The 1,153,433-nt window shown below is 43.3% G+C and overlaps 3 protein-coding genes and 2 long non-coding RNA genes across 12 annotated transcripts; 3 read left to right on the forward strand and 2 right to left on the reverse strand.

Moving 5' to 3' along the window:
* Window positions 1-744: 744 nt before the first annotated feature.
* Window positions 745-229,767, reverse strand: LOC137518440 (transmembrane channel-like protein 2). 3 transcript variants are annotated; one of them, XM_068236302.1, is made up of 18 exons: window positions 223,879-223,951; window positions 217,938-218,087; window positions 171,302-171,392; window positions 130,898-130,979; window positions 129,400-129,506; window positions 96,493-96,591; window positions 95,977-96,119; window positions 79,642-79,789; window positions 71,487-71,675; window positions 70,750-70,929; window positions 61,144-61,296; window positions 59,829-59,957; window positions 39,986-40,053; window positions 31,275-31,514; window positions 28,141-28,266; window positions 24,165-24,243; window positions 20,447-20,570; window positions 745-1,056 (listed from the first exon to the last, which is right to left on the reverse strand). In XM_068236302.1, exons 1-18 carry the CDS (start codon window positions 223,911-223,913, stop codon window positions 842-844), a joined length of 2,358 nt encoding a protein of 785 aa, XP_068092403.1. In that variant the 5' UTR covers window positions 223,914-223,951; the 3' UTR covers window positions 745-841. The 3 variants fall into 3 exon arrangements, with proteins under 3 accessions (XP_068092403.1, XP_068092404.1, XP_068092405.1); XM_068236303.1 differs by lacking the exons at window positions 130,898-130,979; window positions 171,302-171,392; window positions 217,938-218,087; window positions 223,879-223,951 and adding an exon at window positions 229,681-229,767; XM_068236304.1 differs by lacking the exons at window positions 129,400-129,506; window positions 130,898-130,979; window positions 171,302-171,392; window positions 217,938-218,087; window positions 223,879-223,951 and adding an exon at window positions 119,708-119,784.
* A 16,861-nt stretch (window positions 229,768-246,628) lies between these two features.
* On the forward strand, window positions 246,629-367,830 carry LOC137518441 (uncharacterized). 3 transcript variants are annotated; one of them, XR_011020810.1, is made up of 4 exons: window positions 246,629-246,719; window positions 295,566-295,659; window positions 300,323-300,409; window positions 306,758-307,187. It is a non-coding gene; the product is annotated as an uncharacterized lncRNA (long non-coding RNA). The 3 variants fall into 3 exon arrangements; XR_011020812.1 differs by lacking the exons at window positions 300,323-300,409; window positions 306,758-307,187 and adding an exon at window positions 367,756-367,830; XR_011020811.1 differs by lacking the exon at window positions 300,323-300,409.
* A 40,354-nt stretch (window positions 367,831-408,184) lies between these two features.
* LOC137518442 (uncharacterized) lies at window positions 408,185-433,050 on the reverse strand. Of its 2 annotated transcripts, none has more exons than XR_011020813.1 (3): window positions 432,999-433,050; window positions 430,319-430,535; window positions 408,185-408,462 (listed from the first exon to the last, which is right to left on the reverse strand). It is a non-coding gene; the product is annotated as an uncharacterized lncRNA (long non-coding RNA). The 2 variants fall into 2 exon arrangements; XR_011020814.1 differs by lacking the exon at window positions 432,999-433,050 and adding an exon at window positions 432,840-432,866.
* MYRIP (myosin VIIA and Rab interacting protein) lies at window positions 433,006-966,046 on the forward strand. 3 transcript variants are annotated; one of them, XM_068236299.1, is made up of 18 exons: window positions 433,006-433,312; window positions 541,340-541,462; window positions 709,975-710,196; window positions 827,580-827,716; window positions 830,682-830,762; window positions 834,017-834,114; window positions 857,183-857,263; window positions 858,152-858,295; window positions 871,571-871,748; window positions 876,673-877,325; window positions 887,433-887,669; window positions 897,849-897,911; window positions 933,989-934,177; window positions 943,857-944,018; window positions 944,852-944,956; window positions 946,484-946,544; window positions 947,958-948,076; window positions 961,510-966,046. In XM_068236299.1, exons 2-18 carry the CDS (start codon window positions 541,353-541,355, stop codon window positions 961,540-961,542), a joined length of 2,673 nt encoding a protein of 890 aa, XP_068092400.1. In that variant the 5' UTR covers window positions 433,006-433,312; window positions 541,340-541,352; the 3' UTR covers window positions 961,543-966,046. The 3 variants fall into 3 exon arrangements, with proteins under 3 accessions (XP_068092400.1, XP_068092402.1, XP_068092401.1); XM_068236300.1 differs by lacking the exon at window positions 433,006-433,312 and adding an exon at window positions 477,253-477,315; XM_068236301.1 differs by lacking the exon at window positions 897,849-897,911.
* Window positions 966,047-1,081,676: 115,630 nt separating this feature from the next.
* EIF1B (eukaryotic translation initiation factor 1B) lies at window positions 1,081,677-1,132,772 on the forward strand. The gene is made up of 4 exons (XM_068234493.1): window positions 1,081,677-1,081,992; window positions 1,113,660-1,113,823; window positions 1,129,111-1,129,212; window positions 1,132,341-1,132,772. Exons 1-4 carry the CDS (start codon window positions 1,081,962-1,081,964, stop codon window positions 1,132,383-1,132,385), a joined length of 342 nt encoding a protein of 113 aa, XP_068090594.1. The 5' UTR covers window positions 1,081,677-1,081,961; the 3' UTR covers window positions 1,132,386-1,132,772.
* Window positions 1,132,773-1,153,433: the final 20,661 nt, after the last annotated feature.

Genomic DNA, 1,153,433 nt, shown 5'->3' on the forward strand with positions numbered 1-1,153,433 from the left:
AGATCAGGGTGGCAAGAAGTCCTTCCAACCTGAAAGATTTGGAGCTCATTGCTAAAGATGAATGGGCAAAAATACCTGTGGAGACATGCAGTGTAGGACTGGAAGGTGGAAAAACTGAGGGAATCCACCTGCTGGCCAAGCACTAGAAACCCAGTTTTCACTCCCAATAGAAACCTGCAGCAAGTCTTCACTGCGAGCAGCAACACCTGATTACTGCTGCTTGGCCAGCAAGTGGATTTCCTCAGCTTTACCACCTTCCAGTCCGACACTGGAGACATGCAAAAAGCTGATCTGCAATTATAGGAAGCGTTTGATTGCTGTAATAGTCAATAAAGGCTTTTTTATTGATTATTGAGAAGGGTATCAATAATTTTGGACTGGATACTTTTTGCTCAAATGTAAATAAAAGCTGAGAAAGGTTTTTTCCCCACAATAATGCTTCTTTTACACTGTCTTATAATCTTTTTGGAGACACCTATGTCAAAATTACTTGATGGTTAAATAAAAGTAACTTTAAGTCAAAATTTGCCAGGGGTATGATGAATAATTATGGGCAGCACTGTAGGTCATGGTAAACATGGGACTAGAGAACAATAATGTATGGAAATAATTCAGGGACATCTAATAACATTAAAATGCACTTATTTATTAATTATACATTTATTTATGAAGGCAGAATTCTTTTCAGATAGTAGGACATATACTGTTTATCAATATATACTCATATATTCTAAATTACACTATTATACCTGTTAGTCTTCTGCAGAAAATATGTGAAAATAAAATTGTGTTTAAAAATGGAAGACAATTTCAGCAGAATGTCCTGAGATTCATAGTCAATTTAATGCCTATGATGTGGGTTCTGTGGGTGTTGTAACCTTGGCGATCCTCCCATGTAAGGGTCCATAGATCTTGGCACAGGAGGGCTTGTGACAGCAATACGAGGGGTTGGCATTGCAGGGTCTTCTCGTCTTGCAAAGCCTTGATTACTGTGGTTTTGCGGCGTTACACCCCTGGTTGAATGTACATTGTGCTGTGCCACACTCGAATGGTTCTCTGTAATAATAGAAAACATAGCTCCTCTCAAACGAAGCACATACTAGCCATGAAGTAAATATGGTCAAACATATTGGCTTTGGTCTTGGCAACACAATAAGAGACTTCTATAGGCTAAGAAATCCATGGATGACCTGTTCCCACTGTGGAGTGATTTGGGGAGTGATCGACAGTACCTAACTTTCAGACTTAAAGAAGAACTGAAGTGAAAGGTACATGGAGGCTGCCATACAGTGGGTTGCAAAAGTATTCGGCCCCCTTGAAGTTTTCCACATTTTGTCATATTACTGCCACAAACATGAATCAATTTTATTGGAATTCCACATGAAAGACCAACACAAAGTGGTGTACACATGAGAAGTGGAACGAAAATCATACATGATTCCAAACATTTTTTACAAATAAATAACTGCAAAGTGGTGTGTGCATAATTATTCGGCCCCCTTTGATCTGAGTGCAGTCAGTTGCCTATAGACATTGCCTGATGAGTGCTAATGACTAAATAGAGTGCACCTGTGTGTAATCTAATGTCCGTACAAATACAGCTGCTCTGTGAGGGCCTCAGAGGTTGTCTAAGAGAATATTGGGAGCAACAACACCGTGAAGTCCAAAGAACACACAAGACAGGTCAGGGATCAAGATATTGAGAAATTTAAAGCAGGCTTAGGCTACAAAAAGATTTCCAAAGCCTTGAACTAGTGTTGCTCGGATACCTCATTATCCTATTCGAGTTTGGTCGAATTTGGATAGTAAACTATCCAAATTTACTCGAAGTTCAATATCCGATGTAATCGAATATCCGATTCGACCTTGGATATCCGATGTCACTATCCAAGTCTGTATTCGAGTAAAATATTCGAGCTGGCCTTAAATAGCTTGTAAAACTTGTATTGGAGGTCAATGATGCATGAAACCAGCTTTTTTATGAAGAAAAACATCAAGTGATTAGGTGGTGATGTAGTAGTTATAAAAAAGGTATCAAAAATAGTAAATTAACTTCATGAAAAGTGTTTGCATGAGAAGGTGTGTCCAAAATGGTTGTAAGTTGGAAGTCTTCATTTACGTCGTCTTCATCTTCTTCTTCTATATCTTCTTCTTCTTCTTCTTCTTCTATATCTTCTTCTTCTTCTATATCTTCTTCTTCTTCTATATCTTCTTCTTCTATATCTTCTTCATCCTCTTCTTCTTCTATATCTTCTTCTTCTTCTTCTATATCTTCTTCTTCTTCATCATCTTCTTCTTCTTCTTCTATATCTTCTTCTTCATCATCATCTTCTTCTTCTTCTTCTTCATCTTCTTCTATATCTTCTTCTTCTATATCTTCTTCATCTTCTTCATCTTCTTCTATATCTTCTTCTTCTATATCTTCTTCTTCTTCTATATCTTCTTCTTCTATATCTTCTTCTTCTTCTTCTTCTATATCTTCTTCTTCTTCTTCATCTTCTTCTATATCTTCTTCTTCTTCATCTTCTTCTATATCTTCTTCTTCTATATCTTCTTCTTCTATGTCTTCTTCTTCTATATCTTCTTCATCTTCTTCTATATCTTCTTCTTCTATGTCTTCTTCTTCTATATCTTCTTCATCTTCTTCTATATCTTCTTCTTCTATATCTTCTTCTATATCTTCTTCTTCTATATCTTCTTCTTCTTCTTCTTCTTCTTCTTCTTCTTCTTCTTCTTCTTCTTCTTCTTCTTCTTCTTCTTCTTCTTCTTCATCATCTTCTTCTTCATCTTCTTCTATATCTTCTTCTTCTATATCTTCTATATCTTCTTCTTCTATATCTTCTTCTTCTATATCTTCTGCTTCTATATCTTCTTCATCTTCTTCTCTATCATTATATTATGTGTCTTTGTTTTCCTTTCTTTTGTAATATTTTTTTTACTTCATTTGTGGAAATATTTTATTTTAATAACACCATAGTTATATTTGTGTTGATGGCATAATAGGTAGGTAGTGGCACATTGCAAGCCACAGCGTCTTTTTCTGTGTACCCTGGTGGTGGTAAAACACAGACATCAGCAGGAGGAGGAAGTAGTTGCAGGCTTGCAGCTATTTGTAGTGTGTGGTAATAGTCGGTCGTTACTCGGTAGGAGAGTGGGTGGGCAGGTGGCAGCAGAAAATAGTTCTTCTTCTGTTCTCCCTGGCAGTGGTAGCAGCACACAGACAGCAGAAGCTCAATGCAGCTACAGGAGGAGGAGTAATGTGTGTCAGGCAGTGTGATGTGACTGACATAATAGGCCCTGGTTCCTAGCGGTGGTACCAGGGCCGTAAATGAACATCATGAGGTTCCAGACAGCGGTCATGAAGCCCACATTGTGTCCAATACACAATTGGGACAGCACAGTTTTCAACCTGGACACCTCTAAAATAATTACAATTTTTTTTTTAAATTATTTCAGCTATTGTTGAGCGTAATAGCTGGTGGCGCATGGGCAGCAGCACCTTGTAATGTGTTCCCTGGCAGTGGAGAGGAGACACAGACAGCAGGAGGTAATATAACAGCAGGCAGCGTGAGGAGGATAAGTGTGTGGCAGACTGGCATTTGACAGCAGGCAGGAGGGCAGGCAGCGAGACATAGTAGGCCCTGGGTCCTAGCGGTGGTTCCAGGGCCGTAAATACACAGCATGAGGTTCCAGACAGCGGTCGTGAAGCCCACATTGTGTCCAATACACAATTGGGACAGCACAGTTTTCAACCCGGACACCTCTAAAATAATAACAATTTTTTTTCCCCAAATTAATGCAGCTATTGTTGAGCGTAATAGCTGGTGGCGCTTGGGCAGCAGCACCTTGTAATGTGTTCCCTGGCAGTGGAGACACAGACAGCAGGATGAAATACAACAGCAGCAGCAGGAGGTGTATGTGTGTGTGCCAGTCGTCACTTCATGTCCCCCTCTCGCCGACAACAGGGGCCATGAATTCGCCTTCCACCCAACCCTAGTTCATTTTGAGAAGCGTCAGTCTGTCCACAGACTTGTGAGACAGACGAGATCGCTTCTCAGTGACGACTCCACCGGCTGCACTGAAGCAACGCTCTGACAGTACGCTGGAAGGGGGGCAGAAGAGCATTTCCAGGGCGTACTGCGCAAGCTCGCTCCAGATCGGCAGATGCTTGACCCAATACTCCATGGGATCAACAGGGGCCACGCTGTCAAGCCCGCTGAAGGACCCCATGTAGTCAGCCACCATGTGGGTCAAGCGCTGCCTGTGACTGGAGAAGGATGCTGCTGCAGGCACCTCCTCTCTAGTCCTTGGCAGCTCTACACTCATGTAGAGCTCTTGGGTCAGAGACAGCAGGTCTGTGGTGCATGTGCGCTTGCTGCTGGTGGATGCAGGCACCTGCTGCTGCCTCTGTGCTGGCTGGACAGTGGGGGTGGATGTCTGAGGGAAGGCTTCATCCAAGCGCTCAACAAGGGACAGCTGCAAATCCCTCATTTGTTGCGCACTGTCTCCTCCTACAGGCAAGAACTGACTGAGCTTCCCCTTCAGACGTGGGTCCAGCATCATGCAGATCCGGATGTCCTCCCTCTGCTTCATCTGGATCACCCTTGGGTCCTTGCGCAGGCACCTCAGCATGTGCACTGCCATTGGGAAGAGTCTGGCCACGTCTGTTGGCAAATCATCGGCATCCCCAGAGCCGAGAGTGCTGTCCTCCTCTTCCTCTGCCCCCTCCACCTCATCCTCTCTCCACCTCCGCACCAGTCCAGCTACGCTCTGCTGCTCCCCCTCATCAGCAGCAAGGTCAAGGACCTCCACCAACTCCGAGCCCTCCTCCTCAGAGGTGGCCTGTGAAGCTGCCTGCAGCTCCTGCTGGTCCAAGGCTGCCGCTCCCTCTTCCAGCAGTGCATACAGGGCCCTGTCCAGCACACACACCATGGACACCCACTCGCACACCATTGCATGGTCCCTGCTCACCATGTTGGTGGCCTGCAGGAAGGGCGCCAGGACTGAGCACACCTGCTGCATGTGCCCCCAGTCCTCCGTGGAGATGATGGATGGGAGGTTGGTGGCGGCACGCCCAGTTGCAGTGAGGGAGGCAACTGTTGCTCGTGCAACGTACTGGCTGACAGCCTGCCTCTGTTCAACCAGATGCTCCAACATCGCCAGGGTGGAGTTCCAGCGAGTTGGAACATCGAGCATGAGCCGGTGCTGTGGCAGGTGCAGCTCCTTCTGCACCTCTTCCAGGCTCGCCACGGCTGCAGGCGAGTGCCGGAAGTGACGCACAACCTTCCTTGCCGCCTCAAGTAGTCGGTCCATCCCCTGGTAGGTCCGCAGGAACTTTTGGACTACCAGGTTCAGAACGTGCGCCAGGCAGGGGATGTGGGTCAGGTCTCCCCTGCTGATGGCAGCAACCAGGTTTGCCCCATTGTCGGACACCACCTCTCTGACTCTGAGGCCTCTGGGGGTCAGCCAATTCCTCTCCTGCTCTCGGAATTTGGCCAGGACGTGGTTCGCCGTCAGTTTGGTCTTCCCCAGGCTGACCAATTCCAGCAGCGCTTGGCAGTGGTGGGGCTTCACACTGCTGCTGAGGCGGGGGGTTTGGGCTGGTGTGCCGGAGGATGGAAGCGGATCAGAGGAACTTGCTGCTGTTCCGCTGACCCTGCATGGTGGCACCACCCACTGCATTGTTGGTGCTGCTGCTCTGACAGTGCCCGATGCTGCTCCCCCCTCCTCACCCCCTTCCACCAAGCTGACCCAATGCGCGGTGAAGGACAGATAGCGGCCTGTCCCAAACCGGCTGCTCCATGAGTCCATGGTGACGTGGACCCGTTGACCCACCGCGTGCTCCAGCCCTCTCCCGACATTGCCCATCACAGAGCGGTGAAATGCAGGGATGGCCGTGCGTGCAAAATAATGTCGGCTGGGGATTGGCCAATCGGGGGCTGCACACATCAGGAGCACACGCATGTCGCTCCCCTCCTGCACAAGGGAATAAGGCAGGAGTTGGGAGCACATGGCCCGTGCCAGCAAGCCGTTCAGCTGACACACGCGACGGCTGCTGGGAGGCAGAACCCTGACCACCCCCTGAGCAGGGTCTGGCAAAGCCTTTTGCTGGCATGGGAAGCAGTGGAGGGAGCAGAGGAGGCCACTGAGGACTGGCTGCCAGAACAGGCCTCAGTGTCGGCGGCAGGAGTTGCAGAGGGAGGAGGAGCAGTGCGTTGCTGACGCACTCCTGCTGCCGACGGCTTTGCAGTGGTGGCGGGTCTGCCACTGCCAGCTTCCTTCAACTTCACGAACTCCTCATGCTCGTGAAAGTGTTTCCCTGCAAGGTGGTTGACCAGAGAGGTGGTGCCAAACGCAGAGGGCTCCTTCCCTCTGCTGAGCTGCTTGCAACACTGGTTGCAGGTGGCATACTTGCACTCCAAATATGGAAGGGTGAAAAAATTCCATATTGGAGAGGTGAAGTTGCCCCTTCGGCTGGAAGGTGCTGCTGCCGCTGGTCTCCCTGTGGTGGTTGGGGGGGGGGGGGGGGGTCTTGGTGTGGCTGGTGGTGGCACTGGCAGAACTCGTCTCCTGATCAGCACGCTGTGTGGCCTGCATACCACGCCCACTTGTGATCCTGCCCATGCCTGCGATGCTGATCCTTCTAGCAAGGCCCGCAGACGCATCCTCCTCCTCCTCAGAGGTGATGAAGTCCCCACTCCCAGGACCTGGCAACCAGTCTTTGTCCTTCACAGTGTCATCATCATCCTCCCCCTCCGCAAACATGTCCTGCTGGGATCCCCCAAACTCCCCTTCTGCATGCATGGGCGGATGGACAGTCACCAAAGCTGTCTGACTGTCCAAAGCATCATCTCCCAAAGTGCCCATCAGCATTCCTTCCTCCGCCAATTCTTCCACAACAGCATTCCATAGCCCCGCTGTGCTTGGGGATAACATGAAGGTGCTGCTGAGTGACAGGGTGCTGGTGTTGCCCGCTGGGGCAGGAGAACTGCACTCCTCCTCCTCTCCCCCAGGCAGTGCTGGGCGGCTGCTGCTGCTCTTGCGAACAGGAGTGGTGGCGGGGGAGGAGGACTCGGTTCCAGAGCTAATGGTGGCCTGCTCATCCACTATCAGTTCCACCACAGCGTCTGCGTCCTTCTCCTCAATAGGACGGCTACGACCTGGCGGTGGGAGGAACATCTGGGCCACACGCTGCTGCTGCTGTGTCTCTGCAGCGTGACTCCCAGCTGTTGGGCGGCCAAGGCGTCCACGGCCAGTGGCTAATGGCGGAATAGCCACTGGTGCAGATGCAGAACTGCGCATGGTGGTGGTGGCGCGGCTGCCACGCCCACAACCTCCTCTCTTGGCGATGCCCTTGCTGCCCCTGCCCAAACCGCGGCTGCCAGTGCCAGACATTGTATATTTTTAATATTATACAAATGAAAAAAAAACTTATGTATGTAAAGGCGGGTGGGACAAGTGGGGTACTTTAACCACTTGAGGACCTAGGGCTTTCTACCCCTTAAGGACCGGCCACTTTTTTTCCATTCAGACCACTGCAGCTTTCACGGTTTATTGCTCGCTCATACAACCTACCACCTAAATGAATTTTGGCTCCTTTTCTTCTCACTAATAAAGCTTTCTTTTGGTGCTATTTAATTGCTCCTGCGATTTTTACTTTTTATTATATTCAGCAAAAAAGACATGAATTTTGGCAAAAAAATGATTTTTTTAACTTTCTGTTCTGACAGTTTTCAAATAAAGTAAAATTTCTGTATACATGCAGCGCGAAAAATGTGGACAACATGTTTTTGATAAAAAAAACCCATTCAGCGTATATTTATTGGTTTGGGTAAAAGTTATGGCGTTTACAAACTATGGTGCAAAAAGTGAATTTTCCCATTTTCAAGCATCTATGACTTTTCTGACCCCCTGTCATGTTTCATGAGGGGCTAGAATTCCAGGATAGTATAAATACCCCCCAAATGACCCCATTTTGGAAAGAAGACATCCCAAAGTATTCACTGAGAGGCATAGTGAGTTCATAGAAGATATTATTTTTTGTCACAAGTAAGCGGAAAATGACACTTTGTGAGAAAAAAAAAAAAAAAAAAAGTTTCCATTTCTTCTAACTTGCACCAAAAAAAAATGAAATCTGCCACAGACTCACCATACCCCTCTCTGAATACCTTGAAGGGTCTACTTTCCAAAATGGGGTCATTTGTGGGGTGTGTTTACTGTCCTGACATTTTGGGGGGTGCTAAATTGTAAGCACCCCTGTAAAGCCTAAAGGTGCTCATTGGACTTTGGACCCCTTAGCGCAGTTAGGCTGCAAAAAAGTGCCACACATGTGGTATTGCCGTACTCAGGAGAAGTAGTATAATGTGTTTTGGGGTGTATTTTTACACATACCCATGCTGGGTGGGAGAAATATCTCTGTAAATGACAATTTGTTAATTTTTTTTACACACAATTATCATAGAAGATTTTTTTTTTTGTCAAAAGTTAGCGGAAAATTGATTTTTATTGTTTTTTTCACAAAGTGTCATTTTCCACTAACTTGTGACAAAAAATAAAATCTTCTATGAACTCACCATACTCCTAACGGAATACCTTGGGGTGTCTTCTTTCTAAAATGGGGTCATTTGTGGGGTTCCTATACTGTCCTGGCATTTTAGGGGCCCTAAACCGTGAGGAGTAGTCTGGAAACGAAATTCTGCAAAATGACCTGTGAAATCCTAAAGGTGCTCATTGGACTTTGGGCCCTTTAGCGCAGTTAGGGTGCAAAAAAGTGCCACACATGTGGTATCGCCGTACTCGGGAGAAGTAGTACAATGTGTTTTGGGGTGTATTTTTACACATACCCATGCTGGGTGGGAGAAATAACTCTGTAAATATACAATTGTGTGTAAAAAAATCAAAAGATTGTCATTTACAGAGGTATTTCTCCCACCCAGCATGGGTATGTGTAAAAATACACCCCAAAACACATTGTACTACTTCTCCCGAGTACGGCAATACCACATGTGTGACACTTTTTTGCACCCTAACTGCGCTAAAGGGCCCAAAGTCCAATGAGTACTTTTAGGATTTCACAGGTCATTTTGCGGAATTTGATTTCCAGACTACTCCTCACGGTTTAGGGCCCCTAAAATGCCAGGGCAGTATAGGAACCCCACAAATGGGAGGGAGAAATACCTCTGTAAATGGACAATTGTGTGTAAAAAAATCAAAAGATTGTCATTTACAGAGGTATTTCTCCCACCCAGCATGGGTATGTGTAAAAATACACCCCAAAACACATTGTACTACTTCTCCCGAGTACGGCGATACCACATGTGTGGCACTTTTTTGCACCCTAACTGCGCTAAGGGGCCCAGAGTCCAATGAGTACCTTTAGGCTTTACAGGGGTGCTCACAATTTAGCACCGCCGCCCACTTGCCAGGACAGTTAACAAACCCCACAAATGACCCCATTTTGGAAAGAATACACAACAAGGTATTCCATGAGGGTAATGATGAGGTCATTGAAAATCTTATTTTTTGTCACAAGTAAACGGAAAATGACACTTTGAAAAAAAAATAAAAAAAAAATTCTGCTAACTTGTGACAAAAACTAAAATCTTTTATGAACTCACCGTGCACCTCACATAATACTTTAGGGTGTCCTCTTTCCAAAATGGGGTCATTTGTGAAGTCTGTCCTGGCATTTTAGGGTCTCTGGCTCTGCAATCATTACATGTATGGCCAGTATTAGGAGTTTCTGCTATACTCCTTATATTGGGTATACAGGTAATGCACTCTGGGCTGAAAGGAAAAATGAACGGCAAACATACCTTGCTCCACATCAATGGCAGATCTTCCTCCACATCAATGGCAGTGATAACCTCAGGAGAGAGACACCCCGTGCCACCCTGCACTCAGGGTGAGCCACCAACTTATGTGACTGGGCCTCAGAACTTTAGTATACAGCATTATGCCTGTAGGATACAGCAATATGCCTGCCAATAGAGATGACTCTGTGTGGCATTAAAGCATCATCATAGGCCCAAATCACATATAAACCGGGGGTGTCCACACTCAAGGGAAATTCAAACATGCCGTCTTATATCGCCAACCCAGGACAGATCAGCAATATCAAGCATGGAAACCGATCCTTCTTGCCACTTTTATGCTTACCCGTTTGGTTTTCAAGCTTATCTCTCCTCTCCCTGCGACAATGTGCGAAAGACCACTGAGTGTGTGCCTACTCCTGTGTCTGGAGTTCCCTAGGTTCTAATAGTGTACCTGCTCGTGGTACCTCTCAAAACACGGCCCTACACATAGGCCAGGCTGGTCAGGACAGCGGGGACAATAATAAACGGTGTCAGTCCTTGTTCCAGCCCTGCTGCAGACACGGCAACGTTTTCTTCGGATGCGTTGACCTGGGGCACATGGAAGCTGATAGGCGTAATGCCTTCCATGCAGTCGGCTAGTTGCATCTGGGGGGGGGCCTGGCACCTCCTGGATACAGGATGTCCAGAACGATCTGTTCCTGAAATTGAAGGAAAGATCCAGTTCTCCCAGCCTTACTGTAGAGAACAAAGCTGTTGTAAACTGCCAATTGAATCAGATAAAAAGACACTTTCTTATACCAGTGTCTTGTTTTCCGGGAAATTAAATAGGGCGCTAACCTCTGGTCATTGAAGTCCACCCCTCCCATGTTGACATTATATTCGTGGACGACAAGGGGCTTTTCAATGACCTTAGTTGCCCGTTGAATTTGGACTGTCGTGTCTGTGTGAATGGTGGACAGAAAGTAAACGTCCCTCTTGTCCCTCCATTTCACCGCGAGCAGGTCTTCAGTACGCAAGGCGGCCCTCTGCCCCCGTTGAAGTCTGGTGGTAACGAGCCATTGGGGGAAGCCCTGGCGACTAGGCCGCGCAGTGCCACAGCATCGGATTCCTGAAAGAGGGCCACACTTGTGTAATAATTGTCCACAAAAAGATGGTACCCCTTCTGGAACAAGGGTGACACCAAGTCCCACACAACCTTTCCACTGCTCCCCAGGTAGTCAGGGCATCCGACCGGCTCCAATTTTGAGTCTTTTCCCTCATAGACCCTAAAACGACATGTATAGCCTGTGGCCCTTTCACAGAGCTTATACGGTTTCACCCCATACCGGGCGCGCTTGCTTGGGATGTACTGTTTGATGCCAAGGCGCCCGGTAAAGCGTAAGAGGGACTCGTCTACGCAGATGTTCTGTTCAGGGATATAAGCATCTGCAAATGTTGATGACAGGTGGTCTATGAGGGGCCGAATTTTGTGGAGCCGGTCATAAGCAGGGTGGCCCTTTTCATGACAGGTTTTGTCGTCGTTGAAGTGCAGGAAGCGCAGGATGGACGCAATACGACCGCAGTACATTCTATTTCATTAGTCCCAAGTGAAGGATAAGGGCCAAAAAGATTTTAATGTCGGAAACTTGGACTGGTTTCCACCCGAAAGGCTGGGCATACATGCTCTCCGGGTGCTCGGTGATGAATTGTGTGGCTTTACGGTTGGTCTCAACCACAATTAAGTCCAGGAGAACCTGGGTGATGAACAGCTGCAAAAAGTCTAGGGCCGTTCCTAGATGAGCTGTCGCCACCTGGACTCCAGACTGGGCGGTGAAAGGGGGCACTACGGGTGCGGCGGAATCAGGGGATTGCCAATCTGGTTGTGCCAGCACCTCTGGGAGTCTATGGGTACTACGGGCCCGTCTTCTTATTGGTGGCTGCGATGGGGGTACTACTGCACTTGCCACCGTACCAGTTTCAACTTCCATGCTGACGCTCACCACTTCGCCAGGGTCTACGGAAGCACTGGCACTAAGTCCAGGAGATGCTGCGCTGCTGGTGCCTGCCTCACCAAGAAAACTATCATCAGCGCTAGCACCACCCTGCTGCCCTTGAGGCGGATCCTGCGCCACCTGCGGTCTAACGACTTGGGGTCTGGTACGCCTGGCTCTAGCTGGGACCATAGCCTCGTCATCACTTTCGGTCAAGGAACCACTGCTTTCTACAGGTTCAAATTCGGACCCGGAAGATTCGACGGATGATTCTTCCCAAAAGAACTCATCCGACTGGTCCATGTACCTGTATACCTCGTCATCGGAAAGCCCCCTTCTTGCCATTGTGGATTACTAAATTTATGGGGGTTTCCTCCGAGACTACCCAGAAAAAAAGAGCACCTACCTAGCAAAAAGGGAGTATTTGAGAGGTATTGGGGTTGGTGGGAAGTGGGGTCTCAGAGGCAATCAAACAATCACGGGACAATCAAATACAATTACAGCACAATCGAATCCAATCACAGCACAATCAAATCTGATGCACTCGGAAGGTGATGGGGGGAGGGTGGGATTGGGTGTGGCGGGAAGTGGGGTCTCAGGCAATCAAACAATCACGGGGCAATCGAAGTCGATCACGGGACAATCAAATACAATTACAGCACAATCGACTCCAATCACAGCACAAGCAAATCTGATGCACTCGGAAGGTGGTGGGGGGGGAGGGTGGGGTTGGGTGTGGTGGGGGGGAGGGTGGGGTTGGGTGTGGTGGGAAGTGGGGTCTCAGGCAATCAAACAATCACGGGGCAATCGAAGCCGATCACGGGACAATCAAATACAATTACAGCACAATCGAATACAAGCGCAGCACAAGCAAATCTGATGCACTCGGAAGGTGATGGGGGGAGGGTGGGATTGGGTGTGGCGGGAAGTGGGGTCTCAGGCAATCAAACAATCACGGGGCAATCGAAGTCGATCACGGGACAATCAAATACAATTACAGCACAATCGACTCCAATCACAGCACAAGCAAATCTGATGCACTCGGAAGGTGGTGGGGGGGGGGGAGGGGGGGGGTTGGGTGTGGGGGGGGGGAGGGTGGGGTTGGGTGTGGTGGGAAGTGGGGTCTCAGGCAATCAAACAATCACGGGGCAATCGAAGCCGATCACGGGACAATCAAATACAATTACAGCACAATCGAATACAAGCGCAGCACAAGCAAATCTGATGCACTCGGAAGGTGATGGGGGGAGGGTGGGATTGGGTGTGGCGGGAAGTGGGGTCTCAGGCAATCCAACAATAACGGGGCAATCGAAGTCGATCACGGGACAATCAAATACAATTACAGCACAATCGACTCCAATCACAGCACAAGCAAATCTGATGCACACGGAAGGTGGTGGGGGGGGAGGGTGGGGTTGGGTGTGGTGGGGGGGAGGGTGGGGTTGGGTGTGGTGGGAAGTGGGGTCTCAGGCAATCAAACAATCACGGGGCAATCGAAGCCGATCACGGGACAATCAAATACAATTACAGCACAATCGAATACAAGCGCAGCACAATCGAATACAAGCGCAGCACAGTCAAATACAATGCACTTGGACGGTGATTAGGGGGGGGGGTCTGAGGGCGATTTGAGGGGGTGGGGGGTTGATCAGGAGCCTGCACGGGGCAGACTGAGTCCTGATCTGATGAGAGGCAGACACAGGGGGTTACTGATCGCAGATCAGTTAGTGATCGCTGGGGAGGACAGATGTAAACAAAGAGCAGGGGATGTAATCAGGCGGGGGGTATGAGGGCAATCGAGGGCCTGGGCAGGTGATCGGTTACCCCCGCGGGGCAGTTAGGGTCTGCTCTGATGGGTGGGGGTGCTAAGGGGTGATGGACAGGTGATAGACAGGTGATCAGAGGGGGATCAGAGGGGGATCAGGGGATAAGGTAGCTGTATACAGATGTATACAGTATACAGGGGGGTAGTCTGGGATGGGGTCTGGGGGTGATCTAAAGGTAGGGGGGGGGGATCAGGGGTGATTAGGTGGCAGTTAGGGACCTAAACTAAAGGGCAGCGTCGCTAGTTAGTGGCAGGTGGGGGGGGTGGGGGTTTTGCAGGGGTGCAAGGGTGCTGGGCAGGGGTCTGCTGGGGTGATCAGGGGGGGTATGAGGCCTGGGGTGGTAGATCAGGGACTCTGTGGGCAAAAAAAAACACGTGTGCTGATACTTACAATGTGCTTCCTCCTCGCTAGTGGTCTCTGCAACAATGAGACCACGAGGCGAGGAGGAAGCACGTATAAGGCACTTTGTTTACCTAACAAAGTGCCTTATACCTCCTGATTGGCCTATTGTGCGGATTCCTCCGCTCGCCGGCTCTGCTAAGTGGCCGGCGAGCGGAGACAAAATGCCCATGTAACGATCCCGGGCGGAGGATCACGTCACGGATGACGCGATCGCTCCGCCCATGCCCTTAGAAGGACCGCCGCCTCTGTGGGTGAGCCAGTCCTTCAGGGCTTCACTTCCCGGCCGCCTCTGTGCGTTAGGCGGTCGGGAAGTGGTTAATGGGGTGGGACTGGTGGTGGTGGGTGTGTGAGGTGACGGACAGGTGTACTCTACAGCAGAGATCGGTGTAGCGCTAATGACAGAGTGCGCACTGCGCACACAAAGACCCTAGGTGACGCTGACTGACGGTGTCCCTATACACAGACTACAGTACAAGTCAGCAAATACACAATAGAAGTAATAGAAAAAATACGATGGGTGTAGCACTAACGAGAGGGTGCGGCGGACAGCGCAGATGTGCACTGCGCACACAAAGACCCTAGCTGACGCTGACTGACGGTGTCCCTATACACAGACTACAGTACAAGTCAGTGAATACACAATAGAAGTAATATATAAACAATAGGACGGGTGTAGCACTAACGAGAGGGTGCGGACAGCGCAGACGTGCACTGCGCACACAAAGACCCTAGGTAACGCGGTGACGGACGGTACCTATACACAGACTAGAGTACAGTAGTACACTACAGTACTACTAACTAAACAATAGAAGAATATAGCTAAATAATACAACAGGTGTGACTAGATTACAGAGAGCAGATACAGCCGGACAGGTATAGCAGTAAAGCTGGGCCTTGCTAACTACAAAATAGTACAAGACTATCTAACACAAAAGTAGTAGTAGTACAGGAGTAGAGTAGGACAGGTGATAGTACAGGTAAGGTAACTAGAGACTAGAGCACAGAGCAGGGCAGGCTGCCTTGCCTAGGCACAGGGCCTAGCTGCTGGCTGCAGGTCTGCAGCAGCACCAGTGACAGTCTCTCTCCCTCCCTAGTCCCCCTAGTAATCACCCAAACTAAACTGCCTAAAATACAATCTATCTACAATACAAAGCAATACAGTTGAAGATCAAGTGTTGGAGTGTAAAAACACTAGGTTTAGAACAATAACAATGCACTTGCACACAGACAAAAAGCACTGGAGCAGTTCTCTCAGTACTATCAGTCAGTAAGTCGCAAGCAGGACGAGTGAGGCAAGATGGCGTCCGCTATTTATAGAGGGGGGCTTGGCCAGGCTCCCCCTTGGTGATTGGCTGCAGTCAGAGGGCTGGGAGGCCTCTGATTCGCTTGTGAGGACTCGAGGTGACGTCTGGCGTGACGCTATCCGAGCTCATGATGCTATCCGAGCTCGGATAGCTAGGATATCTCCGGATAGTTGCTTGCTATCCAAGTGCGCTCGGATAGCACAGCCCGGATAGCTAATACTATTCGAGCTCGGTATTCGAGCTCGAATAGTGAAAAAAGAGCTAGGATATCCGAGTAACTCGGATATCCTAGCTCAGATGAGCATCACTGCCTTGAACATCCCACAGAGCCCTGTTCTAGCGATCATTCAGAAATGGAAGGAGTATGGCACAACTGTACACCTACCAAGACAAGGCCATCCACCTAAACTCACAGGCCGAACAAGGAGAGCGCTGATCAGAAATGCAGTCAAGAGGCCCATGGTGACTTTGGATGAGCTGCAGAGATCTACAGTTCAGGTGGGAGACTCTGTCCATAGGACAACTATTAGTCATGCACTGTACAAAGTTGGCCTTTATGGAAGAGTGGCAAGGAGAAAGGCATTGTTAACAGAAAGCATAAGAAGTTCCGTTTGCAGTTTGCCACAAGCCATGTGGGGGACACAGCAACGATGTGGAAGAAGGTGCTCCGGTCAGATGAGACCAAAATTGAACTTTTTGGCCAAAATGCAAAACGCTATGTGTGTAGGAAAACTAACACTGCACATCACTCTGAACACACCATCCCCACTGTCAAATATGGTGGTGGTAGCATCATGCTCTGGGGGTGCATCTCTTCAGCAGGGACAGGGAAGCTGGTCAGAGTGGATGGGAAGATGGATGGAGCCAAATACAGGGCAAACTTGGAAGAAAACCTCTTGGAGACTGCAAAAGACTTGAGACTGGGGCGGAGGTTCACCTTCCAGCAGGACAATGACACTAAACATAAAGCCAGGGCAACAATGGAATGGTTTAAAACAAAACATATCTATGTGTTAGAATGGCCCAGTCAAAGTCCAGATCTAAATCCAATCGAGAATCTGTGGCAAGATCTGAAAACTGCTGTTCACAAACGCTGTCCATCTAATCTGACTGAGCTGGAGCTGTTTTGCAGAGAAGAATGGGCAAGGATTTCAGTCTCTAGATGTGCAAAGCTGGTAGAGACATACCCTAAAAGACTGGCAGCTGTAATTGCAGCAAAAGGTGGTTCTACAAAGTATTGACTCAGGAGGCCGAATAATTACGCACACCCCACTTTGCAGTTATTTATTTGTAAAAATGTTTGTAATGATGTATGATTTTCTATACTCTTTTCACATGTACACCACTTTGTATTGGTTTTTCATGTGGAATTCCAATAAACTTGATGCATGTTTGTGGCAGTAATGTGACAAAATGTGGAAAACTTCAAGGGGGCCGAATACTTTTGCAACCCACTGTATATAATGCTCAGTTTCTTGTTTATGGTCTGTGATTTTATAATCCATGTTATGAGTCACTAATGTGAATTCACAATCCTCATTTTATGTGGAAATGACTGTTAAGGTGCCCATACAACTAGCGATATATGGGAAGATTTGAACAAGAGACAAATCTCTTTTGACCAAATCTAATCAGAGAGAGATCTGTCGGCTGCCCATACATCACAGGCCAATAACCAATCAATTTTAGCAGGAAATCTTTTGGGTATCAGCCTCCTGATGCCGCCTCTAGCCTCGTCTTCCCCATATGATTCATGTGCCCCCCAGTGACCATGCATTAAGAGACTTTACCTGTCTGCCATACTTCTGCATTGGCACCCGACATGGCTGCCGGCATTATAGCACGTGAGACGTGTGTGAGGTCACACAAGTGCCCCACCTGTAGTCATATGGGACCCAAATGCAGGAGTACAGCGGACACTAGTGGGTGGCATGACAGGTAAAGTATTTTAATGCACAGGCACTGGGAGGTACATTTAACATTTGGGAGGGACAGTAGCCTGGGATTTTGTCACATGCAATATTACATGCCATTACCCCTGCACACCTGTTCGACCAGGTCAGGCCAAGTTTTTTCACCATGTCTGATCTAAATATTCCACCAATTTTGCCCGAAATTGGTAAAATCGTTGATCGGACGTGCTCATGGTGACACTAATTTTCATCTGATTCGATAATAATTATCGATTTCGATGTTTGCTCACCAAATAGCTAGATGTATGGCCACTTTGGTTCCTCTAAAATATATGTCCTGCTTCCAGCTATCACTTTACAGTGCTGATTTGCAAATTAAACAAGAAATGTAACTGGTTGATATGGACAGTGAACACGAAGGCCCTTGTCTGCATCATTAAAGAGACACTGAAGCGAAAAAAAATATATGATATAATGAATTGGTTGTGTACTATGAATAATTACTAGAAGATTAGCAGCAAAGAAAATATTCTCATATTTTTATTTTCAGGTATATAGTGTTTTTTCTAACATTGCATTATTCTATAATATGTGCAGATTACACAACACTCAGCATTCAAAATGAGTCTTTCAGAGCAGTCTGTGAAGTAATAAACTCTCCTCTGCTAGAGGAAAAGTAAACAGTTCAATTACAGTTGAGATAATAAAAGTCAGATAACAGCCCTCTCCACGACCAAGTTGGTCGGAGAGCTTAATAGCTTTTTTGCATAGAGATAACAACTGGAGTTTCTCAACTCTTCCTGCACTGGAAACAATTAGACTGATGTATCTGATCTTAATGTTTTATTTCTTAGCTGTACTACACATACAAATCATAATATCATCATTTTTTTTTCGCTTCAGTGTCTCTTTAAGGGCTTATGCCCAATAATCCTGTAATTAATATCACATGACTTTGGCTAGCTGGAGTAGCTTAGTGAGGAAGAAAGGAGTAGATTCAACTTATGACCGATTCACATGAGAAAAAGTACACTGAAGTTAGACATTGCAACTTGTACCAGGTTTACATAGGTTTGGTCTATTTTAATGGCTTTGGATACAGGGTTAACTTAAGTCCCCCACATATTCCAGTGCCGTTATATGACCCGTTATACAAAAATACAATACTCTTAGTAATAACAGCTAATTTACCCCAAATTAACCCAACTGGAAATGACCAATAAATTATCTTCACACTGTTTTTTGCTCCTAAAAAAAGTTAATGGTATATACAAACACAGTATTTGGCTTAAGGTGTATGCAGTGCAATTTCTCTTGCAAGTATTGTCATCAGGGCTGGAGTGTACCTTTGTGTATATGTATACTATGCCTAGAGGACTCAACAACGCCATCCAGGGAGGCAGGAATCAGTGTGGGGGAAGTACATGAAAGCTCACATCCAGGCCACCTATTGCTAGTGCATTTTGCTAGTGCAGTTGTGACTCCATAGTCAGGAGCCAGGAGGCCGCAATAGCAGCATAGGGGGCGATATACAGGCTGGGAACGCGAACAATCACTCGCGTTCCCATGCCTGTCGGCCGGTGACGGCCAAACAGGAAGTGCTCACCGGCGGGTCCTGGGACATCGGAGCGGAGCTGCGAGGGCACCGATCGTCTGCAGGGGGCTGAGGGAAGCCTCAGGTGAGTTAATCTCATTTTTTTCGGGTGACTTTAGGTTCACTTTAAGGGCTGCTAAGCGATACAGAAGGAAAAGTTGTGCACACATGTTGAAAGATTCCACACCCCAAAGCTTTCCATAAGCCCCCGCCTAACATCTCAAAGACTAAAGGAACGCCTACATCTTGTAAGATACACCATGAGACTTACTCCCTAGCAAAAGGCAGGCATACCCTGGGAGGAGAAGGCTTGGCACTGAGTCTGAATAACTAATGGAAACCCTCCACCAATGACTCTTCCAATGGAAATAGAACCCACGTGTGTGCACCTCTAACATCCTGGGGAACATAGTAACTCAACATACCCTTAGGAGAGAACAACATCTTCTCCAAGGAGAGAAGGCTAAAGGAAGCAGGCATAAAAGGAAGGATCCCAGAGTGTATGCTGTGTGACATCAGTAGTGAGCCAAGACATAAAACCCCTTTATTTAGGGCCCAGCAGGGCACTTGGGGAACTGCAGGACTACAAAACAAAGCCAAGACAAGCAGCCACTCCAAATCAGCTAGATGCAGACAACTAAGTCTGAACATCTAACCTCTTCATATGCTTAGTAAAGACTGAGCTTGCTGAGCTGCGCTAGGGGGCATAGCCCAAAAAAGGAACACAAACTGTTTTGTGTCTTCTCCCTAATGATAGGGCATATTTATGGAATTGCCACAAAGGCCCAAGCCTTGGCTGACTGCAACCCAAGGGGGTGGCTGGAAATGAATGAGGGGTTGCTGCATGTAAAAGAGGAGGATGGAAATAAAAACAAATGCAAGTAGGAAGCAACACATAGTAAACGAGACCTAGTCTCGCTACATGAAGAAAAAAACAAAAACAAAACGTATTTGCTGCTCTCTGGCGGATTTTGACAAACCGCCAGGAGGGTTAAAGGGAACCTGAGGTGAGACGATTTGGAGGCTGCCATATATATATCCTTGTAAACCATTGCCAGTTGCCTGGCATTCCTGTTTATCTACTGGCGTAGAGTCCGAACCCTGGAACAATAATATGGCTAATCCAGTAAAACCTGAATCAGCTGAGTCAGAGTACCTGATCTGCATATGCTTATTCGGGGTCTATGGCTAAAAGTATTACAGACACAGCATCAGCAGGGCTGCCAGGCAACTGGTATTGTTTACAAAATAAATATGGCAGCCTCCATATCACTCTCACCTTGGGTTTCCCTTAAACCAAAGATGTGATGAGTTTCACCTTCAGGCAGATAAGGATAAACTTGTAGACTTCCTTCTTGATAAGCATTGCACATTGTTGTATTGCTGTTAATTAACACAAATCAGTTGGGACACATCATTCTGGAATTAAAGAGATACGTTTAACTAACTAATTTAACAGGTTACATTACATGAGCTATAAAAAAAAACCTCATGAATGAAGCACTGTCCTTATCTGCAATTACCTAAAATAGAATTATTTGTAGGAGTTTTTTGTGGAGAGTTCATTAATTACTATTACAAATATATAGCAGTTTTTGCACTTGCATTTATGATTTTTATACCTGTACCAGCAGCCTGGAGTCTTAGGGCATTCCTTGCACTTGGGGGAAGTAATTCTTCCAAATCCCTCATAACAGAATCAGCCTGAGTGTTATTGTTTCGCTTATTTTTTTCTTCCTCCCTTTGCTGTAAAGAAAAATATATTAGATCATCACAATGCAGATAGTAATATTATACCTTAACCACCTTGGGGGTAATGACGAGCTCAGCTCTTCCATTACCGCCGCGGTGGATTTCTCAGGCCCTGCTGGGCCGATTTTCACACATTTTTTTTAAGCACGCAGCTAGCACTTTGCTAGCTGTGTGTTGGACGCGATTGCCACCGCTCACCGCCGATCCGCCGCTACCCGCCGCGTAACAGGCCGCCCCCCGAGACCCCTCGCAGCCTGGCCAATCAGTGCCAAGCAGCACTGAGGGGTCGATCGGGACTCTCTCTGACATCACGACGTCTGTGATGTCATCACGATCATCGCCATGGCGTCGGGGGAAGCCAAACAGGAAATCCCGTTCTCAACGGGATTTCCTGTTTGCTCTGATCGCCGGAGGCGATCGGAAGGGGCGGGGGGATGCCGCTGCTCTGCGGCTATCGTGTAGCGCTAGGCTAGCTACATGATCAGGGGCATAGCATTTGCCATAGCAACCATAGTGGTTGCTATGGGGTCCGCCCGAGCTCTACATCGCAGGGGGCCTGCAGCAGGATGCCCCCCCCTAGGACCGGGAGGGGTTGCAGCACGAGGGGAGAGCTTGGCATGTCCTCACCTCGGGCTCTCCCCTCTGCTCCCCTCCAGCATTAAATAGCGTGGTTATGCAGGCGGCGGGCAGCATCAGTTACATACCTTCCGTGCGCTCCAGCGTGGAAGTTCCTCTATCTAGCCTCTGACGCGACTTCCTGTTTTATAGTTTGCTATGGGGCCCAGTCATTTCTAGCTACCCCCCTGTACATGATTTAACAGGAAAAAAAAATAGTGCTGCGCAGCCACCCTGGTGCAATCAATAGAACGCCAGGGTAGTTAATTCCATGGTGTAATGATCTGCTCTGCTGTCTGCACAGGCAGACAGCTTTTTGACCATCTTGTAGGTCTGAGTGCTACAGGTCCCTGGAAAGGAGACCTGTCTTCACTTTGCAACTTGCTGAGCTCCTGCTCTGGTGAGGAATTTGCATCTACTTGGCATGCAAATTGCTTGGCTGCTTCCTTTGATGGCTTGCAGTATAAACGCCATTTCCTCCCAGAATCCCTTGCTGGTCATGATGGTTTGTTCCTGCTAACTTACCTGGAGTCTCAGCCTTTGCTAATTGTTTGCTAAGATTATCTTAGAGTAATTCCTTGGGAGTTCACTAGCATTCCTTCTAGCGTAGTCAGGTTGTATTATCTGTTTGCCTTGTACTGTCTATCTGTTGTGATTGTCTTGTCGCCAGCGGCGATCGACAGGAAATCGTTCTGTCTGTTGTGATCGCATTCGCCCTAGCGGTAGTGGGGGTGGTTCCTTCTGTATTCTGCCTTAGGGGTGCAAACTAGAGCAGCGGTTGCTACTGGTGGCCCCATCTGTCTGTCTGTCTGGATCGCATTCGCCCTAGTGGTAGTGGCGGTGGTTCCTTCTGTACTCAGTCTGGGAGTGTAAGCCAGAGCTGCGGTTGCTACTGGTTACTCCTTCTGTCTGTCTTGTCTGGAACGAACGCTTGCTGTAGGCTCAGTGAGGTAAACATTTAGCAAGCATTCGCGTTCTCTATTCGTTTTTTGTGTTACATTGGTTAGTTAGGGTTGGCGTGCTTTGTTGCACTTTTTGTGCAGAGACCGCACCATTAGCGTGCTTTGTCGCTGTTGCGCTTTTTGCACGGCGACTGCGCTTAGCGAGTGCGTTTGTTATTTTCCTTGGTGTTCTGATCATTGTTATTGCTGTGCCTTTCTTGCTACACTTGTGCTCTGTCTTTATTCGGTCTTGTGTCACTGTTGGCAATCGACACTCTTGCGATTGCGTTCCCACTTGATTTCCGTTGTTGTGTGTTCACCGTCACCGGGGAGCGACTAGATTGGTGGACACACATACATTCTGTCGCTGTGCTCACTCTCTCTCTCTGAGAGCTATCTTGCCCTGCATTATTGCAATTTGTACAATTCCCAACTGGCATCTGTGGCAGTGCAGAGGGGTTGTTTCTCTGCACTCCACAGCTCCATCTGCCGGTGGGAATTTCCCTCTACCAGTGCATTGCACCAAGCTGGGTTCTGCCGTTTTATACGCTTGTGGAGGACTTCCGCCATGTCAGCGCACACTTTGTGCGCTGACTACGGAGATAATTCCACAATCGTTACACATGGTTTGTACAATTTAAGGTTTGCCCTTACTAACTTCATAGCAAAATGTATTAAGTCTAAATTGCACCAAATATATAGTTTTTCATTTCAATTTATTTTGTTTTTAATATTCCCCTTAACATATGTAGCAATTTTGGTGACAATAGCATGTATGGGGGCTTTGCTATTAACTACTAAAGTTGGCACAAAATTATACAAAAATCATGCAAAATTGCAAATGGATTACACAAAACCAATTGAATTTCCAAATCATAATTACATATGGCCGTAATTGCAAAAATGTACATACAAATTTTGTGTAATTAGCAAATTACGATCATCACTATCAGTGACTGATGTTGAGAGGAAAAATTTGTACGATTTGCAAAAACCCAAGAAAAGGAAGACAAATGGACATGGACAAATGAAAGCTGTGGAAATATCATGGACAAATCAAAGCTGTAGAAAGTCCATGGGCAAATCAATGCTATAGAAAGTCCATGGGCAAATCAAAGCTATGCAAAGACAATGGACAAATCAAAGCTGTGGAAAGACCATGGACAAATCAAAGCTGTGATGTGCTAAGCCTAAGATTCTTTAATTGGCAGGTATGTAAATTTGTCAGCTGCCAGTTATTTGATCTGCAATCTGCGGCTTTGATGTGGTAGTTGCCACTTCTTTTTCCGGTAGATGTGAGATTCGCATCTTTGGTGATTCATCAGGTCCATCAGTTACCAAGTCTAAAGTCTTTAATTCTGTACTGTTAGAAAGTCATTTACTTTAACAAGGATTCAACAGCCCCTTCAGCTCACAAGCTCTTAGCAGCCGGAGGTGCAAATGGAGTTTCAAATAATGAACTTATTGTAGGATTTAACACAAAAAATAAAACATATAAAGTAGCAAACACTATAATTAACCCCTGATTTACTTAGACATCTCCAGAATTCTCCTAACTTTCTCAGTGGGGGTATCAAAATTGATCCAGAAAATCTGGACCCTCACTTGTATAATACCGAAACATACTGTAGTTGCATGCAATAAAAACCCTTTGCTGTGGATGCAGCATACATTTGTAATCACTCAACCACTTTTTCACAAATGTCTCAGCAACCCTGACTAGGATCAGCTATGAGGCAAGTGAGGGTTGTAAATCGAGACCTTTTACAAGAAACAATTTCTAACTATCTTTATCCAGCTCTACTAGATGACTTCTGACATCCCAAATAGAGGTCTCAGGCAAATCTTGTAGTTAATCCAGTCCTATACTTTCTTGTTATAGCTCATGCAATCTGCCATAATATAACAACTGACTAATTTCTAAATTAGAGAGACAACAATTGAATGCAGACTCCTTTAGCCTTCATAGACAGGCACTATTGTGTTTTGTTGTAAAGTAATATGTCACATTTTAAATGACGCCTGCACTTACCATTTGCATTTTTTTCTTGAGATCTACGTTTGCGTGTTGATAAGCCTTGGAAACGGCATTGAGGTAATAAATGGCTAATCTGAAAGAAACATTGTACAGGGAAACAGACATATTATATTAATTAACATCACATCCTATTAACGCTGTTGCATGGAACTGCGGTTTTTCGACAGCTAACATAAAATGTATGCTTCCCACTGGAACTGCGAACAGTGCCTGGAACAATATTATTTTGAGATAATGGCCAAGTCTTTCATGCTGCTTCTGATTAGTTGTGAACATTCTGAATGAAGTATTACACATTCTGAATGCAATGACTAATGCACTAATTTAGCACTATTATATCTTCATTAGAAATTCACTGTTAAATTGTACGTGCTGTTTTAGTGTGCTGTGCATATCAATGTATTAATCTCTTTGGTGACTCCAGTGCCCAAATTCACTGGTTGAAAAGTACCGCTCAATTCATCTCCTACAGCAATTATACTGCTTTCATTTAGGTATGATGTGACACACTGAGATATTCCAGTCTTGCCTTGAGATTAATGGATTGAAGTACTCAGAGACTATTTAAAGTTTATTAGTTGCAATTTTCCACCATTATAGCAAAGACAAAAGAAATGAGGGTTGTCTATATTGTACAATAAAAGGGAAAAATCCAGCAGTTCTAATGAACAGATCATAACAGCTGCACCATGTTTGTAGATTTTTCATCACCACAGTCCCAGACAGAGAACGCTGGTAGACATTGCAACCTTCCAGCATCTCCTCTAAGCTGAAATACTTGGTTTGAATTGATTAAATCCATGAGTTATTTTACTGAACCAGTACAGTATCAGAACATTTACGGTAGTACTAGTTCAATATGAAAAAAAATTGCAGCAAGTGAATAAGAAGTTAACATGAAGTTAACCCCATAGAAAAGACTGCTAGTAGAAAGTCAAGTTTTTGTGGCTGACAACGCCTTTCATGTATACTTGTATACCTTGTATCAGGTCAAAAATCGATTGCCATAGTGATGAGTTTTAAGAGAACCTGAGCTGACAGAAAACTGTTAAAAAAAGCATACTAGCTGATCAGGGAGACTAGCCGGATCAGGTGGGGCCCCTTACCACTGCTCCCTGCTACCCCTGCATCAAGATAGCCTTTAGTTTCAGTTTTCAAGAAAAAGAAAAATACCCACAACCCCGAGGTCACGGCACTGTAGACAGACTTCTGTGCTGTTTCTTTGAGAGCACAGAGCACACAAAGTAGGGGAAGGGGCATGGGAGAGGCAGTAAGGGGTTCAGTGGAAAGGCATTGAAGGGCCATGGAGATGTGGGGAAGGGCGTTCCTAATGCCAAAGGGGGTTGTTTTGCAGCAGTGCCTCACCTGCAAAGGATGCTCCTTCCCCTATTGGTCTACCAACAAGCTCAATGTCAACAGATTTGGGGGTTCGCAACGTGGAGCAGGAGGGGCAGAGAGCAGCGCAGAGAGGACACAGAGGCATGTCCTGGAGCAAGGAGCAGGCTTCTGTGTCCCATCTCCCCCCCCCCCAGTTCTGCCTCAGGTACACTTAGTATACCTGACCCAAGTCAAAGCTAAGTTAAGCACAAAGGTATGTTAGTGTTGTATCCGCATACCTCTGTGCATTGTCCCTTCCTCTCTTCATTCCTCCTGGTCCCCACAATCATCCCTTGAAAAAATTGACTTATGACTAAAGTCACATTTTAAGACCTAAAAATTCCTTTTTTTGTATAGCGCTTTTCGCCTGTCGGACTCAAAACGCTTGCGAGGCAGCCACTAGAGCGCACTCAGTAGGCAGTAGCAGTGTTAGGGAGTCTTGCCCAAAGAACTCTTTACTAAATAGGTGCTGGCTTACTGAATATAAAGAGCCGAGATTTGAATCCAGGTCTCCTACAGCAGGGGCAGAGCCCTTAACCATTACACTATCTATCCAGCCACCACCTGGAAGGTAGGCTTGCGGCGATGTTACCTCCTATCACACTCCCATTAATTCTTCTTTACTACCCTCAATACCAATCCTTTTAAAGGGAACCTGTACTGACTAAAATTATTTAAAATAAACACATGAGGTAACTTCAAATGAACATTACATAGTTACCTTGCCATCAGTTCCTCTCCGAAGCTCACCATTTTCTTCTGACAATGCCCTTCCAGTTCTGACAACATTTTGTCAGAACTGAAATATATCAGTTGCTGTCAGTTATATATCAGTTGCTGTCAGTTATAGCTGAGTGGACAACTGAAGTGCCTGGTAATGTCCATGTTTCCCTATGGCTCAACTGGGCGATGTTACAATTTAACAGTGTGCTGGCCAGAAAGCTGTTATGGGGTAATGGCCATTTTCAAAATGGAGGACGGAGAATTCCCTTGATCACAGTGGACAAACAGGACGCGGGAGAGGAGAAAGAGATTGAGGAGTAGACTACGTGAGGTAAGTGTGACTTGTGTATGTTTATTTTGACTTTTGATTTTCAGTTCAGGTTTTCTTTAAGGCTTTGGGAGCACTCATTACAGAAAAGATGGGTTTTATAATTAGTTATTGTCCTTGTATATTTGTTCACGTACAGTATTTATTTGGACTTACATAAGCCTGGGGCCCACTAGAGCTGTTTCAGCAGCAATTTGTGCTGTCTAGCATTCACCGGTGATTCCAAAAGCGCTAGGCTAATGAAATCCTATGATAGTGTTTCCTATAATAGTGATTTTCAGATCAATTTCATTCAGGGAATGTAGGGGCAAAAACCGCGTTCCCTGAACTTGCTCCAGAAATCTGTTTTTAGTATCAAAACCACTGTAAAAATGCTAACATTTTGCGATCTCTAGTGGGCCCAGGTCTTATTCTAAGTTGTATACAAAACACATATTTACTTCACAATGCTGTTAGCATATTTCCTTTGAGCTCAATAACTATTTGTGACAACCATGACAGGTCTCCCTTCTGGAGGCTAGATTACCTACACCACACTGTGCAAATACCTAACAGGGATAAAGATCTGTAAGTCCTCACCACTAACACATAACCTCTTAACTGCAAATATTTTAGTCTGAAGTGTTGGTGTTTGAATTCGAGAGAATGATTTCGGAAACCCGAATTCTCCCGCAAAGCAAACTTCAGTACCTGAAGCAGTGGACAGGGTCACTGGGAGTTCTCTCATTTGTGAGTCACCCACACTTTACATGACTCTGATGCTTCCTCCTTCCAAGCCGGAAGCAGGTAGCATCGGAGTTATATGCAGGGTGGCATGAAATGCAAATGAGTGACCTCCCGTGATCCTGTCCACTTCTTTGGGTGCTGAAGTGTGCTGTGTTGAGGAATTCGGGTTTCTGAATTCATTCTCCCAAATTCAAACACCAACATTATTGCAGAATACGCTCTCCACACTTGAAAAACATGCAACATGTGGGACTAAATACTACAAAACTCCCTCGCTTAAACAAAATGTTATGCACAGCCAACAGGTTTCACCCCTAAATTTAGGGCTTCATCTGGGAATACACATAAAACTGTGCAAGTGCAAAATGCAACATGTTAGCAGCTAACTAAATCACTAACAGTTTGATAATAATTCAAGTTTGACAGAGTGGTAGTATTGCTCACTGATTCTGGATTTGTGATTGGGGAGATATCAAATCACTTGTGGGATCAGACCATTTTCAATCTCCATATAGATACATTTAGCTGTGAGTGGTGCAGTCTATGCTGATAGCTAAATCTAACAAAAGGAACTGCAATGCTTATACTGTATCCCACAGGAGACAATGTGAATGAGTTATGAGCGATGCACTGCAATCTTGAAAGGTAATATATTAGATTGCAGCCCTTTGATACTTGAAAGGTTACTTTTTGCCCTTGAAGTTGGTGACATCTCATTCACATCAGCAAAGAGCATGAAAAACAACCTTTCACTGTTGATACTTTAGGTGTTTATTGGGTAACTCAGGAGAAAATGTAAACAATAAAACTACTCACATCATAAGAAGAATAGCTGGTATGATCAATCCAGGATTTGCTATTGAACTGAGAACTTTACCAACGAAGGGAGGAAAATCTGTCTCCATCGTTTCTTGTATAACATCAAACATTCTCTTCTTCCCACTACAATCATACACAAATTTGTACTTATAAATAAACACTACAATAGTTTCTTTTTAAATGTAACCGTTTTAAAAGAAATTCAGGAAGGGGAGCTTTCTGTATAAAGCTGTACAGACAAGATGCAATCTGGGCATTCAGTAGAACAATCAAAATAAGTAATTAAATCAAATGGGTCAATTGATAAAGCACAAATGTATTTTCATTCAGGCCCCTTTCACACTTGTTTCACTGCAGGGTAACGCAACAACAATGCAAGGCAATGGGGCCTAGCACACTTAACCCAATCGACAGAAATATGACGGGGGTACCCCAGGAATCACAGTGATGTACTTCCTGTCCAGCATGGAGTAAGTCACGCAGCTAGAGGTAGCGAGTGGTGGCGAGGGACCGGCACTTTGCAAATGACCCTTTTTGCATTGTAGTGTGATGCGATGGGGTGCGGCATCGCACTGCACCGCAAATGAAATGGCCAGGTGTAAAACCTGTATAACCAATCCATTCTTCAGGCCTTGGAAATGGGTTATATTATGTTATAAGTGTACTTTTTATTGTAGCCCACCCAGCCAGCTTGCATACTGCTTCTTAGAGGCTAGGCTAGGCTAATTTTTGGGATATTATATATGAAGTCCACCTGCACTCATATATATCTTCTGGTCTCCAGAAGCAGGGATGTAACTATGAACCAATTATCCCCTTGTGAAAATGTCATGGGGCTCCTCATTTGTAGGTTCGGCTTCCCATGTATATGACCTCTTACATATGAACATCAAATGTAGTAACCTTAACTCCCTCCTTCTCCGCCCCCATACCAAGTGCTGCCACAACTCACCCCCAAACAAGTGTGGCCACCATAACTCCCTACACTCCCTCATAGCATGTGTGACCAGCATTGGGGTATGTAGTGTGATGAGCAAAGCGTCTGGAAATATTGTATCATAGCATCATCATTGTACCTGGTTAACTACAATGGCCATGTGAAAAAGAGTCACACAATTTTCCTCTAATCCTTCTCCAGCTTCTAACCATTAGCTGACAGGAATATCACTTCAGTTAAGCCACTACTTTAAAATATAACTATAGTGCCAACCTAACATTTCACCATTTAAAAATAGCCCTGCAGCCCCTTTTAGGTATCACAGCCCCATCTAAAAACAGGTCATATTTTTTTCAATGCCTTATCAAGAATTTCTCTACAGAAAACTGATTGGAAGATTTGAAAATTGGAATGGTTTGTGGGTACACAATTTTAGTCATGATTTTAATTTCAATTGTCCTAATCGGAATCATATTGATTGTTTTAAAGGCTGTGTTGCATAACTGGAGAATGTACTCCAGTGGCTGTTAACAAGGGAACTTCTGACCTAAAATGAACCTATGTTGGCACAGCTTCTATGTAGTGTGGGCAGATATTAATATTTTTCAAAGAGAGCTCAGGCAGCTGTCTTTGCGGTATGCAATTTCTGGTAGAGGTATGACTTCATTGGCAACCATGAACCCCAACTTCATCATACATCAACTTCTGAACTGTAGTAGTGTCAAATAGTCAGTTAGGCAGGCAGAAGCATGGAAGCACAAAGCTACTACTCCTATCTGCCAATGTAACCTCAAGTCAGCAGAACAGAAGAGCAAAGGCTGGGCACTGTCAAGACTGCTGCTTTATTTCTTCCAAACACGCAGCCAGAACATGTGAATACAGTCCTGGCGCACCTGGTGTAAGAGGTGGGGTGCAAGGGGGAAGCAGGACACACACAACTGTTTTGCATCGGCAACCAGCAAGCATTTTGCCCATGCAAAATAGCTGCTGTGTGTGCCCTGCTTCCCCCTTGCACCTTACCTCCTATACCAGTTACACCAAGACTGTTTTCATATTTTTGACTGCATGCTTGGAAGAAATAAAGCAGCAATTTTAACAGTGCCTGGCCTCTGTTCTTCTACTGGACAATCAGTTTCTCTCAGTTCCTGTGAGCATGTCGAGAGGTCCTGCAACCACAGGTGAAGACAGGTGAGCTGCTTATGTGATTCTTTGGCTTGTTGTGACTCTGCCCCTCACTCCACCACTGCTGGGCACCGAGCTTCACTCTCTTTTGTTGTGTGATGTAACTTCAAGTCAGCCTTTGCTGTGATTCAGAGATAGGTGAATTGTCAAGAGGGCATGTGCTGGTCTTTCTATGGGTTCGGCTACCTGCTGACATCCAGCAATAAAGGGAAGCATCCCAGTTTTGGTTGAGCACTGGCATCTTTTGCAGTTTACAAGAGGTCCCACTAACTATAATCTGCATAAAATGCAGCCTTACTGTAGGTGGGCACCGGGTTAAAGCGGAATATAACCCTGCATTTCAACTTTGCTCTAAACATTATTTACAGCATATTATATGCAACCAGCATTTTTTTTTTTACTAGATCAGCATTGGAAGGGTTACACACAGAGCTTTAAAGTTCCGTGGATAGAAATGCAGACGCATCCGAAGTTTAGATAGATACATTTAAGTAAACACAATGTAACAAGTGTGGAATGTGACACACACTCTCTGACTGTGCAGGAGCTGGAGGACAGCCAGAGAGTGTGTAACATTCACCACTTGTTACATTGTGTTTACTTAAATGTATCTATCTAAACTTCGTATGCATCTGCATTTCTATCCACGGAACTTTAAAGCTCTGTGTGTAACCCTTCCAATGCTGGTCTAGTAAAAAAAAATGCTGGTTGCATATAATATGCTGTAAATAATGTTTTAGAGCAAAGTTGAAATGCAGGGTTATATTCCGCTTTAAGTTCATGTTGCTCCTTAAAAAATTACCTGACCATTCAAGTTACTTTTTATCATCCTGGCCACACCGCCAGAAATCTCTTTTGACCAATTGGTGCCAAACCAGGCTATCAGGAGGTGGAAGGAATACCACTACCTTTCCTCACACAGCTGATGGATGTTTAAATAAAATTAAATTTAGTGAACAGGTGTATATCATTTATCATTTCGGAGTTTGGTATTTTCTGTATAAAGCCTTACCTGAATGGCCCACAGTCAAATGATGGTGGAAGAGACATGATTGTATAGGCCACAGGTAGCAGACTCAAGAAGAGAATGAGGAGAAGAAGCCCCATGTAAAAATTGTTTGATTTGGATGCTTTGAAGACACGTTCATGAGGAACATTGCTACTCATAACAGCCCAACACTGGAAGTACATTGAAGTGAGCAACCTTAGAACATTGATGCCAATCAATCCAGGAGCATAAAATGAACCCATCCTGAAAAGAGAACAGCAAACATAAATATGTGTACTACTGTATATCTGGATTACACATGGGATCTAATAATGGTTTACATTACACATTTCTGAATGTGGCTAATTTTGTGTACCAATTGTTTTTTTTTTTCCATCTTCACCATTTGCCACATTGTACCATTCTTTAATAAGCAAATTTGGTGGTTGGACGTAGAAGTGATGTTAAATGAATGTATTCATTTGCAAATAAATAAGACTTGCAGAGTATACAAATCAAACCAGTGTACAATATTTTTTTGCAAGTTATATGATTAGACTGTATGCCTTACAGTCTTTTTGCATAAGTTTGTAATACCGTACTAGGTAGCTGGGGTTGTTGTCAGCTGATTTTTTTACATGTAGTTCCTTGTTAATACACTAAGGGCTGGAACCCACTAGAGCGATTTTTTGAGCGTTTAGGTAGCGTGATATTTCCCTAGCGATTGCCCTAAATGCTCTGCCAATGTACATGGATGGTGCAAATTCCACAGAAGCGATTGCGATTATCAAAATCGTAAAAACGCAGGACATGCAGCATTTTGTTAGCGTTTGCGCTTCAATATAAAGTATATCATCGCTGGCGTAATCGCTCATCAAAACCTGCACAGAGCCATTTTGCTAGCGTTTTAAAGTTACTGTACACTGTGACAAAATTAAAATTAATTGAAAGGACCAATCAGACTTTAAAACGCTAATCGCTAATCGCTACACAATTGCTGACAAATTGATTACACTTTTTAAAATCGCTCCCTAAAACGCGCATGAAATCGCTTACAAACTGCTCATACAAAACACTAGCGAGTGCGATTAGCGATACGGTTTTGTAGTGGGTTCCAGGCCTAAGGGCTCATTCATAGTGGTGAGAGAATATGGGCCATATTCAATTCAAGGTGATAAGCTCAAAATGTGCGAGCTTCTTATCACCTCACATCGCTCGGGATTTGCCAGCAAATTCAATTGCCAGATCCACCTGAGCAATGTTTGTGCATTAAGAGCATAACTCAGGTGAATACTAGGCATTGGCCTGAGCATTGCTCCTGTGTGGCAAGCGATGGCGTACAAGACATTTGTGCTGTGGAGCTGGCCTGTCTTGCTCCCCGGGAGATGCATGCACACCCAATATCCGCCCCAACCGTTTGGTTTTACACTGAGCATGGGCACAGTGGGGGACACTTATACACTTGGTGGGGCAGCCTAGCAGGAGGCAGGATGATTTCCAATTGATTTCATGCTAACATTTATTGGCTACTATCAGGTTATTAACAGCAATATAGATAGCATGGATGGAGAGGTTGCTCCCTTGGCACCACCACGGCTTTGTTGGATTTACTGCCATGACACATTTATTCCACAAGGCACTAGGATGCTGCCTATATGTATGCCAGGGGCGTATCTGGGTAATCTAGAGCCTATGGCAAACACTGAAATTGCACCCCCCCCCCCCCCATCAGAGCCCCCTTCCTCTCTAAAAACAGCATCCTTTCTCACATACATGTGTTATGGTTGCTTGTGTTTCTTGCCTCGGGATATTGCTGAAGTTACTTTTTTGGAACTATCTCTTTTTATTCTCTTTCTATCCTCCTTTTCTAACACTAAGCCAAGTGCCCCCTAGATGCATATATTAAGCAGCCATATTCCCCAGATAACAGAATGAATCTGATATGAGGTCTGGGCATGGGGGCTGGCATGGCAGTGCAGCACAGGAGCAGGCATGGCGCCCTTGGTGAGCCATGCCTGCACCCCTCTAGATACACCTCTGATATAGACAAAAGTAATCACTCCCATAAATTAATGTTCAGCGCTGCGTAATATGTTGGCACTTTCTAAATACAATAAATAAATACATTTCAATAGGGGTCCAATCACACTTGTGTTAGAGTTTTATGCATGTGATTTCCTCCATTCATGAATCTGCTTTTGGGTGCCTACACACTTATCCCTGTGATTTCCAGCTGCGTTTTCCAGCTTTTTTTGTATTTTCAATTGAGCATTTTTACATTTTTTGCATCAGATTTTTTTTGTGTTTTTTTTTTTGTGTGCAAATTTTCACACTTCTATGCATACCAATGAAGTAAATTTTCATGAAATTAATGTAAATAACTGCATATTCGCATGCGCATGTTTGCATTTGGAATGCAAAAATGTGTATTTCCATTGATTTGCAATGGATACAAAAGCATACATATAGGCTGCAGAAAAATGGGATGTGAAAACGACGCAAATCAGGACCATTCAGGTAGTTTTTTGAATGAATGCATTTTAGCATTTTTATGTGCATTTTATATGTGTTTATATGCACATTTCGGAGGCATTTTTTCTGTGTATATCCATAAAGTCAATTTACATAAAATATATCTAAATAACTTCAAATTTGCATGTGAATTGCGCACAAAACACAATTTTTCAGCATTGCCATTGACATGCATTAAACGCGATAAGCACATAAGAAATTTACAGACCTTCCACACAATTTTAAAATGAAGAAAAAACTCAAAACACAGATAAAATGTGATCCTGTTGAAATACATTAGATATGCAATGCATGCACAAGAAGTGTGAACGGCCCCAAACAGTGATGCAAGCAGCTTCTCAACATGGGCTGAGCTCCAGAACTGTGACTAGGGACAGTTACACAGTTAAAATAGGTAGGTGGTCTGTGTATTGCGGCTTGCTTTAACACTTGAAATGTATAAAGATTATCTAATGATTGTTTCTTTCTTAGGGAGAGTGTGGATATGCTTTAATGCTTTAAGTACATTCATTTATGTTTTGGAAAATTAACTGAAAAGTGAAAATGAAATTAATGTGCGCTTAATGCATTTATTACCAGACTACAGGCATTTGAAAGCGAGGCTGAATTGATGAGTGTGCAGTTCAAATGCACTATGATAGAGGTTGTAAACATTTTTATTTCCTGTAATGGCATTACAGTCGGTAATTATTTGTAAATGAACTGAATGTATGATGCAGCTGAAGCTGCAAGAAATATTGAGGGACTCTAGCCATTGTTCATCTTGATAACTATAATTGTATTAGCAGTTGTATATCTTTGGCCATTTTCCATATTTGTAACAGAGTCTCCAGAACAGACAGTTTTGCATTAAGTACGAATTTAGCCCTTGGCTGGCAAAGATACGGCTTGAAAGTGCATGTGAAAGACAGCCAAGCACCTCATTATTTTAATGAGAATATTTTGTTCTTCTGTTGCTGCATCTGAGAGTTTAAGTCAGATAAATTCTTGCATATGTGTTCTAAACATACACAATTACCTACCTAATGCATTGTCGGAGCTTTAATAATTCAAGAGATTACAAAGTAAAAAAGCTCTGTAAAAACATCCCTGCAGCTATTTGCTGACTGGAAGCGAAAAGGCCCATTTTCTATTCCAAATGATTTCAATTGCAAATCCCTTTGTATTCTTGGGACTTGGGTGAAAATGTAACTCAGGGAATGCATAATAGATTGTGAATTATTCTGAGTAACTATTTAATTTTTACCTTGTAATTCCCTACTGCCTTAACAAACCAAAATAGGTGGATCCTTTATAAGGTACACTCCAGGGTCCTTCAGGCTGGATATTATCCCATTAACAGCTTCAATAGAGTTGCCGTATTTCGTTTGAGATAAGTGCCCTGCTTTTGACTTCATTTGGCTGAACTCGTGCTGTAAATTCTTTGGAATGCAGAGGATATAGAAAATGAAAGCAGAAGTCCTCTGTTATTGTCTTACACTGTCCCCTAGGGACAAGTGGCCATAAGTAAACATTGCAGCAGTACTAATTAGAAGCATGAAAATGTAACAAATAAGAAATAAAGCAAATGTGCTAAAATAAATTTGCTTGGAGAACTTGCAAGCCTCTAAATAAATTGGCTGCTAAAGTGTTAATATTGATGCCTATGTGTTTTTATCGCTAGATTAGCGTTAGGTCTTCCCCAAGGGGGTACGTCACCGCCGTGGGTAAGTCTATTAGTTTATAATTTGTGCACATATTATCACTGAAGCTAACACCCCCCTTTGCCTGTAGTGAAAGCTAGGTGTGCATTTTAGTCCAGTAGTTATTGGAGCTCTGCACATCATGGCAGATAAATCATTCAGGTATAGGTTCACCCCTCACTGAAGCTATGTCCCCCCCTTTTGTGCCTGCAATGAGTGTTGGTGTGTACTTTAGTCCAGTAGTTATTGGAGCTCTGCACATCTATGCAAAAAAAATCATTCAGGTATGAGTTTTGAAAGCGCTGCCATTCCTCCTGCTGTATGAATTGAATGTAAGTATACTAGTGGCCAGCTGCATTCACTGTTTGAAAATCACTTCAAAAAGCTTTACATTAGAATTAGTACATAATTTGCATCTGCTTTGCATTCAGGGCGTGTATTTAGTTCCAGAGGGGCTCTGCATTGCCTCTGTAGGCTTGCAATCAGATGCATCCGTGAGCGCTGTCCCCAGTTTGTATGTAGATGCCTATAGTGTTTGGCATCTATTTTATGTACGAAAAACACACCAAGTAATGGTCTTACCTCTGGAGAAAAGTGGGCCAGAGCTTAAAGGGATACTGTAGGGGGGTCGGGGGAAAATGAGTTGAAGTTACCTGGGGCTTCTAATGGTCCCCCACAGACATCCTGTGCCCACGCAGCCACTCCCCAATGCTCCGGCCCCACCTCCGGTTCACTTCTGGAATTTCAGACTTTAAAGTCTGAAAACCACTGCGCCTGCGTTGCCGTGTCCTCGCTCCTGCTGATGGCACCAGGAGCGTACTGCGCAAGCCCAGTATGGTCTGTGCCTGCGCCGTGCGTTCCTGGTGACATCAGGGGAAGCGAGGACACGGCAACGCAGGCGCAGTGGTTTTCAGACTTTAAAGTCTGAAATTCCAGTAGTGAACCAGAGGCGGGGCCGAAGCATCGGTGAGTGGCTCTGTGGGCACAGGACGTCTGTGGGGGACCATTAGAAGCCCCAGGTAACTTCAACTCATTTTCCCCCGACCCCCTTACAGTATCCCTTTAAGTCACCACATTTATCAGATACAATTGACAACACATTTTGTGGGGGTTAACCCACTTCTTCAGGTCATTAAAGTTCCTAAAATCAAAAAGCCACTGATCACTGCACACACTGAGGACTATTACCACTGAATATACTTGAATATACTTCCCATCTACCCACCTACCCTTCATCACCTACCGGTACACTTCTTTTTCAACTTTCTTAATTATTTTATTACACCATTCACCTCCTATTGCTTTTATTTAGGATTACTGCCCACCTATTGTTGGGAAGTTGGGGTTTTAGCTTTATGTGTTACATAATTTATACCCTGTCCCCTTTTTCTCTAGATCTGAGTGTGGACTAGGTCATAATCTTCACCCATGTTGGTGGTGGTTGCTTTTCAGGTAATGCTTGTTTGTGATACCACTTCCTTTTTTTCTTACTCCCTCCTCCTTTTTTTCTTACTATTTTTCTTCTCCATATTGGGTAATATACTACACTACACTGGCTCTTGATTTTCCCAATGTTTTTGAGGGTCACCCCCCAAAAAATTCTATCTCTGAATCGTCGTAAAATGCATAACAGTCAATAATAAACAAGTGCTATATCTCGTTATAGCTCTTTATCCTGCATAAATCATCTGCTTGAAAAGGTAATACAAGCAGCAGCATGTAACTGCTTGAAAATCATCTCAGCTTGTGCGTTCATTTAGGGATTACTCTAGCTATGATCATGGCATACAAATTCACACAGCCGTGTATACAACTTGTAAAAACTCCAATTTTTGAAGAAGTGTAGAAGACTGGTTGATCCCATCTATTTCAGCCAGCTTGTACTCCTCATTCCAGATCTAGCTATTCTTTTTCTTTAAAAAAATAAAAAAAAACCTTTGTAATTAATTGTAGTGATGGGCGAACATCAGATTTTTGGTTTGCGAACTTCGAACGCGAATTTCTGCAAAAGTTTGTGAACAGGCGAATCTGGAAAACCGCCGTAGACTTCAATGGGCAGGCAAATTTTAAAACCTATAGGGACTATTTCTGGTCTGAAAAGTAATGGAAAAGTTGTTTCAAGGGGCATGACACATGGCATGCCGGAGGGGGATCCATGGCAAAAGTCCCAGCAAAAATTATGTAGTTGAGGCAGATTTGTTTTTTAATCTCTAAAGGGCAGAAATCACAGTACATTCCTAAATTTGTGGAATTAAGTGCTTTAAAATGTTCGGCGTGCGTACACGGCGATAAGGTAGTGTAAGGGTTAGGTCCGGTTCACACTGACAGACGAAAGGCTGCGTATAATGCCCCACAAACAACCGCAAAGAGCTTTAGTGATAACGTCAGGTGAGCAGATCATTGTTTTTGCTAGTTGACACCTCCAGGACATAAATGTTAGTCCTCTCTGTGGAAATATTTTTGTAGTGGTGTATAGTGGCCACTGTGCTTGTGCGCACAATTGTGGGAGTGCAGGCAATTAAGGTTTTCACGCTTCTGTGGTCAGGCTGAGGTAGTACACTGACAGTTAAGTGACCCAAAAAAAATTCAGCACTAAGGGCCTTATACAGCGGGCAGTAGTGGATACTAGATGCCAGTAGTGGTGGTGAAGGATTATTGGGTCATGGTCGGTGCACTACTAGGACCAGCAAACCTGTCTCCGACAGCTAACGTGTGCACTGGATACAGAACAGCAATACAATAGTAAGAAAAACAATGTACCAGCCATAAGAAGGACTTAGCTGTCCAGGACAATGTCGTAACAGCAAGAATTTGCACTGAGGACACAGAACACAGGCCTACCTAATGCTCTCCCTGTCAGCAGCACACTCTCTCTGATCTGCCTAGCACAGAAGCCAAACACAGACTGCAAAATGGCTGCTGTGCTAGCTTTCTGATAGGTAGGGGGGGGGCAGTCCAGGTGGGAGGGATAGCTGATTGGCTGCTATGTGTCTGCTGACTCTGGGGTGAGGGGTCAATTTTTGGTTCCATTATAATGTATAGGGGCGGGTCGAACATGGCAAGTGTTTGCCTGACGATGCAAATCCGAACACCCTTTGTGAGCAGCAAACTATTCTCAGGGCAAACTGTTCGGGCTATCTCTAATTATTTGTTACCATTGGTAACAATTCTGCTTACCGGTATATGAGCATCGCCTGCTAAATACACACGTCTACTAAACATATGCAAAATTTCACTTCACTTCCCACATCCAAAACCTCACAAAGTCCTGCAACTTCCACCTTCGTAACATATGTAAGATTCGCCCTTTCCTGACCTCTGCCACCACCAAACTCCTCATCTATGCCCTCATAATTTCCCGCCTTGACTACTGCAATGCCCTGCTGTCTGGTCTCCCTATGACCCGAACAGCCCCACTGCAGTCCATCATGAATGCGGCAGCCAGAATTATACACTGCTCCCATCGCTCCACCACGGCAGATCCCCTCCTAGAATCCCTCCACTGGCTTCCTATCCAGTCCAGAATCAGATTCAAGATACTGTGTCTGACCTACGAATCTGTCCACAAAACCTGTCCAACCTACATTTCCGATCTTACTCAGAGGCACACACCTAGCCGCTCACTCTGCTCTTCCAATGAACTTCGCCTAACCGCCCCCCGCATCACCCAGTCCCATGCACGCCTCCAGGACTTCTCAAGAGCTGCTCCAACACTATGGAACTCCCTACCTCCACCCATTAGGGCAGCCCCCTCCTTCAACATCTTCAAGAAAGCCCTCAAAACTCACCTTTTCACTCTGGCCTACTACCCCTCACAAGTGCTCTAAACCTACAGCTGAACTCTGGTCCCCTACCATTCGTGTCCTTACTTCTCCCTCTAGATTGTAAGCCTTTGGGCAGGGTCCTCCTCCTTTTGTGTCCTACCTGATCTTGCACCTCCATTACTGTGAACCCATGCTATGCATCTGAGTGAACCTAACTTGCCTAATCTCCATGCTCCATCCAGTGACTGACTAAGCATTACCTTGTACTAATACTGTGCTGTGTGATCTGGTTTTCTTGTATTCCTGTATTGTCATATTGCTGTATGTCACCCCTAAATATTGTCTGTAACCTAAATTAATGTTCAGCGCTGCGTAATATGTTGGCGCTTTATAAATACAATAAATAAATAAATAAATAATTTGTCATGGAGTACAAGTAGAATCTTGTTGTATCCTTTAAAAGTGTGCAACCTGCACTCCAGTATAGAGCTTGAATTCCAGAATGAGCTTTTATAATGCCCAAATGATCCCTTTAACAGTTCACTATCGTCCTGGTGGGCTTAGATCATTGATGGGTCTACCTGCAGTCCAATTACTGTAGAAGATTTTCTAGGATTCACTCAACCCCTTTAGAAATTCAACAAATTGAAACCAGAGACTGAAAATAGGCAATATATCAGGAAAAATGGGGGTGGGGGTGGGGGGAATACTTGGTAAATGGCGTTTCTCAATTTTCAGTTGCTCAATGTGATATTACCAGATCATTCCTTGATTGAAGATGAGTCCCAGTACGTTACCACTGATGTCAAATTCAGCATAGGAAGGCTAGGAGAGACATGCATCTTTGTTAGTATACAATTTCCAAATAGTGACAGACAGTGTTTAAATGTGCCCATTATTGGCACAATCTCCTGAAAGATCAACTAGCCTATGTGACCGGTGATCGATTTGAAATTATCATTCAGGCACACAAATGGGGACCAAAAATATAATACAATCTGATTCATGTGAGAGTGTATCGTCAACGGGCACCTTAACATTTGTTCTACAAACATTTTTTCTGCAAATACAGTATTTGTTCTACAAACATAATTGGCATCTACGCATTTTAACTGATAGGTTTTTTAATAGTGCACTGCTGCAGAACAACTGATTCGTTTCAGTTCTGTGTAAACCAGCTGTAAGGTATTCAGCGATATACATTTATTAATCAGTCATTTCTTTTATTATTGTTGTAAATCATCCCATCACAAAATTTCCACAAAACGTCGTTTTTAAACCTTGAAACAATTAAAATGATAACAATAAAATGTTTTCAATTAAGTACGGTATGTTTTTGATTTACATTGCATTTCTGGTTACAGTAACAGCTTTCCATGTGTCCTGGTTGAAATCAAGTAGCCGATTGGAAATCATTTTTATGCTATTCTGAAATTTTAAACATCACATTGCTGTACGGAGGTCTACTCTACTCCCTCTACTCCTGCCTATGGTATTTTAAAGGAGTGATATCCAGAGGTTTATATTAACCACTCAAGGACCACAGGCCACAGGCTTAAACACCCCCCCCCCCCAGTTATTAGGATACAGACCAGAGGCGCCAAAAGAGTAAAAATGTAACAATATTTAAAAATGGGGGGAGATTAATAGTCACGACTCACCACCCATAGAACCAAGAACCAGCATAGGACTCAGTGTTCAGACGAACAAAACAATTTATTGGTACTCCTAGGTGCTACGCGTTTCACGGGACAATCCCGCTTCCTCAGGCAATCAAACAGGAGTGCAAGCTATAGAAGTGAAAGATAATACAATCCATAAACAACAGGACCCCAAATGCTTGTAATAAATAACATAAATAACACATAGTCTAGCAGGATGGCTAGTGCTTAAAATAGACAAAGTGCCAATGACAGTGCAGTCCTATATCGTATATATAAACAATACAAATAACAGTGCAGTCCTATGTCTTATATATAAAAAACAGAAAGTCTGGATTCTTTATAATAAAGTTAATTGTGTAATTCTTATGATATATGTCAAAGAATAAAATAGGATAATAATTGTAACCTTGTTGCTAAAGAGAAAAAAAATATGCACAGTGATACTGGCTAATAGATACAATATGCAGTGCTTATTTGTAAAACCGCAAGGTCCATAGTATTATGTGTAGAATAATGTGGACAAGGCTTACCTATCCGGGGTCTGGTAAGCTCTCAGCGCCTCAATGTGGAATGAGCTTAGCTGAGTTCAATATAAAGACTGTAATCACGGAGAACGCCGTCTCTGCATGGATTACAGTCATTTCCGGTATGTTGGGCTGAAGTGACGTATGACGCGCATGCGTCGGAAGCTATAGCCGCCATCTTAGTTATGGGCATGTATTGCCAGTAAGCAGCGGGCAAGTCAGCGGCTAAGAGCCCTATAACATCAGGGCATGTGCTGCAAGTGAGCGGCAGGCAGTGGGTCTATAGCATTAACATGAGCACATATGCGGCTAAATGGCGTGGGCATGGTCAGTGGGAAATAGCGCAGGGACGCTACATACCACATGGTCGCATGGGGTGCGTCACTATGGAGGCTATGTGGTAGGCTGGATAAATTATGCAAAAACATATGTCATATGACGCGCGAAAACTGTGAGCGCCATATTAATTATGGGTATGTGGTGCCAGTAGTCGGCGTATGGTGCCGATAAGTGGCGAGCAGTAGGTCTATGGCGTTCATATAAACGCGTAGACGGCTATACGGCGTGACAATAGTTAGTGAGTAGTGCCACAAGGGGCGCTTGATCGCTGTATGGTCGCATGGAAAGCGTCCCTGTGGACGCCAGATCATTCTTTGTTGTGGAATAGTTATGTGAGATTTAATGTTATAGAATACTAGAGTATATGTAAAATAGGGAACAGGGTCAAGAGCATAGTATTCAAAGGAAAGTGTATGGGTGTAATATTGATTATTTATGTTGGCAAAATATTAAAATATTAAATTAGGGAGCATCAGTAGACACACATGCAAGCATACAACAAATATAGAATAAACATATGGACCTATAGTCCTATGAATAAATCCGTATAAAAGCACATACAAGTACCTATATATAAGTTATAAAAACACAATCTATAAAAAATAATAATAACAATAATAATAACAATAATAGAAAATTGATAAAAATAATTAATTAGAGGTCAATAAGAGAGAGGACAAAGTAATAAAACATTGTTTCTTAACAAATGCAAGCCACATAGGGCTAAATATCAGCGGAAGTTTTTTGGAGCATAACCGAATTTGAAAATTTGAGTATTAAATATATTCAAAAAGCTTTTTCTAAGACCTCATTGAGACCGTTAGGAACCAGACTTTTAAGAATGTTAATCCAGTAGATCTCTTTCTGGCGCAAGGCTTCAAAGGTGTTTGGAATATGTGGTGAAATGGCCTCAATAAAAGTGATACGAAACAATTGGGGATTGCGGTTGTGATGTGTACCGAAGTGTCTAGATACGCTATGTAATGCCAAACAATTAATAATGTTCCTTTTATGCTGGCCGACCCTACTGCGGGCCTCCTGGGTTGTGCGGCCCACATATTGTAGGCCGCATGGGCACGATATAAGGTAAATGATGAAGCGGGATTCGCAGTTGATATGTTGTTTAATGGGAAAAATGCTGGATGTGGTGGCCGAGTGAAAGGTATTGGTTGTGTTCACAAACTGACATGCCATACAGCGAGGTTTATGACATGGATAAGACCCGGGCCTTTCATTTGGTTTGGATCTTTGACACCTCATTCGACTAGGTGCTAGTATATTTCGTAAATTTGGGGCTCTTCTGTAGGTTAAAGATGGTTTATCGGGCATTGCAGTTTTCAAATACGGGTCCTGTAACAGGATTTCCCATCTATGTTGTAGAATTCTTCTAATAATTTTGTGTTGGGCGCTGAATCGAGTAATGAATCTTGGAAAAGGGGATTCGTGAGGGGTAGCTTGGGGGGTGGCTGCTGTAGGTTGAGTAGGTCTTGTTTGGGTAGCGCGGATTCTGGCGTCCCTCAAGAGTTTTTCAGGATACTTTCGTTCAATGAATTTTTTTGTTAGAACTTCGGATTGTGATTGAAAGTCATTGTAATCAGTGCAGTTACGGAAAATGCGTTTATATTGACAGTAAGGAGTATTAGTGGTCCATGGTCTGTGATGGTGACTGTTAAAGTGAATGTAGTTGTTGGCATCAACTTTCTTAAAGTAATTCTTTGTTTTAATTTTATTCCCATCTATATACAAAGATAGATCCAGAAACTCTATGCTATTATGATGATGTTGGGCCGTGAACTGAAGGCCTGCTATATTGTTGTTCAAGTAATTGACAAAGTGTAAGATACTACTGGAATCTCCTTGCCAAATAAAAATTAGGTCATCAATGTACCTCTTGTAGAAAATGATATTATTTTCAAATGGGTGTTGGGGGTGGAGTTTAATGTGTTCCAGAAGACCCATAGACAGGTTAGCGAAGGAGGGTGCAAAAGAGCTCCCCATGGCAGTGCCAGTGTGTTGATGGTAATATTTATCTTGAAAACTAAATGAGTTGTGTGTGAGAATAAATTCGGCACATTGTGTGATAAAATTTCTTTGAGAATGGGGCATGTTAGGATTGTTGTTTAGAAAAAAATCAATAGCTGTCAATCCAAACTCGTGGGGTATATTAGTATATAGGGACGTTACATCACAGGTAAGCCATTGAAAATTGTCCTGCCAGATGATTTCTTTTGTTAGGTATATAAGGTGCTGGGAATCCTTTAAATAAGATGGGAGTGACTGTACATGGGGTTGAAGATGTTGATCCACGAAGACAGAAAGATTACTGGTGGCAGAATCAATGCCGGATATGATTGGTCGACCGGGAGGTTTGATAAGTGTTTTATGTATCTTAGGGAGGTAGTAGAAGAAGGGGGTTCTGGGGTGTTGATTGATAAGAAAGGTCCTTTCGTTTTTCGTAATAATGCCCCTAAGGAAATTGTCATTTATGAAAACTTTGAGTGTTTTATTATATTCCTCTGTTGGGTCGTGGTCAAGGGTAGCATAGTGTAGTGGATTGTCTAGTAAGCGTGACGCTTCTTCTAAATAATCAGTCCGATTGAGGAGGACAATACCCCCCCCCCTTGTCAGCAGGTCTAATTATGATGTTATGTGAAGCTTTCAGTTTATTCAGTGCCAAGTGTTCCGCATGCGTAAGATTTGTGGGGGGACACTCTTGTAGATTGATCTTTACAAGGTCTTCTAAAACTAGATCATGGAATGTTTGTAGTAAGTGGCCCTTTGATGCTGTGGGGTTGAATCTTGAACGTCCTTTTAGCTGAGTAGTGATATATTTTTCTGTAGCAACCTCTCCTGGGTCAACTAATACAGGCGGTATGGAAGGATCATCTGTGATAATTACACTATTGTTATGATTGGTGAGTAGTTCCTTATGTTTTTTTATGGTGAAATGTCTCCTTAATGTAAGCTTTCGTACGTAAGTGTTAAGGTCTGTGTATAGTTCATTTAGATTCGATGTGTTGGTTGGGCAGAATGATAGACCTTTTTCCAGTAATTTTGTTTCTTGGGTAGATAATATGTAGTCAGATAGATTAAAGATACTTCTTAATTGTGAGTTCGGGTAGGTGACGTCTCCAGTGTTTGCTTTGATGTATCTTTTCTTATGTGCTTTGCCTTTGCCCCGGCTACCTCTTTTCCGGGGTCTGGGTGTGGGCGCTTTATATTGTGTCTTGGTTTCAGGAGCACTCGGTTGTTGGTGGGACTCGGTAATGGGAGGACCAGGGTGCTCTGAGACAAGGAGGCTGGTAAGTCTAAAAAACCTGCTGCAGTGAGGGTATTGTCTGGACTATCCATATTATCTGGTACGTCACTCAATACTATCGGGTTCATAGTGGACTCAGAGTTTTGTGTCAATGTTTCATACGTACTCAATTGTGAAATACTAAAATTGTCTGTTAAGACATTTTCTGTATGACCAGTTTGTGTGGCTGGTCCCGAGCCGGGACCCAATGGCAATGATAACGAAGCTGGGGGTGGTCCCTTGAAGAACTTGTAGAGTGGTTTTACATTGTTAGATTTTGGGAAAGTTTTGATGTTTTTGATTTTTATGTTGGGTAACCCAGAAGAGCCCCAAATTTACGAAATATACTAGCACCTAGTCGAATGAGGTGTCAAAGATCCAAACCAAATGAAAGGCCCGGGTCTTATCCATGTCATAAACCTCGCTGTATGGCATGTCAGTTTGTGAACACAACCAATACCTTTCACTCGGCCACCACATCCAGCATTTTTCCCATTAAACAACATATCAACTGCGAATCCCGCTTCATCATTTACCTTATATCGTGCCCATGCGGCCTACAATATGTGGGCCGCACAACCCAGGAGGCCCGCAGTAGGGTCGGCCAGCATAAAAGGAACATTATTAATTGTTTGGCATTACATAGCGTATCTAGACACTTCGGTACACATCACAACCGCAATCCCCAATTGTTTCGTATCACTTTTATTGAGGCCATTTCACCACATATTCCAAACACCTTTGAAGCCTTGCGCCAGAAAGAGATCTACTGGATTAACATTCTTAAAAGTCTGGTTCCTAACGGTCTCAATGAGGTCTTAGAAAAAGCTTTTTGAATATATTTAATACTCAAATTTTCAAATTCGGTTATGCTCCAAAAAACTTCCGCTGATATTTAGCCCTATGTGGCTTGCATTTGTTAAGAAACAATGTTTTATTACTTTGTCCTCTCTCTTATTGACCTCTAATTAATTATTTTTATCAATTTTCTATTATTGTTATTATTATTGTTATTATTATTTTTTATAGATTGTGTTTTTATAGCTTATATATAGGTACTTGTATGTGCTTTTATACGGATTTATTCATAGGACTATAGGTCCATATGTTTATTCTATATTTGTTGTATGCTTGCATGTGTGTCTACTGATGCTCCCTAATTTAATATTTTAATATTTTGCCAACATAAATAATCAATATTACACCCATACACTTTCCTTTGAATACTATTCTCTTGACCCTGTTCCCTATTTTACATATACTCTAGTATTCTATAACATTAAATCTCACATAACTATTCCACAACAAAGAATGATCTGGCGTCCACAGGGACGCTTTCCATGCGACCATACAGCGATCAAGCGCCCCTTGTGGCACTACTCACTAACTATTGTCACGCCGTATAGCCGTCTACGCGTTTATATGAACGCCATAGACCTACTGCTCGCCACTTATCGGCACCATACGCCAACTACTGGCACCACATACCCATAATTAATATGGCGCTCACAGTTTTCGCGCGTCATATGACATATGTTTTTGCATAATTTATCCAGCCTACCACATAGCCTCCATAGTGACGCACCCCATGCGACCATGTGGTATGTAGCGTCCCTGCGCTATTTCCCACTGACCATGCCCACGCCATTTAGCCGCATATGTGCTCATGTTAATGCTATAGACCCACTGCCTGCCGCTCACTTGCAGCACATGCCCTGATGTTATAGGGCTCTTAGCCGCTGACTTGCCCGCTGCTTACTGGCAATACATGCCCATAACTAAGATGGCGGCTATAGCTTCCGACGCATGCGCGTCATACGTCACTTCAGCCCAACATACCGGAAATGACTGTAATCCATGCGGAGACGGCGTTCTCCGTGATTACAGTCTTTATATTGAACTCAGCTAAGCTCATTCCACATTGAGGCGCTGAGAGCTTACCAGACCCCGGATAGGTAAGCCTTGTCCACATTATTCTACACATAATACTATGGACCTTGCGGTTTTACAAATAAGCACTGCATATTGTATCTATTAGCCAGTATCACTGTGCATAATTTTTTTCTCTTTAGCAACAAGGTTACAATTATTATCCTATTTTATTCTTTGACATATATCATAAGAATTACACAATTAACTTTATTATAAAGAATCCAGACTTTCTGTTTTTTATATATAAGACATAGGACTGCACTGTTATTTGTATTGTTTATATATACGATATAGGACTGCACTGTCATTGGCACTTTGTCTATTTTAAGCACTAGCCATCCTGCTAGACTATGTGTTATTTATGTTATTTATTACAAGCATTTGGGGTCCTGTTGTTTATGGATTGTATTATCTTTCACTTCTATAGCTTGCACTCCTGTTTGATTGCCTGAGGAAGCGGGATTGTCCCGTGAAACGCGTAGCACCTAGGAGTACCAATAAATTGTTTTGTTCGTCTGAACACTGAGTCCTATGCTGGTTCTTGGTTCTATGGGTGGTGAGTCGTGACTATTAATCTCCCCCCATTTTTAAATATTGTTACATTTTTACTCTTTTGGCGCCTCTGGTCTGTATCCTAATAACAAGTGATCCACCTATGGTGGCAAGGATTTCTTCCTGATTTCTGTCTACAGAGAGCGACATCTTATACCTGAGTGGGGTCAGGTACTAATTCTCCCCACTGGCATATGGAGTGGTTGCCTAGGGGCAACCTATGTTTGTGAGTATAACTTTTATTAATCTATAATCCAACTGTTTGAAGATATTGCACAATTTGGGCTCTCGGTCTTTTGTTTTTGTTATTGAAGTGCACCCCCCCCCCCCCCAGTGACCAGGCAATTTCTTTACAAATTAGGGCTCTGCAACTTTAATGGCTCGCTGAAGAGCCACACAAATGAATCCCCCCCTTTTCTGTCCACAATTGCAGGTTTTTTTAATGAATTTAATTGTGTTTTTTTATTTTCTAATAAAAATGTCTATTTTATTGTTATTTTTGTATACCTGATTCCTCCCGCCAGCCAGTCACAGCGATCAGCTCTCCTAGGCATCTGCCTCTGAGAGCCGATTGATCCCTGATCCTCTTCAGGAGACAGCCGAGTGACACGGCTGTCCCCAGTACATCAATACCGTAGATTGCATCGCTGTACAATGTAAATAGATGGTGTCTACAGGGACGGATCTGTCAGGTGGGTCTCTTGCCACAGGCGCAGTTTGTTGAATTCTTAAAAAGGCAGCAAAATGAATGGCAGTTTAGGCGCCAAAACCTGACTTTTAGGCGTCAAAACCTGACCTTGCCCCAGGCGCAACTTGGTCTAGATCCGTCCCTGGGTGTCTAACAGTCTGCTAGCAGTGATCCGCTGGTAGACTGATAATGGAGCTCGGGGATGTGCGTGCATCAGTGTGCGCGTCCCCTGCAGAACCCCACCCCAGGACTTGATGCCTTTCGGGCCTGGGGCTGCCACCTTCCCGACACCTAATGGCATTAGGCGGTCAGGAAAGAGTTAAATAAGAAGAGTGGAGCCTGATATCTGGTTGGCATGCTCCTCCTCCTTCTTTCCACAACTTCTCCTCTGGTCTCCATGGCTCCTTGCAGTGGCATCGCTATCTCTGTGACCTGCTGCCTTGTTATGTTAGTGCACACATGACTGCAGGGAATGGAAAAGAAGCACCAGTGAGGAGATACAGGAGGCTAGTGTGCACTGAGTAAGGAAGAAGGAGGCAGTGCGGTGCAGGACAGGTGAGATATTACTCTGCATTGTTGGGAAGGCGGAAGGCAAAGGCCACCTATTATCACTATCTAGGGAAGAAGAAATAAAGGCCAACTAATACTGCTGCTTTGAAGACTACCTTTTTTCATATAATTCAATTTTATTGTATCACAATTCTTCCAGCAGAAATACCAAGGCATAATATATAAAAAAAAATAAACTATAAGAAAAATAAACAAAAACAACAACAACAAAAAAACCCCAATTAAACCTGCCTCCCTCTACCAAATCCTCCTATCAAGCCCCCCTCCCCCAACCACACACACACACCAGAGTGTACCATTTTTTTGTGTTCCATCCATCTCATCCATTTAGAATGAAAACTTTCCCATCTTTCCAATTGCAGGGCAATCTGTTCTTCTGCAAATTTTATGCAGGAGGGGGGCTCATGCCACCTTATGCTGCTATCTCAGGAATGGGGAGGGCACAAACGTATGCATGCGCAGTGTGTGGACACACCCCTGCCTGTAGAGGAGTGCGGCCCAGATATGATTACTGCCCAGCACTTGTTGGTAATCTTCTGTAGGTCCACTCTCAGCGACAGGGGACCAGAGGATGGTGTGGGAATCCTTTATCAGATCCAGAGGCTTCCTTTCTTATTTTTAGGTACAGTAAGTATTTCCTTTTTCAACATTGCTTCAGCACGGGTACACTTTAAAGAAAAGAAATCCAAGAATTTGCTAGTTCAAACAGTTTGTGGCTGATACTTCCTGTTGGAATGAATGCACTGCTGATCCGCTGGCAAAGGAGACCAGGGAATTGCACACTCTATTTGTTTTTATAGAACATTAAGCACATTTATTTGTGAGGTGATTTAAAATTCAGCTGAAGTGCTGACAGTTTACAAAGCATCCCAGTTCTCAGCATGCTGAGCTGACAGTCGAGCATTTGCTTTTTGAAAATTCAGTCAGTATACGTGTTAAAGTAATACTGACTAATTGGAACAAATGACTATGCTGGATTTTGGCTTTTTTAGGCATAGTAAATATTCCCATTTGAGGTACAAAATCTATGATAGTTTACAATGGATATTTTCATTAGATCAGTGTGTATATACCCTTGCATATATGGAATAAAGAAGTGTTTGCAAGATTGTAAGAAACCTTTTTTCTCTTCCTCAGGTATGATGTTAAACAACTGAAAAAAAATCAGATGTATTTATACACACAAATTCAGTATACAGTAGAGTCTCATTTATCTCCTCCATCCCCCCTCCCCTAAAGGCAAGAGATAGAGTGAAGCGCACATCTCTAATCACTTACAAGTCGCTTCAGTCCTGTAGCTCCCATCGGCTTTAGGACATCCTCCGTGCACAGCTCCAATGCGTCACGAGATCTGATGCGAGTCAGATGACATGCCAGGGAGCCTTACGAGGATGCTGCAAAGCCACCAGGAGAGAAGAAGACTGGCGTCTGGAGGATTCATAAGTCTCTTCCACTGCACAGCACTCTGCAAATATTAATAGGAGTGCCCCATTTTCCCCCGTCAGGCATTCTGATTAGTTGAGACTGCCAGATGCCTGAGTTCCAGTTAGCTGGGACTTAACTGTACATCAAAGAGGAGAAGCTCCTTAAAGGAAACATCAGGCAAACTTAAAAAATCAGATCTACTTACTTGGGGCTTTCCAATGCGTCCAATGCACCTATGCATCCCTCAACGCAGCTCCACTCCAAGCTGGTCTCCCGTGGTTCGCTCTATAGCAGCCGCTGAGCTGGCTAGGTCAGCGACCACTTCGCATGTGCACCACTCGCAATCGCACTTTCGCAGCCAGGAGTGTTCTGTGCAGGCACAGAAGTACTTCACCTGTACAAAATGCTCCACATGCGAAGTGGCCGCTGACCTGGCCTGGTCGGCCACTGCTACAGAGGGGACCCCGGGAGACCAGTTAGGAGTGGAGCTGAGGCAAGGCACACATAGGCTTCCAGGGGCTGGAGGAAGCCCCTGGTAAGTAGATCTGATTTTGTTTTAAGTTCGCATGATGTTTCCTTTATAGCCTTACCTAATTATTATGTTTTTAATGTATATTGTGTGGAATATGTCAATTGTAGTGTTCCCAGCATCAGTGCTGGCAGGTGCATCACTGTAGAATGTTTGTTTACCGAGTGAGATATTGCTCTGGGAGGAGAATTTTGCATAGCTAAACAACCTAGGCTGTGACCAGTGCAGTTTCTATGCTAAAATGCACCCATGGCAAGGGTGTAAAAATTGCGCCCCCCCCCCGAGCAAGGTATGGTCACCCGCAGTATAGGTTAGCCAGGTCTAGTTGCACTCAGTATAGGTCCCCCCAGTATAGGTAGCCAAAAATAGGTAATCCAGTATAGGTAGCCAGCTAAAGGCCACCAGTATAGGTAGCCAGGCATAGGTGAGCCAGTATAGTTGCCCCCGGTATAGGTAGCCAGGTAGGTGCCTCCAGTATAGGTAGCCAGTATAGTTGCCCCCAGTATAGGTTAGATAGGCAGGCGCCCCCGGTATAAGTTAGATAGGTAGGTGCCCCACTACAGGTTAGCTAGGTGGGTGCCTCTAATATAGGTAGCCAGAATAGTTGCCCCCAGCATAGGTTAGATAGGTAGATGCCCCCAGTATAGGATAGTTAGGTAGGTGCCTGCAATATAGGTAGCCAGTATAGTTGCCACCTGTATAGGCTAGCTAGGTAGGTAGGTGCCCCCAATACAGGTTAGATAAGTAAGTGCCCCCAGTATAGGTTTGATAGGTAGGTTCCCCCAGTATAGGTTAGATTAGGTAGGTGCCCCCAGTATAGGTTAGATTAGGTAGGTGCCCCCTAGTATAAGTTAGATTAGGTAGGTGCCCCCCAGTATAGGTTAGATAGGCAGCTTCCCCCACTATAGGTTAGATTAGGTAGGTGCCCCCAGTATAGGTTAGATTAGGTAGGTGCCCCCCAGTATAGGTTAGATTAGGTAGGTGCCCCCCCAGTATAGGTTAGATTAGGTAGCTGCCCCCCAGTATAGGTTAGATAGGTAGGTGCCCCCCAGTATAGGTTAGATAGGTAGGTGCCCCCCAGTATAGGTTAGATTAGGTAGGTGCCCCCCAGTATAGGTTAGATTAGGTAGGTACCCCCCAATATAGGTTAGATAGGCAGCTTCCCCCAGTATAGGTTAGGTAGGTCCACCCCCCATAATGGAGTGGGGAGCCGGAGCCGCGGGGAGGGCAGCCCGACCTCTCCCTCCCTCTCCCCGGGCCACCCTCCGTGCTCCCCACTCAGACGCAGAGTAATTACGCAGCAGGAAGCTCTGTGCATAACTACTTACCTTCCTGCGTTCCACTCGGCGCTGATCTCCTCTCCTCATAGACGCTGATACACACGCTGCTTCCGGCTAAACAGGAAGCAGCGTGTGTATCAGCATCTATGAAGAGAGGAGATCAGCTGCACGGCCCTAAAAACGGGCCCGGCTGTGACATTACTGGGAGAGCATGCTATATACCAATATACAGCAATATATAGCTATAGGGAGTGCTTCTGATGCTGAAACAGGATAATAAACATACAAGTGGGTATGCTGAATAATTTACTGCATTCTAATGTTACTACAGAGTCTCTTCAGTTAGGCTGAATAGCAATCTGTTAACTTTCCAAACTCCTCCCCAATTCCATCATCACTCACAGGGGGTAATCAATAAAGAGCCTCTGCTGTCTGATTCCAGGACACTGAGAGGGTACAAGTACAGCTGACAATGTGGCTAGTGGCAGCAGCCAGAAGATGGCCAATCTCCCGACCGAGGGTACCCAACTTGCAGCAGGTACCATTTGAGGTAACTGATGTCCAGTGGTCACCTCCTTGTGTGGAGGCACCAGTCATCCCTACACAGCATCAAGTGGAGTATTGGTGCCAACTAAAAATTCACAGGTTGTAGATTTAAGCCAACTCTGTCACATGTTTAGCTCTAACACAGAGTCCCATTTGACTGAGATGGAAGTGTTCCTTGGCCGGTCATTTAATATGGGCCAAAAAAAACAATCAACTGCACACTCCTCTGTTTAGCAACCAATACCAAGGAACACAACAAAATGCTGCTTAAGTGTTTCCATTTTTATGAGAGCACAAGAAGTCTGCCTAGCAATGATCCAGTAGTCCATAACCACCTTTTCAAATTGAGGCCTCTTTGGTGTCGTAAATCAGGCGTTCAGAGAGGTCTAAAACTCTACTTGCCTGAAAAGAACATTGACCGTCATTCCATGGCAGACTGGAGATCAGGCAATACATTCCAAACAAACTCAACAGTATGAGGTCACATTTTATAAGTTGTGTGTGGGGCAGGCTATACCTATGACTTTAGGATATATGAAGACGAGGATACTCAGCTGGAATCTGATGGTTGCCCTCCATACATGGGTAGTGCTGGCAAACTTGTCAATTGAATCTGTCCCTTGCTGAGCTAAGGCTACCATTTGTACACTGACAATTTTTATGTAAGCGTACCACCATTTAAGTTTTTGTATGCAGCACAGACTGTACGTGTGGTACAGAAAGGGCAATTCACTATACTAAGTTAATTGACATAGTTGCGGGCGCTTGTGTAGTATCGCCCACATTTAAAGTTACAGGCGTTGCTATGTAAGCAACGTACGTTACTAAGGAAGGCATGCTCCTTACATAGCAGCGAGCGCTGCTATGTAAGGTGTGCATAGCATGCGCTCCTTCACATTAAGCTGTACTGCTTTAGCATGAATTAAGCCCAATATATTTTGGGGATGAAAAAAGCAAATTGGGGTGTTTGGAGGAAACCCACACAAAAACTGAGAGAAGATACAAACTCCATGCAGATAATTTCTTTGCAATAATTTTAACCCACACCCTAGCATCACAAGGTGAGAATACTAGCCCCTTATTGCCAGGGGCACAACTTCAATACGCGGGCCCCCTGACCAACTTCTCCCCCAGCATGCCCGCGTAATGTGTTGGCTGTTTAAAAAAAAGGGTAGGTGCTTTTTGCGAGTCTACCCTATCATCACCCCCTCTTAGTGTGCAACGCCTGAACTCCCCCTGCAGATCTTGCAGAGCAGTAGAGCTTCATACACTTTCTACTTCCAACAGCAGGACAAGTCCTCCCCACTCCTCTTCAGTGTAGCCTCACCGTACAGCCTATCAGTGCATGTCATATGACAGTAACAGTAATGACAGTAATCAGAAGTCGCAAGCTGGCGTACGTACGAAAAGGGCGTCGGGAAAAAAGGGCGCGTGGTATAAACGATAAATGGAAATATCGTTTATAGAAATTATTGTGTAGAATTTCGTTTATAAATAGTGTTTTATGAATTTATAAATCACTAAATAATGTGTATGAGATCGGCAATTCTTAAAACGTTAATCTTCCCTGTTTGTAAAGTGAAACTTATATTTTCGTTTATTAAAAACCCTCCCTGTACCTATCCCTAACCCCTAGACCCCCTGTTGGTGCCTAAACCTAAGACCCCCCTGTTGGTGCCTAAACCTAAGACCCCCCTGTTGGTGCCTAAACCTAAGACCCCCCTGTTGGTGCCTAAACCTAAGACCCCCCTGTTGGTGCCTAAACCTAAGACCCCCCTGTTGGTGCCTAAACCTAAGACCCCCCTGTTGGTGCCTAAACCTAAGACCCCCCAGTTGGTGCCTAAACCTAAGACCCCCCTGTTGGTGCCTAAACCTAAAACCCCCTATGGATAATAATGTTTTACAGACATTAATAAATAAAAAATGTAAAGAAAAAAAATGTAAATTATTTTTTTGGGTGGATAATAATGTGTTAGAAATGTTTTAGAAATAGTGATTTATTATCTTCATAAACGTTATTCGTCACGGGCTCATTTTGTAAACTTAAATCATCACAAACATAGTTATAAATCCTTAAAAATCTCCGGGCGCCGTTATAAATCCTTAAAAATCTCCGGCGCCTTATTTTCCCCGTTCAGCGCCCATTAAACGATATTTATAATGGAAGTGAATGGGGCGCCCTTTTTGTCCACTTGTCTCATGCGCCCAAATCTACTGCTTCCCGCAAGCTGATAGGCTGCATGGCTCAGCTACATTGAAGAGGAGTAAGAAGGACCTTTCCCACGACTTTTATGAGGTAATGCATGAAGCTTCACTGGCGCTGCTCTGCATGCCAGATCCTGGCCCCCTTGAGACATGAGACATGAATGATTACATTTCTTTAAAAAGATATCACCCACAAAAAGCCTAATTTTTCCTGACATTTTTTTTTTACTGTATATAGACCATTTAGGTGTGATAGGTAGTGATAAAGGTATTGGAAAATAAATGGGACAGTGCTGAAATGTGAAAATTGCTCTTTTCCATTAGGTGAAAATAAGTCATGGTCAGAAGTGATTAAGGTCTATTATACCAAAATCTTTTAAAAATCTTCTAACGGTTACATCCCCTGATTTCAGAACTTTCCAACACTTATCTCTGGTGAGTTCCTGCATAGAGAATCTTGTGTGTGTCTGGCTATGCTTTTTCAGATATAGTGAAAATCCATTATGCTACTTGCTATCTAAAAGAGGCTTAGCACACATTTTGTAATGATATAAACCGTTAAGCAATTAAATATTTCTTTGATAATTGACCAGTTGAACCCCAACACACAATATAATGCATAAACATTATTACAAACAGATAAATACTACCATAATTTCCCACTGAAGTTTATAACATTCATAAACATGACTATAGTTCTGAGATTTTTATGAATTAACCATGAACTAGTCTTTAGATTTAATTTATTTTATCATTCATGGATTGAAGCAGTTTATTATTTGCACCAATTTTTTACTCTCAATCCATTCATTATTAAAATGAATGTATTCATTATCTTTTTACTTATTTCATTTATATACAATACAGCCTTCATTATCTTCACATTTCCAGATGAATTACAAATAAACTGAAAATGCTGTCTTGTTTATTAAAGTAACTGAATATAATGCTTATTACCTGATGAATTATGTATTTTATATTGGTGTTTTACATGTTTCTGACTGATACACATAAAGCCATGCTCCTGTTATTACAACTATCCTATAAAATGTTTTTTTATTTGTGCCTTGGCTTAAAATTTTTTAGCTTATACTTACCTATATTTGCAAATGTTGAGTTACTAAGCTCCTCCCACTTTTTCATTGTTATGCGAGTACTAGGATACCTCTGCTGGGGAATCCTGACAAATATTTTTTTTTTACGTTTTCAATATCTTTACATCATACAGAAAAAGAATCCAAGTTGAAGCATGTTTGAGTTCCATAATAAAAGCACAACTCGGCTGTGGGTTATGCCTTTCATTTTACTTACTGCAGGTTTTAGATTAGTCTTTAAGTCATGGAAATCATCATTGTATTATAATGGTGAATTAGACAATGCATGCACAATTGTGTGCGTATGTGCTTATTTATGAGTATAATAACTAAGCACAAAATCAACACAAATATTTTCACACAGGCATCCTATGCAAATAAACCACAAACTGAAGTGAAGCTAGCAAAAACATTAAAATATGGGATAAAACCAGCATGGATGTTTAGTGCATTAACCTCATCTTCTCTGACCTGACCTTAACGCTCATCAAATGTTTTCGTTTTACCTGCTGTTGAGCCCAGACCTTAAAGCACACATGCTGGATTAATCTCGTCTGAGGTGGCCAATGAGGACAGCTTTAGCTGCGAATCTGCTGTGCACACAGGAGCTCCACAATATTGCCTAAAAGCATCAGGCATACCAGGTTTTAAGCGACATTCGATGGCTGACTGACCCCAGAGCAAGATAGGATGTCCACAGGCCTCAGATCTCACTTCATGTGTCCTGGGGAGTCACAGAGAACAGTAGGAGGTCCATGCATAAACATATGGCCGATTGTTTGTGTATGGACATGACTGACTCCAGAGCACATTGTTCTTCTACTTGCCTGCCTGCCCAAAGCCCCTCCTTCTCATGCCATGCCTGATTCCCCCCCCCCCGCCCACCTCGCAGTCATGGCAACAAAAGCATCAGTTGCCTAATGTACAATGCTCAACCCCAAATTGGCAGTCCTACAATTGAGTCACATTCCCTGCAGGCAAATTAAGCTTAAAGGGAACCAGATATGAACAATTCACACAAAATAAACTTATTGGTCGATAGTTTGTAAAGAATAAATGCTCTACCTGATAATTTCGCCACTCTGGTGTGCCTTTTTGAGTGTTTTTTATCCATTATTGCTCCAGTAAATATCCAATATGGCCGCCGGCTCATATCCCTTCTGCTTCCAGGTTATAAGCTGTTCTGGATGTGCTGTCTAGCCTCTATGAGACTATAGACAAGCAGGGCTGCTGCAGGCTTTCATCTGTGTGCTTTCAACTTAATTATTCTGGCATGCTGTGTGGCTGCCTGTAGGAAGTGTCTCTCATAGAAATGAAACTGCATACAGTAGATAATGACTGGCTGCACAATGCACAAAGATACACTTGTCTGTTTCAGCGCTTCTTTCTCGGCAGCAGCAGCCCCTCCCATGTCAACAGCTCTGAGTAGGAAATCTGAGCCAGGAGGGGACAGGCTTGGTCTTGAAAAGACTCCACAGAAGAGTGACTCAGCTATAATGATTCTAGGTCAAACCTAGACTGAATCAGTCGGTGGATTGTTATCACTCTGATAACAGATAGATTAGACTGAGAAGAATAAAACTAAAAGCATGATAGGTGTTTACTGTCATGTTCCCACTAATAAATGTAATAAAATACATGAGGGTGCTTCGTCTCTGGTTCTCTTTAAGTCCATACCAGTTATTACATCTCCTGAAAGTTCAACCCTAAACCTTATATTAAAGTGGATCCGAAATAAACTTTTACTCATTGCATAATTGTTGTGTTCCTTTCATATAGTTTATATGGCATTCCTCAAGCCAAATCCGTTTTTTGTTTTATTATAATACTCTAATTCCCTAAAAATGAAACAAACCTCGCCCACAGCTCCTTTTGTGCCTTGGCACTGTAGCAAGGGCTTATGGGAGCTCAGTCTGGGCAGAAGGTGGAGGAGGTTACTAGCCATTGATTTTAGAGGCAGAGGGGAGGAGGGAGGAGGAGAGGGGACTGAATTTACACACAGGCAAGCTGATAGCATCCCCAGACCTCAGCCTGTGACAATGTGACAAACAGAACATGGCATCCCTCATTGTATCACAGGGATACATAATCATAAACTTTTAAAGCTGTTTGCAACTAGATATGCTGTGTAAACTATCTAAACTTTAGATAAGATATATAGACAAGTTACTTGTTATAGTTAGTTTTTCATCTTGGATCCACTTTAAAGCTCATTCTAACACTATGCTTAAAGTGTACCTAAAGCCAACTAAAGAAAAAGAGTTTCACTTACCTGTGGTTTCTACCAGCCCCCTGCAGCCGTCCTGTGCCCGCGCCGGTACTCAATGATCCTCCGTTGCCTCGCCATGGCTGGGTTAGTTTTGGTTTAACCGATCACTGTGCCTGTGCGACACTGGCCACGTGTATCCTTTTCCTTGTTCCCGTTTGCAATAGGGTCTTGCACAGGCATACAACCTGAGCAAGCATGCAGCAGATCAGATGTTTCTGACATTTTTGTCAAATCTGAAAAGATTAGCTGCATGCTTATTTCTTGCCTTAAATCGGACACTACTGCAGCCAACTAGATCAGCAGGGCTGCCAGGCAACTGAAATAAATAAATATGGCAGTCTCCATGTGCTTCTCACTTCAGGTTCCCTTTACCCCTTTAAATAAACAATCACTAATACAAACTTACTGTAATACTATCACATACACTAATAACACTATACTATCTCTGTAAAGGACAAGGGGAAAGGGAGGGGGTGGAGTGCGCACTCAATAGACAATTCGAGAAAGCTGGTTAGCCAACCGTGGAATAATCTCACCTGAGATTCTTGCCGATTAGCCCATATGGGTTGGTCATCTGAAGAACTTTTTTTCCCACTCAAAACCGGGGACCAGGTCTTTTCAGTCATCTTCCTTCACAAGATGTACTGGCACATATGCTCCTCCATTCACTAAACTTCAGTCCTGGATCGTGTGTATTTCCACTCCCCACAAATGCTACCTACCGCTATAGGTGGCCGCATTCATGTGTAAGAGTGTCTGCACAGAGGTGTCTTGGATGTGCAGGAGGAACCAAGATTGTGTTTACAGGACTCCACGCTGCTCTGTGTGCTTTACACTTGGAAGCCACAGGCTGCAGGAGCTCTTAATGCCAGGAGCTGGCTCAGTTTGTGTGAGGGGTAATAGCTGGGAGAAACTCCACTCTGATCTGCGTGTCTTGCACCAACAACCAGCAGGCAGCTGGAGAGGTTTGTGAACTGACAAGCAGGTGCATGGTAGAAAGGATAAATGGCGGCTGCTGTATAGTGTAATTAAAAGTATTTATTCTAAATAAACAGTGACGCGTTTCAGAGAGCGCAACTCTCTTTCAGCAGGCTAAAATATTTTTTTTTTATTTTAGCCTGATGAAAGAGAGTTGAGCTCTCTGAAATGCGTCGCTGTTTATTATAATTCAGCTTAACCTCAGCTGAATTGTATATTTTTAGGATTTTATTTACTGGTACAAAAACTCCACTGTTGATCTGTTCTACCGAGAGTAACAGTTTTTCAGTTTAGTAGAACATCCCACCATGTTGTTTCTTGTATTATGAGATGACTAGTTATAAAGAAATATAAAGATCTATTGTCATTTAAGTGTTGCTTCATGCTGTGACAGCCATGTGTGCCGTTTTCCTTTGTATATACAATTTTAAATATGTGATGTTTTGTGTATAAATTAAATTCTATTTTAGTGCTAATTAGATGACCTGGTTCAACAATTACTGATTATTAAAATATTAAGTAACTCTCTCCCTGATCAATAATCCCAGTTTGCCCTGACACAAGATTAACATCTTATATGGGATGTGGGGATACATATTTATAAATACTTAATAGACCCTCAGTTGGTCTTTTTGTTGTTGGGCATTGTGTTTCAGGAATATAACAACATAACAAATGCTCATTTAAAGAAATATGGCAAGACTTACAAACCCAGCTTCCAAGTCCCAGCACCAGCAGTAGTTCATGAATCTCACAAAGCAGGCACGTAGGAAGTCTCCAACCAGAATAGTGACGTACGTCACTAGTATATCCGAAACTGTCAACCTTACAAACTCCTAAAAAGAGCACAGTAAAAGAGGAACAATATAAGACAAGAAAATACTGTGACTAGTGTGGTTACGATTTAGAAAACAGATAAATCGATGGCTACCCAATACATTTGGCTGTCAAATGTCTCCTCTGATGTCCTAATTTGTTACCTGGCCAGGGCAAAAATGTATTCTTCTAACTAATTGAATAAATACCAGTATGAAAAGTTACCCTAAAGCTAATGACACAGTTTGACACGGCTGTCCCCCTGGGAGGCACAGAAGCGATCGGCTGTCGTAGGCTGACAGCCGATCGCTGTGATTGGCTGGCGGGGGAGGGAGGGGCGAGAAATTAAATAAATAAAAAATAGAACATTTTATTTAAAAAATATAAACAAATTAAAAAGAATAAATAAACAACCAAACAGCGAGCAGAGCCTACCAACCGGAAGATCTGTTGGTGGGCAGAAAAGGGGGGCGATCACTTGTGTGCTTAGTTGTACGGCCCTGCAGCGAGGCCTTAAAGAGACACTGAAGCGAAAAAGTCGTGGAGAGGGCTGTTTTCTGACTTTTATTATCTCAACTGTTAGTTAACTATTTACTTTTCCTCTGCCAGAGGAGAGGTCATTAGTTCACAGACTGCTCTGAAAGAATCATTTTGAATGCTGAGTGTTGTGTAATCTGCACATATTAGAGAATGATGCAATGTTAGAAAACACACTATATACCTGAAAATAAATATATGAGAATATTTTCTTTGCTGCTAATCTTCTAGTAATTATTCATAGTACACGACCAATTCATTATATCATATATTTTTTTTCGCTTCAGTGTCTCTTTAAAGCTGCAGTGGACTAAATTGTAAAATATAGGCTGGTCACTGGGGGGTGTAAACCTATGGTCCTGAAAGGGTTACACCAGGTCTTACCTGGCAAATGCAGCTATGTAAAAGCAGAAGCACCTGAATAGGAGCTATAAGAGCAGTTTCTGGTTGGCTCACAATAGCTCAACCCTTATTCTTTAGCATACATGTGATAGTTACATTACACCTAAATACAGTTTGTATGTTTTTTTGCTAAAGTAAAAAGCTATAGTGCACAGTGCAGTCTCCTAAATCAATGATAAACTAACCTTCCATTATATAAATGGTTTATTTTTCAGGTCACCAGCAATTGTATCTTGCAACCTAATAGGAAAAAACAAAGTTTCTTACGACTCCAACATTGGTTTCCCAGCAGGGTCCCCTGGGAACATCAGCTGGATGCAGAGGTGGTGGTGTGGCATCAGTTCCACTTATATTCGATGAGTTGTAGTAATTGTAGAAAGTCCAGTAGGTGACATTCTTTATAACTTCTTCTTGAGCTAACTGCAAGCAAATAAAATTATAAGTACAATAGTATATGTTCAATATTAATAGTATGTGTTCAATATTATTATTATTACAGCTATTAATAAAGGAATACGGTACTATCAAATAAAACAACTTTTTTTTTTAATGCTGTATGTTAGGGCACACATTACCACAAGCATAAGGAGAAATTGCCTTCCTCACACAGCTCTGCCTCTCTGCTGTAAAATCCTCTGTCAGTTTTAAATACAAAAGTGTTGGGCTCTTAGAGGGCTAGACCATGTCCATGCACAGGGGGATTGCTATCAACTCCTCAGTGTATAGTTTAAACATCACCTTGCTGAAAGAATCTTATTCAGATGGTGGTGAGAGGTTAAAAGCCTCATCTACACGGGTAGATGAGGCTCCGATCCGGCGGCTCGATTAGCCGCCGGATTGTCTCTTCCGCATCCCCGCGCGTACCTGCCGCGTCCCCGCTCGCCCGCGCGTGCGTGCGTCAGATACGATTCCCCGCTCGTCCCCGCCGGCGCCACTTATCTTCCGCTCAATTCCCTGCCATTGTCCCCTCGCGGGTAACGAGCAGGGAATCGGTGGTGGGGAGATCCGTCCTGTCGGATCTTATCAATCAAGCCGCATCAGCGGCTCGATTGATAAGGAACATCGGAGACTCATCTACGCGTGTAGATAAGGCTAAAGATTCCAGCAATGTGTGTTTATTATCTTTGCTTCTCTGACTGATAAAAATCCTAATAATGTCTTTGTAAACAGGGTCTCTCCCTCTCAGCACTGCACCACATAGCAGCCTACAAAGTAGATGCAGCCTGGAGTGAAAAGTCACAAGCAATCCAGTCAGTCAGGAATAGTGTATACACATCTCCCTGCTAGACATATTGCAGCAATATTACAGCACATCTAGCTACATGTTACCTTTTCAGATCAGCCTCCTCTTCCTCATGTCTTCTGCATGCTGTGGCACAGTAAAGTATATTTGTGAGTTGTGTGATGAATGAAGGATGATTTTTAAGCAGGGGGAGAGAGCTGGGTGAATAAATTAAGTGCCCCTAGCACCAGTGGTATTGTGTACCCTAATGTAGAGTATAAAAAAGTTGTTTTAATTGATAGTGTTCCTTTAATTTAAAATATGCCAATATCTTATATGGAACTGTACAAATAAATAGTATAACAAGCACATGCAAAAGACCAGTCCCTGCAAAAGATCTGTTCCTGCAAAATGCATTCATAGTCTATATATGAAGCTTTCATACACACCTTGTTCAACAGACATTCATCTGCAGATTAGATCCACCAGGATGGATCTTCAGATCTGCAGATGAATGTCTGATCTGCGGATGACTGTCCATTAAACAAATTTTTGCAGGAACTGATCTTTTGCAGGAATCAATCTTTTGCATGTGTACAGCATCTTTACAAAGATCAGCAGAGAAAGAGATAAACTACTCAACAACCACTGTATATCTGCAGGTGAGGAGTCAGATCTAAGCAGCCAATGCTCAAATTAAGAAATATTTTCAGGAAAAGACCACTCAACCCACCTGTAAAGTGCATAACAATTTATTTATTACAAAAAGCAGGACATAACAAAAGCTAACACGTCATGTCGGGCATCAATCAGCCCTTAGTCATAGCTTCAGCTTCTCTTTAGAAAGATCAGTCTTTCAAAACTCCCTGACAAACCTATGTTGCAGATAAATTCTTCAGTTTGCCATGATTTCTATCTGATGGGTGTACTCAGCTTAATAGAACAGACTGTGTAGGTAAGCTCTCAAAACTACACAGAGGGTGGTAAAATTGGTCTGTGATCTTTCATTTTCCAAAAACATTTATTTCATGTGTTTTTTTTAAACAAAAAACAGTTTATTGTTCAGGTTGGTCATGGAATACAAATTACAAATGGCAAGTAGGATATACAGGTGTACAACAGGGCTATTAGTACATATTAGCTGTAAAGAAAGTGGCAAGTAGTGAAGATGACATTACAAAGTTTCAAATACAAAGTTCGCACAGTATACAACATGTACATTAAAGAACATAGCGTATTTTATCATACCTCAGTTCAGGGTATCATTAAATGTACATGTGGATAGTGGCAAAGTATTGGAGTTGGGAAGTCCAGTCCAAACCGATATTGATAGGAGGGATACTTAAATCGTGTTACTAATGCATAAAATAAAGTGGACACACTAACAATCAAGTCCCTTCCTTCCACCTATCCCATATTAAGTGGAACTGCTTTTGACGTTCTCTATGTAAGTATACAAGTTTTTTGTAGGGCAGATCTAGGTTGAGCCTCTTACGCCAGCACGCAAACGTGGGAGCCTCTGTTGCCAGCCACTTAAGGGCAATTTCTTGTCTAGCTGCAAATAGTGTTTCGTGTATAAAAGTTTTGGTATTGGGTTGTATTTCTTCATCTGATATTATACTTAACACACACAGCGCAGGGTCCATGGTTACAGGGCAGCCCATTTTGTCATGGAGAAAATTTATTACCTGCAGCCAGAAAGTCTGGACTGTAGGGCATTGCCATATCAGATGTAAAAAGGTAGGCGAGTGGCTTCCACATTTGGGGCACAGGACAGAGGCATCGGTTTTATATTTAACAATTCTAGCGGGGGTCAAATAAGCTTGGTGTAAAATGTATACTTGAGTGGCTCTGTTTTTAATGCACACAGAGATCTTTTTAGGGGCCTCTAGTGCATCTTCCCAATCTTCAGTTGATAGGTCTATCCCCTCTTTCAACCATTTTTCTTTAACTGGTTCCATACGGTCAAGCGCTTTATTTAGTAGCAGTTCTTTGTATATGTCTCCAATGAGGTGTTTGGCTGGGCCTTTTACCAGAATTTCAAGGATAGGGTGCGGGGTGACACGAACAGGGTCTTTCCCAAATTGGGCATAGAAGGCATGGTGCAGCTGAGCATATCTAAATTGTTGGATGATAAAGGTGGGAAAGACATTACGGAGATTAGAGATACTAATAAGCTTTCCTTGTTCTAGTATTTGTGATAGAAAAATTATGCCTCCTCTCTCCCAATAGTGAGGATCCGGGATTGTGGAAAATTCGGGAAGTAATGGGTTGTGCCAGAGAGGGGTGCGTGGGTCATAGTTTACTGGTGGGTATATTTTACAAGCACGTTTCCAATTTATTTCATGTGTTTACTTAGCTTTAGAAATATCTGCAGATCTCATACACACCTTGTTTAATGAATAATCTTCTGCAGATCAGATCCACCGGAATGGATCTGAAAGATTGAAAGATAAATATCTTCCGTTGCCATCTTTGGAGGTCTTTTGTGAACGTTTTTTACAAAGATTATCTGCAGACTATTTTTAATATCTCATTTTTCAAAGACTTTTATCTGGTGTGTACCCAGCTTTAGTATTTAACATCTGCTGGCCTTCATACTACATAGAGGTGGTAAAATTGGTCAGTGATTGGACAACTGTAATTTAAAGTGTATATTTAGTTTAAGTAATGAAAAGTTATTTTTAGATAAGATGAAAAATGTTCTCCTAGGAAAAAAAACTTATGAGAAAAGTTTAATTGGATAAGGTCCTTGCCAGCATTTGATAACATAGGTGTAAAAAAAAACATTTTTATATAACACACTTTTCTATATCATTAAATATATTGCCACAGGATGTCAGTAGTAAAGTTGGTAAGATGTTATTCATATCTTTTTTCCCTCTCTTTTTTTCCCTTCTAAGGCCATCTAATACTAGGTGACTGCAGCAGAAACTATGTACAGTATGTAAAATTTAAAAGCTATGTACAGCATGTAATGTGCAAATTGCTATAATTCACATTCATTCCTTATAAAGCTATTTAAATCTATCCCGCATTTAGTCTGTTTGGTTGGAGAGTTTCATGTTTCAGGATCAGATAAACTATGCATTTTTAGCCCTCGCTGAACATGTACATATGTTCATATACACTTGTTTTTATACACTTGTTCTTTATTCTTTCTGGATGTTCCAGTACATTCATTATATTAGTGCTTTTGAACATGTTCTTATGCCATTCTATTTAAAAACAAATCTCGCATACATTTTTTACACCTCATGAAAAGGAATGCTTTTATTGACATTGAAGCTATTCTCACCACAATTTATTGTACTATTTACTCCCATATCCTTCATGGTACATGACTTATGGAATACAAAATCAAGTTTAACAAGAAGATGTCTTCCCAATACAAGATATACCCTCAGAATGTGCCAGTGTTTATGAAATATGTTGTGTAGTTGGTCTGAATACTTTCTGAAATTTGTTGTAAAGGCATATTCTTTGCCCATAGTTCATATTCTCTCTTTCCAATACAACCTCGGATTTCTATATAATGCATTTGCTATCGCCTTTTGTAATATCCTTATGTTGATAATGCTTCTCAATATAAACCTGCCTTTAAAGATTTCTGCCTGTTCTTAAAAAATCATTCTGTGAAATTGAATATTTTCCTGTATATTTGCTCTTTGGTTACATTATTTATCCATCCAGGGGCATCTTTTTACCTATATACGATACACATTCCAATCCATGCTCTTAAAATATGTTTTTGACTTTAATTTGCCTTCAGACACACACACACCAATTGGACAGATTCAGGACTTAAATTCTGAAAAAACTGTAATCTAACAAGAATTCCAAGTTTCAATTAACCAGATTTATACAGTTCAAGAATTCTTGTAAAGATGTATCTGTAGTCCTCCAAATGAACAAACAATCAAGTAAGAATTTATTCTTAAGGATTAAATTCTCCTGGAAACTGTTTTTCACGCACAAACACACACACACATGCACAAACACATGTACACACAAACACACACGTGCGCGCGCACACACACACACACACACACACACACGCACACACGCACACACATATTCCTCTTCCCTTTCTCCACTCTGGTTGCACAGCGAGCTGCCATTGTAAAACTCATTATTCGTCTCTAGTAGCTTTTTTCAAACCAAAAAAGTTAAGACCGAAAAGAAATACAGAAAGCTCTGTACTAAACTCAGTCTGATGCAGACCCACCGTTATCAGATACCAACAATCTTTTGACAGAAAGAAAGTTTTTTTCGCATATGACATAACAGTATGCAGGGAATGAAAGTATTCCTTATTCCAGATTATGCTTTCAACTATTTCAATAACCTGTGTAGTGTATATTTTATGTATTATTCAGTCCCTACCACAAGAGGCTGGATGAATTAGTCCACATACTGTGTAACAAAGGTGGTCAATCAGATGAAAATATTTCCAACCTGCATGCAAATTTAAAGCAAACTTTATGCTGCTTGAAATTGGACCAATTAAAATCATCAGGATTGAAGTGAATTTGGTTGTCATATTTTCAATCTGCATGACATTTAAATTAAACTATTTGCACCTTATTGAAAATCTATACTCTCCAATTTGGTCAGTTGGGGAGTATGTGTATCCCACCACTATCAGTCTATCTGGGGGTTTGCTTGGATCCTTATGAGTGTTAAAGTACACCTGAGATGGGGATGTAAAAAAAATATACATACCTGGGGCTTTCTCCAGCCCCCTCCAGGCTGATTGCTCCCTCACCACTATCCTCCACTACCTGGATCGTCTACAATTCACCCTGGAAAGTCCTCTGGTCTTGGGCGTTCTTCGCACACAGAACGCTCCCAGTGACGGAGACGCAATGGGGTAGGACTGTGGTTGCACAGACTGGCCCCTGCTGAAGGATTTTCAGGTCTGAATTACGGACAGTCCAGGTGGTGGAGGAGGATGGCGAGGGAGCGAATAGCCTGGAAAGGTATGTATATATATATATATATATATATATATATATATATATATATATATATATATATATATATATATATATATTAATTTTTTTTACATCTCAGGTACACTTTAAAGAGACACTGAAGCGAAAAAAAAATGATGATATTATGATTTGTATGTGTAGTACTGCTAAGAAAAAAACCATTAAGATCAGATACTTCACAGACTGCTCTGAAAGACTCATTTTGAATGCTGAGTGTTGTGTAATCTGCACATATTATAGGATAATGCAATGTTAGAAAAAACACTATATACCTGAAAATAAAAGTATGAGAATATTTTCTTTGCTGCTAATCTTCTAGTAATTATTCATAGTACACAACCAATTCATTATATCATATATTTTTTTTCGCTTCAGTGTCTCTTTAAGCTTCACTAGATGGTGCTTGACCAAGGCAGCTTGTCCAATATCCTTGATGTATCTGTGAGAGATCCAGACTATCTCATCATCTGCATGTTAGCTGAGGCCACTGTTCTGCTCCTCACCTGTGCCTTCTCGCATATTTTTGAATATTAATAAAGGTATGGGATTTTTTCTATACTTTTGATATGAATGTATTACATGCCTTTCTAAAAACAGCATGTGGAGTGGAAATTGTTTAAAAAATGATTGCTAAGTAAGGGTTGTCATAGACAACCAATTGTGCAACCAAATGGACAAATGACAATAATGATTTAAATTGCTTTGTAAGGAATGAATCGGAATTACAATTACATACAGATTCTGAATTTTACATAAATAGATTTTGGAGAACATTGTTGCAGTCACCTACTGGTAGGTGGTCATATGGGAAAAACATAGATAACACCTTACCATTTATGCTGTGGACACCTAGTGGCAATATAAATTAAAAATAATAGGAATTATTTTGAGTTAATTTCAAACTCTCCCTATATTGATGAAACACTCAGATATTATAGACTTAAATAAGGCCTTTGCAATTTTTTTTATGGGGAAAAGGAAAGCACAGGATTGCCCTTGGCAAACTTCAAATGCCTCGAATGAGGGTGTCTAATTATCCCTGACATCAGGTGTTATAATCTAGCTTGCATGACTAGGCATATTAGGAATTGGGTGAATGGAATCAACATTTTTTCAAATTATTCATTAGAAGCATCATATGCTGAACCATGGACTCTCCCAGGTCTCCTTCATAGTAAAATTTCTTCTCTACCTTTACGTTAAAAATATAGTGGAGTGATGCCGGGACACTATTATAACCTGGAAGGAAATCTGTAAAAAATTTAAGATTCTCTATCAGATAACAAAATATATATCATTCTGGGGCCATCCTGGGTTTCCCCCTAGTTTATTACATAAGGGTTTTCTGGATTGGGAAAAGAAAGGCTTGGCGAGACTGGGTCAACTCATACATCTAAGAGAAAACAGAATGCTATCTTTTGCCGAAATTAAAGCAACATTTTTTCTCCCAGCCCAGCATTTTCTCTACTTCGGACAATTGAGAGCATACATACTTAGTAACTTAACAAACCTATCCAGCTTAGTCAGCCTAAATGACTTTGATGCTTTCATAGCCCCTCACTTATCCAGAATATCCCTCTCTCAAATACAGTCCTCCCTCCAAAAACAAGATCTTTCTACGAGGGCCGGCTCTCATTTTCAAGCATGGAGCAAAGACCTTACAGATCCTAACATAGACACTAAAATACTAACAGGGCTAGGAGTAGTTAGAAAACGGATGATTAGGGAAAAATGGAGAGAATTACATATTAAATTTATTCATAGGGCAAAATATGTTTTTAACATAAAATATGCTAATCCTCCTCTGCATTATAATTCCAGATGCCCTAAATGTCATTTACCCAATGCAGATTTGCTGCATTGCATATGGTCGTGCCCGCATATTAAGGTCTTTTGGTTAAACGTTCTGAATTATATATCTCAGGTGTGTAAGTTAAAGTTAGATCTAGATCCTGCCTTATTACTGTTTAATTTCTATGATCCTCCCCAAGTTCGCGATGGGGAGTCACGTAATACTGTCAAGGGCATATCATTATTAATGCCTCCAGGAAGGTAATTTTCAATAAATGGATTTATTCGACACCTCCTTCTGTCTGGGATGTTAAGGAGGAGCATACCCACCTATTCAATCTAGACAGACTAGATGCTCTGGCACATAAAGAAAAATGCACTAAACATCTGTTTACAACCTGGAAACCCTTTATCTTGGCCTCCTTCTCAACAGCTGAAAAGGACAAGCTGAAGGAACATTTCAAATACACCGGCTGGTATTGCACGGCTCAACTACAAGGCTCTTAGAGCAGGCTGGAAATTTCCAACTAGATTTTACCCTATCTATACGATTTGAGGACATTTCATGGGTTCTGGAGAGAAATATAATTATTTGAATCGATCAGTGAGGATTGACCAAATGGGGAGGGAATGTAATGAAGGGAAGCTTTTGTAAGGGTAAAGAGGCACTGTCATGCTCTTATATTGTTGTATTCTCTTCTATTTTATTTTGTGCATTACCCTCGTTTTGCAGGTAATGTTATGCTTGATGTGTGTTATTTAAGGCAATAAAACCTCAATAAAATATGTTTTTTTTTGTTTGTTTTTTAAATAATAGGACAACAGTTACCTATAAAAATGATTACCTATGCTGTTTTATGTTTGAATGTATTGGATTTTTTAAATGTAATTCTTAGGGCTGTTCTTCACTTTATTGGGTCATGTTAACCTTTTATGACTGTTTTGCAAATAGTTCAATATATGAATTGATAGGAGAAGGGAGAGTATATTGAATTACATACAACATATAGGATGTGAAACGTACAATTGCCAGAAGCCCCAGAGGAATGTGGGGAGGCTGAAACCAATGTCAGGCTTAGTTTTTAATCAAAGGCTACTCTTACAACAATATTTCTTGTCAATAGGTTTAATAAAACTACATGCTATGTAAGCTTTGTAGAGCAGAGGGCACTATTCACACTTTTCACTGCAGCGCCCTTATTTGGTGGAAGACTGTTATGCACACAGAAAGTTATTATTACATGGGAAAGTAAAGAATTTAGCTAAGATCCCATTGTCTCTAATCCCAATAGTCCAATGGACTATTGATCCCATCAATAGTCCATCGGAAGGTTGGACGATTGATCGTTTGCTTACAGGGATGACAACTAAGAATGTGAACTGTCACCTGATGGGCGTATAAATGTACACTCTAGAGCATATTGCCTCCTCTATGTCCCTCAAACATGACAAGATCCTCAGCATTTGAGGCCTGTGGTCTGTTTGGTCACTGGATCATTGATCCCTCCCCCCCCCTTGTTTATTCCTTGATGTTGCCAACTGCTTTAAGACTTATGACGCCTTGACCTTGTATGTTTATCATGTAAAGATGTTCTCTTCTAATCCATTTATGTTTTGCTATGCAATGTTTATCCTTTCTTGCAGCCTCAATATGTCTATACACTGCTTGCATTATCCTTTGTTTTATTGTTATGTTAAAAATGTTCTTCTAATAAAAAGAAAGTTGAAAAAGTAATTGTATGTGAGCATGCACCTTAAGATTTAGAAGCTTGAAGTAAATCCTGTATTTGATGAGCAGACAGTGGAGGAACTAATAGAAAGGTATTAAATGATGAGTGCATACAGAGGTAATAGTTTGCTTACTTTTTCATTCACATCATCCATCAAGGCTAGTAAGAATGTGTAGAGATTACCAAGGAACAAAGCAAATATTCTACCAAGTTGCCACTTCAGAGCTACACGAGGATGATAGTCTTCCAAATTTGCAATCATTTCAAATAAAGGTGGGCAAAACATTCCAAGTAATGACATTACTATTTCAACCTGTGATAAAAATCAAATAATATTTCAGTTTTTGAGATAATATTGGGTTAAAACACTGACTGGCTTCATACAACCCCCAGTCTTCTCTGAATTTGAGTTCCTAGATGTGCTATAAGGGGAAACTAAGATCTCATAAAAATGACCCCATGCGTAATGTGACAGAAGGGGGAAAAGGCCCATGTAATGGTTGAGCCACAATAACAAGTTGGTGGGTTATCATATCCACTAACCAATTTACTCTTAGAAATGAATTAAGATCTTTAACCTATATTTGTTCCAAATTATCTTAGGTCTCAATGTCCCATCAACATGTTTATATTTCCAATAAAATTGAACTTTGTAACAGAAAATAAAAAAAACAACTGTATTATCAAAGCAGTAATCTGTCAGTTTCATAGGTTAGAAAGTGGACTAGAACCTGATGAAACGATCACATTCTACGGAGGTATGGGGGGGGGGGGGGGGTTGTTGAATGGAAAGAGGGAACATAGCTCTAAGTAGGAGTTCCCAAGGGAGAAACAAAACGATGTTTTAGAAACATCACATTTCCAATATACCTCATTTCTTTCATACCATCCAACATTCTGCATCTTGGAAAATGTCTGTGATCGTTTGACAACAAAGTAGATGAGATAACCACTTCCACACAAGCAGCAAATTATCATTAGGTTGGCCAGGACCCGAAGGAATCTAGTAAGATGAATATTTTCATCCTTGTGGCTTTCCTCCTCATCTACTATAGATTCCTGAAGTAGAGAACACAAACCACAGAACACCATTGGATCACAAATTAATCTTCACACTGTGCAGATTGAAAGGTCACATTGATGAAATGAAATCAGCTAACATTTATGAAACACTTTCCCCTGCTGGACTCTAAGTGCACAGGCAGCTAAGGAATATGCTTAGTATTTACTGTGGTCTTGTGTGTATGGGCAGCACAGTGGCATAGTGGATAGCACTCTTGCCTTTGCAAAGCTGGGCCCCCGGTTTGAATCCCAGCCCGGTCAACATCTGCACGGAGTTTGTATGTTCTCCCTGTGTACGCATGGGTTTCCTCTGGGCACTCCGGTTTCCTCCCACACTCCAAAAACATACAGATAAGTTAATTGTCATTCCCCTAAAAATTGGCCCTAGACTACGATACATACATAGACATATGACTATGCTAGGGGTTAGATTGTGAGCTCCTCTGAGAGACAGTTAGTATAGATGGCCCGAACCTCCGATATTCTGTTCGCGGACCGTGTTCGCGAACCTCCACAAACGTTTGCAAACATGCGAACCACAATAGACTTCAATGGGGAGGCGAACTTTGAAAACTACAAACATTTATGCTGCCCACAAAAGTGATGGAAAAGATGTTTCAAAGGGTCTAACATCTGAGTTATTTCATGGATGAGTGGGATGCACGCCAAAAGTCCCGGGAAAAAATCTGGATTTGACGCACAGCAGCGTTTTAAGGTCAGAAATCACTTTGCATGCTAAATTGGAGGCCTAAAGTACTTTAAAACATCTTGCATGTGTATACATCAATCAGGGAGTGTAATTAGAGTACTTCTTCACACTGACACACCAAACTCACCGTGTAACGCACCGCAAACAGCTGTTTGTGTTGTGACGGCCGTGCTGGACTGGTGTGCACCGTGGTGAGAGTGCAGGCGATAGCGGTTTTCAAGCCCATATGGTTGCCAGGCTGAGGTAGCTCAATGACAGAACAACAGTGACTGTCCAGCTGATCGAATTTGGTCTATCCACAATGAAGCAATGACCTTATTATCTTTGGTGTGCCACCCCCAAGACAATCATATAGCCGTCGGTCATTGCTTCATTGTGATACGCAAGCCCCTTCACCGCGGCAAGGTATCGATCACAAAAGGGAATTGACACATGTACATGCCTTTTGTTTTGTTGGTGAAGCTGCAGTGCAGCCAGAAAAATTAGGCAGGCATGTACACACACCAGAAAAAATATTATAGCGGCCGCTGCTAGCAGCGGCCTTAAAAATTCAGGAGTCCGCCTGGAGTCCTGGTGGACCCTGTTGGTGGTGGCGGAGAAGGCAATCAAGTGGCCTGCAGGCAGAGATGCTGTGTGGGGAGCAACTTAGTCATGGGGCAGGCAGTCACATGGCATGCAAGCAGAGATGCTGTGTGCGGGGACTGACTTAGTCTTCGGTCGAGCAGTAGCCCTCCGGGATCCATGCCTCATTCATTTTGATAAAGGTGATGTACTGAACACTTTTTTGACTTAGGCGACTTCTCTTCTCAGTGACAATGCCTCCAGCTGCACTGAAGGTCCTTTCTGACAGGACGCTTGAGGCAGGGCAAGACAGAAGTTGGATGGCAAATTGTGACAGCTCTGACCACAGGTCAAGCCTGCGCACCCAGTAGTCCAAGGGTTCATCGCTGCTCACAGTGTCTACATCCACACTTAAGGCCAGGTAGTCGGCTACCTGCAGGTCCAGGCATTGGTGAAGGGTGGATCCGGAAGCGCTAAGGTGAGGCGTTGGACTAAAGAATGTCCGCATGTCAGACATCACCATGAGATCGCTGGAACGTCCTGTCCTTGCCTGCGTGGACATGGGAGAAGGATTACTGGCAGTGGTACCTTTATTCCGTTGTGCTGTGACATCACCCTTAAACGCATTGTAAAGCATAGTTGCCAGCTTGATCTGCAAGTGCTGCATCCTTTCTGCCTTCTGGTGATTTGGAAACATCTCCATTCTCCGCCACTTTGTACCTATACCGAGGGTCTAGTAGTGTGGCCACCCAGTACAGCTCATTCCACTTGAGTTTTTTTATACGGGGGTCCCTCAACAGGCTGGACAGCATGAAAGATGCCATCTGCACAAAGTTGGATGCAGACATACTATTCATCTCCTTTTGCTCTTCCTCCCCCGTGATGTCAGTTAAGTTCTCCTCCTCCCCCCAGCCATGAACAATACCACGGGCAAGTTGAGCAGCACAAGCCCCCTGCGACACCTGCTGCGGTTGTTCTTATGCCTCATCCTCCTCCTCCAAAACAACACCTTCCCCATCATCTAATTCTTCTTCCCCACACAACTCTTCCTCCTCCTTCCCCCTCTGCGCTGCCACAGGTGTTGAGGAATCATCTGCTTTTGCTGAGAATTGATCCCACAACTCTTCCTCCTGTTCCTGTTCACGCTCCTCCACAGCTTGATCCACCACTCTACGCACGGCACGCTCCAGGAAGAAGGCATATGGGATCAAGTCGCTGATGGCGCCTTCACTGCGACTCACCAGGTTTGTCACCTCCTCAAACGGCCACATGAGCCTGCAGGCATTTTGCATCAGTGTCCAGTACTTCGGCCAGAACATTCCCATCTCCCCAGACTGTGTCCTTTGACTGTAGTTGTAGAGATACTGTTTGATGGCTTTCTCCTGTTATAGCAGGCGGTCGAACATCAGGAGGGTCTAACTCTAGCGAGTCGGGCTATCGCAAATCAAGCGCCTCACTGGCAAGTTGCTTCTCCGCTGAATATCGGCAAAGCGTGCCATGGCTGTGTAAGACCACCTGAAATGCCCACACACCTTCCTGGACTGCTTTAGGACGTCCTTTAAGCCTGGGTACTTAGACACAAATCTCTGAATTACGAGATTGAGCACATGTATGGCACAGGGTACATGTGTCAACTTTCCCAAATTCAAAGCCGAATTGAGATTGCTGCCGTTGTCACACACTACGTTGCCGATCTCCAGTTGGTGCGGGGTCAGCCACTGATCCACCTTTTTGTTCAGAGCAGCCAGGAGAGCTGCTCCAGTGTGATTCTCCGCTTTGAGGCAAGACATGTCTAAGATGGTGTGACACCGTCGTACCTGGCATGCAGCATAGACCCTGGGAGCTGGGGCTGTGTGGCTGGAGAGGAGATCGGAGCACCAGTAGAGTTGAACTGCCACTCAGCCAAGGAGGAGGAGGAGGAGGACAGCAAAGAGGATATAGCAGGAGGAGAGAAGGTGGCAGCCGCCCTGCCTGCAAGCCGTGGAGGTGTCACTAGGTCTGCTGCACAGCCACGTACTCCCTGCTTATTAGCGGTCACCAGGTTGACCCAATGGGCTGTGTAAGTAATGTAACTGCCCTGACCGTGCTTGGCAGACCAGGCATCCATGGTCAGATGGACCCTTGACCCAACGCTGTGTGCCAGAGATGACACCACTTGCCTCTCAACTTCATGGTACAGTTTGGGTATCGCCTTTTTGGAGAAATAATTGCGGCCAGGTATCTTCCACTGCGGTGTCCCAATGGCAACACATTTTCGGAAGGCCTCAGAGTCTAAGGGAGAACGCGGCTGAAGAAGATGATGCACCTGAAGGATGAAGAGGAGAAGGAGGGTGGCTTTTCTTTTGTGTGCTGCTTTTCCTCAGGTGGTCTTCCCATTGCAGTTAGTGCCTTTTCTGCATGTGCCTTCGTAAGGCAGTTGTCCCTACGTGGGTGTTGGCCTTTCCATGGCTCAATTTTTGGTGTCAGAGAGTACAGATGGCATTGCTATGATCTTTGGTATACACACTAAAAAAATTCCACACCGCTGAGCCACCCTGGGGTGTGGGCACTATGGTGGCGTCAGCAGCTGACGTTGAAGGGCATGTTGGCTGGCTGTCCATAGGTGGCGATACATGACGCCAGACACTGCCACCAGCTGTTTCTGACAACTAGCTCCCCCTGCTTCTTTAAGCAACTCGTCTCCTACTACTCCTCTCTGACTCCCCCTCTGAACCGTCCCCTTGTTCATCGTGTCTCTTAGGATCCCACGTGGAATCCATGGCAGTATCATCATCATAATCAACCACCAAAGCTTCGCTTGCATCAGACACCTCCAAAACTGCACCAACAGCAGGTACTTCATTATCCTCCTCCTCACACCCTACGTCCATAGTGTCGCCTAACTCAGACATAGGTGATGTAACTTGCTTAGCACCTTCATCTTGTAACAACAATAATGGCTGTGAATCAGTGATTTCCCCACCAAATAACTCCTGCGAAGTGTCAAATGTAGCGGATGTGGTACTTGGAGTAGCGCTGGTGGATGCGGAAGATGAGGTGTTCTGTGTTAAATAATCAACCACGTCCTGACAATCTTGGGAGTTGATGGGACGTGCCTTCTTCTGAGCACTGTACTTTGGGCCAGAGCCACACGAAATCACGTCAGCACGACCTCTAACAGACCTGCCGGGTGGCCTGCCTCTGGGTCTGCCCCTGCCTCTGTCTCTACCTGTTTTGTCCATATCTGGGGGATGAAGTGAAAGGTATGCACTGACTTGACTAATACAATGTGCAGTCACACAGGTGCAGTGAACAGGTAGCAGTGAGTGGTATTACAATACAATGTGCAGCTGTCACACAGGTGCAGTTAACAAGTAAGCACAGACTGGTATACTAAACAGTGTGCGGTCACACAGGTGTAGGTAACAAGTATGCAGGGATGGTTATTACAAATGTGCAGCTGTCACACATAGGTACCGTGAACAGGTGCAATGACTGGTGGTATATTACACTGCTTGCGCTCACGTAGGTAGGTAGGTAGGTGCACTTAACAGTGAACAGGTGCAGTGATTGGAATTACAAATGTGCACCTGTCACACACAGGTACCGTAAACAGGTGCAATGACTGGTGGTATATTACACTGCTTGCGCTCACGTAGTTGCACTGAACAGGTTACATGTATGCACTGCATTGATTGGAATTACAAATGTGCACCTGTCACACTCACACACAGGTCCCGTAAACAGGTGCAATAACTGGTTGTATTAACAATGCGTGAGCTCACGTAGGTATAGGTAGGTAGGTGCACTGAACAGGTGCAGTGATTGGGCTTACAAATGTGCAGCTGCCTGTCACACACACACACAGGTACCCTGAACAGGTGCAATGACTGGTGATATTAACAATGTGTGTGCTTACATAGGTATAGGTAGGTAGGTGCACTGAACAGTGAACAAGTGCAGTGATTGGGATTACAAATGTGCAGCTGCCTGTCACACACACAGATAGTCACTGAATGTGCTGGGCCTGGCAGTGGCAGTGGCATAGTAGGAATTACCAAGGCCGTCTATGCAACACAGGTGTCTGTGGGACACACACACAACAAAAAAAATAGATCACAAGAACAAGATTAGCTCTCAAAAGAGCTGTTGAGGGGTGCTTTTTTTTTTAGCAATAAGAATCAGCAAGGAGCAAGCTAAAAAGCCTACAGGAGCCTAACTTAGCTTTCCCTATAGCTCTCTCTGCAGCAGCAGCTCTCCCTTCTCTAATTACTGCAGGCACACGAATGAGTCCAATGCCTGACGCTGCCTGCCTTTTATAAGGGGGGGATGGGGTTTCAGGAGGGAGTGTAGCCTGATTGGCTATAATGTGCCTGCTGACTGCGATGTAGAGGGTCAAAGTTGACCCTAATGATGCACTATGGGGGCGAATCAAACTTCCAGAAAAGTTCGGGATTTTCCGCGATCGCGAACACTGGAAGTTCGCCGGTTCCCATTCGCCGGCGAACCATTCGGGACATCTCTAACAGTTAGTGACAAGACAAAATGCTCTGTGTACGCTGTGTAAGATATCGACGCTATATAAATACTAAATAATAATAATACTGTGTGTAGGTGAGGGGGAGTCTAACAACACTGTAGGTTTGGGTCAGTTTCTTAGATGAAAGTCAATTAATTCCCTAGTATTTTTTTTCAGATGTTGGAGTAATTTTGAGTCCCCGGAGAAAACCTTTGCAAACAGTGAGAGAGCAAACCTGGCACAAAAAGTGTCAGGGCTGAAAAATGCTATGTAGCTGCCCTAGGCACAGGTAAATGGTGATACACCGTTGCATAGCCCTCGACTCTTTTCTGTCTTCAGTCAAACAATTAATATAATTATTAAATCTAAAGGAAAACACTATCTTAGAAAGTAAGTGGGCCATATAGTCAGCAAAGAACCTACAGAAACATCATATTACTTGTACTATAGAGTACAGTATCTTGACATCCTTATTGGGCTTATGGTGGCCATACACGGTACAATAAAAATGTTCCATTTTCCCATTTTTTTGATGTAACAAATTTATCTAATCGAAAAAAAATCGAAATAAATAATAGCTGAGTGTTGAGCTGTCTGCGTCTCTCATGAAACAGGGCTGCAAGACAGTGCCTTGATCTGTCTTTCTTTTCCTTTTGTGGTTAACTTTAAAGCTTTAAATTTAATGGAAATATATTGCTGCTGTAACACAATAAAGTTTACTTCTCTTTATACTTTAGACATAATGGGCCTGATCCAGTTCACTTTTTCTTCTAAGTTTTCTCCTAGATTATATTTTAACATCTTATCAATAAAATGCCTTTTAAGCTACAGCAAACAAGAAAATACTCTGAATAACTTTGTCAGGATTTCTTACACCTACTTTGGGTACTTTTTCAATTGCAGAATGCTCAACAGTTATTTTAGACAGAAGATAATACCAGTAATTATTTGAAAAAAAAAAGGATTTCAAGAAAAAGTTAATTGGATTGGGTCCAATATGATACCACCAAAATGCGTACTTTGAAAACCACGTTTAAATAGTATTCTACTTCAGGTTTTGTATGCAATACAGTATAAACTTGTTATAATAAACTCAGGTTTTAGTAAATATTTGGGTACCTCTCCTGGCCCTAGACAATCTCCATTATAAGTCTGAGGGAGCAATGCCCGGTATAGTAAACTCAGATATAATAAAACTTCTGTTACAGTATACATGTTTTTTGGCCCCTACATTTTTTGACCCCTATGTGATGACTGTATCCAGAGTTCCCTAGGTGACTCTGGATATACAGGATATTCTCAAAAAATTAGCATATTGTGATAAAGTTCATTATTTTCTGTAATGTACTGATAAACATTAGACTTTCATATATTTTAGATTCAAATACACACAACTGAAGTAGTTCAGGCCTTTTATTGTTTTAATATTGATGATTTTGGCATACAGCTCATGAAAACCCAAATTTCCTATCTCAAAAAATTAGCATATTTCATCCGACCAATAAAAGAAAAGTGTTTTTAAAACAAAAAAAGTCAACTCTCAAATAATTATGTTCAGTTATGCACTCAATACTTGGTCGGGAATCCTTTTGCAGAAATGACTGCTTCAATGCGGCGTGGCATGGAGGCAATCAGCCTGTGGCACTGCTCAGGTGTTATGGAGGCCAGGATGCTTCGATAGCGGCCTTAAGCTCATCCAGAGTGTTGGGTCTTGCGTCTCTCAACTTTCACAATATCCCACAGATTCTCTATGGGGTTCAGGTCAGGAGAGTTGTCAGGCCAATTGAGCACAGTAATACCATGGTCAGTAAACCATTTACCAGAGAGCAATGAGAGCAGTGAGATGATCTCTTTGTGGTAGCTACAGTCTCTCTGCAAAAATATTCTTTGTTAAAAGTCTTCTAACCTATGGGGTGCAATCAATATTAGTTTTTATATCAAATTTTCAAATACTTAACCTACTCTTTGTCTCTATTGACACTGACATGCGTTCTGATCAGAAAAGTACAAAAGTACAAAAGCAGTAAAATGCATTTACCTCCACACAATATAATTACATGAAAAACGTAATAAAATTCCACAGTAACTGTTAACAGCAGAATATGTACGTTTTTATTTAGATAGTTATGCACAATATTGATGCGGTCAAATGAAACTACCCTTAAGCATCTGGATTAATAGGCTTTGATTTTTACCTTAAAGCTTGTGGTTATTGAGGCAAATTTGTTATCTGCTGTCTCTGGGTTTCCAATCAAATAATCCCAGCTAGTAAACATTTTAAAGCTAAAATTGAAATTCCCATCATCTCCATCAGAAGTATTTTCATTTGCATTACTTGCCATCCTAGAATTGGAAATGGGTAATATTTAATGCAAATAAGAAATCAGTATTCATACATCGATTTAACAAAAATGAACTGTATATTTGTGAAGTAGAAGTGCTGCTAAATTCCATCAACAGTCATTAACTTCAGCTACATATTTTATGGGTGAATTTGATAGTTGGGGTTTATCTTGAGGCGTTGTGATTGTGGGTTAGTTAATGTTTAAAACTTCTTTAACCAAAGTTATTTACTTAATATTTAAAAAATCTAATACAGCATTTTTGGTTTGTTTTAGTACTACCTAAATGTATTAAAATAACTTGAGGATTATCTTATGTGTGAGTGGCCATGGTAAAATACCCCACCATGAGGAATGCCAATAAACACAACACTCTTTAGATATCCCTCTGACCTGGTGTGCATGATCGGAAAATATGAGGAGGATTAATCTGCTAACTGCCTGTTCAGTGAACAAGGCACCCTCTTTACATTTTAATTATGTGTGTGAAAACAATTTAAAACATGTATATATATCCCACTCTCTGGAAGCTCATATACAGGTGGAGAAAATTTCAAACAACTGCCAGTTTGCCTAGATCAGATCATTCCAGAAAATGTTGCCTGAGAGCAGATGCTAAAGAGAAGTACTTACAAATGCAAGATTACCATCACCCCAGATGATTGCATGTCACAGACTAGTCTCTGATAAAAACCTAGTATGAGTTAAGATGTGCTCTGACATTTAAATTGTACCAGAGACCGCTCCGTCCCGCTGATGCTAGGCCTGGAAAAGTCCATGGCTAAGCTAGTCAGGGACTACTGCACATGCTTGGCCCGCGCTCCCATAGCCAGGAGCATATTACACACTTGCAGTTTGTCAAGACTGTAACTGTGCTTGCGTATGAGGCTCCTGGAAAAAAAAAGCACAATCGGGTGGAACTGCGCATGTGCAGTAGTCCACGGCCCACCTGGATCACGGACTTAACTGGAGCAAAATGGAGGGGCCCAGAATATTGGTGATGGAACAGGTGGACTACAGGGGGCTGAGGGAAGCCCCAGTTAAGTAAAAAACGTTTTTCCCCATCTCACACTTACTTTAAGGACGAGCTGGCAAGTGCAAAATTCAGTTTCGTCTGTGGTGAGACTGAACCTGAGTGTTGGTGGGTGTGGGCCTTGACAGAAATTGTTAACTCACCTATGTCATTTACATAGTTATTCACACTCCAAATCTATGCATGGTGCGCAAGCCCCACGATCAATACGTCAACAAAATCAACACAAAGAAGAGCCCAGAGATCCTGGCAGAAAAGGGCTGCACCACCAGTATAATCAATACAGAATTGCTTTATTGGAACATCAGGCCATGACAATTAAAAGCATTTAAAAACATCTTTTTAAACCAATAAAGTAATTTTGTATTGATTATACTGGTGGTGCAGCCCTTTTCTCCCAGGATCTCTGGGCTCTTCTTTGTGTTGATTTGGTTAACTTGCCTATGTTGCTGCCTTCTGCCAATGCAGTGTTTTTTTATCTTCCTGACATTTCCGCCTTCACAGCTGCATAATGCGTGTTAGCTAGTTAACTTAACTTGTGGTTTGCACACAATGTCTATGTTGCTTGTAATGAATGAAGCACATTACGTAACATCTGCTATTCAAGCAATGTACTCATTGGCCTTGATTCACAAAGCTAAGTCATAGCTTGGCTGCGCTATGCTTATAAAACTTTATGTGTGCTATAACAAACATTTGCGCGCGTTCGCGTGGCACAACATGTGCAAAAGTACGCGTTGTGCTGCGTGAATGCGTGCAAATGTTTGTTGTAGCGCACGTAAGTTTTATGCAAAGCATAGCGCGGCCATGCTATGACTTACCACGGCTTTTTGAATCAAGGCCATTGTGTCTAAAACGCAAGTTATACAATCTACGGTATGTAATGTATGGTACATAGTTTCAGTAATGCCTAGTATAATGTATGTGCGCTGTTTATGCCTTGACATTTAATGTTAGCTCAGAAATACATTTTTAAAAGCCAGCATTTTTTACACAAGAAAAATCAACTGTAAAATATGGTTGAAGAAATGTTATTGTTTGGGTCTGCTTTGCTGCATTAGAGTCTGGGCATCCAAACAACATCACATAATTTAGTTTGAGTTCTTTGTACTAATAGGTGTTAGATTACCAGAATAACAGAACATCTGTCTGAAGCTCAATTGAAAGTGGACCTTACAACACGGTAAAATGTTCCAGTAATTCCACCATGATGTGGCTAAATGCAAAGTTCTCGAATGATGAAGTCAAAGTCTGGGTCTGAATTTCCCTGAGATGTTGGGAGATTATTTGAAGCAGGGTGTGCATGAAAGAAACCTCACAAGCACTCACCAAAAAAAAATTCATGGAGGGCTCAGAAAAACAACCCTTCCAGTTGACTTCAGATATCAGTACACAGTTTTAAAAATGCCTACATGAGGTTGTCTTTACAAAAGGAGGTAATACTCCAGGTACATACACACCTCAAAACATACAAAATTGGTCTAAATGAATGTTGACCAACAATTGATCGGTGAAAGTTAACAATCTTAAACAACCGACCTGTATACACACATGAACAATCCAAGAAAGAAGGAATTGACAGATAATGTGGAAGTGACTTCTGAGGTGCAATTAACTGAAACGATTGATATCTGTACAAACATGAGCGATTATGAACGATCGACTGTGGAGCATGCGCTGTACACAGTAAGATTGTTATACATTGTTTAACTGCACATGCTCCCTTTGATGAATGACCATCAGTCCAAAAAATCCAACATGATGGATCATAACCCACTACTGTTATCTGTCGTTTGTTGCTGTTGGTGACGGTCAGTCATGCACAGTGTTGCTTGCGAATTTTTGCCCAAGTCATTTTCACATCAAAAATCCCGTTTTCGAATTCGGCTAATTTTCGTGAAAATCTTCAGAAATATTTGCGTTTTCGACCAGCAGCAAAAATTAAAGGAACTTCGCTGTATGCGGACCCTTATGCCTTTATGCGGAAAAATGTCCACAATAATCCACTAAATATGCGCATGGGTGAATTAATACATGCGTACATTCCACCTTCCAATGCGGAATTGTATACGTATAGAAAGGCAATAATATTTCTACGCATGCGCAATGATCCGTATAGAAGCAGTTACCGCATGCGTAGTTGACTTCGCAATACATACGTCAACTACGCGTAGCAGGCGAAGCTTCGCATAGCGGTACTACGACTACGCAGAAATACATACACGATAAACTATGTATTTAACGCGAAAATAACGCAAAAATATTCGCTCGAAAACTCGCATGTCGAAAATAAATGAGTGCTTTTTTTGGCGAAAATTTGGCAAAAAGAATATTTGCATTTTCGCTCATTACTGGTCATGCACAGTTGCTTACCAAAAATTGGTCAAAAGCTTGTTAATCAGTAGTTTTAATAGTGTTTAGTCCGATATCTATCTAATGTGTGTACGTAGCATCAGTATTATAACCACCAGGGCATGAATGATTGCTTAAAGGGATACTTAATTCAGGGCTAAAAAATGAGGTTAACTCACCTGGGGCTTCCCTCAGCCCCCTGCAGCTGATCGGTGCCCTCGCAGCTCCGGTCCGATGCTCCTGGACCCGCCGGCGACGACTTCCGGTTTCGCCGTCACCGGCCGACAGGCATGGGAACGCGAGTGATTCTTTGCGTTCCCATCCACAATAGCTCCCCCTATACTACTATTGCGGCCTTCTTGCCTTCTTGCCGCAATAGCAGTATAAGGGGTGCTATTGTGGCTGGGAACGGGAAGAATCACTCGCGTTCCCATGCCTGTCGGCCGGTGACGGCAAAACCGGAAGTCGTCGCCGGCGGGTCCAGGAGCATCGGACCGGAGCTGCGAGGGCACCGAACAGCTGCAGGGGGCTGAGGGAAGCCCCAGGTGAGTTAACCTCATTTTTTTAGCCCTGACTTAAGTATCCCTTTAAGAATGAAGTGGCAGATTCTTTTTTTAATAAATATTTGCAGGTTAATTTTCATAGTTTGTTTTTTGTTTACTTAGAAAAACTTTACTTTTACAAAATCAATATTACCCTTTCAGTTTTTATTTTCTAGAATATACAAAACTATTGTTGATTTTTTTTTTTGTATTTTTTACAACAATTAGATTTAGCTTGTTGATGAAACAGATAACATAAGATGCCAGGTTTTATTTTAGGTGCAGTAATGTGTTATTAAATAATGCTTTCATGATTGAATGCAAATTACTATAACTGTGCATATAATAAAAAAGCTTTCATACAAATAGTCCATAATGTGAAAATTACTAATTGTGATGTAGTCTGTAAAACAGCCAGACCTTTTTATGCATTCTGGTATATTCAATTGCAGTGATTAGAATTACTTGTCAATGCATTTTTCATTAAGAGACTAGCAGAAACATGGTTGTATTTTGAATACATTGTTAATAGACAAAGGGAATTACAGAAGATAGGATTGTTAGAAATGTAGCATATACAAGCTATGTCTATCTAACTACATTATTTTGTCATCTTACAGAAAGTACATTTAGTGCTCTATGAAATAGCTAGGCCCAGCTGAGCTTATATACTGTGCAGGGAACTCTCAAATTATGCCAAGGTTGTACATCACTGTTGTATAATTTAAAAAATACGATATCGTTCAAAATACTGATACAGTTTGTTTCATTTGTTTAATATTTGATGATTTTTACACCTGGTCTAGCACAACTCGTATTTCAGTGAAAACAGTGTTTTCTGCTAAGGTGTATTTGTCAGCACTGATTTACAGTAGACAGGTCAAAATGTAGCAAAGTCATGGAAAAAACAGAGAAAGATGGTAGAATGTGATACAGTTTTTAGGACAAAATATGCTTGAGAAATCCTTTTCATATAAATACAGTAAGGCATTGTTGTGTAAGAAGTGCATATGGTGCAAAGTATACAATACTGCTCATGAGAGGCACCTTGCAAAGTTTATACTTGTACATCTAACACAGCTAACTGTATGGTACATGTTGTGTTATTTCAAGAAGTGAAGCTGTAATGATTGGTGTAACACAGAGAGGGTCTGATTATTGGTGATCTGCAGTATCACCAAAAATACAGATATATACCTGATTATTGATGATCTGCAGTATCACCGATAATCAGATATATTACTAACCTCTGGACACCTGAGTGATATGAGTGTTTGGTGCAACAGTAATACTTTGAGAACAATATCTGGAGGACAGGTACAAAGGCAGTAAGGAATACTGCACTAGAGAATGAGTACCTTTCAGCAGCCTGAGAATCTCCCGCAGGGAGGAGACAGACTGGGAGAGGAAAGGACCAGAGCGTGAGCGACACCAATAGGGAGATGTCACTGACTGATCTGTGAACTATATCTTAACTGGGGAGATAGTTCTCAAGGTCGGGCAAGCCAGGTCGGCAACACACGGACATACAAAGTACAAAGACAGGAGGCTGATTCGGTAATCCTAAGGCACGCAGAGTTTGGCAACAGAGTATCAGATATAGCGAAATACCGAATCAGTGAACAGAAGAGTGGTCAGGAAAGCAGTAAGTCATAACAGATAATAAACAATGCCTAGTTTTGGGTGTGAGCTCCGTGATCATCAACACCCTGGAACTAGTCTGACATATAACAGAATGGTAACACAAGTCCCTAATCTTGGGTGTGAGGTCCGTGATCATCAACACCCTGGAACTAGTCTGAAGTATAACAGAATGGTAACACAAGTCCCTAATCTTGGGTGTGAGGTCCGTGATCATCAACACCCTGGAACTAGTCTGAAGTATAACAGAATGGTAACACAAGTCCCTAATCTTGGGTGTGAGGTCCGTGATCATCAACACCCTGGAACTAGTCTGAAGTATAACAGAATGGTAACACAAGTCCCTAATCTTGGGTGTGAGGTCCGTGATCATCAACACCCTGGAACTAGTCTGATGTATAACAGAATGATAACACAGATTCTGACAATAAGGTCTGAGTGCTTCCACGTAGTGATCGCAACGGCAGACAACCAGTGAATGACCAGCACCCGGTATATATAGCACAGCGCTCTCCAGCGCCTCCCCTAAGTGCTGGACCAATGGGAACTGGTTGAATCGTCAGTTGTCAGCTGACCAGCTTGGTCAGCTGACTCCCTTCTGGCTGTCATAAAAGTTCTGCCTCTCAGCGCGCGCGTATGTCCTTCTGAACCTGTGTAGACTATCAGTCCCAGCCACACCAGACATGTGTTGTGTACCACCCGCAGCGCTGGACGCGGAACCAGCCGCACCGCTATCAGGGCATGCGGCGGTTTCTCCGCGTTTAGCCATACTGGCAGATGTAGGCCTACGCGTGCAAACCGCCGCGTTGGATGCGGAATCAGCCGCCTTGTTCTGAGCACACGCGGCGGCTTTTCCGCGTTTTCTCACGGAAGCATAAATTGAACAATGCATTCACTTTAGGCTTTTTCCATAGCTTTGTACTATGATTAGCTGAGGCAGGGAGAGGTTTATCATATGAGATCTCTCATAATTGTGATAGTAGTGCAGTGTGGAACTCTGTATGATGCTAGATGATCAATATTAGGCAGTTATTGATCCACATCTAAAGCCATCTAAATAATCTACCAAGATGATTGTTTTGGGCCTTTTCAACCAGCAATATACGGTAACTTGTGTACAGCTGCCTCATGCAGCCCCTGGCTGCCCATGAGGTGGGGTGAGGCAGGTTCCTTAGGCGGCACTCATGTGGGGGGGCTGCGCCTGCCTGGCTGTGGGGGGGGGGGGGGGGACCGCTGAGCTGGAGGGAGTATAAGCCAGGATGGGAAGCAGGGGGTACAGCAGCGGGGAGGGGGGTCAGACCCCCCTCCCTCACCTGGGTCACCCCGTCAGCTCTACCCCTTCAGCTAATTGCGCAGCAACCAGCGGGCACACATGTCAGGTATCAGGCAGGGACTAACTCACCTCTTCCTTCTGCCTTCCAGCTTGCGTACCACCGCTCGTCACTTCCTGCAATGCTGCTCACTTGAGCGACATTGCAGGAAGTGACGAGCGGTGGTACGCACCCTGGAACGGGGAAGGAAGAGGTGAGTAATTGCTCCTCCTCCTGCTGCCAGACGTGTGTGCCCGCTGGTCGCTGCACAATTAGCTGGAGGGGGAGAGCAGGCGGGGGACCCAGATGAGGGGGGGTCCGACCCCCCTACCTATGACCGTGCCCGCTGCCCCCCTTCCTGGTTGCTACCCCTTCCATAGCATAATTACCTGGGGGCAATTATGCTATGGGGGGCATCCTCACAAGTTTGCCTCAGGCGGCAAAAAGTCTAGAGCTGACGCTGGCCTCATGACGTCACCACAATGGGTCGCTAAATGACCAATGATGACCAAGCGTATTGTCTCCTTTGGTCATCTGTACTGAAGTATAATGCTCACTTATTCAGTGCCCATAATCCCTCTTACCTTCTTCATAGTACAGCACATACTGCCTAGCTATAGCGTTCTTGAAACCTTTTACTTAGGCCCCTTGCTCACTGGCTGTGGTGCGTCACAAGGGACATGCAGGTCTATGGAAAGTTCACGCGATGCGACATGACACAAGTATCCAAATTGCCGCAATGCTATAGCAAAGGCTGCAGCGTGTTACAGCATGAACCGTGCTTACGACATGGATCATGCAGTAATGCAAGACAAAGGGCGACGCAGACAGTGTATATGCAAATGGGAGTGCTGTGCAGCGCGCACGTGTGGACTGACAAGACTACCAGTGATGTACTTCCTGTCCAGCAGAAAGTCCATCGCTAACCGGGGGCGGGCCTATGCATAAGACCCTGTCACCGCATGATGTTGTAAGGTCATTTGAAGCCTCATTTCTGCACTGCAATGCAGTGTGCGCACTGTGCCACATACAACAGGTGTGCAACCAGCTTCAATAATTGTGAAGGACAACAGCAATCAACGGTATGTACATTATTTATCGTGCGTATACTCAGCTTACCAATGAGCCAGAGAAGGGATAACTTTTGGCCAGTATGCCAGGTTAAATATTTATTATGCTATATCTCCCTGTTTTTCTGCAAGGGTGAACTGTGTCAGTTAAAATTAGTAGCAGTGTACAATACACTGAGATGCAAAATTATTTATGTAACAATAACCACATTCATCAATATGTCTGAAAAGATATTTCCTCTAACCATTCATTAATATGAAACGCCGAGCTGAATGTGAAAGACTTGCTATTGTATTTCTGCTTGTTTAGCATGTCTCTCTAATTATACAGTACATCCACTCAGGCTAATGGAATTAATTACCTGCATGAACCAGGAGGAAAAAAAATTCTGCTTGTGCACTATAAAAATGATTTCTCCTGGTCCTTTGAGTCACTCTAGTGGCTCTATTTAGCTTGATTTGTTTTTTTATTTTTTCCAACCAGTTTTTCTGTGTAATGCCAGTCTCTGCCCACTGATATAAGATCATCCAGCTCTGTACCGTCTCTTATTTTTGTCTGTTGCTTGACTCACTCTGCTTACAGACTGAATGCAGTACTGGCCACACAAAGACAGATTCCTTATTCTGTAATTCCAGTGATTTTACTAAAAAAACAACTGCAATATACTGTATGTGTCCCATGCAATGGGGAGGACCTGTCTTTATTAGAGGAAATGTGTAGGGCAGAGCTTTCAGAGGCCAGGAGTTACATTACTAAGACATTTGGAATGTTTGTGTGCCAGAGGACATATAGTGATCCATAGAAAGCTGCATGGGCTGTCCACACAGCAGGAATACCTTTGACCTATAGTTCATACATGCACTTCTTATTTTAGCTTACTGTAACATGCGGGGAATATAATGTTTTGGTTAATGGTTTCATGCTATGGAGATTTTGGAGTTGATTCACAAAGGTTACTTATTTTTCAAAGAGCGAAAAGGGATAATTTGCATATTTAGTAGTAGTGCATTGTGGGTAACCACAAATGTTCATTTATAACTGAATTATTGCAAATTTCCTTCTGTTTTAAGAAGGCAATTACACCAAGCTTTGCTTTTTTAGTAAGAGGGCTTTTTGGTCCCTTTTATCCCCCTACACTTTCCTAGTAGTTTGGGTCACCCTGAGCTGCTTGGTTACTCTGTTGTACTCGCCCAAGCCCTATTTCATACAGCCTTATCAATCCCTGCCATGTACTGATGAGGACCAAAAGTCCGAAACAGGCTGTCTACATGTGGGTTTGATATGGCTGTGTAAAACTTAAAGCTATAGGCTTGCTATATACCAGCGGTTCTGGATGCTTGCTTGGCTTAACAAGAGCGAAAAGGGCTAATTTGCATATTTAGTAGTAGTGCATTGTGGGTAACAACAAATGTTCATTTATAACTGAATTATTGCAAATTTCCTTCTGTATTAAGAAGGCAATTACACCAAGCTTTGCTTTTTTAGTAAGAGGGCTTTTTGGTCCCTTTTATCCCCCTACACATTCCTAGTAGTTTGGGTCACCCTGAGCTGCTTGGTTACTCTGTTATTTTTCAAAGAGACGCTGAAAAAAAAAATTCCCCTGGAGGGTACTCACCTCGAGAAGGGAAAGCCTCAGGGTCCCAAATAAGGCTTCCCCTTCCCCTGTAGCTGCAGGCAGTTCAGCGCTGGATCCCCGAAGTGTCCCGGAATCCTCCCTCGACAAGCCTGACAAGCACTGATGAGCACTGATTTATTTACCTTTCCTGGCTCCAGCGAGGGCAATATTGTGGCTTTCTGCAAGGAGATAGGCGAAAATAGCCAATCTCTGTCGGGTCCGATCTACTGCGCAGGCGCAGGAGACTTGCGCCTGCGCAGTAGAGCTGCCCGACAGCGATCGGCTATTTCCACCTATCTCCAAGGCGGAGAGCCGATACTGTGCCTGCGATGAAGCCGGGAAGGTAAATATTTACATCCCCGCCATCCCGGGAGCTTTATCTCCGCCGCCATGGGCCCGAGGAGGACAGGGGAAGCCTCAATAGGATCCGGAGGCTTCCCCCACCCCAGGGGAGTACCCCCCAGGGGAGGTTTTTCTCAATACAGGTTTTCTTTAACTGTAAGGAGTGCTAATGCATGAGATAAACAAATAAGGAGAGATAATTCTTGAGATAAATAGAGAAGGAGAGCTAAACCATGAGTTATGTCAAATAAGGAGAGCTAAACCATGAGTTATGTCAAGTAAGGAGAGCTAAACCATGAGTTAAGTTAAATAAGGAGAGGTAAATTATGAGTTAAAGTGGACCTGAACTCTTGCACAGGACACAAGGAAAACAACAGAAATGCATCCTGTAAGTATTAAAAGAGTTTAGCCTGTTTAATTCCCCCTCATTTGTGTCTAATCCCTAGTTGAAATTTGACCCCCCCCCCCCCCTGTGTCACATGACTGCCTATGGCAGATAAGCAGATACGCCCATTTGAAAGTATAGGCTGTAAACAATATGTCTGCTTCCATGAATCAGGAAGTTTAAACTGTGCAGATTTATTTTAGGATTTGTATCAGCTGTAGCAAAGAAATGTTTTTTTTTTTAAAGGTTATTATGCTGTTGTGTATCTTTTAGAGCAGAGAGGAGTTCTGAGTTCAGGTCCACTTTAAGTCATTTAAGGAGACTTAAATTGTGAGTTAATAAATAAGGTGAGATAATTTAACAGAAAAGCTTTGTGAATCAGGCCCATTGTGCTTCATTTGAGGTACATTTAAAGTGGAAATTGTTTTGGATGTTTAGAATAATGATGCCTAGTGTATTCGTTGTGAGATTTGGCCATTTGTCCATTCTTGCACCCAGTGGTCCTTGAAGTGGACAGTGTTTGAGTTGTTTAGAATAATGATGCTTAGTGTATTTGCTGAGAGCTTTGGGAATTAGTCCATCCTTGCACCCAGTAGCCCTCAAGTTCTTTACTTCAGTAATCGTGGGTATGCAAGCTGCACCTGTTATAGATAATATCTAAAATGGAAAAGTACTGCCTGTAAGTGTTACCTGTGACTAAGCCTAGTCACTTAAACCTGACAAAACATGCCAACATCTTTGAGTTAGTTCTTCTGCTGCTCCCTGGTTGTCTACCATGGGTTGTGGCGCTTTGACAGGTAGTATGTAGAAGCTTTCCAGAGGCGCCAATAGAATAAAAGTCACTTAAACGAGCTTAAAACCGATGGGGCAGTGGTGGGCCTATCCCATCCATGCAGACAAAGAAAACAAAGGAAGGACTGTGGTATCAACAGTCAAACAACAATTTATTTATAAAACTGATGCCCCATCAGTTTTAAGCTCGTTTAAGTGACTTTTATTCTATTGGCGCCTGTGGAAAGCTTCTACATATTGCTAAGTCCACCCTTGGTGGAGGGTTGTACCCATCTTCTTCCCATCTACAGAGAGCAACTTTTAATCCTGAGTGGGGTCAGGTTAATCTCCCCACCTGCCTTCACAGTGGTTGCCTAATGGTAACCCTGGTTTGTGAGTATTAAATTGTTATATTACTCATTATTAATTATCATCTATACAATATCACACTATTGGGCTCTTGTTGTCCCCCCCCCCCCCTTTAGCTTTGACAGGTAGATACATTTCTGCTACCATTAGGAAAGACTCCGCACATGAAAGCCTTAACCATGCTTCAACGAGTATATCAATTTTGCCTTACTTATTCTCGTCTACAAAGAGTTCAGTCATTTTGGCCATTAAGAGCTCAGTCATTTTGGCCATTAACATGGATTCATGATCAGTGTTCTTGACATAAGCTACACGAGGTTGCAGATTGCTGTGGGTCAGGCAGCGTTTATTGGCTGCTGCTCCCATCCATGGACAAAAAGTTTTGTGATAGGTGAGTGTTGGGCAAAAACTCTTAATTTTCCTCCTCTTCCTCCATTTGTGTTCCAGAGAGAGAAACACATACCAGAGGCATTTGGACACTGCTCAGCTGATGCCTGACACTGGGAAAGTGGCAGCCCATTCTCCTCCTTCCTTCTGCTCCTTGCACCTCAATACTGCTTCTGTCTATTAGCCCAAAGAGCATCTGTTCTAGCAGACAGACAATAGGGATGGTATCACTGATGACTGCTTCATAACTGATCACTTTCCTTGGTTCTTAAAATAATGTTTAAAGGGCACATGCATTCTAGATCTCTAGCTACTTCTGAAGGGTGAAGTTGACAAACTCAACAAAGCATATTTTCTGCACACATTTTATCAGGTACTCCATGACATTTCTGTTTAGCTGGGGAAGTCACTGCTGCATAAAGTAAAACTGCAAATAGCAGGAATGTCACAAATAAGGTTTGGATGAAGGTTGCAGTGGTTTTGCATATATACCAGGGAGAAGAATGACTGGGTAAGACAAGCTAAAAATTTAGCCCAGTTTCCTGTAATTATCAATCAGTGATCGCCTAAGTGTAAGTAGTGGCACTGGCTTGGGAAGTGCGAAACTATCAGGTTCATCACATGCGCTCATGATGGTATGTGTGTGAGCTGTCAGTGGTGAAAGGCTGCCTGTTTTCACATACGATCTTGCCTGACTTTAGGTTCTGTCAGATCCCTACATGTTGGCATGAGCCTGTGTGACTGTGTTCTCTAAGCATACACATTTAAGTACATCTTGGCACCCTTTTGCCTCTGGAGCATTAAACACTCTGTGGAGCTTGGCAATGTTGACAATGAAGAGGTGGTGTTCCTAGAAAAGGATTGAAAAGAGGAGGTCATGGAGGGCAATGGAAGCAGAGGTTTTTAGAAGCATGAGTAGGAGATAGCATAGGTATCTGAGATAGGAGAATCTTACACAGCTCATGTCGATACCACAAAATCAGTGGGTATACCCCTAATGACTTGCTTCCTACTGCCCCACACCACACAACCCTTGCTAATGCTTACTAGATCATATACAATAATACAACAAAAATAACCCCCCAACACTCCTTCAGCAATGACATTCGCATTATTGGTATCTAAATGCCTCCTTGGCAATCAGACCTCAGATCAGATTAAGTTTCTTATCTGGGGAACACGTCTACTTAACTTATGTAGGTAGGGCACACTTGGCTTACTGTTAGAAAAGAGTACAGAGAAGGAATAAGAGAGATAATTAAAAAAAAAAAAAAGTAACTTCAGCAATATCCCGAACCAAAAAACAAAGGCAACCCCAACAAATATACAAGAGAAAGAATGCTGTTTTATAGTGGAAGGGGGCTCTGTCATGGGGGAATAGGGGGCCCAATTTCAGTGTTTGCCATAGGCTCTATATTACCCAGATAAGCCTCTACTAATCTCTTATTGAACCCTCTAGAAGAAAAAAAAACATTTGAGTGCAGGCAGCTGAGGCTGTTTATATAGCTTGAACAGAAAAGGAGGAGGTAGAAGATGCAGCTCCATCAGTAGGGCATGAAGCAGGTTAAGCAAGCCATCTAGGGCCCAAGTTATTTTCTTGACTACATCATACAGGTTTATAGTTTGGTGGAGGGACTATCAGGCTTGCTCATCCCGAGCTAATCACGAGTAACCACAGTGGTTACTCGTGATTCAAATCAGCTGTAATTGGAGCAGGTGTGCAGCTGGATGCGGCGAGGTTAATTACCCATAATGCCGCTGCCCGCCCTGCGTTTTAATGAGCTTGCAAGCGTCCTATTTGTCACATTGCAAGCCTCGCTATGGCGCACTTTCTCCTTCAAGCCGGAAGGAGAAAGTGCGCCATAGCGCATTTGAATAGCGTGATTTGAATCACGAGTAGCCACCGTGGTTACTGGTGATTAGCTCGTGATGAGCAAGCCTGGGGACTATAGTGAGGGGTTGTTTTTCAGCAGTTTGACTTGGCCCTAATTTTTAGTGAAAGGACATTTTACACAATTTTAGGCTTCCAACTTTGTTGGAACGGTTTGGGGATGGACCCTTCCTGTTCCAACATGACTGTGCACCAGTACACAAAGAAAGGTCCATAAAGACATGGAGAAGCAAATTTGGTGTGGAGGCACTTGACTGGCCTGTACAGAACCCTGACCTCAACCCAATAGGACGCCTTTTTGATGAACTAGAGAATAGGCTGTGAGCCAGGTCTTCTCATCCAACATCAAGGTCTGCCCTCATAAATGCTGTTTTTGAAGAATGCTCCAACATTCCCATAAACACAGGATGTTATAGTTGGCCAACTCCATATTATAGCCTCTTGATTAAGAATGCCATTAAAGTTCATGTGTGTAAAGGCAGGGATCCCAATACTTATGGCAAATATAGTGTAAATGGCAAAGGGGGCAGGATGGAAAACAAGTGAAAACATAAAAATATGAATAGAACCTACAAAGTCGACAGAGAGAAGGAGATATAGTAAAGACAGAAAAGACAAGAAATTCTTCAAAGGAAGTTCTGATGACTAAAAAGCTCTCATATAATCTTATCAATTCTGCCTTTAGTCTTCTCTGTGTTTTCTAGCAAACTATATGAGAGGAGACAAGTAATTGGGGCCAATTTATAAATGTGGTGGTCTGTTATTGCTTTGCCACATGGTTGCTCTCTATTTTTTAATATTTCATTACTTCTTTTATAATGCCAAACTAATAACAGTGATCAAACTTCAATTATACAGTATTTATTAATGTGTTGATCAGTAATATCGTAATTACCCTAAACTCATGATCCATATCTTCTTTCACTTAAAAGTGTGTATGGATAAACAGCTACAACCATTGCAGATGACATGTAGCGGTTTAGTACAAACTTAAAAAACTCAGTGGCATACCTAGGCCATTTGATACCCGGTGCTGGGCATTAATTGACATAACCCCCCCCCCTACTACATCAAGGAGTGTGGCTCATTCTGGTTAGGCGTAGGTGTGTGTGTGGGGGGGGGGGAGGTGCTATTGTTAGGCATAGGTGAGGGAGGGTAGTGTTAGGTGTAGGTATGGGGGATGTTAGCATTAGGTGTAGGTAAGGGGGGGATAGTGTTAGGTATAGGTATAGGGGAGGGTAGTGTTAGGCGTAGGTATGAGGTAGGTTAGTGTTAGGCATATGTGGTGGAGGTTAGTGTTAGGCATAGGTAGAGGGTGTCAGTGCTAGTTGTAGTTATGAGGGAAGTTATTAGGTGCAGGAATAAGGTTAGGTTAATGTCAGGCCAGCGTATGTGGTGGGCCCCAGTTGGTGTTAGGTGAAGATGGGCAGAGTCTAAGGCATAGATGGTGTGGGGGTACCTCAATCAGCAATGCAGACTCTGCATTGCTGATTGAAGTACCCCCACCCTACTTATGCCTTAGACTTTGCCTGCAGCCCACCTTCACCTAACACTTTGTTACTGCAGAGTATTGTGTGCGGAAGCAAGCCGTGCTCTTATCTCACCATGCTCCACCATCAGAGTTCACCAATGCATCCTCCTGTCCTTGTTAAGCTCTCCCCCAGTGCCCGGCATGTCTTCCTTCATCACGTAATTACATGCAGGAAGAGATGCCAGCATGAGGGGGGGACCTGAACTAGGGCAGGAGGTCATACATCAATGGACTCTGTTGCTGGAGCAGGTGAGTTAATGGCGCAACTTGCTTCCACTTGCAATACTCTGCTTTCTGGCAGCAGGAGGAGGTCTCTAGTGCACCCCCCCCCCCCCATGGTGAAACCCGGAGTGGTCCACTTCCGCTGCCACCTCCTTAGTCTGACACTGGGAAAACTGATAAACACTGCTGTTCTTCATTGTAGCCTTTAATGTTCTCCACTTGCAATGTGTTGAACACTATTGGCAATCAACAAAGTGGCAATCTTGCTGATCCTCATTTCATAAGTAATAATGAACTGCCCAAGTAGCGATGGGGAGGTGGCAGTGCTGAGCAATGTAGAATGCTTAAATGTGAAAAGGCCCTAAATATGATTTTTCACTGAATTTCATCTTCTTTGTCATCTTCCTCTGCAAACAAAGAACTGATATGAAGGCATTTCCATGCAATGATTACTTAAGATAACAGGATGAGGTTACTGTGCATAGGAAATGCATGGGATCTTACCAATCTGCTATGTCAAGCAAGGATAACTTATTATTGCAAGATTTCAGAGCGTATCACATTTTTATTTATGTATGTAGGACCGTTTAATGATAAAAACAATATAACTGTAAATAGTGTTTACAAAAAGATTTCATAACCAAAACCTTCAACATGCCAAAAGCTATACAAGAAAATACATACTATTACTTGTGAATTTGCAACATATAGATAATTATTACTTACGTTCTAATCACAACCATTAGACTGTATCCAAAAACACCAACTCCAACCATAAAGTAAGAAAGCGGCAGTCTGAATTTCAGCCACCCGATTGTGCGCTGGTTATTGTAGAAACCGTAGAATAAAACTGAATATTTGGCATAACCCTGCAAAAATAAAGCACATTTTAACTTGAGATCATTTTTTTTCTCTAACTTTACCACTGTACAAAGATCTCATTGTAAATCGAAAAAGTTGTTAAATTCTGTAGAGTAGAGTGATATTTAGGGATAATTACGAAGCCTTTACAGAAAATACTGTGTAATATAATACAATGGTATTAACTTGACAAGTTAATTCACAGCATCACTTATTTTAGATGTTCTTGCTAAGATCTCCCAACAGTAACATAATTGTTTTTCTATCATTTTGTAAAGAACTGCACTGGTGCTATTTAAAAGTAGGTAAAGGTGAAATGCTACCAGAATGTTCACTTTACAAACCATTATACTAAATAAAAGGAAACATTGAATACCATACCTCAAAATCCCAAAGGACAGAGAAATCCATGGCAGTGTGTTCTTCATTCCGAGGCACAGTCTTTCGAGGTAGACTGCCATACGGTAATCCCATTAAAATCTAGTTAGCAGTAAGATGACAATGCAATAAAAATAAATTGGGATGAAATAAAAAATGAAGAGATTTTAATGAAGCGTGAAATGGCCTATACTACATTTATCGGTGGCAAGGAAAAGCTGAGCATTTGGATGTCAAATTACTCAAATTTAAAGCAATACACTGTAATTGCTCAGGAGGATGAATAAATATAGATGAAAAATACCATGTTTTGGTGCAATGTTTGGTCATGGTGATGCAGTAGATAGCACTCTTGCCTTTCAGTGCTAGAACCCCAGGTTTAAACGCTAGCCTGTACACTTTCTGCATGGAGTTTGTGTGTTGTTGCAGTGTTTGCAAGCATTTTATTTAGGCACTACAGTTTTCTCCCAGATTCCTATAATATAATAGTAAATTAAATGACTTTCCTTATTTCCTTAAACTGGCCTTAGATTATTAGGCAAACCAGCAAACCACACCATGTCTATGGTAGGGCCCCTCAAATTTTGAGCTCCTTTGAAAGACAGTTAGTGACACCACTATGTACTCTATGCAGAAAAAGAAAGCACTATATCAGTGAATAATAATAATAATACTAATAATAATTACAGTACATTTTAGACTCCGGCATTAAAGCATTACTTCAGGCACACTTCTAAACATCTACTCTACAATAAAGGACACCTGAACTGAGATGGATATGTAGCAAGCCATATTTATTTCCTTTTAAATGATACCAGTTGCCTGGCTGTCTTGCTGATCATCTGCCTCTAATACATTTAGCCGTAGACCCTGAACAAGCATGCAGCTCAGATGTTTCTGACCAAAGTCTGACAAGATTAGCAGCTTGCTTGTTTCAGGTGTGTTATTCAGACACCATTGCAGCCAAAGAGATCAGCAGGAGGTCAGGCAACTGTTAAAAAAGAAAATAAATATGGTAGCCCCCATATCCCTCTTAGTTTAGGTGTGCTTTAAAATACTTTTTTTTCAGACTCTTCTAGACTGTTATAGCAGCTAAAACCTCTTTTAGCTTTCATACTTCATGAGAGAAGAAACCTGGTAGCAAATTGGCCATACACAAGCCGATTACGGAAGTGATTGATGTCTCCCTGAAATTGATCATTTCCGTAGTCTGTTACCAAGCGCCACTCAGATCAGGGACGTAACTAGAAATCACTTGGCCCCCCTGTAAAACTTTGGATGGGGTCCCCCTACCACCTGCCATACATGCCATACTGAATAGGGACTGTCTACAAATCTTTGGCTGCAAAACTTTGAATGACTCATTATCAGTGGCTGAGCATGACTGCATTTGAACAATTGTGCAGAGATCAGAAAGCTTTTTTTCTCTCTGTGCCCTTAGCTTTCAGTCTCTTTGGACAGGGAAAATAAATTTCTCCCCCCATGAGGCCCCCTGCAGCTTCTGCCCCCCCCCCCCCCCCACGGCTGCATCCCTTGCAGGGTCTATTGTCGCGCCCCTAACTCAGATTCCACAATAAGTTTTGATAAGCCATCACATTTTTAAAAGATATAAACTTCTAAACCTTATCTATACTATAAGGTGTCAGTGTTAATTAAAAAAATACTTTTGTTACATTAACTCCATAAGTAAATCTCATTGTTGATCAGGGCCTCATTTTATCTAATGCTCAGAACTTTTCTGTGCAAGTACACTAACACTTTAAGAAATAGTATTATAGCTGCCTGCTTTTTGGAGTGAGGGTGGACAAATACCAGTAAAAAGCTATGAATTAAACATAGGTATGGGCATTGAAGAGTAAAAAAAAGTTGGGACATGGAAAATAATGGAATCCAAGGGACAGGTGGTGATTTGGAAATGTATATATTAACGCTTTTTAGTTCCAACATTTGATATGTTGTCTCTGTACTTTGCTAATTAAATTACTGGACTCACTGTCAAGTCCCTATGCTGGTGCATTGGGTCCTAGATTCCTCTTGGTGCACCGCAATTCCCGGACTCATGTGGTGAAAACATGTAGGCAGCTCCTGGAGGCTGAAAGAATGATACCATTGACTGGCTCACACAATCGTCCTGACCTACATCCAACAGAACACCTCTGGGACATCATGTCACGGTCTATCTGACACCAACAGGCTGCATCTCAGACTGTTCAGGAGCTCGGTTAAGCACTGATCAAGATCCAAAATAGTGAGCACGATTAGCCTGGACTATCCTGCCACATCATTTTTCACTTTGATTTTCAGGCTAGCAGCAAAATCAATGGTGGGAAACCTGCAGGCAGAACTGCAAGTCATTCAAGTGGTTCCTAGTCACATTTCCAGTTAACGTGGTTATAACGTTATAAAGTGGTTATAATATAGAAGAATTTGTGTGCTGGTGATATCTTCTGTCTTTAAAAGAGGACACCAGCAGTAGATACAGTGTTCAGTCAGTGTGACACTTACACATACTGTAAATCACAATATATACCTCCCATCTTCTAACCTTCACAAGAAAAAAGGAGAATCAAGTCCAGTTTATTTCATTACTAAAAACTTTATGTTAGAGTTTTGATTTAAAAACCTATTTAAAATAATATCCCAAATATACCATATGAAAATGTACCTGTCAACAAATAGACTGGTCCACTCTACCTGAGCAAACTTCTCTAGCTATGTCAGGTTTGAAGGGTTTCCTTTTCAGGTTGCATGTCTCAGTCCTTTCCACATATGTTTACATTATTAAGAGCTAATAGAAGCCCACTTCAAAGTAGTTTCATGTTTCATATTTAAGCATTATTGAATATTGAGCGTTTTAGCTGTGTGCTTTGAGTAATTTTCCTGGTGGAGGATCCAATACCTGTATCTAACACAGAGTTCTCTGAAACTGAGCAGTACATTTCACTCCAAATTGTCTTGATAGTCTTGAAATGTCATTGTTCCCTATACAGATTTAAGGGATCCCTTATCGACAAAGTAGAGTAGCTCAAGTAGGTTTCTGAGCCTCCTCCATGTTTCACAGCAGGTAGGGTGTTCTTTTCCTGAAACACTTTATATTTTTCTTCTGTGAACATGGAGGTGTAGTGACTTGCCAAAAGCTCTATTCTTGCAAAATCTGGCCAAAGTACATTCTGCCAGAAGCATTGTCATTTGTCAATATACATTATAGTCAATTCCATCTGGCTTGTTTTCCTATAATCCATGGGGTTCTCGTAATTCCACTCAGCTCTTTGGCACTCAGAAAGTAATAAACAGTGCAGTCAGACACTGATTGAAGTTACATAATACAATACAAAAACATTTGTAAAGCACTTTTCTTCCAAAGGACACAAAGCGCATAGATATGTCTCAGATGAAATACCAGGTTGCAGACTGTGCTGTGTTACAGAGGAAATAGTCAGGGGTTCATAAATGCCATACTAAATAGGTGGCTTTTCAGGTTGGGCTTAGATACTTCCAAGGATGGAGATGATTGGGTGTGGCAGGGAGTTCCAAAGTGCAGGGGCAGTATGACAGAAGGCTCTGTCTCCAAAGGTTTTGAGGTGGACCCTGGGGGTAACCAAGTTATTAGATCCTTTTGATCTAAGATTGTGGGGCGTGTGATGCAGTTGCAACATGTCCTTCATGTATCCAGGGCCCAGATTGTGCAAGGATTTGAATGTCAATAAGCCAATCTCAAACAGAATTCTCCATTTTACAGGTAACTACTAGGTGTGAGAGAAGGGTTGATGTTATGTGGCAATGGCAAGGTTGGCTAGTTAACAGCCTTGCAGTGGAATTCTGTACTAATTGCAGGCGGTGCAGGTTTTCGTTTGGAAGGCCTGTATACAGACCATTGCAGCAGTCCAGCCATGATGTGATGAATGCATGAACTAGAGTTGGAAGATCTGCTGGATGTATGAGGTGAACCTTGGTATTCAGCTTGTATCTCTTTGTTCTCAGCTTTGTGTCTACTATTCTATTTTTTAAGTTATTTTTGCATTATTTAACAAATACAATGAGAAAACTAAAATGACCACAATCAAAAGCAGAAAACAATTAGGCCCAAAGTATAACATACAGTTTGACATATGACTGGATAGACATCAATCCTGTCTAATATTCGTATTATCTTTCTGCCCATTCTGGAGTTGATTTGCCTACTAAAAAGTAAAAGAATTGGATACATTACCTTAAACGAGGAATAGTATTTCCAACTGTTGTCATAGTAACATCACGCTACCTGGAGATGATCTTATAAATAATATTTGCGGCTGTTGTCACAGGAACATCAATCTTCTTGGACGTGGTTTTATAGCCCTTGCTTTTACATGCTTGTCTATCATTTTCTTTTAGATCTCTGCAGACAACTCTGTCCTTCCCTTAAATGTTTAAGCAATATTTACAGCTATTGTCAAAGGAACATCAAGGTGCTTGGTCTTATATCCTTTTCATTTGACATGCTTGTCTATAATTCTTTTTCTGATCTCCTGACAACTTTCTATGTTGCTTTCTCTGGTCCATATTCAGTGTGTGACACACAATACCAATCAGCAGAGTGACTAATTTACTTTATTTAAATTTGCTGAAATTCTTATTGTATGTTGGATACATGTATGACAGTAATTGAAGAAAACTGCTAATTTTAAAAAGCACTCTAATCCAAGTATGGTTATTATAATGTTTTATAGAGATGCCAACAAATGTGTCCAGGCCATTTTACAATGATGTGGTAATTTTCGGCACTTGCTACTGCTAGGAAACACTGGTTGTTGCAAAACCCACAATACTAATTTCCGCTATAATGGCACCCAGTGGACAATGTTAGCGCAGAAGGTGCCAAGTATAGCTGAAGTGCCAGAGTGTAGGGATCAAAAACAATGGAGATTTAGTTGTAGATAGCTGCAGCAGGGGTAAGTTGCTGAGTGCAAGTGTTAGTCGTAGATGGGCGTTGGTAGGTAGGGGTAGGTTAATGTTAGGAGTAGATAGAGGGATAGCTAGTGTGTGAGGAAGGTAAAGCCATAATAGAGTATCTGTAAAATTACCAATATTCTAATATCACAATTATCCAATGCCCAATAGTAGAATAACAGCCGTATTGCGCCCAAATTTTCCTGGCACCCTTTTTTTCATAGGCACAATTTACAATAAAATAAGTAATGGTGTATATCTTTTTACACTTCCTTTGCTTTACTTAGGGCCATATCAACCACCTTCAGATATACATAGGACGGTGGCTTTTCATTCAATTGTTGTGCAGGCCACTCTGTCTATAGAGAATAGGTACCATAGTTTCTTTGCCCTAGGAATCAATCAAAGTGTAACAAAAACACACATATGTTGAACTGTAATTGTCTACACAAGTGGAAAAATCAAAACTCCATTTTTGGGCAAAAAAAAAAAATCATTGTGCAATTAAAATAAATGGAAATTGTTCCCATAATTTTGTCCATTTATTCTTCTGTTTCTAAAATGAATAACACAAAAATAAAATGACAGTCAATATATAGCATCAAATGAAAGCCCATTTGGCCTCTAAAAAAACAATATATAGGTTGGCAATTAAATCAAGGTAAAATTATCCATCAATACACCATAGCCTCAGCCTCAGCAGCCATCATAGGTCCCATTGTCTTCACAATTTAGGGTCCTGTTACATCAGCTTAGTGACAGCCATTTTTCCTTATTGCAGCCACATTAACTGCAGCTGTAGATCAATTTCAATAGGGACAATAAGATGAGACTCCCCCAACCAATTCCACATTTGTTCTTCTTTTACAGGGACAGAATGTACAATATCTACTTCAGTAACTCCAAAAACAAAACTTAAAATTTACATTTGTTGCTTTTGATTTTGGCGTCCATAGCGGTGAGATGTAGCTTCTAAAGTGTTAGCTGTGTCATTAAGGCTACCACAGTTTCTCAACTGATATAGTAATTTCCATTGAAACAAAAATGTTCGAGAAAATGTCTAAAAATGCACAGGAAATGCATAGAAAAATGCAATTTTTTGTATGCCTTTCCATGCCGTTGCGGTGAGAATGAGGCCAAATAGTCTATATTCCTTCTGTTGCTGGTTCTACGTTAGATTGTGGCTTTTGCTTGCTTAGTTGAGTGTGATATATATTTCTATTATGGTCTTTGATTTTCCTTTCAGGGTGATAGGGACATCCTTCTATGTACCCTTTTGTTTGTCTACATCATTTTTATTCTTGCGCCATTTTATACTAATTTCATTCCTACCGCATACATTTTTATTTTTCTAAAGGAGGTATTTTTGAGCTCCATGGAGAGTAATTGGTTGGGTAGACTTAGTAACTTGTTTGGGCCAAGTTCAAGTAATAACATCAATAGACCACATGAGGTCAGACAGCTGAAAGTAACACGCAAGAATTATTTAAAACATGGTGCAATATAAAAAGTCTATAGCAGTATAATGTATCAGGCCACGTTCACAGAGGTGCATTGTGGTGCGACGTAATGGCCTCTTTGTAATGCGGCTTACCGCACTGCAATGAATGCACCACCTATGCAACATTCACAGCGCAGCAAGAGCATTGTGGTATACTGGGCTGCAGCATCGTAACACACTGCATACAGTGCATTACCGCTAAACGCATGCGTTCACAGTAACAGTGAAGAATACTTTGCATTGACTGTATGCTTCACTGTGCCTGACACAATGCAAGCATAGCGTGTGGGGCCACTGTCCCAATTCACTGCATTGCATTCCTGCTAATGCAATGGCCAATGTGAAATGTCACACCTTAAAGAGAAACTCCGACCAAGAATTGAACTTTATCCCAATCAGTAGCTGATACCCACTTTTACATGAAAAATATAATGATTTTCACAAACAGACCATCAGGGGGCGCTGTATGACTGATTTTGTGCTGAAACCCCTCCCACAAGAGGCTCTGGTACCGTACGGTACTCTGGGCAAACTGCCACAATGTAACAATGACACACACAGGAAATGGCTGTTTATAGCTGTCTGTTAAAGCCAGAACAGCTACATAATCTGCCCACAGTAACAATGTCACCATGTAATACATGTCAGAATGTGAATCTGGGAGAGGAAAGATTTTACAATGAGCAAACTCTGACTAAATCATGTATACATAATTATTGTAAAAATTAAGCACCTTTTTATATTAAATTATTTTCACTGGAGTTCCTCTTTAAGCTAAACACAAATAAAATCATAAACATGAACTTACTTATATTGCACACAAAAACGCTTTCTACATCACTACTGAGTCAACAAATACATGTCTGCTAACACAAATGTGTTATTATGATAAACAAGCCTTATTCCCTACTTAGCTATGAGGCTTCTTGTTAGCGGCTTCTTCATCATGCTAGTGAGCATGCAAATAGATCCCAGATTGAAGAGATATTCTTTGTCAGAGCTAGTAGAGCCTGCAGTGAGTGCTAACTAACATACACAGACAGGTTTAAAGCATCTGTCTTTTGCTGCCCACCCTCTCCTGTCACTGCTAGAGAAAGGTCCAACTAAACACCTAATTGGTGATCTATACATGGAGCTGGTAGTCAGCAAGGCGTTAGACCATATGGAACCAATCAAAGAAAAGTGGTTAAGTGAGGGACTTGCATTGCACGATGAAGACTGGGAAGATGCACTTGAAGCTACAAGGAAAGTTTCTGTATGCAACAAAGATAGAGCTACACAAATATACATCTTACACCAGGCATATGTAACTCCAGGCAGAATTGCTAAATATAAACAGGCGCCTCTGATACCTGTCCCAGGTGTGGGATGCAATCCCCCTCCTTTTGTCATCTAATTTGGCAATGTCCTCCTATTAAGGCCTTTTGGCTTCAAGTAATACATTTCCTACATGATAAAACGGGCTTCCCAGTAACCATCAACCCCAATTTATGTGTGCTCAGTATAATAACTGATGAGGGATTGCAGGCCAACACCAAGGCATTTATCCACGAGGCGCTATTTGCAGCCAGACAGGAGATTGCACTTGATTGGCTTGCGCCTTCTGCTCCCACATTTGCACGTTGGCGCAAAAGGCTAAACAACGGGCTGCCTTATAAACCAATTGGTCTATTTACATAGAAACCAGATAAAGCAATTTCACGTAACTACTATACGACCGCATCACGCCGACGGGCGTGATTGCGGTGGCAGCCACAGGACCACCTAACACCGATCGGCGTAAAGTCCTTGGGCGGGGAGTTGCAAGGCTGGATGACGGAGCTCTGCTCTGTCATCAGTCTCCCAGCGGCGATCAACAGCCTTGTGACACAGCTGTTCCCCTGGGCAGCTGAAGCCTATGACAGCCGATCGCGCTGATTGGCTGGTAGGTGGAGGGAGGGAGGGTTTAAAAAAATAATAAAAAAATAGAAAAATGTATTTAAAAATAAAAGAAATAAATATTTGTATAAAAAAATAAACATCCCAGCAGGGATCAAAGCCCACAAACAGAGAGCTCTTGTGTGCTAAGTTGTACGGACCTGCAGCGAGGCCTTAAAGCTGCAGTGGCCTATTTTGTAAAAAATGTCACTAAGGGGATTTAAGCCCAGGGTCCTCAAGTGGTTAATTTGGGATAGGTGGAAAAATAAAACCTAAACTACACTATATTCCAGGTACATATAACCATTACTTAATACCCTTTAAATAAGCTTAGTGCTCATAGTGGACTTTCTAAATCCTTGGTTGTACAACATGTACTATCAGTTAAAATCCTTAATTGTGTAATGTAAAAGCAAACTCCAATTGTATTTGCACATGCTGTGCATTGTTAATGTCCTTATTTTGCCTTTTTGAATATTATTTGCCTGTACAAGCCTATCTGCTAAATATGTACTCAAATATACCATTATGCCCTATTGCCCCAGAGCAGGATCATGCACCAGGCACTTAGGCAGGTGCTTGGGGCCTAGTGGCCATCAAGATGCCCACCTACTACCTTCTTTGACCCCTCTCCACTTCATCTCACAAAAAGGACCACGAGGAGGTCCCAAATCTACTACCTTGCTTAGGGCCCCATTACATCTTAATCCATCTCTGTATTGCCCATCTGGGTGTTATATTTGTCTACATTTCTCCTTGTACACCATGACATTTGATGATTAATAAAAACTTTTTTTTTTTAAAGCATCCGTCTTTTCCTGTACAGGCAGAGCCAGAAGTGTTGTGAGTCACATCTACTGATAAGGCATTCCAACAGATAATTACACTTTGGTTTAGCTAAAAAAACAAACACAGCTCAGTGCAGCTGATTTCTACAGCATTTATATGTGGAATAAAAACTTTTCATTGTGTGCTATGCAAGAGTTTGGGGCTCCTTTAAACAACGTCCTACATGTTTTTACATATGTAAGAAGCAGCACTGGCCGCACACGATCAGAGTAGCTATTTCCAGGAGCATGAAGCACCATAGCAAAGGTTGAGAATCACAGTGAATTCCAGTTGTGTCAACACAGCACTTTTGCTTTTTAATTCCATGGGAACATTTCCACCTAAGAGAGCAATAATAAATCAGGTGCTTAGATTAACCACAGTAGTACTTTACAACTGCTACTTCTACAGTGAAGGACTAATAGCGAACTGAGCAATGTGATTGCTTGCTGTGGGATACAAAGACTTTTATCCTTCAGAATATAATTCTCATATATGACCCACTATGGACACATGCTGTGTAATCAGAAACAAGTGCACAAAGTTAATAAGAAAAAATGGCAGAAAGCCAGGTGACAAAAGTAGAATCATGCCGAGTGTGACAGGTAATTTGTACTGAGAGACTCTGCAACAAAAAGGAGAAATTAGAGAGCTTGAACTTGGTTTGAGCCACTGACTCATTCAGCTGCAATACTGAATGAATCAGCTAATCTAGAGGGAAGATGCATTCAAGGAGGGAAGAGGAAAATTACCACTGTAAATGTAGCTGGCTTTGAACTCATTTATTTATTTTTAAAACATCATAAATTATTGTCTTCAACCTTTAAACCACAGTTACGACAAAAGGGAAATTGATGGATAAACATATGCACAAGACCCCTTTATCCTGTATCTTGTGCCTCTATATTTCATTTACACTACTTAGCTTAGCATAATTTCATTAGTTGCTAGATTTATAAAAGTCTGATTTCTTATTATTACTTCCTGCTTCAGTACTGTATCGATAGATGTCAGCTGAACAGATTTTCTGATTATTGGTGATCTGCAGTATCACCAATAATACAGATACTATACCTGATTATATGGTGATCTGCAGAATCACCAATAATACAAGTATAGCAAAGCACAAGGCAGCTAATGTAGTATAGTGTTTGGTGTAACAGTAATTAGGATGAGCGGGTTCACCCGAGGAGCGGTTGACCCAGACAGTACTGCAGCCGGTGCTCACTATTGAGCAGGTGAGTCAGACCGTGCTGCAGCCGAGAGTGTTGGAAGCACAAACGCAAGTAGAAGATAATGCAACCAGGGCTGAACAGCTGATCACCTGTGGAGCAGGTGATTCAGGTAGTACTGCAGCCTAGTAGTGTTTGGTGCACAGCACAAGGAGGAGTAATACAATTAGTACTGCATTAACGATCCCCTGTGGAACAGGTGATACGAACTGTATTGCAGCCTAGGCGTAGTTGATACAGAAGGTACTGCAGCCTAAGTGTAGGCAATACAGACAGTACTGAAGCCTAGGAGTAGATGATACAGACAGTACTGCAGCCTAGGAGTAGATGATACAGACAGTACTGCAGCCTAGGAGTTGGTAATACAGATGGTACTGTAGTCTAGGTGTGGATGAAAAAGACAGTACTGCAGCCTAGGAGTAGATGATACAGACAGTAATTTCCCTCACTAGTGGCTAGGCCCACTGGTGTGGGTAGAGAGGTCAGACAGGCAGAGTAGGCAACGAGCGGACAGGTACAGTACAGAAACGGAAGACTGATTCAGCATCAATAACAAGCAGGGATGGCAACGTGAATCAGATGGCTGGGGTACAGAATCGACAAACAGGAGGATCACCGAGTAAGCAGAAAGTCATAACTAGGGATGGTCGGAAATGCCAATTTCCGATTCCGCAGTAAATCCGCATTCCGCCATTGCCAAATACCGATTCTGCTTTCCGCTACCAATTTCCGCATTCCAATGCGGAATTTCCGCCGGAAATCGCGGAAATTCCGCCCGACTTTAACATTGATTTTCTCAAAAACTATAAGGTCTTTTTGAAAACTTTTTTTGCATCTTGTTCAGAAGATTCTGTTTAATAAACCCTGAACATTTGGTGTTTCTAGGACTTACCGGGGCTTTGCTATTAACCGCTAAATTAGGCGGATTTTTACTGTAATGTAAATGCAGAAAATAGGCAGATGCAGATTTTCTGCATTTTACATTACAGTAAAATTCTGCCGACTTTAGTGGTTAATAGCAAAGCCCCCGTAAGTCCTAGAAACACGAAATTTTCAGGGTTTATTAAACTAAATCTTGTGAACAAGATGCAAAAAAAGTTTTCAAAAAGACCTTATAGTTTTTGAGAAAATCAATGTTAAAGTCGGGCGGAATTTCCGCGATTTCCGGCGGACCTAACGCACTTGCATTACCAATTTCCGCATTCCGATGCGGAAATGCAATTTCCGATCGGAATTTTGGAAATTGCATTTCCGCGGAATCCGAATGAGCATCCCTAGTCATAACAAATAAACAATGCAATTAGTACTTTAAGCTATCAACAGAATCTCGCTAAGTGTGGATCCCCGACTCCGGCCGGTTCTAGCACACTTTGGGATCTGACTAGGGTCTGAGCGCTAACACCATAGCATTTGCAACAGCAGACGAGGAGCTACTGACAGGCCTGTCCTATATATACCCAACCATGCTCCACAGCGCCACCCCAGTCACTCAGCCAATCCGGACGCTGGCTGGAATCAGCTGACCGCGCGTCAGCTGACTCCCCTCCTAGATGCATAAAGGTCCTGTTGCTCAGCTCGCGGCTGATCCTCTGCCTCTAATACTGTTAGCCAAAGCCCCTAAACAAGCATGCAGCAGATCAGGTGTTTCAGACTTTAAAGTCAGATCTGACAAGACTAGCTGCATGCTTGTTTCTGGTGTTATTCAGATACTACTGCAGAGAAATAGACCAGCAGGGCTGCCAGGCAACTGGTATTGATTAAAAGGAAATAAATATGGCAGCCTCCGTATATCTCTTACTTCAGTTCCCCTTTAACTACCGTTACCTACTTACTTCACCAGGCTGCAGTATAATCACGTCCTGGAAACTTCACCTCAAGTCCCAGGGACGCGAAAGTTAGTCAATGGCGTTGCCAGTTGCCACCGGTTAGCGGGGACATTATTGAATGGGAACGCAGTAAATCTAAGTACCCGAATCAATGAAAGCTGGCATCTATTAGATGCCTGCATCATTGTATCTTCCGGCTGTTACACTGCCACGCATTATTTCTGATTCACGTCCTTACGTATGCGAATCGGAAATAATGACTGAGGACATCTTGTGGCAAATAGTAAAACTACATCACAACACATTTTATTTAATAAAAATACACTTACTCCTAAAATTAACAATTTCCCTCCCACACTCCCCCATAGTACCCAAACAGTATATATGTATATATATATATATATATATATATATATATATATATATATATATATATATATATATATATATATATATAAAATGTGCATTAAAAAAATACATAAATAGTTGCCTTGGGGACAGAACTTTTTTTTATATTTATGTCAAAGGGGTATATATAACTGTTATTTTTTAATTTGTGGGCTTATAAATAGTGATGGACGCAAAACTGAAGAAAATGCACCTTTATTTCCAAATAAAATATTGGCCTCATACATTGTACTAGGGAAAAAATTTAAACATTGCAATAACCGGGACAAATGGGCAAATAAAATGTGTGGGTTTTATCCACAGTAGAATTTTTATTTTTACACTATAATGGACAAACTGAGAAATAATAATTTTTTTCAATTTTGTTCTTATTATTCCAATTAAAATGCATTTAGAATAAAATAATTCTTAGCATAATGTACCTCCCAAAGAAAGCCTAATTGGTGGTGAAAAAAAAACAAGATATAGATTATGTCATTGTGATTAATTGTGGTTAAGTTATTGGCAAAACAATGGGAGGAGTGCTGACAGGTGAAAATTGCTCTGGTCCTAAAGGGGTAAAACCCCTCAGTGGTCAAGTGGTTAATATACAATCAAAAAAAATCAATACAACATGATTATTCTACATACAAGCCAACTCCTTAGTTATTCCCAGCCACAATATTCTGTAGAGATGACATGTGATGTGATGAGATAGACGTGTATATACAGTAATTTTCCGTGCCTGAAAGAGTTAATATCCGGCTATGCATCAGACAGTTTTTCTCCAGTCAGGACCCAGTCGGGCTATGGTGTCCCTCACTGATAACAAATTACAGCTATAAACACTTTCCTACCGTAAGCAGATAACTGGGCTTCCGACTTCAAAGGGGGAGGGATAAGAAGGTCAATAGTTCATGTATTTTCCCTTTGGGATGCTTTAGACACTGCAATTTAGGAGCAACCATAAAACAATACATGTTTACACAATAAAACCATGATATGTGTAAAAAAAAGTTATTTTTAGGAGTAGGAGAATAGATTCAATTGTTTTTCTCATCAATTTATTTTCACTTTGGGTTCACTTTAATTTTCACCTGCCTGCAAACATCAGGAGTTCAATAAGGCATTAAATCAACTGTGACTTTGAGATCAGTGACTTTGGCATATTTAATTATGTGACACAAACATCTGTATTCCTTTTCAAGAACTGCTTCTCTTCTTGTTTGTGAGAAACCATTAGGTCTCAGAAACAGTCACTGGCTTGATAAAGGGTTCTCTTTGGAGGATGGGTTAAGCTGAGGCTACACCTTAGATTTGCCTGCTTTTTCCAGGCTGAAGCACTTATAGTGCACAACTCCTAGTTGTGCAGGAATTTCAGATGGGCCTTGCTGTTTGGCCAGGAATTTGGTTTCCACAGTGGGAAGTAAGACCAAAGCTTGATTATCTGCAGTTTCATGCTGTTGTTGTTGTAAATGTAACTTTAGGTCTCCTGGATCACCTCAATATGTTATTTTCCTATAATAACAGCTACCTGTTAGGATCTCCTCTGCAGCATGTATTGCTGGCTGCAAGTGTACTGCAGCCAAGCAATTCCTGATGTCTTTTCATGCAAATGGCCTAGTTTTGTCTGCCTTTCTCTGTTGTCAGCATGTGATTGATTACCATTCACCTGTGTGGGAATTTGCATGTCCACTCCCTCTGGATGACCTCAGCATAAAGAGTTGCTTCCTGCTGTGTTCCTTGTCTGACATAGTTTCAGTCTTAGCTTATCTGGCTGCTGCTTCTGGACCCCTGTCCCTGATTCCGTGTTACCGTGTGGATCGCACTAGCTCTTGCGGTAGAGCAGTGGATCCTTCCAGTCCTGTTTTACGAAGGAAGCCGTCGCTGCGGTTGCGACTGACTACTTCGTTCCTGCCTGTCTTGTTTGTGAACGCTTGCTACACAAGCGTTCATTCTGTCTGTCTTGCCGTGTGGATCGCACTAGCTCTTGCGGTAGAGCAGTGGATCCTTCCAGTCTTGTTTTGCGAGGGAAGCCATCGCTGCGGTTGCGATTGGCTACTTCGTTCCTGCCCGTCTTGTTTGTGAACGCTTGCTACACAAGCGTTCATTCTGTCTGTATTGCTGTGTGGATCGCACTAGCTCTTGCGGTAGAGCAGTGGATCCTTCCAGTCCTGTTCCTGTGTACGGATCGCACTCGCTCTTGCGGAAGAGTAGTGGATACTATCTGATATCTGTTTGTCTGTCTGTGTGGAGCTAATGCTTGCTGTTGCCTGAGGTAAGGCAACCGATTAGCAAGCGTTCCTGTTATCTGTTTGTTTGTATTTTCCGTGTTCATCTGTTTGTCAGTTGGTACGCTTTGTCATTGTTGCGCTTAACGTACGGTGACCGTACTTCCAACGCGCTTGTTTCTGTTGCGCTTAACATGCAGAGACCGCATTTAGTTAGCGTTTGTTATTTTGCTAGTACTTGCGTTAAATATTGGTTCATTGCCAATATTTATGCATACTACCGTGTTTGTATTTTCCTTGCTGGTCTCTCGCTCTGCCTGGTCTTGCCTTTGCCTCTTTTCTGTCTGTCCTTTTAGTCTGTCCTGTTATGAATGCTTACTGTCACTGGGAGTGACTACGATTAGTAAGCATTCATCCTGTCAGCCTATCCTCTGTACTCCACAGCTCCTCCTGCTGGCTGGTCTGTTCCTCCACAGGTGTATTTGCACCATAACTGGGGTCCTCTGTCTGAGCGCTTGTGGGAGATCTCCTCAGTGTCAGCGTACATGTTGTGTGTTGATCGTGGAGATTATCCCACAATCGTTACACTACCCTTCTACAGTCCTGCATAAGGGAGACATACGTAATAACACTTTTATAGGGGATTACCTCCAGCTCAGAGGTCTCATTTGCCATGTTGTTGTGCTTTCTATTGTATTACAGCTCAAAAGCAGAAAAACCTGCAGGAGGATATGTAACATCTCTCATAAAGTAATGGCAATAATCAGTTCCAGTATTTATCATCTGACTCCCAGTTTCTTAAGTGTGTTTCAGAGTCTTGTTAAAATGTCCCAGCAGCTCAACAGTGTGTAGTTGATACTTTGAGTTCCTCAAGTGCTTTCTAGCCAAAAGCTTGCATAATTATTTGATAATGTTAGAAATAAACATAGCCCTTCATCTGTCAAAATGTCTTATGGGATACCAATAAAAGGTACAAATTTGAAAAGTTAATCCCCTTACCAGAGGCATCTCTTGATGGAACTGCTTCTGGGTAGTGGGTGGCTTAGTCATATAGTTCCCAGTGAGGCTCCACCTTTGCGATTAACTCTTCAATTTCAAAGCTGTCCTCCATGACTCTTCTGCAGCCATGTTTTACACTGCAAATAGGCCCATTTATACTTTGCAGACAGAGACAGGAAGCACGTCAGCAGAAAATAGGTCACAGCACATGCGCACCGCACCTCTACCACAAAATACAAAATAAAAAGTGTGTCACCATTGACTTGCATGACTTCCACTGCGTTGCCAAGTAGGTGGAGCAGTAATGCACTGCAGAGTTTTTGGCACGTGAAGCACTTCCGATACATCGTGTTGCTTGAAGTAGGTAATGTTCCATTGACTTACACTGACTTTGCAGCCCCTTTTGGCAGAAAAGGGTAATAAAACACAGACTACCACCGTAGGCGTGAAAGTAGCCTTAGTGATTATAGTCTTAAGAGAGTGATCAACGAGAGAAACATTTTATAGTGGAGATTGGGAAAGTGCGATTCCTGGTGAACCGTCAGAAAATTAAGTACTTGTAAATGGGCAACGGCCTTTCGGAAAAAAATGATAGAAATCAAGAGTCTGCAATGTGAGAATATCAGCAATTAACAGTAATATTACTAAAAAATGTAATTAAAAATATTTTTATTTAAAGCTTTATTTTTTACCAAGCTAAAAATACACTGTTATTAGGCCTGCTGTAGCTTATGGTTGTGAAACATGGACATTGTCTAGGCAACATGAAGAAAGCCTTCAGTATTGGTAAATAAAGGTAAAACATAATGATATAGTAAGGACTGAAGATATAGTAAGGACTGTAAGTGTACTAAATGTTATACAAGTCCCTAGAATAAGATGGATTTTGGCATGTCTCCACAACGGAAAATGATATAAACAGTAAGAAGGTGTTTGATTGGGCAGCCACTAACATCAGGTTTAGAAGAAGGTCATTTTACCAACTGAATTATAATGTGTAAAAAATGATCTTAAATGAGTGTGGAGATGAGGGAGTGAGGGAGGGAGCTGTTGTCATAACTGCCTGGAGAAGAAATGGGAATAAGGCCAAAATTCATGAAGGAATGTAGAGCAGGTGACGTACAGTGGAGGAAATAATTATTTGACCCCTCACTGATTTTGTAAGTTTGTCCAATGACAAAGAAATGAAAAGTCTCAGAACAGTATCATTTCAATGGTAGGTTTATTTTAACAGCGGCAGATAGCACATCAAAAGGAAAATCAAAAAAATAACCTTAAATAAAAGATAGCAACTGATTTGCATTTCATTGAGTGAAATAAGTTTTTGAACCCTCTAACAATAAAAGACTTAATACTTAGTGGAAAAATCCTTGTTTGCAAGCACAGAGGTAAAATGTTTCTTGTAATTGATGATCAAGTGTACACACAATTTAGGAGGAATGTTGGTCCACTCCTCTTTGCAGATCATCTCTAAATCCCTAAGGTTTCGAGGCTGTCTCTGTGCAACTCTGAGCTTGAGCTCCCTCCATAGGTTTTCTATTGGATTAAGGTCCGGAGACTGACTAGGCCACTCCATGACCTTAATGTGCTTCTTCTTGAGCCACTCCTTTGTTGCCTTTGCTGTATGTTTTGGGTCATTGTCGTGCTGGAACACCCATCCACAACCCATTTTCAGTTTCCTGGCAGAGGGAAGGAGGTTGTCATTCAGGATTTCACGATACATAGCTCCGTCCATTTTCCCGTTAATGCGGTTAAGTTGTCCTGTGCCCTTAGCAGAAAAACACCCCCAAAGCAAAATGTTTCCACCCCCATGCTTGACGGTGGGGACAGTGTTTTGGGGGACATAGGCAGCATTTTTCTTCCTCCAAACACAGCGAGTTGAGTTAATGCCAAAGAGCTATATTTTGGTCTCATCAGACCACAGCACCTTCTCCCAGTCACTCACAGAATCATTCAGGGGGTCTACATGAAAAGGGCGCCGGTAAAAAAGGGCGCCTGGTGGAGCCCATATATACCAACTTCGGCTACAAAAAAGGCGCCTGGTGTAGCCCATATAAACTTCGGTTACAAAAAAGGTGCCTGGTGTAGCCCATATAAAAACTTTGGCTACAAAAAAAGGCGCCTGGTGTAGCCCATATAAAAACTTCGGCTACAAAAAAAAAGGCGCCTGGTGTAGCCCATATAAAAACTTCGGCTACAAAACAACTCCGGGATGTGTAAATTACTATTCCCCCTCCAGGGCGCCATGGATAGTGGGGGAATGAAATAATTCGGCTTACAGTGCTTGTAGCCCATATAAAAACTTCGGCTACAAAAAAACTCCGGGATGTGTAAATTACTATTCCCCCTCCAGGCCGCCATGGATACTGGGGGAATGAAATAATTTGGCTTCCAGCACTTGTAGCCCATATAAAAACATAGGCTACAAAAAAACTCTGGGATGTGTAAATTACTATTCCCCCTCCAGGCCACCATGGATAGTGGGGGAATGAAATAATTCGGCTTCCAGCACTTGTAGCCCATATAAAAACATAGGCTACAAAAAAAGGCAATAATATGGGCTACAAAGGGGCACCTTGCTGTAGCCGAAAACCTTGTAGCCGAAAAAAATATGGGCTACAAAGGGGAGCCCGCTTGTAGCCTATATCAAAACTCGGGCGCCCTTTTCTACACCTTGTAGCCCATATTTCCAGAAATAACATTGATGTCTATGGCGGCGCCCTTTTCATACAGGCAGCTCGGGCGCCCTTTTCAACCGATCCCTCATTCAGGTGTTCATTGGCAAACTTCAGATGGGCCTGCACATGTGCCTTCTTGAGCAGGGGGACCTTGCGAGTCCTGCAGGATTTTAATCCATTGCGGTGGAATGTGTTTCCAATGGTTTTCTTGGTGACTGTGGTCCCTGCTAATTTGAGGTCATTCACTAACTCCTCCCGTGTAGTTCTAGGATGCTTTTTCACCTTTCTCAGAACCATTGACACCCCACGAGGTGAGATCTTGCGTGGAGCCCCAGAGCGAGGTCGATTGATGGTCATTTTGTGCTCCTTCCATTTTCGAACAATCGCACCAACAGTTGTCACCTTCTCTCCCAGTTTCTTGCTAATGGTTTTGTAGCCCATTCCAGCCTTATGCAGGTCTACAATTTTGTCTATGACATCCTTGGACAGCTCTTTGGTCTTTCCCATGTTGGAGAGTTTGGAGTCTGCTTGATTGATTGATTCTGTGGAGAGGTGTCTTCAGGGCCGGTCCTGGACTTTCTGCTGCCTGAGGCAAAGATCGTGAAGGCGCCCCCCCCCCCCCCCCCCGATACGCCCCCAGCCGATACCCCCCCCCCCCCCATATCCCTGTCTGTCTCCATCTGCTTGTTCTCCCTCCTGTCTTTCTTAGCGGAATTAAGCCTGATTACACACTTTCAATTACGATTGGCCAATCATTGACCAATTTTACCACCTTCCTTCATGTAGTATAAGGGATACCTACAAAATCTGCTCATAGTGCGCAATATCTGCTGCCCAGCCTCATACACCATGACGCAGGTGGTAAAATTGGTCAGTGATTGGCCAATCATAATTGAACGTGTGTACCAGGCTTTAGCCCTCATCTTAGAAGTGGATGTGTTAGAGGATTTAAATGAATCATGTATAATCCAGGGAGTGGGACCGAGTTGGTTTGCTGAGACAGTGTGTTGGTTGGGTGTGGAGAGGAATCGTGACGATTCCACCCAACACGGTGCACCTGACCCAACCAACACACTGTCTCAGCAAACCAACTCGGTCCCACTCCACTAGGTAGGCTAGCTAGGTAGGTAGGTAGGTGCCCCAATACAAGTTAGATAGGTAGGTGCCCTAGTATAGATTACATAGGTAGCTGCCCTCAGTATAGGTTAGATTGGTAGGTACCTCCATTGTAGGTTAGATAGGTAGGTGCCCCCCAGTATAGGTTAGATTAGGTAGGTGCCCCCCAGTATAGATTAGATTAGGTAGGTGCCCCACATTATAGGTTAGATTAGGTAGGTTACCCCAGTATAGGTTAGATAGGTAGCTGCCCCCCAATATAGATTAGATAAGTAGCTGCCCCCCTAAAGGAGGGGAGAGCCGCGGGGAGGGCAGCCCGACCTCTCCCTCCCTCCCTCTCCCAGGGCTGGTCTCTGTGCTCCCCCCTCCAGACTTGACATAGAGCAATGTGCAGGGAAGCCTGTACTAAACGACTCACCTCCCTGCGTTCCCATCGCCGCTCAGTCGCCGCTGGTCTTCTTCTCTCCGCATACGCTGATACACACACTGCTTCCTGTAGCCGGAAGCAGTGTGTGTATCAGCGTATGCGGAGAACAGAAGACCAGCGGCGATGGGAACGCAGGGAGGTGAGTCGTTTAGTACAGGCTTCCCTGCACATTGCTCTATGTCAAGTCTGGAGGGGGGAGCACGGAGACCAGCCCTGGGAGAGGGAGGGAGGGAGAGGTCGGGCTGCCCTCCCCGCGGCTGCGGTTCTCCCCTCCATACAGCGCACCCCCTCTAGGGCGGCTGGCCCGGCGGCATCACGGTGAGTGGCACGTGGCAGCAGAACTGACGTGCGGTGCACTGCACAGCTTAGTTGGGGGCGGGTCCCAGGCAGAACACAGTCCGGGCGGCCGGGTCAATGACTCACGGTGTGTGCAGGCACGGAGGCGTCACAGCCAGGACTTCACTGCAGAGTCTGCACTGCAGCCTGCAGGCAAATTGAGGAAGCAGCCAATCAACCAGCACTCGCTCTCCCATACCTCCCAACTTTTTGAGATGAGAAAGAGGGACACTTAAGCCATGCCCCTGCCACACACCCTGATCACACCCTCGTCACACCCCAAGTCACGTATACCATAAAGATTGGTCCTTTCTATCCTGGTTAATTTTCCTTCATATTAACATTTTAAAATCAGCAATATATCAATTTAAAGGATAGGAATAAAGTTTAGTCAATTGAACACTTTTTTTAGTAGAGAAATATATATATTTACATAGAAAGAGTGACAAAGTCCTGAAAGAGGGACAAATGAGGAGGAAAGAGGGAATGAGGGACAGGGCTCTCAAAGAGGGACTGTCCCTCCATAAGAGGCTGTTGGGAGCTATGTATAAGAGAAAGGAAGATTAGAAAAAGAGCAAAAGAGGGGACAATTATTGCAAACAAGGGGGGGGGGGGGGAGAGTAAGAGAAGGAAAGAATGAGGACACAGAGCAGAGGAAAGAAGAGAGATTGGTAGAGAAGAAGAGGGGGACAGAGAGTGAGATATCAGTGCAGTTTATCAGGTTTCCTTCTCCTCAAAATTGAGAGGAAAGGGGAGTGAGAGGAGCAATAGAGAAGCAAAGGATAGAGATGGGGAGGAAGGGAAAGCCGAAGAGAAAAAACAAGATAGGATAAGGAAACAGTAAGAGAGTGAAGGAAAGTGAAAAGAGTGAAGGAGGAAATAGGACGTTTTTATTGAGGCAATAAATCAGGCAGGCTGAGAGTGGGACAAAGCACACAGCTGCCCTGCAAAGTTATCTTATCTGCAGACAGTATATATTGCATCTGTTTGCTTCCTCGTCCCAGCTCCGTCATCTGAAGCAAAACCTCCGTGTGAAACCTCCGTTCTGCTTCATCCCCTCCCCAGAGACACTGCTTGATACACAGGTAAACTAGTCCAGCAATAAGCCGGGAGAGAACGGCAAGCAGCATTTCCATTTGAGAGGAGTAAGTATTGATGTTCCCGCACTGTGCGAGGGGGCGGAGTGTGAATTGTACACACGCACACACAGTAGGGGGAGGAATGAAGCTCCTGCTTGCCGTAATGGAGCTGCTGGCTCCGTGATCATTTTTTTTTCGCCTCCAACTCTGCCAAGCCACCGGGACAGAAGGGGGGGTTCCCGGGATTGCGGGAGAGCCCCCCCCAAATAGAGACAGCCCCGCAGAATGCTCCTCCCCAGGCACTCAGACTAGAAGGCGGCAAGGACCAGGCGCAGTCACTTCCTGTTATGCCTGATGCCGCCCCTCCACATCTTGCTGCCTGAGGAACCCGCCTCACCCCGCCTCATGGGCGGGCCGGCCCTGGGTGTCTTTTATACAGGTGACTAGTTAAGACAGGTGTCCTTAATGAGGGTGACTAATTGAGTAGAAGTGTCTAACCACTCTGTGGGAGCCAGAACTCTTAATGGTTGGTAGGGGTTCAAAAACTTATTTCACTCAATGAAATGCAAATCAGTTGCTATCTTTTATTTAAGGTTATTTTTTCGATTTTCCTTTTGATGTGCTATCTGTCACTGTTAAAATAAACCTACCATTGAAATGATACTGTTCTGAGTCTTTTCATTTCTTTGTCATTGGACAAACTTACAAAATCAGTGAGGGGTCAAATAATTATTTCCTCCACTGTAAGTGTAAGGATGTTAAGTAACTCATGACTTGTTATTTGAACTAAGCATTTCACCCCTCTAACTCCCAAAACAAGGGAACGTCACATTCTACTATGACACTATGCTTTAGTACTGAAGTCACGTCGACTTTGTGCACAACTGTTATACTGTTCCTCTTAGCTTGAACTGGACCATACCTGTGGGATTACCACTGTGCATGCAAAGAATTCCAATGTTATTATATTGGCTCAGATGAACCTAACGTATCATACACTAGGGACTCCAACCTTTCTGAACCCAGCAAAACTTGCAGTCTTCCTGAATATTTTCAACACCAACATTTTATGTACACAGCCACATTTCCAAATTGATGTGTATAATGTAAAATCCACGCAATTATTTGCAAATCATTTCAACCCTATATTTACCTGTGGGACAAAAGATAGCATATAAAACTGAGAAATTTTTTTATTTTACGAAAATGATATGCTTGATTTACATCTGATGCTAGCAACACATTTCCAAAATGTGAGGCAGAGGCAACAATCAACTAGAAAAGTTGTGAAATAAAAAAAAAATGTGAAACATCTCAAAATAATAAGGTTTTGGTGAATCAGCAACAAGTGAGTAACAGGTTTGAGTGTAAAACAGAACATCTTAGAGAGACTTGAGAGATGTAAGTAAACCTTAAAAAAAAAAATCAAACACAAAGACAACGGGAGCTCAAATGGTGTAGTATTTTCCATCATTTGGAGACAGAGTAATAAAAGATGGTAGCCACAAAATGAGGTTACTGTGATGGGCAACCAACCAAAATAGCTTGTGGCAGAATAACTGTTTCCTCTTGGGTACAGGGCCCACCACTGTACTTTGGTTGCTCCCTGAGCTGGAACAGCTTATAAGAGGCTGCCCTCCATAGGAGGGTAATAGACACAGTAGAGGATAGAGGCACCCAGAAAGAATGAAATACATTCAAATCCTAAAATCAAGATTAGGAGGTGGCTTACCTCAAGGATGATACAGTTATAATATCAACTGAAATGTATTAGCACTAGGGCAACGTGTTTTGTGAGCATACACCACTGATTTCATCAGGCCAAGTATAAGTGCCTAGAAAAGTAACACAAGAACTACTCAATACCAGACATTTAAAACCAATATTTTAAACACTATGCATATAAAATTATATATGTAAAATACAGCATATATAAATAAATAAACAAACCAACAATATAGCTTTATAATACATCAGTTTCTAACATGTGCCTGCTAATATCTGATTAATAAATGTAATAATAATCTAACCTTATTCAAAATAATCTTATTAAAACAATGTATCTATGTTTGTAAAGAAACATATCTATCCCCTTTTGATGTTGCATGTATATAGCTGTCTGTTCTAACATCTTGACAGCATACAGCTGCATGAAAAAAGGGCCCAGCTGGATAACAAAATGGCGCCAGTGGATAACGAAATCTGATAACGATAAACATCATTGTCAAACTTGGTTAACGATAAATACCATTGTAAAAACAGACGGGAACTAATAACGAAAATATATTAACGTTAAAGATCGTTAAGCAATTCAACAGTACAGCTTAACCTAACCCTACTCACACATAACCCTCTCCTGGTGGTGCCTAAAACTAACCACTCCCCTGCTGGTGCCTAACCCTAACCACCCCCCGGTGGTGCCTAACCCTAACCACCCCACTTCCCCCGGTGGTGCCAAACCCTAACTCCCCCTGGTGGTGCCTAACCCTAACCACCCCCCTGGTGTTGCCTAAAACTAACATTGCATTGTTTGGATGCGGGCGTACATTTTAGTCCAGGGGGGGCGGTGTGCGCCACAGCGATTAACCATTCAATTGTACAGTATTGGGTCAGGGATGCGCAGCCTTTTACCTATATTTTTTATCCACAGTTCTGTAACTACCAGGCTAGCAGCACCCATTGTGCTATCCTGTTTTGCATGGTAAGTATTTAGTTTAGTTTTGCATATGTTTTGCATCTGTCTGATTGCTGAGTGTGTATTTGAGCTATTTAAGCGGTGCATATGAGGTGGTGAGTCATTCAGATGCGGCCCATATTGGTGAGCGCTTGCTTTGTTTCCTGCTGTCTGTATTGAATGTAAGTTACACATTTTAGCGTAGCAGCTGCCAGGGTAAAGACATTTGCTTTTAACTTAGGTCAGTTTAGTGTTAGGACATCTGCTCTGGAGATTTACCTCAACGTTGGTGCAGATGTCCAGTATATCTATATTTTTGCATGCAAAACTATGATGGAAGCTAAAATTTCTCCATAGACCAGTATTGCATTGTTTGGATGCGGGCGTACATTTTAGTCCAGGGGGGGCGGTGTGCGCCACAGCGATTAACCATTCAATTGTACAGTATTGGGTCAGGGATGCGCAGCCTTTTACCTATATTTTTTATCCACAGTTCTGTAACTACCAGGCTAGCAGCACCCATTGTGCTATCCTGTTTTGCATGGTAAGTATTTAGTTTAGTTTTGCATATGTTTTGCATCTGTCTGATTGCTGAGTGTGTATTTGAGCTATTTAAGCGGTGCATATGAGGTGGTGAGTCATTCAGATGCGGCCCATATTGGTGAGCGCTTGCTTTGTTTCCTGCTGTCTGTATTGAATGTAAGTTACACATTTTAGCGTAGCAGCTGCCAGGGTAAAGACATTTGCTTTTAACTTAGGTCAGTTTAGTGTTAGGACATCTGCTCTGGAGATTTACCTCAACGTTGGTGCAGATGTCCAGTATATCTATATTTTTGCATGCAAAACTATGATGGAAGCTAAAATTTCTCCATAGACCAGTATTGCATTGTTTGGATGCGGGCGTACATTTTAGTCCAGGGGGGGCGGTGTGCGCCACAGCGATTAACCATTCAATTGTACAGTATTGGGTCAGGGATGCGCAGCCTTTTACCTATATTTTTTATCCACAGTTCTGTAACTACCAGGCTAGCAGCACCCATTGTGCTATCCTGTTTTGCATGGTAAGTATTTAGTTTAGTTTTGCATATGTTTTGCATCTGTCTGATTGCTGAGTGTGTATTTGAGCTATTTAAGCGGTGCATATGAGGTGGTGAGTCATTCAGATGCGGCCCATATTGGTGAGCGCTTGCTTTGTTTCCTGCTGTCTGTATTGAATGTAAGTTACACATTTTAGCGTAGCAGCTGCCAGGGTAAAGACATTTGCTTTTAACTTAGGTCAGTTTAGTGTTAGGACATCTGCTCTGGAGATTTACCTCAACGTTGGTGCAGATGTCCAGTATATCTATATTTTTGCATGCAAAACTATGATGGAAGCTAAAATTTCTCCATAGACCAGTATTGCATTGTTTGGATGCGGGCGTACATTTTAGTCCAGGGGGGGCGGTGTGCGCCACAGCGATTAACCATTCAATTGTACAGTATTGGGTCAGGGATGCGCAGCCTTTTACCTATATTTTTTATCCACAGTTCTGTAACTACCAGGCTAGCAGCACCCATTGTGCTATCCTGTTTTGCATGGTAAGTATTTAGTTTAGTTTTGCATATGTTTTGCATCTGTCTGATTGCTGAGTGTGTATTTGAGCTATTTAAGCGGTGCATATGAGGTGGTGAGTCATTCAGATGCGGCCCATATTGGTGAGCGCTTGCTTTGTTTCCTGCTGTCTGTATTGAATGTAAGTTACACATTTTAGCGTAGCAGCTGCCAGGGTAAAGACATTTGCTTTTAACTTAGGTCAGTTTAGTGTTAGGACATCTGCTCTGGAGATTTACCTCAACGTTGGTGCAGATGTCCAGTATATCTATATTTTTGCATGCAAAACTATGATGGAAGCTAAAATTTCTCCATAGACCAGTATTGCATTGTTTGGATGCGGGCGTACATTTTAGTCCAGGGGGGGCGGTGTGCGCCACAGCGATTAACCATTCAATTGTACAGTATTGGGTCAGGGATGCGCAGCCTTTTACCTATATTTTTTATCCACAGTTCTGTAACTACCAGGCTAGCAGCACCCATTGTGCTATCCTGTTTTGCATGGTAAGTATTTAGTTTAGTTTTGCATATGTTTTGCATCTGTCTGATTGCTGAGTGTGTATTTGAGCTATTTAAGCGGTGCATATGAGGTGGTGAGTCATTCAGATGCGGCCCATATTGGTGAGCGCTTGCTTTGTTTCCTGCTGTCTGTATTGAATGTAAGTTACACATTTTAGCGTAGCAGCTGCCAGGGTAAAGACATTTGCTTTTAACTTAGGTCAGTTTAGTGTTAGGACATCTGCTCTGGAGATTTACCTCAACGTTGGTGCAGATGTCCAGTATATCTATATTTTTGCATGCAAAACTATGATGGAAGCTAAAATTTCTCCATAGACCAGTATTGCATTGTTTGGATGCGGGCGTACATTTTAGTCCAGGGGGGGCGGTGTGCGCCACAGCGATTAACCATTCAATTGTACAGTATTGGGTCAGGGATGCGCAGCCTTTTACCTATATTTTTTATCCACAGTTCTGTAACTACCAGGCTAGCAGCACCCATTGTGCTATCCTGTTTTGCATGGTAAGTATTTAGTTTAGTTTTGCATATGTTTTGCATCTGTCTGATTGCTGAGTGTGTATTTGAGCTATTTAAGCGGTGCATATGAGGTGGTGAGTCATTCAGATGCGGCCCATATTGGTGAGCGCTTGCTTTGTTTCCTGCTGTCTGTATTGAATGTAAGTTACACATTTTAGCGTAGCAGCTGCCAGGGTAAAGACATTTGCTTTTAACTTAGGTCAGTTTAGTGTTAGGACATCTGCTCTGGAGATTTACCTCAACGTTGGTGCAGATGTCCAGTATATCTATATTTTTGCATGCAAAACTATGATGGAAGCTAACATTTCTCCATAGACCAGTATTGCATTGTTTGGATGCGGGCGTACATTTTAGTCCAGGGGGGGCGGTGTGCGCCACAGCGATTAACCATTCAATTGTACAGTATTGGGTCAGGGATGCGCAGCCTTTTACCTATATTTTTTATCCACAGTTCTGTAACTACCAGGCTAGCAGCACCCATTGTGCTATCCTGTTTTGCATGGTAAGTATTTAGTTTAGTTTTGCATATGTTTTGCATCTGTCTGATTGCTGAGTGTGTATTTGAGCTATTTAAGCGGTGCATATGAGGTGGTGAGTCATTCAGATGCGGCCCATATTGGTGAGCGCTTGCTTTGTTTCCTGCTGTCTGTATTGAATGTAAGTTACACATTTTAGCGTAGCAGCTGCCAGGGTAAAGACATTTGCTTTTAACTTAGGTCAGTTTAGTGTTAGGACATCTGCTCTGGAGATTTACCTCAACGTTGGTGCAGATGTCCAGTATATCTATATTTTTGCATGCAAAACTATGATGGAAGCTAACATTTCTCCATAGACCAGTATTGCATTGTTTGGATGCGGGCGTACATTTTAGTCCAGGGGGGGCGGTGTGCGCCACAGCGATTAACCATTCAATTGTACAGTATTGGGTCAGGGATGCGCAGCCTTTTACCTATATTTTTTATCCACAGTTCTGTAACTACCAGGCTAGCAGCACCCATTGTGCTATCCTGTTTTGCATGGTAAGTATTTAGTTTAGTTTTGCATATGTTTTGCATCTGTCTGATTGCTGAGTGTGTATTTGAGCTATTTAAGCGGTGCATATGAGGTGGTGAGTCATTCAGATGCGGCCCATATTGGTGAGCGCTTGCTTTGTTTCCTGCTGTCTGTATTGAATGTAAGTTACACATTTTAGCGTAGCAGCTGCCAGGGTAAAGACATTTGCTTTTAACTTAGGTCAGTTTAGTGTTAGGACATCTGCTCTGGAGATTTACCTCAACGTTGGTGCAGATGTCCAGTATATCTATATTTTTGCATGCAAAACTATGATGGAAGCTAAAATTTCTCCATAGACCAGTATTGCATTGTTTGGATGCGGGCGTACATTTTAGTCCAGGGGGGGCGGTGTGCGCCACAGCGATTAACCATTCAATTGTACAGTATTGGGTCAGGGATGCGCAGCCTTTTACCTATATTTTTTATCCACAGTTCTGTAACTACCAGGCTAGCAGCACCCATTGTGCTATCCTGTTTTGCATGGTAAGTATTTAGTTTAGTTTTGCATATGTTTTGCATCTGTCTGATTGCTGAGTGTGTATTTGAGCTATTTAAGCGGTGCATATGAGGTGGTGAGTCATTCAGATGCGGCCCATATTGGTGAGCGCTTGCTTTGTTTCCTGCTGTCTGTATTGAATGTAAGTTACACATTTTAGCGTAGCAGCTGCCAGGGTAAAGACATTTGCTTTTAACTTAGGTCAGTTTAGTGTTAGGACATCTGCTCTGGAGATTTACCTCAACGTTGGTGCAGATGTCCAGTATATCTATATTTTTGCATGCAAAACTATGATGGAAGCTAACATTTCTCCATAGACCAGTATTGCATTGTTTGGATGCGGGCGTACATTTTAGTCCAGGGGGGGCGGTGTGCGCCACAGCGATTAACCATTCAATTGTACAGTATTGGGTCAGGGATGCGCAGCCTTTTACCTATATTTTTTATCCACAGTTCTGTAACTACCAGGCTAGCAGCACCCATTGTGCTATCCTGTTTTGCATGGTAAGTATTTAGTTTAGTTTTGCATATGTTTTGCATCTGTCTGATTGCTGAGTGTGTATTTGAGCTATTTAAGCGGTGCATATGAGGTGGTGAGTCATTCAGATGCGGCCCATATTGGTGAGCGCTTGCTTTGTTTCCTGCTGTCTGTATTGAATGTAAGTTACACATTTTAGCGTAGCAGCTGCCAGGGTAAAGACATTTGCTTTTAACTTAGGTCAGTTTAGTGTTAGGACATCTGCTCTGGAGATTTACCTCAACGTTGGTGCAGATGTCCAGTATATCTATATTTTTGCATGCAAAACTATGATGGAAGCTAAAATTTCTCCATAGACCAGTATTGCATTGTTTGGATGCGGGCGTACATTTTAGTCCAGGGGGGGCGGTGTGCGCCACAGCGATTAACCATTCAATTGTACAGTATTGGGTCAGGGATGCGCAGCCTTTTACCTATATTTTTTATCCACAGTTCTGTAACTACCAGGCTAGCAGCACCCATTGTGCTATCCTGTTTTGCATGGTAAGTATTTAGTTTAGTTTTGCATATGTTTTGCATCTGTCTGATTGCTAAATGTGTGTATTTGAGCTATTTAAGCGGTGCATATGAGGTGGTGAGTCATTCAGATGCGGCCCATATTGGTGAGCGCTTGCTTTGTTTCCTGCTAAAACTAACATCCGCCCGCGTGGTGCCTAACCACAACCACTCCCTCTGCAGAAACACCCTTTTACACACAGAAACGATAATACCTTTGATAACGTAAGATCTGTACATACAAATGAAATAATATGACAAAAACTATACTGTTGCAAGCTTCTAAAACGATAACATACTTCAAAAACTGTAATGTTCTAATGTTGTTAACGAAATTTATTGCGCCGCCCTTTTTTCTGCTTTTTTCGCTGTATTAACGATAATTGCATTAACGTCTATAGCCTTTTCGTTCATTCTCAGCCAGCGTCCTTTTTTCCTGCTACCGCATACAGGACTTAAGTCTGAAGAAGGCTTACTCTTATTCTTGTAAGTTAGTCAATAAATAGTATCATCCTGATTAAAAACTAACATGGTACAATACTCTACTGCTACTACATTCCTTACATACATCATTGTTTTAATAAGAATATTTTGAAGGAGGTTAGATTATTATTCCTACATCTATTAATCAGACATCAATAGGCACATCTTAGAAGCTGCTGTATTATTATAAAGCTATATTGTTAATTTGTTTGTTTAATTATGTAAGCTGTATTTTACATATATCTTTTTTTATATGCATAGTCTTTAAAATATCAGTCTCAAAGGGAACCTGAAGCGAGTAAAATTATTTAAAATAAACACATGGGGCTCGATTTACAAAACTGTGCTAATTTTAGCACTGGCCCTTAGCATGTCTAAACTCAGTTGAAATGTGAGATCTGATTGAGAAAACCAGTGCTAACCTACTTAGCACCCTGGTTAGCATGCCTAAAAACTTTAGACGTGCTAAGTAGTAAATCAAGCCCATGATGTAGCTGCAAATGAATATTATATACTTACCTCGCCATCAGTTCCTCTCAGAAGCTCACCATTTTCTTCTTAAAGTGATCCCTTCCAGTTCTGACAATATGTTGTCAGAACTGAAATATACCAGTTGCTGTTAGTTATATATCAGCAGTTGCCAGTTTCAACTGAATGTGCAAGGTAATGTCCATGTTTCCCTATGGCTCACGTGGGTGATATTACAGTTTGACAGTGTGCTGACCAGGAAGTTGTTATGGGGTAATGGCCATTTTCAAAATGGAGAACGTGGAATTCCATTGATCACAGTAGACAAATGGGACGTAGGAGAGGAGAAAGAGGTTGAGGAGTAGATCACACAGGAGGTAAGTATGACCTGTGTATTGTTATTTTTACTTTTTATTTTCAGCTCAGGTTCTCTTTAAGTATCTGTTATTGAGTACCTCTTGAGTTAATTTTCATGTTAAGATACTTGGTGGCATCAAACTCAAAGTGACATCTTTATCACAAAAAAATCTGTTTTTATGTACATTTTACATAATGTGCCAGCTTTTTAGGAGAAATGGTTATAACAGTGTAGTGGCTTCCATGCAGGCTAGGCAAAAAAAAAAAAAGCCTAGTCATAGTCACATGCATTTTCTGCAGTCACATTAACGTTTTAGCAGCCACCTAAAGTAAAACTTTATTGTTTTGTGGGTCTTCCCCAGCATGGCAGACTATGCAGATCAGTGCAGGGAGCATCTTTATCCACTTGATGACCCACCCTTTACCCCCCCCTTAAGGACCAGCGCTGTTTTGAGTGATCTGTGCTGGGTGGGCTGTGCAGCCCCCAGCACAGATCAGGTTGTAGGCAGAGAGATCAGATTGCCCCCCTTTTTTCCCCCCTATGGGGATGATGTGCAGGGGGGTCTGATCTCTCCTGCCTGCCTGGGTGTTGCGGGGGGGGGGGGCACCTCAAAGCCCCCCTCCGCGGCGAAATCCTCCCCCTCCCTCTCCTACCTGGCCCCCCCGGCGATCGAGGCTGCACAGGACGCTATCCGTCCTGTGCAGCCAGTGACGGGACGTCCCCTGTCACATGGCGGCGGATTATTTCCGCTTGTGTTTACATTTAGCCTGCGAGCCGCCATCGGCGGCCCGCAAGCTATTCACGGAGCCCCCCGCCGTAATTTGACAGGAAGCAGCCGCTCGCGTAGTGATGGGCGAACACCTGGATGTTCGGGTTCGGGAAAGTTCGCCGAACATGGCCGAGATGTTCGGCATGTTCGGGCCGAACCCCGAACTTCCCGAACATCCTGCTTTTGGGGGCCCTATGGGGTCGCAGGCATAAGGGGGGAGCATGCCCCGATCGCGGGGGGGTCGGAAATTCCCCCCACCCCCTCCGCTAGCGCTCCCCCCTCTGCCCGCTTCCCCATACAAAAGTTTAGGCAAAGTACCTGTAATAGTGGATGGCCTGGCAGTGGCACTGTGGAGTGAGGAGGAGGAGTCCGGAGAGTGACGCGTTGAGGGAGGCCGGGCAGCGGGCGGTTCAGCGGTAGTACCCTTGTGGTACTTCCACCCTTTCTCTGACCTCACGCTCGCTGCCCGGCCTCCCTCAACGCGTCACTCTCCGGACTCCTCCTCCTCACTCCACAGTGCCACTGCCAGGCCATCCACTATTACAGGTACTTTGCTTAAACTTTTGTATGGGGAAGCGGGCAGAGGGGGGGGAGCGCTAGCGGAGGGGGGTGGGGGGAATTTCCGACCCCCCCCCGCGATCGGGGCATGCTCCCCCCTTATGCCTGCGACCCCATAGGGGGGCCGTATTCGGCCGAACAGGGCCCTGTTCGGCCGAACAGGGGCCCTGTTCGGCCAGGTTCGGCCAGGAATTGAGCCGTTCGGACGAACGCGAACAGTTCGGCCGAACACCACCAGGTGTTCGGCCGAACTCGAACATCACCCGAACAGGGTGATGTTCTGCAGAACCCCAAACAGTGGCGAACACTGTTCGCCCAACACTACGCTCGCGCGAGCGGCTGCTTCCTAATTAATCAGCCTGCAGCTGGCGACGCAGTACTGCGTCGCTGGTCCTGCAGCTGCCACTTTGCCGACGCACGGTATAAGCGTGCGGTCGGCAAATGATTATATTTACTGGTTTTATATTTGCTTGCCCCAATGGCTGTATTGGTATTTTCTCTTCCTCCACTCACAGCAATTCAATCCCGACATTGTCTTCTGATCACGTTGTTACATGAGATCAGGACTCAGAAGATAGTGTCAGCATTTCAGCGCCACTGGTGGAAGAGGGGTGATGGAAGAGTTTCTTCCATTACATTGCCATGGGTGGAGGAAAAGCCAATCCAGCCGCCCGAAAAGGTAAATATAAAAACACTTCCTGCGACACGCTACATTGATGCTTTAGGCAACAAAATAATTTTAGCCGGCTGCAGATGCCCTGCCACAAGTTGTTTAAAATGAGACTGGGTAAATCTAGACGCTATAAAAAAAACTACCACAAACTATATAATAGGCTTACGCTGGAAAAAAAAAGCAGTGTATACAGTTTCCCTACATAAAGGATGATATTGTAAATCTCACTTACCTCTGGAATTACAACAAGTCCAAATATTAGGCCAAACAGAACAAGGTTTACACCATACATCCATCTTAGGAATATAAAATATGAAGCCACGGATGATCCAAAATGACCTGAAACATGTTAGACAACAGAAAATCATCATGAACTGTAACAATGGGAAGCTGCAAATTGTAGCACAGCTGATCAATATTTTTGGAAGCACTAAATTACAAAAAATTATTCAGGGCTGTTAGTAAAATCTGTTTTTTAATTTCCATACATGATGGGTGAAACACTACAACAATAAAGATAACAAAATATGCTTGTAATTTAGTGAAAGGGAAAACAAACTTAGTCTACCCCAGGTTTAAAGGACAACTGTAACAAAAGAGATATAGAGGCTGCCATATTTATTTCCTTTTAAACAATACCAGTTGCCTAGCAGCCCTGCTGGTCTCTTTGGCTGCAGTAATGTCTGAATCAAACACCTGCAACCAGCATGTGGCTAATCTTGTCAGATCTGACAATAATGTCAGAAACACCTGATCTGCTACATGCTTGTTCAGGGGCTATGGCTAAAGTATTAGAATAAGAGGATAGCCAGGCAACTGGTATTGTTTAAAAGGAAATTAATTCATCAGCCTCCATATACCTCTCACTACAGTTGTCCTTTACAATAAACAACTATTGGAGAAACAGCTTGGGTTTTTACAAGGTTCTCACTATTGAGTAAAATGGTCCTACTGGCTGGTTTGCAACAGTTATCCTTTGCAACTTTATCCTCATAAATTTAGAGCCCTAGGGGGAATAGAATGTAGCCGCCAATGCTCCAGATATAGTATATAGTAGAAATTAGTATAAAGACAGTCAAATATTGCAAGTGAGAAAGTTTAATTTTTTTTTATGAAAAACACAGTATATCACAAAAGTGAGAACACATCTCACATTTTTGTCAATATTTTATTATATATTGTCATGTCCCATCAAAATACGTAACAACATAACTCACTGTCATTAAATGGTGCTTTGGTTGACATTCACCAGATCTCAGAGGAATCTACCTAAAATAACATCTACCGGTAATTTCAAACAGCTAAAAATAATTACCATACTCACTGTATCTGTGGTGCCATACTCTATTTATCTACAATTGGCAATTTCACTCTGGGTGTGAGCGGCCATTCTCTATGCATATACTGTAAGCAGTTTTGTATTTTTGGCAGTATGACCAGTTGCTTTGAATATTTCTGGAATATGGATTGTACCACTTTGTAGATTGAGAAGCCAATTCTTTGTCCAAGTGTAGTATACAACAGTAGTACCTTGGGTAGGATTGTGGGAGATAACTCTGTGAGTCAAGTTACAAGGAGAACCAAATTTAAAAAGTGGAGAGGGTAAGGCATAGGTCACACTATAGGCAAGATTTACACGGGTGTTTACCACCACTTGCAGTATGTTGGAATGTGTGCTTCTCAGAAAAGGCTTAGAGACTATTTTTTTTTTATTACATACTATTACATACTCTCCACTTCCTTGATCTTCATTTCCCATGGTATGCAGGCTGTTTTAAAGTTTTCAAAATCCCTTTTAAACTTTATCCATTTCTGAAAAAAAAAATCAGCATTAAGCAAAAATAACAGTCTAGAGAGATTGCAACAGCACTCTTTGAAATCTACACCTGGGTGTGCAGTGACCTACCCCATGTACCACTGGGGGGCACAACAACTGTGTACAAAAGTTAAGGTCCCACCACTTCCACAGATAAAATGTACTTTATTGTAAATCCATAAAAAGCTTGAAGTATAGCAGCTACAGCCCGTTGTTTCTGGTCTGATGCCCTTTTACAAGCCGCTCAGCTAATACAATAAAGTACATTTTATTTTTGCACCTTAACTTCTTTAAGCAAAAATAACAAAAGCATGTTATCAACAATATTATAATTATCATCAGAATCATCATCTTCATCACCATCATCATCAACTAACAATGGAAATTATTCACGTAACATGTTTTCTTTCAGTATTGCAAGCTTGATTTCTTAAGGGATCTCTGGCATCTATATCATTAGAGATTATAAGTGATTCTGCAGGACTGGCATGGATTTATTAAAAATAAATTGTCTGCTGTTAGGTAGCAGTAGTTTGCAACCCTTGCCTGGAGGCTCCATAATTAAAAGGTTAGCAAATGAATGGTTTTGTAATTAAAGTCACAGTTTCATACCTGTAGTGACTATTTATTTTTCAAGTAAATTCAGACCACCTATGCAAGATTACCAAAGATCTCAAACTACCTCTGACTGAGAGAAGCCTTAGTAAATCAGGTCATAAGAGAGTGTATCCACACTGTTATCTCCTGGGTAATTTGCTACTACCAAGATAGGGACTGTTGGTTCGTTCTTAAAGAGGAGCTGTTAGGCATAGTGTCTCCGGAAAAAAAAACACATATATAAGTAGATAAATACTTGCTGTACTTACATAACATATGCATTGCACTGTCCATGTTTTGCTTTGCAGCGAGTTATATATAGTAAATAAAGAGATTTCTATTCCTGGGAGGTTCCATTTTAGGAAGACTGTGTGTGAAGCCAATCGTGATGTCATATCCTCCCTTACTGTTTGCCCTCCTCCTTCTGATTTAGTATGCATTAGCACTCCCTTTTCCCAGCCCTCTGACACTCCCACCAAGGTATGGCTTCTTATACATCATCAATGTGCGACTCTGCAGAGCTTGTTTATGTCTGAGGACAGGATGTCAAAAACTGCTAAAGAGGATGAGTGATTTCCCAACTTACTGAAATCCTGTCTGCATGTACGTTTTTGCAGCAGTGACATAGCCTAAAGACTGCACTTGGTTTCATCCTTCGTTACACGTTACTTTTCATGCACACTGAATCCTCTTTAGAGGTGTGTGACAGCATGATCAGTTACTGGCTAATGATAGACAGACCAAACATGTCATGTCACAACTCCTCTGCACACTTATATTGTTGCAGTTTGTCATGGGCGTATCTGTGTAAAATAGCTCCTATGTCAACCACTATAACTGCGCCAGCCTCCAGCAGAGAGCCTCCTTCCATGCATTCTAAATGCTAGCTAGTAGCTACACACCACACAATTCTTATGCTGGGCATACACGGCGCATTTTATATTATCAATAGAGCCGCTGATGGCTCGATTGATAATATTCAACCTGTCCGATCACCGCAGCGGGTCGATACCGTGCTTGATCCCCGCAGGCGGACAATGCAGAAAACGAATCGCTGATAAGGAAGTGCCCACGGGGACGAGCGGGAAACGATCCGCGCGGACGAGCGGGGATGCGCCAGCATTGTGCCAGCGGCCCGATTCCGGCGCATAAACGTGCCGTGTATGTCCAGCATTAGGCAGATTTATCAGCCAGATCGATTATTACCAACATGTTCTGATTTTCAATGGTTTTGCCGTTTGTTTTTCATAGAAGTGAACACAATTTCATTAGAAAAATTGCTTTGAAAAACTTAGTTCAGATGGAACACATTGAAAATAATCGAACTAGCAGGTAAATCTGCCAGACAAATGTATGGTGTGTACCTAGCCATGTACTGTCCTATGTAAACATAAGGAGGAGAGGCAGGAGGCTGCATGTACTGTTTTATGGAGAGGGGAAGAGAGGCATGAGGGTGCATGTACTGTCCTATGGAGAGGGGGAGAGGCAGGAGGCTGCATGTACTGTCCTATGGAGAGGGGAGGAGAGGCAGGCGACTGCATGTACTGTGCTATGGAGAGGGGAGGAGAAGCAGGAGGGTGCATGTACTGTCCTATAGAGAGGGGGAGAGGCAGGAGGGTGCATGTACTGTCCTATGGAGAGGGAAGGAGAGGCAGGCGACTGCATGTACTGTGCTATGGAGAGGCAAGAGGGTGCATGTACTGTCCTATGGAGAGGGGAGGAGAAGCAGGAGGGTGCATGTACTGTCCTATAGAGAGGGGGAGAGGCAGGAGGCTGCATATACTTTCCTATGGAAAGGGGAGGAGGGGCAGGAGGCTGCATATACTTTCCTATGGAAAGGGGAGGAGGGGCAGGCGACTGCATGTACTGTGCTATGGAGAGGGGAGGAGAGGCAGGAGGGTGCATGTACTGTCCTATAGAGAGGGGGAGAGGAAGGAAGGTGCATGTACTGTCCTACGGAGAGGGGAGGAGAAGCAGGAGGGTGCATGTACTGTCCTATACAGAGGGGGAGAGGCAGGAGGCTGCATATACTGTCCTATGGAGAGGGGAGGAGGGGCAGGAGGCTGCATGTACTGTGCTATGGAGAGGGGAGGAGAGGCAGGAGGTTGCATGTACTGTCCTATGGAGAGGGGAGGAGGGGCAGGAGGCTGCATGTACTGTGCTATGGAGAGGGGAGGAGAGGCAGGAGGGTGCATGTACTGTCCTATGGAGAGGCAGGAGGGTGCATGTACTGTCCTATGGAGAGAGGAGGAAAAGCAGGAGGGTGCATGTACTGTCCTATAGAGAGGGGGAGAGGCAGGAGGCTGCATATACTGTCCTATGGAGAGGGAAGGAGAGGCAGCCGACTGCATGTACTGTGCTATGGAGAGGGGAGGAGAGGCAGGAGGGTGCATGTACTGTCCTATGGAGAGGGGAGGAGAAGCAGGAGGGTGCATGTACTGTCCTATAGAGAGGGGGAGAGGAAGGAGGGTGCATGTACTGTCCTATGGAGAGGGGAGGAGAAGCAGGAGGGTGCATGTACTGTCCTATAGAGAGGGGGAGAGGCAGGAGGCTGCATATACTGTCCTATAGAGAGGGGAGGAGGGGCAGGAGGCTGCATGTACTGTGCTATGGAGAGGGGAGGAGAGGCAGGAGGTTGCATGTGGAATAAAACAGGGCGCTCTACAGTTTTCATACACACTGTTCAGAAATGAACACAGATAGGGCCTTTGCAATATAAAATGTCCATAACATTACTTAACTCTGCAAGGGGGTTATGCAGGGTTCATGAGCAGCTGTCATATATACAGAGCAGTGCTGCAGCACTGCTGGTCTAGCAATACAGAGTCTCCTTCTTTTTCTTTTTAACTATTTACTTAAGTGGTTTTATATTACTGACCTATATGGAGCCCAATATGTGGGGATAATACACTCTATCTGTTTGGTCCGGTTTGTAACCTTATATTGTGTAGTGAACATACATTATCTGCTAGTTATAGTACTCTGGTGATTGGAGGATTGGCCTAGCCCAGCCTCCGTTGAAACCCTGGGATAAGAGGCTAGAGCCTCTGGGAAGTGTAGTCCGTTTCGTATGTAAAATAGCTGCGGGGAGGATGGCTGCATATGGGTGCATTATATTTAGGGGAGAGTGAATATGGCCCCATGTGGCGTCACCCGGGCTGGACACTTATTTAAGATTTCTTTGGGAGTTGCCCGTTGTTAATGTATTGCACATCGGATAGATATCAGTAAGAACTGTGGATAATGTAGTCCTGGCAGAGGGATTGAACGGAGTTCCGATGCAGGGCGGAAACTATGGGTAAAGGAGGAAAGATTTTGACTAATCAGCAGCCATGGTTGGCTATGACGGGGAAATAGGATACTATCAGCCAATCATGGTGAGTCAGGAAGCGGTGAGTGAACTATGCAAAACCCCCGTGTATAATGGATCATGTGATGGAGGGGAGGGAGTTTAAAGCGTCCTCTCGCTCTGAATGGCCCAAGCCCCTGATGAGTCATAGGACGAAACTAGTTGGGCGTGGCCTAAGGAGCGAGGGACGCTGCAGCGAGCTCGATGGAGACTTTTATATGCGCATTTGAATCTACGTTTTTGTAAGTGCACTACTTTTAAAGCTTTTAAATAAAGAAGGTTTTACACTATCTTTGGCCCTCTTTGAGTCCTAGGGCAAATATTATTGTATGAAGAAAGCTTTGATGGCACCAACAAAGTGATTACTGCTAGTCTGTGCTGGGTCAGCCAGGCAACACGGTGAGAGGCTTTATTGACCTTCGGTGGTGGAGCACTGGGTGCCGGTGTGTGAACTGGGTGCACTGGTGGAAGTGATTAACCCTTATTATACAGTATTACACTATTGGAAGTTTTTTGTCTTCTCATATTGGAGCCACTAGGTGAAAGGATATCTGAATATCGAGGAGTGACTGGCTGGGCCAAAAGTGCAGTGGGCTGATCCTGAGAGGGACAGCTGGCATCTCTGGTGAGCGCATACATAAGTGTTTGTGTCAAGAAAGGTGCAAAGCGTCATCCTTTAGAGAGCTTGGAGGAAGATATATGGGACTCTGTTCCTGTTCTTTTAGTTGTCTGTAATATTCATCCATGTGGATTGGACTATGTTTTAATAGGTTATGTAATGTTATGGACATTTTATATTGCAAAGGCCCTATCTGTGTTCATTTCTGAACAGTGTGTATGAAAACTGTAGAGCGCCCTGTTTTATTCCATTTACCCATTAGAGTGACGCACACACTCAGCACAGGAGCGATCCAGGCCATTTAGAGGCATTATTAGGAAGTGAGGAGCGCACTTTTTGAGGTTTTTTTGTTGTGAGGAGGTTGCATGTACTGTCCTATGGAGAAGGGAGGAGGGGCAGCAGGCTGCATGTACTGTGCTATGGAGAGGGGAGGAGAGGCAGGAGGTTGCATGTACTGTCCTATGGAGGGAGAGGAGAGGCAGCCACGCCTCGGCTCCTCTCTGATTGGCAATACAGAGACGTCACCGACGTCATCTTTAGTTGCCGACGGAGTGCACAGGAGGCTGCTTGCGTTGGTGACCAGAAGGACGGTGGAGATCGTTGGCGGATGCCGGAGCGCGGATCCCAGACCCGGAGGAGGGAAGACCCCATGTGGACAGACGGAAGACCGGCAGAGGGGAACCCCATCGCATTGCTTGCTGAGACTGCTGAAAGAGGAAGAAGGAAAAGACCGACGTGTGGTAATGTATTTTTTTTATTATTACAGGTACCACTGCTGCACATCTCTGCAAGCTAATGGGGCAGACCTATACCTATAACGATACTAGGGGCAGATATATAACTGCACTGGTTGAAGCTCTATACTGGGGGCAGATGCAGACCTATACCTATAACGATACTAGGGGTAGATATATAACTGCACTGGTTGAAGCTCTATACTGGGGGCAGATGCAGACCTATACCTATAACGATACTAGGGGCAGATATATAACTGCACTGGTTGAAGCTCTATACTGGGGGCAGATGCAGACCTATACCGGGGGCAGACCTACACCTATACTGGGGGCAGATGTATGCCTATACTGGGGGCAGATGTATGGCTATACTGGGGGCAGATGTATGGCTATACTGGGGGCAGATGTATGGCTATACTGGGGGCAGATGTATGGCTATACTGGGGGCAGACGTGTGCATCTACCCCCAGTATAGGTATAGGTTTGCCCCCAGTATAAGTATACATATACCCCCAGTATAGGTATAGTTCTGCCCCCAGTATAAGTATACATATACCCCCAGTATAGGTATAGTTCTGCCCCCAGTATAGGTATACATATACCCCCAGTATAGTTCTGTCCCTGGTATAGGGGCGTATCTGCCCCCAGCATAGGTATAGGTATACCCCCAGTATAGTTATAGTTTTGCCCCCAGTATAGGTATGTTTCTGCCCCAGCATAGGTGCACGTCTGCCCCCAGTGTAGGTATAGGTCTTTCCCCAGCATAGGTATGCACCTGGTAGAGGTCTGTCCCCGGTATAGGTCTTCTCCCCCCCCCCCATGTAGGTATGTCTTCCCCAGTATAGGTATAGGTCTGCCCCCGGCGTGGGTATGCGTCTGCCCTTTGTATAGATCTGCCCCCAGTTTAGCTATAGCCCTATCTTCCCCCAATATAGGTCTTCCCCCAGTGTAGGTATAGGTCTTCCCCCAGTGTAGGTATAGGTCTGCCCCCGATATAGGTCTTCCCCCAGTGTAGGTATAGGTCTGCCCCCATATAGGTCTTCCCCCAATATAGGTCTTCCCCCCAGTGTAGGTATAGGTCTGCCCCCGATATAGATCTTTCCCCAGTGTAGGTATAGGTCTGCCCCCATATAGATCTTCCCCCAGTGTAGGTATAGGTCTGCCCCCATATAGGTCTTCCCCCAATATAGGTCTTCCCCCAGTTTAGGTATAGGTCTGCCCCCATATAGGTCTTTCCCCAGTGTAGGTATAGGTCTGCCCACAATATAGGTCTTCCCCCAGTGTAGGTATAGGTCTGCCCCCAATATAGGTCTTCCCCCAGTGTAGGTATAGGTCTGCCCCCATATAGGTCTTCCCCCAGTGTAGGTATAGGTCTGCCCCCATACAGGTCTTTCCCCAGTATAGGTCTGCCCCCATATAGGTCTTTCCCCAGTGTAGGTATAGATCTGCCCCCATATAGGTCTTTCCCCAGTGTAGGTATAGGCAGAGCCGGGACAAGGTCCTCCAGCACCCAAGGCTGAGACAGCAAAGTGCGCCCCTCCATCCCTCCCACCCGAGCTGTCACACACTGATTGCTATTAGACTAAGAGGTACCACAGGGCCCACAACCTCCCCCCAACACCTTAATATCTAGTTATCTGGCTAGCAGTAACTGCCATGTATACCCTTTTATTATTTCTTTCTGCTTCAAACACAATTAGGAATGACAGCTGAATGAATTCTGCGCCCCCTCCTACACTGCGCCCTGAGGCTGGAGCCTCTCCAGCCTATGCCTCGGCCCGGCCCTGGGTATAGGTCTGCCCCCATATAGGTCTTCCCCCAATATAGGTCTTCCCCCAGTTTAGGTATAGGTCTGCCCCCATATAGGTCTTTCCCCAGTGTAGGTATAGGTCTGCCCACAATATAGGTCTTCCCCCAGTGTAGGTATAGGTCTGCCCCCAATATAGGTCTTCCCCCAGTGTAGGTATAGGTCTGCCCCCAATATAGGTCTTCCCCCAGTGTAGGTATAGGTCTGCCCCCATATAGGTCTTCCCCCAGTGTAGGTATAGGTCTGCCCCCATACAGGTCTTTCCCCAGTATAGGTCTGCCCCCATATAGGTCTTTCCCCAGTGTAGGTATAGGTCTGCCCCCATATAGGTCTTTCCCCAGTGTAGGTATAGGTCTGCCCCCTGATATAGGTCTTCCCCCAGTGTAGGTATAGGTCTGCCCCCGATATAGGTTTTTCCCCCAGTGTAGGTATAGGTCTGCCCCCATATAGGTCTTCCCCCAATATAGGTCTTTCCCCAGTGTAGGTATAGGTCTGCCCAAATATAGGTCTTTCCCCAGTGTAGGTATAGGTCTGCCCCCATATAGGTCTTTCCCCAATATAGGTCTTCCCCCAGTGTAGGTACAGGTCTGCCCCCGATATAGGTCTTCCCCCAGTGTAGGTATAGGTCTGCCCCCGATATAGATCTTCCCCCAGTGTAGGTATAGGTCTGCCCCCGATATAGATCTTCCCCCAGTGTAGGTATAGGTCTGCCCCCATATAGGTCTTCCGCCAATAAAGGTCTTTCCCCAGTGTAGGTATAGGTCTTCCCCCAATATAGGTCTTTCCCCAGTGTAGGTATAGGTCTGCCCCCATTTGTATGCAGAGATGCGCAGCGGTGGTGCGTGTAATAAAAAAAAAGAATACATTACCACACGTCGCTCTTCTCTGTCAGCAGCCTCGGCAAGTTCCCCTCCGGCTGGATTAGTCTTCCGTCCGTCCGCATAGGGTCTTCCCTCCTCCGGGTCTGGATCCGTTCTCCGCCATCTCCTGTCTTCTGTCTCCCGTCTTCTGGTCGCCGCTGCAAACAGCCTCATATTCACTCCTCCGGCAACTACAGATGACGTCGCTGTCAGTGACTTCTCTGTATTGCCAATCAGAGAGGAGCAGAGGCGTGGCTGGGGAAAACGTGAGGGGCAGAGGAAGCAGCCAATTGGGCTGCACTACTGCATACAGGGGAGGAATATGAAATGAAGGGGAGGCACAGGGAACAGTAAAGGAAAAAAAAAAGCCGCCCAGCATTCACTGCTACTTCTCTTGCCGCGGCTCTGCGTACGAATTAGGAGCTGGGGGCAAGAGGATTTATAAATCATTTTAATGTAAAAGTGTGAATGTTTTTCAATGTGCCAGGGCCTTTTTAGCATCTTTGTAGGCTTTATAAAAGAGGGATATACAAAACTATTTTTAAATTCATGCCTAACAGTTACTCTTTAAGTGAAATTTGTATTGTATGTAAATCTGAACAAGGTGCCCCCCCCCCCCATGCCTCTAGTGTCTCCTTCTGTGCCACTTCTATCCCTCTGTGCCTCCAATGATCCCCTCTGCACCACCTCTTTCCCCTGTGCCTGCACTGTACTCCACTGTGCCTCCAGTGTCGATCTCTGTGCCACCTCTGTCCCGTGTACCTGCACTGTGCCTCAAGTGTCCCTCTCTGTGCCACCACCTTCTCCCTGTGCCTTCAGTGTCCCCCTCTATCCCCATACCTCCATCTGTCCCCCTGTGCCACAAGTGTCAACCTCTGTGCCTTCACAGGGCCGGATTTCTGGCAAGGCCACATAGGCCATGGCCTAGGGCACCAGAAATTTAGGGGCGGCTCAGTGAGGGGCAGTAAAGCTGTTCTGTGCAGCCAGCCCCATCTACAAGGACAGCTTTAACCCTTCAGACTCTGTGTCCTGTACTTGTGTCGTCCCTGCAAGACCTGTAAGCTCTATCCCTGCAGGTACATATCAGCCTAATTCTCATGGTGACACAGTGGGTCCATCATTAACAAAATGGCAAACATAACATAAAGTTCTTAAGGAAAACACAACTTATAATCTATACGCATATTACTAAAATACTTATTGTCTGTGACATCCAATGATGGAAAGTAAGTAAAATGCTCATTGGGGCACACAGAGAGAACAACCATACAGACAGTATAGTTGGCCTTGGGCGGTAAAAAGTACAAATCCGGCCCTGTGCCTTCAGGGTTCCCGTCTGTGCCTCCACTAGTTCCCATTGTGTCACCTGTGTCGTCCTCTGTGCCTCCACATGCCCCATATGCAGGAATAGACCCTCTGTATCTTCTGTGTCCATGAGCCACCATTGTTGCCCTCCGTAGCTCCTCCTGCCTCCATTGCCCCCGTCCGTGACTCCTCCAGCTATAACTGACTCCCCTCTGTACCACCACTGTCCCCAGTGCTACCAGGGCTCCCCTCTGAGTTTATTCAAACCTGACAATGTCCCATGCAGCTCCCACAAGCGCTTAACATTCTCCATTTTCTTCTTTTCTTGTGTGTGGAAGTGACATTATCATGCCTAACGTGCTATATATATATATATATATATATATTGGTGGGTTGAATGTAACTTGGATGTACGTAACCTGCGGGCAACCTACATCCTTTATTCTTGAATGAGTGTTTGCAATTAACACAAATTTATATTCGTTTTTGGCAATGTTCTAGGCTAAGTGGGCTTGATTCACTAACGGGCGCTAAGCCGGTTAGTGTGCTCTATCACTTAGTGGGCGCAAACTACAGCATTAAGTAGTTTGCGCCCACACGTCAGTCTAAGTCCTGTTCACTGCACGCGCAGAATGGGTGCGCCTATATTAGTGCGCGGTGCGACAATAATGCTGCACCTGCTGCCTCTTAAACGGCGCATCTGATGCGACGATAACGGCGTGAGCGGGGCTGCGCGCAAAGTAGCTTTGCGCGCACTAGCGCCAAAAAAGGGCTTTTCACATTGCCGCTAATATTTAGCGCCGGTTAGTGAATTAAGCCCAGTATCTAAAGGAAATAACAATAATAGCAACTATTAAAATTAAAAGAGCAACAATGGAGACAATGAAACAGTTTGGCACTACTGATAATGATTTATTGCTTCATTCAGTGGAATTCACAAGTAACATGCAAAAAGATTTATCTTGTGCTTTGCATTGATTGTAAAGGTAATACTTATCATGTGCAGCATGAAGGGGGTGTGGGGGTGGCGGTGGGTGCTGCTGGGTGCACGGCCTGACGACCGTTTCACTTTATCAGCTTCTTCCGTGCCTTAGATGTGCACCAATTAAATGAGAAAAAGTGTGTGTCCATGTAAGCTAGACATCATGTGAAGACTTTCTCTAAGGGGTGGACATAATATCCCAGCAAAAGAGCTATTGATCTTCAACTACGGAGGTGTATTGGATACATTTGCTACAAACTTGGTACACTTATATCCTTAATGAGGAGGATTACCTGTTTGTGTTCCTTTAATTTTTGCTAGGTGAATATACCTCATTCGGATGGAGAAAATATTTCCTTTCTGCAATCTTAAAGGACTTCCAAATGTGAGCTAAAAGCTAAAAAAATCTTACTCACCTGGGGCTTCTTCCCGCCCCAAACAGCAGTCTCAGTCCCTCACCGCAGCTCTGGTGGTCCTTGCTGGCTGCCCACAATAATGGCGACCCGCCGGCAGGGTCGGCTGTTCTGTGCCTGCACGTCCACGTCATCTGGTTCATACTGCGCCTACACAAAGTAGTTGTGCGCATATGCAGTATGCGTCAGATGACATGGAGGAGCCAACACTACCAGCGGGTTGCCATCATTGTGGGTGGACAGCGGGGACACAGAGGATCGCCGGAGCTGCGGCGAGGGACTGAGACTGCTGCTTGGGGCTGGAAGAAGGCCCAGGTGAGTAAAAAATTTATTTTTTAGTTCACCTCAGAAGTCCTTTAAGTAATATATGTACATATTTTACTATGAACACTTCTTTGACGATTGGAAAGTTTCCAATATTAACTTTATATGCATTATTATGGGGGTGATATATTGATTGGGCTTGGCTGGTTGGTACCACATAGGATGGATATCATACATTTTGAGCCGAATGTGGTTTTCCTAAAAAAAATGTGTGTAGCAACTGTTTAGCAAAAATGAAAGCTCACTGGTGGGAATGAGTATAATGAGATCCTGTAAAGAACCGTGTGGAGCCGTTAATGCAAGTAGTTGCAAAAAACACAGATATTTTTGTCAGGTAGCAAAGAGTCCTAAAACCAGTTAAAGGGAACCAGAGATTAACGTTTCACACAAAATAAACATATCAGTCGATAGCTTGTAAAGAATAAATGCTCTACTTGATAATTTTGCTGCTCTGGTGTGCCTTTTTGAGTGTTTTTTTATCCATTATTGCTCCAGGAAAAATCCAATATGGCCGTCAGCTCATACCCATTCTGCTTCCAGGTTATGAGCTGTTCTGAATGTGCTGTCTAGGCTCTATGAGACTATAAACAAGCAAGGCTGCTGCTGCATTCATTATTCTGGTATGATGTGCAGCTGCTTGTAGGAAGTGTCTCTCACATCATAAAAATGAAACTGCATGATGACTGCACAGTCAGTGCACACAGATCACACAGCCACACTTGTCTGTTGTTTGAGAGCTTCTTTCTTGGCAGCAGCAGCTCCTCCCATGTCATCAGAGCTCTGAGTATGCAAACCAGGAAAGCAGAGGCAGGAGGGGGCGGGCTTGGGCTTGAAAAGACTTCACAGAAGACTGACTCAGCTATAATGATTCCAGGTCAAACCTAGACTGAATGTTCAGTCCAGGATTCTTATCACAGCTGATAACAGGCAGATTTAGCAGAGAAGAATGAAACTAAAAGCAGGGTAAGTGTTTACTGTCATGTTCCCACTGATAAATGTAGTAAAATACATGAGGGTGCTTCGTCTCTGGTTCTCTTTAATGAAAACCCAGTTCTTATATACAGAGGAAAATGCTCCACAGTTACATACTTGTGTGTGGCAAAGGTTTGTAATCCAATTTGATTTTCAGTTCATTTGAAGGAGGTACCAAATGACCTGGTCAGTTTAGTTAGTTTGTTTTAGTATCTTTCGCTTTTGGCCTTTTGTGAGTAATGCATATTTCAGATATGTGCCGATACTCCCAACACTTACGAAACGATAAACCTTAAGTTTGTGCACAAGCACAGCACAGGTGTACACACACACACACACACACACACACACACACACACACACACACACACACACACACCTTGCACTACTTATAGCTAAGTAGAGACATGCGATCATTTTCGCCCATCAGGGAACCGGGAAATGATGCCTCAGGCGACAAATCAGAGCTGATCCTGTACAGCTATGGAGGGGAGGGAAGGGATGATAATGAGTGCATGACAGAGCAGGTGGGGGAAACGAAAATAACATTGCAGTGGAGCATGCTCAGGCGTCAGTGATCGTTGAGGATCCAACATGTTGGATTTTTAAGTGATGTTGGGCGTATGTTGTACACATACTAGACACGTGAACGATCATCAGTCGAATTGACTGTTATCGCCCATTTTGGACAACCTTCTTACGTATTTTAAGAGTTCAAAAATAATAACATTCTCCAAACCCCCCATCTACAACTCTCAAGATTCTAACGATTCCTAGCTAAACTAGTATTTATAATATACCTTCATTCACTGTAATTCGCAGCTGTAACGATTGTGGAATTCTCTCCGTGATCAGCGCACGAGACGTGCGCTGAAACTGCGGAAATCCTCCACAAGCGTGTAATTTGAGGGAACCCAGCAAAAGGTGCAATGCACCTGTAGAGGGAAATTCCTGTCGACAGGTGGAGCTGTGGAGTGCAGAGGAACAGCTCCTCTGCCCTGCCACACACGCCAGACAGGAATTGTACGAAGGGAAGAAATGCAGGGCAAGAGAGCCCTGAAAGAGAGAGATCAAAACGACAGAGGGTATGTGTGTCCACCAAACTAGTCGCCACCCTGCGACGATGAACACACAACCATGAAGACAAAGTGAGAAGGCAATCGCCAGATATGGCGATTGCTAACAGCGACACAAGACCGAACAAGCACAGATAAGGAATGTATGTATGTCCACCAATCTAGCCGCCACCCTGCGACGGCGGACACACAACAAGGGAAACCAAGTGAGAACGCAATCGCAAGAGAAGCGATTGCGAAAGAGAATGAGCACAGGGACAGATTGTATGTGTGTGCACCAAACTAGTCGCCAACCCGCGGCGGTGCATACACAACTGCAGATATGAAGTAGGAACGCAATCGCGAGAGATGCGATTGCCCGAGGAGACACAAGGCTACAGCAAGGCAGAGCACGAGAGTAGCAAAGGCAAAGCAAATGATACAATGAGAAGATAAGGAAAATAACAAACGCTAGCTAAACGCGAACACCGCACTCATTCGCAACAGTGCACGAGTTTATGCGCGGTCTCCGCGTGTTAAGCACAACAGAGACAAGCACGCCTAACTAACCACCAACAGACAAACATGAAACAGAGGACGCGAGCGCTTGCTTAACGGTTACCTCACCGAGCCTCCAGCAAGTGTTCGTAGCACACAAGACAGATACACGAAAACAGGAATAAGTAAGAGAGACGGATCCACAGCACTAGCGCAAGGTGAGTGCGATCCAGGCGAGACAGATTAGAGGAGATAGCTGGTAGCAACCGCTGCTCCAGCTATACTCCAAGAACAGAGATCAGAATGACTTCCTGTCGACCACCGCTGGGACAGGACAATCGCAACAGACAAACAAAACAGATATGCAATCCTAACTGCACTAGGGAAACTGCCTAGTGCAGTTCCAGGAATTACTCTAAGCTAATCTTCAAACAATGAGCAAGGCTGACACTCTGGGAGTGTTCCACAGGACTAACCCTTATGACCAGCAAAGAACTCTGGGAAACATAGCCCACCCGAAACCGACCTCATCGGAAGGAGAAGCCACCGAAACATGCCCATCAGCACCACAAGTCTCAGCGTAACACCCATCAGTACTGTGAATGCCAGAGAAGAAGCCATCGACACCCACCGAGCCATGCCCATTACCTTCCAAGGACCGTCCAAAAACACCAAACCTGCCACAATACCCATTCGAAGTGTCCCTTTCCACAAAGCACCCACTGCTGATCTCATCCAAGGTACCAGGAAATATTTCTTCCAGGATCTCCCAGAACACTTTGAAGCTCTGCACAGATCCCAAGAGGGCAGAACGATCACCAGGCTCACATGGAGAACTATCAAGAACCCCTATGGAACCAATGACAATTCCGGATTCAGAATTACCAGGGCAAGCATCAAGAACAGGGCCTTCAGGGACCACCTCTGGGCATGCAGGCAGGCAGGCAACATCAGAACAGGTTTCCACTGAGGAAGCATCTGAGCAGGCTGGCAACCGAGACACACTTGGGCTTTCTAGGTCACAGAACACATCGGGGTACACTTGCCCAAGGGGAACCTCAGGACACGTCGAGGAACTGCCAACCTCAGAGTCCGTCACGACAAGACCAAAACCAGAACCGGGCAGAGAATCATCATGAGCAGTGGTCCCAAGCACTGGATTTTCAAAAAAAAAAAAACTCGGACTCAGGCTTAGAAGTCTCAGTGACTGTAATGGTATCTGACAAAAACTCATCATTGACTACGCATAACTGAAGCTCCACCAGAGCTGAAAAAGTAGCCAGCAAGGCAGCAATGCCTACCGAAGTGGGCAACACCTCAGAAGGACTTGGGGGGAAGGAGACATCTCCTACAAGCTCTGCACCCTTTGGGAGGAACCCGGAGGTCTCCAGGACATCAGACAAGACCTCAGGAATATCATTTTCGAAGTTTTCTAAGAAGGATTCTGAACTATCCATGTTACAGGGCAAAACTGGAACTTTATTTTGTGGACAGGGCAGATGTCCCAGGGAAGGTTTCACCATAAACTGAAACTGAATTTCATCATCATGAGCGGAGTGTACAGGAATATTTACTGGAACACACACTGACTCCCTAACTTAGATCTCACTGCACCCAGAATTCTGCGTAGCAGTCAAACTAGCTTGCAACTCCAGAACTGCAGAAAAACAGGTGAGTATAGTAGCAATACCTAGACGAGCCTCTAGGGACACTGCAGGAGACTCTAAACAAGGCCATATTAACTCATCCAGAGTACAGGGTGCAGAATCAGCATTTTCCTCAGAACAAGAAAGGGACTCACAAATGTCAGTGCGAGTGGAGATCATGTTTTCATTCATGGTTGTGTGTTCATCGTCGCAGGGTGGCGACTAGTTTGGTGGACACACATACCCTCTGTCGCTTTGACCTCTCTCTTTCAGGGCTATCTTGACCTATGTTTCTTCCCTTCGTGCAATTCCTGTCTGGCGTGTGTGGCAGGGCAGAGGAGCTGTTCCTCTGCACTCCACAGCTCCACCTGTCGACAGGAATTTCCCTCTACAGGTGCATTGCACCTTTTGCTGGGTTCCCTCAAATTACACGCTTGTGGAGGATTTCTGCAGTGTCAGCGCACGTCTTGTGCGCTGATCACGGAGAGAATTCCACAATCGTTACAGTATGACCAGCCAAACTGAAATTCCCAGTGTAGAGGGAATTTCTGATTTGTACGATTTGGTCAAATATGGGTCCTGTATCTTTAAGAGGTACTGTAACGATTGTGGAATTCTCTCCATGATCAGCGCACAAGACGTGCGCTGACACTGCGGAAATCCTCCACAAGCGTGTAATTTGAGGAAACCCAGCAAAAGGTGCAATGCACCTGTAGAGGGAAATTCCTGTCGACAGGTGGAGCTGTGGAGTGCAGAGGAACAGCTCCTCTGCCCTGCCACACACGCCAGACAGGAATTGTACGAAGGGAAGAAACGCAGGGCAAGATAGCCCTGAAAGAGAGAGATCAAAGCGACAGAGGGTATGTGTGTCCACCAAACTAGTCGCCACCCTGCGACGATGAACACACAACCATGAAGACAAAGTGAGAAGGCAATCGCCAGATATGGCGATTGCTAACAGCGACACAAGACCGAACAAGCACAGATAAGGAATGTATGTATGTCCACCAATCTAGCCGCCACCCTGCGACGGCAGACACACAACAAGGGAAACCAAGTGAGAACGCAATCGCAAGAGAAGCAATTGCGAAAGAGAATGAGCACAGGGACAGATTGTATGTGTGTGCACCAAACTAGTCGCCAACCCGCGACGGTGCATACACAACAGCAAATATGAAGTAGGAACGCAATTGCGAGAGATGCGATTGCCCGAGGAGACACAAGGCTACAGCAAGGCAGAGCACGAGAGTAGCAAAGGCACAGCAAATGATACAATGAGAAGATAAGGAAAATAACAAACGCTAGCTAAACGCGAACACCGCACTCATTCACAACAGTGCACGCATTTATGCGCGGTCTCCGCATGTTAAGCACAACAGAGACAAGCACGCCTAACTAACCACCGACAGACAAACATGAAACAGAGGACGCGAGCGCTTGCTTAACGGTTACCTCACCGAGCCTCCAGCAAGCGTTCGTAGCAGACAAGACAGATACACGAAAACAGGAATAAGTGAGAGAGACGGATTCACAGCACTAGCGCAAGGCGAGTGCGATCCAGGCGAGACAGATTAGAGGAGATAGCTGGTAGCAACCGCTGCTCCAGCTATACTCCAAGAACAAAGAACAGAATGACTTCCTGTCGACCACCGCTGGGACAGGACAATCGCAACAGACAAACAAAACAGATATGCAATCCTAACTGCACTAGGGAAACTGCCTAGTGCAGTTCCAGGAATTACTCTAAGCTAATCTTCAAACAATGAGCAAGGCTGACACTCCGGGAGTGTTCCACAGGACTAACCCTTATGACCAGCAAAGGACTCTGGGAAACATAGCTCTTTATACTGCCAGTCATCAAAGGAGGCAGGTAAGGGATTTGCATAGCGAGTGTATGCAAATTCCTCAGCAGCAGAACAAACCAGAAACTTGTAATGGAAAGACAGGTCTCTCTTGCAGAGACCTGCAGCCCACAGACTAGAGGAATGGTCAAACAGCTGTCTGCCAGTGCATCCAGCTGAGCGGATCATTACAGCAGCGTGAGTAAACGTGACACTGAATTATAGCTATATATAACAGAGCCTAAAAGTTGAATTCCAAGCTTATATTAATTACAAATAAGAACACTTAGGAAGAAATGATTTCTCAGAGGAGCAATTGCTATTTTTTGCCTTAACTGTGATCTTGTGTATTATTGTTTCATGCAAAACAGCATATAATGTGACAGCTGAAATATCTTAGTATGCATTCTTTCCACGACTTAAAATAAATGTGTTATTTTCCAAATCAATTACAGAGTGAGAGTTACAAGTTTATTTTTTTTTGCAAATGGCTCGTCTTTTGCAAATCGGCTCGTCTCACCCATAAAAGTGTATATAAATTAAAAAAGAAATATAGGAAGCACAGAGCTGGTGTATAATAGTATGAAATATTTATTGCAACTTCTTATGGCCTAAAGACATACAAAAACAGACAAACATGTACCCTCCCTTAAAACCAAAACCTGGAGCAACCGTGGGGCTATAGCAGCTGCATAAGACCGGAGTGCACTCCTATTTGGTCCATGAACATGCATGTAATTGAATTTTTCTTCAGGCCCAACGGTAACTTTAAGTCCAGGTGCAAACCAGATGAGGTCACCGGAAAATGGCACATTCAATCAACCCGTATAGGTATTTATATCAGTGTAAACCTCTGCAGACAAATTGCATACGCATCTCATTACTGACACTGCAATCGTGTCAAACCTCCACTGCCCGCAGATGGAGCACAGCTTACTTTCCCATCACTTCCTATAATAAACAGCAGCCGTTCATTGAGCTTTGCCGTAGATATAATCTCACCACACCATAGTGTCGGTCGTCATCGGGGCAGCGTGCAGCGCTGTGAGGATTCTTAGTTCTGTCAGTAGCGAAGCGGGGGGAGGAAGAGATGCGGAGGTTCGGGTGATCCAAGCCGGGACACGCTTCCGGGTAGCGCTGCGTGTCACGTGACGCGTTTCGTCACGACCCACGTGACTTCTTCAGACGTGACGTAGGTAGGGGTGTGCATCCTTTTATGGCTTCAAAGTCCTCCCTTGACTTGAGCCAATTACGTATGAATTAAAAACAGTCCATTTACTGCCATCTACTGACCATAGCGGCTATATGCACCAAGGAGATAATAACAGGACTCCTCTTCTGCGTTTATAGAGCATTAATGTCCGCATACTGGCGTTTTTTACAGAAAATATTTTATATTCAAGTCCCTATTGAGGCCTTTTGGATATAGGCTCTCACACTTGTAGATCCACATGGATTCTTTTCTCAGGAGCTGAGTATCATAGTCCCCACGGCGTGGGCTGATATTTAATTTATATATGCCCATAAAACGTAAGCCAGACACATCGGAGTTATGAGTGGTTTTAAAGTGTAGGGCCAGAGGATTCAGTTTCTTTTTATCAATGGTGGTACTCTTAATATTAGAAATGTGTTCACCAATCCTGGTATTTAAAGATCTATATGTTTTCCCAATATAAATTAGGTTGCATGGACATTTAATCTGATAGATAACCCGGGGGGTATTGCATGAAATATAATCATTGACCCAGAAGGATTTAGATCCATCAAAATTATAAAACTGGCTGCCTTTATGGACATATCGGCACATATCACAGTCCAAACATTTATGCATACCTTTTTTAGACGTTTTACATGCAGGGGGACCACCCCATCCAAACTCACTTCTAACCAGAAGATCATTCAAATTATTGCTCCTCTTAGCAGCCATGTGTGGATAATCACCAACTATTTTTGCCGTGATTGGATCCCTTTTTAAGAGATGCCAGTGTCTCTGTAAAACCTCTTTTATCTCCATATAGTGGGCACTATATGGGGTCACGACCCTTGACACACAATTATTTGAACCTCCAGTTCTAGAATGAGATGGGGGTGTCCCCGACTGTCCCTCAGCTTTTTTTAAAAGATCCACCCTATTTCTAGCGAGGGCTCTTTTGTATGCAGTAATAATAATCCTGTTTGGATACCCCCTTGTCAGCAACCTAGCTCTCAATTCACCTGCCTCTCTTTCAAAATCAGTTATATTACTACAGTTCCTGCGTAATCGCAGAAACTGCCCAGTGGGCACAGCCCATTTTTGGGCGGGTAAATGGGAGCTACACGCCGACAAGAGGGTATTTCCCGCTGTGGGTTTTCTGTATGTGCAGGTCTCCAGAGAAGTTCCCACTTTTTTGATTAAAAGATCAAGGAAGGAGATTTCCCCAATGTCATATGTATAAGTAAGGAAGATATTTCTATCATTTAAATTGAGTTCTGCAACAAATTCCTTTAATTCGAGGTCGTTTCCTTTCCAAAGCAAGAGGATGTCATCCACGTAACGTATCCAGAGGGCGACGTGCTCCACATACCCACGGGTACGTCTCACGACCTCCTGCTCCCAATACCCCAAGTGAAGGCACGCGTAGGCCGGGGAGCACGCCGCCCCCATGGTAACGCCTCTCTTTTGTCTATATATTGATCCCCCAAACTCAAAATAGTTGTTTTCCAGGATCAGCTTCATAGAGTCCAAGACAAATTCAGCATGAGACTCATGACCTATGTAATAATTCGTTAAATAATATTCAAGAGCCTCCAAGCCCTCGGGATTAGGGATGGAGGTAAACAGGGACTCAACGTCTAGTCCCACAAGTAGCCAGTTCTCTTCGACGCACACACCCTCGATGCCTGCCAGTACATCCCTGGTGTCCATAACAAAAGAAGGTAAGGCTGTAACAATGTCTTTGATTTTCAAATCAACATAACTAGCCAATTTTTCAAGAGGGCCATTGTTGCCCGAAACAATCGGGCGACCCGGAGGGTTCAATAAACTTTTGTGGGTTTTTGGTAAAAAATAAAAAGTAGGAATGGTGTATTCAGTTAGGGTTAGAAATTTTAATTCTTTCTCAGTTAATACACCTTCAAGAAAACCCCATTGTACTTTAAGATTGATTTTTTCCATCAGTGCCCTAAAGGGGCTGGCATTAATCCTCTCATAGGTTGATCTGTCACTAAGTAACCTTCTAGCTTCCTGCTCATAATTATTAGCTGTCATTAAAACGACGTTGCCTCCCTTATCACTCCTTTTTATAATGATCTTGGGATTGGTCTGGAGCGTTTTTAAAGCCTCTCTTTCTGCCCGTGATAAATTGTCCCGACCTTTTTTATCCCAATCAATACTTTTTAAATCTTCGGCCACAAGGTCCATGAACATGGACACATGTCTATTTGAGCTCAAAGGGGGCATATAGTTTGATTTTGGGAGAACATTGACATGCAAAGTTCTGGGGCGGCTAGCAGCTTCGGCTTCCTCAAATAGATCGTCCAGATCAAAATCATCGATGTCTAAAGGGGCAGGGGGATTACTATTAACCAGGGATGCGCTGGGGGCATCGGAAAGGTGCATGCGTCTCAGAAGAACCCTACGTAGAAATAGTTGGATATCTTTAAAGGTCTCGAATTCACAGCCATTCTGCCTTGGGCAAAAGCTAAGTCCTTTACGTAAAAGGGAGATTTGTGTTTCAGATAATACCTCTTGTGTCAAATTAATTACATCCAATGATTCATCAAGGTGCTTCTCGCTCACGTTTAACGGGACGACCCCCCTCTGTTCTGCCTCTGTCTCAACTTGACAGAGGCAGAACAGAGGGGGGTCGTCCCGTTAAACGTGAGCGAGAAGCACCTTGATGAATCATTGGATGTAATTAATTTGACACAAGAGGTATTATCTGAAACACAAATCTCCCTTTTACGTAAAGGACTTAGCTTTTGCCCAAGGCAGAATGGCTGTGAATTCGAGACCTTTAAAGATATCCAACTATTTCTACGTAGGGTTCTTCTGAGACGCATGCACCTTTCCGATGCCCCCAGCGCATCCCTGGTTAATAGTAATCCCCCTGCCCCTTTAGACATCGATGATTTTGATCTGGACAATCTATTTGAGGAAGCCGAAGCTGCTAGCCGCCCCAGAACTTTGCATGTCAATGTTCTCCCAAAATCAAACTATATGCCCCCTTTGAGCTCAAATAGACATGTGTCCATGTTCATGGACCTTGTGGCCAAAGATTTAAAAAGTATTGATTGGGATAAAAAAGGTCGGGACAATTTATCACGGGCAGAAAGAGAGGCTTTAAAAACGCTCCAGACCAATCCCAAGATCATTATAAAAAGGAGTGATAAGGGAGGCAACGTCGTTTTAATGACAGCTAATAATTATGAGCAGGAAGCTAGAAGGTTACTTAGTGACAGATCAACCTATGAGAGGATTAATGCCAGCCCCTTTAGGGCACTGATGGAAAAAATCAATCTTAAAGTACAATGGGGTTTTCTTGAAGGTGTATTAACTGAGAAAGAATTAAAATTTCTAACCCTAACTGAATACACCATTCCTACTTTTTATTTTTTACCAAAAACCCACAAAAGTTTATTGAACCCTCCGGGTCGCCCGATTGTTTCGGGCAACAATGGCCCTCTTGAAAAATTGGCTAGTTATGTTGATTTGAAAATCAAAGACATTGTTACAGCCTTACCTTCTTTTGTTATGGACACCAGGGATGTACTGGCAGGCATCGAGGGTGTGTGCGTCGAAGAGAACTGGCTACTTGTGGGACTAGACGTTGAGTCCCTGTTTACCTCCATCCCTAATCCCGAGGGCTTGGAGGCTCTTGAATTTTATTTAACGAATTATTACATAGGTCATGAGTCTCATGCTGAATTTGTCTTGGACTCTATGAAGCTGATCCTGGAAAACAACTATTTTGAGTTTGGGGGATCAATAAATAGACAAAAGAGAGGCGTTACCATGGGGGCGGCGTGCTCCCCGGCCTACGCGTGCCTTCACTTGGGGTATTGGGAGCAGGAGGTCGTGAGACGTACCCGTGGGTATGTGGAGCACGTCGCCCTCTGGATACGTTACGTGGATGACATCCTCTTGCTTTGGAAAGGAAACGACCTCGAATTAAAGGAATTTGTTGCAGAACTCAATTTAAATGATAGAAATATCTTCCTTACTTATACATATGACATTGGGGAAATCTCCTTCCTTGATCTTTTAATCAAAAAAGTGGGAACTTCTCTGGAGACCTGCACATACAGAAAACCCACAGCGGGAAATACCCTCTTGTCGGCGTGTAGCTCCCATTTACCCGCCCAAAAATGGGCTGTGCCCACTGGGCAGTTTCTGCGATTACGCAGGAACTGTAGTAATATAACTGATTTTGAAAGAGAGGCAGGTGAATTGAGAGCTAGGTTGCTGACAAGGGGGTATCCAAACAGGATTATTATTACTGCATACAAAAGAGCCCTCGCTAGAAATAGGGTGGATCTTTTAAAAAAAGCTGAGGGACAGTCGGGGACACCCCCATCTCATTCTAGAACTGGAGGTTCAAATAATTGTGTGTCAAGGGTCGTGACCCCATATAGTGCCCACTATATGGAGATAAAAGAGGTTTTACAGAGACACTGGCATCTCTTAAAAAGGGATCCAATCACGGCAAAAATAGTTGGTGATTATCCACACATGGCTGCTAAGAGGAGCAATAATTTGAATGATCTTCTGGTTAGAAGTGAGTTTGGATGGGGTGGTCCCCCTGCATGTAAAACGTCTAAAAAAGGTATGCATAAATGTTTGGACTGTGATATGTGCCGATATGTCCATAAAGGCAGCCAGTTTTATAATTTTGATGGATCTAAATCCTTCTGGGTCAATGATTATATTTCATGCAATACCCCCCGGGTTATCTATCAGATTAAATGTCCATGCAACCTAATTTATATTGGGAAAACATATAGATCTTTAAATACCAGGATTGGTGAACACATTTCTAATATTAAGAGTACCACCATTGATAAAAAGAAACTGAATCCTCTGGCCCTACACTTTAAAACCACTCATAACTCCGATGTGTCTGGCTTACGTTTTATGGGCATATATAAATTAAATATCAGCCCACGCCGTGGGGACTATGATACTCAGCTCCTGAGAAAAGAATCCATGTGGATCTACAAGTGTGAGAGCCTATATCCAAAAGGCCTCAATAGGGACTTGAATATAAAATATTTTCTGTAAAAAACGCCAGTATGCGGACATTAATGCTCTATAAACGCAGAAGAGGAGTCCTGTTATTATCTCCTTGGTGCATATAGCCGCTATGGTCAGTAGATGGCAGTAAATGGACTGTTTTTAATTCATACGTAATTGGCTCAAGTCAAGGGAGGACTTTGAAGCCATAAAAGGATGCACACCCCTACCTACGTCACGTCTGAAGAAGTCACGTGGGTCGTGACGAAACGCGTCACGTGACACGCAGCGCTACCCGGAAGCGTGTCCCGGCTTGGATCACCCGAACCTCCGCATCTCTTCCTCCCCCCGCTTCACTACTGACAGAACTAAGAATCCTCACAGCGCTGCACGCTGCCCCGATGACGACCGACACTATGGTGTGGTGAGATTATATCTACGGCAAAGCTCAATGAACGGCTGCTGTTTATTATAGGAAGTGATGGGAAAGTAAGCTGTGCTCCATCTGCGGGCAGCGGAGGTTTGACACGATTGCAGTGTCAGTAATGAGATGCGTATGCAATTTGTCTGCAGAGGTTTACACTGATATAAATACCTATACGGGTTGATTGAATGTGCCATTTTCCGGTGACCTCATCTGGTTTGCACCTGGACTTAAAGTTACCGTTGGGCCTGAAGAAAAATTCAATTACATGCATGTTCATGGACCAAATAGGAGTGCACTCCGGTCTTATGCAGCTGCTATAGCCCCACGGTTGCTCCAGGTTTTGGTTTAAGGGAGGGTACATGTTTGTCTGTTTTTGTATGTCTATAGGCCATAAGAAGTTGCAATTTATTTTTTTTTGTTTGGGGACCCAGTGCTGCAAGTTGTAAGGTGTTTTTGTTTATTGAGATAAACACTAAAGATAAAATATTACAACTAGTCTTTATATTTTACTAGTCGCTTAAACAAAATAAAACTTTAAAATCTTTTATAAAAACTCAAATTAATCAATAACCAGTAGCCCAAGGCAGAAGGAAAACAGAGAAATACACCCTGTGTGTATTAAGAGAGTTCAGTCTGTCTTATTCCCCTGTGATCATTAGTCATCTGTGACTAATCACAACTGTAATTTGATCTCTCAGCTGTGTCAGCACAGGAATCTTGGCAGACCCGCTAATTTGTAAACACAGAATGTTAACCCTATGTCTGCTTCCATTAAAGCAGGAAGTAGACACACTGCATATGTATTGCAGGATTTCTATCAGCTGTAATAAAGAAATGTTTTTCTATAAAGGTTATTATGCTGTTGCGTATCTTTTAGAGCAGAGAGAAAGTTCTGAGTTCAGGTCGGCTAGTCACAATGCCTCATCAACAACTATTACATAAGGGTAGCAATGAAGTGTCAGGTTGAGGTTTAACCTTTCTGAGATCCAGCTTATTCTCCACCAGCAGCTGTGTAGAGTTCTGAAAAATGAATGGATCACTGAGGAGCGAACATCAGTAAAAAAAGAAATTGTACTTAGCATTAACCAGTGTAGAAAAGAACTGTACTGAAGTATCTCTTGGAGTTCAGGAAGGAACTTCAGCTACAAAGAGGCTCCATCAGCCTTCATCAATGGCACCTATGCAGATGGGAAAGTTGCAGCCTTGCTGGCACAGGGCAGCAATGTCCTTCTACCTGTATCGGGGTGGCACTGGCATATACATAGGCCTCAGATCATGTACACACATACACTGTACTGTTCAATTTCCAGGAACCTAGAAAATAAATTGTTTATTTTGGTGAACAATAGAGGACTACGAAAGAAAGTGATGTAGAACCTGTACCAACTTCATCAAAATTATGAGTGGGAAAAAAAGGACCGCCATGGTGGAAAGGGGTTTCCAGAAAGATGCCATAGTGCCACGTCTGCAGACTGGCATTCTTGTAACCCACTTTAGAGCCAAGAGGTTAAGAATGGAACACAAATGTTGTGTTGTTATTTTTCTAGAAACAGCCCACTCAGCACTCATGCCATTTGATATGCTAATCTAAAGCACTGAGGATAGCCTAAAAAAAGGGGGAGGATAAAGAACAGTATTGGCAGAAAGATGAGTAAGTGGAAACCAAACTAAGCTCTGTGGAAGTTTTCTTTAGGTTAAAAAATACATTAAAGCATCTTGAAACACATCAGAGATATAGCAATCCCTTTCCTAAATGCCTAACATTGACCTACTCTCCATGACTATTAACTCTATCCTCCCCCATGTTATTCCCTAATGCTGGGTACACACGTTGCGATTTCCCGCTCGATCCACGGGATCGATCGATTATTTCCGGCATGTTCGATTTGGTTTCATTCGATACAGCCGTCGATTTTGCATGATAAGTATGCAAAATCGACGGCTTTATCGAACGAAACCGAATCGAACATGTCAGAAATAATAGAATCTATCCCGACCGATCCCGCGGATCGAGCGGGAAATCGCAACGTGTGTACCCATCATAACACTAAGCTTTTTCACAATGCATTACTATGAAGGAAAAAAAAACACGTACCAATGCACATTAATGCATACCAACACATTAAGTGTAAAAGCGCCCTAACCCTAATGCTGGGAATACATAATGAGTTTTTTTCAGCAGATAGATGGCTTGATAGAACATTTGCTTCTGAAACAAACTAGGTTTAGTATGGATGCCAATCCCAGATAGAGGCTAAAATTCATATTACAAAAATCTGCCAAAAAACACCAGCACCAGTGGCAAACTTCTCTACCTGCAAAATTCTACAGTCTGTAAATAAACGGTACATCTAGAGGAAAAACAAAGCTGAACCCAGTATAGGATATTGTCACTGAAACTGTAATCTCAGCTTCAAAAGACAGATAGAGACTGCATTGCAAAGCAGATATGAAGGAGCAAACACTGATGGAAACAGAGAAGTGCAACTAAAACCAATAAACCACAAGGTTTCCCTGAAAATGCAGGCATAAATGACCAAAATAATGTGAACACAAAGTGAAAAATGCTCATGTCCATCTGAGCTTGTGAGGTTTTGTTTTTATGAATTTTAGTAAAGGAATAAAAGCCATACTTTTTATCACTAATTAGGACAGAAAGTTGCATTTTTTAGACAGACACACAGACACCAGTAAAATACTCCCCATACAAATGTCCTAAAGGTCTGTATGTTTATTTCTTTACGTGTCCCCACTGGATATTTCACATTACATTATCAATTGTAGAGTGCTGAAAAAAAAAATATTTTAAACAGAACATGAAAATTATTTTTTCAGGGTAGGAACACACCAGGCTGAATCACATATGCATTTTCCATACATAGCACATAGTGGAAAACACATATGCGATTCTGCCTAGTGTGTTCCTACCCTCAGGAGAAAACGTAGGAGAAAAAGTGAAATCAGGACCATTGTTTCTTGGGAAAACAGAAACATGTGAGTGCAAATGCCCTTTTCACTATTCTGAAAGCCAAATGCATTTGTGGAAGGGTCTGAAGTCCCCATTTGGTGTTCTGAAAATGCCATCTCTGAAGACCCAGATGGAGGAGATACTGTGCCAGAAGTAACTTTAAAACAAGCTGACTTTACCTTTGGCCAGTTAACGCCTATTTTTATATTCCTAGTCCCAATCAAATAATTTATGTAGCTCTGAAAGGCTACTCTGATTAATTATAAACAATGTACATAGATCAGCCACAAAGTGAGCTCTGCTGCAGTTGTTTTGACTTATTGACCCTCTATACACAGCAGAGACATGGTTGGTCATTGCATCTGTCAAAAAAAAAAACATGTTCAAACTTTAATCTTCACTTTTAATTGTAAATTCTATATTCTGTAAACCCTATCCATCTATCAGGCTATGTACTAGAAACATCCACTCACCTATGTCCTTAAACAACCACATTTCATTTACTATATACTGTAGATTTACCTTAATTTATTGCTTGTATGCTATGCCATTGCTTGCAAATATTCACATGACTTTGACTTGTAATGATGTTTACCATTGGAACCAGTGATGACTGTTTCTGTCACTGTTTGTCCTCCAGACTTTTATTCCTTCCTTATTATATAATAGCAAATATATCGGTGCCAAGAAACAATAAAACCGCCGCCGAGAAGAACAATATCCAAAAGTCAGGCATACATCAAAAGTCAGCACAGGTTTAAAAAGTCATTGTATGTAGGGAATGATAAATTCTTCACCACAATACATCAAATGCTCAGAGGTAGGTATCCGCCAAACATCAAAACAAGAAAAGGCTTACCAGTTACTAACAACCCACATTATAAGGTTGTAAAACGGCTCAGGTCACAGATAATGTCCAGGGAACATCAGACATCGTGAAGATCCAGTGGACATCCGTATGGAGGTAAAGTCCCTTTACCTCCATACGGATGTCCACTGGATCTTCACGACGTCTGATGTTCCCTTGACGCTGTGATCTGAGCCATTTTACAACCTTATATTGGAGGTTGTTGGGAGCTGGTAAGCCTTTTCTTGTTTTGATGTTTGGTAGATACCTACCTCTGAGCAATTGATGTATTGTGGTGAAGAATTTATCATTCCCTACATACAATGACTTTTTAAACCTGCGCTGACTTTTGATGTATTCCTTCCTTATTACTCCTAATACCTTATGCATGCTGTAGAACTCCTTATTGGCATTTTACGCAGTAAAGGAGTAGACATGTGTGGATGGCTACTTTATAAGGTATGTCTAATCAATACACTGTTAAATTAAATGGACTGCATTAATGAAAATACCTTTAAAATGAAAGTGCTTGCCTAGTGTGCTTTTCTGCATTAGCTTTAATTGATTTACTACTACTCAACGTAAGGCCATTCCTTTATACAGTATATTGCCAAAAACTCCTAGAATCAGCTCTGAGGACTCAAGCAGTGGTAGAATAATGAATAAAAAAGGAACTTCTGGCCTGCACTATCGCTAAGTGCTCTATACAACGTGTTAAACCTTAGTTATATAAAATTACTAATTTTATTGGAATTTTAAATCTTATGTTGATCCTGTTGTTAGTCTCTCATAATTTATTTGTGTCCTGCATACTTAGGTGTAAAAAGATCAAAAGGTATTTAACCACTTCCCAACCGCAGGTTTTTACCTCTTAAAAACAAGAGCGATTTTTAAATCACGCTCCTCCCATTAATTAGCCAATAACTTTACCGTTACTTATCACATTGAAATCATCTATATCATATTTTATTTGCCACAAACTAAGCTTTTTTTGGTTGTTACGTTTGGCTAAGAATTATTTTAGTTTATATGCATTTTAAAGGGAATAATACGAAAAAAAAATAATTATTTCCCAGTTTTCAGCCATTATAGTCTTGAAATAAAATGTGCTTTGATACATAAAACCCACACATTTAATTTGCTCATTTGTCCGGTTATTACAACATTTAAATTGTATCCCTAGTACAATGTATGGCGATAATAAGGGTCTCCCTCCAGACCCTGACTACAAAGATTGGCTCAGTTAACTGCCAATTTATAAAGAAGCCCTTTTTAAAAGGACTCACATAGATGCACTGTCAGTAAGTAAGATAGCAGGGTAGATAGAATTAGGATGTTCTATATGATTACAGTGGAAATTGTACATAGAAAGTCATATTAATGCATATTCCATTTTTCGAGCCAACTAGTACACCTTAGCTAAGTGCAAATTCACAATCAATTCTTTATAGTAATTGCTCTGACACCGAAGAAGGATATGTGTGGATTTGTGTGGATTTGTAATTTCATGCTATTTCCCTGTCTGTACCACATATCCTTGTTGACATATGAACCCAATACAAATATAAGCAGGTTGGGTGTGTCCAAAGATCCTCACACAACATGTGCACACACCTTCCAGCCCACCTTCACTTTGTGCTAGCTGGATAGGAAAACTGGTTCCCATTAGCATCAGACCTCTCCACACCAGGTAACTTAGATTACTGAGTATCACTTTTTACTTTATTCACTTTAGTGTACTCTTTCTGCTTATTTACCTGTTTTTTTTTTCTCTTTTTTCTGTTAATATCTTATAGTCTGTGTCTTTAAAATGTAATAAATGATTTTTAATAAGTGCTCTGAATAGAAAAGTTTTGAATCATATATCTGAAAACACAACTGTTCCTTGTTTTGCAAACTCCAGGCCTCCCTGTCACACAACATGACATGGGTGACAGAGAGATTACTTAAAGTGGAACTAAACTCACAACTTCCTCTCGTCTTTAAAAGATTAGCCACAGCATGATAACATTTATGGGGAAAAAAATCATTGCAATTTATGTGAATCCTAAAAAAAAAACCTGATTTTTAAATTTTTTTTAGATTTGTTTTTCCTGTAAACTTTGCATCACAGTTTGAAGTGTCGTATTTTATTAATGATAATCAAGGAAAATAAAAATAATAACAGCCAACATGAGGCGATACAGATATTATGCCATATATTGGAATAAATAGTGCACTACATATCCACACACCCATGCAGCGCTGTCCCCAATCACCCCCTCCCTGGCAACCTCGACCTAAAGTCACCTCCGTCTAACCAGCAAGCAACTTCCTGACCATAACAGGCACAGGCGTCCACAAGAAGACAACAATACGATGCACAAGAGGCACCAAAGAGAAGGAAAAATAAATAAATAACTAAACAAACAGCCCCTACCCACATCCGAGCAAAAAGCGTCCAGCCCAAAACCATCCACACCCTCCACAAACTGCCACAGTCCATGGGACAATCCAAAGCTCCACACCACTCCAAATACTCCAAACTGCGCCAAAGCATCCCAACCACCACCGCCAACAAGGGACAGCTGTGCCAACCAGCTCAACAGGTGCAAAACAGCATCTCTCCGCAGCTGGTCAGCGGACAGCCCTGGCCACGACTGTAGCCCAGTGAGGACCCGCGGCTGCCAGGAAAGGGCCACAAGGCCATCCCCAAATGCCTCCAAGCTCCAGCGGCCTCAGTGCAAAGCACTGCCAAAAAGAAACACAGGATGTTCCCCACTTTGGAAAACCCCAGAGGATGCAGCCAGAGGCCAAAAGCGACACCTGCAATGGCCAAGAGGACAGTGAGAGGCGGGAAAGAACCCAAGAATCCCAAGGATCACCACTAAGGCCAACCCGACAAACCCGAGCTCTGCTAGCGGCAACGTCCCAAGGCAAACAATTCACCGGACACTGCACACCGCCAGGCCCTACAAATGCAGACCAAAGGAGGATGCCACTTCTGCAGATAAGGCACACAAAATCCTGCCAGGCCCCTTCAAATGCTCGTCTGGACAAGGAAGAAGACCTCTGGTCTTCTATGTCATGGTAAGATAGAACAACAATTGAATTGTTTGGTCACAATGATGTTTCCTTCATTTAGTGTAAAAAAGTAGAAGTCTTTAACCCAAAGAGCACCATCCCCACTGTCAAACATGGTGGCGGAAACCGAATGCCCTGAGGTTTAGGGATGGCCCGAACCTCCGATTTCCGGTTCGCGAACCTTCGCCAAACGTTTGATTTGCGTAAACTTTCGTGAACCGCAATAGACTTTAATAGGGAGGCGAACTTTGAAAACTAGAAACACTTATGCTGGCCACAAAAGTGATGGAAAAGATGTTTCAAGGGGTCTAACATCTGAGTTTTTGCATGGATGAGTGGGATAGACGCCAATAGTCCCGGGGAAAAATCTGGATCACTGATTGAAACGCAAAGCAGCGTTTTAAGGGCAGAAATCACATTGAATGCTAAATTGCAGGCCTAAAGTGCTTTACACATCTTGCATGTGTATACATCAATCAGGGAGTGTAATTAGAGTACTGCTTCACACTGACACACCAAACTCACTGTGTAACGCACCGCAAACAGCTGTTTGTGTTGTGACGGCTGTGCTGGACTGGTGCGCACCATGGCGAGATTGCTTTCCTCAGTGATATCAGGTAATGTTTGACTGCCTTATCAACTTTTGATGGTTCTTTCTCTACCATTGTTAAAGCTTACATCTATTTTTTAAAATACTTGTTCTGCTTGCTGTTCAGTACCTGCAATGAGAATCTGTTATGGAGGCCAAGTCTGCCATTGTGAGTGACCACGGGTAATGGCCAGGGAATCAGGGTTCGATTCCGGTCCGGAGTGGGAGCCTGAGAAGTGGCTACCACCACTGCACATCCAAGTAAGGACCCATTTGCTGTATAAGTAATGTACCTGCCCTGACCGTGCTTTGCAGACCAAGCATCTGTGGTCAGATAGACCTTTGACCCAGCGCTGTGTGGCAGAGATGACACTACTTGCCTTTAACGAGAATGTGTTATGGAGGGCAAGTCTGCCATTCTTTCAACTGTATGAAACTTTAGATGGTACTTTCTCAGTAGCATGGTGACCACGGGTAATGGCCGGGGAATCCTGGTTCGATTCCAGTCCGGAGTGGGAGCCTAAGAAACGGCTACCACCACCACACATCCAAGGAAGGCAGCAGGCATGCTGTGGGCAAAGGAGCAGGAACGGCTACCACACATCCAAGGAAGGCAGCAGGCATGGCATGCACGTCCCGAGGTAGTGACCAAAAATAACAATACAGGAGGACTTTCGAGGCCCTGCTGTATATATGAGATGAATCAACTTTAAATCCTTTAACGAGAATCTGCTATGGAGGGCAAGCCTGCCATCCATTCAATTGAAAGGTATGCACTGACTGCCAGGTATAATGCAATGTGCAGTTAAAAATGCAGTGCGAGGTATGCAGTGACTGCAAACAGCTGTTTGTGTAGTGAAGGCTGTGCTGGACTGGTGCACACCATGACGAGAGTGCAGGTGATGGCGGCTTTCCAGCCCATATGGTCGCCGGGCTGAGGTAGCTGAATGGCAGAACAGTGACTGTCCAGCTGATCAAATTTGGTCTGTCCACCATGAAGCAACGACCTTATTATCTTGGGTGTGCCACCCCCCGAGACACTCATATAGCCGGCGGTCATTGCTTCATTGTGATACGCAAGCTTCTTCACCGCGGCAAGGTAATGATCCCTAAGGGGAATTGGCACATGTACATGCCTTTTGTTTTGTTATTGCAGCTGCAGTGCAGCCAGAAAAAAATAGGCAGGCATGTACACGCACCAGAAAAATTATTATAGCGACCACTGCTAGCAGCGGCCTTAAAAATTCAGGAATCCGCCTGGAGTCCTGGACCCTGTTGGTGGTGGCAGAGAAGGTAGTCAAGTGGCCTGCGGGCAGAGATGCTGTGTGGGGAGCTACTTAGTCTTGAGGCAGGCAGCCAGTCACACGGCGTGCAGGCAGAGATGCTGTGTGTGGGGACTGACAGTTTTTGGGCGGGCAGTAGCCCTTCGGGATCCATGCCTCATTTATTTTGATAAAGGTGAACTGAACACTTTTGTGACTTAGGCGACTTCTCTTCTCAGTGACAATGCCTCCAGCTGCACTGAAGGTCCTTTCTGACAGGACGGTTGAGGCAAGGCAAGACAGAAGTTGGATGGCAAATTGGGACAGCTCTGGCCACAGGTCAAGCCTGCGCACACATTAGTCCAAGGGTTCATCGCTGCTCACAGTATCTACATCCACACTTTAGGCCATGTAGTCGGCTACCTGTCGGTCCAGGCATTGGTTGAGGTTGGATCCGGAAAGGCTAAGGCGAGGCGTTGGACTAAAGAATTTCCGCATGTCCAACATCACCATGAGATCACTGGAGTGTCCTGTCCTTGCCTGCAAGGACATGGGAGAAGGATTACTGGCAGTTGTCTCTTTATTGCGTTGTGCTATGACATCACCCTTATAAGCTTTGTAAAGCATAGTTGCCAGCTTGTTCTGCAAGTGCTGCATCATTTCTGCCTACTGGTGATTTGGAAACATCTCCACCACTTTGTGCCTATACCGAGGGTCTGGTAGCGTGGCCACCCAGTACAGCTCATTCCCCTTGAGTTTTTTTTATACGGGGGTCCCTCAACAGGCTGGACAGCATGAAAGATGCCATCTGCACAAAGTTGGATCCAGACGTACTATCCATCTCCTCTTGCTCTTCCTCAGTGATATCAGGTAAGTCCTCCTCCTGCCCCCAGCCACAAACAATAACAATGGGAATGTCGAGCAGCACAAGCCCCCTGCGACGCCTGCTGCGGTTGTTCTTCTGCCGCCGGCGAGTCAGGCTATCACATATCAAGCATCTCACCGGCAAGTTGTTTCTCCGCTGAATATCCGCAAAGCGTGCCATGGCCGTGTAAGACCGCCTGAAATGCCCACACAACTTCCTGGCCTGCTTCAGGACGTCCGGTGTTCTGTGTTAAATAGTCAACCATGTCCTGACAATCTTGGGAGTTGATGGGACGTGCCTTCTTCCTACCTCTGCCTCTACCTGTTTTGTCCATTTTGTCTATATCAGGGGGGATGAAGTGGAAAGTATGCACTGACTTGACTAACACAATGTGCAGCCACACAGGTGCAGTTAACAGGTATGCACGGAGTGGTATATCACACTGCGTGCACTCATGTAGGTAGGTGGGGACACAGTGAACAACAGGTAGGTATATGCAGTGATGGGTATTACAATGTGCACCTGTCACACACAGACAGGTACTGGACAGGCACAGTGACACTGCATGCGCTCATGTAGGTGGGTGGGTGCACAGTGAACAACAGGTAGGTATATGCAGTGGGTATTGCAATGTGCACCTGTCACACACAGGTACCGGACAGGCACAGTGACACTGCGTGCGCTCAGCTCACGTTGGTAGGTGGGTGCACTGTGAACAACAAGTAGGTAGGTATATGCAGTGATGGGTATTACAATGTGCACCTGTCACACACACACAGGTACCGGACAGGCACAGTGACACTGTGTGCGCTCAGCTCATGTAGGTAGGTGGGTGCACTGTGAACAGCAGGTAAGTATACGCAGTGATGGGTATTACAATGTGCACCTGTCACACACACAGGTAGTAGTCACTGAATGTGCTGGGCCTGGCAGTGGCACACACAGTATGAATTCCCAAGGCTGTCTATGCAACACAAGTGTCAGTGGGACACACACAAAAAAAATAGATCACAAGAACAAGATTAGCTCTCAAAAGAGCTGTTGAGCTGTTTTTTTTAGCAATAAGAATCATCAAGGAGCAAGCTAACAAGCCTACAAGAACCTTACTAATCTTTCCCTATGAGAGTCTGCAGCAGCTTTCCCTTCTCTAATTACTGCAGGCACACGAGTGAGTAAAATGGCTGACGCTGCCTGCCTTTTATAAGGGGGGAGTGGCTCCATGAGGGAGTGTAGCCTGATTGGCTACAATGTGCCTGCTGACTGTGATGTAGAGGGTCAAAGTTGACCCTCATGATGCACTATGGGGGCGAATCGAACTTCCGGTAAAGTTTGCGGTTCTCCGTGATCGCGAACCCCGGAAGTTCGCCGGGAACCGTTCGACGGCGAACCATTCGGGCCATCTCTACTGAGGTTGTCCCTCAACCAATGGACCAGGGAACCCAACCCCAGTAAACGGCAGCATGAAAAAAGAGCAATAAATAAGGACTCTCAACGACCCCACCAGGCAATCTGCAGAGCAACCCGACCCCGGGCACCAGTGGACATTTCAGTATCACAATAAGCCAAAACAAACAGCAAAAGTAGTGCAGTATTGGTTAACAAACAACAACATTCATGTTTTGGAGTGGTCCAGCCAAGGTTCTGACCCAAATCCAATTGAGAATCTGTGGAGGGAGCTAAAGATCAGGGTGACGGCAAGAAGACCCTCTAACCTGGAAGATTTGGAGCTCATTACTAAGAATAACTGGGCAAACATACCTGTGCAGACATGCAAAAAGCTGGTCTGCAATTATAGGAAGCTTCTAGCTGCTGCAATAGCCAATAAAGGATTTTCTATTGATTGAATTGATCGAACCCTGAAGTTTTAACTTGGTTTCATTTAGCAGGGAGCACTAAGAGGGTTAACTCTCAGTGTTTACTCAATGGGGAGAGTTGTCTAGGCTGAGCTCCTGTAGGCTGCTGATAATAACTAATTAGACACTTTGAGCTGGCTAAGAAAACACAGAACACAAAGCAGTGCTTTCTTAAAGAGAATCTGTATTGTTAAAATCGCACAAAAGCAAACATACCAGTGTGTTAGGGGACATCTCCTATTACCCTCTGTCACAATTTCGCCGCTCCCCGCCGCATTAAAAGTGGTTAAAAACAGTTTTAAAAGGTTTGTTTATAAACAAACAAAATGGCCACCAAAACAGGAAGTAGGTTGATGTACAGTATGTCCACACATAGAAAATACATCCATACACAAGCAGGCTGTATACAGCATTCCTTTTGAATCTCAAGAGATCATTTGTGTGTTTCTTTCCCCCTGCATCTCTCATGCACTGAAGTTTCAGGCTGCTCGTTTCTTCCTGCAAACAGCTTTGCCCTTGTCTGTAATTCCTCACTATGTGAAAGCCCAGCCAGCTCAGAGGACGATTTATCCAGCTTGTAAAAGATAAGAGAGAAGAGAGAAGCTGCTCTAATCCTAAATAACACACAGGCAGTGTGCATAGAGGGGCCTGGAGGGGGGAGTGCATAGCAGAACCACAACACTGAAGAACTTGGCAGCCTTCCAGACACAGGCCGACAAGTCTGACAGGGGAAAGATACATTGATTTATTACAGAGACTGTGATAGTACAAAGTGCTGCAGTAAGCCAGAACACATTAGAATAGCTTTTGGAACTTGTAGGATGATAAAAAAACAGGATGCAATTTTTGTTACGGAGTCTCTTTAAGCAATACAGATTTTTCATTGTGGACTGTGCAAGAGTTGGGGTCCACTTTAAAAAAAAAGGACAGCGCTACAGTTACATTACTGAAGTGGTACAAGTATGTGTGACATGTGTACACTTCAAAACACATGAATGTGAGCAAGGTTTAAAATATTGGGTAATATTTTCCTGGGCCGTAGCCCTATTCTTCCTGGCAGCGTGGAACATGTGAAGATTGGGGAGCGACACTGGAGGATGAGTCACCTGCTAGGTGAGTAGACTGATTTTATTTTCATGTTCTCCGAGAGGAGACACAGACGGAGAGGGACAACAAGATTAAAGGGGAACACATTGCCTGATGTATTTATAAGGGGGTAAAACCTGCCTTGTTGTTGATGTTGATGTTTTTAAGTTTGTTTCTGAGTAGGAAATTATGGCAAATGTGAATATTTTGTAGGGAACATTGATGCCCTTTTTTTACCACATTACGATTATTTTCTTGTGAAACGCTGCCATAATAAGTTTATTTTCTGGTGAAATCCTGCCGCATTACGATTATTTTCTGGTGAAACGCTGCCGCAATAAGTTTATTTTCTGGTAAAATGCTGCCGCATTACAATTATTTTCTGGTGAAACGCTGCCGCAATAGGTGTACTTTCTGGTGAAACACTGCAGCATTGCAATCCCAATAAGTGTATTTTCTGGTGAAACGCTGCCGCAATAAGTGTACTTTCTGGTGAAACACTGCAGCATTGCAATCCCAATAAGTGTATTTTCTGGTGAAACGCTGCCGCAATAAGTGTATTTTCTGGTGAAACGCTGCCGCATTGTAATTATTTTCTGTTGAAAAGCTTCCCCATTAAATGTATTTTCTAATGAAACGCTGCCACAATAAGTGTATTTTCTGGAGAAACCCTGCCGCGTTACGATTATTTTTTGGGTGAAACGCTTCTGCAATAGGTGTATTTTCTGTTGAAACACTGTCAAAATAAGTGTATTTTCTGGAGAAACACTGCCGTATTAAGATTATTTTCTGGTGAAACGCTGCCGCATTATGATTATTTTATGGTAAAATGCTGCCGCATTACGATTATTTTCATAGGGGGCTGCTGCGGGGGAGTATTGGGGGTGCCACAGGTTTTCTCACCTGGAGTGACAAAATGGCTAGAGGCGCCCCTGCTGTCCAGAGTATTGTAAGATCTATATGCACAATTTGAAAGATAGAACTGCGCTCCACAGAAAAACAATGAATAATAAAATTGCTCTGTAGGGGATCGCAACTGGTTTCAGAGTCACCTCACTCCAATTTACACACAATATCACAAGTCACTTGCTGCGCTTACTTAGTCTTAATCTCAAGCAGAGAAATGACCCCTATAAAGAGACAAAATAAAAAGAGTGCACATAGTGCTCAGCACTGTATAGACAAGTTGCAACTTCCACCTCGTGCTGCACTCCAGGGAGATGTGCCTTCACCAATGGGAATAGAAACAGTGTCCCCCCCTCTGTGAATCCACTCACCGGATAGCAGTTTGGTACATTGCACGTAGAATATACAGCAGGGGCGTAACTAGAGACCGCTGGGCCTCCCTGCAAAACTTTGGATGCCCCCCCCCTGCTCCAACCAACACCCCCCCCCCCACCCACCACCACCACCACCACCAAAAACCGCCCCCTACCTCCAAAAATAAATCGGGCAGGATAAATATATATATTTTTTAAAAATACACAGAGTAAAGCCACACACATCACAGACACCATACATCACAGGCATTACACATCTCTCACACACACACACACAATCACAGGCATTACACATCTCACACACACAGACAATGACACACAAATCACAGGCACTACACATCTCTCTCTCACACACAACACAAATTCACACACACATCACAGGCATTACACATCTCACACACACAGACAATGACACACACATCACAGGCATTACACAACACACACACACACACACACACACGCACACAATCACAGGCATCACACACCTCTCACACACACACAATCACAGGCATTACACACACAATCACAGGCATCACACACCTCACACACTCACACACACACAATCACAGGCATTACACACACAATCACAGGCATCACACACACAATGACAGGCATCACACACACAATTACAGGCATCACACACACAATGACAGGCATCACACACACAATGACAGGCATCACACACAATCACAGGCATCACACACAATCACAGGCATTACACACACGATGACAGGCATCACACACACAATGACAGGCATCACACATCACACACAATGACAGGCATCACACACACAATGACAGGCATCACACACAATGACAGGCATCACACACAATGACAGGCATCACACACAATCACAGGCATTACACACACAATCACTGGCATCACACACACAATCACAGGCATTACAGACACACTACACATCTCAGGCTGTGTGTCTCACATGGCAGCGGCAGAGCGACACATTCTTCTTCCTGGCCTGGATCATGTTGCCTTGTGTCCGTCCAGCATGCGTGAGGGGGCGGGGAGAGGGTGCGAGGAAGCGTCCAAGCAGGAGTTGGAAAAGAAGCATGCCTCCAGGTCCTAGTGCCCGCTGCGCTCTGCAGGAACAGCCTGCTCCAGAAACCAATACTTTTTTTTCCTGTGCGTGCGCCCGCTCGTTAAGGCATACGGGCGGGCGGTGAGCCTCAGAGCCACGGGCCCCCTGTCAGGTTTCTCCCCCTCCGGGCCCCACTGCGGCCCCATGCCTTGCAGGGCCGGTAGTTACGCGCCTGATATACAGTGATCCATCCTCCTCTAGACGATCTCCACTTAAAATTCCTTTATTAAAGGAGAACTGTAGTGAGAGGTATATGGAGGCTGCCATATTTATTTCCTTTTAAGCAATACCAGTTGCCTGGCTATTCAGCTAATCCTCTGCCTCTAATACTTTCAGCCATAGGCCCTGAACAAGCATGCAGCAGATCAGGTGTTTCTGACAAATTTAGACAGATATGACAAGATTAGCTGCATGCTTGTTTCTGGTGTGATTCAGACACTTCTTTAGGCAAATAGACCATCAGGGCTGCCAGGCAACTGGTATTGCTTAAAAGGAAATAAATATGGCAGCCTCCATATCCCTCTCACTACAGTTCTCCTTTAAAATCAGTAATCAGGCAATCCAAGATACACCGGACATCAAAGCAGCTCTTAGCCGCGGATACAAGGCGCTCCGTCCTCACTTGGCTTGCCTGTGCTTCCGGAATGTCAGCGTGCTGCCTGGCTCCGCCCTACGCGTTTCATCGCAATGACTCATTCAGGGGCTGGAATGGAATCCGCCTAGAGTCCTGGACCCTGTTGGTGGTGGCGGAGAAGGCAAGCGGCCTGCAGGCAGAGATGCTGTGAGACTACTGTCTGTCTCGGGGGGATGCTAGATATATGCAGTGAGCTGGGTTCACTCAACACAACAGGTAGTTATATGCAGTGAGGTGGGTTCACTGAACAGTAAAGGTAGTTAGATGCAGCGAGGTGGGTTCACTGAACAGTAAAGGTACTTAGATGCAGTGAGCTGGGTTCACTGAACACAACAGGTAGTTAGATGCAGTGAGCTAGGTTCACTGAACAGTAAAGGTACTTAGATGCAGTGAGGTGGGTTCACTCAACACAACAGGTAGTTAGATGCAGTGAGCTGGGTTCACTGAACAGTAAAGGTACTTAGATGCAGTGAGGTGGGTTCACTCAACACAACAGGTAGTTAGATGCAGTGAGCTACGGTTCACTCAACACAAAGCTAGGTATATGCAGTGATGAGGTGGGTTAAGTAAACACAACAGGTAGTACAATGTGCAGCTCCCTGTCACACACACAGGTAGTCACTGAATGTGCTGGGCTGCTTGCAGTGGCACACACACTATCAATTAGCAAGGCTGTGCATGCAACAAAAGTGTCAGTTTGACACACAGAAAAAAAAAAAAGTACAGGATGAGCTCTGAAAAGAGCTGTTGAAGGGTGCTATAAAAGCAATAATAATCAGCCAGGAGCAAACTAAGCAGCCAAGAACCTAACTAATCTGTCCCTAGAAGAACAAGTCTGCAGCAGCTGTCCCTAGTCTGTCTCTAGCAGGCACACAAGTGAGGCTAATGGCTCCAGGGCTTAGTGTAGCCTGAATGGCTACAATGTGCCTGCTGACTGTGATGCAGAGGGTCAAAGTTGACCCTCATAGTGCATTATGGGGCGAATCGAACTTCCGCAAAAGTTCCCCTGGTGCAGGCGAACACGAACCACCAAAGTTCGCCTGGAACCGTTCGCCGGCGAACCGTTCACTACATCTCTATAGCTTATACAGTATATAGCATTTGGCAAAACAGGCATTTATCCATTTTTCATACCTTTAACATCATGACTTTGTATGCATAAAATTTCTTTCCCTTTCCTTTTCCCAATGCACCTTCAAATTTTTCCACAAATTTTTGGGCATCCCTATGTAAAAGAGGATAAAGGTTAGTTTATGTATTTTAGTAACAATACTTTAAGAAGACAAATTAAACATTAGGATGTTATGATATTTCTTGTGACTTTGTTTTAAAATATCATTAGAATGACATGAAGTGCGATTAGCTTAATACTTAAATAGGAATAGAATCCGTAATTTGTAGCATTGCAAATGTTTATGTCCATGCATTAGCTGCAAATTTTGTAAAAGCCCTTAAGCTAACTAAACATTCAGTACGTTTTTCAACAAATATGGGGATCACTCTACTCACTAATTTAAATCTACAAAAAAAAATCAAAGTTTGGCAAACACGAAATGCAGACACAAACCGAAAATAACTGAATGGCTGCACCCCAAATTCATTGGGTTTTGCTCAATCAATAGAACAATCTTTTTTTTAATCAAAAAATATTATGTAGATCAAGCAGAAATTAAGCAAAATTCTACATATTAGTAGCAATATTGAGTAGATTTTATTTAAATCAAAATTGTAATGAGATTGATGGTAAAGTGCATGGTCAGAAACAGTAAATTTAATCCACAATCAATCAAAAGCAGCCAAAATGACAGCTGATTAACAGCTCGATCAATAAAATTTCGATCCGGTTAGTTCTGTCAGATTTCTATTACTTACTGTAAGTGACAGCAACATAGGAGAAAAGTAAATTTAACAAAATTAAAATAGCAGCCGTGCGCTCTTCACTTAACAACTACCCTGGTAAACACCCCTTAGCCAGCACCTCAATATCGTTCTGGGTCGCTTAATGCGTCACAGTGTGTGCTACACTTAAAATTGTATAATTCTAGAAAAGGCAGAGTGCTCAACAGATTACAATCACATCATAGGGTTAAATAAAGCTAACATAAGAAAATGTGCATTTATATTCAATGTCCCTTTATGGTCAGTCTAGAACTATAGCCAGAAGACCATAAATCATTTCAACACAGCTCCTCCATTCAGACCCGTTTCAGCACGTAGTCTCCATAAACTTGCATTAGGTAATAATGTGGTAACAGTATACGCTTACCGGATAAATCAGCCAATCCTTTCAGATCAGCAAAACAGCGTTTTTGGCCTTGCCAGCAAATTACCTGTGTTTGTTCCACCAAGTTCCTCAGGGATCCATACATGTGTAATAGCAAGTAAACAAACAGCAATAGTGTGATACCGTCTAATCAAATAACTTATGTTGTGTAATGGTCTTGTGTCGTAGCACAGATGTCTGATTATGTGGTGATCTGCAGAATCACCAATAATGCAGACGCTATACCTGATTATGTGTGATCTGCAGAATCACCAATAATACCAGTATAGCAGACAAAGAGCTGAGTGTGCAGTGATTAGGTGCAACCGTAACTTAAATAGTTTAATGAGACCTCACCAGAGGGGCTGGTGAGGTACTATCAGTACACTGAATGTGCACTAGAGTACAAGCTCCAGCAGGCTGGAGAAAACAATATCGAAAAGGGCGAATCTCCCGTGGAGCGGGTGATTCAGGAAGTACTGCAGCCAAGTGATCACCCGAGGAGCGGGTGACTCAGACGGTACTACAGCCTATGAAATACAACTAGTACCGAACTAGTGATTAACTGGGAACAGGCGAGTCAGACTGTACTGCAGCCGAGTGATCACCCTTGGAGCAGGTGAGTCAGACTGTGTTGCAGCCTAGGAGACACAACCAGGACTGCACAAATAATAACTTCACCAGAGGCGCTGGTGAAGCTAGCACCTCACCAGTGGCGAGGGCCCACTGGTGAGTAGAATGGTCTGACGGGCAAGTTTCGGCAACAGAGAGGTAAGTTTCAGTACAGAATCGTGAGACAGGAGAATAATCGGTAATCAGGCAGAGGTTCAGCAACAGAGAGGTAAGTATCGGTACAGAATCGTGAGACAGAAGAGTAGTCGGTAATCAGGCAAAGGTTCAGCAACAACAAGGCAGATAGGCAAAGGTACAAGAACGGAAAGCAGGATCAGAGTCAGGGGGAATAGCTAAGAGTCATACACAGGAGATCAATATAATACAATATCCTAGTCTAGGTGTGAAGTCCTTGGCATTAACACCCGGGAACTAGTCTTAATCAAATAAACAGTAACAAGGTAGCAATATCCTAGACTAGGTGTGAAATCCTTAGCATCAACACCTGGGATCTAGTCTAAGGTCTGAGCACTAACACGCAGAGTATTCACGACAACAGACAGCGCCAGACTGAAGCCCGGAGGCTTAAGAAGCAGAGGAGACCTCACTGGCACGCCCCCCTGTGAACAGCCAATCCTGGGGGCCATAAGTCTCCTCTGCAATCAGCTGACCAGTAGGTCAGCTGATCGGCTTCCTCCCCGCATAAAGGTCCCATCTGTGCGCGCGCCCGCGCGAGACGGTGACCCCCCTGCTAAACACACGCTCCGTCGTCGGCGTCCCAGACGCCGGGAGGACGGGTGGCGGCATGGAGGCAGCTGCGGCGGCGCTGTTCCCCGCAGCTGCCCCGTTCCTAACATGTTGCCACCAGTGCCCCCATTAACCGACTGTGTCACCCAGTGTGTCCCCACCACACAGACACACAGGGCGCTCACCAGATGCAAGGGCCGACCCGTAACAGACCAGCAATGCAGCGTGTTTGTATCACATCAAGCCCCTGATGAGTCAATAGACGAAACTAGTAGGGCAGTGCCTGAGGAGCTGATGAGACACTGGAGGATCCTTTGGAATTGATTTTATGTGAGCATTTTATCTGGCCTAATGTAAGTGCACTACTTTTACATGTGATATTAAATAAATGGAATTACGCTATGGACGACTTTCTTTGAGCCCTAGGAGTTTTTTACTTGCTGAAAACTGGATTTGATGTGATACAAACATGCTGCATTGCTGAAATTATTTATGGACTTCTGGCTACAGTTCTAGACTGACCATAAAGGGACATTGAATATAAATGCACATTTTCTTATGTTAGCTTTATTTAACCCTATGATGTGATTGTAATCTGTTGACTGCTCTGCCTTTTCTAGAATTATAGGAGAAAAGTAATTTATGGCTCATTTTACTCACATGTATTTGAAATTAAAACATTTTTTTGCGATAGCGGTCCTTTAAACTCCTCTATTATATAGCTGTCAAACTCATGCATTAATTTTATCCGTGAGATAGCCAAGAAATAAGTACACAGCGTTTTCTGTACATGTAATAAAATGGTTTAATTCTGCTAGGAAGAATCATTGTTCACAGACCAGGAGATGTAAAATGCCTTCAAGTTCATTTAAATGTCATTGCACACAAGCGCTAAATAGTGCAGAGGTTGTATGTGCCCAATGTAATAACAAGTGATAAATGAAGACCCACTGCATATACTGCAATGTGAGGTAGACACGTTATGTTTTTTTGGTCGATTCTGCCATTCAATCGATTTTCAATTCGGTTTTCAACTCCATTTCCCGCTCAATTCTCTTATCTTTTCTTATCAATTTCCATTCACTTCTATGAGAAATCGACCAGTGAAACGATCGAAAGTAATATCAGACCTGATGGAAATTATCAATCGAACGCATCTATTGAACGAAAAAAAACTTAACGTGTGTACCTAGCAGTCTCTTATTGTCCTGCATTGCACAGAGTTTATACTGTATGTGTCGTATGGACACACCTTTAGGGTAAGTAGTAAAAATCTGACAGATCTGACAGGTTTTAGACTAGTTCATCTCCTAATGAGGAGATTCTCAGTATTTTCTTTATTATAGCACTCCATGGAAGGAACCTTCTGTATACAAAGATGTCTGCCCACTGACCTAGTTGCTTACAAACTATTTGGACAATTGGACTAAGAAATTGCTGTCCAGGGAGTGTTTTTATAAATAAAGAAAACCCTGGAAAAAAAACTCATGAGGAGATGGACTAGTCCAAAACCTGTCAGATCTTTATTATCTACTCTAAGGCTAGGTTTTTACTACGATGGGTTTTTGCTGTGAACATTGACAACGAACCCACTTTCCCCATCCATGGCAGGACCCTCTTATCCAGATTACTTCTGTTGTGTCCATTGCATCAGACATTTCATAGATTGCATGCTATCTATGACACCTAACAGGATAAACGTGTCGAAAGGTATCTAAGCATAACCTATGCTTTATATGGAATCCAGCGAAAGAAATGTCAATTCGTCCATTGTGGTCCATTCTTTAAATTGGACAGCTTTTGCCCAGAGTGGGAAAACTAGCCTAAGTGACAGCAACATAGGGTTAAAGTTTTTTTATAGTACATTTTACTCTGGGACAAATGTACATCTTATAAGTATGCACACACACATATATATATATTTTTTTTTTGTGTTATTGGCCTTTTAATGCAGGCTTTAACGAAACAGTGATTATTTTATGAGTTCCTTGTAAGTAATCAAAATTCAGTCTCAAACAGTTTTGGCCTCAAGACTGAAAGAAGGTTCCACACATCTAGGCTAGAGCTGCGAGCAGGGAGTAGTCAATGCTAGATACATATCATAGTGCAATGAACAATTGCATGCAGTGGGACTGGACATACTACATACACTGTATTAACCACTTGAGGACCTAGGGCTTTACACGCCTTAAGGACCGGCCACTTTTTTTCCATTCAGACCACTGCAGCTTTCACGGTTTATTGCTCGCTCATACAACCTACCACCTAAATGAATTTTGGCTCCTTTTCTTGTCACTAATAAAGCTTTCTTTTGGTGCTATTTGATTGCTCCTGCGATTTTTACTTTTTATTATATTCATCAAAAAAGACATGAATTTTGGCAAAAAAAAATTTAAATGTCTGTGCTGACATTTTTCAAATAAAGTAAAATTTCTGTATACATGCAGTGCGAAAAATGTGGACAAACATGTTTTTGATAAAAAAAACCCATTCAGCGTATATTTATTGGTTTGGGTAAAAGTTATAGCGTTTACAAACTATGGTGCAAAAAGTGAATTTTCCCATTTTCAAGCATCTCTGACTTTTCAGACCCCCTGTCATGTTTCATGAGGGGCTAGAATTCCAGGATAGTATAAATACCCCCCAAATGACCCCATTTTGGAAAGAAGACATCCCAAACTATTCACTGAGAGGCATAGTGAGTTCATAGAAGATATTATTTTTTGTCACAAGTAAGCGGAAAATGACACTTTGTGACAAAAAAAAAAAAGTTTCCATTTCTTCTAACTTGCGACAAAAAAAATGAAATCTGCCACGGACTCACCATGCCCCTCTCTAAATACCTTGAAGTGTCTACTTTCCAAAATGGGGTCATTTGTGGTGTGTGTTTACTGTCCTCGCATTTTGGGGGGTGCTAAATTGTAAGCACCCCTGTAAAGCCTAAAGGTGCTCATTGGACTTTGGACCCCTTAGCGCAGTTAGGCTGCAAAAAAGTGCCATGCATGTGGTATTGCCGTACTCAGTAGAAGTAGTATAATGTGTTTTTGGGTGTATTTTTACACATACCGATGCTGGGTGGGAGAAATATCTCTGTAAATGACAATTTTTTAATTTTTTTTACACACAATTGTCCATTTACAGAGGTATTTCTCCCACCCAGCATGGGTATGTGTAAAAATACACCCCAAAACACATTATACTACTTCTCCCGAGTACGGCAATACCACATGTGTGGCACTTTTTTGCACCCTAACTGCGCTAAAGGGGCCCAAAGTCCAATACTCATTGGACTTTGGGCCCCTTTAGGATTTCACAGGTCATTTTGAGAAATTTCGTTTCAAGACTACTCCTCACGGTTTAGGGCCCCTAAAATGCCAGGGCAGTATAGGAACCCCACAAATGACCCCATTTTAGAAAGAAGACACCCCAAGGTATTCCGTTAGGAGTATTGTGAGTTCATAGAAGATTTTATTTTTTGTCACAAGTTAGCAGAAAATGACACTTTGTGAACAAAACCAATCAAAAATCAATTTCCGCTAACTTGTGACAAAAAATAAAATCTTCTATGAACTCGCCATACTACTAACAGAATACCTTGGGGTGTCTTCTTTCTAAAATGGAGTCATTTGTGGGGTTCCTATACTGCCCTGGCATTTTAGGGGCCCTAAACCGCGAGGAGTAGTCTTGAAACAAAATTTCTCAAAATGACCTGTGAAATCCTAAAGGTACTCATTGGACTTTGGGCCCTTTAGCGCAGTTAGGGTGCAAAAAAGTGCCACACATGTGGTATCGCCGTACTCGGGAGAAGTAGTACAATGTGTTTTGGGGTGTATTTTTACACATACCCATGCTGGGTGGGAGAAATAACTCTGTAAATGGACAATTGTGTGTAAAAAAATCAAAAGATTGTCATTTACAGAGGTATTTCTCCCACCCAGCATGGGTATGTGTAAGAATACACCTCAAAACACATTATACTACTTCTCCCGAGTACGACAATACCACATGTGTGGCACTTTTTTGCACCCTAACTGCGCTAAAGGGGCCCAAAGTCCAATGAGTACCTTTAGGATTTCACAGGTCATTTTGAGAAATTTCGTTTCAAGACTACTCCTCACGGTTTAGGGCCCTAAAATGCCAGGGCAGTATAGGAACCCCACAAATGACCCCATTTTAGAAAGAAGACACCCCAAGGTATTCCGTTAGGAGTATGGTGAGTTCATAGAAGATTTTATTTTTTGTCACAAGTTAGCGGAAAATGACACTTTGTGAAAAAAAACAATAAAAATCAATTTCCGCTAACTTGTGACAAAAAATAAAATCTTCTATGAACTCGCCATACTACTAACGGAATACCTTGGGGTGTCTTCTTTCTAAAATGGAGTCATTTGTGGGGTTCCTATACTGCCCTGGCATTTTAGGGGCCCTAAACCGTGAGGAGTAGTCTTGAAACAAAATTTCTCAAAATGACCTGTGAAATCCTAAAGGTACTCATTGGACTTTGGGCCCTTTAGCGCAGTTAGGGTGCAAAAAAGTGCCACACATGTGGCATCGCCGTACTCAGGAGAAGTAGTACAATGTGTTTTGGGGTGTGTTTTTACACATACCCATGCTGGGTGGGAGAAATAACTCTGTAAATGGACAATTGTGTGTAAAAAAAATCAAAAGATTGTCATTTACAGAGGTATTTCTCCCACCCAGCATGGGTATGTGTAAAAATTCACCCCAAAACACATTGTACTACTTCTCCCGAGTATGGTGATACCACATGTGTGGCACTTTTTTGCACCCTAACTGCGCTAAGGGGCCCAGAGTCCAATAAATACCTTTAGGCTTTACCGGGGTGCTTAAAATTTAGCACCCCGCCCACTTGCCAGGACAGTTAACAAACCCCACAAATGACCCCATTTTGGAAAGAATACACAACAAGGTATTCCATGAGGGGAATGGTGAGGTCATTGAAAATTTTATTTTTTGTCACAAGTTAACGGAAAATGACACTTTGTTAAAAAAAAAAATAATTCTGCTAACTTGTGACAAAAACTAAAATCTTTTATGAACTCACCGTGCACCTCACATAATACTTTAGGGTGTGCTCTTTCCAAAATGGGGTCATTTGTGGAGTCTGTCCTGGCATTTTAGGGTCTCTGCAATCATTACATGTATGGCCAGTATTAGGAGTTTCTGCTATACTCCTTATATTGGGTATACAAGTAATGCACTCTGGGCTGAAAGGAAAAATGAACGGTAAACATACCTTGCTCCACATCAATGGCAGATCTTCCTCCACATCAATGGCAGTGATAACCTCAGGAGAGAGACACCCCGTGCCACCCTGCACTCAGGGTGAGCCACCAACTTATGTGACTGGGCCTCAGAACTTTAGTATACAGCATTATGCCTGTAGGATACAGCAATATGCCTGCCAATAGAGATGACTCTGTGTGGCATTAATCACATATAAACCGGGGGTGTCCACACTCAAGGGAAATTCAAACATGCCTTCTTATATCGCCAACCCAGGACAGATCAGCAATATCAAGCATGGAAACCGATCCTTCTTCCGACTTTTATGCTTACCCGTTTTTTTGGTTTTCAAGCTCACCTCTCCTCCACCTGGGACAATGTGCGAAAGACCACTGAGTGTGTGCCTACTCCTATGTCTGGAGTTCCCTAGGTTCTAATAGTGTACCTGCTCGTGGTACCTCTCAAAGCACTCCCCTACGCATAGGCCAGGCTGGTCAGGACAGCAGGGACAATAAAAACTGGTGTCATTCCTTCTTCCAGTCCTGCTGCAGACACGACAACGTTTTCTTCGGATGCGTTGACCTGGGGCACACGGAATCTGATAGGCGTAATGCCTACCATGCAGTCGGCTAGTTGGATCTGGGGGTGGGGGGGGTGGGGGGGCCTGGCACCTCCTGGATACAGGATGTCCAGAATGATCTGTTCCTGAAATTGAAGGAAAGATCCAGTTCTCCCAGCCTTACTGTAGAGAACAAAGCTGTTATAAACTGCCAATTGAATCAGATAAAAAGACACTTTCTTATACCAGCGTCTTGTTTTCCGGGTAATTAAATAGGGCGCTAACCTCTGGTCATTGAAGTCCACCCCTCCCGTGTTGACACTATATATTCGTGGACGACAAGGGGCTTTTCAATGACCTTAGTTGCCCGCTGAATTTGGACTGTCGTGTCTGTGTGAATGGTGGATAGAAAGTAAACGTCCCTCTTGTCCCTCCATTTCACCGCGAGCAGGTCTTCAGTACGCAAGGCGGCCCTCTGCCCCCGTTCAAGTCTGGTGGTAACGAGCCGTTGGGGGAAGCCCTAGCGACTAGGCCGCGCAGTGCCACAGCATCGGATTCCTTCTAACTTTAAGTGCTGAAAGAGGGCCACACTTGTGTAATAATTGTCCACAAAAAGATAATACCCCTTCTGGAACAAGGGTGACACCAAGTCCCACACAACCTTTCCACTGCTCCCCCGGTTAGTAGTCAGGGCATCCGACCGGCTCCAATTTTGATTCTTTTCCCTCATAGACCCTAAAACGACATGTATAGCCTGTGGCCCTTTCACAGAGCTTATACAGTTTCACCCCATACCGGGCGCGCTTGCTTGGGATGTACTGTTTGATGCCAAGGCACCCGGTAAAGCGTAAGAGGGACTCGTCTACGCAGATGTGCTGTTCAGGGATATAAGCATCTGCAAATGTTGATGACAGGTGGTCTATGAGGGGCCGAATTTTGTGGAGCCGTTCATAAGCAGGGTGGCCCCTTTCATGACAGGTTTCGTCGTCGTTGAAGTGCAGGAAGCGCAGGATGGACTCAAATCGTGTCCTGGACATGGCAGCAGGGTACAAGGGAACATGATGTACTGGGTTCGTAGACCAATACGACCGCAATACATTCTGTTTCATTAGTCCCAAGTGAAGGATAAGGGCCAAAAAGATTTTAATGTCGGAAACTTGGACTTGTTTCCACCCGAAAGGCTGGGCATACATGCTCTCCGGGTGCTCGGTGATGAATTGTGTGGCTTTACGGTTGGTCTCAACCACAATTAAGTCCAAGAGAACCTGAGTGATGAACAGCTGCAAAAAGTCTAGGGCCGTTCCTAGATGAGCTGTCGCCACCTGGACTCCAGACTGGGCGGTGAAAGGGGGCACTACGGGTGCGGCGGAATCAGGGGATTGCCAATCTGGTTGTGCCAGCACCTCTGGGAGTCTATGGGTACTATTGGGTGTGGTGGGGGGGAGGGTGGGGTTGGGTGTGGTGGGAAGTGGGGTCTCAGAGGCAATCAAACAATCACGGGACAATCGAAGCCGATCACGGGACAATCAAATACAATCGCAGCACAATCGAATACAAGCGCAGCACAATCAAATCTGATGCACTCGGAAGGTGATGGGGGGTGGTGGTGGGGTGGGGGTTGGTGGGAAGTGGGGTCTCAGAGGCAATCAAACAATCACGGGACAATCGAAGCAGATCACGGGACAATCAAATACAATCGCAGCACAATCGAATACAAGCGCAGCACAATCAAATCTGATGCACTCGGAAGGTGATGGGGGTGGGGGTGGTGGTGGGGTGGGGGTTGGTGGGAAGTGGGGTCTCAGAGGCAATCAAACAATCACGGGACAATCAAATACAATTACAGCACAATCGAATACAAGCGCAGCACAATCAAATCTGATGCACTCGGAAGGTGATGGGGGGTGGTGGTGGGGTGGGGGTTGGTGGGAAGTGGGGTCTCAGAGGCAATCAAACAATCACGGGACAATCGAAGCACTCGGAAGGTGGTGGTTGGAGGTGGTGGGGGGGAGAGTGGGGTTGGGTGTGGTGGGGGGGAGGGTGGGGTTGGGTGTGGCGGGAAGTGGGGTCTCAGAGGCAATCAAACAATCACGGGACAATCGAAGCCGATCACGGGACAATCAAATACAATCGCAGCACAATCGAATACAAGCGCAGCACAATCAAATCTGATGCACTCGGAAGGTGATGGGGGGTGGTGGTGGGGTGGGGGTTGGTGGGAAGTGGGGTCTCAGAGGCAATCAAACAATCACGGGACAATCGAAGCAGATCACGGGACAATCAAATACAATCGCAGCACAATCGAATACAAGCGCAGCACAATCAAATCTGATGCACTCGGAAGGTGATTGGGGGTGGGGGTGGTGGTGGGGTGGGGGTTGGTGGGAAGTGGGGTCTCAGAGGCAATCAAACAATCATGGGACAATCGAAGCAGATCACGGGACAATTAAATACAATCGCAGCACAATCGAATACAAGCGCAGCACAATCAATACAATCACAGCACAGTCAAATACAATGCACTTGGACGGTGATTAGGGGGGGGGGGTCTGAGGGCGATTTGAGGGGGTGAGGGGTTGATCAGGAGCCCGCACGGGACAGACTGAGTCCTGATCTGATGAGAGGCAGACACAGGGGGTTTACTGATCGCAGATCAGTTAGTGATTGCTGGGGAGGACAGATGTAAACAAAGAGCAGGGGATGTAATCAGGAGGGGGGTATGAGGGCAATCGAGGGCCTGGGCAGGTGATCGGTTACCCCCGCGGGGCAGTTAGGGTCTGCTCTGATGGGTGGGGGTGCTGAGGGGTGATGGACAGGTGATAGACAGGTGATCAGAGGGGGATCAGAGGGGGGTCAGGGGGTAAGGTAGCTGTATACAGTTGTATACAGTATACAGGGGGGTAGTCTGGGATGGGGTCTGGGGGTGATCTAAAGGTAGGGGGGGGGATCAGGGGTGACTAGGAGGCAGTTAGGGACCTAAACTAAGGGGCAGCGTCGCTAGTTAGTGGCAGGTGGGGGGGTGGGGGTTTTACAGGGGTGCAAGGGGGCTGGGCAGGGGTCTGCTGGGGTGATCAGGGGGGGTAGGAAGGCCGGGGTGGGTGATCAGGGAGGCTGAGGGCAAAAAATACAGTGTATACGTAATACTCACAAGTGCTTCCTCCTCGCTAGTGGTCTCGGCAATAATGAGACCACGAGGCGAGGAGGAAGCACGTATAAGGCACTTTGTTTACCTAACAAAGTGCCTTATACTTTCTGATTGGCTCCAATCGCGGATTCCTCCGCTCGCCGGTGCTGCTTAGTGGCCGGCGAGCAGAGGCAAAATGCCGGGCTTCCGACTCCCGGCGGAGGATCGCGTCACGGATGACGCGATCGCTCCGCCCATGCCCATACAAGGACCGCCGCATTTTGTCAATGCGGCGGTCCTTGCGGCGTCCACTTCCCGGCCTCCATTTGTCGATACGGCGGTCGGGAAGTGGTTAACTAGAAAGTAATATGAAATCAGGCTGCTAATACAACACAATCTTATAGTTGCATGTCTGTTTCCCATCCCTCTCTACAGATATAAACATATTGGGCTAAGCATTTATATCCTATATAATAAAGCCCCTGGGTCTCTGCGTCCTGTCCCTGTGTGTGTGGGTCACTGCTTCCAGACATGGCAGTTTGCTGTCTGTGAACCTCATTGCATTGTGGGAAATAACAGCTTTTTCCAACTGCCAGGAAAGCAACATCTCCCTGTGTGCATATTCTACAGACAGCGGTGGAGGACAGGTGAGCAGGGCGCATCTGTGCTCACATTGCTGGGTGGGGGGAGCGCCTGTAGCCAAACGCTCATTTTTTAATGGCCAGGATTTTTTACTAGTTAATATATAAAACAGTTGCTAAAATGCTCAGAAAGTGGTTGATAGTTCCTGCATGTCTTCCTGTCTGTGGGTGACATTATGGTGTATGTTGGAGGAAGAAGGAAAATTATATACAGTTGTGATCACTACCCTATCACAAGTACAATTCATGGCGCTAGTCTACTTTAGGGGACCCACCGCAAATCCCCATAGACACTTTCAGCTGGGCTGCAAAACGGAACAAATGGCTTCCGTTTGCTTGTTGAAACCCCCACAAGCCTTATACCCATGGATAGGTAAGCATGCCCTGTAACGAATTGGGAGGTTTTCGGTAACAGAAAGTTTAAATTGGCCGTGTAGGAGCCACCGAACGGCCTAAATCTCGGTTCCGTCAGCTATCTTAATTCTGCTGTGCAGGTCTCTTTCTTCCTCCTCATTGGAGGGTTTGTTAGCTGGCACGCCCCCACCTAACAATCCCTCCAATGAGGAGGAAGAAACGACCTGCAGAGCAGAACCAAGATGGCCGACGGACCCGAAATTGCGGTCATTCCGCGGCTCCTACACAGTCAGTTCAAACTTTTTTTTTACCGAAACCCGCAAAATTCGTTAGAGGACATGCGTAGCTACCCGGGGATATAAGGCTTGTGGGAGTTTCAACAAGCAAACGGAAGCCATTTTTTTCCGTTTTGCAGCCCAGCTGAAAGTGTCTATGGGGATTTGCGGTGGGTCCCCTAAAGTAGACTAGCGCCAATTCATACCCTATCACAAGTACAATTCATGTGGAGAAGATATCAAACACTAAGAATTCAGCACAGGAGAATTGCGCACAGCCAGCGCCACTATAGGCCGTAATAGGAATTACGGCTACAGCAGTGCACAGAGTGTAACTTCGGCGCTGTCAGAAGACGGCGCCGAATAGCTGGAAGCCGAATTACATCATGCCCCACTATCCATGGCAGCCTGGAGGGGGAATATTAATTAACACGGCCGGGAGTTGTGCGGCAGCAGGATCAGCCATACACCAGCTGTATCCTGCACCCAAGTCTACCGGCGCCGATTCATCTCGTACGCGAAGATATATAGAGTTTGCAGAAGTGAAATATATTCACATACAACAGTGTAAAGTCAACATCACTACTAGCAACACCCTAGAACAGGGATGTACTAGTCTGCCCCTCAAGGGCAGAGGTCCGCACACATTTTTGGCACAGCTCAAATTAATTGATAAGACTGAATCAGAAAAGGTGTGGTTCATCAAGTAGAACACATTTCGCCATTTCTCAATCGATTCTAAACACTGGCATGGATATGGCCCTCAAGAACGGAAGTTGGACATGTCTGCCCTAGAAGGTATCAGCAAAGGACTCCTTAACCCAAGATAATACATACACACATTTAAATGTATACTGTAACAGGGTGAACAGAAATCAGTGTACTTTCCAAGGCATAAGCATGAATAGTTGCTGGGTATACAGAAGTCCACATACCTATAGCTCACTGCTGGCAGTTTTTACATGACGTGCCATTTGATGGACTTTCATATACTGTATATGCTTGATACAAAGCTGAGAGAGCCCAAAACAGAATGGTGGTATTGCATATCATTTAAATGGGCGTATGTATTAACATCCAATAAGGATTGCTTTACAATAACTTTCTAGTGTCTTGCTGGTTGTGGACTGCTGAATTTAAATTACATTTGGCCTCTGCAGTTTCAATATATTCCTTTTTCATTTACTTATGCATTCCATATGCATGCATTTTGTAAAACAACGTTGAACTGCTTCACTACATTACCATGCTCATGTGACATCTATGACCTGCACTTCACTAGAGAATCCTTTCAATTCAATTATTTGGACATTGTACTCTTATTATAATACAACAGTTACATGATTTGATATCGTGGACATTGAGATGAGAGAGTCTTGTTCTCTGGTTCAGTTATAAACATGTGAGTGTCTCAGAGATTGTACAACTCTGGGTAACTGTGATAGCAGTATTACTTTTCTACATGCCTTTAATTAAAGCAGGTAACTGGATCTGTGTCTAGATAGCAGTAAAAGAAGCTTGTTGAATATCAGGTCTCAGGTTTTAGAGTCGATCTACAGATTTAAAGTGAGCTTCTCTAGAATGGCAGTTCTTTTCATTGACTGCTTTTTGGTTTGGTGGCAGTTATTAAAGTGGACCTGAACCTTTGCACAGGACAGAAGGAAAACATAGAGAAATGCAACCTGTATGTAATTAGAGAGTTTAGGGCTCATTTCCACTTGCAATGCAGGTGGCCGGGCGTCCCGTGATTCCACAAGAGGCGTTTGCAATCCCATTTATTTATAATGACTGGGATCTCTGGGCAATCATGCCGAAATGCATGCAACCATGCGCTGCAGTTAGGTGGTGAATCGCAGCACATGTATGGAAACATCAGACATTGCAGTCTATGCTCTTTCTGATGTCCCTGTGATTGTGTTTAAAAAACGCGGCTAAAATCGCGCATATGGAAACGATCCCTTAGTCTGATTCCTCCTCATCTGTGACTAATCACAGTGTAATTTGATCTCTCAGCTGTGTCAGCTGGCTGACTCGGCAGAGCAGCTAATTTGTAAACACAGGATGTTAACCCTATGTCTGCAGAAAGCAGACACACTGCAGATTTATTGCAGGATTTGTATCAGCTGTAACAAAGACATATTTTTCTCTAAAGGTTATTATGCTGTTAGAGCAGAGAGGTCGTTCTGAGTTCAGGTCCGCTTTAACTACTGTGTAAAGGGAGCAACAAAAAGAAATTTTCTTTGCATACATCGTTTTAAACCTGGAACCCAATGAAATCTTTATTCTCATGAAATGTTATCACATCTCTTATTATCAAGCACTATACAACCCATTTCTTTCTTTATTTGTTACATCTATTATGACTCACTCACAATTTAACATTCTTTCAAGAATATTATTTCATGGTTACTACACAACACTCAGTACTTATCAGCTATCACTTAATTCATTTTATGCAGAAAAGCATTCTTGATGTTTCTAGGCCAAGCTGTGGGTTTCACATTCTATAGTTTAGTAAGCGGAATGCCACAGTGTTACATATTTGCATAAAACAAGGCTGCCTCAGCTTAAAAGTGGTGTTTATGTAATTTTGTTATATGGTGACTGACTGGATTGTACCAACCATTCAGCTGGACAGTCAGACAAATGGAGTTATAAGGACAACCCCAGAATTCCAAATGTGAGCATATGTGAGAGAAGAGCCATGAGATGAGGGGTCTTGAAGGGTGTTAAACAACAGTATAGGCATTTAAGAGAGATCAAATTAAACAATTACAAAAGGTTATGATAGCTCTATCAATCTAACAAACTCACTGTACATAAAATATAAGCGTACATAAATCTTATGTCTTAAAAAGGTCAAGTGGTATAAAAATATAGAGATTACAGGTTGGATACTTTTTTCCCTTAAAGGGCTCTTTCACATCAGAGCTTGCGTTGGAGAACGCTCAGAGCATACGTTTTGTTGTATGCGTTTTAATGCGTTTTAATGCGTTGCACTGCAGTGAGTGTGCGTTTTTAATCCGTTTTCAATGCGTTACAGCACATAGAAAAACGCAGGTAATTTTTTTTTTCTTTTAGTTTTCAACTTTCTACATTGTTCCTCTGTTGCATTCTGGGACTGATTGCCTGCGTTAACGGATTAAAAACATTGACTAACATTGTAACGCATAAAGCTAGCGTCGGCCGAAAAACTGCGCCTGGGTGCAGTGTAACGCAACGCACAAAAAGGTTGCGTTATATGTGAAAGCTAAAATGAAAGTCTATGGACTTTCATTTCACCTTGGGTAACGCAAACTTTACCCTTTGCGTTGAAACGCAGAAAATCTGCCCTAATGTGAAAGAGCCCTGAGTGTTAATGGTATAGAACCACAGAGGAATTGTGATTATAAACTTGTCAGCTAAAAGAAATTGTTAGCTTGAGGTGCTTCATGAAATAGTTTACATCTTCATTCCTTATGTTTGTGTATAATTAAAAACAAAGAGATTTGTACAGATGAACAGACTATCATATCCAACATAGCAATAAAAATGCATAGCTTATTGCCCAATATAATACATGTAAAGCTTAAAGGGAACCTGAAGTGAGTAAAATTATTTAAAATAAACACATGACGTAGCTGTAAATGAACACTACATACTAACCTCACTGTCAGTTCCTCTCAGAAGCTCACCATTTTCTCCTTACAGTGATCCCTTCCAGTTCTGACAATATGTTGTCAGAACTGAAATATACCAGTTGCTGTCAGTTATATATCAGCAACTGTCAGTTACAACTGAATGTGCAAGGTAATTTCCATGTTTCCCTATGGCTCAAGTGGATGATATTACTATTGAACAGTGTGCTGACCAGGAAGCTGTTATGGGGTAATGACCATTTTTAAAATGGAGGACGGAGAAATCCATTGATCACAGTGGACAAATGGGACGCAGGAGAGGAGAAAAAGATTGAAGAGTAGAATACACAGGAGGTAAGTATGACCTGTGTATGGTTATTTTGACTTTTTATTTTTAGTTCAGGTTCTCTTTAAGTTGGATGACTTCCCAAAGTTGGATAGAGGTGGACCACATCTTGCAATCGTTTTTTTTCCAGGAAGTTGTAGCGCAGAGTGGCTAGATAGTATACTGGTTAAGGGCTCTGCCTCTGACAGGGGCAACCTGGGTTTGAATCTCGGTTCTTCCTTTTCAGTAGGCCAGCACCTATTCAGTAAGGAGTCCATGGGCAAGACTCACTAACATTGCTACTGCATACCAAGCATGCCCTAGTGGCTGCAGCTCAAGTCTGAGTCTGCCAGGAGAAAAGTGCAATATATATACAAATGTTATTTGTTTTGTCTAAGAGTTATCCTTCTTAAAACCTAACATTTGCCCCCCCCCTCCCCCCCAAGCTTCCCCTTTGGTACTCAATTTTATTGCCTCTCTTCCCCAAAAACAGCATAAGGCCCAGTTCACGCTGGCGTTAAATAACCTTCCGTTTGCGGATCGGAACAGATGCTAACGGATGCAAATGGATCCAATGTTAACCTATGGACCCGTTCACATCCGTCTGTTCAAACGGTTCAGTTCCACACGATCCGCTGAACGGAATGCAAGTTTCCTGCAGCACCAATGCTTCCGGACCGCTGAGCCCAGCGAAACAGAAATCGAAGCTGAAGCACTGCATTGGGGATAATGAGAGAACTGAACGTTTCTTCACACTAGTGAAGAAATAGACCATTCTAAATAGAAAAATACACTTTAGGGGTGGGGGTCTGAGGAGTTGTGCAACAGAATGGAAACGGAGTCGCAACGGAGTGAAAACTGATCCGATCGACCGGTGATCAGATCCGTTTTCACGGATCCGTTTGCCACTCTAACGCAAGTGTGAACCGGGCCTAACCCCTATTGCACAAAACTACCCATGAAAATCTAAAAGAACCCCCAAGCTTACTAAAATCTCACTTCCACCACCTGTAGAAAAACTTCATGCTCAAAGGCACAGCACTAAGAAAACTATGTCAAAATTACACAACCTAATGTGTTGCTTTAGAACATGCCACAAGGGGTGTATGCAACAATATTTTAAGCTTCTTAACATGAGTGACCTTTTGGTGTGGCAATGGAAACTCCTTTCATTTGAATGGAAGGGGGGGGGGTGCCAAAAAGACTAGGCCCTGTGAAGGTTGCAAACTTAACAGCCACTTTAACCACTTTTTATGTATAGGAATATCACGATGTAGAAGTTTTTACTGTGCTTGTTTCTAGTGTAAACCACCTGAGTAGCTGTTCCTATTGGAGTAAAGTCTAAAGGCATTAGCCACATATTTACTGTATGTCCGATGTGTGATTCAGACTCTTCTGCAGCCAAATAGATCAGCAGGACTGGCAGGCAACTGATATAATTTAAAAGGAAATAAATACGGCAGCCTACATATATCTCTTATATCTCTCACTTCAGGTGTCCTTTAAAGTGGACCCAAACCCAAATTTTTTTTAATTCAAAATATTTGGTTGCACTACTCTGACACATACTAAGATAAATAAACTCTCCTTCAAGCCTATGAGAATTTCAGTGCATGCTTTTCACCCTTCTCTTTTCAGAGCTAGGGTTATACAGGTGGCAGCCATTAGCAATTCCTCCTTTGCCAGACGCTACTCCACCAGTCTGCCGGATTCTGTCCCGGCAATATGAAAGGAAGGGAGGGGTTCCTCCAATAAATGTAAAATATTTTATATTTGTCATCAGGCAGCTAAAAAAAGGCTGCTATTTATTATTATAATTTAGAAAATAGATTTTATTTCTGAAATCTTGTATTGTTAATTTGGGTCCACTTTAAAGGGGCACTACAGCGAGAAACTGTAAAATGTAAAATATGTGCAAACATATACAAATAAGAAGTACATTTCTCCCAGAGTAAAATGAGCCACAAATTACTTTTCTCCTATGTTGCTGTCACTTACAGTAGGTAGTAGAAATCTGACAGAAGATAGCTGATTCTCAGGTATTTATTTATTTTAAAAAGCACTTAGTGAAGGGCAGTTGCTCTGTCAAACTGCCAAAAAACTGTGCAGCGAGCAGGGAAGCTGGCCAGTATCATTATTTAAATCCTTTTTTGGGAATATCTTTATAAAGAATAAAAGCCCTACTGAGAATCCCCTATGAAGAGATGGACTAGTCCAAAACCTGTCACTTCTGTCAGATTTCTACTGCCTACTGTAAGTGACAGCATTATAGGAGACATTTAGTTTATTATAGGAGATATTTAGTTTTGATTACCTTTTATTACTGCCATTAAGAGTTAAATATTTAAAGAATTGGTAACTACACATAAACTGTATTCTATGTGTTTTCTGCAAATCTTTAATCCTTAATGGAATTGTCATTTATTGATCTTCAGGTGGGTTGCTCTTTAGTTCTAAGTTTTTCTTCACAATCTCCATTAGTGAATTGCACAAACATCAATACCTCAAACTATGTTAACCTCTTCAGGACTAGTGGTTTATACCCCCCTAGCGACCAGGCATTTTTTTAAAATTCAGCACTTTGCCACTTTAGCGATTTGCACGGTCATACAAGTTAGCACTGAAATGAATTTTACCTCCTTTTCTTGCCATTAACAGAGCATTTATTTCAGCCTGCCAGCTCCGATCGGAGCTGGCAGGCTGAAATAAAGAGAAAAAAAAAATAACGTGTACAGCGCTGCGGTCTAGCACAGTGCTGTACAGAGAAAAGCCCTGTCAAATAACTGTCCCCAGGAGTGGCTCACAATCTAATCCCATACATAGGCTGATATCTATGTATGCATCATGTAGTGTATGAATCACAGTCAGGGCCAATTTAGGGGGCAGGGAGGGAAATAAAAAATAGCATGTTTTATCCCCCAAAAAATCTTTTTAAACTAATAAAAATAAAAAAATAAAATAAAAATTGCAGCAGCAATCAGAGGCCACCAAAAAAAATGCTCTGTTAATGGCAAGAAAAGGAGGTAAAATTCATTTCAGTGCTAACTTGTATGACCGTGCATACAATCGATCGCGGCTGGCAGGCTGATGACGGAAAATTGTGTTCCCTACTAATCCCATCCACCGCACTTTGAATTGGCGTTAGGCTGTCCCCAGAGAGCCACGCTCCCATCGGCGTTAGGCGGTTGGGAGCTGGTTAAAACACATATTGAGGTTATAGAACATTTTTGTAGAGTTTACAGAAGTCCTCGGAAACCTATCAATTCAAGCCTATTAAATGGACTTCCTCTGATTCTCCATTGCTGAATTTTTTTTTTTGTGGTTTAAAATAGGTCAATGAGGACAAGAGGAATGCTTACTGATAATGGCCATTTTCAGATTGATAATTGCATTTAAAGAGACTCTGTAACAAAATGTTCAGCCTTATTTCTTCTATCCTATAACGTATAAGTTCCTATACCAGTTCTAATGTGGTCTGGATTACTGCAGCCTTTTCTAGTTGCACTGTCTCTGTAATATATCTAATCTTCTTTTCTTTGTCAAGCTTTGATTTTGATGACCCCGGGAGGAATGGGCTGCCTCTGTTGTAATGAATACAAGTTTTGCATGCCCCCTGCAGGCTCTGTGTGCTTTGTTTATTACTCACAGTCTGCTCTCAGTTTCAGCTTGTCTGATGTAGTTTGTGAGGCTGAGGGGGAGGGAGCTGCCTGTCACATGTTGAGAAACTTTGAGAATCCCAGACTGGAGTGCAGATAAATTCACTATGTAATAAAAACTAGTAGTGTGCTGTAACATGACATATATATATATATATATATATATATATATATATATATATATATATATATATATATATATATATATATATATATATACACAGTGGGATGCGAACATTTGGGCAACCTTGTTAATCATCATGATTTTCCTGTATAAATCGTTGGTTGTTACGATAAAAAATGTCAGTTGAATATATCATATAGGAGACACACACAGAACGCAGTGGTGCTCAAATACCCCTTTTTAAAATTCGAGTTTGGTCGAATTCGAATAGTAAATTATTCGAGGTCAGTCGAATATTCGAGTCGAATAATTTTTACTATTCGATTCGACCTCGGACTTCGAGCTCACTATTCGAGTCGGTATTCGAGCTCATTATTCGAGCTGACTATTCGAATTGGCCTTAAATAGCTTCCAACACTTGTTTTGAGGGTGAATGATGCAAGAAACATCTTTTTTTCCAAGTAACAACAGCAAGTGATTATGTGGGGATGTTCCTTTAAAAAAAAAAGGTGAAAAGAGAAGTTGTGTCCAGAATTTTGTTCAGTACTGTATATACTTCTTCTTCTTCTTCTTCTTCTTTATCTTCTATCTTCTTCTTCTTCTATATCTTCTTCTTCTATATCTTCTTCTTCTATATCTTCTTCTATATCTTCTTCTTCTTCTATATTGTCTTCTTCTTCTTCTTCTTCTTCATCTTCTTCTTCTTCATCTTCTTCATCTTCTTCATCATCATCTTCTTCATCTTCTTCATCATCATCTTCTTCTTCTTCATCTTCTTCTTCTTCATCTTCTTCATCTTCTTCATCTTCTTCTTCTTCATCTTCTTCTTCTTCATCTTCTTCGTCATCTTCTTCATCTTCTTCTTCTTCATCTTCTTCATCTTCTTCTTCATCTTCTTCATCTTCTTCTTCTTCTTCTTCTTCTTCTTCTTCTTCTTCATCTTCTTCTTCTTCATCTTCTTCTTCTTCTTCTTCTTCTTCTTCTTCATCTTCTTCTTCTTCTCCTTCTTCTTCTTCTTCTTCTTCATCTTCTTCTTCTTCATCTTCTTCATCTTCTTCTTCATTTTCTTCTTCTTCATCTTCTTCTTCTTCTCCTTCTTCTTCATCTTCTTCTTCTTCTTCATCTTCTTCATCTTCTTCTATATCGTCTTCTTCTTCACTTATTTCTCTTTTCAATTTTTTTTTTAAAGAAATGCAGCTATTTTTGAGCGTAACAAATAGCTGGTGGCGCACGCATGTTGGAAGCGCCATTGTATGTGCTCCCTGGCAGTGGAAACACACAGACAGCAGGAGGTAAATTCAGCAGCAGGAGGAGGAGGATGAGTGTGTGGAAGCAGGCAGTCAATGAGGCAGGCAGCGTGACATAATAGCCCTGGTACCTAGCGGTGATACCAGGGCTGTAAATAAACACAGCAGGCAGGAGGTCCCAGACAGCGGTCGTGCAGCCCACATCGTGTCCAATACACAACTGGGACAACACAGTTTTCAACCCGGGCACCTCAGAAAAATTAAACCTTTTTTTTTTTTAATGGTTTGTTGGTTTTGTTTGTACAACCAATTACACAGATATATAGCTATTGTTTGACGTAATAGCTGGTGGCAGAGTGGCAGCAGAATGTAATTCTGTGTACCCTGGCAGTGGGAAACACAGACAGACAGCAGCAGCAGCAGGAGGAATGGAGGAGTAATGTGAGCAGCTATTGTTTGACGTAATAGCTGGTGGCAGTGTGGCAGCAGAAGGTAATTCTGTGTACCCTGGCAGTGGGAAACACAGACAGACAGCAGCAGCAGGAGGAATGGAGGAGTAGTGTGAGTGTGGCAGCAGGCAGGCAGCGTGACATAATAGCCCTGGTACCTAGCGGTGATAACAGGGCTGTAAATAAACACAGCAGGCAGGAGGTCCCAGACAGCGGTCGTGCAGCCCACATCGTGTCCAATACACAACTGGGACAACACAGTTTTCAACCCGGGCACCTCAGAAAAATTAAACCTTTTTTTTTTTTTAATGGTTTGTTGGTTTTGTTTGTACAACCAATTACACAGATATATAGCTATTGTTTGACGTAATAGCTGGTGGCAGAGTGGCAGCAGAATGTAATTCTGTGTACCCTGGCAGTGGGAAACACAGACCGACAGCAGCAGCAGCAGGAGGAATGGAGGAGTAATGTGAGCAGCTATTGTTTGACGTAATAGCTGGTGGCAGTGTGGCAGCAGAAGGTAATTCTGTGTACCCTGGGAGTGGGAAACACAGACAGACAGCAGCAGCAGGAGGAATGGAGGAGTAGTGTGAGTGTGGCAGCAGGCAGGCAGCGTGACATAATAGCCCTGGTACCTAGCGGTGATAACAGGGCTGTAAATAAACACAGCAGGCAGGAGGTCCCAGACAGTGGTCGTGCAGCCCACATCGTGTCCAATACACAACTGGGACAACACAGTTTTCAACCCGGGCACCTCAGAAAAATTAAACCTTTTTTTTTTTTTTTAATGGTTTGTTGGTTTTGTTTGTACAACCAATTACACAGATATATAGCTATTGTTTGACGTAATAGCTGGTGGCAGAGTGGCAGCAGAATGTAATTCTGTGTACCCTGGCAGTGGGAAACACAGACAGACAGCAGAAGGGCAGTACACAGCAGCCCACTGTAGGTGTAAAATGTGTGGCTGCAGGCGACGTAATAGTCAAACTGAACCAGGCTGGCTTAGTGAGCAGGAGCCAGGAGGTGGTAAAGGGTGGTAAGGCACATTAACGATGGTTCTTAGCCAGTTCATGTCCCCCTCTCGCCGACAACAGGGGCCAGGAACTCGCCTTCCACCCACGCCTGGTTCATCTTGAGAAACGTCAGTCTGTCCACAGACTTGTGAGACAGACGTGAGCGTTTCTCGGTGACCACGCCACCAGCTGCACTGAAGCAGCGCTCGGACAGCACGCTGGAAGGGGGGCAGGACAGCACTTCCAGGGCGTACTGTGCCAGCTCGCTCCAGATCTCCAGGCGCTTGACCCAATACTCCATGGGATCAACAGGGGCATCGCTGTCAAGCCCGCTGTAGGACCCCATGTAGTCAGCCACCATGCGGGTCAGGCGCTGGCTGTGACCGGAGGAGGATGCTGCTGCATCATGCACCTCCTCTCTAGTCACTGCTGCCGGAGCCTCTACAGTCCTGTAGAGCTCGTGGCTGAGAGACAGCAGGTCTGTGGGGCGCTTGCTGCTGGATGCAGGCACCTGCTGCTGCCTCTGTGCTGGCTGCTGGACAGTGGGGGTGGAAGGCTGGGGGAAGGCTTCCTCCAAGCGCTCAACAAGGGCCTGCTGCAAGCTCCTTATTTGTTGCGCTGGGTCTCCTCCTGCAGGCGGCAGGAACTGGCTCAACTTCCCCTTAAGGCGTGGGTCCAACATCATGCTGATCCAGATGTCCTCCCTCTGCTTCATCTGGATCACCCTGGGGTCCTTGCGCAGGCACGCCAGCATGTGCGCTGCCATTGGGAAGAGGCGGGCCACATGTGCTGGCACATCGACGGCAGTGCTGTCCTCCTCATCCTCCTCCTCTGCCGCCTCATCCTCTCTCCACCCCCGCACCAACTCAGCTGCGCTGTGCTGATCCCCCTCATCAGCAGCAAGGTCAGGGACCTCCACCAAGTCCTCCTCCTCCTCCCCCTCAGAGGTGGACTGTGCAGCTGCTTGCCGCTCCTGCTGGTCCAAGGCTGCCGCTCCCTGTTCCAGCAAAGCATCGAGGGCCCTGTTCAGCAGACAAACCAGGGGCACCCACTCGCAGACCATAGCATGGTCCCTGCTCACCATGTTAGTGGCCTGCAGAAAGGGAGCCAGCACTAAGCACACCTGCTGCATGTGCCTCCAGTCATCATTGGGGACGATGGACGGGATGTTGCTGGTCTTGTCCCTTCTCCGAGCGGTGGAAACAGTGGCCAGGGCAAGGTACTGGTTGACAGCATGCTTCTGTTCAACCAGACGCTCCAACATCGCCAGGGTGGAGTTCCAGCGAGTCGGAACGTCAAGGATCAGCCGATGGCGTGGCAGCTCCAGCTCCTTTTGCACGTCTTCCAGGCTCGCACAGGCTGCAGCCGAGCGCCGGAAGTGACGCACAACGTTCCTTGCCGTTTCCAGCAGTTCGCCCATCCCCTGGTAGGTGCGCAAGAACTTTTGCACCACCAGGTTCAGCACGTGGGCAAGACAGGGGATGTGGGTCAGGTTTCCCCTGTCTATTGCGGCAACCAGATTGGCCCCATTGTCGGCCACCACCTCTCCGACTCTGAGGCCTCTGGGGGTCAGCCAAATCCTCTCCTGCTCCTGGAGTTTGGCCAACACATGGGTTGCCGTCAGCTTGGTCTTCCCAAGGCTGACCAAGTGCAGCAGCGCTTGGCAGTGGCGGGCCTTCACGCTGCTGCTGAGGCGGGGGGTTTGGCCAGGTGTGCCGGAGGATGGCAGAGGATCGGAAGAACCTGCTGCAGTTCCCCTGACCCTGCGGGGGGGCACCACCCACTGTGTTGCTGCTGCTGTGCCCGCTGCTGCTCTCCCATCCTCACCCCCTTCCACCAAGCTGACCCAGTGGACAGTGAAAGACAGGTAGCGGCCTGTCCCGAAGCGGCTGCTCCAGGAGTCCATGGTGACGTGGACCCTTTCACCAACCGCGTGCTCCAGCCCTCGCTCCACATTGGCCATCACAAAGCGGTGCAGTGCAGGAATGGCCTTGCGGGCGAAGAAGTGTCTGCTGGGGAGCTGCCAGTCTGGGGCTGCGCAAGCAAGCAGCGCACGCATGTCGCTCCCCTCCTGCACAAGCGTGTACGGCAGGAGTTGGGAGCACATGGCCCGTGCCAGCAAGCCGTTCAGCTGCCGCACGCGACGGCTGCTGGGAGGCAGAGCCCTAACCACCCCCTGGAAGGACTCGCTCAAAAGGCTCTGGCGTGGCCTTTTGCTGGCACGGGAATCAGCAGACACAACAGAGGAGGCCACTGAGGACTGGCTGCCAGAACAGGCCTCAGTGTCGGCGGCAGGAGTTGCAGAGGGGGGAGGAGCAGTGCGTTTCCGCACTCCTGCTGGTGCTGCTGAAGGAGCAGGAGGGCGGGTGGCTGCTGTTGCTGCTGCTGCTGCTGCTGAAGGCTGTGCAGTGATGGGTGTGGTGCCACTGCCAGCACCAGATGCCTTCAGCCTCTGGAACTCCTCATGCTGGTGGAAATGTTTCGCAGCAAGGTGGTTGATGAGCGAGCTGGTGCTGAACTTTAAGGGGTCTGCACCTCTGCTCTACTTCCACTGACAGTGGTTGCAAGTGGCGTACTTGCTGTACACTGTGGGCATGGTGAAAAAACGCCAGATTGGTGACAAAAACGACCCCCTACGGCATGGAACCACTGCTGCCTATCTCCCTGTGGTGGTTGGGGGGGGGGGCTTGGGTGCGGCTGGTGGTGGTACTGGCAGATGCTGCTGCTGCTGCTGCTGAGCCTGAGACACCAGCAGGCTGTGGGACCTGCCTACTGCTGCCAATGTTTGCAATGATGCGCCTCCTTGCAAGGCCCACAAGCGCATCCTCCTCCTCCTCCTCAGAGCTGCTGAGGACGACATCCCCTGGAGGTGGTGGCACCCAGTCTCTGTCTGTCACCATGTCATCATCAGCCTCCCCCTCCTGAAACATGTCCTGCTGGGATGATGACCCCCCAAACTCCTCTCCTGATGCATGGATGGGCTGCTTGACTGTCGCCACAGTCTTGCTGTCCAATCCCTCATCCCCCAAAGTGCCCATCAGCATCTCCTCCTCCAAATCGCCAACAACAGCAGACAATTGACGCATCATGCCTGGGGTCAAAAGAGTGCTGAGTGACAGGTCGGCGACTGACGGTGAACTGGCCTCCTCCCCAGGCCCTGCTGGGCGGCTGCTGCGAACAGGGGTGGTGGTGGTGGTGGTGAGGGTGGAGGCCTCGGATGCAGAGCTGATGGCGGGCTGCTCATCCTCCGTCATCAGTTGCACCACAGTGTCTGCATCCTTTTCCTCAATGGGACGTTTCCGACCCGGCTGGAGGAAAATCGGAGCAGGTGCTACACGCTGCTGCTGCTGCTGTGTCTCTGCAGCGTGAGTTGCAGATGCTCCTGCTGGGCGGCGCCCAAGGCGTCTACGGCCAGTGGCTATGGGAGGAATGTTAGCCACTGATGCTGCTGCTGCTGCTGCGGAACTGTGCATGGTGGCGCGGCCGTGCCCGCGGCTTGCCACAATGCTGCTCCCTCTCCTCCTGATTCCCTTGCTGCCCTTCCCCTTGCCCAAACCGCGCTGGCTGCCACTTCCAGACATCTTCGATGTTTTGGGCGTAAACACAAAAGTTTTTGAAAAGGGCGGGTGAAAAGTGGGGTACTTTAATGGAGTGGGTTGGTGGGTGAGGTGACTGAGTGAGTGTCCCGACTCCCTAGTACAGTAAGTAAGTAGTAACAGTCAGGAAGTACAACTAGCAGTTACAATAATCAGTAGTAATCACAAGGAAATAGAGTGTGTGTACACTACAGACAGTGAGTGCACGCACGCGCAAACACGCGCAGGAGCTGGCCTATGAACAGAGAGTGAGTGAGTGTCCCTAGTACAGTAAGTAAGTAGTAACAGTCAGGAAGTACAACTAGAAGTTACAATAATCAGTAGTTATCACAAGGAAATAGAGTGTGTGTACACTACAGACAGTGAGTGCACGCACGTGCACACACGTGCAGGAGCTAGCCTATGAACAGTGACTGAGTGAGTGTCCCTACTACAGTAAGTAAGTAGTAACTGTCAGGAAGTAGAATTTACAATAATCAATCAGTAATCAGAAGGAAATAGAGTGTGTGTACAGTACACAGACAGTGAGTGCACACACACACGCAGGAGCTAGTAGCCTATGAACAGTGACAGTGAGTGTCCTAGTACAGTTACAGTATATAACTATTCAGAAGGAAATAGAGTGTGTGTACAGTACACAGACAGTGAGTGCACGCACACGCAGGAGCTAACCTATGAACAGTGACAGTCAGTGAGTGTCCTAGTACAGTTACAGTATATAACTATTCAGAAGGAAATAGAGTGTGTGTACAGTACACAGACAGTGAGTGCACACACACACGCAGGAGCTAGTAGCCTATGAACAGTGACAGTCAGTGAGTGTCCTAGTACAGTTACAGTATATAACTATTCAGAAGGAAATAGAGTGTGTGTACAGTACACAGACAGTGAGTGCACACACACACGCAGGAGCTAGTAGCCTATGAACAGTGACAGTCAGTGAGTGTCCTAGTACAGTTACAGTATATAACTATTCAGAAGGAAATAGAGTGTGTGTACAGTACACAGACAGTGAGTGCACGCACACGCAGGAGCTAGCCTATGAACAGTGACAGTCAGTGAGTGTCCTAGTACAGTTACAGTATATAACTATTCAGAAGGAAATAGAGTGTGTGTACAGTACACAGACAGTGAGTGCACACACACACACGCAGGAGCTAGTAGCCTATGAACAGTGACAGTGAGTGTCCTAGTACAGTTACAGTATATAACTATTCAGAAGGAAATAGAGTGTGTGTACACAGACAGTGAGTGCAAGCACACGCAGGAGCTAGCCTATGAACAGTGACAGTCAGTGAGTGTCCTAGTACAGTTACAGTATATAACTATTCAGAAGAAAATAGAGTGTGTGTACAGTACACAGACAGTGAGTGCACACACACACACGCAGGAGCTAGTAGCCTATGAACAGTGACAGTGAGTGTCCTAGTACAGTTACAGTATATAACTATTCAGAAGGAAATAGAGTGTGTATACACAGACAGTGAGTGCAAGCACACACAGGAGCTAGCCTATGAACAGTGACAGTCAGTGAGTGTCCTAGTACAGTTACAGTATATAACTATTCAGAAGGAAATAGAGTGTGTGTACAGTACACAGACAGTGAGTGCACACACACACGCAGGAGCTAGTAGCCTATGAACAGTGACAGTGAGTGTCCTAGTACAGTTACAGTATATAACTATTCAGAAGGAAATAGAGTGTGTGTACACAGACAGTGAGTGCAAGCACACGCAGGAGCTAGCCTATGAACAGTGACAGTCAGTGAGTGTCCTAGTACAGTTACAGTATATAACTACAATACAAAATACAATCACTAAGTAGTAAAGGACAGCAGAAATACTGTCTAATACTATCTAATACTGTCTAATACTGTCTAATACTAATGAGAAATAAACTAACAGAGGACAGGAGGACAGCTGCCCACACAGGCAGGCCCTGAGGCCTAAAGCTGTAAGCCTGCAGCAGCAGCTGGCCTGTCTCTATGTAACACAAAAGCTACTAACTAAAATACAATGTCTATCTAACTAACAACAATATAGGTGTGTATAGGAGGTGTATGTGAGCAAAAACGCTAGGTAAATGACCACAATAGAGCTCTTGCTAAGCCAAAGCACAAAGGAGCAACTCTCTCTCTATGCAAGTCTCAGGCAAGGACGGAGAAACGGAACATGGCGGCCGCTATTTATAGGGTAGGGGCTGGCCAGGGCCCCCCTCTGTGATTGGCTGCCGTCAGAGGGCCTGGGAGCCCTCTGATTGGCTCTAAGGACATCAATCTGGGCTATGACGCTATTCGAGCTCGGTATTCGAGCTCGAATAGCGCCGTTTGCTCGAATAGCTCGAATAGTGAATGGGCTATTCGCGTTTACTCGAATAGCCCATTCGAATAGCTGCAGCTATTTGGAGCTCGAATACCGAGCTCGAATAGCTGAAAAAGAGCTCGAATATTCGAGCTACTCGAATATTCGAGCTCTGCTGAGCACCACTGCACAGAAGTGAAGTTAAGTTTATTGGATTTACAGAAAGTGTGCAATAATTGTTTAAACAAAATTAGGCAGGTGCATACATTTGGGCACCACAAAAAAGAAATGAAATCAATATTTAGTAGATCCTCCTATTGCAGAAATTGCAGCCTGTACATACTTTCTGTAGGTTCCAATGCGAGTCTGGATTCTGGTTGAAGGTATTTTGGACCATTCCTCTTTGCAAAACACTAGTTCATTCAGGTTTCTCTCTCTAAATCACACCACAGATTTTCAATTATATTCAGGTCTGGGGACTGAGATGGCCATTCCACAACATTGTACTTGTTCCTCTGCATGAATGCCTTAGTGGATTTTGAACAGTGTTTAGGGTCATTGTCTTGTTGAAAGATCCAGCCCAGGCGCAGCTTCAGCTTTGTCACTGATTCCTGGACATTGGTCTCCAGAATCTGCTGATACTGAGTGGAATCCATGCATCCCTCAACTTTGACAAGATTCCCAGTCCCTGCACTGGCCACACAGCCCCATAGCATGATGGAACCACCACCATATTTTACTTTAGGTAGCAGGTGTTTTTCTTAGAATGCTGTGTTCTCTTTCCTCCATGCATAATGCCCCTTGTTCTGCCCAAATAACTCAATTTTAGTGGCTCTGTTTGTGCTGTGGGCGGAGTAAAGGCTTCCTCTGCATCAGTCTTGCATACAGCATCTCCTTGTGTAAAGTCCTCTGAATGGTTGACTGATGCACAGTGACTCCATCTGCAGCAAGATGATTTTGTAGGTCTTTGGTGCTGGTCTGGAGGTTGACTCTGACTCACCATTCGTTGCTTCTGTCTATCTGAGATTTTTCTTGGTCTGCCACTTTGAGCCTTAACTTGAACTGTACCTGTGGTCTACCTGTGGAAACAGACAGCTAAAATCTGTATCCTTCCCCTAAACCATGATGGTGAACAATTTTGTTTAAACAATTATTGTATACTTTCCGTAAATCGAATAACCTTCATTTCACTTCTGAAATATCACTGTGTGTGTCTCCTATATGATATATTTAACTGACATTTTTTATCGTAAGAACCAACGATTTATACAGGAAAATCATGACGATTAACAAGGCTGCGAAAGTTTGGGCAACCTTGTTAATCGTCATGATTTTCCTGTATAAATCGTTGGTTCTTACGATAAAAAATGCCAGTTAAATATATCATATAGGAGACAGAAAGTGTGCAATAATTGTTTAAATACAATTAGGCAGGTGTATAAATTTGGGCACTGTTGTCATTTTATTGATTCCAAAACCTTTAGAACTAATTATTGGAACTCAAATTGGCTTGGTAAGCTCAGTGACTCCTGACCTACATACACAGGTGAATCCAATTATGAGAAAGAGTATTTAAGCGGGTCAATTGTAAGTTTCCCTCCTCTTTTAATTTTCTCTGAAAAGTAGCAACATGGGGGTCTCAAAACAGCTCTCAAATGACCAGAAGACAAACATTGTTCACCATCATGGTTTAGGGGAAGGATACAGAAAGCAGTCTCAGAGATTCCAGCTGTCTGTTTCCACAGTTAGGAACATATTGAGGAAATGGAAGACCACAGGCTCAGTTCAAGATAAGGCTCGAAGTGGCAGACCAAGAAAAATCTCGGATAACCAGAAGCGACGAATGCTGAGAACAGTCAGAGTCAACCAACAGACCAGCACCAAAGACCTACAACATCATCTTGCTTCAGATGGAGTCACTGTGCGTCATTAAACCATTCGGCGCACTTTACACAAGGAGATGCTGTATGCGAGAGTGATGCAGTGGAAGCCTTTTCTTCACCCACAGCACAAACAGAGCTGCTTGAGGTATGCTAAAGCACATTTGGACAAGCCAGGTTAATTTTGGAATAAGGTGCTGTGGACTGATAAAACTAAAATTGAGTTATATGGGCATAAAAAGGGGCGTTATGCATGGAGGAAAAACAGCACAGCATTCCAAGAAAAACACCTGCTACCTACAGTAAAATATGTTGGTGGTTCTATCATGCTGTGGGGCTGTGTGGCCAGTGCAGGGACTGGGAATCTTGTCAAAGTTGAGGGACGCATGAATTCCAACCAATATCAGCAGATTCTGGAGACCAATGTCCAGGATCAGTGACAAAGCTGAAGCTGCGCCAGGACTGGTTTTTTCAACAAGACAATGACCCTAAACACTGCTCAAAATCCACTAAGGCATTCATGCAGAGGAACTAGTACAATGTTCTAGAATAGCTATCTCGGTCCCCAGACCTGAATATAATTAAAAATCTGTGGTGTGAGTTACAGTATAGAGAGCTGTCCAGGCTCAGAAGCCATCAAACCTGATTGAACTAGAGATGTTTTGTAAAGGGGAATTGTCCAAAATACCTTCAACCAGAATCCAGACTTGTATTGGAACCTACAGGAAGCGTTTAGAGGCTGTAATTTCTGCAAAAGGAGGATCTACTTAATATTGATTTTCATTTCTTTTTTGGCTAATTTTGTTTAAACAATTATTGTGCACTTTCTGTAAATCCAATAAACTTACTTTCACTTCTCAAATATCACTGTGTGTGTCTCCTATATGATATATGTAACTGAAATGTTTTTATTGGATATATGTATAAATATATATATATATATATATATATATATACATCACTTCCTGGTTAGCAGCCAGGATCGCGGTGGGGAGCGGCGGAAACAGCAAAAAGGGATCCAGGAGATCACAGTGACTCGATTGGTATGTTTTTTATAGTACAAATCGGACAGTACAGATTCTCTTTAGGTTTTGCTTAATATTTGTCTACTAATCTGAGAAGCTCACCACACAGGAATGTAATATTTATTTAATCGTTTAGGTCATCCTACGAGATGAATTTGCATTTAAAAACTTGTAGCTACTCACTGTAAATTCTTCTTCTATGTGATAAAAAGAGAGAGAGATGAAGAGAGAGATACTTAAACTTGAGCAAGCCTTAAACATTATTTAAATGAATGTATGATTTTGAGGAACTTAAAAAAACTTTTAATGATCTGATAGGTGATCAAAGATGTTTTTCCCCAATGGTAAGATAATTGTAGAACAACTAACTGACTTTATGTATAAAGAACATTTTGAAGTGTAATATATCTGTGGTAAAGAAAGTAATAGTCGACATTAGTTTAAAGGGAACCTAAACTGAAAGGGATATGGATGTTTCCTTTTAAACAAGATCATTTGCTTGGCAGTCCAATTGATCTCTTTGGCTACATTAGTGGCTGAATTACATACTTACCTGAAACAAGCATGCAGCTAATCCAGTCTAAAGAAGGCTCGAACCTCCGATTTTCGGTTCGCGAACCTTGAACGCGAACCTCCGCAAAAAGTTCAGTTCGCGCAAACTTTCGCAAACCGCAATAGACTTCAATGGGGATGCGAACTTTGAAAACTAGAAACATTTATGCTGGCCACAAAAGTGATGGAAAAGATGTTTCAAGGGGTCTAACATCTGAGTTTTTGCATGGAGGAGTGGGATACCTGCCAAAAGTCCCGGGGAAAAATCTGGATTGGACGCAAAGCAGTGTTTTAAGGGCAGAAATCACATTGCATGCTAAATTGGAGGCCTAAAGTGCTTTAAAACATCTTGCATGTGTATACATCAATCAGGTAGTGTAATTAGAGTACTGCTTCACACTGACAGACCAAACTCACTGTGTAATGCACCGCAAATAGCTGTTTGTGTAGTGACAGCCGTGCTGGACTGGTGCGCACCATGGCGAGATTGCTCCTCCTCACTCAGTAATGTCAGGTAAGGTCTGACTGCCTTATCAACTTTCAATGGTTCTTTCTCTACCATTGTTAATGCTTACATCTATTTTTTTAAATGCTTGTTCTGCTTGCTGTTCGGTACCTGCAATGAGAATCTTTTATGGAGGGCAAGTCTGCCATTATGAGTGACCACTGGTAATTGCCGTGGAATCCTGGTTCGATTCCAGTCCAGAGTGGGAGCCTAAGAAACGGCTACAACCACCACACATCCAAGAAAGGCAGCAGGCACGCTGTGGGCAAAGGAGCAGGAACGGCTACCACACATCCAAGGAAGGCAACAGGCATGGCATGCACGTCCCGAGGTAGTGACCAAAAGGAGGACTTTCGAGGCCCTGCTGTAGATGACACTGATAGACTGTACTACCTGTAACTAGAACCTGTTATGGAGGGCAAGTCTGCCATCCATTCAAGTGAAAGGTATGCACTGACTGCCAGGTATAATACAATGTGCAGTCAAAGATGCAGTGAAAGGTATGCAGTGACTGCAAACAGCTGTTTGTGTAGTGACGGCCGTGCTGGACTGGTGTGCACCATGACGAGAGTGCAGGTGATGGCGGCTTTCCAGCCCATATGGTCGCCGGGCTGAGGTAGCTGAATGACAGAACAGTGACTGTCCAGCTGATCAAATTTGGTCTGTCCACAATGAAGCAACGACCTTATTATCTTGCCACCCCCCGAGACACTCATATAGCCGTTGGTCATTGCTTCACTGTGATACGCAAGCCCCTTCACCGCGGCAAGGTAATGATCACGAAGGGGAATAGGCACATGTACATGCCTTTTGTTTTGTTGTTGCAGCTGCACTGCAGGCAGAAAAATTAGGCAGGCATGTACACGCACCAGAAAAATTATTATAGCGGCCACTGCTAGCAGCGGCCTTAAAAATTCAGGAATCCGCCTGGAGTCCTGGACCCTGTTGGTGGTGGCAGAGAAGGCAGTCAAGCAGCCTGCGGGCAGAGGTGCTGTGTGGGGAGAGACTTAGTCTTGGGGCAGGCAGCCAGTCACACAGCGTGCAGGCAGAGATGCTGTGTGTGGGGACTGACTTAGTCTTCAGGCGGGCAGTAGCCCTCTGGGATCCATGCCTCATTCATTTTGATAAAGGTGAGGTACTGACTTAGGTGACTTCTCTTCTCAGTGACAATGCCTCCAGCTGCGCTGAAGGTCCTTTCTGACAGGACACTTGAGGCAGGGAAAGACAGAAGTTGGATGGCAAATTGTGACAGCTCTGGCCATAGGTCAAGCCTGCACACCCAGTAGTCCAAGAGTTCATCGCTGCTCACAGTGTCTACATCCACACTTTAGGCCAGGTAGTCGGCTACCTGCCAGTCCAGGCATTGGTGGAGGGTGGATCCGGAAGCGCTAAGTCGAGGCGTTGGACTAAAGAATGTCCGCATGTCTGACATCACCATGAGATCGCTGGAGCGTCCTGTCCATGCCTGCGTGGACATGGTAGAAGGATTACTGGCAGTGGTACCTTTATTGCGTTGTGCTGTGACTTCACCCTTAAACGCTTTGTAAAGCATAGTTGCCAGGTTGTTCTGCATGTGCTGCATCCTTTCTGCCTTCTGGTGAGTTGGTAACATGTCCGCCACTTTGTGCCTATACCGAGGGTCTAGTAGTGTGGCCACCCAGTGCAGCTCATTCCCCTTGAGTTTTTTTATACGGGGGTCCCTCAACAGGCTGGACAGCATGAAAGATGCCATCTGCACAAAATTGGATGCAGACGTACTATCCATCTCCTCTTGCTCTTCCTCAGTGACGTCAGGTAAGTCCTCCTCCTCCCCTCAGCCACGAACAATACCACGGAAACGTCAAGCAGCACAAGCCCCCTGCGATACCTGCTGCGGTTGTTCTTCTGCCGTCACCTCCTCCTCCTCCTCCTCCAAAGAAACACCTTCCTCATCATCCGAGTCTGACTCCTCTTCCCCACACGACTCTTCCTCCTCCTCCCCCTCTGTGCTGCCGCAGGTGTTGAGGAAACATCTCGTTCTGTTGTGCTCCCACAACTGTTCCTCCCATAACTGTTGCTCTTCACCTCCACAGCTTGATCCACCACTCTACGCACAGCATGCTCCAGGAAGTAAGCGTACAGAATCAAGTCGCTGATGGTGCCTTCACTGCGACTCACCAGGTTGGTCACCTCCTCAAACGGCGGCATGAGCCTGCATGCATTTTGCATCAGTGTCCAGCAGGCATGCTCAGATGTACCAAAATTCGGTTCGGGTACATTCGAATTCGGATCCGCATGACATTCGAATTCGAATTCGCCTTCGACCACGAAATTCAGTTCGAGTTCATATTCGGTTCAAGGTTACGCCTAAAAATTTGTTAAAAATTCGTAATAGTGAATTCGGGGTTTTTTTGTGTGTTTTTTTTAAAGTGAATTCACATTGAAATAGGTGTACTTAAAAAAACAAAACTGAAAACGTGACATGTGGCACTGGCAGCAGGCAATGCATTGTGTGGACCCTGGCGGTGGGACCACTGACAGCAGCAGGATAAATACAACAGCAGCAGTAGAAGGAGGTGGAGTGACATGTGGCACTGACAGCAGGCAATGCATAGTGTGGACCCTGGTGGTGAGACCACTGACAGCAGCAGGATAAATACAACAGCAGCAGTAGGAGGAGGAGTGACGTGTGGCACTGACAGCAGGCAATGCATAGTGTGTACCCTGGTGGTGGGGCCACTGACAGCAGCAGGATAAATACAACAGCAGCAGGAGGAGGTAGAGTGACGTGTGGCACTGGCAGCAGGCAATGCATAGTGTGGACCCTGGCGGTGGGACCTCTGACAGCAGTAGGATAAATACAACAGCAGCAGCAGGAGGAGGTGGAGTGATGTGTGGCACTGACAGCAGGCAATGCATAGTGTGGACTCTGGCGGTGGGACCACTGACAGCAGCAGGATGAAAATGAGCGCAGTGTAATATGTTGCCGCTTTAGAAATACAATAAATACATAAATAAATTGATAGGTAAATCAATGCAGCAGGCCAGCAGGAGGAGGAGGAGTCCGGTAGAAATACAATAAATAAATAAATACATAAATAAATTCATAGGTAAATCAATGCAGCAGGCCTGCAGCAGCAGCAGGAGTCCGGTAGAAATACAATAAATAAATAAATACATAAATAAATCCATAGGTAAATCAATGCAGCAGGCCTGCAGAAGCAGCAGGAGTCTGGTAGAAATACAATAAATTAATAAATACATAAATAAATTCATAGGTAAATCAATGCAGCAGGCCTGCAGCAGCAGCAGGAGTGCGGTAGAAATACAATAAATTAATAAATACATAAATAAATTCATAGGTAAATCAATGCAGCAGGCCTGCAGCAGCAGCAGGAGTCCGGTAGAAATACAATAAATTAATAAATACATAAATAAATTCATTCATAGGTAAATCAATGCAGCAGGCCTGCAGCAGCAGCAGGAGTCCGGTAGAAATACAATAAATAAATAAATACATAAATAAATTCATAGGTAAATCAATGCAGCAGGCCAGCAGCAGCAGCAGGAGTCCGGTAGAAATACAATAAATAAATACATAAATAAATTCATTGGTAAATCAATGCAGCAGGCCAGCAGGAGGAGGAGGAGTCTGGTAGAAATACAATAAATAAATAAATACATAAATAAATTCATAGGTAAATCAGTGCAGCAGGCCAGCAGCAGCAGCAGGAGTCCGGTAGAAATACAATAAATAAATACATAAATAAATTCATAGGTAAATCAATGCAGCAGGCCAGCAGGAGGAGGAGGAGTCCGGTAGAAATACAATAAATTAATAAATACATAAATAAATTCATAGGTAAATCAATGCAGCAGGCCTGCAGCAGCAGCAGGAGTCCGGTAGAAATACAATAAATAAGTAAATACATAAATAAATTCATAGGTAAATCAATGCAGCAGGCCAGCAGCAGCAGCAGGAGTCCGGTAGAAATACAATAAATAAATACATAAATAAATTCATAGGTAAATCAATGCAGCAGGCCAGCAGGAGGAGGAGGAGTCGTCGTCACGTATGGCAGGCAGCAGGCAATGTATTGTAATTCCCAGGCAGGCACCTCATGTCCTCCTTTCGCCAACAACAGGTGCCAGGAACGTGTCTTCTATCCAGGCCTGGCTAATCTTCAAAAATGTCAGTCTGTCCACGCCCTCTGTGGACAGACGAGAGCACTTCTCGGTGACCACGCCCCCAGCCGCACTGAAGCACCTCTCAGGCAGCACGCTGGAAGGGGGGCAAGACAATACCTCCAGGGCGTACTGCGCAAGCTCCCTCCAGATGTGCAAGCGCTCCACCCAGTACTCCATGGGGTCCACAGGCTCTTCGCTGCGGGTGTCAAGCCCACTGAAGGACCCCATGTAGTCGGCCACAATCCGGATCATGCGCTGGCTGTGACTCTTACCGAATGTGGCTGCTGCCCGCACCTCCTCTCTCGGCTGCTGTACCTTCATGTAAAACACCTGCGTCAATGACAGAAGGTCTCCTGGGCGCCTGATGCTGCTGCTGGCCGCAGGCACCTGCTGCTGTGCTGCTGGCTGCTGGACAGGGACAGAGGGAGTGGAAGGCGGGGCGAAGGCTTCCTCCAGTCGCTGAACAAGGATCTCCTGCAACTCCCTTGCTCGCTGCTCACGGTCTCTGGCAGGCAGAAACTGATCCCACCTCCCCCTCAGCCGTGGGTCCAGGATCATGCTGATGCAGGCGTCCTCCCTCGCTTGCATCCGCTTGACCCTGGGGTCTGTGCGCAGGCAGCGCAGCATGTGTGCTGCCATGGGAAACAGGGTGGACCGTCTAACAGAGACATCAGGGTCAGCGTCCTCCTCCTCCTCCTCTTGCCCCTGAGACTCTTCCTCCTCTCTCCACCCTCGCACCACTGCTGCTGCGCTCTGATGTTCCCCCCCCCAGCAGCAACGTCCAGCACCTCCAACTCCTCCTCCTCCAGGGACTCAAATACCTGCGGAGCAGTGGACTGCACAGGCGGCTGCGGTTCCAGCTGCTTCAGGGTCTCCTCTCCCAAATCCACCAAATCGCCAAGTGCCCTGTCCAGCAGACAAACAAAGGGCACCCACTGGCAGAGGGATGCTTGTTGTTCACTCACCAGGTTGTTCCCCTGCAGGAAGGGAGCCAACAGCAAGCAGACCTACTGCATCTGCCCCCATTGCGCGTTGGTGAGGAGCTGGAGTGTGGTGCTGCTTCTGCTGCCGGTGCCGGCGACAGTGGCATCATAGATGTACCGGTTGACAGCCCTCCTCTGCTCAACCAGCTGCTCCAACATCGCCAGGGTGGAGTTCCAGTGAGTTGGCACATCTATGATAAGGCGGTGTCGTGGCAGGCCCTCCTGCTGCTGGATGTCTGCCAGTTTTGCTGCGGCAGCTGCTGAGCGGCGGAAAGTGTGCACAATTTTCCGCGCCGCTTCTAACAGCTCCTCCATCCCCAGGTAGGTGCGCATGAACTTTTGCACCACCAGGTTCAGGACGTGGGCCAAGCAAGGGACGTGGAGCAAGTCTCCACTGCTGATGGCAGACAGCAGGTTGGCGGCATTGTCGGACACCACCAATCCCACAGTGAGGCCTCTGGGGGTCAGCCACGTCCTCTCCTGCTCCCTGAGATACCGGAGCACGTTAGTTGCCGTCAAGGAGTGTTTCCCCAGGCTTTTCATCTCCAGCAGCGCTTGGCAGTGGCGGCCCTTCACGCTGCTGGAGAGACGGGATCGCTTGGCGGTGGGAGCTGCTGCTTCTCCCCTGACCCCGCGCGGTGGCACCACGTAGTGGGCGACTGGTGCTGCTGTGCCCGAGGATGGACCTGCTGCTTCCTCGCTCGGGCTTTCCACTAGGCTGACCCAGTGGGCCGTACAGGACAGATAGCGCTCTGTCCCAAACCGGCTGCTCCAGGAATCCATGGTTATGTGGATCCGCGCACTGACAGCGTGATCCAGCGCGCGGCCCACATTCTCCATGGCAGAGCGGTGCAGTGCTGGGATCGCCCTGCGGGAAAAATAGTGGCGGCTGGGGACTTGCCACTCCGGGATCCCAACCTGCAGCAGCGCTCTGATGTCACTCCCCTCCTGCATAAAGGAATATGGCAGGAGCTGGGAGCACATGGCCCGGGCAAGCAACCCGTTCAGCAACCAGATGCGCCTGTGGGCGGGAGGCAGCACCTTAGTCACACCGGGGAATGCTTCGCTGAGCAGGGTCTGGCGGCGTTTGCCTGCACGGGAGGATGAGGAGGCCACTGTGGAGGGAGCTGATGAGGCCACTGAGGACTGGCTGCCCGGGGGGTGTGGGGGGGGTGGGAGTGAGTTGCTGCTGTGCTCCTGCTGCTGCTGCTGCTGCTGCTGCTGCTGCTGCTGGATGGGCAGGAGGGTCGGCTGCTGCTGCTGCTGCTGCTGCTGCTGAAATCTGTGCAGTGGCTGTCTGGCTCTGACCACTGCCTGCACCACTTTGCATAAGCTTCTCCAACTCATTAAAGTCCTCAAAATGTCTGCTCTGTAAGTGGGTCTGCAGGCACGAGGTACTCAATTTGTGGATATCGCGACCTCTGCTGAGACTGAGATTGCAACTGTTGCAAATTGCACGGGTCGGGTCCACTGGGCACTTGGTGAAGTACCGCCAGACTGGGGACTTCAACCTGCTTTTTGCGCTTGAGGGCTGGGGTTTTTGGGTGCCCTTGGAGGATTGTGCCTTTTTGGTTGTAGTTAGAGGTTTGCTGCGAGTGGTGGTAGCGACTGAAGCAGTAGGCTGTGGCTCCTGCCTTCCACGCCCTGTGCTGGCCGCCTTGCTGCTGCCGCGCCTCTGCGCCAGAGACGCCTCCTCCTCCGATGATGAGCTGCCTTCAACCAACTGTGCTGGTGGTACTGGTGGCACATAGGAAGGATCTATCAAGTCATCATCATCAACCCCAAACAAATCCTGTGAGCCCGACTCAACCAACTCCTCTACCCCAACATCCCCTGCATCACGCCCCTCCTCCTCAGCGCCAACAACAAACTTCTGCACCTGTAACTCCTCCTCCTCCTTGCATGGCCCCATCATCTCCAACTCATACTTCTCCAAAACATCCCTGTACATGGTCACAGTCTCAGGGGAGAAGAGCGTGCTCATTGAGGGCAGGCTGGTCGATGGGGTCACCGTGATCATGGCCTCAAGCGCTGGTGGAGGCCTGCTGCGGACAGGAGTGCTGGTGGCACTAGCCTCACTGCTGCTGGAGGCCAGGCTGGAAAAGGTGGCTTCCTGCCCCGCCATCATTTCCACCACAGCCTGCACCTGACTCTCCCCAATGGGCCGTGGGCGACGACCCGTCTCAAAGATGGGCGCAACACGCTGCTGTTGCGCCTCTGCTCCCTCCTCCCTGTGGTCAGTGGCTGGCGGCGCACCAGTCCCAGACCTGCTGCTGCTGGCAGAGGCTCCTGCAATGGCGCTTCCTCTCCTGATGGTGCCTCGCCCTCTACCTCTGCCACTCATAGTGCACTATACAAATACAGTAAAAAAAAAATAAGTAGAAGAGGGCGGGAAAGGGTGTAAACTTTAATAAAGTCTGTGTTGGTGGTGACTTGGTGGTGACTAGTAGTACAGTAGTAGACACTAGTAGTATGCACGCACGCAGGTAACTAAGAAACACCTAGCGTACTACACTACAAGTAAATCGTGCGGCAGACAATCGGTGACAATTACAAACGGTCACACACGGTCAGACGCAATCAATCAATAGGCTCGGGCAGGTGAGGTGACAGACAGTCACAGGTCACTCACAACGGATGCTGGTGTGGTGGCCTGTATGTGTAGTAAGTAACTCTTATTTATTACACACACTACAGATGATAATAAAATCACACAGTAAAATTGAAAAAAAAAATAGTGAACGGGTACTAGTCTAGACTAGTAGACTAGTAGTATAGTAGTAGACAATAGAAGTATGCACGCACGCAGGTAACTAAGTAACACCTAGCGTACTACGCTACAACTAAGTCGTGCGGCAGACAATCGGTGACAATTACAAACGGTCACACACGGTCAGACGCAATCAATCAATAGGCTCAGGCAGGTGAGGTGACAGACAGTCACAGGTCACTCACAACGGATGCTGGTGTGGTGGCCTGTATGTGTTGTAACTCTTATTTATTACACACACTACGGATGATAATAAAATCACACAGTAAAATTGAAAAAAAAATTAGTGAACGGGTACTAGACTAGTAGACTAGTAGTATAGTAGTAGACAGTAGACACTAGTAGTATGTACGCAGGTAACTAAGAAACACCTAGCGTAATAGGCTACAAGTAAGTCGTGCGGCAGACAATCGGTGACAATTACAAACGGTCACACACGGTCAGACGCAATCAATCAATAGGCTCGGGCAGGTGAGGTGACAGACAGTCACAGGTCAGGTCACTCACAATGGATGCTGGTGGTGACCTGTCACTCACAGTCAGTAACTAACTAACACAGTACTGAAACTAATAAAGTAACAGACTACAGCAGTAATAATTAACTAAACTAGTACTACTAGTACACAACTAACTAGAATCCCTAACCTACCTAAGCTAGTAGTAGGCTAAGGCTACCTAGGCTAGCAGGCCTAGCCTGCTCACAGACTAACACTAGCCTAGCACAGTATACACTATACAATAGCTAACTATATAAGACAACAATAAATGTGTTTAGGAGGTGTTTAGGAAGCAAAACGCTAGGTTTAGCAGTGAAAAGCACTTGCTCAGACACAGCACAGCACTGGAGAATCTCTCAGTACCAGCAGCAGTCACACAAGTGCGTGGCTCCGCAACATGGCCGCCGCTTTATATAGAGGAGGGGAGGGCCAGGCTCCCCTCCTCTGATTGGTTGCTAGGGTTGCCAGCTTCTCGGCAGGAGGACTTCTGATTGGCCCAATCACGTCATCCCCGAATCCCGAAGCCGAAACCGAACCCACAGCTCCATCCGGCCGATTTCCAGCGCGCGCATTCGGCATGCTTCGTATTCGGGTTCAGCTCGGAATTGCAGCATTCGGGTTCGGGTTCGCATGCGGCAAACCTAAAAAACACTCGCATTTTTCGGGGAAACTTCGCATTCGGCTGAGCAACCCTGGTGTCCAGTTGTTGAGACAGAACATTCCCATCTCCCCAGATTGTGTCCTTTTACTGTAATTGTACAGGTACTGGGTGACGGCTTTCTCCTGTTCTAGCAGGTGAGAGAACATGACCAGGGTCGAATTCCAGTGAGTCGGGCAATCATATATCAAGCATCTCACCGGCAAGTTGTTTCTATGCTGAATGTCCGCAAAGTATGCCATGGCTGTGTAAGACCGCCTGAAATGCCCACACAACTTCCTGACCTGCTTCAGGACATCCTCTAAGCCTGATTACTTTGACACATCTTTGAATGACTAGATTCAGCACATGTGCCATGCAGGGTACATGTGTCAGCTCTCCCAAATTCAAAGTGGAAATTAGATTGCTGCCATTGTCACACACCACGTTGCCAATCTCCAGCTGGTGCGGGGTCAGCCACTGATCCACCTGTTTGTTAAGAGCAGCCAGAAGAGCTGGTCCAGTGTGACTCTCCGCTTTGATGCAAGACATGACTAAAATGGCGTGACACCGTCGTACCTGGCATGCAGCATAGGCCCTGGGGAGATGGGGCTGTGTAGCTGGAGAGGAGTTTGCAGCACCAGTAGAGTTGAACTGCCACTCAGCCAAGGAGAAGGAGGAGGATGATAGCGAAGAGGATGTAGCAGCAGGAGTAGGAGGAGAAGGAGAGGAGGTGTCACTAGTTGGTCCGCTGCACAGCCACGTACTCCTGACTTGTCAGCGGTCACCAGGTTGGAGGAGGAGGGTGGCTTTTCTTTTATGTGCTGCTTTTGCTCAGGTGTTCTTCCCATTGCAGTTTGTGCCTTTTCTCCATGTGCCTTCGTAAGGCAGTTGTCCCTACGTGGGTGTTGGCCTTTCCATGGCTCAATTTTTGGAGGCAGAGAGAACAGATGGCATTGCTCCGATCTGAGGCAGACACCCTAAAAAATTTCCAAACCGCTGAGCCCCTCTGGGGTGATGGCACTATGGTGGCATGTTGGCTGGCTGTACATAGGTGGGGATACATGGTGCCGGGCACTGCCACCAGCTTTTTCTGATGACGAGCTCCCCCTGCTTCTTTTAGGAACTCGTCTCTGACTCACCCTCTGAATTGTCCCCCTTTTCATCTCCTCTATTGGGAACATACGTGGGATCCGTATCATCGTCATCATCATAATCATCCTGCCCAGCTTCGTTTGCCTCAGACACCTCCAAAACTGCACCAACAGCAGGTACTTCATCACCCCCCTCCGCACACGTTACGCCCATAGTGTCGCCTAACTCAGACATATAAGGTGGTGTAACTTGCTTAGCGCCTTCATCTGATTGTAACAATAATGGCTGTGCATCAGTGATTTCCCCACCAAATAACTCCTGCGAACTGTCAAATGTAGCGGATGTGGTACTTGGAGTAGCGCTGGTGGTTGCGGAAGATGAGGTGTTCTGTGTTAACTAGTCAACCACGTCCTGACAGTCTTGGGAGTTGATGGAACGTGCCTTCTTCTGAGCACTGTACTTTGGTCCAGAGCCGCAGAAAATCACATCAGCACGACCTCACACAGACCTGCCGGGTGACCTTCCTCTGGGTCTGCCTCTACTTCTGCCTCTACTTGTTTTGTCAGTTTTGTCCATATCGGAGGGATGAAGTGAAAGGTATGTACTGACTTGACTAATACAATGTGCAGTCACACAGGTGCAGTTAACAGGTATGTACAGAGTGGTATCTCAAACTGTGTGCACTCACGTAGGTATGTGGGTGCACTGAACACAACAGGTAGGTATATGCAGTGATGAGGTGGGTGCACTGAACACAACAGGTAGGTATATGCAGTGATGGGTATTACAATGTGCACCTGTCACACACAGACAGGTAGCGGACAGGCACAGTGACACTACGTGCGCTCAACTCATGTAGGTAGGTGGGTGCACTGTGAACAACAGGTAGGTAGGTATATGCAGTAATGGGTATTACAATGTGCACCTGTCACACACAGACAGGTAGCGGACAGGCACAGTGACACTGTGTGCGCTCAACTCACGTAGGTAGGTGGGTGCACTGTGAACAACAGGTAGGTATATGCAGTAATGGGTATTACAATGTGCACCTGTCTCACACAGACAGGTAGCAGACAGGCACAGTGACACTGCCTGTGCTCAGCTCACGTAGGTAGGCACTGTGAACAACAGGTAGGTATATGCAGTAATGGTTATTACAATGTGCACCTGTCACACACAGACAGGTAGCTGACAGGCATAGTGACACTGCATGCGCTCACGTAGGTGGGTGGGTGCACAGTGAACAACAGGTAGGTATATGCAGTGATGGGTAATGTGCACCTGTCACACACACAGGTAGTCACTGAATGTGCTGGTCCTGGCAGTGGCACACACAGTATGAATTATCAAGGCTGTCTATGCAACACAAGTGTCAGTGGGACACACATAAAAAAAATAGATCACAAGAACAAGATTAGCTCTCAAAAGAGCTGTTGTGGGGTGCTATTTTAGCAATAAGAATCAGCAAGGAGCAAGCTAAGAAGCCTACAAGAGCCTAACTAATCTTTCCCTGTGAGAGAGTCTGCAGCAGGCACGAGTGAGTAAAATGGCTGGCGATGCCTGCCTTTTATAAGTGGGGGAGTGGCTCCAAGAGGGAGTTTAGCCTGATTGGCTACAATGTGCCTGCTGACTGTGATGTAGAGAGTCAAAGTTGACCCTAATGGTGCACTATGGGGGCAAATAGAACTTCCGGTAAAGTTTGCGGTTCTCTGCAATCGCGAACCCCCGGAAGTTCGCCTGGAGCAGTTCGCCGGCGAACCGTTCGGGCCATCTCTACTGTACATGCAATCCTCCTCTCCTGTACCGTGTTTCCCCAAAAATAAGACACTGGGCTCGATTCACAAAGCGGTGATAACTCAGTTATCACGCCTAAAAGACTTTAGGCGTGATAGCCTTTGCACCAGCAAAGTTATCACCGCTTTGTGCTCTAACTCGCGCGAAGTTTCCGCGCGTACGCGCATACGCGCGTACGCGCGTACGCAAAGTCCCATAGGGCTTAATAGGAGCTTCGCGCGAAGCGGGGGCCGCTGTGCGCGCGCGTGCGCGGTTGCGCGCGCAACACTTTGCGCGCGGAAAATTCGCGCGAGTTTCTTCTTATCATGCCTAAACTGAGTTTAGGCGTGATAAAGGGGTTTTCACAGGCGTGCAAAGTGTTTGCACCGCTTTGTGAATCAAGCCCACTGTCTTATGTTAATTTTTGCTCCCAAAAATGTGCTAGGGCTTATTTTCAGGGGATGTCTTATTTTGGGAGAAACACACTAAGGAAGAACGCATGGCTATTGGGAAAACTTAAACAGCAGTATTTGTGCACAATATGTGAGTTTTATACAACATCTGAATCTCACTTCACATTTGCTGATAAAAGACAAATGATAGAGTACAATGGCAAAGTCACTGTACTGTTTGCTGAGGTTCAGAATTCTACTCCCAGACTCACACTCTTATCTAACTCAGATCTATAGTAAGGAGAGGACAGGCACATGCTTAAGATTCCTGCCACTGCTGTATTGTCTGAGGCACAAGCTGAGCAGAAGAGAGAGAGAGAGGACAGCTAGCATATGCAGCTAAAGAAAGAGTCACATTTTTCTCCTTACTAACTCTGCTGAGCCTATGGTAGCAAAGTGGTGCTGGCAGAAGCTCCCTCTCCACACAGTTTCCTTCTTCCTTCTACACAGCAGCTCTTTCTCACACCCTCCCACTGTCCCAGAGCAAATAAAAGAGATGACAGTAGCCAGCACATCTCGCTCACCAGGGGGGGCTTGCAGAGGGGAGGGGAGAGAGTGACAGCAACACTGGTGGATGGGAAGGGACAGAGACAGCCAACGCTGACATTGTCCAGGGATGAGTCCATCCACACACTGCTTCCCTGGCCGCCTCTTCCTATTGCACAGCTGTGTCTCCTCCTCTCTGCCACTAGGGCTTATTTTCAGGGTAGGGCTTACATTTCCAGCCTGCTTGAAATCTGAGCTAGGTTTTACTTTCGGGGGAGGTTTTACCTTCAGGGAAACACGGTAGCTATCGATCACTGCAGTTGCCTGCCACCGCTATACACCTCAGAGTCCTCCATTCCTTGTGCCCTCCTCCGTACTTCCGGCTCAGTGCTCTGGCTTATGCACCGCACATAATGCGTGAACTCAGTGGCTCTCCTGTGCTGGGGTCACACATGACGTACAGCGCATGTGATAGGAACGACCGAGCAGGAAGTACAAAGGCTACAAATAACAGTGGACCCGGAGGTGTATAGCGGTGGTGGCAGGGGGCTGCAGTGATTGGCAGCTACAGGAGAAAAGGTTTGTGTTTGCAGTGGCTGGAGTGAGGGGGAGAGGAGCGCAGCGGCAGGATGGGTAAATGCTTCCTTGCGCACTCTGCACCTGTTTTTGCCATATCTTCTGAGTATAAGATGCATCCACTTTTTCCCCCTTAATTTTGGGGAAGGAAAAGTGCATCTTATATTCCAAAAAATATGCTATGAAAAACAAACTAAAGCCATGCAACATATTATTTCACTACCTTAGCACAGCGAGTTTCTTCTTCATGCGCCAAGGTTTGTTTCTAATAGTAGAAATCAGCTTCTTCTTTTCTTCCACTTGTTCCATGAGTTTTGCCATTTCTTCTTCAGTCAATGATTCTTCGTCAGATGAAGCTGAAGACTGGGAGTCACTGAAACACATGAAGATTAAAACTTTTTACTGCTTAAAGTATGTGTATACTTTTCAAGGTTATTTGCATACCAGCTCCTTTACCCCTTTCACGTGCTATATTAGCTAACATTCTAACAAATCCTAAAATATCTGGGTTTTTATTACTAAATACTGGTCAAATAAGGAGACATTCCAAAGTACCGTGTAAAGTTAATAAAGGCATGTCTAGCAGACAGCTGGATGTCTATTCCTCTTCTCCAGACTTCTCTTTTGTATTATAATTAGTGGTGCTCAGCAAGATTTCAGATATCCGAACTACCCAGATAATCCGAACTTTTTCCACTATCCGAACTTTGAATAGCAATTCTGATATTTTTTAAACTCCGAATAGACTATCCGGGCAGACTCGGATTTCCCATTTGAAATCCGAAATCCGGTAGTTAGTTCAGAAATCCGAGCAGAAGCCAAAATCACATTCAATGGCAAAAATCCCTTTCGAAGGCATCCGGTCCGAGAGAGAGAGAGAGAGATAGAGAGAGAGAGAGAGAAAGAGAGAGAGAGAGAGGGAGAGAGAGAGAGAGAGAGAGAGAGAGAGAGAGAGAAAGAGAGAGAGAGAGGGAGAGAGAAAGAGAAAGAGAGAGAGAGAGGGAGAGAGAGAGACATCTGAAAGGGTTTTTCGCCATTTTCAGATCACTTCCGGTTTTCTATCCGGATATCCGAATCCGGCCGGATACTGAGGTCGGATATCCGATTCGGATCCGGATTGGAAAATGTTAAACTCGGATATCCCACCCGGATCAGATATCTGGGTATCCGGATCTGAATTAGATCCAGATAGTGAAAAGTGGTATCCGAGCAGCACTGATTATAATAATTACCTATGCAGCTGTAATGTCATTTCCCCTGTGCATTGGGGAAGGTGAAGGCAAACTCAGCTCTCCTCACAATAGGGATTATGTACTCACAAACACACACAAGCAGCTAAATCCAAGCATGTAGGAGCCTCATTTATTTTAAACGATGTTTAACTGGAAACACTACTCACATGGGAAAAACATAGATTTGCACGTCAGTCTTATAAGTGATTCATGCCTCCTATGACATCCCACAGAAAAAGATTGTTTTGGGTGTGGCCTCAAATACTCACTGCCACACACACCCCTGTCGCATAGTCAATAGGCTCCAAGCGTTTCCCCCTTGCTTCCACCTATACCACAAGTGGCATCATGTACATTGTCATATAGGATGCGGGTGTGTAACAAAGCAGCCCATACCATACACTGTCTCCACACAATGCACCATTTGTGCCACTCTTAAGGAACAGATATTGCACTCGTCAGTAGCAAAATTACATAGGATATCACTGCTGAACATTGAACAACACTGATTACTTGGCCAGTGCCAAGAACTGTGTTTCATACCAAAGCACCATGTACATGATGTTTTGCTATTAAATGCCATTTAAATAGACTGGCGCCTAGTTTCTCTGCTGTTTACAGTGCTAAGCTGCACAGTGCTTTTTTGTTATTTGCAGTGTGGTGGGTTTTATATTCATGCTTACTCCTTAATTTATAAATGCCCTTCACAGCAGTGCACAGTTCCCCATGCCCTTTTTAAACAGTAGTTTGCTTATTTGCCCTAAGAATTGAAAAAGCTTACAACCATAGTGTTCTTCCTATAGAATTCAATTCAATTCTCAGCAAACCCTAGAATTTGCATATGGAAACTACTGGTATGTGGGCAAGACTTGTATCACTAGTAGTCTAAAGGAAAAACCAATGAAAAAAAGAGATCCAAGGTATGTGACAACTTCACTGCTCAATCCAGCGGAATCAGTTACCCACTAGATTATTAAAGGTCCCCAAGACTCAAAAATGTGACATAGCTGAGTAAAGTTTGGATGCTCTTGACTTCTATTTATGCACATTGAAATCATGTACTAATATTTTTCTAAATGTTAACAAATCTCAGAGGCTAGTGGTCAGTCAGATGTCTTTGTTTTCTCATAATAATTACTGTTATTATGCAGTTTAATAGTGCTAACATTTTTCACAACACTTTACAGAGTACCCTTAAAAGGACAACTGAATGGTTAATTTGCATATATTCAGCAGTGGTGCCTGGGAGACATCTCGAGCTCACTCCAACCTGAATTATCGCAAATTCTTTCTGTTTTAGGAAAGCAAACTTTTGTTTTTTTTAAGGACAACTGAAGTGAGAAAAATATGGAGGCTACCATATTTATTTCCTTTTAAACAATACCAGTTGCCTGGCAGCCCTGCTGATTTATTTGGCTGCCATAGTGTCTGAATCACACCAGAAACCGGAGCATTGCTTTTCAGTGCTGCTAGATTTGGGCGCAGCTGGCGCCTCCATAGACTTCAATAGGAAATATCATTCCTATTGAAGCGCTCAGTGAGTAACGTCGGCTCCGTCAGAAGACAGAGCCGAGGTTGCTTAAAAACATAATAATTCGGCCTCCAGCAATCGCTGGAAGCCGAATTATTTCATTCCCCCACTATCCATGGCGGCCTGGAGGGGGAATAGTAATTAAATCGGCCCGGACTTGTGCAGAAGCAGGATCAGCCATATACCGCTGTATCCTGCGCCCAAGTCTACCGGCGACGATTTCAAATGTACTCCCAGAAACATGCATGCAGCTAAACTTGTCAGATCTGAAAATAATCATCAAACAAATGACAGCGCTCATAGGCTGCAACTGAAATGAAGACCAACAGAGGCATGCAGAGCCCCACAGGGACTAAATACATTTTATTTATTTATTTATTTATTTATTTGTTGTATTTATAAAGCGCCAACATATTACGCAGCGCTGGACATTAATTTAGGTTACAGACAATATTTAGGGGTGACAAACAGCAATATGACAATACAGGAATACAAGAAAACCAGATCACTCAGCACAGTATGAGTACAAGGTAATGCTTAGTCAGTCACTGGATGGGAGCATGGAGTTAGGCAAGTTAGGTTCACTCAAATGCATAGCATGGGTGCACAGTAATAGAGGTGCATGATCAGGTAGGACACAAAAGGAGTAAGGACCCTGCCCAAAGGCTTACAATCTAGAGGGAGAGGTAGGGACACGAGAGGTAGGGGACCAGAGTTCGGCTGTGGGTTTAGAGCAATTGTGAGGGGTGGTAGGCAAGAGTGAAAAGGTGAGTTTTGAGGACCTTCTTGAAGGTGTTGAAGGAGGGGGCTGCCCTAATGGGTGGAGGTAGGGAGTTCCATAGTGTCGGAGCGGCTCTTGAGAAGTCTTGGAGGCGTGCATGGGACTGGGTGATGCGGGGGACGGTCAGGCGAAGTTCATTGGAGGAGCGGAGTGAGCGGCTTGGTGTGTGCCTTGAATGCAAATCAGATGCAAATTATGTATTAGTCCCTAATCCAAATCTGAATGCAAATTGAAGCACATGGATGCAGCTAGCCATAAGTATACTTACATGAGTTTTGTACAGCAGGAGACATTGGCAGCGCTTCCAAACAGAGGATGCACCTGAATTAACCTCCTGCAATAGATGTGCAGAGCTCCACAACACTGACAAAACCATATAACGTGCATTCAGACCTACCGCTAGTCGATAAAATCATATTTTTTTCCTAGTGCTGCTAATCTGTTAATAATATCAGAAAAACCTGATCTGTATATAACTTACTCGAGGTCTATGGCTAAAAGCATTAGAGGCAGAGGATCACCAGTATACCCAGGTAACTGGTAATGCTTAACCTATTTTGGTTCCTGGACGTAGAAACTACGTCCAGGAACCATGCGCGCTACCGCACGCTCCCGCGGCCGATCGCGCGCATGCACGCGCACTCCCGGCCACGCATTCGGTAGCCACGGAATCAATGTATCGGGCTATGGTGCCCGATCACTGATTCCTCTCCCCCGCTGAAAAAGTGACAGCTTCTCTCGGAAGCTGTGCTTTTTCTGGCCGTTCCCTCCCCGATGCGTCACTCTAAGCGTGTGTTACGCTTAGAGTGACGTCATGTAAACAAACTCATGGCCGCCATCTTGTGGCCAAAAAGTAAAACTACAACTAAAATTAAAAAAAATTGAAAACAACACACAATTACATTATAAAACTATACTTTACATCCCACCCTCCCCCCAAAAAAACCCATTACAATAAAAAAAAAAAAAAACATGTAAATATTTACCTAAGGGTCTAAACTTTTTAAATATCAATGTAAAGATGAAATATTTCTATATTTTTTTTATTTTAAACTTGTAAATAGTGATAGATAGATGCAAAACGGAAAAAATGCACCTTTATTTGCAAATAAAATATTGTCGCCATACATTGTGATAGGGACATAATTTTAATGGTGTAATAACCGGGACATATGGGGAAATACAATACGTGAGTTTTAATTATGGAGGCATGTATTATTTTAAAACTATAATGGCTGAAAACTGAGAAATAATGATTTTTTCCGTTTTTTTCTTATTCTTCCTGTTAAAATGCATTTACAGTAAAGTGGCTCTTAGCAAAATGTACCCCCCAAAGAAAGCCTAATTGGTGGCGGAAAAAACAAGATATAGATCAGTACATTGTGATAAGTAGTGATAAAGTTATAGGCTAATGAATGGGAGGTGAACATTTCTCACGTAAAACCGACGGAACCTGAATGGGTTAAAAGGAAATTAATATGGCAGCGTCCATATAGCTCTCACTACAGTTGTCCTTTAACCTCCTTGCCAGTTTTCCCGACCTGAGCTCGGGGTAGAAAAAAGAAGCTATTAGCGGTGATCCCGAGCTCAGATCGGGGTAGGCATTGCAGAGCTTTACCTTGATTTATGGAGTCCCGCGCACGATCGTGCTGCTCAGCGGGACTCCAGCCTCTCTCCCCGGCAGTGTGGGGTCTTTCCCTGGCCGCCGGGATCCCCCATGTCCCCGCTATTCTTCCGGGGACCCGGCAGCCAAGCAGAGCAGCAGAGCGGTGGTGGCAGCGTGACGTCATCGGGGGGCGGGGCTAATATGTAAAACGAACTTCTCTATTTTAGAGAAATCTAGAGGTTCGTTTATATGTACATTAGCGCCATCTTGTGGTGAAAGTGCAAACTGCAGCGCTGGAGCCCAGGAAGGTAAATTTTTTATTCTGTTGCACATCTCCCTGCCAGAATGATTTTTTTTCAGGTTTTAGGGTCTGAAAGAGTGAAAAAAAATTGCACCTCTTTTAGACCCTAAAATCTGGAAAGAATCAGAACGGAAAGGAGGTTAAAGAGCAACTGTACTTAAAATCACAAAATTAATAAAACTGCTTCTTATTTATTTTTGAAATATTACTTTAGAAATGTTTGCACATTGTAACATCTTTCCTCACCATGATTTATACTCTGAAATTGATCATGGGTGATGATATATTTAGTACTGGCAGGTGATCTCAGCAGAATGTTTGTTTCTGAGAATTCTGAAGCCAGTACACAACATAACTGATCTCCCAGAGTGCTCTGGAGGTGAAAATTCCATATATCTAATCAGCCTAGGCTGTGACATCACTGGGAGGGGGGGGGGGGTTACATGCAATATAAAGCAATATAAAGATTTAGGAAGGGTTTCGGATGTTGCAACGAGGATGATTAACATAATAATTTGAATAATTTACTGCATTCTGCTACATATATCATTACAGTTCCTCTTTAAAACTTCAAATTACCACCTGTCCTTTGAAGGAGCTCACAGTCTAATACCATTCCCTACCATAATCATAGTCAAATATCTCTACCATAGACAGGTATGTGCTTCGGGGTGTATCAGTAGCCCATGTAAACACAGGAAGAACATACATACCGTACGTGAAAGTAACTGATCTTTTCAATAAACATGATCCAGAGTAATGTCAGGAGAGAGGAATTGAAAAGTTGTCATGGGTTTGGCTTTACAGCTGTTTCAGTAATGCAATCACTTATCTTACTTTGTTAGTGAAGAAAGATCTTCCTTGTACAAGGTCAGCCTTAGTTTTGCTCATGTATGAAGAGTGCAGTACATAGCAACCAATCACATCCTAACCTTTATCTGCAAACCCACACTACAAAATTACATTTCAAGATAAATGCAAGAAGAATGTTTCTATTTGAAACATTAGATGGCCTCTATTGCTGAGCATACAATGGTGCTGCATAGCTACCGTTATTTATTTCTTTTGGATTATTATACATAGTGACAATTTTATGTGACCGATAGCAGCATTTTTTTTTTACTGTTCGGACAACCTTTGTATATTAATATTAAATAGAACATTTCTCAACAATGTTCTTTATTTTCCAGCCTATTCACTGAAATTTTTCTCTAAAATGGTTTCCATTTAAACTCTATTGAAGTTTATTACGTCTTATCAAAATCACTAGATATTTAATGGGCATTTGTTTGCTGCTGAAGGAAAGAGGTCCTTGAGGTAAAAGGCAATCAGATATGAAACAAGTGCACTGTAATTCCTGGCTGCAGGAACAGCTCCTGCAGATTGCGGCTAATTGGCCCTTGCCATGAACTGATTAAATATTTGCAGAAAGATTTGCACAGCAGGATGGAAGGAACAAACTGATGTACCACTTATTGTGCAGGAAAATTCATTATATAAATTGGGACTTGTTATCGTTGCAGCTCAGGGAGTCTCACTAGTTCTACTGGGAAAGAAAATAACGCGATGCACTGCTTGCAATAAAACTGCATGGAGTGACTATAATAACAGCTAAAGCTCCCACATCAGGCATAGCTCTAAATATATAATCCGATAGCTTAGGAGGCACAGTCCCAAAATGTTACCTTTTTTTTTTTTTTAAACAGGTGTCTGATGCAAAAGCTTCTTCTTTATTTACTTGGTGATGTGATTTGAAGAAGCCCCACTGAAGATGCTAATGGTAGGTTCAGTGGGCATTGCTGATTGGCTCAACATCATCATAATGTTCAGACAACTTCAGAATTGGATATGAATTTAGATACTGTCAGGCTTGTCTGGTCAATGACTATAGGTCAGGCTGTATGCCATATGACTGACCTATAGCCCAGCCCGTAACACCTGTGTAAACTCCTACCTAACAATACTACAATACACCCTGCAGGTAAATGTGCCATACAGACTGACAGATAGTAATCCACCAACAGAACCTGATAACTAGCAATGCAACAGGCACAATATTCACAAGTATATATATATATAGCCACCTGAGGCCTAGGGGATAAGGCAATCCAGACAAATGAGTCAGATGACTTCAGAGACAGATGTTCCAGAGTGACAAGGCAGTCCAGACATACTTTCCAGGGATAGCGTAGTCAAGGGAAGCTGAGGTCAGTACATACAGCATTCATGCAAGTCCATGTCCAAGCAGAGGTCAATCCAGGTGGCAAGAAAGCAAAGTCCAGGAATCAGGCAGCAGTCGGCAACAGTAATCAATCAGAGGTTAGCGTGGTCAGGATACAAGCAGTAATCAGCAACAGGAATCAATCAGTGGTTAGTGTGGTCAAGATACAAGCAGTAATCGGCATCAGGAAGAGCGTGCATACCCAGCAACAAGCCACAGCTAATGCTATCACGGGCGATGACTGGGGGCACTCTCTGAGTTTAAATACTAGAGCTCACCAATCAACACAAAAAGAATTGAACAAAGAACAATCACAGGTCAGCGTGTCAACTAATTATGTAAGAGTGAACAGAGGCGCCAGCAGGATAAAAGGTTCTAAAAGGCTTAAAATCCCTCAGGAGGTGGTGGTGGACTCGCCTTCCCGAAGCAGACAAGATACCAACAAGATGACAACAGGTTTATTAATATACTCCAAAACAAACAGTGCAACGCGTTTCACGGGTATGTTCCCGCATCCTCAGGCAATAAACAGATAGGAGTACACAGTATAGTCTCAAGGTCACGAATAGCGTTCTTCTTAAGAGAATGTACGCCACTACTCCCCCAGACGTCCAAATTGATAGTCAAGAAATGGAAGTTGATATACTTGACTTGAGCGACCTTCTCTATGAGGTGGAACATGGAGAACCTCCCCCTGTCTTACATACTAATCTACGCCCAAAATCTAACTATATGCCTGCACTAAGCAGCAACAAATATAGGGCCATGTTTATGGACCTAGTTGCAAAGGACCTAAAAATGATTAATTGGAAAAGAAGAGGGGTGGATAACCTAAATAGTGTAGAGAGAAAAGCTTTGGAGGAATTGCAAAATAATAAAGAAATAGAAATTAAGAGAAGTGATAAAGGAGGGAGCGTAGTGATAATGAGCAAAGATATGTACGAAAAAGAGATTAGACGATTACTGAATGATAAACGTACCTATGAAAGGATATACAAAAATCCATTTAAAGAATTAATAGATAAAATTAATGATAAAATAATATGGGGATATTTAGATGGAGTTTTGTTGGAGAGAGAAATGACATTTTTGAAAGTTGATATATACACTACCCCTACGTTTTATATATTACCAAAAACCCACAAAAATATAAAAAATCCTCCTGGGCGCCCTATATTGTCAGGTAAAAATGGCCCCCTGGAGAGGGTCGCTCAATTTGTCGAGTCCAAAATCAAAGATATAGTACAAAGATTACCATTCTTTGTGATGGATACAAAGGCAGTTCTGGCTGAGATTGCTGGCGTGCATTTGGAAGAAGATTGGCTTTTGGTGAGTTTGGACGTGGAGTCTCTCTTCACGCCCATCCTGCACCAAAAAGGCCTATAAGCATTAAATTACTACTTGGAAAGGAAATACAAAGATCAGCAAGAGCATTCTGAATATGTTATGGATATGATGAAGTTGATACTAAATTATAACTGCTTTGAATTTAAAGGGGAATTGTACAGACAGAAAAAAGGCGTGGCTATGGGGGCAGCGTGCTCTCCATCCTATGCGTGCCTACACCTCGGCTTCTGGGAGGAGGTCGTGGTTGGGGGTATGCGTGGGTACCGGGAGCACATCACCCTCTGGCTTAGAAATGTGAACGACACACTTGTTGTCTGGAAAGGCACTGAAAGCCAATTATGTGATTTTGTTGGCGAACTGAACAACAATGATAGAAATATATTTTTGACTTACACTTTCAGCGACTTAGAGATTTCCTTCTTGGATTTAAAGATCAAAAAAGTTGGGAACTCGTTGGTCACGAGCACATTCCGCAAGGAGACTGCAGGTAACACCTTGTTAGCTGCCAAAAGTGCACATTTGCCGACGCAAAAATGGGCTGTACCTACTGTACAGTTCATGCGGTTGGGCCGCAACTGTAGTGAAACTGAAGATTTTAAAATTGAAGCAGAGGACCTTAAAACTAGATTGTTAGCTAGGGTAGCCTAGACATATTATTAATAGAGCCTATTATAAGGCTCTTTCAAAGAGGCGTTCTGAACTGCTATCCAAAAAGTCAAATATTAGGGGGGCAAAAAAATGATCCAGATGTGGTCAGAGTTGTGACCACCTATGGATCTCACTATAACGAAATCAAAAATATACTTACCAAACATTGGCATCTGTTAGGCAGAGACCCAATCATTAAAGACTTGGTAGGAGATTATCCTCATATTGCAGCAAGGCGTGGCAGGAACCTTTCGGATGTGCTTGTGAGCAGTGAGTTTAAACCAAAAAATCGACCAGGTTTGGTGGGAAAAAAAAAAGGGGGAATGTTTCATTGCTGTAATTGCTCTATGTGCCCATATATGGAAAAGGGAGATGTTTTCCCCAACTATGATAGTTCAGAAACCTTTAAGATTAAAGAATATATAGATTGTGGTACAGACAAAGTGGTTTATCAGCTGAGGTGCAGTTGTAATAAAATTTATATTGGTAAAACATATAGACCTATGAGAGATAGGATACAGGAACATGTCAATAATATTAAATCCGGCTGTGAAAAAAGCCCTGTAGCTATGCACTTCAAAACGTTTCATAATTCAGATCCTAGATTTTTGAAAGCAAAAGGAATTTATAAATTGAACATAAGCCCAAGAAGAGGCGATTTTGACCGTCAGTTATTGAAAAAAGAATCATTTTGGATTTATAAATGTGGCTCTATGCAGCCAAGAGGCATGAACTGTGACATGAATCTGAAAGTATTTCTTTAAAAATGTTCTTGGAGTTTTGTTTCTCCTATTTGTCTGCTCTGCCTGTCACTTTCACAAATAGCCACTAAGATGGAGTCTGCTCGTTTCATAGTCAGCATAATTGATATCCACGCTATGCGCAAAGTAATGGGAGGCATCTATAAGATGACTATAAGTATGATGTGTACTCTGCTTCCGCCCATGCACGTCTGAGAAAGCCTATTGGTGGTACGCGTCACGTGCTCTGTGACGTCATCCCGCCACCTCCGTGGCTGCAGCGATTCACCCTAGCCTCCGCTCCTCTTCCTTAGTTTGGCCGGACTCCCGGGCATCTTGCTGGTGTGGCAGCTGAATAGGATCGCCGCAAAAAGACTGTTCAAATACGAACTTTGCCGCGCTGCTGGCCAAGTTCCTGGTTAACCTGACAGGGCACGTGAGTAATGGCTACACTAACCGAATTGGTCCAATAACGAAAGTCCCTTCTTTTGCTATCTGCTGGATGCTATATATGCCTAAATCGTTATCCGGTTGCAGTCTAAGGCTAACAAAGTTGTGTAGCTGGATGCTACACGTAATGGGGGTGTATCCAGTGAATGCTTTATGTGGATAAGAGGCAATATAATGTGAACATAGGGTGAATTGAAGATATTGCTTTGTTAATGGATGATGCTCTATAGACTATCATATCTGGATTTAAAGAGGCCTGAAGATTATTAATGCATGCATATACTGGTTTACAATAGGTGCATCTGCAAGTTATGCTGCCTGTAATTAATGGTCTGGTATATGGTTAGAGCTATAGAATCATGAGTTTTAATTGATTTTAATCATGTGGTAATTGATTATGTGTTTTTGTCATGTACTAATTGATGAATAAATTTTGCAATTTTCTATATATCTCAGATCCCTCTAATTTATGATTGTTAACCTCTTTCAGTTTAATAGGTGAGACAGAGATTTGATTAAGTGGTTTGGGTTGATATCCTACGATAATTAGTGTGTTTTTGAATTAATTAGCTGACATGCAAGCAGACACGTGGCTACTGTTTACATCGGTGGAGCGTGTACTGAGAGCGCGTCCTCCACCTGTCCAATGTGAACTGAGCATTCTCCTGCTCTCCAGTGATGTCAGTGGCTCACCGAGACCCAGAAGTAAGATCTGCAGATTGGGTCTCAGCGTTGCCCTGCCGCTGGAAATCCACGGACTTCACAGATACGGTATCTGAATTGATTACAAATAGAAGTCTTGGAGGTCTATACTACAAGAAGTGGCTGTTGGAGTGTTGGGAATCCTGCTTTACCTGGTTGCACCCGCTAGTGGCAATTTTCTCCTGGACTGTTGTATTACCTCTGCTCATCAGCAGGTGACATTTTGCAACACCTCATGGACTTGATTTTCCCTGCAGTTCTTCAGTTTACCTGCTGGTGGCTTCTGAAAGGCACTACATTCATTGCTCACCAGGAGGTGGCCTTCATCATATTTATATACAACATATTATGGATGCTCATTCAATATGAACTTACCTTTTGTATTTGCATTTAAGAACTCCACCCACCTCAGAAGATTGCCAGAACCTCAGTCCAGCTGTGCTGTCCTGTTGCTGTGTTATGTGCTCCCTGCTCGGAAACCTGTTCTATTCTGACATCCTGGCTCTTGTTCCTGCTCGTACTGACTCTGATTTCCCTTGCCTTTGTCGGATGTTCCGCCTTGTCTATATATATATGTATATTTTGTATAGTAAGTTAGTTATACTTAGTTAGTTAGTTAGTTAGTTAGTTAGGTGTTATGGTTTACATCAGTTTTTGCTGCAATTTGTGGTTTTTATTTCTATTAACATGGGGGCTCTTGATCATATGCATCAAAAATGATTTATTTTTACATCGCATAATAGAGGAACTCCTGCATAGATATACAGAAATTGCCAATGAATGCTCACAAAGGATCACTAGATCATTGGGACAGTCTCTTCTTATCACCTTTTTTTAATGTCCTTTGGCTCTTCTTAATATTTTGAAAGCACCCAAAGCTGTCCTTTTTAATTCCCTTATCATCAGTGAATCATTCACATATTTTTTTCTGATTCTCTGGATCCTTACCTAATTCATATTCATATGTCCTTCAGTTTTCCTCAAGAACTTCTTGATGTCTCCTTTCCAGTTCATGACTCACTGCTGGTACAGCAAAGTTTAGGTACAAACCATGTTATACACTGCAAGTTTGGTTCTCTTTGCAACATTTCTGCTCCCAAGAAACCCAACTTTAATGGGATTGAATAAACATACGACTACTTATACTCTTTTATTTAATTCATTTTCATTGCATCAACTACTTCTCGTAGCTTCCAGAAACTTGCAATGTTTCAATTAGGAAATGTGTATGAGAATGGCCTAGTCCCCTAATCACCTTTAGGCATGAGACCCACTAGCAGCTCTTTTCTAAGGACTTGTGATTTGTAAAGCTCTTGCTAATGTAATGCTATGGGTCACATCCCTCGAGTGGGATCACACTCACAGTTTACAAAAGTGAAAAACCTGTTAGTATTTTCTAAAGCTTTAAGTACTTCCAAAGCTGAAAACTTAAGCTGGATATGCTTAGTTAATTGCTATGTATAGCCAAATAAAATGGAATTTTTTTTCTGTAAACAGAAAATTTACCTCTGCAAATCTCATGTATAAATAGTAAATAAAACACACAGTATGTATTATATATTTGTAAATCACAGAATATAAGAAATCTACATTATACATGCAAAAACAATTGACATAAAAGGGTATAGAAATGAGGCTTATTTCTGTGTATCATAGGGGGCATCTGCATTTTAGCAATTACACTTTGACTGCATAATAAGAGATCATAATGTAGATGGGATGCGGCACAACTGTTTAACTGACAAGCTGGTAATGTAGACTTTTGGAACAATAGGGATGAGATTGCTGCTGGATATCATTAGCTATTTAGGAAATAATAGCTCAGTAAGCTGAGATGCATAAATACTAAATAACTACATCCAGACATGCGGAATAGATGTACAGGGAAGGCTACTGACTGACTGGTGAATGTTGAGAGTACTGGGTACCATGTTCGAGAAAGAGCACTGGACATGTCATTGCAGAGATGAATTACCCCATCTATCTGGGCAAAACTGAGGTACAGTTGCAGAAATAGGGAGCTATTTGTAATTTATACTTTTTTTTTGCATTGTTTATTTTATATTACCAAGCAATATATTATACTGTTGATGCAACTGTAGTACGTACTGTTTTACTTCCCTGCAAGTCTGTATCTTTACATACTATGCTGTACTGTTTAAGGGACTCTTTATCTACAAGATCCTGTCAGCTGTTCTTCATTATGATGCTTATTTACTAAAGATATTAAGGCTACATTTACCAAACCTATTCTCAGGTTCCAGCAGCAGAGCATATTTTGCAGGTACCCACATACACAGCATGCAAAGGCGAAGTGAGGTGTCTCAGCTATCACATTTGTATTCCTTTGTGTATTTGTGCTTATTTGTGTTTGTGTTGCATTTGAGTTAGGGCCCGTTTCCACTATCGCGAATCCGCATGCGTTGCCCGCATGCGGATTCGCACAGTCAGTACAAGTGGATGGGACTGTTTCCACTTGTGCGTTTCCCCGCACGTTTTTCTGTGCAGAAAAAATCTGCAGGGTAGGGGCCTCAGAATTCGCCTGCGTGTGGAATGCAGGCGAATCGCACGCAATGTATTTAATAGGGAAATCGCATGCGTTTTCCCCATGCGTTTTTTGCCGCGATTTCGCATGCGATTTCGCATAGGTACCCATGTTAATTCACACAGGCAGTGACATGGTTAAAATCGCATGCAGCCTTACCTATGCGAAATCGCATGCGAAATCGCGGCAAAAAACGCATGCGGAATCGCACCCGCATGCGATTTGCCTGCGGTGATTCGCCGGCGATTTCGTAACGCTATAGTGGAAACGGGCCCTTAGTGTGGAGGACAGTACCCGGTAAATGTACAGAGACCATGTTTGTATGTGTTTTGATGGATTTTGTTTTAAAAATGCCTCCATTGACTATGATGGCAGAGTAAATGCATCAATATTCAGCATGCAGTGTCAGTTACAAGTGCAACAAATAGGTGTGACCTAATGCATGGGTTTACTGTGAGATAGATCATGACCATATAGATCAGGGTTCCTTTAGTACTCGGCAGGGGTTCCGTGGCATTTTCCCCCATCGTAGGGGAAGTATGCTAGAGCACATTATAATAGGGGGTACTGTAAAAAAAAGAAGCACTAAACTGGGGTCAGATAACAATGAGCACATTAATAAAAAGCACTAGAATAAGGAGAGTATAATGAGTGGCAGTGTATTAGAGGGTAGTGAAATAAACGGCCTCACCTACTTTTAAAGACCATGCCTCTTGCAATAAAAAAATAGGGGTTCTTAAAGATCAAGCAATTGTTTGAAGAGGTACCTTCAGATCTAAAAGTTATTTGCAGGGTTCCTCAAGGGTAAAAAGATGAGAAAGGCTGATATAGATCATACAATGCATGTATTTCATAAAATGCTGCATTTTGTCTGTTGTGAATTTAGTTTACCGATTCATTTAGGGAGTACTTAAGTGTTAAATGAACTTTAGCAAGTTTTTTTTGTTATTTTAGTTCTTCCCTTCAACCTTAGTTTTTCCACTATAGCATGCTGGACAATTGTATATGCCATGCTACCATAATGTTAAAGACTGCTATGCTATGCACCAGTTGAATTTAGCATCTCTGAAAGCTGAAAGTCAAGAGTAATTGTAGTCAAAATAACATAATAAATAAAATTGCAAATTTTTTTACAATAATAATTTATAGATTATTTAGTCAATGTTTGCCCATTGCAAGATCTTTCTTTTCTCTGATTTACATTCTGGTGACCTCTTTAGTTCTGCCTGGTGATCTGTACAAGAATGTTTGTTACTGAGAGTTCTATGCACAGATGGAGATATTGCTTGCTTGGCAGTTGGAAAAAGCCATTATTTCCCACAATGCAATTAGGTTCACAGACAGCAAACTGTCAGGATCTTGGTCATGATATCACACTGTGGAGAAATTTCACCACAATACCAGCCATACAGACCCCTCCCGGCGATCTATTAAAGAAAGGTGGGTATCAACTACTGATAAAAATGAAGTTCAATTCTTGATTAAAGTTCCTCTTTAAGGTATAGACCACCTGTTCTGGATGCACAGTAAACAATGAGAGTAGAGATATAAAGAAATTATTTTCACAGAAATTACTTTTTTAAAATTAGGTTTGAGCATCCTTATCTTATTCAAAGGAAGTGATTACACAGACAGGCCTTCATTTATAGAAATAAAGGCTTTATTTTGCAGTATGTATTTCTTAACTGCACTCGAGAAAGGGCCACACTGTCCAAAACATTTTGCTATTATATGTTGTGAAACTTATTCATGAATAAATTAAGGAGTCTTATCTGAAGTTTGGCCCAGATTTTGTTCCTGCTCATGTTATCCTGTTATGTAGATTACAGCTCCTTTTGGATCTGGGCTTTGATCTGGGTTATCTGATCTTGCACATGCAACATCTGTTTATTAAAAGGCTTGTTAACTGAGATATACAATTACAGGGCATGTATTACAAACACATACATTTAAAAAGAGAAAAGGCTTAGGATATAATTATTATTTTGGATTCTATATAGCACTGTTGGATTTTTATAAGCTATCGATAGTTACAGAACTAGAGGATACAGATGAGAGGTCAGCGAGTATACGACTTCCAAAAGGTCTGGCAGGAAAATTGAGTGTGGATGATCAAACTAAAGCTGAGGTATTAAATGCAGACTTTTACTTCTGTCTTTGCAAGGCAGTTAACTCTGTAATACTGGGTTGTAATGTGGGTTGTTTGCAGTCTACCATGTTCAGCATTGATTGCCTAACACATAGGTATGCAGGCACATTTAAAGAGACTCTGAAGTCTCTTAAAAATCCATTTTTTTTATCCCAAAATATTGTTTAACATATTAGGCCTAACTAAACCACCGCATCCCCACCGCTGTACATTATCTAAATCCTCCCTAACTCCCCGGGGAACAATCCGGGCAGCGCTTCCGTGAGAGGCAGAGCTATGAGCCGCAGCTCTGCCTCTCCGCGCGTCTGTCAGCCCGGATCGCCGCCTCTCCCCCGCCCCTCTCAGTCTTCCTTCACTGAGAGGGGCGGGGGAGAGGCGGAGATACGCGCTGACTGACGTGTGTAGAGGCAGAGCTGCAGCTCATAGCTCTGCCTCACACGGAAGTGCACAGGGCAGCAAAATCCACGACCAAGAAAGTCGTGGATTTTGCAGGGGAGAGGGAGGGCGAGTTTTGGGGGGATTTAGATAGTGTACAGCGGCGGGGATGCGGCGGTTTAGTTAGGGCTAATATGTTAAACAATATTTTGGGATAAAAAAAGGATTTTTAAGAGACTTCAGTGTCTCTTTAAATAAAATCAAAATTGATAAAGCATCTGGCTCAGATGGCATCCACCCCTGGGTGTTACAGGAGTTGAGTTTAGTTATCAATAGGCCACTTCATGCTGTTCTGTGAACCTCTAATGCAATGCCCACATTGCATCATTATTGATCATCAGGCAAATCCACTAACATCTAAGCTGGACGCTGCCATCATAGACAAGCCACAGAGTGCCTTATTAAGTAGTGATCCCAAGGCTGTGGTCTAGGAAAAAAAGGTTTTGTGTCTGGTCAGGATTCCAACATCACAGGCACTATCAACCGCGTGGCAATGCTGGAAAGTGGAAGAGGGCAGAGGGTAAGGGAAAATTTTAGGATGCTAAAGAGGCATCCTCCTGAACACATGACGCATTTCAACCCAACAGAGTTTTCTTTTTTCAGACTTCCACTGATGCTTTTTCCTCTTTTATGTGCATTGACACCAGTCATTGTTTCTTAAAGGGATACTGTAGGGGGGTCGGGGGAAAATGAGTTGAACTTGCCCGGGGCTTCTAATGGTCCCCCGCAGACATCCTGTGTTGGCGCAGCCACTCACCGATGCTCCGGCCCCGCCTCCTGTTCACTTCTGGAATTTCTGAGTTTAAAGTCAGAAAACCACTGCGCCTGCGTTGCCATGTCCTCACTCCCGCTGATGCCACCAGGAGTGTACTGCGCAGACACAGACCATACTGGGCCTGCGCTGTGCGCTCTTGGTGACATCAGCGGGATCAAGGACACGGCAACACAGGCGCAGTGGTTTTCAGACTTTAAAGTCTGAAATTACAGAAGTGAACCAGAGGTGGGGCCGGAGCATCGGTGAGTGGCTGCGCCAACACAGGATGTCTGCGGGGGACCGTTAGAAGCCCCGGGTAAGTTCAACTCATTTTCCCCTGACTCCCCTACAGTATCCCATTAAAGAAGGTCTACATCCAAGATCAAGTAATTAATAGCATTCTTCAAATAAAAAGGACTTTAAAGTTCCAATATGTGGATAACCATCATTCCTTCCAAGAGGCTATGTAACTTTAGCCACCTCTTGTTTTAAGCACGAGGTCATCACCAGCAACCATAATCTAAACAGATGACAAGATGATCCTGAAGAGGGTAAGATAGGGTACAAAAGGGGGATCTATATGTTGTAAGTATCATTAGAAAAGACAGGTTGATGCTCACAATGGTGGGGTTTCTGCCTGTTTCTGATTGATTTCTTTATTGTCAATAAATGCCCCTGAAACTGGATCACTATTTGCTGTAAATCAAAATAAAATTCACAAATGTTGAATGAGGCCCCATTTACATGAAAAAAAAAACGTATCTATATATATCAACCAATATCTTGCATGTTTGCATTATTAACATCAATAATGTCACTAGTGATGAAATTCCCTTTTACATGCTATTGGTGAGCACTTAAAACATTAATACCCAGGAGCACGGAAAAGAGAGCCTCAAAGTAGGGCCTACAGGCCTACATTTGACTAGTTATTGCCTCAGTTTGGGTGAGGTCACTATTTAAATAAGTGAGCATGTCCTTCAGGTCCATCCTTTATAATTACTGAGCATGATTGGCTTTACACATGGGGAATTTTGATATCCAAGAATATGAAGGAGCAGGTGAGAGACAGCTTGAGAAAGTGCATATGCCCAGAACAGGTTGCTGTTTTTTATTTACTTATTCTAATCCTTTTTGAAAAGCCTCCTGTTTAGCCTGGCATTTATGATCACATTTATGAACTTTTTCCCCGTACACATCACTATGTACAGATCTGAGACAAGCTTATGTGCTACTACTGGAGAAAAGCACTATACAAATATTTTGTTGTTGTTGTTGTTGTTCACTGTAGCCTTATGCATGTGCCCATAGTAAAATTCGTATTTATTAATTCACATACTTCTCAGGAGCCATAACTATGATCTAGTATGTAAATCCTAACCACTTAGTAGCAGATGGTTTTGTTAATAATCCAGTCCAGTGTTTCAGGATCACTAAGGCAGGGGACACACTTGTCTTCCAGTTTTCCGTGCATGTTTTTCTGCACATTTTCTGTGTGTGTGTGTGTGTGTGTGTGTGTGTGTGTGTGTGTGTGTGTGTGTGTGTGTGTGTGTGTGTGTGTGTGCAGAAAAATGCAAAAAAATTTAACAGCAGCTAATGTAATTGATAGAGAAAATGCACACAATATGCAGAGTGCAGTGTGGTCCGGTGTAGCCTGGGAAGCTGGAGTGGGTAGTCCGGGACCTGGAGTTTTTTTCCACTTTGCCACTGCCTAGGTCCATTGTCTGTGCAGGTACCAGCCTTGTGGAGTCCAGTGCTGCTACTCAAGAGATCAGGGCTCCACTGAGGTAGGACACCGCGCTGATCGGGAAACTTGGCCTCGCTAGATGCCGGCTCCATCCATCCATCCATCCATTGGCTGTTGCTGCTCCACCGCAGCAGGGACACCTCAGGTTCAGCCCTTCCATGATGCCAACCACTAAACCAGAAGTAAGGGCCACCGCAGCTGGATGCTTTTATGGCAGGCAGATTATTTTGACCAGCCCTGCTGTATGTTGCCCAGGAGTTGGGACCCAAACCAGAATTTAACATTACTGCACCTTTTGAACTGGAACACCTTGGCCAGCACTGCCAGATGTCAGCAATCGGGATCCTCAGCAGCGTCAGCCATCACCGCATGAAGAACTGAGTCATCACTGAGTCATCACTGCTGAACCCTCTGTCCCCTCCCCTTCTCCCATATCTCTTTAGGGATGACAGATGATTGCCAAGTGCAACTGGTGGAGCCGTAATATGGCAGCCTCGGCTCTTGATTTTATCAATGACATTATCCTTCCAGAACATGGGCCAAAACCAATTCCGGGTACAATCACCCGTTTTTACTTGGCAAAATAAATGATTCTGATTCTGAAATCAGTGATTCTGTGCAGAAAACGCACACAAAAAGAGACGAGTGTAACCCTTGCCTCAAGGTCTTGAAAGATGACTTAGTAAATCATGCTCAATACATTTACAGTAGCATGTCATTAATGTATTTACAACCATTCTATTATTACTAATGTTTGCCTGAACAGTGGAGATCGGTTATCTAATATAAGGAAAGACTAAGTACATATAGTATATACCTATTCTCTTGATCAGGATAAGGAGAGTTTTTACAATGTTTAGATGATCTAATGAAGGCTATTTTATTTCTATCATAATTATGAAATATTGCATATAAATATTTCATATTTTCCATTTGCAGCAACTAGGTGGAGCTCCATATAAACTGATAGGCATTTTTTTTAATATCAGATCATCATAAATGGCAGCCTACCTCCTGAGTATTGATGGGCAAAGTTGCCCAATTTCATTACGCATTCGATTTTTGCAAAACTTAAAAATAAGGTTGTGAAACTGAAATTACTGTTATTGCATATTTGCACTGTGCTAGCACTTGTTTCACAAAGCTTAACAGACTTAATTGAACAATTGACATCACTAATGGTGCTGAGGATAATGTCTCTATTACAGCTACAAACTAAGCCAATCAAATTACCAGTTTGTTTTTGGTTCATGAGAATAAAATGGAACACTTAAAGAATATCTGTGCAAGTACAAAGGAAACGTATACAATTAATGTAAATAGTGTCCTGGCTTTTAAAAAAACAAACAAAGCCCTGAGAATCTCCCAGGTGACAGACTAGTCCAAAACCTTTTGGTTCGGTAAGATTTGAATGGCTTACTTTTTTTCGCTATAATGGTCCTGTAAGTCACCAGAGAGCAAAAAAATACTTTTGCCAGAGTTTTCCACCTACTTTTTGGTAATTTTTCAATTGCATTGTGCTGAAAGTTATTTGAATCAAAATATGAAAAGTATCTACTAGGAGAAAACAGGAGAAAAAAATAGTTGAATAAGGTCCTAACAGTCTCTGATATGCCAAATGTAATGTAGGAGATGACAGAGGAGATTAATTGCCAGAGGAAACTAGCTTCTTAAGCTACGTACACACGTGATAATAATATGCCAAAATTCAGCCCAGTATCATTATGTGTGTACAGGGGCCGCCAAACGTGGGCATCGTTAAGTATCTGTCCCGTGGGATCCTTAAAAATGCCTTAATCCCAATGCCCAAGCATTTCCGATCGCAATGCTGTATTCAAGCCCTGCCAACCGATTAAAGCCGTCCATGGTTGTTTCTCTGTCCTCCTGAAGGTTCAGGATGTGTCTGTACAGCATTGTTCCCTGAATCATCGCCCTAGGGAGAATTTTATGATCCCCGAATTCTCGCATGTGTGTACTTAGCTTTAGATTGTAGCCTTGCATTCATTTTGATCCCAGTCAGGGCTGTTTATAGCTTTTTGGTAATCCAGGCAAGAACTTCTGTGCCCCTCCTTCCTCCCCCAAAAAACATGTGCACACTAAAGAATATAAGCCATGTGGCTTTTGAGATGGATGCTTAATATAGGGAGTCCCTGAGATACAAACAACCATCTGATCCTGTCGCATTTTGTTGCACCCCCAGTTTAGTGTGTAAATGCAGAGTTTAGCACAGCAAAAGCTGTGCTCTCACCTCTGCTGGAGTCCAGTGCTGTGCTTCTGCCTGTCCACTTGGCCTGGTACCCAGCATCTCCTACTGCATGTAGCGTGATTACACGCAGCATGAGGAGATTGAGGTGCCAGCACCAGAGGAAGCAGGAGACAGACAGGATGGTTGCACAGGTACAGTACTGGACTCCGGTGGGGAGGTGAGAGCACAGCTTCTGCTTTGCTATACTCTGGATTTACACACTGGGCTTTGAGAGTGCAGGAGGGGTCGGGGACAGATAGTGGCACGAGGGGACATAAGGAGGAACAGGGGGACAGAGGGAGGCACAGGGTAGCAGAGGTAGCACAAGGGGACAGAAGGAGGCAGAAGAAGGCATGGAGACAGAGGGAGGCACAGAGGGCCAGAAGGAGTCAAAGTAAGACATAAGGTGAGCCCTGGTGTAATAAAAGCATCTAAAATCAGCTTAAAATCTAAAAGTGATATGAGGTAGCTTACCTCAATGACGAAACCTCTGTAGTTAATACAAATCCCTTGTATTAACTACAGAGGTTTCTTCATTGAGGTAAGCTACCTCATATCACTTTTAGATTTTAAGCTGATTTTAGATGCTTTTATTACACAAGGGCGCCTCTTTCCCTTTTACGTGCTAAGTATACCCCCGAACACATCCTGTCCGAGGGGAGGTGGCAGACCACCAGTGGAGTCCCCACAGTGGACTCTGTCCCCCTTTTTTCCACTAAGAGAGTGACCATCCTTCCGGTTCTGGCTAGGACCACCCCGAGTGGAGTCGGGTTTATTGTCTCCACCTGCTTCCTGTGGATGGTTGCCCCCAGCAACCTCCCTTTGTGAGTAGTGCTTATAATTTATTTTATTTTATTGTGGTCATTGACATATTGCACTACTGGGCTCCCATTTTTTGTCTCCTGTGACTTTTTCTACAAGGTGTTCATCCACCCCTACTACAATTGCAATAAGACATAAGGTGCCACACATGGGGACAGAAGGAGGCACAAATGGGAACAGAAGGAGGCACAAAGGTGGACAGAAGGAGGCACAGTGAGTTACAGGAGGCACAATAGGGGAAAGAGGGTGGGACAATGGGGGAGAGAAGGAGGCACAGGAGGACAGAAGGAAGCACAGGATAACAGAAGGAGGCCAAGAGGGACTGAAGAAGGCATAGGGGTACTGAAGGAAGCACAGGGAGACAGAAAGAGGCAAGGGGGAAAGAGGGAGGCACAAGGGACTGAAGGAGGCACATGGAGACAGAAGAAGGCACATGGAGACAGAAGGAGGCACAGGGGGACCAAATGAGGCTCAAAGGGGGACAGAAGGAGGCACAATGGGGGAGAGAAGGAGGCACAAGTGAACAGAAGGCGGCCAAGGGGGGCTGAAGGAGGCACATAGAGACAGAAGGAGGCACAAAGGGGGACAGAAGGAGGCACAGGGGAACCAAAGGAGGCTCAAAGGGGGACATAAGGAGGAACAATGGGTTACAGAAGGAGGCATGAGGGATAGAAGGAGGCAGAGGGGGACTGAAGGAGGAACAGGGAGACAGAGAGGCACAGGGGACAGAGGGAGGCATAGGGGGACTAAAGGAGGCACATGGAGACTTATGGAGGCACAAAGGAAGACAGAAGAAGGCACAATGGGGGACCAAAGGTGGCACAAAGGGGCATAGAAGAAGGCACAGAGTGAAGAGGGAGGCACATGGGGGGCAGCTGTGGCACCGGGGGACAGAAGGACGCATAGAGGAGGGGGAAGTTAAGGGGGCATGGAGGAATACAGTGGCTGCTGCCTGCAGCTTACACTATCTGGATGCAGCAGTATCAGGTGATAGAGCACCCATGGGGATGGGGCTTAGTCCAGGGGCAGGGCTTAATTTGAGGGCATGGCTTAATCCAGGGGCATGGCGCCTCCCAGGACCAATGGCACTCCAGGCAATGGCCTGCAATGCGTATACATAAAACAGCCCTGAACCCAGTAGCCAATGCATGTGCAATTAGAAGAGGCAATTCAAAGCCAAACTCACTGCTTATTTGAAAAATTAACAATAGTCATGAAAACACTCATTGTTTCTGAAGAGGTGTGTGTGTGTGTGTGTGTGTGTGCGCGTGCGTGCGTGCGTGCGTGCGTGTGTGCGTGTGCACATGCGCGTGCGTGTGTAATTGACTGTGTCAATAATGAAAGTCCATCCATATTCACAAAGAAGGGGCACACTTTTCCCAATATTCACTCAGCAAAGAAAATGTTATGCACTCTGCAGGTAGTAATTAGCTTTTTTTTTTCTATTTTAAATCTTTATTTATCATATGCAGGTTCTCTTTACCAGATGAAAATGTACATTTGGTGCAAACAGATGCATGCAATTTTGAAGCTTTTGGATTTTCATGTAAATTAACTTGATTTATATACACAGAAAAATCCTAGTGCAAAATTTCACATACAAATGCATATAATAACCACAAAAATGCACACTGAAAATTCATACAAAAGCAGAACAGTGCATGCAGAAAATCACATTCACAAACAGCTAAGATAAGTGTGAACACTCCCTTGCTGCACAGAATAAAAAGGTATGGTAAACATTTCACACTGGCACCATCCCTGCATTTGTTGAGAACAGTTTGGATATCTTACACAGTTAAAGGTGAAAAAGGGATTTTTCTCTGTTGGTCACCTTGTATTGCTCAGGTCATCATAGCAGAACTAAACACATCCACAAAACATCCTTGTTGGGAATATGCTAAGAGTTTTTGATATTATATGAGGATTGAATAATGAAGGGATAATAATGTTTGTTGCTGACAGAGGTTCACCATTATTAGTATCAGGAGCTGACTAAACCAAACCAAATTTGTAAATAAGTAAAAAAAAATAACATGAGGTAAATCATTCAAACTAAGCTTTATACCAGTCATGTTTATAAGATTTATTTGTAATCTGTATAGCCAAATGATATGCCAATACATCATAATCAGAATTATTACCCTATAAGGCAGTGTACATGAAAAAGGCACCTGCTAAAAAGGGTGCAGGGTAGAATATCGGTAAATATACTGATATTCTACTATCCACAAGTCCTGGCAGCTGCAGCCCAGAGCTCTGACTCCCAGCGGCTGCCATATCTCTCCTCTCCCATGGCTTGGGCAATAAGGCTCCTGCCCCCTACCACCACCACCAGCAGCTGTGTAATGCTGAAAGTAGAATATTGGTAAAGTAGTCCACGTGCAGCAATGGCCACGGCTGCGCTGACATGGGTGCAGCCCATCAGGACCAGTGCTACCATGGAGGTCCCCAAAGCCTGTAGGAGCCTCCAAGTTGTCCCTTTATCTTAACTGTTGCTCCCCGGGGCTCTGTAGACTCTTTGTCAGAGTAGCATCTCACTTGTGCTGGTGAGACGTTACACTGCCAAAGACTCTGCGACTCTGCGGGGACCCCAGGGAGCACAGTTAAGTTGGGAGGGTCATCAGCCAGCTCAGGGGCCCAGGAGGGAAATTTGACTGCAACAAAGGGCTCCTTATTCTGCTTCTTGGTTGGAAGGGGGGTGGCTAATGCTAATTTTGCCCTGGGGCTCCTCTGTTGCTAGAACCGTACCTTGCAGCCCATGGACGCATATTCCAGGGATTTTATTAGGTTGGATTTACCAATATTCTACTATTCCTGGGTCCAAGCAGCTGCATCCCAGAGCTCTGGCTCCCAGCTGCAGCCATATCTCTCCTCTCCAAGGTCTCGGGCATTCGGCTCCTGCACTCCACCTACCCCCACAGAAGCATCTGTGTCGCCGTTCCTTGACCTCACTCCCCCACCGCTCCCAGAAATAATTATAAAGAAGCTTATAGCAACACCCAAATTAACAGTTGTGTATTGTGCTGTTTTTACCTGCTTCGATAAAGTGCAACCATATTCAACCTTTTTTTTTCAAGATTTAAATTCCTGCTGGATTATGTTTCTGTTTCGTTTTTTTTTTATTTTTTATTTCCAATAGGTTGTTATTTGAAACAACTAGTAATTATTGTTTCTTGAAAATATTACATTTGAATTAGTGGTATAAAATGTACCGTAAGTTGTAATTAAGAATTGTATAAATCATATTATCATATAAATCCATTTTAATAATACAGTTTTTGTACGAATTTTAAAAACAGCAAATTTGAAAACATGCTGTTTTTGTCGGTCTACATGGTTTATAACCAATCATAAATATACAGTATATTCGATTGTAATAATTCATATTTAGATTTGTGTAATACCAGTAATATGGTAGTAATGAGAATTTCAGATGTGTTTCATAGATATGCTGAGTCAGTAGCAGCTTTAATTCAGTATGAAATGAACAATTATGGATATCAGGGTATAGCAAGAGTGTCCCACCATATCGGTATGGGAAGGTGTGAGAATATGAAACTAATATTGCAGTTTATAATGGTTTAGTTACAGAACACAGCAGTACCTGCCACCTTTCTTTTTCAGTTCTTCACCCTTCTTTCCTGTCTTATTTTCATTGTTTTCTTCCCCCTTTTGTCTCTTATTAGCAGCAATCCTGCCTCTGTTTCTGTTACCAGGCCTCCGATTGCCTTCACTGTCTTCCTCATCATCATCTTCATCTCCATTACCTCTTGGCTGACGTCTACCTCTAGTCCTTCTATTTCCTTTTGGTAATTCATCCTCACTACTGTTATCTTCACTGTCTTTCCTCCTCTGGTTTTGGGGTGTCTTTCTGCCAACAGGTTTTCTTCTTTTGCTTTCTTCTTCATCATCATCATCTTCATCATCTAAGATGCAAAAGTACCATACCAATTATTAGGGTGACATGTCTAGAATTAAATATAATCTTATCTTCACCTTAAAGGATACTCGAAGTGACATGTGACATGATGAGATAGACATGTGTATGTACAGTGCGAAGTACACAAATAACTATGCTGTGTTCCTTTTTTCTTTCTCAGCCTGAAAGAGTTAAATATCAGGTATGTAAGTGGCTTACTCAGTCCTGACTCAGACAGGAAGTGACTTGTAATGATTGTGGAATTATTTCCGTGGTCAGTGCACAAGATGCGCGCCGACACTGCGGAAATCCTCCACAAGCATGTAATTTGACAGAACCCAGCTTGGGTGCAATGCACCTGTAGAGGGCAATTCCCACCGGCAGATGGAGCTGTGGAGTGCAGATGAACACAGCCTCTGCACAGCCACAGATGCCAGATGGGAATTGTACGAGTTGAAGCAATGCAGGGCAAAATAGCCCTTAAAGAGAGAGAGCACAGAGACAGAATGTATGTGTGTCCATCAATCTAGTCGCCACCCAGCGACGGTGAACACACAACAATGGAAACAAAGTGGGAACGCAATCGCAAGAGTAGCGAATGCCAATATTGACACAAGACCGAATTAGACATAGCACAAGTGTAGCCAAAAAGACATAGCAAATAACAGCGATCAGAACATCAAGGAAAATAAGAAACACTAGCTAAACGCGAACACCGCACTCATTCGAACCAGCGAACGCGTTTAAGACACGATCACCGCGCATTAGGCGCCCAGTGATAAGCATGCCACCCTAACTAACCAAAGTAACAGAAACACGAAATAGAGAATGCGAACGCTTGCTAAACGGTTACCCCACCGAGCCTACAGCAAGCGTTCGTACCAGACGAGACAGACAGAAGGAACACGTCAGATTGGATCCACTGCTCCTCCGCAAGAGCAAGTGTGATCCCAACAGACAAAACGATTCGCTACCGCCAACCACTGGCGACAGCGCAATCGCAAGAACAAGACACGACAGAATAGGCAGTACAAATATACACAATCCTGACTGCACTAAACAGGAATGCAAGGAGCACTACCAAAGGGAATCTACTCTAAGCTAGCAATAATAACCAACAATGAGCAGAGGGCTGAGACTCCAGGCAAGTTAGCAGGAACAAACCATCATGACCAGCAAGGAGTTCTGGGAGCAAAAGGCATTTATACTGCAAGCCATCAAAGGAAGCAGCTAGGCAATTTGCATGACAGGTGTATGCAAATTCCTCACCAGCAGAGCAACTCTGAAACGTGCAAAGCAAAGACAGGTCTCTTTTCCAGAGACCTGTAGCATTCAGACCTAAAGAATGGTCAAACAGCTGTCTGCCTGTGCAGACAGCAGAGCAGATCATTACATGACTACAATGTGACCCTCACTGATAAGAAATTCCAACTAAAAAAAAACTTGCCTAGCACAGAATTGCATCTTAGAGCAAGAAAGAGGTAAAAAGGGGAATTTCTTATCAGTGAGGGTCACATTGTAGTCACTTCCTGTCTGAGTCAGGACTGAGTCAGCCACTTACATACCTGATATTGAACTCTTTCAGGCAGATAAAGAAAAGAAGGAACACAGCATAGTTATTTGTGTGCTAGGCACTGTACTTACACATGTCTATCTCATCATGTCACATGTCACTTTGGGTATCCTTTAACTTTCCCCTAAAAGTGAAACACTGCTGGAATGATGACAAAACCATTCCTCATAGAAACCTATATACTTTGCAATAATTTTATAAACCGCCAATACAGACTCTTAACCCTATATTTGATGTACCTATTTTAAAACAAATGCTTTCAATGGGCTCCTGGAAAAATATAAAACATTTAAAGAAATTGTGAAGTGATTCTGAAAAGACAGTTACCGTATATGCTCACCTATGCAGAGGGAAGGCTCTGGATCCTATAGAACCTTCCCAGTATTCTTACAGTGTCCTCGTTCAAGGGCTGTTACCCCCATTGCAGTTATTCCATTATCTGGTCGCATACACCTTCAGGGAACTTCAGAAGGCTTTGGATGCACTCACGGCTGCAAGTGCTTCTGAAGACAGGTGGCTCTATACTGCACATGCGTGAGTCATGCATGTGCAATACGGAGCTGCCCTTCTACGGAAGCACTTGCAGTCATAAGTGGAAAATTTTAACCCTGGACAGCGCAGGAAGGAGGACACCATGAGAGGACCAGGAAGCAAGGCTCTATAGGATCCAGATCCTTGCCTCTCTGTAGATAAGTATACAACTTTTTAGTTTTATTGCTTTTGCAGTAACTATTAATTGCTGTACATAATCATCCCAGTATAATGCAACAGAAACATGTTCTTAAATTATCACAATCCTTTCTCACTGCATACCTGAATCCCTCACAGCACAAAAATGTTAAGAATCCCACTGCATGGGGGAAGTTTGTGATAAGGTTTGTAGAAATGCTCACAAGGGTACTAAGACTAAGGAGGGCTTTAGTTGTACTGGAGGTTTATATAGGTTGCTGGAGGTTTATATAGGTACTAGTAAAAAAAAGCCTGCCCATTAAAAAATGGGCGCTAGGCTAAGGGTGCTACCCCCCATCAACGCGAGCACAGATGCACAGCTGAGCACAAAGCTCACCTGTCCTCCACCACTGTCTGTAGTATATGCACACAGGGGGATGTTGCTTGCTTGGCAGTTGGAAAAAGCTGCTATTTCCCACAATGCAATGAGGTTCGCAGACAGCAAACTGTCACGTCTGAAAGCAGTGACACACACACACACACACAGGGACAGGACCCAGAGACACAGGGGTTTTATTGTTATAGGTATGTAGTAAAATACACTGTCAATCAATGAATTATTATGTGACCTATAAGCACTTTAATTTTAGGGAGAAGTTTTAAAAGTAAAGTCTTGCAGACGGGGCTCAAGAAAGAGGAGATACTTTACAGGGAAGATGAGGCAGCAAACGGAAAAAGAAGGCTGAAAATGAATAGATGTTGCTCAATATGTGAGGGAGCTGCAGTGCAGATATAAGAGACAGGGAGGCTTCTGTACATGGAAGAATGAATAAATATACTGTGTATATATATATATATATATATATATATATATATATATATATATATATATATATATATATATATATACACAGTATATATATATCGTGGTGGGACGCATATACATGGAAGGGGTAGGTAGGTAAAACATGGAAGCTGAAGGTCAAAGGGTTTAAGTTCATCCATTCATTACTTGGCAGAGTAAGGCAGTAGATAAAAGTAGTACAATGGGTGGGTGAATAAATCCTGCTGGAGGATTCAAGATCAATTACAGTAGTAAGAGTCCATGGGGGGCAGGCCTGACAGAAGAATGTGGTAGCAGTTGAGGCAAAAGGTAATCAAGACATGCAAGAAGACTTTCTTGGTTAGGCAGCGATGTATTCTGGAGATGATGCACACTCTGAAGTGACTTGATGATATGCTGATATGAGGAAAAGCAGACTAAGGCCTCGTTCACATCAGGGACGTTTCTGTGCGCTGCGCTGAGCAGCGTTACAAAAACGTAGTGTTGCATGCATTTCTTTGCACTGAGCTGTAAAGCGCACATCAATGCAAGTGAATGGGTGTTCTTTTTTAGCGCATAGAAGCGCGTACAAGCGCATAGAAGCACAAGCGTTTTTTACCCCTAATTGGAGAAAAAAATACATTTACATACAAAAACAAAGTTTTATTGACAACTGCTGCTGCTACAGTAGGCAAAACATGCTTTAACCACTTCGGGACCACAGTCTTTTCGCCCCTTAAGGACCAGAGCCTTTTTCTCCATTCAGACCACTGCAGCTTTCACGGTTTATTGCTCGGTCATACAACCTACCACCTAAATGAATTTTACCTCCTTTTCTTGTCACTAATACAGCTTTCTTTTGATGCTATTTGATTGCTGCTGCGAGTTTTACTTTTTATTATATTCATCAAAAAAGACATGAATTTTGTCAAAAAAATGACTTTTTTAACTTTCTGTGCTGACATTTTTCAAATAAAGTAAAATTTCCTATACATTTGAGCGCGAAAGTTATTCTGCTACATGTCTTTGATAAAAAAAAAAACATTCAGTGTATATTTATTGGATTGGGTAAAAGTTATAGCGTTTACAAACTATGGTGCCAAAAGTGAATTTTCCCATTTTCAAGCATCTCTGACTTTTCTGCGCACCTGTCATGTTTCATGAGGGGCTAAAATTCCAGGATAGTACAAATACCCCCCAAATGACCCCATTTTGGAAAGAAGACATCCCAAAGTATTCAGTGAGAGGCATGGTGAGTTCATAGAAGATTTTATTTTTTGTCACAAGTTAGCGGAAAATGACAGTTTGTGACAACAAAAAAAAAAAAAAAAAAGTTTCCATTTCTTCTAACTTGCGACAAAAAAAAATGAAATCTGCCACGGACTCACTATGCTCCTCTCTGAATACCTTGAAGTGTCTACTTTCCAGAATGGGGTCATTTGTGGGGTGTGTTTACTGTCCTGGCATTTGGGGGGTGCCTAATTGTAAGCACCCCTGTAAAGCCTAAAGATGCTCATTGGACTTTGGGCCCCTTAGCGCAGTTAGGCCGCAAAAAAGTGCCACACATGTGGTATTGCCGTACTCAGGAAAAGTAGTATAATGTGTTTTGGGGTGTATTTTTACACATACACATGCTGGGTGGGAGAAATATCTCCGTAAATGACAATTTTTTTATTTTTTTTACACACAATTGTCTATTTATAGAGATATTTCTCCCACTCAGCATGGGTATGTGGAAAAATACACCCCAAAACACATTATACTACTTCTCCTGAGTACGGCGATACCACATGTGTGGCACTTTTTTGCACCCTAACTGCGCTAAGGGGCCCAAAGTCCAATGAGTACCTTTAGGATTTCACAGGTCATTTTGAGAAATTTCGTTTCAAGACTACTCCTCACGGTTTAGGGCCCCTAAAATGCCAGGACAGTATAGGAACCCCACAAATTACCCCATTTTAGAAAGAAGACACCCCAAGGTATTCCGTTAGATGTATGGTGAGTTCATAGAAGATTTTTTTTTTTTGTCACAAGTTAGCGGAAATTGATTTTAATTGTTTTTTTTCACAAAGTGTCATTTTCCGCTAACTTGTGACAAAAAATAAAATCTTCTATGAACTCGCCATTCTCCTAACGGAATACCTTGGGGTGTCTTCTTTCTAAAATGGAGTCATTTGTGGGGTTCCTATACTGCCCTGGCATTTTAGGGGCCCTAAACCGTGAGGAGTAGTCTTGAAACCAAATGTGGCAAAATGACCTGTGAAATCCTAAAGGTACTCATTGGACTTTGGGCCCCTTAGCGCACTTAGGGTGCAAAAAAGTGCCACACATGTGGTACCGCCGTACTCAGGAGAAGTAGTATAATGTGTTTTGGGGTGTATTTTTACACATACCCATGCTGGGTGGGAGAAATATCTCTGTAAATGACAATTATTTGATTTTTTTTACACACAATTGTCCATTTACAGAGAGATTTCTCCCACCCAGCATGGGTATGTATAAAAATACACCCCAAAACACATTATACTACTTCTTCTGAGTACGGCGATACCACATGTGTGACACTTTTTTGCAACCTAGGTGCGCTAAGGGGCCTAACGTCCTATTCACAGGTCATTTTGAGGCATTTGGATTCTAGACTACTCCTCACGGTTTAGGGCCCCTAAAATGCCAGGGCAGTATAGGAACCCCACAAGTGACCCCATTTTAGAAAGAAGACACCCCAAGGTATTCTGTTAGGAGTATGGTGAGTTCATAGAAGATTTTTTTTTTGTCACAAGTTAGCGGAAAATGACACTTTGTGAAAAAAAAAACAATACATATCAATTTCCGCTAACTTGTGACAAAAAATAAAATCTTCTATGAACTCATCATACACCTAAAAGAATACCTTGGGGTGTCTTCTTTCTAAAATGGGGTCACTTGTGGGGTTCCTATACTGCCCTGGCATTTTAGGGGCCCTAAACCGTGAGGAGTAGTCTTGAACCCAAATGTCTCAAAATGACCTGTGAAATCCTAAAGGTACTCATTGGACTTTGGGCCCCTTAGCACAGTTAGGCTGCAAAAAAGTGTCACACATGTGGTATCGCCGTACTCAGAAGAAGTAGTATAATGTGTTTTGTGGTGTATTTTTACATATAACCATGCTGGGTGGGAGAAATATCTCTGTAAATGACACATTTTTTTATTTGTTTTACACACAATTGTCCATTTACAGAGAGATTTCTCCCACCCAGCATGGGTATGTGTAAAAATACACCACAAAACACATTATACTACTTCTCCTGAGTATGGCGATACCACATGTGTGACACTTTTTTGCAGCCTAGGTGCGCTAAGGGGCCCAACGTCCTATTCACAGGTCATTTTGAGGCATTTGTTTTCTAGACTACTCCTCACGGTTTAGGGCCCCTAAAATGCCAGGGCAGTATAGGAACCCCACAAGTGACCCCATTTTAGAAAGAAGACACCCCAAGGTATTCCGTTAGGGGTATGGTGAGTTCATAGAAGATTTTATTTTTTCTCACAAGTTAGTGAAAAATGACACTTTGTGAAAAAAACAATAACAATCCAATTTCCGCTAACTTTTGACAAAAAATAAAATATTCTATGAACTCATCATACACCTAACAGAATACCTTGGGGTGTCTTCTTTCTAAAATGGGGTCACTTGTGGGGTTCCTATACTGCCCTGGCATTTTACGGGCCCAAAACTGTGAGTAGTCTGGAAACCAAATTTCTCAAAATGACTGTTCAGGGGTATAAGCATCTGCAAATTTTGATGACAGGTGGTCTATGAGGGGGCAAATTTTGTGGAATCGGTCATAAGCAGGGTGGCCTCTTAGATGACAGGATGTATTGGGCCTGATCTGATGGATAGGAGTGCTAGGGGGGTGACAGGAGGTGATTGATGGGTGTCTCAGGGGGCGGTTAGAGGGGAAAATAGATGCAATCAATGCACTGGGGAGGTGATCGGAAGGGGGTCTGAGGGGGATCTGAGGGTTTGGCCGAGTGATCAGGAGCCCACACGGGGCAAATTAGGGCCTGATCTGATGGGTAGGTGTGCTAGGGGGTGACAGGAGGTGATTGATGGGTGTCTCAAGGTGTGATTAGAGGGGGGAAATAGATGCAAGCAATGCACTGGCGAGGTGATCAGGGCTGGGGTCTGAGGGCGTTCTGAGGTGTGGGCGGGTGATTGGGTGCCCGCAAGGGGCAGATTAGGGTCTAATCTGATGGGTAACAGTGACAGGTGGTGATGGGGGTGATTGATGGGTAATTAGTGGGTGTTTAGAGGAGAGAATAGATGTAAACAATGGATTTGGGAGGTGATCTGATGTCGGATCTGCGGGCGATCTATTGGTGTGGGTGGGTGATCAGATTGCCCGCAAGGGGCAGGTTAGGGGCTGATTGATGGGTGGCAGTGACAGGGGGTGATTGATGGGTGGCAGTGACAGGGGGTGATTGATGGGTGATTGACAGGTAATCAGTGGGTTATTACAGGGGAGAACAGATGTAAATATTGCACGGGCGAATTGATAAGGGGGGGGGGTCTGAGGGCAATCTGAGCGTGTGGGCAGGTGATTGGGTGCCCGCAAGGGGCAGATTAGGGTCTAATCTGATGGGTAACAGTGACAGGTGGTGATGGGGGTTATTGATGGGTAATTAGTGGGTGTTTAGAGGAGAGAATAGATGTAAACAATGGATTTGGGAGGTGATCTGATGTCGGATCTGCGGGCGATCTATTGGTGTGGGGGGGTGATCAGATTGCCCGCAAGGGGCAGATCAGGGGCTGATTGATGGGTGGCAGTGACAGGGGGTGATTGACGGGTGATTGACAGGTGATTGACAGGTGATTGACAGGTGATTGACAGGTGATCAGGGGGGATAGATGCATACAGTACATGGGGGGGGGGGTCTGGGGGGGGGGTCTGGGGAGAATCTGAGGGGTGGGGGGGTGATCAGGAGGGAGTAGGGGGCAGATTAGGGACTTAAAAAAAAAATAGCGTTGACAGATAGTGACAGGGAGTGATTGATGGGTGATTAGGGGGGTGACTGGGTGCAAACAGTGGTCTGGGGGGTGGGCAGGGGGGGGTCTGAGGGGTGCTGTGGGCGATCAGGGGGCAGGGGGGGGGAAATCAGTGTGCTTGGGTGCAGACTAGGGTGGCTGCAGCCTGCCCTGGTGGTCCCTCGGACACTGGGACCACCAGGGCAGGAGGCAGCCAGTATAATAGGCTTTGTATACATTACAAAGCCTATTATACACTGTTGCAGCGGCGATCCGGATGCCAGTAACCCGCCGGCGCTTCCGAACGGCCGGCGGGTTACGGCGAACGGGGGGCGGAGCCAGTCCCCGGCGGCTGATCGCGTCACGAATGACGCGATCGCCGCATAGCCACTCCCGCAGCCGCCCCCGCCGATGGGCGTATTGCGGTCGTTTGGGACCGGTCTTTGCCGCCGCCCATCGGCTGGGGGCGGTCGTTAAGTGGTTAAAGGAGCGCAGCGCAATGCACAGAAACGCGCACTAAAGCGCGCACAAGTGCGTGTGTTTTTTACCACGCGCTTTAACACGTTTTTCAGCGCAGCAGATGTGAACGAGGCCTAAGTCATAGGTAACTCCAAAGTAGAAAACATGTAAGGTAGATACATACATAACCACATCTATTGCCACGCAATAACCCTGGACACTGGTGCCCAGAAGTACCATGGATATTGTGAGATCCTACCAATAACCCTGCAGGCAGCAATGAAAGCATTGATGAGTTTATGTTCCTTTTCTGCTCTAACCAAAGCTAAAATACAATTTTGTTCCTTATCATGGCTCAACCCTGAAGTTTGCAGGGACCAAGCTTAAGAGCCAAGACATACAGTGGGATGCAAAAGTTTGGGTAACCTTGTTAATCATCATGATTTTCCTGTAGAAATCGTTGGTTGCTACGATAAAAAATGTCAGTTAAATATATCATATAGGAGACACACACAGTGATATTTGAGAAGTGAAATGAAGTTTATGGATTTACAGAAAGTGCGCAATAATTGTTTAACCCTCCTGGCGGTATAAAAAAATACGCCAGGAGGCAGCGCGGCAGTTTTTTTTTAAATTTTGTTTCTATATCATGTAGCGAGCCCAGGGCTCGCTACATGATAGCCGCTGCTCAGCGGCATCCCCCCGCCCTCTTCGATCGCCTTCGGCAATCTCCGATCAGGAAATCCCGTTCAAAGAACGGGATTTCCTGGAGGGCTTCCCCCGTCGCCATGGCGACGGGCGGGATGACGTCACCGACGTCACTGACGTCGGGTCGTCATTGGGAGTCCCGGGCCACCCCTCGGCGCTGCCTGGCACTGATTGGCCAGGCAGCGCACGGGGTCTGGGGGGGGGGGGGGCGCGCGCCGCACCGCATAGCGGCGATCGGGCGCGCGGCGGCGGCGATCGGGGTGCTGGCGCAGCTAGCAAAGTGCTAGCTGCGTCCAGCAAAAAAAAAATTAAACAAATCGGCCCAGCAGGGCCTGAGCGGCACCCTCCGGCGGCTTACCCCGAACTACGTTCGGGGTTACCGCCAAGAAGGTTAAACAAAATTAGGCAGGTGCATAAATTTGGGCACCACAAAAAATAAATGAAATCAATATTTAGTAGATCCTCCTTTTGCAGAAATTACAGCCTCTAAACGCTTCCTGTAGGTACCAATGAGAGTCTGGATTCTGGTTGAAGGTATTTTGGACCATTCCTCTTTACAAAACATCTCTAGTTCATTCTGGTTTGATGGCTTCCGAGCATGGACAGTTCTCTTTAATTCACACCGCAGATTTTCAATTATATTCAGGTCTGGAGACTGAGATGACCATTCCAGATCATTGTACTTGTTCCTCTGCATGAATGCCTTAGTGGATTTTGAGCAGTGTTTAGGGTCGTTGTCTTGTTGAAAGATGCAGGACCGACGCTACTTCAGCTTTTTCACTGATCCCTGGATATTGGTCTCCAGAATCTGCTGATACTGAGTGGAATCCATGCATCCCTCAACTTTGACAAGATTCCCAGTCCGTGCACTGGCCACACAGCCCCACAGCATTATGGAACCACCAACATATTTGACTGTAGGTAGCAGTTAATTTTCTTGGAATGCTGTGTTATTTTTCCTCCATGCATAACGCCCCTTGTTATGCCCAAATAACTCAATTTTAGTTTCATTAGTCCACAGCACCTAATTCCAAAATGAAGCTGGCTTGTCCAAATGTGCTTTAGCATACCTCAAGTGGCTTTGTTTGTGCTGTGGGCGGAGAAAAGGCTTCCTCTGCGTAACTGTCGCATACAGCAATTTCTTGTATAAAGCATGTCGAATGGTTGAATGATGCACAGTGACTCCATCTGCAGCAAGATGATGTTGTAGGTCTTTGGTGCTGGTCTGTGAGTTGACTCTCACTGTTCTCACCATTTATCACCTTTGTTTATCCAAGATTTTTCTTGCTCTGCCACTTCAAGCCTTAACTTGATCTGAGCCTGTAGTCTTCCATTTCCTCAATATATTACTAACTGTGGAAACAGACAGACAGCTGAAATCTCTGAGACAGCTTTCTGTATCCTTCCCCTAAACCATGATGGTGAACAATCCTTGTCTTCAGGTCATTTGAGAGCTGTTTTGAGACCTCCATGTTGCTACTCTTCAGAGAAAATTAAAAGAGGAGGGAAACTTACAATTGACCCTCTTAAATACTCTTTCTCATAATTGGATTCACCTGTGTAGGTAGGCCAGGGGTCACTGAGCTTACCAAGCCAATTTGCGTTCCAATACTTAGTTCTAAAGGTTTTGGAATCAATAAAAGGACAACAGTGCCCACATTTATGCACCTGCCTAATTTTATTTAAACAATTATTGCGCACTTTCTGTAAATCCAATAAACTTCATTTCACTTCTCAAATATCACTGTGTGTGTCTCCTATATGATATATTTAACTAATATTTTTTATCGTAACACCCAACGATTTATACAGGAAAATCATGATGATTAACAAGGTTGTCCAAGATTTCGCATCCCACTGTACATAACAGTATATATAGATTGCAGGGACAAAGTTTCCTAAAACTGTGCTTTTTATCAAGTGGACACTAACAAAAAAATGTAAAAAAAAGAGTGCGAGAGAAACAGATCTATGATGTAGCAAACAACCTGACCTTTCAAGTTGTGAACTCTATGTTGTGTGGCTTACACTGCACATCAAAGCTTCACACACAAGCAGCAAAACCAAATTATTATAGAGTACAAAGTGGTTATTAACATTGTTTAATGAGTTTTTGTTTATATGCTTTTCCCTGTTTTCCATTACATGAATCTCAGGTTCTGGTACGCAGATCTAAAAGGCTTTCTACAATATACATTTGTTTTTATTTGATTTGTGTTATGTATTATAAAACATTTTTTAAAATGGTAATGTTTCCAAGATATGAAGTGTCAGTCAAATATATAGAGCAGCTATACATATAGACACACATAATACGTATGTACTGTATATTGATTTCCTCTAGCTCTTCCCTTGCCTTTCTCACAACGTACAAGCAAGTTAATTTCCCCTGGCATTCTTGTATTTAATCTTCATAGGCCACCTACTCATCTTTGGCAGGCTACGGTAATAAAGTCTCCAGTCTAAAGTCTCCAAATTTCAAAACTAAGAAAGCAGAGATTAATTTTCTCAAGACTGCTGAAGGAAATACTTCAGACAGCAATTCCCTCACCTAAAGGCCAGTTTTGTACCATCAAAATCCCTTTGTAGTCTTATATAGAATCTTTTCTGTAAAAAGTTAAGAATTCTAAAGGATACCCAAGGCAAGTTCATTTGCAGAAACAGGGGGAGCAGGCATGTATGGGCAGCAGTCCTCATGCCCACTGCTCCCCCCATTCACTTCCATGCCCCTCTGTTACGTTACAAAAGCTCCATGTAATGATCCACTCAGCTGGATGCACTGGCAGACAGCTGTTTGACCATTCCTCTAGTCTGTGGGCTGCAGGTCTCTGCAAGAGAGACCTGTCTTTCCATTACAAGTTTCTGTTCTGTTCTGCTGCTGAGGAATTTGCATACACTCGTTATGCAAATCCCCTCCCTGCCTCCTTTGATGACTGGCAGTATAAAGAGCTATGTTTCCCAGAGTCCTTTGCTGGTCATAAGGGTTAGTTCTGTGTAAACACTCCTGGAGTGTCAGCCTTGCTCTTTGTTTGAAGATTAGCCTAGAGTAATTCCTGGGACTGCACTAGGCAGCTTCTCTAGTGCAGTTAGGATTGCATATCTGTTTTGTTTGTCTGTTGTGATTGTCCTGTCCCAGCGGTGGTCGACAGGAAATCGTTCTGTGTGTCTGGGTGCTAACCGGAACAGCGGTTGTTACTGGTAGCCCCATCTGATCTGTCTTACCTGGATCGCACTCGCCTAGCGCTAGTGCTGTGGATCCTTCTGTCCTGTCTTCCTGGATTGCACTAGCCTCTTGCGCTAGTGCTGTGGATCCTATCTCTCACTTATTCCTGTTTTCGTGTATCTGTCTTGTCTGCTACGAACGCTTGCTGGAGGCTCGGTGAGGTAACCGTTAAGCAAGCGCTCGCGTCCTCTGTTTCATGTTTGTCTGTCGGTGGTTAGTAAGGCGTGCTTGTCTCTGTTGTGCTTATCACGCGGAGACCACGCATAAACGCGTGCACTGTTGCGAATGAGTGCGGTGTTCGCGTTTAGCTAGCGTTTGTTGTTTTCCTTATCTTCTCATTGTTTATTTGCTGTGCCTTTGCTACTCTCATGCTCTGCCTTGCTGTAGCCTTGTGTCACCTCTGGCAATCGCCTCTCTCGCGATTGCGTTCCTACTTCATATCTGCTGTTGTGTATGCACCGTCACGGGTTGGCGACTAGTTTGGTGCACACACATACAATCTTTCCCTGTGCTCATTCTCTTTCGCAATCGCTTCTCTTGCGATTGCGTTCTCACTTGGTTTCCTTTGTTGTGTGTCCGCCATCGCAGGTTGGCGGCTAGATTGGTGGACATACATACATTCCTCATCTGTGCTTATTCAGTCTTGTGTCACTGTTAGCAATCGCCATCTCTGGCGATTGCCTTCTCTCCTGTTCTTCATGGTTGTGTATGCACTGTCGCGGGTTGGCGACTAGATTGGTGCACACACATACCCTCTGTCGCTTTGCTCTCTCTCCTTCAGGGCTATCTTGCCCTGCGTTTCTTCCCTTCGTGCAATTCCTGTCTTGCGTCTGTGGCAGGGCAGAGGAGCTGTTCCTCTGCACTCCACAGCTCCTCCTGCCGACAGGAATTTCCCTCTACAGGTGCATTGCACCTTTTGCTGGGTTCCCTCAAATTACACGCTTGTGGAGGATTTCCGCAGTGTCAGCGCACGTCTTGTGCGCTGATCACGGAGAGAATTCCACAATCGTTACAGTATGACCAGCCAAACCGAAATTCCCAGTGTAGAGGGACTTTCCGATTTGTACGATTTGGTCAAATGTGGGTCCTGTATCTTTAAGAGGTTTAAGGTACTGGACTCTGAAACCAGAGATGAGTTTATATCAGAATGTTCCAGATTCTTGGCAAATCCTGAATTTCAGGCCACCAATATTTCCACTTGGAGTGGTCAGATTGCTTACAATCTTTTCCAAGGGAATCTGTTTGTGTGGGCTGATGAGTGTGCCAGACACGAGAATCTGAGACATAACCCTCGCAGATTTCTGAGTCATGTATTTTCTCGTAAGCTTAGAATTCCCCTGCCAGGTTGTTTCTATGAGTTTTTTCCTGCAGTGCATGATGCTGATCAGATTGGGTTATGCAACATTTCTGTGTCATTACCATATGTTAATGAGTTGGTGCTTGCAGGCCAATCTGCTGATTTGGCTTGTCAGCCAAAAGATTCGTTGCCCCTAGCAACCACAAATAAAGAGGTTATTTCTGTCAAGTCTGAAATGTGCAAAACCATTCAGTATGATAATGATGTTTACACTGATGTTGCTCAGTCTCCGGGTTTTTTGCCCCAATCCAAAGCTTATGTGCATCCTATTATAGATAGGATCGCACACTATATTAAAGCAGTTAAAAAATCTGTTCTTGTTCCTGAACTCCACCCATATGGAGATTATCTGGATACTGGCCTGTTTGAACCTCCATTTGCCTCATGGGACATTGGGGCCTTGATTGGAAAGCGAAGATGTCTTGAATGATTGTCTCGATTCTATGTATCTTTTGATTGATTCCGATGAATGTGACGAGGGTGATGTGGATCTGGTGATTTATGTGTGGCAGACGATTTTGGATGAGTTGCACACTAGTGTTGGGCGAACAGTGTTCGCCACTGTTCGGGTTCTGCAGAACATCACCCTGTTCGGGTGATGTTCGAGTTCGGCCGAACACCCGATGGTGTTCGGCCAAACCGTTTGGCCATATGGCCGAACTAAGAGCGCATGGCCGAACGTTCCCCGAACATTCGGCTAGCGCTGTGATTGGCCGAACGGGTCACGTGGTTCGGACCCGAACGCGCTCTGATTGGCCGAACGGGTCACGTGGTTCGGGTAAATAAATACCCGATCCACGTCATTTCTCCGCCATTTGTCTGTGGGTTTAGCTTTGGGTAGGGAGGCAGGGTAGTTCTCTCTCCAGCCAGGCTAGCCAGGGTCCCCCCAGTCATTGTGTCGCTGCTGGGAACAGTAGTACACCGCTCACCCACACTATATAGCATTGTGTTTACTGCCACTCTGTGTACACCGCTCACCCACCACTGTATAGCATTGTGTTTACTGCCACTCTGTGTCTCTGCTGGGAACAGTAGTACACCGCTCACCCACCACTGTATAGCATTGTGCTCTGTGTCGCTGCTGGGAACAGTAGTACACCGCTCACCAACCACTGTATAGCATTGTGCTCTGTGTCGCTGCTGGGAACAGTAGTACACTGCTTAACCACCACTGTATAGAATTGTGCTCTGTGTCTCTGCTGGGAACAGTAGTACACCGCTCACCCACCACTGTATAGCATTGTGCTCTGTGTCGCTGCTGGGAACAGTAGTACACCGCTCACCCACCACTGTATAGCATTGTGCTCTGTGTCGCTGCTGGGAACAGTAGTACACCGCTCACCCACCACTGTATAGCATTTCTGTACTGCCACTGTACTGCTGCCAGTCAGCGTGTACTTTAAGGATAAGTGAAATGAAGAAGAAATCCTGTGAAAGAGGGAGGGGCAAGGGAAGAGGTGTTTCCCCTGACGGTTCACGTACAGGCCACAGTGGAGCACCGAAGAAAACCCACTCAAAAGAACAGGACCAGATAATTTATTGGATGACCTCTCAAGCGTCCAGCAGTGGGTTAAGCAGCACCAGCACATCACGCACGAGGTCCGAGTCCTCAGCCAGTTACAAGGAGCCAGTGGGCACAAAGCTGACACAACCGGCAGCGACACCACGCACACAACTGCCAAATAACCAGTCCGAAGAATTTTCTCAGGACACAATGGGGTATTCGCAGGAGCTATTCCCAGCCCAACAAACTTCCACCTTTCAAAGGTCAATGGAACAGCCAGAAATGTTGTGCCCGGATTCACAACCATTTACTGTGGTAAATGCACCGCACACTGAAATGCAAGGCGAGTCCGAGGACTGTGAAACCCAAATCCCAGAGTAAGTTGGGGAGGAGGTCGGTCGAGAAAATCTGGAAGACGACGTTGGAGTGAGCTGCGCAGAGGTTGTTCTGGGGAGCTCTACTCCACGACGGCGGCCCACAATCACATATGACGAGTTTGAGGAGATGGAAGAGGAGGAGGGTATGGACAATGTTGACAGAGACCCAGATTTTGTATGTGAAGGAGAACATCGCCGTCGTAGCAGCACAGATGAGTCTGTTAAAGAACCCACTGTTGCACCAGTTCGCCTTGTGCCACAAGGTAGGCAGCGCGAAATTTCAGGCACCACAAGCGTGGAAGTTCAAGTGAGACGCAAAAGAGGCGCAAACAGAAATCACCAGCAAGGCAGATGCTCCAAAGTCTGGCCTTTCTTTGAAGACTGCAGTGAGGATGGTACCATGGTGATTTGCAAGGTGTGCAAGAGACCCGCCTGAGCAGGGGGAAACATATTAACAACCTCTCCACCACCAGCATGACCCGCCACATGGTATCCAAACATCCCACTCTGTGGGCGCCAGGACAGGGTACCAGCAACACTGCCTCTCTTGGGGTCACCAGACTCACCACCAGACCCTCCTCAGCAGCAGCAGTAGCCCAGCCATTGCGTGGTTCACAACAACATTCACAAACATCAGACGACGCTGACACTGTCACTTTCCGGAATAGTGCTCTTGAGGTCTCCCAGTCTTCATCAAACACAACAACCAACAGCCGTTCAGTGTGCAGCCCTACGGTTCAGTTGTCTGTCTCGGAGATGCTTGAGCGCAAGAGGAAATTGCCAGCAAATGACCCCCGGGCCGTGGCACTAACAGCCAGCATAGCCAAGCTTCTGGCCTGCGAAATGCTGCCATATCGAGTGGTGGAGACAAACAGCTTCAAGGGCATGATGTCAGTGGCCATCCCACGTTACGTGGTTCCCAGCCGCTACCACTTTGCACGCTCTGCAGTGCCTGAGTTGCATGAGCACGTGGTCAGCAAAATAACCCGAAGCTTGTAGAATGCCGTTGCCTGCAAGGTTCACCTCACCACTGACACCTGGACGAGTGCGTTCGGCCAGGGTCGATACATCTCCCTTACCGCGCACTGGGTGAACCTTGTGGAGCCTGGCAGCGATTCCTCACCTGCTACGGAGCGGGTGTTGCCCACGCCGCAAACAGCTGCACCGCCGTCCCTCCCACTGGATAACAACAGCAGCACCTACCTCTCTGACTCCTTCTCCTCCAACGCATCTCAAAGCTGTACCTCATCCGGAAACGCTAACCCAGCAGCAGTAGGATCGTGGAAGCAGTGCAGCACAGCTGTTGGCATGCATCAGCAAGCATTGCTGAAGCTGATCTGCCTTGGGGATAAGCAGCACACAGGGGAGGAAATTTGGAGGGGAATAAAGGAACAGACGGATTTGTGGCTGGCACCGCTGGACCTGAAACCGGGCATGGTTGTGTGTGATAATGGGAGTAATCTCATTCGCGCTTTAAGGTTGGCTAAGCTGACACACATCCCTTGCCTGACGCACGTGATGAACCTAGTAGTTCAGTGGTTCCTGAGGACATACCCAGGCGTGGCCGATCTTCTGTTGAAGGTGCGACGAGTGGCCAAACATTGTAGAAATTCCAGTACTGCTTCGGGGGCACTCGCCAAGATGCAGGAGCGCTTCAATCTCCCCCACCATCGCTTGCTGTGTGATGTCCCTACGCGCTGGAATTCTACGCTGCACATGCTAGCCCGCTTTTGCGAGCAGAACAGTGCAGTGGTCCAGTACATGATGGCGCAGTACCGAGGCGCATCCGGACAGCTGCCAAGCGTCTGTGGATCCGATTGGGCCAACATGTTGGACCTCTGCCAAGTCCTCCAAAATTGTGAGCAATCCACGTTGCTTGTGAGCAGTGACAACTCTTCAGTCAGCATTACCATACCACTGCTGTGTTTACTGAAGAAGTCAAATTTGAAAATCAAGGAAACAGCTGTCATGATGCAACTGGGAGAATCTGAAGGAGAAAACGATCAGCGTGATGATACCAACATCAGGCCATCTGCTTTAGGAAACGCTGGCCCCAGCAGCTATGACGAAGAAGAGGAGGAGGAACAGCTGGAGTTGGAGCAGGAATTTCATGCTATCCGCACGCTTCTTGTCCTCATGCAAGGCCTGGGTTGTTGTGTCTCAAAGCGTGGCCTTCTCCTTCTGCGCCGCCCTCCTCCTGTTCCATCACGTGTGCTGTTGCTGGGTTAGCGTTACCGGTCCCTTTTCCTGGAACCTCTTATCTGTATTACATTTATGACTGCATGGCGGCAAAATGCATGCTATCCGCACGCTTCTTGTCCTCATGCAAGGCCTGGGTTGTTGTGTCTCAAAGCGTGGCCTTCTCCTCCTGCGCCGCCCTCCTCCTGTTCCATCACGTGTGCTGCTGCTGGGTTAGCGTTACCGGTCCCTTTTCCTGGAACCTCTTATCTGTATTACATTTATGACTGCATGGCGGCAAAATGCATGCTATCCGCACGCTTCTTGTCCTCATGCAAGGCCTGGGTTGTTGTGTCTCAAAGCGTGGCCTTCTCCTCCTGCGCCGCCCTCCTCCTGTTCCATCTAGTGTGCTGCTGCTGGGTTAGCGTTACCGGTCCCTTTTCCTGGAACCTCTTATCTGTATTACATTTATGACTGCATGGCGGCAAAATGCATGCTATCCGCACGCTTCTTGTCCTCATGCAAGGCCTGGGTTGTTGTGTCTCAAAGCGTGGCCTTCTCCTCCTGCGCCGCCCTCCTCCTGTTCCATCACGTGTGCTGCTGCTGGGTTAGCGTTACCGGTCCCTTTTCCTGGAACCTCTGATCTGTATTACATTTATGACTGCATGGCGGCAAAATGCATGCTATCCGCACGCTTCTTGTCCTCATGCAAGGCCTGGGTTGTTGTGTCTCAAAGCGTGGCCTTCTCCTTCTGCGCCGTCCTCCTCCTGTTCCATCACGTGTGCTGCTGCTGGGTTAGCGTTACCGGTCCCTTTTCCTGGAACCTCTTATCTGTATTACATTTATGACTGCATGCCGACAAAAAGCATGTTACCTGTGCAAAGAAAACAGACATTTCCCGCATTTAAAAGACAGTTTTCCCTTTGAAACTTTAAAATCGATTTTCTCAAAAACTATAAGCTCTTTTTGCTAATTTTTTTTCCTCTTGTACCCACTCCCAAGGTGCACATACCCTGTAAATTTGGGGTATGTAGCATGTAAGGAGGCTTTACAAAGCACGAAAGTTCGGGTCCCCATTGACTTCCATTATGTTCAGAGTTCGGCTCGAACACCCGAACATCGCGGCCATGTTCGGCCTGTTCGGCCCGAACCCGAACGTCTAGATGTTCACCCAACACTATTGCACACACACCAATCAATTGATTCCAATAAAGAGACATCGTTGTCGGATGATTGTTCCTGCCTTTCTGGGGTAAAGCATGTGAGTCTTGACATTGTGCGATCTGAAATGAATGGGTGTACCACTGTGGTTGATTCCTGTGAGAATCCTGGAGGATTCTCTCCTGACTGCGTGCAGTTTGAATCTGTGCGATCTGATGCCTGTTTCTCGGATGTTCCTGCAGATTGTGATCAGCATGAATGTGCCAGTTTTCTCAAGGATGTGTGGGACCCCTTGTAATTTAGAGACAGATCTTTAAGATCTTCCATCTGTGATCCTGCTATGGGGAAAATTCCTAAATTATGCAGCATCAAAAGTAAAATTAATATGTCTAATAAAGTTTTTCCTGATGTTGTCGCTATTTCTACTGCAAATGCGCCTTTGTCTCACCCTGTTCACACCTGTAAGGGCCTGTTGCCTGGTGACAGTTGCTCCAGTGTTTCTGTCCTGAATGCCTTACAGTCTGCCCCGCAGATCGCGGAGGTTTGCGCTATAGAAGCGTCAGTTTCACAACCTAAAGCGATTTTTGATTCGCAAGTTTTGCGTTCTGACTCCTCGGATTTGACATTGTTAGCCGAATCTAAGAGTGAGACAGCGCTTCGGTTTTGAGAATCTGATGCTGAAGCTTCTTTGCTTTGCCCAGAGAAGCTTTCTCTGAATCTGCCCTGTACCATGAATGAAAACATGATCTCCACTCGCACTGACGTTTGTGAGTCCCTTTCTTGTTCTGAGGAAAATGCTGATTCTGCACCCTGTACTCTGGATTAGTTAATATGGCCTTGTTTAGAGTCTCCTGCAGTGTCCCTAGAGGCTCGTCTAGGTATTGCTACTATACTCACCTGTTTTTCTGCAGTTTTGGAGTTGCAAGCTAGTTTGACTGCTACGCAGAATTCTGGGTGCAGTGAGATTAAAGTTAGGGAGTCAGTGTGTGTTCCAGTAAATATTCCTGTACATTCCGCTCATGATGATGAAATTTAGTCTCAGTTTATGGTGGAACCTTCCCTGGGACATCTACCCTGTCCACAAAATAAAGTTCCAGTTTTGCCCTGTAACATGGATAGTTCAGAATCCTTCTGAGAAAACTTGGAAAATGATGTTCCTGAGGTCTTGTCTGATGTCCTGGAGACCTCCGAGTTCCTCCCAAAGGGTGCAGAACTTGTAGGGGATGTCTCCTGCCCCCCAAGTCCTTCTGAGGTGTTGCCTACTTCAGTAGGCATTGCCGTTGTGCTGACTACCTTTGCAGCTCTGGTGGAGCTTCACTCATATGTAGTCAATGATGATATTATTGTCACAGAGATTTCTAGGTTTGAGTCCAAGCCTTCTTTTGAAAGTCCAGTGCTTGTGACCACTGCTCGTGATGATTCTCTGCCCGGTTCTGGTTTTGGTCTTGTCGTGACAGACTCTGAGGTTGGCAGTTCCTCGACGTGTCCTGAGGTTCCCCTTGGGCTAGTGTACCCCGATGTGTTCTGTGACCCAGAAAGCCCAAGTGTGTCTCGGTTGCCAGCCTGCACAGATGCTTCCTCGGTGGAAACCTGTTCTGATGTTGCCTGCCTGCCTGCATGCCCAGAGGTGATCCCTGAAGGCCCTGGTCTTGATGCTTGTCCTGGTAATTTTGAATCCGGAATTGTCATTGGTTCCATAGGGGTTCTTGATAGTTCTCCGCGTGAGCCTGGTGATCGTTCTGCCCTCCTGGGATCTCTGCGGAGCTTCAATGTGTTCTGGGAGATCCTGGGAGAAATATTTCCTGGTACCTTGGATAAGATCAGCAGTGGGTGCTTTGTGGAAAGGGACACTTCGAATGGGTATTGTGGCAGGTTTGGTATTTTTGGACGGTCCTTGGAAGGTGGTGGGCGTCGATGGCTTCTTCTCTGGCATTCACAGTCCTGATGGGTGTTACACTGAGACTTGTGGTACTGATGGGCATGTTTCGGTGGCTTCTCCTTCCGATGAGGTCGGTTTCGGGTGGGCTGACTCTGGAATTGGGCCTTGTCGGGCTGCCCTGACCTTCATGAGTCTTCAGTTAGGCTAGAAACCCACTAGGAGAGCTTTTCTGAGCGCTTTGTGATTTGAAAAGCTCTAGCTAATGTAATGCTATGGGTGTGATCCCACTTGAGTGATGTGATTTTATAAAAATCCCCCATAGCATTGCATTACCAAGAGCTTTTTCAAATCACTCACGCTTACAAAGCGCTCCCAGTGGGTTTCTGGCCTTAGAGTCTTTTGCAAATATCAGTTTAGAGGCTCGTCTGGAATCCGACCCTAGAGGAGGGGGTACTGTAATGATCCGCTAAGCTGGATGCACTGGCAGACAGCTGTTTGACCATTCCTCTAGTCTGTGGGCTGCAGGTCTCTGCAAGAGAGACCTGTCTTTCCATTACAAGTTTCTGGTCTGTTCTGCTGTTGAGGAATTTGCATACACTCGTTATGCAAATCCCCTACCTGCCTCTTTTGATGACTGGCATTATAAAGAGCTATGTTTCCCAGAGTCCTTTGCTGGTCATAAGGGTTAGTTCTGTGTAAACACTCCTGGAGTGTCAGCCTTGCTCTTTGTTTGAAGATTAGCCTAGAGTAATTCCTGGGACTGCACTAGGCAGTTTCTATAGTGCAGTTAGGATTGCATATCTGTTTTGTTTGTCTGTTGTGATTGTCCTGTCCCAGCGGTGTTCGACAGGAAATCGTTCTGTGTGCCTGGGTGCTAACCGGAACATCGGTTGTTACTGGTAGCCCCATCTGATCTGTCTTACCTGGATCGCACTCGCCTAGCGCTAGTGCTGTGGATCCTTCTGTCCTGTCTTCCTGGATTGCACTAGCCTCTTGCGCTAGTGCTGTGGATCCTATCTCTCACTTATTCCTGTTTTCGTGTATCTGTCTTGTCTGCTTTGTCTGCTACGAACGCTTGCTGGAGGCTCGGTGAGGTAACCGTTAAGCAAGCGCTCGCGTCCTCTGTTTCATGTTTGTCTGTCGGTGGTTAGTTAGGCGTGCTTGTCTCTGTTGTGCTTATCACGCGGAGACCGCGCATAAACGCGTGCACTGTTGCGAATGAGTGCGGTGTTCGCGTTTAGCTAGAGTTTGTTGTTTTCCTTATCTTCTCATTGTTTATTTGCTGTGCCTTTGCTACTCTCATGCTCTGCCTTGCTGTAGCCTTGTGTCACCTCTGGCAATCGCCTCTCTCGCGATTGCGTTCCTACTTCATATCTGCTGTTGTGTATGCACCGTCGCGGGTTGGCGACTAGTTTGGTGCACACACATACAATCTGTCCCTGTGCTCATTCTCTTTCGCAATCGCTTCTCTTGCGATTGCGTTCTCACTTGGTTTCCTTTGTTGTGTGTCCGCCGTCGCAGGTTGGCGGCTAGATTGGTGGACATACATACATTCCTCATCTGTGCTTATTCAGTCTTGTGTCGCTGTTAGCAATCGCCATCTCTGGCGATTGCCTTCTCTCCTGTTCTTCATGGTTGTGTATGCACTGTCGCGGGTTGGCGACTAGAGTGGTGCACACACATACCCTCTGTCGCTTTGCTCTCTCTCCTTCAGGACTATCTTGCCCTGCATTTCTTCCCTTCGTGCAATTCCTGTCTTGCGTCTGTGGCAGGGCAGAGGAGCTGTTCCTCTGCACTCCACAGCTCCTCCTGCCGACAGGAATTTCCCTCTACAGGTGCATTGCACCTTTTGCTGGGTTCCCTCAAATTACACGCTTGTGGAGGATTTCCGCAGTGTCAGCGCACGTCTTGTGCGCTGATCACGGAGAGAATTCCACAATCGTTACACACCCCAGTCCCAGGGCTCAACACCCACCACATCAGCTCGGATTGGCTGCGGTGGAAGGTAGGTGTCAGGCAGGGGGGTGGAAGGGGAGGGATGTGACAACAGCCAGTGGCCATGATCAAGGCCCAAGGGGATCCTAGAGAGGCATACTGCCATTCTCTTCTGCAGTGAAAGAAGCACTCTGTGTGTGGAAACAGCTGTGTGCTCCCCCACACTGGCACCCAGATGGGCTTCACCACTACTAGGGGAAACAGGAGCACAGATAAGGTCACAAGGGGGGCAAAGGATGTCATAAGGGGGGCAAAAGGGGACAGAAGGGGGGCAGCGTGTCCCCTGGTTTTTGTCCTCTAAACCTAAATGTGTCTAATGGTCAGGAGCGTCTAATGATCCAAAAACATGGTATATACCAGGATTTGTCCCATGAAATGGATTCGAACAACAGTGGCAGCAGAGACCTTCAATGGCAGCAGCAGCGAAGCGATTGACACGTGACAGGGCACAGTGTATCCACTCAGGATAATCTATGACGGCAACATTGTGCATTCGGCATTAGGGTGGATTAACACCGTATCCACTGCACTGCAGAAATTCTGCATATGAACTCCCTGCCCATACATTTCTATGGGCCTGTTCACATCGCTGCATTGTAATGGATTGCGCATTATTCTTACTTGCTGCATGAAGGCTTTGAATTAACATTTGTGTTAAAACGCATGCTGTGTTCATTGCAGTACACACACATTATAAGGCGTGTAAATGTATCCAAAACCAATCAAATTATATTGAGCTAAAGAACATATTGCCTATATCATACATCCCCATCATTATGGATGAGTGAGAACAATTTACAGGAATGGTCCTGTAGTGTGGGAGTGTGTGTGTGTGTGTGTGTGTGGGGGGGGGGGGGGGACATGAGCTGTGTATATGGGGGTTAACTCACCTAAGTTGTGACCTCTTTTCCAATGCACTATATGCCGCATTCCATCTTCATAAAAGGCACCTGAGCCAAGTAACATTATCCTACTAATATAATAAATGGGAAAGTTCGGATGTTTGGATGTTTGTTACTCGATGACGCAAAAATGGTTGAACGGATTTGAATGAAATTTGGCACACACATAGTACATTACCTGGAATAAAGTATAGGATACTTTGTATTCCCATAACCAAAAAGGGGGCGGAGACAAATACAAATTTCACTGGAAAATGCAAACAGCAGCCATTCTTACACTGTTAATGGTAGGGTTCTCAAACTTTGCACAATTGGCCACTAGGTGACTGGGATTAATATTCAGAAAGGTGGGTGGAGTCTATAAAAGCCAATCAAAATAACCTATTGATTTTGAAGGGGAATATTTACATTGCTGCCATTCTTGCACTGTTAATGTCACAAGCCTCAAACCTGGTACAGTTGATCATTGGGTGACTAGGGTTCAATTTCAGAAAGGGGGTGGAGCCACAAACAGCCAATTAGATTTGTTATATTCCAATGCAAATTATTGATGCCAAACACCGCAAAGCTCACAAACTTGGTAATTGAGTAATTAATTAATTGTGCGTTAGGGTTAGAAAAACGGACACAGCCAACACCAGCCAAATACATAAGCGGGCAACGCCGGGTCATAAGTGGGCGGAGACAAATACAAATTTTACTGGGAAAATGTAAACAGCAGCCATTATTACACTGTTATTGGTAGGGTTCTCAAACTTTGCACAGTTGGTTACTGGGTGACTGGGATTAATATTCAGAAAATTGGGTGGAGTCTTTAAAAGCCAATCAAAATTAACCTATTGATTTTCAAGGGGAATATTTACATTGCTGCCATTCTTGGACTGTTAATGGCACAAGCCTCAAACCTGGTACAGTTGATCATTGGGTGACTAGGGTTCAATTTCAGAAAGGGGGTGGAGCCACAAACAGCCAATTAGATTTGTTATATTCCAATGCAAATTATTGATGCCAAACACCGCAAAGCTCACAAACTTGGTAATTGAGTAATTAATTAATTGTGCGTTAGGGTTAGAAAAACGGACACAGCCAACACCAGCCAAATACATAAGCGGGCAACGCCGGGTCATAAGTGGGCGGAGACAAATACAAATTTTACTGGGAAAATGTAAACAGCAGCCATTCTTACACTGTTAATGGTAGGGTTCTCAAACTTTGCACAGTTGGTTACTGGTTGACTGGGATTAATATTCAGAAAAGTGGGTGGAGCCTACAAAAGGCAATCAAAATTCACCTATTGATTTTCTAGAGGGAATATGTAATTGCTACCATTCTTGCACTGTTAATGGCACAAGCCTTAAACCTGGTACAGTTGGTCATTGTGTGACTGGGGTTAAATTCAGACAAAGGGGTGGAGCCACAAACAGCCAATCAGATTTGTTTAATCTCAATGCAAATTATTGATGCCAAAAACCGCAAAGCTCACAAACTTGTTTATTGAGTAATTGTGTGTTAGGGTTAGAAATAGTAGGCGGAGCCAACACCAGCCAGCAGGAGCACTTGACAAAGGGCATTTGCACCAGGAGCACTTGACAAAGGGCATTTTGCCTGAAACGTTGTGCTGGAAGTGATATGCTGTTTATACTCGTGTAACACTTTAATAAATGATCATCGTTGGATAAGTATCCGCTGAGGGTCGAGTTCCTTATGGGAATTGTGTGTATTGACTGGGGTTAATATTCAGAAAAGTGGGTGGAGCCTACAAAAGGCAATCAAAAATTACCTATTGATTTTTCAGGGGAATATTTCATTGCTGCCATTCTTGCACTGTTAATGGCACAAGCCTCAAACCTGGTACAGTTGATCATTGGGTGACTAGGGTTCAATTTCAGAAAGGGGGTGGAGCCACAAACAGCCAATTAGATTTGTTATATTCCAATGCAAATTATTGATGCCAAACACCGCAAAGCTCACAAACTTGGTAATTGAGTAATTAATTAATTGTGCGTTAGGGTTAGAAAAACGGACACAGCCAACACCAGCCAAATACATAAGCGGGCAACGCCGGGTCATAAGTGGGCGGAGACAAATACAAATTTTACTGGGAAAATGTAAACAGCAGCCATTCTTACACTGTTAATGGTAGAGTTCTCAAACTTTGCACAGTTGGTTACTGGTTGACTGGGATTAATATTCAGAAAAGTGGGTGGAGCCTACAAAAGGCAATCAAAATTCACCTATTGATTTTCTAGAGGGAATATGTAATTGCTACCATTCTTGCACTGTTAATGGCACAAGCCTTAAACCTGGTACAGTTGGTCATTGTGTGACTGGGGTTAAATTCAGACAAAGGGGTGGAGCCACAAACAGCCAATCAGATTTGTTTAATCTCAATGCAAATTATTGATGCCAAAAACCGCAAAGCTCACAAACTTGTTTATTGAGTAATTGTGTGTTAGGGTTAGAAATAGTAGGCGGAGCCAACACCAGCCAGCAGGAGCACTTGACAAAGGGCATTTGCACCAGGAGCACTTGACAAAGGGCATTTTGCCTGAAACGTTGTGCTGGAAGTGATATGCTGTGTATACTCGTGTAACACTTTAATAAATGATCATCGTTGGATAAGTATCCGCTGAGGGTCGAGTTCCTTATGGGAATTGTGTGGATTGACTGGGGTTAATATTCAGAAAAGTGGGTGGAGCCTACAAAAGGCAATCAAAAATTACCTATTGATTTTTCAGGGGAATATTTCATTGCTGCCATTCTTGCACTGTTAATGGCACAAGCCTCAAACCTGGTACAGTTGATCATTGGGTGACTAGGGTTCAATTTATAAAAGGGGTGGAGCCACAAACAGCCAATATGAGTTGTTTCATTTTAATGCACGTTATTGATGCCAAAGACAGCAAAGCTCACAAACTTGGTCATTGAGTAATTGATTAATTGTGTGTTAGGGTTAGGAAAAGTGGGCGCAGCCAGCACCTGCAAAATACATAATCTGGCAATGCTGGGCCATCAGTGGGCGGAGACAAATACACATTTCACTGATAAAATGTAAACTGCAGCAATTCTTACACTTTTAATGGTAGGGTTCTCAAACTTTTGCACAATTGGTCACTGGGTGACTGGGATTAATATTCAGAGAAGTGGGTGGAGCCTACAAAAGCCAATCAAAATCACCTATTGATTTTCTAGAGGGAATATGTAATTGCTACCATTCTTGCACTGTTAATGGCACAAGCCTTAAACCTGGTACAGTTGGTCATTGGGTGACTGGGGTTAAATTCAGACAAAGGGGTGGAGCCACAAACAGCCAATCAGATTTGTTTAATCTCAATGCAAATTATTGATGCCAAAAACCGCAAAGCTCACAAACTTGGTTATTGAGTAATTGTGTGTTAGGGTTAGAAATAGTAGGCGGAGCCAACACCAGCCAAATACATATCTGAACAATGTTAGGAAATAAGTGGGTGGAGAAAAATACAAATTTCATTGCGCAATGTAATCTGCAGCCATTCTTACACTGTTAATAGCAGGATTCTCAAACTTTGCACAGTTGGTCACTGGGTGACTGGGATTAATATTCAGAAAAGTGGGTGGAGCCTAAACAAACCAATCAAAATCCACCTATTGATTTTTAAGGGGAATATTTAATTGCTGCCATTCTTGCACTGTTAATCACCTGTACCTGGTATAGTTGGCCATTGGGTGATTGGGGTTCAAATTCAGAAAAGGAGTGGAGCCATATCCAATCAGATTAATTTTATTTCATTGCAAATTATTGATGCCAAAGACCGCAAAGCTCACATACTTGGTCATTAAGTAACTGTGTGTTAGGGTTAGGAAAAGTGGGCAGCGCCAACACTAGCCAAATACATACCCGGGCAACGCCGGGCGTCCAGCTAGTGTATAATACTTTTAGATATTCACAATAAAGACACAGGCCCCAGTACACATTAGAATAGAAAGTTACATTTTTCTCATTACACTCCTTATTCTAAAACGAGTTATTATCTTTACACACCTGCTGGCAACACTAGGTGGGGGCGGGGTTATGGTGAACACTAACATGTGAAGTTTCAGGCTTGCTACATCTCTTGTTATCTTCCCCTTTCCTCACTGATGAATGGAAAGTTGTAGAGGGGGGAGGCAAATTATGTAAGGGCCTGTTTCCATTATACATCGCAAAGACTAATGAAAATGTACTGCAATTGAAATGTTTTACAGTCTATCGTTTTTGTGCAATTTGCAAAACAAGGATTAATGTGGCTCTATGGGGTACACCCAGCGTTACAGAGTACCTAGCAAGCTCATGTTGAGCCAGAACTCCTAGGAGTGTGTAAGGGGGTTACAAAGGACCAAAAAGCCCTCTTACTAAAATCGCAAATACTTTCTGTTTTAAGAAGGCAAACTTTTGTTTTGCATAGTATTTTAGTAAGAGGGCTTTTTGGTCCATTGTAGCCCCTTACACACTCCTATGCATTCTGGTTCACAAGGAGCTTGTTGGGTTGTCTTTCCTTACAATTGAACCCCACGTAGCCGTGATCTGATTTACCCCTTGAGACTATTATTCAGTTTGTCTCATATACCTCCAGATATTGGTCTGCTACCAGTTCATTTTTTCCCTAATGGTTCTTCCTGTCCTCTCTATCATTGGTGGGGCAATCTCAGGGGTCATAACCTCATGGCAGAAAAGTAGAACACCAGGGGTGGCAGCGCTTATGGGGTGCTCTGGATATAAAAGAGTAGAGCTGCTAAGAAGGGGCTGCATATAGAAGAAATACTGTACATGAAGAAAAGGGATGGGGATGCTGAGCCTGGTGATTTTAAATGGAAGATTGAACTGCACCTGAAATAGGAAGGAGGCTTTTATAAATGGTGACAACATATAGAATGGGGTCTTCTACTGTATTAGGGAGGATACTGCCCACAGTAGGGGAGGCTGCTATATATGGCTGAAAAGCTGGTCAGGGAAATGGGGGAGGGTGTGGCACAAGAGAGTTGTCTCAGGGAGGACAAAATGAATGCATCTGACTCATTATAAAATCTACAGCTTAAGTGGATCCCAAACAAGGTAAAAAAAATATTAGCCTACTGACAATACTTGCTCACCTCATTGTTATTTTAAATTTGATTTCCTCTATTGGAAAAGCAATACAAAATCAGGCAGTAAATCTTAATGTGTCTACTTTTTATTTGTTTTCAGAGTAGCTTTTAGGAAACTCAGTACCACTTTCACCATGCACCAAAGGCAGGGCCGGATTTACCATAAGGCGTGAGAGTGTAAATGAGAGGTTATTCACCTGGGTCTCAACATTCCACTAACCAGTTCTCCCATAATCTGGGGACACCTCTAGCTATTTAATACTGAGGTTCTTCTAGCTACGTAATACCTGGGGGCACCTCTAGCTATTTAATAGCGAGGGCTACCTAACACTAAGGGGCACCTGTAGCTACCTATGACAGACAAGAGAATCAAGGGAGGAGTGACAAATGGGCCAGCCAGCACACTTGCAGTGTTGGTTCGGCGAGGGTTTCTAGGTTCGTGGAGGGTGAAGAACAGGTGCCAGGACATCTGTAGGCTCCTGTGATGTAAATCCAGGCCTGACTAAAGGATTGAGGGAATAATGCCTAAGTGTGCCTAATACTTCATGTGTGCCTTCAGTTTTGTCCCAGCTTTAGATGGCAACATCTATGTTCCATATACGGTAACTGTTCTTTAAAATGATTATATACAAAATATTCCTCATGCAAGTTCTCCATTATCAGAAAATACTAGTGATTCATTATGAAAAAACTCAAGCCTAGTCAGTTTGAAGGGTCTGTACAGGTCAAGTGTAACCCATAAACATATGATTACAGTATTTGACGATCTGCCTGTTTTCAACCAGACCGTGCAATGGCAATATTACGTTTAAAGGAAACCAGAGATGAACGCTTTGGCACAAAACAAACATATCCCCTGATAGATTTTACAAAATAAATACTATACCTGGTATTTTCACCGCTCTAGTTTGCTGTTTTTGTGTTTTTCTACTAAAACTCCATGCAAAACATAGTTCAACAGAGAAGCATATTATATAGTGGTCTGTGCAGGGCCGGATTACCGACCAGTCAACAGAGGCACCTGCTTGGGGCCCCATCAGGGTTGCCAACCATCCGTTTTTGATACTTGTCACCGGCAAAATGTGCGTGGCAGCCGGCCCTGCGAATCCGAATGAGCATTTGTGCTTTGCTACACAAGCAGGGCAGGCTGGTTTTCAGACGCTGAGCCAGTAACGTCATGTGTCCTGCCGTCCTCCTCTGTCCTTCCTTCCCTCCAATCATCTTTCATCTGCACTACACTCTCCACCAATGAGTGAAGAGAGAGGCGGCCAAGAGCCCGCCCACATATGCCCGGGACGGCAACCTACTCGAGTAGCGTGCAGGACATGACATGAGTGCAGTCAGTGTGGGCTAGGGATGCTCATCCATTCTCTTGTTCTACACAGCAGCAGGTAATCACTGTAAAGTGTCAGGATGAACAGGGAGAACTATCTGTATGACTGCCTGTCACTACATCTAGCTGTGGCCAGTGGGAGGAAAAACCGAACAGGAGGTGTTTTCCCCCAGAGCTCTGCACTTTTCACCTGAAGCAGAACAAACCAGCAGCGAGTGACAGGCTGTAGAGTCTGGATCCTGTGTCTCCTCTCCTGCCCTGAGCTGCCGTATCTGATCCTTCCCTCCCCCAGTGCACAGGCACAGATCGAAGAGGCAACCTCATTTTCTGCAGCCTATACTGACAAGTGCAAACACTACTTCATTCCCTCATATGCATCCACTACTTGATGTGTTGCTGCTGCATATGAATTTATCATACAAATGATTTATATGAATTTATTGTATTGAAGTTGTTTGAAATGAGGATAGATGCTGTAGTTGAGGTCATGTGACATGAATTGGATTATATGGTTAGATCATAATTGAGGATTATTTGATTTGTGCATCACATTCATTGCTGATTTTACTGTATAATCTTTATAAATTAATTGTTGAAGAGCATTAGTCACCTTATCCCGAGTCTTTTCTCCATGATCCTGTCACTTTTTTGTCAGCACTTTACTACATCTGTGCACTAGTTAGTTTATTCTTTACTAGGCATAAGCCATCCCGTTTATAACAGGTGCTAGGGCTCAGTCGTGACACCCCCCCCCCCCCCCTTCACCACCACCTTGCCCATGCTGCCCCTTGCATCCGTCCGCCTGCGTGCCACACTTGTGCAGTAGCGCAAACGCAGAAATACGGGGACAGGAGAGAACGCAGGGACACAGGGATTTTATTATAGAGGATTCTCAGTAGCCTTCGCTGGTACTTTTTCATTGTACTAGTCACTTTACTTTTTCCGAGGGGGGCCCAAATTGTCTACTTTGCTTAGGGCCCCATTTGGCCTTAATCCGGCTCTGGGTCTGTGTGCAAAAGGAAATCACCATTTATAAAAACCTGTTATAACTAATAAATATAGATAAAAAAAAGTTTTCAATATACCCTTACATTAGCAGCTCCTCCCATCTCATCACAACTCTCTGTGATGCTGCAAATATACAGAGCAGGAAATCAGAGCAAGAAGGGGGCAGGCTTGGGCTTGAAAAAGACACCAGAGAAGACAGACTCAGCTTAATGATTCCTAAGCAAAGCCAGACTGAATGCTTAATCTGGGATTTTATCAGGGCTGTTAACAAGCAGGCTGAGCAGTGAAGAATGAAACAGAGAGCAGGGTAGGTGTTTTCTCTAATGTTCCCAATGATATAGATGGTAAATACATGAGGGTGCTTCGTCTCTGGTTCACTTTAAGGTGTAGTGGGCAAGAAGCATACCAACATTTTTAAAAAAAAACTCTTTTTATCTAATAAGTCAAAGGAGATCCAGGAAAAATAGCGTGAACATCTACATTATCTGTAGCAACATGTTCCTAAGGTTCCAGCTGAATTAAGAGATGAGAATCATGAATCAAATGGCATTGTGAGCACAGCCAAAATGTCGGCAGATAAACTTCCTCCACACCGTCCTTTTGATTGCCCCATTAATCTCAGGTCTGGTTGTATGCCCCCTAGAGGTCATCTCTATAATTTATCTGGGCCAGAGAAATTGGCCATGCAGGAATACATCCGAGAGAACTTAGCTAAAGGTTTTATCCGCCCTTCTCGGTCCCCGGCAGGGGCAGGGTTCTTTTTTGTGAAAAAGAAGGATGGAGGCCTCCGTCCATGCATTGATTATCAGGGCTTAAATAAAATTACAGTAAAAAATCGCTATCCGTTGCCTTTAATAGACAATTTATTTACTCAAGTCACCAATGCTAAGATTTTCTCGAAACTGGATTTAAGGGGTGCTTACAACCTTGTGCGGTGATGAATGGAAGACGACCTTTAACACGCCCGACGGGCACTACGAGTACCTGGTGATGCCCTTCGGGTTGTGTAATGCCCCGTCCGTCTTTCAGGAGCTGATTAATGAAGTCTTTAGAGAAGTATTGGGCAGATTCGTCTTAGTATATTTAGACGACATACTAATCTTCTCGTCCTACCTCTCAGAGCACAGAAAGCATGTTAAGTTTGTGTTACAGAAGTTGAGACAAAACATGCTTTATGCGAAGCTGGAGAAATGCATTTTCGAAGTGACCTCTGTTGCCTTTCTGGGGTACATAATTTCTACCTCCAGTCTCTCTATGGACCCTGGGAAAGTTTCAGCTGTTTTAGAGTGGCCCCAACCTGTGGGACTGAAGGCTCTCCAGAGGTTCCCGGGGTTCGCCAACTACTATAGGAGGTTCATAAAGGGGTACTTTACGGTGATCTCACCTCTCACCAGTCTCACAAAGAAAGGGGCAGATACTCTTCACTGGTCCCCTGAGGCCCATGCTGCTTTCTCCACTCTGAAGAAGTTGTTCTGTACTGCACCCATTTTGAGACATGTCGACACCACCTTCCCCTTTATCGTGAAGGTAGATGCCTCAGAGGTAGGGGCTGTGCTGTCTTAGCGTTCTGGGTTGCAGGGAAAATTACACCCCTGTGCCTATTTTTCACATAGGTTTTCACCCACAGAGAAGAACTACGATATAGGCAATAGGGAACTTCTAGCCATTAAATTGGCCTTTGACTGGCGACATTGGCTAGAGGGTGCAGAACATACCATTACTGTCTATACTGACCACAAGAATTTGGAATACATTGAGGGTGCTAAGAGACTTAGCCCCTGACAGGCCCGGTGGTCATTATTTTTCTCGAGATTCAGATTTGTAATCACGTATACCCCTGGTGGTAAGAACATCAAAGCTGATGCCTTGTCCAGATGTTTTGAGCCCGAGACAGCACAGCCCTCAGACCCAGAAACCATTCTTCCTCAGAAAGTGGTTCTGGCCGTCACTGAGACCTGGAGGGACTGGACAGAAACGTTGGGTCCGTTCCAACAGGATGTACCAGAGGGGAAGCCTGAGGGGGTCATGTTTGTACCATTGCCTTTTCGTCTACAAATACTGCAGTTGTTCCATTCCCACAAGAATGCTGGACATCCCGGGGCCACCAGAACTCAGGACCTCGTTGCGAGATGTGCCTGGTGGCCATCATTGGCAACTGACTGCAAAGAGTATGTAAGAGAATGTGCAGTGTGTGCTGGAGCAAACCCTCCCGTCCGGAACCTGTTTAGAAAAATTACAACCATTGCCAGTCCCGAGTTAGCCATGGACCCATCTGTCCATGTATTTTGTGGGCGAACTCCCCAGGTCTGAGGGCATGATGGTCATTTGGGTGGTAGTCGATCGATTTAGCAAGATGGCCCATTTTGTCCCCCTGAAAGGACTCCCCTCAGCCCAGGAGTTGGCCGATCTCTTCATCCAACATATTTTCCGGCTGCATAGTATTCCGGAAAATATAGTGTCAGATCGGGGAGTCCAATTTGTTTCTAAGTTTTGGAGGGCATTCTGCCATCAGTTAGACATGGAGCTATCTTTTTCATCAGGCTACCACCCACAGACTAATGGCCAGACCGAGAGAACCAATCAGTCTCTGGAACAGTTTCTGAGGTGTTATGTGGCAGACGTTCAAACCAACTGGGTCAAATTCCTGCCATTTGCAGAATTTGCACACAACAATTTGAAAAGCTGCTCCTCGGGTTTTTCCCCATTCCAGGTGGTGACAGGAAGGTCACCTAAGTTCACCCCATTACCAGTGGCTGCCACTCCATTTCCAGCCCTGGAGGATTGGCAGAAGTCCTTAAAGCAGACTTGGGAAATGGTAGAAAGAAATTTGAGGAGGGCTTTTCAGAGTCAGAAAAAACAGGCTGATAAGAGACGTTCCATAGAGTGGGAATTCCTTCCAGGAGACTTGGTCTGGGTGTCCACACGACATTTGGCTCTGAAGCAACTGTCTCCCAAGTTAGGTCCCAGATTTGTGGGTCCGTTTCCAGTGACCAGGAAAATCAATGATGTCACTTATGCCATTGATCTCCCTACCAGCATGCGAGGTGTGAGATCGTTCCATGTGTCCTTGCTCAAGCCGGCAGTGCACGTGGATTCGCCCCCCCCCCCCCCCTGTGTTGATTGATGACCAACCTGAGAAGATTCTAGACCCCCGGCTTGTGCAGAACTCCGTGCAATATTTAGTGCACTGGAAGGGGTATGGCGCATTGAGGAGAGAACTTGGGTGCCAGAATGTCGCATGCACTCAGAGGAGTTGAAAAGGGAGTTTCATAATTTGCATCCTGAAAAACCGGGCAGGAGATGTCCGGAGTCCACTTCTCGGGGGGGGGGGGGGGTACTGTGAGAGAATGCGGAAAAGCCGCCGCGTGTGCTGCTGAGGAGGCGGCTGATTCCGCATCCAATGTGGCGGTTTGCACGTGGAAGCGTGCGTCTGGTAACAGGGCAGAACGCGGAAAAGCCGCCGCATGCAACAACAGTAAGGCGGCTGGTTCCGCATCCAGCGTGGCGGTTTGCACGCAGCAGCGTGTGTCTGGTGTGGCTGAGTCTGTTAGTGCACACAGGCTTAGGAATACACGCGCGCACGCTGAGAGGCAGAACTCTTATACTGGGCATGGAGAGATCAGCTGATCACGCCGATCAGCTGACTCCAGAGCAGGATACTATTGGTTGATCAATTAAGGGTGGTGCTGGAGAGCACTACTCCATATATAGTTACTGCTGGCCAGTTGCAAGTTGACTGCCGTTGTGAACACTACGTGGAAGCACTCAGACCTTAGTCAGATCCAACAGTGTGTTTGAACCAGGTGGACCTGGGAATTCCAGGGTGTAGAGACCACGGACCTCACACCCAGACTAGGCATTGTTTGATATCTGTTATGACTTATTGCTTTCCTGACTACTCCTCTGTCCTCTGATTCGGTACCTCGCATATCTGCTACTCCGTTGCCAAACCCGGCTTGCCCTGGATACTGAATCAGTCTTCTGTCTTCTGTCTTTGTACTTTATCTGTCCGTGTGTTACCGACCAGGCGTGCCCGACCTCGAGAGCTATTTCTCCTCTTAAGAGATAGTCTCCAGATCAGATAGTGACATCTACCTTCAGGTGTCACTCACTTTCTGGTCCTTCCTATCTCCAGCCTGACTCCACCCCTTGGAGAGTCTCAGGCTGCTGGAAGGTTCCTGTGTCCTCAAGAGCAGTATTCCTTTAATGCCTATGATCACCTGCTCAGCAGGTGCATTACTCAAAGTACTACTGTTACACCCAAACACTCACATACCCATAGGTGTCCAGAGGTTAGCAATATATTTGTATTATCAGTGATTCTGCAGATCATCAATAATCAGGTATATATCTGCATTCTTGGTGATACTGCAGATCACCAATAATCAGATTCTCTCTGCTTGCTGACACCAATCGTTACAAGATCCCAGGTGTTGAGACTTTACACCTAGAGTAGGAAACTGTTATATTGTTATTGATAATCTGTGTATGATTCTGGCTATACTCTGACCTTGCATTGGCTCACTGATTCTGTACTTCTGCCTATCTGACAAGTTGCTGAACCTCTGCCTGATTACCCGTTATCCTCCTGCCTCACGATTCTGTACTGATACTGTCCTCTCTGTTGCCGAACTTTGCCTGTCTGACCAATCTGTCTTTACCAGTGGGCCTAGCCTCTGGTGAGGGATTTTTAGTGTAGAAACACCTGCTCCTCAGGTGTCCACTAGGCTGCAGTACAGTCTTAATCACCTGCTCCTTAGGTGATCATTAGTTGCGGTATTGTTTGTAACACCTGCTCCTCAGGTGTCCTCTAGGCTGCAGTGCAGTCTTAATCACCTGCTCCTCAGGTGATCATTCGTTGCAGTATGGTTTGTAACACCTGCTCCCTAGATAATCACTAGGTTGCAGTACAGTCTGAATCACCCGCTCCTCGGGAGATTCTATCTCCACAGTATCTGCATCTCCAGCTTGCTGGGGATGTACTCTTGTACGTACTGATAGGACCTCACAAGCCCCTCTGGTGAGGTCTCGTCAAACTATTAGTTACTGTACTCTATTACGTTTTCTGTAACTGATAGTATCTTGCCAGCTCCTCTGAGAAGGTCTAGCCAAGTTATACAGTTACTGTATCTAATAGTACGTAGCCATCCCCTCTGGAAGGTCTGGCTGTACTTATCAGTGCTCTCGCAGCTAGTGCCCACCAGCACCTCTGGAGAGGCCTAGCCTTATTGGTTCTGAGGCTCATCAGCTCCACTGATGAGCACTCGTTATTTATTCGTCAGTAGTCCCTAGCCAGCTCCTCTGATATGGACTAGTTAGCTTATTTTCTGTATTCTTGTTAGTACCTTCTCCAGTCCTCTGGGAAGGTCTGTTCAAAGCTGTACAGTCAGTGTACTGATAGTACCTTACCAGCCCCTCTGGTAAGGCCTAGCAAACTATTAAAGTTACGGTTGCACCAAGCACTACACTCATATCATCCTTGAAGCTATACTAGTATTATTGGTGATTCTGCAGATCACCACATAATCAGGTATAGCATCTGCATTGTTGGTGATTCTGCAGATCACCATATGATCAGACATCTGACTCTGAGTTGCTGCACCCAACCGTTACAGCTTTTAACACTGGGAATATCTTGCAAAGGGGCAGACATCCTCCCCTTTTTTTTGCACAGCACCCTTGTTCCAATATTAAGACTAAAAGACCCTTGGGGCTCATTCACACACATGAGCTGCGCTGTCAGTTTTGAAGCAACGCACATTGTGCACAGTCCATAGACTTTCATGTTACCATTCACACTACAGGTGTGCGTTTTCATGCGTTACGATGTAACACATTTGGGGACATTTTATCGCACACGTTAGCAGCTAAGTACAGCTGCCGACGTCTGTGCTTAGCGCGCCCCGACGTGCATTCTGTGCGTTGACCGTGCGATGGCGACGTATGCACGAAAACGTGTTTGTGTATGCGTTGTGTAGTGTGAATGAGTCCTTATTCACTTTTCTTTTTCTCCTAAGTTTTTTCCTGGGAAATATTTTTTCATCTTCTATTTAAAATAACTTGTCAGCACTCTGCAATGTAGGTAATAACGTACTGTCAATATTATTCTATTTTCTTACTTGTTGGCTTCAAAGCCATTTTGTTTATAAGGTGTAAAAATATTCCCAAGCAGAAACCGTAGGAGAAAAAGTGAATTGAACAAGGGCAAAGAGCTCTTTCCTAACTCCCTGTGCTCCAAAGAAGGTGGAGGTAAAGTTTGTCAGGGAGGACTTACAGGGCTATCTGGTCACATTAAAAATATACAGTTCTGCGTTCCACTGAGATATCAGTCTGTCACTGTTGTGAAGCACAGTGTAGCATTCCACAGCTTCATCCTACTTCTTCTGTACTTCTGTACTTTATGTCACTTCAACACTCAATACTGTGTTTGCAGCTTGGAAAACAAGACAAGACACACAACATTTATATCACACTTTTCTCCTGGCGGACTCAGAGCACTTGAGCTGCAGCCACTTGGGCACGCTCAATAGGCAGTAGCAGTGTTAGGTACTCTTGCCTAAGGTCTCCTTATTGAATAGATGCTGGCGTAATAAAGAGGAAAAGCTGAGATTTGAACCCTAGTCTTCTGTGTCAGAGGTAGAGCCTCAATATGTGTATCAAACAATATGTGTTCCATTTATCCATACATTGTTCCAACCCATCTACTTTAACAGCATTACATCCACCATGTCATATTCTCTCAGAACTATAGGTTTGCTTTGCAACACTATCATTTTAATGTGTGAATAAATTGTAAACAGTAGGTTTCCTTAGTAAATGGAGAGATGTTGAGAGACAGAGAGAGAGGGAGAGAAACTAAGATAAACTAGAGTAGCAGAGGACAGGAAAATAAATGCCCCTTTCTCCAAGGAAATATCTGGAGTGATTTATCAGCTGCAATGTGACAGTACAGGTAACAGCAAAGCCATCAGCATCCAAAACTGAACAGAGCTCAAAGACAGAGACAACACGTAATGTCAGTGCAAACTAGTTGCAGGATCTTAGAGCAAACCACAGTTATCTCCAACAGCAAGAAACCAGTCACCATTATAATGTCAGACATCTAACAAAAGGTCAAAAGTGTGAAGAGCACCAGACTCTAAAATGATCCACACCTACTGACCAAAGAATATAGCAGCAATGTATGAACACCTGGCAGTATAGATTAGTTGCCTTCTCATAGCAGGACATCACTAAAACTGGCTAACCACAAGAGACTAGAGATGGCCCGAACCTCCAATTTTTGGTTCGTGAACCGGGTTTGCGAACTTCCGCAAAAGTTCAGTTTGCGCGAACTTTCGCGAACCGCAATAGACTTCAATTGGGAGGCGAACTTTGAAAACTAGAAACACTTATGCTGGCCACAAAAGTGATGTAAAAGATGTTTCAAGGGGTCTAACACCTGGAGGGGGGCATGGCGGAGTGGGATAGATGCCAAAAGTCCCGGGGAAAAATCTGGATTAGACGCAAAGCAGCGTTTTAAGGGCAGAAATCACATTGAATGCTAAATTACAGGCCTAAAGTGCTTTAAAACATCTTGCATGTGTATATGTTACGGCCAGAACCCGAAGTGTAGCCACTTTGCGTTCTGGCCGGTCAATGTGCGAAGTGGCCGCTGCGCTGCGGCCAATGTTAGAAATGGAATGTTTCCTGTTAAGATTAATGTATTTTCTGGCCGTCTCTGGCCAAATGTAGCAAAAGTTAGTTAGTTAATTGAATGAAATGAAGCCGGCGGCAATGTAACGGATGAAGCCACCAACTTCCGTTCTCTCTCCTCCCCTCCCCAATGCTGTGTCCCCCCAGAGTCACCCCAGAGTCGTTCGTGGCGGCAGGCAATCTTGCTGTTTGTTCCTGCAGAGCGGGTGCTGGCAGAAGCGATGTCTGCAGTGCTCCCTGCTCTGCTTCCCTGCAGCCAGGAATGACTCTCGGGGACACGCATGTCCCCCGGCTGCACTTAGGAGAGAGAGAGAGAGAGGCAGGGGGGAGGAGAGAGAACGGAAGGCGGCGGCTTCATCCGTTACATTGCCGCCGGCTTCATTTCATTAAATTAACTAACTAACTTTTGCTACATTTGGCCAGAGATGGTCAAAAAATACATTAATCTTAACAGGAAACATTCCATTTCTAACATTGGCCGCAGCGCAGTAGCCACTTTGCACATTGACCAGCCAGAACGCGAAGTGGCCGGCCAGAACGCGAAGTGGCCAAACTTTGGGTTCTGGCCGTAACATATACATCAATCAGGGAGTGTAATTAGAGTACTGTGTCACACTGACACACCAAACTCACTGTGTAACGCACAGCAAACAGCTGTTTGTGTAGTGACGGCCGTGCTGGACTGGTGCGCACCATGGCGAGAGTGCAGGCTGTGGCGGTTTTCAAGCCCAGTGCTTTAAAACATCTTGCATGTGTATACATCAATTAGGGAGTGTAATTAGAGTACTGCTTCACGCTGACACACCAAAATCACTGTGTAACGCACCGCAAACAGTTGTTTGTGTAGTGACGGCCGTGCTGGACTGGTGCGCACCATGGCGAGAGTGCAGGCCGTGGCGGTTTTCAAGCCCATATGGTCGCCGGGCTGTGGTAGCTCAATGATAGAACAACAGTGACTGTCCAGCTGATCAAATTTGGTCTGTCCACATTGAAGCAACAACCTTTTTATCTTGGGTGTGCCCCCCCCCCCCCCCCCCCGAGACACTCATATAGCCGGCGGTCATTGCTTCATTGTGATACACAAGCCCCTTCACCACGGCAAGGTAATGATCACGAAGGGGAATTGGCACAAGTACATGCCTTTTGTTTTGTTGTTGCAGCCACAGTGCAGCCTGAAGAATTAGGCAGGCATGTACACGCACCAGAAAAAATATTGTTGCGGCTGCTGCTAGCAGCGGCCTTAAAAATTCAGGAATCCACCTTGAGTCCTGGACCCTGTTGGTGGTGGCGGAGAAGGCAGTCAGGCAACCTGCGGGCAGAGGTGCTGTGTGGGGAGCGACTTAGTCTTGGGGCAGGCAGTCACACGGCGTGCAGGCAGAGATGCTGTGTGTGGGGACTGACTTAGTCTTGGGGCAGGCAGTAGCCCTCCAGGATCCATGCCTCATTCATTTTGATAAAGGTCAGGTCCTGAACACTTTTGTGACTTAGGCGACTTCTACTCTCAGTGACAATGCCTCCATCTGCCCTGAAGGTCCTTTTTGACAGGACGCTTAAGGCAGGGCAAGACAGAAGTTGGATGACAAATTGTGACAGCTCTGGCAACAGGTCAAGCCTGCGCACCCAGTAGTCCATCGCTGCTCATACTGTCGATGGTTCTTTCTCTACCATTGTTAATGAAAGCGTACGGCCAGGGAATCAGGGTTCAATTCCAGTCCGGAGTTGAAGCCTGAGAAACGGCTACCACCACACATCCAAGGAAGGCAGCAGGCATGGCATTCACGTCCCTAGGTAGTGACAAAAAATAACAATACAGGAGGACTTTCGAGGCCCTGCTGTATATGAGACGAATCAACTTTAAACCCTTTAACGAGAATCTGTTATGGAGGGCAAGTCTGCCATCCATTCAAGTGAAAGGTATGCACTGACTGCCAAGTATAATACAATGTGCAGTCACAGATGCAGTGAAAGGTATGCAGTGACTGGTATTACAATACAATGTGCAGCTGTTTCACAGGAGCGGTTAACAGGTATGCTCGGAGTGGTATATTACACAGCGTGTGAGCACACAGGCACTGTGAACAATTATGCAATGACTGGTATTACAAATGTGCACCTGTCACACACACACACAGGTACCGAGCAGGTACAGTGACACTGCGTGCGCTCACGTAGGTAGGTTGGTGCACTGAAGTGAACAACAGGTAGTAGGTATATGCAGTGATGGGTATTACAATGTGCACCTGTCACACACAGACAGGTACCGGACAGGCACAGTGACACTGCGTGCGCTCACGTAGGTAGGTAATTGCACTGACTGAAGTGAACAACAGGTAGGTATATGCAGTTATGGGTATTACAATGTGCACCTGGCACGCACACAGGTAGTCACTGAATGTGCTGGGCCTGGCAGTGGCACACACAGTAGGAATTACCAAGGCTGTCTATGCAACACAAATGTCAGTGGGCCACACACACAAAAAAAAATAGATCACAAAAACAAGATTAGCTCTCAAAAGAGATGTCGAGGGGTGCTTTTTTAGCAATAAGAATCAGCAAGGAGCAAGCTAAGAAGCCTACAAGAGCCTAACTAAGCTTTCCCTATGAGAGTCTGTAGCAGCTTTCCCTTCTCTAATTAATGCAGGCACACGAGTGAGTCCAATGCCTTTTATAAGGGGGGGGGGGCTCCCGGAGGGAGTGTAGCCTAATTGGCTACAATGTGCCTGCTGACTGTGATGTAGAGGGTCAAAGTTGACCCTCATGATGCACTATGGGGGCGAACCGAACTTTCAGAAAAGTTTGCGGTTCTCCGCGATCGCGAACCATGGAATTTCGCCGGCGAACCGTTCGGGCCATCTCTACTAGAGACTTCAGCAAGTGAACAGCACTATCCAACTGCCTCCCCAGTACATGGGACAACTGCCAAACTAAGCCACTACCCACATGAAGCCACTTTTGCATTAGGCCACCACCCACATTAAGATGCCGCCCACACTAAGCAACAGCCCACAGCTGCATTAGTGCATACCTAACCATGCACGCACACACACACCACAACTGCCACACTAAGACACCACCCACACTAAGTAGTCCCCCACAACTGCACTGCACACAGTAAGCTGCCACCCAAAAGTGTGTCCACGCATACTTAGAACCTTCATTTAGTATATAGGTTTAAACACATGCACACATTCACACTAATTTTTCCAGGTTTATTCAATGCATTTTATAGCAGTGGAAGCTAATACATTGTAGTAACAATTCAGAAACAAACAGAATCACTAAGATTAATTAAGAATCACCTCCTGTACTAGTACAAGGTGGGTACTTTTCCCTTAATTACAGCATTGTGTCTGCAAGGATACTATTCTACCAGCTTTGCACATCTAGATTGTACAACATTTGCCCACTGTTCAAGATCCGTCTAATTGGATGGTGATATTATGTGGACTTTTATCTTCAATTCATTTCACAGATTTTTAGTAGACCTTAACACTAGGCTTTGACTATGCCACACAAGCATAGTCCTCTTTTTCTTCTTGATCCATTGTGTGATTTATTTTTCTGTGTACTATTGGTCATTGTCATGTTGGAAGATGAACTCTCTTCCAATTAACTTTCAGTCAGTGGGCAGCAGGTTTTCTTTAAGAATTTAGGTATTTCGGAGTTCTGGTATTTTACTACATCCTCTTTGTACCCTGACAAATGCCTCAGTCCGTGCTGTAGAAAATTACCCACAACAGGATACTATAACCACCATGCTTTGCTGTAGGTATGATTTTTTTTGGGAGGACAGTGAACTGTGTTGATTTTCCACCGTAAAGTTTGTTTAATTAGTAAAATATTAAATTCACAAATGACAACTTGACATGCATTATAAGCTCCACCTAGTCATTAGACTACCAAAAATGATACGTTTCACCACAGTATAATAAATGTAAAGTAACTGCATAGAGACGAGTAGGGCTAATCAATTACCAAGTCTTATACATTTATAATTTTGCTTATTGCACCAATAAAGCAGATATATTTTCTACTTACAAAAACATTGCACATTAAATTAGCAGGCAAAGCTCCCTAAAGAGATGTTTTTTTTATTGTTTGGAAGTGTATTTTTTTTATTGCTAAATGCAATGAATTAATAAAAAAAATATGCCATAAGGACTGAACACTTCCATTAATACAGTAGAGAGGTTGTGTCACATTCAGTTCAGTTGTTTTGACTTTGTTAGTACTACAATTGATAAAACAGTAACAATACTTAGCAACTTTGAAAATAAATGGCAGTGCAATCACACACTAAACTAGAAATTACTCACCATCACTTTCAGCCTCTGTATCTAGGCGGCCATCAATCTCAATGCCAACTAGAAAATACATAAATACAGCAGCAGTTGAATGTCTGTTTGGTTAGTTTGTTGATAATATTCTTTTTCATTACATGTACAATACTATGTGCACTATGTAAAATCAAGTGTAATGAAAGGTCTGAGTGCATATTAACCACTTCAGGACCACAGTCTTTTCGCCCCTTAAGGACCAGAGCCTTTTTCTTCATTCAGACCACTGCAGCTTTCACGGTTTATTGCTCGGTCATACAACCTACCACCTAAATGAATTTTACCTCCTTTTCTTGTCACTAATACAGCTTTCTTTTGATGCTATTTGATTGCTGCTGCGAGTTTTACTTTTTATTATATTCATCAAAAAAGACATGAATTTTGTCAAAAAAATGACTTTTTTAACTTTCTGTGCTGACATTTTTCAAATAAAGTAAAATTTCCTATACATTTGAGCGCGAAAGTTATTCTGCTACATGTCTTTGATAAAAAAAAAACATTCAGTGTATATTTATTGGATTGGGTAAAAGTTATAGCGTTTACAAACTATGGTGCCAAAAGTGAATTTTCCCATTTTCAAGCATCTCTGACTTTTCTGCGCACCTGTCATGTTTCATGAGGGGCTAAAATTCCAGGATAGTACAAATACCCCCCAAATGACCCCATTTTGGAAAGAAGACATCCCAAAGTATTCAGTGAGAGGCATGGTGAGTTCATAGAAGATTTTATTTTTTGTCACAAGTTAGCGGAAAATGACAGTTTGTGACAAAAAAAAAAAAAAAGTTTCCATTTCTTCTAACTTGCGACAAAAAAAAATGAAATCTGCCACGGACTCACTATGCTCCTCTCTGAATACCTTGAAGTGTCTACTTTCCAGAATGGGGTCATTTGTGGGGTGTGTTTACTGTCCTGGCATTTGGGGGGGTGCCTAATTGTAAGCACCCCTGTAAAGCCTAAAGATGCTCATTGGACTTTGGGCCCCTTAGCGCAGTTAGGCCGCAAAAAAGTGCCACACATGTGGTATTGCCGTACTCAGGAAAAGTAGTATAATGTGTTTTGGGGTGTATTTTTACACATACACATGCTGGGTGGGAGAAATATCTCCGTAAATGACAATTTTTTTATTTTTTTTACACACAATTGTCTATTTATAGAGATATTTCTCCCACTCAGCATGGGTATGTGGAAAAATACACCCCAAAACACATTATACTACTTCTCCTGAGTACGGCGATACCACATGTGTGGCACTTTTTTGCACCCTAACTGCGCTAAGGGGCCCAAAGTCCAATGAGTACCTTTAGGATTTCACAGGTCATTTTGAGAAATTTCGTTTCAAGACTACTCCTCACGGTTTAGGGCCCCTAAAATGCCAGGACAGTATAGGAACCCCACAAATTACCCCATTTTAGAAAGAAGACACCCCAAGGTATTCCGTTAGATGTATGGTGAGTTCATAGAAGATTTTTTTTTTTTGTCACAAGTTAGCGGAAATTGATTTTAATTGTTTTTTTTCACAAAGTATCATTTTCCACTAACTTGTGACAAAAAATAAAATCTTCTATGAACTCGCCATTCTCCTAACGGAATACCTTGGGGTGTCTTCTTTCTAAAATGGAGTCATTTGTGGGGTTCCTATACTGCCCTGGTATTTTAGGGGCCCTAAACCGTGAGGAGTAGTCTTGAAACCAAATGTGGCAAAATGACCTGTGAAATCCTAAAGGTACTCATTGGACTTTGGGCCCCTTAGCGCACTTAGGGTGCAAAAAAGTGCCACACATGTGGTACCGCCGTACTCAGGAGAAGTAGTATAATGTGTTTTGGGGTGTATTTTTACACATACCCATGCTGGGTGGGAGAAATATCTCTGTAAATGACAATTATTTGATTTTTTTTACACACAATTGTCCATTTACAGAGAGATTTCTCCCACCCAGCATGGGTATGTATAAAAATACACCCCAAAACACATTATACTACTTCTTCTGAGTACGGCGATACCACATGTGTGACACTTTTTTGCAACCTAGGTGCGCTAAGGGGCCTAACGTCCTATTCACAGGTCATTTTGAGGCATTTGGATTCTAGACTACTCCTCACGGTTTAGGGCCCCTAAAATGCCAGGGCAGTATAGGAACCCCACAAGTGACCCCATTTTAGAAAGAAGACACCCCAAGGTATTCTGTTAGGAGTATGGTGAGTTCATAGAAGATTTTTTTTTTGTCACAAGTTAGCGGAAAATGACACTTTGTGAAAAAAAAAACAATACATATCAATTTCCGCTAACTTGTGACAAAAAATAAAATCTTCTATGAACTCATCATACACCTAAAAGAATACCTTGGGGTGTCTTCTTTCTAAAATGGGGTCACTTGTGGGGTTCCTATACTGCCCTGGCATTTTAGGGGCCCTAAACCGTGAGGAGTAGTCTTGAACCCAAATGTCTCAAAATGACCTGTGAAATCCTAAAGGTACTCATTGGACTTTGGGCCCCTTAGCACAGTTAGGCTGCAAAAAAGTGTCACACATGTGGTATCGCCGTACTCAGAAGAAGTAGTATAATGTGTTTTGTGGTGTATTTTTACATATAACCATGCTGGGTGGGAGAAATATCTCTGTAAATGACACATTTTTTTATTTGTTTTACACACAATTGTCCATTTACAGAGAGATTTCTCCCACCCAGCATGGGTATGTGTAAAAATACACCACAAAACACATTATACTACTTCTCCTGAGTATGGCGATACCACATGTGTGACACTTTTTTGCAGCCTAGGTGCGCTAAGGGGCCCAACGTCCTATTCACAGGTCATTTTGAGGCATTTGTTTTCTAGACTACTCCTCACGGTTTAGGGCCCCTAAAATGCCAGGGCAGTATAGGAACCCCACAAGTGACCCCATTTTAGAAAGAAGACACCCCAAGGTATTCCGTTAGGGGTATGGTGAGTTCATAGAAGATTTTATTTTTTCTCACAAGTTAGTGAAAAATGACACTTTGTGAAAAAAACAATAACAATCCAATTTCCGCTAACTTTTGACAAAAAATAAAATATTCTATGAACTCATCATACACCTAACAGAATACCTTGGGGTGTCTTCTTTCTAAAATGGGGTCACTTGTGGGGTTCCTATACTGCCCTGGCATTTTACGGGCCCAAAACTGTGAGTAGTCTGGAAACCAAATTTCTCAAAATGACTGTTCAGGGGTATAAGCATCTGCAAATTTTGATGACAGGTGGTCTATGAGGGGGCAAATTTTGTGGAATCGGTCATAAGCAGGGTGGCCTCTTAGATGACAGGATGTATTGGGCCTGATCTGATGGATAGGAGTGCTAGGGGGGTGACAGGAGGTGATTGATGGGTGTCTCAGGGGGCGGTTAGAGGGGAAAATAGATGCAATCAATGCACTGGGGAGGTGATCGGAAGGGGGTCTGAGGGGGATCTGAGGGTTTGGCCGAGTGATCAGGAGCCCACACGGGGCAAATTAGGGCCTGATCTGATGGGTAGGTGTGCTAGGGGGTGACAGGAGGTGATTGATGGGTGTCTCAAGGTGTGATTAGAGGGGGGAAATAGATGCAAGCAATGCACTGGCGAGGTGATCAGGGCTGGGGTCTGAGGGCGTTCTGAGGTGTGGGCGGGTGATTGGGTGCCCGCAAGGGGCAGATTAGGGTCTAATCTGATGGGTAACAGTGACAGGTGGTGATAGGGGGTGATTGATGGGTAATTAGTGGGTGTTTAGAGGAGAGAATAGATGTAAACAATGGATTTGGGAGGTGATCTGATGTCGGATCTGCGGGCGATCTATTGGTGTGGGTGGGTGATCAGATTGCCCGCAAGGGGCAGGTTAGGGGCTGATTGATGGGTGGCAGTGACAGGGGGTGATTGATGGGTGGCAGTGACAGGGGGTGATTGATGGGTGATTGACAGGTGATCAGTGGGTTATTACCCGGAATAACAGATGTAAATATTGCACGGGCAAATTGATAAGGGGGGGGGTCTGAGGGCAATCTGAGCGTGTGGGCGGGTGATTGGGTGCCCGCAAGGGGCAGATTAGGGTCTAATCTGATGGGTAACAGTGACAGGTGGTGATAGGGGGTGATTGATGGGTAATTAGTGGGTGTTTAGAGGAGAGAATAGATGTAAACAATGGATTTGGAAGGTGATCTGATGTCGGATCTGCGGGCGATCTATTGGTGTGGGTGGGTGATCAGATTGCCCGCAAGGGGCAGGTTAGGGGCTGATTGATGGGTGGCAGTGACAGGGGGTGATTGATGGGTGGCAGTGACAGGGGGTGATTGATGGGTGATTGACAGGTGATCAGTGGGTTATTACCCGGAATAACAGATGTAAATATTGCACGGGCGAATTGATAAGGGGGGGGTCTGAGGGCAATCTGAGCGTGTGGGCAGGTGATTGGGTGCCCGCAAGGGGCAGATTAGGGTCTAATCTGATGGGTAACAGTGACAGGTGGTGATAGGGGGTGATTGATGGGTAATTAGTGGGTGTTTAGAGGAGAGAATAGATGTAAACAATGGATTTGGGAGGTGATCTGATGTCGGATCTGCGGGCGATCTATTGGTGTGGGGGGGTGATCAGATTGCCCGCAAGGGGCAGGTTAGGGGCTGATTGATGGGTGGCAGTGACAGGGGGTGATTGATGGGTGGCAGTGACAGGGGGTGATTGATGGGTGATTGACAGGTGATCAGTGGGTTATTACCCGGAATAACAGATGTAAATATTGCACGGGCGAATTGATAAGGGGGGGGTCTGAGGGCAATCTGAGCGTGTGGGCAGGTGATTGGGTGCCCGCAAGGGGCAGATTAGGGTCTAATCTGATGGGTAACAGTGACAGGTGGTGATAGGGGGTGATTGATGGGTAATTAGTGGGTGTTTAGAGGAGAGAATAGATGTAAACAATGGATTTGGGAGGTGATCTGATGTCGGATCTGCGGGCGATCTATTGGTGTGGGGGGGTGATCAGATTGCCCGCAAGGGGCAGATCAGGGGCTGATTGATGGGTGGCAATGACAGGGGGTGATTGACGGGTGATTGACAGGTGATTGACAGGTGATTGACAGGTGATCAGGGGGGATAGATGCATACAGTACACGGGGGGGGGGGGGTCTGGGGAGAATCTGAGGGGTGGGGGGGTGATCAGGAGGGAGTAGGGGGCAGATTAGGGACTTAAAAAAAAAATAGCGTTGACAGATAGTGACAGGGAGTGATTGATGGGTGATTAGGAGGGTGACTGGGTGCAAACAGTGGTCTGGGGGGTGGGCAGGGGGGGGGTCTGAGGGGTGCTGTGGGCGATCAGGGGGCAGGGGGGGGGAAATCAGTGTGCTTGGGTGCAGACTAGGGTGGCTGCAGCCTGCCCTGGTGGTCCCTCGGACACTGGGACCACCAGGGCAGGAGGCAGCCAGTATAATAGGCTTTGTATACATTACAAAGCCTATTATACACTGTTGCAGCGGCGATCCGGATGCCAGTAACCCGCCGGCGCTTCCGAACGGCCGGCGGGTTACGGCGAACGGGGGGCGGAGCCAGTCCCCGGCGGCTGATCGCGTCACGAATGACGCGATCGCCGCATAGCCACTCCCGCAGCCGCCCCCGCCGATGGGCGTATTGCGGTCGTTTGGGCCCGGACTTTGCCGCCGCCCATCGGCTGGGGGCGGTCGTTAAGTGGTTAAAGAACCTCCTTCATTAAATAACCTCCCTTATAAAGATTCTGTTTTGTCATGTACTATTTATACATTTCACAGCTTTCAATGTCATAGCAGTGTATTATGACAATCAATAATGATAAAAACTGTTTGAAAAACACACTAGTCCATGCCTCGCAATAACATGGAAATTCCTGTACAGATGTGCTTTAAATCCACTTAAAACGAAAGCTTATGGTGTGGACATTTTTTGAAAGGAGACACTTTTAAGAATTAACATTGTGTTGCCACTTTGGTTTTACAGGTGGACTCCATTTTTCTTGTCAAAAAAACTTGGTGTTTTAATTTGGCGTCTATATAGTCAAAGGATTAATGGCACACATTTGTTAATATTTACTTTGTTGTGTGTATAAGACATAAGAATTGCACAATACCTCTAACAGGAACTGGTGGAAACAAGCAGTTAGGAGTGTCAGTGTTTACTGACAGTCAATGGATTGATTCAGGTGAATAACAATATAAAATAACAAAGGCTCCTGCTATGTGCAGCTAATTACTACTGCAGCAAGGTGAGAGTTCCTCACAACAGTTGTTTTTTTAACAAAGTATAGAGACTACCGTTGCTAAGGTTAGAAAGTACAGAAATATAGGTTTACTGGCACTTTTGGAAATCATTGACTGACTGCAAACTGTCTCTTTTAGCTCCCAATATTCTGCTAGTGGTTCTACATCACTATGAACTGTATGGGTAGTTTGTAGTACTGGTCCAAGCCCTATTCTATACAGCAGCGTTTCTCAAACCTGTCCTTGTGACTCCCCAATGGAGTACGTTTTGCAGGCAACCTCACCTATGCACAGGTGGGGTAATTAGTGTCTAAGCTAGGTGAATTCTATGTGGCTGAAACATTAATTACCCCACCTGTGCATAGGTGAGAATGCCTGCAAAACATGCACACATCAATTTATACCATGCACTGACGAGGACCAGAAAGTCAGAAACAGCTTCATGCATATTTGATTGATGTGGCTTTGTAAATGTATAAGCTATAGATTTGCTATACATGAGTGGTTCTGGATGTGAGCCTGGCTTCAGAGGCATAAAGAAATTAATTTCATATTTCAAAGTTATGCATCACGGGAAACTACACTTGCTCACGTATTGTATATACCCTCTGTTTTGAGAAGCCAAAATTATATTTTGCAAATTTAAATGTGAAGATATTTTTTATAAGCATTAGATTTCAAAACTAAATATCCAGCACCCATCTATGTTTACAGTTTCTTTGTTTTTCATTTAACAACCATGGTAAATTTGTAACTGCTTAGCTAGATATATATCTATCTATCCAAGTAGTGGGTTGACTCATGTTAATATCACAGTCCTTACCCTGGTACTACTTGTGCTACTGTGTTCTAAAGGGCATAAAACCCGAGACATATGTGCATCAATTCCAGGAACATCATCATTTGTTCTATTATAAACAAGCAAAATAAAATAAATAAATTGAAGATGTCTAAAAAAATGATAAACTATTTCAATGGCATAACAATGATTATAATAGACCTTGTAGCTTTTGTTAGGCCCCAGTAGAACAGATGTAACTCATGCAGCCAACAATTGTACATTTCAAATATATTTATATAAAGTATTCAGTTGTATATTGTAAAAAAAAAAATCTCTCTTCAATATCAATTCAATAAATTAGTAAAGTGTGCTTTTTTATTTGCTACCGTTTCAGAACAGCATAGACCTCACGAAAGATTAGACAGCCTGACAAGTTTCTCATGGGGTTCTGTCATATGCATTACTGACGCCAAACAACACCCAAAGTGCATTCACTTGTTGTTGAACCAAATACTAGGAGCAAAACAACCTAAAATAATTCCTTAGTACGGTAAATCTGTGTTTTCTTGAGTTTTATAAAGGAAATTCCAACATTTCCAATTTGAGACCACTGGACCTAAAGCCCAATCATAGTATTTTGTACCAATGTTGTATATTGGTGTATACCTCTGTCTGTGTTATGTACCACATGTTTGTTTCTTACTTTGTACAGTGCCACAGAATATGCTGGAGCTTTACACGTCATTAATAATATTAGTAGTATGGGGAAGAATGAGACAACATAGGAATTACTTTTGATATTTTGCTGCAGACATTGCTGGAGATGATTCAAAATTGCAGTTTCCAGAGTAAAGTTTACAGTAAATTTTAACATGAGCACATATACAGAATAGGTAATTATACTACTTGCTCTAATATATTTGTCAGTTTGCACAAACATACTTGGTAAGAAATCTTCCTCAAGAGATCTGTAAAGCTCCTCATTCAATGAAAATGTATGTTTATTATTACAGAGTTAATATAATCATTTTTAGTCTGAATCTCTCTGCGCTTTGCTATAGAAATATTATATACAAATACATTCAATTTTTGTTTGGCCAGTCTACAATAAATAATGTGATTTACATAGCTTATAATAGAGTAGGAATGCTCTGATGAGTACAATAAAATATCATGGAGTAACAAAATACACAATCGTTAAATCTTTGTTAATTGAACAGGCCACCTTTACTCATGAAGCAAAACTGAACATTCATACACCTAAAATAAAAGTAAATGTTGGAAAAAAATAACAAAAAATATTATTACATATTATTTGATCTACTTACCATCCTCCATTATCATCTGTAAACGGCTTTTCTTCTTTCTCCCCATAGCGGCGGCCTGTAAAGTACTTTCCTTAATTCTTGTGGTGAGAATATCTCTCTGTCTCTCACTCTCCAGCAGCTACGGTGCCTCTGTGCTTCGCAGGTAACTCATTCTATAACTTTCTCTTTTTGTACCCCATGTCTACCTGCAGCCCAGAGACTGAGGTGTCTGTTGTTCTGCCTTTCATTTTCAGCCTGCGTTGCACCTGTGCTATTAGATTACACTACATATCACTTAAACATGAAGGAAAAGCTGGGAGATCAGATGGAGCGTCGTGTGGCCTTTTAATGCAGAATTCATGACTAATCTTTCATCCCATTATTACTGGAATAATTATTTTATCCCAATGTTTGTTACTTACTGATAACTCATCAGGGCAGAGGTTCAGATCTTCTCATTCATTCAGCTACATTGTCTTACATATATATATTTTATTTTCTGTTGTTTGCACCATAGCTTGAGGAACAACAGTAGCTTGTTAAAAGGATTTCTTTTTTTGCACAAAAAATTTGATGATTTTCATTTATTTCAGTCACTAAGAAGAATCACCTGTTTTTTTCTAATGTTCAGTGTCACAGCTGCTCAGCTGATCTCTCTGATCGAATCTGCTAGAAATCGATGATTTCTGATTGATCATTCGGCCAAAATTCAGTCAAATAGATTGATCGGTTAATTGATGTAGGTCAATCGACAGTGGGTCAAGAATATCAGCAAATTGACGGAAATAGCATTGTACTCGCTTTTATGACTAAACTAAATGTTATCCACAAGCCAATGTTTTTTTCTGCAAAACTTAGGTTTTGGAATCTGCCCCCTCTTCCCGCTAATTGACCATCAGTTTTAGGAGGGTGATTGAAGGTTAGGTGCCACCAGTGGTAGCTAGGTTTAGGCACCACCAGGAGGAGTTTAGGGTTAGGCACCACCGGGAGGGGGGGAGGGGTCTTAGGATTAGGCAACACCAGTGAAGGATTCTGTGTGAGAGTAGGGTTAGGTTTAGCCCTAGCAAAATATCAGTAAATGTTACTAATATTTTACTATCAAAATACAGTTGTAGAATATCACTAAGTGTAGCGATATTTTACTATCAGCAATTCCCTGCGCTCTTTTTTCCAGGTGCCTTTTTTACATGTATGCGGAAAAGAAGCACAGAATTCATAAGTACCTTTGTCCCTTTACCTGGGGCCCTCAGTGTACTTTTGTGTTCACTACATGGACCCTTCAAATAAATAAAGTATATTTTTAATAAAACCTGTATTTTGTATTAACTCATGTCCCCATTGTCCAATATTACATTATAAAAAAAATAACCATGGGAAATATATGCAGTAACAGTGCAAATCAGGAATAGAGGAGTAAATGTTTTAGACTTGAGAAATGCTGCAAAGTTAGGATGGGTTCAAAAAATGTATTGCATTGATTACATTTAATGTATCAGTTAATAACCTAAAAACTACGTAAACAAGAAGAAACTAAATTGATCTAGAATTTGGCTATATATTTTAGTAAATACAATGAAGGAAGGGATAATTCTTATATATTTTATGGTGTTTTTTTGCCATGATTATGTCATGAGAATATTCGTGCATTGTTTGCAGCTTAATTTGTATAGCTCATTGTTCTAGCAGAAATACATACATCTTCTGGACATTGATATTTTACTTCCCCCATTCCTGGCACAGAACTTCTTTTGTCTTTCACTCCTCACCTGAAAGGTTGCTACCAAAGACCATAAATTTATAATGTGGATGAAGAAGTAAAACAAATTAATCCTTTGTGTTAATTGCTTATAAGGCACCTGAGACAGTCCGGCGTTTATACTGTTACTGCTATGCTCTCCAATTGACTATATTAGTAGTCAATTTCATAATTACTTTGTATTTTCAATATCTACGGAGTCGCAAACCTTAAATAATAAGACACATTCTAGAGGAAAGTGTAACCTAATGACACAAAAACAAGCAACATGTGTTTTAATTATTGATGTCGTATTGTGTTCCTTATTGCTGTATTTGTTTAACACAAAGCCAAGATAAGTAATCTAGAGGTTATCAGCCTTTCACTATTCTACGAAATGTCATGTTGATGTCCTTTGCACCACCAAATTGACTTTTCAAGTGAATTCTATTTTAGACTTTCATTTGCTAAAATGCAAGAACTTTGGTTTAGTAGTCTATAAATAATCTGATGTTTGACATCACTCAGCAAGTCTACATGTAACATTAGCAATGCAATCTCATGGAAGCAAATCACACCATCTTTCAATGTAATTAATTATACACCAGCAAACTGATTCAGCTAATGATATGCACTCAAGCAAATTGTGCAAATCTATAATGAAATCTAACTTAGGAAAATTAAGAGGTGTTCTTTTATAGTGGACCTGAAGCCAACAATGAGAAGTGCCCATATTCTCATAATACACACCAGGCTGCATAAGATGTCAAATGGGACATTTATTCACATCTGCTGGTTTGATATCACCACTTCAAGACCTTGCTGTTCATGTAGGAGTAGGAAAAGCTGGGCCAATTTGAAACTTCAGGGTTTTGAGGTTTGCACGGTTAAATCACAGGATATCAGAGTGTTGAAGCAGGAATGGGGTGCTTGAGCAGTGGCTGTGACCACACCAGAGCCCCTGGACCTGAGAAGCCCACCACTGTATTATCTCTTCATTAATAATATTCTGGTAATAAGTATCTCTATTTGTGCTTATATGGGGGGATTAAGAGGCACCCAAAATGTGTAAAATCTTTAAGAATAAAACATAAAAGAATAAGGTAAGAACTGCTTATCCAGTGATGGAAATCTAAGCCTGTGTGCTCAAAAGAAGAATTTATAGCATAAGAAAGACAACACGTTTTGATAGAGGTGCTCTGAGCTCCAAATTATTGCTATTCAGGCAGGTTATTGAAAATTGAGAAAGTGGGATTGTTGCCCATGAAACACGTTGTCTTTCTTGTGCAAAAAAAAATCTTCTTTTGAGCCACGGACAATAAAAACTTGCACTGGGTCCCTTTAGCTCCTTAGGTATGCCGTTGAGTTTGAGTATTTGTCACAACCAACACCGGATGGTGCAGACTTTTTTGAGGTTCACAATCACTATCATTTTTTTTTCTTTTCTTTTTTTTTGATAAATACAGCTTTTTAAAATGTAATACAAAAAGTGTGAAATGTACACATCAAATGTATTTTACAGAGCTATGCTAAATGAATATTTATGGCCAATTCACAGAACATTACCTATTAGTATTACTAGTATTATTAAAGAACTAAGAAGTGATCCCAATACACCATTTACTTTAGCTGCTGTAGTAAAATATAATAGGATAGAGCAATTCTGGTAATCATAATTTAGAGTCTGACTATATTGCAACTAGGCTCCAGTTTCCCTAAGTGCTGAAACTCCAACTTTTGCCAGTTATGCAATCTCCCGAGCACAAATGATTGCATACCTGGTGGTCTGTTGATCACAGAAGAAGATTATGGATATTTGATCTTTTGCTGTGAACCTCATAAGTAAAAATAGAGAAGAAATTAAAAATAGCAAACATGGTAATTAGAGATGAGTTTACATATAATGAAATATTGCTTTGCGCTTAATGTTCATAAACAAATAGAAAAATCTGCAGTATAAACAAAAGAGACATTCCTTTATTTTTCTCCCCTCTCATTATGCGTACATAAAAAATAGTATTTCTATTTGTATAGCTTCACATTAAGAAGGAATAAATGTATTCTGACAGCAGCAACCACCATTAATTCTAGACAAGCAATGTCGCACATAAATCAAAATAAGAAACTTTATATTGTGAGTTGCTTCCAAAAAGTTGCAACAAAATGTGTTAGATGAATTATCACCTCATCGATTACATCTAATAGTGACTTGAATAGAGTACTTATTAGCAGGGATAGTCAATGAGTTGATGCAGGATTATGCAAATCTTGCCTTTAATTAATTAGTCAAGCTACATCAACTCAGAATTATTTTCATCTCATTAACCATCCCTACTTATCAGCAAGGTCATTCATTTCCTTGATTTCCTCTCTTCAGAGATGCTGGTTTAACAGCACCCACAACTTAAAGAGAACCCGAGGTGGGATTTACTTATGCTAGTGGGGCACAGAGGCTGGTTGTGCACACTACCACCAGCCTCTGTTGCCCCATGGTTTGCCTCCAAGACCCCCTGCGCGCCGCTATACCCTCGGCAGTGCTGGCGACACGCTGCGTGTCGCCAGCACTGCGGAGGGTATAGCGGCGCGCAGGGGGGTCTTGGAGGCACACCATGGGACAACTGAGGAAACAGGGGCAACAGAGGCTGGTGTTAGTGTGCACAACCAGCCTCTGTGCCCCACTAGCATAAGTAAATCCCACCTCGGGTTCTCTTTAAAGAGAAACCGTGACCAAGGGTTGAACTTTATCCCAATCAGTAGATGATACCCTCTTTCCTATGAGAAATATTTACCTTTTCTCAAACTGATCATCAGGGGACTCTCTATGGCTGATATTGTGTTGAAACCCCTCCCACAGTGTGATGTCAGGACCATGGTGCTGACATCACACTGTGACAGCCTTGTTGCATTCTGGGAAATAACATCTCCTGCCAGCAGTAAAAATATCACCATATGATAAATGTCATAATGCATATCAGGGAAAGGAAAGATTTTGCAATGGGCAAACACTGACTAAATAATTTATACATAATTATTGTAAACATTAAGCACTTTTGGTCATTACGTTATTTTCACTGGAGTTCCTCTTTAACAGCATTATTCTCTCTCAAGATGTATGCACTGTTCTCTTAAAGTGAAACTCTACACTCACAGCACCTGAACCTTCCCAAAATGTATACCGGTAAGATATTATAAATTACTGTATTTTTTGGAATATAATACTCTGGAGACTATAAAATCCACCTAGGTTTAGAGGGCATAAATCAGGGAAAAAATGCTAAACCTGGTGTGCTAATAGTGCAGGGGCATCTTATGGACCTTTTTCCCCTAAGATGTCTCTAAGCTAAGCTATACTGCCCAGCTACACTACACTAACACCAGTTACACTGCACTACGCTAACCCCTGCTGCTCCAGCAGCTAAGCTACACTACACACTACATATTACACTACAATGTAATGCACTAAAACTGCACTACACTAATACTGTGCTGCAATGACACTTACACTACACTAACACTTCATTACAGTACATCCTGATTGCACCTGATCCTGCCGCTGCACTCCTCTCTCCCCCCCCCCCCCCCTTTTGCTCTGGCCCTTCTGACAGACAAGCTCCTCTTCTCCTTCTACAACTACTCTGCAGTTTTTCATGTACAATCAATGGGTTTATAGTGTCATAATATAGGTGCCCAAGAAGTTCATATACCATTTACATTGTACTATAGTATGAAGGCAGGGAATTCATTGCATGTCAGCTGCTTCCGTGCTCTGGCTGTTCATGTAGCACTCAGCAACGGCAGTGCAGCTGCAGCAGGTTTTTTTTTTTTTGCTGCTGGATAACAGCAGCAGGTATCAAGTGCTGACACACGTAGGGTTACGCTGCCACGCAACTGCATCAACTTGCAGTCAAGAGATGTTCAGTGGCCGGTGGTCTACCCCTTTTCTGATCCACAGAGAGCGACTTCTTAATCCTGAGGGAGGACAGGTCTAATCTCCTCACCTGCCTATACAGTGGTTGCCTTTGTGCTAACCCACGTTTGTGAGTATACTCTTCTTACTAATTATCTTTACTATATTTATGCTGAACATACTACACTATATTGGGCTCTCAGTTTCTCTAACTTTATCCTGAGTGAAAGAGACCTAATGTTAGCTACAGTATTTACCATGATCTGTGGTTGTTATAAGGAATTGTCAACTACTATGTGTAATCATTTTTTTCAAATGCTGCATGTAGTGGTTCTACTGCCAAACCAACATAATAAACATAATATCATAGTATCTCAATAATATATATCATACAATTCAAATGCAATGATGTGCAGTGCAGCACAGTCAGGAGGCACCTGCCATAAGGAAATGGTTCTGCCCATTGCTTACATTTGCTAAGCTTTTGACTAACACCTGTCAATTGGTCATGAGCATCTGCCAGATGTATTGTATAATTGCATGCAAATGTGTACCATTTGTACACAGTTTTCAGAAGCCAATGATTTGAATGTTTCCCAACCTTGGTCCTGCACTAGCACTTAGGCCGGTTCACACTTGTGTTTTGATGAAACGGGTCCGTTCCAGTCTGGTCCATTCTGAGAACATCCGTTTGCCATCAGGAGGCCATCAGGATCCGTTCAGTTTTCATCTGGATCTTCTTCCGTTCTTCATGCGTCCTGGATCCGTTTCCATTTTCAAACAGGGCCTGGAAGGTCTGGAAAAGCGCTGGAGTCCTTCTTGGGGAGAGCCTGCTGTGCAGACATCATTCTCCTCGTCCAGCAGGGCCCTGCGTCTGGATGGTCGGGTCCTTCCGTCCTCTGCTGTGTTCTGGGGTGGCTGTGGAGAGGCTGGGGGCTGTCCGGCGCTGGGTACATCCACATGGCCGCCTGTACCATAGAGAACCCCACAGGAAGTGGGGCAGGGCGTCCAGCTTTCATCCGGAAGTGTGTTGTGCACTTCCGTTTACCCTCAGTTCCTATTAAGCTGGATTTCTTGTCCGGATCCGGTCCGGCGGTGGTGGACGGAGGACCGGTCCGGAAAATTGCAGCAGGTTGGAAAATTCCGGACCGCAGACCACATCCGGATCTGGATTCGGAGGAACGGACGAGTGCGCATGGGTCCATTGATTAACAATGGACCTTAATCGTCCGTTCCGTCTGCGGACCTTGCGGTCCGGCTGCGGTCCACAAAACAACGCCAGTGTGAACTGGGTCTTAGCTTTTGGCACGGTGACTGTGAATGCTAGGAATGTTTTCCCTGCAACACGTATGGTACAGAGAGCAAAGGCCAGATTTCAGGAAAGGCCACAAAGACTGGGGCTTTGGATAGTAACTGGCCAGCAGTAACTGACCAAGGGAGCAGCTGCACACAGGACACTGAAGATGGATTGGTTCATATGGAAGAGAAGGTGGCAAATGGAATAGAGAGCTTGCAAAGAAGAAGTAAAGCCTGAAAATAGAGAGTTGGTGCAAGAGATATATATCTGAAGGAGGCTGCTGTAGATTAATGTTACATAAGGAAAAAGGGGCTGCACATGGGATGGGAGATGCAAGAAGGCTGGCCTAGGAGCGGAAAAAGTATAAACCAAGACTTAAAGAGAGCACTACAGTACCAATCGAATGTAAACACTGAACAAAAACCGTTACCCAACAAACTTTCTTCTTCCCCTTTTCGGCTCACCCAAACACAACCCATTGGTAAGAATAGATACATTTAAAACAATATGGATGTTCTGTGCCATTTCAAAAGGTGAAACTTTCAACTAGCCACTGCTGTGATTGTGCAATGTGCAGGACTGCTTCCTTTTCTTGAATTCACATCTGCTTGAATAATCTGCTTGAATAATGTCTGTTGACGGAAAGATAACATTGATCAGAATTGTATTATCAGCTACAATATTTCGCAAGCTCTTTCTAATACCATTTCAGCCTATTGCATCAATCTTTTCTGCTCACAGTTGAACTTTCTTCTGTAATTTACAAAAGAAAATGTCTTGTATATCTTGCTGGAAACATATAGATATTTTCTGAAGTAGCACTGCAGAAAGCCATTACTGGTGGTGAAGCAAAGAAGATCAGAGTGAACTGAATTGTTTATCGGTGCATAAAGTAAATATGGAATTCAGTGACAGGAGAATAATGAGATTCCTTTTTCCCACTCAATCTGTTTTCAACTAGTCAATTTACATGTCTATAAAATGAGTGATTTAGCATGGATGTGTCACATAAACCACATTTTGTTGCAGCCTGCCAAGAATCAAGTAAAAAACATCAACAGATAGAATAGGGCTGTCTAGTTCAAAGAAAGAGATGAATTTTCAGTTTCTTAGTAATATTAAATTTTAGCATTTAGACTTCTTGCAGCTAATGAAAACATGAATCAAAAGAATGTTGCCACAACCATTTAATCAATATGATGCACTGGTGTGATAACAGAATGAGGCTAGCTCGGCCTTAGGAGCATGCCAAGTAGTGTGGGAATTAGAAAATATTACCTGGTGGTCCAACAAAAGCCATTGCAATACAGAGAGAACCACCAGTACTGAGTTCTGCCAAAGAGGGCTACATTTAAGGGGCTGGGCTCAGATTGGTGTCCGATGCACATGAACACAAGCCATGCCTGTGTAAACAGCATATGCTGGACTTCATGCATGCATAGGCGAAATACAACTCTTAAGCTGGCCACTAACGATCCAATTTCTAGCGAAAAATAGTTCGATCGATCAGAAATTCTGATTGGATTGGTTGTAAATAATCTCAGTTGATGGGCACAATCAATAATGAACGATTTTAAAGCAATCGTCCGATTTAATTTTCGTCAAACCAAAATTTGGATTTTCTTGTTGGTCGTGATAGATAGGAAGCAATGATTGGTTAGTTGATGGTGTAGTGAACGATTTTTCGTCCGATCAGAATTTCTGATCGCTCGAACGATTTTTCGCTAGAAATTGGACCGTTAGTGGCCACCTTTAGGAGTGTGTAAGTGGCTAAAAAGGACCAAGAAGGCCTCTTACTAAAATACTATGCAAAACAGATATTTGTCTTCTAAAAACACTCCAACCTGAGTAATCGCAAATACCTTCTGTTTTAAGAAGGCAAATATCTGTTTTGCATAGTATTTTAGTTAGAGGGCTTCTTGGTTCTTTTTAGCCACTTACACACTCCTAAGAGTTCTGGCTCACCATTAGCTTGCTGGGCAATCTGTAACTAAAGCAATCTGATAATGTTTTACGTATGAAAGCTCAATGTGTGTATACAGTGCTGCCCATAATTATTCATACCCCTGGCAAATTTTGACTTAAAGTTACTTTCATTCAACCAGCAAGTAATTTTTTGACAGGAAATTACATAGGTGTCTCCCAAAAGATAATAAGACGATGTACCGGAGGCATTATTGTGGGGAAAAAAAAGCTCAGCTTTTATTTACATTTGAGCAAAAAGTGTCCAGTCCAAAATTGTTCATACCCTTCCTTCACAAACTGTCACAGTCTGTGGGAAAAATCCAAAGTTCTATACCATTCCAAACAGTCCAAGTTGTTCTAAAGCATCCTAATTACCCAGATTAATTGGGAACAGCTGTTTTAATCAACTCAACAGGTGAAAAACAGCAGCTCTCTGCAGTTGGTTTGTGGACAGTCATGACTAAGACAACAAAGCTCAGTGACTTACCTGCGGCTGTGCATTTTGTGGCTGCTCACAAGTCAGGAAAGGGCTACAAGGTAATTTCTAAATGTCTTCACGTTCCAGTGGCTACAGTGCAAAGTATTATAAAAAAATACAAGATGTTCCGCACCGTGGAAAATCTCAGAGGACGTGGTCAGAAGCCAAAAGTGACACCTGTGTTGGCCAAAAGGAAAGTGAGAGCGGTGAAAAAGATCACCACCAAGGCCATCCTGGTGAATCTGGGCTCTGCTGGTGACAATGTCTAAAGGCAGACAATGCAACGGACACTGCACACTGCTGGGTTCCACAGATGAAGACCTAGGAGCACGCAACTTCTCCAGATAAGGCACACAAAAGCCCACTTGGCCTTGGCTCATCTGGACAAAGAAGACTTCTGGTCTTCTATGTTATGGTCACATGAAAAAATTGTTTGGTAACAATGATGTTTCCTTCATTTGGCGTAAAAAAAGGAGAATCCTTAAACCCAAAGAACACCATCCCCACTGTCAAACATGGTGGTGGGATGCTTTGCCAGTGTTTTTCAGCCAATTAACCAGGGAACCTCATCACAGTAAATAGCACCATAAAAAAGAGCAATACATGAGGATTCTCAACAACAACATCAGACAGTCTGCAGAGAAACTTTGCCTTGGGCACCAGTGGACATTTCAGCATAACAATGACCCAAAACACACAGCAAAAGCGGTAAAGAAATGGTTAGCAGACAACAACTTAAACGTTTTGGAATGGCCCAGCCAGAGTGCTGACTTGAATCCATTTGAGAATCTGTGGAGGGAGCTAAAGATCAGGGTGATGGCAAGAAGACCTTCCAGCCTAAAAGATTTGGAGCTCATTGCTAAAGATGAATGGGCAAAAATAGCTCTGCATACATGCAAAAAGCTGGTCTGCAATTATAGAAAGCATTTGATTACTGGAATAGCCAATAAAGGCTTTTCTATTGATTATTGAGAAGGGTATGAATAGTTTTGGACTGGACACTTTTTGCTCAAATGTGAATAAAAGCTGAGAAATGTTTTTACCACAATAATGCCTCTTGTACATTGTCTTATTATCTTCTGGGAGACACCTATGTCATTTCCCGTCAAAAAATGATTTGCTGGTTGAATAAAAATAACTTTAAGTCTAAATTTGCAAGGGTTATGACTAACTATGGGCAGCACTGTTAGCAGTATTGCTTAGTCAAATTTGTAAAGTTTAAAAAAAAATGAAAATAAATATTAAATAGGAAAATGCTGCATAATACAATACACTTTTTCTTATTATATACTGTAGAAACATCATTGTTTGAGAGGCTGAATAAGGGTCTTTAAGAAAAACCAACATACTTTACATGATTAGTAAGTGCTAGTTTGGATAGGCTACAAGAACTTTCAACTTGCTGACACCAAAATTATATTCCAGTCACATAAAGGGAAAAAAGTTGTCATACTGAAAATAAATTGCCTATTTTGTATTCATGTCTCCACTCTCCGGCTCTGACGCACTGACCTGAGCTTAAAGGCCGAAAACATTTCCAGCTAGCAAAATATAACCTCTTTTGTTTCAAATGTCTGTGTAAAATGTCTCCTGTCTGATAAATGGCTCATAATTTGCTGGGAACTGCTGCACAGACAGTGTCATAATGGCGAAAGTGGATCAGGTACATGTCTGTTTATCATTACATTTTCAAATAGAAGACTAGTGTCATCTGAGGTAAAGAGACATTGCATTGATCTCTCAGCAGGTCCATGTAACTTTAATTGTGTAAATCCTGTGAAGTAAAAGAAGCATGTGAAGGCATTACACATGTTGTTATCGTATAACTCTGGTATGTTTGGCTTTAAGTTAACTCTTCTTTACTTTCAAAATTTTTCAGAGATTTCGGCTGAGATCAGTGATTTAAGAGATTTCCACACAGATTTCAGAGATCAGTGCAGAGATTGCTGGAATTGCAAAGTGCGGTCATGTTTTCCTCCATAAGGCCTGGTTCACACTGGCACAGATGGAAAACTGATCCATGTAAAAATGAATCCGTGGCATGGATCATTATTTAAAAGGCATCAGTTTTCCATCAGTGACCCTCCATTCCGTTAGCACGCAGTCAGTGTGACGCATCTGTCGGCCCGGAAAAATTGTTGCAGACCCAAATTTGAAGTCTGTTCAGTGGAACTGACCGAACAAAAAGGAGCAATGTGAACAGATCCTATTATTTAACATAGGATCCGTTAACCTCCAGTAGGATCCATTCTGTTACAGTCCAATAAACTGACCATTTTTTTGCCCAGTGTGAACTGGGCCTTAATAAAGTTTGTCCCTGCCTTTTTTTATGTGACACGGGTCCAAGTTATAAGACATATCAGAATGTAATTTACAACTTATGATTAAACTGAGTTCACATATACAGTATGTCATTTGATAACAAAGTTAATGCACAACAATCCATTATTCTCAAGGTGTACCTTTGGCTTTTTTGCAGTTCATTCAGATAGGGGGTGGTTAGTGTTAGGAGTAGGGGTGGGTGGCTCAGGTTAGTAGTAGTTGTGGGTTGGGTCGATTAGGATTAGGCATGGTTAGTGGAGGGCTCAGGTGAGAGTTAGGGCACAAAGGGTGATAGTAGAGCATCGGCAGAGATGAGCGAAGATGGCGATATTCTTTTTGCATTAATTTTCACGAAAATTATGTTAAATTCGACTTTTGAGCGAAAATGCCATTGAAAATCATTTTGCAATAAGTTTGTTATTTTTTTGTTTTTGTTTGCATTTTTCTCAACTTTTCGCAGCGAAAATAATTTTTTAACGTTTTTCGCAAATTTTCACATATGTGTTTCCTTTGACCATTTTGCGAAAATACAATGGGCTTGATTCAGAAAAGGGTGCTAAGTGTTAGCACGCCAGTGAAAAGCCACTTTGCATGTGCTAACATGCTTTGCACATGCTAAGTAGTTAACACATGCAAACTACTTAGCACCGTAGTTAGCACATGTAAACTACTTAGCACCGTAGTTAGCACATGTAAACTACTTAGCACCCTAGTTTTTTTAAAAAAAATCAGTGCTTATTCAACAAAGAAAAGGAACATATGACAGAATACGCAGTGTAGCAGTGCGCCTCCTAACTTTTCCAACAGTAGCTTCAGCATCAATTATCACTGTGGAAGATGAGAGGTATTGTTAAAGCGGAATATAACCCTGCATTTCAACTTTGCTCTAAAACATTATTTACAGCATATTATATGCAAAAAGCATTTTTTTTTTACTGGACCAGCATTGGAAGGGTTAAACACAGAGGTTTAAAGTTCCGTGGAGAGATATGCAGAAGTTCAGATTGTTACATTCTATTTAGTTTAATGTATCTATTGAGAAATGTTACACACTCTTTGGCTGTCCTCCAGCTCCTTTCTCAGTCAGAGAGAGTGAGTCACATTCAACACTTAGATACATTTATGTAAACAAAATGTATCTATGTCAGCTTCGGATGCATCTGCAAAATCTCCAGGAACTTTAAAGCCCTGTGTAACCCTTCCAATGCTGGTCTAGTAAAAAAAAAATGCTGGTTGCATATAATATACTGTAAATAATGTTTTAGAGCAAAGTTGAAATGCAGGGTTATATTCCGCTTTAACAATAATATAATGATCGTCACATAAAATATAGAGCTCAGATTAAATTAAAATTTCCAAATATTCTATTTTTTACAAGATCATAATTAGCAAGACCAGGGGTATGTAACCATGGAGCTTAGCACCCTAGTTGGCACGGTGCTAAGTAGTAGTTTGCATGTGCTAACTACGGTGCTACGTTTACATGTGCTAACTACGGTGCTAAGTAGTTTGTATGTACTAACTACTTAGCACCTTGGTTAGCACGCCCAAAGCCTTTAGGCGTGCTAACTGGGTTAGCACCGTTTACTGAATCGAGCCCAATGTATTACAATTTTCAATGCGAAAATGACTAGCAAGAATTGGCAAGCAACACTGAACATGTGTAATATTCTACTATTGATACTGATATTCTCTTACCATTATTTTATGCCTATTACCATTATTTTTCCTATGCCTAACACTAACTCTCCTATATCTATGACTAACCCTAGCCACCCCATGCAGACTCTAATCCTCCCCAATACCTAGCAATAATGGGCCCTGCCATACATGACCATGTAAAATGTTGCTAATAGTGGGTATGACAGTACATTTGGGCCAATATTTGTATATTTGTAGCCACTATATTTACAGCCGCCACTTCTATAGTGTGCAGTCCCATTGCACACTATTTTATCAGGCACTTTTGTTGCCCAAATTTACTGTTATAGCTGATATTAGTGGTGCTTTACAAGGGCACCCAAATTTACGTGACCCCTCAAAGAAGATCCTGTCTCCTCAGAACACAGATCTAAGGTAGCATACAACTGCTGTGAAAGAGGCACAGTTAGGGAGAGGCCACACTTGTGTCTGTAGGAAACAGGTATTTTCCAGCGGACTTTTTTTTGCATCCTTTGTGCATTTTTGTGTGCGTGTTGTCCACCACAGACTGTCGGCACCTGCTACCGGTCTATGGGAATCATGCGCACATTGAAATTTCATGTGGCAGGCCAGGGAATTGATTATTGTTATGCGCACAAATCACAGCCAGAAACGAATGCGCGCTTCACCACTGAACAGCATTACGTGCAATTTTAGATTGAGCAAAACTGCAGGTGCATTACAACAAAGCCTTACTATTTCCGTAACATTGTTACTTGTTTTTATGAATGAGCACCTACTTGCAGTAGTCTGCACAGGTGCAGTGAGCGTTCAGGGACGTGGGTGCATTTGTGAGTGGTCACGCGTACCCACGTATGCACTGAAGCGCTAACCCGCCATTGGTTCTGGGAGCCTTACAGGCTGCTATAGGGACACTGGTGAGTGCCAGAACTGTGACGAGGGACCCAGAAGACTTCGAGGGGATTGAAGCCCCAAGTAATTAAAGATAGATTTAACTGGTTTGTCATTTAAGAAAATGTCAGATTGTTCTCTTTCCTCACTACTTCTCTTAACTGGTTGTTCTTCTAGTTTCTGTAAACTCAAAAGACTTATCAGAAACACAGTAGAAAAGAGGCCAAGAAAAAAATACAACTAGGAGGTGGAGCTGGAAGAACATTCCTCGGGCCTGATCTTTTCTCAAGAAGCAATAGAGATTCACACTGGGATTTGGCACAATTTCAGAATTTTTCAAAAAGGTCTCTTCTTCCCTGTCTAAACGTTACTAAGAACAAAACTTGCCAGCCTAGTTAACAGTTATTCAGGAATTAGAAAGAAGTATTCAGTTGTCTGATTCAGCAATCCAGAGACAACTGAGATTTTAAGACAACAGAAACTTTAGACAGAAAGTGGGAAACTAAGGCTAAGAAGTAGTGAATGAAATCTTGGATCTGGACTTGGTGAAAACAAAATCAAAAAGGATTACTATTTGGAGATTTAGTTGTACATAGTTGTAGGACAAGCAGTGGACTGAAGAAATTCATGGAAAACTGACCTTAGCCATACAATGTAAAAGTAATTTGTTGATTCATTTTGTATCCAATATATCTCCCTCAAAATACTCATACGGTGATTCATTTTTGGCCAGATTAGGTTGTTTTAGTTTAACCTGTCTTAAAGTGAACCTGGGGTGAAAATAAATTGATGAGATAATCAATTTCATTTGTCCCCCTACGCCTAAAAAAAGGGCTTTTTTGAAATCTCCAGTTTTATTTTATGTATAAACATCAGCAAAGTAGATTTAATGTTTTATTGTCTGCTCAATTGCAGCATCAAAAGCATCCCAGAGGGAAATTACATGAACTATAGACTTTTTTTTTCCTATCCCTTGCAGTCAGAAGCCCAGTAATCTGCTTAGGAAAGTGCTTTATAGCTGTAATTTGTCATCAGTGAGGAATGCTATAGCCAACTGGGTCCTGACAGGAGAAAAACTGTCAGATGCATAGCTGGATATTAACTCTTGGAGGCTGGAAAAAAAAGAAAAGGAGCACAGCACAGGTGTTTGTGTTCTTGCCACTGTATATACTCACATATCTATCTCTGCATGTCACATGTCATCTCGGGTACACTAAGGCGACCATATACTAATAGATGGCCACCAGATAAGATCATGAGAGGGATCAAATCCTTCCACATACTGTACACAGATTGTCAGCATGAAATCTATGGAAACTCTGTGGAGCATGCAATGCCTGCTTGGCTCGCCAGGTCTCCCCCAACTGTGAAGCTTATAGTTGCCATCATGTATCTTCTTTCCATCACCACTTGGGTTGCCACTCTCTCTCTCTTCTTTCCATCCCTTGTGCCCCATGATAAACACTAGAAGCCCAAGGCCCTGTAACACATAGCTTATGTAACTACCTACACGCCAGGCCTCTAGTGTTCAGCCTCTAGTGTTTGTCATGGTGATGAAGAGAAGAAAAAAGGGAGACATGCCCATCGGCGATGGAGAGAAGACACGCATCTGTGGTCAGGTGAGTATGAACTCCGCTGCCAACCCTACAGGCCGGTCATCCTAAAATCAAATGTCACTATGCGCTCTCAACTTGTCACTAGAGATGGCCCGAACCTCCGATTTTAGGTTCGCGAACCGCAATAGACTTCAATGGGGAGGCTAACTTTGAAAACTAGAAAAACTTATGCTGGCCAGAAAAGTGATGGAAAAGATGTTTCAAGGGGTCTAACATCTGAGTTTTTGCATGGATGAGTGAGATAGACGCCAAAAGTCCCGGGGAAAAATCTGGATTTGACGCAAGGTAGCGTTTTAAGGGTAAAAATCCCATTGAATGCTAAATTGCAGGCCTAAAGTGCTTTAAAACATCTTGCATGTGTATACATCAATCAGGGAGTGTAATTAGAGTACTGCTTCACACTGACACACCAAACTCACTGTGTAACGCACAGCAAACAGCTGTTTGTGTTGTGATGGCCGTGCTGGACTGGTGCGCACCATGGCGAGATTGCTCTTCCTCAGTGATATCAGGTAATGTCTGACTGCCTTATCAACTTTCGATGGTTCTTTCTCTACCATTGTTAAAGCTTACATCTATTTTTTTTAATTACATTTTCTGCTGGCTGTTCAGTACCTGTAACGAGAATCTGTTATGGAGGGAAAGTCTGCCATTGTGACCACGGGTAATGGCCGGGGAATCAGGGTTCGATTCTGGTCCGGAGTGGGAGCCTGAGAACCGGCTATCACCACCACACAGCCAAGTAAGGACCCATTTGCTGTATAAGTAATGTACCTGCGCTGACTGTGCTTTGCAGACCAGGCATCTGTGGTCAGATGGACCCTTGACCCAGCGCAAGATCGAAAGCATTTGCCAAAAATGTGTTATGGAGTTATGTTGTGTTATGGAGGGCAAGTCTGCCATTCATTCAACTGTGTGAAACGTTTGATGGTACTTTCTCAGTACCATGGTGACCATGGTGACCATGGCCGTGGAATCCTGGTTCGATTCTGGTCCGGAGTGGGAGCCTAAGAAATGGCTACCACCACCACACATCCAAGGAAGGCAGCAGGCATGGCATGCACGTCCCGAGGTAGTGACCAAAAATAACAATACAGGAGGACTTTCGAGGCCCTGCTGTATATGAGATGAATCAACTTTAAAACCTTTAACGAGAATCTGTTATGGAGGGCAAGTCAAACATGCAGTGAAAGGTATGCAGTGGCTGCAAACAGCTGTTTGTGTAGTGACGGCCGTGCTGCACTGGTGCACACCATGACAAGAGGGCAGGTGATGGCGGTTTTCCAGCCCATATGGTCACCGGGCTGAGGTAGCTGAATGACAGAACAGTGACTGTCCAGCTGATGAAATTTGGTCTGTCCACAATGAAGCAACGACCTTATTATCGTGAGTGTGCCCCCCTCTGAGACACTCATATAGCCGGTGGTCATTGCTTCATTGTGATGCGCAAGCCTCTTCACCGCGGCAATGTAATGATCATGAAGGGGATATGGCACATGTACATACCTTTTGTTTTGTTTTTGCAGCTGCAGTGCAGCCAGAAAAATTAGGCAGGCATGTACACGCACCAGATAAATTATTAAAGCGGCCGAAATTCAGGAATCCACCTGGAGTCCTGGACCCTGTTGGTGGTAGCAGAGAAGGCAGTCAACCATCCTGCGGACAGAGATGCTGTGTGGGGAGTGACTTAGTCTTGGGGCAGGCAGTCACACGGCATGCAGGCAGAGATGCTGTGTGTGGGGACTGACTTAGTCTTCGGGCAGGCCTGACCGTGCTTTGCAGACCAGGCATCCGTGGTCAGATGGACCCTTGACTCAACGCTGTGTGCAGATATGTCACCACTTGCCTTTCAACATCACGGTACAGTTTAGGTATCGCCTTTTTTGAGAAAAAATTGTGGCCTGGTATCTTCCACTGCGGTGTGTGGCTTTGCTTTTGTGTGCTGCTTTTCCTCAGGTGGTCATCCCATTGCAGTTTGTGCTTTGTAATCATGTGCCTTCGTAAGGTAGTTGTCCCTACGCGGGTCTTGGTCTTTCCACGGCTCAATTTTCGGTGGCAGAGAGTACAGATGGCATTGCTCTCATCTGAGGCAGACACACACAAAAAATTTCCACACCGCTGAGCCCTGGGGTGATGGCACTTTGGTGGTGGCGGCCGTCTGAGTGTTAAGTGAGGTGCCAGAATCAGAGCAGGAGGAGGAGGATATGTCACGCTTCAGTGCGGAAGCTGAGAAAGATGAGGTGCTCTGTGTTAAATAGTCAACTACGTCCTGACAATATTGGGGGTTGATGGCACGTGCCTTCTTCTGAACACTGTACTTTGGTCGACAGTGCGACCTCGAACAGACCTGCCAGGTGGCCTGCCTCTGCCTTTTGTTTTGTCCATATTGGGGGGATGAAGTGAAAGGTATGCACTGACTTGACTAATACAATGTGCAGTCACACAGGTGCAGTTAACAGGTATGCACAGAGTGGTATATCACACTGCATGCACTCATGTAGGTAGGTGGGTGCACTGAACACAACGGGTAGGTATATGCAGTGATGGGTATTACAAATGTGCACCTGTCACACACACACAGGCCGTGAACAGGTGCAATGACTGGTGGTATTAACAATGCGTGCACTCACGTAGGTAGGTAGGTAGGTAGGTAGGTGCACTGAACAGTGAACAGGTGCAGTGATTTGGATGGGATTACAAATCTGCAGCTGCGTGTCACACACACACAGGTAGTCACTAAATGTGCTGGGCCTGGCAGTGGCACAGTAGGAATTACACCAAAGGCCAGCTGCGACTCACTGACAGGGCTGTATATAATGCAAGTGGGCCACACACACACACACCAAAAAATAGATCACAAGAACAAGATTAGCTCTCAAAAGAGCTGTTGAGGGGTGCTTTTTTTTTTTTTAGCAATAAGAATCAGCAAGGAGCAAGCTAACAAGCCTACAAGAGCCTAACTAAGCTTTCCCTATGAGAGTCTGCAGCAGCTCTCCCTTCTCTAATTACTGCAGGCACACAAGTGAGTCCAATGCCTGACGCTGCCTGCCTTTTATAAGGGGGGAGTGGCTCCAGGAGGGAGTGTAGCCTGATTGGCTACAATGTGCCTGCTGACTGTGATGTAGAGGGTCAAAGTTGACCCTAATGATGCACTATGGGGGCGAATCGAACTTTCGGAAAAGTTTGCGGTTCTCCGCGAACGCAACCACCGAAGTTCGCCGGGGACCGTTCGCCGGCGAACCATTCGGGCCATCTCTACTTGTCTCTGATTGAGTGATATTGTCCTTCCACAGCAATCAACCAATTAAGCCGCACATTACTCAATTGGGCATCAATTCTGGTATCAATTTCTAGGAGATTCAGTCAGAGTGACAGGTTTTGACACATAAAATTGTTAAGTGTACGGCCAAGTTTATACCAGCCAATGTATCCCACTTGATTATTGACAGCATTGGTACCTATGCCTCAATATGAAAAAAAAGTTATACTCATACAAAGTCTGGCATATAACCAGTTGATGTATTCTGCTAAACAAGCAGCACAGAAACAGCTGGATAGTGAAGAACTGATTACAGTGATTTCATGAAATGAGTGCAAGTCTCAAGTTTGACAGCCAAGAGCTATAGCTTGAACATGTGTTAGTTAGAGTCAGACAATGCAGTTACCATAGGTACTTATGCTATTGTAAAAAGGGAAATGAAAAGCTTTAGGACTGAAATACAAATAAGCATAGAGAGACGTGAATGAGCTGGACAAAGCTTTACAGTCACCGTAACGACTGAGAAAAGTGGTAATTACTCTGCTGAAATTCTAGCTGCACTATATTTCTGTAGTCAGTTACTTTATAAATTGCACCATAGTACTGCTACTGAGCAAATCCTGACATAAATGCAAAATGAAGATTTACCGCTGTGAAACTTTTGCCTGTTTGGGAATTACCATTCATATAAACATGACCTTTTCACAGAATTTGTACCTGTGGCCAGAGAATCAAGTGCTGCTGTTCTCAGCACACTATTTTCTTGACAAATCATGGAAATATTTATCGATGTATTCGCTTTTATAACCGTCAATAAAAAGTATTCTCTGAGAGTTGACCTAAAACACTTTCAAGTGAGGTCAGATAAAACGCAGGATTCAATACATTGAAGATGGAAAAATTACACAATCGTTTAGGTTACAGAAGGCAGGCCACAAATGCAAATGTTTAGACATAAATCCAATACTTTCATTGAACACTTATAAGTTACATTAGGCAGCCTTATTTATTTAATAAATACCTAAGGCTAAAGTATACAGTATGTTCCCATATAAAACTGTATTGATTTAACCTCCCTGGTGGTTAATTTCTTTCTGCATTTATGGGTTTTTCGAAAATTTTAGGCCTCCAATTCTTAAGTCATAACTCACCAAAATATGTCAGAATAAAGGTCTTGTAGACATCCCGCGTATAATAAAAGATGAGCACAAAATTGTTGAAATAATTAAATTTATGAATATACTTAAAAAAATTGTGAAACTGTTCAAATAAGGCACCAGATTATACATATAGAGGTTGGACAAAATAATGGAAACACCTTGAAAATCAACAAAATATATTTTAATATGGTGTAGGTCGACCTTTTGCGGCAATTACAGCCTCAATTCTCCGAGGTATTGATTCATACAAATTGTGAATTGTTTCCAAAGGAATTTTAGCCCATTCTTCGGCCGTCTCCAAACGTACACTCAGCCGGAGGTCGGAAATAAGGTAAACGATGATTCGTCAGAGAAAATCACATTTTTACACTACTCGAGGGACCAATTCTAGTGGTTTCTACACCACTCTAAAGGCTTTGAAACATTTGTCTTTGAGAGCAGAGGTTTTATAATTGCAGTTCTTCCAGCAGCTCCCGATGAACAGTTTTTGTGGAAACTGGGTTCTGTAGGTGTTCATTCCGCTCTGCAGTGATTTTAGGAGCCGTGGTCTTGTGAGCTTTTCTAACAATTCGATTTAGAGTCCGACGGTCTCTCTCAGACAACTTCGACTTTTGGCCACAACTGTGCTTTGCTGAGGATGTTTTTCCTTCTCTTTCAAAGGCAGTCATTACTTTTGAGACAGTACCTCTTGAAATGTCAAGCATTCGGGCTGTTTCTGTTACAGTAGCACCTGCCATACAAGCACCAACAATTTGGCCTCTTTGAAAGTCTGAGAGATCTGCCATTTTTATAAATTATAACCAACTTTGGTTTAACTATCTGTAAGAAAAACAATTATTTTAATTAAACACATCAAATAACAAAAATAATAAACAAAAAAAATTAACATATGTCAAGTTTTGATTGCTTAAAGGATACCCCAACTGAAATGTGACATAATGAGATAGACATGTGTATGTACAGTGCCTAGCACACACATAACTAGGCTGTGTTCCCTTTTTTCTTTCTCTGCCTGAAAGAGATAAACAGCAGGTATGTAAGTGGCTGACTCAGTCCTGACTCAGACAGGAAGTGACTACAGTGTGACCCTCACTGATAAGAAATTCCAACTATAAAACACTTTCCTAGCAGAAAATGGCTTCTGAGAGCAAGAAAGAGGTAAAAAAGGGGAATTTGTTATCAGTGAGGGTCACACTGTAGTCACTTCCTGTCTGAGTCAGGACTGAGTCAGCCACTTACATACCTGATATTTAACTCTTTCAGGCAGAGAAAGAAAAAAAGGAACACAGCATAGTTATCTGTATGCTAGGCACTGTGCATACACATGTCTATCTCATCATGTCACATTTCAGTTGTGGTATCCTTTAAAACATGTTCAAAGATTATGATGCCCAAATGTTAGGTGTTTCCATTATTTTGTCCAACCCCTGTATATAAACCTAATACACCTAATACACCTCCTATGTGTGGTATATTTTGAAACATGGAATGGCACAGAGGACATCACAATTGGGGTTCCTTTTGTACTGTTTTCGCTTTGCTATTAGTCTTGCTGCCGCATACGACACACATTCTGGTTGGTGCATTTTTGGGGGGAGTGGGAGAAATATACTCAATAAAGTGACAGAAGTTGGGGCAGGCAGCAGGCAGAGGTCGGTGCAGGCAGAGAGTAGTCAAAATCCAGGCAGCAGTCAGTGCAGGATGCAGGCAGAGAGTAGTCAAAAACCAGGCAGGGGTCGGTGCAGGCGGCAGGCAGAGAGTAGTCAAAATTCAGACAGAGGTCAGTGCAGGCAACATGTAGAAAGTAGTCAAAATCCAGGCAGAGGTCAATGCAGGTGGCAGGCAGAGAGTAGTCAAAATCCAGGCAAAAATCTGTAACAGTTAGACAGATCAGCAGAAGCACTTAGCACAAATTCAGTTGGGAACTAAATTCCCATATTGTTAACAATCTGTGCTTTCAAATGAGCTTATCTGCCATCTCTGCCATGGCAGTCATGTGACATAGGGTAGAGATTACAACTTGTGATTAGAGAAAAATGAGGGGGAATTAGACTGGCTAAACTCTCTACATACATACAGGGTGCACATTGCTTTGTGTTTTCCTTCTGTCCTGTGCAAGAGTTTAGGTTCACAAACAGTAACCAGTCACAGATGAGGGGGGAATTAGACAGGCTAAAGCAGGCATGGGCAAACTTGGCCCTCCAGGTGTTAAGGAACTACAAGTCCCACAATGCATTGCAGAAGTCTGAGAGCCACAGTCATGACTCATAAAGGCAAATGCATTGTGGGACTTGTAGTTCTTCAACAGCTGGAGGGCCAAGTTTGCCCATGCCTGGGCTAAAGTCTCTGCATACATACCAGGTGCATTTCTCTCTGTTTTCCTTCTGTTCTGTGCGAGAGTTTAGGTCCACTTAAAATTTAACAGCCCCCCCCCCCCCGCTGACATCACGCCACAAGCTTACCACCACACCAGCCCTGATTGGCCCCCGGGATTCAGGAAGAAGAGCGAAGGATATGGTGATCCCGGTGGCTGCAGGAGAGATCTGGAGTCGTGGTGCGGGACCCAGGTAAGCACCAGGCACGTGCCATTTAGCTAGCCCGAGCATATCTCGGGCTTACCCCTCCTGACTTCTTTTTCCTACCCCGAGCTATGCTCAGGATTACTGCCAGGGAGGTTAACTGTATTTATTGTCCAGCACTGTGTGATAAGTTGTCACTATATAAATCCAATAAATAATAATAATTAACAACAAAATAAGCTAATATGCAGAGAGCACAATTACTATAATTTAATAAGGAATGGCCACCTTCTTGTATTGCCCAAGCAATAACTGGTTTCAAGCCAGTCTCAAAGGGGAGCCAGGGAAAGTGCCAGACTTGGGCACAGCAGAAGAAGGGGCAAGCCAGGCAGCAGCCAAACCTGCATGTGCCAGCAGTGCACCCAAGCAAGCGTGTGCCATTTGTGGTTGAGCATTATTACTGTAAGATTGGAATAAACTACCTGCTCTGCGTACATGCAAAAAGGCGTCAGGAAAAAAGGGTGCATGGTGTAAACGTTATCTGAAATATTGTTTATAAAACAATTATATTTTAATATTTCGTTTAGAATAATGTTTTACACATTCAAATCATTAAATAATGTCTATGAAATGTTGCATTGGTATGTATTAAAAAAATAGCTGGATCATCTGTTATTATTACATCTGTTATTTTAACTATATATTCTTTAAAGGGATACTGTAGGGGGGTCAGGGGAAAATGAGTTAAAGTTACCCGGGGCTTCTAATGGTCCCCCACAGACATCCTGTGCCCGCGCAGCCACTCCCCAATGCTCCGGCTCCGCCTCTGGTTCACTTCTGGAATTTCAGACTTTAAAGTCAAAAAACCACTGCGCCTGCGTTGCCGTGTCCTCACTCCCGCTGATGGCACCAGAAGCATACTGCGCAAGCCCAGTATGGTCTGTGTCTGCGCCGTGCGCTCCTGGTGACATCAGGGGAAGCGAGGACACGGCAACGCAGGCGCAGTGGTTTTCAGACTTTAAAGTCTGAAATTTCAGAAGTGAAAAGGAGGCGGGGCCGGAGCATTGGTGAGTGGCTGCATGGGCACAGGATGCCTGCGGGAGACCATTAGAAGCCCCGGGTAACTTCAACTCATTTTCCCCCGACCCCCCTACAGTATCCCTTTAACAGCCATCCAGAAGCCTCTTATCCTTGAACAGTCCCAAAAGATATGGAGGAAGGTACCCTCCTCCTCCCCACACCTCCAACAGGTCCTATCCACATCTGCGTACATTTTATTTAATTTAACCGGTGTCATATACCATCTAGAGAGTACCTTATAACCAGACTCCTGTATCTTTGCTGAGATTGAAGTTCTATATGATAGCTCTATTATTTTCTTCCACTGCACGTCTGAAAAAGAGCAATTTAAATCTGTTTGCCATTTTTGTCTCAATTGAATCGTATGGTCTTCTTTATTCAATAACTCTCTATAAATTCTTGTTATCACCTTTTTGACTCTCTGCCTTGATCCACACATCTGCTCCATTTTTGTGAGGTTTCTGGAGAACTCCTCCTTCTTCCCCTTTGTCATCATAAAGTGATGAAACTGCATCAATTTCCACCAGTTAAGATTAAAAGATGGAAATTCTTCCCTTACTTCCGTTATTGATTTCCAGTCTTCACCCTTCAATAGTGCTCCTGCTCTAATTCCAAATCTATCCCCGCCTTCTATTCCCCCTGTTTTACTACACCCTAACTTGAAATCTGGATTATCTATAATTGGCATAAATGGAGAGGGGGTGGGTGCCAAAAGGTTTTTGTCCCTAAACGTATTAAATATCTTTATTGTGTGATTCACCAATAGACTCGCTGGGTGCTGACTCCTATAAGGAGGGGTGTACCATAATATGTTATTTAATGGGAATTCTACCATATTTTGTTCAATGTCAATCCATCTCCTCTCTTCAGGGTTCCCATGCCAATCTACTGCTCTTGCCAAGACTGCTGGATTCTATTATAAATATGGATCTGGGACCGCCAGACCTCCCTTATTTTTTTAATACATTTCAATGAGAGTAGTGTGAATAAATATAGGAAAACTTTAAGTTGTCATATGATCAATGCGGCGAGAATATTGATTGGGAGAAACTGGAAGTCTCATCTAGCGCTCTCTCTAATTGAATGGTTCCAAGAGATCCTCCATATACAGCGTATGGAGGGATTGACATATGCGCTGAAAGGTAGAGAACAAAAGTTTAACTCTATTTGGGAAAAATGGGAAGAATTTACTAAATTAGACGAATACAAATGGATAATGGGTTCTTCGTGACCACAGACGAGAGGGATGGATAGAAATGTTTAAATATAACAGCATGTTTTTAGAAGGGGAATAGGAACCGGGTCGTGAAATGAGAGGAAATAAATGCTAGTAGGGATGAATGTGATGTTTGTAAGAGTGGGGATGTGAGCTTGTTTGTTTTCTTATTCCATATCATCATCTCTTCTTGGTATATTTGGATGAGATAGGCGAGGCGACGTTCTTAGGGAATTGAAGTGTTAATTCAGTGGGGGAATGTTAAGTGAAGAGTAATTATTAACTGATGAGCCTATAGTTATAAAACAGTTTATCTCTGCTTTATTGGTATTTAGATATTATTGGAATGTGGGCATGAGGTCTGTTGTATCTTATAAGCAGATGTATAGTGAATTAATACTGCTCGGAAGATTTATTATATCTGCCGACCTAATTCAGAGATGATGAATGGATATATTATGTATCTTGGAATTGTATGGGAATTTTTTGTATATGAATTTTTTCTATATATGAATAAATAAAGAATTTGAAAAAAAAAAAAAAAATGTTGTATTGGTAAAACACTATTCTCTGTAATTATAGACGGAAAATTACAATAATGTTTGTATATTCACAATTATGATTATAATTATTATGATTTAAAACGGATTTTAAGTACTTTTGTTATTTTTTTTTTATGATGTAATCAGATCAGGATCCAAAAACATATCTGGACATTTCATACTATTATAAAGTTTCTAAACAATATTTTGTATACATTTTTATTGTAAAATTGATAAACCTTTAAAAAGTCATTTAATACAGCTTAAAACTTAATTCACATATTTAAAAAAATGTTATCATAAAAAAATATAAGTACGTTCGTAATAACTGTAGTAAAACATTAGTAAATATTACTGGTGTTGCCTAACCCTAAGACCCCCCCCTGGTGGTGCCTAACCCTAAGACCCCCCTGGTGGTGCCTAACCCTAAATCCTCCCTGGTGGTGCCTAACCCTAAATCCCCCCTTAGTGATCGCTTTATTGTGTGAATAATAATGTTTTACAACTAGAGACTGTAAAAAATATATTACAATGTACTTACTGATCACTTGATTATATGGATAATAATGTTTTACAAAGAGTAAGTAATAATATTTTAAATAACGTTTTAGTTAAATACGATAGATATGTTTAGTATGTTTGTAACCATTATTCGTCAGATTTAGCTATTGCTCGGTTTATCAGATGGATAATAGTGTTTTATAAGTATTAAGTGTGAACAACGATATATTATGATTTTGTTGTTGCACAGTTTATTTGGTGGATAATCATGTTTTACATAGTGTTAATAAAAAAAAAGTATATTACGATTATATTATAATATTATTATATTTATTTGTTGACGGCTTTATATGTTCAAAATAATGATTTATGAAAAGTGATTATTTAAATATTACATTACAATTTAACTCAAAACTATAAATGAGTATTATTTTATGTGTAAACGTTACTGTTCGTTGGTGAAGTTGGGAAACATTTATTATCATGGGTGCAGTTTGAAAACATAAATTACCACGGGCGCCCTTTTTTCCCGTTCGGCGCCTGTTAAATGATATTTAATATGGGAGTCAATGGCGGCGCCCTTTTTGTCCACCTGCTTCATGTGCCAAAATCTCCTGCTTCCCCTGCTCCTCTTCCATCCTTCACATCAAAGAAATACTTGTGGCATAGGCTTAAATTTTTTGCTTATGTTAATTGTTACATTCCCTGGTGTCTAGTGACCCACACCCTCCCTTATTCAGGTCCCTGGAGCGTACAGGCTCCTTCTTCTTTACAGTTCCCTGGCACCCCTCGCCCTTCCCTATACAGTTCATTGGTGTCTAGTGACCTTCTCTCACTCCCCTATAAAGTTCCCTAGCATCTAGTAGAGTTGGGCCGAACCTCCGATTTTAGGTTCGCGAACCGGGTTCGCGAACTTTCGCGGAACGTTCGGTTCGCGTTTAAGTTAGCGAACCACAATAGACTTCAATGGGGATGCGAACTTTGAAAAAAAAAAATTATGCTGGCCACAAAAGTGATGGAAAAGATGTTTCAAGGGGTCTAACACCTGGAGGGGGGCATGGCGGAGTGGGATACACGCCAAAAGTCCCCGGGAAAAATCTGGATTTGACGCAAAGCAGCGTTTTAAGGGCAGAAATCACATTGAATGCTAAATTGCAAGCCTAAAGTGCTTTAAAACATCTTGCATGTGTATACATCAATCAGGTAGTGTAATTAAGGTACTGCTTCCCACTGACACACCAAACTCACCGTGTAACTCACCACAAACAGCTGTTTGTGTAGTGACGGCCGTGCTGGACTGGTGCGCACCATGGCGAGAGTGCAGGTTTTGGTGGCTTTACAGCCCATATGGTCGCCTGGCTGATGTAGCTGAATGACAGAACAGTGACTGTCCAGCTGATCAAATTTGGTCTGATCACAATGAGGCAACGACCTTATTATCTTTTGTGTGCCCCCCGAGACACTCATCTAGGCGCCGGTCATTGCTTCATTGTGATACGCAAGCCCCTTCACCACGGCAAGGTAATGATCACAAAGGGGAATGGGTGCATGAACATGCCTTTTCTTTTGTTGTTGCAGCTGCCCGCAGTGCAGCCAGAAAAATTAGGCAGTCATGTACACGCACCAGAAAAATTATTACAGCGGCCTAAAAAATTCAGCAATCCGCCTGGAGTCCCGGACCCTGTTGGTGGTGGCGGAGAAGCTAGTCAAGCGGCCTGCAGGCAGACATGCTGTGTGGGGGGACTGGGAGCGACTTAGTCTTCTTGGGGCAGGCCAGGCAGCCAGTCACACGGCGTGCAGGCAGAGATGCTGTGTGTGCGGAGACTGACTTAGACTTGGGGCGAGCAGCAGCCCTCCGGGATCCATGCCTCATTCATTTTGATAAAGGTGAGGTACTTAACACTTTTGTGACTTAGGCGACTTCTCTTCTCAGTGACAATGCCTCCAGCTGCGCTGAAGGTCCTTTCTGACAGGACGCTTGCGGCAGGGCAGGAGAGAAGTTGGATGGCAAATTGGAACAGCTGTGGCCACAGGTCAAGCCTGCGCACCCAGTAGTTCAAGGGTTCCTCATCGCTGTTCACAGCAGTGTCTACGTCCACACTTAAGGCCAGGTAGTCGGCTACCTGCCGTTCCAGGCGTTGGTGGAGGGTGGATCCGAAAGGGCTACGGCGAGGCGTTGGACTAAAGAACGTCCGCATGTCCGACATCACCATGAGATCGCTGGAGCGTCCTGTCTTTGACTGCGTGGACACGGGAGGAGGATTAGTGGCAGTGGTACCTTACTGGCGTTGTGCTGTCACATCACCCTTAAAGGCATTGTAAAGCATAGTTGACAGCTGGTTCTGCATGTGCTGCATCCTTTCCACCTTCAGGTGAGTTGGTAACAGGTCCGCCACTTTGTGCCTGTACCGAGGGTCTAGTAGTGTGGCCACCCAGTACAGCTCATTCCCCTTGAGGTTTTTTATACGGGGGTCCCTCAACAGGCAGGACAGCATAAAAGACGACATCTGCACAAAGTCGGATCCAGTACCCTCCATCTCCTCTTGCTCTTGCTCTTCCTCAGTGACGTCACGTAAGTCAACCTCCTCCCTCCAGCCGCGAACAACACCACGGGAAGGTTGAGCAGCACAAGCCCCCTGCGACGCCTGCTGCGGGTGTTCTCCTGCCGCCGTCCCCTCCTCCTCCTCCTCCCCCAAAGAAACACCTTGCTCATCATTCTCTGAGTCTGACTCATCTTCTGCACACGACTTCTCTTCTTCCTCCTCCTCCCCCCTCTGTGCTGCCGCAGGTGTTGAGGAAACAGCTGGGTCTGATGAAAATTGGTCCCATGCCTGTTCCTGCCGTAACGGTTCCTGGTCACGCTCATTCGCAGCTTCATCCACCACTCTACGCACAGCACGCTCCAAGAAGTAAGCGTAGGGAATTAAGTCGCTGATGGTGCCCTCACTGCGGCTCACCAGGTTGGTCACCTCCTCAAACGGCCGCATGAGCCTGCATGCATTTTTCATCAGTGTCCAGTTGTCGGGCCAGAACATCCCCATCTTCCCAGACTGTTTCATTCTACTGTAGTTGTAGAGGTACTGGGTGACGGCTTTCTTCTGTTCTAGCAGGCGGGAGAACATGAGCAGGGTCGAATTCCAGCGAGTCGGGCTATCGCAAATGAGGCGTCTCACCGGCATGTTGTTTTTCCGCTGAATTTCCGCAAAGCGTGCCATGGCTGTGTAAGACCGCCTCAAATGCCCACAGAACTTCCTGGCCTGCTTCAGGACATCCGCTAAGCCAGGGTACTTTGCCACAAATCTTTGAACAACTAGATTCATGACATGTGCCATGCAGGGTATGTGTGTCAGCTTCCCCATATGCAAAGCGGCAAGCAGATTGCTGCTGTTGTCGCACACCACGTTGCCTATCTCCAGGTGGTGCGGGGTCAGCCACTCATCCACCTGTTTCTTAAGAGCAGCCAGGAGAGCTGCTCCAGTGTGACTCTCCGCTTTGAGACAAGACATGTCTAAGATGGCGTGACACCGTCGTACCTGGCATGCAGCATAGGCCCTGCGGAACTGGGGCTGTGTAGCTGGAGAGGAGAACTGCCACTCAGCCAAGGAGGAGGAGGACAGCGAAGAGCATGTAGCAGGAGGAGAGGAGGTGGCAGGAGGCCTGCCTGCAAGCCGTGGAGGTGTCACAATTTGGTCCGCTGCGCCCTGCTTGCCATCGTTCACCACCAGGTTGACCCAATGGGCTGTGTACGTAATGTAGCGGCCCTGCCCGTGCTTGGCAGACCAGGCATCCGTGGTCAGGTGTACCCTTGACCCAACGCTCTTCGCAAGAGATGACACCACTTGCCTCTCAACTTCACGGTGCAGTTGGGGTATGGCCTTTCTCGAAAAATAAGTGCGGCCTGGCATCTTCCACTGCGGTGTTCCGATGGCCACAAATTTATGGAAGGCCTCAGAGTCCACCAGCCGGTATGGTAACAGCTGGCGAGCTAACAGTTCCGCCACGCCAGCTGTCAGACGCCGGGCAAGGGGGTGACTGGCCGAAATTGGCTTCTTCCGCTCAAACATTTCCTTCACGGACACCTGACTGCTGCTGTGGGCAGAGGAGCAGGAAGCGCTCAAGGGCAGAGGCGGAGTGGAGGAGGGTGCCTGTGAAGGTGGAAGGGAGAAAGCGGCAGAAGCAGATGATGTACCTGAAGGAGGAAGAGGAGAAGAAGGGTGACTTTTCTTTTGTGTGCTGCTGCTACTTTTGCTCAGGTGGCCATCCCATTGCTGTTTGTGCCTTTTCTCCAGGTGCCTTCGTAAGGCACTTGTCCCTACGTGAGTGTTGGCCTTTCCACGGCTCAATTTTTGTTGGCAGAGCGAACAGATGGCTTTGGTCCGATCTGAGGCACACACATTAAAAAATTCCTACACCGCTGAGCCACCCTGGGATGTGGGCACTATGGGGACCTCAGCAGCTGATGCTGAAGGGCAAGTTGGCTGGCTGTACATAGGTGGCGATACATGGTGCCGGACACTGCCACCAGCTGTTTCTGACGAAGAGCTGCCCCAGCTTCTTTCAGCAACTTCTCTCCTCCTACTACTCTCTGACTCCCCCTCTGAACTGTCCCCCTCTTCATCTCCTCTATTGGGAACATACAGAGGATCCCTATCATCGTAATCATCCTGCCCAGCTTCGCTTGCCTCAGACAAATCCAAACATGCACCATCAGTAGGTCCTTCATCCTCCTTACACGTTACATCCATAGTGTTGCCGCGTAACTCAGACATATGAGCTGGTGAAAATTCATCTGGCTGTAACAACAATGGTTGTGCATCAGTGATTTCAACACTAAATAATTCTTGCGAAGTGTCAAATGCAGCGGAAGTGGTGCTAGTAGTAGCGCTGGTGGCTGAGCAAGATAAGGTGTTCTGTGTCGCTAAATACTCAACCACGTCCTGACAATCTTGGGAGGTGATGGGACGTGCCTTCTTCCGAGCACTGTACTGTGGGCCAGGGCCACACGAAATTACATTTACACGACCTCGCGCAGACCTGCCGGGTGGCCTTCCTCTGGCTCTGGCACTACCTCTTCCTCTACCTGTTTTGTCCATATCGGGTATGCACGGAGTGGTATATCACACTGCGTGCACTCACGTAGGTAGGTGGGTTCACTTAACTGCACAGGTATGCGCACTGATGCGGTGGGTTCACTGAACAGAACAGGTATACAGTGGCGGGTTCACAGAACAGGTATGCAGTGGCAGGTTCACTGAACAGAACAGGTATGCAGTGGCAGGTTCACTGAACAGTACAGGTATACAGTGGCGGGTTCACTGAACACAACAGGTATGCAGTGGCGGGTTCACTGAACAGAACAGGTATACAGTAGCGGGTCCACTGAACAGAACAGGTATGCAGTGGCGGGTTTACTGAACAGTACAGGTATACAGTGGCGGGTTCACAGAACAGGTATGCAGTGGCAGGTTCACTGAACAGAACAGGTATGCAGTGGCGGGTTCACTGAACAGAACAGGTATACAGTGGCGGGTTCACTGAACACAACAGGTATGCAGTGGCGGGTTCACTGAACAGAACAGGTATACAGTGGCGGGTTCACTGAACACAACAGGTATGCAGTGGCGGGTTCACTGAACAGGTATACAGTGGCGGGTTCACTGAACACAACAGGTATGCAGTGGCGGGTTCATTGAACAGAACAGGTATACAGTAGCGGGTCCACTGAACAGAACAGGTATACAGTGGCGGGTTCACTGAACAGAACAGGTATACAGTAGCGGGTCCACTGAACAGAACAGGTATGCAGTGGCGGGTTCACTGAACACAACAGGTATGCAGTGGCGGGTTCACTGAACAGGTATACAGTGGCAGGTTTACTGAACAGAACAGGTATACAGTGGCGGGTTCACTGAACACAACAGGTATGCAGTGGCAGGTTCACTGAACAGAACAGGTATACAGTAGCGGGTCCACTGAACAGAACAGGTATGCAGTGGCGGGTTCACTGAACAGTACAGGTATACAGTGGCGGGTTCACAGAACAGGTATGCAGTGGCAGGTTCACTGAACAGAACAGGTATGCAGTGGCGGGTTCACTGAACAGTACAGGTATACAGTGGCGGGTTTACTGAACACAACAGGTATGCAGTGGCGGGTTCACTGAACAGAACAGGTATACAGTAGCGGGTCCACTGAACAGAACAGGTATACAGTGGCGGGTTCACTGAACAGAACAGGTATACAGTAGCGGGTCCACTGAACAGAACAGGTATGCAGTGGCGGGTTCACTGAACAAAACAGGTATGCAGTGGCGGGTTCACTGAACAGGTATACAGTGGCGGGTTCACTGAACAGAACAGGTATACAGTGGCAGGTTCACTGAACACAACAGGTAAGCAGTGGCGGGTTCACTGAACAGTACAGGTATACAGTGGCGGGTTCACAGAACAGGTATGCAGTGGCAGGTTCACTGAACAGAACAGGTATGCAGTGGCGGGTTCACTGAACAGAACAGGTATACAGTGGCGGGTTCACTGAACACAACAGGTATGCAGTGGTGGGTTCACTGAACAGAACAGGTATACAGTGGCGGGTTCACTGAACACAACAGGTATGCAGTGGCGGGTTCACTGAACAGGTATACAGTGACAGGTTCACTGAACAGAACAGGTATGCAGTGGCGGGTTCACTGAACAGAACAGGTATACAGTAGCGGGTCAACTGAACAGAACAGGTATGCAGTGGCGGGTTCACTGAACAGTACAGGTATACAGTGGCGGGTTCACTGAACAGAACAGGTATACAGTAGCGGGTCCACTGAACAGAACAGGTATGCAGTGGCGGGTTCACTGAACAGTACAGGTATACAGTGGTGGGTTCACAGAACAGGTATGCAGTGGCAGGTTCACTGAACAGAACAGGTATGCAGTGGCGGGTTCACTGAACAGGTATACAGTGGCGGGTTCACTGAACAGAACAGGTATACAGTGGCGGGTCCACTGAACAGAACAGGTATGCAGTAGCGGGTTCACAGAACAGGTATGCAGTGGCAGGTTCACTGAACACAACAGGTATGCAGTGGCGGGTTCACTGAACAGGTATACAGTGGCGGGTCCACTGAACAGAACAGGTATGCAGTGGCAGGTTCACTGAACACAAAAGGTATGCAGTGGTGGGTTCACTGAACAGGTATGCAGTGGTGGGTTCACAGAACACGTATGCAGTGGCGGGTTCACTGAACAGGTATGCAGTGGCAGGTTCACTGAACAGGTATGCAGTGGTGGGTTCACTGAACAGGTATGCAGTGGTGGGTTCACTGAACAGGTATGCAGTGATAGGTTCACTGAACAGGTATGCAGTGGTGGGTTCACAGTACAGGTATGCAGTGGTGGGTTCACAGAACAGGTATGCAGTGGTGGGTTCACTGAACAGGTATGCAGTGGTGGGTTCACAGTACAGGTATGCAGTGGTGGGTTCACAGAACAGGTATGCAGCCAGGAACAAGCTAAGCCTAACTAATCTTTCCCTATGAGAGACAGTCTGCAGCAGCTCGCCCTACTCTCAGGCACACGAGTGACCGTAATGGCCGCCGCTGCCTGCCTTATATAGGGGGGGTGGGGCTCCAGGGGCTAGTGTAGCCTAATTGGCTACACTGGGCCTGCTGACTGTGATATAGAGGGTCAAAGTTGACCCTCCATGTGCATTATGGGGTGAACCGAACTTCCGCAAAGGTTCGCCTGCGGGACGCGAACGCGAACCACGGAAGTTCGCATGGAACCGTTCGCAGGCGAACCGTTCGGCCCAATTCTAGCATCTAGTGCTTCCACCACTTCCCCATATGGCTTCCCTGTTGATCTAGGGTTTCACCTCCAGTATAGTTTCCCTGGTGGTCTAGAGTGGGCCAAACATAATGCAAAGTGTGGAAACCACTTGCAGACCAAATTTGGCTCTGCGAGCTAGATTCAGCCCACAGGCCAGAGTTTGACATGTATGCTTTAAAAGACACGTCCAGGAAGACTAAAAATGAAAAATCCACTTACCTGGAGCTTTCTCCAGCCCATTGCAGCCGTCTTGTGCCCTCGTCGCAACTCTGCTCCCCGCCAGCGGTCTGAGGTCCTCTCCAGTACAAGAGGCCTACTTGCCCTCCAACGTGCGGCTCACGTAGTCACGCTGTCATCATTTAGACTGTACTGCGCAGGCACAGTAGTGCTGTGCCTGCGCAGTACAATCCGGATGATGTCAGTGCAACTCCATGAGCCGCATGCTGGAACGCAAATAGTTGCCGACCTGGCGAGGTGACAGGAAGCCACCGGAGCTGCGACGAAGGCACAGGATGCTGCCAGGGGCTGGAGGAAGCCCCAGGCAAGTGAATATTTTATTTTGATTCTTCCTGGACCTTCCCTTTAAGTAGAATTGTTTGAGTGTTTTCTTTTTTCTCTTTTTTAACCACACTTATATAATAAAATATTTTCTTAAATGTGACAGTACAATTGTTCTCTCTATCAGGCATTGGAGTGAATGTATCGTTTCACATGGCCTCAACACTATCTTTGTGTTGCACATGTCCTCAGAATGCTTCTTGTATAATGAGCAGAGGCCATTATCTCTCATTCACTTCAATTTCCTGCACTGCATTGTGGGCAGTTTCGATTTAGTGCTTATTTCATTTTTCAGAATACATTAAAATTCTGATGCAAGGTGGTATCCATGGGTATCTGAAACAGCAAGGAATACGTGCTGGTTCAAAGAAGAGATAATATTTCCCAGCATATGACTCCTGTTGGAGAACTGACTGCTAACTTTTCCTGCTATTAGAATTCAGCTAGACACATTTTTATAATCACATTTGGTTCAGAGGCAACAAAATTGAATATGGCTAAAAATAACTTTCATGTCTCCTGTAGCCTTTAGAAATCCAGCTCAGATGGCAGTGATTTGCAGCTGTATTTTTCAGCTTGTTCTTGTTCAATTCATTCTGTAGAAAAACACAGGCACCAAATTAGTCATGACAAAATGCTGTCTATACTACGGAAAACAGAAAAAAAACCAACAATACAAAGCAAACCTTTTAAATAGAACATAAATACTGCTTTACCAATTTAATTAATGGACACCTGAAAGGATTAGGTATTGTTTAACTTAGAACTTCCATATCCAATTAAGTAAGATTGTCCTGTTGCAATGCCAGATTGTTCCAGCAGGTAGCATTGCAGTAGCAATCTACAAAATTAACATCCAGTTTTGGAGAAAAAAATTAAATTCAGATTGAGAAATGTTGAAATATTAGATTAAACAAATTATATCATGCATACTACATTAAGAAAAAACCCAGCCTAATGTTACTACCAGTGCCACTACTGGCCACCTTAAATGCTAGAATGAACCGCCATCATTTCTGAGAAATATACCCCCAAGAACATCTGCTTTTCCTTTCTCAGTAATCTCTTAGTCATAAAAAGTAATCTCATTGATATCTACTACCTGGAAAACTTGTTGCCCCTACTGTGAGGACTTATGAGTCTAATGACTAATGAGACCTAGGTCAATTAGGCTGAAGACCTAGGGCATTCTTTGTTATGTTACCTGTGTCATCCTTCTATTCATGGACCCTTATTGGAGCACGAACCCCCGGTGCTTCATTTGCAGCGTTAACCCTTTGTCAGTTGTGCAAGTTTTTTCTCTTTTGTCTGTTAAATGTCTCTTTACAGTGAAGCTATTTTATTTGCATTTAGAAAATGTACTGTTATTCGACAGTATTCTGGAAGCTTTGCTTTGACCTCTGATTATGAATAACATATGTTAAAGGTCTTAAATGGATCTAGACCTAATATTGGACACCTAGAAATAGAATCATACAAAGGTAAAACTTGTAAAGTTTATGCAGAAAAAATCCCATATAAATGAAAAAAAAACAGAACAGGGTTCTCTACAGAGTTCAAATACTCATAACTTTTATTATAATCAACAACAAAAATGTTGAAAGGTATTGCCATTTACACAGTCACAGTTATTTTAAAAACAATGCCATGGGCGGCTGAAAAGGCCACTTCTCACAGTCTGAATTTCATCTATATGTGGAATCTCATCAACTTCATATACCATTGTTATACTGATCTAAAAGTGAATAGAACAGAAAATATGTATATTATACTGTAGTAGCATATGCCCATCTTACAACGTTGTCAGTAATTTGCCCACACAGCTGGTAAAACAGTAATAAGGCTAACACAGTTACCCTCACAAAGTGGGTTGCACAAAACTTTGCAGACCACCAGGATGGTCAGGTTTTTTTCTTATTTTAAACCTCTATGTCTATGTTTGTTTTGTTTTTGATTTTTTATTATTGTACACATATTGTTTGATGGGAGAGTATACCTTATATACTCTATATTCTGGATTTGTTGATATAAGAAAGAGTCCTGGCCTAGATTTGAACCTTGGACCGGAGTACGGCAGGACAAGAATGCTATCCCCCACGCCACTGTGACAACAAAAAACAAAGAAACAAAACAAAGACTGTTACAGACAGGGATTGGGATTTGATCCCCCAGGCAACAGTTCAGGGCTAAAGGTAGCCATACACTGGTCGATTTGCCATTAGATCGACCAGCTGACAGATCCCTATCTGATCGAATCTGATCAGAGAGGGATCGTATGGCTGCCTTTACTGCAAACAGATTGTGAATCGATTTCAGCCTGAAACTGATTACAATCTGTGGAGCCGCCGCTGCCGCCTGTCCCCCCCCCCCCCCCCCCGCGCATACATTACCTGACGCTGGCTCCCGGGCATCTTCTCCGCATCTTCTCCACGCTGCACCCGCTCCATCCTGGCGCTTCCTGTGTTACTCCGTGACCAGGAAGTTCAAATAGAGCGCCCTCTATTTAAACTTCCTAGTCACTGCAAATCTAGGCCAGGACTGACCCTGGAGCCAGCGTCAGGTAATGTATACCTGATCGGATCGGCCGCCACTAGCGACGCGCTCCCTACCCGCGGGCGATCGAGGGTAATTTCCCGCATGGCGCGATCGACGGACCGATCCGATTTCGGGAGGAAATCGGACGGCGGGTGCGTTTAGCGCGAACGATTGGCAGCAGATTCGATCCCAGGATCGAATCTGCTGTCGAAACGGCCGCGAATCGGGCCAGTGTATGGCCACCTTAAGTCTGTAGAGACTAATCACGATCCTGCAGGCTAGCAATGCATTTTGTTGCTAAAGAGGGGGGAAGAGGGTCAATGATGTGGCACTTGACGGAGCGGCTCAGAGCAGGCAGGTAGAGCAAGAAAACAATGATATTGGCTTGTACTTGACAAAGAATCTTCCAGGCTAATTTCACTCTGATTAATTGAAGAGGCTGCTGTACACAGGCTAGATTGTCGGCAGAGGCAGCCTCTAGCCAAGAATAGTGTCACGTGAGTACAAGGTTTTAAGTGATCAATGCTGAATGTGGTAGACTGGGAACAACCTACAAGTGTATTATGAGACAGTGTGAGATAACTGTATTATAACACAGAAGTGGCAGTTCTAGTGAAGGACAATGCACACATTCAAGCTGACCCATCCTACCTAGGCATTAAAGTAATTACCTGTGATAAATACTGCCATCAGGGCAGTACAAGTGTAGAGTCAGGGCCCCAAACAGTGGCAATGCCAAACGGGCCTCAGCTGGTTTTCCTCTGTCCTCTGTCCCACCCTCTGGAGGTCCATCAACAGTCACGGCAAAAAACACTGTTCCCTACTATGTCACCACACTGTACAGTCAGACCTTTTGGGGCTAAAGTGATAGGGAGAGAAGATCAAAAACCCCTGCAAGGATGTGCAATATACTGTGGCCATGCATTTATAAGTCCCGGACTGCCTGGCTCACAGTAAGTGGCACAACTGATGAAAAAAGGGAGGACACCTGATAAAATATGGGAGGTAGTAAGGGCTAAGAGAGCACATGATGCATTATGGGAGATAGCACTGAGAGAGAACCTGATGGAATATGGGGGTGCAAGGGCTAAGAGAGCCCCTGATGAAAAAAGGGGTTTGGGAGATAATTGTAGTTATGTCTCTTGCTGCACTTGTTGACATTGGGACAGGCAGGCTAATGTGTTACACCACCAGTCAGGCTAGAGGTGTGCCCTTCTTAACCACTTAGTGGCAAGCTACCACATTACAACGTCTTGCTGGAGCCTCTTAATGGCGGTTTAACGCCTTCCCCCACTGCTCGTACCAGTCAGGTATTCAGTTTTCAAATGAAAAAAAAAAAAACATAAATATTTGCCTTAGGGACTCAGCTTTCTTAATATGTATTTTATGAGAATATAATACTGTTTTACTACATAGGGGCTTGTAATTATGGACTGGACATAATTTAAATAATGTAATAACCGGGACAAATGGGCAAATAAAATATGTGGGTTTTAATTATAGTAGTATGTTTTTCGTATTATTCCTGTTAAAATACATTTAGAATAAAAAAATTCTTAGCAAAATGTACTACCCAAGGAAAGCCTAATTGGTGGTGAAAAAACCAAGGTATGGATCATTTTGTTGTGATTAGTAATAAAGTTATTGGCCAATAAAAAAGAGGAGCTCTGACAGGTGAAAATTGCTCTGGTCCGTTACAGTAAAAACTCCTTGGAGTTGATTAAAGAGATATACTGCACCATTCTTAGCCCAGCCGCCTTTCGTTCTCTGCCCACAGGAGGACAAGAAGCTGAAGTGCTGGTAGTAAGTCACATGTCACAAGACAAGAGCTCTAAGCACCTGCCTATCCATCGATAGAATCTAACTATTACTGTCTGCTTGACTGTCACTAGAATATAATTATCACTATTGTCTGTTATTGGTATATATTTATTTTTTTACTGGTGACTGAAATTACCTGTGTGGCATTGCTATCTTTAGTAATGGTAATGTTTCCCAAAGGCTCTATTTTTCCCTACATACTGCAGACTGATTTTTAGGGCCCTTTTCCACTAGAAATCACTATTGCTTGTGCTAAACACTAGCGATTGCGATTCAGCAAGTCCCTAATTTTTTTCTGTGATTGCGACCGCAATTTTGCTATGCAATGCATTGCATAGCAAAATCGCAGTAGAAATCGCTATTGCGCTTTTGTAAAAAATTGAATTGCGGTAGTGGAAAATACCTACCGCAATTCCTATGTTATTTAGCAAACCCTAGCGATTTTAAAATTGCTATCGATTTGCGATTTTGAGATTCAGCATAGCAAACACTTCTAGTAGAAAAGGGCCCTTAGGGATTCTTCAGGGCCCTTTCACACTGAGGCAGTGTGATATTTTTACCGCACCCTACCGCTGTGCAATGAAAGTCAATGGAGACTTTCATACTACGCAAGTGACGCTTTCACCGCATCCCCGGCGCCGAATAACTACAGTACAGTATCGCTGTGGCGCTGCATTGAGTTGCGGCAATCTGCGTCGGCCCGGAAGTCATGTTAGTCTGTGGCGATGTGTGGATGTTTTCAAAATTACCGACGCGACGTCACGCCGCGCATGCGTGGAAGTGTATTTAAACCTGAAGCAGGAAGTGGAGGCAAGCGCGCATCACTTCCTGCTTGGCCAGTGAACAGACAGAGAACACCACGCAATAGCGCGGTGTTCCCTGAGGGCCTATCGCTGATGCTGGTTTCTGGTGTGAAACCAGCCTTAGGGTTTAAGAACATTATAAAACAGACTCAGGAAGAAGGTGTCAAAAATATGCAACCTGTTACATTGATTATCTCAGACTATAGAGAGGTTTGCTAAAATATTAATAAAACAACACTATGTGATTGAAGTCAAGTACACACAGCTGTAGAAAAAGAACCTTGTAATAAATCCAGATACAATACAGGGCAAAATGTCTTTAATAGTCTTTCTTTAACCTTTTCAGCTCCGTGCAGGAGATAGCTGTGTTGTGTGGTAGTCTAGTTTACTCATCTTTACTTGTAAGCCGATCACTGGGCTAAATTCATGGGACAGGAATATATAGTCTGGTGCTATCTATGCTGCTTTCAAATACTGGCATCTAGTGTGGCAAACCAATATTAAAATTGTTCTATACACTCCATACAACTTGTATGGATTTTTTTTACTTCAGTCTAAGTACTAAAGCTGGAGCCTAATAACTATTAAAATACCACACTTGACTGTGTGATATCACCTATGATATTGTTTGCATTTCCTGCGCGTGAAAAGAAAAAAAATCTCACATTGCAAGCGGACAATTGAATTTCAGTATCTGTGAGATGGTACACAATTTCACGCTATGCAGCAGAATTTGCATGCGGGTGCACCCTGCCTAAGTGTGCCAGTGTAAGGATCCCCCCTTGTACTTTTTGAAAAGCATGCTTATATACCATAGCTGGGATTTGAACCCAGGACCTAGTGTGTAGTAGGTATCTGTCTTAACCTCTAGACCAGGGGTCCCCAAACGTTTTGGGTTGAGGGCCGGGTCAACATACTTCAGACCGCTGGTGGGCCGGAGTAAACATAAAATGATGTAGAAGTCTTTGCGGACCAGACAGTGAAGCATACCCAGGTGACAATCTGCAAGCCAATTGGACAGCAGTGTCACCTGATGTGGAATTTGATTGGAAACCAGCAACATTTCTGCTTTCTGGCTTCCATGTGGATGGGGGGTGCTGCACTGCTATTCCATATGTGGACCACCAATATTTAAAGATGTAGCTGACTGCATTTATAAGCAATACATTTTCTGTGTGGGGGGCCGGTAAGAAAGCCTTAGGGGGCCACATTCGGCCCGCGGGCCTTAGTTTGAGGACCACTGCTCTAGACCATCAACCACACTTAGGGCCAGGCTTTAGCATGTAGTGTGGTCAGAGGTGGGACAAGGTCCTTCAGCACCCAAGGCTGAGACAGCAAAGTGCGCCCCCCCATCCCTCCCACCCCAGCTGTCACACACTGATTGCTATTACACTAAGAGGTGCCCCAGGGCCCCCACCCCCCCACCCCCACCCCCAACACCTTAATCTCTACTTATCTGGCTTGCAGTCGCTGCCATGTATCACCTTTTCTTATTTCTTTCTGCTTCAAACACAATTGGGAATGACAGCTGAATGAATTGTGCACCCCCTCCTACACTGCGCCCTGAGGCTGCAGCCTCTCCAGCCTCAGCCTTACTAGTGGGTAAGACAGATACCTACTACCATGCAGTGTGGTTCATGGTCTAGAGGGTAAGACAGATACTTACTACACACTAGGTCCTGGGTTCAAATCCCAGCTATGGTATATAAGCATGCTTTTCAAAAAGTACAAATCCTTAATCATGCTACTTTTTCTATCGAATTGATCATAATGGAAGTATGGTTTATGCTACCGCCAGCTTTAGCATGTAGTGTGGGTCATGGTCTAGAGGTTAAGACATTACCTACTACACACTAGGTTCTGGGTTCAAACCCCAGCTATGGTATATAAACTGTTTTGAAAATCTGCAATTCCCTACTGCATGATATGGATGGATGGATGGATAGATGGATGGATGGAGGAGGAGGAGGGAGAGAGAGAGATTTTAAAATTTTTCCGACGGAATTCCGTATAAGTCGGAAATTCCGCGGAACTGCCCCGGTATACCGTCGGAATGGAACGGTAACGGAATTTCTATATGACGGAATGCGGAATTGTGCCGGAAACGGAAATGGGCTATTCCGACCATGCCTGGTTCAGAGCAGCTCAGGATGTTGTCATGAATCCACCTATGGCTTGCTGCAGTTGAACTGCAGCCAGACAGCTCTGGATTACTTACATGCATGTTGTTGCATAATTTGGCATGCATTTGTAACGGGAGTCCTTTCTATTCACAGTCAGCTTGCAGCCTTCAATTAGCCTAACACAGGACTGTGTAATTACCATTCAGCTGTGTGGGAATTTGCATGTCTGCTCTCATTGGCTGATGTCCATAGAAAAGCCTGCTCCTCCTCTCACACCTTGCCCGTCATAGCGCTCAGCTTTGCCTTAGTTGACTGCTGGGTTCCTTGTGTGAAGTTTGAATTGTATTGCATTACTTTGCTTTGGTTGTTTGGATGTTTACTGCACCCGCGGGAGTACAGTGAAGTCTTCCTATCCTGATAGCTTGGAGACTGCCTTCACCACGTTGGGCACTGGTAGTATTCCTGTGGATATAACTATAGCTGCGGTTGCTTTTACTTGCGTTCCTTTCTGTTTGTTTTGTCTGAACTTGTGTGGGTGTTTGCTATTGCTGAGGCAGCAATTTGATTGGCAAACAATGTTTCTGTCTGTCTGTTCCTGCTGGTCTTGTCCCTGTGGATGTAACTATAGCTGCGGTTGCTATTGGTTATGTTCCTACTTGCTTGTCTTGTCCGTGCCTGCATGGATGCTTGCTATCGATGGTACAGCGATTAGATTGGCAAGCATTCCTTCTGTCTGTCTGTTCCTACTGGTGTTGTTCCTGTGTACGTAACTATAGCAGCAGTTGCTATTGGTTACACTCCTACTTGTTTATCTTGTCCTTGCCTGCATGGATGCTTGCTATCGCTGGGGCAGCGATTAGATTGGCAAGCATTCCTTCTGTCTGTCTGATTTCTGTCCTTGTTACTCAGTGTGGTGGACATCAGATGCTCAGTGCTGCAGTCACACTGAGCAACCATTGTGTCTTGTTTATTGTGGCAGTTATTGGAAGCTCAGAGATGTGGTCACTCTGAGCAATCTTGCTCCCTTGTTCATAGCTCCTGGTGTGATCTGTGTAATCTCCTCCACAAGGGCATTCCACTCTATTATCTAATATCACCCAGCTGCATAGTCTTGCTTTGCTCTTGTGGTGCTCTGGTTTTCCCAACCTAAGCCGCTATACCTTGCACATTAAAGAGACTCTGTAACAAAATGTTCTGCCTTATTTGAATTTCTCCTATCCTACAAGTTCCAATACCTGTTCTAATGTGCTCTGGCTTACTGCAGGCCTTTTCTAGTTGCACTGTCTCTCTAATATATCTTATCTTCTTTTCTTTGTCAAGCTTTTTTGACCCAGAGAGAAAGGAGCTGCCTCTGCTGTGATAGGAACAAATTATGCACCCCCCTGCACGCCCCCTCCAGGCTCACTCCTGTGTGCTTTGTTCATTTCTCACTCACAGACAGGTCCCTGCTCTCAGTCTCAGCTGTGTCTGTGATATTGTGGGAGGAGGGAGCTGCCTGTCACATGCTGACAATTTGTTACCCAGACACAAGTGCAGAGCCCAGACTCCTGGCTCAGAAGAAACAGCTGTGTTTATAAAGGAGTCTGAGGATTCTTGTCACGCTTCAGTGGTACAGAGCCAGAGGCAGAAGGTAAAACTTTTTCTAAACTTGCACAAAACATCTGAAGGCTGCATTCACTGTGTAATAATATAAACTTGTTTTGCAAACATAAGGCAGTATACATCCTGTTTCTTTTCAGTATACTTCCTGTTTCAGCGACCATCTTTACTGTTTAGAATATAGTTTATAAAACTGTTATTTTATCTCCAATATTGCGGCGGAGAGCAGTGAAAATGTCACAGAGGGGGCTAGGAGATGTCCACGAACAGGCTGATATGTTTATTTATATACTGTAACATTTCTTCAATACAGATTCTCTTTAAGACCTGTGGGTAACCGAAGTCAGGAGACATATTCAATGTCCTGTTCAAGTGGGGGCTTGTATATAGGTGAAGGCCGTGGGCCAAGCTCAGAGTTACGGCACTAGATTGGAGTATAGTGGCTGAAGGAAAACAACAGATCTGCCAGGCATTACAGCTAGTTAGTAGCAATGAAATATTGTGCATAAGAAATGTAATACAATTTTTTAAAAACAAGCCTGTAGCACTTGCAAGCCTACAATTAATTTCCCCATTTATGCCTGAGAACTTGTAACACTATTGAGTAACATGACCTCGTGGAGGGAAAATGTCTAATTGGGTAGAACTTTGACATTCTTCACTTAGGAATGTATCACTTTTGTTGCTAGAAGTTCAGACATTTAGGGCCCATTTCCATTTGCGAATAGGAGCGGAAGGTATGCGATGCAGCTATGCATCACTTCCGCTCCCATTCGCGTCACTTCCGCATCCCCTGAATGATATATTCAAATATTTACATAAATGTGAAAAATCAGATTAACCTCCCTGGCATTCAGTTTTCCTGGATTTCTATGCAAAAAGTGATGCAATTAATTTTCATAACCTTTTTTCCTGTAATTTACCAAAATGTGTCAAGCAAGGTTCTAGTATACATTTTGAGTATAATAAAAGCTTGAAACACAGAATCAAATCAAAACCAAATTCAAAATGACTCCCCAAAATCTTTGATCATTTACATTTCCAAGCTGCAGCTGCTCAACCTGCACTAATTTGAATGTAAAGGTAGCCATACATCTAGCGATGATGGGCAGATTCGGCTAAGAGACAAATCTCTCTCTGATCGAATCTGATTACAGCATGACATCTCCGGGAATTGGCTGCGTTTGCCGCCTTGTCACTGCCCCCTAGTGTATAAATGTACCCTGTGTGTGCATTTATACATTACCTGTCCTGTTTCGCCCATCTGTCTTCTGAATCCCTCACAGTTTATTGTATTCAATACAAAAAAAATAGATTAGTTTGCCACCAGATGTTGATGACACTTCGTCACCATGGCAGCATCAACACTGATCGCCAGGGAACTATCGGGGGTACAGGACTAGGGATGAGCATGCTAATGGTGAGTATAAGTGCCCCCAGTATAGGTAGTCAAGTATAGGTGCCCCCAGTATAGTTTAGCGAGCTATAGGTGCCCGAGTAAAGGTAGCCAGGTATAGGTGCCCCAGTAAAGGTTGCCTGGTATAGGTTAGCAAGGTATAGGCGCACCAGTAAAGGTAGCCAGGTGTAGGTGCTCCAGTATAGGTAACCAGGAATAATATGTGCCACTGATATAGGTAGCCAGATATAGGCTAGCAAGGTTTAGGTGCCCCCAGTTAAAATTGCTAGCATAAATGTCCTCAGACTAAGTTAGCTAGCTATAGCAATCCCCACTAAATGTATTTAGCTATAGGTACTATAGTAGAGGTGCCCCCCAGCCTCTGAACCCACCCCTACAGCATTACTCACAAAGCCTCTCACCCACGGTGATTGCAGCAGCTCCGATTGCTGCATCCCCCCTGCACACAACCTCGGTCTTCTCTGTACAGAGAAGACGCCCTGTACAGAGAAGACCAGGGCTGTGTGTGGCAGGGATGCTGTGATCGGAGCTGCAGCGATCACCGTGGGTGAGAGGCTTGGTGAGTAATGGCACTGGAGATTGCAGGGGGTCCAGGAGCGGGGGGGGCACCTCTACTATAGTACCTATAGCTAGATACATTTAGTTGGGACCGCCATAGCTAGCTAACTTAGTACAGGGGAAAAAACCTGTAGAAATCGTCCTTAGCGGCATACCGCTTTTAGCTTTTTTTTTGTTGCCCGATACAGTGTCGGGCATACCGCTAAGGAGGTTAATGTTTCTGCACCACCTAGGTCAACTCCCTTGTTGCTCACCTTCCAGGTGCAGTAGCGCTCCCCTCCATGTGTACTATCCATGTACTGCAGCCCCCCCTCTTTCACATACAGCTCTCTAGGGCAGCAGCTTCCCTCTTCCATGTCTGGCTCCCCATTTACAGCTTTCTTTTTCAATTTGTATCCTCCTCTTGCATGTCCACCTGCCTCATTCCATGTTCAGCCACCGTCTTTGGCTACAGCCGCTCAAGGCCCAAGCCTTTGTGACTTTTCTAGAAATTGGGCCCTTGGTGTACTCAATTTTGAGAGATATTGTGTGTATTTAGTGCTGATGTAGCCCTTTAAGAGAGGGGAGTGTGATGTAGATATGTGATTAACATGTGTAAGGTAAACTTAGCATGCTGGGCTAAACTTCGCTTTAAAATTAGCCTTGTGGAACCAAAACGGCGCATAGAGAGGTGTAAGCAGGCATTTAGTCGCATGCACGTGTGGTTGCTAGGCGACTGAGTACACAAAGCTGGAAACCTTCCAGAAGCGCCGCGCGAATAGAGCGAGAAATGTGCAGCAGGAGGCACGTTTGCGGTTTGCTAAAAACCTCAAACTGCCGCTGTGCACCATCCCATTCAAATACATTAGCCACGCTGATTAACAGGCGGATGCGGCCGACGGATCCGCTCGGTGTGCATTGGGCCAAAGAGACATTTTGCCTGTCAGCCTGCAGCAGTCATTAAGATATATAAAAGCAGAATATTGAAGAAGATCTTAAAGTGATATCTGTCCTACCTAAGTATAAGATTTGTGCAGGAGAGTGAGAGAGCGCTTTTGGGCTGAAGAGAACCTGTCAGTTAAACAAACAAGTTCTGTGAACCTGTCAGCAGAAAAGGAAAAGATCTGTGTTGATGACACACTGCATCCTGTGACACTAAAGGAACTACAGTGCAAAGGAAAACAGCATCTGATAAGGAAAAGAGGTCAAAAGAAAACAGAGTTGGTGCTTTAAAGAGAATCTGTATTGTTAAAATCGCACAAAAGTAAACATACCAGTGCGTTAGGGGACATCTCCTATTACCCTCTGTCACAATTTCGCCGCTCCTCGCCGCATTAAAAGTGGTTAAAAACAGTTTTTAAAAGTTTGTTTGTAAACAAACAAAATGGCCACCAAAACAGGAAGTAGGTTGATGTACAGTATGTCCACACATAGAAAATACATCCATACACAATCAAGCTGTATACAGCATTCCTTTTGAATCTCAAGAGATCATTTGTGTGTTTCTTTCCCCCATGCACTGAAGTTTCAGGCTGCTCTTTTCTTCCTGCCCTTGTTTGTAATTCCTCAGTATGTGAAAGCCCAGCCAGCTCAGAGGATGATTTATCCAGCTTGTAAAAGATAAGAGAGAAGAGAGAAGCTGCTCTAATCCTAAATAATACACAGGCAGTGTGCAGAGAGGGGCCAGAAGGGGGAGTTCATAGCAGAACCACAACACTGAAGAACTTGGCAGCCTTCCAGACACAGGCCGACAAGTCTGACAGGGGAAAGATACATTGATTTATTACAGAGACTGTCATAGTAGAAAGTGCTGCAGTTAGCCAGAACACATTAGAATAGCTTTTGGAACTTGTAGGATGATAAAAAACAGGATGCAATTTTTGTTACGGAGTCTCTTTAAGTGTTGTGATTGCACAAATTGGAGCTTGACCTAACAGCAAGTGAAAGTGTTCTTATTGTAGAGGGAAAGATTGGTGCTGTTCCTGGGTGCATTTGTTTTCTTTGTTTATTTTGTTAACCCCCCCTCCCCCCTTGAGGTTTTGCTGAGCAATATAGCTTGGACGTGGTATCAAGGGACTGAGACTGTGTAGAACTGAAGTTGCTCAGTAGATCTGTCCTTTCCCAAGCCCATACACATTAGCCTTTGGTACTGGATTCATAAGTGTTGTATTGAGTGGTGGTTGGAGGTTGTAAAAGAAAGATCTGTTGTAGCTCAAACTTGTATGTAAGAAGTGTATATGTAACCTAACTTTTCCTTCTGCAGCTTCTTACCGGTGCACCGGCTGTGAAGTGGAGAAGATTGTACTGAGGTGTTTAAGTGAAAAGAATATGTATTTGTGTTGAGAGTTGGGGCTGGTGGAGAAGTTACCAGTGGACCATTGTTAAGTTCACAAATAAATTCTTGATGTTCACATTTAAGTCAGTGTCTGGTAGATTCCTCTCAGCTGGGGCTGAACACAAGGATAAAAAGGGTTACACTGACATCATATGGAATGCCTTACAAATTACTGTGTTACTAACACTCCTCAAAGGAGTACATCTAATTTCTACCATAGTCATATGCTCCTACCGTAATCTAAAGCCAATTTCTGAAGGGAATCAACTAAGGAGGAAAGCCATTTCAGAATCTCGGCTCCCTGTTGTAGTCAATGTATTACTGGACCTGTGATCACATACATCGGCTCTAGTACATCTGAGGACACAGAAACGTTACAGTACAGCTGTTAATGTGTTCAGACTGACATCCAATAACATTATTTTTATTACTTGCCTTGTTTAAGGTGAACTCCAGGCAAAATGTAAAAATAAGACATGCTGTACTCACTGTCTCTCTGATTCAGGCCTGGGACCCACTAGAAAGCGCAAAGCGCTATCGCAATCATTAGTGATTTGTGCAAGCGATTTTGGGAACGATTTTCCTGCTCCCATACAATTCATTAGAATGGAGACCCTCCCAAAATGCTGCGTGCCCTGCGATTGTGATTTGCTTAATCACAATCGCTGTAGTGGAATCTGTCCCATCCATTTATATTGGCAGAGCGTTTAGGTGAAATCGCTAGTGATTTAAAATGCTCCCTAACTGCTCAAAAAATGGTCTAGTGGGTTCCAGGTCTCAAGCTGCTTTTACTCTGCTGCATTATATTATTTCTCAGCAAACAGCAGATTGCAAAAGCGTTCACATGGACCTGTTTACATTCATCTGTTGTGGTTCTTTCGACTGTGCATCCATACAGTGAAACACACAGCAGGGTGTGTTACCATTCACCAAATAATTGGCATACCTCCAAACCAGACTGCAGTAGACAGTGCACAAAACTGTGTGTACATGGTACGAACTTACATGTCAGTATTACTTATCTCAAAAGATCTCCAATGGGAAAAAATCATATTTATTTATACAGCGTCGACATATTACACAGCACTGTACAGAGCATATTGTCTTGTTACTAACTGTCCCTCAGAGGGGCTCACAGTCTAGTCCCTACCATAGTCATATGTATATGTATGTATCATGTAGTGAGTGCATGTATCATAGTCTAGGGCCAATTTAGGGGGAAGCCCTAGCCAATTAACTTATCTGTATGTTTTGGGGATGTGGGAGGAAACCAGAGTGCCAGGAGGAAACCCACACAGACATGGGGAAAACATACAAACTCCTTGCAGATGTTGACCTGGCTGGTATTTGAAGCAGGAACCCAGCGCTGCAAGGCAAGAGAGCTAACCACTATGCCACTATGGGATCCTGCAAACGTGAACTGTTTTTTTAAAGCAGCAGGGTCAGCCATACTATGCCAGGAAAAAAAATAAACCACATATATAAGTAGATAATATACTTGATCAACTTACATAACAGGGATATGTGAGGGAGCAGGCTGGTGTTGTACTTTGTTCTCTGGTTGAACTCGATGGACGTATGTCTTTTTTCAACCCAAATAACTATGTAACTATGTATTGTAGTGAATTTTATATAGTAAATGTAGGGAATTCTGTTCCAGGCCGTCTCCATGTCTTTTTCCCACAGATTGAAGACAAATCCTGATGTAATTTCCTCCCTTACATTTCTCCTCCAATCTGCAGTGCCATCTCTGACTTGCTTCTAAACATGTGTGAGCACAGGGTCATGCTTTAGCCTAAGTCTGTCACAAGGAACTGTGCTCAGACCAATCAATGAGGAGCAGGAATGTTCATTTCTGAATAGATTTCAGTACTTGCAAAGCAAGGTGCGATTCCTGGCAGCATTACAAACACAGTGCAGTGTTTAAATGGAATTTGATTTTGTGGCTGACAATCCCTCTTTAATATTATTACTCTCTTTTATATGATAAAGACTTTATCTTTAAAAACTTGAATACTTAGCTTAGTAATGTGCACAGCCTCTAGATGGCCAGCTTCTCGGGGGATCCTCCTACAGTCCAACATTCCAGCACAGGGACCTTCTATAACTATTTGACTCAGGGGTCCATATGCAATTAACTTTTTCTCCTGAATTTTCTCCTGGGTGATATTTTCAGACTTGTCAATAAAATGTCTTTTAACCATTTACCGCCATCCTAACGTATTAAAACGTCATGCTTACCGCTATTAACAGCAACATGACGTTTTAATACGTCGCGCATTCCCGCCGCTGCTACCGCCGTGTGTCCGCCGCTACCGCCGCCATTACCGTCGGGATCCCGTGCTGGGCGATTGGGGAAGAGGACTGAACAGTCCTCTACCCAATCGCAGTGCCTGGAGTGAATGGACGTGACCGCGAACAGCGGCTGCGTCCATTCACATAAACAGGAAATGTAACAGTTTAATAAAGTGTGTAAAAAAAAAAAAAAAAAAAGTGAACACGTCCTATGAGTGTTCACCAGCGCCATCTTGTGGCCAAAAAGTATATTACACTTACAAAATACATACATTTTCAAGTATATACACATCATTAATAAAATTACACTTCCAACCCTCCCCCCCAAAAAAAACACTTGTAAAAAAAAAAAATCAGCTTAAAAAAAATAAATAAATAGTTGCCTTAGGGACTCAGCTTTTTTTATTCTATATTTTATGGGGGAAAATTAATTTTAATTTATTACATAGGGGCTTGTAATTATGGCCAGAACAAACAGAAAAATAACCACTTATATTTCAAAATAATATACTGTCGCCATACATTGTGGTAGGGACATAATCTAAACGGTTTAATTATCGGGACCACTGGGCAAATAAAACGTGTTTGTTTTATCCACAGGAGAATGTTTAATTTTAAAACTATAAAGGCTGAACACTGAGAAATAATGATTTTTTTTTCTTTTTTTTTCTGTTTTTCTCATTAAAATGCATTTAGAATAAAAAAATTCTTAGCAAAATGTACTATCCACAGAAAGCCTAATTGGTGGCGAAAAAAACGAGGTATAGATCATTTTCTTGTGATAAGTAGTAATAAAGTTATTAGGGAATAAAAGGGAGGAGCGCTGACAACTGAAAATTGCTCTGGTCCGTTAGGATAAAAACCCTTGGGGGTGAACTGGTTAAATCACCAGAACACAAAACAAAAAAAGTACTCAAAATAATTTTGATAGTACTTTTTCACCTGCTTTTTGGTATTTTTTCCATTGAAAAGTGCAGAAAAGTTATTCTAAATAGAAGATTAAAAATTATCTGCTTGGGGAAAACACAGGAGAAAAAGTCAGTTGCATATGTCCCATTTTCTTCTGGCCATATGCATGGCAGTGGACAAGTGGATCCAGGCTGGACATGCGTAGGGTCCTCGGATGCCCGATAAAACAAAGTGCTCATGCACATTGGAAATAATCTGTGCATGAGAGGCTTTGTTCTACTGGGCATGTGCAGATGTTACTTGTACATGCCCAATCCAGATGAACTCGTCCACAGTTGGGGCTTGGCCACAAGAGGGAACCTGTGCCGGAATAGTGGGGTTTACTAGGATCATCGGGAGGCTTCCAACTGCTGAGGTACATATTTTAATTGTTCCCTCCTCCCCACTTCAAGTGCACTTTTAAGCCCCATCTACACGAGGCGATCCGGCGGCTCGATTAGCTGCCGGATTGTCTCTTCCACATCACCGCGCGTACCCACCGCATCCCCGCTCGCCCGCGCGTGCGTCGGATTCGATCCACCCTCGTCCCCGCACGCATCAGCGGCTCGATTGATAAGGAACATCGTTCCGTGTAGACGGAGCTTAAGACATGACAGCTGCTAAAAGTATTGATATATTAGCAGTTGTGTGAGGACTGCAATCGCACCCACATTTTTAGTAAACCTTTAATTTCTTAGTACCCTTGACTATGCTTGACATCCAGGTGAAGGTGCCATATCATAACCACTTACTAGAAGATATTTTGTGATTAAAGAAAACCTGAACTGAACATTAAAAGTCAAAATTAACATACATAAGTCATACTTACCTCCTGTGTAGTCTACTCCTCAATCTATTTTTCCTCTCCTGCATCCTGTTTGTCCACTGTGATCAATGGAATTCTCCGTCCTCCATTTTCAAAATGGCTATTACCCCATAACAGCTTCCTGGTCAGCACACTGTTAAACTGTAACATCGCCCACTTGAGCCATAGGGAAACATGGACACATCAGTTCTCCTCTCAGCTGTAACTGACAGCAACTGATATATAACTGACAGCAACTGATATATTTCAATTCTGACAAAATGTTGTCAGAACTGGAAGGGATCACTGTAAGAAGAAAATGGTAAGCTTCTGAGAGGAACTGATGGCAAGGTAACTATGTAATGTTCATTTGAAGTTACCTCATGTGTTTATTTTAAATAATTTTACTCAGTACAGGTTCTTTTTAAGCAAGTCCAGGTTTGCTGGATCACTGATGACATCCAAAGTGGTGATCTCTGGGTATTTTTTAGTAAATCAGGCTGACAATATGTACAGTTAGTTGAAGAAATTGTTCTGTCTGCTCCCATCTCTTGTATTTTTCAACAGAAGATACTGCAGACTGAGAGTCAATTGAACTGATTCAATGAAAAAAACAAAAATGCAAACACATAAAAATAAATGAACACAAATCTATACAAACACCTCAAATACATTTTTACAAAGTATCAAAACTGCATGAAAACAGTTAAAGTGCATTCCCCACTACATGTGTTTCAACCTTGTTTTTAGAACGCATGGTTTTTACCAAATATTGTAGACAATCAAAATGTAAGGCCTGGCAGATCTTTTGCCTTCCTTCAGCCTCTATACATCGCCAAACGTCATTTGTATAATTATGGAAAGGATCTCTCATTGCTTAAAAAAATCACCGGTTGTTGTAAAAATCATTGTAAAAAGTTGTTGTAAAAGTAATTGTAAAAAGTTGTTGTAAAAATCGCATATTGGGTAAGGGCCTTAAGAGTGATTCTTGAGTGAATAAGTTAGCACTCTGCAGACACATACAAGTCTCCCTTATGGACAAAGTTTATGGCAGATAAACTTATGATTTCCACTGAATATTTCCACAGATAAGACATTAAACATATGATTGATTTCCACTGAATATTTAGCTATCTATCTGAAGTGCACCCTTAAAATATGCCCCCCCACCACCCATTATGAATGCACACTGATAATGTTCCCTTGAAATCTAATGTTAACTTCAAATCTATTTAAATAACTTAAAATAATTTGAAGCATTTTTTCACCAAGACAAAATGCAACTGTGTCCCAAATAGTGAATGCAACTTTTCATTTGCTGTTACAGCGATCATTTAAATGTTCTTAAACATTTATTTATACTGAGTATAAGTATTTTCTACCAAGGTGTTCTTATTACGGTTATATCTAAATTTGTGAAATTCTGTCTTGTCTTCTTAAAGCTTGTAATGAAAAGGATTTAATTAATTAGCTGTGAGCTTGTACATATCTTAAATCATTTTAATCTTGCCAACAGCTCCTGCATGCCAACTCATTGGTTTAGAGTTATATGCCTGCAAGTGTTGGAAACATTGTCTAATCCTTCTTTTATACAGATATCTGATTGTGCAGTCAGAGAGCAATGTGAAAGTAAAAGTGTATATTTTGTTTAAATCACTCAAAGTAACACCTGTGTGAAGTATGCAATATACTTGTATTGTTGATTTTAAACCTCTTTTTAGTTAAAGGGCATCAGTTTCCAGTTATTAGAATTGTGTCAACCTGCCACTCTATACTCATTAGCCGACACATGCTACTTGTTTTGCCTCTGTTCTTTTGAAGTAAAATTCCACTCTTTTTGATACAAAAACTCAGTACAGGTCTATAAATCACAAGAGATATTTTAAACATTATTTTAAATGGTATACCTTGCATAGCTCAGCCTTCTTGCAAGCAAAGTGAGTATTTGGTGTGATTAATACAGCTGATACTTCTCCAGATTATCCAACAGCTAATTTGAATTACGAGTAACCACTGAGGTTACTCGTGATTAATCCGTGGTGAGCATCCCTGCTACAGATATTCCCTGTTGTGTACTCACATGTAGGAAGAAGAGAGTTCCTGGGAGGTATTCTAATCAGAATATATTTTACACAAAACAATAAAAGTACTTATTTAATACTTAAAAACATGAACAGCAGGCTGCAATTTAAAATGGAAACATAATTTTACAGAGTGGTGAGCAATACCAGCCTGCATGATTCAAGGTATGAGGAGCTCTGCAAGAAAGGGTAAGAAATCTTTCACCCTACTAGTTAAGCCACCTTGGTCATGTTAAGGCCAAGGAGATCACTCTACTTTGAGCTCAACCCCACACATGAATCAGTAGGTCATGATTAGGCTTATCTTGGAATCTGGTGACCCCCAAACATTCATCCCATCCCAGGTGGATAGCTACCTTTTTAAAAAAGGAGGGACCTACTTGTGCATCTCAAAATAAAGTCAGTAGAAGGCTCCTCTTCTGCTCAAAACTCCTGATGGGCTCAAGAAGACAAGTTAGTAATTTACTTCTGTATGATTATAAGCTAAAGATTCACTGTTACATCAACTGAATCAAGAGCAGATCAAGACGTTTCCAAAATTCCTGTTGGTGACTGGTTATCTTTAAATTCTACGTTGGAGGGGATTTTCCACAGTAAAAGTGTTGTGACACAAACCTGGCTTCACTTCAAACATCCAGTTATGTGTGGGGGATAAATCCTATTTTTTCACATATACTGCACATGACTGGCTGTGAGCAAAGCTATGCTTCACCGTGGTTCTGCATCCGGAATGTCCCCCCATTTGAATGTGTGCAAACATTTATCATTCCACATTTAAGCTGTAAGTAAAAAGACAGATTGTTAATTTCGTTTTTTCTCATAACTAACATCTGCATTATTATAGAAATTGATTGCTTCATTAATTAAATGAAACAGCACCAAATGAAGGTTGAATCGATGTGTATTAAATTAAAAGAAATGCACAGAAGATTGTAATTGTTATTTGTAAGAAGTTTGTTTGTCTGGCATTGATTTTTGTCTGACTTGTGCTGTACTAACTGAGGCCTCACACGTTTTAGTTTTATCCTGACATGGTTTTCCATTACATTGGTTCCAGAAAAAGAAATATATTGAAAATTGCACCGTGCACAGTGTGGCCACTGGTCATAGCAGCCACTGGACCAGAAACCCTCTAAGCTGTACTCAGCCCACATAAATGACCTATTCTCGACTCCACTAATAGTGTATGTTTTCTGGATAACCTCAGATAGGCAGAGTCCTGAGTGCCTGGCCCGCGTACATCAAAAAAGGGCGTCGGGAAAAAAGGGAGCGTGGTGTAAACAATAAACAGTATTATCGTTTATTGAAATATTGTGTAGAATTTCGTTTAGAAATAGTGTTTTAAGAATTTATAAATCACTAAATAATATGTATTATATCGGCAATTCTTAAAACGTTAATCTTCCGTATTTGTAAATTGAAACTTATATTTAAGTTTGTTAAAACCCTCCCTGTACCTATCCCTAACCCCTAGACCCCCTGTTGGTGCCTAAACCTAAGACCCCCCTGTTGGTGCCTAAACCTAAGACCCCCCTGTTGGTGCCTAAACCTATGACCCCCCAGTTGGTGCCTAAACCTAAGACCCCCCTGTTGGTGCCTAAACCTAAGACCCCCTGTTGGTGCCTAAACCTAAGACCCCCCAGTTGGTGCCTAAACCTAAGACCCCCCCTGTTGGTGCCTAAACCTAAGACCCCCCTGTTGGTGCCTAAACCTAAGACCCCCCTGTTGGTGCCTAAACCTAAGACCCCCCTGTTGGTGCCTAAACCTAAGACCCCCCTGTTGGTGCCTAAACCTACGACCCCCTATAGATAATAATGTTTTACAGACATTAATAAATAAAAAATGTAAATAAAAAAAATTAATTAATTTTTTTGGGTGAATAATAATGTTTTAGAAATAGTGATTTAGTATCTTTATAAACGTTATTCGTCACGGGCTCATTTTGTAAAGTTGAATCATCACAAACATAGTTATAAAGCCTTAAAGAGAATCTGTATTGTTAAAATCGCTCAAAAGTAAACATACCAGTGCGTTAGAGGACATCTCCTATTACCCTCTGTCACAATTTCGCCGCTCCTCGCCGCATTAAAAGTGGTTAAAAACAGTTTTTAAAAGTTTGTTTGTAAACAAACAAAATGGCCACCAAAACAGGAAGTAGGTTGATGTACAGTATGTCCACACATAGAAAATACATCCATACATAAGCAGGCTGTATACAGCATTCCTTTTGAATCTCAAGAGATCATTTGTGTGTTTCTTTCCCCCATGCACTGAAGTTTCAGGCTGCTCTTTTCTTCCTGCAAACAGCTTTGCCCTTGTTTGTAATTCCTCAGTATGTGAAAGCCCAGCCAGCTCAGAGGACGTTTTATCCAGCTGATTAGAGCAGCTTCTCTCTTCTCTCTTATCTAAATAACACACAGGCAGTGTGCATAGAGTGGCCAGGAAGGGTGAGTTCATAGCAGAACCACAACACTGAAGAACTTGGCAGCCTTCCAGACACAGGCCGACAAGTCTGACAGTGGAAAGATACATTGATTTATTACAGAGACTGTCATAGTACAAAGTGCTGCAGTTTGCCAGAACACATTAGAATAGCTTTTGGAAATTGTAGGATGATAAAAAACAGGATGCAATTTTTGTTACGGAGTCTCTTTAAAAATCTCCGGGCGCCGTTTGTTAAAACGTTAATAATCTCCGGCGCCTTTTTTTCCCTGTTCGGTGCCTGGTAAACGATATTTATAATGGTTCATAAAAAATTCTTGAGAACTCGGCGAGCACCACCTCCTAAACTACTCCTAGAAATTACTGTGGGTATGCTGCACAATTAATCATGTAGTACTAACAGATAGATAACACAAAACATATACAATTATGCGCTGCCTCACAGTCCACTATACTTAACAGAGCACTGTCAAGTCCCCCATCTGTGACCTGGGCAGCTGCGCTATTAGGTGAGCACAATCCCGGCAGGTGGGGGGTTACACAGTATGCTATTGGTGACCCTCGCAAGTAAACACGGTGACATATCCTGAGAGTGGGTGTGTTCCCTTTTCCATATCAGCAGTGCAGCCTGCGCAATGAGGTTCTTTTCTTTGTTTTATTGAGAGACCTGTTCATGGATTGGAATATAACCTGAGGAAATGAGAGTGTGATTGTTTGGATTTATATGCCATTATAGCTGTCTGTGGGTCTGGGCAGCCTGAGAAGAAGGTGAGGGCAATAGCCACGGGTGGTGGTGTTGCACGACGAGTGGTGATACGCAATAGAACTGTGCACGGGCCATAGTTGGTGAAGGACTGATATTTGCCGTGGCAGCCTATGCGATGAAGTTGTTTGTTTTTTCTTTTCCCCTCTCTTTTGCATGAGGCTCTCCGGCTCCAAGGACAGAAGAAATTTCTGAACTTTCTGGATCTGTGGGACTTGACAGTGCTCTGTTAAGTATAGTGGACTGTGAGGCAGCGCATAATTGTATAAGTTTTGTGATATTTATAATGGGAGTGAATGGGGCGCCCTTTTTGTCCACTTGTCTCATGCGCCCAAATCTCCTGCTTCCGCCTGGCCCCTGACTATGTTATCTGAAGCTAAACTCATGACATATATAAATCAATACTTTTTAATACAGTTATACTAGATATTGAATAAAGAACACAAAGTGCAGTTATATAAAGTTATATAAATAAACAAATCTATATCCATATTATCTTCAAGTATTTTTTTTTATACTCTACGCTGATAAAAATAGACCTCTGCCCTGAGTCAGTCATCCCCTACTGAATTGTAGCGGTTGGTCAGTCAGGCACTGTCTGCTTGAGTAGGAGTCGGAGTCATCAGTATGCTGCTCTTCTACTTTGTCCAGCCAGCAGACTAGTGAAGGCCAGCTGGCTGTAGCAAATTAACCTGTCAATGGATTTCACCAATCCTTAACCTCTTTCAAATAATTGAAATCTATGCTGCCAGGGCATACATTTCAATTTCCTTTCAACCTGTGCTCCAGCTCCTATTTCCATTCCATGTCTAATGACAGCTGAGCACCAGTCAGTGTGATGTCATTGCCATGGCCCTGACGGTATCCTGTCTGTGAACCTCATTGCACTGTGGGCAATAATGATTGTTTCCAACTGCCAGACAAGCAATCTCCCTCTGTATATAGCCTGTTGTTTGTGGGTGTGCTTATTGTCAGGGCCGGTTCTAGTAACAGTGGGGCCCCAGGGCAAAATTAACCAGAGGGCCCGCAGTAGACACCCCTTAACCAAAAAGCTGCAGTAGGGACCCTTTGTTGCAGTCAAATTTCTCCCAGGACTTCTGGCTCATGGGCTGACATTCCATGGTTATGCTGAAGAGTCTGCAGGGTCCCTGGGGAGCAACGATTAAGTTGGGGGAGACTCATTTGGGGCCCTACAGGCACAGGGGCCCTGGGGCAACTGCCCCTGTGCCTCTATGGTAGCGCCGGCCCTGCTTATTGTAATGGTAGTTGGAGTTGTCTGTTTGCTTCATGTCTGCCAGTAGTAAAGATGATGACCCAAAAGCCGATTAAACTACATGAGCGAAATACATGGTGAGTATCAGTGGTGTAGCTAAGGAGCTGTGGGGCCCGATGCAAGTGTTACAATGGAGCCCCCCAAGCACTCTATACATAACAATTGATATGGCACACCTAAACCTGCCAATGGCAACTACAGTGTCAGAGGTGCAAGAAGAGGATGGGGAACAGTTTGTTAATGATTACCAATATTGAAAGTATCTATAGAAGTGATTATTATGGTGGCTTCTATTTACTTTTCAGGACATCATGATGAATCGGACAAGTTGTTTGAAGCTCATTTTCATAAAGAACCACTCTAGTTTTTAATTACTAGTAGGACTAGGTTTGTATAAATCTTTTTGCTTTTGTCAGCTCTGAGACCCTTTAAGCAAGCCCCTGCAGAATTTATTGATATTAGGTTAAATTCATCAGACCCTCAACTTTAGCAAGGGCCCCAGGCACTTAACTTGCCCCACAGCCCTACAGCATCATGGAACCGCTCCCAAATTTGAAGGTAGTTATTATTTTATGTTATTCTTCTTCTTCTTCTTCTTCCACCAAGCAAAGCTCTTTTTGTTATGACCAAGCAACTCATTTTTTGCCTCATCAGTCCAAATCACTTAGTTCAAAAATGAATCTGGCTTGGCTGAATGAGCTTTTGCATACAACAATTGACTCTGTTTGTTGCATAATTTAAGACAGGGTTTCCTTCTCATCACTTTGCCATACAGATGTTCTTTGTGCAAATTATGCTGAATTGTAGAATGATACACCATCTGCAGCAAGATGTTCTTGTGGGTCTTTGAAGGTGATATGTGGGTTATTTGTAACCATTCTCACAATCCTCCACATATCTTGCATTTTTCTTGGCCTGCCAGACTTGAGTTTAACAGCAACCATGCCCGTGGCCTTCAGTTTCCTGATTACATTCCTTACAGTTGATAGTTTAAACCTCTGAGATAGCCCTTTTGTAGTCTTCTTCTAAACCATGACACTGCCCAATCTTTGTTTTCAGATCTTTGGTGAGTTGCTTTGTGGATCCCATGCTGTCACTCTTCAGATATGAGTCAAAGAGACACCCAACTTGCAATTGGCCACCCTACACACCATTTCTCATGATTGGACACACCTGTCTATGAAGTTTAAGGCTTAACAAACGAATCCAAACTATTTGGCAAGCAATCAGTATTAAACCGTTACATGCATTCAAATCAGCAAAATTACAAGGGTATCTAAACTTTTGCACAGGCAGTTTTTCGCATTTGATTTAATTTCTTACAAATAAATACTGCTTTTTACACATTCATAAGAGGGATATGTCTGCATTTAGATTCCGGGCACTGAAGGGGATAAACGATCATTTAGGAGGTGATATACTGTATATACTCGAGTATAAGCCAACCTGAGTATAAGCCTACCCCCTAACTTTTTCTTTAAAAAACAAGAAAAAAGATTTGACCCGAGTATAAGCTGGGATGCAGGAAATGCTACAACAGCAGAGCGTTCACCACCTCTGCAGAGACTTGGGGAGAATCATTCAAGATTACTATGCCTAATATAAAATGCATAAATACAAGATATCAGTCAGTCATATAGCATCCTGAATGTGGCAGCTTCAGCTACATGACAGGTGGTTAAACTTCAATTGCTTCTCTAATTTGAGGTGTTTGAGGTGTTCATATCCTTTGCAAAATTGGTGTGTGTATACAAATAAAATGGAGTCTGAGTTCCCTGACACAATGCTCTAAGCTAACAAATATTTCAACAGTAGCAGTCCAGCTCATTGCAGTATGGTAGAGGGTATGGAGGAATAGATATGACATGCAACTGTCACAATACAACACTCTACATCTGATGTCCAAATGCTCTGGCTTACATTTATAGATTGCCACCCTTCCCTAGTTTGGAAAGAATGAGTGCAGAACGGATTTTTAGAGCAGTGCGCCGTGGTCACCCCTCTCTCCCCGCTACCCTTCCTGAGAGCGGAGCAATATACCATACTTTAGGCTGCCCCGGACCACCCACCCACTCACCCAGCCAGCATATGTACAGAAGAGTGGTGATCCCCGAGGCAGTGATGCCTCTCATTACATGTGCCACTGCGGGACGTCATACATACGAGACTGCGGCAGGCGGCATGGATGAGTGCGTAAACACTTAGCTATGATTAAGGATATCATTTCCAATGTTAAATACTGCTTTACTAAAAACCTTTCTTCAGAAAACACCATGGTACACAGATTTCCTAGGAAATGAAAGCCATACCACTGTTACCTTTTATGGTGACAGTGTAGTAAATTATTAAGCATTCTGAGAGGGGTTCCCAGACTTTTTCATATGACTGTATAGCACCAACATCTTCCACAAAGCTTTACAGAGTATATAGTTATCTCACTTACTGTCTCTCTAACTGTCCCTCAGAGGGGCGCACAATCTAATTCCTACTCTAGTCATATGTCCTTTGTAGTGTAGGGCAAAATTAGGAGGAAGCAAACTAATTTATTTATACTTTTTTTGGGTGTGGGAAGAAACCAGGAATGGGCTTTCGAGTATTGAAGTACTCGAATTCGGAATTCTAATGAAGATTAATTACTGTACCTGTGACCGCGGGATGGGGGGGGTTAACTTACCCAGAGGTCCATGGATCCTATGCGTGTCACCGTAAATACGCGACCTATGGAACAAGTTCTACCAGTCACTACCGCACTTCGCACTTCCTCCTTCCATCGGAAGGGGGACGTGGACGTGCGGTAGTAAGTGGTGGAACGTGTCCCATAGGTTGCATATGCAGTCACAGGTGCAGTAATTAATCTTCATTAGAATTCCCAAATTTGAGTACTTCAGTACTCGAAAGACCATCCCTGGAAGAAACCAAAGTGCCAAAAGGAAACAAATACAAAATAAATACAAACTCTGTGATGTATATACTATTGTCTATGTACATTTTCTTCCTTTTTGCCTTATTGTTCAGGCTACACATTTAAACGCTCATAAACATTTGTTTTTTTACAAGACAGTATTATTTTCAGATCTCCATTCTGGTTTTATTTAAATACATATTTACCAGTCAGTTAATGCTGAGCAGGTTTAAGTTGTGTGAAAATGACTATGCAATACAGTATTTCAACTGTGTAAAACGCAAGTAAGCTCCTATTAACATGATCCAATATTTTATTCAACTATTTATGATCTGCCTAAAAGTATACAATACACTGCAACATGGAGCTTTATCTAATTTAATAGTTACTGTTGTTATAGGAGCAAATGTCCACTGCAAATGTTAAATGTAGTATATGCAAGGCATATCTAAATGTTGTCTCTCAGCTTGCAGGAGCCTTGTGGACAATGTTTTCTGAGAGAGATGGAAATAAGTATGTTTGTTTCTGGAACAACACTTCCATAGAAGGTGTCAATTTGCTTTAAAGGATACATGAGGTGAATTAACCTCCCTGGCGTGATGATGATGATGATTATTATTATGTATTTATACAGCACCGACATCTTACGCAGCGCTGTACAGAATATATATTGTCTTATCACTTAACTCTCCCTCAGAGGGGCTCATAATTTAATCCATAGTCTTACCATAGTTTATTACCAGATTTAGGCCCATATGCAATTCTCCTTTTCTCCTGATTTATTTCCTAGAAGATAATTTTCATATTTTCTTTAAAATAACTTTTAAGCATTTTACAATTGAATAAGTATCTAAAAGTTGGTGAAAAAGCACTAGTATCAAAATTATTTTGAATATTTTCTTGCTTGCTGGTAGTTTAAAGGGCATTTTATGACAAGGTGTGAAAATATCAATTTGGAGTAAAGTCAGGTGAAAGAGTGAATTGCATATGTGCCTTAGAGTCGTTCACAAGCTTTTAGACCATAAAAACAAGAAAAAAAAAAACATACCACAGAGAGATCTGCAGCAGCCCCTGCATATAACTCACTCAGGCATGGGATTACCACTCTGAGCTGTGGATTTCCATCCTGACCCTGACTAGGGATTACCGCAAAGGAGGTTAAAGCAGTGCAGCCTTACTTACCTGGGGCTTCCTCCAGCCCCTAGTCTGCTACAGAGGAGAAAGAATAACGTGTGGCAGTGGAATTCTAGCAAGGGACACAGAGACTTTTAGGGGCTAGAGCAAGCCCCAGGTAAGTAAAGCCACAGCAGCACAGTGGTGTAGTGGTTAGTGCTCTTGCCTTGCAGCACTGGGTTCGCGGTTCGAATCCCAGCCAGGTCAACATCTGCAAGAAGTTGTTCTCCCTATGTCTGTGCAGGTTTCCTCCGGGCACTCCGGTTTCCAAAAACATACAGATAAGCAGATTGGCTCCCCTCTAAATTGGCACTAGACTATGATACATGTGCTACACGATATAGACATATGACTATGGTAGGGATCATATTGTGAGCTCCTCTGAGGGACAGTTAGTAACAAGACAATATACTCTTTACAGCGCTGCGCAATATGTTGGCAATAAATAAATACATAAATAAATAAGGCTACATTGCTTTCATTTGCCTCATGTATATTTTAAGTTACTGGTTTATATTTTTTCTTTTTTTAAGCAGGCACTTCTATTTGTGGAATAATGGTACCACATACTGTATTTTTTCTAATATAAGACGCTCCGGACTATAAGACTAGGTTTAGATGACAAAATCCAGGAGAAGAAAAATACATCAAACCTGGTGCGTCTGTAGTGCAGGGGCATTTTGTAAATGTCGCCCCCCCCCCCCCCCGCCCCAATTATTGTGTACTTCTTTTGTACCCTTTTACTGCTTGTGTCCCCCTGTGTCCGTTTTTCCACAGTGTGAAAAACACATGCAAAAACACACATAATTTTACTCTATGGGCCACACAAAAACTCAATTATGTGATTTGTTTAGTGAGTATTTTGGTGTTGGAAGAAAACGCTCAGCAAGTTCATTCTTCCTGCATGCGTTGTGAGAAATGCATGCCTTTCTCACTCAATGTTTTCCTATAGGAAATGAAAAACTCATGTGATGTCATGTGTGTTTTTGATGAGTTTTTTTTGACTTATGAATATTCATTTAAAACACATAACAAACTCACATAAAACGCACCCAAAACAACACAAAGCCGGAAAACCTGCAGAAAAACTCATGTCAGAAAAGTGATGGTTTTCTGCATGGATAAGTGTGATCATTGCCTAAGAGGAGCTGGCTACTTCCAAGCAACTCCTGTTAGGAAGGCAATGTTTAAAAATACAAAATATATATATACAGTATATATATTATCTGCATTTCAGAACATATATAGCCTGACAAAAGAAAAAAGTAATTTCATTGATGTGCAGTAATTTACTTAAAGGTTTTCAATCAATATCTACTGTTTCACCTGATAACAGCACAAACCAGACAATATGAATTACTAAGCCTTTTGCCTAATGTAGGTGAATTGAGTCTGTCTAGTTTGTTTTTGTTTTGTTTTCCATGTGTTCTAATGAGCAACGCTTTATTAAGCACTACCTTTTTGTTCATGTAAAACAACAAAGGAGGAAACCGAAAGCCCAATATAGTGTAGTAGTTTTGACATAGATGAAAAAATAAACCAATAATGGATATACTCACAAGTATAGGTTACCAGCCAGGTAACCACTTAAGTCACAGGTGGGGAGAATTATAACCCGACCCCACTCAGGTATAAGAAGTTGTTCTCTGTAGATAGGAAGAATTAGGGATATGACCCCTCCACCAAGGGTGTACTAGACTGGATGCAAAAGGTTTTAAACAGAGGCGCCAATGTAGAGTAAAAACTTCTAAAAACAGTTTAAAATGGGTAAGTTGGTGGACTTACCTCAAGAAGAAACAGACAAGGATTCGTTATTTTAGTAATAAAAATAACATTTAATTGTAGCTCCAGTATGCAACGTGTTTCACGGGGCAAAATCACGCTTCATCAGGCAATCAATGGAGAAAAGGAACTGGGGAAAAAAGGGATCAGAGGACAGAGGGCTAAAAACTGGTATACAAACACTAGTTATGCAAATGTTTCATACTGGAGCTACAATTAAATGTTATTTTTATTACCAAAATAATGAATACTTGCCTGTTTCTTCTTGAGGTAGGTAAGTCCAACAACTTACCCCTTTTAAACTGTTTTTAGACGTTTTTACTTTACATTGGCGCCTCTGTTTAAAACCTTTTGCATCTACCTTTTTGTTCAGTTTATTGTTTTAAATATGTATTAAATACAGAATTACAAATGTGAACAGTATACATTTTGAATTTGTATTGTGTACTGAAATGAAATATTGCAATACAGTACAGGTGAATGTCGGTATTGCAGTACAGACTTCCATATGCCTACATAAAATACATACATTACAAATGAATACCCATGTATCCTACCAGCCAATAACACTAATTTAAATAATTCACAACAATTACAGCACCCTGATACTGCGCTCATATGCTGAGTCAGGTGTTAAGTGGGTCACCTCTAAAATTTTATAAAAGATAATGAATCAAGCATTCATCAAACATTCATATTACAGGTGCTAAATTCTAAATAAAACACATTGGCAGGTAATAACCACATGTATAGTGTCCTTGCTCATATAATGGTTATCATGTGGGAGCGCTCTTCCTAGATGCGTGCAGCCATCAAAATAGAGTTCTTCAGTGAAATGGTTAAGCGCTCTTCTCTGCCTGTTCCTTCTTAAACACAGCGAATATGTCATATAATGAAAAAGCCCCCCCTTCGGGGAAAGACTCACCAGACTTCTAGGCCTCCAAGGCCAATGCTCGCATTCGGGGTATTGGCCACCCCGCAGCCTCTCTGGCAGTCCTCTCTCGGCTATTCCCAGTCAGACTTCTAGGCCTCCAAGGCCAATGCTCGCATTCGGGGTATTGGCCACCCCGCAGCCTCTCTGGCAGTCCTCTCTCGGCTATTCCCAGTCTGTGTAATCAAAGAAACAAATTCCACATCGCGTAAAAGCGTACCAGTTTATTTAAAAATGGTTAAAAACAGATCAGTGGTGTGTAACCACTCATTGGGTCAAAAAACTTCATCAAGAAAAAGAAACACAGCAGCCCCTTGTTTGACAAGCTACCTGATTCCAGGTACAGGGGTATGCAGAGATGAGATGCACTAAGCTTGTGACAAGGCGCACGCCTCTGTCATCTAGCGTCCCTCTCCGCAACATCTTACTGGCTAGTGCTCTAAAAGATACCGAGCCTACTGCACACAGACAATCCCGCCACGTCCAGCGAGCGTCGTGCGCTATGACGTCACTCCGTGGCTCCGCCCAACGTTTCGTTGCCCTAGCAACTCCTCAGGGAGCATTGGCCTTGACGGCCTAGAAGTCTGACTGGGAATAGCCGAGAGAGGACTGCCGGAGAGGCTGCGGGGTGGCCAATACCCCGATTGCGAGCATTGGCCTTGGAGGCCTAGAAGTCTGGTGAGTCTTTCCCCGAAGGGGGGGCTTTTTCATTATATGACATATTCGCTGTGTTTAAGAAGGAACAGGCAGAGAAGAGCGCTTAACCATTTCACTGAAGAACACTAATTTAAATAAGCCATATAACAGTTTAGAAACATCATATATTATATTTTATAATAAATATTAACAACCCTACACATAAAGCGCACTATTTTGTCTTTAAGAATATAAGCAAGCAAACAAAATGACATATAGAAAATTAGAGATTGAATCATTGATCAGAAAAGTTATAGAATTTTTAGAACTTTTTTAGGACATTTCAGACGTTTGTAAATTATCTTCTTAAAAGGTAAAAAAAAACACATTCCACATGGAAAGAATTGGTGGCATTGTCCATCTCAGGCAAAATTGAGTATAACATTGGTGTAGCAGCAGCTAGAGGCAAAGTGGCATAGCGTTCTTGTCTTGCACTCCCCGGTTTGAATCTTGGCAGGGACAATATTACATGAAGTTTGTTTGTTCTCCTTGTGTTTGTACGGGTTTTCTCCTGTATCCAAAAAGTATACCGGAAAATGAATTATTGTCCTCTAAATTGACGTAACACTATAATAGAGAGTTTACAAATTTAAACATTAAAGGACCCTAGTAAAAGATTAAACTCCCTGCTTCGTAGATTCTCAATATCACTGTCTGTGGTTTGGTGATTGTATTCACCTGTCCTGATAAACTTCAGCACAGCAGGCCAGTATTCATTTCGGCTGTACCTCCACTACCCCAACCGCTTCCTCAGTGATTGGAGAATGTGAAAGGTCCGGACATGAAAGCTGAGAGACTCTGCATGGCTGATATGAATGGTGGCTGGCTGCTGGGATGAAGATGATTAGGACATGTGAGTGCCAAAAGCCTACCGCAGTTAGTAGAAGTGGGAGCGTGCATAGCAGAGGGTCCAAAACTGAGCAGGGCTTTTAAAGGAGTGATCCCCAGATACTCATCCATGGACTTTGCAAGGACTGCCTGATCTGAGAAGGATCATAGTAGTACCAAATACTTTCCACTTTTTAATTATTGGTTCTTCTGTGCTCCTAATGATTGATAAAGCCTTTGATTTTTTTTTTGTATCCATTTGCTGACTTGTCTACATCCTTATATCTTTTGACAATACCTTGCCACCTAAACGAATTACTTTACTTTTATTTGAACTACCAAGCACTGGTATCATTTGGACTGCGGAAGCCTGCATCAACCAGCACGGTGGTATGGGCAGCACAGTGGCATAGTGGAAAGCTCTTTTGCCTTGCAACACTGGGTCCCCTGTTTGAATCCCAGCTAGGTTAACATCTGCAAGGAGTTTGTATGTTCTACCCATGTCTGCTTGGGTTTTCTCTGGGTACTCCGGTTTCCTCTCACATCCCAAAAACATACAAATAAGTGAATTGGCTTTCCCCTAAAAAACGGCCTTAAGAGTCTAAATCTGGTAATAAACCGGGCAGCATGGTGGCGTAGTGGTTAGCGCTCTCGCCTTGCAATGCTGGGTCCCCGGTTCAAATCCCAATCAGGTCAGCATCTGCAAGGAGTTTGTATGTTCTCCCTGTGTCTGTGTGGGTTTCCTCTGGGCACTCATGTTTCCTCCCACATCCCACAAATATACAGATAGGTTAATTGGCTTCCCCCTAAATTGGCTCTAGACTGTGATACATACACTACATGATAAATACGTACACATAAGACTATGGTAAGGATTAGATTGTGAGCCCCTCTGAGGGACAGTTAAGTGACAAGACAATATACTCTGTACAGCACTGTGGAAGATGTCGGGACTATATAAATACTAAGTAATATCAACATCTTCAAGAAGGCCCTCAAAACTCACCATTTCACTCTGGCCTACTACCCCTCACAAGTGCTCTAAACCAGTGTTTCTCAACATTTTATTGGTATGTACCCCTTTTAAAACCATATTCTCACTAAGTACCCCCTAGCATAGTAAACATTATCACAAGTACCCCTTGACAAATATATATTTAATCGTAGTACATTATAATTGGTTTAAAACCATTTCCAAGCTTTTACTATTGCTTTTAATTAGCTAAAATACTAATTTGGTGGTGTTTAAATAAGATTTATCATTTTCTAAAACTCTAAATTTGTTATTTTTGGTTAAGTATATCAAGCCTGAGTACCCCCTGGAACCCTCAGAAGTACCCCCTGGGGTACGCGTACCACAGGTTGAGAAACTATGCTCTAAACCCACAGCTGAACTCTGGTCCCCTACCTTTCGTGTCCCTACCTCTCCCTCTAGATTGTAAGACTTTGGGCAGGGTCCTTCTCCTTTTGTGTCCTACCTGATCATGCACCTCCATTACTGTGAACCCATGCTATGCATTCGAGTGAACCTTACTTGCCTAATCTCCATGCTCCCATCCAGTGACTGACTAAGCATTACCTCGTACTCATACTGTGCTGCGTGATCTGTTTTTTTCTTGTATTCCTGTATTGTCATATTGCTTTATGTCACCCCTAAATATTGTCTGTAACCTAAACTAATGTCCAGCGCTGCGTAATATGTTGGCGCTTTATAAATACAATAAATACATAAATATAATAATAATAATAAACCAGATACAATAATAAACCATTAAACACACCAGAATGCCAAAATCAGTTTCTATTACCATATTAGTAAAAGCTGGCAAGTTTCTGACCCATTAAAGTGTACCTGATCCTCTAAACTTGGTCTAATTGCAACCAGGGGCGTTGCTAGGATACTAAGAGACCCGGGAACTTTTGGGCACTCCCACAGCATTCCCTAACCTTCTAGTGGACAACCTCCTAGGCTCCCATGGGCTTTCCATTGAGGCATCACAACTCCCAGCATGCCCCCATAGAATAACCACAGCTCCCTTCATGTCCCCATAAAGACACCACAGAACCCAGCATGGCACCACAACACCCAACATGCTCCCAAAGAGGCAACACAGCACCCAGCATACCCCCCATTGAGACTCCACAGCTCTGTTTCTGCCTGGGGAAAATCCGGGGCACCCAAGAATAGATCCGTTGCACGTGCCACTGATCTTTGGGGCTAGCAACACCCCTAGTTGCAACAGCCTAAAAAAGGTGAAGGGTTAGAAAATCTTTAGCTATACAACTGCAGGCCCAAAGCAAGTAATAGTAACTCACCTACCTTCGAGCAGCCCTCACTGTGGTTCAATATGGCCAACAAGCTATTTTTCTTAGTGTACCTGAGACAACATAAGTCTCAGGTTTTATACCTACCTGGGGCTTCCTCCAGCTGCTTTGAGGTTGCTTGGTCCCTCACTGTCTCCCCAGGCCACTCCTGTCTCCAGCTAGATGGCCCGGCATTCCAACCAAGTCACGCTTCGTTGTGCAGGCGCAGCCCGTCCATGCTGTTCCTGTGGGAGGGAGAATTCTGTAACAACTGCGCGATGACTCACGACTTGGCCACAGTACCGGGCCATCCAGAGGGAGACAGGAGTGGCCCAGGGAGACTGCGAGGGACCAAGCGGTCTCAAGGGGGTGTGGAGGAAGCCCCAGGTATGTATAAAACCGGAGACCTCTTTGGTCTCAGGTTTCCTTTAAGCATACTTGTTATTTTCCCTTCTTTTCTAATATTTTTCATATACTTTTCACATAAACAAAACTTTCATGTACCTAGATATTATTGTGTTATGTACATGGCAGATTAATAATGAGGAGACACTGTGGGTCTCTGGGATCACATTCTTCTTTGCGGCCCAGGCAACACAGTGTCTGTGCTTTTTCACACTGTCGATGTCATTCTATTTAAATCCATTTTTTCTTCTGCTAAGTGTACGTAGGTCAAATATACACAATCACACAAATGGCTGCATACATCCACTCACATAGTGCCTAAAAGTGGATCATAATACTGGTCATGATGCACAGTAAAAATGCTACGACACTTTCTTTTCTAAATGACAAGAAATTATTTTAATATAATTATTACTAAGCCAGACAGAACATTTTTTATACTTGTTGCAGACTGAGGTATCACCAAGCAAGCAATAAAAGTAGATGTAAACTAGTGTTCAAGGAAATGATTTAACTATGTAACAAATTAATTTCACACCTTATTATTCAGCTGACTGGCTGTCAAACAGGCCCGGTTGGCTTGCATCATTACTTGTTTATGAGCTCAGTGTAGTAAATAGATCAAAGGGCAGTTTATTATCTTCTGCAGTCATAATGAATCCTGCTTTGTTTTAAAAAGAACCATCATGGATATGTTTACACTTGGTGGTCTAGTGCAAACTTTTCCTGTGGTACCCTCATGCACTCTCTGTAGAGGTGTTGATTAACATACACCCAGAAGATGAAGAGAATTCATAACAGAGATGTATTCCTTAATAAATACATAGGCAACAAACCAATTTTAAAAACATATTTCGTGTTGAACGTCATGATCAAAATTTATTAAAACTTTGTTTTATGATCAAAAAGTGGGTTTAGCTGCAATTAATAATTCCATTTTATCAAAGTACAACTGTGTAAATTACCACTACCACATGTAGCACCAGGTAATATTCTCTAAAGTAGAATGCAGAGAACTGCAGTTAGAACTGAGATAACTTAGCATGTTGCAATGTGCTGCACTGGGTACTGGGACATTGGGTAGTAAAACTATATGCTGAACTCCAACTCAGAATAAACTATGCTCAAAACATGCTGATACCAAAAGCACAATGGAAAAATCTACATGTGAGAATAACATTTTAGAGTGGGGTTTTCTCTTCTCTCTTAAGAAAGAGGTATGTGGACATTCAATAAAATGCACACCGTTAAGCTCTACTTGGGAGCAATTCTTATGTCTTGTCCTGTGGCATCTAGCTAGTGGTATAAAAGGCAAGGATTTTGGGTTGAATCTCTGGGCTTCATATGGGTCTCCTAAAAAGTCTGCTACTATGTCAGCGCTGTTGAATATGTTAAAGTGGACAATGTGGGCAGAGCCCCAGCAGTTGACACCCCTGGACAACACACATTTTTAGGCAGATACCCACATTAAGACAATATGAATCCTAAAACTATCTTCACAGTCCACTGGATATCCTTATGGTGAAAATTGAGGAGGTGAAATCAGACCTCGGCCTAAAGGATGATGCCTGGCACTCCCCAGAGATTTACAAGTTTTACTGTACCAAGTTAAGCCAGTCCTTGCCAGGTGAAAAGATATATAGGAAAGCTGAACAAATATCGTCCCAAAAGCTTGAAACACACTTTAATGAGGTAAAAAGATATGATTGTGGGAGCTGATTATCAAATATTCAATGCTCTTACCTTCATAGCTCAGAGTTGTTGATAACAAGCAGACTTATTTTACACCATAAATGAGTCCCTTGCTTGGCCCAAAGTTAGACCTGCTAGATCTCCCCAACAAAAATAAGGGAGATACTAATTTTGGGTCTGAGGACTAAGCAATTATCCTATGCTCCTTCTCTCTATTTCCTGCCTTCTCTTTATTCCTATTCTGCCTAAAATAAATTCTCTCTCTGCCAGAAAGGTGTAGGACCTAACCCAAAAGGGAATCCAGGGGACCGTAAGTGTTTCTTACATTTTTGATATAATTGTTTGTCTTTCACGCCTATCACCCAAATCCAGGATGAGGTATCCTGTTATAAAATATCTCTGGTGACTAAACAGCCTCCTGAACATTCCTGACATTAAATTACCTAATCCTTTTTGTTTTCTCCTTTACCAATTGCACCTTCAATGTCTCCTTGCTTTGATGGGTGATGAACAATGAAAAAGTATGTATGGGAAGGGCATGCTTGTCTCTAACTACTCAGGGATCACTGGTGTGTCTGCTCTGCTCCTCTTACTTTATATAATCTTTTTCTCTTTTTCTTTAGCACTGTTCTCTTCTTTTCCATTTTTACCTACCAAATACTGCTTGCTTCTTTATATTGTGTTTTATACAATTTATATTGATAGGAACACATCAATCTTAACAATTAATGGAACAGACATTTTCTCTTACTCTCCACTCTTCTGTTCAGTTTGTCTTTAGCCATGTTCTCTTCTTTATACTCATCGCATCCTTGTGAAACTTATACTACACTGCCCTCCTCAGGTGGGAGCACAAAATGTTTCAAAGCCTCACTGCTTGCAGGTTCAAATGCTTACTGATGCTCCTTTCCTCTTTCTTTACTACATTACCCACCTGCATTTATGAGCTAGGTATATTTTTAGATTCACATAGTTCAAATACTGATAATTGTATTTCAAACATCTTTCCAGGAGCTGTAAAATGAAACTGGTAGACTCAGGTAGAGAATGCTGAATTGGATTGAGTTGCTTCTAGTTTTGTTTTGTTTTTTGTCCAACTTGCATGAGAGTTTCCTTATGTGGAATAGTAAACAAGCTGACTTTGTCAATGCTGACTAGGAAGTTAGTGCATACCTTTTAAACCAGTGTCTGTTACAATATCGTAAAAATGCATGCTAACCTTTAAACATTTTCTAAAACAGAGTTGAAATACCCAATCCAAGCATTTGTGTGAAGGCTCAAGTACAGAATTGACTGCTGCAGGAATGAATCTCCACCAGAGAAGAAATACGTTTTGGGGTACCTTCATGTTATAGAACTGTGTTTCTAGAATGCTCTTTAGATAATGGTGAACATTGTATCCTTAGAAATTACCACATAGACATCTACAAGCTAAAGGGTACCTGAAGTAACCTCCAGCTTCAGATTTGCACATCTCATGTCAAATGGTCTTAGCTGGTCGCATGGATTGTAACTCTGCAAGTTTTCTAGGTGCGGTTTTAATCTCACTTTATTAAACTATGACATTTTTATACTATTGGAGCCTCTTTTGAGTTTTAGTGGTTATGGATCCACTGGATGTTTGACCCCTAAAGCTCTACTTCTTCCACTGAATATTTTAGGAAGTCATCAGGCTGAGTGCGGGCACATTGACTTCCTGGATTGGGTACAAGTATGGAGCAGGTGGCAGGCTTAATGGTTTATAGAGATACACTATGATGATGTTTGCCTATCTTATTTGCATATTCCATGATGGTCATTGGAGAACTGAGGACCTTCTGGATCCTTGGTTCATTGAGCTGATTGAGTGAACTGTCATCCTGCAACAAGTAGTGATGATCGTAATCAGCAAAATTACGATTTCGCAAAATTTTGCGGAAATTTTCGCAATTATGCCTATACGCAATTATGATTTGCAAACTAAATTCATTTCGTAGTAGTCACGGAAGAGCAAAGAGAACGCAATTGCAATCGGTTTGCTGCACCGATTGTCGGTAACATGCCAGATCAAGATCTTATGTCTAGGTACAGCAGGGTGTGAGCCTGGGGTCTCTGGCTCTCATTGTTGACCAGTGAAGGCATGTTTGTTTAAATTAACTTGATCAAACGAAGGTCCTTCATGGGCAGTGACACCAAAGTGTGAACATGCCCTTTGAAAAGGATAGCATTTGGTGAGCCCAGTCGCTTGCCTTCCCACACAGCAGGGCTGTAGACACAGCGGAGCCATGGTCAGCCTTAGACATACATGGAGTTTATGATTTTCAGCCTGTTTAAAGGATACCACAACTGACATGTGGCATAATGAGATAGACATGGGTATGTACAGTGCCTAGCACACAAATAACTATGCTGTGTTCCTTTTTTTCTTTCTCTGCCTGAAAGAGGTAAATATCAGGTATGTAAGTGGCTGACTCAGTCCTGACTCAGACAGGAAGTGACTACAGTGTGACCTTCACTGATAAGAAATTCCAACTATAAAACACTTTCCTAGAAGAAAATGGCTTCTGAGAGCAAGAAAGAGATAAAAAAGGGGGAAATTCTTATCAGTGAGGGTCACACTGTAGTCACTTCCTGTCTGAGTCAGGACTGAGTCAGCCACTTACATACCTGATATTTACCTCTTTCAGGCAGAGAAAGAAAAAAAGGAACACAGCATAGTTATTTGTGTGCTAGGCACTGTACATACCCATGTCTATCTCATTATGCCACATGTCAGTTGTGGTATCCTTTAAGGAATACCGTTCATATGAGAGGTATGAAAGTTATCTCATTCTGCTGGTCCGGATCTGGTGAATATTTTAATATTAAATTGAGGACACTGACATACCCAGAACCTGAGGTATTCCGCTACTTCGTAACCAAACATGCGAGAGCAACTAAGTTTGATGTCATATGAACTGTCATATTCTGAGGAATATGAATCTGTGACTGTTATGTGTGTGCGGGAAGCGTAAGCTGAGATATGGAAAATGTCATATTTGGTGGGCACAAGAAACCCACCCAAGAGATTAACCGCACCCTGTCCAGCCCCTGGGCTGAACCTGAGACCCCACCCAAAAATGTGAGTCATCCAAAAGAACTTGCCAGGGGCTCCTCCCTTAGTCCTCCAAATCCCATCTTCACGAGAGCATGCTGCTGCTAGCCAGAGGAGTTAGCGGCCATCTTGTCTGAACTTTGCTCCTGAACTGAAACAAAGAAACTTCACGTGTTTTCCCAGGAAGGACATATTTTCACCTGACCTTAAGTATGCGTATTTTCTTCCCTTTTATTTTTCATACTGCGCTATTATTGTCTCTATAATTGTTGATTTTAATGATTTTCTGTATATATTAATAATTTATATTGCATTTATAATAAACGACTAAAACATAATTTATTTGTTCAGCTACCCCTGCTATTCAGCCACACAAACAGAACCCTAGCTTCTGAAGAGTCGCTACTACTGTTGATAGCTAGATAAAATAGAGTGTGTTTAACCGTTTTATTTGCAGGTATTATTATCAGTGTAGAGGTGTCCTACCCTTCTGTAGGAGTGGTGGCAGTTATACCCTGAAATAGTGTGTAATTTGTATCACTGTAACTCACAAGCTCCCTTCTAGTCGGTCTGCTGCCAAAATCCCAGCGGTTTCTGCGCACCGACTGCGACCCCAATTGCATGGTCTGTGTGCTGAAACCGATTGGAAGGCCTTGTGTGGTCTGGCCACTAGGGGGCGTGTGACAGTAGTCATTCGTAATTTCGCATGAAAATTCGCATCATTTTTGCTAAATTTCGTGTCATTTTTTGCCGAATTTAGAGGTTAATAGCAAAGCCCCCATACATGCTATTGATACCAAAATTGCTACCTATGTTAAAGGGAATAGTGGGTACAAGAGAAAAAAAGAATTTTCCAAAAAGACCATATAGTTTTTGAGAAAATCTATTTTAAAATTGCAAAGAAGGAGACTTCCGGTTCCGGCGCCTCATGTAGGAGACGCATGCTTCTGAGCTCCGTCCCGCAGCCCTGAATATCCACGTACATCCGAGGAGAGACCCCGCTCACCTTACTCCCACAGAGCTGGAAGAGACGCAGGAGACACTCCGGAAGGCACAGATGGACAAATTTGTGGCCAAAGCTCCGCGGATGAAAGATACCGCAAAGGGAAAGACGGGAGCAACCACGCGCTCAAAGATGGCGGCAGTAGCTGATCAGGACAGCGCGAGTGATACAGAGGACTCGGGTAGGTCGTTTCAAATTGACTACGGGAGATTAGCGGCAGAAGTAGCACAGCACCTGCAGCAAGATGTGGCCAATGTTATAACCCAGTCCCTGGATACGCATCTGGCTCCGATAGCGGCCCAGGTACAAGCACACACCGGTAGATTGGATGAGGTAGAGAAGCGGGTAAGCACTCTGGAAGACAAATATGACTCCCTCAGTAAGAAAAGCGACTTACAGGAGAAGCAGCAGTATGTGATGGCGGACCGTATCGAAGATCTAGAAAATAGGTCCCTCCGAAACAATTTGAAGTTCGTAGGCTTTCCTGAGTCTTACAGGCCTGAGGAGCTGGCCGAAATATGTGCAGGACTAATACCAGAAGCGCTAGGCCTTGAGGGCCCGTTCAAAGTAGAGAGAGCCCATAGGTTAGGCCCAGTAAAGCCAAACAACAACCGGCCTCGGGTAGTGATTGCTCGCTTCTTAGACTTTAATGACAAAACGCAAATCCTGAGAGCATATCGCCTGCAAAAAACACTTACGGTTCAGGGCCACAAAATACTGATCTTCTCAGACTATTCGGCAGAAGTCTCTAAAGCACGGAAAGAATTTGTGCCCTCCTGCCAGCTTCTCATAAAAAAGAACATACGTTTTGCCCTAGCATACCCGGCTGTGCTGAGAATCTTTTTACAAAATGAACCAATTCAATCCTTTACAAGCCCGGCAGAGAGCATGGATTATATCAAGACACTGGATGTGGAGCAATTGATCTCATCGGAACGCCGGAATACCTCACCTCGTTCCAAGATCTCTTCACCCGCAAACTCCCCAGAGCACCATGATACAGTCCCTCCTGACTCCCCTGTGAAGGGACCAGCGCCAAAGTCCCCTAGACTTGAAACATCACAGGAATCATGGAAGGAGCAGGAGGCACAAGCGGCAGAGGCCAGTAGCTGGGCATAATATTCCTCAAGTCTTCCTTGTGTGAGTCTATTTGGGACAGATTGGTTATCTCCTGCGGGAGAAATGCTGATCAAATCCGCGGAGAAACGCGGGCCCATGTAGTATTGTTTAGGGGTCTCTGTTCAATAATATATATGCCTTGCCCTCCCCCCCCTCCCCCAACTATCTCGAATCAGCAACTGAACTGAACAATATAAGCGATAGACTCTTAACCCCCTCTTATCATCAGTAGTTACTTAAAGGTGTAACAAAGAGTGTTTCAGAGCATTGAGTTATACTACTGGCATATGACGATAAGGACATTGCTACCTGTTGTCAGACGTTAGAAACTTTTTGGCTTGAGAATTGTCTTTTGTTCTCCAACAGGCACCTGATAACTGAAAAACTGAGGAGGAGGGGAACTGCATGATTTGGGGGGGGGGGGGTGTTGGGGAGGGCTCAATTTAGTGTTCATAGTGGAAAGGTGTGCGCCCCCCGGATCCCTGTCCCCCCTCCCCCGCATGGGGGGCCCTCTTTGCGGGGGGGGGGGCGGTGTGGGCGGGGGGGCGCACACATAGTACCTAGACTATATCCGATCTGCTTTTAGGGGTTGGGACGGAGCAGACCGAAATAACTGTGACAGGACTGGGGGGAAATGTTCGCCCTCATGTTCTGGTACATTCTGATTTTCTTTTATGGTAGCCATAAGTGCTTTACTACATTATATATCGATAGACATACCAACACTAGATTAAGCAAAAGTTTCTACATGGTATACATGAGGAAAAAAGGAAGTCAGCTGAGAGAACAGGTTATACCTTCTGTGTCAGCTGCAAAAAGTTCTGGTTATAATGTGTTAATTGTTGTGGTTATTTTCATTGCAGGCACCCACTCATTTCTTCTTGACCCCACTCAGGTAAGGAGGGAGATGTGCTCGGCTGGGACACATCTCTCTCCGCTAGTTACATCAAAAACTAACATGTTAACGATATTCTTATTTAAGCCTCCATGAGATCCAGGTGACAACTTGGAATGTGAAAGGGCTAAGAACAGGGGAAAAAAGGATCAAGGTTCTTAGACATTTAAAAAAGCTTAGGACTGATGTGGCTCTGCTGCAGGAAACCCATCTGACCTCGGGGGAGCTCAAGTATATGCAGAAACTCTGGGTGGGTCATGTGATTAGAGCCCCAGCAATTCACAAAAAAGCGGGTGTTTTGATACTCATAAACAGATCTCTGCAATGTCAAATCATAGATCAGCAGGTGGACCAAATAGACGGGAGATGGGCAAAATTAACATTGGATGTTCACGGGAAACAACTGGTAATACTAAATGTGTATGGCCCCAATGAATCAAATGGGAAATTCCTGAGCAGCATCACAACTTTGATAAATGAGTTAGACCCTTTAACACCATGTGTCATTGGAGGAGATTGGAACTCTGTGCTAGACCCTAGAGAAGACAGGCGCCAGACTACTAAAACAGACAAGCGAGCAAAAATTCTAGATAATGATAGGAGAATGTCCTCATTTGTAGAAACTCTCAATTACACTGATGCATGGCGATTCTTACATCCATTAGACAGGGATTTTTCCTTCTACTCACCTTCACACCAATCTCTTTCCCGCATAGATTTGTTCTTGGTAAATGCGTATACAATGTCAAAGGTGAGAGGATCGGATATCAGAGAAATAGTAATCTCCGATCATGCTCCCGTCACTCTAAGATTGGACCTAACCTCCTCCAGAAGCTCTAACTTTAGACACTGGAGGTTCCCGGCCCAATTGTTGAATGATGAAGATTTCTTGGCACAAATTAAGATGTGGTGGGCAGACTTTGCTAGAAACAATGCAAAACATGCCAAAGATCAAATATTATACTGGGAATCAGCAAAAGCTGTTCTGAGGGGAGAGATAATATCATATATAAACCATAGGAAAAAGAAGTCATTAGACGACTATAACAAAGCTTCAGAGCGAGCCAGACAGTCATATGCAGACTACATAGACCAGATGAATGACATTACTAGATTAACGTGGATAGATGCCAAAGCAGCTTATGATTTATGCTACAATAGATATGCATCCTTTTGGAGGAAGAAGACAGACTGGACTTTTTATAAATATGGTAACAAGGCAGGAAGATTGCTTGCAAACCTAGCAAGAGGTAAACACAAAATTTACCATATCACACATCTAAAAGATAAAAATGGCATGATCCATACGAGTCCAGAAAAAATTGCGAAAATATTCCAGGAATTTTATGCTAAATTATACGACCCCATCCCCTTTCACCAAGCTAAAGCCCAGAAATTTCTAAGTAAAATCTCCCTCCCACAATTATCTGAACAAGACTTGGAATATCTAAATGCTCCAATATCACTAGGAGAAGTTAAAGCAATATTAAAGAATAGTCTAAATGGGAAAGCTCCGGAGCCTGATGGCTACCCAATAGAATTCTATAAATGTTTGTAACCAGTCATCCTGCCCACCCTAACCTCCCTGTATAATTACATACTAGAAATAGGAAAATTCCCCCCGGCCAGTAATGAAGCATACATTAAGGTATTGCCAAAGAAAGATAAGGATTTACTTGACCCAGGGTCTTACCGTCCCATATCGTTACTTAATTGTGACTCTAAAATCCTATCAAAAATATTAGCAGACAGACTAGCAGACATCCTCCCCAAACTAGTTAAAAACTCCCAACTGGGCTTTGTAAGGGGTAGGGCAGCAGTTATGAACATAAGACGAGTTCTGGCGGTACTGAAGAATCACAGGGTGTGTGGGCCTTCTCGGGGTTCAGGGGCAATTCTGTCGCTGGACGCCGAGAAGGCCTTCGACAGCATAAGCTGGGGATGGCTCGACCAGGTAATGACAACGATGGGCTTTGAAGGGTTATTTCTAAAATATGTACATCTAATGTACACCCACCCTAGGGCACGTTTATTGATAGGTAGTACAGCTTCTGATCCACTCCTTCTGGGAAGGGGAACCCGGCAGGGGTGCCCATTATCACCTCTGCTGTTCAATCTGGCGGTGGAACCCCTGGCGGAATTTCTCCGCACTAATAATGTCTTTAAAGGCATACAAGTGGGTAGGGAGGAGATCCGTTGCTCTCTCTTTGCGGATGACATTCTGCTTTATTTAGATAACCCAGAGAGAGATCTGGAAACTGTCTTTCAACTTTTGGAAACATTCAAAGAGATATCAGGTCTGGCTGTTAATAGATCTAAATCAGCTATTCTATTTTTGGATGAGAGGGCACATATGAGAGGGGGAGGTGAAAGAGCTAAAACTCTGGGAATCCACCTAGCTAAGAACTATATACAATATCTGGGCATAAAAATACCAAGACTGGCCACCCAGGTTTACCAACTAAACATAACCCCAATAATAGATAAAGTAATAATGGAATTATCAAGATGGGAGAAGCTGCCATTATCTTTATTGGGAAGATGTCACTTAATCAAAATGATTAGTTTTGGGAGACTCCTTTACCCGCTGCAAACACTTCCCCTCTTGCTCAAACACAAGGATAATCAAAGACTCACCAAGGCATTTAAGGATTTTCTATGGCAAGGTAAAAGAACCAGAATTCCACTGAGAATTCTTCAAAACCCAATTGACCAGATAGGAGTTAATTTTCCAAACTTACACGCATACAACCTAGCTGCCATTGTACGTCATGTCAGAGACTGGCTGGGGGGAATGGAGGTGGTGACTAACACGACACTAGAAGGAGAATTGGTCAGACCTTGGTCCTTGGCTGGGATACTGCATGTTAAACTTTCGGATCTACCTAAACACATTAAAACAAATATATTGGTAAGGGACACATGTGTAGCATGGCGGGAATTGCGAAAATTTTTGGGCCTACAGGGACACTTATCCCCCTATATGCCTCTCTGGTCCTCTCCGGACTTCCCGGGGGGTAGGTGGAATGTTATGGCTACTATCTGGAGAAACAAAGGCATAGAGAAGTTATCTCAAATATTAAATGAAGGTGGAAGAATATATGTCTTTGATGCTTTGAAATATAAATATAACTTAAGAGATACCCATAAGTTTCTTTATTTTCAAATCAAGTCATATGTATCCCATGTTTTGGGAGGACCTCAGCTGCCTAACCATGACAACTTAATAAGACTGTTGGGAGATCTGAAGAGCCATAGATCAATCTCGGAACTATACAATGATCTCAGACTCTTTAGGTCTAAGAGACCCCCGACGGGTCATTTAAAATATTGGGCGAAACTTTTAGACTGTACTGTAGAAAATCTGAACCCATTATTGAACAAAGGTTGGATGGATTTGAGAAATCAGATTAAAGGAGAAATTTGGAGAGAGATGCAGCTAAAAATTATCACCAAGGGTTACTACGCCTTTGACTTTAGACATCTACCTCCAAATGCTAAATATCTGACATCATGTCCAAAATGCGATGCTCACTTACCAGATTTGGGTCATCTGTTATGGACATGTCCCACTATCAAACGGTTTTGGAAAAAAGTGGAAAGAATGCGTAAGGTCATTATTCCCAAGCGTAAAAATTTAACTATATGGGAGGCCTTGTTCCATGTATGTGACCCATCAGATACTTCTAAAGGCAAATTCATTAGACCAATAGAACACTATATATTCATGGCAGCAAAGAAATCTATTTTGAGACAATGGGTACACTCTCTACCCCCATCCCAGAAAAATCTAGTAGATACAATGACCTCATTAATGTATATTGATAAATTCGAAGCGGAACAAAACAAATCAAAGGCGACAGCAAAATTTTTTAAATTATGGGGTCAGTTTATTAAAAAGTACATCTCGAGGTCGGCAATAAGTGATCTCATGGAACCATTTAAATCAACGAAATGGTATCTTCTGGGTCGCATTGATGAATCATTAGGAGTATTTGATGTTGGAACTTAATAAATCTGGGGTTGGTTCATATCTTCTAAGGTAAAATATATATGAAACCTGAACCCATGGAGGTCAGGGGATCCAGAGGAAAATAAGGGGGGCTTCTGGATCTGGAAATAATGTTTTATCTTGGACCTATAAGGAAATGGTTATATGAGTGGAAGTGGGTGTCTGCAATGATACACAGTTTGGTAGTTTTTGTTTGGGTTTCCTCAGGTTGAGGATAACCACAGTTTGTTAATTAAGAAAATTGAGCTGAAAGCTATCATTGCAAATTCTACATGTGATAAGAATATATTATGTGTTATCTTGCTTAGAATGTAAAAAATTCATTTGTGGAAACCGTTGTTGTAAATCTTTGATATATTTGGCTCAATAAAATGTGTTTAAAAAAAAAATTGCAAAGAAAAAATGGTTTTCAAACCTTGAAAAATGACAGTTTAAAAACCATTTTTCTTTGCATTTTTAAAATCAATTTTCTCAAAAACTACAATGTCTTTTTGAAAATTCTTTTTCTGCCTTGTACCTAATATTCTCCTTAACATATGTACCAATTTTGGTAGCAATAGCTTTTGTATGGGGGCTTTGCTATTAACCGCTAAAGTCGGCACAAAATTTTGTGAAATTGCGAGAAAATTACCCGAAATTATGAATTACATACGAAATCAATTACGATTTTCTCCAAAGTTTCACATTACGATTACGATGCGTAAATGTGAATTTCGATGCGAAATTTTGCATATGCAAAATTTTGGCCCACCACTGGCAACAAGTTTAGTGAGAGTTCTCTGTCTCTGATTTTACTCATAAGACTGTGATCGCAGTTCATTATTGTATGGTTTGTCTTGCACAAAGCTACAGCAGTGTTCACCACATTTATGCAATCTTTCTTACTTGAAGTGTTTAGGTGATTATTTCCTGAAGCGCATCTATACCCCATAAAATATTTGTCATTTCCCTAACCCTGGTACTCCTAACCATAATTCCAGTAACTCTAATTCTCCTAACTCTAACCGTCATAAAACTAATTCTACAACCCCTTATTCCTCTAACCCTTATACTTCTAACACTTATTCAGATAATCCCAATAGGAGGTGGCAGTAACATAGAGGAGGCATGCTTAATGTCGCAAACAGATAGTCACATCCACCCAGGTGGATGAATAAGGGACATTTTGAAGATCCCCTACCTATTCAGATGGTAATCTACTTGCCTCAATTAACCACCTCGGACTGCCTATTAACGCCGATGGGCATGGCCACGGCGGCAGCCCTAGGAAGGCAGCCCCAGGACCGCCTAACGCCGATGGGCCTCAGGTCCTTTGTGACTGTTTTGCCAGCGATCGTCTGGCATGCTGTGCGTACCCCCTCCATCATCAGCCCGCCGGCGCCGCTAATTGCAATCATTTAAATAACCCAAAAGAAAGTGTATAATACACGTTGTTTTGTAAACAACGTGTATTATACCGGCTGCCTCCTCCTCTGGTGGTCACAGCATTCCCGGACGACCGCCAGAGAGGATGGCAGCCCTGAATGTAACACAGCCACACTGAACCTGCTCCTGCTCCCCGCCGATCATCGCTGATCACCCCCACTACTCCCCTCACTGGCCCTGACAGGCATCTGACTGAGGTCTGATTGACAACTGGTCACCTGTCCCCAGCTCTGATCGAGGTCTGAGTGAGTTCTGAGTGACATGTGAGTGACATCTAATGTATGTTCATGGTTGATTGATATCTGATTGGCTGTCACCAGCTCTGATTGGCCTTTGATCATCTCTGATTGCCCTTGAAACAGCTAGGTTTCAAAAAAAAAGTGTCACACATGTGGTATCGACATACTCAGGAAAAGTAGTATAATGTGTTTTGGGGTGTCTTTTCACACATACCCATGCTGGGTGGGAGAACTATATCTGTAAATGTACAATTTAGTGTAAAAAATGGAAAACGTTGTCCTTTACAGAGATATTTCTCCCACCCAGTATGGGTATGTGTGAAAAGACACCCCAAAACACATTATACTACTTCTCCTGAGTACGGCGATACCACATGTGTGACACTTTTTTTGCTGCCTAGCTGTGTAAAGGGGCCCAAAGTCCAATGAGTACCTTTAGGCTTTACAGGGGTGCTCACAATTTAGCCCCCCACAAAATGCCAGGGCAGTACAAGTACCCCACAAGTGACACAATTTTGGACATGGTGAGTCCATGGCAGATTTCACTTTTTTTTTCACAAGTTAGCAGAAATGGAAACACTTTAAAAAAATTGTCACAGTGTCATTTTCTGCTAACTTGTGACAAAAAATATGTTATGAACTCACCATGCCCCTCAGCAAATACCTTGGGGTGTCTTCTTTCCAAAATGGGGTCATTTGGGGGGTATTTATACTATCCTGGCATTCTAGCACCTCAAGAAACATGACAGGTACCCAGAAAAGTCAGAGCTGCTTCAAACTGTGCAAATTTACTTTTTTGCACCATAGTTTGTAAAGGCTATAACTTTCACTCAAACCAATAAATATACACTTATTGGATTTTTGTTTATCAAAGACATGTAGCACAATACATTTGGACAAAAACTTGTATAGAAATGTTACTTTATTTGAAAAATGTTACCACAGAAAGTTGAAAATATCATTTTTTTGACAAAATTCCTGTCTTTTTGATGAATATAATAAAAACTAAAAATCGCATCAGCAATCAAATAATACCAAAAGAAAGCTATGTTAGTGTGAAGAAAAGGAGGTAAAACTTGTTTGGGTGCTAAGTTGTATGACTGAGCAATAAACAGTTGTAGCTGCAGTGGTCAGAATTGTAAAAAATGGCCTAGTCTTTAGGGGGGGTTAGCACTGCAGTCCTCAAGTGGTTAAAGTATTTCTAAACTTAAAAAGAAAATTTGCTGTGCTAGTTCTTACTAGCTCAAAAATGCTGTATTGAGCTTACTCTCCACAGCAACTTCTTTAATGATAAAGAAAAAAGACCTCAGATATACCACTCCATTGGTCATATCCCTGGTAGCTCAGCATGGGTGTGTTCATGTAATTAACCACTTTACCCCCGCGCGTACGTATTTCTCCGCCCCTTTTTCCATCCTTTAACAACCAGGGACGGAGAAATACGTACTTTCCGCGTTCCCGACGCTGTCCGCGCTCCCGCTCGTAAACACGCCGCCCGCCGCTAGTAAACACGCCGCCGCCCGCTCGCCCAGAGATCAATGAACGGGAAAATCCATTCCCGTTCGTTGATCTAAGCCCCGCAATGATCCGCTGCTCTCCTATGGGCAGCGCGATCATTGTAAGAAAAAACTCACGTGTCCAGCCTCCTTATACTTCCTCCAAGCTTCCGGAAGGAAGCTTGGAGGTCGCATTAAAACAAAAAGTTACTGTGGCCATCTTGTGGCCAAATAGTAAACTACACCCTACACATTTTTCACATACAAATAAATGACTTTTACACATAAAATTAACTCATTACCTCCCACACTCCCCATTTTTTTTTATTTTTGTAATTAAAAAAAAATTAAAAAATTTACAATTAAAAAAAATACATAAATAGTTACCTTAGGGACTGAACTTTTTAAATATTTATGTCAAGAGGGTATAACACTGTTACTTTATAAACTATGGGCTTGTAATTCGGGATGGACGCAAAAATGAAAAAAATGCACCTTTATTTCCAAATAAAATATTGGCGCCAAACATTGTGATAGGGACATAATTTAAATGGTTTTATAACCGGGACAAAAGGGCAAATACATTTCATGGGTTTTAATTACAGTAGCATGCATTATTTAAAAACTATAATGGCCGAAAACTGAAAAATAATTATTTTTTTCCCCACATTTTTCCCATTTTCCCATTAAAACACATTTAGAAAAAAAAATTCTTGGCATAATGTCCCACCTAAAGAAAGCCTAATTGGTGGCGGAAAAAACAAGATATAGTTCATTTCATTGCGATAAGTAATGATAAAGTTATAGACGAATGAATGGAAGGAGCGCTGAAAGGTGAAAATTGCTCTGGTGCTCAGGGGGTAAAACCCCTCAGTGGTGAAGTGGTTAAGATGCCGGGAAATTTGGTTGCAGGGTTAAGCCAAAAAAGTGTCACCCTGCTCCTGCAAAAGTCCTGGTGGCGTTAATTACTATTCCCTCTCCAGGCTGCCGTGGACTGTGGTGTAAGACATAATGGCCCATATGCAACTTTTTCGTCTCAGTTTTTTCCTAGGTGATATTTTTAAACTTGCCAATAAAATGCCTTGCCAATAAAGCAAGAAAATACTCAAAATAAATTTGACAGTACTTTTTCACCTACCTTTTGGTACTTTTTTAGTTGAAAAGTGCCGGGAAGTTATTTAAAATTAAAGATGAAAAATTATCTAGCTATGGCTGGCAGCCAAATTACAGTGTTTTTTTTATCATAATTTGGGCTCCGTCTCTTGACGACGCCCAAATTACTGACTAAGAGCCACTATAGCTGTAATTTCTGGCTGATACATGGCTGATTTTCAGTTTCAGCATCACTTTTAATGGCCAGAATAAAGAAATCTAGGTTTTATTGGACCAAATGTTTCGTTTTATTAACCAATATGTTGGTTTGTTTCTACACCAACTGGTTTTTGCAGCTATTAGTAATAAAAAAAACAAACCTCCATATTAACTTTAAGTCCATGTCTGAAGTAGTTCTTTAATGATCCTTGGAGATGTCCGTTACAATATCTGCGCTTGGTCCGTTTGCACTTGTTGTTTTTGTTTTGTTTTGTTTTCCAGGTCGCAGACTTATGCAGGTAAAGTGTTTGGTGCCAGTTTACTGTGGGTGTGTCTCCTATTCAAACCCTGTATAAGCCTGAGTTGCCCTAAGCACAGTGCTGATAGTTCTGACTTGCTTGTCTAGTGCTTGAAGCTTGTTATCCTGATTACCTGTTATTGACCCAGCTAGTTTATTGACTTCGTCTGCTCTTCTCTTCCTGTTACCAACCTCAGCTAGTTTACTGACGCTCCTTGATTTCTGCCTGTCCCGACCTTTTGGCTTATTCAATGACCAGTCCTGATTGGTGCCTGTCCTGAATATTGGCCTGCCTTCGACTTCCTCTGCTTCTTTCAACTGTGGGCAACATGTTCTCTTCATTTCTGGTGGGGTGAACTTGGGTCGCAGCCTAGTAGCCCACTAACGGTAGTGGCTCAATGTCCCTTGCGGGGCACTCCGGTGAACACAAGTGGTTATTTTGACTCTGCACCCTGGGAAGTCCTGTGCCAACCACTGGGGCTGGGGCATCAGGTTTCTCCCGGAACAATATCCGTCCTGTTGCACAGACTATCATTGCATAGTTCATAATGTCTGTGCTCTGTGCGCCACAGATGATAAGCTCTTAAAGACAACATTTTACTTAACAGCTATATTACGTAGCAAGGATTGCCTTTTGAAATCCAAATGTATCATACCTTTGGGTTGACTCACTAAACTATGGTAAAAATGACATGTGAGGCAGCACACAGGAGTATTACCAATGTTTATACAAGTTATGTAAAGTGTTGCACACATAATGCAACTCACATTATGTACACAATGCATACATTGCTAGTCCAAAAGCAACATATGCATTATGGACATAATGCAAGTGGCGCTGTGTGTGCAATGCATGGTATGTCACACCTGTATAACAGTTATTGTTGGATTTTAAAGCCCCACATGAAAGGTATGGTTGCCACTTGTGGAAAACTACTTTGTAAGAGATTGAGGAAAAATACTTCTTGAACTTTAATTATTCGTGTTCAATTCCAGCCCATGGATTTCTTGTTAATTCTTCAACACCTCTCTACAGTCATGTGAACAATTAGGACACCCTATTAAAGCCTGTGTGTTTTCGTAACATTCTGTGGACATACAGATATTTAATCTCAATTTTAACAATGCAGTGAGATTCAAGTAGTATCAGTAAACAATTAAAATCAAAGAAAATACTTTTCAAAATCTTCCGTAAACTGTAATTCTATAAAAATGCAATTTCTGGTGTTGAATAATCCCGAAGTCAGGACAACCTCGCATTTATTCCCACTTAAAATGCTTCAAATCACATACAAGTGTGTCACATCAGGTGCACATGATTAGAACATTGTTACTCAGAATTTGAAGGAGGTTAGCCTTATTTAGCCTTATTTAAACTCAGACATTTAGTTTGATGGGCTCTAGACTGTTAAGGTGAAAGTGAACACCATGGTGAGATCAAAAGATCTGTCTAGGGCCTTCAGAAAGTCTTTAGTAGCTGTAAGTCTAAAAAGAGGAGCACACTTATGTGTGTTAACCTTTTTATTGCAGATATTAGGTAAAATAATTGTACTTACTAGATTAAAATCTTTTTAATGAAATATAACGCATGAGGATCCCTCGTCTCTAGTACAGCTTCCTGCATTCCCTCTGTGGGCCATGACCAGCAGCTCGGAGAAAATAGCAGAGATCTAATGAAGGCGGAGTCTTGCCCAAAAAAATGTAATGATACTACAAGCATGCTACCTTTAGGACACCCAGTGCACTGTCTCCTGCAGTACCTGCATGTTCCACTATTTCAACCATGGCTCACAGAGGGAACGCAGGACACTATACCGGAGAGGAGGGATATGCATGCATTATATGCCATTTAAAAAGTTTTAATCTAGTGAAAGTAATTCTTTTGCCTATGATCTGCAATAGAAAGGTTAACAAATAACAGTGTGCTCCTCCTCTTTCTTTGTAGATCCTCACACTGAGGCCGGCTTCACACTGTCACCGCACCACCAAAAACAGGCCTTTAAGGATTAGTACATTATAATCCTGTCCGGTATCCTGCCGAACAGGAAAGGAAGCTCACTTACTATTCAGCAATCCGATGGCATGCGCGGAAGTGTATTTCTAAAATACACTTCCACGCATGTGCGATGCAGATAACTGCAGCAGGTTTTTTTAAAACATGCGCATTGCCATAGACTTACATGACTTCTGGCCCAATGCAGATCACCACAGGAGCCGCACAGTAATATAGGTATTAAAGCGCGTTAGATAGGGCACTAAATAGGTGCAGCGTACTGCAATGTGGGGAGTGTGAACTCCCCCGTAGAGTAGCATTAGGCTGTAGTGTGGTGCGGTAAATTTACCACACCGCCTCAGTGTGAATGGGCCCTGACCCACTGTAAAAGAATAGCACACGTTTTACAGCAGGTGGATCAGACCATACTGCAGGCGGGAGGGTAAAGTCTCAATATGTAGACAAGATAAGGTAAAAAGACAGTGGGAGTGTAACGAAAAATCTGCAACGCCGGATGGATTGCGGAAATATGGTCGCATCCAGTCCGGCAAGCGGACCTTCCAACGCGGGATGCGGAAATTCGTCCGCATCCGCTGCGCACACCCGTCCGAGCACTCTGCTCCAAACTCACCAACATGCTGTTCACCAGGGTTCTGCCATCTTGCCTCTAGGGGGTGCGGCCGCACGCCAGACACGCCTTTATACTCTTAGAAAGCGTGTCAGCTGACCTGGAGGTCAGCTGACATTTTAGCCTGCTCTGATTGGTTGCTGCCTGGGGTGGAGACTTCTCTCCCAGGCAGTATATAAGGAAGTGCTTTTCAGTCACACTTCGTCTGTGTTTGCGATACCCTGTGTCAGCACTCAGACCTTAGACTAGATCCCAGGTGTTGAAACCAAGGACTTCACACCTAGACTAGGAGATTATTATTGTTATTGATTCTCTGTGTATGATTCTGTGCCTGTCTTGACTTCTCTTCTGCTTCCTGATTCTGTACTCTGCCAGCCCGTACCGTTAACGACTATTGGCTTGGTTCCTGACTATTCTCTCGTCTCACGTCTCTGTACTGTTGCCGCCTGTACTGTTGCCGAACCTCTTTCTGTCTGACCTTCAGTGGAACGTCTCCCACTGTTGGGTTATTATCTGAGGCTTGCCTCCCTGAGACGCCGGCCCTAGCAGACCGTTACTGCCAGAGGCCGAGATTCCTCCACTGCCACTTTGGGGGATCTCACACACGGGGTTCCCATTCAGAGGTAACCACACCTCTGAGGAATTGCCGTGTGGTGGATATTTCCACAACTTTGTGAATATTTACTGCTTTGTTTATTTCCATATTGATCGTGTGTCCACTGCTTTACATCTACCCGCATTATTAGCAATTCCGCAGATTGCTATATAATCGGGTCTATCCTTGTAGTATTGGCGATACTGCGGATCCCCAATAATCAAGGTTCGGGGTGTGACACTGGTCTGAGTAGATCATTTCAGGCACTTACCGTGTTAGTGAGCCTTCCGCTGATTTACCATCAGGAAGATACTGACTATTTCACTCTAACATATCTGCATTAGTGGTGATTCTGTATATCACCACTTAATCAGATATTTGTGCCTCTTGCTGACACCAATCGTTACAGAAACACAGAACATAAAGAAGTAAGATGGAGGGGGTGATAAACCAGCTTCAGACTGTAAGGGCAGAGTTAGAACAGCTGAAGATTACTGTAACTGCACAGCAGGCTCAGATTACTCAGTTAAATGAGACTGTCCAAAGGTTGCAATCACCACTTAACGTTCTACCTCCCCCGGCTCTTAGCGAGCCTAAAATGAACATTCCTGAGAAATTTTCAGGCACAAGGTCAGATTTCCAGAATTTCCGTCACAGAGTGCTGTCTTACTTTGAGATGAAACCTGTGTCCTCGGGAACCGAGGCTCAGAAGGTCACTCTTATCAAGACTCTATTGCATGCAGATTCCCAGACGTGGGCTTATGGCTTACCTGATGAGCATCCTGCTCTGTCTTCTGTCCAGGAGTTTTTTAAGGCCATGGCGGTCATCTACGATGATCCAGATAGTGCCGCCATGGCCGAACGTAAGCTCAAAAACCTTAGACAAGGACGCAGTACTGCTGAGGAATATGCGTCAGAGTTTAGGAAGTGGGCTGTGTCCTCTAGATGGGAGCGATATGCACTCTTGGATAGATACCTAGATGGGTTGTCAGAAGCAGTAACTGACGTGATGGTTAGTCATCCGGAACCCAAAGATCTAGATGAGGCTATTACGCTGTCTATTAAAATAGATAGGCGTCTGAGGTACAACAAGAAGGGCAGGTACCCCATGTACTCTAGGACTTCTGGGGCCAGTAGCTCGGCAGCATTTGAGACTGAGGAGCCGATGCAGTTAGGCCACGGGCGCCTCACGGAGGCGGAAAGGTCAAGAAGACGCAGAGAGGGTCTTTGCATGTACTGCGGGGAAAAGGGCCACATTGCACAAAACTGTGGTAGGAAGTCGGGAAACTCCTCGGCTTAGGTGTGGTAGGGGGTACCACCCTAAGCGGAATTGTTTTACCTCCAAAACAAGAAAAAATTTTATTGCCCTGTTCCCTAAATTGGGAAGGGCAGAACTTTCCTACCACAGCATTTGTAGATTCCGGGTCAACAGCTAACTTTTTAGATTTAAGCTTTGCTTTAAGTTTAAATATCCCTGTACTTCCGGTAGGAAGACATTTATATGTTACAGCGATTGATGACACTCCTTTGCAAGGAAAGTCCCCACTGTGTCAGACACCTCCCCTCTCGCTGCAAGTGGGAGCTCTGCACAGGGAGGTCATACAGTTTTTCGTTTTAAAGATGTCTACCTCTACGGTGATACTAGGGTTGCCCTGGTTACGATTACATTCTCCTCAGTTTGATTGGGGGAATGGGCAGTTGACTACTTGGTCGCCTTATTGTACACAACATTGTATACAGAATGTAGTTTTGTGTTCTACTAAGATTCAAGTGGAAAGAGTACCTCCACAATATCAGGAATATGCTGATGTCTTTTGTCCTAGGGCAGCAGATCAATTACCCCCCCCATAGACCTTTTGATTGCCCAATAGATTTGAAACCAGGAACCATGCCACCCAGGGGCCACCTATACAACCTCTCGTCCCCGGAAAAATTGGCCATGGACGAGTACATTCAGGAAAATTTGCAGAAGGGTTTCATCCGCCCTTCAAGATCTCCTGCAGGAGCGGGATTCTTTTTTGTTCAGAAAAAAGATGGTGGTTTGCGCCCCTGTATTGACTACAGGGGTCTAAATAAGATCACGATTAAGAATCGGTATCCACTACCGCTAATCGACGATTTATTTACACAGGTTCCCGGGGCTTCTGTTTTCACTAAGTTGGATCTAAGGGGGGCCTACAATTTGATCCGTATCAGGGAGGAAGATGAATGGAAGACGGCATTCAACACTCCCAAGGGGCATTACGAATACTTGGTGATGCCCTTTGGGTTGTGTAACGCTCCTGCAGTTTTTCAAGAGTTCGTCAATGAGATTTTTAGGGAGGTACTGGGTCGCTTTGTAATCGTCTACTTAGATGATATCTCGATATTTTCTAAAAATATCACGGAACACCGCCAACATGTAAAGTATGTGTTACAAAGACTCAGGGAGAATCAATTGTTTGCGAAATTAGAGAAATGTGTTTTCGAGGTAAAGGAGATTGCCTTTCTTGGTTACATTATCTCTACATCAGGGTTGTCCATGGATCCCAAGAAGGTCTCTGCTGTAAGGGATTGGCCACAACCATCTGGGCTTAAAGCACTACAGAGATTCTTGGGATTCGCAAATTATTATAGAAAATTTATCAAGGGGTTCTCTTCGGTGGTGTCTCCGCTTACTAATTTGACAAAAAAAGGGGCTGATGCCACTCATTGGTCAGAAGAAGCAGTTGTGGCATTTTCCTCTCTGAAAGAGGCATTCTGTTCTGCTCCCATATTACGTCATGTAGATGTTGCTTACCCATTTATAGTGGAGGTGGATGCCTCGGAGGTTGGAGTAGGAGCAGTATTGTCTCAACGCTCAGGACTTCAGGGCAAGCTTCATCCCTGTGCTTTTTTTTCCAGAAAATTCTCCCCTGCCCAGAGAAATTATGATGTTGGAAACAGGGAATTATTAGCCATCAAGCTTGCTTTTGAGGAGTGGCGCCACTGGTTAGAGGGGGCGGAGCATGTAATTACTGTGTACACGGATCATAAAAATTTACAGTACATTGAAAAAGCTAAAAGACTCACCCCCAGACAGGCTAGATGGGCTCTCTTTTTCTGCCGTTTTAATTTTATAATTACATTCACACCAGGGAGTAAGAACGTTAAAGCGGACGCCCTTTCTCGTTGTTTTGAACCTGAAACTGCTCCATCTCCTTCCTCAGAAAGTATTCTGTCGAAAGAGATCATCCTGGCAGCCACTGAGATAGTTGAAGACCTTCCTAGCCTCTTAAGTCCTTTTCAATTAGAAGTCCCAGAAGGGAAACCAAGAGGGGTTCTTTATGTCCCTTGTACTTTACGTCCCAAAGTGCTGCAGTTGTTTCATGGACACAAGAATGCTGGACACCCTGGCATTACCCGAACCCAAGAATTGTTGTGTAGATCTGTCTGGTGGCCATCTCTACAACAAGATTGCAAGGAATTTGTTAAGACCTGTACCGTCTGTGCCAGGAGCAAACCCTCCCGACTGGCTCCAGTTGGAACTTTGCAGTCACTGCCCTCCCCTCAGGAGCCATGGACACATATTTCCATGGACTTCGTGGGAGAACTTCCAGATTCCAATGGAAAGACTGTCATATGGGTGGTCACAGACAGATTCAGTAAGATGGCCCACTTTGTGCCTTTGAGTGGTTTCCCTACTGCTCAAAAACTAGCAGATCTTTTCATTCAAAATATCTTTAAATTACACGGCATTCCAGAGAATGTTGTCTCAGACAGAGGGGTCCAGTTTGTCTCTAGGTTCTGGCGGGCCTTCTGTAAGGGGATGGGTATGTCGTTGTCCTTTTCATCAGGTTACCATCCACAGACCAACGGCCAGACAGAGAGGACCAATCAATCTTTGGAACAGTTCCTGAGATGTTATGTGGCGGACGCCCAACACCAGTGGGCGGAGTTTCTACCATTTGCTGAGTTCGCACATAACAATCTCAGGAATGAGTCCTCTGGTTATGCGCCTTTTCAAATTGTCAATGGGAAATCTCCCAAATTTTCTCCTTTGCCAGTGTCGACCTCTCCATTCCCTGTCCTGGAGGAGTGGCAGGAATCTTTCAAGAGGATTTGGGCTAATGTCGGAGAAAATTTAAAAAAGGCTTTCATCATACAGAAGAGGCAGGCAGATAAGAGACGGTCTGCAGAGTGGGAGTTTAAACCAGAAGACAAGGTTTGGGTATCAACTCGTCATATAGCTCTGAGGCAGCCATCCGCGAAACTGGGGCCCAGGTATATTGGACCATATCCAATTTCCGAAAGGGTTAATCGTGTTACTTACAGAGTCAGGTTACCGCATTCTCTAAAGGTGGGGAAAGCCTTTCATGTGTCACTCCTGAAACCAGCTGTTCAGGTGGACTCCCTCCCGCCTCACCCTGTCATGGTTGATGGTGAGCCTGAATGGGAGGTTGAGGAGATCTTGGACTCCAGACGAGTTCAGGGTTCAGTGCAGTATTTGGTGCATTGGAGAGGGTACGGTCTAGAGGAAAGATCCTGGGTCAAAGCAGGTGATTTACATGCTGATAAACTTAGGAGACGGTTCCATGAGCTCCATCCTGACAGGTCAGGTGGGACGTGTCCGGAGTCCACGCCTAGAGGGAGGGGTACTGTAACGAAAAATCTGCAACGCCGGATGGATTGCGGAAATATGGTCGCATCCAGTCCGGCAAGCGGACCTTCCAACGCGGGATGCGGAAATTCGTCCGCATCCGCTGCGCACACCCGTCCGAGCACTCTGCTCCAAACTCACCAACATGCTGTTCACCAGGGTTCTGCCATCTTGCCTCTAGGGGGTGCGGCCGCACGCCAGACACGCCTTTATACTCTTAGAAAGTGTGTCAGCTGACCTGGAGGTCAGCTGACATTTTAGCCTGCTCTGATTGGTTGCTGCCTGGGGTGGAGACTTCTCTCCCAGGCAGTATATAAGGAAGTGCTTTTCAGTCACACTTCGTCTGTGTTTGCGATACCCTGTGTCAGCACTCAGACCTTAGACTAGATCCCAGGTGTTGAAACCAAGGACTTCACACCTAGACTAGGAGATTATTATTGTTATTGATTCTCTGTGTATGATTCTGTGCCTGTCTTGACTTCTCTTCTGCTTCCTGATTCTGTACTCTGCCAGCCCGTACCGTTAACGACTATTGGCTTGGTTCCTGACTATTCTCTCGTCTCACGTCTCTGTACTGTTGCCGCCTGTACTGTTGCCGAACCTCTTTCTGTCTGACCTTGCTCCCTTCAGTGGAACGTCTCCCACTGTTGGGTTATTATCTGAGGCTTGCCTCCCTGAGACGCCGGCCCTAGCAGACCGTTACTGCCAGAGGCCGAGATTCCTCCACTGCCACTTTGGGGGATCTCACACACGGGGTTCCCATTCAGAGGTAACCACACCTCTGAGGAATTGCCGTGTGGTGGATATTTCCACAACTTTGTGAATATTTACTGCTTTGTTTATTTCCATATTGATCGTGTGTCCACTGCTTTACATCTACCCGCATTATTAGCAATTCCGCAGATTGCTATATAATCGGGTCTATCCTTGTAGTATTGGCGATACTGCGGATCCCCAATAATCAAGGTTCGGGGTGTGACACTGGTCTGAGTAGATCATTTCAGGCACTTACCGTGTTAGTGAGCCTTCCGCTGATTTACCATCAGGAAGATACTGACTATTTCACTCTAACATATCTGCATTAGTGGTGATTCTGTATATCACCACTTAATCAGATATTTGTGCCTCTTGCTGACACCAATCGTTACAGGGAGCCTAACATTATGGGGGGTGAAGACAGTGTAAAGAGTAAGGAGGTTGGTAAAACTTCAAGTAGCCCATTTCATGTAACTAAAATTGGAAAATGTGGTGGTAAAAGCATAAAGTGCATGGTAACCAATGCTCGGAGCCTTGTAAATAAAATAGACGAACTACAGTTTATTCTGATTGACAAAGGCTATGATATTTGTGGGAATAACCGAGACATGGATGGATGAAAGCCATGACTGGATAGCGAATTTAGAGGGATACAATGTGTTTAGGAAGGATAGAACAGGGAAAAAAGGTGGAGGGGTTTGTCTCTTTGTTAAGAATTCTTTTACAGCTGTCCTGAACAATGAGATGGAGGAAGATTGTGAAGATGTGGAGTCCGTTTGGATAAATATTCATGGTGGAAATAAAGGTTGCCAATTGCTTATTGGGGTATGCTAAAGGCCACCACATATTCATGAAGCTGCAGAACTGCAATTACTACAGCAGATTGAAAAAGCTGCAAGTAAAAGTCAGGTCATAGTTATGGGTGACTTCAACTTTCCAGACATTGACTGGAGTATTGAGGCTACCCATTCTGGTAAAAGCAGCAGATTTCTGGCATCACTATGTCATGATTCTGATGCATTGGTGTACAATGCAAGGGAATCTCAAGGAAGATTGCTCTGTCAGTATGCAAGAAACACTGAGACTGGAATTAAAGGAATAAACATAAAGATTTATTGTAATCAGCATAAATGTTGCACATTAAGTTCATGCACAGAGTTATGCAACTAAACAGTTAGGCCCGGTTCACACTTGCGGTGGCCCTCCGGAATCGCCGTGCCGGAGCCGCACCGCTTGCAGAACGGACGGAACGGACGCACGGCATAGCAATGAAAGCCTATGCGTCCGTTCACATGCGTCCGTTCTGCCGAACCGGAGCCGGACCGGATCCGGGCCGGATCCGGACTCCGGCCTCCGTTCCAACATGCGCTATTTTTTCATCCGGCTCCTCCGGCAGCCGTATCCGGGGCGGAGCCGGACTGCATCATCCGGCCAATACAAACCAATGGGAACCGGAGAGCGCACAACACACTGGCTGAGAAATCCGGATGTTCTACCCCACTTCCTATGGGGATTGTTGCGGCGATATTGGATGGGGACACATGGGCAAGCATTTTGGAGTGGAGCAGCACAGCTGGATCCGGATCCGGAGATGTTGGCAGCATGCCGCAGGTGGAGGTGAGTGCTAAACAGCAGAGGGCCTGATTCCACAGGTCCCCCTTCTGCTGACCTCCCAGACCCCAACATTTTTTTTGTTTTTAACGTTACTTTTGCCAAACGGATCCGGATCGCATCCTGATGGACACCTGATGCAACCTGACCGGATCCGGATCGGATCCGGATCAGAACCGTACGGTTCCGATCCGGATCCGGTCCGGATCCGGTCAGGTCATCCGGTCCGTTTGGCAAACAACCGCAAGTGTGAACGGGGCCTTACACAGCTTACAAACAAACAATCAGCATTAAGATCATGCAGAGAATCAAACAAACAGGACGCATAAACAAGATTAAGTTTATGCAGAGAATCTGACCATCAGAATGCATACACAATTAGCATTAAGTTTATGCAGAGAATTACTCTATCAGGATGCATAAACAATTAGTATTAAGTTTATGCAGAGAATCATGCAGACGTCAGGCAAGTAATATAAGTAATGGTGCAACTGGAAACTAACACATAAGCAGAATATATCAGGTATTGCAGATGCTATGGGCCCCCTGCATATAGGATAATATGCAAAGGTATCCAAGCATAACAATATAGTGTGCACACTGAACCCCAACCTGACTAATATATACACATGAGAATCATATACATTATATACAGAGACAGAGCATCAGAATTAAAATCGGCAGGCAACGGAATGTCATACATGCAGGGTCAAACCAGAGATACAAACAAGATATAATCGCTTAGGCAAAGGGTTAGTCAAATACAGAAAACAGGTCAAACACGATCAGAGCAGATACAAGGCTAAGACTCAAGACAGGATACAAAGCTAGGATTCAGGATCAGGAACAAGACCAGAAGGCTAGAACTCAGGATCAGGAACGGACATTGATGAGCTAGCACAGAGTGGTCTGTTAAGGCAGCTTAAATAGTGTCCTAGAAAGTCAGATGACAGAGTCCAGATGATCACAGAGCTGCCCTCATTAAATCTGCAATAACAGTTCTTGTGAGTGAGACCTCTGCTGGTGGCAGAGGATACTTCAAGCAGTTTCAAACTCTGAGGACACAGATGACATCTGCTGGCGAAATGGAGGAAGTTCATCAATAGTTCAGGAAATTCGCCAGCAGATGCATTTTGTGACATTACCCCCTCCTCAAGGAGCGGTCTCCGAACGCTCCATATGAACTCACGTCCACCAGGATCCCAGGACATACTGGGCAGAAAGGCAAGGCCGAGGAGGGCATGAGCGAAAAATTGTACAAACATGAACAAGGTAACCGGCAAAATGTTGAGGAGCTGAGTAGATTCAGGGTCATCAGGTAACAAAGAATATTGAAGATCAAACTGGAGACCTTTAGGCAATGCAACAGCCCAAGATCCATGTGCAGAAGCAACAGGCAAGACATCCATAGGACTCCAGGATGTGCAAACTTCAGGTAGCATAGTAGACTGAACATCGGCAGGAACACCAGACTCAGGAGCAGCAGCAGGAACAGGCTTGGAGGCCACAACAGGATCAACAGCAGACTTGGAAGCAGTAGCAGGAACAACCAATTTGGCAGGAACAACAGGATCAGCAGGCTTGGAGGTCACAACAGGATCAACCGCAGACTTGGAAGTGGTAGCAGGAACAGCAGAGTTGAAGGCCATAACAGGAAAAGCAGACTTGGAGGCCACCGGAGGAACAGCAGCAGTCTTGGGAACCACTGAAGGGACATCAGCAGACTTGGAAGCCACTGCGGAAACATCAGATTGGGGAGCAGCCACAGGAACCCCCAACTTGACAGGAACAGTAGGATCAAATGGCTTGGCAGGATCAGGCTGAGCATCAGACTTGGCACCATCAGGCTGGAAGAAGCAGCAGGCAGAATGCCCTCAGGAACAACAACAGGCAGGATGCCCTCAGGAGCGGCAACAGGCAGGATGCCCTCAGGAGCGGCAACAGGCAGGAACTCATCCGAAACAGCGAACTTGGAAACAGCAGCTGGAACAGTGGAGTCGGAGGCAATAGCTAAATCAGCAGTCTTTGAGGCAACAACAGAATCATCGGACTGGAGAGCAGCCATAGGGATCCCGGATTCAGGAGCAGCAACAATATCCCCAACCTTGGAAACAGCAGCAGAGTCCCCAGACTTGGAAGCGACAGCAGAGTCGCCAGAATTGGAAGCAACAACTGGAACAGCAGACTGGATACCCTCAGAAGCGGCAGCAGACTGGATAACCTCAGAAGCGGCAGCAGACTGGATACCCTCAGAAGCGGCAGCAGACTGGATATCCTCAGAAGCGGCAGCAGACTGGATATCCTCAGAAGCGGCAGCAGACTGGATATCCTCAGAAGCGGCAGCAGACTGGATATCCTCAGAAGCGGCAGCAGACTGGATATCCTCAGAAGCGGCAGCAGACTGGATATCCTCAGAAGCGGCAGCAGACTGTATACCCTCAGAAGCGGCAGCAGACTGGATACCCTCAGAAGCGGCAGCAGACTGGATACCCTCAGAAGCGGCAGCAGACTGGATACCCTCAGAAGCGGCAGCAGACTGGATATCCTCAGAAGCGGCAGCAGACTGGATATCCTCAGAAGCGGCAGCAGACTGGATACCCTCAGAAGCGGCAGCAGACTGGATACCCTCAGAAGCGGCAGCCGCAGCAGACTTAGTACACTCAGAAGCAGCAACAGAGTCACCAGACTTGGAAGCAGCAGCAGAGGTCTGTGACATCTGAGCAGTAAACTGGAAAACTTCAGGTAGTGCTGCAGGCGGATTAGCGACAGACTGAATAGTCTCGGACAGGATAGCAACAAAAGTCTGTGAAGGCTGGGCAGCAGCTTGCATAACCTCAAGCAAAACAGAAGACGGGATAACTTTAGGCAAGTTAACCGGTTGGGACAGGACAGCAGACTCAGTAGTCTCAGACAGGACAGCAGACTGTGTAACCTCATGGATCTGGACCTTTGGTTGAGCACTTGGCTGGGCCGTTGGCTGAGCGCTTGGCTGGACCATTGGCTGAGCGCTTGGCTGGACCGTTTGCTGAGCGCTTGGCTGGACCGTTGGCTGAGCGCTTGGCTGGACCGTTGGCTGAGCGCTTGGCTGGACCGTTGGCTGAGCGCTTGGCTGGACCGTTGGCTGAGCGCTTGGCTGGACCGTTGGCTGAGATCCCAATACAGTCTGTGCGGACTGGCACTGAAACTGTGTGAACTGAGCCTGTGCAGACTGGGAGCAAAGTTCTGCAGGCAAGGAGCAAAGTTCTGCAGGACTGGATACTGCAGGATGAACATGCTGGGGCTCTTCAGGCCTGCCAGGCTGACCCACTGTCAGCAAATCTAGTCCATGAAAGAGTCCACAGAGAAAGTCGAGGGACTGCTCAGGACTGAGTGGAGATTGCTGAGGACACAAATCAACTGGAGTCTGTATGGAGCTGCATGGAGTCTGCACTGACTTGGACGGAGGCTGCACATGACTGGAATCGACTGGAGGCTGCACATGATTGGAATCGACTGGAGGCTGCACACGACTGGAATCGGAGTTGGTAGGAAAGAATTTCTTTTTCTTTTTGGATGATGACTTATTTTCTAATGATTTTTGCCTGGACCAAGGTGTAGTTCTGACTGCAGTTTGCAAGGAAGTAGGTCTCCTTTGACGGTTAGATCCTGACGAGACAGAGTCTTTATAACTGGTTGCTAAGGGCAACGGACACGTTGAGTCTCCCTTAGTAACAGGTGTGACTTTAACTGCTGCAGATTGTGAGTTCTGGCCAGAGGGGAGTACAGAGTTAACGGAAGAAGGAGAAACATGAAAATGAGAAGACAGAACCCTTTGCCAAGCGATTATTAAGGCAGAAGCAGCTTCATGCTTACAAAGTCCATTCGCACACATGGATTTAACACTCAGCAGACATTTGGTTACAAATTCCACATTCTGTTTGCAATAAAATTCCATGAAACTTGTCCTGTCATCATTTAAATACCAGTAATAAGCATCAATCTCTTCAGCAGTCATATCAAAACAGGCTTGACTTTTGCAGATACCTTGATCAATGGAGTCATTCAAACCACTCAGGTATGCCTCCGCATGCGGTTTAACAGGCTCAGAGGAAAAATCAAGAACACAATCCCTGTCACTTTTAACACTAGAAAATTTACTGGATCTGACTGAACTATGATTGATTACTGAGTACGGCATAAACTGACTGCCAGAATCATCAGAAGGAGGGAAATTTTCACGCAATAGATCTTTCCAGATATCAATTAAGGGAGCCACAAAGTCATTCATACAAACCCCCATATCAACTAAAGCGGATGCAGAATCTATGCATTCATTCAAAAAGTTTTCACTGGTATCAAAGTAATAATCAATAAATGATTCCTCATCACATTCCATCTCAAAAACTAAGGCCTCTATTTCCCATTTTTCAAAAGGAGGATCCCATGAACTCTTGTTATCGGCAGATTCATTATCCAGAGCATAAATTTTAGGGTGAACGATCTGCATGGAGGTGGCTGGAACATTATTTGGTTTGCTCTGGTTTAATACTGCTGTGGGAATTTTGCAGGGAAGAGGAACTGGCAAGTATTTGGTTACAGAGGCTTGATAAATTTGGTTGGTGGTGGGAGACTTCATAAATTCAAGAGTGTGTAGAATTTTTAACAAAGGCTGAACATCAGATTCAAGGAATTCTCCCTGCTGGACATATGAATTGATCTGCCTAATACTTTGCACCAAATCATCATATGAATAGTCATACAACTTATCAAAACAGAAACTTTCATCATCCTCAGCCAAACAGCAATGATAATCGATACTTGCATAATTCAACTTAATTCCCATGGCGGCAAAACTACTAAAAGTATTTCCTGGTGACAGAATTTTTTGGCTTGCTCATCTGTCATGATTCTGATGCATTGGTGTACAATGCAAGGGAATCGCAAGGAAGATTGCTCTGTCAGTATGCAAGAAACACTGAGACTGGAATTAAAGGAATAAACATAAAGATTTATTGTAATCAGCATAAATGTTGCACATTAAGTTCATGCACAGAGTTATGCAACTAAACAGTTACACAGCTTACAAACAAACAATCAGCATTAAGATCATGCAGAGAATCAAACAAACAGGACGCATAAACAAGATTAAGTTTATGCAGAGAATCTGACCATCAGAATGCATACACAATTAGCATTAAGTTTATGCAGAGAATTACTCTATCAGGATGCATAAACAATTAGTATTAAGTTTATGCAGAGAATCATGCAGACGTCAGGCAAGTAATATAAGCAATGGTGCAACTGGAAACTAACACATAAGCAGAATATATCAGGTATTGCAGATGCTATGGGCCCCCTGCATATAGGATAATATGCAAAGTTCACAGTTCTTGTGAGTGAGACCTCTGCTGGTGGCAGAGGATACTTCAAGCAGTTTCAAACTCTGAGGACACAGATGACATCTGCTGGCGAAATGGAGGAAGTTCATCAATAGTTCAGGAAATTCGCCAGCAGATGCATTTTGTGACACACTACAGGACAATTACTTGACTCAAATGGTAACGGAACCAACTAGGAAGAATGCGTTACTGGATTTAATTATTTCTAATAGACCAGATAATGTATCAAATGTGCAGGTTCAAAAACATTTGGGAAATAGTGATCACAAAATGATAACATTTGCGGGGCAGCGGGACCACTAAAATGATGAATTTTAGAAAAGCAAAGGTCAATCAACTCACACAGGCACTAAGTTTGGTGAACTGGGATAATGTACTACAAGGGGAGGACACTGAAGGGAAATGGCAAGCTTTTAAACTTATTCTCAATCAATATTGTAGTATGTGTATCCCATATGGAAACAAAATGTCTAGGAATAAAAAAAGGCCCTCTATGGATGAATAGAAAGGTTAGCGATAAAATGAAGGGTAAAAAGAATGCCTATAAGGTCCTAAAATAGGAGGGGACCGAGGCTGCACTAAGCAATTATAAGGAGTGCAATAAAAGGTGTAAAAAAGAAATTAGGCTGGCAAAGATTGAAGCTGAAAATCAAATCACTAGGGATATCAAATCTAACCCAAAGAAGTTTTACAAAAACATCAACTCTAAAAAAAGAAAGGCTGACTGTATTCGACTCCTAATGGATGAGGGTGGGAACTCAATGGTGGATGACCAAGGTAAGGCAGAGTTATTAAATGCTTTCTTTGCTTCCGTCTTCACAAGGGAAACATCACTGTTGCAAATTACAGATACAGAAGTGTCTCAATCTTCCAACTGTAATATTAAATACTTAACGCAGGAAGAAGTGAAGGCAAGACTAAATAAATTAAAAATAGACAACGCACCTGACCCGGATGGCATGCATCCTCGGGTCTTAGGGGAATTAAGTTCAGTTATAGATAAACCCCTTTATCTTATCTTTTGTGACCCTCTTTAAACTGACAGAGTCCCAGTGAATTGGCGTACAGCCCACGTTTTCCCATTATTTAAGAATAGCAAAAAATTAGATCCAGGAAATTATAGACCAATAAGCTTAACATCAGTTGTATGCAAACTATTTGGGGGGTTACTAAGAGATACTATACATGACTTCATAGTAGAAAATAATCTTATTTCTCAGCATCAAGATGGGTTTACTAAAGACAGATCCTGTTTGACTAACATGCTCAGCTTGTTAGTCAAACATTAGCGTTCACTACGAGGTAGTGAACGCTAATGTGGATATTGGGAATGCTGTAGATGTGATATACTTGGACTTTGCAAAGGCCTTCGACACCGTTCCACACAAAAGTCTGGTGCAAAAGTTGAGGATGCAAGGACTGGGGAAGAGTCTGTGTGCATGGATAGGGAACTGGCTAATGGACAGAAAACAAAGAGTTGTGGTCAATGGATCATACTCAAAATGGGAGACTGTTAGTAGTGGGGTCCCCACAGAGGTCTGTACTGGGTCCAATGCTCTTCAATTTATTTATTAATGACCTAGTAGATGCAGTAGTGAGCAATGTTGCTATTTTTGCAGATGATACAAAATTGTGCAGAATCATCAACTCTCAGGAAGATCGGGGCATATTGCAACAGGATCTGGATAGGATGGCTATATGGGCACATAAATGGCAGATGAAATTCAATGTTGAAAAATGTAAAGTCATGCATTTTGGTCGTACCAATGGTCTAGCACCATACAAAATAAATGGGATACAGTTGGGGACATCAAACTTGGAGAAGGACTTAGGAGTACTCATCGACAACAAGTTAAATAATCATACTCAATGCCAAGCCGCTGCAGCTAACAAAATTTTGGAATGCATTAAAAGAGAAATAAAAACTTGAGATGCTAGCATAATATTGCCCCTGTTTAACTCACTAGTAAGGCCACATCTGGAATATGGAATTCAGTTCTGGGCACCACATTACAGGAAAGATATTGCAGTTTTAGAGCAGGTGCAGAGACGAGCAACAAAATTGATACATGGGATGGAAGGTCTCACTTCCCAAGAAAGGTTAGATAAACTGGGTTTATTTAGTCTAGAGAAAAGATGCCTTAGAGGGGATCTAATTAACATGTACAGTACAAATACATCAGAGGGCAATATAAAACCTTGGCGGATGAGCTTTTTGTCCCTAGGTCTTCTCAAAGGACTAGAGGACATGATCTGCGCATGGAGGAAAAACGTTTTAGCCATTTATTTAGGAAAGGGTTTTTTGCAGTAAGAGTGATTAAGATGTGGAATGCATTGCCACAGGAAGTAGTTATGGCAAATTCTATACCTGCATTTAAAGGGGGCTTAGATGCTTTCCTTGTGTTGAAAGACATCCATGGCTACAATTACTAGGTAATGCCCAATGATGTTGATCCAGGGATTTTATCTGATTGCCATCTGGAGTCAGGAAGGAATTTTTTCCCTTTTGGGGCTAATTGGACCATGCCTTGTAAGGGTTTTTCGCAGAGGCGTAGCTAGGGTTTTCAGCGCCCGGGGACAAAGACTATTAATGCGCCCCCTAAGGTTAAGGGTCGTGACCAAATGTGGGCGTGGTTATGGGTACTCCACATTTGGTCACGCCCCTTCAAATGTACATGGAGGTTAGCAGGCTCACGCTCACCCACCCTCCCTCAGTATGTACCTTCCAGCATGTTCCAAGACAAATTCAGCAATCATGAGCCCCCCCCCCCCCCCCATCAAGACAAATTCCGCAATCATGAGCAAACATGAGGCCCCCAACAAGACAAATTTAGCAATCCTGAGGCCCCCAACAAGACAAATTCAGCAATCATGAGGCCCCTAACAAGACAAATTCAGCAATCATGAGGCCCCTAACAAGACAAATTCAGCGATCTTGAGGCCCCCAACAAATCATGAGGCCCCCAACAAGACAAATTTAGTAACCATGAGGCCCCCAAAAAGACAAATTCAGCAGTCATGAGGCACATAAATAGACAGCATTTCACATAAATAGGCAGAATGTCCCCTTAATATGGTAGACACCTCTCACCTGGCAGCAGTTCCCCAAAATACACTCAATCTGACAGCAGTGCTTGCCCAAAAATAGGTAGCCCCAGGTCTATAGTCGTCCCCAGAATAGGTGGCCAGCAGTATAGATGTCCCCAGAACAGGTAGCCAGGGGTAGAGATGTCCACAGAACAGGTAGCCAGGGGTATATGTGCCCAGTATATGTAGACAGGGGTATGTGTCCCCAGTATATGTAGCCAGAGGTATATGTGCCCAGTATATGTAGCCAGGGGTATAAATGCCCAGTATATGTAGCCAGGGGTATATGTACCCAGTATATGTAGTTAGGGGTATATGTGCCCAGTATATGTAGGCAGGGGTATATGTGCCCAGAGTAGGTAGCCAGGGGTATATGTGCCCAGAGTAGGTAGCCAGGGGTATATGCCCAGTATATGTAGTTAGGAGTATATGTGCCCAGTATATGTAGGCAGGGGTATATGTGCCCAGAGTAGGTAGCCAGGGGTATATGTGCCCAGAGTAGGTAGCCAGGGGTATATATGCCCAGTATATGTAGTTAGGGGTATATGTGCCCAATATATGTAGGCAGGGGTATATGTGCCCAGAGTAGGTAGCCAGGGGTATATGTGCCCAGAGTAGGTAGCCAGGGGTATATGTGCCCTGAGTAGGTAGCCAGGGGTATATGTGCCCAGAGTAGGTAGCCAGGGGTATATGTGCCCAGAGTAGGTAGCCAGGGGTATATGTGCCCAGAGTAGGTAGCCAGGGGTATATGCCCAGTATATGTAGTTAGGGGTATATGTGCCCAATATATGTAGTTAGGGGTATATGTGCCCAGAGTAGGTAGCCAGGGGTATATGTGCCCAGAGTAGGTAGCCAGGGGTATATGCCCAGTATATGTAGGCAGGGGTATATGTGCCCAGAGTAGGTAGCCAGGGGTATATGTGCCCAGAGTAGGTAGCCAGGGGTATATGCCCAGTATATGTAGGCAGGGGTATATGTGCCCAGAGTAGGTAGCCAGGGGTATATGTGCCCAGAGTAGGTAGCCAGGGGTATATGCCCAGTATATATAGGCAGGGGTATATGTGCCCAGAGTAGGTAGCCAGGGGTATATGTGCCCAGAGTAGGTAGCCAGGGGTATATGCCCAGTATATGTAGGCAGGGGTATATGTGCCCAGAGTAGGTAGGTAGCCAGGGGTATATGTGCCCAGAGTAGGTAGCCAGGGGTATATGCCCAGTATATGTAGGCAGGGGTATATGTGCCCAGAGTAGGTAGCCAGGGGTATATGTGCCCAGAGTAGGTAGCCAGGGGTATATGTGCCCAGAGTAGGTAGCCAGGGGTATATTTGCCCAGAGTAGGTAGCCAGGGGTATATGTGCCCAGAGTAGGTAGCCAGGGGTATATGCCCAGTATATGTAGGCAGGGGTATATGTGCCCAGAGTAGGTAGCCAGGTCAGGTGTCCCCCTCCCCAGCAGGAGGGGAGCAGCGCAGAGAAGAGCTGCTCTCCCTTCCTCGCTCTCCCCTCCAATGTCCGGGTGGCTCAGGCTGGCAGCGGCGGGCGGAACTTACCTCCGTCTCGTCGCAGCGCCGGATGGATCTGCCACTACTCTGGTCTGGTCCAGACCAGAGCAGCGGCTGCGCACCCGAACTTCCGGCCGGCGCTGGAGCGAGACGGAGGTGAGTTCCGCCCGCCGCTGCCAGGCCAGCCACCCGGAGGACATTGGAGGGGACAGCGAGGGAGGGAGAGCACCTAAGGTGAGGGAAGGAGGGGGGAGATGGCCCCCCTTCCCCACCGTCCGCACAGCTCTCCCTCTTCTCTGCGCTGGCCCCCTTCCCCTCCGCCGCAAAAAAAAAAACCCGCAGCTCAGCCAGGCTGAGGGCGCCCTCGGGGACCAGGCGCCCCGGGGCACTTGTCCTACCCCGACCCCCCCTAGCTCTGCGCCTGGTTTTTCGCCTTCCTCTGGATCAACAGGGATATGTGAGAGAGCAGGCTGGTGTTGTACTTTGTTCTGTGGTTAAACTCGATGGACGTATGTCTTTTTTCAACCCAAATAACTATGTAACTATATGCAGCACAGGATTGAGTGTATATATCTCTGTAGCTTGGAACTCTTGTAAGAGATTTAAAAAGATTCGAAAATAATAGGAAATCAGCCATCCCACTGTCTACGAAATTGGCAAGAACTGTCTGAAAACTAAGAAAAGAAGAATCCTAGAGTGACCAAGTCAAAGCCCAGATTCCCGAGAGAACCAGCTTGGGTTGTGTCTGAAGTAGTGTGGGTGTTCCCTAACAGAAAGGAGGAAGCATCAGAATTAATTGAAGCACGAAGTGAAATGCAAGTGAGTGAACTCCTCCTGATCTTGTCCACTTGTTCGGTACTGAAAAGGTGCTGAACAGAGGTAATCAGGAGCATTCGGGTGTTTCTGTTTTGCACATAAACACGACTGAAGATTGTACCTCCATTAACATATTTGTAAAGAAACCATTATTAAAGGGTACCTGAACTCAAAACTTCCTCTCTGCTCTATACACTACAGCATAATAACCTTTAAAGAAAAACATTTCTTTGTTACAGCTTATACAAATCCTACAGTAAATCTCCAGTGTTTTTACTTCCTGCTTTCATGGAAGCAGATATATTGTTAAATCATGTGCTTTCAAATGAGCTTATCTGCCTTATCTGCCGTGGCAGTCAGGTGACAGGGGTAGAGATCAAAGTACAACTTGTGATTAAACACAGATGAGGGGGAATTAGATAGACTAAACTCTTTAAATACATACAGGGTGCAATTCTCTATATTTCCCTTCTGTCATGGGCAAGAGTTCAGTTCCCCTTTAAAGGATACCAGAGCAGAAGGACTCTGGTTAAATAGGCATATGCTGTGGGTAGGATGGTATAAGTAAATCACACGCCATTCTACTGCATCCCTATCATTTTGGCCGACCCGGGTGACTCGCATAACCTAGCTTCCAGACATACTGCACCGCGCATGCGCAGTATGGCCTTTCTTCTCCCTAGTGCTTCTACCGAATAATGTCACTATACAGGAGTGCGCTCACTCCTGTGTCCCAGCATGTGTGCTCCACTCAGGGCCGGGACAAGGTTCCCCAGCACCAGAGGCAGAGATTCAAAATCATGTGAAAACAGCTGGGTCCCCCTCCCCTTCTGTCATCGGAGGGCAGCCATTCACATTCACAGTGCTATCAGGGAGTCCATCCCCCGTTCAGTCCAGCCACAGCTTAGTCTTCAGCAAGTCTTGCCTACAGGCAACTCTGCAGGAAGCCAACACCAGTTCCGTTCCTGCAGAAGCCGGCTTCCTGCTGTGGCCTAGCAACCCAAGGCACACAGCTGTGCCTGTGCGCTTTATAGAAGGCAGAGAGAGGGGATATTAGTACAGTGCGGGCGGAGAGAAAAAAAAACACAAGTCGGCAGGCGGGCGGAAACAAGAGCACACAAGAATGCACCCTCTAGTGGCTGCGCTCAGAGGCCCCAGCCTGCCCAGCCTATGCCTCGGCCCGGCCCTGCCTCCACTGCACACCAGGACGCAGGAAATCTGATCTTCAGATTTGAAAACTCTGGATATGTTCTTTACTTGAATGGGGAAGATAAGTTTGTGAAAACGACACCTGAAGACAAAAAAAGCTCCCTGCTCTGTCCAGCAAATTACTCATTTAGGAAGTTGAAAAATGCACAATGACCATCCACACACCACACAATATTCTATAGCAAGGCAAACCTAGAGCCTGGAGAAAATCAAGGGGCCTGGTGGAAGCTAGTTCCCAAAGCCAAATCCTATAAAAAAAAAAAAAGCCAGGTTACCAAGCAAAAACTTGTCTAGAGCCTCATTTCATCTTCCCCTAAGCCTTTTCTGTTCTATAGCCAAGATTGCAAAGAAAATACATTTAGCAATCCTTTGGCAATTTTAAAAAGTAATTCATAATAATCCAAACATTTGTATAGTGCTTTTCTCTTGTTGGACTCAAGAGCTGCAGCCACTGGGATGCACTCAAGAGGCCACCCTGCAGTGTTAGAGAGTCTTGCCTTGAACTCCTTACTGAATAGGTACTGACCCTAGGCAGGATTCAACCCTGGTTTCCCATGTCAAAGGCGGTGCCTTAACCAGTACACTATCCAGCCACTTATAATTGCTGACTGCTTATTTAAACAGATAATTTTAAGAACATTGCATTACCAAAATGCCCTGTGTAGTGCTGGAATTCTTTATAGTAAAATATTTTACAGTTATCCTTGCAGCAGATCTTTAGCCTTCATAATGTTCATAATAATATTTGTTTTTGATTGTCAGCCATAAAATCAAATTCCATTTACCCACTGCTCTGTGTTTCTTATGCAGTCTACAACCTGATGCTGCATTGCAGGCATTCCAATAGAATCATAAATCTTTCTGCTGTAATAATATGGCCGAGTGCAGTTCATTGTGACCTGAGACTGTGAAGGGAAATACACCTCACCCCTCTGCAGAAACGGTTGAAATATGATCTATGCTGTGCTCACGTGTTTACAAAGCAAGCTAGATAAGACAGTGCAGTTTCTAGGAGAAAAAAAATAATAAGGGAGGAAATTATATCAGAATTGGCTTCAGTCAGAGGTAGTAAAGATGAAAAAGGCCTGAAACAGATTTCTTTTTATTTACTATATAAAATTAACTGAAATCAAAATGTGGACAGAACAATACATATTAAGTAGAACAGGTATGTATGTATACAGTGGCTTGCAAACGTATTCGGCCCCCTTGAAGTTTTTTGCACATTTTGTCATATTACTGCAACAAACAAGAATCAATTTTATTGGAATTCCACATGAAAGACCAACACAAAGTGGTGTACAGATGAGAAGTGGAACGAAAATCATACATGATTCCAAATTTTTTTACAAATAAATAACTGCAAAGTGGTGTGTGCATAATTATTCGGCCCCCTTTGATCTGAGTGCAGTCAGTTGCCTATAGACATTGCCTGATGAGTGCTAATGACTAAATAGAGTGCACCTGTGTGTAATCTAATGTCAGTACAAATACAGCTGCTCTGTGAGGGCCTCAGAGGTTGTCTAAGAGAATATTGGGAGCAACAACACCGTGAAGTCCAAAGAACACACAAGACAGGTCCAAGACAGGTCAGGGATCAAGTTATTGAGAAATTTAAAGCAGGCTTTGGCTACAAAAAGATTTCCAAAGCCTTGAACATCCCACGGAGCACTGTTCAAGCGATCATTCAGAAATGGAGGGAGTATGGCACAGCTGTAAACCTACCAAGACAAGGCCATCCACCTAAACTCACAGGCCGAACAAGGAGAGCGCTAATCAGAAATGCAGTCAAGAGGCCCATGGTAACTCTGGACGAGCTGCAGAGATCTACAGCTCAGGTGGGAGACTCTGTCCATAGGACAACTATTAGTCATGCACTGTACAAAGTTGGCCTTTATGTAAGAGTGGCAAGAAGAAAGGCATTGTTAACAGAAAGCATAAGAAGTCCCGTTTGCAGTTTGCCACAAGCCATGTGGGGGACACAGCAACCATGTGGAAGAAGGTGCTCTCGTCAGATGAGACCAAAATGGAACTTTTTGGCCAAAATGCAAAACGCTATGTGTGGCAGAAAACTAACACTGCACATCACTCTGAACACACCATCCCCTCTGTCAAATATGGTGGTGGCAGCATCATGCTTGGGGGGTGCATCTCTTCAGCAGGGACAGGGAAGCTGGTCAGAGTTGATGGGAAGATGGATGGAGCCAAATACAGGGCAAACTTGGAAGAAAACCTCTTGGAGGCTGCAAAAGACTTGAGACTGGGGTGGAGGTTCACCTTCCAGTAGGACAATGACCCTAAACATAAAGCCAGGGCAACAATGGAATGGTTTAAAACAAAGCATATCTATGTGTTAGAATGGCCCAGTCAAAGTCCAGATCTTAATCCAATTGAGAATATGTGGCAAGATCTGAAAACTGCTGTTCACAAACGCTGTTCATCTAATCTGACTGAGCTGGAGCTGTTTTGCAAAGAAGAATGGGCAAGGATTTCAGTCTCTAGATGTGCAAAGCTGGTAGAGATATACCCTAAAAGACTGGCAGCTGTAATTGCAGCAAAAGGTGGTTCTACAAAGTAATGACTCAGGGGGCTGAATAATTACGCACACCCCACTTTGCAGTTATTTATTTGTAAAAAATGTTTGGAATGATGTATGATTTTCGATCCACTTCCCACATGTACACCACGTTGTATTGGTCTTTCATGTGGAATTCCAATAAAATTGATTCATGTTTGTGGCAGTAATGTGACAAAATATGGAAAACTTCAAGGGGGCCGAATACTTTTGCAACCCACTGCATATATATATATATATATATATATATATGGGAGAGGAGCTGGTGTCCTGGGATAGTATGGCTGTCCCTGCTGCTTTAATAAAACTTGTATCTTTCTATAATATGGATTTTTATATGTACAAAGACCAGCTTGCTATTTTAAATTCAAGACATGTTGGACTTATGCTTTAGGTTTTATTCTCACAAAATAAGTTTACTTTATGCATTCTGCACTTTAGCTTATTTGCCTTTTTATGCATTCACACAGGTTATCGTCATTTTCCTTTCATCAGTTTATCCTTGTTTACATTCATTTACATCAGGTAACATCTCGCAAAACAACTTAGCCAAATGTGCACATGCTTACCTACATCTGCAGCCATTAGGCCAGCTCACTGGGATTTCTGCAAGCACAACTTGCTTCAGAAGAAAAAGGTTTTCAAAAAAGAAAGTAGACTGCATACATAGAAGTTAATAGCTAATGTGGATTTATTTCCGTTTCATGTTTGCACTAGGGGTGAATCTTAGCATTTCTTTGCACCCAAATTTGGACAAGGAATCACAGCCAATTGAAATCAATAAACAAAATGTAACCAGTTATTTTCCCAATGATTGTATACCTACACCCCCCAAGACTTAATCTTAGCTCCAGGGGCGTATATATATACATACCTCACCGCAATTGCCTCTGCCTTATTTCTAAATAAAATACTGTTGCCATACATTGTGGTAGGTACATAATTTCAACCTTGTAATAACCAGGATAAATGGGCAAATAAAATGTGTGGGTTTGAATTACAGTAACACTTTTATTTTAACCATCCAAAGCAAGCCTAATTGATGGCGAAAAAAACCCCCCAATATATACAGTAGATCATATCAGTGTGATAAATAGTGATAACGTTATTGGTGAATGAATGGGAGGCGCGCTGAAATGTGAAAATTGCTCTAGTCCATAAGGGGAAAAACCTCTTAGTGGTGAACTAGTTAATATTGCAGTCTATGTTACTGCTGTAATGCGCAGCTAGCTGTTGTGCCAAAATTAACAGCTTCGTTCAGGTCCTTTTTTTTCTCCTTTTACTAAGAGCAGGGCCGGTTTAACCAACAATGGGGCCCCAGGGCAAAACAAACCTGGGCCCCCCCCCCCCCAACATATACCCCGGAACAAAAATCGGCATTAGGGGACTTTTTTTGCAGCTGGTATAGTCAGGGTGTGAAGTCCCAATCGGTCGCAGCTCCACATTCTGTCTATCCCAGCCTGCATGGGGGACAAGGGGTTAAAAAGTTTCAGGAGGGGGGACCCCACATAATTAAAAAAAAAAAATTCCCACACTCTAAACATTAAAAAAAAATTGGGAAAATAGGAAAAAATGCCAGGGATCTTCATACAGCCATATTGCGGCTGTATAGCGATCCCTGGCCAAAACGCTGCGGCTGCGTATAGACCCCCTGGAAACCCCGTCAGGAAATTTTTTGCGCTTTCGTTTGATGCATGTAAAATTACACTACCGTACCAAAACTTTAAAATTGATTTTCTCTAAAACTATAAGGTCTTTTTGAAAAATTGTTTTTTCCTCTTATTCCTAATGATCTCCTTAACATATCCTGCAAATTTAGGGTTTCTAGCATTCAAGGTGGATTTGCTATTAACCATTAAAGTCGGCAGGTTTTTAAATGTGTTTTTTTTTTCCTTTGAAACTTTAAAATCGATTTTCTTAAAAAGGCCGATTTGAATTGTTTTTCCCTCATATCACCACTGGGGGCCCCTACAAGCTCTGGGGCCCTGGGGCAGCTACCTCCTTTGCCTCTATGGTAGCGCCGGCCCTGACTAAGAGTAGTATTGTAAATAATGTCCTAATGTAGTTATGTGCAATTTAAGTGAAAGATCCACTCATGGTTAATATTTTTAGCAAGGTTATGTAAACCGTGTCATGAGGTGAGACAAGCCAAGAGAGTTTAAACATGTGATGCAAATTGTAGTAAAGTTATAGCACTCTGCGTAGCAATAAAATGACCCAGCTGACTTCAGAGAAGGACCTTTCAAATCTCCTTTGTTACTTGTTCATGAATTCTTCCAACATGTGATGTGTAGAATCCTTGAAGAATGTGACCTACAGATAAAGAATTTTACTGTTATAAGAACATTAAAGGGTAATCCCACATTTGTTGAGAAAAACACAATGCTTTTAGTTCAGCTCTCTGAATTGCAAGGAGTAAAAGCAAACATTATTTAAGTTTGATTACTCAGCTTTTATGTGCATGTAATGGAACACAGGAGGGTCCAAGTTTGACGTCAGTCAGTGGATTAGTCCAAGTGAGTAACAATGGTATTTACCCTTTGCAGATAATTACTCATGAAGAGACATGGGAGTTCCTGGACGGTCTGGAGGCAGCAGTACTCCAAATACATACACAGTACTGTTACCAAGGTTGCAAAGAAAAGCAGTATGAACTTACTCTCAGTTTTGGAAATTTTAGCTAGCTGCAGCTTGACACGGAAGGATCATTTTTAATATTTTTTATAATATTAAATAGCAAAATGACTTGTGCAGCAGAAGTTTATATTCATGGCATTTTAATAACAATAAGGGCTTGTTCACACTTGGGGCTTAATTCCCTAAACCGTGATAAATGATATCACAGTCGCGCCAGCGCTTTGCACGTGAGATCACAGACAAGCTTGACCACATAACTTGAATTAAACAATTCTGACAAACAGATTTGCACTCATTAACCACTTTACCCCCGCGCGTACGTATTTCTCCGCCCCTTTTTCCATCCTTTAACAACCAGGGACGGAGAAATACGTACTTTCCGCGTTCCCGACGCTGTCCACGCTCCCGCTCGTAAACACGCCGCCCGCCGCTAGTAAACACGCCGCCGCCCGCTCGCCCAGAGATCAATGAACGGGAAAATCCATTCCCGTTCGTTGATCTAAGCCCCGCAATGATCCGCTGCTCTCCTATGGGCAGCGCGATCATTGTGAGAAAAAACTCACGTGTCCAGCCTCCTTATACTTCCTCCAAGCTTCCGGAAGGAAGCTTGGAGGTCGCATTAAAACAAAAAGTTACTGTGGCCATCTTGTGGCCAAATAGTAAACTACACCCTACACATTTTTCACATACAAATAAATGACTTTTACACATAAAATTAACTCATTACCTCCCACACTCCCCATTTTTATTTTTTTTTGTAATTAAAAAAAAATTAAAAAATTTACAATTAAAAAAAATACATAAATAGTTACCTTAGGGACTGAACTTTTTAAATATTTATGTCAAGAGGGTATAACACTGTTACTTTATAAACTATGGGCTTGTAATTAGGGATGGATGCAAAAATGAAAAAAATGCACCTTTATTTCCAAATAAAATATTGGCGCCAAACATTGTGATAGGGACATAATTTAAATGGTTTTATAACCGGGACAAAAGGGCAAATACATTTCATGGGTTTTAATTACAGTAGCATGCATTATTTAAAAACTATAATGGCCGAAAACTGAAAAATAATTATTTTTTTCCCCACATTTTTCCTATTTTCCCATTAAAACACATTTAGAAAAAAATAATTCTTGGCATAATGTCCCACCTAAAGAAAGCCTAATTGGTGGCGGAAAAAACAAGATATAGTTCATTTCATTGCGATAAGTAATGATAAAGTTATAGACGAATGAATGGAAGGAGCGCTGAAAGGTGAAAATTGCTCTGGTGCTCAGGGGGTAAAACCCCTCAGTGGTGAAGTGGTTAAATAAGTCTAACTTAGGAAGGTGTTTATTATCCTCGTGCCATGAGCAGGGCAACACCCCACATATTTTTTGTTTTTGTTTTTATCAAGTCCTTATTCAGTGGCGTAGTTAAGGAGCTTTGGAACCCAGTGCAAGTTTGCCTTCCCCCCAAGCATTCTAAACATAACAATTCATAAACCTGCGAAGGACATCCACAGTATAAGAGATGTAAGCAGAGGAAGGGAACAGTTTGTTAATGATTACTACTACCCAAAGCATACAGTATATAGAAGTGATCATTACCAGCATAGCACCTTTGAAGAGCAAATACTGGGGCTGAGCGAGGGCCCCTAGTTGGATCCAAAGGCCCCGGTGCAGTGTCAACCTCTGCATCCCCTATTGCTATGCCACTGTCCTTATTTATACTTTGCACAAAAAACTTCTCAAAGTGATGTACTGTGAAGTGTATCAGATACAAACATTCAATGACACAGATAAAAGTGCAAAAAACATTTTTATCAGTTTTGGCTAGTTTGCTGATTGTGTCCTCCTTGAGATTTCCCCTCTTTTCCTATATTTTATGACACCCATGAAAGAAGCTGGAAATGAGTGACATTTTCCTATCAGAAGCCCAGAAAGCAATCAAAACTCATCAAAGATTTTAACTCTGCTCTTCTCTATTCAAACATAAAAAAGCATTTTCAGCTGAAACCAGGACTTCTGACATTTACTGGAAAATGAAACAATGACTAAGCCTAAAAGATGAGAGAAAATGTAACAGGCTTTATATTAAAAATTCTGTAGGTGGCATAAAACACCTTGTGCCTGGTTTAACTTCAACAATCACCAGCGTTATGGCTTGGAAATTGTTTAACTCATGCAAATTTTCATATTATGTACTGCAATGCTTGGTGAGTATTAGCTCACCCAGCGCGTACCTGTGAAAAGGGTGTCTGGAACAAAATGGCACCAGATATAGCCAATAAACAGGATTTTGATTGTAAAAGGGTGCCAGATATAGCCAATAAATGTGATTTCACATACATAATGGCACCTAATGTAGCCAATAAATGTGATTTTGTTTATAAGTAGTACCAGATGTAGCCAATAAACACGATTTTGTTTATAAAAGGGCACCGGATATAGGCGATAAACATGATTTTGTTTACAAAAGGATGCTGGATGTAGCTGATAAACGTGATTTCTATTATAAAAGGGCTCCTGTTTGTGGCCAATGAGTATGATTCAATTTACAAAAGGCACTGGATGAAGCCACCACTAGAATATACCCCTACGCTTAATCCCCGGTGCCTAACCTTTAACCCACCCCCCCAGGTGGTACCTAAGCCTCAAACTCAAGTGCCTAACCTTAAATCCCATGGCGATGCTTAGCCTTAACTCCCCATGGCGGTGCCTAACCCTTAACCCTCCTCTGCAGTGCCTAACCTTAACCCTCCCATGGGGATGCATAACCCTTAACTCACCCGGTGCCTATCCTTAACTCCCCAAGGTGGTGTCTAACCTTAACCCCCCATGGTAGTGCATAGCCTTAACCATGGTATTCAATTAGGTTATTGTAGCTGCAATTTAGCCAGTATATGGCGTGCTTATTGTAGCCGCACTTAATGGCAAAGATGTAAACGGTATTCGCAATGATCCTTGTAGGTGCAATATTGAAAAGAACTAGTAAAGATGTAAGCGGTATTTGGCTTGATCAAAATTACCCATATCTTGTGTGGATTGCAGTAGCCACAAATAAAATAAAACTAACATTGAGGCCAAAATATAGTTGTAAAAAGTAAAAAGCTGTTATTATATTAAAGGCATATAGTCTAAGCGTAACTGAAGTCAGGTTTTTTATTGTAACCACATTTCTATGATATAGCCAATACCGACATGAAGTAGTCGTAAAATAACAGCGCACTTACAGATACTAAAGTTTATGGGGTACCCCTTTTTTACACAAAAGGCTCTCATGCCCTTTATAACTGATACCCACACAGCACTATGGAAATTTACTCATCATCATTTTAAGTGTACCTGAGATGAGGGGAACAAGAGGATCTTTACTTACCTGGGGCTTCTGCGTCTGTCAGCTCCCTGGGTGCCCTCTCGATGTGCTGCCAATAAAGTTCATGACTGACTGAGTCATGGCTACTGCGCACGCGCTGTCACAGAAATGCACCCCCTTGATTGTACTTCTGAAGTCTTGGTAGTGTGATCGAGGAGACACACAACACAGGACAGCGCATTTGCAGAAGCCCAAGACGTGGCCGAGTTGCAAACTTTATTTTCACTGACAGCAGAACAGTGGAGCAGACTAGGAGGACACAGAGGGAGCTGACAGACTACAGGCGGCTGGAATAAGCCTCAAGTAAGTAAAAATTGTCTTTTTCACATTGTTTCAGGGCTACTTTAAATGGTGATTTAGATGTAAGTAGGTAGTGTAAAAAGTTAGGGTAGATGAGCACTTAACTTATTGCCTACTTTACCCACGTACAAAATATTGTTTGCCTCAGAATAATGCTTTGGTTTTTTTTACAAAAAAAAAAAAAAACAAAGCAAAAGAATGGGAAGACAGAAGACTAGAAGAAAGAAAGATATACATTTGGTAGTAGAATATAAGTAAATTTACCAATATTCTACTACTTCATTCAAATAATTTTGGTGCTCCAGATCACTTTAATACAAAGAACTACCATGCCAATTTAAAATAACACTCAAAAACACAGTATATAAGTGAGTGCCGCCATGGACGACAAAAGATACAATACTAATTATATAGAAAATACATCCATGTTGGACAGTAAGTAACACAAGAGAGATTTATACTGTACTTAAATAGTAAATAGTAATCTTTATTAGGAACCTGAACAAATAAAATTACTTCAAATAAAAAATGCGGGCTATTTAAACATGCGGGGGAGGAGGGGTATCGGGGGAGGGGGGCAGTTCATTTAGTTAACACATTATGCTATTTTCCTCCTTAGATTGTAAGCCTTTGAAAGCCTTTGGCAAGGTCATTTCTTCCCTATTATATTCTACATGATTGTGTGCTCCTTTCCTAAGACAGCCTCGTACTTGTATTACTGGGCCAATCTAACCAGGATCATTTGAAAACACTGCAAGTTTAACCTTCCTGGCGGTAACCCCGTAGTTAACTAGTTAACTACCCACGTAGTGCGGGGTAAGCCGCGCAGGAGGTTTTCTCAGGCCCTACTGGGCCGATTTACTTAATTTTTTTTTGCTGGACGCAGCTAGCACTTTGCTAGCTGCGTCAGCACACCGATCGCCGCCACCCCGCGCTCAATTGCCGCTATCCGTCGCGCCGCACGCCCCCTCCCCCAGACCCCGTGCGCTGCCTGGCCAATCAGTGCCAGGCAGCGCCGAGGGGTGGATCGGGACTCCCAATGACGTCACGACGTCGGTGACGTCATCCCGCCCCATCGCCACGGCGACGGGGGAAGCCCTCCAGGAAGGGATTTCCTGATCGGAGATCTCCAAAGGCGATCGAAGTGGGCGGGGGGATGCCGCTAAGCAGCGGCTATCATGTAGCGAGCCCTGGGCTCGCTACATGATTTAAAAAAAAAAACTGCTGCGCTGCCTCTTGGCGGAAGTAATTAAACCGCCAGGAGGGTTAAAGCATACCTTAGTCCTCATGAACATTTAAAACCAAGGGGAACAGGCATGTGCAGTGGGCTCTCCTCATGCCCATGGCTCCCCCATTATAATGCGGTGGGCATGAGGAGAGCCCACTACACATGCCTGCTCCCGTTTTTACATTTTCATGAGGACTAAGGTATCCTTTAAAGTGGAGCTATCAGCCATACTATCTCAGAAAAAAACACATATATAAGTAGATAAATACTTGCTCTACTTACATAACATACCGTGGGATGCGAAAGTTTGGAAAACCTTGTTAATCGTCATGATTTTCCTGTATAAATGTTTGGTTGTTACGATAAAAAATGTCAGTTAAAGAGGAGCTCCAGCCTAAACAAACATACTGTCATTAAGTTTCATTAGTTATGTTAATTAAAATAGATAGGTAATATAATCTCTTACCCACACTGTTTTAAAAGAACAGGCAAATGTTTGATTTCATGATGGCAGCCATCTTTTTGGTTGAAAGGAGGTGACAGGGAGCATGAGATACCGTTCCAACTGTCCTGTGTCCTGAGCACCTCTCCCAGTTGCTAGGCAACATGAATAACAACATAGGAAATCCCATCATGCTCTGCACAGCATCAGGGAAAAAAGCCCAGGGTTTTTTTGTTTGATGTGTGGAGCTTAGATAAAAATGCAGCTAAATGATGCTTTGGTAAGAAAAACAAAGTTCTGATGCTGTGAAACTGTTAAAGAAACACCAAGCCTTTTCAGTTCTGCTGAGTAGATTTTTAGTCCGGAGGTTCACTTTAAGTATATTATATAGGAGATACACACAGTGATATTTGAGAAGTGAAATGAAGTTTATTGGATTCACAGAAAGTGTGCAATAATTGTTTAAATAAAATTAGGGAGGTGCATACATTTGGGCACTGGTGTCATTTTATTGATTCCAAAACCTTTAGAACTAATTATTGGAACTATAATTTATTTATTTATTGTATTTATAAAGCGCCAACATATTACGCAGCGCTGATTGGCTTGGTAAGCTAAGTGACCCCTGACCTACATACACAGGTGAATCCAATTATGAGAAAGAGTATTTAAGGGGGTCAATTGTAAGTTCCCCTCCTCTTTTAATTTTCTCGGAGGAGTAGCGGCATAGAGGTCTCAAAACAACTCTCAAATTACCTGAAGACAAAGACTGTTCACCCTCATGGTTTAGGGGAAGGATACAGAAAGCTGTCTCAGAGATTTCAGCTGTCTGTTTCCACAGATAGGAACATATTGAGGAAATGGAAGACCACAGGCTCAGTTCAAGTTAAGGCTTGAAGTGGCAGACCAAGAAAAATTTTGGCTAAACAGAAGGGACGAATCGTGAGAACAAAATAGATTAAAAAAGGAAAACTCTGCGCTTATAGAAAAAATTGTGGCAATACGTGATGCGCACTGATAAATGACAATACTGTAAGTTGCCTATAAATCAATGTACACAAAGTTCAGAAGTGCTCACGGCTCAAAAACAACAACAAGTTCAGTTTAACAAAGTCACCATCCAGTAGTTCAGATCAACCGACTGAGCGTCCAAGAGCTTCAACCGACTCCTTAATAGCTTGGCCAACACGTCACATAAAACATGAAAAGATAGGGCACGTAGCGTAATCCAGTTATCATATATTGAAAACAAGTGTCCTCAGTACTACTGCGCTTCAACTTCTCAAAATCCATTAAGCGCAGCTATATCTGCTTGTTTATTAATAATCATATATTGCCCATCACCATTCACCTTTCAAAAGTGATTGTAAACACCACCTCATGCAGGGACACACTCCCCCTCAATGCGCCCGCACTCACCCAGTCAGCCTCCAACCAATCCGGAGGTCTGGATACTGTATATGGCATAGACAGGGGGTATGGCAAATCGCACTTCCAGTTAGAAGGTAATCTAAAAACTTAAAAAGCGCCAGCTAGGGTAAAATCTTTTAATATCTTTAAAAAGTAAAAGAGTTGCACTCACAAGCGTGGAAGATCATAAAGTGTTTGATACATATGCCGATTGCGGTCCCGGGTAGCCGCTCACACATACGCCGCCTCAGACCCTCACGTCCTGCTGCTTCCTCATTCTGCCGGTCACGTGACGTAGCTCCGCCCTATGCATTTCGTCAGGGAACTGACTCATCAAACTTTTTAAAGATATTAAAAGGTTTTACACTATCTGGCGCTTTTTAAGTTTTTAAATTACCTTCTAACTGGAAGTGAGATTTGCCATACCCCCTGTCTATGCCATATATCCAGACCTACGGATTGGTTGGAGGCTGACTGGGTGAGTGCGGGGGCACGAGGTGGTGTTTACAATCACTTTTGAATGGTGAATGGTGATGGGCAATATATGATTATTGGATTACGCTATGTGCCCTCTCTCTTCATGTTTTATTTGACGTGTTGGCCAAGCTATCAAGGAGTCAGTTGAAGCTCTGGGATGCTCAGTCGGTTGATCTGAACTACTGGATGGTGACTTTGTTAAACTGAACTTGTATTGTTTTGAGCCATGAGCGCTTCTGAATGGTGAGAACAGTCAGTGTCAACCCACAGACCAGCACCAAAGACCTACAACATCATCTTGCTGCGGATGGGAGTCACTGTGCATCTTTCAACCATTCGGTACACTTTACACAAGGAAATGCTGTATGCGAGGGGGATGCAGGGGAAGCCTTTTTTCCGCCCAAAGCACAAACAGAGCCGCTTGAGGTATGCTAAAGAACATTTGGACAAGTCAGCTTAATTTTGGAATAAGGTGCTGCGGACTGATGAAACTAAAATTGAGTTATTTGGGCATAACAAGGGGCGTTATCAATGGAGGAAAAATAACACAGCATTTCAAGAAAAACACCTGCTACCTAAAGTAACATATGTTGGTGGTTCCATAATGTTGTGGGGCTGTGTGGCAAGTGCAGGGACTAGGAATCTTGGCAAAGTTGAAGAACGCATGGATTTCACTCAGTATCAACAGATTATGGAGACCAATGTCCAGGAATCAGTGACAGAGCTGAAGCTGCACCGGGGCTGGATCTTTCAACAAGACAACCACCCTAAACACTGCTCAAAAGCCACTAAGGCAGGGGTCCCCAACCTGTGGTCCGCGGCCCACTGCTGGTCCGTGGGACATTTGCAGGCTGTCCTCTTGCCCCCCTCCCCCCCCCCACGGCTGCCGCTGCTATTACCTTAGCCGGCGGCCGCTTCCTTATATTCCCCTTTCATGTCCGTGTGCAGTGATTGCCAGCAGCGCACAACGCGGCTGCTGTGTGATGCGGTAGGAAGCAGGGATCGGCTTCCTGTAGCGGCTATGTGTATCGCCGCTACTATGGGAGCCGCTCTCTCGGGGCACTGTACTACCCATACTAGGGCGCTATACTGGGCACTATACTAGCTATAATGGGTATTATACTAGGTATACTGGTCACTATACTAGCTATACTGGGCACTATACTAGCCATACTGGGCACTATACTAGCTATACTGGGCACTATACTAGCTATACTGGGCACTATACTAGCTATACTGGACACTATACTAGCCATACTGGGCACTATATTAGCTATACTGGCCACTATACTAGCTATACTGGGGCACTACCTACCCATACTGGGACTATACTAGCTATACTGGCCACTATACTAGCTATACTGGGACACTATACTAGCTATACTGGGGCAACTATGCTAGCTATGCCGCCCCCCCCCCCCCGTAACACGCACAACACTGTCCACTAGGACACGCAACCCCCCCCCCCCTTCAACCCCACCCAAACACTTCACTGCAACCCCCCCTCCCCCCCCCCCCCGCCCTCCGGAGTCCCCGGAAAAACATTTGGTCAGAAAGTGGTTCCCGTGCTGGAAAAGGTTGGGGACCCCTGCACTAAGGCATTTAACAAGTACAACATTCTGGAATGGCAATCTCAGTCCCCAGACCTGAATATAATTGAAAATCTGTGGTGTGAGTTAGAGAGCTGTCCATGCTCGGAAGCCATCAAACTTGGATGAACTGGAGATGTTTTGTAAAGACAAATGGTCCAAAATACCTTCAAACAGAATCCAGACTTTCATTGGAACTTACAGGAAGCATTTAGAGCAGGGGTCTCAAACTCGCGGCCCGCGGGCCATTTGCGGCCCTCGATACAATATTTTGTGGCCCTCGCCGGCAAAAGCTTCCTTATAGTTCGCTTCAGTGCTCCCAAGTAATCGGCCGCATCCCCGCCGCTAAACGAGGGCTGCAGAGCCCCCAAATCGTCCGGGGGGGGGGGGGGGGCAATCCGCCGGCATTTCCTGGAAGTAGCAGAGCTTTCAGCTTCACCTCTGCCCCTCCTGACGTCAATCGCCGCACGGATCTCCGCCTCTCCCCGCCCCTCTCTGTGAAGGAAGAGTGAGAGGGGCGGGCAGAGGCGGTGATGCACCGCGATTGTGAAATTCCTTATGGAGCTCAGCCTCATCCTGACTTTGCCTCCTGCGGCCCCCAGGTAAATTGAGTTTGAGACCCCTGATTTAGAGGCTGTAATTTCTGCAAAAGGAGTATCTACTAAATATTGATTTCATTTCTTTTTTCTGGTGCCCAAATGTATGCACCTGCCTGATTTTGTTTAAACAATTATTGCACGCTTTCTGTAAATCCCGTAAACTTAACTTCACTTCTCAAACATCATTGTGTGTGTCTCCTATATGATATATTTAACTGACATTTTTTATTGTGACAACCAACAATTTATACAGGAAAATCATGATGATTAACAACGTTGCCCAAACTTTTGCACCCCACTGTATGTATTGCACTGTCCACGTTTTCTATAGTCAAAAAAGAGAAAATCCTTCTTAGGATTTTCCATTTTGTATATGTCTACCTTGAATCCAATTTCCTCTTTAAAGAACAACCGACACCCATGCTAACCTAGAAATAAAAACCACATATATAAGTAGATAAATACTACTTCAACTTGCATAACAGATGTATTGTGCTATCCACGTAATGATTCCTGTGAATTTTACAAAGGAAAAGCAGAAAATCCTTTTCTAGGCAGTGGCCATCTTGCCAAGCTAATGCTGACATCATATCCTCCTTGACTCTTGTTCCCCCCCCCCCCCCTCTCTTCTCTTGCTCATTGTGTATTCATTAGCTGCCCTCCTCCCAGTGTCTTTTTCTTTTATTTACACATCCAATCACTGAGTCACCTCAGCCTTGCTTGTAAGTGATCAGCTAGGCAGGGAAATAAATGGAAGAGGAGGAATATATTATAGATAAAAAGAACTCCCAGCATTCAAAAGAACTCCCAGCATTCAACTTTTTGGCATTGTTTGGCACTAGGGCCAGTGCTCCTATAGTATGTAATAACTCCAAACCATAACAGCAGAAAAAAGTTTTGAATGCAGAATTAGCATCTTTATCACTTAATACACTCAGACCAGTTGCTGTTGACATTTGATTTTTATGGTGACAATACCGCTTTAAGTTACTCTGTCTTTGTACCATTGCCTTACCCCCTCCCAGTCTTCAGACACTTCCACCCAGCTCTGCAGTAGAAAGTGCATTGAGAAATATTGGCCAATCAGAAAGGAACAGAGGTGTGGGAGGGGAAAACTGGAGGGAAAGAGACTTCAGCCAATCAGGCTGCATTAGTTAAGTCTGAGGGGAAAGTAAACAAGAAAAAGAGAAAACCCAACATACACTGCAACTTCCTTTGTGTAGCAGATGTACCAAATAAGAGCCAGGGAAACTGGGGAATGATGTTTTATAGATAAGAAAGATAAGAGTGATTTTTAACTTTTGGATTGCCTGGTTAGCATCCTTATTACTTGTTTACCAGATAAAAATAAATAATTGATTTTTGATTTTATGTCCGACAGTTAAAGGGACTCCGAGCTCAAGTTAAAAAGGAAAATAGTACTCACCCGGGGCTTTCTGCATCCCAGTACTGGTCAGGAGGTCCCACGACGGCGTCCCGGCTCCTCTCCTAGGCCCCGCTCTGGCATGGCTGCCCGGTGGAAGCCCGGCGACACTGGGCCGAGTGTCGGGCTCCTTCTTCCGCGTATGACACGGCTGACGTCACCACGTTGGTGCGCTTTAATTGCGCATGCACAGTACTTTCACGCCGGCCGCCGTGATGATGCGAGGCGGCAGGCGTGGTGACGTCAGCCGCGTCATACGCGGAACAAGGTGCCCGACACTCGGCCCAGTGTCGCCGGGCTGCCGCCGGGCAGCCATTCCAGAGCAGGGCCTAGGAGAGGAGCCAGGACCTCCCTACCAGCACTGGGCTGCAGAAAGCCCCGGGTGAGTACTATTTTCCTTTTTAACTTGAGCTCAGAGTCCCTTTAAGGTGGCCACACATCATGCAATTTTTTAAAATACTGTATCTGTTCAATTCAAGAATAGCAATAAATGTTTCTGACTGATTGTAACAATTCAAAAATCTGACCAATGTACCACACACCTACAGTATGTTCAATTTTTCCCCAATCATGAATAAAATAATTGAAAGCTAAGAAAAAATGGATTGGAACTGTACATCAAGTAATTGACAATCCATCACACACCATTCAATTATTGATAAAGCTGGTCTGAAATTTCCAAAATATCCAATCTCCAAAAATGGAAAAAAAAAACAGGAAATTTGATTGGATTTATCGATTGAAAACAAAGAAAAGCTTTTGATCTTTCGAGACAACCGATCAAAATTATCAAATTAGGGAGAAATTGGATCTTTTAATTGTATGGGGTGTGGCCACCTTTACTCTTTAAAAGGGTGCCGCCATCTCCGCTTTTGATTATAGTGGCTGTACAGAAATCTTGGCATTAACTGTATTAAACAGGTGCAGCGATAAGCAGCTATTTTTAGCTGCTATTTTCTATGTGTAGCCGCTGTTTGTAGCTGATATGTCATCGCTATTTGTAGCCGCAATTTGGGTGCCCTTTTAAACAAGATCCCTGGGGTAAAGTTAGGTGGTGGGGTTAAGGTTACTTGGGGTGTGTGTGTGTGTGTGTGTGGGGGGGGGGGGGTGTTAAGGTTAGTTGCCAGGTTAGGGTAATGCACCACTATCTATTACCCTTTCATCAACTTAAACAGTACTATAACCTCTCAAACCACATGTTATTCCGATTTCTTCAATTAAGGCATGTTGCACAATCACAATTCGGTCACGATAGGATTCAACTAGACTCCAACCCCATTGAAGCACTTCTTATGATAGAAGGTCTTGGTAAACCTTTATCGAATATCTATTCAGAACTACTCTTATATCTGGGACATAGTACAGACAGACTCAAGACTCAATGGAGGGCGGATTTGGGTGACATAGACGATGAGGACTGGGAAGAGGTGATAGGTAGAGGGGGCAGAATTCCTAATATCTCCTAGAGATAGACTAGTTCACCTTAAATACATCCACAGAACCTATTTCACACCCAGTAGACTTCACAAGATGAATATCTTTTACTCTAATCTTTGCACAAGATGTCAGGCAGCTGAGGGAACATATAGTCACATGTTTTGGACCTGTCCAGCATTAGCAGGCTTCTGGGGTCAGGTGGAGAAAGTTATTGGACGAATTCTCGATTGTCCATTTAAACTAGAACTTCAGTTAGCTTCTCTTGGGCTATTTGGCCATGGTCAATTCTCTAAACATAAGAAAAGTACGATTTTTACACTGTGCCACATTGCAAGAAAAATTATTCTGACCCATTGGAATCAGCCAGCCATTCCTAACAAAATCAAATGGATTAATACAGTTAACAAAGCTTTACCGCTATATAAACTTACCTATAAAAGTAGGAACTGTCCCAATAGGTTTGATGGAGTTTGGGCAGCATGGTGCGATAAATATCTTAGAAATATAGTTACGGATGTATAAAAACCCTCTATTCTCTATATTATAGATAGTAATACTTCATATTGCAACATGGTGAATCCGGCACTGCAGGGAGGCAGGTGCAGCCACAATGGGTAGACGTGTATGATCTTTTATCCTACTCATCTGAATGGTATGGTTATAATGCAATAATATCTTCCCTCAAATGGAAACTGTGCGTTAGTGATATTGATATTTGCTATGATATGATGGCATAATGTTGTAAATATTACTTTCTTACTCTTTTTCTTTCTTTCCTCTTTCTCTATGAATACTCAGACAATACTCTGGAACATGGAGTGAACTCTCTCTTTACTCTCTACTTTTCTCTTTCTCATTTTCACTCTCCCTGAGTGGTGTACTGTTAAGGTGATAAATAAGAAACACCAAGAGCTCAGTATAGTGTAGTATGTATTGAAAACCGTGGATAAATGTAAGTGTGAGATGAATATACTCAACCACTGTAGATGCAGGTGAGAAGATTAGAAGTGTCCTCACTCAGGATTAAGATGTCGCTCTCTGTAGATCAGAAAAGTAGGGGTAGGTCACCTCTCCACCAGGGGTGGACACAGTATTATCGTAAGAGAACAGAGGCGCCAGCAGGATAAAAGGTAATAACAATTTTAAAATTTGCTGGGAGGCAGTGGTGGACTTACCTCCGGAAAGCAGACTCAAAATACTGTCTGAATTAACCACTTAAAGGGACTCCGAGCTCAGAGTAAAAATAAAATTTGAACTTAAACCGCGCATGCGCCGTGCTGTCACGCCGGCCGCCGTCATGACGCGCGGCGGCCGGCGTGTGACGTCATTTGTGGCGTATACGGAAGGAGAAGGCCCAACACTCGCCAGTGTCGCCCGGGGGACCGGCCTGTCCGCGCTATGCGGACAGCCGCCGGGAGAAGAGCCAGGAGGCCGGCGTGGGACGTCCCGACCAAGGCTGGGATGGAGAAAGCCCCAGGTAAGTTCAAATTTTATTTTTACTCTGAGCTCGGAGTCACTTTAAGCCCAACTGGACAAATATATTTGTCCAGTGTTGTTGTGGACAGTGCACCACCAGTTTGCTACTAAATGAGGCACATGTGGTATAATTTTAACCGTGACGAGTTGTGGAAACTTTTTTGGTGTGTCTAAAACCTGTGAACCACCTCACATGAAAAATAGGTAGGGACAAACTCAATCAAATATAAAAAGTCATTTTCAGAATTATGATCAAACTTGGGAAAGTTTTAGCAACACTACAAGAGACACATGTGGTATCATTTTAACCGTGATAAGTAGTAGAATAGAGTGTAAAGAGTTTTAGGGTTGAGGCGCATGTCTCCTGTATTTTTTTAAGTCACACGCCGGCGCCGAGCTCGCTGATATAATACAGATGCTGTGACTCCTACTGTATTTTGCCTGAGGAAGCGGGATGTATGGCCCGTGAAACGCGTTGCATTGTTTTTTGGAGTTCCGAATAAATTGTTGACTGTCTGAATCGCAGTCCTTGCCTGTGTCTGTTTGGAGGGGGTAAGACCACCGCTGCCTCCTCTGTTTAACCAGTTGGTTTTTTAAGTTCATTTAATTACCTTTTATTCTTTTGGCGCCTCTGTATCTTGTACACTACATTGAGTCCACCCTGGGTGGAGGGTTGTTACCCTATCTTCCTGTCTACAGAGAGCGACTTTTTATTCCTGAGTGGGGTCAGGATTGTTCTCCCCACCTGCCTATACAGTGGTTGCCTATTGGTAACCCTGGTTTGTGAGTATAATTTTAACTTCTCATTTATTTTGTTGTCCCCAAGACGAATTACACTATTGGGGCTCTTGGTGTCCCTCTGCTTTATAAGTCTAATATTGTTTCCAGTACAGGAAGAGTTAAGAAACTCCAGTTGTTTTCTATGCAAAAGAGCCTTTGAGCTCCACGACTTTCAAAGTCACAGAGAGCTCTGTCTTCTGAAGCTTGTTATCTCAACTGTTAGTCATTGTATTTTCATTTTCTCTGCAGAGGACAGGTCAATAGTTCATTGGCCTGCCCTGTAAAATCATTTAGAATGCCGAGTAGTGTGCAAACTGCAAATATTAGAGAATGATGCAATGTTATAAAAACACTATATAACTGAAAATAAAAATATGAGAATATTTTCTTTACTACTAATCTTCTTAGCTGTACTACACAACCAATTCATTATATCATAATTTTTTTTCTGCTTCAGTGTCTCTTGATGAAGCCCTCATGGCGGGGCGAAACGATCGTCGACCAATCCTCCTCCGCACCTCCTGTCACTCCACCAAGCTGCACAACCCTTTGGGACCTGATAAGTATCTTTTTGTACTTTTGTACTTTTTATCTGCCATGTCATTTTTTAAGAAGATGTTGGAATAAAGTGCAAGTGTTTTTTAAGACACAAGTGAGTTGCTCCTGGATCTCTTTTTCTTTGTATTGTGGATTACCAGATAAATATTCATCATTTATCCCTATAGCCACTATTTATATGGGCGGCAATGACAGGGCCCTGCCTTCCACAATTAGCGAGCACCCGCATTTCCTGTTTACCCTGAGAGGGCCAAATGTAAAACTTGCTCTGGGGCCGATGACTCCTCAGCTACGCCACAGCTTCTGACACTAACCAATAATAGGTAACACTAAATGCACAAAGGAATCAGATTTATTATGTTTGAAACTGACTGCGCCTTTCTATAGTATAGTTAACATGTTTACCCTGAGAGGGCCAAATGTAAAACTTGCTCTGGGGCCGATGACTCCTCAGCTACGCCACTGCTTCTGACACTAAAAAATAATAGGTAATACTGAATGCACAAAGGAATCAGACTTATTATGGTTGAAACTGACTGCGCCTTTCTATAGTATAGTTAACATTTTTGTTCTTAAGATTATTATTTATAACAAAAATGATCACTGTATAAATATTGTACTATTAATACTGAGAATAATCAATGTCATAGTATAGACGTTACACATATTTGAACTTTGACAATTAGGACTTTCTCAAATGGGTGAATCAGTGAGAATCAGAGCATCAGAAGTGCAGGTTGACATCCAGCATCATTAGTGAGCATTTGAGTATTCTAACATGGCTCATCATCACACATGAATACTGTTCTATGAGTAATCAGGGCCACTGAATGTTTGGCACAGCCCTTTTCTTGGTTCTCTGATATCAGCCCAGTGCTGCAATGATTGGCCAACAGCTGGCACCTAAGTGACCTCTAGTAGTTGGACATCACTGTCACAGCCAAACAAATAGCAAGCAAAGCACCCTTTGCATCCATGCAGATGTGTACCGTTCTTGCTGGCACTCAACAGCATGTAAATGATTTTTCCCATGTGCAATTTTAGCTGTATCCTCTGTCTGCATTATACACATTGTTACCAATCAAACCCCTAATGTGACTGTTCACAAAATTAAAGCCCGATTAAACCCTTTCCCTGCAACCCAATTTGTCCTAAATGAGAACACCTACTGTCAAGCAGCTTTTAGACATTTTGCACTAATTAGGTTTACTTGGGATTGTTGACAAGAAAGCCTACATGAAATAGAACATATTATATATTGTCCTTTACGTAATGAATTGTGCTTGAAAACTGAAACTAATTTTGTACGTTTTCTGGACATATAACAAAATTATTGAGTGAAATATGTTAAAAAAAGTGAAATAAAAAATAAAATATTTTTCTGTTGTTTTTTTTTTTCAAAGAAGAATTACATTTAGAAGCACAAGCCTTGGAACAAACTACATGCTGTTGAACACGTTTTTGCTGATATCTAATCCTATCAGCCACTCAACATCGGTGAGAGTATAATTTACTACTATTGCCTAGGAGCTATTACGTTTACATGCTGTGGACTGGGTCTAATAGAGTGTCACAGAGACTTTAAACCGTTCGTGGTGGACTTGCTGTTTTAAAACAAAAGCCTACATTTTGATTGTGTAATTGGGTTGTTGTTTGCTAAATGAGGGTGCGAGCGCTGTACACAATTTTGTTTACAAGAATTACATTTACTGACAAAAATGGTACTGTTTGTAAAAGCCCTGAATCCAACCATACCAGATATGTATTGGTATCCCACTTTTCCTGTCCTGGAATAGGTGCACCAGTACAGGTAGCCAGATATAGGTGCAGCCAGTATAGGTAGCCTGGAATAGGTGCGCCAGTACAGGTAGCCAGATATAGGTGCAGCCAGTATAGGTAGCTGGAATACAGTAGGTGCTACCAGTACAGGTAGCTAGATATAGATGCAGTCAGTATAGGTAGCCAGGAATAGATGTAGCCAGATATATATATATATATATATATATATATATATACAAGTAGCCAGGTATAGGTGCATCCAGTATAGGTAGCCAGGTGTAGGTGCCACCAATACAGTTGGTCAGGTATAGGTGCAGCCAGTATAGGTAGTCAGGTATAGGTGCCGCCAGTACATGTAGCCAGATATAGGTGCAGCCAGCATAGGTAGCCAGGAATAGGTGCCCCAGTATAGGTAGCAGGTATAGATGCCACAATATAGGTAGTAGGTATAGGTGCCAACAGTATAGGTAGCAGGTATAGCTGCCCCACTCTAGGTAGTAGGTATAGGTGCACCCAGTATAGATAGCAGGTATAGGTGCCATTGTGGGGAGGGGGGTCATCATTATCATCCCTCCCTCCACATGGTCCCCCTTCCTGTGACCCCCTGCAGAGCTGGAGCGCAGCGGTGCGGTGTGTAATTAACTCACCTGCTTGCTCGCAGCAGGACTGGCAGCAGGGTCCTCTCTTGCCGCCCGATCTCTGTATGATACGTATGTAATCACGCATCACACAGGGGAACAGGAAGAAGAGAAGAGACGGCTGCCGGCGGGGAACATGTGGCATGGAGCAAGCAATTGGGTGAGTAATTACACACCGACCGCTGCTCCAGGTCTGCAGGGAAGCCCAGGAGGGGGGCTCATGTGGAGGGAGGAAGAAGTGATGTCAGACCCCTCCCCACTGTTTCCTAGGGGACGAATTGCCCAAAAAAGTATTAGGTACATTTTTGGCACTTAGAAACCTTGCCTGCCAAAACGTACCTAGTACGTGCTTGGCAGGGAAAGGGTTAAAGCCACAAATGTGTTTGCTTGTTTGTTTTTTTAGTCCTGTGGGTTGTTACTGTAGGTAGTCACTGCAGGGCTGGTTTTATTTATATACAAGTAGGCGATCAGCAAAGTGCTGTGCCAATGTTATCCCTTGTGAGCATTCTCACTGCAGAGTTGCGATTTGTATAACATTGCACTGAAACATCACACTGCACAATTGCAATCAGTAGGAAATTGTGATTGTGTTTTGCAGTGGGAATGAGCTCTTAGGCTGGGTTCACATTTGCGTCAGCAGTCCGGATTTTCCGGACCGGATCCGGAACGTATACTGTACAAACGGAACGGACGTTTGGCAATCCAATGATAGTCTATGGATGCGTACATACTCGTCCGTTCCACGCGGACCGGATCTGGACCGGATACGGACTCCGGACACTTTTCCAACTTGCTCTATTTTTCACGTACGGAGGATCCGGCCGCCGCACCTGGACCGGATCCTGACTGCACCATCCGCACAGCTGAACCAATGAGAAACGTAAAGGAGGCAACACACTGGCTATAAAAAATCTGTACGTTCTACCCACTGCCTATCCGTTTTCATGGGCCCAGCGCTTGAGGAGTGGAGCAGCAGTATAACCAATAAGAAAAGATCATCTGCATGAGGTATAAATTGAAATTCACAATACCAGGTTCAGCTTCAAAACATTATCTTTATTCAAAACACCAAGACCAAACAATGACAAAAAATAAAAACACTTAAAATATGGGTCATAGACCCTGGGGATTCTGGTACAAACATATAATATCTAAATATACTGTGGTTGGTTCGAAAGAATCAACTAATCACAGTAACACTGGATAGTAACGTATGTCTAAAGAGGTCCAGTCACAAAAAAGATTAAGTGACCGGTCTCACTGATAATGAGTCCATAAAAATCAAAGACTCAGCAGCATAAATGGCTACAACACTCCCTGGTCAGCAAAGACATGGCACAATACACTGAGTAATCAAATACTAAACCTCTTGCACAACATGGACAATAAGTTATTCATCATATGCATAGCAAATGCCGGTCAGCGCTCCCAGCGAGACAGTGGAAAAAGTATGAAAGATCAAAGTGTTACCTGCCCGTGAGTGTACCAGTGCACACGGTCCCCAGAGCCCCCTCCACGCGTATCACGGCTCCTGCCGCTTTTTCAAGAGGTGCAAATAAGGTGCAAGGTGCGCATCTAAATAGTAACGCCGTACGTCCCTGTTAACAGTCACTGCCTATCTTCCATGCGTGGCCACGAATGTGCGGAGTGACGCCGCTCATCTCCACTGGAGCGAGCGGCGCATCTGTGCATAATGAGTTTAAAGGGACTCCGAGCAGTGCAGAAACTATGGAAAGATGCATATCATTTTAAAGCTCTCTTTCTCCTCTTTCCAATGATATATAAACCACCACCCTACGTCTTTTAGTTTTCGCTATTTTCGCGATTGAAATTGCCGTGGCCGCGATTTCGATCGCGAAAATAGAGAAAACTAAAAGGCGTAGGGCAACGATTTAGGTGTCCTTAGAAAGAGGAGAAAGAGAGCTTTAAAATGATATCCATCAAGCCATAGTTATATTGTATTACACAGGACGACGCTTTCCCCAGTGTCAGCAGCTCCATTCTGCTGAGTGCAGCTGCTGACTTTGACAAAAAGTCGCCCTGTGTAATACAATATAACTATGGAAAGATGGATATCATTTTAAAGCTCTCTTTCTCCTCTTTCTGACGACACCTAAATCGTTGCCCTACGCCTTTTAGTTTTCTCTATTTTCGCGATCGAAATCGCGGCCGCGGCAATTTCAATCGCGAAAATAGCGAAAACTAAAAGGCGTAGGGTGGCGGTTTATATATCATTGGAAAGAGGAGAAAGAGAGCTTTAAAATGATGTGCATCTTTCCATAGTTTCTGCACTGCTCGGAGTCCCTTTAAGTCAGAGAGGGGATGCGGAAGTAGTAAAGAGTGAAAGCGCTGGTAGCACAGGCTGATAGCCATATGCACATATATAAATATAATCAATTAAAAACCAAAATAGCAATACAAGGGAGCAATGAGATCACAAAAGGTCAAGAGAACTATTGTAATAAAATAAATACGCAAATATGAAGAACATTCGTATCAAAAATATATAACTCTATCTAGTGGTCATAATACAAAATGTGGCAAGTCTCAATTATACAAAGAAATAAAAAATAGTACATATAAAGTGATGTGTATGCAAAACACAATAAATATGATGAGTCAATTATATAATATAAAAGGTTAGGAAAAAAAATGGATGAATAAATAAATAAATGAAAATCTATTGTGGAAAACTTTGAGTGTGTCCCGGAGTAATTCATACGTAGAATTTCTTCTAATTCTTGTGTGAAAAAGTGCTAGTGCTTAAAGTGCCAATGTGGTATCGATATATCACTAGGAGAATAAAAAAGTGTGAATAAATCAAACCTAAATATAAAAAACAATTAAAACATACATAATAACACTAAGAAATAATAACTGGTTAATAAGTGCAAGTGTACAAATCAACTGAAATGACATGTTGTGGGGCTGTACTCACTCTGCTCACACAACATAAATGTGCAAAACTCCTAGTGCCACATATAGATGCTGCAAACTGTACTACTCATCTAGGACAAATAAAACCAAAGTGACAATGCAAAGTGCATAGTGCATAGAATAAGTTGTGCAAACACAAATTTGTGTGCTGCTGAGTCTTTGATCTTTATGGACTCATTATCAGTGAGACCCGTCACTTAATCTTTTTTGTGACTGGACCTCTTTAGACATACGTTACTGGCCAGTGTTACTTTGATTAGTTGATTCTTTTGAACCAACCACAGTATATTTAGATATTATATGTTTGTACCAGAATCCCCAGGGTCTATGACCCATATTTTAAGTGTTTTTATTTTTTGTCATTGTTTGGTCTTGGTGTTTTGAATAAAGATAATGTTTTGAAGCTGAACCTGGTATTGTGAATTTCAATTTATACCTCATGCAGATGATCTTTTCTTATTGGTTATACATGTGTAGTTTACATCTGCTGGGGCACTTATTATGGTGCCAGTTTTATATAGACTCAGTCATGTTGAGTGGAGCAGCAGTGACTTGTGGCTGGAAATATTTGGCAGCATGTCGGACGAAGAGGTGAGGCCCTACACACCTGAGGATCTGATTCTACAGGTGCAGCAGCTACCTGCCTGGTGCACCCACCATCTCCTGCAAGGAGCACGCCTTCTTCCCACATAGTATAGGTAAAAATCAAAAAGGAGACAATTCCCAGGTAAAATGAGTACAAAAACACTGGATCCATGGTCCAAACTGCAGTCTCTATATCCAAGGATGGTCACCACATGTCAGGCTGTCTCCAACAATGACCCCAGGGCTTCTGCAGACCTCCCAGACCCCAAGAATTTATATAGTCTGTATCTCTTTAAAAATGGATCCGGATATCAACCTGATCACCTACTGATGAAAAAAAGGATGCAAACGGAACGCATCCGGACCGGATCCTGAGTGCAACCGTACGCATCCGGTCCGGATGCGCACGGAACGGATCCGGAAATCCGTTCCGTTTTTTGCAAAAACGCAAGTGTGAACGAGGCCTAAATGTTTTGGATAAGGCAGGGAAATATTTAAACATTACTCATACCTTTGTTGCTATGTCACCACGTGTTGCTGATTACTCTGTCACCACTAGGAAGTGAGCACAACTGGGAACTTCTGATCCTGATCTAGGTAGGTATGTGAAGCCCTGGAATTGGAAGGGGGAACCTGCAGTGGGGATGAGGAAAGCTGGCAGGTGGTGAAATCCAATAATGCAGGGACAAATCCTGAGAGCTGCTTCCTCTGGAAGTATGGAAGATCTTCTACATTGGGCACAGTTATAAACAAAATATAAATGTTTTAAATGAAAATATTTTGCTTCTCTTGCTATACTTGGCAATTCTTCTGGAGTGACTGGGTGTAAAGAAGGAATAGACAAAAGACATAAGCATTTACTGTATAAAAGCAAATCATTTCCCTATATATTAAATTCATTCCATACTGTAGACCTGGAGGATGACTGCTTATGATGTCACTCACTCATACCTTCCCCATGTGAGTGTTGTGTTGCATACTGAGAAGCATGCAGTAAATGAAAAGTGCTTCACTGCCACTGCTATTGCATGCATTAAGCAGTAATGCACTGCATGCACTGTGTTGGGATACCGTAGTCTGTGGGATTGCCGTAGTCTGTGGGATTGCTAGTCTGCAGGCGAGCAACGCATCTGTACATCGTAGGGTCCTGAACTGTTGCCCAAAGGATCAATTCCAGGTCCCTAAGGTGACAATAATTGAATGTGTTTACTTCGTTTTATTTCCCCGCTGAAAGGAAGTTGGTTAATAATTCCAACAGGGACACTAGGGGGCAAAACAAATAAAGCATATTTTGTACCAAGAAAGGTCAGAACCACACCCAGCCTTTGATACAGTATGTGATGTTGCACAGGGTCAGGGCCACCATCAGAACTTTTGGGGCCCCTCACACATCATTAGGCAGGTCCCCCCTCCGTCGCTGGGCCCACCCACCGGTTGCTGTGCCAGCCCACTAGCCACCCCACCCGTGTCCGTGTACAAAGTGCGCTGCGGTAAAAAATGTGCATGGCTCCGACACTGAAGAAAGCGGCATGCACAGCGTGATGCGGCAAAAAGAGGGCGTGACCGCGGCATGTTGTGGGTGGGGCCAAATACTAGCAAAATACAGGTAGTCCCCGGTTAAAAAATCAGATAGGGACTTGTAGGTCCGTTCTTATCCTTTATCAGTTCTCTTTTGTCCCCCTCTTTTCTTCTGGTGCCTCTTTTGTCCCCCTCTGTCTCTCCTCAGTTTGTGCCTCTTTTGTGTCCCTCTGTGTGACCTCATGTCCCCATCTCATCTCTTTTCTCCCTGTGCCTGTTTTGTCTGCCTCTGTTACCCCTGTGCCTCTTTTTTCCCCCTGTGTTACCTCTTGTCCCCTTCTGTCTCAGCTCGTCCCCCTGCCCTAGCCAGGTATAGGTGCCACTAGTATAGGTAGCCTAGTATAGCCGGTGCCCCAGTATAGACCAGCAAGATACAGGTGCCCCAGTATAGGCATTTAACTATAGGTGGTGCCCCGGTATAGGTAGCCTGGTATGGGTGGTGCACCAGTATAGGTTAGTCAGGTACAAGTGCCCCCAGTATAGGTAGAAAGCTATAGGCGCCCCGGTATAAGTAGCCAAGTATAGATGGTGCCCCAGTATTGGTAGCCATGTACAGGTGGTGCCCTCAGTAAAGGTAGCCAGGTATAGGTGGTGCCCCAGTATAGGTAGCCATGTACAGGTGGTGCCCTCAGTAAAGGTAGCCAGGTATAGGTGGTGCCCCAGTATAGGTAGCCATGTACAGGTGGTGCCCTCAGTAAAGGTAGCCAGGTATAGGTGGTGCCCCAGTATAGGTAACTAGGTATAGGTGGTTCCAGACCCAGTATAGGTAGCCAGGTACAGGTGGTGGCCCAGTATAGGTAGCCTCTAGCCAGATATAGGTGGTGCCCCAGTATAGAAAGTCCACTGTAGCAAGCGAGCCAGCACATGTGGCCCTTCCAGCGCTTTGGGGGGGGGGGGCAGGGCCCTCAGAAGCCCTGGGCCCCTCACTGCAGTGTCATTTGTCTCCCCTCCTCCCGATGGCTGCCCTGCACAGGGTACCATAACTGCACTCAAAAATGGACTTGTAAGGGGGGTGAGGGGAACAGCACCAGCTCTAGTCTAAACTGTATATGAACTTTACTTGTTAAAGAGGAACTTGAACCCATGATTGAACTTCATCCCTATCAGCAGCTGATACCCCTTTCCCACAGGAAATCTAAAGATGTCACTAACAGTGATAAACTTAAGAATGTAAATCAGCGAGGGGCAAACACTGACTAAATAATCTATAAATGAATATTGTTAATAATAAGAAATTGTATTCCTTATGTTATTTTCACGACAGTTCCTCTTTAACTTTGGATTGCTGCACCCCATTTCCTGTCTCTAGGCCACGAAGTTTCCAGAACGATTAGAAGAAAACTCCACAATGGAGATTCAGACATTAATTAAAGACAATTCTGATATTAATTCCTTTCAAACCTTTCTTAAATGAAATGATTTTCTTCCTGGAGTTTTGCTTTTTCAATACTAACCGCACGTAAATTAGGCTACATTCATAACCTCAGAGTTCACACAGTGCAGCGGTGTATAGGTAAAGTAATCATCATCACACAGGCACAGCACCACCTAGATGCCAGCAAGGCAGCAGCACGTCTGTGGGGAAGCCTGGGATGCCACACTACACGTCTCACCGGCTCAGTCACAGAACGGTGACCTGGTCCCGGACTAGCCAGCAGCCTTCTTGCTGAGGAAGAGTAGGAGCGGCGCAGTGCGTACACACACAGGCACACGCTGCTGGCTGGAAAAGGGCTGCTGATGCTGAACTGCAGCTGCTGTATTCCTCGCTTCCAGCAGCCCAGCCTACAGGAGTGTACCGCAGCCCAGCATCCAGGCAGCTGCAGTCACGGGAGCCACACCGACCTCATCCCTGTGACATACTGGTGCTCTGTCTCCAGCAGCAGATTACCTTCTGTGCTCGCTGCCCTACTGCTAAACTGGCACACAGGTACCATCCTCTCATCTTCCTAATACTGTATGTGTGTAGGAGGGTGTGGGCTGGGGTCACTACTGGCACTAGGTATCATCCTGCAATCCCCATGAGGCTATCTTGTGGGCTGCAGGAGTTTGAAATGAGAGTGATGGCAATAACTGGGATCTGAGCAGCATGTCACAGGGAATTCTGATGTGTTGTACTAGAGAGGAGTATCGGTAGGGTACAGACTGGTTATTTTTATGAATGTAGGATGCTATGATTGCTGCATAGAGGTCAGTCACTGGTGTCCTAGTTTTTAAGTTAGTTTAATTCTGGCAGCATGCTTGTACTGGCAGCAGGCAGATGCTGTCCTTTGGTCCAGTCTCTGATGCTCATCATACAGACCTCAAGAAAGTCAAAGGGCAAAATATGATATATTATGTTTTCAAAGGTAACAGTTTCAGGGGGGTAAATGCATACTTATGTATTGTGTTGCCGATAATGGATCATAACATTCTAATGCTGCAGCCCACATTCTAATGTACTACTAGTCTATCAGTGCTTTAATACATTATCGCAGAACAAACAGTATTGACTAAGTAGAATCAGTAGCATAGGCATTTACAAATAACCAGATTCTTCGTTCTGTGCCAGAAAAATGTGTCAGCGTTGGCATGCAAATAATAGACTGGGTGGATTCACAGACAAAAAGATTTTGGTGATTAATTGGTGATTAATGCTATTTATAAAATATTATGTGTATGAAAGTGATGAAATGAAAGAGAGCAGTATCAGTATATAATAGTACTATAAATGCAAATGAGATAAACAACTGTGGCTCTATCATCAGTGTTTTATATGGTGTAATATACAGTGTGATAGGAAATGTAGAGTCATTGAGGCGTATTTTGTTAGTGTGCTGTTTGTCATGGTGGGAATTAACGGAGATGCTGGGCAGTGCTATGCCTCTCTTTCATTCAGCTTTTTCATGCAAGATCAGTGCTGTACTACAGCGGTTTCATCTCCACTTCTGAGTACTTAGTATTCTACAAAGCAATGTCCAAAAATCATCATGCACAATAAGGGCAGATCATTTTGGTTAGCTTATATGAATACAAAACATTAAAAATCTTTATTTTATTTTTTTGCTGGCATTAACATAACATTAAATAGAACGACCTTAAGTTGCATGACGTACTCTCATAAACATCAAGGACATTTGGACATGTAAACATGATCTGATGGGATCTTTTGCCAACTGATGGGAAAGTAAATATGGATGCTTGGCTTGGCCTAGCATTCATGTTTAGGTTTACAGACAGCCAAAGTGCGCAAGCAGAAAGCAGGCTCCAGCCATCAGTGTTTCTTGGGGAGAATGATAGCAGACATGTTTTTTTCAAGCATGCCTGGCAAACTCTGCCCCATCAGCTGCCCTGGCAGATCGTAGTTCAGTAAACTTTGGATTGAAAAGAATCATAATGGGAGACTCTTAACTAGGGATGGTCGTAAATGCAGATTTCCAATTCCGATTACCAAAAATGCCAATTACCAATTCCTCCGATTTCAGGAGAAATCTGAATTTCTGATACTGATTACAGAATTCTTTGGAAAGGTATTTTTTTGTAATTTTTGTTAAAGTTTTGTGATTTTTTTTTTCAAAAGTTGTTTTGTGGAATTTGTTATATTTTGCTATTATGAGGACATCCTTGATACACTACTAAAGTCTCTGATTGGCCAAGTACTTCTGAGTCAGAAGCATTGGATCAATCACAGGTTGCAGAATGTTTCCTTATTCCGAGGTAAACCACTGCATTCTCTGATTGGTCCAGTACTACCGAGTATTTCAGAGTGCTGCGATTGGCCTAAAACTTCCAATTGTAGTCCAATCACAACACTTAAAATTTGGAAATACTCGGTAGTATTGGACCAATTATAGAATGCAGTAGTTTACTGCGGAAATCAGAGTACCACAGAAATTTTAGACCAATCACAGGAATGGGATACTACTGAGTTTTACCAAGTCTTGTGATTTGGTCTAAAATTTCCGCGGTATTGCAATTTTCACTGAAAAACTCTGGAGCTTGTGATTGGTGCAATGCTTTCAGGCTCTGTGATTGGGCTAAAATTTCTGAGTTGTGGTATTGCGGTATTTCTCCAGAATACAGTTTTTTTCCGCTTTAAGACCGTTTGCAATCAGAAACTTGGAAATTGGCATTCCACTGAAATTTTACGACCATCCCTACGCTTATCTGTTGTACTTGCTTTCACAGGTTAAAGCAAAACCTGAAGTCATAGTAAACTGATCGGATAAACAATTGTATTTATAGGTAAAACTCAGAATAGGACATTCATGGAATTGTCATATTAAATGTTAATAACCTAGGTTTAAAGTTTTGACTGTATGTGTTTAATGGCACGGCTTTTTAACGTTTATTTCGTTTCCATACAGACAAATTGTAGACTTCTCAGTTTTGTATCTCTTTCTTGCACTCAGAAATTGGTTTCTCAGCCACACATGAGTTTTATGACCTCTAGCTAGTTACCAATGAAAGTTACTGCAGCCTGACTGTAGAACAAGTGTCATTTACATAATTACATAGTTATTGAGATTGAACCTTTTGAGCTTCACAACACCACAATTCAGTTAGCCACAAGGGCAAAAACTCTGACTTCATCAAGGTACTACCTTTCTACACCTACCAATAAAAAAAGGAACACAGGCTAGTCCTGAGTTCATATATCTTTTTACCTCATGTTTCATGCCACTTCATGTGCACTCCATAGGTGGCAAATAAAATACTCTAGCAGTGCAAAGAAATTGTCAGTTTATTTAATCACTAAAATGACCAGGGCTGTGGAGTCGGTACAAAAATCATCCGACTCTGACTCCTCAGTTTATGAAACCACCGACTGTGACTCTGACTCCTTAGTCTAATTTTTACAAAGGCTATGGATTTGGTTCAAAAATCATCTGACTCCAGGTATCCAAAATTGCTCTGACTCCTTGACTCTGACTCCGACTCCACAGCCCGGAAAATAACATAAGTAAGCAAACCAGGTATGGTAATGTAACAGTATGGATCTTTATCTGTATTAAATATTTTTTGGGGAGTAGTCTTTCAGTAATGGCACTTATAGACTTGAGGTTGTCTCAGAGTTTTCAGTCTAACCAATATGGAATGTTCTTGGAATAATATGGAACAATATGGAATGTTCATATAGAAATTTTGTTAGACCCTTGAAGAGATGAGGGTATTCTCTGGTTGCTTAGTGTATGAATGTGATATATATATATATATATATATATATATATATATATATATATATATATATATATATATATATATATACGATATCTATTACCAGTAGCCTGCACATGTACACCAGCTGTATGTGAAAGCATTACCTAAATATCAGTTATCTGTACTTTAACTGTACATCAGGGCTGAATTACACTCCACTATCTTCCTATCCTGTTCCAACAGGCTAGATTAGTGGATGGCAGATCACAAATTCATAAGTAACCTTATCACACACGGCAATGCACATCCATTTTTTCAGGGAATAGAAAGCCACATAAGAAAGCTGACAGGTAAGCAGGCAACACCAAAGACGTATACGGTAACCAACTGGTTGATAAGGGAAAGCACATGTAAACAAGAGGTAGACGGGGCTATATTGCATATTTTCATGGTTTAAAATCAGTAATGCATTATAATTGCCTTTTTGATTGGTGTGCAGTTTGGGCTTGACCTGGCATATTTCCCTTTCAAGTAACTTATCCTATAATTATTGTATTGGTTTAATTGAGTGATTTGTCTTTCTGCTTTCCACCTGTAACTTACTTACAAGGTTCTCTCACTTTTGTTTCTTGTAACTTGCTCTACATTTTATTAGTCACGTATTATTTACAGTGACAGTTATGTTGTCTACTAGATCTATATCTAGAAACTGGTGCTATATGAATTATTATTATTATTATTATTTAGTATTTTTATAGCGCCGACATATTACGCAGCACTGTACAGTGTATATATATATATATCTTGTCACTAACTGTCCCTCAAAGGAGCTCACAATCTAATCCCTACCATTGCCATATGTCTATATTATGTAGTGTAAGTACTGTAGTCTAGGGCCAATTTTTTTTTTAGGGGGAGCCAATTAACTTATCCGTATGTTTTTGGAATGTGGGAGGAAACCGGAGTGCCCGGAGGATTCCCACGCAGATACTGAGAGAACATACAAACTCTTTGCAGATAGTGCCCTGGCTGGGATTCGAACCAGGGACCCAGCGCTGCAAGGCGAGAGAGCTAACCACTACGCCACCGTGCTGCCCGCAATGAATGAAAAATAATAGTAATATACAAATATCTGTATTATGTACCTATGACTGTTACTTAGTATAGCACCACGGAAGATGTTGACACTGCATAAATCAATAATAATAATAATTAATCATTATTATTATTAGTCTAGCTAAAGTGTTTATTCACTTGGAGGTGCTGGAATCTTATGGCTTGTCAGCCTTTGACTTACTTTGTGTTTTGGAACACATATGTTGGGATCTTCCTGCTGTAGTTCCTGTCTCGTTTTCCTCATATCCTGGATACTAAGACAGCTTGATGCACTGGTTGTCTGGTGTTCTTGCTGTACATACCACATTCCTTTTTTACTTTTAGATTTACAACGGAACAAAACAACAACAACAACAAAATAGATACTCTGTAGGTATTTTACAGTTGTTTATGTCTTAATTTCCTAAAGGTACAGGTAAGTATTTGTGGTTAATTTAGAACATTAAAGGACTTTTCTTGTTGTTGCGTTTTTATTTCATTTAACCCTTTGTGGAAATGGATAAGGGGTCCTTTGTACCCCTATACTCATTTCTCCTGGGAGGGGGGTGGGCACCTGGGGTCCCCTTCTTAAAGGGGACTCCCAGATGCCACCATGATCCCCCCCAGGGAGTCGTCGCCCCCGCCTCCACCTGGGGCAAGAGAGGCGGGGAAGAGCCCCTTGTCCATGGATTGGACAAGGGACTACGGGGGGGGAGGGGGAGGCTTGGCTGCCCCTCCCCCCGGAGCCCCCCCATACCATGGACCATGCGGGCTGGTATAGCTCAGGGTGTGAAGCCCTAGTCGGCCGGGGCTCCGCATTCTGGCTATCCCAGCCTACATGGGGGACAAGGGGTTACAGAGGCTCGGGAGGGGGGGACCCCACATCGTTTTTTTTTAAATTTGCTATCAATTCTTTTTTTTTATGTTTTGAGTGTGGGAAATAAATAAAAAAAAAACGACGTGGGGTCCCCCCTCCCGAGCCTCTGTAACCCCTCGTCTCCCATGCAGGCTGGGATAGCCAGAATGCGGAGCCCCAGCCGACTGGGGCTTCGCACCCTGAGTTATACCAGCCCGCATGGTCCTTGGTATGGATGGGCTCTGGGGGGGAGGGGCGGCCAAGCCTCCCCCTCCCCCCCGGAGTCCTTGTCCAATCCATGGACAAGGGGCTCTTCCCCACCTCCGGTGCCCCAGGAGGAGGTGGGGGCGACGACTCCCTGGGGGGGGGGGTTCATGGTGGCATCTGGGAGTCCCGTTTAAGAAGGGGACCGCAGATGCCCACCCCTCTCCCAGGAGAAATGATTTCCACAAAGGGTTAAATGAAATAAAAACACAACCACGAGAAACGTTTTTTAATAATCTTAATAAACCACAAATCCTTACCTGTACCTTTAAGAAAATGTTCCCACGCCAATATATCCTCGGAAATGATCCAACGAATAACAATATCCTCTTATCTTGCGATCTTCAATCAACTTGATTGAAGATCTCCCACGCCAATTACAATACTATACCTTACAATGCGTCCTGCGTAGGGACGCATAGCACGGCTCCCGCTGTCCTCCCCGCCTTCTCACCTGTCACCCTCATCTAGCCTGGCACCTGGTGCACCCATGGGTGCACCAGGTGCCACCCTAGGTGAGGGTGACAGGTGCAGGCAGTTGGGGAGAGATTGCGGAGCTGGCAGCTATACGTCCGCACAGGACGCATCCTATGGTATAGTAACCGGCTCATAAATGAGCCGGTTCTTTTTGTATTGAATCAAATGAATCATTTTCTTAACATTCCCTGCAAATTTGGTGTTTTTAGCTTTCAAGGGGGCTTTGCTATTAAACATTAAAGCCGACGGGCAGATATTTTCCAAACGGCAGCAAAGCAGGGGTTAAAACGATAAATATCGTTCAGGCAGGACAAAAAAAAAGTTTTAAAACAATACATTTCGTGCAAAAGGTCTGCACTATTTTAACCTTTAAAACAATAAATATCGTTTTAAACATATATCGGGCAGAAGGGGGCACCATTATTTTGCCCGCGCCATTTTTCACTAGACGCTGTTATATGGCTATTTACAGGACTACTGGAGGAAAAGGCTGTGTTTTTTAATGAAACAATAAAATAGGGCCCTTGTGCTTCATATGCTATATTTATTTTGCATAACTTTGTTTGACAGATAAAATTATGTAGCAAACCCCCTCATCTCTATTTATCACAACAGTATTTATTTTACAAACAATCAGAGCATCTCCAGTGCTTCAGGGATTCCTGAGAGCTGCAGTGCTGGCATTAGGATCTCATCAGTGGAGTATGCCTGCAGAATCATGAAAAAACACTTCAGTGCTATAATACAGACTCCATCATCTGCTGATGGGAAAAGGCAGAGCTTTCCTAATGTTATCAGCACTGCCCATCACTTGCTATTTATAACATCTATTGCTCAGCATTAGATTTCACTATTGTCTCACCTCCTGTGTACACAATGCAGTCTGCAACATCCACTGGCCAGTAGTGTCATTTCCCTGCTGTCTGTGATCACTTCCTGCATATATGTGACGACTAACCAGCACAGTCTCTTCTAGTTCTGATCACATCCTTTCTGTGTCTGATCATTTCTGTTTCAATATATGTTTATTGAAAAATCTTAAACAGATGCACCAGTAGTCAACTCCTTATATTAAAGTGTACTTGAGCCAAAGCTGGGGTACACAAAACCAGATAGTTCCATAAAGAGAGGGAAGCCTCAGGATACTATTGAGGCTATTCTATTGTCCCCCATCGCTGAGAACGCCACCCCCACCCCGGAAGATTAGTGACAATGAATTGATTGGGGCCGTGCAGCTCCTATTCCATGTACATGGCCACACATCAGCCGACTGAGTGCGCCCGCGCAGTAACCCGGAGCCACAGACTTCATGCTGCTGCACATGAGTGGGCGGGCTCGTGAGGCTTCAGAGGGGCCATTAATGCAGAAGTATAGCTGTGATTCAGAGGGGGACCAAGCTCCACAACAGGGGGCTGCGCACAAGAGAGGGAAGCCTCAATAGGATCCTGAGGCATCCCTCTCTTCAGGGTAAGAACTTGTTTTGAACCTAAGCTTCGGCTCGGGTTCACTTTAAGGCTGTATTGTATTGGCGGCGGTATCGCACCGCACCGCAAAAACAGGCCTTCAGGATTACCATGTTACTTTGCGGTAATCCCCTTCTGCCCGGAATCCAAACAGGAAGTGAAGCTCGCTTGTGCTCATTTACTGTTTTGAAGATATGGAAGTGGAAGAGTATTGTAAAGATATGCTTCCGCGTATGCACACCGCATCGTTGCAACGCCAACATTTTGGAAAACCCTGTGTCGCAATCGACTTACATGACTTCCGGTCTGCCACAGGAGCTGTGCAGTAACATAGGTATGTCCGCGTGTTAGATAGGGCACTTCCGGCACAGCGTACCGCGTGGGTAGTGTGAACTACCCCATAGACTTTCATTAGGCTGCGGTGGGTTGCGGTACATTTACCACACTGCACCGCCCCATTGTGGAAGGTGAAAAGTGAAAGTGTACCTGAGATGAAAGGAAAGAAAAAGAGGTGCAAGTATAGAGTAAAAATAATTAAAACCCGTTTAAAAAGGGAGGTAGTGGTGGACTTACCTCACCAGAAGACTAAGCACTCGGTTTTATCAGTAAAAATACATGTATTTGTAGCTCCAACTATGCAAAGTTGGTGCTACGAATAAATTGATTTTTAATGATAAAACGGAGTGCTTAGTCTTCTGGTGAGGTAAGTCCAGGTAAATCCACCATTACCTCCTTTTTTAAACGTTTTTGAATTATCTTTACTCTATGCTGGCGCCTCTGTTCAACTAGCCATTCAATGTATCTAGTCCACCCTTGGTGAAAGGGTGTTACCTCATCTCCTTTCCTGTCTACATCAAAAACACAGCCCACCAGCACATCAGTGTATAGCTTTAAATAATCTGCACTCTTATCATGCCATTATTCCACAGACGTTCTGACAATTGTTTCAAAGGCCTCACAGGGTCCCTTTTTCTCAAGGCATGTGGTTTTCAAGAAAGGTGGACCCTGTGAGGCCTCCGAAACAATTGTCAGAACATTTGTGGAATAATGGCACAATAAGAGTGCAGAATATTTAAAGGGAACCTGAAACAAGTAAAAATATTTGAAATAAACACATGACATAGCTGCAAATGAATATTACATACCTACCTCGCAGTCAGTTACTCTCAGAAGCTCACTATTTTCTTCTTACAGTGATCCCTTCCAGTTCTGACAATATTTTGTCAGAACTGAAATATACCAGTTGCTGTCAGTTATATATCAGCAGCTGTCAGTTACAACTGAATGTGCAAGGTAATGTCTATGTTTTCCCATGGCACACACAGGAAATATTACAGTTTAAAGAGAACCTGAACTGAAAATAAAAAGTCAAAATAACAATTCACAGGTCATACTTATCACCTGTGTAGTCTACTCCTCAATCTCTTTCTCCGCTCCTGTGTCCCATTTGTCCACTGTGATCAGTGGATTTCCCCATTTTAAAAATGGTCATTACCCCATAACAGCTTCCTGGTCATCACACTGTTAAACTGTAATATCAGCCACTTGAGCCATAGGGAAACATGGACATTACATTGCACATTCAGTTGTAACTGACAACTACTGATATATAGCTGACAGCAACTGGTATATTTCAGTTCTGACAAAATATTGTCAGAACTGGAAGGGATCACTGTAAGAAGAAAATGGCGAGCTTCTGAGAGGAACTGACGATGAGGTTAGTATGTAATATTCATTTGCAGCTACAGCATGTGTTTCTTTTAAATAATTTTCCTCGCTTCAGGTTCCCTTTAACAGTGTGCTGACCAGGAAGCTGTTATGGGGTAGTGGCCATTTTTAAAATGGAGGACGGAGAATTCCATTGATCACAGTGGACAAATGGGACACAGGAGAGGCGAAAGAGATTGAGGAGTAGACTACACAGGAGGTAAGTATGACCTGTGTATGGTTATTTTGAATTTTTATTTTCAGTTCAGGTTCTCTTTAAAGCTATACACTGGTGTGCTGGTGGACTGTGTTTTTGATTGCTATTGCTACCAAGCACCCAGACCTGATGGTGGGCCTACTTCATCTGGAAACTACTTTCCTGTCATCAAAGAGCAACTTTTACCCGAGTGGGGTCGGGTCAAACTCCCCACCTGCTGTTACAGTGGTTGTCTATGTAACCCACCTTTCTGAGTACCTTCCTGTAATACTAATTACTCACGTTATACTGTTTTAACCTACTACACTATTGCGGGCTCTCGATCTTCTTCTTGTATTTTGAAAGCAACAAACCAGAAAAGGAGATGGGGCAGCACCTATGTACAAGAGAAAGGTGGGCCCAGGCAAGCAGCGTTCCACACCACTGGAGCCGTCACATGCAAATTCCAAGTAGGGCAAGCACCACCATTGTACATTGTAAATATAGCTTCTTTTATTGGTCACATATGGAAGGAAAGAAAAGTTTTATACCTACCTGGGGCTCCCCCGTAGCCGTCCAAAGCCTCCTGGATCCTCCAGTAGCAGCCCCAATATCTATGGCCAGTGGGGGCCAGTCGATGCAGGTGCAGTGCGACCAAGCGCGCTCCCCATCTCACTCCTACGGCTGCTAGTGTTCTGTGCCTGCGCAGTACTACTGCACATAAAGCAGAACGCTCCCAGCCCCAGGTATGTATAAAATGTTACACCCTTTCATCTCAAGTTCATTTTAAACAATACCAGTTGCTTGGCAGTCCTGCTGATTATGTGGCTGTAGTACTGCCTGCATAACACTAGAAACTAGCATGCAGGTAATAATGTCAGATTTGACAATGATGTCAGAAACACCCGATCTGCATATGCTTGCTCAGGGTCTATGGCTAAAACTATTAGAGGCAGAGGATCAGCAGGATAGCCAGGCAACTACTATTGCGTAAAAGGAAATAAATATGGCAGCATCTATATCCCTCTTGCTTCAGTTGTCCTTTAACCTCCCTGGCGTTCTATTAAGATCGCCAGGGGGCAGGGCAGCGCTATTTTTTAAATATTTTTTTTTCAATCATGTAGCTAGCCTAGCGCTAGCTACATGATGCCCCCCTCCCTTGCGCATCCCTCCCACCCCTCCGATCACCGCCGGCGCTGTTAGCCATAAGAAAATCCCGTTCAGAACGGGATTTCCTTCAGGGCTTCCCCCGTCGCCATTGCGACAATCGTGATGAAGTCATCGACTTCGTGACGTCATCCGGAGTCCTGATCCACCCCTCAGCGCTGCCTGGCACTGATTGGCCAGGCTGCACAGGGGTCTCGGGAGAGGGGGGAGACCCTTACGCGGTGGGTAGCAGCGCATCGGCGGCGAGCGGCGGCGATCGTATACAACACGCAGCAAGCAACGTGCTTGCTGTGTGTTTTAAAAAAAAAAATTATGAAAATTGGCCCAGCGGGGCCTGAGCGGCGTCCTCCAGCGGCAAAGGACGTAATAACTCGTCCATACCGCTAAGGAGGTTAAATTGGACCTGAACTCCTGCACAGGACTGAAGAAATACATAGAGAATTGCACCAGTGATGAGCGAAAATGCAAATATTCTTTTCGCCGAATTTTTGCAAAAATAAGTACTATTTTCGTTTCGAAAGGCGAAAATTCGCTGAATATTTTCGCATTAATTTCCGCCTAAAGTCTGTTTTTTCGCGTTTAATATCTAAGCCCCCTTACAAACTAGAATCACCAAATTTTCAGGGTATATAAAGGAGATATGTGGGTACAAGAGGAAAAAAATGTTTTGCAAAAAGACCTTATAGTTTTTGAGAAAATCGATTTTAAAGTTTCAAAGGAAAAAAGTATACATTTAAATGCAGTAAATGACAGTTACTGTAGCAAACCTATCGGTCGTGTAATTTTACTAATATCAAATGAAAGGGCCAAGTGCAAAGGGCCAAGTGTCAAATGAAAAGTGCAAAGTGCCAAGTGCAAAGTGTTAAATCCAAAGTGCCAAGTGCAAAGTGTTAAATGCAAAGTGCCAAGTGCAAAGTGTCAAATGCAAAGTGCCAAGTGCAAAGTGTCAAATGCAAAGTGCCAAGTGCAAAGTGTCAAATGCAAAGTGCCAAGTGCAAAGTGTTAAGTGCAAAGTGTCAAATGCAAAGTGCCAAGTGTCAAATGCAAAGTGCCAAGTGTCAAATGCAAAGTGCCAAGTGTCAAATGCAAAGTGCCAAGTGCAAAGTGTTAAATGCAAAGTGCACTTTGCACTTGGCACTTTGCACTTTGCATGGTCCTTTGCACTTAGCCCTTTGCACTTGGCCCTTTGCGCTTGCACTTGGCACTTTGTGCTTGTGCTTGGCACTTGGCTCTTTGTGCTTGCACTTGGCCCTTTGCGCTTGCACTTGGCCCTTTGCGCTTGCACTTGGCCCTTTGCGCTGGCACTTGGCCCTTTGCGCTGGCACTTGGCCCTTTGCGCTTGCACTTGGCCCTTTGCGCTTGCACTTGGCCCTTTGCACTTGGCTCTTTGCACTTGGCACTTGGCCCTTTGCGCTTGCACTTGGCACTTGGCCCTTTGCGCTTGCACCTGGCACTTGGACCTTTGCACTTGCACTTGGCCCTTTGCGCTGGCCCTTGGCCCTTTGCACTTGGCAGTTTGCACTTGGCCCATGGCACTTGCACTTGGCACTTTGCAGTTGGCCCTTGATTTTGATATTAGTAAATTTACACTACCGCTAGGTTTGCTACAGTAACTGTCATTTACTGCATTTAAATGTAAACTTTTTTCCTTTGAAACTTTAAAATCAATTTTCTCAAAAACTTTAAGGTCTTTTTGCAAAAAATTTTTTCCTCTTGTACCCACATATCTCCTTAATATACCCTGCAAATTTGGTGATTCTAGCTTGTAAGGGGGCTTAGATATTTAATGCGAAAAACGGACTGTAGGCAAAAATTAATGCGAAAATTCGCCTTTTGAAACGAAAACCCGTGATGAAGTCATCGACATCGTGACATCATCCGGAGTCCCGATCCACCCCTCAGCGCTGCCTGGCACTGATTGGCCAGGCTGCACAGGGGTCTCGGGAGGGGGGAGGCCCTTACGCGGTCGGTAGCAGCGCATCGGCGGCGAGCGGCGGCGATCGTATACAACACGCAGCAAGCAACTTGCTTGCTGTGTGTTTTAGAAAAAAAATTATGAAAATTGGCCCAGCGGGGCCTGAGCGGCGTCCTCCAGCGGTAAAGGACGTAATAACTCGTCCATACTGCTAAGGAGGTTAAATTGGACCTGAACTCCTGCACAGGACTGAAGAAATACATAGAGAATTGCACCAGTGATGAGCGAAAATGCAAATATTCTTTTCGCCGAATTTTTGCAAAAATAAGTACTATTTTCGTTTCGAAAGGCGAAAATTCGCTGAATATTTTCGCATTAATTTCCGCCTAAAGTCCGTTTTTTCGCGTTTAATATCTAAGCCCCCTTACAAACTAGAATCACCAAATTTTCAGGGTATATTAAGGAGATATGTGGGTACAAGAGGAAAAAAATATTTAGCAAAAAGACCTTATAGTTTTTGAGAAAATCGATTTTAAAGTTTCAAAGGAAAAAAGTATACATTTAAATGCAGTAAATGACAGTTACTGTAGCAAACCTATCGGTCGTGTAATTTTACTAATATCAAATGAAAGGGCCAAGTGCAAATAGTACTTATTTTCGCGAAAATTCGGCAAAATCGAAAATGGGATCTTCGATGCGAAAATGACTTTGGCGAAAATTCGCAAGCAACACTGAATTGCACCCTGTTTGTATTTAGAGAGTTTAGCCTGTTTAATTCCCCCTCATTTGTGTCTAATCACAAGTTGTAATCTGACCTCTCCCTTGTGTCACATCACTGCCTATGGCAGAGATGGCAGATAAGGCCATTTGAAAGCACAGGAGGTTAACAATATGGGCTGATGCACACCAGAGCGGTTCTGGAGCGTTTTTAAAAACGCTAGCGGTTTGAAAACTGCTTGGGTAATGTATTTCAATGGGCTGGTGGACACCAGAGCGGTTTGTTTTGTGCACAAACGCAAACTTGGGGTCTGCAGCTTTTTTAGATTTCTGAGGCGTTTCTGGCTCAATGTTAAAGTATAGGAAAGTGGAAAACCACTCTGAAAAACGCTAGATCAGAGCGTTTTTTCAAGCGTTTTTGTTACAGAAGCTGTTCAGCAACAGCTTTACTGTAACAATATATGAAATCTGCTACACAAAAACGCTCCAAAAAACATGAGGCATGTTTAGAAAACCTCTCTAAACATGCCTAGAATCGCTCTGAAAATCTGCTTTAAAAACCTCTAGCATTTTGCGGATCTGCTAGTGGTTTTTGGTGGAAGCAGCAGATTTGGGCGCATGAGACAAGTGGACAAAAAGGGCGCCCCATTTACTCCCATTATAAATATTGTTTAATGGGCGCCAAACAGGGAAAAAAGGACGCCGGAGATTATTAACGTTTTACAAGCGGCGCCCGGAGATTTTTAATGTTTTATAACTGTGCTTGTGATGATTTACGTTTAGAAAATGAGCCTGTGACGAATAACGTTTATAAAAATACTAAACATATTTATCCTATTTAATTAAAACATTATTTAACATTTTAACCCTTACTGTTTGTAAAACAATATTATTCACAAAATAAAGCGATCAGTACGTAACGTAAATTGCAATATATTTTTTACAATCACTATTTGTAAAACATTTCTAAAACATCCACCCAAAAAAAATATTAAATTTTTTTTATTTAAATTTTTTATTTATTAATGTTTGTAAAACATTATTATCCGTAGGGGGTCTTAGGTTTAGGCATCACCAGGGGGGTCTGAGGTTTAGGCACCACCAGGGTGCAGAAATGAATCACACAGATGGCTCTCTCTGGCTCTCCCACTGATGACTCAGACAGATGACTCACAAGTCTTTCCCTGCCTGCTCAAATGATTCACACAGAGGTCTCTCTGGCTCTCTCCACTGATGACTCAAACAGACTTCGGATCTCTGCACTTTTGCATTCATCAGAGCTGTCAGAGCTGTCGGTAACCTGTTATCGCCTCACTAGAGGTGTCGGTAACTACCGCCAGGCTTACCGCTTGTTGAAGGCTTTATGAATTGACATTTGCTGACAATTTACTGACATGTGTTGTCGGTAACTGCAGCCAAGTCGGTAATTTATCTCCCTGGTCGGTAATGTCAGCTTTTCATGCGGTAACAGCCTTTATGAATTGACATTTTGCTAAGTGGTCGGTAAAGTCTGCTGTTTTCAGCATTACCGCATGAGGTAATGCTTTATGAATCGAGGCCAATGTCTTCACACTTTTCACAATACTTAAAGTGACACTAAAGTGAAAATAAACTTATGATATAATGATTTGTATGTGTAGTACAGCTAAGAAATAGAGCATTAGTAGCAAAGGAATGATTCTAATATTGTTTCCAGTACAGGAAGAGTTAAGAAATTTCACTTGTTATCAGCTACAATGCTGTTTTTTGGAACACTTATACATCAAAGAAACAGTCAGAGATAGATTTAGATAAGATTTTTACTGCAGGGCAGTTGAAAGTGTCATTAGCTCTGCTTGTTTTATAGTTTAAAATACAGTGGGCCTGATTCACAAAGCGGTGCAAACTTTTTTGCGGGCTTTTGCGCGCGCAATTTGCCGTGATCGCGCGAATCACGGCAAATTGCGCGCGCAAAAGCCCGCGAAAAAGTTTGCACTGCTTTGTGAATCAGGCCCAGTGTGTGCCTTGTAATTGCAAATATGACAGAATGATGCAGTTATTAAAAAAAAAAGCTACATATCAGACAATAAAAATATGAGACTATTTTCTTTGCTACTAATGTCTCATTAATTATGTATGCTACACAACCAATTCATTATATCATAAGGTTTTTTTGTTGTATTTTTTTCCGCTTCAGTGTCACCTTAATGCTTAATGGAATGTTTGTATTGATGTAGTTGTTCACACCAGTTCTTGTTCTCGGTAGCAGTACTGCAGGAAGTAATAGGACATCGCTTCAACCGTAACCCAAACAGCAATAAAAAATTGACAGACACTCCATTCCTTCCATTCTCTTTCTAAAACTGACTAAAAAAAGCTTTGTGCAGATTAATGTAATTACTGTCATTGTACTTACAGTGCTAAGTGTATTCATCTATTACTGTGACAAGTCAGCATTATGAGTCATGCTCATTAAGGGTAGATCATGAAACATTTGTTGGAATGTCTGAAGTACTCATCATTAACATTCAACTCAGGAAGCGTGTTGCACTGCTTTTATAGATAACACGTTGTTTAAAAATCAAAAATTGATGCCATGCAGTATAAGACTTACAGTACATGATAATAACATGAACTGATCACTGTCTGTAAACTAGATGTATTCAAATCCTCGCAGAAGTCAGGTTATCCTATAGCATGTTTTGCATTGCAGTGTTGTCTGCTTTATACCAGTAACTACCGATCCATGCACAGACTGCACAAAAATAAGAACTGCCTAAGCAGCAACTTCTTGCCTTTATGTACTCCTGTTTGGGAAGCACTAAGGCCTAGTGTACACCAGAGCGGTCCGGCAGCGTTTTTCGATCCGCTTGCGGATGTGGAAACGCTTGGGTAATGTATTTCAATGGGCTGATGCACACCAGAGCGGGAGGCGTTTTGCAGAAACACATACTCCCGGGCTGCTGCAGATTTTGGATTGCGGAGGCGTTTCTGCCTCCAATGTAAAGTATATGAAAAACGCAAACCGGTCTGAAAAACGGCAGTTCAGAGCGGTTTTGCAGGCGTTTTTGTTACAGAAGCTGTTCAGTAACAGCTTTACTGTAACAATATATGAAATCTACTACACCAAAAACGCTTCCCAAAACCGCAAAATGATAGGTGAAACGCTACAGAAACATAAGAAAAAGCGTTTCAAAATCTGCTAGCATTTTGCGGATCTGCTAGCGGGTTTTGGTGTGCACCGGGCCTGACAGATTGCCAGAGACCTGTCTTAGTACTGAGCACCAGCACATATTGCTTACTTAAGACTGGGTGCACACTTGTCTGTGCGTGAAAGGTGTGCGTTTTTGTAGTATGTTTTTAGTGCGTTTTTTGTGCATTTGCGTTTTTTTGTATTTTTCATGTATTTTTTTTTTTTTTAAAGATTCTTTATTTATTTCAACGTATAAAGAACAACATACAACATATAAAATAAAAACAGCAACTTGTTTAGCTTGCTTTTATCCTAGTAGACATATATGCTCAACGAGGAACATTTTCCAGAGGTATCAAATATAGCATTAAACCATACGCATGTGAAGTGCTAGCATTTATGAGCCATCCACTTCAAAAGAGAGTCTGTAGAATTTGTATCCCGACGCCCCTTGGGGATCATGCAGCCGGGTACCTGCTGAAGTAGCAATTGGCGGCTCCCAAGTTTTCTTTGAAAACACTAACATGTAGGCATATACCTCACCATATTATCTTTAGGACAAAAAGAACAGAGACAAAGAGAGAGAAGAAAGGAAAGTAAAGGACAGAGAAGGTGTGCTTTCGATGGGTCGGAAGAGAGCGCAGGGCTCATTACGGGGAGCCTCCGCAGAGCATAAAAATAATGCCAGGGGGAGAGGCTATGGGGGAATTAGCCAGCGGTGAGGGTAGCATATTGTGGGGATTCCTTGAATTCGAACCACCAGAACCACGTTTTCCAAAATTGCTCTGAACCATCATATATAACAGCTGTCAGTTCTTCCAGCCGACAGATTCTATCCACCTCTCTCAGCCAATCTCTAATATCGGGAGGGTCTTGTGACTTCCAACGTCTGGCAATCAATGCCTTAGCAGCATTGACAAGATGTCTGGTGAGAGATTTTTTATACTTTTTGATGGACCATGAGTTGTGATTGAGAAGGAAAAATTCTGGAGAGTCTGGTGGTAGAAAATCTGTCAGAGCATGTATCTGTATGCGTATGGCATGCCAGAAACTGGTGAGACGGGAGCAGGACCAGAAAATATGCAACAGGGTACCAGGTTCTTGTCCACATCTCCAGCAAGTTGGAGAGGTTGAAGGGTACATTGCGTGGAGTCTCGTTGGGGTGAGGTACCATCGTGTGAAAACTTTATATCCTGCTTCCTGGCTACTTGATGATATTGATGATTTGTGAGCAAAGAGTAATATCTTCCCCCATTGCTTTGTTGAAAAGGAAACGTTAAGGTCAGCCTCCCATCTCAATTTCAATTCTGCTGATGGTTCATCTGTATCATTAAGTAGTGAATACATAAGAGAGATAGTCCCCCTGATTGACCCTGTGCCCCTGCATGTTTGCTCAAATGGGGTGAGAGATCTTCCCAGCTCAGCCCTGGTTCCCTGTTGCAATAGGAAATGTTTAAACTGAGTCCAGGTCCAGGGCCCGGGATGACAGAGCATTCTGCAGACTGGTCAGAGAGGTCCATTCCCCCTCATGGATAAATTGATGTGCACATAGCGGGTAATCCGTGCGCCAGGGGAGGTAGCTACGGGGGTGCATTCCTAAGGGGAAAGCTGGGTTATTGAGGATAGGCAGAAGAGGCGATGGCCAAGGAGATATTAATTTCTTGGATCTAAACTTAGCGAGTACCTTGAGGGTATGGCTAACTAGTACAGCAGCGGGATTTGTTATCCGTCTAAATTGAGTTTGCCAGGGAATCTGGGAAAGGCTATCTCCCGCCAGCTCCTCCTCTATCTCTACCCACCTTTTTTGGGAGGAATGTCTATGCCAATCAATAATTCTTATTAAAACCGCTGAGGCGTAGTACAGCGAGGGGTTTGGAATTGCCATGCCCCCGGACTCTTTAGGTGCAGTTTGCAGCGTGTATCTTAGTCTAGACTTATTCCCTCTCCAAATAAATCTAGAGAACTCCCGAGTTAGTTGCTTAAAATATACAGGCGGAATGTGTATGGGTAGGGTCTGAAAGAGGTAGAGCAAGCGAGGCATAATTGTCATCTTGATTATGCACGCCCTCCCGAACCAAGAGAAATGGGGTTTATCCCACTTTTGTAGGTCTAGCTTGATTCTCTCCAGAACAGGCATAAAATTAGAAGTTACCAGGTCTTTTGGATGGGGAGTGATATATGTTCCCAGGTATTTGAGGGCTTTAGTCGGCCACTTGAATGGAAAATTGGCCTGCAGGGTGTCTTTTAATGTATCCGGTAATAGAACCCCCAGTGCTTCACTTTTGTCATAATTAATTGAGAGATTAGAGATTCGACCATACTCCTGGAATTCTCGCAAAAAAATTTGGTAGAGAGATATGCGGATTTGTGAGGAAGAAAAGCATATCGTCCGCGTATGCTGCAACTTTGTGGGAGGACGCCTCGAGTGATACCCCCTGAATGTCTGGATTGGATCTCACTGTGCATAAGAAGGGTTCGAGAGAGAGTGCAAAAATCAACGGCGACAGGGGACAACCCTGCCTCGTTCCGTTGCGTATGTCAAAACTTTCAGACAATACCCCATTTGCTTTTACCCTAGCGTTAGGAGAGGAATAAAGAGACATTATTCGCCTGCACATTTTTGTTGATAAGCCGATGTGTTTCAGAATGCCCTCCAGGAAGTCCCAGTCCACCCTATCAAAAGCTTTTTCAGCATCAGTGGAGAGGAGTATAGGGATGGACTGGGACCTCGCCCAGTGCATAATGTCCAAGGTACGGATGGTGTTGTCCCTTGCCTCTCGGCCCGGGACAAAGCCAACTTGATCCGGGTATATTAGTTTAGGAAGAATAGGCGACAGCCTATTTGCGAGCATTTTAGAGTAGATCTTTAAATCTGCATTAAGCAGCGAGATAGGTCGGTAGCTCTGGCACAGTGAAGGGTCTTTCCCCTCCTTGTGCAGTACCGAGATATGTGCTGCGAGCATTGTGGGAGGGAAATCTAAGTTTGCCTCCTGATTGTCAGAAATGGCATTAAATGCTTGTAGCATATATGGGGTTAAAATGGTTTTAAACTTCCTATAATACTCGGGGGTGTATCCATCAGGGCCCGGGGCCTTCCCTGCGGGAAGCTGGGACATTGCTATCAATAATTCATCCTCCGTGAATGGTTCCTCTAAGGCTTCGACATCCTCCACAGAGAGTGAGGGCATGCCCGATTTTGTCAAGTATTCAGTTATTTTGGTATGTTTAATTTCAGAGGAGAGCGAGCCACAGGAGGAGGGAAGGTTATATAGGCCGGCATAGTAATTTCTAAACGCTCGTGAGATATCGTCATACTTATGCACCAACTGAGAGTTTTTATCTTTAATACAAGATATATAGTTAGAGGCTTGTTGGTCTTTCAGAGCTTTCGCTAACAAAGAGCCACATTTATTACCATATTCGTAAAATGAACGGCGACATCTAAATGCCGCGTATTTAACCTTATGGAATAGCAACCCTCGGAGCGATTCTCTTTTGCTCGTCAATTCCGACAGAAGTGTTGGAGATTTACTCTGCTTGTGACTAGTTTCCAACACTGCTATGGAGGAGAGAACATCTTCAATTTCTCTCTCACGTTCCCTCTTCCTTCTGGCTCCCTCCCTAATCAGAAGGCCTCTGATATAGCATTTGTGTGTTTCCCACAGGAGCAATGGGGAAGTGTCCTCCTGAGCATTGATATGGAAGAATTCCTCCATTTCTGCCTTAAGTTTTTCAAATATCTGTTTATCCTCTATCAGGGAGCCATTCAATCTCCAGGAGGCAGGACCACGTCTACAATCTCCCAGCGAGACCTCCACTGTGACAGGCGCATGGTCCGAAAGAGTCATGGTACCTATCCCAGGGGAGGCTGACACCAAGAGGAGATTATGTGAGAGGAAGATGTAGTCAATCCTCGAGTAAGTGTTGTGAGGATGGGAGAAAAACGTGTAATCTTTTACAGTGGGATTGTGCAGTCGCCATATATCAACTAATTGCATGGAATGTAGGAGAGAATAGCATTTTCGTAGTAGCCTCTGAGACATCGGACCCCTCCCTGAAGAGGAATCGATTATTGGGTTCAAAGAGAGATTGAGATCTCCACCCAGGAGGACACTGCCCTCTGCAAACGTATGAAGGCGAGATAGAAAAGATTGGAGGAAGGAGACCTGATTCGTATTAGGGGCGTAATATGAGCCTATAGTGACTTTTTGGTTATATAAGATGCCTTTGATTAGGTTGAATCTACCCTGTGGGTCCCCATACTCTTCAACCAGAGTAAATGGGGTGTCTTTGGAAAGTAGTATCGCCGTTCCCTTTACCTTGGACTCTTGGAGAGGGCTACAATATAGTGCTCTGTAGTATCTGTTATACAATTTGGGTACTTTAGGTTGTTTGAAATGCGTCTCTTGTAAGCATACAATATTGGCACGTTCTTTACGACACAAATTGAGTATCGCCGACCTTTTTTCTGGTACATTCAGACCCCTGGCATTCAAAGACATCAGTTTAAGTGACCGATGGAACGTTAGTCACTAGCAGATGCTCCCCTAAACCCACGCTCACAACCAACCCATTTATTAACCCGCAGACTATTAGAAGAATCAAAGAAAGACACAACAGAAAAGAAATAGATAGAGATAGAGTACACATAAAAGTGTATATTGAGCACATGAGGAGCAAGAAAGTTAGAGAGATGCTCACCCATAGAGCTCGCCAGAATACAAGATCCTGACATTGGATAACATTGCCTAGGGGCCTTTTAGGCACCATTTTGTGACCGGCAAATCCTGCTGGGGTAGAGGATTTTGATGAAAGAATTGTAGTCACGAGCCCCAGCTCCGGCCAGGCACACATTACTGACAACATGATGAAATATTAACCTTTTATCCCCTCAAAATAGAGGGAGTAACCCTTCAACTAAACTCATATAGAGTGATATTAACAAGCTGTAGATTTAGTTTAGAAAGAAAAACAAGTGGAAAGAGAAGTAGGAGATAAGCCAATGTGAGGCGCCTTCCCTCTGCCCACCCCCGCCTGGCACTCCGTCAAGTGTAACATATTATTCTAAAGGGAGACCCCATGATGTGACCTCCCCCCCAGACTCGACGGGCTTATGTTGTTCATTACCCAAGAGTGCGACCCGTTCCCCATGCTCAGAGCAAAGGATTTGCTTCTCACTGAGCTCCAGGTCCCCCGCCCCCTCCCCCCCACAGCGTTTAGTAACATAACGCACAGCAATTCGTCATCCCCACACACTTTCAAGAAGAGCTGACTCTATAAGGACCCCTACAACCATTATGCATGTACTAACTGCAGGAGGAGGTCAATACTCCAGAGTGGCAGGCTTCCCCCGATGCGCGGGAGGAAGGGCGCCGGAACCCATCATTGCATAGTTAAAAGGGGGGGGGGCGGGGGGGGCAGCCAACGAGGTCCTCCTCCCCCCCCGGCCCCCCATGCTAAGGTCCATCAGCGCACCCCCAAAGCCGCACACCAGGTTCAGGCCGACAGTGGTTAAAGTTAACAATGCCTATAGCTTGATACATTGTCCCATAGCAATGCGACTAGCTGCGAACTGTAGGGTTCCTGCCGTGGCTTCCTCAGGTCGAGGGGAAGAGCATCCAGCATAGATTGCGGTCCAGTGTGGGCCTCTACACACGTTGGTGGGATTCGGATATATGAGGCGGGTGTAGGGGGAACAAGACAGCATGTCACGGTTATGTGGACGTTAGGGGCCATAGTTCAATAGGCTTCACATGGGCAGGGGGTTCACAGGAGGAAAAAAAAAAAAAAGGGGGGGGGGGTACAGCGAACATCAGGGGCCATAGTTCAGGAGGCATCATATGGGCGGATGGGCTACAGGGGGAAAGGGGGCACAGTACTTACGAACCAGCCCTCTCCTCAGCGTTGCTTGCGTGGTTTCTGCGGCCCAGCAAAGTCCATAGTGTCCGGATTCCATTCGGGGACGGCCACTGTGGGAATGTCCATTACTCGGAAAAACTCCGGAAGGTCCTTAGGATGACGGATCACAAAGGACTGGGATCCTTTCTTCACAATAAGTTGGAATGGAAATCCCCACTTGTAGGTAACTTCTTCTGCAGCAAAGGATTGCAGTAGAGGCTTCAGCGCTCGTCGTTGTGCCAGCGTGGAGGGTGCCAGATCCTGGAAGAGGGCTACCGCTGCCCCTTCCCACTCCAGATTGCCCTTCCTTCTTGCTGCTACCATGATCTGCTCCTTCTCCTGATAGTTGTGTAGCCTGCAAATGATGTCACGAGGCTGTTCCTCTCTTCCTGGTGCCGCTCGGAGGGCTCTGTGAGCTCTGTCAAATTTAAGCTTTTGGTCCGCAGGTCTGTTGAGGAGGCCGTTAAAAAGTGTGCGCAGTGTGGGGATAATATTGTCCGCGTTAACTTGTTCTGGGACACCTCTTACGCGCACATTATTCCTGCGTCCCCTATTTTGCATGTCCTCCATTTGAGTGCGCATAGAGCGGGTGAAGGTGGACTGTCTCTCGCTTTCTTCACGCAGCTTTGCCACTTCTGCTCTCAGCGAGGTCACATCGTTCTCTACCGTCGTGACCCGCTCTGCTAAGCCACTAATATCCGTATGAATGGCCGCTATCTCCGACCTCGTGGAGGACACTATTCGTTCGGTCTGTTCCTCCATGTCCTGTTTGGTGGGAAGCCCCTTCAGGAATCTCCATATATCCTCCAGGTTAGTGAGGGCAGATGGGCCCGACTTCATAGAGCTTGGGCCCGTGGCTGGTGGAGGTAAGGATGACGGGTCCGCCATTTTGGGAGTAGCCGGGTTCTCACTAAGGGCCTGAAAGTACCTGGTCAGAGGTCTCTGCAAGGGGGTATTCGGGCACTGCTGGGCCGAGTCACTCTTCTTGAACCTTCTCATGCCACTTGGGAGAAAAAATGAAGGGATGCGAGGCCAAATTCAGCTAAAAGAGTGTGCACATGGCCGGGAGCTGAACAGGAGCACGTCTTCCATTTTGCACAGTGGGAGACATGGCAGCGCTTTCAAACAACCTCATACCTGAATGATTTAACTGCAATGGTGAGCAGAGCTCCAGAAACTGGACTAAATTACACACCCAGCATACACTGCAGGCAAAGAGAGGGAGGGGGAATTAGTGATTAAGCTGCAACGGTGGGCAGAGCTCCAGAAGCTGGACTATATTACACACCCTGCATCACTATAGACCAAGGGGGGGTGTTAGCTTCAGTGAGAATCTGTTTTGCTTGTCTTATGAAATGAGGAGCACGTCTTCACCCTTCCATCGCAGGCTCCGCCCCCATATTTTTCATGTATTTTAACGTGTTTGCGGTTTGCATATACAAAATGCATATGCGTTTTGCGTGCGTTTTCTGTGCGTTTTTCTATTGCGTTTTATGCAAATCACTAGGAAGACAACAGGAAGTGGAAATACATCTGAATTTTTTTTTTTAGGAAAAAAAAAATGCATGAAAAACATACAAAACGCATTACATTGCGTTACTTTGACTTTCAGTATATGCATTTTTGATGCGTTTTTGAAAACTATGCAACAATACCAGCGTTTCTAAAAACGCATGTTAGAAAACGCATGCAAAACGCATATGCATTTTTATATGCGTTTTTTGATGCGGCCTATTGACTACCATTGCATTCAAAATGCAATGTTTTCCGCAAAGCCAGCGTTTCTGCTAAATGTGTTCCCAGCCTAAAGGAACCTGAAGTGAGAGGGATATGGAAGCCGACATTTTTACTTAATTTTAAACAGTGCCAGTTGTCTGGTGTCCGGCTGATCGTCTACCTCTCTTTAAGGGCTGGTGCACACCAGAACGGTTCTGAAGCGTTTTTTAAAATGCTTTCAGGGGGAAAACCACTTGGCTCATGAAAGTGAATGGGATGGTGCACACCAGAGTCATTTGTTTTTCCCCCAAACGCAAACTCATGTCCTGCAGCATTTTTTAGATGTCTGAGGCATTTCTGCCTCAATGTTAAGTGTAGGAAAGTGGAAAAGCGCTTTGAAAAACGCTACATCAGTGTGGTTTCCCAGGCGTTTTTGTTACAGTAGTTGTTCAGTAACAGCTTTACTGTAACAATATATGAAATCTGCTACACAGCTCCAAAAACGCTAGGCATATTTGGATCAACAGGGATATGTGAGGGAGCAGGCTGGTGTTGTACTTTATACTGGTCGAACTCGATGGACGTATGTCTTTTTTCAACCAAAATAACTATGTAACTATGTAACTATTTAGAAAATCTCTCTAAACATGCCTAGAATCGCTCTAAAAATCTGCTTCAAAAACCTCTAGCGTGCGTTTTTGGGATCTCAGAGGTTTTTGGTCTGCACTGGCCCTAAGCCATAGACCCCAAATAAGCAAGCAGAATTTTTTTCTGACAAACATCTGACTGGATTAGCTGCATGTGTGTGATGCAGACACTACTGATACCGGAATGATCTGCAGGAATGCCAGGCAACTGGTATTGTATAAAAGGAAATAAATATGACAGCCTTTATATGTCTCTCTGACGCAGTGGACACCAAAACATTTAGCAGATCTGCAAAACACTAGAGGTTTTTGAAGCAGATTCTAGGCATGCTTTCTAAACAAGCCTAGCGCTTTTTTGGAGTGTTTTTGTGTGTCAGATTACAAATATCTACCTCTGACACAGGAGACCGGGGTTCGAGTCTTGGCTCTGCCTGTTTGTAGCGCCATCCTCTGTATTAACTCAGATTACAAATATTGTTACAGTAAAGCTGTTACTGAACAGCTTCTATAACAAAAACACCTGGAAAACAGCTCTGAACTAGCGTTTTTCATAGCTGTTATCCACTTTCCTATACTTTAGCATTGAGGCAGAAATGCCTCAGAAATCTCAAAAATGCTGCAGCCCCCGAGTTTGCGTTTGTGGAAAAAACGAACCGCTCTGGTGTGCACCGTCCCTTTTACTTTCATTAGCCAAGCGTTTTTCCCCCTGCAAGCGTTTTAAAAACCACTTTGGAACTGCTCTGGTGTGCACCAGCCCATTCACTTTGATTAGCCAAGCGGTTTTCCCCCTGCAAGCGTTTTAAAAAACACTTGAGAACCGCTCTGGTGTGCAGCAGCCCTCACTCAGGTTCCTTTTAAAGAAAATCTTAAAGTGGAACTGTAGTGAAAATAAGGTAAAGAATAAAATTGTTTTTTTTTTTTTTACTCCCCTCTTCCTGATTTACATTCAGAAATTTATCACAGGTGACGACATCTTTAGTACTGCCAGGTGATCTCTGCAGAATGTTCAATTACTGAGAGTTCTATGCACAGAAGGAGAGATACTGCTTGCTGAAAAAAGCTGTTATTTCCCACAATGCAATGAGGTTCACAGACAGAAAACTGTCAGGGCCATGGCCCCGACGTCACATTGTGGGAGGGGTTTCACTACAATATCAGCCATACAGATGTCCCTGATGATCTATTCGAGAAAAGGTAAAGATTTATCATGGGTAAGGGGGCATCGGCTGCTGATTGGGATGACGTTCAATCCTGGGGTATAGTGCTACGCCCTGCATTACTTACCCGGGGTTTCCTCCAGCCCCCGGCATCCGTTATGTACCTTGTTGCATCTCCGCTCTCAGCTGCTGGCTCCCAGCCCCGACGGTGCGCAGGACTAACTCTAGGTCATCCTCTACTGCGCCTGCGCAAGCGCCGCTGTCAATCACCTCCACGTGGTCTGGGGTGTACTGCGCAGGCACAGTAGTTCTTCGCCTGCACAGTATGCTCCGGACCATGTGGAGGTGATTGACAGCTCTTTATATACTGTACATGTAATACATTCGCAATTAATAAATTAATGTAATGTTATACATGTAAATTACAATTTACAATTGTCTGACACATAACATGTTCATATTTGTTACAACACGTGAGCCCACATAAAATACGCTAGATACTAAAACATATAAGGTGTCTCAAAGAAAGCTGCATGTTGATGGCTTTTTAAATGTGAACACAGATGTGAACCAGCCCATTGATTAACCTCCTTAGCAGTATCCTCGACACTGTGTTGGGCATACCGCTCTCTGTCCTCAGGAGTCGCCCAGGATTAATTAATTTGCTCACGTGGCTGTAAAACCTTTAGCTAGCACTTGGCTAGCTAGTACAGGTGTCCGGCACCCCCCGATTGCCCACGATCGGGGGGTGGATCCAGCGATCGCACAGCCTCCCTGCACAGCTCCGGTCTCTCTATGGGGAGGATCGGGTTTGCGTAGGACGTCATGACGTCGGCGACGTCAAGTGCGATCCTCCCCATAGTGAAGACCAGAGCTGTGCGGGGAGGCTGCGCCGATCGCTGGATCCAGGCTGGGTGATGTATAAACGGGGGGATCGCAGGCGATCGGGGGGTGTCGGACACCTGTGTTAGCTAGCCTAGTGCTAGCTAAAGGCTTTACTGCCATGTGAGAAAATTAATTAATCCGGGGAGCACAAACTAACAAAACCTCCTGAGCGGCGTAACGCTCAGGAGGTTAACAATCGACTAACATTGCCGGAAAGAAAAACAACAACAACAAAAACAGAGTGAATGAGGCAGTATTTACAAAACATTACCAGTGTGCAGATGGAGAATTAGAAATACTAAAATATCTCTAGTAATATTTTATGTTTATAATTTAAAACAACGTTTACATTTTTTAACAATACAATATATTGAAAAAGCATCAAGGATCATACAAAAAATTATGCAAACTGTTGCACAGAATCACTATATGATAACATGAGAACCAGTAGAGTGTTGTACCATATTAGAAAAAGCAAGAAAAAGCACCCAATATAAGCAGCACCAGACCAATCGATTGTATCTCAAAAAAATCACAAGCTTTATTGGGAAATAGTAAACAATTAAAAAAAAACATTTAAAATCACCAACGGTGACTGCAGCGGTGTACAAATAAATAATTAGTCCAATGATCAAAAGTTTATAAAATTCATCTCAGAAAGCCTCAATATTATATAATAATATTGATCATTAATAGCATATCCAATGCCATAATATAATTAAGATAAGTCACAAAGCCCATAGATAATGCAATAAAAGTGATTTTTCATAAATATAGGTGACAAAATATGACCATCTAAATATATTGCACAATAATCCAAGATATATATCAACGTGAAAGAAGGACCCAATTAGTCAAAAGGACAGTGAAAGAGTATTCAAGGCAATACAGCATAAGTATAGATTGACCACCAGAATAACCGTGCAAATAAAGTAATGTAAGGTGAGAGAAAAGGCTAAGGACTTACATATCAGAGGCTGGAGGACCGTGTGTGCGACTGCCGCACGCCTTAATGCATCTCGCGGGTTGAACCGATCTGATTGGCGGGTGCCTGTACTGAGGATGCATTGCAGAAGGGGACCGCCGAGTGCAACAACTAATCTGCATTAGGATCTCCTGGTTAGGTAACGGCGCGATCAGAGGTCCAGGGGAGAGCAAAGCAGGAGAGACGAATGGCCAGAAACAGGGCAGTTTCTAGGCTAAAATGCACCCAGTGCGAGAGTGTAAAAATTGTGCCCCCCCCCCCCCCCCCCGTGACGGAGCCTGGTATAGGTGCCTGCAGTATAGGTTAGCTAGGTCTAGTTGCACTCAGTATAGGTAGTGGGCTATAGGTCCCCCAATATAGGTAGCCAGGCATAGGTGCCCCAGTATAATTGCCCCCAGTATAGATTAGCCAGGTAGGTGCCTCCAGTATAGGTATCCAGTACAGTTCAGGGGCGGACTGGCCAGAGGGGAAGGGGGGCAATCTCCCCCCAGGCCTCCTTTCATTCAGTGATTTAGGGTAGGTCTGGTGTCTGGTGTATTCGGGTTTGTTGTAAGGCAATGTGAAACTTGAGGCTAGCTGATAAAAGTGCAATCAGAGGACAGGCAAGCTGGTAAATATACACAGCATGATGCAGAGCTTGCCTGGAGGGTCCGTGGGCAAACCTCTGTCTGGTCTCTCCCTATTGTTATTATTACTGCATGTGTGGATAAGGTGTTATACAAGTTAAACTTTTTGACAGTCCCTAGAATCCAGGAGGGCTACTTTCTGACTTGTGTGAGAGACAGGCAGGGACATGAGTCCTATTACAGGCAAGTAGCCTCTATGTGATGTGCAATACAGATAAGCTCTCTGCTCCATCTCAGGCTATTCTCAATTTCTCTTCACTCCTCCTCTTTCTGGGCTAGTGCACGCCAAAATCGCAATAGCAATCGCTAGCAATTTGTGAGTTTGATTTTGTGAAGCGATTTTCAGAGCGATTTTTTTAAAAATAATTGCTCCACAAAATGCTACATCCAGTGTGTAGCATTTTTTGGAGCAATTCATTAAAAAATAGCTCTGAAAATCACACTGCCATTCACCCTACCTCTCAAGCCCGCTGTCTGGGTGTCACCCTGGACTCCGCACTCTCCTTCACCCCCCACATCCAAAACCTCACAAATTCCTGCAACTTCCACCTTCGTAACATCTGTAAGATTCGCCCTTTCCTGACCTCTGCCACCACCAAACTCCTCATCCATGCCCTCATAATTTCCCGCCTTGACTACTGCAATGCCCTGCTGTCTGGTCTCCCTATGACCCGAACAGCCCCACTGCAGTCCATCATGAATGCAGCAGCCAGAATTATCCACTGCTCCCATCGCTCCACCATGGCGGATCCCCTCCTTGAATCCCTCCACTGGCTTCCTATCCAGTCCAGAATCAGATTCAAGATACTGTGTCTGACCTACAAATCTGTCCACAAAACCTGTCCAACCTACATTTCCGATCTTACTCAGAGTTACACACCTAGCCGCTCACTCCGCTCTTCCAATGAACTTTGCCTAACTCCCCCCGCATCACCCAATCCCATGCACGCCTCCAGGACTTCTCAAGAGCTGCTCCAACACTATGGAACTCCCTACCTCCACCCATTAGGGCAGCCCCCTCTTTCAACATCTTCAAGAAAGCCCTCAAAACTCACCTTTTCACTCTGGCCTACTACCCCTCACAAGTGCTCTAAACCCACAGCTGAACTCTGGTCTCCTACCTCTCGTGTCCTTACCTCTCCCTCTAGATTGTAAGCCTTTGGGCAGGGTCCTCCTCCTTTTGTGTCCAACCTGATCATGCACCTCCATTACTGTGAACCCATGCTAGGCATCTGAGTGAACCTAACTTGCCTAATCTCCATGCTCCATCCAGTGACTGACTAAGCATTACCTGTTACTCAAACTGTGCTGCATGATCTGATCTTTCTTGTATTCAGGTATTGTCATTTTGCTGTACGTCACCCCTAAATATTGTATGTATCCCTATTTATTGTCCAGCGCTGCGTAATATGTTGGCGCTTTATAAATACAATAAATAAAATAAATAATTACTCTGCAGTCCCCTGGGGAGAGGGAGGGAGAGTTCACAGCGCCCTTTGGCTGTCTGCGCTCAGGGCTGCCGTGCGGCTGCACGGCCCCTAGAAACGGGCCTGGCCAGAAACACAGCTCCGCTCTTCCATGCACATAATCTCGAACTTCCTGCTGTCTCTGCACAGGAAGCACGAGATTATGTGCACGGAAGAGCGGAGCTGTGTTTCTGGCCATCCATCTCTCCTGCTTTGCTCTCCCCCGGACCTCTGATCGCGCCTGCCGTGACCTAACCAGGAGATCCTAACGCAGATCAGTTGTTGCACTCGGGGGCCCCCTTCGGCAATGCATGGTACAGGCACCCGCCGATCAGCTCCCCTGCACAGCCCGCAGCAACGGCGGTAATCCAATCAGCTGGCCCGCACCTCCAAACATCCAGGAAGCATGCTGAAGCCCGCACAAGCATCACCGCTACATTCCGATCATCTCGGCAGGTCAGTAAGCACAACTCCTGCATATCAGCTGTTGCACTCCCCTTCACCCATCCACAGTAAAGGCACCCATTTAGCTGGCTCCACTGTGCGCTACCCAATGCACAGCCCGCAAGCCCTGCTTGGCACCAGTAGAGACTGGTTGTTCTGACTCCAACCAGATCAAGCACAGTGTGCAGACTGAACAGGGTGTTCTGAATCCACTCCAGCTAAACTAGCTGCCTGCTTGTTACAGCTAAGTGACTGTACTGACATTAAAAGATCACCATGATAACCAGGCATTTTTCTTTAAGAATGAGGTCAGTAATGTAGCTTTCAGCTCTGCCTGTTGATTGTGTGGTGGGAGTTCTGTGTGCAGATTACCAGTTAAATGGTGCTAGCTCCTGCATCTGTTTCATACAAATGTGATCTCTGCAATAATCACCATATGAAATGCAACAACCACCCAGTGTTGTAACCACCCCAGTGTTGTCCTGTCCTCGGATTATATGGGAGTCAATCATTTTTTCCCGAATTCTGAGGTAAATGTTAGGGGTTCGGCTTATATGCGAGTCGGCTTATATGCAAGCATATACGGTATCTTAATTATATTATGGCATTGGATATGCTATTAATGATCAATATTATTTTATAATATTGAGGCTTTCTGAGAGGAATTTTATAAACTTTTTATCATTGGACTAATTATTTATTTGTACACCGCTGCAGTAAGTTGGTGATTTTAAATGTTTTTTTAAAATTGTTTACTATTTCCCAATAAAGCTTGTGATTTTTGGAGATACAATCGATTGGTCTGGTCCTGCTTATACTGGGTGCTTTTTCTTGGTTTTTCTTGTGTTTTCAATTGCCCAATGAGCACATTCCTTTCTGTTTAATTATTGCTAAAATGGACTCTAGATGGTGCTTGTCTGCAATTGTTGCTTAAACTAATCTTTGTTGTACCATATTAGCCATCAGTAAAAGCAAGAAATTTTGAATCAGGATTATACATTTATTGGCTAACTTAGAAGAAAAGCAGTAAGCTTTTCGGCTATGAAGCCTTCGTCAGACTGATTCCTGTATACTGACTATGTCCAGTGTATAAAGTTGTATTCTAAGTTTTGTCAGTATACAGGAATCATTCTGATGAAGGCTTCACAGATGAAAGCTTACTGCTTTTCTTCTCAGTCTAAGTGTCAGTACACCCTGGAAAGAAGAGACAAAAAGAAAATCGGTGTAGTATGTCACTAATACTGAAAACAGTATGATAATAAAAGGGCTACTCAGGCGACCACAGGAAGCAGGTAGATATAATGAACCCGTCTCCACTCGGGGTGTCTCAGACTGGGACTAGTGGTCACTTCTTCTTTAAAAAGATAATAACGGCTTCACTTGTCACTTGCCATTTTTGAACCCCACCCAAAGCAGATGGAAGGGGGGGGGGGGGGGGTTACTAAGCACATTGAGGGTAAAGAAGTGCCCAGGGGTTTATAAAACTGAGTTCAAAACAACAGATAAAATTATAAATGAGGTGGCTTACCTCAATAAAGACATTCTCTGCGTCCATTTTAAAAGGGCGCCTGGAAAAAAGGGCACCTGGTGTGGCCCATATGCCAAATTCGGAAACAAACGGCGCCCGGTGTAGCCCATATATGCCAAATTCGGCTACAAATTTGCCTGGTGTAGCCCATATATGCCAAATTCAGCTACAAAGGGCGCCTGGTGTAGCCCATATGCCAAATTCGGCTACAAAGGGTGCCTGGTGTATCCGAAAAAGCTAGTTTTAGTTTATGAAAAGGATGCTGTTATAGGCAAAATTAGTTGGGCTATAAAAAGGCTCTAAATATAGCTGAGAAAAGTGATTACTATGACCTAACCCTCCCCTGACGGTGCCTAACCCTAACCCCCACTGGTGGTGCCTAACCCTAACCCCCCCGTGGTGGTGCCTAACCCTAAGCCCCCTGTTGGTGCCTAACCCTAAACCCCCTGGTGGTGCCTAACCCTAACTCCCCTTGCTGGTGCCTAACCCTAACCCCCCCCCCTGTTGGTGCCTAACTCTAACACCCCTGGTGGTGCCTAACCCTAACTCCCCCTTGGTGGTGCCTAACCCTAACCCCCCCTGTTGGTGCCTAACCCTAACCCCCCTGGTGGTGCCTAACTCTAAGACCCACCCTGGTGGTGCCTAACCCTAACCCCCCCTGGTGGTGCCTAACCCTAAGACCCCACTAGTGATTACTATGACCTAACTTCTCCCTACTCTCAAACAGAACCCTCCCCTAACCCTAACCCCCAAGATGGTGCCTAATCCTAAGACCCCCCAGGTAGTGCCTAACCCATGACCCCCAAGTGGTGGCTAACCCTAAGACCCCCCAGGTGGTGCCTAACCCTAAGACTCCCCAGGTGGTGCCTAACCCCCCCTGGTGGTGCCTAACCCTAACCCCCTTTGGTGGTGCCTAACCCCTCCCAGGTGGTGCCTGACCCTAAGACCCCTCTGGTGGTGCCTGACCCTAAGACCCCCCCCCCAGTAATTACTATGACCTAACTTCTCCCTACTCTCACAAAGAACCCTCCCCTGGTGGTGCTTATCCCTAACCCCCCCTCCCTAGTGGTACCTAACCCTAAGACCCACCCCTGCTTGTGATGCCTAATCCTAACCAACCCTGCACCCCCGAATCAATTGAAATGTTGGCTATAAAATGGAGCCTTTTTGTAGCAGAATCAAAAACCTAGTAGCCAAAAACCTTGTAGTTGAATCAAAAGTATGGGCTACAAAAGGGCGCCCTTTTGCAGCAGAATCCAAAAACTTGTAGCTGAAAACCTTGTAGCCGAATAAAAAATATGGTCTACAAAGGGGTGCATTACTGTAGCCGAACGTAGCCAAATAAAATATGGGCTACCAAGGGGAGCCCGCTTGTAGCCTATATCAAAACCCGGGCGCCCTTTTCACCACTTTGTAGCCAATATTTGCAAAAATAACATTGATGTCTACGGAGGCGCCTTTTTCATACAGGCAGCTCAGGCGCCCGTTTCAACTGATTTACATTCTCCTATGAGAATGTCCTTATTGAGGTAAGCCACCTCATTTATCGTATTTACCGTTGTTTTTAACTCAGTTTTATAAAGCCCTGGGTGCTTCTTTACCCTCATTGTGTAATGTCAATAAAATGTAACACCATTACACCAACACCCAGAAAGATGTAGAACCGAGAGACAGAAAAAGAAGGGAGAAAATTGAAGAGAAAACCACAGAAGGAAAAGAGAAAGGAGGAGAGTGGGGAAGATAGAGTAGTAAATAAGCGGTGGGAGAGAGAAAAAGGGGAGACGTTTACATCTTTTTAGTGCTTATTACAACAATAAATATGTATAAAGAAAAAAAAATTATGAATCACCTTTGCTTAGGCTTTGTTCACATCTAAAATCGAAATCGCATGTCATCTGGTGCTGTGATGTAACCATACAGAAGGATATTTTTCCATTTAAATGGCTGTATGTATTCTATTTTAAACACATCAAGACAGCACTCTATAATATATACAGAGGCCTTTAGGAGTCAAGGATTTTTTCTGTGTAACTATATTTTATTACATGCGCTGGCATTTTTCTTGAAAATCCCCATTAATTTCATCCCTAATGAATAGTATCATTGTACAGTTCACCAGACTTGCCGATGTAGCAGGTTTATGAAAACAGGTGAACTGCGCATTGATTTACAATGACACACTGCAAAGTGGAACTGATTATCTTGATGAAGGTATACTACAGAAAGCCACATCTTCACAACAACAAAGGCCACATGCAATTCAGGGGTTTCATGGGAAAAAAATGAAAGTCTGATTACTGGTGTACTCGTTTTTCTTTCAAAGCAAAACACAAATCCTATGATCAAGTGGAAAACTTTTATCTTGTGACTGAAATCTCCCTTAATTCCATTATGTTATTGTTCTAGCCATATTTACAATTCTGAAGGAAAAAAAAACATGACATTTACACATTAAATGCCTTGATTAAGTGGCAAAACATGTTAATAAAAGTGACAATAACTATCAGTGTGACAAAGCATGCAAGTGTTTTCCTGCCACCCGTGTAATATCTTCACAAGCTAAACATTGCAAGGCCATTTGAAAACATTTGCTTTCAATAAAAATTGTCAAAGTCATTTATAACACATCAGTTACCCAAGATAATGCTTTTTACCACAGTATTCTGGCTGGTGACCAGGGCAGCCATCAGGGGGGTACAAGAGGGACAGTAGTATGGGGCCCAGGAACGGTCTAGGGCCCAAACAGCGGCAGTGCCACTCGAGCCTCTGCTGGCAATTATTCTACTGTGGCATAACAGGAGTTGTGTGATTATCTCCCTCTTCCCTGCTGTGTGATTGGTGAACATGCATCAAGACAAGACAAGACAAATAACATTTATATTGCGCTTGTCTCCTTGCGGACTCAAAGCGCCAATCAATGCAGGGGGAGGGAGTTATGGGCGACAGGCAAGTTGCTTTGACTCTACTCCACATACCGTGGCTCTGCCCCCACACAATCTACCTATCAGATTGTTATTTGGCGTGAGGGGGGGCCTTGTAGGTTTGCCAAGTATGAGGCCCAGAAAATTCAGATGGCGGCCCTGCTGGTGACTAGTATGGTATGATACCAGTAGTATTGGCCCGGTGACATTAGGTTGGGAGAACAAGATATTAGCCGAACACGATACAGTTTTTAATGTATTTTTTTGACTGAGATTGTTTGAAATTTTTGAAACATCTGTATTCAGTTTTTACCCAATTATGGAAAAAATTACCGAAAATTCTGAAATATTGCTTTGGTCTATAAAGAAATGTACAATATTTCCTACAGTAGGTCCTTAAATACATAGGTTCATACAAAGGTTTATTTACTCTTCAATAAAACGTGGCACACTTACCACAAACATACTTTCGCAGGTTAGGTGAAAATATGTAAGTGGATTCTGTGAACATAATTTTGTGCAAGCTGCAAAAATTATGCAAAATCAAGTTTAATCACCAAATCGTAATAATAATCATAATTTTAAATACAATTAGGAAAAGTCACAAAAGTGAAATTAACCAGCAGGATCAACAGTAGTAGTGACTTTTAATAATAAACCCTCAGTTGCTGATTTCAATTAAAACAATTCCCAGTTACAGATTTTTCTGTATCTTTTTCTGTATCCTACTTGTCTATAACATCCATCAATAACCTGCATGCATTATGACTGTGGCATATGAAAAACTGTTAGCAGAAACGTATAGAAGTATTTTCTATTGATGGCTAGCTACTAAATACCTTTTATAGTTACCTACAACACAAGTCATGTAGCTATAGAGCACACTTAGAGAATAATCTATAGCTAATAATTAAAACTAATAGACAGCTTTGTCACTTTGTCACTGCCATATCTCACATTCAGCAGAAAACTGTGTGGCGTTAGGAACAGGAGCTGTTTTGGCAACAAAAGCAGAAAGCTGTGTGATTTGTTCATGCTGCAATAGCCCTTATCCAGATAATTGTGGCATTTTTATGTCACACCAAGGTGCCATCAACATAACTGCTGTCCCATTCTTACTAAACCAGTAACATATTATTATTATTATTTATTGTATTTATAAAGCGCCAACATATTACGCAGCGCTGGACAATAAATAGGGGTACATACATTGCAACAAGGGGTGACAGACAGAGAGGTTGCAAACGGTTATACAACATAGCACAAGGTTATACATACAATCAGGGTATAACATGCGGTTTACAGAGAACCAGCAAAACAAGTACGAGTTAGTCCATGAGAAGGGTGTAATTGCCGGGGTAGTAAAATTAAGAAGGACACACGAAGGGAAGGGGGAGGCCCTGCCTAGGCCTACAATCTAAAGGGTGGGGGGACACATAAGGTAGGACTGTGGAAAAGGTGATTGACAGAGAGTTAGAGTGTGGTAGATGTGGGGTAGGCTATTTTAAAGAAATGTGTTTTGAGGGCTTGCTTGAAGGTGTTGAAGGAAGGAGCGAGTCTGAGGGGGAGTGGAAGGGAGTTCCATAGTGTGGGGGCAGCTCTTGAGAAATCTTGTAAGCGTGCATGGGAATGAGGTACATCAGTAACCAAGGGTTAGAACAAGTTCATGCCTGTAAAAGATCCAGTCTTGTATTGTTGTTTCCAGTCTTGCCATCTTTTCAACCCAAGAACTGAAAACATTTCTCCAAATCTCCATTCACACAGAGTTAAGAGGTTTATTTGCATAATGCAAAACTAGCTCAAAAGAGCAGATGACACTACAACACTCACCACCCTGCTGGGGGTACACATTTTACATGGGGGAGAGAAGACCACCCATGAGTCCTTCGGTACCATTGGTCAACGAGAAGTCCAAGGCTGCTACCGCTTCACACCTAACCGTGCATTTTCAAGCGAGATCTTTCCAGCATGCCTGAATAATCATTTAGATCACCTTAGGACAGAAATTGATCGAAATGGTGATCAGATGACCATGTTGGGGCATAGATTTTTACAGGTTCAATCTTTGTGATCAAATCGTCTGGAATGGCCACAAATGCAAGTAATATATGGGCACCTTAATCTCCTGATATGTAAGACATTTTTGCAGAAAGCGGTATGCCTAACACAGTGTCGGGCATGCCTCTCAGGAGGTTTTGTGAAATACAAGAGCCCCACAGTACCAGTTAGCTAGGTGTAGGGATACCTGTGCAATGTAGGCAGCTATAGCAAAGTTAGGTTAAGTGCCCCCCACTCCCCCATTCTCCCCTTATCTGCCCGATCCAGCTGCTTACTCTCCATCAAGCCTAGTTCGCAGCTTCCTTGCACAGTGCCGGTACCCTCCGGTATGAGGAGACACCAGGCGGATTCCTGAATTTTTAAGGCCGCTGCTAGCAGCGGCCACTATAATAATCTTTCTGGTGCGTGTACTTGCCTGCCTAATTTTTCTGGCTGCACTGCAGCTGCAACAACAAAACAAAAGGCATGTACATGTGCCAATTCCCCTTCGTGATCGTTACCTTGCTGCGGTGAAGGGGCTTGCGTATCACAATGAAGCAATGACTGCTGGCTATATGAGTGTCTCGGGGGTGGGGGGGGGAACACCCAAGATAATAAGGCAGTTGCTTGATTGTGGACAGACCAAAATCAATCAGCTGGACAGTCACTGTTGTTCTGTCACTGAGCTACCTCAGCCCGACCATATGGGCTGGACAGCCGCCATCACCTGCACTCTTGTCATGGTGCGCACCAGTCCAGCGCTGCCGTCACTACACAAACAGCTGTTTGCAGTCACTGCATATCTTTCACTGCATCTGTGACTGCACATTGCATTATACCTGGCAGTCAGTGCATACCTTTCACTTGACTGAATAGATGGCAGACTTGTCCTCCATAACAGATTGTCATTAAAGGATTTAAAGTTGATTCGTCTCATATACAGCAGGGCCTCAAAAGTCTTTCTGTATTGTTATTTTTTGTCACTACCTCGGGACTTGCATGCCATGCCTGCTGCCTTCCTTGGATGTGTGGTGGTAGACGTTTCTCGAGCTCCAACTCCGGACCGGAATTGAACCCTGATTCCCCGGCCATTACCCGTGGTCACCATGGTACTGAGAAAGTACCATCGAAGGTTTCACACAGTTGAATGAATGGCAGACTTGCCCTCCATAACAGATTCTCGTTACAGGTACTGAACAGCCAGCAGAAAAAGTAATTTAAAAAATAGATGTAAGCTTTAACTATGGTAGAGAAAGAATCATTGAAAGTTGATAAGGCAGCCAGACATGACCTGACATCACTGAGTGAGAAAGAGCAATCTCGCCATGGTCAGAATCAGAATATTTTATTTCGCAAGCACGACTGGGCCGTGCCCGGAATTGGATTTGGCAAATACAGGGCTAGTGTGCAAAAAAGAACAAAGACATACGATACAAATACATAGTAAGCAGCAGGACAATATAAAGGATACCGTTACAGCAATTGGATACATTTGAACACGTATACATGTAGTGTGCAGCCGTGCAGTCGCGCTAGGTGCTACCAGTAGAGAGACCTAAGAGTTCAGACAGTTTACAGCTGATGGGAAGAAACTGTTCCTATGCCTTGTGGTCCTGGTGTAGATGGATCGGAATCTCCGGCCTAAGGGAAGTCTACTGAAGAAGCAAAAGCCTGAGTGGGACGGATCATTAGCGATTTTATGAGCTCTGGAGAGCAGTCTAGAGTTGAAGATTTGATCTAGAGAGGGGAGAGGTTTCCCAATGATTCTCTCCGCTGATCTGATGACCCTCTGAAGTTTGTGTCTGTCACTGGCGGAGGAGCCGGTATACCAGACCAGGATGGAGGAGCAGAGGACAGATTCAATTGTGGCAGTGTAGAAGCTCGTCAGAAGCTCGCGGGCCATACCAAACTTCTTTAGTTGGCATAGGAAAAATAGTCTCTCCTGGGCTTTTTTCTAGGTGGAGGTTGTGTTGGCTTTCCAAGTCAGGTCCTTAGAGATTGTCGTGCCGAGGAGGCGCGCACAGGAAACGTTGTCATCTACCGTGCCATCAATGCTGATTGGGGGTGGAGTGGTTGCGTGTTTCCTAAAGTCAATGATCATCTCAACCGTTTTTGCAGTGTTGAGGACCAGCCCATTTTCCCTGCACCAGTGGCAAATTTTGTCAACCTGGTGACGATACTCCTGCTCATTATTCCCAGAGATAAGGCCAACAATGGTGGTGTCGTCAGCGAACTTGATAACTTTGACAGAGATCGCAGTGGACCTGCAATTGTTAGTGTATAGGGAGAATAGGAACGGTGACAGAACACATCCTTGAGGGGCTCCTGTGTTTGTGGTCCTTGGTTGAGACATGATCATGTCCAGCTTGACGGCCTGGGTTCTGTTGCTTAGGAAGTCTGTGATCCAGAGGCGGAGGGTAGGGTGGACCCCAAGGGCAGCCAGATACTCTTGAAGTATTTTGGGGCTGATGGTATTAAACGCAGAGCTAAAGTCGAGTAGAAGGATCCTGGCATATGAGTCAGGTCTATCCAGGTGTTCATTTACGAGTTCCAGGCAGATGTTTATGGCGTCGTCAGTAGACCTGTTTGCTCTATACGCAAACTGAAACGGGTCCAGCAGGGACTCAGTGGATGGCTTGAGGAGAGGCAAAACCAAGCTTTCAAAGGATTTCATGATGACCGATGTAAGAGTCACCGGCCTGAAATTGTTTAGGTCTGAGACACCATGTTTTTTGGGGACAGGGATGATTGTGGACCTCTTGAAGCACGCAGGGACCCTGCCTTCCTGGATGGATTTGGTGAAAATGGATGAGAGAATTGGAGCAAGCTGCTGCGCACAGGTTTTCAGACAGGCTGGTGACACTACATCTGGGCCTGAGGCTTTCCTTGCATTAATCCCTGACAGGTGCTTTCTGACATCCCCCTTAACCACCGCAAGAGGGGGTGGGCTTGGATGTGGGGGTGCCAAGTCAGAGGAGGTGGAAAAGGCTCTGGGGACCTTGCTGGGACTGGCAGGTTCTCAAATCTGCAATAGAACTCACTGAGGCTCTCAGCGAGCTCGGTGCTGGGAGTTGTATGCTGGGGTGGGGGTTTGTAGTTCATGGCAGCCTTAAGCCCCTTCCAGACAGTTCGTGTGTCCCCTGAGGAGAGGTTCTGTTCCAGTTATACAGCGTAGTTCTTTTTGGCGGCCCGCAGTTCCTTGTTTAGGGTGTTTTTAGCCCTCCTATACTCCTCCTGGTTGCCTGACTTGAACGCCAATTCTTTGCTTCTGCGCAGGTGCCGAAGTTTATTGGAGAACCATGGTTTGTTGTTCGGGTAGTGTTTGTGGATTTTTGTTGGTACACACTGGTCCTCGCAGAAGCCGATGTACGAAGATACAGTATCCGCCCACTCGTCTAAGTTTGGTGCTTCCAGAGCCTTCCAGTCCGTACAGTCGAAGCAGGCTTGAAGTTGTAGTTTAGCCTCCTCCGACCATACTTTGCTGGATTTTAGGACTAGTTTTGCAGTTTCCAGGTGTCTCCTGTAGGTGGGTATCAGGTGAACGATGCAGTGGTCCGATGAACCCAGTGCTGCCCACGGGGTTGCCTTGTAAGCATCTTTCAGGATCGTGTAGCAGTGATCCAGAGTGTTGGCGTTCCTAGTGGGGCAGGTGACATGCTGGTGGTAGCGCGGAAGTTCTTGGCGTAGGTTGGCCTTGTTGAAGTCCCCCAAGATAATGAATAACGAGTCCGGAAGAGACGACTCCCACCGTGTGATGGTATCACTGAGCACGTGCAGGGCCGTTTTGACATCAGCGTCAGGAGGAATGTACACCCCAACAAGGACATAGGAGAAAAATTCCCGGGGTGAGTATACTGGTCTGCAGTTTACAAGAAGGAGTTCCAGATCTGGGGAGCATCTTTTGGCAAGAACAGAGGTGTTGGGGCACCAGGCGGAGCTAATGTAGAAACAGATGCCGCCACCTTTCCTTTTCCCAGAGAGCACGCTGTCGCGGTCTGCCCGGATGATACTGAAACCAGGGAGATGGAGGGCACTGTCGGGGATGTCGTCGTGTAGCCATGATTCTGTGAAGCAGAGGACAGGGGTGTTGTTGCCAAGTTCCCTCTTGTTGCTGAGGAGCCGCAGTTCGTCCAGCTTGTTTGGGAGAGAGCAGACGTTCGCCAGGAGGACCGCGGGGATGGCTGATCGCAGTCCTTTCTTTCTTAGTCTCACGCGGGCGCCGGCACGACAGCCTCTCCGTCGCTAGCCCCAGCGGGGTCCTGACCCAGGGGCAGTGATTTTTTGGACATGGCTCCAGACAGAGTCAAACAGGAGCCTGTTCTCTCGATGCAGGGCTGCGCTAGGCTCCCAATTTAGTAGCTGTGATCTGATGTAGGTGGTGCGTGTGGGTTGAGGGGGCATGGGTGTGGAGCCGCCACGCGGACGCCGCAGCCACGTGCGATAATTACTTCAGCGATCGCCGCCGTCTCGTGCGATAGTTGTTCAGCAGTACAACATAGGTCGTCAACTGACCTCACAGTCCATGACTCCAGAGCAGTAACAGTGCGCCATAGTCCAGATTTTTGTGGCAACCCCAGTGCTCTACAGTAACAGTGTTACACAGGCCACCTATAACATCATAAACAGTGCGACACAGTCCATATTTAACAAGCTACAGTAGCAATTTTGTCATAGGTCATCCCCACATTGCAGTAACAGTGCAGCACACGACCATTTGTGCCCCCCCACCGCCAGTACCAGTTCTACCCAGTCTGTATTGTGACCCAGCTGCAGATCAATACAAATTACAAATTACCAAATTAAGTCCATGCAGACTCCTCTGCGGTGGTAAGACAGTAGTGCATGGCAGATTGACCAAAAGGCAGTATCAGGGAAGTAAGCGGATGGAGGAAGGTATGGGACACAGGAGGACATGCAGGCAGCACCTCAGCAGCAGACAGCAGCAAGCAGAGCACATAGAACTCTCGCCTAGTTAGTCCAGTGTGCGTGGATGGAGCAGTGGGCTGCCCTCTGTCACTGTCCGGATGCTGGGGGACTTGTGGAGACTGCAGCTGGTGGTGGAGGGGCAGGTCTGCTGAGGATGTTCCTGGCCACGTGTTCGGGCAGAGATGGCACGTGGGGAGTCCTGGAGCGGAGGCCTCAGCTTGCAATGCGGTGGAGGAGTGGATCGGCTTTTGCCTGTGCCTGGCAGTGGAGGAGCCAATTACGCAAGGGTGAGCCATGCCAGGGATGCAGCGATGAATGGTGCGTCCATCGGGATCCTGTGTGGGCTGCTGTGTCGTTGGGTGGCCTTCTCCTCTGAGCGCGTGCGAGGCAGGGATCAGAAGCAGGGGCCCGTCCTTTCTTGCGCTGGCTGGGGCTGTGACTGCAGGCCAGAGGAATCATCGCTGGTGTACTTGCTGCGGCAGGACGGTGGCGAAAATACCCGAGGAGGGCCACGGAGAGCCGGCTGATGGAAGTGAGGTGGTGGAGGAGTGCTCAGCGAGAGTGGTCGGGGCCGCGAGTCAGGACTCCAGGCTGGTGAATGGGAGTCCTGGGGATAGCTGGGGAGGCTTCTTGCGGAGGAAAGTTCGGTCAGTGGCTAATGCTACTGACAACACGGCTGGAGAAACAGCAAAAACAGCAAAAAAAAAGGCTAGGTGCGCAGTAGTCCAGCACGGCCGTCACTACACAAACAGCTGTGTGCGGTGTGTTACACAGTGAGTTTGGTCTGTCAGTGTAAAGCAGTACACAAATTACACTCCCTGATTGATGTATACACATGCAAGATGTTTTAAAACACTTTAGGCCTCCAATTTAGTATGCAATGTGATTTCTGCCCTTAAAACGCTGCTTTGCGTCAAATCCAGATTTTTTTCACCGGGACTTTTGGCGTGTATCCCACTCCACCATGCAAAAACTTAGATGTTAGACCCCTTGAAACATATTTTCCATCACTTTTGTGGCCAGCATAAATGTTTCTAGTTTTCAAAGTTCGCCTCCCCATTGAAGTCTATTGCGGTTCGCAAAAGTTTGCATGTTCTGGAACGTTTGCGGAGGTTCGCGGTTCACGAACCAAAAATCGGAGGTTTGAGCCATCTCTAGCGGTGGGCAACACAGGACAGGTAATGTATAATGCACACACGGGTACATTTTTACCCTAGGGGTGCAGCAGCGAGGCAACAGGCACAGCCGATTCCCGAGTGATTTCATCATGAAATTTATCGGGAATCGACCTGCGGAGTATGGGCAGCCAACCGATCTCTCTCTAATCACATTTGATTAGAGAAAGATTTGTCTCTTGGTTAAATCTGCCCATCATCTCTAGATGTATGGCCACCTTTACATTTGTATTAGTGCAGGTTGAGCAGCTGCAGCTTGGGAGTATAAATGATCAGAGATTTGGGGGAGTAATTTTATGTAGGTAGAAAAAAACAAAGTCTTGTAAAAGTAATACCTTTTAATGGCTAACTGATAAAGTTAAATAATGCAAGCTTTCTGGGATCTAGTCCCCTTCTTCAGGCATATTTCTAGATGTTAGCTGTAGTAAAACACTGATGCAGGGAAATAGCAAACATGAAGATGGCAGTTGTACTGGTTGCTGTTTAGCAGTTAGATCAGGGGAGTAACTTTAAAATTTAGTTTAGATTTTGTGTTTCAAGCTTCTGTTATACTCAAAATGTACACTAGACTTATGAAAATTAATTGGATTACTTTTTGCACAGAAATCCAGGAGAAACTGAATGCCAGGGAGGTTAAGGCACTAAGGTCTCTTCTCCAGTAGATTTCATTTCTCTAAAGTCTGGTACACATTTGCAATCTTGATTGACCAATTTTACCACTTCAATGTAGCATGAAAGTCGACAGATTTTGAATACTATGAACGGATTGCGTAAGTACAATATGCTCTCGTAGTACTTAGAAATGATAAAATTGGCCAATCTTTGGCAAGTCAAAAGTGGATGTGTATAAGCATAAACCCTTTGATTCTCGTAATAACTTGCACCCAAAATTGAGCTATTAAAATCAGTACACTTAAATTATTGTACCTAAATCTAACAAACGATCTCATTAGTTGACTAGTCTCTAAAAACACTTTCTGCAGCTATAGATTGCTGGACTATATCCTGTTGTCTGTTAAATAAAGAAAACAACCTAAAGCTGGGAATACACAGTTCGTTTCTGCCGTGCGTTTTTGCTCTCGATCGTTTTTGCAGCTCGATTTCAGCTCTCGATTCAGCTCTCGATTCTTATCTTCCTCTCGTTTTTCTTATCTTTTTCCATTCACTTCTATCAGATATCGAGTGGCAACACAATCGAAAGGGAGATCGGACATGTCGGAAATTATCTATCGAACCATCTAATCCGCTACAAAACGAACCGTGTATTCCCAGCATGAGGGCATATTGCAAATGATTTACAAGAAGAGAACGTGAAAAACATCTTAATCCAGAATCCAGCAGAATCAGATACACGGTATCTACGAGAGTCCCAGATAATAATGTTTATAAGAAAACACAAGTATACTATTACATACTGGTTAGAACAAAAAGCACTTGGTAGTGATCAAAGACCTAATAGGGAAAGCAGATATTTATCAGTGCATTTGCAGATGCATTTACATCACAAAAACATAAATCAAGAGACCTGCAGTGAACTAATTTTCAATTTTTGATGTTGTGTAATTTGTTATTGCTCAGTACTGCAATGGGTTTTTAACAATGCAAACAGGAGCAGATACATGATATAGATGGAGGTCCATCTACTTCATAGTGGTATTAATTAATGAATGAGGAAAAAGTGCTCCAGGGGAGTGGCCAAATTTCAAACCCCACTAATCATTAACATTTATAGTAACACATGCTGCATGACAACAAAAAACATGTTTTCTATTCAACATTCAGCACCTTTCCCTAAAAGCAATTCATAAGCAGAGGTATTAGTTATCAGAAACATGTCTGATTGTGTATTTGCGTATGACACACAGAGGCTTCTAAGTTAAGTTCAAGTCCTAACAATAGCCCCACAAAGTCTACAACATTGCAAGCAAGCATGTATCAATCTCATGTATCAATCTCTTTCTCCTCTTGTGCCCTGTGATCGATGGAGTTCGTTGTCCTCCATTTTAAAAATGGCCATTACCCCATAACAACTTGCGGGTCAGCACACTGTTGAACTGTAATGTCACCCACTTGAGCCATAGGGAAACATGGACATTAACTGACAGCAGCTGATGTATAACTGGCAGCAACTGATCTATTTCAGTTCTGACAAAATCTTGAGAAATCGTAAGAAGAAAATGGTGAGCTTCTGAGAGGAACTAGGTAAGTATATAATATTCATTTGCAGGTACATCATGTGTTTCTTTAAAATAATTTTACTTGGTTCAGGTTCCCTTTAAAGGCTAGGGACTGCTGGGCTTACCGACGAATCGCCGCATGGACGCGCTGCTCTTGCTGCTCAACCATCGCCGCATGCCCCTTGCTCTGCCATTGCTCTGTGAGCCAATCAGGAGCCGATTTCATTGGTTTCTGACTGCCATCAATGTGAGCCAATTTGATTGACTCAAAGTGATCATGGGATCAGGGGCCAATGAAAGGCGGCGTGGTAATTGAAATCTATGCCCTGGCAGGAATAAGCAGTCACAAACAGGGCGTAGATTTTGCCACAGTTAATGTATAAACAATGTATTCTATTTAAAATTGGACTGGGAAAACATTGGGAGTTGGGAAAACATCTTAATACACAAATACATATGTAGGTATTGTATTTGTAATGCCCGCCATAAATTTTTAGATCTATAAAACAACAGAAACACTAATGATATCTCTGTGGTACTGAACCTTTACCAGGATTACTGCCACTTATTTATCACTATTCAAAAATATGATCATACATCAAACAACTATCACTGTGAGCTTTGTACTGACTGATTAGTGCAGTACAAAACAAATTGACCTTTAAAGTGATACCGAAGCGAAAAAAAATTATGATAAAATGAATTGTATGTATAGTACGGATAATTGATAGAACATTTATAGCAAAGAAAATAATGCCATATTTTTATTTTCAGTTATATGGGGCATTGCATCATTCTCTAACATTTACACACTACATTCAGCATTCTAAATGATTTCACAGAGCAGGCTTATGAACTTCTTTATTCTGCAGAAAAACAAAATACAGTGACAGACACTTGAGAGAGTAAGCTTCAGAAGACAGAGCTCTCTGCGACACTGAAAGTGGTGGAAATCAGATAAGCTCCTTTGCATAGATAACAACTGGAGTTTCTTAACTCTTCATGTACTGGATATTAGACTCATATCTCTGCTGCTAATGTTTTATTTCTCAGATGTACTACACATACAAACCATTATATGAAGTTTATTTTAACTTCAGATTCCCTTTAATTACCCACTATTACATCAGCTTCTCACACTCTCACCTGCACTAAAACAAGTCAAAAACCATTTCAATAGATGACTCCATTGAGAATCATTTGAAAAGGGACTCATTTTAATAGATTTTCATTAACTTTGATGTTGTTATTGAATTGACCATGATTAAGTGCTGTAAAATTATCAGCGTATGAATAGCTTAAGGTTAACGCTATACAATTATGTGCTTTATTTCTAATAAATTCATTTTAATAATGTGGTTATCAGCAAGGAATAAAATCTCTTGATGTCAAGTGATTAAAATCACCCATGTGGCTTTAACAACCGCCAGTCTATCAGGCAATGAGTACCATCTGGTTGCTGTGTAATGCAGCCAAACGGCAATTTTACAACCACACTTCAACGGCTCACACAGGGGCCCATATGCAATTAACTTGTTCACCTGAGTTTTCTCCTAGGAGATATTTTTAAACTTGTCAATAAAATGCTTTTTAGGCCACCAAAAAGCGAGAAAATACTCAGAGAATAATTTTGGTAGTACTTTTTCACCTACTTTTTGGTACTTTTTTATTTAAAAAGTACTGGAAAAGTATTTTAAATAAAAAATGAAAAATGATCTCCTAGGAGAAAACTCAGGTGAAAAAGTGAATTGCATATGACCCAGGGTGTTGTTAATTACCAGTAGGAAACCACTGCATACCATGTGTTGCACTCAGATATACATGCAAGTGTGATAAGTATTGAAGGCAAAAGATCAGCAAGGCAGCCAGGTAACATTTGTGGTTTAAAAGGAAATAAATATAGCAGCTTTCACTACAGGGTCAAGTTAACTCTTCCTAGTACCTTTTGTGACACACACGTCTGTCATTGTGAAAGAATTACGTTTACAAGTATCTAGGACAGGATGTTTGAAACTTAACCACTTTAGCTAGCTGGATAGCTGTTGCCTCTGATGTGGGATTTGAACCTATGACAAGGGCTTGAATTCTGGTTCAAGCCAGTACATAAAACAGTAAGGAGTTTCAGGGCAAGGCTCCCTAATGATCATGGTCGCCGTGGAGCGTGCCTTAAGTGGCTGCAGCTCTGGTGCTTTGAGTCCGCCAGGAGAAAAGCATGGTATAAATGGGCTGTGTCTTGTCTAGCCACAGATACAGTATATCTATGTCCTTTGCGACTTCATGCAAGCCATGAGGTCGTAGATATACGATTTTCAGCTAAAGCAGTGTTGTGGACAATCGGACCCGCTCCCGTGCACATTCCTGTCACAGCCTGCTTCAGCACTAATTGGTGAAAGGTAACATGTGTTCCCTTAGCCAGTTAGATCACCCCCCACAAACGTTCGATCAGTACTGTAGCCAATACAGTATTCTTTCATTCATGCAGAGATCGCTGCTACCGCTGCTGCTTAGAAGCATCTCTTGCCTCTCCTGCATTCCAGCACTGATCTTGGTGCAGCAGGAGCTACTGTGTAGCTCTGCAGCCAGCTCCGCGTTACCAAATAGACCAGGTCTTGGCTTGATGATGCCTCTGATGAGTTTGGCGCAGGGTGAGCCGAATGATGACTCACCTGCTGCCACTAAAATTCCTGACATTGTTAAATATTATTCCCCCTATAAGTTGTAGCAAGAGAGAAGTAATTCTGGGTCTGATGATCACCAGCACCCCAAATTACCCATGCGCAGGCATGTAGCTATAGCGGCACCCAACTTGGGCACCACAAGGCCAGCGGTGTGTGACAAGAGCACCTGATTTGACTTTTACTGTGAGCACATCTGACAATATATACTTGGAGGGAGGGAGAACATATGGCAAATTATACTGGGGGGGGGGGGCTATTACTGTGGCAACATCTGGCAATCTGCAGAATACCGGGGGGCCTATTACTGTGGGCACATCTCACAATCTATACTGGTAGGGGACCTAATACCACCGTCACATCTGGCAGTCTGTAGGGGGTCACCTAATACTGTGCGCACATCTGGCAGTCTGTACTGGGGGGATTAATAGTGGGGCACATCTGGCTACCTATGGGGGCTAATACTAGATGCACATCTGGCTATTTTTACTGGGGAGGATCAGCACATCTGTTACCTACTGTATACTAGAGCAAGCACAATTCGGGGTGTGGGGGGTTGTGCACTTTTAAATCTCTGGTGCATATGGGGGTGCCTCTAGACTGCCAGGGAAATCTGTAAGGTAAGGGGGCCATGTATCAAATGGGGAAATGTAATAGGGTAAACCGTAATAATGGGAATGCAGTGAAAATTATTACAATAAAACATACTGTTTAACCATGTCCAAGACCACACCCTCTACATAATAAAACTATTAATTAACCTTCCCCATTAGCCTTTTCTCCTGAATTTTTACCATTAAAATACTTTGTATTTCTCAGTTCAAAGTGAAAACTACACATTGCAGCTAAAACACATCTTAACTTCAGAATCAAATATCATCATCATAAATTGATAGCGGTACATAAGTAACTATTTCCATAAATACATCCTCTCAGACTTTATAGATACAGCTGACCTGCTCATGGACTGTCCACAAATTAAGACAAATGTGGCAACTGCACCACCGGAAAAGATCCTTCTTTTTGAAGGCCTAGTTTACCTTTAATTTATTGTAATGCATTTAACCTCCTTGCCGGTTATCCCGTGCTCAGCTCGGGGTAACCTGCGCAGGAGGATTTCTCAGGTCCCGCTGGGCCGATTTGCATAATTTTTTTTTTCCTACACGCAGCCAGCACTTTGCTAGCTGCGTGTAGTACGCGATCGCCGCCGCTCGTCGCTGATTCGCCGCTACCCGCCGCGCCGGGCCGCCCCCTCCGCCCCAGACCCCTGCGCAGCCTGGCCAATCAGTGCCAGGCAGCGCTGAGGGGCGGATCGGGATTCCCTGTGAGGTCCCGACGTCCATGGCGTCGGTGACGTCATCCCGCCCCGTCGCCATGGCGACCGGGGAAGCCCTGCAGGAAATCCCGTTCTGAACGGGATTTCCTTCTTACTCTGATCGCCGAAGGCGATCGGAGTGGGTGGGGGGATGCCGCCGCTGAGCGGCAATCATGTAGCGAGCCCTGGGCTCGCTACATGATTTAAAAAAATAAAAAAAAGTTCTCAGCTGCCTCCTTGCCGGATTAATTAGACCGGCAAGGAGGTTAAATAAAGATTAAAAAACATTTCATTTTTAAAATGAAAACAGAAAATGACCTGCTGTGTTGGATCACATGACTTCAGCCCCTCATCTCTGGCAGCCTGATCATTGTATGCATCCAGCTAGAAACAGATCCAGGAGATGATTCAAAATGTGTCCTGATGTTATGCAAACAGTGTCGCAGATTATAGGTGGTGAACAGGCTTTCCTATGGCATGACAAAAATGTGTCTACAACTAATCGTATCTTGTAATGGCCAAAAGATCGGGAGCTATTTCTGTCATCAAATTTGCTGGCAGTTCTAAGGCCTGAAAAGGATGGAAGACTCAAATTGCTTTAAGACAGATGAGTAATGTCATATGCATTCAAAATGCATGCACCAAGGTAAATTAGAATAAAGTCATTACACAGCTACAGATGCTCTTTAAGGTTATCTGTTGTATATGCATGCCATTTAAATACATATAATGATTTAAATGATTACAGGTATGTGGTACATATTTTCTGCAGTTAGAATGCACAGCTTTAAAATGACTCACCCTTATCGGCAACAGCTACAACAATGACATTGTCTTGTTAAGAAACATTTTGATAAATGTACTATTCCAACTGACACACCATTTTATTATTAGCTAGTCAAAGAAAAGCATGAAGGTAGCTATAGATCTAGAGATGATGGTCAGATTTAACCAGAAGACAAATCTTTCTCTGATCGAAGCTGATTAGAGAGAGATCAGTCGGCTGCTCATACACCGCAGGCCGATTCCGAACGATTTCAGCCTGAAATCTCTCCAGAATTGTCAGAGTCCGTCGCATCTGCCACCTCGCTGCTGCCCCCCCTAGTGTATAAAATAACCCCGTGTGTGCATTTAAATATTACCCTTTCTGTGTCGCCCATTAGGTGGCGTGGCGCATATGTGACATCACACATGCACTGTGTGCTTTGTGCCAGCAGTGTGTATGCCACTAATGGAAGAGCGGATGAGCAACATGCAGTGGAAGACAAAGGACAGGTGATGTATAAATGCGCACACTATGGTACATTTATACACTGGAGGAACAGTGCCAGGGATTTCGTCGCATTCTTGCTCGCGGTTACTGCTGCCCACCCAATTGACCAAGACAGCCCACATCTTGCAGCATGTTCGATTGATACATATCGGCCTGAAATTGTTTGCATCGTCGATTAGGCATGCTCCTGGCGGCACCGTTTTTCATACGATTCGATAATAATCAAATTGGGTTGTCGATCAACTGCCAAGTCGAGAGATGTATGGCCACCTTTAAAATTCCAAGTCCTTTGTTCCTTCTGGTTCCAATTGTTTTAAAGATAATCCAAGACTACTATTATTTAGTAAAGGCATTACCTATGCTGCATATATGCAGCGCTGTACATTAAATTAGAGATTTAAATTCCAAATTTGAGATGGTCACAAATACCTATAAGGAGGATTGACGGTCATTTCTATGGAGGATTTGCTGTTGAAAAGATTATAGACAACAGGCAAGGACTTGACAACATTTACCTGTACAGCTCAAGAGACCAATAATACAGTAGAAGTATTCAAGTAGGACGCATAACATACAAATCATTACAGAGAGTGAATAGAAAGTAATTGAGAAACTCAGTTTGTACAAATATAATATTTTGAAGCAGGTACATTTTATTTTATTAATTGTTGCTATTTGGTTTAAAGCACACCTGTCTGAGGCAACCCTACCTATGATAACTTTGAAAAATTTGACTTTTGGCAAAAGTCACATTTTCAGACAGGAAGAGTCAGGCCACATTTCTGGGAACGACGTGTATAGGGCCTAGTGTTCAAAGGGCAGGTGGGTAGCCACACATGCTATTCCCTATGCCAACAATAGAGCACAACACACAGGTTATCCAGGTCCATCTGTCTACAGCTGCCCATCAGGAACAAAGAGCATACACTCCTGCTCTTTGAATGCACCATATCAACTAAATCTTAATTGGTTTACTGCAGGCTGCCCTGTATCTCTCCCTCCTGCTGTGTAATTTGACACTTTTGACTGGCAGGGTAGAGAATGTACTGTACATCTGCTGGAGCCCGCCGGAAAATTATGGTGACTTTGCCTTTTTTTTTTGGAACCTGTAAAATGCAAACAAAAACCCTGATGTGTCTGTATCTCATGCATACACTAAAACTCTGCAGAAATCCTGAAGATGCTATTGAGGGTGCCAGTCATTTGGAATTGGGCTCAGTGTAGATTTCTGGTAGAGGCAGTGAGACAGAAGCAGGAGGATAAGGGTTGGTTCAGACAGTATTCTGCGCGATGGCTGCTGGCGGCACATTTAGTCAATGTTAGCTTTTCTGCTCAAGCATCAGTCCCAGCCAACATGTTGTTGCATTTTGAGCCCCTAGGGGGACATGGAACCACAGGTATGTAGTCAATGCTGGTTGCTACAAATAAACGGGTTCTACTTTCATTATTGTTTTTAATATTATTTAGTATTTATATAACGCCGACTTCTTCTGCAGCACTGTACAGAGCACAATATCATGTTACTGACTGTCCTCAGAGGAGCAACAATCTAATCCCACCATAGTCATAGTGTAATGTCTTACTATACTATTATTATTATTATTAGTATTATTATTATTATTATGTATTTATATAGCACTGACATCTTCTGCAGCACTGTACAGAGTACATAGTCATATTACTGACTGGCCTTAGAGGAATGCACAGTGTAATCCTACCATAAACTTAGTGTAATGTCTTACTATACTATTATTGTTATTATTTATTATTATGTATTTATATAGCACTCACATGTTCTGCAGCACATTGCAGAGTACATAGTCGTGTCACTGACTGTCCTCAGAGTGCACTGTCTAATCCTGCCATACTATAGTCATAGTCTAATATCCTACCATATTAGTATTATGTGGTTATATAGCAGTAACATCTTCTGCAGCACTTTACAGAGTATATAGTCATGTCTCTTACTGTCCTCAGAGGAGCTCACAATCTAATCCCTACAATAGTCATATTCTAATGTCCTTCCATATTATTATTATGTATTTATATAGCACTGACATCTTCTGCGGCACTTTACAGATCAAATAGTCACGTCAATAACTAATATTAGGAAAAGTTACCCTACCTTGATATTTCATTTTCATATTTTATTCTTTTTCCAATTATCCTATTCCCCCATTCCTAACCTCACCCAAAATTCCCCAAGTGCCTAGCCTATACTTCCCTAACAACTTTTAATTTACTTTTACCCTAATTTATCTTCTATTTTCAGAGATGCCTACCACTGATCTAACCCTAAATGGGGTCACTAACAATCCAATTTCTCACAAAAAACCATTTGAGCGATCACTTCTGTTCGGATTGATTGTAAATAATCTCCGTTGATGTGCACAATCTATTACAAATGATTATAAAAATAGTCGTCTGATTGGATTTTCATCAAACTAAAATTTGGATTTTCTTGTTGGTAGTGATAGATAGGAAGCAAAGATTGGTTCATTGAAGGTGTAGTGAACGATTTTTTCTTCCGATGAGAATTATCTGATGGCTAAAACGATTTTTTGCTAGAAATTAGATCATTAGTGGCCACCTTAATCTACTGTTACCTGCTTTCCCATGTCTGGTAACCCTATCCTTACCCCGCTGTTGTCATGGGGCAACTGGTGATAGTGGTCCTTGAAAGGTAAAAAGTACAAATCTGGCTCTGCTTGAGACAAGCCCTCTCCCATCACTCTCCTATCACCCTGGCATTCCCTCCTCCCTTTTAGAAAAGGAAAAGAAAGGATGTTAGGAAGGAACATTGCAGCAAGCCTGCCTCTTCCTGACTGAAAATATGCCTGAAGTACTGGTGATAGTCTTACTTTTTAGTATCTGATTGCCTAATTGAGATGCTAAATAGAGATGGCTCGAACCTCAGATTTTATGTTCGCGAACATCGAATGCAAACTTCTCGAACCTCCGAACTTTGCGAACCGCAATAGACGTCAATGGGCAGGCGAACTTTTAAAACTTCAAACACTAATTCTGGCCACAAAAGTGATGGAAAAGATGTTTCAAGGGGTCTAACACCTGGAGGGGGGCATGGTGGAGTGGGATACATGCCAAAAGTCCCAGGGAAAATTACGGATTTGACGCAGTGCAGGGCTTTAAGGGCATAAATCACATTGCATGCTAAATTGGAGGCATAAAGTGTTTTAAAATATCTTGCGTGCGTATACATCAATCAGGTAGTGTAATTAGTGTACTGCTTCACACTGACAGACCAAACTCACTGTGTAACACACCACAAACAGCTGTAGTGATGGCCGTTCTGCACTGGTGCGCACCATGGCGAGAGTGCAGGCGATGTTGGTTTTCAAGCCTATATGGTTGCCGGGCTGAGGTGGCTCAGTGACAGGACAACAGTGACTGTCCAGCTGATTGAATTTGGTCTGTCCACAATGAAGCAACGACCTTATTATATTGGGTCAGGTGTGCCCCCCAACACACTCATATAGCCAGTCATGGCTTTATTGTGATACGCAAGCCCCTTCACCGCGGCAAGGTAACGATCACAAAGGGGAATTGGTACATACCTTTTGTTTTGTTGTTGCAGCCACAGTGCAACCAGAAAATGGCAGGCATGTACACGCACCAGAAAAAAATGGTATCGTTTTTGTTAGTGGCCACTGCTAGTAGCGGCCTTAAAAATTCAGGAATCCACCTGGAGTCCTGGACCCTGTTGGAGGTGGTGGAGAAGGCAGTCAAGCGGTCTGCAGGCAGAGATGCTGTGTGGAGACTGGGGACCGACTTGGTCTTGGGGCAGGCAGTCACACGACGTGCAGGCAGAGATGCTGTGTGTGGGGACTAGTGTTGGGCGAACAGTGTTCGCCACTGTTCGGGTTCTGCAGAACATCACCCTGTTCGGGTGATGTTCGAGTTCGGCCGAACACCTGATGGTGTTCGGCCTTTTAAGTTCGGGTTCACCCCAAACTACTAATTGGCCGCCGAACAGGGCCGAACAGGGCCCCTGTTCGGCCGAACAGGGCCCTGTTCGGCCGAATACTGCCCCCCTATGGGGGCGCAGGAATAAGGGGGGAGCATGCCCCGATCACGGGGGGGGGGGGGGTCGGAAATTCCCCCCACCCCCTCCGCTAGCGCTCCCCCCTCTGCCCGCTTCCCCATACGGGACTACTGCTGAACCGCCCGCTGCCCGGCCTCCCTCAACGCGTCACTCTCCGGACTCCTCCTCCTCAGTCACTCACTTCACAGTGCCGCCCACTGCCAGCCACCCACTACCACCGGACCGGTACTTCCCGAAACTTTTGTATGGGGAAGCGGGCAGAGGGGGGAGCGCTAGCGGAGGGGGTGGGGGGAATTTCCGCCCCCCCCCGCGATCGGGGCATGCTCCCCCCTTATGCCTGCGACCCCATAGGGCCCCCAAAAGCGGGATGTTCGGGGAGTTCGGGGTTCGGCCCGAACATGCCGAACATTGCGGCCATGTTCGGCGAACTTTCCCGAACCCGAACATCCAGGTGTTCGCCCAACACTAGTGGGGACTGACTAAGTCTTCAGGCAGGCCTGACCGTGCTTTGCAGACCAGGCATCCGTGGTCAGATGGACCCTTGACCCAACACTGTGTGCCAGAGCTGACACCACTTGCCTTTCAACATCATGGTACAGTTTGGGTATCACCTTTTTTGAGAAATAATTGCGGCCTGATATCTTCCACTGCAAAGTGTGGCTTTGCTTTTGTGTGATGCTATTCCTCAGGTGGTCATCCTATTGCAGTTTGTGCTTTGTCATCATGTACCTTCGTAAGGAAGTTGTCCCTACGTGGGTCTTGGTCTTTCCACGGCTCAATTTTTGGTGGCAGAGAGTACAGAATACCGAGGTAGACACACAATAAAATTTCCACACCGCTGAGCCCTGGGATGATGGCACTTTGGTGGCTGCCGACTGAGTGTTAAGTGGGGTGCCAAAATCAGAGCAGGAAGATATGACATGGTTCCGTGCGGAAGCTAAGGAAGATGAGGTGTTCTGTGTTAAATAGTCAACTACGTCCTGACAATCTTGGGGGTTGATGGCACGTGCCTTCTGAACACTGTACTTTGGTCCAGGGCCACATGAAATCACAACAACACAACCTTGAACAGACCTGCCAGGTGGCCTGCCTCTGGCTCTGCCTCTGCCTGTTTTGTCCATATGGGGGGGATGAAGTGGAAGGTATGCACTGACTTGACTAATACAACGTGCAGTCACACTGTGATGAAACGCGGAAAAGCCGCTGTCTCTCAAGGCGAGGCGGCTGTTTCCGTGTCCAGCATGGCGTCACAACGCGGAAAAAACGCCGCATGCCGCTTAGGCAGAGCGGCGGAATCCGCATTGGGAACGGCGGAATCCGCATTGGAGGCGGCTCCCGCACTCAGTTCACTGGATACATTGCAAAACAGTACTGGTGTGGCTGGGACTGATAGTCCACCAAGATTCAGACTTACACGCGCGCGAGCACAGAGGCAGAGTTTAAATAGCAGTTAGAAGGGTGTCGGCTGACCAGCTGGGTCAGCTGACAAATTCCACTGCTCCCATTGGACCAGCAATTAGGGAGGTCCTGGAAAGGTCCTAGAGTATATATACTGCTGGTTGTTCACTTGCTCTTTGTCTGGCGTGCGATCACATATGTGGAAGCACCCAGATCCGTAGTCAGATCCGCAAGTGTGCCGGGACCAGCTGGAGCTGTAATCCTACACTTAGCTAGATTCTGTTGATAGCTAAAGTACTAGTTTGATTGTGATTATCTGTTATGACGTTTGCCTGCCTAGACTATCCTCCTGAACTCTGATCTTGTACCTCAATATTTCTGATACTCTGTTGCCGAACCCCGGCTCGTTCTTTGACTCTGCTTCTGCCTCCTGATTTTGTACCCCGATATATCTGATACCCCGTTGCTGAACCCTGCCTGTACTTTGACTCCGCCTTTGCCTCCTGATCTTGTACTTTATCTGTCCGTGTGTGTACGACCTGGCTTGTCCGACCCCGAGAACCGACCTTACTGTTAGAGGCGGTTCCTCGCTCTGTTAGTGATCCTTCCTCCTGAAGGTTGCTTTCAGTCTGTCCTTCCTACTGTCAGTCTGACTCCTCCCGTCTTGGAGAGCTCAAGTCTGCGGAAGGAATCTGTGCAGTTCTCCTTGCTGCACTGAGGCCTAGTCCTCAAAGTGTTACAGTTACACCAAACACTACACTCTACTCAGGTGAACAGAGGTTAGCTAGTATATCGGATTATCAGTGATACTGCTGGTATAACAATGTGCAGTCTCACAGGTGCAGTGAAAGGTATGCAGTGACTGCTGGTATGGTATAACAATGTGCAGTCACACAGGTGCAGTGAAAGGTATGCAGTGACTGCTGGTATGGTATAACAATGTGCAATTACACAGGTGCAGTGAAATGGTATGCAGTGACTGCTGGTATGGTATAACAATGTGCAGTCACACAGGTGCAGTGAAAAGGTATGCAGTGACTGGTATTACAATACAATGTGCAGCTGTCACACACACAGGTGCAATTAACAGGTATGCACAGACTGGTATATAAAACTGCGTGCTGTCACACAGGTGCAGTGAAAAGGTATGCAGTGACTGGTATTACAATACAATGTGCAGCTGTCGCACACACACAGGTGCAGTGAAAAGGTAGGCACTGAATGTGCTGGGAAATCACGACAGCACAACCTCGAACAGACCTGCCAGGTGGCCTGCCTCTTGCTCTGCCTCTGCCTGTGTTGTCCATATTGGGGTGGATGAAGTGAAAGATATGCACTGACTTGACTAATACAATGTGCAGTCACACAGGTGCAGTGAAAGGTATACACTGACTGCTGGTATAACAATGTGCAGTCACGCAGGTGCAGTGAAAGGTATGCAGTGACTGCTGGTATAACAATGTGCAGCCACACAGGTGCAGTGAAAGGTATGCAGTGACTGCTGGTATGGTATAACAATGTGCAGTCACACAGGTGCAGTGAAAAGGAATGCAGTGATGCTGGTATGGTATAACAATGTGCAGTCACACAGGTGCAGTGAAAAGGTATGCAGATATCTCAGATATAGCGCTACCAAACTCCTTTGATAGATTTATCTCCCTGCAAACATATCAACTATCACTTTCTGAAATTCACGCTCGTTTACAAGAAATAAAATTGGCAGACAAAATACAAAACAATCTATCCAAATGGAAAAAAGATATACCTATAGACAATGTTGAGAAAAAAATACTGGAAGGATATAGAATAGTGCATAAAATAGTGCCAGGAGAAAATTGGAGAGAATCACAATTGAAATTAATTCACAGAGCAAAGTATGCCTTTAACATCAAATATAAGATCCCTCCGGCATATTACTCTCCGAGATGTCCCAAGTGCTCATAACAGAATGCAGATATCTACCATTGCCTCTGGGCCTGCCCGACAATTGTTACGTTTTGGCATGATATTATTGGATATGTGAAAATGGTGTGTAAAGTTCAGCTAGATATAAACCCACTTATGTTGCTGTTCAATTATGCTGAACTCCAAAACCAGGATACTCCTAGTACTAATAAATCCTGCCAGAGCAAACTGGCACACTTGAATATAATAGCCTCTCGCAAAGTCATTTTTAACAAATGGATCTTTCCCAGTGCCCCGACGGTGTGGGATGTTAAGGAGGAACTCTATCATCTCTTTAACCAGGATAAACTCGAAGCTATTATACAAAAAGACAAGAAAACTGCTGGCTTCTTCAAGTTATGAAAACTATTTATTCTTGAATCTTTTTCAGACATTGAAATCAAAAGTATAATGAAACATTTCACCTACACCAAGTGGTATTTGATGAGCCACTTACAAGGATCCTTGGGTCGACTCAATATTTCTTAAGGTTTTCGATAATTAGAAGATGCTCTCAGAGATGACAGAGGGAGGGGGGGAAGGGAGTTCTAAGGGGAATAGGAAGGACTACATGAACCTTTAAAGAAATGAACAGATGACCGTTTACAATGATCTAGGCTTAATGCGTTTCATATCCTAGTACTGTACTTAATTTGTTCAACTCAACTCATCTACCTTCCTGTATGTTTGTTGGTATAAATGAAAAATAAAAAACTTTGTTTAAAAGAAAAAAGAAAATGTATGCAGTGACTGGTATTACAATACAATGTGCAGCTGTCACCCATACAGGTGCAGTTAACAGATATGCACGGACTGGTATATAAAAACTGCGTACTGTCACACAGGTGCAGTGAAAAGGTATGCAGAGACTGGTATTACAATACAATAAGCAGCTGTCACACACACAGGTGCAGTTAACAGGTATGCACGGACTGGTATATAAATTGTGTGTTGTCACACAGGTGCAGTGAAAAGTATGCAGTGACTGGTATTACAATACAATGTGCAGCTGTCACAAACACAGGTGCAGTTAACAGGTATGCACGGACTGGTATATAAAACAGCGTGCTGTCACACAGGTGCAGTGAAAGGTATGTATGGACTGGTATTACAATACAATGTGCAGCTGTCACACAGACAGGTTCAGTGAACAGGTATGCAGTGACTGGTATATAAAACTGTGTGCTGTCACACAGGTGCAGTGAAAGGTATGCACGGACTGCTATTACAATACAATGTGCAGCTGTCACACACACACAGGTGCAGTGAAAAGGTAGGCACTCAATGTGCTGGGCTTGGCACAGTATACCAATTAGCAAGGGCCAGCTGCGAAAGACAGGGCTGTATATGCGGTGGGCCACACACACAAGAAAAAAAAAAAACATCACAAGAACATAAGCTCTCAAAACAACTGTTTTGGGGTGCTTTTTAGCAATAAATATCAGCAAGGGGCAAGCTAACGAGCCTAACTAAGCTTTCCCTATCTCTGCAGCAACCTCTCGCTAACACAGCAGCACACAGAGTGAGAAAATGGCCGACACTGCTGCCTTTTATAAGTGGGGGGAGCTCCAGGAGGGAGTGCAGCCTGATTGGCTGCCATGTGTCTGCTGTCTGTGATGTAGAGGGTTGAAGTCAATGATGTAGTATAGGGAGCGGGTCGAACTCACATAAAGTTCACGTGCAATTGCGAATGCGACCAAGCGATGTTCATGCGAATAAGTTCGCATGCGAACCGTTCGGGCCATCACCAATACTAAATAGTGTCTTGCTGAAAGTTACCTCACCTGCCCTGTCAAAAACAAGTTGCCTAACTGCCAATTGGCGTGAGCAGAGCGGCAGCCACAGAACCCCTCGATGCCAATTGGCGTCTATTTACTATGTACAGCACTGCGATCTATGGCAGCGATGTACTGGGGAAAGCTTTGTGACACGGCTGTCCCCTCTAGAGGCAGGGAAGTGATCCGCTGTCATACGCTGAAGCCTATGACAGCAGATCGCACTCATTAGCTGGCAGGGCGAGGTAGGAAGGATGGGATAAAAACAAAAAAAATACAGAATTTTATTGTATATGTATACATACATATACATATACATTGTGGGAGCAATCACGGCGCTGCAGTGAGCCCTTAAAGCTGCAGTGGCCTATTTTGTAAAAAAAAATGTCCTGGTCACTAGGGGGGTTTAAGACCGTATTTCTCAAGAGGTTAAGGTGTACCTTTAAAAGAAAAAAAATTTATACACTGATTGGACCTTCACCATCTTCCCAGTCCACCCGGATCCTCCACTAGGCAGCCTGGTAATTTCACCAGTCAGTGCAGCTGCACTCCATCCGCAGGCGGAGAACTCTCCCGGCGACGGGATCTAGATGGGGCATCTGGGACGTGTATGCGCAATACACCCCGACTTACTTAATTAACGGGCCACCTAGCGGAGGATACAGTCAGCCTGGGAAGATGGCGAGGGGCCAATCAGCCTGAAGGGAGCTGGAGAAAGTCCCGGGTATATATACATTTTTCTTTCCCTTATTCTCAAGTTTCCTTTAAGAGCAATAAATGTCTTTTTTAAATCACATTATTAGATGTGGGATACATTGTTAATGTTAAAAAGAGGACAGATGAGAGAAATATTTTTAACTTGCTGTACCATTGGAAAAAGAAATTTCACTCATGTTAGGATAAATAATTCTAGTTTTTTTATTTGTTTCTTAGACCAGAAACCGGCTAGCAGTGATTTTATGATCGTTTTGCGATTTGAAAACTCTTGCTAATGTAATGCTATGGGTGTGATCCCACTTGAGCAATGTGATTTTATAAAAATCCCCCATAGCATTGCTTTAGCAAGAGCTTTTTCATATCACTAGCGATTAGAAATAGCTCCTAGTGCGTTTCTGGCCTTAAAAAAGAAAGACATGTTTATCCTTGTAGATGTGCACAAAAACAGGGACTCACCTCAGTACACCTAATGTGGGTGTCTGGGGGTGCAAAGATTTTGCTGTATCCCTGCAGCCCATTATGCAAGCATAAAGACAGTTATGCTGCTATGGGTGAAAAGAAGTGAAAATTAAATTACCTGGTGTGATATTGGGGTGATGTCTGACAGCACACATGACAGTGCATATATTTGTATCAAACCTAAATACAGCTTCTTCTTAGCACAACAAATAATAAACAAAGGAAATCTTTTTTTTTTTTTTAAGCAAAAAGCTTTTTGCTCTCTCAGATTCCATAAACTTAGACATTCCAGCTTCGGCCAGTTGAGCCAAGAATTCAAAATGGAGGCTTCAGATTAATCACAGTTCCTTTACACAGGGCCCAGTGTTTTTTACAGCACATTCAGCAGCTTGCAGCTCGCTCATTGCATGCACTATATCTCTGGAAGGCCCACCCAGTTATCCCATTTCAGAGTTTGGCCTTTAAATTGAATACTCATCTGACGATCCAGGAAGATGGGTCCCGGCGACGTCCTCTGACAACGAGCATGTTCCCCGACCGATCAACCTGCGGGCGGGTACACGTGACTTCAGGGCGTGAACAGGAAGTCACGTGATTGCAGTACTTTGCGTTGATTCTTCAAGGGTCTTAAAGATCCAATCCACTGTGATGGCCGTTATTGCAGCGCGTCGCCAAATATTGTTTGCATAATCGTGCGCTTGTTCCCACGTCTCGAGATTGATAGAGGGAGCGATGGCTCGCTGCTCAAAAAAATTGCGTAGTAGGAACAGGCCTTAAGAAAGCACCAACAATTGTTTCCTGGTATGCACACTGCTTAAAGAGAATCTGTATTGTTAAAACCGCACAAAAGTAAACATACCAGTGCGTTAGCGGACATCTCCTATTACCCTCTGTCACAATTTCGCTGCTCCTCGCCACATTAAAAGTGGTTAAAAACAGTTTAAAAAAGTTTGTTTATAAACAAACAAAATGGCCACCAAAACAGGAAGTAGGTTGATGTACAGTATATCCACACATAGAAAATACATCCATACACAAGCAGGCTGTATACACCCTTCCTTTTGAATCTCAAGAGATCATTTGTGTGTTTCTTTCCCCCTGCAGTTCTCATGCACTGAAGTTTCAGGCTGCTCGTTTCTTCCTGCAAACAGCTTTGCCCTTGTCTGTAATTCCTCAGTATGTGAAAGCCCAGCCAGCTCAGAGGACGATTTATCCAGCTTGTAAAAGATAAGAGAGAAGAGAGAAGCTGCCCTAATTTAAATAATACACAGGCAGTGTGCATAGAGGGGCCTGGAAGGGGGAGTTCATAGCAGAACCACAACACTGAAGAACTTGGCAGCCTTCCAGACACAGGCCGACAAGTCTGACAGGGGAACGATACATTGATTTATTTATTACAGAGACTGTGATAGTAGAAAGTGCTGCAGTAAGCCAGAACACATTAGAATAGCTTTTGGAACTTGTAGGATGATAAAAAACAGGATGCAATTTTTGTTACGGAGTCTCTTTAACCACTTCCCGACCGCCTAACGCACAGAGGCGGCCGGGAAGTGGAGCCCTGAAGGACCGGCTCACCCACAGAGGCGGCGGTCCTTCTAAGGGCATGGGCGGAGCGATCGCGTCATCCGTGACGCGATCCTCCGCCGGCTACTGTCACCGCTCGCCCGCCGCAACATCCCGCCGGCTATACGGAAGCGCCGGCGGGATGTTAACCCCGCGATCGCCGCATACAAAGTGTATAATACACTTTGTAATGTTTACAAAGTATATTATACAGGCTGCCTCCTGCCCTGGTGGTCCCAGTGTCCGAGGGACCACCAGGGCAGGCTGCAGCCACCCTAGTCTGCACCCAAGCACACTGATTTCTCCCCCCCCTGCCCCAGATCGCCCACAGCACCCATCAGACCCCCCCCTGCCCACCCCCCAGACCCTTGTTTGCACCCAATCACCCCCCTAATCACCCATCAATCACTCCCTGTCACTATCTGTCAACGCTATTTTTTTTTTATCCCCCCCTGCTCCCTGCCCCCTCCTGATCACCCCCCACCCCTCAGATTCTCCCCAGACCCCCCCCCCCCCCAGACCACCCCCCACCCCCCCGTTTACTGTATGCATCTATCCCCCTGATCACCTGTCAATCACCTGTCAATCACCCGTCAATCACCCATCAATCACCCCCTGTCACTGCCACCCATCAATCAGCCCCTAACCTGCCCCTTGCGGGCAATCTGATCACCCCCCCACACCAATAGATCGCCCGCAGATCCGACATCAGATCACCTCCCAAATCCATTGTTTACATCTATTCTCTCCTCTAAACACCCACTAATTACCCATCAATCACCCATCAATCACCCCCTATCACCACCTGTCACTTTTACCTATCAGATCAGACCCTAATCTGCCCCTTGCGGGCACCCAATCACCCGCCCACACGCTCAGATTGCCCTCTGACCCCCCCCCCCCCCTTATCAATTCACCAGTGCATTAATTACATCTGTTCTTCCCTGTAATAACCCACTGATCACCTGTCAATCACCTGTCAATCACCTATCACCCATCAATCACCCCCTGTCACCCCCTGTCACTGCCACCCATCAATCAGCCCCTAACCTGCCCCTTGCGGGCAATCTGATCACCCACCCACACCATTAGATCGCCCGCAAACCCGCCGTCAGATTACCTCCCAAATGTATCGTTTACATCTGTTATCTTCTCTAAACACCCACTAATTACCCATCAATCACCCATCAATCACCCCCTATCACCACCTGTCACTGTTACCTATCAGATCAGACCCTAATCTGCCCCTTGCGGGCACCCAATCACCCGCACACACGCTCAGATTGCCCTCTGACCCCCCCCCCCCCTTATCAATTCACCAGTGCATTAATTACATCTGTTCTTCCCTGTAATAACCCACTGATCACCTGTCAATCACCTGTCAATCACCTATCACCCATCAATCACCCCCTGTCACCCCCTGTCACTGCCACCCATCAATCAGCCCCTAACCTGCCCCTTGCGGGCAATCTGATCACCCACCCACACCATTAGATCGCCCGCAAACCCGCCGTCAGATTACCTCCCAAATGTATCGTTTACATCTGTTATCTTCTCTAAACACCCACTAATTACCCATCAATCACCCATCAATCACCCCCTATCACCACCTGTCACTGTTACCTATCAGATCAGACCCTAATCTGCCCCTTGCGGGCACCCAATCACCCGCCCACACGCTCAGATTGCCCTCAGACCCCCCCTTATCAATTCGCCAGTGCATTAATTACATCTGTCCTTCCCTGTAATAACCCACTGATCACCTGTCAATCACCTGCCAATCACCTATCACCCATCAATCACCCCCTGTCACTGCCACCCAACAATCAGCCCCTAACCTGCCCCTTGCGGGCAAACTGATCACCCACCCACACCAATAGATCGCCCGCAGATCCAACATCAGATCACCACCCAAGCGCAGTGTTTCCATCTATTCTCTCCTCTAAACACCCACTAATTACCCATCAATCACCCATCAATCACCCCCTATCACCACCTGTCACTGTTACCCATCAGATCAGACCCTAATCTGCCCCTTGCGGGCACCCAATCACCCACCCACACGATCAGATTGCCCTCAGACCCCCCCCCCCCTTATCAATTCGCCAGTGCATTAATTACATCTGTCCTTCCCTGTAATAACCCACTGATCACCTGTCAATCACCTGCCAATCACCTATCACCCATCAATCACCCCCTGTCACTGCCACCCAACAATCAGCCCCTAACCTGCCCCTTGCGGGCAATCTGATCACCCACCCACACCAATAGATCGCCCGCAGATCCGACATCAGATCACCACCCAAGCGCAGTGTTTCCATCTATTCTCTCCTCTAAACACCCACTAATTACCCATCAATCACCCATCAATCACCCCCTATCACCACCTGTCACTGTTACCCATCAGATCAGACCCTAATCTGCCCCTTGCGGGCACCCAATCACCCGCCCACACGCTCAGATTGCCCTCAGACCCCCCCCCCTTATCAATTCGCCAGTGCATTAATTACATCTGTCCTTCCCTGTAATAACCCACTGATCACCTGTCAATCACCTGCCAATCACCCATCAATCACCCCCTGTCACTGCCACCCAACAATCAGCCCCTAACCTGCCCCTTGCGGGCAAACTGATCACCCACCCACACCAATAGATCGCCCGCAGATCCGACATCAGATCACCACCCAAGCGCAGTGTTTCCATCTATTCTCTCCTCTAAACACCCACTAATTACCCATCAATCACCCATCAATCACCCCCTATCACCACCTGTCACTGTTACCCATCAGATCAGACCCTAATCTGCCCCTTGCGGGCACCCAATCGCCCACCTACACGCTCAGATTGCTCTCAGACCCCCCCTTATCAATTCGCCAGTGCAATATTTACATCTGTTCTCCCCTGTAATAACCCACTGATTACCTGTCAATCACCTATCAATCACCCATCAATCACCCCCTGTCACTGCCACCCATCAATCACCCCCTGTCACTGCCACCCATCAATAACCCGCTGTCACTGCCACCCATCAATCAGCCCCTAACCTGCCCCTTGCGGGCAAACTGATCACCCACCCACACCAATAGATCGCCCGCAGATCCGACATCAGATCACCACCCAAGCGCAGTGTTTCCATCTATTCTCTACCCTAAACACCCACTAATTACCCATCAATCACCCCCTGTCACTGCTACCTATCAGATTAGACCCCTATCTGCCCCTAGGGCACTCAATCACCCGCCCACACCCTCAGAATGCCCTCAGACCCCAGCCCTGATCACCTCGCCAGTGCATTGCTTGCATCTATTCCCCCCTCTAATCACACCTTGAGACACCCATCAATCACCTCCTGTCACCCCCTAGCACACCTACCCATCAGATCAGGCCCCAATTTGCCCCGTGTGGGCTCCTGATCACTCGGCCAAACCCTCAGATCCCCTTCAGACCCCCTTCCGATCACCTCCCCAGTGCATTGATTGCATCTATTTTCCCCTCTAACCACCCCCTGAGACACCCATCAATCACCTCCTGTCACCCCCCCTAGCACTCCTGTCCATCAGATCAGGCCCAATACAACCTGTCATCTAAAAGGCCACCCTGCTTATGACCGGTTCCACAAAATTCGGCCCCTCATAGACCACCTGTCATCAAAATTTGCAGATGCTTATACCCCTGAACAGTCATTTTGAGACATTTGGTTTCCAGACTACTCACGGTTTTGGGCCCGTAAAATGCCAGGGCGGTATAGGAACCCCACAAGTGACCCCATTTTAGAAAAAAAGACACCCCAAGGTATTCTGTTAGGTGTATGACGAGTTCATAGAAGATTTTATTTTTTGTCAAAAGTTAGCGGAAATTAATTTTTATTGGTTTTTTTTCACAAAGTGTCATTTTTCACTAACTTGTGACAAAAAATAAAATCTTCTATGAACTCGCCATATACCTAACGGAATACCTTGGGGTGTCTTCTTTCTAAAATGGGGTCACTTGTGGGGTTCCTATACTGCCCTGGCATTTTAGGGGCCCTAAACCGCGAGGAGTAGTCTAGAAAACAAATGCTTCAAAATGATCTGTGAATAGGACGTTGGGCCCCTTAGCGCACCTAGGCTGCAAAAAAGTGTCACACATGTGGTACCGCCGTACTCAGGAAAAGTAGTATAATGTGTTTTGGGGTGTATTTTTACACATACCCATGCTGGGTGGGAGAAATTTCTATGTAAATGGACAATTGTGTGTACAAAAATCAAACAATTGTCATTTACAGAGATATTTCTCCCACTTAGCATGGGTATGTGTAAAAATACACCCCAAAACGCATTATACTACTTCTCCTGAGTACGGCGGTACCACATGTGTGGCACTTTTTTACACCCTAAGTACGCTAAGGGGCCCAAAGTCCAATGAGTACCTTTAGGATTTCACAGGTCATTTTGCGACATTTGGTTTCAAGACTACTCCTCACGGTTTAGGGCCCCTAAAATGCCAGGGCAGTATAGGAACCCCACAAATGACCCCATTCTAGAAAGAAGACACCCAAAGGTATTCCGTACGGAGTATGGTGAGTTCATAGAAGATTTTATTTTTTGTTACAAGTTAGCGGAAAATGACACTTTGTGAAAAAAAACTATTAAAATCAATTTCCGCTAACTTGTGACAAAAAAATAAAAACTTCTATGAACTCACCATACTCCTAACGGAATACCTTGGGGTGTCTTCTTTCTAAAATGGGGTCATTAGTGGGGTTCCTATACTGCCCTGGCATTTTAGGGGCCCTAAACCGTGAGGAGTAGTCTTGAAACAAAAATGACCTGTGAAATCCTAAAGGTACTCATTGGACTTTGGGCCCCTTAGTGCAGTTAGGGTGCAAAAAAGTGCCACACATGTGGTATCGCCGTACTCGGGAGAAGTAGTACAATGTGTTTTGGGGTGTATTTTTACACATACCCATGCTGGGTGGGAGAAATACCTCTGTAAATGACAATCTTTTGATTTTTTTACACACAATTGTCCATTTACAGAGGTATTTCTCCCACCCAGCATGGGTATGTGTAAAAATACACCCCAAAACACATTGTACTACTTCTCCCGAGTATGGCGATACCACATGTGTGGCACTTTTTTGCACCCTAACTGCGCTAAAGGGCCCAAAGTCCAATGAGTACCTTTAGGATTTCACAGGTCATTTTGAGAAATTTCGTTTCAAGACTACTCCTCACGGTTTAGGGCCCCTAAAATGCCAGGGCAGTATAGGAACCCCACAAATGACCCCATTTTAGAAAGAAGACACCCCAAGGTATTCCGTTAGGAGTATGGTGAGTTCATAGAAGATTTTATTTTTTGTCAAAAGTTAGCGGAAATTGATTTTAATTGTGTTTTTTCACAAAGTGTCATTTTCCGCTAACTTTTGACAAAAAATAAAATCTTCTATGAACTCACCATACTCCTAACGGAATACCTTGGGGTGTCTTCTTTCTAAAATGGGGTCATTTGTGGGGTTCCTATACTGCCCTGGCATTTTAGGGGCCCTAAACCCTGAGGAGTAGTCTTGAAACGAAATTTCTCAAAATGACCTGTGGAATCCTAAAGGTACTCATTGGACTTTGGGCCCTTTAGCGCAGTTAGGGTGCAAAAAAGTGCCACACATGTGGTATCGCCGTACTCAGGAGAAGTAGTATAATGTGTTTTGTGGTGTATTTTTACACATACCCATGCTGAGTGGGAGAAAGATCTCTGTAAATGGACAATTGTGTGTAAAAAAAATTAACAAATTGTCATTTACAGAGATATTTCTCCCACCCAGCATGGGTATGTGTAAAAATACACCCCAAAACACATTATACTACTTCTCCTGAGTACGGCAATACCACATGTGTGGCACTTTTTTGCAGCCTAACTGCGCTAAGGGGTCCAAAGTCCAATGAGCACCTTTAGGCTTTACAGGGGTGCTTACAATTTAGCACCCCCCAAAATGTCAGGACAGTAAACACACCCCACAAATGACCCCATTTTGGAAAGTAGACCCTTCAAGGTATTCAGAGAGGGGCATGGTGAGTCCGTGGCAGATTTCATTTTTTTTTTTGTCGCAAGTTAGAAGAAATGGAAACTTTTTTTTTTTTTTTTTCCCTCACAAAGTGTCATTTTCCGCTTACTTGTGACAAAAAATAATATCTTCTATGAACTCACTATGCCTCTCAGTGAATACTTTGGGATGTCTTCTTTCCAAAATGGGGTCATTTGGGGGGTATTTATACTATCCTGGAATTCTAGCCCCTCATGAAACATGACAGGGGGTCAGAAAAGTCAGAGATGCTTGAAAATGGGAAAATTCACTTTTTGCACCATAGTTTGTAAACGCTATAACTTTTACCCAAACCAATAAATATACACTGAATGGGTTTTTTTTAATCAAAAACATGTTTGTCCACATTTTTCGCGTTGCATGTATACAGAAATTTTACTTTATTTGAAAAATGTCAGCACAGAAAGTTAAAAAAATCATTTTTTTGCCAAAATTCATGTCTTTTTTGATGAATATAATAAAAAGTAAAAATCGCAGGAGCAATCAAATAGCACCAAAAGAAAGCTTTATTAGTGACAAGAAAAGGAGCCAAAATTCATTTAGGTGGTAGGTTGTATGAGCGAGCAATAAACCGTGAAAGCTGCAGTGGTCTGAATGGAAAAAAAGTGGCCGGTCCTTAAGGGGTAGAAAGCCCTAGGTCCTCAAGTGGTTAAAGGAACCACAACACAAATTATGGGAAAACATATCTTCTCTCCAGGACCCAGCCCTGAGTTCCTGTAATTTTAGAGAAAAGTATAGATAAATGCAACTTACATAGTATTTTTTTTTATTTAATCACAAAATTGCTTTTGTAGCGTTCACATTATGCTTGCCATCCTGCCACACATACTGTACCTGCCGGAACATCCCAATGTTCACATTGCCATGCAATCAGCAGCAATCACAGCGGGCGGGACAGGGGGGCTTTGCAGGGAGAATAGGCACAGAGCCGCAGCCAATCAGAGTGAGGCAGGGCAAGAGTGGGTGTGTGTTGGATAGAAAAACAAACAGACACACGGCGGCCGGCTTGTAAATTATTATTATAGATAACATAATGTCATAACATAATGTTCCAGTGACAAGATAAGAGTGACAAGTGAGTATCTTCCTTGTTTTTGATTTCCAGATTTTTTTGCCAGGACAGGCATGATCTGTGATCAAATTAAGAAAACAATTTTTCAACATATAATTTAATATTTTTAGATGATAAATGATATTTATCCAGGTAATCTGTGCATAACATTTTAAGTGTATTTTACAGAAATATTCCAGGAACATGCAATGAAAATTTATAAGCGTATGACAGTTGTAAGTAGGTCAGAAGGAAGCCTGTAACATTGAACACATAGAATATTCTTTCTAGTTGTCTTTGCAGTGGGTAATTGTTCACAATACGTCATGTTATACAAAGAGGCAGATAAATCTTGACCTACAAACCGTTTGGGCAGTTTATTATGTGTTTTACTCCTGCCTTGTAAGTGCTTAACTAGTTAGGGAATAAGCGTAATTTACTTTTAAGATGAGGTGTACATTTGAAAAGTCTTGTTTGTGTCAATTTGGAGATTATGGGAGACTTACTGTATAATGTATCATTTTCATCTTTTCATGGGACAACACTGAAGATATGACAATGGCCTCGATTCATAAAGCATTCCCGCATTCGGAAATGCAGAAAACCGCTCACTTTACCGACCACACAGCAAAATATGTATTCATAAAGGCTTTTTCCGCATGAAAAGCCGACATTCGCGAGCAGAGTGATCAATCACCGCCTTGCGCTGTGATTATCATAGCAAAAGTAACAAATGTCAATTCATAAAGATTAGAGGTAGCGGTATGCGGACGGGTATTACCGCTACCTCTGATGTGGCGAGAAGCGTGCGGAATCCGTTGCAGTGAATGGGACAGACCTCCCAAGCAGCTGCAGAGAGAACACCGCACGGAGGGATTCCGCCTGCTTCTCCTGTTTCCGCATGTCTCCCGACAGCCTAACGCCTGCCTACAGTGGAATATCTCCGCACGCCTGTCACAAGTAGCAAAATTTTTATGAATTACCACCCTGAAGGCGGAAATACCGACAGCGGTGTTTCCCCGCTCGACGTTACCTTCCCGACAGCACTTTTATGAATCGAGGCCAATGTGATGCAATATAAAGTGCAACACAGTGACCAACAGCACGGTGTGACTCAAAACCAAAGGAAGGTATAGGGAACTTAAAGAGACCAAACAGCCCCCCTACTAAAATGCAATGCTAAGTGTGGTTTGCCTTCTTAAAACAGAAGAATTTTGTGATAATTCAGCTTAAAGGGAACCTAAACTGAAAAGGATATGGGTTTTTCCTTTTAAAATAATACCAGTTGTCTGACTCTCCTGCTGATCCTGTGTCTCTAATACTTTCAGCCACAGCCCCTCAACAAGCATGCAGATCAGGTGCTCTGACTGAAGTCAGACTGGATTAGCTGCATGCTTGTTTCAGGTCTGTTTCAGCCACTACTGCAGCCAAAGAGATCAGCAGGACTAACAGGCAACTGGTATTGTTTAAAAGGAAACATACATCTCCCTCTCAGTTTAGGTTCCCTTTAAAGTGAACATCTTTGGTAACCCACAAATGCACCGCTACTGAATATGCAAATTATCTCTTTATACCCCAGAAGCCAAGCTTGCATCCAGAACCACTGGTGTATAGCAAGCCTATAGCTTTAAATTTTACAGAGCCATACCAACCACACATGCAGACAGCCTGTTTCGGACATTTAGTCCTCTTCAGTGCATGGCAGGGATTGATATGGCTCTATGTGATAGGGCATGGACTTTAAGCTGAATTATCACAACACTCTGTTGGTGGCAAGAAAAGCAGGCAAGGTTCATTTGTGTGCTAAGTTGCATGGCTGTGCAGCAAACTGTTAAAGCTGCTGAATGCTGAATTGTAAAAAATGGCCTGGTCTCTAGGGGGGTGTAAGCCTGTGGTCCTCGAGGGATTAATAGGCGGGGTTTAGTCAGAGATGGATTAAGATGAAATAGGACCTAAGGCTAGGTAGTAGCTTTGGTCCTCCTGGTATTTTGGTAATCTGAGGTGAGAGAATGGTCAGAGAAGTAGGTAGCTTGGTCCCTTGACACCTACTGGGCCACAGGCATCTGCCTAGGTTGTCTTGTGCATGATCCTGCTTTGGGTTTAGTTCACTAAGGTTTTTTTGTACCTATAGGTTCTGGAGATGTAAATCAGACCTGCCAGTAAGGGCCCTTTTCCACTAGCAATTGCAATCACAAATCACAAACGCCAGCGATTGCAATTGCGATTTTTCATTAATTCTGTTATGCGATTTTCATTTGCATTGCATTATCATTGTAAAAATCGCTCCAGCAAGTGATTGCGATTTGCGATTAGCGATTTCAAAATCGAATCACTGTAGTTGAAAATACTTCTCGTGATTTCTATGATAAAGTAACAACTCTAGCGATTTAAAAATCACTAGCAATTTGCGATTTTGCGATTCAGCAATCACAATCGCGCTAGTGGAAAAGGGCCCTAATATATACAATACAATACAATATACAATAACATTTCTATAGCGCTTTTCTCCCATAGGACTCAAAGCGCTTATAGTAATAGTACAATCAAAGCAATCAAGTGAGTTTAGATAGGTTATTGAGAGGATAATGTTTATTTATTTAATTAGTATTTCTATATATTATGATATTACCTTGCTAGTCTAGCAGAAGTCATAAGTGTGATATAAAAATTGATAGCTTTAGTCTTATACCTTGCAGGTTATGCAACATATTAACTTTTTTTTACATCCACTTTAGGTGGGCACAGCTGTTACATAGATCTGTCCTCAGATGTACTTTACTCTTTCCTCCCTTTTCAATCAACTAAAAAGCAACAAGACTGAGAGGCTGCTATTACATGTAGACAAACTGATATGAAAAAGATAAAACAGAGTTTAACCATTTCACAACTGAGGGGTTTTACCCCTGAAACACCAGCGCGATTTTTCCCTTTCAGCGCTGCTTCCATTACTGTACTGATGTACTATGATTGGTTATTGGGGACTGGAGAGTCCCCATAACCAATCATTGTACTGCAGAGCCGGGGTGTGTGCGCGCGCGCGGGTCGCGGGGGCGCGCGATCGCGGGCTGCAAGTTTGTTTACCTTGCATTGTTTTGAATGAAGACGGCATTTGATTGAAGCCGTCTTCATTCTACTCGCAATCGGCGAGGCTAATTGGATTTAGGAACGCTTGTTCCTAACATCCAATTAGTAACCTGCTGTGCTGGCTGGCTGGAGTGTGCGCGAGAGTTCCCCGCCCACTCCCAGCCAGTAAACAAACAAGTGCGCCTTTCTCCGTCCCTGGGGGTGAAGCGGTGCGCAGAGGGACGGAGAAATTTAGCACTGGGGGGTGAAGTGGTTAATACTGTTGATTCATCTCCACATATTTAGAATATAAGAAACCAAGCTAATGGGTACCCTTATGTATTCAGCCATGATTCATCGTCTGCACTTCTCCGATTGGTCCAGGGGTCCCAAGTTTTATAATGAATAGGGAGTTTGTCCAAGATGGTAGAGTTAATTTCGGAAAGCTGCTTCTGGTACTGGTAAAGTTTGGACATTACAGGCCAGGCAAGGAAGTAGTGTCATCTTAATGGCACGAATACGCCCTGTCCACGAGAGGGCAAAAGTATTCCATTGTGTAAGATCTTGTATTCGCTTTTTAAGCAGTGGTATATTTATTTACTTATTATTATTTATTTATTTATTGTATTTATAAAGCGCCAACATATTACGCAGCGCTGGACATTAGTTTAAGTTACAGACAATATGTAGGGGTGACATACAGCAATATGACAATACAGGAATACATGAAAAACCAGATCACGCAGCACAATATGAGTACAAGGTAATGCTTAGTCAGTCACTGGATGGGAGCATGGAGATTAGGCAAGTTAGGTTCACTCAAATGCATAGCATGGGTTCACAGTAATGGAGGTGCATTATCAGGTAGGACACAAAAGGAGGAGGACCATGCCCAAAGGCTTACAATCTAGAGGGAGAGGTAGGGACATGAAAGGTAGGGGACCAGAGTTCAGCTGTGGGTTTAGAGCACTTGTGAAGAGTAGTAGGCCAGAGTGAAAAGGTGAATTTTGAGGGCCTTCTTGAAGATGTTGAAGGAGGGGGCTGCCCTAATGGGTGGAGGTAGGGAGTTCCTTGGTGTTGGAGCAGCTCTTGAGAATTCCTGGAGGCGTGCATGGGACTGTGTGATGCAGGGGCGGTCAGGCGAAGTTCATTGGAAGAGCGGAGTGAGTGGCTAGGTGTGTACCTCTGAGTAAGATTGGAAATGTTGGTTGGACAGGTTTTGTGGATAGATTTGTAGGTCAGACACAGTATCTTGAATCTGATTCTGGACTGGATAGGAAGCCAGTGGAGGGATTTACAGAGGGGAGCCACCATGGTGGAGCGATGGGAGGAGTGGATAATTCTGGCTGACGCATTCATGCTGGACTGCTGTAGGGCTATTCGGGTCATAGGGAGACCAGACAGAAGGGCATTGCAGTAATCAAGGCGGGAAATTATGAGGGCATGGATGAGGAGTTTGATGGTGGCAGAGGTCAGGAAATGGCGAATCTTACAGATGTTACGAAGGTGGAAGTTGCAGGACCTTGTGAGGTTGTGGATGTGGGGAGTGAAGGAGAGTGCGGAGTCCAGGGTGACACCCAGACAGCGGGCTTGGGAGGTAGGGCGAATGGTAGTGTGGTTAACAGTAACATGCACATCTGGGAGGTTCATGGATGGCCGGGGTGGGAAGATCATAAATTCCTTTTTGTCTAGATTTAGTTTCAGGAACCTAGTGGACATCCAGGAGGAGATGGCTGATAGGCAGGAGGAGACCTTGTCCATGGTAGTGGTGGATATGTCAGGGGTGTAGAGGTAGATCTGGGTGTCATCTGCATACAGATGATAGTTAAAACCCATTGTGGAGATAACCTTGCCATTGGATGATGTGTATAAGGAGAACAGTACGGGGGCCAAGGACTGAGCCTTGGGGGACTCCCACCAAGAGGTGGTTGGGGGTGGATGAGGACTCATTGAAGGAGGTCATGAAGGTGCAGTTGGAGAGGTAGGATGAAAGCCAGGTCAGGGCGAGATCGTAAATTCCCATAGACTGGAGGGACTGGAGGAGTAGGGGATGATCTACTGTGTCAAAAGCTGCTGAAAGGTCAAGGAGGAGGAGAATGGAGTATTTACCTTCAGCTTTAGCTAAGGCAAGGTCATTGACCACTTTGGTGAGAGCAGTTTTGGTTGAGAGGGCAGGCCGAAATCCAGATTGCAGGGGGTCTAGCAGTGAGTTGGCATTGAGGTACTGGGTCAGGCGTTTGTGAACCAGACGCTCAAGGAGTTTTGAGGCAAAGGGGAGGAGGGAGATAGGGCGGTAGTTGGAGGGTAGCGAGGGGTCGAGGGAGGGTTTCTTGAGCAGGGGTAGTACAGTGGCCTGCTTGAAGTCTGAGGGGAAGGGGCCTGTGGATAGGGAGAGGTTAAACAGGGTAGTGAGGATTGGGGCCAATTCCATAAAAGTGAGGCTGGAGTAAATCAGAAGGGATGGGGTCAAGGGGAGAAGTAGTGGTATGGGAAGTCTGCAGTAGGTGGTTGACTTCCACAGTGGTAGTAGGAGTGAAGGATGTGAGGGGAGGATAGGGTGGTGGAGGAGCTGGTTGGGAGGGGGTGGGAGGTGAAGATTGAAGATTGGATATTCCCTGATGGATGGAGACAATTTTGTTGGTGAAGTGGGTGGCTAAATCTGTGGCAGAGAGGGAGGAAACGGCAGCTTTCTCTAGAGCTGATGAGAGTTTGGCGATACTGAGCTGCAGCAAGATTAGAACAGGTTAGGGTGGGGAGAGTTGAGGAGAAGGCAAAGGGGGTCAGCAAGGACGCTACGGTTGAGCTTGCGTAGGTCTCACTGCCATCGACTAGGTGGGTGGGCGGGTAGTTTGGAGGTGCCTTTCGCGAGGAGGTTGAAGGTGAGAAGGTGATGGTCTGAGGGTGGAAAGGGTGCGATTTCAAGGTCTGCAATGGTGGTGGATTTAGTGAATATAAGGTCGAGAGTGTGACCTGCAATGTGGGTGGGGGTGTTGGTGTGTTGTACTAGGCCAAGTGAGTTGGCTATGGTGAGTAGCCGGGTCACAATGGAGTTCTGGGGTTCATCGATGGGAATATTGAAATCCCCGAGGATGATGGTGGGGAGGTCAGAGGAGAGGATGTGTGGGAGCCAGGAGGCAAGGTCATCGATAAATTGTGGTGTGGAGCTCGGAGGGTGGCATAAGACCGCAACAATGGCAGGGAGGGGGTGGTAGAGGTGGATGGTGTGGGCCTCGAATGATGTGAATTGTAGGGAGGTAGGTGGGGTGAGGATACGGAAGGTGGAGGATGGGGAGAGGAGCAGACCCACCCCTCACCCGGTCCTGTTGTCTGGTCTGGGAGTGTGACTGAGGTGAAGCCCACCATAGGAGAGGGCAGCCTCTGCGGCAGAGTCAGAGGGGGTAAGCTATGTCTCAGTGAGTGCGAGAATGGTGAGGGATTTGGAGAGGAAGCTGTCGTGGACCACTGTAAGTTTATTGCGGACGGATCTGGCATTCCAGAAACCGCAGGGTAGGGGGAGCATGTGTTTGTGGGTGGGATGGATGGAAATAAGGTTGGGGCGAGGATGGATGTTTACGTTATTTGTGGACAGAGGGCTGTAAAGTGTGTGAAGCAGGTGAGCAGGGGATGCTTGTTCGGCAGCAAACTGTGGCCCAGGGTTAGGTGATATATCACCAGCTGCAAGTAAGAGTAGGAGGGAGAGAGTAAGCAAATGTGAATGGGATTTAAATGTTTGTGAGGTTTTTGAGCTTCTGGGGGGAGAGATATATTTCAGGAGAGCTAACAGTGTATAATTTTGTTTATAAATTGCAGATAAAGAAGTACAAAGGTAAACACCTAAGCAGCAAATACATACAAGATTATAATGTGTATTAAAAGTATCATCAATGCACTTGGCCTCTCTCTGAGAGAAATTGCTAAAGATAGCATGGGGTTTAGTAACATTCAGGGATAGTCTCAAGAATGGCAGCCTCCGTAGAAGCGCATCTGCGCGAAACGGCCGTAAGGCTCTCATCCCCCACCACCCACCGCACAGCTTTACCAGCAAACCGGTATGTTACTTCTCAATATGCGTAAATTTGAATCCACGATGTTGCTCCATGTGTTCTGAATAAACAAGAAGTTTACAGCAGTGCCGGCATTTCTCATCTTTTTCTCTGCCTGCATAGTCTCAAGAATGTTTTAGAAATATGAAAACTATTGTACAGGTTAAGGATCGCTATCCAGGGATTAACTGTTGAAATAAGAAAATCAGCTGCAAAAAGGCTTAGCTTACTGCAAGTGGTTCCCATATCATATCCTTTAATATTTATACCTTGGTGTATGTTTTGGGCAGTGGGCTCAATTGCTAGCATGAAAAGGGTTGGGAATAATGATCACTAAGGGCACCACTGTCTCATTCCCCAAGGGTAGGGAAGGGCATTGTTGTAGTAGCAGGGATCTTCGGGGAGGCATAAGGAGCGGAATATACAGTAGGTGTGCCACGATGTCAAGAAACTTACCTTGAATACCAAAATGAGAATATATATGGGGCATATATTGCCAGGACAGACTATCAAAGGCCTTCTCAAGGTCTAATGACAGTAATTTCAGGGAAGGGGAGAGGAGAGGGGTTCTGTGTGTTTAAAGCACCCTTATAGTGAAAGGGATATGGACGCTAACATATCTATCTCCTTTTAAACAATGCAAATTGTCCTGCTGATCTCTGCATCTGATACTTATAGCCATAGACTCTGAACAAGCAGGTGTAGGATTCAGACACTACAGCAGAGGACTGGTTTTGTTCAAAAGGAAACAAAATGTTAGCCTCCATATCACTCTCACTTCAGGTAAGTTTTAAGTAGACTACAAAATAAAACTTTCCAAATCTAAGCCCTTTATCATTCTGATTAGAAATAGGGGGGAAAGATAAAGCACGTGTAATCATTAAAAGTTGCAGGTAATTGCATCAGGCAAATTATTCATGCTGTTTCCTTCAAAGTAAATGTTGGTAGGTCAGAGAGCGGAATCAGTTCAGTAAGATCAAGTAAAGCAATCTCTGCTTTCAGAGAATAGCCCTGCAGAGATAACTATCCTCATTTGTGCAGATTCCTCCTCGCTAGTAGTAATGTGCTGTGAACTTGACTCTGATTGACATTTGCAGTGCTCACTGCTTAGCCTTTCATCAAATAACAGTAAATGATGAAAGTTCTTATATCCTAGTGGAGTTCTTAAAGCTAAAAGCTTTGTACTTCACTGTCCAAAATTTTGCACAATATAAGATGTCTCTTCCATGGTCTTATCGGGAGTCAGGACAAATAGCTTACAATCCATCACAATGTACACTTTCTCACTATCCCTGAGTCCCTCCCTCCTTTGCAGCATCCTGTATTAATGTGGAATATATTGTATGATATTAGCATAATAATTGCTACCTGGATGGTACTGTTATGATCGGTGTCTCTGTTATGCTGCTGGTGGCTTTTCTGATGAACTGTGCTGTGGACTTCCACGATCAGCCAGCAGGTGTCTCCCGTGTTGCTGAGAACTTTGCAGTTTCCCGCATCACCAGCAGATGGAACTATAGGAACTTCCTGAAAGATCACCTGATCAATCTGCTGCTACTTAAAGAGAAACTCCAACCTAGAATTGAACTTTATCCCAATCAGTAGCTGATACCACCTTTTACATGAGAAATATAATGCTTTTCACAAACAGACCATCAGGAGGCGCTGTATGACTGATATTGTGGTGAAACCCCTCCCACAAGAAGCTCTGAGTACCGCGGTACTCTGGGCAAACTGCCACAATGTAACAATGTTCACAGACAGGAATTAGCTGTTTACAGCTTTCTCTAACAGCCAAAACAGCTAGGAGCAGCTACATAACCTGCCCACAGTAAAAATGTCACCATGTAATAAATGTCAGAATGTAAATCGGGGAGAGGAAAGATTTTACAATGAGCAAACACTGACTAAATCATTTATACATCATTATGGTAAAAAATGAAGCACTTTTTTTACTACATTATTTTCACTGGAGTTCCTCTTTAAGGCCGAACTTCCTAGCAGCACATTGCTAGATCATTTTGTTTGGTTCCCTGCAGTGTTGTGACTCTGGCCATCACTCCTGTATTTTGAACTCCGGGTATATTGACCCTTGCTTGTCCGACTATTCTCTTGCCTTCTGTATTGGTACTTCTCATTCATTCTGATTGTCTGGTTTGATTACTGCCTGTCTGACTATTCTCTGGTATGCTGATTTGGATATATGCTCCTGTAAATAGTGTGTGATATGCATCATTGTATGTTTTGTATATATTCTGTATAGATAGACTAATAGGTTCAGTTAGCTGTGGTGCACCACGTGTAGGTTGTATATAGATTGTATGTGTTTGGTGATCTGTGTTAGTACACATTGCATAGTTGTTAATAAACATGTTTAAATAAACACATTTATCATTTCTACTCCGTTGTACAGACGTTTGTATTTCAGTGTGATCTTCTGGTTTTGTTTAAACCTAACGGTTGACCATGCAGAAGTCGTGGATCTGTCAGTCTGGGTCTTGTTACGACCACGATCTGCATGGTCAATCGTTACAGGTACTAGCCTGAAGATGAACAAACATGCAAACCTTAGCTTAGGGCACTCCAGCTGTGAGAAAACTACAAATCCCATCATGCGACTGCCTCCCCAAGTTATGCTTAGAGCTGTCAGAGTATTGCAATGCCTCATGGGACTTGTAGTTCCACCACAGCTGGAGTGCCAAGGTTAGCCATCACTGGCTTAAAGAGAAACTCCGACCAAGAATTTAACTTTATCCCAATCAGTAGCTGATACCCCCTTTTACATGGCAAATCTATTGCATTTCACAAACAGACCATCAGGGGGCGCTGTATGACTGACATTGTGGTGAAACCCCTCCCACAAGAAGCTCTCAGTACCGCGGTACTCTGGGCAAACTGCCACAATGTAACAATGTTCACAGACAGGAAATGGCTGTTTATAGCTGTCTCTAACAGCCAAAACAGCTAGGAGCAGCTACATAACCTGCCCACAGTAACAATGTCACCATGTAATACATGTCAGAATGTGAATCGGGGAGAGGAAAGATTTTACAATGAGCAAACACTGACTAAATCATTTATACATAATAATTGTAAAAATGAAGCACTTTTTTATTACATTATTTTCACTGGAGTTCCTCTTTAAGGCAATCTTAGCTCAGCCAATTCCCAAGCCTCTTCATTGGTCCTTTAATGTGATAAATTGAACTTATCCTTTAAGCCACAAAGGATTCTTTAGACTTTGGCAGTATTACGGATTGATGTTTTTGTAAATTATTTTGGCAATCTAGAGAACTATATGGGTCAAAAGGGGATTCTCCTTTTCTACCATTTGGCAGATTATACTGTATATACATTTTATTTAGTAAAGGAATAAAAAGAACACAGTATTATGATATTTTTTAGTTAAAGTTGATTGTAAGCACAAAAGTTTCTAAAAAACAGAAACATGTCAATTTACAATGCAGTTGTTAACAGAGAACAGTGAGAAGAGACAACTGACATTCTGCTTTCTGTGGGGAATGCCGCCTGCGGCACTAACAACAAGGACTCCTCATTTCAAAGGAAATGCTTTTTGGTTGTTTTCTTTGGAAAGCTCAGGATGTGCATTAGAAGCAGAAGAATCACAAAAAAAACAAAACAGTCTTTACTATTTGATGGGCCACTAACTAAATATTGGTAATTAAATAAACATATAAATAAGGGTGGGTAGGCAAAATAAGATCAGAATAAAACAGGATCAACCTAATGCCCATCACCTATCAAAATAAATAAATAAATACGGTAAATAAAAACAGAAATTAACGGTTTGTCTGAATTAACAGTAGCTGTCTGCGAACTTCCGCGAACCGCAATAGACTTCAGTGGCGAAGTGAACTTGGAAAACTAGAAAAATGTATGCTGGCCACAAAAGTGATGGAAAAGATGTTTCAAGGGGTCTAAAACCTGGAGGGGGGCATGGCGGAGTGGGATACACGCCAAAAGTCCCGGGGAAAAATCTGGATTGGACGTAAAGCAGCGTTTTAAGGGCGGAAATCACAATGAATGCTAAATTGCAGGCCTAAAGTGCTTTAAAACATTTTGCATGTGTTTAATCAGGGAGTGTAATTAGAATACTGCTTCACACTGACACACCAAACTCACTGTGTAACACACCGCAAACAGCTGTTTGCGTAGTGACAACCGTGCTGGACTGGTGCGCACCATGGCCAGAGTGCAGGCCGTGGTACTTTTCAAGCCCATATGGTCGCCGGGCTGTGGTAGCTCAATGATAGAACAACAGTGACTGTCCAGCTGATCAAAATTGGTCTGTCCACAATGAAGCAACAACCTTATTATCTTTGGTGTGCCACCCCCCGAGACACTCATATAGCCGGCGGTCATTGCTTCATTGTGATACGCAAGCCTCTTCACCGCGGCAAAGTAATGATCACGAAGGGGAATGGGCACATGTACATGCCTTTTGTTTTGTTGTTGCAGCCGCAGTGCAGCCAGAAAAATTAGGCAGGCATGTACACGCACCAGAAAAAATATTATAGTAAATTCAGGAATCAGCCTGGAGTCCTGGACCCTGTTGGTGGTGGCGGAGAAGACAGTCAAGTGGCCTGCAGGCAGATGTGCTGCGTGGGAAGCGACTTAGTCTTGGGGCAGGCAGCCAGTCACACGGCGTGCAGGCAGAGATGCTGTGTGTGGGGACTGACTTAGTCTTTGGGCGGGCAGTAGCCCTCCAGGATCCATGCCTCATTCATTGATAAAGGTGAGGTACTGAACATTTTTGTGACTTAGGCAACTTCTCTTCTCAGTGACAATGCCTCCAGCTGCGCTGAAGGTCCTTTCTGACAGGACGCTTGAGGCAGGGCAAGACAGAAGTTGGATGGCAAATTGGGACAGCTCTGGCCACAGGTCAAGCCTGCGCAACCAGTAGTCCAAGGGTTCATCTCTGCTCACAGTGTCTACATCCACACTTAAGGCCAGGTAGCCGGCTACCTGCTGGTCCAGGCGTTGGTGGAGAGTGGATCTGGAAGCGCAAAGTCAAGGCATTGGACTAAAGAATGTCCGCATGTCCGACAACACCATGAGATCGTTGGAGCGCCCTGTCCTTGCCTGCGTGGACATGGGAGGAGGATTACTGGCAGTGGTACCTTTATTGCGTTGTGCTGTGACATCACCCAAGGAACATATATTCACCAATTAGTGCTGCATCAGATAGTGCCAGAAATGTGCACAGAAGCAAGCCCAATCCTGCACAGCACTGTTTCTGCTACAAGACGTATATCTACATCCTCGTGGCTTAGATGAAGTCACAGATGACGTAGATATACTGTAGTGGTGGATAAAATGGTTAAAGTCTATTTTTCTCAGTTTTGTGTTCGTTTATAGTACAGTGGGATGAGAAAGTTTGGGTAACCTTGTTAATCGTCATAATTTTCCTGTATAAATCATTGGTTGTTACGATAAAAAATGTCAGTTAAATATATCATATGGGGACACATACAGTGATATTTGAGAAGTGAAATGAAGTTTATTGGATTTATAGAACGTGCACAATAATTGTTTAAATAAAATTAGGTAGGTGAATAAATGTGGGCACTGTTGTCATTTTCTTGATTCCAAAACCTTTAGAACTAATTATTGGAACTCAAATTTGCTTGGTAAGCTCAGTGACCCCGGACCTACATAGTTGAATCCAATTATGAGTATTTAAAGGGGTCAATTCAAAGTTTCCTTCCTCATTTTCCCTGAAGAGTAGCAACATGGGGGTGTCAAAACAACTCCCAAATGATGTGAAGACAAAGATTGTTCACCATCATGGTTTAGGGGAAGGATACAGAAAACATTCTCAGAGATTTCAGCTGTCTATTTCCACAGTTAGGAACATGGAAGACCACAGGCTCAGTTCAAGTTAAAGGGATACTGTAGGGGGGTCGGAGAAAATGAGTTGAACTTACCCGGGGCTTCTAATGGTCCCGCGCAGACATCCTGTGCCCATGCAGCCACTCACCGATGCTCCGGCCCAGCCTCCGGTTCACTTCTGGAATTTCAGACTTTAAAGTCTGAAAACCACTCCTCCTGCGTTGCCGTGTCCTCGCTCCCGCTGATGTCACCAGGAGCGTACTGCACAGACACAGACCATATTGGGCCTGCGCAGTACGCTCCTGGTGACGTTAGTGGGAACGAGGACATGGCAACGCAGGCGCAGTGGTTTTCAGACTTTAAAGTCTGAAATTCCAGAAGTGAGCCAGAGGCGGGGCCGGAGCATTGGGGAGTGGCTGCACGGGCACAGAATGTCTGCGGAGGACCATTAGAAGCCCCGGGTAAGTTCAACTCATTTTCCCCCGACCCCCCTACAGTATCCCTTTAAGACTCGAAGTGGCAGACCAAGAAAAATCTCAGATAAACAGAAGCAAGGAATGGTGAGAACAGTCAGAGTCAACACACAGACCAGCACCAAAGACCTACAACATAGCATTCCAAGAAAAACACCTGCTACCTACAGTAAAATATGGTGGTGGTTCCATCATGCTGTGGGAATGTGTGGCCAGTGCAGGAACTGGGAATCTTTTCAAAGCTGAGGGACGCATGAATTCCACTCAGTATCAGCAGATTATGGAGACCAATGTCCAGGAATGAGTGACAAAGCTGAAGCTGTACCAGGGCTGTATCTTTCAACAAAATAACGACCCTAAATACTGCTAAAAATCCACTAAGGCATTCATGCAGAGGAACAAGTACAATGTTCTGGAATGGCCATTTCAGTCCCCAGACCTGAATATACTTGAAAATCTATGGTGTGAGTTAAAAAGAGCTGTCCATGCTCGGAAGCCATCAAACCTGAATGATGTTTTGTAAAGAGGAATGGTCCAAAATACCTTCAACCAGAATCCAGACTCTCATTGCTATCTACAGGAAGCATTTAGAGGCTATAATTTCTGCAGAAGGAGGATCTACTAAATATTGTTTTCATTTCTTTTTTGTGGTGCCCAAATTTATGCACCTGCCTAATTTTGTTTAAACAATTATTGCACACTTTCTGTAAACCCAATAAACTTCATTTCACTTCTCAAATATCACTGTGTGTGTCTCCTTGATGATATATTTAACTGACATTTTTTATCGTAACAACCAATGATTTATACAGGAAAATCATGACGATTAACAATGTTGCCCAAACTTTCGCATCTTACTGTATATCACTAATTACTAGCCCTTAGTTGCAAAAATAACCGTACTATATCCTTATGACATACATATAAAAAAAAGTTGAGTCCCTAAGGTAACTATGTATTTATATACTTAGTTTATTTATATTTGTATAAATGTCACCTTTTTTAACAAGTGTTTTATTTTGGTAACTGGGGGGTGGTAAGGGGTTTAAATAATGGGGTTTTTATTTATTTTTAATTTATTTAATTTAATGTATGTAGGTGTATTTTAACTATTTGGCCACTAGATGTCACCCCTCTTTATTCCTGTGTATTGCGAACAGTACACAGGAAGTAATGTGTATGTGTTTTTACTTTCACCTTGTTAATAATCATCGGCATCTCACTGATCCTAGTGATCATTGATTACAGGCACTTTGATCGGCTTTGGGAACACACCTGTCCCCATTCATTAAAGGGGAACTTCAGCCTAAACAAACATACTGTCACCAAGTTACATCAGTTATGTTAATTAGAATAGATAGGTAATATAATCTCTTACCCACCCCGTTTTAAAAGAACAGGCAAATGTTTGTGATTCATGGGGGCTGCCATCTTTGTCATGGGGGCAGCCATTTTTTTGGTTGATAGGAGGTGACACGGAGCGGGAGACGCAGTTCCAACTGTCCTGTGTCCTGATTACCCCTCTCAGCTGCACACACTAGGCTTCAAATCTCAAATGCAAAGTGTAAAAAAAAAAAATTGCACCAAAACAGCAGAATGAGAACAACAACATCAGAAATCCCATCATGCTTTGCACAGCATCAGAGGAAAAATGCCCGGGCAGTTTTCTTATGTGCAGCTAAAAATGAAGCTTGTATAAGAGAAACAAAGTTCTGATGCTGTGAAACTGTTAAAGAAACACCAGGCCTTTCCAGTGCTGCTGAGTCGATTTTTAGTCTGGAGGTTCACTTTAATCAGTGTAGTAACAGATGGTGTAGAGAAAGTGTCAGGCGATCGCAGTGGAGTACGCATATCTACACCCCTGAGGCTAAGATGAAGTCTCAAGGGGCGTAGATGTACTTTACTCAAACTAGAAACTGGTTAAACTTTTCCCTGGAAAATGCCAGATGTATAAAAAAAAACCCATCCAGCGGGACTCTCCGAGAACCTGAGAAAGATAAGGTGCCTATCATGCTCATCTCTTTAAATGTATTGGAAGATATATTCTTCTAATAAAACAATAAACGTGAGGTGCAAAAAAAGGAGTTTTTCACTCTCGCAGGGGGACATGTAAAGTAACCCTGGAAGCTACATGTTGCTTCATGGATTGACCGCCGCTGTCCATTCATTTGAAAAGTTGCAGGGTGCATAATCAATCCCTCTAATGCTGTTGATGTACAAAGATAAAATCAACTTTCTTGCAGCCTCACTGATTTTTAGCTATTTAGTTAGAGCCAATAAAAGATATAATTAAACTTAAACATTTCTGGTTCCACAGATACATAACAATGGATACACCTTGCCTACAAAAACTTTTTTGTAGGCCAGGCTAAATTATGGTTTTACTGTTCAATTTTAAAGCACACCTGAACTGAGAGGAATATGAAGGCTGACATATTGATTTCCTTTTAAACAATGCAGATTGCCTGGCTGTCCTGCTGAGTCCCTGTCTATAATACCCTTAGCCATCGACCATGAACAAGTATTCAGATCTGGTGTCTCTGACTTGAAGTCTATCTGGATTAGATGCATGCGTGTTTCAGGTGTCTGATTCAGACATGACTGCAGCCAAAGAGATTAGCAGGACTGCCAGGCAACTGGTATTGTTTAAAGGAAATAGATATGGTCGCCTCCATATCCCTCTCATTTCAGGTGTCCTTTAAATCTTTGTAAAGCTACAGTTCACAAGAAAACCAGGAGGAGTAAAGGGTGGGGTTAAAGAGGAACTGTCACGAAAATCTCAGGCTCATTTTACTCTGGGAGAAATGTACTTATTTGTATTTTTTAAATTTTAATATTTTTGCGACAGTTCCTGTTTAAGATTTTTATCAGATTTTTATCAGAACAGTCAAAATATGCATATTAATATCTGTTATACGTTTGGGACATGGTTTTTTTTGCACTTTGATAAGGTTGTAGATTTTTGGAATGCTGCATTAAGTTTATTACAGCTGTTTTTTTTAGCAAAATCATTTTCCAGATTACTTTCTTGAAGCAAAATAGGTAATACATTATGACTAATGATTGTATCCCTAATATGCACCTGCCAGTTCTTGATCTGTGGGTTAGAATAGGTGGAGGCAGCACTGCAGAAAGCCCTGGCCAGTTGAGTGAAAACTGGAGAAAGGTTCTCATGGGTAGCATGTTTGTGACAATGAGTAGACTACATGCAAGCATTGACAGGGCTATGGAGTCGGTACAAAAATCTTCCGACTCTGACTCCCCAGTTTATGAAACCACCGACTCCGACTCCAGGTACCCAAAATAGCGCCGACTCCGACTTCTTGACTCCGACTCCTTAGTCTAATACTTACCAGGGCTGTGGATTTTGTTCAAAAATCATCCGACTCCTCAGTTTATGAAATCACTGACTCCAACTCCGACTCCGGGTAACCAAAATTGCTCCGACTCATCGACTCCAACTCCGACTCCACAGCCCTAAGCATTGGGAACAGAAACCAGTTCTGCTACAGAAACATTGTGTACTCCAAAAAATAAATATAAAATATCTAAAGTATATAAATAAATAAATAAAGTGCCTTGAAAGAAGTGAGTCACCGCACAAAATGGCCGTCAGGCTTTCAATTACTGGGCACCCACTGTCTCACCATTCCTCAGGGCATCCAGGTAGGAAACCATTTATGTACTGTGGAGTACACTATACACAAACATCTTGTTGAATTAACAAATTTCTGTTTCTATGGCAGTGCCAGACTTTCTGTCCCCTATGCTTGCATGTTAATGTAGTTATCAAACTTACCTGCAATCATAGGGCTCTTATGCTGCCTATAGTTAGATGCTTGTTTTATATCACATTTCAATTGAGTTGCAGAAAACAGTTAGGTTGCCATGGGTTATACTATACTAACAGCTTTTTGTAGGCATTTAAAAGAACTACCATATGCTGAAATCTTTACAGCATATAAACAGTAGTGATTAGTACTGATTACGGTATATTCATGAGTTTCTGATGGGGAAAATAGTGACTGTATTAAATAGTCTGAATCTGAAATATTACAAAAACCACTTAGTTTTCAGACATAGTATATAAATAAACACATTTATATGACAAAAGAGTACAATAATTCAGTGTTGGTTGCAGGTGCATACTACAGGATTAATATTGCCTTGCAAAGTAGAGAAAGTAAATGAGTCATTGCTTATTATAAACTATGGAGTAGATAGAGTGAATTGTTTTACAACTTCAACTGACCAATTTTATAGATACTGTTTAAGTATTTACATGTGAGAGTGTATTGAATTTACTCTCATAGAGACTCTTGACAGTAATGACTTTTTCTCACCCCACTCTTCTATAACCCCTTTATTATTGCAGTCTGGACTTATACTTTTCTATAAGCAATTCCTCAACAACATAAATGATTCCCTTATATTTGAAGGCCTAAGGCCCGGTTCACACTTGCGGTGGCCCTCCGGAATCGCCGTGCCGGAGCCGCACCGCCTGCAGAACGGACGGAACGGACGCACGGCATAGCAATTAAAGCCTATGCGTCCGTTCACATGGGTCCGTTCTGCAGAACCGGAGCCGGACCGGATCCGGGCCGGATCCGGACTCCGGCCTCCGTTCCAACATGCGCTATTTTTTCATCCGGCCCCTCCGGCAGCCGTATCCGGGGCGGAGCCGGACTGCACCATCCGGCCAATACAAACAAATGGGAACCGGAGGCCGCACAACACACTGGCTGAGAAATCCGGATGTTCTACCCCACTTCCTATGCGGATTGTTGCGGCGATATTGGCTGGGGACACATGGGCAAGCATTTCGGAGTGGAGCAGCACGAGCTGGAGGTGTTGGCAGGATGTTGGCAGCATGTCGGAGGTGGAGGTGAGTGCTAAACAGCAGAGGGCCTGATTCCACAGGTCCCCCTTCTGCTGACCTCCCAGACCCCAACATTTTTTTTTTTACGTTACTTTGCCAAACGGATCCGGATCGCATCCTGATTACCACCTGATGCAACCTGACCGGATCCGGATCGGATCCGGATCAGAACCGTACGGTTCCGATCCGGATCCGGTCCGGATCCGGTCAGGTCATCCGGTCCGTTTGGCAAACAACCGCTAATGTGAACCGGGCCTTACATTAACCGGTGAAGTGTGATGGAAATAATTGTCTTACATACCAGTTTAAAGAGAAACTGTAACCATGAATTGAACTTCATCCGAATTAGTAGCTTATACCCCCTTTCCCATGAAAAATCTTTTCCTTTTCACAAACGGATCATCAGGGCGGTCTGTATGGCTGACATTGGGGTGAAACCCCTCCCACTGTGGGAGCCTTGTTGCATTGTGGGAAATAACAGCTGTTTCCAACTGCCAAAAAAAGCAAGCAGCATCTCCTTCCACTGACATCACCTGCCAGCAGTAAAAACACCACCATGTGATAAATGTCTGCATGTAAATCAGGGAGAGGAAAGATTTTACAATGGGCAAACACTGACTAAATCCGTTATACATAATTATTGCAAAAAATGAAGCACTTATTATGTTATTTTCACTGGAGTTCCTCTTTAACTATCATTTTGGGAAAAATATAAATGGTATCTGAAAAATGTATTTAGTAATCTATTTTTTAGTCAGCTATATTAATTGAGATATTTATATGAAAATGATAAATATTCCCATTAGACTCATTGTTTTATTATACCATACCTTGGGAAAAAAATGATTCATTTATATATTCAAGTATCCTTTAGGCTGGTTGCACACCTAATATTAACGGAACCACATCGCACCACAGAAATCAGCCTTCATATGACCACGGTGCGGCAACAGGATTATATGCTTAGCGCAACCCCTCGGCTAGTGATGCACTCATTGCTGGGCTGGAAGTAAGTCACTGGGATTCTTTATGTTCCGTGCATGTGTGCCGCATCGCACCGCGCTCCCTGTTGTGCACACTGCCTGCATCGCCCTTTGACTTGCATTACTGCATAATGTAGGTAGGCATGGATCATGCGGTAATGCGCTGCAGCCTTTGACTTGTCATAGCGGCAGTTGGCATACTTCTGGCCGGGAATCGTGGAGGAAGAGTGCAGCAGTGCGACACAGTATGCAGGTGTGCAATGGGCCTCAGGCCTTAAATTTGCTACTGTGTGCAGTGAAATGCTTCTCTCATGATGCTGCTAGATGATGATAAAGAGAATTTTACTCCCTGCTGCTAATTAGTTCACCCCATGTAATGCCTGGTACACACCATGCAATTTCTCATCAGATCGACTGGTCGAATTGATAATATCCGACAGGTTCAATTAGGTTTTTCTGATCAATTTTGTACAGAAGTGATCGGAAGATCGATCGGAAATTTGATCGGACCTGTTGGAAATTATCTATTTGACTCATTGATCTGACGGGAAATTGCATGGTGACTACCAGGCATAAGGTCTGCTGACATCCTGTGATTCAGAGTCACCAAAACAAGGCAGGCAATGCCCCATTCTATTATAGTTATTGTGTATGTATCACTAGCACCTTCCATAGTGCTCTACAAAGTCCATAGTCAACTAATTAAGTGTACCTCAGAGGATCTCACTATGTAAGCTCTACCATGGTCCTGGGCCTGTCGGGGTGGAGGGGGGCTTGTTTGCTGGAACCAGTTATCTTGCCTGTATACTTTGGGATGTGGGAATAAACACACACACACACACACACACACTAACACCATACATACTCCAAGCAGATAGTGTCCTGGCCAAGATTCAGACCTAGGATCCTAACTCTGCCATTCTGCTACCATGTTGCTTATCATTGCAAAAACTCATATGCAGAGGAGAGTATAGAGCTCCTATCAGCATGTTATTGTAAGTGGCCTGAGTATGATGGGAGCACAGTATTCTTTATTTAACCACTTCCTGTTCTTAGAAGCTTACTCTTATGTACTAATTTGTCTCTCTACCGCCACTTAAACAGATCGCCGCACACTTGTGCATGTGCATGCACACTCCCACACATGCTTACGTGCCCCCGTCAATCCCACGCATGCACTCACATGAAGGTGCGATTTCATGCACCAATTTCAAAGTGAATAATTGCTGTATAGCAGCAATCATTCATTGAAAGTTAAAGAAAAAAAGTTTAAAGTGACAATGTCCCATTAAATAATGAAGTGTTTTCCCCCTGTGGTTAACTAATTAACCCCTTGTGTCACCTATACTTCGCTTAAAGTTACATTGACATCTGTAATGGCTTCTGCCTGTAGTGATCAGATGCAATTTCTACAGTGATGGTTTCGGAGATTCAATTCTGTATAGATGCATCACTACACTGTTGTCTAGTAGTGACAAGCACATAGTTTGCGACCCCAATACTGTACAGATTGGGGTCGCAAACTATGTGCTTGTCACTACAGACGCAACCAGTCACTACAGACGTACAGACTGTGGATAATGGTACACAACATGCCAAACTAGGGATTAAATATGGCAGGTATAGTATCATTTTAATCTAGTCGAGCCAAATAATGTATTTTGAAGTGTTTTACAACTGTGGCAGACACTTGTCATGTGAAAATTAGGTAGAGTGAAACATGAAAAAATGTAACTTTGCATTTATGCTTAATTTTTCCTGATAAAATGCTTGTAAAATTAAACAATTCTTGGAAGAAAATATTTCCCAAAGAAATGCAAGATTCTCCTGAAAAAGACATTTGCTAGTTTATTCCAGTTGACATGTCAACCATGTGACACCCAATATAGGAAGAACAATAAACGTCTGATAATATTTTCCATCAACCCTACATCATAATCATAATAGTAACCATTTGCCCTTTAGTAAGGAGGTAGACTTATAGTTCACAGGAAGTGGGTGGTGAGGTAAATTGTAATTACTCATACTCAGTTTGTTAACCTCCCTAGCGTTCTGGACGAGCTAGGCTCGTCCAGAGACGCCGGAGGCCACTGCTCAGGCCCTGCTGGGCCGATTTTAATATTTTTTTTTTAAAAACACGCAGCAAGAACTTTGCTTGCTGAGTGTCCTACCCGATCACCGCCGCTCGCTGCCGATCCCCCGCTACCCGACGCGAAAGAGGCCCCCCCCACCGACCCCGTGCGCAGCCTGGCCAGTCGCCGCCAGGCTGCACTTTGGGGTGGATCGGGAGTCCCCGTGACATCACGACGTCGATGATATCACTCCGCTCATCGCCATGGCGACGGGGAAGCCCTCAAGGAAATCCCGTTCAGAACGGGATTTCCTGACGGGCATAGGCGCTGGCGGCGATCAGAGGGGTGGGAGGGATACGGCAGGGAGGGGGGTATCATGTAGCTAGCGTTAGGCTAGCTACATGATTTAAAAAAAAAATTAGGTATTAAAAACTATGCGCAGCCGCACAATCGAAACGCCCAGCAGGTTAAAAGGAAAACACTAAAGCACTAAAGATCTTGTCCCATATGCAATTCACTGAAATTGTTGAAACTAGTAGTTGTGTAGTTGCTATCACAATCATCAATATATGGTAATCAAAGCTATGTATGTTGTTTATATAAGGGATAAGACTTACAAGCCCATATGCAATTCACTTTTCTCCTGGGTTTTCTCCTAGGAGTTAATTTTTCATTTTCTTTTTAAAATAACTTTTCAGGACTTTGCAATTGAAAAAGTACCCAAAAGTAGGTGAAAAAGTACTGGCAAAATTATTTTGAGTGTTTTTTTGCTTGCTGATGGTGTAAAAGGCATTTTATTGTTGTGAAAATATCATCATCAGGAGAAAACTCAGGAGAAAAAGTTAATTGCATATAGGCCACGGTCTTGGCATGAACAATCAGAAAATCATAAAACTGAATTAGTTTTTACATTATAATAACAACAAAACAACAACAACAACAAAAACCACAAGGACCTTTATTATCTTAGAATGTACAGGAACAGATACAGTATTTAAAAACTTGTATGGTATTTAGAGATTAGGGACTGTTAGCAGGTACATTTGTCACATGATTTGCATGTCTATGTCTTTGATGAACATGTGCTGTTCGCTTACCTTCGCTTATCTATATCTACTCTTTATGTTCCAGTCTTATCCTGCTGCCTCCTGACTATGAAGCCCTGGTTGCAAGTTCAGGCTGTATTCTTGCCTCTTGATAATAATTTAGTAAATTGGCTGTTTAGAAACATATGAATTAGCTCCAGATAATCATTTAACTTGCATCATTTACTAACTTACTTCTTGCTGTGAGACCTCGGGCGTATTTACTTTTTTGCAATTCCTTACAAAGTACAAAATATACCTACGTGCCCATTCCCCTTGAAGCAGTAATTCTCAGCTTAAGTGTGTTGTTGTGCAGAAACTTCAAAATGAGCATGACCTGTTGAGCCAGTGATGCATATAACAGGCTTCCTCTACCAAGATAATTTCAGTGTTTGTCCTTATTAACGGATTCATACACTGGAAGAGTGAAGCTTTGATTTTTTTTACCATGCTTTTATAGCACGCACATTCACAAATCAGAGTCATTACTCACTTCTAATAGTGTCCATTGTGGCCTATAATGCTGTGGCACCTGTGGCAAGGCAAGAGTGCTGTACGCTTTGCCACTGTGCCAATCAACTGGTACAGCTACTGCAAATGACAGCATATAGGGACAGCATTAGAAACATTTGTGAATAGTTTGTGCATTCACTTACAGTACTGTGATGCCAAGAAAGACCAGCAGTACATAAAGCATTGTTACAGTAGGTCAAATATATCAGAATAAGGCAGTATAGCCACCCATCCTTTACTACATCAGAGGAAGGCTGCACACCTCTTGCACAGAACAGGTCAGCATGGTACAGAGTGGGAGTGGTTGTGGCAGCGCCAGGAAGGGACATGGCTTGGCCTCTGAAACATGAAGTCCAACCAAACAATGAGACTCACCCAGGTTCAGAAGGGGGCACCATTAGTGAGATCAACCTGTTCTGTGAAAGGGAAAAGATTGAAAAGTATACCCCATTTCCACCTGTTACCATTCAAATCCCTACACAGATTTGCTTTAAGGCAGTTCCAGCTTCCCTGACACTGCCTATTTCTGAACAAGTAATGATAACCTAAGAACTAGCTTCTTTCTCTACATCTTGCAGTTGACCATCCAATTGCATAATTTTATTAAATCAGATGAAAATCGTTGCTGCAACATGTTTGCCTGATCAATGTTTTGATGGATTTTAGGCAGAAGTCAGTCAAAAGCATCGATTGGACATGCTAGAAAATTTCAATCGCATGTGCTTGATCGGGTGCGCAACAGTAATGGCGTGCAATATTGCGATGACCAACATATGCACTGGACATATGCCTCTCACAGAGGCGCTTATCGTGACCTTGAGACTGTACTGTGTGTACTCCTATTTGTTATTGCCTGAGGAAGCAGGAATATACCTGCGAAACGTGTTGCATGGTTGTCTGGAGTATATAAATAAACTTGTTGTTGTTAAAAAACTGACAGTATCTTGTCTACTTCAAGGAGGTGAGTCCACCACCACCTCCTGAGGAATTTTAAACTTTTTAGTACCTTTTATCCTGCTGGCGCCTCTGTTCACTCTTATATTACCAATATCCACCCCTGGTGGAGGGGTCGATCCCCATCTCTTTTTTCCTGATCTACAGAGAGCGACTTTTAATCCTGAGTGAGGACAGGTCTAATCTCCTCACCTGCCTGTACAGTATTGTACTAAGAGGTAACCCACTTTTGTGAGTATATACACTATACAGTATACTTTTCAATTCCGACCTATTGTTTTGCTTACTACACTATATTGGGCTCTCGGTGTCCCCACTTTTGTTTACAATTGCTGCATAATTTTTTGGCGGTGTCTTGGCCGAAAACTGTCATGTCCCAGTTGTACGGTTGGACTTTGGACACAATGTGGGCTGCACGACCACTGTCTGGAACCTAGGCCTAATGTTAATTGACAGCTATTTTTTTTTGGGGGGGGGGGGGGATTTTAAGTCCCCACATCATCAATTAGTGTTCCCCTTTACAAAATAATGATGATACATGCCTCATTTACCCTAAAAACCCTTTTTAAAGCAATTAAAAGGCCACTTCCGTTTTTTCTATCCAGATATCCGAATCCAGCCGGATACCCTGGATACTGAGGTCGGATATCCGATTCGGATCCGGTTTGGAAAATTTTGAATTCGGATATCTGACCCGGATCGGATACCTGGGTATCCGAATCGGATCCAGATAGTGAAAAGTGGTATCCGAGCAGCACTGGCAGCCTCCATATCCCTCTCACTTCAGGTTCTCTTTAAAAGTAATGCAACAGTATAATGAAACATGATCCAATTACAGTGTTGCTCACTGAACACAAAAACTAATCCTCTTTACTACTCTGTGCACAGGTATAATATTTTTTTATTTACCAACTATTTGTATTCAGTGAATAATTAATTTCTTAGTCAGAGGAATCAACAGGACACTTTACTAACAGCTGAATGATTTTGACTGTTACTTGTCTTACTGTTATTCTAGTTCAATAGGTAGGTTAGGTGGTGTTTGCAGAAGTAATTATAGGAGAAACAGTGATAAATAATAAGCCTATAAGGAAAAACAAATAATAGTATGAGGAAATAGCTGCTACAATAATACAATACACTAGTAAACAGTTGTTAAATGTCTTTAGATTAGGCAATTGCAGTTGTACTGTGCAATGCAAAGTTATCGGTGTGACAGTTTAGTTGTACTGACTAAAATTAGCTATTTTCTAAGATGCAGATATCCTACATTTCAGGAAAAAGGAAATAATCCTAAAAAGCTTAGTACAAATTGCTGCTACTGTCTGTTTCCCCAAAGCAGACCTTTATGCATTTCAAAGGTTGGATCAAGACTAATTTCCAGGCTTTGGATCACTTGTTATTGTTCAATGGAGAAATGAAATGCTGGAAATTTGTTAACGATCTTATAATTGGCATATGGTCATTTCTGATGGGAAATCATTAGTTGCGATTGTGTTGTGTACATGAACTGGAAAATGTTTTTTATTCAATTTTTCCCTTGACGTTTTCTCATGTCTGTCACTTGACACAATTGATGTGCTTTTTTGTTCACCCTCTTTCATTTTTTCTTCAGCTTGGCAGACTCTATTTCAGAGGAACTAATGTATTATATTTATTTGTGACTGTTTGACATTGCGATATGGTGTGCAGCTTGTCAGCCCATTTATCTATTGATTTGTGCACAGCGTAGCCGATCATCAGTGATACCAAAGAGGATGCTCAGTGTAGTCAAGATTTTTCTGTAAGATGATGCTGGCCAATGTACGGTAGTGCTGGAAAAGTATCATGTTTATGTACCACCCAGCTATAAGGTCAGATTAACATATACGTATAGAAAGCTGGAGGTAAGATTTGATGACATTCCATGCTACTGAAAATACTATATTGTACACCTTCTAATGGTATGGATATCTGTGCAAGAGAACCTGAAGCTAAGGACTCACACTGGAAGGAACTTGGTCAAGGTGGCTCTCAAGGATCACCTCAGCTGTGTGTACAGGAGTCCTCCTTTGCCACCTTTTCTACTATTCTCTCTGTTCTCCTATTTAACTCGCCCACCAGAAGCCACTTTATCATGCACTGCATGACTTCCCACCTTTCCTACCATAGCAACAGATGCATTGCTAGCCTTTCCGCGGATGACAGTTCTCATACGTGTGAATGAGGGTATGACACATTGATTACTGACCAATCAAGGACATTTCCACAAGAAATAATATCCAAAAACGGCCTTCTTACTAGCAGTATTGACATAAGTTTGTGAAATTCAGTATGCCTTCATTTGGAGCATTCTTGATGATCTTTTATGACAAACTTTGTCTACATTGTACCTGGGCTTCCTGCTAATTTTCTCAACAACGCAAAATTAAGATTGTTCTTTCTTTTATAGCTCTGAATGCACAAGAGTGATTTATTTTACATTGTTACAAGTTACACAAGTGGCATACTGCAAAGGACTAAACCTTGGAGGAAAGACAAGGCTATTGTTTCTGTTCCAGGGAAGGAATAAAGGGCAGGAGGCTTGTGAAGTCACGATCACTTGTTGGATTATTTAGGTTATTTCCTCTGTGGGCTTATCCACAGGAAAAATTCATTCTTTCAGGTTAAAGGCTCACTCCACAAGGGTGAACTTTCTTGCAGTGGAATAGTGTGACATTCTATAGGGCATGTCTGCAGAGCAGTCACTTGGTAACTGCACATTCATCAGACATTACATGATGTTTGTCTCAATCAGGACTGCAGTGCAAAGCTCCTGTCCTTTATATTATTATTGTATATGTGTGATTTACTATACCCTTTTTGGAGTATTATGAAATACACTGAAAAGAAAGGTGAGTATTGCTAAATTATTATTATTATTATTTTATAAAGTGCCAACATATTCAGTAATGCTTCCATGGAAATTATATGTCCCTGTCTTCTGTCACTTGCATGTGTATTGCCATGGTCATTTTATTTTTTGTGAAAGTTCATTCCCCCAAATACTTTTTTTTTTTTCTTTTTTTACCCTACTGCCCTATTTATTCCTTCTGGGAATGGATGTTGTATTTACGTAGTTGTGCCAGTAGAGATGTTAGATGTATTTCAATGCATCAGAAGCATATCTGTCACAGACAACCAACTTGTGATGCATTTTGCAATTATAGCAAAATTAAGAGAAGTGGAAATAGATATTTAATATTTGATTCTTTGGTTTCCTGAAGAGTTGCTTGGCTATAAGGGCTGGTTCAGACGGATGGCTGCCAATGTCTATCCATGCTGTTTAGCGCCAGGATGCACCACATCCACATTTATCTCAATGTGTTTACACACTGTGCCGTAGTACATCTAACTTTCCGAGGTGCTTCGTGTAGCTTCTAGCGTTGTTTGCGTTCACATTTCTGTATCCCACTACAGGCTCAAAACATAATGGACAAAACCTATGCCAAATGATTTTCTGCTCGGTATCGGCAAATTAATTTGACTCATGGTTCATCCAAGCAGAGGATGATATTCACTTGATAAGGCAGACATTTACAATTGTTGGTATCTCTAATGCATTTATCGTTAATGCAGCGCCCAAAGCAGGAAAAGGGCGCCCAATAAATATTGTTAACAATATTAGAACATATAAAGTTTTTGAAATATGTTATCGTTTTAGAAGCTTACAACATTATACTTTTTGTCATATTATTTAGTTTGTATGTACAGATTTTATGTTATGAAAGATACTATCATTTTTATGTGTAAAAGTGTGTTTCTGCAGGGGGAGTGGTTAGGGTAATGCACCGCCAGGGGGGTGGTTAGGGTAATGCACCACCAGGGGGGTGGTTAGGGTTAGGCAACACCATGGAGAAATGGTTAGGGTTAGGCACCACCAGGGGCTGGTTAGGCCCCACTGGGGGGGTAGTTAGGGTTAGGCACCACAGGGGGGATGGTTAGGGTTAGGCACCACCAGGGGAGTGGTTAGTTTTAGGCACCACCAGGGGAGGGATCTGTTTGAAAGTAGAGTTGGGTTAAGCTGTATGGTTGAATTAAGTAATGCTTTTTAACGTTAATATATTTTGGTTATCAACTCCGTCTGTTTTAAAACGGTATTTATCGTTAACCAATTTCGTTAACAATGTTTTTTATTATGGAGATTTCGTTATCCACCGGCGCCAATTGGTTATCCAGCTGGGCACTTTTTTCCTGGCGCCCTTTTTTCATGCACCCCAATTATCGGACACATGTGCACTGCACTGCACTAAGGCACCATACACTGATTACTATGTATACTGAAATATGTACCGACAGAATGCACCTTGGTTTATATTTGGGTTACATAGTTACATAGTTATTTGGGATGAAAAAAGACATACGTCCATCAAGTTCAACCTGCGCATTATTGTGCATTATGCGGTGACACATCTCCTCCTCCCCCACCCCCAGTAGTCCCACAACCATTGGTGTCCAACTGTAATAAAGCAAGTGGCAGAGTGCACAGTGAAGCAATACTTACTCCCCCCCCCCTCCTCCCCTGTTGCTCTGCCAAGGCCTCCAGTACCCCCCCCCCAGCCCACCCCGTTCCCTTCACAGTACAGATTAATACATTACAATGGGTGCAACAGAAAGTGCAGAACTGCTGAGGGTGAAAAGTGGAAACCACAGTAGTGAGGGGTCTGGGATGGAGACAAGAGTGGTTGATAGACTGACAATGCAGCATGTAAAACAGAAAAAGCTGTAGGTGAATTAAGGTTCCATAGATTTTTACAATTTTAAACTTAGATTTTTAAACTTTTTCCTGTGTAAAAACACGCTTTATTTACTTTAGGAGAGATAATTTGCTTGATGGTGATGGTGGGGTGGTGATTGCTATAGCCTTCACTAATATATTAAAAGTGGTAATACTTTAAATAACATTGATACTTTGCAGACCGAAGCAAAGAGTCATTAATGTTTTTAAATGTTGTCACTATGTCAGTTATATGCTATTAGTAAATATTGTGCTTTTGAAAATATAGTAGTTTGCTTGTACTTGCTTACTAGAGATCCTATTCACAAAATACACATTTTCACAAAAATCTGAGTTTTCTTGTGTGAGAATCTGCTCAGCTGCCTGTGCAGACAGGCAGCGTTTTGACCACTGTTCACGTCTGCATTCTGCAGGTCTCTTTAAGAGATACCTTCTGTCAGTTCTGCAGCTTGCTGCTGAGGAATTTGCATACATTCGTTATGCAAATCCCCTACCTGCCTCCTGTGATGACTGGCAGTATAAAGGTTGGGATTACCCACAGTCCTTTGCTGGTCATTCCTTCAGGGTTTGTAGTATACACTCCTAGTGAGTGTCAGCCATGCTACTTCTCGTTGAAGATTAGTTTAGAGTTATTCGTGGGACTGCGCTAGGCAGATTCCCTAGTCTAGTTAGGATTGTATTATTTGTATTGCCTGTTCTGTCTGTCTGTGGGGTGCTAACCAGCAGGGCCGGGCCGAGGCAGAGGCTGAAGAGGCTACAGCCTCAGGGCGCAGTGTAGGAGGGGTCGCACAATTCATTCTGCTGTCATTCCCAATTATGTTTGAAGCACAAAGAAATAAGAAAAGGGCATACATAGCAGTGACTGCAAGCCAGATAACTAGAGATTAAGGTGTTGGGGATTTTGGGGGCCCTAGGGTGCCTCTTAGTCTAATAGCAATTAGTGTGTGACGGCTGGGGTGGGAGGGATGGAGGGGCGCACTTTGCTGTCTCAGCCTTGGGTGCTGAAGGACCTTGTCCCGGCTCTGCTAACCAGAGCAGCGGTTGCTACTGGTAGGCCCTTCTGTTCTGTTATTATCTCTTCTGGATCGCACTAGTCTCTTTGCGCTAGTGCTGTGGATCCTTCTGTTCTGTCTCCTGGGATCGCGCTAGCCACTTTTCGCTAGCGCTGTGGATCCTTCTGTTCTGTCTCCTGGGATCGCGCTAGCCACTTTTCGCTAGCGCTGTGGATCCTTCTGATCTGTCTTCCTGAATCGCACTAACCGCTAGCGGTAGCGGCTGTGGATCTTTCTGATCTGTGTTTCTGCTTGGATCACACTTGCTCTGACGGAAGAGCGGTGGATCCTTTCTGCCTAGTTCTTGTTTCACGTTTGTCTGTCTTGTCTGATTCGAAACGCTTGCTGTAGGCTCGGTGAGGTAACCGTTAAGCAAGCGCTCGCGTTCTGTTTCATGTTTGTCTGTCGATGGTTAGTTAGGCGTGCTTGTCTCTATTGTGCTTATCACGTGGAGACCGCGCATAACCGCGTGCACTGTTGCGAATGAGTGCGGTGTTCGTGGTTAGCTAGCGTATTTTACGCATCTCCTCATTGTATGATTTGCTGTGCCTTTGCTACTCTCGTGCTCCGCCTTGCTGTAGCCTTGTGTCACGTCTGGCGATCGCACCTCTCGCGATCACGTTCCTGCTTCTTATCTGCTGTGGTGTGTGCACAGTCGCGGGTTGGCGACTAGTTTTATGCACACACACACAATCTGTCTCTGTACTCACTCTCAATCGCTTCTCTTGCGATTGCGTTTCTTCCCTCCGTACAATTCCTGTCTGGCGTGTGTGGTAGGGCAGAGGAGCTGTTCCTCTGCACTCCACAGTTCCACTTGCCGACAGGAATTTCCCTCTGCAGGTGCAAAGCACCTAGCCTGGGTCTCCTCAATTATACGCTTGTGGAGGAAATCCGCCGTGTCAGCGCACGTCTGGTGCGCTGACCACAGAGACGATTCCACAATCGTTACATCTTGAAAGTGTTTTTTTTTTTTTTTTTTTTTTTTTTTTTGCATTTGTCAAAAATATGTGTGGATTCTATGATTGTAATTTTATATAATTAGCAAAAATTACACAAAATCATAATTACCCACAAAATTGTAATTACAATCATTATTGTAATTGTGAAAATTATATGAAAATCCATAAAAACTGACAATACCCAACACTAGCAATTTCCTATTTTCTCCAATATCTTTTAAATGAATTGTCCATATACAGGGAAATACAAGCCTGATAATACAAGTGATCAATTACTGACAGAAAAAAATTGTTTATTTATAACATTAAATTATTGAACTACTTACGGAATTTAGCAGTTTTTTTTATTATGCACCAGTATCTTCTGTGTTGTTGTACAAATATCTATTTTCAAAGAAATTATAAGGACAACAAAGGATAATACTGGCATGGCGCATGTTGTATTAAAATAAATGGGTAACATAAGTATACAGCAACACCAAGAAACAATAAGACAGATGACCATGATCATTTGAGCTTACAGTCCAATTGTGTGCTGGCTGAAGGCAAGGTATGGGAAGTTAGTAAGGTGTATATAAGTTAAAACTGTGTATACTTTATTAAAATGTTGAGGAGCAATCAATGACATGTCACCATCTGACTGAAATGGTCTAGGTCAGATTCTATGTTTTCCTGAAAAGGAGAGTTTCAAGTTGCATTCAAAGGGAACTTCAGGGTAATATTAAAAAATCAGATCTACTTACCTGGGGCTTTCCTTAGTCCCTGGAAGCCTGTGTGTCCCTCGCCGCACTTCCGCTTCCAAGCCAGTCTCCCTGGGTCCCCTCCATAGCAGCCTCTGGCCAGGTCAGCGGGTACTGTGCATGCGCAAGTGCGTGGCCACGTTCTGCACACGCTTGCACATGTGCAGTGGCTGTCTCAGATGTCCAAATGAGGGGAGACGCACAGGAAAACTTCTGTATATGGCGATAGGAAAAGGTGAAGAGAGTGGATAAGGGAAGATGATCATTAGATGAACACAGGTTTGCCTAGAAATTAGTGTACATTGTGTGTACTGTGTGTAATGAATATTGTGGAACCTATTTGGAGAGAGTCAGAAGGTTGAACCTACAGAGAAGAGCAGCATGGGGAGAGTAAGGCAAGAGATGAATGAGTTCTGCAGTAGAGTTCAGGATGGACTGGAAAGATGAGATGCAAGCTATTTTAGTTAATTGATTGCCTCAAAACTGCTCTGAGACTGTAACAGGAACATAAAATTATGATTGTAGTTGGTACTGGGTTTTGAGCTCCTCAAAACCAGCAATTTTGGGGAACTGGATTTATCAATGTGCTGTATTTGTTGTTATGCTGAGCAAGGAAGCTTATTCAGAAGGCAGAGACATTACAATTTCAATTTTGTCCTAGCGAGTTTAAAGCGCACCTGAACTAACCCTCAAAATGCGATACTAAACATTAGAATGGATGCATTTTTAGGCTGTGATACTTACAGGTCAGTTGCACTGCATTGTCCCCCCTTTTGTAGATCCGACTCGAGCCAGTCAAAAGAAAGTCAAAGAAGCAGCACATGCTCTTCCCCACTCCCTGTATAGTTAACTTCTGTCCAGCTGTATACAGCAGCCATTGTCGGGAGTATTCTGGTCATGCACACCTCAAAAGTTTTGCCCGGGCTGTTTGTGCAATGTGAGTTATACAATCTAACTCCACATTGTGTACATTACATGTTACATTACTTGCACAAATACCAGTGATGAAATTCACATGCATTGTGTGTGCATGTAAGTTTTACTGGGAATTGGGTGAATAAGTGCTATAGTGAGCAATGTTAAAAGTCCTTTCAGTGGGATTAGAGGAGAGCCAACAAGTGCAGTCCTGCATGTCTACAGAGGAGATCACTTGTAAACAGAAAGTGGTGAGGAAAAGTGATTGGCTCTGCATATAACTTTCTCTGATGCAAGGTGCACTAAATTTCGTTACTTATAAAATGCTTTGAAATTTCAACAGTTCCAGTTAGGGTAGGCATACAGTTATCAATATTTACATTTGATTGACCTGCAGATTCGATTCTTGATGATGCTGATGTTATTCATTAAGTCGTATCTGACTCTTGGTGATTCTATGTGTTAGCTCTCTCCATGCTGTCTGATCTGGTACCATTTCTACCAGTTGCCTTAAAGAGGAACTCCAGTGAAAATAATGTAATAAAAAAAGTGTTTCATTTTTACAATAATTATGTATAAATGATTTAGTCAGTGTTTGCCCGTTGTAAAATATTTTAAATCCCTGATTTGTATTCTGACATTTATTACATGGTGACATTTTTACTGCTGGCAAGTGATGTAGCTGCTGCTTGCTGTTTTGGCAGTTGGAAACAGCTGTAATCAGCTATTTCCCACAATGTAACAGGGTTCAGAGACAGGAAACTGCCAGAAGTACCTTGGTACTCAGAGCTTCTTGTGGGAGGGGTTTCACCACAATATCAGTCATACAGCGCCCCCTGATGGTCTGTTTGTGAAAAGGAATAGATTTCTCATGTAAAACGGGGTAACAGCTACTGATTGGGATAAAGTTTAATTCTTGGTCGGAGTTTCTCTTTAAGCTCAATCCTGTGTCAGCTTTGATGGTGTCAAGCCAATGCATTCTCTAGCATCCTTGTTGCCTTTTGCCACTGAACAGTCCTAGCATTAGGTCTTTCTCTAAGGAATTTGATTGCATTACATGGCCGAAATATGCGAGTCTGAATCTGGTGATCTTGCCTTCCAGTGACACGTCTGGTCTCATATGTTCCAATACTTCTTTATTCGTCATTTTTGCTGTCCATGGAATGCGAAGCAACCCTTGCTAACACCACAACTCAAAGGAGTCGATTTTTCTTCTATCTGCTTTTCTTAGGGTCCAACTTTCGCAGCCATACACAGTTATGGTGAAAACAATGGCATGAACCAGTCTACATTTGGTCGTAATGCTAATGTCTTTGCTTTTCCATACTTGGTTCATGCTTACCATTGCGTTTCTGCCGAGGGTTATCCAACGTTTTATTTCATGACTACAATCACCATTTTGATCGGAACAATGTGCTATCTCTGTCCCCTGTACCTCCTCTGTTCCCCCCTGTGCCTCCAGTGTCCCCCTCTGTGTCACCTCTGCCCTCTGTACCTGCTTATACAAGTTTAAAAGCCATTTTTTATTTGTATTTTTTTAATCGATTTTCTCAAAAACTACAAGTCCAATTTGAAAAAAAAATTGTATTTGTTCCCATGGAAACACTGAATCCATGCTGTTCGTATCGGCGGGTCGTTCATAAGTCTGGCTTTTGTAAGTTGGGGACTAGATGTACAGGAAACAGTTGTCATTTCTGCTTCTTTTAAAGCGTGGATCGATTTAATGTTTCCAACCAAATGCTTTAAAGAGAGATACTAGGAGAGGGAGTGAAGGTCGGCACTACAGCTGGATCCACATACAATGCGAGGGACACTGTTGATGTCCTGAGGGGGGTGGAGAGTATCCATGGCGTGAAGGAGATCTCTTAGCGGCTATTGACGTGGAAAGTCTGTATAGCAGAATCCCCCACAATCTTGGTCTTGTGGTGATCAGGAGATTTCTTGATCACACAGACAAAGATGAGAATTTCAAGAATTTTATCTGCGAATGTCTTGAGTTCGTTTTGACACACAACTCTTTTGTTTTTGACAGGAAATGGTACTGGCAGACCTCAGGGACTGCTATGGGGACAGCTGTCTCCTGTACTTATGCAAACTTGTTTGTTGCCTGGTGGGAGGAGGAGTATATCCACTCCCCCCGCAACCCCTTTAGAGATAAGCTTGGGGCGTGGTCCAGATATGTGGATGATGTGCTGGTGTTTTGCTCTGAGACTTGTGCTACCTTTTACGAATTTATGCATTATATTAATGCGAATGAAGCAAATATGGCCTTCATAGCCAGTGTAGCACAGGATAGATTGGTCTTTCTAGACCTGGAGTTGGTTATTCAAGGAGGCAGATTGATACCGATGGGGTTCCGTAAAGCAACGGCATCCAATGCCCTACTCCATGGCTCCAGCTTCCACCCAGAGCATGTGACCCGTACACTTCCTTATGCCCAGTTTCTCCGACTACGTCGTAACAACGCGCTCGACGGTGACTTTCGTCAGCAGTCGGAGGACCTGGGCAGGAGGCTTTTGGCAAGAGGTTACAAAGCAGAGTCAATACAACAGGCCTTTAGGAAAGCAAGCTCCCAGGAAAGAATATCCCTATTGGATAACACAAAAAAGAAAATTCTTGTTGTATCTAAGAGGGTACCAATGTCCTTCGACTTCACAGCAATGACAGACCAGATTAAAGCGACTGTGATTAAGAACTGGGTTATCTTGCTAAGGGACCCCATTTTGAAGCCTTTAGTAGTAGAAAGCCCCCACGATAGGTTCAATAGTAAGCAGAAGTGAATTTAAAGCCCCACATAGAAGCAATTGGTTGGAACAACACAAACCCCACGGTAACCATAAATGTGGTCATTGCATATCTTGCAATCGAATGAATATCGGATCCTTGCGACACAAAGTAAGCGCGTTTTTCACGTGCCAAACGGAATACGTCATGTACGCTATATGGTGTCCCTGTGGTCGCTTATGTGTGGGGAAAACCACAAGATCGATCAATAGACGGTTTAGAGGGCACTTCAATTCAATAAAATCAGGCTATGGCTCACCTAGATTAATAGAACATATAAGAGAAGCTCACAGTGGCGACCCCTCAGTAATGTCTTTCGCAGGTATCATCCATGTTCCTCCATTGAGAAGAGGAGGTGGCAGAGAGAAAAAACTTAAAAGAGAAGAAGTGCTACTTATTCTGAGAACTGATGCTATGGGCCCACTAGGCCTTAATGAATATACCGATTTTGCATGTTTCCTAGATCCTTAAAGCGGAATAGAACCCTGCATTTCAACTTTGCTCTAAAACATTATTTACAGCATATTATTTGCAACCAGCATTTTTTTTTTACTAGACCAGCATTGGAAGGGTTACACAGATCTTTAAAGTTCCATGGATAGAAATGCTGCCGCATCCGAAGTTTAGATAGATACATTTAAGTAAACACAATGTAACAAGTGGTGAATGTTACACACTCTCTGGTTGTCCTCCAGCTCCTGCACAGTCAGAGAGTGTGTGTCACATTCCACACTTGTTACATTGTGTTTACTTGTAAATGTATCTACCTAACCTTCGACTGCGGCAGCATTTCTATCCATGGAACTTTAAAGCTCTGTGTGTAACCCTTCCAATGCTGGTCTAGTAAAAAAAATGCTGGTTGCATATAATATGCTGTAAATAATGTTTTAGAGCAAAGTTGAAATGCAGGGTTATATTCAGCTTTAATTTTAGTATCTGTATTACATTCAGTGTTATTAGGTGGAGTGCTGTTTGAGCCCCCTGACTCCAAAATGTCCACGACATGCCTACGTATAGATTCTAATATATTTTAATTTAATGTCATGATGTCCTAGTTAATGTGCCAGTGACTCCCTCCTACCGCTCTCTCCCCTCATTGTATGCCCATTTCACGATGGGCGTTTTACTACTCTCTGGTTGTCCTCCAGCTCCTGCACAGTCAGAGAGTGTGTGTCACATTCCACACTTGCTACATTGTGTTTACTTGTAAATGTATCTATCTAACCTTCGACTGCGGCAGCATTTCTATCCATGGAACTTTAAAGCTCTGTGTGAAACCCTTCCAATGCTGGTCTAGTAAAAAAAATGATGGTTGCATATAATATGCTGTAAATAATGTTTCAGAGCAAAGTTGAAATGCAGGGTTATATTCCGCTTTAATTTTAGTATCTGTATTACATTCAGTGTTATTAGGTGGAGTGCTGTTTGAGCCCCCTGACTCCAAAATGTCCACGACATGCCTACGTATAGATTCTAATATATTTTAATTTAATGTCATGATGTCCTAGTTAATGTGCCAGTGACTCCCTCCTACCGCTCTCTCCCCTCTTTGTATGCCCATTTCACGATGGGCGTTTTTACTACACGCCACTTTCCGTCACTTTTTCCAAGTTTTACACACGCTGCTATTTTGCCTTTTACTCTTTTTATGCGAAACGGCATTTTTTCACCAATATACTTGAAGGACTAGTATGTCCATTAACTTTTTGTAACTTTTAAATTTTTTGATATATGCTTGTAATTATGTGCACTGTTTTTGCATTTCACCTGCAGTCTAGCCCACAGCCACTAGATGGTGCATAACCGCACTTATGATGCTGTGTTCAGCATTAGCTAAAAGCAGCCACCTAATACAGTGTGGTCTGCCTCGGCATCCGTAGTCTACATGTATCACTTCCTCCAGAGGCCGAATTTGAAGCGCAGATGCGCTCCAGTACACGATTGGCTTGGAGGAAGTGTTAGGGGCAGCTCCTGAGGGCGGAAGTCCACCGTAAGCCGTGTGAAAGGCTATTTCTACCCGGCCAGCCCGCTCCCAGCATACAGCCACTGTAGAAGCGCATAGATAGCGCGAAACGGCTGTAAGGCTAAACCTGTGCCCAGCACCCACCACCAGCTCACAGCCTCCACCTCATGGTATGTGTACTTCTTAATATATGCACGCTATGTGATGTACGTCAACCTGTTGATTAAAAGTTCAGCTTACAGCAGTGCCGACTTTGCACTCCTTGTTTCATTCATTCAACTGAATGCTTTGACATCAATCTCATTGCAACTTTGAATGATCAAAACACATGATCGATGATTTGGATGAAATGTATCTAGTATTGCTACCAGTGTGTTGGGCTTTAACTGATTTCTCGATTGACATAATGCTTGCTCATCCAAAGAAATGATTCTATCGATCAATAAAGTATTACTAGCTTTTGAAGTAATAAAAGGTTGCTTTCTAACATGGCGGTCTGCGTACAGTTGACAATGGAATGTTATAGCACGCCTTTCTTCTGAGCGTATCAAAGATTAATAGATTGGCTGGTGATGATAGTTTAAATTAGGCTCTGTTCCCACTTGAGCAGAGAACGGACATTTTTTTTTGTACGTTCTCTGCTACACAGTGAACGGCTTTTATTTTATAAATTGGAGCCGTTCACATTTGTCACGCCGCAATGAATCCGCAGCATCAGTTGCAGTAAGAGGACCGCACTTCTGGGCAGTCCGTGATAATCCTGGGAAGGCGGAGGCGTTCCCCCATATAGCCTATGGGGAAAGCATCTGCCCCAGGCTACAGCCAGACCACGGCGGACCATCAGTCTACCGCTGGCTGCACGTGGTCCGGCACAAGTGGGAACACAGACTTAAGGTTTTTCATGTGTTTGCTAATCTTTTCTACAAAATACATTTTCAGCTCCTAGCATGTAAAAAAATACTAAAAAAATACTAAAAACTACTAAAAAAACAAAAAAGCAAAAGTAATATAAACCTGAAGTTAATTTTGTGCTACCTATTTTGAATATTTTTTTGCTGTTTGCTGACTCAAAGGTATTTTATTTTATAAGGTGTAAAATCATCAAAAAATTTAGGAGAAAAGATTATTGAATCAGGGCCAGAGTTAGGGGCATAACAACAGCCCTGTGACCTGCCCGGGGGCTATGAGGGGCTTGTGCATGTACATAATGCAGGGCAACAGCAGAGTGTTATACATTACCAGCCTCTGGTGGTGGGAAGGTCTTCCTCACTCCTCTGGAGTGCACAAGCGCCAAACAGCCAATCACCATGTAGCTACGGAAGTTGTATTGTGCTTGTACACTGAAGAGGAGTGAGGAGACCTCACTCCTTGTCATGTATAATGCTCTGCTCTGCATTACCTACACGAGTCGCCACCCCCCTCCCTCCCCAGCTGCTGGGGTAGCCCAGCCGACAGATTTCTGTAGGGGGAGCCAGGCACAGTGTAGTTATGCCCCTGGCCAGTGTTAGTAGGCTTCTATCTTTCATTGTCCTATGTTCTAGACAGAGTTTTGTTCTATGGAGGATACTCTTATTGGATACAGTAAAACATGCTCATGCTATCCCTTCCTCTAAATTACCTTCTAACAAATGTGGAGTAACAGTTATGCTATTTTTTGCAGCTTGCTAATGGATTTTATTGTGTGTATACTTTAAATCAAATATTAATATTGGCTATAATTAGCAGAAACGATTAGTGTTTTTCCAGATGGGGAAATGATGTTGGAATTTATGTGACTTACAGCTTATTTTAATTGCTTTCAGGATCAAGAACGATATGGGAAGGAAACTGGATCTTTCTGGTCTGACTGAGGATGAAGCAGAACATGTCCTTCAGGTTGTCCAGCGAGACTTCAGTCTTAGGAAGAAGGAGGAAGAAAGGTTAAGGTAGTACAGTGCATTTTACAATATTACCTCATGCTGAAAATTCATTACAGTTTTAATATGGTATTATCTGCATAATAAAGCGCCTAGGATAAGCCTTACATGGAGGGTGGGGCTACATACCAATATACAGCAATATATAGCTAAAGCAAGCATTAATTGACTGCATTCTAATATATGTTGTTATGGTTCCTCTTTATAATATTTTCCTAGCTGAACATGTTTGTGTTTTGTAGACCTCTTTCACACAGGAGTCTCAACTGTGTGCTTGTTGAGCAGTTCAGCCTCCTATCTTCCAGCCACTGAGTGCTTTCAGGCTGCAATTTAAAGCTATTAAATGACAGTATTTGTACACCACATGCTGTTACCCAGCAACAGGGACAGTGCTTGTGTTAGGTCTAAGTGTAACTGTGGTCATGCCCAGATAATAGCCTCTTTACTACTAAGAAGTGCCTGGCCAGTGCACAGGAGCAGCTGATGGCAGTGAACACACCATCTGCAGCTGCCAACCAACAATGTGCCTTAGCCTGCCTGAAACGGGAGATTTGGTCATTAAGTTTTACCCCAAAAAATAAAGTTCTACACCCTCTAAAAACACAGTTAATAGCTTTGAAGAGCTCACAACTCACAATGTACACCAAAGCGATCAGTACTACAGTGCAGTAAAATACCACCACCATCTATCCAAGCAATCCCAACCGTAATTCCTGATTTTTCCAGATCCACAACAGATTTCGTTGATCTCCCAAGATGATGCAGTCCTCTGGGAACAAATGAAGGAAAAGCAGTTTTTGTCCTCCTAATGTCCTAATGAACTGCAGAGCCTTTAGCAAAAGTCAATACATGCTGCTGTTGCTGCTTATTTTGAACTTAGGCTGAGCTCTAAATCAGAAGATGACAGGCAGACTCAGTAACACCAGTTCATGAGGATAGCAGCAGTTAGGGCCATTTTCCACTAGCAATCGCTATCACAAACTCCAGCCCTTGCAATTTTTCATTAATTTTTTTATGTGATTGCGATTTTACATTTGCATTGCATTATCGCTCTTGAAATCACTCCAGAAAGCGATTGCGATTTGCAATTTGCAAAAAATACAGTTTGATTGCTGAGCCATTTGTGTGCCATCTCCAATTTAGTTGGCTTCCAGTGTATGCACGAGTGGTGTCCCTGCTGGATTCTGGCACTGGCAGTCTGGGCTATATTGCATAGGTCAGGTGGAAAGTGTGTGATTTTCTTCTGTGTATCATTCTGAATTACTTTCAACTCACTCCATGCTGTAGAACATAATATCTGTGAGTCACCTACTTCTTAGGCCTGCTAACATTGACTGACAGCTGACAGCCAAGCATTAGGAGAGCATAACAGTCAGGAAAGCTTAGTATCAAGTTCTTTAGTTTCTTCACTTTCTTCTAGCCTTGCCTTGAAGTATCCTGGTTCCCAGTCACACCAGCCAACCATCATGCTGGTGAAATCATAGATGTCTCTTGTTCTCACTCACTCTCATACTCAAAAATTAAATTATAAACCATCCAAGCTGTTGGCAGCTTCTTTTTCAACTTGTAAACATAGATGCCTTCCATGAGTTGAGTAGGGGATTCCTAACTTGTGTATCAAAAACCATGACTATTGTCCAGGGTCTTTGCCTACACTAACACATAGTTGTTAACTTGTTATTCTGTGTATGGCACTGGATCATGCCTTTGGGAAAAACGTTCATGTTACCACCGATACATGGATAAGGATTCATTGTTAAGGTTGCTTTATTTTTTCAGGGAAAATTCGACCACACTACTCAGTGCTGGGAAAAGTGTAGCAAGGGGTACCGGTACTTTTCTTGGGGGAGGACTCTGGATTGCTTGGATTCTTTCATAGCCAAAAGAGCACTTTACTAACTTTAAGCATAATATTTCACAATTGAGATTTGAGAACCCAGGTGATAGATAGAAAAATACTAGCATTTTAGTTTTGGGTGGTAGGCCCTATTGGGATATTTTGTCCTTTCAATTTTTTTCTTTATTATTTCTACTAATAATAGATATGTATTTAGAGGTTACACTTCTAGTACAGTATGTGGGGTGTTTTCTGAGGGTGATTGTGTGACCCTCACTTGCAGCATACCTGGCCGATGAACACATGTTTCTGCCCTTTTTGTTTAACCATCTCTATGGATTTTTTTGTTTTGTTTAAACAGTGGAGCGGCTATTGGTCTGCATCCACAGATATCTTGTGGTTGTAATATTTTGCCCTGGGCTTCCTGTGTGATTGATCTGCTTAGTGTTTTTCTTCCTCCCATGTTATGATGCAGGCACACCATTAGATGTATGATGCACCTGGCACTTTACTTGATTTTGATGTTGCGCCATCTTTGTTATGTTGCTTGATGTGGAGTTTTCCGCTTCATGTTTGGGGATGCCAGGTGGCTGATTAAGGTGTGCTGCTGTAGTGGGTGGCTTCGAACTCAGATCTTGTCCCACAACCTTATGTCCAATTATTAAATCTAGCTTCCTTGCAAGTAATTGTATGGTTTGTAGACCAATTTAAAAGGTTTGTGTAATTGTCACAGGAAGCTACAGGCAGAATTTGAATATTACCTTCCTGGCAGAACCCCATTATTTTACAATTAATGTTTCATTTCTAAGGGTAGAGTGATAAACATCTAAAATTATGTAAAAATACCAAAATTCTGTTTCACAAGTCAAGGATGATCATTTGCGGACATGCCCAAGTTATGACTATCTATTGACAGCTAACTATAGACACTCATCCTAGTGCGGTTGTCTCACCTGTTTGTCTCCATAACACAAGCAAATAATAAGCTGTAATAAAGTTTGATAACATCCTTGCTGCCTAAATAATTATTCAGAAATATATTGTTGTTTTCGTTTAAACAGTTTCATTAGAAAAGAGAAAGAAATATTTACTGGCCTGCCTTGTGAAGCCAAGAAAGACTGAACTAGAGTTGGTTGCCAGAGGAAAGAGGATCGGGGTTGATAGTGTTTTGATGGGCATGTGTCTTCCTAGTGTCTAGATAACTGTGTAACTCTGAAATTAAAGTCACTGGTATTGATAGTGTAAAAAGAGCAAATCAATCATAAACAACTAAGTAATCTATCCTTTAATATCATTTTTAGCCGTGAAAGTCTTATCCACATAGGAAAATATTTCGCTTTTCAGCACTGTTTTTTTTACATGACCAATATACAGAGAAGATACTTTGTGGTGCTGTTATGACCCAGGGGCACAGTTTGATGTTTGTGAATTCTGGATGTGTCATCAGTTCAGTTTCATGTGCTCCTCCGCTCTCCATTGAACTTTCACTTACGTCCAAATAGCTGGCACGAAGATCTGGAATTGACATGGATGCAATGTGACATCTAAGTCATTGATGTACAAAGTACTTCATTCCAAAAAAACAAATAAGTATAACATGGTTGCTAGTATACCAAAGAACAAATCAATTTTAGACGTAGAAATGAAGACACTCGGGACTTCATTGAGAAGCACACTCTGCTGGGCATACATCTCAGTAAGAGGACATTGAAACAGAGTTGTCATGCAAACTCATCACCATTTCATATTTTATTGTGGCCGACTAATATTTTTCATCAGTTTGATATAAGTGTTGCTTTGATCAAAGATCAGAATATACATAAAAAAGGGGGTAATCGGTAAGTGGGTTTGAATGTTGGGGGGCCCTGTTTAGTTAATAGGAACTTAGCAGCTCCTGTTCGTGCTATGGAAAGGGGAATGCTTAGTAAAGACTAATACAACTTGAGAGACAATAGCAATCACACAAGTTTTCCGAACCTTGCAGATTGATTTGCAATCCTCCAGATAATGAAACCCATAGACATCGTGGTCTGTTCCCAGCTGAAGGTGTTTGAAACTGGCTTTTGTAATCTCTATGTGCATCTTTAGTTGCAAGACTGCCAATGTGAATGAGCCATAGCTCATTTATACTACTTTTAGTCTGTGTAGAGCTACAAAGCTATAAAGAAAACAACTCAGGACTTTTTAACCCTTAGACTGGCAGCTATTTTTTCTTTTTAATTCTACACGACCAGTGCCACCTATGCTTGAACTGTGTTTATCCATCACTGGCTGGATAGTGTACTGGTTAAGGGAATAGCCTCTGACATAGGAGAATCTTGACTCTTTCTATTCAGTAAGCCAGTATGCTATTCAGTAAGGAGTCCCTGGGCAAGACTCTCTTACACTGCTATTGCTTAAAGGACTTATGAGGCCAAATTAGTGAAAAAAGTTAATTACCTGCATAATCTTTTACGGCACGGAGGACGCCATCTGCGCCCTCTGTGCTGATCCGCCGGGTCCCCCCGCTCATTAGCCCCCCGGGCCGGCTCCCGACCCCACGGCCCGGGTCGAGCTCCCCTGCCTCTCCCAAAATGGCCGCTTGCTCTGGCCGCGGCTGCGCAGTCCGCTACGCTACGTAGCGTGGATCGGGGAGGTTGGCCCTAGAGCTTCGCAGCCGCACTCACGGCTATGCGGACTGCGCAGCCACGGCCAGAGCAAGCGGCCATTTTGGGAGAGGCAGGGGAGCCCGACCCGGGCCGTGGGGTCGGGAGCCGGCCCGGGGGGCTAATGAGCGGAGGGACCCAGCGGATCGGCACAGAGGGCGTGGACGGCGTTTTCCGTGCCGTAAAAGATTATGCAGGTAATTAACTTTTTTCACTAATTTGGCCTCGTAAGTCCTTTAATAATAAGTGCGTCTCTAGTGGCTGCCTCACAAGCGCTTTGAATCTGATAGTAGTGTTATACAAATGTGTGTTTTATTATTATTATTATTATTGTTATTATTATTATCATTATTATTATTGTTACGTCTTGCCCAAATCTACATGTAGCAATGTCCACATTAGGCAGTAGGGAAGTCATTGAGGTGCAAATACATTTGAGATAATTGAGAATTGTGCTAATTATTATAATACAGAATTTTGCTAATTATTATTAAAATCTATTGTGAAATGGACTAATCAAATTTTGCAGTGAAAGCAATTTTCAAGCTGCATAGATTTGCAGTAACATTTCAACAATTCTGCATAATCTTGAATGAACTATTTGCATATTTCAAGTAAAGAAGAAAGTTGGCACTAAGCCAAAACTTGTACAAAAAAAAAATGCTTTTTAGATGTCCGTGGCAGAGGAATATTGGGAAACAAAATGCCTATAGATGTCCACTGTAGGCAGAGGTAGTTTTGCTCTGGAATGCCTTTACACGTCGCTAGCATATGAACGCAAATACACAGAACACGTATAGATGCCTGCATCAGTCTAAGGCCAGTTTCACACTGTAAACCGGCAGCAGCGATGCGGTGCATTGCTTCCACCACACCGCATCTCTTCGCCAGAAACAAGCCTTCGGGGAATACCGCGTTACTACGATTCCCCATCTGGCATCGGGCCAAGCAGGAAGTGATGCGCGCTTGTGGTCATTTCCTGCTTCGGGTATGCAGAATTTCATGGAAGTATATTGTAACTATACGCTTCCGCACATGTGCGCCGCATCAGCAACTTTTTAAATATCCCCGCGTCGCCATAGACTAACGACTTTTGGGCCGACGCAGGTCACCGCAGCTCGATGCAGAAGAGGTGCGGTAACTTCATTTTAGACCTGCGTCAGGCATGCTGCAAAAAATTCACTTCCGTCACGCCATACCGCGGAAGTATGAAAGTCTACATAGACTTTCATTGCTCGGTGGTGGGGTGCGGTAAAAATATTGCACCGCCCCGGTGTGAAAGGGTCCTAAGGGTTAATTGTAAAGTAGATTAGTGGCATCATTAATTAAATACTCCAGCACTGGAAATAAGTTCAAAAATAAGGACCCAAGAGGGAGTGTTCCCAAAGTTGAAAGAAGAGTTCAATTCATGAATTGTCCTGTTGTGATGCAAGGATAATTTCAAGGATGAGGACTAAAAATCACTGTACCCAATCCATATAGTGTGCTGCTTTCAAAAGAATGAGGAGAATTTTGAAGTGCAAAAGGTGCTTACTGGACAAAAGAACAAAAGATCACCCTAGACCATGACCATTATAAAGAGACCTCTAACAATATAGGATTAAAGTCTGCAAATGTTGGCCCATATGCAATTTTTTCTCCTGAGTTTTCTCCTAGGAGATAATTTTCATCTTCTCTTTATAATACCCTTTAAGCTCTTTGCAATTAAAAAAAAGTATCAAAAAGTAGGTAAAATAGTACTACAACATTTTTGGTAGTATTTTCTTTTGTGTTGGTGGTTTTAAAAGTATTTTATTGATAAGGTGTGAAATATCACCTAGGCGAAAAGTCAAGAGAAACAGTTAATTGCATACGGGCCCAAGGTGTATGTTAAACAGGCTCTAATGTTATCTAGCAATCATATATATGTATATATATATATTAATAATAATAGAAATGTAAATAAATTAATACCCTGCTTACAAATACAGCCAGCTGTTAATTATCCACACAAATATCACATTTAAAAAAAAAATATATATATATATATATATATGTATATATATATATATTTAAAATACTAAATCTTATAAAACAAATTAATAATTTCACCTGACACTGGGTTTGTGGGGAATGAGAATGATTCGGTGGAATGTGAAGCTACCAAGAGCCTCAGCACTGCATAGCTCATCTTTAGTTGCTGTGAGAACTGAACATTATGGTATAACATTGTATGACAAGCCGTTAAGTATGTTATGTTTATGCAAGTTTATATTCTTGAACGATTGAATGAAATAAATAATGATGCAAAAAGATTACTTTTATTCCCCCCCTAACAACATGCTGCATTACATTCTCACTGGAAAAATGATGCTGTAACAGTAACATAAGTCCTGTGGAGGCTTAAACTGATTACTGAGCTCCTCTGGAAAGGGGGATGCTGAGAAAAATATGACAGCATCATATGTCCATGAGTCAGACTAGACAAAACCAAGAAACAGCTTTTGTTTTTGTAGCCTTTTATCTAAACAGATAATTAGTCTACCATTTTCCAGCATTCCAGCAAATGCCATCCAACCTACAGTATAGGCTGCTGCTTCTAGCAAATGCACCCCTCTAATTTAAAGTAGCCCTTCTGTTTTGTTGTATAATGCAGATCACAGTTATTTAATGACAACTGAATTATAACATTTTCTGACCTTATTTTGCTTAGTATTGTCCTAAGCCATTGATGTACATAGATGCTGCTAGCCATGGCTTATATGTGTGTATGCCTTCCTACACTACTAGGCATGCGGCCCAGCTCCTATCATTTTGTTTTAGGAGCAGATGTACTTGCAAATGACCTTACATGAGGCAATTTTGAGAAAATAAATTTGTTTAAATCATTTCAATGGGAACACAGACAACAATGAAGAAAGGAAGGTCCTTTAGATTGTAAGCTTGCAAGGGCAGGGTTCTCTCACCTTTTTGTGTCTTGGGATTTGTTACACATTTATTCATATCAATTTTGTCCCTGTAATTTCCAATTCTGTATTTTGTATCAATTCTACAATTTGTATCAACTCTGTATTTTGCATATTGATGTATACTGTTGTCTGTATTATTTTTTACCTCATGTTTGTTTCTTACTTTGTACAGTGCCATGGAATACATTGGTGATTTATAAATCAATAATAATATGTAGAACCTGGAACAGGTAGATTTTCTACCTGGTTTCTATTGCTGTCACTCATTTGCATCAGCTAATAGCCATATTTGTTCCTGGGTATAAAGTGAGCAAATGAAATGTTTTAGCTGCCCAGGTAATGGCCAACAGGAATCTGTTAGACATTTCTTTTCTTGAAATATGAGTAAAATTGCTGAGACAGTATACAATGTTTACAAAGATGTCAGTGGTCCAATGACTAGTATGATATTTATTATTAAACAGCTGCAAGGATTCCCATAGTCGTCGCATTCATATATTGTATGTTGTCTCTGTGGAAGTAATGGAATAACCCCTAATAAAATTCAGAATACTATGCCATAGCGCCCAGTGTAGGATCACATGACATGTCAGTTCATTTTAGGGTTAGAATAGTTGATAGTTGTTTAATAGAACAAGATCCATAATGTCTAATTATTATTATTGAGCTCCAGCACTGGTTAGTATTTTGATGATTCACATATTAATTATCTGTATGAAAATACAGTACATTGCCAAAGTAGCAGATTACTATTTAAACAGCCATTGCTTGGAATTAAAACCGATAGTACCTTGCTTGCAGCTTGCCCATGATAAGGCCCAGTTCACATAGACTGTTGAGCTATGCCATCGCAGTGTGGTTCAGCCATCCAGCAGCTGGGAATAAACCATAACTCAGCAGCTGGTTAATGTAACTGAATGAGGAAGTTCATAGGTGTGGTTGGTGCTGACGCCTGACATGTGGTAAATATGTAAATCCTGGATGGCGCTTGCTACTTCCTAAGATATAATCATACAGAGACATTCCAGGTGCTTCTGTCTACCTGCAAACTCTAGTTCTTCACATTGTTACAGTTGACAGGCAGTATACCCACCTCCACCATCCATTCATGTAAACTGGTGCCAAATGTCCTGGTTACAGATGGTCAATGAAATACAGTGCTAATAATTCTGGCTAAAAGCTTTCTGTCAGTGTGTTTGAAGACTCTTATCATCATAGTGAACACATGAGAACAAATATGTTACAAGAGGTCAGCAAATAACTAAGGATATAAACAGACACAGAATGACTAAAAAATTTCAGCAAGACATACATGCTAAGCACAAAAATGAAGCTAATATTAGGCTAGAAAAATGTACAAAAGCAGCAAGGCCATTGGACTGAGACCAATAAGATCATATTCCAAATTAATTCCTAAAGGGAAAAGTGTCTATACATATTTAATCCAAAAGACCTCCCTCCTTTTAAATAGAGTAACTTGATTACTTCTTCTCCTATTTGAATGGGCAATCTTCAGAACCAGAAACTTCAGCTGATGAGACAGGGTTATGAGTACTGATACAGGACTTATGTTCCATAATTCTTAATTTAAGTTATTTGGTAGTCTTCCCAGCATAGAAAGTGCCACAAGGGCTCCTGGACATATGATCTGGGAAAAAAGGAGCACCAAAAGGAAGAAGCCTACAGAACACCAAGCACCACATTATACTTTACTCGAAATTATCATAGAAATACAGAATAAAAATAGGTTGGTTTTGCACTTGTTTTGTGTGAGGCAATGCAGTGTCTCATATGTCACTATATATTAGTGACATACGAGATAAAGTGAAGTCTGCAAAAACTTGCAAACATTTTGGATAAAACAGGCATTAAACACACGAATGAGGTTTAAGGCATCATCTTCAATTTCTTTTTATTATATTCTGCTAGAAAGAAATCTATACTTTTGTGTGTGTGTTTCTTTTTCTGTAATGTCACAGTGACCTATTAAGCTCTATTAGATGCACCTGTGGTATGTGTAATGTCTAGTTTGATGCAGCTTCTAATTACTTAAATTAATTTAAGTTGATATGTGGCCATGCTAGTATGATTTTCAAGCCAATTAGCAGCAGGCACTACAATGTTAGCCTTTTAAATCACAGGAAGTAAAACATTCAGGAGCGTTGAGCTGAAATATGTGGGAAGGTTGGATAAGCAGCTTGTACAGTAACAAAAATCTACTTTCTGGATTATAAATTGTGTTCACTGTAGAGGGTTCATCAATGTTCCCATCAATAACACTCATGCACACAAGAAGCCTGTGTGTGTGCTAATACACATGAATCCAAAAATCAATACTCTGCAGGCTCCTGGGCTGCTAAATTAATTACATAATGCTGGCACAATTCATAACTATGTCAGATTATGTAGGAGGATTAACATGATTAGAGCTGAAAATGCTACATTTAATGCTAGTCATTATGCTATATATGGCTCCAACTGCAATAGATATTTGCTTTTGTGTTCCATGGAAGCTCTCATATTAACAGTCTCAAGATGTTATTTGCTAGTGTCTAAAGGTTAGGGATATCTTTGAGAAATAGCACAAGCATTAAAGAAAACTTCTCAACTCATGATAATGAGCACATTAAGTAGATCAGGACATTTAGGCGTGGGGATCGGCAAGCTTCTAATAGATGCCTGAGTTAATTATCGGTAATCGTCCGCCCAATCGGTGAGTTGGGCACCCGCTTCAACTAGTAAGCTGAACGGCTACTACATAGGAAGTAATGGTTGTAAACAATCGGCTACAGCTAGCAGTAGTTCGGGTGCCAGGGCTAGTTAGAAATGTATTAGTTTTAGGCACTTGAGGGGATGAGGGGATTATTAGTGCTAGGCATTAATAGGTGGGAGGATTAGTTTTAAACTGGGAATACACCATACATTCTTCCGCTTGATAGATGGGCTCGATAGATAACTTCCAACATGTCCGATAATTCTTCCGATTGTTTTTTGGGGTCGATTTATCATAGAAGTGAATGGAAAAAGATAAGAAAAACAAGTAGAAGATAAGAGAATCGAGCACAAAATTAAGCGGAAAAAACAATCAGATGGAAAATCGAGCAGAAAAAAGTTTTGTGTGTAGCCAGCATTAGGCACTACAATGGGAGTTAGTGGTGAGCATTAGGTGGGGGGTCAGTTTTAGGCACCAGGAGGGGGATGGGTGCTAGGTAAGTGCAAAGTAAAATATTGGAAATGTAAATTACCAATATGTTTTACTAGCGTCACCACCTACTACAAAAGGGGAAAGAGGCACCCAGGGTATCAATAAAACTAGGTTAAAACACCTCACACAAGTGAGGTAGCTTACCTCAATGAAAACAAATTCATGTAATTAATGAATCCAATATGCACTTGCAACACGTTTCATGGGCCTATGCCAGTGCCTATTAAAGTTCATTCATTTCTTGAATTTGTTTTCATTGAGGTAAGCTGTCTCACTTTTTTATTTTATGTGTTATCAACCTAGTTTTAATGATGGTGTCTCTTTCCCCCTTTTGTGCTTCTCAGCTTCCTTGGGAGGTGTGTTCTATTATGCTCATTAGTGGCTCCGCCACGCTTTGGAACCATTTAGCTAGTTTGTATCAGGGCGTGACCGCATCCAGCTGGGCTGGATACCCGAGTGGAGTTGGGTTTGTTCATCTCCACCTGCCTGCAGTGGTTGGTTGCCCGTCTGCAACCTCCCTGTGTGAGTAGCACATTCTACATTTTTCATTTATTATAGTCTCTATAATGTACTGGGGCTCCTGTTGTCTCTTTGCTTTTTTTTTGCTTTTTCCCTCATGGTGCATTTAGATCACCTTTTTTTTTTTACTAGCAAGTAAAAAGAGGAGCAAGCGTGCACCTTCCGTCCCACAGATTTATTGTAGCAATGTGACAGTATAAATTAATGGCAGCATCAAACACTCGACTGCATAACAAGTGCAATAGCGGTGTAACTCTAAAAAAGGCTTACATGTCCAGAAGCAGCAAGGTCAACGGTACAGGAGGTGGGTGGTAGGCACTAAGGGGGTGGAGTGACGGCCGTTTCGCGTCAGTCTGACGCTTGGTGATGCTGCGTACCACTAGATCAGTGGTATGCAGCATATGGTGGTGCATGGTCACGGATTGTACACACATGCGTGATCCGCTTAGCTCACTTTTAAGCCAAATAGGAAGTACCACACACATCTGCTGTTTTCTGTTTATGGGTGCTTTTAGATCACCCCCATACCTGCGCATCACCACCCGGTGCCCAACTCATGCAGCGGTGCTGCAGTATGTACTCAAATTAGATATGTCAGGCAGCTTGTGATGCTTGCAAGTGCTCAGGATCAAGACTAACACTACAAGTACTAACAAATGGTTAAATGAACAAAATGAACAAAAGTACCCGAGGCAAAATTAATAAAAGAACAAAATACTTATTTCAAGCGAACCTAAACTGAGAAGGATATGGATTTTTCCTTTTAAATAATACCAGTTGCCTGACTCTCCTGCTGACCCTGTGCCTCTAATACTTTTAGCCACAGTCCCTGAACAAGCATGCAGATCAGATATTTCTGACATGTTTGTTTCAGGTGTGTCACTTAGACACAGGTGCTCTGACTGAATTCAGGCTGGATTAGCTGCATGCTTGTTTCAGGTGTGTGATTCAACCACTACTGCAGCTAAAGAGATCAGCAGGACTGCCAGGAAACTGGTATTGTTTAAAAGGAAATATCAATTTCCCTCTCAGTTTAGGTGCACTTTAAGAAAAGGGAAGCCTCTTGATCTTGCAGAGGCTTCCCATGTCCTGCTGGCCCTCGCCATCGCCACATGCAGACCCATAAAAGAAATCAAACAAGAGCTTGTTGAATTTCTGATTGTGATTGTGCTCCTCTCCATGCACAGTCTACTGTGCAGTGCAAATACATCTGCTGGGCAGTATGCCGGAGCCACTCGTGCTTGAGCAGCTCTTTATTACTATGCAGGTGCAGCCGTATTCATGCAGGTGCAGCACGCCCACTCGTGTGCATGAAGAGGAGCTTGATTGCGATCATCAGGAGGGTCCCGGGAAGCCGGAATAGTCTCCAGGAGGACAGAGGAAGCTTCTTGAGGATCCAGAGAGGCTTCCCTCTTCTTTGGTAAGTATCTCGTTTTTTCACCTTAGAGTCACCTTGGGTTTACTTTAAGAGTGGTTGTCCCAGACCCGCAAATCCAAACAGAACTACCAGTGCTAATCACTGTGAGGCTAGCGGTGTCACTAAATCCTGTTAATTAATACGGATATATGCCTGTATTTTTCTCATATTCCCCAATACTGCTGGCCATACCCTGAATCCCATAGTGGAAAATGGGATTGCCCCACTCCTGAGTGATGTAGCAATTACCTCTGTGGTGGGGGCAGATCCTCTACTGCTAGCGGTGTTATGCATATGGTTGTAATGCTATAATAATATTGTTCGGTATAATGCTTGTAGAAATACTGGATGCTAGAATTGTGGCTGTATACTATGTATAACACCAGCAATAGTAATGCTGATAGATATAACACCAGGTAATGCAATACAGTTATTCTAGTGATGGATACCAGCATTGGTCAGACCTACACAACACATGTATTGTACTGTCTACGTTTTGATTTCAGTGAATGTAATATAGCAAATGAAGAAAATTCTGTTCCTGGTGGGAACTATGGGCTTGATTCACAAAAGAGTGCTAACTGTTAGCACGGCCGTTTTCGCGCAAATGTTCGCGTTTGCGCGCGATCGTGAATTTTCGCGCGCAATTAAATGGTTTCGCGCGCAACTGTGAATTTTCGAGCGAAATCGTTTTTACACAAAAATTCGCGTTTGCGCGCAAAACCAATAACAATTTCGCGCGGAAATTCGCGTTTGTGCGCAAAATCATTTATTTGCGCGCGAAAACAGCTTTGCTAACAGTTAGCACTCTTTTGTGAATCAAGCCCTATGTCTTTTGCCCACAGTTTAGGCTAAATCCTGATGTCATTTCTGCCCTTTACTTTTTTTTCTTTTCGCCTCCAATCGCTGAGTCATCTCAGTCTTTCTTGTAAACACAAGTTAGCAGGGGATCGTGTTTCAGATAGGCAGCTAGGCAGGGAAATAAATGGAAGAGGAGGAATATATTATAGAAAAAAGAACCCCCCGCATGCAACTGTTTGGCACTGACTACTAAAGGGCCAGTGCTCCTTAAGTATGCGATAACTCCAAATCATAACAGCAGAAAAAGTTTTGAAAGTTTTGAATACAAGATTTGCATCTTTATCACTTAATATACTCAGACCAGTTGCTGTTGAAATTTGATTTTTATGGTGACAATCCCGCTTTAAAGTAAACCTGAAGTGAGAAGCATATGGTTGCTGCCATATTTATTTCCTTTTAATCAATACCAGTTGCAATGGTGGCTCCAACTTCAAACTTGTGCGTGTGTGGAGGGGGGGGGGGGGTGGGGGAGGCACAAAGGAGGCATGATGGCTGGCTAATGGGGCCCACTTGAGTGATCAAAACTGATGTGTGTATGGCGAGCATTACATATTTTCTGCCTAACTCAGGAGATAAAAGTAAGGCTAACTAGTTCAGCAATGAGTGGAACCAAATGTAAACATTACAAGCAGAACTCAGACAGGCTTTTGAGCAGAGCAGATTGTCCAAATGATGTTGCTTTTATTGAAGAAAAGTTATCTACAGATGTACTTTTGCTAGTTTACTAGCATGCGTTAATCCCTACTTGCTAGCAAGCTGCTCCTGTGTAGACAGATCACAGATAAATAATTCCAGCCCCCAGCCTGTGTCTCATGACTCTACAAGCAAGGAGAGGGGGAAGAGGCAGGAGGGATAGAAACACCTACTGTATCTTAGTTGCTAAGCATTGCTGGAGACTAGAGTTTGTATTTTTACAGATAGGAAGCTTTGAATCAGAATTATTATCCTGATTCAAAACTTCCTGTCTGTAAAATACAAGCTCTAGTTTATTAGCTAATGTAAAAGAAAATCAGTAAGTAAGTGCATTCTTCAGACTCTATTCCTGTTGACTGACAATGTTAGGACAAATAATCAGAAGGAAGTAGAGCGATTTTTCTGCAAATATAAGTGTAATCCAGATACATTATCACAAGGGATCTTGCAAGGATTGTGAGATATATACCCTTGGTTTACTTATTGCCTACATAGACTCAGGCTGACATGGAGAGTTTTTTACAGACCCTATCCTGTTCACTGCTGGAGCCTGGAAACAGTTAAAGTGACTCCGAGCTCATAAAAAAAATGAAAGTTGTACTCACCTGGGGCTTTCTCCAGCCCAGTGCTGGTCGGGAGGTCCCACGACGGCGTCCTGGCTTTTCTCCTTCTCCCCGCTCCGGAATGGCTGACAGGCCGCAGGCCGGGCGACACTCTCCCGAGTGTCGGGCTGCTCCTTCTGCGTATGACGCGGATTACGTCACACGCCGGCCGCCTCGCGTCATCACGGCGGCCGGCGTGAAAGTACTGCGCATGCGCGATTAAAGCGCGCATGCGCAGTACTTTCACACCGGCCGCCGTGATGACGTGAGGCGGCCGGCGTGTGACGTCAGCCGCGTCATACGCGGAAGCTGCAGCCCGACACTCTGCCGAGTGTCGCCCGGGCTGCGGCCTGTCAGCCATTCCGGAGCGGGGAGTAGGAGAAGAGCCAGGACGCCGTCATGGGACCTCCCGACCAGCACTGGGCTGGAGAAAGCCCCAGGTGAGTACAACTTTAATTTTTTTTATGAGCTCGGAGTCCCTTTAACTGTATGTTTCTAAATGGGAAGGGAGGGGGCACTCAGGTGGGGCACGGTGTGTGTGTGTGTGTGAGGGGGGGGGGGCGGCGCTGCTCATGACCATTTGCCTGGAATTCTGCCAATCTTTTATGCATCAGTAGTGTCCAAATGACACACCTGAAACAAACATGTGAGAAATATCTGGTCTGCATGCTTGTTCAGGGTCTGTGGTTAAACGTATTAAAGGCAGAGGAACAGCAGGACAGCCAGGAAATGATTGTTTAAATATAAATAAATATGTCAGGCTCCATATCCTTTTCACTTCAGGTGTACTTTAAGGCCACCATATATATGTCTTTAATATTATACATTAACCTTGATAAAACATTAAATCTGACCAAATGTGTTAATCTAAACAGTATTTTGATCAGGATAAAAACATCCTCACCCCCCCTTCTCTGGGACGCTATGTGCAGGCAGACATGGCGCTTGAATGATGCTACCTATTGCTTTGTACTCCATCATGCGGTAGAAGAAAAACTAGAGGTGGCAGTGGTCAAATCAGCATTACAATTCAATATAATACCGAAAGCATAGCAGTATCCAAGTAAACAATCAAAATCATCAGACATACCTGATCTAAAGCTTCTTTAATAGTACTATATATGGTTAGCAGTACACACATGCAGCATTGCACTACACACTGCTTGGCTGTCACATACATTGTTCATCCCATGTAAATTACCGCTATTGCTGAAAGGCATTTTCCAATATTATTTTTTTGGTTGTACTAAATGCCTCTGCTGCAGACCAGGCAGCTATTTAATGTGCTGTGCAGGATTTCTCAGACAAACAGTGGAAGTCAGTCACACCTTCCTTGTGGAGTCCTAGGCAGCCCCACATATTTCCAGCTCTTAGAGCAAGAACACAGAAGAAACACAGCCCATTTCCTTTATAACATTCTTTTGAAAATGAAAGGTCAGCAAAGATCTGAGTTTGTTTTTATCTGGTAAGAAGACTGGATTTTACTGTGGCTTTAAGCAAAATCTCTCCCAGGCTTTTAGCTTTATCTTTTGTGGAAATTGTGTTTGGCAGGATCTGGTCTATTGAGATTTCAAGAATATTTTGTTGCGCTCATACATATTTGACTAGCCATATAAAAATGTCATCCTTCATGTGGTATTAAAACGTCCTGCATTGCATTATAGGCAATTTGACCTTCCATATGAGGCATGTATAATGGATTGCTTTTGATAAATGCGCTCATAATTTACCAAGGTTGTGGATATTTCATACCTTTTTATTTTCTGATACGTTCTGATTAAAGAATTCCTGAAACGACTGTATATATATATATATATATATATATATATATATATATATATATATATATATATATATATATATATATATACATATATATACAGTGGGTTGCAAAAGTATTCGGCCCCCTTGAAGTTTTTCCACATTTTGTCATATTACTGCCACAAACATGAATCAATTTTATTGGAATTCCACATGACAGACCAACACAAAGTGGTGTACACGTGAGAAGTGGACCGATGATCATACATGATTCCAAACATTTTTTACAAATCAATAACTGCAAAGTGGGGTGTGCATAATTATTCGGCCCCCTTTGGTCTGAGTGCAGTCAGTTGCCCATAGACATTGCCTGATGAGTGCTAATGACTAAATAGAGTGCACCTGTGTGTAATCTAATGTCAGTACATATACAGCTGCTCTGTGAGGGCCTCAGAGGTTGTCTAAGAGAATATTGGGAGCAACCACACCGTGAAGTCCAAAGAACACACAAGACGACAGGTCAGGGATCAAGTTATTGAGAAATTTAAAGCAGACTTAGGCTACAAAAAGATTTCCAAAGCCTTGAACATCCCACGGAGCACGGTTCAAGCGATCATTCAGAAATGGAGGGAGTATGGCACAACTGTAAACCTACCAAGACAAGGCCATCCACCTAAACTCACAGGCCGAACAAGGAGAGCGCTGATCAGAAATGCAGTCAAGAGGCCCATGGTGACTCTGGACGAGCTGCAGAGATCTACAGCTCAGGTGGGAGACTCTGTCCATAGGACAACTATTAGTCATGCACTGTACAAAGTTGGCCTTTATGGAAGAGTGGCAAGAAGAAAGGCATTGTTAACAGAAAGCATAAGAAGTCCCATTTGCAGTTTGCCACAAGCCATGTGGGGGACACAGCAACCGTGTGGAAGAAGGTGCTCTGGTCAGATGAGACCAAAATAGAACTTTTTGGCCAAAATGCAAAACGCTATGTGTGGCAGAAACACTGCACATCACTCTGAACACACCATCCCCACTGTCAAATATGTTGGTGGCAGCATCATGCTCGGGGTGTGCATCTCTTCAGCAGGGACAGGGAAGCTGGTCAGAGTTGATGGGAAGATGGATGGAGCCAAATACAGGGCAAACTTGGAAGAAAACCTCTTGGAGACTGCAAAAGACTTGAGACTGGGGCGGAGGTTCACCTTCCAGCAGGACAATGACCCTAAACATAAAGCCAGGGCAACAATGGAATGGTTTAAAACAAAACATATCTATGGGCCTGATTCACAAAGCAGTGCTAACAGTTAGCACACTGGTGAAAAGCCCTTTATCATGCCTAAACTCAGTTTAGGCATGATAAGTTTAGGTGTGATAAGTTTAGGTGTGATAAGTTTAGGAATGTTAACCTCTTGAAGACTGCAGTGTCAAACCCCCCAAACGACCAGGCCTTTTTTTGCTTAAATGGCCACTGCAGCTTTAAGGCCAAACTGCAGGGCCGCACAACACAGCACCCAAGTGATCTCCCCCCCCTTTTCTCCCCACCAACAGAGCTCTCTGTTGGTGGGGTCTGATCGCCCCCCACATGTTTATTTTTTTTAATATAAATATTATTGTTAGTGATTTTTATTGAAAAATCACTGTTTGTTTACAAAAGTTCCCTCCCTACCTCCCTCCCTCCCCGCAGCCAGCCAATTACGGCGATCGGCTGTCATAGGCTTCTGCCTATGAGAGCCGATCGCTCTCTTGTCCCCCAGGGGGACAGCCGTGTGACACGGCTGTCCCCAGTACAGCGCTGCAGCCGATCGCAGCGCTGTACACAGAAATAGACGGCGATCTCGCCGTCTAACAGTCTCCCGAGCGGCAGTAGCCGCTCGGAGACTGAAGGCGGGGCGGAGCTCCGCCCCCCAAGCAGGAGATGCGCGCGCATCGTGCGCGCGATCTCCTGCATTAGCTGGCCCCAGGACTTTACGCCAATTGGCGTTAGGCGGTCCTGGGGCTGCCGCCGCGGCCACGCCCACCGGCGTGACGCGGTCGGCAAAAGGTTAAGTTTAGGTGTGATAAGTTTAGGCATGATAAGTTTAAGCACCAACTGGGTTAGCACCGCAGTGCACAGCTGATCAAAAGTTTTGCGCTAGCAAAGTCGGGTGCACTTCGCATAGAGTTTAATGGCGCTGCTTTGCTTGCGGGACTTTGCGTGCGATCTAAACTTATCTAAACTTAGCATGCCTAAACTTATCATGCCTAAATTTATCACACCTAAACTTATCACACCTAAACTGGCTTTTCACCAGCATAGTGCAATGGTTATCACGCCTAAAGTCTTTTAGGTGTGCTAACTGGGTTAGCACCGCTTTGTGAATCAGGCCCTATGTGTTAGAATGGCCCAGTCAAAGTCCAGATCTAAATCCAATCGAGAATCTGTGGCAAGATCTGAAACTGCTGTTCACAAACACTGTCCATCTAATCTGATGGAGCTGGAGCTGTTTTGCAAAGAAGAATGGGCAAGGATTTCAGTCTCTAGATGTGCAAAGATGGTAGAGACATACCCTAAAAGACTGGCAGCTGTAATTGCAGCAAAAGGTGGTTCTACAAAGTATTGACTCAGGGGGCCGAATAATTACGCACACCCTACTTTGCAGTTATTTATTTGTAAAAAATGTTTGGAATGATGTATGATTTTCGATCCACTTCTCACGTGTACACCACTTTATATTGGTCTTTCACGTGGAATATATATATATATATATATATATATATATATATATATATATATCTACATTCAATAAGGGGAAGAATTATTATTATATTATTGATTTATAAAAGCACCAACATATTTCGTGGTGCTGTACAAAGTAAGAAACAAACATGGGGTACAAAATAATGCAGACAAATGGTATACACCAATGTATAAAATACAGAGTTGGTGCAAAATACAGAATTGGTACAAAAGTACAGAATTGATAATTACAGTGAAGAAAGTAATATGAATAAAATGTATAAAAAATTCCAAAACACAGAAGAGTGTGAGAGCCCTGACCTTGCAAGCTTACAATTATCTATAATTCTTCATGACATCTATAGTGGCTTTAATGACCTGGATTTTTTTTGCAGGTATAGAGGAGTATCAGCCATAAGCATAATGGAAAAAAAAAAGAATTGCATTTGGGCCCTTTTCCACTAGCAATCGCTAGCACTAGTGCTAAACGCTAGCGAATGTGATTGCGCAAATCCCTAATTTTTTTCACGATTGCAATCGCAATTTTGCTATGCAATGCATTGCTTAGCAAAATCGCGGTAAAAATCAATCCGTGGCGCGATTGTGCTTTTGTAAAAATCGAATTGTGGTAGTGGAAAATACCTACCGCGATTCCTATGTTATTTAGCAAGCCCTAGCGATTTAAAAATCGCTAGCTATTTGCATTTTTGTGATTCAGCATCGCATATGCTGATATTGGAAAAGGGCCCCAAGCATCATAATAGAAAAAAAAAGAAGATGAAATTGCTTTATTTACTTGGTTGGGTTACGTAAAGCCTGCAGGCCTGTTTGGCATTAGGATTCTAAATTTTAATTTCATGAAGGTTTTCTCAATGTGTAACTAATAGGGGACTCAGTAGACCAATCCATACATTAGTTGGAACATGAGTCCTTATTTCTTCGTTCTAATTTTGAGGAAGTCAAATAGCACCATAATCTCTCACTCCTATTATCAGGCACCCAATCAAGCCAGGGAGTTTCTACGCAGAGCTCTTCAGTCCACCAGCACTGGGGACAGTGCTGTGTAAGCAGAGGGAGAGCTATGCCTTCTCTCTGTTTTGGGGTCACACCCCTCTACTTACGGGGGCTATGTTCTTTAAGGGGGGAGGTATGCTATGTTTTTATTTACGTATTCAATGGAGAAATAAAACAGATCAAGGCTACATGTCTGTATATTTTACTTAACAAAAGCACAACCCCACTATGTATTAGCAGGAACGTGCAGGACTTAAAGGAAACCTGAGATGAAAATTATTAAATCATTTCTACTTATGTATGGCTTTTTTCAGCCCTCTTTTACGCCGTTTGTCACCATTCTGTCCTCCTGGACCACTCCGATCGTCAGCTGGCCAGCCTGGTCTCTTCTTTCAGTTGCCACAAGTCCCGCTGTACTGTGATTGTGCCACACACACATGCCCATTGCACACCTGGCGCTGAGAGGAGCAGAACACTCCAGGCAATGCGAGCACATTGAGGCGCTCGCCACCGGGATGCATATGAGCAGTACAGCATGGCTGAGTCGACTGGAAAAAGAAACCGGTTGGCCATTGAATGATTGGAGTAGCCACAGTGGATGGCGGGGGAGCCAACATCCTAATGGGGGCTGAAGAAAGCCCCAGGTTAGTATAAATGCTTTAATCATTTTCATCTCAGGTACTCTTTCAAGCAAGCCTGGTCGTGAAAATAAACTGATGATAAATCCAGTGTGTCTTTGCCCTTTGTCCTAAATAAAACTTTACTGGAATCCCACAGTCATTATTTGGTTTCAAAGGTTAAGCTTCTAGGCTTAACGTTTTGATTGCTTCAGATGAATGAACTATTGAGAATTTTATCTTTTCCCTGCTGTATTTCTTAGAATAACAGTAGTCTTATGACCTCTAAATAGTTACAGTCCGCTGCACAGAAACTGTCATTTAGAGCCCTGGGCCCTTATTCAGTTCTATTGTCTCTGTCTTTCTGTGCTGATGTCAAGTGCAGCTTTGTTTGAACTACAGATTGTATTCTGTAAACTCCTCTTAATGAATCAACACAACACGAGACAGTCAAAGAGGCACTTGGAGGAAGCACCAGCCAGTATTTTCCCTCTGAAAAAGATGTATCAAAAATTAAAATTGTGTGAGTAATTGCATAGCCCCCCCATTCATCCCTACAAACAGTGATAAATCCAGAAGGCATAACTAGGACTTAGTGTTACACTTTAAGTGTACCTGAAGCAGAAAATAAAGATAAATCTAGATATTTACCTCTGTAGTCGAAAGCCTCTGAGTAGTCCAGAGGCTTTCCTATTACAGCCTACCCTTCCCATGCTGGGTTCCTCTAAACCTTTTTGACAAAAGCTCTTGTTGAATAGGCTTTTTTTTTGTGGCCTCGCTCCTGTCAAGTAAAAGCACCTCCAAACAGGGCATGGATGGGTAAGGTCCACGAATAGACAGTAATACGAAACGCTTTATTAAATAAATATCTCAATATGAAAGATCAGTGGACAAGTGGATGAATTAATGAATTTAAGCTAATAAAGAAATTTGTCAGAAAAATAATAAATAAAGATTTCTCATGCACCATGCCAACAAAAATTAGTAAAGAAACAATGAAAATGAGAATTGGCTCTTGGGTGCATGAAAAAATACGTATGGTAGCTTTATTACAAATTACTCATAAAAACATGTACAAATTTAGAAATAAATCAAACCCCCCCCAAAAAGCTAAAATACCAATACTACCCCAAACTGAGCATCATTTCTCTACCAGAACAATATGGGGCTGCAGTCCCCAGAACTTCTCTCATCAAATGATTCAAAGGCAGTTCAATATGAATGCTCAATAGCAAAACCTTGTGACTTCCATGGAATAATGTACTTGCAAAAAAATTAGCATATGGCTAGTGAACCTGTAGTGGTCATGCAACCATGAAGTAACAACTGATGGTCTCATGAAGGACATACATCATTGATCTTCCATCATGCATTTGCCCCCAATCACAGGGTGGACACAGTAACAGTTCATCATATCATGCTGACATCACCCAATTGGCAATAGAGTTTCTTGTTGCAACCATATGTGTCCAACAACACCAAACCTGGATGGTCAGATCGGAATAAACAGTAAAAACTGTAAGTCCCCGAATCGCAGGGAAAGGCAGTGGTTAGTAGGCAGCATTAGTAGTGATGTAGGTAGAGCAAAGCGAGGCAAAACAGATTGAAACCGGTCCATGCAAAGTAAATGACTGTCCATGCAATTTAAGCAAAACAGGTCCAAGCAGGAAAAATGTGATGAGTAGCCATGGAAAGTCGCATAGTTACCAATCCTTGTTGGACAGTACTGCCATATAGGTGGATAGCTGTAGAGGTTCCTATGGTGTGCCCAGCGGGGTAAGGTAGCTGTCAGTTGTGCCTAATACGAAACGCTCATGCACTGAGGAAAAAAGACATGCGCAAGTGGCTTTGTTCTATCAGACATGCAAGGAATTCTGCTATACAGGGACAAAGAAGACAAGAATTTGCATGTACGTTAGAGAACCAACTAAAGATGGCAGGTACTCCACGTGATTCTTTTGGCATCAGTAATTAAGCAGATTTTTTGGCATAAGGTCAAGTGTGATTGCATACATCAATCAGAACAAATAAGTGGATAGTCTAACTATTTCCTATGTTTTGTAACCTCACACAGGTTGTGCTCCAATAACAATAATACGATTTTTTGTCCACAGCTGAAGGCTATCATGGTACATACAGAGACGGGAATGTGGATGGTAGAGCAAGACCAGGGTCCTTATGCAATTCACTTTTTCTCCTGAGTTTCTCCTAGGAAATTCATTTTCATCTTCTATTTAAAATAACTTTTCATCATTTTGCAATTGAAAAAGTAACAAAAAGTAGGTCAGAAGTAAAATCAAAATTATTTCGAGTATTTTTTTTCCCTTCCTGATGGTTTAAACATTTTATAGACAAATTTGAAAATATCACTTACCGGTAGGAGAAAACTCAGGAGATAAAGTTAATTGCATTTGGGCCCAGGAGACTTAAAAGACTTGGACACACTGTGGAGGTTGTGATACTGGAACTCTGGGGATACATTATGAGGGACACTGGAATGCTGAATAAATTGATTTGGGGAATGCTGACATTCTGGTTACTCTATATAATGGGAGGCTGGAAAATGCTATGGTGAGGCATGGGCTGGGGGCGCACTATAAGGGGGCACTGAGAGGCTGAGGCATGCTATGGGGTGGCACTGGCAGCCTTGGACACAGCATGGGGAGGCACTAGAAAGAACCCAAAAATATGTACAAACACTAGCAGGCAGTTCTCCTCTCTATCAGTAGGCAAATACAGTGTTCATATTGCCCAGATCACACACAAACACACACAGGCCATAGTCTCATCCCTTCCTTTCTCATCATGAGCCATTATACAGCTTCCTTTTTCTCAGAAGTGCTTAGCACACACGTGGTGGGAGTTTCGGAATCGGGAGGTGCAGCTAGTTGCTTCCCTGAACTGTGACTTGACAAGATCACCATTCACCAGCTGTGGGTTTGGAACTGCTAGAGGAGTTTATACATTCAGACCAGGACTGTCCAAATCCAACTACGATAGCCACAAAAGTTGTGTTATCGTGCAGAAACCAGTTTACTGTTTTGATACCAGTTTACTGTTTTGATACCATTATCTACGTCTATATCTGATTTTTGAGGAAAATTATTAGAAAAAATTACCAAGGCACGTTAGCTGGAGGTACACAAATTAAGTTGCTGACTCACTCCTTATCCCTTGATAAATAAATGCCCTATAGTAGTGTATTTGTATCCTGCTGTTTGGTGAGCTTTTAATACCTGCTGGCTTCCATTTTTAATGCAATTCAAATCCATCATTATATGAGACTCCCTTCTGGCTTTCCCTATTTTATCCACTAAGACAGCTTTTGCAAGTCTATGAAATATGTAATATTAACACTGTGAATACACTGCAGTAAAAAACAGTTTGTTCTAAAATATTTTGAAAGAAAATAACTGGATTACAATAAAAATGTGTATTTATGCTGTGCTGGCTTCCTGACTAGCTATAAACACCTTTTATTTAAAAGGGACTAAGGCCACATACACACATCAGACCATAGTCTTTTGAAAATGAAAGATCACAGACCAATCTTACCACCCTTCATGTAGTATGAGAGCCATACTCTACACAGTCTTTTCTATGGAGCTGAACTCCACATCAGAAAAAAATCTTTGCAAGATGCTGCACACACGGATCTGTACAGACACAAAAGATCAGTATCTGCAAAAGATCTGTTCCTGCCAAAAATCCATTCCTGCAAATTGCAATGATAGTCTATGAGATCTGCATATCATCATACACACATGATTTAACTGACATTCATCTGCAGATCAGATCCACCAGGATGGATTTTCAGATATGCAGATGATTGCTTGATCTGCAGATGAATGTCAGTTAAATCATGTGTGTATGATGATCTGCAGATCTCATAGACTATCATTGCAATTTGCAGGAATGGATTTTTGGCAGGAACAGATCTTTTGCAGATACTGATCTTTTGTGTCTGTACAGCATCTGTGTGTGCAGCATCTTGCAAAGATTTTTTTATGATGTGGAGTTCAGCTCCATAGAAAAGACTGTGTAGAGTATGGCTCTCATACTACATGAAGGGTGGTAAGATTGGTCTGTGATCTTTCATTTTCCAAAGACTATAGTCTGATGTGTGTATGAGCCTTAAGTTTGATAGGGAACTTGCTATTTTGAGACTTTTGCAGACCTTAACCACTTACAGTGGTGTGAAAAACTATTTGCCCCCTTCCTGATTTCTTATTCTTTTGCATGTTTGTCACACTTAAATGTTTCTGCTCATCAAAAACCGTTAACTATTAGTCAAAGATAACATAATTGAACACAAAATGCAGTTTTCAATGATAGTTTTTATTATTTAGTGAGAAAAACAACTCCAAATCTACATGGCTCTGTGTGAAAAAGTGATTGCCCCCCTTGTTAAAAAATAACTTAACTGTGGTTTATCACACCTGAGTTCAATTTCTGTAGTCACCCACAGGCTTGATTACTGCCACACCTATTCTAATGAAGAAATCACTTAAATAGGAGCTATCTGACACAGAGAAGTAGACCAAAAGCACCTCAAAAGCTAGACATCCTGCCAAGATCCAAAGAAATTCAGGAACAAATGAGAACAAAAGTACTGTAATTGAGATCTATCAGTCTGGTAAAGGTTATAAAGCCATTTCTAAAGCTTTGGGACTCCAGCGAACCACAGTGAGAGCTATTATCCACCAATGGCAAAAACATGGAACAGTGATGAACCTTCCCAGGAGTGGCTGGCCGACCAAAATTACAACAAGAGCGCAGAGAAAACTCATCCGAGAGGCCACAAAAGACCCTAGGACAACATCTAAAGAACTGCAGGCCTCACTTGCCTCAATTAAGGTCAGTGTTCACGACTCCACCATAAGAAAGAGACTGGGCAAAAATGGCCTGCATGGCAGATATTCAAGGCACAAACCAGTTTTAAGCAAAAAGAACATTAAGGCTAATCTCAATTTTACTAAAAACATCTCAATGATTGCCAAGACTTTTGGGAAAATACCTTGTGGACCGACGAGACAAAAGTTGAACTTTTTGGAAGGTGCGTGTCCCGTTACATCTGGTGTAGAAGTAACACAGCATTTCAGCAAAAGAACATCATACCAACAGTAAAATATGGTGGTGGTAGTGTGATGGTCTGGAGTTGTTTTGCTGCTCAGGACCTGGAAGGCTTGCTGTGATAGATGGAACCATGAATTCTACTGTCTACCAAAAAATCCTGAAGGAGAATTTCCGGCTATCTGTTCATCAACTCAAGCTGAAGCAATCTTGGGTGCTGCAGCAGGACAATGACGCAAAACACACCAGCAAATCCACCTCTGAATGGCTGAAGAAAAACAAAATGAACTTTGGAGTGGCCTAATCAAAGTCCTGACCTGAATCCTATTGAGATATTGTGGCATGACTTAAAAATGCGGTTCATGCTAGAAAACCCTCAAATAAAGCTGAATTACAACAATTCTGCAAAGATGAGTGGGCCAAAATTCCTCCAGAGCACTGTAAAAGACTTGTTGCAAGTTATTGCAAATGCTTGATTGCAGTTATTGCTGCTAAGGGTGGCCCAACCAGTTATTAGGTGCAGGGGGCAATTTCTTTTTCACACAGGGCCATGTAGGTTTTGAGTTTTTTTTCTCACTAAATAATAAAAACCATCATTTAAAACAGCATTTTGTGTTCAATTATGTTATCTTTGACTAATAGTTCATGGTTTTTGATGAGCAGAAACATTTAAGTGTGACAAACATGCAAAAGAATAAGAAATCAGGAAGGGGGCAAATAGTTTTTCACACCACTGTAAGTACCAACGGTCTCTGCCCACTTAAGGACCAGAGACCGCTGGTACAAGAACGCGGAATCCTGATGAAATACAGATGAATTGCAGCTCATACCCACCGCAACCGCTGTCATTGCCGCTCGCCGGGACCCCAGGACATAGACTCTGCCATCTCTATGACGGCAGAGCCATGTGAGCTGGTCAGGAACCGCTTTAATTGGCTCCTGACCGTGTCTATCAATGTAAGCCAATGGGAGCGGCTTACATTGATAGGCACGGCCAGGAGCCAATGAAAGCGGCTCCTGATCCACTCACATGACTCTGCCGTCATAGAGACAGGCAGAGACTGTGAGATGCGGCGAGACTCGTCGGGTTTGAACGGCGCGATCGTTGGGGAGCGGCGGAAACGGCAGATGCGCGCAGCGGTGTCTAATTGAAATCTACACCCTGCCAGCCAGCCAGGAGCCCACCAAAACAGGGCGTAGATTTCAATTAGCGTGGTCCTTAAATGGTTAAACCTACTGTATTTACTGATTAAATATTTTTATTGGAGAAAAGAATCCGAAATATGTCTATAAAGAGAAAGAACCAGAGCATATTTCACTTCATTATACAGTTAACAAAACTTGCACTTAATTAACACATAAACACTCTGTTGTCAGAACCAATATTGTCAAGACTGCTCACCATTTTCTATTTATTACTAGAGATGGCCCGAATGATTCGGCCGCGAATTTATTTGCGCAAACTTTGGTGGTTCGCGGTGAACCTCGAACTATATGCGAGTTCGACCTGCCCACTACATCATTAGGGTCAACTTTGACCCTCTACATCACAGTCAGTCAGTGGTAGCCAATCAGGCTACGCTCCCTACTCGCATCAGCCTTTTCACTCACTCGTGTGGCTGCAGTAATTAGCGAAGGGAGAGAACCTGCTGACATAGGGAGAGCTTAGTTAGGCTCTTGTGTTAGGCTTGTTAGGTTGCTCCTTCTTGCTGTTTTTTTTTTTGTGTTTGTGTGTCCCACAGATACTTGTGTTGCATATACAGCCCTGTCAGTCAGTCACAGCTGCGGGGCCTTGGCCCCTTGGTAATTCCTACTGTGCCACTGCCAGGCCCAGCACATTCAGTGACTACCTGTGTGTGACAGCTGCACATTTGTAATACCAATCACTGCATACCCACCTGTTCAGTGCACCTACCTACCTACGTGAGCGCACGCAGTGTTATATACCAGTCATTGCACCTGTTCACGGTACCTGTGTGTGTGACAGCTGCACATTTGTAAGACCAATCACTGCATACCCTCCTGTTCAGTGCACCTACCTACCTACGTGAGCGCACGCAGTGTTATATACCAGTCAGTCACTGCACCTGTTCACGATACCTGTGTGTGTGACAGCTGCACATTGTATTAATACCAGTCACTGCATACCTGTTCACTGCACCTGTGTGACTGCACATTGTATTAGTGAAGTCAGTGCATACTTTTCACTTCATCCCCCCAATATGGGAAAAACAGGCAGAGGCAGGCCACCTGGCAGGTCTGTTTGAGGTTGTGCTGTCGTGATTTTGTGCGGCCCTGGACCAAAGTACAGTGTTCAGAAGGCGCGTGCCATCAACCCCCAAGATTGTCATGACGTAGTTGACTATTTAACACAGAACACCTCATTTTCCTCAGCTTCCGCACAGAAGCGTGACATATCTTCCTCCTCCTGCTCTGATTCTGGCACCCCACTTCACACTCAGTCGGCTGCCACCACCAAAGTGCCATCACCCCAGGGCTCAGCGGTGTGGACATTTTACTGTGTGTCTGCCTCAGATGAGAGCAATACCATCTGTACTCTCTGCTACCAAAAATTGAGCAGTGGAAAGACCAAGGCCCACGTAGGGACAATTTCCTTATGAAGGCACACGATGACAAAGCACAAACTGCAGTGGGATGACTACCTGAGGAAAAGCAGCACACAAAAGCAAAGCCACACACCGCAGTGGAAGATACCAGGCCGCAATTATTTCTCAAAAAAGGCGATACCCAAACTGTACCGTGAAGTTGAAAGGCAAGTGATGTCATCTCTGGCACACAGCGTTGGGTCAAGGGTCCATCTAACCACATGGTCTGCAAAGCATGGTCAGGCCTGCCCGAAAGACTATGTCAGTCTACCCCCCCCCCCCCTCATCAATATCAGTGTCATCACTGTAGCAATAATCATCATCATCAGTGACAGTATAGTCACTGTCATCACCAGAATCCTGCACATCTGATTCTGTGCTGCTGTCCTCCATAATCTGCTGCGCCACCTCAGCCGCTGTCATTTTTCTTTTACCTTCTGCAGAGGATGCCATTGCTCTGCTCTGTAAGGAATCTGCAAGGAATCTTCAATAAATAACCTGGAAGAGATCTGCAAGAAAGAACCTGCAAGGGATCAGCCAGGAATCTGCAAGATGCACTTTGCTAGCTGCGTGTTTTTACCGATCGACGTCGATGCGCTGCTACCCGCCACGTAACAGGCCCCCCCTGGCAGCGCTAAGGGGTGGATCGGGACTCCCTCTGACGCCATGACGTGGATGACATGGATGACATCATCCCGATCGTCGCCATAGCGACAGGGAAGCCGAACAGGAAACTGGATTTCCTGTTTGCTCTGATCGCTGGAGGCAATCGGAAGGGGTGGGGGGAAGCCGCTGCACAGCGGTTATCATGTAGCTAGTGCTAGGCTAGCTACATGATTTTAAAAAAAAAATCAAAACAAATGTGCTGCGCCGCCGCCCTGGCCGTTCTAATAGAACGCCAGGGTGGTTAATAGAACAGACTGTGTATGTATGGCCCTCATACCACATGGAAGGTGGTAAAATTGGTCTTTGATCTTTCATTTTCCAAAGACTTATCTGATGTGTGTACCTAGCCTAATAAGTGTAATACATATTTGATAATTAGCCTTTTAGCCTTGAGGCTAGTGATGTGCTCTATTGCTGTAGAGGGACAATCATTTGCGCAAAACAGAGTGGCTTCTGTTGGTCAGTATGAATTAAAATAGCATAGTAATTGGTGGTGCTCAAGCATCAGGTGTTGTTAAGGATCCGACATGACAGATCCTTAACGATGCCCAAACAAGATTGATCGGCAGCCAATGTACACACATAATGATCATCAGATGAAACGGTCAACGGTCGTCATAAGCCATTTTGGACGATGGTTATCGCAGGTGTGTATGTCCCATACGTTTCCCACAACTGTTACTGATTATTATTTCCTTCAGTAATTTCCATTAGAGATGTTGCGAACGGTTCCAGGCAAACTTTAGGGGTTCGCGTTCGCCTACATCAGGCGAACTTTTGCGGAAGTTCGATTCGCCCCATAATGCTCTATTGAGCAAAACTTTGACACTCCATTTCACTGTCAGCAGACATGTTATTGCCAAACATACTGCTGGAGGACCCACCCACCTCCAAGTTAGGTCCTTATACCATTTGACTCAGTTGTCTGCCTACACTAATTAGTTATGGGACAGCTGCTACACACTCTGCTAGGGAGATTTTAATTAGCCTCTTGTGGGCTCCCTCCTCCCACCCTTCTTCCCTTCTGCATATTCCCTCCTCCCTCCTACCGGAGGGAGGAGGGTCTCTTCTGCCAGGGAATTATACTATTTTAAAAACCAGTATACATCATACCATAGCTGGGAATCAAACACAGATCTCACTGTGTGGTGGGCAAGTCACCCTAACCACTGTACCACTACAGTAGTAAGTGAAGCTGGCCTAAAATTTACCATTTATGCTCAATACAAGAGAAAAAGTAGACAAGACAAATAACATTTATATCACACTTTTCTCCTGGCGGACTCAAAGCACCAGAGCTGCAGCCACTAGGGCATGCTCTATAGGCAGTAGCAGTGTTAGGAAGAGAGAGAGATATGAATCTACCTGGCTATCTGGGGTTCTCTTTGGACAACTGTTGAACACAAAAGAGAAGGCCATGTCTGGCTACATATCTGTAAGCAGTGGCTGCATGGTGTAATGGATAAGGGCTCTGCCTCTGCCACAGGAGACCAGAGTTTGAATCTCAGCTCTGTCTGCTCAGTAAGCCAGCACCTATTCAGTAGGTGACCTTAGGCAAGTCTTCCTAACACTGCTATCTTGTCTAATTTTTCTCTTGACAACTGTTGAACACAAAAGAGAAGGCCATGTCTGGCTACATATCTGTAAGCAGTGGCTGCATGGTGTAATGGTCAAGGGCTCTGCCTCTGACACAGGAGACCAGAGTTCAAATCTCATCTCTGTCTGTTCAGTAAGCCAGCACCTATTCAGTAGGAGACCTTAGGCAAGTCTTCCTAACGCTGCTATCTTGTCTAATTTTTCTCTTGACAACTGTTGAACACAAAAGAGAAGGACATGTCTGGCTACATATCTGTAAGCAGTGGCTGCATGGTGTAATGGTCAAGGGCTCTGCCTCTGACACAGGAGACCAGAGTTCAAATCTCAGCTCTGTCTGTTCAGTAAGCCAGCACCTATTCAGTAGGAGACCTTAGGCAAGTCTTTCTAACACTGCTACTGCCTATAGAGCGCGCCCTAGTGGCTGCAGCTCTGGTGCTTTGAGTCCGCCAGGAGAAAAGTGTGATATAAATGTTATTTGTCTTGTCTACTTTTTCTCTTGTATTGAGCATAAATGGTAATTTTTAGGCCAGCTTCAGTTGGTACAGTGGTTAGGGTGCATGCCCACCACACAGTGAGACACAGGTTCAAATCCCAGCCAATGTGAGTTGGCTTTTATGCTACAAATCCTTAAAGGGAACCTAAACGGAGAAGGATATGGATTTTTCCTTTTAAAATAATACCAGTTGCCTGAATCGCCTGCTGATCCTGTGTCTCTAATACTTTTAGCCTCAGCCCCTGAACAAGCATGCAGATCAGGTGCTCTGACTGAAGTCAGACTGGATTAGCTGCATGCTTGTTTCAGGGTGTGATTCAGCCACTATTGCAGTCACAAAGATCAGCTGGACTGCCAGGCAACTGGTATTGTTTACAGGAAACATCCATATCACTCTCAGTTAAGGTTCCCTTTAAAGGAGAACTGTAGTGAAAGGTATATGGAGGCTACCATATTGATTTCCTTTTAAGCAATACCAGTTACCTGGCTATCCTGCAGATCCTCTGCCTCCAATACTTTTAGCCCTAGACCCTGAACAAGCATGCAGCAGATCTGGTGTTTGACATTTTTGTAAGATCTGACAAGATTAGCTGCATGCTTGTTTCTGGTGTGATTCACACTACAGTGGCTGGATAGTGTACTGGTTAAGGGCTCTGCCTTTGACATGGGAGACCAGGGTTCGAATCCTGGCTAGGTCAAGTACCTATTCAGTAAGGAGTTCAAGGCAAGACTCCCTAGCACTGCAGGGTGGCCTCTTGAGCGCGTCCCTGTGGCTTGCAGCTCTTGAGCGCTTTGAGTCCGACAGGAGAAAAGCACTATACAAATGTTTGGATTATTATTATTACTGCAGCCAAATAGATCAGCAGGGCTGCCAGGCAACTGGTATAGCTTAAAAGGAAATCAATATGGCAGCCTCCAAATACCTCTCACTACAGTTCTCCTTTAAGCAACCTAATGTTTCTATTGCATTAAGCATAAATGGTAAATTTTAGGCCAGCTTCACTTACTACTGTAGTGGTACAGTGGTTAGGGTGACTTGCCCACCACGCCGTGAGATCTGTGTTCGATTCCCCGCCATGGTATGATGTATACTGGTTTATAAAATAGTATAATTCCCTGGCAGAAGAGACCCTCCTCCCTCCGGTAGGAGGGAGGTAGGAGCCCACAAGAGGCTAATTAAAATCTCCTTAGCAGAGTGTGTAGCAGCTGTCCCATAACTAATTAGTGTAGGCAGGCAACTGAGTCAAATGGTATAAAGACCTTGCTTGGAGGAGGGAGGGTCCTCCAGCAGTGATGTGTATTTCACTCAATCAGATGTGCCTCCAGATTTTTCTAGCTCCCCATTGAAGTCTATTGTGGTTCGCGAACTTTTTCGCGGAGGTTCGCGAACCGAAAATTGGAGGTTCAAGACATCTCTAATTTCCATTTTATGGGAACTCATTTGTTCCCAAGCAATTATGGTGTAGGCTTTTTTTTCTATTTGGCTGCACCTTCCATGTAAAATCCTCTTCTCATGGTTTACATTTAGGAATGTGTTGATAGCCTGGGATAGAGAAGGACAGAAAAAAACTCCTCTTGGCTTTTTTTAATTTATTGAATCGTTATTGAATCGTTATTCTTGACATACGAGTTGACAGCTAACAAAAGTAGGGAAGATGTGTCTCTAATTCTAAGTGTGAAGTATTGTGTGTATCATTAACCCTTTTTACCTAATAGTTCCTCTGTCTAACCAAAGGCAAAGTATTTAGAAGCATGGTTTCATTCACTGTGGTGTAATAGCAGCCTTGTTGGGCCTCCTGTTGTGGCTTCCTCACTAGAGACCCCATAGAAAAACACAAGCCATGTTCCTGACCAGTAAAATTCCATTGTCATTGGTTAAAGTACATAAACCTGGTGATAACTAGAGATGGTCAGTGAAACACAAATCATTTTTACTTGATTGCACATTTCATGCAGATTGGAATTGGATGAATCAAAGTACACCCTCTATTGCAGAAGCCATACAAATAATGAATACAAATTGTGAATATGAAAAACAATTTTCTCTTTCACAAGGGAAACACAATATATTCCTTAAAAAATGGGAAGGATGGATAATGTACGCTCAAAAATTGAGTGGGGACGGTTAGTCAAATCAGTATGGATAGACAGAATGTTTGTATCTTGGTACACTACAGCCCTGAACATAGGAACAGGAACTTAAACTGGATATTATAAAAATATATTATGAGAAATGTTGCACTATGGAAATGAACGTTCTAATTATATTTGTTTCAAGTTCAAGCATTAATAATCTGATGTGATCATTTTCACTAACTGAAGTCAACTTTTAACTATTAAGCACAACTACTAAGCTGTTTATTTTTCAAAATGGCATGGAACCGGTTGAAATGCCTTTATATGACCAAATGTCGTAATTTGTGCATGGTTACTGTGCCAATAAAATATTTTTCCATAAAAGTCAGCAGGAAGTTAATTTAATGGGCTCAATTCTAGATGGATATGCAATTTGCATTACATTTGCATGAAAATCAGAATTACTTGCAATACCAAGTAAATGCACTAATTACAAGGAGAGGTGTGAGAGTAATAGACATTTGTCTCAGTGCAGTTGATGCATGGCATGAAAAGCTTGACAGCGCCACCTTTTTTTGCGTTTTCTGATTCATTGCGACATCTCCTTTTGACGTTTATGAAGCATGGTGTGCTGAGTAAACATAGGCATAAAACTGGGACAAAGGGAAATACTTAATTCCATTTATTCTTTGCAGGGAGAGAAGACTCTTTCACAGCCATTTATTTCACTGTATTTAACCTTGTCATTAGGTTAAGTACCTTAATCTATTGACAGAGATGGCTCAAAGAATGTTCGAAAATATTTCTGTACAAGAGTCAAACTAACTTAAGCTTTTCTAAGAATATCTGTTTTCTGGCATTTTACTAGCGCTGTACAGTTCTGTTGCCATTGCCTAAATGGTTTACAGAAATTCTTCCTGCTTTATTACTATTCAAGTAATTTAGATATTAAGCCCAGATATGTCCTACTAGACCTTCAGGCAAATGCTGTAATAACCAGATAGCCAGTCCTGCCCTGACAGATTAATCGGCTGTCATCACCCAAGCACATAATAATTCCTTCTCCTATAAAAGCATCTAGCCAATCTAAGCTCCTTGTGGCATAGTGATCAGAGTCCATAAGCGATGCAAGAAAACCACCACCGTTCCTACTTGTTATGTTTGGAGAAGAATATGGCAAGTAGCTTTGCTTGGATTTTCCTTGATTCTATTCATAGGCAGCTTGGTCATACAGCTCAAAATTTTCAGGGATTGGAATATAATGAATTTAAACACCGTTGAGGTCAATGGAAAATAAATCCTCGTGGTTTGTTCTGGAGGGGAGTTTCAGCAACCAAATTGAACAATATGACATACCAAACATCTGAGGCTTTGAGGTACAATTTAAAAGAGGCAAATGGTTTTACAGCTCTGTGGGGTTCTTTAAAGTGGGATTAAACTTCAAGTAAAAATCATATTAAAATCAAGAGTGGCTTTTCAAATATATATCATGAGTAATGCACGCTAAATAAAACATGTTGCCAGTCTTATATATACCTTTTTGATCCTCCAGCTACCTAGGAACCATTGGGCATTCTGGGTACATTTCTATCCCTGAAGCCCAGAAAGGTGGTGAAGTCTAGGGATCTGCAGCTGCCTCCATGTCTGGCAGCACTCGGAGACACAGCTGTACCAGCTTGAGCACTGTAGCTCCACTTCGTTTGCATGTGAATTGGCGAAATGCGTAATTATGCAGCATATTAACGACATAGCCCAACACTTTCATTTGAAGGGCCTGATGTTGTGCTGGACTAGATACGGCATTGCAGCAGGCAGCCCAATATTCATATTAGGAATTTGGAGAGAAGGGATGGCAGCACTATTTATATTACATGGTGCAGCGACGTAGCGTGTCCAACAATTTGATCTGCTGACGCTATGTCGGATTATATCTGAAAATGGTACCCCTGGTGACAGCCGTTATGCTGTTTTTCAGACTATGTCTGACATCAGGAGCTGGAGAGAACAATGCATTGTTGGATCAAGTCCGACAGTGAATTGGAAATGGTTAAAAAGTAACATTATTAGCTTTTAGATATTTCCAAGAAGCTATAAATGACCAGGACCCACATAGTGAACGCCCCATGTGCCATTGTTGATCATTCATGTGCCTGCTGAGAGCAGGCATACTTGCAGCTGTATTTACTCACTAATCGTGTGATTGAGACGTTTTCCTGTCACATTAACACCCCATATTGCAGCAGAGGTAAAGCAAGCCTATTGTCTTCCTGTACTGAACTCTACAGTTACAATCGCTGCTATCCAGAGAAATTGCCAACAAAGGGCATCATGAAACAGAGATGCCTTGCTGTATTCTTCCATAAAGAGTGATTCTAGTGCTATTTATGGCAACACACTCTTGATTTCTGGCTCTCTGGGACATCTGAGCTATATGTGATAGATTGTATTGGTTTAAAAAAAAAAAAAACAGTGTTAACAGGCAGTTAACTTTTTAATGGGACTTTTCAGTATAGATGTGACAGAGGTTTTAATGGCCATGGCAAAAGAAAGAATATAATTCTTCATCTCTCCAGCACTTAAAGTCTAATGACCAAAGGTCAAACGCTGGTCTTTGCTAAATGCTGGTACTCGGGCAGAACCAAACAGTGAGCTGCTGTATCTGAACTCACCTTTCCCCTTCATTGGCTGAGATCATGTGATTCATGTATTCAAATTACACAGTGGTTTAAATGGTGCATTTTCCTGAAATAACACTTATTATCCCAAATTTGTTTTTTTCATTTGTCAATTTATGCAAGATTTGCTTTACCCATTGTCCGCCCTGGAAGGCAACCCTGGCATAACTTGAACTCTCATTGTATTTCACAAAATTTTATAGTAATTTTGTAGACAGAGTAGGGAAAATGTAGGCCTTCTGTTCACATGCATATTTTCACTTAAAAAGAAGGCATGGATTAATCTGAAATCCAAGTAAAAACTGGAACTACATTTTCTAAGCTTTGATCAGGAGGACCAAGGCTTAGAAAATTTACATCCAGTTTCACTTGGCTTTAAGATTAACCCATGCCTTCTTTTTAAATGAAAATATGTATGTGAACAGAAGGCATGTATGTGAAGCATTTCAAGGACTAGAAGGGTCCTTGAAATGCTTCCAAGGGGAAGTTTGTGAAAAATATATTCATTTTTTTCTGCAGACAAGTTTAGCTTTGAAGCCTTCTGTGTTCACAGAAGCTAAATGAAACTACTAAAAGTGCTGAAGAATGCACAGGCTAAATATCACATCTATTTTTTATTCACGTAGGGCTTCCTTTCAGCCCCTCGCAGCCTTCTCAGTCCCTTGTCACAGCCCCGGTCCTCCTCAGTGTCCCCACTGGCTGGCCGTAATGATCACAACCTGCTGGCGGGGTCGGCTCTACTGTGTGCCCATGGGTCCAAGCCATCTGGCGCTTACTGCGGGACTGATGGGTCGTGATCATACGGCGGGCCTGCATTATTGTTTTGGCACAAATACTTGGTCTGATGAAGTGGGTGGAGTCCATGAAAAGCATCACCATTGTCTAAATAAATAATTGTAGCTTTATTCTATATAAGTGTCATCTTTTGAGATAACCCTCAAACATCTCTTTACTATACATTTTGTTGATTTTAACTCAGTTTTCTCATCATCTGGGCACCTTTTCCACCCCATATATCGGATTGATATTCTCCCACTGGGAGTTTGTGTCCCTCGGCCCCAGTCCCTATTTTTTCAAGCATAGTGACCACCCTAAGAGAATCCAATGATCACATGAGTGGAGATGTGTTTGTAGATATTTCTCTCCTCCACTCTATCGCCCCCGCCTCCCCACCACATCCGACTCCTGCCTCTTTCTCCTCCCTTACCTCCTTCAATCCTGTCACGGTGGAGGAAGTCAACCAGCTGCTGGCAACTTCACCTGCCACTTCCTGCCCCCTAGATCCGGTCCCATCTGATTCTCTGCGCCCACATTTTTCTGATCTGGCCCCTGTCCTCACCCATCTGTTCAACCTCTCCTTCTCCACCGGCATCTTCCCCTCCATATTCAAACAGGCCACTGTGCTTCCCCTGCTAAAGAAATCTTCACTTGACCCTGCTCTGCCATCCAACTACCGCCCAATCTCTCTCCTCCCTTTTGCCTCAAAAATTCTTGAACGCCTGGCCCAACAACGCCTGACCAACTTCCTTAACTCCAACTCCCTTCTCGATCCCCTGCAGTCTGGTTTTCGCACAGCCCATTCTACAGAAACAGCCCTCACCAAAGTGGTAAACGACCTTGCCCTTGCCAAAGCCGAAGGTAAATACTCCATCCTGCTCCTCCTGGACCTCTCCTCGGCATTTGACACTGTCGACCACTCCCTCCTCCTCCACTCCCTGCAGCTAATGGGCATTCAGGACCTAGCCTTAGCCTGGATCTCCTCCTACCTCTCCAACCGCTCCTTCACAACATTTTTCAATGGCTCCTCATCCGCTCCTACACCCCTCTCAGTTGGTGTTCCTCAAGGTTCCGTCCTAGGACCACTCCTGTTCTCACTCTATACTGCCTCAATTGGTAAAATCATCTCCTCCATGGGTTTCAATTATCACCTGTATGCCGACGACACCCAGATATATCTCCACACCCCAGATATCTCCTCCTCTACCATGGACAAAGTCTCTGCCTGCCTCACATCCATTTCCTCCTGGATGGCTGCCAGGTACCTGAAGCTTAATTTGGACAAGACTGAGCTTCTAATATTCCCACCCCGCACAGCTGCACCCCTCCCAGATCTGCACGTCACTATTGAAAATACTACTATCCACCCTACCTCCCAAGCCCGCTGTCTAGGCGTTACTCTGGACTCTGAACTTTCCTTTACAGCCCACATCCAAGGTATTGTCAGATCCTGCAACTTCCACCTCCGCAACATCTCCAAGATCCGCTCCTACCTGTCACTTGACACCACTAAACTCCTTATCCATGCCCTTGTCATCTCCCGCCTAGACTACTGCAATTCTCTTTTATCTGGCCTCCCCTCTAACCGTACTGACCCACTTAAATTGGTAATGAATGCGGCAGCCAGACTGATACATTCTTCTCACCGCAGTGCCTCTACAACTCCGCTCTGTAAAGCACTACACTGGCTCCCCATCAGCTTTAGGATCAATTTCAAAATCCTGTGCTTGGCCTACAAATCAGTGCACAAGACCTGCCCGACCTACATCTCTGATCTGGTCCACAGGCACATACCAGCCCGCCCCCTCCGATCCTCCAATGACCTGCGCCTAGTCGCACCACGCATAACTCAGTCACACGCACGATTGCAGGACTTCACCAGGGCTGCCCCTACTCTCTGGAACTCTCTCCCACCAGCCGTCAGACTCGCCCCCACCTTTAATACCTTCAAACAAGCTCTCAAGACTCACCTCTTCACGCTCGCATACCCCCCTACACCAGTATCATAATATGTTCTGTTAGACCCCCTCTCAAAAGACGCACCTATTGTCTCCACCCCACCCTTTAGATTGTAAGCCTCTGGCAGGGCCATCCTCCCTAATGTATCCATCTTGATTATGCAATCTTACTCACAACCACCCTTCTTGTAGACTCGAACAGTCTCTATCTTGACCTATGACACTGTATTGTTATCAAATCATTTGCATGATCTTGTTTTGTTGTGAGTTTCCGTATGTTCTACCTGTATGTTAACCCATTTATCTATTGTGCAGCGCTGCGTAATATGTTGGCGCTTTATAAATACAATAAATAATAATAATAATAATAATCTTCACCTACCTACTTGATTGGTTGCCCTTACAGCAACCCGATTTTATGAGTACCCCGCTTCTCTTATTCTATTCCAGAAACTCATTGGTCCTTATTCAATTAATTTTTTTTAAAGTTTTCTTCTAGGTAATATTTTCACTCCTCATCAATTAAATACCTTCTAAGCCACCAGCAAGCTAGAAAACCCTTAATATAATTTTGACAGTATTTTTTCACCTACTTTTTGGTACTTTTTCAATCGCAGAATATTGAAAAATAATTTTAAACAAAACACGAAAAATAAGGCGAAAAGGTAAATTGAATTAGGGCCAATGATTTTTTAACCAGTTGGGTTCCTTGTGCCTCTGTGTTTATTTGTAAAGGTGCACAGTCATCTCATCCCTCGTTGTCCCTGACTTTTGAGAATGCAAAGGATTGAGAAAAATGTATGATGCAGTGGGATTTTCAGTGCAATTCAGTTGCAGGCAATAGCCGGACACCAAATTATGTGTCCCTCTGAGTTGCTATGACTGGGAGGGGAATAGTATTTAACACTACCCAGAATTTCAGCGGGAGCAGGGTGAGCCTTTATTCGTACGCATGTATGGAGTCTGTTAAACAAGTAAAAAACTCTAAAGACTGGTGGCTGCCATTTCCCCTCCCTGTCCTTAGCATAAACCAGAAGCAATGGAAGGAACTGCAAAGCTCTTCAGTGTGTTGAAAACATACCTGCACAGCTGTAATTGAATCCTCAAGCAAAGCTATAATAATGCTTAGCAAAATGTGATGATATGATAGAGCAATATGTTGTATGTGATTACTGACTTTTGGGAAGAATGAGGTAACAAACATCTGCATAGGTTTCCCCAAAATTCATAGATGTAGTTTTTGAACGGAGTGAGGATGAGTTAAAGGGACTCCGAGCAGTGCAGAAACTATGGAAAGATGCATATCATTTTAAAGCTCTCTTTCTCCTCTTTCCAACGATATACAAACTGCCACCCTACGTCTTTTAGTTTTCGCTATTTTCGCGATTGAAATTGCCGCGGCCGCGATTTCAATCGCGAAAATAAAGAAAACTAAAAGGCGTAGAGCGACGATTTAGGTGTCACCAGGAAGAGGAGAAAGAGAGCTTTAAAATGATATCCATCTTTCCATAGTTTCTTGTATTACACAGGACAACACTTTCCCCAGTGTCAGCAGCTCCATTCAGCAGAAAAAGTCGGCCTGTGTAATACAATGTAACTATGGAAAGATGGATATCATTGTAAAGCTCTCTTTCTCCTCTTTCTGGCGACACCTAAATGGTTGCCCTACGCCTTTTAGTTTTCTTTATTTTCGCGATTGAAATCGCAGTCGCGGCAATTTCAATCGCGAAAATAGCGAAAACTAAAAGGCGTAGGGCAGCGGTTTATATATGATTGGAAAGAGGAGAAAGAGAGCTTTAAAATGATATGCATCTTTCCATAGTTTCTGCACTGCTCGGAGTCCCTTTAAACTTCTATAATTCGGTAACTCTGCAAATGCTTGTCGCGTTATTACAGCTTCACTTTACTGTCTAATTGCCTCTGCAATGTCACTAAATAAATGTGTCAGTAAGATTAAGGTCAGACGTTTTTTTTAAGGCTCACATTTAGGAAGCCTTAACATGTTATTGCTCACTGCACTGTTGAAATGTTGACCTGAATGTAGAGTATGCTTTGTAGTGTCAGACCCCGGCATCATTTTCTGTGTAACAAGATAATGGCTTCGTTATTCCGCTAGCTGTTCCTGGGAAGGAAGTCTGGCTTCAGTTTAATGAGGCTAAAAAACGTTAGTAAGGTTGGAAAATGTAGCAAGTACTGAAGAGGTTTCAATATTGTTCTTACTTGAGAAACATTCATTTTAGATTATATTGGCATACTTACAGTATATTGCTCAGCAGAAGATGAGTGCTAATCAGTGTTTGTGTGTGCGTGTGTCTTCTCTCTCTCTCTCTCTCTCTCTCTCTCTCTCTCTCTCTCTCTCTCTCTCTCTCTTTCTGTGCCTTTTAAGGCCTCTTTCACATGGGAGGCTGAACTGAGTGTGCTTGTCGGGCGCCATTCGTGTGCAATTTAAATGCAGGCAAATTGCAGTGGTAGTAACACCACACGGTGGGGTTACCTGACAGCAGAGAACCGTGACATGTCACATCTGAGCACAGCAGTGGACATGTGCAATTTCATTTTGTTATTGGTGTGACACAACTTGCAGAATTGTGTTTTTGAGGGACACAAGTTATGTAATTGTGTTAATGGGGACCCAAGCTTCATATGTATGTTTTTATGGAGGACACAGAAGGTGTCATTTTGTTTAATGGTGGGCTCCTTTTGTATAATTATGTTATTTGGGGCCACCCTCTATGAAGTTGTGTTTTTGGTGAACACATACTGCATAATTTTGTTATTGAGTGATGCGGGCTATGTAATTGTGTTAATAGGGGACTCAAGCTATGCAGCTGTATTATTTTGGAGACGCCATCTGCTATATAATGGTGTTTTTGAAGTCACAAGCTTTGTAATTCTGTTATGTGGTGGTAAACTCCTGCTGAGTAATTGTGTTATTGGAGGGCACCTTCTATGTAATCTTATACTGTGAGCTTCCTCACAGAGGAGAGACAACAGTATTGACAGTAATATGATTACTATGGTCTCCAACCAGTATGCTAAGACCTACTTACTTTGGAATGCTCAGGAGAAAACAAGTTTTGCTGGCTGAGCTGTCTACATCCATCCAAAACACTGAAGAGGCTTGTCTAAAGTGTGAGCAGGGCCGGCGCTACAATTAAAGCAGGGAAGGCAGCTGCCCTAGGGCCCGGGCCGCCTGGGGGGCCCGGGCCAGCGCTGGCAGCAAACATAAAAAAACTGCGCAGCCTGGGACACTGTGCTGTGCATCGTGCATCATGCCTGCTGCTGCTGCCTATGTCCTGGGCTGCTGACTGGGTGTGTGGGTGCCGGCCGGGTGCGGTGCGGAGGCCGCGAGTTATAAAATTTGAGCCTGGCCAGAGCTGGGGAGCGGGGCCTGGAGCGGGGAGGAAGGAAGAGATACATACCGCTACTGCCGGTTCCAGCGTCGGGTCTCCATGGAAACCACTCGGCGTCCTGACTCCTGAGCCGTCCTCTCTTCCACTCAGTGCTGTCGGCTCCACCTCCTTGATGTACATCAGACGCAGGCATGGACGTCAGTGCGTGGACGTCCATGCCTGCGAGGAAAGAGGAGAGGACGTCGTCACGTGACGTCTTCCGCGTCATCACTGGAGTGGCGGCATCAGCGTGCGGAGAGCCTGTCTGTGTCCGGAGCCTGACTGACTGGTAAATCTTAATGGTAAGTCAGTCCGGCAATCCTCTATGTATGTTATAGTAATAACATGTTGATGTGTGCGTGCGGGCGGACGGGCGGGGGGGGGATGTCATCTAGGCGGCCCCCTATTTTTATTTGCCCCAGGGCCCCCTGTCACCTAGAACCGGCCCTGACTGTGAGGCTGGATTCTCAATGAGCGCATTGCATAACGCACAAGTGTGACCCTGCATGCATTAAAGCGGAACTGAAGAATGTCTAAAAAAAAAAGATTTTTTTAATTACCTGGGGCTTCTGCTAGCCCCCTGCAGCCCACGCTGTTTCAAAACGATCCTCTGTTCCCCCGCTGCGGCTCAGTTTCACTTTGCGCAGTGGATGTCCACTGCACCTGCGTGGCCCTGGCTGCACGTGTCCTCGTTCACACCCCTGTCGCCGGAAGCGTACTGTGCAGATGCAGTAGATATTTTCTTGTGCTGTGTCTGTGCAGGGCGCACCTGGCTACATGAACGTATACGAGGATACGCGTGGCCAGGGCGCAGTTGACGTCGACTTAGAAGTCTGCTTCCATGCGGGAAGTGAAAGTGAGCCGCGGCGGGGGAACGGAGGATCGTTGAGGACCGGTGTGGTTACAGGTCGGCTGCAGGGGGCTGGCAGAAGCCCCAGGTTGTTCGTTCGGCAACACACTGCAGCTTCTACATTGGCTGGGCCACTTTAATCTTATCGTGTTGCTCTGCCTATCTCATATAGATCATAGGGAGGTCTGTGTGGCTGATATTGTGGTGAAACCCCTCCCACAGTGTGAAGTCATGATCCTCGGTCTGACAGTTTGCTTTTTGTGAACCTTGTTGCATTGTGGGAAATAATGGCCTTTTCCAACTGCTAAGCAAGCAATATCTCCCTTTGCGCATAGAACTCGCAGTAACGAACATTACGTACAGATCACCTGGCAGAAGTAAAAATGTTGCCACCAGTAATACATTTCTGAATGTAAATCAGGGAGAGGAAGGATTTTACAATGGGCAAAAACTGACTAAATAATCTATAAATTACAGTATTAGAGAGTCAGAGAGATGGCTGGCACTCAATGCTGGGCACCATCCAGCAATCTGCCCCTGGGACTGTAGTGTGCACCAAGCTTAATGAGCAGTAGTAGGATAGAAAGCACTGGGTACCAAAACGTCTGCTTACAGTGATTTATTGACCGATACACATACAGAGGTTATGCAAAGGGAGAGGTAGGTCTAACCTACCTACCTCTCCCTTTGCATAACCTCTGTATGTGTAGTATGTCACTGGAAGCAGACGTTTTGGTGCCCAGCGCTTTCTATCCTACCACTGCTCATTAATCTATAAATGAATACTGTTAAAAATAAGCAATTTTATTATTTTTGTTATTTTCACTAAAGTTCCTCTTTAACATGAAACAGATATTACCCGTCCTTATAGATCTTCTCCTTGGACCATTGTAATGAGACAGTAACTAGCATCCAAGACACAGGCTGTAGGTTCTTATGGAAGCATGCATTAGAAATCAGATAATTCACCACTCCAGTTATAACGTTACTTCTGTTATTAATTTACGCACCTTACAAGGCTAAAGCTTTAAATCTTTTGGTATTTATTCTTCATATTTTTATAAGTATATTGTTTATTAGATACTTACTTAACATAAAATGTCATGCTAGACCACAGAAATTGCTTTGGTCTAGAGTTTGAAAATATGAAAATAATTCATGCATAAAACTATGGCTGACTAATAAAGTGGCATTAAAATGTTTTGTTCATCTGGCCTTCACCACTGCACATTGCAACAATTCATCAGCAAAACATAACCCTAATAATGAAGGGTCAGTGTTTTCTCTGGGAAAAACAAATTGAATAAATGAATAAATGAGCTAAGGTTTGTAAAATGCTTCTCTCCTCTAGGACTGCAAGTGCTTGTGGAAATAAGAGCAGTGGCCACTTAGGGCATGCTCAGTAAGCTTCCCTGGTTGCATGTGTGTTTGTTTGTACTCTAGACATAATCTGCTACCCTTGCGTTGACACACACACACACACCACACTGTCCCTTGACAATCATTATTCGATTGTTAGGGTGACATTGTAAGGGATGAGTGCTGCTCAGACATGCTGCTTTGCTGTAGAGGGGAGGAGCTTATTGTTTAAGCAATATCCTAGTACAGCAGTACACATTAGATTATGTTACTGGTACATGGATTTTGAGATACTAGCTTGATTCATTGTTCAAAATAACCCTAAAATGAAAAGCAGGAAAGATAATTAGAAAAAGAAGGGAACTTGTGGAGAATAATCTGACTTGGCCCACAACTCACAGCTTATCGGCATCAAAATGCGCTCCGTGTGGTTTTGATGCTGATAAGCTGTATGCTCCTTTTTGATTGGCCTGATGAAGCGGGATTGAGCCTGTGAAACGCGTTACCTATTTATACTGTGGAGTATACATAAATTGTTGTTTGACTGTTGATGCCACAGTCCTTCCTTTGTTTGCTTTGTCTGCATGGATGGGATAGGTCCACCACTGCCCCATCGGTTTTAAGCTCGTTTAAGTGAATTTTATTCTATTAGCGCCTCTGGAAAGCTTCTACATATTTTTATTGCAAAGGTCTTTTATTGTTTGTATAAAACTGACAAACCTTTAAATGCAATCCAGCAAAATATCAAGTAAACAAACAACAGTAGAAGTGAAGGGGAAGTCTTCGTAACATTTCTAAATACACATTATCAAAAAGTCCTTATACACAGTACTAACTAATGGTAATACTTATTTACAATGGCCATTGATTTCCTTCCAAGGTTAGCTTGTTGAGCTTACTGAAAAATGTTGTCTCAAGTATATAAATGTGATCAATAAGTATTGTGCTTTTAAGTGTTTATACCTCTCTAAACAAAGTTTTTCCATTATCCGATTCCCTGACATATGTTAATAAGTCTTATAATAATATGTGTCCTTGAATGTTTCCCAGGAGGACAAAGTTTTCATATATCAGTTGATTTTGTCTTGGGAAGCCTGGGTCTCTCCCAGGTCTGCTATATTGTTGACCCTATTTAGCCAGTGTGTTATGGTAGACAGTGCAAAGCATTTCCCGAGGGCAGGAATTTAGGCTCAGGCAACGTTAATTAAAGGGACCAGTATACTGTACATTTTCTGAAAGGGAGTTACAGTGAAGAAAGAAAGGGGAACTCTATTAGTTTGGTCCAGTATGGGTGATATACTTTGAAAGCATTTACATCGTGTAAGGTCAACTTTTATCCTTTTTTTATTCGCAATAAAACATTAATGCACCATCGAGCGCTCCTCTTTTATCTTGTTTTCCAGTATACTTGTCCCACGAGTTGTGGGGCTTGCTAATTTGGTGTCATCTGTTGGAGTATTATCTCCTGGATCCTTTTGCCTTGTTGGAGTGCTGTTATTATTTGAAACTGGTCCAGTGATGAACCTGACACCAGTGAGAGATCTGATTAGGATAGTTGTACGCTGCAGTGAATGAATGTGGCTTCTAGTTTTTTCGTTTTTTTTTCAAACTGGATTTTTTTTTTACAGTTATCCCACTTTGGGCTTCAAGATACACTCTTATTAATTAGATCACAACTAGCTGAGATATCTACCAAACGGTGACAAGTGTCCCAATAGAGTGGAGTGCTCCAAGACACTTGAGACTATGAAGGATCCACTACCATGGCTAGGACAGGTCTCACCTGGTAGGTTGGACTGTCTGCAAAGAGTACACAATTGTCCCACTAAGGCAGCCGGCTATATCCGCTGGTGGAGAGGGGAGGCCATGCACGTGGATATCCGCACTAGCTGACGGAGAAGATGACGGTCCAAAAGGCTGGCATCAGGAGGGACAGACATGATGTCAGTGGCAGTAGACTCGCATACCAGCTGCTCTCTCTCTCTGTGTGTGGAATGGAGGAGGAGCCGCTGTCACATGGGGCCGCTGTGGGATCATGAGTGACGTAACACTGCTACACTGCTGCTGGGGCTGCCAGACAGTGAATTAAGCCAACAACAGCGATATGTAGAAAACTATGTAAAACACTAGTTTATTGTGCAGTAGTATATATTTGAACATATTATATAGCCTGTCTAAGTCAGTTCAATTATTTTTGTAAAGGAGGCATTTGACTCTCACTCCATCTGCAGTCTCACTGATCCAGAGTCACACCATATACCATTACCCACTATTCTTTACATGAAGGTGTGCTACTCCTACATTTTTTGGACCAGTGTACTGCAGCTCATAGTGATGGCTTTTTAGGGTAGCACTATAATACTATGACATTTTGGGATTCATGAGCCCAGGTGGCCATGCTTTGATTTTAAGTATTTTTAATCTGATTGTTTGCTAAATAAAGTTTTGTTATTGGATTTGCCATAATATTGTCCCATTGCTTTATTTAAAGGGGAAGTCTCTTTTTCTTTTCCTTGACACAATCAGTTAGCTGTCAGGGCCATGGCTCTGACATTACACTGTGGAAGGGATTGCACCAGAATATCAGTCATACAGTTGTCCTTGATGATCTATTTGAGAAAAGGTAAAGGTTTCTTGTGGGAATGGGGGTGTCGGCTACTGATTGGGATGAAGCTCAATCCTTGGTTAAAGTCCCTCTGTGAGGTGCGTACTCAAATCCTATTTTGATAAGCCAATGAGTGGCCTACATTGCTCCTGTTGTCCTCATGTTATGTGTAACCTCGTAACCTGCAGGAACAAAACCAGGCAGTAAAGCGAGCTCCCACTGCACCAATATTTTACATATACTGGCAGGGGTGTTCCTAGGGTCCTTGGAGATCGGTGGGCACTAGGTGGGGGCCGCAGCAAAAATGGGTTTGCCATGGACCAGACTGTGGGTGTGGTAACGAGTGGAGACAAATTTACATGAACTTAGCAATGGTGGGACATTAGATTAGGACAGTGGTGGCGAACCTTTTGGAGGCTGAGTGCCCAAACCCAAAAGTCACTTTTCTATCACAAAGTAGCAACAGCAATTGAAACTAAATACTGTACAAATCATGAGGCCCCCAACAAGACAAATTCAGCAATCTTGAGGCCCGCGACAAATCATGAGGCCCCCAACAAGACAAATTCAGCGATCTTGAGGCTCCCAACAAATGATGAGGCCCCCAACAAGACAAATTCAGCAATCATGAGGTCCCCAACAAGACAAATTCAGCAGTCATGAGGCACATAAATAGACAGCACTTCACATAAATAGGCAGAATGCCCCCTTAATATGGTAGACACCTCTCACCTGGCTTCTGAATTCTCCTCTACTGGCTGCTGTGCCTGGCAACACTGTTTTGGGCTGGATTGGGGATGATGTGTGGGCTAAAAGGCCTGGCAGTGATGCTGTGGCCGGGTTGGCTGGCGGTGAAGCTGTGGCCGATGCTGTGGCTGGGTTGGCTGGCAGTGATGCTGTGATCTGGCTGGCAGTAATGCTGGGCTGTGCTTGGCTGGTTAAAGTAAATGCTGGCCAGGGGTGCAGCTAAGGTTTTTGTGGCCCCAATCGGACTGTAGGAAGTGGTTCTATCCTGCGGCGCGTCGAAAAATGGGTGTGGCTATCCTGCATAAGTGGGCGTGGCCATGACATGTGTGTGGAGCTGGAGGGCGGATTGGGGCGGGGCTGTTTGCGGGGGAAATGGATGCCGCGCCGAAACATGGATTTGGCCATGACATTGTATGGGCGGAGCTTAACCGTAGCACAGCAAATATAGCCAACTATGACCATTAAATAATAAATGCAGCAACAGTTACCCCAGACACCAGAAAATAAAAACGCAATTTGGGCCACATTTCAGCAGAAATCAAACACAATTTGGGCCACATTTCAGCAGAAATCAAACGCAATTTGGGCCACATTTCAGCAGAAATCAAACGCAATTTGGGCACATTTTCAGCAGAAATCAAACGCAATTATGGCACATTTTCAGCAGAAATCAAACGCAATTAGGGCTACATTTTCAGCAGAAATCAAATGCAATTAGGACACAGTTCAGCAGAAATCAAACGCAATTAGGGCACAGTTCAGCAGAAATCAAATGCAATTAGGGCACATTTTCAGCAGATATCAAACGCAGTTAGGGCACATTTTCAGCAGAAATCAAACACAATTAGGGCACATTTTCAGCAGAAATCAAACACAATTAGGGAACAGTTCAGCAGAAATCAAACGCAATTAGGGCACAGTTCAGCAGAAATCAAACACAATTAGGGCACAATTCAGCAGAAATCAAACACAATTAGGGCACAGTTCAGCAGAAATCAAACACAATTAGGGCACAGTTCAGCAGAAATCAAACACAATTAGGCCACAGTTCAGCAGAAATCAAACACAATTAGGGAACAGATGGATTTGGCCATGACATTGTATGGGCGGAGCTTAACCGTAGCACAGCAAATATTGCCAACTATGACCATTAAATAATAAATGCAGCAACAGTTACCCCAGACACCAGAAAATAAAAACGCAATTTGGGCCACATTTCAGCAGAAATCAAACACAATTTGGACCACATTTCAGCAGAAATCAAACGCAATTTGGGCCACATTTCAGCAGAAATCAAACGCAATTTGGGCACATTTTCAGCAGAAATCAAACACAATTATGGCACATTTTCAGCAGAAATCAAACACAATTAGGGCTACATTTCAGCAGAAATCAAACACAATTTGGGCACATTTTCAGCAGAAATCAAATGCAATTAGGACACAGTTCAGCAGAAATCAAACGCAATTAGGGCACAGTTCAGCAGAAATCAAATGCAATTAGGGCACATTTTCAGCAGAAATCAAACACAATTAGGGCACATTTTCAGCAGAAATCAAATGCAATTAGGACACAGTTCAGCAGAAATCAAACGCAATTAGGGCACAGTTCAGCAGAAATCAAATGCAATTAGGGCACATTTTCAGCAGAAATCAAACACAATTAGGGCACATTTTCAGCAGAAATCAAACACAATTAGGGAACAGTTCAGCAGAAATCAAACGCAATTAGGGCACAGTTCAGCAGAAATCAAACACAATTAGGGCACAATTCAGCAGAAATCAAACACAATTAGGGCACAGTTCAGCAGAAATCAAACACAATTAGGGCACAGTTCAGCAGAAATCAAACACAATTAGGGCACAGTTCAGCAGAAATCAAACACAATTAGGGCACAGTTCAGCAGAAATCAAACACAATTAGGCCACAGTTCAGCAGAAATCAAACACAATTAGGGCACAGTTCAGCAGAAATCAAACACAATTAGGCCACAGTTCAGCAGAAATCAAACACAATTAGGGAACAGATGGATTTGGCCATGACATTGTATGGGCGGAGCTTAACCGTAGCACAGCAAATATTGCCAACTATGACCATTAAATAATAAATGCAGCAACAGTTACCCCAGACACCAGAAAATAAAAACGCAATTTGGGCCACATTTCAGCAGAAATCAAACACAATTTGGACCACATTTCAGCTGAAATCAAACGCAATTTGGGCCACATTTCAGCAGAAATCAAACGCAATTTGGGCACATTTTCAGCAGAAATCAAACACAATTATGGCACATTTTCAGCAGAAATCAAACGCAATTAGGGCTACATTTCAGCAGAAATCAAACACAATTTGGGCACATTTTCAGCAGAAATCAAACGCAATTAGGGCACATTTTCAGCAGAAATCAAACACAATTAGGGCACATTTTCAGCAGAAATCAAACACAATTAGGGAACAGTTCAGCAGAAATCAAACGCAATTAGGGCACAGTTCTGCAGAAATCAAACACAATTAGGGCACAATTCAGCAGAAATCAAACACAATTAGGGCACAGTTCAGCAGAAATCAAACACAATTAGGGCACAGTTCAGCAGAAATCAAACACAATTAGGGCACAGTTCAGCAGAAATCAAACACAATTAGGGCACAGTTCAGCAGAAATCAAACACAATTAGGGCACAATTCAGCAGAAATCAAACACAATTAGGGCACAGTTCAGCAGAAATCAAACACAATTAGGGCACAGTTCAGCAGAAATCAAACACAATTAGGCCACAGTTCAGCAGAAATCAAACGCAATTTGGGCACATTTTCAGCAGAAATCAAGCGCAATTATGGCACATTTTCAGCAGAAATCAAACGCAATTAGGGCTACATTTCAGCAGAAATCAAACACAATTTGGGCACATTTTCAGCAGAAATCAAACGCAATTAGGGCACATTTTCAGCAGAAATCAAACGCAATTAGGGCACATTTTCAGCAGAAATCAAATGCAATTAGGACACAGTTCAGCAGAAATCAAACGCAATTAGGGCACAGTTCAGCAGCAATCAAATGCAATTAGGGCACATTTTCAGCAGATATTAAACGCAGTTAGGGCACATTTTCAGCAGAAATCAAACACAATTAGGGCACATTTTCAGCAGAAATCAAACACAATTAGGGAACAGTTCAGCAGAAATCAAACGCAATTAGGGCACAGTTCAGCAGAAATCAAACACAATTAGGGCACAATTCAGCAAAAATCAAACACAATTAGGGAACAGATGGATTTGGCCATGACATTGTATGGGCGGAGCTTAACCGTAGCACAGCAAATATTGCCAACTATGACCATTAAATAATAAATGCAGCAACAGTTACCCCAGACACCAGAAAATAAAAACGCAATTTGGGCCACATTTCAGCAGAAATCAAACACAATTTGGACCACATTTCAGCAGAAATCAAACGCAATTTGGGCCACATTTCAGCAGAAATCAAACGCAATTTGGGCACATTTTCAGCAGAAATCAAACACAATTATGGCACATTTTCAGCAGAAATCAAACACAATTAGGGCTACATTTCAGCAGAAATCAAACACAATTTGGGCACATTTTCAGCAGAAATCAAACGCAATTAGGGCACATTTTCAGCAGAAATCAAACACAATTAGGGCACATTTTCAGCAGAAATCAAATGCAATTAGGACACAGTTCAGCAGAAATCAAACGCAATTAGGGCACAGTTCAGCAGAAATCAAATGCAATTAGGGCACATTTTCAGCAGAAATCAAACACAATTAGGGCACATTTTCAGCAGAAATCAAACACAATTAGGGAACAGTTCAGCAGAAATCAAACGCAATTAGGGCACAGTTCAGCAGAAATCAAACACAATTAGGGCACAATTCAGCAGAAATCAAACACAATTAGGGCACAGTTCAGCAGAAATCAAACACAATTAGGGCACAGTTCAGCAGAAATCAAACACAATTAGGGCACAGTTCAGCAGAAATCAAACACAATTAGGGCACAGTTCAGCAGAAATCAAACACAATTAGGCCACAGTTCAGCAGAAATCAAACACAATTAGGGCACAGTTCAGCAGAAATCAAACACAATTAGGCCACAGTTCAGCAGAAATCAAACACAATTAGGGAACAGATGGATTTGGCCATGACATTGTATGGGCGGAGCTTAACCGTAGCACAGCAAATATTGCCAACTATGACCATTAAATAATAAATGCAGCAACAGTTACCCCAGACACCAGAAAATAAAAACGCAATTTGGGCCACATTTCAGCAGAAATCAAACACAATTTGGACCACATTTCAGCAGAAATCAAACGCAATTTGGGCCACATTTCAGCAGAAATCAAACGCAATTTGGGCACATTTTCAGCAGAAATCAAACACAATTATGGCACATTTTCAGCAGAAATCAAACGCAATTAGGGCTACATTTCAGCAGAAATCAAACACAATTTGGGCACATTTTCAGCAGAAATCAAACGCAATTAGGGCACATTTTCAGCAGAAATCAAACACAATTAGGGCACATTTTCAGCAGAAATCAAACACAATTAGGGAACAGTTCAGCAGAAATCAAACGCAATTAGGGCACAGTTCTGCAGAAATCAAACACAATTAGGGCACAATTCAGCAGAAATCAAACACAATTAGGGCACAGTTCAGCAGAAATCAAACACAATTAGGGCACAGTTCAGCAGAAATCAAACACAATTAGGGCACAGTTCAGCAGAAATCAAACACAATTAGGGCACAGTTCAGCAGAAATCAAACACAATTAGGGCACAGTTCAGCAGAAATCAAACACAATTAGGGCACAATTCAGCAGAAATCAAACACAATTAGGGCACAGTTCAGCAGAAATCAAACACAATTAGGGCACAGTTCAGCAGAAATCAAACACAATTAGGCCACAGTTCAGCAGAAATCAAACGCAATTTGGGCACATTTTCAGCAGAAATCAAGCGCAATTATGGCACATTTTCAGCAGAAATCAAACGCAATTAGGGCTACATTTCAGCAGAAATCAAACACAATTTGGGCACATTTTCAGCAGAAATCAAACGCAATTAGGGCACATTTTCAGCAGAAATCAAACGCAATTAGGGCACATTTTCAGCAGAAATCAAATGCAATTAGGACACAGTTCAGCAGAAATCAAACGCAATTAGGGCACAGTTCAGCAGCAATCAAATGCAATTAGGGCACATTTTCAGCAGATATTAAACGCAGTTAGGGCACATTTTCAGCAGAAATCAAACACAATTAGGGCACATTTTCAGCAGAAATCAAACACAATTAGGGAACAGTTCAGCAGAAATCAAACGCAATTAGGGCACAGTTCAGCAGAAATCAAACACAATTAGGGCACAATTCAGCAAAAATCAAACACAATTAGGGCACAGTTCAGCAGAAATCAAACACAATTAGGGCACAGTTCAGCAGAAATCAAACACAATTAGGGCACAGTTCAGCAGAAATCAAACACAATTAGGGCACAGTTCAGCAGAAATCAAACACAATTAGGGCACAGTTCAGCAGAAATCAAACACAATTAGGCCACAGTTCAGCAGAAATCAAACACAATTAGGGAACAGATGGATTTGGCCATGACATTGTATGGGCGGAGCTTAACCATAGCACAGCAAATATAGCCAACTATGACCATTAAATAATAAATGCAGCAACAGTTACCCCAGACACCAGAAAATAAAAAAACGCAATTTGGGCCACATTTCAGCAGAAATCAAACACAATTTGGGCCACATTTCAGCAGAAATCAAACGCAATTTGGGCCACATTTCAGCAGAAATCAAACGCAATTTGGGCACATTTTCAGCAGAAATCAAACGCAATTATGGCACATTTTCAGCAGAAATCAAACGCAATTAGGGCTACATTTCAGCAGAAATCAAACACAATTTGGGCACATTTTCAGCAGAAATCAAAGACAATTAGGGCACATTTTCAGCAGAAATCAAACACAATTAGGGAACAGTTCAGCAGAAATCAAACGTAATTAGGGCACAGTTCAGCAGAAATCAAACACAATTAGGGCACAATTCAGCAGAAATCAAACACAATTAGGGCACAGTTCAGCAGAAATCAAACACAGTTAGGGCACAGTTCAGCAGAAATCAAACACAATTAGGGCACAGTTCAGCAGAAATCAAACACAATTAGGGCACAGTTCAGCAGAAATCAAACACAATTAGGGCACAATTCAGCAGAAATCAAACACAATTAGGGCACAGTTCAGCAGAAATCAAACACAATTAGGCCACAGTTCAGCAGAAATCAAACACAATTAGGGAACAGTTCAGCAGATATCGAACGCAATTAGGGCACATTTTCAGAGCTGCAAAAAGAAAAGAATTTACTCACCTGGCACTGGCAGAAGTCTTTCTTCCCCGTCTCCCGGCCGGCTGGCGCGCAGTTCCCACGGAGCTTCCTCCCTCCTCCGCAATTAGGGCACATTTTCAGCAGAAATCAAATGCAATTAGGACACAGTTCAGCAGAAATCAAACACAATTAGGGCACAGTTCAGCAGAAATCAAATGCAATTAGGGCACATTTTCAGCAGATATCAAACGCAGTTAGGGCACATTTTCAGCAGAAATCAAACACAATTAGGGCACATTTTCAGCAGAAATCAAACACAATTAGGGAACAGTTCAGCAGAAATCAAACGCAATTAGGGCACAGTTCAGCAGAAATCAAACACAATTAGGGCACAATTCAGCAGAAATCAAACACAATTAGGGCACAGTTCAGCAGAAATCAAACACAATTAGGGCACAGTTCAGCAGAAATTAAACACAATTAGGGCACAGTTCAGCAGAAATCAAACACAATTAGGGCACAATTCAGCAGAAATCAAACACAATTAGGGCACAGTTCAGCAGAAATCAAACACAATTAGGGCACAGTTCAGCAGAAATTAAACACAATTAGGGCACAGTTCAGCAGAAATCAAACACAATTAGGGCACAGTTCAGCAGAAATCAAACACAATTAGGACACAGTTCAGCAGAAATCAAACACAATTAGGGAACAGTTCAGCAGATATCGAACGCAATTTTCAGAGCTGCAAAAAGAAAAGAATTTACTCACCTGGCACTGGCAGAAGTCTTCTCTCCCCGTCTCCCGGCTGGCTGGCGCACAGTTCCCACGGAGCTTCCTCCCTCCTCCAATCTCCCGCGCTGATTGAATGCAGGGCTACGGGAAGATGGCCACCCGAAGCCCTGTACTGGAGCAGGGCTTTGGTGGCGGCCATCTTCCCGTATCCCTGCCCTGCTCTGCCAGCCCCGGGGGCCTGCGGGAAAACAGTGACGTCACGCCAACGTCACTGAGCCGCCGAGGCCCCTACGATCTTGAGGCCCCAAGCGGCCACTTGGTTCGCTTTATGCCTCGCGGCGCCCCTGATGCTGGCCTGACTGGTGGTGATGCTGTGGCCTTTATGACAGTGATTCTGGGCTGGTTGGCTGGTGGTGATGCTGGGCTGGCTGGCCTGGATAGTTTAGGTAGTGACAGGTGCCCCCTAGTTAAGGTAGTGTCAGGAGTCCCCCATTTTAGGTAGTGACAGAAGCCCCCCAGTTTAGGTAGTGACAGGCACCCCCCAGGTTAGGTAGTGAGTGGCAGGGACCCCCAGTTAGGTAGTGACAGGTGCCCCTCACTCACCTCCCAGCAGCAGCAGCCCAGCGTCAGACCTCAGTATCAGCCGGCGACCCAACCAGTTAGAGCGGACACACCACGCTCTATATGCGGAAGTTATGTCACTTCCGCATATCAGTGCGGTGTCCGCTAGGTCCTAGCGCCCGCACTAGTGGTCGCCGGCTGATCGAGGTCTGATGTTGGCAGCGGCAGCTAGCGGGGGGGGGGGGCAGTGGCGGCCGGGGGAGACAGCGGGGCACCCCAGTAAATAGATTGGGGGCACCCGCGGTCATGTTGGGGGCACAGGTCCCCCTAAAATAGGGCTAGCATCACCCATGTATACTGGGCTAGGAGAGCACAGAAGGGGGAGCATCCGGAACATATATGGTGGGGCCAAGCCAGGTGCAATAAATGCACATGTACCCTTGTGGGCCAAACAAAATTACTATATATAACTACTATTTGAGCCAAATTTAGCCCATGGTTCAGAAACAGTTTGAAACTCCTGTTCTAAGAAATATAGAGATCTAAACTTCCTCTTCCCTCATAATTTTTAATTTGATTTATTCTTATTCCTTCTGCTGTACTTTATCAAATGAAAATGTACCAATATTAATGTTTCAAACCACACATTAACCCTGTATGTATTTTTGACTTGTGTTATTTGAATAGGAAATGTTAAAGCATTCCCATGTATTCCATGTATTTCTTGTGGATTCTAGTCAGTGTTTTTAATCATAAAACTAAAAAATTCAGGTTTAGCTTTCTTTACTCCAGAATACATCCTGGCTTACCCTAGGCCCTGCTTGTTTAGAACACAGGTGTCAAACACAAGTCCTTTGGGGCCATAGCCATGCCAGTGTTTACGATGGGCAGGGAAATGGAGAAATTGTTCTACTTGATGAACCACACCCTTCCTGAATCAGTCCCATTAATTCAGCCTTTTTTGAGCCATGCCAAAAAAGTGTGAGGACCTTGGTTCTCAAGGACTGGAGTTTGAAATCCCCGGTAGAGAAGATAAAAATACAAATTAAGTACATTTCAGAGTTTTTCCACAGGGATTTGGAAGTGCTATGTAGGAACCAGACCTAAGGATCCTACCAGTTAACATGTGAAATAAAGGTTGAAACAGTCCAAATGACTTAGACCACACAGAAATTACTTTCAGGCTGGTATACCAGATATGAAGCATCTCACCTTTGCAGTCACAGCCTCTGAAGCATTTGTCACTGTAATGAGGTCCTGACATGCAATGTGTGCTGGGAACCAGTACCATATTACGAAGACTTTATAGGTCACCTCAAACAAAGCGGTGGAAAATTGTTCATTTAGAAATAGACATAAATCTAGGACCACTCTTGAGTTGGTTTAGCTCTGTTTAAATCTTTTATCAAGGAGCGTTTGAAGCTAATACAAGGAGGAAACTAATTCAAGAGAGTTTGGGTTGTGAAAACATCTGATTTGAGTGAACTGGAAATACTTTATCAGTGGAATATTGTCCTTCAAGGGTGTACATTTCTGCATATGCTCTGACTGTGCTACGTTTTAATTTAGGATCATATTTTTGAACAATTAAAGGACCACTATTGCAAAAAAATGTAAAATTTAAAATAAATACTTATAAAATGTACATTTCTCAAAGAGTAAAATGCACTATAAATGTATTTTTTTCTGAACTCCATGCATACCCAGTGGTGGAACAACAGCGTCCGCGACCCCCAAGATTAAAGAAAGAGGGGTTTGCATTGAACTCCTCCCCCTCTTTTGCGCGCCTCCTCCCTTGCATACTTGTAAAAATAGCGTCACTAAATTATGGTGCACAGTGTAGCTGATAGTACTTCTGTAATAACGTTATTTTCTGAAATGACGTATCATTTCATATCAATGACATGTATGTTTTTTCTGTAATTTGAATTGCAAGTACATATTAACATCTGACAGCATCAGTAACCACTTTGAATCCCTTGCTACGCTTATCTACTCCCCACAAAACTTCATCTGAAGCTCAGGGGAGTAAATATGCGTACTTGTGGTAAACAGTGTGCTGTATGCCCAAAAAGCTATCTGATTATGCATATAGGGTATCATTTTAACCGTGACAAGTGAGAGAATAGATTTTGTGTTGTTTGACAACTGAGAGCTAAGTCATGTGATTGTTTTTTACCGGAAAACTGAATGAAAAGCAATAAAACTGTTATTTTCATGTACTCTATACCCCTAAATAAATACTTGTAAAAAAAACAAAAGTGACAGCATTGAAAAGAGAATACATAGTTACCCTAGGGACTTAGCTTTTAAAATATGTATGCCATGAGAGTGTATTACTGTTAATCATGAAGATAAGGGCTTTTAATTACTGATAGAGTACAATGAGAAAACAAAAAACACAAACCAGAAACTAATATATTATCGCCATACATTGTACTAGGAACATTATTTAAATGTTGAGATAACCAGGAAAAATTTGCAAATACAATATGTGGGTTTTACCTATGGTAACATTGTTTATTTAAAAACTATAGTGGATGGAAATGGAGAAATAGTGTATTTTTTCTTTTTTTTCTAATTTTTCCCTTTAAAATGCACAGATAATAACATAATTACTAAAAGCAAATATCACCCTCACAAAGCATAATTTGTGGCAAAAAAAACAAGATATAGATCATTTACATCTGATGAGTAGCAATAAAGTTATTGGTGAATGAATGGAAGGAGCGCTGAAATGTGAAAATTGCTCTGGTTTTTAAGCAAAAAACCCTGTGGTGCTGAAGTGGTTAATGTGTTTGAAAGTAAATATAGTGATAGCAGTGGCAGGTGCAGTTGCCTGTGACATGCTTCATTAAACATTCTTAAAGAGAACCAGAGATGAAGCACCCTCTCGTATTTTACCTTATAAATCAGTGGGAACATGACAGTAAACACCTAATCTGCCCTTTGTTTCATTGTTCTCTGTGTAATCTGACTGTTATCACCTCTGATAAGTATCCCCGACTGAGAAGTCAGGCTGCTCCGTCTAGCTTTGCTACAGAAAGATTATAGCTAAGTCTGTCTTCTGTGGTGTTATTTCAAGCCCAAGCCTGCCCCCTTGTGGCTTTGCTATAATGACTCAGCAATAATCATTCCCAGCAAAGCCAGATTTAATTGCTCAGTCTGGGATTGTTGTGACTGCTGCTAACAGACACTTTTAGCAGTGAGAATGAAGCAGACAGCATGGTAAGTGTTTTCTCTAATGTTCTTACTGATATACATGGTAAAATACACAAGGGTGCTTCGTCTCTGGTTCCCTTTAAGTAAATGTTGCAGCAACAGAGGCCGTAAAAATAGTCCATGTTTCCTAAACAAAAATTGCTTTAGCATAGTGGTGGGGAGAACAATATTTAGCAGTGAAACAACGAAAATAAAAAAATATTTAGCAAGGATAGATTGCATGCATCACTGAACACCTGGACAAACCCAAGTCATATGCCAGGATCCTCCTCCTGGACTTCTGTTCCGCATTCAATATCATCTGTCCGCACATTCTACATGACAATCTGAAACGACTCGGTGTGGACCCCACCCTATGTGCCTGGATCAAGGACTTTCTCACAAACAGGACACAGCTAGTTAGACTTGGCGGCCGCCCCTCCAGTGTAAGAACCACCACCAACAAGGGTGCGTATTGTCACCGATGCTCTTTTCCCTGTACACAAACAGCTGCACCTCATCTGCGGACACAGTCAAGGTCATTACGTTTGCAGATGATACTACCATTCTTGGTCTCATCTGGGATGATGGTGAGCTTGAATATCGCTGCGAGATTGAGCGGACCCTCAGGTGGTGCTCGGACAACAAGCTTGTACTAAATGCGGCAAAAACTGTGGAACTGATAGTGGACTTCAGGAAGAACGCCCCAACACGTTGCCCAATCTTCATCAATGTCATGGAGGTCACCAGGGTTCAAAGCGCTCGGCTCCTAGGCACCACCATCACCGAGAAACTGAGATGGGATGTAAATATCTCCACGACACAAAAGAAAGCCCAGCAGAGACTGTTCTTTCTGAGACAGCTGAGGAAGTTTGGAATGCCAAGGGAACTTCTGACCAGCTTTTACACAGCAACAATTGAATCTGTCCTTTGCTCCTCCATCATTGTGTGGTACTCAGGTGCTAGCGCAAGGGACAGGCTCAAACTCCAGAGGGTTATCAACACCGCAGAGAAGATCATCGGGTCTCCCCTGCCTCGACTGGACCTTCTCCATTCAAACAGAATGAGGTCAAGGGCAAACAAGATCATATATGACCCCTCCCACACTGGCAATCAATTCTTCAACCTCCTCCGCTCAGGGCGTCGCTATAGGTCCATCCTCACCAAAACCACCAGGCGCAGAAATACATTCTTCCCTCAGGCGATCACCCTCCTCAATTCAGACCATCTCTAAAATGCCATCCTCCAGCCCCCTCCCTGCTCCTTGGCACACCAGTGCACAATCTCAGCCCTATGACTGTTTTCCAAATGCTGGCACAATATGGTTGCCATCAATACTAAGCCCTGCGGTGTAAAAAATGTGACTGTATAGAATGTAGATAACTGTAATACTACGTATTGTAACTTGTAACTTTTACTATGTTGTTGTGTTATTCGTATTGTAATTTCTGCACAAATTCTTATGTTACTGTGTAATTGCACCATGCCAACTTCCTGTGTCCACAAATAATTCCAGGTGCGGCGCCTGTCGCACTTGGCGAATAAAGAATTCTGATTCTGATGTAGCTGCTGCAGTGACTCCTAGTTTCCTTTGCTGTTTTGTTACTAAATATTTTCTCCCCGCCACTATGCTATGATAACGTAATATTTCGTTTAGAAGACACGGAGCACTTTTGCAGAATGTGTGTTGCCATTACATTTACTTGAGGGTATTTCATGTAAGATGTCACAGTCAACGTCACCCGCCTCTGTTATTGCTATATCATTACAAATGCTAACATTACTGCTGTTGTCAGGTTACGGCAGGGAGCATAATTTTCTTCATCAATGTGGCCTATATGTAAGCACAATATGAACATTTTTGGAGAGTTCCATAAAATGATGAGAACTTTTGATTACTTTGTTTGTGAGGTTTATTGAGTTAAAATGAAATCAGAAATAAAAAAGTATAATATTGAGCCTTAAAAAATTAACTAATGTAGATGTGTATTAAACCTAAAAATGATTGCTTAGAAGGCTGCAGGATCTGTTGATACACAGTGCTGCCCATAATTATTCATACCCGTGGCAAATTTTGACTTAAAGTCAGTGGCGTAGCTAAGGAGCTATGGGCCCTGATGCAAGTTTTACCTCTGAAACCCCTATTGCTACGCCACTGCTTAAAGGTACTTTTATTCAGCCAGCAACTAATTTTTTGACGGGGAATGATATAGGTGTCTCCCAAGAGACAATTGGACGATGTACGAAGGGCCTTATTGTGGGAAAAAAACAACATTTCTCAGCTTTTATTTACATTTGTGCAAAAAGTGTCCAGTTCAAAATTATTTATACCCTTCTCAATAATCATTCAATAGAAAAGCCTTTATTGGCTATTACAGCAATCAAAAACTTCCTATAATTGCAGACCAGCTTTTTGCATGTTTCCACAGGTATTTTTGCCCATTCATCTTCAGCAATGAGCTCCAAATATTTCAGGTTGGAAGGTCTTCTTGCCATCACCCTGATCTTTAGCTCCCTCCACAGGTTCTCAATTGCATTCAAGTCAGGACTCTGGCTGGCCACTCCAAAACATTAATGTTGTTGTCTGCTAACCATTTCTTCATCACTTTTGCTGTGTGTTTTGGGTCATTGAAATGTCCACTGGTGCCCAAGGCCAGGTTTCTATGCAGACTGCCTCATGTTGTCAATGAGAATCTTAAAGTATTGCTCTTTTTTCACGGTGCCAATTTTCTGTGATTAGGTTCCCTGATCCGTTGGCTGACAAACACGCCAAAAGCATTCGGTTCCCACCACCATGTTTGACAGTGGGGATGGTGTTCTTTGGGTTGAAGGCTTCTCCTTTTTTACACCAAATGAAGGAAACATTATTGTGACCAAACAATTCAATTTTTGTTTCATCTGACCATAACACAGAAGACCAGAAGTCTTCTTCTTTGTTTAGATGAGCATTTTCAAAGGCCAAGGGATCTTTTGTGTGCCTTATCTGGAGAAGTGGGGTCCTCTTTGGTCTGCATCCGTTGAACCCAACAGTGTGCAGTGTCCATTGGATTGTCGGCCTTGAGACATTGCCACCAGCAGAGCCCAGATTCGCCAGGATGGCCTTGGTGGTGATCCTTTTCACCTCTCTCACTATCGTCCTGGCCAGCACAGGTGTCGCTTTGGCTTCCGACCACATCCTCTGAGATTTTTCACAGTGCAAAACAACTTGTTTTTTATTAATAATACTTTGCACTGTAGCCACTGGAACTTGAAAACATTTAGAAATGGCCTTGTAGCCCTATCATGACTTGTGAGCAGCCACAATGCGCAGCCGCAGGTACTCACTGAGCTCCTTTGACTTAGCCATGACTGTCCATAAACCAACTGCACAGAGCTGCTGTTTTTCACTGGTTGAGCTGATTAAAACAGCTGTTCTCAATTAATCAGGGTAATTAGGATGCTTTAGAACAGCTTGGACTATTTCGAATGGTATAGTACTTCGGATTTTCCCACAGACTGTGACAGTTTGTGAAGGGTATGAATGATTTTGAACTGGACACTTTTTGCTCAAATGTAAAAGCTGAGAATTTTTTTCCCCACAATAATGCTTCTTGTATGTCATCTTATTATCTTTTGGGAGACACCTATGTCATTTCTTGTCGAAAAAATTACTTGCTGGTTGAATAAAAGTAACTTGTTAAGTCAAATTTTGCCAGAAGTATGAATAATTATGGGCAGCACTGTAATGAATGCTTACAGACTTAATGACTACTACTTCAGTCAATAATAGTCATAATAATAATAGACTGAGCGGCAAATCGTAGCATGGAGAATAGTGGCATATGCGGCAAGGAAAGCTGGGAAAGCTGAGGGGTGAGTGATCAGATCAGCATATGAGTCATCAGTGACCAGATAGCCTGAGTGGGCGTGATAGAGAAAGTGATCAGAGCAAGTTATCAGATTTGTATAGCCTGATGCCCAGGGGCATAACAATCAACCCTGCAAGGGATGCCTCCGCAGGGGGGCCCAGAAGCCACAGGGGGCCCCGTGGGGGAAAAAAGTTTGAGAGACTGACAAGCAACTAAGGAGATGGATAGAAAACATATTCTACTCTTTTACCATTGTTATATTGACTGCATGTGTCTACCACACAGATAAGGAATCCTACACACTTTGGAATTTGTACACTGTCCCTGCTCCCTAGGGTTCGGAAAAAACATCTGCCTCATACTGCAGGAGTTCTGATGATTTCATGTACAACATTACAAACAAAGGAGTCACAGTTGGAAAAAAAGTTGTAGACCTTCCCTCAGAAGAGATTCCTAGATTCTTATCACACACAAGCTAGTGACCTTATGGTGTCTGATTAGACACAGTGTAGTGGTAAAGATTGATGTCTGACTGTCGCTGCCTCATTGAGAGTCCAAGATCCTATAATAACAGTATCAATCAGTGACATTCTGAATGTTTTGCCAAAGTTACAGTGAATACTGTATCTTATGTTCAGCATGTCATTGTTGTCCCTCCATATTAGCATGTGCTCTCATGTAGTAAAATAATACGGCTGTGTGTGTATGTATGTACTGGGAACAGAGCTGTGACAAGTCCTTGTCGGCTGCAAGGAGCTGGAGGAAGCCCCGGGTAAGTAGATCTGGGGGTAGCATAGACTGCCTGACATTTCCTTTAAGTCTAAGTGTTTTTCTCTGCATGGGGAAAACTAGAGTGACCATATTTTTGTGGGTCCAACCTGGGACGGGGGGGGGCGGGGGGGGGGCGGCGCGCACATCGCGCCGCGGCGAAAAGTGGGAAGGAGTGAGGAGCACGCAGCGGCGAAGACTGGGGGAGGGGGGCCGCGCCGAAAAAATGGGCGTGGCCATGACATTGTATGGGCGGAGCTAACGTAATGATGTAACAGCGAGGCATAAGAAAGCAGTGTTTACGCCATGATGTGGACAAACGAGACTTTGTATCATGGGTGTGCAGAAACTGTGTGATGCTAATAGTATACCGTAACCACAAAGCAGCAAACATAGCCATCTATGACCATTAAATAATAAATGCAGTAACAGTTACCCCGGACACCAGAAAATAAACGCAATAGGCAACATGTCAGTACAAAATAAACGCAATGCGGGCAACATGTCAGTACAAAATAAACGCACTGCGGGCAAACATTTCGCCAGAAAAGAAACAATGCGGGCAAACAATAACATTTCACTAGAAAAGAAACAATGCGGGCAAACATTTCACCAGAAAAGAAACAATGCGGGCAAACATTTCACCAGAAAAGAAACAATGCGGGCAAACATTTCACCTGGAAAAGAAACAATGCGGGCAAACATTTCACCAGAAAAGAAACAATGCGGGCAAACATTTCACCTGGAAAAGAAACAATGCGGGCAAACATTTCACCAGAAAAGAAACAATGCGGGCAAACATTTCACCTGGAAAAGAAACAATGCGGGCAAACATTTCACCAGAAAAGAAACAATGCGGGCAAACATTTCACCTGGAAAAGAAACAATGCGGGCAAACATTTCACCTGGAAAAGAAACAATGCGGGCAAACATTTCACCAGAAAAGAAACAATGCGGGCAAACATTTCACCTGGAAAAGAAACAATGCGGGCAAACATTTCACCTGGAAAAGAAACAATGCGGGCAAACATTTCACCTGGAAAAGAAACAATGCGGGCAAACATTTCACCTGGAAAAGAAACAATGCGGGCAAACATTTCACCTGGAAAAGAAACAATGCGGGCAAACATTTCACCTGGAAAAGAAAGCATTTACTCACCTGGCAGAAGTGTCCGGCCTCTGGCGCGCTGCTCCGTCCCGGGACCGTCTTCCTCCTCCTGCTCTTCTCTCCCGCGCTGACAGGGCTACGGCAAGATGGCGCCCGAAGCCCTGTACTAGTGACACAAATAGGTCTCCAGTACAGGGCTTCGGCAGCCATCTTGCCGTAGCCCTGCTCGCCTGCCGGTGTCGGAAACAGACACCGGAAGAGGAGGCTGGAGCGGGGCTGCGGGCAATGAACTGGCACGGCGTCTATAGACGCCGCTGCCAGTTCATTGAGGAGAGAGTGGCCAGAGTCCCGAGGCCGGGACGTCCCGCTGCTGAAAGCGGGACGTTTCCCGGGACCTCATTAAGCCTGGGACAGCGGACCCCGAATCCGGGACGTGTCCCGGGCAATCCGGGACGTCTGGTCACTCTAGGAAAACACATTGGTCCTCAGTTTTCCTGTGCAGAAAGCGAGGGGGGTCACCTTCCAAAGTTTCGCAGGGGGGCCCAGTGATGTCTAGTTACGCCCCTGGTGACGCCATAATTAAACAGCCTAAGCTGAAGTGGCAGAGAGATTGGCATACGTGGTGATATCGTGGAGAATAGTGTGCTCCATAATTATAAAGTTGGCACTGATGTAACAGATATTTGTACTGTTCTAATACTAAAAAAAATCACAGCTATAATTTTAGTTCTAATTGCAATATGACTGACATCATTTTCATGTAATGCATATTAGAAATGCTAGATTTCTATAACCCTCATTGTTTGACTTTTAAGATCCACTGCTGTTAAATACACCTTATTTTTGAATATTTACCTTATCTGCATAATGTACTTTGCCAGTATGTGTGGCAGCTTGATCCATTTTCCCTTCAATTTGTTATCCCGCATGGGACTATGATACTGAAGTTAAGGAAAGAAATTGCTTGACTAGCAGAAACCTGAGAGCTAAAATGCTAATTTTAGCATACAGAGAAAATTGATCATTTGAGATTCTCCTGAGCTGTATATTTTTAGTCTGATTAGAGTACTTTATAGTTCATATGCATGTCAGATAAAAAAAAAATTCCCCTAGTTATAGATAAAAGCCCAATTCCAGGATTTTTTTTCTTTAAATGTAGTTATTTTGGCCCGTATGCAATTAATTTTTTCTCCTGAGATTTCTCCTGGGTGATCATTTGTAATCTTTTATTTAGAATAACTTTTCAGCACTTTGCAATTGAAAAAGTACCAAAAAGTAAGCGGAAAAGTACCGTTAAAACTATTTTAAATATTTTCTTGGTTGTTGGTGATTTAAAAGGAATTTTATTGACAAGTTATAAAATCTCACTCAAGAGGAGACTTGGTAGAAAAAGTTAATTGCATATGGGCATTTCTGTTTTACTGCTGTCTATCTTTTTGAATTTACATCAAGTCTTATTCAAACAGAGGAAAGATCTCTGCAATGATAACAGCAACAAATAAAAAGAAAAACAAATCTGTATAATGAGGAAGAAGAGAAATGTTCAACATCTTTTTAAAATAGATTTTCAGCATTTTGTAATAGAAAAAGTACCAAAAAATAGGTGAAAAAGTACTGCAAAAATTATTTTGAGCATTTTCTTGCTTTCTGGTGGCTTAAAAGGCATTTTATTGACAAGTTTAAAAATATCACCTAGGAGAAAACTCTGGAGAAAAAGTTAATTGCATATGGCCCTATGTCACTGGGACCAAATTTCCTAAAAATAAAAAACAAAAAATCGCACTGTAAAAATCACAGCTGAAAGGTGCACAAATATTTCTGGGATATCAGTGGCTATTGTCATATAAAATGAAGTACCCAAATGCCGGGGAGAGTCTTCCTGTGTCCATGTACACCAGTAAAAGATTTAAAGTGGGATTTAACTATCAATGTAAGTAACTACTTTTAGCTACATAAAAGATCATTTCAAAGCTTTCCTCCCGTTGTAAAACATTTATTTTGTACAAGCTTGTACTGCTCTTGTAATCACCAAACATAATCACTTCCAGACAGTAGAAGCTCTTTGCCTCTCTTCCTCCTCACTGGGCTCCCCTGGCTTCTCTGCATCGCTGGTGGCAAATTGGTATTTGAGCACGTAAAAGCCACTCAGTTTGGTCCGGATAGATATGTCACTGTGGTAGAGGAGGCAGGGAATACAGAGAAGAGGTCAGGCAGAGAGGTAGAGAGCTTCTTCTGGACAGCAATGATTATATTTGCCGATTATGAGAGCAGTACAAACGTATACTTTTCTCATTATGCAAATTAAATGTTTTTAAACATGGAGGGGTCTTTACATTTTCTTCTATGTAGCTAAGAATAGATATTTAAATTTTAGTTTTTGGAGTTTAATTCCAATTTGAAACAAACCTATGAGTTTGCTACAGGCATAATTAAATACTTACCTTGGAAGGGGAAGCCTCTGGAACCTAAATAAGGGCTCTTTTTTTGCGACAGGCTCACTTTAAAGCCATCAAGTCACCAAAAAGGAAACAGACTACAGATAAGTCCTACTATGTGTGCATTCGCATTACATTATAAAGCAATTTTGAAATACAGGTCCATTTGGTAATTGGGAACAATGTGGCTTGACATTGTTGTAACTGAGTACAACTATAATAATGATTTTCACTAACCACAAAATGATGCCTAGTGTTAGAATGTTGTGTGGTTATTCAAGTCTAGCATGAGCCATATTTATCAACCATGGGAGTATCCTTATAACTCTGGGCGTTAGATAAACATTTCACGCTTTGCAGGCTTTATCAGCTTCAATACAGCTCTGTAAAAGGAAACCTGGAAACACCTCTGTGTACATATCCTGTCTGTGTAAATGCTGCAGATAAATTCCTTCCATTACTACAGCTATTGCCATATTTTTAATATCATATTTCTATTCAGTCAGCTGTGTACAAAATCATCTGGGATTAAGTAGACAAAATGAGCCCAGAATAGCAGTGGTAATGGCATGCGTTTAGCAAACTTAATTGCATGCATAAATAGTTGGGATAGAATAGTATGCTAGCGGACAAAATGTTGTATATTAAGAACACTTTTAATACTAAAGTAAAAGTGTATTACTTTTTTTTCAGCTTTTCTTTTGAAGTGTTTCATCCCTAATTATCTACAAGACTGTATTGCTTATAGTTATTCTGGTAAGAGTCCCCTAAGAGTGGGGCTGCGTTCACAGTGAGGAGTTGTGGTGTGTTGCAATGGACAATATAATCACACTGCTAAAGTGATTCAGTCATATTGTAATGATACTGGTGCACATTTGTCCTCAGAAGAAGCACAACACAGGCTGTGCACCACTGGCACCCACTGCTTTCCCAGTACCCCCGCATCTGCACGATAAGTACACTGTTTTGCATTGAATGTTTATGTATGGACTGCTTTTGATTGGCAAATAAAATCGCAGTAGTGCCAAGCCTGCCCTTTTGTCCTTGCATTATAGTGTTATAATACATTCATTATGGCGTGTTAGCAGGGCTGTGCGACAGAATCTGTTGTCATAGCAAGATGCAAACAGTGTGGTACGTCCAGTAACAGTTGCAGTGAAAAATACTTTGTATGTACTGTATGCTTCACTGTATGTGTCACGTTGCATATACTGTATAACACATGTGTATTCTCACACAACCTTTCTGTTGTGTGAGGATCTTGCTTTTGCAAGATGTGCAACGCAGTGCCCTTCTGTGAACTTGAAGGGAACCTGAAGCAAAAGATATATTGAGGCTGCCATATTTATTTCCTTTTAAGCAATACCAGTGGCCTGTCTACCCTGTTGGCATGCAGCAAATCAGGTGTTTCTGACATTTCTGTCAGATATGACAAGATTAGATGCATGCTTGTTTCTGGTGTGATTCAGTAACTACTGCGGCCAAATAGATCAGCAGGGCTGCTTAGCAACTTGTATTGTTTAAGAGGAAGTAAATGTAGCAACACCAAATACTTCTCATTTCAGGTTCCCCTCAACTCCTCATGGAGTATGCAACACATCCCACAAATGGTGCTTACATTAACCACTTGAGGACCCAGCCTTTACCCCCCCCTTAAGGACCAGCGTGGTTTTGTATGATCTGTGCTGGGTGGGCTCAGCAGCCCCCTGCACAGATCAGGTTGCAGGCAGAGCATTCAGATCACCCCCCTTCTTTCCCCCCTATGAGGATGATGTGCAGGGGGGGTCTGATCTCTCCTGCCTGCCTGGGTGTTGCGGGGGGGGGCACCTCAAAGCCCCCCTCTGTGGCGAAATCCCCCCCCCCCTCCCTCTCCTCCCTCTCGCCCCTGGTGATCGGGGCTGCACAGGACGCTATCCGTCCTGTGCAGCCGGTGACAAGCTGTCCTCTGTCACATGGCGGTGATCCCCGGCCGCTGATTGGCCGGGGATCGCCGATCTGCCTTATGGCGCTGCTGTAGCAGCAGCGCCGTTCAATGCAAACAAAGGAGACAAACGTCTCCTGCGTTTACATTTAGTCTGCGAGCCGCGATCAGCGGCTCGCAGGCTATTCACGGAGACCCGCTCCGTAATCCAACAGGAAACGGCCACTCGCGCGAGCGGCCTTTCCTGATTAATTAGGGAGGCACCTGGCGACACAGATGTGCATCGCTGGTCCTCCAGCTACCACTTTGCCGCCGCACGGTATGAGTGTGCGGTCGGCAAGTGGTTAAAATATATTGATAAATGAAACAAATGAATAATATTAAATTTAGGCTAGGTTCAAAGAGGGAGTTGCGTTGCATTCCCTGTAACAGCAGTAACACAACGGATCGGAAAAGTGGCACTGCATGTTATCTGCATTGCATCGCAAAAGTAACCAGTCAATGAGAACTGTGCTTATTTTTTACTGTTAACACGCAATTTACGGTAACACACTGCATGCAGTGGGTTACAATGCTACACACCATTATACCACAACGCAACCCACAGCACTGTCAACATACCACCATGAACCTAGCCATAAAGCACATCTCCACTTTTCCTAAGAAAGAAAACTATTCATCAAATCATTGGAGCTGAACTAGACTGAAAAATGCAATTTAGCATTTTTGGGGTACTATATAATAAATGTGATTACTATTATACAGACAGTCTATCGTGTCTGCTTTATGGAGGTAAGTCCACCGCTTCCTCCAAGCAAATTTTAAAGGTTTTAACTACTCTTACTCTGCTGGCGCCTCTGTTCTTTTGCTAGACTGAAAAATGGAACTTTTACTTACCTGGGTCTTCTTCAAGCCGCTGTAGTGTGACAGATCCCTTGGCCTCCTCCTGGTTCCCTCTGTTCTCCCGCAGGCAGGTCCAAAATATCTGAAATTGGAGCTGCATCTGCATTTTGCGTGGTACCAACACCTCGCACATGCTTCGATCTCCTGGAGCGTTTTATGCATGCACATTTCTTGGAAAAATGAACTGTGCATGTGCAGAATGCTCCTGGCAATGGTAACACAATTATGGAGCATGTGCGTATGGGACTGCACAAGTGCAGAAGTTGCTACTTGAACTTCAGGCGCAGATATTTTGGACCTGCCAGCGTGGGAGACTGCTCATGCACAGTGCAGCACAGTTGGCGCAACTGAAGAATTCCTAACGTAAAAGGTTTAAGACGAAGGGAGCCTACCAAGTACGTAGGGCTGAATTACATGGGGAAACCCCATGTTAGTATAAATTCTTCTATTTAACTCATCTCAGCCTTCCTTTAAAATTGTGTGCCGGAACACCAATCAATCAATAACAAATAAGAAACATTATTTAGACAAATGATCAACTAAGCGTTAGAAATGCCACTGAGCTGTGAACACGGAGGTTTTTGACTGCACTAGAGCTCATTATATGGCAATCAGTGTGGGTCTGTGATTTAGGAGATATGGTTATGTCACTATGCAGTTCCCTGTGTCAGAGAATCATGGATATATCCACATTAGCAAATCTGCAATCAAATGTTGTGAGCCAGCATATAGCCACACAGGAGGTGACCTGTAAGTAGCAATGAAGTAATGTTCTCAATAATGTTCAACCAGCAAGAGGTGATAAATATGAAAGTAGCCCCAGAGAAGCAAACCCTCCAGTTGAATATGCACACTTCAGGAGCTGACCTGAGAGCCCCACTTCACTTATCAATGTAAACGGCAGTTCAAAACAGCGCATACCTGAGGAGACTGAGTCACTTGGGATCACATCAATGGGAATACCGTTCTTGTTACAGAACCGCTTTGGCTCTAATTGTCAATCACCGGTCCAGAGTAGGCACAGGGTCATGACAAGGATTGAGCTTGGCCACAGATTTGAAACCAGATAGCTCTCAGGTCAGCTCCTGAAATGTGCATCACCCAATGATGAGTCACCTAAGTGACTATACTAGTTGGGCGGGACCACAGACGGGGAAGTGAGCTAGCGTGACATGACTGGCGCCTGGAGCTTTGTGTGTGCAGTGCAGTCGGGAGACAGCCAGGTGGCCAATGCACAGGGTTTAGCCCATAAAAACTCTGGGGCTTTTGTGTGCACTTTTAACTTAGAGTGTGCACTTTTAACTTTAATAAATTTACCTTTACAGTTTTACGCAATTGCGAGTTGCAAATCTTTTATTTTTGAGGTGTAATATTCTGTGGAGACCAATGAACACTGAAGCTGAAGCAGAAAGTCTGTGACAGGCAGAGAGTGGCCTCAATTACGTCCAGTGTTGCCAACCATTCACATAATTTTTTACTGACAAAGTTCCCAAAATTTACTGACAACGGATATTTTTTACTGACACAAAGAACTATGCGACACACGCAACGCGGTGTGGCAAAAATGGGCGTGGTCATGGGTGTGGCCACATATACATGACGTTAACAGTGGTGTAAGTGGGCTTGCAGGTAAAGTTTGAGCACCACCATAGTGTTTCTCCCCAAAATGCACCTATTCTGACAGCATTTCACCCAAAATACACCTAATCTGACAGCATGTCACCCAAAATACACCTAATCTGGCAGTGTTTCACTCAAAATACTTGTACTCTGGCAGCATTTCCCCTCCAAAATACATGTAATCTGGCAGCACCTGCAAGTGATGGGCTCAGAGCACAATTAGTTATCGTTTTACCTTATGTGACAGATAGTGAGTGTGTGGCTGTCTGAGTGAGCTGCGGCTTCCAATCCCCCATGATTCCTGCCTGTGTTAGCAGCATCTGCAAGCAGACCTAAAAGAGACAAGTGAATTCCAGGCTCAGGCTGGATGGGGGTCTGGGGATGATGAGGAATCCAGGATGATGAGAATCAGTTCCCCTGATAGCAGCACCTGGGGTCTGAGTTTCAGGAAGGAGCTGGGGAAATGTACACACAACTAAGCAGCTACTACAGACAATGGGAGGAGAGGAGTCCTCTCCTGAGATCAGCCCAAACCTTTGTGTGCTGGGATAATGCACTGATGGGCTCGGCTGGCTGCTTTGGCTGTCACTACCTGCAGCATTCCTGTCAGCTCTTCACTGTGCCTCCTAAGTTCATAGCTCTCTCGTGGTAGAGCCTGGCAGACAGGAAAAAAGGGGAGGCTGGGAGGGACAAAAGCTGGACTTCTGTTGGATGGCTGAGCTGAGGGGTGGGACTGGAGTCTCTCTGTCTCTGTCAGATGTGCGGCAATGATGCTGCGGTTATGCGGCTCCGCCCCCTGCCCGAATATATTTAATCAAAATTGAATGTGTGTATGCAACCTTAAGATTGTGCCACTCACTCTGCATTTAACCCTGCACTACATGCTTACACATGCATTACACATCCCTGCACAGTATACTTCCCTACAACCTGCACTATAATCAACTTTCATGGTGCCCAACTGGCACTAACCGGCTAGGGCACATGTTGGCTTCATCAAATTACATTGTTGTATGGAGTGAAATGAGTCATTTGTAGTCAAAAAATAATGCTACGTTCAAATTCTCAGTTTAGTTACAACCTGGCGATGACCGATCACAACTAAATCAATTGTGGGTGGTTTTGCACTTTAATTCAGTAAATTACGTCATATTATGTGAACATTACCACCTAAACAGAAAACAACACTTCTGCATAATTTTCAGTCATACCGGTATTTTAGAATTCCAGTTTAAAGCTTTGTTTGGAATGTGAACATTCTGCCAAAGAGCTGCAGTTCGCGCTGTGCAATGACACAACAGGCACAAAAGTCTTTGGCTTCCTCTTTAATTGTTCTCAAAACACACACACACCACGGCTAGTCAGCGAAAGTACTGTTTGTGAGTGATAAATATTTCTCTTTTATATTCAGTTTTTGATTTTTGAAACAAATGCGTTCACCCTGAGCAATATTATATTTATTATTTAGAAGGAACAGGTTGAATTTATTTTAAAAATGTCACACTGGAAACCTTGCAGTAAAGTAGATTACTGTGAAGGTTTTTTGGATAGTAGCCTAGCTTTCTTAATTAAATTGATCTATCTTGCCGTCAAGGCAATATCCCTCAAAATTGAATGTACATAATTACAAGGCTGTGCTTTGGTGGTATTTTCTTCTCGAAATACTGTCACATACTTTAGACTGGAACATACGGAGGGTAGAAGATGCTCAGTCAGCAGGGAACTATATTAAAGTAATTATTTATGCCATCTTATTATGCTATAGAAAGTCATCAAACATACCAAAACTCAGATGAGACTAGATTAATCTGATTGAAGAACATATGCAGAATTATGTTCCAGAACATATGCAGAATTATGCTCTGGGCAATCATATGAACTAATGCTGAACTGTGATAGAGTTTCTTTTTACTGTCATTTAGAAGGTATTATACAGTACAATAGCACAAGACTAAAAATAAATCACACATAGAAAAAGTGACACAAACTGTCCTCCCATTGTGCATTCAGCCTCCCACTTCACCTCCCACCTTTCAAAAGCCCCAGATGATAACATGATTAACATAAACTTTGCTCTAAGGTTTGGGTAGTTGGGGAGGATAGGGGGTTTGCCATTGCCAACTCTCATGCTGGATACACACCATGCGTTTTCGCGTTCGATGCGGCCGTCGATACGCGTCGATTCGATTATTTCCGACATGTCCGATTCAAGCTTCGATGGATCGTTAGGTCGATTTGCCATACTTTACATGGCATTCGACCTAAAAATCATCGAAATTCGTTCGGAAATGTTCGGAAATAATCGAATCGACGCGAATCGACGGCCGCATCGAACGCGAAAACGCATGGTGCGTATCCAGCATCAGAGTTTGCCATTAGCTTATCATTAGCAGACTTGCTAAGCGATTGTGAAACTTTGGAGGCTGAAATGATAGGGGATTATTTCACCAGGTAGGAAATTGGAAGACTACAATCAAGATAGACAATCTGTATTTAAGTGCCTTGATTAAGGTGTACCCGAAGTGACAGATGACATGATAAGATGGACATTTGTATTTACAATGTCAAGTATACAAATAACTAAGTTGTGCTCTTTTTCTTATATTTCTGTCTGAAATAGTTAACCATTCATGTATACAAGTGAAATTTTCTCTCTAGTCAGAATTTAGTCAGACTATAGAGTAATCCTCACTGATAAGGAATAGCTATAAAATTCTTGCCTGGAAGAGAACAGCTTCTGAGTACTGTGAATAGATAAAAAAGGTCAATAGTTCATATATTTTAGCTTCTGGGACACTCAGATTGTGTGAAAGACTCTATCATTCGCATGAGACAATGAAACATTAAACCTATTTTTTTTTTTAGCTTTTATTAGGAGGATATATACAATTTAGTATGTCATCAGCTTATTTTCATTTTGGGTTTCTTTTAAAGGACAACTAAAGTGAGAGGGATATTGAAGCTGCCATATTTATTTCCTTTTAAGCAATACCTGTTGCTTAGCTATCCTGCTGATTCTCTGCCTCTAATACTTTTAGTCATAGACCCTGAACAAGCATGCAGCAGATCAGGGGCTTGATTCACAAAGCGGTGCTAACTGTTAGCACACCTGTGAAAACCCCCTTAGCACGTCTAAACGAGCTTTTTGCACGCAAAACTTTAGGCGTGCAAAACTTTGTGCACGTAAAACTTTACGCGCGCACTACACAGAGCGCAAAGCGCAAAGTGCCCATTAAAGCCTATGGGACTTAGCGCGCACATAGGACTTTGCGCGCGGTACTTAGCGCGCAATCTGATTGAGAAAACCGGTGCTAACCTACTTAGCACCCTGGTTAGCATGCCTAAAGATTTTAGACGTTCTAAGTAGGTTAGCACCGCATAGTGAATCAAGCCCCAGGTGTTTCTGACACTATTGTCAGATCTGACAAGATTAACTACATTACGGTGACCATACGTCCTGCATTACCCGGGACGCGTCCCGCCTTCAGGGTCCGCTGTCCCAGGCTGCATGAGGTCCCGGGAAACGTCCCGCTTTTAGCCGCAGGACTTCCCGGCCTCGGGACTCTGGCCACCGTACTGAATGAACTGGCCGCAGCGTCTAATAGACACTGCGCCAGTTTACAGCCTGCAGCCCCGCTCCAGCCTACATAGTCTCCGGCAGGCAGAGGCCAGGGCTACTGGAAGATGGCTGCCGAAGCCCTGTACTGGAGACTATTTATGTCCCATAGCCCTGCTCTGCCTGTCAGCACAGGAGACTGTGCAGGAGCAAGATCGTCCAGGGAGCAGCGCGCCAGAGGCCGGCCAGGAGCGAGAGGAGACTTCTGTCAGGTGAGTGTAACGATTGTGGAATTCTTTCCGTGGTCAGCGCACAGGATGCGCGCTGACACTGCGGAAATCCTCCACAAGCATATAATCTGAGAGAACCCAGCAAAAAGTGCAACGCACCTGTAGAGGGGAATTCCTGCCGGCAGATGGAGCCGTGGAGTGCAGAGGAACAGATCCTCTGCCCCGCCACAGATGCCAGATAGGAATTGTACGAAGGGAAGCAATGCAGGACAAGATAGCCCTTAAAGGGAGAGAGCACAGCGACAGAGTGTATGTGTGTGCACCAATCTAGTCGCCAACCCGCGACGGTGAACACACAACAGCAGAAACAAAGTAGGAACGCAATCGCGAGAGAGGCGATTGCCAGAAGTGACACAAGACTGAGCAAGACAGTGCATGAGAGTAGCAAAGGCACAGCAAACAACAATGAGGAGATATGGAAAATAACAAACGCTAGCTAAATGTGAACACTGCACTCATTCGCAACAGCGAACATGTTTACGGCGCGGTCTCCACACGAAAAGCGCAACAGAGACAAGCACGCCACCCTAACTAACCAACGCTACACAAACACGAAACAGAGAACGCGAACGCTTGCTTAACGGTTACCCCACCGAGCCTACAGCAAGCGTTAGTATCAGACAAGACGGAGAGAAGGAGCAACCAGCAGCAACCGCAGCTCTGGCCTACACTCCCAGACAGAGTACCAAACGGAAGCACCGCTGCTACCGTTAGAGCGAGTGTGATCCAGACAGACAAACAAACAGAAACAGGAATAGGTCAGATAAGATCCACCGCTCTTCCGCCAGAGCGAGTGCGATCTAGGTTCAGGGACAGGACAGGAAAGATCTACTGCTCTTTCCGCCAGAGCGAGTGTGAACCAAGTACAGAAACAGGCTAGCAGGATCCACTGCTCTTTCCGCCAGAGCAAGTGTGATCTAAGTACAGAAACAAACGATTCACCATCGCCAACCGCTGGCGACAGTGCAATCGCAAGGACAAACAGAAGACAGAACAGGTAATACAAATAATACAACCTGACTGTACTAGAGGGATGCCTAATGCAGTCCTCAGGAATACTCTAAGATAATCTTTAGCAAACAATAGCAAGGCTGACACTCCAGGAGTGTTTCAACAGTAACAAACCATGATGAGCAGCCAAGGATTGTGGGGTCACATGGTATTTATGCTGCAAGCCTTCAAGGGAGGTGGCTAGATAATTTGCATGACAAATGTATGCAAATTCCTCAGCAGCAGAACAGGTCTGAAACTTGCAAAGTGAAGACAGGTCTCTCTTCCAGAGACCTGCAGCCCACAGACTAGAGGAATGGTCAAACAGCTGTCTGCCTGTGCAGCCAGCTGAGTGGATCATTACAGCGAGTAAATGTTTTTTTTCCAGGTGAAATGTTTCCCAAATTGTGTTATTTTCTGCTAAATGTTGCCCAAATTGCATTTATTTTGTGCTGACATGTTGCCCACATTGCGTTTATTTTGTGCTGAAATGTTGACCACATTGCGTTTATTTTGTGCTGAAATGTTGCCCACATTGCATTAATTTTGTGCTGACATGTTGCCCACATTGTGTTTATTTTGTGCTGAAATGTTGCCCACATTGCGTTTATTTTGTGCTGAAATGTTGCCCACATTCTGTTTATTTTGTGCTGACATGTTTGCCCACATTACGTTTATTTTGTGCTGAAAGGTTGCCCACATTGCGTTTATTTTGTGCTGACATGTTGCCCACATTGCGTTTATTTTGTGCTGACATGTTGCCCACATTGCGTTTATTTTGTGCTGAAAGCTTGCCCACATTGCATTTATTTTGTGCTGACATGTTGCCCATTGCGTTTATTTTGTGCTGACATGTTGTCCACATTGCGTTTATTCTCTGGTGTCTGGGGTAACAGTTGCTGCATTTATTATTTAATGGTCATAGTTGACTATGTTTGCTGCTTTGGGGTTACGGTATACTATTAAATAGCATCACACAGTTTCTGCACACCCATGATGCGAATCCTCGTTTGACCACATCATGGTGTAAACACTACTTTCTTATGCCACGCTGTTACATCATTACGTTAGCTCCGCCCATACAATGTCATGGCCACACCCATTTTTGGCGCAGCACCCCCCTTTTTCGGCACGGCACCAATCCCTTCCACCCCCCCCCTCCCCGGTTGAACCCACAAATATCTGGTCACTGTAATTACATGCTTGTTTCTGGTTTTATTCAGACACTACTGCAGCCAAATAGATCAGAAGGGCTGCTTGGCAACTGGTATTGTGTGAAAGGAAATACATATGGCAGCTTCCATATTCTTCTCACTTCAGTTGTCCTTTAAGAAATGGTAGGTGGTCTACAATATATGTGAAGATATACTGTATGTAGACACCTCTAAGTTGTACTGTATATGCTGATACCTTAAAAGAAACCTGAAATGAGAGAAATAGAGACAATGCTATATTGCTATCTTTTTCTAAATGTTACTTACCTGACTGCTGTATTGGTCTTTTGAATTTAGACTTGTGTAAGTCACACACTTGCAACAATCAAACAAGTACCTTGAGTCAGCACTTAATGCTTGTTTGGAATCAAGGATTCAGAATGTACTAGAAGCAGAAGATCAGTGCAAAGTCTGGAAAATTGCATTGTTAAACATGGTGCCTTGCTAGAGGTTTTCTTTGAAATATACACAGGTTTAGAAATAACATTATTTTCACTGAAGAGCTTAAAGTGTACCAGAGACCATAGAACATAAAAGTTTTATACATACATGGGGCTTCCTCCATCCCCATGAGGAAGGCTGAGTGTCATCCAACAAACAAACACAGAACATTTATGTTGCGCTTTTCTCTTGGTGGACTCAAAGCGTCAGAGCTACAGCCACTAGGACATGCTCTATAGGCAGTAGCAGTGTTAGGGAGTCTTGCCCAAGGTCTCCTACTCAATAGGTGCCGGCTTACTGATCAGGAGGAGCCGAGACCCGAACCATGGTCTCCTGTGTTAGAGGCAGAGCCTTTAACCAGTACACTATCCAGCTCACACACTCTCTTGCAACATGGCACAAAAGTGCTGCTATGACATAGTATTGTATCTCTAGCAGGGTGGGGAAAGCCAGCCAACAGTCACATGAACTTAAAGGAAACCATAGACCATATAACATAAACGTTTTATACATACCTGGGGCTTCCTCCAGCCCCATGCGTACGGATCGCTCCCACGGATCGCTCCCATGTTCAAAGCACACAAAATAAAGTGTGTGGGGACATCTAGTAAAAAAATAAAATTGCATTACACTACACTATTACATACATACAAAAATTACATTAAAAAGACATCAATCCTTTTTTCTCCCACCGCCTGCAATGCTGGGGGGTCATACTTTCTGACCACCCAGCGTAGCAAGGATAAGTAGCTGGATAATGGAAGAGGCTGCACAGATGGACATAGGAGTAATGAACAAGGGAGCAAGATTGCCCAGAGCAACTGCAGCTCTGGGCCGCCTATCAGGCTAGATGCTAAGTGATACAATACACAACAGACGAAGTCGGTAACAGGCTTGGGTCATACACATTAAATCAGATGTAAGTCGTATTGGAAGAATTAGGCAGATTCGTAGTCAAGAAGCGAGCAAAGGTCGGTACACAATACAATATTACAATAATACAATACTGACTAACTAGAGTGCATATATATCATGCTGATGCGCAATATATGAAATGTAGCTCTCAAATAACTTACTAGCTAAAGCACAAGTAATGACAGTGAACAAGACAGACAACAGACAGACAGACAGAATGCTCAGCCAATCTAGTTGCTGTTTCAGTGACGGCAACATTCACACTGAGATAGACAAGACTAACAGGTAGGAGCAAACTAATGGCAACCGCAGCTGTAGTTCATCCTCAAGAACAAGGCTAGAAGGAATACTATCAGTCACCAACGTGCTGGCAGACTCTAACTATCAGGATCAGATGGACTTCACTGACCCCTGCAGGTCAGCAAACGTCCAGCAGACATGACAATACAGAGCAAGGCATAATACATTTACAATAATAACTTTCACAGCATAGACCCAATGACAACTCAGAGAGCTGATGTTGGGCGGGTCAAAAATGGGAGGCAGACTTTTATGCTGACATCAGCCAGTGGATGCAAGCATGCAAATTTCCACTCAGCTGAATGGTAATCACTCAATCCTGAGCTGGCTTGATTACCATTTGCTAGCTGGCTGTGAATGCAAAGGACTCCCATAAGAAATATATACAGTATTATGTAACAACGTACATTCAGGAAATCCAGGGCTATCTGGCCGCAGCTCAGCTGCAACAAGCAATTGGTGGAATGATGACAGCATCCTGAGCTGCCCAGAACTGCAGAGCAATTGCAAATGACAATGAGACTTATTGCGAATGCACAACCGGATGCAAGCAGGTAAGCCAGAACTGTCCGTTTGCAGCTCCACTGCAACGGACAGAATACGCTACAGGAGGCATCCTTACAGTACCCACCCCCTTTAAAGGCGGCTTCCAGACGCCTATAGAAACTGGCATAATTCTCCTGAACAACCAAAACCAGAAAATCAGATGCAGAAAGTCCAGCAAACTGTTGTGACTGATAACTCATGAAGGTCGGGACAACCCGACAAGACCAAATTCCAGAATCAGTCACACCAAGACTGAACCAATCAGAACCAGAACCTTCAGAATCATGCCTATCAGTACTACAAGCCCCAGTGTGATACCCATCAGAACCGAGATTTTCAGGAATAAGCCCCCCGAACCTCTCAGAGCGATACCCACCACCTTCCAGGGACTGTCCAAAAATGCCAAATCTTTTAATGCAATGCCCACCGGAACTGTCCTTTCCAACCCAGTACCCGCTGTCGAACCAGTCCAAGGCACCAGGACAAGTTTCCTCACAAATCTCCCAGAACACTTTGAAGCTCCATAGAGATCCCAAGAGATCCCAAGCAGATAAGCCAAAACTGTCTGTTTGCAGCTCCACTACAACGGACAAAATACGCTACAGGAGGGACTCTTACACTATATTTATATATTTATTTACACTATATTTATATTATAATTAACAAAATACAGCTTTTGTAAAAAAAAAAAAAAAACAAAAAAAAAAACATAATGACAGCATTAAAAAAAAACAACACAAAAATACAGATCTTAGTAACTCAGCTGTTTAACCACTTCACCACTGAGGGGTTTTACCCCCTGAGCACCAGAGCAATTTTCACCTTTCAGCGCTCCTTCCATTCATTCGTCTATAACTTTATTATTACTTATCGCAATGAAATGAACTATATCTTGTTTTTTTCGCCACCAATTAGGCTTTCTTTAGGTGGGACATTATGCCAAGAATTATTTTTTTCTATATGTGTTTTAATGGGAAAATAGGAAAAATGTGGGGAAAAAATAATTATTTTTCAGTTTTCGGCCATTATAGTTTTTAAATAATGCATGCTACTGTAATTAAAACCCATGAAACGTATTTGCCCTTTTGTCCCGGTTATAAAACCATTTAAATTATGTCCCTATCACAATGTTTGGCGCCAATATTTTATTTGGAAATAAAGGTGCATTTTTTTCAGTTTTGCGTCCATCCCTAATTACAAGCCCATAGTTTATAAAGTAACAGTGTTATACCCTCTTGACATAAATATTTAAAAAGTTCAGTCCCTAAGGTAACTATTTATGTATTTTTTTTAATTGTAAATTTTTTAATTTTTTTTTAATTACAAAAAAAAAAAATGGGGAGTGTGGGAGGTAATGAGTTAATTTTATGTGTAAAAGTCATTTATTTGTATGTGAAAAATGTGTAGGGTGTAGTTTACTATTTGGCCACAAGATGGCCACAGTAACTTTTTGTTTTAATGCGACCTCCAAGCTTCCTTCCGGAAGCTTGGAGGAAGAATAAGGAGGCTGGACACGTGAGTTTTTTCTCACAATGATCGCGCTGCCCATAGGAGAGCAGCTGATCATTGCGGGGCTTAGATCAACGAACGGGAATGGATTTTCCCGTTCATTGATCTCTGGGCGAGTGGGCGGCGGCGTGTTTACTAGCGGCGGGCGGCGTGTTTACGAGCGGGAGCGCGGGCAGCGTCGGGAACGCGGAAAGTACGTGTTTCTCCGTCCCTGGTTTTTAAAGGATGGAAAAAGGGGCGGAGAAATACGTACGCGCGGGGGTAAAGTGGTTAATACTGTATGTATGTCATAAGGGTATACTACTTTTATTTTAGCAAATAAGGGCTTGTAATTATTGATAGAGTATAGTGAGAAAACAAAAAGCATTTATCTCCAAGAAATATATTGTGACCATACATTGTACTAGGAACATAATTTGAAATGTTGTGATAGCCAGGATGATTAGCAAATACAATGTGTGAGTTTTATCTACAGTAATATTGTTTATTTAAAAATTATAGGTTGTAGTTTTTGAGAAATTGGTAATTTTTTCATTTTTCCCTTGTTATTTATCTTTAAAATGCATAGAAAATAAAGGAAATTAAAACAAATAGCACCCATGAAAAACCTAATTTGAGGTGGAAAAAAAGATCATTTAGGTGTGATAAGCAGTGATAAAGTTATTGCCAAATGAATGAGAGTAGTGCTGAAAGGTGAAAATTGTTGTTGGCAGAAAGGGTAAAACAGCCTGTGGAGTGAGGTGGTTAAACTGAAAATATACTGTATCTATGTCATCCAGTAATCAAAATAGTATGCTATAGTGGCCCAAAATGGGTTAGAAGTTACTAAATAGGGATGGGACGAATCCACAATTTCTTCGAATCCGAATCCGGATCCGAATCTAAAAAGGTTCTCGAATATCTCGAACCTTTCGAATCCCGAATCTAACGAATCCTGCGCATAAGAATTGTGCGATCCATGGTATAGTTGCCCGCAGTATAAGGTACCCAGGCATAGGTGCCCGCAGTATAGGTAGCTAGGTAAAGGTGTCTTCAGTATAGCTACCAAGGTATAGGGGCCCTTACTATAGGTTGCAGGGTATAGTGGCCTTCAGTATAGGCAGCAGGGTATAAAGGGCCTTCAGTATAGGCAGCAGGGTATAGGGGCCTTCAGTATAGGCAGCAGGGTATAGGGGCCTTCAGTATAGGCAGCAGGGTATAGGGGCCTTCAGTATAGGCAGCAGGGTATAGGGGCCTTCAGTATAGGTAGCAGGGTATAGGGGGCTTCAGTATAGGTAGCAGGCTATGGGGGGCTTCAGTATAGGCAGCAGGGTATAGGGGCCTTCAGTATAGGTAGCAGGGTATAGGGGGCTTCAGTATAGGTAGCAGGCTATGGAGGGCTTCAGTATAGGCAGCAGGGTATAGGGGCCTTCTGTATAGGTAGCAGGGTCTAGGGGGCTTTAATATAGTTAGCAGGCTATGGGGGCTTCAGTATAGGTAACAGGCTATGGGGGGCTTCCGTATAGGTAGCAGGCTATAGGGGGCTTCAGTATAGGTAACAGGCTATGGGGGGCTTCAGTATAGGTAGCAGGCTATGGGGGGCTTCAGTATAGGTAACAGGCTATGGGGGGCTTCAGTATAGGTAACAGGCTATGGGGGGCTTTAGTATAGGTAACAGGCTATGGGGTGCTTCAGTATAGGTAACAGGCTATGGGGGGCTTCAGTATAGGTAGCAGGCTATGGGGTGCTTCAGTATAGGTAGCAGGCTATGGGGGGCTTCAGTATAGTTAGCAGGCTATGGGGTGCTTCAGTATAGGTAGCAGGCTATGGGGGGCTTCAGTATAGTTAGCAGGCTATGGGGGGCTTCAGTATAGGTAACAGGCTCCGGGGGGCTTGAGTACAGTGAGCAGGCTATGGGGGCTTCAGTATAGTTAGCAGGCTATGGGGGGCTTCAGTATGGGGGGCTTCAGTATAGTTAGCAGGCTATGGGGGGCTTCAGTATAGGTAACAGACTATGGGGGGCTTCAGTACAGTAAGCAGGCTATGGGGGCTTCAGTATAGTTAGCAGGCTATGGGGGGCTTCAGTATGGGGGGCTTCAGTATAGTTAGCAGGCTATGGGGGGCTTCAGTATAGGTAGCAGACTATGGGGGTGCTTTAGTATAGGTAGCAGGCTATGGGGGGCTTCAGTATGGGGGGCTTCAGTATAGGTAGCAGGCTATGGGGGGCTTCAGTATAGTTAGCAGGCTATGGGGGGCTTCAGTATGGGGGGCTTCAGTATAGGTAGCAGGCGATGGGGGTGCTTTAGTATAGGTAGCAGGCTATGGGGTTGCTTTAGTATGGGTAGCAGGCTATGGGGGGCTTCAGTATGGAGGGCTTCAGTAAAGGTAGCAGGCTATGGTGGGCTTCAGTATAGTTAGCAGGCTATGGGGGGCTTCAGTATGGGGGGCTTCAGTATAGGTAGCAGGCTATGGGGGGCTTCAGTATAGATAGCAGGCTATGGGGGGCTTTAGTATGGGGGACTTCAGTATAGGTAGCAGGCTATGGGGGGCTTCAGTATAGATAGCAGGCTATGGGGGGCTTCAGCATGGAGGACTTCAGTATAGTTAGGCTACGGGGGGCTTCAGTATGGGGGGCTTCAGTATAGGTAGCAGGCTATGAGGGGCTGCAGTATAGGTAGCTGGGTAATGCTCCTCCCTCCCCCCGCAGCCTCCTCCACTCGTCCCCCTGCATAAATAAGGAGAAGCAGCCTCTCACCTCCAGCATCAGCGTGGAGCCCAGAGCGGCAGACTTCTCCCTTCACTTCCTGGTTCCCCCTAGAGGCCACCTGACCGGCTCTTACTGATGACACATAGTAAGAGCCGGTCACTAGGGGAAATAAGGAAGTCTGGAGGAGGTCTGCCGCTCCGAGCTCCACGCTGGAGGTGAGAGGCTGCTTCCTCGTATTTATGCGGCGGGCGAGCGGAGGAGGCTGCAGGGGGAGGAAGGAGGACAATTGCGGACGAGTAAAGCGGCGGATGCGCGGCGATGCAGCGTCGGGATGCGGCGGATTCGGCGATCAGAAAATGGCGTCGGGATTCGAATCCACGAATCTCGAATATTTCCTAATATTTGAGGGATTCGTGGATTCGCCGGATTCGTCGTCCCATCCCTATAAAGAACAATCCAGCTGCTTAAAGCAAACACGAACTACCGGTATACACTTTCTGATCTCCTCTTTCTGCAATGTTCCACATACCTATATAACTGTTTGCTGTTGCACATTGACATATTATTGTGCTGGCTAGACATGTTGTCTCTGTATCATGGGTGTTGGCAAATTCTGAAAATATTGCCTGCGAAAGACACTTTTTATGACTCTAAACTCTATCTGTCTTTAATCTCTTTGAAATAAAAACTGTTTACATTACAAGGTGACAGAAGGTAGGGGGAGGTTCAGACTAGTCTAGCTGTTGCCACGTGGCATTACATTGATAGGCATTCAAGTGACTGTTAAGTTGGGAAAATAGGTGAGTTGTACTTACCTAGGGCTTCTTCCAGTCCGCCAAAGTATCTGAGGTCCCTCTGTTTCTTTTTGGTCCCCTTTACTGACTGACTCAGTCAGAGACTACTGTCTCCTTGATCACACTTGCATTGCCAGGAGTGTACTCTGCATGCACAGTTGCAAGTTTTATGAACTGCCCATTATCAAGGAGGTGCACGTGGTGTGACAGCAGCACAATGGAACAGAGCAAGAGGACACCGAGGGACCTGATGAACTGCGGGGGATGGACAAAGCCCTAGGTAAGTCAAAATCAAGTTATTTCCCTCACTTAAAGAGAACCCGAGGTGGGATTTAATTATGTTAGTGGGGCACAGAGGCTGGTTGTGCACACTAACACCAGCCTCTGTTGCCCCATGGTGTGCCTCCAAGACCCCCCTGCGCGCCGCTATACCCCCCGCAGTGCTAGCGACAAGCAGCGTGTCGCCAGCACAATGTTTACCTATGCCGTGTCTGTTAGCGCCGCTCCCCCGCCTCCTCCGTATCGGCGCTACCCGCCCGCGTCCCTTCCCTCCAATCAGCGGGAGGGAAGGGACGCGGGCGGGTAGCGCCGATACAAAGGAGGCGGGGGAGCGGCGCTAACAGACAGGCATAGGTAAACATTGTGCTGGCGACACGCTGCTTGTCGCTAGCACTGCGGGGGGTATAGCGGCGCGCAGGGGAGTCTTGGAGGCACACCATGGGGCAACAGAGGCTGGTGTTAGTGTGCACAACCAGCCTCTGTGCCCCACTAACATAATTAAATCCCACCTCAGGTTCTCTTTAAGGTACCATTTAAGTAGGAATGTCAGAAGAATAGGATTTCATAAAAATAAATTACAAATATGTAGATGATTGTGCTTTAGAGGAGAGCACACAAATACCTTTCATTTAAAAAATACATCCAGAATGTATGTATGCTTTCAAAATCATTAAAACAATACTTATAATGTACTGTATATAATAGTGTATTAAAATGCCACTGTTGAAAGCATGCATGTATGTTACCTTTGACATTGATGTCATTGCTAGTCTTATTAAGTCCACCTCTGGATGACAGACTTTCCTTCTCACAAATCCTCATTCAATATCACCTCTGGCAGCCTGCCATGCCCTACAGACGGCCTTGATGGTGACTGGACTGAATTTGCAGATATTGTATCATGAGCATATATTAGGACAGGAAGCTTCTCAGTATCTGTGTTTTAATTGATTTGTTTGTAATCATGTCCAGTGGAATTGAAATGTGTTATACTTTGCATGATAACCTAATTTGCTTGCTTTCTTGAAGCCTTGAGATAACCTATAGCAAAGATATCAATATTCTGTGGTCTCTATCATATCATTATTTTACATTTTACATTTAATGATTTTTCATTCAGCAGTCTAATATTATTTGAACTCTTTGGAATATCTCCTTGCTTGCCCTTATGAAAATAAATTCAAATGCCATTTGGTCCGGTTCTGTGATAAATTTTGTAATACACAGAAAATGGCAATGCTTTTAGTCTCTTTACTTTAACGATCATTATCACAAACAGCAAATGAAAACCCTGAAAGATAATCAAATATGTGTTCTTACATATAAAACATGGCAATGTGTAAGTATACACCTGCCAGAATTTAAATACAGTTTGCAGAGATACAAAAAAGTGATTATAGAGGAAAGTAGGCATGTCACATAATAAAACACGATCTTTAGCCTCTTAAATTGCTCTGAGCTGTAATATATTTAATATCCAGATTTGATCTGTTTTGATGGAAGCAGACAAATCACAGATATAATTTTTTTGTAAGGCATATGTGAAACTACGGAAGTTAAATTTAACTGTAGAGTAATAGTTTTAGCCTAAAAAAACAACAATTACAAAAACAACCAAAACACAACATGGTATTTTGTTTAGCGGGAGACATGGCAGCGCTTTCAAACAGAAGTTATACCTGAATGATCAATTTGCATGGATGTGCAGACTGCAGAGCTGCAGTAACTAGACAATATTACACACCTAGCACTCACTACAGGCAAAGGGGGTGTTAGCTTCAGTAAATAATGTGTGCATAGATTATTACCTAATAGACTTCCCCACGGCGATGATGGACCCCCTCGGGAAAGGCCTAACACACTTGAATGGAAAACAGATGCAGATTATGTACTAATTCTAATCTAAAAATTTGGATGTAGATTTGAAGCAATGAATGCAGCTAGCCACTAGCTGCATTCATTGCTTCAAATCTACATCCAATTAGTACATAATTTGCATCTGTTTTGAATTCCAGTGGGGCTCTGCATTACATAGTTACATAGCTATTTTGGTTGAAAAAAGACATACGTCCATTGAGTTCAACCATTACAAAGTACAACTCCAGCCTGCTCCCTCACATATCCCTGTTGATCCAGAGGAAGGCGAAAAAACCCTTACAAGGCATGGTCCAATTAGCCCCTAAAGGGAAAAATTCCTTCCCGACTCCAGATGGCAATCAGATAAAATCCCTGGATCAACATCATTAGGCATTACGTAGTAATTGTAGCCATGGATGTCTTTCAACGCAAGGAAAGCATCTAAGCCCCCTTTAAATGCAGGTATAGAGTTTGCCATAACGACTTCCTGTGGCAATGCATTCCACATCTTAATCACTCTTACTGTAAAGAACCCTTTCCTAAATAAATGGCTAAAACGTTTTTCCTCCATACGCAGATCATGTCCTCTAGTCCTTTGAGAAGGCCTAGGGACAAAAAGCTCATCCGCCAAGCTATTATATTGCCCTCTGAAGTATTTATACATGTTAATTAGTCCTCCTCTAAGGCGTCTTTTCTCTAGACTAAATAAACCCAGTTTATCTAACCTTTCTTGGTAGGTGAGACCTTCCATCCCAGGTATCAATTTTGTTGCTCGTCTCTGCACCTGCTCTAAAACTGCAATATCTTTTTTGCAATGTGGTGCCTAGAACTGAATTCCATATTCCAGATGTGGCCTTACTAGAGAGTTAAACAGGGGCAATATTATGCTAGCATCTCGAGTTTTTATTTCCCTTTTAATGCATCCCAAAATTTTGTTAGCTTTAGCTGGACCTGTGTTTAGTAAACTCATGTTGATGCTGAGAAATAAGATTATTTTCTACTATGAAGTCATGTATAGTATCTCTTAGTAACCCCTCAAATAGTTTGCATACAACTGATGTTAAGCTTATTGGTCTATAATTTCCTGGATCTGATTTTTTGCCCTTCTTAAATAATAGGAAACCCAGCATTGCCTCTGTTGGTTTACATTTCAGGTGCAGCCTTGAGCTCTGTCGTTTGTCTGTCTGTCTGCTTGATGTAATATGTATACCATTTATGATTAGCAGCACAAGGGATATTATGTTTTTATTGCTAGACTAATGTTAGGCCTTCCCCGAGGGGGTCCATCATTATTTACTGAAGCTAACACCCCCCTTTGCCTGTAGTGAGTGCTAGGTGTGTAATATTGTCCAGTTACTGGAGCTCTGCACATCCATGCAGATTGATCATTCAGGTATAACTTCTGTTTTAAAGCGCTACCATGGCTCCTGCTGTACAAATTAAATGTAAGTATACTAATGGCTAGCTGCATTCATTGCTTCAAATCTACATCCAATTTTTTAGATTAGAAGTATTACATAATTTGCATCTGTTTAGCATTCAAGGCATGTATTTAGCCCCAGTGGGGCTCTGCATTGCCTCTGTTGGTTTACATTTCAGGTGCAGCTTTGAGAGCTGTAATTTGTCTGTCTGTATGGTATTTTGTTTAGTTAGAAAGGCAGATATTGGCTATTTTGGATGACAGTCTTTCTTCTAAAAGGGATAATATTAGGCTGACCACAAATAATTGACCTACCATTAATAGACTATATCATATCTTGGCCGTATGCCTGTTTCTTTCTGAATTATTTTTTTGTATACTTAGATTGGGATCCCTGACTTGTTCTTTTTTTGGTTTCAAACAGAAGTAAACCACACACAATTCAGATATAAGTGCTGCCACAGGGGGTCTTCCAACCAACAGTGGACTTTAAAGAGGAACTTGAACATTACAGTTAACACTTGTTTTTCTATACTTTGGACCTACATCTCTGAATTACTTCACTTTATTTTAGTTTATGTATATTTTTCATTCTTTCTCTTTGTTTTTTTTTGTGTGCTTTAAATCCTCTGTGAAATGTCCTAGTCCACCAGCCATGTTTCAGATGTTACCGCAGCAATCAACAAATCTTGTGCTTTCTTGTGAAGTCCTTTTTCTTGCTTCTGCAGTGATGTCCTTCACCCTGTGGCAATCCCTCTTTTTTTCCTGGTAGTGTCCCCTGTTTTCTCAGTCATTTCTTTTTCTTATGATTGTGTCCTTTGGTGTACCTTCTGCCATTGTCATTAATTATTTTCTCTGCCCCCCCCCGGACCTGTTCTTTGCTGTATACTTTTTTGCAAATTTCCTAATCCCTTGTTTTGATTCTCTTGTCAGTATTTATTGTGGCTTTATCAGCAGTAAATAAATTGGGGACGAGGAACTGTCAAGAATATGTTCCTAGTGACTCGGCACTCAGTATTAAAAGGATGTTGGGATAGGAGTTCCCATGTAAGCTTAGATCTCTGCACAGCTATCTTCAACAATTCTTGAAAAAAAAGGAGCATTCAAATGACCACTCACCCAGGGAAGGAAATAAGTCAGCCAGTCATGGTTAGCAGTTGCTGATCATTCGGAAGTTGTTTAATTTTAGCCAGAATGTAGAGGCTTTGATTGGCTAGATTTAATTTACTCTCTGGGTCAGTGGTGCTTGGCATGCTTGGATATTTTTTGCACATCACTTGTGAGAACTACGGAACATGTATAAGAATACACGCCTAATAAACACGCCTAAACTTTACCTTTCATTTTCCATTCATTTTACAATATATCAATTCATGCTCACTTTTTCTCCTCACGCTAAAAATGTAAACATTGATGCAACTGGGTTTTCTTGAGAGATTTTTTTATTTGAAACAATAACCCTTCTTTGATTATCACTTACTGATCTGTAACACTAAGACCTGGGCAGGGCAGTTTGACAGAAAATTGCAAGTCTGGCCTAGAAGAGCCAATTCATTGACACAACCGTGAAGTTAGGTCATAGAAGCTTGGATACTTCAGCATACTGCCCACCTAAAGCTGTTGGTATCACGAGAAGGTGGATTTTTTTGTTGTCCGCAGTTCCATTTACATCATAGAAGTGTCAAAAATAAACATCATTACTGAAGAATCCTTTCTAATGAATATAAATGGAATCATAAATGAGTACTGTGTTCGTCTCACCAACAACATTTTTATATGGCAGATGAACAGTTGAATTGTACAGCTCAGCTGTTCACTAGCTCCAGACCACTACATCTCTTGAGACAACATATAGGATCCCAACTAAGTGGATGTACAGGAACAGCTAAATCAATTTTCTGATTTGATTCTTCATGTGATTTTCTTCTATAGATGTATAAAAAATGTGCTTTTCTTCCTGTGTCCGTATATATGACAAGCCTAAAGCTGTGTCATTTAGGAAAAACACTGTTTTTTATCTAACTTGTAAACTGCAGTGATTAGATTTTGCTTCATAGTTGCATCCTCCGGAGGAAATGGCTAAATCACTTCAAATCTATCACAGCACTTTCAACTGCCAAGTCCTCAGAAGCCACTGTGACCCACTTATAATCTGCTTTCTAATTCAGAATATTATATCTTCCAAGTCATAGAATTCACATCCGACTTTTTTTTAAGTTGTCTGCTACAATGCGTGCTGAAATTTTATGAAATTGCTTTTATAAGCTGGTAACTGGCCAAGAGTTCTTGATGAATGACAACTATACAAGAGAACTGCAAGCTCATTTCTTTTTCATTTTCAGTGCCTGGCATGATGTCAGATAGGTTTTTTTAGATACAATTTCCTAATTAAAATCAGTGTCTTTTTTCTACACTATGAGAAACAGAAAAGTCAAGCGTAAGCTCAGCTTAGATTTTTGTGTTTTTCTCAATAGTATGTAACCTGCACTGTCTGCTTCTCAGAGATCCAGACTGGAACAGAGAGGTTACTCAGCATGGATATGGAGTGAGTGACTCTTCCTAACGTGTGACAGTTGTTGCAGTTAGCGCTCCACCTATATCAGTTCAACAGTTCCTCCAACAAACACGCAATCACCTTGTGAGGAATATGGCTCACTTTGTAGGCTGGATTACTCTCTCTGTGCTCATTACCAGTTACTGTACATGGGGATGGGTGATGAGGAACCCATATGCTATTTTTAATCCATTCCTCAGAGCCCCAAACTTTAAACAATTTAGAAAGCTTCTTCCCTAAGCCAGCTGAGACAATAATAAACAGTGTTGAGTATTATCACATTGGCTTGCCCATGACAATTATACAGTGAATGACACATTCATTAACCTCCCTAGCTTTCAATTTCCCCAGGCTTTCTGTGCAAAATGTGATCAAATGAATTTTCATAACCTTTTTTTTCATGTAACTTGCCAAAATGTGTCAAGCAAGGGTCTAGTATACAGTGCAGGAGAGTATTGATGTGTATACTCATTAATACTGTTCACAGCATGTTTTGCATTGACATGTATAACCGTCAATTCCACTAGGGAGGTTAAGGTGTGGTGATCAATAAACCTTAGTGTATGAGGCCCAAGGTGAAAAAGAGAAGCTGAAGCTCTAGTTCAGCTTGCAATTTACCAAGTGAATATGGCAGTGAATTTGCCTCACCTAGTGATACTTAAAAGATGGACATTGCACATCTTTACTTTAACTATATTGAGCAGTAGATCACCACAAGAAGCCATTTTTTTTCTTTTACGTTTATGTAAATAAACTAGAGAGGGTGTGGGAAGGTCAAATACTTCACTAGACACAGAACAGGGAGGAACTAAACAGAAACTTAAGCAAGCAAACTTTCAACTTAAAGAGACACTGAAGCGAAAAAAAAAAATATGATATAGTGAATTGGTTGTGTACTATGAATAATTACTAGAAGATTAGCAGCAAAGAAAATATTCTCATACTTTTATTTTCAGGTATATAGTGTTTTTTCTAACATTGCATCATTCTATAATATGTGCAGATTACACAACACTCAGCATTCAAAATGAGTCTTTCAGAGCAGTCTGTGAAGTAATGACCTCTCCTCTAGCAGAGTAAAAGTAAACAGTTCACTTACAGTTGAGATAATAAAAGTCAGATAACAGCCCTCTCCACGACTAAAGGCCCATACACACGTCGGATTTTAGCGAACGACCCGTCGTTTGAACGTTCCGTCGTTCGGACGTTTTCGCGTCAAATCAGACGTGTGTACAGACTATCGTTCGGGTGATAAGACTGGTTACCAGCAATCCGCCCGGCGGATCGTTGGTAACCAGTCTTACCACCCGAACGATAGTCTGTACACACGTCGGATTTGACGCGAAAACGTCCGAACGACGGAACGTTCAAACGACGGGTCGTTCGCTAAAATCCGACGTGTGTATGGGCCTTAAGACTTAGTCGGAGAGCTTAATGGTTTGTTTGCATAGAGATAACAACTGGAGTTTCTCAACTCTTCCTGTACTGGAAACAATTAGACTAATGTATCTGATGTTTTATTTCTTAGCTGTACTACACATACAAATCATAATATCATAATATTTTTTTTCGCTTCAGTGTCTCTTTAAGCAAGAAGAATAGAAGTGTGAAAATTGGATTGGTCCTTAAGTGGAAGGTTTATGCTGAAATCTTTCCAAAGATCTCATGGTGCAAATGTTTTTGACACTGTGGCTGTCCTTGGCAGCTTTTGGTGCTCAATATTAATTGTTCTGTATAGAGTGCTTGAGTGGGCCCCATGTTAAACTCGCACAGGGACCCAAAGCTGCTTAGCAAGCATGCACTGAAAAAAGCCGCAAGTTTAAAAGGGCACAGGATAGCGATAATAGAATGTCAGTAGTGTTACTGGTATTCTACTAAATTAATATAGAAAATATCTGTAATATTTACCGATATTTTACTATGACCTAACTTCTCCCTACTCTAATCTTTAACCCCCTTTTGGTGGTGCCTAACTCTTATGGCCCATACTCACGGGCTACAATTGTCGCCGCAACACACGGCGCGCGCGTGTTGCGGCAACAGGTCGCCCGTGAGTATGCGCCGTTGCACGGGCGCGCACCCCGAACTGTCGCTCGTCGCTGATGTCGCCAAGCGATTGAACTGCCACCGCAACTCTTCCGCAACTGTCGCTAGTCCGCGTGAGTACGCAGACTAGCGACAGCAACCTCCATTGAGGAATACGGAGCTTCCGGCGGGGGGAGGAGGAACGTCGGCGACAGCTTCCGACGCGCCGCTGGTCCTTCTTCCGCGTGTGTACGTGAAGGGACCTGGCGAGGAGCTGTCGCCGGCCTGTTGCCCACACGCTCACGTGTGCTGGCGACAGGCCCAAAAAGTTGCCCGTGAGTATGGGCCATTAACCTCACCCCTGGTGGTGCCTAATTCTTAATCTCCGCATCTACAAATAGCGGCTACAATTGAAGCCACTATAGTACTATTACCTAACCTACTCTAACCCTTAAACCCCATTGGTGGTGCCTAACCCTTAATTCCCTCTTGATGGTGCTTAACCCCACCCCTGTTGGTGCCTAACCCTTATTCTCCGCATCTACAAATAGCGGTTGCAATTGTAGCTGCTATAGCAGCCGTACATAGAAAATTTCAGCTATAAATAGCAGCAATACATTAAAAATAGCAGCTACAAATAGTAGCTACAAATTTTTGCCGCTATTATAGTGGGCCCCAATTGAATACTGTCTGCGCCAAAATTTCTATATAACCAGTGTAATCTATAGTGGAGATAGCCACGCCCCTTTCAACTTGCGGTATTTTCAACTTATCCTCTTAGCCACGCCACTGGGTATATTATCTAAATGTGGAAGATTGTTTACTTGATCTACTACTTATCAAATGCCAATCTCTTGGCGGCAGCACAGATGAGGTTGGCAGGGACAGGTGGACTGCTCTATGTTCACAATAAAAGCTGGCTGTGTCCCCTCCCAGCTCCTCTCTTACTATCTCATGTGGTTGGAAGAGGAGGACATGTTTGGACAACACACAGATTACTGTTAAGTCCAGCTGAACTGCATCTGGCATTCAGACAGGATATTAACATTGCAAATCCAGCGAGCCAGTTAATAAAAAATGAATAATGCAAAATGGTTATTGTGCAATGCACAAAACTATGCATAGCAAATGATGATATATGCATGTAATACATATTAAAAAACATGAGTCTAAACTCGGGCTTGAATGAATCGGCTCCCCTTCATGCTTATGTAGGAGAGTTTTCTTTAAATAATTCACAAACCTCCATATATTATTCTGAAACTCCTGTAAAGAATCTCTTCCCAGCATGCACACAGTTCTTACGGAGACTGTCAGGGTTCAATGTCCATGTTGAAAAATTTGCTGCTTGTGACGTACATCAGTAATCAGTTAATCCTCCCTGACTGGCTGGATGTTTCTTTTCTACACAGCGATCAATTAAGAGGTTTTTAACAAATTAACATGTAGCTTGTATCACTATAATTAGTTGATGCGTATTGTTCTCAGTAGACTAACAATTAAGCACCTGCTTTCATTTTTGCCTTAAATTTGCTGCATGCTGGAGTAACCCTTACATTTCCAATTAGGTAAATTCAGGTTATAATTAGCTTGGCAGTGGTTAAGAAGTGAGAATGTGTTCACTTCAGACTTTTAACCAAATGCAGAGAAATGTAAAGATTGAGGTCTCTTGCACACTACATATGATTCTGATTTTTTTTATACGATCTGATTTTTGATTCTGATAAAAAAAAAAAGTACTGCACGCTGATACGTTTTTTTTAATTGGAATCAAAATCGGAATCGTATGTAGTTTGCAAGAGGCCTGAACTGCTTATGAATTAACATAACACACACAGACACACAGACACACACACACACTCTCTCTCTCTCTCTCTCTCTCTCTCTCTCTCTCTCTCTCTCTCTCTCTCTCGCTACAGTACTTGTGTGATGGTTGAAATGAAAATGTCTGTTTTCTCATTGCTGTAAAGTGAATTAACATAACACACACAGACACACACAGACACACACAGACACACACACACTCTCTCTCTCTCTCTCTCTCTCTCTCTCTCTCTCTCTCTCTGCAGCTACAGTACTTGTGTGATGGTTGAAATGAAAATGTCTGTTTTCTCATTGCTGTAAAGTGAAAAAAGTAAACAAATACCACCTGTATTTTCTATCGCTGCATACATCTAAAAAGGCACCACAGTAATGTTGGTGCCGATGATAGCCGCTAGTAGCATATCAGTAAAATGATTAATTATCTTGCAGTCATCTTTACAGGATGGCCACACTTAGGGAGAGTAGCAGCAGTGCTCAACCTCCTCCATTTAGAGACAAGGGGCCATATGCAATTCACTTTTTCACCTGTGTTTTCTACTAGGTGATATTTTTAAACTTGTCAATAAAATGCCTTTTAAGCCCCCAGAAGGCAAGAAAATGATTAAAATAATTTTGATAGTACTTTTTTACCAACTTTTTGGTACTTTTTTAGTTGAAAAGTACTGGAAAGTTATTTAAAATCAAAGATGAAAAATTATCTCCTAGGTGAAAACTCAGGTGAAAAAGAGAATTGCATACGGCCCCATTTGTCTTACTGTGGACTGATGAACTGCAAAGCTTTTGGAGATACTTTTATAACATTTTCCAGCTTTATGCAAGTCAACAATTCTCTGAGAGCTCTTTTGTGCAAGGCATCATTCACATCAGGCAATGCTTCTTGGGAAAAGCAAACCCAAAACTTGGGTGTTTTTTATAGGGCAGGGTAGCTGTAACCAACACCTCCAATCTTATCTCATTGATTGGACTGACACCTCACTCCAATTAGCTCTTGGAGATGTCATTAGTCTAGGGCAGTGGTCCTCAAACTAAGACCCGAGGGCCGAATCTGGCCACCCGAGGCTTTTTCACTGCCCCCCATAGCACAAAATGTATAACTTATAGATGCTGCCCACTGCATATTTAAATATCAGTGGCCTGCATATAGAATAGCAGTGCTGGCACCACCCATCCACATACTGTAGAAAGTAATTTCTTGGCTTTTAATCCAATTCTGCATCAGGTGACACTGTTGTCCAACTGGACAGCATGTTGTCACCTGGATATGCTTCAGTGGTGCACAAAGATGTTCTTCGGGGTGCTGCATGACTGAATGGTTGCTGCTGGGAGTTCTCCTCTGGGCATGATTGGGGTGAATCAATACCTAGATTCAATATAATGTTTTTAAACATCATTTTATGTATGTCCTGGCCCTCTGGCAGTCTGAAGTATGTTGACCCGGCCCTTGACCGAAAAAGTTTGGGGACCTCTGGTCTAGGGGTTCACATACTTTTTCCACCTGCACTGTAAATGTTTACATGGTGTGTTCAAACATTTAATTATTTGTGTGGTATTAGTTTAAGCAGACTGTGATCGTTTATTGTTGTGACTCAGATGAAGATCACATCATGTTATGACCAATTTGTGCAGAAAGCCATAGAATTCCAAAGGGTTCGCATACTTTTTCTTGCATATATATATATATATATATATATATATATATATATATATATATATATATATATATATACATATATATATATATATATATACATATACATATATATATATATATATATATATATATATATATATATAAATACCAAGGGGTAAGCAGCACAAACCAAATTTTTTATGCAATTCTATGCAAAGCATGCACGCAGCACAGGAGGTCCCCAACCTCCATAAGAAATATATAATTACAGAGGGGCTGCAGCACACAACAGGAAAACAGTGACAGGGGCTCTTGGTTACGCTTTAACGCGCTTAAGCTCACCAACTGCGCCAAAGTGTCCCCGATCTGGTGAGTCCTACTCTACCATGCAAAATGCCAGTTTTTATAAGCAGTCTAGTGGGAACTAAACCAAAAACCCTAGAGTCAACTAAATGGGAAAAAAAGGAAATTAAAAACACCTTACCTTTCACTAGCTACCAAATGAACTCTCTGAACATGTGCAATGCACTGATTTATATGCTTAACTGTGCTAGAGGTGGGTGTGGTTATGCAGGCTTACAGGGGAAAATTATAAATAAATACCAAGGGGTAAGCAGCACAAACCAAATTTTTTATGCAATTCTATGCAAAGCATGCACGCAGCACAGGAGGTCCCCAACCTCCATAAGAAATATATAATTACAGAGGGGCTGCAGCACACAACAGGAAAACAGTGACAGGGGCTCTTGGTTACGCTTTAACGCGCTTAAGCTCACCAACTGCGCCAAAGTGTCCCCGATCTGGTGAGTCCTACTCTACCATGCAAAATGCCAGTTTTTATAAGCAGTCTAGTGGGAACTAAACCAAAAACCCAAGAGTCAACTAAATGGGAAAAAAAGGAAATTAAAAACACCTTACCTTTCACTAGCTACTAAATGAACTCTCTGAACATGTGCAATGCACTGATTTATATGCTTAACTGTGCTAGAGGTGGGTGTGGTTATGCAGGCTTACAGGGGAAAATTATAAATAAATACCAAGGGGTAAGCAGCACAAACCAAATTTTTTATGCAATTCTATGCAAAGCATGCACGCAGCACAGGAGGTCCCCAACCTCCATAAGAAATATATAATTACAGAGGGGCTGCAGCACACAACAGGAAAACAGTGACAGGGGCTCTTGGTTACGCTTTAACGCGCTTAAGCTCACCAACTGCGCCAAAGTGTCCCCGATCTGGTGAGTCCTACTCTACCATGCAAAATGCCAGTTTTTATAAGCAGTCTAGTGGGAACTAAACCAAAAACCCAAGAGTCAACTAAATGGGAAAAAAAGGAAATTAAAAACACCTTACCTTTCACTAGCTACCAAATGAACTCTCTGAACATGTGCAATGCACTGATTTATATGCTTAACTGTGCTAGAGGTGGGTGTGGTTATGCAGGCTTACAGGGGAAAATTATAAATAAATACCAAGGGGTAAGCAGCACAAACCAAATTTTTTATGCAATTCTATGCAAAGCATGCACGCAGCACAGGAGGTCCCCAACCTCCATAAGAAATATATAATTACAGAGGGGCTGCAGCACACAACAGGAAAACAGTGACAGGGGCTCTTGGTTACGCTTTAACGCGCTTAAGCTCACCAACTGCGCCAAAGTGTCCCCGATCTGGTGAGTCCTACTCTACCATGCAAAATGCCAGTTTTTATAAGCAGTCTAGTGGGAACTAAACCAAAAACCCAAGAGTCAACTAAATGGGAAAAAAAGGAAATTAAAAACACCTTACCTTTCACTAGCTACTAAATGAACTCTCTGAACATGTGCAATGCACTGATTTATATGCTTAACTGTGCTAGAGGTGGGTGTGGTTATGCAGGCTTACAGGGGAAAATTATAAATAAATACCAAGGGGTAAGCAGCACAAACCAAATTTTTTATGCAATTCTATGCAAAGCATGCACGCAGCACAGGAGGTCCCCAACCTCCATAAGAAATATATAATTACAGAGGGGCTGCAGCACACAACAGGAAAACAGTGACAGGGGCTCTTGGTTACGCTTTAACGCGCTTAAGCTCACCAACTGCGCCAAAGTGTCCCCGATCTGGTGAGTCCTACTCTACCATGCAAAATGCCAGTTTTTATAAGCAGTCTAGTGGGAACTAAACCAAAAACCCAAGAGTCAACTAAATGGGAAAAAAAGGAAATTAAAAACACCTTACCTTTCACTAGCTACCAAATGAACTCTCTGAACATGTGCAATGCACTGATTTATATGCCTAACTGTGCTAGAGGTGGGTGTGGTTATGCAGGCTTACAGGGGAAAATTATAAATAAATACCAAGGGGTAAGCAGCACAAACCAAATTTTTTATGCAATTCTATGCAAAGCATGCACGCAGCACAGGAGGTCCCCAACCTCCATAAGAAATATATAATTACAGAGGGGCTGCAGCACACAACAGGAAAACAGTGACAGGGGCTCTTGGTTACGCTTTAACGCGCTTAAGCTCACCAACTGCGCCAAAGTGTCCCCGATCTGGTGAGTCCTACTCTACCATGCAAAATGCTAGTTTTTATAAGCAGTCATTCTCCAATTTCTCCGTAGGCTTCCTGTAATGTGTTTTATGTAGACTTTATCAAAATGCTGCCATCTAGTGGTCAGATTATGTTACAAGCAAAGTGCAAGTCTTGATTGACCATTGTTATTGCGTCTCATAAACTAACAATTGCAGATTCAAGTCCATCCAAGCTGTGCCAAAACCTGCCCTGCCAGTATTTATTTTTAGCAATGTCACACTGCTTTGGAGGCATAGAAAACCCATGTAATTCGGGAACATTCAGTTATTGAGATGTATGTGTAAAATGGTTTATACTGAGATGATTCGCTAAACTTTTTTAGCAAATAAAAAAAAAAGCTGACTTTTCCTTTTTTTCCTAGCCATTTAATGGTTGATTAAACGTTTGCCACCACACTGCATCCTTGCATTGATTCGAACCATGCTGTGGGGATTTAATTCCTCAGCAGCCTTCATTCTCACAGCTCTGGTCAGTTCATGTACAGTGCTCTTCAGCTTGGGTTATATGTCGTACTGCCAGGTTTCAGTGATGTCAGTATGCTGAAATACAAAAGCCAAGTGGACATATTTATGTTAATAATTCAGCTACTTTGTACAGTGATGTTCTTTCTAGAAAACAGCTATCATCATCTCAGTGGTGTTTCTAAAGAGCCTTGGGCCCTGGTGCAAAATACCATCAACCCCCCCCCCCCCCCAGCACACACACACACACACACACACACACACACACACACAAACACACACACCACCACCACCTTTACCAGCACTGTTTATGTTATAATTGCATGATTCCAAGTACAAGAACCTGCTTTCAAGGACAGCCACAGTGTAACAGTGGTGTAAGCAGGAGGGGATGGAAACTCTATTCAAAGTATGAAAAGAGGTAATCATTACCACTATAGCACAAATGAATAGCTACTGCAGGAGTTAAGGGGAACCCAAGGAGCATCATCCCTGGCCTTCTTGGGGCCCCCGTACCATCACATCTTCTCCATCCCTTGTTGTTCCTCTACTGCATCTTCAAGGAAACCTGAAGTGAGAGGAATACGGTGGCAGCTTTCTCCATTCCCTTATAAACAATGCCAGTTGCCTGGCTGTCATAATGAGCTTTTGGCTTTATTTATTTTTAGTCGCACACCTGCAACAAGCTTGCAGCCAGTGGAGTCAGACCAGAGTTAAAGCATCTGATCTGTATGCTCATTCTGGACAAAGTATTAGAGGCAGAGCATCATTATCAGAGAATGAAGATGGTAGCCTTGGTATTCCTCTCACTTCAGGTTCTGTTTGAAGGTTCATTTCAAGAAAAAATAGGGAAGGTTTAAAAACAACTGCTAGTTTGTCATTTCTTTATTCCTGTTGTTGAGATATCCCCTCACTTCCTGTTACTTGTGACACCCATAAGAGGGACATGAGGTGAGTATTATTACTCCAGCAGAAATACAGAGAACAATTAACAAAAAGTTTCACTTTTATCCCATTGAGAAGATTTTCCCTTACTGCCGTATGTGACATTCTAGTGCAGAACAGGAGGGGATTTAGACCACAGTAAAAATCTGACAGGAAGTTATTGTAGTTTACTCTCCATCAATGATTATCGGACATGGGCAACATGGAAAATTAATGGTTGGAGAACCTTGTTTCAGCAAGGAAATGTGGAATACAAGGTGTATCCGTTTAAGATCCAGGAAGTTTTAATTTAAATGTGACCTCCTTAAAGGGAAGCAGAGATGAATGTTTCACACAAAATAAACATATCAGTCGATAGCTTGTAAAGAATAAATGCTCTACCTGATAATTTTGCCACTCTGGTGTGCCTTTTTGAGTGTTTTTTATTCATTATTGCTCCAGGAAAAATCCAATATGGCCGCCGGCTCATACCCATTCTGCTTCCAGGTTATGAGCTGTTCTGGATGCGCTGTCTAGGCTCTATGAAACTATAGACAAGCAGGGCTGCTGCTGAAGCCTTTCATCTGTGTGATTTCAACTTCATTATTCTGGTATGCTGTGTGGCTGCCTGTAGGAAGTGTCTCTTGTAGGAACAAAACTGCACATATAATGATGATGACTGCACAGATAATGATGATGACTGCACACAGATCACAGAAGAAATACTACAGCAACCACACTTGTCTATTGTTTCATGCTAGGTACACACTGAGATTTTCTGGCAGATTTACTGTTAGATTGATTATTTCAAACATGTCCGATCTAATTTCTGATCAATTTCCGATCATTTTCTGATCGATTTCAATGTTGCAAATAATCAATCTGACAGTAAATCTGCCAGAACATCTCATAGTGTGTACCTAGCATTAGAGATTCTTCCGCGGCACTAGCAGATCCTCCCACGTCATCAGAGCTCTCTGTAATGCTGTGTATGCAAAGTATGAAAGCTGAGCCAGGAGGGGGCGGGCTTGAAAAGACTTCACAGAAGACTGACTCAGATATAATGATTCCAGGTCAAACCTAGACCGAATGCTCAGTCAGGAATTCTTATCAGAGCTGATAACAGTCAGACTGAGCAGAGAAGGATGAAACAGAGAGTAGGGTAGGTGTTTACTGTAATTTTCCACTGATAAATTAGTAAATTAGATGAGGGTGCTTAGTCTCTGGTTCACTTTAATGCTGTTTTGATGGAAAAGGAGCCTTTGAATCTAGGGCAAAATGTCTTGGGCAATCACAACTGGTCTCTGACATCTGCACTCATCTCAACTCCTAAAGTGTAGCGAAACAAAGTGTCCCTAGTGGGTACTTACCTTGGGAGGGGGAAGCCATTCCCCACTGCAGCCCCGTTTCCTGCCCACCAGCACCATTCTGCTTGGTAACTATCCATTTTCTGCATTTAAAAAGTCATAGGTTTACTTTAAAGTGAACCTCAAGACTACAAATCTACTCAGCAGCACTGAAAAGGCTTGGTGTTTCTTTAACAGTTTCACAGCATCAGAACTTTATTTTTCTTACCAAAGCATCATTTTTAGCTGCACAGAAGCTAAGCTCAGCCCCATCAAAGAAAACTGCCCAGGCATTTTTTCCCCTGATGCTGTGCAAAGCATGATGGAATTTCTAATGTTATTTTTCTCGTTGCCTAGCAACTGAGAGGGGTGATCAGAACACAGGACAGTTGGAACTGTGTCTCATGCTCCATGTCACCTGCTTTCAACCAAAAAGATGGCTGTCCCCATGAAATCACAAACATTTCCCTGTTCTTTTAAAACAGGGTGGGTAAGAGATTATATTACCTTTCTATTTTAAGTAACATAACTAATGTAACTTAATGACAGTATGTTTGTTTAGGCTGAAGTTCCTCTTTAAGGGCCCGTTCATACTACAGCGATTAGCGGGCAATTCCTGCAAATCGCCAAAACGCTAGCGCTTTTTAAAGTTCTAGTGCTATTTTACCCTATGGCAGTGATCTCACTGCCGCGATTGGTGCCATTCGTGAGCACTTTACTATTAACGCCAGTCCCAACATGCATTACATGCAGCTTTTAGCCGTGATTTTGGCGCAATCGTGATACAGTGCTTATAAAGCTCTGACCGCAATCGTTTTGAATTGCGGAAGTGTGAGCAGGGATTTTACCACGCTGATCGCGGTGACATCACACGCGCAAAACTGTTTTGCAATTCATAGTGTGACTGGACTCTAATGTGAACCTATATGTACAAGAACCCGCAGCACACCATATAGTAGGTAAAATCCAGATTACTTTATTGGCACGTGCAGAAAGACAGATACAGCAGCTATGACTAAAGATCACATGTCTGAAATGTGTCAGCTGCTGTATCTATCTTTCTGCATGTGTCAATAAAAGTAATCTACCTATGTTGTGCTGCAAGCTCTTGCACATACATGTGGGGATGTCTTAGCACCTTTGATGTGGGAAGGAGGAATGAGCGGTCTTCCTGCCTGTTTTTCCATAAAGTGAACCTGTGTCCGAACCTTTTAAATAAAGCAAACCTGTGAAATATATATGCTTCCTTCTTATGATTGCCTCATATGTGATTGTCATGTAGTCTTCCATTGCTTTAAATCTGCTTTTTAGTTGTAAGGAGTGATATTCTCAACCCACCTGCTTCATTAAAGTGTTCCCACTGGTGGTCAATTGTACTAAATCTTATTTCTGCATTATTTTTGACAGCATTTACACTGATTTGGTTGCTATCAGTGATAATGCAACAGACAGCTGTTGAGAAGCAATTTTCAATGTTTCCCTACATCAGTTTACATCTACTGTATATTCTGGCATATAAGACTACTTTTTAACCCTTGAAAATCTTCTGAAAAGTCAGGGGTCGTCTTGTACGCCGGATGTCATTGATGCCGGATGATACGCCCTATTCCTTTACCACCTCTCAGATCTCGCTGCTGAAGACTGTAGTGAAGTGGTGCAGGCGCACATGAGATCTGAGAGGCAGAGAGGGAGATAAATAGGATACAAGGGCGGGCCAGAAAAGTGAAAGAGGCGTGTTTTATGGGCACAGAGTGATCTATTATTCCATACTGCTCTGATAAACAGGTAGACAAGGAGAGCTGACCAATCCACTTAGGGAGAGGGAGAGTTAACCAAATGCAAACAGTCAATCGCCTAGGGTACCACATACAGTACAGCACCAGTATCTGTTCATACATAGCACCAGTTTATGATTTTTTTTATTTTTATTTGGTTTGCATTGGAAGAGGGGTAGTCTTATCCAGCGACTATATCCCAAACGCTATATTTTAACTGGAAAAGTTGGGGGGTCGTATTATATATCCAGTCATCTTATACGCCGGAATATACGGAATATGGTATGTTATAAAACATAGGTGTAAACAGAACCCTAGGGAAACATGGAAAATTCCTTCTTAAGTTATCAGTTGTCCATTGAGTTATGTCTAGCAATACAGATAGCTCAACAATACAACCCTATGGATTTTCAGCACCAGGGAGTCAACCAGTCAAAACCCTCATCCACCACAGGGTTATTTAGACATGTAAAAAGACAAAACTGGGTCTCTACCTGGATTGTAAAAGCCAATTGGCCGGTTTATTGCAATACCACAGTGCAGAGCACAATGTTTCGACCCTGAGGTCTTTTTCAAGTGCTTCAAGCACTTAAAAAAGGTCTCAGGGTCGAAATGTTGTGCTCTGTACTGTGGTATTGCAATAAACCGGCCAATTGGCCTTTAAAATCCAGGTAGAGACCCAGTTTTGTCTTTTTACATTGAGTTATGTCTGACAATAACTGATTCAGTGTAATCCCAGCCATAGTGGGATCCAGTTTAGTTTATAACAATATCTATGATTTAATATAATGCCCATGACAGATAAAACTGCAGCTTGGGACCCTGTTTGTTTCGGAAACATTTGTGCTTGTTGCCCACGGTTACAAGTTTAAGGCCTTGTGGTAACATGAAGTCACGCCAACTCGAGATGCGTATGCTTGCCACTTTAAAGAAATATTTAAAATTGACATCATCTTAGCAGGAGCAAGTGGCCATCAATCTGTTTGCCCAAAACATTTGGCTGCAGTTAGTTTAGTCAGACATGGAGACCTCCTCTGGTGTATTGAAAATCTTGACTGTAAGGCAACACACTGAAATATTCTGGCATACTGGAAAACTGTAGCTGGCTGCAGGCTTAAATGTAACTGTCAATTTTAAAGATACTCAGTTGCAGAAACGTATGCCAGCAGTATATTGTATCATATGTCTATAAATCACCCTTTTTTTATGAAATCATAGACGTGCATTTAGAGGGGGTTAAAGGTGATAGTTTTCTTGAATACAGCATCATATTTTAATACATTAGTAATATTTGCAGTAGTAGTGTTGTGTTCATCCAGGAATCATTTGACTGCTTTGCGTTTACTCAGAGCTGAGTAGGCTAACGGCTTACATCTTTGAATCATAATGTTTCCATAAGCTGGCAGGGAATCACAAGTGAATTGTAATTGCATTGTGTTTAGATTATGAATAAATACATCCTGCTTCCCTTCACCTTAGTCATTCTACATTATAATTGCAAAGTTGGAATTTTGCAGCATATGTTTTTTTATATGAGTACCACATCCAGATGGCAGGTTTGTACTGTTGGCAAAACAAAAGGAACAGTCAATATTTTGGATAATTAATGCGTGAATATGCTCTTGTTAGCTCAGAAGGTATTTTTTACAGCTTACTAAACCCCATTTCTCTGTTCCATGATCAGCCACCATCTAACAAAAATAAAAATCCCTCAGCACAAACTCCCCTCACCAAATTCCATTACATTTCTAGCAATCACACCATCTTGGGCTTCTGACCAGAATCCCAGTGAGTTTTGGTGGATGGACATTAGATCACGGCAGCAATATGGTCCTCCATAGTGCCTTGGCACTATTGGAAGAAGGCATGGATATTATAGACACTTACCTCAGGAAGGGTGTGGCATTGGTGTTCTGCATTGTCAAATGTGGTGCAATGGTTAGCAATGGTAGAAGCCAGCACAATTGAGGGGAAGAGCTGAGTTGTTTGGAGTGGTAGTAAAATCATATAGAAAGTCAAAGACCCCGTAAAGGTTGCATGGATAATTGGGGCCCACCTACCTAAAGATCAATAGCTGTTTCTCAAATAACAGTTGTAACTTATCGTCACAATTTTACAAATGCAGTACAAGTGAGTCTTCCATGATGATATTTGCCTTCAGAACAATGCATTTTCAGTGGTTCTAGGTGAGGGAAAGGATTAATGTGGTGAATGCAACACATTCTGTTTAGCTCACAAAACTACAAGAGTTTAAAGAGACTCTGAAGTCTCTTTGTTTCCCTGCTTTTGTCATATAATCCTGCTCAGCATGAATGCCCCAGTGAAATCGCTGGATCCCCATGGCAGATGGGTGATTTATGACTGAGGATTAGCCCTGGAGAGCTCTCAATAAGGCAGAGCTTCAGCTTCAGGCTGTAGCTCTGCCTCCTCCGCAGTCAATCTCTGCGGATCACCGCCTCTCAGTCTTCTTTCACTGAGAGGGGCGGGGAGGAGGCGGAGATTGATTGCAGAGAGGCTGAGCTGCAGCTCAAAACTCAGCCTCTCCAGGAAGAGAAGCCCTGCGAGCCAGGGCAGCATAATCTACGACCTTCAAAATCGTAGAACTTTGCTGGTCTAAAACACAGCAATAAATCATCCATCTGCCACAGGGATCCGGCGATTTCACTAAGGCATTCATGCTGAACAGGATTATATGAGAAAAACAGGGGAAAAAAGAGACTTCAAAGTCTCTTTAAGTGCTTAAAAAGGAACTTTAACCCAGGATTGAACATCATCCCAATCAGTAGCTGATACCCCCTAACCCCGTGAGAAAGCTTTACCTTTTCTCAAATAGATCTAAACAAAATAGTTTGCATTGTTAATTAGTTGCTATGGTAAGAAAAACTGTATCTTTTACAAAGGAAATGACTACATAAGGACAGTAATTGTTTACATGAATATTTACATTGTATTTTAACTTAAACATTCAATAACAAGGCCATCAGAGTCTATTAAAATATCATTATAATATATATCAGTGTATATTATTGTGTATTCAGTATATTTCCCTGCAAGAGTGAAAACACATAACTAGCTTTGATCAAAATCATCAAATGAGCAGATTTTGAGTAATGATAGTATAAGCACAAACACTAGCTATAGGATTCAGAAGTGGGAGCAAAGACAAGAAAGGATGGGGGGGGGGGGGGGGGGTGCTATACCAGTTCAAGATAAATACCACTAATTTTCCTTCTCTACTTGTTCCTTAATTATTAACTTTGTGTCTCCTCTGAGCATAATAATCTAAGCAGCATTAATCATCATTAATAGTCAACTAGACTCAGTAAATTAAACTCTCTCTCTAAACTCTCTCTCTCTCTCTCTCTCTCTCTCTCTCTCTCTCTCTCTCTCTCTCTCTCTAGATATATATATATATATATATATATATATATATATACATATGTATCTAAAATCATCTTTATCATTTGAGAACATACAATACAGTCTGCTGTGAAAACCTGCATAGTTCCTGAATGTCGGCCTTGACAGGGCATAACAAGCCAAAGGGCTCATCATGCAGAAGTGGGTTAAGCAGAAGATTAAGGCAAAACAGTGTCGGAGAAGTGTATACACTGTATTACAATTTGCCTAACTTGCCTGTGCATATTTAATTATGTATTGTTCATTGTAGAGTTTATCATTTATGTTTTCAACTTCTAATGAGTAGACAGCAGCCTTAGCCAGTACACTATTCAGCTATACAGTGCAGTGTGTGTAAGGAGGAGTGTTGGTTCCCCTCAATTAATTAGAGATGCCTACACATCCCCTATGCTATCAAAGCATTTTGTATTGACCTGAGGAAGCGGACCATGACCCGTGAAACACGTTGTCAGATTGCTTTTTGCATAAGTACTTTTTTCCAGTTGAACTATTGTCTATATCTTCTGGAGAGATAAGCAATTACCTCTCTTTTTACTATTTAATTTTTTATTTGTATTTAAAAATACTAAAAGAGAACACACATTGGGCACCTCCATCCTACCCATTACCAGTTAGACCTCCTTTGGAGGTAATAGCTGTAACGATTGGTGTAACACAGAGAGGGTCTGATTACCGGTGATCTGCAGTATCACCGAGAATGCAGAATATACCCGATTATTGATGATCTGCAGTATCACCGATAATCAGATATATATCCTAACCTCTGGACACCTGAGAGAGAAGTGAGTGATTGGGTGTAACAGTAACACTAGTGGACAGTACCTAAGGAGTAGGTACAGAGGCAGTAAGGAATACTGCACAGACGTATGCTCCTTCCGTAAGCCTAGACTCTCCCGGGGGAGGAGCTAAGCAGAAGATGGGAAGGATATAGCGTGAGTGACACCAATGAGCGGGTGTCACTAACAGGTTTGGGAACTGCCTCTAACAGTAAGGCTAGTTCTCGAGGTCGGCCAAGCCAGGTCGTCAACACACAGACAGATAAGGTACAGGATCAGAAGGCAGATACGGAATCAAATAACAGGCAGGGTCAGGCAACGGAGAATCAGAATAAAGAGGTACAGAATCAGGAGGCAGGTACAGAGTCCAGGAACGAGCAGAGTTTGGCAACAGGATATCAGAAATAGCAAGGTACAGAATCAGAGTTCAGAGGAATAGTCAGGCAGGCAGAAGGTCATAACAAATAATACAATTCAATATTCCTAATGCTAAGGTGTGAGCTCCTTGATGTCAACACATTTGGAAACTATGCTAGAACACAGAAACAGACAAGGCCTGAGTGCTACCACGTAGTGATCGCAACGGCAGACAACTAGCAAATGCCCAGCCACCAGTATATATACTATAGTGCTCTCCAGCGCCACCCTAAAGTGATGGAGCAATGAAAAGTGGTGGAAATGTCAGCTGACCAGCTTGGTCAGCTGACCTTCTTCTGGCTGTCATATAAACTCTGCCTCTCGGCGCGCGCGCGCGTCATTCTGAACCTGTGTGGACTATCAGTCCCAGCCACACCAGTCAAACTTTGCAATGTCTCTGCTGGCCTGCACGCGGGGTGAGATGCACCGCTATCTACACATGCGGTGGCCTCCCTGCGCCTGGTCAGACTGTCAGTAGCAGGCCTGTGCGCGCAAACCGCCGCATCAGACGTTCTGCTATGCCAGCCGCGGAAACAGCCGCCTCATCCTGCGTCCATGCGGCGGCTTTTCCGCGTTTCTTTACAATAGCTTTGCAGTTTTTCAGGAAAGTCTATCGTACTATAGGAGAGCGACCATCCAGTATCCAGCAGGACCTGGAGTACCGAGCAGGGACAGTTAATTTCCTGCAGGCCTATACGGTGGCTGCAGGAATTGCAACACACTTTTGTGAGTATATATTTATATAAGTGTATTCTCCCTACACCTGACGATACTGCACCATTGGGCTCCTGGTCACCAAAGGAAAAAAACCCTATAGATTGAAATTGAGGCTGCCAAATGTATTTCCTTTTTAACAATACCATTTGCCTGGCAGTCTTCCTGATCCTGTGTCTTTAATACTTTTAGCCATAAACCCTGAACAAGCATATGCAGATCAGTTACTCTGACTCAGGTTTTACTGGATTAGCCATATCATTATTCCAGGGTTTTGATTATACACTAGGTATGCCAGAAGATCAACAGGATTTCTAGGCAACTGGCATTGTTTACACAGAAATAAATGTGGAAGCCTCTATATCCCTCTCACCTTGGGCTTTCTCCTAGGTAATTTTTTCTTCTCATAAATAAAATTATAGAGTCCTGGAAAGATATTCTAAACAGAAGGTGAAAAATTATCTCTTAGGAGAAAACTGAGAAATATATAATTCACTTTCTCACCTGAGTTTTCTCCTAGGTGATATTTTCAAAGCTTAAAAATAAAATGCCTTTTACACCCCCAGCAAGCAAACAAATAAACAAAATAACTTTGTCAGTACTTTCCCACCTACTTTGTGTTACTTTTTCCATTGCAAAGTGCTAAAAAATTAATCTAATCTGAAGATTAAAAATGATCTCCTAGGAAGAGTTATCTCAAGTACCCCTTGAATCAGATATGTTTAATAGCAGTACATGGTAACTGCTTCTAAACGATTTCTAAGTCTTTACTATTGCTTTTAATTAGCTAGTATACCATTTTTGGGGTTGTTTATATGGGATTAATTAATAAAATGTTTTAAAGAGAATGGTAAGAATGGTATATGCGGGCACATCATCACCTCATCAGTACATGTAGAGAAAATCATGTCCTGATTACAGATATCTATAGTACAAAGTGGACTACAAGTTGTCTTCAAACCATGGACAGTCATAGTGGGCTGCTTGCTGGTTGCATGCATTATAAAAACAAATTTGTTTTATGTTGCCATGTCTCTTTACCAACAGTCAGAAAAGAAGTTGAGAAGCATGTTGCTAGAGATTTAACTTGTGTCACTGACCTGAGGAGTATTGTAATATAGCTTGCTGCATGACTTGTCTGACATAAGCAGTCATTTTAATTGGATCACTAGCTCAGAATTTATTGCTCAGAGTGACACTTAATTATATTGCACCTTTACAGTGAGAAATAGGCCAGTGAGTACTCATTAAAGACATACATTTACTTCATTATACCATTAATATCAATGCTCAAGTTTACAGCCAATAAATATAAACAAGGTCAAGGTATAAGACTAGTTAATAATGTCACGCTTCTTATGAGACATTTCCATCACAATTTTATGATGGGTCTTATGTGTAGTCTTCCTAGAGGTCAGTCATGTGTGCAGGACACGTGACTGAAATTCTTATTTCACACAACCTCTTTTCATCTCTGTGGAAATCACACCCAGCAGTACACAGGCAGATTAGATCAATATTTCAAGTGAATCTACAGTAAGGCTAGGTCCACACTATGCTGGATGCCCAACAGTGCCCACCATTTTGCATTTGGTCCGCCCGCTGCTATCAGTGTTGATGCCACCATTCAGGGCTGCCACCAGTTGGGTCATCTGCTCCCAGTGAATTGTAAAAGAACAATGGGATTCCGACCTAGCAACAGGGAGGTTTCTCATTGGTCCAACCCTGAACAAATTAAAATACTTCCTGATGCTAGAGAGGATTTGCATTGGTCTTTTGCAATCCAAAGAGAACCCTATGTTATTGCTGTGGAATACACAGAAGACAGGTGAGTGTATCCAGAATGGAGGGGGAAAACAGCCTACTGAGAACAGACACTTTCAAGTCTCAAAGGCTTCAACGTTCTCCCCAGAATTTTTTTCAGCCAGGTGACAGTTAAATGTAGCCGGGTGGAGCAAGACAGCGAAGCACGTCATCTGTGCGCACGCACAGAAATGAGCACAACAGAGATGCGCAGTGCCAGGGGGACAAAGCGGCTATAGCTGCAATGCTATAGTCCACGCCCTGCGTAAAGGTAATTTGTGGTTCCGGCGTTTGCCAGACCCCAAATTACTTCTCCCTCCGAGTTGCTACGCCTCAGACGGACGGACACACACAAATTCAACTATAAAAAATACATTCCAAATATAAAAAAAGGTTTGGAAAAAATGGAATGCAAAGCAAATCCAACTGAACTGGAACTGTAGTGTAGGTTAGCACTGTTTTATAAAATTTCTATCTGAGCATTAATGCTGTGGCTGTGAAACCTAGAATAAGTACTAAAACAAAGGCTTATGCACACAATACTTACTGGCAATAGCAAGCGACATAGCAAAAACTTACATTCTGACAGGCATTTCAGAAGCAAGTGGAGGAGGCGGGCCAGCTTGGACTGCAGTGAATATTAATGAGGATAGAGGCTGACAGCTCATAGAGTGTCAGGGAGATCGTCTACTGTACCTCTGTACAGCGCTGCTGCCACATAGAGGATCCAGCCTGAATTACAACATTCAGGTTTCCAGCATGGAGTGAGGCGTGAGAGGAAGCGGTGCACTCGGAAAAACAGCCGGGCACTCAGGAAGATCAGGTGGGCGGCGCGCCTGGCTGATAAGGCTTGGAGAGAACACTGGGCTTGCAGCATAAGCAGGCTATGGAAAAATCTTGCCTGTTGGGAACATGCGCTCCGCTCCACCTTCCACTTCCGTTCCATTTTAAGTGGAAAGTGTGAATGGATCCAATGCTTAACAAAGCATTCCGTGTATACATTCGCTAGCGCCCCGCTGAATCGCAACAATTTTGTAATGTAGTGTGTCGGGTGCACAAAATTGACTTAAAAAATACAACTTGCGGTATTGTTTTACTGATTGCCTTCTATACTTTCTGAGTTGCTGACCCACAATAAATAACACAGGTGTTCTGACATCCAGTGCTATTCCTGCCAGAATTATATGCCTGCATGATTCAGCACTGTGACTGACATGGCTGAAGCTAAAAGATCAGTATAACATCTGAGCAATAAGCATTTTGTAGAATGAGGTCAGCAGTGGCAGCTTGCATAATCTGTTCAGGTACAGATCTGCTGTCAGTGCATTTGAGCAAGTGCAGGGATGAACATGTCTGAAGACAATGGCTACAGAGGTCAATTAAAAGAAAAAAAATCATATCTTCAGAAAATTGAATCTAGCCAGACGGTCGGTAATGTGTCTGCAGTAGATGGCTTTTAGTGATTTTTTGTATTGTCATCCATGCCCAAATTAAATGTAGTGAAATACTACAAGTCTCTGAAATGATATAAAGGGGCAGATTTTAACATGGAAATACTTTGATAAAACACAAAACTCCTTCAATCAGCAAACCATACGGTGAACAAAATACCTTCTTTTTTAAATCACAATGCTGTTCTCTATTAGGGTGCACTTGGACAAAAAAAGACAAACAGAGGAAATTACATTCCAAAATAGAAAGTAGCCTTTCTGAACACTGCTTGATTGGGTTAAGAACTGTGCCAAAATGCAATTGTTTAGATTCTCATAAAAAGTAAATATTGCTTGTATCAATCACTGGAAAGGTCAGGGTAGGTTATGGTGGTGGGCAAGGTGTAGTGTTGGGCTTTGCTGTAGTTTTGGATTAGGGTAGAATTCATGGTTATGATAAGTAACTTGACCTGTAGACAGATTAGTGTAAGGTGTTGCTTAGAGGTTTTAGGTGAGGGATAAATATAGGTTAAAGATTTGTTTAAGCATTTTGGAGTGCAGGGGTATAGGGTAGAGGCAATTTTACATTTAGTGAGGTGAGTTGGAGATCAGGGACATGAGTGGGCCTATGAGAGCTGAAAGAGAAAAAGTAGTAGGTTTTCTCAAAAATACTAATACCTAGCTAAATGGTGATAGAACACCAGCATCAAAAACAACATAAACACCACAAAACTAGTACAGCCCTTCAAGAAGAGGGACAGCTGTGAATGGTGTCATAGTGAAGATAAATCATGTTGTTGTCTTATTGCCTTAGATCAGACTTGCATTTTTCATATGTATTATGTGGAATATGACATACATTGTAATGCTCAACAATGTGTCCCTTGCACATAAACCATTTTTGAATTATTCATTTTTTACCTGGGCTGGCTGGGTCTTCAAAATGTTATACCCTGTACCAGTGTAAGATGCTATTTTTTGCTACAAGAACAGCAGTCTAAACTCCTTCCCCTATTCCCATCATCACCCATCTGAGGTATTCAGGGTGGAGCTGGGAGGAGGCACCATCTAGTGTTTCTTTTCCTGAGCACAGAGTTAATTTCTTGACAACACCCACCTTTTCCCTCTACTGCTAAGAGATTAACCATTAGTGGCCAGCACCACAGCTGCAGCTTAGCAGAGCATTAGCTACCTTTCCAGTTCCTCCCAGCTCAGTATGTAATATAATATTTAACTCTTCCCAAACCCTGAAAATTATAACATGGTTAAATAAAAGAGCAATGAGAAATTACTTCTTATTTAAGGCAGGGCAAGGTATGAGAGATACATGTGCCCTTGATAGTCACAATGGGGAGGGTATGGGAAGGGTTAAATGATAAATTGCACACCAAACAGGGAGGAGCCAGACAAGAAGATAAGACATTGCAGAGCTGTAGTTGAAGTGTCAGTCACAGCTTATCTGTCAGCAGTAGAGTTAGGGGGTGAACAGGAATAGGCAAATGGTTCTGTGCTTTGCTGTTTCATGTGCTGTAAAAATAACTGCAACCTTATCAGGCTTGTGCATGCTTCTAAGGGTATAAACCACTTTCCTGGCAGCTAGCTCTTTACATATAGGCTATCTGGGTCATGTGACTGACCTTGCCAAAGGTATTTTGTTTAGAATAACAGTATCAAATATGAAAACTTTGTGGGTAACGGCATAGTCTTATATTCACCTTTATTAATTAAGAGAAATCTGAGAGGGTGACCAAGAAAAAACTTTCTTTGTCCCAATTTTCCAATGTATGCTTTTATCTTGACAATACCTATTTGACATGAGATGTTACATAGTTAGTTTGGTAAAAAAAAAGACATTTGTCAAGTTCTACCAGGAAAATCACTTTTCTGATTCCGCACATGTCCCAGTTGACCCGGGGGAAGGAGAAAAAGCCTTATGCTGGATACACATGGTGCGTTCCCGCACTCGATTTCCCGCTCGATTCACAGCCGCTCGATTATTTCCGACATGTCCCATTCGCGTCTCGATGGATTGTTAGGTCAATTCGGCATACAATACATGAGAATCGACCTATCAATCATCAAAACGTGATCGGAAATGCTCGGAAATAATCGAGTGGCCGGGAATCGAGCGGGAAATCGTGGGCCAATTAGAATTAAACAGTCAAAATGTCCTTCAGTACTCCAGATGGCAGTCAGTTAACTCCCTGGATCAACTCTGCCTGGAATTACCTAGATAGAATAAACAAATCATCTCTTTTTACACATGTGAGTTACTTCATTATTTGTAAAAAAAAAAAAAAATGCTAAAGCAAAATATCTCTTTTTAAAAATGCTAAAGGGACACTTTAAATAAAAAAGATACTTTATTTAAAAATGACAAAACATATCAGAGATAATTAGCAGAAAGGAAATCTTCTAGAAAGCTTAATTAAACAATTCCCCTCATCAAACTGATAGCCAGTGACATGTTTGCACTTACGCTTTACTAAGAATCACCAGGCTGGGGAAAGAAAAAACATAAGGAAACAAGAAATGTAAAATCAAAATTTAAACTAGAGAATATATTGTCAAATCAATAAATATTTAGCCAAACAGCATAAAGGCAAATATTAAATGAAAGCATGCATGAAGTAAAAATGTTTAAATTGCTTTTTTTTTCTTTTAAAGTTTTGTGCTCTTCTTTTGCGTTAACACAAACGGGAGTGCACTAAAATGCATCAGGTATAGCATTTGCATTTGGGGAGACATCGTATCCAGTGGTGGTAGCTGCACACTATGATTTATACTATGCCAGTGGAGTCCTTGTGGTTAGACAATCACTATCCAAAAATCAGGTCCAAGTGAATGCATTAGAAAAAGACCCTTAATCAAATGATGGGAAGCTTGTTCATTGAATAATCCGACCTAATAATAGGCAAGTGTCCCTGCGTCTGTCCGTGTGTCAGTGCTTTTTAGCACTGCGCATGTGCAGGGACAAGACGCAGGGACACTGCCATGAGCCGGAGGAGGACGGGGCCAGAAGGGGCGGTTGTGTGTGCGCGCGCAGCGGGCGTGCGCGCGTCGGGTGTGCGTGACGGGTGCATGCAGCTGGCATGTGTGGGCGGTGTACGCTTGCGCGGCGGATTACTGACAGACCTAGCCCATTTTTAAACGGGCTAAGGTCACTAGTATTAACAATAAATATTAATAAAGTGGGAATAAATGGATGTGCATATTTTAATTAACATTAATATAGGAAATCTGTAACCAGCATCAAAAGAGGGGGGATTGTGGACTGGTATTGAAAGCTCAAAATGCCTTTCACTCAGATACTTCACTTTGGCATGTATCCCTCACATTTAGGACATAACAACCGCGACACCATGGATGGTAAAGCTAATCATATCCCCACACTGCAATTATGAAAATGTTTATTGAGACGTTTGACGTGTTCTTCATACTTGGATCTATCCCATTATTATAAAGACTCACAATATGTCTAAAACATATTGTCAATCCTTCAATGAATTGAATCTGACAAGCAGCCAGTAAACAGAGCAAAGGCAATAGTTGTTACACTCAATGACTAAGAGCATCACTATGCAAAGCATCAGCATGATAGCTAATAATCTATCTGTTAGTTTTTAGAAAAGAGACCATCAATGGAAGTTTCCATATTTTCCTTAGCCCAGGTTTCTTTTAAAGAGGAAAACACATGGGCCAAGCTCACTAAATATTAGCTATATAGCATTAATCTTCATCACCTCAGCTGCACAGGCTGCACCACTATCAAGACTCTGTGATACTTTGTGAGTCTCAGTGTTTGGCTGGAATTTCTGGTTCAGAAGCCCATCCTAGTCCTTCACATTTCTCCACCCACGCAACAACCCCCCCCCCCCCCCCCCCAATGTTGCCACATTCCAGTCTGTGATTGGACAGAGTTCTCTCCCCTTTATTTCTTGTAATGGCTGTGTGTTTTGTTAAGCCTCGTACACACCTACGAGACATGTCGCCTATCAGGAATCAGTACTCAATCCCTAGGGCGACATTGCTGCGCCGATACTGTACAGACACCTGCTGGCTAGTGATGTGTTCTGTTGCTACATGGGGAGGAGGGCTAAAGGAGTGGTGTCTGGTGTGGGAGTGAAGTCCCGTAGCAGCTGGGGGGAGTAGAGAAACAATGCCCTCGGCCAGTGTTTGGCTAAATCGATCCACCAGGCTGATCACTGGCAGAGTCACCGAGGGGGTTAGGGCCACTGTACAAATGTTGGATTCTCGGCAGATGCGGTCGTTATTGGCCTTCTTAGCAGAGTTTCACCTCCTGTGAGTACACAGACACGTTGCTTAGTCACTGTGACAACTAATGTGTCTGCCAATTCTGTATAATGTACCAGTGTCTGTATCATTTAATCATACTTATTTATTACTCACAGTGCTATGGAGATGATTATGAAATGTAAATAATTAAGAAGAGTTGTCATCTGGCTGCTTAAATGGGCACTTAAATCATGCTGTTCCATTATCCCCACCATCAGTTATTTAATATGTACAGCATTAAGATCTTGTGTTAAAAAAATAACTCCTAACACCACTCTACTCCCCTACATAGCTGAGCTGCGTCATTACATCAGCTCTTGTGATGGATTGCTCTCTAAACTGCTAAGCTGCTTTAGGGCTGGTTCACACTTAGGCTATCATTTATAAAAGTGGGTTCGGTAAAAAAAATCCGGGCGGGAAAATACCGCATTCGGTATTTTAGACTTCTGTGTGCTAATTCATAAAAATGTTTACAGTTGCGATAGAAGTTCGATATTTTCCCGAACTAGGCTGGAGGTAGGCTGGCGGTAACATGAGAAGCTGCCTGAGTTGATACATTTTCTCCTGCAGAGACAGCGTTACAATAAAAGAGGCATCTCCAACTTCCGTTTAGATGTGCATATTTTTTTAAATGTGCGCTGAATCTGTCTATTAGGCTTTTTAAACAATCTATATAAATCACTTGCACGCGCTGAAATGGTACGTCTATTTATTAAAATTAAAAACATAAGAATTCACTCAATACCCACACATAGCTCCTTCACTCCCACACTGTAGAGAGGCCCCTCCACTCACTCAAATTGCTTACCCTACCACTCAATCTAAAATTAATTGGATATAGTGTCTTTAGAATAATGAACTAGATCTGACTATATGTTCGTTTTTTGTTCTCCTTTAAGATAACACATATGAATGCTCATATACCCCTGAAAAGAGGCGTTACTACAATCCTTAGTAATCTTCAAAAGTTCGCTTTTCCTATGTACAAAAAAGTCTCTTTCAAAACAAAGGCACAATGAAGAACTCACAGTTTCCTTGTGACTGGATAGATCACTTTGTTGGAGAGTCCTCGTTACTTGTTACTCCGTTTGATACCGGCTCCAAAACCGCTCATTGCTCTCGGGTTGTCCCCGCTTGCCCGCCGCTTTCCAGTCTGACGTTCCTGCACAGCATACGTCCCTTCCGTAAGGGAAACTCTGAAGTCCGCCCGCTGTGCTAACTCGTCTCCCGGCTTCTGGCATGCACTGCTATTGGGTGACGTCACCACTCTCAGCTATTGGACCTTTGCTAGCGGCTGCTGCGCGCTAGCAGTACGCTGTTTCCAAAGCTTCTGCAGATTATCAGATTATCATGGGCACTCTTTCAACTTGAATAAAGAGGTCTTTATTCAAGTTGAAAGAGTGCCCATGATAATCTGCAGAAGCTTTGGAAACAGCGTACTGCTAGCGCGCAGCAGCCGCTAGCAAAGGTCCAATAGCTGAGAGTGGTGACGTCACCCAATAGCAGTGCATGCCAGAAGCCGGGAGACGAGTTAGCACAGCGGGCGGACTTCAGAGTTTCCCTTACGGAAGGGACGTTTGCTGTGCAGGAACGTCAGACTGGAAAGCGGCGGGCAAGCGGGGACAACCCGAGAGCAATGAGCGGTTTTGGAGCCGGTATCAAACGGAGTAACAAGTAACGAGGACTCTCCAACAAAGTGATCTATCCAGTCACAAGGAAACTGTGAGTTCTTCATTGTGCCTTTGTTTTGAAAGAGACTTTTTTGTACATAGGAAAAGCGAACTTTTGAAGATTACTAAGGATTGTAGTAACGCCTCTTTTCAGGGGTATATGAGCATTCATATGTGTTATCTTAAAGGAGAACAAAAAACGAACATATAGTCAGATCTAGTTCATTATTCTAAAGACACTATATCCAATTAATTTTAGATTGAGTGGTAGGGTAAGCAATTTGAGTGAGTGGAGGGGCCTCTCTACAGTGTGGGAGTGAAGGAGCTATGTGTGGGTATTGAGTGAATTCTTATGTTTTTAATTTTAATAAATAGACGTACCATTTCAGCGCGTGCAAGTGATTTATATATTTTGTTGCATATCTTTGAGGGTTGGGGAATCCCTCCACAAGGCACGCAGCTTGTTGAGGAAATATTGTCCCAGCGCCGGAGAGTACATTTTTATACTTTTTAAACAATCTATTTAATTGTCACAGCTTAGAAGAACGTCAAGAAATGTTACACATGCAGGCTTTCTGATGTAAAAAACATGAAAACAGGTACCCAAGAGGTTAAAAAACACAGCCTGGGGCATTCTGGAAAGCCTTTTTTGTTCTGCTTTCACCACTGCTGCCTGGGAGGTCTGTCTTCATTAACTTTGTTGTTATCCGCCTCCTTATCGCCTCTTAAAAGCAAGCGGTATCCTCCATCCCAATACCGCCTGCTCTAATCTTTATGAATTGACATTTAGTGACGTGTTGAGATAATCACTGCACAAGGCAGTAATTTACCTCACTGCTCGGGAATGTCAGCTTTTCATGCGGTAACAGCTTTTATGAATTGACATCTTGCTAAGTGCTCAGTAAAGTCAGCTGTTTTCAGCATTACCGCATGCGGGAATGCTTTATGAATGATAGCTTTAGTGCTTTTTCAACGATTTGCTGATCACCGGCAATCAGCAAAGACTGCTGCCAATGTATCCCTATGGATACATTCGCACTGCAGCATTTGCAATTTCAATTTCAATCAATCGCAACCATGGTGCGTGCAGCATGTTTGGGGTGATCCGCGAGATTTGCAAGCGCCCAGTGTGAATCGGCCCTTAAACAGCTGATTTATAAGACAGCTCTCTTACAGAGCCATACTTTTCATATGTAACTAGCTAAGTAAATAAATAAACATGCTGCTAAGTAATTTGCTAATTAGCAGCCTGTTTATTTATTTACTTAGCTAGTTACATGTGAAAACAACAGCAGGCCTCTGAAGTGTGTGATTGAACCGTGTTATAAATCAGCTGTTTAGAGTGTCTGCTAGCAGTTTAGCAGAGAGCAGTCCATCGCAAGAGCTGATGTAATGATGCAGATCGGATGTGTAGCACAGCAGAATTGGTGTTAGGAGCTATTTTTTTAACTCAAATTCTATGGTGAAATGTATGCTGTCCATATTAAATAACTGATGTGGGGATAATGTAACTGCATAATGTTTGCCATAGTGCCCCTTTAAGTGGTAAGCCTAGTGTGCATCTTTACTCACAGATTTGTATGCAGTGATCCACTTCATGACCACTTTAAGCAGTAAATACATAAAAAAGCTGTGAAGAGGTGACTTGAGCTGTTGGGACACATATTGTAGATGTAAGATAGCACATATGCATTGCAGTAGAAGTTACAGTCACATAAGCTGATCTACGCATTCTAAAGCCAGTTTAGAAAGAAGCCATATAAGCTACCAGTGTCTCTGTGACATGTGTGTGAAGCATAGAGCACCTGTGGGAAATGCAGAAAAAAAGAATCAACAAACTCTGTGCAGTGAGAATCCTGGTGTGTGATTTGAACCTAGGAAATCAAATCTACAAGGCTGTTCTGCTAAAGACTTCATAGCCCATAAAATAACAAAACGATTATGATATGGTTTGTTATTTGTCAGCTGGTATTTTTATTAGTAAAAGTGCAGAAAATACATTCAGTATGAGTCATGGCTGCAATTTTTTTAATGAACTGCATAGAACGTGCAATGAATATTCAGAAGTGCTATGGCAAGAATGTGTAGCTTCAAGCAATTACCATAGCATCACTTCACTGCATATTGTGCTGATAGTGTCACTTTTCTAATTAATAACTGCATGATTAGTAGCTTCATGTATTTGTATAAATCCCACAAGATGTTTCTCCCCCACATCGTTTAATAGTGGTTTAGCTCATTCAAGCACAGCTGCTAAGTAAACGCTCCATTTGCATAGTTACAGCTTCCTGTCACTCTGGGACCCAAAGTCCCTTGTTATTGCAGCTTGTCCTATTTACTGTATATTTATAGTTGCTTGAATTTTTAGAAATTGCTGATGAAGATTTTGATGTGCATGCAGTGGAATAGAATATTGATAATCAATTACTTCTGCAAAACCTCTTTAATGGTGAAACACCACGACATTCCATGGTCTGTTTTTAGTCACTTTATATGTCATGTAAAGAAAAAAAAGATGTTTCAATATGGATCAGTGATTGTAAAAGGCCTGTTGCATTGGAAGAATGTCGGACCACAGAAATGATATAGAAGTGGGAATATGTTTGTCCTCAAAAGAAATCTTTGGACCCCTGAACTGGTCCATAATAAAATCTTAAAGGTAATATTTACGAATGTTTGCTCGAAAAGTCTTTTAAAGTAACACTGAAGTGCCCTTGGAAAAAAAAGTCAGATACTTACCTACAAAGAGGGAAGGCTCTGGATCCCATACAAACTCATCCAACATGGGTGATAATGACCACCTCTACTGTGAATCTAGCATGTATACAGTGGTCCCGAATGCCAGGGATCAGCAGATCAATTCTTTCAAGCACTGGCCAGGGAGCATTGTTCTCCCCTCTCAACCCACCTGGTGCATCATTCCATCGGCCCTCTTCCTCCTCGCATAGCAACAGAACTGCAGACTAGCTACACGTGCATCTGTATGGCCTTGGACCAGCAATGTCACCTGAGAGATTGAATCCAGAACCCTGCCGGATGACATGCCTCATACTACATGTGCATGAGGCTTTAGATCTAGGCACCTATAAAGAAATAATCATTTGTGAGCGATGCAGGTGGGAGACTTTACACTCCAGGAGACCACTAGATGTGTAGCATTGCAGCTGCTTGGCTCAGGATCATCATACGGTCCAGACTTCAAAGGTTTGGAGCCCAAACCCAGCTATCAGAGAAAATTGCATCTGGTCCTTTGAAAAATGCTCTGCCACTGACATCCTATACAAGACTATTATTATTATTTAGTATTTATATAGTGCCGACATCTTCTGCAGCAATGTACAGTGTATATTGTCTTGTCACTTAACTGTCCCTCGGAGGGTGCTAACAATCTAATCCCTACCATAGTCATATGTCTATATGTATTGTGTGGTGTATGTATCATAATCTAGGGCCAATTTCGTGGGAAGCCAATTAACTTGTCTGTATGTTTTTGGGATGTGGGAGAAAACCAGAAAATCCAGAGGAAATCCACACAGACACAGGAGAACGTACAAACTAAATGCAGATAGTGCCCTTGGCTGGGATTCGAACCGAGTATGCATTGCTGTAAGATGACAGCGCTGACCACTAGACCACCGAACACAACAAGAAAATATCTGTCTAGCTTTGCTAGGCTGTACTACAGTATTTTAACCAAAATAGCAAATATACAGTAGAATTGAATTTCATTCAACTTCAGAATAATTAGAATCAGGCTAGTTTAGTTGTATAGCTGCCATATGGATAAAGACCTTTTAAACGATTGCATATAAAGTGATTTCTTTTGTCTGTAAATTGTCCTAAAATTGTTAGGCCTGTTTTAATCCTGGAATGTGCAAAGTGTCACTCTTGTTTCTGCTTCCCTTTTACTGACTAATACGTCTAAGGGCCTGTTTCCACTACACACAGATTGGATGCAGAATAGACGCAGAAAAACTGACTCCAATGAATGCCTATGGCCTGTTTCCACTAAATGCGATTTTACTGATACAGATTTTATCATAGGTATTCATTGTAGTCAGTTTTTCTGCATCCATTCTGCATCCAATCTGCGTGTAGTGGAAACAGGCCCTAAGTCGCTCCAAATTAAATATTCAGAATACAGCTGTTGACATTTGCAAAATGTCATATGACAAAATGTAATTATTATGAGGGACATTTCTGTGGTGATGTCTGATGACATTACAGTGCTACAAGTTGCAGCAGCTATGATTCATCATAAGGATACATTTAGTCTTCCTAAAATGAAACTGCCCTTTTCTTTAGAAAAAAACAACAGTCCTTTCAACACATCTGTATACATTACTATATATGTATAGTACAAACATGGGTTTCTGTACATACATCTGTTTACATTTCCAGGATTTTGGCAAACTTTATTTCATCTTGCCTGCTTGCTTTTATGTGCGCGTGTAAATACAGCGACCCCAAATTCCCCTTAGCAAAAGATGTCAGATGTGTGTCTCAATAGATGCTGCGATCCTTTAATTGCTATGCACTTCAGAGATTGCACCAAATGGTTTGATAGTGTCATGACTGCAGTTTCTGTGCAAGGTTTTAGTATTATCAAGCAGTGATAGTGGTGTAGTTGGATGCCAATTGATATGAAAACATTATTATAATTATCATTTTTTTATACCACCAACATCTTCCGTATCGTAGCGCTGTACATAGTACATAACAGACAACAGTGGGGAGCAAAGCTCCATGAGTATTGTATGATCAGGACAACCAGCAAGACAAATAAAAAGTAGATGCTATAAAGACCACACTACTACTACCAAGTAGAAAAATGCAAAATAAGCTTTATTTGGTACAAAAATGAGCACAACGTATAACAACACTTAATAATTCAGAGACAGGGGTACAAAATGGATTTACAATACATATTGTAGTGTATTAAATAACTACCAGACCTCCTAAATGCACCTACAGAGGGTAATAATATATGAACGCAAGGTAACACAATATAACTTGGGAATGTGTCAAGTTATTGGAGTTTTTAATTATGTAATTCTTATTAGGGATGCTCACCGCGTTCCGCGGAATTCCGTTTTCCGCGATTCATAGTTACATAGTTACATCGTTATTTTGGTTGAAAAAAGACATACGTCCATCGAGTTCAACCAGAGAACAAAGTACAACACCAGCCTACTTCCTTACATATCCCTGTTGATCCAGAGGAAGGCAAAAAAAACCTTACAAGGCATGGTCCAATTAGCCCCAAAAGGGAAAAAAATTCCTTCCCGACTCCAGATGGCAATCAGATAACATCCCTGGATCAACATCATTGGGGATTACCTAGTAATTGTAGCCATGGATGTCTTTCAACGCAAGGAAAGCATCTAAGCCTTTAAATGCAGGTATAGAGTTTGCCATAACGTCTTCCTGTGGCAATGCATTCCACATCTTAATCACTCTTACTGTAAAGAACCCTTTCCTAAATAAATGGCTAAAACGTTTTTCCTCCATGCGCAGATCATGTCCTCTAGTCCTCTGAGAAGGCCTAGGGACAAAAAGCTCACCCGCCAAGCTATTGTATTGCCCTCTGATGTATTTATACATGTTAATTAGATCCCCTCTAAGGCGTCTTTTCTCTAGACTAAATAAACCCAGTTTATCTAACCTTTCTTGGTAAGTGAGACATTCCATCCCACGTATCAATTTTGTTGCTCGTCTCTGCACCTGCTCTAAAACTACAATATCTTTTTTGTAATGTGGTGCCCAGAACTGAATTCCATATTCCAGATGAGGCCTTACTAGAGAGTTAAACAGGGGCAATATTATGCTAGCATCTCGAGTTTTTATTTCCCTTTTAATGCATCCCAAAATTTTGTTAGCTTTAGCTGCAGCGCCTTGGCATTGAGTACGATTATTTAACTTGTTGTCGATGAGTACTCCTAAGTCCTTCTCCAAGTTTGATGTCCCCAACTGTATCCCATTTATTTTGTATGGTGCTAGACCATTGGTATGACCAAAATGCATGACTTTACATTTTTCAACATTGAATTTCATCTGAAATGTATGTGCCCATATAGCCATCCTATCCAGATCCTGTTGCAATATGACACTATCTTCCTGAGAGTTGATGATTCTGCCCAATTTTGTATCATCTGCAAAAATAGCAACATTGCTCACTACTGCATCTACTAGGTCATTAAAGGAGTTATCAGGGATTTTTATAGAAAATAAACGCTACTTACCGGGGACTTCCTCCAGCCCCAAGCTCCCAGGACCTCCCTCGCCGCAGCTCTGCCTTCAGCCATTCGCCGGAGCTTCGACCCGGTCCCCGGCGATGATGTCAGAGCGACCTCCAGGTCGCTCTGTACTGCGCCTGCGTGAGTGGCGCTGTCAATCACTGCCACGTGGGCCAGAGCGGACTGCGCAGGTGCAGAACTACTGCTCCTGTGCAGTCTGCTCCGGCCCACGTGGCGGTGATTGACAGCACCGCTCGCGCAGGCGCAGTACAGAGCGACCTGGAGGTCGCTCTGACATTATCGCCGGGGACCGGGTCGGAGCTCCGGCGAACGGCTGAAGGCAGAGCTGCGGTGAGGGAGGTCCTGGGAGCTTGGGGCTGGAGGAAGCCCCCGGTAAGTAGCGTTTATTTTCTATTAAAATCCCTGATAACTCCTTTAATAAATAAATTGAAGAGCACTGGACCCAGTACAGACCCCTGTGGGACCCCACTGCTAACAGTCTCCCATTTTGAGTATGATCCATTGACCACAACCCTTTGTTTTCTGTCCATCAGCCAGTTCCCTATCCATGCACACAGACTCTTCCCCAGTCCTTGCATCCTCAACTTTTGCACCAGACTTTTGTGTGGAACAGTGTCGAAGGCCTTTGCAAATAGGGTTGTCGCGATATACCGGTATCACGATATACCGCGGTTTCACATTGCACGGTAATCATACCATGCAGATTATTGAAATACCGTTTTTTTTATGCTTTCGCTGCCTTCCGCATTATGCCTGCCACCGCGCCACTATTGCCCAGCTCTCTGTCTCCCTCCCATTAGAAAAGCAAGCTCCCAAAGCTTGCTGACTGGTATCAGATGGTGACGCACAGGACAGGACGTCATGCCGCGGCTGGAGAGCATATACAAGGAGCTCCTGGCCGCAGCTGGAACGCACAAGCAGAAAGCTCCCGGCCAGAGACACGGAGCTCACATTACAGCAGAGCTTCCTGCTCTAAGGATGAGCGCCGCCCCCTCTCGTTCCCGCCCGGCATGTTTGAAAGTGCGTGCCAGGCAGACACCAGCATGAAAGCCAGCAGCGGTGAGTTTATCAGCTGCAGAGACTGTAAGATGACAGAGCTGCACACGAGGTGGGGAGAGATGAGCTGTTTCTTCTGCGTGTTCCAGCGACAGAATCAGAGACGCTGAAGCACAGTGGAAAGTCTGCACTATATTTACTGTAGATAAGCAAGCGAAGTTCCTGTGTCTGGCTGCCCTGTTATTGTCCTGCTTTTCTTTTCTACAACCCATATGCTCCTCTCACCCTCCCTCCTTCTTGTATCCCCTTCCCAGTGCTTTAACCCCCTGCCCTGCTGAACTGGACCACCTGTGGTGTGGCATCTCTCTCACTCATTCATTCTCCTCTGACTCTCACACATTTTTCAGCATCTGTCCCTCCTACATTCCTCTATCTGCCTTACTCCCCCCCCCTCTCTCCTTTTCCTCTACCTCCTCTATTTCGTGACACTCTTCCACTTTCTTGCATCTCTCTCTGCTATCTCTTATGCTGGGTACACACGTTGCGATTTCCTGCTCAATCGGCAGGACCGATCCTGGTCGATCAATTGTTTCCGACATGTTCGATCGGGTTTCGATTGATACAGCTGTCAGTTTTGCATACTTAACATGAGCAAAACGATAGCTGTATCAATCGAGATCCGATCGAACATGTCGGAAATAATCGATCAACCAGGATCGAGCTCGGGATCAAGCGGGAAACCGCAACGTGTGTACCCAGCATTACTGTCCCTACCTGCCTTCTCTCACAGACTGCTGTGTATTTCCCTTCCTTCTCTCTCACTTTCCTCTCTCTCTGACCTGTATTAAGTTTATGATGTATTTATTTTATAGTGCTTCAGTAAAGATTTTATAACATTTATAGTTATGTCACTGATTGCCCTCATAGGAGCTCACAATCTAATCCTACCATAATCAAAGTCTAATGTGTCTGATCTCTCCCCATGTCACCTGTGACCTGATTGCCACCACGGCAGATAAGTTCATTTTTAAAGAGAACCTGCATTTCCAGCCACAGATCATGCAGGCTCAGGTTAATTGAAATGAGAATTGTGTAATACCGTATACCGTGATACCGTCATACCGTGGTATTTTTTTTTGACGGTTATCATACCGTGGATTTTCATACCGTTGCAACCCTATTTGCAAAGTCCAAGTATATCACATCTACAGCATTCCCAATATCCACATTAGCGTTCACTAACTCATAAAAGATGAGCATGTTAGTCAAACAGGACCTGTCTTTAGTAAGCCCATGTTGATGCTGAGAAATAAGATTATTTTCTAATATGAAGTCATGTATAGTATCTCTTAGTAATCCCTCAAATAGTTTGCATACAACTAATGTTAAGCTTACAGGTCTATAACTTCCTGGATCTGATTTTTTGCCCTTCCTAAATAATGCGAAAACGTGGGCTGTACGCCAATCCACTGGGACTCTGCCAGTTGAAAGAGAGTCACAAAAGATAAGATAAAGGGGTTTATCTACAACTGAACTTAATTCCCTCAGGACCCGAGGATGCATGCCATCCGGGCCAGATGCGTTGTCTATTTTTAATTTGTTTAGTCTTGCCTTCACTTCTTCCTGCGTTAAGTATTTAATATTACAGTTGGAAGATTTGCAACAGTGCTGTTTCCTTTGTGAAGACAGAAGCAAAGAAAGCATTTAATAACTCTGCCTTACCTTGGTCATCCACCATTGAGTTCCCACCCTCATCCTTTAGGAGTCCTATACAGTCAACCTTTCTTTTTTTAGAGTTGATGTACTAGTAAAACATTTTGGGGTTAGATTTGATATCCCTAGCGATTTTATTTTCAGCTTCGATCTTTCCAGTCTAATTTCTTTTTGACAATTTTTATTGCACTCCTTATAATTGCTTAGTGCAGCCTCAGTCCCCTCCTGTTTTAGAACCTTATAGGCATTCTTTTTCCTCTTCATTTTATCTCTAACCTTTCTATTCATCCATAGAGGCCTTTTTTTATTCCTAGACATTTTGTTTCCATATGGGATATACAGTGGTGTGAAAAACTATTTGCCCCTTTCCTGATTTCTTATTCTTTTGCATGTTTGTCACACTTAAATGTTTCTGCTCATCAAAAACCGTTAACCATTAGTTAAATATAATATAATTGAACACAAAATGCAGTTTTAAATGATGGTTTTTATTATTTAGTGAGAAAAAAAACTCAAAACCTACATGGCCCTGTGTGAAAAAGAAATTGCCCCCTGAACCTAATAACTGGTTGGGCCACCCTTAGCAGCAATAACTGCAATCAAGCGTTTACGATAACTTGCAACAAGTCTTTTACAGCGCTCTGGAGGAATTTTGGCCCACTCATCTTTGCAGAATTGTTGTAATTCAGCTTTATTTGAGGGTTTTCTAGCATGAACTGCCTTTTTAAGGTCATGCCACAACATCTCAATAGGATTCAGGTCAGGGCTTTGACTAGGCCACTCCAAAGTCTTCATTTTGTTTTTCTTCAGCCATTCAGAGGTGGATTTGCTGGTGTCTTTTGGGTCATTGTCCGCTGCTGCACCCAAGATCGCTTCAGCTTGAGATGACGAACAGATGGCCGGACATTCTCCTTCAGGATTTTTTGGTAGACAGTAGAATTCATGGTTGCATCTATCACAGCAAGCCTTCCAGGTCCTGAAGCAGCAAAACAACCCCAGACCATCACACTACCACCACCATATTTTACTGTTGGTATGATGTTCTTTTGCTGAAATGCTGTGTTACTTCTACGACAGATGTAACAGGACACGCACCTTCCAAAAAGTTCAACTTTTGTCTCGGCGGTCCACAAGGTATTTTCCTACAAGTCTTGGCAATCATTGAGATGTTTTTTTTAGCAAAATTGAGACAAGCAAAATTGACAACAAGGGGGGCAATCACTTTTTCACACAGGGCCATGTAGGTTTTGAGTTTTTTTTCCTCACTAAATAATAAAAACCATCATTTAAAACTGCATTTTGTGTTCAATTATGTTATCTTTGACTAATAGTTAACGGTTTTTGATGAGCAGAAACATTTAAGTGTGACAAACATGCAAAAGAATAAGAAATCAGGAAGGGGGCAAATAGTTTTTCACACCACTGTACATACTACAATATTGATTGAGAATAAGTTTAAAAGCTTGCCATTTCCCTTCAGTGTCCTCCCCTGGTAGTGCCTGCCTAAGTTGATTGAACTTTGCTTTTCTAAAATTCATAGTTTTAGTGGTCCCGCTGCCCGTGGCCTATCAGTCACCAGATCAAACGTTATCATGTTGTGATCACTATTTCCCAAATGTTCTTGAACCTGCACATTTGATACATTATCTGGTCTATTAGAAATGATCAGATCCAGTAACTCATTCCCCCTAGATGGTTCCGTTACCATTTGAGTCAAGTAATTGTCCTGTAGTGCTGCCAGAAATCTGCTGCTTTTACCAGAATGGGTAGCCTCAATACTCCAGTCAATGTCTGGAAAGTTGAAGTCGCCCATAACTATGACCTCATTTTTACTTGCAGCTTTTTCAATCAATTTTGAATCCGGCCGGAATTTGGTGATTCCGTTCCGTCGCATCGGAACGGAATTGCCTTAGCGCTATAGGGGTAATTCCGCGGAACGATGTGTAATTCCGGTGGAATGCGGAATTTTGTTAGCCAATCACAAGGAAGCCCCTAGAAGAAGTTTAAAGTGAAAACAACAGGTTTTTTTTCGAAAATCGGAATTTCTGCACCAGAGGCTTACAAAAACCACCCAAATTAATTTCTGCATGAAAATCGGAATTATTTTAGCACCAATTACAGTGTTAACAAAAACCAATCAATCCTATGTTAGCAACCAGCTTCCTAGCTATCTCACCTATCCCACCATTTTGTATAGGTTCCAAAGCTTACGCGACACCTCCTGTGGCGCAAAAACCATTGCCATGGGACCACCGCCAGGTCCTAAAGCTTATGCGACACCTGCTGCGGCGCCAAAACCACTGCCATGGAACCACCGCCAGGTCCCATAGCTTATGCAACACCTCCTGCGGCGCCAAAACGACCACCATGGGACCACCGCTAGGTCCCATGGCTTAAGCGACACCTCCTGCTGCGCCAAAATAACTGCCATGGGACCACCGCTAGGACCCATGGCTTAAGCGACACCTCCTGCAGCACCAAAATGACCGCCACGGGACCACCGCTAGCTCCCATGGCGTATGCGACACCTCCTGCGGCATCAAAATGACCGCCATGGGACCACCGCTAGGTCCCATGGCTTAAGCCACACCTCCTGCGGCGCCAAAACGACCGCCATGGGACCACCACTAGGTCCCATACCTTAAGTGACACCTCCTGTGGCGCCAAAATGACCGCCATGGGACCACCGCTAGGTCCCATGGCTTAAGCGACACCTCCTGCTGCAAAAAAAAAAAAATCTAAAAAATTTCAAAAAAAAAAAAAAAGACCGGGGGAACAGCCACTAGGTCCCATGGGCTACCTTTTAGCATAAACAAGGTTTCATTTGCGATTACTTACATTTTTCCGGCGGAGTGCGGAATTCTGTGGAAATTCGCAAAATTCCGCGGAAATGTAATGGCGACGGAATTTAGCGCTGGCCGAATTCTGCAATTCCGGCAGAACGGAATTTGCTCATTCCGATCATCCCTAATTCTTATGGACATCCTTGTGGTTTGTTCCCAGTTCGGATTTGAATGACATCAGGGTTCACAGAGGTGAATAAAGAAATATTCTCAAAATCAAGAAACGATACAGTATCTGCATGACGGAGATGAACAGATCTTCTGATGTTGTATTTTGATGGTTCATATCATTTTTTTTTATCCCGGCTTCTTGTACTAAATTGCATTTGATGTTCATGTGCCATTTGCTTTTTGTCCCTTAGATGGAGACTATCCCACTATTAGATGGTGTACCAACGCTTTGTATATATAGATATTATTGCTAAAAAAATTTCCTTCTTAGACTGTGTAGATACAGGGCTGCTTAAAGGACATTAGGTATCTTGCTACAATTATGGGCTCATTTCTCTCTGCTGCTTATTTTTCCTGTGAGCGGCTTTGTTACTAGGGGAGCATGATGCTGCACTGTCATACAGCACGGATCACACCCCCTCTGTGTGTGGCCACGCACACCATTCCCAAGCCGCTCCACCTACTTGCGCCTTTAGGACTATTAAACTAGGCGCATTCATCTATACCAGTGTGCCCATAAGAAGCCACTTAGACTGGGAATTGAGACGGCCCTGAGCAGGGGTCAGTCCAGTCTCTCCTCTCCTTCCCTGTTTTACCTGGTAAGCCTCTGTTTATTTCATTGCTGCTTTAGGGCCCTACACTATTACCCATCTGGGTTCACTTTGCATTCTTTGCGCCGCTGTGTGCATCAGACATCCTTCACTCTATCTTTCACTGGCTTCTCTATTCACTTTGCTTTACTCCTCTTTTCACCATGTGTGGACTTTGTTGCCTGGTTGTGGCTCACTCAGCTGCCATCTGTCTCAGTTGTGATTACTCAGTTGCGGATGCACACCGAGGCTTACTTGTGTATACAGGCGTTACTTGGTACATTCCCAAGTTATATTGCGCCACCTTGCATTCATACCGTCAGGTCCATAAGTATTCGACACAATTCTAACATTTTGAGCTCTAATATATATATATATATATATATATATATATATATATATATATATATATATATATATACAGGGCCGTGCCGAGGCAGAGGCGAGAGAGGCTCCAGCCTCAGGGCGCAGTGTAGGAGGGGGCGCACAACTCACTCAGCTATCAGCTATGTGTTTGAAGCAGAGAGAAATAAGAAAAGGGGATACATGGCAGTGACTGCAAGCCAGATAACTATAGATTAGGGTGTTAGGGGCCCTGGGGCACCTCTCACTCTAATATCAATCAGTGTGTGATGGCTGAGGTGGGGGGGATGGAGGGGTGCACTTTGGTGTCTCAGCCTTGGGTGCTGGAGGACCTTGTCCCGCCTCTGTATATACACCTATATATATATTTCATGGTTTGTGTTTGAAATCAGAATACTCCTGTTCCTATTAGTACTAGCAGACTAGCAATGCATAGTTATGGGCATAGCTAGAAATCACTGGGCTCCATAGGAAATTTGTGGTTGCCTCCATTCGCTTTCCCCATATACAGTAGTTTTCCCTGATAGTCTAGTGCCTTTCCCCTTATAGCTTTACCTGATGATATAGTGGTCCTTTCCCCTCCCCATATAGATTTCCCTTAAGGTCTAGAGACCCCCCCAACTTGTAATTTTCCCTGAAGCTCTAGTGGTCTTCCTCTTACCAAAATTTTTACCTGTAGTCTAATGGCTCACTGGGACTGTTTACCCCTTGGCTATGGGCCCCATAACAGCTGCCATGGCTGCTATGGTGATGCCTGCACCACTGCAGACTATAGATCCGCTGTCTTAATTACATTTCCACTTTGTCCAGCTCTCATTTGACCTCTGCCAACTGCCAACCGTGCTAGTGTAAACAACTGTTGCTTTAAGGCGCCAATACATGTTACAAGTGTTTCATTTTTATTGATTAGATAATATAGTTCGATTGCCCTGTTAGATTAAATAGTAAGATTTTTCCAACATGTCCGTTTGGATTTTTATTGAAAAAACATGATAATCGTTAGTCTTTGGTGATCGAAAATTAAAAAGATTATCATTCGATTTGATCGTTTTGGTCCAATAAACTGGAAAATCAAATGTTTTTATTGTACCATGTATGGGTACCATAAGAGTGGCCATTAACGATACAATCAGTTTTATTCCATTAATCTGATCAAATTGTTTAGCAGGTTTTCGTCCATTAGTGGACATAACTTATTATTATAATTTCCAATCGATTACCGTGGTTGTCGGAAACAATAGAACATATGCAGAATTGTACCATTAATGGACACCTTTACAGGATCCATTAATGCTCTAATTCTCCGCAATCAATACAACCCATCAAATAAGTTACTTCAGCCAAATTTGTAGGAGAAGTAAACTGATATCATCATTTATGAAGAGAAAACAAAATACCACTGCACCAAGTGCATTGCCCTAAAAAGTTTCCCAAAAAATATATTCATCTTTTAGAGTGGCATTGCTATGGAATAATGGTCCCCTCTATGAATTTTACACTTCCCCTTCCCCAACAGTGTATATATAACCACTGCTCAATACAAAGTTCCAGAACCTACCTTCCAGAGACCGCCAAGGGTAGGAGAGCTGAACAGTTTGCTAATAATTACCACTATTTGGAACATTTCGTGCAGAGGCCCATGTGGGCTCACAACCTCTGCATCCCCGACTGCTACATTACTTAGTGACGCTATACTTAAACAGCAAGTTTGAATATCCTGAGGTTTTATTTTAGTAGTGTACTTTTCAAGCCCATTATCTAAACCATGGTTGCTTAATTCCAGCATCCATCCATTTTATTTTTTTAAATAAATCAATGAGTCTGCACATCTCAGAAATCCAATGCTAATGTGCTGTATACATTGCTTTTTGTAAAGTAAAACAGCTATTAGCTTAGATTTGATCTTGCAGCTTTCATTACTCAAGAATTTGAAATGACCATGGTAGAAAGTATCACACATTTAATGCTGCCAAGTTGTTTACCAGGTCATCTCCACAATGCTTTTACATTGGAATAGACTTTCTAATGGTTTGGAATGGCTTTTTATATTGCTGCACACCACTATTTAATGTTTCCCTTTTGGTCTGTTATAATTGAAAACAAATAAAGATACATAACAAAGCAAAGGCAGATTTTAAATGCTACATTTATCTTCACTTCAATGGGCCACAGGGCCAGTGTAATATGAGTTTCACACTATAAATCCCTTATAACTATCAATTTTTGACTAAAAATACTTTTCTGTAGGCATTTATGGATTGATTATTCAGTAAAGTAATAATAAACCAGGACCACTAGGATTGTACAAGCAGCAAAAATGAATGCTTCCCTCTCCCCACTGAAAAAGCTATGCCAAATAGAGTTTTCCCACTCTGGTGAGAAAAAAGGCACTTCCAAAATACATTCCTTCATGTATAACAGCTATATACAGATCTCTCCTATTAACAACACTTTAAAACTGAATTACCATACTTCTTTTATTATTTCCTATATAAAAAGCATTTGCAGCGGAAAATCTCTGCATTCTGTCACTTGCGTCATATGGGCCTTAGGGCTAGTGAATACAGACCTTTGACTTCAGTTCAGATGACATATTAACAATAGTTTTAAAGACAATTGAAAGTTAAGTTGAGGTTGACTGCAGGACGTTAGAAGACAATGTGGAGAACTACTACATGCAGAACAAGTATCAATAAAGATTTACTGAATAATTCCACCAACATACACAGTCCACAATGAAGCAGGACAGGCACATTTGTAGTGATGTGGCACCTAAGGATTTTTTCGTGCCACCAGGAGCACCTTAAAGTGGTATTGTCATCAAATTGCACCTAAAGTCTAAAGCATTAAAACAGTATAACATTTACTGCTAAAAACATCTGACTAGTTTTCAAGAGTTAAAACTCATGCTTTACACTTCATTTAGCTGCTAATTGCTGGGCAGAATTATCAGATTGTTCTGGAAGTAAATACACTGTAACCAAGGCAGCAAAGCTTCTGTTGTACCGGGGGGCGCAGGCAGAGAACTTAATCTATTCTATTTGCTCACTTATTACTTCTCTCGGAGTACATTTGATAATTTTTCCTGCAGCCAGCAATGATATCAGTCAGTTTCAATGAGGTGCAAATATGCATTCAAAACACATAAAGCAGTGTCATAGTGTATATTTATTTTTACTGTGTTTCATGTTTTAGAGGAAAAACAAATGGTTGATGGCTATACCACTATGAGACCTGGGCCCATATGCAATAAACTTTTTCTCCTGAGTTTTTACCTAGGTGACATTTTCACACCTTGTCATTAAAATGCCCTTTAAACCACCAACAAGCAAGACAATACTCTACAATTTAAAAAGCACAAACAAGTAGATGAAAAAGTACTATGAAGAATATTTAAAGAGGAGCTGTTAGGTATAAGGTCTCAGAGAAAATAAACACATATATCAGTAGCTAAAGATTGGCTGTACTTACATTACATATGCATTTCACTGTCCACGTTTGGATTTCACAGAATTTGTATATAGTATATGCAGAGATAGATGCTCCTGACAGCTCATGGCAGGCTCCATGTTTTTCTGTCAAATGTGTCGTCATGTCCTGCCTGCTTCCTGATCACAGATAAGCTGGTACTAAATAACACAGTGTGCAGTGAATATTAATGAGCCATGTGGCTAGGAACAATAGCTGACTCCTGCAGTGTACTCTGCCCGAGATTTATCAGTGCTACGCGATTACAAGCTGCTGTAACGTCTCATTAGCAGCCGAGGGTAGAGCCCCAGAATGCTTTGCAGTATGGTATGCGGCTTGCGTCTTCTTAAGAATAACAGACTTGCTGATAAGCACACATCAAAGGTAACTGAGATTTTTATCTTCACTAATTGCTTTTGGGCTTCCTTCTAAACTGTTTAACACAGGAGAATAGAGGTTTAAATTAGCTTCTGCAGCCTGACAGTTACTCTTTAAAGTGCTGAAGTTATTTTAAAGAGAAAATACAAAATTATCTCCAAGGAGAAAACTTGGGAGAAACCATTAATTGAATAAAGGCCATGGGCAGGCACCACAGAGAGGGAGAGAGAGAGAGAGAGAGAGAACTCTCTGGTATGTCTGTGCTGTGGCTTAATTCCCTCACTGCCATCGACTATCCCTGCCTACCAGTCACCTCCACACTGTGTCCTTCTACTGACATGCCATTGATAAACAATGCAACTCTCGCCAGTGGGCTTGTTCCCATTGCATGGAACACAACTCAACTAAAGAGTTTTATATTAGGCAGAAGTGATTCTTTTTATTGTGGAGGAGGGAGCTCAGCTAGGAAATTAGTGGCTAAAGGGCAAGGATGAAGGATGACAGCTAAGGATTTAAAGGGACCCTGAGCAGTGGCAAAAAAAAAAGAAAAGAAAACTGGACTTACCTGGGCTTCCTCCAGCCCACTGTAGCCCCCGAGGTCCCCCGGCATCCTCCTGGCTCTTCCTGTGGTCCTGCTGGTGGGCGAGTTTGAGTGAAGTCACACGTGCTCGCCCCTGCTGTGTGCCCATCGCATCCTCACTCCGGTTGCCGTAAGAGTCCTGCACGGTTCCAAACCGCGCATGCGCAGGAATCTTACAGCGACCGATGTGATGACTTGACGGGTGTGCAGGCAGACCTTTACATACGTAAACATCGCTATCCACATCCTCGGTGGCTCTCCCTGCCAGTCAGACATTCTCCTCAGCTCAATTTCTCCAGTGGGGGAACAGGCTTCTTTCGGGCAGGTAGCGGGGCTTCTCTGAGCCAGGAACGATCCCCTTCACTGCTGTATCTAGTTTGTCTGGTGTGGTGGAAGAAGCTGATAATTATTCATTCTGAGTTTCATGGCAAATATGCCCCCATAAGCAGCAGCTGAGAGCCCCTAAATCACTGCACCTGGGGGCATATGTCCCCTCTTGACCCCCCCAGCTACGTGTCTGTCAGAAAGTGAACTGAACTCAAAGTTCTATGCACATGTTGAGGATTTTTTCCTAGCAGTTTACATTTAGACAAGATAAGATTCAAAACATACACAATAGCAATCGCACAAACTGACATTCTGTCTGGTAGGAGGACAGTAGTGTCGGTGTCTGAGCTTATCAAGGTGGTAGAAACTAGATGAGATGGAAAGTAGGGAGTTGTAAGTCATCTTGTACTCTTGGATCAGGAGAGGAAAAGCTTGATTTTAAAGCACAGTTTCAACAAAAAGCATGCTGAAGATTGTACGTAATTGCTGTCATATTATATTTTATGGGGGTTTCAAAACAGGATGCATTTTGCTTTAGTTGTCCTTAGGCTAAGTATGCCTGTGATGTTGTTATCACATGCCTTGTTATTAAAGCTTGGTCAGGATGAACAATTTGATATTAGCTGAGACATTGCTATATTGTCTATGACACAAAAGGACTTGATCTACTTATTTTCAGCTAACTACTCATTGCGTTAATTAGCTTTCTTCACATGTCTCTTGATCTTTTTCTTGTGATACATGGCCTGAAAAATATGTTCCCACTAATCTAATTTGTGAAGCACCAAGATTATTCTCTTAATCCCATAGTCACAAGTGAACAGAATGCAACAGCTCATAACAAATGTCTCACTGCCAAATACTCTGGATGTGTGTGTTTAGATAAAGACCTTCCAAGCAATTTTCACCTCCCATTCATTCGCTAATAACTTTATTACTACTTATCACAATAAATTGATCGATATCTTGTTTTTTCCGCACCCAGTTAGGCTTTCTTTGGGTGATACATTTTGCTAAGAATTATATTTTTCTAATGCATTTTAACGGGAATATTAAGAAAAAAATTGAAAAAATTCATTATTTCTCAGTTTTCGGCCAGTATAGCTTTACATACTACCATCATTAAAACCCATGCATTTTATTTGCCCATTTGTCCCGGTTATTATACGATTTAAATTATGTCCCTATAACAATTTATGGTGCCAATATTTTATTTGGAAATAAAGGTGCATTTTTTCAGTTATGCCTCCATCACTATTTACAAGCTTATGATTTAAAAAATATTAGTAGTATACCCTCTTGACATGCATATTAAAAAAAGTTCAGCAGACTCTTAGGTAACTATTTATGTTTTTTTTTTAGTTAAACATTTTATTTGGGTATTTTTTGTAGTGTGGGAGGTAAACAGTTAATTTTAAATGTAATTGTTTGTGATTTTATCTAAAAAAAAATGTATGTAGATGTAGTTTTACTATTTCGCAGTCAATTTTTTTTTCTTCCTGTAAGCAAGCGCTCTTGCTTCCAGGAAGTACAAGGAGGACGTGATTTTTTTTCTTTAGAAAGATCGTGGCTTCTAATAGAAGGCTTCATTGAAGAAAAGGAACGTTGGTCGGCACTGCATTCATAAACGGTTTATTTTATTCTCCTGGTGCAATCAGCAGCATTTCAGATACTAACACGTGCAGCAAGATATAAAACTGGTGCACATACCGGTCCTTGTGCGCAGTTTAGGGTACAGCTGCCTGACACCCGTTTCACGCTAGAATGTGCTTCCACAGCGGGTTCTAATAGAAGCTGTCGGTCTTTCTAATGGGGACTTAGATCAATGAATGGGAACTGCGTTCCCATTCATTGATCTCCGGGCTAACGGGCGGCGGCACTGGAGCGCATGTGCGATTTGCCACGGGAGCACGCAGCAGCACGGCTGCAGCCTTTTGGACATATCATATACGTCCAAAAGGCTAAATTAGTTACAGGACCACTTTTGTGAAAATTTTTAAATTTTAAACACATACATATAAAATGTACATTTCTCTTACAGTAAAATACACTATACATTACTTTTTCCCATGTTGCTGTCATTTACAGAAGGTAGTAAAACTGACTGATCTGGCAGATTTTGTACTAGTCCATCTCCCCATGTGGGATTCTCAGTATTACCTTTATTCTTTAAAAAAGCACTCCCTGGTAAGGATCTGTACAACTGAGAATCCCTTATGAACAGATGGAGTAGTCCAAAACCTGACAGATCTGTCAGATTTAATAGCGACATAGGAAAAAAGTAATTTATCATACATTTTATTCTGGGAGAAATGTACTACTTAATACCGATGGTAAAATATTGGTAATCTTTACTGTTAATTTACTATGGCTTAACCTAACCCTACTCTCACACAGAACCCTCCCTCAACCCATACCTAACCCTTAACCCCCCCCCCCAGGTGGCACCTAACACTTAAACACCCCCACCTTCCGCCGGTGGCACCTAACACTTTTACCACCCCCGCACCCGTGTTGCCTAATCTTAAAAAGAGCATGAGTCAGAAAGAAATTCAGTAGAAAACATACTACCTGAACCAGGTCTTCTCCTTGAGTCCAATCATTCGCTCTTTGCTGTCTACGTTGCTCTGTTGGTACTACGACCTCAAACCCCCCATTTCCAATGTGCACACTATGAAATGCCGCAATTTACATAGCGGGAAGCCTCAGCATCCGCAATTTATCTCCTCTGAGCACCCAAATTTCCAATCATTTTTTCAAATTGTGGCTTTTAGAATGGGCGCCTATGGCGGCACCCTTCTTTCCAAGGCAGCCCCTGGGCCCATTTTTCCAGCTTCATCCTATTGACTATCTCTGCTTATGTTTTGCAAATACTGTAAGAAACCACTAAGTGCTAAGTGGGAGGATGTGCCTGCCATATTAATGATAACAGCACCTTCTACACCAGGGGTCCCCAACCCCCTCCGCTGCCCAGTACCGGTCCGCGAGACGTTTTGCGCCGGGCCGTGACTGATCCCCTGTGTCTCAATCATTTTTAACTGATTAACCAATGTTGTTGCACCAATGGATTTTGATGTGCAGGGACCACCCCTGGAGTCACAGGGAAACTTCAGCAATCACCAAAGGTCTGCATCATCCAATCTTCAAATTTCTTTATTTATAGCTCATAGTACAAAAAAACATTATAAAAACAGGTCTGCAAGTTGATGACGCACAGGCGTTTCGACCCTTCTTTCTCAAATCATTGTCAGACTCTGCAATGATTTGAGAAAGAAGGGTCGAAATGCCTGTGCGTCATCAACTTGCAGACCTGTTTTTATCATGTTTTTTGTACTATGAGCTATAAATAAAGAAATTTGAAGATTGGATGGTGCGGACCTTTGGTGATTGCTCAATCATTTTTAACTGCAGCTGTAAAAACTTAGCTGCAAGCGCATAGCCGCGAGTGCACGCGGCTAGATCTCCGCCTGTACGCATTGCAGAGCGCAGCCGCAATATAGCTCTTCTGCCGCACAAGCCGGAAGTCCCGCCCATCCTATATGCCACTCTACTCAGCGTGTGTAGCCTTGTGCTACATTCCCTGACTCTCACTGCAGTGTGTAGCCGCGGATACAATGTAATTTACCTTCGACTGCGCAAGGCAGAAGTCTCCATTCCCACCCCCTCCATCATCTGGTGCAAATGCTACATCCCTGCCTCCTCATAGAACTGTGCAGCCACAGCTGTAATGTAATTAAACTTCATTCCCGCTAGCCGGAAGCCTTCAGTCCCGCCTCTCCATCACTGCTCCTGAGCCATCAGTGGTGTGTGCACGTTGTCATGTGGCAGCAAGCTTTTTAGGAACAGTGGGAGGAATGTAAATAAATTTTTGCCTTTGAACCCCAACAAAGAGCACCTGTTGCCATTTCCCTACCAATACTGTGATGAGAGAGATGAACAGGGAACACTGCGGAGAGCCTGGAACAAGTCCACAGATTACATAAAGCAGGTACATTTCCAATTACTTTGTATAATATTTTGCTAGTTTCTTTCTTCTTATTGTACTTGCTACAATTGCTGACGGAGGTTTAAGGTGGCCATTCATCTGTAGATTTGATGGCCGATCGACCATCTGATTCAATAAATATTAACTAATTGGATTAAATTTGGTGCCACCAAAAGTATGGCGGATCGACACTGCGGCCAATTTTGGGCCGAAATGGGGCGCATGTATCAATCAGACATGCTGGGAACTCTCAGGATGACATGCATGAGTTGCATTACAATTTATTTGATGTATATACGTTATTATACTGTAATAGTAACATAATTATAGTGCATAATAATATAATAGTTATATTAAATATACTTCATCGTGTTTTATGCGCTTTATTTCTCCCCGTCCCAGTCTGCCAGGCCTTGGACAGAATGTCTTATGTCAAAGTGGGCCTCGGGTCCAAAAAGGTTGGGGACCCCTGCTCTACACCACAGGGCGCAATGTTACCATTTTTTTATATGAAGATTTCCACATATGACTTTATATTCGCTCAATAGAAACTGCTGATATAGGCTTTGAAGCTCTTGAGCAACACCAACTTGAGTGACCAAGTCACAAAAGGTACTTTGAAGAGCCATATGGCAGAGCATCATAAACGCTAAGATATAACTTTATTGTCATTCCTTCAATACAGGAAATCTATATCTGAATACAGCTATCCTATGGTGTATAACTTTTAACGGCAAAGGCAAACGTTTTTAAGCATTCTTTTACCCTCAATATATTTTTAAAGGGGAACCAGTTTGCTCATGTATGTGATTGTATGAAGAGTGATCACAATTTTATATGTGTGTGCGAAATAATGTTTCATTAATAAAACCATTTTACCCAGAGTGGGTGACTACTTACATACGTCCGGCGCACCTTCTTATTGTATATACAGCTGATTTGTTTTTAAGCAGAGTGGCATTTTTTTAACAAGATGATACCATTGATTGGGTAGGAGATAGTCTTTTTCAAACTCTATTACAGTTTTTAAGAAGGCCTAGCTGTTAGGTGTAAAGCTTACACGCGATATTAAATCTTATAAGTTATAAATTGTCCTTCACTGATTCAAAACTTCCTGCTTCAACTGTTGGCTAACACAGTATAATACGCTACTGCTACATGTTATAGAGAGGGAAAGGGTATATTTCCATTTGCTGGAAATATTTTGTGATTGGAAACTAAAGCTGAAGACAAAGCCTTGCTCTCAGAAATTGTGCAAGTAGCATTGTAACCTAAGCTACTTATGCACACTAGATTAAACTTGATTGAGGTGACCGATAAAGATCACCTTGGGTGAGGATTGTGCATGCATCTAGTGTGTGTACAATGTCACATAAAGACCTGGCATACAGAATCTTTAATGACCCTTGAACAGCCCCCAGTCGCATTGTTCTCACCTCTTCCCTTACCCGTTGGAAACTGCTCTGTTGTGCATAACTTCATGGCCATTCGCCCCTTTCCATAGCAACTGTTTCGTCACTAGAATGCAGGCTTTTGCATTAAACTTGACCATGATCTATTACCCCAGGTGTTAAAGAGGAGCTGTTAGCCATACTATCTCATGGGAAAAAAAAGAAAAAACACATATATAAGTAGTTAAATACTTGCTCTAATTACATAACATATGTACTGCACTGTCCACATTTAGATTTTTGTGATTTTTCTATAGTATAAAAAGAGAAATTCCTTCTTAGGATTTTCTGTTTTAACTGTGTCTATTTTGAAGGCAATCCTGATGTCATTTCCTCCCTTATTCTCTTCTGCCTGATTGTGCATGTATTGCCCACCCTCCTCCCAGTCTTCAGACACTCCCAACCAGCTCTGAGTGATTTTCTCAGCTTCTCAGTATGAGAAATATTGGCCAGTCAGAGAGGAAAAGAGGTGTGGGAGGGGAAAACGGGAGGGAAAGAGGCTTCAGCCAATCAGGATGCATTAGTTATGTTTGAGGGGAAAAGGGGAGGAAAGTAAGGAAAAAAAAAAGAAAACCCAGCATGCCCTGCAACTTCCTTTGTGTGGCAGATGTACCAAATAAGAGCCAGGGAAATTGGGGACTGATGTTTTATGGATAAGAAAAGTAAGAATGATTTTTTTACTTTTGGATTGCCTGGTTAGTTTCCTTATTACTTGTTTACCAGATAAAAATAAAGAATTGATTTTATGCCCGACATTACACTTTAAGCCCTAATGTCTGCCAGGTGACAGAAATTGCAAATGTGTACTTGGGGTTTAGTTTGCCGTTTTCTGATGGAGAGCACAGAATAGTTAAGATATAAATCACGTTTGCATATGTGTATCAGCGCCAAGGAAACAAAGTGGCTACTGCTGAGAGAAGAACGATGTCCAGAGTTCACAAACAGATAAATTATATATGCTCAGCGCAGAGTCCAAAAACAAAAGACGAGTCTTCAACAAAGGATAAAAGCAGGCAAATCTCCACCACAATAAATATTGGGTTCATGGCACAGCTCTGCAATCATGGATACCCAAAAAAGGAAAGAGGCTTACCAGCTGGTGACAACCCACATTATAAGGTTGTATCAACGCTTTGGTAGGACATCAGGAAGCAACAGTCTGTCCAGGATCCACCAATTCAGCAATGATTCCTCTCATGAATGGATATCAGTAAACATCATAAAAAACAAACAAACAAACGGTTTAAACTCTATATTAAACGGTTTACACTTAGAGTTGCCGTTTGTTTGTTTTTTATGATGTTTACTGATATCCATTCATGAGAGGAATCATTGCTGAATTGGTGGATCCTGGACAGACTGTTGCTTCCTGATGTCCTACCAAAGCGTTGATACAACCTTATAATGTGGGTTGTCACCAGCTGGTAAGCCTCTTTCCTTTCGTTTAAAATGCCCTGTTTTTACACTTTGAAAATTTAAATGATTTGAAAAAAATCAGTTTACTATAAATGGCATGCTCTTTTTATGTTTTTATTTTTATCATGAAGTAGGTAAGTATAGGTGCAATAACTATGAGAGCCTCTCCATGTACTGTAAAAGTAATACAGTGTATGTTTCTTTATATGCGTCAAAGCATTTTGCAGCTTTTAACTAAATTAGAGGTCAGACCAGTAGAGGTCATTCTCTATACAGACAAGAACCTCCAGGATAGAACACAACAATTTGTTTAAAGGAGTACTATCGATTGAAACGACTTTTTTTTTAATACTCTATATTAGTGTACACATTACCACTAGTGCTAGGGGCACTCTATTTATTCACCCAGGTCTCTCTTGCTATCCCTGCTTAAAAATTCATTTCTCACACAGCTCACAGTAGTTTGGATCACCCTGAGCTGCTTGGTTACTCTGTCACACAGCTCACAAATATATTTCACTGTGTCACTCACAGCATGCAGGAGACATGAGGAGAAATAGGCTGATCTGAGGTGGTAACAGGTAACTAAATGAGCTGTAATATTGCTGGAATATAACTAGCTATAAACAATAGTCTGTGTTTACACTCAGTCTGGCTGCTGCTTGAGGAGATTCACTCCAGGCTGCATCCACTTTACAAGCTGCTGAGAGGGGCAGACCACTGTTTACAATTAGCATTATTAGTATCTTTATCAGTCAAGAGAAGCAAAGATAATAAACACACATTGCTAGAATCTTTAACCCCTTACCACCATATCAATAAGATTCTTTCAGCAAGGTGATAATTAAACTATAAACTGAAGAGTTGATAGCAACTCCCCTGTGCAGACATGGGCTTAGCCCTCTGGGAGCCCTCAGCATATAGATACATTTGTATCAAACACTGACGGCCAAAACTGACGGAGGATTTTACAGCTGAGAGGAACAGCTGTGTGAGGAATCAAATTGCTCCTAGTACTTGTCCTAATGTGTGCTACAACATACAGCATTTAAAAATAAATGCATACATCGATAGTATTCCTTTAAGCTTTATTTAGTATTAGAAAAAGACCTAAAAATTGCCTCTGGTACTTTCACTTCCAGTAAGATGCTTATAATGCAAAGAGCAATGATGTGTATTGACTTAGAACTTCCTAATACATTTTCAGATTCTTATGATGTTCTGCTGGTTGCATTAATACATTGTGCTTTGTTGCTATTTCGTTCTTCTCACCATGGCTCTTTAAACATGAAGTTTAATGTCAAATTTCTAAGGTAAGCTATGGAAGGTAGATACAGTATAAATATATTTGAAACAAAAGACAGGCAACAATCACAGCTCAGATCACCCGACTCTGAGCCTTTCATGACCTAAGGACATTTTGATGCATTTCTGTATCCCCTATTTGGTCCTTAACACTGGTGGTTAAAATCAATAATAATATAATAACTTACAGGCCAAGGGCTTATCCACACCACACAAAAAAAAAAAAAAAAAAAAAAAAGGCGTATAAAAATGTATGTGTTTATGCATTTTTACATGTTCCAATGTGTTTTTTTTCTTTTCACTACAGTTAAAACCATACACTCTAAATCTCATGAAAATGTGTGTTGCACCTTAGCAGTAGACTGTCACTTGTATGTGCTATCGGTGAGTTGTGCATAAAATGTAACCCTCTGTGTGATAATAGCTTCAACAGCAACACTCTGCACAGGTGTGAATTGTAATGTGAATGTCTATAGACTTCCTTTATGGAAGACTGTACACTATGTACAATAAGTGCCAGTAATGCTGTGAACAAATCTTACCAATGTGTATACCACCAAAGACAAGTTTTGAGCAATCAAGTGACAAGTAGTACATTTATTGATATAAATGTATGCATCTGATCTACAATGTAGACATTTCAGGAGAAAGAAGAGACAAATGTATTTGCACAATGTATTATAGACTGTCCCTCCAATTCCACAAGGCTTCCATAAAAGTCAGGGCTTGCGTAAGTTCAGGAGCTCCTAGAGTGCAGGAGAGTAGTGATGCTTGTGCAGAAAATCCAGCACGCTGGATATTTCTGTGATTCATGAGGGCAGTTATACACACTATATTCTTGGCAGAGACTGCCGTGACTGACCGCCTCAGCCAAGAACACTCTAGCATGTGCACTGGTCTTTAGACCCCAACATTGGGAGAAGTCGGTTAACTTATCTGTGTGCTTTTGGCGTGTGAAAGGAAACCATGAAAACATGGGAAGAACATGATTACTCCATACACATAGTGGCTGAGACTTAAAGAGAATCTGTACTCTAATATTCTTACAATAAAAAGCATACCATTCTATTCCTTATTTTCTTCTGTGCCCCTCTGTGCTGTTTCTGCCACTCTCTGCTGCAATCCTGGCTTGTAATTAACAGTTTTAGGCAGTGTTTACAAACAAACTAACCAGCTTCTAATAGGCTCAGCTAAGCATAGTGTGTGAGTCATTCAGAGTGTGCAGGGGGCCTGCAGAGGGTGTGTATCGCTTCTACCAATCACAAGCAGCCCTGCACATTCCACACAATCAATTAGCCCGACAAACAGGACAGAGGAAAGATACATTGATTTATTACAGAGACAGTGCAGTTAGGAAAGACTGCAGTAAGCCAGAGCAGATTAGAACAGGCATAGGAACTTATAGGATAGAAGAACTAAGGCTGAAAAATTTGTTACAGAGTCTCTTTAAACCTGGGATTCTAGTTCCAGAATGGGAAAGTGCTGTCCACTACACTACCATGTTGCCCATTTTGTATAACGTAAAAGCTGGCCCCACAGCAGTATGGCCCCACAGCAATACTGCTAAAGTTAATGCCATTTTTATTATACCAGAGACAGAAGACATGAGCAGTGTTGGAGGTGTGGTACTACTGCTGTGAAGGCATGTTATATGCCCTGGCAGGTTTTAGTGGGCTTTAAAGTTACCCTTACATTGTGGTGCAGTCCTGACTTCAGATTTCTGTGGAAAGTTAGCACTTGGCAGATAAATCCACATAACTCTAGAAAGCACGTACTGTAATTTGTTTGCCTGGCAGGCTGGCTTTAAAGTTCCGTTATGTAAGCTTGTTTGAAGGAGATCAAAGTTTGGTTTACATTTAGTGGTAATGCATCACAGTCTGACTACTATAGATCAAGATCCAGCATAAGGGTTTATTTTAAACAATTACCGCTTCAACGTACAACTTATGTACAACACATGAAAATCCTATTTAGTATTGTTACAAATGGAAAAAAATATTTGATAGCTTTATGCCAGAAGGGGAATGTGTGAAATTTCAAATTGCTTCAACCGCCAGATAAACTGAAAATCTTTTTTATGACCTTGGCTACTTCATATTGAATACTTTGCTGGCAAATTCGCTAGCATTAGTCTGACAGGCTGCTCGTTTGTGGAGCCTGCAGCATTGACTTAGATTGAGCTTCCCATTCACAGCAACAGCTACAAGCCTAGATGAATAAAATGTACCACAGCAGAATGGAGTGAAATGACAGAGGAAAGATATTTGAGTTGAGAGCTGAAAGGAGTTATGTGTTGTCATTTAAACTGACCTGACCCTGCTAAGCTTTCTAGCACTTAATATGCAAGTAGAATGCTGTGTTTTCTCAATTGTTATACTGTACTGGGGTTGTCCAAGATTTACATATGTGAGGGCGCTTAAGTGGTACACAGGCCACGTGTCAAAGGGATTTTCTAGAATAAAATGTATTTGGTGCTCCCTGCAATTCCTGATTTCGATATAGATGTAATTTTACAAGGCAATGTTTATTTTGTAATAAACTGCTGTGGTACCAGAGATTGTCATGGTACTGAACAGAATGTCATATTAATTAGCAGTCTACCACTAAAGCATCTGTAATCCCAGAGTCTGCCTAGTGGACATTGTAGCTATTAGCATTTTACTAAATTGCTATGTTAGAATTTTGTGCTTCCATAGAGATTAACATGTTAGCTGCCTGTACCCCATTAAAGCTTGATATAATTTTTGCAGGTAGTTTTGATCACTTTGATGGAATCTTCCTTGAATCCCTTTAAGTTTTGCACTGTCAGTCAGTTTACTTTCAAGCGGTTTCTCAGTTGGCAGTATGATTCGGTATGACTGAGTGTGGTGAGAACCTTAAACAGGTTGAAGATTGATTAACAGGTGCAAGCTTTAAGCCCAATCTACACGATACGATTCTTTGTGCGATTCGATTACGATTTTATTTACGGTCCGATTAAATCCGACATGTCCAATTGGAATTCGATTCGATTCTATTCGATTTGTCATTTGTTTATTTGTTCCCCCTAATGATCCAATCTTACAATTAGGACTGCCTAAAGTATCCTTTCAAAATATATACACTCAGTTTACCCTTCTACTACATCAATTTGGTAAGACTGGACAAAAAAGATTGGTTCATTAGTGGCCACCATTAGGGCCTGTTAACACTATATACAGATTCACAGTGTTACCCCGATTGCAAACAACATAGGGAAATGCTGCCTATCTGCAACATAGCTTGCTATTCAGATCCCACTTTGGTACGAATATGGACAGCATGCTGCAGATTTCGGCTTTGCTAGCAATTCAGGCTGTGGCTATTAAGTAGAATGGGAACCATGCCAGAGTCCAAAACGAATGAGGCTCCAATTGGAAATAAGCCCTAAAGGTAGACATACACTGTATAATATTTTTAACAGTTTAGTCATTAGATTGGATATAACCAGGGTATCAAACTAAAATCTATTAAAGTGTACCTAAGATGGGTATATAACGAAAATATGTACCTGGGGCATCCTCAAGCCCCCTCTGGCCTGATCACTCCCACGCCGTTCTCTTTTGCCTCTCCGTTCACCCGCAATCGGCCCAGGAAAGTCCTCAGACATGCTTGGTTTTTTCCCTGATCAATGTTGGCAAGAGCGCTGGGAACACAGGAGATAGCAAAATGCAAACAATGCTTGCATTGCTTTGGACCACAATAGACAGCACAAAGCTAGAAGCTGCAATAGTGATATCAATCGGTAACGATTGTGGAATTCTCTCCGTGATCAGCGCACAAGACGTGCGCTGACACTGCGGAAATCCTCCACAAGCGTATAATTTGAGGGAACCCAGCAAAAGGTGCAATGCACCTGTAGAGGGAAATTCCTGTCGGCAGGTGGAGCTGTGGAGTGCAGAGGAACAGCTCCTCTGCCCTGCCACACACGCCAGACAGGAATTTCATGAAGGGAAGAAACGCAGGGCAAGATAGCCCTGAAAGAGAGAGATCAAAGCGACAGAGGGTATGTGTGTTCACCAAACTAGTCGCCACCCTGCGACGATGAACACACAACCAGGAAGATAAAGTGAGAAGGCAATCGCCGGAGATGGCGGTTGCTAACAGCGACACAAGACCGAATAAGCACAGATGAGGAATGTATGTATGTCCACCAATCTAGCCGTCAACCTGCGACGGCGGACACACAACAAAGGAAACTGAGTGAGAACGGAATCGCCTGAGAAGCGATTGCAAATGAGATTGAGCAAAGGGACAGATTGTATGTGTGTGCACCAAAGTAGTCGCCAACCCGCGACGGTGCATACACAACAGCAGATATGAAGTAGGAACGCAATCACGAGAGAGGCGATTGCCAGAGGTGACACAAGGCTACAGCAAGGCAGAGCACGAGAGTAGCAAAGGCACAGCAAATCATACAAAGAAAAGATAAGGAAAATAACAAACGCTAACTAAACGCGAAAACCGCACTCATTCGCAACAGTGAACACGTTTATGCGCGGTCTCCGCGTGTTAAGCACAACAGAGACAAGCACGCCTAACTAACCACCGACAGACAGACATAAAACAGAGGACGCGAGCGCTTGCTTAACGGTTACCTCACCGAGCCTCCAGCAAGCGTCCGTAGCAGACAAGACAGATACACGAAAACAGGAATAAGTGAGAGATAGGATCCACAGCACTAGCGCAAGAGGCTAGTGCGATCCAGGAAGACAGAACAGAAGGATCCACAGCACTAGCGCAAGGCGAGTGCGATCCAAGCTAGACAGGCAGATGAGATAGCTGGTAGCAACCGCTGCTCCAGCTATACTCCAAGAACAAAGATCAGAACGATCTCCTGTCGACCACCGCAGGGACAGGACAATCGCAACAGCCAAACAAAACAGATATGCAATCCTAACTGCACTAGGGAACCTGCCTAGTGCAGTCCCAGGAATTACTCTAAGCTAATCTTCAAACAATGAGCAAGGCTGACACTCCAGGAGTGTTTCACAGGACTAACCCTTATGACCAGCCCAGGTCTGTGATATCACATGGTATTTATAGTACAAGCCTACAAAGGATGTGGCTAGGCAATCTGCATGACAAAAGTATGCAAATTCCTCAGCAGCAAGCTGCAAAACTGACAAAAGGTCTCTCTTCCAGAGACCTGCAGAATGCAGACCTCAACAGTGGTCAAAAAGCTGCCTGCCTGCGCAGGCAGCCGAGCGGATGCTCACACAATCAAGTTCTGCTGCAATCATGTCTAGTAACTACTGGTGCAAAGTGGTAGACTGGGTAAAGGTTTAATATCAACATCTCTGAGATGAGCATGTGTGGGGAGCGAGGCCGTGGTGCTGAAGGACAGCACCACAGGGTAAAACCTTGCACCCAATCACCCATAACATTAGAAGCATCACATAGGCTTTCCCCTGAGTAATGCTCCCTAGCGATCGGTCATCGTACGAGTGAAATCGGCAATAGGATTTGCTGGTAATCCTCGTGCGATGGAAAGGTGATCTGCATTTGCGAACTACTTATCACCTTTAATAGAATCAGGTCCTATGTGTCTAGCTCTAGAGATCCTCCATGGTACACTGGTTTAGTTCTGGATTATGAAATAACATAATAACAAATAACAAAATAAGCTTTAAACACTGGAAACACGTCTGCTGTAGATAATATAACTAAGTGCTTCGGCAGCTTCAGGTTGAGTCTCTTCTGAAATTTATACTAGCTTAAGTTCTTTGACGTGATCTGCGATGTGAGCTCCAAAGCACACAGAAGACACTTGGAGTGTTATATTCAGTGCTAGGCAGAAGTCTGTTTTGTTACCCAAAACTCAGTTTTAGGATCCTGAAATGGTGGAAATTAGTCATGAAAACATGGTTAAGCCTTATTTTGTCCAGATGTTAAAATAGAATGATTAGCAGTTAGCATTCCGCCAAGAAGTTCTAGAGTCTGGGAAAGTACCATAAAAAAAGCCACAATCCATGAAGCATTGATGTTTTTACCGTGTTTGGTTGAGTATTTATCACAGCATTAAGGGCATTACAATATTTGCCCATATGAACTAAATGATGTGATTTAAATGGAAAATGATCACAACTGGCCTCATATGTAGCTTGTACACTTTTGCAAAAACCTGGCAGAAGTATGGTGTCTCACTAAGGTTGGGTTTGTGTTTGAAGATACAAGCCTCTATACTGTTCTCCTATTCATCATGGAGCTACTTTGAAGGCATACTCCTTTTAAGGTGGTGCTTACTTAACATAACGTATATCAAGCAACTATTAATGGGTTTGTCTTGAAACCTGTTTTCAATCCTAACACATTATTTCCATTTTTAATGTTTTATATGCATTTTTAAAGCAGATAATGCATCTTTAATGTGAGGTCTTCTTAGTAATGTAAGGACACTCAAGATAAATATTTTATGTATCTATTTCATAGTCAAGTACAATAACACTGTCAAGTTTATTTCCAAGTTGCCAACATTTAAATCTAGGCAGATGCAGAACTTGAATGCAGTGTTGCTCCTGTGTAGTCATCTAGTCTGGCCAATACTTATACTTTAGGTTTGGGTTGATGTCAAGAGGTTATATCCCTTAGAGATAACTTTTGTTTGTTGTGGTCATCCTGCTTAAAGTTTTCAGATTTCCTCATGTGTTTAAAGAGTAACTGTCGGGCATAAAATAAAAAATCTATTCTTTATTTGTATCTGGTAAACAAGTAATAAGGATGCTAATCAGGCAATCCAAAAGGTAAAATCACTATTACTTTTCTTATTAATAAATAATCATTCCCCAGTTTATATGACTCTTATTTCGTACACAGAAAATTTGGTACACAAAAGAGAAGTTGCAGGGCATGCTGGGTTGTCTTTTTTTGCTTCTCTACTTCCCCTCAGACTTAACTAATGCAGCCTGATTGGCTGAAGCCTCTTTCCCTCCTGTTTTCCCCTCCCACACATCTGTTACTCTCTGATTGGCCAAAGTTTCTCAGGCTGAAATAATGCACTTTCTATAGTGAAGGGCGGGCAAATCAGGCAGAGGAGACTAAGGGCGGATGTTACATCACGACTGGCTTCAAAATAGCCACAGTAAATATGGAAACTGTCTAGAATAGGATTCTCTACTTTTCCTTTATAAAATTCACAGGAACCATAACGTGGACAGTGCAATACATGTGTTATGTAAGTAGAGCAAGTATTTATCTACTTATATATTTGGTTTTTTTTCCTGAGATAGTATGGCTGACAGCTCCTCTTTAATGGTGCCCATACACAGTACAATAAATATGTTCGATTCTCCCGTTTTTTTCGATCTAAACGATCGGATCGAATGAAAGTCGAAAAATTTTTTTTTTTTCAATCAAGACATTTCAACAATTATCCCATTTTTTTCGAGACAATCTGATCGGACATGCTGGAAAAATGTTGATGATTGCGTGTTGTAATTGTATCATGTATGTTAAATTGTATGAAAAGATCTTTCAGATTTAAATTGTTAGAAATGTTTTAAAGTTTTTTATCTTTATTTGTATTGTTAAAAATAACATGATTGAATATTTAATGCTTATTTCTTTGTTGTAATCATTGTAGTTTTTTCCCCAAAAAATGGTGGGTTTGTATTAATATTTTTAATAGAAAGGCTTATTATGGGGGAAACAATCTCTATCTCCACCTCTGTGTGTCTGTCTTTGTTTAGCCTGTGTCTCTCAATGGGTTCCCTTGTAGTCTCTATTTTCCCCTTCTGGTTCTATCACTGTTTATCCTGTGGATGTCTTTGTTTTCCCCTCTGGTCCTTTTATGTGGATTCTCTTGTACTCTCTGTTTCTGTCTGCTGTGTCTGCTCTCTCTCTCTCTGTGACAGCTTATGTTTTCTTTGTGTTCATTTATTTTCCTTTTGGAATGTGCCTGTTCAGAATCTTTCTATGTGGCCTCAATGGCACCCTTCTGCCAATGGTGTACATACTTTTGTGAATGATTGTAACAATTCCTGTTAAGTTTGTCTGCTGCATGTTGCAATGTACAATATATTATCTGTTTATACAGGTGCCATGTTGTATTTCGTGAAGAAGATGTAGAAGATGGCTAGAGTACAGGCATGTTTGTACTATAAGAAAACATATTTTTCATTAATGTTAATGTTAGGTGTCACAACATAAGGTAACAACATGAGGTAAAATACAGCTCGAGCTGAAAAAAAGAGATTCCGGTTGAAATCGAATACTTTTTTCTCTCGATCTTTTTTCTCAATTTGAATTTTCAGCATATTCGATCATTTTCTCCAGATTTTCAGCCTAATCGAACGTTCGTGTATGGTACCTCAAAAACAACTATGCAATTTTTTCGATGGGATAATCGAATGAATTTATCTAATTGAAAAAAATTGTACCATGTATGGGCACCACAAGGGACTCGCATAAAAAAGGGCTCACTCCTATAATTGATTTATTTTATTTTTTTATTGTTTAACAAAAAGGTTCACCATAGGAGGACTTTAAAGGGACTCTGAGCACCTCTCATGGGCATGCATTTAAGACTCTGACCAGTACTGCAAAGTACTTAAAGATGCAGACCTTTCTGTAGCTTGTGCTCTCCCCTTCCATTTGATGCCTGTTTTACACCAAATAGTTTTCGTTCGATTTCAATTTAACAATCACAGCTGCCATCTTGGCTATGTTATAACTTCCGAGTCACCCCTGTCTTCTATGTTAGAGGGGTGTATCACTGAATGAAGCAAGAAGAGGAAGTGACATGTATGGCCATTGCAAGAGGCTCCTCCAGAGGGGTCATAGAATGACTTTGTTGGAAGTCGTCTGTCTTAAAGGCATGCCCATGAGAGGTGCTCGGAGTCCAGTGCTGTAGTGATAATAATGTCATTAATTAAATTGCACATTTTTAAAACAATATTTATTTATAAATAATTTAATCAGTCTTTGCCCTTTGTGTAGTATTTCCTCACCCCCCTTTAAATTCTGAAATGTATCACAGGTGGTGACGTCTTTCGTCCTGTTAGGTGCAGCTCTGTGGAATGTTTGTTTTTGAGAATTCTGAAGCCAGTGTAAATAATGCTTGGTCTCCCAGAATGCTCTGGGTGGAGAATTCTGCATAACTAAGCAGCTAAGCATCACTGGGACAGTGGGATTATACAGAACCATAAAGACATAGGAAGTGTTTCTGATGCTGAAACCAGGAAAATTACAGTAAAAGTGGGTATCCCCGATATATACACACAACAAAAGAGGATCAAGGACCTTTGGGCACCAGGGAATATGTGATAGTAGAATATCAGTAAGATTTACTGTTATTCTACTATTCATAGTGGTAATGATGATTGTAAAATATTGGTAAATGTTACCAATATTTTAATACAGCTAAACTTAACCCTACTCTTACACAGAGTGCTCCACCCTCTGATGCCTAACGCAAACCACACCCCCTGCTGATACCTCACTCAAACCAACACCCCCACTTCTAACCTTAAAACCCCTCTTCCAGACACTTACCCTTAACTGCCCCCTCCCATACCTAACCTTAAAATCCCTCTTCCTGACACCTAACCTAAATCTACCCTCCACGCCTAAATTTTAAAACTCCCTTCCTAACACCTAACCAGTCCTTAATGGACAACTGTAGTAAGAGGTATATGGAGGGTGCCATATTTATTACCTTTTAATCAATACTAGTTGCTTGGCCACCCTGCTAATCTATTTGGCTGCAGTAATGTCTGAATTATACCAGAAACAAGCATGCAGCTTGTCAGATCTGACAATAATGCCAGAAACACCTGATCTGCATAAGCTTGTTCTGAGTCTATGGCTAAAGCATTTGAGGCAAATGATTAGCAGGTTAGCCAAGCAACTAGAATTGCTTAAAAGTAAATAAATATGACAGCCTCGATATCTCTCTCACTTCAGTTGTCCTTTAAATCAACTCCCCACATACCTAACTTTAAAGCTCCCCTTCCTGACACATAACCTTAAACCTCCCCCCTTACTGAAGCCTAACCTTAAGCATCCCTCCCTACCCCTGCCGCAAATTACAAAAATTGAAGGAAAAAAAACAATAATTGTCCAAAACAATACATTTCAGAATGAAAAATTTCAACTGGAAGAGCCTGGTGCTTGGACATCCACATTTCTGCTTTTGGTGCCCAATATTAAATTTTTGTATTAGTGGCAATAGCAGCATCCAAATTGTCCATTAGCCAAATTGCTGCTTCCATCCTGAATAATGTACTGCATTCTGCTATATGTCACTACCATGGGCGTTGCTAGCCCTATTTTAGGGGGGCCCATGCCCCCAACATGTCTTGGGGTTCCCCCAATCTATTTCTAGGGGTGCCCCGCCGCTAGGATCTGGAGGGGTCGCAGCATGAGGGGAGAGCTTGGTTGCACATCGGTGGGGAGGGGGGATGTCCCCCCCTCCCTCACCTTGCGCTCTCCCCTCTGCGCTCCCCTACAGCATTGAATAGTGGGTATGCAGGCGGCGGGGCAGCAGCAGATACATACCTTCCTTGCGTTCCAGCGCGGATGTTTCTCCCTCTAGCGTCTGCTTATTCAGGAAGTCGCGTCAGAAGCTAGAGAGCGGAACAAAGGAAGGTATGTATCTGCCGCTGCCCCGCCGCCTGCATACCCACTATTTAATGCTGGAGGGGAGCGCAGAGGGGAGAGCCTGAGGTGAGGGAGGGATGGGACCCCCTCCCTACCGACATGCTACCAAACTCTCCCCTCATGCTGTGACCCCTCCAGCCCCAAAAACGGCCCTGAGCGGGGAGGGGGCGCTCAGAATTTCTGCAGGGGGGGGCGGCGATTCCTAGTTACGCCCCTGGCCAAGTGTGACGCTGGCTGTCAAGGTAAGGGGGGCACCTGTCACTACCTAACTGGGGCTCCCTGTCACTACTTAACCTGGGGGGCGCCTGTCACTCACTACCTAACCTGGGGGTCCCTGTCACTACCTAACCTGGGGGGGCGCCTGTCACTCACTACCTAACCTAGGGGTCCCTGTCACTCACTACCTAACCTGGGGGGCCCTGTCACTCACTACCTAACCTGGGGGTCCCTGTTACTCACTACCTAACCTGGGGGGTGCCTGTCACTCACTACCTAAACTTGGGGGCCCCTGTCACTCACTACCTAACCTGGGGGGCGCCTATCACTCACTACCTAACCTGCGGGTCCCTGTCACTCACTACCTAAACTGGGGGACTCCTGGCGCTACCTTAACTAGGGGGTACCTTTCACTACCTAACCTGGGGGGCGCCTGTCACTCACTACCTAACCTGGGAGTCCCTGTCACTCACTACCTAACCTGGGGGTCCCTGTCACTCACTACCTAACCTGGGGGGTCCCTGTCACTCACTACCTGACCTGGGGGTCCCTGTCACTCACTACCTAAACTAGGGGGCTCCTGCCTCTACCTAAACTGGAGGCTCCTGTCACTACATACACTGGGGGGTCACTGTCACTACCTGAACAGGGGGGCACCTGTCACTACATACACTGGGGGTTCCTGTCACTAAATGAGCCTGGGGGCTCCTGTCACTGCCTGAAATGGGGGGCTCCTGTCCCTACCTGAACTGGGGTGCTCCTGTCACTACCTAAACTGGGGCACTCCTAGTGCTACCTTAACTAGGGGGCACCTGTCGCTACCTAAACTATCCAGGCCAGCCAGCCCAGAATCACTGTCAAAAAGGCCACAGCATCACCACCAGTCAGGCCAGCATTTGCTTCAACCAGCCAAGCACAGCCCAGCATTACCGCCAGCCAGGTCACAGCATCACCGCCCGGCAAACCCGGCCACAGCATTGGCCAAAGCATCACTGCCAGCCAACCCAGCCATAGCATCACCACCAGCCAGGCCACAGCATCACTGCCAGGCCTTTCAGCCCACACATCATCCCCAATCCAGCCAAAAACAGTATTGCCAGGCACAGCAGCCCAGTAGAGGAGAATTCAGAAGCCAGGTGAGAGGTGTCTACCATATTAAGGGGGCATTCTGCCTATTTATGTGAAATGCTGTTTATTTATGTGCCTCATGACTGCTGAATTTGTCTTGTTGGGGGCCTCATGATTTGTTGGGGGCCTCAAGATTGCTGAATTTGTCTTGTTGGGGGCCTCATGATTGCTGAATTTGTCTTGTTGGGGGCCTCACAATTGCTGATTTTGTCATGTTGGGGGCCTCATGATTGCTGATTTTGTCTTGTTGGGGGCCTCATGATTGCTGAATTTGTCTTGTTGGGGGCCTCACAATTGCTGAATTTGTCATGTTGGGGGCCTCATGATTGCTGATTTTGTCTTGTTGGGGGCCTCATGATTGCTGAATTTGTCTTGATAGGGGCCTCATGATTGCTGAATTTATCTTGTTTGGGGTCACATGATTGCTAACTGCGAGACTGTGGGAAAAGCTGAATCATCATCATATGAGACAATAGCATTAAACCTACTTTTTTAGCTTTTTAAAACAGAAAATAAAACTGGGAGGTTCTAAAAAAATGAATAGATTTTTCAGGAGTAGGATGGATGAAATTGTTTATCTTCACGGTTTATTTGCAGCTTGGATTTTCCATAATGTTCATGTATGAGTTAAAACGTTTGTACAGTATTTAGTTTAAATTGCTGTTGCCACTTTGCGATAGATAAGTGACTTTTGGGTTGCAGTTTGGGCACTCGGCCTCCAAAAGGTTCGCCACCACTGTCCTAATCTAATGTCCCACCATTGCTAGGTTCATGTAAATTTGTCTCCACCCGTGACCACACCCACGTTCTGGTCCATGGCCACACCCATTTTTAATTGGGGGCGCATAGCACACCGCACAACGTAACCCTCATATTTTTAGGCGAGCTATTTGCGGTGTGCTGATCTCTGCTGCCTACAGTATGTACAGTATATGCTGTTCTCTAGTGCCTGCACTAGGTGCTGTTCTACCTCCAGTGTGTACAGTATAAGGTGTTACTCTGTGCCTTTACTGATTTTAAACCAGCTGTATTGTATGCTGATCCCTGCTACTTTCAGTATGTACAGTATTAGCTGTAAGATCAGCAAAAACTCGGTACACAGAGGCGCCAGAGTAGAGTAAAACGTTTTAAAAACCGATTAAAAGCAGAGGGGGATGTTAAGGTGGACTCACCTCCCTCTTACAAAAAAAGAAAACTCACTTGAGTCTCGATAAAACAGAATTGACAAATAATTTATTCAACTCCACAAATGTAACGCGTTTCGCGGGCGTGACCCCGCTTCTTCAGGCAAAAATGGGAGCACAACTCAGTGGGTCAAGCAATAGGTTTGAGCGCCTCTGCCACTGACCCACTGAGTTGTGCTCCCATTTTAGGTGGAGGGGTGCATCCCCATCTACTATCTACAGAGAGCGACTTCTTAACCTGAGTGGGGTCAGATCCTATTGCTCCCCACCTGCATTTAAAGTGGTTGCCTATGGGTAACCCGTGTTTGTGAGTATATATACATAAAATTGTATTGAACTCTTCATTTTACCTGACAATACTGCACCATATTGGGCTCTCGATTCTCTTCTTGTTTTTAAGCAGTATTAGCTGTAAAGCCTGGTACACACATACAATTTTGATTAGCCAATTTTAGCTCTGTTCATCAAATGCATTGTCTGTTGGCCCACTTACTGCATGGGGTGGTAAAATTGGTCAGTGATTGACCAATCAAAATTGTATGTGCATATACATCATCGATCTATGCCTATACTGATTGTCAATTATCTAAATAAAGGACAGGGGGCTCCATCCAATATTTTGATGGGCAGGCCCATTATCTGTAGCTTACATTGCTTCTAAGTTCATGTACATTTGGCCCCACCCGTGGCCCACCCACTCACTTTATGGCCACGCCCATTTTTTGCAGCGGCATATGCCCCCCGCCTAGTGCCCACCGGTGCTCCCGATCTCCAAGGACCCTAGGAACGCCCCTGGTCACTACAGTGCCTCTTTAGTGGAGATTATATAATAAGTATCACTGATGAACAAAGTTAAAAATTAATTTTAAAATCTTGATGTGTTTAAAGCTTAAAGAGACACTGAAGCCAAAATAAAATGATAAAATGATGATATCATGAATTGGTTGTGTAGTAGAGGTAATTACTAGAACATTGGTAGCAAAAAAAAAATATTCTCATATTTTTATTTTCAGTTATACAGCTTTTTTTTTTTATAACATTGCATCATTCTGTAATATTTGCAGTTTACACATTATTCAGCATTCTAAATGTTTTTATAGAACAGGCAGTGAACTTTTGAACTGTCCTGAACTGTTCTCTGCAAAAGAAAAAAACAATACAGTTGAGATAACCTAATCAGAAGTCAGAGCTCTCTGCGACTTACTGTAATGAGCGCAGCCGCGGCGAACGGCATCGCCACCGCGGCTGCCTCTGGATCCCTGCCCGTCTCTCCGGCGTCTAGGACGCCGGGGACGGAACTGACTTTTCCCTGTAGGGTCGCTGTCTCACGCGGGCGCACGCGTGGACAGGACCTTTATGCGGGGAGAGGGATCGTCAGCTGACCTGCTGGTCAGCTGACGGCAGAGGAGACTCACGGCACCCCGGATTGGCTGGCTGCAGGGGGCGTGCCAGTGAGGTCTCCTCTGCTTCTTAAGCCTTCGGGCTTCAATCTGGCGCTGTCTGTTGTCGTGAACGCTTGTGTGTCAGCGCTCAGACCAAGTTTAGGATTACTGTGTCATGCCTGTGTTATACTTTAGACCAGTTCCAGGGTGTTGAGACCAGGGACCTCACACCTAAGCTTAGGATTACTGTGTCATTCCTGTGTTATACTTTAGACCAGTTCCAGGGTGTTGAGACCAGGGACCTCACACCCAAGCTTAGGATTACTGTGTCATTCCTGTGTTATACTTTAGACCAGTTCCAGGGTGTTGAGACCAGGGACCTCACACCCAAGCTTAGGATTACTGTGCCATTCCAGTGTTATACTTTAGACCAGTTCCAGGGTGTTGAGACCAGGGACCTCACACCTAAGCTTAGGATTACTGTGTCATTCCTGTGTTATACTTTAGACCAGTTCCAGGGTGTTGAGACCAGGGACCTCACACCCAAGCTTAGGATTACTGTGTCATTCCTGTGTTATACTTTAGACCAGTTCCAGGGTGTTGAGACCAGGGACCTCACACCCAAGCTTAGGATTACTGTGTCATTCCTGTGTTATACTTTAGACCAGTTCCAGGGTGTTGAGACCAGGGACCTCACACCCAAGCTTAGGATTACTGTGTCATTCCTGTGTTATACTTTAGACCAGTCCTGGGGTGTTGAGACCAAGGACCTCACACCCAAGCTTAGGATATTGATATCTTGTTATTATTATTGTTTAGACTAGTTCCCGGGTGTTGATGCCAAGGACTTCACACCCAGACTAGGATATTGTTTTCTGATTGATCTCCTGTGTATGACTCTTAGCGATTACTCTGACTCTGATCCTGTTTTCTGATCCTGTACTTTCGTCTATCTGCTTACCTGTTGCTGAACCTCTGCCTGATTACCGACTACTCTCCTGTCTCACGATTGTGTACTGCCACTTGCCTCTCTGTTGCTGAACCTTGCCTGCCTGGCCATTCTACTCACCAGTGGGCCCTCGCCACTGGAGAGGTGTTTACTACACCAGCTCTGCTGGTGAAGCAGTTCTGCTAGGCTGTTGTTCAGCCTTGATTACCTGCTCATTAGGTAATCTGTATTTGTACTATACTGTGTCTCCTAGGCTGCAGTACAGTCTGATTCACCCGCTCCTCGGGAGATTCAGCCTCTTCAGTAGTCTTTCTCCAGCTTGCTGGAACTTGTACCTTGTGCTCACTCAGCGTACTGATAGTACCTCACCAGCCCCTCTGGTGAGGTCTTCACAAACTATAAGGTTGCCATATCTGTTAGTGTGTTCACAGAGCCCCAGAGGTCTGGCCGTGTTTAGTACTGCCGTGTATCTAGTGCCAGCCAGCACCTCTGTAGGGGCCTAGCCTGCGTGGTGTTTGAGGCTCATCAGCTCCACTGATGAGCACCTGTTGTGTATTTACTGCCCTCACCTGCTCCACTGATGAGGTATAGCTTAGTAATTGATGGTACCTTCTTAGCTCGTCTTGAAGGTTTGACCAAAGCGGTCTAAGTCCCTTGTCTCACCTTTCCTGTTCCACTGGAAAGGCCTGGGGTAGTTTCTTGCTGCCAGTTAAGCTAGCTCCTCTGATAGGACTAGTTTGCTATCTGGTGAATATCTGTGATTATCTGTCTGATTGGTTCTTGTCTCTCGCCGGCATCCCTGGCAGAGACTAGCTATACTATCTCCGCATTCTCTGTCCATGTTCTTCCCAGCCCCACTGGGGAGCCTTATGTCTAATCTGTCTTGTTTGTGTCCAGATTGTACCTTACCAACTCCTACGGTAAGGTTCTGTAAAAACTATTAAAGTTACGGTTGCACCAAACACTACACACTCTGCTCTTGGTCTTGCTATACTGGTATTATTAGTGATTCTGCGGATCACACATAATCGGGTATAGCGTCTGCATCATTGGTGATTCCGCAGATCACCAATAATCAGACATCTGAGTTGTGGCATTAATCGTCACACTTTCAAAGTCGTGGAGCTCAATGGCAATTTGCATAGATAACAACTGGAGTTTCTTAACTCTTCCTGTACTGGAAACAAATATTAGACTTATGTCTCTGCTCCTAATGCTTTATTTTTTAGCTGTACTACACAACCAATTTATTATATCATAATTTTTTTTTCCGCTTCAGTGTCTCTTTAAAGAGAGTCTGAAGCCTATTAAAATGCTTATTTTTACCTACTATTTATGTTAAGCAATGTTAACAGTGCTAAAACGCAGCATTCCTGCGGCAGAACAAAAGCATTATACCCCCCAAATACCGGGGCAAAATTCCATGACTTTCCAGGTCGTGGATTTTCCGGCCCGGGGAGGCAGAGCTTTGTGCTGTAGCTGTGCCTCTACTGGAGTCAATCTCTGCGGATCTCCACCTCTCCCCGCCCCTCTCAGTGAAAGAAGAATGAGAGCGGCGGGGAGAGACAGTCACGGCGATGAATAAAGAGCACCCTTTTTTATATAATCTTAATTACTAAGTTTATTAATTGCTTGTTCAAGCCGATACATTACTGAGCCAGGCAATAACAGAGAAAAAGGACAAAACAAATCTAATGCAAAGTCATTCTACTCTGCAATGCTTATTTTAATCAATACTGCAATCAGTCTTCAGCTCAACACTGTTCTTGAAATAATTCATTTCCTTGGGAGCAACTGAATGCAGGAGACCCAAAAGAGACCTTCTGGTAAGAACAATAAAGATTAAGGTGCACAGAAACAATAGAAGAGGCAGAAATCCATCTCACAAAATACATTTCATTTAGATTATGATATTGATTTCTACTTCTAATGTGGCTGAATACCTTAATCTTTATTGTTATCAATTTGTTTTGTCTTTTAATGTTTGGGAAGATTGACAAAATATTCCCAAACATTAAAATTACCAATTGGTCATTTCCAGAATTATCTCACTACTTAAGATCTCTTCAGATTTAACAAACCATAACCCATGTCTGAATCTTAAAAGTTCAAGGTCTGTGTATGTATAAAATAAAAAGTCTGAGGCCTGGAACCCACTATAAATCGCTAGCGTTTTTAATTAGTGTTTTGTGAGCGATTTCATGAGCATTTTCTGGCGGTTCTTGGGAGCGATTTTAAAAAGTGTAAGCTTTTTGCCAGAAATTGTGTAGCGATTTGTGATTAGCGATTTTAATTTTGATTGGTCCTTTCAATTTATCATAATTTATTTTACAGTTTGCAGTAATTTCAAATCGCACACAAATCGCTGTGTGTAGTGATTCATGAGCAATTTGCCAGCGCTTCAATACTTTACATTGAATCGCAAATGCTCCCAAAATGCAGCATGTCCTGCAACTGTGATTTTGCTAATCACAATCCCTACTGTGGTACTTGTTTATTTACATTGGCAGAGCATTTAGGGAAAGCGCTAGCGCTTTAAAGTGCTCCCTAATAATGCTCAAAAAAAACGCTCTAGTGGATTCCAGCCATGAGGTCTGGAACCCACTAGGAGCGCTTTTCTGAGCGCTTTGTGATTTGAAAAGCTCTTGCTAATGTAATGCTATGGGTGTGGGTCATTAGCATATTATTACTTTTATATTTATATAGCACCAGTATCTTCCATGGCACTGTAAATGTAGAAATAATAGATACAGTTACAAATAAATGATTTATATGCGAATGGTACACAATTGTACAGGTCAGCTAATGAATTGTAAATAGAGGTGGAAAATATGTACTTACATTATACAGCAGTAATGAAACACACTAAGGCACTGATTCATATAATATTACACCTGCATTTTCTCCCAGGACATGATTTTAGTTTTTTTGTTTTTAAATCTAATTTACAAAACACCTTCTGAAACCTACCAATTGAAAAATGTACTAAAAAAAAGTAAGAAAAGGGATGTTACACTTACTGTTAGTTAATTTGGTCAACTTATTTTAAATATTTTTTCCAGCTGATGGCAGTTGAAAATACATTTCACTCACTTTAGTTGAATCAGTATTAACCACTTCTATACCATGACATTTTGTGCTGATCTGTGCTGCGTGGGCTCTCCAGCCCACAGCACAGATCAGATAGCAGCCAGGCCGATCAGACTTCCCCCCTTTTTTCCCCACTAGGGGGATGTCCTGCTGGGGGGGGGGTCTGATCGCCGCCGGCTGCTTGCGCTTGCGGGGGGCTCTTCAAAGCCCCCCTCCGCAGCGCTTCCTGGCCTCCTTCCCCTCCCCTCCCTCTCCCTCCCCCTGTGAGCGGCGCAGGACGGATTTCCGTCCTGCGCCTGATGGGATAGGCTTTAGCCTATCAGATGCCGGTTATCCCCGGCCAATCAGAGGCCGGGGATCACCGATCTCCTCTACGGCGCTGCTGTGCAGCAGTGCCGTATACATGTAAACACCGGGGAAGGTCTTCCCCGTGTGTTTACATTTACCCTGCGAGCCGCCGATCGGCTCGCAGGGTGTTCACGGAGAGACACCCTCCGTGAACTGACATGGAACGGCCTTCCATGGAATAAACTTCAGGATTCAGGGGCGTATAAATACGCACTGAGAATCCGGAAGTGGTTAATGCCTTGTATGCACATGCAGTCATAGACGGATGGGGACTCGATCCCTTGGAGCTATGCATGGGGCAGGAAGATAGACAGAGTGGTGCATGAGGAGCATCATAAAGTGGGTAGGGGGAGTGGGGAGGACAGTATCCTTGGCCAAGTCAACAGGCCTATTTCAATTACTGCTGTAACCATGCTAGTCCTGGCAGAGGCAGTTACCTGCCGAGTTTAAAGCGGATGGGAGATGAAAAACTAACTATAACAATTGACTTGTCTATATATTTTATCTAAAGTTTAGATAGTTTACACAACAAATCTAGCTGCAAACAGCTTTAATAAAATATGATTCGTTCTTCCTGTGATAGGACAGCAGCCATGTTGTTTGTAAACATTACACAGAGGCAGGCTTATCCGCATCTTGAGCAAAAAAACGTAATCCCCTCCCCCTCCCTCCTCCCCTCTGCCTCTGAAATCTCTGGCTAGAAATACCTCCCCCTCCTCCTGCCCAGACTGAGCTCCCATGAGCCCGTGCTACTGTCTGAAAGTGCCTTGGCTGTCTGAAAACCGGTGGGCGTGGCTTGTTTAGTTTATAGGGAATTAGAGCATTAAAACAAAAAAAAAGTATTTGGCTTGAGGAATGCCCTATAAACAATAAGAAAGGAACACAATTATGCAATGAGTAAAAGTTCATCTCGGATCCACCTTAATCTAACGTGCATATGTAGCTTTAGATTTAGTTGTGCCCTGAATAACACAAAGGTAAATGCAGGAGATGTTATTTGGGTGACACAAAAGGAGGTGGCTAGTGCATCGAAAACAATACGGGCTTGATTCACAAAGCGGTGTAAACTGTTTAGCACGGGTGTGCTAAACAGTTAGCATGTGAAGTGATTTTCGCGGACTTTTGCGCGTTGCGGCAAATTGCGTGCGCAAAAGTCCGTGATCGCGCGAATCGCGGCACTTTGCGCACGCAAAAGTCAGCGAAAAGCACTTCACGTGCTAACTGTTTAGCACACCCATGCTAAACAGTTTGCACCGCTTTGTGAATCAAGCCCTACATGTTTAATAGGAAAACTTTGGGGCAACTTATTTTAAAGTAAATGTCAAGTGACTGAAAAAAAAGAGTCAGAAACGTACTTTTTGCTCCCCTTCGGAAGCACTCAGGAACAAGAGTGCTTCCAAAGCCTCCTGAGGCAGTAATTTAACCACTTCAGGACCGTAGGCTTACACCCTCGTAGTGACCAGGCTATTTTTTACAATTCAGGCCACTGCAGCAAAGTGCTAGCTGCGTGTTTGAAAACAAAAATTATGCAAATCGCCTGAGGAATCCTCCACGGCGGCTTACCCTGAGCTCAGCACGGGATAACCGGCAAGGAGGTTAAATACTTTTTTCATTTTTTTATTTATTAAATTTCCTACCCTTCCTCCCCCCGGCAGCCAATCCCAGCAATCAGCTCTCATAGACATCAGCCTATGCGAGCCGATCGCTCTCTGAGCCTCCCAGGGTGACAGCCGAATACCACGGCTGTCTTCAGTACAGCGCTGCCTTAGATCGCAGCACTGTACATTGTAAATAGACAGCGGTTTCGCCGTCTAACAGTCTCCTAGCGGCGATCACTGCTGGGAGACTGATGACAGAGGGCCTGTCTCAGACATAGGATTGATGATTCAGTCATCTCTTTTTTGTCACTTCTAAATATGTTTTTTTTGTAGGTCTGTGGAAGTTTTGTAGATTTACTGCAACTGATTATGCTTCACTAGCTTCATAACTGCTCTGCCAAATTAAGAGCAACCAGTAATTTTTTAGCTCAGAAATACCTTTCACAGTTTTATCAACAACAAAGAGGGCTCTCATTATAGCAGTGTAGAACTATGATACTCCCTAACAATCAGTGAAACATATGTATGCTGTAGGCAAAAGAATAAGGAAGCCACTGTTTCCATCCCCTACTTTACTTATTAAAAAATCTCTTCTCATACGCTAGTCTAAACTGTACAAAGCCATGAAACCTTGAGTCAGTTTAATTATTTTTTAATTTTTTTGAGATCCAAGGTGCCAGCCAGCTGCAATAAACACAAAACTATTCTGGGTATTTCTCTTGACTTATTATCGGACGCTCACAGTTATGTGCAATGAGTAAACTGTAAGCAAACAATTACAAGCCAAGGTAAATTCTCATACTACATGTACTGGAAACTTATTTGAAGTTACTTCTTGCTATCTCCAGTAGTCAAAACCAGGGCTGTGGAGTCAGTACAAAAATCATCCGACACCGACTCCTCAGTTTATCGAACCACCAACTCCGACTCCAGGTACCCAAAATTGCTCTGATTGTGACTCCTCAACTCCAACTCCACAGCCCTGGTTAAAACCTATCTCAAAGTAAAGAGCTAAGACAGGGTCGGCTCTACCATGAAGCAGAATCACATATTCTCACAATGTTTGCTTCGGGCATCAAAGAGTCTAGAGCCTGCCAAGGATCTAACTGTATATGATACTTTACAATTCAGAGTGTTCAAAAGTTACTGTTTAGTGTGAAATTAAGCTAAATGTACCTAAAAAGTGTATCAGACTCAGTGGAATTTATTGTGGCAGCTTGGGTTACATTACCTTTTCAAATTATTATAAATAAATGCCTTATATAATTAGTGTGCTGACAAGAATTAATAAATACATTTTGCATAGGAGTAAACATATTCTGTTGATTACAAATGAAACCAGCTTCTAAATGGTATCGGAAGTGTACAAGCATTCCTTTATACAGTTCTCTATTTTGGCCATCAGGTGGCGTGAGCACAAGTAAAAGCGAGAAGGAGGGAGATAGCTATGGAAGTTAAAGTCCGGTGTTTTGTTTTATCCATTCCTATATGGGCAGCTTTTCTAAAAATGGCCATTTGAATTGGTTACTCCTGACAGCAGAAAATTGTAGCAGAATTCAGCTTCAACAACTGATGAGCAGTAGGCATTCCAAATCTATTTGAAATAGTATTTAAATAGCCTTCAACAAAACAGCTGTTTCAGGTAATACACGTGGGATATTGTATTGCAATAACATTTTATTATTATAGTCATCCAAATGGAAAATGACATTCGCAATATCATTAGCAATTGGACTTGTTTATGTGCTGTGACGGAAACAATGAAGCAGCGGTTGTTCCAGCCTGCGAAAGAAATGACTGATTGCCAATTAAGTGTAAATAAGCATTGTCAGTGTGAAACAATTGTGTCAAATGCAAATAGTTACATATTGTTCTGAAATGCACCATTAAACATTGACTTGCTATAACTAGCTGGGTGTATCGCTGCTGTGACAACAGCACAGACTGATGGCATTAACATGTGAGCTCTGCTGTGTGACCACTCGTAGCCTCCTGATGATGTCATAGCTTATTTAACCCATAAGCTGCTGCTGTCAGTGATCTTAAGACTTTTGCCTGAGACTGTTCAATTATCAGCCTGGCTGTAATTGATGGATGCTGAGAGGATGGCGTGTTTGATACATGCTTCCTTTCAGAGAATCTCATTAGAGCTGTGAATTATTCTGCAATCTCAGCCTACAATCTCTTTCATGCTGTGAGTGTCAGATTTATTTTATAGGCAGGGGAGGATATGCATGCTAGAGAAAGAGAGCCAGTGCACTACCATTCAATTTTCTGTGTTAGCGTCGTAGAATTATACTAATGCTGTGCTTCACTTGATTTAATACTGCAGGATAATAGTGCCGCCACCAAAGATCTCAGAGGAGGGGGGCTGGCTTTGAGGTTTTAACACATAGAAGGTCATTTCTAAAAGTGCCATTTGAATATAAAGAATTATATGAGCCTTAGGTATTCTAGAATGAATATGCAAATTGAAAGTGTGCATTGGCTTCATATGAATATTTCATACTGATGTCTGCGGTTGCTGTAGAGAGAAAAAACAATGGATTTCTGAATGCAGCACTCCTGTCTGAAGCTATGTACAGACTTTTGATGTTCGTTCAATGTGCAAAGTACAATTCAGCTACCATCAATCTGTCACACAAAGTAGGAGGGCTTTTTGGTCTCTTATAGTCCCCTACACTTTCCTAGTGGTTTTGGGTCACCTGAGCTGCTTTAGTATTCTGTTGTACTGGTCTAAGCCTTACCCCATAGAACTATATCAATCTGTGCCATACACTAATGAGGACCATAAGTCTGAAACAGGTTGTCTGCATGTTGGGTTGATGTGGCTGTGTACAATGTATAAGCTCTATAGCTCTATAGGCTCACTATACACCAGCTATTCTGCATGTAAGCCTGGCTTCAGGGGCATAAAGAAATAATTTGCATAAAGAGATCATTTGCATATTCAGTAGTGGTGCATTGTGGGTAACCACAATTACTCACTTAAACTGATTTATCCCAAATAACTATTATTTTAAAAAGGTACTGCCTTTTAGTAGGAGTGCTTTTCGTTCTCTTTTAGTTCCATATACTTTCCCAGTGGTTTTAGTTAACCCTGAGCTGCTTGGGTGTTCTGTTGTACAAAGAAGGCTATAATCTGATTCCATAAAAATTCTCTGGGTACCATATAAGGACCACTTGAGTGTCCTTTCGGGCTACCATGCAACGTAAAGTTCTGTCTTCCCACTGTGAGCCTGATAATGGTGTATGACCCCCATAGTGATGCTAACAAGGAATAAGTGTAGGTACAGTCATGTGTAGCTCTGTGAAGTTAAGTGTTGAACACATATTAGATGGTTTTTGGACAAAGTGGACAGTAAGGGCTGCCTCTCCAAATAATCTAGCATGTGTAAAGCGAGTAGAATGCATCAACAAGAGATTGGGCCTGTCAGATCATCTCGTCCAAATGCTGGCCCAGGCTATTGTTCTCCTCCTTACCCCTCATGGTCTGTCGTGACCCACGTAGCCCTCCCTCTGCATCCCACCATAGCAAGAGTCCTGTACAGCACATAGGCCCGTGATGCTTCTCCACAGAGCTCTGCTCAAATCTGTTTCCCCAGATGATTCAGTTTTTGTGTGTGATAGTCATTTTACATGTGCCTCTTGATGGAGGGAAGGAAAAGATACAAGAACTGATAAAATAGCTGTGTTTATTCAGGAGCATCTATAAGTTTTTGACTGTATCAGTGCACCATTTAGCACAATGGACTGCTGTCAAACCAGAGCCATATTTGGATGAGTTCTTGGGAAGTGAAAGGCAAAGTGTCATATGAGTACTTTCAATAAGCACCTTTGCAGAATGTACTTCTATTGTAAATGCCATTGGGAACACATTACATCAAATGTCAGCACAGACATACAGTATATCCAGGAGTTATAACTCAACTGTCATTTTAGCACTGTGAGTTCCAGACTAGGTTGAAAATTACGCTGATAAATTTGAGCCTGAGAAGTTTTGTTAGGCATATTGCTATGAAATTTCTGAAGTATCTACAATATCTCTCATCACTGAGGCCCCATTTACATTTAGAAACGCAAAATGCTGGCGATTTTTGCTGGCGTTTTGTGGGAGTGATTTTTCCGCAATTTCATGCAGAAAAATCACTGGACAGTGCAGCGATTTCTCAGCTATCGCGTTTAGCGCTTCTATAGCACTGAAACGCGATCACCGGGAAATCGCCTGAAAATGGTGCAGGCTACGCGTTTGTGTTTTGCGATTTTGGGTGATTTGCGGCGATTAGCGCAAATCGCCCAAGTAAGAATGGGCCCATAGGGTTTATTACACTAGCGCTTTCAAAAGCACTAGCGTTTGAGCATTTTGCAAAAATTGACGGCAAAACTCTCAAGAGTGAATGGGGCCTAACTGCCCCATTTAACTGGAAAGGTCTAATTTGCTATTAAGTATACAAAAACTCAGAGAATTCTTTAAATGCTTTCATTACACATATTAGTAGCTGTAACTTGGATTTTTGCATTTGCACAATTTACTGACCCTCATATGTCTTCTCTTATCAGTGAGTTAAAGCAAAAGCTGGATGAAGAAGGCAACAAGTGCTCCATTCTGTCAAAGCAACAGAAGTTCAATGAACACTGCTGTATCCGATGCTGCTCCCCGTTTACCTTTCTCATCAATTCCAAACGCCGCTGTCTGGAATGCAAATTCAACATCTGCAAAAACTGCAGCTCCTACCAAAAGAAAGATAAAGCCTGGATCTGTAATGTCTGCCAGCAAACCAGGTTAGTTTCATTTTATGGTGCGTTCATTAATAAGGTAATTGTCACATTTTCTTTGCAGTTTGGAGGATAGCTGGTTATAGTAGAGCACTGTGGGCACTGTGATGTGTCTATGTGGTATTTATTTCCCTGTTTCCTTTACATGCTCAGTGATCTCTTTTGGATTGTGGACTATGGGCATAGTGATGCCTATTTTGATTGTTTTGAAATTCTATTTTCTGTGTCTCTCAGAAACATTGTGACTTATCTGTGAGAAAATGCGGAAAAGCCGCCGCGTGTACTGACAGCAAGGCGGCTGGCTCCGCGTCCAGCGCGGCGGTTTGTATGCAGCAGCATGCGTCTGACACTATGATAGATCGCGGAAAAGCCGCCGCATGTACTGGCAGCAAGGCGGCTGTTTGCGCGTCCAACGCGGCGGTTTGCACGCAGCAGTGTGTGTCTGGTGTGGCTGGCTCTGTTAGTGCACCTGGATGGAGAGCTACGCGCGTGCCTGCCAGAAGTCAGGACCTTTATACCAGCTGGAGATGGATCAGCCGATCAGCTGATTCCTGCTGGACTCCTGATTGGCTGAGTGGCTCGGGCGGGGTGGCAGAGTCCTGCAAATATATATATATATATATATATATATATATATTATCATTTGTGTTATACTCCAGACTAGTTCCAGGGTGCTGAGACCACGGACCTCGCACCCAAGACTAGGGAACTGTATTATCATTTGTGTTATACTCCAGACTAGTTCCAGGGTGCTGAGACCACGGACCTCGCACCCAAGACTAGGGAACTGTATTATCTTTGTGTTATACTCCAGACTAATTCCAGGGTGCTGAGACCACGGACCTCGCACCCAAGACTAGGGAACTGTATTATCATTTGTGTTATTCTCCAGACCTGCTTGTGACGCCCATCTTCCAGGGGTCACTAGCCACCGGGTCTTCTTGCTATTCAGCCTGGGACTCCGCCTCTTGGATGTCTCAGGCTGCTGCAAGATCTCTGCACTTCCAAAGGGAGGTATTTTTCATACTGCCAAGGACCACCTGCTCCTTGGGTGGTCCTCACTCAAAGTTATTACTGTTGCACCAAACACTCACACTATATAGGTGCAATATATAGCAATATATCTGTATTATCGGTGATTCTGCAGATCATCAATAATCAGGTATATATCTGCATTCTTGGTGATACTGCAGATCACCAATAATCAGATTCTCTCTGCGTGCTGGCACCGATCGTTACATTATCTTTCCCTGAGGAAGGGGTCTTTACATAACCCAGATATTTTAGAATCTACAATAAACTTATGAACTGTTTATCTGATTATGAACTGTTGATCTGTTTGGTGAATTACTGTTTACATATAGTATTGGCTTGGTTGGCACATCTACCAAGCTATCATACCAAAAGATGTGCAAACTCAAATCAATGACCTCCAATGTGGTGTGTATTCAGAAATACTACCGGTGGCATCTGCTCTACCTGAAAGTCAAAAGCACTGTATGCAGTTAATGAGTACCAGAAAAGGTGGTGTAGTAAGGACGAGTTTCGGTTTTAAGTGAACTGGACTGAGTTTTAGGATCCTCTGCTAATTCATTGTTTTGCTTTATTGGCTCTTTTCAGATAATTCGTTTTGAAGGAAAAACATAGTCCAGAGTAAAGTTCCATGATTGGGACAAGGCATCTGTTTCCACCAATCATATATGAGTGTTTCTGAGGCCACCAATTCTATTTGTTATGTGGTCTGAAAATATTCTAATTTTTTTCAATAACCATTTGTTGTTGTCCAAGAGTCTCCTGCTGAGAGAGTCTGCTAGTAGACTGTGAAAGGCTGGCATGTAGGTGGCTTCTAGGTCCAGTGTAGTATTGACAAGCTTTTCATCCCTCTCTGCTGGTGGGTGCAGACTACTGTAGTAGATAAAATACTTGATGTATGCAAGCTTTCAAACTCACTTTTGTGCTATGATTGAGGACCATTGAGTGTCTGAAACATGTCAGCTATTTGTTGTTACTGGTTTTATCTGATCCAATAAAAGCTTGCATTTAATGGGACATTGTGCTGAACCCCACTTCTTCAATTTTACCGGTTTGGGTCTGAGTCCCTGGTTCCTGCACTGACTCTGACTTGCAGACGTAGAGCAGATCACAGTTTTTCCCCTTCCTTTAAACTCTCCTACTTTGAACATAAGTAAATGGTAGGTACAGCTGTTAGTTTAGTCTTCCCAATACCTGTGCAATTTTAACCTCTTGGGGCAGCATTACAACGGAACTTCAACCTGTTAAGATTCTTGGACGTGAATTTGAAGTCCTGATTATCCCTCCTGTGCATTCCAGGACGTGAAATTCATGTCATGCACTTTTAACCCTTGCCGCGTGCCTGTGCACATGCAATTGTGCTCCCGCGTGGGCACGTGCGTTCTCTCGTCATTCCCATTCTCATGCACGCAATTTAATGTGAATGACTGCTGCTAATAGCAGCACTCATTCATGTTAACAGAAAAAAAAGTTCACAGATTAAAAAAACGTAAAAAATCAATGTCCCCATTAAAAAATAAAGTGCTCACAACCCCCCAGCAAAGTAATAATGCTTACCTAATTAACCCCTTGTGTACCTATACTTAGCCTTGAGATCAGGGGACACTTCTAATGGCTGCTGCCCGTAGTGGTGGGATGCGATCGCTAGGGCAACAGTTCCGAGACCCAACACTGTACAGATACATTGCTATGTTTAGCAATGTATCTGTACAGCACTGGGGTCCACAAACTGTGCGCCATAGCGATCAGATCCAGTCGCTTCAAACGCACAGGCTGGCTATAATAGTATGCCACATTCACAACTAGTGATGAAATATAGCATGTTGAGTATCATTTTACCCAGAATACAATAAATAATATATTTGGAGGTGTTTTATAACTGTGTCACTTGTCATGTGAAAGTTATGGTGTAAAATGGAAAAATGTGTCTTTTCTGCATTTAAAACCTAATTTTTTTCTATACAATGCCTATAAAATTAAATAATTATCAGAAACAAATATTATTAGAAAAACGCCTAGATTGTCCTAAAAGCACCAATATGTGTATCACTTTGATGACAAAAGTAATAAAAAAAAGTTATTGCTTTAACATTGCGACACAGCTGATTTGCCAAAATAGTCAGAAGTCTTAAGGGGTAAAACCCCCTGAAATGCGAACTGGTTAAGCAAGACACTGGGTGATTTATACTGCTTTTGTGGAGCTGTATTTAGCATCATGCATCATTTCTTGCCAAACTTTTCTGTTTGTTATTTATTTCTATATCTGGTAACATAAGACATAGCTCCCCTGCCAAGCTTCTTTGACTCCTTTTAACCCATGCTGGCTGGTAGTGGCAGAACAGTTGAGCCGATGAGCATGGGGCTCTGCTACCTGAACAATATCAGCCCCTTTAATAATAAGGAGGCCCCAGATGTCTGTTTAGATGAACCTTAGAGTACATGATGAGACCAATTAAGCCATATAAATGCAGTCATCAGCAGGTTCCTTTTGATTTGGTATTCACTCATCCTAGTGGGGGCATGAAGTGAAGAGATGTATTATCCTAGAATGGCTGTGCTGGGAAAGCAAGAGGATAACAGAAAGAGGATCATACAAAAACAGAATATGCGTGTCACAGCTGGTTTAAAGCATACATGAAGTGACATTTGACATGATGAGATAAACATAAGTACATGTAGTACTCACTCTAATAAGATATTGTCTGAAGTCCCTTTCTGATTTCTATTACAGCAAGAGTTAAAAAAAAAACAAAAAAACTTTGCAATCTATACAAACAAGTGTTGTTGAACAGTTTGTGGAATTCAGTGAGTATTCTGAAAAGTAAATAAAACAGCTAAGTAGCTGAGCGAGAGAAGGCATGTGATAGGATTTTAGTGCTGGAATGTTCAAACTAGTATAATTTAAACTTTTTCATTCAGAAAGGCAGATTTGTCACTGCTGCTTTTCACAATGAAGCCTTAGAATGAAGCACTTAAACTGGACATAAAAATATGAGGCTCAGTTCTATATTTAATTTACTTTCTGTAAAATACATACAATAAATCATCTCATAAGTTTATTTTCACTTCAGGTTTGCTTTAAAGGGAACCAGAGAGGAATGGCCAGCCAAAATAGAAAATGATTTTATACATACCTGGGGCTTCTTCCAGCCCCATAAGCCTGGATCGCTCCCACGCCACCATCCTCCGCTTCCTGTACCGGCGGTACCGGGTCCCGTCACTTCCGGCGGACGTGGCCAATTGTCCGCATCACCGGGGCTCCCTCTATACCCGTACGCATGCGGCTGCGCAGTAGGCAGCCACATACGTATCTGTATGGAGAGAGCACCCTGTGATGCGGAGAATTGGCCGCGTCCGCCGGCCGACTGGCCAACTCGCAGCAATGACGGGACCTAGTGGCGGCGGATCCAGGCAGCGTAGGATGGCGACGTGGGAGCGATCCGTACGTATGGGGCTGGAGGAAGCCCCAGGTATGTATATTTCATCCTCTCTGGTTCCATTTAAATATCTTTAAGTATACAGATGTTTAATCAATATTTTGAGGTCCACATGCTCCAAGCACAGTTCAGTGGTGTACCTCTGTGAGAGCCTCTTTGATGGGATTAACCTGGGTACGTTTTAATGGGTGCTGATAAACAAAAAAGCACTGCTATGATAGCGGAACATAAAAAAGGCAAAAATCATTTTGTAACTTCACTAAATCTCTAGTGTATGTAAAAAAAAACACCCTTCTTTATGCATTTCTTATTTTATGAGGTTTATATGATAAATTGTGACTCTTGAAACCAAAGCCTCACAGGCACATAAAAATGCAGAACTGTAAAAAAATAACCGTCAACAAGGGAAGGTCCGCACAATGTCTATTAGAGACAAGTAATTTTATTGTAGACGTATCCAAATCACCATATCATGCAACTAGTTGTTTCATAGTTGCATAGTTGCATGATATGGTGATTTGGATACGTCCACAATAAAATTACTTGTCTCTTATGGACCTTCCCTTGTTGACGGTTACCCTTGGATTGGCTATCCTGGTCCCGGCACTGTCCTGGAACAGAGTGGGCGGTTACCACCCACCTTTTTGTAAAAAAATAACAAGTGATGGCAATTATACATTTCAAAAAGTGTTGAGCACACAAGCAACAGAGGTAGGAAATGATGTAAAAGAAAATTTCAAATCTTGAACTGCTGCGTCCTAAATATTTCCGTCAGACCTGTTCCATATCCTTTGGGATTGTTTAGAGTTTGTTTCTGCATGTTAATCATCAAAACACAATGCTTTAGCTTGCTGGTTGACATTGCACTATAAATATCTGTGACACCATGGAAACAGGAAGAAAGTAATGACAGACACATGCTACAGTAGTGGTGTTAGTAGTAGTGCTAATGTATGATGTTTATCAGTTTGATGGTTAATGATATAATGTTCATTTACAATGAAAGGGGTATTTTTAGAAGAATCCAGATAAGCCCCTGAAAATAATTTATTTCTGTAAACACATAGTTCATCTGCCATTATTTTCCCTATTAATAAAGAACATTATGCCAAGTGAATTAATGGTACCATGCATGCAGGAGAAAATTAACTCTAGCTTCTTCACCAGTACACTGAAAGGGAACCTGAGTATTTGAAAAATTGAATACAGGTTGTCCTCGGTTAACGAACGAGATAGGGACTGTAGGTTTGTTCTTGACCTGAATCTGTTCTTAAGTCGGAACATTGTGCTATCTCTGTCCCGTGTACCTCCTCTGTGCCCCCCTGTGCCTGCAGTGTCCCCCTCTGTGTCACCTCTGCCCTCTGTAGCTGTTTAAAACTTATACAAGTTTAAAAGCCATTTTTTCTTTTATTTTTTTAAAATCGATTTTCTCAAAAACTACAAGTCCAATTTTTAAAAAAAAATTGTGGGCTTGTTCCCATGGAAACAGAGAATCCATGCCGTTCGTATCGGCGGGTCATTCATAAGTCGGGGACTACCTGTACTTGCCTGAGGGAAGGAAAGTCACTGGAACCTCCAGACTCTCTCACGCAGTCTTCGGGACCTCAGCCATCGCTCCGGTACTGACATGAGTGCGGCTGCACCTGCGCAGAAGCAAGAAGCTACTTCCACACAAGCAGCTCTGGCTTACCGCGTAGGTGCAGCCATACTTGCACAGGCGCAATGTGCCTGCACTCGCTTCTGAAGAGGAGCGCGGCCCAGATGTCCATTCCGACAAACCCTTGTCAGAATTCTTCAGACAACAGGGGAATGATGGGCGGACTGCGTGGGAGTCCTCTATAGCAGGGTTTTTCAACCTTTTGACTAATTGTACCACTTTTATCGCCTGCGCAGTATAGCAGTAGATTGGACGCGATCGGGCTTGGTTGTTTCTGCTGGAGCCTGAATGGAGAGCAGCTACTGCGCATGCGCACACACTGACAAGGAGAACGTCCAGTGCTGGATACCATCTATTTAGGAGGAAGAGGGAAGCCTCTTTGGGATACAATGGCCTCCCCTCCCTGAGGTAAGTACCCCCGGGGCACTTTTTTCTTACAGGTACACTTTAAGAAAAGAGGGCATATGGGAGGGGAAAAGTAGGAGTAGAGAATGTGTGAACAAGTTTCAAAGGTAGCTAAAAGTGCTAGCCTGGAAATAAAACCACTAAGTTGAAGCCAAGAAATGGGTCATTAGACTGGGAGCAAGATAGGAAGATAAAAAGCCAACATAGGCTTTTTCTTCCATTCCTTCTTCACAGTTATGCACATCTGACACCTGTGACTGTTTCGTCTGATTATGGACTTTTTATAGATTAACAGTTTTTTAATTGTACAAATCGTGATGCAAATCTAGCCCCAAAACATAAAATGTGGTGGCAAATCAACATTCAACATTGAGGACCTCAAGGCCAGGGGTGCTCATCACGGGCTAAACAAGGGGACACTTCAGCCATGTTCCCTGTTTGGCCCATGTCCTGAACCTGGAGGCTCAGAGGTTCCTGTGCACCTACCAGGGGAGGACGCACTGCTGGAAGGTACACAGAAAATTGTGCGCCATTTCCGCCGCTCCACCACCGCCTCCATAATTCTGGCTGACCTGTAATAGCGGAAGGGCCTGCAACAGCACTGTCTCATCATCGATGTACCAACTCGCTGGAACTCCACCCTGGCAATGTTGGAGCGGCTGTGCCAGCACTACATCGTTGACGAGAATGTCTCTGGCACCACACACCTCCAGGTTCTTTCCAACGCAGATTGGTGGAAGATGCGGCAGGTGTACGTGGTGTTGGCTCCCTTCCTGCAGGGAACCAACATGGTAAGCCGGGAGCGGGCATCCGTCTGCGAGTGGGTGCCCATGGTTTGTCTGCTGGACAGTGCAGTGTTTAATCTGCTGGAAGAGGCAGAGGCAGCCCTGACCCAGCTGGATCAGCAGGCAGCTGCACAGTCCACCTCTCAGCAGGAGGAGGACTATTTTCAGTTGTTGGAGGAGGAATTTCAGGTCCCGGACCTTGCTGTAGAGGGGGAACAGCAGAGCATAGCTGCAGTGGTGCGAGGATGGAAAGGGCAGGCCGACGCTCAGCAGGCAGAAGAGGAGGACAGGCATGTAATCTCGGGGGATGAAGACGATGATGTGGCTGTCGTGGTGCACCTCTTCCACATGGCTACACACATGCTGCGCTGTCTGCGCAGAGACCCCAGGGTGGCCCAGATGCGGCAGAGGGAGGACATCTGGTTCACCATGATCCTGGACCCACAGCTGAAGGGGAAGCTGAGTCAATTCATGAAGCGTGGAGACCCTGAGCGCCGAATAAGTTAGTTGCAGCCGCCACTTGTTCACAGACTGGAGGAATCTTTCCCCTAGCCTTCCACCCCCAACCCCCCCCCCCCCCCCCCCGTTCCTGTTCAGCCAACATAGCAGCCGGTGTTTGTGGCCAGTTGAAAAATGACAGTTAAAAACAGATGAAATTTGGCAGTTGGAAAATGACAATTGAAAAATTACAGTTGGAAAATGGCAGTTGAAATTTGACAGTTGAAAAATGCCAGTTGAAAAATGACAGTTGGACAATGGCAGTTAAAAAATGACAGTTGAAAAATGGCAGTTGGAAAATTGACAGTTATAAACAGTTGGAAAATGACAGTTGGAAAAGTGCAGTTGAAAAATGACAGTTGGAGAATGGCAACTGAAAAATGGCAGTTGGAAATTGGCAGTTGGAAAATTACAGTTGAAAAATGGCAGTTGAAAAATGGCAGTTGGAAAATGGCAGTTAAAAAATGACAGTTGGAAAATGACAGTTGGAAAATGGCAGTTGGAGAATGGCAGTTGGAAAATGACAGTTGAAAAACAGTTGAAATTTGGCAGTTGGAAAATGGCAGTTGAAAATGGCAGTTGAAAAATGGCAGTTAAAAAATGACAGTTGGAAAATGGCAGTTGGAAAATGATAGTTGGAAAATGGCACTTGGAGAATGGCAGTTGGAAAACGACAGTTGAAAAACAGTTGATATTTGGCAGTTGGTAAATGGCAGTTGGAAAATAGCAGTTAAAAAATGACAGTTGGAAAATGGCAGTTGGAGAATGGCAGTTGGAAAATGACAGTTGAAAAACAGTTGAAATTTGGCAGTTGAAAAATGACAGTTGGAAAATGGCATTTGAAAAATGACAGTTGGAAAATGGCAGCTCCTCTGCCCTGCCACACACGCCAGACAGGAATTGTACGAAGGGAAGAAGCGCAGGGCAAGATAGCCCTGAAAGAGAGAGATCAAAGCGACAGAGGGTATGTGTGTTCACCAAACTAGTCGCCACCCTGCGACGATGAACACACAACCAGGAAGACAAAGCGAGAAGGCAATCGCCTGAGATGGCGATTGCTAACAGCGACACAAGACCGAATAAGCACAGATGAGGAATGTATGTTTGTCCACCAATCTAGCCGCCACCTGCGACGGTGGACACACAACAGAAGAAACCAAGTGAGAATGCAATCGCAAGAGAAGCGATTGCGGAAGAGAATGAGCACAGGGACAGATTGTATGTGTGTGCACCAAACTAGTCGCCAACCCGCGACGGTGCATACACAACAGCAGATATGAAGTAGGAACGCAATCGCGAGTGAGGCGATTGCCAGAGGTGACAGAAGGCTACAACAAGGCAGAACACAAGAGTAGCAAAGGCACAGCAAATCATACAAAGAAAAGATAAGGAAAATAACAAACGCTAGCTAAATGCGAACACCGCACTCATTCGCAACAGTGCACGCGTTTATGCGCGGTCTCCGCGTGATAAGCACAACAGAGACAAGCACGCCTAACTAACCACCGACAGACAAACATGAAGCAGAGGACGCGAGCGCCTGCTTAACAGTTACCTCACTGAGCCTCCAGCAAGCGTTCGTAGCAGACAAGACAGACACACGAAAACAGGAACAAGCGAGAGATAGGATCCACAGCACTAGCGGAAGAGGCTAGTGCGATCCAGGAAGACAGAACAGAAGGATCCACAGCACTAGCGCAAGAGGCTAGTGCGATCCAAGTACAGCAAGTGAGTAGCAGACCAGAAGGATCCACAGCACTAGCACAAGAGGCTAGTGCGATCCAGGAAAACAGATCAGAAGGGGCTACCAGTAACAACCACTGTTCCGGTTAGCACCCAGACATACAGAACAATTTCCTGTCGACCACCGCTGGGACAGGACAATCGCAACAGACAAACAAAACAGATATGCAATCCTAACTGCACTAGGGAACCTGCCTAGTGCAGTTCCAGGAATTACTCTAGGCTAATCTTCAAACAAAGAGCAAGGCTGACACTCCAGGCGAGTGTTACACAGGAACTAACCCTTATGACCAGCCAAGGACTCTGGGAAACATAGCTCTTTATACTGCCAGTCATCAAAGGAGGCAGGTAGGGGATTTGCATAACTCCTCCTCAGCAGCAAGCTGCAATACTGACAAAAAGTCTCTCTTCCAGAGACCTGCAGAATGCCGACCTGAACAGGTCTGACCATGCGCAGGCAGCCCAGCGGATCCTCACAGCACTACAGCAAAACAGTGTAACATTTAAAATATGTGCAAACATATACAAATAAGAAGTACTTTTTTTCCAGAGTAAAATGAGCCATACTTTACTTTTATCCTATGTTGCTTCACTTACAGTAGATTGTAGAAATCTGACAGAGGTGACAGGTTTTGGACTAGTCCATCTCTTTATAAGGGATTCTCTGAGATATATTTATTTTCAAAAGCACTAAGTGAATTGCAGTTGCTCTGTCCAACTGCCAAAAAACTTTGTAGGGAGCGGGGAAGCTGGACAGCATCATTGTTTAAATCCTTTTTAGGAAATATCTTTATAAAGAAAAAAAGCCTTGCTGAGAATCCCCTATGAAGAGATGGACTAGTCCAAAACCTGTCACTTTTGTCAGATTTCTACTGCCTACTGTAAGTGACAGCATTATAGGAGTAAAGTAATTTATGGCTTATTTTACTTTGGAAAAAAACATACTTCCTATTTGTTTATGTCTACACATATTTTAAGTTTTAAAATGTTTTGCCATAGTGCCCCTTTAAGTAAATATGTGTTTTTGTACCCAAGGTTTACTTCAAGTACACTTTAATAGTGAGCTGCCATAGACTGCTGTACTGTATATGTCATGTGAATTAGCTGCTAGCTTTGCCATAGGTAGCCAGCTACTAGAGAAAACTATCACACCCACACCATCACATTTATTTTCATCAGAATTAACGTGTTACATTTCTCTCAGTGTAACATATGAGGAGTTACAACATAACAGAATGACAGATGAAGAAGATTCTAGTACTGTTATAAACAGGCCACTCACAGTCACTGTAAAAGAGATGTGTCCATCCCCATTTTGTTTTGCATTTGCTTTAAAATTCTTTTTGGACAGATCTTAAAGATTGAGTTTGAAATGTGAATATTATAGAGCTATGTATAAATACCAGTATATTTCATTTGCATTTACTCTATGCTCCAGTAAAATGCAGCCTGATCTATTCTCCTATGTTTAAATCAATTTTCTGTTTATTTTAAATTCGGTGGGTGCCTTAGAGCTTGAGATCAATGCTAATGGTGCCCTAAAGAGCGCTCAAGAGAACCCAAGCCAAAACTCGCGTTCAGATACAAATATCTACCTAAGGAGAGGGAGGCCTTTGGATCCTAATAAGGTTTCCCTCAACATCCTCTGGTTCTCCATCATGTGCCTGGACTACCCTGGACTACCCTGCTGACCGTGGCTGTGCTTCTATGCTGGCAAAAGTGTGGCTGTGCTGCAGCCATGCAAGCATGGCCCCACCCGTGCAGTAGTTTTGGCCTGCTGTGCAGGCGCAGCACAGCCACACATGTGCTTCAAGAACCAAGACTTAAAGAGAGTCTGACTTTAAAAACAGCTTTTTAGCTTATATTCTACATGGGCATGTTAGCCCCAGCTAAAACGCCGCTATCCCATGGCTGAACGAGGGGTCTTTACCCCCCAAATCCCCTCCGTGGTGTCCGGGGATTGCTTCCTGTTGAGGCAGGGCTAATGGCTGCAGCCCTGCCTCTCAGCGCATCTATCAGCGCTGATCGCCGCCTCTCCCCCGCCCCTCTTAGTCTTCCTTCACTGAGAGGGGCGGGGGAGAGGCGGAGATGCACCGCTGATAGACGCGCATGGAGGCAGAGCTACAGCCATTAGCTCTGCCTCCAGGAAGAGCAAAATCTATGACCAAGTAGGTAGTGAATTTTACAGGGGGGGATTTGGGGGGTAAAGACCCCTTGTTCAGCAGTGGGATAGCGGCGTTTTAGCTGGGGAAAACATGCCCTTGTTAAACATAAGCTAAAAAGCTGTTTTTAAAGTCGCTTCAGAGTCTCTTTAAGCCTTTTCTAAAAAGACACCCCATCTAATGGTACGTACACATATTGGAATAATCTCGGTCATTGCTCATCCGAGAAACATGAGTGACTCCAGCATGTGTACAGTGGCCGCTCGATTTCTGCTATAGATCTGGCATGCTGGATCTTTAGCAATCCCTGACGCCCAAGCACTGCCTGATCACATTGTTCTCCCCATTCCTTGGCCTACTGGAATCTGCTCCATTGTGCATTGTACATTCTCTTTTCACCCCCTCTGTAACAACAGACACGTTGCTAGACTGGAGGCTAGTGACACATTTGTACAGCATCAGTAAAGCACTGTTGCACAAAGGATTATGTACCGATCCCTGCCGAGGACAGAAATCCCCTGGTGTGTACAGGGCTTTAGTAGTAAGTCCAAGCACCGAGGGATGAAACCTTCATTGTCCATACTTTGGCTATTACTGGGTCTATTGTTGGCACCCATATGAAGCACCCTATGGCCAGAAATGAATTTGTGTTGGATATTGCCCTACAAGCACCAGCTTCAGTTATATAATATTCAAGCTCTGATGCCCTAATAAGCATGTTATCAATGTGGGAAACAGGAACACAACACAGGGGTATTAGGACATTTACAGAGACACTGAGAGTCTAGAGCATATTTTGGAAATCAAAGTTTTAGTGCCCCCAAGCAGTGACATAACTAAGGAGCATGGGGCCTCGGTGCAAGTTTTTCATGGGGCCCCAATAACTCTATTGATACTGAGAATCAACACTTACCAAGTACAGCTGCAGTGACAGAGAGGTGAAATCAAAGTAAGGAAACGGTTTGTCAAAGGGAACTTAAAGGGATACTGTAGGGGGGTCAGGGGAAAATGAGTTGAACTCACCCGGGGCTTCTAATCATCCCCCGCAGACATCCTGTGCCCGCGCAGCCACTCACCAATGCTTCGGGCCCCACCTCCAGTTCACTTCTGGAATTTCAGACTTTAAAGTCTGAAAACCACTGCTCCTGCGTTGCCGGATCCTCGCTTCCGCTGATGTTGAGGGGCTGTGGCTAAACGTATTAGAGACACAGGATCAGCAGGAGAGTCAGGCAACTGGTATTCTTTTTAATAGGAAAAATCCATATGCTTCTCAGTTTAGGTTCCCTTTAAGGATTACCACTATTCAACTATTCAATGTACATATAGAGGTGCTCATTATATTATATTATAATGCAAAGTTAATAAGATTGATCAAGGAGGGTCTCTGGTGGGCCCTGGTGTTGTCGCAACCACTGCATTCCCTATTGCTACGCCAAGAAGTGTCTACAACCTTCTGGTGTGTACCATAGTGTGTATTGGGTTCCACTATAACCTAGATTAACCACCAGGGTAAATTACAGCAGTGCATTACAGTATCACTTTAACTTCAGACATTTAACCAGATTCTAAGAAGATATTTTTAAAGCTTCCCTGCATATACTCCACTGGTTGCATTTGTGCAGTTTGTGTAACCCTCTCTTTCTTACACCATCTGTGACACTTCCAGCATTCGCACTCACACCACCCCCAGCTCCTCCAGGTATAAACTCTTAAAGGACACCCGAGGCAAAAATAAACAAATGAAATAAATGATTGTATCTATCTTCCTTCTGACTTTTTGAGATATTCCACACTTTTATTTTATGTTTAAATCTACTTTTTAAGTGTTAATTGTTTTATTGTTTTTGCTCAATGACACATTCATTGAAGTATGCCAGAGCTAAAATTTATGAACTATTGACCCTTTTTATATTTTTCCTGCTCTCAGAAGCCATTTTCTGCTAGGAAAGTGTTTTATAGTTGGAATTTATTATCAGTGAGGGTCACACTGTAGTCACTTCCTGTCTGAGTCAGGACTTACATACTTGATATTTAACTCTTTTAGGCAGAGAAATAAAAAAAGGAACACAGCATAGTTATTTGTGTGCTAGGCACGGTACATACCCGTGTCTATCTCATCATGTCACATGTCACCTCGGGTATCTTGTAACTGAACTCAAAAGAATGACACTCGCCCCTTCTGTGTTTCAATGTTTTATTGAGTGCACTTGGCTGGAGCCTGTAAGACAACAGGGAAACGCTGCCACTATCTGGTATACTGTCAGGCCGCCAGCCCACCTCTTCCACAGTCAATCTTTGACCCATAAATATTATAAAACAAAGATCATATAGTGGATTTTACACTGAACAATAATACAAAAATAACAGCAACATACCTGTAAGACAATTGGGAAACACTGCCACTATCTGGTATACTACCAGGCCACGAGCCCACCTATATCATAACAGGCAGTCATTATATTACATTCTCATATACATATTACATAACAATAACAATAACAATAATATTTATATAGCGCTTTTCTCCCTGGGGACTCAAACATATAACAATATAACAATTAACACAGAAAAATGAACAAATGCTCAAGGGAAAACAATCTGCAAAGTTATTGCAGCAGGGTGATATGAAATACTGCATGTCGTACATACAGCAGCCATTTCAGGAAGAGCACATGGCTCTCTAACTTTACATCATTTACTCAGCCTAGCATGTACTGCAGGGCCCACGGGCTGCTAAAAAGGACATAGTCTCCTCTTTACATTCTACAGAACTATTATGGATATACAGTACATCATAACTTTTTACAACAGATAAATGAACTTTTACATTAGAGAACATGGACAGAGATCCTACCACTTCGTCAGTCAATCTTTGCACTGAGAAGATCAAACCAACTGGTGAAATACACAGAGGTTTATTTTGCCTGTCCAGACACTCTGTTAACAGCTTTTGAGTATATTAAACTATATTTAAGTGGACATTGCTGCAGCTCCTGTATTTGGAATGACCCTCTTGCAAACCTGCAGACTAGATATTTGGTAAAACTTCACGTGCTTAAAGAGGGATTGTCAGCCACAAAATCAAATTCCATTTACCCACCGCTCTGTGTTTATTATGCATCCTGCAGCCTTACCCTGCATTGCAAGCACTCCAATCTATTCAGAAATGTTTCTGCTGTAATAAACCTAATCTGTCAGCCTGGCTCTATTTGGTACATTGCCAACGAGAAGGAAGCTTTTCATCACCCCTCCCACATTCCTGCTCCTCACTGATTGGCTGAGGGCAGTTCAGTGTGACATGAGATTGAAATATGATCTATGCTGTACTCACTTATGTTTACAAAGCAAGCTAGCTATGACAGTGCAGATTCTAGGAGAGAAAAAAAGTTTAAGGGAGGAAATTACATCAGGATTGGCTTCAGTCACAGGAGACCAGGATGGAAAATGCCAGCAACAGAATTTTCTTTATTTACTATATGAAATTCACTGAAATCAAAATGTGGACAGTACAATACATCTGTTATGTAAGAAGAACAAGTAGTTGTTTACTTATATGTGTTTTTTTTCCTGGCATAGTATGGCTGACCCTGCTGCTTTATAGTTCACTGCGCTACATTAGCACAGTACCATTACATATCTGTACACTTTTTTCTGTAGTACACTCCATCTTCTTAGTGTTTTAAAAAGCATATATGATGCACTTGTTTTTACAGCAACAACCTGTAACAATAAAAGCAATGGTTTTTGTGTCGCTGTAGTACTCTAGGCAAAACCTTTGTTCAGTAATAAATATGTAAAGTGAAAAGCTATTTACCCATGTTTGCATTTTGCTTGTGGGTGCACTGGCTGAAATAAAACATCATGTTCTGTGAAGGTTTGGGCTTATATCAGTAAATTAATCATGTCTCGGACAATTTCGTGGATTCCGTTTGCCATTTATCAATTATACACAGTACAATTCCATCCAACAGTGCACCCTCCTACCTACAAAGAGCACACATTAAGAAATTGTTCCTAGCCGCAAGGATTTACTATGCAGCACATAGTAGGAAAAAAAAAGTAATATTATATATTATTGTTTTTATTTTAATTTTCAATGGTGATCGGCCTTTATAGTGAAATTCCAGGCAGTTCAGCATGCCGAAGACGTGTGCTATACTCACCTTCATGTACTAGAGAAACTTTGAAAAATGAATAATAAAGTACATTTTAATGTATATTTAGAGCTAACATTTAATTTTCAGTGTTTTGTTGGTGTCTGGTTTCTGGCTAGAAACAGTTCTTCTTGCTCTTTTTTTGTAGTAACAGATGTCACCCTACACAGCCAGAAAAGGAAATCCCTATAATAAGTCTCATTCAGTATTAGATTTTTTTTATTTTTTTTGCTAGATGTCCGTTTTGCAAAGATTTCCAAACTCACAGATGCTTCAGGAGTAGTAATTTCTTTAACTGTATGTCCATTTTTAAAAATGCATTGAAAAATAGTATTAAAACAGTGGTCACAGGATTAAATATTTCTTTTGGCACTTTGCAGTGGTCAGCTGGGTGCACAGGGACACAGCCATAAGTCGCAGATCTTGCTTGTAAAGCCTGGCCCTCAACTATACTGTGAGATGGGACAGCCACATTCGTGTATGAAAGCAGGAGTGAATTTCAGCATGTCTGGATTGACTGACCTATTTCAGTCCAACTTACTGGAGCATCTCACTGGTGTCTCCCAAGGTCTACCAAGGTCACTTTAAGTACCCTTAAACCTATTGATTGAAGCCCATAGAAGATTTAGTGTCCTGGCGATGGACGTTGTTTATCGGGGTCCCCCCATTTTCTGTGCCTGGGCCTCTTATTGCCTCTTAACTGCAGGTGTGGGAATTTCAAACTAGATGAGTGCTTGCTTTGCTGTGCTTACACAGTTTGAAACTTGTGCATGTCTACTTCTGAACCACGCACCGCTGCTATGGGCACCTTCCTGGTTTAAGTGCTTAACTGGAGGATTACGCTGAATATAAAGAAGACCAGGGATGGGAAATGGAAGGGGGGTGTTGGGGGGGAACGACTCTGAGGAAAAAAGATCAGTGTAAGGATACTAAGTAAGAGGTAATCTAACCCACCATTGGCTTCAATAATTTTTTTGTCCCTGGTTCAGGGGTACTTTAACTACTTATTGCGCCACGGGTAGTATATCTTCATCCCACAGGACTTCATCTGAAGTCCCAGGGACGTAGATATTAGTCTATCACTGCGATCGCCGCTGTGCACACTCCCATTGGCTCCCGTGTGCCGTTCTCATCGCAATCTCTTTCTATACACATCTGGCTACAAAAAAAAGGAATTATCTATAACAGTGATTATGGATTGACGGTATACCTTGAAATGAATCAGAGCACTCAGCATTTGATTTTTAGTGGGACATACGAGTGCAACGCGGAATTCGCGATGTCCCGCTATGCTGGACATACGAGTGGAAAGGGTTAAGAGAACTCTTCCCCAGAAAAGTTACCATTATGTATGTAACATAAGACAAAGTGAACACGTTGTATGCATTGTGTGTTAAAAGTCTCTAAGCTATTTATTAGACAAATCTCATGTGAAAGGAGTGGCTAGTCTTTCCCCCTTGTGAGTGTGCAGCAGAGCATGTGTTACTGTTAGCTCATATTTTCAGCACCACTACAGTGTAGTAGATCTGTAGTGTGGTAATCCTCCTATTCCTCAGGGCTACAGCATACAAGTAGCGGAGTATAATATAAGGCTATGGTGATACTCCTGACTTGCGCCAGTACTTAAAGAAGAGCTGTAGTGAAAATAACATAATTAATAAGAGGTATAACAATGTGAATGTGATCTTGGTTCTATTAGAAAGTCACCATAATGTGTACGTCATAATTTAGAGAGGTCATAATAAACAGGAGGCAGGGTAGCCAAACTAGCGAATGGATTGGAAACGATATAAATAAAAAAGCTGTAAACCATTAATGAACAGAGGACTCAGTGGCGTACCTAGGACATTTGGCACCCGGTGCTGGGTATTATAAGACCCCCCCCCAAAAAAAGTAAAGGAGCGAGTATGGCATACTAAGCGCACCACGGTGGGTAATGCCAGGTATAGGTGCCCCCTATATAGGTAATATAGTTGCCCCAGTATATGTAATAAAGTTGCCCCCCAGTATAGGTAGCTAGCACAGTTGCTCCAGTATAGGTAGCTAGTTGCCCCCAGTGAAGGTAGTATAGTTGCCCCAATATAGCTGCCCCCAGTATAGCTAGTATAGTTGCCCCCAGGATAGGCAGCATAGTTGCCCCCAGGATAGGCAGCATAGCTGCTGCCCCCAATGTAGGAAGGATTGCTGCTGCCCCCAATGTAGGTAGTGCTGCTGGCCCCCCAGTGTAGCTAGTACAGTGGCCCCCAGTATAGCTACCCCCAAGATAGGTAGTATAGTGGCCCCCCAGTGTCAGTAGTATAGCTGCCCCCAGTGGAGCTAGTATAGTGGCCCCCAGTATAGCTACCCCCAAGATAGGCAGTATAGTAGCCCCCCAGTGTCAGTAGTATAGCTGCCCCCAGTGGAGCTAGTATAGTGGCCCCCAGTATAGCTACCCCCAAGATAGGTTGTATAGTGGCCCCCCAATGTAAGTAGTATAGCTGCCCCCAGTGTAGCTAGTACAGTGGCCCCCAGTATAGCTACCCCCAAGATAGGTAGTATAGTGCCCCCCCCCCAGTGTCAGTAGTATAGCTGCCCCCAGTGGAGCTAGTATAGTTGTCCCCAGTATAGCTAGTATAGTGGCCCCTAGTTTAGCTACTATAGTGGCCCCCAGTGTAGGTAGTATAGCTGCCCCCAGTGTAGCTAGTATAGTGGCGCCCAGTATAGCTAGTATAGTGGGCCCCCCAGTGTAGCTAGTATAGTGGCCCCCTCAGTTTAGCTAGTATAGTGGCCCCCAGTATAGTGGCCCCCCAGTGCAGCTAGTATAGTGGCCCCCAGTGTACCTAGTATAGTGCCCCCCCAGTGTAGCTAGTATAGTGCCCCCCCAGTATAGCTAGTATAGTGGCCCCCCAGTGTAGCTAGTATAGTGCCCCCCCAGTGTACCTAGTATAGTGCCCCCCAGTATAGCTAGTATAGTGCCCCCCAGTGTAGCTAGTATAGTGCCCCCCCGCCCACTGTAGCTAGTATAGTGTGCCCCAGTATAGCTAGTATAGTGCCCCCCCATTGTATTAGTATAGTATAGTGGAACACAGTATAGCTAGTATAGTGGCCCCCCAGTATAGCTAGTATAGTGGCCCCCCAGTGTAGCTAGTATAGTGCCCCCCGGTATAGCTAGTATAGTGGCCACCCCAGTATAGTGGCCCCCCCAGCCCCCCAGTGTAACTAGTATAGTGCCCCACTTCCCCCCCAGGAAAGCTAATATAGTGCCCCCCCCCCAGTATAGTGGCCCCCCAGTCCCCCAGTATAGCTAGTATAGTGCCCCACTGCCCCCCCCCAGGAAAGCTAATATAGTTGCCCCCCCAGTCCCCCAGTGTAGCTAGTATAGTGCCCCACTGCCCCCCAAGTATAGCTAATGTTGTGGCCCCCCAGTATAGCTAGAAGGAGGGGTGGCGTGGAGGGGGGACAGATCCCCCCTCCCTAACCTGGGTCCCCTCCTTCTGCCTCTCTTCCCCTCCAAAATGACAGTTGGGGCAGCAGTCACCAAACAGGCAGGGCGGGCAGGCCGGTGGGCGGAGAATACTCACTTCTCTTCCGCGTTCCACCTGCCGGAACGCTGCGTCGCCGTCATGTGCCTTTTCTGCGCCTCCAATGCCGTGACCAGCATTGAAGGGGCAGAAGAGGCACATGACGGCGAAGCAGCGCTCCAGCAGGTGGAACGCGGAAGTGAACTGAGTATTCTCTGCCCGCCTGCCCGCCCTGCCTGTTTGATGCCCGCTGCCCCCGCTGTCATTTTGGAGGGGAAAAGAGGCAAAAGGAGGGGACCCAGTTGAGGGAGGGGGAATCTGTCCCCCCTCCCCGTCGCTGTCCCTGTCACCCCTCCTTCTAGCGCTGCTCTTCCCCTCCTGCACAGCAACAATGGGGGGTTGTGGCGACACTACCCTGGCTGTCAGTCACCCGGTGCACCACGCCCCCCTGCGCCCAATGGTAGGAATGCCACTGAGAGGACTCTCTAGGTTGCAGGAAAATGGGAGTGCCCTGGAGGAGGGATATAATTAATGAAATGAAAGTGGAATAAATATTGATTAAAACATGAAAAAAAGGAATTGATATACCCGCTAGGCTTTTTCAGTAAGGTGACGTGATTCTGTCATTTGCTTAAAAAGTTATGGAGAAGCAGGCATGTTGCATGTGAGTAAAACAGCAACTTTGTTAAAATACTTGAACAGAGGCATAGACAAATAGACAAACAGACATACATCCACTATTTTTGTATTAAAAAAAATAACATTTATTAAATACTCCACTTTGCAACGCATTTCACAGGTACAGTCCTGCTTCATCAGGCAAATTATGGAGAAAAACTAGTGTCGGTCTGGTATATAGCCAAGCACCTCTGTGACTATAGCGATAAAGTAAAGTGTGTGATAAAGTTAAGGGCAAGTGAAAATTGCTCTAGTTTTGACGGGGTAAAAACTGTGGTGGGGAAGTGGTTAATTAAAAAAATATCAAAAATCATATTTAGCTCTTCATTCTTTAAAACTTTGCACAAATACTACTGTATCCATAGACATTAAGGACTTCAAGGCCTCTGGCTTAACCTCCCTGGCGGTAAGCCCGAGCTGAGCTCGGGCTAAGCCGCCGCGGAGGATTTCTCAGGCCCTGGTGGGCCGATTTGCATATTTTTTTTTGTTACACGCAGCTAGCACTCTGATAGCTGCGTGTACATACCGATCACCGCCGTCGCTACCCGCCGTGCCGCCACCCCTCCCCCCAGACCCCTTGCGCAGCCTGGCCTATGAGCGCCAGGCAGCGCTGAGGGGTGGATCGGGACTCCCCCGCATGGCATGATGTCAATGATGTCATCCTGATCGTCGCCATGGCGACGGGGGAAGCCAAACAGGAAATCCCGTTCTGAACAGGATTTCCTGTTTGCTCTGATCTCCGGAGGCGATCGGAAGGGGAGGGGGATGCCGCTGCACAGCGGCTATCATCAAGTGCTGCGCTGCCCCCTGGCGGTTTTAATAGACCGCCAGGGAGGTTAAATGTATTTGAATATCGATGCTTATTTTTCTCCAGTAAGCTAAAAAGAGATAAGCCCATTCAGAAGCAATACACAAGACATATTTTCTTTTCTCCAGTAACAGCTACTTAGCTAATGTGGAAGAAGTAATGTGATTGTTTTTTGACTATTTGGTGCCTTTGACTGCTTCCTAAATGAATTTGTTGCACTTAACCTAATGAAGGCAGCAATGTCATCAATCTATTGGAAGAGGTTTGTGATTCCACCTTTCATTACGGCTGTGTTTCCAGTGAGCATGTATAGATCCAACGCACATTTGTTATTTATTTATACAAGCAACAATAAAGTACATTTTGAGCAGAGATACCACTTGTACCTATTTACAAATGTGATTCCTTTTTTTTTTTTTTTTGTTAGCATTAAAAAGTATAAAGAATAGGAATACTGAATATTTTAACTCAGAGTTAAGAGTAAGCACAGCATGCTTGTGTTTTGGGCTATACAGTTTCACACATAATAATATCCTTATTTTAATACTATGACTGACAATTTGTGGCTGTTGCTTGTCATTATAGATGTGCCCAGAGCATTTTTTTCTTTACCTACTTGATCTTGGATAGAGGTTCTAACAGTGCCTAGATTAGTGCTGATTATTGCAGCCTTTGTGCTCAGATTCATTTTTGCTGAATAAATAATACTTACTTACACTACTTTGTTTCGAGCTATGAAAGCTCTTCATCAGGCATTAAAGAGTAACTGTCGTGGAAATATTAAAATTTAAAATGCATACAAATAAGAAGTACATTTCTTCTAGAGTAAAATGAGCCATAAATTACTTCTCTCCTATGTAGCTGTCACTTACAGTAGGTAGTAGAAATCTGACATTACCGACAGGTTTTGGGATAGTCCATCTCTTCATGGGGGAGTCTCAGCATGGCTTTTATTCTTTATAAAGACATTCCCTGAAAAAGATTTATACAAAGATGCTGGCCAGCCACCCTACTCGCTGCACACTTATTTGGCAGTTGGACGGAGCAACTTCCATTCACCAATTGGGTTTAACAATAAAGAACTACTGCGCCTGCACAGTACATACCTGATGACGTCGGCTAGACCACGTGACCCGCGCCATGGAGCGCACAAGAAGCTGACCCGGAAGCCGACCTCGCTAGGTCGGCTTCTGCAGCGGAGGACAACGGCAGTGAGCGGAGCTGCGGCGAGGGCACAAGACGGCTGCCAGGGGCTGGAGGAAGCCCCAGGTAAGTGGATTTTGATTTTTCTTTTAGCTTGGATGTATCCTTTAAGTCGGCTGAGGCAGCGGAAAATGACTGCTTTAGCTGACAATCAGGCGTGTGTACAGCCCACAATGAGCCCTGACGCCAAACGTGTGAGCGATCTGCAGGATGAATCTACTCAACCCCAGCGACGCTGATCCCATTGTTCACTCCGTTCCCCCGCCCACCGTGTGATGCCATGCATGGGCCGCTCGTCATCCCTCCATCGTTCCCTCGCACCACCCCCATATAGCAGCACAGCATGTTTTCAGCTACACAGCTCACACTGGTGTATGCAGCCTGGCCCAGCAATGTCACCGATCCCCGACGGGCGACATGCGTTGGAAGTGTGTACGAGCCCTTAGTGTGCACAGGTGGGACTGAAACAAGTTGAATTTTTGTTATGTAGGTGAGAAAGTGATATGAAGGTACCTCAGTGAATTTCCAACTGTTAATGTCGTTAATGGAATGTATAAATGGCAAACTTACCTTAGGCAATTAGCCATATAAAACAAAACAATTATTTTTATTCTTGTACTGTTAGGAGATTATAATCACGCAAGACATTTTGGAATTGGTAGCTTTCTTGTCTTTTTTTCCGTCTGTAGTGTGCTGTGTCATTCAGTACTGCAAAAATAATATAAATGTTCAGTTCTAGATTTCCAAATGTGAATCTGCATTGTTTAAGTTGAATATGGGGTTAATCTGAACACAAAGAACAACACAACTGCCAACTGCTACATAAATCACCTGCATGCTTATTGTAAATGTGTGCCATTCTTTCTTTCCTAGTAAAACATTTTGCAGTGAAATTCACAATTATGATGTGAAATCGTAATGCAAAATTTCAAACTAATTTGAAATTAAATGCATTTTATCATAATTAAATTGCATACTTTTACACTGACTCAATGCCCATTGACTTCAATACATTTGCTGAAAATGAATTTTCGCATGCATACCCGTAAGTGTTCGCACATGTATCAGATTATTTTTATTATATTTAAGGTTACGAAAATACCATACATCCCTGGCAATAAGTCAAGAAATTTAGGTCTATGCAAGTCAGATCTAAATTTCTGACTCCTAGCCATGTGTGTGTTTATGTAAGGGGGGAACACTGAGCTGCAGCGCCCAGCATGGTTTATTATACCCCTCCTACCCTCACCCCCCACACCAATGGGGCCTGGACCTTTCTCTATCTCTCCCCATGTAAGGACATAATTGCCGTTATGCAGAGCAAGCCACAGCGGAAGCCACTTACCAGCCCAGTGCTGGGTGCGGTGATCTCTCATCTCCCTCCCTCACGCTGGTCAACATACATCAACCTCCTCCTGGCTCCCTATACCACGTGACATTGAGAACCAGAGGGACATTGGTGCACGTTGACCGGCGTAAATGGGGGAGATGAAAGGACATGGCACCCGGCGCTGGACTCGGTAAGTGGCTCCCATTGTGGCTTGTTCCTCATTATGGCAATAACATACACGGAGAAAAATAAACAGAGGCGGGCCTCTTGGTGTGGGGATGAGGGTGGGAGGGAGGATTTCTTATGCATGATGTCTGCAATAATGGGCGAGGGAAATTTAGGGGCACAATAATTAACAAAATGAGGGGACACAGAAACTGGCTACACTGATAACGGGGGAAAGGCAAGGGGTGAACAGATTCTGCACTGCATTGCTTAACTGGTGGGGGGTGGGGGGTGGGAATGATAAGTGATAACCAAGGCAGGGGGAATGGAGACAGATGCTGGCCACACTGATTACCATGGGAGGGGGACAGGTGCCGGTCACTCTGATTGCATAGGGAGGGGGGAGGGGGGAAATACTGGCCTCACTGCTTGCTAGGAAGAGGGAGTAATGGTGTACTTGGAGACCAAGAGGGTTAAAGACTGCTCAAGGTGACCTGGGGGAGTCATTGGTTGCACTTGGGGTCATGAGGGGTTAATGGCTGCAATACTTCAGGTAGTGCAGCCAATTAACCCCTCCTGGTCCCCTAGTGCAGCTGTTAACTCCTCTTGGTCAACAAGAGGCATTAATTTTGCTGGGTAGACTTATACTTGAGTCATTAAAAAGTCTTAGGAGAAGGTCAAATATTGGGGTTGATTTATACATAAAGTTGACTTATATTCGAGGATATACAGTATGTTCAAAACACTTGAATTATGTACAGAGATTAAAAAAGGAGCCACCCAACAGCTTTAGTGGTGTGGCAGATCCCTTATCACTACGGATGATTTCTCTTGAGTAGTAATAGCTTTCTATGTTGTGCAACTTCTTACTGGTGAATATGGCAGTCACTGGGGGTGGGGGGTTACTGGTCAGGTTGCACTTTAGAGAAAGCACAAACATGCACTAATGTTATGGTTTGAAGAACCTGCTATTTTAGCTTATACACCTTTGCAGATGGCTATCTTTTGATAATATATTATTGAGCAAAATATACCTATACAGCTCATGGTGACCCAGAACCACCTGGAATATATTATTGAGCATAACTTCTGGGGAGACATCTCAACATCTCAATGTGCAATAGGCCAGTGCTATACTTTGCTAGCCACTAGTACTACTGATAGCACCATTTTCAGTGGTAAACAATGAAAAGGAATGAGTAAGACCAGTTTCAAGGGATGGAAAACTGTTCCAGCATGTACAGGGGCCCAAGTCATGCTCTCCATTACCAGAAATTTGGCTGTGAAGGCAGAAGTGTCAGGAATATGGAGAGCTGTGTACAGTGCAGGGGCGAGAGGCGGCTGTAACTGAAGAGCCATGAGAAAACGTAATTGCAATAGTTTTTCTGCGCCGATTGTCGTTGACAGCCCAGATTGTATGTTTATGGATACCAGACAGTCAAGCCTGGGGGTCTCTCTCTGTTTTCTTCATAGCTGGTAGCAGAGTTCTTTTCATGAGAGCCAAGTATGCTCTCTGATAAGACCTGTTTGTGTAAATTAACTTGATCAAAGGAAGTTCTTTCCTGGGCCAGTGACACCTAGGTGTGAAAGCGTCCCAGCAGTAAGCCCCAAATGGCAAAGTGTTCCTGCCCTTTTGAAAAGACAGGATAAACCTAGCAGGAGATCAGACTTCTTGACTCTGTTGGAGACAGAGGAAACATAAATGTAGTACATGATCTAACCTATTTAAGGAATACCTTGCCCATGGACATTTTGATACCGGTCTTGGGGAGGGGGGGGGGGGGGGCAGGGATAAGCCACGACAAAGTATTAAACCTCTTAGGAACTAATAATATGGTAGCCAAGTCTGAGGTCATAGGAATTGTCATATTCTGAAGAATATGAATCTATCGTCCGCACAAATATGGCATTTCCCATTTTTGAATTACAGCGTTTTTCAGGTAAATCTAAAATCTCTCTCAGAGGGAATGAACTGTGATTGGTTTGGGAACCAGAGGGGTCTGGCTTTGTTCCACCCCTAAAACTAGCTTCCATAAAACCAGGGTGCATACAGGGAGGGGCAGTCCTCCAAATTCCATCTTCACAAAGACATGCTGTTGCTCTGAGGACGAGCAGCGGTTATTTCCTGAACTGAAACATTTTCCATGTGCTCAGATTTCCCAGAAAGGACATACTTTCACCTGAGCTTAAGTATACGTATTTTTCTTCCCTTTTTATTTTCATACTGTGCTATTATTGTCTCTATAATTGTTGATTTTAATAATTTCCTGTATATATTAATTATTTATATTGCGTTTATAATAAAAGACTTCTAAAAGTCGTTTATTTGTTCAGCTACCCCTGCTATTCAGCCGCACAAACCAAATCCTAGCTTCTGAAGATCACTACTGAGAATTGTTGTTATTAGCCAGAATAGAGTGTGGTTTTAACCGTTTTATTTGCAGGTATTAGCATCAGTGCACTTAGGTCTCCTACCCTTCTGTAGGAGTGGTGGCAGTTATACCCTGAAATAGTATGTAATTTGTATTACTGTAACTCACAAGCTCCCTTCTAGTCTGTCTGCTGCCAAAATTCCAGTGGTTTCTGCGAACCCATTGTGACCACAGATTGCATGGTCTGTGTGCTGAAACCGATTGAAAAACCATTGTGCGGTCCGGTCACTAGGAGGCGTGTGCCAGCTGCTACATAGGCGAGTTAAGCCGCTCTGCCGTGTCCCACGTTGGAACAGTTTTGCATTTCACGAAACTTGCCTCACTCACCCTTAAAGATGACATCTTTCCTTTTTTTTCATTAACTAGCAGTCATGTTGAACTGTGGCTAACATCTGTTAGATCAGGGATGTCAAACCGGTCCTACAAGAGCCGAGGTCCTCACACATTTTTGACAAAGCTCAAATTAATTGATGGGTCTGAATCAGGAAAGGTGTGGTCCATCAGGTAGAACACATTCCTCTCTTTGTCAGTCCATCCTTAACACTGGCATGGATCTGGCCCTCCAGGCCTGGAGTGTGACACCTGTGTGTTAGATAATTGGAAATAGGGATGAGCATTCAAAAGAGAATCTGTGTTCTGCCTCTTTTGGAAGAGAAACAAAGCTTTTGTACATGCGGGTCACAGCAAAGGGGCTAAAATCACTCTTGTTGTTTCCTCCGGCCAAAGCACTCCATGTCACGTTTCATATTTTTGATACATCCTCCTTCACAGACATATTTGGTAGCTGTTTAATGACCAGGCATAAGTGAACAGATATTGTCTTGATGAATTTAAAATTTTTGCAAAAATCAGGCAGAATGTATGTATAAGATAAAATGATGTGTGTGTACAGTGCATATATTTTATTCAAGCACTTATTGTTATTCCTAGTAAAATGGTGTATCACTGAAAAATGTTCTTTATTGTTTCTGATGTGTTATTATCAACCTGGTGCTTTTATGTTTCCTGCATAGAGTAGAAAAGAGTTATTATGTTGGGAGATTGTTTTAGTTTTTTGTTATGTTACTGCTTGGGAGTGCTTTGCCTTGTGGAATATTGTCAATTTGAATTGTTGCAAGACTGGGGCTTATGTATATTGCAGAACATCTGTTCATTGTATTAGTGAGAAAGTAAGGTAATCTATGTAGCGATGGCACAGATGGTAATAAATGTTACAAAACAATTTTTTAGATAATAAAAAAAAACACATCTAACAAAGAAATACAAAGGTAATAAAAGCCAAGATTGAGGCCTGCATTTGGAAGGGTTTTCTAGCACTAGAACAGAAAATAGCCTTATCAATTTACAGCTGTGTTGATTATATTCTTAACCACTTCCCGACCGCCGTATGTACAATTGGCGGCCGGGAAGTGCACCCCGCAAGGACCGCCGTATTGACAATTGGCGGCGGTCCTTGTAGGGGCATGGGCGGAGCGATCGCGTCATCCGTGACGCGATCCTCCGCCTCCGCCTGGCGCCGCTCACCCGCCGCAACATCCCGCCGGCCATACGGAAGCGCCGGCGGGATGTTAACCCCGCGACCGCCGCATACAAAGTGTATAATACACTTTGTAATGTTTACAAAGTGTATTATACAGGCTGCCTCCTGCCCTGGTGGTCCCAGTGTCCGAGGGACCACCAGGGCAGGCTGCAGCCACCCTAGTCTGCACCAAGCACACTGATTTTTCCCCCCCCCCTGCCCCAGATCGCCCACAGCACCCATCAGACCCCCCCCTGCCCACCCCCAGACCCCTGTTTGCACCCAATCACCCCCCTAATCACCCATCAATCACTCCCTGTCACTATCTGTCAACGCTATTTTTTTTTTTATCCCCCACCCTGCTCCCTGCCCCCTCCTGATCACCCCCCACCCCTCAGATTCTCCCCAGACCCCCCCCCCAGACCACCCCCCCTGTTTACTGTATGCATCTATCCCCCTGATCACCTGTCAATCACCTGTCAATCACCTGTCAATCACCCATCAATCACCCGTCAATCACCCCCTGTCACTGCCACCCATCAGCCAGCCCCTAACCTGCCCCTTGCGGGCAATCTGATCACCCCCCCACACCAATAGATCGCCCGCAGATCCGACATCAGATCACCTCCCAAATCCATTGTTTACATCTATTCTCTCCTCTAAACACACACTAATTACCCATCAATCACCCATCAATCACCCCCTATCACCACCTGTCACTTTTACCTATCAGATCAGACCCTAATCTGCCCCTTGCGGGCACCCAATCACCCGCCCACACGCTCAGATTGCCCTCTGACCCCCCCTTATCAATTCACCAGTGCATTAATTACATCTGTTCTTCCCTGTAATAACCCACTGATCACCTGTCAATCACCTGCCAATCACCTATCACCCATCAATCACCCCCTGTCACTGCCACCCATCAATCAGCCCCTAACCTGCCCCTTGCGGGCAATCTGATCACCCACCCACACCATTAGATCGCCCGCAAACCCGCCGTCAGATTACCTCCCAAATGTATTGTTTACATCTGTTATCTTCTCTAAACACCCACTAATTACCCATCAATCACCCATCAATCACCCCCTATCACCACCTGTCACTGTTACCTATCAGATCAGACCCTAATCTGCCCCTTGCGGGCACCCAATCACCCGCCCACACGCTCAGATTGCCCTCAGACCCCCCCCTTATCAATTCGCCAGTGCATTAATTACATCTGTCCTTCCCTGTAATAACCCACTGACCACCTGTCAATCACCTGCCAATCACCTATCACCCATCAATCACCCCGTCACTGCCACCCAACAATCAGCCCCTAACCTGCCCCTTGCGGGCAATCTGATCACCCACCCACACCAATAGATCGCCCGCAGATCCGACATCAGATCACCACCCAAGCGCAGCGTTTACATCTATTCTCTCCTCTAAACACCCACTAATTACCCATCAATCACCCCCTATCACCACCTGTCACTGTTACCCATCAGATCAGACCCTAATCTGCCCCTTGCGGGCACCCAATCGCCCGCCTACACGCTCAGATTGCCCTCAGACCCCCCCTTATCAATTCGCCAGTGCAATATTTACATCTGTTCTCCCCTGTAATAACCCACTGATTACCTGTCAATCACCTATCAATCACCCATCAATCACCCCCTGTCACTGCCACCCATCAATCACCCCCTGTCACTTCCACCCATCAATCACCCGCTGTCACTGCCACCCATCAATCAGCCCCTAACCTGCCCCTTGCGGGCAAACTGATCACCCACCCACACCAATAGATCGCCCGCAGATCCGACATCAGATCACCACCCAAGCGCAGTGTTTCCATCTATTCTCTACCCTAAACACCCACTAATTACCCATCAATCACCCCCTGTCACTGCTACCTATCAGATTAGACCCCTATCTGCCCCTAGGGCACTCAATCACCCGCCCACACCCTCAGAATGCCCTCAGACCCCAGCCCTGATCACCTCGCCAGTGCATTGCTTGCATCTATTCCCCCCTCTAATCACACCTTGAGACACCCATCAATCACCTCCTGTCACCCCCTAGCACACCTACCCATCAGATCAGGCCCCAATTTGCCCCGTGTGGGCTCCTGATCACTCGGCCAATCCCTCAGATCCCCCTCAGACCCCCTTCCGATCACCTCCCCAGTGCATTGATTGCATCTATTTTCCCCTCTAACCACCCCCTGAGACACCCATCAATCACCTCCTGTCACCCCCCTAGCACTCCTATCCATCAGATCAGGCCCAATACAACCTGTCATCTAAAAGGCCACCCTGCTTATGACCGGTTCCACAAAATTCGCCCCCTCATAGACCACCTGTCATCAAAATTTGCAGATGCTTATACCCCTGAACAGTCATTTTGAGACATTTGGTTTCCAGACTACTCACGGTTTTGGGCCTGTAAAATGCCAGGGCGGTATAGGAACCCCACAAGTGACCCTATTTTAGAAAAAAAGACACCCCAAGGTATTCTGTTAGGTGTATGACGAGTTCATAGAAGATTTTATTTTTGTCAAAAGTTAGCGGAAATTAATTTTTATTGGTTTTTTTTCACAAAGTGTCATTTTTCACTAACTTGTGACAAAAAATAAAATCTTCTATGAACTCGCCATACACCTAACGGAATACCTTGGGGTGTCTTCTTTCTAAAATGGGGTCACTTGTGGGGTTCCTATACTGCCCTGGCATTTTAGGGGCCCTAAACCGCGAGGAGTAGTCTAGAAAACAAATGCTTCAAAATGACCTGTGAATAGGACGTTGGGCCCCTTAGCGCACCTAGGCTGCAAAAAATTGTCACACATGTGGTACCGCTGTACTCAGGAAAAGTAGTATAATGTGTTTTGGGGTGTATTTTTACACATACCCATGCTGGATGGGAGAAATTTCTATGTAAATGGACAATTGTGTGTAAAAAAATCAAACAATTGTCATTTACAGAGATATTTCTCCCACTTAGCATGGGTATGTGTAAAAATACACCCCAAAACGCATTATACTACTTCTCCTGAGTACGGCGGTACCACATGTGTGACACTTTTTTACACCCTAAGTACGCTAAGGGGCCCAAAGTCCAATGAGTACCTTTAGGATTTCACAGGTCATTTTGCGACATTTGGTTTCAAGACTACTCCTCACGGTTTAGGGCCCCTAAAATGCCAGGGCAGTATAGGAACCCCACAAATGACCCCATTCTAGAAAGAAGACACCCAAAGGTATTCCGTACGGAGTATGGTGAGTTCATAGAAGATTTTATTTTTTGTCACAAGTTAGCGGAAAATGACACTTTGTGAAAAAAAACTATTAAAATCAATTTCCGCTAACTTGTGACAAAAAAATAAAAACTTCTATGAACTCACCATACTCCTAACGGAATACCTTGGGGTGTCTTCTTTCTAAAATGGGGTCATTAGTGGGGTTCCTATACTGCCCTGGCATTTTAGGGGCCCTAAACCGTGAGGAGTAGTCTTGAAACAAAAATGACCTGTGAAATCCTAAAGGTACTCATTGCACTTTGGGCCCCTTAGTGCAGTTAGGGTGCAATAAAGTGCCACACATGTGGTAGCGCCGTACTCGGGAGAAGTAGTATAATGTGTTTTGGGGTTTATTTTTACACATACCCATGCTGGGTGGGAGAAATACCTCTGTAAATGACAATCTTTTGATTTTTTTACACACAATTGTCCATTTACAGAGGTATTTCTCCCACCCAGCATGGGTATGTGTAAAAATACACCCCAAAACACATTGTACTACTTCTCCTGAGTACGGCGATACCACATGTGTGGCACTTTTTTGCACCCTAACTGCGCTAAAGGGCCCAAAGTCCAATGAGTACCTTTAGAATTTCACAGGTCATTTTGAGAAATTTCGTTTCAAGACTACTCCTCACGGTTTAGGGCCCCTAAAATGCCAGGGCAGTATAGGAACCCCACAAATGACCCCATTTTAGAAAGAAGACACCCCAAGGTATTCCGTTAGGAGTATGGTGAGTTCATAGAAGATTTTATTTTTTGTCAAAAGTTAGTGGAAAATGACACTTTGTGAAAAAACACAATTAAAATCAATTTCCGCTAACTTTTGACAAAAAAATAAAATCTTCTATGAACTCACTATACTCCTAACGGAATACCTTGGGGTGTCTTCTTTCTAAAATGGGGTCATTTGTGGGGTTCCTATACTGCCCTGGCATTTTAGGGGCCCTAAACCGTGAGGAGTAGTCTTGAAACGAAATTTCTCAAAATGACCTGTGAAATTCTAAAGGTACTCATTGGACTTTGGGCCCTTTAGCGCAGTTAGGGTGCAAAAAAGTGCCACACATGTGGTATCGCCGTACTCAGGAGAAGTAGTATAATGTGTTTTGTGGTGTATTTTTACACATACCCATGCTGAGTGGGAGAAAGATCTCTGTAAATGGACAATTGTGTGTAAAAAAAATTAACAAATTGTCATTTACAGAGATATTTCTCCCACCCAGCATGGGTATGTGTAAAAATACACCCCAAAACACATTATACTACTTCTCCTGAGTACGGCAATACCACATGTGTGGCACTTTTTTGCACCCTAACTGCGCTAAGGGGTCCAAAGTCCAATGAGCACCTTCAGGCTTTACAGGGGTGCTTACAATTTAGCACCCCCCAAAATGTCAGGACAGTAAACACACCCCACAAATGACCCCATTTTGGAAAGTAGACACTTCAAGGTATTCAGAGAGGAGCATGGTGAGTCCGTGGCAGATTTCATTTTTTTTTGTCGCAAGTTAGAAGAAATGGAAACTTTTTTTTTTTTTTTTTTCACAAAGTGTCATTTTCCGCTTACTTGTGACAAAAAATAATATCTTCTATGAACTCACTATGCCTCTCAGTGAATACTTTGGGATGTCTTCTTTCCAAAATGGGGTCATTTGGGGGGTATTTATACTATCCTGGAATTCTAGCCCCTCATGAAACATGACAGAGGGTCAGAAAAGTCAGAGATGCTTGAAAATGGGAAAATTCACTTTTTGCACCATAGTTTGTAAACGCTATAACTTTTACCCAAACCAATAAATATACACTGAATGGGTTTTTTTTAATCAAAAACATGTTTGTCCACATTTTTCGCGCTGCATGTATACAGAAATTTTACTTTATTTGAAAACTGTCAGCACAGAAAGTTAAAAAAATCATTTTTTTGCCAAAATTCATGTCTTTTTTGCTGAATATAATAAAAAGTAAAAATCGCAGGAGCAATCAAATAGCACTAAAAGAAAGCTTTATTAGTGACAAGAAAAGGAGCCAAAATTCATTTAGGTGGTAGGTTGTATGAGCGAGCAATAAACCGTGAAAGCTGCAGTGGTCTGAATGGAAAAAAAGTGGCCGGTCCTTAAGGGGTAGAAAGCCCTAGGTCCTCAAGTGGTTAAGATGGCCATACACTTATCAATTTTCTCAATTGAGAACCTGCAGATTCAATTCATCTGCTGGGAATCGATTCTCATAAATGGCAGATCAATTGATTTTTGAACGCTTTTGACTAAAAATTGATTGAAAGTATCGATCGGACAGGATGGAAAATGTAAAACAATCAGGGGCGGGGCTTTGGCAGATTGATGGCCTATAGCTCTGCACTATGTTGAACTGTGCAACTCTGCAGTTTGATTGATTTTCAATAAATTCCCTGCTGGAGTCTATTGGAAATTGATGTGCGGTGTATGGTAGGAATTGACTACTTTTTGAAATTATTATTTTCAGAAAGAAATCAATCATTTTGGAATATTGGGTGGAAAACTATATGTGTATGGCCAGCATTGTACTATAGAACTGATATTGAGAATAAGTTGACTTGAAGATACGTGAGAAAATCATTCCAGTGTTTTTTTTTTCTTTTAAGAACGGGATTATTTAAGATAAATTACAGTTAGTATGTAGGTCATTGTTAAAGATTGATAAGCTTATCTCACTTAGTCAATACTGTGCTCAGTTGACTGTATTAAATATTATTGATTTGTAATTTTATTCTGGCTCTAGACTGGCACATCAATACAAGGTAATCTAACATATTCTAATTACAGCATTTGACTGTTTATCTCTCAGAAGAGACTTATGTTGGACACAGTACTTTAAAATGTATCAATCATGGAAATGCAAGCTGTTTTAAAATATTCCTCAGTCATTCTGAAAGTTTAGGTGAAAAGATCTGTTTACAATTACATTGATTTTGCTCATCTTGGAGAGTTCTAGAAACTGTATTCAAATAGAACAAAAAAAAAACATTGGTTTAGTTAGTCTAATGGGCTGATGATACCGAAAATCAAAAAATTGTTGCAAGGAAAAACCCCAAGGAGGTTGGAATAGACATTTAAATTGTATTTAAAAGGAAACATAAACCAAATTGGAAAAAAAAGAGTTTCACTTACCTGAGGCTATTACCAGCCCCCTGCAGCCGCCCTGTGCATGCGCCATCCTGGAACGATCCTTCGATCCCCCGCCACGGCTTGGTTTCGATTACCTTCGACTCACTAGTCGATGGTTACTGGGCTTGTGCAGTCCTGGCCGCACGCACCCTCGTTCACTACCCTACTGTGCATGTGCAGGACGCTCCCGGCATCAGGAGCGTGAATGAGGACGTTAAAGGAAAACTTAAGTCAAATATAAAAAATGATTTTTACTCACCCGGAGCATACTTCAGCCCCCTGAAGCTGGATGGTGCCCTCGCAGCCCCGCTCCGATCATCCTGTCCCCGCCGGCGGCTACTTCCGGGTTCGGCGACAGCCGCCGACAGGCTGGGATCGCAGCTGATTTTCGGCGTTCCCAGCCGCTAAATCACCCTCTATGCTGCTATAGCGTATATGTTATACGCTATAGCAGCATAGAGGGTGATATAGTGGCTGGGAACGCGGAAAATCAGCCGCGTTCCCAGCCTGTCGGCGGCTGTCGCCGAACCCGGAAGTAGCCGGCGGCGGGGACAGGACGATCGGAGCGGGGCTGCGAGGGCACCATCCAGCTTCGGGGGGCTGAGGGATGCCCCGGGTGAGTAAAAATCATTTTTTATATTTGACTTAAGTTTTCCTTTAAGGCCAGAGCCACGCAGGTGCAGTGGCCATCGACTGGCCAGTCAGGGGAGATCAAAACTTAGCCACAGCGGGGGACTGGAGGATTGTTTCAGAATGGTGTGGGCACAGGGCGGGTGCAAGGGGGTGGTAGAAGCCCCAGGTAAGTGAAACTCTTTTTTTGATTCGGTTTAGGTTCACTTTAAAGTGAACTTTAAGTGAGGTGACGAGATAAACATATACACATATGATACTATCCTAACAAGAAATTATGTGAAGTCCCTTTCTGTTTTCCAGTACAGGAAGAGTTAATATACTTGAGTTGTTATTTATGCAAATGAACTTCTTTGAGCTTGTCGACTAAATTAGTCAAAGTCAGCACGTTTTCTGAAGAACTTAAACAGCCAAGAAACAGTGAGACAGCTTAAAGAGAAGGTTCGCGCAGGATATAAAAAACAAACTGCACTTACCTGGGGCTTCTTCCATCTCCTGGCAGTCGATCGGTGCCCTCGCTGCAGCTCCTCTCCCTCCCGGCGTCCAGCGGTGAAGAAGCCTACCTCTCCAGGTCGGCTTTTGTGCGCTCCATGGCGGGGGGTCACGTGGTGTAGGGACGTCATCGGGTCTATGCTGCGCAGGCGCAGAACTACTGCGCCTGCGCAGTAGAGTCCAGATGATGTCACTGACACCACATGACCCGCACCGTGGAGCGCACATGAAGCCGACCCGGAAGCCGACCTGGTGAGGTCGGCTTCTTCCCCGCTGGACTCCGGGAGGCAGAGGAGCTGCAGCGGGGGCACCGATCGACTGCCAGGAGCTGGAAGAAGCCCCAGGTAAGTGCAGTTTGTTTTTTATATCATGCGCGGATCTTCCCTTTAAGATAAGTTTTTACTGCAGGATAATTCAAAGGATCATTAGTTTTGCTTGTTTTACAGCTTAAAAAGCAGAGTGTGGATTCTAAACTGCAACTTTGACAGTCTGATACAATTTTAGGCGCTATATAACAGAAAATAAAAATATGAGACTCTTCTTTGCCACTAATGTTCTATTTATTTTCCGTACTACACATACAATTCATTATCTCATAAATGTATTCAGGTTAACAGTTCACATCCTATAAAAATACTGACATGTACATAATACATAATAGAAAATGTATTCGTCTACACACAGAGGCATATTCCCCAGAGGAAAGCATATAAAGCGCAAAACTTAAGAAAAAACATGTTTTTTAGATTGCACTAAGTAACTCAAATCTTCCGGTATATGCTCCTATAGTGCAATTAAATGTCATCTATATGAAAGATATGTATTACATGGATTTCAGTTAGTTAAATATGGTAGGCTTAGAATAGTCTCTTGGATTAAACAATAGCACTAGTGTAGTCCAGTATTGGTGTAAAAGACATATATATATAGGGTTGTAAGACTATCCACGGGCAATATTTCTAGGCCACAGTACTAAGCTCTGGCTAAGTTAATTTCTTATTTGTGGATTTGTTTACTTGCCCGTTCAACTACCTTTTATAATGATGAAATTAAGGAAATATTCTCATTGCAACACTTCTCTCCTCTGTTTGCAACACTTCTCTTGCATTCTGTTTTTGAGAAACCTTAGCAAAGCTAACTTTTTAAAAAAAAATCAAATATCTTTGCATTGCTTGAGTCCATCTTGCTAAAATAGCACATCTGTAATTTACCAAAGAAATCTGTTATAGTTCAAGTAGCTCTAAATGCCAAAGTGCTGAGGGAGAGTTTGTCATCAAAGAAAGAGGAACTCTAGTGACTATAACGTAATGAAAAAAGTGTTTAATTTTTACAATAATTATTTATAAATGATTTAGTCAGTGTTTGCCCATTGTAAAATATTTCCTCTCCCTTATTTACATTCTGAAATGTGTCACATGGTGAAATCTTTACTGCTGGCAGGTGAAGTCTGTGGAAGGATCTGCTGCTTTTTTGGCAGTTGGAAACAGTTATTTTCCACAATGCAACAAGGATCCCACAGTGTAATGTCAGGACCATGGTACTGACACCACACTGTGGGAGAGGTTTCACCACAATATCAGCCATACAGAGCCCCCTGATGATCTGTTTGAGAAAAGGTAAAGATTTCTCATGGGAAAGGGGGTATCAGCTACTAAATGGGATGAAGTTCAATCCTTGGTTGCAGTTCCTCTTTAAAGAGAACCCCAGGTGGGATTTAATTATGTTAGTGGGGCACAGAGGCTGGTTGTGCACACTAACACCAGCCTCTGTTGCCCCATGGTGTGCCTCCAGGACCCCCCTGCGCGCCGCTGATTGGAGGGAAGTGACGCGGGCGGGTAGCGCCGATACAGAGGAGGCGGGGGAGCGGCGCTAACAGACAGGCATAGGTAAACATTGTGCTGGCAACACGCTGTGTGTCGCTAGCACTGCGGGGGGTATAGCGGCGCGCAGGGGGTCCTGGAGGCACACCATGGTGCAACAGAGGCTGGTGTTAGTGTGCACAACCATCCTCTGTGCCCCACTAACATAATTAAATCCCACCTCGGGTTCTCTTTAAGATGAAACTAGAGGATCACATTACAAACATGACAATGATATTACTGTGTTTCTTCAAAAATAAGACAGGGTCTTATATTTATTTTACACCAAAAAGATGCATTATGGCTTATTTTTCCATGAACAACAATCAACGTTTGTTCTTGAACAAGAAAAAAAAATCACCATTTATTGAAATATAGCCATGTCATCACATGCAGGCCCACCACCAAAACTTTCCAAACGCTCAATTCCATCATGAATTATGAACTATTTCCTTTTTCCATGCACAATAATCTACATTTACCTAGAGTGTGGCGCTTCCCAACCTTTATTATTTTGGATCTAATAAAGGGGTCTTTGGAGTGTGATTCATTTGGGAGTGTCTGCTTTCCTTGGTGAAGGGCCTATTTGTTACTTTTTTTTACATATGTACCGTAGCTGCCTGGACACTAATTAATTTTTTTTTTTTTTATGAGCCATAACTAGAGCTTATTTTAGGAGTAGGGTTTATATTTCAAGCAACCTCAAAAATCTTTAAAGATCATGCTGGGACGCACTGACAGCAGCACATTTTTACTGACAGCCTTTTCCTATGATGGATAAATGGACATAAATATGTTGAATTGCTGTCATTAAGTGGTTAAAGAATATAAATATCACCTTGTATATTAAACATCTGTTCTGTGTCATTGTTGGTTAAGTATATTTGCTGTTCTTCATTTGGATCTCTGTTTGTCTCTGTGACTTGATTGGTGATAATAAATAAGGCTCTTCAAGAATAGATAGATGTCTAGATCTTAGCTTCTCAGAATCCTGAAGCTTATATTTTGTATCAGTATCCTTATATTCTGCATTGATGTTTTGAAAAAAAAGGTGTACAATATAAGATAGGACTGATTTATAAACTGTAGATGCCTGCTGCCTTTACTATACAGATACTATTTTGTGTCTTTAATTGCTGAGTAAAGACCTTTTATCATTTGCAGTGCTGTGGTGGGTGAGATCTAAAGAGGTACCTCTTACCTCAACTGCTAAGATTTCCTCAGGTTATTCTGCATCCGGGGAGTGGGGGCATACAAGAATGTGCTGTCTACCATAGTCATAGTCTAATATTCCTACAGTAGTCTAAGGCCAGTTGGTAGTGTGTGTGTGTGTGTGTGTATAGTGTGTGTGTGTGTGTGTGTGTGTGTGTGTGTGTGTGTGTGTGTGTGTGTGTGTGTGTGTGTGTGTGTGTGTGTGGGGTGTGGGGGGGGGTAACTCATCAGATTGCATATTGGACGTTGTAGGAAACAGCAGTCTCTCTCTCTCTCTCTCTCTCTCTCTCTCTCTCTCTCTCTCTCTCTCTCTCTCTCTCTCTCTCTCTCTCTCTCTCTCTCTCTCTCTCTCTCTCTCTCTCTCTCTCTATATATATATATATATATATATATATATTTATATCTCATATATTCCAGTAGAGGCATTTGGTGTGGGTAAGGCAACTATATTGTTGGGACTACACAAAGACTATATTACTGCTAGTTGAACAAAGGATAATGGTATCAACAATGAGAAAGGTATACATTGGAGCAATGCCAAAATTATATTTTTGTTGATTATTACAGAAAGCTTTAGAAAAATAGTGGGTCTAATAAGAATTGAGGATCCCAAGATTATTTTACTGTGGGTTGTATAGTACTCTGGGGTGGCATTGTACCAAATTTGCATTGAGAGGTTGCAAGCTGTCTTACTGCTAGTTGCACAGTGGCATGGCAGGGGAGTAAAAATACACTGGTAGCCCCTAGGATTTATATCACGCTGGATGCCCAGATGCTTAGGGTAAAAGTGAGGCAAATATGAATTGGAGGGCCCTTGAGACACTATTACTGCCAGATGCACAGAGGGTGACAGTGGGGCAAATGTGCGTGTGGGTTGGCAGGACTGGATTTCTGTGAGTTGCACAAAGGCTTAGATTAGAAGTGACCAGATATGCATTGGTGCCCCATATATCAGTAGCTCAGATATTCTGTGGCTGTTATATTGGCAATGTTTAAAATGATGCATTCAGCCAAAGCATTTTTCACAGAAGCAGAGATATAATGGAGCATTGTAATGGATGAGCTTCCATTCTTCCGTTCTCAGTATTCAGGCCACGGTGTAAAGCACTTTCTATATACAGTATAGATAAATTTAGTATATAGCATATATACTGTAGTGTAGATGCTTGCTTAAAGCAAACTAAGTGTTATTTTTACAACCTAATTAGGTTTTCCTTTACATTGCAGTATTCTTGCTTTCCATAAAACCTATATGAATATAATCAATTTCATTAATGCACTCTGCCTTAAATGTGCATGCATGAATTTTTTATAGTAACATTCCAAGCATAGTGTATGATCCAAATGTTAAGTAGCTAAATCGTATCCAATCTGTACAACTTAATTTGCAGCCAACATAACTCCTCATTTATGGCATCAGTCCTATCTCTCAGTCCTGAGCCAGGCAGCAGCGTGGCCTTGTGGGTAGTCGGCATAAGGCATTGCTTTTGACATATTTATACTTGATTTTATGTTTAACAATTCATTGACTATAAATAAATCTAGTTGCCTCTGTCTGTGAGCATTGCTAAATATTTATAAAACAACATTTTCCAGCCAAATGGACAGCAGATGGAAGGCTCAGGCATTTTCCAGGTCTAGACCTTCATTTCTGGTTAGCGCTTCCTATATTGTTATTGTCTAACCACCAGGTTTTGCATTTATTTTTTCAAAACATATGGAAAAATCCTTCTGTGATATTTGCTCCTTGCTATTTTGTGACAGTAATAAAATGTTTTTCGGCACACCGTTCATACATTGTTTAAATGTTTATTTAATGAGCAAGGTAATGACAAATGTGATAAGCGGTCATGCCTGCAAACGGATACGAAATCTAATTAGATCTAAGAAGTGGAGGGTTGTGGCTGCCTTCTGGAAAGGATAAATTAATAAGTTGATGATCTGCTGCAGAGTCTTAGGGAATAAATAACCTTGGAGTTTGTCATTAGCTTTTTTTTTTGCAACTGAGCAAAATCAACCAAGTCAAAAATGAATAAATGTACACATGGGATTCTGAATTCCTGAAGTACAGTTCTGAGATATGAGTGAAACCATCGTAACAGTTAAAAATGTATGTCCCTGATCTTGCATGTCTAGTTATTCTAAGAGATTGCTATATCATACTTGTAGTCACGTTGCTGTGCCTGTGTTGCTCCATTTACTTCACATTCACTTTCTTATGTAAATATTGTCCAGAATTATCCAACTGGAGAGAAAGAGGTATTTAATAATTCCCTTCGATATTAAGCTTTCTTGACATAGAGTTTGTTTTCTAAAGACAGGAGTGGGCCTACCAGATCTTTGTATTTATACTGATCTTCCTGCCATAACCTATATGTCTTGAGTGGCAGCCCAACATGGTATAGCTCACACTTCACTGATATGCACAAGCCCCTTCACATGACAAGGGGGTGGTTCAAACAGGTATTACATATAGTATGCTTAAATACGCTAGCTGTATTATTTTACATCAGCAAGCACTACCCAATATTGTTTAGAGGACTAATTTGTCTGTCATATAATTGTAATAATAGTTGACCAATTAAATGCAGCTCTCTGAGCCATTGCACCCACCCCTTCTCTTATAAATGTTTTCAGTGGCAGATCATGTGGATCGCCTCACAGCTGCAACAGGCAACATGTTTCCTTCACAGCAGACAGCACAGAGAGAAGTGAGTGGGTGGGTTTTTTATATGTTTTTTTTTTATGTAAGAGAACATCACAGCAAGTCTGCCTTTCAATGTCTGAAAATTGACTTAGACTAGGTCCACACTAGGCCCGTGACGGATCGGATCTGGTTTGGTATTCCCCCCCTCGCTCTGTTTTTAAAAAGCAATGTAATTGAAGCATATGTTTCCAGTCCATGGAAACATATGCCCAGGGTGGTGGTGCCCAAGTGAAGGGGGAAACAGCCAGGACGGGGGTGGCAGCAGGCAGCAGGGTCATCACCCCCCCCCCCCTCACCTGGGTCCCCCATCCCCACTACCCCTCCCCACTACCATCCCCACTAACCCTCCAGCTATTTGCGCAAATTGTTAAAATATAATGTCCGCAGTGAGCGGGGAAGATTACCTTCTCTCCAGAGAATTATGTATGCTGCCTTCTTGTTCCGCCCTAAACCTTCCCCCTTGACGTGCCTTATACAGTTAATTTATCTACATATTTAAAATTTGATATGGTTTTCCAGCGCACAGAGGGACAATCTTTCTGTGCGCTTTCGTATTGTTTCTATTTACATGCGTCATTCGGGCAGGTGGGCATAACACGCAGGCACCAGTGTTATTGGCTGGTGTGCGTGTACTTAGAGCAGGATGGCAGCTTCCGATCTTCAGCCATGCCCCCTCGAAGAAGCCGGAAGTTGCCGGCAAAACATGTTGGGTCCTCCCGGCGTGTCTGATACCTGACCCCGTTCACCACGGCCTGCCGCCCTCCCCTCGCTGGGCATTGGTGCCTCCATCGGGATCACGCCGGGGCTCCTCTTGATGCGCCCGGTATCCATCCAGCACCAGACTCAAGCGTTCGTCAGCCCTGGCTCTCTTGGAGAGACTCACGCTGCGGGAACTGACACTGCTCAACTGACTACCTGCACACTTTCACCACACGTGAAAGGTTCGATCCGGACCCTGCTAAAGATTTACAGCATTACCTCCATGCTGGACTGGTCACCTGCAGACTCACCAGGAGCGGTATAGTATATGGTTCCCTCTATGTCTGTGTTCAGACTCTGCATCTCACTAACAGCCACCCATGTGAACAGCTGCATGAACTCTTGCATGCTCCTTGCTTGTTGCTGCATTGCATGCCTTGCTGGCTTTTTAATTACATGAATTCAAGTATTGACATCCAAACCCTGTGTACTGCTTGGAGCCTGTCAGCTTTTTTGCATCCCCTGAACTGACTGTCTTGTCATATGCTGTGCTCCATGTTGGTTTAAGCCTCCACGGGACCTGATGTCATTTATCTATCCTTTTGCTGAAGGACATTTGCCTATCTAGTGTGGAGTAAACCTCGTTCTCCTCTGGTCTCTGTGGAAGATCTTTTTTCATCAGATTTTTTCTACATGGGCCCTGGATCACACTAGGTGATCAGTGTTAGGTTGCATGGTTGCTGTATGAGTCAGATCCAGTGTGGTGGACGGCTGTCCCATACGGGGTTTTGTTTTTAGCGCACATTTACTTGTCCGTAGATTAATTGAATAAACTTTCATATTTTTATAAACCAGTGTAGTTTAACTGTCTTATTGTTGCACACACCTTGCTTTATTCTTTTCTCCTAACAATACGTAGCTACCTTCTCTCCACTTCCACTGCTCGCCGCTAGACTTCCTGCAATGTCGCCCTCTATACTTCGAAGGGCAGCATTTCAGGAAGTGAGGAAGGACGGAGGAAGTAGAGAGATGGTAATCTTCGCTGCTCGCTGCGTACATTATACTTTAACAATTTGCACAATTAGCTGGAGGGGCAGCAGGGATGGGGGATCCAGATGAGGGTGGGGGGAATGAACTCCCTCCCCACCTGGCTGCCAACCAGCCCCCCCCACCTGGCTGCTTTCCCCTCTAGCATGGCGGCCGCCTCTCCCAACCCCCCCCCCCCCCCCAAGGCTGTGACACAGAAACGGATCAGTTTCTGTGTCCAAATCTGCCTGTGTAGAGGGGGATCTGTTTTTTCTATTGCCTGCCACTACCCTTGCGTGTATCAGGCAGAGCCGGGACAAGGTCCTCCAGCACCCAAGGCGAGTCAGCAAAGTGTGCCCCTCCATCCCTCCTACCCCAGCCATCACACACTGATTGCTATTAGACTAAGAGGCGGCACAGGGCCCACAACCTCCCCAACACCTTAATATTTAGTTATATGGCTTGCCATGTCACTGCCATGTATCTTCTTCATGTATCTTTTCTTATCTCTTTCTGCTTCAAACACAATTAGGAATGACAGCTGAATGAATTCTGCGCCCCCTCCTACACTGCGCCCTGAGGCTGGAGCCTCTCCAGCCTATGCCTCGGCCGGCCCTGGTATCAGGATCCAGATCCGTTGCGTGAAAATGCAGCAGATCCGGACCTTCCATTCAGGTTTTAAAAACGGATTCCCGCAAACGCAGACAGATCTGTTTTTTGTTTGGGTGAAGACGTCTGCTATTTTTAACATTGCTATCTGTGGCTCTGGTTTCCATCAGGTTTTAAAAACAGAGCCACGGATATGTTCCCGGACCCAGTGTGAGCCTACCCTTAAGGCAAAAGTTACATTTTTTAAAGAGTGATTACAGAGACCAAGTGATACAGAAGTACAGTATATGGTCCAGCATGAACTGTGCTTACCTTAGGTACAGTTCCTCAGGTCAGGTATCCTTTAAGTTGAAAACTTTGTGTACACCAGTGGTATCTAATCCAGTGACATTCATTTACATAACTCAGCAGTACATTAGCATTAACCTTACACATTGTTTACAAAAATAAAGTTCAGCACCACTGCATACTATAGGGGAATTATATACTGTATATAATATTTTAAAGGAAACCTGAACAAAGTAAAATTACTTAAAATAAATACATGATGTACCTGCAAATGAATATTACATATTTACCTTACCTTGAGCAGGTCAGTAGAACATTCTCTAACCTTCAACTGATTTTGTGGAATTTACATAATCCAATATTTACATAAACTAGTTTTTGAAGAGTTGAGTTAATTTTAACCCCCTGTCCCATTTGTTTGATCTTCATCCATTCAAGTGTGGTTATTTTAATATGCCTCCATTAATGTACAGCAAATGATTAATGCTCTCTGTCCCCAGCTATTACCCCTATGGTCCCTTATGTGCTTCCAGGATATAGTAAGAGCCCATGTTACTTGGGGTTAAGTCCAGCTGATGCCCATGGTCACTTGGGCTGTCCTGAAGTGAACTTCGGTAATCCCTTAGAAAGTAAAATAACCTGAAGCACTCACTTAGTACTGTGCATTGTTTTGTGTTTTTTTTCTCTAGGTATGTGTGAAAAGTGGGGTAAAGCTTTTTTACCCAATCACAGAAATCTGTAGAATGAGCTAGGCGTATGGTAACAGGATTTAAGATTCTCTGCCAACACCTCCATAATGCTAGTATTCTTAGCTAAATCCATAATACCATGGAAACAGAATTTACAGGCTACCAGCCAACATATTATGAATCAGCTTGAAATTATAAATCAATAAAGTTTAGGTTAGTCTTTTAATTTCACAGGAAAAGCTAAAGTGTGTTTCTCAGTTCTGGAGCCTGTAGCATGCCCATACTTGGTACATAATCTGATCTACAGGCTACTGTATGCTACAGTAATATCCTTACATTGCATAATAGTACTTATACTTTATAAGTAATGAGTTTTGGGAAAAATAGGCATCAAATGGATTTAACCACAGTATATTTTAGCAGGTTTGGTACCTATTTATTTTAGGCTGTACTACTGTAAAATCTTTACATTGCGTAATAGTAGTTATACTTTATAAGTTATGAATTTTATGGAAAATTGGTGTCACCTGGATTCAACTAAAGTTAATTGTATCAGGTTACTAGCATACCTGCTGTTTTATGACAGGCAGTGGACACAGGGGTGTTGAGTCATGCTTTGGTGGGGTTACATTAGGTTAGGTGACCTGGTTTATGCTAAGTGCTCAATTATTTGTAATATTTATTTTTTAACAAGAAAGCTGTGGAGAGTGTGTGGAGTTTGTCTTTTAGTTGTGTTTGTCCTTTTATGGAGAGTGTTGCTGTCTGTACTATTTCTGTCTTTGGCAGGTTATTGGGGCAGCACAGAGACTTAGTAGAAGCTGCCCAAAGCAAAGTTCTTTCATGGAATTTCTGTATGGCAACCGTGATTCCTTTTGAACTTTCCACACCCAGAATAATAAAAAAGTGGACCTAAACCAAGAGTTTAGGTTTGCTTTAAAATGAAAACCAGCTCTTAAAGTGATGTAGGCACTGTTGGCTTTTATCTAAATGTACCTAGCTGTCATGCTGATCCTTTGCCCTTGATATTTCGCCTAGAATAAGAATACAGCTGGTGAAATTAGAGGACCTGATCTGAGTCTATCTTTAAAGAGACTCTGTAACAAAATTTTCAACCATATTTCTTCTATCCTATAAGTTCCTATACTTGTTCTAATGTGGTGTGTCTTACTGCAGACTTTCCTAGTTGCACAGTGGTTGTATTATCTCTGTTATAAAATATAATCTTCTTTCCTCTGATGGCTTTGTCAGGCTCAGGCACTCAGGCTGGAATGTGCAGCTCTGTTTGTGATAGGATAGAAGCTATACACATCCTCTCTACACCCCCTGCAGGCTCTGTGTGAGTCACAGACTGAGCTCCTCTGAGCCTATCACATTCTGGTAACAGCCATGTCTTTTGTTTGTAAACACTGCCTAAAACTGGCAATTACAAGCCAAGATTGCAGCAGGGAGTGGCAGAAACAGCACAGAGGGGCTCAGGAGAACATAATGAATAGAATGGTATGCTTTTTATTGTAAGCATTTTAGAGTTCAGATTCTCTTTAAAGCACACAAGTAGGCACAATTTTGTAATGCATGTGACAGAACATTATTTTATTATCGTCTCATTTCTACATCAGCAACCTCCATCTGCCTGTTTCCATCACCAGTCAGTGTGAAGCTTCTCATCTGCAAACTTTATAGTTTATCTTTTCCTTTTATTCTTTAAAACACTTCATCCCACTGGAACTATATGCATTTCTAAATATAATTCTAGAATTATTTTTTTTCAATTTTTTTTCAATTTGGTTAGCATGAGTCTTTTCAGTTCTCCACAACACACTTCCAGATCTACATCTTCCAAGAAAAAAAGTATTTCACTCAAAATTCCACCCAGTCAGATCGATTCATATCAACCCCCACAGGATTCCATAGCTCAGTGATGTCAAGTTTTAGTCAATAATGCTCAGGTATTAGAGTATGCTGTGATGGGTTGCCAGTATATCTAGTAAACTAGTTCCACAGTTCAGTCGCAAAATGCAGTACACTAGGAGTGGAAATGTGGCACTGGTGTTGGTGTTCGAATTTGGCATAGTTGATATAGAACACTCAAATACTGCTGTTTAGCACAAAACAACAGGGTTAGGAAGAGTTCCCTGCATTGCGAGTCACGGTTTGTAAGGAGGAAGCATCGGAGTCATGTGAAATGCAGCATAACTCACAAGGCAGTGACCTCTTCCTGACCCTGTCTGTTTTTTTCAGTGCTGAACAGGGGCAGTGGGGAGTATCTGGGTGTTCCGAATCGGCTATGCCGAATTCAAACACCAACACCATACGCTACTTCATCAGTGCTTTTGCTCTGGGGTATACAAAGATTTTCTACATGCTGTTTGTGCTATTAATCCTCCATTCTTGGGCACCTCCAATCTGTTATGGGGTTGCACAGGCAACTTACTGAAGACCACAGTTTGCAGCAAATTCTGATGATTGGAAAACAAATGCAGTGACAAAATAATATGTGTTAGCGAAAGTGCACTAAATACAGATGAAAACACAGCAAACCAGTCAGTACATTTTTGAGATGTGGGAGCAAACTGGAGTGCCAGGAGGAAATTCATGCAAACACTTCCCCATTGTACTTTCATATTGTCAGGGCAGCACAGTGGCATAGTGGTTAGCTCTCTCACCTTGCAACACTGGGTCCCCAGTTCAAATCCCAGCCAGGCAACTATCTGCAAGAAGTCTATATGTTCTCCCCGTGTGTGCATGAGTTTCCTCTGGGCACTCCAATCTTCTCCCACATCCCAAAAACATACAGATAAGTTAATTGGCTTCACCCTAAAAATTGGCCCTAGACTATGATACATGCACTACACGTACACATACATAGACACATGACTATGGTAGAGATTAGATTGGAATGTCGGTGCTATATAAATACTAAATAATAATATAATTGACATATATTTGCTTGAGCTAGGCTTTAAAGAGTTAGTGTACTTTGAATCAGAATCCAGGTCTGTGCAAATTAAAGCCAGTGTTTCTGGTACATCAGTGTGTAATTTTACCTTACTAGCTCAGTCCACATCCTGACGACTACTTTTCACCAAAAATCCCCCAAAATTTGCAGCAACACGCTCGGCGCCCCAACCCATCAACCGTCCCATCAAAAAAATTGGTTGTTGGGGGGGTGGGGTGTTGTCTGTAAATAATCAGCATCGGGTGCAGTGGCGTAGCTAAAGAGCTGTGGGCCCCGGGGCAGGTTTTACATGGGGCCCCCCAAGCGCTCTATACATAACAATTGATATGGTACACCAAAACCTGCCAAGGACAACCACAGTGTCAGAGTTGCAAGAAGGGGATGGGGAACCGTTTTGTTAGTGATCACTACTATTCAAAGCATCTATAGAAGTGATTATTACCAGCACATGACCAAAAGAGCTAATACTGTGATAGAGGGTGGACACTTCGGGGCTCCTCTGGCCCAAGAGCCCCGATGCGGTTGCTACCTCTGCAACCCCTATTGCTATGCCCCTGATCAGGTGTCAGATTCCTTAGGTATGCCACTGTCTTGCAGGTGCAGAAACTCTGCTTTCCACTGCCTTCAATTAATGTTTGGATGAATTAAGGGACTGTTCATACTGGGCATATTGTCAAACAATGCGTAATAATCAGCAGTACACCCAAAGTGCAGTACACAGGATTTTTTTTTAGTTAGCAGTGGTTCCTGTTCATATGAATGAATGCGATACAAGTTTTTTTGCCATGTTTTTCTATACACTATATAAGAACACATGGAAAAATATATTGGCACACCATATGCCTATGCATTGTGTAATGTTATAATTTCATAGCTTGGCAAAAGGTCGGGCACATGTATAGATGGGAAGACAGAGCAGGTGGGTGAGTAAGGTTGGCTTACTGTAAAATAAAAGCTAGTCTGATACAAACCTAAATACTGACCTAAATTATTTTAACAAGCTGCTCTTATTGAATTGAGGCCATTCTCTTTTTGCCTCTTTTTGTCTTCTATCTTCCTAATGGTGCCCATACACGATACAATAAAAACGTTCGATTTTCCAGTTTATTCAATCTAAATGATCGAATCGAATGAAAGTTGAAAATCCTTTTTTTTTCGATCAAGAAATTTGAATGATTATCCCTTTTTTGCGAGAAAAATCTGATCGGACATGCTGGAAAAATCTTTATATTCGATCTAACTGAATAATCAAACTAAATTATCTAATTGAAAAAAAAAATGAATAATTGTACCATGTATGGGCACCTTTAGGTATGTTTCTGTCCAATCCTCATTCTCTCTCTCCAATGTAAAACTGCTCTTTCACACCCACCCACTCCCTCTTTCTCCCTCACAGCTGTCTGTTTTCCTCCTTTTATAGTTTCTTGTTTTCTTTGCCCCTTTATCCAGTGTTCTTCACAGACCTCTTACATCTCATTCATTGCATACTCCACTTGGGAGTTGGGAACAGTTTTGCTACTTTATATTTAAAAAGGAAAAAATACTTGTTGTTCTGAATAGTGTCTCATGGGATCAGTGAAACTGAGCAATAATTATGTATACTGTTTTTTTTTTTTTTTTGCTAGCTCAGCATGCACTTCTCAACTAATTAAAACAAAGCAGTTTATCTTTCATACTTTGACCTGCATTTATACTCTATACAAATGAAAACTCACCTGACAGAAATGTAGTGCATTTCTACAAATAGTAGCTTCCTATTCAGTCCAGAATTAGATTCAAGATACTGTGTCTGACCTACAAATCTGTCCACAAAACCTGTCCAACCTACATCTCTGATCTTATTTAGAGGTACACACCTAGCCGCTCATTCCACTCCTCCAACGAACTTCGCCTGACTGCCCCCCCCCCCCCATCACCCATTCCCATGCACACCTCCAGGGCTTCTCAAGAGCTGCTCCAACACTATGGAACTTCCTACCTCCACCCATTAGGACAGCCCCCTCCTTCAACATCTTCAAGGAGGCCCTCAAAACTCACCTTTTCACTCTGGCCTACCCCCTCACTAGTGCTCTAAACCCCCAACTGAACTCTTGTCCCCTACCTTTTGTGTCCCTACCTCTCCCTCTAGATTGTAAGCCTTCAGGCAGGTTCCTCCTCTTTGTGTGTCCTACCTGATCATGCACCTCCATTACTGTGCATCCATACTATGCATTTGAGTGAACTCAACTTGCCTAATCCCCATGGTCCCATCCAATGACTGGGTAGCCTCCCTGGTGGTAAGGACGAGGCTGATTTGTTATTAAAAAACTTGCTACAAATGGTATGGACGAGTTAGCTTCATCAACGCTGAAAACTGGCCTGGAAAGAGTTATAATGGTGTATGTGCACCACCAGTAGGCAGATATTACAGCATTACAGAAAATTCAGTTCTGGAATCTAATACCATACTGTATATTGTACAGAGAATGACACTTATTGCCACACTGGTCTGAACTCGGCCATGACGGACTATAACGACCACCATGGCTAAGAGTTTTGTAGCAGACCAGAGTGTGTGCAGTGGCCAAGTGATGAGCCCTAAAGATGTTGGACCTTTAGCTATGCCTAAGCATGACCCAAGGGCATTGTTCTTGGCACCTGCCCACCTGCTGGAAGCCGCTCTGTCAGATGCGCTTGTCGTCCCTACGCCCCCGCGCATCGCAACAGAGGCGTCATCAGCCAAAGGCGACAGTGCACTAACAACACTGTACAGAAGTGTCATCAACCTTTGCACACAATGGCTATCATTCATGAACAGGCTGTCGGTAAAGAGAATTAGTGCGGGAAAACACCGCTGGCGGATTTTTAGACTTCTGGGTGGGCATTCATAAAGATGTATCCATGTGCGGAAGCAGTGCGGAGATTCCCCGAGCTAAGCTGGCGGTAGGCAGGCGGTAGGCTTGCGGAGACACGGAAGCTGCCGAGTTGATACATTTCTCCGTGTTCCGCTCTGCTGCAGCTGCCTGGGAGGTCTCTGTGTCTCCATTCACTTACATTGGTATCGCCACATCAGAGGGAGCGGTACTTCCCGACCTCACACCGCTTGCGGTGATCTTCATGAATGAACATTTTGCTACATTTGTATTGATAATCACCGCACAAGGTGGTGATTTATCACTCTGCTCGGTAGTGTCATTTTTCCATGCGGAAAGAGGCTTTATGAATGCTGACTTTGCCGAGTGGTCGGTAAAGTCAGCTGTTTTAAGCATTTCCGCATGCGGAAATCCTATATGAATGATAGCCAATGCGTCTTTTGCTATGCAGGGTGCAGCAGAGAAACAATGAGCATGCGCAATGGAGAAGATACTGGAGGTGGAAGCAGCGAGAACAATGCTATTGTGCTGTGCCTGGGCATTGCTAAAAATCTAACACGCCGCATCTTCATGCAATCGTTGTGCACCTGATGTAGTCACGTTGGTCTGACCATAATGACCACCCCCGCCATGGCAGTCATTATGGTGCACCACTCAGAGCTCATACCAGCGTGTGTATGAACCTTTAGGGCTGGTTCAGGAGGATGTCTCAATCACCTGCCCAGTGTCTCATCCAAATGCTTTTCTGCAAGCGTGCAGAAAAGTACAGCATAAATAGCGATTCAAAGAGATTGTCATTTTTCATCCTGCAGGAGGACACAGGAGCACGTCGCTAATGGACCCCAGAATGACCAGACCGTGCTGCTTCCAGACAGTGGAAAAAATAAAGATCAAAATGCTGCTTTTGCAAAAACAGCGGTAAATGATGTGCAAGTGTGCGTGTGAACTGGCCCTTAGTTGTTGTACTAGACAAGGGAGACACTGGACAGTATTTCTGCATCTGTAAATTTATTTCTTCATCCATATTTGAGGAGGATTTTTCTACTTGTGATTAAAAAGTTTATTTTATAAATTTTAATTTAACTTTTTGACATGATCTTGTATTTGAAACTTTTATGATACTCAAAATGAATACTTGACGGATTTTAGTAAGTTGCAAGCAAAAATGTCACGAAAATTTATTGAACCACTTTTTGCACAGAAATCCTGCAGAAATTAAACGCTAGGGAGGCTAAGCATTACCTTGTACTTATACTGTGCTGTGTGATCTGGTTTTTCTTGTATTCCTGTATTGTCCTATTGCTGTATATTACCCCTAAATATTGTCTGTAACTTTAACTAATGTCCAGCGCTGTGTAATATGCGTCTAGTTAAAAATGGCGCCGGCCAAAAAATGGCACCCCCTTCTGCCCGATATATGTTTAATGGCCGCCCCTCCCCCCCCGGAGCCCCCCCATACCATGGACCATGCGGGCTGGTATAGCTCAGGGTGCGAAGCCCCAGTCGGCCGGGGCTCCGCATTCTGACTATCCCAGCCTGCATGGGGGACAAGGGGTTACAGAGGCTCGGGAGGGGGGACCCCACGTCGTTTTTTTTTTATTTATTTCCCACACTCAGAACATTAAAAAAGAAAATTGATCGCAAATTTAAAAAAAAAATGACGTGGGGTCCCCCCTCCCGAGCCTCTGTAACCCCTTGTCCCCCATGCAGGCTGGGATAGCCAGAATGCGGAGCCCCGGCCGACTGGGGCTTCGCACCCTGAGCTATACCAGCCCGCATGGTTCATTGTATGGGGGGGCTTCGGGGGGGAGGGGCAGCCAAGCCTCCCCCTCCCCCCCCGGAGCCCCTTGTCCAATCCATGGACAAGGGGCTCTTCCCCGCCTCCCTTGCCCCAGGTGGAGGCGGGGGCGACGACTCCCTGGGGGGGTTCATGGTGGCATCTGGGAGTCCCCTTTAAGAAGGGGACCCCCAGATGCCCACCCCCCTCCCAGGAGAAATGAGTATAGGGGTACTTTGTACCCCTTACCCATTTCCACAAAGGGAACCACGAGAAAAGTCCTTTAATGTTCTAAATTAACCACAAATACTTACCTGTACCTTTAAGAAAAAAATCCCACGCCAATCAGGTCCCACGACAGTATCCTCCATCTTGCGATCTTCTGATACATCTTGATTGAAGATCTCTGGCGCCCCGACGCCACACACGCCGCCTCCGCCGCACTGCTCTCAGCTATACTAAGTATAGCTGAGAGTTGCGTCTATGCGTCTATATAGACGCATTAGCGCTAGCTGCCGCTGCCCTCCCTGCCTCCCCCCACCTGTCACCCTCACCCATGCTGGCACCCATGGGTGCATGGGTGAGGGTGACAGGTGGGGGGAGGCAGGGAGGGCAGCGGCAGCTAGTGCTTATGCGTCTATATAGATGCATAGACGCAACTCTCAGCTATACTAAGTATAGCTGAGAACAAAAAGCATCTTTAAATGTTGGCTCCAAGGCTCCCCATTGGTTCCTTATCGACCAATGGGGATCCTCCTGATCCCCATTGGTCTGTTAAGGAACCAATGGGGACCATTGGAGCTAAAATTTAAAGATGCTTTTTGCTCTTAGCTATACTAAGTATAGCTAAGAGCAGTGCGGCGGAGGCGGCGTGTGTGGCGTCAGTGCGGTGGAGATCTTCAATCAAGATGTAACAGAAGGTCGCAAGATAGAGAATACTGTCGTGGGACCTAATTGCCGTGGGATTTTTTTCTTAAAGGTACAGGTAAGTATTTCTGGTTAATTTAGAACATTAAAGGACTTTTCTCGTTGTTGTGTTTTTATTTCATTTAACCCTTTGTGGAAATAGGTACGGGGTACAAAGTAGCCCTATACTCATTTCTCCCGGGAGGGGGTTGGGCATCTGGGGGTCCCCTTCTTAAAGGGGACTCCCAGATGCCACCATGAACCCCCCCCAGGGAGTCGTCGCCCCCACCTCCTCCTGGGGCACCGGAGGTGGGGAAGAGCCCTTTGTCCATGGATTGGACAAGGGCTCCGGGGGGGAGGGGAAGGCTTGGCCGCCCCTCCCCCCCGAAGCCCCCCCATACCATGAACCATGCGGGCTGGTATAGCTCAGGGTGCGAAGCCCCAGTCGGCCGGGGCTCCGCATTCTGGCTATCCCAGCCTGCATGGGAGACAAGGGGTTACAGAGGCTCGGGAGGGGGGACCCCACGTCATTTTTTTCTAAAAATTTCCCACACTCTGAACATAACCCACAAGTTTTAATTTAAAAAAATAAATAAATAAAATTTTTCAAATTTTTTTTTAAATACTGTTTTCCAGTATCTTTTTAACATATCCTGCAAATTTTGTGTTGCTAGGATTCAAGGGGACTTTGCTATTAACTGCTAAAGTCGGCGGAAAAAGTTTCCACGGAAATGTCAGTACGCGATTTAAATAGATACATTTCCTCTTTGAAGATTTAAAATCGATTTTCTCAAAAACTATAAGGTCTTTTTGAACAATTTTTTTTCTTCGTGTTCCCACTATTCTTCTTAACATTCCCTACACATTTGGTGTTTCTGGCATTTAAAGGGGCTTTGCTATTAACCGCTAAAGTCGGCGGGCGTTTAATTTTCCCACGGTCAGAAGAATATTCAAAATCGATTTTCTCAAAAACTATAAGGTCTTTTTGAAAAAAAATGTTTTCCTCTTGTTCACAATTTTCTTCTTAACATTCCCTGCAAATTTGGTGTTTTTAGCTTTTAAGGGGGCTTTGCTATTAAACATTAAAGCCGGCGGGCAGATATTTTCCAAACGGCAGCAAAGCAAGGGTTAAAACGATAAATATCGTTTGGGAGCAATACAAATATAAATATAAACGATAAATATCGTTTTTAAAGCCCGCGCTATTTTTTAGCTGTCAAAAACGAAAAATAACTAGCGATAGTGGTTCTCTATGGGGCGCCGTTTTTTAACTACGATAACTGGCGCCATTTTTAACGGACCCCGTGTAATATGTTGGCGCTTTATAAATACAATAAATAAATAAAAGAGACAGGCACAGGGAAAAGGGATTGGTGGAGAATTAGAACTCTCATTTATTTATCTGTCCATCATTTCCTGTCCTGAAGATCCCTGAGGTTCTTATCAAAATGATAAAGTCCCAGGTGCAAGAAGAGAGGGGAAGTCTCCAGTTCACAGTGAGGATATAGACAGTAGCAAAAACCCACAATAACATGTGTCCCCTCTGCACAACATCCAAAACCCAAATAAAAGTTTCCTAGCATTGGACTTCAATTTTTTGATGATTAATGGGTCCAGGTTTTTTAATCACATTTATTTTCAGTGTTGGGCTGAGTTCGCTGCTTTGTATGTGTGTCTCTGTTGTAACATTTGGTTTTCAAGAGATAAACTGGCGTTCTATTTTTTGGGTAGACTTTGAAGTGTGGCATTCCATGGAGGAAATCCAACAGCTTGTTTTTCATGAAACAAAATAAATATAGTTTCAGAGGGAAAGTTATCAGCGACAGTTGTAATGGAAGTTGTAATTCAAAAGATGTCAGCAAACATTGCACAGGCACACAGACTGTCGTGAAAGAAGTAAACTGGGATGCCAGCGGGTTCATTGTTCCTTGACCTGCTTTGTACTCAAACTGCACATGAATGAACACTCTTCAGTGAAGTGAATGATAAGTATTTCTCGAGGGTATAGGTGCTCACACAGAATAAGGTAGTGTTGAATCTAGCATTTAAATTGTCGCAGCACACATAGAAGTCAAAAGTTCAGCCGTACGATGATTTGATTAGAATTGTTCTCTGCTTAATAATTCAGAGCTGGATAGATCCCAGGATTGCTGTATAATCCCACCTTTGTGACAAACTTTATCACATAAAATAAGACAGAATACATTATAAAACATACATTTTATAATTTGATTAGCTGTGCCTATACAGTGTTTTCTCCAGAAAAAATCTCCAGCTGGGTGGCATGAAAAAGTGGCCGGGTGGGGCACGACGGGGCAATGCAGGGGCGGCACTTCTCTTTGCACTACTGCTTACAGCATAGGAAGAGGAGGAGGAGGCAAGCAGATGACAGCTGGGTGCTCACCAAAATTAGCTGGGTGGAGCACCCGGCTAAAAGAGCCTGGGGAGAACACTGCCTATATATACTGTTGATATATGTAATGACTACGGATGGTCAATGAGATGCTAATGATCTGAGATGCATATTTTATTCTAACTTCATGCAAAAGTATGCATCTTGTAATAGTATGAAGTGTTGCAACTGCTCCATTTGATTGGTCTAGTTCCAAGCTGCATACATTTGCATTTAATCAGCATAATATTTGCATAAGCGTTGGACTATTAGCCCCATATTTGTCCTTTACTAATAGAAACCTACAGGGATAAATCCTGCTTAGATTCCCTGGTGATCAATCCACCACTGTGTTTGGTATTGGTGAGCAAAATGGTAAAGCATTTTAAATAGGAACATTTTATAAACTATCATGTGGCGGTATGTTATGCCAAGCTGCTTCCTTTATTGGATTTAGATCTGATTTCATGATGAAATTTGACACTGATGTTATCTTTAAAGATGCCTGGGCTGCTCCAATGATCCTCTATGGGCGCCCTCCCTCATAGTCAAGCAAGGCTACGCGTTTTTTCTTCAAATGTCCCTATTTAGTGGAATTTTCTTCCTCATGTTATTAGACTTTCACTCATCTCTCACATGTTTAACAAGTTAAATACAATATTTTCCAAGGGTATCACTAATACACACATTTCAAAATTTGAAAACACATTTCCAAACATCGCTGAAACATTTCCTGGAAGCAGAGAAATGTAACCCCTTCATGCCAGAGATAACTGTAAATGACGAGTTCAAATGTCACAGGTTTTGGCATCTGTCACTTTACTTGATGATTTGTTAGTGACTTTATGTATCAACATACATTTGTTTTTGTTTTGTTTTTTTCACTTTTAAAACACAGAGATGTACAAACCAGTCGCACAACACAGTTACATCACACTTTTTTTCTCCTCAGATTTAACAGGTGAGGAAAGAGGAGACAGAATTTGTTTTAGATTTAAACATTCGCTTTGATTAATGCAACTGGCCCAACCATGTTTGTCATGTGATTGGAGATCTATTTAAGCAGAAAAGAAGCATGTACTTGAATAATTTGCATATTGATAATAGAGGCTGGAGTGATTAGAAATCCCTCAAAACCTTCCTTTTCAAAATGTCCCTCCTGTCAACCTACGTTAAAATAAATTAATGAAGTTATAATCTAAAGTTATCCTTGCCTCTGCCCTGCTGGCTAAAAAAAGTGCATAGCAGTACCTGTGTGAACACAAATTTGCATTTTATTGTTAGTTGTTTGATCACTAATCTCATCACATTTACCATGGATGAAAACAACTGTGTGAGCTGAACTCCAGTGGAAACAGCATGCTGAATAGTGCTAATTATGCATAATAGTGCCAGGAAACAAGGACAGTAAGCATATTCCAGGTTAGTTTAGATAGCGGCAGCTTGGAGGAAAAGACGCTCCTGGACTATAGACGCACCAGGTTTAGTATATTATTCTTACCCTGTTTTTTGCCCTCTAAACCTAGGTCTTATATTCCGGAGCGTCTTGTATTTTGAAAAATATGGTAATTATTGACATCCATTTGATCAATGCATGGTGGAGCAAATGTCATGACTCAAGTGAAACACCAAAGTGAACTGTGCCTGTGACACTACTTTCTCAGCAAGATGCTTACATGTATGAGCCCAAGTTGCTTAGCAACTGGAGGTAGCATCTCTACAAAATAATATACTCATTGTATAAATAGGCCAAAAGCTATGACCCGCTGATTGGCCAACCCCCAAATGCAGATAACACATTAGAGTGTGGGAACAGGAGCAGAGTGCGCTGTGGAGCATGCTTCAGCATGTATAGTCACCTGTCCTTGCACCACTTTGCATCCTCTAGTGTCCTGTACAACATCTGAACTGGCCACTAGAGCTCCAGGCTCACTATCATGTGACTGCAGTGAGCTTGGAGCTCTAGTGGCCAATTCGGAAAGCTGCCAGGGACATTAGAGGACACAAACCAGAGTGAAGACAGGTAGCTATACATACTGAAGCTCGCTCCACAGTGCACTCTGCATATTGGGGGCCCCCTGGACATGTCACCTGCATTATATCACACGTGGCTCAGCTGACACCTCCCATACACACCAACCCACACACTTTACACTCCAAATTTGTTTGTCAAAAAGTCAGCCTGTCCGCAGTTATATACAGTAATAATACACAATCTTAATAAATGAAGGCAACATCCACAGGATTGCTTATATTCTCCAGACATTTTGCACAATTTGCATATATATTTATTGGTTTTATTTATTTATTGTATTTATAAAGCACCAACATAATACACAGCGCTGCTATATATATATATATATATATATATATATATATATTATATATTTTTTTTCATGTTTTGTAAGTTATTCAAAGAACATCCAGCCAGTGCAAATACTATCAAACTATAGTATACAGTGTCGTTTATATTTTAACTTCCACTTTAAAAAAAAACCTTATGCAATGTATTATTATCCGTCTACTACATGATATTTTACAGCGTTGAAGTTGTTTTGCTTGAGCAACATAAATATAACTAACGTACTGTGACTAACACCTCTGAGGAAACCTTTATAGATATTTATGCTTATATCTCCAGATTGTTTTTATAGACAGATCATTTGTGCATTGTAGTCGACTGACCCTTGTTGCAAACCTTTCACCTGTGCTTGTGGCATTTCTAATGCCAATAAAACGCAATACATCTGACTTTTACTCCCTTTTGTTGAAAAGAGTTTTAATATTCATCTTTCAGCTTCACTGGTTATTTATTGTATCTGCAGCTGCTACTTGGCCGTAAAGTCAAAGGTATTCTGCTCGTCTTCAGCTGCATCAGATTCCAAGGCTCCCCACTCTTTGTTACCAGACATTTAACTGATATTTAGGACCCAAGGCTGTTGTAGCAGTCCTCTTCCTATCATCTGGCTCTCTTAAAGGGAACCTGAAGTGAGGAAAATTATTTAAAATAAACACATGATGTAGTTGCAAATGAACATTATATACTAACCTCACCGTCAGTTCCTCTCAGAAGCTCACCATTTTCTTCTTACAATGATCCCTTCCAGTCCTGACAATATTTTGTCAGAACTGAAATATACCAGTTGCTGTCAGTTATATATCAGCAGCTGGCAGTTACAACTGAATGTGCAAGGTAATGTCTATTTTTCCCTATGGCTCAAGTGGGAGATATTACAGTTTAACAGTGTGCTGACCAGGAAGCTGTTGTGGGGTAATGGCCATTTTTAAAATGGAGGACAGAAAAATCTATTGATCACAGTGGACAAATAGGACGCAGGAGAGGAGAAAGCGATTGAGTAGTAGACTACACAGGAGGTAAATATGGGCTGTGTATGGTTATTTTAACTTTTTATTTTCAGTTCTCTTTAAGTCGAAGGAGGATTGCAGCTAAGACATATAGCTACAGTTTACTCATTTCTGTGTTTTAGTTATTGGATGTGCTATTTGGCTGATAAGCTAATTTTGAGCCTACAGCAAAATAAATAGATAAATATCCCCCTGTTGTGGAAACAAATTAGTGCACAAAATGGTTCTGATTCACACTATGCCAAACCATACTACATCCATTTTTGATGGATGCTCTGCCATTGCTAACTATTGTAGGATCTGCAGCTAAACCAGGGCTGAGGCCTGTCTGGAAAATTATATGCAGTTGGATTTTTCTGCAACAGACTGCAACAGTCCCAGATGTGAACTGGCCCATAGTATATGCAGGGCAACAGACACAGTGTGAATGGGACATCACTTATGTTCTTCAGGGCTGGAGAACATCATAGACATTAAGCCTGGCCTGTGTTTAACATCATCTCCTATTATCCAGGTCATAGCAGGCTATAGTGAGGATTGCTTAAAAAAAATACAAAATAATATTTGTGTGCTTTCTGTGAGCCGATTGTAGTCTAAGGCTAGTTTCACACTACGGCAATGTGCTGCGCAGCCTGTAAAAACAGTATCACAATTTTTACATTACATAAAACGTATGCTTCACTGCAACAATGTGCACTATATCCAGTCCTGCACAGCATGTCTTGCGTTTTTTCCAATGTATTCCGTTGCACCACACTGCTAACGCACCGATATGAGCTTACCATCAGTGATGTTCTTCTGAGTGCTGTCCGTAGCTACTCGGAATATAAATATTAATGAATATTAACAAAAAGAAGTCCTTATTCCTGTCTCACAAAATTGCAAATGCAGCCAACAGACCTGCCCAACTTTTCCGTACGTTTGACAATCTCTGCAGTCCATCTTGCAGGAAATCCAGTAGCAGACCTTCACAGGAACTGTGGGAGAAATTTGCCCACTTCTTCTCAGACAAAGTATCCTCCATACAATCTGCCATTCAATTTACAGTCCCAGTAATCCATGCAGAGCCATATAACGGATGCAAAAATAGCATACCACCATGGTCTGATTTTAAGGGAATCACTGAAAAAGACATCTCGGATATCCTCTCAAACCTTCGCCTGACTACCTGCGATCTGGCCCCTGGCTCCACTAAGTTCATGTTGAAATGCCCTGAACTATTTATACCGGCATTCCACAAAATAGTCAACGGTTCCTTACAAGGGTGGTTTCCGTCTTGTCTGAAAGAAGAAATCGTCAGGCCACTACTCAAGAAACAATCCTTAGACCCAGATGCTCTAAACAGCTACAGACCTGTCTCAAGCCTCCCCTTTCTGGGAAAAGTTATTAAAAAGGCTGTCTACCTCCAACTTGAAGCCAGGCTCTCCAGAAACAGCATCCTTGACCCTCTTCAATCTGGCTTCAGGAAATATCACAGCTGTGAAACAGCCCTCACCCATATTTGCAATGATCTGTTCATGGCAAGAGACAATTGTCAATGTTCCATCCTGATTTTGCTTGACCTCTTAACGGCTTTTGACACAGCCGATCATGAAATCTTGCTCAACAGGCTACAAGAGTACTGTGGCATAGATGGCATTGTTCTCCGGTGGTTTAACTCCTTCCTGGCTGGCAGAACACAAAGGGTAGCCTTAGGGCCCTTCCTCTCCAACCCTGTACCACTAAAATACGGTGTACCTCAGGGTGCAATATTATCCCCTTTACTGTTCACCATATACTGTACATGCTGCCACTTGGAGAAATCATACAAAAACATGGCCTGACATATCATTGCTATGCTGGTGACACCCAGCTATACTTGTCATTCAAACCTGGCGTCACAGACCCTACTCCACAAATAAACGCATGTTTAGCTGAGCTTCAGGAATGGATGAATAATAATTGGCTAAAACTTAATGCTGACAAAACTTAGGTTCTTGTTATCGAGGGTCAGGGCCCAACAGCAAAGCAGCCCCAGTCTCAACCAACACTGCTAAGGATAGGGAGCTCAGACCTGAACAAGTCAGACTGTGTGCGCAGCCTGGGAGTACTGATTGATGGGAAATTAAGCTTCAGGAATCAAATCTCAGCTGTTGTGAAACATTCCTTCTTTCATCTAAGGAATATTGCAAGGATTAAACACCTCATTCCTTCAGAGGATCTTCCAACCCTAGTTCATGCCTTCATCACATCAAGGTTGGACTACTGCAATGTCCTCTACACAGCCCTGCATAAGAAAGACCTACGCTGCCTGCAATTAGTACAGAATGCCGCTGCAAGGCTGTTAACGAGCCAACTCCGCCATTGCCACATAACACCAACCCTGTGCTCACTCCACTGGCCACCGATAAAATGGAGAATTTTGTTTAAGATTGACTTACTGACATTCAAATCCTTGCACAATCTGGGCCCCGGATACCTGAAGGACTTGTAGCAACTGCATCACACCCCCCACAATCTTAGATCAAAAGGACGTAACACCTTGGTCACCCCCAGAGTCCAACTCAAAACCTTTGGAGACAGAGCCTTTTGTCATGCTGTCCCTACACTTTGGAACTCCTTGCCACACCCAATCAGGACAGCTGCAACCCTGGAAGCATTTAAGTCTAAACTGAAAACCCACCTCTTCAATCTGGCATTCATGAACATCTGACTATCTCTCTGTAACACAACCTGCAAGCCTGTGTTGATCTGAGACACAACTATGCGCTTTGAGTCCTATGGGAGAAAAGCTCTTTACAAATGTTATTGTATTGTATATTGTAATGAAGAGCTGATTGATCAGCTGTGACCACAGGTGATGGAGGGTTAAATTACCCACAAGTCTGTGGGAGGCTCTGCGTTCCATTGCCTTCACATGCGACTTGTTGGCCGCATTCCATGACTCACTACAGCACTTCCTCCTTCATGCCGGAAGGAGGAAGCACGGTAGTGAATCGTGGAACACGGCCAACACTTTGCGTGTGAAGGGAATGGAACGCAGAGGATCCCAAGGACTTATGGGTAAGTTAACCCCCTGATTTTACTACCTGTAAGTATTGTTTAATCTCGGTCGCTGTTAAGTTGGTGTTAGAGGTCACTGTTGTCATGTATTTCATTACACCCCTGACATTATTCGTATTGGTCAGCAGTAGTGAGATGTTGAACTTATGGATTTGATTCCCCTTATGCTTTGTTTTGTCTTTCAGTCTTTCCTGCTTCAGACACATTATAGAAACCATTAAAGTGAACCTAAACTGAGAAGGATATGGATTTTTCCTTTTAAAATAATACCAGTTTCCTAACTCTCCTTTGTCTCTAATACTTTTAGCCAAAGCCCATCAACAAGCATGCAGATCAGATGCTCTGACTGAAGTCAGATTGGATTAGCTGCATGCTTGTTTCAGGTTTGTGATTCAGCTACTACTGCAGACAGAGATCAGCACAGGACTGCCAGGCAACTGGTATTGTTTAAAAGGAAACATCCATATCCCTCTCAATTTAGGTTCCCTTTAAGTGTCTCAAGAAGAGACCTTACCTGTGTGTAAAGCTGTTCTAAGCTGTGGCATCTCTTTAGCAATTCCTGCTTCTGTTGATGCTTTATACTGTCTGGAACGACATGAAAAATAAAACTACCTAATACAAACAGCTCCTGTTTAGTAATGTGACTGATACCAAACCTATCCAGGCGCAAAGTAAAAACTGGGCCATTTTTTCGTGACTGAGAATTTAATGCGGCCAGCTCTGATCACCAGAATGATATACAGTGCGTTGTATCTCCATGTGGGATTCTAGCAATTATGGCAGGGTAGAATTATTGCTGTAGGATATCAGACCCAGTCCGTATTTTCTGGCAGTTTACTATTTTATATGAAGGCTCACAGGCATCAAATAAATTGACTATGTCATCAATCCCAATATAATTATCTGCTGTGAGAAGTCTAACGCCTATAAATTACCTGCCTATCCCTCCTTTCCTTCCCCATACTCTCCTCTTTTTAGGCCCCACTGACTTTCTTCCAGCCATCTTAACTGGCCAAATAAAACATAAAGGGCTTGATTCACTTAACTGTGCTTACTCATAGCACGGGCGTGCTAGCATTTTGCGCACATTTTCGTATGCAATCACGAATTTCTGCGTGCAATCGCGAATTTGCGCCGGCGAAAATTTGGGATTGCGCGCAAAAATGTGAGTGTGGCCATGCTATGTGTTAGCACGGTTTAGTGAATCAAGCCCAAAGTGTGTCTTAAATATTACTAGTTAATAATTTAACCAGTTGCCGACTGCTCCACGCCAATTAGCGTGAGCAGTGCGGCAGTCCCACACCCATTGGCGTGAATGGCCTGAGCGGCTCTGCTGGGGATCACACGTGCTAATGCGTGCGCATCCCCGGCAGTTTACTCCTCCCCCTGTGTCTTCCGCCCGCCGGCCAATTAGCAGTGACGGCGGGCGGCGATCATTTGAATAAGCCAGTTGAAATGTATAATACACGTTGTTTTGGAAACAACGTGTATTATACGCGCTATTTCCTCCTCTGGTGGTCACAGTGTCCGGGATCGACCACCAGAGAGGACTGCAGCCTGCACGTGAGCCCTGCATTACACCAGAAGATTTTATTTTTTTGTCACAATTTAGTGGAAAATGACACTTTGTGAGGAAAAAAAACCAAAAAAATCAATTTCCACTACTTGTGACAAAAAATACAATATTCTTTGAACTCACCATATTCCTCACAGAATACCTTGGGGTGTCTTCTTTCCAAAATGGGGTCACTTTTGGGGTTCCTAAACTACCCTGGCATTTTAGGGCCCTAAAGCGTGAGGAGTAGTCTGGAAACCAAATAATTAAAATTGACATGTGAAATTCTAAAGGTACTCATTGGACTTTGGGCCTCTTTGCACAGCTCGGCTGTAAAAAAAAGTGTCACACATGTGGTATCGCCGTACTTAGGAGAAGTATTATAATGTGTTTTGGGGTGTATTTTTACACATACCCATGCTGGGTGGGAGAAATATCTCTGTAAATGGACAACTTAGTGTAAAAAAATAAAAAAAAGTTGTCCTTTACAGAGATATTTCTCCCACCCAGCATGTGTGAAAAGACACCATAAAATATATTATACTACTTCTCCTGAGTACGGCAATACCACACGTGTGACACTTTTTTGCAACCTAGCTGTGCAAAGGGGCCCAAAGTCCAATGAGTACCTTTAGGATTTCACAGGTCAATTTTAATTATTTGGTTTCCAGGCTACTCCTCACAGCTTAGGGGTCTACATGAAAAGGGCGCTGGTAAAAAAGGGCGCCTGGTGGAGCCCATATATAGCAACTTCGGCTACAAAAAAGGCGCCTGGTGTAGCCCATATAAACTTCGGCTACAAAAAAAGGCGCCTGGTGTAGCCCATATAAAAACTTCGGCTAGAAAAAAAAAAGGCGCCTGGTGTAGCCCATATAAAAACTTCGGCTGCAAAAAAACTTCTGGATGTGTAAATTACTATTCCCCCTCCAGGGCGCCATGGATAGTGGGGGAATGAAATAATTCGGCTTACAGTGCTTGTAGCCCATATAAAAACTTCGGCTACAAAAAAACTCCAGGATGTGTAAATTACTATTCCCCCTCCAGGCCGCCATGGATAGTGGGGGAATGAAATAATTTGGCTTCCAGCACTTGTAGCCCATATAAAAACATAGGCTACAAAAAAACTCCGGGATGTGTAAATTACTATTCCCCCTCCATTGCGCCATGGATAGTGGGGGAATGAAATAATTCGGCTTCCAGCACTTGTAGCCCATATAAAAACATAGGCTACAAAAAAAAGGCACCTTGCTGTAGCCGAAAACCTTGTAGCCGAAAAAATATGGGCTACAAAGGGGAGCCCGCTTGTAGTCTATATCAAAACTCGGGCGCCCTTTTCTACACCTTGTAGCCCATATTTCCAGAAATAACATTGATGTCTATGGCGGCGCCCTTTTCATACAGGCAGCTCGGGCGCCCTTTTCAACCGATCCCCAGTTTAGGACCCCTAAAATGCCAGGGCAGTATAGGAACCCCACAAGTGACCCCATTTTGGAAAGAAGACACCCCAAGGTATTCCGTGAGGGATATGGTGAGTTCATAGAAGATTTTATTTTTTGTCACAAGTTAGCGAAAATTGATTTTTTTAGTTTTTTTCTCACAAAGTGTAATTTTACACTAACTTGTGAAAAAAAAATTAAATCTTCTATGAACTCCCCATACCCCTTACGGAATAACTTGGGGTGTCTTCTTTCCAAAATGGGGTCACTTGTGGGGTTCCTATACTGCCCTGGCATTTTAGGGGCCCTAAACCGTGAGGAGTAGTCTGGAAACGAAATAATTACAATTGAGCTGTGAAATCCTAAAAGTACTCATTGGACTTTGGGTCCCTTTGCACAGCTAGGCTGCAAAAAAGTGTCACACATGTGGTATCGCCATACTCAGAAGAAGTAGTATAATGTGTTTTGGGGTATATTTTTACACATACCCAAGTGTCATTTTCTGCTAACTTGTGACAAAAAATAAAATCTGTTCCGAACTCACCATGCCCCTCAGCAAATACATTGGGGTGTCTTCTTTCCAAAATGGGGTCATTTGGGGGGTGTTTATACTATCCTGGCATTTTAGCACCTCAAGAAACATGACAGGTGCTCAGAAAAGTCAGAACTGCTTCAAACTGCGCAAATTCACTTTTTGGTACCATAGTTTGTAAATGCTATAACTTTTACCCAAACCAATAAATATACACTTATTGGATTTTTTTTATCAAAGACATGTAGCACAATACATTTGGACAAAAATGTGTATAACAATTTACTTTATTTAAAAAATGTTACCACCGAAGGTTCAAAATATAATTTATTTGACAAAATTCCTTTTTTTTTATGAATATAATAAAAACTAAAAATCACAGCAGCAATCAAATAGCACCTAAAAGAAAGCTGTATTAGTGACAAGAAAAGGAGGGAAAATTATTTTAGGTGGTAAGCTGTATGACTGAGCAATACACAGTTATAGCTGCAGTTGTCTGAATTGTAAAAAATGGCCTGGTCACTAGGGGGGTTTAACACCGCGGTCCTCAAGTGGTTATTTTCCTGATATCTGAATGACCTAAATGCTGCAGTCTGCATGTTCTCATTGCATTTGCAGTTTCTCTACTGTCTCTATTCTGCTATCACTTCTTGATCTGGCAGTGTATCTGTCAGCTTTATGTAGCTCAGGCATTAAACTGACTGTGCCTTGTAAACGGCTTGTAGGCAGTCATATTTCCTCTTTAATATCAGCTCTATACAGCTGGAATGTGTGTTTGCTGATTATATCCTTGTTATCAATAGAGGAGTCCATGCATCCCTTTTCAAATGTGCCTTCATAGTTCTAGCTATGCTGAATCTGCACATTAAAATGTATGACTTGTATGAGTGAACTGTTTCTTCTTTGCATCTTTGGTACACAAAGATGTGTGCTTTGAATGAGTCAGTTTATTAGTAGCACATACCTTACCTATAAAGTTGTATAACTGCATATATACATTTACTATCTAAGCAGATATACATTTACTATCTTACAATGTCCCTGTCACATCCAGGCATTAATCTTCACTATGTGAATTTAAAGCTGCTGTTCACAAATTGCTACCCTCAAAATTCAGTCCAATATGGCTAAGGTGATTTTTTTCTTTATCAAGGGGTAAAAATTGCATGAACTGGAATATATGAGAGAGACATAACCCCAAAAATACACAGCTGCAATTGTATTAAACATGGTAGTACCAGGGAATCATTCAGGACAGTGAATATCTATGCGCATATATATATTTTCTGCTCCTTTCCAGACCCAAATGTAAAAATACCACCTAAGCGCTTGGTTATCAGAGAGCACAAATGTTACCCTTTTGTGTGAAACAAGGCTGCAGTTGGCAATCCTGTCTTGAGATTTTAACCACATGACCAAAAGCCGAAAGTACAGAAAGTTAATTAAGGCTAAAAAAGGTGGAGAGGCTGTATATGCATTGATTGCATCATTTCCACTGTTCAGACAGCTATGGAGAGGGCACACACTGAATCTGTCTCAAAAGATTGCAGTCTATAGCACAGACAGTCCGTGGTGGAGGAAGTGTCTGGGATGTCAAACAGTTACTTGATGTATTTACAGATCGAAGAAGCTTCTATGCAGAAACAAATAAGCAGTACAGTACTACTGAGTGCTTAGACAGATCTAGCACTATATCTGTGCCTGACATGGGGCTGTAAGTATGCGTAACAGGGAATCCACCTACCACTGAATGATGATGTGAGAGAAGGTGAGTGCTAGTCATACTTACTAAGGAGAAGACCACTACTGCATCTCCATATTATTGGTCCCCTGTAGACTTGGCTCTTGCTTTTGGGCAAGGGAATATGGCCCAACATGTTTTGCTGGGCCATCCCGACTTTCTCAAAAGTGGCATGACAAGCAGCTATGTTGGTGTCATCATACTGGCTGTCTGATGTCCCAAGCTTGATAAAGCCGGAAAACATGTTGGGTTTCTGCACAGTGTATTTTGCAATCCCATGGTGACCTGCTGTTCTGCCTGGCTCAAAGCAAAAGTCTATCAAAGACTTGTCCAAATTCCTGTGCCCTGGACTGTAGTGAGTTACAGCTGTATTGGAAGCATACTTCCAGCTGAATAATGACATTTTCAGAAGTATGTATGGATGCTCTCTGTACAGTGAACACACTCTACCTCCATCGAAATACATGCATGCCGATTCCTTTGGAAAAGTCCTACCTGGAGACTGCGAGTTCTTAATTCCGATTACTTACATGTGGCTGGATAGTATATATGAGTGCAAACTCTAAGTCTGGAATGACTGTGACCTCTAATTGTACATGTATTGACCTTCAGATTCATAGTTGGATGCTAGCCTCAAGTCTGTCTGACAGTGGCTCTTGCCACCTCACATGCAAATCCAGACAAATACATCAATATTGGCACAAAGTGCAAATCACAAAGCACATTAGGACATTGGGACACATTAGGACAAAGAGCAAATCATGGAGCCAACTCTGGGCACGTTTTCATCCTCCAGTTCTGAGCAATTATTTGGTTAACAGTGATTGCATATTAACTTTTTGCATTCTATTTATATTTTAAGATGCATTGAATAAAGATAATTATATTTTAAATACAGTACTTGCATCATCCATAGCAAATCTCTATTTTTCCTGCTGGAGATGCCCCGATTTTTTATATTTTTGTACAATTAAGAGATTCCCAGAATTTCTCCCGTCATATAAATAAAAAGATGACAGTGATTTGTAGCCCTTTATGAAGCACCCAAAAAATAAACAGCAGCCACAGTTTTAAGAATCCTTGCTCTTTGTCAAGCACATAAAATATATTAAACATGCCAAATAGTAATTGTACTGAAATAATAATAATGGTTATTCCTTTATTTACAAAGCACATTAAATATGTGTATACATAGCAAAAACAAGGGATGACATGTATTGCAAATGTGAAGTCAAGCCACCTAAAAAAAAAAAAAGTTAGCTACTCCCCTGTGGAGAGGTAAGGCTCTAGATCCCTTAGAGATCCACCCTTTCCTGACCTCTGCCACCACCAAACTCCTCATCCATGCCCTCATAATTTCCCACCTTGACTACTGCAATGCCCTTCTGTCTGTTTTTAAGTAATAGTCAGCGCTCCATTTCAAAATGTTACAATGCTGGAGTCAAGATGCCCCCTAAGGGACCGCACTCACCCGTCCAAATTGACCACTGTGAGACTGGTCAAAATAGGCTCTGTAACATTTTGAAGTGGAGCGCTGACTATTACTTGAAAACTGTTTGAAGAAGGGTTTGGCTATACCCATTTAGAGGCGCAGACACACAACAACAGAACTTTTGTCCTTTCCAGCCTAAGTCTCCTCCCAGAAGGGAATTGGACTGTACTGTTAGCTATCAGTAGCGCCGTTTTTAACATATATAAATGCCCTTCTGTCTGGTCTCCCTATGACCCGAATTGCCCCGCTGAAGTCCATCATGAATGCGGCAGCCAGAATTATCCACTCCCCCCATCGCTCCACCACGGCAGCTCCCCTCCGCGAATCCCTCCACTGGCTTCCTATCCAGTTCAGAATCAGATTCAAGATACTGTGTCTGCCTTACAAATCTGTCCACAAAACCTGTCCAACCTACATTTCCGATCCCACTCAGAGGTACACACCTAGCCGCTCACTCCACTCCTCCAATGAACTTCGCCTGACCGCACCCCACATCACCCAGTCCCATGCACGCCTCCAGGACTTCTCAAGAGCGGCTCTAACACTATGGAACTTCTTACCCCCACTCATTAGGGCAGCCCCCTCCTTCAACATCTTCAAGAAAACTCACCTTTTCACTCTGGCCTACTACCCCTCACAAGTGCTCTAAACCCGCAGCTTGACTCTGGTCCCTACCTTTCTTGTCCCTACCTTTCCCTCTAGATTGTAAGCCTTCGGGCAGGGTCCTCCTCCTTTTGTGTCCTACCTGATCATGCACCTCCATTACTGTGCACCCATGCTATGCATTTGAGTGAACTCAACTTGCCTAATCTCCATGCTCCCATCCAGTGACTGACTAAGCATTACCTTGTACTCATACTGTGCTGCATGATCTGTTTTTTCTAGTTTTCGTGTATTGTCGTATTGCTGTATGTCACCCCTAAATATTGTCTGTAACCTAAACTAATGTCCAGTGCTGCGTAATATGTTGGCGCTTTATAAATACAATAAATAAATAAATACGGTAAATAGATCTTCCCCAATCCTCTCTTTATTTTTTAATTTCACCACTGTGCCCAAGTGCTTCTGAAGATGGGGGCATACATACTGCGCATGTGGAAACACGCATATGGGCGGTATTGACTTCCTCATCTTCTGATCTTGGGGATGCGAGTGCTTCCAAAGCCTTCATGAGAACTACTGAAGGCATATTCGACCAGTAGGTTGAATAACTTTTACGGGGGGACAACATTGAACCAAGAGAATAGAAAGAGGATTACAACTCTATGGGATTCAGAGTTACATAGGTGAGTATCTAACTTTTTTAAGTTTGGCTTCAGTTTTATATTAAATTTAGCAGGTGAAACTTTCAAACCTGTTTTGAGTATCACAATGTGGCTTTCAGTAATTTTCCTGCAAGTATAGTGTTGTTTCTTTCCTTCATTGTACATGATGGATGGTCATGAAATACTAATGGAACAGTGATTGCCTTGGGGTACACCAGTTTGATGTCAGTGATCATCTAATAGCTTGGGCCAAACCAATGGAAAATGCTGAAAAAGAAGCAATAATCTTTTTATATGCTTGTCATGCACACATTTTCCATTACAGTGTTCAAGGCTGGACAAAAGCTTGTTTCCCTTTTTCTGTTCTAGAATGCTGGGACAAAGAAAGAAGGCATTCAGCTGAAGCAGGCACTGCTGATTTAAATTAAATGGGTCATTAACGCTTTATTGTACAGTCATGAGAAAAAGAAAGTACACCCTTCTCCAAGTCTAAGGTTTCACATATCAAGACATAATTGAAAAAAAAATCCTCTCATCCTCAGCAACTTCTAAAATGTTTTAAATCAAACCTCAGGTATAAAACATACAATATATTGTACCATGGCATTACTTACTTAACAAGAATAAAGTCAACATTAAAAAAAAAGTTATGTGTGTAAAACTAAGTGCATACCACAATTCAATAGATTATAGACTTATAGCCAGCCTTGGTAGCAACAACTTGAAGTCATTTTTTTTCTATATGACTTTATCAAATTCTCACATAGTTGTTGCCCACTCCTCTTTACAAAATGCTTCAGTTTATTTACACTTGCAGTGATTTGTTTATGCACACAGAGCAATATATGGATCAAACTCACATGAAGCTAGTGTATACACATAACACATCCCAAAAAAATCATAGATTGTTGGTTCCACATATCCACAGTTGTGTGGGTATGTTCCTGAACTGCAACAAAACCAATCCTTTTAGAGGTTCCTTCACCATCAGTAGATGCAGATGCATCCTTCAGATACAATGAGTGTATCAATGATTGGACACATATCTAAGTTTATAAAAAGCCTGATAGCAGACTTACCTTGTAAAGCCCACAGAATCATTGGCCTCAGACCTTGTGCGGTGCAGCTAAACTTTGGATGGGGGGAGAACACATCCAGCATGGTCTCCTTGTGTTGCTGTATTCACTGCATAAAACATGTGCAGAGCTCAAGAGGCTGGGAAGAATATGTCATGAGTTGTTGTTCATGTGTGAATTTAATTACCTAATTTTAAGATTTGCTAAGGACCAGGTGATTTTTTTTAATTACGTCCTTACACACAAGACCTAAGAACTGATAAAGGGTGTTCTTTTTTTCCTCACTACTATAAGCGATATTACAAGCCAAAGAGGTGATAAGCTAGCCATGTCTGTGGATGGGAAGAAAAAGAGGTCCAAGGATTAAGCCCTAAGGTACTACAACTGAGAGAGAGGAATAGTGGTGGGAAATGTTTACAGTTACAATTATTTATCTATTTTGTCCTTGCATCTACCTGGCACAGTACAATAAACAATGCAATAGTACAATGCCAAAGTACAATAAACAATCGATAGTAAATGTAAGAACATTGAGAAGATGCAAAAATACACAATCAAATAACTTGGCTTGTGATTTGGACATAGAAATGGAAGATATAAATACACACATTACATAGTAACACTAGATGCAACACACATTACACAGTAACACTAGATGCAACACACGTTACACAGTAACAATAGATGCAATCTATGGGTTACGAGATAGAAACAATAGGTGAAGAAAACTGTGTGATCATTGTTGACTAATTACAGTGTCTTAGAAATAATTATATGCTGGCTGAAAGAAGTGGGTTTTTTTTCAGTTGAGCTTGAAAATGGTTAGTAAATGTAGGTGCAGGATGGATTGGTGGCTGAGAAGTCAAGAGGGGTGGGTGGCTGCTTTACACATGCTGGATTCTTGGCATAGGCGGTCGTTATCAGTTGCCTTGGCCAAGTTTCATCTAGCATGCGTACGGAAATTTATAGGAGTACTGTATTATCAGTGGCTTAGTTCTGCAGTAGTTCAGGTCCTTCTTGAATGACAGAACACACAATATATCCTTTGGAACTTTTTTACCACTAAAATGCAATACACTCACCTAAAGGATTATTAGGCACACTATACTAATACAGTGTTTTACCCCCTTTTGCCTTCAGAACTGCCTTAATTCTACGTGACATTGATTCAACAAGGTGCTGAAAGCATTCTTCAGAAATGTTGGCCCATATTGATAGGATAGCATCTTGCAGTTGATGGAGATTTGTGGGATGCACATCCAGGGCACGAAGCTCCCGTTCCATCACATCCCAAAGATGCTCTATTGGGTTGAGATCTGGTGACTGTGGGGGCCATTTTAGTACAGTGAACTCATTGTCATGTTCAAGAAACCAATTTGAAATGATTCGAGCTTTGTGACATGGTGCATTATCCTGCTGGAAGTAGCCATCAGAGGATGGGTACATGGTGGTCATGAAGGGATGGACATGATCAGAAACAATGCTCAGGTAGCCCGTGGCATCTAAGCCTAAAGTGTGCTAAGAAAACATCCCTCACACCATCACATCACCACCACCAATCTGCACAGTGGTAACAAGGCATGATGGATCCATGTTCTCATTCTGTTTACGCCAAATTCTGACTCTATCGAGACTCATCAGACAAGGCAATATTTTTCAGTCTTCAACTGTCCAATTTTGGTGAGCTTGTGCAAACTGTAGCCTCTTTTTTCTATTTGTAGTGGAGATGAGTGGTACCCGGTGGGGTCTTCTGCTGTTGTAGCCCATCCGCCTCAAGGTTGTGTGTGTTGTGGCTTCACAAATGCTTTGCTGCATACCTTGGTTGTAACAAGTGGTTATTTCAGTCAACGTTACTCTTCTATCAGCTTGAATCAGTCGGTCCATTATCCTCTGACCTCTATCATCAACAAGGCATTTTTCGCCCACAGGACTGCCGCATACTAGATGTGTTTCCCTTTTCACACCATTCTTTGTAAACCCTAGAAATGATTGTGCGTGAAAATCCCAGTAACTGAGCAGATTGGGAAATACTCAGACCGGCCCATCTGGCACCAACTACCATGCCACGCTCAAAATTGCTTAAATCACCTTTCTTTCCCATTCTGACATTCAGTTTGGAGTTCAGGAGATTGCCTTGACCAGGACCACACCCCTAAATGCATTGAAGAAAGAGCCATGTGATTGGTTGATTAGATGACTGCATTAATGAGAAATTGAACAGGTGTTCCTAATAATCCTTTAGGTGAGTGTATGTCCAAGGTACAATTCTGGACCTTTTTCTATTCACTGTATAAATGCCACCACTTTGAAAAGCCATTCAAAAACATGTCCTAACATATCACTCCTATGCTGATGAAATTGTATATATCCTTAAAACCTGGCACGACAGACCCTACACCAGCTATAAAGTTTTCTTTAGGTGAGCCATAGGTGGATGAATGACCTAAAGGAGTGGATGAATCGGAGATCAATGCCTGGCAGCAAAACATCTCCCATCTCAATCGGCACCAGGGAGGGCAGGGAGCTCAGATCTCAATAGTCTTGACCATGTGCACAATGTGGGTTGATTAACTGGTTCGGGAATTAAAGTCCAGAAATAACAGAACATAGCAAAAGTAAAAATTCAACACAGTTTTTCCAAATAAGGTTTTGTACATCTTCAAGTTAGTTCAGAATTCCACTGCCAGACTGCTAACAAACCAACCCCACCATTGCCACATAACACCAAAAATTTGCTCACTCCACTGGTTGTAAAGTGGAGAATCTTCTTTAAAAGAATGATCTATTATCAATCAAATCCTTGCACAATGAATTAGTTGTTCCAACTGCACCACATCATCCACAAAGTGAGATCAACACAATCTAATAATTCAGTCATCCTCAGAATCTAGGTTAAAACCTCTGGGACCCTGTCAGTGTCTGAATGGTAGTATATGTTGTTCTAAAACCTGAAAATATTTCGCAGTGTTAATGGTGCTTTCATTAAGGATGCAGCTTCAATGATTTGCAAAAATAATTAATGGATCAGGCCCATCCAACATTGGCTTTCAGCCTCGTCTCTCTCCAAGATTCCTTTAAATTCTTTTTTTTTTTTAAACTCGGCCTCTCTGGGATGTTCTTTCCATACCTAATCATGTTGTGATTCACACAGATATCTTTTGATCACATAAGGTGCTTGGTTCACACATTTCTGATTTCATATAGTATCACAGTGACATATGCCTGAGTCTTGGTATGTTCCTAGATATAGAGATTATTGATATGTTGTTGCTTTATGCTATACCTGCTTGTAGGTTCGGGGGTTAACGTCACATCTGGGCTCTGGGTCACATTATATATCATATTTTATTTCAGTGTCTTAGGGCACGACCTCGGCTGTGTTGTCTTGGATGTGTGGTGTGAGCTATAATCATTTGAGCATTTACTGATCGCTATATACCGTATTTTTCGGTCTATAAGACGCTGCTGACCATAAGATGCACCTAGATTTAGAGAACAAAAACCAGGGGAAAAAATATACTAAACCTGGTGCATCCATGGTAAAGGGGCATCTTGTGGATTATGCCCCCTTTGTACCTCATGCCCCCTTGCACCTAGTGTCTCCCTCTGTCCTCCTCTGTCCCCCTTGTGTCATCCTGTGTCCCCCATGTGTCCTCCTTTATGCCCCTTTGTGTCCCCTGTGCCCTCCATTTGTCCCCCTGTGTCCTCCTCTGCATGGGCACAGTACAGGGAGTCTGCGACATTGTGGTGGGTTGGAGGTTCATATTAGCAGGTGTTCACAAGTCAGGAACTCCCTGCATTTAGACTATAAGACGCAGTGATTTTTTTCCCCACTTTTGGTGGAGAAAAAGTGAGTCTTATAGTCCAAAAAATACATTACGTATATATATATATATGTTTTTTTCAGATTGCAGTCTCTTAACCCTGGTTTTTATCCTGGTAAGCGAGTTGTTTTTATATGTGGTTTGTCCACTGCTTCCTGATAAGTACAGATATCTGACTGAGGGTAGGTGTACTGACATATATCTGTGTGTATTATGTATCTTTGAACAGATATCTACACATTTGTGTGCCTCTAAGGAAGCGTTTTTTGCCCGTGAAACACATATCAGGCAGCTTATTGTTCTGTATGGTGCATTTTTGAATTGTCTACATTTCACGACTGCAATCGAAAATATTTTGTATTATTGCAGATTAAAGACTGATGCTGTTTCTGTTAAAACCCCTATAGTCCTGGGACTGTTTTGTATATACTAACTGCATAGTGTGTTGGGATGGAACTATACTAGTGCATTTTATTCAAAGATATATTGACATGTTAGTGAACTGTTGTCAATTAACCAAACTAATTGCTGAAGGCCTTAAAGAGAATCTGTATTGTTAAAATCGCACAAAAGTAAACATACCAGTGCGTTAGGGGACACCTCCTATTCCCCTCTGTCACAATTTCTCCGCTGCATTAAAAGTGGTCAAAAACAGTTGGCCACCAAAGCCGGAAGTAGGTTGATGTATGTCCACACATAGAATCTCAATAGATCATTTGTGTGTTTACCCCCTGCAGCTCTCATCCACTGAAGAGTGACAGGCTGATTGTTTCTTCCTCCAGACAGCTCTGCCTGGTGTCTGTAATTCCTCAGCATGTGACAGCCCTGGCAGCCAGTTCCTTTCACAGCCTAACAGAGGACGATTTATCCAGCTTGTAAAAGATAAGAGAGCAGAGAGGCTGCCTAATGTAAATAACACACACAGGAGTGTGCATAAAGGGGGCCTGGAGGGGGGGGGGGGCATGCATAACAGATCAACAACACTGAAGAGTTGGCAGCCTTCCAGACACAGGGCGACAAATGCGACAGGGGAAAGATAAGTTGATTTATTACAGAGACGGTTATAGTAGAAAGTGCTGCAGTAAGCCAGAGCACATTAGAATATGTTTAGGAACTTGTAGGATAGTAGAAAAAAGGATGACATTTTTGTTACAGAGTCTCTTTAAGTGGGAACCTATGAAAGACTAACATTTGTGTCAGCACAGTAACACAAATATAGAATTCCACAGAAGCAGCTGCCCAAGAATGCTGTGACTTGGGATATGTTGGTGCCAGGCCTCGAACAGATTACTCACACGGTTCTGTATATTTGCATTTTGTTGTAACGTAGGTGTAATGATTGACTGTTTTCTACTAAATATAGTCTTCTAGTACAGAAATACAAATATTTTCACCGTAATACCATATTAGACAGAGAAAGTGTGTAATACCTGCCCGGTTAATTTGAGACAACAATAGATCACAAAGCTAATTTGATGATTAATAATATTTGAAATGTGCTGTTGTTAGATGTGCTTTAAATAAATGTCAAGGCAGTCTAAACTCTTACTGTATTATCACTTTCAGATTGCATTTTTTACATCTCATCCATAAAAAGTGCTAAATCAAATGTATTGGAAATCATACAAGATTTTTTTTTTAAACTTTCAACATCAAAACAGAAATGATGGATTACTATCTCAGCTTATGAAAAGACAAATGAGACCGAGAGCCCGATATGGTGTAGTATGTTAGAATAATCGAAAATAAAAGTAATCAATAATTAATATACTCACAAAATTGGGTCACCACACAGGCAACCACTAAAACGGCAGGTGGGGAGAATTATAACCTGACCCCACTCAGGTATAAAATGTCGCTCTCTGTAGACAGGAAAGAAAGAGATGGGGATGCACCCCTCCACCCAGGGTGGACTATTCAATGTAATCGTCAGACAACAGAGGCGCCAGAAAGTGTAAAAGAATTCCGTTTGGAAAACATTTTAAAATCGGAGGGATGTGGGTGGATTCACCTCCCTTAAGCAAAGACCAGCCAATGAGCTGTAGACAAACAACAATATTGTTTATTGGGGATTCTCCAGGTTATGCAACGCGTTTCACGGGCAAAGCTCCCGCTTCATCAGGCAATCAAAGCGGAGAAAAACTGGGGAAAAAACAAGGGGACAAAACAGACAGGGGGACTGAGCCAGAGGACACTCCACAGTATAGACATAATACATGTTATATGATTTAAACGTTGGACATGCTTAAAAGTTTTTTTGCTTAATCAATCATAACAAATAACAAGAGAGCAATACATCCATGTATACAATAATAGGATTACTATCTCAGCCAGAGAACTTACTTTCTGATATTCTGGAATGAATGGTCTATCCACTGCTCATTGTGTTCTGAGTGAGTGAGGTCAGCAATTCTGTTCGGTTAAGAACTGCTTTATCAGATTGTCTTAAATTGAATCCTCTCTTCCCATACTGTTCACAGGACACTGGGGGCCCTATGCAATTACCAAACTCGCCAGCGCTACGTGCTGGCACGTTCTTAAATGAGGCATCAGTAAGGTCGCCTAATGCACTTGCATTTAACACCCCCCAGGGTGGAAAAGAACTTGCTTTCGCCCAGTGAGTTCCTTGCCCCCTATGCAATTGCATTTTTCACCCTCTGGAAAGCGATGCTTCCCGCCAAACATAGATGGTAACTTTTTACCTGCTCTGAGCAGGCGAAAATACCTATTGCTGGTGTCTGCGGGCTGTTTTTGGCATCTGGGAGCCTCCTTTACTAAGGACACTCCAGATGCCAGGGATTTAAATAGGTAAAGGAGTCAGTTTTGACTCCTTACCTATTTACAATGTAACAAAAAAACCTACCTCCATCGTTCCGTCTCGCCACATGTCCCACCGCTCATTCTTTCTCCATCTCTGTGCATTGTTGGAGCCTGCAAAGCATCTTTGAGTCTCCCGCCGGGGCTCCCCATTCGTCCACTAGGTGGCCCAATTAGAATCATTCTGATTCTCATTGGTCCAATTAGAATCAGGATGATTCTCATTGGGCCACCTAGTGGATGAATGGGGAGCCCCGGCGGGAGACTCAAAGATGCTTTGCCGGCTCCAACAATGCACAGAGATGGAGGAAGAATGAGCGGAGGAGCGGCATGGGACATGCGGCAAGACGGAACGATGGAGGTATGTTTTTTGCTGAAGGTCTCGCGGTAGCGACGAGCGGCAGGAGACGACGGGCGGCGGGTAATAGCAAAGGCTGGCTCTTGCGACAATGCGCGTGCATTTCTCGGGGGAGTGAGGCTGCAGTGCTGTGGTGCTGAAGGACAGCTTCCCGGCACTAATGCCTCGCTCCACATCGCTCACTACACAGGAGCATCGCTCAGCGAATACCTAGTATGTTATGCTCCTTTACGCAAGGACATCGCTCATGTGAAAATGGCAATTGAATTTGCCGGTAAATCCTGAGCAATGTGAGGAGATAAGAAGCTTGCATGTTTTAAGCTTCTTATCTCCTCAAATTGCATATGGCCCTGGGTGTCCACATTATGATATGTGCATTTTTGTCACAGGATTTCCAGTATCTCAGAGACTAGAACGCATTATAATTCTCATAATCTTAGATCCAAGTTTATTAGGTTCAACATATGTTTAAAAGGTTGTAAAATATAATGGAATTGCATTTTATAGGTTAGTAAGTTTTCATATAAAGAAAATTATTTTACAGCAAGAGGGTTCAGAGAGTTTTTCTACCATTATTTTGGAGAAACCATGGGAAATTTAAACTATTTTGCATGTATAATATGTAAGTTAAGCAACAATTTTGCATGTAGTGAACCTGGCACATCTCAAAACAATGTACAGTGAGATAAAGAAGTATTTGATCCCCTGCTGATTTTGCTTGTTTGCCCTCTTATCAAGACATGACAGTCTATAATTGTAATGGTAGGGTTTATTGAAACTGTGAGAAACAGAATAACAAAAAAAGAACCCTCAAAAATCCAGTCCACCAAAGTCAGAGCTTGATTTGTAATGAAGGAAATAATTTGATTCTCTATCAAAAGATGGCTTTTTACTTGGTGGAAAAACACTTGTTTGCAATCAACAGAGTTCGGATGTTTCTTGTAGTTGGCCACCAGGTTTGCACACCTCACAGGAGAGATTTTGGCCCACTTAAGGTCTGGAGATTGACTTGGTCACTCTAAAGCCGCATCTACACGAGTAGATGCGTCCGCGATGCTCCTTATCAATCGAGCCGCTGATGCGGCTCAATTGATAAGATCCGACAGGACGGATCTCCGCACCGCCGATTCCCTGCTCGATCCCCGCGAGGGGACAATGGCAGGGAATCGTGCGGGAGATAAGCGGCGCCGGCGTGGACGAGCGGGCACGAGCGGGGAATTGAATGCGGCGCACGCGCGGCGAGCGGGGACGCGGCGGGGACGCGCAAGAGGCCGCCGATCGCCACAACATCTCCCCAACATCTCCCCGTGTAGACGGGGCTTTAGATGTTCATGTGCTTCTTATTCAGTCACTCTTTTTTTGCCTTGGCTGTTTACTTTGGGTAATTGTCATGCTGGAATACCCATCCATGACTCACTTTTAATGCCCTGGCTGAGGGAAGGAGGTGCTCACTCAAGATTTGGCGGTATGTGGCACCATGAATTGTCCCTTCTAGGCATGGAAGATGTCCTGTCCCTTTAGCAGAAAATAACCTCTAAACTAAATTGTGTCCACCTTCATGTCTGAGGGTGGGGATGATGTTCTTGAGGACATAGGAAACATTCCAAGGTGAGTTGAGTTGTTGCCAAATAGAGATGTCGCGAACATAGAATTTTCTGTTTGTGGAACGGCGAACAAGAACTTCCGCAAAATGTTTGCAAACAGGTGAATCTTCAATTCAATGGGCAGGCGAATTTTAAAACTTACAAAAACTGTTTCTGGCCACAAAAGTGATAAAAACGTTGTTTCAAGGGGTCTAACACCTAGATAGGGGCATGCTGGAGAGGGATCCATGCCAAAAGTCTCACCAAAAATTATGGAGTTGACGCAAAGTCGGGTTTTAAACTCTAATGGGAAGAAATCACATTATGCACCGCTCTGGGTGTCAGTGGGCCGTGGAGTGTCTCACACAGAAAAATACAATAGTACTATTGGAAAACAGTGAAATAATAATGCATTGGAGTTGTTCTGTGCCTGCAACTTAATGAGGCAACAGCAGTAGTGTGCACACAGCTCTGTGTGTCAGTGGGCTGTGGAATGTCACACACAAAAAAAAACACAGGAGACCGATGTGCTAACCCTCAAAAGGGCTGTTTGGAGTGCTTTCACAGCAAGTAAGGAACAAGAACACAGGCCTAGCTAATGCTTTTCCTACCTATCTGCAGCAAGTCTGACCCTACTCTCACTAACAGTCAGCAGCCAGCAGAGAATTGATCCAATATGGCCACCGCAACTGCTTTTTGATAGGTGGGTGGGGGGTCCAGGAAGAGGTGCTAGCTGATTGGCTGCCATGTGTCTGCTGACTGTGAGGTAAGGGGTCAAAGTTTAGCTCAATGATAATGTATAGGGGGCGAATCGAACACGCCAAATGTTCGCTGTTCGCCGCGAATGCGAACAGCCGATGTTCGCAGAATACTGCTCGCCAGGCGAACTGTTCGGGCCATCTCTATTGCCAAAGAGCTCAGTTTTGGTCTCTGACCACAACACTTTTACTCAGTTCTCTATTGAATCGTTCAGATGTGCACTGCAGATGGCCCTGTACTTGTGCTGTCTTTAGCAGAGGGACAATGCAGACTGTGCAAGATTTGAGTCCTTCATGGCGTAGTGTGTTAAGCTGAATTCACAGTGGTCCATTGCATATCGCACATGGTATAATGAATGTGAACTGCAATGGAGACTGGACATAGACTTCAATACAAAGTCTGCATGCAGCAAGTTAGAATAATGAGATCCGTTACAATGCAGTACTGTGAACAGGCCCATAGAATTGTATGGCATTATTCTGCAATGCAACTGAGCACTGTCAACTAGCCCTTACCAATTGTTTTCTTATTTACTATGGTTCCGGACTGATCGGAGATCATTGACAAGTTCTCTTCATGTAGTTCTGGGCTGCTTTTTCACCATCCTCATGATCATTGCAACTCCACAAGGTGAGATCTTGCATGGAGCCCCAGACTAAGGGAGATTGACATTTGTTTTGTGTTTCTTCCATTCGCAAATTATCACTCCAACTATTATCACCTTCTTGTCGATAGTCTTATAGCCCAGTCCAGCCTTGTGCATGTCTAAAATCTTGTCCCCAAAATCCTTGGACTGCTCTTTTGTCCTGACAATGGTGGCTAGTTTGGAATCCAATTGATTGCTTGCTACTGTGGACAGGTGTCCTATACATGTCCTGTAACAAATTGGGATTAGGAGCACACCCTTACAGAGTGTGCTACCTGCGTACAGTGAAGACACATTGGAGCCTGAAATTTTGCTGGTTGATAGGGGATCAAATACTTGTTTCATTCATTAAAACGCAAATCAAGCTTTAACTTTAGGGCACTGGGTATTCGAGAGTTCTTTTGCTGTTATTCTGTCTCTCACAGCTACAATAAACCTACCATTATGATTATAGACTGGTCGTTTCTTGGTCAGAGGGCAAACAAGCAAGGTCAGCAAGGGATTAAAAACGTCCCTCAAGGAAGCCTTTATTAGGAATGGGACAATAGCTTGTTTAAGCTTTGCGGGTTTAAATTAAAACAATTTAAGTTTAGGGTCCATAATGTGAAACTGACTTCTTTATTACTGAAGTACAATTTATCAAGTGCATAGTTTATTTTTTTTCAAACATTTTAATTTTATTTACAGTACACATAAAGCCACCTACAAAACAATTAGATTATCACCTATGGCGAGGGAAGCCTCTGTATCCCATAGCGGTCCACCACTGTCCCCATTGAAATTCCACAAAAATAGTGGTGAACACAACAGCATCATTTTTACCATGTCATGAACTTCAGAGAAAATGCCAGACTATCTACCATACATCACTGACTTGTCTTGAATGTAAATTCCAAATGCTGGAATATTTTAATTTAAAAATAATTGTATCTTTAGGCTGTGATTTGTTTTAAAGTTGTGGTGAAATATAGAGCTGGATATCTGCAGAACTGATCTGTGTCTCATGTCAAGTATCAGTCCACCCTCTGTAAACATCTGGAGCTGAGATAAGTGCACTTATGCCCCTACAGCTGCTAACCACACCTACTGCAAAAAAGCTCTCTCATTTTGATCAATTGCTTTATTGAAAGTGTATAATAATTTTTAAGGCAACGTGAGTGTTTACAGACTGTCTGTACAGAGATGGACTCATATTGTTTAACCACTTTATCCCCATGCGTACGCATTTCTCCATCCCTTTTTCCATCCTTTCACCACCAGGGGCGGAGAAATGTGTACTTTCCGCGCTCCCGCTCGCTCTAGCGCGCACTCCCGCTCATAAACACGCCGTCGGCCGCTCGCCCGGAGATCAATGAACGGGAAAATCCATTCCCGTTCGTTGATCTAAGCCCCGCAATGATCCGCTGCTTCTCCGATAAGCAGAGCGATCATTGTGAAAAAAAAAACTTTCCCAGCCTCCTAGTACTTACTGCAAGCGTCCGGAAGGACGCTTGCAGGTCGCAATAAACAAAAAGTTACTGTTGCCATCTTGTGGCCAAATAGTAAAACTACACCCTAAAGCACTTTTCACATACAAATAAATGCGTTTTACACAAAAAATTACCTCCTTACCTCCCACACTCCCCAATTTTTATTTTTTTTTTGTAATAAAAAAAAAATTACAATAAAAAAAAATACATAAATAGTTACCTTAGGGACTGAACTTTTTAAATATTTATGTCAAAAGGGTATAACACTGTTACTTTATAAACTATGGGCTTGTAATTAGGGATGGGCGCAAAATTGAAAAAAATGCACCTTTATTTCCAATTAAAATATTGGCGCCAAACATTGAGATAGGGACATAATTTAAACGGTTTTATAACCGGGTCAAATGGGCAAATGCATTTCATGGGTTTTAATTACAGTAGCATGCATTATTTAAAAACTATAAAGGCCAAAATCTGAAAAATAATAAATTTTTTCCCACATTTTTTCCTATTTTTCCATTAAAACACAGTTAGAATAAAATAATTCTTGGCATAATGTCCCACCTTAAGAAAGCCTAATTGGTGGAAAAAAAAAAACAAGATATAGTTCATTTCATTGTGATAAGTAATGATAAAGTTGTAGACGAATGAATGGAAGGAGCGCTGAAAGGTGAAAATTGCTCTGGTGGTCATGAGGTAAAACCCCTCAGTGGTGAAGTGGTTAAATGTATTAACCTGGAGTTTAGTTTAGTTAAAGTATACCTAACAGACACACAGCTGCCTACGGTAATCAAAGAGGTATGTTCATGCTGAATCCACATATCTCTGTGCATTGTCTGTGCCCCCCCCTAAGACTTCTTAATCACGTCGGGTTCCGGATCGGCTTCTTCTGCGCTCCATGGCGCGGGTCACGTGGTTTCCCCAACGTCATTAGGTTGGTACTGCACAGAACTACTGTGCCTGCGCAGTACCGTCCTGATGACATCAGGGAAACCACGTGACCCACTCTGTGGAGCGCAGAAGAAGCCGACCCGGAACCCGACCTGACGAGGAGAAGACCGGGAGACAACGGAGCTGCGGCAAGGGTACCGGACGGCTGCCATGGGCTGGAAGAAGCCCCATGTATGTATCCTTTAAGGGGAGTAAGTGGCGTGGCAGAGAGAAGGGGATGGGAAGGTGGTAAAAGGAAACATCCTAGTAAGCCTGGCTCCTCAAGTCTGAAAATAAAGGGAGTGATTATGGGGACTGGGGAAAAAGAGCAGAGGTATGTGGATCCAGCATGAACATGCCTCTGTGCTTACCTTAGCTTTTTCTCAGGTCAGGTATATTTTTAGTTTACTAGGGTTTGCACATACCAGAGTGTTGAGTTAATCATTGGATAGTTATAATTTCTGGCTAAGGTCTCCTCACCAATTCTGGTTCTGTTGATGCCAAAAGGTTGGAGATTTGAGGGATACAGTCCATATGAGTGTGCTTCCATGCTACCTACTACAGTCTGCATATAGAATATGGTATTAAATACACACAAAATCCTCCAGGTAGAGCACACATGCCTTATAATGACTTTGGCAGAGCTGCCTTTGCTGCCCATTACCTTATCAATACATAAATCCATTGGGTGAGTTTCTTTGCCACATCTACTAAAACTAGAATATATATTTTTTGGATGGATCTACCATTAAATTACTTATATTTTAATCATTAGCTTATTTGTGTAGCACTTCTTTGTGTTATAATTATAAACCTCAACAGTTATGGAAATTCTTATGTTCCATTTATCGATGAACCACCTTCTTATGTGTTTAAGAATAATTATATACTTTCATAGGGTGACATGCCCATCATAAATGTCAAGCAGCCTCCTACAGACTATACACATCTGTGACTGCTTATTTTTAATAGTTCAGATTGGAGAACAATTAGAAATTAGTTTCCATCCCACCTAAATAATATTTTGGCAGATAGGAGGTATGTTGTGATCATTTTACTCTACACATTGTCAAATAGTCAAATGGCTGTGTCATTAGGAAATTTTATTTTATGCACAAAGAAATTTCTGTAAGACTGGATATCTTTCGTTTTGGATAATGAATAGGTCCCTCAGCAGATAATCACAAAGGCTTCTGTTTTTTTCAGCACAGAGCTTAAAGCGGAATATAACCCTGTATTTCAACTTTGCTCTAAAACATTATTTACAGTATATTAAATGCAACCAGCATTTTTTTTACTAGACCAGCATTGGAAGGGTTACACAGGGCTTTAAAGTTCCTTTAGATTTCTGCAGACGCATCCGAAGCTGAAATAGATACATTTTGTTTACATAATGTATCTAAGTGTTGAATGTGACTCATCTCTCTCACTGAGAAGGAGCTTGGACGACAGCCAAAGAGTGTGTAACTGTTTATCAATAGATACATGTAACTAAATAGAATGTATCTATCTGAACTTCTGCATATCTCTCCAGGACCTTTAAACCTCTGTGTTTAACCCTTCCAATGCTGGTCTAGTAAAAAAAAATGCTTTTTGCATATAATATGCTGTAAATAATATTTTAGAGCAAACTTGAAATGCAGGGTTATATTCCGCTTTAACTAACATTTCAGTAACTACCCTTAGTTACATAAAACAACATTTGAAAGCATCCCCTGTTTATAAATATGTTTATTTTCACTGCGGAGAGCAGTAGAAGCTTGCTTATCTGTGGTTCAGCAGCAAATGTAATCATTGCCAGCAAGGAGACACTCTCTGCCTGTGTCTTCACTCTGCCCACCTCCTTTTCTGCTGATGTGACTCAGCTGTTGCCAGGGTGATGTGTCTATCCAGCAGAGACAGGAGGGCAGAGTGAAGACACATGCAGAGAGCTTCAGCCGGTAATTATTACATTTTCCAATGAACAGAGATAAGCAAGCTTATACTGCTGTCTGCAATTAAAATAAAAGTTTTTACAATCAGGGAACACTCGGGAATACTTTTAAATGTTCTTTTATGTAACTAAGTAGTTACTGAAATTTTAGTTTTGGGATTATAATCCAACTTTATGGGTTTCTGGCAAATCCAGTGAATACACCACAAAGCTCTTTGGTGGGGTCTTCCCAACTTCTCTGAATGAAGTCTAGCTACGACACGCATGCAAGTAACTGAGGGACAGACAGGATAGGTTTTGTTTTCCATGTGGACTGTTTTGTAGATCGATAAAGACATTAGTAATCCCTTCATGTTATTCCATGGAGTAACTGCAATTCAAGAGATTTTCCCTTTTAGACAAAATATTTTTGTAGGTTAAAGAAGTATCAGGATCTCTTTAGCTGTTTATTAGTTTCTGTAGATAATTTACCTTACTTCCTGTCCCAGTCATAAGTGTAAACAAAAAAACAGGAAGTGAATTACCATCCACAAAAGTGACAAACAGCTAGTTCTTATTATGTTTAGTGTTCCTGCTGGTGGGTCATTTTATTGATTTATAGTCCCATCTTATAAGTATCACAGAGGACAAGAGATGAGGGAATATCTCAGTAACAGTGAAACAGACAGCAGTTAAAAATTGCGGTCTTGTACTTTTCACGCTTTATCCACTGCTATAAATAAAGTTTTGCCTGCAGTTAGGATGTAACACCAGATGTGATTTATGAAGAATGGAGAACTGATTGGAATCATGCAACATTTCTTATCAATCAAAGCTGAAATTGTCAGATTATTCTACTATAAGTGCGCTGCCATTATTTGAGTAACTTTCCAGGATATAAGGGGTGCCATTCTGAAACAGGAATTATTGATATGGGTTTGAAAAAAAAAATACACTACAGTTGCCATGGTGACGATTCCTAAAACCCCACATTTATTTTTATTTTTCTCAAGTCCTTATGGGATAGATTTATATATGTATTTTGATATTGTCAAACATTATCTGATACAGCAGGGTTCCGTATTCCCATACATCTCCAAAGCAATCATTACAAGAAAAGAAACCTGCGTGTAAAATTCAATATTTTTTCCTTACTGTTTATTAACGACGGTCCATGATACCACCACATGGCAGGAAATTGGCTGCCTTTCAAAACATTAAATATTCTGTGCTGGAGACTGAGCAGAATGCCAATGTCTGATTAAAAAAAAAACACAGAAGTGTTCCATTGATTATTCTGAATGAATTTCAGGCTTTGCAGCCTACACGTTGGGGGTTAGCGTGATTCTCCCAGCATCCGTGTGATCACAGCTGTTTCTCTGCATCTTTTTCCAAAAGCTGGAGGAAGGAGTGCACAGGCACATCCCCAGCAAGCTTCTGTCTTGATCCCCCTCCTGCTATACACAAAAAGCTTTTTTTATACCTTCCTTTCACGAGCATTAGGAGGATGCCTCTTACATAGCTCAGTCTTCAGCATCTTGATCTGCAAGGAGGACATGATGTATCCTTCTTGGGGTAACTATCGCACCTTCATACATATTTTCCTTCCTACTTTGCTAGGTAATGATTAATAACTGTACTGCACATTCTGAGTTGTGCAGCTGTCCCTTGCTTCTATGTTATAGCTTTTTTTCTATTTCTGTGTGTGTGCTCTTTCTGTTGTAGATACTGTATATTGTTTCAGTGTTGCTACTGTGCCTTATCATGATACATTGACATTTGTATTGCTATACTTTTATTTGAAAATAAAATGGCATTACTGTGGTTACCTATGTAGGCTGGTCTGTCATAATGGAAATCTGTCGATGTGAATTGCTGTCTAGTTATGACCCTGCAATTAGATTAGCGTGCAATTAGATTAGCATGTAACTTGGCGTTAATGATCTGGTACTAGCATATCATGTGTTGTCCTTGCAGAAGGGGTTGGTTGATGCAGACATGTCACCTAAGCTGATTAGTTTGAAGAAAAAAACAACAAAACAACACTTACTATATATAATATGTGTAACTTTATTGAATTTGAATATTTAAAATTGTCTACTGGAAGTGTAATGTGTGGCAAAGGAGGTGTAAATACATCCACTTAAGGTAGATATTTCCTTGGTGGAAATGAACAGATAAAGCTGAGAATTGCCTACGACATTATTTGCACTTGTATGCTTTGCCTAGCTAAATAAGTTAATTAAATAGCAAAGCATTTGATGAATGCGTGTTTAGTACGGTATAATTGTGCATGCCTGTCATTCATCATAGATAGTAAGATAGCAGATGAGGATAGTAATATAAAAAAACACCATTCTGTTGTATGTGAGTCTCCTAATGCTTACAGGATAACTGATTTTAAAGCATTCTAAAACACCCCCACATTGTTCTCTGATGAGTAGTATAATTAGAATGCACTATGTATTATTCCTCCAGAGAACCCCCTGGCTGCTTTTTGTGTACATACGCTTCCTCATTACCAAAAGTATATTCACTACACGCTGCTTCCTGTTACCACTGCCCCCAGCTGGTCACACACCTTCCCCATCCTTCTCTGGGTTCCCTTTGAACCTCCCCTCCTGCAAGCCTTTATCTTTTTCACTGCCTAAGGCTGTGTGACAGTTATTCACATATCTCTGGTCTGTACATCAGAACAGATCGGCAGTTTCTGTCTATTCTTTCCATTGCTGCCTGAATGTGGGGGCTGAGATTGGAAGTTATAGAATGAGATGGATTACGGATATGCAGAGGGCACTGATCACACCTGATATACAGATCAGCTATACCATATGAGTTGCTGTCAGACACGGCCATGGACAGCAGGGTGGGGTTTCCTAGGAAGAGATATGGGAAAAGAAACAAGGGGTAGAGAACAAGTGCATGAAAAAGGGGTGCAAGGAAATTTGGGCACCCAATTTCGGCTACTACGTTCTCAGTTTTAAAAGTGTAAATTACCATAGTAAAATATTGGTAAATAATACCGATATTTTACTTCAACTGAAACTGGTAAATAGTGACGTTAGGATTAAAGATGAAGGCCAGCAGAATTGGCTATCCAAACACAAATGGGAGAGAAATAATGGGTGCGGACACTGTAGTGCATGTCAGTCGATAAGGAAAGGGAAGGTGGTTCAGATTGGTCCAATTACTTGGAGAATCAGAGAATTCATCAATTGTCGTACCAAGTACGTTGTATACTGTGTATGATGCCCGTGGGGTCGATACTATATTGGCAAGACCGTCCAGCCACTAAAGGAATGCTTCCTCCAACACAAGGGATCTATCGCGAACAGTGTAGGTGCTACCCGTCTGATAGAGCATGTGAATAAAGTTCATTCCGGTAATGCGGAGTGTCTTTCCTTTGCTGGCATGGAAGTTGTGCAAGGCGACCCGAGGGGAGGATGGAGGGATGATAAGCTATCTAAAAGGGAGGCATGGATGATATCGCATAATGCGGCTCTGGGGAATCTGGATTTTAATGAGAGGGACGAGGCTAATGCTTTTTTTAAATGAGGATGTTAGGAAAGAATTTAGAATCTACTACACTGTAACTCTTACATCTTGCTTAGTGTATACCCCCCCCCGTGAGAGAGAGGTTAGGTGGTGGGAGGGGTTACCTGTATATAGATGGGGAAGGAGTAATGGGTGTCAGGCCCCACGTGTCCTGAAGAGGCGTGACATACACGTAAAACAGCAGTAAAAACAAAAAAAATTACTGAGGGGCGCTTTTTGTACCTGTAACTTGTGGCATGAATAAAGATAAGATTCTGCTGGATTGCCGGAGTTTGTACGATTTCTTTCAATAAGGAAACTAACACAATGTCTACCCAGAACCCTCCCTTACCTATGCCTAACCTTCCTTACCCCCCCCCCCCAGCTAACCTTTAAAAACACTCCCCCCCCCCAAAATTGGTAACCTTAACTGTCCCCACCACGCCTTACCCTTAAAACCACACACACATACACCTAACCATAACTGTCCTCCCGATGCCTAACCCTTAAAAACTCCTACCCCCAATGCCTAACCTTAACCTTCCCCTTTCCATGTCTAACTCTTAAACTCCCCCTGCGCCGAACCTTAATCAACCCCCCCCCCCCCCCCCCACACACACACACACACACACATCTAACCTTAACTGACCCCACCAACAATCTGCTGCAATTACAATAATGTTAGGTCAAAGCCATAGACACCATTATAAACTGTGGCTATACTGTGGATTTTGAGTGCCCATATCTCCTGATAAAATAGTGGGCCCACGAGGACCCACATTTCACAGTATAGTTGCAATTTTTAAAGGTAGACACCTTTAAAAATTGCAACTATTCCAGTGCCCAAGTTTCTGAAGTTTTTAAGGCATTATAACTGTGGTAAGAATGAGGAAAAATATCTGAGGATAATGTAGTATGCTTATATGCTCAGTTGTTCTTTAATAAGGCAATACTTTAAGTAAATGCAACATAAAAAATATGAGTCAGTAATACAGCAGCGCAAATAGCAGGGCTATTTAAAATTTTCCCTAGACGCTAAGTTCTCCTGAGAAGTATTAACAAAGAATAGAGCTTAATTTTAATTGGTAGTTTAGAGCCCTTTACATTATGTCTTATTAAGAAATGTGTGGCCATGAAAGGTGCCATTGCTGAACTCTGTGCTTTGCCACTGGCCCATAAAGCTATTTGCACCCTTGGGGAAAATAAACATATTCAGCAAACATCCAGGCAGTTGGTACATTTCATATCTTGGTACATTTCTACCCAAGGCTCTTTCCAAGTGCCTTCTTGTGTTTATATAAATATGAATAAGATCAAAGTGAGCTTTATCTGAGATGTTGTGTTGTAAAATGTATACGTTTATGTGCCATGAAATGATTTTCTCTCTCTCTCTCTCTCTTTCTCTCTCTCTCTCTCTCTCTCTCTCTCTCTCTCTCTCTCTCTCTCTCTCTCTATCTCTATCTCTATCTCTATCTCTATCTCTATCTCTCTCTCTCTCTCTCTCTCTCTCTCTCTCTCTCTCTCTCTCTCTCTCTCTCTCTCTCTCTCTCTCTCTATATATATATATATATATATCATACACTATTGTCTAATAAAAGACGGCCCTTGTTAGTATGTATACAAATGATTAAAAAGGAGTACTTTGCTTGATTATTTAAAATCAGTATCTGTACAGGATTTCGCTCTATAGAGCTATCACTGTACCATGAGGTATAACAAACAATTCACTGTATATTGCTGAGTCGGTCCAACTGGGTAAAATCAGAGCTATAGAGGGGGGTCTTGGCCCATCCCCCACCACACATTGAAATACAAATGAGCGTGGTGTGGCTATCCCCAATTAGCTCCCCAACAATTGACCAGACCTGACAACAACCGTGTGGGCAAAAAGGACTAGAGTGACATACGCACAGTGTGTAACCGTGTCAGTATGCACTCAATCAGGCCCTTAAACACAGGACAGCGAAGGATAGGGGGTCCTCAGATGGGAATAGCAATGCTTAAAAAGTGCTCATATTATGTACAGTGCAGCCTAACCCTCGACCGGTTTCACCCTTACAGCTTCCTATAGTATATATATATAGTATATATAAAATACTGACCGTAAGTATTACTCTTAAATGATATACACTTTGGCAGCTTTATTATGCGCTGTACTTTAATAATCTATCATACACCTGTATAATGCCATACCCTAGTTAAATTAAATTTTAATATTTTATACAGTATTTCATTTTTTATTCAGTGGAATTATGAAACCAACTTAAGTGAACCATTTAGGCACATACCTTAAATACTGTACAATTAAAATGCATATACTGCATGTGAAATGTTAATTTACCTTCAGTTAGATTGCACAGCCAGTCAGTGAAACCTCTTATTTCATTGTTGCAGTTCCCTTATTGGACAGTACATCAGCATCATCCCACAACATAATAATATGCACACAGGTGATACTCATTCCAAAGCTGTTTATGATGTCAATCACTCACACCTTCCCCACAGTCTACACCTAGACAGTTACACCACCTCCTCTCTTTATCTACTCGCAAACTAAAATCACCCTTGTCTGCACTGCAAAGGAACTGTGGCTGGTTAGTGTAGTGTAGTGTGGAGACACTATCCTTGACATAGGAGACCAGCATTTGAATCCTGGCTAAATCCAGTCATTGGGCAAGCCTCCCTAATGCTTTATGCTGGATTCACACTGTGCGCATTGCATAATGCATGTGTTATAATGCAATGGGCACTATGTGCATTATACCATACATGTTAATTCAAACCCTGCATGCAGCGAGTTACGCAATCTGTTACAATGATGGGATTGAACAGGCCCATAGAATTGTATGGGCAGTGAGTTAACATGTAAAATTAATTTTGCAACTGATGCAATGCGAATGCACCCTTAAGGTGCTACTGTGTGGTCATTTAGTGGCTGCTATGCTTAAGTCCTTTAAGTGCCATAGGAGAAAAATACTATACAAATGTTCATGTTTACACTTAAAACCAACTTTATTTGTAACAAACACTAACACATACGACATCTGAACACGTAACTCCTTAAACACTGAAGGTACAATGCCCACTGATGCCTGATAGGTCACTGCTACTCAACGAGCACAGTGATTGGCTGCAATGATGGAGCCTGGTCCTGCCTTGGAGACAGTCGGCTTCAGTCTCTCTGATGGATTTTCCTCTGCCCTGCCCCTCCCCTTGGCAGCAGGGTCACGGGGCTCAACACCCACCACATCAGCTTGGATTGGCTGTGGCTGTAGGGCATAGTGGGACATAGCCACCAGGGAACAAGTATAATTGAACAGGGAAGGTTGGTGGCTAGCAGGCGGTAGGGACAGAGAGGGATGTGGTGACAGCCAATGGCCATGATCCAGGCCCAAGGGAATCCCAGAGAGGCATACTGCCTTTCTCTTCTGCAAGCGGAGATGCAAAAACCGATACTTACACGTCCATTGCTTCCTGTTTGCGTAGTAATACTGCGCATAAGGAAGTTATGTGTGAGGACATCTTGTGGCCAAATAGTAAAATTACATCTACAAACATTTTTTTTAGGCTAACAGACTTTTTTTTTCCATTTAAAATGAAATCCCTTACCTCCTACACTCCCCAATAGTTACCCCCCCCACCCCCCCAAAAAAAAATATTGTAAAACAAAATAAATAAATAAAAATTATTAATGTATACAATTAAAAAAAATACCTAAATAGCTACCTTAGGTACTGAACTTTTTAATATGTATGTCAAGAGGGTATATTACTGTAATTTTTTCAATTATGGGCTTGTAGTAAGTGATGGATGCAAAACTGGAAAAATGCACCTTTGTTTCCAAATAAATTATTGGCGCCATACATTGAACTAGGGAAACATTTTAAATGTTGCAATAACTGGGACAAATGTGCAAATAAAATGTGTGGGTTTTAATTATGGTAGCATGTACTATTTTAAAACTATGATGGCTGAAAACTGAGAAATAATACATTTTTTATTTGTTTTCTTATTTTTCCTGTTAAAAAGTTAGAATAATATATTTCTTAGCAAAAAGTATCGCCAAAGAAAGCCTATTTGGTAGCAAAAAAAACAAGATATAGATTGCTTTTTTGTGATAAATACTAATAAAGTTATAGGCAAATGAATGGAAGGAGCACTGACAGGTGAAAATTGCTCTGGCTTTTTAAGGGGAAAACCCCTTGGAGATGAAGTGGCTAAAATACAACAGTAGGGATCTTATTAGCCATCATGGGGCAGGGTTTGGGAGATTGGCCATGGACATTTTCTGCTTCTACAAGATTTTTTCTAAAGAAAAAAATGTATGGTGTTCCTACTAATTAGAGGTGTGGTACATGAGATATACAGGAAGGTTGTTAACCTTCCTACTGGTGTGATTACTTCCAGATTTGGGGCTTGATTCATCAAGCTGTGCTGCTACAGCAGCGCAGCTTAATGTGCTGCAATGTGCGCTATGCACACCTTACATACAGAGCCGGGACAAGGTCCTCCAGCACCCAAGGCTGAGACACCAAAGTGCGCCCCTCCATCCCGACCACCCCAGCTGTCACACACTGATTGCTATTAGACTAAGAGGCGCCACAGGGCCCACAACCTCCCCAACACCTTAATATCTAGTTATCTGGCTTGCAGTCACTGCTATGTATCCCCTTTTCTTATTTCTTTCTGCTTCATACACAATTAGGAATGACAGCTGAATGAATTGTGCGCCCCCTCCTACACTGCGCCCTGAGGCTGGAGCCTCTCTAGCCTATGCCTCGGCCCGGCCCTGCTTACATAGCAGTGCTCGCTGCCATGTAAGGAGTGTGCCCTCCTTAGTTACGCACATTGCTTCCTTAGCAATGCGCATAACATTAACTGCGGGTGGTCCTGCTCCTGTGAAGTATCACTACCGCCACACTATGCACGTAACTAAGGAGGGCATGCTCCGTGCATGGCAGCAAGCACTGCTATGTAAGGTGTACATAGAGCGCACTACAGCACATTAAGCTGCGATGCTTTAGCAGTGCAGCTTGATGAATCAAGCCTTTTATTACCTAAATGTGGTGCAATTTGTTCACAAGCTTTTCGACCCTAAAAATCATACCGCTAGATAGATCTGCGGCAGACTTGCGCATTACACACCTCCTATGGGTCCAGTTCGCGGTTACCACTCTGAGCTGCAGTTTTCTGGCCCAAACCTGACTCGGGATTACCGCTAAGGAGGTTGAAGCAAACCTGCAATGTGCGCTATGCACACCTTACATAGCAGTGCTCGCTGCCATGTAAGGAGAGTGCCCTCCTTAGTTACGCACATTGCTTCCTTAGCAATGCGCATAACATTAACTGCGGGTGGTCCTGCTCCTGTGAAGTATCACTACCGCCACACTATGCACGTAACTAAGGAGGGCATGCTCCGTGCATGGCAGCAAGCACTGCTATGTAAGGTGTACATAGAGCGCACTACAGCACATTAAGCTGCGATGCTTTAGCAGTGCAGCTTGATGAATCAAGCCTTTTATTACCTAAATGTGGTGCAATTTGTTCACAAGCTTTTCGACCCTAAAAATCATACCGCTAGATAGATCTGCGGCAGACCTGCGCATTACACACCTCCTATGGGTCCAGTTCGCGGTTACCACTCTGAGCTGCAGTTTTCTGGCCCAAACCTGACTCGGGATTACCGCTAAGGAGGTTGAAGCAAACCTGAAGTGAAAAAAAACATATAATGAATTATATGTGTAGTATGGATAAGGAATACATTTTTATTTTCAGTTATATAGCTTTTTTTTTTTTTTTTTTTTTTTTTTAATAGCATGGCATCATTCTGTCACAGTTTCAGTTTTAAAAGCACTCTCTGTCTTATAAACTATAACACAAAGCAGAAATAATGACTCTTTGAACTTTCCTGTAGTAAAACCTTATCTCAAGCTCCCTCACACTTTCTTTGCTGTTTAAGTACTTCAGAAAACAACACTGTATTTGACCCAGTGGATCAAAGAGCCGGGAGAAGCTTTTTTGCATAGATGAAGTTTTTTTCTTTAAACTCTTCCTGTGCTACTAATGTTCTGTTTCTCAGCTTTACTACACATACAACTCATTATTTTATTAGTTTATTTTCACTCCAGGATTGTGTTAAAGACATTCTCCAAGGTATCAAATGAAAACACCCCTCACCCCCACTATCCCTAACACCCATGAGTCGTTAACTGTAAAAAACAAAAAACTGTACACATACCCAGGGCCGGTTTTAGTAACAATGGGGCCCCTTGGCAAAATTAACCCAGGAGTCCCCCAACAGACACCATCACTCGACCAAAAAGTGACATTAGGGACTATTTGTTGCAGCCAAATTTCCCCCCAGGGCACATGAGCTTGCTACTCCATCCTCGCAGGGGTACCTCTCCTCCATGACCCCTTGGGGGCCCTTACAGGCTATGGGGCCCTGGGGATTGCTCGCTCTGCCTCTATGGTAGCACCGACCCTGCACCTACCTAACATGGCATTACTTTCTTCTACTTTCATACAAATGGAAGTACTCTGGTCTGACATTGATGATTCACTGCACTGCTTTACTACCTGCATTGTTTTTGGCACTGGTCCTGACTCAGAATGGCAGATTCCCTTTGCCCATAACACTACTTTATGGAGCGAGGCTATGACCTAGATTTACAGATCCTGTAATTCACTATACTGCATGATAAGAAGTGATTCTGACCTGAGCTTATGAGGTAAAGTCTAATGTCAATGATCTGACTGCAAAATTTGGTTGTTGAAAACGTTATATTTAGCCATTTTTAAATGGGTTTGCGGGCGGAGATATCATTTTATTTCTTTGAACTGGGCTTTACATATGGTAATATTACTGGTAGGTCAAATGATTATTTGTTGTTGTTATTGTGGTTATTGTTGACCAAACTGTGCCTGTATTTTTTTCAGGTGGGTTGGCGATTCACATTTTTTGTACAGAAAGAATGTTAATTAGGGGATCACTCGATGAGTAAAAAAATAATAATAATAATAATAAAAAAAAGATGTATAGTACCATATATTCCTTCTGAGTCGGACTTACAAACATTTGTTGCATAGGTCAGAAGTCTGTCAAACTACATGTGAATAATTGTTGTATTTTCATCTTGTAAGGGTATTCTTTAAACTTGTGCATTAGATTACTTCCACATATACTGGTATTTGAAAAACACTGAACACATTTAGATGGGGTAATGTGCGTGACAGTATAGACTTTAAAATACGCGTATTATCCAGATCAATAAAAAAGTGTCATACTGTAGCATCACAAATTATATGGAAACTGAGTAGTTATGTGGATTGTTCACTTTTATGTTTAGCTTTGAGACATCTGTATTGTAGTCAAAGTTTTTATATGTATAGAAGAGTCTGCTAACTGCTATGACCTTTACTATCATTATCTGTTCCTCGCCAGCAGCTCAGATAGAAAAATATTAGTGTTTTGCAGCTATATCATAGTAATATTCTAAAGTATAGTAGCCTTGTACTGCAGTGCAGAATAACTGATAAACTGTGGGGAGGAAAAAGTCTGAAGAACCATGCTGTTATGTCCCTGTGGAGAGGTTTTGATCTATCAAGAGATCTACCACCAATCTGTTATATGAGTTATATTATTGACTTCCTGGGGACAGAGTGCTAGCTAGAAAGCCTTTCTTCTAGGAAATACTGTATATAAAAAGAAATATCTATGTAATAAACAAACCAATTTATGGAAGGTGCTAAACAAAATTAAATAGTGGCATTTAATTTAAAGCTGAATTATATACACTTTGCTTACCAGCCTTTTTGGCAAGTAAGCATGGTATGTATAAAGTGGGCCTGACTCTTGCACAGGACAGAAGGAAAACATAGAGAAATGCACCGTGTATGTATTTAGAGAGTTTAGCCTGTCTATGTTCCCCTCATCTTTGTCTATTCGCAAGTTGTAATTTGACCTCTTCCCTGTGTCACATGACTGCCAAGGCAGATAAGGCAGATAAGCTCATTTGAAACGACAGGATGTTAACAATATGTCTGCTTCCATGAAAGCAGGAAGTACAAATACTGCAGATTTAGTGTAGGATTTGTATCAGCTGTAACAAAGTAATGTTTTCTTTAAAGGTTATTATGCTGTTTCTTATCTTTTAGAGCTGAGATGAAGTTCTGTGTACAGGTCCGCTTTAACCGATGTAACTCCTCCCTCTGATGTCTCTAGGTCCAGGAGTTCCCTATAAATGGAAATCAAGGCTGGATTTATACTAGCTAGCTTTCTTGTGAAACCCACTCTATGGGCTGCAGTGCCTCTCCCACCCCATGTGCAACCCTCCTCACATCCACATACAGCAGCCCCTCTCTTTCATGTACAACTACCATGTGTTTTTCAGTTTTCCTCTTCCCTGCATTACTCCCCATCTCCAACCTCTTTTTCCTGCTTGCATCCTCCTGTTGCCCAATATGCAGCAATCCCTGTTCCATATCCAGCCTTCCTCCCCCTTGGCTTCAGACACCCTGGGCCTGGGCCTTTGTGGCCTTTCTAGAAACCAAACCCAATGGAAATGGCCATCTTGAGGAATGTTTTGAGTTCTGCCCTGTTCCCTCCAAGTGACTGCAGTCTTATTTGACAGCCTACCCCTCTTGTTCAAGTGACCGTGTACTAACCCCCTGAATTGCTACAGAGCATGTATGGAGGTGCCTGACCGCTTTTTGCATATAAATAATTACATCATTGTGCACAGTGCAGATACACCAGTTCAGTAAATGATCCATGGAGGATCCAAAAGATAAGTGAGGGGGGAGGACATCAACCACTTTCCCTTCCCCGGGGATGAGTAACTACGTCCCTGCAAATTCCCATAACTTCTTGCAGGGACGTAACGTAACTACTACGCCCCTCCCGGCCGTGCACTCCCGCTCGCTTAGACGGCGCCTTCATTCACAAAACCGATACTTACACACCCACGTGGAGGACATCTGGTGGCCAACAAGTAAAATTACATCCATAAACATTTTATTAAACAAAAAGACCTACTTTTTTAAATTAACACCTTACCTCCCACACTCCCCAATAGTTGCCCCAAAATGTTTGTAAAAAAAATTACAATAAAAAAATACATAAATAGTTACCTTAGGGACTGAACTTTTTTAATATGTATGTCAAGATGGTATATTACTGTTACTTTATAAATTATGGGCTTGTAATTAGGGATGGATGCAAAACTGAAAAAATGCACCTTTATTTCCAAATACAATATTGGCACCATACATTGTAGTAGGGAAAAATTTTAAACGTTGCAATAACAAGGACAAATGGGCAAATAAAATGTGTTGGATTTAATTACGGTAGCATATATTATTTTAAAACTATAATGGCCGAAAACTGAGAAATAATGTTTTTTCTTCATTTTTTTCTTCTTTTTCCTGTTAAAATGCAGTTAGAATAAAATTATTCTTAGCAAAAAGTACCCCCCAAACAAAGCCCAATTAGTGGCGAAAAAAACAAGATATAGATTGTTTTGTTGTAGTAGTAATAAAGTTATAGGCGAATTATTGGAAGGAGCGCTGACAGGTGAAAATTGCTCCATTTTTTAAGGGGAAACCCGTTGGTGATGATGTGCACAGATGCAGTCTTACTGTTAAAACCTTTTATTAAGAACATGAATCCTTATGATAGAAGGGTTTCCAAATGAATGCTTTTTCACTTTAATCAGTGGCCTCAACAGCTGCATCAGGATGCATTACAAGCACTGTGACTGCTGTTGGGCAATTACATATCATAACCTGCTCTATATAATCTTTATAACATGTCATAATGCCCAGCACCTTATTGTAACAACTCACATTTTTTCTAATGTATTATAACAAATTCAAAACATATGTTTTACTACCCAAACAAACATAAAGGGCTTTTAAGTTAAAAGGCATATTAACAAATATGGTAAAATATTTAGCTTGTGTATATATATATATATATATATATATATATATATATATACACCTTTTTTTGTGCTTGCAGATAACCCTATATGTAAACTAAAGCTTAGGTAGGTGCCATCCACAGAAATTTGACTTAATAATGAGTTAAATAGGGAAAACTAGTTAAGTGGCTGCATCATTCAAAATCTCAAGCATGCCAATTGTCCATACAGTGTATAGAACAACAGATGGTGCCAGTATAGCTGTCTGAGCCAGATTAAATTTAATTAATCAAACTTATAAAAACTAAACAATGGCCCATATGCAATTCACTTTTTCTCCTGAGTTTTCTCCAAGGTAATATTTTTACATCTTGTCATAAAATGCCTCTTAAACCACCAGCAAACAAAAGAATACTCAAAATAATTTTGATAGTACTTTTTCACCTACTTTTAGGTACGTTTTTAATTGTAAAATGTTTAAAAGTTATTTTAAAGAGAATATGAAAATAATCTCCTAGGACAGTGGTTCCCAACCTTTTTCAAGTCGTGACACATCACAGAGCACATTCGGAAGTCCGTGACACATCACATACCATATATACTCTAATATAAGTCGACTTTATATACTCGAATATAAGTCAACTTCATATATAAGTCGACCCCAATATTTGACCCTCTAAGCTGGTATTTTATGATGTCTCAAATGGAAGTTGACCCATCCATCAGGTCAGACACAACATCTGGGGGAGCAAGAGAGCCAAAGCACTGAGGATGGCATGGTGTGATCTGTCTCCCTCTCTACTCACAGATGGGAATGATCAGATCAGATCTGGTGTTGAGGGGGAGCATGGGGGTCGCAGCACTGAAGCTGGCATGGTGTGGTTGTCTCCCTCCTCACCCTCCCATGTGCTGGCTGCTGTGCAGTGGCTGCTAGCTGTGGTACAGGGCAGGAGCCTGAGCAGCTGGAGTGGATATGCCCTGGGCTTTGAGGCCATATAGTGGGCTTGGGGGTACCAGCAATACCAGACCGACTTACCTCCTTGCAGGAGCCGGTAATTCTTGATTGTTGGGCCAGAGGTTTTGCCCATTGCAATGATGGTGGGCTCCTTTGGATCGCTCTGTGACTCCGGGCTGCGTTTGTCTGGCAGCTCAGCACAGCTCACATGGCTCTGCTATGTCATCCTGCTTGCAGTGAGCTGGCCGGTTGTCAGGCACGTGGTCCTCGGCGGCGTTATAGGTATGTAGCACTCCCCTGGGTGTCCCCTGGAGACAGGGAAGATCAGCCAGGCCGCTGTGGGATGGCTCTGATGTGCCTCTCAAGCGTGGGCATTGCAGCAGGCAGGCATGCAGCCGATCGCTTGTAGCACGAAGTAGAACTCTGGATCTTGTAGCTATTGCAGGGGCCGGCATCACGTGAATGAAAAGGAGGGGCCGGCACATGGGTGAAGAACAGGGGCCGGCGTCACATGGGTGGAGAGGAGGGCTAAAACGGAATTACATCAGCACTACATTTTTATTTATTTATTTATTTATTTATTTTTTTGTAACATTACTCTGCCCGCCTGTACTTCTCTGATTTTCCGCGACACATACCCGGAGCTGCCGCGACACATTCATGTGTCGCGACACACGGGTTGGGAAACACTGTCCTAGGAGATAACTAAGGAGAAAAAGTTAATTGCATATGGGCCAATATCTTTCGCATTGGCTTTGCTGGGAGACTAGGAAAGCTGGGGCACTCATGAGCACCAAAATCAAGGAAAATGTTTGGCATGCCTTTGTGAGATATCAATATGGTCAGGATTAGGGATAGTCATTGTGATGCAAACTGTTTAGAGTTGATGCAAGATGATGCACATTTTCTATGCACATTTATACATCTTGAAATGGACCAAACAAATGAAGTCAGGATGGAGTAGACTATCTAAAACACATTTATAGATAGTAGATTATTTCAAATGGAACAATAAATATCGCTTTGCAAATTTACCTCTCTTTACTGTATACTACCACTTAACTTATACCATATTTATAAAACAATGGCAAACAAACTTAGGATGGCAATGTAGAGTAAAGAGACCACTCTAGAGCAGTGAATTCCAACCTTTTCCGGCCCGGGGAACACTTTCTGACCATATTTTTCTCCGGGGAACGGCGGGGGGCGCGCGGGTGTTTGCGCGACCTAGTGGACAGTGCCGTGTGTAGCAGGCTAGGGGGGGGGGGGGGGGCTGGGGTGCGGCTGCATAGCTAGCATAGTTGCCCCAGTATAGGGAGTTTAGTTGCCCCAGTATGGTTAGTATAGTTACCCCAGTATAGTGCCCCAGTATAGCTAGTATAGTGCCCCAGTATAGCTAGTATAGTCCCAGTATGGATAGGTAGTGCCCCAGTATAGGTAGGTAGTGCCCCAGTATAGCCAGTAAAGTGCCCAGTATAGCTAGTATAGTGCCCAGATAGCTAGTATGGTACCCAGTATAGCTAGTATAGTGCCCAGCATACCTAGCATAGTGCCCAGCATAGCTAGCATAGGTAGGTAGTGCCCAGTATAGCTAGTATAGTTGCCCCCAGTGTAGCTAGTTTAGTTGCCCCCAGTATAGCTAGTTAAGTTGCCCCCAGTAAAGCTAGTTTAGTTGCCCCCAGTAAAGCTAGTTTAGTTGCCCCCAGTAAAGCTAGTTTAGTTGCCCCCAGTAAAGCTAGTTTAGTTGCCCCCAATAAAGCTAGTTTAGTTGCCCCCAGTAAAGCTAGTACAGTTCCCCCCAGTATAGATGCCCAGGAGGGGGGGAAGCAGCGCTAGAAGGAGGGGCAGTGGAGGCAGCGGTGGGGAGGGGGGAAATATCCCCCCCTCCCTCACCTGGGACCCCTCCTTCTGCCTCTCTCCCCCTCCATTTAGCGGTGGCAAGTGCAGGGCGGCTCGGCAGCGGGAAGACATGCGCAGACTTACCACTTCTGCGTTCCAAGCGCCGGCAGCGTCATGTCGTCAGATCTCCGCCTTCAATGCCGCCCACTGCTCTTCCGCTAATCAGGAAGCACAGTGGGCGGCATTGAAGGCGGAGATCTGACGACATGACGCTGCCGGCGCTTGGAACGCAGAACTGGTAAGTCTGCGCATGTCTCCCCGCCGCCGAGCCGCCCTGCACTTGCCACCGCTAAATGGAGGGGGAGAGAGGCAGAAGGAGGGGTCCCAGGTGAGGGAGGGGAGGGATATTTCCCCCCTCCCCACCGCTGCCTCCACTGCCCCTCCTTCTAGCGCTGCTTCCCCCCTCCAGCGTACTGGACGGCACACCTGGCACCATGCCGCGGCACACTAGTGTGCCGCGGCACAGCGGTTGGGAATCACTGCTCTAGAGCATCAGAATGACTTTTAACTCACAATTAACCGACAATATAAAAATCAGTGGTACAGTATTGAGCCAAGCGTGTAAGGAGAATTAAGTTATCATTGCCTCACAATGACTGGGCTGATTTCAGGGTGATAATGACATGCATGAGGAATGTAGACATCAAAATGAGTTTTCACTGCTTTATAAGTAGATGGAGCTGCCAGTGGTATTGCAGCAATATGGTAACAGAAATAAGATCAATATATTCTACTCAAAGCACATTTAAAAACAAAAGAAGACAGAAGTAATATTTAGATGATGATTTCCTCTTTTAATCTTGGTTTTATAAAAACATAACACTTCACAGAAAGCTTTATTTGAAAAAAGAATGTACTTCTAGGAGCTGCAGCTGCACAGTGAAGAGAAACTTGTTTGTTTGTATGGGGCAATTTATAAAAAGTGGTGATCAGACATACCTGGCACTTTATAGACCCACAGAGAAAGTGATAGTGATGATATCATGGAACGGAGGAATTTTGTTTCAAATACCCTTTAAAAAGAAGCAGTAGCAGCTGCAATAAAAGTCAATAGGCTGCATACTGCTACTTCTAAAATAACATTGTGGCTAGAACTAATGGTCCAGAGTGCTGAATACTCCATTCAAGTGAATGAAGCATCTGATCTCAACTTCAGGATAATTGGGGTACTGAAATTCAATATGCTGAAAGCCTGATCGTCAGGGAACAAATCCTGTTCTCACTTTCATAAATGTGGCATTATAAAAGTGGCAAACAAGTTTTCAAAATTAAAGAACAAAAAAAGTGAAAAATATTTTTCTGTTCTGTATGTTATATAAATAGGCCAAATACTTATACATATGTAATCAATCATTCAGTTAATGTTAAAGATAAATATGCTACTTTGAAAAAGTTTATCTAGCTATCTTACTTTCACTCTTTATCAATGGATCTAATGCAGTAAACTGCCGTGAAGGCAGGCAGCACATGGTAATTTTACCAGTACCAGTTACTGGCTGGGGAGCACCGCCCATTAACCTCATAGCGACACGCACATTACCGGTATAGCATAGCATTACCCTTGCAATGTAGCATTAAAACTTTGTTTTGTATTGTCTGCACTATGCTGTCCTGTCCACTACATCTTGACAAGGGGACCAGCTGTACCACTGAAACAGTTGGGTAATTTATTTGGATTCTTGAAACATAGAATTAAATGATTGACTTATCCTAGTAGGGTGACTACATTCATAAAGCATCCCTGCATGCGGAAATGCTGAAAACAGCTGACTTTACCGAGCACTTAGCAAAATGTCTATTCATAAAAGCTGTTTCCGCATGAAAAGCTGACAGTCCCAAGCAGAGCGATAAATTACAGCCTTGTGCGGTGATTATCTCAACACATGTCACCATATGTCAATTCATAAAGATTAGAGCAGGCGGAATCAGTACGGAGAATACTGCACCCTTGGATGTGGCGATAAGCATTCGGATACCAGCTAAGTTAATGGAGACAGACCTTCCAGGCAGCAGCAGTGAGAGCAGAACAAAAAAGGCATCCCAGAATACCCAGGCTGTGTTTTTTAACCCCTTGGGTACCTGTTTTCATATATATTTAACATCAGAAATCCTGCATGTGTAACATTTCTTGAAGTTCTTCTAAGCTGTGGCAATTAAATAGATTGTTTAGAAAGACTAATAGACAGATTCAGCGCAGATTCAGGGCAAACAGAGGCAGTTTTTAACAAAATGCACATCTAAAGGGATGCTGGGGCTGCCTCTTCTATTCTAACACTGTCTCTGGAGGAGAAAATGTATCAACTAAGGCAGCTTCTCCTGTTTCCGCAAGCCTACCACTAGCCTAGAGCCAGCCTAGTTCGGGAAAATACCGCACTGCTATCGCAACTGTAAACATTTTTATGACTGAGCACACAGAAGTCTAACATACCGAATGCGGTATTTTCCCGCCTGGATTTTTTTTACCGAGCACACTTTTATGAATGATAGCCATTACATTTATTTACTAACCTTTAGATGTGATTGCACATTTAGTAGACAAGCACGTGTGTGTGTGTGTGCGTGCGTGTGTGTGTGTGTGTGTGTGTGTGTGCTGGGGGGGGGGGGGGGGGGCTGCGTCTGATCCTTTACAACTGTTTCAAATAAAACCTGTGACACACACACACATGATCTGTGGGGTGTGTTATTCCAGCAGTCTAACCTTTGATCCAGGTTCGGAGCATGTATCCCACCGTAGTCACTGAAAAGTGCATGTGTCTGTCTATAAAGCTACATACACACATGCGATAACCCAGGGCCGGATTACCGACCAGGCAACAAAAGCAGTCGCTTGGGGCCCCATTCAGAGTCAAAGGGGCCCCATCAGCACATAAACCAGCCCTCGCCATCCTGTCAGCGGTGGCTGGATGGTATAATGGTTAAAGGGACTCTGAGCAGTGCAGTAACTATGGAAAGTTGCATATCATTTTAAAGCTCTCTTTCTCCTCTTTCCAATACTATATATAAACCGCCACCCTATGCCTTTCAGTTTTCACTATTTTCGCGATCGAAATCGTGGCCACGGCAATTTCGGTCGCGAAAACTAAAAGGCGTAGGGTGGCAGTTTATCCATCATTGGAAAGAGGAGAGGAGAGCTTCAAAATGATATGCATCTTTCCATAGTTATATTGTATTACACAGGATGACTTTTCTCCAAAGTCGGCAGCTCGATTCAGCACAATGCAATGAAATATAAGAAACCCAGGGGAATATAATTACAAACATCATTCTGGTAGGTGTGAGGATGTTATTAATTAGTTGTGGGTATGCTTAAAGGCATACCCACAGGCACTGCTCGGAGTCCCTTTAAGGGCTCTGCCTCTGACACAGGAGACCAGGGTTCGAATCTCGCTCTGCCTGTTCAGTAAGCCAGCACCTATTCAGTAGGAGACCTTAGGCAAGTCTCTCTAACACTGCTACTGCCTATAGGACGCGTCCTAGTGGCTGCAGCTCTGGTGCTTTGAGTCCGCCAGGAGAAAAGCGCAATATAAATGTTATTTGTCTTGTCTTGTCAAATGATGCCGTGCGCTGCTGATTGTCTTCAGAGCCAGACTTTCCTCCTAGGTCCCCCTCCTGCTACTGTGCGCTCTGCCGCTGCCCACTCCTCCCTCCCTTCCCACAGAGAACCACAGCTGCAGCAAAAATGATAGCAGCAGATGGCAAATGCTCACTCACCTATCCATGACCCAAGCGATAGAGATCCCGTCGTCTGAAACCCATCTGTCTCTTCTACAGTGCAGCCGCTCGCTCTGAACTTCCTGATTCTCAGATCAGACAGGAAGTAGGAAGTAGTAATAGTAGTAGGAACAGAGCGGCAGCACTCTAGAGGAGACAGATGGGCTCCGGATGACGGGACCTCTATTGCTTGGATTGCAATAGGTGAATGTGAGCCATCTGGTGCTGTCATTCTCCCCCGTTGCGGCTGCCTTCTCTGCTGGACTATCGTATTCACTGGGATGAAGGCTGCATGGTGGCTGTCTAGTTTGGGAGGAAATCGGTTGTTCGGTGGTGGGGGTGGTTATGTAATTATGTCTGAGGAACGGCTTCCGGTTTGGCGATATCCAGAGCTTTCTGCTATTGCCAGGCTGGAGATGCAGGGGGAAAGTGCTGCTGCTGTGATATCTGGCGCCCTCTTCACAGGGGTGCCCCAGCCCCTGAGTGCAAATGTTCCAGCCATTCATCTCTCACTATGCATTTTGCCGCTGCTATTCCCTGCATTGTGCACGCACAGAGGAAAGCGGGCTGTTTCCCATAGCAACCAGTAGCTTGGCTGCCCCGGTGTGTGTGGCATGTTGCTGTGCAGCTGCATCTTCTGATTCTATTACGACATGATGGGGGGCCCAAATCGGTTACTTTGCTTAGGGCCCCATTTAGCCTTAATCCGGCTCTGCGATAACCACAGGCTGAAACGGCCGATAAAGGCTGTTTCAGCCAATTATTGTTATGTGTGTACAGCGCCCGCCAGTCGATCCTGCTCAGGCTTCAGGTGTTGTTAAGAATCTGTACTGTCTAATCCTTAACCACTTAAGGACCAGGCTGTGTTTTAGAGATCTGTGCTGCGTGGGCTCTGCAGCCCGCAGCACAGATCGTGAATACAGCAGGGCGATCAGACTTCCCCCCTTTTTTCCCCACTAGGGGGATGACCTGCTGGGGGGGTCTGATCGCCGCCGCTCTGTGTGGCCGAGCGGGGGGGGGGGGGACTCCTCAAAGCCCCCCTCCGCAGCATTTTCTGCCCTCCCTACCTCTTCCGCCCTCTCGCTCTGGCTGTGCTGTAGGATAGGCTTCAGCCTATCAAATGACGGCGATCCCCGGCCAATCAGAGGCCGGGGATCGCTGATCTGCCCTACGGCGCTACTGCGCAGCAGCGCCGTATGATGTAAACAGCAGGGATTTCTTCCCCGCGTGTTTACATTTTGCCGGCGAGCCGCGATCGGCGGCTCTCCGGCTGTTAACGGAGACACCCTCCGTGAACTGACATGGAAAGGCCGCTCAATCGAGCGGCCATTTCCATGGTAACCCACTTAAGACCTGCTGATGCCTATGGGCGTTAGCTGGTCGTTAATGACCCCGATGCCTGAGCAATGCTATTTTCAACCTCCTCGGCCAATTGAAGCCGCCCCGTTGTCCGCCGATCATCGTCCCTCTGCCCTATTTTTTTTCTGAGATTCTCAGAATGAAAAATGCATTTTGTGTGCCAGGACTCCCTTCAGCATTGAGAGATTACTTGTAGCTAATGTTTTTCCATAACTGCAAGGTCAGGAGGCATCTCACACCCTTGTGAACTGTTCCAGGAGGAATGAGGTCAGTGCATGTTGCCTACTTCATTTAGCAGTTGTACAGCAGCTGGTAATTTGTCCATCACCCAAATGGATCTTACATGTTTTTCTTATTCCCAGTCCAAAGTAGCCACAGATATCAATGATCAAAGTTCAAATATACTACTGCTCTCAATAATGAGTCATGGTATAACAGTGAGCAGCAGACATGGAATTGATGGCTGATGGTTTATCCCAATTTAAGCAGTAGGAAGCTACATTCCAGACTACAGCATCCGGCCCTCTCATCAGGTATCTTTTTGGCTGAGAGAGCCATAAATGCCACATATTTTAAAATGTAATTCTGTGAGAGTCATACAGTATGTTTCAAACTGGCACAGTGCACATGCGTAGCAGAGGGCTCACATGCTTGTTGCCATGGTGATGTGTATACAGTTGATCCTTCGGGCAGCTGAAGTGTTAGACAGCTTTTCTTGGGTTTCAGCAACATCAGCAATTTCCCCGAGAGCCAGACAGGAGAAATACTGACTAACAGGTTGTACAATTAGCTAGCATGGGGGTTGATTCACTTTGTAGTACGAGATCCCCACACTTTGGCCCAATAGGCAGCCTACAAGTGACAGGCAGCCTATTGGGCCAATCAAAGTGTGGGGATCTCGCCCTACAAAGACAGGGGACCTGACAGGATCCAGGGTGGGACAACTGGAGTGGTCGTTAGTTTTGGGGGGAGCGCGAGTAAGTTAGTAGTGCACGCTACAGCAGTAGCGTGCCTACTCTGAAAATTTTACTTGCTCTGCCACACGAAGCTGCACTGCTTGAGCAATGTAGCTTAGTGAATGAACTCCTGACTGTAAGACAGATGTAGCCATCAAAAGAGCCACATCTGGCTCCCAATCCATAGCTTCCCTACCCCTGCTCTAGTCACTCCAGACTCCTATCTCTCCAGTCTTTCTCCACTAGCAGGCTAGTAAATCAACAAACACCTACTGAATGCTATGAAAATCTTTAGAACAAAAGCTACAGTGCTGCCCATAATTATTCACACCCATGACAAATTTTGACTTGAAGTTACTTTTGTTTTATTCAACCAGCATGTGTGTTTTTTTTTTACAGGAAATTACATAGGTGTCTCCCAAAAGATAATAAGATGATATACAAGAGGCATTATTGTGGGGGGAAAAAACATTTCTCAGCCTTTTTTTACATTTGAGCAAAAAGTGCCCAGTCCAAAATTATTCATACCCTTCACAAACTGTCACAGTTTGTGGGAAAATCTAAAGTTCTATACCATTCCAAGTAGTCCAAGCTGTTGTACAGCATCCCAATTACCCTGATTAATTGGGAACAGCTGTTTTAATCAACAAGCAGAAAGCTGCTGCGCTGAAGTTTCAATAAGCCAAACTGATCTTGGGCCGTCCCTCCTCTCCTCTTAGTGGAACTCTGCAGACACTCACACCAGGGAGATATAAAGCAGATATACAGGGGACTCCCTCAGTTTCAAAAGCATTGATCCAACTTTAATAGTAAACAGGGTACAGATGTACAGGTATAAGACACTCACTTTTGTGGGTCCTATTTCCCATAGAACCCACCGGCAATATTCGCTTCCCACTTTCAGTGGTACTAAAGCACCTCACCACTGGCACGTTGTGCTGGTACTTGCCCGCTTTCAACCTGACCAGTTTTGGCCTTCTGCCATCCTCAGGGGTATTGAGAGTGGGCGGGCAATCAAGTCTTTTATAATAAAAATATTAAAACATCATTACCTACCATTCCATGTTCGAAAGTGCACCGCTCGCCGCCATCAGCATTCACTTCCGCTTCCCACATGGAACTGAATGCGTTCCACTCTGGTTACTCCTCATTTCCGGTTCCTGCCGCGCTGCGTGTCAGCTTATCCACCTCCCGGCGTCATGCGCTTAGTGGTTGCGACTATATTTTCGCATTAGATGCGTTTCAGGAAAATACTTTATTTATACATTATGCCACCTTAAGCTGTTCTAAACAACTCTACAGGTTAAAAACAGCAGCTCTGTGCAGTTGGTTTGTGGACAGTTATGGCTAAGACAAAGGAGCTCAGTGAGGACCTGCGGCTGCACATTGTGGCTGCTCACACGTTAGGAAATTACCACAAGGCAATTTAAAAATGTTCTCAAGTTCCAGTGGTTACAGTGCAAAGTATTATTAAAAATACAAGATGTTCCAGACTGTGGAAAATCTCAGAGGACGTGGTCGGAAGCCAAAAGTGACACTTGTGCTGGCCAGGAGGATTGTGAGAAAGGTGAAAAAAAATCCAAGGATCACCACCAAGGCCATCCTGGTGAATCTAGGCTCTACTAGTGGCAAGGTTTTTAGGCAGACACTCCAACAGACACTGCACACTGCTGGGTTTCATGGATGCAGACCAAGGAGGATGCCACTTCTCCAGAGAAGGCACACAAAACCTCACTTTGCCTTTTCAAATGCTTATCTGAACAAAGAAGAAGACTTCTGGTCTTCTGTGCTATGGCCAGATGAAACAAAAATTGAATTGTTTGGTCACAAAGATGTTTCCTTCATTTGGCGTAAAAAAGGAGAAGCCTTCAACCCAAAGAACACCATCCCCACTGTCAAACATGGTGGTGAGAACCTAATGCTTTGGGAGTGTTTTCAGCCATTGGACCAGGGAACCTAATCACAGTAAATGGCACCATGAAAAATGAGCAACACATTAGGATTCTCAATGACAACATCATGCAGTCTGCAGAGAAACTTGGCCTTGGGCACCAGTGGACATTTCAGCATGACAATGACCCAAAACACACAGCAAAAATGGTTAGAAGACAACAACATTAATGTTGTCAAGTGGCCCAGCCAGAGTCCTGGCTTGAATTCAATTGAGAATCTGTGGAGGGTCTAAAGATCAGGGTGCTGCCACGAAGACCCTCTAGCCTGAAAGATTTGGAGCTCATTGCTAAAGATGAATGGGCAAAAATACCTGTGGAGACACGCAGAAAGCTGGTCTGCAATTATAGGAAGCTTTGCATTGCTGTAATAGTCAATAAAGGCTTTTCTATTGATTATTGAGAAGGGCATGAATAATTTTGGACTGGACACTTTTTGCTCAAATGTAAATAAAAGCTGAGAAATGTTTTTCTCCCACAATAATACCTCTTACAATAATGCCTCGTACATGATCTTAATATCTTTTGAGAGACACCTATGTCATTTCCCGTCAAAAAAATGACTTGCTGGTTGAATAAAAGTAACTTTAAGTCAAAATTTGCCAGGGGTATGAATAATTATGGGCAGCACTGTACATCCCTAGCAGATCCCTGGCACACAGACAAAAGAACAATTCCACTGCAGTAAACAACAACAGTGTAAAGTCAATGTACAACATCAGTAAACAAATAACAGCAGAAAACAATTGTATTTGTTCTTAGCATGCATTATATGCCACGCTGTTTTTCAGTTTTGTGTTTCATTTCATTTAAAGCACACCTGTAGTGAGAAGGGATATGGAAGATGACCTATTTATTTCCTTTTAAAGAATGCAAATTTCCTGGCTGTCCTGCTGGTACTTTTGCCTATAATACTGCTACAGACCCTGAACAAACGTGCAGATCAGGTGCTCTGACCCAAGCCTGGCCAGATTAACTGCATGCTTATTTAAAGTGTGTGATTCATACACTACTGCAGCCAAAGAAATCAGCAGGACTGGTATGGTTTAAACTTTGTACCAAAAGGCCACCACAGCACATTACTTTGATAAATATTGTGACAGGGAAAGATGCACATGTATGCAATTTTCCCTATTTATTTCAATGGAGCCAGTCAAACACTTTGACAGGAAAAGATGCACATGCCCTATTCCCTATTCCCTATTCATTGCTGTAGAGTAATTTATGTCTCCTGAATTGCTGAACTTCACAGGAGTCCATGGCTTCTGCACATCATGGCTGCATTGCTGCCTGGGGTGGACGCATTTGTGTCCAATGTGGTTATAATCGGCACAACCAATGTACTAAGCTCAAGGATAGCAAACTGCCATCCTTCACTTTAGTAAATCAGACCCAGTTTATTGCAATTTATGGAAAAAAAGAACCAATGCTCTGCAGTGCAGCAAAAATTAATGATTACAGCACATTAAAGAAGTGATGATGTGCAGGAAACATCCGCTACCTTCTGGAAATAGCACACATCTTTCAAGTTACACTTGGGACAAGTTATGTTTTAGATGTGATCAGCATTTCCCCAAAACTTTTTCAGAAGCTGATAACTTTGTACTGTTTCCTCTCATTTAGTTAGCTTTCTTTCTCATTGTAACTGTAGGAACAGTGCTGCCCATAATTATTCATACCCTGGCAAATTTTGACTTAAAGTTACTTTCATTCATCCAGCAAGTAATTTTTTGATGGGAAATGACATAGGTGTCTCCCAAAAGATAGTAAGATGGTGTACAAGAGGCATTATTGTGAAAAGAAAACATTTCACAGATTGTATTTACATTTGAGCAAAAAGTGTCCAGTCCAAAATTATTCATGCCCTTCTCAATAATCAATAGAAAAGCCTTTACTTGCTATTACAGCAATCAAATGCTTCCTATAATTGCAGACCAGCTTTTTGCATGTCTCCAGGGGTATGTTTGCCCATTCATCTTTAGCAATGAGCTCCAAATCTTTCAGGTTGGAGGGTCTTCTTGCCATCACCCTGATCTTTAGCTCCCTCCACAGATTCTCAATTGGATTCAAGCCAGGACTCTGGCTGGGCCACTCCAAAACATTAATGTTGTTGTCTGCTAACCATTTCTTCATCACTTTTGCTGTCTGTTTTGGGTCATTGTCATTCTGAAATGTCCACTGGTGCCCAAAGCCAAGTTTCTCTGCAGACTGCATGATGTTGTCATTGAGAATCCTCATGTATTGCTCTTTTATCATGGTGCCGTTTGCTGTGATTAGGTTCCCTGGTCCATTGGCTGAAAAACACCCCCAAAGCATTAGGTTCCCACCACCATGTTTGACAGTGGGGATGGTGTTCTGTAGATTGAAGGCTTTTTCTTTTTTTTCGCCAAATGAAGGAAACATCATTGTGACCAAACAATTCAATTTTTGTTTCATCTGACCATAACACAGAAGACCAGAAGTCTTCTTTTTTGTCCAGATGAGCATTTGCAAAGGCCAAGTGAGCTTTTGTGTGCCTTATCTAGTGACGTGGCACCCTCTTTGGTCTGCATCAATGGAACCCAGCAGTGTGCAGTGCCCATTGGATTGTCTGCCTTGAGACATTGCCACCAGTAGAGCCTAGATTCACCAGGATGGCCTTGGTGGTGATCCTTGGATTCTTTTTCACCTCTATCACTATCCTCCTGGCCAGCACAGGTGTCACTTTTGGCTTCCGACCACATCATCTGAGATTTCCCACAGTGCGGGACATCTTGTATTTTTTAATAATACTTTGCACTGTAGCCACTGGAACTTGTAAACATTTAGAAATGGCCTTGTAGCCCTTTCTTGACTTGTGAGCAGCCACAATGCGCAGCCGCAGGTCCTCACTGAGCTCCTTTGTTTTAGCCATGACTGTCCACAAACCAACTGCAGAGAGCTGCTGTGTTTCACCTGTTGAGTTGATTAAAACAGCTGTTCCCAATTTATCAGAGTAATTAGGATGCTTTAGAACAGCTTGGACTATGTGGAATGGTATAGAACTTTGGATTTTCCCACAGACTGTGACAGTTTGTAAAGGGTGTAAATAATTTTGACTGGACAGCTCAAATGTAAATAAAAGCTGACACCCCCCCCCCCCCACCCCCTCACACACACACTATAATGCCTATTGTATATTACCTTATTATCTTTTGGGAGACACCTACCGTATTTTTCGGACTATAAGACGCTCCGGACTATAAGACGCACCTAGGTTTAGAGGGCAAAAATCAGGGGGAAATAAAATAATACTAAACCTGGTGCGTCTATGGTGCAGGGGCATCTTATGGACCTTCTCCCTCAAACTGTCTTCATCTAAGCTACACCGCCCAGCTACACTAACCCCTGATGCCCCCCCAGCTACAGTAACTCTCTTACATTAACCCTTGCTGCCTCACCAGCTATACTAAACCCTGCTGCCCCCAAAACGTAGACTAAACTATAATGCCCCCAAAACATACAGTATACTAAGCTACAATGCCCCTATTGCCTACAATAAGCAAGAATACCCCCACTGCCTACACTAAGCAAGAATGCCCCTACTGCCTACACTAAGTAAGAATGCCCCCACTGCCTACACTAAGCTACAATGCCCCCACTAGTTACACTAGGCTATAAATGCATGTTTCATGCTTACCGATCCTACAGGACAGGCTGTTGAATCTGGACTACTGTCAATGGGGATGGCATCTAAGGTACCCTGCAGTCCTAGAGTGTCGCGGTCGCACTGCATCGGTGGCAAGGATCAGATGCTGGAGATCACAGGGGCAGCTCCAGCTGATTGCCCACGTGATTCAGTGCCGCTGATGTCCTGGGTTGTGAAGAGGGCGGCATGTCCTGGGTCCCCGGAGCAGTGTAAGTAAAGCAGGCGGCGTGTCCTGGGTCCCTTTAGCGGTGGAAGTGTAGTGGCCGGCGTTTTCCTGGTTCCCCGTAGCGGCGGAAGTGAAGCGGACGGCGTGTCCTGGGTCCCTATAGCGGCGGAAATGTAGTGGCTGGCATTTTCCTGGGTCCCCGTAGCGGCGGCAGTGAAGTGCCCGGCATGTCCTTGGTCCCCGTAGCGGCGGAAGTGAAGTGCCCGGCATGTCCTTGGTCCCCGTAGCGGCGGAAGTGAAGTGCCCGGCATGTCCTGGGTCCCCGTAGCCGGCGGAAGTGAAGTGCCCGGCATATCTTTGGTCCCCGTAGCGGCAGAAGTGAAATGCCCGGCATGTCTTTGGTCCCCATAGCGGTGGAAGTGAAGTGCCCGGCATGTCCTTGGTCCCCTGTAGCGGCGGAAGTGACGTGCCCGGCATGTCCTTGGTCCCTGTAGCGGCGGAAGGGAAGCGGACGACATGTGATGGATGTCGTGGCTGGGTCCTGGCAGTGGCTGAAGGGAAGCAGGCAGCATGTCCTGGTAGCGGCAGAAGTGAAGATGACGGCATGTGATGGATGTCCTGGGTCCCGACAGTGGCAGACATAGCAGCGGAAGGAAAGCGGGTGGCATATGCTGCAGCCAGAGCCTCTGCATCTGCATCATGCGAAGTAAGTCAGATATACTGGACGCAGAAAGAGGAAGCAGGATGCAGCGCCTATCCAGCCACGGGCTCTGAAGGCTTTCAGTATGTCCTACACCTGCTTTTGGGGGACATCTGGCCATGCATTCGGACTATAAGACGCACTGACTTTTTCCCCCCACTTTTGGGGAAGAAAAAGTGCGTCTTATAGTCCGAAAAATACGGTATGTCATTTCCATCAAAAAATTACCTGCTGACTAAAAAAAACTAATTTTAAGTCAAAATTTGCCAGGGGTATGAATAATTATGGGCAGCACTGTATATCAGGTTCTTGGTGCCACGTCCTTACTTGCTTCAATAGCATTATACATTTATGACAGCTTTAATGTAAACCTGAACTAAAAAAAACAACTTATGACACAATTGTATGTGTTGATTATGAATGGTAAATAAAACTTTGATACATTCTGACATTTTTTTTTTCAGTTTAAGAGCTGGAATTGTAATGTGAAGTGTAAATAGCAGCCATGACAGTACAAGTAGAATCTGGTTCATGCAACTCCCAACTGAGAGATTTAATTACCATTTAAAATTTTCAGCACTTTAACTTTATCAAGAGTCTTTTTGCAGATAGATAAAAGTGTTTTGCCTTCTACTTACTTTTCAGGAGATTGGTCCTGTATTTGGCAGCCTCATTTACATAGATCCAGGAGATATGTAGAGTCCTTCAGTGCTGCTCCAATATATATTCAAAATCCACACAAATTAGCAAGATTCAAATCCAAAAGAATATCTTCTCCTGAAAATAAAACAAAAATATTTATTTATTTATGTGTTTATATAGCGCCGACATATTACGCAGCGCTGTACAGAGTATATTGTCTTGTTACTAACTGTCCCTAAGAGGGGCTCACAATCTAGTCCCTACCATAGTCATATGTCTATATTGTGTAGTACATGTATCATAGTCTAGGGCCAATTTATTTTTTAGGGGGAAGCCAATTAACTTATCTGCATGTTTTTGGAATGTGGGAGGAAACCAGAGTGCCCGGAGGAAAACCATGCAGACACGGGGAGAACATATAAACTCCTTGCAAATGTTGCCCTGGCTGGCATTCGAACCAGGGACCCAGCGCTGCAAGGCGAGAGCGTTAACCACTACACCACCGTGCGGCCCAATATACAGTACATAGCACAATATTGTCTGTACAGACTCCACTACCTCACGGCACATGTGGGGAATTGCCCCTACGTGAAGTGGCCACTGATCAGATCATCACTAAGCTCATATAATGGGATCTCCCTTTGTTTGTTCAGTTTGTAGGCTCTGTGCTGGCTCATTCTTCATCAATCCAATGCACTTTAAATGACCACTGGTCAGATCTCTACAATATGAGCTTAAAGGAATACTATCGATGTATGCATTTATTTTTAAATGCTGTATGTTGTAGCACACATTAGGGCAAGTACTAGGAGCAATTTGATTCCTCACACAGCTGTTCCTCTTAGCTGTAAAATCCTCCATCAGTTTTGGCGTCAGTGTTGGATACAAAATGTATCTAATACTGAGCTCCCAGAGGGCTAGACCATGTCTCTGCAAAGGGGAGATGCTATCAACTCCTCAGTTTATAGTTTAATTATCACCTTGCTGAAAGAATCTTATTGATATGGTGGTAAGTGGTTAAAGATTCTAGCAATGTGTGTTTATTATCTTTGCTTCTCTTGACTGATAAAGATACTAATAATGCTAATTGTAGACAGTGGTCTGCCCCTCTCAACAGCTTGTAAAGTGGATGCAGCCTGGAGTGAATCACCTCAAGCAGGCAGCCAGTCTGAGTGTAAACACAGACTCGTGGTATAGCTAGTTATATTCAAGCAATATTCCAGCTCATTTAGTTACCTGTTACCACCTCAGATCAGCCTATTTCTCCTCATGTCTGCTGCATGCTGTGAGTGACACAGTGAAATATATTTGTGAGCTGTGTGACAGAGTAACCAAGCAGCTCAGGGTGACCCAAACTATGAGCTGTGTGAGAAATGAATTTTTAAGCAAGGATAGCGACAGAGAGACCTGGGTGAATAAATAAAGTGCCCCTAGAACTAGTGGTAATGTGTACACTAATATAGAGTATTAAAAAAAAAGTCGTTTCAACCGATAGTATTCCTTTAAGTAAAGCCTCCTCTCCATAATTCCAGAGTCACCTGTTGGCCGTAGATCAATTGACAATACTTGCTGGAAAAACTTTGAACAGACATTGGTCTGATATAGTTATATTTAATTACACAACTAGGACATGCATGTACAATAAAAAGTAAAACATTTAAAACTGCATAAAACTTTGTCTCCCTGTTGGAGGTGGGTCAGCTGCTAACTTCATCTTGCTCACAGTCCGCCCAACACCACATCCACCTAAATGTCCACATCCACTTAAATATCCACATCCACCACGTCCACTCTAAAGATGAATACTCATCACTCGAAGGAGGAAGATGGAACAAGCGACGTCCCCCTCACTCTGATCGTTCCATGATCCATCTTCCTGGTGTTCGGCACATGCGATGTGACACAACAGGTGCTAACAGAAGTCAAGCTAAAGCAGTATTTTGTGTTGAGTTGGCAGGGATTTTAAAGATTCGATCTGCCATGCCGGTTGTTATCGCCACATGATGCTTAACCATTATCGTCCACCTTTACCCACATCACAAGATCGTGGAAACTATCTCTCGTCACTCAAAGTATCACCGGTCATCGGAAAAAATCATCTGGAAAATCACATTGTGGGTACAGGCTTTTAAGAGTTTCTTAAGGACCACATGGACAGAGGCAATAAATCTTTATGGGCCCCCTTGACCTCCAGTCAGTTGCTTGGTCTGCTTGGTCAATAATCCAGACCTGAACTTCTCCCATTTTTATGACTGAAACTTAAAATATCCCTGAACCGGGGTAAAATCTATTACATGAAGCCCATGGTGGGCTAGATTACCTTTATAGAAGTGTGCTGCTGGTTGTCCTCAGGGCCCCCCCCCCTTTCCCAGTCCCTGTAGCTCCCGCATCACCCGGAAGTCCCTCTGAGTGGTGCAGAGCTATTCTGAAGTACGCAATCGCAAATTTTGAGATGTGTAAGTGCAGTGAAAGACTGCGCCCATAAAGAAGCGCTTGCTTTCTCTGTGCTCACACGGTTTGGAACTTGTGCCTGTGTAGTTCCTATCCACACACAGTCACTAGGGCTTCCTTTTTTTCATATTCAACTGGAGGATTCCATTAAATATTAAGACCACCGGGGACTAAGAATGGGGGGACCCAGAAGACAACGAGCAGTGGCAGCACACTACTGAAAAGGTAATGTAGCCCACCATGGGCTTCAGTTATTTATTTATTTTCTCCAGTTCAGGGTTACTTTAACAAAGGCATTACTCGTTTAAGTATCATATACAACAGGTAGGTACATTTGAAATGTTGAAGTTCTAATGAATGTGTGAATATAATTTTCTTGGGTAGCTGATTAAGACACATTATATACAAAAGAGAGTGTTGTGACACTCGGGGCCTCAAAGAAGCTAGGAAATGTACACAAGAAACTACATTGTCACATCAGGTTAAGAATGGGGAATCTAAGTCTCAGAAATGCCCATTCAGAACAGAGTACCTCTTACAAGACTCCAAAATTCATGTAACTGTCAATATAAAATTATCTTAACATACAAATGTTTGTGCTCTTCCAGAAACAGATGCAACATGCTTATCTGTGCCAACATTTCTTATACAGGCTCCTGAGAACACAATCACTGGAATGGTATTACAACAATGTGAAAAGTCGTTTCAAACGTTTTGGGAGTGCCAAAGTACTAAAGAATTTGTACAGAAAGCACCGACTTGAGACAGGAGCAAGTGCTGAAATATTAGGTAAGAAGATTTTCTGGAGGGAACATGCAACATTCAGTTTGATTCTATAATGTGGAATAAGCAATGCTACTATTAAAATATCTTCTGCAAGTTACGGCCATTGCCTACCTCATTGGTGGCTGGCCTCCATTTTAACAGCGTTTGATATTTCTTTTTGGGTAAACATATTGTTTGCTTATATAGTTGTAGCTGTGTGCAATACCCTTTCAGATCCTTTAAAAAAATGATAATGTGAATACAGGGTCATCTTCAGAGGGGTACAGCAAGGGGCAGTCAGAGAATAACAGGGATGCCCACTTTCATCTTATGCTGACACTCTACAAGACCAGGATCACCCATGACTGAAAAATGGTTCAAGACCTCCCTTCATCTAGACCTGGTGACCTTCAGCCCCTCGGCTTTACCTTTACCTTGCCCTCCTGAATAATCACTCAGACACTGTGCTTTAAATAGATGCATCAGTTCTTTGATTAAGAGAATACTCATACATTATACATACTGTACTGTACTTGACCTTACACAGTGGTAAAAGTCAAATCAAAACCGTATAATCCAACTAACCAACCAGGAAGAGGTAAAGAGCTTTTCCACTAAAACAAATCAGCATGTCATGGGAACACCTCCTGTTTAGCAACTCCATTATAACCGAGTTCAGAGGGGTTTTGTGCCAACTGGGTGAATGCACTTGCAACTTCACCCTTCTCAGCCAACCATCTTTTGTGATACCTACCTCCTGGAAAAGACCTCTACTACTTTCCCAGTTTCACTACCTAGTTGCTCGGATTATGCTACCCCTTTTCTTCATAATGAAAAAGAAAAATCCAATCAATAGAAGCCCTTTCCTAATATACCCTTCCCATTTCCTTACCCTTATCTCCTCTGCCCCCAGACCTGCCTCTTCAACTGCCATAACCAATACTTTTCAGCTGGGACACCACCACTATCCCAAGTCTTTTCTACCATCTGCTACTGACCTATGCTACTCTTTATGCGTTATGAGTCCTATAGAAGAAAAGCGCTTTACAATTGTTGTTGTTTATGGTCTACCCTGTTTTGCTCTGCCCCCCCCCCCCCCCCCCCCCACATTCCAGTCATGTTGGTTTAACATAAGGACAGGTTTGGTCCAAATGCTGAGTCAAACTGTGCCTGCGGGTTCTGCCTCCCTGACCCACTGTTAAGTTGACTAGGATGCAAGTGAGTATCCTCTTACTGGCTATCAGGTCAGGAAGAAAGTAGACAGGAGTCACCACACTTGCTTAGAATAGTAACTATGCTGTTAGAAGGAAGGCTTTACTGTTGGATCAAGTTGGAAAGAACCAAGAAAGTCTACTGCAAAATTAGTGCAAAATTAGCAGTCAAAGTCTTGGTCGGTGAACACAGTGTGGTCAAAGTATCTGCTAGTGGTCACAGTGCAATTACAATGGATGGGGCACTAATTAAGAGAGAATACGCAAGGAGGAACTGAGAAGTGAGGCAAACATTAGGGGGATCCTACAAAACTGGATTACACCTTACAAAGGGGCGGTACAAAATTGATTCACATTGTGGGGTAATGCAAAACTGCATACACACTACGGGGCAATATCTTATCAGTAGAAGTAGTTATGGAAAATTCTACACTTGCAATTAAAAGAAACTTGAATACTTTTCTTACTTTAAAGGGCAGTCACAGCTATAATAGCTAGGTGTGAAAAGTTGATGCTTTGATCGAGTCAGTGAGATAAGATTGCTTCTGTTCTTGTGGCTTTTCTTTCCTCTGGATTTGAGGTATAGTGAGCCTCAAGTGGTTAAACTTGATGAGCACGTCTTTTTTAAATTAAGATATCTATGTATAAAATGGGGGCATACTATGGGTGGGGTCTAAAAAGCTGAGAAAATACTACAGGTAAACTGGAAAGGTTGGGCATACCTTTTGGTCATTGGAAACCTGGGGCACAATGACAAGGCCCTGGAAATGGTGAACAGGAAGCTGAGGCATTTACTTGAGTTGTCTGTGGCATTTCTAATTGCAATCTACTGCTTCCCAAGAGCCTACCCATCTGCTGGGCAGTTGAGATATATTCCACATCAGAGTACATTTGAAAACGGCGGCGGTAGACTTGGGCGCAGGACACAGCGGTATATGGCTAATCCTGCTTCTGCACAAGTCTGGGCCGATGTAATTACTATTCCCCCTCCAGGCCGACATGGATAGTGGGGGAATGAAATAATTCGGCTTCCAGCAATTGCTGGAGGCCGAATTATTATGTTTTAAGCAACCTCGGCTCCGTCTTCTGACGGAGCCGACGTTACTCACTGAGCGCTTGAATAGGAATGATTCCTATTGAAGTCTATGGAGGCGCCGGCTGCGCTCAAATCTAGCAACGCTGAAAAGCACTGCTCCGCCACATCATGTGTGAACTGTTTTTCTTCACTGTTGATGGTAAAACTTGTAATACCTTCTCACCATATGTAAAGTGGAAGAGCAACATTGAGAACACCTGACACAAAACACCATAAAAGAGGCAGAACTATTAAGGAGGGTGGAATGGCTGTTTAGCAAGTTTATAACATATCACCTGCCTGACATTAATGTTATGGTCAAAAGTCTAAGGCATTGGCGCCCACAACCACGTGCAGCCTATTAGTATTTTGTGTGCAGTCTGTGATAGCTGCCAGGCATGACGAGTATTACATTAAAAAAACTACTTCTCTCTCCTCTCCCTATCCCTACCATTATCTCCCTGCCTCTTCCATTATCTCCTCTTTATTATTTTTAAACATCACTATGTCTAGAAATGTTCTGTGGATTGCAAATAAATAATACCAATGTCAATTTCTAATATTATTTAAACTGTAGTTGGAGTTCTTTTTTCATATTTGAAGTATTATAAATTATATTAAATACTTTTTTTAACTGTTGGTGATGAATTTATGTGCAGTTTTATAATGTCACATTACATTTCCTGTTTTTCTCCATTAACAGAAGGAAGCTTTATCGATGAAAGTTTAGAAAATGAAGGAAGCATCTGTGGTAGTGACTCTACATTCTATAGGCAAACACAAGGTAACTTACAGTCTTGAGTTCAGGGAAATCTGTCACAAGCAAACCATTTGTCTCAAATCTTCAATGAGACATTAACCAAAATAAGAGTTGTGTACTAGACACAGGACAGCGAAGAGAAACCTGCCCACTGCCCTGAAACTGTCATTTGGCCCTTTAGTAATACCATTAACAACACGCAGGAATACCTAGTCACATTGTGCGTTTGTCATAGCCCAGTGATCTGCAAACGTGGCTCTCCAGCTGTTAAGTAACTACATGTCCCACAATGCATTGCAGAGGTCTGACAGCCACAGTCATGATTCATAAAGGCAAATGCATTGTGGGACTTGTAGTTCCTTAACCTCCTTGCCGGTCTAATTCCCGCCAGCAAGGAGGCAGCGCGGGAACTTTTTTTTAATTTGTTTTTTTTTTTTTAAATCATGTAGCGAGCCCAGGGCTCGCTGCATGATAGCCGCTGAGCGGCGGCATCCCCCCACCCACTCTGATCGCCTTCAGCGATCAGAGTAAGCAGGAAATCCCGTTCAGAACGGGATTTCCTGCAGGGCTTCCCTGGTCGCCATGGCGACGGGGCGGGATGACGTCACCGACGTCATGGACGTCGGGACGTCACAGGGAATCCCGATCCACACCTCAGCGCTGCCCGGCACTGACTGGCCAGGCTGCGCAGGGGTCTGGGGCGGGGGGGGGGGGGGGGCTCGGCACGGCGGCTAGCGACGAATCGACAGGTAGCGGCAGCGATCGAATGTTACAAGCCTCTAGCAAAGTGCTAGCTGCATGTAACAAAAAAAAAATTATGCAAATCGGCCCAGCGGGGCCTGAGAAATCCTGAGCTCGGGAAAGCTGAGCTCGGGATAACCGGCAAGGAGGTTAACAGCTGAAGAGCCAAGTTTGCAGATCACTGTCATAGCCCAGCAAGCCAACTCTGACTCTTATGTGAACCTCTCTGCTTGATACTAGTTATTCTTAAAGGACAAATGTAGTGAAAAGAATATGGAGGCTGCCATATGTATTTCCTTTTAAACAATACTAGTTGCCTGGCTGCCCTGCTGATCTATGTGGCTGCAGGAGTGTCGGAATCACTCCAGAAACAAGCATGCAGATAATCTTGTCAGATCTGACAATAATTTCAGAAACACATGATCTTCTGCAGGCTTGTTCAGGGTCTGTGGCTAAAAGTATTAGAGGCAGAGTATCAGCAGGATAGCCAGGCAACTAGTATTGCTTACAATTAAATAAACATGGCAGCCTCCATAGCCCCCTCACTTCAGTTATCCTTTAAAATGTGTAAAGGGAACCTGAAGTGATTTTTTTTCTTACATCAAACACCTTAGTGGAGGGAAACCTAGGTGAAAAATACTATCAAGATTAAACAGAGCATTTTCTTACTTGCTGGTGGCTTAGGGCATTTAAAGGGCATTTTATTGATAAGTTAATTGAATAAGGGTCATAGACTGGGGATCATTTTTTACGCTGGAGAGGTAGCATTAGGGACATGGATGGAGAATAGTAGTTTATGTTAGGAAGACTGTAGCTGAGAGGCAGAACTAATTGTTTATTTTATGCAAAAAAGAATACCACTTAATTGCCCTCAGTAATTCATGCAGCTATGGCTGACTGACTTTGAGAGGCTGCTGGAACAGAAGTCTGTATGCCTTGATATGACTATAAATTGTAATTCTTTGTTCAAAATTCATAAAAGACAATACAGCAGTCACAAACAGACAGCAAAGCCAGTGCTACCATAGGTGCAACCTGGACAATAGCCCCAGGGCCACCAAGCACTGTCAGCCCCCACCCCCAGTGTTCCCTCCAAATTGTGCTCCCCAGTAGATGCCACTAGATTTAGGTTTCAGTAGAAATCTGACAAAGCATTGACCAGACCACTAGCACTGTACTTTTTGACGGAGTGCAGCACTACATGGCCATAATTTCTCCTAGTATTCCTACTTTCATATGCTCAAGGAACATTTACTGTGTACAATACTATCCTTTCAATTAATAAACCAATCAAAATCAGTAGGGAGTTAACCATTAAAATATGCTTGTGGCAACTAGCAATTGACCACTGTCAAATTTGATCACAGTGATCAAAACAACAGAAACAAAATCAAATGTTTTTTAATTTGAAGTACAAACCATTTTCAGCATGTTGATTTTTCAAAATTATCCTTATACTGTACAGTACCCAATCCATGAGAACGTGTTACCTGAACAAAACAATACTTAATAAGTTTCATGGAAAATATACATCTTTAATCAAAAATTACCAACCAGTTCATTTTGGAATTTTAGTCGAAACCTGAAGATGTTGACGATCCATACCGAGCAGTTGGGAAGCAATAATCCTAAAGATGTGAGCTTCATCTTTAAAGGTAACCAGAGACGAAGCACCCTTGTGTATTTTACCATATATAGCAGTAAGAACATTAGAGAAAACACTTACCATGCTTCTCTGTTTCATCCTCACTGCTAAAAGTGTCTGTTACCAGCTGTGATAAAAATCCCGGACTGAGCATTCATTCTGGCTTTGCAGGGAATAATTATAGCTGAGTCATTATAGCAGAGCCACAAGGGGGCAGGCTTGGGCTTGAAAAGACACCAGAGAAGACAGACTCAGCTATAATCTTTCCGTAGCAAAGGTAGACTGAGTGCTCAGTCGGGGATTCTTATCAGAGGTGATAACAGTCAGATTAAACAGAGAACAATGAAACAAACAGCAGATTAGGTGTTTACTGTCATGTTCCCACTGCTTTATAAGGTAAAATACAATAAAGTGCTTCATCTCTGGTTCTCTTTAAAGCCCCATCTACACGAAGGGACATTGCAGCGATCCGGCGGCTCGATTAGCCGCCGGATCGCCTCTTCCGCGTCCCCGCTCGCCGCGCATGCGCCGCATACGATTCCCCGCTCGTGCCCGCTCGTCCCCGCCGGCGACGCTTATCTCCCGCACGATTCCCTGCCATTGTCCCCTCGCGGGGATCGAGCAGGGAATCGGCAGTGCGAAGATCCGTCCTGCCGGATCTTATCAATCGAGCCGCATCAGCGAAACCTTCAATAAAATGATTGAAATTGGAAATGTTGAGCTACAGTACATAAAAAACAGACAAGTGTAAAGCTACATAAAGAACTTTGCGTTTGTGGCTATACATGTCCGCATAGACTACTCATAGAGATTTAAGGTACAGTAGAATACTTTTGTAACATGATCACTTTACATACTCATGTCAGTCATAACTGTGATGTCTTGTTTTTAGGACACAGCATGATGGATACCCTATCTGTGGCCTTACGTGTTGCAGAAGAGGCAGTGGAAGAAGCAATTGCCAAAGCTGAGTCATACGGCGATAGCTTGGTAAGGCCATTATCTCTTTAACGTGAACCCCATGTGAGAGTGATACGGAGGCTGCCATATTTATTTCTTTTTAAAGAGACTCTGTACTTGGGGGATACTTACCTGGGGAGGGGGAAGCCTCGGGGTCCCAATGAGGCTTCCCCGTCCCCTGTAGCTGTGGGAAATCCAGTGCTGTCTTCTGTGAAACCTCCCCCAACAAGCTTGACAAGCTATGATATATTTACCTCTCTGCGATCCTACGCAGGTGAACTAACAGCTCTTCATTCAGGTAAGGTGGAAATAGCTGAACCTGATCATATCCGCTCTATTGCGCAGGTACAAAGGACTCGTGTCTGTGCAGCAGAGCAGATCCGATCGGGTTTGGCCTTAACCCAAACGGAGAGCCGCTAGTGCGCCTGCGCAGGATCATGGTCGGTAAATATTTACCTTGTCGCGGTTCAGGGGGCTGCAGCGCTGGATTGCCGGGACACCGGAAGACAGGGGAAGCCTCGTTAGGATCCAGAGGCTTCCCCCTCCCGAGGTAAGTATCCCCCAGAGGGTTTATTTTTATTACAGATTTTCTTTAAGTAATACCAGTTATCTAGCCATCCTGCCGATCCTCTGCCTCTAACACTTTCAGCCATAGACCCTGAACAAGCATGCAGCAGATCAGACGTTTCTGACAGTATTGTCAGAACTGACTAGATTAGCTGCATGCTTGTTTCTGACACTTCTGCAGCCAAATAGATCAGCAGGGCTGCCAGGCAACTAGTACTTTTAATAGGAAATAAATATGTCTGCCTTCATATCACTTTCACCTCCGGTTCACTGAGACAGGTGGTAATGTTTGTACACTTATCAACTCTGATACTGTTTACATTTTTATATGTTTGATTTAATTTGATTTATGTAAGTGTGCCTGTGGCTGCTGACACGTACCTATAACATGTAATCATTTCTGTAGTAGCCATGATGATGTAGGGAATGCAGTATAAAAGTTATATTCTAAGTCATATTTGTATCAGAGTACAGATAGGAAGAGCTGCATTTTACAGTTAGTACAAAGCAGATTGAGTAACAAGTGACAATGCAGCAACTTGTATAAAGAAAAGCAGCTGGATATGCCTGCTAAACCATAATCTGCAAAACTGCTAAATTTGCATGACAATCCTTTATGTGAATTACTCATCCTCAGGGATTTAAAGCATCATGTCAATTTCTGAGTAAGAACACCTACCTGTGGTAATTTCTGTTTCAAGCTACTGGGTATTTTTGGTAGGTCTGGTCAGCATGTGATGCATCAGAGACTTTACTGGAGAATGAACTGAAGGTATGGGAAATGGGAGAAAGAACGTGTTTGTGGATTAAATCAAGGTTAGACACAATGGTGTGTATGCACTAAACTGTGTAAACCAGAATTATGTGGTAGTCTTACGCACAATAAGTAGAGTGTGATGCATTGCATTCTGCCCGTCTTATGGTAAGACTTTATTTGAGCATGTTATTCTGCTTGACACAGTTTAGTGCTTACACCTCACTAAAACAAATAGCTAGAAGAGCCAGTCTATAAGTATTCTAGGAGACACTGAGCTGAGGAATTCATGTCATACTTCACAAAATTTCTCTCAGGAATTATCTCACCTTACTTACTTACTCATGATTGATCACTCCTTGTCTGTCTTAACTTATGATTTATTTCTACTTAACTGATTAACTCATGATTTATCCCTCCATATATGACCTAACTCATAATTGATGTAATCTTGAGCCTGATGCACTACACGGCAGTAAAGTTGCCATGAGCAGGAAACTTAAATTTTACCATTACTAAGGATGAGGGAACACCGCATGTTAAACATTAATGCGGGTTACACAAAGCAGGCAACGCATGCTTCTCTGGTATAGGTAGTAATGGTAAAATTGCTGGGCACTGCCTGCGCACAGCAATCTTGCCACTGCTTTGTGCATCAGGTAAAGTTTATTTCACAGAATTAGATACAGACCAACAATACAATTGCAGCAATTTACTAAAAGAGACTCTGGGCACCAGGTCAGCTTCAATTGCAATTCACCACTTTATTGCATCCCCGGTACAAACAGATACAGACACAGTGTAGAAGACCTGACAGCCATTTTGCAAGTCAAAGTCACTTCATCAGAAGCCACAAACCAAGTAACTGAACTGTCAGGAACCGGCCCGCGGAACACCTGCGTATACGGTTCCCAACTGCGGGTTTGACCAGACTGAGAGGGGAAGCAGCCTTAGTCAAGCTAAAACAAGGCTGGGACCCCTCAGAACACCTCTCACTGCCACCACTAGCGGTTCGCTAGACACTTCCACTCTGCTGTCGAGTCCTCAGCGCGCACTCCGCGTTTTCGTATTTGGGTCAGCTTTGCGCTTAGGCCAAATACGGGAACGCCACGCACCCACACACACAAACAGTTGCAATCTTACACTGTCGTGAAGCAAAGACCCACTAACAGTCGTTCCGAACGATACTGTTAGCCACTCTGCTGTCGCTACTCGCACTGACGTTGTTCGTACGTTGGGTCAGCTGCGCGCTTAGGCCAACGTATGACAAACGCCCCCACACACAATGCAATTACAATTTCATACGGTAGTGTTGCTCAAGCGTACAATTAGGCATGAACTTATACACGTTTACACTTCAGTCTCTTCTAGGCTATGAGTGTTAGTTTAGTACAGCAGAAGTCAAGCTTATTAAATAATGATTTAATATTCCATAAAACATAGAACAATGCAGAACTTAATATATACAAATGATTACAAAAAACAAAGTAAAAATAGTTACAAAGATAACACACACGGATATTTGCGTAAAAATAAACAGGGGAAAAAAGGAACGTTACCAGCTTAGGTTAGAACGTTGTTTGGCGGGAGGACGCCGTTTCGACCAGGAGTCGCGATCATCCCTAGCTATTCGCTACCTCCGAGAGAAGATGGTCACTAGGCATTTGCCTCTGCTTTTTATACTCTGAGCTACGCCTGGAGGCTGCAACTTCCTTGGGGAGGGGAGGAACTAGGTTTTAATTAAATCTCAGACATATTCCATTTCCAGGTAAAAGTCTATACATCAAAGATTGTGAAGTGAGTCTTTCAACTCCAGGTGAAAACTTGATTAAGGCTTTTTCCTGTCTCCGTTTTATTAGATGTACTTTACAGGGTATAGTTTTGCACCTCCACTAATGATTTAATTTCCACAGGTAAAAAATGGTATCAACAGGACTTCACCCATTTCTAATAGCCTGTCATGTACATTTCAAACGTTCCTGTGTTAGTCTCCAGGCTCTGGTCCTCTTGCTTTGTGTATTGAGACAATGGGCCGTCTCCTGAGTTCAAAAGCCAGGCAGATAATCCCATTAGCACTCTCAGAGGAACTGCATACAGACTCAAAGCACCTCATATGGTCAAGACAATCACCCATTTCCTTGCCCCAAGCAACTCAAGGTAACCTGCTCCCTTCTGGCAGAAAAAAATGAAAGAATATGTTCCTGTTATCCTTAATATCATCAGCACCTCAATATATCTCCACAAACCTAACATACAAAATAGTATATATACCCACAAGAAGACTAACAGCTTCATAGAACCCGTACCACTACCAAACATGCATTCTATCACGGGTGCCGACAGGAGCCGTCCAGCAACCCCGGAGTGAAGGAATTCGTCCAAAGGAAATTCCCTCAATCATCATCACTTCCTTTTGGCCAATCACATCAGTCTCTTCCTCCAGCCAATCAAAGTCATAGGTGGTATCAGTGGGACACAGTTGAGCATCAGCCTGGTTGTAGTTCCCAATACCTTTTCCTTCAGATACTCTTGATTTCAATAAAAAACAACAAAAGTGGTACTTGTGTTGATGCGAGTACACATCTGAATCACTCTAGCCGTGCCATGCACAGCTATGGGGATGTCCCTGCATGATACGAGAATAACATACAAAGGGGGAAAGAGCCACCCAATGATAAATAAAACTGTGTTAAAAACAGCTAAAATAATAGAGGGAGAGGTAGTTTACCTAAATAACGACACATTCATACACATATGAAGTTTAATTATGCACAGGCATCGCGTTTCATGGGTTTAAAGCCCACTTCCCCAAGCCAACTACAGTGCCTACAATATCAATTTAAAAGGAGCTCAGTACTTGAGTACATAGATACATATACATCCAGAGCAGACTTTGTCACCAGGCAACTTAGGCAGGTGCTTGTGGCCTAGTGGGTGTCAAGCGGGCCACCTGCCACCTTCTTTGACCTCTCTTCACTTCAGCTTACCTAAAGGACCACAAGGGGCCCTAAATCTACTATCTTGCATAGGGCCCCATTACATCTAAATCCATCTCTGTACACATCAGTAAATACATATAAGTATATAAAAATACAAATAGGGTTAAAATGCTAGAAGCTAAATATAGATAAATATGTTCACATGTATAACCATAAGAAGAGCATGCTACATAAAGGGGACAGTAGCAGGAAACGCTGGAATAACTCAAATGGTTTTACAGACCATTCAAATTAGCATGTCATAGTTACATAGTTACATAGTTATTTTGGTTGAAAAAAGACATACGTTCATCGAGTTCAACCAGTATAAAGTACAACACCAGCCTGCTCCCTCACATATCCCTGTTGATCCAGAGGAATGTCAATAAACATTAAGGCCTCTTTCACAGTGGGACATTGCGTTTGATGCAACGTTAAGGTCGCATAACATGCCCCTAATGCAACGCATTGAAAGACTATAACTTGGACATTATAGTACATTCTTTAGCCCTGCTTTTGGTGCGCCATTTTCGTCACACAGTGATGGAACGAAAACGGCGCATGTGTTACATTAAAAAAAACAAAAAACATTACTGAGCATGTGCAACACACACAACACAGCAGATTTATTACTAAACGCACAGCATGCAGCACTTTCTAAATATTGCTACATGTTACACACAACGCAACGTGTGCACTGTGAATGTTGCACAGACTTAATAGTGTTGTGCATTAGTCCACGTTAAAACATTTTCTAACGTGTGACTTTAACACACTGTGAAAGAGGCCTTAATGAAAATATTTTTACAAACTACAATATTAATTACAATAATTCAAAAAGTTGCAGTTAGCTGAATGCTAAGCATCTGTTTGGCAGGTAGAGTATAAGTTTCTATAATAATCACAAAAGTATCATTCATTTCATAGGGGTACTGCAGCACATTATCCCTATCATTTTTGATTATCACAATTTTTATGTCATGAGGCATTAGTCATGAAATAAGTTAATACCTTCCCTGATCTATCACCTTGATCATACATTCTAATTTCTCTTGCCAGGATAGTTTTATCTTCAGCCTCTAATTACCTAGCCATCAATAAAGCAAGATAGGATTCCCTTGATTTAGAATTAATATATGTCAGTGCTGATTCCGCTGCTCTCCCCTCCGCAATGCTTGCACCTGTCTCCTAGTAGAAGAAAGTATTCAAACAAAAGACTTGCAACCACCTTCAAGGTATCCCATACCACAGATGGTGATGTTGAATCCACATGTTATGCCAGCTAACTAACAATGGGCCCTGTACCCTATTCTGTACCTGCATATTCTCAATCCAATGAATGTCAATGGGCACCATCACATTTTTTGTAGCTACACCCCTGAAATGGGGCTAGATACATAAAACATTTTGAGAAACACTGTTATGAAACACAACATGCATGTGCCTGTGTCTGCAGCAGATTATTCCAGTGGAGGTCTCAGTAAAAGACCCACGACTTTCACAGATGAATACTATGCACAGCCTTGCCTACACAGTAACACTCTACCTAACATCCATGCCAGTAATCATAGCAGGCCGCTTAGACTTTAGTAACCCTTAGTTAGAGGTTATTATATAATGTAATGACATAGTTAAATCATCATAAGGCATTATATACATAACGATGATACATTTGGATAATTTACTTTCTTTCAAATAATGCATAACATTAATAACTCTAATATGTTTCTGGTTTAGATAAAAAAAACAGAACAATGGCATCTGAATACATTTTCTTATTCATTTAGTGATAAAATTACCATGTAGCATCCCAGGCATTCACAGCACACTCATAGCAAATTGCTGCGTTATTTATAGGTTTTTTATGCTGTGAAGCTGAGAAAGCATAGTGATGTTTATTTGCCACGTCTAGGTCAAACTACACGTGTGGGTGAACGTTACATTCAGTGATGAAAATATTCCTACTGAGATATTAAAATAATAAGAACGTGCTACTTATCATCATTATGGTTTTATATATGTTTAGGATTTTATGATTACTGTGTCTGCAGCATTAGACATGGCCCGAACCTCCGATTTTCGGTTCGCAAACCGCGAACGCGAACTTCCGCAAAAGTTCAGTTAGCGCGAACTTTTGCGAACCGCAATAGACTTCAATGGGGAGGCGAACTTTGAAAACTAGAAACACTTATGCTGGCCACAAAAGTGATGGAAAAGATGTTTCAAGGGGTCTAACATCTGAGTTTTTGCATGGATGAAAGGGAGAGACGCCAAAAGTCCCGGGGAAAAATCTGGATTTGATGCAAAGCAGCATTTTAAGGGCAGAAATCACATTGAATGCTAAATTGCAGGCCTAAAGTGCTTTAAAACATCTTGCATGTGTATGCATCAATTAGGGAGTGTAATTAGAGTACTGCTTCACACTGACACACCAAACTCACTGTGTGTAACGCAACGCAAACAGCTGTTTGTGTTGTGATGGCCGTGCTGGAGTGGTGCGCACCATGGCAAGATTGCTTTTCCTCAGTGATATCAGGTAATGTCTGACTGCCTTATCAACTTTCGATGGTTCTTTCTCCGCCATTGTTAAAGCTTACATCTATTTTTTTTAAATTTAATTTTCTGCTGGCTGTTCAGTACCTGTAATGAGAATCTGTTATGGAGGGCAAGTCTGCCATTGTGACCACGGGTAATGGCCGGGGAATCAGGGTTCGATTCCGGACTGGAATGGGAGCCTAAGAAACGGCTAACACCACCACACATCCAAGGAAGGCAGCAGGCACGCTGTGGGCAAAGGAGCAGGAACGGCTACCACACATTCAAGGAAGGCAGCAGGCATGGCATGCACATCCTGAGGTAGTGACCAAACATAACAATACAGGAGGGCTTTCGAGGCCCTGCTGTATATGAGATGAATCAACTTTAAATCCTTTAACGAGAATCTGTTATGGAGGGCAAGTGTGCCATCCATTCAAGTGAAAGGTATGCACTGACTGCCAGGTATAATACAATGTGCAGTCAAAGATGCAGTGAAAGGTATGCAGTGACTGCAAACAGCTGTTTGTGTAGTGACGGCTGTGCTGGACTGGTGCGCACCATGACGTGAGTGCAGGTGATGGCGGCTTTCCAGCCCATATGGTCGCCGGGCTGAGGCAGCTGAATGACAGAACAGTGACTGTCCAGCTGATCAAATTTGGTCTGTCCACAATGAAGCCACGACCTTATTATCATGGGTTTGACCCCCCCCCCCCCCCCCTGAGACACTCATATGGCTGGCGGTCATTACTTCATTGTGATACGCAAGCCCCTTAACCGCGGCTAGGTAATGATCACAAAGGGGAATTGGCACATGTACATGCCTTTTGTTTTGTTGTTGCAGCTGCAGTGCAGCCAGAAAAATTAGGCAGGCATGTACACGCACCAGAAAAATTATTATAGCGGCCTTAAAAATTCAGGAATCCACCTGGAGTCCTGGACCCTGCTGGTGGAGGCGGAGAAGGCAGTCAACCAGCCTGCGGGCAGAGATGCTGTGTGTGGACCGACTTAGTCTTGGGGCAGGCAGTCACACGGCATGCAGGCAAAGATGCTGTGTGTGGGGACTGACTTAGTCTTCGGGCAGGCTTGACCATGCTTTGCAGACCAGGCATCCGTGGTCAGATGGACCCTTGACCCAACGCTGTGTGCCAGAGATGTCACCACTTGCCTTTCCACATCACGGTACAGTTTAGGTATCGCCTTTTTTGAAAAAAAATTGCGGCCTGGTTTCTTCCAATGCGGCATGTGGCTTTGCTTTTGTGTGCTGCTTTTCCTCAGGTGGTCATCCCATTTCAGTTTGTGCTTTGTAATCATGTGCCTTCGTAAGGTAGTTGTCCCTACGCCGGTCTTGGTCTTTCCACGGCTCAATTTTCGGTGGCAGAGAGCACAGATGGCATTGCTCTCATCTGAGGCAGACACACACAAAAATTTCCACACCGCTGAGCCCTGGGGTGATGGCACTTTAGTGGCGGCGGCGGACTGAGTGTTAAGTGGGGTGCCAGAATCAGAGCAGAGAGGAGGAAGATATGTCACGCTTCCATGCGGAAGCTGAGAAAGCTGAGGTGTTCTGTGTTAAATAGTCAACTACGTCCTGACAATATTGGGGGTTGATGGCACGTGCCTTCTTCTGAGCACTGTACTTTGGTAGAGGGCCACACGAAATCACGACAGCGCGACCTCGAACAGACCTGCCAGGTGGCCTGCCTCTGCTTTTTGTTTTGTCCATATTGGGTGGGATGAAGTGAAAGGTATGCACTGACTTGACTAATACAATGTGCAGTCACATAGGTGCAGTTAACAGGTATGCACGGAGTGGTATATCACACTGCATGCACTCACGTAGGTAGGTGGGTGCACCGAACACAACAGGTAGGCATATGCAGTGATGGGTATTACAAATGTGCACCTGTCACACACACGTACCGTGAATAAGTAGAGTGACTGGTGGTATTAAATATCACACTGCATGCACTCACGTAGGTAGGTGGGTGCACTAAACACAACAGGTAGGTATATGCAGTGATGGGTATTACAAATGTGCACCTGTCACACACACACACACAGGTACCGCCGTGAACAGGTGCAATGACTGGTGGTATTAACAATGCATGCGCTCATGTAGGTAGGTAGGTGCACTGAACAGTGAACAGGTGCAGTGATTGGGATGGGATTACAAATCTGCAGCTGCCTGTAACACACACACACAGGTAGTCACTGAATGTGCTGGGCCTGGCAGTGGCACAGTAGGAATTACACCAAAGGCTAGCTGCGACTGACTGACAGGGCTGTATATAATGCAAGTGGGCCACACACACACAAAAAAAAAATAGATCACAAGAACAAGATTAGCTCTCAAAAGAGCTGTTGAGGGGTGCTTTTTTAGCAATAAGAATCATCAAGGAGCAAGCTAACAAGCCTACAAGAGCCTAACTAAGCTTTCCCTATGAGAGTCTGCAGCAGCTCTCCCTTCTCTAATTACTGCAGGCACACGAGTGAGTCCAATGCCTAACGCTGCCTGCCTTTTATAAGGGGGGAGTGGCTCCAGGAGGGAGTGTAGCCTGACTGGCTACAATGTGCCTGCTGACTGTGATGTAGAGGGTCAAAGTTGACCCTAATGATGCACTATGGGGGGAGAATTGAACTTCCGGAAAAGTTCACGGTTCTCCGCGAACGCGAACCACCGAAGTTCGCCGGGAACCGTTCGCCGGCGAACTGTTCGGGCCATCTCTATGCAGCATAGCTGCTAACACTCTTGCTGTAATGCTAGAGCCCCATAGTCAATTCCTTAACTGCATCCCATACAGGTGGAATTTGTATGTTCTCCACATATCCGTGTGGGTATCGTCCCACATCTCAAAGACATACTGGCAGGTTAAATAGCTTTCCGCTAAGAAAATGACTAAAGATTATTGTAGTTGTAGCAAATTAGGACCAGTGAATACACACATTACTAAGAACTATGACTAGGCTACTACTAAGAACTATGATAGGGAACATTCTGAGCCCGATACGCGTCAGTTTTTTGACCTTGTGGATGTCTTTGTCTACCAGTGGATTTTTGCAATAAACTATATTGGCTTTTATATGAACTCAGCTGAAGTGTGCAGATCCTGCACCAGTGAGTACTTTCAAGGGGGTTACAGAGCGTATGGATCTTTTCTGTGTGTACACACATTACTAGGGTAGCTTAGTGTATGCACTCTTAAGTGGCTGCTGCTCTCCATAGCACCTATGGTTTGTGGTTTCAGCTCTACAGAAGAAAAACGATTTCCAAGTTGTAGCTCATTCATTCTATAGGTTTAAGTAAGAAGTTAAAGCATCTCAGTGTTTATTTTTTAAGAACAGTTTTGAAAATTTAGGCAACAATTTTGAGTATAGCTAGAGTGGTCACTGCACTCCTCAAAAAATGTGTTAATATTCTCCTAAACAGCACGTAGGTGGATCGCTATGCACTATGGGGGGTATCAGACCCCTATGAACATGTAGATTTGTTGTGCAGAGCGCTAACACCTACTATTGCACCAAATCATATTATTGAACATCAACAACAGAAAAAGAAGAAAATCTATATATGGAAGGACTAAGAAACCTATAGTTTATATAGTTCATATAACAGTTCCACTTCCTCAGGGTAAAGATCTTCAACAGTTGAATAAATATATGCAAGTACGCTCACCAACAGTGATGGCTGATTAAATGACAGATCAGCATAACAGGCACAACGTGATAGTAAAAACAATTCTTAAATCCTCTTGTCATTCACCGAGCATTTCTTCTGACTATACCTCAATAAAACATAGAAACAAAGGGGTACATAGCGTAATACTGCTTCCACTGGTACACCTCCACCATCACACCTGTCAACAGTGTATGGCCTTGACACCAGTGCTGTCACACAACTCCACCCAGGTGAAAAACACGCTCACCAGATAGGATGGCCGACCCTTTAAAGACCAGCTTAACCCGGCTAGTGACAGTCCTCCCCGATCTGTTTCTTGCAAAACGATCCCTTAAAAGACTTAAAACAAGGCTTGCATAGCGTAATACTGCTTTAAATCAATAAAAATACATAGTAATACACTCACATTTCCTTAAAAGTTATGCGCATATCAGTAAAAAGTATGACGTCCCCGCATGTAGCATCTAGTGCTTCTCTCCACAGTTTCTCAGCGACTAGTGCGGCATAGGCTCCTCCCAACCGGTTTCATCATAGATGACTCATCAGGGGCAACAATTTTGAGTGTGGACTTGAAGTACATAGCCAAACACTAAGATAATAATTCTTCATTTAACCTAAAACTCGTGTCACCATTGTGTACTTCAGATACAGTATATGCATATAGGGTTATATCCTATTCCAAGTGATAAGCAGCTTGCAGCATGCAAGCTACTTATCACCTGGCAATTGCATGCCAGGTGACTGGCAAACACAATTCCTGGCTTCAATTGTGCAATGGACTTGTGTTAAGAGCATTATTCAAGCGAATAGTAGATATTGCCCTGAGTGATGCTTCTGTGTGTTGGGTGATGGGAAGCAAGGTTTTGCGCTGTTCTCCCCGGGAGATGCACATGCCCATCTCTGTCACGCAATGTCTGTTACTAATGCTTACTTCTGTCAGGAAGTATTGCTTCCCAGCAGCATGAAAGTGGGCATGGGATAGGCATAGGATACGGAGTAGAGTACTCACTTGGTGATACCCTGGCACAAGCAAACTTTTCAACACCCTCTCAGGTGCTAAGTAGGATAGGATCAGGCAATATTATCATTGCCTGATTTTTGGACTCATCAGCACTTAACGTTGGCGATTTCAAGAATAGGATATGGCCCATAGTTTTGCATGCAAAAAAAGTGTCATGTTTCCATTTGCGGTAACTGTCTTGTTGACTGATGACTAGTCCCCATTCCTTAAATAGAGCTATCTTAATTATACAAGTACAAAATGAGACTATACCTGAACTTACAAAGCTTGCCAGTTCAAACAATAAGTGGATCTTAAAACAAATACCAAATTTTCATTTGTGGTATTTAACAGCTTCCTGTTTAACAATACTTGAGGTAAAAAAGCATATGAAGTATGATTATTGAGAACCAGCAGAATTTCTGTGGTGTGCCTGAAGAAAGCTAAAAACAAAAATCCCACATAATAATATGTTGAGAAAGTAGGGACACACTGCATGTAGGGAAAAGTGATAGGTCTCTGCAACAGACAACCATTATATTTAGATTCAAGTTAACCAATCTGTTTAACAGAGTAGACATTACATATTGTATCTAACAAAAATGTATTATCAAAATAAAGGCGTGTCAGTCAATGGTTGATGATTTTATTGATCAAACTTTGATCGTATGTCTACATTAATTGGCTGCCGCAGTGCAGGGTGGGCGGGTGGAGTCGGAGCAGGATTGGCATGGATCAACATTCTTATAGCTTTGTATTGCATTGAACGTCAATTAGATTCCTGCTGAGTGGAGCAGTGTGCAAAGACAATTAATATTTTCTGATCTATTTTTCACATTGTGTAGTGTGTGCCTAGCATTACAAAGATGGACGATCAGACAGGCTTGATTTTATATAATGCATTCAACAGTGATTGTGCTTTATGGTATTTCTTTCACCCAATGATTGTTTATGCTGCAGCCTGTTTTTTTTTTCTCACAGTAAATACTGTAACTGCTATATTTGGTGCATGCTCTGCTTTGCCTTCGAGCACTGAAACCAGTGTTTATGGTTTACTCCATTCCATTATTTTCTTCTTTGGGTGCATAAAGTCTGCAAGAGGCTAATGCTGTTAAGAGTCTGCCTCTGCAAACTGTACACCAAGAATCACTGCATTAAACTGGATGTTCAGAAAAATATAATTGGCTTATTTAGCAAGCTATGAGTTAAATTTGCATTCAGAATATATTTCTCCCAAACAATTTTTATGAAAAAAGAGAGAGGTATAGCAGGCAAATTCCACCTCGTCATCTGTGATTGAAATGCCAAGGTATTATGTTATTTATCCGCTGAACAAATTGAAAGCTCCTACACTAATCTGTGTGTGACCTCTCGGAACTAAAGAGGACACTGTGATGTATGCGTGGAATGTTGTTTGAACAAGACCACCGCGGAGCCAATATTTGAATGCATGCATCTACCTCCTCTAGGCAGTTTTCTGTTCATGCACTTGCTCATCCTGTATGCTCGTATGAGATCTTATGCCAAACCTATACTGTTATATTTGGCACGCTTAAGGTAAATAACACTTTCACTTAATATGAAAAATATTGTCTTTTTTTTGGTACTTGTGTATTATCCCGTCTAGAAGAACTGGCTCGGCAGTTAGACAGGCTGGAAAAGTGTGCACTGTGCTTCTTGAGCAGCTGATTCACCACAGATCAGCTGCCCCGTTCCACACAGCTTTCCTCACTGCGCTGTGTTGGCTTTTCCATCAGCGATCAGACCGCAGAACAATAGAGAGCAATAATGAAAGAGGCATGAAGCCTTCCAGCCTGGAGGAGGGGAATTACAAGTGATTCTAGCGGCATACCAACTCTGCCTAATCACATTACAGGGAAGAGGACTTGCTGAGCACCAGCACAAGTTGATCCACCTCACACCCCCTGCTATGTACAGCGCTGTGCCCTGCAGCAATCTGCCCGCTATCATACAGCTTGTCTATAAAAGGGTCTCGCCCCTAATCACAGCCCACCAGGGGAGAGCTTACCTAAGCGGGGATCAGCGGCTGCTGTCTATGGAGCGGAGGTCACTGCATTCAGTGTGCTGTACAGCTCCTCTGCTCACATCTTACACAGACAAGTGCTGTGACTTCGGGACGGGATACAACACTGCGCAGTGAGGAAAGCTGAGTGGAACGGAGCAGCTGATCTGTGTTGAATCAGCTGCTCAAGAAGCACAGTGCACACTTTTCCAGCCTGTCTAACTGCCGAGCCCGTTCTGTTAGACGGGATAATACACAAGTACCTTTTTTTCTACTACATATATATATTCTAAAATATCTGTTATATATAATGTTTGGGTCAAATCTCTAAGATATGTGAACCTAAATGGTGCATGTACAGGAGAGAGTTCAATTGTTCAACACATAACTATAGATCTCAAGGTTGGAAATGTTTTTATTGCTCTTTGCTGTTTTGATTATCTTACACTCTGCAGCCACATGATGTTAAACTCTCTGTATTTTCACCTGATTACTATTACTTTGGAGTACTCAGTTGTCATAGCAACATCAGTCCCAATGAAGAGGAATGGCACTGATCTCTTTAACCTTCAGGCAGACAATTCATTGCAGCAAGTCACCAATACCTGCAGTATTCAACTTCCTAAGCAAGAACATGTATTGGTTTTGTTGTAGTCTCCAACAATGCAGCTTGTATCTGTACATGTTTTCTTTTTTTCTGTTGGAATGATGGAGCTGTACAGCATATAGAGTGTTATGCATTCCACAGCTATCAGCTATTCTAGCTCTGATAAATTACATGGTTAAAAATCTTTTTACATATTGGGCTTGATTCATCAAGCCGTGCTAAGGCATAGCACGGCCGTACTATGTGTGTAGTGTGCAATGTTACTCATGCAAAGTATTACTCGTGCACAGGTTTACACGCGCACACTAACAAAGCTCTTCTCGTGTTAACGCATCACAATGCACGCATTGTGCCACATTACCACATGGAGAGCTTTGTTAGCGTGTGGTTGTGAACCTGTGCGCGCTTAAAACTTCACGCAAGTAACATTGCGCGCTACATGCAGAGCACGGCCGTGCTATGCATTAACACGGCTTGATGAATCAAGCCCATTGTGTGGCTAATACCATTATTTGCGATGCACAAAGTTTTCTGCAGTGCATGTAAACCAGTTTTGTTATATCAATAACAGGAATGGTTTTAGTAAAAATGGGGCGCTGGGCACAAATTATTGCAGAGCTCCTTACATTTTCTTACTGACAGTTATCTTGTGACTTCTGTGCAGACAATGAATGCAAACTTTGCATAAAGTGTGTAACACGTTTCACAAATAAAGCAACCCATGTACAGGTAGACAATGCCCACATTGCTGTGTACGCACATAAGTTTACTGTTTACTGTATTTTTTGGACTATAAGACTCACTTTTTCTACCCCAAAAGTGGGGAAAAAGTCTTTGTGTCTTATAGTCCGAATGCAGGGAGTTCCTGATTTGTGAACACCTGCACACGAACCTCCAACCCGGTGCAATGTTGGGGACTCCCTGTACTGTGCTCATGCAGAGGAGGACACAAAGGGGCATAGTGGAGGACAGAAGAGAGACACAAAAGGGCATAGAGGAGGACACAAGGGAGACAGAGGAGGACACAGGGAGACACAAGAGGTACAAGGGGGTATGAGGTACAAAGGGGGCATAATCCACAAGATAAAGCAGAAAACCGAGAGCCCAATATAGTGTAGTATGTATTGGAAAAGGGAGGAATAATGACTTGTAAGTATTATATTTACAAACCTGGGTTACCCCTGAGGTAACCACTGTATAGGCAGGTGGGGAGATTAGGCCTGTCCCCACTCAGGGCTAAGATGTCGCTCTCTGTAGATAGAAGAAAAGAGGGTGTCCCACCCTTCCACCAGGGGTGGAAAACTTGATAAAAGGATGTACAGAGGCGCCAAAAGGATAAAAATATGCTAAAAAGTTTAAAACATGGAGGTGGTGGACCAGCCACACCAAAACAGACACGATGCTGTCGCTTGAGGTAGTAATAATTTATTCACATACTCCTAGATAAAACTGCAACACGTTTCACGGGCACAATCCCGCTTCATCAGGCAATAAACAACCGGAGTATCACACTGAAACATGACAGAGATGAAAAGCATATCAGAGCGCTGTGTGTGACATAATTGTATAATATATACAGTATGTGTGGTTGTAAGATAATGGTATAGCATTGGGGGATATGGTTAAAAGTGAAGAGGCTGGTAGAATGGTGATTGGCATGGAGAGTGAGATGGCTGAAATGATCAACAGTAAAAGTGTGATACAGGATTATGCGACCAAATTGTGCTTAACTTCAAACAGAAAAAATTATGTATAATAGTGGCTAAATGAAAACATCCAATTCACCACAAAATAATAAAAAGGATGAATACATTCAATTAACAATTAAAAAGAGTCCATGGTGGGGTGGTACGATGAGGTGGAGGGGAAGGGGTATAATGGTGTATATATCAGTGGGAAAATACTGAGAATGAGAAAAGTAGGGGGAGAATGCTGCTGGGGGCGCATCAGTAAACAGCTTAGGTAGTGTATAATAAGGCTACGAAGTGTGGGGTAGTAGGAGAAAAGCAGGTATAGAATAGAGTGGTTTTTGGGGTAGTAAATAGATTAATGACACTTACCAGCTTGGCGTCCAATAACAGCTTGGCACCTCTGTACTGGTGTATCAGCGTAGAACCTTTATATAGGCAGACTAAGAGCCAATAATTCAATTAGAGTAGATTGTGGGGGCGGGGCCGATTAGGCGTGGGTACCAAGCTAGCCTTTAGCCAATGAGGAAGTTTGGAGGGTGGGAGTAGTCTCGTGGATGCCGGAAGGTGTGACTAATACGTCGCCTTAGGCTGAGGGGCCGGAGTAGAGGGGCGGTTCGGCGAGAATATCGCACCGCCTGGGGTGATTGCGCATGTGCGGGGGTACGTCCTCGCGGGTTCTATGTAAATGGTGAGGAGGATTCCAGTGAATTTAGTGCGCAGGCGCGCCAGTGTCTCATGTAAACATGCGACCATGTTGGATGTGGGAAAGCGCCGAGGGTGTACTAGATGTATGGGGCATGCATCAGAGGGACATAAAGAGCCACAAATAAATATAGAAAAATATATAAAAAAATATATAAAATTGATCTTACTAAACTGTGGAATAGAGGTTGTTTCATGATGAAAAACAACATAAAATATACGAGTACATCATTATAGTGTCATGCTGCCACCTAGTGGTGTAAACTTAGAACATATGATGATTGTGTCCTATAAAAGGTGACAAAGTGCTAAAGTGCTATGTGTGCTATATATGCAGCAATATCAATGGTTATCTATGGCATGATGGGTTGATTGTATAAGGGAATTAGTACAACGCATAGATACATACAAACAAATATCATAAAACACAATAAAATGACATAATGAGAAAAGGAATAAAATAAAAGAAATTAATAATATTAATAAATACAGATAATGACATTTGAATAAAAAGCATACAAAACATATGAATAAGAAGTATGAATAAACAACAATAAACCTATAAAATAAAAAGAGAGGACAGGATTAAAAAGAGAAAATGTTTACTGCGGGTAGGGTGGGTTAGTAGATTTTCTCCAGTACTTCATTTAGACCATCTGGAGTTAAGGTTTTAAGAATCTGTATCCAATACATTTGCATTTCTTTAGAGAGTCAAAAGAGTCTGAACGGTTGTGTGGAATAGATTCGATAAGTGTGATACGGAAAAGTTCAGGATTGTTGTCGTGGTGAGCGGAGAAGTGGCGTGATACACTGTGTAGGGGGTATTTGTTCAGTATGGTTTTTTTATGTTGTCCTATTCTACTTCTGGCTGGTTGGGTGGTCCTGCCCACATATTGCAGCTGACACGAGCATGAGATGACATAAATAATATATTTTGATTCGTAGGTAATGACATCTTTGATGTGAAATTCTGTATTTGTGACTTGAGAGAAGAAAGATGAGGTGTTGAGGACAAATTGGCAGGCTAAACATCTCTTGTGGTTACAGGGGGCACACCCTGGTATCTGGGTGGTAGGAAAGTGTGCAGTAGCTGTCGGTATATGACGTAGTCTGCTGGGGGCCAGTATGCTGCGGAGGTTGGGGGCACGTCTATATGTAATGGCCGGTTTGGGTGGTATGATGGGTCGTAAGTGGGGGTCCTGAAGGAAGATCTTCAATCATTTATTGAGGATGCTGTGGATGGAATGGTGTTGGGAACAGTATTTGGTGATGAAACGGGGCACGTCCTTAGTCTGAGTGTCAGAATTTGGTTGCGGTGGATTATTAATTTTTGCTTTTTGGTATGCATCTTGTAAAAGTTTCTTGTGGTACTTGTGGTTGGTGAATTTTTTTGTGAGTATTTTGGACTGGGTATTATACTGTTGTATATCTGTGCAATTGCGATATATTCTTTTATATTGACTATACGGGGTGTTTTTGGTCCAGGGGCGGTGGTGAAAGCTGTGGTAGTGGATGTAATTGTTGGCGTCAACAGGTTTGAAGAATGTTTTGGTTTTAATATGATGTAAATCAGTGTATAGGATCAGGTCCAAAAATTCTATTGAAACTGGGTCGTGATGGGAAGTGAACTGTAGGCCAGCAGGGTTAGTGTTGAGATATTCGAGAAAGGACGGAATTAGGTCGGAGGTGCCTTTCCATATGAAGATTAAGTCGTCTATATATCGTTTGTAAAAGATGATGTTATTGGAGAATGGGTTGTTGCTGTACATTTTTATGTGTTCCAAAAGTCCCATGGCCAGATTAGCATAGGAAGGGGAGAACAAACTTCCCATGGAAACGTCGCTGGCTTGATGGTAAGTTTGTTCTTGGAATGTGAAAACATTGTTATTGAGAATAAATTCAGTGCACTGTACAAGGAACGACTGTTGTGCTTGTGGCATGGATGTGTTGGATTGGAGATAGTGTTGTAAAGCGGTAAGTCCAAAAGTGTGTGGTATGTTGGAATATAAGGATGTGACGTCACAGGTTAGCCATATGTAATCTTCCTGCCAGGGTATGGACTGTATGAAATTGATGAGATGTTGAGAATCTTTAAGACAAGAGGGTAGGGCCTGAACGTGGGGTTGTAAGTGTGTATCTATGAAACGGGACAAGTTACTGGTGACGGAATCAATTCCAGAGATGATGGATCTACCTGGTGTTTTTTGGATGTTTTTGTGGATTTTAGGCAGATAGTAGAAAAAGGGAGTTTTGGGATGATGATTGATAATTAAATTCCTTTCATTGTTGGTGATGATATTGTTGAGTAGAGCATCATTAATGACATTTTTAAGGGTTTTGTTGATTTCTAGGGTGTGGTCTGTTTGTAATAGTGTATAATGTTTGTGGTTGTTAAGTAATCGTAGGGATTCCTCGAGGATCCCTCAACATCTCATCAATTTATACAATCCATACCCTGGCAGGAAGATTACATATGGCTAACCTGTGACGTCACATCCTTATATACCAACATACCACACACTTTTGGACTTACCGCTTTACAACACTATCTCCAATCCAACACATCCATGCCACAAGCACAACAGTCGTTCCTTGTACAGTGCACTGAATTTATTCTCAATAACAATGTTTTCACATTCCAAGAACAAGCTTAGCATCAAGTCAGTGGCGTTTCCATGGGAAGTTCGTTCTCCCCTTCCTATGCTAATCTGGCCATGGGACTTTTGGAACACATAAAAATGTACAGCAACAACCCATTCTCCAATAACATCATCTTTTACAAACGATATATAGACGACTTAATCTTCATATGGAAAGGCACCCCCGATCTAATTCCGTCTTTTCTCGAATATCTCAACACTAACCCGCCGGCCTACAATTCACTTCCCATCACGACCCGGTTTCAATAGAATTTTTGGACCTGATCCTATACACTGATCTACATCATATTAAAACCAAAACATTCTTCAAACCTGTTGACGCCAAAAATTACATCTACTACCACAGCTTTCACCACTGTCCCTGGACCAAAAACACCCCGTATAGTCAATATAAAAGAATATATCACAATTGCTCGGATATACAACAGTATAATACCCAGTCCAAAATCCTCACAAAAAAATTCACCTACCGCAAGTACCCCAAGAAACTTTTACAAGATGCATACCAAAAAGCAAAAATTAATAACCCACCGCAACCAAATTCCGACACTCAGACTAAGGACGTGCCCCGTTTCATCACCAAATACAGTTCCCAACACTATTCCATCCACAGCATCCTCAATAAATGATGGAAGATCTTCCTTCAGGACCCCCACTTACGACCCATCATACCACCCAAACCGGCCATTACATATAGACGTGCCCCCAACCTCCGCAGCATACTGGCCCCCAGCAGACTACGTCATTTACCGACAGCTACTGCACACATTCCTACCACCCAGATGCCAGGGTGTGCCCCCTGTAACCACAAGAGATGTTTAGCCTGCCAATTTGTCCTCAACACGTCATCTTTCTTCTCTCAAGTCACAAATACAGAATATCACATCAAAGATGTCATTACCTGCGAATCAAAATATATTATTTATGTCATCTCATGCCCGTGTCAGCTGCAATATGTGGGCAGGACCACCCAACCAGCCAGAAGTAGAATAGGACAACATAAAAAAAACATACTGAATAATACCCCCTACACAGTGTATCACGCCACTTCTCCGCTCACCACGACAACAATCCTGAACTTTTCCGTATCACACTTATCGAATCTATTCCACACAACCGTTCACACTCTTTTGACTCTCTAAAGAAACGGAAATGTATTGGATACAGATTCTTAAAGCTTTAACTCCAGATGGTCTAAATGAAGTACTGGAGAAAATCTACTAACCCACCCTACCCGCAGTAAACATTTTCTCTTTTTAATCCTGTCCTCTCTTTTTATTATATAGGTGTATTGTTGTTTATTCATACTTCTTATTCATATGTTTTGTATGCTTTTTATTCAAATGTCATTATCTGTATTTATTAATATTATTAATTTCTTTTATTTTATTCCTTTTCTCATTATGTCATTTTATTGTGTTTTATGATATTTGTTTGTATGTATCTATGCGTTGTACTAATTCCCTTATACAATCAACCCATCATGCCATAGATAACCATTGATATTGCTGCATATATAGCACACATAGCACTTTAGCACTTTGTCACCTTTTATAGGACACAATCATCATATGTTCTAAGTTTACACCACTAGGTGGCAGCATGACACTATAATGATGTACTCGTATATTTTATGTTGTTTTTCATCATGAAACAACCTCTATTCCACAGTTTAGTAAGATCAATTTTATATATTTTTTATATATTTTTCTGTATTTATTTGTGGCTCTTTATGTCCCTCTGATGCATGCCCCATACATCTAGTCCACCCTCGGCGCTTTCCCACATCCACCATTGCCGCATGTTTACATGAGACACCGCCATTTACATAGAACGCGCGGAGACGTTCGCTCCCCGCAAATGCGCAATCACCCCAAGCGGTTCGATGTTCTCGCCGCACCGCCCCACTACTGCAGCCCCCTCAGCCTAGGGCGACGTATTAGTCGCACCTTCCGGCATCCATCAGACTACCCCCGCCCTCCAAACTTCCTCATTGGCTAACAGCTAGCTTGGTACCCATGCCTAATCGGCCCTCCCCCGCAATCTACTCTAATTGAATTATTGGCTCTTAGTCTGCGTATATAAAGGTTCTACGCTGATACACCAGTACAGAGGTGCCAAGCTGTTGGACCCCAAGCTGGTAAGTGTCATTAATCTATTTACTACCCCAAAGACCACTCTATTCTATATCTGCTTTTCTCCTACTACCCCACACTTCGTAACTTTGTTATACACTACCTAAGCTGTTTACTTATGCGCCCCCAGCTGCATTCTCCCCCTACTTTTCTCATCCTCAGTATTTTCCCACTGTTATATACACCATTATACCCCTTCCCCCTCCACCACATCGTACCACCCCACCATGGACTCTTTTTAAATTTTAATTGAATGTATTCATCCTTTTTATTATTTTGTGGTGAATTGGATGTTTTCATCTGGCCACTATTATACATATTTTTTTCTGTTTGAAGTTAAGCACAATTTGGTCGCGTAATCCTGTATCACACTTTTAATGTTGATCATTTCAGCTATCTCACTCTCCATGCCAATCACCATTCTACCAGCCTCTTCACTTTTAACCATATCCCCCAATGCTATACCATCATCTTACAACCACACATATATATGATACAATTATGCCACACACAGTGCTCTGATATGCTTTTCATCTCTGTCATGTTTCAGTGTGATACTCCAGTTGCTTATTGCCTGATGAAGTGGGATTGTGCCCGTGAAACGCGTTGCAGTTTTATCTAGGAGTATGTGAATAAATTATTACTACCTCAAGCGACAGCATCGTGTCTGTTTTGGTGTGGCTGGTCCACCACCGCCACCTGAACGTTTCAAACTTTTTTTCATATTTGTATACTTTTGGCACCTCTGTACATCCTTATATAATCCACAAGATGCCCATCTTAACCATGGATGCACCAGGTTTAGTATATATTTCTTTCCCCTGGTTGTTGTCTTCTAAACCTAGGTGCGTCTTATGGTTGGGAGCGTCTTATAGTCCAAAAAAAAATACGGTGTATTTACTCAATTACTTCCTACCCATAAGTGATTTTTGATGTTGAATTTATTTTCTCCATATATTATCTACTATATTGTGACAGAACTATGCACAACAGCTTGCCAAGATCCTGTGTGTTCTTTCTATGTATCTGCACCGTAATCTCACTCTGTAATCTGAAGTAGATTAGCGGGAGAAATGTGCTTTATTTAAAATTTAATGTTTGCAGATGGGAAACCAAGTTTTACATCATGGAACTGTTGTTAACTGTACTACTGATCAGTTAGACTTTCCTATACATGATGATCTTAGTGCATTACATATCTCTGTATTTTGTTTTCTTAATTTAAGAGATTTGTTCCACCAAACGGTGGACTTAAACATGAAGAAACAAAATCTGACAAATACAAACTACAGTTGCACTCCGGTACTGGGTGCCACCTGCAAGACGTACAGGTCTCTCACATAGTAGCGTTTCAGCGGTTTGAGATAATCTCCCCACTTGTGGGGGGTCAATAAAGTGCTATGTTGCTAGTCCATGATGCAATTTAAGCAAAGCCTTCTACTCTCGTGCAAGAAATAACTACTGAGGTGAAACCACAACTGCAAAATATGGAGCAATTGCTAAAAATAATATTCAGCAGCAAAGCAGTAAAGTGGAGTTAACATTCAGTTAGTGTATGTAATATGTAGACCTTTTTGTTGACTATAGCTTCCCAAATCTGACACTTTAATTCAGCCGAGCTGTTAGCAAGCAATAGATTGCAGGTGGTTTCTGGCAGGTGAGTCGTGAGCTTGTGAAGTCCAGCATCCACTAGAGAAGTGTGGGTATGACAAGTGTTCCAATTTTCCCACCACAGAGACTTATTCACAAATACTCTTTTCCCCTTAGGATAAACAGAACGAGGCTTGCTATTTACGGGAGCACAAGGAAGAATTGATTGAGGAATTAGCAACAACGATTGTTCAGAAGGTAAGTGCCTTTTTCTAGATCTGTGATCATTACTCACACTTTGAAGGGAATGGACTAAAGTAGAAATATGTCAGCCTCGCCAACCTGTGCTCATTTAGAAAGTGGATCTTTTGTTTTTATTTATTTTTTTTCAAATGCCTTCTTAAAATACAAGCTATTGCATATTGCCATTTCCCGCACAAATTAAAAGGACTAATTACTTTTTTGTTTTGTTTTAAAATTTTCCTTAATGTCAAACTCTAGAAGAAATATATTATTAAATTGTAAATTACAAAAGGAGTTAGAACCTATTTTGGATTTTTGCTTCCATCTGTGTGGCCATCTGGTATAATTTCCCTCATTTACAGTTCTAAAAGGTAGTGGGTGGATATCTCCTCGAGAAACAGAAATAGAGAGGAATTTTACTGGCTTTCACGTCCCGTGTTCAAGACTTGTTGGGGTTCCTATTAAAATCATGGAGGTCCCAGGGACAGGAAGTGATGCAAAATCTGTACAATGGGGACACCAACAGCAGTAAAAATATATCAGAAAAAAATCCAAAAGAGGTCTCAACTCCTTTCACATAATTTATAACTGAGTTGGACTTTGCCAAGCTAATTTACACAGCAGTCCATTGATTCATATACCTTTCTGGAGAAAGCCACTGCTGGATTCATAATGGTTTGAGCCATTTCTTTATTATAGCTCAAGACGCATACATATACTATACTTTTTTCAAAAATCTGTAAAAAGACATTAATACCTCTCAGGCTTTCAGCTGTACATGAAACTCATTACACATGTAAAGGTCACAGTTGTTAAAGCATTACATTACCTAGATTGCTTCACCGTTGACACTTTCTTAGTAACATGCCTTTTTTTCTACTCCTGCCACCTTAACCTCTGCAGATTATCAAGAGGAAGAAAAGCAAAGGAGAGCAAGCTGAAGGACTATACGACTGGCAGTGCTCCAGAGGCAAATCTCTGACTTCACCAGCTGCATCTGAACAAAGTATTCTGACCCTCCAGGACAGAGGATTAGATACACTTTGGGTAAGTGTAATACACACCTTAGGATAGGAATTCAAAACCTTTCCCTACATGCAATACTCCCTTGTCCCTGATAAGGTGCAAGATTCTTACCACTGCCTCCAATGCCAATCATGAAATAGAGACAATAGTATAGAGAGGCCTCTAGAGAGGTGCCATTAGTTCATAACCTTAATAAAGGGTATCACACATCTACCCACGTGAGGTAAATAGGTAAAAATAGTGATTTCTGACCTGTCCCAAGCAGTACATTGTTTAAGTATTTACTGTGTTCTAACTGTACAGGAGATATGGTATGAAAAGTTAAAATGCTGTTTCCAGTGTATCAGTGCATTAAGTGAAATTATAGGGATGTGGTCTACTGTATGTCATAGTATGCATTAATTTAAATTAGCAGTCTAAAATGTCTCCAAGATCACAGAGAATTAGAATCCCTGAACATTTTGTTATGCTCTAAAGTTTAAACCTTTGCAATAGAAATTCATTAACTGTATCAACACATTTTTTTCATGTACATGGAAGCGATCTGAGAAGTTTAATTTCTCATTGTGCATAGAGGGTTTTGGTTTTTTTCTGTAATAAGATGAAAGATGATTTGAAGTTGAAATCCTTTAGATTGGTATTTTTTTCTGTATATTTATCTTGGTAAGGAAACTAGCTTTATTTTTTATTGAATTGTACAACTTTTTTTTTTTGCAATGTTTTTCTTGCATCTTCATTACGCAGTCTTTCTAAAACCAAATATGCTTTCTGTTTTACTTCAAGTACCGTACTTTTCGCCGTAGAAGACGCACTTTTTCTCCCCAAAAAATGGGGAGAAAAAGTCCCTGCGTCTTATACGGCAAAGGCAGGGAATCCCCGACTTCCATACGCCCGCCGATGCGAACCACCGACCCGCCGCCATCGGGGATTCCCTGCCTGTGTCCCCCCAGCGTCCTCATGTGTCCCCGCTGGCCTGGCCTGCCCCCCGCTTATGTCTTTGGCCCCCCCCGCATTCTCCGGGTCCCCGTGCAGTGTAGCGGCAGCAGCTTACCTCCTCCATCTTGCCCGCGGCGATTGAAGACATCCGGCTTCAGTGTGCGGCTTCCTCTAGTGCTGGCTTCTAATGACGCGTCATCAATGATGCGTCATTAGAAGCCAGCACTAGAGGAAGCCGCACACTGAGCCGGATGTCTTTAATCGCCGCGAGCAAGATGGAGGAGGTAAGCTGCTGCCGCTAAACTGCACGGGGACTCAGAGACAGAAGCAGGGGGGCCGGAGACATAAGCGGGGGGCAGGCCAGGCCAGCGGGGACACATGAGGACGCTGGGGGGGGGGACAAGAGGACACAGGAGGGCGACCACATGGGGGACCAGAGGACACAGGGGGACCACAGGGTACAGGGGGGGGGGAACAAGAGGACACAGGAGGGCGACCACATGGGGGACCAGAGGACACAGGGGGGACCACAGGGTACAGGGGGGGAACAAGAGGACACAGGAGGGCGACCACATGGGGGACCAGAGGACACAGGGGGACCACAGGGCACAGGGGGGGACAAGAAGACACAGGAGGGCGACCACATGGGGGACCAAAGGACACAGGGGGGACCACAGGGTACAAGGGGGGGGGGCAAGAGGACACAGGAGAGCGACCACATGGGGGACCAGAGAACACGGGGGGGGGACCACAGGGCACAGGGGGGGGACAAGAGGACACAAGAGGGTGACCACAGGGGGGACCACAGGGTACAGGGGGGACCAGAGGACACAGGAGGGTGACCACAGGGGGGACCAGAGGACACAGGGGGGACCACAGGGTACAGGGGGGACAAGAGGACACAGGGGGGAACCACAAGGCACAGGGGGGACCAGAGGACACAGGAGGGCAACCACAGGGCACAAGGGGAGACCAGAGGGCACAGGGTGAGACCACAGGGCACAGGGGGGAGACCAGAGGACACAGGGAGGAGACCAGAGGACACAGGGAGGAGACCAGAGGACATGGGGGAAACCACAGGACACTTTAGGTAGACAGGGTGAGATAAGAGGGCACATGAGGTACACAGGAGGACAGCATTTGAGGGAGGGCATGTACAAGACACTCCTGAAATATGGACGTACCAGGTTTAGTTTATTTCCCCCCCCTGTTTTTTGCCCTCTAAACCTGGGTGCGTCTTATATTCTGGAGCGTCTTATACGGCGCAAAATACGGTATTACTTTGTTTTGACTTTTGTGACATAACTTTTAGGTTTGCTGTCCCCTTTCTTTCTGTTTTGTGTTGCAGTCTGGATTTTTTTTGTTGTTATTCAGCCAATGAGTTTTAAGCAAACTGGAAATGAAAATAAACTAATAATACAAACAATTTTATCTATCCTCCTACTCCTAAAAATTACTTATTTTTTAGAATATCACTTTTATTTTCTGTTTAAAATCTATCAAAGTAGGTTTAATGTTGATTGCCTCAGCTAAATGGCACAATGTCTCACGCAGTCTGACACAGATCAGAGCCACATTCTATGAACGATTGACCTTACTTATCCATCCCATAAGCTGTTCTGTGCTAAGTACTATTCTTTGGCTGTAATTAGTTATCAGTGATGGTAACACCATAGTCCAACTAGGTCTTGATATAAACTTTCAGTTGTATACCTCAATGTTTAATCCATTCAGGGAGGAAAACAAATATGAACAGTCTGGTTATATGTAGGAATGGCACTGTACATGTCACATCAGTTCAGAAACCCTTTAAAGGAGCTGAAATTAAAGACTGTTCTTTTACTTACGTGGGGCTTCTAGACCCCATAAACTTGTATGTCCCTCACTGTCCTCCTGGTCCAACTCCTTACTCACCTGTTAAGCCCGCTACAGCAGCCAAGGCACCCAAGTTGAGCAGTGCATGTCCTTGATCGGGCTCCTGTGGCCTGGAGCATTCTGCGCATGCACTGCTATGAGGCTGGATGTAGTGCACATGTGCAGAGCGCTCCCAGCCATGGGAGTATAATCAAGTTCCATGTGTGCACATAGTGTTTTTTTCTATTATTTAGTGGGCATTATACTGCATATTGAACCAGTTGCAGCTCCTGATGTACAGAGATTTACAGAAACTGCAGCTGCACATCATGGTCACATTGTTGTCCCTGGAAGATGAAAGGACTTTCTGGTGGTCAGTTTCTGTAATTAACATCACTCCCTTATTGCCAGCTATATCCAATCATTGTAGAAGTTAAAATACATCTATACATATAGTGCAAAAACTTGTCCCACCAGAAGGATGAGGACCCTAAGGACTAGGCATTAACAGAGAGCTTTAATTAATGAATATTAAAACGGTGGTGGATCCGAATATACATATATAAAAACAGTAGTTGGTACATAAAACTGTTAAATAACGCCAAATAAATTACATGGAAGGGATGAATCCCTAGTCAGTGAAATTCAAACCAAATCATGTCAATCGAGCAGGCTAGTTGATCCAGGTGTAAAGGATCAGACCTGGTTTCCTACATTGTCTTGCCTAACTTAATAGGTCAACACACCTGATGTTAGCTAAGACTACATACAAAGTGCAAGTGCTAGACATAGAGGGTATAACCCTATCACCAACATGTTTCACCTAAATTAGGCTTCCTCATGGTGTATAATACAATGGAGTGACAAACAAGCAAAACCCACCACCCACAAAATAATATATACTGTACAAGTTAATTTAGTCTTATATCAAAGTGACATAACAGCAACAGCTCAAATCAGAGCAGAAGGTGAGCAATGCTGATTTGGGCCATTGGCACGAATGGTAAAAATAAAAATGTATATTAAAGTAAAATAAATCTTGAACTATTGGTGGTAAATTCTTTGAGAAGGAGGGCTGCATCTCAAAAAAGTTCTGCTTTTTTGCCATAAGAATAGCATTATATACCTGTATTTCTTCTGAATGTTTTTGTACTGCTCTGCCATTTTTTCTGTACCATTTAGGTAATATCGATTATTTCTTGCACTACTCATACTGAAAACTATTTCCAAGGATACCTATCTGGGCCTCACACTATACTAGTACCCAATATAGTATAACATAAGCTGGGTAATCAGTATGTGCCTATGGTGTCATATATGACAAAAAATTATATTTTATGCCATTATTTAGCCTTATGGCATATATAGTGGTTAATATATGTATTTTTGGTATAAGTCTACATTTAAGTCTGGATATCTCCCTGGCATCTGGTATATATTTTGATGTATCAGATATATTTATATATACAGAATCTTTGTTTGGCATCTTCATGAATGTGTGAGTGTGCCAAATTAATTTACTGTGACAACAATTGGTTGTACAGTATCTTGGAACCAGGAGGCACCTGTATGCATATGCTAGTAATTTTATTGTTCCTCGGGGCACCAGTTTTAGACATCTGAAATAAACCCTCTTTACGTATAAGTACCTTGCTCTTTAAAGATACACTCCAGACACAATTTCTTAACAGGCCAGTGTGCACTCGGTGGGAGATTTTTTTTCTATATGCATATAAGCTCCTTCAATAGTTAATGTCAAATGAACCACTTTTATATAGATCTGGCCTGGAGACTTTTAGAAATCAGTTCCTGCATGACAGACGTGGATAGGTAGAGACTGCTATTGTTATATAACATTTACTATATGCCTCAGTCTTAACAGCAGCCTGACACTACTCCTGCAACTGAACTGCATTGGGTCACATGACCACATTTGCAAAATAGGATTGTGACCTGTAGAAGCTTTAACACATGTAAAAAGTAACATCTGAGCATTCAGTTTATTACCAAATACCAGATACAATGTTGCCGTCTTAAAAAAAATAAAAATTATATCATAGAGTATGTAAGCACATCCATACGTGCAAAACTGGGGCCCAGAATCAGAGGCGGGATAAGGTCCTTCAGCACCCTGAGACAGCAAAGTGCGCCCCTCCATCCCTCCCACCCCAGCCTTCACACACTGATTGCTATTAGAGTAATAGGTTCCCCTAGGGCCCCCAACCTCCCCAACACCTTAATCTCTAGTTATCTGTCTTGCAGTCACTGTCATGTATCCCCTTTTTTATTTCTTTCTGCTTCAAACACAATTGGGAATGACAGCTGAATGAATTGTGCACCCCCTCCTCCTACACTGCGCCCTGAGGCTGGAGCCTCTCCAGCCTCTGCCTCGGCCCGTCCCTGCCCAGGATGCACCATGTCAAAACACTGGGCAGAAGGATAAAAATATTTCCAGGGTATAAAGAGGTGTAATCACTTTCCTTTTTAAAGAGGCAGACTTGTACTTGTGTAGTAGAAACATTTTAGTTCTTTTTACTCGCTATAAAAATGTAGCAGTTGTGGTTCTCTATTGCTCAACTGGGAACCCCGAAAGCTATCAGATGGAATATTTAGATCTGTACCTGGTATTGGTCATTTTTTTCAGAAACCCATTTGGGCATATACATTATTTTAATTATTGTGTTAGGAATGTACTGTTACTTATTTTTTTGGTGCAGTGGAACCGAGTTTTAAGTACACATCCTTTATAAAAGGTCCATATAGTACATTATTTTTTAATCTGAAAACTCCCACTTAAAGTTATGTCAGAATCAGTGAATCTGTAATCTTAGCAAACTACTATGCAAAGGCAGGAAGGCACCAGTCATGCTGTTCTTGCCATAATTATCAGTACATCGAAGAGCTGAAACATCAATCAAAAGGTTCTCCGCCTGAGTGCTATTTCACTGAACAGATTCTACAGAGAATTTTAAGAACACTTGAAAATCGCTGCCACCATTGCCAAGTAGTTTAGTCACAAATGAGTGCTAATTACTGTTCTAGCAAAAACAGCTTAATATACTGCTTACACTAATGCTAAATAGTTGGGTAACCTGTGGCATACCAGCTGGGGTAGCAGTACTATTCATGGCCAAAGGTAGCACAGCTCTGTATCACACTGTAGAATGGTTGTTCATTACATTTTTATTACAACTGGGAGATGACAGAAATCTAGAGATAAACAAATATGCAAATAACAAGTTGCTTGCTAATTGATTTAATGAATAAAGCTGGCAGTTTTCACAAAAAGCAAGAAGGTAGCCAAAATGGTATCGGTAAACCCTTTTGTGGCTTTCTACAATATCCCCAGTGGCCATCACTTGTACGTTTGCCCCTGTTCATGTTAATTTTCACTATAGAAAAAGCTGCAAACAAAAGTTGTGGTTTTGCATTGTATTGCTAGAGCCCACTACATGCTTCATATGGGCTTTAGAACAAGTAGATATTTGATATCTCACAGATATTGATCTTTTACCCGAACAGAAGACATTTAAAGGAATGTTCATCTGACTATGGCCACTGCTACTTAGCTCTTTTTTGCTTGATTCAATCCAAAGCTCTAGGAAATGTCACCTGCCCTTTAGAGATGGCTGTAACCTCCGATTTTAGGTTTGCAAACCTCGAAAGCGAACTTCCGCAAAAGTTCACGTTTGCGTGAGCCATGGGAACCGCAACAGACTTCAATGGGCAAGTGAACTTTCAAAACTGCAAACACTGTTTCTGGCCACAAAAGTGATGGAAAAGATGTTTCAAGGGGTCTAACACCTGAAGGGGGGCATGGCAGAGTGGGATACACGGCAAAAGTCCTGTGGAAAATTACGGATTTAACGCAGAGCAGGGTTTTAAGGGCAGAAATCCCATTGCATTGCTAAATTGGAGTAATAAAGTGCTTTAAAACATCATGGGCCTGATTCATAAAGCGGTGCTAACAGTTAGCACACTGGTGAAAAGCCCTTTATCACGCCTAAACTCAATTTAGGCATGATAAGTTTAGGTGTGATAAGTTTAGGTGTGATAAGTTTAGGTGTGATAAGTTTAGGCATGATAAGTTTAGGCGTGATAAGTTTTAGCACCAACTGGGTTAGCACCGCAGTGCACAGCTGATCAAAAGTTTTGCGCTTGCAAAGTCTGGTGCACTTCGCATAGAGTTTAATGTCGCTGCTTTGCGTGCAGAACTTTGCGTGCGATCTAAACTTATCTAAACTTAGCATGCCTAAACTTATCACACCTAAACTTATCACACCTAAACTTATCACACCTAAACTGGCTTTTCACCAGCATGGTGCAATGGTTATCACGCCTAAAGTCTTTTAGGCGTGCTAACTGGGTTAGCACCGCTTTGTGAATCGAGCCCCTTGCGTGTGTATTCCTCAATCAGGTAGTGTAATTAGTGTACTGCTTCACACTGACAAACTAAACTGACTGTGTTACGCTCCGCAAACAGCTGTTTGTGTAGTGATGGCCATGCTGGACTGGTGCGGACAATGGCGAGAGTGCAGGCGATGGCAGTTTTCAAACCCATATGGTTGGGCTGAGGTAGCTCAATGATATAACAACAGTGACCAGCTGATCGAATTTGGTCTGTCCACAGTGAAGCAACAACCTTTTTTATTTTGGGTGTTCCCCACAACACACTCATATAGCCGGTCATTGCTTCATTGTGATACGCAAGCCCCTTCACCGCGGAAAGATAACGATTACAAAGGGAAATGACACATGTACATGCCTTTTGTTTTGTTGTTGCAGCTGCAATGCAGCCAGAAAAATTAGGCAGGCATGTACACGCACCAGAAAAATTATTATTGTTTTTGTTAGTGCAGTGGCCTTAAAAAGTCAGTAATCCACCTGGAGTCCTGGACCCTGTTGGTGGCGGTGGAGAAGGCAATCAAGCGGCCTGCAAGAAGAGATGCTGTGTGGGGAGTGGACCGACTTAGTCTTGGGGCAGGCAGTCACACGGCGTGCAGGCAGAGATGCTGTGGGTGGGGACTGACTTAGTCTTCGGGTAGGCCTGACTGTGCTTTGCAGACCAGGCATCCGTGGTCAGATGGACCCTTGACCCAACGCTGTGTGCCAGAGATGACACCATTTGCCTTTCCACATCACGGTACAGTTTGGGTATCGCATTTTTTGAGAAATAATTTCGGCCTGTTATCTTCCACTGCGGTGTGTGGCTTTGCTTTTGTGTGCTGCTTTTCCTCAGGTGGTCATCCTATTGCAGTTTGTGCTTTTTTATCATGTGCCTTCATAAGGCAGTTGTCCCTACATGGGTCTTGGTCTTTCCACGTCTCAATTTTCGGTGGCAGAGAGTACATTTCCACACCACTGAGCCCTGGGATGATGGCACTTTAGTGGCTGCCAACTGAGTGTTAAGTGGGGTGCCAGAATCAGAGCAGGAGGAGGAAGAAGTGTCACGGTTCCATGCGGAAGCTGAGGAAGATGAGGTGTTCTGTGTTAAATAGTCAACTACGCCCTGACAATCTTGGGAGTTGATGGCACGTGCCTTCTGAACACTGTACTTTGGTCCAGGGCTGCACCGTTGGTACAGATTGTCTTTACCCTTCACATATAGCTTTCTCATCTGAAGGTTAAAACTTCCATTCATCTGAAGACTAATCCAATGATACATTACTTTAGGACTGTAGGTAGAGCAATGCTTTATTTTTGTCACACTACTTTTGCCATTATATGATGGTGATTTTCAGCATCAGCATGGCCTCAAGTAAGATCTCAAAGTCTTGTGCTTGTTTTGAACACAGCAGCTATTCTCAAAAAATCAGGAAGAAAAAAATTAGGGAGTCGGTCTTGATGCATATGTTCCTAATTGGTACAGCTAGTTTTACACAAGTGTGTTTTGCATTTCTTCTAGGAAACTGTTTTGTAATTAAAAAAACTGAATAATCCTTTTGTTCCTTTTCTTTCCTGAAGGTGTTCTGACTACAGAAAACTATACTTACTTACCCCTTATTGACCAATAATTCTAGCCTATTGGAGGACAAATACTGACACATTGTTATACAGCTAAGGAGTAATATTCCTACAGCAGTCCATATTTCACTAATTATACACAGAACTTGGGGAAATAACCTACACATTTTCCTGGTAATGTAGGAATGATACAAGCAACTTTGCACTGATTTGGCATAAAACCTCCCTTGTCCTTATACAAGCTGTAGTTACATATGGTCTATGGAAAGAGGAGTGTCTTTTGTATTACTAAAAAAAAAGAAATACTGTATATTTACACTTAGGGTGCTATACAGTATATACAGTAGGGACAATGTTTGCATTTTCTCTCTAATTTTGCCTACTTTTTCTTCAGCCTATAAAAGACTGGCATGGAAAGTTGGAATACATTTAAAGTGTCATTTTCATTTATAAAATATGGCTAAACTAAGCTGAGAAACTGCTCAGAGCAGATCTATAAATAGTCAAGCATTCACAACTGATGCAGTCCATGAAACATAGTGACTTGTCTATTCCAATCTTGTCTAAAACGGGCCCCTTAGTGTTGAACATTCGTCAGCAGAAAAGCTTTTATTCTGTGCCTGTCACATTCCACTTTGAATAAAGTAGCAAGTCATAGCTCAGCGCTGCGTAACATGCTAGCGCTTTATAAATATAATAAATAAATAAATAATTAATAACTTTAGTGTAAGTTTAAGTTTAGTTAAAAGAGAACCCAAAGTGATCCTTAAGCCCCCCAAAAAATGAGTTTTACTCACCTGGGGCTTCCAATAGCCCCCTGCAGCTGTCCAGTGCCCTCGCCGTGTCCCTCCGATCCTCCTGTCCCCGCCGGCGGCCACTTCCGGTTTCGTCATCAGCCGCCGACAGGCTGGGAACGCGAGTGATTCTTTGCGTTCCCAGCCACAATAGCTCCCTCGATGCTGCTATAGCAGCATAGAGGGCTGCTATAGCAGCATAGAGGGCGCTAGAATCACTTGCATTCCCAGCCTGTCGGCGGCTGACGGCGAAACCGGAAGTGGCCGCCGGCGGGGACAGGAGGATCGGAGGGACACAGCGAGGGCACCGGGCAGCTGCAGGGGGCTATTGGAAGCCCCAGGTGAGTAAAACTCATTGGGGGGGGGGGGGTTTAAGGGTCACTTTAAAGGGACACTATAGATTAACATGTTTTTGTTTTTCAATTGAGATAGGAAATGTTTGGGAAGTGCTGCTAAGTACTGGTGTATACATTTCACTGCTTATATATTTGATTACTGTTATCTAATTCCTTTCACAATTTTCTTCCGGCTGTCTGCGGAAATTCTGATGGCAGTCTCAGCCATGAGGGGAGGGGGGCAATTCCCTCACAGTGTATCTGCTAGCTCTGTGTGCAGAGAGCTCAGTCAGAGACAGGCAGAGCTTTATCTCACAGAGAGCAGAGGAAATGTATCTTATGTGCAACATAAACATTTGTAATACTGTAGTGTGTGAAACCTGATACCTTTTTTCAAATAATCTGATTCAATATTACACTGTTCTTAGCATGTCAGACTGCAGAGATTCATACCTCTGCAAATGAGACATTCCAAATGTAGCTAAAATCTACACACAATGAGTTAAAGCTTTTGCCTCTGATATTTAACATGAATAGTAGGAAAATGTTAACACAGCTACATAGACATTATTTGTACGTTGTAATTTTAGAACACTTGGGCATTGATAGTATTCTTTTAGAGGGCCTGTTTATAATAATCAATAGGAGTGTTCACCATCCAAAATAAAAACACAATTAAACTGTGCAGTTCCACTGAGTGCAAGCCCTGTCTACAAAGGAGCTAGGTAATTTATTTTTTTTCCCCATGAGCATGGTGGCATAGTGGGCAGCACGGTGGCATAGTGGGCATCACGGGGGCATAGTGGGCAGCACGGGGGCATAGTGGTTAGCGCTCTTGCTTTGCAACACTGGGTCCCCGGTTCTATTTTCAGCCAGGTCAACGTCTGCAATGAGTTTGTATGTTCTCCCCGCCCCCGGCTCTGCATGGGTTTCCTCCGGGCAATCCTGTTTCCTCCCACATCCCAAAAACATACAGATAAGTTAATTGGCTTCCCCCTAAACTATGATACATGCACTACACGATACATACATAGACATATGACTATGGTAGGGACTAGACTTTGAGCCCCTCTGAGGGACAGTTTTAGCAACTAGACAATATACTCTGTGCAGTGCTGCGTAATATGTCAGCGCTATATAAATACTTAAATAATAATAAGTGTATCATTTTACTGATGCCCTATATAAATGGCAAATCTCTCATCTTTTAAATTATGCTGTGAGTTGCTATGGGGAAAAAGAACTGAAAAGGATGTAGACTCATGTAGAGTTGTAGGCATGTTAAAAAATCCTTTTTTTTAAATTATCTTTAAGAGAATTTATTTATTTTAAAGAAGAAAAAAAATACTAGTATTCCAGAAGTGTAACTACTATGGTTAAGTTGACAAATACCACCACCTAGGGATGGTTCTGTGAAAGTACATGGAATGGTGTTAATTACAAATAGTGTTATCTTAACACATGTACTATGTCTTGGAGGGTTTATGTGCAATAGCTTGGTAGAATTTTTTAGTTGTTTTTTTTCTACAGAATAAAAACATGACTATTATTGTTTTCCCTGCATAACAATGCATATACACATTTGATAAATATGTACTCTAACTGTTTTACCTAGATTCACAATATCATCATGATCTAGAACATACAGGAACGAAGTCTGAAGAAGCTGAAAGCATACTCTTTTTCTTTTTTTTCTTTTTAAATTTAGCCAATAAATGGTATTTTTCCTGATTCAAAACCTCTTGCTTTATACGATCTAAAGTGTGATTTTTGGGAGTATATAGAAAGAAGCCAAATAGGGGATGTATGAAGTCCTTTTTAAAACATTTTGTTTTTTAATTAGGAAAATATGATATATTATACATTAATATTCTATATTAGTTTTCAACTACATCTGTTGAGATTTGTCTAACCAAGTAGTCCATTGATTCATGAAGCTGACAAAGAGTAGGGATAATAAATAAAAGTATCCCTCAAGTTATATCTGCTATGGCAATTTATTTTCATATGCATTTTCCTTTGCTCATAATTCACTTCCAAAAAACAGGAATATGATTTTTCTGCCCCTTTAAAATTACTGTGTCTTACCCTCACTTCACATGACCTGACATAAGGGGCTTTATACTTTTTGGTGTGCTAACAAAAATGAAGAGAGTTTCCCAGGTAGTCTTTATTGTTCTTCAAAGTGACCCTGTTACCTTTCTCTGTAAAGTTATAAGTTAGAGGTATGACATGATACATCTACAGAGTTATGACATGGGGTTCATTCATCAAACAGTGGTAATATTACCATGCATGCACAGCGCATGGCAATACTACCATTACTTCCTTGCTGTAAGTACCGCAAGATACGCTAGTAGTGTGACCTGCAGTACTCCACTACTAGAGTAACGCACCGGTACTTACACGAGGAAGTAATGGTAATATTGCCAGTTTGCTGTGTGTGCCAGGTAATATTACCACTGTTGATGAATCAACCCTATAATGTAAATTTGAGAAAGGTCTTCTGGTTCCATAAAACTCTGTACTTTGGACTATGACCTTGGACCTGAGATTAACAGGATATCCAAGTAGAGCCAGGGTTATTATCTTCACAAGCACTTATTTAGTGGGCAGCTCACTATGACCCTTTTCGTGAGTATAATATTTGAATTAACAAATAACTATTATAGGGGTTTATGCGCAAAGCTGCGGTAATACTGCTGTGCACAGACATCGCATGGCAATGTTACCGTTACTATCGGTTACCGTTACTATCAGCAGGTTACTTCAGGTTACTCTATTAGTGTGACCTGCAGCATTCAAGTACCGTGAGTATTGCTACGGTAACACGTTACTCAAGTACTCCAGGCCACGTTAATAGCATAACTTGCAATGACTTGCTGCTGGTACTGTACATAGTCATGTTGCCGTGCCCATTGTTCCGTAATATTATACATAGCGCCTCCCTGGCATACTTACTTTTATTTCTGAGGGTTTTTTTCTACATCCTTATATCAATAATTCAGGGTTTTGTCTTTCTAATGATCTTTCTCACTAATTTGCTGGCATTAGATTTCTGACTAAAGACAGAATCTGCACACAATTCAAACATTTTGCTGATAATAACTTTTGAAGGACAACAAAAGTGAATGTGTATAATTAATATGCAAATGCTTTTCCAATTTAATTCCCATTACAATGACAATTGAATTCTCCTTTATTTTCAGTATTACACCATAGAATTATTTCATCTATACTTCACAGCTGTAAAGCAAGGACATTTTCTGTTTACAAAATGCACTTGTCTAACCAGCAGCAAATATCCCTATTAAATGTCATCTTTTCTTGGTATAAACTAACGAAAACTTTTAAGTGTACTTTTTCAGACATGGAATTTAAAGGGATGTGTACTTATCTATTTTATTAACTAGAGATCGCACTCAGCATTTTCCTTGATGAGTGAAGATGCAGCAAGTAACACCACGGAACCTAAAGCAAGTACACCCGAGATACGATCTCAGTCACAAAGAAGTCATAAGAGACGGCTAGAAGAACATAGACCCTCTGCATTACCAAGCTGGAAGAGTGTGGACAGTTTGTATGACTCAAGTAACCAACTTTTATTTATATTATAATACACACAACAAGCTGTTCTGATTTGTAAGATAAAATAACAAATCAATTTATTTTAGATATTATAGATGGTAGTGTTTCACACAGAACTGATCATTTTCCACTTCCAATTAAGTTTTTCTCCAGTACGTAAAGATTGGTAACGGGGACTTTTAAAGCCACTTTAGCAGTGTTTAACTAGAGACTTAAAATTAGCATGTTTTCTTTTAGTTATTTTTAGTAATCATAAAATAACCAGTGGCAAAGCCCACCCATTTATTAACAGGCACTAGGGAAGTGCCGCGCACCATCCAAATCCACATCCCCCGTACCAAGCACGCCCGCAACACCCCACTGCGTGCACAAGGCAGGGACCTACCACACACCCATCTGCAACCACTGCCCGAAACCCACCCACAGCCTTGCGCCGCGCATTTCCACCCGGTACCTGAACCACAGAAACAGGAGGACGCAGGACAGGCAGATTACGACATAGGATAATAAGTTTGACTTTATTAGGAAATAAGTAGAGTGGCTTAACAAGTGAGCTGTGGTCCGATGTTGGTGATGGAGCAGATATGCCAACATTAAACAATAAAAGTTTATTAGGGTTATACTTTTAATGAGTAATTGTACATAGTTTTCTTGCACGCTATCAAAACTTTGAGTTTCTTCTTCAGTCATGATACAGAACTGTAAAGAAATGTTTAGTGTGGTCACCAGCATTACTTCACCACTGTGCTTCCATGGTTAGCAACTGCACACAACCCAAATGATAAGGTTGCATGAACATTTAAAGTTGTATGAAACTCAGCATTCCCTCTTTATTCTAAAAGATTACTTACAACATTAAATCTACTACCACAAAAAAATGTAGCAGAACAGTATTCAAACAGATAAACATGGCACTTTGTTCTTCAGTGAAAAGCTCCTTAAACTTCTGGCCACATCCAAAGAGGTAATAATATTATCTTTTGTTTACATTCCTCTGTTCCTACAATTAGTATACAGCTAGCAGCATGTGCTGAAACAGAACTGTACTGAGCTGTGAAGCAGAGAGAGCTGAGAAATTATCACTAGATAGATATCAATATATAAATACAGCAGTTATGAATAAAATGCAATGGCAGCTTTCAGAGCAGATCAACTGTACTTTGGGAACTGAAATTTGTTAACAGGTAATATTACTTTTGCACAAAAGTAAATATGGTAACTGAATGAATAATGAAAAATAGGAAAACACATTTTTATTGAATGTTATGTCAGAGTTTTAGCCCATTGTGGTAACTGTTTATTACCACAGGAATACAGTAAAAAAAATGTTTATATGCCTATGGTTTAAATATACTCTTTAATATCTAAAACATGCTTTAAAACATTATCAAAAATCCAAAGAACAATAATAAAAAAAAGGGAGCTCATGAACAAGACTCGGGATACCGGAATCCTAAAAAGTGAAGTGCACCCAAAAACAGGTCTGTCAAATGGTGCTGCCTGCTCTCCACCTCACCTGTTTCGCTTCAGTGGTGTCCTCGTGGGTTTGATCCAGTTCTGTATCATGCCTGAAGAAGAAAGTTTCAAAAGCTTGCAGTACAACTATGTTAATCATTAAAATTTGCACAAATTAACTTTTTTAGGTTTGATATTGGTAGAATGGTGTAATACATTTAAAATCTAATATAAGTAATATTTAAAATGCAAGACATATTTATTAACCAATTATAATTTTATAATTCCTGACAACAGGATTATTTGACTTAGCAGGGGTTTAGCAAAAACATTGCAAAACACACTAAAATTGCATATCCTGTGTAACGTTTAAAAATCTTGAAAAACACTGATAAGAAAAACAATTGTATCTATCCTCCTTCTCCTAAAAATGAATATGTTTCATTGTCTCTGCTCAATGACACCTTCATTGAAGTATGCTAGAGGCTATAGCTCAAATCTATGAATTATTGATCCTTTTTATCTCTTTCCTGCTCAAGGAAGCCATTTAATGACAAGAAAGTGTTTAATGGCTGTAATTACTTATTAGTGAAGGTTATGTTATATTCTAACCCGGTCCCGACCCGGACAGAAACTGTCACTTGCATACTTGATGTTTAACTCTTTCAGGCAGAGAAAGAAAAAAATGAACACGGCCTAGTTATCTGTGTACTAGGCACCGTACATACACATGTCTATCTCATCATGTCACATGCCACCTCAGTTGTCCTTTAAGAATTCATGAAATACATTACATCACATAATAAAGAGAACTTCTACCCTGTAATGCATATGAAATATATTATTATCACTATACACGTATAAGATATGTACATTTTTCTTTTAATGTGTTTAACATATTTTCATTAACCTCCTGGGTATATATGAAGTGATACTACCAAGTTATATTTATATCCTACCAAATTATATCACATCCACAATCACAATGCTGCAAGTGGAACCACCCTATAGGGTGCCACTGTTGCAGCCCTTTGCTGATTGCCTGCAATTGGCAAGCAATGCAAAAGTGCTGCTATTGGGCTCCAGGCCTTAAAGAGACACTGAAGCGAAAAAAAAATATGATATAGTGAATTGGTTGTGTACTATGAATAATTACTAGAAGATTAGCAGCAAAGAAAATATTCTCATACTTTTATTTTCAGGTATATAGTGTTTTTTCTAACATTGCATCATTCTATAATATGTGCAGATTACACAACACTCAGCATTCAAAATGAGTCTCTCAGAGCAGTCTGTGAAGTAATGACCTCTCCTCTAGCAGAGAAAAAGTAAACAGTTCACTTACAGTTGAGATAATAAAAGTCAGATAACAGCCCTCTTCCCGACTAAGACTTATGCTGGGAATACACGTTTCGTTTTTGCCTTCGTTTTAGCCTTCGTTTCGATTGTGCCTTTTGTCCTTTTCGTTCCCGAAATAATCGAACGTACGGTTAATATCACCACCCACGGTTTCGGGTTTTTTTTCGATTCTGATGGTTTCGTTTTTCCAATGATCGAAGGCTGCAAAGAAACGAAACGAAAATCCCTTTTTACAGGGACGGACTAACATAAACGAACATATAATCGATCTGAACAGCCATCAAGCCTACCAATGGCTCGATTAGATGGATAAAGAGAGATAATATCAAACATGTTCGATCACTAGTCGTTCGTTTTTGGGGTCTATTAATCGAAACTATAATGAGATTATGACTATTTTCACATACGTTTTCAACACTTTATTCGTTTACTGAACGAATCGAAGGCTAAAACGAAGGCAAAAACGAAACGTGTATTCACAGCATAAGTCGGAGAGTTAATGGCTTGTTTGCATAGAGATAACAACTGGAGTTTCTTAACTCTTCCTGTACTGGAAACAATTAGACTGATGTATCTGATCTTAATGTTTTATTTCTTAGCTGTACTACACATACAAATCATAATATCATAATTTTTTTTTCGCTTCAGTGTCTCTTTAACCACTTTACCCCCGCCCGTACGGATTTCTCCGTCCCTTTTTCCATCCTTTAACCCCCAGGGACGGAGAAATCCATACTTTGCGCACTCCCGCCGCTGCCCGCGCTCCTGCTTGTAAACACGCCGCCCGCCGCTAGTAAACACGCCGCCGCCCGCTCGCCCAGAGATCAACGATCGGGAAAATCCATTCCCGTTCGTTGGTCTAAGCTCCGCAATGATCCGCTGCCGCTCGGCTGAGCAGCGCGATCATTGTGAGCAATAACAAAGTCCCAGCCTCTTTCTACTTCCTGCAAGCGTCCGGAAGGACGCTTGCAGGTCGCATGAAACAAAAAGTTACTGTTGCCATCTTGTGGCCAAATAGTAAAACTACACCCTAACCATTTTTTACACACAAATAAACTAGTTTTACACAAAAAATTAACTCCTTACCTCCCACACTCCCCAATAATTTTTTTTTGTAATAAAAAAAAAATAAAAAATTTACAATTTAAAAAAAATACATAAATAGTTACCTTAGGGACTGAACTTTTTAAATATTTATGTCAAGAGGGTATAACACTGTTACTTTATAAACTATGGGCTTGTAATTAGGGATGGACGCAAAACTGAAAAAAATGTACCTTTATTTCCAATTAAAATATTGGCGGCAAACATTGTGATAGGGACATAATTTAAACGGTTTTATAACCGGGATAAATAGGCATATACATTTAATGGGTTTTAATTACAGTAGCATGCATTATTTAAAAACTATAAAGGCCGAAAACTGAAAAATAATAATTTTTTCCCACATTTTTTCCTATTTTCCCATTAAAACACATTTAGAATAAAATTATTCTTGGCATAATGTCCCACCTAAAGAAAGCCTAATTGGTGGCGAAAAAAAACAAGATATAGTTCATTTCATTGCGATAAGTAATGATAAAATTATAGACGAATGAATGGAAGGAGCGCTGAAAGGTGAAAATTGCTCTGGTGGTCAGGGGGTAAAACCCCTCAGTTGGGAAGTGGTTAAATTCTGTGTAGTCAAATCTTTTATTTAGTTGTTTATTTTTTGTATGTGTCATTGAATAACTTAGCACCTTTTTTATTTTTAACTTTTTTGTTTTGGTTTCAAGACCAATTTATTGCTGCTAAATAGTGACAACATAAACAGAAATATTCATTGTTCAAATGTGTAAACTAGAATAAAAAAAAGAAAAAAAAAGATTTGCTATATGGCCTGGTCTGTACAACAACAACAACTGTAGTTGTTTTGTTTTGTTTGTTTGTCTGTAGGGAACTTTTATAGCAAGTTACATATCTCGCATAGCGTAATACATGATTTTGGAATGCATATACGGGTAAATGGTCTTCTTGTTGCACAGACTTCAATGATGGTTTGTTCTTTAGAAATGTCTACTGAATAACATAAATAAGTTAAATCATTTTCCCTCCATGTTTTGTATTTTCCAAGGTCCTTCACCTGTTCTGCAAAGTTCAGATGGTAACTGGGTAGCTTTACAAAGTATTACATTGCCTCCACCAAGGATGCTTGCACAACCAAAGAGTCAAGTGTTCAAATCTTTAGAGAATGAATCAAATGTCGTTTCAGCTTATGATGAGATGGGCTCAGACAGCGATGATGAACTGGACTGGAGTTTGGCACTCAATGCATATCGCCGGAGAACAAGACAGTTGTCAGATGACTCCTGCTATACGGACTCTCAGTACAACACCGAATGGGCATGTGGCAATGATTATTATCAACCTGTAACTTCCCCATCTTCTGGACTCTTTACAAACACTGAAACAGTGTATTCTGACTCAGAAACTTCATCAGTAAACTCTTTAAAGGAAAATAAGTTGTCTGCCAAATCCCTTCGGCCAAGCAGAAAAGTTCCTTCTGAACAGGTGCATAAAGAAAATATCTATGGCAAGATGGATATTAATTTTAACCCTCAGTCTGTCAGCATGGAATACTCAGATAGCAGTGAAGCTGAAAAAACCCACGCTGATGTTGAGAAAAGATCAAGGAGATGGAGAAAAAGTAAAGCAGCCATTGAAGAGACGGGAGAGGGAAGTAATAGTACGGCAAGACTACAGAAAAGGACTTTAGGGTCAACTAAGGTATTTTTGTTTTTCATTTTATATTTGACCTGATCAGAATCAGACCAGAGTAAAAAAAATAATTATATGTTTATGTCTAATTTGTCTTATTACTATAATATGAAACCCAATGATGACTATTGGTATAGATTGATATATAAGAAAATACTTTTTTTTAGACAACTTTGTTGTTTGGTGCATCCGGCCAAAATATTTATTGACTCTCCTATACAGAAAGAGAGGATGGGAATGTTGCTGTTAGCCACAAGGCTACTTAACCTCTTCCTATATCATAGATCTATGCCTTTCTGTGTTTCTGGACGTACGAGGTACGTCCAGTGCAGAATGCCACCGTTCACACACCCCGTGCATGCACATGGGCGCGCACTCTCTTGTGCACTCTTCCGATACCAGCAATCATTCACATAAACTTAGGTGAAAAAAAAAGTTGTTTTTTTTTAAAGGGACAGTGAGCCCATTAACCCCTTACCAACCACCTAACGACGATCGGCATTGGGAGGGTGGCAGCTACAGGACTGCCTAACACCGATTGGCGTCAGGACCTGTAGGCGGAGATTAGCGGGGAATGCACACGCGAATGTGATTCTAGTGGTGGATTTTGTGGTGGATTTTGGCAGGGGAGGGAATTAAAGAAACAAAGCTTTTTTATTGAAAAAAAAACCACAATAACATTGATTAAAAAAAACATATTGCATCAGAAATCAGATCTCACCAACAGAAATCTCTGTTGGTGGGAATAAAAGGAGGCAAGTTTTATTTGGGTGCTAAGTTGTACGGTCGAGCAATAAACTATTAAAGAGAAACCGACACATAGGCACATTCTGCATACTATCACAGCCTCTGTGTCCTTTTACTCTACCTCCAGCCGCCCCCCGTGCTCTGCTGTCCCCCCTTATGAAAAAACGCTAGGTTAGCAACACACAGATAGTCCCTAGTCGGCTGTTTACATTCAGGCTGCCACCCCACCACTGCTCCCCTGCCTCCTCTATAGCGTGTCTCCCCATCCCCCGGCCGTAAGATTTCTCCAATCGGCTTACAGAGGCAGGGAGGGAAGAGCCGTGCTATACAGGAGGTGGGGGAGTGGCGGTGAGTGGCAGCCTGAATGTAAGCAGCCAACTAGAAACAATCTGTGTGTCGCTAGCCTGGTGGTTTTTATAAAAAGGGAAAGCAGAGGACGGGGGGGCGGCTGGAGGCAGAGTAAAAGGACACAGAGGCTGGTGATAGTAAGAAGAATATGCGTCTGTGTACTAATATTGATTGCAGAAACCCATCTCGGGTTCTCTTTAAAGTTGTACAGTGCAGAATTGTAAAAAATAGCCTGGTCACTAGGGTGGGTGTAAACCTGGGGTCCTCAAGTGGTTAAAAAATAAAGTGGTTTTTTTTTAATTTGTTTGTTTTTTATGTTTTAGCCCCTACCAAACTAATAAATCCCTTGTGTCACCTATACTTGGCACTAGGATTCATGAACACCTGTAATGGCTGCGGCCCACTAGGGCGACAGCTCGGGGGCCCAACACTATATAGATGCATCGAAATATCGTTGCCTAGCAATGCATCTATACAGTGCTGAGGTCCCCAAACTTTGCACCCTAGCGATCGCATGCAATCGCTACAGATGCACAGGCTAACTATAATGGTACAATGGTACATGCCCAACTACTGATGAAATATGGCATGTATGGTATCGTTTTAAACGGGGTGAGCCAAATAATGTATTTTGAGGTATTTTACAATTGTGGCTCTTGCCATGTAAAAATTAGGAAAGGGGAAACATGAAAAAATGCAATTTTTTTGTGTTTATGCCTAATTTTCTTTGATTAAGTGCCTGTTAAATAAAAAAAAATCCTTGGAAAAAAATATTACCTAAAGAATGCCTAGTCTGTCCTAAAAAATGTATGTATCAGTTTGATGGTGTAGGTAACATAAAAAGTTATTGCTATATCAATAGTGAAACAGCCAAATACCAAAATTGTCAGGAACCTTAAGGGATAAAAACCCCAGAATGTGTAGTGGTTGAGGCTGCTTTCACTGTGGGACGTTTAAGTCCCACGTTACAGCAGCCTGTAACGCAGCCCAACTCACAGTAATGAAAAATCAATGTGCTGTTCATAATGCCCACGTTGCGTTACATTGTAACGCTACACGTTGAATGAAAATGCAGCATGCTGTGCGTTATACTGGGCTTTAGCTGCGTTAGACTGCTTCCACATGCTCAGTGACTAGCCACATGGCTAATTAATATTCACTGCACTGTGGTGACGTAACCTGGACTCATAGTGCTGTCCAGATCATGAATGAATTGTTCATTTGATCCGGATCTTTTTTCTGAGTTGAATCATCCGGATCATCACAATGAACGATTCGGTTCACAGTGGATGTCTGTCTGGAAAAAACAAGAACATACAGAATGTACAGTGCAAGGAAAGTCCTGTCCTGCTAGTCATTTCACCCCCAGTCTGCTTCCCTAGTAAAATGATTCAAATGATTCGGTTCAAAGATCCGGATCTTTTCAATGATCCGATTAGAATGATCCGAATCCTTGAAAAGATCCGGACTTCCCATCACTATCCTGGAGCGGCTGTTCTATCAGTATAGATAGAACGAAAACAGCGCACCAAGAGCTGCATAACGCGACTCAATCTGACGTCCAACTTCAACACCACCATGCCTTGCATTAGGGGCACGTTATGCGACCTTAACGTCCCCTAAAACGCAACGTCTTGGTGGGAAAGAGGCCTAAAAGACAATTTTTGCAAGAGGGCTTTGGAGGCTGCCATATTTATTTCCTTTTAAACCATACCAGTTGCCTGGCAGACCACCAGATCTATTTGGCATCAGTAGTGTCTTAATAACACCAGAATCAAGCATGCAGCTAATCTCATCAGAGAAACACCTGATCTGCTGCATGCTTGTTCAGGCTAAATGTATTAGAGGCAGTGGATCAGCAGAACTGCCAGGCAACTGGTATTACTTAAAAGGAAATAAATTTGGCAGCCTCCATAGCCCTGTTGCTACAGTTGTCCTTTAAAGTGGATCCGAGGTGAACTTTTACTCATTGCATAATTGTGTTCCTTTCCTATTGTTTATAGGGCATTCCTCAAGCCAAATACTTTTTTTTGTTTTTTGTTTTAATACTCTAATTCCCTATAAACTAAATAAACCACGCCCACATGTTTTCAGAGAGCCTTGGCAGTAGCAAGGGCTCATGGGAGCTCAGTCTGGGCAGGAAGAAAAGGAGGTGTTACTAGCCATTGATTTCAGAGGCAGAGGGGAGGAGGGGGGATTAGTTTTTTTTTCACAGGCTTAGTGATCAAGATACAGATAAGCCTGCCTCTGTGTAATGTTTACAAACAACATGGCTGCTGTCATTGTATCACAGGAAGAAATAATCATTTTCTAGTAAAGCTGTTTGCAGCTATATTTGCTGTGTAAACTATCTAAACTTTAGATAAGATATATAGACAAGTTACTTGTTATAGTTAGTTTTTTATCTCGGATCCGCTAAGTCAGGCTGTGGTGTAATCTATAACATAAACGATTTGTGATATATTTAGGCTTGAAAATGAATGCTCTGTTAGCCATATAGTCATATTTGAAATAGTTAAGAAGGTAGGGGAAGGCAGTGGAGAGAAACCACTGGCTTATTCCTACAAGAAAATAATAACACAATTTTTTCAGTCCTATCTGACTTCCTTCTGGAAATGGTCGGTCAGCATTGTCTGTTTATAACATTAATATGATTGCCTTAAGCCCCATCTACACGATACGATTCTTTGTGCAATTCGATTATGATTTTATTTATGATCCGATTAAATACGACATGTCCGATCGAGATTCGATTCAATTCAATTTGATTTGCCATTGTTTTCCAATGATAAATCGAACTGAATCCCGATCGGACATGTCGGATTTAATCGGATCGTAAATAGAATCGTAATCGAATCGCACAAAGAATCGTATCGTGTAGGTTGGGCTTAATTCAGTTAAAAACAGCGGTATTCAATGCCAAGCAGCAGCAACAACTAAATCAAATTTAGATTCCAGAATGCATAAAATGTGAAATAAAAAAGGTACCCTAGTACACGACCATCTGTATAAATGGCTTGTAAGGCCATATCTCCAATATGGGATAGAGTTTAGGGCAGCACACTTCTAGGACATTAGAAATTTTAGAACAACTGCAAAAACAGGCAAAGAAATTAGTGAAGGCAATGGTAAGGGCCCTTTTCCACTAGTGCGATCATCTTTCCTTCTATTTCCACCACTGCGATTGTGATCCATTGAGTGTACAGTGCATGATTGCTATGCGATCTTACTGCACTCTTATATAAAGTATAGTAGCCCAAATGTACAAAAAATGCTGCAGGACGGCTATTGCGATTTAGATAAAATCGAATCATACGAGTGGAAAAACAGCAGTGTGATTTACATGTTAATCGAGGTGCTGTAGCGATCCACAAAGCGCAAGTGACCTAATTTTCGGATCGAAAAGCACGTAATGGAAAAGGTCCCTAAGTCTTTTACAAAAAAGTCAGTTAGATGATGCCACAGACTGAGAGGAGCATACAATTAACTTCAAATATGAAAATGTCCACAGACTGCATACCCATTTTATCTTGATCCCTCCCCCTTAGACAACCCCCACCCCCTCCAATCCCCCTAGTATTTGCTTTGCTGTGGCAGTACCTGTATATATTTTGGTCATGCCATTAAAGATCATTTGAATTCAACTGAGTAGACAAACTCAACTTATTTAAGTTGAAAAAAAGACAATTTAGAGGTAAACTGTATAAATACATCCAAGGGCACAATATAGGATTAGGCAATTAGATTTGTATTACAATTTCTGTATAAGAGAACATAAACTAGGCATGTAGTAAAGGAAAATTACCTATTTACAAAGAGGGTCTTCATAGTAAGATTTTAACCTCCCTGGCGGTAAGCCCGAGCTGAGGTCGGGCTATGCTGCCGGGAGCCACCGCTCAGGCCCTGCTGGGCCGATTTGCATAATTTTTTTTTGTTACACGCAGCTAGCACTTTGCTAGCTGCGTGTAACCTCCGATCGCCGCGCTACCCGCCGATCCGCCGCTATACCCGTCGCCGCAGCCGCCCCCCCCCCCAATCAGTGCCAGGCAGCGCTGTGGGGTGGATCGGAATCCCCTTTGACGTCACGACGTCGATGACGTCGGTGACGTCATCCCGCCCCGTCGCCATGGCGACGGGGGAAGCCCTCCAAGAGATCCCGTTCGGGATCTCTTGATCTCCTTTCGCCGAAGGCGATCGGAGGGGCTGGGGGGATGTCGCTCAGCAGCGGCTATCATGTAGCGAGACATTGTCTCGCTACATGAAAAAAAAAATTTAAAAAAAGGTATTTGCTGCCCCCTGGCGGATTTTAACAAACCGCCAGGGAGGTTAGAGGTTAAAGTGTGAAATATCTGAAAACTCTTATCACAGGAACTAGTTATGGCAGATTCTGTATTTGCCATTAAGAGGGGCTTTTAACCACTTGAGGACCAGGGGATTTTGCGCTGATCTGTGCAGCGTGGGCTCTCCAGCCCACAGCACAGATCAGCAGGCAGCCAGGGCGACCAGATTTCCCCCCATTTTTTCCCAACTAGGGGGATGTCCTGCTGGGGGGGTCTGATCGCCGCCGGCACTATGTAGGTAGCGGGGGGGGGGGCTCCTCAAAGACCCCCTCCGCAGTGATTTCAGTCCTCGCTCGCTTTCCCTCCCTCCCCCCCCCTTCCCCTGGGCAGCACAGGACGGAGATCCATCCTGTACCGCTTCTGATAGGCTTCAGCCTATCAGATCCCGGCGATCCCCGGCCAATCAGAGGCCGGGGATCGCCGATCTCCTTTACGGCGCTGATGCGCAGCAGCGCCGTATGATGTAAACAGAGGGGATTTCTTCCCCGCGTCTTTACAATTAGCCTGTGAGCCGCCATCGGAGGCTTGCAGGCTGTTTACGGTAACACCCTCCAGTAACTGACGTTTCCATGGTAACACCACTTCAACCTGCCGACGCCTATCGGTGTTAGGTGGTCGTTAAGTGGTTAAAGCAGGTATATTCAGCAAGCTTTGGTAAATTTATGAACACAGAGAGCGTAAGTGAAGTTTCTGGGGTTGCATTGCATGTATAATGCTAGTTACGCAACTAATGTAATTCCTGCTATGCAGATTGCGAAAAAAAAACCCTAGGTGTAGATTTTATTGATGCTTGCTGAAAATACCTCAGAGATTCTAATATTCTATCTCAGCACCTCTGTACCGCAGAATCCTGTTTTAAATGCAGCACCATCATCAGGCTCCTTCCTCTGTGAAGTGCTTATCTATTGTTGTCAATACAAACAAAATATTTACAGCAAGGTACTTTTTATTTTGTCAATATTGGTATACAAAATTGGAAAAAAATAATGAAAAAAATAAGCGTTTTAGATACTTAGGCTCAACACACACCATACAATCTTGGTTGTACAGATTTACCAAATCTATGTAGTATAAGGGCCAACAGATTGAAAATACCTTGAATGATTGATTGGATAAGCTCTTATACTACATGAAAGTGGTAAGATTGAACAACTAAGATTGTATGGTGTGTGTTGAGCCTAAGGCCACACACGATACAATAAAATGATCCGATTTTACAGTTATTCGATAAAAATGATCGGATCTCCCGAAAAAATTGAAAGCTTTTTTTTCATTCGACTGAAAAATCCGATCAGATTTCCCGTTTTCTTCGATTTTTATCGATCCGGAATGCCAGATATTTTTCTTCAATTTTTCTAAAGATTGTATGGTGTGTGTTGGATTGTTAATTTGTTAATATACACACCCTAGCAATTTTGTCAGAGTTCCCAATCATTTTTATCATAATTGGGGAAAAATTGAACATACGTGTGTGGTACATTGGTCATATTTTTGAAATGTTACAATCAGTCAGAAAAATTGATTGCATTTCTTAAATTGAACAGATATTTTAAAATTTGTATGGTGTGTGGCCACCTTTAGATAGATAATTTATTTTATTGACATGTTATTTTTTTCCAAGTTGATGCACATTTGTTGCAGTTTATATGTAAACTGAAACTGGACTGAACATATAGACTGCAGCTGCATTTGATAAATACCATTTACAACAAGATTTGAATTAAAAATGATCAATTCATTGATCATTTTTCTTATGAAATAATGGTCCTTATGCAGTTGCCTTGTCTCCTGAGTTTCTCCAAAGAGATTATTTTTCATCCTCTCAACTAAATAACTTTTTTGCTCTTAGACATTGACAAAGCACTAAACATAAGTAAAAGAGCAATAAATAATCATTTTAATCATAAGGTGTAAAAAATATTTCCTGGGAGAAAGCTCAGGAGAAAAGTTAATTGAATATGGCCCTTGTGTGTTTTAAATATTTTTGAATCCCTAGTTAATGGTTAGTAAGGTTTCATATTTTTGATATGATGTGCAACAGGCAACACCTTATATTACCCAATAAGTTTTACAAATTACACTTGTTTCTTTGTAGTGCTTATTTACAAGTTCCCTCAGTTAGAAAATACTAAAGAAACTAGACATGCCCACAACACAAAATGAAATACGCTTTACAGATATATATATATATATATATATACAGATTAATTGTAATATCTCTTTTCCTCACTAGATGGCAGTCTGGTTATGTAGTTAGAAGTCTGTGTGCATATTACATTCTGCCTGTAATATGTAAAAAAACATTGATTATAATGCCATTTACTTGAACATAAATATATTTCACTACCCTACAAACCAGATCAGCACAGAAGCAGAGTATTCTAAAACTCTAAATATCTCAATTATAAAAACTGGCATGATTAAAAAAAAGAATGAGGCTTCTGAAGCAAATAATTTAACTTTTTTTGTAAGGAACAAACGTTTATAAAACATACCTGCAACTTCAAATAAGTATTATAACTTGTGTACAGATTTCTTACTACCTGGGATGATATGTTCTGGGGGTCTTGCATCCCCCCTGCACACCTGGGCAGAACCACACAAAGACAATAAGATTTTACCCATTCACATCAATGGGAACATTTTAAAAGGCTCACAGTAATAAATCCTAACAAATAAATAAGTCTCCATACTTGGCACAGCTGGTCACTTGGTGACCGAGATTAAACACTTAGGGAAAGTGGGCTGAGCATAGAACAGCCAATAAAATTACAGTCATGCATTTTACATGGCAAAATGTAAACTGTAACCATTCTTACACGATTAATGGCAGGGCTGTCAAACTTGGCACACTTGCTTACTGGGTGACTGGGATTACTATTCAGGAAAGTGGGTGGAGCCTACAACAATCAATCAAAATTCATCTGTCAGTTTTGAAGGGAAATATTTAAAGTTCCACCATTCCACTGTTAATGGCAGAGGCCTCAAACCTGCTACAGTTGGTCATTGGGTGACTGGTGCAAATTCACTAAAGGGGCAGAGCTACAAACAGCCAATCAGGGTGACTGGGGGCTCAGTATGTCCTGGTTAGGAGTTGCTGAGGATAACGGGACTGAGTATTGGAGAACTGCAAGTGACGGAGGGGTACAGGAAGTGCATTAAGTATTTGCTTTTACCCCCCTACCAACTGCACCTTCGTTTTCTACCAGAGCCTTTTGAGTCTGGTTTAGATAAAATGATGGGGGGGGGGGGGGTGAGCTGTCAATCTAAAAAAAACAAAACCCAGAGACAAAGGGTGTCCAAATGGTGCACTACGTCACACTCAATAGATTAAATCGGAAATAGTATACAAAGGGTATTCACAGAGGGAGGTTGCAATGGGGCAACTAACCACTGCAGGCAGGTGGAGATCAATAAACCCGACTCCACTTGGGGATCCCTGTCAGCCGGAAATGGTCGCACCTTTCAAGGGAATAAGGGTCCAAGGGACCCATATATGGGGTCCAAGGGTATCCTCTACCCTGAGATGGTGTGATATTAGATGCACAAACTAATAACAATGGATTTGTCATCATTGAGGTAAGCCACCTCAAACCTTATTTATTTTATAGATTTGAATTCATTTTATTATCTTTTAGGTGCCTTTTCATCCTGTTTTGGCTCTGGTATGCTTTAATGGAAGAGGCCTTAAACTTGCTACAATTGGTCATTGGGTGACTGAAGTACAGAGGTGTTGCTAGGATCCTAAGAGATCCGGGGCACTTTTGGGCTCTTTAGATGGAAAATGGGTGTGGTCACACACACCAGAATGTGGGTGTGGTCATGGGTGGAGCCAAATTTACATGAACTTAACAGCCGTCTAAGCAGGCCTGCCCAGCAAAATGTTGGATAAAGCCCCCTCACCATTAATAAATAAAAAAAATGCAGTATACCACATAAATAGGCAGTGTTGCTTAAACATAACTGTGCTGGCTGGTCTGGCTTTCTGCTGAGCAGGCTGTCCTGCCGCAAGGTTATCTGGTAGTACCCCCGTAGCATTCCCTGACCTTCTAGTGGACCCCCTCCCATGCTCCTACAGGCCCCCAATTGAGGCACCACAACTCCCAGCATGCCCCCACAGAAGAACCATAGCTCCCCGCGTGCACCCATAAAGGCATCCCGGTGCCCAGCATGGCCCCACAGCACCCAGTATGCCTGCATAGAGGCATCACAGCTCCCAGTATACACCCGATTGATGCACCACAGCTCCCAGCATGCTCACCTTTGAGGCACCACAGCTGACTCTGCCTGGGGTACGTTAGGGGCACCCCAGAATAGATTCGGGGCATGTGCCACTGATGGATCAGGCTAGCAACACCCCTGCTGAAGTACAAGTTCAGATGAAGTGACAAAGCCACAAACAGCCAATTTATTTGTTTGCTTGATTTCAATGGGAAAATTTAAACTGCTTTCATTCTCACATTATTGTTACCAAGGACCCCAAATCTCACATACTTGGTCATTGAGTTACTGTGTGTTAAGGTTAGAAAAAGTAGTCAGAACCAACAACAACCAAATACATACCCGGGCAACGACGGGTCTTCAGCTAGTGTTAAATACTAATCTGATTATGTCATGAATTTCATGGGTGATATTTTGTTCACAGTGGTATGTTTTAATCATAAGGCTATATTTTATATAGGGCTTTAGTGACCTGTCAGAAACTGAGATGAGCAGCGGTGATCAACACCAGAGAACTCAATCTGATTGCCTAGAGGAAAAGCTAAAAACAAGATTAAGCGAATTAACGGCAAAGATGAGTGACAAAGAAACATCTTCTGGAGAAGAACAAGAAGTGGACCCTAGAATGGAAACTGGTAATGGAGAAACCTTGCTAACGGAGAACAGTACCAAGTGTGTACAGGAGGAGATAAAAAAGGTATGCATCAAGCAAAGCACCCGCATGCTGCAGTCCTCATATATTATGCAGAGCTGTCATCATTCTGTGCCGAAATACAGTCATGCACTTTATACTGCAGTGATAGATAACATGACCTTTTCTGTATAAAGCGGATTTCCAATTTCCCTAAAAAGTGGCCATACACAGTTCGATTTTTGGTTTCTTTTTTTGGTCAGAAAAAAACCTATTGATTTTTCTGTTTGAGTTGGAGGCTAGTGTGCATATCAGGGCCGGGCCGAGGCATAGGCTGGAGAGGCTCCAGCCTCAGGGCGCAGTGTAGGAGGGGGCGCACAATTCATTCAGCTGTCATTCCTAATTGTGTATTTAGCAGAAAGAAATAAGAAAAGGGGATACATAGCAGTGACTGCAAGCCAGATAACTAGATATTAAGGTGTTGGGGAAGTTCTGGGTCCTGTGGCCCTCTTAGTTTAATAGCAATCAGTGTGTGCAGCTGAGGTGGGAGGGATGGAGGAGCGCACTTTGGTGTCTCAGCCTTGGGTGCTGGAGGACCTTGTCCCTGCTCTGGTGCATATACAGCCATGAGCACGCTCCCATCATCGGGAGCGTTCTGCACATTGCAGTAGATATTTTTCCATCATGCCTGTGTGCAGAATGCTGCCGTGTGCGGGGCGCTATAAGGAGGGGGGGCCTTTGCTTGCTGGAGGGTCTCAGAAGGATGGCGCAGGCACAGGATTACTGCAGTGGGCTGCAAGGAGCCCCAGGTACTTTAAACTTTTTTTTAACAGGCTTTAGATTTCCTTTAAGAAAGAAAGAAAAAATCATTGGATCATACCTGCTATTATTCTGGTGTTTTTTTCACTTATGTGAGTCATTGGGAAAGCTGCTCACATGAATCAGTGGTTACTGAAACTAGAATGATTATTCCAAAATGCTGATAAACATGCAAAGAAACACTTCAGGTTCAAGAATTCCTCAACCATTTGGAAATAGGGCTGGTTCACACTGCGATCACTTTTCCAAATGCCAGTGATTTGAAAAGCCCTTTGTAATGTAATCCTATCTAATGCTATGTGTCATTTTTAAATGAAAGATTCTGAATTACCGTAAATGTCCTTAGCCCAGAGTTATGAAGGGTTTTTCATGTGTACAGTATTTTAAGGCACTAAAAGTATTTACTGGCAGTAAGAAAATATTATGCTAATCTCTACCACTGGTCACTGATGCTTCTCTTCATAATTCAAATGCTCTATTCTCCCCCTTGTGCTGTGATTAGAAAGGTAGACAAAATACGAGAGAGAGCGCATGTGAAGTGTCTGGGGGCTGCCCGCCCGCAGAAAGATCTCATCTGCAGACAGGGGCGTATCTGGGTGATATAGAGCCTATGGCAAACACTAAAATTGTGCCCCCCCCAATCAGAGCCCCCTTCCCCTCTAATAACAGCATCCTTTCTAGCATACATGTGTTATGGTTGCCTGGGTTTTTTGGCTCTGAATATTGCTGAAGTTACTTTTTTTGGAAATACCACTCCTTATTCCCTCTCAGTCCTCTTTTCTTATACTAAGCCAAATGCACCCTACACACATTAATTAAGTAGCCATGTTCCCTGGATAAAATAATCTGATCTGAGGTCTGAGTGATGGGGAGGCATGGGGGCTGGCATGGCGCCCATGATGCTGTGGTGCCCATGGCAAGAGCCATGCCTGCAACCCTGTAGATACGCCTCTGTCTGCAGATGTTACTGGTTATCTTATTTGGGTGTACCAGCTCATAGGCTTGTGTCCCACACTACGCCAGGGACAGGGCTTGTGGCATCCAGGTTTCCTCTCCCCTCTTCTCCAACACCTGGTCCACCCAGACAGGTGACCAGAGCAACTCTGCCTCTATTATCTCAAGCAGTGCTGCTCACAGACACAGTCTGCCTCTGTCACTGAGCTGCCACATAGCAGCTCAGTGACAGAGGCAGACTGTGTCTGTGAGCTCGTATACCTTAGGGTTTCATATCCAGGCTGGACAAATCACACGTACAGTATCCAGGGCTCCTTAAAAATTGTAGCATATACTGAATAGAGGCAGTAACTCATTTCCTGTGAGTGGCTCTGATACCTCTGCGGGTGGGACTTGCAGCATGTGTCCTACAGAACTTTCTAATCACACTTCAGCCAATCATGAAGCTTCTCTTTAAAATGCAGCCAATCATAATAAGCCACTTGAATCTGTAATGCGAGTGGCTCTGATACCTCCGTGGGTGAGACTTAGCACTCCCCTTTCCTTAGTTTTGCAGTAAGTAGGCCCACTCTGATCTGCACTACAAATGAAAGTAGCCTGTACTGCGCTCCACACGCTACCAGGAGCGTCATCCCTAATAAGGGAAGAGATACCCAGGAGTGCGTACAATCACGTGAGAGGACTGTGACAATACTTTTATCAGTGATTGCAAAGTGGAAGTGATAGCACTGCATCCTGTTTTGTTTACATTCACATTATTCCTCATTTTACCCAGGCTGCTTATTTGTACTGTACTGTATATCCAGCACTGGGGCCATTCTTCTTGTCTTACAAATGTTACCAAGCACCAACTCACCTGCAACCAGCCTGAAGAGAGCAGCAGACCATGGGTTCCACACTGACATATGATGCATGCACCACCCACTGTTTACTATATCCAGAGTCAGCGCCACGTAGGGGCCAAAAACATGTTTACTATAACAGAAGTTTTATTATATCAGAGTATACTATACCAGGCGTTGCTCCCATAGACTTATAATGGAGATTGGCCATGACCTGGAGAGGTAGTTTACTATAACCACATTTTTACTATATCAGCATTTATTATAATGAGATTATACTGTACTACAAAACTGTGTTTCAAAATCTTAGTTGTTTCTGTTCTAGAACTAGATACTAGTGCTGATAATGAGTAGGCTAACTAATAAGCAAGTACCGTATATACTCGCATATAAGCCGACCCGCATATAAGCCGACCCCCCAACTTTTCCCTAAAAAAACAGGGAAAAATGATTGACCCCCATATAAGCCGGGGGTAGGAAATGCTGGATTGGTGCAGCCCCCCAGTGTGTCCCAGTATAGCTAGTATAGTGCCCAGTATAGGTAGGTAGTGTCCAGTATAGTTAGTATAGTGCCCAGTATAGCTAGTAAAGTGCCCAGTATAGCCAGTATAGTGCCCAGTATAGCCAGTATAGTGCCCAGTATAGCGCCCAGTATGGGTAGGTAGTGCCTCAGTTTAGCTAGTATAGTGCCCAGTTTAGCTAGTATAGTGCCCAGTTTAGCTAGTATAGTGCCCAGTTTAGCTAGTATAGTGCCCCAGTATGGCTAGTATAGTGCCCCAGTATGGCTAGTAAAGTGCCCAGTTTAGCCAGTATAGTGCCCAGTATAGCGCCCAGTATGGGTAGGTAGTGCCTCAGTATAGTGCCCAGTTTAGCTAGTATAGTGCCCAGTTTAGCTAGTATAGTGCCCCAGTATGGCTAGTAAAGTGCCCAGTTTAGCCAGTATAGTGCCCAGTTTAGCTAGTATAGTGCCCAGTTTAGCCAGTATAGTGCCCAGTTTAGCTAGTATAGTGCCCAGTTTAGCTAGTATAGTGCCCAGTTTAGCCAGTATAGTGCCCAGTTTAGCTAGTATAGTGCCCCAGTATGGCTAGTAAAGTGCCCAGTTTAGCCAGTATAGTGCCCAGTTTAGCTAGTATAGTGCCCATTTTAGCCAGTATAGTGCCCAGTTTAGCCAGTATAGTGCCCAGTTTAGCCAATATAGTGCCCAGCATAGGTAGGTAGTGCTCCCCGCGCTCCCCACTCCCCCCGCGGCCGCCGCTGCTATTACCTGCTTAGGCAGCGGCCGCTTCCTAATTCGCGTTCCCCTTCTGAACTTTCAGAGTGTATCACAGCAGCGCACCCGGCGCTGCTGCTGTGACGATGCAGAGTGCAGGAAAGAGCGCGGCTCCCTATAGCGGCAATCTGTATCGCCATTACCAGGGGAACTGCTCTTTCCTGCCCCCTGCATCGTCACAGCCACAGCGCCGGGCGCGCTGCTGTGATACACTCTGAAAGTTCAGAAGGGGAACGCGGATTAGGAAGCGGCCGCTGCCTAAGCAGGTAATAGCAGTGGCGGCCGCGGGGGGAGCGAGGAGGGGGAGGAGCGGGGCGCGGACCACCCACCACTAGACCACCAGGGAAGACTCGCATACAAGCCGACCCCCCCAACTTTTGACCCCCTTTTTGGGGGTCAAAAATTCGGCTTGTATGCGAGTATATACGGTAAGTAATCTGTTTGAGCATGTGATAAATTTGCAAGGCTCTAATTTTCTGCGACCACTTTTGGCTCTAATATCTAATTATGACCAGCAAAACAGTCTGACAGCTGATCAAACTGACAACATGCTTCTCCATAAGTTCCGCTACACAGGAGCAACAATATTACTGGTGACATGAGTCATTGCAGTGCACCCTTGGCAGAACATAGTAAGTGGGATCAGTCTCAATAAATTAATCTATTCCTGCATTCATACTGAAATAAATGAAAAAGCTGACCTAAAATAAATAACTGAATTTTTGTTTTTGAGTTTTAAATATTTTTAATAAGAAAAGTAACACAGTAACAAGCTTACAAAAATTGCCAAACATTGGCTGACAGTAATGTCCATGGGCTAACATCCGACATAATAGAGACAAAGGAAATGACAGTCACATATACTATCCTTTATAAAGAAGGATAGACCATTAAAGTCAAAAACATATACAACCAACAGGTGAAAGCATGGTATAAAAACTTTGTTACACAAATCTTTGGAGGGGAAGAACTGAAGGAAGAACCCTGTTAGGAGCAGATGTATTCTTAGAAAAGGGAGGTCAACATAGTACTCCTTCTATAAACTATACACGGTTCCCAAACATTTTCAAATTGGGAAACCATGTCATTAATAATAGCATTAAAGGACAACTGAAGTGAGAAGAATATGGAGGCCACCATATTTATTTATTTTCAAACAATACCAGTTGTCTGGCAGCCCGCTGATCTATTTGGCTGCAGTAGTGCCTGAATCACACCAGAAATAAGCATGTTGATAATCTTGTCAAATCTGACAATAATGTCATAAACCCCCGATATGCTGCATGCTTGTTCAGGGTCTATGGCTAAAAGTATTATACAGTAGACAGAGGATCCGCAGAACAGCCAGGCAGCTGGTATTACATAAAAGGAAATAAATATGGCAGCCTCCATATCCCTCTTGATACAGTTGTCCTTTAAGATGCTCATTTATAATTATGGTGTCAATTCAATCCATCCCACATTTCAAGTGATGTTCCCGTTGCCTTCATTGGGAAGCAATATAGGTCTTGTTAGCTGCCCTATACAGTGAACCAGCTTATGCTGAGCATGATGAAGTTTAAAAGGCTTATGGCCCAATAGTAGTAGTTTTGGGTCTTTATTGAGGGAAGTATTGAAAATGGTATGAATAATACATAGCAGACCAGACCATAGCTTGACCACCACTGGGCACATTGAATTTTTGTTTTTTTAAGTTGCCTGTACACTTTTGGAGAAACAATGAACCAACACTATAAACAAAGTGATCTGAATTCTGTTAAGTCGCATGGATGTATGGATGGCTTTACGTAAATAAAATGTAATGATTTTGGTGGAAGGTGAGTAAATATTCCCAACAGGGATACAGACAGAAACAAACGCCTTTCTGTAGAGAAGAATTAGAGTTCTCATTAAGTTTTTGTTAAGGTCACTGGGACCACCAGGAATCATGTGAAGGTTGTAAAGGACCATGGCCAGAAGTGTAAAAAATTCTCAAATAGACATAGAAAGCAGACAAATCCCCCAAAGAGGTTCTTATTCATGCCAGATCCATTCAACACCAAAATAGTTTTATTTTTATAGTTGGGCTTTAACCACTTTACCCCCGCGCGTACGTATTTCTCCGCCCCTTTTTCCATCCTTTAAAAACCAGGGACGGAGAAACACGTACTTTCCGCGTTCCCGACGCTGTCCGCGCTCCCGCTCGTAAACACGCCGCCCGCCGCTAGTAAAACCGCCGCCGCCCGCTCGCCCGGAGATCAATGAACGGGAAAATCCATTCCCGTTCGTTGATCTAAGCCCCACAATGACCCGCTGCTCTCCTATGGGCAGCGCGATCATTGTGAGAAGAAACTCACGTGTCCAGCCTCCTTATTCTTCCTCCAAGCTTCCGGAAGGAGGCTTGGAGGTCGCAATAAAGCAAAAAGTTACTGTGGCCATCTTGTGGCCAAATAGTAAACTACACCCTACACATTTTTCACATACAAATAAATGACTTTTACACACAAAATTAACTCATTACCTCCCACACTCCCCATTTTTTTTTTTTTTTTGTAATTAAAAAAAAAATCAAAAATTTACAATTAAAAAAAATACATAATTAGTTACCTTAGGGATTGAACTTTTTAAATATTTAAGTCAAGAGGGTATAAACACTGTTACTTTATAAACTATGGGCTTGTAATTAGGGATGGACGCAAAACTGAAAAAAATGCACCTTTATTTCCAAATGAAATATTGGCGCCAAACATTGTGATAGGGACATAATTTAAACGGTTTTATAACCGGGACAAAAGGGCACATAAATTTCATGGGTTTTAATTACAGTAGCATGCATTATTTAAAAACTATAATGGCCGAAAACTGAAAAATAATTTTTTTTTCCCCACATTTTTCCTATTTTCCCATTAAAACACATTTAGAAAAAAATAATTCTTGGCATAATGTCCCACCTAAAGAAAGCCTAATTGGTGGCGAAAAAAACAAGATATAGTTCATTTCATTGCGATAAGTAATAATAAAGTTATAGACGAATGAATGGAAGGAGCGCTGAAAGGTGAAAATTGCTCTGGTGGTCAGGGGGTAAAACCCCTCAGTGGTGAAGTGGTTAAAAACAGAAAAAGAAAACTAACTATACATAGAGGAAATTATTTATTGTTAGCCAAGAACTGAAACTAAAGATGATCCTATCTCATTCATATATACCCTTGTGCAGTAGCATGGAGTAAAACGGACATGGCTTTTTCTGCCGAGCCCGAGTGGTGGCCAAGTGCTAATGTGCAGGCGTGAGCCCTCCTGTGCAGTGTGGCGGTGCTCGTTCTCATATGGCAGCACAGACTCAAGCTTTGGTGTCCCAATGCTGGAGCAGCGAGGTAGAGGGGGATGGGGAAGCCTATGGAGGGTCCAGAGAGGCAGAGGCTTCAATTTTCCCAATGTAAGTATTTAACGTTTGCCTTATTAAATCTCACAGGTTTGCTTTAAAATACTTTGGTGAATAGTGCTTTCTGATGGTATACCGACAATCTGAAGAAATGATGTAGAATCAGATAAAGCTGAAGTAGACATGAATATAGTGAAACCCTAAATTCATGACAGTAGAACCTAGAAGTTCTTAAAGAAAAGGTGGGAGAATCGGTAGAGGAGAATTATGGAACAGTAAAATCTTCAGCCGTTTAGATCACATAATAAATAATGATGCTGGTGATGTGTGCAAGGAAGTGAAAATAAAAGGGTTTGTTGGAGAAGAAAGCAATTATGAAAATTATGAAATTGAGTATTTTGCCACACAAATTTCCACATTACAGAATTGTTTTTATATATTTTGCTTCGAAAAGAGAGTGGTGTTAACAGAAGGTAAGTATTCTTCATATTGGTGGTAACACATGATTTACTGGAGGGAAGCTAAGTGAATGAAGAAAGGGAAAGGTGAATGAAGGAGAATGGTGAATGAAGAGGCTAAAATGGATAGATTTACTAAACTGGACTAGGCAGAATTACATGTGTAAAGTCTAACTTCACAATGAGTAGAGCGCAATGCATTGCGTAGAATGCATTGTATTTTTCTCTACTCATCGTACAATAAGATTTAAAGAGGAACTGCAGTGAAAATAACGTAATTAAAAAATAGTGCTTAATTTTTTCAATAATTATTTATAAATGATTTAGTCAGTGTTTGCCCATTGTAAAATCTTTCCTTTTCCTGATTTACATTCTGAAATGTATCACATGCCGACATCTTCACTGCAGGAAGGTGTTGTCTGTGGAAAGAGATGCTGATTTTTTGGCAGTTGGAAAAAGCTGTTATTTCCCACAATGCAACAAGGCTCCCGCAGTGTGATGTCAGTACCTAGGTGCTGACATCACACTGTGGGAGGGGTTTCACCACAATATCAGCCATACAGTGCTCCCTGATGATCCGTTTGAGAAAGGGTAAATATTTATCATGGGAAAAGCGATATCGGTTACTGATTGGGATGAAGTGCAATCCTTGGTTACAGTTCCTCTTTAATGCACATTATGTCTTTAATTAATTCCTTAATAATACTCTGAAGTCTGACCAGATGTGGAGCACTTGACCTTTCAAGATATGCTTTACTGGAAATGTAATTTCAGTTTACATAAAAAGTGTGATTGTAGTAATTCATTGTATAGATTAACACAAGCATGTTTAGTCTTGTTCAACGCATATTCATTACAATATACCATGTTAACAATTTTATAATTATATAATAAGAATCTCGTTTGCATTTATGTATTAGTACAGTGCTAGGTAACTTGCCACAGCTCTTCTCTGTAACAAAGCCTTGGCAACTTCATAAGATGTGGGATCAGGGCTAACAAAATAACTATATGTTACATGCTGCTGTTGTGGTGCCTAAAGTCATTCACTGGCAGAGATACATTTAAGCATCAGCAAACTACTCCTCCTGAGAGTTTTTAGTATTTTTGTATAACATAAAACAGACCAAATTATCTCCATACCTTTCTGCCATACCTGTTTGTATCTAGTGTGCTGGGAAGTATTTCACTTAGTAGGCAACATCATTTAGTAAAGTTAAGCCAATATTTGACTATGTATTCAGCACCAGAGTTAGATTATGCCCTATGCCTGGCATAAATACATGAATTTCTCACTTAAAGTGTACCTTAACTCAGAACTTCCTCTCTGCTTTAAAAGATAAGCAACAGCATAATAACCTTTTAAGAAAAAAACATTTATTCTTTACAACTTACAGAACACCAACAGAGATCCAGCAGTGTTTACTTCCTGTTTTCCTGGAGGCACAGAAAGGGTTAACCTCCTGTTTTTCCATATTAGCACAGAATCTTGGCACAGTAACATACAGCTGATAAGCCTTATTTACTTTCTTATTACTTGCAGATAAGGGAGAATTAGAAAGGCTGTTACCTGTAAACACACACTTTGTGAATTTCTCTGTATTTTCCCATGTCTGCCATGCAGGTGTTTAGGTCCCCTTTAGTTCTATACATTGAAAGGACAACTGTATTGTCCTTAAAAAAAGATTATTGTTCAAGTTGATCCAGGGGAAGGTGACAGTCAGATAAAATCCCTAGATCAAGTCTTCTGGGAATTAACTAGTAATTATAGCCACATATGTCCTTCAATGCAAGGAAAGCACCCAAACCTCTTTTAAATGCAGACATTAAATTTGTCGTAACTACTTCCTGTGGTAAAATAGTCCACATTTTAACAACTTTTACCAGAACCCCTTCCTAGATAGATGGCAGAACCTTTTTTCCTCTATACGCAGATCATGTCCACTTGTCTTTTGTACAAGCCTAGGGACAAAAAGGTGATCAACCAAGCTTTTATATTGATGTATTTCTGATGTATTTATACATGTTAATCAGGTCACCCCTTTAGCCATCTTTTTTCCAAGCTAAATAAACCCAGTGTGTCCAACCATTCTTGGTTAGTGAGACCTACCATCCCACTGATTCATTTAATTGCCCCATCTAAATTAATTTTGCAAGCAAAGGTATATATTTATTTCAAGGTTAAGATAACTAGCACTTGGGTAAGGAAGTAAGCTGTTTTTTTTTCCAGTGGCGATGCAAACAACAATAAAAGTGGTTTCCTAAATCACTCTATCCAAAACTAAAAATAAAAAAAAAAGAAGAAAAAAAAACATATTTTGGCTGGAGTTTTACTTTAATCCTCCTTCATCCTTGCTATGGCTAAAAGGCATGATTTATTTCAGTATCATAGAATTTAAACACAACTTTTTTACTATGGCACAATATTTTATGTGAAGTATATCTAAATCTTGTTTTTCATGTTTGTATTACAGCTTTTGCAATTTTGATTTTAATTACATTATAACTCTCTTTTTGTTTAACTGCTTTCTAAAAAAAAATTAGGAAAAGCATCAAGCTTTAGAGCTCCATTTAAAACTACAATTTTTGTCCTCAGTACTGCAACAGGTGAGAATGATTCTGTATTTCATAGTCCATTCATACATGTACTTGGTTTCCCCTGATATTCATAAAAAGTGCTAATGCACCCAGTAGGTGATAGGACCCTTCATTTCCATCAACGATGCAACCATTTGAGGGCAAATCTATTTTCATTAAAACAAATTAGGAAAATTGAGGTGAACTTCCAGCCTTTTTTTTTAGTTTTGGATAGAGAAAATAAAGACTAGAAGCTCCGTCAGGTTTTTTTTTTTTATTTTTTTTTTTTACTGCTTTCTGTTTTTTTGATTTGGGAGATTTCTTCTCACTTCCTGTCCAGGGCCAGTTTAAGCTACAATGGGGCTCTGTGCAAAATTAACATGGGACTCCCTTACAGCCCCCCCCAGTAGATGGCATTCAGGGCCCCCTTGTGCCTGACAAATCTTCCCTAGGGCCCCTGAGCTGGCTCCTGGAACCTCCCCCCCCCCTCCAAGGTCTTCTCCCAACTTTATGGTGATTCCTGGGGTCCCTGCAGTTTTCAGCAGTGGAGCAAACTCACTTCTCTGGCTACATGCACCTCTGTCTTTATCCACACAGGGGTGCCTCTTCACTATAACACAGGATTGATGGAGGAGTGCACCAGTTGGACAGGTGAGGTTGTTCCACTGCTGAAAACTCTGCTCAGATGCCCTGGGCAATTTCCCAGTTTGCACCTATGAAGGCACCGGCCATGTTCCTGTTATAATAACAGAGATAACAGAAAACATGAGAAAAAATGTCTTCAGTGGTTACACAAGCAACAATAAACACACTTTTTTGCACCATGGAGGTATTTATTGCTGTCACTGTGCACATTCAGAAGGCGTTCCTCACAGTCTCAATAACTGTATTACTGAGAATAAGGAATACAGGGAGAGCTCAACAATGAGGATAACCAGCAAAAAAAAAAAGCCTGGCTGAAGTTGTAGTGCCTTCTCTCTCTATCTAAAACTAAAATTAAGAAAAGCTTTGGATGGAATTTCACTTTAATGTAATGGTTATATTGTGCCATGTTTTGGTCCAGTACTTATTATCCTAACAAAATTGGTAGTGAAACAATGTAGATGGTTGCAGATGTATGAAATGCATTTCTGTACAAAGCATAGTGAAATAATCCAAGCATCAACTTTAATTGTCTGTTAGTAGACAGTTAATATATAATTACAAATAAAAAGGGCTATTTATAAAGCGGAGAAACATTTTTTTCCTTCTCTACACACTACCAATTTTCCTTTCCATATATTACCAAAAGTGTTGATAAATGCATTTTTCACGACTTTTATACTTTTTCACCATAATTGAGATATAAAAAAAATATTCATCCATGAACATTTTTGAACCATTTGTCACCACTTTGGAAGTGGTTAAAAGTTATATAAAATGAGGGGATCAGTTGTTGTCATTTTTCAACATTAAGATGGTTGGCTAATGGGTTGAGTATGAAGGTTGCACTTAGAGGTTTCTAGGGTTGGAGAGTGATGAATCTGTTCTGGAAATAAATTCTAGAGGGTGAAAAGCTTGTGAGAAGCCCTGTATGTGAGGTGATTTCAGAGAATAGAAGATTATTGCATGCAGAGCAGAGGTTGGGGTTGGCCTAGTGTTTTGAAATTAGTGAGGACAGTCATACAATGCAGCATTACACCCCCTACAGTATAGCCATTTTTTTACCAGGGTTGTCAAACATAAGTGCTGGCACTGCTGGGTAACACATTAGTCTTCACACATGTTCAAATGAATGTTAGCACTTCCATACATGAAAATAAACATTATGGGGTCACTATATTGTTTTCTAATCTTTTAGGACTACCTGAGCCCCTTTGTCAAGGAATCAATCAGCGACATGTACACATGTGGTAAGGCAGTAGCTATGGCATTTTTTTTTTACATTGACAACACCAGTGTTCCAAAGCACTGGACAGGAAATTCTCTATTGATTCCTTCTCAATGGAGCTCAGATATTCCTGAAACATTGGAAATTATATGATGACCCAGTAAACATTTATTCTCATTAATGGGATCGACATTTTTTTGAATAATTGGAAATTAGTGAGTAGATCAGGGAACAGAACTGTATTTTTTGGAAAATCACCACCAGTACAATGCTTGGGGAAAAGTAGCTGCAGTTGAGAAGTGAGGACAGAAGTGAAATATAATAAGAGTTTACACAAGCTTTTTAGTAATCTTGTGCATGAAAGAGGGACAGCTATTTTTAATATGATTGTGAGTAACTAGCAGTATATTTGTGGTATAAAATATTCTAGACTTAAAGAGGAACTGTCATGAAAATCTTAAAATTGAAAACACATACAAATAAGAAGTACATTTCTCCCAGAGTGAAATGAGCCATAAATTACTTTTTTCTTATGTTGCTGTCACTTACGGTAGGTAGTAGAAATCTGACATTACCGACAGGTTTTGGGCTAGTCCATCTCTTCATGGGGGATTCTCAGCATGGCCTTTATTCTTTATAAAGACATTCCCTGAAAATATTTATACAAAGATGCTGGCCAGCCTCCCTGCTTGCTGTACACTATTTTGGCAGTTGGACGGAGCAACTGCCATTCACTAAGTGCTTTGAAAAATTAAAAAAAAACCTGAGAACCTCCCTATGAAAAGATGGGCTAGTCCAAAATCTGTCGGTAATGACAGATTTCTACTTCTTATTGTAAGTGACAGGAACATAGGAGAAAAGTAATGTATGACTGATATTACTCTGGGAGAAATGTACTTCTTTTTTGTATGTGTTTTAAATTTTAAGATTCTCGCGACACTTCCTCTTTAAGTATTACCTCGAAGCAGTGTGACTGAGAAGCTAAAGCTATTGGGATGTTGTCAACATTTATTATTATTTTAGGCAGAGAGATTAATTGAAATGGTGGAAGAAAACATGCCTGGTTTACTCACATGCAAATGAACATAAGTGAAAATGCAGCAGGGACAGACAGGGACGTACTACTAGTGTTAAAAAGTATGCTTCATGTGTTTTAAAATGCACACATTTCACAACATTATATAATCTGCATGGACCTTAATAATTTAAGGACAGTGGAAGTGAGAGGAATATGGTGGCTGCTATATTTATTTCATTTTAAACAATACACATTGCCTGTCTTCCTGCTGACTCTCTGCCTCTAATACTTTTAGCCATAGACCCTGAGCAAGCTTGCAGATCAGATGTTTGAAGCAAGTTTGCTACATGCTTGTTTCGATTTCGATTCTGCTGATACCACAAAGGTCAGCAAGACTGTGAGGCAACTTGTATAGTTTAAAAGAAAATAAGTATGGCAGCCTTTACCTGGAGTGTCCTTTAAAAGGGGGATAGAAGCATATGTGATATGGAAAGAAGAAGACAGATAAAAAGTATAAATAACAGCCTTTGGATTTCTGTCTTGGGAGTTCTTTGACAGCTTGGAAATTGACAAAAAAATGTTTTTACCGCTTTATAAATAAACCCCACAATGATTTGGCAAAATATGTACTTTTATTCTGATGCAGTTGAAACAGTGCATGGTATTTTGTAAAAACACATTGGCCCATATGCAATTCACTTTTTCTCCTGAGTTTTCTCCTAAGTGATATTTTTAAACTTGTCAATAAAATGCCTTTTAAAACCACCTTAGCGGTATGGACGAGCTCAGCTCGTCCATTACCGCCAGAGGGTGCCGCTCAGGCCCTGCTGGGCCGATTTTGATAAAATAAAAAGCAGCACACGCAGCCGGCACTTTGCCAGCCGCGTGTGCTACCTGATCGCCGCCGCAGCGCGGCGATCCGCCGCGTGCAGCGGCGAAAGAGGGTCCCCCCAGCCGCCCGAGCCCTGCGCAGCCGGAACAAATAGTTTCGGCCAGCGCTAAGGGCTGGATCGGAGGCGGCTGACGTCAGGACGTCGGCTAAAGTCCATGACGTCACTCCGCTCGTCGCCATGGCGACGAGGAAAGCCAAACAGGGAAGGCTGCTCATTGCAGCCTTCCTTGTTACTTCTGATTGCCGGAGGCGATCAGAAGAACGCATCCGGAGCGCCCTCTAGTGGGCTTTCATGTAGCCAACTTTCAGTTGGCTGCATGAAATAGTTTTTTTTTTTAATTTAAAAAAAACCCTCCCGCAGCCGCCCTGGCGATCTCAATAGAACGCCAGGGTGGTTAAGCCATCAGAAAGCAAGAACATACCCCAAAAAATGTGATAGTCCTTGTTAATTGACTTTTTGGTACTTTTTCAGTTGAAAAGTGCTGGAAGGTTATTTTAAATAGGAGATGAAAAATGATCTCCTAGGAGAAAACTCAGGTGAAAAAGTGAATTGCATATGGCCCATTATCTTCTATGAGAGTACTGCATGTGAATGACAACCTGCATGCATGATCATGTGCTGGGAGATCATGTGACCCACATGCATGATTGCTTGCCCTAGTTTAGTCTCTGTTTAAAAAAAAAATATGATAGTAAATTTACCTTGAACTGTGTATGTAAATTTTGTCTCACTCAGTCCTGTACCTTTGTTTTCTGGTAAGATAACAATGCACTTTTACTCGAGATAAGCTGTACATGCTCCAGGGTCTGACCATCCGGTTAGTTTCACGTAATTGGTTGGGGCGGAGGTATTAGGAATGAATTGTTGTTTTGCACAGATGTGAAGTGGTCTAGAGTAGCACTATACTGAAAACTACTGGGAGGGCTAATAGTGAAGAAAAAACATTGTAGTTTTTGTGTAAATATATTTTAAAGGCAGGAAAAGGCATTCTAAAACAGAATTGCTCCATTCAAACAGGTTTTGGCTCATAGCAAAAATCCCAAACATTGACTATAGATGTCAGGGTCACTGATGACAACATAGCAAAAAACATTTTTCAAACATATCTTGTTGTTTTTATGAAAATCAACTTTAACCACTTGAGGACCGCCCCCAGCCGATGGGCGGCGGCAAAGTCCGGGCCCAAACGACCGCAATACGCCCATCGGCGGGGACGGCTGCGGGAGTGGCTATGCGGCGATCGCGTCATTCGTGACGCGATCAGCCGCCGGGGACTGGCTCCGCCCACCGCTCGTAGTAACCCGCCGGCCGTTCGGAAGCGCCGGCGGGTTACTAGCACCCGGATCGCCGCATGTACATAGTATAATAGGCTTTGTAATGTATACAAAGCCTATTATACTGGCTGCCTCCTGCCCTGGTGGTCCCAGTGTCCGAGGGACCACCAGGGCAGGCTGCAGCCACCCTAGTCTGCACCAAAGCACACTGATTTCCCCCCCCCTGCCCCCTGATTGCCCACAGCACCCCTCAGACCCCCCCCTGCCCACCCCCCAGACCACTGTTTGCACCCAGTCACCCCCCTAATCACCCATCAATCACTCCCTGTCACTATCTGTCAACGCTATTTTTTTTTATCCCCCCCCCTGCCCACTGCCCCCTCCTGATCACCCCCCCACCCCTCAGATTCTCCCCAGACCCCCCCCCAGACCCCCCCCCCGTGTCTTGTAGGCATCTATCCCCCCTGATCACCTGTCAATCACCCGTCAATCACCCCCTGTCACTGCTACCCATCAATCAGCCCCTAACCTGCCCCTTGCGGGCAATCTGATCACCCACCCACACCAATAGATCGCCCGCAGATCCGACATCAGATCACCTCCCAAGTGCAGTGTTTACATCTCTTCTCTCCTCTAAACACCCACTAATTACCCATCAATCACCCATCAATCACCCCCTATCACCACCTGTCACTGTCACCCATCAGATTAGACCCTAATCTACCCCTTGCGGGCACCCAATCACCCGCCCACACGCTCAGATTGCCCTCAGACCCCCCTTTATCAATTCGCCAGTGCAATATTTACATCTGTTATTCCCTGTAATAACCCACTGATCACCTGTCAATCACCTATCAATCACCCCCTGTCACTGCCACCCATCAATCAGCCCCTAACCTGCCCCTTGCGGGCAATCTGATCACCCACCCACACCAATAGATCGCCCGCAGATCCGACATCAGATCACCTCCCAAGTGCAGTGTTTACATCTCTTCTCTCCTCTAAACACCCACTAATTACCCATCAATCACCCCCTATCACCACCTGTCACTGTTACCCATCAGATTAGACCCTAATCTGCCCCTTGCGGGCACCCAATCACCCGCCCACACACTCAGATTGCCCTCAGACCCCCCCTTATCAATTCGCCAGTGCAATATTTACATCTGTTATTCCCTGTAATAACCCACTGATCACCTGTCAATCACCTATCAATCACCCCCTGTCACTGCCACCCATCAATCACCCTCTGTCACTGCCACCCATCAATCAGCCCCTAACTTGCCCCTTGCGGGCAATCTGATCTCCCACCCACACCAATAGATCGCCCACAGATCCGACATCAGATCACCTCCCAAGTGCAGTGTTTACATCTCTTCTCTCCTCTAAACACCCACTAATTACCCTTCAATCACCCCCTATCACCACCTGTCACGGTTACCCATCAGATTAGACCCTAATCTGCCCCTTGCGGGCACCCAATCACCCGCCCACACCTCAGAACGTCCTTAGACCCCAGCCCTGATCACCTCGCTAGTGCATTGCTTGCATCTATTTCCCCCCTCTAATCACACCTTGAGACACCCATCAATCACCTCCTGTCACCCCCTAGCACACCTACCCATCAGATCAGGCCCTAATTTGCCCCGTGTGGGCTCCTGATCACTCGGCCAAACCCTCAGATCCCCCTCAGACCCCCTTCCGATCACCTCCCCAGTGCATTGATTGCATCTATTTTCCCCTCTAACCGCCCCCTGAGACACCCATCAATCACCTCCTGTCACCCCCCCTAGCACTCCTATCCATCAGATCAGGCCTAAAACATCCTGTCATCTAAGAGGCCACCCTGCTTATGACCGGTTCCACAAAATTTGCCCCCTCATATACCACCTGTCATCAAAATTTGCAGATGCTTATACCCCTGATCAGTCATTTTGAGAAATTTGGTTTCCAGACTACTCACAGTTTTAGGCCCGTAAAATGCCAGGGCAGTATAGGAACCCCACAAGTGACCCCATTTTAGAAAAAAGACACCCCAAGGTATTCTGTTAGGTGTATGATGAGTTCATAGAAGATTTTATTTTTTGTCAAAAGTTAGCGGAAATTGGATTTTTATTGTTTTTTTCACAAAGTGTCATTTTTCACTAACTTGTGACAAAAAATAAAATCTTCTATGAACTCACCATACCCCTAACGGAATACCTTGGGGTGTCTTCTTTCTAAAATGGGGTCACTTGTGGGGTTCCTATACTGCCCTGGCATTTTAGGGGCCCTAAACCGTGAGGAGTAGTCTAGAAAACAAATGCCTCAAAATGACCTGTGAATAGGACGTTGGGCCCCTTAGCGCACCTAGGCTGCAAAAAAGTGTCACACATGTGGTATCGCCATACTCAGGAGAAGTAGTATAATGTGTTTTGTGGTTTATTTTTACACATACCCATGCTGGGTGGGAGAAATCTCTCTGTAAATGGACAATTGTGTGTAAAAAAAGTCAAAAATGTGTCATTTACAGAGATATTTCTCCCACCCAGCATGGTTATATGTAAAAATACGCCACAAAACACATTATACTACTTCTTCTGAGTACGGCGATACCACATGTGTGACACTTTTTTGCAGCCTAACTGTGCTAAGGGGCCCAAAGTCCAATGAGTACCTTTAGGATTTCACAGGTCATTTTGAGACATTTGGGTTCAAGACTACTCCTCACGGTTTAGGGCCCCTAAAATGCCAGGGCAGTATAGGAACCCCACAAGTGACCCCATTTTAGAAAGAAGACACCCCAAGGTATTCTGTTAGGTGTATGATGAGTTCATAGAAGATTTTATTTTTTGTCACAAGTTAGCGGAAATTGATATGTATTGTTTTTTTTTCACAAAGTGTCATTTTCCGCTAACTTGTGACAAAAAAAAAATCTTCTATGAACTCACCATACCCCTAACAGAATACCTTGGGGTGTCTTCTTTCTAAAATGGGGTCACTTGTGGGGTTCCTATACTGCCCTGGCATTTTAGGGGCCCTAAACCGTGAGCAGTAGTCTAGAATCCAAATGCCTCAAAATGAGCTGTGAATAGGACGTTAGGCCCCTTAGCGCACCTAGGTTGCAAAAAAGTGTCACACATGTGGTATCGCCGTACTCAGAAGAAGTAGTATATTGTGTTTTGGGGTGTATTTTTACACATACCCATGCTGGGTGGGAGAAATATCTCTGTAAAAGGACAATTGTGTGTAAAAAAAATCAAACAATTGTCATTTACAGAGATATTTCTCCCACCCAGCATGGGCATGTGTAAAAATACACCCCAAAACACATTATACTAGTACGGCGGTACCACATGTGTGGCACTTTTTTGCACCCTAAGTGCACTAAGAGGCCCAAAGTCCAATGAGTACCTTTAGGATTTCACAGGTCATTTTGCGACATTTGGTTTCAAGACTACTCCTCACGGTTTAGGGCCCCTAAAATGCCAGGGCAGTATAGGAACCCCACAAATGACCCCATTTTAGAAAGAAGACACCCCAAGGTATTCCGTTAGGAGTATGGTGAGTTCATAGAAGATTTTATTTTTTGTCACAAGTTAGCGGAAAATGACACTTTGTGAAAAAAAACAATTAAAATCAATTTCCGCTAACTTGTGACAAAAAAAAAAAATCTTCTATGAACTCACCATCCTCCTAACGGAATACCTTGGGGTGTCTTCTTTCTAAAATGGGGTAATTTGTGGGGTTCCTATACTGTCCTGGCATTTTAGGGGCCCTAAAGCGTGAGGAGTAGTCTTGAAACGAAATTTCTCAAAATGACCTGTGAAATCCTAAAGGTACTCATTGAACTTTGGGCCCCTTAGCGCAGTTAGGGTGCAAAAAAGTGCCACACATGTGGTATCGCCGTACTCAGGAGAAGTAGTATAATGTGTTTTGGGGTGTATTTTTCCACATACCCATGCTGAGTGGGAGAAATATCTCTATAAATAGACAATTGTGTGTAAATAAAATAAAACAATTGTCATTTATGGAGATATTTCTCCCACCCAGCATGGGTATGTGTAAAAATACACCCCAAAACACATTATACTACTTCTCCTGAGTACGGCAATACCACATGTGTGGCACTTTTTTGCAGCCTAACTGCGCTAAGGGGCCAAAAGTCCAATGAGCATCTTTAGGCTTTACAGGGGTGCTTACAATTAGGCACCCTCCAAAATGCCAGGACAGTGAACACACCCCACAAATGACCCCATTTTGGAAAGTAGATACTTCAAGGTATTCAGAGAGGAGCATAGTGAGTCCGTGGCAGATTTCATTTTTTTTTTTGTCGCAAGTTAGAAGAAATGGAAACTTTTTTTTTTCTTTTTTTTTGTCAGAAAGTGTCATTTTCCGCTAACTTGTGACAAAAAATAAAATCTTCTATGAACTCACCATGCCTCTCACTGAATACTTTGGGATGTCTTCTTTCCAAAATGGGGTCATTTGGGGGGTATTTGTACTATCCTGGAATTTTAGCCCCTCATGAAACCTGACAGGTGCGCAGAAAAGTCAGAGATGCTTGAAAATGGGAAAATTCACTTTTGGCACCATAGTTTGTAAACGCTATAACTTTTACCCAATCCAATAAATATACACTGAATGTTTTTTTTTTTTATCAAAGACATGTAGCAGAATAACTTTCGCGCTCAAATGTATAGGAAATTTTACTTTATTTGAAAAATGTCAGCACAGCAAGTTAAAAAAGTCATTTTTTTGCCAAAATTCATGTCTTTTTTGATGAATATAATAAAAACTAAAACTCGCAGCAGCAATCAAATAGCAGCAAAAGAAAGCTGTATTAGTGACAAGAAAAGGAGGTAAAATTCATTTAGGTGGTAGGTTGTATGACCGAGCAATAAACCATGAAAGCTGCAGTGGTCTGAATGGAGAAAAAGGCTCTGGTCCTTAAGGGGTAGAAAGACTGTGGTCCTGAAGTGGTTAAAGTTTTAGCTGAAAAAAGTGCTTTTTGTAGCCTGTACAGCATCAGTTGGCATTGGTTTTGCTCTCATTGGCTTCACCATCCTTTCATCTATAAAGGATTTTACTCTGCATACAGTTTTTTTCGGTAGATGGGCATTTTGGCTTTTTTTGGGGGGGGGGGGCTGGTACAAAAATTTACAAAAGTTGTAGTGATTTTAGATGATCTCCATGCGTTAATTCGCTTATACCTCACTACCTTGCGAGTTATATAATCCGTCGTTATTTCATTCATGCTTGGTTTTTCAGGGACATGAGGGTATATTCTTTGACTAACCTTATATGGTGCTCTATGGGAACTATGTAGCCTGCATACACATTCCATTCTATTACCAAAGATTAGTAAACATTTGCCCCTTGGGCATGGCACCCAGAGTGGGGAATTAAGCTGTAAGAACAGTATTATTTTGCCCCTCGTGTGCATATAATCATTAACCCATTCAGGTTCCGTCGTTTTCACTTGAGAAATGTTCACCTCCCATTCATTAGCCTATAACTTTATCACTACTTATCACAATGAACTGATCTATATCTTGTTTTTTCCGCCACCAATTAGGCTTTCTTTGGGGGGTACATTTTGCTAAGAGCCACTTTACTGTAAATGCATTTTAACAGGAAGGATAAGAAAAAAATGGAAAAATTCATTATTTCTCAGTTTTCAGCCATTATAGTTTTAAAATAATACATGCCTCCATAATTAAAACTCACGTATTGTATTTGCCCATATGTCCCGGTTATTACACCGTTAAAATTATGTCCCTATCACAATGTATGGCGACAATATTTTATTTGGAAATAAAGGTGCATTTTTTCCGTTTTGCATCTATCACTATTTACAAGTTTCAAATAAAAAAAAAATAGAAATATTTCATCTTTACATTGATATTTAACCACTTAAACCCCCGCGGTACGAATTTCTCCGTCCCTTTTTTCCCCCCTAAAAAAACAGGGACGGAGAAATCCGTACCTTCCGCGCTACCGCCGCTGTCTCTGCGCTCCCGCCGCTGTCCGTGCTCCCGCCGCTCGTGCGCGCGCACCTGCCGCTCGTGCACGCCGCCGCCTGCTCGCACGGAGATCAATGAATGGGAAAATCCATTCCCGTTCGTTGATCTAAGCCCCCGCAATGATCGCGCTGCTTCTATTAGAAACAGCGCGATCATAGTGATTCTCCCAGCCTCCTACTGCTTCCTGTAAGCGTCCGGAAGGACGCTTACAGGTCGCATGTAAACAAACACACTGTGGCCATCTTGTGGCCAAATAGTAAACTACACCCTAAAAGCATTTTACATAAACAAACATTACATTTACACAATAAATTAACTCATTACCTCCCACACTCCCCAATTTATTTATTTTTTTTGTAATTAAAAAAAAAAATACAATTAAAAAAAAAACATAAATAGTTACCTTAGGGACTGAACTTTTTAAATATTTATGTCAAGAGGGTATAACACTGTTACTTTATAAACTGCGGGCTTGTAATTAAGGATGGATGCAAAACTGAAAAAAAATGCACCTTTATTTCCAAATAAAATATTGTCGCCAAACATTGTGATAGGGACATAATTTAAATGGTTTTATAACCGGGACAAATGGTTAAATACATTTCATGGGTTTTAATTACAGTAGCATGCTTTATTTAAAAACTATAATGGCCGAAAACTGAAAAGTAATAATTTTTTCCCACATTTTTTTCGATTTTCCCATTAATTCTTGGCATAATGTCCCACCTAAAGAAAGCCTAATTGGTGGCGAAAAAAACAAGATATAGTTCATTTCATTGGGATAAGTAATAATAAAGTTATAGACGAATTAATGGAAGGAGCGCTGAAAGGTGAAAATTGCTCTGGTGTTTAAGGGGTAAAACCCCTCAGTGGTGAAGTGGTTAAAAAGATTAGACCCATAGGTAAATATTTACATGTTTTTTTTTTTATTGTAATGTTGTTGTTTTTTTAATAGTAAACATTTTATTTGGGTAGTTTGGGGAGGTAAACAATAGGTTTGTAATGTAAATGTGTGTTGATTTTCATTTTTTTTTATTTTCAGTTGTAGTATTACTTTTTGGCCACAAGATGGCGGCCATGAGTTTGTTTACATGACGTCACTCTAAGCGTAACACACGCTTAGAGTGACACATCGGGGAGGGAACAGCCAGAAAAGGCGCAGCTTCCGAGAGAAGCTGTCGCTTTTTCAGCGGGGGAGAGGAATCAGTGATCGGGCACCGTAGCCCGATTCACTGATTGCCTGGCTACCGAATCCGCGGCCGGGAGCGCACGTGCACGCGCGCGATCGGCCGCGGGAGCGCGCGATAGCGCGCATGGTTCCTGGACGTAGTTTCTACGTCCAGGAACCAAAATAGGTTAATGTATGTACATAATAGATACTATAGAAGATATGGCTACAGACATTTTATATGTTGTCACAGAGGATTGTTTAATACTCTGACATACAGATGACCAACTATATGGACACTGAAAAATATAGAGCATGCTAAAGATAATGGAAGATTTCATTAATTAAGGCTGCTTGATATTTAAACTCCTGGGGCCATATGCACGTAACTGTTTCTCCTGAGTTTTCTCCTAGGAGATAATTTATCACCTTTTATTTAAAATAACTTTTTAGCACTTTTGCAATTTATTATCTTGAGTATGTGCTTGTTTGTTGGTGGTTTACAATACATTCTATTGACACATTTGAAAATATCACCTAGGAGAAAACTCAAGAGAAAAAGGGAATTGCATATGGGCCCTAGGCCCTTATTCAGTTAACTTTTCTCTTGAGGAGATATTTTCCCACCTTATCAATAAAATACCTTTTAATCCACCAGCAAACAAGAATATACTCAAAGTGAGTTTGATATTACTTCTCATCTACTTTGAGTATTTTTTTTCAGTTGTTTAGTGCTGAAAAGTTCTTTTTTTAGGGAAGATTTTAGAAAACTCAGGAGAAAGGTAAACTAATTAAGGGGCCTTGTCCTCCTTGTTCTCAAAGGGACTGACATACAGATATCATAAGTTGATGCTGATGGTATGGAATTTTATTACCATGTATATATCGGACACCAGATGAAAGCATGGGTCCATACAGTACTGTTCAGGGGACTTTTTAGCTCTGTTGTATTAGTTTTAAAAGTGTTTTCATAATCACTGTCACTTTTGATAAATAAAGATAATAATAATAATATCCCCAAAAAATAAATATATATATATATATATATATATATATATATATATATATATATATATATATATATCCTCCTGACCTGTTACAATTTAGGCATGGATTGTCTCCTACATTGGCCTCAATTCACTAAGCTGTATCAAACACTTTATCAAACGTTTGATAATTTACCTCATGGGTAAAATCTTATTTTGAATTCACTAAGGTGTTAAATATTTATCGATTGTTTTATCGATAAGATGTTCAATAAATATATAACACTTTTGTGAATTCAAAATTAGATTTTACCCATGAGGTAAATTATCAAACGTTTGTTTTTTTTTAACACAATTTTTATTGAATTTTTTTTTGACATAGCATTCGACCTGTAAACAAGATTAACAATCACTGCAAGTTTTGGTACATTACTAGGTACCATGCATATGTCCACTCAGAAAACCTCCCTCCCCCCCACCTCTCCCACCCCCCTCGGTCACACTGTGTCTCAGGTCCATTTCAAATCTTATGAGTATAATCTCGGTCTCTGTATTTATTACTAAATACGTCTCGGAACCCTTAAATTGCCCAGAGTTCCACTTATGTCTTCAAGACAATACCACGAGGTGTAGACAAAGTCTCTCATTAAAGTTGTTATTTGTTGAGGCGAAAATTGTTTAAGTATAAAGTTTTTCCAAGTCTTGAAGAAATGTTTAGTTTTCCGCTCCTTAGACTGCAGAGTGGCTAAATGTTCTATGTTAAAGAAGTACAGTAGTTCCTTATTTACTGAAGAGATGTTTGGAGGAGTAGGTTCTAGCCATTTACACAGGATAGCTCTTCTTGCCTCAATCATAATGATGTGATACAGATTGGAAGGGGGGCTGAGCGTTGAGTTTGTTGGAGAGTTGTAATAATTAAAAAGCGATAACATATGTGATTTGTTCAACTTCTTTTTACACATTTTGTTAGCATACTTTACAACCTTGTCCCAGAAAATTTGGATTATTGGGCAAGACCACATACAATGATACAAGTCCGCATTATGAAGAGCACACTTTGGGCAGTAGGGGTTGTATCCGCTAGGTTGTACTGCGTATTTTATATTAAAAGCATACTTGCCTCTGTGAATGAACAATAAATAAGAGGCTCTCCATTTTTCATCTGTGATCACCTTTCTAACCATCATATTCCCTTCTAGAATTTTATCCCCTGTATTCTGTTCCTGGATGATGTCATCCCATTTTTTCATAGAATTTGTGGCTTTCTTTTGGCTATCTAGTTCTCTGATCGCCAAATAGAGATCAGCCAGTGATTTCTCAATGGCCCCAGGTTTTAGTATAGAGTCAAACCTTGTAGGTGGAATAATTGAAGTCTGCGAGCGCAAATTGCTGTCTACTAGTGAACGAATTTGGGTATAGGGCAAGAAGTCCCCAGGTTTTAATTTGTATTTCACTTTTAGCTCACCAAAAGTCAGCCACTTTCCCTCTTGTATATTAAACATATTGCCTAAACTTTTGAGGCCCTTGTCGTCCCAGTTGGCAAACTGTGTTTGTTGAATGCTGGAGGGAAAATTAGGATTGCCCCATATTGGGAGATACTTTGACAATTTGCAGGGTGGTTTACACTTTTTCCTAACTGCCTTCCAGGTTGCAGCAGTATCTCTAAAAATAATATTGTCTTTTAATCTGGGAGGCAGTTGCTTCAATGTGGCATGAAGGATACCTGTGAGGGACAAAGGGAGCGCCTGTTCCTGTTCTAATTTGGTATTAGAGTAGTGCTCTTTGGTAGTCACCCAATCATAAGAGTGGCGAAGCATTGAAGCTAAGTTATAGTCTCTGATGGATGGTAGGTTCAAGCCTCCCAAATATTTCGGTAGAGAAAGCTTAGATCTAGCTACTATGGCTTTTTTTCCCTGCCAAATAATTCTAGTCCAGGCTGTATTAATATAATTAACATCTTTGTGTTTGAGGAGTAGAGGAAGCGTCTGGAGAGGGTATAGCAGTCTTCCCATTGATATCATTTTTATTAAAGCTACTCGCCCAGCAAAGCCTAATGGGATTCAGTTCAAACCCCTAACCCTAACCTACAAAGTTCTCCACAATTTCTCTCCTCGGTACATATCCTCACTAATCTCCAGATACAAACCCAATCGCAATCTCAGATCGGCACATGATCTTCTGTTGCCCTCCTCTAGAATCAACTCCTCACATTCACGTTTACAAGGCTTCACCCCTCCTCTGGAATGCCCTCCCACAACATATCCGTCACTCGCCAACCTTTGTTACCTTTAAACGTTCTCTAAAAACACACTTGTTCCGACAAGCATATGCTCTACCTTAGGCCACTTCCCTTTGTACTAAGACCAAATTGCACTCCTACTAGGTATCCTAAAACACAAAGCCTCTATATATTTGCTGCATACTACCCCTCCTCCTGTCCCCCCCCCCCCCCCCCATTCCCTTTAGATTGTAAGCTCGCAAGGGCAGGGCTCTCTCCCCCTTTTGTGTCTTGGTAACCATTATACATTTTATTCATCATGTTAATTTTATCACTGTCATTACCAATTCGATAATTTGTATTTTGTATCATTCTTTGTATTTTGTCACTAATTATGTATTTTGTATATTGGTGTACACCATTGTCTGTATTATTATGTACCCCATGTTTGTTTCTTACTTTGTACAGCGCCACGGAGTATGTTGGCGCTCTATAAATCAATAATAATAATAATAATAATAATGGGAGATTGTGCCACCTATCTAGCTGGGATTTAATACTGTGCAGTAGCGGCGTATAATTAAGACTGTACAATTGGGTGGGGTCTCTAGATATTTTTATCCCCAGATATTTGATGGTATGAGAATTTATTTTTACCCCCAACTGCGTCCAAGTAGAGACGTCTGCTCTAGGTGACAAAGGTAGAAGTTCACTTTTGCTTGGGTTGATTGCGAATCTAGAGCAGGCGCCCACTTCTCGAATAGTGTCTAAAGCTATGGGTAATTGAGTGCTTGGGTCTGACAAAAATAATAAAATGTCATCGGCAAATAATGCCTGTTGCACCATCGTATCCCCAATTCTTATCCCTTCCAGTCTTTTCCTTAAGAGAATAGCCAGTGGCTCCAGGGCTGAATTAAAGAGTAAGGGAGACAAGGGGCAGCCTTGTCTTGTGCCTCTCTTCAAATAGATATAAATTAGAAAGAAAACCTGGCACAGCAACCTGGGCTTTTGGTTTGGAATACATAGCCTTAAGGGCATTTATGAAATGGCCCTGGAACCCCTGAACTCTCAAGACTTCGAACAGCCAGTCCCATTCTACTTGGTCAAAAGCCTTTTCAGCATCAATACTGAGCAAGGCTGCAGACCGATGTGTTAAGGTATAGGCTCTCACCTGCTCCAGAACCGCAACCACCTTTCTGATGTTTGTCACCGCAGAGCGTTGCCTCGTAAAACCTACTTGGTTCGGGTGGATTAATCTTGGCATAATGTCCACTAAACGCTTAGCTAATATTTTGGACAGCAATTTTACGTCTAGATCTATCAATGAAATAGGACGAAAAGAGCTCACTTGTTCAGCATCTCTGCCTTCCTTGGGGATTAATTTTATATGTGCTAGATGTCCAGTAGATGGGAATTCACCTTTTGATAATATTCTTTTGAAAACTTGGACTAGTACAGGTGAGATTTCCTCTTTAAGAATTTTAAAATATTCGGAGGATAAGCCATCCGGGCCTGGAGCCTTCCCCAGAGCAAGGGAAGTTATAGCATTTTTAACTTAAAAAAGAGTGACTTTAGCATTTAACATTTCTAGTTCGTCCGTTGTCAGTTTTTTAAGCGGTATTTTTTGTAGTAAATTATATATTACCGTCTTTGGGGGGGATTTAGAGGAATAAAGTTGTTGATAGTATTCGGCAAAGGTATCACAAACCTCTGCTGGGTGGTGAACAAGCGCTCCCCTTTTGCCTCTCACTATCATAGGCTTTCGTATAGATAGCGTTTTTTTTGCCATTGAAGCCAGAAGTCTACCAATTTTCTCCCCATGTTTATAGTAGTGAAGCTGTAAATATGGCCTATGTGCCTCCTCTCTAACTCTAAACCAGGTGTCACAGTTTAACTTACTCTCTAACCATGCCTTTCTATTAATCACTGTAGAATCCTCCCTGTATTTGGTGTAAGCTAATCTTACTGACAAGACCGCTGACTTATATTGCTCGTTTGCCTCTTTTTTTTTCTTTTTGAGGTATGCCATTACTTTACCTCTAATGACTGCCTTAGATGTTTCCCATAAAAGTATAGGGGTATTTCTATGCAAAATGTTGTCCCCCTGATATTCCAGCCACCAACCTTTGAGCAGGCCCGCAAAATTTTCGTCGCTGTATAGTTGCGATGGAAATCGCCAAATAAAAGTGTCTCCCTTTGGCGTAGTGTCTAGTATTTCTAGGACAATAGGTGCGTGGTCTGAAATGACCATGTCTTCTATGGAGGCTTTCATAATTCTGCTAGACAACGTGTCTCTGGTTAGAAACATGTCTATTCTCGAATGCGTTTTATGTCTGTGAGAAAAATGAGTATATTCTCTGGCTGTGGGATTTAGATAGCGCAATGCGTCAATTAAGTTGGTGGCTGTCATTAAGATGGCGATCCTCTTGTCATGTGGTCTAACCTGGGCCTTTTTTTCAGATCTATCCTCACTCGTGTTTGCAACCGAATTCACATCCCCGCCTACAATGAGGTTTGGAGATGAATTCTTTGAGAGTCGAGACAATAGTGAATCAAAGAATTGCTGATTATTATCATTTGGGCCATAAATATTCCATATATAGAAAGCTTCGGTAGCAGTATTAAATATTAAAGATAACCATCTACCACCCGAATCTGCGTCACACACAGGGTTCTTCATTTGGAAATTTTTGTTAACAAGAATCATCACTCCCGCTGATTTATTGATTGCCGGAGCCCCAAAAACTTCTCCCACCCATTTTTTCCGCATATAGTGGAAATTTTCCTCCTTCAAATGTGTCTCCTGTAGGAGACAGATGTCAGGAGACAACCTCTTTAAATGATTGAGGATTCGTGAACGTTTGCCTGCTGACTGTAGGCCTTTAACATTCCATGAAATCACCCGAATGGTGTGACACATTTCGTGCGATATAATGCATGAATAAAGATGAGTCCGGCACCATCCTCTTAATGCTCTTTTATCTTTATTGTCAGATCACCGACATCTATAACGACGTTTCGGAGGGCAGGCCTCCTTTGTCAAGTAACAGCCAGTACGATATAATGCAAGCATTTTAAACCATGTACACATAGTAATTGAGACTTTTCTAACTCGTGACCCACACAGTGCAACCGATATCTCACCCCCTAAATCCCCATAACCCTCAACCCCTAATTCTTTCCCATTTACCCCTGAGGCTAAGTCCTCTGAACCTAAGTAACTTGTAACAAATAGGAACGTGAAACTCACAACCTGGTGAATAGTTTGCGGGAAAGAGTCACTTTTCCCGTTTGGGGACTCCTCTTCTTCCCCGATGGTGGCTCCTTCTTTCAGCTCCGAAGCAGCCTATTCGCACAGCCAGAACCGCTTATGCTAGAAAAGAAGCAAAGCTCTTGCATTTAAGCGTAGAAATCTTTTAAAGCGTCCTCAGGAGGGGTCCGCTGCAGGCGAGGGTCTACGTCTATTTGGAGATGCGTTCGGAGAGGTGCGCGTGTTCGACAGATAGTCTTTAAGTTCCTCTGGGGTATCGAAAGTATGTTGCTTGCCATCTTGGTCAGTGATGCGCATAATCGCAGGATATAGTAGCATGAACTTAATGCCTCTAATGTTGAGAGTATTGCAGGAGGAGACGAAGGCCTGTCTTTTCTTGGAGACCTCCGCTGAGTAATCATTAAAGAGTCTCAGTGTGCAGTCTCTCAGCTCTAGATCTTGTGTCTTGTTACGGTATGCCGCCATAAGATTTGCTTTGTCTGCGAAGTCCAAGTACCGGACCATAACCATTCTTGGTAAAGATCTTTTCTGCTTGTTGTGTAGTGGTCCCACTCTGTGGGCTCGCTCTACTTTCAATGGTGCTGTTAGACCTAAAGCTTCTGGTATTTCCTGCGCGCAGATTTCAGGCAGCTGTGAAGTTGGACTATCCTCAGAAAGTCAAATTATTCTAATATTGTTCCTCCTGGACCTATTTTCTAGGTCCTCAAATCTAGAATGTGCAATTGTGTTGTCTTTTTGGAGGGTATCAATTTTAATGTTTGCATTATGTAGATCGTCCTCACACTGACTCACTCTCTGCTCAGCTTCCTTCAGCCTTTTAGCTTGGTGCTGTATGTCTTTCCTTATGCCCTGCAGTGCTTGTTTAATGGCCTCCTGTATGGTGGTCTGTAACTCTGGGGCCAGAACTTTTCCCACCTCCTCCGCTAGTTTCCTGTAATTTATGTGCACATTGGTCTGCATACCTCCTCTCCGTGAATCACCATCTGATTCCCCTTCCGAGCTGGTGTAATTGCTCTGCACTTCTCCTTCCTCCGTCTGCTGAGTTGCTTTGCGCGCTGATCTCCTCGCCACAATCTTGGGTGTTTCTCCCTCTCGTCCCTGGCGCTGTGGTTTGCTTCCTTGTCGGGTGAGATAGCGGTCCATTTGTGGAAGTATGTTGCGCTCTGGGGGTTCCTTGTATTCCGGGTGGTCGTTTAAGAGGTGGCGGCGGGTTTTGCTGTAAGCGGCGGGACTGGATGTGCGGCTGACGACCGGAGCTCTACTCTCACCCTCCCACCATACAGGCGCCGGAACCGGAAGTCAATTATCAAACGTTTGATAAAGTGTTTGGTAAAGCTTAGTGAATTGAGGCCATTGCATGAGAACTATTAATCTGCACCACACCCCACTTACTACTCAAGCACACCTCGTCTAAAAGCACACCATTATTACATCACTATCTTATGTCTATCAAAATAAAGAAAGCATGTCCCTATTTTCACTGCAGTTCCACGCTATCTTTTTCTCCAAACATTACTACATTATTCCCATTCTTACTGCCCTCTTCCCCACTAAGGGCTGGTTCACACGGACGGCAGGTGGCTTCTGGCGTCTGGAAGCCGCGTCGTCCTGTGATGCCTCATTTGGGGGCCGGCGGTGGTACGGCAATCGTCAGCTTACCGTCGTGATCAATGTTTCTCATCCTCACTAGGGGACATGAAGACTCAGCGGCTAGGCGACCCTAAAAGCCACATGTGGAATTGGAACGCCGCGTTTGCAAAATCGATGGTAAACTTTGATAACTGCACAATGTTAAACGCTCCCATTCACTTGAATGGGAACATTTAGCCGACGAGTCCCGGACACTTAGTGGTAAACGCCACCAACCCTCCGTGTGAGCCGGCTCTTACTGGCTTTTTTCTTGGCTCATTTATATAAAAAAAACAAGTTGCCAGTTTGTGATATGATTTATTCATAATTTTAAATAGATTAGATTAAAACATACATTCTAAAAAAAATTGTAAAAACTAGGGCCTGTCAATCAATGTTTGAGATTAATGATTGAACATTTTGTTGATTGAAAATTCACTAGGAACAGTCATTCTTACATTGATTGAGTTTGGGTATGACCTCTATGTACCATACAGCCGCATAGCATTTGTGTTGCATTGAGCAGTACAAAGTAGTAATTTTGATTCAATCAGATTTCAACTGAAATGTAAATGAATATTAAGTGCAGGGGGTAAATCAGGTAGACAGTCTATAAGCTCTAGATATGAATTGCTAGTTTGCTCTAAATATTACAGTATATAGCAGAGTTTTATTCGGAGACACCCCTTTAAACTTAAATGTTAACCATATTCGAACACAAGTGGGGATGAGCCACTCTGTAGGCACCAACTGTTTGAATAAGGCCTGCAAAGTCCAACTCCAAGCAAAATGTTTTGTTAAAGAGGAACTGTCAGCCATACTACCTCAGAAAAAAACCCACATATATAAGAGGGTAAATACTTGCTCTACTTACATAACATATGTACTGCACTGTCCATGTTTTGATTTTAGTGATTTTTCTACATTAAAAAGGAGAAAATCCTTCTTAGCATTTCCCATTTTAAGTGTGGCTATTTTGAAGCCAATCCTGATGTCATTTCTTGCCCTACTCTCCTCTGCCTGATTATGTATGTATTGCCCGCCCTCCACTATACAAAGTGCATTGTCTCAGCATGAGAAATATTGATCAATCAGAGAGGAAGAGAGGTGTGGGAGGGGAGAACAGGAGGGGAAAAGGCTTCAGCCAATCAGGCTGCATTAGTTAAGGGGAAATAGAAAAGCAAAAAAGGGCAACCCAGCATGCCCTGCAACTTCCTTTTTGTGTACCAAATTTTGTGTGTACCAAATAAGAGTCAAGTAAACTGAGGAATGATCATTTATCAACAAGAAAAGTAATAGTGATTTTAACTGATGGATTGCCTGGTTAGCATCCTTATTGCTTGTTTTCCAGATAAAAATAAATCGTTGATTTTTTATTTTATGCCCGACAGTTACACTTTAAGCACTAAATGAAAAAGGGTAAGAACCACTTTCACATTTTCATTCGTGTATAACAATGAGCATTTAGTTCATCAGATCCAGACAGCCTCTGACAAATTGACCTTTAGTAGAACTGGATTAGCACTATCCATTCTCTTTCAACATGTCTCATGTAACAGCTCTTTTCAATGTCTACACGTCATAGCTCTTCCCATAAAATAAGCATGTAGAGATAAAAGCTCCATAACTGGTTGTGCAGTGACATTTTGGATTAAATCCCATCTAATGGACAGGATTTATTGCACGGTGTTGCTGAAAAACTAGTTATGAATGTTTTTCTTTATACAATAATTCCATGAAAAGACCTCTTATACTCAACATGTTTAAAGCAGACCTAGACCCATAACTTTCTCTATGCTCTAAAAGAAAGTAATAAACTTTAAAGAAAAACATTTCTTTGTTACAGCTTACAGAACTCCTATAATAAATCTGTAGTGTCTACTTCCTGGTTTCATGGGATTACAGAACGAGTTAACCTCCTGTGTTTACATATTAGTGCATAACTCAACACACATCTCGGCACAGTTCAGACAGAGCTGACAGAGAAAATTACACTTGTGATTACTTGCAGATAAGTGAGAATAAAGGTAGCCATACATCAGTTGACTTGGCGGCCGATCAACCATCCAACTTGATAATTAATTATAGAATCTAATGAAAATTGGTGCTGCCAAGATCCTGCCCGATCGATGATGCAACCAATTTTGGGCCAAAATTGGTCGCATTTGTCGAACGGACATGCTGTTAGATAACGGGCCATCGTGGTCGATTGGGCGCACGACGGCAATGGCGAGCGATATCGAAAGGAGTGATGAAAGCAACTAAACCCCTGACACTGTTCACCTAATGTATAAATGTGTATGAATGTGTATGTATGTGTGCAATTTTACATGTCCTGTGTCGCATTGCCCGTCAATCTTCTGTATCCATCGCACACACACATGGTGACAGCATAAATGATAAAACATACAATGCCCAAAAAATGAAACATATAATTTGTCTATTATATCTTTTGAATTCAAGCCAAAAGTTTTGTTTTTATCTGTTTAGTAAACAGTACATTCTCTACATGGTCTTTAGCACACTGTAGATAGGCAAATATGTAATTTTGGATAGTAGTAGCTTTTTCCTTACAGCCCCTACATGCACTACAATATTATTCAGTGCTCATTTAATAGTGAACTTATAAACACTAGCATTCACCAATGCAATGCTAGAAAAGCCTTTAGTTTAATAACATAATGTTAACAACGCATAGATAGAACAATGGAATGCCCATACAAACAGGCCATACTTACGTGGCAGTAGCTCAGAAGCTAGTATACTAGTAGTATGCTAGTATCCTGCTATTCTATATACACAAGTCTAAAGCAGGAGATAAAATCTTCGGCATGGAAGGTTTGCCATGCACTATAATATGATGAAATATACTTTATAGCCATTGTACAATTTTTAAAGGATCTTTACCATTGAAAAAATAACTACCGTCTTTCCCTTAAAATAAGACCTCCATGAAAATAAGACCTATCTTATATTTCAAGCATGCTTGAACTATAAGTAATCTCCTGAAAATAAGACCTAGCTGCACACAGAGTGAGGAAAGTTTGGGTAATACCTGCACTCAGCGCCCCCCCCCTCCCCCCCGCCACCACGCAGCCGCTGCTGCAGTTGATTTACCTGCCCTGCTTCTGCCCCTCTCCTCCAGAAAGTCGGAACATGCTGTGCATAATTCAGACCTTACATCAGTGGTGAAGGCATCTAAACTTGAACAGTAACAGAGCTTGTATACAGGAAGTGATCTCTGTGATCTTCCTGTAGAGCTGTTTTTTTAGCTTCCTTCACTGTTTCAGGGGGAAAAGGGCAGAATATTACAATTCCAAACAATCAGCACAGCAGGGTTTTTTAGAACCTACATTTTTTCCTTTATAGTTTATTCTTTCTTTACAATCTCTCCAAATCGTGGACAAAGCATGTAGATACAAAGACCGAACTTCCGCTTTACATAAAAAGATAGCCTGACACGTGTTTCGCGGCCAGCAGCCACTTCCTCAGAGGCACATCATATACAAACATCCAAGGGTAAGCGTAAAGAGCCCCGCGATCTGGAGTTCAGAATAATGACTGCCCTCAGCGACGAAGCTGGACCACGCTGTCTGTCTATGTCTCATGACCCATGAGACATAGACAGACAGCGTCTGCTGCAATTCATTAGGTCCAGCTTCGTCGCTGAGGGCAGTCATTATTCTGAACTCCAGATCGCGGCGCCCTTTATTCTGACCCTTGGATGTTTGTATACGATGTGCCTTTAAAGAAGCAGCTGCTGGACGCGAAACACGTTTCAGGCTATCTTTTTATGTGAAGAGGAAGTTCGGTCTTTGTATCTACATGCTTTGTCCACGATTTGGAGAGATTGTAAAGAAAGAATAAGCTATAAAGAAAAAAACTTTGGTTCTAAAAAACCCCGCTGTGCTGATTGTTTGGAAATGTAATATTTTGATATATCAGGGGTGAACCACACTGCAATTTTTATTCTGTCGTTGGAAAAGGGCAGAAGCAGGTAAATCGGCCGCAGCAGTGGCTGCGTGGTGGTGGCGGGGGTGGGGTGGGGGTGTTATCTGCTACTTACACTAGCTAGGGGATCTGGCTATATAATTGGGAGACCTGGCTATGTACGGGAGGGGGATCTGGCTATATACTTGAGAGATCTGGCTATGTACGTGAGGGGGAGGGGGATCTGGCTATATACTTGGGGGGGATCTGGCTATATACATGGGGGGAGGAACTACCTATGTACTGGGGGAATCTGGCTATATATACTGGGGGATCTGGCTATATACTAAAGTGGGAAATGGCAACCCCCACAAATATAAGACCTCCCCGAAAAAAAGCCCCAGCACATATTCTTAATGAAAAATTAATATAAGACAGTGTCTTCTTTTCGTAGAAACATGGTATGATCTAAAGTAAAGAAAAAATAACTGATTGCTTAAAGGTTTAAAAAAAAACAAAAAAACAGACTTTAAATGTGTAAAGCCCTTTTCCTGGTAATACCTTTTTCTTGATTAAAAAAAAAATCCCTCCAGGACATCTCTGTGTAGTGCATATATATCTGATTACATTACACAGATCACTAAATTCCTTTGACTTCCTGAGCTGTTAGCTCTGGTGAATTGGAAGGGATCTGATATTTGTGTGGCTGCACCTGGGCTGTGAACAGATATATATATATGATCCCGATATACCTTGACCTTGTTTTGTCCAACCTAACCTTGGGCATTTGCTTTTTGTAAACAGTAGAGACATTTTTCACCTGGAGCAAGTTTTTGTTTAAGCAAACGTATGAAGTGCGAAGCAGAAATTGAAGGTGTTTCCTGCTTTATTCTTATGCTTTAATAACATTTCATTCCAAAGTTAACCAAACATATAGAAAAAATACATGCATTCAAAAAATCCCATCTCGCACATGCTGTAACAGTGCTACATGATGACCAGATTTGTTATCATAGCTAACATTTGATACAGTTCATTATAGTTTCTTGAATTAATCCATATTTTTATAGGCAAAGAAACATAGCTGCAACATGTAGATAATTAGATCATTAGAACAGACGTACCACTCATTAGAAAGCTCTTAATTAGGGAAAAGACAAGAAAGTATATTGAATTTTACAGATTTATATATACTTTTTTCTGTATGGACCTTGTAAAAAAAAATACATGGAGCACTAAAAGATATTCTTTGGTCTTCATTAGTGATATCAAGGAGCGTGAGCTCATGAAACCCATCACAATTTCCGAGTAGCATCGATTACCCTACCTTTTCCATAATGTTCTTGATGGATGTATTTCAATCTAATTGGCACTTAAAAGCACTAGAGCTTTAGAGGGGTACAGGTGACTCTGTCTACTCTTGAGAAGCTTCTGATCTGTAAGGAGCAGCTCTCATCTTCTTCATTATCACTCTTTAGCTTTCTAACAGGGTCAATACCAAAAGTTTATGTCTAATTTAGAGAGTTTTTCTTTCTGAATAGCTCCATAGACAACAAATAAACACTGTAAAACAAAAGATTTTTATTTATACAATATCAGTAGACTATTAAAGCTTTAAGTCAATCAGCAGTGTTTAATGCTTCTCGTGAGACAGATGATTTAGTTCCTGATATTTGAATTAATCAATACCACCAAAACACCTACCAGTTCTTAATCTGTTCCGGTGCTTAAGAATGGCAAAAAAAAAACCTTAATAGATTTTTGTTAAAAGTGGACAAAGGCAGACTTTCGACTTAAAGAGGAACTCCAGCCTAAACAAACATACTGTCATTAAGTTACATTAGTTATGTTAATTAAAATAAATAGGTAATATAATCTCTTACCCACACTGTTTTAAAAGAACATGCAAATGTTTGATTTCATGATGGCTGCCATCTTTTTGGTTGAAAGGAGGTGACAGGGAGCATGAGACTCAGTTCCAACTGTCCTGTGTCCTGAGCATCTCTTAAAGTTGCTAGGCAACGTGAATAACAACATAGGAAATCCCATCATGCTCTGCAAAGCATCAGGGAAAAAAAAGCCCGGGCTTTTTTTCTTTGATGGGTGGAGCTTAGGTAAAAATGCAGCTAAAAATGATGCTTTGGTATGATGCTTTGGTAAGAAAAACAAAGTTCTGATGCTGTGAAACTGTTTAAGAAACACCAAGCTTTTTCAGTTCTGCTGAGTAGATTTTTAGTCCGGAGGTTCACTTTAATAAAAAGTAGGCAAGCATGGTAGAAGTTAGATATAAAAGTTAGACAAATGTGGAAGTATAGACAGTGTGCACTTACTGTATTTGTTCAGTATTATTTGATATTCACGCTTACTTAATCTTTGTCAAGAAATGTCATTTTATCAACTTCTGTTTATCTTCTTGGTCCTGTAGTAATTTAACAGAAGTGGTGATACATTCATAGTAAAGTGGTAATATAAAGTAGTCCTTATGGATTTATCTTTCTTTTTGTACATATTAAAGAGTAGTCAAGCAAGTCCTGCTACCCATAGTTCTACTTAGCCGGGGCTTCCTCCAACCCCTGGCAGCTGCTATATCCCTCGCCACAGCTCCGCTGGCCCCCGTTCCTCGACCGTGCTGTACACTATAGTACTATGGGTAGGAGGAGTTGCTTGACGACTCCTTTAAGTCATAGTAACAGACTGGAAACTATGTGAACCTATTCAGAGTCTAAGACTGACAAAAATAAAAATTTGTAAGGATCCGCTCAGCTGGCTGCACAGGCAGACAGCTGTTTGACCATTCCTCTAGTCTGTGGGCTGCAGGTCTCTGGAAGAGAGACCTGTCTTTACTTTGCAAGTTTCTGATCTGCTCTGCTGCTGAGGAATTTGCATACATTGGTTATGCAAATCACCCAGCTAACTCTTTTGTAGGCTGGCAGTATAAAACCCCATGTTTTCCCAGAGTCCTTTGCTGGTCATTCCTTCAGGGTTTGTTGAAACACTCCTAGAGTGTCAGCCATGCTATTTCTTGTCAAAGTTATCTTAGAGTAATTCTTGGGACTGCATTAGGCAGCTTCCCTGACCCTAGTGCAGTTAGCTTGCTATCTATTTTGTCTGTATTGCCTCTCTGTTGCGATTGTCCTGTCACCAACGGTGGTTGTCAGGAAATCGTTCTGTCTGTCTGGGGTGCTAACCAGAGCAGCGGTCGCTACTGGTAGCCCCTTCTGTTAATCTGTCTTTCTTGTTTGGATCGCACTAGCCTCTAGCGGTAGCGGCTGTGGATCCTTCTGATCTTTGTTCTTGGATTGTAAGCTGGAGCAGCGGTTGCTATCGGCTACCTCATCTGTCTGTCGTGTTTGGATCGCACTAGCCTCTAGCAATAGCGGCTGTGGATCCTTCTGATCTTTGTTCTTGGAGTATAGCTGGAGCAGCGGTTGCTCCCTGCTATCTCATCTGTCTGTTGTGCTTGGATCGCACTAGCCCCTAGCGGTAGCGGCTGTGGATCCTTCTGATCTGCTTTCTTGTTCCTGAACTCGGATCGCACTCGCTCTGACGGAAAGAGCAGTGGATCTTTCCTCTCGTATTCCTGTTTTCCGTTTGTCTGTTTTGTCTGATACGAACGCTTGCTGTAGGCTCGGTGAGGTAACCGTTAAGCAAGCGCTCGCGTTCTCTGTTTCGTGTTGGTCTGTCAGTGGTTAGTTAGGCGTGCTTGTCTCTGTTGCGCTTAACGTGCGGAGATCGCGCTGTAAACGCATTCGCTGTTGCGAATGAGTGCGGTGTTCACGTTTAGCTAGCGTTTGTTACTTTCATTATTTTCTCATTGTCGTTTGCTGTGCCTTTGCTACTCTTGTGTTCTGTTCTGGTCAGTCTTGTGTCACTTCTGGCGATCGCCTCTCTCGCGATCGCGTTCATACTTTGTTTCTGCGAATGTGTGTTCACCATTGCTGGGTGGCGAATAGATTGGGGAACACACATTTAGCCTATCTCTGTGCTCTTCTCTTTAAGGGCTGTTCAGCCCCGCACTGTCTTAGATCTGTACAATTCCCATCTGGCATTTGTGGCCGTGCAGAGGCTGTGCTCGTCTGCACTCCACAGCACCATCTGCTGGTGGGAATTGCCCTCTGCTGGTGCATTGCACCTAGCCTGGGTCCACCCAATTATACGCTTGTGGAAGGTTTTCGCTGTGTCAGTGCGCATCTTGTGCGCTGACCGCGAAAACGATTCCGCAAACGTTACAAAATTCTGATCGATTAATTTATTACATGTATTTATTAATTTATTAACATGTTTACTTTTTGCAGCATTATGTTAAAAGATCAATTTATATTGTTCCAGTGTTAAGTAACATTGTGCTAAATAACAGTTATTATTAGGTTTTTTTGGACTTAGTTATTAAATGGGTATAATTAATTTTTTGTCATCTTTTACTGTACAGTAGTAAGACTTTACAACAGATTTAACATGTTTTGATGGCTGGATGGTTTAGCAGCATCTCAAGATTTCTACTCCTTTTTTTCTCCAAGTGTATATGAATTGTTCATTAAAGGATACCAGAAGTGACATGTGACATGATGAGATAGACATGCGTATATACAGTGCCAAGCACACAAATAATTATGCTGTGTTCCTTTTATTCTTTCTCTGCCTGAAAGAGTTAAATATTAGGTATGTAAGTGGCTGACTCAGTTCTGACTCAGACAGGAAGTGACTACAGTGTGGCCCTCACTGAAAAGAATTCCAACTATAAAACAATTTCCTAGCAGAAAATGGCTTCTGAGAGCAAGAAAGAGATAAAAAAGGGGAATTTCTTATTAGTAAATGTCACACTGTAGTCACTTCCTGACTGAGTCAGGACTGAGTCAGCCACTTACATACCTGATATTTAACTCTTTCAGGCAGATAAAGCAAAAAAGGAACACAGCATAGTTATTTGTGTGTTTGGCACTGTACATACCCATGTCTATCTAATCATATCACATGTCTCTTTAGGTATCCTTTAAAGAACACCATCTGTAGCTAGCAATCACGTTGAAGCAGACTAGCCTGAATTAACATTACCCTTAAAGAACAAACCAGTTTATGCATGACATAAATATGCCCTAGAGTAGCAGTGGCGTATTGGACAGTGTTAGCCATCAGCAAAAACAAGCAGTTTTGAATCAGGATGAAACCATTTATTGGCTAACTTATAAGAAAGAGAGTAAGCTTCAGACTCCGTTTCTGTATGCTGACAAGATGTTAGAACAAACAGTTTATATGCATACAACATCACAAGGAGGTTTGTTTTCAAAATATAAATAAATGTAATTTAGATGCCTTAATCACAACAGAACATCCAAAGGGGGCCTTGAAAGGATATGTAAAAGAATCTTGCATATAGGGGTCATAAGCCACCTTAATGTATCAGAAAGTTTTATTCAATAGAGACTACAGACATCTTGAATCTAGTCTACGGATCACTATACAGCCGCAATATGGCCATATAAAGATACCTGGCAACTTTACCTATTTTTTGAAACTTTTTTTCTAAATGTTCAGAGTGTGTGAAATTTTAAAATGACCTGGGGTCCCCCCTCTTAAGGCTCTTTAAACCCTTGTCCCCATGCAGGCTGTAATAGCCAGAATGTGGAGCCCCGGCTGAGTGGGGCTTCACACCCTGAGCTATACCAGCCTGCATGGTACATGGTATGGGGGGCTCTGGGTGGGGAGGGGAGCCCTTGTCCAATTCATTGACAAGGGGCTCTTCCCCACCTCCGGTGCCCCAGGAGGAGGTGGGGCCAACGACAGGTGGGGGCCAACGACGCCCTGGGGGGTTCATGGTGGCATCTGGGAGTCCCCTTTAAGAAGGGGACCCCCAGATGGACATCCCCTGCCAGGAGAAATGAGTATAGGGGTACAAAGTACCCCTTACCCATTTCCACAAAGGGTTAAATGAAATAAAAACACAGCCACAAAAAAGGTCTTTTAATAATCTTAATTAACCAGAAATACTTACCTGTGCCTTTAAAAAAATGTTCCCACACCAATATCCTTCGGAAAAGGTCCCACGCCAATATCCTCTATCTTGCGACCTTCTTCTTGATACATTGATTGAAGATCTCTGCGCACCTGATGCCTCACCAACGCTCACCGTGCACAGCTTGAGCAGCTAATTTATGACACATAGATAAGACCCTTTGTTTACTCAATCTTCACATAACTGAGACTAAGTTTGGCATGGAGGGATTGTAAATTCTGAATTCAAAATCAACATACAAACAAAATGGATGAAATATTTGCTTAGGCTGAAAAGTCGCAGGTTCCTGATGATTATTCACATGTCCCTGGCCATGTAATGCATGCTAGGGACATGCAATGCATACAGGGAGATGTAGTTCCTATTGATGTGGCTACATCTGTAACCACATCAATGGTATTTGCATCTTTTAGCATGCATCACACGCCTAAAGCATGCATTCCGCGCAACATACAATAACCAGCTGGAATCTGCTAACTGTTAATTTGACAGGGAAGAGAGAAGATGGAGGCTTCTATATGGGCACAGGTGCTGCAGAGCAGCCCCCCTAGGTAAGTAAGTCTGCTTTAGCCCTTACAGTATGCACAGTTTACAAACCTTAGGGGGATGTTGCTCTGACAATTTTTTTAAATACTGCTCTGATCCCTTTAAACCTGTCGTTTTCTAGTGTCTTTCTCATTAAATCTGACTGTGGCTAGTATAGCCTGCCATGCTTTGTATGTTCTTTGACCACACTGTGATTTTTCTGCATGAGTTGTCAACATATCCTTTGAGTATGTGTAGCCTGATGGCCACTCTTGGAACACGTTATCACTGTGTCACTTCCTTTGGAGATAATGACCCTTATTTAATTTATTATTTTTTCTAGGTTTTTTTGCTAAGATTTAATTTTTAATCTTGTTAACATAACCCTTTAGCACTCTGCAACTGAAAAAGTATCAAAAAGTAGATGAAAATGTACTGTCAACATTATTCTGAGTGTTTTTTTTTGCTTGCTGTTGGCTTTAAAGAGGAACTCCAGTGAAAGTGATGCAATGAAAAAAGTGCTTCATTTTTACAATAATTGTGTATAAATGATTTAGTCAGTGTTTGCCCATTGTAAAATCTTTTAAATCCCTGATTTACATTCTGACATTTATTACATGGTGAAATTTTTAATTTTGGCAGGTAATGTAGCTGCTGCATGCTTTTTTGGCAGTTGGAAACAGCTGTAAACAGCTATTTCCCACAATGCAACAAGGTTCACAGGAAACTGCAGGGAGTACCATGGTCTTCAGAGTTTCTTGTGGGAGGGGTTTCACCACAATATCAGTCATACAGCGCCCTCTGATGGTCTGTTTTTGAAAACGAATAGATTTCTCATGTAAAAGGGGGTATTAGCTACTGATTGGGATAAAGTTCAATTATTGGTTGCAGTTTCTCTTTAAAGGCATTTTATTGATAAGGGCCCATATGCAATTCACTTTTACTCCTATGTTTCCCAACTTGATATTTCCACAACATGCCATAAAATGCCTTTTAAGCCACCAGCAAGCAAGAAAATATATTTGATAGTACTTTTTCAACAACTTTTGGGTCGTTTTTCAATTTTAAAAAACTGAAAATGTAGTTTTAAGAGAAGATGAAAATGATCTCCTAGGAGATAACTCAGGCGAAAAAGTGAATTTCATATGGGCCACTGGGCTATATGCAATTCACTTTTTCACCTGAGTTTTCTCCTAGGTGATATTTTCACAGTTTGCAAATGAAATGCCTTTTAAATTGCCAGTAAGCAAACAAATACTCAAAATAATTTTTACAGTATTGTTTCACCTACTTTTTGGTACTTTTTCAATTGCAAAGTGCTAAAGAGATGTATTAAATCGAAGATGAAAAATGATCTCATAGGAGAAAAAGTGAATTGCATGGCCCACTGTGTGAAAATATCACCTAGGAGAAAACTTAGAATAAGTACGAGAGGTTTAGAAATAGAAATTTTATTTTGAAACCCTTTCTGCACTGACGTTTTAGTATTGTGTTGTACCTTATCATATTTTAGACTGTCATCTCTTCTAGAATTATCTTTGATCATAGCATATTGTTCATTTACTAACTGTGCAGTGACTAATTCACTCTCATGGTAAGCATCAATATATAGTGAAGTTCATTCAGCACGTTTGCCTTTTATTAAGGCCGACTATGTTCAATCAATGTAATCTAATTAAACATTTAATCAATTTGGTCATTTGGTTGGTGGGAAACAAAGGTGGGGGGGCAGATTTTTTTATTACTCATAGGCAGTGCTGGCGATGCATAACTTTTCTCTTTATACAGAAAAATGTAAACTTAAATAACGCATGCAGTAGGCTTCCTAAATTATTTGTTACTATTCTAAAGTGTACCTGTGCAAAAAAGTGCTCTTGGGGGGTACTTATCTTGAGAGGCGAAACCTCTGGATCCTAATATGTCTTCCCCCAACCTCCGAGGCAGAGGTGATCCAGCGCTGGGACCCCTGAAGATCTCCTTGTCGGATACTAGATATAAGCGCATGCGCACTGGCGGCTTTCTGCTTGGGCTCTGGTGGAAATAGCCGAGCCTGATTGGGTCCACTCTACTGCACAGTTGGGCAGCCCCAATCTGACTTGGCTATTTTCACTGGAGCTAGGATGGAGAGCCGCTAGTGCGCATGCACACAACTGCCACATGTTGTTGTTTTTTCGGGGCTGCCAGTGTTGGATCCCCAATGTGAAGAGGACAGGGGAAGCATAATTAGGATTGTAAGGCTTCCCCCTATCGAGGGAAGTACACCCACCCCCTCCCCAGCGCACTTTTTTTCCTTACAGTAGTGTTCCTAAATACCTGTCATTGAGACTATACAAATGGTGCATGTCTTGCAGGCAACCTTACCTATGCACAGGTTGGATATTTAGTGTCTCAGCTATGTAAATTCCATGTGGCTGAGGCACTTATTACCCACCAGTGCATAGGTGAGGTTGCCTACAAAACATGCACCATTGGGGAGTCACGAGGACAGGTTTGAGAAACACTGCCTTACAGGTTTTCTTGTAAGTCAAGTTGCACTATTGTTATTTGAGTACTATAAACATACATCAGTGCACCCAGAGTCTTTCTGTAATGGTATTTATAAACTTACCATTACCACTTAGCATTTCAATTCAATAGTTATGAAATTACAAAACTAACTAAGTTTTTTGTAGCAAAATATTCTGAAATGTGCTGTGCTCAACTATGACTAAGGGCATATTGTAGGTTCGACACGCGTCAGTTGATCCTGTGGTTTTATTGCACTTTGTCATGTGAAGTTCTAAATAAAGAATACCAGCTTTTTTCATCATCCATTGTCTGGTTTGCAGATTGTTTGCATTGCAATGTTGATACATTTGTGTAAACACAGTGTAAAATGTGAAAAGGAGATCTCTGTGAAGCTCTCTGTGCTTCAAGCACAACAAAAGCTCAGAACAGCTAATTAGACGATTTTAATATATAATAAAAAGCAGTTTGAATAAAATGCAATGGCAGGTTTCAGGGCAAGATAAACTACACTTTGCAAACTTGTAATTTGTAAAGAGACAATATTATTTATGCACAAAAGCAAATATGACAACTGTATGAGTAATAAAAAGTAGGAAAACACATTTTTACTGAATGTTATGTCAGAGTTTCAGACCACTTTAAAGTCAATAGGGCTTGCCACACATTTTCGGTTTGTAAATTTTCACGGTAAAATTCGCAAACTCATTCGTGAACACAAAATCGCAATGTCCGGCCATCACTAATGTGTATACTTGCTATTCAGTTGCTTATATTTGCTGAATTACCCATTTACGTTTTTGCTACAAAAGCCATTACTGCAGAAATTTCCGCATTAAACAGCAGCTAATGGTGAAATCCATTTGTAGTGAATTACAATTTTATGCTCCAGAGAAAATACTTGGTTTTCCAATTAAGTTATTGTGGTTTGTGTTTCTCACATTCTGGGAATTCCCTTCTTGCAGTCCAATTACACCTTATTAATTCACTATGTTGATAAACATACTAAGGGGTCATTTTATTAGGATTTTGTTCCGTCAGTAGCTTGCTACACTGTGCATAGACATTGCATGTTAGTTAAACTAATGTATTAAAATCAGCTGAACATTTACTATCATTTTAGCAATGTACCACATGCTATTTAATGGGTGAATCTTCTGTTGTTTCCCTTCACTAACAGTTGATATACCGGTAATATGCCAGTTTGATGGTGGATTACAAGCAGTGGGTTCGAAGGAGCAGGGAGCATGATGCACTGTTATAATAAGGTCTAAACACATTTATACTAAATAGTACCAAATTTGGTTGGGCTTTGCTGCTGAATTAATGCTGTAGCAGTTTAAAGCAGACCCAAACTCTTGCATAGCACACAATGAAAAGTCTTTATTCAACATATAGTTATTGAAGAAATCTACTGTTCTGTGTACCTGAGCTTGTTTAACAAAATCAGTTTATAATTAGCTTGTATCAGCAGTAGTGAATAGACTAAAGAAGTCGCCTAACACTGATGTACTTCTGATTATTCTGGTGTATTACCTTTTTTCCCCTTTAAACTTCTCAATATGCTTCACAGTAAGTGACTGGTAAAGCAGCCATACATGAAACATAAAACACCTTAAAAGGAGGAAAATTGAAAAAATAGTCATGGTTATTATATCAGGAAAGAAGAAGGAGCATGCAGGGCATTGTTTTCGAGGATGTTGCATTGAATGGTGGAAAGCTGTTACTGAGATTGGAATAAATACTCCTAACTACTGTGTACATTCCCAAGAACATCCCCAAGAATGTTAACCCCCCCATTGCTATGGAATGAATGTGCCATTGCAGTAAACCCTTCAAAGCTAAAGGAGGACCACGGGACCAAGTTTTACCTCCTGCATAGTGCAGCTTTATGAGCCAATTTGACAAAGAGTAAAGGATTTCCCAAGGTGACGCCATTGCCCATCAGTGAACCCACTGCACTGCTTCTCCACTGCTGTGCTCTCCACAGCAATGAAGCACTTAGCCATTGTGGGAGCAGAAAGAATAATAAAAGATGATAGCAGTCATTCGTCATTTGCCATTTAATAATTCAACATGATGGATCACTAATTGACATGAGACAGCTGTACGGACAATACATTTTCACCTGAGACAATAGCAAATGATCTGCCCTTCTGATGAAATCCTAGCATTTGTATGTAGCTTAAGTACTTGCTTTAAAATAAATACTATACTGTGTAACACAGTTTAATGGACTATTTAAACAAAAATGTATCAGAAAGTAAAATTTTTCTTTTGAATATACGATAATATGGTTCCTGCAAATGTAAGTCTCCAGTTGATCCAAGTTATTCATTCATATAAAAAGTTACTATTGATTACATATTCTGTGCAATGTGTGATAACCGGACGGTAAAAGCAAATATAGCATTAAAAGAGTTATTCCCATATCCTAATCAGAATCAGAATCTTTTATTTCGCCAAGCACGGCTGGGCCGTGCCCGGAATTGGGTTTGGCAAGTACAGGGCTAGTGTGAGAACAAGCAGGACATAACGATACATATATGTAAGCAGACAGACAATATAAGGGGTACAGTTACAGCATTTGGACACATTTGAACACGTATATATGAAGTGAGCACCCGTGCGGTCAGGCTGGGTGCTACCAGACACCAGTTGTCATGTAGGATGAGGAGGGATCTAAGAGTTCTAAGTGTTCAATCAAGATATGACTTCACTCTAACGTATTTTATTTCCATGTACTGCTCCATATTTTTCTAACTTGTTGCTGTTTTATCCCCATGTATTCTTGTGCATAAACAGAAGTACTCTGCTGTGTCTCTCTGCAACATATCAACAGAAGTCCTAAAAGTCATCAATGCAACCGAGGAACTGATAGCAGGATCTACGGATCCATGGGATTCCCCAGGAAATACTGTTGAACAAGGGAGTTTTCCCATAGTTGATGACCCCCTCACACTGGATGACCAACTTACCAAACTGGAGGAAAATGTAAGGATGATTAAAGTTACTGTAATGTTATTTCCTAATTACTATGTAAAATAGTACTTAAAGCAAACCCGAAGCAAAAAGAAACTATATAATGAATTGTATGTTTAGTATGGATAAGAAATAGAACATTATTAGCAAAGAAAAGAGCCTCATATTTTTATTTTCAGTTATATAGCTTTTTTTAAAATATTACATCATTCTGTAATATTTGCAATTTAGAAAGCACACTCTATCTTTTAAACTATAAAACAAAGCAGAAATAATGACCATTTGAACTCTGCTGCAGTAAAACCCTATCTCAAACTGTCTCCCATTGTTTATCTGCTGTTTAAGTGCTTCAGATAACAGGACTGTATCCAACCATGTGACCCATGTTGGGTGCAATGAAGATCTCAGAGAAGCTCTTACTCTTCCTGTACTGGAAAACAAAATGAGACATTTTTCTTTGCTACTTATTTTCTATTTCTTAGCTGTACTACACATATAATTCATATAAGTTTATTTTTGTTTCAGGTTTGCTTGAATAACATACATAATTTCCTATTCTAATAAGAAATGGCAATTCTGTTAAGTTTTCTGACCCACATGGCCCTAGCACATGACATTGCCAGGCAGATTACATTTTTATTTCCGAGTTCACTAATACAGCTCGTGTCTTTTGCAGATTTATTATCTAGTAAGCCAGCATGTGAAACAGGAAGTCACAAAGCTGAAAAGGGAAACAGACATGTGGCCTTTTTAGCTGAACACTTTCATAGTTTCATGAATCAGAAGACTGGGTGAAAAGATTTACATTTTTTTTTACATCTACCTGTCCAACTTCCTGTCCAATGTCTACAGAGTCCATCCTTTAATATATTAATCTATGACCACATTCATATAGATCCTATCTGACCTGCATTTTCAGCACTAGCATCGAAGTCACACAACTGCATATAAACATGTTGATATAGTTTTGGAGAAAATAATCATTGATTTTATTTGTAAATGTAGACAATAGTTGCATTTTCCAGTTTGAGCAGCGTTTTCACAACTTTCCTTTGGTATGTTTCACAAGTTCCTTTTTTCAGGTACCAGACAAACAGCTGAGCTAGCTAGAAGCTGGTGAAAGTTTGAACCCATTTTAACTGATATTGTTAAAATAACAATATCACTGTATCCATGTTTTAATTTTGTCTGCTGATGTTCCTGTGGCAGCCTAGCAAATGTCACGACCTCAGCAGCTGATCAGAGGCACAAGGACTGCTCTTCCCTGTTCTGATGCTGGCTAATATTCTCTGGGATTCCTTTTCTGCTTCCTTGGTTACTTGTAGTAAGAAGAAGGGTTCACCGCTACACTGCAAACCGCCAGAGACAGTGCTGGACCCTTGGTTGCTTGATCCAATCAATATGTAAAGTAGTAAGGAAGGTCCGCAACAATGTCTCTTCTTGAAGCTCAATGTTTATTTAGGACATATCCTCATATCAGTAAAAAAGCACAGCTGACATGTTTCGATCATAGCTATGATTAAGGGCAAATCTGGCCCGAAACATGTCAGCTGTGCTTTTTTTACTAATATGAGGATATGTCCTAAATAAACATTGAGCTTCAAGAAGAGACATTGTTGCGGACCTTCCTTACTACTTTACATATTCCTTGGTTACTTGTTGCAGAAAATCTGGAAGTGAGCTGTGTGGTCTTCAGTCCTTCTTGAAGTGTACCAGAGATGAAAAATAATAGAGTGCAAGTGAAGTGCGCTCTCTACGTAACTCTCCAGCAGCCGCTGGAGAGATATGTAGAGAGCGCACTTCCTCTTCCGCAGACTGGCCGCAATTGGCCGAAGTAACAGGACCCCGATACCGGAGCTGCAGGCAGCGGAGGACGGCGACGTGGGAGCGATCTGTAGGAAGCCCCAGTTATGTATAAATCTTTTATTATTTTTATCTCTGGTTTTCTTTAAATGAAACAAAGAAGAAGAGTTGTGCATGGCAATGAAGAAGCTGCAGTCAACTCTGAAGAAATCAAAAGCTTTTTTTAAAGCTAATAATAAATATACCTTTTAATAGCTATAAACATAACCATGTGATTATTTTCTCTGTGTATAGGTGTCACTTGTCAGCTAAAATAGGACATGAAGTCATTTCTCTGCATTGCAGTGGCTATGTTAGTATCTAGTGGGGTAATTTACACCTTTTAGGTTGATCTTTATACTGAAAAAGTCAAACCCGGGGCCAAGCATGATTCAGTCAGGATTCTTTGCATGTAAACTTCATGGTACAGCATAATCTAAAAATATACTGGAGAATCTCTCTACAAATGTATTCAGTTATTCTACAAATTTCTAGAAAACTAACACCTCTTCCACATTGCACCATTGTCTTCAGTAAATGTGGTCTTCAAAGAAATATGCTGATTTCCATCTCATTTTATTGAAATTTCTTGCAAAGAGGTTACACTTTCTACAGACTGTAAAATGTTTAAAATATGTGTGTTAAAATGTTGTTTGAAAGATAGAGTTTTAATAAATTTACTATGCATTTTAGGAAGCTTTGTGTGTTCAAATTTGCTACCTCCGGAAATTCTCGTAAGTCATCGGGAGCACTCATGTCCCTGAGCACGCCCAAAGACAGGCTGTACTGCACAAGCGCACACTCGAGTGCGCTCTCGCATGCGCAGTATGGAGCCACCCACCTGTGGAAACTTTTTGTGACACAAATGATCCCAAAGCCTTCCAAGGAATTACAGAGGTGTAATTCACCAGTTAGTTGAATTGCTCTAATGGGGGGTGACATAACTTTAACAAAGCTACTTTGAGGGGACAGAGAAAGTGCAATAGGATCCAATTAAATCCAAAGCCTTCCCTTTCCATAAGTACTTACCTGACTTTCTTTCACTTCAATTCTACTTTAACGATGCAAGGACTAACTTCTGAAAAACAATGTTTTGACAAAAATGCTGCTGCTTGTAGAAACTGATTTATTTTCTTAATCGAAGAGTTATCATACTGTCAAACACTTAAAATCTTGACCATAGGTTAGTAAATGCCCTTACACCGTTTTGAGAGCAGGCAAACACCAACTGTCCCCAAGGGCCTTCAAGAGAAACTCCAACCAAGAATTGAACTTTATCCCAATCAGTAGCTGATATCCCCTTTTACATGAGAAATCTATTCCTTTTCACAAACAGACCATCAGGGGCTCTGTATGGCTGATATTGTGGTGAAACCCCTCCCACAAGAAACTCTGAGTATGTACTCCTGGCAGTTTCCTGTCTGTGAACCTTGTTGCATTGTGGGAAATAGCTGTTTACAGCTCTTTCCAACTGCCAAAAAAGCAAGCAGCAGCTACATCATCTGCCAACAGTAAAAATGTCACCATGTAATAAATGTCAAAATGTAAATCAGGGATTTCAAAGATTTTACAATGGGCAAACACTGACTAAATCATTTATACATAATTATTGTAAATATGAAGCACTTTTTTATTACATTATTTTCACTGGAGTTCCTCTTTAAGTCAGCCACCTTTGCTGCTGTAAGTTGCATGTTTAAGTGTTTATTTTCACATGTATTTGTGATTTATTTCTATTATATATATAACAATAATTCATAGGCATTTGAGATCTAGAGTTTCAAAAATGAAATGAATGTAAAGTATACCAGCAACTTAAAAACTGACTTTGAAAGATCCTGCTTCAAGCTGCTAATGACTTGGTTATAATACTGAATCCTAGGCTTTCCTAGTGCCCCTGTACTTGGTGGGGCTAATTTATCAAGATAGGTGCAAAGAATATTGCTGCAAAAGTGAAGCATAGAGCAAGCAATAAGATTGCAGGCGTTAAATAAAAGAAGGAATGTGATTGGTAGCTATGGGCACCTGCTCCACTTTTGCTTCAGTGTTCTATAAAGTGAACCTGAGGTGAGAGTGATATGGAGGCTGCCATATTTATTTTCTTTTAAGCAATACCAGTTGCTTGGCTTCCCTGCTGATCCTCTGCCTCTAATACTTTCATAGTCATAGACCCTGAACAAGCATATGCAGATCAGGTGTTTCTGACAATATTGTCAGAACTGATAAGATTAGCTGCATGCTTGCTCCTGGTGTAATTCAGATACTACTGTAGCCAAATAGATCAGCAGGGCTATTAGGCAATTAGTATTGTTTAAATGGAAATAAAAATGGCAGCCTCCATATCACTCTCACCGCGGGTTCATTTTAAATCCATCTTTATCATTTAGGTAAGGGGAGTTTTGTACACCAAGCAGATTCACAGTTTGGTACAGGAAAATGTCACTACACTATGATACTTGGATGAATACTAGACAATCCTAAAATAGATAATAATGTTACTCTTCTCTCAGTTTTTATTATATTACTGTCCCATTTACTCACATTCAGCCACTTTCAAAATGTCCCCTTTCAAGACTTTTAGCCTTTCGTGGCTGACTCAGACTTTAAGATTTCAGTAAAGAGGAAGAAGCAACATGAAGTGGCTTTAATATTCTCTCTTAGTTCTTCATAATAGCACCAAGACAGCTAACATAGGCCAATGTCAAAAAGGCTGTAATGATGAACAGGATGATCAAGATACCCTAATGTCTCCGTGCCCTTATCACTGAGTCGGGATATAACTTGAAAAAAAGATGACTTTTTTCATCACAAAATGTTATGTACTGGAGAACATTTAACCAGTTGGATTAATACATATCCAGATAAGTCTAAAGTGTACTGAATTTCACAGGGAGGACAATAAAAATATTTGTTAAGTTGATTAATCTCTGTTAAAGCCTTACTACTTCTTTTTTGCGTGCGTGTGTTCTTGGGAGGATAGATAGAGCATGCAAGGATCAAAACCATTGTTATGTATGTACTGCTGTCTGAATCAAAGTAGACAGAAGTACCGCTACACCGTACTGGGTGGGACAGTGCAGGAACACGAGTGGCCAAACCCAATGAGCAACAATAGTAAAAGAAGGTCCGCACTGATGTCTCCACTCCAATGTAGTTTATTCAGGACATGTCCAGTTCAGGTAAAACACTTAGACTAACATGTTTCGGACTCCAAGTCCTTAATCATAATGATTAAGGACTTGGAGTCCGAAACATGTCTAAGTCTAAGTGTTTTACCTGAACTGGACATGTCCTGAATAAACTACATTGGAGTGGAGACATCAGTGCGGACCTTCTTTTACTATTGTCTGAATCAAAACTGGGAAAATGCTTACCTGTTTTCTGTTTCGTAAATAAGTGTGAGAAAGAACTGGAACCAGGGGACCATAATTGTAGAAAGAGAGGGGGGTTACAACATATTTTACATGTTGTTACTATTTGTGCCCCTGTCAGGTAATGTTCAAATGTTTACTCACTACTTTCCCCTTCATAAGTGTCACAAAAGACAGGAAGGGACATGAAATCTCCCCAACTAGGATACAGCAAACTGGTAAAAGTAAACTGACAGTAGTTGTTAAACCTTCTTCTCTCTACTTGAGAGCATATTAATAAGCATAAAATAATTTTCATCTTCTCTTTAAAAGAAACTTTTCAGCATTTTATAAATGAAAAAGAACCCAGAAGTTGGTGAAAAAGTACTATCAAAATTATTTTGAATATTTTCTTTCTTGCTGCTGGTTTGAAGGACATTTTATGACAAGGGGCAATGCAATTCATTTTTTTCCTGAGTTTTCTCCCAAGAGATAATTTTTCATCTTCAATATAAATTAAATTAACATTTTAGCACTTTGCAATAGAAAAAGTACCAAAACGTAGGTGAAAAAGTACTGTCAAAATTATTTTGAGTGTTTGCTTGCTGGTGGTATAAAGGCATTTTATTTGCAAGTTGTTAAAATATCACCTAGGAGAAAATTCAGGTGAAAAAGTGAATTACATATGGGCCTCAGGTTTCTCCTAGGTTATATTTTCAAAATCGTCAATAAAATGCCCTTTAAACCACCAGCAAGCAAGAAAATACTCAAAATAATTTTGATAGTACTTTCTCTTCTACTTTTCAGTTGCAAAATGTTGAAAAGTTATTTTAACTAGAAGAAGAAAAAAATATCTCCTAGGAGATAAGTCAAGAGAAAAAAGTTACTGCATATGGGCCCTGGGCCCATATGCAATTAATTTTTTCACCTGACTTATCTCCTTGGAGATAATTTACATATTCTCTTTAAACTAAATTTTCAGCGTTTTACAATTGAAAAAGTACCCAAAAGTTGGTGAAAAAGTACTATCAAATTTATTTTGAGTATTTTCTTGCTTGCTGGTGGCTTAAAACGCATTTTATGACAAGTTGTAAAAATATCACCTAGGTGAAAACTCAGGAGAAAAAGTGAATTGCGTATGGACAAGTGTCTCATACAGTGAGCCAATTCTTACAGACACAGACTGTATGGAGTGGATGTCCAAAATGTGTACTTTACAGTACTGGCATTTTTGGAGAAGACATTTGTTATGCATCTTTTTGTTTATGTTTTTTTCATCTATTTTTGGCAACAAGTAGGGCATAGTCCAGTGTGATTGTAATATAGGGTATACGTTTTAAAACAGCCACTCTATATGGTCTGTCTCTGAATAAACTCTGACTTTTATAGTATAGAGACTTTTATAGTATGTCTGTCACTTTATATAAAACTGTAGTCTTTATATTAGTATTAGTTATACTAAATAATCATAAGGATCTTTTTTGTAGCCTTGTCTAGTAAATAATGTGTATTGTGGAACTAAACTCCCTAAAGTAACATTTAAAGAGACACTGAAGCGAAAAAAAAATGATGATATTATGATTTGTATGTGTAGTACAGCTAAAAAAAGAAACATTAAGATCAGATACATCAGTGTAATTGTTTCCAGTACAGGAGGAGTTGAGAAACTCCAGTTGTTATCTCTATGCAAAAAAGCTATTAAGCTCTCTGACTAACTTAGTCGTGGAGGGGGCTATTATCTGACTTTTATTATCTCAACTGTAATTGAACTGTTTACTTTTCCTCTGCTAAAGGAGAGTTCATTACTTCACAGACTGCTCTGAAAGACTCATTTTGAATGCTGAGTGTTGTGTAATCTGCACAGATTAGAGAATGATGCAATGTTAGAAAAAACACTATATACCTGAAAATAAAAATATGAGAATAGTACTGCTAGTACACAACCAATTCATTATATCATATATTTTTTTTCGCTTCAGTGTCTCTTTAAGCACCTATTCTTAGGTATAAGGCCCATACACACGTCAGATTTTTGCGAACGACCCGTCGTTTGAACGTTCCGTCGTTCGCACGTCAAATCCGGCGTGTGTACAGACTATCGTTTGGGTGATAAGACTGGTTTTCAGCGACCTGCCCGGCGGATCGCTGAAAACCAGTCTTATCACCCGAACGATAGTCTGTATACACGCCGGATTTGACGTGCGAACGACGGAACGTTCAAACTACGGGTCGTTCTCAAAAATCCGACGTGTGTATGGGCCTATACAAGAGAACTTTTGAAAGCAGTACAGGTTTTATTGATAAGATAAGATATGCTCTCTGCCTGGTCTCTTCACTCTTCTTCTGCTCCCGCCTCTGCTCCTCCTCTGCAGATAAAGATTGCATGATGAGCCCCTCCCACACACATACTCCCCCACTGTATATACCATTTTTTTAGGTAGACAGTTTCAGTACTTAGACCACATTTAGTTATATACATGCTTTCTAAAGACTTTGATCCTACAAATCCTCTACATGAGTGGGTTTACAGCCAGTGTTCTAAGGATCAAAAGGGACAAATTCTGTATTCAGTGTACATTCACTGGGCACAGAGAAGGCAGAGATGTAAATTCAGTCAGTCTGTAACTACTCAAAGGGTGGTGATTCTATTTATTTACATTTGGGAATTTGAAGATCATCAAATAGGACCATAATTACTTTGTGGGGATCAATTTTCAGAGCTATTCTGCACTACCTTGGTGAAGCAAAAACATGCCATTCTCAATACAATGTTTTCGCTGCCACTTCAGTATATTTGCCATCTATTGTATAGCGCTCTCCTTCTTATTCTTTATTCCATTCATTATGAGGCATTTAATTTATTGATGGATAGGATTATACGCTTTTTGTTCCTATACCATGACTTGTCCTGATAGAGAAGAAAGCTAGTGTCCGGAAAGAGAAAAAAGCTGGTGTACACACTTATGCAATTTTTTTTTCAAATTTAAATTGATATTGATTGAAAATGAATTAAGAGGAAAAAATGTAGCTAGAATCAAACAAACACATGGAATAATGGGCAGTATTTCAATCAAGACAAAATAAATAACATTTATATTGCATTTTCTCCTGGCGGACTCAAAGCGCCAGAGCTGCAGCCACTAGGACGTGGTCTATAGGCATTAGCAGTTTTAGGGAGACTTGCCTAAGGTTTCTACTGAATAGGTGCTGGCTTACTGAACAGGTAGAGTCGAGATTCGAACCCTGGTCTTCTGTGACAGAGGCACTATCCAGCCATTAACCATTGCACTATCCAGCCACTCAAAATCAATATTTTCCAGCCTCTCCAATCATATTGTGATTGAGAAAGAGATCAATTTTGAGCTTGAGATTCGGCAATCAGTAGGCTGTATATTTTTTCCCAATCTATCATTTAATCGATAAGAAGTAGGGATCTGAAGTGGAAATTGCTTGGTGTACACCAGGGCCGGGCCGAGGCAGAGGCTGGAGAGGCTCCAGCCTCAGGGCGCAGTGTAGGAGGGGGAGCACAATTCATTCAGCTGTCATTCCCAATTGTGTTTGAAGCAGAAAGAAATAAGAAAAGGGGATACATGACAGTGACTGCAAGCCAGATAACTAGAGATTAAGGTGTTGGGGAGGTTGGGGGCCCTGGGGCACCTGTTAGTCTAATAGCAATCAGTGTGTGAAGGCTGGGGTGGGAGGAATGGAAGGGCGCACTTTGTTGTCTCAGCCTTGGGTGCTGAAGGACCTTGTCCCGCCTCTGGTGTACACCAGACCTTATGTAAATCACCGTTTTTACGAATTGGACAACTTTTTGCATATTTAAGGGTAAAACCACAGTACATAGGATTTAGCCCACCCATATATTGGCTACAAGAAGTTGGAAATTGGTTTTAAAGACTTCATTACATTATCTCCATTTGAATATAGAATTAATTTACATATAATAGAGTAGTGCCTACTACCTCCCTTCCCCTATATTATATAGTGTATAGGGACAGATTACCAATCTTAAAATTAAATGTTTGAAAAAATCAGTGTCATCACACTAAATCATTACAACAACTGTCATATACTGTGGTGTATATACTGGGGTGTATAATCATAAAACGTATAAATCGGTTCTGTTTTGTTTTGCTAGGTATGGTTTAGCGGTGTCAGCAAACAGCTGATTGACTACTACCGGTAGTAATAAAAATAAAAGTAGTAGATACTTTTTCATGTTATCTATAAAATAGCTTTTCAGCATCTAGTGACAAGGCACTAAAAATATACATTTTTACCATAGGAACTTTGTACTGACTCCACTGAAATGTAATAGGTTTACACATTGCATTTAGTCAGGGAGACAGGCTAGTCATGCACCACCACTGTTTGGATGGATTTTCTGCTTTTGAGAGGGGGAGGAGAGGGGGTTCTGTACTGCAAAATATTAAAACATTTATAAACAAAAATGATAAAATACCCAAAATAACATATATTTGACTTAACGCTTGTAGGTATACCTCACAGCTGGAACTGTGTATGGATTGGAAGGGCAGCTGGATGAAATTGAAGAGTCTGCTCGCAAAATCAACAGTGTAACTACAGAGATAGAACTTGCTGATCTAGAAGACCAAGTGGCAACAGCAGCTGCACAAGTACATCATGCTGAGCGGCAGGTACTGAATCATGGATACTATAGAAACCACAGAAAGAAAGCCTTTTTCAGAGTCTTACAATCTAGAGGTTAGTGGGGAGGAAACAATAGGGAAGGAGACACAGGGGTTAATTTGTGAGGCAGTGAACCTTGGATGCTACCTATACAAAATTATAGGCTCGTCTGAATAGGTGTGTTTTCAGAGTATGTTTGAAGGTTTCCAGGTGCCCCCCTATCTTGTAAGCTCACAAGAGCAGGGTTTTCTCACCCTTTTGTGTTTTGGATTTTGTTTTACATTTATTCATAATAATTATGTCACTGTTATTCTCAATTCTGTATTTTGTACCTACTCTGTATTTTGTACACTGGTGTATATTATTGTCTGTATTATTTGGTACCCCATGTTTATTTCTTACTTTGTACAGCGCCACGCAATATGTTGGCGCTTTATAAATCAATAATAATAATAATTAAAACGCGGCATATAGCACTAAGAAATAATAATTTGGTGTACTATAAAGTGTATCACTACCTAGTCTGCTAGGTGTCTGTGGTAGCCATAATAGATTATGTATTTGTTATGTGTATTAATTATGTAATTATGCGTATTAGTAATTACACAACTATAATGAACTTATGTTGACCTATGTGCAGCATTGGTCAGATGCAAACTTTCTTATTATTGTTGGCAAAGTCAGTCAGTACCAAGACATGAAAAGTATATTACTTTTTGCATAGATTTATGTTCAGGTAAAGAATGTAAAAATGAGCTGAGTGCTACCGTGATTTGCTCACTGCTGTAGTAGATCATAGTTCTTGCAGTAATTTTACATAACACCTATAATATTTGTTCAGATTTCAGATATTGAAAGTAGGATATCAGCTCTCACGGTTGCTGGATTGAATGTCTCTCCATGTGTGCGTCTGACAAGAAGACATGAACAAAAAAACACCAACCAGGTATGAATGTTTATGTCTTGAAGAAAACATGCTCAGCATTTGCAATAAACCATTTATGGTGTATAAATGGGAATTAATTGTGAGGCAAGTGTACAACTAAAAATATGGGATAAAATGTGTGACACTAAAGACTTTTAGTGCATCAACTCCTTAATACGTCCTTAATACGCCTTTTTCATATGTGCTAAAAAGGAAAGTGACTTGCAATAAACATAAAAATAATTCATATTGGAATGTGTATTGTGGATCTAATTTAAAGAATACCTGGCCTGAGACAAGCACAGAGGTATCTTCACGCTATGGGCTCGATTCAATAAAGCTTGCTAACACTTAGCACGACAGTGATAAGCCGCTTGGCACATGATATCATGTGCTAAGTATCATTATCATGTGCTAAGTATCATTATCTTATGCTAAGTATCATTATCACATGAAGTCACTGCAGATCACGCGAACGGAATGTAGATCATGAATTATTACTGTATACAGTACATAAAGCGCCGCGTGTTAATCTTTGCAAGCACCGTATTATGTTAACTCACATGTTAATGTAAGCACCATTGCTGATTTCATTACCAAACTCTATCTTCTGATCGTGCGAAGGGCCGTAGTTTTCAATGGCATTCCACACTTAGCGCATGAAGCATAACGCCGTTCGCGCGATAAAACTTAACACGCGAATGGTGGAAACTGTTCACGTGCACAATGGACTCGATTCACTAAAGCGTGATAACTCAGTTATCACGTGTAAAGGCTTTGAGCCACATACCTCTGTGTGTTGTCCATTTCTCCTCGTTCCTCCATAATCATTCAAGAGGCAGGCTTGCTGTGATGATCCCTCCTATCACCCTCCCATTCCCTCATATTGCTCACCCCATTCACTTCCCTCAAGAGGAATGGACAATGCACAGAGGTATGTGGATCCAACATGAATTCTGTGCTCAGCTTCGGTAGCTTTGCCTCGGGTAAGGTATCCTTTAATTTGCTAAGCATTTTGATGGATTTGTTTAAATTCTTTGGGCTCGATTCAGTAAACGGTGCTAAGTGTTAGCACGCCTACTTAGCACGCCTCTTCACGCCTAAACCAGCTGTTCACATATTAAAACTCATGCGAAACGCATCGTGTGCAAAGTCCCACGCGCAAAACTTTGCGTGCGCAAAGTCCGGTGCGTGCGAAACGTCGCATCGCGGTGCCTCGACATTTTTGCACCTAATTGCCCTATAACGTCGCATTGGATGTGACCTTAACGTTGCACCCATGCGACGTTATAGTCGCATGCATGCTAGCTATGTTAAAGTCGCATCCAATGCGATGTTATAGGGCCATCGCGATGCGACGTTTTGCGCACCGGACTTTAAGTTTTGCGCGCAGGACTTTGTGGACAACGGTGCTAACCTAGTTAGGCGTTTAGGCGTGCTAACTGGGTTAGCACCGTTTACTGAATCGAGCCCTTTATGTTCTGTCATCAGTACATTCAGACTGCATTGATGGGAAATGTTCTTCCTTTTATGTGCTTGCTTTGCTAGATTCAAACAATAGACACCTCCAGACATCTACGGAGAAAACTACCAGCAACTCCCTTACAAGGTATTACAAAATACACTATTTTTGCAATAGTCATTATGCATTTTAGATACAGGGTAGCATGTATGAAGAAGGCTATAGTAATTGATGCCTAAGCATAGGTTTCTTTCCTGATGTTTTCCCCTGCCTGATGCCTAATTCCCATGCTCACATTTGTGTACAAGCCCCTTACCTGCCCACCTAATCATACATCAGCTAGCTTCTATTCAGCTGGCTTGTGCAAGTGTATAACCAGGTGAGACATCAAGGGTGTGGATTTCTAGGATATGACCCACATGAATATATCAGTTTCTGCTCTAATACCCATATGAAGGGAATGGCTTCCATTAGGCGTAGCTACCATAAGTGTTTGTACTCCTATTCCTGGAAGCATAGGCACCAAAGAGACTTGTGATAACTTTCTACAGACTTGATTTTGAAAATGAGCACTGTAGAAAGGGAGGGAAGGCTGCATAGAATGCAGTCTTTTCCTGTAGTAGACAGTGTGTAAAGTTTAGCACTGGTTTCCTGTCAACTGAATTATTACTAGTGATGATCTGGGAGCGTTTCAGGTCATGCAAGGCATTCCTATGGGTAGAAAATTGTCATTTAAGACCACATATTATTGCTCACAGCACGTTCATAATTGTTAAAAAAAATCTTTTTGATTGCACCACAGTACTTCCATTTTGTATGGAGATAACAGGAGAAAGTGTTATGTGTTCACCAGGGATGCTTTACTGTACATCATCACTTGAGCCACATACAGAATCTGGACAGCCTCTCAGGGGTTTAAAATGCGCAAGTGTCTCACTGACTGTGGTTACCATTCACACGTTTAGCCATCTTATTAAAGGGGCGCTATGGCAAAAATTGTAAAAGTTAAAATATGTGCAAACATATACAAATAAGAAGTACATTTTTTTTTCAGAGTAAAATGAGCCATAAATTACTTTTCTCCTATGTTTCTGTCACTTACAGTAGGTAGTAGAAATCTGACAGAAGCAGCAGGTTTGGACTAGTTAATCTCTTCATGGGGGGATTCTCAGGGATTTATTTATTTTCAAAAGCACTTAGTGAATGGCAGTTGCTCTTTCCAACTGCCAAAAAACTGTGTAGTGAGCAGGGAAGCTGGCCACCATCATTGTTTAAATCATTTTTAGGGAATATCTTTATAAAGAATAAAAGCCTTGCTGAGGATCCCCTATGAAGAGATGGACTAGTTATTTCTGTGAGATTTCTACTACCTACCTACCGTAAGTGACAGCAACATAGATAAAAGTAATTTTTGGCTTATTTTACTATTTTAAATTTTAAACATTTTCGCCATAGTGCCCCTTTAAGCATTTAGGGTATGATAAGAGCCTGCCCTCTATTTATATGTCCATATTTTGATTACATTTACAGTATGCTTTTTGTTTTCTTATTCAATAAAAGATGAAGAACCTGAACATCCAGCATTGAACTCCGTGAGGACATTCAACAGGAATTTTGTGCTACAAGGATCTTTAACTCAAAGATCTAAAGACTGGAAGAGCACTGCTAAAGAAGTCATGGTGAGCATACTTCCTGCTGGTGTAGCTAACTTTTGACAGCTCCAGCCAAAACAATAATCATCTCTCTGTGTTGGGATGTCCCCAGTGCACTGAATCCTCCATTGTTGCCAGTGTTTCACTCAGGGGCATGGCTAGCCTCAAAGATCAGTGGCACGTGCCCCAAATGTCCCCCAAGCAGAGTCAGCTGTGGTCCCTCAATGGCGGGCATGCTGGGAGCTGTGGTGCATCAATTGGGGGTATGCTGGGTGCTGTGGAGCCTCTATGGGAGCATGTTGGGTGCTGTGGTGCCTTGCAGGGAGCTGTGGTTCTTCTATGAGGACTTGCTGGGAGTTGTGGTGCCTCAAAGGGAGCATGGGAGGGGGTCCACTAGAAGGTCAGGGAATGCTATTGTAGGACTGCCAGACAACCTGGCGGAAGGCCAGCCTGCCCAGCAGAAAGCCAGACCAGCCAGCACAGAAGCCAGGTAACTCTGCCTAGTTATATTTAAGTGGCAGTGCCTAATTATGTGATATGCTGCATTTTTTTTAATTAATAGAGAGGGGGCTTCATCCAACATTTTGCTGAGCTACTTAGACCATTGTTAAGTATATGTAAATTTAGCTCCACCCATGACCACACCCACATTCTGGTGCGTGGCCACACCCGTTTTCTGGCTGTAGTTCCCAAAAGTGCCCCGGATCTCTTAGGATCCTAGCAATGCCCCTGGTTTCACTAGATAAGTTTGGATGTCTGCTTCTTCCCACAACAAGTGGCATAGGGCCCACGGTCACAGTGGTTGCAAGTGCGACCGGGCCCGAGCTCTTGAGGGGCCCTGTGTGTGCCCCAGCCACACACTTTCTTTTCTCCCCCGAATCTGGTGTAGTATTATTAGCCTTGTTTTTCTGTTTTTTGATACATAAATACTGTCTTAAAGTTAACACTGTCATAGGGTAAATAGTAAAACAGGATAGCTTTATGATAATCCGCGAAACCCTGTTTTACTACGCCAAGTAAGAACTACAGGATCAAAACCAATTAAACCTTATGGAAGCAAGAAGAACTACAGGATCAAAACCAATTTAAACTTATGGAAGCAAGAAGAACTACAGGATCAAAACCAATTAAACCTTATGGAAGCAAGAAGAAAAGGAAAAAGACATGGAAGAAAGTAAAAATAACCACGGAAGAAACAGAAAAGACAAGACAAGTGACTCCAGTGCAGGGGCGTAGCTAGAAATGACTGGGCCCCATAGCAAAAAGAAATGATGCCCCCCCCCCCACACACACACGACCTTCCAACCCCGCAGACCTCGGACCTCCCACCCAAACATTTTGTGGGGAAATCTGATTTCCCCACAAAATGCAACCAGATTGTCGGCAGATTTCCCTACAACATGCAACCCTACAACAAGATTTCCCTACAACATGCAACCAGATTGTCGGCAGATTTCCCCACAAAATGCAACCAGATTGTCGGCAGATTTACACACAATATGCAACCAGATTGTCGGCAGATTTCCCTACAAAATGCAACCAGATTTTGGGCAGATTTCCCCACAAAATATAACCAGATTGTCGGCAGATTTCCCCACAAAATGCAACCAGATTGTCGGCAGATTTCCACACAATATGCAACCAGATTGTCGGCAGATTTCCCCACAAAATGCAACCAGATTTTTGGCAGATTTCCTCACAAAATGCAACCAGATTGTCGGCAGATTTCCCCACAAAATGCAACCAGATTTTTGGCAGATTTCCCCACAAAATGCAACCAGATTGTCGGCAGATTTCCCTACAATATGCAACCAGATTGTCGGCAGATTTCCCAACAAAATGCAACCAGATTGGCAGCAGATTTCCCCACAAATTGCAACCAGATTGGCGGCAGAGTTCCCAAAGAAATGCAACCAGATTGGTGGATTTCCCAAAAAATGCAACCAGATTGGCGGCAGATTTCCCCATAAATTGCAACCAGATTGTCAGCAGATTTCCACACAACATGCAACCAGATTGGCGGCAGATTTTCCCATAAAATGCAACCAGATTTTTGGCAGATTTCCCCACAAAATGCAACTAGATTGTCGGCAGATTTCCCTACAATATGCAACCAGATTGTCGGCAGATTTCCCAACAAAATGCAACCAGATTGGCAGCAGATTTCCCCACAAATTGCAACCAGATTGGCGGCAGAGTTCCCAAAGAAATGCAACCAGATTGGTGGATTTCCCAAAAAAATGCAACCAGATTTTTGGCAGATTTCCCCACTAATTGCAACCAGATTGTTGGCAGATTTCCACACAACATGCAACCAGATTGTCGGCAGATTTCCCCATAAAATGCAACCAGATTTTTGGCAGATTTCCCTACAAAATGCAACCAGATTGTCTGCAGATTTCCCAACAAAATACAACCAGATTGATGGCAGATTTCCCCACAAATTGCAACCAGATTGGCGGCAGATTTCCCAAAAAAATGCAACCAGATTGGCGGCAGATTTCCCAAAAAAATGCAACCAGATTGGCGGCAGATTTTCCCACAAATTGCAACCAGATTGTTGGCAGATTTCCCCACAAAATGCAACCAGATTGTCGGCAGATTTCCACACAATATGCAACCAGATTGTCGGCAGATTTCCCCACAAAATGCAACCAGATTTTTGGCAGATTTCCCCACAAAATGCAACCAGATTGTCGGCAGATTTCCCCACAAAATGCAGCCAGATTGTCGGCAAATTTCCACGCAATATGCAACCAGATTGTCGGCAGATTTCCCCACAAAATGCAACCAGATTTTTGGCAGATTTCCCCACAAAATGCAACCAGATTTTTGGCAGATTTCCCCACAAAATGCAACCAGATTGTGGGCAGATTTCCCTACAATATGCAACCAGATTGTCTGCAGATTTTCCAACAAAATGCAACCAGATTGGCAGCAGATTTCCCCACAAATTGCAACCAGATTGGCGGCAGAGTTCCCAAAGAAATGCAACCAGATTGGCGGATTTCCCCAAAAAATGCAACCAGATTGGCGGCAGATTTCCCCACAAATTGCAACCAGATTGTCGGCAGATTTCCACACAACATGCAACCAGATTGTCGGCAGATTTCCCCATAAAATGCAACAAGATTTTTGGCAGATTTCCCTACAAAATTCAACCAGATTGTCTGCAGATTTCCCTACAAAATACAACCAGATTGGTGGCAGATTTCCTGACAAATTGCAACCAGATTGGCGGCAGATTTCCCAAAAAAATGCAACCAGATTGGCGGCAGATTTCCCAAAAAAATGCAACCAGATTGGCGGCAGATTTTCCCACAAATTGCAACCAGATTGGCGGCAGAATTCCCAAAGAAATGCAACCAGATTGGTGGATTTCCCAAAAAATGCAACCAGATTGGCGGCAGATTTCCCCATAAATTGCAACCAGATTGTCAGCAGATTTCCACACAACATGCAACCAGATTGGCGGCAGATTTTCCCATAAAATGCAACCAGATTTTTGGCAGATTTCCCCACAAAATGCAACTAGATTGTCGGCAGATTTCCCTACAATATGCAACCAGATTGTCGGCAGATTTCCCAACAAAATGCAACCAGATTGGCAGCAGATTTCCCCACAAATTGCAACCAGATTGGCGGCAGAGTTCCCAAAGAAATGCAACCAGATTGGTGGATTTCCCAAAAAAATGCAACCAGATTTTTGGCAGATTTCCCCACTAATTGCAACAAGATTGGTTGCAGATTTCCACACAACATGCAACCAGATTGTCGGCAGATTTCCCCATAAAATGCAACCAGATTTTTGGCAGATTTCCCTACAAAATGCAACCAGATTGTCTGCAGATTTCCCTACAATATGCAACCAGATTGTCTGCAGATTTCCCAACAAAATACAACCAGATTGATGGCAGATTTCCCCACAAATTGCAACCAGATTGGCGGCAGATTTCCCAAAAAAATGCAACCAGATTGGCGGCAGATTTCCCCAAAAAATGCAACCAGATTGGCGGCAGATTTTCCCACAAATTGCAACCAGATTGTTGGCAGATTTCCCCACAAAATGCAACCAGATTGTGGGCAGATTTCCACACAATATGCAACCAGATTGTCGGCAGATTTCCCCACAAAATGCAACCAGATTTTTGGCAGATTTCCCCACAAAATGCAACCAGATTGTCGGCAGATTTCCCCACAAAATGCAGCCAGATTGTCGGCAAATTTCCACGCAATATGCAACCAGATTGTCGGCAGATTTCCCAACAAAATGCAACCAGATTGGCAGCAGATTTCCCCACAAATTGCAACCAGATTGGCGGCAGAGTTCCAAAAGAAATGCAACCAGATTGGCGGATTTCCCCAAAAAATGCAACCAGATTGGCGGCAGATTTCCCCACAAATTGCAACCAGATTGTCGGCAGATTTCCACACAACATGCAACCAGATTGTCGGCAGATTTCCCCATAAAATGCAACAAGATTTTTGGCAGATTTCCCTACAAAATGCAACCAGATCGTCTACAGATTTCCCTACAAAATACAACCAGATTGGTGGCAGATTTCCTGACAAATTGCAACCAGATTGGCGGCAGATTTCCCAAAAAAATGCAACCAGATTGGCGGCAGATTTCCCAAAAAAATGCAACCAGATTGGCGGCAGATTTTCCCACAAATTGCAACCAGATTGTCGGCAGATTTCCCTACAAAATGCAACCAGATTGTTGGCAGATTTCCCCACAAATTGCAATCAGATTGGCGGCAGATTTCCCCAAAAAAATGCAACCAGATTGGCGTCAGATTTCCCCAAAAAATGCAACCAGATTGGCCGCAAATTTTTCCACAAATTGCAACCAGATTGTCGGCAGATTTCCCCACAATTTGCAACCAGATTGTCGGCAGATTTCCCCACAAATTGCAACCAGATTGTCACCAGATTTCCCCACAAAATGCAGTATATGTAGCCAGGTCAATAGTGGGCTAACATTAATCACCTGGAGGGAGGGTGGTTGGGCAGGCTGGCACACTATTTGCGGCGCAGGCATTGCACTGGGTAGGCAGTTAGGTAGCCGGGTGGGAGGGTAGGCTGATAGGTAGACAGGTGGGAGGGTAGGCAGATAGGTAGACGGGTGGGCTGTTAGGTAGCTGGGTGGCAGGGTAGGCAGATAGGTAGACGGGGGGGAGGGTAGGCAGATAGGTAGCCAGGTGGGCAGTTAGGTAGCTGGGTGGCAGGGTAGGCAGATAGGTAGACGGGTGGGAGGATAGGCAGATAGGTAGCCAGGTGGGCAGATAGGTAGCTGGGTGGCAGGGTAGGCAGATAGATAGACAGGTGGGAGGGTAGGCAGTTAGGTAGCAGGGTAGGCAGCTAGGTAGCTGGTTGGCAGGGTAGGCAGATAGGTAGACGGGTGGGAGGGTAGGCAGTTAGGTAGCAGGGTAGGCAGATAGGTAGCTGGGTGGCAGGGTAAGTAGATAGGTAGCCAGGTGGGCAGCTAGGTAGCTGGGTGGCAGGGTAGGCAGATAGGTAGATGGGTGGGAGGGCAGGCAGTTAGGTAGCAGGGTAGGCAGATAGGTAGCTGGGTGGCAGGGTAGGCAGTTAGGTAGCTGGGTGGGCAGTTAGGTAGCTGGGTGGCAGGGTGGGCAGTTAGGTAATCAGGTGGGAGGGTGGGCAGTTAGGTAGTCGGGTAGGCGGGTAGCTGGGTGGGAGGGTAGGCAGTTAGGTAGCTGGGTGGGAGGGTAGGCAGTTAGGTAGCCGAGTGGGAGGGTGGGCAGTTAGGTAGCTGGGTGGGAGGGTAGGTAGCCAGGTAGTTTAGTGGGGTAGAGGCCCGACTCCTATCCCCCCTGCCTCACCTGGGGTCCCCCTTCCTTATATCAGCGCTAGATGTCCAGCTGCCTCCCGGGCTACGGTGTCTCCTTTGTATTGCTGCTCGCAATAAACCAGGAATCGGTGTGAGCAGCAATACAGAGGAGACAGCGTAGCCCGGAGGCAGCTGGACCTCTAGCGCCTGACTACCCCGCCGGAGCCTGTTGTATATGCTGCTCTCCCGCCGTTAATAAAAGGAGGTGGGGGGGGGCGCCGAGGTGAGGGAGGGGGGGGCCCGCTGAGGTGAGGGAGGGGGGGGGGGGGTCTGCCGAGGTGAGGGAGGGGGGCCCGGGACGGCATAATTTAAAAAAAATCCTCTCAGCTGCAGTCCTCGCAGCTGCGGGCCCCCTGTGACGTAGGGCTGTTGTGGGCCCCATAGCAACGCTATGGTTGCTATACCCATTGCTACGCCCCTGCTCCAGTGCACTCATAGACAACACAGAATACACAAACTGCATACCGTAGTACAGCAAAACAGTATACATACAGATAAATCCAAAGCGTAATAGGCTAACCAGGACTTCTAGTTTGTTTTTTTTCAATTAGTCATTATAGAAGATCCATGGGGAGAATAATGCCATGGTATGGCATTGAAAAGATACTACTCAGCTTTCAAGCAATTGCTAAGAACTGAAATACCAGCCATGAAAAATACTAGTCTTTAATTCTGTGCAAAACAAAAATGTGCCTTTTTAAAACAGAAGGTATTTGCGATTATTAAGGTTGGAGTGCGCTTCTGCAGTGTCCCACAATGCATCACTCCTGAATATGCAAGTCATCCTTTTATGTCACTGAAAGCTAAGCAGACCTTCAGAACCGCTGGAATGCAATGATTTGTTATCTTGTTAATTGTACAGAGCAACAATAATCCAATTACATGCACAATATACAATTGACAAACTGGTTTATGTCATAAGACACATATCAGCCAACTAGAGATGGCATGAAACCTCCGATTTTAGGTTCGCGAACCTCCGCAAACGTTCGCGAACTTGCGAACTTTTGCGAACCACAATAGACTTCAATGGGGAGGCAAACTTTGAAAACTAGAAACATGTATGCTGGCCACAAAAGTGATGGAAAAGATGTTTCAAGGGGTCTAACACCTGGAGGGGGGCATGGCGGAGTGGGATAGATGCCAAAAGTCCCGGGGAAAAATCTGGATTTGACGCAAAGCAGCGTTTTAAGGGCAGAAATCACATTGCATGCTAAATTGGAGGCCTAAAGTGCTTTAAAACATTGTGCATGTGTATACATCAATCAGGGAGTGTAATTAGAGTACTGCTTCACACTGACACACCAAACTCACTGTGTAACGCACCGCAAACAGCTGTTTGTGTTGTGACGGCTGTGCTGGACTGGTGTGCATCATGGCGAGAGTGCAGGCGATAGTGGTTTTCAAGCCCATATTGTTGCCAGGCTGAGGTAGCTCAATGACAGAACAACAGTGATTGTCCAGCTGATCGAATTTGGTCTGTCCACAATGAAGCAACGACCTTATTATCTTTGGTGTGCCACCCCCCGAGACACTCATATAGCCGGCGGTCATTGCTTCATTGTGATACGCAAGCCCCTTCACCACGGCAAGGTAACGATCACGAAGGGGAATTGACACATGTACATGCCTTTTGTTTTGTTGTTGCAGCCGCAGTGCAGCCAGAAAGATTACGCAGGCATGTACATGCACAAGTAAAATTATTATAGCGGCCACTGCTATAACTGGTGGACCCAGATAGTGGTGGCGGACCTGCAGACAGAGATGCTGTGTGGGGACCGACTTAGTCTTGGGGCAGGCAGTCACACAGCGTACAGGCTGAGATGCTGTGTGTGGGGACTGACTTAGTCTTTGGGCAGGCCTGACCCTGCTTTGTAGACCAGTCATCTATGGTCAGCTGGACCCTTGACCCAACGCTGTGTGCCAGAGATGTCACCACTTGCCTTTCAACATCACGGTACAGTTTGTGTATCGCCTTTTTTTAGAAGAAATTGCGGACTGGTATCTTCTACTGCGGTGGGTGGCTTTGCTTATGTGTGCTGCTTTTCCTCAGGTGGTCATCCCATTGCAGTTTGTGCTTTGTAATCATGTGCCTTCGTAAGGTAGTTGTCCTTACGCGGGTCTTGGTATTTCCACGGTTCAATTTTCGGTGGAAGAGAGTACAGATGGCATTGCACTCATCTGAGGCAGACACACAAAAAAATTTCCACACCGCTGAGCCCTGGGGTGATGGCACTTTGGTGGTGGCGGCCGACTGAGTGTTAAGTGGGGTGCCAGAATCAGAGCAAGAGAAGGAAGATATGTCACGCTTCCGTGCGGAAGCTGAGAAAGATGAGGTGTTCTGTGTTAAATAGTCAACTACTTCCTGACAATATTGGGGGTTGATGGCATGTGCCTTCTTCGGAACACTGTACTTTGGTCGAGGGCCGCACAAAATCACAACAGCGTGACCTCGAACAGACCTGCTAGGTGGCCTGCCTCTGGCTCTGCCTTTTGTTATGTCCATATTGGGGGGGAGGAAGTGAAAGGTATGCACTGACTTGACTAATACAATGTAGGGTTACACAGGTGCAGTGAACAGGTATGCAATGACTGCTGGTACAACAATGTGCGGTTACATACGTGCAGTGAACAGGTTGCAGTGACTGGTATTACAAATGTACAGCTGCCTGTCACACACACACACACACACACACACACACACACACACACACACACACACACACACACACACACACACACACACACACACACACACACAGGTACCCTGAACAGGTGGAATGACTGGTGGTATTAACAATGCGTGCACTCACGTAGGTATAGGTAGGTAGGTAGGTGCACTGAACAGTGAACAGGTGCAGGGATTGGGATTACAAATGTGAAGCTGCCTGTCACACACACACACGGACTGCAATGACTGGTGGTATTAACAATGCGTGCGCTCACGTAGGTATAGGTAGGTAAGTGCACTGAACAGTGAACAGGTGCAGTGATTGGGATTACAAATGTGCAGCTGCCAGTCACACATACACATGGACTGCAATGACAGGTGCAATGACTGGTGGTATTAACAATGCGTGCGCTCACGTAGGTATAGATAGGTAGGTGCACTGAACAGTGAACAGGTGCAGTGATTGGAATTACAAATAAGCAGCTGCCTGTCACACACACAGACTGCAATGACAGGTGCAATGACTGGTGGTATTAACAATGCGTGCGCTCACGTAGGTATAGGTAGGTAGGTAGGTGCAGTGAACAGTGAACAGGTGCAGTGATTGGGATTACAAATGTGCAGCTGCCTGTCACACACACAGGCAGTCACTGAATGTGATGGGCCTGGCAGTGGTACAGTAGGAATTAAGGTGCCAAAGGCCAGCTGTGACTGACTGACAGGGCTGTATATAATGCAAGTGGGCCACACAAAAAAAAAAAAAGTAGATCACAAGAACAAGATTAGCTCTCAAAAGAGCTGTTGAGGGGTGCTTTTTTAGCAATAAGAATCAGCAAGGAGCAAGCTAACAAGCCTTCAAGAGCCTAACTAATCTTTCCCTATGAGATTCTGCAGCAGCTCTCCCTTCTCTAATTACTGCAGGCACACGTGAGTCCATTTCCTGACGCTGCCTGCCTTTTATAAGGGGGGGGGGGGGGGCTCCAGGAGGGAGTGTAGCCTGATTGGCTACAATGTGCCTGCTGACTGTGATGTAGAAGGTCAATGTTGACCCTGATGATGCACTGTGGGGGAGAACCGAACTTCCACAAAAGTTTGCGGTTCTCCGCAATCGCGAACCACGGAAGTTCGCCGGGAACCGTTCGCCGGCGAACAGTTCGGGCCATCTCTACAGCCAACATGAGGTGAGCTGCTTTTACAGTGAGGCCACTTCAGACCACCTTTACACCCGAGGAGCACCCCCCTCTCTCCCCTTATTCTTTCCTTGTCACTTCAGATACTGTACACACGAATAAAGGCTCAGCATTCATTTGAAGTTAAAGAGCAAGCTTTCCCACGCATCTTTTGGGGGCTACCACATCAAACTATTAGACACACTTCTTGACAGCCTGTTGTGTACTTTGCATTGTCTATCATGAAGTATTATAGGGGTGGTATCTGAGGATTTATGAAATAGATCATTGGTCCAATCTGGGATTACTTGCAGAGACATGTATCTGTCTGTAATAACACTAGCCAGTTCTACAGTATGGTTGGCACAACTTAGCATATACGTGCCATAATTTTTACAGTTTATGGGATTTTTTTTATCATCTATGGTGTTATTTTTTAAAACAATCCTGCCTTATGGCATTTTTTCATAAGTTTGTAAGACTTTGTACATTATTGTATATGAGAGCCTCAGCTACTTTTGATGATGTACCAGATTCTCAAAACAAATTCATTCATCTATCAGGCCATAAACATAAAAATAACACTGAAAATGTACTGTTGCTATACTGCCATTTGTGATGAAAGGATAGTGTCCTTTCTCTCCATTCAATGTGGAATCCATTACTTGTGTCTCCGTTTGTGTTGTTCCATCTGCCCTTGTTATAGCTGCTCCCATTACATATGTTGCCGCATTCCAAGTACTTCCTTGATATATGTCCTGTTTATAGGTATGTTACATGTGCACCATTTTATATTGTTTCATTACATGTCCCCTATTACATGTGCTCTCATAAATGGGCCTCCTCCATTACATGTGCTTCCATACTTGTTCTCCATCACATAACCTTCATTACAGTATTTGTTTCTGAATACCATGAGCTACCTTACCTGTGCTGCCCCCATCCCTTATGCATTCTTTACATGTGCAGGGACCAGCCCTTCCCTGGTGAATTCAGCAAGAAATGAAAGAATAAACTATTCCCGACTCTAGTTCAGCATTAGTCATAGGCAAATAATTAACCTGACATGACAATTTCCACTGACTCAAAGTTGAGCTGACCAAATCCCACAGCTGCTGACCAGGTTTCTAGTAGCTAATTTATTAACCAGCAGGTAGAGGCTTTTATTTGCAGGGTTTCATTGTAACCCTTTATCAGCGGTTTTTGGCCTGTTTTGCTTATGACTATTTACTGCCTCCATGTTTGTGCCTTTTCTCTTCACCGACACAGCAACACAAGAATCAGTCATATGAGTGTTGTGTCCATAAACACAGAAGACATGAAGTTAAAGTGAACCTCCGGACTAAAAATCTACTCAGCAGAACTGAAAAGGCTTGGTGTTTCTTTAACAGTTTCACAGCATCAGAACTTTGTTTTTCTTACCAAAGCATTATTTTTAGCTGCATTTTTAGCTAAGCTCCACCCCTTTAAAGAAAACTGCCCGGGCTTTTTTCCCTGATGCTGTGCAAAGCATGATGGGATTTCCTATGTTGTTATTCCCGTTGCCTAGCAACTGGGAGGGGTGATCAGCACACAGGACAGTTGGAACTGTGTCTCATGCTCCCTGTCACCTCCTTTCAACCAAAAAGATGGCTGCCCTCATGAAAGCAATCATTTGCCTGTTCTTTTAAAACAGGGTGGTTAAGAGATTATCTTACCTACTATTTTAATTAACATAACTAATGTAACTTAATGACAGTGTGTTTGTTTAAGCTGAAGTTCTTCTTTAAGCAGCAAAAAATGATTTTGACCAGGCTGGCATCCCATTATCACAGTTGGTATGGTATTGCCAGACAGATCAAAGGCAGTGTTTTAAAATGTGGTTTTAAATAACCTCTGTTTTAGGCCCTGTTCACAGTGATCAGTTGCTTTGCAGAATAAATTCTTCATGTCAACTCACTGCCCATACAATTCTATAGGCTTGTTCACAGTACTGTGTTTTAACTGATCACATAATTCTAACTTACTGCATGCAGGCTTTGTGTTAAAGTCTATGTCCAATCTCCATTGCAGTTCACAGTCATTATAACACATTATAACTTGTGCGTTATGCAACTGAGCCTAAAGTACAATGGCATTTGACAATTTGCCTATGATTACAATACAGATGTACTGCTCAACAGGGCTGCTCAAATCTGGATCCGGGAGATACCCGGATAGTTGCTATCTGGATATCTCCCAGTAAATCTGTGCAGGGTGGGCGGGGGGTCAATCTTACCTGTCTGACGTCTTCTTCGTCCGTCCCTCGGCGCCTCCCACGATGCGCTCCACGCGCGTCACGTGATTACAAACACTTCCTCCTTCAACCCAGAAGGAGGAAGTGTTTGTAATCATGTGACTGCTGCGTGGACCGCATCGTGGGAGGCGCCGAGGGTCGGACCGAAGAAGACGTCAGACAGGTAAGATTGACCCCCCGCCCACCCCACACAGGTTACTGGGAGATATCCGGATAGCAACTATCCGGATGTATCCCGGATCTGGATTTGAGAAGCCCTGCTGCTCAACAATCAATAGCCCAGTCCTATAGATAAAAGAGGGATAGGGCAAGCAGAAGGAGACTTGCTGCACCAATCTTTTTATTTTCTTTTTTTAAAATAAATTCTCTAATCTCAACCCTTGGGGATCACACTGTGCCTGAGAAGGACAGAGTGGTCCCGCAATCAGCATTCACCACCATAGTGTTGTTGGAGATATATCTGATTTTAACATAGGGGAAATAAATAGGAAAGAAATTAAGTAATTTTTTATTAAGTCAAAGTCAAAACAAAGAACTAATATAAAAAAAATAATGAAGACAGGAGTAAAAACAATTGGGACTGCCAACCAAAAGGAGCCCCATTTTTCATACATATCTGTAGCTCCATATGATAGCTAACTAACATGCTATTGCGCGCCCTCATTATATACTGTACTATTTGACTACTAACTTGACTACTCTCCTCTGTGGCATACTACAGAATCAATTTGCACCACTCCTGCTTGTTTAGAATTCTGCTGCTGCACTTATCCACCTCTTTTCTTACTTTTCAAAAGCTGCTCCTCAATTTAGTGCAACCACTGCTCAACTATCAATATTCTCCTACCCACCTCTTTTTACTCCTACATACAGTTTTTTTTCATGAGTCTCTAATCTCCGTTGGAACACTCCGCACAATCTGTGATGCACTTAGGCAACCCTGAGGGCATCAAACACAAGCTATAAATTAACTTCATCAAGCAAACATATAATAAAGTATTGAGTCATTTGAACCATTTTTTCACTTGCCTTTTATTTATTGTGAAGTATCCAATTAGGCACATATTGCCTCCTTGTACACAACATGCAGACTTCCATTACATCTTCCTAAAAAAAAACTTCTGATCAGAGTGTAAGGTCATGGTCAAAACTCTCTCTCTCTCTCTCTCTTAGTGTTTCCTGGTTTTGCTGTATAGATATTGCTAGTCTGTCTCTTTGCAGTTTGTATTAGTTGTTCTGTATAGCTGTTTATTATCTACATTTTTTGTTCTTTTACATCTACACTGTATGCACAGTAAACATTGCTTGTGAACAACTGTGAAGCACCACAGAAGATAATAGTGCTATATAAAAAATAATAATATGTAATATTATTAGACTATAGAAGAAAAAGGTCATTTTTATTTCAGAAATTAGATTTTCGTATCATCTGCATATTCATTGTATCAATTTTAGGTACTTAACTGTATTTTGTTTTGTTTTTCCTTTTAGGAACCTACTAAAGGCTCAACCATTATGTATTAAAGACATATTTGTACTGCCAAAAAGTATGATGCCTAAAGCTGTACACAAGAGTGCCTTGATCTTCCAGCCATTATGTGATCCATAAAAACAGATCCTTGTGTGTAGTGCAATGTTTCAATGCCTTTATCATCAGGCATTGGTTAGATACCTCACTGGGAATGGTCAAAATGATGGTCTACTTAGTGGAACTCTGCCTTAAGTTCTCTGAAGACACCAGGAAAAGGTTATGGAGTTTCAAGAAAGGCTCTCTCTGTTTTATTATGCACTTTTATATTTCCATCTCTGTACTAACAGTAATGTGTCCTATACTGTTTTTGCATCCTTTATTTTGTATGGATTCATATGCCAAATGAAATGTAAATGCAAATATTTCTGTTGTGAAGGTGTTTTCAAAACTGGGTATACTATTAAATACTGTACTGTTTTCTACCAGATTCAGACTTGCCTTCCCAAAGCAAATTCCATTTTATAATTCACTTTAAAATTACCATACCCTTTTAGTGATCTCCGTTTTACTTGTTAGAATATGCATGCAGGGCATTATCCTAAAAAAGTTTGCACGACAATTCATTGATGAAATTTGGATTAACCATAACAATTCTAAAAACAGTAAAATACTTTAAACCGAATGGGAAAGGAAGAGTGAGACTATTGCCAATGTCAGCCACAGCAATGATTCTTCTTTTTTTATTACCTATATGCAGTGGGGTACATAGGGTATTTGATACCTGGCGCAGATTATTTATAGACACGCCCCCAAAGGAAGACACTGGGCCTGAGTCTTCTCCCAAAATACGGTTAGGCAAAGTGACCCTAGAGGTAATTTGTAAGGGTAACATTGGATGTTTCTTGGAGCAGGGAGTGGTTCACCCAAGGCTGTTATACAATATATATATAGCGCTGAGCATGGTGATGTACTGGACAGCACTCTCCCTACAGCACTCCCCCTTGGAACGGTCGGTCCCCAGTTTAAATCTCAGCTGGGCACTGTCTGAATGGAGTTTGTATGTTGTCTGTGTGGGTTTCCTCCGGGAACACTGGTTTCCTCCCACACCCCAAGAACATACAGATAAGTTAATTGGGTTTACAATAAAATTTGTTCCTGGACTACAATGGACATACTGTATAATTATAGTAGTTATTAGATTGTGAGCCCTTTTGCTGAAAGCATTAAGTACCCCCTTCCCCGAATAACCAGGGGAACAGAAGATGGAATGCAGATAAGCTCACCCCGTGTGTGCAGAGTGCCACTGTGGTAAAAGGGGAGTGAGCGTGTCCTGACCAGCCAGACAGCAACAGGAACCGCAGCTCAAATCTTCGGCCACAACTGAGGAAGGAGACCTTGTTGTAGACACAAGCATGCAGAAAGGGTGGGCAGAGAAGCTGTGTCAGAGGGCACACTGGACCAGCCAGTGCTGCAGTAAAACAGGGGCAGGCCAGACAGGGCACTCCCATACAGTGAGGTTTCCCAATGTACTATAGTGTTTGCAGTAGTTCATTCATTCTACTGACACAGCAGCTGGCTGTTGTTTAACATTGTCAATTTGTCACCCCCCTCTCTGTACATCACCCGAGTCTCCCTACCCCCTTCCTCTTTCTCATTGGTACCTTACTGCCTATAGGCAAAGTGAGAAGTTAACTTACCATAAGAAGCAGCTTGGGATAGGTAATACTTCCAAGTTGATGCAAATTGTATAGTAATTTTATGCAAATGTATGCAGTTTAAACATAGACTGATCCAATGCAGCAACCATTCACCAAATTATTATTATTGAATATCTATACAACTTTCACATCTTCCTCTGTGCTTTTCAGAGTGGTCTTTTCATTAACTGTTACTCAGAGGGGCTCACAGTCGTATCCCAACCATAGTTATATTCCCATTGTGATCTAGGACCAATTTGAAGGGGGAAGTCAAATAAATTATCAGTTAGTTTTTGGGATCTGGGAGGAAACGGGAGTGCCAAGAGGAAACATATACGGGGAGAGCATAAAAATTCTCAGCAGATCAGAATTATTTGCATCTAATTGACCATTGCTAGAAGCAACTCCATGCCTTTATTTTTTTGTATCATCTCTATTGTAATAATAATGACAATTGAAAAAGTATCCAATGACCCTTTCAGACACATGAAACTTGCCACACATTCAATTTAGTAGTTGGCTTAATGGTTTCTTTAGAAAGGGACTGTGAAATGAAACAAAGTGGCAATATAAAATAAATCTGTTTACCTTTAAACTGTATATATTTAAGATAAAATAAGTATGGATAATCCAGATATGACTTTTTTGAGACTCAATCATATACGATAATATATCATTGTGTGAATACCATTATTCAATTTTTTTTACAATCGGCCATCTGAGTGATCTATCAAAATCATTACTATTCATTAAAATCAGATCTGAAATCGTGATGAGCAGCAAATGACAACTAATGGGATTATGCAGTCATTTGTTTATTCTGGTTCTTTTCTTGTCATCTGTCATTGAACCCTTGAACTTTCATTTATCTGTTGTCAATGACTTTAAAGTGCACAAGGGGTTGATTGGAAAACTAAAAAATAGTAGAGGAATGAAGGTTAACTAGAGAAGGATAAGCCTAGAAATGTAAATCTATATGCCTATGTTTGGGGTTACTTTCCACAACTCCACCCAGACTTCATTGGACCCCTGTCAGGGAAGGGTTTCTACTTTCCTGTGTGGTATTTCAGGGTTACTAGCCTTCAGTGATCCATAAATGTAGGACCACAATATATCTCTGAAACCCCCATTTATCCTGCCACTATGGGTTCTATTGACTATAAACTCGATTACATAACTGCTCTTTGACCAGATAATTGAAAAAAATAAATAGTTATTTTCTGATTTTTGGACAGTTTTTAAGAGCTGTAAACATGGGTTAAAAAAATACTTTTTTTCAAAAATAATCTGATAAATCACCCTTTTTTCAGCAACTTATACAACTATAGTAGAATTTTGAATTTGAAAGTGATACATTAACAGATATTGCCAAAAATGACAAAATACAAGAAAAATTATGCATTTTCCCACTTGTGTTTTTTTTTTTTAAATGCTAACGATTCAAGCATCTCACCAAAGAATTACAAAAAGAAATGTTATCATTTAACAAACTGATCCCAGAATGTACACCAAACCTATTCTTAGAACAAAGCAATGTAAGGTTTTATTTATTTATTTATTTTTTAAATTGAGGAAACCTGAACAACATTCTACATCAGGTTCATGTACGAACATCTAGATGAAAGTAAAATTAAATGACAATCATTACTTTTTCACTTTCCTACCACAAAGTAGTTTTGACTTAATTTTACCGTGCACCATTGTGTGAGGCTAGGTTCGCAGTGGTCAGTTGCATAATGCATGCGCTATAATGAGTGTGAAGTAAAATGGAGACTGGACATAGACTTTAATACAAAGCCTGCAAGCAGCGAGTTAGAATAATGCAATCAGTAAGGGCTCTTTTCCACTGGCTGCGAACCACTTCAAAAGGCAGCTCGCTTGAACACCGCGATAACGTAAATCACGGTGCTCATTTTCCACTACCGCGATTTGTTTTTTTTGCTGAATCACAACCGCCGGCCAACACAATTCGCAGCGCGACCTCGCTATGTTCCCAATGGAAAGCAGCTTGTGCAAGCGCAGGAGATTTGTTCTCGCTAGTGGAAAAGGGCTCTAACAATGCTGTCCTGTGAACAGCCCCACTGCTAACACTCTCTCTCAAATTCATCATTATAAATAATATGATTATGCCTTTAAGAAATAGAGACTTACTTTAAGACAGGGGAAAGCATTTTTCTATCACTGGCCATTAATCTTCTCATAATATTAATAAGGAGATTTATATTTTCATTGATGTGCATTATTTTTTTTTCTCTTGAACAAAATGTGAATAACAGTTGTTTGCCTGACTATTGATCTTAAAATGCAAAGTGAATGAAATGAAAAAAGTATAACTTATTGCCTTTTGTTATGTTGTTGTATAAAGCAGTATCAAGCGTTACATGTGCTGTAGAATGGTTCCCCATAAGAGCATGTTATGAAGCTACTGTAGTGTACTAATGTTAAAATATTCAGTCTTCTGAAATGAAAATGTGTACTGTGTAAGCACTGCAAAAAATCATCCATATTTTATTTAAAGAGAATTTATTTGTGCCAAATGAGTGTAAAAAAAGAGTTTACTGTCCAGATATTATATCACAGTATTATTTTGCCATCAAGTGATTCCTTTTAGTTTTAATATTTGTATTAAAATTATTTTTTTTACAAATGAAAGTATTTTAAAGGTTACATAGACTAAGACCATAGGTAAAATCTATAAAGTAAAGCTGAAAAATATAAATAAATGTTCTGTCAAGTCATCTGTAGTGTCTGTGTATGAGGAGATTTGAAGAGATGACGTTATGAAAAAGATGGATTTAAGGATCTGATGTATTCCAAATGCATGTCATTTTAAATTAAATAAAAATAAATTCTTGAAAAATGATTACAGATATTAAATTCAAAGAGATAAAAGTTATAAATCATTGACTGTGTCTCTCATTTTCTTGTACGCAATATTTTCTTCTTGGCATATTTTATAAAGGTTACTACCATGGGCAACCTCCCTGGCTGTTTGATTATTTCCAGATTTTAGTGTCTAAAAGCAGTGCAATTTTTTAGCATGCCTTTAGACCCTAAAATCACAAAACACTCAAACTGCAGAGAGATCTGCAGCAGCCCCAGTACTTACTCACCTACCTGGGATCCAGCTCTGAAATTCTTCCTCATTCCTCCGGGTGGCGCTCAAACCTTATACTGAGATAGTCATCCATCGTCATGACAACATATTGCAATCTCACCAGAGAGATGCAGAGCCTCCGAAGACAGGAAGGAGAAATGGCTGCCGGTGTCTGAATCCCGGAGGAGGTGAGTTAAACCGCCCGCAACGCATAAGGCTCTGCACAAGCCTCCCAGCAGCTACCCAAAAACAGGCTCGGGATTACCGCTCCTGCCTTTTTTTTTCCACCCTGAGCCTGACTCTGGGATACCGCCAGGGAGGTAATACAGTTACTGAAAATGTACAAAAAAGGAGCTTGTTTTGATACAGGCCACAAAGGACCCCATCAGATAACATAGAAATTGTTATGGAACTTTTACACTGATATGTTCCATTGTAACAGACACTGCTTAGCACACCGTAGCATGATGGGATTTGAAGTTTATGAGCAATTTACTCCTTCTCAGCACAGAACCTGCAGTATGTTGCTAGAATCACACATGTTGACACAATGTTAGTCAACAGTGGTGCTTATTGCTCAGCTGCTTCTTTGCCTGCATTCATTAGCATGTCACTGCAAATGTTCCATCATGAGCACATTATAACGCAACACAATGCAGTGACCCAGTGTGAAACTGGCCTAAATGTGGATAAGACCACATGTTCACTGTCTAATATTGTGTGGCTGGGCTGCTTTTTTGACTCTCCAGCCATTTATATTTAAAATGCACACTGCTAGAATTTGGGCCACAGGAATAGCTGCAAGTACAATATTAGTAAATTACTGATATTCTATTATGGTTCAGTGTGGTTTTCTGATAGTAAAATATCAGTAACTTCTACCGATATTTTACTATAACATAACCTTATTCTCATACAGAGCCCTTCATACATAATTAAGTTGTTGTTTTTAAGTCTTTGCTGAATTAAAATACAAGTACTTGTTAGTCAATGTGTAACTATTTTTTTTTTATTATTATTCATTCCGGGCATGCTGTAGTCTTCTGTATATACTGTATTTGGAAGTTTTACATCCTTCCACTATTTGCTTAGATTTTTCTATATTTAATGGTATTTTCATACAATACCAATATTTTAATATGACCCGACCTATTCTTACCGCACCACGAGCCCTCCTTCCCAAAGCCTAACCCTAACCATCTCCCTGTCGAAGCCTAACCCTATCCGCCAATATTTTGGGGGTCACTGTGGGTGCTTATTTTAATAGCCATGGTCAGCAACTACAAGTGGTTATGAAGACTGCTTACTGTGGCACCCATTTTACCAGGGCGCCTCACATGCCCTTCTAACCTGTTTCATCCAATGTTTAGCCATTGGCAATTGAGTGAATGCTGGCCCTATACTGTGGAACCTGTTTATATTTAAATTCAAATACAGTACTTAAATCCGAAATGCTCATCAGACCACACTGTTGAAAATATAACGATTTTATGTTATTTATTTATGTATTATTCATATAGCACTGACAGCTTCTGCAGTATTTTGTAGCATATTTATATATAGTCATGTCATGGACTGTACCTCAAAGGGCCTCTCAGTTTGGTCCTACAATAGTCTGATCTAAAACCAATTTTGGGATAAGTTAATTAACTTATCTGTATGTTTCTGGAATGTGTAATGCTGGGTACACACTATGAGATTTTCTGGTCGATTTACTGTCAGATCGATTATTTCCAACATGTTCGATTTGCTTTCCGATCGTTTTCTGAGCATTTTCCGATCGATTTCCTATTTAAGTGCACGGAAATCGATCGGACAATGCTCGGAAATCGATCGAAAAGCAAATCGGACATATGGGAAATAATCGATCTGACAGTAAATCGACCAGAAAATCTCATAGTGTGTACCCAGCATGAGGAAACTGGAATACCCATGCAAAAATGGGGAAAACATACAAACTCTGTGTAGATAGTGTCCTTGCCCAGATTTGAACTGGGGACCTAGCACTGCATGGAGAGTGCTGTATTCTGAAAGAACATACTTTTATATTAATAATTATTTATTTTTAGTTTAAAAATGCAGGAAAATGGCTGTGCATTTTGGCGATTAATGCTAAAGTTACTGTTAATACACTATCTGCTCCTGTCTAGCCACTGCTTATACGACACTCTTCAGCTGTTATGATAGAAGCTGAATGATGTTAGCTAGTTGCCATAACAACTATAAATAAAACAGTCAAGTTTTCACTTATGTAGAAGCTATCTCTTGCCCCCTTTGATCACTGGTTTCTATGGCAGTTACTTTAGCAACTATTTTTAATGTAACTGATTTGCACAAAAAAACATTGTTTTTTTTTACAAATTCAAAACTCATCTTAGCTTTATGTAGCTTAGCTTTATGTTGACTTGTAGTATAGAAGGTAATGTGCTGTTCATCTCTGATGTGAAGGTTCGCAGTTGATTGCTAAAGCTGTGCATCTTTGTGCTATTTTGTTTTATCTTCAGCAAGATGGTGCCATCACTTGCTGCAGGGGGAGAGTCAGCTGGCTTATGCTACGTGTCTTCTACTGCTCCCGGGTATACCAGGAGAGAGAAGCAGGTACTTGTGGGATACAGAGTGGGCACCAGAGCACTGCCAGCAGTCAAAGGATGGAAGGTCTCGGGGTGCAGCTCAATCTCAAGCATCCTCCGTTGGCCATCTTAACCATGCCCTCCATTCCCCAGCTTGGAGGCCTTGTCAGATCACCCGGCCCGGAGCCTCACAGGTATGGGGATTCAGCTGGGGAATGCTGCCTGGTGCTTTGCAAGAGAGGCAGGAAACTGCAGAAGCACAAGATGGGCAGCTGGTAGTGTTTCACAGCCCCCCCTGGTGACCGACATGGCTGCATCTAAATTTAGTCCTTGGCTTTGCAGCCAAGTGTGGGACAGCTTGGACTGGACTCCCTGAGATGCTGAGGATTAGCCTAAAATTAACTCCCGGTGTGCAGCAGAGGTGGTGAGAGGCTGTGAGGGCACCAATGATGGACTTCAGGTGAGGATGATTACATGAAATAGCGAGGAAGTACAGAGATCCGGAGAATGTAGAGTGGCAGCAGCTGCAGACAGAGGAGGAGAGAAAAGCACCGGCTGGACCAGGTGAGAGCATCCACTGAAGTTGTAGTGTAGTGCAGTGTAACTGGGGGGGGGGGGGGAATCAGCAGGCATTTGTGTAGTGAAGTGTAGCTGGGGGGAAGCAGGGGTTAGTATAGCTTAGAGTAGCTTAGATAGAAACAGCATAGGGAAAAAGAGCCACACGATGTCCCTGCACCATGGACTTACCAGGTTTAGTATATATTTTCCATTATTTTTGTCCTGCCTTATGGTCAGGAATAACTTATGGTCCAAAAAATATGCTATGCGAAAATACAAATATGAAAAAATATGTAGATTTCAGCAAATATGCTGTTCCACAAGACTTGGTTTTTATTATGTTTAACTTTTTAATGTTAATGGATTTTCCACCTCTGTCAACAAACACAACTTCTGAACCAGACAGGGCCACTTGTAGTCATTCTGGTGAAATATATGAAAAAAACTCTCCTTCCCCATGCTACAAAGTTTCTTTACAAATGTACGTCTATTGCAAGGGACATCATAATTACATCACAGCACAATGTAATTATATTTCAAAGGCACTTTTACACTGACTTTGCAATGTGGTGCAATGCATTCTATCAGATAACGCACTGCATGCAGTGCATTATCTGGGCGATTTGCATGGTTCCAGGTGCGGTGCAAGCATAAGTCTATGGCTGCATGCTGCACCTGATGTGTTGCAACACATCCTTGCAATGCTATTTTTATGGATGTGTAATTAGCCTTATGTTTGAAATAAACATTTAGTTTGCACTGAATTATCTCTTTTTAATCCAAATGTGTATTGTAGCAGTTAAAGTTTAATCTTCATTAGATGGCAAAAAATACAGTATTCCTTCTGAGTCTACTAAGTCAGCATAGTTGCTAAAAGCAGTGCCAGCATAATCTTGACATTGGCTAGTATTACTTACAGTATATAACTGATTACAGACATCAAAAATCAACTGCTAGGCCATATGGTAGGCTAGGCCATATGCAAATTTGTTTAATCACATTTGGAAGCAGTCAGATAAGCATACCCATAAAAATGGCACCCGCTAAAATAGCGTCGGAGACTGCCACAAGTAGAATATCAGTAAAGTTACTGATATTCTACTACTTAATTCCTATAGTAAAATATTTAGTAATCTTTACCTAACCTAACCCTACTCTCACACAGAACCCTCCTTCTACCTATGTGTAACCTTAAGAGCCCCCTGGTGCTGCCTAAATGTAACCATAACCACCCCCAGTGCCTAACCTTAACCACTCCTCCCTGGTGTCTAACCTTAACCAATCCCCACCCCGGTGCATAACCTTAATCAACAATAATTATGGGACCCCATAATTAGCTGGTGGTAGGTGCTCACTATTTATTGGGCACCATAATTATTGTTAATTTCCACTAATGGTGGCTTTTACTATTGCTACCTGTGACAGTGCCATTTTTACAAGCACTCCTCCTATGCAATTTTTAACTGCTAGGGTTAGATAAAGCATACTGACATTTATAGAGTATACTAGTAGACCTAAGCCTGTTTAAAAACGGGCTCTAAGTCTGTCTCTCACCGCCGTCATCGCCGCATGTTAGTGCGCATGCGCACGCAACCTGTCCGTATGGTTCCATTCTTGTTTTTCCCCATGTTTCTGGCTTGAAAAGTCTTTTGAGCTCTCCTGTACAGCTGCCTGCTGGCTCCTCTTCCATTTATAGACTCCACTGGGCTATGCAGTGAGGAAATGTGGCTGAGTCTATAAGTGGAAGAAGACCCAGCTGTAACAATTTGAACAGAGCTCAAACAGGGATGGACCTTCGCAAGAGATTTCCCAAGTAAGATAGAAGACTGCAAGCAAGGTTAAGAGACGCCTTCAACTAGTATTCTGAGCGAATAACCATTAAGGCTTCATGATAAAATAATACAACAACCCATGTCAGGGACGGTTTAAGGGGACCGGGGCAAACTTAGGGTGGGGCCCTTACCCCATTTCGCTCCAGGAAAGTCAGTGCCCATGCCATGTGTGTCCCCTGATTGTCATCCCCCCGATGGTCTTCCCACACTGCTCCCAGGGGTCCTGCACATGTAGATTCACATCAATCACTCACCCCTCCCAGTGCTGCTTCAACTATGCTGTCTTCAGCCATGCTCTCTGCCCCTTCTCCATCTGGCACGTGTTATGTGTAAATAACATAGAGAAGAGGCAGCAGAAAGTGTGGTTGAAGACAGCAGGGATGGAGCAGCTCCAGGACAAGTGAGTGATTAATGTGAAGCTACATGTGCAAGGGCCCCTGAGGAGAAGTGCAGGGAGACCACATGTGGCAAGTTGGCAGGGTTTGGGTGGGCAGGAGCCCCTGTAGAGGTTGGGCTCCTGGGACAGTTTCTCCTTTGCCTGAATACCAGTGCCAGCCCTGACCTTTGTTCCAAAGAGCAGCACCCCACATAGCAACATAAATCTGCCCATAGATCACCCGTGCTTGCAAGTGCTGGAGGCAAAGTTCTCAAAATGGAGGGAAGCTTACATCTCCACTTCAAGGGCTAACCCCTCCTTGCTGTGGGGATGGAGTTATTAAAATTTAAGAGGAGGGGGCTTTGCTGCTCCTCTATTTTGGAACCCTGCCCCTCTTTTTTATTATTAGTTCCAAGCAGGGGAAAGGTCTGCTGCAGTGCAGATAACAATAGCACTCTTTTATGTGAATACCTGCAAAACAGGGAGATATTGAACATGAATCACCTGTTGAATTTGAATTCTTGTATGCATTATTTTCACATGTGCTCTTATCTGAGCATAATTATCAATTAAGTTAAATCTTTGCTCATGCCTTTTTATCGTCAGGGGATGATAAGGTAAGCTGAAGTTAGGAAAATTCTACAAACATGAGTCTAGTCTGAGCAAAGAATAGATTAGGGCGTAGCAAACGTTGCATGAGTCACGTGACATCCTGTGGCCCGATGCAGGAAGTGACGATTAGGTGAGTGTTAACCCTCTGTTTCCTTCCGCTTGCTACTCTGTGGGGAGGGAGGAAGGGAGATAAGGAATCCTAGCTGGATTTACAGGCCCGCAGGCTATAGTTTGCCCAGGGCTGGTCTAGATCTTTTCTCAGGCCTTTTTTTTGTCAGGTAATGATAAGGTAAGCTGGAGTTAAGAAAATCCTTAAAGCAACATGTTTAAAAAAGTAGTTATTTGAAAGTTTAGTGCATAAGGTAACCTCTCTCTCCTCTACCGCATCAGCCCTCACTATGCCTATTGTGACATATAAGCATTTTATTACATCATCCTGTAACACTGGTGTCACTGCATGTACCTACAACTGCTCAATCTTGTATAATGCGTCAGGTCATTCAGTATTTCTGTAAGATGTAAGGCACCTTGATGTTACTTGTGAGCAGTCACTCCATCTTCTTTATTCTTGATGTGACACTTCACTCACCTGTTCACCCTTGAAAAACGTGGGTATGCTTTGTTTGGTTTTCCATTAAGTTTTTGTTCTGTTAAGTTTTTTTGAATGTTCTCAAGACAAAGGGGAATAGGTGCCCAGTGGAAATAAAATACGTTAAAAACAAAACTAAAAAGTGTCAGGTGGCCTACTTCAATGAAGACCAATTCATGTACAGTATAAGATGAATGGGAATTTATTATAAAGCACAGGCAACGCATTTCGTGGGACTCTGCCCAATTCCTCAGGCCAAATAAAAGTGCCAATAGATCCTGCGCATATAGATCACTTGTAAGGATTCCTCCTGTAGCGTGTTCTGTCCGTTGCAGACTGCAGTGGAGCTGCTTATCTGCTTGCATTCGGTTGTGCATTTGCAATAAGTCTCATTGTCTTTTGCAATCGCTCTGCAGTTCTGGGCAGCTCACGATGCTGTCGTCATTCCACCAATTGCTTGTTGCAGCTGAGCTGCGACCAGATAGCCCTGGATTTCCTGCATGCATGTTGTTACATAATACTGCATGTATTTCTTATGGGAGTCCTTTGCATTCACAGCCAGCTAGCAAATGGTAATCAAGCCAGCTCAGGATTGAATGATTACCATTCAGTTGTGTGGAAATTTGCATACTTGCATCCATTGGCTGATGTCAGCATAAAAGTCTGCCTCCCATTTTAGACCCTAACCGTCATAGCTGTCAGTACGCTGGTCTGCTGGGCACCTTGTTACTCTGCATAGTTCTGTTATTGTAGTTCTATGCGACCTTATTACTTGTGCTTTAGCTAGTTTCTTGATAAATATATATGCAGACTTGCTAATATATATTTATCCGTTAGTTGAGCCGTTTGCTATTTTTCTTATTATTGTGCATTGCCTAGTTCCATGCTTGATGGACGTTCTCTGCATCCGTGGTGGGCCAGTGAAGTCCATTATCCAGATAGTTAGGATTCTGCCATCACCACGTTGGTGACTGGTAGTATTCTTGCTACTCTAGTTTCTGGGAACGTAACTATAGGCTGCAGTTGCTATTAGTTACGTTCTATCCTGTAGTCTTGCCTGGGTGGATGCTTGCTGGTGACTGTTGTTAGCCTGCTTGCTCTGCCTCTGTGGATGTGACTGTGAGCTGCGGTTGCTACTAGTTACGCTCTAATCTATAGTCCTGCCTTGTACCTGTCTGAATGCTTGCTATCGCTAAGGCAGTGCAACATCGCACTGCGCTGCCATTGTGTTTTATTTGTAGCGATATTGGAAGCCCAGAGCTGCAGTTGCTCTGGGCAGTCTGTGTAGCCTCTTTCATTATTCAGCTACGAGCCTAGTTGCTCTGGGTGGTCAAAGTATAACCCCCAAGCATTACTTCACCTCTATGAATTGGTCTTCATTGAGGAAAGCCATCTCACACTTTTCAGTTTTAATAGTTTTTAACATATTTTATTTCCACTAGGCACCTCTTTCCCTTTGTCTTGTGCCAATCCCCCCCCCCCTCGAATTTGGGAGGTGTACCACCCACATCTGACCTTATTCAGTGGTGCCACTACCTTATAGGTCATCAGAGTGTACTTTTTACAAGAGTGCAACCGCATCCAGTTAACCTGGATACCCGAGTGGAGTCGGGGTTATACATCTCAACCTGTCTGCTGTGGTCGGTTGCCCTTTTGCAACCCACCCTTGTGAGAATCATGCAACCACCACCCATTCTTTTCTGAATTTTCTTGACGTACTGTACCATTTGAGCTCCTGTTGTCTGCTTTTTTCCTTTTACGGTGCAGTCCTTTACACCCAACTACCACAATGTTCTGATCATTAAATAATTGTTCCCATGTTTCTGTACATGTTGTAAACTCTCCATTTGGAAGAATGAGTTCTTCTGAAGCTCATAAATGTTTGCATTTAAATTCTAGATAGTGTCTAATCACATCTGAGGCTGTTGTAATAGTTTATGGGAAATAACAAGAACCACTAAGATTTTACAGGAGGCTTCATGAAGCTGCCCCCCCCCCCCCCCCACACACACACACACACAATAAGCACAAATACAATTTTGATCATGATTGGTTAGTGCTATGTTTGTGCCCAGTTGTACTGCAAAAAAATAAGATTAATGCTGCTTTCGTTCTGAAGATAATAGCACCTATTTTTGGGTCATTAGAACTTTTTGGCAAATCCAGACACTAATGCTGGGCAGATCATATCATGTTCAGCAGCATTTTAGTGAGAGTGCAGAGAAAGTCTGCATAATTTATTGCATTGTATACGAATGCCTCCTAAGGCAGCCAAAAGCATATACAAACACAATAATGTGAGACCTTCAGACCTCATTCAGAGTTCCTATAAAACAAAATGCGAATTATAATATCTAAATATAATATTGAGCATAGTTCTTTTTAGTAGAGGTTTGTTTGTGTGCTCCCTGTTAGAGCTCTGTGACGCTAGCATCTCTACAATTTACACAAATAAAAATTAAATCATTTTTGGTTAGTGCTACTTTTGTGCCCATTTATGCTGCAAAAATGAAGATGCGTGTTGCTTTCATTTTGAAGATAATGGCACTTAATTTTCCAGGCCCCACATAACAGCCTACTGACAACTGTTTTTTAAAGGTCAAAAGTTCTCAGCCTCCATACAACATCACAAAGGCGGAGTGAACTTTTGACCTTTATAAAAACTTGAAAAACTCAAAAACTATAAAAGATATAATGTTGTTTTTTGCAGCACAAATGAGAACACACATAGCACTATCCAACCATGCCAGTTTCATGTCTGTAGGCTGTTATGTGGGGGCTGGGGGATGTGATTGCCTGGGAAAATTAAGTGCTATTATCTTCAAAACAAAAGCAGCACACATCTTAATTTTTGTAGCATAAATGGGCACAAAAGTAGCACTAACCAAAAATTATGGATTTTTTTTTATCTCTGTTAATTATAGGCATGCCAGCTTCATTGAGCTCTTAACCACTTGCCGACCGCGTCACGGTCAATTGTGGGGACTTTCTGTGGACTCTCACTAAGATGCTGCTTAAAGGGGGTCTATGGGGCAAATATAAAGCGCTTTAGAGTTTAATGTACCTGGGGCCTCTTGAAGCCCTCTGGAGTCGGTGGCTACTGCAAATGTGCGGTCCTGATTGCGCACTGCGCATGCGCAGTAGAGATTTTTGCACCTGCGCAGAATGCTCCTGGCTGTGGTAGCATGTTGATGAGGCACTTGGCAGGGCAACATTGCAGGGGTTGCTGCTGCTTGCTTGAGGAACTCGGACTAAAGCTGTGGGCACAGGACAACTCCAGGGGGCTGCAAGAAGCTCCAAGTAAGTTAAACTTACTTTTTTATTCACACCTTAGATTTCCTTTACCGTAATATGATCTTCGCAGCATTAGTGTCTGGATTCGCGAGCAAGTTCTAATGACACAAATATGCTAGACAAGGGTTTACTATGAAATTAAATAACAGCTCTAACCACAGCAACAGGCATCCTCCATTACAGTGATGTGTCATGGAATAGAGGACTCTGCAATGATGTATTTCCATTATTGTTGTAAAGTTCCTAGTATAGAATTATGACAAAGAACAAGATCTAAAAAATGAACTTTTCATCACTTACATTGCAAATATATATATATATATATACATACTACATGATTGTGCTACATTTCTTTGCATCCAAAATGCAGCTATGTCATGGAACATTGTACCAACACCTATTGCTTGCTGCATTTCCTTGTGTGTTGCTTCTTGTACCTTGTATTATATGGGTGGAAAAATGCAATGCTAGAAAAAGCTTAGGGCAAACATAAACAACAAATAAATACATTTTAATGTAAAAGAAGGGATTGACGCTGTAGCCCAAAAACATTGTCACCAGTTTTCCTCTTTCAGTACTGCATTTAAGTTAAGTCCATTCTGCTTGTTCAGGAGGTGCATGACTAGTTCAAAGAGGCTTCTGACTCGATTCTGCAGAATATTCCTGTTTTTCAGCTGTCTCTTTCCAAACCGGCCAATTGGCCGAACTCCACGCCCTACATACCAATAAGGATCAATCTCCGGACCTGCAATGCAATTCAAGAAATTAAATCTTACAAATAGTATAAGGCATGCAAGATAAATAAAGCAAATCTTTCATCTATAGACATTAAAGTCAGCCATACACTGGCTGATTGCCATCAGATCAACCAACAGATAGATCCCTCTGTGATCGAATCTGATCAAAGAGGGATCTATTGGCTGCCTACACTGCAAACAGATTTTGAATCGATTTCACTATGAAATCGATTCATAATCTGTGGAGCTGCCGCTGCCTCCAGTATACATTTCCTGATCCAGCCGGCGTGCGTCCCCCGGTCTCCGCTGTCTCTTCTCCGCTCTGGGCTCCAGCTTCACTTTACTTCCTGTCAGGGAAAGTTTAAACAGTAGAGGGCGCTGTACTGTTTAAACTTTCCCCGACAGCAAGTAAGTGAAGCCAGTCGGAGCCCAGCGCGAGAAGGGATCCCGGGACACGCGCCGCCGGAACAGGTAATGTATTGCCGCTAGCATCGGTCGTCGGACATTCGAACACCGCTATCAACGCACTCCCGACCCGCCAGCGATCCAGCGAAATTTTCCGCGCAGACAGATCGACGGGATTAATTGATTTCGGGCAGAAATCGGTCGATCGGTCAGCGTTTGCACATCGATTTCACAGCAGATTCGATCACAGTATTCAAATCTGCTGTGTATCGGTGGGAAATCGAGTAAGTGTATGGGTACCTTAAGGCTAATTCACTACAGTTCTCCAGGATTGGGATCATACAAAACACAATTCCGCAATACTGGCCTGGATTTCTTAAAAATTCACAACTATTGGATGACAGAAGCTTGCAACTGGAACCCAGGTCACATCAGAACATAGGGAAAATAAACGAGGCTAGGTTCACAGTGGGACGTTGTATTATAAAGTCTTATAAGCTGCGCTATAGAGTCTTATAATGCAGCTTACCGCACTACAATGATAAGCCTATGGGATGTTCACAGTGCAATGTTAGCGTTTCATTGTAACATGTAGCGTTATGGTAACACACTGCTGCAGTGCACTACCTCTAAACGCACACGTTACCAGGTAGAGGAAAGCATACTTTCCATTGCCTGTATGCTTTCCTGAACCTACTGTGAGCGACGGTAACACATTGTTAATCTGCGTTACCACTTTTTGTTGTGTTGCATTGTATTGCTACCTTGCGACTTTAACGTCGCATCACAACACAACGTCCCACTGTGAACCTAGCCTTACTGAATTAGGGGTTATATGATTACAGTTTCAATTTCCTTTGAAACTGAGGAAATCAAGTGTATATATGAGCTGGCAGCTGATTAATCTGCAGTGACTCGGATTGACTCACTTGTCAGTTCTGTGAAAATTTGCATAGAAAATCTGAATTGGAGCTCATTTCTGCTACACTTAAATGCTTGTTCCAGTAGCAAAATCATAAAAAAATAATGCAAAGCAACCTGGATTTAATTATAGGACGCCTAAAGTGAGAGGGATATGAAGGCTGCCATATATATTTCTTCTTAAACAGTTTAAATTGCCTGGCTTCCCTGCTGATCCTCTTATACTTTAAAGGAAATCAGAGCTGACATAAGGTATATATAAAACTTTTAATTTATGTCAACTCTGGTACACTTTAAAGTGTAACTGTCGGGCATAAAATCAAAAATCAATTCTTTATTTTTATCTGGTAAACAAGTAATAAGGATGCTAATCTGGCAATCCAAAAGTTAAAATCACTATTACTTTTCTTGTTTATAAATGATCATTCCCCAGTTTACCTGACTCTTATTTGGTACGTTGACGCAAAAAGGAAGTTGCAGGGCATGCTGGGTTGTCTTTTTTGCTTCTTTATTTCTCCTCAGACTTAACTAATGTACAGAAGCAAAAAAGGACAACCCAGCATGCCCTGCAACTTCCTCTGTGCGGCAACATACCGAATAAGAGTCAGGTAAACTGGGGAATGATCATTTATAAACAAGAAAAGTAATAGAGATTTAAACTTTTGGATTGCCTGATTAGCATCCTTATTACTTGTTTACCAGACAAAAATAAAGAATTGATTTTTGATTTTATGCCTGACAGTTACACTTTAAAGCATAGACCCTAAACAAGCATGCAGATCAGGTGTTTGAAGTCTGACTGGATTTGCTGCATGCTCTTTTCAGGTGTGTGATTCAGACCCTACTGATGCATGAAAGATCAACAGGATCTGGCAGGCAACTGATACAATTTAAAAGGAAATAAATATGGCAGCCTCCATATCCCTCTCACTTTAGGTCTCCTTTAAAAATAAAAGTTATTGCTGCAGGCATATGCAATACTCCGTAGCAGAACAGCTAACTCACATGGTAACACTTGTCATATGACATCTGGAAGATGGGCCCTAGGCTGTGGGGGTCACTAAGGTAACACGGGAAACAGGTGTGAATGTTGGGGGGGGGGGCCCCATTTAAGTTTTGCTGGGGTGAGGGGGGGGGGCACTATATGCCCACTGAAGAAATACATCTTACAAGATTACAGCCTGAAAACCTGAACCCTGCAAGAACTGTCACCTTCAGTTTGTATTCATAATTTATGGAAATATTCAAGAAATTTGGTTAAACCTGTTCGTAAAGTAGAAATCTCTATTAACAGAACAGTTTTCACTGTTGCATGTAATGTCCTTTTTACTACCTCTAAATCTTTATATTCCCAGTATGAAGATACAGCATTTTTAACAATTTATGTTTAGGCTTTTACAGAAAGTTTAGTATCAGTTTTGTTCACTCTTACGCTTTGGGGATTGACCATAAATGGTGTTATTTCCCATTGGAGATCAGTTTAGTGCATTTTAAGCTGCGTTGATTTAGATCTTTTCACAAGGCCAAGAGCTGTTCACAGGGATAAGTGCTTTTGCCAGCAAAGATGAAGCATTTGGGAATACTAACAGGGAAAGCATTACAAGGTGCATTGTGATGTGATTTCCCATTACACAGAAAAGCTTTGCTGTTGTCACTTTGACTCAGAAGTATGTCTCAGAAATAATAGCACTGTGATTATCTAGGTTTCTTAAATGGGTAAAGCAATTCTGGAGCCCCATCACACCAGTGGCTTTTTTATTCAACTGGACCCTGGACATTTTTGAATGGACGCATTCTAGTTTGATGCACGCACAGTAGCATATACTGAAGGTACATTATTGAATACAAATTTAATAATGTAACATGTAATTTAATGGGGGTGATGGTGCCAGGTGGTCATGCCCTTAACAAGAATGCAACCAAATAGCCACCCCCACCTATGTGAACAAGTAAAAATGTTCTTATCCCTTACTTCTTCACAATTACGTAATACAAAAAGGTTAAACTTCCATAAAAGAGGGTAAGAGCTGTGAAAAAATACTTTAATGAAAAAAAGACACATGTACCTGCCTATAAAAGTGTCTATAAAAATAAAATGTCTATTTTTGCCAAAACCTCATCTCCAACCACTGTCTCTTCTTGCTACATGCCTACCAAAAACTGACTGGGACACCCTAGCATTGGCATCATCAAATTTCACACCAAGACGTCCTTGTGGTCTAAATAAATGGAACAATAGCTTGGCAGGGGAAGGTGCTAGTGTCGTTCATGTTTAACTATAATTTAAAAATTGCTGGTTGTCAGTAAAAAAAGAATGGTAAGTAAGCAGGGCTGGATTTCTGCAATGCGACATGGCCTAGGGGAACAGGTGCCCAAAGGGGAACGTTGTAAGTTAAAGAAATGTTAGTGAAAATAGCCATTGCCCTAATTGTTAACTTTTTAATATTTGTTATCTGTTAGTTTGGTAATTTACAAACATCCTGAAGTATGTTTTCCACCACCTGCCTTTCTCTCTATATTGAGTGGGTGGCAGTTAAGGTCAATAAGAATCCTCCACCCTCCCATCCCGTTACACTCCCTCCACCAACAACATTTCTTCTTGTTTTGATCATTAATCACTAATCTCAAAGCACAAATAGACATATTAGGAATAAGTACTTTCACCCGCAGACATCAGGAATCGATGCCTCATGTGACAGATTGGGGCTGTACAATGAGTTGTGTGTCTATGTATGGGGGCATAGGGATGATGGTTTTGTGCAGAATAGATTGGCAGGCTTGGATTTTTCACTGTCGCATCGGAACGCCATAAATGCACTGGATTCCACTGGATTGCTGATACTTATTTGAACTTATAAAAATGTCAAACACCTGCTACAAATGTAATTCAATGTAGTTTCAATACAATAACATTTGTAAAGCTGCTATAGCTGTTATATTGTAAAGCTGCTATAGCTGCTATATTGTGACATAGTTGTTAGCATTTGTACTGGATCACATTTGTAGCAGCTGTTTGGCATCTCAAGAGCTGCAACTTCTAGGAACAATTAAGGCTCTCTTGGGACATGGTCCTTAATGATCATCCTTCAGCCTGTCTGTCTTAACAGTGTGAATGGGCTTCTTCTGCTGTATTTCCAGTGAAGCAGTGTGCCCTTGAACATGGGGTCTGCAGTGTTTAGATATAAAGGTTCATTGCCCAGGAGTTTCTAAGATTTGAGAGTGGTAGCCACCATCGCAAAGGGTGTTGATGGTACTAGTGACTATTCAATTTTGAATATTTTGAGATGTGAGTAACACAACCACCAGCAGATGAAGACGTTGCACTTAATTTTACTACACCAAGTTGAAGTCTTGCCTTTCCTCAAGAGAATATTTAAAGGCAAATGCCAGACAATGACTACTGTAATGGCTGCACTTTGCTGAAGGGCTTGTGGTTTACAATCCTCATGAGTCAAAGAGTCATGTAAATAACCTTCATATTGAGATAATGTTTGTTTAGTGTGAACAGCATGAACATATACACTGCTGATTTTTTGATTGCAATAGGGAAGAATAGTTTGAAATGCACACAGAGGGATATTCTTTCAGCCATACATCAAAAGATAATGGGATAACTAAAAGTATACCTTCCATTATGACCATTAGTCATAATAATTTTGTTGAGGGTCAACCCTAGTTAGGCTTTTACAGCTCCCATGGAACTGCCAGGTGCTAGTAAGCGCTTTACATGAAACTGCCAGATGCTGGTAAGCACTTAGCATTGGCAGTCTGTTCTGTAGATGCACATGTGGTAGGAACTGGACTCAGATACGAGATGAGGTGGTGATTTCCTGAAGTGTAACCACACCATGTACAGTACCAACCCCTGATACAAGTGTGGTCACGAACACCGCTATTTGGCTACACTAAATTGTAGTCAGGAGGGGCTCGATGGCCTGCACTTCTACGGCTCAACTGCTTCAGAAGTAGGCCAAAAGTTTGAAAGAGGCCTAAGTGGTACTGAAGTGAATGTTGCATGAACTGAGTGAGTTTTAAGAACCATTCCTAGCAAAGGTTTAAAACCTGTGCTAGTGGCAGCTAAGTTAATTACTAAAATATTAGTGCATGCTCTTATAATATCTCATCTGGACTATTGTAGCATACTACTTTGTGGACTACCAACTAACAGACTGGCACCCCTCCAATCTGTACTAAACTCTACTGCTTGACTCGATTCATCTTTCTTCTCGCTCACTCCTCATCTGCTTCTCCTCTCCCTCAAGCTCTTCATTGCCTGCCAATTAACCAGAGAATCCACTTTAAACTCTTAAAGCGGAATATAACCCTGCATTTCAACTTTGCTCTAAAACATTATTTACAGTATATTATATGCAACCAGCATTTTTTTTTCTAGACCAGCATTGGAAGGGTTACACAGGGCTTTAAAGTTCCTGGAGATTTCTGCAGACGCATCCAAAGCTGAAATAGATACATTTTGTTTACATAAATGTATCTAAGTGTTGAATGTGACTCATCTCTCTGACTGAGAAGGAGCTTGGAGGACAGCCAAAGAGTGTGTAACATTTATCAATAGATACATTCAACGAAATAGAATGTAACAATCTGAACTTCTGCATATCTCTCCATGGAACTTTAAAACTCTGTGTTTAACCCTTCCAATGCTGGTCTAGTAAAAAAAAAATGCTTTTTGCATATAATATGCTGTAAATAATATTTTAGAGCAAAGTTGAAATGCAGGGTTATATTCCGCTTTAACTCTCACCTAGAAAGCGCTCCACAATCTCTCCCCCATACATCTCCTCACTAGTCTCCAGATACCAATACCACCATGATCTCTGCTCTGTGCATGACCTTCTTCTGTCCTCTGTCTTCCTTGCACTCACCTATTCAAGATTTCTCACAAGCCTCACTCCTTCTCTGGAATCCACTTCCAAAACACATCTGTCACTCTCCGACTTTTTAAATATTTAAACGCTCCCTCAAAACTCACTTTTCCATACATGCATTTTCTCTGACTTCCCCCTCAACCCCTGGCCAAGTTGTACTCCTTACAAATAAAACCTTAATATAAGCTAAGAACACACTGCCTCTAGGTATACATATTGTATACTACCCCACCTCTTGTTTCCTCCCTATTCCTTTAGATTGTAAGCTTATAAGGGCAGTGCTCTCTTGCCCTTAACATTTGTTTTCAGTAAATACTTTACTTTAAATACATTTTTAACCACTAAATGACAACTGGACGTTTATAAACATCCAGTGTATTTGTGGAAAGTGCACCTCCAGTTTGTTACTAAATGAGACACATATGGTATCATTTTAACCGTGTCAAGTTGTAGAGTACATTTTGGTGGGTCTTAAAGCTTGAACACACATCACATAAAAAGTATATAGGGACAAACTCAATACAACATAAAAAAGTCTTTTTAAAAATTTTGATCAAAATTGGGAAAGTTTTAGCAAAACTACAAGAGACATATGTGGTAACATTTTAACCGTGATAAGTAGTAGAATAGAGTTTAGAAAGTTTTAGGGTTGAGGCCCATGTCTTGTGTATTCTTTTTACTCACAAACTGAATCAAAGGCAATTACATTTTTGCATACACTGTACCAAAATAAAAGACTTGTAAAATTAAAACAAAGTGACAGAATATAAAAGAAATAACATATATTGTTACCTTAGGAACTTGGCTTTTTAAATATGTATGCCATTATGGTTTATTACTATTATTTTTGCAACAAAGGTATTATAATCGTCAATAGTGTACTGTAACGATTTGTGTCAGCAAAGAACAGAATTCTGATTATTAGGTGATCTGCAGTATCTCCTATAATGCAGATATATATCTGATTATATGGTGATCTGCAGAATCACCTATAATACTGGTATATAGGAAGCTGATGTGACAACAAATAGCAATGAGTGATTGGTGCAACAGTAGTACTGATAGCTTTGGCAATACCTCACCAGAGGAGCTAGTGGGTACTAACAGCACAGTGTCCCTCACCAGAGTCAAGGGCCCTCTGGTGAGAGCAGAGTGGTCAGACAGATCGGGTTTGGCAATAGTAGTACTAATAGCTTTGGCAATACCTCACCAGAGGAGCTGGAGGGTATTGACAGTACAGTGCCCCTCACCAGAGTCAAAAGCCCTCTGGTGAGAGTAGAGTGGTCAAACAGATCGGGTTTGGCAACAGACAGACAGATGCAGTACAAAATCGGGAGGCAGAGACAGAAAGGTATAAGCAAGCATAGTCGGCAGCAAGATCAGATGAGCAGAGGTACAGAGTCACTGAGCAGAAGAGTAGTCAGAACGAGCCAGAGTCATGCACAAATAATAACACAGTAATGTAAATCTTTAAAGCGGAATATAACCCTGCATTTCAACTTTGCTCTAAAACATTATTTACAGTATATTATATGCAACCAGCATTTTTTTTTACTAGACCAGCATTGGAAGGGTTACACAGGGCTTTAAAGTTCCTGGAGATTTCTGCAGACGCATCCGAAGCTGAAATAGATACATTTTGTTTACATAAATGTATCTAAGTGTTAAATGTGACTCACTCTCTCTGACTGAGAAGGAGCTTGGATGACAGCCAAAGAGTGTGTAACATTTATCAATAGATACATCTAACTAAATAGAATGTAACAATCTGAACTTCTGCATATCTCTCCACGGAACTTGAAACCTCCGTGTTTAACCCTTCCAATGCTGGTCTAGTAAAAACAAAATGCTTTTTGCATATAATATGCTGTAAATAATGTTTTAGAGCAAAGTTGAAATGCAGGGTTATATTCCGCTTTAAGGCTATCAAACAATTCCTATCTTGTGTGAAATCCCTGGTTTCCTCCCGGATCAAAGCACACCGGAACTATCTAAGGGTCTGAGCGTTAACACAGAGTATTCGCAACAGCAGACAAGTTGCGAGTGATTCAGCTAGGCTTATGAAGCAGAGGAGACCCCTCTGGCACGCCCCCTCCTATCAACCGATGAGGAGCGGCGAGCGTCTCCTCTGGCGTCAGCCGACCGGCCAGCTGACGCGCCTCCTCCCCGCATAAAGGTCCTGTCTGTGCGCGCGCGCATGCGACAAAGCAACCCTGTGTGCAACTGACAGACCCGTCCTCGGCGTGCTAGACCCCTGAGGCACGGATACATTGCTAAACAGGGAGCTGGAGGTAGCTGCGGTGGTAGCGCTGTTTACCGCGGCTGCCTCTCCAACGTTTGTTACATGTACAATGAAAAAGCAGGATGAGGGGAAGGATGCATTTATTTATTTTTTTTACCGCTAGACAGGGGCGTAACTAGACTTGATAGGGTCCCCCTGCAAAAATGTTAGCATGGGGCCCCCCGTTGTCCCTGAACCCCATGGTATTGGGAGCTAGCAAATGGCAGCAGAGCGTGTTGTGCTGTAAAGCAGCCTCTGAAATCAGGAAATTACACATGCTTCTGAACATGGTTTTTGTGAATGAATGGAGAGATTTCTGTGCTAATTGACTGCACTTGTAGTTAGGGAGAAGGAAGTGGAGGAGCCCCCAAAGCCTCTTGGCCCCCCGTGATGGCAATGGTCGCAGGGGTGATTGTTAGGCCCATGCCACTAGATGTCCTCACACTCATTAGTCTGTGTGCTTTGACCAAGCACACAGACAGTGTTGTTACAGGAAGCCATGATCTTTCCCTTACAGGCACTTTGGTTCAGGGAACACTTCTTCTTTTTCACCAATTGCCGCTCTCCGAGACCCGATGAGTACACATAACGGCTGCACACGTGCACGGCAGCACCGGAGGATGTTTTAAAACATCCTGTGGTCTATTGAGAGGGACTGACAGGATGTTTTAATACTACTGGCAGTCCAGTAGTGGTTAAAAACATTTTAGATCTGAAAATGGTCATTTGTTGAATTTGTCTGCCTTAGGAGGTCAAATTTTCTGAATCCAAAAACCATTTCAATCAAAAACATATTTAATAGGTCAAGTTAAGCATTAACACATGCAGAATAAGCCCTATAGCACTGTATCTTTATAAACGGCACATACTGAATAGTATATACACTCCTCTGCTGCTTGCTGCCAGGTATCTTCCTCTCGCTTGCTGTCACCTCCAGCCTCACAGGTTCTCACATGCGGTAAGATATAAACAAAGTAGGGACACCTTCAATGCCAAGCAGCTTTTACTTTATTGTCAAAGTTTAAAAACATCCACGGTGAATCACTTACATCTGCAGGTCCTTCTAAAACCAATTAGGATCTTTCGTCAGTATTAGCTTCCCACTCCCAAGGTGCTCATACAATAATTGGACAGTAAGATGATGCCCGCTCTAAGCCCGATTGGTTTCGGCTTTTGCCATTGTCAAGGGGTCTAATTGAGGCTGGAAGTGACAGCAAGGGAGAGGAAAATATCTGACAGCAAGCAGCAGAGGAGTTTGGAGTGTATTTACTATATGTACCATTTATGAAGCACTACAGAGCTTATTCTGCATTATTTTAACTATATTTGGGGAAGAGTCCACCTGTTGGTAGCTTATATGAATACTCAGCAACTAAAGGCACGGTAATAGATTGGGTGCACGGTAATCGATACTCGCATATTGGTGTGACTACGTATTAACATATGACCCCTTATTTGATAGCAGCTTCACAATTCTTGCATCCATTAAACGTGTGAGCTTTTGCAGAGTTTCTGCTTGAATTTCTTTGCAGGATGTCAGAATAACCACCCAAAACTGCTGTTTGGATGTAAACTGCCTCCAACCCTCATAGTTTTGCTTGAGGATGCTCCAAATGTTCTCTATTGGTTTGAGGTCAGGCAAGGATGGGGGCCACACCATGAGTTTCTCTCCTTTTATGTCGATAGCAGCCAACTATGCAGAGGTATATCTGCATATCTGTCCAGAGGTGCTTATTGTGACCTTGAGACTGTACTGTGTGTACTCCTATTTGTTATTGCCTGAGAAAGCAGGAATATACCTGCGAAACGCGTTGCATGGTTGTCTGGAGTATATAAATAAACCTGTTGTTGTTAAAAAGCTGACAGTATCTTGTCTACTTCAAGGAAGCGATTCCACCACCACCTCCTGAGGAATTTTAAACTTTTTAGTACCTTTTATCCTGCTGGTGCCTCTGTTCACTCTTATATTACCAATATCCACACCTGGTGGAGGGGTCGATCCCCATCTCTTTTTTCCTGACCTACAGAGAGCGACTTTTAATCCTCAGTGAGGACAGGTCTAATCTCCTCACCTGCCTGTACAGTGGTTAGTTTACCTAGGAGGTAACCCACTTTTGTGAGTATATACACTATATACTTTTCAATTCCAACATATTTTTTTGCTTACTACACTATACTGGGCTCTCGGTGTCACCACTTTTGCTTATTGATGCTCATGGGACTCAAGACGCACCAGCAGCTTCAAATGTTCACCTGTTAGCGGCTTTATAACGGCATTTTAGGAGCTGCTCTCTTATACCAAATGACTAGCAGAAACCTTCTGCATTTTGCCTTTATCTACACGGATCCGTGTACTCTGAGTCAGTCTCAAATCTTTTAACAGTATGATGATCACGCTTATGTTTTTGTGAAATATCTAAGGTTTTCATACTTTGCCCAAGGCATTCAACTATTTCATGCTTTTCAGCAGCAGAGAGATCCCTTTTCTTTCCCATGTAGTTTGATCTGCTTAGTAATATAACAGGTAGAAGTGCCGTGCACAAGAAAGCTGATCACTAAGGAAGTGCAAATTGCCAGTAAGTGAGCAATGAATCCAACTAGTAGAGAAGAGCGGCCATGCAGATCCCTTGTAAAACTTCACTTTTATTCAAAAAGCATTAAAAGGCTGAATGGGGTTAAATGAGAAGAACAATTTAGCAGTGTTTATTTGATGATCATGATGTTTATAAGTGTTTTTCTTCCTTTTTTTAATGTATTTTTAAATCAGTACCCTTCTTAATGTTATCTCTCCACTGGCGAACTGAGGGGGCTATTCCGGGTGTCTGGAACCTCCCCCCTGCACTGAGCTGTGTATTCAGCCAGGGAAGCCCGCATAATATAAACAGCCTCATTCTCCCTCCCTTCTTACTTCTGGTGCCTCCCTCCAGCTAATAGAATGAGAGAGGCAGCCCAGCTTCCCTCACAAGAAGATGCAGCCTGCAGTGAGAGAATGTTGATTATGGAGTCCTGGACTCTCCACAGCACAGAAGTGTCAGACATGATGAAATTAGAGTGCAGGCAAGCTGGTAAATATGCACAGCATGATGCAGAGCTTGCCTGGACTCAGGGTCTGTGGGCAAACATCTGTCTGGTCTCTCCCCATTGTTATAATGACTGCATGTGTGGGTAAGGTGTTTAACAAGCTGAAAAGTTTTTGACAGTCCCTAGACACCAGGAGGGCTTCTTTCTGACTTGTGTGAGAGACTGACAGGGACAGGAGTCCGATTACAGGCAAGTAGCCTGTGTGATGTGGGACGGCAATACAGATAAGTTCTCTGCTCCATCTCAGGCTATTCTCAATTTCTCCACTCCTCTCTCTGGGCTAGTGCAACGCCAAAATGACAATAGCAATCGCTAGCAATTTGTGAGTGTGATTTTGTGAAGTGATTTTCAGAGCGATTTTTGAATGAATTGCTCAAAAACATGCTACATGCAGTATACCTGCGATTTTGAAAAAAATCACAACACTGCTGTGGGAACACCCTCATAGGGTAACATTAGCCAAGCGCTTTTCAAATCACTGTTGATTTGAAAAACGCTCAGAAGCACTCTTGGTGTGCACCAGCCCTCCCTCATTCACCTTTGTTTCCCTCTTCCCCTAGTGCTGGGTATTTGTGTCTTCTTGTCATACAGGAAAGCTAAATAAAAGTGCAATCCTGGTGAGGCAAAATATTATTATTTAGTATTTATATAGCGCCACCATCTTCCGCAGATGCATATATCCCTGCATCATATGGGTATCGCTTGCGCTATGTGACACTATGTAGCATATTCCACTGAATTGTCCAAACTAAGTCTATCTCCTGTTCCTCTCTTGGGGAGTTGTTCCAGCGCTGTACCCCGTTCAAATTTGCTGCTACCAGATGCCCTCAGAAACACTCGCGTCCTTGAGTACTTCCAAAGATAGGCAGCTCCGTAATACGCCAGCGCACTTTTGTGCATGGGCAGTATGGAGCCACCTGTATTCGGAAGCACTCGGGGACATACGTGCTTCTGGACCTTTCAGGAACCCCCCCCCCCTTAAAAATCCTGCGTTTGCCCCTGCTCTCCTTTATGCCTTTCAGATACAATGATTGGCCTCACTTGCATGGCCTGTCCTTTGTGGGGTGGTGAGTACAATACCGAATTTGGTATTTAATATAATAAATTTAGACATCCGCTGTACTCTCCCCCATAAGGATAGACTGGTTGAAGTGAGACCTTCTATAGAAAAAGACTATTTTAATAAATGTATATCAATATCGAGGAACAGCTTGTTATAAACTGCTTACATTAGTAATACTTTCTTGAGTTGCCATAATCTTTTTTGGCCACAAGATGCCAGCAGTGTTGCTTCTTGTCTAGCTTTTTTGGCCTTAATAGACGTAATTGGCGAAGGTTCACGAACCTGCCCTCTTGTGGGCACTTTGAAACGCTTCCTTGTTGTTGAAGCGCGCTATTATGACGAATTTCAGATGCACGATTGCGTCTGGAGCTATCTCTACATGTGTTTGTATTTTTGCAGCGCTGGCCGGATATGATGCTTATGCGACTTCCGGTTTGCATTCCACGAAGCGGAACTCCTCTCGTCTTCTTGCCTTACTATACAGCGTGCGCGCCACAGAATCATCGAACGGCGTGGCCATTCACAGGGGGGTCAAGCTGTTTTCCTCGATGGGGTAAGTGTATATAAGGGGTGATCTCACTTGGATTGGTTGTCCTGACGATGCGCCACCACACATAACGGCGCGAAACAGCTGTTGACCTCCCCATACTGCCTGTACCTCTCTCCGTTATCTGCAAGAAATGTAATGTTTGCCTTTTAATGCTTTTTGAATAAAAGTGAAGTATCTTCTTTTGGTGGTCTCTGATTGGTGCTGAAATTTTTTTTTATTAACTAAAATCTAAAAAAAAAAATTCAATAAAAACCCCTATTTCTTTTGATTAACCCTGCCCCCCCCCCCAAACTGGCCTTACACTGCGAATCATACACTAACATAGGCAGAAGCCTATGTATGGGATAACGTTGGGAGCCGTTAGGAGGGACAGTTAAAGGGACTAGGCTGTCCCCTGTATAGTGCTGCACTAGATCGCAGCGCTATAAAAATGTTGCTTTTTTTTAAATTCACAGATCACAGATCCCCGCTCTGTTCATGTACAGGGAACATGCACACATTCCCTGCTAATACCGCCCAACGCACTTTGACGCCAATCAGCGTTAGGCAGTCCGCAGAGAGCCATGCTCCCACCGCCCATTGGCGTGAGGCGGTCAGGAGCTGGTTAATAGGGCTCACCTACCAAACTAATTTCTTATTTCAGTGAGCAAAGGAGCCCTGAGACACAATACTATTGATAGTTTTTTTTTAACAAATCAGTTTATTGATTTTAAGCAGCAGTACATTCATGGACCCAGGGATGGGGTCAGTTTACAGACAGATTAATTAACACTGAAAATTGAATACATCAAATTGACAAACATAGTGGTATGATTCTTACTCAAAGTCAATGTATATTCAGAGTAATGAGATAATATGTTGTATAGATATCTTAGATGTAATTATTGGATTGATATCATAATGTACATCTAGATTGAGAGTCCAAGACTGCATAGAGGAAGAATTGGAAGGAAGACAAGAAGTACGTAGGACCCGGATCCAAGGGGAAGTAACTGGTGCTAAGATGCTAATGCATATAAGCAAAAACTAAGCAAAAAGAGCCAGACGTGCAAAACCCAGAGCATATGGAAATCAAGTGGTATAAAGTGGTATATGCTCACAAACATGTATGGTTGATGATGAACAACGCATATAAGGACAGGGGGTGCAGGGAGTGGTATACATACATATTCCCAGGACAGGGTCCCATATGAATCACCAGCAGCAGCAGATGGAGGGCGGAGGTAGGCACGCAGAGCACTCCACACGTGGCGTAGTCCACATGACTACTTCATCAGGAGCGAAGGATTGTGGGTAGAAAGTTGCTTTAAGTAGTCGGCATATGTGATACGGCTCACCGATAGGGTGTCTGCCACCAGCAACTCGGGCGCACATACGCATCCAATTGGACGCTGCAGTGCACAACTCAATGCTAATTGGCAGGGTCATGTGCGGAAGTGTCACTGCTATAAGGCTGGAACGCATGTTGGTTCCTGAAAAACTGCGGTGGCCGACAGTGCCTAATGTAGCTAACAAAGCGTTTTTTTCATACAATCATATTACAAGTATTGTAGAAGCATATACAAGGGTAACAAACAATAATTACAGTTCAGCATATATAAAAATCAACCAGGGGCAAGACCGAGACTCTTCTCCATCTGAGTGCGGACATAATTAGACATGGATAAATAATTCACATACGAGGGGAGCGCTCACTATAGCGTCCCACAGTGTCAAATAGGCACAGTTGGTGTCCATAAATTTGCGATTAATACTGAGTGCCCTCAATAGTGAGTATTAAATTAGACTATATACTGCATAATCCGGATCGTGTATTCACGATCCGTATAGACTCATATTTGCGTTCCAACTGATCCAGTCCTGGGAAATCGGAATGCATTGGGATTGAAGGGACAAGGGAGAGGAAAAGGACGGGGAAACTTTGGGAGGGGAAGGAGGACAGAAGGAGGGGAAGGGAAAAAGGAAGCTTAGGGATGAAATGCGAGTGCCCCCGGCCTTGCCATGCACATAGGGGGCAAACCTGCTCTACTATGGAATGATTCTAATGTCATTCCCTAATATTACTATTCTGTTTGGGGGGGGGAGGGGGCTTTTGAGGGGAGGTGGAAATATATTTGGTGGTAAAAGGGAGTAGAGGGGGGTGGTCACAAACATAAGGGGAAACTTACACCCTGTAGGATGCTATGGGGTCTCCCCTCCTCTCAGAGGGGGGAGGGACAGGAAAACGGGGGGAGCACCTCCATGTCCACCATTGGGTCCGGGACAAGGGGGCCCTACACGTTAATGGTCCAGGAAGCATGACAGTTCAAGCCTGTCATTAAGGCCCAAAGGCCCCATTGCCTCTGTACGTATCGATTCTTGTCGAGTTATTTCCTGGTCTCTATTTCCCCCCCTTCTTGGACTGGCAACATGCAGGAGACCCGCGAATCTCAGGCATCTGGCTTTGCCCCCATGGGCATTCCTTACATGCTTGATAAGACGCAGGCACCCCTTTCCTGACTTGATGGACTGCTTCCCCACCCTCTCCTTCAAGGGCCTAGTTGTTTTGCCTACATAATAAAATTGACAGTGGCAGAAAATCACATACAGTATGAGACCAATTTAGTCTGGCAGGTGATAAAAGCCCTCACCTCCCATTGGACCCCTCCCATTCAGTAGTTCGTGCCCTCCAACATCTGTGGGCAATATTTACAGTTGCCTCATTTATGATTCCCTTTGGGGCGTCTACCTGTCAACCAATTGGATGGTGTAGCCGAACGATATTCACGTATCAGAATATCGCTTAGGGTTTGAGTCCTTCTGTAGGCTACTCGTGGGGGGTTGAGATAAACCTTCTGTAATGTGGGATCTCTTGTTATCACTGACCAATTCTTCTTTATGACTTGAGTCAACTTTTTGGTCATAGGGGTATAGTCGAATGTGAAGGTAATGGATTTGTCCTCAGTGGTTTTGGGCTGTCTGGTGAGGAGAGAAAGTCTATCCTTCCCTCTGGCCCTTGCTCTTGCTATTTCTAGGTCGGACTCATCGTAATTTCTCGCCTGTAACCATGCTGTAAGTTCTCTCGCCTGCACTTCAAATGTGTTCAGGTCGGTGTTGTTGCGCTTCAAGTGCAAGTACTGGCAATATGGCAGGGAGGATTTAACATGCTTTGGATGGAAGCTGCTCCTGTGCAAGAGTGAGTTCACGGCTGTCGGTTTTCTGAATCCCTCACACACGAGCCTCGCCCCATCCGGTTTGATCCTCAGATCCAAAAAGTTCACACCCTTGTCATTTATTTCAGATGTGAAACGCATGTTAACCTTGTTTACATTGAGGTACCCCATGAAGGCCTCAAATGCTTCTTGTCCTCCCTGCCATACAACCAGCAAACATAGTGGACCCATACCTTGATGTTTTCTCGAAAGGGACTAATAGAACTTGACACATAGGGCCTGATTCACAAAGCGGTGCAAACTTTTCCGCGGACTTTTGCGCGCGGAATTTGCCGCGATTCGCGCGATCGCGGACTTTTGCGCGCGCAATTTGCCACGATTCGCGCGATCGCAGACTTTTGCACGCGCAATTTGCCGCAATTGCGCACGCAAAAGTCCGCGATCACGCGAATCGCAGCACATTGCGCGCGCAAAAGTCCGCGAAAAAATTTGCACCGCTTTGTGAATCAGGCCCATAGTCTTCCTCCTAGGCCCCCCAAAAAAGTCCTGCGTAGGTACATGCCACAGAGGTCCCCATGGCCGTCCCAGAAGTTTGGTGGTACCACCTTCCATCAAACATGAATGCATTATGCGTTAGGACAAACCTGAGACATTCACACAGGTAGTCCTTGTATCCATTGTCCTTATTGGTCCTGTCCAGGAACCGGCGGACTGCCTTGACACCCTCCCCATGGGGTATCCTGCTGTAAAGGCTCTCCACTTCGATTGTAGCTCGTTTATATCCGGGCTTCCATTGCACCCTTTCTGCAATATTAATTGCATCTAGCGTTTAGGCCAAATATGCTGGGGCCCCCACAAGGAGGGGGCGCAGCAGATGGTCTAGAAAGCGGGAGAGCCGTTCCGTTAGGGACCCACACCCAGAGACTAAGGGCTTCCCCGGGGGGTTCTCCATTGATTTATGCAATTTGGGAAGGTGGTACCACACAGGATACCGGGGGGACATGGGGAGTAGGTCTGTAGCCAACCTCTGTGACATATACCCCTTTTCGACCCCCCCCACCTTAACAAAGTATGGAGGGTCGACTGGTATTTGGTTGTTGGGTTGTGATCCAGGCGTTCATAATATTCACAATTATCCAGTTGCCTGTATGCCTCCTGTGTATAAACCTCACTCGACATGATCACCACATTCCCCCCTTTATCAGCCTGCTTTACCACCAGGTCGCGTCGTTGTTTAAACCATTTCATAGCCTTTCTCTCTGCACCACTCAAGTTATTTGGCATTTCTTTGTAATAGATGTCCTTCATGTCGTCAGCGAACTGGTGGAAAAACTGATCTATTGGTGAACTGGGGGGACGGGTATCGCCCGAGTGGATCTGCATGCCCGGAAGTTATTAGGATCACCCAAGGACAAACGGGAGCCAGAGAGCTCCTCCTCAGACATCGATACCTCTCCACCCTCCTCCCACAGCTCCTCCAGCATCTGGAGTGCCTCTATCTCAGCAAGATCCCAGTTCACCATGGGACTAAACCCTAAAGTGGACTCTGGGGATGCTGTCGTCACAAGGCCTCCATCACCCTGTCCTTGGAGCTCTATATTCCCATCACCCCTATGGTAAAGCTGGCTGATCATCAGTTTTCTTGTCGTTTTATAGAGGTCAACAAAGAAGTCCACATAATCGAAGTCTCTGGTAGGAGAAAAACCCAGACCCTTTTTGAGAAGGGTCAAACATCCCTCAGGGATATCCACCTCAGTCAAATTTATTGCAAATTGTACGCAGCTTGGAATTTGGGCCAATCAAATGTGACAGAAAGTGCATTTGACCGGTCCAGTTCTAAGCTGTATGCAATTTGCATTCAATTTGCATGTCAGAAGTCAGAACTAATGGCACATCATTATATTAATTACCAGCTCTACTTGTTTCCCCTATGTGCATCTATGAGCTTCAGAAACTGTTGACCCTTTTGCTGGGTCACCCATTGTCTGCACATAGGCCAATTTTGGTAAGAACCTGTTGTTTGGGAGAAGCACTGCCCCAGACATCTAGCCATCACAATCTGGCCCATGGTAAAGTTGTTCAGATCCTTACACTTGTCCATTTTTCTTCCTTCGTACATAACAATTTTAAGAATGGATTAACTTACAGCCTTATGTAACCTAACTCTAGACAGATGCCATTGTAATGTTCATCACCCCACATATCAGTAATTACTGTACATCACACACTTACACCACACCTCTCCTAAAGTTGTCCTATTTATTTGCCGCATGTGTAACGATTGTGGGATTCTCTCTGTGATCAGCGCACAAGACGTGCGCTGACACTGCGTAAATCCTCCACAAGCGTATAATTTGCGGGAACCCAGCAAAAGGTGCAATGCACCTGTAGAGGGAAATTCCTGTCGACAGGTGGAGCTGTGGAGTGCAGAGGAACAGCTCCTCTGCCCTGCCACACACGCCAGACAGGAATTGCATGAAGGGCAGGAACGCAATCGCAAGAGAGGCAATTGCGAATGAGCACAGGGACAGATTGTATGTGTGTGCACAAAACTAGTCGCCAACCCGCGACAGTGCACACACAACAGCAGATATGAAATGGGAACGCGATCGCGAGAGGTGCGATCGCTAGACGTGACACAAGGCTACAGCAAGGCAGAGCACAAGAGTAGCAAAGGCACAGCAAATCATACAAAGAGAAAGATAAGGAAAATAACAAATGCTAGCTGAACGCGAACACTGCACTCATTCGCAACAGTGCACGCGTTCGTGCGCGGTCCCCACGTGATAAGCACAACAGGGACAAGCACGCCTAACTAACCACCGACAGACAAACATAAAACAGAGGACGCGAGCGCTTGCTTAACGGTTACCTCACCGAGCCTCCAGCAAGCGTTCGTAGCAGACAAGACAGACACACGAAAACAGGAACAGGCGAGAGACAGGATCCACAGCACTAGCGAAAGAGGCTAGTGCGATCCAGGGAGGCAGAACAGAAGGATGCACAGCACTAGCGAAAAGAGGCTAGTGCAATCCAGGGAGGCAGAGCAGAAGGATCCACAGCACTAGCGAAAAGAGGCTAGCGCGATCCAGGGAGGCAGAACAGAAGAATCCACAGCACTAGCGAAAAGAGGCTAGTGCGATCCAGGGTTGCAGAACAGAAGGATCCACAGCACTAGCGAAAAGAGGCTAGTGCGATCCAGGGAGGCAGATCAGAAGGATCCACAGCACTAGCGAAAAGAGGCTAGTGCGATCCAAGTAAGGCAGATCAGAAGGGGCTACCATTAACAACCGCTGTTCCGGTTAGCACCCAGACACGCAGAACGATTTCCTGTCGACCACCGCTGGGACAGGACAATCGCAACAGACAAACAAAACAGATAAGCAATCCTAACTGCACTAGGGAAACCTGCCTAGCGCAGTTTCAGGAATTACTCTAAGCTGATCTTCAAACAAAGAGTAAGGCTGACACTCCTCCAGGAGTGTTTCACAGGAAGGAATCCTTATGACCAGCCAAGGACTCTGGGTAACATAGCTCTTTATATTGCCAGTCATCAAAGGAAGCAGGTAGGGGATTTGCATAACGGGAGTATCCAAATTCCTCAGCAGCAAGCTGCAATACTGACAAAAGGTCTCTCTTCCAGAGACCTGCAGAATGCAGACCTGAACAGTGGTCAAAAGGCTGCCTGTCTACACAGGCAGCCCAGCGGATCCTCACAGCATGGCAATTAGGTGTTGACAGCCTTCGATGAAGCAGTTACGTGAGCGCGATATGCATAAGTCTTCCCCTTGCCTCCTTTTGCCATTGATGCCAGTCTCATCAAAGGTCTGTATGGGCAAAAATGCTATCTGATCCTGCACTAATATTCTACCTCAGATTTAGATACCACCTCATTTGCACAGGACACTTGTGAGCTTTTTTTTCTCCTAATTACTTATTTTTGTACACAGCACCTTTTATTTTTATATATTCATTGTTATATTATCATCATTGGCACTGAGGATGAGTTAGAGGGGCCCTGTTTGTAATGTTTATTTTACTAAATGTTATCATGGTACATTATTTTGTTGATTAATAAATATGGATTCATTTTTTGTTTCAATGGATCTTTTTTTTTTACCTATCAGTAGTGCTGTAGCTGATATTTACTAATACATATTTATATATAGACCATATTTATACAGTATATACTGTATATACCCGCGTACAAACAGACCTACTTTTCCTTCAGAATCCAGTAAAAAGTGATTGCCTCATGTATAAGCCCCCTCCCCAGTATATATAGCCAGATGTGTCCCCCATGTAAGGCATCCCCTACCCAGTATAAAAAGCCAGATGTGCCAACAGTACTAGGCAGCTCTCTCCTTGTAGCCAGATGTGCCCCCAGTATGAAGCAATCCCCCTCCCCAGATCCTTCTAGTAGCTTTAATGGGATGGACTCCGAGACAGTAAATATGCACTGATCATAGCAGACAATAACATATAATAAATTTAGCATCCATAGAAGCAGCAAGCTACCCCACTAGAAAGGGCATCAAAGACAGTACAACACACAGTGGCAGGATGCAAGATGCATACAGAAACAGCATACACTGAATGGCACCACAAAGTAGCTGCCATTGTGTACAGGAAAATTGTCCTAGCATCATCTGGAACAATATGTTAATGTCCATACAGTGCAGTGTTATAAATAGATATGATACTTCAAAGAATCCTGAAGCTACCCTTTAGACCCTCAGGTAAAGACCTGTAGCTATCTAGGCTCCACACCATGGGGGAGCCCACACCTACCATTGGTGGCTGTAGTACCTGCTCTTAAGACTCATAACAGTGTTAAAGAGAATCTGTACTCTAATATTCTTACAATAAAAAGCATACCATTCTATTCATTATTTTCTCCTGTGCCCCTCTGTGCTGTTTCTGCCACTCTCTGCTGCAATCCTGGCTTGTAATTAACAGTTTTAGGCAGTGTTTACAAACAAACTAACCAGCTTCTAATAGGCTCAGCTAAGCATAGTGTATGAGTCATTCAGAGTATGCAGGGGGCCTGCAGAGGGTGTGTATCGCTTCTACCAATCACAAGCAGCCCTGCACATTCCACACAATCAAGCTTTAGCCCGACAAACAGGACAGAGGCAAGATACATTGATTTATTACAGAGACAGTGCAGTTAGGAAAGACTGCAGTAAGCCAGAGCAGATTAGAACAGGCATAGGAACTTATAGGATAGAAGAACTAAGGCTGAAAAATTTGTTACAGAGTCTCTTTAAGGCACATATAAATAAAAAAACAAGTTTAATGTTTTCCCTTTCCAGATTGCATTCAGCACTTTCATGATGTAGAAAGATAGTAAATAATATTTCTATGACTACAGGCAGGCCTGGATTCACCTCACAGGCGCCTATAGGCACAGATGTCCTGGCATCTTAGACTTCACCCTCCATGAACCAACAAAACCCCCACCCAACTGCATTGCAAGTGTGCTGGCTAGCCCAGCTGTCACTTCTTCCTTTCTCCCTTGCTGGTCATAGGTAGCTACAAGTGCCCCTTAAGAGACTCTGTAACAAAATGTTCATCCTTATTTCTTCTATCCTATAAGTTTCTATACCTGTTCTAATGTGCTCTGTCTAACTGCAGCCTTTCATAGTTGCACAGTGGCTGTATTATCTCTGTTATATGATCTAATCTTCTCTCCTCTGTAGGGTCTGTCGGGCTGAGGCAGTCAAGCTGGAATGTGCTGTGCTGCTTGTGATTGGATAGAAGCTATACACACCCTCTCCAGGCCCCCTGCACACTCTGTATGACTCACACACTAAGCTCCTCTCAGCCTATCACTTGCTATGTCTTTTGTTTGTAAACACTGCATAAAAATGGCAATTACAAGCCAGGATTGCAGCAGGGAGTGGCAGAAAAAGCACAGAGGTGCTAAGGAGAACATAATGAATAGAATCTGGTATGCTTTTTATTGTAAGAATTTTACAGTACAGATTCTCTTTAGTATTAGGTATCCAGAAGTACCCTCAATGTTAAGTAGCTAGAGGTGCCCCCAAGCATTAGTTAGCTAGAGGAACCTAAGTATGCACCTGATTGAAGGGAGATCTCATCAGTGGAATGCAGAGATCTGGGTGAGTAACCTCTCATTTACACTCTCATCAGGACTCTGCATAGGGAAGGAAGCGCTCAAGGAGGGGAGTTAGCCGCCTTTCCATCACCAGGCGCCTGTAGGCACGTGCCTACAGTGCCTTATGGTAAATTCGGCTCACAGTAATGAAATCCCGAAACAGCAGCCTGTTGCTGTGCTGTTTGTATCTAGCTGCGCTGTCTGTATCTAAGAGCATGATATAATAAAAGATCTATATCTTACTCTAGGTGGTGCCGACTCTGTTTGCTATAATTACACTGATTGTCCTCCTGGGCACGTAGACAGAGTCTTGGCACACCTATTTCCTTTTGTGGCCTGTGGGTGCTCCTGGACTTGTCTATTATTTTTTCCCTGGTGCTTCCATGGCAGCATACTATGAGTTCTGGCCCCACCCCTGAACCCTACTGGACACCATAACTATAAATTTGTTGAGAGTATCACCCACCAGTATTCTTTTTTACTTTGTCCTCCCCTTATTTGGACTCTATTTCTATTTTCTTTCCTTCTCTTCATTTCTTTTTTCAGTCCCCTTTCTACCCCAGGGTTTATCCCTTTCCCTGCGAAGTCTCTGCATGGGAACTAAATGAACCTGGTCTCCTGGTCATATATGTGTGCTAAATGCACACGAACGAGCAATGCCTGCATCAGTATCCTGTGCTAAATGCATACAGGTGAGCAATGGCTGTATTACTTACATGTGCTAGATGCATGAAAATGAACGTTGGCTGCATTACATTCATGTGCTAGATGCATACAATTGAACTCTGCCTGCATTACTTTCATGTGCTACATGCATACAAATAAACTCTGGCTGCATTACTTTAAAGTGGAATATAACCCTGCATTTCAACTTTGCTCTAAAACATTATTTACAGCATATTATATGCAACCAGCATTTTTTTTTTAATAGATTAGCATTGGAAGGGTTACACACAGAGCTTTAAAGTTACGTGGATAGAAATGCAGACACATTCAAAGTTTAGATAGATACAAGTAAACACAATGTAACAAGTGTGGAATGTGACACACACTCTCTGACTGTGCAAGAGCTGGAGGACAGCCAGTGAGTGTGTAACATTCACCACTTGTTACATTGTGTGTACTTAAATGTATCTATCTAAACTTCGGATGCATCTGCATTTCTATCCACGGAACTTTAAAGTGTGTAACCCTTACAATGCTGGTCTAGTAAAAAAAAATGCTGGTTGCATATAATATGCTGTAAATAATGTTTTAGAGCAAAGTTGAAATGCAGGGTTATATTCCTCTTTAATGTGCTAGATGCATTCAAATAAACTTCAACTGCATTACTTTCATGTGCTAGATGCATACTAATGAACTATGCCTGCATTACTTTCTTGTGCTAGATGCATACTAATGAACTTTGGCTGCATTACTTTCAAGTGCAAAGTGCATACAAATGAATTATGCCTGCACTATTTTCATGTGTAAGATGCATACAAATTAACTATGGCTGCATTACTTTCATGTGCAAGATGCATACAAATGAACTATGCCTGCATTACTTTCATGTTTTAAATGCATACAAATGAACTATGCCTGCATTACTTTTATGTGTATATGCATACAAATGAACTATGGCTGCATTACTTTCATACTTTTATTTTTTACAGATGCCTTCCCTACTTTCTATTTGGTTCGATTTCCTTCTATCATTTCTCCCTCACAGGCTGCTTCCAGCATCTCCTGGCTGGAGTAGACTCCTGGTTTGGTAATGCTAGTTCTCTGCTTCCTGCAGTGGCAGGACAGTGTGGATTGGCAGGGCGTGATTTGTACTTTTTACCACCCTAGGCCAGCAGTCAACAAACCGCTCCCCTTCCCTCACCTCAACAAACGGCCCCCCCTCACCACCACCTCAGGTGTACATGCACGCACAATATTATGTCATTGATTGTCAGCTCCACTAATACAATAAATACAAATAAATAAGTGCTGCAGAAGATGTCAGTGCTATATAAATACATAATAATATGGTAGGACATTACACTATGACTGTGGTAGGATTATATTGTGAGCTCCTCTGAGGACAGTCAGTGACATGACTATGTACTCTGTAAAGTGCTGCAAAAGATGTCAGTGCTATATAAATATTTAATAATAATATGGCAAACGTTAGATTATGATAGGAATTAGATTGTCGGTTCCTGTGAGGACAGAGATGTCAATACTAAACTATGCTTTATAATAATATGGTAAAACTATGATAGGGATTAGATTGGGAGCTCCTGCAAGGACAGCCAAAATGCAAAGCAAGAGAGGGAAAGGATAATAAGCAAAAGTGGAGGAAAGGATAGCGATAGCAGGAAGAAAAAGAGGGAGAGAAAGCACATTGACTAGAGAGGGAACAAGATGGGGAAGGAAAAAAGACTGAAATAGAGCACAAGATGAGAGAACAAGACAGGGAGAATGTGATGGAAAGAAAAGTGTAAAGAGTGGAGGAGATAAAGAACCCTTACACGTGGTGTGACTGGGAATGGGTAATAAATCTGGCAGGGCAGCGCTGAGGCAAAACATTCAGCAGCATCCAGCAAGTCAGCTTATCCGGTATGCAGCTACGGGACTGAGTTACAAGTCAGTGTGAACGGAGGACTTTCAATTTCACCCTTCTGTTCTTGTATCCCCCAACCAGAAATTATTTATGACGCATAAAGCACCAGTATGCAAGCGCGGGATGCATGGAGTATGCATGTGTGAGATTTTCTACGTGCAATATTTAATATGGAATATGTATTATCTATTACTGTGGTGATGGCTAAACAGCTTTTGCATATGCAATTTTAATTTACGAATCATGAGTGCTCCCTTTACACGTGTACTAATGGAGATTCTCTATGTTCCCTTGGTTTGATCAATAAATTTTTGATACTTGGTATATTAAGGTGGCTGGTAACCCCAATTTGTCTCACTATAAGTTAGGAAATGTTTAGTTTTAGGGTTGGCCCCGCCCATTATCCTACATATGGGTAAAATAGACAAGTATCCAGGGATTGCATGTTTGCCCTCTTTTCTCTATACTGTTCTTGTACCGCTGCCTGACTGCGGGCTCCTCCACACAATCACTGAGTGATATACAGCCCTGCTCCCCAAGCAACCTCTCCTTCACTAAGTTGCCTCACTGCAGTGCAGTGCACGGCAAACACTGAGCTGGATGGAGATCAGCAGCAGCGCAGGGCTAACATTCAGAGTGAGCCGGGTGCACAGTGACTCAGTGACTGCAGCCGTGTACAGGAAGTGGGTTCCGCTTGCTCAGACTCTCATTACAGTGAGACACCACCTATATGCAGTGCTGTGAGCTGAGGAGCTGTAAAAAAGAGTAAGCAGGGATTAATCACCGTCATCATGCAGGCGGGAAGACGTCCGGCAGCGGTAACAGGACACAATGGAAGCATTGCACACAGAGTAATTATGAAACAGCTGATTTGCTGTCAGCTGTAATGTCGCCCTACCTCAAGCCCCGCCCTAGACCACAGCTTATGCGGCCTGCCCACAAATCCGGCCCTGTGGATTAGTGGGGAGTGTTCATGAGCTTGCAGGACTGCATAGCTCAGGCGCGCAAGTGTGCACTTCCTTAAATAGGCCAGTAGCTTTTTCCTTTTCCTCTCTTGCCCTTAATTGGGTGATGTGGCAACCATCTTGGTTGTGGGCAGCTTGCTTCTGAGCATGCTCATAGCCTCATGGTGTTTTCTGTTAAGCAGTATTTAGCCTAGAGAAATGGTGCTATTTTAAAAGCTGCTGGGACACTGCTAATACTCCTGTGAGAAGTCATTTTTCTCCCAAGGGATTAATTTTCTTTTTCTTCTTAAAAGTATATTACTATAATATCCATAAAAAAATGTATATTTTTTATATAACTAATTCTTACTATTTAACTCATGCAGCCTATTCCTGCTGGAAATATGGTACGCAGCTCTAAAGACCAGGCAAAAGCCCATAGAAAGGGGACTCTTAGGCAAAGTTTCAAAGAAAAAAGGAGGGTCAATGGGTGTTACGAATACGTAAGTTTATTCGTTTTCAGCCCCTCTTGACCTTATAACACTGAAGATTGACGTTCTCAAGAAAGTTCATGACACCGTCAGCATTCACACTCTTTACAAAGATATTCTGATTACAGGAGGCATTATCTGAATAAAGAGCATTGTAGAAGATCTCCGTCCTCAAGATCGCATTGTCATTCTAGATCCAGGTCGAATCGGCACACTCCGCCTCCACTCTTCTCCAACCACTCTGCCAGGAAAGTCAGATTGATGGAGGTGTGGAAGAAAGGCGATGTCGGATAATATTTTTTGTGTGAATTATTATACTGAAAATTCTAAAGACAAATATGAATATTCCTCTGGAGTATTACATTTTATAAAGCAAGCAGTAAGAGAGGAAATGCGTTCTCAAGCACCAATTGCAGTTCCAGCGACTTCACAGAATGACAGATCTTTTCAAGTTGATCCTAATCAAGAGGTTGTTTCTGAAACAGAATGGTATTTGCCATTAACCTCCTTAGTGGTAATCCCGAGTCAGGAAAGAAAAGTCCATTTGGGTCCTCCCCATCCACATTTTTTGGTGGGAGTGAGGTTTCAGACCACCTCCAAGGCCGTTGTTGTCTCAACCAGCATCTCACAAATTTTGTCTGGCGGCCTGTATACTTAAGGGGAGACGTTAACTAAGTTGGGATGTTCCAAGACAGTGGTTACTAAAAGCAAGGAAAGTATGAACAAATGTGGTATGCCAGAAAGTCTGGAATAGGTTTCTAGATTTTGTGTCTAGAGACAAATTTGACCCATTCTCCCCATCAGAAAATAATATTTTAGACTTTCTTGAGGCAGGCTTTGACCTTGGTTTTAGCGACAACACCTTAATGGTCCAAGTTACGGCACTGTCCTCATTTTCTGGAGACAAGTGGGCCTTAAAGTGGATCCGAGATTAACTTTTACTCATTGCATAATTGTCTTCCTTTCATATTGTTTATAGGGCATTCCTCAAGCCAAATATTTTTTTGTTTTAATACTCTAATTCCCTATAAACTAAACAAGCCTCGCCCACAGCTTTTCAGAGTGCCTTGGCATTTTCAGATAGTAGCAAGGGCTTATGGGAGCTCAGTCTGAGCAGGAAAAGGGGGAGGTGTTACTAGCCAGAGATTTCAGAGGCAGAGGGTAGGAGGGAGGAGGAGAGGGAAATAGGTTTTCACAGGCTGAGTGCTGGAGATGCAGATCAGCTTGCCTGTGTGTAATGTTTACAAACAACATGGCTGCTGTCATCGGAGCAGTGCTTTTCGGCGCTGCTAGATTAAGGCGCACCCGGCGCCACCATACACTATAAAGGGAATCACAACTGAGTGGCGCTTAGTGAGTAACGTCGGCGCAGTCAGAACGCGGAGCCGAGGTTGCTTAAAAAACACAATAATTTGGCCACCCAGCAATCGCTGGAAGCCGAATTATATCATTCCCCCACTATCCATGGCGGCCTGGAGGGAAAATAGTAATTAACACGGCCCGGACTTGTGCAGAAGCAGGATCAGCCATATACCGGCTGTATCCTGCGCCCAAGTCTACCGGCACCGATTTCAAATGTATGCGCAGTCATTGTATCACAGGAAGAAATAATCATATTCTGTTGAAGCTGTTTGCAGCTAGATTTGCTGTGTAAACTATCTAAACTTCAGATAAGATATATAGACAAGTTACTTGTTATAGTTAGTTTTTCATCTCGGATCCGCTTAAAATCCTTTGGTGCAGAAATTATTAAAAGTCAGCTCTTAAAGTGAAGCCTCCTAGAAGAAATACTGTATATATCCCCAATGGGATTTAATGTTGCTGTTGGATTTCCTTCGCTTTCCTCCCTTTCATCCTCTGGAAGACTGTCTGTGATGAATTTTGCATTTAACATAGCGTTTCTCCTGGCAATAATATCTGCTAGAAGAGTGTAGAGTGGCTGCAGTACTGTCTGTGCCACTTGCTCCTAGGCTGCAGTACTGTCTGTATCAACTAGTCCTAGGCTGCAATACAGTCTGTTCAACCTGTTCCTCAGGGGATCCTTAGTCCAGCCAGCATTACTGTGATTATCCTTCCTTGTACTGTGCACCAAACACTACCTGGTTGCAGTACAGTTTGAATCACTTGCTCCACAGGTGATCAGTTGTACAGCACTATTGTATTCCTTCTCGTTGTTGTGGTACATATATACCCCTTGGCTGCAGCACGGTCTGTCTCATCCGCCCATAAGGTGAGCACTGGCTGCAGCACACTCGGGGTCGCCCGCTCCTCGAGTGAACTCTCTCAGCCGTATTACTGTTACACCAAACACTATCTCCCATTGCTTGTTCAGTGTCAGGCTATACTAGCATTATTGGTGATTCTGCAGATCACCATATAATCAGGTATAGCATCTGTATTATTGGTGATACTGCAGATCACCAATAATCAGAGATCTCTGTGTGCTGACACCAATCGTTACAGAACAGCAGACCAAACACTATGGACGCACTACGCAGCCAAGTTGAAGTCCTGATTACCGTGGTGAATAATCTCACTGGGGTGATTACTACCCAACAGACTCAGATCACCCAACTGTCTGGGACAGTCAGGACACTTCAAACAGCTGTCGATACAGTGCGATCCCCTCCAGTTACAGATTTACGTATGGCTGTGCCCGAGAAGATCTCAGGACATAGATCTGACTTTCAGAATTTCAGGAATCGTGTGCTATCTTATTTTGAGTTCAGGCCTAACTTATCTGGATCAGAAAGCCAGAGGATAACTTTTATTAAGACTCTGTTGACAGGAGACTCACAGACATGGGCATATAGTCTTCAGGCAGGGCATGAGGCGTTATCTTCAGTTCAGGATTTTTTTAAGGCCATGGCCGTTATATATGACGATCCGGATGTGGCGATCACTGCTGAGAGGAAGCAAAAGACCCTCAGACAAGGTCGTAATATGGTGGAGGTTTATGCTGCGGAATTTAGGAAGTGGGCTGTGTCAGCTAGATGGGGGACGTATGCATTACTAGACTGTTTCCAGTCAGGATTGTCCGATACAGTCTCTGATTTAATGTTGGGACATCCCGAACCCAAATCTATAGACGAGGCAATCTCTTTGGCAGTGCGAGTAGATCGTCGCCTGCGTTATCAGAAACAGACTCGTGGGAAAGTTGCTGTAAGATCTGTCTCCTATGCCTCCTCTCCACCCTCGTCATCTCCAGACAAGCCGATGCAAATCGGACATTCTAGACTGACGCAAGTGGAAAAGAATCGCAGAAGGTCAGAAGGACTGTGTCTATACTGTGCAGAGCAGGATCACGTGGTCCAGAACTGCCCTAAGAAGTCGGGAAACGCTGCCGCCTAGGTGTAGTCAGAAGTAATACTCTAGGCGAGTAGTCAATACCTCTAAACAATAATCGCTTACTCCTTCCCTGCTCCATCACTTGAGAAGGTCAGACCACCTCTACAGAGGCCTTTGTAGACTCCGGCTCTGCAGCCAATTTTATAGATTTTGATTTCGTAAAAAGATTGGGGATTCCATTGCTCCCTTTAGACCGGTAGATTGTGGTCATAGCAGTAGATGACTCTCTGCTACACTGTAGACAACCTCTTTCCCAGACTCCCTTACTGACATGTAATATAGGGGTGTTACATAAAGAGGAATTACAGTTCTTTGTCCTGCACATGGCTACTTCTACCATCATACTTGGGATGCCTTGGTTGCAACTCCACTCCCCTCAGATCGACTGGGTGTCAGGTCACCTACAGAGCTGGTCTACCCACTGTCGTCATCATTGTTTGGAGAGGGTTGCTGTTTGCGCCACCAAGATTCAGGTTAAAGGGGTGCCAGTGCAGTACGCAGAGTTTGCGGATGTCTTCTGTCCTAAGTCTGCGGATAAACTTCCGCCTCACCGGAGCTATCACTGTCCCATAGAGTTGAGAGCTGGTTGTATGCCCCCTAGAGGCAATCTCTATAATCTGTCTGGGCCGGAGAAACTGGCAATGCAAGAATACATTAAGGAAAACTTGGCCAAAGGCTTTATCCGTCCTTCCCGGTCACCCACTGGGGCTGGGTTCTTTTTTGTACAGAAGAAGGACGGAGGGCTTAGGCCCTGTATTGACTACAGAGGTCTAAATAAGATCACGGTGAAAAATCGGTACCCGTTGCCTTTGATAAACGATTTGTTCACACAAGTGACCAACGCCAGTATCTTCTCCAAATTATACCTGCAAGGGGCATACAACCTGGTACGCATTAGGGATGGTGACGAATGGAAGACGGCGTTCAACACGCCCGACGGGCATTACGAGTATCTAGTTATGCCCTTCGGGTTGTGTAATGCCCCTGCCGTCTTCCAAGAGCTAATCAATGAGGTTTTCCGGGAGGTCTTGGGAAAATTTGTGCTTGTATATCTTGATGATATACTAATTTTCTCAGCTAACCTGACAGAGCATCGTAAGCATGTTAAATTTTTTCTTCAGAAATTAAGACAGAATTCACTTAATGCAAAGTTGGAGAAGTGCCTCTTCGAGGTCACGGAAGTACCATTCCTGGGATACATCATTTCCATGTCTGGACTTGTGATGGATCCCGAGAAGGTCTCTGCTGTTTTGAAATGGCCTCAACCTGTGGGATTGAAGGCACTCCAAAGAATCCTTGGCTTTGCCAATTACTACAGAAAGTTCATCAAAGGCTTCTCCTCGGTAGCGTCACTTCTCACCAGTCTTACAAAAAAAAGGGGCTGACACATACCACTGGTCGGAAGAGGCCCAATCAGCCTTTGCCACTTTGAAAAGGTTGTTTTGTTCCGCTCCCATTCTGAGACACGTGGATGTCACCTTCCCCTTTATTGTGGAAGTTGATGCGTCTGAAATAGGGGTTGGGGCTGTGCTGTCTCAGCGCTCTGGTCTCCAAGGCAAACTGCACCCGTGTGCCTTCTTTTCACGTAGGTTCTCTTCTGCCGAGAGGAACTACGATATTGGTAATCGGGAGCTTTTAGCCATCAAGTTAGCCTTTGAGGAATGGCTCCATTGGCTGGAAGGGGCAGAACATACAATTACAGTTAATACAGATCATAAGAACTTGGAGTACAGGCTCGTTGGTCTTTATTCTTTTCAAGGTTCAGATTCATTATTACATATACACCAGGTAGCAAGAACGTTAAAGCAGACGCTCTATCTAGGTGTTTTGACCCTGAGACAGTCCAGTCTTCAACCCCTAAGACCATCCTTCCTCAGAAGGTGGTGTTGGCAGCTACCGAGACCTGGGAGGACTGCGCAGCTACACTGGCTCCTTATCAATAGGATACTCCAGAAGGGAAACCTGAGGGGGTTATGTTCGTGCCACTCCCCTTCCGCCTACAAATCTTACAATTATTCCATACCCATAAGAATGCTGGGCATCCAGGGGCTACCCGAACTCAGGATCTTTTAGCTAGATGTTTATGGTGGCCCTCGCTGGCATCTGATTGTAAGGAGTTAGCTGATCTCTTCATTCAGCACATCTTCCGGCTGCATGGCATTCCGGAGAATGTGGTGTCAGATAGGGGAGTCCAGTTTGTGTCAAAATTTTGGAGAGCCTTTTGCCATCAGTTGGGTATGAACCTGTCTTTCTCATCAGGCTACCACCCACAGACCAATGGCCAGACCGAAAGAATTAACCAGTCCCTTGAACAATTCCTCAGGTGTTATGTGGCAGATGCACAATCAGATTGGGTAAAGTTCCTGCCGTTCGCAGAGTTTGCACATAATAACCTGAGGAGTTCCTCTTCAGGAAGTTCCCCCTTTTCAGGTGGTGTCGGGAAAATCTCCCAAGTTTTCTCCTTTACCAGTGGCATCTTCCCCGTTCCCGGCTCTAGAGGATTGGCAAAGGGCGTTAAAGGAGATTTGGGGTTCAGTTAAGAGAAATTTAGGGAAGGCGTTCCAGTCTCAGAAAAAACAGGTGGACAAGAGGCGCTCTGTTGAGTGGGAGTTTTTCCCAGGGGACATGGTGTGGATTTCTACTCGGCATTTGGCATTGAAACAACCATCACCCAAGTTAGGACCCAGATTTATAGGCCCATATCCTGTCAGCCAGCATGAGAGGCGTGAGATCGTTCCATGTGTCTCTGTTAAAGCCTGCTGTGCACGTGGATTCCCCCCCCCCCCTTGTGATGGTGGATGATCAACCTGAATATGAGATCGAGAAGATTCTGGATTCTCGATTAGTACAGAATTCTGTGCAGTAACTGGTCCATTGGAAGGATATGGGCTGGAGGAGAGAACTTGGGTGCCGAGTTGTCGCATGCATGCTGAGGATTTAAGGAAAGAATTTCATGACTTGCACGCGAAGAAGCCGGGTGGGAAGTGTCCGGAGTCCCCTCCTCAGGGGGGGGGGGGGTACTGTAAGGAATAGCGGAGATGCCGCCGCTGAGTCAAAGGGCATGGCGGCTATCTCCACGTGTCAGCCTGCGGCCTCTGCCGCGCGGTTACATGCTCAGGTTATGCCTTCCATTGCTCACAGGTTAAGATCTACGCGCGGGCAGAGAGAAAGGACCTTTATGCAGCTAAGAGGGTAGTCAGCTGATCACACGGTCAGCTGACTCCAGATAGCATCCGGATTGGCTGAGTGACTGGGGCGGCGCTGTGGAGCATGTTGAGTATGTATAGAGCAGGTCTGTCAGTAGCTCCGCGTCTGCTGTTGCGAAAGCTATATTGTAGTAAGTGCATATATAAGTGCAAATTATGCTGCCGCTAGATCTGTATGAACATTGATTGGACCGCCTGTATTTCAAGTGCTATTCTTATCTATTATATATCTGATTATTTATTTTGCTTATGCTTATTTTGCTTGTTAGTGAGGCACTATGTACATATGTACTGGTGTCTTATACATTTATACTACAACAAAGGATAGATTAATAGGGATTAATCCTCTAGATTGTAAGCCTTTGGGCAGGGTCCTCCTCCTTTTGTGTCCTACCTGATCTGGCACCTCCATTACTGTGAACCCATGCTATGCATCTGAGTGAACATAACTTGCCTAATCTCCATGCTTCATCCAGTGACTGACTAAGCATTATCTTGTACTAATACTGTGCTGTGTGATCTGGTTTTCTTGTATTCCTGTATTGTCATATTGCTGTATGTCACCCCTAAATATTGTCTGTATCAGCGCTGCGTAATATGTTGGTGCTTTATAAATACAATAAATAAATAAATAATAAATAATTAATTTATCCCCCTCCCTCCATTTAATTTATTTATACATATACACAGACCCATTTCCAGTACTGGTAACTGAGGAGACCTTTGCTTCTCAAAGAAACGCCTAAATTATGGCATGGCCAAGTTAGTGACGTTGTTACATCACACGCCTGCTCCCTTGCCTCCTTCCATTCGCTAAGGCCCGGTTCACACTTGCGGTGGCCCTCCGGAATCGCCGTGCCGGAGCCGCACCGCTTGCAGAACGGACGGAACGGACGCACGGCATAGCAATGAAAGCCTATGCGTCCGTTCACATGCGTCCGTTCTGCCGAACCGGAGCCGGACCGGATCCGGGCCGGATCCGGACTCCGGCCTCCGTTCCAACATGCGCTATTTTTTCATCCGGCTCCTCCGGCAGCCGTATCCGGGGCGGAGCCGGACTGCACCATCCGGCCAATACAAACCAATGGGAACCGGAGAGCGCACAACACACTGGCTGAGAAATCCGGATGTTCTACCCCACTTCCTATGGGGATTGTTGCGGCGATATTGGATGGGGACACATGGGCAAGCATTTTGGAGTGGAGCAGCACAGCTGGATCCGGATCCGGAGATGTTGGCAGCATGTCGGAGGTGGAGGTGAGTGCTAAACAGCAGAGGGCCTGATTCCACAGGTCCCCCTTCTGCTGACCTCCCAGACCCCAAAATTTTTTTTGTTTTTAACGTAACTTTTGCCAAACGGATCCGGATCGCATCCTGATGGACACCTGATGCAACCTGACCGGATCCGGATCGGATCCGGATCAGAACCGTACGGTTCCGATCCGGATCCGGTCCGGATCCAGTCAGGTCATCCGGTCCGTTTGGCAAACAACCGCTAATGTGAACCGGGCCTAAGTATTTAATTGCTGCAGAGCAGACATGATTACTCTCTTATGAAGTGATTGGTGGACTGAGATGTGTAAGCCTCTCCTCTTCTCCCTTTCCCTACCTGTACTCCCAGTCTGACTGAGGTCTGTATTTACATTATTTAAAAGCGATTGTCTGATTTTTCTTTTTGTCATTGACTCCACAGTATTCCCTGGTAATCCAGTGGTCCCCCATCTCCCCACAGTATTCCACTTAACCAGATAACCACAGAAACCAGTAGTGAATGGCTCTGGAATAATGTAAAACTCACCTTCCTTCGAAAATGTGAAGAAGTGCTTGGTTATCAGAACAATCTTAAGAAAGTACAGTATTGATGTCTGAAGAAGCATGGAAATTGATACATTAAAAAAAAAAAGTATATTAGGGCCAAGAAAAACAGTCAAAGAACCCATCAAAATATTGCCATGGTCCAAGTAGGATGCAAAAGAGTTGATCTTGTGGTCAAAAAAGTGCAAAAAGAGACTGAAGGGTATAGGTGGAATAAATGACTGATAAAGTAGAAGCAACTGCTAACTAATGTGAAATATATTAAATATATTAAATTACCTAAATTTTACCTAAGAAGGGATTTCAAATAAGCTATTCTGTAAACAGTAATTTCAAACTTGTAGAATAACATACAGTGCAAGACATTTTAAAGAAATCCTTAGTAGAGATAAAGGGCAAATGAACAAAATGGTTACAATCATCCCAATTCCCAAGTAGTGAAGACTCTGCTCACTCACTAGAATTTTTTCTTGAATCCAACCTGCTTGGCTATTACTAGAAATGGAACCGCAAAGGTGCAACACAAATCCATCCAGAGTACTTTCCAAAAGCTGAATTGAGCCTTGTGTCCCCAGACAATGGCTGCATAAAATATTAGAAAGGGCCATCCGTTGTCTGTGAAAATGCAAATAATGTAAATACCCACTTACTCTACTGCCATCCACCCCCTCCATCCCCTAGAAAGAGTTCACCACACAGAAATCACACCTCAAGGGGTCACATATTTAACACACATCCATTTCCTGCACTAAGTTCCCTCCACAATATAAAGTTCTCATCTCTTGTCTTAAAGGGACCCTGAGCAGTAATCTAAATAAAAATTTCACTTACCTGGGGCTTCTTCCAGCCCACTGTAGGTCGTGAGGTCCCTCGGCATCCCCCTGGCTGCTCTCCGTGTCCCGGCCACCAGCAGCTCCCGTTACCAGCGACACCCGGGTCAGTGTCAGACGACTCTTCCTGGATCCTGACGCTCATTGTCATCATGCCGGCCACTGTGATGACGTGTAGCAGCCGGCGTGATGACGACGAGCGTCAGGATCCAGGAAGAGTCACCCGACCTGGGTGTCGCTGCTAACGGGAGCCGCTGGCGGGACACAGAGAGGAGCCAGGGGGATGCCAGGGGGCCTTGCGGCCTACAGCGGGCTGGAGGAAGCCCCAGGTAAGTGACATTTTTTAATTTAAGTTACTGCCTAGGGTCCCTTTAAAGCACAAAGAATGTCCACCAGTGCACAACCAGTGCAATACTCAATAATAAAACACAATAGGGAATACTCCTTAGTAACATACAGTACATGCAGCCAAATGTTGCTGTAATGGTAGATTTGCAGCACATTCGTAAAATCAGGGTGGATGTTGTTCTGAAGCTGCAGGCATTGTGATCAGAACTGACCTGAGAAAGTGGTCAACATCTCACCAAACGCATTGTCCTGTTTTAGTACTTGAGTAAAAGCCTTTTTTCCAGTAGTATTGGCCTAATTCTTCAGAATAGGTAGGTCCAATATTACCTTTCCTTTTTAAAGCGGATCCGAGATGAAAAACTAACTATAACAAGTAACTTATATATCTTATCTAAAGTTTAGATAGTTTACACAGCAAATCTAGCTGCAAACAGCTTTAATAGACAGCAGCCATGTTGTTTGTAAACATTACACAGAGGCAGGCTTATCTGCATCTTGAGCAAAAAAGCCTAATCCCCCCTCCTCCTCCCTCCACCCCTCCGCCTCTGAAATCTCTGGCTAGTAATACCTCCCCCTCCTCCTGCCCAGACTGAGCTCCCATGAGCCCTTGCTACTGTCTGAAAGTGCTTTGGCACCCTGAAAACCTGTGGGCGTGGCTTGTTTAGTTTATAGGGAATTAGGGTATTAAAACAAAAACAAAAAAAGTACTTGGCTTGAGGAATGCCCTATAAACAATAGGAAAGGAACACAATTATGCAATCAGTAAAAGTTCATCTCGGATCCACTTTAAGCTCTTTTTAACCAGTTCACCCCCAAGGGTTTTTATCCTAACGGACCAGAGCAATTTTCAGTTGTCAGCGCTCCTCCCTTTTATTCCCTAATAACTTTATTACTACTTATCACAAGAAAATGATCTATACCTCGTTTTTTTCGCCACCAATTAGGCTTTCTGTGGATAGTACATTTTGCTAAGAATTTTTTTATTCTAAATGCATTTTAATGAGAAAAACAGAAAAAAAAGAAAAAAAAACATTATTTCTCAGTGTTCAGCCTTTATAGTTTTAAAATTAAACATTCTCCTGTGGATAAAACAAACACGTTTTATTTGCCCAGTGGTCCCGATAATTAAACCGTTTAGATTATGTCCCTACCACAATGTATGGCGACAGTATATTATTTTGAAATATAAGTGGTTATTTTTCTGTTTGTTCTGGCCATAATTACAAGCCCCTATGTAATAAATTAAAATTAATTTTCCCCCATAAAATATAGAATAAAAAAAGCTGAGTCCCTAAGGCAACTATTTATTTATTTTTTTTAAGCTGATTTTTTTTTTTTACAAGTGTTTTTTTTTTTAGGGGGAGGGTTGGAAGTGTAATTTTATTAATGATGTGTATATACTTGAAAATGTATGTATTTTGTAGGTGTAATATACTTTTTGGCCACAAGATGGCGCTAGGGAACACTCATAGGACGTGTTCACTTTTTTTTTTTTTTTACACTTTATTAAACTGTTACATTTCCTGTTTATGTGAATGGACGTAGCCGCTGTTCGCGGTCACGTCCATTCACTCCAGGCACTGCGATTGGGTAGAGGACTGTTCGGTCCTCTTCCCCAATCACCCAGAACGGGATCCCGACGGTAATGGCGGCGGTAGCGGCGGACACACGGCGGTAGCAGCGGCGGGAATGCGCGACGTATTAAAACGTCATGTTGCTGTTAATAGCGGCAAGCATGACGTTTTAATACGTTAGGATGGCGGTAAATGGTTAAAGAGACACTGAACGAAAGAAAAAAAATGTATCATGAATTGTATGTGTAGTACGGATAATTACTAGAACATTAGTAGCAAAAAAAAATATTCTCATATTTTTATTTTCAGTTATATCGTTTTTTTTATAACATTGCATCATTATCTAATAATTGCAGTTTACACACTACTCAGCATTCTAAATGATTTTACAGAGCAGGCTAGTGAACTTTTGAATTGTTCTCTGCAGAGAAAAAGAAGATACAATGACTGACAGTTCCGATAACAAGCTTCAGAAGACAGAGCTCTCTGCGACTTTGAAAGTCATGGAGCTCAATGGCTCTTTTGCATAGATAGCAACTGGAATTTCTTAAAGAGAACCCAAGGTGGGGTTCTGAGAACGTAATCCCAATACAGAGACTGGGTCTGCCTATAGAGCCCAGCCTTTGTTGCTAGTCAGATTCCCCCTAAGCCCCCCCTGCGCTCTGCGAGACCCCATTAATCACAGCCGCGCTGTCGACACGCATCGTGTTGCAGCGGGCTGTGTTTACCTCTCTAATGCCAGTCTCACTGCTCCCCCACCTCCTGCATTGCTCTGGTCCCCGCCCACGTCCCTTCCATCGCTGCTGATTGGAGGGAAGGGACACGGGCGGGGACCGGAGCAATGCAGGAGGCCGGGGAGAGCGGAGACTGACATTAGAGAGGTAAACATAGCCCGCACAGCGCGGCTGTGATTAATGGGGTATCGCTGAGCGCAGGGGGAGCTTAGGGGGAATCTGACTAGCAACAGAGGCTGGGCTCTATAGGCAGACCCAGCCTCTGTATGGGGATTTCGTTGTTAGAACCCCGCCTCAGGTTCTCTTTAACTCTTCCTGCACTGGAAGCAATATTAGACTTATGTCTCTGCTCCTAATGTTTTATTTCTTAGCTGTACTACACATACAAATCATTATATCATAAAAAATGTTTCACTTCAGTGTCACTTTAAGTATTTTATATACCAGGCACCTCCAGCATTGTCTTTGTGAATCTTCTCTGTGTGATTAGTATACATGATTTTGCAGCATAAAGAAAATATTAAATATTACATAATACGTATTTGAAAAAAATAACAGTAATATACCATCATAACATACATATTAAAAAATGTGAGTCCCTAAGGTAACTATTTATGTATATTTTTTTAAATGTCACTTTTATATTTTTATTTTTTATAAAACTGTTTTACTTTGGTAAGTAAGGGAGGGGAGGTAAGGGGTTCATTAATGGGGTATTTTATGTATTTTTATTCATTGGATGTATGTAGGTGTAATTTTACAATTTGGCCACTAGCTGTCCCCCACTTAATTCCTCATGTCTACTGTGTACTGCATGCATGCGTTACATGAAGTAATGCGTGCATGCTTTACTTTTGCTTTTGTCAATGACCAATGACCTTTTGTCACTGATCAGTGTACTAACGGGCGGCGACAAGTGCATTAGCAAGCGCTGTGGGCAATTCCTGCTAGCTTTGTATAGCTACGCTCCTGGACTTTAAAAGAAGTCCTGCGTGGTGTAGATATACTGCATCAAGGAGGGGGGAGGGGGAATAAGTGGTTAATGCAATCTTTTTGACCATTGATTTTAAAATAATTGTACAAGAATCTTAAACAATAATTTTATTGGTAAAAATTATCTATTTGATTCAGTTAGATCTAAACTTTCTCTCTCTCATATTTATTTAAAGATCAAAAAATATCACAATTTGACATAGAGGTATTTGTTTTATTTAATTAAAAAGATCCATCAAACCATCATAACCAACAATCTATTTCTTACTGATCCTCAGCTAACTCCTACCTCCCCCCTCCCCCTTTAGTCACACCTCCCAACTGGAGACAGATCAGTCAGCAGGGAAGCATTTGACAGAACAATTACTCTCCCCCTGCAGGACTATGTGACTAAAGGGGAAAGTTTAAAATTGACTAGAAGTGTGCATGGATCTGCGAGTGGCTGAGGTAAAGATGAGAATCTATGAATTGGTGCATCACGTACATTCATTTTTTTATATTGCAAAAATGGGGCACAATAAATAATTTTTAGGGTACCTACCTGATTAGCAGCCCCTACTTGATCCACTTTTTGCATGTAAATATGTCTATTTCACTTATGCTGGGCATACACGGCTAGATAGTTCTTATCAATTGAACCGCTGATGGCTCGATTGATAATATCCAACCTGTCCGATCACCACGGTGGATCGATTCTGCGCTCGATCCCCGCAGGCGGACAATAGAACAGAAACGAAGCACTGATAAGGAATGCCCGCGGGGACTAACGGGAACCGATCCACGCACTCGACGGCTAAATACCGGCGGAGAATTGCACCATGTATGCCCAGCATTAGAGTCTAAACAGAATGATTATGTAGAGCAAGCAAGACACTGGCCCACAGAGCAAGCTGTCAACTCTTCAGCTGAACTGCTTCAGGTAACTTCCTTTAGAGGCTTTACTTCATGCAAAGACATAACCGTTAGGCACCATGCTTACCACCCTTTCTGGTGATATATGTATGTAGAATACTATGCCTTTTCTTGAGTTTTAAGGACACTGGCTCATATGCAATTTCCTTTTTCACCTGAGTTTTCACCAAGGTGATATTTTTACAACTTGTCATAAAATGTCTTTTAACCCTCCTGGCGGTCTATTAAAAACCGCCAGGGGGCAGCACTGCCGTTTTTTTGATTTTTTTTTTTTTAAATCATGTAGCGAGCCTAGGGATGGCTACATGATAGCTGCTGCTCAGCGGCATCCCCCCAGCCCCTCCGATCGCCTCCAGCGATAGGCGATCAGGAAATCCCATTCAAAGAACGGGATTTCCTGGAGGGCTTCCCCCGTCGCCATGACGTCTAAGGGAGACGCGATCCACCCCTTAGCGCTGCCTGGCGCTGATAGGCCAGGCAGCGCAGGGGTCTAGGGGGGGGGCTCTTCGGCGGCGTGGATAGCGGCGAATCGGCGCGGGGCGGCGGCGATCGGTGTGCTGACGCAGCTAGCAAAGTGCTAGCTGCTGCGTTCAGCAAAAAAAAATTATGCAGATCGGCCCAGCAGGGCCTGAGAAAACCTCCTGGAAGGTTAAGCCACCAGCAAGCAAGAAAATACTCAAAATAAATTTATAGTCCTTCTCCCCAACTTTTGGGTACGTTTTTAATTGTAAAATGCTGAAAATTTAGTTTAAAGAGAAGATTAAAATTATCTCCTGGGAGATAACTCAGGTGAAAAAGTATTGCATATGGCTCACAGTGAGCAGAGGCCTTGACGTCTCTGACATGGAGCTCTGCCTCACATTTCCTTGTACAAACCAACGAAATACAACACTGTGTTTTAGAAGCTAGGAAAAGGCAAAGTAAAATTTCTTCTCACAAGAAAGAAAAGTTCAATCTTCCATTTACTTTGCATATGAGATAAGAGGGATCTCTAGACACTCAAAAGAAGTGGAGTGTAAAATAGTCAAGCTAGCCATGCCCTTAACGATTTTTGTATTTGATCGACCTATAAAGTTTATTCTTAAATCAGATCAGTGTTGAATCAAAAACACTTTTGGCTGTTCGATCGATGAAAAGTAATCGATATTAGGTTGTGAATCGAAACTCTTTAATTTGAGCAGGACAGAAAACTTCAGTCAGCTGCTTAGGATTTTCCCCTTTCTGACCCTGCTTATCAGAATCCAAATTGTACTTGGCCAATCGTAAAAGAGGTTTGCATCACTTCCTAATCTATTGATTGACAGCTTCTTTTTTGGACTGTCTCCACAAGAAGGAAGGTACTAACAATCGTTTCAGTGACCCACTTATTCAGAAACATTCTCTCTCTTCCACAGCCATGTGGGGAATGACCAATAATGGAGGATGGGACGTCCTAGAAAAAACAGATGCAGGAAACAATATGACATCAGAAACAATATGACATCACATCCAATGCTCCGACATCAATCTCATTGCAATTTTTAGTGATTGAGACACATATTCAATCAATAATTTGAATGAAGTGTACCTGATATCACTTGCGGTGGGTAGGGCTTTGATCATTTTTTTTTACTCAACATACAGTATGTTTGATAAAAAATGGAATATTATATAGATCTATTATAACTCGATTAATGTATGGCTACCTGAACTTTGTAAGCACTTTGTGCTGTCAGGACCAATGCAGATCTGTTATTTTACAAACAATGCATATCACTTAAAATGATATACGGCAATATCTATCTGTGAAAAACTGCATTCCAGTTATGCCCACACAAGTATAAAGGACACTTACTTCTGTTGTCAATGTGGTGGCCGAGGGACCTGCTGTGAGTAGATATGACACAGAGAGAAGCAAGCAAGAGTAGTATGTAGACACGTCCCAACTTAGGTCTGCATAGGGGCATCCGAGCACTAGGACACGCATCTGCATCTGTACACAGCATGATGGGAGGTAATGCAATCCTTAAAAGTCAGAAAGAATGTTCACAGCCATAATTATGATAACTTTCTCTTCATTATAACACACATAAATATTATAAACTATGTTTGTAGCTATGTAAAGCATATTTTCGCACTGTTCTAGCGGATTTAAAAAAAAAACAGTATTAAAAGGTTTTTAATACTAAGGGCTCGTTTCCACTGTTGCGGTGCGGAATCGCCTGGATTCCACCGCGGACGAAATCGCGTTTCCGCATGCTGTTTCCCCTGTGATTTCGCATGGCTAGGAAGCAGGCGAATTTAACCATGTCACTGCCTGTGTAAAGTTCCATAGCCTTACATGCGAAATCGTATGCGAAATCGCGTGAAAAACCGCATGACAAAGCCGCATGTGATTTCCCTATTAAAAGCATTGCGGGCGATTCGCCCGCTTTCCAGCCGCATGCGAAATCTGACGGCTCTGCCGATTTTCCCCGCACACCAAAACGCACCCGCACGACACACAAGTGGAAGCAATCCCATCCACTTGTATTCCCTATGCGAATCCGTATGCAGTGCCTGCATGCAGATTCGCTTTAGTGGAAACGAGCCCTGAATGTCAGATTCATGCAGTATTCACCTATGATTCACTGTACACTCATCATCAATAGCTCACCCTATTTCAAATTCACCCTTATCATTTGCCATCCGATTCACCCCTTGAAAATTACTCTCCAGCGTTTCACCTTGTTTATCTTTTAATATAAAATGCCTGTTTAATAACACTTTCCACTCATACCTGGTGCATCTTCTTTGTTTGCAATAATTTTGTAGAACACCTGTTCAATTTTTTAAGTTCAAATGTACTGCAGAATCACTACATATTCATTCATATCTTTATTTGCTTTTGCTCACTGCACCAGCTTAGAAGTGACATGTTGCCAGTGAGTATGGAATAACACAGACAGGTGAATCTAAGTAGATTCACCTGTTCTTCAACTTAGACCCCTATGATGTAAAAAAGTATAAAATTACATGAAACAATTGTATGTATTAATTTTTCTATGTTCTTTAAGTAAATTTTTTTATGCTTTTTAGTAGCTCCTGAGAATAATTTAGAACTCATTTTAAGCAAGGCTAAAATTAACACTGTTGTGGCATTAATATAACGGTCATGGTGCACAAAATGTATTTGATTTTATTAACTATACATACGTTTGTGTAAATACATTTTAAACAGTATGAACTTAATTGTTCATTTTTATTGTTTTTATTGTTGTTTTAGTAGTATGTCTGTGTGGGTTTCCTCCAGTCACTCAACGTGAGTTTCCTCCGGACACTCCGGTTTCCTCCCACATTCCAAAAACATAGATAAGGTTAATTGGCTTCACCATAAAATTAGCCCTAGACTACAATACATGCATCACATGATACATACATAGACATTTTACTATATAAAGGATTAGACAGTGAGCTCCTCTGAGGGACAGTTAAGTGACAAGACAATATACTCTATACAGCGCTGCGGAAGATGTCAGCACTATATAAATACTAAATCATAATAAAGTATCTTAGCACTTATTAAAAAATATGTTGTTAAACTTTTCAGTGCAGTTATAGAATGTCTTTAATTATACCTAATTTTACCATTGGTAATTATAATGGACTGCAGTCATTATATTTGTCAGATCCATAAGACCAAACTATTTACACTTATAACAGTAAAATAGACACTTACTGCATCAAGGATCACCAGGACCTGCAAAGGAAAAGCTACAGACACCCCGATGTACTTACAGAAAGTCTAGTATAGAACTGGATAATCACATGAGAAAAACAACAACACTAAGCTACAAAAGCAATGCTGTAAAAGATTTACTGTGTGAAAATGGATTTAGCATTAAGTGTATGTCCTGGGTGTATTACATTGATTTAGCTTCCATGTTCACGTAAACTGTCCTTAATAATGCACAGAAGAAAGTAGCTTCAAAACAAAACAAAAAAAAAAACAACTAATTATTTACTCCTATGTAAACTAGATACAAGTTAGCCAAATGCAAATGCAGTTCTCCTAAATTTTTAAGTAAATAAATCTTAGAATAATGTTAATAAATATTTTTCATGATGATGGTGATGATGAATGACAAATAATTATAATTATACATATGTTAAAAGGGCACAGTTTGAGAGCTTTAAGTTTGCCATTATTATTTGTAGAATAATTACCAGAATTGGATACAAGTACAAAAAGAATAAAAATTAGCCTGTATTATTTTCAAACCTCGCTTACACTGTACTATAAAAGATCTCACTTTTCAGCAACACTCACCTTTGTTTCTTCACTATTCTGTCACAAGGAGATGTTGAAAGATGAACCTGTTAGCAATGCCACCTTTTTCTTCAAGTGGGATTCTTCTCTTATATAGCTCTCTGTTCTGCCTGATGACTGATTTTATGGGACGTCAGCTTCACTTCTAGGAGGCAGAGAGAGTGAAGAGGGGGAAACCAGGAGAAAGAAGCCTTTTCAGTTCAATTAAAAAAAAAACACTTATCAATGGCTGAGTGTTGTGTTTGCCTCCCCAGCACGTTCCTGTGCACTTTATCAGGGTGAATCGACAGCTGTACAACATCACTAAGCAAGTTGGTCTATGACTGTCTCATCTTAAGACCCACTTTAAAGAAACCAGTAGGAGTCTTGGGGGTGGATCTTGCGTCATCAACATCATTAATTTCATTAGATACCACTGATTAGCCTAACCTGCTATTGTATTCCATTGTACTGCAATATATACAAATACAAACAAACAGAAACACACACACACTCAACAATATTACATTTTAGTATTATAGTTCTCTTGTTTATCAAATTAGACTTAGTAACAAGACTTGTGTCTGGGTTAGTAATGTACAGACCATCCTCTCTGTTGTAGTATTTCTGTGGTTGAAGATAACCACAAATTTAAGGGGCTAGTGGTTACCCTTGGGAATTAGCATGGATGATAATGACTTTTTTTTCCAAGTAATTTGTCATCTGATTACTTGGCAGTATTGCAAATTCGATCACACAGTCTCAGTTTACTGTACCTAATAGTTATCATGCTTATAATTGTAGAACATACAGCATCCCTTTAAATGGTGTGGAAAGGTAATTTTAGATCTACACACAGCATCAGATGTGCACATACATTTGGTGGACTGTGAAACATTCCTGCATACTTTATTGAGCATAAAAGGGATGCAGGGAAAGAAAAGGAGTCGGCACTGCAGCTGGATCTGCTTGCAATAAGGAGGGCTTGCAGGATTGCGGCAGGTTCGCCTATGGCACAAACAGCGTGCTCAGACTGGAAGTAGACAAGGTCTGACCATAGAAACAAAGGATACAAAGTCGGCACTTGCTGTGGTCCGTGTTTAATCCATAGGCAGTGATACATCACATACGTGTAGTACAAAAATTCACATACCGTTAGGTGGAGGCTGCGAGCTGTGACAAAATAATAAATAAAAAAAAATTACATATCAAAATGTCAAACAAACCTTTAGGGCTGTTTCCACTACAGGGAATCTGCATGCAGATTCGCATAACCCATTATAGTAAATTGGCCTGTTTTCACTTGTCCGGAATTCTGTGTGGTTTGTTGTGCAAAAAAAATCTGCACAGCAGACCCATCAGAATTTGCTTGCCGCACACGCACGTAATTCGTCGGTAATGTAATTAATAGGAAAATCTCAAGCGTTTTAGTCTTGTGGTTTTCCATGCATTTTTGTGCGTGTTTTCGTTTAAAATCACATAGCGCAAACCGCGAGCAATTCCGCAGGAAAATCCGCATACAAACGCTAACAAATCCGCAACCGCATGCGGATTCATTCACACGTTTTCCGCGTCGGAATTGCGCCGCATTCGGCCCTTAGATCTCTAGAAGAAATGTTAACAGGCGCAATGTATGTTTTCAATATACAGTATGTAATGGAAAATGCTTATTTAGTAATAGTAGGGCTAAATAAGCTTTTTTGGTGTTTTCACCATTTCAGCCTTTGGGTTGTTTTCACCTTATGAACGAGAGGAATTTTCACATTTCAGCGCTTCTCCCATTCATTCCCCAATAACTTTATCACTACTTATCACAATGAAATGATCTATACCTTGTTTTTTTCTGCCACCAATTAGTCTTTCTTTGGATGGTACATTATGCTAATAATTATTTCATTCTAAATGCATTTTAATGGGAATATTGAGAAAAAAAAATATGGAAAAAAAATCATTATTTTTCGGTTTTCGACCATTACAGTTTTAAAAATAAAACTATGAGTAAAAGCCACACATTTTATTAGCCCATTTGTCCCGGTCATTGCAAAATGTTAATTATATTCCTAGTACAATGTATGGTGACAATATTTTATTTGGAAATAAAGGTTCATTTTTTCAGTTTTACATCCATCAGTAATCACATGCCCATAATTTAATAAAATATACTCTCTTGACATACATATCAAAAAATTGTTAGTCCCTAATGTATGTAGGTGTAGCTGTATGTAGGTGTAATTTTACTATTCGGCCACAAGATGTCCTCGCGCATTATTTCCTATAAGCGTACAACAAGTAGGCTTCATAGGAAGTAATGCATAGCTGTGTAACTCAGAAGTGACACAGGCATCTAATTGATGCATGAAATCACAGTGGCCTAGAGGGGAGATGAATGTATGGAAACAATGTTCACATTCATTAATCTAATGATCGGCAGCAGGAATGGTGGAAACGAGCGAGCAGGAGGCAGCGAGGCTGCACCAGTTAAGAATGATCGCTGTCTTTGAACAAAACCATTAATCATTGTTGGCAGACATGCACGGATTGGCCCAGGACTTCTGACGCCGAGACCTTTGCGAACGTGGGCTTTTGCTCGCACAATCGCGCGCACAGCCCCACAGACTGTACAGACATGAACGTCACATCCCTGCTGCTGTAGCAGCATCTGCCTCAGGCTCACATCTGTGCAGCTGTAATGGTTAAAGGACAACCGATGTGACATGTGGCATGATGAGATAGACATGTGTATGTACAGTGCCAAGCACACAAATGACTATGCTGTGTTCCTTTTTTTTCTTTTTCTGCCTGAAAGAGTTAACATTAGGTATGCAAGTGACAGTTTCAGTCCGGATCGGGACTGGGTCGGACTATAGCATAACTCTCACTGATAAGTAACTACAGCCATAAAACAATTTCCTGTCAGTAAATGGCTTCTGAGATAAAAAAAAGAGATAAAAATGGGTCAACAGTTCATAGATTTGAGCTTTGGCATACTTCAATGCACAGGTCACTGAGCAGAGACAATGAAACAATAAAAAATAGATTCAAATTTAAAATAAAACTGTGGAATATGTAAAAAAAAAAGTCATTTTTAGGAGAAGGAGAAAAAATACCATCTCATCTCACGCCTACACGTTCAGATTGCCCTCAGACCCCCCCTTATCAATTCACCAGGGCATTATTTACATCTGTCCTTCCCTGTAATAACCCACTGATCACCCATCAATCACCCCTTGTCACTGCCACCCATCAATCACCCCCTGTCACTGCCACCCATCAATCAGCCCCTAACCTGCCCCTTGTGGGCAATCTGATCACCCACCCACACCAATAGATTGCCCGCAGATCTGACATCAGATCACCTCCCAAGTGCAGTGTTTACATCTGTTCTCTCCTCCAAACACCCACTAATTACCCATCAATCACCCCCTGTCACTGCTACCCATCAGATTAGACCCCTATCTGCCCCTAGGGCACTCAATCACCCGCCCATACCCTCAGAACGCCCTCAGACCCCAGCCCCGATCACCTCACCAGTGCATTGCTTGCATCTATTCCCCCCTCTAATCACACCTTGAGACACCCATCAATCACCTCCTGTCACCCCCTAGCACACCTACCCATCAGATCAGGCCCTAATTTGCCCCGTGTGGGCTCCTGATCACTCGGCCAAACCCTCAGATCCCCCTCAGACCCCCTTCCGATCACCTCCCCAGTGCATTGATTGCATCTATTTTCCCCTCTAACCACCCCCTGAGTCACCCATCAATCACCTCCTGTCACCCCCTAGCACTCCTATCCATCAGATCAGGCCCAATACAACCTGTCATCTAAAAGACCACCCTGCTTATGACCGGTTCCACAAAATTCGCCCCCTCATAGACCACCTGTCATCAAAATTTTCAGATGCTTATACCCCTGAACAGTCATTTTGAGACATTTGGTTTCCAAACTACTCACGGTTTTGGGCCCGTAAAATGCCAGGGCGGTATAGGAACCCCACAAACTGACCCCATTTTAGAAAAAAGACACCCCAATGTATTCTGTTAGGTGTATGACGAGTTCATAGAAGATTTTATTTTTTGTCAAAAGTTAGCGGAAATTGATTTTTGTTTTTTTTCACAAAGTGTCATTTTTCACTAACTTGTGACAAAAAATAAAATCTTCTATGAACTCGCCATACACCTAACGGAATACCTTGGGGTGTCTTCTTTCTAAAATGGGGTCACTTGTGGGGTTCCTATACTGCCCTGGCATTTTAGGGGCCCTAAACCGTGAGGAGTAGTCTAGAAAACAAATGCCTCAAAATGACCTGTGATTAGGACGTTGGGCCCCTTAGCGCACCTAGGCTGCAAAAAAGTGTCACACATGTGGTATCGCCGTACTCAGGAGAAGTAGTATAATGTGTTTTGGGGTGTATTTTTACACATACCCATGCTGGGTGGGAGAAATCTCTCTGTAAATGGACAATTGTGTGTAAAAAAAAATCAAACAATTGTCATTTACAGAGATATTTCTCCCACCCAGCATGGGTATGTGTAAAAATACACCCCAAAACACATTATACTTCTTCTCCTGAGTACGGCGGTACCACATATGTGGCACTTTTTTACACCCTAAGTACGCTAAGGGGCCCAAAGTCCAATGAGTACCTTTAGGATTTCACAGGTCATTTTGCGACATTTGGTTTCAAGACTACTCCTCACGGTTTAGGGCCCCTAAAATGCCAGGGCAGTATAGGAACCCCACAAATGACCCCATTCTAGAAAGAAGACACCCAAAGGTATTCCGTTAAGAGTATGGTGAGTTCATAGAAGATTTTATTTTTTGTCACAAGTTAGCGGAAAATGACACTTTGTGAAAAAAAACAATTAAAATCAATTTCCGCTAACTTGTGACAAAAAAATAAAAACTTCTATGAACTCACCATACTCCTAACGGAATACCTTGGGGTGTCTTCTTTCTAAAATGGGGTCATTAGTGGGGTTCCTATACTGCCCTGGCATTTTAGGGGCCCTAAACCGTGAGGAGTAGTCTTGAAACAAAAATGACCTGTGAAATCCTAAAGGTACTCATTGGACTTTGGGCCCCTTAGCGCAGTTAGGCTGCAAAAAAGTGCCAATCATGTGGTATCGCCGTACTCGGGAGAAGTAGTATAATGTGTTTTGGGGTGTATTTTTACACATACCCATGCTGGGTGGGAGAAATACCTCTGTAAATGACAATCTTTTGATTTTTTTTACACACAATTGTCCATTTACAGAGTTATTTCTCCCACCCAGCATGGGTATGTGTAAAAATACACCCCAAAACACATTTTACTACTTCTCCCAAGTACAGCGATACCACATGTGTGGCACTTTTTTGCACCCTAACTGCGCTAAGGGGCCCAAAGTCCAATGAGTACCTTTAGGATTTCACAGGTCATTTTGAGAAATTTTGTTTCAAGACTACTCCTCACGGTTTAGGGCCCCTAAAATGCCAGGACAGTATAGGAACCCCACAAATGACTCCATTTTAGAAAGAAGACACCCCAAGGTATTCTGTTAGTAATACGGTGAGTTCATAGAAGATTTTATTTTTTGTCACAAGTTAGCGGAAATTGATTTTTATTGTTTTTTTTCACAAAGCTTGTCAAACTCCAACTTAAAGTCAAGTGTAGGGTCCTTAGTAAGAGGAAGATAAGTCGTTACATCCTGGAGTCATCAAAGGTCTTCTGTCCTATAGTCTCCAGTGTTTAAAACTACTATGCCCCCCCCCCTTCTCCGCATTTCTTATTTTCTTATGATTATATCCGACCTGGACTTGAGAATATCTAATGCCTGCTGTTCCTGGAGGGATAAGTTGTATCTTATCTTACTGCTGTCTTACTGCTACTGTAATACTTTGAGGAGCACACCCTGAAGGCAGGTGCAAGAGCAGATAGGAATCCTGCTTGGCAACTGGTTCCTTTCGTAGACTGAACTCTCCCGGGGGAGGAGTCAGACAGCGAGTGGGAAGGACAGAACGTGAGTGACACCAAGAGAAGTGTCACTGACAGATCTGTGAACTATCTCCTAAGAGGAGAGATAGTTCTTGAGGTCGGACAAGCCAGGTCGTTAACACACAGACAGATAAAGTACAGAGACAGTAGGCAGATTCAGAATCCAGGGACTAGCCGAGTTTTGGCAACAGAGAATCAGAAAGACAACGGTACAAAATCAGAGATCAGGAGAATGGTCAGGAATGCAGAAAGTCATAACAGATAATCAACAATGCCTAGACTTGAGTGTGAGCTCCAAGATTCTCACACTCCAGGAACTAGACTAGATAATACGAATAATGCAGATGGTACAGAATTCCTAGACTAAGGTGTGAGTTCCTTGGCCGTCAACACCTTGGAAACTGGTCTAGATAACAATCCAGATAATAACAGAATTCCTAGGCTAAGGTGTGAGATCCTTGGCCATCAACACCTTTCGAAACTGGTCTAATAACACAGATACAGACAAGGTCCGAGTGCTACCACATAGTGATCGCAACGGCAGACAACCAGCAAATGCCAAGCCACCAGTATATATAGTTCAGCGCTCTCCAGCGCCTCCCCCAAGTGCTGGACCAATGGAAACCGTTTCTGGCGTCAGCTGACCAGCCTGGTCAGCTGATCCCCCACTGACTGGTATAAAACTCTTCCTCTCAGTGCGCGCGCGCGTCCACCTAAACCTATGTGGACTACAGCTCCCAGCCACACCAGAACCCTGCTGTGAAATGCCCATTGTGCTGCACGCGGAATCCGCCGCCATGCCGCCAGCGCATGCGGCGGTTCCTCTGCGTTCAGGCAGACACAAAGACGAGTGAGCACATACATCAGTAGTCACGCTGGACGCGGAATCCGCCGCCTTGCCAGGAGTGCATGCGGCGGTGCTTCCGCGTTTTCTCACACAACGATTTTAACTTGACTTTCATCCATACATCTAACGACATTCAGATAAACTTCCTTGATGTTACACTTCTTGGATCTACCCAGAATAATAGAATAGAGACCAGGACCTTTAGGAAGCCCTGCGCTGGAAATTCTGTCTTACAGGTGACCAGCTGCCACCCAAGACATACGATTAAGGGGGTTCCAGTAGGGGAATACATTCGAGCAAGGAGGAATTGCTCCACAGATGAGTTTGTGACACAAGAGTTTGCCACCCTTAAGTCTCGTTTCAAACTAAGGTGCTACACCGATTTTGATTTGGAGAGACCAGGGTATAGCGATGTCTAGAGATAGGGACACACTATTGAAGACGGAGCCTAATAATAACACATTAGACCGCCGACCAAAGACCTATCCGATATATTTTACTACGATTTACAGTCAGCAATATAACAAGATTATCAATATTATTACAAAACATATTCCAATTTTGTATGCTGACGACAAACTATTGCAGGTTCTAGAACCGGGTTGCAAATTTGAATTTCAGAACATTACAATGGTGCCTCGTGGAAAACAGATAGCATTAGCAATGTGGCTCGACACTATAGGAAGAAGCATGACAGTGACATGCAAGGTTTCTGCTTTCAGGGGATAGTGAGGGTCACTGCCTCTGTTAGATGGGGTGATTTGTATAAGAAACTTCGGACGAAAGAGGCATTTTGGATCTTACAACTTGGTACTAGGGAACCAGGGGGCCTTAACGCTAGGTGTGATATTAACAAGCAGATGTGCGTCGCCGGGTTTTCCGTGATTAATCAGCGATCGCGCGGCTCCAGGTGTGTCACGTGGTGCCGCCACCTTGTGACTACAACCCGCCGGCCAATCCACAGCGCTGGCGGGTTGTAACTTTTCAAACGAGCCACTTAGAAACGTATAATACAGTTTGTTTACCTAACTGTATTATACTGCCTGCCTCCCCGCTGGTGGTCACACTTAGCGATCGACCACCGGCGAGGAGAGCAGGCACAGTGAGTGACACACACAACGTGTTAGGAGCCCCACAGACCCCCCCGATCACCCGCAGCACCCATCAGACTCCCTCCTGTACACCCCTGCAGACCATAGTTTGTAGCCAACCACCCCCCATATCACCCATCAATCAATTCCTGTCACCACCTGTCACTCCTATCAATCAGCTCAGACCCCCAACTACCCCTCAGGGTTATCTGATCACCCCCACCCCTTCAGATCTCCCCCCCCCCTGTATACTGCATCTCTCTATCTCCCTCTAATAGCCCACTGATCAGCTGTCAATCACCTATCAGTCACCTGTCAATCATCCCTTGTCACCACCTGCCACTGCCCCACATCAGATCAGACCCCCAACTGCCCCTTAGGGACTTCTGATCACCCATCCACCCTTTCAGATCCCCCCGAGACCCCCCCCCCCCTGATTACATCAGCAGTCCATTGTTTACATCTGTTTTTCCCTGTAAAAACCCACTTATCACCCGTCAATAACCCACCTATCACCCCCTGTCAACACCTGTCACTCCTATCCATCAGATTAGACCCCCAACTACCCCTTAGGGGTATCTGATCACCTCCCACCCCTTCAGATCTCCCCCCCCTGCCCCCCCCGTATACTGTATCTATCTATCTCCCTGTAATCGCCCACTGATCAGCTGTCAATCACCTATGAGTCACCTGTCAATCATCCCTTGTCACCACCTGCCACTGCCCCCCATCAGATCAGACCTCCAACTGCCCCTTAGGGGCTTCTGATCACCCACCCACCCTTTCAGATCCCGCCAAGACCCCCTCCCCCCCCCCTGATCACATCACTCAGCAGTCCATTGTTTACATCTGTTTTTCCCTGTAAACACCCACTTATCACCCGTCAATAACCCATCTATCACCCCCTGTCACCACCTGTCACTCCTATCCATCAGATGAGACCCCCAACTACCCCTTAGGGGCTTCTGATAACCCACCCCCTCAGATCCTCCCCACACCTTCCTAGTGCATTGCTTGCGTATATTCTCCCCCCTGCCATTGTGTATCTTATCTCCTGTCTGTAAGGCTTGATTGTGCTTTGTTTGGCTACAATTGTCTCAATTGCACTGTGATTGGCATCGATTGTCGTGTGATTGGCTTCAATTGTCACGTAATTGGTTTTCGATTGTTGCGTGATTGGCTTCAATTGCCTGTGATTGGTTTTGATTGTGCCAATTGCCCTCTGATTGGCTGTTTTGCCCTGTGTCTCGATTGTCTCAATTGCCCTGTGATTAGCATCGATTGTCGTGTGATTGGCTTCGATTGTCACGTAATTGGTTTTTGCTGTAATTGTGTTGTAATTGCCTCATAATTGTTTTTGATTATTTGTGATTGCTCTCTGATCCCCAACACCCCCCCCCCCCCCCTCACCATCACTATCCTAGTGATCTAAAAACAGTGATCAGTGAAAACTGTCACCTTTTAGTATCACTAGTGGTAACAGTTAGGCCAGTTAGCTAGGCAAAAGGGTTGTTAGTGTCAGTTAGTGCTCAGCCCACTGCACCACAGTCACTAATTAGCGTCATCACTGTCGCTAATCTAATCAGCATTGGTACTATATAGTATCTGTAAGTGATCATTAGTGATCACAGTCAGATCTATATTAGGGTCACTAGGATCCACAAAAAAACGCAGTGTTTGCCCGATCAGACCTGATCGTTCACCTGCATTGCGTTCAGCCCGCCCCACCGCAGTGACAGAATTTTTTTTTTCTGATCACTGCAAAAACACTGTACACTAGCTGTGGCACTGTAAACATCAGTTTTGATTTTTTACCTCTCAAGTACTCCCTTTCGCTAGGTAGGTGCTTTTTTTCCTGGGTAGTCTCAGAGGAATACCTCCTAAATTTAGCAGGCCACCATGGCAAAAAAAAAGGTTTTCCAATGAAGACATCTACAGGTACATGGACCAGTTGGATGAGGATGATTGGGTCGACTTATTCGACGAATCTTCTGGTTCAGAGTACGATCCTGTAGACAGCAGTGGCTCTCTGACCGATAGTTCCAATGACGAGGTTGAGGTCCCGGCTAGAGCCAGGCATACCACACCCCATGTCACTGGACTGCAGGTGGCGGAAGATCAGTCTCAAGGGCAGCAGAGTGGTGCTGGCGCTGATCTGATTTTTCTTGGTGAGGCATGCACCAGCAGCGCAGCATCTCCTGGACCTATCAACACCAGTACTACCGTAGAAGACCCTGGTGAAGTGGCGAACACCAGCCTGGAAGTAGAAACTGGTTCGGTGGTCCGTGAATTAAGACCCGATTCGCAGCCACCAAGTAGACGGGCCCGTACTCCCATTGGTTTTCCAGAGGTGCTGGCAAACCCTGATTGGCATTCCCCTGATCCCGCCGCACCCGTACTGCCCCTTTCACCGCCCAGTCTGGAGTCCAGGTGGAGACAGTTGAACTAGGATCGGCCCTAGACTTTTTTTAACTGTTCCTCACTCAGGATCTCCTTGACATAATTGTGGCTGAGACCAACCATTATGCCACACAATTTATAACCGCCAATCCGAAAAGCTGCCAACGCCCAGCCTTTTCGGTGGAAACCACTCTAAGTTTCCGAACTTAAACATTTTTTGGGCCTTCTCCTCAACATGGGTATTACCAAAAAAAATGTATTGCGCTCTTATTGGTCTACACGCCCAATACATAACATGCCCATGTTCTCTGCTGCCATGTCCAGGACACGATTTGAGATCATCCTGCGCTTTCTGCATTTCAATGACAACAACACCTGCCATGCAAGAGACCACCCAGCTTATGACCGGCTCCACAAAATTCGGCCCCTCATAGACCACCTGTCATCCACATTTGCAGATGCTTATACCCCTGACCAGAACATCTGTGTAGACGAGTCCCTCGTACATTTTACCGGGCGCCTTGGTATCAAACAGTACATCCCAAGCAAGCGCACCCGGTATGGGGTGAAACTGTATAAGCTCTGTGATAGGGACACAGGCTATACATCTCGGGTCTATGAGGGAAAAGACTCAAAATTGGAGCCGGTCGGATGTCCTGACTACCTGGGGAGCAGTGGAAAGATTGTGTGGGACTTGGTGTCACCCTTGTTCCATATGGGGTACCATCTTTATGTGGACAACTTTTACACAAGTGTGGCCCTCTATCAGCACTTAAAGTTAGAAGGAATCCGATGCTGTGGCACCGTGCGGCCTAATCGCCGGGGCTTCCCCCAACGGCTCGTTAACACCAGACATCAACGGGGGGAGAGGGCCACCTTGTGTACCGATGACTTGCTCTCGGCGAAATGGAAGGACAAGAGGGACGTTTACCTTCTGTCTACCATTCACACAGACACGACAGTACAAATTACATGGGCAACAGAGGTCATTGAAAAGCCCCTCGCCGTCCACGACTATAATGCCAACATGGGAGGGGTGGACTTCAATGACCAGATGTTAGGGCCCTATTTAATTTCCCGGAAAACAAGACGCTGGTATAAGAAAGTGTCTGTGTATTTAATTCAATTGGCGATGTACAACAGCTTTGTTCTCTACTGTAAGGCTGGGAGAACTGGATCTTTCCTTCAATTCCAGGAAGAGATCATTTCGGCACTCCTGTATCCAGAAGGTGCCAGAGCCAAACCCCCAAATGCAACTAGCCGGCTGCATGGAAGGCATTACGCCTACCCGATTCCCAGTACCCCAACTCAACGCAACCCCAGAAAAAGATGTCGTGTCTGCAGCAAGGCTGGAATAAGGCGTGACACCCCCGTTTACTGTCCCTCCTGTCCTGACCAGCCTGGCCTATGCCTAGGGGAGTGTTATGAGAGGTACCATGAGAAGGCACACTTCTAGATATTTCTCCTACCCAGCATGGGTATGTGTAAAAATACACCCCAAAACACATTGTACTACATCTCCTGAGTATGGCGATACCACATGTGTGGCACTTTTTTGCAGCCAAACTGCGCTAAGGGGCCCACAGTGCAATGACTACCTTTAGGCTTTACAGGGGTGCCTACAATTCAGCACCCCCCAAAATGCCAGGACAGTAAACACACCCCACAAATGACCCCATTTTGAAAAATAGACACTTCAAGGTATTCATTGAGGGGCATGTTGAGTCCATGGCAAATTTCATTTTTTTTGTTACAAGTTAGCAGAAATTAAAACCTTTTTTTTTTTTTTTTTTTGTCACGAAGTGTCATTTTCCGCTAACTTATGACAAAAAATAAAATCTTCTATGAACTCACCATGCCTCTCAGTGAATACTTTGGGATATCTTCTTTCCAAAATGGGGTTATTTGTGGGGTATTTTTACTATCCTGGAATTTTAGCACCTCATGAAACATGACAGGTAGTCAGAAAAATCAGAGATGCTTCCAAATGGGAAAATTCACTTTTGGCACCATAGTTTGTAAACGCTATAACTTTTACCCAATCCAATAAATATACACTGAATGTTTTTTTTTTATATCAAGACATGTAGCAGAATAACTTTCGCGCTCAAATGTATAGGAAATTTTACTTTATTTGAAAAATGTCAGCACAGAAAGTTAAAAAAGTCATTTTTTTGACAAAATTCATGTCTTTTTTGATGAATATAATAAAAACTAAAACTCGCAGCAGCAATCAAATAGCATCAAAAGAAAGCTGTATTAGTGAGAAGAAAAGGACGCAAAATTCATTTAGGTGGTAGGTTGTATGACCGAGCAATAAACCGTTAAAGCTGCAGTGGTCTGAATGGAAAAAACAGTGCTGGTCCTTAAGGGGGGGTAAAGGCTGAGTCCTCAAGTGGTTAATTTAATATACTGATATCTTTTTAATCTATTTTATTATCTTTGTATTTTTGTACATTTATATTCGTAATAAAGTTAGTATATTGCAATAATCTTATTATTATCTGTTGGCACGAAGTAAAGAGCTTCTGTCTCTTTAAATTTTTATTAATTGTGTGATGTCCTCCCCTTGGATGCACGCCCTTAGGGGCGGCCCTTGGGGAGTATATATATGTCCAACTAAGATGTCAGATATGTAGGGCTATGAGTAAGGATACTGATCCAAAACATGTCAGCCGTTTTGCTGTATCTGTGATTCCGAAATAAAAACCCTTGGACTTTTATACCTGTGAGTGTGCGGACTTCATCCTATGTTGGTTTCAGTAAAATGACCACTAAACCACTAGCAAGCAAGAAATTACTAAAAATGATTTTGCTAGTACTTCTTCAACAACTTTTGGGTACTATTGTATTTCAACAGCGAACTGCTAAAAAGTTATTTTAAAGAGAAAATGAAAAATTATTTCTTAGGAGAAACTTCAAGAGAGAAAAGGTTAACTGCATATAGGCTCATGTCTATGAATAATTGAAAGCATACTAGTCTTAGAGGGACGCCCATGTTTTCTTATTTCTGTATTCCAATAAAAAATGTATTGCAAATGGAAAGAAGCCTGATCAGCTGTAATATGGCCTTTATTTGTAGATTATTCATCTGGAGTAGACATGGTCAATGAGATACAAATAATTATGGCTTAAATGCAAATTTCAGACAACAATTTGGAACTGTGCCAAGTTCAACAGCAAGTTAATGCCACTGGACCATTAAATATGCATGCTAAATAAAATTATTTGTATCTCGTTGCCCATCTCTATTCTCGGGTTAATGGTTGCAGGAAGCGGCAAAACAGTCTTTATGCAGGATACTGGAATATAGAGATTTAATCCACTGGGGTGAAAATATTGCCTTCGGGGTCTCTAGTGTACACAAATGTATTATATTTTCACAATCATATTTATTATCATAAATATAAAAGTAATACATGCATTCAAATATAACACAACAAAGTACACAGCTAAATATGATAACAAGAGTTGAGCTGAAAATGCTAAATATGGCATGACAGAAAAAGTAATGAGACTCTGCTAAGCCCACAGATGCTATGTGACTTGAATAAATTAAGGTAATCATGTATTGACAAATGTTGCATTAAAAGAAATGATGGAGCTGTGACTAATGTAAAAGATTTACAAGTAAGTGGTATAAAAAGTAATTCTTTGGACTAATGAGTTATATGAACTTTTGGCGCACATACTTTTTAAAGCTTAGTGCCCTCGATTTATATGTCCTGAGAATGTTTTACAAGATATAGATATATACACTATAATTTAGATACTGGTTTTACCCCTGCCACCATAAAAATCAGATATTTGCAATTTATTTTTTCACAATCTTAACCACTTGCCCACCGCCTTAAGCCGATGGGCGGCGGCAATGGCTGGGCCCAAACGACCGCAATACGCCCATCGGCGGTGGTGGGCGTGGTTATGCGGCGATCGCGTAATTCGTGACGCGATCAGCCGCCGGCGACAGGCTCCGCCCCCCTCGCGCTGTAACCTGCCGGCCGTTCGGAAGCGCCGGCGGGTTACTAGCGTGCATATCGCCGCATGACAAGTGTATAATAGGCTTTGTAATGTATATGTCACGGACGGTTGCGGGGCCGCAGGCGCGTCCTGTAACCGCCCGTGAAGAAAAGCGATCGCACTCGATTCTCTGCATCGATTGCGCTTCAAATCGATACAATCTGGGTTGAGTGTGTAGGGGCAGCTGAAGTCTTTTTCTCAGCAGAGAGATAGCACCAGCCCAACTGCTGGATGGCTCTTTTGATATGCTAATGAGCCTGGGCCCAGAGAGTCCCTGGCTTCAAGCTGTGCTGATGGCTCATCCATCAGGTATAGACCATGACAGAAGCAATCTAGTTGGGAGAAAAGCCAGACCCTCCGGCTCCCTCCCAGCAGGGGAGCTGACACCTAGCTAGCTGCCCCAAACTTCAAAGAGCCTTTGCCTGGGAATGACCTGCTATCAATCCCAAATGTAGATCATATTCCATAAACGGCTATATGTATCATATTTTCTGTGTTGCCAGGCTGGCAGACCCTCCAAACTAACAGAGCATGTAAGGCCCGGTCTGGCGTTGGTTCTGAGAACATTTCAGAACCTTCTGAGGTAAAGACTGCCCGTTAGGCAGTTCAACAGTGCCCTAATGATACCACAGGGGTCCCACCCCTCATGTTTGGTATCAGGCTGCTGGGTACATCGAGGCAGACCTGAAAATATTAGTAAATCTGCCCTGACCTGTACGGTTCTGTGAGATAGAGCCCATATATGGTTAAGGCATGATTTCTGGTCCCCCAGGACAAGGGGAGGACTCATCTCATGTTCTAAGGGGGTGTGTGGGCCCGCCCTCACTCCCTCCTACTGAATCAGGGGCATAAGAATGGCAGAGGACCCAAACTCAGTGTCCTCCACCCTGAAAACATCTTGAACTCATCGGTGCCAGCTTGAGGATATGCTGGCATCCACCTGGTCTGAACTCTGAACTTTGATTGAAACCCAGAACTCTGATTTTTCCCACAAAAAGGACATCTTTCCAGGAACTAAGTATTTTTCTCCCTTCTTTTATTTTTTATACTGGCTATTACTGTTTTAATAATTGTTGATTTTAATAATTGTCTGTATATATTAATTATTTATATTGCGTGAATAAACGACTTTCTCCAAGTCATTCACTGTCCGCTACCCTGCTTATCAGCACACACAGAACTGATCCCGGGTCTCTGAAGATACGCTACTGTTTGTTTGTTGTTGGCTAGACAGAATACCGTGTGTTTAACCGTTTTATTCGCAGGACTAGTCAGTCAGTAAATCGGGTCCACTGGCCTATACCAGTGGTGGTGGCAGATACCGTGGAATCGTGTGTACCTTGTAATTACCCGTGTCTCACAGTCCCCCTTCTGGGTTGTCTGCGGCTAATTCTTAACGGTTCCTGCGCATTGACTGCGACCAGAGTTCGCACGATCTGTGCGCTGGCACCGTTTAGAAGGCTAAGTGCGGTCAGACCACTAGGGCTCCTGTGACAGTGTTAGGCAGCGGTTGGGACCTGTGTTGTGCTGAAAGTATCTAAGATAGCGCTAGCGCTATCAAGAAACGAACTAATTCGTTGGTGTAGCTGGAAGGCAATATATTTTTTATATATACAGAGAGACTGTGTAGCCAGTACCCCTCCCCAAAAGTTTTATTTTATTTGGTGTGGAAATGTCCGGGAACTACAAGAAAATGTGCCTGGCGGACCTGCAAAATCTTTGCCAAGAGAGAGGCATTGATGTCGGCCGCAAGAAACAAGGGGACCTGGTAACGGAATTGTTTCAATGGGATACCCAGCAACTGCGGGAGCCGGGAGTGTCCGCTGAAGTGGATACCAGCCCATCTGACAATCGAGGGGAACCAGAGACTGAGACTCCTGACCGTACAGAGGTTGTGCATCCTGAGGGCCCTGCATCAACAGTTACGCAGGAGAATGTCAGTGTGGATCCCAATGCCAGAGTTTCTGAAGGTACTCGCCTGGAACCGGCCAGTACTGGACTGTCCGTTTGTACTGATCCGATAATGCAGCAGGCATTACGACAGCTGATGGAGACGGACCTGGACAAGTACCTGCAGTACATGCGTGAGGAGCGCCAATCTGCTGCTGCTGCTGCTGCTGCAGAACACCACGCGGAGAGGGATGCCGCTGAGCGAGAACGGGAGCGCCAACGACAGCATGAGCTAAACATGGCAAAAGTGCAACAGGCCAGCCGGAGTTCACCGCCCAGCCTCCCTGCTGAAGGAGCTGCACCACCCGTAAGTGCAAAATTTAAATTTGCTAATATTGAAAAAGACACAGACATTGACTTGTTTTTGCGGTCTTTTGAAAAAGCATGCCGTCAGTATCGTCTGTCCCAAGACCAGTGGGCCAGACATCTGACACCTTTGCTGCGCTACAAAGCGCTTGATGCTTTCGCAGAATTGCCTGCGGAGAAAGATAATGATTATGCCGCTATAAAAGACGCTATCATTACTAAGTATCAGCTGACGCCAGAAGCCTATCGGAAAAAGTTCAGGGCCTGGCAGAAAAAGTCTTCTGATTCATACCGAGATGTGGTCAGCAGCTTGCTCACCACACTCCGCCAGTGGACTCTAGGCCTCACCAAAGGGTCTTATGGCGTCCTGGAGGACTTGATAGTCCTTGAACAATTTCTGAACATTTGCCCTGCTGATGTACGACAGTTTGTGTTAGAACGCAGGCCGGCTTCAGCCACTGTCGCTGCAGACCTTGCTGAGACTTTTGCAACTACCCGGGTGGCTGATACCCGCAGAACTGTCCCATCCAGCTGGAGAGGAGGTCAGCCCAATACCTCGGCAGACTCTCCTGCCCCTGTGAGCCGTCAGCCACAGAGGCCACCCAGCACAGCTTCTGCACCCAGGGCTGCAGCGCCTGGAAAGGTCACCTGTCACTACTGCCGCCAGCCCGGACACATGAAATTAGACTGTCCGGAGCGGAGACAGACACCACCAGCACCTGGATCATCTGCATCACCTGTACCTCACCCACAGCAGAGGCAACCCGCCAGCGAACCACAGCCTGGATCATCAGATTTTGTCCTGTTTGCCCGCGGAAAGGAAATCCACGACCGAACCGACCAGCAGCAACTTGTTAGAGTGAACGGCAAAGTTGTCACCGGATTTCGAGACACCGGAGCTGACATCACGTTAGTTCACTCACACCTTGTGCCAAAGGAGAGCATCAGCTCCAGCCGATCCCTTGCCCTTACTGGAGTAGAGGGCACCCTTTTTCACATAGCCCACGCGAGAGTGAAACTGGATTGGGGAGGAGGGGTCCACGAAAGGGTTGTTGGGGTTATGAAGGATCTCCCAGTCCCTGTGTTGCTGGGGACTGATTTGGGCAAGCTTGTGTCCTACTATGAACCTGCCACGCCCGCCTTGTCGCTCACGGAAGGAGACGGACTCTCCACCCACCACCAGGTACTTTATACACTTGGGGGAGCACCAGGGGGAGGTGGGTTGAATGTGCCCAGTTCAAGGGTACCAGGTTCAATAGTGCCTGCTTCAAAGGCACCTGAGTTTGAGGTACAGACTGTCTGTTGTGATGATGCTGTAACTATACCTGAGTTTGCTGTATAACCTGTCTGTAATGAAAAAATGTCTATACCTGTCAATGTCATTAATGCATGCAATGATGATTTGAGTAATGCCCGTCTGTGCCATTCTGACAGTGTACCTGTGCTAGCCATACCGCGCAGCTGCACTGCTCAGAACCCGAGCTCAGAACAGGTGGAGGGGGTTCCGGCCTCCTCCCCCTCCTCTGACCGCAGGGATGAGACCTTTCAGCCGCTGGCCTCATGTGACATGAGCCAGTTGGCTGAAACTGACAGCGCCGTATTCTCAGCCGCACTACAAAGTGACCCAAGCCTGGAGGTGCTCAGGCAGCAAGCCGCTGAGCCCCTCGCAGACGGGGCCGCTTTCAAGGTGTACTGGGAAGGTGGGAGACTGTACAGTGAGTCTGTACAGCCCCCTACAAGTAGATCCCATGCGAATACCAGATGGCTTGTGGTCCCGAATGCGTTCAGGGGACATGTGCTGAAATCCACACATGGTAATCCTCTGACAGGGCACTCAGGGGTCCGCAAGACACTTGCCGGTATTCGGAACCAGTTTTATTGGCCCCGGATGAACAGGGATGTAGCAAACTACTGCAGAGCATGTGCCGTCTGTCAGGAGCTGGGAAGGTCCAGGGATTCCCACGGGGTTCCCTTAGGTCCACAGCCACTTAGCAGGGGAACCCTGCGTGGGCTGGCTGTTGACCTAACCAACCCACTGCCCGTTGTCAGCAGTCCCGGCAGACACCACGTCCGACTGCAGTGGCGCAAACGCCCTGTCCAGAACGGTCCACGTCGGGTCAACCCTGAGGGTAGCAGACCGCGACCGGTCCAGGGGAACCGAGCCACAGGCTCCAATAGGTTTTCCCACCGCACCGGCAACCCGAGACCCGTCAGCCAGGTTGGCCGACACGCAGCGGGCAGCCGACCCCAGAACGCCAACGGGGAACTAGATCAGATCTCGCAGGTTAGCGGCAATGACACACATCTTGCTGATGCATGTCTATCTGCCTTCTCCCCAGGGGAGGCTGTCACGGACGGTTGCGGGGCCGCAGGCGCGTCCTGTAACCGCCCGTGAAGAAAAGCGATCGCACTCGATTCTCTGCATCGATTGCGCTTCAAATCGATACAATCTGGGTTGAGTGTGTAGGGGCAGCTGAAGTCTTTTTCTCAGCAGAGAGATAGCACCAGCCCAACTGCTGGATGGCTCTTTTGATATGCTAATGAGCCTGGGCCCAGAGAGTCCCTGGCTTCAAGCTGTGCTGATGGCCCATCCATCAGGTATAGACCATGACAGAAGCAATCTAGTTGGGAGAAAAGCCAGACCCTCCGGCTCCCTCCCAGCAGGGGAGCTGACACCTAGCTAGCTGCCCCAAACTTCAAAGAGCCTTTGCCTGGGAATGACCTGCTATCAATCCCAAATGTAGATCATATTCCATAAACGGCTATATGTATCATATTTTCTGTGTTGCCAGGCTGGCAGACCCTCCAAACTAACAGAGCATGTAGGGCCCGGTCTGGCGTTGGTTCTGAGAACATTTCAGAACCTTCTGAGGTAAAGACTGCCCGTTAGGCAGTTCAACAGTGCCCTAATGATACCACAGGGGTCCCACCCCTCATGTTTGGTATCAGGCTGCTGGGTACATCGAGGCAGACCTGAAAATATTAGTAAATCTGCCCTGACCTGTACGGTTCTGTGAGATAGAGCCCATATATGGTTAAGGCATGATTTCTGGTCCCCCAGGACAAGGGGAGGACTCATCTCATGTTCTAAGGGGGTGTGTGGGCCCGCCCTCACTCCCTCCTACTGAATCAGGGGCATAAGAATGGCAGAGGACCCAAACTCAGTGTCCTCCACCCTGAAAACATCTTGAACTCATCGGTGCCAGCTTGAGGATATGCTGGCATCCACCTGGTCTGAACTCTGAACTTTGATTGAAACCCAGAACTCTGATTTTTCCCACAAAAAGGACATCTTTCCAGGAACTAAGTATTTTTCTCCCTTCTTTTATTTTTTATACTGGCTATTACTGTTTTAATAATTGTTGATTTTAATAATTGTCTGTATATATTAATTATTTATATTGCGTGAATAAACGACTTTCTCCAAGTCATTCACTGTCCGCTACCCTGCTTATCAGCACACACAGAACTGATCCCGGGTCTCTGAAGATACGCTACTGTTTGTTTGTTGTTGGCTAGACAGAATACCGTGTGTTTAACCGTTTTATTCGCAGGACTAGTCAGTCAGTAAATCGGGTCCACTGGCCCATACCAGTGGTGGTGGCAGATACCGTGGAATCGTGTGTACGTTGTAATTACCCGTGTCTCACAGGCCCCCTTCTGGGTTGTCTGCGGCTAATTCTTAACGGTTCCTGCGCATTGACTGCGACCAGAGTTCGCACGATCTGTGCGCTGGCACCGTTTAGAAGGCTAAGTGCGGTCAGACCACTAGGGCTCCTGTGACAGTATACAAAGCCTATTATACAGGCTGCCTCCTTCCCTGGTGGTCCCAGTGTCCGAGGGACCACCAAGGCAGGCTGCAGCCACCCTAGTCTGCACCCAAGCACACTGATTTCCCCCCCCCTTCCCTCTGATCGCCCACAGCACCCCTCAGACCCCCCCCCCCTGCCCACCCCCCAGACCACTGTTTGCACCCAATCACCCCCCCTAATCACCCATCAATCACTCCCTGTCACTATCTGTCAACGCTATTTTTTTTAACCCTAAACTGCCCCTTGCTCCCTCCTGATCACCCCCCACCATTCAGATTCTCCCCAGACCCCCCCCCCTCCCCCAGACCGTGTACTGTATGCCTCTATCCCCCCTGTAATAACCCACTGATCACCTGTCAATCACCCCCTGTCACTGCCACCCATCAATCAGCCCCTATCCTGCCCCTTGCGGGCAATCTGATCACCCACCCACACCATCAGATCGCCCGCAGATCCGATGTCAGATCACCTCCCAAGTGCATTGTTTACATCTGTTCTCTCCTCTAAACACCCACTAATTACCCATCAATCACCCATCAATCATACCCTATCACCACCTGTCACTGTTACCCATCAGATTAGACCCTAATCTGCCCCTTGTGGGCACCCAATCACCCGCCCACATGCTCAGATTGCCCTCAGACCCACCCCTTATCAATTCGCCAGTGCATTATTTACATCTGTTCTTCCCTGTAATAACCCACTGATCACCTGTCAATCACCCATCAATCACCCCCTGTCACTGCCACCCATCAATCACCCCGTCACTGCCACCCATCAATCAGCCCCTAACCTGCCCCTTGCAGGCAATCTGATCACCCACCCACACCATCAGATCGCCTGCACACCCGCCGTTAGATCACCTCCCAAGTGCATTGTTTACATCTGTTCTCTCCTCTAAACACCCACTAATTACCCATCAATCACCCCCTGTCACTGCTACCCATCAGATTAGACCCCTATCTGCCTCTAGGGCACCCAATCACCCACCCACACCCTCAGACTGACCTCAGACGTACATCTATTCTCCCCTGTAATCACCTGTTAATCACCTGTCATTCACCCGTCATTCACCCATCATTCACCCGTCAATTACTACCTGTCACTGCCACTTATCAGATCAGACCCTAATCTGCCTCTTACGGGCATCTGATCACCCTCCCACACCATCAGATTGCCCCAGACCTACCCTCAGATCACCTCCAAAGTGCATAGTTTACATCTGTTCTGCCATCTAATCACCCACTGATCACCCATCAATCAGCCAACCTGTCACTGCTACCCATCAGATTAGACCCCTATCTCCCCCTAAGGCACCCAATCACCCGCCCACACCCTCAGAATGCCCTCAGACCCCAGCCCTGATCACCTCGCCAGTGCATTGCTTGCATCTATTCCCCCCCTCTAATTACACCTTGAGACACCCATCAATCACCTCCTGTCACCCCCTAGCACACCTACCCATCAGATCAGGCCCTAATTTGCCCCGTGTGGGCTCCTGATCACTCGGCCAAACCCTCAGATCCCCCTCAGACCCCCTTCCGATCACCTCCCCAGTGCATTGATTGCATCTATTTTCCCCTCTAACCACCCCCTGAGACACCCATCAATCACCTCCTGTCACCCCCTAGCACTCTTATCCATCAGATCAGGCCCAATACAACCTGTCATCTAAGAGGCCACCCTGCTTATGACCGGTTCCACAAAATTTGCTCCCTCATAGACCACCTGTCATCAAATTTTGCAGATGCTTATACCCCTGAACAGTCATTTTGAGACATTTGATTTCCAGACTACTCACGGTTTTTGGCCTGTAAAAATGCCAGGGCAGTATAGCAACCCCACAAGTGACCCCATTTTAGAAAAAAAGACACCCCAAGGTATTCTGTTAGGTGTATGACGAGTTCATAGAAGATTTTATTTTTTGTCAAAAGTTGGCGGAAATTGATTTTTATTGTTGTTTTCACAAAGTGTCATTTTTCACTAACTTGTGACAAAAAAATAAAATCTTCTATGAACTCACCATACACCTAACAGAATACCTTGGGGTGTCTTCTTTCTAACATGGGGTCACTTGTGGGGTTCCTATACTGCCCTGGCATTTTAGGGGCCCTAAACCGTGAGGAGTAGTCTAGAAAACAAATGCCTCAAAATGACCTGTGAATAGGACGTTGGGCCCCTTAGCGCACCTAGGCTGCAAAAAAGTGTCACACATGTGGTATCGCTGTACTCAGGAGAAGTAGTTTAATGTGTTTTGGGGCGTATTTTTATACATACCCATGCTGGGTGAGAGAAATCTCTCTGTAAATGGACAATTGTGTGTAAAAAAAAAAATCAAAAAATTGTCATTTACAGAGATATTTCTCCCACCCAGCATCGGTATGTGTAAAAATACACCACAAAACACATTATACTACTTCTCCTGAGTACGGTGGTACCTCATGTGTGGCACTTTTTTGCACCCTAAGTGCGCTAAGGGGCCCAAAGTCCAATGAGTACCTTTAGGATTTCACAGGTCATTTTGCGACATTTGGTTTCAAGACTACTCCTCACGGTTTAGGGCCCCTAAAATGCCAGGGCAGTATAGGAACCCCACAAATGACCCCATTTTAGAAAGAAGACACCCAAAGGTATTCTGTTAGGAGTATGGTGAGTTCATAGAAGATTTTATTTTTTTGTCACAAGTTAGCGGAAAATGACACTTTGTGAATAAAAACAACTAAAATCAATTTCCGCTAACTTGTGACAAAAAAAAAATCTTCTATGAACTCACCATACACCTAACGGAATACCTTGGGGTGTCTTCTTTCTAAAATGGGGTCATTTGTGGGGTTCCTAAACTGCCCTGGCATTTTAGGGGCCCTAAACTGTGAGGAGTAGTCTTGAAACCAAATGTCGCAAAATGACCTGTGAAATCCTAAAGGTACTCATTGGACTTTGGGCCCTTTAGCGCAGTTAGGGTGCAAAAAAGTTCCACACATGTGGTATCGCCATACTCAAGAGAAGTAGTATAATGTATTTTGGGGTGTATTTTTTCACATACCCATGCTGAGTGGGAGAAATATCTCTGTAAATACACAATTGTGTGTAAAAAAAATATCAAAAAATTGTCATTTACAGAGATATTTCTCCCACCCAGCATGGGTATGTGTAAAAATACACTCCAAAACACATTATACTTCTTCTCCTGAGTACGGCAATACCACATGTGTGGCACTTTTTTGCAGCCTAACTGCGCTAAGGGACCCAAAGTCCAATGAGCAGCTTTAGGCTTTACAGGGGTGCTTACAATTAGGCACCCCCCAAAATGCCAGGACAGTGAACACACCCCACAAATGACCACATTTTGGAAAGTAGACACTTCAAGGTATTCAGAGAGGAGCATAGTGAGTCCGTGGCAGATTTCATTCTTTTTTTGTCGCAAGTTAGAAGAAATGGAAACTTTTTTTTGTCACAAAGTGTCATTTTCCGCTAACTTGTGACAAAAAATAAAATCTTCTATGAACTCACCATGCCTCTCAGTGAATACTTTGGGATGTCTTCTTTCCAAAATGGGGTCATTTGGGGGGTATTTATACTATCCTGGAATTTTAGCACCTCATGAAACATGACAGGTCGTCAGAAAAGTCAAAGATGCTTCAAAATGGGAAAATTCACTTTTGGCACCATAGTTTGTAAATGCTATAACTTTTACCCAATCCAATAAATATACACTGAATGTTGTTTTTTTTTATCAAAGACATGTAGCAGAATAACTTTCGCGCTCAAATGTATAGGAAATTTTACTTTATTTGAAAAATGTCAGCACAGAAAGTTAAAAAAAGTAAAATTCATGTCTTTTTTGATGAATATAATAAAAACTAAAACTCGCAGCAGCAATCAAATAGCACCAAAAGAAAGCTGTATTAGTAACAAGAAAAGGAGGTAAAATTCATTTAGGTGGCAGGTTGTATGGCAGAGCAATAAACTGTGAAAGCTGCAGGGGTCTGAATGGAGAAAAAGGCTCTGGTCCTTAAAGAGAACCTGTACTGAGTAAAATTATTTAAAATAAACACATGAGGTAACTTCAAATGAAAATTACATAGTCACCTTGCCATCAGTTCCTCTCAGAAGCTTACCATTTTCTTCTTACAGTGATCCCTTCCAGTTCTGACAACATTTTGTCAGAACTGAAATATATCAGTTGCTGTCAGTTATATATCAGTTGCTGTCAGTTACAGCTGAGATGAGAACTGATGTGTCCATGTTTCCCTATGGCTCAAGTCGGCGATGTTACAGTTTAACAGTGTGCTGACCAGGAAGCTGTTATGGGGTAATAGCCATTTTTAAAATGGAGGACGGAGAATTCCATTGATCACAGTGGACAAACAGGACGCAGGAGAGGAAAAATAGATTGAGGAGTAGACTACACAGGAGGTAAGTATGACTTGTGTATGTTTATTTTGACTTTTAAAGTTCAGTACAGGTTTTCTTTAAGGGGCGAAAAGACTGTGGTCCTCAAGTGGTTAACCATACCACAGTCATATGACACCTCCATAGTCACAGTTTTACACAGGCCTCATTTCTATTAGGTGCATTTTTTTTTCTGCACATAAAAAAATTGTTAGATCAGTTAGCCAATGGCCTGGTTCACATTTAATGCATTTTTTGTTAAAGAGGAGCTGTTAGGTATGAGGTCTCAGAGACAAAAAACACACATATCAGTAGCTAAATACTGGCTGTACTTACATTACATATGCATTTCACTGTCTACGTTTGGATTTCACAGAATTTTTATATAGTATATGCAGAGATTGATGCTCCTGACATTTCATGGCAGCTTCCATCTTTGACTGTCTTGTCTAAAGCCAATTGTGATGTCATATCCTCCCTTACCCTGCTTCCTGATTAATTATTCATTAGCCCTCCCAAGTCCCAGCCTTCAGCCACTCCTACCAGTCGATTATTTCCAACATGCCCGATTCAGATTTCGATCGTTCCTGACATTGATTTGCATGTCAATTATGCCAAATCGACGGCAGGAACGATCAAAATCCGAATCGAGCATGATGGAAATAATCTAATCGATCCCGATCGACCCGCGGATCGAGCGGGAAAATGCATCGTGTGTATTAGGCATAACGGGGGCATATTGTCTGTCACTTAGCGGGGAGCGAGCATGTCGGGGGGGGGGGGGGGGGTATTGCGCGCGATCTCGCTGTCAGTTGGGGTGGGGGGAGCCGTGCGAGCGATTGCGTTGTCAGTCGCGGGGGGGGGATGCGGGCGGTTGCGATGCCGGTCGTTTTGCGATGATTGCAAAGTCAGTAGTTTTGCGGCCGATTGTGAAGTCAGTCGTTTTGCTTGCGATTTCGGTCGTTTTGTGGGCGATTGCGATGTCGGTCATTTTGCTTGCGATTGAAAAGTGAGTCGTTTTGCGGGCAATTGCGATATCGGTCGTTTTGCTTGCGATGTCGGTCATTTTGCGGGTGATTGCGATGTCGGTCGTTTTGCTTGCGATTGCGATGTTGGTCGTTTTGTTTGCGATTGCAAAGTCAGTAGTTTTGCGGCCGATTGCGAAGTCAGTCGTTTTGCGGCCGATTTCGGTCGTTTTGTGGGCGATTGCGATGTCGGTTGTTTTACTTGCAATTGCAAAGTCAGTCGTTTTGCGGGCGATTGCGATGTTGGTTGTTTTGCTTGTGATTGCAAAGTCAGTCGTATTGCTGGGGGGGAGGGGCACAGGGGTTGCAATCTCGCGGGGGGGGGCTGTCAATCGCAGGGGGGCGTGCCGCCGATCGCGGCTGTCACTCGCGGGGGGTGCTGCCGATCGCGGCTGTCAATCGCGGGGAGGTGGGGGTTGGGTGCCGCCGATCGCGGCTGTCAATCGCGGGGGGATGTACCTATCGATCGCATCTGCCAATCGCGGGGGGGGGGGGGGTGCCGCCGATGTCGCGGCTGTCAATCGCGGCGGGGGGCGGTTTAGCCAATCGCGGGGGGGGGGGGGGGCATGCCGCCAATCTCGCCTGTCACTCGTGGGGGGGGGGGTTGTGCCGCCTTTCGCGGCTGCCAATTGCGGGGGGGAGGGTGGGGGTGGGTGATTTGGGGAATCTGCTGCCGATCGCGGCTGTCACTCGCTGGGGGGGGGTTGCCGCCTGTCGCGGCTGTCACTTGCGGGGGGGGGGGGGCTTTTGCCGCCTATCGCGGCTGTCACTCGGGGTGTCTGGATGGGGAAGGAAGGAGAGAGGGAGCAGCCAAAGAGGCTGCAGCAGGTGATTAGGGCGGGATAGGGTAAATGAAGGGGTGGTGCAGTAGAGAGGAAAAAAAACCTTCCCATCATGCTCTGCAGGCTGCCTGCGGCCTTCTTAGTCTTATGCGGCCTCTTTAAACAGCCTGGGGATAAGGAAGGCTGCTATTCAGCCAACAATAAAGTAAGAGAGCTCTTTATCTTCAGTATTGCCATTTGGCTTCCTTCCACACTGTTTAACACAGGGGAACATAGATTTAACCACTTCCCGACCGCCTAACGCAAAGCGGCGGCCGGGAAGTGGAGCCCTTAAGGACCAGCTCACCCACAGAGGCGGCGGTCCTTGTAAGGGCATGGGCGGAGCGATCGCGTCATCCGTGATGCGATCCTCCACCGGCGCCTGTCACTGCTCGCCCGCCGCAACATCCCGCCGGCTATACGGAAGCGCCGGCGGGATGTTAACCCCGCGATCGCCGCATACAAAGTGTATAATAAACTTTGTAATGTTTACAAAGTGTATTATACAGGCTGCCTCCTGCCCTGGTGGTCCCAGTGTCCGAGGGACCACCAGAGCAGGCTGCAGCCACCCTATGTCGCACCCAAGCACACTGATTTCTCCCCCCCCCCTGCCCCAGATCGCCCACAGCACCCCTCAGACCCCCCCCTGCCCACCCCCCAGACCCCTGTTTGCACCCAATCACCCCCCTAATCACCCATCAATCACTCCCTGTCACTATCTGTCAACGCTATTTTTTTTATCTCCCCCCTGCCCACTGCCCCCCTCCTGATCACCCCCCCACCCCTCAGATTCTCACCAGACCCCCCCCAGACCCCTCCCCCTGTGTACTGTATGCATCTATCCCCCCTGATCACCTGTCAATCACCTGTCAATCACCCATCAATCACCCCCTGTCACTGCCACCCATCAATCAGCCCCTAACCTGCCCCTTGCGGGCAATCTGATCACCCACCCACACCAATAGATCGCCCGCAGATCCGACATCAGATCACCACCCAAACGCAGTGTTTACATCTATTCTCTTCTCTAAACACCCACTAATTACCCATCAATCACCCCCTACCACCACCTGTCACTGTTACCCATCAGATCAGACCCTAATCTGCCCCTTGCGGGCACCCAATCACCCGCCTACACGCTCAGATTGCCCTCAGACCCCCCCCTTATCAATTCGCCAGGGCATTATTTACATCTGTCCTTCCCTGTAATAACCCACTGATCACCTGTCAATCACCTGTCAATCACCCATCAATCACCCCCTGTCACTGCCACCCATCAATCACCCCCTGTCACTGCCACCCATCAATCAGCCCCTAACCTGCCCCTTGCGGGCAATCTGATCACCCACCCACACCAATAGATCGCCCGCAGATCCGACATCAGATCACAACCCAAGCGCAGTGTTTACATCTATTGTCTCCTCTAAACACCCACTAATTACCCACTAATTACCCATCAATCACCCCCTATCACCACCTGTCACTGTTACCCATCAGATCAGACCCTAATCTGCCCCTTGCGGGCACCCAATCACCCGCCTACACGCTCAGATTGCCCTCAGACCCCCCCTTATCAATTCGCCAGTGCATTAGTTACATCTGTTCTTCCCTGTAATAACCCACTGATCACCTGTCAATCACCCCCTGTCACTGCCACCCATCAATCACCCCCTGGCACTGCCACCCATCAATCACCCCCTGTCACTGCCACTCATCAATCAGCCCCTAACCTGCGCCTTGCGGGCAATCTGATCACCCACCCACACCAATAGTTCGCCCGCAGATCCGACGTCAGATCACCTCCCAAGTGCAGTGTTTATATCTGTTCTCTACCCTAAACACCCACTAATTACCCATCAATCACCCCCTGTCACTGCTACCTATCAGATTAGACCCCTATCTGCCCCTAGGGCACTCAATCACCCGCCCACACCCTCAGAATGCCCTCAGGCCCCAGCCCTGATCACCTCGCCAGTGCATTGCTTGCATCTATTCCCCCCTCTAATCACACCTTGAGACACCCATCAATCACCTCCTGTCACCCCCTAGCACACCTACCCATCAGATCAGGCCCTAATTTGCCCCGTGTGGGCTCCTGATCACTCGGCCAAACCCTCAGATCCCCCTCAGACCCCCTTCCGATCACCTCCCCAGTGCATCTATTTTCCCCTCTAACCACCCCCTGAGACACCCATCAATCACCTCCTGTCACCCCCTAGCACACCTATCCATCAGATCAGGCCCAATACAACCTATCATCTAAAAGGCCACCCTGCATATGACCGTTTCCACAAAATTCGCCCCCTCATAGACCACCTGTCATCAAAATTTGCAGATGCTTATACCCCTGAACAGTCATTTTGAGACATTTGGTTTCCAGACTACTCACGGTTTTGTGCCCGTAAAATGCCAGGGCGGTATAGGAACCCCAGAAACTGACCCCATTTTAGAAAAAAGACACCCCAATGTATTCTGTTAGGTGTATGACGAGTTCATAGAAGATTTTTTTTTTTTTCACAAAGTGTCATTTTTCACTAACTTGTGACAAAAAATAAAATCTTCTATGAACTCGCCATACACCTAACGGAATACCTTGGGGTGTCTTCTTTCTAAAATGGGGTCACTTGTGGGGTTCCTATACTGCCCTGGCATTTTAGGGGCCCTAAACCGTGAGGAGTAGTCTAGAAAACAAATGCCTCAAAATGACCTGTGATTAGGACGTTGGGCCCCTTAGCGCACCTAGGCTGCAAAAAAGTGTCACACATGTGGTATCGCCATACTCAGGGTTTAGGGCCCCTAAAATGCCAGGACAGTATAGGAACCCCACAAATGACTCCATTTTAGAAAGAAGACACCCCAAGGTATTCTGTTAGTAGTACGGTGAGTTCATAGAAGATTTTATTTTTTGTCACAAGTTAGCGGAAATTGATTTTTATTGTTTTTTTTCACAAAGTGTCATTTTCCGCTAACTTGTGACAAAAAATAAAATCTTCTATGAACTCTCCGTACTACTAACGGAAGACCTTGGGGTGTCTTCTTTCTAAAATGGGGTAATTTGTGGGGTTCCTATACTGTCCTGGCATTTTAGGGGCCCTAAACCGTGAGGAGTAGTCTTGAAACGAAATTTCTCAAAATGACCTGTGAAATCCTAAAGGTACTCATTGGACTTTGGGCCCCTTAGCGCAGTTAGGGTGCAAAAAAGTGCCACACATGTGGTATCGCCGTACTCAGGAGAAGTAGTATAATGTGTTTTGGGGTGTATTTTTACACATACCCATGCTGAGTGGGAGAAAGATCTGGACAATGGACAATTGTGTGTAAAAAAAATAAAAAAATTGTCTTTTTTGATGAATATAATAAAAACTAAAACTTGCAGCAGCAATCAAATAGCACCAAAAGAAAGCTGTATTAGTGACTAGAAAAGGAGGTAAAATTCATTTAGGTGGTAGGTTGTATGACCGAGCAATAAACCGTGAAATCTGCAGTGGTCTGAATGGAGAAAAAGGCTCTGGTCCTTAAAGGGTGAAAAGACTGTGGTCCTCAAGTGGTTAAGCCACCAGCAAGCAAGAAAATACTCAAATTTATAGTCCTTATACCCAACTTTTGGGTACGTTTTTAATTGTAAAATGCTGAAAATTTAGTTTAAAGAGAAGATTAAAATTATCTCCTGGGAGATAACTCAGGTGAAAAAGTAAATTGCATATGGCCCACAGTGAGTAGATTGTCATTTACAGAGATATTTCTCCCACCCAGCATGGGTATGTGTAAAAATACACCCCAAAACACATTATACTACTTCTCCTGAGTACGGCAATACCACATGTGTGGCACTTTTTTTGCAGCCTAACTGCGCTAAGGGACCCAAAGTCCAATGAGCACCTTTAGGCTTTACATGGGTGCTTACAAATTAGCACCCCCCAAAATGTGAGGACAGTAAACACACCCCACAAATGACCCCATTTTGGAAAGTAGACACTTCAAGGTATTCAGAGAGGGGCATGGTGAGTCCGTGGCAGATTTCATTTTTTTTTTGTCGCAAGTTAGAAGAAATGGAAACTTTTTTTTTTTTTTGCCACAAGGGGCTTGATTCACAAAAGAGTGCTAACTGTTAGCACAGGCGTTTTCGCGCGAATTTTCGCATTGCGCGCGATCGCGAATTTTCACGCTAAACGATAACGTTTTCGCGCACAAACGCGAATTTTACTGTGAAATCGATATCGTTTGCGCGCGAAAACGTTATCGTTTAGCGCGAAAATTCGCGATCGTGCGCAATGCGAAAATTCGCGCGAAAATGGCCGTGCTAACAGTTAGCACCCTTTTGTGAATCAAGCCCAAAGTGTCATTTTCTGCTTACTTGTGACAAAAATTAATATCTTCTATGAACTCACTATGCCTCTCAGTGAATACTTTGGGATGTCTTCTTTCCAAAATGGGGTCATTTGGGGGGTATTTATACTATCCTGGAATTCTAGCCCCTCATGAAACATGTCAGGTGGTCAGAAAAGTCATAGATGCTTGAAAATGGGAAAAGTCACTTTTTGCACCATAGTTTGTAAACGCTATAACTTTTACCCAAACCAATAAATATACACTGAATGGGTTTTTTTTTATCAAAAACATGTTTGTCCACATTTTTCGCGCTGCATGTATACAGAAATTTTACTTTATTTGAAAAATGTCAGCACAGAAAGTTAAAAAAATCATTTTTTTGCCGAAATTCATGTCTTTTTTGATGAATATAATAAAAAGTAAAAATCGCAGGAGCAATCAAATAGCACCAAAAGAAAGCTTTATTAGTGACAAGAAAAGGAGCTAAAATTCATTTAGGTGGTAGGTTGTATGACCGAGCAATAAACCGTCAAAGCTGCAGTGGTCTGAATGAAAAAAAAGTGGCCGGTCCTTAAGGGGTGTAAAGCCCACGGTCCTCAAGTGGTTAAATTAGTTGTTTTTGCCTGACAGTTACTCTTTAAAACAAATCAGTCTGCTGTTAATTTGTTGTGGTAAAAAAAATCTTGTTTGCCCTTTTAGAGATAGGGCATTGCAAGCCTTTTGGATATTGGTGGTAACAATGGTTTTTGCTATGATGGTATATTAAAACTACTACAATTGCATACATCCAGGTGGAGACCCAGTCATTTCTTTACTTTGCCAGTGTAACGTTTGCGGAATCGTTTTCATGATCAGCGCACAAGATGCGCGCTGACACAGCGGAAACCCTCCACAAGCGTATAATTAGGTTAACCCAGGTTAGGTGCAATGCAACAAGCAGAGGGCAATACCCACCGGCAGATGGCGCTGTGAAGTGCAGACGAGCACAGCCTCTGCACGGCCACAGATGCCAGAAGGGAATTGTACAGATTTAAAGAAATGCAGGGCTGAACAGCCCTTAAAGAGAAGAGCACAGAGACAGACTAAATGTGTGTTCCCCAAACTAGTCGCCACCCAGCGACGGTGAACACACATTCGCAGAAACAAAGCGGGAACGCAATCGCAAGAGAGAGACGATTGCCAGAAGTGACACAAGGCTGATCAGAACAGAACACGAGAGTAGCAAAGGCACAGCAAACAACAATAAAAGATAAGGAAAATAACAAACACTAGCTAAACGCAAACACCGCACTCATTCGCAACAGCGAACGCGTTTACAGCGCGGTCTCCGCACGAAAAGCGCAACAGAGACAAGCACGTCACCCTAACTAGCCACAAGTAACACAAAGGAGCACAAACAGACAAGACAGACAGATGAGGTAGCCAGTAGCAACCGCTGCTCCAGCTTACGCTCCCGGAACACATATCAGAAGGATCCACAGCCGCTACCACTAGAGGCTAGTGCGATCCAGACAGATGAACAGAAGGGGCTACCAGTAGAAACCGCTGCTCTGGTTAGCACCCCCAGACAGACAGAACGATTTCCTGCCGACTACTGCTGACGACAGGACAATCGCAGCAGTGAGGCAACACAGACAAAACAGATAAGGCAACCTGACTGCACTAGAGGAGCTGCCTAGTGCAGTCCCAAGAATTACTCTAAGATAAACTTTAGCAAACAAACAGGGCTGATACTCTAGGAGAGTTCATCAGAAACAAACCATGAAGGATGACCAGCAAAGGATTCTGGGAGAACATGGCTTTTATACTGCCAGCCTTCAAAGGAGGCAGCTAGGAAATTTGCATAACAAATGTATGCAAATTCCTCAGCAGCAGAGCAGGTCTGAAACTTGCAAAGACAGGTCTCTTTTCCAGAGACCTGCAGCCCTCAGACTTAAGGAATGGTCAAACAGCTATCTGCCCGTGCGGCCAGCTGAGCGGATCATTACAGCCAGTAACTACGGTGTCAGCCATCAACTGCTGTAAACACCCATCCCAACATATTGGCTATTAATATCTATAGACAAAAACTTGGTGCTGCTCACAGAAAGCATGGTATCCGCATTAGCAGTGAGGCCCCTTTTACACTGGTGCGATTTCATTGTGTTGTGTTACCTATTTTTACCATAGGATAATGCTAAAGCAATGAAAGTCTATGGGACATTCCATACTGGATGCAATGCGATGCGGCAGAAGTAGCCGATTTAACGCTAGGGCAACAACGTGTTATACACCAGCATCTGTGGTGGTGCCCGTTGTCCAGAAGACATGTAAGTCATTTATAACGCCATAATTTTAAACTGTTTGATGTTAGTGTTGCGGTGCGCATGCGTAATAGCAAAATTTTTCATGACGCTTGCAATACGTATTTCCTCCACAGGAAGTGAGCGATAGAGAGCCTCAATCAGGGCTTGTTCACACTAGGGGCATTTTCGGCCTATTTTTAAAGAACAGGCGATTTTTAAAATCGCTCACAAAAAGCTTGTGCGATGAATCTCTATGAGAAGGTTCATATCAGCACGATTCATGTGCTGTGCGTTCAGCAAAGCGGTGCCTGTACCATTTTTGAGGCGATTTTGCCTCAATGGAAGGTATAAGAAAAACGCAAACATTCACAAAATCACTTTGTGCAGCGATAGCGTGGGCGTTTTTAAGAACAAATACATTGGCGTCAATTCACCAGAGGTTACCAACCTATTTATCTCTTGGGAGGTAATATACCTCCTGTGATATCTCCCAATAGCAATTCTCCAGAAGTATAGGGGAAAATATCGACAGAGAGAAATGCAAGAGATAAATGTGAGATAAGTATAAGATAAATAAGTGATAGTTAGTAGTTAGTTTTTCTCCAAATCACAATTCACCAGGGAAGAAAGGGGGTGTGGCCATTCGTTATTTTTTCATCTCTTTATCCCCTGAATGAACCTGGAGATATTGTGGTTTTCACACAGCAGCTGCTGCTGTGGAAGATGGAGCCTTTTGTGCTTACTCTGTTAGGCCTGGTGCACACCAAAAACCGCTAGCAGATCTGCAAAATGCTAGCAGATTTTGAAACGCTTTTTCTTATTTTTCTGTAGCGATTCAGCTAGCATTTTGCGGTTTTGTGAAGCGTTTTTGGTGTAGAAGATTTCATATATTGTTACAGTAAAGCTGTTACTGAACAGCTACTGTAACGAAAACCGCCTGGCAATCTGCTCTGAAGTGCCGTTTTTCAGAGCGGTTTGCGTTTTTCCTATACTTAACATTGAGGCAGAAACGCCTCCGCAATCCAAAATCTGCAGCAGCCCGGGAGTATGCGTTTCTGCAAAACGCCTCCCGCTCTGGTGTGCACCAGCCCATTGAAATACATTACCCAAGCGTATCCGCAGCCGCAAGCGGATCGCAAAACGCAGCCGAACCGCTATGGTGTGCACTAGGCCTTAGAGCTTGCTTCTATTATGAAGAGACGAAGGCGCAGGAGGAGGGTCTGTTTAATCGCCCCTCGTATTTTTCGTGAGAGAACAGTTCTTGATAATTTTACTGAGACAGAGGTGGTGAAGAAGTTCAGACTCACTCGTGATATGATTTATGATATGATCCGGCAGTAAAAGGCGGGAATACTCTGGTCAGGTAGTGGTAAAACTCCGCCTCCTACCCACAATGCTTCACTTTCAAGCTTACAGAGAGGAAAAGTATCCCATGTAAATCATTAATACCGATTACCTAACTCTCTGCTTTCTCACACTTTCCTCATGCATATCTCTCCATTATCCCCTGCTATCGAACACTTTTCTCTCTGTCCTCTCACACTGGTGAATTGACTCCAGAGTGTTAAAATACCTCATGAGATAAACTACCTACCTTTTTTCTCTTAGTAAATCCTCTCTGGTGAATTGACGCCAATGTATTTATTATTTTCTGGGTCAAAGAGTTCACTTCCTGACTTAAGGAAGTGAATTACAAAACCGCTCTGGAAAAGTGCTTAGAAAAGTGCTTTGACCAAAAACGCAGTGCGCAGTAGAGCGCCAGGAGGGGGAAAAAAAGTGCACAAAAAACACAAAACGCTTGCATTTGCGGTTTAGATTTTAGGTGTGAATGAGGCCTGACGGTATGTTTTGCCGACATGAATTACATTAACACACACTACCGCAGGTATCTACAAAGCTTGTTTTTTGCGGTTGCCAATGTGAAACTGGCCTTATGGTTGACTACTGAATAGGTGGAACGTGGTAGGTGATGATTAGTTTTAGTTCATAATATCAACATTTTACAAATGGATAACAGAAAGAGGATAATGTCGGGGGGAGGGGAGTTATCAAAAAGGAGTTTAAGTTGAGAGAGGAGTTTAGGGGCAGATGTCAGGAGACCTTGAATAATTCCATCACTAAGAGGACTTCAATGTCCTCTCATAGTATGTTCATACTATAAGAATGTTATAGTTATGATGAACATATGTTATGAACAAACTATGTTACATGTCATACATATGCCACGAACATCAAAAAACTCATGGAAATGTGTGGATATGCATGGAAATGCACAGCATCCACATCCATTTATGAGTTTTTATTCAAGCATTTTAACGCATTTTAACTCACTGACTAGTGTAGATGAGCCCTTAGGCCCGGTTCACATCTGCGTTTTTTGCGGAACCGGCCATACGGATCTGGCTATCTGGATCCGGGAAAATGGTCTGTTTTTACAGCCTGTGTGCTGTAAAACGTCCGTTTTCTATAGGTTCCTATTGAGCTGCAAATCCTTCCGTTTCCGTTCCGCTCAGCAAAACGGTCCGGGAAATTAGGTCCTGCAGCATTTTGTTGTCCGTTCAGTAGAATGGACCATGGAACCGTACGGCCAGATCCGCTAGCAAAAGCTAATGTGAACCAGGCTGTCACGATCTCACCTGTCACCGGTTCCAGTGTCAGCTCGGGCGGCTCAGATGGTGAAGTGCAGCTGTGAGCTTCCCCCTCCGATTTGTCCAGCCGCATCCCCAGCAGCCCTGTGGCGGTGATTGAGCGTGCGCGTCCCGTCCGTGTCTCTAGGCGGGCACGCGCAGTTCAGAGCCAGTTTTATGCTCTGGGATGCCGGCGATCATAACGTCAGCTGATAGCTTAGATCAGCTGACGCATAGGCAGGGATAGGCATCTGCTGGCTGATTGGGTTGCTGTGTGTGTGGCCGGCCACTGATTGGGTGAATGAGATATTTAAGCAGTGCAGATTCAAATAGACATTGCCCGTGATAGCGTTAGCTTGCTAGCTGCTGGGTGTGCGTTGGATCGCTTGTTAGTGACTACTGCTTATTGGATTGATACTTGGATACCGACTTGGCTTGTTTCTCGGTCTGCTGCCTGCATTGACCTTTTGCTTGTATTTGACTACTCTTGATTGCCGCCTGAACTGAACCTTGGATTGCCCGACTTCGATTATTGCCTAGCCCCTTGTACCTCAACATTTGATTACCCGTGTATGACCTGGGCTGTATCTGGACTTCTCTAGCTCTCTGTTTGGCCGTGGTGGTTTATTGTCCACACCTTGATCAGTTTGTATTCTTTGCACCTACAAGGCCTGGGTGTAACCAAAGTCAGGCAGGTGTTGCTTCCTCACCTCCTGTTCAAGTGGCGACGCGACACATAGGGTGAAGAAGGTGGTGTCAGATTGGGGAATAGAAACTGATCCGTGGAACATAACCGTCAGGCCTTATTGAAAAAAGCTGTGTCATGAACTTCTAATTTTTCTTAATAAAAGAGTTTTTAACTTTAGTGACTTACCATAGTATAGGGCCAGTGTGGGAAAAACAAGCAACCTTCTAGTATGCTTTTGGGTTCTGGGAGGAAAGTCACACAACTTGGGAAGAAAGTTCAAATTCCATGCAGACAATATCCAACCTATGGTTTGGACCTGAGACTCTTAAGGTGCCACTTATGATACAATTCTGAAAACGATAACTTACCAATGATTACTCATATGAACAATTGGAAATTATTGTACAGGACGACTAACAGACAAAAATCTCCTAACCAATCCAATCATATTAATGAAATAAATTTGATTTTCGAATCGATCCTTTCAATCTATCTAATTGGATTGATTAGGAGATTTTTTCCGCCAGTGTGCTCAAATGTTATTTTCCGTTCATTTATACAAATAATCATTTGTAAAAGATTGTTCTGAAAATTGGATCGTTAGTGGCCACCTTAAATCTGCAAGGGAGGTTAGGGTTAAATGTCAGGAAGGGTTAATGCTTGGGGTGGAGACTAGGATAAGGAATAAGGAAGAGGCTAATAAGGGAGGTTCGGGATAGGCATTAGGAAGTGTTAATGTTAGGAGTCGAGGTTAAAATTGGGTATCAAGAAAGGTTAACGTTATAAGGGGAGGTTAGGGTTAAAGGCTAGAGATGGGTATGAAGAAGGGTCTAAGTAAACAGGGCCAAATTAGGCTCCCAGAGCCATCAAATTTGGCCACCAAGTGGTTTTTCCACTTTGCATTAAGTTTAGCCCAATCTAGACCACCAAAGAAGCTATATTGGAGGTAAGGCCTCACCAGGGAAGCCATATAAGGGAGGGAGAAAGCCCTAGACACCAGGGAACTGTATAGAGGACAGGGGGGGGGGCACTAGACACCAGGGAACTGTATAGATGTTACTGATTGCTGCATTTCAAATTGTATGTGTTGTATGTCCTTACTCTGTCTTTGCCATGTGTACCACAAATAATTCCGATTATGGCTCTTGCTGTTCTTGGCAAAATAAAACTGATTCTGATTCTGAGATGAGGAAGGAATGACCACTGAACACCAGGGAACTGTATAAGGGAGGGAGGGGGCAATTAGATACCAAACAACTGTATAGGGGAAGGAGAGGGCCACTAGACACCTGGTAACTTTATAAAGGAGGGAGGTGGCCACCAGACATTGAGGTTGGCCCACGACTTGATCCCAGGATTCAACTTCAGCTCACTTTGTAGTTAAGTTTGACACCGTTGGTTTAGGCACTGGTAGCAGTGTTTACCATTGCAGGGCTCAGTTAAGGTTAGGTAACCAACAGGGGATATGCACCAAATTCACTGAGAAAACAGCAATAAAGAAGAGTAGTGGTAAAGTGATTTTACTTATACTCTAAATATAGTAATTTCCTCGCACCAAATTTAGTACATACTGTATAACCAATGTATGTACCCCCACAGTAAGTTTTTTTGTTTTTTAATAAACTTAGGCTGTGCCACATTTAATTTAGACATCCTCTTACCGTGGATGCTTCATCAGCAGTCACAGCCTTTTATTCTGTCTTTATGCATTTATACAGCACTGACATTTTCTGCAGCTTCTTACAGACATTGAATAATTCATGTCACTGTGAGATGAGCTCTAATGTTCACCATAGTGTAAGGCCGGTTTGTGGGGAGACCAAGCAAAATACCAATATATCTATGGGCTCTGGGAGGAAAGACACACAAACAGTGGAAGAACATACATCCATTTAGGCAATGTCCAACCTATGGTTTGGACCTGAGACTTTAGATCTGCAAGGTGACAGTATTATCCACTTAGCAAGCATTCTTCTATTTTTCCCACTCAGCTTAAATATGTTGCCCAACTTAAGCCCCTCTTCATTGCCAAACTCTCTATGTTGGGAGTTTATTTGCATCATAGTTAGGAAAAGGTATTCTAGGTAATATGTTTAATGCCATTTTCAGTAGGAAAGAAATTAATCACACCCCAAAACAAACTCAAGAGAGACAATCCATGAGCACAATTTCAATCACACCAACCATTCAACCCACCTGCAGACCAGTTTGTCCTTATTCTCTGTGATTTTGGATTACAGGAGTCACTCGGGCTTGAAGTAGAACTGACTTCCAGGCTAGCTGCAGTTCTAAATGTCTTACAGAGAACCCGAGGTGGGGTTTAAGAATTCCATTAGGACACAGAGGCTGGTTCTGCATACAATGACCAGGCTCTGTTACTATACTGTGTACCCCCCCCCCCTCCCGCGCTCTGCTGTCCCCCATAAATAAAACCGCTGTGCTAGCGACATGCAGCATGTCACTAGCAGGCTGTTTACCTCTGAGTGTCTGTCACCGCCGCTCCCCCGCCTCCTCTATAGCGCCGCTCCCAGTCTGCATCCCTTCTCTCCCCGCTGATTGGAGGGAAGGGACACAGGCGGGGAGCGGCACTTTAGAGGATTGAAAACATTTTTTTAATCGATTGTGTTCCTTTAATAGATTTAATTTAGGTTTCTATACATAGGTTGAACAGCAATGGGAAAAGAGGGCACCCTTGCCTAACTCCATTTCCCATAGGGAAGTCTTTTGAAAGGTGGCCATTAACTTTAATGCAGGCAGGTTGATTAACATAAAGCTTTTAATTCTGTCAACAAAAGAGTCTTCTAGTCCAGTCCTGGCCAATACATCAATCAGTAAATCCCTAGCTAGGTGATCAAATGCCTTTTCAGCATCTAATGCTAGCAGTACAGCTTTTATGCGAATCAACTGATTTTGGCGCCCGGCTCTGAGAGCCGAGCACCAAAACTTGCGTGTGGCACTTAGCGATAATTTGGGGCTCTGGCGGCTGCCAGACCCCGAATTACATCTCCCTGCGACAACTCGGAGGGGGAATAGTATTTAACGCCGCCTCAGAGTTTAGCGGCAGCAGTGAGAGCTGTCATTCAGCTCTCACCGCGCCAAACTGAGCGGCGCCGAATTAATATGCACCCGCTTTTATGTTGTTGCCTTTGCATTCATGTTTAAAGTTGGTGGCTGTAAATATATTATCCTGTATGCGTTTACATCTCTTGAAACCTACTTTTGTTTGCTTTGCACCAGGTCCAAGATTTTCCTTATTTTGCTTTCTAAACTTTAGGCATACATTTTGTCTTCTGTGTTAATTACAGAGATTGGACATAAGTGGAAACACTGTGAATTTGTTTTCCCCTCTTTTGGGATCAGGGTAATAAAAGCTTTATGTAACGATTGGTGTCAGCACGCAGAGAGAATCTGATTATTGGTGATCTGCAGTATCACCAAGAATACAGATATATACCAGATTATTGATGATCTGCAGAATCACCGATAATACAGATATATTGCTAACCTCTGGACACCTATAGGTATGTGAGTGTTTGGTGTAACAGTAGTACTTTGAGTAATGCACCTGCTGAGCAGGTGATTATAGGCAGTAAAGGAATACTGCTCTTGAGGGCACAGGAACCTTCCAGCAGCCTGAGACTCTCCAAGGGGTGGAGTCAGGCTGGAGATAGGAAGGACCAGAGAGTGAGTGATACCTGAAGGTGGATGTCACTATCTGATCTGGAGACTATCTCTTAAGGGGAGAGATAGCTCTCGAGGTCGGGCACGCCTGGTCGGCAACACACGGACAGATAAAGTACAAAGACAGAAGGCTGATTCGGTATCCAAGGCAAGCAGGGTCTGGCAACGGAATATCAGATATGCGAGGTACCGAATCAGAGATCAAAGGGATAGTCAGGAAAACAGTAAGTCATAACAGATATCAACAATGCCTAGTCTGGGTGTGAGGTCCTTGGTCTCTACACCCTGGAACTAGTCTGATGAATAACAGATAGATAACGCAAGTTCCCTAGTCTGGGTGTGAGGTCCGTGGTCTCTACACCTTGGAACTAGTCTGAAGTATAACAGATGGATAACACAAGTTCCTTAGTCTGGGTGTGAGGTCCGTGGTCTCTACACCCTGGAACTAGTCTGAAGAATAACAGATGGATAACACAAGTTCCCTAGTCTGGGTGTGAGGTCCGTGGTCTCTACACCCTGGAACTAGTCTGAAGCATAACAGATGGATAACACAAGTTCCCTAGTCTGGGCGTGAGGTCCGTGGTCTCTACACCCTGGAACTAGTCTGAAGTATAACAGATAGATAGCACAAGTTCCCAAGTCTGGGTGTGTGGTCCGTGGTCTCTACACCCTGGAACTGGCTCAGTGTGAATTCCCAGGTCCACCTGGTTCAAACACACTGTTGGATCTGACTAAGGTCTGAGTGCTTCCACGTAGTGTTTGCAACGGCAGACAACTTGAGACTGGCCAGCAGTAACTATATATGGAGTAGTGCTCTCCGGCACCACCCCTAATTGATCAACCAATAGTAAGCTGTTTTGGAGTCAGCTGATCGGCGTGATCAGCTGATCTCTCCTTATCCAGTATAAGAGTTCTGCCTCTCAGCGTGCGCATTCCTAAGCCTGTGTGCACTAACAGACTCAGCCACACCAGACACACGCTGCCGCGTGCAAACCGCCGCGCTGGACGCGGAACCAGCCGCCTTACTGTTGTTACATGCGGCGGCTTTTACGTGTTCTGCCCTGTTACCAGACGCACGCCTCCACGTGCAAACCGCCGCATTGGACGCGGAATCAGCCGCCTCCCTAGCAGCACACGCGGCGGCTTTTCCGCGTTCTCTCACACTTTATTGGAGATAGAAAAGGTTTTACATGAGTTGGTCGAATTGACTAACTTGCAGAAATAGGGTGCTAGTTCACTGGAAAATTGGTAATAAAACTAAATGCCGAACCCATCAGGACCAGGACTCTTTCCTTTTTTAAGTTGTTGCTGCCAAATAGAACTCCTCACACCTTTCCTACCTGCAAGTGGTTGATAAGATTAACCACACGATGACATGCAAACGTATTAATGCTATAATGTATGATCGGACCCTACACTTCCACAAGGTGTGGGACCCTTGGATCTCCAAAGATCTTTCTAGGGGGGCTCAATCTCAGTTGGACTTATAGCGCCTATACTCCTTCCTCGGGCAATGGACTATAATTCATGTTGCATACTACCCATGATATCTTGCTGTCATTATGCATAATTTTCTCTTGAGCTGAAATTCTTTTTTTGGAACTTAACAACCGCTGAATATATCTTACTATATTTTCTAATACTATTATTATTACTATTTGTTTACAGTTGCAAATCTATATAATTTCTGCAGACCATGTTGGGTTGGGCATGTGGAATGTTTGTATACATTTTTTCTATGAAACATTGACATTCTGTGTCCAATAAAAGTTTTTGAAACTAAAAATATAGTGACTGCTTTGCTGTCGGAGCACGAGTAACTTTCTTTTTGACTGGTTTATTTCATTTTTGTGGATTAAAGGGAACCAGAGATGAACGTTTCACACAAAATACACATATCAGTCGATAGCTTGTAAAGAATAAATGCTCTACCTGATATTTTTGCCGCTCTGGTGTGTCTTTTTGAGTGTTTTTTATCCAGCCTGTAGGAAGATTCTCTTATAGTAATGAAACTGCACAGATAATAATGATGACTGCAGCCCCGCTTGTCTTTTGTTTCAGAGCTTCTTTCTCAGAGCAGCCCCTCCCATGTCATCAGAGCTTTGAGTATGCAAAGCAGGAAAGCTGAGCCAGGAGGGGGCGGGCTTGAAAAAACTTCACAGAAGACTGACTTAGCTATAATGATTCCAGGTCAAATCTAGACTGAATGCTCAGTCAGGGATTCTTATCAGAGCTGATAACAGGCAGACTGAGCAGAGAAGGATGAAACTAAAAGCAGGGTAGGAGTTTACTGTCATGTTCCCACTGATAAATGTGGTAAAATACATGAGGGTGCTTCGTCTCTGGTTCTCTTTAAAGTGAACCAGAGATGAAGCGCCCTCATGTATTCTACCCTATCTATATCAGTGGAAACATTAGAGAAAACACCTACCCTGCTCTCTGTTTTATCCTTCACTGCTCAGCCTGCTTGTTTATCAGCCCTGATAAAATCCCAGACTGAGCATTCAGTCTGACTTTGCTCAGGAATCATTATAGCTGAGCCTGTCTTCTCTGATGTCTTTTCTAGACCAAGCCTGCCCCCTTCTGGCTCTGCTATAATGACTCATCTATAATGATCCCTGAGCAAAGACACACTGAATGCTCAATCAGGGATTTTATCAGGGCTGATAACAAGCAGGCTGAGCTGTGAAGAATGAAACAAAGAGCAGGGTATGTGTTTTCTCTAATGTTACCACTGATATATATGGTAAAATATATGAGAGTGCTTCGTCTCTGGTTCACTTTAAGTAGTGCTATTACTGTATATATAAGTTATTTCTGATGAGCATTACTTTTATCATATTTTCTCTTTTAATTGGTTTAAATTTATTAAGAGTCAGAGTCCGCGCATTTTTTCCCAACTCTGACTCAAGGTACACAGAAATTGCTCCGACACCTTGACTCCAACTCCACAGCCCTGGCTTTAAGACAATTTCCAGAAAAGAAAATCCAGGGAAAAGTAGTTTTAGATGGTATGTTAAAGTGTATTTTTGGATGCGCATACGCATGATGCATAGCGGATATTTTTGGGTGTGCATGCGCATAATGTCACGACTACGTTGTGCGCATGCACATAGTGCTCCTGGCCATGTGACCAAGGACGTGCGCAGCTGGGCCAGTGTCTGCGCACTAATGGTCGACCCAGCCGACCAGAAAGTGGCTGCTGGAGGCATTTGTGCAATAAATGAGGGGGGTGGAGAACAGGGGAGTGGTGGGCATGAGGACTCCTTCATATATGGGATTGCTTACCCTATTTTTACTTTTTCATTCAGCTCTGGTATTCTTTAGGGCATAGGAATTTCATTTGGGTTGTCAGCTCTGGTATCCTTTAGGGCATAGGAATTTCATTTGGGTTGTCAGCTCTGGTATCCTTTAAAGGTGGCCACACACCATACAATTTTTTAATATCTGTTCAATTTAGGAATTGCAATAATATTTTCTGACTGATAGTCTCACATCTCAAAAATATGAGCAATGTACCACACACGTTTAATTTTTCCCCAATTTTGATAAAAATAGTTGGAAACTCTGACAAAATTACTAGGGTTTGTATATTAATAAATTGACAATCTAACACACACCATACAATCTTTAGAAAGATTGAAGAAAAATATTGGGCATTCTGGATCGATAAAAATCGAAGAAAACGTGAAATCCGATCGGATTTTTCAGTCGAATGAAAAAAAAGCTTTCGATTTTGCGGGAGATCCGATCGTTTTTATCGAATTGCCGTGAAATCGGATCATTTTGTTATATCGTGTGTGGCCACCTTAAAGGTGGCCACACACCATACAATTTTTTAAATATCTGTTCAATTTAAGAATTGCAATAAATTTTTCTCACTGATTGTAACATTTCAAAAATATGACCAATGTACCACACACCTATGTTCAATTTTTTTCCTCAATTATGATAAAAATGATTTGAATTATGATAAAAATGATTGGAAACTCAAAGAAAATTGCTAGGGTGTATAGTAATAAATTAACAATCCAACACACACCATACAATCTTTAGTAGAAATTGAAGAGAAATATCTGGCATTCCGGATCGATTTCAATCGAAAAAAAACGGGAAATCCGATCGGATTTTTCAGTCGAATGAAAAAAAAGCTTTCGATTTTTTTTGAGAGATACGATCGTTTTTATCGAATTACTGTAAAATCGGATAATTTTATTGTATCGTGTGTGGCCACCTTAAGGCATAGGCAATTTAATTTGGGTTGTAGTGGTCCAACTGAATAAAAAGCCTTTGAACGCATGTGAGCAGACTTACTTGAGGTCGCCTGCAGTCCAAAACCTTAAAGGAGTTCTTTCGCGAAAAAAGTAGGCAGTTAAAAAATGTGACAGATGACAGGTTTTGGGCCAGTCCATCTTTTTAAGGGGGATTCTCAGGGCTTTCTTTGTTTTCAACAGCATTTCCTGAACAACAGTTTAACTGCCAAAATAGTAAGATACCAGCCGGCCTCCCTAATCACTTGCACACTATTATGTCAGTTAGATTTTGCAACTGTTGTTCAGGAAATGCTGTTGAAAACAAAGAAAGCCCTGAGAATCCCCCTTAAAAAGATGGACGGGCCCAAAACCTGTCATCTGTCACATTTTTTAACTGCCTACTTTTTTCGTGAAAGAACCCCTTTAAACGCCAGAAAGGTACAGAGTGACCATGAGCAGAACCTCTCTGTGTTACTGCATTTCCCATGTCAAACACTGCAGAAAAATGATAGTCCATTCAATGATGCTGAAAACTAACTTGTGAGGCGCTTCAGAGGCTGGGCTATTATTTCTGTGCAATGTTTGACACAGTGCCCCATATGCAATTAACTTTTTCTCCTGTGTTTTCTCCTAGATCAGTGTTTCTCAACCTGGGGTCTGCGGACCCCTGGGGGTACATCGGCAGCTGTCAGGGGGCCCCTCAGGGGCTACAGACAAAATGGCGGATCTCGCGGCCAGGAGAGAAGTGTCAGGCAGAGCAGGCAGTGTCGGTGGCAAGGGGCGCAGCAACTTACTTAGCCCCGTTCCCGCGTGGACTTCTGTCACCGGGCTCTCCTCCTGTCGCCGCCTCGCGTCCTGTCGCCATGGTTACCCGGCAGCCTCTCATGACGTCAGAGTTTCTGCCGGAAGTAACCATAGTGGGAAGAGGCAGCAAGAGAAGAGTCTGGCGAGAGGAGGAGAGCCCAGCGAGAGCAGTCTGCGCGGGAACAGGGCTATGTAAGATTATACTGGGGCACTACCTGGCTATCTATACTGGAGCACCAATAGCTCGCTAACTACACTGGGGCACCAGCTGTACCTGGCTATCTATTCTGGGGCACCACCTACACCTGGTTAATCTATTCTGGGGCACCACCTGCACCTGGCTAATTTATACTGGGGCACCACCTGTACTTGGCTATCTAATCTGGGGCACCTATAGATTTCTACCTACACTGGGGCACCAACTGTACCTGGCTATCTATTCTAGGGCACCTATAGCTTGCTAATTACAACAGAGAGAAAATGTGTGCATCAACCAAGTGAACCTGACAAATCTGGCTTTGCAAATTTGGCCTATTGGCTAATCACGAGACATTGCTCATGCAAATATGCATTTGCTTTCGCATGCCTAAATATGCAGGGTCAAAAACCGCAAAACAATCGCCCTGCTCGAATTAGTCAAGCTACATAGCACTATCCAGGGGCGCCACGAGGAGGCTTCCCATTGCCCCCATACAACCGGGGGGCCGCGGGGGTCCCAGGCTCTCTCACCGCCTGGAACCCACACAGCGGCACCTCAGAGGTGGAGGCTGGGGGGTGCAGGCGATCTCCCCAGCGTGGCCAGCGCCAGGAAGAGCCGCCCGCACACACCTCCCAAGATTAAAAACAGGCACTTACCTTAACGTCCATTGCGTTCTGCTATATGCGCATGACCTGGGCGCGACACATAAGGGGCGGACAGGCGCAAATAGCCTGCTCCAGGGCTCTCACCTCCTAAAACAAGCCATTCCCCACTTGCCTCCAAAGAAAAGAAAGCGCAATGCTAATTACAACAGAGAGAAAATGTGTGCATCAACCAAGTGAACCTGACAAATCTGGCTTTGCAAATTTGGCCAATTGGCTAATCACGAGACATTGCTCATGCAAATATGCATTTGCTTTCGCATGCCTAAATATGCAGGGTCAAAAACCAAAAACCGCAAAACAATCGCCCTGCGGGAATTAGTTCATGCTACATAGCACTATCCAGGGGCGCCACGAGGAGGCTTCCCATTGCCCCCATACAACCGAGGGGCCCCGGGGGTCCCAGGCTCTCTCACCGCCTGGAACCCACACAGCGGCACCTCAGAGGTGGAGGCTGGGGGGTGCAGCCGATCTCCCCAGCGTGGCCAGCGCCGGGAAGAGCTGCCCGCACACACCTCCCAAGATTAAAAACAGGCACTTACCTTAACGTCCATTGCGTTCTGCTATATGCGCATGACCTGGGCGCGACACATAAGGGGAGGACAGGCGCAAATAGCCTGCTCCAGGGCTCTCACCTCCTAAAACAAGCCATTCCCCACTTGCCTTCAAAGAAAAGAAAGCGCAATGCTAATTACAACAGAGAGAAAATGTGTGCATCAACCAAGTGAACCTGACAAATCTGGCTTTGCAAATTTGGCCTATTGGCTAATCACGAGACATTGCTCATGCAAATATGCATTTGCTTTCGCATGCCTAAATATGCAGGGTCAAAAACCAAAAACCGCAAAACAATCGCCCTGCGGGAATTAGTTCATGCTATAGAGCACTATCCAGGGGCACCACGAGGAGGCTTCCCATTGCCCCCATACAACCGGGGGGCCGCGGGGGTCCCAGGCTCTCTCACCGCCTGGAACCCACAAAGCGGCACCTCGGAGGTGGAGGCTGGGGGGTGCAGCCGATCTCCCCAGCGTGGCCAGCGCCGGGAAGAGCTGCCCGCACACACCTCCCAAGATTAAAAACAGGCACTTACCTTAACGTCCATTGCGTTCTGCTATATGCGCATGACCTGCGCGCGACACATAAGGGGAGGACAGGCGCAAATAGCCTGCTCCAGGGCTCTCACCTCCTAAAACAAGCCATTCACCACTTGCCTCCAAAGAAAAGAAAGCGCAATGCTAATTACAACAGAGAGAAAATGTGTGCATCAACCAAGTGAACCTGACAACTCTGGCTTTGCAAATTTGGCCTATTGGCTAATCACGAGACATTGCTCATGCAAATATGCATTTGCTTTCGCATGCCTAAATATGCAGGGTCAAAAACCAAAAACCGCAAAACAATCGCCCTGCGGGAATTAGTTCATGCTATATAGCACAATCCAGGGGTGCCACGAGGAGGCTTCCCATTGCCCCCATACAACCGGGGGGCCGCGGGGGTCCCAGGCTCTCTCACCGCCTGGAACCCACACAGCGGCACCTCAGAGGTGGAGGCTGGGGGGTGCAGGCGATCTCCTCAGCGTGGCCAGCGCCAGGAAGAGCCGCCCGCACACACCTCCCAAGATTAAAAACAGGCACTTACCTTAACGTCCATTGCGTTCTGCTATATGCGCATGACCTGGGCGCGACACATAAGGGGAGGAAAGGCGCAAATAGCCTGCTCCAGGGCTCTCACCTCCTAAAACAAGCCATTCACCACTTGCCTCATGATAAGCCAATTTAGCCAGATTTGCACAGCCAGACTTGTAAGGGTTAAGCTTGGTGTTGAGCACGCATACATTTTCTTGTAGTAAGCATTTTGCAATCTCTATCCTTTGGAGGCAGGTGGTGGATGGCTTGCTCTAGGTGGTGTGAGCCCTGGAGTGGACTGTCTGTGCCTGTTTTCCCCCCTTCAGGAGTGATGTGTGTGAGCCAGCCCTGAGCCTACAGCTTGGGGTGACCCATACTTCATTCCTTTCCCATGCAGTGCCCCCAAGTTTATGCGCAGTAGCAGAACGCAATGGACGTGTTATGTTTTGCATGGAGTTTGTGCGCTGCACCTGGAGCAAACAGAAACCAACGCACAAACCCGCAACCAGGCAGAGATGTCACTGTTTAGGAAAAGACTGACAAAACCAGGAATAAATGAATAATAAGAATTTATTATTAAATGAAAATAAAGTAATGCTGTGCATTAACCTCATGCATGGAAACAATCAGCATTGACTTGCAGGCAATGTATTCTACACACATACATGCACTGCAACAAATAATACAGCTAGATACATACAATAAGCATACAAAAAGGTATGAAAATCAGGGTTTATACAAGGACCTCTCTGCATAAAGCGAGTTATGCAGAGTAGGTCCAGTGTATAGAACTGTGTGCACACGGACCCTGGATCCAGAATAGTAAGCACAATATATATATATAAATGCAGGATAAACAATCGAGGAGGAGACACACGGATAGTCAGCAAGCATAGGTCATACACAGGAGATCAAACAGTACAGTAATCGCTAGGCAAAGAATAGTTGGTAATACAAAGCACAAGGTCAAACCGGGAGATCAATAGAGCAGGGAATAAAGGAACAATAAACCAGGAACAGGGAACTCAGGGCAGGATGGCTAGAACCAGGAACAAAGAGCTAGCAAGTTCTGAGTGTTCAGGTGTGGCTTAAATGCCATGCTGAAAGACCATGTGATAGTCCAGGCCTCCTCCCTGTCTGTGGAGAGATATCCAGAAAGTCCACCCTCTGCTGGTGGGCAGAGGAAAGTTCAGGCTGCAAATTCATAGAGGCTGGTGACATCTGCTGGTGAAGCAGAGGTAGTACATGCAGGAATTTACCAGCAGATGCAGATTGTAACAGGACGTTAAGGTAAGTGCCTGTTTTTAATTTTTGGGAGGTGGGTGCGGATGGCCCCCCCAGCGCTGGCCACGCTTGGGGGGGTCGTCCGCTCCACCCAGCTTCCCCTCTGGGGTAACACTGTGGTCCCTAGGCAGTCAGAGAGCCTGGGGCCCCGCAGTCCCCCTGGCTGTATGGGGGCATTGGGAAGCCTCCCCGTGGCGCTCCTGGATAGTGCTATGTAGCATGAACTAATTCCCGCAGGGCAACCGCTTCGTGGTATTGGTTTTTGACCCTGCAAAGTTTGGCATGCGAAAGCAAATGCATTTTTGCATGAGCAATGGCCCATAGCCGGCCTTTGATATGAGCGACTGGAGCGGTCGCTCAGGGCGCCAGCTTCCAAGGGGGCGCCTATAGCTGATTGCCTATACTGAGGGCACCTACACCTGATTTCCTATACTGAGAGCACCTATAGCTGGCTACCTTTACTTAGGGCTCCAACACCTGGCTACCTATACTGGAGGCACCTACGCCTGGCTACCTATACTGGAGGCACCTACGCATGGCTACCTATTGGGGGGATGGAGACCTTCAACTGACTTCCTATACTGGGGGCACCTATACCTGGCTACCTACCTATACTGAGTCTGAGGGCGTTTTGGAGGGGGGGGGCGCACTGCATCTATAACGCGTGGTGCAAATTGTCGGTGCTGTGCTTTCATTCTAAATGGGGGGGGGAGGCGGCTAACTGTCCCTCTGATTGTTTTTATTAATATTCCTGAAAGGTTCTAGCCTTCATTTTTAAGTGTATTCAGGATAATGCACTCTTTCCATCCATTCGTGGTTAATAATAGTATTTTTTCTATTATACATATGTGACGTGTCACAGAGATCTGAGCATTTGTGTCACAACGTCAAAAAGGTTGGGAACCACTGTTCTAGGAGATATCTCAGGAGAAAAGGGGAATTGCATATGGGCCTGTGTGTGTGTATACGTGCGTGTGTGTATATGCACGTGGGAAGAGGATGAGGGGGGGGCACAAAAATCAGGTTTCGCTCAGGGCGCTGTGAAACCTAAGGCCGGCCCTGAGCAATGCCTCATGATAAGCCAATTTAGCCAGATTTGCACAGCCAGACTTGTAAGGGTTAAGCTTGGTGTTGAGCATGCATAAATTTTCTTGTAGTAAGCATTTTGCAATCTCTACCCTTTGGAGGCAGGTGGTGGATGGCTTGCTCTAGGTGGTGTGAGCCCTGGAGTGGACTGTCTGTGCCTGTTTCCCCCCCTTCTGGAGTGATGTGTGTGAGCCAGCCCTGAGCCTTCAGCTTGGGGTGACCCATACTTAATTCCTTTCCCATGCAGTGCCCCCAAGTTTATGCGCAGTAGCAGAACGCAATGGACGTTAAGGTAAGTGCCTGTTTTTAATTTTTGGGAGGTGGGTGCGGATGGCCCCCCCGGCGCTGGCCACGCGTGGGGGGGGTCGTCCGCTCCACCCAGCCTCCCCCTCTGGGGTAACACTGTGGTCCCTAGGCAGTGAGAGAGCCTGGGGCCCCGCAGTCCCCCCGGTTGTATGGGGGCATTGGGAAGCCTCCCCGTGGCGCTCCTGGATAGTGCTATGTAGCATGAACTAATTCCCGCAGGGCAACCGCTTCGCGGTATTAGTCTTTGACCCTGAAAAGTTTGGCATGCGAAAGCAAATGCATTTTTGCATGAGCAATGCCTCATGATAAGCCAATTTAGCCAGATTTGCACAGCCAGACTTGTAAGGGTTAAGCTTGGTGTTGAGCACGCATACATTTTCTTGTAGTAAGCACCTATAGCTTGCTACCTACACTGGGGCACCACCTGTACCTGGCTATCTATACTAGATCACCTATTGCTGTCTGCCTACACTATGGCATCTGTACCTGGCTACTTATACTGGAGCACATATAGCTCGCTACCTACACTGGGGGCACCTGTACCTTGCTAACTTATACTGGGGGCACCTATGCCTTGCTTCCTATTCTGGGGAATATATATTTGGATACCTATATGGGGGGGCACCTATACCTAGCTACGAGAGGGGGTCAAGAGGTGACACAGGGGGACCTAGAGGGGTACAAAAGAGGCACAGGGGGAACAGAGGGGGAGAAAATAGGCACAGGGGGAACAGAGGTGACACAGAGGGGGTCAAGAGGCAGAGGGATAATAAAGATAATTCGGGGAGATGAGGTGACACAGAGGCAGACAAAAGAGGCATAGGGAGAACAGAGGGGGACAAAAGAGAATGGATTCAGGTTAAGAATGGACACGGTCCTGTATTTTGCCAGTATTTGGCCCCACCCACATCATGTAATGGCCACACCCACTTTTTTGACACTGCGCGCTTGCTGCAACACTTTCTTCGGTAGGGGGTACATTTACATAGGGATGACTCACAAAGGGGTACACATGCCGAAAAGGTCCTAGAACTACTGTCCTAGATGATAGTTCACACCTTGTAAATGAAATGCTTTTTAAACCACCAGCAAGAAAGAAAATACACAGAATAATTGTGATGGTAATTTTTCAGCGAATTTTTGGTACATATTCTATTGCAAAGTTCTAAAAGATGAAAAAAGTGATCTCCTAGGAGAAAACTCAGGAGAAAAAGTTAATTGCATAAGAGGCAGTGGCCCATATGAAATTTAATTCTTCTTCTGAGTTTTCGTGTAGATGATATTTTCAGACTTGTCAATAAAATGTAAATAAAACCACCAACAAACAAGAACCTTCTCAAAATAATATTGAAAGTACTAATTATCACTGAAGCTAACACCCCCCTTGGTCTATAGTGATGCAGGGTGTGTAATATAGTCCAGTTTCTGGAGCTCTGCCCACTGATGCAGCTTAATCACTAATTCCCCCTCCCTCTCTTTGCCTGCAGTGTATGCTGGGTGTGTAATTTAGTCCAGTTTCTGGAGCTCTGCTCACCATTGCAGTTAAATCATTCAGGTATGAGGTTGTTTGAAAGCGCTGCCATGTCTCCCACTGTGCAATATTGAAAGTACTGTTTCACCTACTTTTTGATACTTTTTTTAGTTGAAAAGTGCTTAAAAGTTATTTTTAAAGAAAATATGAAAAGTATCTCTTAGGAGAAAACTTAGGAGAAAAAGTGAATTGCATATGGGCCAGTGAGTGCTACCTGGATACCTACCAGGGGCCCTTTTCTGCATTATCCAAAACTAAAATATATGTTTCCTGGAGTTGGGCTTTAATTTATAACTATTTTAAAAAAACATTTATGTGTGCTATTGTCATCAATGCAATCACACAGAAGTCATGCATGAATTTTCACGGAGCAGTGCTTTTCAGCGCTGCTAGATTTGGGCGCAGCCGGCGCCTCCATAGACTTCAATAGGAATCATTCCTATTGAAGCGCTCAGTGAGTAACGTCGGCTCCGTCAGAAGACAGAGCCGAAGTTGCTTAAAAACATAATAATTTGGCCTCCAGCAATCGCTGGAAGCCGAATTATTTCATTCCCCCACTATCCATGTCGGCCTGGAGGGGGAATAGTAATTAAATCGGCCCGGACTTGTGCAGAAGCAGGATCAGCTATATACCGCTGTATCCTGCGCCCAAGTCTACCGGCGCCGATTTCAAATGTACGCGAATTTTCAAGCTGTTCAGTAAGGCCTCGTTCACAGTACACGCGTTGCCATCCGTATTTCGGCAACGCGTGCGGGAGGCAGACATGCACGAACATCAGAAGTGCATAGACTGCACTGTCTGATGTTCGCACTGCATGCATTGCAGACCAGTGCGGTCCGTGAATGCATGCTGCATGCATTTTTTGCCCAAACGCATGGCTGTCCCATTCACTACAGTGAATGGGAATCAGCCACGCAACATATGCAAACACAGATGGCCTGCGTTTGTACGCGTTGCTGTTCCGATCGCACGGCCATCTGCGTAGGTAATGTGAATGGGGCTTTAATTTAGAATTTATTTAACAAATCAAATCACTTTTTTATACATCAGACTGCAAAGCATAAGGTGACCTTTTGCAAAATGTATGAACCAAGACTGAAACATTCTAGCTGTTTATGATTTATGAAACTATGACACCTAGTGGCAGAATGAGAATATTACTGTTAGATTCTTTATTGTACTTGAGCCTCTTTTTGTTCAGCAAAACCTATAAAATATGTTTTTTTATAATTGTCATGTTTGCAAAATTACTGTATTCATAGGCGTTTAGTTGTTCATCTTGGTTACAGCACAAAATAACAGCAAATAACCACTTGAGGACCATAGTCTTTCTACCAGAGCCTTTTTTTCCATTCGGACCACTGCAGATTTAAGGGTTTATTGCTCGGTTATACAATTTACTATCTAAATGAATTTTCCCTCCTTTTCTTGTCACTAATACAGCTTTCTTTTGGTGATATTTGATTGCTGCTGCGATTTTTAGTTTTTATTATATTCATCAAAAAAGACATGAATTTTGTCAAAAAAATGATATTTTTAACTTTTTGTGATAAAATTTGTCAAATAAAGTAAAATTTCTGTATACATCTTTGTCCAAATTTATTGTGCTACATGTCTTTGATAAAAAAAAAAAAAAAAACCATTCAGTGTATATTTATTGGTTTGGGTAAAAGTTATAGCATCTCCGACTTTTCTGAGCACCCTGTCATGTTTCATGAGGTGCTGAAATTCCAGGATAGTATAAATACCCCCCAAATGACCCCATTTTGGAAAGAAGACATCCCAAAGTATTCACTGATAGGCATGGTGAGTTCATAGAAGATTTTATTTTTTGGCACAGGTTAGCGGAAAATGACACTTTGAGACAAAAAAAAAAAGTTTCCATTTCTGCTAACTTGTGACAAAAAAAAAATGAAATCTGCCACGGACTAACCATGCCCCTCTCTGAATATCTTGAAGTGTCTACTTTCCAAAATGGGTTCATTTGTGGGGTGTATTTACTGTCCTGGCATTTTGGGGGGTGCTAAATTGTAAGCACCCCTGTAAAGCCTAAAGGTGCTCATTGGACTTTGGGCCCCTTAGCGCAGTTAGGCTGCAAAAAAGTGCCACACATGTGGTATTGCCGTACTCAGAAGAAGTAGTATAATGTGTTATGGGGTGTATTTTTACACATACCCATGCTGGGTGGGAGAAATATCTCTGTAAATGACAATGTTTTGATTTTTTTTTTACACACAATTGTCCATTTACAGAGAAATTTCTGCCACCCAGCATGGGTATGTGTAAAAATACACCCCAAAACACATTATACTATTTTTCCTGAGTACAGCGATACCACGTGTGGCACTTTTTTGCACCCTAACTGCGCTAAGGGGCCCAAAGTCCAATGAGTACCTTTAGGATTTCACAGGTCATTTTGAGGCATTTGGTTTCTAGACTACTTCTCACGGTTTAGGGCCCCTAAAATTCCAGGGCAGTATAGGAACCCCACAAGTGAATCCATTTTAGAAAGAAGACACCCCAAGGTATTCTGTTAGTAGTATGGTGAGTTTATAGAAGATTTTATTTTTTGTCACAAGGTAGCGGAAATTGATTTTGTTTTTCACAAAGTGTAATTTTCCACTAACTTGTGACAAAAAAATAAAAACTTCTATGAACTCACCATACTACTAACGGAATACCTTGGGGTGTCTTCTTTCTAAAATGGGGTCACTTGTGGGGTTCCTACACTGCCCTGGCATTTTAGGGGCCCTAAACCGTGAGGAGTAGTTTGGAAAGTAAATGCCTCAAAATGACCTGTGAATAGGACGTTGGGCCCCTTAGCGCACCTAGACTGCAAACAATTGTCACACATGTGGTATCGCCGTACTCAGGAGAAGTAGTATAATGTGTTTTGGGGTGTATTTTTACACATACCGATGCTAGGTGGGAGAAATATCTCTGTAAATAGACAAATGTGTGTAAAAAAATCAAAAAATTGTCATTTACAGAGATATTTCTCCCACCCAGCATGGGTATGTGTAAAAATACACCCCAACACACATTATACTACTTCTCCTGAGTACAGCGATACCACATGTGTGACACTTTTTTGCAGCCTAGGTGCGCTAAGGGGCCCAACGTCCTATTCACGGGTCATTTTGAGGCATTTGGTTTCTAGACTACTCACGGTTTAGGGCCCCTAAAATGCCAGGGCAGTATAGGAACCCCACAAGTGACCCCATTTTAGAAAGACAACACCACAAGGTATTCCGTTAGGTGTATGGTGAGCTCATAGAAGGTTTTATTTTTTGGCACAAGTTAGTGGAAAATGACACTTTGTGAAAAAAACAATAAAAAATCAACAAGGACAGGTAATGTATAGTGCCCTGGGCACTGGGGGTGGGAGGGGCAGCATCAGTCCAGCGAGGCAGCGGATGCAGTGTCACAAGGCCGACTTTGAATCGGCCTGCAGTGTATGGACAGCCAACAGATCTCTCTCTAATCAGATTCGATTAGAGAGAGATTTGTCTTTTGGTTGAATCTGCCCATCATGGCTAGATGTATAGGTGCCTTCACTCTGTAGCAAAAATATATCTTATATGGATGTATACATAACGTAGGGATTAGCTGAGCAGCAAGAAAGAGGTGACACTCTGGATAAGTTTACCGTACAAAACAAGCACAGTAGAGCAAAGTTTGTAGGTGTTTTTTTTTTTTTAAATTTACAGCATGACTATTTACGCTATGTACAGAAGTAAAACGAGAACAAAAGACAATGCCCATAGGGTTTTTAAGTGGTTTTATGAAATTCCTTCTTTTTTGAGGTCCCTAACATAGCTTAGTACAGTATTGAATCCCTGATTCAAATTTTTTTTTCCTGTGTATAAGCACTTTCCTTTCCATTATCCAAAATACAACACCCATAACACAACACTCTAGGAAATTTAGAAAAGCCATACAAACTCACTGGGACAGTTTTGCAAAAACAGTTCTCACTTATCACTACACAAGTACGCATTTTTTTTATTTGTTTTTATACAGATGAAAAACATAACATTAACTTCAATGTTTGTTTATAGTGTTGTTGTTCAAATTTGAGACCACTTGATTCAGAACCCGAACAACCACATTCAACACCGTTTCAGCACCAGAGAGCAGGATGGGGTGTGTTTCAGTTAGCTCTCATACTTCCTGATTCGAAGGCGGAGGGAGGAAGTATCTGAGATAAATGGAATGCACCCAGTCCTCTGTTTGGTGCTGAATGAGGCTGTTCGGATCCCAAAGCAAGTGGTCCACAAATTTAAACAACAATACTATTTGTTTACAGCATATGTATACTTTACACCATTACATCAAGCAATAAATAGCCATTGTATAATCCGTTTTCTTCTGATGCGATACTTCCAACATATACTCATGCAGTAACTTTATAACAGATGGACCACTTAACTTTTGTAATCCACACCTAATAATAAAATATCAAGCTCAAGAATATGATTCCTGAGTTTTAAAGAGTACCTGAGGTGGCATGTGACATGATAAACATGTGTATGTAAAGTGCCAAACATATTAATAACAATTTTTTTCTTTTCCTGCCTGTAGGAGTTAACCGACAGGCATGCTAGTGACTGTTTCTGTCTTGTCGGATCCTTGTCAGATTATAGTGCAACCCTCAGGCCTGGAACCCACTGAAAAACGCAAACGCAAAACGCAACCGCTAGCGTTTTGTCTGAGCGGTTTGCAAGCGGATTCATGCACGTTTTGGGTTGTGTTTTGCAACATTGTATTTTTTTCCCCAGCGGTTGCGTAGCGTTTTGCGTTTTTATCCTGATTGGTCCTGTGAATTATTTTTAATTTTGTTACAGTGTGCTGAACCGCAAAACGCTAGCAAAACCGCTCAGTTTAGATTTTGCTGAGCGTTTCCGCTAGCGGTTCAATACTTTACATTGAAGCGCTAACGCTCCCAAAATGCTGCATGTCCTGCGTTTGCGTTTCTGAGAAACGCTCCTGTGGAAGTTGCCCCATCCATTAACATTAGCCCAGCGTTTTGGCAAACTGCTAGCGTATCGCAGTGCTGCCAAAACGCTGCCAAAAGCGCTCCTGTGGGTTCCAGCCCTCACTGATAAGGAATTACAGCCATACAAATTTTTCCTGCATAGAACAACTTCTTACAGATAAAAATATCAGTAGTTCATGTATTTAAATACCCAAGACTGGTAGTTGAGCAGAGACAATGAAACATTATATCTATTTTGTAAATGTTTAAGCATAAAATCATGGGATATCTAAAAAAGTCCTTTTTAGGAGGATATTTATTTATTTATGTGTTGTATTTATAAAGCGCCGAACATATTACGCAGCGCTGGACATTAGTTTAGGTTACATACAATATTTGGGGGAGACATGCAGCAATATGACAATACAAGAATACAAGAAAAACCAGATCACGCAGCACAGTATGAGTACAGTCAGTCACTGGATGGGAAAATGGAGATTAGACAAGTTAGGTACCCTCAAATGCATAGCATGGGCGCACAGTAATGCAGGTGCATGATCAGGTAGGACACAAAAGGAGAAGGACCTTGCCCAAAGGCTTACAATCTAGAGGATACAGGTGTTTATCTCAGCAGTTTATTTTCTCCTCTGGTTCACTTTAAGGCTAGGTTCACAATGGTCAGTTGCATAATGCCTGTGTTATAATGACTGTGAACTGCAATGGGGCTGGACATAGACTTTAATACAAAGCCTGCATGCAGTGAGTTAGAATAACGCGATCAATTACAACCCAGGACTGCGAACAGGCCCATAGAATTGTATGGGCAGTGAGTTGACATGTAGAATTATTCTGCAAAGCAACAGAGCACAGTGAACTAGCCCTCAAGGGTGCCTTAGCTCTTTTAAAAACTCAAAAATGGGGGTAGGCACAGGCATATGTAGGAGGCTCTACTCATTCACACCACTACACCCCACACCCCCGTTCTCCTCCGTCTCACTCCATTAAGGCCTAATGTCCCCCCGAAGCTACTTTTGGGTTGGGAGGGTCGATGGGTACTATGCAGGCGTTGCACGGCGATATGCTACCCTGACCAGGAGCGCTCTACGCATGCGCACTACATTATAGCTACTTAATGTGCAAGGGCAGAGAGCTCCTGGTCGCGGGATCAAGGACACGTGTCGCTGGACAGCGCCTGTGCACTGATCTTCCCAACCCAGAAGTAGCTTTGGGGGTAAATTAGGCCTTAACAGAGGGTGATAATTTTTACTTTCCTGGGGCTTCTACCAGCCCCCTGCAGGCGTCTCTAACATCGTAGTCACAGATCCTCCAGTCCCACCGGGCCAGCTAGTTTGTTTTCGCCGACAGGCTTACTCCGCCTGCTCAGGCCTGGCCAATAGTGTCCTATTGCAGACAGGAAAGAGAAGAATGCTACGCGTGGCCAGGCCTGTCAGTGAAAACAAAATCTAGCTGGCAGTACGGGACCAGAGGATCAGTGAGTGACTGCGAGAACACAGGATGGCTGCAGGGGGCTGGTAGATCCAGAAACAATGCACATTGGGCTCTATTCTCAAAGACTTCCCGCATGCGGTAAAGTACATGCGGGAAGTTTGCACCCAAAATACCGTCAATTCTGCATTCTCTAAATTTTCCGCATGTTTTTCCCGCATGCGGAAAAAGTGTGGTAAAAGTGCGGGATTCATGCGGAAAAGTTTCCGCAAAAGTCGGTATTTTCCGCAATAAAAGATCAATTCTCAAAAATGTTCAGGCGCACCATTTCGTCGTTAATTACCGATTTTTTATCACCTACAAGTAGTAGGTGATATATTCCGCATCCCATTGACTTTAACCTCCTTGCCGGTCTAAAAAATCCGGCAAGGAGGCAGCGCCGCACATTTTTTTAATTTTTTTTTTTTTAAATCATGTAGCGAGCCAAGGGCTCGCTACATGATAGCCGCTAAGCGGCGGCATCCCCCCACCCACTCCGATCTCCTTCAACGATCAGAGTATGCAGGGAATCCCGTTGAGAACGGGATTTCCTGCAGGGCTTCCCCGGTCGCCATGGAGACGGGGCGGGATGACGTCACCGACGTCATGGACGTCGGGACGTCATAGGGAATCCCGATCCGCCCCTCAACGCTGCCTGGCACTGATTGGCCAGGCAGCGCAGGGCTCTGAGGCGGGGGGGAGCGACTCGGCGCGGCGGATTGCGGCGGATCGGCGGCGGCGATCGGAAGTTACAAGCAGCTAGCAAAGTGCTAGCTGCTTGTAACAAAAAAAAAATTATGCAAATAGGCCCAGCGGGGCCTGAGATATCCTCCTGCGCAGGTTACCCCGAGCTGAGCTCGGGATAACCGGCAAGGAGGTTAATGAAGTCTCGAGGCTGTGCTTGCTGGACTTTAACTTTTTTTTTTAAACACTTTTTCATGCGACCTTTTTACCGCATGATTCCCGCATGAATAATGGCTGTTTCCGCATCTTTTTTCCCGCATGCGGCAAACATGCGGAAAATGTTAGTGAATGCTGAAAAAATACGGAGTTTACCGCTGGCGGGAATTTAGCGGTAAAATTTTGCGGTACTTTTGGCTCTTTGAGAATAGAGCCCATTGTCTGTCTTGCTGATGCTCTAATTTAACAGGCATGGGCAAACTTGGCCCTCCAGCTGTTGAGGAACTACAAATCCCACAATGCATTTGCCTTTATGAGTCATGACTGTGGCTGTCAGACTCCTGCAATGCATTGTGGGATTTGTAGTTCCTTAACAGCTGGAGGGCCAAGTTTGCCCATGCCTGCTCGAATACCTTATGCCATAAACCCAGAACAAGCATGCACATCAGATGTTTGACTGAAGTTTGACTGCATTTGTTGCATGCTTGTTTCAGGTGTGTGAATAAGTCACTGCTGGTGAATGAGGCACAACTGATGTCAGAAAGATCAGCAGGCCTGCCAGGCAACTGGTAATGTTTAAAAAGGAAATATAGTCGCCTCATTTCAGTTCATTAGCTTTTCCAGCAAATTCCAAGTCTTTGGAATGTCACACCCTCACACTTCATCTGAGACAAGATGGCGCAAGGATCACAAGACTTTACCTCTACAAACTATTTCACATCACGTTTTAATTACAAGTCTATAACAATTCAACTCCTTATCACAAAACACCATAATCTCCTCCTTTCCTCAACATTTACGTAGCAGAGAGGCCGCATTGCATCATGGTAGTTGCAGTCTACATGGATTACATCTCCACCCCCTACACTGATTCGTGTGTTAGCAGAGAGGACTTTTTACTACTACAACTCCCGGCAAGGTTGGCAGGCATGGGAGGGGCTTCAAGTCACTGGTGCTTGTCTGCTTGAGCAAGACGCTAAAAGGCTGCAACTCGGCCATATTGTTCTAGACCTCTCTAGCGAGCACAGGCTTCGGCTTTTTCAGGCCTAGTACAAGCTAGTGTTTGACTTTCTTGCACGCGTTTTACAGCAGAGCTACCAAGCAAGTCGCCAGAGAGAGACGAAGGCTTTGCCTGCTGCTGCTCCGTCTAGTCCGCGCTCTTTACACCCCGCTCTGTCAGCTGCGGCCGCCGCCAGCCTTTTCCTCTGAACTCCGTGCGCTTAATAATATCGCATGTCCTCTATCCAGAACCTCAACTCTTTCGGTGAGCACCCGGTCGGCTGCTGATGAGTTCTGTGTGGTGATAATATGAGCATTGTCGGCTGTATTCTGACCATGCATTGCTTGCTGTCTTGTGTGCAGTGCTTGTATACGGAGTCGCTCGATATGGCGTCCAGGCTGCGCATATTGCTTATGTAGCTCGTTAGGGATCACAACCTCTTGCTTCAGCCTGGTACATACAACCTTTTTTGTGTTTTCCTATAACACAAGATGGCGACGTGTGGATGGAGGCAGTGTTGATGCTGGGCTAGAGGACTGAGGGTGGATGTGTCACACTTCCTTATCTTTGCTGCATGCTCCCTTATCTATAGGCCTTCTGCTCTGCTGCAGGGCTTGGGCTGTTCTTTGTACTGTCCTGGGCATGCTTATTTCCGTGTTCTGTTCTTGTTAGAATATCTCTTGTGCAAAGTGTCTGAAGAAGCTAATATGGAGCTAACGGTTTATAGGTCCAGTCAAACTATGTGCATGTGATGGTAATTAAACTGGAGTTGGTATTTCACTTGGAACATCTGTTATGGTACCTTTTTGAGTGTCGCTCATCTATTTTTAATGAGTAAAATGTGCCTGCTGAGGATGTTAAAAAGGAGGGGCTGGATCTCAGTAGATAAAGTATGTACATTGTTATGGTGTGTGTGTGTGAATATTAAATGGGAGTGTGCTGATATCTGGAGTGTTAAAGAGAGACTAAATCTCGCTTCAGCTCTCATATATAGCAGGGGCATGTGTGCCCCTGCTAAAACGCCGCTATCCCGCGGCTGAACGAGGGTCCCTGACCCTCCAACCCACCCCCCGCAAACCTTGGTCGTCTTCTTGGTCGCAGATTAGCCCTTCCTAGAGGCAGGGCTAACGGCTGCAGCCCTGCCTATCGCCGCCTCTCCCCGCCCCTCTCAGTGAAGGAAGACTGAGAGGGGTGGGGGAGAGGCGGAGATACGTGCTGACAGACGCGCGTGGGGCTGCGGCGGTTAGCCCTGCCCCAATGTGGAAGCGCTCCCCCGCATTACGGAGGGGATTTGGGGGGACAGGGACCCCCATTAAGCCGCGGGATAGCTGCGTTTTAGCAGGGGCACACATGCCCCTGCTAGCTATGAGGTCTGAAGCGAGATCTATTTTGGCTTCAGACTCTCTTTAATAAAGTTGTTTGTGAGCAGGTGGATGGTGTTGTAGTTGGATCGAGGGGGTGTGTGGCTTTTTTTCCCCCTGCGCAGCAAAATGTTTTGGGTGTGGGTTGTTTGGATAGCCCAATGCCTCACACAAATGTTTGAGAGCTCACCCAGCAGGGATTAGTAATGAGAAAAATCTGTAATGTGTAAAAACAAAAAAAACCCTATGGTGGATGCTTACCTTGGGAGAGGGAAGCCTCTGGATTATAACAAGGCTTCCTTGTCCCCCGGTGTCTGGCAATCCAGCGCTGGAGCCCCCTGAACTGCGGTGAGGTAAATATTTACCTACCATCATTTTGTGCAGACCCACTAGTGGCTCTCGTTTTGGGTTAAGGCGGAAATAGCCGAACCTGATCAGATCTGCTCTACTGCGCAGGCGCAAGTCCTTTGCCGCTGCGTAGTAGAGCGCATATGATTGGGTTTGACTATTTCCTCCTTACCTGAATGAAGAGCACCAGCACAGGTCGCGGAAAGGTAAACGTTGCTTGTCAGGAGGTTTTGGGGAGCCAGCACTGGATTCCAGGAGCTACAGGGAATGGGGAAGCCCCCTTTTTGTTTTTTTTACAGGTTTTCTTTAAAGGGAATCTTAATCAAATGTTAAAAAAAAAAAAAATTCACTTAATACCGGCTTCATGCAGATGTCCTTTGCTTGCATTGTCGCTCACCGATCATCCAGTACCCCCCCTGCTGTGGCTGTCTGTTTTTGGCATCTGTCCAGTTGCTGAGCCAGTGAGCCTGCATGGCCCTGGCTGTCCTACCATCCCTGTAGCCATCCTGCGTACTACATATACTGCGCAGGACAGCCACAGGGGCATGATTAAAGGCATCGTCAGGGAAAATAAAGTTTCACTTACCTGAGGTTTCTACCAGCCACATGCAGCCATCCTGTGCCCTCGTAGTCACTCGCTGCTGCTCCAGTCCCCTGCCGTCAGCTAGTTTCGATTTTGCCGACCAGCATTGCGTACATTTTTACACATTCCCACTGGTGCAGGAACATTAACACATGCCACTTCTTTTTTTTTTTTTTTTTTTTTTTTTTTTTTTTTTTTTTTTTGCGGTGCGGCCCCAAAGGCTAAAAAATGTGTGTTTATGTTCCTGCACAAGTGGGAGTACGTAAAAGTGTACGTAATGCGGCCCGCTGACCCCGAGGTTGGCAAAAATGAAACTAGCTGGTGGCGGGGGACTGGAGCAGCAGTGAGTGACTACGAGGGCACAGCATGGCTGCATGGGGCTGGTAGAAGCCTCAGGTAAGTGAGATCAATAGGAAACCACTTGGTCGGCAAGTGGTTAAGAATGTGTGTGGCTAGGGTCATGCAGATGCACTGGTTTGGCGGCTGGGCAGTCGGCAAAAATGAAACTGAGTCATGGCTGGGGACTGGATGATTGGTGAGTGACGGCATGGGCACAGAACGTCTTCAGGGGGCTGGTGGAAGCTCCAGGTAAGTGAAACTTACTTTTGTCCTGTTGCTATGGGGAAGAGAGGCATGGGAGTGACATCATGGCGTGACTGGAGGTAACAATGTCCTCAGACAGCTGTACAGGGTCAGGGAGCTGTTGTACATGCTCTGTTCCCAGCAGATGTCATGATTGGATGCAATGGTTGTTACATTTAGAGTGTGTATGGGGCTTAATGAGGAACTGTTGCGAAAATCTTAAAATTTGAAACGCATACAAATCAGTAGTACGTTTTTTCTTCCTGAGTAAAATGAGCCATAAATGACTTTTCTCCTATGTTGCTGTCACTTACAGCAGGTAGTAGAAATCTGACATTACCAACAGGTTTTGGGCTAGTCAATCTCTTCCTGGGGGATTCTCAGCATGGCCTTTATTCTGTATAAAGCCTCATCTACACGCGTTGATGCTCCGATGTAGGCCTGAAAGATAAATCGTGATCACCAAGATCACAATTTCGGAATCGTCAAACCGGCAATTATCGCGATCACGTCATTTGCACATGGGGGAAGTGTGCTTGGCAAAACTCCGGGTTCCTGTATGTCACATGACATACAGGAAGTATTCTGGGCATTAGAAGCTATGTCCAGAACTGATGCAGCTTGTGGGACAGAGGAGGCACAGAGAGAGAGAGCGGGCACAGAGACAAAGGGGGCAAGAGAGAGACCCAGAGGAGGCATAAAGAGGCAAAGGGGGCACAAATAGAGACAGAGGAGGGAACAACTAGGCAAAGAGGGGGAACAAAGCTTGATTGGAAGGAAACCATGCATCGAATCGAAATCGCAATTTCAGATAGAAATCGCTCAATTCAATTTTTTCCTAAAATCGTTCAGGCCTACTCCGATGTGTATTATCAATCGAGCCGCTGATGTGGCTCGATTGATAAGAACCGACAGGCCGGATCTTGCCACCACCGATTCCCTGCTCGTTCCCCACGAGGGGACAATGGCAGGGAATCGAGAAGATAAGTGGGGACGAGGGCGGATCGAGTCCGGCGCGAGCGGATATGCGCGGGGATGTGGAAGAGGCGATTCGGCGGCTAATCGAGCCGCCGGATCGCCTTGTGTAGACGGGGCTTTAAGACATTTCCTGAAAAAGATTTATACAAAGATGCTGGCCAGCCTCCCTGCTCAAAGTACACTTTTTTTTTTTTCTGTTGGAGGAACTGCCATTCACTAAGTGCTTTTATTTAAAAATTAAGAAAACCCCAAACACCCTATGAGAAGATGGGCTGGTCCAAAATGTCTGTCAGATTTTTACTACTTACCGTATATACTCGCATACAAGCCGAATTTTTGACCCCCAAAAAGGGGGTCAAAAGTTGGGGGGTCGGCTTGTATGCGAGTCTTCCCTGGTGGTCTAGTAGTTAGTGGTGGGTGGTCCGCGCCCCGCTCCCCCCGCGGCCGCCGCTGCTATTACCTGCTTAGGCAGCGGCCGCTTCCTAATCCGCGTTCCCCTTCTGAAACTTTCTCAGTGTATCACAGCAGCGCGCCCGGCGCTGCTGCTGTGACGATGCAGGGGGCAGGAAAGAGCGGTTCCCTTGGTAACGGCGATACAGATCGCCGCTATAGGGAGCCGCGCTCTTTCCTGCCCCCTGCATCGTCGCAGCAGCGCTGGGTGCACTGCTGTGATACACTCTGAGAAAGTTTCAGAAGGGGAACGCGGATTAGGAAGCGGCCGCTGCCTAAGCAGGTAATAGGAGCGGGGAGCTGGGGGGGGAGCACTACCTACCTATGCTGGGCACTTTACTGGCTAAACTGGGCACTATACTGGCTAAACTGGGCACTATACTGGGGCACTATACTGGCTAAACTGGGCACTTTACTAGCCATACTGGGGCACTATACTAGCTAAACTGAGGCACTACCTACCCATACTGGGCGCTATACTGGGCACTATACTAGCTATACTGGACACTACCTACCTATACTGGGACACACTGGGGGGCTGCACCAATCCAGCATTTCCTACCCCTGGCTTATATGGGGGTCAATCATTTTTCCCTGTTTTTTCAGGGAAAAGTTGGGGGGTCGGTTTTTATGTGGGTCGGCTTATATGCGAGTATATACGGTACTGTAAGTGACAGCAACATAGGAGAAAAGCTCATTTAACTCTGGAAGAAATGTACTTACTTGTCTATGTTAACGTGTTTTAAATTTTGAGATTTTCGCGACAGAGGTCCTTTAATCGTCCTAAGTGGGTGGTAAAACCTCTTGCAAATCACACCCTCAAGGTTTACTCCCTTTAATTCAACCACATCCTCCCATTACTCCAATACTGCTCCTACATATTTTCCTGCTTTCAGAGTGCTGTACAGGATATGTTGGCACACTTAGGGTACGTACAGACATACGATAACGATCGTTCGTTCTGAACGACGAACGATGTTAAAGGAGGTATCGGCCGATGATCGTTTGAAGAAAGGCTACTTTGAACATCGTTCGTGTACGAACGATCTTGGAACGAGCGTTGCGTGCGCAACATGATGTATAAACTGATTTCAAACACAAGTGTCAAAAAGAACTGTTTGAGCATGTGCAAAGCTTTGAGAACGAACGATCAACGACCGATCATTGTACAGACATTACTTTTTGAACGATGGTCGTTGGAAAAGATCTGGCAGAATGGATCGTTCTTTACCAACGACATATCTCGTTGGTCGGTCGTTTTAATGATCGTTAGTGCACTTTTTACGAACGATCGTCGGGCAATGCCGTCGGTAACGATCGTTTTAAACGACTATAGTCGCATGTCTGTACGCACCATTAGTGTTCAAAGTGTTTCTTCACTACCTAAACTCAACATGTTAAAATGTAGCTGAGGCAAATGCAGTAAAAGGATTTATACGTGTGTGTGTGTGGGGGGGGGGGGCAGTCTTCAAGCCTCTTGTGGGCTCCTTTGTTCTGGACCCATCAGCTCTTACTTTAAATCTTAGGGATAATTGCAGGTTTTTTTTTTTTTGGGGGGGGGGGGGGATTGGAGAGACAAGACAAATAACATTTATATTGCGCTTTTCTCCTTGCGGACTCAAAGCGCCAGAGCAGAGCAGCAGCCACTAGGGCGCGCTCTATTGGCAGTAGCAGTGTAAGGGAGACTTGCCAAAGGTCTCCTACTGAATGTGCTACAGGCTAGCAAGCTGAGGTCCGCCTTGCAAGCATTTCACTACCAATTTGTGCCTAAAATAGGGTAGACGGAGGATGGCTCCAGGGGAAAGTCTTAAGTCCCATACACATGCTGAACAGTGGTATTTTATGCAGCACAATTGTTGAATAACTTGTTGTGAAACTAAAGTATTTCGCTATTGTTAAAAAACAGTTGGATTGACTTGGATCTTATCAGTCATATCAGCTTTTTGAACAATATATTATTTTTTTTATTTTATGTAGCTAGCCTAGTGCTAGCTACATGATAGCCGCTGTGCAGTGGCATCCCCCGCACCCTCCTCAAGCAGGAGATTCCGTTCAGAACGGGATCTCCTGCTTGGCTTCCCTGTTGCCATGGCGATGCTCGCGATTATGTCATTGACGGAGTCCCGATCCACCCATCAGCGCTGCCTGGCACTGATTGGCCAGGCTGCGCAAGGGGTCTGGGGGGGGGGGGCTGCACGGCGGATCGGCAGCGAGCAGTGGCGATCGGAAGTTACAGGCAGCTAGCAAAGTGCTAGCTGCATGTAACAAAAAAAATTATGCAAATCGGCCCACTAGGGCCTGAGAAATCTTTCTGCGCGACATATCCCGAGCTCAGCTCGGGTTTATCGGCCAGGAGGTTAAAGGACTCCTGAAGCCCCATGAACATGCTCAACAGCAGTCTTTTATGCAGCACAATTATCAGACAAGTTGAACGACCAAAAAAAAAAGTTGCTTGCTAGTCACACAACTAAGACGTCAATCCAACAGTTAGATTGACGTCTTATCAGTTGTGTGATTAATAGCAAGCAATTTTTTGGGGGGGTTTAAAAAGAAAAATTGCATCTTGTTTTTTTTATCATCCTATAAGTTCCAAAACCTATTCTAATGTGCTCTGGCTTACTGCAGCACTTTCTACTATCACCATCTGTAACAAATCAGCTTATCTCTCCCCTGTCGGACTTGTTGTCCTGTGTCTGGAAGGCTGCCAAGTTCTTCAGTGTTTTCAAAAAATAAAGAAAAAAGAAAAAGTCTGGCACTGCGGTCATGGGACTAGCCTAGAGGTGGCAGTTAGATCGGGAGGGATCAGGGTATTTACCTCCTGTGTGCTCAGGATGCTGAAGCAAACATCAAGTGTATATGTAGCAAGAAGATTGAACCATCCGGCACTACATGTCAAGCATATTTGTCATTTATTGTATCCATTCATCTGATCATACAGACAGGTCCATCAATTCTATACATGCAATGACATACCCTTACTGTTCCTAGCTGTGGGGTAGTGTGGGAGCAGCGGTCCGCCTGACAGCTGTTTCGCTCTAAGATGAGCTTCTTCTGAGGCTCCGTGCGCGGTGTTAGGCCCGTTATCAGGTTCATTTATAACGCCGGGCAACCGCTCCGGCTTCCGCATACGTCACGCCGCTAAGCGTCACTTCCTTTCCTCATTGTTGCGCCCCGTGCGCATGCGTCCGTAACTACGCATGAAAAATACTTGCGCACGCATAAATCAGTATGCCTATGACGTGGAACTCAAGAACATCCACGATGAGGAAATAGGAAGTGTTTTGCACTCCACAGTGGCTTTCCAATTCCGACTACACTGGAAATTCAGAAAGCCACTAGATGGTGCCAAACCCAGCAAGGAAGCATCTGTTTAGGTAAATCAAAAATCCTTTTCTAAAACCACATTTTTATTATATCGTTTAAAAAAATATATATATTATCAGTGATGAAATATGTTATTAAAAAGGAGAGGGAGAAAGGTAGGTGTGTGTGTCTGTCTCTGTCTGTCTGTCTGTCTGTCTGTCTGTCCAGGGAGCTAAATCTGATTAATCACTTTATTTATATTATGGATACTTCCAATTAATTTTTAGTCAGATATTCTATCTTAAATATGCTACATTTAGCACCTTCAAAAATCTTTGTCTCACATTACCCCACACATATACATCTACTAAATTCTATCCTCAAATTTTAAAAACGAAAACGAATTATTCTGAACAGCAATACTTCTGGAGGAAGGAAAAGGAGGGAGGAAAATATTGCTTACTGCACTGACTCCATTCACCTATTTCTCCACACAGGTTTAGGGATCTAAAAAAACAGGCCATCTCAACATTGTCATTGAGGCCTAATGCCCCCATTGCATCAGTATTGATTATCCATCTACTTTCTTGTCTTAATAACCTCTGTTCTCTATTGCCTCCTCTTGGTGGAATTTGGACCTGTTCTAATCCTGCAAAAAACAAACAAGTTGGGTCTCCTCCATGCTCCATTCGAAAGTGCTCAATTAACCTAGTACACCCTTTCCCGGTTTCCACTGATTTAATGTTCTCGTATACGTTCTCTCATCTCTCGCGTTGTCATTCCGATATAAAATCGTTGGCATGGGCACCATACTATATAAACAATGTATTTCGTTCTACAAGTAATGAAGTCCTTCACTTTGTTCTCTACTGGTCCCACTTTTAAATATTTCCCAGCTTTCATATGCGGACACTGAGGACAATGGCCACATCTGTAATTGCCTTTTAATTGCCCCTGATCTAACCATGTGGATTTTTTGGACTCCTACATTCACTAGATGTAAGTTTATCTCCTAAGGTAGGTGCCCTTTTAAAGGTTATCATTGGTGGTTGCTTATAAATCTCCTTTAGGGCTTGTTCACACTACAAGCGCTTTTTAAGCGCTAGTGATTTCAAAAAGCTTTTGCTAATGTAATCCCATGGGGGATTTTTACAAAATCACATCACTCTAGTGTGAACACACACATAGGACAGCATTAACAGGAGCTTTTAAAATCACAAAGCGCTTAGAAAAGCTCTCGTAGTCTGAACAAGCCCTTAGAACTGGATCCCTTTCAATCATTTTCCAATTTTTCATAATACTTTTTCTTATCTCTCTATGCATAGGTGTATACTCAAAGGAGAAGGTTAATCTATCACTTTCTACATTCTTTTGTTGTCGTTTTTTTCTTTATTATTTTTTCCTTCTATTAAGCAGCTTCTTTCCACATCACTAGCACATTGCAGAGCAATGTCCAAGTCCTTTGGTTCATATCCTTTTTTTCTCTAGATTATTTTTTAGTTCCATCGCTTGGTCCTCAAAGTCCTCTTTCCGGGTATTGTTTCGCCTTAGCCTTAGGAACTGTCCATAGGGGAGGGATTTAAAGGTATGTTCTGGATGGTAGCTTCTCCTATGTAGTAGCAGATTGCTGTTTATAGGTTTTTTTTATACCCTTTTGAGATAATTTTATTCCCTTCTATTCTTAAGTCTAAATCTAGGTACGCTACCTTCTCTTCACTATATTCGAACATGAACTGCATATTCTCCTTCCCTGAGTTCAAATAACCAATGAACTCCTCTAAGGCAACACGGTTCCTGGACCAGTACACCAGGATATCGTCTACAAATCTGGACCATCTCCTGATGCATCCGCAATGTGGGACGCCGGGGCCATACACATATTTCTCCTCCCACCAAGCCAAAAACAAATTAGCATATGTGCATGACACCGACGTCCCCATGGCTGTGCCCGACAGCTGCCAGTACCACACACCATCAAAAGTGAAGGCGTTGTGCGTAAGCACGAAAATCAAGCATTCGCACACAAAATCGATAAAGTTATCCTCTTTTTGACTACGTCGGAGGAAAGTTCTCACTGCTTCAACCCCAGCATTGTGGGGAATTCTGTTGTAAAGACTAACGTCGATAGTTACTAGAGCGTCGCCTATCTGCCATTCTTCAGTGTTGTGGTTCTGCTATGCACTCCCCCCTCTAGGCCCCTCTGTGCACACTGCCTGTGTGTTATTTAGATTAGTGCAGCTTCTCTCTTTTACAAGCTGGATAAATCGTCCTTTGAGCTGGCTGGGCTTTCACATACTGAGGAATTGCAAACAAGGGCAGAGCTGTCTGCACTCTGCAGGAAGAAACGGCCTGTCACTTCAGTGGATGAGAGCTGCAGGGGGAAAGAAACACACAAATGATCTCTTGAGATTCAAAAGGAAGGTTGTATACAGCCTGCTTGTGTATGGCTGTATTTTTTATGTGTGGACATACTGTACATCAACCTACTTCCTGTTTTGGTGGCCATTTTCGTTTATAAACGTTTTAAAACTGTTTTTAACCACTTTTAATGCGGCGGGAAGCGGCAAAATTGTGACAGAGGGTAATAAGGTGTCCCCTACCGCACTGGTATGTTTACTTTTGTGCGATTTTTAAACAATACAGATTCTCTTTAACAAGTTAATTGTGCTGTATAAAAGACTGCTGTTGAGCGTGTGTATGGGGCTTGAGGAAGAATAAAGGGAATCTAAACTGAGGGTGTAGATTTTTTTTTTCCCTTTTTTAAAACCATACCAGTTGCCTGACTCTCCTGCTGATCTTGTGTCTATAAGGGCTCATTCCCACTAGCTGTGGCACTTCCCTGTTGAGCGAGTATGCAGCCGAATCCCGGAAGCCGTGCTATGCATGGCTATGGGATTTGCTGCTACACTCACGGAAAAATGCTGCAATGTTGGCCAAGCCGCTATGGCAAGCGATTCGGATGGCGGCAGCATTATCCCCTATGGCAGTTTGCCTGCAGGGAAACTTCAGATTTGACCTGATTTCCGTTGAAGTGAAAACGGGCCTTAATACTTTTAGCCACAGCCCCTCAACAAACATGCAGATCAGGTGCTCGGACTGAAGTCAGACTGGATTAGCTGCATGCTTGTTTCAGGTGTGTGATTCAGATACTACTACAGCAGAGATCAGCAGGACTGACAAGTAACTGGTATGGTTTAAAAGGAAACATCCATATACCTCTCAGTTAAGGTTCCCTTTAAAATCTGTTTATTCACCTGGAGCTTCTTTCAGCCCCAAGCAGCCATTTGTCTATTGCTGCAGCCCTGGTCCTTCTCGTTGTCCTGCTGGCCACCCGTAATGATTGCAACCCACTGGCTGAGTCGGCTCTTGCGCGCAGGTGTTGAATGCACCATGGATGTGCAGGCGCAGAAAAGCCAACCCTGCTGGTGGGTTGTAATTATTACAGGTGGCCAATGGGAGAACAAGCAGGAGTGGGGCTGCAGTGAGGGACTGAAGTGGCTGCTAGGGGCTGGCAGAATCTCCAGGTGAGTAAACAGATTTTAATCCTCCTCGCTTCGGAAGTCTGTTAAGTACGTTGCTCAATAGAAGCATATGTGGCGATTTGCAGACAGGTCCCTAAAGCCCTGTTGGACTCTAGTAAGGCGCGAAGTCTAAAGGTGCCCATACATCCCTTGTCTTGGCAGCTGAGCATCAGATGTGATGAAAATTATCATATCTGATGCAAATTGTTGCCACCACAAGCATGCCTGAGTTTCTGTCTGAAATTGGTCAATTGTATCTATCGGACGTGCTGAAAAATATTGGGCTAAACATGATAGAACCCCTGGTACTTTTTCCCCATATGTGAATGTGCTCACCCATTTAATACTTTACCTGTCCACTGCCTCCCGCCATGGTCCTTATGTATCTTCTGCATTGCTGCTGGTCACATGGTGTGTGTGTGTGTGTGTGTTTGGCATCACATGCACCATGTGCTAAATGTGGACCACAGTGGGGGAGGTGCACAGGTAAAGTGTTAAATTCACAGATGGGCGGGAACATTTATGTGGGGGGACAGCGATGGATGTAGTGTTACAATGCCAATTTAATTGGTCTGATGGTGTATGGGTAGGCAACAAACCTCACTCTGATCTGAGATCTGCCTCTTGGTCGATCTGCTCATACATAGTCTGATGTATGGGCACCTTAACTCTGGGTATGGCTTACTGCGAAGTGCAGTTATGCAAGGCAAAGTTGCTATCTGAACTGGGTTTGTGGGTCATGGCCAAATCTTCTGATAGTGCTGAAGATTTGTCAGTGGATTCACAAGACATACAGGGAATGTATATGAAGAATACAGTAGTAGGTCTATAATCACTATTTATTGTATTTATAAAGCGCCAACATATTATGCAGCGCTGGACATTAGTTTAGGTTACAGACAATATTTAAGGGTGACATACAGCAAAATGACAATACATGAGTACAAGAGAGACCAGATCCTGCAGCACAGTATGAGTACAAGGTAATGCTTAGTCAGTCACTGGATGGGAGCATGGGGATTAGGCAAGCTAGGTTTCCTCAGATGCATAGCATGGGTTCACAGTAATGGAGGTGCATGATCAGGTAGGACACAAGAGGACTCTGCCCAATGGCTTACAATCTAGAGGGAGAGGTAAGGACACGAAAGGTAGGGGACCAGAGTTCAGCTGTGGGTTTAGAGCACTTGTGAGGGGTAGTAGGCCAGAGGGAAAAGGTGAGTTTTGAGGGCTTTCTTGATGTTGGAAGGGGCTGCCCTAATGGGTGGAGGTAGGTAGTTCCATAATGTTGGAGCAGCTCTTGAGAAGTCCTGGAGGCGTGCATGGGACTGGGTGATGCAGGGGACAGTCAGGCGAAGTTCATTGGAAGAACGGAGTGAGCTGCTAGGTGTGTACCTCCTGAGTAAGATCGGAAATGTAGGTCAGACACAGTATCTTGAATCTGATTCTGGACTGGATAGGAAGCCAGTGGAGGGATTCAAGGAGGGGATCTGCTGTGGTGGAGCGATGGGAGCAGTGGATAATTCTTGCTGCTGCATTCATGATGGACTGCAGTGGGGCTGTTTGGGTCATAGGGAGACCAGACAGCAGGGCATTGCAGTAGTCAAGGCGGGAAATTATGAGGAGTTTGGTGGCAGAGGTCAGGAAAGGGCGACTCTTACAGATGTTACGAAGGTGGAAGTTGCAGGACTTTGAGGTTTTGGATGAGGGGAGTGAAGGAGAGTGTGGAGTTCAGGGTGACACCCGGATAGCGGACTTGAGAGGTAGGGCGAAGGGTAGTGTGGTTAACAGTGACATGCACATCTGGGAGGTTCATGGATGGCCGGGGTGGGAAGATCATAAATTCAGTTTTGTCTAGATTTAGTTTCAGGAACCTAGCGGACATCCAGGAGGAGATGGCAGATAGGCAGGAGGACACCTTGTCCATGGTAGTGGTGGATATGTTAGGGGTGTGGAGGTAGACCTGGGTATCATTTGCAAACAGATGATAGTTAAAACCCATGGAGGAGATAACCTTTCCAATGGAGGATGTGTATAGGGTGAACAGTAGGGGGCCAAGGACTGAATCCTGGGGGACTCTCACCGAGAGGTGCTTGGGGGTGAACGAGGACTCATTGAAGGCGGTTGTGAAGGAGAGGTAGGATGAAAGCCAGGACCGGGTGAGATCGTGAATGCCCATGGACTGGAGGAGTAGGGGATGATGTACTGTCAAAAGCTGCTGAAAGGTCAAGGAGGTGGGAGAATGAAGTATTTACCTTCAGCTTTAGCTAAGGCAAGGTGATTGACCACTTTGGTGAGAGCAGTTTCGGTTGAGTGGGCAGGCCGAAATCCAGCTTGCAGTGGGTCTAGCATTGAGGTACTGGGTCAGGCGTTTGTGAACCAGACGCTCAAGGAGTTTTGAGGCAAAGGGGAGGAGGGAGATAGGACGGTAGTTTGGAGGGTAGCGAGGGGTCGAGGGAGGGTTTCTTGAGCAGGGGTAGTACCGTGGCCTGCTGGAAGTCTAAGGGGAAGGTGCCTGTGGATAGGGAGAGGTTGAACAGGGTAGTGAGGACTGGAACTAATTCTGTGAAGTGAGGCTGGAGTAAATCAGAAGGGGGGGGGGGGAGAGCAGTGGTATGGGAAGTCTGCAGTAGGTGGTTGACTTCCTCGGTGGTAGGAGTGAAGGGAGGATAGGGTGGAGCAGCTGGTTGGGAGGTGGAGATTGGATATTTCCTGGCGGATGGAGACCATTTTGTTGGTGAAGTAGGTGGCTAAATCTGTGGCAGAGAGGGAGGAAATGGGAGGGTGAGGAGGTGGGTTTAAGCAGGGAGTTGAAAGTGGCAAAAAGACGCCGGGGGTTGGAAGCTTGGGCTCCGATGAGCTTGGTAAAATATTCCTGCTTCGCATGAGCAAGGGCAGTGTGGAACTGCAGCAGGTTGGTCTTGTACTTTAGGAAATCATGGTTAAGTCTAGTTTTCCTTCATTTCTGTTCAGTGGCGTGTTTTCCTCTGGAGGTTGCGAGTATGGGTAGTGCGCCAGGGCTGGGGGTTAGGGGGTCGGTTGCAGCGATTAAAGGGAACCTTAGATAAACTCTCCGGTTTTATACTTGCCTGGGGCTTTCTCCAGCCTCTTGAGGCTGCTTGGTCTCTTGCAGTTTTCCTGGGCTGCTCCTGTGCCCCGCTGGATGGCCTGATACTCTGAGTCACGCATACAGGGCATGGCTGTGCGTACTCCCCTGTTGCGCTCATGTGGCTGGGAGTGTTCTATGCAGAATGCTTCCAGCCACAGGAGTGTGTGGCTGTGCATGCACAACAAAATGCCACTTGCCAGAGTACTGGGAAGATGGCAAGGGAACGAGTGGCCTCAAGGGGGTCTGGAGGAAGTCCCAGCTAAGTATTGGAGACTATATAAAATGTAAAGTGTACCTGAGACAAACACTAACATAGAACATTTAAACAGATTCCCCTTCCCTTTTTAAACTTGTTAATTGTTACATTTTTTGGTAATTTCAAATAACAAATTACTTTGGACTGTTAAACTTGCATTAATGGTACTAGTGAACAAAGGTAGTATATTAATGCATCATAAATCTGTACGCTGCAGTTAAATGAATACTATTCTGGGCAGCTTGGTGGCGTAGTGGTTAGCACTCTCGCCTTGCAGCGCTGGGTCCCCGGTTCAAATCCCAGCCAGGTCAACATCTGCAAGGAGTTGGTATGTTCTCCCCGAGTCTGCGTTGGTTTCCTCCTACATCCCAAAAACCTACAGATAAGTTAATTGGCTTCCTCCTAAAATTGGCCCTAGACTACAATAAATACACTACATGACACATACAGAGAGGAAATAATTATTTGACCCCTCACTGATTTTGTAAGTTTGTCCAATGACAAAGAAATGAAAAGTCTCAGAACAGTATCATTTCAATAGTAGGTTTATTTTAACAGTGGCAGATAGCACATCAAAAGGCAAATCGAAAAAATAACCTTAAATAAAAGATAGCAACTGATTTGCATTTCATTGAGTGAAATAAGTTTTTTAACCCCTACCAACCATTAAGAGTTCTGGGTCCCACTGAGTGGTTAGACCAGCCTTTCTCAACCTTTCTACCCTGGAGGAACCCTGCAAATAGCTTTTGGATCTCAAGGAACCCCTGCAAACAATTTTCTGATCTCGAGGAACCCTTGCATTTATTTTGCAGGAGGCATGGTCTTTAAAAGTATGTGTGGCTGTTTATTTCACTACCCCTATTACACTGCCACTCATTATACTGCCTCCTAAGCCCCTAATTTAGTGCTTCTTGTTACAGTAACACCTATTATAGTGAGCTCCATTATACATCCCCACGATGGGAGAAAATGCCAAGGAACCCCTGCAGAGTACTCAAGGAACCCTGGGGTTCCAGGGAACCCTGGTTGAGAAAGCCTGGGTTAGACACTTCTACTCAATTAGTCACCCTCATTAAGGACACCTGTCTTAAAAGGACTTCGAGCTCATCTAAAAAATAAAAGTTGTACTCACCAGGGGCTTTCTCCAGCCCAGTGCTGGTCGGGAGGTCCCACGCCGGCGTCCTGGCTCCTATACTTTCACGCCGGCCGCCGTGATGACGCAAGGCGGCCGGCGTGTGACGTAATCTGCGTCATATGCGGAAGGAGCAGCCCGACACTCGGGAGAGTGTCGCCCGGGCTGCGGCCTGTCAGCCATTCCGGAGCGGGGAGAAGGATAGGAGCCAGGACGCCGGCGTGGGACCTCCCGACCAGCACTGGGCTGGAGAAAGCCCCAGGTGAGTACAACTTTCATTTTTTTTGATGAGCTCGGAGTCACTTTAACTAGTCACCTGTATAAAAGACACCTGTCCACAGAATCAATCAATCAAGCAGACTCCAAACTCTCCAACATGGGAAAGAGGTGTCCAAGGATGTCAGACAAAATTGTAGACCTGCACAAGGCTGGAATGGGCTACAAAACCATTAGCAAGAAGCTGGGAGAGAAGGTGACAACTGTTGGTGCGATTGTTTGAAAATGGAAGGAGCACAAAATGACCATCAATCGACCTCGCTCTGGGGCTCCACGCAAGATCTCACCTCGTGAGGTGTCAATGGTTCTGAGAAAGGTGAAAAAGCATCCTAGAACTACACGGGATGAGTTAAGGTGCCCATACACTCGTCAGATTGGCAGCAGATAGATAAGAAATGCATCTGATGATCTATCTGATGCGTTTTTAGAACATTTTTTACCAGAATAGAATTCCAATAGATTTCAGTTTGAAATCTATTGAAATTCGATCTGATGGCATTTTTTTGCCATCAGATTTCCATTAAAGAGAGTCTGAAGCGAGAATAAATCTCGCTTCAGACCTCATAAATAGCAGGGGCATGTGTGCCCCTGCTAAAACGCCGCTATAGCGCGGCTTAACGGGGGTCCCTTCACCCCCAAATCCCCCTCGATACACCGGGGGAGCGCTTCCTGGTTGGGGCAGGGCTAACCGCCGCAGCCCTGCCCCACGCGCGTCTGTCAGCGCGTATCTCCGCCTCTCCCCCGCCCCTCTCAGTCTTCCTTCACTGAGAGGCGGCGATGCGCCGCTGACAGACGCGACTGGAGGCAGGGCTGCAGCCGTTAGCCCTGCCTCCAGGAAGAGACAGCCAGCGACTTTTTCTACGACACACTTTTGCGGGGGGTGGGTTGGGGGTGAAGGGACCCCCGTTTAGCCGCGGGATAGCGGCGTTTTAGCAGGGGCACACGTGCCCCTGCTATTTATGAGCTCTGAAGCGAGATTTATTCTCGCTTCAGAGTCTCTTTAAGGCCAATGCAAACTGATAAGCAATCTCATCAGATCGACCTAAATTTTCCACCCTGCCAGTTCGATGGAAATCCATCGAAATCGGCCATCGATCGGTCGATTGGCCAACCGATTTGCAATCGATCGGTCGGCCAGAAAATCGGCTGAGTGTATGGGCCCCTTTAGTGAATGACCTCAAATTAGCAGGGACCACAGTCACCAAGAAAACCATTGGAAACACATTACACCGCAATGGCTTAAAATCCTGCAGGGCTCGCAAGGTCCCCCTGCTCAAGAAGGCACATGTGCAGGCCCGTCTGAAGTTTGCCAATGAACACCTGAATGATTCTGTGAGTGACTGGGAGAAGGTGCTGTGGTCTGATGAGACCAAAATAGAGCTCTTTGGCATTAACTCAACTCGCTGTGTTTGGAGGAAGAAAAATGCTGCCTATGACCCCCAAAACACCGTCCCCACCGTCAAGCATGGGGGTGGAAACATTTTGCTTTGGGGGTGTTTTTCTGCTAAGGGCACAGGACAACTTAATCGCATTAACGGGAAAATGGACGGAGCCATGTATCGTGAAATCCTGAACGACAACCTCCTTCCCTCTGCCAGGAAACTGAAAATGGGTCGTGGATGGGTGTTCCAGCACGACAATGACCCAAAACATACAGCAAAGGCAACAAAGGAGTGGCTCAAGAAGAAGCACATTAAGGTCATGGAGTGGCCTAGTCAGTCTCCGGACCTTAATCCAATAGAAAACCTATGGAGGGAGCTTAAGCTCAGAATTGCACAGAGACAGCCTCGAAACCTTAGGGATTTAGAGATGATCTGCAAAGAGCAGTGGACCAACATTCCTCCTAAAATGTGTGCAAACTTGGTCATCAATTACAAGAAACGTTTGACCTCTGCGCTTGTGCTTGCAAACAAAGGTTTTTTCCACTAAGTATTAAGTCTTTTATTGTTAGAGGGTTCAAAAACTTATTTCCCTCAATGAAATGCAAATCAGTTGCTATCTTTTTATTTAAGGTTATTTTTTCGATTTTCCTTTTGATGTGCTATGTGCCACTGTTAAAATAAACCTACCATTGAAATGATACTGTTCTGAGACTTTTCATTTCTTTGTCATTGGACAAACTTACAAAATCAGTGAGGGGTCAAATAATTATTTCCTCCACTGTACATAGCAGTGTTCTCCCCAGGATTTTTTTCCAGCCGGGTGGCATGAAAAAGTAGCCGGGTGGGGTGCGAGGGGGAATGCGGGTCAGGTGCAACTCTAACTATATACATAAGAAGAGGATGAGGAGGCGAGCTGGTGACAGCCGGTTGCTCACCAAACTTAGTTAGGTGATGCACCCGTCTAAAAGAGCCTGGAGAGAACACCGAATATGGGTGTTATGGTTTCATTTCATACGGGGGTGATTATTGCATTTAATATGGGGGGGGGGAGTAATTTCACATTTCAAACAGGGGTGCTTGTTGCATTTCATAAAGGGGTGATTTTTGTTTTTCATATGGTTGTTGTTTGGTGCTGGGGTCAAGCGGTATTGCAGATAGTAAACAGGGGTCAGTATCATAGTAAATGATCTGCAATACCCCTCTACCCCAGCAGCAAATAACATCCATAGGAAATTACATGCATGTGAACTCTGCAAGAATCACCCCCACACACTGTCCTTTCAAGCCACTTGCACATACCCTCAAAGCTGGATCTATGTTCCATTTTTCCTATTTGTGCAGCAGCAACTTTTCACAGACTTTGCCCAACTAGTACAGCCAGGGCTGAATTTGTAATTTTTACTGCCCTAGGCAAACTTTTCACAACTGATCTCTGGCAGATTAATTCACTTATATTAAATCTGCCAGTTGCTAAAATCAAGTAATGTATGGGCACTTGCATCTTCTGGGCAACCAAGCAAGCAGATGAGACAGACAGCATTCAGCAGCAGCCTCCATCCCCAGCAAGTCAGCTAAACTACATTGTTTATTTGTTTTCCCAGACCCTTGAAAGCTCCGTGTACTCTCCACAGACTCTGCACTTTATCAGATAAGAAGTGCAGCAGAGGTCTGGCTCACAGAGTTCTGAACTTCACAAATCCAGCACTGCATGCTTCAGAGGAGCTCTTATTGTAGATAGAGAAGCAGCCGGGAAACAGAGAGCGGGGCGTCAGAACTAGTGTTGTCCGGATCATGAACGATTCGGATCTTTGATCCGAATCTATTTTCTGAGTCGAATCATCCAAATCATCAAAATGAGTGATTCGGATTGCAAAAGGGGCGGGGCCAGGAGCGACACGCCCTCTCAGCGGGCAGCGGAGTGGAAGCAGAGCAGAGATGGATCGCTGAGTTGGAGGGGAGCCAGCCTTGCAAGGACAGCCAGGTAGATGAGAGAGAGGGGACATGGGTGCCACTGCCAGATATGTGTAGAGCACACATACTGGCTATAATGTGCTGCTCATTATAGGCTGTCTGTTCCGTAGTTGTGCACAGTGAACACATTGGAAACTTTTGGCTCAGCACAGCTCAGTAACTTTGCAGGCACTGTGATTGCAGCGTAATATGATCCTCCTGCACTCGGCACAGCTGCACTTGTCTTTGGGGAATGCTTCACTGTGCGACGTTTCCATTCAAGGTATACAGATGAACATGTAGGTGAAATATATGTAATATGATTGCATGTGGGTATTGTGTGCAAGCAAACATTTCTGCTCTCTGCTCGTCCCTCCTCCCTTCTCTGTCCACTCCCTGCCCTATGTGCATCTTCTCCCCTTCTCTGTGTGTCCACCCCCCCCCCCCTCTCCTGCCCTGCTAGTCATTTCAACCCCCGAATTCTTCGGTAGTAAAATGATCAAAGATCCGGATCTTTTCAATGATCCGATTCGAATCATCCGGATCATTGAAAAGATCCGAACTTCCCATCTCTAGTCAGAACTCCTTGCCGTGCACTTGATCTGGAGATTCATGCAGCCAGGGCACAGGAGAGACGCTGTGTGGATACGATCGCTCGGGGGAGGGGGGAATAGAGTGTCTGCAGCTTCATGCTCTCCCCAGCCTCAAGGAAACACAGGGACAGGACTAGTTTCCCTGCAACCCGGGCGGTTGCCTCTGCTAGCTGAGCTGCTTGCAAGCTAACAGACACAAGCAGCCAGCAAAGCGAGGCATAAAAGAGGCTTTCCGGTATAGCGGTGACAGACAGTTAACCAGCCCTGCCCCTCACAACCCGCCCAGCCAATCGGTGACAGACAGTTAACCAGCCCTGCCCCTTACAACCCGCCCAGCCAATCACTGTTCAAGCAGGAGGTCACACAGGCACGCTCCTGTAGTGTATAGCGAGAGCTGAACACTGATTTATAGCAGGCAACAGAACGCTCTGCCTGCGTGACATCACCAGCCTTAGCAAGGTAGGCGGGCGGGATCTCAAAGCAGCCGGGCGGCCCGCCCACTTAAAGAGCCCTGGGGAGAACACTGCATAGACAGGACTATGGTAGGAATTAGATTGTGAGCTCCTCTGAGGGACAGTTAGTGACAAGACAATATACTCTACAGCGCTGCAGAAGATGTCAGTGCTATATAAATACTAAATAATACTATTGATAAAAACTTTTTTTAATGCTGTATGTTTGGGCACACATTACAAGTACTAGGAACTTCTTTCCTCACACAGCTCTGCCTCTCTGCTGTAAAATTATCCATCAGTTTTAGGGCTGGTTCACAGGGATTTTTTGCTGGCAATAAACGTAGTGTTTTAAACACCGTCCCATGCAATTGAATGTGCTTTCGCAGGCTTTCATGAAGGCCTAGCAGTTGTTCCCAATGTGACGTCTCATAAGCAACATGCAGCTTCTAGGAGTTCGAAAGCCAGCCAAAGCAAATGAGGCCATAAGAGCCTAGCCCTTCCTGCAAAACACAACAAAAGCCCAGAAAACGCAACTCTACGCAAAGCCATTAAAAGCTTGGCTGTTAAGCGCTGGCATTTGGGGGGGGGGGGAGGCAGAGTGTGAATAAGATGCTGAGCAGATGCCAGTGTGAACCAGCCCTTAGATACTAAAGTGTCGGCTCTACATTGCCAGACCATGTTCCTGCACAGGGGGTTGCTATCTTCTCCGTGTAAAGTTTTTAATAATCATCTTTCTGAAAGAATCTTATTCAGATGGTGGTAAGGGGTCAGATTCCAGCAGTGTGGCCCTGTTCACATCTGAAAATGGCTTGTTTTGCACAAGTGATTTTTACAGCGATTATTGCCATAAAAATCGCTGGACACTGCAATTTCAGAGTAATTGCAGTCACAGCTTTATAAGCACTGTACTGCAATTGCTCCAGAATCGGCCAGAACATACTGCAGGTAACAAGTTTGCAATTGGCACTAATCACCACGCCCACAATCAGTGCCAATTGCGGCAGTAAGAACACTGCTATTAGGTAACATAACCCTAGCGCTTTAAAAAAAACTCTTTAGTGGGAATCTCCCGCTAATTGCCTAAGTGTGAATAGGGGCCTGTTAGCTCAATTTCAGCGGAGGCAGCTACAAGATGACTTAGCAGAATAATCTGCAACCCAGGTTAAAGTTCTCCCCCAATCCAAGTGAATACCCTCTCTTCCAGCTGGGAGATACAGAACCACAAACACTTAAATTGGTGGAACAGCATCTGAAATCTTTATTTACAGGCCAATCTTATATACACCCTGATGTTAGGGAAAAACCAGATTAGACCGGAGTGCACATAGAAAATATTTGAAACAATAGCATAGACATGGTACAGACAGCAGAGACAATAGGATTTGTTATTCTGTAAACAACTGGCAGAGGTAGACTTTGTTACATGTGTTAATTTCTCAATAGACCAGGTTTTTTAACAACAATGCATGAATAGGTCTGAGTCTTCAGATCTCTGTCACAGTGGCTTGTATGGTAATATACCAACTGGGTATTGAAATACAGGTTTTGTATTCAGGTGCCTGGAACTTCTAGAGTGTTAATTATTAATGTATCTGTAAAGCACTGTCTGGAGGAATGTGCTGCTGACTAGTTGAAGCAATGATGTCATTTTTAAGAAATTGTGATGTGCTGTATATATTTTAATATCGGGGTGATTTAAGCAGCACATTATTACAACCTTTCAACCCAACCTTTGATCCCAACCTTTTCTAAAGGAAAGGGCGGGATCACTTAGATACTATGCACAGCTCTATGTATGTTAGAGATCAATGAGTTAGTGTTGTCATTGGTACACAAATACAATATACAGTTTAAAGGGTTACACAACTACACGATGAATTAACAGTAGTTAGCTTTGCTAGTATATCATCCTAATCTAGCCCTGCATAACTTAATGGAAAACTGAATGTGGTAAACTGTAACAGGTTGCCTAAAGCCACACCTCACCCATAAGGTTAGAACTCCTTAATGCATTTTGGAAAAAAAATGATCCTCGAGTGGGTCCAGGAAATGTCAGTTCATTATTGCAGAGTAGAATATTGTTCATTTGAAGGGTGAAGGAGGACGGTGAATTCATCACCACAAGCCCTCATGATGAATGCAGATGTTTTTCTGCCAAGCTCTCACTGTCTCGGGGCAAACAGACAGTGGCGGCTGAGAGCTGGCCGTGTAATCACCGTGGCTACACCCAGTGCCTTTTTGTTAGCAGTTTCATTGTATGGCATTGGGCACCCACAAAAGAAATGGAAACAGATTTATAACAAGGATGTAGCAATTGCAGCCAGGTTGTAGAAGGCAGGGAAGGGCAGACTCAACTTCTCATCCCAGTTGAGAAACCTCACAGTTGCAACAGCAGAGGCGGAGTTCTTCCCAAAGGATGACACAAAAGAAAGGCTTGAAGCAGCCATCACCAACACAGGAGGAGGGCAGGTGCAGGAAGGGCTCATCCTTACAGCAGAGGGTCATCCTTCTAGGGCTGCATCAGTGCAGGAGAATCATATCAGATGATCTCCAAAGTATTCCATAATCAGGTGATATCACAGGCAGGTCTCCAAGTGAACAGGTAATAAAGAACACTTGTGCAGGCAAATTAGTAAAGATGAATCAGACAAGAGTTCAAGGTTTGTCAAACTGCATGAGCCAAGTAATTGATAGCTCAGTCTCAATCAAAGCAGTTATGTAGAGGTCCTCAATGGTAATAAGAAGTTAAACAGCTTAGTGGGTGTGTGCAACCTATTTACCACATGCGTAGCTATGTAACAATATTTTTGACAAAGGTTACTCTCTCTATTCAAATTTCTTTTACTAACATCATACTGTCTGTAAATCCTAGTACTATAGAGTTCTGACACTTAAACACATTTCTCTGACCTTGCTTTATACAGCACAGTATCAATACAAACAGACATATGGAGACAATTACAATCAAATCAACCAATAAGTATTTTACATGACATATTTGTCTCCACCCTCTCCAGGCATGTTAGAACACTGATGTGGGCCGGGTTATGAGGCTGTGTGATTCAGCCACTTGCAGGTTTAGTTGGCCCCCCATCTCACCCTGTGCACAGTAGGTGGTACAGGGGGCCAACGTCTGCTGTTCAAAACCCTCCCCAAATGCACCAACACCAGGGTTTGTTTCCCACACCCCTCAGATTGTAACCAGAGACAGACCAGAAACCAACAAAGAAATTGCTGTAAAAGCATTTGTTAGAATTTTACACAATTACAAGTGAAAAAATATAAGTATGTCACTTTGCTTAAGGGACTCATCACCATTAATATTATACACGTACCCAAACATTCACACAATTGTTTGCATTATTCTTGGCAATATGAACAGAAAACCTGGCATGAGCATAACTTCTAGTAATTTGAGCAATATGATTTTGGACACAATCTCTACATTACATTCATATCGGCATGAGTGCAAGCTCAAGTTAAAATGATTACATTTCATTCACAGCAACTTAATTCCTACTGGAAGATTTACAAACCTAATTCACCCATTGACAGCAAAACTGTTGTGTGCTTTGAATTCTCAGGTATATGCAAAAATACCTGACAAAAAAAAAACCCACATGAAAAACAAAAAACTGAAGATGGAACATGCCTTTCCGTATGTTAATTTTTTATAACCAACTTTAAATTACAAATTTTAAGACATGTTACATCTGGTTCACCCGAAATAAATTGTTTCCTTTGCAAAACACTAAATTCAAAACATCACAATGGCCAGCAACTTTGTGCATGGGTCATTCATTATATGAGGTGAAAACCAATTACACATTCAATCTCACCTGCCTTGCCTCAAGACAATTTACAAACCCTCTCCTATAGTAGACAAAGAAAGACAACACATGCACATTTACATAACCACAGTCCGCATACCTTAGACTCCAACAATAATTTAGCTTTTGACTTTTCTGACTGTAGAAAAAAACGATCAATTAAATTAAGAGGTTTATTCCTAACTCTAAAAAAAATATTTGGATACTCTCTGTGCACAGACACATACACAAACAGACAAACCACATATAGCTGGGATCTTCTTTTGTTTCTGTTTCCTGACACTCTCCTCATTGCCCCCAGTCTTTTCAGGGAAGAGGAAAGAGAAAAAACAAAAGCATTAACACAAGTCTCTCCCAATACATGGAGGGAGGGGGTAGAAACCTGCAACAACTCTGAGCAGATGTCCAGAGATGCATATTTAAAGTACAACCTAGCTGAAAAAGTGCAACCAGTCATACACAAGCAATTTAAATCACAGTTCCACAGAAACTACAGTGAGAGGAGATAGACAAACACATTTATAGTAATTAGAAGAAAAGGCTCAGAAACATCTAGTAGCCAGGCCAGAACATTTTGGAGGGACTGATAAAAAAAGTTATCCTGCGGCCGCAATGCCCATTCAAAATGTCCTGGTCCAGAGAGACACCTGCAACTGCTGAGTGTCTCCGAGAAAAAAAAAATGAAACTCCTAAATAGAGTTAGTCAGAAATAAGATTCAAAGCAAATTGTGGAACATGATTTTTTCTAAAACTTACAAATCTATATATCCGCATTAAACAGCATCACAGAATATGATACATCATAAATCAAAAATAACCCTTGGGAGTCCCCTTACCTTTGAGACTTTCCCATTATGCTAAGCTAAAAAAAAATAGAGTGAGATTAGCTGAGTTTGAAGGTTTATCTAGGGATGGTGACGTCAGTATTAGACTTTACTGGCAAACCTGGTCTCCAGCTTATGTGATTCTTCTATAGTTTCTAATCAGGTTTGTCTACACCCGATTTATGGTTTGAATTTTTACTATCCTCTGTGGACAAGTTTATACCTTCAATCTCAGCTTAACCTCACATACAATCTACACAAATCTATACAGTAACATGCAATCTTTTATAACTAAAATTCACTTAACCAGCTGAGCGGTCTGGACGAGCTCAGCTCGTCCAACACCGCCAGCGGCTGCCGCTCAGGCCCTGCTGGGCCGATTTTCTCCAAATAAAAAGCAGCACACGCAGCCGGCACTTTGCCAGCCGCGTGTGCTGCCTGATCGCCGCCGCTCTGCGGCGATTCGCCGCGAGCAGCGGCGAAAGAGGGCCCCCCTAGCCGCCTGAGCCCAGCGTAGCCGGAACAAAAAGTTCCGGCCAGCGCTAAGGGCTGGATCGGAGGCAGCTGACGTCACGACGTCGGCTGACGTCGATGACGTCACTCCGCTCGTCGCTATGGCGACGATATAAGCAAAACAAGGAAGGCCGCTCATTGCGGCCTTCCTTGTTTATTCTGGGCGCCGGAGGCGATCGGAAGATCGCCTCCGGAGCGCCCTCTAGTGGGCTTTCATGCAGCCAACTTTCAGTTGGCTGCATGAAATAGTTTTTTTTTTATTTAAAAAAAACCCTCCCGCAGCCACCCTGGCGATTTAATCAGAACGCCAGGGTGGTTAAGCGACTATACAACAATATACAAGGTTTAGAGAGAATATTCACTTAGACACACAGTACTGCTTTCTTAATTGGGGCATCAGACCCGCTATTTACTTTAGGAATATCAGATTCCTGGGAGAGGCGCTACAGAAGCACTTTCCCTCCGGGTTCTATTAATCCGCTCTGACAGTATAGGGTGGTAATCAAAAAATAGAATTACTCACCCGATACTGTATATGGCGGATCCAACTTCTCGACACCAAACTGTTAGCTCAATTTCAGCGGAGGCAGCTACAAGATGACTTAGCAGAATAATCTGCAACCCAGGTTAAAGTTCTCCCCCAATCCAAGTGAATACCCTCTCTTCCAGCTGGGAGATACAGAACCACAAACACTTAAATTGGTGGAACAGCATCTGAAATCTTTATTTACAGGTCAATCTTATATACACCCTGATGTTAGGGAAAAACCAGATTAGACCGGAGTGCACATAGAAAATATTTGAAACAATAGCATAGACATGGTACAGACAGCAGAGACAATAGGATTTGTTATTCTGTAAACAACTGGCAGAGGTAGACTTTGTTACATGTGTTAATTTCTCAATAGACCAGGTTTTTTAACAACAATGCATGAATAGGTCTGAGTCTTCAGATCTCTGTCACAGTGGCTTGTATGGTAATATACCAACTGGGTATTGAAATACAGGTTTTGTATTCAGGTGCCTGGAACTTCTAGAGTGTTAATTATTAATGTATCTGTAAAGCACTGTCTGGAGGAATGTGCTGCTGACTAGTTGAAGCAATGATGTCATTTTTAAGAAATTGTGATGTGCTGTATATATTTTAATATCGGGGTGATTTAAGCAGCACATTATTACAACCTTTCAGGGCCCTAAGTGTTCCTCTTTTGTTTGATAAAGATCCTGATAATGCCTTCGTAAACAGTGTCTCTTCCATCAGTACATACACCACATAGCAGACTACGAAGTAGATGCAGCGTGGAGTGTATCATTACAAACAAGTCAGTCAGGAGTAGTGTATATACATCACCCCTGACTGCTAGTTATATTAAAGCACATCTAGCTGTTGTCTCCTGCAGGCTGTGACACAGTAAAGTTTATTTGCGAGCTGTGTGAAGAATTAAGGATTTTTAAACCGTCAGAGAAACTGGATGAATAAAGTAGCACTAGTGAATGTGTACCCTAATATAGATTATTAAATACCGTATATACTCGAGTATAAGCCGACACCCCCCCCCCCCAAACTTGATACACAGTAGCCACACACGCTGTGTGCTCCGCTCCCCCACAAGAGGAGACAGTTGCCACTTGTTTTCCCCTGGAAAACAATGTTTCCCCCAGGAAAATTTAAACTGCTGTGTGCCTCCTCCCCCACAAGAGTGGACAGTGTCTGCTTGTCAGTCTCCCCTGGCAACTGGAGTGGCTGTGTGCTCCCCTTGCAAGAGCGTACAGTGTCCACTTGTAACAATGTCTCCCCCCTGGGCAATATGCAGAGTGGTGCGCAGGGATGGATTTACTCACCGGTTCCTGCTGCCGTCGCAGTCTCATTTCTGACTCCCTCTCATTATGTGCGTCACTGGAGTGTCATAGAGCAGGCAGAACGATGTTATTAAACCCCCCAAATACCGGGGCAAAATTTCCAAGTCATGGATTTTGCTGCCCGGGGAGGCAGAGATTAGAGCTGTAGCTCTGCCTACATTGGCGTCATTTCCTGCTGATCACCGCCCCTCAGTGAAAGACTGAGCAGTGGGGATTGACGCAAGTAGAGGCAGAGCTACAGCACAAAGCTCTGCCTCTTACAGGAAGCGCTCCCCGCATTTTGCCTCGGGCATTTGGGGGGTTTAACCATTTATGCCTCCTGGACCTAGTACCTACGTCCAGGAGGCCACGTGCGCGTCTGCACGCGCACTCCCGGCCGCGGATTCGGTAGCCCAGGAATCAATGTATCGGGCTATGGTGCCTGATCACTGATTCCTCTCCCCCGCTGAAAAAGCGACAGCTTCTCTCGGAAGCTACGCTTTTTCTGAAGCTCTGTCCCTCTAAGCGTACATTGTACGCTTAGAGTGACGTCATGTAAACAAACTCAAGATTGCCATCTTGTGGCCAAAAAGTAAAACTACAAGTAACAGTAAAAAAACATTGCAATACACAAATTTCCCCAAATAAAACGCTATTTATATCCCACCCTCCCAAAAATGCCCATATAAAATGTTTAATAAAAAAAAAAAAATTACTTTTAAAAAAAAAACCACATAAATATTTACCTAAGGGTCTAAACTTTATCTATGTAAAGATGAAATATTTCTCTTAAGCTTGTAAATAGTGATGTATGCAAAACGGAAAAAATGCTTTTATTTCCAAATAAAATATTGTCGCGATACATTGTGATAGGGACATAATTTAAACGGTGAAATAACCGTGACATATGGGCAAATACAATACGTGGATTTTAATTATGGAGGCATGTTTTATTTTAAAACTATAATGGCCGAAAACTGACTGATTTTTTTTTTTCATTTTTTTTCTTTTCTTATTCTTACTGTTAAAATGCATTTACAGTAAGGTAGCTCTTAGCAAAATGTACCCCCCATAGAAAGCCTAATTGGTGGCGGCAAAAACAAGATGTAGATCAGTTCATTGTGATAAAGTTATAGGCTAATGAATGGGAGGTGAACATTGCTCGGATGCATAAAGTGAAAACGACTGAAGGCTGAACTGGTTAATGACTGTTTTGCTGCGGGAATGCTGCGTTTTTAGCACTATTGATAAAGGATTTTTTTTTTTTTTTTTTTTTTTTTTTTTTTTTTTTTTTAGAAGGCTTCAGACTGTTTAACCACTTGAACGCCCCCAGCCGATGGGTGGCGGCAACGACCGGGCCCAAACGACCGCAATACGCCCATCGGCGGGGGCGGCATCAGAGGTGGCTGTGCGGCGATCGCGTCATTAATGACGCGATCACCGCTGGTAATAGGCTCTGCTGGCCACCCTACTCGGAAACCCGCCGGCCAATCGGCAGCGCCGGCGGGTTTCAAACTTGCGCGATCCGGCCAATCAGAGTGTATAATACACTTTGTTGTTGTAACAAAGTGTATTATACTGGCTGCCTCCTCCGCTGATGGTCACTCGTCGTGCGACCATCAGAGAGGACAGGCAGCCCGCTGATAAGTATAGCAACACACACTTTAGCCCACCCCAGCCCTCAGAACCCCCCCCTGACCACCCCAGCACACCACAGTTTGCACCCAAGCACCCACAAAAAATCCCATCAATCACTCCCTGTCACTAACTGTCAACGCTATCCCATAGACTAGGTCCCTAACTGCCCCTAGGGTCCCCTGATCACCCCCCCCTACCCTCAGATCCCACCCAGACCCCCCCACCCCCCTGTATACTGTATACGTTTGTATACAGCTGCCTTACCCACTGATCACCTGTCTATCACCTGCCTATCACCCCTTGTCACCACCACCCATCAGAGCAGACACTAAACTGTCCCTTGGGGGCACCTGATCACCCACCCAGACCCTCAGATTGCCCTCAGAACCCCCCTCCTGATAACCTCCCCAGTGCATTGTTTACATCTATTCTCCCCTGTAATCCCTCACTGATCTCCTATTGTCACCCCGTGTCTGCCACCCACCAGATCAGGACCCAGTCTGCCCCGTGCGGGCACCTAGTCAACCCCCCACACCCTCAGATCGCCCTCAGACACCCCCCCCCCCCCCCCCCCAATCACCTTTCCAGTGCATTGTATTTGATTGTGCTGTAATTGTATTTCATTGTGCTGACATTCAATTTGATTGTGCTGTGAGTTCATAGAATATTTAATTTTTGGTCACAAGTTAGCAGAATTCCCCCCCCCCCCCCCCCCCCCCCCCACAAAATGTCATTTTCCGCTAACTTGCGACAAATACAATTTTCTATGAACTCACCATGGTCCTCATGGAATACCTTAGCGTGTATTTCCAAAATGGGGTCATTTGTGGGGTTTGTTAACTGTCCTGGCAAGTGGGGGGGTGCTAAATTGTAAGCACCCCTGTAAAGCCTGAAGGTGCTCATTGGATTTTGGGCCCCTTAGCACAGTTAGGGTGCAAAAAAGTGCCACACATGTGGTATTGCCGTACTCAGTAGAAGTAGTATAATGTGTTTTGTGGTGTATTTTTACACATACCCATGCTGGGTGGGAGAAATATCTCTGTAAATGACAATTTTTTTTTTTTTACACACAATTGTCCATTTAGAGAGATATTTCTCCCACCCAGCATGGGTATGTGTAAAAATACACCCCAAAACACATTGTACTACTTCTACTGAGTACGGCGATACCACATGTGTGGCACTTTTTTGCACCCTAACTGCGCTAAGGGGCCCAAAGTCCAATGAGTACCTTTAGGTTTTCACAGGTCATTTTGAGAAATTTCGTTTCAAGACTACTCCTCACGGTTTAGGGCCCCTAAAATGCCAGGACAGTATAGGAACCCCACAAATGACCCCATTTTAGAAAGAAGACACCCCAAGGTATTCCGTTAGGAGCACGGTGAGTTCATAGATTTTCTTTTTTTGTCGCAAGTTAGCGGAAATTGATTTTTATTGTTTTTTTTTTCACAAAGTGTCATTTTCCGCTAACTTGTGACAAAAAATAAAATCTTCTATGAACTCTCCGTACTACTAACGGAATACCTTGGGGTGTCTTCTTCTTTCTAAAATGGGGTCATTTGTGGGCTTCCTCCAGCCTGTGGCAGCCGTCCTGTGTCCTCAGATCCAGAAGCCAATCTCGTCAGGTTGGCTTCTTGTGCGTTCTATTGCGTTGAATTGTACTGCACAGGTGCAGAACAGACCTGTTGTCAGCCAGACCACATGACCCGCGCCGTGGAATGCACAGGACCTGGCTAGGTCGGCTTCTGCAGCGGAGGACACCAGGAGCCACCAGAGCTGCGGTGAGGGCACAGGACTGCTACCATGGGCTGGAAGAAGCCCCAGGTAAGTGGATTTTTTTTTTTTTAAACTGCCTGGATGTATCCTTTTAACCTCCTTAGCGGTCTGATCTGTGCCCCCAGGAGTCCCCCATAATAATAATTGTGCCAAACGACTGTAAAAGCTCTAGCTAGCTAGTAAGTTTCAGGCACCTGCCGCTCCCCTGTGATTTCCTCCCGTTTATACATTACCCCTCTGGATCCAACGATCGCACAGCTCCGGGCTCTCTATGGGGAGGATTGGGTTTGCGCATGACATCAAATGTCATGTGCGATCCTCCACATAGTGAAGACCGGAGCTGTCCGGGGAGGCTGCGCCGATTGCTGGATCCAGGCTGGGTAATGTATAAACGAGGGATCGGAGAGCGCCGGACACTTGTTCTAGGTAGCCTAGTGCTAGCTAGAGCGATTACAGTCATTTGGCACAATTCTTTAATAATCGGGCAAAAAGTAACAAAACCTCCTGAGCGACGTAACGCTCAGGAGGTTAAGGGTCATTAACATATGGGATGGGAGCATGGTTTTCAACAGACATTTCACCCAATGAATAGCAGTGGCTCTACTGCATGGTAAAAATATACTATTTGTTTTAGGGCAATGGACATGGGAAAGCATTCATGGGACTTTTAGATCAGTTTTCAGTCAAGGCTATTCATACTGGGCCTTCAACTGGGATTGTTTTTGGATTGGATGGTAGTAGACCAATGGGCATGTAGAATGGAGCCATGCTTTCCTATCTGCCTGTTCAGAGTGTTTTCACTGTATCAGCCCTTGTTCTCACTACACATGTCAGGCCTGGTTCACACTGCAAGAGCTTTTTTGTTAGCATTGATCTGCTAATGCAAAGCTATGGGGATTTTTATAAAATCACATTGATCAAGTGAGTGTATATATGTGTATGTGTATATGTATGTGTGTATATGTATATATATATATATATATATATATATATATATATATATATATATATATATATATATATATATATATATATATATATATATATATATATATGTGTGTATATATATATATATATATATATATATATATATATATATATATATATATATATATATATATATATATATATATTTGCATTAAAGGGAAGTATTACTGTAGTTCTGCTGCGAGAATGGTGTTGAAATATGAATTTGACTTTCTAAGGTTGTGGTTTTTTTGTTTTTCTCCTTCCAGACCCCTTTGCTGATGCAACTAAGGGTGACGACTTACTCCCGGCAGGGACTGAAGATTACATCCATATAAGAATTCAGCAAAGAAACGGAAGGAAAACTCTAACTACTGTACAGGGCATTGCAGATGACTACGACAAAAAGAAGCTTGTAAAAGCCTTTAAAAAGGTAACTTGAGCTAAATCTGTATGATTATGCTGTCACTCCATGTTCTAACTCTGCCCTAAATACTTGAATCTGAATCAATTACGGTATATCCTCGCGTATAAGCCTAATTTTTCAGCACAAAGTGCTTTTAATGCAAGTCACAGGAGCAGAACGGATGGTGGAGCAGGTTTTTGTTATTGGCAGAGAAGTGTAAGGATTATGCACTATCGATCCTGGGCTTGCTAGCTGGCTCCCTGCTGTGTCTGGGCCCCCCATCCCCTGTAACATGGTGTGCAGAGTGCACTGCTCAAGACTACCTGTGTCCCCTAGCTTGTGAATCTTAGCGTGCAAGCAACGTGTCAGTGGTGCAATGATCAGGGGTTCTTTGTGTGGCAATTGCTATCCTATCTATGACACCATCTAGTTGCATCTTAAAGCGGAAGTAACCTTAACTGGAAAAATATCTGATGTGTTGCTTAATACTGCTTTAATAAATAAAAATGTATGTTTGCTGTAATATACCTTTCACATGTCCTCATTTCTGTTACTGCATGCTAGTAGACTGCGCAGCCATATGTTGGTTGGCAAATTTACAGTGCCATCCAGCTGATTCCTACTTCCTCCAGCTGCTCCTTTCTCCAGCAGCTCCTTCCTCCAATCACTGTGCAGTATGCAAATTAGCCTGTGCTAGTGTACAGTTACAGTGAGGTCATCTGGCTGCACCTGTGTATATAATGTTTGCCTGTGTTTTCCAGCCTCTCACTTCTCTGATCTGTATTTTCTTCTGCTATTACTAGTTATATCCTCTGCTTATTCCTCTGGTATCTGCTTTTGTCTATGCTCTGCTGTCAGTGTGACTTACACACTATAATCTGTTTTTGGCACTTGCTATCTTTCATTGTATATAAAGTGTTTCTCCCCCCCCCCCCCCTTCTTTATTTACTGCTTCTCCTGACACTGCAGATCGGTATCTTTATTCCAATTACAATACAGTGCCTGTTTTAGATAGTATCTTTGAACACTGTAATAAATGTCTAGCTGTAGGAGTCAGGGCCCTTTTCCACTAGCGTGTTTGCACTAGCTGAATCGCTAAATCGCAAACCGCTAGCGATTTTACAATCGCTAGGGTTTGCTAAATAACAGGAATCGCGGTAGGTTATTTCCACTACAGCGATTCGTTTTTGCCTCAAACGCAATCGCGCCGTGGAGCGATATTTGCCGCGATTTTGCTATGCACTACAGCATAGCAACATCGTGAACGCAATCGCCGGAGGTTTCCTGCACTTTTGTGATTCAGCAATCGCTAGCGTTCAGCGTGAACGCTAGCGACTGCTAGTGGAAAAGGGCCCTCATGGTTTATTCATTCCCCTCAACCCCGTCCCTACAGAATTTCCAGCTAGGAGTAATGACAGGCTTTTCCCCTGTAAGGCCTGGTGCACACCAGAGGAGTTTTTCTGAGCACTTTGAGTTTTTGAAACCTCCTGCTAATGTTATCCTATGTGTCTATGCACACTGGAGCAATGAGGTTTTGTAAAAATCCCCTATAGCATTACACTGGGAAGAGCTTTTGAAACCTCTAGTGTTTGGGGAGCTTTTCTGGTGTGTCTCAGCCCTAAATGCTTTTATCTGCAGTACTCCCAGATAGCAATGTTTGTTTGTTTTTGTGATAAGAAAATTGGTTATTTGAAATACAATGTGTGAGTCAGGGGTCACACTTAGTAAATAGCATGCAATTTTACACAATGCAGAATCATAATTTGCATTTTGCTAATTATGTTTTCTGTATGATCCTGCTGCAATTTTCTGACATATAAGCATTTAGGGCAGGGCCGGATTTATAACTCCAGCACCTATACACAGGCGATCTGGTGGACTCAACTCCGCCCTTCAAATCAGGCCACACCCCCAAGTAAAAATATTCTGAACTCTAATCCCTGCCTCATGTCACGAATGCTAGTACTCAATACAATTTTCTGGCACTGAAGCGAGTAAAAAAACTTGCTTTGTCTCTTATATATAGCAGGGGCATGTGTGCCCCTGCTAAACGGCCGCTATCCCGCCACACAACGGGGGTCCTTTACCCCCCAATACCCCCCCCCCCCCTGCAAAATCAACGACCAAATTGGTCGTAGATTTTGCTGCTCCTAGAGGCAGGGCTAACGGCTGCAGCCCTGCCTCACAGCGCATCGCCGCCTCTCTCAGTGAAGGAAGACAGAGGGGCGGTGGAGAGGCGGAGATACGCACTGACATACGCGTGTAAGGCAGGGCTATAGCCGTTAGCCCTGCCTCTATGCGGAAGAGATCCCCGGCGAGGACGGAGGGGATTTGGGGGGTAAGGGACCCCCATTGTGCGGCGCGATAGCGGCGGTTTAGCAGGGGCACACATGCCCCTGCTGAATATAAGAGAAGAAGCGAGTTTTATACTAGCTTCGGATTCTCTTTAAAGGTGGCCATACATCAGACGACTTGTTGCCTGATTGACTTTCCCATTCAATTATTATAATCAGAAATGTGTCCTGCCAAGTGCATGCCTGACCAACAATGCCGGCAATTTTGGGATGAAAATTGGCTGCATCCTCGATCGCGCATGCAGCAAGGTGTTGGACCGACTTGCTTGATTCGGTTGAGCGGGGGGAATGTCGTGCAATTTTGCAACGATCAACAAACCCCCCAGTGCATAACCACCCCCACCCCCCAGATGCCTCATGCAAAATATACATTACCTATCCACGGCCTACGCTTGTCCCTCTGCTGCTGCGGGCGCATTCCTCTCTTCATACATGCGCGCCCCACATGGTTACCTAGTATGGGCGCGCTTGTGACATCGCACACGCACACCCTTACTAGGAAACCACGTGGGGGCACGCGTGTATGAAAAGGGGAATGCGCCCGCAGCAGCAGAGGGACAAGCGTAGGCCGTGGATAGGTAAAGTATAACTTGCATGGGGCACATTTACATTAGGGGAGCACATCGTCGGGGTGACAGATTTGGCACACAGGGCCAATTGCGGATTGATTTCAGCATATTGAGCAATTGATCAGGAATTGGCCTGTGGTGTATGGGCAGCTGACAGATCTCTCTCTTATCATATCAGATTCGATAAGAGAGAGATTGGTCTCTTGGTCGAATCTGCCCATACATCGCTAGATGTATGGCCACCTTTACTGCCAGATCGACTATTTCCAACAGGACCAATCTGATTTTCTAATCACTTCTATGGAAAATCGATCAGTAATCAGATCCAACGGACCTGTTGAAAATTGTAAATCTCACAGAAAATTGTATTGTGTATATCTAGCATTACTGTCCTTAGAATCTTACACTGTAATCACTGTCTCTGGTCATCCTTAGTGACATAACACACGGATTTGGATGTAGGTTTCGGAGGTCACTAATATGATACAGGAATTAGACGGTAAATACAGTTAGTGGCATCAGGCAGGTAGCCCCTAATATCCCTGTTAATCTAGTGGTCCCTAGGCTCCCCTCCCCCTTCCACCCTTAAAGACACACAGTTGAACACAGGCACACACTTACAGGTGAATACATGCATGCACGCACGTACACACAAATGAAAACAATCACAGTTGAACACAGACACACACTTATGGTAGCCATACACCTAGCGATGATGGGCAGATTCGAACAAGAGACAAAACTCTCTTATCAAATCTGATGAGAGAGATCTGTCGGCTGCCCGTACACCGCAGGCAGATTCCTGATCAAGTTTAGCTTGAAATCGGCCTTGTGTTGCCGCATACTTCTGCCTCGCCGGCCCTGTCCCCTAGTGTAAATGTCCCCCCGTGTAAAATGTATAAATTACCTCACCTTCCTTGGCCTCCGCCGGGATTCCTCCACTGCATACACATGCGCCACACACGCCCTTATTAGGAAACCACATGGAGCGTGCCTGTATGGAAAGGTGAATGTGCCCAGAGCAGGGGAGGGGCAGGGGAGGGGCAATCGGTGGCAGCAGACAGGCAAGGTATACACTTTACACTGGGGGTTTCATCGCATTTGCAGATTGTCAGGAAATAGAGCAACATCTTGCAGCATGCGCGATTGAGAATGCACCCAATTTTGAACCTGAAATTGATCGCATTGTTGGTCAGGCATGCACTTGGTGGCACAGATTTTCATCCGAATACATTAGAATATTCTAATTGGATGGTCGATCAGCCTGATGTATGGCCACCTGAACACACACAATACTCCTTAGGTCTTCTAGTGCTAAATGATGTGATGTATGTGCTCTGCCTGACTGCTTCCCTCACTCATTCAGATTAGATGTCCTTGTGACCTACTCATCCCTTCCTCCCTCCAATGCAAATGTCCCATGCGGTGTGCAGTTTTCCCCTCCTGTCCTCTCTCTCCCTCTCCCAGGTAAGATTCAAGCAGAGGCACTCACCCTCTGCCCCCATTGACAGCAGCTTTGATTTGCATTAAGCCTCATCTACACTGTACAATTTTGCATTAGATCGGATCGATCAGATGGACCTATTAGTTAGTTTCCAACCGGTCCACTTGGATTGCGTTAGATTTTGCAATAGATTTTGGGTACTTATCAAAGCAAAATCTATCGCAAAATTGATCTGAAAAAATGTAGATGTCTACACACGATGCAATTTCTTATTAGATCTATCTAATAGATCCGTCTATCTGATGGAAAATTGTACCATGTAGATGAGGCTTAAGGCTGTAGATCAGAGGTGTCAAACTCAAATACAAAGTGGGCTGATATTGAGCTCTGGGACCAAGTCACCGGCCAACCTCAATATCTGGTGGATACCCTCCCTTGTAAAGTTTCCTGGTGTCTAATCGGCCCCCTCTTACCCACATACAACTCTATGATGTTTAGTGGTCCTCCCTCCTCTGCAGTTTCTTGGTGTGTCTAGGGACCCCCCCTTCCTCTCCCTATAAAGTTTCCTGGTGTCTTGTGGTCCCTTCCTTCTCCTATACAATTCCCTGGTATCCAGTGCTTTCTCTCCCCCCCCCCCCCCCCCCCCCCATGGTTTCATTGGTGATCTAGGGCTTACCCTCAATTATAGCTTCTGTGGTAGTCTAGAGTGGATCAAACATAATGCAAAGTGGGGAAACCACCTGAGGGCCAAATTTGATAGCTCCAAGAGCCAGATTTGGCCCGAGTTTGACACGTATGTTGTGTAGACACACTGAGTGCCATCTGAAAGCTTTCCTGACCATCAGCGCTTTGTGAGCATTTTTTTTTTAAATGCTCCAATTCACTTGCATTAAAATTGAAGTAAAATTGCCGCAATTGAGATTTAAAACAAAAAAAACCCCATGATCGATTGCGACAATTTTACCACGATTTTCATGCAAGTCAATGGGAGCGTTTAAAAAAAAAAATACTCAGAAAGCGCTTATAGTGCATCTACATCCTTACAGCGACTGTGTAATGTTTGATCTTGCTGCCCAGAAGCTGCCTTCCACAAAGAGTATCATGCATGCTCTGTAGTACTTTAGCCTCCCTGGTGGTATGATTATTTCCAGATTTTAGGGCTTTTTCTGAACATTTCAGACACTAAAACATGGGGAAAAATCATGCCGCCCCAAAAGCCAACAGCAGTCCTTTCACTCACACATCTCCCAGCGCTGCAATTTTACCTCCGTCCTCCTCTGTAACTCTGTGAGATCACTGACTGCGACCTCACCAGAGTGATTCAGAGCCTCCATGGAGAGGAAGTAGAATGGCTGCCTGCGTGTGGAGTGTAGCTTTGTGTTACCCCCAGGGAGGTTAATATAATCCCCCAAAACATCTCCACAGCCATATTTTCTACAACCCCCCCCCCCCCCCCCCCCACTACCTCTATGCCAAATTGCAGCCCATACGCCCCCGAGATAGGTTTCTGTAAACTATCTTGTGAACCAGCAATTGTGGAGAATTTTCAGGTGTTTAAAGTCAGAGATTTTATCAGAGCTGATAACAAGAAGACTGAGGGGGTGAAAGATGAAACAAAGAGCAGAGTAGGTGTTTACGGTCCTGTTCCCATTGATTGATATGGTAAAATACACGAGGGTGCTGGTATAGCATGGGAAGGGATAAACAGGGCACAGGGACATATGATCTGAGGAAAGGGAGCGCAGCATCAACTTGACTAGCACTGCAGTGTGTGTGTGTGTGTGTGTGTGTGTGTGTGTGTGTGTGTGTGTGTGTGTGTGTGTGTGTGTGTGTTGTAATTAAAATTACTTTCTCTAGCGCATGTGGCAACAAAACCGTGACTAACCTATTTCCACTAACGCAAATTTGCATGCATCTTCCGCATGCAGATTTACATGACAATAAAAGTCAATGGGCCTGTATCCACTACAAACAGAATCTGAGCACAGGGTTGTGCAGAAAAATTCTGCACAACAGAGCCTTTAGAATTTGCACACCACACGCATAGTGTAAGACTCGCATGTAATCTAATAAATAGTAGAAATTGCCTGAATTTTCTCTACATGAATTTGCATACGTTTTGACGTAAATTTTAAAAAGCACACAGGCACTGACATGGATAAACACGCATATTAACAAAAATATGCGAAACCGTGTGCGTTTTCATGTTAAAATATACATACGAACTTGCATGCAAAATCATTTACATGTTTTCAGCAAAGAAATTGCAACGCACTAGTGGAAACAGCCAAATGATAGGGCCTGAGCCCACTAACACAATTCTGTCCACTTTTTAGCATCTCTAAAAATTAATGTGCAACTGAAAAGCATACAAGTGCATTAGCGGGCTCATGCCCTAATTGGAGTGCATACAAGTTTGGGTTACAAAGACAATACATTGGTCAATTAGAAATAGATGCGTGCACATAAACCAACACCTATTGTTTAGACTCTTGGTATCATTTGAAACCTCTTAATTTTGCTTTGGTACATAATCCAAACCTGTATGCATGCAGTAGGGTTGCTCACGTCTTCACATCTGACTGCTGCGTTGTCAACATTGTGTTCTAGTTCTACAAATGTTTCTACTTTCCACCTGTGGAAGAACTCTCACAGAGCTTAAAGGGACTCCGAGCTCAAAATAAAATCGAAATCGGTTCTCACCTGGGGCAGTCCCTTTATACACAACATGGTGTGCAACGGCAGGCTTGACTTAACATGTGGATTGAAAACATCTTTCCGATATTTAATAAAGAAACAAATCACACTTATTAAGGGTTCAACCTTTTTTTTATTAGTAAACTACAATCACTGTAATATTAGAATTTATGGTTTATAATCATAACATTATTTTGTCAAATCAGAGAACATAAAAAAAAAAACAAAAAAAAAAAACAGTTGAGCTAGAGAAAGGTAAAGACAACACTGCATTGTAGAGAGGTCATACAGGCACGTGGAGGCCACACACACTGAGCCTCATTGTCGTTTTCAAGGACTCTCGAGGCGAACTTAAAAATCTATTTTGTACTCACCTGGGTCATCTTCCAGCCTAGAGCTTCCGTCTCAGTGCCTCGCTGCAGCTACAATGGTCCTCGGTGTCCCCACTGGCCACCTGTAATGGTGGCGACCCGACGGCAAGGTCAGCTCTTCTGCGCCTGTGTCCACGTCATCTGTCGCGTACTGGGTCTGTGCAGTACATGACCTGGACATACAGGCACAAGTGCCCACGCAGGCGCTGAAGAGCCGTCTCCGCCGTTGGGATGCTATCATTAGTCGGCAAGCGGGGACACAGAGGACCACCGGAGTTGCAGCGAAAGACTAAGACTGCTGCTCTGGAAGATGACCCAGGTGAGTATAAAATAGATTTTTAAAAAAGACCTCTAAGCACATTACATCAAACTTGGATCCGCCAGTGGTTTTTTTTTTTTTTTTTTTTTTTTTCACTTAAATTTTAATTGCAACTCCAAATTCAGACCTCCATTGGTTCATAGATTCGATTTCCAGTGATAATTTTTGTGTGATTTCGTTGTTGGCACATTCAAGTATGTGAAGAACCAAGTATTTAATAAGAATATTTCATTCATTCAGCAAAGCTTTAAATACATTTTGCGGTGTCAACTCATCTGTTTTGCTACTTTGGTGCTCCCCAAGAGGCACTGGGGTTTGGGTCTAGGCATGCTACTTTTTGCTTGTCGGTGCTCCCCTCCATTCAATTTTTGCAATATGGTAGCACATTGTAACATTATGACAGCACATTAGACTATGACTATGGTAAGATTAGACTGAGCTACTCAGAGGGGAGGACAGATTATTACATTGTCAGGATTAAACTGTGAGCTTCTCAGAAATAAATTGCCCACACAACAAGTAGAGTAGTCCACATGCTAAAGACTGCAGTATTATATAAGAATATGTGTTCATTAGTCCTACACTCCGTCCTAACCCACCCACCTACGTCAACCATGGGGTGATGCGAAAGGGAAAGCAGTATGGACCTTACCAACTCCTTTCAAATATCTGCTGGGTAATGTTCTCCACTGCATGCCTTCGCTCATCTGTGTATTCCGATTAGGTTCTTGCTGTCCTCTGATGCTCCATTCCTCTGCTCCAATCATTTGCTATAAGTATATGGTAGTGCATTAGACTTGACTATGGAAGTTTTAGAGAGTGAGTTTTTATGAGGACATAGACATGACTACGTACACTGTAAAGCAGGGGCGCAACAATAGGGGATGCAGCCCCTGCACCCACTCAGGGCCATTTGGGGGGCAGAAGGGGTCGCAGCATGAGGAGAAAGCGTGGCCACACATCAGCGGGGAGGGGGTAAGCTCCCTCCCCTCACCTCGGGCTCTCCCCTCAGCGCGCTCCCCTCCTGTATCAATTATCAGTGGCAGCAGCAGCAGCGACAGAAACACATACCTCCATCTATGTGCTGTAGGTTCCGGTCTCTAAGTGTCTGACAATAATTCCTGTTTAAACAGGAAGTAGCATGAGGCTCTTAGAGATGGACATCTGCGGTGGATGGAGTAGTAGGCTTGGGGGCACGGCAATTTCTAGTTACGCCCCTGCTGTAAAGTACTGCAGAATACATCAGTGCTATTAAATACATAAAATATGGTAGCACATTAGACTATGTCAAGAATAGATTGTGAGCTTTTCAGAGGGACAACCTACTCTGCAAAAGGACACTGCTATATATACATATAATATGGTAGGACATTAGAGTATAGTAGGAATTAAATATTTTGAGCTCCAATAATAGTCAGTGATATGCCTATGTACTCTATAAAGTGCTACAGAAGATGTCAGTGCTGTATAAATACACTTAGGGCCCTTTTCCACTACAGCGTTTGCGATTGCTTAATCGCAAACCGCTAGTGATTTTACAATCGCTATGATTTGCTTTTTAACATAGGAATAGCGGTAGGTAATTTCCACTACCGCGATTCGTTTTTACTTGATCGCGATGCAGAACGATTTTTGCCGCGATTTTGCTATGCAGTGCATAGCATAGCAAAATCGCAAACGTCGGGAAATCGCCGGGAATTTTTTTTCTTTTGCTGAATCACTAACGCTAGCGATTGCTAGTGGAAAAGGGCCCTTAATGTGGTAGCACACAGGGCAGTTTCTAGACTAAATTGCTCACAGGGTGAGGGTGGACTCTAGGACATTATTTGCTATGCAGTATATAGCCCTCCAGTATAGTTATCCACCTTTAGGTGTACCAGTATAGATTTGCCTGCTATAGGTGCCCGAGTATAGGTTAGCGAAATAAAGGTGCCAGAGTATAGGTTAACAAGCTCTAGGTGCCCCCCCCCCCCCCATAGGCAAGCAAGCTCTAGGTGCCTCCATATAGGTTAGCAAGCCCTAGGTGCCCCTGAATAGGTTAGCATGCTGTGGCTGCCTCCTTATAGGTAAGCAAGCTGTGGGTGACCCCGTAAAATTTAGCAAGATATAGGTGACCCCCCCCCATAGGTTTGCAAGCTATTGGTGCCCTGGTATAAATTAGCAAGCTATAAGAGTGCAAACTAAAGGTGCCCGAGTATAAATCAGCAAACTACAGGTACTCCAATATAGGATAGCAGGCTATAGGTACTCCAGTATAGGATTGCCAGCCATTAGCCCTACACTCCCTCCTAAAAACACCCCCCCCCCCTCCTCTCGTTGGTCCTGGGGTGCTGCAGCAGGAAAAGGAGTATTGTTATTACCTACTCCACCAGGCGATGTCCTCCACTACTCTCTGTCCTCCGATTTGGTCCCCGGCTCCTCTCCTCGCTGTCCTCTGCTGCAAGCCTCCGCTCTGCTCCTCTGCTGTAAGCCTCCACTCCTCGCAGGGGCTTAGCTAGACATCATGGAGACCCATAACAAAATTTTGATTTCCCAAAAAAATAAATAAGCCACCTTTGTGTCCCCTACCTCTGCACCAGTTTTAGGTAGTCGGAGGTACCCCCCCCCCCCCCCATTATTAGGAAGCCAGCAGGCTGCCCCGCGCCAGTTAGTATAGTAGTATAGGTAGCCTGTGTACTTTCCCCTGTCCTCCCCAAGTTAGTATAGGTAGCTAGTGTCTCCCCCCCCCCCCCCCAAAAAAAATAGTATAGGTGGACAGCGTGCTTTCCCCCTCCCAAGTTAGTATAGGTAGTTAGTGTTCTGCTGTGAAACCCATTGGACCATGGAGGGACCCGGCACAGGAACCCTACGTGTGTATAGAAGGAGGCAGTTAGATCTGAGGGAAGTCAATTAGGGGAGATGTATGAATGCAGATGGGCAGTTAGAGTGAAGAGGTGAAGTAGAAATTGGGAGAGGGCATAAGGATGGAGATTGGCAGTTAGAACCGAAGAGGTGGTCAGGGTTAGGAGAAATCAGCCAGGTTGGGCCGAGGAAAGAAAGGATGGAAAGGGGCAATCAGCACTACTGAGGAAGTGTTTAGGGTGAAGTAGTAATCCAGGGTAGGGGAAGGTAAGAATCGAGGGGCTAGCTAGGGCCTGTGTTTCCCATAGGGGAAAGCTACAAAAGAGCTCAGCATATCACCCACCCCTCTAAAAAGGCACCATATGCTCCTCCCCTCCATAGAGGCACCACAGCTCCCAACATGCTACTCACCTCCATAGAGGAACCACTGCTCCCAGCATGCTCCAACATCCATTTAGTATTGGGGTGGCCCCAGAGCTGGCTGCAGGGCCCCCCAGGCCGCACCCAATGTGAATAGTCTCCCCTGGAGCCTCTGCAGAGTGTTTGCAGCGGAGGGCACTCACCTAGCCGTGCTTCATCCTCATGGGTGCCTCATCTCCATGACCTGGCGAGTGGCGACATGTCAATACTCGTGCCGCCGGATCACGTTGATGAGGTGTCTGCTAGGATGAAGATGAAAGCACACAGATGAGCATGTTTGTCGGACAGCTGAGTGCACTCTACTGTGAATACTCTGCAGAGGCTCAGGGTGAAAGTATTAACTTTGGGGCAGATCAGACAGGTTGTTCAACTGACTATGGGTCCCTGAGGGGGTGGACCCAATACTGTGAGGAGGATGGGCATGCTGGGAGCTGTGGTGCATGCAAGGAAAAGAGGGTGAAGCATGCTGGGAGTTGTAGTGCCTCTATGTAGGGGGAGTGGCATGCTGGGAGGTGTGATTCCTCTATGGAGGAGGGAGAGGGGCATGCTGGGAGCTGTGGTCCCTCTATGGAAGGAGAGGGGCATGCTGGAAGCTGTGGTCCCTCTATGGAGGAGGGAGAGGGGCATGCTGGGAGTTGTGGTCCCTCTACAGAGGGAGAGGGGCATGGTGGGAGCTGTGTTCCCTCTATGGAGGAGGGAGAGGGGCATGGTGGGAGCTGTGTTCCCTCTATGGAGGAGGGAGAGGGGCATGGTGGGAGCTGTGTTCCCTCTATGGAGGAGGGAGAGGGGCATGCTGGGAGCTGTGTTCCCTCTATGGAGGAGGGAGAGGGGCATGCTGGGAGCTGTGTTCCCTCTATGGAGGAGGGAGAGGGGCATGCTGGGAGCTGTGTTCCCTCTATGGAGGAGGGAGAGGGGCATGGTGGGAGCTGTGTTCCCTCTACAGAGGGAGAGGGGCATGGTGGGAGCTGTGTTCCCTCTATGGAGGGAGAGGGGCATGCTGGGAGCTGTGTTCCCTCTATGGAGGAGGGAGAGGGGCATGCTGGGAGCTGTGGTCCCTCTATGGAGGAGGGAGAGAGGCATGCTGGGAGTTGTGGTCCCTCTATTGAGGGAGAGGGGTTGTTTGCTGGGAACTGTAGTGCCCTGCCTAAAACAAGACACCTAATGCTGTGGAGTGGGGGGTACTTACATGCCTGTATGGTCACAGCAGCTCAACAGAAGGCAATCCCAGCCAGGGATCAGATCCTCCAACTTCCTGCAGCCATGCCCTGGAGAAAGCTGCACAATCCTGTTTCTCCCGATGTTCTAGCTGAGTGAGTACCCTGTCTCCCTCCCCCTCCCCCCTGCTTTGCCATCCAAAGAGAGAGAGAGAGAGAGGGGAAGGTATAAGCAGCTGCAGCAGCCCTACTGTGCTCAGACTTCCTTGTTGTGGCTGATCCTCCGGTCGGCTGATCATTAGTTGCAGTCCGCTCGCTGCACACAGGCTACAGTTCAAAGGAATGCTTGCAGCAGCCCCCATCTCCAACACAGCAACACACACTATGTGCCTCCGGTCCCCTGCTCCAGTCCTCGGTGTCCTCCGCAGCAAGCCTCCACTCTTCTCCGCCCCCCCATCAGGTCCTTGGCCGCAATCCACTTGTAGTTCTTCTGTCCGTGGCACTTCCACCCGGGAACTACAAAAAAAGCAGCGCTTGCTGATGACGTGACATCATGTGATGCTTCAGGAGGAAGCATCGCGAGATGTCAGAACAATGCAGCCCACAGAACGAGATCCGGCCAGCGAAAGAGCGCTGTGTGCATGATGGGACCATGCCGCGGCAGCAGAAGCTTGGGGGGGCGTGGCTACAGGCGCCGTATTTGAATAACTTTTTTTTTAATGCGTTTTTTTTTTTTAAAGATTTAAAAAAACGTCCATTATTTATTAATGTTTTAACATATGAGATGTAGTGAAAAGTTAAGGGTAGTTCCGCTTTAAGACACAGCTGTATCATCCTTGGAGCACATCTGACTATGGGGAGAGGTGCTGACTTGCACTGGGGCATATCCGGCTACTGTGGAGGGGGCTATACAGGGTAGGGACTTATACATGAGTCCGTCACTTTTCTGGTTACTGAGGGAAAAGTGGGTAAATCTGCTTATACTTGGGTCTGCCTATACGTGAGTATATACGATATATTTGGCTAAATTAGTTTTCACCTGCTTCTCAGGCAGTATAGATACAGTGGATGAAATAATTATTTGACCCCTCACTGATTTTGTAAGTTTGTCCAATGACAAAGAAATGAAAAGTCTCAGAACAGTATCATTTCAATGGTAGGTTTATCTTAACAGTGGCAGATAGCACATCAAAAGGAAAATCGAAAAAATAACCTTAAATAAAAGATGGCAACTGATTTGCATTTCATTGAGGGAAATAAGTTTTTTTGAAACCTCTAACAATAAAAGACTTAATACTTAGTGGAAAAACCCTTGTTTGCAAGCACAGAGGTCAAACGTTTCTTGTAATTGATGACCAAGTTTGCACACATTTTAGGAGGAATGTTGGTCCACTCCTCTTTGCAGATCATTTCTAAATCCCTAAGGTTTCGAGGCTGTCTCTGTGCAACTCTGAGCTTGAGCTCCCTCCATAGGTTTTCTATTGGATTAAGGTCCGGAGACTGACTAGGCCACTCCATGACCTTAATGTGCTTCTTCTTGAGCCACTCCTTTGTTGCCTTTGCTGTATGTTTTGGGTCATTGTCGTGCTGGAACACCCATCCACGACCCATTTTCAGTTTCCTGGCAGAGGGAAGGAGGTTGTCGTTCAGGATTTCACGATACATGGCTCCGTCCATTTTCCCGTTAATGCGATTAAGTTGTCCTGTGCCCTTAGCAGAAAAACACCCCCAAAGCAAAATGTTTCCACCCCCATGTGGGTGGGGACGGTGTTATGGGGGTCATAGGCAGCATTTTTCTTCCTCCAAACACATCGAGTTGAGTTAATGCCAAAGAGCTCTATTTTGGTCTCATCAGACCACAGCACCTTCTCCCAGTCACTCACAGAATCATTCAGGTGTTCATTGGCAAACTTCAGACGGGCCTGCACATGTGCCTTCTTGAGCAGGGGGACCTTGCGAGCCCTGCAGGATTTTAATCCATTGCGGTGTAATGTGTTTCCAATGGTTTTCTTGGTGACTGTGGTCCCTGCTAATTTGAGGTCATTCACTAACTCCTCCCGTGTAGTTCTAGGATGCTTTTTCACCTTTCTCAGAACCATTGACTCCCCACAAGGTGAGATCTTGCGTGGAGCCCCAGAGCGAGGTCGATTGATTGTCATTTGTGCTCCTTCCATTTTCGAACAATCGCACCGACAGTTGTCACCTTCTCTCCTAGCTTCTTGCTAATGGTTTTGTAGACCATTCCAGCCTTGTGCAGGTCTACAATTTTGTCTCTGACATCCTTGGACAGCTCTTTGGTCTTTCCCATGTTGGAGAGTTTGGAGTCTGCTTGATTGATTCTGTGGACAGGTGTTTTTTTTTTTTTTTTTTTTTTTTATTTATATATATAGGTGACTAGTTAAGACAGGTGTCCTTAATGAGGGTGACTAATTGAGTAGAAGTGTCTAACCAGTCTGTGGGAGCCAGAACTCTTAATGGTTGGTAGGGGTTCAAAAACGTATTTCCCTCAATGAAATGCAAATCAGTTGCTATCTTTTATTTAAGGTTATTTTTTCGATTTTTCCTTTTGATGTGCTATCTGCCACTGTTATAATTAACCTACCATTGAAATGATACTGTTCTGAAACTTTTCATTTCTTTGTCATTGGACAAACTTACAAAATCAGTGATGGGTCAAATAATTATTTCCTCCACTGTATATTACATGTAAAGAACATGATTTAATATGGTAGCAAACATTGTGAGAAGTGTTCATTTTCAGCTCTGTGATGCTTTAAGTTCCTAGCAGTTTCAGCATTGCAGTCTGTGCTGGATCAATTAGTGTTTTTTTTTTTTTTTTTTTTTCTATGAACAAGCACACAGAGGGATAGGGACGACTATATAGGATCCAGAGGCCCTCCTTTTCCGAAAGCCAGTATTTCATTATTTATATATTTTAGCTCTTTAGTATCACTGCCATTTATAGACGCCCCAAAACCTGCTGCTTTTGTACATGTGTTTTTTTTTTTCTTTGTTTGTGTATTGGTGTGTGGTGTGTTTTTGTTTTTTTGTTTTCCTCTCGGGAGGGGGAGTTACAGAAAAACGTTCACTTTCTAAGTTCCCATGTAGACATCGTAAATGTTTGTTACATATGCTTTTATTGTAGAAATTTGCCTGTAATGGTACTGTGATTGAACATCCTGAGTACGGTGAAGTCATTCAACTTCAAGGTGACCAGAGGAAAAATATCTGCCAATTTCTTATGGAAGTGAGTTGGTTGTGTTTTTTTTGTTTGCACATGTACAAGGTAGCTCTATGTAGGTAGCTTAGTCTTGCAGGTCTGGTATCAAACAATCCCTACTAACCTGCAGAACACACAAACCTAGATTTTTGCAGTAAGCCTCCATGTAATGTTTGGACTGAACTATACCTTTCAGGATTCAATTCCACAGGGAACTAGTGATATTTATATCAGCATATTTCATTGTTTTCTATTGCAATCTACAGACTATTATAAAACAGTGGGATACTGGACAATGGAACAGGTCAGCTAATGCATTGTACATGGAGATAAACTTTTTACCCACTGTGGGAGGGGTTTCACCACAATATCGGCCACATATACATCCTTTCCCATGGTGAATCTTTTTTACTTGGTGAATCTTTTTTTATGTTAAGTCTGATCTTAAAGTTCTTCTTCAAATTAAACAGATTCTACACAGACGAGCAGGGAGCACATGGTCACAAGCCAGCCAACCTGACATTCTACGCATGTGTAGTCCGTGCCGTGTTAATTACTATTCCCCCTCCAGGCCGCCATGGATAGTGGGTAATGATACAATTCGGCTTCCAGCCATTGCTGGAGGCCGAAATGTGATTTAAAAGCAACTTCGGCTCTGTCTTCTGATGGCACAAAGTTACTCACTGAGTGCCGCTATAGCTGTAATTCCTATTGCAGTCTATGGTGGCGCCGGCTGCGCCCAAATCTACCTGCGCTGAAAAGTACTGCTCCGCCACAAAGGTGTCAATCTTGCAGCTGTCATAGCTGCAGTTCAAAGTGGCCTCAAGTCCTGTGTTTCCAGCTACTGAACGCATTGGACTCATGGACACTTTGAACTGTGGCTGTACAGCAATGACAGCTGCAAGATGGACGCCTTCAGTATTAACGCTGCCCCCCCCCCCCCCCTTTTTTTTTTTTTTTTTTTATTATGTATAGTTGAGGTTCTCAGCCATTTCCCACCATGTCTTAAAGTGAGCCTGAAATGTGCAGTCTGAAAATGCACCCAGCAAAACTTCAGGGGAATTTGGAAGCATTTATGGTCCTAAGGTTTCTCCCATTGTCCTCAACCACACTGATCCAGTGCTGGGATCTTCAAGCTCTTGGTGGATTTGCTTAGATCTCATGTACAAACCTGATTGTGAGTTCCGCCTAAACAGTAGCAGGGAGGCACTCGTGCTTTTTTTTCTTTTCCTCTGCATGAGTGGTTCCTGAGCAGAAAGAACTCCAGGCACTTTGGCAATGAATTAGAGGGTCTCTGCAACCAGTGGTGTCTGGGATGACACTGACAGGCTCTGGATCATCCAGAGGCTTCCCTCCTCCTTGGTAAGGGGTGGAAATTCGGGTCCTGCAGCATTTTTGTGACTTTTTGAGGAGATTCTGCCTCAATGTTAAGTATAGGAAAGTGGAAAATGGTTTTGAAAAGTGATAGATCAGGGTGATTTCCCCCAAGCATTTTTGTTACAGAAGCTGTTCAGGTACAGCTTTACTGTACCAAAAAATGTGCTACACCAAAACGCTAGGCATGTGTAGAAAATCGCTCTGCACGTGCCTAGAATTGCTCTGTAAAAAGCTGAAAATAACTAGTTTTTGTGTGTGTTTTTGTTTTGTTTTGCACTGGCACTCAGAAATCTTAACCACTTAAGGACCAGGGCATTTTTCACTGATCTGTACTGCATGGGCTCTCCAGCCCGCAGCACAGATCAGGTTTGAGGCAGGGCGATCACTAGGGGGGTGGGGTTGTCCTGCTGGGGGGAGGGGGGGGGTCTGATCACCATAGCTCTGTGTGACCGAGCAGGGGGGGGGGCTCCTCAAAGCCCCCCTCCAGCGCTATTCCCCCCCCTCTTTCCCTCCCTCTCCTGCTCACTGTGGGCGGCACAGGACGGCGATCCGTCCTGTACCGCCTCTAATAGGCTTCAGCCTATCAGACGGTGGCGATCCCCAGCCAATCAGAGGCCGGGGATCGCTGATCTCCTTTACGGCGCTGCTGCAACAGCAGCGCCGTAGGATGTAAACACGGGATTTCTTCCCCTCGTGTTTACATTTCGCCTGCGAGCCGTGATCAGAGGCTCGCAGGCTGTTCATGGAGACATGGCAACCCACAAACGAACAGCCGCCGCCTATCGGCGTTAGGCGGTCGTTATGTGGTTAAAGGAGTTATCAGGCAATCTAAAGTGCTACTTACCCAGGGCTTTCTCCAGCACCAAGCTCCCAGCATGTCCCTTGCCGCGGCTCTCCCTTCAGCCGTTCGCCGCAGCTCGTTCCCGGCGATGACGGCCCCTGGTGAGTAGCACTTATTTTATTTAGATTGCCTGATAACTCCTTTAACCTGCTGAGCGGTCTGGACGAGCTCAGCTCGTCCAACACCGCCAGAGGCTGCCGCTCAGGCCCTGCTGGGCCGATTTTTGTCAAATAAAAAGCAGCACACGCAGCCGGCACTTTGCCAGCCGCGTGTGCTGCCTGATCGCCGCCGCTCTGCGGCGATTCGCCGCGAGCAGCGGCGAAAGAGGGCCCCCCTAGCCGCCTGAGCCCTGCGCAGCCGGAACAAAAAGTTCCGGCCAGCGCTAAGGGCTGGATCGGAGGCGGCTGACGTCGATGACGTCACTCCGCTCGTCGCTATGGCGACGATATAAGCAAAACAAGGAAGGCCGCTCATTGCGGCCTTCCTTGTTTATTCTGGGCGCCGGAGGCGATCGGAAGATCGCCTCCGGAGCGCCCTCTAGTGGGCTTTCATGCAGCCAACTTTCAGTTGGCTGCATGAAATAGTTTTTTTTTTATTTAAAAAAAACCCTCCCGCAGCCACCCTGGCGATTTAATCAGAACGCCAGGGTGGTTATAGCACACCTGAACTGAGGGATAAGGATGCTGCCATATTTCCTTTTTAAAATACCAGACGCCTGGCAGTCCTGCTGATCTTTGGCTGCAGTAGTGTCAATCTCCCAAAAGAAAAACCATGCAGCTAATCTAGTCATTTCAGTCAAACTCCTGATGTGCTTATTCAGTCTATGGCTAAAAGTATTAGGGGCAGAGGATCTCTAGGATAGCCAGACATTTGGCATGTTTGGTGCAGTTGCATGGTAGCATTAACTTTTTTTTGTTTGTTTTTTTTTTTCTTGCAGATTGGCATTGTCAAGGAGGAGCAGCTGAAAGTCCATGGCTTCTGAGATGTGAAAGATACACATATTCTTCCTGTCTTGCCTAAACTGGCTATTTTGAGAAACATGAATCTTTGTTGTAGAAGGACTTGCGACTTGTCTGAACATTCACAAATCGGCTCTTTTTTGCATGTTTACCGAAAGTATGTAAAGAACAGGCTAGTAACACATAAGAAAATAGCTGTGAGATGGTAGATGGGACAGCAAGTTTTAGCACATTTCCAATGGAAATGTTTTAGTGATCTGTCACCACTTAATTTTTTATTTTATTTTTCCACTTGATTTCATTTTCCACTTGATTTCATGTTTTTGTTGTATTAAAGTGTATGTTGCTGCCTATTCTAGTCTCTTTCTGTACAGCTGCTTGGTTATAATAAAGGAATTGCTACTTTTTAACATGGAGACTGTTGTGTACCATCAAATATTTAACATGAAACCCTATCACTCAACCCTTTGGCCTCTTTGCACACCATTAGATTCTGAGCACTTAGTGTCTGCATACATCCAATCTTGATAGGCTAATTTTATCACTTCTGTGTAGTATGAGAGCCAACAAACTTTTGAAATCTTTGCACAGATTGTGTAGGTAAACTCTCCTACTCTGTGGAAGTGGTACAATTGGCCAGTCCAGATTGTGTGTAGTAGATGTCAGTTAGAAGTTGGATTTCAGTGTCACATGGTTATACACTATGGCCTCTTTTCCATGCATGGCTGAACTGCTAGTTTGTTGAGCAATTCAGCCACAAGTGCCATATTTAGGTTACGCTGCGTGTTGCATTTGGCACATGGGGTTGAAAAACCATGTCAGAAGATACCACTACATTTTGAAATTAAAATTTCTAGTTAATTTTTAAATGCCAAATGTTGGGCATAATTTAAAGGCTGGATCTGGTCTAGAGGAATTGAACAAGGTAGATCCTCAAAGCATTGTTGGCTGGTGCAATGTTTCCTTTCAGAACAAAGGGTGGAAGGAAGTGGGTAAGAGGTAAATGTCCTTGTTGGCCTACTTGGAGCCCAGAATTAAACCCTATGAGAACCTTGATGGCTGCTTTGGCCTGTCATATTCTACAGAACTGTTAAAGCTCTGACGGTGGGCACATATTGTACACTAGATGTGTTGACAAATACAGAAGCTGTAATTGAAACAAAACTTTTACTCCATCTCTGCAAACAATTGTCATTTATTTTCTTGGCTTTTATAGGTTGAATTCAGTAAATAAAGGCGGAGTTTATGTATAGTTTATACTTTAATAATGGAACCCTGTAACACCCACCAATCCAATTTTACTATGCCACAGTTGCCATTCAGGTCTCCTCCACTAGAGGCTTCTGAAGTTTAAGGGCTGGTTCAGACGGACGTTTGGAGGCGTCGCATTCATTGGCGTCGCGGTGGCAATGCGTTGTGTTCAGATGCGGTCGAGTTTTTTTTCTTTCCCTATGGTGACATTACCCGTTGCTGTTAACCGCCCCTGGAAGCAACATGTAGCTTCCAGGGGATCCTTGAACGCCAGTGAAAATCGGGACCTGAACGCCGCGTTCGTGTAAATGCGCGTGAAAGCTTGGTACAAACGCTCCCATTCACTTGAATGGGAGCGTTTAACGCCAAGCCCCGAACGCTGGCAGTAAACGCTCCTCAAGCGTCCGTCTGAACCAACCCTAATACACTGAGCAAAGTAAATGTTTGTGCCCATACATGATACAAAATTTGGTAGTTAATTTTTGTGCTGGATATCTCTAGATTGAAATGAGGTGGAGAGACTTCAGAACTAGCTATTCCTGGAAGGAAGAAAAAAAATGTTATTTGCAATCTACCAGTAAGTAGCAAATCTTTTTGTATGTAATGCAGGAGTGTCCCTTCTGAGGGCAAAGTTCTGGCATGGATCAGAATAATCAGGTAACAAGGGAAAAAAAATCCAATAAGTGAAAAGTCTTAGTGCTGAATAATCTGAAAGTATTGCGCTATGGCCAGTGTCCTGCTGGCCTCTCTGTAGATGGAATTCAACACAAAATAATGGACAAAAGGCCCAGAACTGAGTGGATCAGGGAGTTTTACTCACTCTGCAGCTGGGTAGTGGCTATGACGAGCAAAGTCCAGCCTTGCTGCAATTGGAGCTCAGAGCAGTACCCCATCCAGGGACGGAGAACTGGAAGAATAACTTATGCTGATCTCTCAATGCCCATAAGTCATCAAATGGATTACACATTTGCATTGTGAATTCACACATATGATGAACTGTAAAGTACAACTGGAAGCCTGTTTTGCACAGCAGCTGTATGTGTGCAAATTGAGTAAAAATCTGTCAGACTGACCTTACTAATTCCCAATATCCTGGTTCCGTTAGAGTATTTGTAGTGGCTAGAAAAAAATGAAATGGTTACTGTGGGTTTGCTAACCCTTGTAAAAGCTGTCAAAGTACAGATATCACAGCAATATCCTTTGAACTGGCAGAGGTGTGAACAGTATGGACTGTTGCAGAAACCATGGTCCATATGCAATTAACTTTCTCCTGTGCTGATAACTTAAGCATTTTACAATTAAAGTACTCAAAAGTTGGTGAAAGTACTATACATTTTGAGAATTTTCTTGCTAGTGGCATAAAGCCTTTTATATCAATGGCCCATATGCAAGTTAATTGCATATGGGACCAAGTGTAGAGAAGAGCTAGCCTCAGGGCTAGTTCACACTCAGTGATTGGAGCACCACTAGCCCACAATCGTGTTCGGTTTTGCGGCCAAAATCTTGTTTGCCCTTGTGATTACTGTTCAATAGAACGAGAATCGCAGCGCTATTGCCCCTGAAACACTGCATGCAGTGTGTTTGCGATTGATCGCAAATGCTGCAGTGTGAATGTATCAATAGGCATACATTAGCAGCAGTGCTTTGCTGATTGCTGGCAAAGCGCTGAAGAATCGCCTAGTGTGAATCAGCCCTTACAGTTTCTCTCAAGGCTGACAAATGCTTTTCGTCAGCAGGGGTGCTAAGAGCTGAGCTAAAATCTAATTAAGGCTGTAGACCATGCGCTTTAGGTGCGTACACACGTTGGACTGACACAAGCTACCAGTTGTCAGACCTGCCCACAGGGCGGATGTTCTAACGACCGTTTCTGCTTGTGTACAGTCTGTTGGTGGGCTGAGGCGGTTTTTTGACTGATCCGCTATGCGGATCATTCAAAATCAGCCGGCCGACAGACTGTACACACGCGGAAACTGTCGTCAGAACGTCCGCCCTGTGGGCAGGTCTGACAACTGGTAGCTTGTGTCAGTCTGTGTGTACGCACCTTTTCTGAGCAGCGTATTTTGTGCTGTGTTATGCATATACAGTGTAATCTCATTATAATAAACACCAAGGGAACCAATAAAACTGGTTTACTATATCAGAAATGGCCATGCCATGGTATGTTTTAATCTGCTGAGGACCAACTTTGTCCTCTCATTGGAAATACAGTACAAGCACTTGCACTTTTGGTGGATTACAAGGTTAATTAAACCTTAGGGTGGTATAGCCAGGCTGGACAAATCACGGTAGATACGGTATTCAGGGCTTTTTACATATTGCAGCAGTCACTGGATAGAGGCAACCACTCGCTTCCTGTGAGTGGCTGCAATACCTCTGTGGGTGAGACTGGCAGGATGTGTCCTGCAAAACATTCTTACACTTGAGCCAATCATGAAGTCTCGTGAAAATGCAGCCAATCATTTGCCACTTGTTTTTGTAATGTGGGTGGCTCTGATACCTTCGCTGGCTAGACTTGGCACTCTCCTCTCTACTCTTTAGTTTTGCAGTGAGTAGCCTGTACTGTGCTCCACACGCTACCAGGAACATCATTGCTAACTAGGGAAATGATACCCACAAGCGTATACAATCCTATGGGAGGACTTAGACTATACTTTTACCAGTGATTGCAAAGTGCAAGTGGTAACACTGCATTCTCTTTTGTTTAGGTTCACATTATTCCCTTTTTTTTTTTCCAGGCCGTTTATTTGTACTATATATACAGCACTGGTGCTGTTCTTGTCTTACAAATGGTATTAGGCATCAACTCACTTGCAACCATCCTGAAAGTGGGATTGTCACCATAAAAATCAAATTTCAACAGCAACTGGTCTGAGAGTATTACGTGATAAAGATGCTAATCCTGCATTCAAAACCTTTTATGGTTTGGAGTAATCACATACCTTAGGAGCACTGGCCATCGGCTGGCAAAATAGTTGCATGCTGTCTTTTTATCTATAATATATTCCTCTTCCCCCCCCTCCTTCCAATGACATAAGACAGTCCATTTACTAGTACAAGTAGTCCCCAACTTACAAATGACCTGCAAATACGAATGGCATGGGTTCTGTGTTTCCATGGGAACAAGTAAAAAAAAAAATTCAGATTGGACTTGTAGTTTTTGAGAAAATTGATTTAAAAAAAAATGCAAAGAAAAAATCTTTTAAACGTATATAAGCAGGTACAGAGGGCTGATGTGACACAGAGGGGGACAGAGATGGCACAGTGTTCCAACTTAAGAACAGATTCAGGTTATAAACAAACCTACAGTCCCTATCGTTTGTTAACTGGTGACTACCTGCATAGACCTCAGTGGGAGTGTGAAGACTCTGGGAGAAGGGTGGGTAACGAATGCACAATTAGCAAGAGGAGGAAATATCAGGATTTAGCTTCATTCAAAGGTAACCAAGATGGAAACTGTCTAGGATTCTCAGCTTTTCCTTTATAAAATGTACAGGAATCGTAATGTGGACAGTGCAATACATTTGTTATATAACCAGAACTAGTGGCCATTGCCATGCCCTGAGGAAGACAATATGTCAAAACATGTAGGTGGGAGGAGCTTCAGGAGGCCAGCCTCGCCCACCACTCCCAAAACACGCTAGCCTCTGTTGATCTCCACAAACTCGCTGGATACAAAGCCAGCACGGGCCGATCATGAGGCGGAAAGCCACTATTGCTCTGCTTTGCTGAGCACTGCCTAAGACGTCCTTGTGAGTATTCCTGCTGTGTGTGGTAAAATTTAGAGAAACCGAGAGCCCAATATAGTGTATGTTTTTCAAAAATAAAGTTAGGATAATCGGTGAGAAAAGTACACTTACAAGCGTGGGTTACCACATAGACAACCACTTTATAAGCAGGTGAGGAGATTAGACTTGTCCTCACTCAGGGATAAGAAGTCGCTCTCTGTAGATCAGAAAAAGGGGTAGATCACCCCTCCACCAGGGGTGGACACAGTATAGCAGTAGGAGAACAGAGGTGCCAGCAGTATAAAAATGGATAAAACCTTTAAAATTTGCTTGGAGGAAGCGGTGGACTTACCTCCATAAGGCAGCCACGAAAAACTGTCTGAATAGTAGCAATCACATTTATTATATAGTACCCCAAAAAGTGCAGTTCAACACGTTTCGCAGGCCAAGCCCGCTTCATCAGGCAATAAATGTGCGGATAAAACAGAATTTCGGCCATAGCGCTACACCTGCTATTGCCGAACTTATGTTTTGTCCCCACATTTATTGCCTGATGAAGCGGGCTTGGCCTGCGAAATGCTTTGCACTGCAATTTTTTTGTTACATTTTTAGAACTTGATTTGCCTATATTGTTTTAACAAAAATGTTATTTACCTTGATACAATTTTCAACAAAATTTGATTTTAAAATGTCATTTAACTTTTTTTTTACCAACTCCTCTGTAATAAATGCTGTATTCTTCTGCTCTTGCACCCTCCATTATTACAAGTGTTGTACTTCTGCCTCAACTCACACCTTGTAAGTTTTGTCTGCCTTCTTACTCTATTAAAACAAGTGTTGGACTCTGTAACATCCTACTTCTCCAGAACTGGAACCTGAAGAGGACAAGTCAGCAAGGTTGTAATACTCCCCCCCCCCCCTCCCCCCAGCACTTTTTATAATGATGGTGGTGGAGCATCGGAAGAGGTCCTACACAGCCTGTATCTATGAAAAGGAATACCTGTATTGTGCTAAGGTTTATATAAAATGTTTCAGCTATTTTTTTTTTTTTATTAAAATGCTGACATAATGGGCATGATTCACAAAGCTCTTTCACATGTTATCCTTTGTTCTCACCTTATCTATATTACATTTTTAATCTTCAAAAGAGCAAAAATATAACAATTTTGGAAAGAAAAGTAATATTGATATGAAGTTAATCAGGAACAACTTACTTTGAGAGATTTTTTTGCTTTTACATGTGCTGAAAGGTTATTTTTATCAATTAGGTGACACATAAGTCATTTATAAGGAGTTTTGTGAATAGAGCCCAATGTGAGAAAGGTCATATAAAAATATAAATATATGCTTATAGTTATGATTTCTTCATAAAATCCATGGCTTGAGGTGTGGCTGGGGGTCTTACTGGAGATGTGTGTGCATGACTAGGAGGCGTCTCCCTCACTAATATAATGGATTCCAATTTGGAAGCTAATATCCTCCGATTTTTGCAACTGAATACAATCCTAGGAGTTTTAAATGGGTCAATGGTTGTTCATTTTAATGCCATATACCTGTACTGACAACACTGGAGTTGTAGCAGATTCTAGCCATCTCTACCTTTATTGTTTACAGCATTAAAATAACATAATTACACCATGTACAGTGGCTTGCAAAAGTATTTGGCCCCCTTGAAGTTTTCCACATTTTGTCACATTACTGCCACAAACATGAATCAATATTGGAATTCCACGTGAAAGGCCAATAAAAAGTGGTGAACACGTGAGAAGTGGAACGAAAATCATACATTATTCCAAACATTTTTTACAAATCAATAACTGCAAAGTGGGGTGGGCGTAATTATTCAGCCCCCTGAGTCAATACTTTGTAGAACCACCTTTTGCTGCAATTACAGCTGCCAGTCTTTTAGGGTATGTCTCTACCAGCTTTGCACATCTAGAGACTGAAATCCTTGCCCATTCTTCTTTGCAAAACAGCTCCAGCTCAGTCAGATTAGATGGACAGCGTTTGTGAACAGCAGTTTTCAGATCTTGCCACAGATTCTCGATTGGATTTAGATGTGGACTTTGACTGGGTTATTCTAACACATGGATCTGTTTTGTTTTAAACCATTCCATTGTTGCCCTGGCTTTATCTTTAGGGTCGTTGTCCTGCTGGAAGGTGAACCTCCGCCCCAGTCTCAAGTCTTTTGCAGACTCCAAGAGGTTTTCTTCCAAGATTGCCCTGTATTTGGCTCCATCCATCTCCCCATCAACTTTGACCAGCTTCCCTGTCCCTGCTGAAGAGAAGCACCCCCAGAGCATGATGCTGCCACCACCATATTTGACAGTGGGGATGGTGTGTTCTGAGTGATGTGCAGTGTTAGTTTTCCGCCACACATAGCGTTTTGCATTTTGGCCAAAAAGTTCCATTTTGGTCTCATCTGACCAGAGAGCCTTCTTCCACATGTTTGCTGTGTCCCCCACATAGCTTGTGGCAAACTGCAAACGGGCCTTCTTATGCTTTTCGGTTAACAATGGCTTTCTTCTTGTCACTCTTCCATAAGAGCCAATTTTGTGCAGTGCATGACTAATAGTTGTCCTATGGACAGATTCCCCCACCTGAGCTGTAAATCTCTGCAGCTCGTCCAGAGTCACCATGGGCCTCTTGACTGCATTTCTGACCAGCACTCTCCTTGTTCGGCCTGTGAGTTTAGGTACACGGCCTTGTCTTGGCAGGTTTACAGTTGTGCCATACTCCATTTTCTGAATGATTGCTTGAACAGTGCTCCGTTGTGATGTTCAAGGCTTTGGAAATCTTTTTGTAGCCTAAGCCTGCTTTAACCACTTGCCGACCGCCTACTGCATATTGGCAGCGGCAAAGTGGCAGCCCCAGGACCACGTAACGCAGAATGGCGTCGGGTCCAGGGGCACTGTTTTGCCGGGGATCGCGCGCTGGGTTGTGCGCGCATCCGCCGGCAACAGGCTCGGCCCACCTACGACGTCAACCCGCCGGCCAATCGGAAGCACCGGCGGGTTGTTAACCCGACGATCTCCGCTTAGGAAGCGTATAATACGCTTTGTAATGTTTACAAAGTGTATTATACAGGCTGCCTCTTGCCCTGGTGGTCCCAGTGTCCGAGGGACCACCAGGGCAGGCTGCAGCCACCCTAGTCTGCACCCAAACACACTGATCTGCCCCCTGATCCCCCACAGCACCCCTCAAACCCCCCCCCCCCCGCCCAGACCACTGTTTGCACCCAATCACCCCCCTAATCACCCATCAATCACTCCCTGTCACTATCTGTCAACGCTATTTTTTTTTTAGTCCCTAAACTCTAAACTGCCCCCTGGGGACTCCTGATCACCCCCCCCACCCCTCAGATTCTCTTCAGACCCCCCCCCCCGACCCTCCCCCCTGTGTACTGTGTGCATCTATCCCCCCTGATCACCTGTCAATCACCCATCAATTACCCCCTGTCACTGCCACCCATCAATCAGCCCCTAACCTGCCCCTTGCGGGCAATCTGATCACCCACCCACACCATTAGATTGCCTGCAGACCCGACGTCAGATCACCTCCCAAGTGCACTGTTTACATCTGTTCTCTCCTCTAAACACCCACTAATTACCCTTCAATCACCCCCTATCACCACCTGTCACTGTTACCCATCAGATTAGACCCTAATCTGCCCCCTGCGGGCACCCAATCACCCGCCCACACGCTCAGATTTCCCTCAGACCCCCCCTTATCAATTCGCCAGTGCATTATTTACATCTGTTCTTCCCTATAATAACCCACTGATCACCTATCAATCACCCCCTGTCACTGCCACCCATCAATCACCCCCTGTCACTGCCACCCATCAATCAGCCCCTAACCTGCCCCTTGTGGGCAATCTGATCACCCACACCATTAGATCGCCTGCAGACCCGACGTCAGATCACCTCCCAAGTGCACTGTTTACATCTGTTCTCTCCTCTAAACACCTACTAATTACCCATCAATCACCCCCTATCACCACCTGTCACTGTTACCCATCAGATTACACCCTAATCTGCCCCTTGCGGGCACCCAATCACCTGCCCACACGCTCAGATTGCCCTCAGACCCCCCCCCCCCTTTATCAATGTGCCAGTGCATTATTTACATCTGTTCTTCCCTGTAATAACCCACTGATCACCTGTCAATCACCTATCAATCACCCCCGTCACTGCCACCCATCAATCACCCCCTGTCACTGCCACCCATCTATCAGCCCCTAACCTGCCCCTTGCGGGCAATCTGATCACCCACCCACATTATTAGATCGCCTGCAGACCCGACGTCAGATCACCTCCCAAGTGCACTGTTTACATCTGTTCTCTCCTCTAAACACCCACTAATTACCCATCAATCACCCCCTGTCACCACCTGTCACTGCTACCCATCAGATTAGACCCCTATCTGCCCCTAGGGCACCCAATTACCCGCCCACACCCTCAAAACGCCCTCAGACCCCAGCCCTGATCACCTCGCCAGTGCATTGCTTGCATCTATTCCCCCTCACTAATCACACCTTGAGACACCCATCAATCACCTCCTGCCACCACCTGTCACCCCCTAACACACCTACCCATCAAATCAGGCCCTAATTTGCCCCGTGAGGGCTCCTGATCACTCGGCCAAACCCTCAGATCCCCCTCAGACCCCCTTCCGATCACCTCCCCAGTGCATTGATTGCATCTATTTTCCCCTCTAACCACCCCCTGAGACACCCATCAATCCCCTCCTGTCACCCCCCTAGCACTCCTATCCATCAGATCAGGCCCAATACAACCTGTCATGTAAGAGGCCACCCTGCTTATGACCGGTTCCACAAAATTCGCCCCCTCATAGACCACCTGCCATCAAATTTTGCAGATGCTTATACCCCTGAACAGTCATTTTGAGACATTTGGTTTCCAGACTACTCACGGTTTTGGGCCCGTAAAATGCCAGGGCAGTATAGGAACTCCACAAGTGACCCATTTTTAGAAAAAAGACACCCCAAGGTATTTTGTTAGGTGCATGAAGCATTCATAGAAGATTTTATTTTTTGTCAAAAGTTAGCGGAAATTGATTTTTATTGTTTTTTCACAAAGTTTCATTTTTCACTAACTTGTGATAAAAAATAAGATCTTCTATGAACTCACCATACACCTAACGGAATACCTTGGGGTGTCTTCTTTCTAAAATGGGGTCACTTGTGGCGTTCCTATACTGCCATGGCATTTTAGGGGCCCTAAACCGTGAGGAGTAGTCTAGAAAACAAATGCCTCAAAATGACCTGTGAATAGGACGTTGGGCCCCTTAGCGCACCTAGGCTGCAAAAAAGTGTCGCACATGTCATATCCCCGTACTCAGGAGAAGTAGTATAATGTGTTTTGGGGTGTGTTTTTACACATACCCATGCTGGATGGGAGAAATCTCTCTGTAAATGGACAATTGTGTGTAAAAAAAATCTAATATATGTCATTTACAGAGATATTTCTCCCACCCAGCATGGGTATATGTAAAAATACACCACAAAACACATTATACTACTTCTTCTGAGCATGGCAGTACAACATGTGTGGCACTTTTTTGCAGCCTAACTGCGCTAAGGGACCCAAAGTGCAATGAGTACCTTTAGGATTTCACAGGTCATTTTGCGACATTTGGGTTCAAGACTACTCCTCACAGTTTAGGGCCCCTAAAATGCCAGGGCAATATAGGAACCCCACAAGTGACCCCATTTTAGAAAGAAGACACCCCAAAGTATTCTGTTAGGTGTATGACGAGTTCATAGAAGATTTTATTTTTTGTCACAAGTTAGCGGAAATTGATTTGTATTGTTTTTTTTTTCACAAAGTGTCAATTTCCGCTAACTTGTGACAAAAAAAAATCTTCTATGAACTCACCATACTCCTAACAGAATACCTCGGGGTGTCTCCTTTCTAAAGTGGGGTCACTTGTGGGGTTCCTATACTGTCCTTGCATTTTAGGGGCCCTAAACCGTAAGGAGTAGTCTAGAATCCAAATGCCTCAAAATGACCTGTGAATAGGACGTTAGGCCCCTTGGCGCACCTAGGTTGCAAAAAAGTGTCACACATGTGGTATCGCCGTACTCAGAAGAAGTAGTATAATGTGTTTTGGGGTGTATTTTTACACATACCCATGCTGGGTGGGAGAAATCTCTCTGTAAATGGACAATTGTGTGTAAAAAAAAATATCAAAAAATTGTCAATTACAGAGATATTTCTCCCACCCAGCATGGGTATGTGTAAAAATACACCACAAAACACATTATACTACCTCTCCTGAGTACAGCGGTACCACATGTGTGACATTTTTTTGCACCCTAACTGCGCTAAGGGGCCCAAAGTCCAATGAGTACCTTTAGGATTTCACAGGTCATTTTGCGACATTTGGTTTCAAGACTACTCCTCACGGTTTTGGGCCGCTAAAATGCCAGGGCAGTATAGGAACCCCACAAATGACCCCATTTTAGAAAGAAGACACCCCAAGGTATTCCGTTAGGAGTATGGTGAGTTCATAGAAGATTTTATTTTTTGTCACAAGTTAGCAGAAAATGACACTTTGTGAAAAAAAACCAATTAAAATAAATTTCCGCTTACTTGTGACAAAAAATAAAATCTTCTATGAACTCACCATACTCCTAACGGAATACCTTGGGGTGTCTTCTTTCTAAAATGGGGTCATTTGTGGGGTTCCTATACTGCCCTGGCATTTTAGGGGCCCTAAACTGTGAGGAGTAGTCTTGAAACCAAATGTCGCAAAATGGCCTGTGAAATCCTAAAGGTACTCATTGGACTTTGGGCCCCTTAGCGCAGTTAGGGTGCAAAAAAGTGCCACACATGTGGTATCGCCGTACTCAGGAGAAGTAGTATAATGTGTTTTGGGGTGTATTTTTACACATACCCATGCTGAGTGGGAGAAATATCTCTGTAAATGGACAATTGTGTGTAAAAAAAATTGTCATTTACAGAGATATTTCTCCCACCCAGCATGGGTATGTGTAAAAATACACCCCAAAACACATTATACTACTTCTCCTGAGTACGGCAATACCACATGTGTGGCATTTTTTGCAGCCTAACTGCGCTAAGGGGCCCTAAGTCCAATGAGCACCTTTAGGCTTTACAGGGGTGCTTACAATTTAGCACTCCCCAAAATGCCAGGACAGTAAACACACCCCACAAATGACCCCATTTTGGAAAGTAGACACTTCAAGGTATTCAGAGAGGAGCATAGTGAGTCCGTGGCAGATTTCATTTTTTTTTGTCGCAAGTTAGAAGAAATGGAAACTTTTTTTTTTCCTTTTTTTTGTCACAAAGTGTCATTTTCCACTAACTTGTGACAAAAAATAAAATCTTCTATGAACTCACCATGCCTCTCAGTGAATACTTTGGGATGTCTTCTTTCCAAAATGGGGTCATTTGGGGGGTATTTATACTATCCTGGAATTTTAGCACCTCATAAAACATGACAGGTGCTCAGAAAAGTCGGAGATGCTTCAAAATGGGAAAATTCACTTTTTGCACCATAGTTTGTAAACGCTATAACTTTTACCCAAACCAATAAATATACACTGAATGGTTTTTTTTTAATCAAAGACATGTAGCAGAATAACGTCCGCGCTCAAATGTATAGGAAATTTTACTTTATTTGAAAAATGTCAGCACAGAAATTAAAAAAAGCAATTTTTTTGACAAAATGTATGTCTTTTTTGATGAATATAATAAAAAGTAAAAATCGCAGCAGCAATCAAATAGCACCAAAGGAAAGCTGTATTAGTGACAAGAAAAGGAGGTAAAATTCATTTAGGTGGTAGGTTGTATGAGCGAGCAATAAACCGTTAAAGCTGCAGTGGTCTGAATGGAAAAAAAGGTTCTGGTCCTTAAGGGGTTTTATGACTGCAGTCCTTAAGTGGTTAAATTTCTCAATAACTTTATCCCTGACCTGTCAGGTGTGTCCTTTGGACTTTATGGTGTTGTTGCTCCTAATATTCTCTTAGACAACCTCTGAGGCTGTCACAGAGCAGCTGTATTTGTACTGACATTAGATTACACACAGGTGCACTCTATTTAGTCATTAGCACTCATCAGGCAATGTCTATGGGCAACTGACTGCACTCAGACCAAAGGGGGCTGAATAATTACGCACACCCCACTTTGCAGTTATTGATTTGTAAAAAATGTTTGGAATCATGTATGATTTTTGTTCCACTTCTCACATGTATACCACTTTGTATTGGTCTTTCACGTGGAATTCCAATAAAATTGATTCATGTTTGTGGCAGTAATGTGACAAAATGTGGAAAACTGCAAGGGGGCCGAATACTTTTGCAAGCCACTGTACATGTGGCTTAAAGGGAACCTGAAGCGAGTAAAATTATTTAAAATAAACACATGACGTAGCTGCAAATGAATATTACATATTAACCTCACCATCAGTTCCTCTCAGAAGCTCACCATTTTCTTCTTACAGTGATCCCTTCCAGTTCTGACAATATTTTGTCAGAACTGAAACATACCAGTTGCTGTCAGTTATATATCAGCAGCTGTCAGTTACAACTGTAGAAGGTAATGTCCATGTTTCCCTATGGCTCAAGTGGGTGATATTACAGTTTAACAGTGTGCTGACCAGGAAGCTGTTGTGGGGTAATAGCCATTTTTAAAATGTAAGACAGAGAATTCCATTGATCACAGTGGCCGAACAGGACGCAGGAGATGAGAAAGAGATTGAGAAGTAGACTACACAGGATGTAAGTATGACCTGTGCATGTTTATTTTGACTTTTATTTTTTAGTTCAGGTTCTCTTTTAAATGTGGCTATGGTAATAAATATTGAAAGAGTAGTAACCAAATCAGAAGTAGTGACCTCTAACTAAGATCGTTTTTCACCATGAACTTGTTTATTTTACGTACAGTAATTTATAGGCATAAATATTACCTTTTTATCTCGCTAGATGTCACTGTAATGCAAAATATCTTCATTTCTTTAAAATGTAATTTCACTTCTGAACAGAAAAAGACACATCTCTTAGTTCAGCTCTGTACATCACAATAAGCTTTTGTTTGCATATCCAATATATATAAACAGCAGGCATTTCAAATCTAACCGAAAATCACATCAATTAAGAGATCCTTGTTATCTATGTTGTTTAGTTAATAATTAATATTGGGGTATTAAAATCCCTTATGTTGGCGATAATTTAGCAGAGGAGGCTGAGGGAGACGGCAGCTTATAGAAAAATCAGTTTAACAGGGTGTGAGTTGGTACATTATTGGTAAATACAGCTTATGTGCTCAGTTCACTGAAGGCATATGGTCCCTGATGCGAGCGCTGGTACAACAGCACAGGAGATCTGTGCACAGCCTGCGCCACCATAGGCTGTAATAAGAATTACGGCTATAGCTGCACTCAGTGAGTAATTTGGGCGCCGTCAAAAGACTTAGCTCAAATTACTTTTAAAACACTGTAATTTGGCCGCCAGCAACAGCTGGAAGCCTAATAGCATCATTCCCCACTATCCAGCCTGGAGGGGGGAATAGTAATTAATGCAGCCAGGATGTTCCTTGTGCAGGAGCAGGGTAAGCCATATGTCGGCTTTATCCTGCGCCCAAATCTCCCGGCCGCTATTTCATAAGTATACCTTTGATGACCTCGCGTAAGACCCCTACCCCATCTAATGTGTACAGGGGTCTCCTGAAAGTTTCTTGGTACCTATTCTGTACATATTGGAGTTTACAACAAGAATCCTTAGTGTTCTTCTCTGTAATACCCATCTTCATCAGCCACTTCATCAGTCTGTATGATGTATCCTCCCTTCTGCTTGGATCCACTTCTCCTTGTGTTGATTACAGTTTGGTTGCTGTTGATCGCTGTCTTGTTAGACTGCTTGAAGAGCCTCTGGAGGAGGTCCATCATCTATAGATGTTAATGCTCAACTATCTTCCTGCTGCTGGATCCTCCTTTATTTATAGACTCTGCCACATTAGTTTGTCACAAGCCTGACAAAGTCTATGAATAAAGTAATTTTTTGGCTTTGCACACCTTACTTTTAGAGTGCTTACTTTTAGAGTGGGTGCATAACCAAGGTGCCAAGCAACACCAAGAAAATACTGCAAAAATTCACAATTAGGTTAGCACACCGTGGTAGTTTCAATGCTGAAGTGTTGTTTCGGGCCATAGTGGGTCCCCTTCATCAGATAGGTGCAGGCAAACATAAATTTTTACATTGTGTGGTGCATATAAATAGAGTGCAGAGAAGGTCAGGGGCCACCCATGGCTATTGAGGGATCCACCCCATTAGTGTATACACAGCAACAATGTCAAACTGTGACTGAACACCAAAGGTACAAAGTGATTGTGATAATCACAATATCTCGATCATGTCAGCAACTCCACTGTACATAACTGTAATCAAAAGTGTACTACAACATGTGTGGTCCCGACAGTAACATCACCTTTACCTGTGGAGGTAAATAGAGATGTCGAGAACCTCAGATTTTCGGTTCGCGAACCGGGTTCGCAAACTTCCGCGGAAGGTTCGGTTCGCGGAAAAGTTTGCGAACCACAATAGACTTCAATGGGGAGGCGAACTTTGAAAAATAGAAAAAATTATGCTGGCCACAAAAGTGATGGAAAAGATGTTTCAAGGGGTCTAACACCTGGAGGGGGGCATGGCGGAGTGGGATACATGCCAAAAGTCCCAGGGAAAAATCTGGATGTGACGCAAAGCAGCGTTTTAAGGGCAAAAATCACATTGAATGCTAAATTGCAGGCCTAACATGCTTTCAAACAACTTGCATGTGTATACATCAATCAGGGAGTGTAATTAGAGTACTGCTTCACACTGACACACCAAACTCACTGTGTAACGCACCGCAAACAGCTGTTTGTGTAGTGACGGCCATGCTGGACTACTGCGCAACATGGCGAGATTGCTCTTCCTCACTCAGTGATGTCAGGTAATGTGTGACTTCCTTCTCAACTTTCCATGGCATTGTTAAAAAGCTTACGTTTTGTTTTTAAATTACATTTTCTACTTGCTGTGTACTTGTTCAGTACCGAGAATCCTGTGGAGGCGGGTAAGTCTGCCATTGTGACCCCGGCTAATGGCCGGGGAATGAGGGGTTTGAATCCGGTGTGGAGCTTGAGCAACGGCTACCACTACACATCCAAGGAGGGCAGCGGGCAGGCATGCATGCCCGCCCGCCCCGAGGTAGTGACCAAAAATAACAATACAGGAGGAGGACTTTCGAGGCCCTGCTGTGTATTTGAAATGAATGTACTTTAAATCCTTTAATGAGAACCAGTTATAGCGGGCAAAGATGACACCACATTCCTTTCACGAGAATCATATGGAGGTGGGCAAGTCTGCCATTTGTGACCCCGGGTAATGACCGGGGAATGAGGGATGGAATCCGGTGTGGAGCCTGAGAAACGGCTACCACTACACATCCAAGGAGGGCAGCAGGCAGGCATGCACGCCCGCCCCGAGGTAGTGACCAAAAATAACAATACAGGAGGCGGACTTTCGAGGCCCTGCTGTGTATTTGAAATGAATTAACTTTAAATCCTTTAACAGGAATCCGTTATGGAGAGCAAGTCTGCCATTGTCACCGCGGGGAATGAAGGTTGGATTCCGGCCCGAAGTGGGAGCCTGCTGAGACCCATGCTGTAGCTGCCCTGACCGTGCTTTGCAGACCAGGCATCTGTGGTCAGATGGACCCTTGAGCCAGCGGAAGACAAACCAAGTCGAAAGCATTTGCCAAGAATGTTTTACGGAGGGCAAGTTTTTTTGCCCTTTTTTTTACATTTTTTGAAAATGATAGATGGTTGTATTTTTAAATTGTTTGAAAGTTTACATGGTTGTATTTTTAAATTGTTTGAAAGTTTAGATAATTGTATTTTTAAATAGTTTAAAAGTGTATCCATTCTTCCTCCCCCAGCCACGAACAATACCATGGGAACGTGGAGCAGCAGAAGCCCCCTGTGACGGCTGCCGCGGTTGTTCTCCGCACCTTGTCTTTTGAGGGGTGCTGCTTTTCCTCAGGTGTTCTTGCCAATCATAGCTGTTTGTGCCTTCTCTCCAGGTGCCTTCGTAAAGCAATTGTCCCTACGTGACAGTTGGCCTTTCCATGGCTCAATTTTTGCTGGCAGAGACAACAGATGGCTTTGCTCCGATCTGAGACACACACGTTAAAAAATTTCCAAACCGCTGAGCCCCCCTGGGCTGATGGCGCTACGGTGGCATCAGCAGCTGAGGTTGAAGGGCATGTTGGCTGTCTGGCCATAGCGGGCGATACATGGCGCCGGACACTGCAGCTGTTTCTGAGGACGAGCTACCTCTTGTATTGCGTTCCGGAGTTGGAGCCTGATCAACGTCTACCACCACACATCCAGGCAAGGAGAGAGGCAGGCAGGCATGCACGCCCGCCCCGAGGTAGTGACCAAAAATAACAATACAGGACTCAGGAGGACCTTTTGCGGCCCTAATTGAAATGAATTAACTTTAAATCCTTTAACGGGAATCCGTTATGGAGGGCAAGTCTGCCATTGTCACCGCGGGGAATGAAGGTTGGATTCCGGCCCGAAGTGGGAGCCTGCTGAGACCCATGCTGTAGCTGCCCTGACCGTGCTTTGCAGACCAGGCATCTGTGGTCAGATGGACCCTTGAGCCAGCGGAAGACAAACCAAGTCGAAAGCATTTGCCAAGAATGTTTTACGGAGGGCATGTTTTTTTGCCCTTTTTTTTACATTTTTTGAAAATGATAGATGGTTGTATTTTTAAATTGTTTGAAAGTTTACATGGTTGTATTTTTAAATTGTTTACAAGTGTATCCATTCAAGTGCAAGTTATGCACTGACTGCCAGGTATAATGTGCAGTCACAGATGCAGTGAAAGGTATGCAGTGACTGCAAACAGCCGTTTGTGTAGTGACGGCCGTGCTGGACTGGTGCGCACCGTGACAAGAGTGCAGGTGATGGTGGCTTTTCAGCCCATATGCTCACCCGGCTGATGTAGCTGAATGACAGAACAGTGACTGTCCAGCTGATCAAATTTGGTCTGACCACAATGAAGAAACGACCTTATTATCTTTTGTGTGCCACCCCCACCCGAGACACTCAAATAGTCGGCAGTCATTGCTTCATTGTGATGCGCAAGCCCCTTCACCGCGGCAAGGTAATGATCACGAAGGGGGATGGGCACATGTACACGCACCAGAAAAATTAGTGTAGCGGCCGCTGCTAGCAGCGGCCTTAAAAATTCAGGAATCCGCCTAGAGTCCTGGACCCTGTTGGTAGTGGCGGAGAAGGCAGTCATGCGGCCTGCAGGCAGAGATGCTGTGTGTGGGGACTGACTTAGTCTTCGGTCGTGCAGTAGCCCTCCGTGATCCATTCCTCATTTTGATAAAGGTCAGGTACTGAACACTGTCGTGACTTAGGTGACTTCTCTTCTCAGTAACTATGCCTCCAGCTGCACTGAAGGTCCTTTCTGACAGGACGCTTGCGGCAGGGCAAGAGAGAAGTTGTATGGCAAATTGGGACAGCTCTGGCCACAGGTCAAGCCTGCGCAACCAGTAGTCCAAGGGTTCATCGTCGCTTTTCGCAGAGTCTACATCCACACTCAAGGCCAGGTAGTCGGCTACCTGCCGGTCCAGGCGTTGGTGGAGGGTGGATCCGGAAGGACTATGGCGAGGAGTTGGACTAAAGAACGTCCGCATGTCCGACATCACCCTGAGATCGCTGGAGCATCCTGTTCTTGCCTGCGTGGACTTGGGAGGAGGAGGGTTACCGCCAGTGGTACCTTGATTGCGTTGTGCAGCCACATCACCCTTAAATGCATTGTAAAGCATCATCGACAGCTTGTTCTGCAAGTGCTGCATCCTTTCCGCCTTTTGTTGAGTTGCTAAGAGGTCCGCCACTTTGTGCCTGTACCGAGGGTCTAGTAGCGTGGCCACCCAGTACAGGTCATTCGTCTTGAGTTTTTTGATACGGGGGTCCCTCAACAGGCTGGACAACATGAAAGAGGACATCTGCACAAAGCTGGATGCAGACGTACTCTCCATCTCCTCTAGCTCTTCCTCAGTGACAGGACGCAACTGCTCTTCCTCCCCCCAGCCACAAACAATACCACAGAAACGTGGAGCAGCAGAAGCCCCCTGTGATGGCTGCCGCGGTTGTTCTCCTTCCGCCGCCTCTTCCTCTTCCATAGAAACACCTTCCTCATCATCACCATCATCAGAGTCTGACTCTTCTCCTTCCCCACACGACTCCTCTTCTTCCTCTTCCTCCCCCCTCTGTGCTGCCGCCGGTGTTGTGGAAACATCGGGTTCGTGTGTAAATGGCTCCCACGACTCCTGCTGCCCTAACTCTTCTTATTCACGCTCCTCCACAGCTGTATCCACCACCCTACGCACGGCACGCTCCAGGAAGTAGGCGTAGGGGATCAAGTCACTGATGGTGCCCTCATCGCGACTCACCAGTTTGGTCACCTCATCAAATGGCTCCATGACCCTGCATGCATTTCGCATCAGTGTCCAGTTGTTGGGCCACAACATCCCCATCCTCACAGATTGTGTCCTTGTACTGTAATGATACAGGTACTGGGTGACGGCTTTCTCCTGGTCTAGCAGGCGAGAGAACATCAGCAGGGTGGAATTCCAGCGAGTCGGGCTATCGCAAATCAGGCGTCTCACCGGCAAGTTGTTTCTACGCTGAATGTCCGCAAAGCGTGCCATGGCCTTGTAAGAGCGCCTGAAATGCCCACACAACTTCCTGGCCTGCTTCAGGATGTCCTCTAAGCCTGGGTACTTGGACACAAATCTTTGCACGACTAGATTAAGCACATGTGCCATGCAGGGTATGTGTGTCAGCTTTCCCAAATTCAACGCAGCAATGAGATTGCTGCCGTTGTCACACACCATGTTGCCGATCTCAAGCTTGTGCGGGGTCAGCCATTGCTCCACCTGTTTGTTAAGAGCAGCCAGGAGAGCTGCTCCAGTGTGACTCTCCGCTTTCAGGCAAGACATGTCTAACACTGCATGACACCGTCGCACCTGGCATGCAGCATAGGCCCTGGGGTGCTGGGGCTGTGGAGCTGGAGAGGAGATGGCGGCACCAGCCAAGGAGGAGGAGGAGGATGACGACAGCAAAGCGGTGATAGCAGGTGGAGAGGAGGTGGCTGGAGGCCTGCCTGAAAGCCGTGGAGGTGTGACAAGTCGGTCCTCTGCGCAGCCACGTACTCCCTGCTTGCTGCCATCAGTCACCAGGTTGACCCAATGGGCTGTGTATGTAATGTAGTGGCCCTGCCCGTGCTTGGCAGACCAGGCATCCGTGGTCAGGTGGACCCTTGACCCAACGCTGTGTGCCAGAGATGACACCACTTGCCTCTCAACTGCACGGTACAGTTTGGGTATGGCCTTTTGTGAAAAATAATTGCGGCCTGGTATCTTCCACTGTGGTGTACCAATGGCCACAAACTTACGGAAAGCCTCCGACTCCACCAGCTTGTATGGTAATAGCTGGCGAGCTAATAGTTCCGCCACACCAGCTGTCAGACGCCGGGCAAGAGGGTGACAGGCAGACATTTGCTTCTTCCGCTCAAATACTTCCTTCACGGACAGCTGGGTACTGCTGTGGGCAGAGGAGAAGGAACTGCTCAAGGGAAGAGGCGGTGTGGAGGAGGGTGGCTGTGAAGGTGCAAGGGAGAAAGTGGATGAAGACGATGCACCTGAAGGAGGAAGAGGAGAAGGAGGGTGGCTTGTCTTTTGAGGGGTGCTGCTTTTCCTCAGGTGTTCTTGCCATAGCTGTTTGTGCCTTCTCTCCAGGTGCCTTCGTAAGGCACTTGTCCCTACGTGAGAGTTGGCCTTTCCACGGCTCAATTTTTGCTGGCAGAGACAACAGATGGCTTTGCTCCGATCTGAGACACACACGTTAAAAAATTTCCAAACCGCTGAACCCCCCTGGGGTGATGGCGCTAGGGTGGCATCAGCAGCTGACGTTGAAGGGCATGTGTGCTGGCTGGCCATAGCTGGCGATACATGGCGCCGGACACTGCCCCCAGCTGTTTCTGAGGACGAG

The sequence above is a fragment of the Hyperolius riggenbachi genome, chromosome 5 (assembly GCF_040937935.1).
Source record: "Hyperolius riggenbachi isolate aHypRig1 chromosome 5, aHypRig1.pri, whole genome shotgun sequence".
Classification (NCBI taxonomy): Eukaryota; Metazoa; Chordata; class Amphibia; order Anura; family Hyperoliidae; genus Hyperolius; species Hyperolius riggenbachi.

Excerpts from the sequence above, each read along its gene's own strand:
- LOC137518440 (XM_068236302.1), bottom strand. The coding sequence starts at position 223,913 with ATGTTTATTGAAAAGATCAGTTACTTTCACGTACG. Across the intron at positions 79,790-95,976 it reads CTAATGGTTGTGATTAGAAC|GATGGCAAGTAATGCAAATG; the intron begins GTAAGTAATAAT and ends TTCCAATTCTAG. Across the intron at positions 59,958-61,143 it reads GGGAAACCAATGTTGGAGTC|GAGTTTGTAAGGTTGACAGT; the intron begins GTAAGAAACTTT and ends TGCTCTTTTTAG.
- MYRIP (XM_068236299.1), top strand. The coding sequence starts at position 541,353 with ATGGGAAGGAAACTGGATCTTTCTGGTCTGACTGAGGATGAAGCAGAA. Across the intron at positions 710,197-827,579 it reads AATGTCTGCCAGCAAACCAG|GCTCCTGAGAACACAATCAC; the intron begins GTTAGTTTCATT and ends TTTCTTATACAG. Across the intron at positions 946,545-947,957 it reads ACCAGCAACTCCCTTACAAG|ATGAAGAACCTGAACATCCA; the intron begins GTATTACAAAAT and ends ATTCAATAAAAG.
- EIF1B (XM_068234493.1), top strand. The coding sequence starts at position 1,081,962 with ATGTCCTCTATCCAGAACCTCAACTCTTTCG. Across the intron at positions 1,081,993-1,113,659 it reads CCAGAACCTCAACTCTTTCG|ACCCCTTTGCTGATGCAACT; the intron begins GTGAGCACCCGG and ends TTCTCCTTCCAG. Across the intron at positions 1,113,824-1,129,110 it reads TTGTAAAAGCCTTTAAAAAG|AAATTTGCCTGTAATGGTAC; the intron begins GTAACTTGAGCT and ends CTTTTATTGTAG.